This window comes from Bombus pascuorum, chromosome 2 (assembly GCF_905332965.1).
Source record: "Bombus pascuorum chromosome 2, iyBomPasc1.1, whole genome shotgun sequence".
Classification (NCBI taxonomy): domain Eukaryota; kingdom Metazoa; phylum Arthropoda; class Insecta; order Hymenoptera; family Apidae; genus Bombus; species Bombus pascuorum.
In genome coordinates this window covers 11,876,624-13,030,056 of record NC_083489.1, presented here as the reverse complement: position 1 = coordinate 13,030,056, position 1,153,433 = coordinate 11,876,624, and the positions used below count along the sequence as shown (strand labels likewise).

The following is a 1,153,433-nucleotide window of genomic DNA, read 5'->3' as shown; positions in this document are numbered from 1 at the left end:
TGTTGTCTTACATTATCAATCTATTATTATTTTGCCACTATATGCTTTGAATAATAAAAATACTCCCGTTCTGAGCGAAGCATGTGATTTCGGCGTGGCAGTCAAAGTGTTAACATTTTACTGACCGTTAGCGATTCAATTAACAAATTATTAAACGATAAATGCGCTTATCTTTAACGACAAAAATCAGGAAAATATGTTCCAGCTATCTATAATTGATAAGAAATATTTTTCTCGCGGTGCTAAGAAAATTCAGACTCTGAACTATTAAACTTTGACTGCCACGGTTTCACCCGTTACGCCACGATGGTCATTGGTGAACAGAGCGAACAGCATACGCATGTTCGACCAGCATCTCAGGCGCAGGTTCTCCCTGGCGCCTGTTCCGCTTCGGTTTAGACTCTCCAATACCATTCTTTTCGTTCATCGTAAACAGTAAGTTTTTCAAATAGGTATAAAACTGCGGGAACGTACAAAGCAACGCAACTGACGCAACTGAGCAAGGTACCTTGGTACTAAACAACAAATTACTGCTCAAATAATGAGAAAGATTGTCGGCGACAAAAAATCGATTAATCGGCTATCGGTGGGTAAAGTGTTAAGTATAGGATTCTACACAATCCCGTACGTCGTAAACATGAAGAAAATTGAATCGCCGGAAGTAACACACGGCTCAAAACGTAAGTGTCAGCGTAACACTCGATACGATTAAACCTTGAAATTACAACATAGAAATTCGGATTTAAGTATTTTTATTATAATCTGCTTGGAATCCCCCCCATCACGGAATTAAAAAGTGCTACAGTTGCACATTACCGTGCCATTAAAGGGCTAATAAAATTTCCTTGAAAACACCATGCGAAATAAGAATTTTGATCAACCGTACATTACCATAGCTAAATTATACCATTATGCAAATTTTCAATTAAAATTCGATATTCCTAACTCCTCCATTACCGAAGGATCAACGAAAGACGGAAAGGAAAGCAGATATACGGTTGTACAAAGGAAACGAGACTGTCCAGGTCGGAACAGAAACCTACGTAATACTTTTGTTAACGTAATACCTCCTTCGATATTCCGTTGAGAAGACACTCTGCTCTGCTCTTGCTCGTGTTTCTCGTCGTCCTACAGGAATAACGCTCGTCATTCGGGGTTACACGAGATATAAAGGTACCCTCGACGAGAACGTTTAATTAGATCGGAGTAGTGTCTTCCCTCGAATGAAAGGGAATTTAATTCTCCAAGTGCGACGCGGAGTATCGATAAGCTAATCGGTGGAGCTGGCGAACAGGTGCGTATCGATGACATAAACCACCCTCGAGCAATCGGAAGGCAAATGGGTTAATGAGCTTTCCTGAAACGATGGTGGAACAACGGTGCTGTTCACACTTCTGACTATATCAAACTCCACAATGGCTCCCGAAAATACTTTGACACTTACCATGCAAAATTTTTGCTTTTCTACATTGTCACCTTTTTATTATTACATTTCCGCTTGGAAATTAACATGTAAATGTATGTAGAAGTCAGAGGATATTTATAGTAGATAATATATATTTAGTAAAAAATTAGCATACAGCATAAACAGCCCATCTGGAGCTATGAATCTGTTAAATATGATCCCATTGAATATCGAAAATTGTTAATTAATTGTTAATTGTTAACGACCGATTGCTCGAACATTTTCGTCGTCTCTAGGAAATGTACGCTTGTACTGAGCATCTTGCAATTTCTATATAAATTTTCAAGTTTGTTTCAAAGTTGATTAACACGAAAATAGCGATAGTCGAGTCCCGTGATAGTATTATAAAGATTTCAAAATGTTTCGTATACACATACACACACAACGCGTAATACATTCGTAAAAGAGGCTGCAAGTGTTGGAATATTTTCGTGAGCCCATATATCACTCTGAAATCTGCCTTGACCACGATTCTATCCTACTCTGGGACGTTTTTATCCACTTGATCCTGTACCCGCGTTCGACTATGTGAATTTCGGAGGCTGGATCTGCACGAGCTCTGTTTGCCCGGAAGTTCCGGCTGGGACGAGGGGCTTCGTTTAACCTCGATTCGTCTATCGAGCTACCATCCGTCGATTAAACTCGTCGAGCAAATAGACAAAGAAGCTGCGCGAGCGAGATGGAAACCTTGGGAAAATCGGCTTGAAGTTTGTGCCATAAAGAAACATGTTACTCTACTATTTTTTCAGAACATGCTCTTTCATGCATAGTGCGGAAAATATCTTGCGTGGAGAGTCCGTTGGTGTAAGAAAAATAATGTTAACAAACAGTACGAGAGTAACTACGTAACGCGATACATAAACAGCGATCGGTGAATGAAAATTAGTTCGACTGGATGAACCGGTTTCCCGCGATAATAAGATTCAAGATAAAGAAAGTGAGCGAAAACGGAGCAGAGAGAGATGCAGAGCAGGCAATGGATCGATCGACACGCCGGATGCTTGAAATTTTTCCAGCCGGCGTGACGACGCGCGCGGCTAATCGAGGCGACAGAACAGAAGGAACGCAGCTATCGACGAAGCAATCGAGCGAGTCGGCTTAACCACGGTAGAAACACAAAGTGGTTACCGAATGAAACGACTTTGGGTGTGTGCGTCGGTGGTTGAAGGAGCATCGAGACACGGAAGAAGGAAGTCGACGACGAGCAGCAGAGTAGAGGAAGCAGAGAAGGCCAGACGGGCCAGGAATTTATCATTTCGTAGCTAAAGTGCCGTAGTGGCGACAAGGCTGAAATTGTAGTATTTGGGAGTCGAGTGGAGGCTCCAGCGAAGAGGAATGGAGTGGAGGCTTGGAGAATCGCGAGACAGCGACAGAAATACAAGAGTAAGGGAGCAATGGGATGCCTCTGCGAAGATCGTACCTGTCTGTGGCAAAGATGGAGAGAGAAAGATACAGAGGATCGGACGACAGTGGAGAACAAGAGGAGAACAAGAAGAGAAAGAGAAAGCAGACGGCGGTGCGGGGGCAAAGAGAACGCACTCGGCTAGATGACTGTGCCGAGTGAAACAGTTGCGGAGGACTACGGAATTCTATTAGAGGAACGAGGACAGGCCAGGAACAAGCTGCGATCCTAAGCGACGATTCCCCGGTCCCGGTAGCCACTCGTGTCGTCCCGCTTTCGTCTCTGCTCTTCGTATCCGCTTCCGATCTTTCTCTCTGTCACTCTTTGGACATTGCTGACAGTAGCCGGCCGAGCAAAGCGCGCCGGCCAGCCAGCCTGCCTAAACCTCTGCCTACATCACTACCGCACTGCGACAATTTGATAGCTCGATCGGAGGCCCTCGAGTATATCCCAGCCTCTCCTGTACCCCCCTTGTCTCTATGTTAGCCCTCTATACTTGCTACCCCTCTGCCCTCTGTGCTACCCTACTCTGTGTTACCCTACTCTGTGTTACCCCAACGCGAGCCTCGAATCCCCAACCCCCGTAGTACATCGTCCCAATGAAATCGTTGCCCCTTGCGATCAACCACCGCGAACCCATTAGGGGTCCGTCTGTAGTTAGGGCATATATCGACAGGAAAATTTAGTTGCTCGGTATCCACCATAATTTTGCGATACACCGAAGGAGAAATATATAGCTGAGCTATAGGATGAATTGTTACGGCTGCACCGGGTATCTATGGTCGTTGCCTACTACACGCTTTCTATACTCTACGCGTTCTACTCTGTTCCGTGTATTCGCGTTGCGCTGTCAAACGTTCGTTACTTTGATCTTAATTTAAGATAGCGCCCATCCTCCAGGATCCGTTGCTACCCGTTCTATTAGAATCGTTCCAGCAGGATAACTAGACCTTAGACTTTCCGTTCGATCGACGTTTGCCTCGAACCGATACGGACCGATTCGCATGAAGCTACCACGTACCTCTGTGTCCTCGCATGAAAATAGCATAGGAGAAAGTTGCGGTGGAAAATACGAAGAAGCACGTAGGATATGGAATCCGTAACTGTACAGATCAAAGATATCCACGCATGAGAACCTTCCAATTACGGGTCGCACCCAAGAAGACAGCGACTTCTTTTCATGCAGCCTGGAATCGAACTGGAGAAAGAGAGAGACCAAATGTACCTATATACCGGAAAGTGGAAGACTCGGAGGAAAAAGAAGAAGGAAAAAAAGGAAGAGGAAGAAGAGAAAGTGGAAGAGAGAGAGAGAGACAGAGTGGCCGACGTGGAGGGCGTCAATAACGCTCGCTTCACAAAGGGTCGCGATGGGAGGATAAATCGTGGAAGAGGCGCGACGCCGCAGCCTTTGTCGAAGCAACCACCTCGAGGCAGTGTTCCTTCAGCCACGCCCCGGAAACCTTTGCCTGCCTCGTGTCAATGGAGACGAGGCCTTATTAGGATCGACGGTAATTTGTCGACGGGGAAGTTTGCTGATGAGGATTCCGACTACAAGCTGCAGAGCCTCAAGACCACCGACAACGTCTTCGTGGAAGCGGATCCCAGCTGTGTGGCGAAGGGTGCAAGATAACCTGGATCTGCCTCCCACCGTCGCGGATTTCGAATGTGCCGCTGATTGGACAATTTCGGCTGTTCGATACAATTTCTCTGCTCGTCGCTTAATTTGTCGCTTGATTCGTCGCTATACATTCGAGCCAGCGGGTTGTCAGCCATCGTTCACCGGTGACAGGCTGATTGGCTACCCTTTCGAAAAAATTTTAGAAATTGCGAACGCGACGATTCGTACGAAGATACATCGCACGACGCTGCTGAAATTAGGCGATTGAATTGAACGAACGTTCGTTGAATTTTCGCTACGTTTAGTGTTATAACGATGCAGAATGCAAACTGCATATATCGTGGAATAGGTGGAACGTGTCCTCCGAGAATGTTGAATATTTTAGCTATGGAGCAAAGATGGTTTTGCGTGCTTCAGCATGATGTACTGTAATATCTGTATTTGTAAAATAACGTGTATTTGATGTTTTACGTAGTTGTAAAGTTAGAAGTTGCGTAAATGTCGGGAATGAAAAATGTCGATGTGAGCGAAAAATATTTTTAAAAACTAGCAAATGCTACACAACTGATGTTTGGCGAACATCAAACGACTTAAACTTTTCGTCAGGATAATATTAACGCTGTCGAAGATTGTATCAATGAAACGAATAATCAAAATTAATTGCTTTCATCTAATTAATTTAGGTAGTTTCGAGGATCGTTACAAGTAAAAATTATAAATAAAACATCCGTTTCTTCCGTTATCATTTAAACTTCTCGAGAATACGTTTTACAACACGGTCGATGAAATTAATAAACAATCGGTGTGAAAAACCAGTGAAAAAACCGAAAATAGAAACTTGCAACAGAAATGACAAGAAATACTCTGAAGCATCAAAGAGGAGGTTCGATCTTCCTGTAACGGGAGTTACGACCTTCCTCATATTTTAACGGAATGCGGTAACACGAGGAATGGAACGATGCTTCGGCAGCTCGTCGCGGCAAAACTACGTTCCCCGCGTTCAAACCGAAACTTCAGGCAAACTCTGATTGCCGTATGCGGCCCGTACACGCGTTCGTTCGCTCGCGTCTACTCGCATTCGCGGCGTTCCGTGGTAAATTCGTCTGCTCGCAAGGAAATCCTCGAACGAACTTCTGACACGGACAGCCGCAGCCCCGTTTGTCTATTCGCCGCATTTGCATGCATATCCTCGTGTTTTGGCACGGCAGCGACGCGATTCACTGTGGTTGTTAGGTAAACTTTGAATATGTTACAAATACGGCCCATTATACTTAAATTACGTTCCGCATTCTAATGGCCGCATTTATACGGCGCCGTCTGACGACTCGGCCGATTCATACGAGACACGACTGCAGAAACGTAGATAATATTTAATAAACAAACATGTCGCACTTGCTCGTTAACTTGCATGGAAGAAAATAAAATACGACAGGAATAATGTTGTGCCTAGCCTCCTACTAACTGTAGCTAGAGCTACTTTCGTCCAAGATAATTCTCACAAGTATCTCTTCTGCTACCTGTTCCAATCTTTCTGCCCTGTGTCTCTTCGTTCCTCCTATTATCAGCCACGCTGTAAAATTAAACTCGATCGTCTATTCATGGACAAGGAAAATCTCTTGTTGAAATAATTACTTCATGAAAAACTCTACATCTTTATTTTTGTATATCCGTGACCTGGAGACCACTGTTGCACAGAAAATAGAATTTAGTGAAACCAAAAGTATTCTAAATAAGGAGGGGTCCATATTATTGTGCCCTTGAATATAAATTATGTTTTGGGTTACAAGATCTAGGAACAAAGGAGCTAATAAATAGATTTTTATTTATGTTTCTTGTAGCCTTTAGCTAGAGCTACAAGCTTAACTTTTTTGGTAATGTCCTTTGCTACGAATATATGAACGTGCTTCCTATCGATTCTATTGTATTGTAACACTATGAGAGTGAGAATCTGGATTAGTATAAACTTATACGTTGTGCTTATACTTATACCTTTATTTATTTCAATATATTTTTCTATTACAAATTCATCCATTCGTTCTACTATCAGTCAATCTGAACATCTGTAAAAGTCAAGCAAAGAACATCAAGCTTTAGATGGCTCTTATCCACTGAAATTTCTAAACCGTCGTCTCTTGCTATATTAAATCGATGATATAGGTGTCACAATGGACACGAGTAGAATTGGAAATTACGAAAAGTGCTCGTAACATCGAAACGAGTGTATTTGGACACCTATCTAATCCCTCCTATCTGCTAACAAATTCTCTAACCATTAAGTTAGGCCAAGCTCGTTTCAGCCGACCTGGAGTTTCAATAAAAATCGTGTCAGGAAGATGAACGACGAACACCTACTTCGCCTTCTAACGTCCCAAACGACGTCGATCCAATTGACCAAACTGGCCATTGTCACAGACGGTCGGAGACTTTCGAACGAGCCTATTAATTTCCAGCACCGCCTTCACGGTTTCTAGACAGAATGCTCAGGCTGCTACCCTGGCTCCCTCCGTTTCCCTCATTTTCTTCCCTTCTCGCACTCGATTCTCCATTATTATCGTCACTCCGTGGTCCGGCAAAGTGAAGTACACAGGAGATAGGCGTCCTGGAGCCCAGTGACAGGGTCCATTAGAAGCGGTTTACTTAGGTCCTTTAGGATTAATCTCCGCCTTTGCTCGCCGCTCCTTGTCTCTCTTTATCTTCCGCCCCTAGTAGCTGTCCTAACTCGCTCTGCTATCGCGTTCTATAGCGATTCTATCATCTGATCCCGTCAGCCGGCAAGAAACACCGGGATACACAAAAGAAGCTTCAACGAAATCACATTGGAAGGTACCGGGCCGATATCTCGCGCTTCTTCCCACGAAAATGCTTTTGCCGGTGCTCCGTGCGCTGGACAAGCTTTGTAGATAAATCTTCCGATGCAACAAGGCTACTTCAATTTGAATGACGACGCACGATTTCACGAGATGCACTGCGACGATGCCTCTTCGTTCTTGGTTCTTGCGAATCACCTTGTGTTCATCACCTTAATTAGAAAAAATCTCGTCCTACGTCTGCGAGCAAATTTCCTCTATCTCAAGCCTTGACAACAATAATAATTAATAACAAGCAGCACGATGCACTATTACAAGCTTTATCGCGTTTAATATCTCATCAGTGACACGATGAACTTCTCCTTCGATGTTGGTTAATTACTCGAACTGTAGCTTCTACGTATCGATATCGGACTTGTGTATATTACTAGTGGAATATTTGCAATGATTTTCTCTAGCGTAGCATTATTCGGTCTTCCATTAAGCGGATTTTCTCATTAATTCAATTAATAGAAATACGAATATCTGTGCCCAAAGATATTCCCAACGTAGGAGGATCCTTGTTTCCTACAAATTGTTGGATTCTATGGAGACAAATAGACAGAGACTCCTAACTTTTGATCGTATACGTAAGTGTATGAAGCTTTGAGTTAAGTAGCACAGTCTGTTGCCCTGGATCCGAATTTATACGACTGCCTCTTACGTTCAAAGGTCAAAACCCATCTCAAAGGTTGTCATCTTAGAACCACAGATAGTACGATTTCGAAAGCAGTTCCGCTTGAAGATTTCCTACGCGATTTTATACGTCGTGAACGATGTTCCCTGTGACACTCGACTCCTCGAACGAACTACTTTGAATATGAAAATAATGCAAATTTTTAATATTCCTATACGCTGATAAAAACATTCTCGCGAAACCGTGTCGAAAATCGTAGTGTCAGACACTTTACAAGGAAATATGAGAAATTTCTCGCGCAAAGTCGATGAACGATAAATTGAGAGCGATAAGACGCAACGAAGGGGAAAGGATAATTGATCGTGGTCGCCTTCTGGGTCAGAAAGTACGGGACGACGAAGCCATTCGATGACCGACGTGCCGGAAACGATCCCCAGCTCCGTAAACAAATTATGCATTCACCGTGGACGCAGCTGCGCGTTTTCCCTCGGTCAACGATGGCTCGGCCATTCTGGTCCATAGTCTGCTTCCGGTCGCGTTTGTTCCTATCGGTTTTGCAAGGCTGCCGTCTCGTTTGTATTCGCCGTTGCGAACTGGACTTTTTGAGCGTCTCACCGTCGATTTATGTCTGATTTATGCGCCGCCACGCTCGGCCCCCGGCTCGGCATCAGCGTTTAAAACCGCGTCGCAACGACTTCTGGCTCCTCTTTCTCTCGTTTCGTTCACCGTTTCTCGTCGTATAATTCGCTCGCGACGACGCCGGAAAATCACGGCACAATTAACGTTCTGTTTCGCGTCCGTTTCCGGCCAACGAGCATTCCGCGTGTTTTTCCTCGCGTACCCGTTAAACGAACGTTAAATTAAAACTCTCGCGTTCCGCCTTGAATTTCGTCTCGCGGGATCGACCGGAATTTCACCGTCTGTCCTCTTCTTGCCACTGAGCAAAATTAAGTAATGCACCGCAACGAACACATTACCACTTGCCTCGTAAATTTCGACTAAGCTCTGAGTAATTACGATCCCTTCCGAGAAGCCACTTCAACAGATAACTGACACTTGATTGCTATTCTCTCACCTTGATGACTTCGCGTTGCATGAAAGCTATTCAGTTTCTCTTCGTCTAACCTTACAATTCACGGTCGTTTGGTTTGCATATTGTACAATTAGATTTACTACGAATATATTATTCCTAGTTATATCAGTTAATTGTACTAATTATACGGGGACTCTGTTATTCTGTTATCGAACCTCCTATCGATTCAATGAATTTCTACGTTCGAGTAACTTGGATTCAAACGTATGCTCTAGCAACGTGCACTTGTTTTTCGCCGCTTCAAATGTATTTACAAGTTTCTAGCGTCGGTTTTATCGAACAATCGTGTTCACTTTGACTTCTCTTTGAATTCAAATTCGAAATACTTTGTTAATGGAAACTTGTTATTTCAATTGAAGTATCCTTTCAAACGAAGCTGCAATTCTCCCAACGATTGTCTGACTTCAAAGGAACGAAAGTTATTACACAACGTGATACTATCCCTAGTTTCATTTTCACTGATATCGATTTGCCTAAATCGAGTCGTCAAACGTGGTAATAATAAGTCAGGTTATTCAAATTCAAGCGACTTGAATTTCAGTAAGTTAACTAGTATGAACGAGGCATTAAGTAATTTGACTAATTTAAGCAAAGTTTAAGAGAGGGATTTTATACGATGTCTCGAAGGAATGGTTTGTTTAAGACATTTACGTTACGACGTTCCTCGGCAAACGGGCTGAATTTCATCGCTGTTGCTACCACGTTCTAACGAAATGACCCATAACGTTTTATATGATGTATTTTTATGCAACAAAAGAGGCATTACCATATTAGATGTGCTATAAAAACCGTAACAATACTTTATCGTTTATCCAGCCACATTTTCCTAACAAGAATCCATACGACATTTCAGTTGCTGATATTCCTCGAGCAAACATCGAGCGCTTAAATGTACATAGCCAGCAGGCAGATAAAATTCTTTGGATAAAAGAATTTTCGCATAATTCAAATAACAAATATTTAGTTCTATACACAGTATTTAAGACTAATATTTGTTTGCATATGATTATTCATATTCGATTCCAAGTAGTGTTCATCGTTACGTATCTTGGACAAACTTATGCTTTTCAAAATCACATAATTGTTGGATTAATATCTCCATCTACGATGACTTCGCGATCTATCAAAACGCCAGATCCAAGCTTCATCAGTAATTTCAAAAAATCATTACGAGATAATTTGAATTTTTCGTCACGTGTATAAGACGAGACAAAGCTAAATGTAATTGATAATCGACGCAAGAGCCAGCTATCGATATTCTAATTTCGCGTGTTTGGTATTTTTCTGACAACAGTGAAATCCCAAAATTCCTTTACTTTCCTTTTTCCATATGCTCAACCAACTACACTGCATCGCAAGAAGAAAAAATAGAAAACGGAAGATAAACGATACAGCGGAAGTCTTAAAAGCTTTCAGGGTTCTTCGCGTTCTTTCGTCGTTATCTATCGACACTGACAGCGGGCTAAGGTGGCAAGTCGGGTTAGCTAGGTAAATTGGCTTAAGGGATTTCACCGTGGACGAGCTTAATACTCGGCGCTGTACGATGTGCTCGTTATAGGTCCAATCTACGGTTCTGGACCAAGGGGAAATCTGATTCGTGCGTTCCATGCACGCGATCGCAAACTCCTTCGTTAACGCTGGAAAACTTCGGATTACGCGTGGCGTATATCGCGAGAGTGCGTCGACCCTTTTCCCTGAAGCAAGCGAATCGAAAACGCTGGCAATCCGATAAAAAGCAATTACCACGGACAACGGTGACAGTGCTTAACTACGGCGACGTATTCCGTCCTGTCCTTTTTGTAATTCCCATCGACCGACCGTCTGCAAAGCTCGTGCGAAGTTGACGCGGCGACAGCTAGAAGGCTCGAAAAAGGAAACGAGAAAAACGAAGATCCCGACGTTAATAGACATTTCAGTCTGTAATATCTTGTTACCAGTGACCATGTACACCGGGTGCTCCAATATCCTCGGACTATCATTTTTTAACCTGCTCTGCATCGTATTGGGTTGGAAACTATGTGATTGCGGATTTTGTCATTGGGTGGTATTAACAAAATCCGCGATCACTTAGTTGCCAACCCAATAGTTCGCGAAAGTTGAAGTTTCTCGATATAACGAGGCAACGATTTTGTAGATGAAAAAGTATATAAGTCGTTTGGAGATTTATTAAATACGAAATATGAAAGGAACGATGCTGTGACACAGGCTCGATTTTATGCCATTGTGTATTAGAAACCTGGAAGAAGAAAGACGATATTAAAGAAGAACTAATTTACGTGGCGGATTAGTACGAAGAATCGGTGATTCATTGAGACGAAATTCAATTTTTCACCATTGTCGATCTTGTATTTACCGACAGGAATGACAGATACTTTGAAGTATTAATTATAGAGCATTAATTATATCGATCGACGTTTTATTCTCCAATACGTTATCGTTCTCTTCTTTTCGTATTTTTCTTCAAACTTTTCGACGAAGCTTCGGACCATTTATATTTTCTTACTTGTACAATACATAATACTACGATGATAATAATAAAAAGAAGAACAGTATGTGTGCAAGATTTAAAAATACAGACTGTGTGGAAAAAGTTGGAACACCCTGTAAACTTGGTAACCGAAAGGATAGGTTTTAGCTGAAAGGCGATGAGTTCATCCTGGAATTTCGTAACGTTGTCTCAAGACGCGATAACAAACGTTTTCTTTGCTTTCTCAGCAAACACCTGGCATAGAGCTCATTACTATACAGTTGTCAAACAGTGGCAAACAACGACGCTTCACTGTACGAGCTGTGTGCGCAGCTGGCTCGCGTTAGACACGTGGAAATTAGAAGTTTTCGCGCTTAACGAACCACTAAGGATCCACGCGGCCGTGTACTTTCAAAACAGCCGCGAATTAACGATGCCGAACACGACGAGGGAATTTGTCGAGAGGACATCGTCGAGTCGAAGAGTCTGTCAAAGTTTGAACATGGTGTAAGAGATCGAACGGAGCGCGAATAATACCTGGCAAATTCACCTGGATTTACCGCATTTGAGAGATCGTCTTGAATTACTTACAGGACTTACAACTGTCTATTACTTGCAGATCAATCTCTAATTCGTGTCTGCTCTCGAGAAAAGAATACATTTTATACAAAACCAAGTCTCTTCCAATCTCACAATTTTGTTATATAAGTACTCAATTAACGTTCGATTTTCGAGCAACGAGTTACTTAGCTTCTTGAGTTCATTTGTGAGAGATAACGTGAATAATAACAAATTCTAAGAATTAAAAACATAGTGTTTGTAACACCAACACCTCTACTCTTTTTCAATTTGTGGATTCGCGGAATAAACAAATTTAAAGTATAAATTATACGTAGCATCCTTGGAACCTGTGGATCACCTCCATTCCCAAGAAAAATCTACGCTACGTTAAGATATTTCGTTTTCTACTGCAACTAATTCAAAACGATTATTTTGTCATATACAATAATAGTGCAATATCATAATCCTCCCGTAAATTCATCAAATATCTCGTCGTAATGTTTTTCAAATTTGTTTAAACATTACATAACCACGATAGTCGAGTTTCATAACAGCGCTAATCAGATTTCAGCGTATCGCATAACACGCATATCGCGTTAAAAGTATACGAACGTTCCCTTAAAACATACTCGTGAATTATATAAGAAACGCGAACCGGATGACAATATCAACGAGACGACATTGGAAATTATCTCGAGACAAGTGATACGAGTAGATTGAATAATTAAATTAATCCTTGGAGAGGAAGCGGCTTCAATCGAGCCGAATTAACACGCAACGAAATCCTATTACGCGTCGAATCTCTGATCCGAGTAGCGTGTAGACAAAGCTTATTACAATGACTTAACCGTGAATTACCGCCTGGCTAAACGAAGGCCCTCTCCTCGGATCGCCTGCGTCTCTCCTCTCTTACGCAATCCACAAGCGGCACGAACAAACGGCCGAACGTTTATCCAGTTCCCTTCGTCCCGTCCCGATTTCCCTTGCTATCCATAAACCAGCGGCGAAATTCCGACGCACCATGAACGCCGAGCGTACGCAGGCTTATAGCCGGCCGTCCGCAAAACCGTAAACAGCCCTTAAACGCGCCCTTAATCCTCATCCCCGCCGTGGCTTCCTCTTTGCGTATGTATATTTCTGTGTACGTGTATGTTCATATATATATATGTATATATATATGAACAACGAGTAGCAGCTAGGCGGATATAACTTGCGAGGTGAACGTAATAAGGGAAAATAGGTAAACAAGAATTTCCGCGGCCAGGTAATTGCACATCGAGGACGCTGTTTAATTGGTCCGCTGATTAATTGCGAAACGAGGAGAATAATTCGTTTCTAGGTACTTTCATTGCTATTAAAGTTAAAACGGATAATTTGTAATTTTTCAGAGACGCTATATTTTACAGGATTCTATGCGATTTTATGTCAAGCATTGCTTTAAGTTATGAATATGTCGAGTTCTCGTTAGGGTTAAGGGCGTGTAACGAATCTTCATTTGGATTAGCTATTGTTATACAATCTGGATGATATTTACTGGTACAAATATGATTAGTGGCGATTAGATACTCGAGATGCTAATGACAATGATCTTAGGTTCAATAACGAATCCACGGTCAACGGGTAGCAAATGCGTTTTCTTCCAAAGTCTAAGTCGAACTGAACTTACTGGTCCACAACTCAAGTGTAGCTCAACTTACTTGCCCACGGTACAAGCAGAATTTAACTAACTCTCTCAGTCCAAGTGGAACTGCACTTATATACTCTTCTCCGTCCCTCTCTGTACCCCTCGGGTTAACTATATTTTTAAGGAGAGTTATACAATTACTCCATACCTCTGTTAGGTAAAAACGTCCATCCCGTGACCGTGGCTACGTTTAGCGACTCGTCGTGTCACTTTGAGCCCAAGCCTATTGTCATAAATCTCGGGCACACATAATCGGATTAAATCATAAACAGCTACTTCTAAGTTTTATTATTTAAGTACCGCTATAATGAAAAGTCTAGACTAAAGTATTGGGGGTCTTCCCAAAAATCCCAAAAGAAAGGACCCGATGTCATTTCATCTCCGACAAATATATCGATCAAACGTTAACATCAATAATGTAGGATTGTAGAGAATGGTTGGTCGTGTGGTTTAAATGACGAGATAACTCGATGTTGAAACCGTCAAATATATTTTAAAATAATTAATAAATACAGGGAATGTTCGCTAAGACGCTCGGTACTAACTTGTTGAAGTGGTCATCACTTCTAAGAGTGGTTCCAAAAATGGCACTTCAAAGTCAACGAAAACAAACTTGCTCACAGGTGACGATAAACAACATACCTATTCCAGATAAAGAATCAGTCAGATATCTGGGCATGACTCTGGGCAGAAGATTGACATGGAAACAACATATCTTAGATAAAATCAAACAACTCAAAGCAAAATTTTAAAAATTCTACTGGCTCATCGGCCGACGTTCCAACCTAAACACACAAAGTAAAATTACATTATACAAGGCCATATTAAAACCTGTTTGGACCTATGGAATCCAACTATGGGGAACAGCGAGTAATTTCAACATAGAAATTCTTCAACGATTCCAATCGAGAACCTTAAGATCCCTAATAGATGGACCTTGGTACGTCACCAACGAAACGATACATCACGACCTCAAGATACCCACAGTCAAAGAAGAATTATCCAAATTCAGCAATAGACACAGCACAAGAGTTAACAACCACCAACACCCTCTAATTACTCAACTACTCGACACGTCGGAACAGATCCGCAGGCTAAAAAGACATTACACCTTAGACCTAAGCACTAGATTCAAATAGAATCAAACATACTATAAACACTTATTAATCATGTCATAATACCACGTCAGATAAATTTACTTAAAATTCTCTAACGAGAATTGATTGTAAAATAAACGCAAATAAAAGAAAAAAGAAAACTTCTAAGAAAACTTTACATCTGGTCTTTAGTTTTCTCAAGCACTGAAGCCATCGACGGCGTATAGACAAAAGACTGGGTCGAAGGCAAACCATAAACAGTAGATAGGCGACGTTGGCTTCAGGGTTTTCAGTCATAGGGTAACACTGCTAACGTGCGGATCTGTATCAGCTCAATTATATTCCGATTTGTATTTATACTTCAGTATTTAAAATATATATTTTCTACCTTACAATTTATCCACGCATTCCTTTGTATTCACATACATCTAATAATCTCAACATAACTGATTCGCTAAAGACTGTGCATTGATCGCTAATAAACTCGCTCGAGACTGAGACTCAGAAGCTGGTCACCTACGATCACGTTCGTTTATTTATACTAGTCGGGGGGAGTTTAAAATTTAAATTCGACTTTGTTTGACGATTGCACATAGCGGCGACATTGTTTCACCGGAGTTTATTTATTATTACATTATGTATATCCTAACGATGTTGATACTCCGAGGCAAAACAACAATACGATTCGAATTGTCCTCTAACTCATGTTCCGCTACAAGATCTTTACTACAATTAGTTTATTTACAATAAATGGATTAAACAGATGTTGATTAAACAGGAAACGATGATTATTTAACATGAACTAATCACAATAACGTATTGTAATTAAGACAATTAGATAGTTAATTTGCAACTCTAGTCACCACGGATCCAACGCTCTCTCTCACACGGACCACATTCTCTCGACAACGCTAGTGTCACACGCTCAAGAAGACCAGCTGCTCAGAAACAGTAATAGGATAGGTTAGACATCCTGCATACCACAGCCAACGAAACAATAACCAAATAGTAACGGAATAGGCGCCTCTGAGATACACCAGACGACAATCCCTCCAGAGGCACGAAAACCACAGTATAAAAACCCTCCAAAATAAGCGCTCGCCCCAGTCTGTTAAAACATTTTGACCCAGTCTCTTGTAATACTTTGAATCATTCTGTAACACAATAAATTCTTCTTATTTGCACAATAAATTCTATTATCATATACAAAGTTCAATTTCTTCACCTTATTCGTGAAGCGTTCGAACTGCAACGCGAAGAGATCACCGGCGATCTATCGGTTTCGTGATTTCTTCCGATGTGACACTAGCAGCACTATCTCAGCAACGCAATTCGCACTCTCTGGCTTCTCAACTCACAATGACTGTTAATTCGTTTTTGTCCCTTAGCCCCACCACGCACATGTTCCGCAACCGCATGTTTATAATTCGGCCGACACCCCCCAGGTCCCTCGTCCACGATATTATAATACTAACATCCTAATGGGGTAATTCATTGTTGGGGAAATTAGAAAACTCATAAGTTTCATTTTCTCATGATTTCTCGCCCTTCCAGGCTAAATTTCAATGTATCAAGTCGAAAAGTTTCTTTCGTTTTATGAGGAAATAATAGACGTTTTTTGTTTTATATTATTTTGTCGAATTACGTACGATCCATTTTGTTATGTTGAGACAAACACCGCGACATTTCACAGACATTTGGTTTCACGTTTGCATGAAGATGCCCTGTTGTAAAAAACACATCTGCGAAAGAAAGACACTTTTTGAACAATTTAATATTCTCAAAGTTCTCCTTCATTAACATTTTGCAGCGGCGACACGTATATGAAAGCGATTATGTAAACGTGTTGCTCCAGCTCGATTTTGTGATACAGCTCGTACAAATATATACGCGTTCATCGTTCCCTTGCGTCCACCGGGATCGCCTTCATAAATATCTCAATCTTCGGAGCGACGCGCGGCTGCCAGACTGATCGATGGGAAAGAGCCATTTGCGAATCGATTGCTTCCGGGTATAACGAGTTCTTGCGCAATTTTTCCTGCGGACGTTGAGAAGCACCGCCTTGCAGATCTTCTCAGCGATTTTTCTCGCGTCTGCAAAGGAATTACAAAAGCGCCAGCCTGTCCGACGTAACTGACAAAGGAGGTCCGGCTTCGATTTGGAGAATCTGTAAGCTTCAAATCGTACGTATCTTTTCTTGGATACGATAACTCAAGTTTGCATTACTCTGCGAGCTAATTAAAAAATGATTGGAGATAGAAAAACAGTTTACAAGATTGAATGCCTTTTAACACGTCCGAAGAAAATGCTAGAGACGACGAAGAAGACCACGTTCTTTTGGGAACGTACAGCTACTGAGTACATTCTTCAAGCCTATAAAGTTTCATCCAAATCTTTCTAAGCATCATTTGTTACTATTGACACGCGTTTACTCTTTTCGCTGGAAGAGGAAGAACGCGAAACATCGAAACCACCAAAGAATACAAGGATAGAAAAAAGAAGAAATCTATGTACAAGTGGTATTAACCGGTTGAAATAAATTCAAAGGTGGTTGAGAGATATTCGGGTAAATTTTTTGATAGAAAGACATCGCTTTGTGAACGTCGTCGCTCGGCATCTGAATATCGCGAACGATACGAGCCGTGTTCCCCTTTCGATTTGACGATCTCTTCTCTATGAAAAGAAGACGAAACGAGGAGGAACAGACTTTTCCAGCACCGAAATTATGCTCGCAGCGAGCTTCATCTTCTAGAAAGCACAATATCGAGGATTCAACTGAAGATTCTTTGAAAGCAAAGTACACGCATATATCATGATTTTTTTTAACCATACAGAAAATTCGCCCGTCTTTATACAACTGAAAATACTTGTAGAAATCTTTCACGGGAATATACCGCGTGTTTAGGAAATATTTAACGGAAGAACGAATTTATTATATTTTTATTATATTTTTGCTTTTGAATTTGACCATAAAAATGATAATAACAGTCGCGTGTATCTCATTCACGCGATAGTGAAATTTCAAAATGTTGCAGGTGAGAGAAAAAAATTGCAAAATGTTTTACGTAGCAGACGTAACGTATAGATAAGAGTTTTAGATGATAAGTTTCTTCAGCCATGGTATACGTTCTCGACGAGAGGAAACGAATCGAAGATACTCGTCTTGAAAGATAAGAACCGAGGAGAGCAAACGAGGTTGAAAAATCACAGCTGTCTTCCAGTCGAAATCGAATCGAACAAATTAATAGGATAATAACCCGTGCAGAATGGATAGAATTTTCTTGGATATCGATTTCCAATTATATCCGCCGTCGTCGTTAAATCCACGTGGACGAACGAAATTCCGCAGGGATATCTGCCCGATAACGATCGGCTGGCCCATTTTTACTTAATATCGCAATTCGTTTGGAACTCGTTGCCATCGATAATCGCCATCCATATCCCGATGCCGAAAACTTCCCGATTACTTCGAGCAATTTTCACCTCCTCGACGCCGCGAATAATTGGAAGCCAAGTCTATCTAGCGTAGAAGACAAATGAAGCAAAACTATTCCAACAGAGACGTTCGTCGAATTTTGTTGGTTCGCGATTTAGGTTCCAAGACCAGTGGTGTGACGAATATTGCAATTTTGTTGCGTGTGCTTCTACTTTGGAAAAATAAAACTGTAAAATTGTAGCCACACTGATACGAAGCTGCAACTACACCACGTCACATCGTTTGTCAATATTGGCCCTCACCGATCGTGTTTTTCTATTGATAGATAATCGATAAAATTCACGTTTAGTTGTCTACGATCGATAGGTGGACGATTCTTTCGGTTTAAGTACGAACGTAAATGTTCGATTAAAAATACACTCGTTCGTCTGAATATTAACGAAGACCGATACTCTTTACGCGTGCAATATCGCAATCAGAAAATTCATGTGCATCGCATCGTTAAAAATATGAATCTTCCTATCACAGGGAATCGGTATTGACAAATAACAATGACACGGCATTATTGGTCTGCAGCGAAGAAAAATCGTGCGTTTGGAAACGCATACATGCGAACGAAAAACACGTGGCGATCTCGTTTCGATCCGGCAATGGAGCATCGAACGGATTGAAACGAAATAGAACAGCGTAAGAGAGGAAGAGAGCGGATAGAGCAGAAGGCAGAGTAGCAGGGAGAGAGCAGAAGGGGAGTAGAGGCGTCGCGACGCCGAGTAACACAACCACACCCTTCGAAGGACCTGCTGGATCGATAGGCACACTACGCTCTGCTTTAGCAGAGAAAGAGAAAAGTGGCGAGCGTTGGACAGAGACGGAACAGAGAAAGAAGATAAGACAAATTGCCAGAGATCTCGCGGCGCGCTGCTTCAGCCGCTTTCTTCTTTCCCTCTGCTCCTCCGCTCTGCACCCATCTTTTTCCTCTTTTTCTTTTAGCTTCTGTTATATACCTGCCATGGACAATCGACGCGTGTCGCGACCAACTTCTTCAACGAGGAAGAAACTAACACGTCTAAGATCGTGCTTTCGGTGGTTATGCGATCTGATCTTTTTTTTTTTTTTTTATTTGCGTTTATTTTACAATCAATTCTCGTTAGAGAATTTTAAGTATACAGGGTGCGCCGTTAGAATCCGGACAAAAGAAGTTTTGTGCAGAAAGTTGTTTATTTAAGTCAATACACAAAAACACATGAAAATGTTGTTATATCTCATTTAAAGGGTCCTTGCTGAGAACTTTTATTCTATGTAACCACCCTCTGCCTCTATGACCTGCTCTATTCTTGCTCTAAAGCGCGAGCACGCTGACTTCAACTGGTCGCGTTTAATTGTCGCGAATTCTGACTCGATAGCAGCTCGTAGGGAGTTGACGTTGGGGTGCCTGCATTTATTAGTTTGTCTCTCGATAACGCCCCACACGTAATAGTCCAATGGGTTTAGGTCGGGACTGTTAGGAGGCCAGAAATCTTTCGACCAAAACATGTCCACATTGTCAGAGAGCCAATTTTGAACAAGATGACTTGTGTGAGCAGGTGCGCCATCTTGTTGAAATAAATACGGCCTTCCAGAAGCCGTAATTTCCATCCACGGCTTTATTACTGTCTTCAGGACCTCCAAATAAACCTCCTTTGTGATTCTTTCGCCTTTTTGGAAGAAGTGCGGAGGCATGACGTCGCCCTCACTTGAGACAACGCTCAAAACGTGAACACTTGCTGGAAATTTGGTTTTGCCCACAACAGGAACATCTTCGAGATTGTGGGCCAGCCAACGGTCGTTCCTCCGATTCACTTTGGCATCCACCCGGCGCGAAGACTTTCTATAATCGCCGCTCTTCTATCGTATTCCGGGTTTTGCTTAACGAGTTCTGTCATTTTGAGGTTATAGAAGACTTATTGACATATTTAACTAACTTCAGAGTCAATCAGCACAAACATCTGAATTCTAATATGGTGGGAACTACAAATTGAATTCTGTCCGAATTCTAACGGCGCACCCTGTATATTTATCGGATGTGGTACTATGCCATGGTTAATAAGTGTTTATAGTATGTTTCATTCTATTTGAATCTAGTGCTTAAGTCTAAGGTGTAATGTATTCCTGTATTTGTAATGAATTCCTTGAGGGAAGGACCGGTGTCCTTTCATCTCCGACATATAAATATCGTGTTCGTGATCTGCGGTCTTCGTCCTTCGTTGCTCTGACACATTCGTGTTCACCAGAACGCTACCCACAGTCAAAGAAGAATTATCAAAATTCAGCAGTAGACACAGCACAAGAGTTAACAACCACCAAAACCCTCTAATTACTCAACTACTCGACACGTCGGAACAGATCCGCAGGCTAAAAAGACATTACACCTTAGAGCTAAGCACTAGATTCAAATAGAATCAAACATACTATAAACACTAATTAATCATAAAAAGTCAGATAAAATAAAAAGTCAGTCAAATAAAAAGTCAAATAAATTTACTTAAAATTTTCTAACGAGAATTGATTGTAAAATAAACGCAAATAAAAAAAAAGCATCACCGCGACGGAAAACACATTCTCGCGCGATCTCGTCAGCGAGTAAAACAACGTCTTTACGACCAGTGGATACGTTCACGTTTTTAACTACGAGTCCGATTTAGACTTTGGAAGAGAGTATATTTGTTATCCCGTTGACCGTGGATTCGTTATCGAATCTAATTCTGTAATACTCACACTTGTGCTAATCAACATTACCTCGATTGCATAAGAACGATGGCTAATTCCAGAGAATATTCATTACACGTCCCTAACTCTAATCATAATGTGAACCCGACATATATTTTCAAAGTGAATAACGAATTTCGTATGGAAACTATGATGGCAGAAATATTCAGGGTTTTCTAGCCGCGTCACTACGTGCAATATCATCGTATAATATTCTTAAGCAGATAATGTTTCTCCGACGAAAACGTGTTGTAGCTTCGTCACGACTTTTTTTGCTTATATCGGCAAGCACTGCACACTTGAACGTTTCTCTGTGACACAGCTTGTAGATTATTACGAGTATACGCATTTCGATCTCCGTGCGTTTCATTTTTCCTTCGAGTTTCGTTCGACAAGTTTTGCAGAACGACAGTTTACCAGAGCGCGCGTTCGCTGTAGCCGGACAACATGCCAGTGCTCGTATTATCAGATGGTGTGTACGCGTGCTTTTTCCACGCGAATTTTCAATCTCGACCAGTGCCGTAGTGTGGCAGTAACCAGGTTACCGGGGCAAATTCACGGTGACGTCGTAATCGAGTGAGCCAGATAGGCAAAGGCATACAGGTGCGCCTAATCGAATCCCCAGAGAAAGGTGGTGACGATAAAGCTTCGTAGCGACCGTACGCGCATAGATAGACAGAACGTCCCTAACTTCCTGACCAAATTGATTTCGATCGAAAAAAGAAAAAGGAAAAAAAGAGGAAAAGAACAGCTACGAATAAAGTTTGGAGACGTGTAATGGCGACGAACGAGCGACAGTAGAGTGAGTTCGATTCGTTTACGAGCGTAGTTGGTACTTTATTTTTGCCACGACTGCTCCGACTCCGCGGTACCACCGTTTTGTAGAAACTCGTCGACGACCCTCTCGTTCGCCGATTCTCTCCCCTCTCCCAATTAAAGCCGCCAATCCTTCGAGGAGTTTGTTGCAAATTAAAGCGAGGCGGCTTCAATTACCAGTGTGTTTCGCGAAAAACATGGTCCATACAAGCGACGCTCATTTGCTTCGATCAATGAACAACCTGGTTGAACGACACTCCGGCTTCGGCTCGTATCGCGATGCGATTAAAATTTCCTCTCGTTAACGAGAAACGCCACACAATTCGCGCACATTTTTCAATTCGACGGAAAGTTGTCGACCACCTCGCGACACAACTCCGCGTCCTTTTCTCCCATGCGCTTGAACGTCGCGTTCTTCGAAACTCGCCACTAATCCTTGTTAATCCATTGTCGAGCAGACACGTAGCATGCGAGGCTCTCGTGTACACATGTGGAAAACCGTGGAAAACTCTGTTCCGCTATGAGACGTAAATAAGAAGTTGTTGAACCGCAGGGACAATGATACCAAGAAGGGATGAAAGATTGGAGAACACGAGCAAGAAAAGCTTTTGTTGCCACGAAAAGATTTTACCAACCGTGAACCGACCGTGGAAACAGAACGTAACGACCTTAACGAAGCCACCTCCGCACGATTGCCACCCTAACGCTATTTCTAGTGAAATGGACTCTTATCGGAGCGATGTGAAGATGAAAGAGGATGACATAATGGAGTTTTTGAAACAGGAAGGAGATGTTTTTTGTGGGGAAAAAGTAGCGTCTCTTGTGGGTATACGAAATTGACAGTGGTAAATGAGATTTAGATTTTGAAATTCTGATTAACCGACGATCTTTTTAAATATAATATCCGTATCTGTTTTAAAAAACCATGAACGATATAAAATCATGCTATTTTCGAGATGTTTTATACAACCTACAATTTTCATAATATGTAAGAATTTTCCACGATAAACTTTTAAATACTTTGCTCAGCTACTTCATCTTATTTCTTATTACTCGCACTTTTAAATTTCCCATAAATCTACCTAACCTGATAATAACAGAATCAATCGCCACGATTATAGAGCGCATCGCGTTGTCGCAGCTTTTGTCATTCTGGTCTCGATTGCAGCAAACAAATTGATGCAGCAGTAAACCAGCGGAGAATCTCGATTTAAAGCGATACAGATTTTACACGAGAGCTTGCGTCGCATCCGTGAATTCTATTGGCCCCAGGAGCGGCGTAAGTTCGCGAATACATCCCCGGGGATGAATCTGGCCAAGCATGTGCGCTCTGACCTCCGCTTCCAACGTAACAGCGTATCTATTTTCCTGTATTGCCACCGCACAACCATCGTCCCTGGGAATAGCACAGCAACGCTATCTCAAAAATGAGAATATCGCGGTGTCGCCGTTTAATCATCGCATACTCTGCATACCAACGATCAACGTTTTGTCTTTTCTGATTGCAGAAGTGGCGTGTGGCTTTTGCGAGATGTTAGCAGTTAGGAGAAGAGAGCCGTTCAAGTTTCCGGTAAGTTTAATCTCTTCCGCAAACTTCCCTCCAATCTCCCCGTCACTTAATCCAGAAAAGTTATACACGTCGGTTTACGAATCGTTTCATCCGACATCTGCACCTTCATTTCCGCGGGATTATCATTTCGATCGGGCTGGCCAGTTTCTGACGAGTTTGATTTCGCTTGGCTACTTGCTCGAAAACGAAGCTCTTCATATTGCCAAGCGCCAAATAACTAAAACCGGTCAATTATTAGTAGACTGACAACACTTACTTTTTTGACGAATACGACCGAGGAAATGGAAGTTAAATAGAAATCTGTTATATCTACTCAAATATTAAGTCTAACGGATACTCTAGTTTTTGTGTTGCTGTTAAGACAAACAACCTAGAGAGAATACGATAGAGCTACGAGTGATACGCGACTGAGAAGATTTTCTTTCTAATCGTTTAAAACTTCGGGCCAATACTGACCCACGAACAGCGAAGGTCGAAGAAAAATTATTGACATGTGTATAATTTTGTGTGCTAGACTAGATTAGCGTAGTAGTGACACACATATATGAACATGGGAGTGTTGGAATATGTGCGTGCACAGGGTTTCATAAAACAGAAGAATGCAACTGTTTCATTGGTAGTCTGGTAAAGAAGATGGTGAAGACAGAGAGAGTGCTGAGACGTGCAAATGTGTATCGACGAAGATCCTGGAAATCGTTTATTAAATAAATCTGAAACTATTTTAATATGAATTCTAAGTGTAACCTTAGTGTTCCTTTACTTTTATTTCGGCGATTAAGATCCACAATTTTCAACAAGAATATTTATGGCAGAATATTGGTGAGGAATGAAAAGCAAAGTGAAACGATGTGTGTTGTGTATTGTATGGGGGTACAGTGTGACCGAAAAGTTCTGTATGAAACTTCATCGAAAGGTAGAAAATGATAGCGAAAGAATCTCGTGGTCGTGGGTCGTAGCGACGTAACGTTGATATACAACGTAATATTCTAATCACGACGAAAGACAGGAAATATATCGGACAGATATAGAATTGCTTATTCTATTCTTGGAGCCTGCAAATCGTCGATTTCTCGAGTCTCCGATAAATCATAAAAAGCCGAGAAGAAAGTGTCCGAGGAGAATTACTGTAGTTCCAAATCTACTTTCGTCGGTCGTAGCATATTGACAGCATGATATTCCAATCACGACCACGAAAAAGAACACCTGCGGGGAATATAAAACGACCTATCTCGTTTATAGCAAATCCCTTAGACACGAGATATCGATGCTTCTTCCTGGTAATTTATAAAAACAATCTTCGCGAAACGAACTGTGACACTTTCTGAAGATATTAGAGAGAAGACAAGAGCAAGAAACATGGAAAAAAGTGGCAAACCAGAAACTGCGGGACGAAGGGGTGTGCCGGAAGGTCAGGAAAAATGGAAGAAACGAAGGGTCAAATGCCCGCGTGATGGATAACCCGACAGGAGAAGTTCGAGCGTATAAAATTGATCAGCGAACCAGAATCATTCGATTGTACTTGCTGCTCGTTGTCTGGTCTCTTTCTATCATGGCCGGGCTCCTTCCATTCATTTTCCTTCCGCGTCGTACGAGGTCGATAACTCTGATTCTTCTCTTCGTGGCCACCCCACACTGTCTTGTCGATACTTTATTTTCACCGTCCTGTTCAATGACCACGGTCCACGGCCGATTGCGGATGGAAATACTTCCGTGGAATTCATGTACCGAGCAAGAAAAATTGCTGGCGTCTCTCGTGTCCCTGAGATACGAGAGCAACCACGTGTATCCAGCAATTTTGTGCCCGATGTATCGATACACACAAGGAATAGCCGTCTGTATGCAGGGAATTTTGAATTTATCGATGAAATAATCAAAATAGTTTCCCTTCGGCTATGGCTGTTTTCCTTGTTCTATAGCTTTTTATTATAGGAATAAAAGGCGAATTTTATGACGTAGAAATTGTTCTTCTCTCGAGGCGAGGAAATTGTCCAGACACTTTCTTCTACGCTTTGAGATCTTTTTCAGAGCGAGAAGCGAACGAAAGATAGAAAATTAATTTTCTATTTAAATTTAATTAATTAATTAGAGAATTAATTAAATTAATTCTCCGTTTTATTTGAAACAAATTCTTCGGAAGAACATGCAAAATCAGGAAATTTTCGAATTTGAAGAATCTTACCTTTTGAAGATATCGCGTATATCACTGGTGTAACATTAACGATCCTTCTACGAAACTCTGGAACGTATAAACTTTCGCTCAGACACTTCGAAAGATGCAATGCAGGGTCATAGAGAAGATAACTTGAAGTTTGTCCGAGGGCCAGGAAAATGGACAGAGCTGAGTGGCTCGTATGAAGAAACTTGCGACGTTATTGGAATTGTTGCACGGTTTCTCGATCGGTCGGATGAAACTAGGATTCATCGATGATCATTTTCCTGCGAACAGAAGACAATTTCACGTCTCAGGACGTGGCTTTCCATTCCGGGAAAGTTTACGCGGATGCGCGACACGACTGAGGAAACAGGGACACCGGATATACGCTGCCAGCCATAAGTCAGTCCATATTAGGACACTTTCCACTTTGACAATAGAAATTATTGCCAACTTTAGTTACTTTGTTATATTTATTTGCCAAGTTGGTTAACTTGGAAAGTAGAGAAATCTATGGAATTATATGTATCAATGGGATGTAAAATTTCAAAAAGTTTTTTTTTATTTGGAAGTAGTTTACAATCAATTCTCATTATAAGTAAATTATTCTGGCGTGGTATTATAACGTAAATAATAAATGATTATCGTATGTTTGGTTCTAGCTAAATCTAATGTTTAACACTAGAACTGCCACACAAGTCAAATTGGCTGGTTTTACAATTTTATTTTAAAATTCCTACTTCATGTTAAATTTCTTTCCACAATGATGGAATGACTTTCGCAACGATAATTAAAAGAATGATATAAAGAATTTTATTTTCTCTTTTATGTATTCAAACTGAAAATAATTTTGTATCAATGCTGCTTATGCCAATACCAATCAAAACGACTGGTACTCGTCAAAGTGTAAAAGGGTCCTGCAATCTGTTTATCGAACCCCAATTAACCAGTTTCCTCGTTTTGTACAACTTGCCACACGTTTTTTAAATTTTTACTGCGTATCATTCGATATGACGATATCAGTTATCAGGAAAATTCCGGATCGATCGCTAACTCGCTAGATGCTAACACTAGAAATACCACACCAGTGAAAACGACTGGTTCTACAATTTTATAAATGTGTCAACCCTCGTTTAGGGATCATGGTCTCAGATGGATTGAAAATACCAAAAATGTACTACATAACATGGAATTGCTTCTGTAAGAAAGTAATAAATCAATAAATAAAAGAATATTCTATTATTACGTATTTTTTAAAAACCAGTCGTTTTGATTAGCTTTGGTAGAAATAGCTTCGTGTTAACTGTCGCTGGTTCTAGTGTTAAATCTAGAGGGTAATGTCTTTTTAGCCTGCGGGTCTAATCCGTCGTGTCAAGTAATTGAGTAACTAATGGGTTTTGGTGGTCGTTAACTCCTATGTTATATCTGTTACTGAATTTGGATATTTCTTCTTTAACTGTGGGTATCTTAAGGTCGCGATGTATTGTTTCATTGGTAACATACCAAAGTACAGCTATTAAGGATCTTAGAGGTTTTGATTGGAAACGTTGAAGAATTTCTATGTTGAAATTACTCGCTGTTCCTCATAGTTGGATCCCATAGATCCAAACAGATTTTAATATGGCTTTATATAGCATTATTTTACTCTGCACTCTTAAGTTGGAACGTCTGCCAATGAGCCAGTAGAATTTTTTTAATTTTAATTTAAGTTGCTTTATTTATCCACGATGTGTCGTTTCCATGTCATTCTTCTGTCCAGAATCATGCCCAGATTTCTGACTGAATCTTTCTTTGGAATTGGAATATTATTTATGGTCACCTATGAGCAGGATTGTTTTTGCATTTCAAAAAGTGGAGTAAAAACCATGCCTTATAACGCAAAATTCTAAATAAAGTAGAATTTATTAAAATCCTCTGATACATATGTACAACAGATAGGTACCGCAATATTTATGAGCAGCAGCATAGAACGAAGTGATAACGGGTATATAGACGTTCCTGAATGTAAAGTTAGTACGGTCTCACCGGCTGACAACGACAAAGGGATCCTTGTGCTGTGGTGTGCTGGACGAGAGAGCAAGACAAAATGAGAGAAAGAAATGGACAACGTAGAAATGAAGATAGAACGAGACTTTACGTGTGCACGAGGGTGGTCGGGAAAAGAAGAAGCGTCGTTGAACAGAGTCCCGGGGCAGTAAATACTTATCAGTGCCGTGCAGAATTCCGACGTGCTGGCTTTCTTTCAGCGAGAGAAGTCCATAAAATAAAAATCGATTCCGAAAGGCTATCCACCGCCAACTCCGCTGAATTCTTCGTCTTTTATTCCCAGCATCCTTTAAACAATCGTATTATTTCATCTTAATTCTTTGTACGGTTTTACGATTGATAATTATGATAATAATTGAGACATTGCGCTCGTAATTATAATATTCTCGTTTCTCGGTAAAGAACAGGAAAAAGGTCGTGTCATCCTTTTCTTTTTTTTATTTGCGTTTATTTTACAATCAATTCTCGTTAGAGAATTTTAAGTAAATTTATCTGACGAGGTACTATGACATGGTTAATAAGTGTTTATAGTATGTTTGATTCTATTTGAATCTAGTGCTTAGGTCTAAGGTGTAATGTCCTTTTAGCCTATGGATCTGTTCCGATGTGTCGAGTAGTTGAGTAATTAGAGGGTTTTGGTGGTTGTTAACTCTTGTGCTGTGTCTATTGCTGAATTTGGATAATTCTTCTTTGACGTGTCATCTAAAAGCGAAAGGGTGGTAGAAACTTTTGAGCGGCAGTGGTTATCGCACGACCTATATATTTTCATGTGTAAAATTCGCTGGAAACTACGATATCACGTTTTTCTTTATTTCTTATCGTCTTGTGTTTCTTTCACTGAACAAACAAATGAGTCGTAAACTGGAAAATAACGCGGCTTATGAAAAGATGCTCGAGCAAGCGAAACCGGGGGTTCATGAAGTGGCGCAACAACGAGGAAACATTAAGGGAGAAGCTTCCGTGAGATCCCACGAAATATGTCGTTATAGGAAGGACGAGGAAGAGGAGGAAGAGCGCACGCTTTGCATAAAGCATCGTAATGCATTCAGCGTCAGTTCGCGAAGCGTTTCTTCTTAAACCACGTTTAAAAAACGAAAAGAAAGGGAATGGAGAGGCAGCAGAGGGGCAGGAACAAGACGAAGATAAAGAGCGAAAGAGGACGAGAGAGAAAACGGGGAGGGGGAAATAACGCAGGAAGCTTTGAAAGTTTCGCTGGAAAAGTTGGCGGAAGTGCGGCGCTGCCACTAAACGACTTTCGTCGTACGTACAGCTTCGAATTTCATTTTGGAACGTTGAATCTTATTAAGAAGTAAAGTCGTTCTGAAAGTTCTCGAATATCGCGGACGGGCTTTCCCTTATAAATCCGTAGCTCAACACGCTACTTCACGTCGGCTGAAAGCTGCACCTAGAAAAATCCAATTTGGGGCGGGGGATGCAGGCGATTACAAACCTTTCGTCAACGAGGAGAAATTTTCTAGATTCCGTTGACTCGATCGTGGCACGTTTTCCGGACAAAGACATAAATACGTTAGCCTCTACAAATATTTCCACGTTTCCGAATCATTGCAAATATATAAAATATACTTCCAATGAAAGTCTTTAGTTCAATGTTCATCTTTTATCTTACGTTACATTTTCATCTTAAAATCAACGATTCCGTCATAATTTTGAAGATACAACAAAGATACTGATCCTTTGGCCGAATTGCGTTCAGTGTCCAAATATTTATGGACATGGTAGTAGTATACACGCCGATGACTTTCGATTAAATGAACCAACGTTGCTCGATCGTAACTTTCGCGTTTATTCGCGAAAGTAGTAGCAGGCTACGCGATAAAAATTTCATTACGCTGATCGAAGGAATCCTATTATTCGAGAAGAATCGAAAAGAAACGGTAACGAGATCTCGCAAAATGGAGAAAGTGAAAAGAAAAAACGAGTAAGGGGAAGGGAGAGAGTAAAAAAAAAACAGATTTTTATTAACAATAATTCCTTCTTAACAGCCACCGATAAAAGCTTACCTTTACCGGCAACTCGATATCGAATCGATCTTAACGAGTTCCTCGGACACTCAGCCGCGTAAAAACAGCGCGAGCGTTTAATGAAGGTAATTTAAAACCGTTGAGCAAAGAGATCAGATTTTACCGCGAGTCGAATAATCGAATCCGAAACTCGGGATTCGTCGAACTGGGACACGCAACGTCGATAAAGGAGGTTAGAGGGTGGATAAAAAAAATAAAGGGAAAGGAAGAAGCGGAGAAAAGGAGAAGTAAGAGAAACGGTGTGAAAGAAGAAGAAAAGCCCGTGGGGTGAAAAAACGTGGAAAAAGTGGGGTAAAATGAGAAAACAAAGGGGAGATATTCGTGACCCTTCCCATTGTTTGCGTTTCGCGTCATCTGTTTAATCCTACCTGCGGTCTCCCCTAATCTTGCGCCGCAACCCCCTTCGGAATGGCCATCTTTAATTACGGCTACTTAAAGTCACCGTGAAGACACAAGCACGTCGCACGCGGTTTCACCAGCAACTTCGCAAACAGAGAACGCCGGAGTGACGTAGCTCTGCCGCTGACGAGAAGATTAAAGGAGTGACAGGCTAATACCTAATCAGTCGTAGTTCCGCAAGAATCGAAGTTCTCTTGCAACGAAATCGGATTCTATCGCCGCGATTGTCCATGCTTCGTGTTATCGCATTAACAGCTTCGCGTTCCCGTAATTACTCGGTGAATCTTCGTTTGAGTCGATGGCGTTGAAAATGTTGAAATCGCCGGCGTAATTCCGTGTAATGGAATAGAGAAAATCCAATAGGTAGATGTTTATCTATGGTGGATCTTCGTGGATCAGCCAATTGGCCGCCAACGTTCTACGAGTTCGATTAAACGATGTACTTAGGGAAGCGAGCACTCGCCGAGTACAAACGAGCGAGGTGCGAGTTCGTCCTTGAGTCCTAACCAGGCTAAAAAAGAGCCGTCGATTACGGCCAGCCATTATTTTCCACGGCGCCCCGCCAACCCTTCTCGGCTTCTGCCGACAAGAGGGAGAACCCTAGAAGCAAGGAAGAGCAGAGAAAAGTGGAGGAAAAAAGAAAAGAAAGACAAGGCTTCTTCGTATTTTTAACCAACCCTTAACGAGCGGCTGGCTTACTTATTATTGGCTCTCGAGGCTCCTTCTCGCGTATATATATATATTATACGTTGGGACGAGGAGCATCAAGACACAAGTCTTATCTCTTTCCACCATCTTTTTATCTTTTTCCGCGCGCACTGCTCCTTTCTATCTTTCTCCGTGAAAAGTATACGCGCTGCTATCTATGCCGTGGTTCTCCTCGCCGTGGCTTCCCACCCCCCGACCACGCCCCCCTATCCCGTTCGATGATGGAAATTCAAGCGTAATTTATTTGCAATTTTATCGCAGCCGCGCTCTTCGCGACTCGAGTTCAATTTTCTGTGCGTTATCCGCTACCGGAACGATGAATCTTTCGTGGAAAACTCGTTAGTCCGCGCTCGGCCCTAGCATAGAGAACATTACGAGAACGCCTTTTAATATCGAGCAATGTCCGTTGGAAGGGATCGCGATCTATTATATACATCCATACGCGTGCAACAAAGTGAGAGGAAGAAAAAGAGAAGACATCGAGGTACGTCGTAAAATTGTAACTTTTTCATGGCGCGTGTACCAGTGTCAGTTCGCGTACGATCAAACTCGAGATAGCTGTATCAGTTTCGCTAATTCTATTTCGTTCGTTTTCTTTCCTATCCTCGTCCTTGCTTTCCCTCTTCTTCCTTTTCTAAACATTCGTATATTTTCTTTTCTTTCCTAGCTTTCTCTTTTTTTCTTTTTGTCGGCTAACGAGCAAAGCTAGCGAAAATAATGAAACTACGTAATGGTTCTACGGTAATTTCCGTGGCTGAAGCGGCGAGAAATATTTTTCCACGTACATACCGGAGCTGTGGAAAGGGTGAGCGGCGTTTATGGGGTTGGCTATAGCAGTAAAGCGCACGATTTGATGGGAGCCAATACATTTGAGCTTATCACCTTATCGCCAATGGGTATACCCAGCTAGTAGCATCCCACTGCAGGGGGTTGGCCGCCATAAAATATAGAATGAACCCCCTGTCAGGTCGGGTTCTACCCCTACCACCCCTGCACGCAGACAACCAACCCTGGACATCTCCCTCCGTTCCTCGACTCTCGTTCCATTCCCGTCACCCGCACGTCTGACACACATACACAACCCCTATAGCCTGCCGGAACACGCGCAAATACCAGCGGCCACGCTCGTCAATCGATCTCGATGATACGCCCACGCATCTACATTTATGTACAAATAGTTTTTCATGCATAAATTTAAACGCGCAACGACGCGACGCGACGTGCTCGCGTAATCAAACTAAATTTAAAGGCGCGCGCAATGGCCCGCTGTCGTTTACTAAGCCAACAAACTGTCGTATTCACGGAAATATTCGAGGAAATACACGTTTACGCAGCCTGTTCGGCCGACACGAAGAACAGCTTCGTCGTGTTTTATATTTTAATCAAATCAATTTTCATTCAGATAGTCGCACTTTCATACTGCGTCTTGTTTCGTGTTCGTACGCTTAAACGTTTTTAACTTTCCATCTTTGCTTCCACCACGGACGATCTAAATTCTATCTTCGCTTAGCTTTTATCAACTTTTATCAAGGTCATTTGCCCTTAGCTTTATTTAATCCCTATCCGCCTTTCATTTGTCTCTTTCAATCTTCATTCACCTCGCAGGTATCTTTATCCGATTGCCCTTCGTTGTTCTGTCATTTCTCTTCGCCCGACTTTCTGTAACCTTCGTTTACACCTCATTTACCCCCAACTTCAAATTATCCTTCACCAGGCCTATTAACCGAGCAAAAGAACGATATTTGTAAAATTACAACGGTGATTTTACAAAGAACGACGCGAGGTACAATTGCAAACACCAATATACATCGGTTTTGCGTACTGTACATGTACACAGCTTCGCGTCTACGCACGTGTACAGCATCCCTGTCGAAGCCCATTCAGTCACACGTACACACTGACCCCATAGATAGACGAGTGTGACGAGGCATTTAACACGCAGTCCAGCAGATGGCCAGAGGCTGAGAGGGTGGGCACCCCGTGGCAATTCGCAATCGGCCACAAATATAAATATTTAACGTGGTTATACGGGGCGCGAATAAAATTCGCTTAATTTATTACTTGACGGCTGGCAAATTGTAAAACGCTGATTGCTCGTCTCTCCCTTTCGCATCGCCGCTTTCTCTGCTCGTTCTCTCTTCTTCTGACTAGTCGACGGAGAGAAAAAGGGAGAAGAGTGAGCCGAGAGAAAGCTCGTAATCTCGAGGGGCAAGTTTCGTCGAGTACTCGCTAGGAACGGGTAAAAAGGCGCCTTTAGCCTAGAAGAATGAAGAATTGCATTAGCCTGGATTAAATCAAGAAAAAACGTTGAGTTGCGAGAGGCTCGGCAAAGGGTGGGTTATCGCGAGCCGCAAAAAAACTCCTCCTTAGCGCAAACGCCCTTTTTCCTAAAACGACCATGGGGGAAAGCAGCTCGACAAGAAAACGCTGGCAACCTTCCTCTCGCCAAATCCGTCAGCAAGCTTTTACGCTGTCGCGTGAATTTCGCTGAAACCGTTTCGCGGCCACGCGGCTCCGCGTTGGATTTCACTATGCACGCACGCCAATTTTCACGAATCCATCTGCAATTCAAAATATCCGAGCGCTGATAAAGCCGGAAAAATGGGAGTGCGTGTATTTAAGTTTGCCTACGATCGTGTGACAACGACCATACCCAAATCCACGTCATTCCACACTACCTGACAATAAACCTTTAGGCTGATCTTACCTTTGCACATGACCCAACACCAAATTTTCCCCATTACGTAGGGCACTCAGGATCCTCTCCTTGCCCCTCAACTACTATAAACTCAACATATAAAAATTGCGAGCATTCAACCACGAGATTAATCTTGGGTACAGTCTTGGCCGCGATTTGAACAATTATTTTAATACTTTGCAACTTCGCTACTTCATTACAATATTGTACTTAACCACTTTTGATCACAAATTTTTATCACAAATTTTACAATCGCATCGGGGCCAAACATTTCATTTTTGTCGGCTACTCTCGATACATCCATCGATCGTATCGCGGATAGCGAGATACCAACGTTTCTGAAACTAACTCCGAGTACTTACACCGAGTATGTTCAGCATGAACTTCTTTCTCGAGAGCGATGCATGGCGGATTGTTGCAAAGTCGACAACGTCAACGAACGATCCCCTTAAACCTTTCGTTACTAACCCTTTTCTTGCGTGTCAACCGAATATTCGTGGCAATCTTCTCGTGGATAATACAGAAAGGGTTACCATATGATAAAAGGGACCAAGCCGATAAAAAGTAACTCTTTGTCGGACCTTGCAACTCGGGGAATTCAGCACAAATTCCAATCCTCGAAGCTTTCAGCAGCGTCAAAACGCGCAACGCGCTAGTGTTTGCGCCTCTCTGGCGTTTCTCTCAAGCTTTTCCGGTTTCCCTCGAATTCGAGAACGTGGGCAAACGAGACAGTCCATTGTCCGTGAAATTCGAACCTGACATTCAAGATAGGCAGTCAAGGCTTTTCTCGATGACTATATACGAAATTACACATAGAAGAAAGCAAGCAAAGAAAGGGAAGAGAAGCAGGTTAGAAGCTGAAAGTGGTCGATTGACAGGGCGTCGAGTCGCTCCGTTGTTTACATGCCCCTGGGGCCAGGCAAGGTATCATGGCCTGAAAGCCACCCCCCGCCATAGTAACGCTGCCCATCCCATAGGCTGCATATTGGAAAAAATAACACACCCTCTGCCGTGCTTCTTCCCTGCCTCTGATATCCAGTTTCGCGACAAGTCTGCAAGATATTGTTTTAAAGCGGAAATCTGTCCCTAGCGGGCTGTAAATCGAGACAAGCTCGTTCGTGGACCGTTCAACCCACTGGCTCCACCTTCTTCTTCGTTCTCGCTAACCGAAGGAAAAGTGAAAAAAAGACCGTGATACCGAGTTTATGGTAAGTGGCGGGTTGAACTTTTCCAACGTCCGTGGAAATTTATTTTAAAAAGTTAAAAATAGTGTGTCAGGAAGGAGAATGTGATGAAATAGTATTGAATTGGCAACTAAGTGGTTGCGGATTTTGTCAATAGGCGGTATTGATAAAATCCGCAGTCACTTAGTTGTCGACACAATAGATTGATTTATAAGTTCGCGCAGTTTCCGCGAACGTGAAGTCTACGAAAGTTTCTTCACAATTATTTAGCTTGGTTTAATCTACTGTCTATCCTTCGTCGTTATTTACGAGTTCTTCTCAACGCTATGGCTCCCGATAATATAACTTTCGAATTCTTGCTCCAAGAATTTTGTTGGTTTCAGAGTGAACCGATCTTTGTGATATTTTCGAAATTGCGATAAAAAGGGACAGATATGTATGTTAACTGCGTAGAGATAGTTCAGGAGTTGGAGGAATTAATTAAGCATAATATTATTCTGCATCTAAACTTGCTAGTGATTCTCTTCGTGTATACTAAAGAGTGCAAATAAATAAACCAAACATACTACTATTCGGCATCTTTAATTTACCTCCACCTTGAGCATTAATCTCGTTCAAAGTTCGTGATATCAACCGATCAGTTGCAACCTGACTGATCTATTACATTTACACTAAGAAAACGAGAACCACCAAATATCATCACGTCAGACAAACAAAGCAAGTTAAATATGTAGAACTTCACTTAGACACAAAACTTACGTGGAAACAACATATTAAATCAATTATAAACAAAATACGAATAAAAAGAAGACAGATGTACTGGCTAACCAGTCGAAACTCTAAACTCAGTATAGAAAATAAACTAAAAATCCACAAAGTAATAATAAAAACAATTTGGACGTACGGAATACCACTATGGGGGACAGCAGCAATGAGTCACATAAATAAACTAAAGTCGCTACAATCGAAGATACTGAGAAGAATAGTGAACGTCCCATGGTATGTCAGAAACGAGGATATACACAAAGATTTACAAATACTAACGGTCAAAGAAGAAATCGGCAGGAAAACAGAAAAACACAAGGAAAAACATTAACACATCGAAACTGACTACTGAAACGAGCAAAACTCTCATAGAAAGAAGACTAAAAAGAAAACAATCCACTGATCTCACTATAGAAATAAAATAGTCAAATTCAAAGATGGTATCCCGCTGGGGTTAGCCATCCGCATGTTATTTAGCAATTAACTTAAAAAAATTGACCAAATGTCCAGCTGGACAAATTATAAAGTACAAATTAAATAATAAAAAATATAAAAGACCCCACTGACCTCACTAAAGAAATAAAATAGTCAAACTCGAGGATGGTATCCCGCTGGGGTTAGCCATCCACATGTTATTTAGCAATTAACTTAAAAAAATTGACCAAATGTCCAGCTGGACAAATTATAAAGTACAAATTAAATAATAAAAAATATAAAAGACCCCACTGACCTCACTAAAGAAATAAAATAGTCAAACTCGAGGATGGTATCCCGCTGGGGTCAGCCATCCACATGTTATTTAGCAATTAACTTAAAAAAATTGACCAAATGTCCAGCTGGACAAATTATAAAGTACAAATTAAATAATAAAAAATATAAAAAACCCCACTGACCTCACTAAAGAAATAAAATAGTCAAACTCGAAGATGGTATCCCGCTGGAGTTAGCCATCCACATGTTATTTAGCAATTAACTTAAAAAAATTGACCAAATGTCCAGCTGGACAAATTGTAAAGTACAAATTAAATAATGAAAAAAAGACTTGACTGATCGACTTAAAGAAAATGTACTGGATGAATTTTCAATATCGATCTACTTAGAAATAAAGTTTCGTGTGAGACAATGTTGCCCTACATTTTGAATTTATTTTATCACGTAGATATACCTCGTCTCGAGTTGCTTCAGCCACCACCGTCCACCGCAGATCGTAAACACCCTGTTTATTCTACGATATAACGTGCAAGTATCCAAATATTTATACGTTCGATATAAAATGAAGAAGACTACGCGAATTGTTGAACCGATCGAATAAGAAAGATTGGAGATAAAATCCCATGTGGGATAGGAGCCCATTGTTCCAAAATCGGTATAACCATTTTCATAATCTGCATCCGCACACGATATACGAGAATTCTACCACAAAATTAATTTGGTTCGGTGTCCAGGGCGAATCGCCACTCGATTCATTTTACTTTAATCTACTGATGCATGGTTTTAATGCATCCGGCTGTTCCCAAACGTGCCGTGGAAGCTCGTTCGAGTATATTGTTGCTCGTTGTTTCCTGAACGTTGCGGCTTTTGTCAAAATGACCGACGCCGGATCCCATCTTGGCCAGTACGCGCACAGACATCGTCGCGTTTCAATCCGCCTGGGAATCCCCCCAGTTGCCTTGTGAACTCGCATTTACGCCGGTGTCGGCGTGCCACGTACGTCAAACGTCTCTCGTATTCCTGAAAACCTGGGGGAAATCTTCCGCGTCGCAGGACATGCGAGTCCCATTTATCTTTCCGCGAACTCGTTTCTATCCGCCGACGATTATTTCGTAGGTAAATCGACCTCGTTCCGGCCACCGTCATCGACCATGTCCATTTCAAAGCGACGATCCTTTAAACCAACTATAGTTACTCGTGAAAATGTTGCAACGCTTTTCGAAACTTTGTACGAATTGCGGATAAAAGAAAGTTTAAAAACGCTACGTTAGGAATCTTAGCAATTTTTCTACTGAAAACGTTTTACCTTATTCATAACATTCGTATCTATTTATTGCGCTTGTTAAATATAAATCCATTTGGTGAAATTACATAAAAGATATAACTTAGAAAAAACGAAGCTGGCACCCCGCTGGGGGTAGCCGCCCACATGCTATATTTATTTTTTATTTTTATTTTTTTTTCTTTACCAACAAGATATAACACTTTACCAAATGTCCATAAGGACAAATTGTAAAATAACCAGAATAAAATTAAAAAAAAAAAAAATTTGGTGAAATTATATTGTCTTTTTACTCGTCTTCTTTTAGAAACTCTCTCGCGTTCGTCACTGTATTGTGTGTATCGTTGAAAACATTTGGCAAGATGAAACCGATTATCGTGATTACATTGAGCCAAGTTTAAAACGAATTGCATTAATAAGCCTCGATGTTTGTTATAGTTTCTAGAATTTCATGAAATTTAAAGAAACAAAAGTATTTACAACATTGCGATAGATCATGTTTCGCTTCATTGTAACATTTTCTTGTCGTCCATTTGTGTAGTTAATCTGACAAAAAAACGCATAAGACACCTCATTTTCATATTTCAATAATGCCATTGTCTCGTCGTTCAGTCGAATTAAAATAAACTAAAGTTTCTTAAATCCATAGAATAATATTAAGAACAGTAGCAGAGAAGGGAAAAAAGCACGAAATCTACTGTGTGCCTCGCCTACTTTTAATTTCAATAAACCTAAGAATAATCTCGAGAAGATTTTAACTATGAAAAAATATTCTTGCACCGTAAGAAGCCGCGTTCCCCTCGACGAGAGAAACAGCCGGCTGAGAGAAGGGAAAGCCGATATTCGAGTCTACCTTCTCGACGAATTGCTCTTTTATTTCGCCATAATAGAGAATCAAGGAGCTCGTCGATTATCCATTATTCTCAGGGGAGCCCGACCTTTGTCCCGCGAGGAACAAAGTGACTTTAAAAACTTCCGTGTCTCATTCGCGACTTCGTAATGTCTCCCCGGGAAGAGAATCTTCATAGAAGAAGCGGAGAAGACGGCGAGAATGGAGTGGATGCAATTCTTTACGCTTCATTTTTACGGGAAGAAAATTTAAAAAATTCCCTCGTTAATCCCAGGCGGCTCTCCAGGCAACGGTAATTTCTACCGTTCAATTAACAATCTTAATAATCTTTCCTCTGCGAGCAAAAGAAGTATCTGCACGCGAGTACACCGTTTCCCTTGGTGATGCAAATCGTGAAACAGTTTTCCATACGAGGTCGAGGGCGAAAAAAAAGGAGACAAAAAGGAAAGAAGAGGAAAAAAATAAGAAAAGAAAGCAGAATCTAGAGGAGACGTTGGCATCGTTTCGAGGTTTTTTTCACAGGCTGCTGCGAAAAGTTATTGGGCTAGGACCGTAAAGAACTCTCCATTTATTATTATTGCGTATAGAAACGGGGAACGAGGCTGCAACTCTGTGTACACGTAGAGAAGTCAGGGAGAGAGAAAAGAGGAAAGACCGTTCCGAAGGGGGAAAAAAGAAAGTAAAAGATGGCAGGTATTTCTCCAGGTTTATAACGAAGCTTTGTTTTGCGAGCGCCTTTAATGGCTCGCCTAGCCCACTGAAAAGTCACGCTGCCGCTCGTGACTCCGCATCTTTCCATCTTTTCCTTCCTCCGACAGCTTCTCCCCTTCTCCTTGCCTCTATGTTCCTTGTTTTCGCTGCTAGAGCGCGCACGCGTGCCTTTCCACGAGCCTCGCATTATTTTCCATTTCCTTTCATCCCTCTGATCGTTCGTTCACTAGGGTGAAAGACGATAGAAAAGGAGGTGACTAGCCGCATGTTTTCTCTCCTCTTCTTTTCTCCTTTCTCCATCGCTTTCGTTTGCATGCCATGTTCCAAGTCCGACCTCTGGATTTCCCTGCATTTTCCGCTGTCTGTCGAGGAAAAATAAGGGCACCGAGATAGGGCTGCGGCCGAATCGAATTCACCAGGCCTGACGAACCGTGAACCTCGGCTCCCTTGCAACGAGGATCGAACGCACATCGCGCGAGATAGGCCTGAGATAATTGAAATTCTAGAGACTACCTGTCGGCGCTGGAATTTCGACAACGTCTAACTATGGAGAAGCCTATTCATCCTGGAAATGAACGAGAATATACGTATTTTGCGCTTCGAAGAACGTATACCAACATGTGATCAAATTTTACCGATATTCTTGCTCACACTCTTTTACACGTAGTTTCTTTTTCACCAAACTTCGGATTATTCGCCTAGCTTATAATTTATTTACAGTTTAATGTACAGTTTAAAAGAACAGCTACCGCTGATAGAATTTGTATTATTTCTGATGCACATTCAGAACACTTTACGTATCGTGCTTTGTACCACCTATGAGAAAAATCTGTTTCAGAATTTCGTGAACGTATTCTTTTGCAGCTGTACGTTGTACTAGACTCAAGTTTCTATTTTGTATTGCGTAATATAAATTCCATTTTCTTCCATTATAGGAAATATGCTCTCGGGGATAAAAATTTAGTCTGGCGAAGAAGGTTCGTTTAAAAAGTACCTTGTCGAATATAAGTCAATTAGGAACGTGGCTGGCGATAACTAAAAACGATATAACTGACGATTGATCTACAATAAACCTTTGATCCTTGCTAACTCGTTAAATCATTCTCACGTCCAAAATCGTCCAAACTTTCCCCGTATACTTCACCCTCGACCACCTACCATCAACATCTCGAGACACCCCATAATAACCTCACCACGCTCCTTTCAATTAAGACAAACTTGCAACCATCATAATCGTCGAAATCTCTGCTCGTCGCTTTTAATTCTGTCAAACGAACGCATCACCCTAAGCTCATCCCTATTTGAGCCCACTCTTCGCCCCAAGGATTAAGGCACCAAGGGAACTCGTAAATTCAGTGGAAATCAAATCCACGACATCGTGACGAGCACCGAAACGAAATGACCCCTAAAAAAGTTTCAGGAGTAAAAACATCCTGGCTAAAAGTTCCAGCCAGTCCGATCACGTACGTTCATCTTGGTCGTAAAACAAGTCCCTGTTGCCGCCTTCGGCTTCCTACAAGCCAAGCAAACGTAGATATAGCTGCCTGCCTGGTGCCATAACGACTAAACGTATACGTAGAAGTGGCATACACTTGGCAACTTTAAGCGACAGGATACTTTGATCGACCTTTCTTAAGAATATGTGAATTTTTCCAAAACGATTGGAAGATTAATAGTAAATTAATTATTAGGATACGTAATTAATACGTTTTCTATGTATCGGTCTATAAATCAAAGATACATATACTTGTAGAGGTTTTGTAAGAAATGTGGATCTTTGGTGCCGAAATAATGTTGAAGGAACACTGAATATACACTGGGGTGTAATATTAGAATAATATTATATTTATTACAAGAAGGATTCCTCACTTATTCTTCGATTTACACTTGCACGTGTCTCAGCACTTTCTCTACACTCGACAGCTAACCAGCCCTTCTGGATGCTTCTTAACAACTGCCAATCGTCCTTTGTCTCAACTCAGGCCTGGACGCGCTCTGACGCTACACACACATTCACATGTGCAGTGTAACTGTATCATCTTCCTAACAGGTTTATGTGTAGAGGATAGTTGATCGGTGAGGTTTAATGTACGAGATTGCTCGTTGCTGAAACCGTCGAATATATTTAAGATGATAAATTAGTATACAGATAATGTTCGCAAAGACACTTGTACTAACCAATTCACTAAGACAATATATAAGTCGTAAAATAGGATCGCTAATGACTCGTTAATTAGATCGCTGGTAATTCGTTGATAACTGGTTCCTTGCGATCGCGACCGCTTATTTATACTGGTGGGAGAGAGTCGGAAAATTCAAATTCGTCTTTGTTCGACGGTTGTACGTAGCGGCGACATTGTTTTGGTCTGAGTTTATTTATTCTTACATTACGTGTATCCTAACGATCTTGATACTCCGAGGCAAAACAATAACATTATTTGAATTGTCCTCTAACTCATGTGCCGCTACATACTTGCTAAAAAAACGTGCGATAATTTATTATTGTATCTTTACGATTTATTATGTTTATTATTAAACTATAGATGCTTGTGCATTTGTGGGAAATTTAAAGGTATAAAGATACCAGAGAATAAGTATAAAATATAAATGTATGTAACATACGCAAAGTACAGTACGTTCGAGTAGTTACAACAAAACACGTACATTTCATTCCTTTAATCGTATTCATAAAATTATTAGAAATTTACTGTTATTGATTTATTATTGGAATTCATATGTAAAAGTGTCTTCCTTTCGCAAACAGTGCACCTTCATACAAACGTGAAACCAAGTCTGTGAAATGTCGCGGTGTTTATCTCAACAGAACACAATGGACAGTACGTAATTCTACAAATTAATATAAAACACAAAACGTTGTACGTCTATTATTTCTTCATAAAAAGAAAGGAACTTTTCCTAATATTTAAATTAGTACAAATTCACTATCGTTCTATTCTAGTTAAAAAAAGAAATCGTTTGAAATGGTGTAGCGAAAAGTTAGAATATGAATAGCAAAAGTTCTCACTAGCCAGACACGAGGACATTCGTGGTTGCACTCTGGAGTCCACGAGACCAAAGTCTTCTCTTCCGTCTTTTACTCTACAATTTGAAATTGCAATCTCGAAAGGCCGAACAAAAGCTTGCGAACTCAAAATTAAAAGAAAGAAACACGACGTTCTACGACTTTGGAGCAGACAAACCAGGTTCACCTCACGCAACCTGCTTCCTTTGAGGAAAGGCTAACAGGAGAAAGAAGGGATGGAACGAACAACGAAGCAATATTTCTCGCATTCTGTGCACCGAGGCTGACTTTATTACGAGCTGACGCGCGACAAAGTGTACCCTCCCTTTCTGCCAGTCGTTCATTTCTGCTCGTAATGTGTCTAATGTAGCTATGGTCCGAGGTGTTTCTGGTTGGAAGGCTTTTGTTCCCTATTCACGTGCCCGCAGGCCGTGCATTATGACACCAGTCTACGCTCTCGTATTCGTGATAATCACCGACCAAACGCAAACATTCGTTCACACGCGACGAGAAGTATTTTTCTTCATGACGAACCATCATTCTTAACACGTTCGCAATAGTTTTAATCCGACTTTATGACGTGGGTGTAATTCTCTCGCTATATTCGAGTCTTCAATTTTTATTTAATTTTATTTATAACCAAGGGAACTTTTAATTTTCGAAGATTAACAGAGAATTCAGAGTTTCTTCCTGCATCCCAGTGGCAACTGGCGCATCATAAACTTGCGAATTTTCGATTATCATCGTTAACTCGGTGACGTGTACGTCTCTCCAATACATCGAAGACGATAATCATTCGTAGATGTTGTCTGAAGAATTCAATTGTCCATTATTCGACGCACAGCCACCGATAGGAAATAGAACTTCCTTCTTACGATGGTTCTCCTGCTAAAAGGAAAATAAAGTGTGGGTGCAGACTCTTCGTGTAACGTGACGGAATAAACATCCAACCATCATAGTCTCGTAGTCGCCGATCATTGTAATCGAGTAACCTTTAGCAATCGTGCGATCCACGTTCCTGTTTTTAAAGTCGCGAGATACTTATTCGCTAGGGAACAATCGTTCCATGTATATTTCATTCCAAATAATAAACTATCGTTCACCAAGTCGGGATCGTAAAGCGGAAGCACCGAACGACGGCGATTATTTTTCCAAGCAAGCCATTTTGTCGTATAATTTTGAAAAGATACGATAGAAGACTGGGGAAAGAAATGACGGGTGTATAGAAACAAATTTCGAGCTGAGGCGAACGTATCGAAATCGCGCGACGCGACGCGACGCGACGCTCATAACTTTTCACGGCGCATAAAGCCGAAACGTAAACCTAAACTCCGCGAGAATTTAATCAACGTCGCTCGTATGAAATATCACCGTAGACGGGGTTATTACTATTAGTCGAAGAGAACGAGCTGTCCCACCTACGGATTAATGTATTTACGAACGATGCACGAAACGATAAAACCACCTTGTCGGCTTGAGAACCATGAAATACCGTGAGATACGTTGCAGGTTCATAGAGAGAGCGTCGAGGAATTTTAATACGAAGAATCAATAAAAATATAGGAAGAGGGAACGCGCGTCGTGTTAATACATTTCACGCAATCTCCGTAAAAATTTGACTTTTGAGTTAAAATTGTGATATTTGGAAAATTGTTGTAAATCATAAAACAGTCCAGATATTTTCCTACTGAACTAAAAAGCTGAAAACATTGAACAATATATCGTAATAAGTAGAGAAAATGAAAATAGTGATCTGCGACTGAACCATGCAAGTATTTGTGCAAATTTATATTACGAACGTAAGTAAAGAAATACAGGACTTAGATAAAAATATATTAAAGTTATCTGATGTATATCGAAAAGTAAATCGAATTTTGTAAATTTTCCTTGTGAATGTTATGCCTTACTTTCGAACTTGTACATCATATTCGATACATTTCTACGAATTTAGATCGCAAATTGCACATAAATATGCGCAGCCTATTAATAACGAAAGGATATATATTTACGTAACCCACGCAAAATGTGTCAAGCCACGCTATTTCATTTTTCTCATTTGCATTGTAAATTCTATTTCGTCTAGCCCGCTTTTAACGTTGCAAGAAAAATTATTTTTAAACAAACAATTAAGTGGAACATTCATCGCAGTGCCGCATACGAGCATTGTCAGAGATGAAAAGGGAAACGCAATATTTCGTATGGCTGCCTGGAGAAAACACCAAGGTCTCTGCTTTATGCGACCACGTACGATAAAACGGAACTTTAATAAGCTCGGTAAACGCAAGAAGAATTTCGAGGAAGAATGGCAAACAGTCGGGAGTTGGTGCATCTTATCTAGAGAAGGTTTCAAGCGAGAAGCGAAATTAAGGTTCCTTAAACAAGGCGTACTGCGAACAATTCTGTTGGATAAAGTATTAAACCAACCAGAGGTGTCGGCGAAATTCTCTTTCGTTCCTTAAGCTGCGCTACTGTGTAAAAGACTTAAGCCATTTACGATAGCGATCTTACGGTCTCAACTAATTGTATTTTTAGGGAACTTTATTGTCTGAATGTTTCCCTCGCGGTACCACTTGCCCGTGTTACAATTCGCGAAATACGAGTTTCGTAGAAGTTCGATAAACAGTACGCTAAATTGAAACGATTCGAAACAAATCGCGAGAATAGGAGAAGTTGAAAATATAAATAAATTATTTGCGCGCGATACAAAACGAGTTTATTTGAAAAATTCTTTAACGACACAGCCGCAAGATCTTTTACTATTGATAGAATAAAAGACAGTCTAAGAGAAAGTTATTAAATATCTTTCTAAATATTCAAAACGTATCCTTTCGCTAGTTTCTTCGAAATTTCTATAAGAAGCAAAAGAACAAAGAAACGGAGGGGAGGGAGAGAAGTAAGGTATAAAGTGCAATCTATAGAGGATCCAACCTTATCTAGGTCCCTGAAATATAATCAAGGCAGGATTAGAAGCAGCGTTAGGGAAGAAAAATGACCAAAGGCCAGAAACCGGGTGGCGTGACGTTGGGCCGAGTTATCTAAGCGTCCGAAGAGAAAGAGAGCAGGGGACGAAATATGGGTCTCGCGGCCATGGGGGTAGAAAGATGGTGGTAAGAGGGCGGTATAACGAGAAACACTGTGGCGCAACGTTGCTGCATAAATTCCAGTCCCTGGGTTCTCCTAGACAAGAGCAGCGAAACTCTCTCGGTAAGACAGGCCCAGGGACGGTATTAAAGGGAGTTCTATAAGCCGCGAGGCACAGATACTTTGGTATTTAAATGTTAGGACGTCCCTCTCGCTGGCTGCCAGCGTAAATGAAGTCGAAAGAGAAAAGGAGACAGATTTGGCCAGCGCAATAGAACCAAAGAGGAGGAAAGGACAAAAGGGGCGGCAGAGTAGTAGGTGTGCGGTATAGTCGGCTGGCCGATGGAAGAGGGTTGAATTCGGGGGAAGAAGAGAAGCTCTCAGTGCCGGCAGTGGTGATTTAGGCGAAACAACGGAACTCGTGGAGACAATGGCTGGAAGAGACGAGGGAGGCCTTCCACCCAATTCCCAGTCCTTCCACAGACCCATCCCTTCTGTCCCGACGCGCCACCACCAACCCATCCTCTCAACCCCCTGTCCCAAAGCTTGTCACTGTACGAGAGTACCCGACCGCTTAACTCCAAGACGAATGGCAGTACGAACAGGCTTCTGTACGCCACACACGCCGCGCCGAGCCCTTTCTCGCCGCCTTATTTGCAAGCCGATTTCACGTGCAACGCTGCAGAGGGTAGAAATTATATCGCGAGTATACATCAACCCCGTGCACCTCCGTAGCCGGCTACCGTCCGAAACGGTGATGAATTGGCTTCGATTGTTTTTCAGTTTCTTGACCCAGCTGAATCTCACGTATAAATCGACCGGTTAGGCCAATTTAATCAATCAACCCTTTACGTTCGTTCGATTCTGTTCAGTTTTAATACACGAAACAGGTGTATTCCTTCGTGTTAATTTATTTTATATCAGCGATACAAGTACACCGCGTATGATACATCGTGCGAAGGAATACACGTTATCGTTATCGTAGAAGTATCGCAAAAAGAAGGTAGTCAAGCTTATCATATTCGGCGACGTGTTTAGGAAGCTCATTGAACGCAAGCCAAGCGAAACCTACGTAAAACGGCTAAAATTCTGCTTCTTCGATCCGTTAAACAGTTAACAACGTATGCGCCGAGAATGAACGCGCGTTAAGTTGACTATCAGCGTGCGCACGCTTGATGAATCGAGTTCTCGACGTGTTGTCAGCTAGATGCGTGCAATAGCCGCAGATTGAAAGCAAACAGGTATCAGAGAACACGCTGGATGCACGATGTTTATGGAGGCTCGCGTTGCATATGCAAGCCCCAAACTGTCCTCAACCTCTTTTCCTCTGTTTTTTCTCTGCCCCTTTTTTTTCCACCACACGTTGAAAGTTTCCAAGCGAATCACGATCGAACCGGATCAATTTGTCCAATCAGTAGCCATATGCGTTCCGTTCCTTCGACGAATGAGCGCCGATTATAAGTGCGAGTATTCATCGAACTCGCGTAAATAATCACGCGTGCAAACAATTGTTCGTTGCGACGACGTCGGTTCGTGGCGGTAACCAAGCCGAGGCTACGTGAATTGTGGCCTGATTCGACGCTCGATAATGTCGTTGGAACTATAAAATTCTAGCTCGAGCCTCCGCTCTCGTTCTATTTCGGGGCTACCGTAATGAATATTAAAACGACGAGGCATTGTCACGCGTCGGTGACACCTTTAAAAGGTGGATTTCATTACGCGTTATTTTCCACGGCGCTATCCGTCTTTCCCGATAGCGATGCACACGGTGTGCAGAGCCGTATGGGCCGCTTTTAACGGTTCGTTCATCGAGCCACGCTTGAATTTCTCGCCCATTACACGGACAGCGCGCGCCAGCACGCAGCTTCGCTTCAATTTCTCGCTGAATAAATCATTAAAAACTGCGCCGCGTAAAATTTAACCCCGTGGCAAATTGGACGCGCGCGAAACTGTTTGTACGAACGCAACGATCGAAGGACAGAGAACGAGGCAAATGCTATTCCTATGAATTATGCGATTCTCTATCGTCTGTCTTCCGTCTCGTTCAAGTCTTCGAATTCGTTTGCTTCTTTCGAACGAAGAATATATTTTTTGGGGCTGTGCATATCTTTTAAATTTCACTTTTACCAGAAATATTAACAGTATCCGTAGAGTTGCTTCAAGCTTGTCAATTGGTAACGCGAAAGCAGCCAATTGCAAGAGTAGCTACAAGATACCAAAAGCATTTGTGCGCTATTCTTTTAATTTTAACGTTTGGATACTGAATACTCGACACCGAGTATCAAAAATATTATAATATTTATATAAAATATTTATATAAAATATATTAATATTATAATATTATATTTATACATTGTTCTGGAAATCTTGAGATTTGGATACTGATTAGCTGTATTTAACATTAGAACTACCACATCAGTCGAATTGGCTGGTTTTACAATTTTATTTTAAAATTCCTACTTCATGTTAAATTTCTTTCCACAATGATGGAATGACTTTCGCAACGATAACTAAAAGAATGATATAAAGAATTTTATTTTCTCTTTTATGTGTTCAAACTGAAAATAATTTTGTATCGAGGCTACTTGTACCAATGCCAATCAAAATGACTTGTACTTGTCAAAGTGTAAAAGGGTCCTGCAATCTGTTTATCGAACCCCAATTAACCAGTTTCCTCGTTTTGTACAACTTGCCACACGTTTTTTAAATTTTTACCGCGTATCATTCGATATGATGATATCAGTTATCGGAAAAATTCCAGATCGATCGCTAAATCGCTAGATGCTAACACTAGAAATACCACACCAGTGAAAACGACTGGTTCTACAATTTTATAAATGTGTCAACCCTAGTTTAGGAATCATGGTCTCAGATGGATTGAAAATACCAAAAATGTACTACATAACATGGAATTGCTTCTGTAAGAAAGTAACAAATCAATAAATATAAAAATATTCTATTATTACTTATTTTTTAAAGACCAGTCATTTTGATTAGCTTTGGTAGAAATAGCTTCGTGTTAACTGTCGCTACTTCTAGTGTTACTACTTACTTGTTAGCTTATTCCAAACTTATAGATTCAAAAGTACGAGTAACACGAAGAAGACAAACTTGATTAACAAAACACTATTTTACTTGAAAACGCTTACAAACGTATACACACAAAGCATCTTACAAATATAGAGTGTCTGGTATAAATCTAAATGTAGCTACCCATTCGTCTTAAACTTACACAGCAGCATTTAATACCTGCACCGTGCAATTTCTCTTACAATTAGTTAACCTGATGTCACTACGCCTGATGAAGAACCTTTTGTCGGATAGTAAGGCTAACTTATCTAATGTATAACTTGCAACGTGATCCTATTACCTTGCCACGTCGCGTAGCTCGCGAACGCAATGTTCGCGTAGATACGGCTCGGCAATTGGCCCGGTATTCGCAGCACGTGCTATTGACGGTACTTTGCCCGAGTAACTACAACAATAAACGAATTACGCGAGTTACGCTTAAAATACCTGCCCGATTAACTCTTTCCAACTGCATTCCATTTGGAATCGTTAATCTACGCAACGTTTATAACTATGGGTATTTATGTAAATTTACCATCTACTAACCTAACCAACGAAGTGAAATCTAAATAGAAATTGATTTCACTGCGATACCGTAACGCATATTTTCCATATTTTCTATATTTTGCATACACGTCATATACGTCCTATGCATTTTTACATAATTAAATTTACAATTAAATGTATAAATATCCATCATCCGTTCGTAACTTGTACATCGCATCTATGCATTTGGCAAATAGACAATAGCATACGCAAACGTTTTAACTATTTTTAGTAATCTCTGGTTATTTTGTTGCTACTCCAATAAAAACTTTATCCTACAGATAACACTTGTCATGTGAGATAATAAAAATATTCTTTCACGAGTTTTAATTACGCAAGAAATTTCGACAAAAATTGCCCAAACGCATAGATACTATTGGATTGACAACTAAGTGATTGCGGATTTTGCCGTTAGACGGTAGTGACAAAATCCGCAATCATTTAATTGCCAATCTAATAGTACCGAAGTATGTCTGAGAATGCATCACGCTCACTATCGAAATAGTTGGTCTTATTACAGGTGGACATTTTTCGGCTCGTTTCCCTCTAATAGCAATTCCGCTTGCCTCACAGAATTTCCCTCGATACAACCCCTACTCCACTTGATTCCATTCCTTAGATACTCGTACCTTTCAACGTCGTCGGGAGGGTGAAAGGAGAGAACGGAAGTACGTTAAAGATACAGAGTACACGAAGAGCGAAATAAAGAGTGCACGTGTATTCTATTGCACGTATGGTTCTAGACATACACTTCCTCCATCGTATATTCCAAGAATATTAGAAGCAGTGAGCTCAGGTGTATTTAATTTATCGACTCCCCTCTCTCATCCTGGTTTTTCACAAACGCCACCAATGCAGCCGTTATTATAATTTTCAATTTTTCGTGCTTACCACGTTGACTGAAAATCACTGGGATTCCTATCGTCATTCGTAACAGTATAGAAGTTAAATTTGCTTTATACGATTTACCCTTTGCACTGCGAATTTTATTTCAATTTCGTTACCAGCAGCTGCCAACGCTTTTAAATGTTTTACTTGAAATTTACTTAAACTAAAAGATAAGACAATTTAAATAAATAAAAGAAGAAACAAATTCACTTAAATACCAGTTTTATTCACAGTATTGTTGTGTTTTGTAATTTTTAAGTGTATGATATATCTTGAAACTATGCTTTTCTTTCGTCGTTTCACAAAACAGTGCAATGGGTTAAAGACTCTTTAACTGCGTGTAGTATTGTTTGGCGAATTGTAAAGTTCAAATGGTAAAGCCTGTACATATGTAAATTATTTTTTACTGGAAAAGAATGGAAATTCTATTCTGGATATAGCGATAAACGGTGACATTATTAGAATAATTTGATTAGGTTTCAGGTAGACTAAGACCATGGACATCCTCTTCATTTCTCACACTCGAAGCATTTACCATCTCAATTTCTCAATGACAAAAATTTCCATTTCTTCTCTTCCACCCTTCGTACAGCGACAGCGTTCATTTTAATACCCAGCGAAAATACACAGAGAAGATTGTGAAATTCTCGGCAAACTCAAGGAACCCTACGGTGTATTATTATTAAATCAATTCAATAACTGTTCTCCACGCAAAGCGATTATCCAAATCCCGAAAGTAACGCGTGATCACAGTCGGATCCGCGTAAGAATCGAGGCTGTGACTTTATTAAATTCTTTGCCTCCGTGCTCCTGGTGAATTAAGGTCAGCGGATTTGCCGATAAATTCAGCATCGGTTACCGGTGAGATCCAGTCTGTTAGATTTCAGGGTATAGTCTCGAATTTCTATAGTCTATGTTCCAAGCTGAAAGCTGCATTCGATTCGTAAGATACATCGAACTACGTTGATTTCCAAGTTCCAACCGACTTTGCTATCAGTTTCTGACATTAAACGAGCCCGAGTTGGAGAATACGTGGCAGTACGCTTAATCGAAAACTTCGTACCGTAAACCCTTCGCGTAATCCACCAGTGACTAAACAATAGTAACGATGCAAAGTGCTAGTCACGCACGCGTCACTTAATTAACGTGAAGCACGAGAACCTTTGAAGAGTCAATCGTATGATGAGGATGCTCAGTGTTAAATGTGCAGCCTTGCTATTTGACAACATCCAATGAAGTATAAATTTCATATCCGTTATGAAAAGATTGCCTAACTGAAGTCCTACAAAATTTCACTGCAAGGTCTATAGATTCCGTGACCAGGTGTAAGTTCAAGGATCGTTCGTTTCACTCATTAGATCCACATTATGAAACATGCAAAAAATAGGTTTGTATTACGAATGACCTATTCTACTTGTAGTGCAATTTTCTAACTTTCATTGTAAGAGTTGTCCTTATTGTTCTTTTATTTTGTTAAGAAATAAAAAGATATCAGGGCCTTTCCTTTGGAATGTTTGGGAAGCTCCCCCATACTTTAGTCCAGACTTTTTATTATAGCTGTATTTAAATAATAAAACTGAGAAATAGTTGTTTATGGTTTACTTCGAGTATGGGTGCACGAGATTAATGACAATGGGCTTGGGCTCGAAGTGACATAATGGGTCGCTGAATGCAGTCACGATCACGGGAGGGACGTGTACCTAACAGAGGTATGGAGTAATTAAATAGCTCTCCTTAGAAACAAAGATTGACCCGCAGGGTACAGAGAGTTACGCAGAGGAGTATATAAAGGCAGTTCCACTTGGACTGAGAGGCAGTCAGATAAATTCTACTTGTACTGTGGACAAGTACGTTGAGACACGCCCGAATCGTGGATCAGTAAAGTTGAGTTCGATTTAGACTATGGAAGAAATCGCATTCGTCATCCCGTTAACCGTGGATTCGTTATTGAGTCTAAGATCATTATCATTCGCATTCCGAGTATGTAATTACCACGGTTACTTACCAAATTCTGTTACAATCATAATTGTACTAGTAATCCAAAGAAAGATTTGTTACACGCCCCTAACTCCAATGACAACCCGACATATATTATTATAGAATGTTGAATCATCTTTGTAATCTTAGTCTTACTATCTTTATAAGCTGAAGCCATTGTCTTCTTCTATATTTAGAAGATTTATTACTACACTGATATATTCTAGAACTTGTGCTATATGTATAGACGATATAATAACTAATTATTGTATTTTCCACGCCCCGCATATTCTTCTCGCAAAAAGTAGATTTTAAAAATTATGTCTTTACAATTTTGTGACACACGAATTGGCAATTTCATAGTATTTATTTCATTATATCGTGTTGGTTAAAAGCCATGGTTGAGACATTATATATAATAATAAAATATCGCGTAAAATAGGGTTTGGACATTGTTGCGAGCTCACGTTTTCATAGGGAAATGTAATTTTCGAACTGATTTAATTTTAGGGGGAACAGCAAAGCTTCCGTGCTTTACCCTCGACGTCCTGCGATTTTATTCAAACCGAAAGATAAACGTTTAAACGGCGTGGCCGTTATAAAAATTTCAGCAAGTCAAACATCCAAAGTTCACCGAACACACACATCAGGTAATCAATTAAAATTCAAAGAGATGGCAGAACGGACGAATAGGAATTCGATAAACATCCCGTTTTATGCATCAGCACGTCCAAATTCATGTACACGAATGCTACGAAAAATAAAGAGATAAACATGCTGAAACGATATAGAGGAACAGAGACATTAAAGTGTTATTATTTATAATGTTCGCCGTATGTGTGCCGATTATAAATACCAGAACACCTATTGATATTTGCCATAAACTAGATCCCCTTCACTGATTTTCATTTCTAGCTGTTTTATTAGGAATGTGTTATTTCACTCGCATCAGGCGAACTTTATGGCACAAAATGCTGATCATGCCAATAATTAATTGCAATGTAAGATAAAATAAAATTTATTGGAATTTTCCAATAAATACAACCAGTAGATATCCTGATATTTACGACCTGGGATATTCGTCAATGTTAAAAGAAATGCCTCGATTATTATCAGAAATCTATGAATATGGCTTTCTCGTAAGTCCACGTAATACTCCTGTCAACAGCGTGAAATACCTGAGCACACACCTTTTCATTCACCAGACTCTTCTCTCGTTTCTCCACCTTTGAACCAGAATGCTAAACGTAATCAAATCCCCGTAAAAAACGGATCGAGTGATTGATTAGTCGTAACGATCTCGTAGAGTGGAATACTCTAACGATTATCGAATTACTTTTGAAGACGTCATCCCCTGTAAAGAAAAAGATAACTGTGATCGGTAGACGATGAAACGAAAATTTAGTCGAACGCAGCTGTCGTCGCATTAAGATTTTATTGGGTCGGTAACTAAGTGATTACGGATTTTGCCATTACCATCTAATGACAAAATTCGCAATCATTTAGTTGTCAACACAATAATTAAATTTGAGATGCGGGAATTGTTTACTGCAAGGTGGAGAAATACACGTTTGGCCGTCAGATCAATCGAAGGAACACTTTTCATTAACATACGATTAATTCATAAAAACTTGGTGTTTTATAAAATAATGAAAAATGTCACGTGCGTTAACGTTCTTCGTTCGTATTTTGCTTTGTCCATTTTTAACTTTGACATAAAGTATTTCTGAAAATTTATCTGCTCTTAAGGGGTTAAAGTGCGGGTCGATCGCCGAGGAAATTGAAATGTTAAACACCGTAATCGTGGCGGGTGTACAAAGGCAGAATTCTGAACTTCCGTCATCGTTGCGTATAGTCCTCGAAACAAGGTCAGTCCCGAAGTATAAAAGGGGCGTTGAGAATAGACAAACGTTCCATTTACGATTCATTAGCACTCTGGTTCGATCACGATTCGCTTCGCTGAGCGTATTCACCGATTTGCTTCCTAATTATTCTACCGGCATTAACAATCTCTACCGTCTGTTATCAATATTCAGCTTTGCTCTGTTTGTATTAGCTGTTTTATTCTAGCGGTTTTAAGAAATGGTTCAGAAGTTGAGGATAGAAAATAATTCCTGTTCTTAGCTTCACGGTCTATGGCCATAATTTAAATTGAGATATGTCGCTGTTCTTTCGAGTGTTTACAGCATATTTCATCTTTAATCCGTTGAGAGATACTAGCAAATGCATACATACGTGTGCGTTTAGTTTATTTTTACCTCGAGTATGATTTAAAAAGAAGCAACGACTACACGTAGACGTTTCAAAATACTTTCCGATCAAATACATACGTATTATGTATATTGAAATATATCTTCTTCTGGTCTGACTAAATCTAAAATCTTAATAATCCTGTGAAGTGAAAATGTAACATTTGTTACTTTATTTTCCACGTAATTGAAAGAATGGTCTAGAATACCACAACGTTTAATAAAATCCTCGTATACTTAACACTATATCCTATCCACGTTTCAATCCAACAAAAGCCGTGCTGAAGTAGACAAAACGATTCCACTCTTACCATACAAAAAAGTAGTATGAGAATTGCGCAAGGAAAATTTCAAGCCGAAAACCAAGCACGCCGCAGCGGCAGTAAAAAGTTGGAATCGCACGAACAGCAGGAATTGTCGAACAAAAACTGGATGAAAATTGATATGAATAGAGGGTAGGTACTCCGACAATTAAAGTACCTGCAGTTTTTCAAGCCCTCTCCTAAAAAATCCGTTTTTTTTTTTCCGTTCTCCAAAGCACGAAATCCTTTTTTACACCTAATAAATTCGTCAGGAGAGAATTTTTCTTCTGCCGATTGTTTGCCGATGAAAATCCCGATCGATTCGCAGCCCGTTCGTGGGATTATCGAAACGGTGGCGTAATTTCGTGGGAAAAATCGGCTCGCGACGGCTTTAACGTGGCGGCGGAAAATAAATTAACCGCGCACAGGTCGCAGAATGGCAGTGTCCCGTGCGCTAATGTGAATTTGTGGCATTACGAGCATGAAACATAGCCGGGCCGTGGCTGATTCCGGCAGGTTCGCATGCAGAACTCACCGAGCTGCCAGCAGGGACACACGGCTTTAACGAGAATCGCATCGGGTGCATCAGACGCGGCTCGGTGCCGTAAACACATTGCCCCTATCGATCGAATCTCCCCCTGGAGACCAAAGAGCGATGTGAGAAATTACAGGTGATTGCATTCCTGGCCGAGCACCCCTCCCGATAATGCAGTCGACGTTCGAACTATCAGGAAAAATCATTCGGTTTAGGTAGAATGGCCGGAAGAACGATGAATTCGCCGACGCCATATTCCATTGCGGGCCTCTAAAAGAAAAATAATCGCGGCTGTTTGCTGTGCAAGCACTTTCAGCCCTAGGAATATCCTTCGATTCGAGAAGCGATGAAAGCTGCCGTGCCTTCTTAAGGCAGTAAGAAGGTCTTCGATTGGTTAGCATAAAAATTAATATCGTCGTTTCGTTGCCGATTGGAAAGTTTGGCAATTTATGCGTGATGAATCGTGACAATGGTAATTGTTGAAGTGGTCACCACTTCGAAGAAAACTCTACATCTGACCCTTTTAGTTTTCTCAAGTACTGAAGCCATCGACAGCGTGTAGACAATAGACTGGGACGAAGGCAGACCATAGATAGTAGACAGGCGACGATGGCTTCGGGGCTTTCAATCATAGGGTAACACTGCTAGCATGCGGATCTGGATCAGCTCATATTATATTCCTTCTTGTACTTACACTTCTGTATTAAAATATATTTTCTACTTTACAATTTATCCACGCGTTCCTCTGTTCACACATCTAATAACATCAACAGTAATGAAAGATGCGATGAAAAATATAATAAGTGAAGGAAGAGGAATTTTAAAGTTCGATACGTTATCGACCAATTTTACATGGAATCACGTTTGCATTTGTTTTTATTGTATTTCTACAAATGTTTCGATATCTTTGGATCTGACCGCTTGTTTTCTTCCTCTCGACTATGTTAAAAGTAGACTTGTTATGTTCATACTATTGGGTTGGCAACTAAGTGATTGCGAATTTTGTCATTACCACCTAATGACAAAATAACTGATATTTAGCGACGTTTTCGTCTCCTTCATACGAATTTTTCGTAAAAGCAATGAACATTTTCGATTGCAGATTTTGTCATTAGGTGGTTATATGTCCATTGCTTTTACGAAAGATTCGTATGAAGGAGATGAGAACGTCACTAAATATCAGATTTCTACCGTCTCTTATAAATAATGCCCGGAAACTTTTTAATCGAACACTATATGTACTCTGGAATCTGTGATATAGCCGAAATTCCCTGCAGACGCGACGGTGCAGCTGTTTGTCGACACTTCCATCAAGTATACATCAAAGCACCATTGACAAACCGAGGCAGCTTCACACACAGCGGAATTCGAATATCCAAGTTCCATTTCGGTTTGCGTTCAGTTATTTAAGTTTCTCAATTAACCCCGCGGTAATTCAGTCGAAATTAAATCGACGGGGCGAGTCTCGCGCAAGGTAGATCGCAACTTAAACATCGGCTCCACGGATCCAATCATGGTGATGGAAAGAGAAAGCCGCGAAGAAAAGGCGACACAGACCGTACGAGCGCGCTTGTCGTTATAAATTAACCCATTGAGTGACATCACGTTGGCCATCGATCACGAGCGTAACAAAACTTTGTTGCATAATTAAAATAAGATAGATTTCGCGAACAAGAAAATTTTCGACGATGTAGATCGTTTGGAGAACACCAACATACGATGTAATAATCGGCGAGAATTGAATATTATGAAATAGCACATTTCGACGTCGCGACTGCCAGGGTAAAATACGTTCATAAAATTTGAGTGTGTTAAGAAGAAACGGCGTTGGGGAAATTCGAGAAAACGAATAATGTTTAGCCGACTGTGCGTCGCGTACAAGCAATAATTGCTTATTGTCGGGCAGCAATAGCAACAACGTTTCCAGGCTTGTAAGATTTCTGGTGGAAATACGGAAGTCCGTCAGTAGAGGGTCTCCCAAAGACCCTCGTGTCGACTCTGTCACGAGGGTCTGCACGCAGAGGGTTCGCTTTCTCTTTTCCCTCTCGATTTCCTTTTTCTCGTCCGCTAGACCGATCCGCGCCTCCAACATTTTGCAAATTGTCTCATTTCCCGCAAACAGAAGCCAACTTAATCGATACCTGTTTTACAGCTCGCGTTCTCTTGCATTGTCTGCACCAGTGTGAAAGGTTATCACGGAAATGTGTAACCGAGACAAACGGAGTTATCGAAGACAGACTAATTGGAGAGAAGAACGAAATCTTAACTAACGGTTGCGATCTTCAGGTGAAATACTTTCATCTTTCTCTTTTTCTCCTTTTTGTTTCAAGATTATCGAAATGCGCTCGTGGCCCTTAATTTTCCATTAAATACATATATATCGGAGCCTTTCTTTTAGAATGTTGGGAAGGTCTCCAATATTTTAGTCCAGACTTTTTATTATAGCTGTATTTAAATAATAAAACTGAGAAACAGTTGTCTATGATTTAATCCGAATATGGGTGTCCGAGATTAGTGACAGTGGGCTTGGGCTCGAAGTGACATAACGGGTCGCTGAACGTAGCCACGGTCACGGGAGGGACGTGTACCTAACAGAGGTATGGAGTAATTAAATAGCTCTTCTTAACGACAAAGATTAACCCGAGGGGTACAGAGAGGTACGGAGAGGAGTATATAAGGACAGTTCCACTTGGACTGAGATTCAGTCAGATAAGCTCTACTTGTACTGTGGACAAGTATGTTGAGACACACCCGAATCGTGGATCAGTAAGTTGAGTTCGACTTAGATTGTGGAAGAAATCGCATTCGTCATTCCTTTGACCGTGGATACGTTATTGAGTCTAATATCATTGCCATTCACATCCCGAGTATGTAATTACCACGGTTACTTACCAAATTCTATCATAATCATAATTGTACTATTAAATATCTTCGCTCTTGCATAACAACAATGTCTAATCCAAAGAAAGATTCGTTACACGCCCCTAACCTTAATGATAACCTTAATCATTAATGATGATTAATGATAATAATTAGGAATTTTTTATCAGTCTACTAGCTTCTCGATAACTGCCAATAAATATTCTTAGATAGCTTCATTCTCAAATATGGAAGGAATATGTGAGGTCAAATTAGTAAATAAAATTATAGATACTTCTCATAAATACTTGCTATATATTACAATAAGTATACACTCTTTTTCGAATTTCTTCAAACGTTAAGAAATATCAATTATATCTGTTGAGAATTTTGGACCTTAATTGCCGAAATAATGATATAGGAGCACTAAATTTACACTTAGCATTTATATCAGAAAAGTTATATATTTATTTGATAAACGATTTCAAAGATATTCATCGATACACACTTGCACGCGTCTCACCTTCTTCCATACCAGACTGTTAACTGAACAGTTTACATTCCTTTGTTTTCGAGACGTCGCGCATACACATACTTCCACACACTCATATTCACATATATGTATCACTACTACGCAGTCAATCTAGTCTAGCACATCAAATTATACATATCTCAATAATATGAAAATCGAAGAAAATATAAAAGAATTCTTATCGATATTCATAATTTCTCGTTTGAATGTTATATTAGACATCTTCTTAAAATAACGCAATTGCTTGTTTATTAAAATGAAAGCGTGATTGAAATACAGAAATTCATTTCATTTCGATTCAATTGATTTTCGTCAGCCTGTGAATTTAAATGGGCCTGCTATGGCTGATAACTTGTACTCGAACTGGCCTATTTGTATGACGGATCGGGACCAGCTATATGGCGAATATGGTCGATAGCTATATTTCCTTTCCTGTGTACCAACTGTTTCCCTATAACGGTCAACCATCCGTGCATATACATATATTGTGTGCATATCCGTGCATATAGCTGTTACGTACGATATACATATATTGATGCGCGTGTACATTGTATACAGCAGCGCGTATCCATAGAACCAGCATAGCACCACGTAACATAGGCTTGGTTGTTACGGTTTGTCGTGAAAACAAGTTGAACAAAAGCTTGGGAACTTAGAAATTCGAGTCCGCCGGGAACACCGGGTTACGTTTCGATGAAATTTTCAGGCGACGCCGTCCTTCTACTGGCAACAGGTTGAAACAGTTGCAAATACGATAAGATCCGCACAGTGTTCGTACTTGGCAACTGTCGCGAAGAAAACGAACGAACGTTGATCGCTTCACTTTTCCTCTGATACCTTGCAGATGTCTTTTTCTATTCTCTCTCGCTCGATTCCATAAACGTGGTATCGAAAGTAAAGTTGTTCATAGTTTACGTGTTTGAGAGAATAGGCGATGGATCTTTTAAACTTCTCACTTGCAATTTCTTCGCTAATTACTTGGCTGAATGAATTCATCGTTGCGATGAAACATTATTTGTACTTGTTAATCTCCAGTCTACATTCGAATAGAAGTTACAGTTCAAACTAAATTTTCACACAAATGTAATTTCCTTAATGCCTCTCATAAGTAAGATAGCTTTTTTTCAGTAAATTTTCCTACATATTTCTAACCCTGCTCTGCATCCATAAATAAATAAACTTGTTGTTGGTAATTGTTACTAATTCAGAGTGACGCAAGTCAATGTTTTCAGCTACTATTTCATAACATTTCGTTATCTGAAATGTCTTACGTAACACACACGATATGAAGACATAAAAGTTCTCTATGATAAACGTTCGAATACTTTAGTGGATCAGTATATGTATGTCATATAGATTGTACAATCAAGGTTTTTGCCCTCGGTGCACGCGACAAACGCTTCTACATACAAACGAGTATTTAATAAATGGGCGTTCAGCGTCAAAGAATATTCGTCGACCCGTTAATCATCGTTTACACGGATAACGGTACACATGTACGGGTAACGTAATTGATAATGTGTAACAACGTGATATATAGGTGTGATTTTAACGGGAAAGTGAGAGACGACCGAAGCGATTCAACGACATTAACTATTCCCGTTGGTATCGGCAATGGGAGCGGTAATAAAGTCTTGGCGATATTTATGCAGAAAATTAACAGCGGCGTCGCTCTGTTGGCACAATAACTAAATGCTCGATTTTATTAAGCACCGTTGCAGGCGTAATTTTAGCGTTTCAATGAACAATCCAGTTCCACAGTCGATACAAAATAACCGTACGCGCGCAGATTACAATAATAAACCCCTTATACGCGCCACGATAATAATCGCACACTGAAATCTCTAATTTTCATAATTATTCGCGCCTGTTATTTATTTGAGCACCGTAATACGCGAGTCCTCGAAGAGGGAATCGATGAAGCTTCGGTGAAAATTATCCAAGTAATAGAATTCGCGTGGGTGACGAGTTATTAACGAGTTATTAAATATTCAGCAAGTGAATATTTACGCTGGAATATCGATTATGGCAGAGATGGAGTGATTCCAAGAATGCACACTGCGATTTGGAATATGTAGTCGCACGAAGAACACGTATTTTGCGTGCGAAATTTTTAACAATAATATATTACAGGCTTTACACGTGTGTTATAAATACTATTTTCGTGTAATATGTTTACGTTTAACCGCATACAGCTAACCAGAATATTTGATGTACGAGTTTAGTTTGTTCGTGTAGATAATTACACGAATTTGACGACTTGTCCGTAACCTAACGATATTTTTACGCAATGAAACCCTAGCGACACGCGACTCACCGAAAATATTTGAGCTTGAGAAGACGCTATCAGAACGGCGACGGCGATATCTCTGGACGGTTGTAATACAAAACAAATTGATAGCCACTTGCGCGTAACGTTACGTTGCTGAAGCTCCGCAGACAAAATGCGTTTCACGTACACTGCGCAATTTTTATTGCCCGGCTGTATTAGAAGTCTATAGCCTGGTCTTCTCTTTCTTCCTCGCCAATTTTCGTTCTTCTTCCCCTTTTTTTAACCCCGGTTCTAAAGGGCTGTTCGATCCTCTGGATCCATAAAAGCAATAACGCGCAATTTACGGGGCCAACAGTTTGGCTGCGCATAAGGTAAGCCCCAGCCAAGCTGGCACGAGCTGCGCCTACAGTTTTTCAATTTCAACAGTCGAAAACACCGTTTGCCGAACGACCCATTCAAATTCCCTCGTAAAAATCCTTTCCTTCATTTCCTCGGACGTTTCTCGCTTGCCTATACCATGCGCGATTTGTTTCTTCTTGCCAGCGCTTTCTCCAAAGGTTATCGTTCGGATGATTTTCTACAGATTTTATTAGTCGCCGTGCTGGTTCGCGGAAAGAAAGTCAGTTCTTTGTACGCCTGAAACTCGTCGACTTTTTCTTAATGCGATTGCAAGAAACTGCAGGATCGAACAGCAAAGGTTTCACTGCAGAGAACATGATTGAGTCAGGTACAAAGAACCACGATGAATCGAGATTTAATGACAATAAGAAACAAAAGTGGAAGATGCGAATGCTTGGTAGGTCGGAAAGTGATCGTGCTTGGGCGGGACACGAATGCGAGGATCCGTAGAATTAGGTCGGAAAACGAGGAAAGGTACAGTATTGTACGAAATTCATTTCGTTTTTATTACTAAGACGATCCATGTGGTTTTGTAATATTTAATCGAAGTATTTTTAAAAAGAAAATTAACGCGATAAAGGAACATCCGAAGATCCGTTTCTATATAGCGAGTTGTGGAAATATTTTCAAAAAATATAATTTCTATCGCTACGCAAGATCAGCATCGAAAATAGCCTACGACTTTTACGGAATGATACGCGTTAAACGTCTTTTAAAAGCGCAGTTTCGTCGTCAAGCACGAAAACTATATATCAGAATTACACACGCGAGTCCAACAGGGCGAAAAATTTTCGCCAGCAACCTACGTACAACGTTATTCCATATCTAGGACAGAGGAAAGTACGGAGTACGGGTGCAGAGGCGTGTAACAGAAAATTTCACGAGACGCGGTGAAAGTTTCGGAGGCGAAACGGCGTGTTTTCGGATGCGGACGAAATGAAATACTCGGTGGCGCGCGCGGCTGCCTGCAAAACCTCGACATGCCTTTAATAAATTCGTTTATCCGGCGCAGCCCGGTTCCAACCGTCCGGGACTCGGCTCGTCGGCGTCCTCTTACCTTTCCACGATGGCGCGCAGCATAAAGAGAGAAACGTTTCCATTTAAGCGAAGCTTTTCAATTATAAAGTGTTTCCCCTCGCCCCCGAAGAGCACCAGCCGCAAGCCCCACGCTTCAATTCTCTCATCCTCCTTCTTCTTCGTTTTCCAACTGGTGGAACCTGGCCGCAGAGAAAACCCACTTCCCTATCCGACTGTCACCCCTTTCTTCTCGCCTGTCTGCGCCACCTCCGCCTTTCTTACGCCCCCAACTTACCACCAACATACAGTAGCGCAGCAGAGTCACCGCAACCTCTTTGCTTCCGGTTACACGACACCTCACAGAGGCCAACAGAGCTCAGGCTCTTCCTGAAAAATCGACCAGAAACGATCCGACCGAGCACGAGCGCTTTTTTCTTCGCGATCCAACATCTCCGCTGCTCCGCCCCTTGGTTCCCTTTGTTCCATCCACAAGGCCTGCTTCAACCCCCTTTTTTCGCGGCACGTTTCTTTTCCGCCAGTTCCTTTTATATCCCGAAGATGTCTCTCCCTCGTTACCGAGAATGTCGCCAACGAGTTCAAGCGGAATTCTCGAAGAGGGCCGCAAACGACGTCACTTCCACCCGAGATACTCGACGATATCGGACATAGAGAATCATCGTGATGGATCAAGGAATCGTCTATGGCTTGGAAACGCAACCCTCTCAGACCTCTATCGTGCCCCGTATATTTCGTACGTCTTGTCGGTTCACGGGGTTAGGTAAGAAACGATCCGATTATCGTGAGAAAATAGCGACCATGCGTCCAGACATTCGATATTCTCGTTTCGGTTCTCGCGACGTTTGTTTCGCGAAAAATTGATTTCGATGATGGCAGAAATAGATACGGCGCGGTGAAAAATTCATCTTCGAACGATCGATTCTGGACACCGAAACAAATACAAATGTTGATACGTCAGTTAAAGCTCTTTTATAAAAACACTTCCATTTGTTTTGCTGAAACAATCGGCAGAAAGTTTTTCCAAAAGATCGATGATACGACGAAGGCTAATTACGAAATAAATTAATGACAAAGGTAGAAAAAGTGACGACATTATTAACTTCTGTTCACGATTATTTCTACGACTTTCTTTCAACAAATGAGCTTATAGAAGTGTTTCCTTTCTTTTGTGAAATTTAATAGCAATTATGTGTTTAATTAAATGAAATTGAAAAATTCAGAAAAATGGAGTTAATCAATTTGACTCTTAAGAGGCTGATATAACTATCAGATACTGTCACGTTCTATGTAGTTCCAGAAACTCGAGGGCATCTATCGGGAGAGACCAGAGCAAGAATACCGTAGCGGTGGCGTGGCCGATCAATGCCACGACAGTCTTCCCACCCCCTCTCTCATTCCTTCACCATCGTCATCTTCGCTCACCCTCTCGATGTCGCAAAAGTTCAGCTCTCTCTTGCGTTCCTCTACCTCTCCTCCGTACTATCCGAGCCCTGCCTTTTCACATCGTGCCCGATCGCCCTTTTCTCCCTCCTTTTTCCAAAGCGGAATAAGAGATCCATCCCCTGCTCTTCTCCCATCGGCACACATCTCTCGATGGAAACCATTGAAAATCTGCCTGTGAATTATTGAAAGCGAATCACGTCCGGGCCCATTTATATATCTCGAAATATTCCGCGGGACCTTTCAATTGAGATTGAAACCGTTCACACAATAGACGAGATACAGTTGGCAGAAGGAACTGTGGCGTGCGTGGTTATACACGGGAATATTCCGAGTGGAACACGAAGGGAAACATCTTTGCAATCCTCGCACCACTAACGTTTGACCAATGCACAGGGTGATGGAAATTCGCAGACTCGTCGTTCATTTTGCGCGAGGAAGGATTCTTTTCTAATTTTAGTTTAGTTTTTAATCCATAACGAGGAAATTACATTTTTAAATATACTGTTATTAGTATTAAGTGTTATTTATACATAGTACGACTGTAGAGTATGCTGTGCGTTCCTGTACTATCTCGAAACGCCTCAAATTATTTGTTTCGGCTCTGGAGACATGTACATTTTGTGGCCCATATCACGTATTCCTCTTGTATACCACCCAAAAGTCTAGACATCCGATTCTATTTCCGATTCTGCGAAAGATTCTCTCAGAGTACGTTTTACGCGTGTATGCGTGTGGAACGATTGCGTGTATACTACGCTCCAAGGTAAACCTACCCTGGGTCACAAAGTTGCATGATTGCAAAATTCGTGCTACTCCAGTGCGTTCCATGGCCAAGCCTTTGTCATCGTCGTTAATTCATTACTATGGATAAAGCGTTACGTTGTTGCTTAACAATGGCCGGCATTCGCGCCCTTTAATCTCGCAATCATAAAACCGTGATCTCTTCTCCGACAAAATTGAACTACGAAAGGTGGAAACCACGCTTAGGCTCGACGGTCGTAAAAAGACACCGAGATCCACGGTTAAGATCCCCGGTTATTCGCGTCGAAAGGATTTACCAGGATCCGGTGATCCAAATTGACGCTCGTCAAGCTACCAGAGAGAGGCTATTTATCATCCGTATCGTTGCTCCGCGAGAGAAACCGTTCCCGTGAGATCCCATTTCTCTCGGAAACTATCGGCAGTATTCACGATCGCCTGGTTCCTCCTCATCGTTGGCGTCTTGATCGAGAAACAGCGGGAACGATCAAGCGAAATTGATTGAACGGGTATCTGCAGGCAGCCTACAGCGTCGTCTTTGATCGGGATAAAGTGCTATCGGGGTGCTGGATATGCAGACTAGAAGGATGTAAGGTGGGTGGTAGAGGGATGGGAAGGAGTTAGGGTAGCTCGGTTTTGTCTGTTCATTTGGCGAGTAACGAAGTTATATCCGAAGCGGCTAACCTAATCATTCGACCACACCACTCGCGTATCGACCCTTTCTGTTCATCTATCTACTTAATACTTACCCAACTGCTCGCCTCCTCGCTGTCTTCTTCGACCATCTTCATCTCCACTCTTCTCGAGTTTGGTATCCATTCGTTGCGTGTATTCGTTGTGTACATCATCCAACGATAAGACATCGTGCAACGATATACAATTTTGTCCATCCTTACGTATTAAAAGGGAAAAAGAAGGTCTGACATGGAAGACACGCCCGTAGGAACGAAAAAATGATACGCTTCAAATTGATTCTAAATTCGGATATTTGAGTTAAGCTAAACAATTTGCCTGGTACAGTGATCAAATTTAATTATGAAGCGTTTTTGGAAGATGCAGATTGCTTGACTCGTCGCAGAGCTAACTCTGCCATAGAGTTACTTGAGTTATTTTCTCATGCTGAACCTAAAGTACTCGCAGGGTTCTTTTCCATTCTTTCGTTATTATATTAAGAACTAACTTACTTAAAATATAACAAACTGAATTATTTAAAGTTGAATTTTAAGATGTTGAAGCTTGACTGACCGAAATAACTCCATCTTAGCCTATCGTTCCTTTGACGCGACGACGAAAAATGATGCTCGTATGGCGATGTTTATATCGCAACTGTGCAACACTTGCCCTACACCGATACGCAACAAATGGATACCGTCCTTCACAGTTGCATCCGCTTACTCGTCGTCGATCAATTGTCTCGGAAGCAGTTTCCCTGGTGCTCTTCTCTCGTAGATGTCCTCGTGACTCGCATCGTTGGCTTTCTCGTTGTGTCGTCTATGAATACAAAAGAGGGTCATTACGGGGAAAAACAAAACGGCCAACGGAAATGATCTCGAGAACGCTGCCTCGTTACGCTATCAAATTTTTTATGGAAAATTAAACCAAGAGAGAAACGTGATTTCCAGTGTTCTGAATTTTCGCCGAATTTCCACGAGCGTTGACAAATCGACTGTGTAATTTCGTACCACGGCCAATTAGGGTAACATTGTTTCGCATTACCGATCCCTGGAGACACGCCACGGAGCGCGTAATAACCGTACAGAATGCGTGTATGATTGAACGCCACTCGACGTTATTGAGATGCGAAGTGGAAAGGGGGATGGGGCGGGGGCGGAAAGGCGAGGGGAAAAAAGGGAAAAAGAGCGAAGAAGGCAATGGAAGCGATAGGTCCTTTGACGCAGCCTTTCCTCCTACTACTCCCCTTAATTTGCTCTGAATAGCAGTTGATTGATCAAGATTGAGTAAGACGAAGTAATGTAATTACGTATACCGGTGATCCAAATAGTCGCACGTACACACACCCGCGATTTACCAGAGTTTTTAACTCACAGTTTCTTGTCGACCTTGGTGGTCGCCGATCAATGAGAATTGACGATAAAATTCTGCGAAACAACGTTCAACCTGTGCTGACACATGAGTCATAGGACGAGGCGAAGCGAGAGCGACTCATGTTGTTGTTCCTCGGATCACGGATGCTGCTTCGACACACATAAATAAAGCTAGATTATCTGTAGCCAAAAGCAATGTCGCCGTTGAGGGCAACCATCGTACCAAAACGAATTTGAATCTTCCGACTCCCACCGACCAGTATATTATAAGCGGACACGATCACGAGCGAGATTATTATCGAGCAATTATTGAGTTGATTTAGCGAGCGGGTTACGAGTAATACGAGTAAATGTTTAGTGCGATACAAAAGCTTTAGCGAATCTTTGTAGTGTACCTAGAAGCGATTTACTTCACCAGAATAAAATCTCCTGTAAGGTCGTCTGTCGACGTTGTACTTTATTTTAAAGAATTGATTTAAAATATATTGAATGGTTGCAACAGTAAACAACCTGATAATTTCTGCAATCCAAAACACCACATCTCATCCGCCACATACCAAAATGTTACAGCAATTAGTCAATGTATGAGATTTGATTTTTTCAAGCACGTATCTTCGATTATTCTGGATTTGTAAGAATTAGTCTTAGATTAAAAAATTCTTGGCATAAAGTTGACGTAGTTCCTTTGAAAATAATTTTATAATTAAATAATTGTGTAATTGACAAAAAATCGAGTCGATCAGTTTGCTGTTTGAATGATCCAATGGACGATAAGACTTGAATAAAATATAAGATACACATCTGCATTAGCCTGGCAAATTCAAACTGTGGACAAATGGCAAATTTTATGCGAAACGCTTAATAGCGTAGAAATAAAAAAAGGAAAAACGGCGATGTAAGCCAATTACGTCTCCGTGGTAATTTTTATCGTACTTTTGCATATCATGCAGGAGATGGTCTAATTTCTAGGAAACTTTAAATGCATGGCGTGCATGCCAGCGCAGATTTTTTCCGAATAACGTGGCGAACAAGAGGACGTGAAACGGCGACAAAGTGGGCTAAGTACTCGCTCGAGATGAAAACTAGGTCAACGACGACTAATCTAAAATAAATATATATAATGCTCTCTTCCTTCTCTTTTTTTTTCAGCCGCGATCCTTCAACGTAGGGTGCGGCACGCTAGGATTGCCACGGGGAAAATCACGTCGAAGAAATCTCTCTCGTCCCTGAACGCTACGCGGAATATCCCCACGGAATTGAATGTCTCAGGCTATGATTGTCCAAACGCAATTCTTGTCTAAACAATACGAAATCAAGAATTGTGTGGGGACATCAGCGCTCGAGGCGCGACTCAACTAAAACACATTTTGGTCTTTGAACGAAACAGCAAATGGAAAGTACGTACGTATATACACGCTATTTGAGATTAGTTTGTAGAGAACAATTGTCAGAAGATTAAAAAACACCTTCAAGGATTAAATTATACGTCGTCAAGGATTACATGTTAAAATGTTAATAATGTTAATAAATGTTAATAATGTTAATAAATGTTAATAATGTTAATAAATGTTAATAATGAAATTAATAATGTGTATCTACGTTGTTTGTGATCATACCACTAAGCACTTGAACAGTAACAAAAGTTATGTTAAAAAGAGACTTGGAAAATGTTATTTCTTAGAGATTTTTGTTACAGTTTCCACTTTGAACAATTTTTAAGTAGATATAAGCAGAATAAAGATGACAGTAAAAATTAGGAATGAACATAATTCAAGATATAAATGGTTAAACGATGTCTCTTTTCTTTCTGTTCTGGAGAAAGAAAGAAGAGGAGGGAGCCGTAACACGTTCGCCTATACCGCCTTTTTACGTTTGCTCGGTTTCGCTTCTATTGCTTCGGCGTTGCGACAGTAATAAGGATAACGATAACAATAACGCGTTTGCATTCGAAACGCAAGATTCGAGCGGAAGAAACTTCCCAGGAGGAAAGTAATTCTCCTTCGAATGCGCGTGTAACATTCAGCAGTGTTAGTATCGAGTGAAATGTTTCCCCGTGGTTCGCTGCTTCCGAATTGTACAGGCACATCGCTATGGTGTAACGATGTTTTGTGCTCGATGACAACCTCGCAGTTAAAAAACAATCGTGACCGCGTATAACATTTGCTAGGGTGGTACGAGCTCCCGATAAAAATGAAACGTCTATCCACAGGGAAACAAACAGTTAACTCATAACTACCGTTTGTAGCTTAACGCCACTGCTATAAATACAACGAGCAATAAAAAAATACGATTACTAATTTTATAGCGTGAGACTCGTTCGAGAATTATCTGTCTATATTTTCGTTGCAGGGAAAAATGATGATCGATTAAAATTAGTTAGTGTTCTAGTAAGGATAGTTGAATATGTAACTTCCAAGTTAAGGGGGTGTCCTGAATTAGAATTTTCTAAAACAGCGTCTTTTTGTGATTTTTTTTATAAGGGAAAGAAAGTAATGAAGATATTGAATTTTAAGGTTTGGTTTTATATATATTTAACGAATACAAAAAAATTTTCTTAAAGTAAAAAACAAATTATAACAGATTTCCAAAACTATTTCATGGGAAAGATCCACCTCGTAATTCTTGACCGAAACGAAAAACCAAAAGAGGATTAAATTATTATATATTTTTCTTCTCGATGAACTAAAAAAAAGGCAGAAAATAGTGTGGAATTAAAAATATTGGCGAGTTTAAAGAAAAAATGTGTTTTTTAAAAAGAAAAAGTAAACTTTAAGGTGCTATAACAATTATTTAAATAAACTTTTTGACGAACTTTTTCAGTTTTAGTTTAGTTCTTGTATTCGTTAAATATATATAAAACCATACCTCAAAATTCAATAACTTCATTTCCTTCTTTCCCTTCTAAAAAAATCACAAAAAGACGCTATTTTAGAACATTCTAATTCAGGACACCCCCTTAAGGCGTTAAAATACTTTACCATAGAAATATCATTTATCGATACACACATGGCTTACAATTATAGACATTGTAATTCCGAGTTATTTTTTAACGTAAAATAATCTCTTGTCCGGATGTACCGCACGTTCTATCGCATTCTGTATATCTCGATATATAACAAACAAAAAGGTCATATCCGCAATACGTCCGCTTTGAATATTAATTTATTCAAAAACTCACGACGCGAATTTTACATTGCGAGGGTGTACACGATCCAATCAAGTGAAAACGCGAGAAGAGGATTCGATGGAGAAATCATTCGATTTGATCGTGAAAAGGGATAAACAGGGAATCATTATTCACCACGTGATATCCTGTAAACACATCCTACACACGTATGAATTTGTACGTGGAAATTGTGCGTACACATCGGTAGTTACGGGGGTCTGACAAATTATGGCATCGTCAGCACCTCCGTTTCCAGCAGGAACAGAATTAGAACCCATTCTTCGGTCCGTCCATTCTCTTTCCTTTTCACGTGTGCACGAGAGCACACGCGTGTGTAGAGGGTTGTGTAATGTTCCAGTGGGTAAAAAAGCGGGCAAAAAAATCCACCGGGGATTCAATAGTCTAACCATACGAGCTTTCGGCTATAACAATGGCAGAGAAATTCTGTTGACCCGACCATAATTTTCCGACGAGAACAAAAAAGATAAAAAGAAAGAGAAAGAAAAAGGGAAAGAAAGAGAAGAAACAATACCTGACGTCGTCTAACAATTGTCCTCGGTGTTAACGTTTTTCCCGATTTGCTCTGGTCATTTTGGAACTGCACCGGTGCATGCTTTCTTTTTATCAAACAAAAGCGCTTTCCCTGCCTAATACTGGCGAACATCGATCGGATTTTTCATCCAATTAACGATGCTAAGAAAAATTTATCGTTTGGTATATATACATATATATGTGTCGGGTTATCAATAGTGTTAGGGGCTAGACATTGTTGGATTTTTGTTGTTATGCAAGAGCGAAGATATTTACTAGTATAATTATGATTATGACAGAATTTGGCAAGCAACCGTGGTAATTAGATACTCGGAATGCGAATGATAATGATCTTAGACTCAATAACGAATCCACGGTCAACGGGATGACGAATGCGATTTCTTCCACAATCTAAGTCGAACTCTACTTACTGATCCACGATTCGGGTGTGTCTCAACGTACTTGTCCACAGTACAAGTAGAGCTTATCTGACTGAATGTCAGTCCAAGTGGAACTGCCCTTATATACTCCTCTCTGCACCTCTCTGCACCCCTCGGTTCAATCTTTGTCTTTAAGGACAGCTATTTAATTACTCCATACCTCTGTTAGGTACACGTCCCTCCGGTGACCATGGCTACGTTCAGCGACCCGTTATGTCACTTCGAGCCCAAGCCCACTGTCAGTAATCTCGGGCACCCATACTCGGATTAAATCATAGACAACTATTTTTCAGTTTTATTATTCAAATATAGCTATAATAAAAAGTCTGGACTAAAGTATGGGGGACCTTTCCAAACATTCCAAAAGAGAGGTCCCGATGTCCTTTCATCTCCGACATATGTATATGTACACATTTTCAATTCATGATACGAGTGAAGTCAGATTTTACGAGGTAAAATAAGATGAGAATAACGAAATTACACTGAAATCCTTGTTTTCGAAAAGATCAAGTTCGAAAGCTTATCAAGTACATGTACATTTGACTAACTTCCGACGGTATGGACAGAGGAAAGGACGATCGGTAGCACGTTGTTTCACGTGCGAAGATAAGTGGAAAATGGAGAATAAAATTTTGGAGAAGATAAAACTCGAATACTTTGTTCGAGAATTAAACCGACATAGTCTACCAATAGACAAATTTTCAAATTCGATTTCCTTGAAAATCAGACTTCGGATTACCTTTGTACATTACTCTTGTACATAGACCACTGTCTAGTTGGTAATTAGGCAAATTCAGATAATCATATCTGAGTGCTCAAAGTTGGTCTTCCGTGGGAAATGAGATCTCCGACATAATCTTGTTATTCTTCATCTTCATCTTATTTTTTATCGTAGATTCTGTGTAACTTCGACTGTACCGCGAACGTAGCAGCACGATGTATATCCATGAGTAGGAAAATCTGTTCCTGGCCAGAAATTTTCACGGTTATTTTTCTTTCGAAGCACGCACGAAGGTTGGTAAAGCTATCCTTCATGGAGTTCTTTATATTCCTGCGTCCTGGTTATCGTAATAAACAGTAAATCCTACGAGGAAATAGGAGAGCATTGCTACGGGGATCCTTCTACACGCCGGATAAAAGGGCCATATATTATTTCAACATCATATTTTATGTACGACGTATTTTCAAAAGCCGGATAATCCGCCGCTGCGAGACGAAAAGGGGAGGACAACGAGAAAGAGGAGCAGGACAACGCTTTCGCGAAAATAAGACGAGCTAAGACTTGATAAAAGTCCAGCTATGTATTATATTCGAGGAGAGAGGAACTGGAGATGCGTTTCTCCGTCATCAGGCCTGCGTATACACGTGTATCGCAAATATATGCAAACTTACGCCGACACACGCGTCCGCGATAGTAGCAATGTGCGAACACGCAGCCTCAACTTAACGTGCTAGTGGCTGACACAGATACCTACACCGGATACATTATGCATCCCGGATTTTACGCGGGATAATGCACTTGTTACCTATGCATATAACCGGGAACACGGGCTAAGGTCTCGAGAGTCAAAACAGCAACCCTCTGACAACCAGCGATTTCAACAGCGATTCGCGCGACTCTTCCCATCGCCTGGTGTAATCGCTTCGTTCAATCTTGTTGTGCGTTCAACGACGTACAGATCAACGATGTATAGACAGTTTGGAATTGGTTTCGAGCAAAGGAAATTAATTCAGTTAGCGGGCGACAGAAAACTTCCGAAAGGTAGCGTTGATAGAATTTGATGATTTTCTTCTGCTACGAAAATTTTTGTACGTTACGCTGAATTATTCGAGGGAGATATTTGATTATGCAAATATCTGTGGTTCAACTTGAATTTTTGTAGCGTGATATATATAAGGTGTCTCGGTTTATTCGTGACAGAATGTAATCTAATTACGAAATTAAAGGATTTGTAACGAGAATCTTATTACTTGTGATCATTGTAGCTCGTGATCATGCCAAAGTTATTTTGCAATATCGAAATTAACTCTTATAATCATCAGATCGTATGAAACTAGTTTGCTGTTTTACGTTTATCTTCAGGGTGTTTCGTTTCTGATCTGTGAATTAGACAAAGGAGTTTTTCTAACTAATAGTAAGACTATGCCAATATTTAACAAATTTTTGTAGCGCGGTATATATAAGGTGTCTCGGTTTATTCGTGACAGAATGTAATCTAATTACGAAATTAATGGATTTGTAACGAGAATCTTATTACTTGTGATCATTGTAGCTCGTGAGCATGCCAAAGTTATTTTGCAATATCGAAATTAACTTTTATAATCATCAGATCGTATGAAACTAGTTTGCTGTTTTACGTTTATCTTCAGGGTGTTTCGTTTCTGAACTGTGAATTAGACAAAGGAGTTTTTCTAACTAATAGTAAAACTATGCCAATATCTAACATACCTAAAATCAATAAATACCTGATCGTAATAATCAATACCAATATCAATCAGTCGCATACTTGATTCTACCAATACTACAGAAATTTTACAATAATTTAAATTTACTATGTATTCATTCCATTAAAAGTTAACAAGCAGTATGCTTGTTAACTCAGTAATTTCCTATTAATTTGCACAATCCAGTAAAATTAATATTCTGTTATAATAAATTGATCTACCAGTGAGCAATAGTATAAACGGTCTAAACGCGATGTTATTAACAATTACGTGGACCTATCGTCATCTATTGAGTATTGTTTGAAACTGAGGCGAATTAATTAATATCAGCGAAAAATATATCGCAATAATCGTAATCGGAACTCCGGGTTCAGATGGTTTGTTTTAAACACACTTTAACGTATCATCGTATTTTCGAATTACCGAGAACGTAATGATTAATGAAGTCTGCAATATTGAAAGCTTAGCGGCGTACAATTAACAGAGATCATTAACGTGGTATGCTTTAAAGCCGATGGGGACACGTATTATTGTTAACTATAGAAACCTTTACACGTTTGATTAATACACAGACACGAAACCTGTCGAGATACACAGAGCTGCCAGTATTAAACCGCGTGCAATATTCATCGCAAAATACGCAACTACGTACATATTAACTTCATAATCCGCATACAGAGAAATGCTGAAACTGTCCAAACAACTTACTCCATTCTGAGAAACTTATTAACTAATGAAATTGTATTAAACGAGACATATTTCTCCTATCGTGTTTGCTACTCATCGTGACTCATCTGTAAATATGAAATTAATTATAAACATCACAGACAACTTAATCTAATCAGATTATTATATGTTACACGCTACATATCTGTTTTCATACTTGATTTCAAGGCTTTTAAATTCAAATGACTCAGTCTGAAATTCTAATAGAAAACAAATACCTTAAATATCCGGTTTACGTCGACGAGCATAAAACTAGAAGTTAAAGGTAAAACTCAACTTCTCCTCAAACTTGAAAGGATATTTTAATTCGAGCAAAGAGACAAGTTCACGTTAATAGAATCGTTCCAAGCTACTCGAGCACGATCAATTTGAAGTGAAGTGACTTGACTAATGACAACGAAGCTAGCAAGGATACTTCAAGTCAAGTAGGCAACATACACTGGCAAAATGCTTCGAATCACTTGAATTCAAATAAACCGATAAACTCGAACAAGGCTTTACACATCAAATTGCGATCGTCGCTTTTCTTACTTGGCTGTAGTCAAACTTAGATGTGTGAACACACGTGAATGATGGAAATTCAAAGATTTCGCGAGGATCCCCGGTGATATAATAGCGTTTCCGGAAGGGCGACCGTAAGGTCGGAGATCGGGTTTTCCGGTTCAACACGTACGTCACGGAGAAAGGGACGCTGGCTCTTCTCCGTGGAATTTTAATCAGCGTCAATTACTTGCAGGAGTGGCACGTCCTCCTTACGCCGCACTTTCCTCGAGACACAGCGGCAAAATTCAATTTTCCCGCCCTTTCTACCCTGCCACCCCCTGAACTTGTACGACAACCCGGCTCCGTGTACTTACGTTATTGTTACAAGAAGACGGTTTAATAGATAAGTAGCCGGCGTTGAAAGAAGACAAACGCTTCTCACCTCGTTTTTTACCCCCTTTCCGCCATCTTCCCCCTTTTTGTCTCATTCGCGCGACAAGAGCAGATTTTTGAACCGTTTCTTCGACAGCCGAACGCGTACAGCAATTACCCCCCTTCTGGTATAATCTACTAATTGGACCACTCGAATTAGCGAAATTTTAAATTAATCTAATTAGCCGTTCAATTACCGCCCCGCGATGTGATTACGCTAATGGAATTACGCCGGCCGGTATAATTAGTGTGCACCAATCGGGCCGCGTGCTAGGAGCGACGTGCCGAACGACCAATGTACCCTCTAATCCGCCGGCCCTTATCTATCGAGCCCGATTTCCCATCCATGAGGACCTAATATCGATCCAAGCTAAATAACAAATACATTAAAGAGAAACAATACCAGGGAGACTACACCGAAGATCGATCCCAATTACCGTAAAGCCCTTTCTTGGCTTCCGCGGGCTAAGACAATTACGTCCGGTCCGATATGATCCAAAGGCAAACGTGCCAACAGGCGAATTGAATCCGGACGCTTTAATTAAATCCGAAAGCCCGAGAATCCTTCCAGAAAGTGTGATACTCGACGCAACAAAGTAGCAGAAACGTACAAAATGACGATCTGAAATTATCTGCAGCAGTTTTCAAGGAAAATAACGAATTTACGACTGTATATTGGTGTTTGTACAATTTTTCGATCCGAGTACGGAATTGAGAAAATTTCAGACGAATTAAACAGCCGAAAGTCGAAATATAAGGTTTGTGAAATATACATAGAGAACAACAACAAAAATAATTTCGTTTGTTCGTCAAGTTATGTCAAGTTGATCTTAGTTCTTAGTAAATGTCCTAATATTTACGAAGATATACTTTCGTACATGCGTTTGTACGTGAAAGCGTATGTATGTAGTTACATTTACACGCGGGCAGGTGTGCGTATCGTTGCATCGAACACCGAAGATCAAGAAACGAGAAGGTACGACACGACAGAGGCTCTTTCAACCCTCGGCGAGAACCCTCGCAATGTAAGAAGAAGAAGAAAAAGAAGGTAGAGGTGTGTGGAGTTCTAGGACGAAGGATGAACCGTGGTGAAGTTGGTGCACGATAAAGCCAGGATGAATTCAGCATAAAAGGACCGAGGCACGAAGGTCGATTCGAGGCACTTAGAGCTGCCCGATTCTCGTTGAACACGATGATGATGTATGGCTCTCAACGATAGAGAACGTTATGGCGCATGGACTCGTGGTGCTACGACCTCGTTTTCTCGTGGAAGCCTCGAGGCTTCTTCTGGACGGCCGTAAGAAAAGAAGGAAGGAAACGAGAAAGGAAGGAAGGATACCTCTAGCTAAAGATGGCCGTCGTCTCATAACTCCTCCAGGCTCTTTCCTTCCCCTGGCTAAAGATACCAAAGTATATACGAAAGAGAAGAGAATCTTTGGCGCGGTTGTATTGGAGGGAACCAGGCACCAGGTTTCGTCCGTGTATTAGGCGAAGGAAACAGCGTATGCCTGGAAGAACGCTATCGTGAATACGTACACATAGGAAGCTAGGATAAAGTATATACGGCGTGTGTCCGTAATCCGTAGATATCAGCTTGTTGTCGCTGCCTTCGTGCTTTTGCAAGAGGTTTATCGGATCTCCGCTTCTTCGCTGCTTCAACCCGTATACCAGGGTATATCGAGTGCAGACGAAACGGGGTAGAGACCAGTATCGAGCTAACCGACCATTTCCACCGTATGAAACTTTGTTTGCCTATATATCGAAGGGAAAATGCTCGGGGATTGGCTTGCCTCGACGTTAAAAAACGGTCGCCTAACCTTACAGTGATACAGCGAGAGTAAGGTACCTATACGTATGTTTTTTAGTGAAAGTAGGAAAGTACTTGAGATAGACTAAAAGCTTCGATAGAAATAACATTAACAGAGTGCAGAGTTCTTGCTAGCTAAAGGTATCGAAGTAAATGTACGGTCGGGGACGATATTAATGGCTATCCTGTACGTCATAGAGAAAAGGTTGGTATGTGTAGGAAAGCAGAGAAAACTATGTTTTCATAGGTCCACGAAGGAAGTGCTCTTATCGTTCGTGCTCGCCCATCGTATTTCATCCCTCTTTTCGTTTCTCCCCTTAAATTGCCTCTCTTTTCCACTCTGCCGTTGTCTCACATACAGAGGAGCGAAGTAAGGCTGAAGTAAGACAATCGAATCTCAACGGTGGACAGTCGTCCTTTTGCCCGGAATTTTTCAGGCAACGATAAAACAGTTACCCTGCGAATAATATTTTTCCAGGGAACTTGCATTACCGTTATTCGATCGTCGTGCCTATATCCTACAAATCTTAGCGAACATTACGCGTATACCCTACGTTCACCTCGTTTCTCCTCCCTCGTCTCTGTTCGCAACGAAATCCCGCGAGACGAAAACTACGGTTTCCTCGAACGAATAAAATCTTGCCGCAGTTTTCTATGACATGTGAAAATTCCAAAAAATGTACCACAGTTTATAGGCGACCGGAACATTTCTTTAAAGTCGAAGATTCTAAAGTCCCAAAGGGCAGACAGAGAAACAGGATTCTGAGAATTTATATACGGGAAGCTTATATATTAGCTTGTCCGAAAAGTTTCTTTCGTTTTATAGGGAAATAATAGACGCACAATGTTTTTTGTTTTATATTTGTTTATCGAATTATGCACGAAGATAATAATACAAATAGAACGAAATGGATCATACCTGATTCAATAAAATAATTATAAAACAGAAATTGTTGTTCATCACCTTATGAAACGAAAGAAACTTTTCGGACAACCTAATATATTATATGATTATGATGAGAGTTGATTTTAGATATCGAAACAGGAACGTTTGAGATGACTTACTCGTATCATCTTAAGCGCACAATTTACTGCATTGAAATTTTAACGCGATGGTTAATCGAAGATACATATTATCATTATACAAAAGAGAAATTTCCAGTGCACCCCATTATACAAAATCACATGTACACGATTTGCTCGATAATACAAATCATCTCTCGTCGTTCAACTGCATACTAACTGATCTTTAAGTCACTTACTCGCATTTAAGCGTTTCCAGTATCGAAACTAATTATTCAAAAGGTGAGAAATAAACTGGACGAAAAATTGTTATGCATCACCACTTTTCATTCTTCCAATATTTAAAATCGCTTGCACCCTATATAAGATCCACCGTTGATACCCAGTGATAAGACTCAGGATTCTAAATCGAGCAATTTACGATAGAATCTAGACATGCCGGTTCCCTGTCCCTGATTCTATCCGTGCTTTATACTAGCCGTAGAACACGTACAAATTCTTACATTCTTATAGAAAAGGTAGAAAAGGATTTCCCGTATTTCCCTGTTATTCCTGCGGCATGTGTATTCGGTTGGAGACAGCTTGCGCCATTGTCCTTCCAATTTCGTGTTTCGTGACTAAAAAAATACACACTGTTGGCGAACGGGTTGCAAATTTGGCCGGCTTTCGACGTGTACGGACGACAAAATAAGCGAATAACACGCTGCACATACGGAAAGAACGAAATTATATGGGTACACACGGGCCAGTAGCGTATCCCCTGGTTGGTCTACGTGCATGCAAGTATAAAATAAGAACGGGACCGAGGGTGGATCGTGAGCGATTGTTGGAAAATGGCAGCGCCATCCGATCGTGAATGGAACTATGGTTCCACCAGGTTCGAGGGGGTCGAAAACGCTGGGCACGTTGCCAAATAAACTGAACCGAAAGCGAGTATATATGTATAATGTCGCACACACACCATTCCACGAATGACACGCTCGTATATCAGCTGGATCGCGCTAGGTGCGAGCATTAAAATTAAATATTGCCTGGCTTTTTGGATCAAGCACGCGTCGCTGCCCTGCTGATCCTTAACATGAAGATTGGAATATCGGTCGAAATTTAATTAAACGTTGAAATTAATGCCGCTGTTGTACCCTCCGCTCTATCAAATTTTACATATTTTTCTTTTTTATTATCTCTTCATTTCGGTTCCTTTCATTTTCTCTGTCCTTTTTGGCTTGTTTTATTGGTACAATTTTATCGTAGACCGATAAATTACTCAAAATAAACAGGACCAATATCTGTCCCGATTTGCCATGTTCGTTAAACTATGTGCGACAAAAGCGAAATAATGCGCGGAATTTACGAATAATGGTATTGTACCGTGTTTGATGATTATTAGACGAGGAAAACGAAATCACAAAATGAAATTTCGAAATGTTTCATATAGCGCACATAATACACTTATAAAAAGTTTTTACGAGTGTTCCAACGTCCCCTGTGCTATCATCTTTGTGTCTGTTTAACGTAATATCGCAGACAGTCTAATCATAATTTAATCACGTCGGCTGATTATCTTTCGTTTCCGAATTCCCCATCTTCTAAACGTCGCCTTTAAAGGCATCCTCTCCAGCGAAATATACAACATTAGCGAATCTCGCGCTAATTACAAATTAATTGGCTCGCACAGAAACGCGCAAAGAATCTACTAAAATGCAGCTACACTCAACGCCTGCGTTTCCTCTTTTAAGAGGCCGGAAAGAGCGCTCAAGAAACGGCGGCTCTTGCTTTTCCTCGTGCAACTTTAGCTACACCAGCCTGTGCCGTCTATAATTTCACAGAAATAAGATTTCGTTGGAAACCCTTTCGCTGGAAAAACGAAAACCGTAGACGTAAACGAAAACGTAGGAAGGAAAATATCTCAGCGACATATTATAAATACATTTACAACATAGGCGTAACTTTCCGCCGAATAAATATCACGGCAACCGTGACACAGTTACGATGAATTTTCTAGAAGTAAATTTCGTTTCAAAGCCGCAATTAATTTTTTAAATTATATTAAAATCGAGGTTTGAGCCGTTTACTTCTACATTCCACATATTTATATAAATTCATATTTTTTAGACTTAAATAGAAAGTACATCTCCTAAATATTATAACGAATCCGTGATACAGATTTTTAAGCCAAGTAAATTTTATTTCAAAGCCGCAATTCGTTTTAAAGATTATATTAGAGCCAAAATTTACATTACGTATTCTATCATACATAACTGTAACATAATGGAAAATGAAAGATCCTTCCAAGTAATTTTCTAATGTACGTTATGAAAAAAATACGCGTATGTGATTAAACAATTAAAATCATAACGAAAGAGAACATTTGAAACTTTAAAAAGATATGCCTACAAAGTACGAGATTTGCAAAGACAAAGATGTTCATCGAAGGAACAGGAGGTTTAGAAAACTAATATCACGTTACAAGCTTTAACATATCTAGCCAATGGAATGAAATAATTATACAAAAAATACCAATTAAGCTGATCAAAGTTTAATAAACCACATTAGGTAATCATGTACCTCTAGCAGCAAAAGAATTAACCTACAGAACGAAGACTACGAGAAAATTACTTCAAACTGAGGTCATCATCCTCGAAGTCAAAGTAATATCCACCTGTCCATGCATAGTCGATATGAGATTATCGAGGTTCTTTCAAGTCCGTTGATCAACTGTAGCGACAAATCCTTCACAGAACTCTTCTTACCATTGCATCTTCCAACGTATGACCCATAATTCGACGATTCGTTAGGGTCAGTCCACTTTGGTGAGTGTCCTCCTCGTCGCAGATTTATGACACACGATGGCTATCGGAGATTGTACTCTTTCCTTTCGTGACCATTAGGCAGATTCAGACGGTGTTTCACGTTGGAAATCACGGATGCCAACGGCACTCGACGAAGTTCACGGATGGTGATCCATCTGAGCGGTAACCGCGTTTAATGCAGATTAATTTCGGTAATCGGGCGAAAATTGGTCGTTTCTACGCGACAAAATGGACCGGGAAGCGACTCTTAGCCACTCCGGTCGCCATAAATCTGATGAAACTTCGGACCAACTTTTTTACGTCCCCGCCCGGTATAAAATTCCCCGCGCTACGCGATTTATCATGCGGAATATAAAAACCGAACAAATAAATTGCCTCCCGGGGAAAATAGAAAATAAAATCTATCCGGAATCATAACCTGGAACAAAGTGATTATTTAATCGATGTGTTCGGAAACTGCCAGACACGTTCAAAGGAATTTCATCAGCCGAAACAACATGGCGGAAGGAGTAGGTAGGTAGTTCGACGAATCACTCCATCGAACACTTGTCATAGAAAAATTGTATATCGTACACGAAACATTTTGAAATTTCATTAGTACTGTCACGATTATATCGTCAAATTCGAAACCAATCTGAGAGCGAATATAGAAATTACATTAATTATGGAGATATTTATTTTAGACATACATTTACTAAAAAATTAATAAACGCCATGAATAATTGTCTTAAGCATATGATAGATGTTAAATATGATCCTACTAAATATCCAGGTTCGCTGATGTATCGAATATCGATTAAACAAAGTGATACTAAATAGCTTGAAATTTGTATACACGGCTTTGTATTTATTTCAAGCGTTGCCAATATATATATATATATATATATATAACCATAAATTTTCTCATTATCATATTATATTCTCTAATAAAATTCCAAAATGTTTCCAACAGCGCACATAACATATTCATAGAATGTGTGTTCGAATACCGCGATGAATCTCACGAACACAAGCACCAAATTCCTGTAAAGATAGCAAAAGAACAAAAGAGCCAGCGCATCGCGTAACCGATGCATCCCAACAATAGCCTGCTACTCGCAGACACGTGAATTTATCGTCCAGCCTCGTTCAATTCCATCCTTCTGACATCCCTATTTATGGTAAAACCTGTCGCGTACGTAACGTGCTCTACAGACGAAGAAGCTTCCGGCTACTTACATTTTATGTCTTTAAAAGCGTCCCGCAATCTCTCCCGGGAGAGAAGAGGGACTTTTGTCGTGTGCACGGAGCGTCGCGTATTTTTATCAAAATCGCGCTCGAACACGAATACGTACACACTTTGAGAAACGACCGGAATATAACAAAGAGAAGGAGAGAGAAAAAGAAGACTGGACGAGTAGGAGAGGGTTAAAGCAGAGGTCGGTGGAAAAGGCAGGTATTATACGCGCTCGATGAACGTTGGATAGAAGAAAATAACGTCGGCTAGACCGAGACACAACGAAATAGGATAAGCGGACATGGAGAATGCGATTGGACGACGATATCTAGTATGATTCCAGAATGTCTCTCTATTTCACTGGGACGAACCGTGCCATCCTGCTTCTCGGATAGCATATACGCGACCTGCATCGCCTCCAATACCCAGGGAACACCGTTTCCTTTGCGGATAGAAATAAGGTTGGCCGGTGTTCGAGGTGGGCGAACGTACACGCGATTGAATCGCGAACCGAACTGGGTATCCGTCAAAAAGTTCAGCCGGGGGATTCATCGTCGAAACCACGCGCATTCGTGTAACCGGATATCAGAGCGAGCCGACAGATGCCATTCGTGGCTGCATCATATCCGATCGGCGATCGAAATCGCGAACCCGCACAGAGAGAGATATTACGTAGCTAAATCCTGGTTGCCGACGATTAAGAATGAAGAGAAACGGCAAACGAAAATTCAATCCGGTTAAAATTCAATCCATATTCGTGATAGAATGATTGGAGAATTATGCGATGTGTGCACGCAAGGAATTGAACATATAAAAGTAATAGGAAAATCGATTTTTTTCTTTTTTTGAAGTTTGATTTGTTAACTGAGACGGGAGGCAAGAGACAAGTCAGTTGGATTCTCGGTATTTTGCATAGAACAATTTCTTTGTTTAAATATGAGTTTTATTTAGATATGTTTGAATTTGTCGTTTCATTATTCGTACAATCAAATGAATCACGTTCGAAGAGACTAAAATTGACCTAACTGAAATTGATTTTCCTTTATTTGATTCTACGATTATAGAAACCTCTGGTTAATAGATGATCTCGTGAACGAATTAAAATTACAAATACGAAAGTACAAAACTTATACCGACGATATCAAAATAAAATGTACAGAGAAGGAAAAAGTTTTCACCTATACATTTTGTCAGAAATCACTGTAATCTACAAACATATTATAAAAGATTTCTAAAAAAAATGATAAATTGATCATTTTCATTATTGTGGTAGTTTGAAAGTTAATAAATGGAGAGGTGTACACAAGTTGGTAATAGGAAGAAATTAATAACTTCGCCATGTGTATAATATTACGTATATACAAGTACGTTAATAGCTGCTAACGATCGTGGGTAAAAAGAGGGACGAAGACGCATTGAAACGGCCGTATTACCGGTTACAATTATTTTCCGGCATGCTAAGCCGCGATACTTTATCGACGGTATTTTTCACCGCGTAGCAGTGGGCTCGCAGCTGACGCTGACCCGCATAAATATGTTAAAACGGCACGGTGAACTACCGTCGAAGCTAAATTAAAATCGAGTTTCCATTCGTTATTTCGTTCTTATCATACGCACGCGTTCACAAAGAGAAGGATAATATAATCGGTCTTTCACTGTATTTTTTGCGGCCTAGTAAATGCAACAGTGAATATGACAAAGACGAAGATATCGCAACACATTTTACCTTGCAATATCCCTACTATAGCTACAAAAAGTATTTTCACGTTATTTTAACGAACCGTTTTTTTTATGAGATTTCATATTTCTCTCTCTCATAGTATCAAACTTTTGTAGCCGTATGAAAGTACTTAAGTACATACCGTTGAACGATACGAAATTTAATATGCTTGATCCCAATTAATTAGTACGTAGATGCTACAATAAACACAATTACGTACAAATCCTTTTCGTAGCCTAATCCCTTCCCCCCCATTGGGAGAACACCGATCAAATTCTGTATGTGGGTCAGGTGCGTGTCTTATCCACCTTCTTCGTTATTAGTGATTGTCCTGGCTCGGCTGGATCGGATTGACATGATAGGGGGACCAGTCCGCGGTCCAGGATGCTCGCTGCCGTCTGCACAGTAGCTGTCCGTATTATTCCATTGTCTCTGAGATGGGCCTTAATTACGCGGCCCAATTGATGTAATGTTGTCCTCTCTGAGAATGATGATTATGTCTTCTTGGATATCCTGTCCACCCTTGCTTGGTTTATTGTGGTTGGTCAACTCATTGAGATATTGTTTATGGCAGCGGTTCCAAAAATGTTTGATTTGTTGTATGTGTCGCCATATGGAGAGCCAGTTGGATGGACTGTCCTTGAAATCTCACTCCCGTAAACTCCTTAATGAATCGCCAATAAGGAAATGGCCGGAAGTAAGGACTAGAAGATCGTTTGGATCAGTGGGTATTGGGAGTTAGCGATCAGGAGTTAAGAATTCGTTGCCGATGACACATCTGAAATGCGGGGAATGAGGGGGTATGAAGCGCCATTCGAGTTGCTTGTAGAATAGGAATGTGAGGTGTACATGTTATCCACACATTGATACTCACATACAAGTATCTCTAATACACACTTAACCCAGTCCAGCACAGAAAATTATACATATCTCAACATCATAAAAGATATAACTTAGAAAAAACGAAGCTGGCACCCCGCTGGGGGTAGCCGCCCACATGCTATATTTATTTTTTATTTTTATTTTTTTTTCTTCACCAACAAGATATAACACTTTACCAAATGTCCATAAGTACAAATTGTAAAATAACCAAAATAAAATAAAAATAAAAAAAAATATCAACATAAATAAATCTGAAACTATTTTGATATCAATTCCAAGTGTAGTCTAAGTGTTCCTATACATTTATTTCAGCGATTAAGATGTACAATTCTCAAGGAAAATATTCAAAGCGACGTTCTTGTTGTAAGATTTAACGGATGAAGTAAATCTTCATCTAAGTTCCATATTTTTAGTTGTGTTAATAAAAATATGTCTAGTAATCTGGTACTCGATAACAGTCCCTGAAGAATCGCCAACCGAGCATCTTTAATGTTCTGTCGCTCGTACGCGTTTGATGAATGGTATTATATATCGTTTGCGTAACTTTTCCTCCTAATGAAATGTCGTTACAGCATCCATAATGTTCGATCTGAAACGTCGACGAAGAGCTTTTACGTGCCTCTCTCGCGGTTCTCCATCGGATCACATGGGATCTGAAATTTCTCTTCCGATATTTTCGAACGAGTCTCGTTACCATTACTCCTCGATACGCGATTCGATCGAGAATAACGCGATATCCCGGGCTCGCGGGATCCATTGTAACGAGCTTGACTTATCGACGTTTACTTTTTCACCAATATCTTCTTCAGGAGTTATACTTAACTCGAGATCGTCAGCGCGTGCACCGTTCTATCAAAACGAAAGAACGTAAGGTATGTAGCTATATAAATCGTATTGCTTCGCTTTATACTTGTTAATTTCCAAGGTTACGTTTGCATAAATGGATTATGAAAAGAGAAAGAAAAGCTTCTGTGAATATACGAAATCCGAAGAAAATTTTGAGAATCGATTTCAAATCTTAATCATAAAACTTATATTTTCTCATTCTTATTATTTAACATCAGGACTATATATACAGGGTGCGCCGTTAGAATCCGGACAAAAGAAGTTTTGTGCAGAAAGTTGTTTATTTAAGTCAATACACAAAAACACATGAAAATGTTGTTATATCTCATTTAAAGGGTCCTTGCTGAGAACTTTTATTCTATGTAACCACCCTCTGCCTCTATGACCTGCTCTATTCTTGCTCTAAAGCGCGAGCACGCTGACTTCAACTGGTCGCGTTTAATTGTCGCGAATTCTGACTCGATAGCAGCTCGTAGGGAGTTGACGTTGGGGTGCCTGCATTTATTAGTTTGTCTCTCGATAACGCCCCACACGTAATAGTCCAATGGGTTTAGGTCGGGACTGTTAGGAGGCCAGAAATCTTTCGACCAAAACATGTCCACATTGTCAGAGAGCCAATTTTGAACAAGATGACTTGTGTGAGCAGGTGCGCCATCTTGTTGAAATAAATACGGCCTTCCAGAAGCCGTAATTTCCATCCACGGCTTTATTACTGTCTTCAGGACCTCCAAATAAACCTCCTTTGTGATTCTTTCGCCTTTTTGGAAGAAGTGCGGAGGCATGACGTCGCCCTCACTTGAGACAACGCTCAAAACGTGAACACTTGCTGGAAATTTGGTTTTGCCCACAACAGGAACATCTTCGAGATTGTGGGCCAGCCAACGGTCGTTCCTCCGATTCACTTTGGCATCCACCCGGCGCGAAGACTTTCTATAATCGCCGCTCTTCTATCGTATTCCGGGTTTTGCTTAACGAGTTCTGTCATTTTGAGGTTATAGAAGACTTATTGACATATTTAACTAACTTCAGAGTCAATCAGCACAAACATCTGAATTCTAATATGGTGGGAACTACAAATTGAATTCTGTCCGAATTCTAACGGCGCACCCTGTATATATGTACGTTACAACACTATAACGCAAAACGAGAGAGAGAGAGAGAGAGAGAGAGAGAGAGAGAGATCAGAACGAACGATACGCAATCTTGTAACAAATGGTGGAAAGTTTGCGTCAGATCGCGGGTGTCAGACCCGCTTCGATTTCCGTGGGAACGATGGTAGGAAAATTCGAAGAAGCAGCAGCCAGCTCGAAATCTCCAACTTTTCTGTCGAGGCGGCCGGGTGTCGAGACACGGACTATAAGCGATATAGATTATCAAAGTTCGGCGCAACTGTTAGCCGCAGAAGCGGCGTGGTTCCGGGAGTTAGTCGACTTCCGCCTCTATTCGTCTGTCTCTGTCTAAACGTCGATGCGTCTCTCAACATCGACTTCATTCCGTGAAAACTTGGAACGAGTAGCTGCACCAGGTTATCCATGTGTAACGTTTGTTGCAGTCGAATTTCGGATTCATGGAAAGAGATACATCTCTGCGTATGTAATAATGCTGACTCACGAAACCTATTTCGACATTCACCATGGAAAATATTTATTCATATGGTATGTACTATATTTTGAAGCTTCGCGAGGGTTGTAATGAAACAAGACTGTGATAATTATGTTTATAAAAAACGTTTACGAGTGTCGAATACATTCATCAGCTCGCATTTAAATCACAGAAGATATTTAAATCCTCATTCACATGTTTCAGGACACTCACAGAAAATCATATAAACAAAATAGAAACAATTCAAGCCAAAATCCTTAGAACAATGGTAAACGCCCCGTGGTACGTTAGAAACGAGGAATACGGAAGGACCTGGGAATACCAACGGTCAAGGAAGAGATTACTAGATTCGCAACAAGATACAGAGTAAGAATAGAAACACACCCGAACCAGCTGGCAGCTGAGACGTGCAACACAACAAACATCGCAAGAAGACTGAAAAGGAAACACCCAATAGACCTCATAAAAGATATAACTCAGAAAAAACGAAGCTGGCACCCCGCTGGGGGTAGCCACCCACATGCTATATTTATTTTTATTTTATTTTTTTTCACCAATAAGATATAACACTTTACCAAATTTCCATCAGGACAAATTGTAAAAAACCAAAATAAAATAAAAAAAAAAAACTCACAGAAGATCAGATTGTTACGTTGGCCGACTCTCTACCTAGATCAAGCCACATACCGCGGGCAGGCTGGCAACCAGATGTCCACACATCCTCAATAGCCTTAAGGACCCATCATAAATCTTAGCAAATTCCACCTAAGGTCCTTCAGACCTCATCTCTTTAGTGATTCATTTTCTAACAGTTTAGTGCTTACTACGGGAAGATTCGGGGAAGTTAGTTTTCTCATGTATGATGCTCCCCACTCGCCACTTTCTTTCAGGGACAGTTAGCACCTTCGTCACCCACCAACCTCGAAAATTAACCAATTACCAACGAAGCCTATTTCCCTCACTCTCATAGCGGAACCTTGTTTTTAACGAATCAGCTCATCTCATGTCCTTGGATCCACCCACCACAAGTTTTCCTCCGCAGCATCATTTTCATAGAGAGTCAGTTGCTCTTCCGTTGTCGACCTTTCACCACTCGAACTTGCATTATTCTACTCGAACTTAGAAATTACAATTACTCTCTATCAACTCATAGTTTGTACATCAGCTGTTATAATAAACTGGAACTAATAACTTGTTATATCAGTGTCATAATCAATTTAATTACCTCTGTTATCCTGACCGAAATAGGGGATCGGACATTTCGCGGCGTCGATTATCTAATCGTAATGGGCATTTACAACTCCCGTTGATGTGCTTTCTCGCGAACGCGTCTCTCCGCGAGTGAACGAAACACAGATGAACGTCGAAAAGTCACGAGAAGCTTATTAAAACCTCTATGGTATCGTGTAAGTGATAACCCACATATTCTACGTTGTAATAAAAATCTCATAAATGAGACGAATTGTAGTAATTATTCCTGTAAATGATCTTTTTACCACTAGTCAGATTCAAAATTTTGCAAACTTCGTTCAAATTCCTATCTGGTTCTTTCAAAACTTTCTCAATGGGTTTCGAATTAAAAGACGAACGATTTACAAACGTTTATTATTACTGTTTCAATCGTTAACATAAACATACAATTTCCAATCGATTAATCATTCCTTTGACAATCTGCAACAATTATTACAATTATTATATGAGACTAGCAACTGTCCCAATATTTATCAATACGAGGTTACGTGTATGAAAACGAAGGAAAAAGTTTGCTTTTGTATTTATTTGTCTCTACGAGTAATTTAACACGACTGTACCTTGTAACGTACACGCGGACAAAAATCGTGAAACCACTCTCGGGTTCCGTCGGTTGACCCGTAATTGAGATTCCAATAAAGTCAATCAAGCAATTATTGACTATTACGCGCGCCAACACCGGAATCGATGTACTTTCAACGAATCGGTAAACACGCTCCTCGAACGCTTGCTATTTATCGGTTTGGCCGTACACGCGTAACCTGCAGCATAATTAGCTGCAGTTCGATTTTACTCATAGAGAACACCGAGCAAAGTCTCGTCCTGATTGCTTGAATTCCAGTCTCTTGACCAACTTGAAAGCTCTTGGCCAATGTGAATTGTCTGTCATTGTCTGTTATTCGTCACGCTTGACACGAATACATTGCAATCATACAAATGTATATCGAAATCCTTTCAACGCTCGTGCTCATTGACGAAAACTTGAGACACTTGCTTAAAACACCCAATAGACCTCATAAAAGATATAACTTAGAAAAAAAAAAAACGAAGCTGGTACCCCGCTGGTGGTAGCCGCCCACATGCTATATTATTTTTTATTTATATTTTTTTTTTCTTCACCAACAAGATATAACACTTTACCAAATGTCCGCAAGGACAAATTGTAAAATAACCAAAATAAAATAAAAAAAAAAAAAAAAAAATTGCTTAAAACTATTTTACTAATGTGAACCTGTTATTTTATATTAACAAGTAAACAAATAAAATAAATTTCATCCTCAAAGCGATAATATATCGTGTTACTTTGAAATATCTTTTTATGTTTGAAGCAAAGTTAAGATTCTTTCAAATGATCCTTGAAACATCGAAACGTTTAAAGAACGCCAATTGCGTGCAGTGCGAACTACAAGCAAGCAGACCAAAGTAAGTGCCCTTCTTTCTTTCTGAAAGTGAATTCCACTTATTATCCACCACCTACGCTACTACCAGAAAGCATCATCTTCTTTGACGTCTTTTCAAGCCTCCGCTACATGGGCGAACAAAGTCGATTGAGTTCGAGCTCGATTCAATTAATTGCTTTTACATGAGCATAAGGTTGAATTGAAGTAGCTCGACTAATTTGAACGAAACTTAAGAGAGAACGCAGAGAAGATATTATTTCGTATTATGGCGAATGAAGGGGAAAGCGACGTTTAACGGCCGCGAAAGAATCGAACGATTTATCCAGAATTCATCGTCTCCGGGAAAGCTAACTCGATTCTACGAGGGATAAAGGTCGGAGCCATCCGTAAGAGCGGAAACGGATATGGGAGGATATCGCATAGTTTACACACCGATAAAAATCCCCATAAAAGAACCGTAAATTTCAGCCCTCCGTGCAACCAGAACGCCATGACTTTATAGGCGACGAAAAGAATGAGCAAGCACGTACGAGTATAGGGTTCCACGCGGTAGATACTATTCCCAATTTATACTGTTCGCTGGCACATCTGTTCTTCATCGTTCGTCATTTTCAATTAGCGAATACACGAACTTTGAAACTTTCAGCATTTAAACTTCAACCTTAAGGGTTTAAGACTAACCTCGCGTGAAACCGAAGGTTTGAGAATAAAATACTTGAAATTCAAATAAACAAATAAATATCCTCTTTGTGGAACATAAACAGGATGCTTCGCCAAATTATCGTTACACGAAGAGCATATCGAATTTGAAGCTCTAATTGAATCGGTGAATTAGATTAACAAATTTCAGATGAATAATATTTAATACGAAAATAATGTTTTAATGTCTCCGTCAAACGCAGCTGAATCTCACTCTGTCGAGTGTTCAAACCTGAAGGCCGAGGCACTTAAAAATTCATTTAAATCTAATTCAACAGATCTAGAAAATTCTTGATATTTTTCTAATATCGCGATAATTCGCCATTAGGTTTAGCAGTTTTTTAGCTACTCTCAGTTGTAAATTCTTTACAAAGAAGTGTGTTACTGTAGCGACACATAAGCGAGAGCGACTCATGTTATTGTTGTGCCTTGGATCACGGACACCGCCTCGACACACGAAATTAGCACTAGATTATCTCTAAGCAAAAACAATGTCACCGTTGAGGGCAGCCGTCGTTCTAAGACAAATTTGAATCTTCCAACTCCCCCCCGACCATTATAAATAAACGGACACGATCGCGAGCGGAATTATTATCTAACTTATGCGAGTTATTACACGAACTACTTATTCGCGCTATTATCTGCGATTAACAGAGTATACGAATTATCGACTACTCTATCTTTGCGAATACGTTGTACAAATTGGTAACTCCGACGTGAGTTAAACACGACTAAACAATCTGTACAATTTAATATGAAAATAATGTTTTAATGTCCCCGTCAAACGCAGCTGGATCTCACTCTGTCGAGTGTTCAAACCTGAAGGCCGAGGCACTTAAAAATTCATTTAAATCTAATTCAATAGATCTAGAAAATTCTTGATATTTTTTTAATACCGCGATTTTTTGGCTACTCTCAGTTGTAAATACGAAGATGTGTGTTACAGTGGAACAAGGTGAATCGAACAGAGTCAGCGCAGTTTCTACGATAATTATATTCCAATTAGATATACGATTCGATGTTAGGAACGAAATGAAGCACCGTTCGAAACTGTGAGGCGGAAAATAAAATTACGGCTCGCGGCAGAGATACATAAAACATTATAATCGGAGAAGTTAGCCGGGGCTATCGATGAGTGGGATCGTAAACTTCCACTCCGGAAATAAGCTAATTATAATAAAGGTAAATGCTCGAGGCCCGGTAAGGAGGCGAAATTAGATTATGCAAAACGGGGAAATCAAGCTGAAGAAAAGGTGGAAAGAGGAGGACAAATAACAATCGGCGAAGACCGAGAGGACAAAGTATAATTGAAGAAGCTCTTGTTAGCATAGGAATGGTACTTTTCCGATCTTTCAGATAGAGTGGCTTTAAACTTTTGCAAACTCCGACGAGTATTTCCTTCCGCACGCGAAATTGAACGAAACCGCGTAACAACGGCTTAAACCGTGGCCACTCGTAAGAAACGGAATTACTATGGTTAAATAAATACCAAGGAAGAAAATGGAGTGGTACGTGTCGTTCGTGACGAGCCAAGGATTCTTTCTTTCGTCTATATTGCAAAGAAAAATAGGTCGCCTTCATCTTGTACTCGATTCGTATCGAAATACACATATCGAATGTTTATTTGTAAAAATTTTATGACCAGTCTGCGGTAAAAATACGATCTATACATTTATTGTACATTTTATCTACTACGTTTTATCTTTAGATTGTTACATATGAGATGAGCGATCTTGTAACAGCGCGAAGCTTTGCAGGAGTAAACGAGTAAAGTTTGAAGCTCGATGTCGTTTCAATAAACAAAAAGATTTAATATTTTGAGAAAATCTCAAGCCGAATATTGAGATAAGAAACAATATGTACCGATAATGATGATTTTCTTATATTTCGCTATAACGAAATTTAAGAAATTTGTAAATTTCAGAAGATGATCCTAATGAAATTTAGAAGCGTGAAAAATTAATATCATCTATTTTCGACGAAACTATAGACGCTAACTATCAAATATTCAACTATTCCGTACAGACCATTTAATATTTCATACGATGTCCTACATAGGAAACTCGATGAAATAATGCAGCCTTAAAATTGATGGTTACGTTGAAAGATATCCCGCTTATTTCTAAAATGCATAACGCCGCCTCCTCTTTTTCATATGGCGCTTAATATTCGAAGATGCTCGTGAAGTTGCCCGGAATTTTATTGGCGTCATGTTGCCGGAACGCGCTTACTTCGAAAATGTTAGAGGCATCCTCCATCGGCACATAGGCAGCCGTGGCCTGCGCCAGGAATATCGGCTCAGCGATCTTGCGAATAAGCCGATCGAGCAATATTTGATAAGAAAAAAACATTCTGGCTTGGCACACACGCTGCGGAACCGTGATACACAAGGGCCGATGAAACTTCTCCAAGATTTCATCTTTATTCCGTATTAGATTTCCACGACCCCTTTTCCGACAATCTAGAGCTCGCGTGTCCCATTCCCTGGATTTTGCATTTCAGTATAAACACCCTTGCTCGCGCGAACGTGACGTACAGAGGCGAATAAGAACGATACAGAAGCTGCAGATCGCTGGAAGAGGACAAGGCGAGGGTATTTTGGTCCATTTCCGACGAATGGACATCCCCGATCTAATAAAGAAACTTGGAACATTCAACGGATTCCCCCGTCTCGCATTTTTCCCCCATCGACCGCTCTTTTCCACTATACCATCCCTCTTGCTTCTTACGGGTGTTCTTTCAGTCAGCGTAGAACTGCCTTGAAGAAGCAGCCAGCCACGCCAGAACTAGCTAACAGTCGCTCAAGGAAGAAACAGCTTGCCGTATATGCCCTACGAACGATGTACGAAAGGGACGAAAAGAAAGGGAGAGAAAAAAGAGAAGTCTCGTAGCAACAAAGTGGCAAGGTGAACCATCTTGAGAGATCCGACTCCCTATCGGGCTCCAACGTTTTCTACGCGGTGTCTACATGTGAAGCACTTTGCCGCGATCTGTCGACGGAAATGGGCCGACTCTCCAACTTGCAGGAACAAGCCCTCCACCCAATCCACCCCCTTCTTATATTCGGTTGAAATCAACGATCGTGAAGAGGAATGGCGCGAAATCGAGCACCATATTACCGATATCAAACGAGATCGTGCTATATCGCGAGATAAGATCGTGCCAAATTTTCTTTATATCTAACGCTTTTATCTCTGATTTATCCCCATCGTTTCCTGGTATATCGTAGAAGCGGTAGAAGAGATTTAAACTTGCAGCGTAATAACACGACGGATTTTAGCGATTCAACGCCTCTTTATTGTCCCAACGAAAGCAATGAAACGCTTCCCCTGCGGATGCGTTCCGCGAAACATCGTCGCCACGTTCATCACGGATGAACTATTCAACGACGCTTTATGCTGTTTTCGTGGCTTCGTCTTTGTGCTTGCGAGCCAGCGAAACTCGTCTTTCCACGGAGAACAGCTTCCAACTGCCTCGCCCGACATTCTGGCAACGAGACTCGCAATTGTTGCTCCTCACCTCCGCCAAGACCTTTCTGTGAATCGCTTAAGGGATGAAGAACAAACGAGATGGCGAAAATAGAAAGCGTAAAAGTAGAAAGAACGACGCTTCGTGCAAGGAGCAAATGTATAGAAGAAAGAAAGTGGAAGGAGCGCGTCTGGGAAAGCAAACGAGAGGAGTCGATGACCAATTGGCTGGCTCGCTGGCGGATGAACTGCGAGAATTTCAATGTGGCACCGTGACGTACGACGACCGAACAAATAAAGAAATAAAACCATTCTTTCTCGTGCTCGACTGTGCAAGCACACGGACACACGTGTTACTGACGATGACACACAACGCGCGAAGAAATAAAAGAGAACGTGCTAGCAAAGGTGAGCGGACGTGTTGAAAAAACTACGATAAATTTGAGTCTCCGGCGAAATGTATGCGAAAATGTAGAAAGTTAGGAAGAGCACGGTCCGTGTATACGACTATTTCAATACGTGTATGAGGGCGTAAAGCTGTGTAAGTTGAAGCAATACAGTAAGAGAATTTACTGTATTTGTATATAAACGAATTTTTCTTTTAGAATTTAATTAGTCGGAATTAAACACGAAGGAAGATAGGAAAAGGGTCAAATTCAAAGAAAATTGAATAAATAAAAACGTCAACGTTGGTTGGCTGGAACTAAAGAGTATCGTAGGAAAATAAAAAAATATCTAAATACAGTTCCATTACGATCAAGGATAAATAATTTACTCTGTACGGAACAAATTTTCGTTACGAATATATTAAAGTATTATAGGTAAAGACAAATTAAACGATTTCTGTGATTGTACAACTGTTTCAAATAAGAACCCAGAAATGAAAAGCAAGGCGAATCGCATTGTGTACAACGGTGTGATCCCTTTCTCATAACCAAATGCACGTGATATAGCTTCAATCGAATCCTACAACCGTGTGGTACTCTTCTCCGAGTCTAACATTTAGTATGGCATCAGCTGAACCTTACGATCCTGTGAACCTGTGAATTTTCGGCATTTTAAACCGAATCTAGTTTATTGAACTCTTTCGTTTTATAAAAATACGTTCCGCAATTTTAGCGCATTATCCATCTCTATAGCGTAAAGAACGTAACAGATAAAGCTACAAGGTCGACTATAAGATTAGGCTACCAGTTTGGTGGGATTATAAAGGAATTCTGTACTTTGAACTTTTACCAAGAAACCAAATGATTAATTGAAACGTGTACGTTGAACAACTCGCCAAACTAGGCGATGTAGCTCAAGAAAAGCGGCCAGAATTGGCAAATCGTAAGGGTGATGTTTTCCAACATGATAATGCAAAGCCCCACACATCTTTGGTCACTCGCCAAAAATTATTGGAACTAGGTTGGGATGTGTCGTCAAATCCACCATATAGCTCTGACCTTGCGCCTTCGGATTACCATTTATTTCGTTCCATGCAGAACTCCTTAACACTTTGACTGCCACGTTGGACTGGCCACGGTTTCTCCTGTGACGCCACGGTGGTCACTGGTGACCAGAGCGCTTGAACTTTTTACGATTGTAAAAATTGAATGAAAATTAACAATTAAGGCATTTTGAATATAATCGATAAATAGAAGATACTTTGAAATAAAAAGCGCCCCATTGAACAATTCAACATTTTTATTAGAACATCGATCAAAAAAAATGAGAACAAATCTTGCATCTAACGGTGCACTGTGTTTGCATCCACATCTTTGAGGGGCAATCTACGAATATTATTATAAACACAGCTTAGAAAATAATCGTAAATGCTGCTTTATAATCGTATAATTGAAGTTAGAAGCGTGCACATACCTTGCTATTATATATAGAATGAGCAAATACCGTTTACTAATATCTTCTACACGTTTCAACAATACCTCATAAAAGATATAACTTAGAAAAAACGAAGCTGGCACCCCGCTGGGGGTAACCGCCCACATGCTATATTTATTTTTTATTTATATTTTTTTTTCTTCACCAACAAGATATAACACTTTACCAAATGTCCACAAGGACAAATTGTAAAATAACCAAAAAAAAAAAAAAAAAAAAAAAACGTTTCAACAATATATTCTGCACGTTTTGCTTACGACGAAATAACGAATGCGAATGGTTTGTTGAAATAAACGAAGCCTCCTTATAATATGCCGCTATCAACTGTTACCAAGGCGCCACGATGGTCACCCGTGACCACCAATAAGATAAAACGTCCATTGGGGAAGAATGTTGTCTTACATCATCGATTTATTATTATTTTGTCATTATATGCTTTGAAGAATAGAAATAAACCCATGGCATCCTGTGCGAAACATATGATTTCGGCGTGGCAGTCAAAATGTTGAAATTTTTAATGATACGATGATGTAAAATCACATTTAATTCAGTTTTTTGTTGACAAAAATCAGAAGTTTTATGAACATGGAATTACGACACTGCCTGAAAGATAGCAAAAGTTCATCGACAAAAACAGCCAATACCTAATTGAATAAAGTTATATTTTTAAGCAAAAATTGTGAATTTTCCTTCTCATTTAGTTGCCAACCCAATAATACATATATAGAGAGATAGAGCTTGTAATATAAAGTTCGTATCATCGTAACATACGCAAGATCGAAGGACGATGATTTCCGGGCCTGACGGAAGGATGTGCTTTAACCATAAATCGGTGCGCGATATAGAAACAAATATAAGGGCCAATACTTTCGGATATTGCCGCGTCGAAGTGATTGATGGTCCGAGATATTCAATATCTGCGAAAGTTCGCGGCGGCAAGCCCTGACGCCGCTACTCTCTTCTTCTGCCCCATTCTCCTTCCCGCTTTTTTTTCTTTTTTTCTCTCGTATCCTCTCGCCCTTTTTTCTCCTTTTGCCTCCGACGCTCCTAAACCCCGCGTATTCTCCTTATCCCCCATACACTTGCAGGAAAACGCATGACTCGAAACTCTCCCAGCTCGGGCAAACTTATCTCTCGAAATTCAGTGTGCTATTCTTCGTAGTAAGAGGTTCCTTAAGGGTGTGTGAAAACTTCGGAGCAGAAGTGGCATTACAGCTTAATCAGGAGATATCGAAGGGCAGCGATCTTAATTGCCTGAATTGTAGTTTTTATCGGTCACGGATATGCATAACGGGAGCCGAAGTTATTACCAGCCAGGCGATTACGCGGAGAATTATATCATTGGAGAACGTTTCACCGGCAGATTCTGAAGTAATGTATTCCGTAAATTGAACGTGCTTCAGGAGATGTACGTTCAAAGAGGTTAAAGAACAAAAAATTATATAGTTCATCTTTAATATCTTTTAATATAAAAGATGTAGAATTACGGGGACTATTTCTTTTGAATAAATTCCATTAATTCTGAATAAAGTGATCTACGATCTACATGACAGTGGAATTTTAACGCTGGATTTTACGCTCGACTTAATTTCTTCCTACAATTTTTCAAATTGAAGAAATTTTGTACATTTATTATGCATTTCCGGCAGAACTTCAATGACGAAGGAATTGTAATTCTAGAAACCTATATTTTGTGTAAAATATCTCATTAATATGTCTATTAATAGATAATTTGAATTTATAGCTTGGCAGAAAGTATCACTTCTTATCTACTGGAATTCGCATAGTCTTCCTAAAAATCAGTCGAAATATCCAGATATTTGTAAACGCTAATATTAATATCATCGACATTATCCAGAAATAAAACGCTTACAAAAATATTCTATCCAACTTTTCTTTTACCAGCGAACAACTGTACGAGTGTGAAAAAAACTACGATCGAAGCTCGGGGCAAATCGAAAAGCAAAAGGAAAAGACGAGGAGGAGAAAAGTATTGGAAACACTGACCGATTCTCGGTTGGACCGCGACGAGATTCTAGAACTGGAATTGTTTTTTCGGACAACTGTTGTGTCCTCCGTGGGGCCATTAAAGCGACTTCTGTTCCGCTTGTACTCGTAACTCTGGAATAGAGAAAGAATGGTTAAAAAAAAAAATGGTTCGAAGCGAAGGTGGATATCCAAGGATGATGTAACAGCCGAAAGGGATCTCTGACGATCCCCTTACGATGATTGCGGTAGGCTTTTCAGAGCAGCCCTTTTCCTCGAGTATCGTCGTTTCCCTTGGTTCTCGTCTCTTATCGCGTTTTCACGGTGGCCGTTTTACCCAACGATCATGTCACACTACCGGCTGCTTAGACCGCAGATAGGCAAGAAACTTGGAATTTCATGCGACCGCTATCTCCGCGCTGCATCCCAAACCAGCCGTAATCGAAATAATAATCGTACAATTCAAAATGGGAGAATTTCGGTCGAGAGGTTGGTATGACGGTCACGAATAGTTCTTTGTTACGAATTCGTTCTTTGACTGGCTGGTTCTTGGCGAGCGTGATTTGCTACGAGTTGGAGCGCAATGAGACGTGCTGAGGCGGATTGAAGTGGATGTAAACGAGACAGAGCGGATTGGAGCGAATTGAAGCAAGTAAGAATGGGTCGGAATGTGGTACAGCAAGTTGAATAGCATTGACGTACGTAAGGGCAGATCGAAGTGGGTTAAGATGGATCGAAGCGAATTTGAAGCTTGAATCGAAGCAAGTTAAAGTCACAGCGAGTTGTTACAAGATAGAACAAATTAGTCTAGATTTCGAACAGGTCAAAAGCAGTCGAGATTTGCCAGTTTAACTAAAATAATTGATATTTCTCTGGTGCGAGTTCAAACGAATCCAAGTAAGTTGTGACGTATCGGTGCGAATTGCAGCTGAAATTACATCTGATTAAAGAGATCAAAGAGACAAATTGGAAAGAAGTAAAACGGATTAGGGTAATCCTATTACATATAAATTGTAGATTATAAATCAATTTTCTTATATCTCATCTTATACATATAGCAATTTTACTTGTTTATCTATGTATCGGTGAAACACGTGTAAGTTACAGGAAAGATACTAACGATCGTCTAACGCCTCGACCATATTTTCTTTTTTTTTTTTTTTTATTTTATTTTGGTTATTTTACAATTTGTCCTTGCGGACATTTGGTAAAGTGTTATATCTTATTGGTAAAAAAAAATAAAATAAAAATAAATATAGCATGTGGGCGGCTACCCCCAGCGGGGTGCCAGCTTCGTTTTTTTTCTATGTTATATCTTTTATGAGGTCTATTGGGTGTTTCCTTTTTAGTCTTCTTGCGATATTTGTTGTGTTGCACGTTTCAGCTGCCAGCTGGTTCGGGTGTGTTTCTATTCTTGTTCTGTATCTTGTTGCGAATCTGGTAATCTCCTCTTTGACCGTTGGTATTCCGAGGTCTTTCCTTATGTCCTCGTTTCTAACGTACCATGGGGGACCATATTTGAATCAGCGTGACTTAAAACCTGCTCGAAGAAGGTCGTTAACTTCGTACGATATGAAACTCTATCTAGTCGAATCAAAATTGTCCTAATTCAGATACGCGTACCCTTATTATTCCAATTGGTTTAAAGCGAGTCCATTACTCGGATTATGAGATTGGTGACGGCGGTTGTTTCAAATTCATGGCGCATCGAGTGGCCACGTGGGCAAATAACGTGCCGCGTTCTCTGCCGTTAATGGGAAACGATGTCTGGCTGCCAGTCACTGTCTCGACGATCGAGTCCTGGCCCCGTAATGCGAATTTCCTTTGCAGTGGCACGATCGAATCTGCTTATTCTCGCGAGCGGAATAATGTAACGCCGGCGAAGCGTGGTTTCTCTTGCCAGCGCCGACTAGACGGAATATTGCAAAGCTGTTGAATTTGAACGTCGCCGCTGCGTACATCGGCTTCGCGACTCACCCACTCACGACCATCGGTTCTATATGCATGTCTATTTATGTTCGCATGAACACACCATCGCACACACCAGTTCGCATACCGTTGTCTGTCCATCTATCGATGTGTATCCATCCACCCCAGGCCACGTGTCCGAAACTTGCAACGAGTTTCCGCTCAAAATAGCCTTGGGGGATGCTTCCCAGCAGCTCGTTTGCCACGATATTATACGAGAGGCAAAGGCCAGCGAGCGATAAGACAGGTGAAGGTCGGAACTTCTACCTCATCTTTAACCTCGTCGATCTTAAGCTACTGGCAATATTGATTCTTCTAACGAACGAATTAATTAATCTTCGAAAGCTGCAAGACAACGCTTCGATCGATCCGCGTAACTTTACAACCGGACTACGAATGTCTCTCAGCCGACGACCGGTTCGTCGAACTTTCTTAAAGCCCTCGCTCGACGCCTGTCCCGTCGACAGACCTGGGCGATTAGCGAAGCACAGATGAAGTCGTTAACTCGAGTATGTACCCACTCGAATCGATTGGAGAGAGCAACGTGGAAAATTGAAGAGGAATGAAAATTGAACGGATACGTAGGATCACGTCGAACCAACCTTCCTCGCGGGATGACATCCTACGATTCTACGGTTGAAAAACCTTCTCGTAAAACGCCAGAAACTTACAAAAAGATATTCCAGGCAACGAAATCGTCTGCTTGACCTTCTTTCAGTGCGTTAACAAGATAGAACCTCGAACGTTCCCTGTACCTTTGCTCGTAGGATTCGTTCATCCCATCCTGCTTCGATACTCCAATCGAAATCGACGTAATTCACAGAAATAAATCGATAGAATTCTGTAGCTTACTTAAGGCTTTAACAGTTTAGTAGCGGTACACTAGATCATCGTTGAGTACAGACTCGGGTAATCGCGTTGGCTCTGTCGTAGAAGATCGCTGCTATACGACGAACAACGTCGTGTAATTTGCCTCGTTAACCAGCGGGTCGTTTTTCGTTAGTAGAAAACTAGCATCGGAGTTACCTGTTCGTAGGTAACAGGTTGTTTTAATGCAACCGCAACGTTGAAACAAGAGGGGCTGGCATAACGGATCGTGCGTATATCTATCGGCCACGGGTCGAAGGGGTTGGTTGTTGGTTATCGTTGTCGAAACCAGAGTGGTGTTCTAGGCTACGCTGTTCGGTATACCGGCCAGCTGTTAACCGAATGTATTGCGATCAATTTGTGAACATTCGGGATAAACGGGCAAAGCAAAGAGGTTGTTAACGCCGACAAGAAGAGCTCAATTGTTCCACGCAAATTGCTATCAAAATGTTTCCTTCGTAAGGTACATTTTCATGCTATGATGTTTCGGTACAGTTACGAGCCGAATAATGGACCACCGTAAAAACATTAATCATCCTAATACATCAGATAGTCGTCATTATTTTATTTTCTTCCCTGTTCTCTTCTTTGCTGAGTTTTGCTATATGCAGATCGCTTGTTGTAACTTCGTCTTTCTCCTCCTACAAATTTCACTTATCATATTTCATACGTAGAATTATTTTTCTCGATTTTTAAGTCCCCTATATTTTGTCTACATTCGATCAACCACCATCTAGCAGACATAGCAGTTCGATCAAAAAGTTTGAGGGTTTGTTCGTTAAAAAGAAACGATAGCTCTTACAACGATGCTACACGATGATAGAATATCGTAACTTTTCAGAAATAGATAAACGTCGGCGGTGTGAAGGGACTGAAACCACAAAAAGATAAAGTAGATCACGGCAAGAAAAGACGAAACAGATCGAAAATGAGAAGAAAATTAAGACCTGAAGTCGAAAGGCGAAAAAGGAAGGTAAAGTTCGAGGTGCACCACTACTCGAGCCTTTCTGTTATCGAAGATACACACGCTAAGGCCCAATTCCAACTACTTCTCATCTACAGAACCAGGCTAGTAACCTAGCAACACCCTCGATACCACTTCAACCTGTTCGCCCAACACCTTGAGTTTCAATCCACCTTATCTTTGCTATCTACCTTACGCCTTACGTTGCTCGGTCAACTCGAATTCGGCTAAGAAGTCTCTCACACAAGAACGTCAAAACAAAGAGGGGCACTCTGAAGACCAAGCTTTTGTTCGTCGGCTAACCCTTTACACGACCAATAAAATTTTAGCCCAATATCTTAATTTTACAAGCAATTTTGTTTGTTGACGTTAAAATAATCCAATAGCGAGAAATTAGTACAATCGAAATAAACGATAGATTAGATTTGTGAATTCTTTTGTTGAAAATTGCTACGAAGATTGAACAAGGATTAAAGAGCGCTAATTTATTTTATGTTTTACAAGTGAACAAAATTTGGAGTAATTTGAATAGTCCATTGTTAAGTAATAGATATAATAAAATAAGAATGGAATAATAATCTTTTATTGAAAGAAATAGCAAAAACTAATTGTAAATTTAGGATATTAGTTATAATTCGATTACAACGTACGTAACTCTACTTGCGTGGGATATATTTTAAAATACATAGGAACACGTAATCCGAACTATCCAATTTCCGAGACATTAACGCGATCTATTTCAATGTACAAACATTTTTCATACAAGTGTAATTAAATTTTGGTGAAAGTAGTAAGTCTAAAGACAAACGGATGCAGCAGTTTGTTAGAAAACGGTGTCACAGGATGAATTGCGCGTTTGCTATATCTGCGAGTAGACAAAGCAATTGAAACATTTAATTGAAATGTCGGGGAAATGTTCTACCAATCTTCGACGGCGAAACTTTGAACAGTTCCTACACACTCTATATACTAGGAATTCGCGAGAAGTTGCGGTTATTTGGAAGTTAGGGAAATTTACGAACTAAAAGGTTTCTTGCCACGCGTTCGCAACAAACTTCGAAGGAAGACGTACTCCGTAACCGTATCGTTCAACCGAGGGAAGAACTTTATAAACATTATCGCTTCCGATAATGTGTTCTAGCTGACAGCGAACCTACTTAGCAAATCTCTATCCTGTCTATCGACAAAACCTCATCTTAAACTCACCAGGAAACCTTTTAGTAAATAAGCGATTAAAAAGGATAATTAAAATGTATACAAAGTATACCATCTAATATTGAAGTATAAAATTTCTCTTTTGCTCTTAATAATATGAGAAAACGTAGACCGAAAATAATTTTTATAAAGGAGCAAAAAGTTTCTTCTCGATGTACTTTCATCGTATATGAAAAGAGAAACGTTAATTATTAAGATTAAGAATTAACCTCAAAAATCAAAGATTAAACACTAAAGAAGAAGAAACAATGTTATAAAATGTCAATTATTAAGGTTAAGAATTATAACCTCAAAAATCAAAGATTAAACACTAAAGAAGAAGAAACAATGTTATAAAATGTTAGGAAAACAATTTTTTATTACGATATTTGCTTTACTTTTTTATTTGCAATATTTGTTACGATACTTCCTTCCATAATGATTTCCTCCTATTACATATAAATTGTAGGTTATAAATCAATTTTCTTATATCTCATCTTATATATACATATATATAGAGATTTTACTTTTTTATCTATATAATAAAATATGGAGAAAATTCGGTGAAACACGTGTGAGTTACAGGAAAGATACTAACGATCGTCTAACGCTGCGAACAGTTTGCAATGTAAGTCATGACGGTTCTCGCGGTTTATTATAATGAGGCCGGCAGGGTAGCTTTACACGGTTCTCTGGCACTGAGCCTAGCAATAGAACTACTTTTCTTTTTGCGCCACTCCCTCCTCCCCTCTCCCTAATCTTCATCTCTGTTGCACACAGTCCGTACAGTGCGTACGAAATACATAAGTCGAAGTTAGTCTCTAACGATATCCTTATTTCGAAGTTAACAATGCGAAAGTTTGCTCCAAGCTCAGTAGAAAATTTTAAGGGTATTCTTAAGCAAACAACTAACGGAAGCCAAGCGAAATCCAAAAGAAAGTTATCTCTGTACCGTATACTGAACGCAAGTAGTCACCAAGTAAAACGTTATCATATTGTTTGAAATACGATGTCTTCCTTTACATTTTTCGAGCCACGGTGGATATAACGGAGTCTCGGTTTTCTTTTCATTCTCGATAGAAAACATTGGAATGGAGTGTATCAATGTTGGAAATAGTAATGGCGGCGTAACAGACAGAAATGAAAATAAGGTTATCTACAGTGGCTACAAAAAGTATTTCTACATATCTTTGTTTTCCAACAAAGCATTTTTTTATTAGGTTCTACATTTCAGTTTCATATTATCAAATTTTTATCATCGTGTGAAAGTACTACCGAATAATATGAAATTTAACATACTTGATCCTAATTAAATAAAACATCAATGTAATAATAGATATAATGTTGTGCAAATACTTTTTGTGATCGTTGTATATAAGGTTGTGTTAACCTTCTGTATATGTTTTCGATCCATCGATCTAACAAGCACAAATTTTACAGTGTATAAAATACGTTATATGTACAGATGTTGAAAGACGTTTAGGACGTTAAATATGTATGTATAAGAAATAAAAAATATCCTACAAACAGATCATATAGTTGCTTGTAACGAGGTTACGATTGAAGATTAATGTCCATAAAATATTGCTTTCCAACCGTAACTTCGTTGAATTAAATTCCGTTCAACAACTACGCTCCAAGTAACAAAGAAACGCAGAGAACGAAAGTTCCATAACTCGTGCATTATTCGTAACATACCTGAGAAGTACAAACATGGAGAACCTGTTGCTTGTTGTAAGATGATCAAAGCCAACGTTAAGAGTCCCCATGGATCGCAAGCTCTTCCATAATCACGGTTCGTCACATTTTGTCATAAATACGTAACCAGTAATCCACTTTCACACTACGATACTCCTGGCCGAGATCCGATTTTCGAAATAGAGATTCTCGAGATACGACGCGAACACGAAACACTAATATATACATAACTTGCTACAATAACACTTGCTACAAAATAGAAATTCCACCATTTGTGCCGTCAATATGATGTGACTCTTAGAATCGCAAATATCGTCGCCATTATTGAGATAAACACTCGAAACAATTTATTGTAACGCTTCGTATCGTTTAAGAGAAAACAACGCGCGATATATTCCGGTTTAACGATAATACGTAAAAATATACGTGACGAGAAATACGGAACGAGAATCCGGTAAATGAAAACATATCGACTCGTGGTGTGTAACTGAGTGGCGCTGGTGACGCGCAATTATGTATCGAAATTCAATACGAAACGACGTCGTCTATCGATCACGCGATTTCGATCGTTTAGAAGCTAAAAATGGCGCGTAAATGACGAGGCACAAAATATTCCGCGTAGCTCATTAATCTCCGTACGTTCACGCTGGAATGAATATTAATAAATCACCCTCTTTACATAACTGCCAGTAAAATTCCGGCATTAATAATTACGAGTACTTTATACATTGTTATTCTACCATGTTTTAAATCGGCGATACATGGAAATATTCCAGTAGAAAAACTGGAAGGGTAGTTAATTACTAATCTTGAAAAATATGACTTATCGTGATCAGCTAATAACCGTATAATTTCCGTAGGAACGGAAACGAAACGACACCTGGTTTGAATCGAAGAAAATTTCGGCCAGACAACGAGGGTTCGTTACCGCATGGGATTCGTATTAGGCGCAGGGTAATACCGTGACAATTTAAGGGGCGAGCGATTCCAAACGAATCCAATGTGGCACATTAATTAAACTTAAACTTAACTCGCTACTCAGTTGGAACGTACAGCTGCCAAAAGTATTACGAGAACTCTGACCGAGCAATCTAAATGCCCGCTGCCGTATGGGGAAAGCTCGATGCGCACAGACAGTAACTCAAATAGTATTAGTATTATACTAACACTCGCAAGTACTGCACAAGTATATGGACGTTTACGTATATGTGTATACGGGTAGGTGTATGTACACGTGCGCGAGAGTACGGTTCACGCATTATAGGTAGTGAACACTTGAGTTATAAGATTGCCATGGACACTTGCCAGGGTAATATCAAACTTCGAAGCTCCACCCACAACCATCCATGCGGTAGACGGACGCGTCTACATGTACACGTGTTATATGCACATGCACGTGCAAGACATACTCGTCGATCGTGATGGTAAGCTTCGTTATCACGCACGCCCACGTGTGAGCCTGATGCGTCGTGGCTTAACTCCTTTATGCTCCCCAACCTATCTCTCCCTCTCTTGGCTCCCTTCGCTACCACCTAGTCTCCCCATCAACACACTATCCTAATTATACGCTATTGATGACACGAATTAACGAACGGCCTTCCAAATAATTTATTATTATAGCAGACGATGCGTTTGCGTTTACTGGATACGTGTAAGCATTTCATCGAACTGATTATGTAACACGTATAATAATTACGTGGAAATGTACAAAATTAATAAAAACACATTGTATGTTCTATAAACTTCAGACATTTAACTAAATTTAGAATTGTATCGAATCAAGGCTTCATCAAACTAAAATAACTTACTATTGAGGATTAAATATGACATTAATTTCAATAGAATTAATATGAGGTTTAGTAATTGAAAATCTTTTTGCTAGTAACACATATCTAACGCAGCATTCGTATCGTTAGAACTCGAACAAAGTATCAGCAGATCCCTCGAAAGAATTTGTATTTTAGCAATTACTCAAGGACTCGTCGAGTCAGACCTTCAGCTGAAGAGTCTGATTTCTCGTAATTCTCAAGTAGTCACCTCACGAAGAACGTCCCTTCCCCCGGTGAAGCGTAAATGAGATTGGAAGGAGGAAAAGGGCCGCCGAAGGAAACGCGTGATTACGATAATTCAATCGAGGATCTTCGTCGTGCTGTCGCATCGACAACAGGCACAGAAAGCCTCGTCGTCGATCTAAGGGGTGAACCTTAAAGGATAGTTTGCTTATTCCGGTCACAATGTGAGTCACCGTCGACTCCGTTCATCCCTCCTGCGTAGCTGCAACCATCGACGTGCTGACGCTAATGCATATTCAATGTTACACCCATGCCCAGAATATCCAGAACGACGTGCCGGCTGCTTCCTGGGAGACCCTACAGTTACATTCTTGTTTACGAGATGACTTTTCAAATGCTGTAATACCTCTAATACCTCTAATATCTCAGCTTTATTCGTGTACCTTCCTGTTTCAAGAGCTTACCGGTAAACGTAAACATCTGATGATGACAAGACTCTTCAAATCAGGTTGTAGAATAATATTTATCGCTTTATCGATGGAACGGAATTTTTTTTCAACATTTTCATCTTTATTATTTCACTCTTATTTACGATTGTTCCGGCTCTTATCGCGCACACAAAAGATTCCATGGCAATTTTTCAATAGTATTACGTCCATGGGTCGGGTGATCGATTTCACCGAGCTGGATAAAACCATTCCTCAGCACATATTCTTTCACACGTACGTGCGTATACCTAGAATCCGGCTGCTTATACGCGGAACTCCTTAATATTTCTCGGCGGTCTCGCAGCGTGCCATATGAATTTTGTGCGAGCCCGATCCAAAGGAATAATAAGTTTCTATTCCAGCTTGTTCCGTGGAATTTCACGTCGGTGTTTCCACGGAATTGCACGCCCTACACCATCTCGTCCCGTTTCCCCAGCATTTGTCGTATTTTCCCACCGTTTTATATTTCCCACGGTTGAATTACTTTCCAGAATCGAGCTCATTTTTCCATCGAAGAAACGTTTTACACGCGATCGTATTCATCTCGCCTTCTTCCCCCGACGCATAACATCAACTCTATCTCCACGTACCAATCTATCCAATGTATGTTCATCCTCGCAAAATTTCGTCTACGATTTCTAGCCTACCACGACGCGACTTGGTATCGCCAGGATGAATAGAGCAAATATCACGGACAGATAAATAAGAATCGCAATAAAGTTCCAGAACGGAGGAGGTGTACGGCCGTTAACATCGACGTAGTTGCGTCGTTAAATCGTAACTCGTGCCAAAACCTCTCCACCAACAATCGTGCTCGTTCAATACGTACATTAATATTCCACGCTTAAAGAAGAAAAACATGTTTTACCAGGTACTAATTAAAACGAACATTTCCACTCGTGTCTAGCTATATCTGATTGAAATACTAAGATACTTCACTGAGATATTAAATGTTTCGAAGTGAAATACTCTTCTTATACCCGTAATTCGAATCTCCAGATACAGCTAAAAGAACGAGAAAAGTATTTCAGGGAAAAAGTTTCAAACTCGATATTATCGGGGATACTTTAGATGATGATCAATTCATTTGCTATCGCGTGCCTATAAGACATTCGAAAATTAAATGTAACTATATCTAAATGGAGAATCATCGCAGATCCCCGTTACACTAAGGGCGGTTTGATCCTACGGCAGTGGCTCCATCACCCCGGAGAAAACCGACCCTTCCTTTTCCTTCGGATTGTTTCTCCGGTGGCTGGGTTATGTGCTTTAGGATAACGTTCCACGATCACGCGATGACTCTCCACCTTTTAACCCAGCAGTTAAGTACGTTTTAGTTACCCCACGGTGAAAGCTACCCTTCCTTCTCTCGTTCCCTCGTTTCTCCTTCTCCCTGTATCCTAATACCTTCGGCTCGTACATCTTCATTCGCTCCGCCGTTTCTTAAACACTTAGATTTTATCACCGAGTGCAACGTGTTCCAACGGCGAAACATCATTCGTGAAACGTCGGTCTAGTATCAAGCGAGAAACATTTCGTTTCGTATATCAAACGGAATCGCCGAATATCACGTAACGTTTCAGTCGAATTAAACATTAAATGCAAAATGAGATTATTTCAATTCTTTTAGACCGAATGTTGTTTAATCTTGCTAAAAACAAAAAAGTCCTCTTGAAGATCCCTTCGTAGTATTCTATTATTTGGTATTCTAATCTACGAAACAGTTTTCATTAAAACGGAATTACAATCAAAAATCGCGTTGTCATGCTCGCATCTCTCTAGAGAGTAGAACAACGTCGACAGCATCCCAGGCAAGCCGATATCTTTGACCTATAAATTATAATATGTAAATCGCGAGAGAGCAGAAACATCGAGGGGTCTCGGTGCGCGCGTTCGCGGTGGTAGATAGGTGGTCTGGCAATTACAGAGGCTTACTGTACATACAAATTGCTAGATACTCCTCGCTCTTCCACCATCTCTCTCCGTCTCTCGCCTCATCTCTTTCTCGTCGGTACCATTTACCGTCCTCCTTCACGGTAGCAACGAAGGACAAACCCCCTGTGCAGAAGCCACGCAGGAGACGCAGTTATATGAAAGCAGCCACTAGAAGGGTATTACCAAAGTAAGAAGTCAGCTTGATGGCTTTGGCCGTAACTTGGTTTTTCGCTCCTATTCCTCTTCTCCTAATTCTCTTCTCCATAAACCTTTGTAGAGTATCCTTACCGTCGGAGGACCTCGCTGTCTTCTCCATAAACCTCTGTTAGAAAGCGCTTTAAAACGACACATTGGTAAACGTCGCGCATTTGCTTTCCCCTGCCAACTAAGAGGATTTGTTTTACGCGGTGAAACATAGCCGCCCGGAAGTACCTATTTCTTCAAACTTATAACCCTCGATAGAGGTCCGACAAGAGCGTGCAAACGACAGTCCGAGTTTCAAGTGTTCGTGCGTTCCACAGAGTAGGTAAGTAAAATAGACGTGGACACCTCGTTGGGATTCGGGTCAGCGGCGTGCAGTTGTTCGTGTTCTTTTGGCTAGCTACGAAGGCGAGACGAAGCCCAAAGCTTGGGAAGAGAAACTAACGGGACAAGGAGACAGCTGCAGAGGGTGAGGAGGTGGATGCCGGACAAATTATCCACCTTCCTCATCCCTTCTCAGCTTTCCAAACCATCCAGCTATCCAGCCATCCTGCAGGGCTCCTACCCCGAGAACCCCACGCCCTAATAGTTGCCTATGGGGACGCGATGGGACTCCCGATGGACTGGACGAAATCTCGTGCATTGTGCAATCCAGCCTCTCTCCCCTTCGCCCGTTCCTGTCCACCTCTCTTCTCTCTACCTTCCCTCTCATCCTGCCCGATTCCAAGGAGGGGAAGAGTATATTCCTTCCAATTTGCCAGGGTTGTGCATTCGACGGCAGATCGAAAGATATTGGGGGAAGGAATTTCCTTCCTCTTCTCTCCTTTCGTTTCTTTCTTCTTTCTTCCCCGTCTTCCCTGCTTCGTTCTTCTTAAACGTTCCATTCTATTTTTCCTTCCACGCCAATGAGCGCCAGGCTGGTTTCTTATGGCCGTACACACAGGTGAATCGTTATTACCACCGGCGAACTCTTATTCCCTTAGTCTCAAACGAACCTTGGTAAACACAATGCCCTTAATGAGCCGAGTGGCTTCCTTAATTCCTAATAGCGTTCGTTTTTTAAAGAATTCGCTTTTAAAAGCGAATAGCCGTGGATAGAATCGTCGAGGACAGAAGATTGCGATCTTATCGGATTTCTTATCTTCTCTGCTTTGTATGAGGCTAGAAAGCATAATAGGTCGCGAGCAAAAAGGAAACAGACTCGCTGGCTGTGCTCGACGTAAACGATTTTCTTTATAGGTCGAATTAAGGCAAGTTTACGCGTCATGTGACAAAATCCCATTTTACGACAGGAGCTGACTCCCGTAAACCTGCTGTTGGTCAAATAATTCCCCGTGATATTGTAGTAGTAACCCTATAGAAGCACGATTTAGTGCGCGGATACACGCGTGACGTGATATCATTACCATACACATAATTTTTATATTAGCCCGCGGCGGGATTATCGTTTTGTCCTGGAACGGCCGTGTAACCGCGTAATAAAACCCCAGTTTCATGAATACGCGTGACATGAACCTGCGCCGGTGCAGCTTCTCCGCGAGACAATTTTATACGAGCCACGATTCGCTATTTACTCCGGCGATCCGCTTTATAACTTTAATGCCTGGCGATTGAAATTGAAATTACTCGTAATCGGACGATCACGCTTAGAGCAAGCGCGATAAGATCCAAGAGGTAAAACGGCTGGCTCGGGGGAAAAGTTGTCAGTGGTGTACGAGTAAAGGCGTGGGTATCAAAAGAGATACAGAGAATGGGAAGAGGGCTGCGGACAAGAACGACCACGTCGTCCAAAACTCCACCGGTGAAGCCAGGGAAATACAACGCGGGGACGATTGTAGAGCAGGCAACAAGAGGGATCATTTGAGGAAGATGTAACACGAGACCGTCTACTCGCTACGGCTCATAAAACTGCGCGTTTTATGCTGATGGCGCGCGTCTCGGAGACATTGGCACGAAGAAAAGCAGCGTGAGAGAGGAAGAGAGAACGGAAAGGGAGTAGATCTGGCCGAAGAAAAGTACTACAACAGCCAAGGACGCCGCGCTAGCGTCGATCGAGGGGTGGCCAAGCAAGCGCGACCGACCAAGTGAAAAAACGATGTAGGCCGATGTGGCTCGTTCTCTTGAGATTATTTTGGCATGGGAGCCAAATGCGAACGGCAGGTACGTTATCCACGCGAGATTTTCTCCGTTTCCACCATGAGGAGAGAGAAAGAGCAAAACTATTCGATCGTTCCCTGATCGGTAGCCGATGTTCCTTGTGCGCTCGATTATGCTGGAACCGGTCGAAAGGGAAATACGTAGCTACGTGCCGTTGGATAGCGTCGTTTGGCTGGCAGCGAGCTTGCAATTTTAAAGCGGCTCGACTCTTCAAAAATCTCTTCTCTCGGCTCTGACGCTGGAAACGTCCGACCATGCACGACCACGAACTACTTACAGCCACTTTGCCGTAGGAAATCGATAACGGATTCGCCGTTGCGCAAATTATCAGACTCGGTGAAATATTACACCGATAGAAGGGACCGTATACACCGTGAAGGAAGACATCGACGGTGATGTTACGTGGTTTTTCCCCCGCCTCTTCCCCCACGAACCATATAATCACAGAACGAAATTAATCATTTTAACGAGCCGCAACGGCGGCTTAAAAAAAGGTGCTTTAATATCGCGCAGTCGTCTCGCAGTCCTCGACGTTCAACGCGTTACGTTCTTATTTGGCAATGCGTTTTATTCCGCTCGTTGGCAAAAAGAAACAGGATTTCGCGGGGCTTTATTTCGGCCGCGGGAGTTAATTGCGATGTACCTGCTCGCGGTGGAGGCATCGAAATACAAAAAGCAGAGCACCAGCGTCCTAGCCGGGGCTAGGAAGAAATTAAGTGGATTAGTAGCTTAATGGCGAGATGGTGGTAAACTGAAATAAATATGGTGCTTGCCTGAGAACTGGCTGAATGTAATTACCCGGCTAAGCACTTAGTAATTTCCAACAAGAGAAAAGAACGTGTAGGCATATGTACGCATATACACGTACAGGGTGTCTCGATAGATCCCTGCCAAATTTATGCAACGTATTCTACAAAATAGATAGAAAAAGGTAGAAAATGACCTATTAAGAATTATTCGAAGGATTCAATCGCAATTATAAGTTAAACTGTACAACGTTCCTAGATTTCGTAACTACGTGTAGTCGATGATAATTAATCGTTAATCGTGATAATAGTAGTTAACACTGAAGATAATAATTTGTTTATTACCAAGCAACTATCCAGACATCCGGTATACACATACTATATACATACACGTATGGATAGAAGAAAAAGGAAGCAGAAAAGGGAAAAAGTTAAAAGTTATCGAGTATCTGAATCTCGTTACAGACCAATACGGATACTCCTAGGCAATTATTTTTTATCCTCTCTTTCTGGCTGATTCCCTTTCCGAATACAATTGAATACGATCGCCGGCGGGAGAAGTAAATTCGCGATAGGGAAAGGAAATGAGCAGCAGAAGAGGCTCGCGAACCGAAACCGGGGAGGGCACAAAAGAAACGAGGGCGAGCCGTTAAAAGTTGAAAACGCGTTTGCGCGCAACTGTTTCATTGTAATAGCCGAAGTTCTTGGTCGCTTCGCGTTGCCTTTATTATTTTATATTTCGTGGCACGGCACGGGCAGATAACAGAAATTATACGCGCGTTTTCAAAGTGAAACAACCGTTAGCGGAGCAATACGAAACTTTAATTCGCGACGATACCAACTCGCTCGATTTCATCTTCGCGAATATCTTCAGTCGGGGAACCTAATTCCAAAGGAATTCATGTTCCAGCCTAATTTCTTCGATCGGACAAAGATACGAATCCACCGTCTGGCATCGAGAAATTTCGAAAATTTCGCGGCAAGTATCCCCCGACCCTCGGGAAATTAAGCCACTAATGAGACCAGTCACAAATGAATCGACGTTGAGCCTTCCGTTCCGCCTATAATTACTTCTTTTAGACCAGTTACCGTCTTTTTTAAAACTTGGAACTCGTTAAGGTAATGCTGCCCGCCACAGCACAGCGAATTGTTACCGAGAAATAGTTCCACTCTTGGAGAATTATTTATACGGCCACGACGTTATCGAGTTGAATATTTACGAGCTGAAATGCCGAGATTAATTGGAACATCAATTAATAAATTACATCGATATTCAGCAATGCTCAACACATCTATTCAAATTTAGATGTAAATTTCAGGCGAAATGTTTAATTGGATATAAATCAATCGACGTAGGATGTTAAATGATATAGATGTTAAATTATATTAACATACAGGACCAGAATTCTCTTTGTTTTTTCTTCATTGAGCGTGTTCTTCTAATTTTATGCTTCGATATTTTATATTTAGAATTGTATCGATATATATAACATTTAACATAATTTACCATTTATTGGAGATTTATACAGATGGGTGATATAGAATTGCGTATTAGCAACGTAATCGAACGTCAACCAGACGCGTTTCTACCAGTTAGTTAGGTGGTCACGTTGCTACTCCTCCGACATCCACCTAACACGCACAAGTGCGTTCGACGCACGTGTTACGGACTGGCCGCGAGGTACACGCATGCACGATCGTATATAATATAGTGGATCTGCGTCCTCTGTAACGTAATCAGGGCTGACACAATTAATCACTGGACCATCCAACCCTGCCGAACCATTAGCGATCGAGACACTTGGTTTCACAAGGGGCATGGGTTACGCATCTCCATGCCTGAAAATGCATTGTATTGGTGCACAAAATACAGATACGTAATGACACAGACGACACACGAATGCACTTACGCTAATATTATGACAAAAAAAACGAAAGAAAAATGAGAAGCAAATTAACGAATTAAGAATCAGTTGGAAATATAAACCAAGGAAATACGTTTCAATTTCTGATTTATTGAAAATACATTAGACGAATTCGTTGGAATTTATAGGAATCTTTCGTTATTTTATACAAATATGTACAAAGGTTCTTCCCTTCTGATATATATGAAAAGCAGCCACGTGACTCATCGAAAGTCGACGAACTTTCTCGCCTACAATTAACGTCCGACTGGCTCGAAATTTTCGAGCCGCAACATCGATTGCTCCCCAACCGGAGGAGCGATGCTCGTTAGACCGTTTTCGTCGAATTTCACCGCGCAATGCGGGCCCGTGATTAATTGGCGGCATTGTTTCTCGTTAGTTTATTATATGATGAAGCGACTCGCCTATCGACCTCCATCAACGGCTGATTGACTCCGATATCGCGGAAATCTAGTTCAGAGACGCGTCGCTGCCCTCGCGGATCATATTAAACGGAACGCAGGGCACGATGCTGGGAGCACGGTCGATCGATGAGCAAAAGGGGAATCGCAGACATCGTGGCAGCGAGTAGCAGGCTTGATTAACTTCACTCGGTCGGGCAAGTTGAAAAACCTTCGATACGATCTTTATCGTGTACCGTAAAGAACTACTACCACCGGTAATTAATTATACAGAAGAGGAAGTTCACCCAAGTTTCCTCATTTTTTTCATGAAAAGATCTCTTTCTTACTCCCTCTCTATTTATCTTTCTCCCTTCTTTCTATCAAGTTGGAACACGATCGTTACTTTTAATAGAGCTACCAGGGACCAACAACTAACTCTCGATGTGAACTGATCACGACGCACGCGCATAATCTCCGCTCCTGTATCGAAACTAATTTTCCTACGCAGTTACCGGAAGCTAATTCTTCTCTTCTTTTCTCTTCGTTTTTCTTCCTTTCTTTTTTTTTCTTTTTTTTTTTTTTCGTCAAAGTCACCAAGAAGGAAATTCATGAAGACAAGAATCAATAATTTCTTTCTATTTTCTCGTTCGATCTTCTCCAATATTAATTACGAAGTAATGCGGGCGTAGATGTATACCAGCACGAGAATGGTAAGGGTTAAGTACCGAGATAGACAAGTCGTGTCTCCGCTAGTGGAAACGGGGAACAGGATATGGCCCATTGGCTATGAAGCGAGAAAAGATTGGTAAGGTAGAGAAGGGGCAATAATACGAGGTTTCTTGGAAAACGGCCAACGTGTCAGCCATAATATCATAGTCGTTACGTGGAACATCTCAAACGTACGTCGTGCGAATGAGCATTTTATTCTCTGACAGTGTGCACGTGTGCGCGTACTTCACACAAACAAGTATGCCGCGAAATTATCATTTTCCCCGCAGCGATCGAACCAAGTCGCGCATCCTCATCTTTGATTTCCTCTTCGTGAATCGCCGTCCTGTCCTCTTGCGTAAAAATGCGTCCTATCCTCCGTGTAAAGTGGATATAAACAATATCGAGTCGCCTGAATTTATGTTGTAATTGTTCTCGCCCTGAAAATTTTCATAAAATGATCATTATCGATATTAACTTCTTCGTTTCTTCTAATAAAATTGTAATTTATATTTTGTAATTTGTTTCTTTCTAATAAGATAAAAATGTAAGACGAAACGTATATCAAGACGATAAAAATGCAACGACATAAATGCAAGTACCGCAAAAATGGAGCGAAAAGAAGACAGAACAAGGAATAGTAGTACGATCGAAGCATACGAAACCTCGAGAAACGTCGGTATTATCATAATAATGGCTGAAACCATCATCCTTTCCGCGTCTGCTCTCCGACTCACCCATAGCTCGCTTCTCGAGGTTCCTTTCTTTTCTCGAACGCGCTTAAGGAAGCGGAGTCTAATAGCGGTCGAGTTTTGTACATTTACAAATTTAAAATGATAATTCTGCCGTGGGTGTGGCAAGCCTTCAAGATCATTTGCGCCCTTTCACCTTTTCTCTCTTACTTTCCATCTTCCAGTTACACTCCAAACCAACCACTTCACAGTAGGTCGATTATGCGTCTCGCAAAAAGTTCCACGATGGAATACTCTCGCTAGACGTTTGTCAATTGCTCAGAAACAGGTGCCTTACCCCATCTCGATTACGATCAACGCGTTATTGCCGCCCCACAGGGCTACTTTTTATAGTTCCTCGTGTGAATAGGAGGAAAATAAAAAAGAGAAATTGAAAAATCGTGTACATTCACGTAACACGTGGAAGTGTTTGAATATTATAGCTGATATTAGTAATGCACTACTAATTTGAAATATTATTGAGAACAATTTTTTTAAGTATGATGCGAATAATTTTATACTTACTAATAATTCCCAATCGGTGTCATTTACAAGTACCAAAATTCCTGGTCGCCTATAAACATAAAATAGTGCATAAAATAAACATATACATGTACTATTTGTGTATATCTAGATGCAAAAATGTTTACATGTATGAATGAATGAACAATCTCTGTAGTTGTAAATCCATTAATGCGAACTATGCTGCCCTCTCGATTAAAACCGCGAAACTCGTAAGGTGCCATGTTGATCTTATATATCATAGAATTGGCAAGTGCGAATTAATACAATAATAACGTATTGTGTTTGTAGTAAGAAGTACGAGGTACAACACGCGTGCCAGAGTATCAATTCGTGCAACATTTTAAATGGTTACTTGAAATGGTTTTGCCGTTAACGTAAAAGTATGATATGATTTAATAACTTACACGCTGTCTCCTTGCATAAAAAGTTCCGGTCGTTCTTTTAGAAGGTTATCTTTTATCCAGAAGAGTAACTTTCGTATAGTCCCTATAAAATTTCACATCACGAATTAATATTTTACACTGGGAGAAATTTTATAGAACTTACATTCGTTTCCAGGTAAGTTTACAGAGTGCTTTTTCTTTTTGTCAAAAAGTAATTCTGCCCCACCTCTGAAATTATTTAATAATTCGATATACATACATGTATATTGTTACCATCGCAAGAAAAGTTAGGTTAAGTATCGATTCGATATTACCCGAATTCAATGGTCACAGAAATACTTTTACTTTCGATAGACATGTTTTTTTTTTTATTTTTCGTAAAATTATGCCACCTTAAAATACTATTAGTTATTATTATATAATTACAAACAAAATATCGTTCACTGCGCATAGAAACAACATAAACGACATTATAAACTCCGTTCCACGTTCCTTCTATTCAACTGATCAGTAGTGTATGCATGTTGCAAAATAGAAATTTCCGAATTCAAGATTTAATTTAAAAAACAGTTATACATTGTAATAGTTCCATCTTTTCATCGATATTTTACAATTTGCAAAAGTTCGTCTACAAATCTTCGCAATTGTTAATCTTATAATATTATGTATCGAGAAATCGAAAGAAATAATCATTCCATTGATATAAAAATATTTGCTTGTTATGAATATGTATATTAATATCAGTAATATCAATAATAAGTATTCACAAGAAATAAAATTTATGCCAAATGTAATGTAAAAAGCAGAATGTAGAACAGGTGCCTCTTAAATGTAATACAAAGTACACTCCTGTGTATTCGTGGGTCATTAGCCTTAATAATTATGAGTTTAATTGCATGGTGAAGGTTGTGTTATACATGATTAACACCAATTGATAAAGAAATAAAGTTTGTTAGTTGAAAATAATATTTAAAAATGTAATTATTGTTAGACGAATATGGAATAAATGGTGTGCATTTGATAAAAATGTAAAATACACAGATGGACTGAAATGCAGGTGCGATCAGCGGCAGCTGTAATGGCGGTCGTCGGAAAAGTGCAATCGCAGGCGTTAAATATCTAAAAAACAAAGTGACGCAAATCCAATACCCGTTCACATTATTGTAAATTTTTTATCCTTGTATAATTTTGTATAATTGTAATACGTTTTCTACGTTCAGTATCAACTTGCAAAATGTCGCAAAGAAACGAACATACTTCGGATGAAACGGAGTCAGAATCGCATGTGGAAAATCATAATAAAGAACAATCAAAATGTGAAACAAGCATATTAAACAATGAAACAGAACAACCAATGTTGGAGGATGAAGAAATGCCAACGTATATCAGTGTGTCTACTCCATCGAAGCGCGAAGATTCAGATATCAGTAATACAAAACAAGCGGATAGAATCCCAATAGAGGAAGACCACAGTCGAAGTCCTTATCCTAGTGATGATCAAGGAGGGGGCAGTATCTATGTACTATCTTCTGGTGAAGAGAGTACTCATCCATACAATGATGAAGAGAGTAATCACCCATATAACGATGAAGAGGAAGATGAATACGCAGATAGTGAAGGTAAGTAAATAATAAAACCTCGTTTCTACATTGCAATGTATATATATATGTATATATGTATATATATATATATATATATATATATATATGTATGCAGATATGGATGAAATGGATCGTGAAAATGCAATGTTAGATGAGGAGGAAGAAGAAGATGATGATGATGATGACGAAGGAAATTTGAGACTACATAATGATGACGATGAAGATATTGAAACAGAATATGATCTGGAGTGTTTTGATAGAGTATCCGATGATTTTGTCTTAAACAAAAGATTAAAGCAACATCATAAAGAGAGGAGTTTATCATTACAAGATTTAAGCATTTCAAAAAACAATGTTCATTCGTCACATAACAAAAAAAGACATAGCATGAACATTTTCAGACATAATTATTTAGGTATGCAGCAAAATCCAATGCCATATTCTACTGCAGAAAAAAAACAAATGATGTCAGTTAGGTATCAACACGTGGAAAGTAAAGTTAAACAGTACATAAAAGGTATAAAAGAACAAACTAGAAGATCTATGGAAAAGCGTGTTAAAGAGCAAGAATTTATAATGAACAAAAATCATGCAAGCAATGAAAGTAAGAAATATGTTTATCGAATTATATTTGAATTGAAATATTCATATTAGGAAAATATATTCAATGTCTATTATAGTTATTATGATATGAAATGTCTTTACATAATTCAATAAAGTACTGGACTGCATCATAGTATTTAAAAAAACAAACACTAGAGAGTATGGTTCACCATGAAAGCTTATAAGCATACAAGTCCGACAAGACTGGTCATGGCTATTGCACACATCCCATTCGAAAAATATAGATTAAAATGTGTAGACCCGGTACAAATGCAAATATATATAATATTTCGGTCGTTCGACGACCGAAATCTAACCGCCATGAAGCGCTGTAACATGTACTATAGACGATTGTTTGTCACAACGAATGTACCCATCAGTCGTGTGCGGTACGATCTTTCTTAAATTTTGGCGGCGATATTATCTATATTTTCTGAATGGAGCATTTACAGTTGTGGCCATCCTTGTTGGGCTTTGCCATTCATAAGCTTTCCAATGATATGCCATACTCTGCAGTGAGCATTGGCCTAAATGCTATGGTACAGTCAAATATTGTTTGTGACATTCTTGCATGTGAATGAATAACCAAGTTCTAAGGCAAATACGTAATCAATGTAAACTATAACTTTTACTTTTTGCTTATAGACAATGACACTGAGCAATTGAAAGCAAGAGTTAATAAAACCATAAAAGATTATGCTGAAAAAGCTATTCAGAATTTACAACGTGACGAAGCTGAAAATGATAATTTAATATACAATACAGCACAAATATTAGAAAATGGAGAAAATAATAAAACCTCCAACAGAATTATTGAAAATGATTATAAACATATTCAAAAGGACACTGAATACAATGATATACCAAATGAGAAACGAGTGCAGAATTCCGATGATAAATTAGAAAAACGAAATGGTTCAGTAGATGACAATATCCGTCATATCGAATATCAAAATGCTTTAGATAGAAACATGAGATTCGGTAGCATAAATCAACCTTCTCTAATTAATGGACATCAGACAACTCCCACATTTATTAATTTACGTACGTTAAGCTATGAAGAATACATGAATAGTGCCTCTAATATGGAACAAAGAGAAGAATTACCTGGACAAAGACAAGAAAAAGTGAACGAAACAGAAATATATAATGAAGCAGAAATGATTAGTTCACGAGAAATTGATAACAATATTAACTGTCCTTTAAAAATTGCAAACGTTAAAAGTATCCGCATAATACAAGATGAATCAGAAAACTTAAATTTTACAAAAATTAATGCACCTGATAGAATAAATGCAGAGAACACTGAAATAATTGAGTTGAAAACGCAACTTAATGAGAAAGACGCACAATTTATTAATTTGCGAGATGCCTACCAAAAAGTATTGGCAGAAAATATAAAAATGAAACAAGAATTGGATAATCTAAAAAAATCTTTAGCAAAATATGAGGATCAGAATAAAACATGTGAAGTGAAAACTGCATCTGTACAAACTGAAACAGTTGCAGAATCTACTTCTAATCAAGATACTGTAACTTCAGGCGAAACAAACAATAAAATATCCACTAGTAGTGTTGCATCTACAGCAAGTTCTACTGATCAATGGGCAGATAGTGCTTATAGCCCAGCTATATCTGTTAAGCTCCCCGATTTGACACCAATTCTTAATTCTGATGATAGTATTATACTCACTGATGGGACTACTCCAAGAAAAATAGCGCATCCATTATCTCGAACATTTATTACTTCATCTCGAATTTTGCAAACACTTTCAAATATAACCCAAGGGAAGACAAAAGTTGAAAGTCCTTTAGTAAGAAATATCAAGAAACGATTAAATGAAAATTCCGTAGATCAAATATTAAATATAGAATGCAATTCTCCAATCCATGCATCAAGTTCCAAAAAAAGAAAAGCTACAGAAATGCTTGATACATCTACTTCTGTTCAACCTTTCAAAATACCTCATACAACTGCAGAATCTGAGAGAAAAAATAGTACTGATACGACTGATGTAGAATTTAAATATTCTGAGGAACATGCAATGTCAAAATCAGAACAAATAGAAGATACATCTGTTAATAAAGATATTGATGATTCTACATCTGCAGAAAATAAGATAGAACAGACAGATGATCATGAGGACAGTGTAAAATGTTTCATATACAGGGAAGATGAAAATAGCAAAAATAGAAGTTTCTTAATTCAAGCAGAAGAACCTATAAAAGATGGTTTAGATAATGAAAAAAATCGCATTCAAGAATGTGGTCCATATTTATTGGGTAATCTTGAAGTAAGAATGTCTGAAATAAACGGAACGATTAGTGTTTGGGGTAAAGAAATAGATCATGAATCTACAAGCGATAACGAAGATGATATGGAAGTCTGTGTAAAATCAACTGAACAGAGGATGTGTCAGACTTGGCAGAATACATCGCAAACGAGATTTAATGGCAGTCCGCTTGTGTGTTCAACTAATAAAAAACAGAAGGTTCCAAACAAATTCAGTAGGTCCAATATTCCTCAATGTTGTCATTCTTTATCATTAAATTCAATAAAGGCGTCTTCATCAGTAGAAGATATAAGTGACAAAAGACATATGAGTAATTCTCTCAGCCCAAATATTTGTGTTCCTTCTTATGAAAACTGTAATTCTTCGAAATATCATCAAGAATGGCCAACATGTAAAGATGCATCGAGTTCACAAGAAAAATTACATTCCTGTTGTACACATCGTATTGAAGTCACAGATAAAGGATGTAGTTGTGGTTTATATCATGAGACACAAAAGCATGATGTTAGTCTTAAGCATTGTAAAGATAAGTTTCACAGTAATGAAATTCGAAGGGATTCATGTAAAAGTACATTTATCCCAGATTCGAAAAATCATTTACACGAAAACTGTATGGACGCCACTACCGAAATGAGCAAAGTAACTTGCAAATATCATGCGTGTCGATGTTCACTTCAAAATGTAGATAACAGTCCAGGTTCGAAATACTGTAATCCTGTTAGAGATATATCGTATACATGTAAATCATCTTTGGACAATATAAATAATCACGAGCATTCTGATAAACATATATGTAATCACAGCTCTTCACGTGATGATGAAGAAGAGGCTCTAATCCCAATTAAACGATCTAATGAAACGCCTGAAGTAAGATAATAAAAGCATAAATACAATCTTAACAAATTTATCAAGAACTTTACGTTCATGTAACGTTTGTTTCTTTATGTACAGACCAGACAACGAAGATTAAGTGGTAAAAGGGTAAGAGGAATTCTTATGGATCTTTTAAAGGGATGTGGAGATTGCCGTAATAATAGTACTGTTAATTTAAGTAAAAGTGGATTTCGAAAAGGAACATCTTCTATAGCAAATGGTCCTCCACAAATTAAGATTTCTTCTCCTACACTCGGGCCTACATGTTCCACTTCTACGCAATGTAATGACAGGTAACTATATTGTACACTATCATAAAAACATGATACATACATGGAATACGTTATTACTTTTACTTATAGGTGTTGCCATGCATATGCACGTAGAATTGAATCTCAACTTGAAGAATTTCGATTGGAAATGGAAAGAGTAAGATCGCGTTCGGACGCTATCCTAGATATGCTCAATATGCTTCATTCTGTGGATACGAACTAATGAAACTTATATAATACTAAATGAGTGCTTTTTCCTTGTACAGATCACTATTTTAATTTCTTTAAATCGATTTGCACTGTCATATTTACCTCTTCTACTTCATTGCATATAAGGGTTACGTAAACAATTTATTACAATAAAATACATAAATAAAAAACTGCTACATTGTAACAGATGTCATTCGCACTATAATGATTCAATTTTTGCGACATTGATTAATGTAACAACAAGTGAATTTCATCAGTCTTACATTGTATAAATTTTTACTATTTTGTAATATATTTATGAATACAAACTAGACAATTTTTTTACATTCTAGAAATGAAAACAGATACTTCACATGTAATTTAAACAAGTCAGTGCGACGACTTACAGTTCATTAAAATTTCAATTCTATAGCAATAAAATATTGATGTAGATAATATATTAATTTCCTATTAATAATTGCAGTCGCAGGAATCGAATCCTGTCCCAGCCTCTCCGGGCAAAACACCGGGCGGCATCTCTCCTTGTCCCTTAAAGATATTAGTGTAAGATGTTTTCAAATAATTTACGTGACCTTGTAGTGATCTTATCCGACCTTGAGCTTGCTCAAACGCCTCGTTTAAGTTGTTTATCTGACCCTGCATTTTCTGTCTAATCTAAAAGGAATAAAGCAATAGATAAGTTAAATTAATGTCTAGAAAGGAAGAACTCAGCTTTTTGAACGATAAATTACTTCATCTCTATCTTTCTGTGCAGCTCTTGCGGTAGCTCTACACTGAGCCAATTGTCGTTCCATTTCCGCAATTTGGCTTTGCATCGATCTCCTTACAGTTTCACATCTTTCTTTCGTTCTTGCTACTTGTCTCGCAGAATCTTCTCGAATCTTTAATATTCATTGGAATTACTATACATTTTCCAATGAAATATACAATAATATAATAAATAATAATACCTGTTCAAGCATTGCTGTCAATTGTGTAACCTCGTGCATTTTTTCATCGATGCGTTTCTGCAATTGTGCTTCGTGCTCTTCAAATCTTGCAAGCGTATTTTTCATACGTTCATTCTCATGTCGTAGTTCTGTATTTCTCCTTTCTAATTCATCGAATCGTCCCGAACCATGACCTCTTTCATCCTGAATACATACATTGTTTACAAATGTATCGTTTTTTACAAGAATAGAACTGGTAGAAGAATGTGAAAACATTAACCTGCAGCGCTTGATATTCGCTACGCAAAACGTCCAACTGATTTTGCAATGTTTGAATTTTATCTTTGCAACCTATAACTTCCCGCGAAAGATCCTCGCAATTGCGTTCTGCAACCAAACGCATCTGTTGTGCTTCCTGTAGTTTTACTTGCGTTTGTTTTAGAATATCCGGCAACGGCGCAAGTTCTGCGAGTTTTTCTTGGAACTGATTCTATTCGAAAGATAGTAAAATGTATCGTAAGATAATCATGTACATGTAAATATTTACGTACTTTCACTCTTCCTATTTCTAAGGTGACATTTTCATTCATCCGTGCGTTATCCATTTCCATTAGATCAAGTTGTCGCCGTTGTTCTTCCACTTGTTGTTGCGCCTGTTTTTACACAGCTACTTTTATACTTTTTATACTTATAACAACGTTTTTAAAGGAAATATCGTAAAAAAGAACCTGTAAATATTTGTTTCGATAGTCCTCCAACTGAGCGGCTTGATCTTGAATCAAGGATCGTAATTCTTCAAGTTCATCTTGGGCTTCTCGGAAACGTTGCTTGAAGACGATCAAAGTTTGCTCTTGCTCAACCATCTGTTCCTTAAAACCTAGTTTTAAATTAATTATATTGTTATAATATAAAACATTGAAATTGAAAAGCATTCCAAATAATCACCTTCGTATTTTTCTTTCTCAGCTTCCATTGTCTTCAATCGTTCTTGAGTGTCTACAAGTTTGATTTCCAACTTTTCTTTCTCTTCTATAGATTCACGCGTTTGTTGTTTCAACTTGTCAGCATCTGTTCTTAAACACGAAACCTCGCATAATTTGTTTTTGTAATCATCTTGTAGACGTGCATATTGTTCGCGTAGGTCACGTAACTGTTGCTGAGGACACGTGCTAGCGCCCTTTTTTTAAATAGCTGCTTTAGTTCATGTTAAATCTTTTTCTGAAGTTCAATCTTACCATAGGAGCGTTTATGCAAGGACCAGTACAGGTTGCAGAAGGAGCAGGTGGTATCTACGTACGACGAAAAACGATCTTATATGTTATGTAGTATATCACACTTAATAAAAATAAAATATCTGAAACTTTTCGAAAAATATATTTATTTCGTAGAAAATTATTTGTGACATTTCAACAATTTTATCAGCATGCGACATTTTATCTTTGAACGTTTACCAATCTTTACAATCAAGTTAATCGAAATATTGAATAGATACCTTAGGAAGAGGTATAGAAGGCGATTGTGTAATTGGAGCCGAACACGGTACGTAAGGAGTCGCGCTTGGTGGCTGCTGCATGCCCAAAGGTGGAGGAGGACAACAACCACAAGGCGCACAAGGGCCAGTACATTTCAGCAACTTGCGTTGTTGTTCCAATTGTTGGCGTTCTCGTTGAACATTAGCAAGCTCTATCTGCATATTACGTACTTCGCATTCCATGGTACCCAATTGTTGTTCCTATAAAATATACAAATAAATAAACATAGAAATTAAACTAAACTTGCAGCATATTTCCAAGATGTACTAGCTGTTTGGTACTGTTCCCATAAGCCGCAAGTTTGTTTTCTATTTCTGCGGGACAAGATCCTCTTGGAGGAGGTGGTGGTCCTGTACACAGTGTTTTAACCGCGGCAGGACTTCGACAACACATATCGATTTGCGAAGAAGAATCACTTGTAATACAAGCTCCTGTTATTGACGCACCACCCGTGAGTCTCGGTGAATCTAAAATAATAATATTTATTAATTTTCAATACACAAAGTACTTTCTTGTATTGTAATAGACGTAGCTCACCTCCGCTAGGTAAATATGTATGATTCGGCCTCACTGAAACACATGTTAAATTTCATTTTTAATATTAAATTAAAAAAAATTATACAAAAGAAAATCTTAAAAACTTTGTCGTTGGGATACAAACCGCATACAGTATTTGCGATTGGTGACAAAGTATCGGCGATTTGAGGTTGAAGACAACACTTGCACCGACAATAATCGTCGTCTTGCTGTAACGTAGTGGTGTACGAAATCGAACGTAGAGGAGACGGACTTGACACTTCGGACGAAATTCCACCTGGGCAACAAGGTGTGTAACAACAAGGACTAGTGATTCGCTGATTCAAGCAAGCTAATTGACGTGTCAATTCCACATTTTCCTTCACAACTATTCTCATTTCAGCCTGCAACCCGCATACCTTCCTCTGAAGACTTTCAACGGCGGTATCCTTTTCTAGCAATGCTTCTTCTAATTTGTATCTAACACGTGAGTAAGTTAATTTTTGTAACAAAGACAAGATCACATGGTTTATGTCAACATGCTTCTATTAGCGACAATCTATGCAATCGTCGTTAAGGAGACTGATTAGTTTTCACATTTTTTTTATCGATTTTCTATTTTTTTTTTTTTTTTTTATGTCGAGAAATGACAGATAATTTATTAAATTCATAGCTGTGTAAAATGAAGTTGTTTCGTAAAACTCACTTGCCACCTTCAAGCTGTGCATTTTCCAATACCAATTTTTCCTGCATAGTTAACGATTCTGTTAACTTTCCAGTTAAATTTTTAAGACATCTATCTTTTCCTTTCTTTTTACTATCTGCCACAACAATCTTTGGAATTTCATCCTCCGTAGTTCCGCAGACAATCACTCTTGGAAGCCTAGTTAAACAACCATACAAATTTTTAAAATGTATTCTAAAAAAAAAAAAAAAAAATAAATGATATAACATACCTATCTTCTGGATATTCTATTTGAGGTAAGTCGAAACGTTCTCTAAGCTTTTCTATCTCTATGTCTGTTTTTTCGTCTACCATATCTATTTTCTCCTTTACTATTTCAAGTTCTTCTTCTTCGGTAATGATCTAGAAATTATTTTTCCTATACACTTCACCGCGCTACTTGCTTCGATGATCGATAGAGAATACTTACAGCGGTGGGTCTCATAATGGGTTGCATATTGAACATCCTAGCAAAAGTAGTACTCGAGATATCGGACACACCTAGTACTCGTTGTATTTTCCGCGTTATCTGCTCAAATTCTGCCAGTTTTTTCATCACTTCGTCCTGCTTTTCATGTATTATTAACGTATCTTCATCGGTTAAATCTTTTTTCTATAATACAAAGCAATCCTTTTTAAATCTCGATGTTCGATGTTTCGAATTTCAAATTTCATTAGCTTATCATTTCCAGAACTATTACAGTTGTAAGTGCAGCTATTTCTTCCTTTAACTGATCAATTTCTCTTGCAAGAACGACGCAACGTTCATCCGCCTTCTTCATTTCCAACAGTACAACGCTATCAGTCAAGGGAGATGAACTCAATATCGATTCATGTCGTCCACCAGGTTTAATTGGCACACCTAAACAATGCATAAATTGATTATACTTTATACATTTTTTCTAATTTTTTCCTGAATTTACGATATCATACCTTCACCGAGACCGGGAGGGAGCGGATACGGTGGAGGCAGTTCTTCCGTATCAATTCTTGATACCGGTCTTGATACCGATTTTGCTACAGATTCTGTTCCTTCTTCCTCTTCCTTTTGTGGTTCTTCTTCTTCTATTGGTTCTTCTTCTTCTTTTGTTTCTTCCGCTTCATCTTGAAGAGCTTCGTCAACGTTTTCCTCTTCGGCCATGCTTCATAATTGAACAAATTTATTATCAGATAATTCAACGTTAACAAAATGTTCTCGAGAACTAAATAATTTTATACTTTTTCTGTGGATCGTTTCCTGCTTGATCCGGATTTTCGATTTCTTCTAATTTTAGTGGTTCAAAATTTGATTTTTGTTTAATCTCCTCCGATTTATCGTTATAATCATCGATTTCGTAAGTCTATCCAAATTATTTTAAATTAGCTTACAACAATCTATCCATTTTCATTTTCAAATACTAGTGAATATACTAAGGAGTTACTTATTAACTGTTGCATAATTTGAATACAAATAATACCAAAATCACACCCGGTCAAGAATGTGTGGTTCAAGATCCACTTGTTGCAGAAATAAAGATTCTACGAGGGTTTTAGAATGCTTGGAATTTCTTGATTTAAAAGGTAGCACGTGACCCTCTTGATGATACTCGATTGCTAAAGAGCATATGTCCGGTAAATTTAGAGGCTTTTTCAAATCAAACAAAGATTCCAACGAGCTGAACGTATCTCTCTTCAACGAAGACTCCCTGTATTCTGCGCTTTTTTTCTGTAATTTTGAGCTACCTCTTTTCAAACGTTTCAAATCGTGAAAACTTTTGGTTTTAACAGGACAATTATCGAGCTCGCGAGCACGAGGAGGTGTCTGTAAATTCCTTGGAGAACGAGATGTATTCCACGTACACGGTCTCCGCTTCTAAATTAATTAAATCGTATTTCTTAATATTTGTCTATTTTTGAAATGTAATTAAATTTATCTAACATTTTGTTTTTATTAAATACATTCTACTTGAACAGATGATTCTTCAATGTTAAAGAAAGTTGCAAGTATATACATTAAAAATTTAACCAATATTTTACCTTCATTATTTTACCTTCGATACAACACCGTTGCTTCGCTGAAGAACACAAGGTCTTTGCACAGCTATAGTAGATTCAAGAACAATGATCCTTTTCCTTTCGTTTATTCAGTGAAGAAACGGTATCGCTATCAAATCGCGTTGAACGATTTCTCCAGTTTTGTGTCGAAATTATCTTTTTTTTTGTTTAATTTTTATAGATCTCGAAACTGAAATACATGGTATATTAATGTAACAATCGATGAATAAATTTGTTAAATTGTAAGAGAAAGTAAAATAAAACTCAAAATATGACACTTACTCGGAAAAACCTTCAATTTCTTCAAATACGAATATGTAGCATACGTCTTTTATTTTTATGTTACACAGCTACATATTTAAACTTATCAACTGTATTCAAGGTATATCTAATTATGTACTTGTACAAAAGATATGTATAAAAAATCAGAATTATTCTAAATTTATAATAGTGACAAATAATACAAAATGAAAACATTAATTAAACATTGATGTTGAAAAAGGAGAAATTTCTTCAAATTAAAGATGTCGGAAAAATTGCCAACACCATGAATATGAATGGAAAATACAACGTTTTTTATTTATTGTATATTAAAGTGTTTTTAATGTAATGAAGGAATTAAATAGTGATTACTCCTGAAATAGATGTAAATAACATTTGTAAATAACATGATTTTATTGATGTAAAAACAGTACATTACACGGTCTTACAAAAATTGGGATGACATCTTTCACGATTAGGTGAAAACATTTATGAAGCAATAATGTTAGATTAAGACATTAATTATTAGAAAAAAACACTTATTGCTTGACACTGTAAGTAATACGATTTTAGAATCGTTTAGTATGTTTGATTCTTATGATAATATATTCATTCAAAAAGGGTCACGACATTTCTGTTGTATACAAACAAACTTATTGCCATATTTGATTTATTATGTTTCTTGCGAAAAATATATATACATTCTTATTTTCGAAAAATTTTAGTCACTTGTAGTAAAATAAGCACTGATAACATTTACCTATAGATAGATTGCTTTGATTTTTATAAAATGGAGGTTATGGATTACGGTAAGTATTAACAGCATGTCAAATAAACACAACGCTTAACAGGATAAGTTGTATCAAGTAAAATCATGTACATGTGTGATTGAACATAAAAATAATTAAAATATTTTTATATTTTCTATGCTATAAAGAATATAAACCTTATTAGTCACTTTTTATGTTATGAATTAAAGAATAAAGGAATTTATATATATACGTATTTGTATATACAAAAGTACAATTATTCATTCTAACTTTTATAAAATATTACAGCAGAAGGAGGAGAAGCACAAATGGAATATGTAGTAGAAGATCATTCTGAAGAATCTGATAATGATAATGCTGATGACTTAGAAATCCAAGCTGAAACAGAAAATACAAGTAAGTTCATTTTAAATTTCATGTATGTTGTATTAAATATATAAATATCACATCATTTAGAAAATAATATTGCATGTAATATTTTAGAAGACAATGATGAAAGTGAAACAAAAGCAAAAAAGGCAAAAGAAACAACTTTAGATGAATCTGATGTTGATTCTGACCAGTCTTGTCCAATATGCATGGATTTATGGACTAGTTCTGGGGATCATCGTTTGTGTTGTTTACGATGTGGACATTTGTTTGGATATAGTTGCATTTTAAGATGGTTACAAACTTCTTGCACTAGTGGCAACCGTCGTTGTCCACAATGCAATAGAAGAGCTGCTGTGAAAGATATCAGAATGTTGTATGCCAAAAAGTTAACGTCTATAGATACCAGCGAATTAGATAAATTAAAAGAACAATTAAATAATGTTAGTTCTGAAAAAAATCGTATAGAAATGGAACTTTCAAAATATACATTAAGACAAAAGTTATTTGAACAGCAAATTGCTAGTATGAGGAATAGGATCTCTGAACTAGAAAGTCAGCAATCAGAAATAAATATTCATTCTTGCCAGAAGATATCTAAACATATGATTAAAAAGTTCCATTTAGATCGATCTATAGAGATATGTAAGGATGGCGGTTGCCGTGTATTAGACTACAACCCATGGTTTGGATTCCTAGTTGTATCCCAGAAGTCAACTAATATGTTATTTTCGGGTTATGGTATTAAAAAAATTGATTCGGATAAATTTCAACCACGTCACTTTATTCTTTTACATAATCAAGTTATAAGAGATATTACATTTAATACAACTCAACAGTCATTGCTGCTTAGTGTTGGTTTCGATAAATGTGCAAAATTAATGGATATTCAAAATCACATTATTTTGCATACTTATCAAACAGAATCTCCATTGTGGAGCTGCTGTTGGTCAGGCAATAATTCAAATGTGTTTTTTGCGGGTGCACAAAATGGATCTATAACACAATTTGATATTAGGCAAACTTCTGGTGCTGTTGAAACTTTAGACAATGCAGGCGACAGATCACCAGTAGTTTCTCTAGCAACAGTGCCTTCTAATCCGGGTAGCGGTATTAGTCGAGGTGGATTCATAGCATGCCATTTGAGTACATGCTATGCTTATGAGCAGAAAGACTCAAAATATTTACCTAAACAAATATTCCTTGAAGGTCCGTTTGTATCTGTATGTTATGATGAAAAGAATAATCATACTTTGATATCTTCCCGACCAAATGCTAGACAGCCTCATGCACGACACATAGTATGTACTATAGAAAAAGATAATGAGGAATCAACAATTTGTAATGTAGTACATACGTTCCATGCTGGTAATTCTCAACAGTTATTGTCTCGACCATGTTACTTAAATATTGAAAATGATACATTAGTTGCTGCATACCAAGAATCTAGTACCAGTATATCATTATGGAGTGTATCTACTGGAAAACAAATAAATAGTCTTCCTGTTTCTGATCCTGTAGTGGATATGTGTGCAGTTGACGTTAGTAATAATTTATATTTGGCAACACTCTCTTCAAAAAAAGTTAGAATTTATAATCATGGATAACTATTATTACTATGGAAGTAAATAAAAATATCATATTTTTTCCATACACATCATACATTTATAATGTAATAGATACATGATATAGCTAATAATATTGTATTTGTTTTTACATTAAATTTAAACAACATTATTTTATATAAAATTATGTGTTGTCAAAAAAAAAAGTAATGATACAAAATCTAAATTCGTAAATATGAAGCATAAACTTTCTTATTAACGACAATGCAAAAATTTCCATATACATAACTTGAATTACCAAAAAATACTAAAATGAAATTTTTATGTTACCATTTCCCATTTAAAGATACACATGTTTGTCGCTGTGCATATATACAATGAATATTTGTTATATAAATATTTTTCTACCAATTTAAAAACTGTTTCAGTAGTTATCCTGCATACTATTTCAAAACAGGATAATACTATGACATAATTATATATTTATATACTATTAGATAATATAATTAATAATAATATAAAAAATTTGTTAAACTCAATAGATAATCAAGATATCAAAATAAGGAAATTTTTGTACAAGTATTCCTATTATTTTTATTAAAAATTGTTATTTATTGATATTTTTGAAGTATTAAATTACATTTAGAATTTATATAGCTACTGTAACCAATCATTTTCATAAAATACCTCATGTGTAATTAATTTTTTATATCTGTGATTATAAATCAAACAAACCAAATAGTATTATAATCTACACCTTTAACACAGCCTCCGCATAAATTACTAGAAAATGTGAAAGAAAATTTAAAACTCCTATTTTAGCACTGCCAGGAATACAGTATTGTTTAAATATATTAAGAAAAATCTATGTAACTTGTAGAGGATAACACATATAATGCTATACAAATAGTTCTTTTGAACAAGTTTCAAATATATTCTACATAGGCTGCTATCTTATTAGAGATTTAAGAATAATTAGTGTCTTAAATTATTTAACCTTCACAAACAATATAACTATAAATTTCATTAAATATTTTTAATCTAAAATAGTTCTTGAAATTTCATAAGCTGGAAGTGTCAATGTTATATGGAAGTATCAATGCCATAATTTCTGATAGCTTTTTATTATTAACTTTCAACTTGCGCTTATTTAAAAATCAAATTTGCTTTGTACCATTATTCTTAATGATGTAATAAATGCAATTCTTAATGTGGAATGTACATCTCCAGCTTCGAGTACAGAAAAATATGCATACGTAAAAAAATATTTATAAACGATAGTAATAGTAAATTATGAATCACTGAAATATAACCCTTCACCAAAAATGTACAGAATTTAAATATCAACAGTATAGCATTTGTGTTTATCATTTTTTTTACAAATTCCTTTTAACGCTAACAGGTTGGTGTGTATTTCAATAATGTACAATCAGATCTAAATAGATAAACCTCTTTGTGGCTTAAAGAAATCTACAAAAATCTAATGATAAAAGTATAAACTAATCGTGGTTTTCATTTTAATGTAATAAAGCATACAGAGTAGATATTGATTTATAAAAACAAAACGAAAAGTTTACTAAGTACTATTTCATGCAAACATTTTTTCATTGAAAAGCAAAAAATATATCAACAAATACAATGACATAAAGAGAAAGGAACATCCAATAAGAAATTTAGAAATATACAATAATTTGTACAAAGAGATTCAATAAATTTTCAACATATCAAACTATATGTTTGTTAAAAAGAAAAAAATGATAAATGCATTATGGCTTAAATAACATTTTTAAACTTTTAATAAACGTAAGATGAAGAATGACATACTTTTCATACAGTTTTTTTTAAATGTGCTATTAAGTTGGACTTAATAGATTTTATTAATTACTGTTTCTTCATGCCTATTTTACACGTTAAATAAATGAGTATTGTTTAAGGTTATTGAAATGAATTTCCTGTGAATTTTTTTGCCATTGAAATATTGTCGTTACAGGTGCTGAATTTGATTATGAAACTGCTATGGTATCAGTAATTGGGCATGGTGTTACAGAAGTTTTGTAATGACAAAATGAGCAGTGCTTTTATATGACAGATTAACTATACAGTTATCACTAACTGAAGAGCTGCTCAGTGGCACGTTCCAAATCCCAATTGTATGAAGATAAAGCAACTCTTGCATTATGTTCCTCAATACCCATATCTGTTAGTCGCCTTATTTTATCATCTAAATCAGGCATCTTTGCTGGTCCTGTAAATAATTTTAGTGTTTATAGAAAAATTGAAATTACATGTTACGATTAATTCTCTACAATATGCACTTACCACCTGCATATACATATGTCCAATGTTTGGCAGTTTGACGAAACATTTCTGGATGTTCTTTATATTGCCTAGCCACTACAGCGTCTTGTGGATCATCTGGTTCTGCTGCAGATAGTAAAGCTTGTAATGATAGCAGTACCGTACGTAAAGTCATAGCAGCAGCCCTAAAAATCAGTATAAGAAATATAAAATATATTTCAAGCAGCATAAAACTCATTATTTTTTATCTTATTTAACAGAATTACATACCACTGGTCTTTCAATATATCTAAACATATAGCACCTGTTACGGAAGATATATTAGGGTGCCATATTTTTGTTATGAATCGTACCTACAAAAAAATTATATGCTTACTGAAATATAATAACTAAATTCCAAGAAATATATATAAATCAATTTTTTTTACTTATGATTGTAGAGTATTTGTAAAAAAGAAACTATAAATATAAAATTGAAATATATGATAAAACAAAGAACTCAGAAAAAGCTTTGTCATGTTTTAGGTTATATTAGCATGTCTTAACATTAAATAATACAAAATTATTACTTTAACATATATTAATCATATTGACTTACAAAGTGCTTACTTTAGGAGGATTGAAGGGATATGTCTCGGGAACTTTAATCTCGAGCACAAAATTACCTCCCTCATATGGTGTATCTGGCGGGCCTGCTATCTCACCTTTTAGTTCAGTAAAACTATCATTTACCAATTCAACTTTGATTGCACATTTTGCAACCTATAACAAAATTTAGACAGATTACTAAAAAGTACTAATATTTTCATTATCAGTTTATATTACCTTTAATTTACCTTAAATTTAGACCTTTTCTACAAGATACATACTTACATGAGTGAATATGGCTACAATTTGCATGAAACAAAATTAATCTTATACTTTTTAGATCTATAAACAAATGAATAATAAAAACACAAAAGTCAATAACATGAAAGCATAATTGTGGGTTATTATACTGCAATCGTCTAATGTATATTAATACTTAATCAGTTATGTAACTTTTTATACAAATTACAAAACATATTAGTTTTTATCAAATAACAATATTCTACAGAAGATGGTATTGCAGTGACACATATAAAATAATTCTTCTAAAACTGTGTGCAAGATATAACCAAATGACCTATTGACATTATCATCTGATACTGAATTGATGTAATATTTTATAGTGATAATTTACCATATTGTCACAACATAAAGATTGAGACATTCTAGTGTAATCTGCCTCTCTATAAACATGTGGAAATGATAAATGAAAACAAATATTCTTGGGCACATAGAATGGATCTCTCAGAACAACACAAGCGCAAACGAATATGTCAGTGCTCACAGAAATTTAAGGGAAATGGTACGTATTTAAACAAAAGATTTCATAGATGAAAGCATGTGTCAATCATTAATCTTATATTTAAACACAAAAAAATATGCATTATTTTGCATAATTGGAGTTACACATTAGTTCATTAAAATATCTAAAAAGTATAGAAAATTTATTCATAATTTTTTTTTTTCTCAAGCAAAAATATATGGTAGAAATATTTTTGAATACAACAAAACAGTAACATTTTATTCATAAATTTCGATGAGTTTAAATGCTGATGACAGTCAAGAATACCATACAACAGGTGCCTATGCTTTGTTCGCGGTGATTTTATCAACCAATGAATTGCGGCACATTTTTGTCACGCCACACATGATATTTCTTTGGGATAGTATAACATAACTGTACGATATTGTTTAGCAATTCTAATAATTATATCTGGAGTAAAAAACAAACGATACTTTTTAAAATTATAGAAAACTATTATTCACTCACCTCCTCGCTTCTTATAACCTCTTTAAATTCGCGTTGGATTCTCAATGCCGCGATGTTCGCCATAGCTTCCGAATCGGTGAAACAGTCAGTACACTGTCATCATCATTCGAATAGATTAACGAAGTTCGTTGAATGCGTCAACGTGCACAAAACCTCTAAGGTATTAGTATTTGGGTTTACTCTCTCTCTCTACTTAGAAAAACGAACGTTCTAACTCGTGTTCTATACTAAAATCTCCGCTCACGGATACATCCAATTTATCATTTAATCACTGCCGGCGCCACATTGATGAGAAAAGTTGACTGTCACTCGCTCGTGTTCACCCTTTTGAATTTTGTCTACGTTCACGTCGTTGCTCGTTATGGCGCCAATTTATAAATTATGGAAAAATGTAAATTTTAATAATAATTCAATTATTTGTAACTTATTTTTATCTTCTGTAAAAACATAAAAATGTGTCTCACATGTTTTTATATTTATACCAAAAGAAATATGCAGTAAAGAAATAACAATTTTAATTATCGAGATTATAAATTAATATATGAGATAAATTGAAATTTTCCAACGAACTAATTTTTCATTTACTTCGAATTACACATGATATAAAACTAAGCAAAAAATATAGTTAAAATCTTTAAATTATTTGTAAGATGTGTAATTTTAAGTATTATTACATAATGAAATTAGTTATTATTATACCTCCTAAACGTATGATTAGATTACTGCAATAATAATATACGTCATGAATAACATTTATAAAAATGTCATAATTTTCATCAAGCAATAATATAATCTTGTTGATATTTCTTAGTCTATTATTTTTTTAACGGAAAAAAATACACGATAAGAAATGCATTTGCGCGGTTATGTCCAACACTCGATGGGCGGAGTATAATATTAAACATCACATCCGGTTTTAAAAGCGTCCTCTGATTGGATAGTCTCTTTGTGGTTTCTGTTTTAGTGATGCCTGTGTCCCAGCCAGTGCGTGCTAAGAGTTTGTTACGCGCAAACTTAGAAAATTCTCGCGGGCGACTTTTACAAAGCAGAATGCCAAACATCAAAGTCTTTAGTGGCACATCGCATCCAGATTTGGCTCAACGTATCGTTGACAGACTCGGTATTGACATTGGAAAAGTTGTCACGAAGAAATTTAGTAACCTCGAAACATGGTAATGGTTCATTCACCGCTTTAACCACGTTATTGTCATTAGATTAAACTCAAGTCCCGACCACGTGTCATTTCAAATCTTATTGAAATTCCTCCTTTCTGGTATATCATTCCATAAGGTACAGAATATTTTTATCACCCCTGTATTGCCATTTCCATATATGTACCCGTTAATTCATCAACCCTACCAGAGTGCAAACAACCCTTTCGCGCAAGGCCGATTTTCTAGTATACTATAAAACCGCGATGTTTGAACTTGAAGGTCAACTAGTACAATTATTAATATACATTCTAACAATTTCTGACAGTAATATATACTTTCACAAATACTAGTACATAATTCTATAGAGTATTTTAACTTGTGTATAAACATGTGATAAATACATTTTTTTGCTATATTAGTACCTATACATATTTGGTTTTTATCATACAAGTATACAATTTTTTAATTGGAAAAATTTTAAGAATGAAAGAAATCAAGTATGTAGACTAAAATAAGTAAACTATACAGATTTTACTTTTGTGCTTGCATATGTTAGAGAACAATTGTAACTCTGATTTGTTGGTATATTAAGAATAAAAGGTAAACAACAATATCTCTAAATTTATACGTAAGTCGACTAATATATAACAGAAATTTATATTTATATGTGTTTATATATAATATGTTTCACTAATATGATATTAATTATATTTGTTTTGTTCATGTTCTTATTAGCGTGGAAATAGGAGAATCTGTTCGTGGAGAAGATGTATACATTGTACAAAGTGGAAGTGGAGAAGTAAATGACAACTTGATGGAATTATTGATTATGATCAATGCATGTAAAATTGCTTCTGCATCTCGAGTAACTGCTGTAATTCCTTGTTTCCCGTATGCAAGACAAGATAAGAAGGATAAGGTAGGACACATTGATAAGATAATGTATTTTAGTTTTTTACCTATTATAGTATTATGCATAGAAATTTAGTAAAATATAAAGAACTGATAATACTTTGAAATAATCGATAAAGTTTAATTCATTTAAATTACTTATATTGCCTTATAATTTTATGATTAGTATGTGGTATATCTTATAAGATAAATGTATGTGCTGTTTATATTTTACAAACATATTTGTGGAAATCTTATACCGAAACATTTTGTTTGTTTAGATTACATATGATGTATAATGTATGATGGTAAATTTAATTTAGACTGTATTATGATATTTGTTTGTCTTGTCGTTATTGACTATCCAACCGTAGATTTATCTATAAGTATCTATTTGCATATTATTGCATATTTATATATAAGGAAATTAGTAAAATCAATTAATTATTACCTTAAATAAATCATATAAAAAAGGTGTAAATATAAAACACTTATATAACAAAATAACTTATAGGAACTATGTTTTAATGAATCTAGTATTCTAGGTACATAATAGTCATCTTGTTGATTTATGTTATCAATTAATATGATTCCATTGCTTTGCACATGCAAATAAACTGGATACTCCTGTAGGGAGAAGAATGCTATGCTTATAATTTTTATAAAATAATATAATAGTTACATTCCTAATTTAGCCATGTATATATATTTTTATTTAAATGATTATTTATTATGTGCTTATTTCTCTTAAACACTTCTGACATAATAACATTATATACATATTTCAAATAATTTATGTAATAAGTTGTGGTTTTAATCAAAATTGTCTATTTTATATCTTCTGTAATTATGAGTACTGAAAAGTTTGACCCCGATAATAAGGAAAATATGGCTCACTAAAGAAAAAGTTAATTTTTTTTTATATGATATCTTCACAGGGTGGTGATGGACGTGACAACAGAAATTCTAAGAAACAAATTATCATGAAGTCAAACGAGTGGAAATTCAGGGTAACTTGTAGCGGTCTTTTTTTGCTCTATTCACTTTTAATAGCTTTGCAACAGGCCAGTGGAGTAATATCACTTTTGGAACGCAAAACATGTTTTCATCATCATACAAAATATACATATTTATAATATTTTGGCTTACATCATTGAGTCATACCAAATAGTAGTCTTGTTTAGCAGGATTACATTATTTACTATATTGTAATTATTTTTGCAAAATCATAACTAACATGAATTAATACTAATATTTAATTTTGACATATTCTACAAGGGAATGATTTAAAGTTTTAGATATATTGTCTAAACACTTTAAATATTTTATTTAGATATTCATTGCATGTAAATATACATGCAAAATTTCATATTTAAAGAAACAATGCACTGAAACTATATGTATGTCCACTGTTTAGCAAATTTCTTTCCATATATAAATATATAACATAGTATGCATGCAACAAATCAAGGGTCATATAGAATGTTAAAAAGTATTGATCATTCATCTTATACATTTTATGGGGTTGCTTGAAGATATGAAATACTAGGGAATAATGATATATGCATTGTTTAATGCAAATACTTAAGTCTCATATTCTTCTTGCATGAATTAATTTCTCAGAAATACAAGTATTTTAAATATTAATATTAATATTAAATATATTTATATATATTGTAACATTACATTTTACAAAGTGGCACATATTAATGAAACAAAATTTCATATAATTTTGCAATAAGTAATTAACAAAGCTGTAAACAACAAATATATTGTAACTGAAGCTGTGTTTAGTAATTATCAGAAGGTTATCAGAAGTTAGATAACCCACATGAATATTGCAAAATTAATATCACAATTCATCGAGGGGGGCCTTCCGTGCATTCATACTATAATATTTACCATCATTGTCTACTGAATGCAATTTATTTTAATGAATATCTTAAATTTATAAATATTTTAATAAATTTACTGGTATCCTTTTTAAGATGTTAATAACAAGTCGCCACAACATTTTAAAAAGAAATAAGCACAATGAAGGCATATTGGTTTAATGAAGATTAAATTAAAATAACACAATTATTATTGTTATCAAAATGTAGTCTTTGATAAGTAATCTCCAAATACAATAGATTGTAATGAGGAAGAAATATTATTAAAATAATTCTTGTCAAAAATTCATTTTACTTTTACATAAATTTCTGAATAGTTGGGTATTTTCAGGATTTTGTGCCCGACCTCTCTACAGTGAGTATAAGAACAACAAGATTGTAACGTTTGTCGAGTGTAACGTTTGTAATTATAACTCGATGAACAATTTGAGTTGTTATATCATTCTTAGTTTTTTACAAAATTTTCTTTGTAGGACTAACAAAACTTATATTTATTGCTATATGGCACAATGGTATCCCCATGAATGAATGAATGAATGAACTATTTGGTCATAGCATATTGATACCTGTATGAGAGGGCAAAATATTAATATAATAGCATTCTACATACATTTTTAATAATCTACATACACATAATGGGATACACACTTGTATGTTATATGGGTACTAATTATTATGTTGCTAAATATGTTGTTGTCCAAATATATTACTAATCATGAAATGCCTATCTTCTTAATGAAATAGTGCTTTGACAAGATAAAATTGTGATTGTGTTATTTAGGCAATAGAATGTTATGCCAATAAAATGATTTGCAAACAGATATTATTTTTTAAATATTAACATCAATTAGCTTCTTTGAAACATATTTATTACAGATAAGTTTATTAAGATAATTTTATCATTATTACCTCTCTGAACACAATGCATTTGTGTTTGTTCAAAGAATTTCACTGTTTCCTATTATAATATCAATGGTACATCAATATATTTATTATATATTTTGGTCATAACTGCAAAGTTCTATAACTTTATTTTATTTTCCCAAATATCCTTAAATGTTTTCATGAAAAATTAAGGTATCAGAATGCACTGTGTTCTGTATTGTAATTTATAAGTTTGAATTTTGCTTTACTTACATTTTCCTGTTGAATCTAACTGGGATGCATTTGCAACATATTGTTTTCGTTTTTATCTGTATGTACACACATACAATATAGTTTTAACGAATATCTCAATACATAGCCATTGTATTCATATTTTGTCCCCTCCAAAGAAAGAATCTTCTATTGTATAACATATCTTTTATAAAAATATATTTTGAATTATATACTCCTTCATTTATTGACCTTATAAAATGCTTTCTAAAAGGTCTCAAAAATTTTAATGGCAATATTTTCAAATTGCAGGATATTTCCAGTTGCAAATGGACTTCAGAGATTCATACAATTTCATGAGATTAAAATTAAATTTTATCTTCTTTTTTCAGAGTCGTGCGCCTATTTCAGCAAAGTTAGTAGCAAATATGTTGTCAGTAGCAGGAGCTGATCACATTATTACAATGGATTTGCATGCTAGTCAAATACAAGGATTTTTTGACATTCCAGTTGACAACTTATTTGCTGAACCAGCTGTTTTGAAATGGATTAAAGAAAATATTATAGAATGGCGAAACAGCATCATTGTTTCTCCAGATGCTGGTGGTGCTAAAAGGTAAACTTTAAAATTAGCATTAATCTAAAACAAATATATTATAGGAAAATTATCTCAACAGGGTAACATCTATTGCTGATCGATTAAATGTTGAATTTGCTCTTATACACAAAGAAAGGAAAAAGGCAAATGAAGTTGCTAGTATGGTATTAGTTGGAGATGTAAAAGACAGAGTTGCTATTCTAGTAGACGACATGGCCGACACTTGTGGCACTATTTGTCATGCAGCAGAAAAGCTTTTAGAAGCTGGAGCAACAAAAGTATATGCCATTTTAACACATGGAATTTTCAGTGGCCCAGCAATTAGTAGAATTAACAATGCATGTTTTGAAGCTGTGGTAGTAACAAATACCATTCCTCAAGATGGCCATATGCAGGATTGTCCAAAGATACAGGTAGATGAATAATTATAATATATATTTAACATATTTATATATTTGTATACTTGATTTTTGTATTGGTATATTTTAGTGTATCGATGTATCAATGATGTTCGCTGAGGCTGTAAGGCGGACTCATAACGGTGAATCTGTATCGTACCTGTTTTCAAATGTACCGTATTAGATGAAAATCTTCCTGATAATATACTCTTTCAAACTATGTAAGAAGAATGTAATCTTTTTACATCCGTTTATTGTTATTCTTAGTTTAGTTTAAACTAATTTGCCTATAAAAGAAACTTGGGATAAGCATCAATATCCCATTTTTAATTTGGTAACTATACATATTTTTTTTCGATAGAAATGTGTAGAAAGTAAAACATTAAATAGCTAAAACGTACTATATTGACCATTTCGGAAAAAAAAAAATAAGTTAATAAGTAATATATACAAAAAGATTGTCACTTAATATGCAGAATACATCATTTTCTCATTTAGGACATATAGCTATTATATTGTTTCACTTAAATTGTATAATTTGTTATTGCTATAAAATGTCGTAATGATCCTGACAGTTGTGTAAAACTGTATGAGGACAAAGGGTATCGTAACGAGTGCAAGTAGCCATTTATACGAGATACATACATATATGTATAATTAATTACGCCGTAGAGGCATATCTCATTTTTTACAGACATGTAAAAATTTGCAATATGTATGTACAATTTATCAACTGATAAGCACGTCAGAATAATTAACTTTTACAGCTCTAATATGATGTATTATAATATTCTAATACACTGTGGACTACGTTGTATACAATAGAAAAATGATGTCAAAAAGACATTGTATTTTTTTCAAGTATCTTTTACTACTACAGTTTTTAAAAATTAATGAACAAGTCGCTATTTATATGAACATATTTCTATTACCGGAAAAAATGATTGCCTCATTTAATAGAGGAAAGTGATTTTATAGTTAGCTTTGTATCAATATGATACAAAGATATAAATCAATATAAATACAGCAATGTTTACATGCAAATTTTTCTTAATTCGATAAAAGATGCTACCTGTTGATGAATTGGATATTATATTAAATATCTTTAAAAAATGCAATTTTAATTCTTTATTACTATAATAGAAAAATTATGTACATGATCATTTTACTATTAATTTACTGTTAATATTTTGGATATATTCATTAAATATTTAAAAAGTTATATTATGTATAAAATCTAACTGAAACAAGCTGTTACTTTACTAATTAAATATTAAATTGATTTGTTTAATTTTCGGTATTAATTATAACATATTGACCTACGGTATATAAGTTGCATTATAATACTCGGATATTATTATACACTACTGAACAGAATACAACTAATAAACATTGTTCGTTATATTGTAATTGAAGTTGTATCAGTCCATTGTAAAGAAGTTATTCACGACATATTTCTTAACTACAATACCAAATATTTTGTTGATATGACTAAGATTTTATATACACTTCAATATGATAGAAGTATCTGATTTAATGTGTAACTTAATTTATAGTACTATGTGCAACAATTTATGATGATGAAATTGTGTAATTTCTATATTCAAAATACATAGTACGCAAGGTTTTTATAATTTGTTTAGACATACATTTGTGACAATTTCTTAAAATATTATAAATTAAAACTTTATCTAAGTACAAAACTGTTCTATTTACATGTCATTATGTGTAAATAAAGATATCATAATTATAAAATTTTTATATTTGTACAAAATGTATGCTAAATATTACTTTCAACAATTTTTTAATATCTTCAAATGAACGATACTATTTTAAAATCATAATTTTTTTTACATCTGCCTTGTAATTTTCATTTTTTTACATAAGATTGTAATGCAAAAAATTTATAGAAATATACGAATAAATAAATTAAAATTTTTATACGTTTGTACATAAGAAATGTAACGAAATCTATCGTTATACTTTTTAATTTTGTTTATGATTTACAATGTTCAGGTGGTAATGTTATATCAAAGACTACTGGTGGATTACTTGGTAAATAATTTAAATCACAGGTTGATGCATTTACATATATGATTTTCCCATCAGATGAGATGCCATACCCTAAAAATTATAAGCATGTAATTCATTTAGAATAAAAAAAAATTTTATTTTGTACCTTCGTGTATATGACCAAAAACATGATACTTTGGTTTAACTCTATTTTGAACTGTAGAAAGTAACTCAACACATCCAGCTCTTACGCCACTACAACATAAATCTCCATGACCTACAGGAGGTGTGTGTGTTACAAGAATATCTGTGTCTGATGGTATCATTTCCCACTTTGAAAGGCATGCTTCTCCACGAGGTACATTAAATGCCCACTTATAAAATTCTGGTTGCCTGAAATATAGAAAAAATTTATTAGGAAACTATGATATATAAAATGTCTTTATAATACTGAAATAAATACTTACCATGGAGTACCATATATTTTTATTCCATGTATTATAGTTTCTGAATCTTCTAAATAAGTGCAATTTGTCAAATATTCTTTAACGTTCGTAGTCTGTATTGCTTCTGCAAGAGTATCCTTAGACATTCCTAATGTAGGTATATTGTCAAGAATACTGGTCCCTGTATGTTTTTGACGATTTCCACTGGTTTGTAATGAAAAGGGATGAGTAAATGTGGGATCAAAGCTAAGTTCATGATTACCAGCTATAACAATTTTATTTTTATGTGGCAAATTACCTGCAACAAAATGATTATTATCAACTAATATTATTAAGCTAAAAAAATGAGCTTTTCTGTTTGACGTTACCAATCCAATTATTAAATTCTATGACTTCTTGCAAACTACCACATTTTGTAAAATCTCCAGCATGTATAAACACATCTCCCATGGGTATATCGAATTTTATGAATGGTGTTAATGAATGAGTATCACTCATACAAACAACACGGAGCTAAAATATAATAAAATACCACAATAAATTGTATTTTTACCCTTAGTATTATAATACCATACGAGTTTTGTATATTGGCTATTATAGGTTAGATTCAACGGATGTTTGTAATAAAAATGATGACAAGTAATTTGAACTTTTTACTTTATCATTTGCTGCTTCAGTTGTTGGAAGTTTGGTATTTATTTTAATCACTTTTTGCTGCTGTGACAGTTCACGCCAAGCTGCTGTAGGATTGTTTGTTAATGGATGAATATCTATCATCATGCTGAAGAGATTGCAATAGTCGCTTGTCAATTTCAATTATTATTATAGCAAAAAAATGAAATTAGCATACATAATACACTAATTAACACACAGCTACTTTTCTATATACATTAGCTTAAGTTCATGTTGTACCTTCCACATAAAAATATTAATTACTTGGTCGACAAAGACGATTCAACATCGACTGGTAGATTTATTTCCCTTCCTTATGAGAATTTAAACGATTATAGTTTGTTATTTTGTTCATAAATAATGTTATATTTTTTACAACTTATTATTCGTAAATTAATTAAATAAACACTTATTAAATTATTAAGTAATTTAAATCCAGTTTAATGCAATTCTTAAATCTTCCGAAAATATTTAAATGTCGAAGAAGTGACCAAAATTTTCGCGCCTTCTCATGTATATAAAATTAGTATTAAATAGTTTTATCAATATTAAGACTTCATGTCATAAAATAAGTCTAATTTATAAAAAGATAAATATTATAAAAAATTATAACTGCGAAACATACTTAATCTACAAATATATGTTTACCAAAAGAAAAAGATTATAACAAATATTAAAATAACCAATCAGTTATTTACTTCCAAAGCTTTATACTAGATTCATGATATATATATATATATATATATACTTTAGCTTTATGTACAACATACAGTGTTAATAAAGTATGTAATTAGTAAGTTATAATATATTTATGAACATAGTCTTATTTGTTCAAATACTAATTATCTTAGGTATTTATTTCATAAGTAATGATAGTTGGTAGTCGTTGATGTACTTTGGTCTGCAAGGACAGTGATTTGCAGCATTTGTTGGAAATTCTGATAAATATCTCGGTTAAAGTAAGTGCCTTATGTACAAACTTTGTGAATTTTCAATACTTGCAAAAGTAAGAATACCGATAAAAGTTTGAAATTAAAGAACTTCTTAAAATTAAAAGTAAAAACAAAGAAACGTCAAAATGTTTTCACGAACGGTAAGTACTGTATAAGACATGAAATTTTATATAAAAGTTAAATAATAGGTGATATAGATATGCATAACTTTCATTATTGTGCAAACGTTATTGTTTTTTGAGCTGTTAAAGATATTAATGATATATCATATGCCTTGTTAGATAATGAAAAGTGTAAAGTATCAAAAGGTGATGAGAACATTTTCATCAACATCTGATTATGCTATAGGATATAACTTTGGTTAGTACAACAAACAGAAAATGACAATAACATAGTTATATTTGTAAAACTAAAAATATCTTTTATTATATATTTTTATAATACCCACTTTAGAACTAAATGATATGCAAAGAGAAATGCAAGAATTGGCTCGCAAATTTACAAAAGAAGAAATCATTCCAGCAGCTGCTGAATATGATAGAAGTGGAAAATATCCATGGGATATTGTGAAAAAAGCATGGAGTTTGGGTTTATTAAATAAACATATTCCTGAACATTGTGGTATTCTTACAGACTTATATAATTTAAAAAATACAAAATTTTCAGGGATAAATTATATATATATGAACTATTATTATAGGAGGAATGAATGTTGGTACTTTTGAAGGTTGTTTAGTTGGAGAGGAATTTGCTTATGGCTGTACAGGAATATCAACCGCATTAGAAGGATCAGGATTAGGTGTAAGTTCATTTTGCAATGTTTCTATTTACATAAAATAATGGTATTTAAAATTTTTTACAGCAAGCTCCTGTAATTGCATTTGGAACAAAAGAACAACACAAAAAATATCTTGGAAGACTTATTGAAGAACCACTTGTTGCTGTAAGATAATCAAATTTATTAATTCCTAATAATTTAATACATTTACAATATAAAAATTATAGGCATATTGTGTTACCGAACCTGGAGCTGGATCAGATGTTGCAGGTATCAAAACAAAGGCTGAAAAGAAAGGAAATGAGTGGATCATTAATGGAACAAAAATGTGGATAACAAATGGAGGTGTTGCTAATTGGTATATTGAATTTATCAGTAATTTATTTGTCACTAAATTATGTCTATATTCACTATATAAAATAATCACTTATATAGGTATTTTCTATTAGCAAGGACAAATCCTGATCCAAAAGCTCCAGCTGGTAAAGCTTTCACAGCTTTTATCGTAGAACGCGAGTATGAAGGTGTAATACCCGGTCGAAAAGTAAAGATTGTTCTTAATAAATTATTTTTCATTGCATATTTTTAGAATTTCAAAATAAATCTATTTTGTGTTGAAACAGGAATTAAACATGGGTCAAAGAGCTTCTGATACTCGAATGATAACATTCGAAGACGTCCGTGTTCCACAAGAAAATGTTTTGGGCAAAGAAGGCGAAGGATTTAAGATTGCTATGAAAACTTTTGATAGAACTAGACCAATGGTAGAACAATGAAAATACTCCTTAAAGATAACCAATTATAAACTGTAATATTCAAATGTTGTTTCTTATTCCCTTCATAGGTTGCAGCCTCATCTGTCGGTCTAGCTCAAAGAGCTCTTGACGAAGCTGTAAAATACGCAACACAACGTAAAACTTTTAATAAAATCATAGGAGAACATCAAGCTGTAGCATTCATGCTCGCAGATATGTCGATCGGTGTTGAGACTGCTAGACTTGCATGGATGAAGGCAGCTTGGGCTGCCGATCGTAGTCTTCCAATAGCTACAAATCTTGCTAGCATTGCAAAGTGTTATGGTGGTGATGTAGCCAACAAATGTGCAACAGATGCTGTTCAAGTATATTATTATTATACAATATATTTATCTTTTTTAAAAAGTAAAAGTAATTATTTCATATTCGAAATTATTTACAGATTTTCGGTGGTGCTGGATTCAACACCGAATATCCAGTAGAAAAATTGATGCGAGATGCAAAAATTTATCAAATTTACGAAGGTACTGCGCAAATCCAGAGACTTATAATCTCGCGTTATCTACTTTCTGAGGCTACTCAGAAAAATACATAATTTTTCTAACAAGAATTTTGTGCAATTATAAAAAATATTAATTCTTTAAAAGTATTATATTATATATATATATTTTTATAAAATTTGTAATAACATTTTGTATGTTTGTTATAACATTTTGTATATTAATTAAACGTTAAAATTTTGCACCTTGTTAATTTTTTATAAATACTTTGAAAAATATTTAAAAGTATTATATTATATATATATTTTTATAAAATTTGTTATAACATTTTGTATATTAACTAAACGTTAAAATCTTGCACCTTGTTAATTTTTTATAAATACTTTGAAATATATATTTTATTATAGAAAAACATAAAGGAGAAGAAACGTGACAATTTTGCATTTCATATTTCGCGCTGATCGGTGTTAGATAGCGCTGCAAACGTTGTTCGAAAGCGTTAGTCAAGTGTATTGTACAATGAAAAGGGATTACATCGCATTATGTCCGTCAGGTCATAGTTTTTACACGGTTATATTTGGTGAAGTCGTGCGTGGCGAGTTATGCAACATTTGGTGTAAAAGCGCCCCATAATAAGACGTCCAGATATTGTGACATCTGACCTACTTAGACGGTATCGTCATATTTAAGGCAGTGGTAAATTGACAACATTTATAACGTGAAAAACGTATCTGACAGCCTTTCAATTTGCAGATTCTAACTGCCTGCAAACACGGGGGAACTAGGGAATCTTTCGGAAATTGCGTCTTTCCGTGATACATTATTGGAACACAGTGCCGTGACTAGCAAATTCTGGTACCCACTAAAACCTCGCTCGATACGTTCCTTCTCTCAAAATACTTTCCCTTTTGTTATTGTTCGATGTGGTACAATTGAAAGTAAACAGTTGGAAGATTATTCCAATGTTCGAGGCTTCATACATTAAATTTCGACGAGCTCTTTCTACATCATGTAGCGTGTACGAGATCGGTATAGTTAATATTTTCCCTTTCGTTATCCACTGCCGTGCCTATGAATGGTAAAATTGGGCGCAAATTAAATGGTTAGCTTATTCTTACAAGACAGATATACCATACCATAGTAAAAATCAACATTCTTCGATTTTATTTCAAACCGAACAATCGATTCTTTTATCTACGATTATTCAAATTTATAACTTTTTAACGCCTATTTAACTAGTATCTTTTAATTTTGTTCAAAATTACAATTGCACACTCGTCGAAACATTTAATTCGATAAAGCGGAATAATAGCATTGAAGAACAACATTCGTAATTCAATAAAGCGATATCACATTTTTAAAAATTAATGAGTCAAAAATTAAACTTTCCTTATAATACGAGAATACGTTTCATATCTCTGATGTTCAAGGCTCGTTAAAACAAAGCCACTCAACGCGTACATTGCAGATCGAAAAGGGAACGTAAAAGAATTTGCATTCTGTTTTTTCGAGTTTTGATCTCATAAATATAACGCGCCTAATTTTGCCTCGATCGTTCTAATTAAACCTTGACTGCCGATCGAATTAACGCGTATGACACGTCGAGAAAAGACTTGGAAACGTACATTAATAGATGTATAGAAATGGCAAGAATCGCAACAAGGTGGGCGACGGAAAGCGTGATTTGGACGCGCGGTACCGATAAAAAGAATCAACGGCGGGCACCGGCGCTAAGCACACGGTCCTGGAACTCGTGCTGTCAGAGCGCAGCGGTGCGCCGGACGCTCGCTTGACTAAGGGAGTGCCCGTCCCGATGCAAAGTGTAAGTGAAGTGGCCTACAGACCTACATTTGTCTAACGTTCGATTTTTTTCGAGCCGGCGGACAGGAGGTTAATAATCCGCGCGGGGCTCATTTTTCCGCGGGCGTGTGTGATGTCGCTGTTATGTGATATACTGATGTTTGGTTGAAAGAGACGGTGTAGTTTCGGTACGCTCAGACGGCGCTGGCCGGCGCGGGGAGCGTAGTAGTAAAAAGAGAGGAGGACAGCAAGAGCGTGCGCACACGAGGAGAAAGAGAGAAGGAGACAGAGAGGGAACGTATACAGAGAGAGGAATAAAGAAGGAAGAACAGCGAGCGCGCGCGGTTCCGTTGATTAGACAAAGAGGAAGGGAAACGGGACAGACAGATAGATAGACGGGGGTAAGAAAGAGAGCGAGGGCACGTAAGAGAGTGTGTAGGTGTTTCGAGAGAAGTGCGTGCGCTCGAGGACGACGTGCAGGAGGAGGGACCCCCGTCTGTCTGTCTGCTGGAATGCACGAGGGCCGAATGGCTACAGGGGCAGGGGAAGGTGGGGGCCACACGGCCCTCGAGAACACCACCGCGACGGCCCTTACGGAATCATCGTCGTCATCCTCCTCCTCCTCGGTACCGACGATTCTCGCCGAAAACAATACAGCGACTAATCTACCTTTGCCGGGACCTCAACAACAGACTCTTCATCAGGTACAACAGCAACAGCAAACTCAACAACAACAACAACAACAGCAACAACAACAACAACAGCAAACGCACTCACGACCACCGGTCAGCTTGGTCACTGATCTGCCAGCGAATGATACATCAGGTAACCTCAACCACTCATTTCTATGCTCTCGAGTTCTTTGTTGCCGCAGTATACCGCTTGCCAAACTCTCTTTTTCTTTCTCCCGCTACTTTGCCTTCTCTCAACGCTTCACTCTCACTCTTTGCTGTTTCTGCCTCTCGCTTTCGCTTTCGCTTTCAACCGTCTACCTCTCGCTTTGTGCGTATAGTCTTTCGTCCTTTCCGTCTATCCTCTACTCGCTAACACTAGTACGTTGCTTTCCCTCTCTCCCACTCCCTTTTTTTTCTCTATTATTCGCCTGCTTGTACTCGTTTTGTCCATTTTTCGTTCGACTCGGTCCACCTTCGAAGTTACAGGTACATACGATTTCGCTCTTCCTCATTGCGCGACGTAACAAAGCGTTACGTCTTTTTCCTGTTTTGCACTTTGTCTACTCGACTTTTTTTACGCTCATGAGTACCAAGCATAAGTACCAATTACATATATGTAACCAGTAAGTAGAAACATACCACATTTTTATCATAATTCGTGTTAACGAAATACATAAATACGAAACCGAGTTTCATTTATCGATTCTCCGTTTAATAAGTATACGTGTCTATTACCCGTTAATTCCTTTAGGCTTATTAGCAATCTTTATCTATACCTATGTATAAATAGCAGTTAATCGCGAAGGTATCGAGCGTAACCGTATGCACGATTTAAATTACCCGCCGCGTGAGACAAACTCAACCGCATTCCATATGGAACAAGTTTCACTGAAAAGTTCCTAGAAATATCGTCAGAAGGAAAGGAAAAACTATGGCAAAAAAGTAGTAGACGAAGGCAACACGATGGCGATAAAAATGCAAGAGTGTGCGAAATAACCTGACAACGATGGTTTGTACCTGAAGAACGATAAGAGATAGAAAAGTAGACGGAATCGGATATCGTATTAGTATTTGTTGGCGTGCGCGATAAAATTTAGCTGGTCGTCACTGGGAATCGGGGGTTGCGCGCGATTCTACGAACGTCACGAGTGGCTTTCGCGCGCAACAGGCGTTCCGTCGCGAATTCCGCAGTAGCGACGATGCAAACGAGCCGTGTGCCCGGTCGCTGCCACATCTCGCCTCAGATTTAGAACAGACAACCTTCAGAACGTTTTCTTTATGAACTCACACCGTCCCGATGCTTCGCGAACGAAACGCAGCAATTCGATGAAGCGAGACGTTTATTTGTATTTGCAATGTTTCACCCTTTCTGTTCCAACCCTTATATTTAACACTAGTTCTGATCTAGCATGATATATCGTAAACGATTGCAGAAGGAATCTTTTGGGATCAAGTCCATTTTTATTAATTTCTTCATTTCGAATAATTTGGTAGATTCATAAATATAAATTTCCCGAAAATAGATAATAACTGTGTGAAATTTTGTAAATAGGTAAAGGATGATTTTTGTGATATTCAATAGGATGCAAGGATATTTAATTTCACAAGCAATACAAAGGGAATAGTTTTATTAACATGGAATTCATTATTGAATTTTTAAATCGATTATTATGTTTTTTGTTTATGGCCTGCGTATCGCGTACTATTCGTAGTTAATGATTGTGCGTTTGAATATTGAATATTTTGAAATCATTCAAAGTTCTCAATATTTTTAAGATTGGAATTATTTCAAACTTAATTTAATACGTACTTAAGATTTTCGAATGTCTAGATAAATTTTGAGTCTTGAGTCTTTTAAGTTTTGATAATTCTTGAGAATCTTGATAAGTTTTAACGTCTTGAAAGCATGGTATTCGATATTGGGATTGAAATTGTAGATATGAGATATCTAATATCCAACGTTTGGTTTTAAAAACATCATAAATTGAAATATTTTAAAGGTATTGAATATTATGTTTCTCCATTTGTATAATGAACTATCTTTATATAGAACCAGTGGAATAATAAAATTTTAAATTGTTATTCATCTATTCTTTGCTATAACGAGCGATACTTAATCCTCGAACAAGAATCATTTTATTTTATTAAATTCGTTTTACCTGAGAATTGTAATAATATCTTGTAAAAATTCACTTCATAAAAATGGTATATATAGTTATATCAAACAAGGTATCAATAACTAGCTCTTACAATCATTCAAAAAATAATTGTTGCTATTGGAAATTAAAATGTTGATTCTCGTTAAAATTTACCAAAAATATGATGTGAAACTCACAAGATGCGATAATTAAGTCAGCTCTGATGCAATTAGTTGATCAATTATTGACAAATAGTTTGAGAAACACCTGATCCACCTAATAGTCCATTTCTACCTGTTTTACTTTAAATGATGTTCTACCGTATTGTAACTTCTCACTGTAGCTCTCAACTTGTCTCCATAAAGTGGAGATTTTTCTTGAAATTTGTTCTCTCTTTTTTGGTAACTCATGTTTACCCAAAGAGAACATTTTGAGGTAGCATGATTCTTAAGAGAACTGGGTAGTCTAGTAGCGAGTAGCCAAGAGGTTTTTTCTTGCACCATTAGACGCATGCGAATCCGTGTCAAAGTGCCCCCCGGCTAGCAAGAATATCTAATTACTCGGTAAACAAGTAAGTAGCCTTATTCGAGCTCGAAAGAAGCTTCTCCCTTTCTCTCAGTTGGTTTCTTTAGCCAGGTCGTTGCATCTTGGAATCTCGTACGTAGAATATCTCGTATACTATAAAGTAAACTCACACTATGGGTATAAATTCGTGATGCAATTGAAACGGGAGAGATTCTATGGTTCGAGTTATGTCGAAGGTGCAGAATAATATTTTTTTCTTTAAGGTTCCCATTCGAGGAGAATCCAGTTTGAAAATTTCAAAGCATTAAGGAAACGATTAATCATGTAGGATTTTATATTCCTTCAAGATTGCTACCCGATATACGTATGTAAAAAGCAAGCTATTGAAAGGACTATATTGGCATAGTAAGTTATAATAATTATATGCCGATCTCGATAGTTTCCTAATCTAAGCATTGTTGAGGAAATTGACGGTGAATTAAATCGGATACCTCGAGAAATCTAGGTAGGATACTTCAAAATCTGACTGGATATTCAATAAGTTGACTAAAAATACAAATAAAATGTTGTCTTAACGCAACACTGATCTTCAACGGATTAAGTTTTCATAGGTGGCCTAATCCATATGAACGAGGGGTGCACATATACAAAAAGGGAGAACTTTTAATTTCCTTAACTGTGAAGCGAGTTATGTAGCATACCGATTCGGCTTAGGGTTTAGGTAGTTAACAAGTTACCAAACTAGATTTTCTAAAAAAACCGAATATCCAAAGCAATTTTGTTACCCTTCATTTTTGCCTTATTTTGCACTCGTACCACGAATTTATGTTAACGGTGTATATACATATATATTATTAATTTTTGCCCGTTAAAAACTGAGATTGATTTACATAGATGTTTCATTCACACTGTTATGCAGTCTCTATATACATTAGATCATTATACATATATATATAATGTAGTATGTAATATAAAATATATAATGTAAATAAATATATAATATATATACACACTTAAACTTACACTTAACTGTACTCTATTTACTTTATATTTAATTACTTAAATTTAATCTTATAATTTAATTGCACACTCCCTCTTTGTCATTCGCACGAGTCCACTCCTCCACTCTTTCTCATACATCCATTCCTTCTTCTAATCTCTACAACTATTCTGGCTCACGCAATATTTTACACGAGATTAAAGAAAATTGTAGATATACATAGGAGTATATACATAGTAGGGGAGAAGTTTTAATTTCCTTAACCGTGGCACGGGTCACATATCGATTCGCGTGGATAGGTGGGTCAAAAAGGAGGCCCGCGTATAACGACTCCAATTTCCCGCTGCTCGATAAAGATGTCAAGTATGAATATTCATGACTCTCGCCAGCATTAATGCTGATAATTAGCTGCATTGTGGCATTGGCGGCATTGCGCGATTACGCGGGCTTGTTACAAAGATACAAGCTCTGCTTCTCGTTCGCGTCAAGGGCAGTTTGCACTCTATTTTCTCGGCTTACGATCGTCCGTTCTATTTCGTTTGTTTTTCCCGTCGTTCTTTCGTTTCTTTTTGTTCCCTGCCTTCTCTTTTTTCCTTTTTTTTTTTTTTTCTCCTTTTCCGTCACGTTGTTCGTTCTTTGTCCAGCGTCCCCTTTAGCCGCGTTTACAATTAACGCTCCCGTTTCGAACAGCTACCGGTACTTGCGCAGCCGGTGTTAAATCTACTCGAGCGTGGCAATTCGTCCGCGATACAGAGCCGAGCTTGATCACCAACCACCTGAAAAGAATGGGAAAGAGTCACTGAAACGTTACGCGACTCTTGCCAAGTATCTTTCGAACGTATAGTCGAGTTACAGTTGCCTTTTACGTAAGTTATCATTGGACTGTTTGTGAAATTAGCAAAAGGCATATAATATGCAAACGTATATAAAATATTTAAAACGTAATACTCGTTATAACGTTTAATAGGTGAAATAAATTTCTGCTTAAGTTGTTCATAAGAGAATGTATAGTGGTCATAACAATTCTTAAGAAACTTTCCTGATATTAAAATATGAATCACCATTTTTATTTCTCATTTCGTATACTCGATCTGTGACTAGTTAGCTCTATTTCGAATGGATTTCATGGAGTGTTCGTTAAGTAAGATAGAAAGATATAAAACATCTATTTTCTCTTTTTTTCCTGATATTAAAAAGTTACACAATCTGCTATAACTCGCGAGCGATATACTTGTAAAATTAGCGGTGCACCAGATAACATAGGAAATGATATGGAATTATCAACCGGAAATATCTTTCCGACACGGCTGCAAAGATTCGATAGCGTTTTTTTCTTTCGATTTTCACGCGTTTCTTTCCTATTGTAAAATTCATCGCCTTCTTTATATAGAGTTTTATGGCGTTCATAGTCAATTATCATACAATCTTTAAAATTGTGACTCTTGTTTCATGCCCTTTCTAAAAAATATTCTGAAAGTTTCACTTTCGTCAGAGATCAAAATTATTCTCCAATGATACATTAATACATACAAGTTCGTGCTATTAGGTCCGGTGCAGACAGGCGACGTTTCATGCCACGTTCTCGCTGCATCATATGTCTGTCTTTGTTTTCCCAGTTAAACACAACGAGGACAGACATACGATGCAGCGAAAATGCAACGTCAAAAAGTCGCTCGTCTGCACCCGGGCTTCACCATTTTCCTCGTAAACGATAGATTTGTAAGAAAAATATTAAATTCATTTTTATATTCACGATGCAGCGTAAAAAGGTTCGTTAATCTAAGAACATTCATAATTTCTTTAATATACGCAAAGCGAAGAAAAATGAAAGATCTATTCAAACTATTGTATAAAAGATAGTAAGACTTTGTTCATAAATCTACTATTTGCAAGAAAAACGCAACAAATATTCTATATATATATATGAATAATAATATTAACAGTAGTATTTAGAAAAAATTAGAATACGAACAACTTGCATCCGGAAGCCTTAATTTTGATAATTGCTTAATCGTCACCTTGGCGAGTTGCATCGTGTAATCGCTTCGAAACAGGTTGACGTCGATTAAAAATTAGGTCTGTGTTATGGGAGAGACGCGTTCCAGTGAAACTGGTTACGTCAGAGAGCTCACGACGCATCGACACTGGTGAAAGCACTCGGCGAACGTCGTAGTGCCATTCTAGAAATGCGTCTGTACGATTTCAAAGGTCGGAAAAACGGGTGGCGAGCCGCGTCCTCCTTCGACGGTCGCGTTTCACGCGACCAGATCGCGGTACACACGTGCATGTATACTTTGGCGCCCGTTCTCGGTACTTTTACTTTTACTTTCATCCGGACCCCGACGACACGCTTCGCGAACCAGACAAACCCAAAGGGGACACGAACGCTCGAAATTTCTCTCTCTATAAACAGACTCATCTGGACCCTTTGCTTCGTTAAAAGAGAGTTCTAAAATCGGACAAACAGCCGAGAGTCGTCGTGTTCATTTCGACGAAAATGAAAATAATTTTGCGATTTAACCTACACTATCACCTACGACTAGACTGTGGATGTTTACGCGAATTTACATTTTTGTGAATGCCACCGAGGAGATAAGCTTAAACAAATTCATTTATTTCTAGCTCTAGATATTATAATTAGCCGTATACGAATATTTCGAGTACTTTGTATAGCCTTGTGAATTATGCATATTCTGTGTATTTTGCCACTTTCAAATTTTCTATAGTTTCCCGACATTTTAACGGATTTATCTTCTTAGCTAATCAACGAATAATACATTTTATTAATTGTTTGAAAATCGATCGACAATGTATTAAAATTTCAAACGCGAAATTCATCGATGTATCTATTAGTTTGAAAGGTTATTGCTTGAATCAAATATGATACAAGTTTACAAGAATCTATCTGATCTGTATTTTAGAAACTCGAAGATAGTCCGGGGATAAATAGCTTCACCGGAATGTTTCGTAAATTTTGTTCAAAAATTGTGTCATAACTTGGTTAGGGTTACGTTTATTCTCGTAGATGCCAACATTTCATTGCATATGTATTAATACGTATAACTAATATTGGTTATATAAAGGTAACCTTATGTATAGTGATGATAAAATAATAATACCCACAGAATGTAGACATTATTTACGAATACGTAATTTTTATTTGTAATTTCTCTTGAATTAAATTACGTGAAAAATAAGCGATACCTTTACTTAGTTAAGCTTTAAAGATAAAGTGGCCAAATACTTTTCAGTGGCAGTGTAAGAAAATATGACTACGTAATTTTTTCGTATTTTTCCTTCTTCCACGGATCAAAAGCAACCTTACCAGTATCATTCTATCATCGTAGAATCAAGGAGACAATTTTCGTAATTTTATAATGATCGTATTTCACTCCAAATAGAGTACTTCCCTTGAAGAAATATTACGAGTAACATTGACCATTGTCGTGGATGTCCTTCTGCCCTTGTTAGATAGAGGTAAAGTATTAGTCCCGTAAAAGTTGGCTGTCGCTTTTACTTTTACTATGTACTGTTCCGAGTAGGAAACGTGTCGTGGAAAAAGAGATTGCAGCTTTCTCGGGTTTTCGTAAGCGTGGCGGCACGTGGCCGGCACGAATTCGTCGCAATCCCTTGTCGAATGGATGGGGTCGGTTTTTTCAACGATGTATACACCCTTTCCGACAATAGACCGCGTCAACATCTACCTGCTGCGTCGAAATTCACTTGTTACATTTCCGTTGAAAGTTGGGTCTGCTGTTTGCACACAATAAATCACGATTATTCGCACAGTAAGGGGCACGAAATAGACCTACAGGACACAGATACAGATTTTACCCTAGGTCCCTTCTTTTTTTTACGCTAGATATTTTTTCTCTTGAAAAATGATAGGGAATGATTTTTGAACATTGTAACGACAATAGGAAACGCGTGTGTTAAGCAAAGTGCAAAGTGCATGCTTACAAATAGAGCGCAGAACGCGGTACTAGAGGACGAGTGGAATTTAAATGTGATACCATTCCAAAAAAGTTGTTCAGTATTCATGAATATTCAAGGCTGTGTCTCCGATACATCGTTTAACCTGCTTTACATATTCTTTAGGTACTACCCTTTTTACGAGCGCATCGTGCATGCGTTTGGAAGCATATAGAACTTCTGTACAAGACATTTCGTAATACAATCTTTTCTACGTGGTTACTTCAAGTGGTTATGTACAATTGATTCTTGTTGCATTAAGACGTGTAACTACATTGAAACTAACCATATCTAAAGTGGTTGATTAGTATGAAAGTATGCTTAGTACACATATTCGAGTCTGTGACGATTCAATACCAAACGGTTTTGGAAGGAATAATATAATCCTCTGATACCTTGCAAACAGTTATTTCCCCGGAAGTCTCATTTTCGATATCCATATTCTTAGTACATTTAATCTTTCGTATGCAAACCGAGTAGTTGAGAATCTAATTTAAATTTCATTCTACAATTTTTGCAAAAAGAATGTCTATTTTTATTGAGGAATATTTCAAACGTTTGGCGTAGTAAAAACATTGATAACTATTTCAGGATAGCTTCAGGATCTTTTCCAATTCGGAAACAGTAAAATAATTCGCAAGAGTAAAATAATAATGTAATAATATAATAATAAATAACAGTAAAAAAACACTCGGACATAACAAACCCACTTTGCTTACGGAAGGTTAAATAACATGTAAATCACACGCGTAGCGTGAATGATGGCAAACTTCCTTAATAATTCTTCGCTTTTCTTTAACAATATCATCCGGTGACTTCGAAAGCGATCTTCCAATACAGACACGCGACCTTCTTCACTTTCTTCGGTTCTCTCGTGACTCGTGACATCGGTTCTCTCCACGGGTCTTGGGTTGTATTTTCACTTGTCGTCAGTTTACTTATTTACCCGTGACATCTCAGTCAAATATTCTTTGTTTGTTTATTGCCAGTTTGACCGAGGGCACACGCCTCTTATTCTTGTTGTTCCTATTATGCAACAATTGACAGTGTTGTCCCAACTCTCACCAAGAGCGAAGAAAATCCGGTTTCCTCGCTTTCCTAAAGGAATTTATGGCTCGTCCGTCGTTCTACCTGTTGCTAATGGAAAGCCAGGTAATTATTCTCTCTCTCTCTCAACTACTTGTGAAAATCCCGTGATGAAATTACGTTGGTTACGTGTGACCGTTGTTTGTCCAAAAAGGTGTCGATTAACATTGCCATTCTATTCTCGTGATTGAGCTGAGATTTATGATAATTAGCAACGGATAATGAGCGTACGGAAGGTGGAATGAGTGAGTCATTAGCGGACTTTACGGATTGAAGAGCAAATGTATACATACGGAATCGTTACTGAGATTATAACTCGCACCAAGCTCCGAATCAACATTTGTTTCTTCCACGATTTCAATTAGATAACGATTTTACGTTTCGCGAATTCTGTTCCTCCCGCGTTCCTGTTTTTTCCGAGTAAATTGATCCTGGAATTAGATAAAAATATTGTTTGTTTTAGTAACGAGAAATTTAAGTTTTGTAGAATCAGAAAATATTTAAATTACAAATTTGGAAAAATAATGCAGCGAAATATTTATCCAAGAACAAATGCTTTTTAAAGCTTCTTTAAAAGATTCCGATTTTTAAGAATTAGACAAATATTTGAGATACATACGTGTTTATAAAAAAAAAAAATAAGAGATCGCGTTTATCCAAGAACAAAGTATTATCTTCCTTTTCAAATAAAACTCTAGAAATATTTTGAATTACGTTACTCGGTTATTAGAAGACAGCCTTATACTATTTTTGCACCACTTGTATATTTCATATAAATAAATACGTACCAATCTTTTCCACCAATTTTCTTCGAATTATATAAAGAAACGAGATATCATCGTTGTAATTGTTCCTCGTAATAGTGGTACCGATTTTACGGTCTGGTTGTTCGTCACTTTTTATACGTGTACCAATTCGGTAGCGTTTGCCGGTGTGTGTTTGATCGTGTGCACGTTATTCCACTACTATACGTACACTCCCACGCCACGTTAAGACGATGGGTCGTTTCTCCTCCACGGCGGTCGCTATTGAATCGCTTGACCCACTTTGATAAACTCGCATTGGAATAACTCAATAACACCCAAGCCGAGCCAACAACAATAATTATTATTCAACGTCCCCAGCGGGCTACAGCACCGGTATAGATACGTTGGCGAATTTATCGGTGCCGAACCTTCATCCCTCGCGTCCACGTCACCTTTTACCCTCTTGTATCGTAATCACGATACGATCGAATTCCAGTGCCACTGGTTTTACAAATAAGTTTCAGCTATACTGCTCATCTTATAAAAGTGCGTTTATTACTTTTAATCGTATGAAATTACATAATTCACTGACAAGACTTGAAATAGTTATAACTAGACTGTAAATGTTTATGTACATTGAAATTTTTACAGACACAGCGATCAAGCATACATTGTAAAGAAAAATTAGGTTTGGTCTTTAAATATTACGACAGGTGTATCACTTTGCATATTTTCTTATTACATATATTCTTTCGTATCGTGTTCACTCTTATATTATGTATATCGTCTATGTTACGTTATGTTACTGTACATTAAAATTTCCCATAATAAAATAAAATTACATAAACGTTCGCAGTCTAAGTATAGCAGATTTATTTCTGTATATGCAATAAGTATAACAGATTTATTCGTAATGTGCGTTTTTTAAAGTAATCGTAAAACAATTTTTTTCTGTAGTACCGTATTACAAATTGTATTATTGGATCGTAAGTCTCCGTGTTATGATCACCGTTACTAAATGTATGCCGTTGGAAATATCCCAGCTCGCATTCCCAGTGTATTAGTAACGGCTATTATTCCGTTATTACCGATTTATTGCGAGTACATATAATTGCAATATAACACGCTTGCATAATTTCATTGTACTTGCAAATGCAAAGCAAGACGTATTTGAATGCGCGCTCGAGTCGCGTCTATGCGGTCCGACTTCGAAAAGTAGACCATATACGTGTACATATCTCGCATCGCCAAATTGCTTCTCCTAACTTGTGGCGCCCTCCCAATGGTATCAACATCTAAAAGCTTGCCCAAAGGATCGCATATAAGAATTGCTATCCGTACTACTGGGCGCATGCGCGCGACATTCAAAGTAGCCGGGGTGTTAAAATGTTTAGCATCGCGGAAACGTTCGATTTATTCAGCCATGCGCATTGAATAGACTGGTGTAATAGTTTTAAGAGAAGGGAACCATCTTTGTAACTTTTGTTTACCTTTATCGATATAGTTTGATAAATTTACGAGCGTTCGATACGCAAACGACAACATTCTCCGTTTCTTCGATCGATTTCTTAGATCACTGGTTCGATCTTGTCCAATGTAAATTTGTTCATGCCGAAAAGATGAAATTTTGGTGGATTTGCAAGATTATATTGGAAGATCAGATCGTACTTACTTAAACGTCGTCGAATAATAGTCGATGAAGCGTGTATAGTCGACGCCGACATTCCTTAAGCTTTCACGAATAACCCATCAAGGGCATGACCTAATTCCTTAGGAAAATTCATTTACTCGTTGCGCGATACTTTGGCGTCAGCTTAATTTCCAAACGTAATTAAGGATCATTGATTCGAGCGGAAGAGGCGCGCTCGCACCTTTTATAATTCCCGCGATCGCCGCACCACGGCGTTGGTCTCGTTTCGATCAGTCGCTAAATTTAGCACTCGGGTAATATTTCTCTGGAACTTGTGCGTGCAAAAATTTCGTTTGGGAATGCAATAATGAGAGGAAGCGACTCGTTTCTTCTCCTCGGCTAAACACTGAAAATAAGAAAACACGATTCACCGTAGTGCTTGGCTGCGGCGTTACACGGATCTCGCGATCGACGCATCGAAATCGAAAGTCTTATCATAGATCGTAAGATACTGGACGTCCGTGTTTCCATCGATCACCGCGCCTTGGCGCTGATCGCGCTTATCACCGAAATTGCCTCTCTCTTTTATACGTCGCGTATAGTTGTCCCCCTCCCTTTCTCTTTTTCAATTCGACAACTCGTCCATGTCTCCATATGTCCGTCGATTCGTTCGTTCATTTGCTCGCTCGTACGTTTCTCGTGCCAGTTATGATGAATTCGATTGGGTAATACCGACGCGCCGCGGCGAGGCACGAGAAGTGACGCCACGGGACACGGTCTGTGGTTTTTAATACGCGTCCTACTTTCTGCTATCTTTCCCGGCGTCCGTGCGAGAGAACGAGCGAGCGCCGTCGGGCGAGCGAGCTAGCGCGATCGCGCGTGCATCATCCTTCCCCTCGCCCTTTGTCCCGCATGCCTCCATCCTGTCACTCTCCCTATCACTCTCTCGCTTCTTTCTGTTAAACCGCGTACTGCTCGGTACACGTTTGCAACCGAAGAAGCATGATGTGATTGGCGCGTGTCAGGACTTCCCCCTCTCCCCTCTCGCATCCTCCTCCTTTTTCTCGCGACTCGTACTTCTGCCACGTTTACGACTTCGCGCCTGTACTTCCCCCCCTCCACTATATCCTCTTTGCCTCCCTCTACCAGTAACCACGACGCCCTCGAGAGGAACCACGAGCTACGAGTACGTATGTATGTACCGCGATATTAACAAACAGCACAGAAACGACACGGACGGTGGATAGAGTCGCGTGAACATCGCCAGGCAAAAGAGACGAACGTATCGCGGCCGCGGGGAGAAAGAGGGAGACGGAGAGCGAGAGCGCGAGATAACGCGCGACGCGCGGCACGGCGAGTTGCACAGCTAGAAGGACTGAAATTGAAAGTGGTCGTCCCACTGGCCCACTGACCTGATTACCCACTGACAATGACACGAATCCTTGCCTCCCACCGGGCTCACCCTTCCCCACTATTCCTCCCGCCCTCCTCCCCTACCCTCCTTCCCACCCGCCCTCCCTCCGCACGTCCGTGCGTCCTACTCCCTCGGTCGCGTGTACGTGGACGCAGCAGCGCCTTCTCGCACCTCTCCCGCGCACTCGGCGCAGGCGTCGCGTCGTCCCGCGTTATAGCGCGAATCCGGCGAGGACGCGATGCTTTTTATCTCTTTGAGGGATATATCGATGTGATTGTTACGTGGCGCATGCAAACACAGGGTGCTATTGGAAATAAAGGCCATCCGAGACGCTCCGCGTAAACGCCGCTCCCGAAAGGCGTCAAGGTACGCCTAGGAGCGTCTTATCTTCTTTTTTACATTTCTTTTCTATTACTATCGTCGTTAGTTTACGAACACGATGTTGAATGACCAATATGGATGGCACTTATCTAAATGTAGATTTTTAGTAATAAGGATAACGATGAAAAATAAATTCGTAGGGTCGTTAGATAGATAACAATCGGTGGTAATTGATAAAACGAAGCAAAACCGGTGAAAAGCTGATTGTATCGCGGTTACATCTTAATCGATATTGACTGAGAAAATACTGTAATATATATTGGCAAAAGGCGACTCAGATCGTTAGATAAATTTCAATCGGTGCTAAGAGGGAAAAGAAGGAGCGGCGTAAAACAAACGGCCGGTTTCTTTGGCGCGTAAGAAATTGAAAGATCCGAGGGGCAGTTAGAAACTCGTAAAAACGCTCGTAGCCTGTCTTTTTTGTCACCTGTGGATTTCTCAGACTCGGTCGCATTATTACCACGGCCGTTACCTCTTGCGCAATTCTCTTCTCCCTCGCGCTCGCTTCGACGAAAGAAACGAACGACACGCGTTACAAAATGATACTCGTTGGTGCTGGACTCGTCGCGTGAATTCGCCCTCGACGCGTTTCAATAACTTTCTAATGATTTATGCAAGCGAATCGCGCCGGCTACGTGAAACGACTGGCTAACGGTGCGACGTTCTCGTGGTTGGAGCGCGGCTCGTCAGCGAACCGTTTCCGTACAACCGTCATAAAATGGAACGCAATTTAAATGCGGCGTAACCTCATTGAGCCGCGCGCCAGCTGATTCTTGAAGTCACTATCACTTGGTCATGGTCCACGATCTAAACCGCATTACACATCCTCTCCAGCCTAGCGTGTTGGTCTTCCCCGTGGCCTGCTTCAATGCCAGCCTCGAACTTTCCTTTTCCCCTACGAATCGGGAGAAGAAGCGAGAATAAAAACCGTGTTCCCGGCGTCCCACGCTTAACAAGCTCGTATTAAGTCTCATTCCCTTCCAGTTAATTTCCTCGGCATGTTTCCTGTTGGACTCGTCTTACAACATACGTACTTATATGCATAATAACCGAAGCACACCGAAACTTCCTTTGAATCTCCAACCTTTCTTCTAATAGACTTAAATAGAAATGATTGTCATATCGAAAAATTTCCAGTGTTTATTATCATTCGTTGATTTACGATCAGCGATTCCTTTGGTTACTAGTCGCATTACGATCAATTTAATCTTCGCAAGGGCGAATTTGTTAGGACTAAGAGGAGATAATTACTACTGTTCTATTTGTTTAAGATATATCTATTTATATGTGCTAAATGAGAATGAGAACATTAATCGTACAATAATTTTGCATGGGGACAAATACAAATTTTGTAGCTAGGAATCGTTGTTATTATAATGGAAACTCAGTTGTATTAAAGAATCTATTGTAAATTTGCGTTATTTACCTGTACCAACAACTTACAATTACATGGAACACAAATAACAAATTTAGATGTTCCTAAAAGAAATTTTCCCAGTAATTCGTATAAAGCACGCAGCTAAATTCCTATGACATAAAAATAGTACTTTATCTAATAATATTAATAATAATATAATAAATAAATTCTATTACAACACTAAAAGAATTAAATAAAAATAAAATTCACACATATAGTACGCTATACAACGTACCAATATTTTTTAAAAAATTCGTTAAAAGAAACGAAAGAAAAAATGCTGGTCGAGCAAAGTCATTTCCATGGGACAAATGAAAAATTCCCTAGACGAGGAGAACTTGGGGCAATTATACGGTTCCTTTCGATCGCGAGCGATATAAATAACTCACGTAGCTCGAGCACGTGTTAATTAAGGCCTGTTGGGAACGTACAGGCCCCAGATATGTCTCCGGCAGGCCGTTTCGAGACTCGGCCCAGGCCTTCTCCACTCTCGCTTTCGGTGCGAAGGAGGCGCTTTCGGCAGCCTTTCGCAACCCTTTTCCCAACCCGACCGGCTCGAAAACATATACACGCGCTCTCACGTATCTTTCGCCTCGGTGCTACGTGTGTGGCTGGCCGTCTGACTGGCTGGCTGGTGTGTCCGTTGCCGAGCGGCTCTCGCACCCGCCTACTTTCGCTAGTTTGCGTAAGAAATGTATACGTACCCGGTTAGCTAATGTACCTCGCGACACACGATATCTAAGGATTCCAGACGATTTTCCTCTTCCCCTTTAGATTTTCCCTCTCTCCTTTTCGAAAAGCGAATCGGCAAACATTTTCTTATCATATTCATTAATTTCGTTTTTCTGCCTCTGAATTCGAATATCTTCGAGTAAAGGAATTCGAAAAGTTGCGAAACGATGGATCTCGCGCGAAAGATCTTTTATCGAATTGATTTTCGATCGATGGGAAACAATTGGATTAAATAAAAGAAGGAATACGTTTAAAACGAAAAGTATGTCGTAACGTTGATATCGTCGGTTTCAAATATTTCCTCAACTGATTTTTACGGTCTACTAAAAATCTTTTCGAACGTTTGAACACCGTGAAACGTATTATCTTGAGTAACGTAACTTTCATCCTCGTCCGTTTGACTCGAACCGGGTACCAGGCTCTCGGTATATATTTGACAATACGTGACTTCCCAGACGGAGATTACGTAAAAGCAGAAATTCATCGTAATATCCTCGGGCCTTCAAACAGCGAAACTATCGGGACTTTCTCGTTCCAAAGATCCTGGCCAGCCGAGTAGCAACCAGCTATGGCCAATTTTCAGGTTAAACGGATTTCGCTTTGCTCGAAAGTGAAACTGCTCTGTTCCTTCGAGCTGTAATCTGTGCTCGTAAAAATCGTATTGTCCTCTAATTATGATCGTACACCTTTCTTTCTTATCCCTTCTTTCTTTCGTCCCATCAGTTTTCTCATTTCCTCTGGTTATTCGCAACCAGTAGAACTCGCAACAAGAGCAGTTTATCATTTCCAAGAAGAAGAGTCACGATGTTCGCGAAACGACGTCTCGAAACGATATACGACGTTAATACGGTAAACGTATACCATACGATAATGATTAGTCTTTACGCTGGTCGAAGGATGCATCGGGCCTTTGCAGAAGACTTCGCGTGCCGTGCAAACACAGTCGTTTCCTCGAAGGTCCAACGCGAATCGCGGATAGCCGTGGCACAGCGTACAGGCAATTAATGGTCTTCCCGTTTGAAAATCGAAGGACACTCGCGCGTGGACGGCCTCGCGTCGGGACGCTTTCCGTGAGTGTTGCGTATACCACGCTTAAAATACACCACGCACTATCACCCCATCCATTCCATTTCGATGGAGGTCACCCGGTAGCTTAAGTGGGTCTCGACCACTTGGTTAGTGTGTCATGGCATACTCGTTGCTGAATAAACTTAATCTCAATACCGGCGTTAATAAGTCAGCCGTTGCAGACTCACGCGAGTCCTTTTCCTTTCTTTTCACTCTTTATTTCTTTCTTTTTATACCCCTCCCACGATTTGCGTTATATGCGTGTACGTTTATAATTATCCAGATAGCGTAATTGATGGAGAAGATACGACGAGATTGTATAATGGATTAAGAATCATAAGTATAAGCGAAGTATAGTTTCTGACATTTTGCAAACATTGTCCGGCATCTGACGATGTTGACTCCAAACTATCATTTTTTTTTGTTCTTTCTGTAAACAGTATGTGGTTCAATTTTTAATAGCTAAATTACATTTTTCTAACGTCCGTTGAGCAACAAGCGACAACAAAATCTTAACACGTTAAACATACGATTGACGTTACGTACTTAACGCCTGACGTTACTAATACTTTACACTATGAGGGTCGTAAGAGAAGAATTCCAGGAATTATTAATTGAAATGAATATAAGAAATTCTTCTTTCCTCAGAGTTACTGATAATTCTTCCGCGCGAATTTACCTCAGTCACAAAGGAACGTAAAAGAAGTACTTTGATGCTATTAAAGCGACTATCTATACCTTTAATATCATACACTTTTAATAAAATGCTACAAACAAAGATGTTTGTAATCCGAGAACTAAGGAGCTTCTCTATAACATACATACGACACAAATTACATTGATAGATATCGTTAATAGACGCTTTAATTTACAGTCTCGCTATATCGATTACCACACGTCGACCGAACTTTCCATTATAAACCGCAACGAAGAAGATATCAGTGGATTGGTCCGACTGATCGAAGGTATTTCGTAAAATCTGGTAGATTTGGCTTTCATAATATTCTCTATCGTCCACCCCGGTGCGTTTTATTTCTTATCCAACCGATTCAATTGCGTGACCACGATGACCCCATTCTGCGATCGATTTCGTGACACCGCGATTTTTCAAATCCGGAGACGATTGACTATGGAACACATCGAGGACTCTATATTTAAATGCGAGCTTAAGATAGATAACGTTCACGGGCGCCACGTGAATCGGTTCCGAGATCGAATGACTCAACGTTTCTATTATTTATCCGTTTTTTATTACATGCGACTCACGATTCGTGAATTCATTCGACAGAACATTTATGATGATATGATTCTCGTATCGGCCCTTTGCGCTTGATAAATTTTTATAACGATCAACCTGTTGGTTGCTGGTTGAAAAGTTGCTCTTTTACAGTGAAATTCATCGAAACCAAGCATTTTATTTCGTTAAAACGGTTATACATTTTTTTGTAAATTTCCCATTTTCCATGCTTTATTGATAGAAACAGTAGAGGCAACAATTTTTACGTTATCAACGTGACTAAGTGATGGCAGTGGGATAGAAGAGATTTTGGCCAGGTTAGTACTAATGAACGTACTAACTTATCGTTGGTTTTCTAAAGTTTCTTCTAACAAAAGGCAACTTTAAAAACCGAGAGCAGAGCAAACTTACAGGCAAGATAAAGAAAAGTTGAAACAAACTCACGGTAGTCTATCAAAGGACGTACAGAGGAAACTTTTACCATTTCAATAGCTACTTTACTAATATACTACTGTGCTTCAATTATTAAACTTGTCCTCATGAAAAGTAAATGCCCCGGCATTTACCTGAACTAAAGAAACCATTCATATACGACCTAATATTTGCAAAAAAAACTTCATTTTCCATGCTCTTGCACATTGTCCCAGTTTCACCGCGGGTCAATGTAATTCTTTTTCTACTCTGTTCTTTTTTTTCTTTCTTATAACTTTGTCACGCGGTTGCTTCGCGAGATTGTCACGATTATCGCGGTGAACTCTGTTCGAACGCGAAATATCGTATCGATGCCGGTTTTTGCGACGCGTCTGTGGCAATCAGCGTGTTCAGGAGCGTGCGATATCTGCGAAATGGATCGAATCGATCGGGCCCAAGGTCGGGCAAGCATCGAAAACCATGTCGAAGATATTCGGTTGTGTCGTGAAATTTCCTCCAGTTAAACTCTGCCTCCTTGAAGTCGAATTTTTGCTCCTCGGCTGTCGGTTCGTCGGGTCCTTGAAAGCCCGTGTATACGCAACGCACGCCACCAACCACGAATATAGTTTTGCTCGCCACGTATGGAAGCCGTTGATAATTTTTCACTCTTAGCCTGGGTCATGGTCTGAATGAAATTCAGATTACCATCGTGGTATTATCGTATCGCCCGCAGATCGGAAGTGTTATCGTGTTTTTGCTATACCTCGCGGAAAATAAACTACGATACCGCAACAGTTTCCGCGTTTGCTTTTTCTTTCGTTTTTTTCTTCTCGATATCTGTTCGACAATAACATACGTCTGCCGTGAAAAAGTAAAGAAGGCGGAAATTCCTTTCGATCGATTGCTTATCTTCGATGTTTCGTTTACGTAAAGTATGTAAATATGTATTTTAAACGTTTAGTTAAAAGGTATCTGTGTTCGAAGATCGACTAGCTAGTTCGTACGAAGTGCATATTGTACGCTGTGGCGCTCTCATACAGGTTTCATGTATTAAACCGTCTAATTAACTTCCGAGGGATCTGGTCGCAGTTTCAAGGTTTCGCAAGCTTTCAAGATTCGTCTCACGACACGAGTTATATTTTCTCGTTGATCCGAGACGAAACTTTGTCGGTATGGTTGAGACGACAAGGGTCCACTTCGTCATGTGTCGTAACAGGTTGCGTCCCTTCGAGGTGGCATCGATCGAGTCTCGGCTCGTCGATGGAAGTGTAGCCATGCACGGCGCACACAAGAGGAAACAGTTCTCGTCGCGGGTATAGCGAAGCGGAGAAGGCTAGAAACGGTCAGGGAGAGACGGATTACCGGTGGATAAGAATGTGTGTCTAGTTTAGTAGGCAAGTAGGTCGCCAGGGAAACCAACGCTGGGTTACGCAACGTAGTTCCAGTGTTATACAACTATTGACTCACCGGATTAACAAGTAGGCTGGGTGAAAACGAAAGCCGAGTGCCCGGGCTGCCTTTTCTCTCTCGGTCCCGTTTCTCTTTCCGTCTTCCTCGGGCCCACGGTCTCGCTTTCGCCTCCGGGACTATACTATAGCCATTATACACCAGGCGTAGGCACGCGTTTGCCGTGTATCATATCGAGAAAATATTTTTTTCAAACAGCGCTTTGACGATTTTATAAAATTCGAGGCGATTGCACGAATTGCTATCGTGATACGATATCAGAGTGGCTCATGAAATTATTCGAACGCTTCTAGAAACGAATATACTGTACGTGTTACGCGAAACATTTTGAAATTTCGTTGGATATATCCAAAGGAATTTTCGAAGGTAAAGTGCGTTCCAATACTTTCATGGATACTTCATAGAATGAAATTCATAATACAGTTTTCGAGAAAGAAGTTATTGGCTTTGTTAAAAGAGTTTTCAAATACAACTTTGACTATAGGGTAGTCTTGCAATGAAAACTAAAATTGGACTGTCTTCGTATCATTAATCCTTCGTATCCTTAAAAATACCTGTTACTGCATATTCCATAATCATAAAGAAGAACTACGAATTTTCTACCTATTTATGAAATCACTGCCTTACGAAATTAATTGAATTAAAATTAATAATTAATAATATTTATTGTTAATTAATTAACAATAAATATTTTCTTCGGCGATATTTATTTCCTAAAGATCCTTACGATTAAAGAATCGAACTGCAATACCGCAGCTTTTAAGATTCCCCCAAATTATATTGCGATAATAAAATAAAATAAAAAAGTCTAATTTTTAACGAAAATCATCGGAACTTAGGGCCAGAAACGATCGAGTTTTGGGTCGTCTGGCCCGCGTTGCAACGCTATCGATCAGGTAGCAGCAAGTAGCCGGCAACGTCATAATCGCGGCGTTAGCGTGGGATACGTATCTCTGACGCAAATGCTCGGCATCGCGTACTCTTTTCTTTCTCGTGTATTCTTTTTCTCCTTCTTTTTTTCTCTCTGCGAGGGCAGTCGGAGGAAAAGAATCAGGCCAGAGAGTCTCGTCAAGCGAATTTCTTTCTAGCGGGGGAACACGCGAGCCACGGTGCTATGCAAATCGCGGCACAGAAATCACCGTTGCCACTCAATTACCCGAACGGTTTGACTCGAGCGTCTGATCTAAAAATAACATCCACTTAACGCCGTGCCGTTTTAACGAGACCGCTTCACGAGACAATCGACGCAGACGTGTATACTTAGTGGAGGGCAGGATCCAGCCGATGCTCGTCCGTCACGCTGCCAAATCCGAACGTTTTCATCCGCGAAATTTAGACCTGCACGAGCAAACGCTGGGAATCTTGGAATTATCACGAAGATGTTATTTTATATCGCAATAATCCTTTCAAAGTAATTTCCTTTAGCAATTATACGGAAATCTCGCCATTACCAAGAAGATCAGTTAAAGAAGAAATATCAGAAAGTTCAGAAACAGATATAATATAAGAGTTAACTATCACCAAGACCATATTAATTACCCAATTACCTGACACGACGGATCAGGTCCGCAGACTAAAAAGACAATACCCTTTAGATTGAAGCATTAGATTCAACTAGAATTAAACATACTATAAACTCTTATAATGCAAGTTACAGTACCAGACCAAAATAATTTACTTACAATTCTCCATGAGAATTGATTGTAAATAGTCTACCAAATAAAAAAAAAAATTACCAAGAAGATTGTCATAACGACAATAATAACAGAATTAGAAAATGCTATTTTATTTTGCAATGGCTCCTTCAAAGTGATTTGCTTTTATTGCAATTATACATACATATATCGTTAGGTAGCAATGTTTTCTACTTGTGGAAGCATTTCTTGTCAACATTGTTAGAAAACATTTCCACGTCGTTATTCGCATCTCCTGATGTTCCAATACAGTGAACTGTTAATAAGATTTTTAGGTCAGGTTCAGTCGAACAAGCGAGGAACGAGTGGAGGATGAAGATGCTTTTAGGAATGATCGAGTCGTGAGAATGTGAGATGCATTAGGATCTCGATGAACAGAAATTGTTCGGTCTTTTATCACCAGTTTTCAGAATACGTTGAAATGCTTCAAGTTCCTCGTAAGTAAAGTTATATTACATAAGCTATTACGAAATGACCATCAAATATTTAAAATCGAACCAAGTAAAATATAGACATTGCAAAGAAAATGACAAAGCGTCAGCTTTTTCCTTCTTTTTTTCATGTTCGAAACAATATACGTAAATAAGACACTTTGATTAAGGAGGGCAATATCATTGTCTCTAACGATACCAACTGCGGATTAAAAATACTGAAAATATACAAATCATTATCCGTGGAAAAAAAAATTACGTTGTTTTGCTAAGAGTTCTGACAAACATCAAAACACGCTTACAGTCGAAATATTTTACAACGAAGTCTCTCGTATATTCTCTTACTCATTGGGAATCGCTCGGATGACTTTCGATTTCTTTTCCACGGCACTCGAAAACCAGTTTTCGCTATCTTCGCTCATTAAGGCCGATGGCTCGTCACCGGACTCTCGACTCTCGATGCCCGTCTCATATCGAGACGGTCGGATCGAAGGTAATGCAGCTTGCGCGATATGTAGCGTTCGCTAACATTACCGACCTGCCTCAAACGCGCGGCAAGGCGAGTCTCGACTTGTTGAGGACGCGGTATGTAAACTGGAACACTTATGTCATGGAAAACGGTGTTCCCGCTGTGGCTGACGCACGTCGCAAAAAATCACACCTACTACGTCGCGCTAGAACTCTAAAGAAAGGACAAGAAAAAGAGTGAGGAATATATTATACTCGTCTGAATACATACAACTCAATCTTCGTCTACGCTATCTTTAGCCACGTTAACATTCTGAGGACTTTGAGCGTGGTTGGAAAAACAGATCTCGTAGAAACCTCACGCAGAGAGAAGTAACGTGGACCGTGGCTAATGAATATCATCTCTGTTACGTATATAAGACCTCTTGATAGGATATACAGTCGTGGACAAAAATAAACGGATAGATAACGGAAGTATGGTGAGTTACCGTGTGTTTCGTGAAATGTAGCTTTGTTTCTACAAACATGTAAATACTAGTTTCGATTATATAAACGATCTATGTATTATGCGGATGTATAACAAATAAAACTTAACACTAACCTGATACTAATTTGATTAACGCATACGGAATAGATCCGTGTATCGAGGAGAAGGGAACCTTTCAGACGAAAATGTTCGACATACGTATCGACATCCTTTTTCTTTTTTAATATTTCCAAACGATGTAACGCGCGCTTTATTCGTTTTCTAAGTAAAATCAAGTAAAGAAAGCTTTTCCGATCTTCTTCGTGGCAGATGGTAGGAAACGTAAAAATCCTGTCGCGTTGAACGTATTAAAATTCATTGATACCTACTTCCACTATCTGTCTACTTATTTTTGCCTACGACTGTAGGTATCCGCGAGCGTATAGCGATATACATATGTATGCAAAGTATCGTATAAACGGAACAACGGCGCAGCCGTGTTCGACGGTTTATCGTGTTAACCCGTTTTCGAGAGAGAGAATGGAAAGCGGTCGTACAAGGGTCGATAGGTTGTGACGAGGGTGGGGCAGGGTTGAAGGAGTCTCGTGATGACCAACGACCAAAAAAAAAAAAGAAAAAGAAAAAGCTCGAGAGTCGTACAATTAGGAAACTAGGTAAGAGTTACAGGGCATAGTTAAGTAGTCGGAAGAGTGTTTCGTAGTACCGTGGCCGGTATTACCAAAGAAGCTGTAGAGGATGGTTGGTGAAGTGTTTATTTAGATGATGAGATAATTCACTGTTGTAACCGTCAAATATATTTTAAAATGATAAATAAATTAATACAGACGATATTCGCTGAGACGCTCGGATTCACTAAAGACAGTGTAAATCGCTAATAAGATCACTGATAACTCGTTAGCAGCTGATAGATACTCAACTGTTTACGATCGCGTCCGTTTATTTATGCTGGTCGGGGGAGAGCCGAAAAATTGTTGTATTATTACATTACGTGTATCCTAACGATATTGATACTCCTAGGCGAAACAATATGATTTGAATTGTCCTGTAGCTCGTGTGCCGCTACAAAGCTGTCCCAAGTTCGTTCCTAATCCGAAATAGTGAAATCGGGTCCCAAGCCCGTTGCGTAAGCAGGAAATACGAATGCTCGTTGACCAATAGATGGAACGTATGACAATGGACTTTCAAAAGTTTCGCGGCGTTTAGAACATTTTACGTAGCTACTTAAAGCTGGTATCTTCCGTTCTTAGGATATTATTTATTAACCCGTTAACTAGAACTAGAATCGACAACTTAAAAATTGATATTTTCAAATTAATTTTCTTATTTGTAAATGTGTATATTATAGTATAGTTTCGTTACGAGTATAACGATCGAGAAGATACGATTTGTGTACTAAAAATAAATATATTAATAAATACGACAAAGTAAATATATAGAATAAATGCTTAAATGCGAAATATTATATTAATTAGTTCGTTCTATTATAAATCTATAAATTATTTACCCATATTTTAATAGGTTTCTACAAAGGAAAAATCGAACTTGATGGTAGCAGTAAAAGGAGCACGCTGGTTTAAAAAAAGAAAGTCTCGCGTCTCAAAACGGATAATGACACATCGCGTACTCTACACACTTTGAACTTTACAAATAAATAATTGATACGAATGGATTTGTTGCTAAAGTGTAACATTCGGCTAATAAGCAAATAAAATAAGATTTCAATAACATATACACAGGATCGTACGTAGCTTCCAAACCGTATAATAAAAATTCATGGTTGAACCTAATGCTGAGTTTGTCAAGTTTGTAGTAAACTAGTAAAAGGAGCAGCGTGACGATGATGAAATGAATTGACGGGAATAGATTATACAGGAAATATGGACAGGAAATGAAAATAAACTATCGCAACAGTTTGCTCTGTTAGACTACGCCGACGATAAGTGGTGCGGTAGAAGGTTGTGGGTGGATGACAGATCAATAGCGGTGACATAGTTACCGAGTAAACCTGGCCCACTTTTAACACGACCTCATTCCATCGCTTCTTCCTTTCTTCCTTCCTTCCTTCCTTCCTTCCTCTCTTTCTTCGTTCCGCGCTTTCCACTCTTAACGTCGCCTGCGAGTCCTTCGATTCAAAGTCACTTGCACGCGAAATTCGATCTATTCGCGCGGCCAAACGCGGACCAGAATCCAATGTAAACGCGGTTTTATCGTTAGCATACGCTGTTTTTCCATCGTCGAGCCTGCAATTTCTCCACGAACGAAGGATTAAATTTACCATTGACGATGCATTGTTAGGTGTTTAGTATCGACGAACCTAGAGAAAAAGCACTTTCGTAGCCTGTTATTAGTCGAAAGCTCGAGACAAGATCTTCGATCGTTGGCTGTACGTGGAAAGAGACTGACCTTTAAATCGTGACACGGTTAAGCCTGCAGACGAGCCGAGTCGACTCTCGCAACTACAGCCCCTGGCTATCGAATTAGGACCACTAAAATTTGTAGTATTTTTAGTGAAATTGAAAGGTGCGAGGGGACTGTGTAATAGCAAAGTTTATCGATCGGTAGGGAGGGATAATTTATTGATTATTCAGAGAGGGAGTGGTGTGGATGACGAAATCTTTGAGTTGGGAAGATTATAAATAAAGTTATTTAGTATAGCGAAATATTAAAATATGTATACACACTAACATGCGTATATTGTGACGTATATTGCATTTATTATAGCATTTTCATGTTAATTAATTAGGTGCGAACATATTAAATTCCACGTCGTTTAACAGTGACTACTTTGATACGACCATACAAATTTAATTCTGCAATAAAATATATAGAAGTTGATAAAAAACATTTCATTAGAAAATAACAGTAGGCGCAGATATTTTTTCTAAACATTATATTTAGTAATATCGAAAAACCCAAGAACAATTTTCCATTTATGACATAGTATCCATAATTCAAATCACAAAATCACAATTTTCATGCAACCCTAATTCGATGGCCGAGGGTCAGGTGGAAGGTTAAAGTGTCAATAAACTATATAAGGAATTTCGGTCGTCACACATCGGTGACCTACGAGTCTCTCAGCACCAGATACGTGGTTAAACGCGAGAATCTCGTTTGGGCATCGACGAATTTCGTGCACACGAAATGTCTCGCGAGACGGGCTCATTGTCATCGAGCTCAGCGGGGAATCGAGGCCCGATCGCTGTAGCGATTCGTTTTCGAAGTTATATCAGTGGAAAACGAGCTGGCCTGGAAATAGGTCGTTCGTGGGTTGCCACGTGTTTCTCTCTCTGTGCAACCGTGCACTCGATAACATGTATATTTATATCGCCCAACTTTTCATACGGTGACAACTTTTTCCTATAATTTCCTGAAATACATCGTTACACTCGCATATATCTGTATACACACACATATTGTGCGAATTCTTGTGGATAAATAGCAGCTGGAATTTTTTCGTCAAAATACCCGGTCACGACTGTGTTCGAGATGGCGAACAAACGAATTAACATTGAACGACACGATAGCTCGTGTAAATAGTCCAGGGTAATCGGATGGCTTATCGTCGAGCCATTGAACAAATCGTGTGTTCCATTCTTGCGCGCCGACGGGGCGCAACGATTCGACGCCTGGAAACGACAGCTCGACCCTTTTCTACTGATACGACTCGGCACGGTGTGAAAATTGCGATCCACGATCGTTCCTACGGCATTCTAGCGTGGTACTGTAACAACCACCGTTTCGTAACTCTACTTGATTTTCGCTTGAATGGCTGCGCCACCAACGCTTGCAAGAAGAGGACCCTTGTACAAGCGTCGGAAGCTGGTACAGACGAATGATGCGATTTCGTCGTAATTTTGCGTGGGTGACGTTTCTACGAATCTGCGATAAAAAGTATAGTAGATCCGTGAGGTTTTTAACGATACGGTGACACAAATGCGCGAACATACTGTTAGAAATACAGTGTCCCCCGAGTCGACGTAAGAAAACAATATTCTCGATGTTGGAGATGAAGAAGTTACTCCAAGTCAGGAAAAGGGAAGCTGTCATTCTCTTGGACAGAGAATTTATGAGCATACTCGAGGGAGAATATCTCGGAGTAGCGAGATCAAGCGGTTGTTAATAGAGTGTCAGGCAAACGTTACGTCAAACTAGAGAACATTGTGCAGCTTGAGTTTCCTAACTTGGTAACTTCAGGTAACTCGACGATCACTTGACGCGTGGAAAAATGTTTCGAACAAAAGTTGAATGACACGAAGAAGTAGGTAATTTGATGTTACTATTTTTTCTACAGGTGGAAGTGTAAAGAACATACAAAGGTCAACTTCGTCTCACATATGTTACGTTATCGATTCAAAAATTCAACGAGTTTGAATCCTTCATTCGCACTTTACCAGTTATGATTTTTCGCCCAGATTAATAGCAAATAAATGAATATATATTACAATAGAGTTTGGTATAGTTCAAAATTTTAATAGCAGAACTTCAAGCTTAAGATACAAAGTCATCGAATTACAAAGCGTCCAGAGTGCAAAACTTGCAAAGTTTGCACTTGCAACGGTTTAGCCATACAACAGAGTCTAAATTTAATAAACGTCACGCGACGGTTTCTACCCCTTACGAGAAGAGAGTGTTCCGTTTGGCACGATATTTGCGCGCGTTTGATACATACGTATGTATCGCGTGTTGACCGATTATTGACTTAAACAGTCGATAAAGAACCACCGGCGGGGAAAGCGTGTAACGTCGAAACGGTCTGCTGCACTGCGGCTGACCTTGAATGTACTTATCTACTGATGGGAAATACTGCTCACGACGCAGCCATTACACGTTACTCTACCTGTCCTGAATAATTTCGCGACTTGTTGTTCCACACATGTGTGCCACTGCCGCTTGCTTCCACTACCTGAATCGTATCGTCTATGCCACAGAGTCGCCTTAGTTTTTTCATTTTTCTATCGGATCACGTCGGATGGTTAAACGCTGCTGTAATCTTGGAATTTTTACAAACAAGTATACTACGTTACAATACGTATTATATGGTATACAGTACGTAGTATACAGCGTAGAACGTGTAACACATACTATAAATTTCACATCTTAAATATTATCGTGCGTAACGCAATTATTAGTATTTATTAATAATTGTTCCATAAGAATGGAAAGTATGTGGTTTTTTCGTCTGGTAATCAGAAATATAGTAAACATTGAAGATAAGGCGACAAATGTTTACAAAATCGTTCATTGCGGATTTTTTCTACTTCATTAGACCGTTGAAAGGTTAATGGTCCCAGAGAAATTTTGAGGTAAAATTTAAAGCGATAAATAATGCTATTAATATCGTCATATTGATATTATAACGCATTATGGACTGACGACCAGATATTTCGCGTTTTCTATGTATCTGTCGAGAACGCAGTAACAAAAGACGCGGTGGAAAGAGTTAGAAACTACTAACAAAGTGTAAATAATTCGAAAGTATTTGAGGGAAAAATATAGCTGGCTGCTGGGTATGGTCAGCGATAAAACGTCTGGCCCGCAATATGTTAAGGACTTGGCGATTAAATTGAAAATAATTCAAAGAGGGTTGGGCACAAGGGTTAATTTCCACAACGAGTGAATTAAAGGAGGAATAATCGTAAAATTAAGGTTAAAATAACGAGCAGGTAGAACCAGGGTAATTGTTGGATCGTCCCCTTTTCTCCATATGCCGTTCTTACACATCCGTCTCTCTACGCAGGTGTTCACGCGTGAAGCGTGTCGACGCACGATGCACCCCTATTCTCCTGTTTTATATACATTTTTTACATGTTAAATACCGCGTTGTTCCGAGTTAAATGTTGCCACTCGATGTAAGTACGCGAAGAACGTACAGGAATCTCTATACAGACTCTCGTGGTATTTTCTATTGTCTATAGAATATATTTTATGAGTATCGTGAACTTCAGTTGGACCTATTGTTACTCCGATTCATAAACTTCGTAATAAGAAAATTTGTTGTTCCTCGATCTTTTAATTCAAATTATTTTAAACGGACAGTCGATCATCGATGAAATTAATGTTTTCGCAACTCGTTTTCTTTTCTTATGGATGACCGATCATCGAGGAAGCGGAACTGTATTCTTAAACTAACTGCGCTATAACAAAGTAGGTAGATCAAAGAAACCAAGATGACCATGCAGAACGTGTGTGTTTCGCAGACAGATTTCTATTTGCGAGCCAAATGTTCGCGTATTCCAAAGCGGATAATAAAATGACATACGCACAGACTTAAGTCGAATCACGTGGTGCAAGCAAGAAAGAAAAAAGGTGATTCTATGCAAAATGATTCAACGTATCTACGCAAGATACAAACATAAAGATATAAATATGTATTTCTAAAACTGTGGTCAGACTGAACGACGCGAACGAGTTTTCGTTTCCCTTGTGTAATAGTAAATCGTTCTTAAATCTATTTCAAGAATAAGAACGAAATCTTCTCGTTAGAGTCACGATTACTCGCACTGTGAAAAACTTTATTTATTGTAAGCAATCAAGCCTTGGCAAACAGAGAATTGCTCAAAGAAACACGCGTCAACAAGGACGAAAATCACAACCCGACTGACGATAATATTCGTCAATATCCTATCTGTTGTACTTCATTGTAATCAACTGGAATACGGCCGAAAAAAGAAGAAATAGTCCAGGCTGGCCAATAAAGACAGACATAAAAGAACGCTGACCAACGAATTCGTTCGAATGAACGAGACGCGATCGGAATAATGTTCATCGCGAGATCGTGGGACGAACGTCAGCTTCTTTCTCAAATGAAATCCATCCGAAATCGTAATCCGTGAGTGGTTTCGTGTCTGTTCTTGGAGAAACGTAAGAGAACGTGGCAAACGGGTGCAGAGAGACGGATAAACATTTAGTTACGCCTGTTTCGAAATACTCGCACGGACCCTGGCGATGTTCTCTCTCTTCGGGCCCGGTAATCTCGTGCACGTTTTCATTGGACAGAACCGTGCAACGCATGGCAACCGGGCGTGTGCACGAACGTGAACTTACGTGAGCACGTCGAATAATGGAGCTCGCGTCCGCTTTGATCCGCACGGCGCGGCATCCAAACGTTCGAAGCGCGTGGAAGTACGTACATGGTACAAACTTCGTTATAACGTAGAATGCAGCGAAGTTTGGTAGCGAAGTAGCCTTGAAGAATTAGGTTGAGGATCATAGGGTGTTGCAATTTTTTTATAAACTTTAATTGTTATATAATATCGTAAAATTGACGAACGCTATAGGAACATATATCTATATATTTCTTGTTTTATATCGGAGAAATGTTTGATTTGATGGTTTCATTTTTATTTGAAGTTAAATATTCCAGAAAATTAACCGTCAAGTTCTTCTGAATATTTCAAATATATTGGTTGTCATAAGATTGTTAAGTACTTAACTCTATCATTTTTAACTTGACGAATGGCTGATTATATTAACTTGCAGGCATTTCGTGACATAAATTAGAAACAATTTATCACTACAATTTATATTCATTATAAAGTGGTGAACTTCTCATTCTATACGTTATATGCCGATAATTTTTCCATCAAAATACTATGTCGTAAAAAATTATTCGCACAAAGTCCGCGCCAAAATACCTAACAGTATTAAATAAATCTCTGCATATATACTTCATCGTTATTACGAAAGTATTTCATCAGTCTTTCACAAGTCTTTCATGAAAATTATTGTGCAACAATTTTACGAAATTTCGTGATTTTTCATTTGCATCGTTTATTTTGTAACTTTGTTGCCACATTACATACCCTGTAGATCTTTTAATCTTCCAATAAAAAATAAAAAAAAAACATATTCGTTGGCGGGGACTGGCGTCACTGGAGCGTCCCGCGAGGGCTAGTGGAAACCGAGCTTGAAACGTATACGACGCGACGCGACGCGTCGTCGGGACGTCATTTGCGTCGAGGTGTAGCAGAGAGACAGAGGCGCCCTCGGTCCACCACACGGATCCGAGAGAGTCGTGAGTTCGTAACACAGCAAGAGCGCTCCTCTCGCGGGGAGAACTGTGTCAAGGGCAGAGAGCTAACAGGGCACCGGTCCGTGACGAGCCGAAACGAAACGAGAGAGCCGAGTTTTACCTGGCCGTGTCTATCTGCCTGGCTTCTGTTCCTCCTCTCTCGTGACCAAACTTTGCGCCCAAATCGCGCTTCACCTATATATTATACATACAATACATAGTATACGACATCGATACATTTCTTTCTACCAATTCTTTCCATTCTCTTCTCTCATCGTCGTATTTTTACCTGTACGAAATAATTGAAATGGCGATCTGGCAATGACTACACGTACACGTTGAGTACGTATCTACATGGTTAAAAGAAACCATAAGAACCGTGAATCTTTGAGTTATTTTTAGGATGCAGCATAGCAAGAGGGGAATTCAACGTTATTATCGATTTAATGGTTTAAGTAGAAACGTAGTTTTCCCCGAACTAGAAGTCTGGTTTCGAATCGATTCGATCCAGGACGGCGCTTTCTTCGGAAACACGTGGCTCGAAGTACGTGAAATATTTCACGGAGCGATTCGTGAGCGGCGCTTGCAACACACAGCCTCTCCCCACCTTCTTTCCTCCTTCGTTCCCTCTTGTCCCTCTTTCCTACCAGCGTCAAGCGGCCACGTGAAAAATTCCCTTTGTTAATCGATTCGGGAATGGAAAAAAATAAAACGGGTGAAAGCGGTTCACAGTTCAACGCGTACCGACCAACAGCAGCAGCAACAGCAGCAGCAGCGTTGTCCAGTGTGAACACATTAAAGCCAGATTGAATCGCTCAACCTCCAACCCCAGGTTGGAATTTGGATCAAGGAGGGCTCTGCTTACGGAGCGTGACGCCTTTATGGAGCTTACACACGGAACGACCTACGCCCGCGTACGTACGCCTCGCGAGAAACTCGAGATACACCGCAGAGATTACGCGTTACGGCAAGAGGGAAAAGAGTAGTTGCTCGTCGCTTGGCTCTCCTGTGTCTAGCCTTTTTCCGATCCACGGTTTTTACGTATAACCTCCTCGTCGACCAGCCTTTTGGATAATTCGTTCGTGGTATAAGCGCGGTTAAACGATCAATAAGCTATATGGGCCGGCAACACCCACACATCTTTTGCTCTATATCGTATTCTATATCGGATGCGTGCCCCCTTTTCTTATTCGACATTCTTGCGAAATTACGGTTACCACGATTAAATGTTTTCCATACCTGTTTTATATGTCTGTATGTATATATATATATCGTTGAGGAAGGCTAGTAGAATTTTACTTATTTGAATTCGTCGTGGAGACAAGCCGTCCCTACATCACCTTTCTTTCAATGGCTGAAAGGGCTGAAAGATCGTATTGAGATTCCCCAGTAATGTTATCTCGATATGTTAGAAGTGAACCCGATAAGGACCGAGAAATGGTTTATCATAATGTTACAAATACGTCGATTTCTTTAAATTTTATAAAATTATAAAATAATCGATAGATGAAAGGAAGGATAAGGAGATAAGTATTCTTTCGCAACTGCAATGCTAAAAAACAGGATTCGATAATGTAAACCGATTGAAAAAATATGGCAAATGAAATGTGGCATGGAGCACTCTAATGAGTTTTAATTATTTGTCGCGTAGCAGTGTTAGAATTCTACTACGTGTTAGAGTAAGAAGTATTGGTCAAAAATTTCAGTAACGTATTTTTGTAGTTCGAACAAGCAACACCGTTCGTTATCCATCTCTGAACATAGTGGTTATTAAAGGACGCACGAGTACAACGGCGTAACGCGCAGTTACACAGCCGTGTAACGCGTTACGCGGAGGAATTACATCGGTTATGGGTCAGTTGAGATAGGTGAGCCACGGTGGAACAGGCAAGCCAGGAGATTAACCTACGCTAGACGTCTATTCGTTGGCTCGGTGAGCACACGAGACATTTTTACGTAGATTCTACAGCGACAGTAAGAGACGTTGATGACGACGAAGAGAGAATAGAGGTCCTCGTCGTTGCACATATACTGTTGACGGGATAAAGTTCAAAATGTATTTATAAAACCGAACCAAATGCAATACCCAAGGATTCGAGTACTAGTCGTAATACGTAATGGCTCATTCATTGTACTTGCCAAGTATCCGATCTTTGCAAACTGTTCTCGAGCTTCAGAATGGCTACTTGCAAGTTTCAAAAATCTTCTTACAATTACTAAAATATACAAACGAATCGATTACTAGTAAATAATTAATAATAACGTGACTAATCGATTCACGAGCTTTAGAAAAACACTATGTATTCTATTTATACCTTTACAAGATTGGTGTAGCCAATTATTACAGAACAGAGGATTTCAACGGTAGCCAAGAGAAATGATTTGAAGAGAATGAGAAATTCCTGGCAAGATGCTCGCGAAGTTTCGAACTTATTCGGTAAATGTTCGATTCTACTTGCGAATGCTTACTCCACTTCTTAAGGTACTCGTTCGATCGGACCTGTCGCGTTTATGTTCACATCTGTTTAAAAATACTTCTCTTCCCCGAAATACCTATAGAGAGCGCGAATATATTCGGCCAGTGTACGAACCTACTTGCGATGTACTTGTTACTCGAGCCTATCGCTAACGTACATGCGTCCATAACGAACGTATGTGCGTATCGTTCGAGCATCATCGGCTCCCGGTGCATTAATGCCCCGCATAAAATACGCAAAAACGAGAGCGAGCGTCATCGTCGTCGTGTGGTAAAGTAAAATCGAGTGACACAATACTCTGCGGAATTGGGACAGAGCCGATATATACCGATAGGCAGACCACGCCACTGTGCTAGGGGTTTTATGCTGTCCGCCTTTTTGTCTCTCCCTGGGGGGGGGGGGCACAGGGGAAGAGAAAAACGGACACAAAGGTAGCTAAGTGCACCGAAGCAAAACGCGTTTGTAGAGGATGGTTGATAGTGTGTTTGAAATGGCGAGATAAGTCGATGTTAAAACCGTTAAGTGTATTTTAAAATAATAAATAAATAAGTACAGACAGTATTCGCTAAAACACTCGTACTAACGGATTCGCTAAACACAGTGTATATATCGCTAATAAGATCACTGATAACTGATATTGATTCACACGACTCACTGATAACTTGTTGCTAACTCAACTTGAATCGCGCGACTCACGCGATTAAGAATTGGTCGCCTAACGAACGCGTTCGTTTATTTATACTGGTCGGGGGAGAGCCGGAAAATTTGAATTCGAGTTTGAATTGTTTGACAGTTGTACATAGCGGCGATATTGTTTTTCCCAGAGTTTATTTATTACTAGATTATGTGTATAACGATATTGATACTCCGAGGCAAGACAACAACATGTTTTGAATTGTCTCTAGTTCACGTGCCGCCACACATCGTCTCACAGCCACGTTGTGTGTCGTGTCTCTGTACCCACTTAGAAGAACCTCTCAGATGTTCGTGATTATTTCTTATTTTACTATTTTCTTTTTCCTCTTCTTTCTTTCTCAAACGTACGGATATTTCTATAATCAAGCTTGGTTAAACATTTTTATGTAATCTACGTTAATTTCATCATACAAACACACGATTATTGTTCGATTCTCAAGAAACACAGGGTTTATGAGGGTTTATATATTTCTATAAGACCATTTACTGCGACAAGATGACATAAATAACGATCAATTCTAAAATATTCATATTGGCTTCAAACTATCGATAACTGCTTGATTTCGTCAATTAAAAATCAATTAAAAATCTATTTTTAAGATTCTTACGCATTTCCGACAATTTCTTTAATCTGATATGCAAAATACGTATACTATTATTATATATCGTATACACATATAATTACTTTAACTAACGATAAACCTCGCTATAGCATAACAAGATTTGAAAATATCTGCGTGTTATTCGATTCTCAGCAATCGCCGTGGCTAAACGTAGAGTCAAGTAAAATCACGTATGATAAAGGGCAGGGAGCAAGTTGGTTCGTGATCGAGTATTATTTACGCGCGAGCGTACCGTAATTTTCTCTTCCTTTCTTTTCATTCCTGCTGGAAAGGGAAGCTCTTTGAGTACATGGCAGAATTAGGACAGCGCGGACCATAACCAGCGGGAGTTTTATAGTGGCAGGCTTCTTTCTTTTTTCTTCTTCTGCTCGCAACGCATATACGCTACCGTGGATGCGCGCAACGAAGCGAAACGCGTTGCTCCGGCAAACTCTCGGTACGTGTGCTCGTTGTGCGTGCACACAGAACAGGAAGGCGAATGGTAGGCAAGAAAAGAAGAAAAAGATCAGAGTTTTCATATCATATTCTTACTGTTTTCATATAATATAAATCACGACGTTTCACGTTCGTTAACGTTACAACATCTTGCTAAACGTTTCGTTTTCTATTGCTGTATCGACCCTCGTTTCATTTCGTTAGATCGTAGATGACTCATGTCAGCATTTGTGTTAAGTTGCTTCATTTTACTTTAATTCGTATCCTATATTTTATGTGATACAGATCACCGGAAGGATTTCTCGGGTAAGATATGAAATATCAATTGGAAATTATATATATATATATATATCCATATATTTATAATATATAAACAATTCTTTTTTGCTTGTTTGGTTATCGACATGATCTACGAGTCGTAATTAATTGATATATTGGAACTGCACCAATTCTTCGTGACGATCGTTACTATTACAATAGAAGGTCGAGGCTGCAGAGAATTGAAATTAAATTTTTCGCAGCGTAACTCGAGAAAAATTCACACGGCCTGTCGAAATCTAATAAATGGCTGTGAATTTCACGTTTTATTATTAGAGGCACGTCCAAATTCGATTATACCTATAAATATCAAAATTTATGACTCAAGGGGAAAATCAAATTACATGTTTTATACGTGAAAAACGTAAGAAACGCTTATATTCTAATTATTATATTCTAATTTATTCGTATGCAGAATAGAAAAATTTAAATACTCCTCTCAAAATAAGTAACCGAATATACACGAAATCATATTCTATTATTCGTTTATGACACAACAACACCAGTCAAGGGTTAACTATGTATGACACACGATTCAAGGATTCTTCGTAACCCGGAAAACTGACCACAGCTAAGTATCAAAGTCCCCGTATGCGGCAACCAGCTCTTTCTCGAATGTATCCACGCTGTTAATGCGGCGTTTAAGGCTACCTGTTATTCCGTGGTGTGTCAGCCTATTTATATCGGCCTAGATTCCGCTTTTACATCGCAAGCCACAGGTACGCGCCCCGAGGAACACCGCGATTCTCACGATAGGAACGCGATAAATTTATGGCCGCGATTAATTTTTGCGAAATCGTCGCCCTCGCAGCCTAGCGTTGCCCGTACACCTATCGCTAGCTACTACTTTATATTCGCTCATGAATGCCTCGCGTCTGACCGAGTTGCGCTCTGGATCATTCCACTTAACGCCGTGGCCACCGAACCACCGCACCGACCCAGCTTTTTGCCCGATCGTTTCACGCCCGTGAAACTTTACGTCGTAACACACATCCTACTTCCCACTACGTGAACCCTGTTATCGGAAAATCGCCAAGGTTTTAGAAATCTTCGATTCATACAACTGTGCAAGCATAGAACGTTCTTACGATAATAGTTCTGACAGTTTATATACTTTTTAAAAATTCGTTGGAAAAGATTGTAATTGGTGTTTAGTAAGTCACTGTCACTGGCACCTTATCGCTGGCTTTTCCATATCATTTTCATGAACTTCTTCGTTCGTTGAGACTTAAATCGGTCTCTTTAAATTTTTAAAAATCTCGAATATCTCAACGAATCTTTAGCGACTGCAATTAAAGACCACCATGGGACATGAGAAAAATATGACGTTTGCTGCAGTTGATTTCTGATTTTGATATCACACGCTGGTTAAAGATATCTTGACAAAATGAAACGAGCGAAGAGGAGAATAACCTGATACGTTGGAAGAATTCTTCTAATAAATGACAGATCCGCAATGTTATTTGCCACGCTTTAATCTTAATCAAAATCTTCAATTTTAATCTTTAGATCCTCAAAAATAAAACACGTAAAAATATCTCTAAGTAAAGGAATTATTTTAGGAAATCGAAGATCTTCTCGATTAATAGGTTCATAGTTTTATGTTTGCAAGTTTCTTACTTATTTAAAAAATTTCCCAAATTTTACAGTAAACATATCAGATATTATATGGATGGAATAAAGAAGTAACCTTCGAGATCGTGAAACACCAGAGTGCAGTTTTATATCGTGCGGGTTAACACGGAATATATACACGTTATCGGTCGGTTCGTCAACCCCAGCGAGGTTCGTGGGTAGCTCGACGAAGGTTAACGGATAAACTACGATAAATAAGCATCGCGATGGAAGAAATTATTTCCAAGTTGGATCGCGCGAGAAGTTATTCTCGTCGGCTATTTGCGTTCGCTCGATTCGCGAGTATGCTTCTCTCGTAGTCACACGATCGCGATCTCCTTTTAGAAGCCCACTGTGATTTTCTAGTATTGATTCGCCGGCTGCTTGTATACGCAAAGACCGATGCAAGCGATATATACCCAACGACGCTTGCATGTTCGTAAAATGTTATATTTTTCCACGCCGTCATCATCCTTCGCGCATGGCCTACTTGGCTTCGTGTAAAAAGGGCTCGGCTCTAAATCGGGAGCAAGTTTACATTGCCCATCTCTCGCTCTAACTTTATCGACCATCCACCAATAGTGATACCTACACGCCCCCGTTCCAAACGTTTGCCCAAAAAAAAACGATCGTTCCGATTTCCTTCGATACGCATTCGATCAACCGAGATGAGAGATGCACTTCGCGCGCGAACCTCGAATCTGCCACGTTTTCTTTGAAACGGTATCTCTTGACTAGTCACGGGCGCATATGGATCCAAGGAGATGGCTCGTCAAATACTTTGCTCTTCCTGAATTTACTTAAGTTTCGTATAACTTGGATCTCCACTCTCAAATGCTATAGTAACGTTGAATAACGCGCTACGATAATTCACGTAAGATCGTTGAAGATTGGGATACGTAATTGTGTTTTATATCGTACATTCTCTATAATAAGGACTGGTAATGAAACTAAATTAAGATAATACTCTTGAAGTTAAGTAATCTAAAATTTAGTCATTACGTGTCTCTAATAGCCTGACGATATCAGTTAACGGTTAATCAGGACTGCTGAAACTCGAGTTAAAAAGTTGCGATATAAAAAAATGCATACTTTATTTTAGGTAATTTTGATTAGGACGATTAACATTCTTTCGGTTACCGATAATCATTACGGCTGGTAATGAAATATCTTTTATCGATGATGAAAAATTTGTTCACTCTCGACCATCGTTCATTTTTGTTAATATTACCGATAATTAATATCTAATTACCATAGATGACATTTACTGGTATCGTTTTATAGCAGCAAGCTATATCTTCCATTCTACCAAAAAATTACATATATAATTCAACGATGAATCGTCTTTAAAACGATCGAAAAGAAGAGAAAAATCATCAATGTAGAAACTGATTTCGTATGAATTTCGACAGACGAAAATAAATAAGCTGTTCGATCGATGTCGTAAAGAAAAAGGAAAGATGGAGCCGGGTCAACTATGAATCGAGTTGGATGCGCGAAAACTAAATTTACCGTCAGCCGGACAAATGTCGCGGATAGAGACGCGGTTTTTTTCGAGTCAGCTTAGTCAGTCTGGGATCTGAACGTGAAGTGCAGCGTGCAGCCAGGCGTGCGGCGGGGGCTTTCGTGCGTGGAATAGGCTCAAGGCTGCAGCGGTGCAACGTCGAGCAGCTAACTACTCGCGGTATACTACCTACTACTGCTTACTGCCGGTCTGCGGCCTGCTACCTGCTCTCCCGATCGGTGATCGATCAATCGGATCTGATAGGATCGAGAGAACTTGCTGCGGAGAGGCGCTGACGTAGAACGACGAGTATCCGCCAGGGAAAGATGCATCTCTTTGAGATCCTCTCGCGTCACTTAGCGTCGAAAGACGCCTGCCGTGGGATTATGCCACGTTCTCAACTGTTAACCTGCTAACTCGTCAACGTATATTTTCCATGTCACTCATCGATACGCGTATCGATCGATCGTTTCGTTCGTTTTCAGGCCAAACGTCCCATTAAATCGATATTTTTCATGCAATTTTGTCTTAGTTAATTCGTATCATTGGGTTTCGAACCTTTTAATATTATGGTTACGATTATCCTTACGATATAGTTCGGTCCATTTCTCGTATTTTTGGCATATGAAATCAATTTTTCGTTAAATTGCGCAAGAAGGTCCATTTTATGGAGTTTGAAGAAGTTAATGTATCTTGTAATATAGCACCATGTTACACCACTTTTTTCTAAATCTCTGATTGCTGTGCTTCTGTAACGTATTTACTATACCGGTATATTTTTCTATTTTGACAGAATTTGATGTACCAACGTATTTAATTAATTTACTCAATAGCTCAGGTAGAAGGATCCTTCGCAACATTTATATTAACGAATCGACGTGGCGCTATTTTTTAATTAATCCAGATACTGATAGCGTGTTACGTACACAGGTACATAGCAGGTATTTCATGCGATGTTACATGTTTCCTAGAACGTTGCATTTAAACATTTTTTCGCGATAGCCAAAGTGCTTTCGATGTTTACACATTGCAACGCGATTGTATCACGTAGGGCGCCAATTGGCGGTCTTGGTAGATAACGCAAGTTTTAATTAGATCAATTGGCTTGTCCGGTCAATGAAGCGTTGAAAAGTACTTTTATTATATCATGTTTATACAAACAAAGACGATATTCGACCTAATTAAAATTACATCGCCTTCGTTTACTTTTATCTTTCGGTTTAGCAGAAGTTTCTCATTGGAAAATTGAACTACAACAGAAGTAAACTCGTGATCCGGTAAACAGGTTGAAAATTAGTTGCTTCCCTCGTTAAACGCGTAATGTATCGCTTTTGAAAATGTTTCTTATCTGTCTCCTCGACATTTTATCGTTCACTGTTATGCATATCGAATTATGCAATGATAAGGAGGCTCTCCACAAATTAATCCGATGTAATTAAATGACTACGGAGTGTTGCTAGTAACCCAGAAGCCTGATTAACAAGAATAAGTTCGGATAGTAACAGAGACATTGCGTTAAGAATACCACCAGGCTATCGCTTATCTGATATCGCGGGGAATCAATGTTTTGCACGATTTCAACGAGCCTGTTCTTTCCGCTATAACGTTTATAATACGATCAGTAAATGAATCACCGACGATAGTCTTTGCACAGTCAATGTTTCTCGTTGATTATTAAACGTTACGTAAATATGCAGAAGATCGACGAGTATATAATTTATGTCATCTCGTTAACTGTACCATTAAATTCTGCTCTAGTCACGTAAATTGAAACGAGATTAAAAATCGAAGATGCAGAACTTTCGTTGCAAGATGCCACGAGAACGAGACGTTGTAATCGATGTTGAAATACTTCGTTACATTAAGTTCTCTTTGACTCGTGTAAATTGAAACGCGATTACCGATCGACGATCGAGAACTTCATATGGTTTCGTTACAAGCTGCCTTCATGGTTCCATGAAAGCAAGAGGCGATTCTTATTGTAATTTAATTTTCTCTCCCTTTTTCTTCACCGGTGGATTCGCGTATTTCCATGCAAGTGCAAGAGCGGCAGTGCGCACTTCTTACTATTCGACGTGCATTAATTGGATGGTAAGAGCGAACCGCGTTCCCCGCGTGAGCGGAATTCCAGTCTAGTAAGCATACAGTTGCTCGGTACGAGCTTTAAAACGTTTCCCAGCCTGTAATACACGATCGACTCTTCAACGAAAACGAAACCGATCCGCGAACGGCGTTATCGTCTCCGTACTACTTTCTTCTTGCTTCGTATTTCTATTTTGTTACTACGAGAAGGTCAGTTCGACCGTTCGAAAGAGATCGACGCGCGTAGTATCGAGCGAAAATAAAAGAAATAGTCGCGTCGAATTAATTTGTTACTTCGCGTTGGATAGCTGCGAGATATCCACGCTTTTCCCCCCAAGTTTGACTCATCGCGCTGCCGCGATATTTATAGCAATACCAAGCAATTTTCCTGGAATGCCTGCGATCGACGTTTCATCGAACTGTTCAGATCCGCCTATTGCCGAGCAACCACCAACCTATGTAGCTGCAGCCCCTTCTTTTCTTTTATTGGCAATTTCAACCACCGTTTGGTTATGATTATACATAGTGGGTGTTCTGACGAATTGTCGTTCTGACGAGTACGTCAAACGCATAAAGAACGATCGAATATAGAGATTTTCGCGACTAGATTGTTTATGCGATTTCAAAGTACAAACGTACAGGATATACTATACGAGCTAGCCATAAAATATTCAATACGAAGTACTCCTTTATTATAGGATTATTTATTCAGAAATGTTGGAAATTAGGAGTTCCAATGATTTCTATCCTATATGATAAATTTACTGATAGATGGATCTATTTACGCTGGATTAAAGAAGAAACGATTGTTATTTAACGTGAACTTAATGCAGTAATTCGTAACTCATAACAACTCGGTAACTCTCAATTAACTAACGATCGTCTTTCGATTAAATCGTCTTTCGATTAAATCGTCTTTCGATTAAATCGTTTTCTCCCTTAAGCATCCCTTTGTCGTCTTCTCATACCCTCACCACGTACGTGTTCTCTAACGCGATCATGGTCACGTACGCCTTCTTCCGCGTAAATATTCGTCTGAAGGACCGACGATACATTGATGGGCCGCTTGGCCCATTGAAGTTTCCCGACCCTTCGGTCTGCCGCCACTTAGGCTCTCTCGCAACATTGTCTATAGTTCACTCGATATTTCTTAGACAATCTGTTGTCCACGATACTACATTTTATCATATACTTAGCGAACGAAACGGATTTGTATTTACGTTCCATTTCTCTAATACCGCCGGGAGAGACATAAAATTTCATGGGTATGGCAGACATCTGAGACATTTTATTTGTCAAAACGAACAGTTCGTCGAATCGTATATCCACCGTGATCGTAGTCTTACCCTTCCAAACGGACGAAATAAACAGAATTTTGATAGATTTACTATTCGTACAGAAAGAAATCTTTCTTTACCTCGAAGATACGAACTTCATTAAACACAAACATTAAATACAAACACAAGGTAGAATTATCCAATTTAGAATGCTACCCATAGGAATACTAAAAACGGTGTATATACGAGTAGAAGGGACCGTGAAAAAAAAGATGATATACAAATTACACATAGCGTGCAAGGGAAGGAAGGTGGGAAAGTTAGTCGAGAGGGAGAAAGAAAAGGGAGTTAACGACGCGATCCAGAGGGAGCATACTCGCGGAGCAGCGAAGTGAACCGGCGCGTCGAGTGGGGGCAAGGGTGAACCGTGGCACGTCGACGACGACGACGACGACGACGACGCGCACGTTGGTGACGGCGTCAGTGACGGCAACGGCAACGAGCTGTGTCGGACAGTGGGGAGGGGAGAGACTTGGTTACTCCGCGAGCAGAGGCGGCGCGCCACTGTTCGAAGGGTAGAGAGTAGGGGCAGGGCGGCGGTGTGGAAGAAGGGATGTGGCGTGGTGGCGAGGGAGGGACGCGAAGAGTGCGGTCAAGTGTACTGGGTAACTAGGTCAATGAGAGAACCGAGAGAGCGACGTTGTTGCGGGAGCACGAACGTGGCGCTGCGAGAATTCTCTTTTCTATTCTCTCCTCTCTTTCCCGTCTACGTGTGTATGTATGTCTGTCCCTGCTCTTCTAGCCGTCGTCGGACGTTCCACGATGCGGCGGAAAGCGCCGTCCGTTCGTTCGACGCAGTTCTATATTCCTACTCGTCACTGCCGTCCATTAAATGGTTCGCCGTTGTTGACTCGCTTAATCTTCCCGCGCGCGTAGTCGCGGTGGGTCGTCTCTACGGCGGGATAGCACGCAGCTAAGGAGCTATTACGGTTATCAACTTCCTGTGTGTGTTGGAACCCCTCGCAGTTTCCGCTCGTCCCATGTCACCGGCGCAGACACCGTTCAGACGTTGGATCTGATATTCGCGTCGAAACGCACCTTGGCGAATTAGAGCAGGGAACGTGGTTAGGAAGAATCCGTTTTCTTCGATGGATCGCGCGTACAAATCGAAAAACGTTCTAGACGCATCGTTGCTTTTTATATCCCTGGGGGAAGAGCGTATGCACTTACGTACGCGCATGATACGCTCGAGCTTGCGTTACGCAACGCGTGCAGCGTATTGTTCGCGATATAGATTTTGATTCCATTTTTCCTGCGGTTGAGTCATAGGATGAATATTCTTATCGTTAATTACGCTAGCACGAATGTATTGTTCGTGTAGGTATAAGAATTTGTTGTTATCGTAGAAGCGTTGAATTGATTCGTATAGCATAGTTATACGGTTGTTTAATAGGATATTTATGCTAGTTAAGTCCGACGTACGTATAAATTTAGCAGCGCGCGTATGTAATTATTCGATGCTTTTACCGTAACACGTTGTAACAATAATATTAGCATTCGAAGCGTTCGGTCGGATCGTAAACGTAAACGAGAAGATGTGCGCGCACGCGTCGCCCCGTACTCATCGGCACACTTTTAACACACATCGATACCGGTAGTACAAGGTGGTCCAAGTGCATCGGGTAAATGGGTCAAGCGAATTAATTCTGGTTGGCGAGCTGCACTTTGTGTCTCGGTGCATGACGAAAGCGTCGCGCGGGGCGTACCGTGCTAGGAAAGACTTGGAGGAAAAACGCGAAGGTACGGGTAGATATAACCATCACCGTACTTGCGATTGTTTAAAACATTCTATTTAAAATTTTTCTTCCTTCTTCGCTTTTTCTTTTTTTTTTTTTTTTTTAATTAATTAAACAGAAAGAATTCCGAATATTGAAACAGTTTGTCCTTAAAATATACAATTTACGATGCCTAAGGGAATTTTATTCTTTTCAATGTTACTTCTTTCCCGAAATGGAAATTCCCGGAAATGCAGTACAAAAAATCAGCATACAATCGTTGCTGTATCGTCGAAGATAAACAGGGCAATCGTAGAGGCGCTATTTATGCTTCCATGCCTACATGAATTTTGAAATTACTTCTCGTAATGATTAATTATCATAATACCGTGGATAATGACCCTGCCGCGCGTGAGACGCGCCGTAATTGCGGCAGTAAAATTGCAACGTGTTGATGGCGTGTGGTAGGAACCTGGTAATGAACGTAACCCGCGCTAAAATATAAAGAATGGAAGAGAAAGAGGAGGACAAAAAGCAGAAAGTAAGGGGAAGAAAATACAAGAAAAGGGAGAAACGTACTAGAAGTATATCAGTATACAAAGTTCTTAATGGGTCGTCCGATATCTAGGATGTAAGATAATATTTAAATTTCGGTTAGAAACGCTTCGTAATATATCGGAGGTGCCTTTGAATTTCTTCATCGACGTTGTTAAATAAGCCATCTGTCGACAGGCATATCGTATCGACGAACTTCCCTTTCAATACGAAGCCGTACATCTGCAGTCGAATTGGTAAATCAGTCAGCTCCGAGACGATATTACAACGACGAACAATTTTATCATTCGATAAAATTCCACCGATGGACAATCTATAGAAGAATCTATAAAAATATCAAACTTCGATCGAAGAAGAAAAGTAAGAAGAGGCTTCTCGCTGAAGGATCGATACAAGCACGATCGAAGCGTGGCGAGAGAATGTTCGATGGAAACGAAATGCTCGGTTAAAAGTAGCCACGCTCGTGTTTACACGCAATCGACTGCGATACCTTCTTACCGAGCGTTTCTCCACACACTGGTGGCTTTTGTGTGTGCGCGCTGGATTAGACGGCCGCGCGAACGTGTGGGTGGCCGTGCACGTGGGTACAACGCGAGTTTAGAATTATGCTCTATAAGTACACACGTATAAAATCGTACTACGTCGGTGGCACGCATGCGGATCTACGAGCGTTGGTAACGCGGTGCCAGCCAGGAATCAGGTCACTCGTATCAAACTGACCTACATACCGTTATCGGCCGTATTATCGCCTTTGATAAAGCGCTTATTAAACGTACAATTATGTCGGGGAAAGATTCAAGGCGTCCACTGCTCTTCCTCTCTTTCTCGCTCTCTCTTTGTTTGTATATGTTGCGTGTATGTACGTGGGTGCGTGCGTGATTTGTTTGTACATGTTGTGTGTATGTACGTGCATGATTCTTCTGGACGATCTCTTTCACTAGAGGATAGTATACGAATGGTGTTTCTTCTTTGATCGAAAGACCGATGGTGAATTAGGTAGGATTATCGATTCGATTCGATTCGTCGTTACGTGTATCCTTCACCCGATAGCCTGACGACCACGTCGGTAATAATAACGCGGGGTAAAAACACCTCCCTAACATGCTAAAAATAACGAGCAACAACGACACGGGTGACCTCACGCTGGCCACCGTCCTTCCTCGACAGTTCGAACTCTTCAACTTGACCTGGATAGAAAAAATTATTGCTGCCCGTTATATTTGTCGCCACTCATTTTTCGTTCTTAAATCTCGATCTGTCGTATGGTAATGCGCGGGAAAATTTTATATTTCGTTCTACGTTCGAAGATCGTGATTTTTGATTTCTTTTCTATACTTCTTCTTGTGTCTCCGTGTTTTTCTTCTTACGACTCACTAAGTTTGATCGCCATGATTATATAAATGTGTTTCTACACATTTCAGTTGATATCTTCGTTGAAAATAACGAATTACTTCCATGAAATTTATTTATTCATAGCGGTCTGTTCAACGGTAACTAGCGTTTATTGCTCGACAACGTTTAGTTTCGCTCATGTCACCTCCGTTTCAATTCTATAATTAACATTATCGTAGTACATATATTCGGAACTCCGTCGATAAATCCACCTTTATCTTGCATTATAAATTACGATATATATACATATTCTTTGTCCGTATATCTCTCCATGATGACGTTCGCCAACTAATTCGTCGTATGGAAAAAACGAACCGCTTAGATATATATACGTATTTGTAAGTCTTAATTAGTTTTGAAGCTATATTAGAAAAAAATGATCGCGCGCGTGACCGGAGCGATATCACGAGAGTTTCACGCAAGCTGGTCCTTCTACCGGGGCTCGTCACGGCTACGTGACGAAAGAGACGCCGTGGAAACTATTTACGAGCTTTGACGAAATAAAATTTACCGCGGGTATCAAGGGAACGTAAGAAAGATCGCGGTCGAACGGAAGAGAGACGCGCACAGACAGGCATATTACGTAGGCGAGCTCGCCAACGAAAGTGAGAGCGGAGAGAGAAAGAGAAAAATCTCGGGACTGCAAACAACAGCGAGGAGGAATGAAGAGAGAGAGAGAGAGAAAGCAGAGAGTTGGCTTACTTCGACTCGCCGCGAGTTAACCGAACGTGAAACGGCTCCCCGCGTCTCTTTCTCTCTCTCGTAACCGCTTAACGTAACAGCCGTAACTAGTACCATTGCCAACGAAAGCTATCGTGGAAAGTAAAAGCGGATGAGCCACTTTTCGCGCGTCACGAGCCCGTGGCTGCAACCTGGCTGCTGACTAACCAAGGAAAGACAAAGAGAGCTACGGCTCTACGAGTAGCGTAATAACCTACTAACTATCCGACCGTGGTGGAAAGAGAAGGAAAGAACTTTCGCCCATTCATCGGTCTACCGTCTACCAACGTCTCCGCGGCTCTTGAACCGACACTGCTGGATTACTATTAAGGCCTAATGTACCGTCTTCTACATGCGATATAAATACACGGCTAGGCGCGAACACGAGCCGCATCCAGCCGAGGTGGCTGCAGGAATTGGCACGTGCGGATATGCGTTTACGTGCTCGTTCCGCCGCGCATGCGCACGTTGCACACGCCACCGTCGACGAATGCCTCCGCGTGCTGCTCCACTGACGTGCTGTTTTCCGGCAGTGACACGTTTTGTTTATTATCCACGTTTTATTGGTTAGGTTTTCATATTTAATGACAAATTTTAGATCTTTTTCTGCCTTGGAAGTTTACTCATCTTTGGTACTATTAGTGCATACCTTGTACTCCAGCGATCGTTTCAACAATGCTGCTATGTCTTCGTATTAAGATGGAAAATGGTGCATCGCAATGATGGCTATCGGATATTGTTATTTGTTGATCTTTTTGACAATTGTACGCCTAATTAACGATTAATAAGGAAACTAGTATTACTTGTATCATCGTGTTACCTTTTAGTCACGTGACTCTGTTATGGATAACGGTTCTCGCGCATGGAGATAGATACGTCAAATTCTAGGCACAGACGCGTGTATACGTTCTCACTGGTCTGCCTCACCCAACACTGTCTGGCTCGGACAGAGATTATTTTCTCCGGGAAATTACCGGTCATTACAGTCACTGATCATTATTATTGGCCTTACTTCTCGAACACCCGCTCTCGTGTACTCGATTCGCTTTCCAACCTTGAGCGTTATCCCGTTTGCGACCGATACATACTCCTACGGGAGAGGAAGATCTCGTTCGTGCGTTCAGCCTCTGCTTTCGCCGCAATGGCACGCTCGTTCCGCGTGGATCGCCAATTTTTAATCATACCGAGCGATTTTTCGGTCAAGGTCGCTGATGTCCTTGGCTTTTCTTAATCGTGATCAATGATAAAAAAAAGAGACCAGCGCCGGGTTGCAGCTCAAGGTGTGCACAATCAATGCCCGATGTGGCGGACAGATACATAAATTGCGTGCACGGTAACTCGCGAACCAAACTCGCAATGGACTAAATACATAAATATGATTCGCTTGTTAACGAAGCATAATAAACGGCAATGAATACCTTTATCGTCCAGCGAAGAACGCGAACTTTCACATTTCATCGTCGCGTCGTTGGCGTTTGAACAATCGTGTCTTTGTAAGGTTGTCGCGTGCACGTGTTGGTACAGTCGAACCTCGCCAACTCGAATCTCAAGGGAAGAACTAGAATGCTCGAGTTATGGAGATTTCGTCTTATTTTTTCCAGTTCGCAGTTTCTCGAGTAGGAAAGATTTAACAAACTAGATTCACGTAAAAGATTTTGTAACAGAGTTAATATTTTCCAAATGGAAGAGCATACAGGAAAGAATATGATAGGTGGCTTTTTGTTGATTTTCTGGCATAATGGCTACAAAAAAGTATGTTAATATAAAGTAATTAAGGAAGAGTTAATTATTATATAATATTAATAAGGGATAATTGGCAATATTAATGTGACATTTATGTTAATTAATTTATGATTATTAATATCAGTCTACAGATATATAATTAACAAGCGACAGAAATTTATTTAATGTCCAAAAATATGTAAAATACTAGTTTACAGTGTGATCGGTCATCTTAAGCAATATATTAAGCGTTAAAAATAGCCTCACTGAATATTAAGCTTATTTATATAGATAATTAACAATTTGTAGTAATTATGATAATATCGAATCTCGTTACTCGAATGCTAATGAAATTTCAAAATGTTACGTATAAGATATAATAATATATACACATGAGAGGCTCCTACAAATGTACGAATATTTTTTAGAGCATCTGCAACGAGCAAAGCGTGTGCCTTTAACGTGATGGTAGAATACACAAATTTTAGGAACCAGGATTCGGATCGTTCAAAACGATCGACCCTCCAGCAACGATATTATAGTAAAATATTCGTAACTTGCTCGTAAGACAGACAGCTCATTGAATAAGAGAAACCTTGTGTGAAATTATTTTAAGCTTCGTTTAAGTATGAGAATATTTGATGAACATTAGGACAACGACGAATAACGCTCGAATATTTAAGCCTTATCGAATAATTAGCGAATATTATTTAGCCTAATGACAGAAACAAAAATGCCTATAATAATAATAATAATTTTGATCTACTGCCGTTATCTGCTAACCATTCTCGCGATAACTCGACGAGAATATTTTTAAAGTATCAACCAGCTAGATACGTATGTATTTACTTATTATCGTGCACGATTCGATAAAAACTTTCATTACACCATAGCGAAGAAGAAACGGATGGAATACGTTATCTGAGAGCGTTACGTATGCGTATAAACGACGGAAGAGATCGGTCACATGGATCGTGTATATTATTTTATTATCTTCGTTCCAAGTATAGAAGCTCTGAAATCTTTTATGACGCTAGCCTAGGAACTAAGCGAAAATATCATCTTTACTATATCCTTACTATATAGATCGAAAAAGCTTTCCTTAATCCTGCTGAGTACTTTGGACCATTTTCCATCGAGTCGCATTTTTCTATTGTTAAAAGGAATCGCTACTGATATGTATGATTCCTTGTTTCAATTTTATGGTAAAGGTAAAGGTTCTTATTCGGTCGTAACGAAAGCAAAGCTTGGCCAAAAAGTAATTACGCTGTATCAGATAGAAATTGAAACGAACGTTACAAAAGACATGTCTCTGTACTTTTAACGAGGTATAATTATTTGACACTCGAGCGGGAATAACGAAGGACGTAAATCTTAGGTATTATCCAGCGCATCAACCCCGTTCATGTTCGTTTTTAAAATTTTCTGCTGACTCTTCATCTCGAGCTCTGTGTCGCTTCTCGGAGAAACAAGCAAGCGTCGAAACGGGCGGAAGTTTTTTTCTACAGTAACTGTTTTTCTCTCGGTTGTTCTTCACGGATGAGCTGGGCTGAATTTTCGGGGGCGTCAAGCATCACGGACCAGGAATTTCAGCTTTACTGCTGCCCGTCTATTTCTAGAAGGTACTCCTAAAGGAAAATTTTACGGAAAGTAGTGGAAAGTACACGTGACAGTTACAGCGACCTATTGGTGAAAGAGAAACGCACTCTTGCGCCAGAGACGATTGTTGTCGGGACACTGGGTTACTGAAGAGCCCTCCTGTAGCGAATTGCATGCAATAATTTTGAACACTATCTCCAAATATTTACGTCTATCCTTAATTTATGAACTGACAATCCTGGTGCGAAATCGGGCACATGCACGACAACTCTTCAAGACACTACATTCTGACGAAGATGTGTCCAGGTAGTCGAAGATGTCCCTGTAATTTAGTTTCCTTTTAGAAAGTCGCAGTTACCTTTTTCTGTCGTTTTCTTATCTGCCATAAGATGAATTTAAAGGAACCTTTGTTTTACGTTTATTAGCTATCTATATTATTGGTTTATGTCAGGATGACAATAAGTGAGAAATTGAAGTGCACAAGAAGAATAAAGTTTCTACATATGACGAGAACGTGTAAGGGAAAGCATTGAGTTATTGAACAGAGCAATAAGTTTTATTTCAACTAAAGATTGCTTTATCCGATAGTTATGACGTAGCGAAACGTAAAGCAATTTAGCTTAGAAGACAACAGAAAGACAGTAAATCTAACGACGACAGTTTTAACTGACTTTTACTAATTTCTCCTTTCATTTATTCTGCTATAATACAAAAGTCGTTGCTCCAACATTTTTTATATTTCGATTTTTATATTTTATATCTTTTATAATTCTCGTATTTTGCATAAATTTCCCAATTATTAATAGCTACAACTAACCCTCGGAGAAGAAGTTGACAGCTGTCCGCACCCCATCTAACGTTAATCAAATTTATTTGAAACCAAACAATGGTTTGATGTCCAGCGTAGAAACGTATTGGAAGAACGATATTTTTTGACCCTTTTTCTCCCCCATTTCTACGTCATTTATCTCGTAAAAGAAAGTCACAGTACAAACGGAAGTACGGTGATCGAGCACGTCTCATGGACGTTGTTAGTCGAACGGGATAATTTTCCATGGCAACGAAACTGTGCCGAATCTCCTCGCGTTTTTTACCCGGATTCGTTAGTTCACGGCTCGAGGTCCATTTCGCATTCCATCGTGTGTCCCAGTTGCAAGGTAATAAAAATGGGAGACGACAAGCACCGAGAGGGTCGTCTGGGGTATATACATGGCCACACACAGATAAGATGCATACGTGTTGCGCGAGGGGGTACATCCTTGCAACTTGCACACAGAAACTGGTCTACGCGTCCTTTGCCGTAGAACGCGATGGTGTGCACGCGCGCACGCGCATCTTCGTTACCGCGATAGGCGTGTGTGTGTTTCATACGTACATATGTTCGTGTAATACGTTGCAAGACACATGCAAGAAAGATCATGCATTTACACAGGATCGTGTGTAGCGACGTGTCTATGTGTACGTGTGTGTGCTCTAGCGTCGTGTGTGGGTACATGCGCATACACGTTAATGCACACACAGTTATACGTGGTCTCGCGATATCCCATGTGGGTAAGTGTGTCAAGGACGTGCGAACTGGCCTGCAAAACGTCAGTTCGCGTTTCGTAGATGAAACAATCTCTCTCTCTCTCTCTCTCTCACTCTCTCTTTCCCTAAGTTTCTCTTATTCGATTTGTTTTGTTTTTTTTCCTGGTTACAGAGAATCAAATTTTATTGCAAAATGTTGGTCGTAAGAACGAAGATGCGAGAAGGAGAGCTCGCGGATAAAAAAAATGTTGTTTGGACCGCGCGATTTCGCGAAACGAGAACGACAAGGAATACGAAGGTTCCGTTCGAAGGATATCGAAAATATCGCCACCCACCTGCTCGATGATTTAAGATCCTTCGCGCGACCTTACGCGTCGACGTCGAGGATCCCCGCGAAAGTAATATCGAAACTTCACGAACTCGTTCCAGGAATGAAAATTTCATAGCCACGTCCTTGTTATGGCGACCGCGTCGCCCTAAACGAATTCGACGGTTTCGGTCGTATGACAAAAATATATTACAATCTCTCTTTTTCTTTCTTACGTACGTGCCTGTGTATGCAAACCTGTATGTATAAGGATATACGTGTACGTGTACAACACAGCACAATGAGTTAGATTTTACTTTTAGTTTCGAAAATGGGATTGCGGAGTGGGGCGGTCCTTGGCACACTTCACACACCGAGGCACGTTGCTCACGGAGTAAGAGCCGAGGGAAAGAGAGAGAAAGATCACACCAGCTCATATTCTTTGCGACGAATATTACGAGTTACAGATACCATACCTGCATAGTTAATATCGAGATGGTAATCGTTAGAAGACGATGTGGATAGTTCTATTTCTTCTTCTTTTTTTTTCCCCCGACAGAGAGATAGGTTGACCTTAATATGCTTATTAACATTCTATCTTCACAACCTGATACTGTTCGATCTATTAAAGGAAGATTACTTCCACTGTTTGTCTGAATACGATCATGAAATAATCCGACGGAAATAAATCATATATTCTATATGTATATGTACACAGCGTATCCTTCTGCTTCGAGTGTAACGTTACGCAAAGACATTAGCCTTAAAAAAAGCAGACAATTGTTTTTGAATTACTTTTAATCGAATGTTATCGATAACAAAATATTTTATCCATAAAATCTATCAGCAAGAAGAATGATACTGCTCCTCTTATATTAGTTCCATCTTCCACTTGGTTCGAGATACGATCTTCTTAGAACCCAAACTGATCGACTTTGCTTTTTATTAATTTCTTAAGCTCCTATATCCGTGCATAATTAATATTCAGTTCTCGAGAAACGGATATCATCCTAGTTGCGTAAGAAAGTAAGAAATAACGGTAAACTGCGAGGTAAATTGTTTTGTAACATCATCATCTTCCTGCACCTTTCAATTTATGAAGATGATCGATATGGTCTCCGAATGGATCATTGAAGTCTTTACGAAATAATAAGTAAATATTTCAAAGTGAACGAAGAGGAACAAAGATGATACAAAGAAGGTGGATAAAACTTTGTTCTTTTTCGATTGACATATCCAGTTTACGATTTTAAAAATATCCTGAAACATCATCGCGTCGTATTATTAGCATAGACACGATACGATTATAAATATAAAATCGAATATTTTCCAAACGACACAGAAATATACATCTGACATTTTTCGAATCCTTTCTTGTATGTCCGTGTATTCGAAAATTGTGACGCGTTTCCCGTACTTGAGTCAAAGGAAGAAATGTATCGCACAGCGGGTAAACGTAATTGCTACAAAAGCGTGGAACCACACGTCTATCAGTGGTTAAATTACTTCCGATAGCCAAGAACGCGATAGCAATTCCGCGTGCATTCTCGCGCTACCTACTCGTCTACTCGAGTAGGGCGTTTAAAGGATCAGCGTGATGCTAATTGACCCAGAAATAGCATAATGCCGATAATGGTCGCATAATTTCAGCTTATACGGGTAAAGGACTCGCACTTTTTCAGCCTTGTCATAGCACGTAGTCGTTCTCGTGCTTGTTCGTCCATCTGTGTACCCAGTAACTTTATATTACAAATCGACCAAGCTACCACACAACCTACCAGTTCGTAACGTAACTCTCTCTCTCTCTCTCTCTTTCTCTCTCTTTTTCTCATAATATATACCCACGTAACACGTTCAATGACAATTTCATTAAACATCAAACTGAATAAGTAATTTTCGTAATCTTCTCCGATTGAAATTATGAGGACAGTTTTGTAGCGTTCGAATCTAACGAAATCGTCTACTTATCGCGTGTCGAAATCAAATAGAACCCTTGTATAATCATTTATAATTCCCGAACGTATCGGTGCGCGCGCCATTTACATTTCCAGAGTTTCTGGGTCACAGCTTTCACTTTCTTTCGTCGGTTCTTCCGCCCTTTCGACTGGCCGAAGCACGACCGCGGCCCTTTTCCCTTTCGTTCTTTCCATCCTTTCTCTCTTATCTTTCCTCTCACTCACGCGCTATTTATTTTTCTTTGTCTATCTTCTGCTTCGTTCTTTTTTTTCTTCTTTCCTCTCATTTGGTTTCTACCGTCACACAGCGATGATCGTGATTTAACGTGACATGCAATGGAACACAGAGAGGCCCGACCTCTTTATTCTTTCTCAATGCGCCGGTAGAAATAAAATGTGTTGCATGTGTTGCACGATGGTCGTGCCCGCGGCACTATCACAACGATACCGTGCAGGTACATACACGCGTTTCCGATTTGCACCCGAAGGAACAAAGCGAGAAAATAACCTGTGTGCAACCGCGTTTCGGCGCCGTACAAAGTGGTACACAATGAGGAACAGGATGTAGGATCGATCCTATGCTTCTTCCACTGTTACTCGTACTGTTTTTTAGTGGTTTAGCAGGTACGCTACCGCTATGGAATCAAAATATTTTGGTCGTCGGAATTTTTCTTTAGAAAATGCAAATTTACTCTGATGCACTATTCAGCTGTAGATAGTGGATGAGAAATTGATTTTCTTACGCATTGCGATTCTTATTTTAACGTAAATTACATACTCTGGTGTATTTCTCGATATCTTCGCTATTTTTCTATTGCCAAAGTTCTGAACAAAGAATTACGTTTCTTTCTTACTTTTGTTACTTTCGTTAATTTGGAATAAGCGAATACAGTAAGTTGATAGTTCCATTTAAAAAGGGGCGTTGTTAACAAGTTGTTGCGTAAACGAGCGAGGGCCCGCGAAAATGGAAGGAGTTTTAAAGGGATATTCAGCAGACGTCAATTTGGATTTCGCGCAAGCGCGCCATTATTTCTCCGACGAGAAAAATTAACAGAACAAACTTTCCTGCTCGAGCTTCGTAATTAACATTTAGCCATGAGCCAGCGTCTATCGCTATCTTTCGCTACATTTTTCTTCCATATATTCTTATGTTACTATTTTTCTGCGCGTAATATGTATGTAACTCGTTTGTATTAAACACGCTGCTTATTTGCTTTTACTATACCATGTAATTAAGCGTACGAATGTGGAATATGATTTATTTTTAAGCTGTTACGTAACACGAACGATACGCTCGATGTATTCGAATTGAAAAACCACGATGTTCGTTTTACTTAAATGAAAATCTCACTCGATTATTTCTATGTAAGATCTTTACACGAGAAAATTATCGAATTACGACGTCTATTTGAAAGAGCTCCTTAAGAAACCCCGATTACCGGTCGAGCACTTGAAAATGTACGTCGACGAATTTTTTATTGGAAATAATCCTAACCACCTAACCTCTAAACCCGGTGCACTGGATACGACGACAACGACGATGACGACAACACGTTTGCAATAGTTGCTGCGTGCATTCATCGATGACACGGCGTGCGCGCGAACGCGTGCATGCGTGTGTTGCATATAGGTAGGACAGGTCGTACGTAAATGTATGCGCTATTACGGCAGGCGCACACGGTTACTTAGACGAAAAAGAGCGCGACAATTACGTTCGGCGTGTGTATAAGCAATGGCACGTCTGTCGAGAGGTTTGGGGGGAATCGTGTGAGGTAGCGTTAGAGAAAGAAACGCGTCGTATAGTTAGCCTGGTCGGCCGAGAGAGCAAAGGCGATACGTGTTAGGCACAAGTAGAAAAAGAGAGTAATAGAGAGAGAGCAAGGGTAGGAACGAGAAAGAACGGGAAAGAACAAGATAGCGTGAAAGAGGGAAAGAAACAGGGCGAAGAAGGGAGGAAGAGGGAGAAAGAAGAAAAAGAGACGCGCATACGTTTAGGGTGACGGAACATGTAAAGAGGTAAGGACAGGGTCTGAGAGAGAGACGGAAGATAGGCTGGGAGGGTAGGATACGCGAGGTGGCTGGCTGAGGGTGCGAGAAGGCAAGGGAGATACGGAGAAAGAGAGAGAAAAAGACATAATGAGAGGGAGTGAGTCGCGGCTGCGTCATGTTCTCAGCGAACTGGGTCAGTGGGTCTCCCCACCGCTTCACGTCGTACATCTACTGCGACGTACACACAGAGAAGCACTGGTACTGTCGGGGAGTGCCAACGGCGTTACTGTTGACCCAGCCACGGCCTGTATGTGGCCTGTGCGCCTGCCCTGTGCCCGCTTACCGCGACTCTCTGTGTTTGGCTCCCCTGTGCTCTTTGAAAGCAAGAGTTGTTAGCGGGCTCGAGGCATCCATTCCATCTTCCTCGCGTGTGACGACAAAAAAAGAATGGAAGTACGTATCGCGTACGCGAAATCATTATGGGATAAACGGTATCTCGCGCGAGTCGCTGGAGAAATTTTATTTTATCGTCGTGTCGCAATGTATCTTCGCCGAAATATTTTAACAATCGCGCGCGTTTGATCATTCGTTCGGTCGGTTCCTAAACGCGTCTCAGTTTCTCGCGCGATCGACGTTTTTCGAACGTTTCGCGATATATCGATCATTACGCGTCGTAACTCGGTGGGAACGCATCGATTCGGGATCGAAACCCGTGCGGGCTCGTGGTACACGTGCGTCGGGCTATTTGCCGGCAGCACCGACGACAAATACGGTCGACAAAACGACGGCGGCAGCAACGGGCGGCAGACCGGCGCGGGAGCGTACAGGGACAATACTTCTCCGGCCGACATAGACCTGGTTCCGTAAGTAGGTCATCCCCGCCATCGGCTCTGCAACCTCCTTCTCCCCTCCCGCGTCAATCCCTTCGACCACGGCAATACCTCCCAACCTCCCCCATCCTCCTGCTTCTCTCTCAGTCGGTCCCTCTCCTCCCGAACACCGCGTGTTGCCCTCCCCCCACCAATCGGTCGAGCTCTCGGAGGCACCTCCACTACTCTCCGTCGGGCACCTGGTCGCGCGCTGTGGCATGCGCTGCTGAATCACTTTCACTTATGCCGTGCGCTGTGTTGGTTATACGCCGTACGTCTCTCTCGCTCTTGCGCTCTTATACTCGACCCGTAGCCGTCGGTAAAGGGACACGCGCGCGCTCCTTCTCTTCTCTCCTCTGTACTCACCGAAACAGCCAAGGGAGCCTGACGACGGTGGTGTGTGCGCGCCTCTCGCCATTCTCCTGGTTCTGCCAATTTTATTTTACTCCTGGCGGTGTCACGGTGAAGCGCGTATATACCGGGCGAAACCGCGCCGTGCCGCACCGAGTGCCACCGTGTGCCGCGTTGTCGTGCTGTATTCGTTTCGATCGTCATCGTGTCGTGTGGTGTGTGCAGCCAGTATCGTCGTGTACAGACCCGTGTGTCGTTCTGATCGGCAACCACGAAGACGACAGAACCAACAATAACAACAACAACAACGACGACGACATTAATAACAGTAGATATACCCGTTGGAGAGAGGGGAGAGCCAGTCGGGCATGGATCAAAAAGGAAGATATTCTGCAGTTCGTGTTCTTCGCGTTCGCCGCCCGTGATCGTTGTCGTCTTTGCTGCTGTGATATACGTGACGTGTGCCGTGTCTCGCGAGACGGTCTCCCAACTCTACCTACGTCCATGTATCGCCGGTAGGGCGGCAGAGGGGAGGGGGCGGGCCCTTCGGGAAAGCAACGAGGCGAGAAGACAACTAGTCGTACGCAGATAGCCGCGCTGTCAAGTCGTACGATACGGGAACTCTAAACGTTCTTTCCCTTTCTTACTCTCGCTCTCTCTGTTTGTGTGTGTCTACTTGTTCCGGACTTTAGACACCGTTGTATATTTTTTCGATTTTTCGTACGGATACGTTACGGGTATTCAGTTGGATTACAGTGTGCAGGTGTTCTTGGAATTGCATATTAATTTATTCAACGATTGGTCCGCGTCGATCATTTTGTGTCAAAACGCCGCGATCAAAACTTGATCTCGTATCCGCGCATGTGCGATCACTCGGTAACGCTACCGGCGATTCGCGTGCCCGGTGAAACAACGATCCGATTGTCTTGCTCGCACTGTGATCCTAGTCGATACGATCATCCTCCGTCTCGTGGCTTCCACGATCAGTTTGAACGTCGTGTGTGCTTACTGTTGTTTCGTGTCACGTTGTAAAAGCTGGATTTATCAGTGATCACGCAACCAAAGGATAGAAAAAAAGGGACGTTACAGTGGTTTTGTTGTTTCGCGAGTAACACGAATGCAACAGTGACAGCCGAGAATTTTTTCTTTTTCACGCAACACGCGCAGACCCACGTTTCGTCACATTTTTTACGATGGTTCGGACGTAGTACGCACGATCGAAACAGGATTTACTTTCTGCGGTGGTGCGCGATGGTTTTCTTTATGAACGTGTGCCGTAGAAAAACGTGACTGGTGATCGATATTGTACGTGCCAAGGGAATATAGTGTGTTTTCTTTCGGGCTTATGCTTTCCACTTCATCGTTGTCGTCATCGTCGTTGTGCTTGTCGTTGTATCGTCATTTTTACCGACAACATCGTACACAGTCGTTGGTACCGTAGCATACGAGAGTACCACGACCTTGCACGACGTACACCGTTACCGCTTCGAAACTTAAAGGGGGCAGCCTAACCAATAAACCGATAAACCGCCGTTGTTCTGTCGCATACACACCAGCCGCGAAAAAGAAATAAAAGAAAAAGAAAAGAAAGAAATACTCGTGATATTCACCACGGTGGCTAGAGAACTAGGAGAATTCACAGGCAATTCATATATGAGCCGATACGCCACAAGCACGTTCCTCCGTGCAGCACTTGCGCAAGGGTGATATGTTATTGGAGATGGAGCAGCATTCGGGCTTGATATCCCTGAATATGTCGCCGTTTCATCTAAGCCCACAGGGTAGTCCCCAAGGTGCGGCTGGGGCTGGTCAGCAACAACAACAACCACAACAGCAACAACAACCGCAATACGGTTCGTCGCCGTATGGGAATTGCGCTCAGAGTCCACCGACGACAATGTGCCATCAATCACAGTCGCAACAACAGCCGCAGCAACAGCAACAGTTGCCGGTACACAGTCAGTCGCACTCGCAGGGTGGTATCTCGGGTTTCGACGCCGCGTTCTTCGATTCCACCGCTCTCGAAGAACGATGTCCCATGTGTGGCGACAAAATGTCCGGTTATCAGTACGGTTTGCTGACGTGCGAGTCGTGTAAAGGTTTTTTCAAACGTAACAACTCACCGTGCAGTAGTAAAAAAGTATACACGTGCTTATTCTCGCCGACTGGAGGTGGGGGAGGTGGGGGCGGAGGTGGTGGTGGTGGAGGAGGTGGTGGAGGCGGCGGAAGTGGCGGAAACGGTAGCAACGGTAGCAACGGTGGCAACAACGGTGGAAGCGGTAGCTGTGGCGGCGGAGGCGGCGGAGGCGGCGGCGTCGGCCCATCAACGGCATTAGAGATCGGATCTTGCGGCAACAAGAAGGTGTACACGTGTCTGTTCTCGCCAACAGGAGCCGGAAGCGGCACTGGCGGCGGCAGTGGAGGCAACAATGGCGCGGCGAATGGCGGTGGAGGTAGCGGTTGCGGTACGTCGACAGCCCTCGAGAGTAGCGGCGGTGGCAGTTACGGTGGTGGAGGTGTCGCCGGTCCCGGAGGCGGCGGAGGAGCGGGTGGAGGCGGTGGTGCGGGTGCCGCTGGCGGCAGTGGGCCCACCGCAGGGAATGCAGCTGCTGGCGGCGGCGGTAGCGGTAGTGGCGCGGCCGGCAGCGGCGGAAATGGCGGCGGATCCGCTACGGTAAGCGGCAATGTCGCGATACCAACTACCACCTATTCATTACCAACTGGTACCATCTGTCATCCTGGGTTGGGCCAGGTCGGGGTTGGTGTCGTGACCGGCTCGATACCGTGTCCGTCCGAATTCCCCGACACCAAGGACATCATCATTGAAGAGCTCTGTCCGGTCTGTGGCGACAAGGTCTCCGGATACCATTACGGGCTACTCACCTGCGAATCCTGCAAGGGTTTCTTCAAGCGCACCGTCCAAAACAAAAAGGTCTACACGTGCGTCGCCGAGAGGTCCTGTCACATTGACAAAACGCAACGGAAACGGTGTCCCTACTGTCGTTTTCAGAAGTGCCTCGAAGTCGGCATGAAGCTTGAGGGTGAGTTTTTTGTTGAATTGTGACATCATTATATCAAGGCTATCTACCATCTATTACGCTTCTTCATTTCGTTACGCTTTGCAAAAATACATATGCGTCGCGTATAGTTTCTCGATAATTCCTCGCGATGGATCCACGGAACGTGCCTTTGATCTCTTTCTTCTTTTTCTTTTTTCATTTCGCAAGTATCGCAAAATTCGGAGATTAAACAGGGCGGAATGACGCGCAAGATGAACAACGATACAGAGAATTTCGTACTGTTGCGTAAACGAATTTTATTTGTCCGACAATATGGGTACTCATTTTTTTGGATGTGAAAGCGTTGCATGCGGGTATCGTCGCGATTTTTATGCAGAAGTTAAAAGAACGAAAGCGCACGCGTATATGCGACCAAGTAGATTTCGATGTTCAGTTATGCAACGTAATCGTGGGACACGCGTGCTATTGCGTCTGCGCGTATAACAGGTTTTTGGTCAAAAATATTAACGTCGACGCTGCTGGAACACAAAGGTCTTAATAAAACAGGTGCCATTTATTTTTTGCCTAGTAATTCTGTCGAAACATCGACGGTATAAATATGTACATTTATTTAATACTTCAAGCGTTAATTATCGTCTTCATTGAATTCTGCTACTATCTAATTACTTTCACCGCTTTGTTACGAGTTACGGGCATTTGGCGTAACTTTCACGATATCACCGGTGCGTTAATATTACCGCATTCTTATCAACTTTTGCGTTATCTCTTATTCAATATCTTTACGTACATCCTGCCGAACGTCAAAAGCGGTTTACGCGCGAACGCGTGTACGCCGATTGGCGCTTCGGTACCGCACGATTCCTTTCGGCAAACTTCGGCAGAATACGTTCGCCTTCGAGCCTTTTCGCATTACGCTCCTACGAACTTAACCTTATTACACAGCGCGTGAAGCGCTCAACCGATACCGTTGTCTTCCTTCGCAAATTCTTTCGACGCTCTAACGCTTTTATTTTGATCAACACTTTCTTCTTCGTTTCAACGCCGATATCATTCACGTGACCGCGTTCCATCATTAATTTTAATTACACCGATATCACACGATCTACGTCCATTTCGAACAGCCGATTAGGCAAACCGTTCTTGCATGTACGCAACAAAAAGAATTCGCAACATAGTTGCCGCCGGTTTTCTAAATGTATCGCGTTACTTTTTCGCTGTTAGCTTTTGATCCGCTTTCCATCCGCGAATTATGCAGATTTTACGCGAAAGTCGAGGTTATATATTCGCAAAACCACAATCGCCGTGGCTGGCGCCACCGTTCTTAGAAAATCTTTTTCGCACTTTGGCAATAGTTAAATGGGAGGACGATTCGAACGAAGCGTCTAATGCAATTCGAGTAACTGGGTCTAGGCCCTCAAGGCCCAACGATTAAGCGAATCTCGAAACAGGCTCTGTCGCAATTGCCGCCTTTGCACGCCGTTTTCCACGGCGTTCCTACAGCGGCAACGCGGATTGCTTAACGCGGAAAGTTTCCAGTGTGCTTGCGAGCGTTTACGAAAGGAAGCAGTTTCTTACTTGCACGCTATTCAGAAATGTAAAAACCTACTTCTACGTATAAATTTTATACCGATTAGGTAGAACCGATTTCTTCTCGTGGCACGAGCCGATCTCCCAACTATCTTCCAAATATCGAAACCTATATACATATTTGTTTTAATTGCTATCGAAAGTTTACGTTTTAAAGATTGTCCAACCATTAATTGTCCAACGTGCACTTGACAATGCTTCTTGACGTTAATTCGACGATCGTTCCGTAACGTTTGCTATGTACGATCGGTAAGAAAAGTTTCGCGGTTGTTGTCACCGCTATTACTGTCATCTCGGTGCTTCTTACCACATAGTTTACGCATTTCTGTTTAAGCGTTAAAGTATAAACTGTTGTTTTACGTTCCGATATACATCGTTCGTTGTAAAATTTCGACACATTTATGTGGGAAAAAAATGGAAATACCTGCGCGGAAGGAAGAGCGCGTCGACATCGGATGAAAACACCGGTTAAATGGGCGGTAATCGTGCAATAACACCTGTCACAGTTCTGCAACAAACCTGCCGTTTTGCAGTGGTCCGTGAATACGAGAACACTCCTCGTTCAAACGTAATGAACGTTACTTCGGACTTGCTTTAATGCTGATTGAAAATCATCTTCTCTTCTGTAAGTCGTAAACTCATCTAGCAAAGTATCCACATTTATTTCACGAGACTGTAAAACTCTGGTAACGAACGAGGTCACGTTCATCTTATAAAACTTGCAAATGCATTTAAATTTCTAACTTAAATTCTTCGTGTTTACCTGGAATTGTAATTAGGCAAATTTGCAGAGAACTCTGCCAAGAAGAAAGCTTTATGTCGGCTAAATGGCGAGAAAAGCTCTTTGATATACGACTGTCTATTATTCCACGCTTTACCCTTTTATGATAAATGAATCTGTCTTACCTTTTAAAACAAGGCTAAGCTGGCTGTAATTGTCGTACCGTTGTTCAACAGGGACAGGCCACCGACAATGGCCGAAACGTTCGTTGGGTTTTTAATTTCACTTTCGAACGTCCCACCATATGTGTTCAGACGCGATCAAATATTGACACTGGAGTCTTAATTTTCGCAGCTGCGAATAATTTGACTATCCCATTCGAACTCGAAGCGTTATCCAATTTTACTCAAACGGCAAACTATCTCAAGCTTTCGTCTGATTTAAAAGAAAAAAAAAGAAACCTTCGTTCGTAAGATTTTAATCGAGCAACTTCTTCCTGAAATGTAAACATTTTTATTGTCAAATGTAATTCGTGCATTGTAATTCCGTATTCGCTAGAAAGATTTACAGCGAAAGTTGCTGAAAATTGACGTTACTCCGGAAATGCAGACGTAAGGTTACGTAATTGAATAATCAGTCAAATAATTGAGGTAACATTCGAAGAACATTAATGACACAAAAAAATCGAAATAACTTATGCAACATTAACTCGACAGTACACATACACTTGGATTTCTCTCTTTTTTTTTCATTAAACGCGCTCTTAATGTCTTCTAAAAATATAGCGACGTTTATTCCTCAAGGCTCGTGTTATTCGTTCCACGAACGATATTTTATCGTAATTAATTTCCTTATTTTCCATCCAATTTTGGATTTCTAGTTGCTTCCATTGTACGGAATAATAATTGTAATCGCCTCTCAATGATATGGAGCCTGATATATCTGTAATAATCACATCACAAAGTTAGAAATTTTCATCTTTTTTACTCGTACAATAATTTCGTTAAAGGAACTAACTACCCTACCTTTCCAGAATTTTAAAAGGGACACAGAATTTTTCCTTCATAATTACAATTAATCATAATTACGTTCTTTAGATGGCTACGTTAAGGGGATGGATAGCGTGTTTTATGGCGCTCTAGTAGTTTTAGGCATCTGGCGTGGCCGATATAAAAAGTTTTCTCAATGTGGCTCTCTTAAAGAACTAACTTCTTACTCGCCTTTCGTTTTCGTCATTAGCGTCATTCTTGACAAAAAATTCGGTATACCAGCGATGTCAGTGAGTTTTCGTTTTGGACAAAGGCAGATTTGTCACGTGGAGGAGCGGCAATGTGCGCGCGCACGTTCATCTATGGCCAAAGGCGAACCGGTAGTGTTGCGCAAATGGAATCTAGAAATTTGAGGTAGGACGTTCGGAGCTTGTTTCGCGTCCACACGATACAATCAGGAGAAAGCCTTTCGGTGACCGGACAAATTTCTATTAGACGGTCGAAATATATTTTCACCGACGACAACGGTGAAATTAGAGTCGAGAAGATCCGTGGGTCGCTTTCGACGTCGAAAGTTCCACGTTCCGCGGTTATGACACACACGGGCCTACATCTGTATGTGTTCATTAGTCACGAAAAAAGATTCGCCATTTGTGTGCCACTTAAATATTACTTAACGGTATTACTTAATATAAAAAAGACCGCCGGTGTCCCTTGGAACCGAAGTTTCATTACCGACGAACTTATTTATCAATTTCCCGCTTAATTTACGTAACGTTAAAATTTCTTAACTAACCGATTGTTCGGAAGAAAGGTTCGGTTTATTGCCGTTAAACGCTCGCTCGGATCGCGCTGTTAATCGTGTATAGGTATACACTCATAATTCTTTCGTATTTTGCAATCGAGATAGGCGATGACTGTTCGCGCGAGCTGAAGCGATGCTTCGTGCTTTTCTGCTTCGATGCCTCGACGAAACTCTATTTTCCTGGTGGATGTAGGCTCCCTCGAGAGATAATCCACGATACCATTCTTATCAGCTTTCTTAATCATATTACGTTCGAATTATGTAGAGACGCTCTAAGTACTCTAATTACTATAGTACAGTCTTACAATGGGGTAACGTAAAATATAACTAATTAAAGAACCAGCGAGAATATTCTACTGCAAGCAGCGTGCCTGCGACATAGAAAGAAAAAATTACAAACGAGAAATTAACAAAATCGTTGAAATATTCCGAAGTGAAAGAGACGTGGTAAGACGCGGAGAATTTCATGGCAGTAATTCGTCGAAGGCATAGTATTAAAAGTAATAAGGAGGGAATATGCCATTTACGACTGCGAAAAACCGGCGCATCTTTTGCATCTGTCCGCCACGTGGAGCAGGTTTGTGTTTAATGGCCGAACACAAGGTACTCTGAACGTTCGATTTGGTCCCTGTCGATTCCGGGACATGCCCCGTCCCAGTGTCCTGTCGTAAAAGTGAGAACGGTCACTGGTGTCGATTGGCGGCGCAGTCAAAATCACTGAGAAACGGCTCTCTTGGCGTTTAAGGATTCGGTGCTTGTAAATATACGTATTGTATGAGGAACCTGGAAAAACAGGCGAGATAACGGAAATCGTGGCATGCGCCTCTGTTTAGAAACTCACAAATTTCATAATTATTGTATTATGTTGCAAGAAAGTTGTACATCTGGCCGACTGCCTGCTAGCTGCCTGCCTGCCTGCCTGCTAGCTGCCTGCCTGCCTGCCTGCCTGTCTGCCTTGCCTGTTTGCTTACCTGCCTGGGCTGCCTTGCTCGCTTGCTCGACTCCTACCTTCGTCGTTCGCGCTCGCGCGCGCATTACAGAGGTGGGGGAGAAAGGTTAGGTTGAGGCGGGGATTGTGTAATCCCTCGTTGAGTGGAGCCTCACCGTCTTCTTTTCGCCGAAGCTTTTATTTCTTTCTCGTCTCGTGACTCCTTCTCTTTCTTTCTCATTCCTTCCAGCGCGCGCCCGAATTCGTATCCTGTATCCATACATATACATACATTAAGCACCAATACGCAATCGCGTCGCAGCGTACGATCTATGTACGTCATCGTTGCCGCGATACGAGTAATATTTGAATTCCTGAAAAGCTTCGGCTACGACTGTCGGTAACACGACCGATTATCGAACCATCGATATTAACCTGTTCCTATAATGATTAAGTGTTGAAGCGCGCAGTTAGTGGAGCACTAAAATCTAATGCCAGTCGATTATCAGGTATTACTGCAATTATCGTCGCACGAAATATCTTCGAAGTTTCGTTGGGACAGGGAGTTAGTATCGTCGCTTGGTAAAACAGAACGCTTCATATGCATGTATCTAGCACCTGTCTTTCCCCTAGTTTGTCTTTCGTAGAAGTCGGAAGATCATGATTAGACTGCGGATTTGTATGCATTTGTGGGAAATTTGAAAGTGCAAGGATGCAGAAAATGCGCGTAATATACAAAGGTATATATAAAATACAAAAAGTTTAGCACGCGTTGTAATAGTTTTTTAATAGGTAACACGAACTTCTGCTTAGGTTATATTCCTTTCTATATCTTTGCAAAAATGTGAATTTGCATAAATATGTAGTTTAATTATGATTCTTTGTTCGACTAGAAATCCAAAAGGGTTTCCTGACCGAAGATTTCGTCGTTTTCTACATTTTTTTCTTTTTGTTTTACGTTGTTTCGCAATGCGCGGATGACTTCACTAACGCAACGGTCGGGCGCGTCGCGTCGGCTGCGTCACGGGGGAACTTCTCTCGCGCGATTGGTCCAACCGTGGGCGACGGTGGTCACGTGGTCGCACATTAATTTCTATGGGGAGGGTCTGACGTCACTGGACCCGTGGACCAGATTCACCAAGTGGGTTTCCCTTTCTTTTCGACATACGTGCTCTCGGGTTCGGTGCTCTTGCGTCTACTACTCTTATCGTTGCGGCGGACCTTGCGAACCGGACGTGGGTTGCATTCTTTCAATGGCCTGCACGGGCCTCATTGCACGTGGATCTCTGCCATGCACGCGGACCACTCTGTCGCAGATTCGTTATAAACAGGAGAAAAGTACGGAGAACCACCGATGGAAATATCGATTTCAATTACGAATGCATGTTTTTATTGAAACGCTATCGTAACGCGGTCCGCATTTACCGTTGTTACTATAATTGCTCGCAATTGTTCCGCGCAGGAGAAAAGGTCAACCTGCTAAGCATATTTGAAGCTTTTTATCATAGATACGTGCTACCTACTGATAAGGCGTATTAGTAAACGGAAAAACATGTATGTAATTATATTTATCTCCGTTGACGTGTACAGCGCATATATTTTAGTTTATTTACGACAGGAGATCGACTACTTAATAAAATAAAAATTTCCTGGTATACATTTTCTTAACAAGCTTATTTTGCTTCTTGTTTTAGAATGCTCGTACGCTTCAAGGCGATTTGTTATGCACGTTTCACACGTTTTCCACGCTTCGCGTTTGGTACCTTCAATTGTAAATAATCCTGTCATAATCGCTTCTTATGCAAAATGCGTCGATATCTATGTTGATTCTGGAAAAAAGGAAAAGATAAAAGAGAATACCGTGTCGCGCTATTGTTAAGTAGAATGCGTTTCCTTCGCCAGACTATATTAAATCCACATTAAACTCGACAAAATGAAACTTTTCCGGTAGATGTACGCTCGTCGATCGCGTGCTCTGTCAAATCACGAGGATCGTGACACAGTTTCTCCAGCCATTGACGATCGATGGAAAATCGTCCTCAGGTGTATTTAACGCATTTATATGCCGCTTTGGTAACAGCGCGACTCTCGTCTTGCCACATCCCTGCGCAACCCAAGAGTCAGAAATTCTCTCTCATAAATCGAATCGTCTCGGTTTATTCGTGTCACGAGTATCGCGATTCATGATCCTTTCGTACAATTTTCACAGGGGCTAGATGAAATTCCGGGAAATCTCAAATTCTCAATAGCTTTCTTACTCCGCTAGTCTGATTTATCGGTAATCCTTGTTCTTTACTATGTTTTTCGCTATGGATCTCGTAGAGTTTCTATCGATGAAAATAGAGAAGCAAGATTCTTAATGATATTATCGTTTTACATCGTAAAAGTCTATATCCTAGCGTCGCTGATGGCTGTAATTTATCGATAATTTCGTTGGCGTAATGGAGTCAAGAGCTGCCACGAAACTCGACGCCACAACGACGCAATTCCGCGCGTCCTGTTCAAACTTCCGGTTGCTACTTCACCGAGGTACACAGTTCCTCCGGTTTGATTCCACGTTTCCGCGGGTTCCAACCCGCTGGGTACCCCGGAATTCGACTCGTAAATATCATCAGTGTCGCTGTCTGGCATGTATATTTGACGATCGAGCCCGATCAAATCGAGCCGTATATATCGATACGCTAATGTCCTCTGCCCACGCGAAACTCCGCCACCCACTCGGTGAACACCATCCCGGGCAACAGAAACTGTTGGATCTCTCCGTTCACGTTGTTCACGCTTCGCTTGTTTAACAAAAACACGGGAAACGTGTGTGACACGTGGTCGGAAGTTAGACGATAGATCATTTCCACGGGGTTTCCGGGGTGAAAGAGTCTCGAGTTTTAACACATTGTTGACCAGTCACGAGTAGTGTACTTGTGTCTTTGCGCGTCCTAAGTGTTTCCGATTGGCTGCAAGTTTTGCATTCGTATTCGTATCTCCAATTGTATTAACTTACAAATGTACTACGTAGATCACTGTACAAGATTGGTAGCTGCTTGACGTTATCGTTTTAATGTGCCATAGATCGAGTTATGATCGTAGGATAGAAATTGTAGTAATTATAATTGCAATTATAACATCGTGGGTGGTAAGACGTGTTAGTTTTTGAGTAAGATAAATAACAAACGTATGACGTTGTATCTCTTTAATCATACAATTGATTATCTTTAATTAGATCGAGATGCTTAATTACAACTTACAAGCTGAAATTTTATTTCTTTCATTGCTAGGTATTCACCTCCATCAGAAAGATAAGACGGTCTCGTTTTACCATAACAGTTGGGAATTAAATTCCTTTGCGAGCGCTAAAAGATATCGAACGCGATGGAGAAAGATAACAGTTAAATAATTGTGCGTTAAATAATCATATGCTTTAATATGAGAATTAATCAAAATTAGAATCCTACGACATGTATAATTAATTCAATGAAATTCAATCTCTACGCTTTTGATTTCTACGTGAATGATGTGATTAAACGAGCGTCGATATCGTTGAAGGCAATCCAAAGATGAATGAAGTTTTTAAGATGAACTTATCGATCGGATAGTCTTCGCGTTGAACGCGAGTTTCGTTGCAGCAGAAGTATTTACATCACATACATAAGGCAGGTCGATTTCCAAGCGCACGATGCACCTGGCGTCAAATTAAAGGTAGAAAGATGTACGTCTGACAGCGTGTAACACCTACGACGCTCGGTGAAACCACGGGAGAAGAAAGACCACGGGAGAATGATCGTAAACGTAGGATGGCAATAAGGAGAGAGAAAAGAAACCTTGCTGAACCGAGAGTCAAGTTTAGCCGTGATCTACGCCGATCTTTGGACCCTTCCAGTCTCCTCGAGTTCTTCGTTACAATGAATATACAAGACAGGGTGAAAGAGGGCGAGAAAATGAAATGCACGGAAGATCGTAATCCAATCTATCTTTTCTTTTCAGAAGAATGAAACTCTTGCATATAAGAAATATGAAATAACGAACGATGTAAATAGAAGAATATAACGAAGGAAAGAAACCGAAACGAGATGGAATATAAAATAAGAGGGAGAAACGCGTGTACGAAAGATCGTAAACGAAGGATCGAAAAAGGAGGCACGCAACGAGGTAGCTTTTTACACGTGTTAAATAAGTCAGCGAGATAGCCGATGGCGGCGTTGCGTAGCATTAAGCGAGCAATCGAGAACAAGTGGCCGAAAGCAACAACCTGAAAGTCAAGTTTAGCAACTTTCGTTATTGGCTTGCTCTCTCGGCTATTGTCTGAATTCTCGGCGAGTCGGTCACGTATGTTGCAGAAAGAGAGAAAAGAGAGTGTCGCGGATAGGAGCAGAAAGGACGAGGAGGCGTGCTCGCGCGAGCACGTTCGCGTAATCCTTGGATGATGGATGACGCTCGCTTTGCATAGTACGTATTCGTCAGAGCACTGACGGCAGAAAAGTTCGGGAAACGAATGCTCGCAGCCGAGTGTCAAGTTTACGGCGGCGAATCCATCGTTGCTCTGCCGTGAATTCTACCTCTCAGTCTTCCATGCTGGAATTATCTTTCCGGCCAATAGTTATCGAGAATAATTGCTCCTGACGGGAAGGCAATTAACGGATGTCCTTCTTCGTTCCGGTCGTATAGCTCCGTACTAAAAGTTTCTAAATTGCGCGAAATTAAAATATTCAAATATATATATAATGTATATATTTATTATATTTTAATATTATATTTCATGTATATATTTTATTATAAATATATATATATACATGTGTGCGAATTTTACATACACAAAGTTAGACTGTGACACGGTTGCAATCGTATTCGCAGATGTTCGGACGCCGCGACAGTGCGTGGCCGCGTTATGCGGAGTTTTCAGGGAGACGAGGAGCGTCGGGAAAGAACAGGAACGGGAGTATATTCGAAAAAGGCAGGGAATCGACGAAGGAAAGGCGAGAAAAGGTGGTGGTTTCGTGCGAGAGGAGAAAAGAGAAAGAAACGCAAGCAGCGAGGAGTAGCGAAAAAGGAGAAGGAGGAGGCAAAGGGAATCGGTGAGAACGAGAGACGAAAGAAAGAAGAGAAAAAGAGAGGAGGCGTAAGCGGTCGCGCACACACAGGGTGGCGGAGGCGGCAATGTGGATCGACGGGAGGCGAGAGGTGTTCAGAGAGGGGTAAGAGAGTAGTAGGGTCGAGGGAAGGGAATAAGTAGGGTTAGGAGATGGCGGGGTGTCGGACGGTATTCGACACGGTTCCTGTGTATGTGTATGTGTATGAATATATGTGTGCGAGGTGGGGGCAGAGGGGTGGCCCTCCTCCCTCGGCAGGCCGGCTCAGAGGCAGAAGTGGACGGGCAAGCGATTCAACCTCCTTTCACTTTCAACGAGCGCGCACCGCGCTTGCTCGCTTACTCGCTCGCTCGTTCGCTTGTTCGTGTTCGCTGGTGTTTTCATGCGACGACGGATAGCAAACACCTCGTACGAAAATAGGCAACGCCGCCGATTTAGCCGCGTGTCCGCCCTATAAATCGTTAAAGCTGCACGAAATCCTCCCTCGATAGCACCGTGACCCTGAGGATCGCGGATGATCGTCATCGGGCACACGACCTCTTCTCGGGGATACGTTGCCACACCGCCATCAACATCTCCGTCGCGATGCACATGGATGAACCGGCCACCTTTTATGGCGCGAGACTGTTCTTTTTTCTTTCCACGTTATTATTAGTCTTGTGACTTCTTTCATTTTATTCCATTATCCTTTTGGCTTTCTGTCTCGACATTTTCCTTTTTAATTCGCCTTTCGAAGGTTTAAATTTAGAAACGGGGAAATTCAACTTTGAATTGATTCTAGGACGAAGATCCGTTTCTTTTCTTTCTCTTCCTTTTTTCTTCTTCTTCTCCTTACATTTTTTTTTGTTTTGTTAGGTAGACGCGAATTCATATCATGTTTACTGGCTAAGGAAACACTGGTACTTTAATGCGCCGGACTCACGAAGGCACATTTTTAATCCCTCGCTGCCAAGGGATCCATATCGAGTTCCTCTGCTGGGCCACTTCCGGCCCCGAGACCACACATCTGGGAATCTGTTGTTTACAATGTGAATCTTAACTCGGAGATGCAGTAATACTTAATTTCGAGCGTAAACATCCAACTGGGTCGCACCAAGGAGTCCGCTTTGTAATAAAATCTTTCGATATCTCGCTTCTCGTTGCGTGTCAGGGAATTTTTATTATCTCGAAATCCTTATCCATAAATATCTAAGAAGTATTTACATTGGCACTATAGTAAAAGAAGAATGTCAACAGGTTGTCCCTTGCAGTTAATGGCGGGTAATAAATAATCAACGCTGGCAAGTCCTAACGTTTGCTCTCAATAATGACGGGTTTAACGTGCCAAATAACACCTGCAGCTTTCGTAGGTGGAGATCCATGTCGTACACGTAGCTACTCGTTTACAAGCAGCAAGTAGATGTGTCGCTAGTCGTAGAACAATGATAGTCGCAAGTGGCTTACGCTTTGTCCCGTTTGGTTAAGATTAAATCTCGTTTCCTTCTGGAACGCGGCGCTTCTTTAAATTCGAACATTAGCGACGACTACGCTTAATTACCAAAATAAATTTCAAATTCAATTATCGTTTCTCAGCCATCGAATTATCAGAAAACTGGAGAAATTAACAAGATCGTTTCGTTCAATTAAAAAGCTAAAGTTCGACTCGTCTTTCAGATAGATTTGTCGGTGAAACCGAAGCTTTGATCGTCAAATGTCGTCTCAACGATCATTTTCTCAAACATGATTAAAAATGACATAAAATTGCTAAGAACATGCAAAGACTAACAAAATCATTTCGTTCGATCACCCAGAAAAGCCCGAGTAACCGTTCGATTCGTGTTTCAGATGTACTTGTGACCAAAGCCGAAGAACTGATCCTGTTGTTTCAATATTTTGTACGTTTGCTTTTGTTGTAGCCGTGCGGGCGGACCGAATGAGAGGTGGTAGGAATAAATTTGGACCTATGTACAAGAGAGACCGAGCGCGGAAGCTACAAATGATGAGACAACGGCAGCTGGCACTGCAAACGATACGCGGCAACCTCGGTGACCCATCGACCTATCCCTCCGCCGTACCGTCTTTCCTGCATATTAAACAGGAAATACAAATACCTCAGGTCTCGAGTCTAACGTCTTCTCCAGATTCGAGTCCATCCCCCGCAGCCGTGGCCGCTGGTCTGGTCACGACACAAGCTGGCAGCGGAGCTGGTCAGCATCAACTGATCGCACCGTCCTCCCAGCCAAACATTTCTGGCGGTAATCACCTGCACAACCTCAACCCTGGCCTGGATAGCAAGCTATGGGCTGCCAATTCCACCACCCCTAGCCCGAAGGCCTTCAACTTCGGCGAACAGTCCACTCACGGGGCCGCTGGTTCCGCACCCTCTACCGCCACGTTGAAAACTAGTCCGATGATAAGAGACTTCGTTCAAACGGTCGATGATCGCGAGTGGCAGGCATCCCTTTTTGGACTGTTACAAAATCAAACGTACAATCAGTGTGAAGTGGACTTGTTCGAATTAATGTGCAAAGTGCTCGATCAGAATCTGTTCTCGCAGGTGGACTGGGCAAGGAATTCGGTATTCTTCAAGGATCTCAAGGTTGGTGCCAATGTTGTTGACTTTAATCCCTCTCAACTAGGCAAATTGGCTCGTTTAGGATCCAAGAGAAATTTCGATCTCTCGTATCACTCCTTCCTTTGATTTTTTATTTTTCCTCAACAAAGTTTCAGGCATTTGATTTAACGATGTTGTATAACGTATAAAACGTAGTAAAAATATTCCGATAGGTATCCTAGAATTTTTTTTAGATACTTTGCAAGTTTAGAATAGCGAAAAATTAAGCTTGGATATGAATGACCTAGTTTACCTATGGAGGGTTAAATATACTTATTTAACGTGTATATATAACGCTGTGTAAGTTGACTTGAATTTATCGAAACGTCATCGGCTTATAGGAAGAATATATAAATGTAGAACTTCGTTCATCCGAACTTCATTTATATTTATTTTTTCTATGGAAATTTTCGTTAGTATGCGATTAACTCGTTAAGTAACCGATTGAAATCGTTTATATGAAAACATGTACCGCCACTTATTTTAGTAAGAAATATGATGAGGAGAATTAGTAAACTTCTATTAGCTGTATGAACTTCCATTATATGAACTGTTTGTCCTCCAACATAATGTAGAACAATGCGTTAGAGCGAATCTTCTATTGATCCGTATACATAAATTCACTTTCGACTTTTATCTACAAATGATTGAAATATCGTATATCTTTTCGTGGAAATTAGATCAATTTGTAATGATACCATAAACAAGGGTATATTAAGCGTCTATTATAGGAGATATAAAAATTTCACGGTTTTAACCGTCGACGAGAATCTTTTTCAAGAGAAGTTAGTTCTTACCGATAAATAACTCCTCGCTGGCCTGTTGGTGGTATGAGCGGGGATGTGAGGTAACCAACAGCATTGCACAATCACTGAATGATTTCAAGCATCGCCTCATATCTAGGTCATAACAAGATACGTTTCTGGGTTATGGCGGTTGCCCTAAAGCAGGCCCATGTTAATTATAAACCGTTTACTTAACCGATTATATACTTTTTGTTGTGTTTGTCTTTGGAAATCTGTAAAATGTTCTGTCATCGTTTCATCGATATCTCAAGTCTCAAGCCATGCTTTTGTATTTTACGAACAATATGGAGCATGAATATAAAGATTTTGTCGCTTATTAAATAATATTTCTTAAAAATTAACATATAATTTTTCTTTTATAAATAATTATAGCTTTTGTTATACTATTTTACAATCTTATATTTCGAAATTCAAATTTTCGAGTTTTAATTATTTCTTTTAATTATTTTTATTCAAAATTTCAATGTCTCGATTAAATTCATTTGATATATATGTTACAAGTCGTCTTATTAAAAAATTGATCACAATTTTTACATTTCAATCTGACAAAATTTTATATATGTTTTTACAATTTATCACGTTCTTTTGGGCAGGTTGATGACCAAATGAAGTTGCTACAGCACTCCTGGTCGGATATGTTGGTGCTCGACCATCTTCATCAAAGGTTACACAATAATCTACCTGATGAGACTACGCTTCATAATGGCCAAAAGTTTGATCTCCTTTGCCTCGGCCTACTTGGAGTTCCTTCTTTGGCAGACCTTTTCAATGATTTGTCGTCCAAACTTCAGGAACTCAAATTTGATCTTTCAGACTATATATGCATGAAATTCTTGATGCTGCTCAATCATGGTACGCCTTCTTTTTTCTCTAGATTTCTCTTATATTTACATGTCTCGCTATGAGATTATATTATTATTAGACAAAAATCATTGATGCATCAATTTTATTTAAATATGCAGAAGTTCGTGGATTAGTTAACAAGAAACATGTACAAGATGGACACGAACAAGTCCAACAAGCTCTTTTGGATTACACGTTGACATGTTATCCTTCTATACCGGTATGTTTATCTCATATATACATAGGTTTTCTTTTTTCTAATTTCTGATAGCTTCCTGAATGATTCGATACACATGAGATTTTATATAAACAGGATAAATTTAACAAGCTGCTAGCAGTATTACCTGGAATCCATGTGGTAGCGAGCAGGGGAGAAGATCACCTTTATCAGAAGCATTGTAGCGGTGGAGCACCAACTCAAACTCTTCTCATGGAAATGCTTCATGCTAAAAGAAAATGAAACGATAGATTCGTTTGGCACTTTTGCCATGAATTAGTCTATTGCTATATCTAAAAAATCAAGATAGAGCCCCTTATTGTCAGAGTGGACCTCAAGTACCTATTAAGAGCTAATGTTGCTTTGGTATTGGACCAAGTTCGGGGGCCTGGTTCAAAAGATACCTAAGCAAACAAATCAAGTATAGACGTACATACTTTACATATATACATAATATATGTATTATAAAGTGTATCTAAATATATAAACATAATGACATATATTTTCTATATTTGATGTTGAAGTTTTAGAGATGTATCCATGGAGAATTATTACCCCTGTTGATGGGTACAAGCGCAGGGAAACAGTAAGCAAGATGCCTTGAAAACAGTACAAAGGGTGGTTAACAAAATATTGGTCAAAGGGCAGGCAACTTTTGTCTAAATAAGTAAAGCTATTTTTCTAATACTAGAAGCGATTATTTTTAAGCATATACCACTGAAGCCTTGCTCTCATTTTAACAAAAAGGTAATCCTAATAGTAACGAACGAAAGAAATTGTCGACTCTCCAGTCAATCGTGCTTCTGCAAGGGATTCAATGGGCATACTTGAACGACAGTAAAATTTCATGTGATATACTTATATATACATATATACATATATGTCGCACGGCCACCTGGGCATCCTTAGAACTTCCTATAAAAAATCTGCATTTTGTCACACTTGCACACAGCAGGGCTACTATAATGTAAATACTAGTTAACACATTCCAATTACGTTGTAAAGTATGAACCATGTTAAATATGTAATTATAATATTTTGTGTATAGTTTAATGAAATAAATATATTTCTGTTGCTTACTGAGAAAAAATCATTAGCTACTTAATGTCTTCACTAATTTTAGAGTTTTATTCATGTATTTCTCTTTTATTATTTTTCAAATAGGTGGCGGAAAAAGAATAACCACAAATTGCGATATTTTATTATTGTATATTGTATCATAATAAAGATTCTGTTTTAAGAAATAAAAGAATCATTGGAGCAAGGTTTATGTGGTCCTACATTATCTAGCGATTAATATTAAGTATATAAGATCAATATTGTCTTATCGCAGTTGTTAAATAGATAAATATTTACTGAATGTTAAGATAGCGATCGAACGTAGTAATTTTTCACTAATAGATTATTATTGTTTAGTCAATAGTCAGAAACTTTTCAGTGCTGTGAAGGTTGTCTTTTCGACGCCTGTGGTATCTAAGCCATCGGTAATTACACGTGCTAGATTCGAGGCTCAAGTGTGGCAACAGGAACAGAAATCTTTGCTCGTACTGGTAGGCTGGTAGTACCACCCTTTGCAACTCCTACTGTTTATATCCTCTATCAAAGAAGTACCTGGGAAAAATGCTATTTTACTACTTTCACTTTTCCACCGACTTCGATATAAGATATTAAATATAGATTTAAACGATTTATTGATGTATGTAAAAAGAAAACTCGATGCCACATTAGGTTAAGAATCGAGTGTTGAATCAAATCAGGAGGAGTAGCTGCGAGTATTACTACCATGAAAGAATATATATACATAAGAATATATATTTTCAGAAGCTTGCATGTACTTATCGTGTGAGTAAAGATTTGTGTCCATGGAAAAATTTTTGAAATCTTCGATATAAATGCAAAATATATATTGACATGTTCCCAAATTTTCAAATCGCCTGGTTCTTTTAATTGATCGATCGAAAAAAAAAACTAGCTTGCATTATTATTGGCTCTTTAAATAATACTTTCAAAACGGATTGCCTTTATTTAACTCGCATATAAATGTCTACCTCTTCATAACTGTATTAAGTCTTACATTTTTACATTTTTAGTAAACCACATACCTCAGAATAGACACCCAGATAGCAAATTAAATGGAATGTATGAATGTTACCTACGTAGATTTAAAGTCTACGACTTCTGTAATATGCGTATCGACAGAATATAAAAGTTCCATTCAAGTATTGTACCCGTTATATTTCCATGTTAACTATTTTAGTTATTATTATATTTATTCCAAATTAGATTATACTTCTTTACGATATGTGTACGATATATTCCAGTCGAAATTTAAAAATTATCAACGAAGTCTCTAAAGTCATGTTTAATCTTGTGTTGCTGTTTGGGTAAAATCAAATAATATTTTATTTATTGTACATTCATTTATCTTCAAGAGTTCTTGTAGAACGTGTCGGTCTGATAATTTTGGAACAACTTACAAAAATCGCAAACACAACTGTCTCAAAAAAATGAAAATTGTCTCTTCTAAATATTGTCCCCAAATCGATGATCTTTGTATGTGTCCATCCTATTTAATCGTCCGCTCGATTCTGTTATAAAGTGTTTATTAATAATTGTAATTAGGAAATATAATAGTGGTGTTATAAGCATTGTGTTAAATATGTACAGTTACCAATTATAATTGGCAAACAATCTAATTTAATATCGATGTGATTTTTTGATCCAATAAATAATTGGAATTAACATTAAATGATGAACTATTATGCGTTGTTGACACTGCCATTAGGAGTTGGCAATTGTAAATTATGTAGAAAAAAATTATTGATTGTAAATATATCTTTATTATTAACTGATAACTGTTCCTTTTAGGATTGACAGCGCTATTTTTATATATTATACTAATTGAACTCCTATTATATGATAATATTTCCCTTATTGCACTCCTGTCTTTGCTATTATTGTAAAAATACATGCAATGACCATGAGATATAAGATAGTTTTCAACAGGAGGGTAAAGGATGGTACTATGTAAATTATTAAGCAGACAATTTTCAAAAATTTACAAATAGTATTCCAAAACATTCAATTGTTTCTTTATACATACAAGTTATTATAATTTAAATGCGTTTATGTACAACACAAAGTTTATTATAATTTGTAACAATGGTGTCATTCGTATACCTAATAACATGTATATTAAAACATTTGTTTGCTTTGTACAAATATGGTAACAAGATAAGAAAATGCACAGTGGTTAATAAAGACATCAGCTAACTACTGCACATAGCTTCATATTCTTAATTTGCAATGTTTACATAATACACCACATTTATTTCATTAAAAATACTGCCTAATCTTTATTATATGCAAAATAATGTTTACAATTTATTTTTTTACATTTGCAAAGATACAATATATTAGTTTATAACACTTTATTACAATTGCATAATTTATAAATTTCTTTTCTTGGATGCAATGCTTTCCTATTTGATTAAACAATCAATTATAAACTATACTTATTTTGCTGATAATATAATATTCATACGTATATTTGTTCATGCATGATTATTACAAGGTTTAAAATAAATAAAAATTACTAACTAATTTTATACATGTTAGAATCATAATATGTTTATGATGGATCAGACTTTAAATATTCATTGTACGCGTCCTCATTCATTAGACTTTTTAGATCATCAGATTTACTTAATTCTATTTTGAATAACCATCCTTTTTCGTAACAAGAGGTATTTATTAAACTGGGTGTTTTTTCAACTTCTTCGTTTTTTGCTATTACTTTCCCACTGACAGGACTATATAAATCAGAAGCAGCTTTCACTGATTCTAAAGCTCCGCATTCAACTGTAAAGAAATTCATTTTTATCAAGTAGAAAACATAATAGAGTTCAATTTTTAATTTAGGAGAGACATCTAAAATACAAACGTTCTAACCTTCTTTCTCTATTTCCGCACCAACATCTGGAAGCTGAGCATAAACAACATCACCCAATGCTTCTTGTGCATAATTGGATATTCCAACTATGCCTATGTTACTATCAATTGTTATCCACTCATGTTTTTCCGTATAAAATCTTTCTAAAAATTTGATTTATAACTTTTAAATATAAAAAATATCCATTAATCTTGTTTAATAAGAAGACAGTATATTAAATACATCATATTTACTATAAACTAAAAAAATATTTATTTTATTTTAATCAACTACATTTCATAAACCAATTTTCTTAAACAATTAAGCTTTTAAATATTATAAACAGCAAAAATATATACATGAATAGCAATTTTTTTTTAAATGCATTAAGATATGTCTGCGTGATGCAATATTCTTCTTTAGATTATTAATAATTAATAACCAATAAATATACTGTTACCATTAAGATCTTGTTTCTAAGAATATTAATATAAATATATAATTTTTTTTATTATATGTTTTTAATATACGTTTTAAACTTACCGGCATTTAAGCGACGAGTAGTAACGATGGGACGTGAAACATATAATGACACGTTCGGAGCAGAAAAGTTAAATAAATTTTCTCTCGAAGTACGTAAAAATGTTCTCGCAGTATATTTTGTCATTTGTGTAACTACTTTTGCCATTTTGAGTTATATTTTTCAGTTCTAAAACAATCAGATGTTTTTAACCTATTAAACACGTATCGTGCAGTGTATAGTCCGTTACGTTCTCAACTAATTTTGAAATGTTTCCCCAATGTTGGCAGAGTTTAATATGAACGAAACGCGGGATTTGAACGAATTAATATATTTCTATGTAGCATGTATTCTTAGATTATCGATGATTTTTATCGTGTATAATATATTTCATCATCATAATTCAAACTATTGCCAATCAAATATACATATAAATACTGTACACTTACATGTGTATACTATATACTCAATAAATACGTATAAATATGTATATAAATATTTTAAATTATAATAAATAATCACATTATTATAATATATATGTAATATATGTATTATATATGTAAATAAAAATAAATAATGATTCTAAATATTCGTTGTTACTATGATTTGTATAACCAAGGCTTAATAAATTAATTGTTATAAATAAAAGCTTAATTATTATAAATTATTTGAAAAATATTTTTAATTAATTTCTAATCGCATCATATGAATTCAGTAAAAAATTGGAATAAAATTTACAGAAAGTATATGAAAGTAAGTATATAGTATTAATATGTATTTTCTTGAAAGAGTAATGTTCCGATTTCTTAATTTTAATAACAAAAACAAGGTCAACTCTTTTAAATTGAAAGTAAAAATTTTTTCATACCTTTAAACAAAACGTAATATTATTGAAATTCTGTGCGTGCTCACGCGAGGTTAAAAGGCCACTAGAGACACTCGGCAGATAACTTGTAATTTATGTTATCAAACTTGTGCAATATCAGTGACCTTCGTATTGGATATGAGTAATCCACAAACAAAAACGTTGAACACTAATCTAAAACGTTGATTAAATTATCTCTATTTTGTATCTTTTGTGACAAACTTATATTAATATATAATTTGATGTTAGATGTCTTTTAAAATGTAAATGTATATATCCAATTCTTTAATAAGCATAAACATTCGATACATCTATATTAATTTCGAAATATTTTATATATATATCAGGAACTTATTCTACAAAATTAAAAGAATATTTTCTGTTTATTAGAACCAATAACCTATTCAAGAGGTTGTTGTATAATGAATCACTTTTATTTAAAAAAAACGTGTAATAGAATATTTGTTACAGCTCTATTGATGAAAGATATTTTATAATGTTCGATTTCTTTTTAAATAAATGAGTCGTGAAAATAAACATTAAATCATAAACCTATAGTATAAGAACGACCACCAGGATTATGGATAGGTCCTGGAAAAGGCTCGCTAATACACCATTCATACCACACATTCTTAGAGTTACACTGACGCCAAAAATGAACAACTATTTCGTCCCCAGCTTTTAATTGTACTGGTTCCTATAACAATAAATTGTATTTTATGTTAAGTTCTTTTAAAATACAATGATATAAATTTATCTTACCCTAATTGGGAAAAAGATAGGAAACCAACTGAACATTCCAGGACTGTGTGTACTAGGTTTTATGCTTAGTGTGGTATTGTTGAATAGAATAGTATCAAAATATCCAGAGAAGCCATGTAATACAGAATTTTGACGTACTTTAAATACTCTTGTTTCATATCTTGAATTATCAATAACAGATGCTGAAAATATAATAACACTTGAAAGATATATATCATGTAATAGCACAGTGTATAAATATTGCTGATTTACTAACCATTATTTGGATGTTTAAAAGTAAATAATGGTTGCGGTTTTGCAATGTCATATTTATTTTGTAGATGAACTACATATGAAGTCTCGAAGTGCGCTAAAGAGTGTTTGTCTTTTTCTCTGCATTGTCTTACTTCATTGTACAATTTAGACGACTGCACGGGCGCAATATATGATGTGTACGAAGATGGTATAGATATACCATTAGCTGATGATAAACAGTATTAAATAATTTATAAAAATAAGTACGAAAGTTGAAATATTTCATTAATAATATTTGTAATATAATAAAATGATGTACGTTTTAAAAATCGCTGAATGCCATCCAAACACTCTGGAGAAAGTTCATTATCACCAAATGAACCAAGTAACTCTGACACCATAATATCAGCATTTTCAGGAGAGTTCCACTCTCTCATATCACAAGATACTACTGTTACTTTGTTCTCCCACAAATCTTTTTCTAGTGCTTGTAAACTGTATGCATAATAAATTAAAAAGATATATCTCCACATAATGCACAGAAAAGTTTACAATTATTAAATCTTACGTCAATACTGCATTAGGATTTTTTTCCACAGCATATACTTTAACTGGATGATTTGCTTTTTCTGCTGCATTTAAAGATGCACGAACAAGTGGTCCTCTTCCAGCTCCAACTACCATTATTACTCTAAAAATTAAAATAGGATTTTACATTTTTAAGCAATAATACTACATTTTTATAATTATTGAATTGGCAACTAAGTGATTGCGGATTTTGTCAATAGGTGGTATTGTTTTTTCAATACTTATAATTATTTTTGTATTTTAGTACATTTTCTTATTTTTGTCTTCTGCTTTAGCCACAATCATATTAATTGCTTGATAAATAGCAGTTTGATATTGTGTATATTTAACAGGATCCTTCTCAAACACTTCATATGTTTGAGATTCAAGATTATCCATAAGTGGTTGTAAAGGACATTGCAGATAATCTTCATAACCACGAGCATATCTTTCAACTGGTCCATCTGATGCACAATCCTGTATGAAATTGTTATAATTAAATAGAAATATTTGAACCAAATTATTCTTATTAAAAAATTGAAAATAAATATATATAAAATTTTACCTTCCATAAGTACTCCAAATAGTTATGATAATAAGTAATACTTTGATATCGACTTTGTCCTGTAAGTATAAATTGTACTTCTAGCATGGCAAACTTTTTCACTAATGTCTGATGTGCTTTACTGAGTACGGGATATCCTTTTTTGTTTGTGATAAATAATGTTGTTGGAAAGATCAAACACTTAACTGGTTCTCCTAGCCATCTATCAATCTTATGATTAAATCAACTTTATTACATTTGAATTTTCATGTTACTAATGAAATACATAGAAAATAACAATTTTTGAGATACCTCTTCTTGATCAGGAAGATCATGGCTGACAATTAATGCAACACCTACTTTTCTATTATAATCACAAACTATTCTGAAGGCATTCCACCATTCCCACGGACTTTCTATTAAACCCCCCCAATCTTCTTCTCTGTAAGAAGAAGCTTGTTTGATTGGATTTTCCATCGGAACTTGAACCCAAACCTGTAATGATATTAAGACAACTTTAGTTTACAAGCATATGATAAATTTATTTTGTTAATCAGTGTACCTGTAAATTGCACATGCTTGAAACTTTATCACAAATAATGCGGCTAAGATTTGCATTTTCTTTTATTCCTTTTGTCAATTTAAAAGTAACTCCTACAAGACCTAAATGACTTGCTAAAGCTAATTCTTGCTTTAAAGCTTCTTCGCTGTTTTTCCTTAAGTTAGGACTTTTTGAATCAACTTTAATATGTGATGATAATTTTCCAATAATTAAAGTATTCCAATCTATAAAATGAGTAATAATATTTTAATAATATTTTGTTGCTTGAGTTCTTCAATTACCCTATACCCTATACCCTAATACTGATTACCCTTACCAGAACTGCATAAAACTATGTCTGGCCTGGTAAATGGTCCAGCACGATTTTTTGCATTTCCAGAAATAAATTCTCTTTTAAATAATGGGTGGACAAGTGGAACGCATATAAACTCATATCTGTAAGTAAAGTCAATAACAATAACGATATAGAGGTGAACGATAAAATATATTATAACTTGTTACTTACTTTGATGCATTTGCTGTAAAAAGACAATTACTCAAATCTGGTGCTGTACAAAAGTCAAGACCACAAGAAATTGGTCTTTGATTTGACATTATGTTTTAAACCATTAAACGTTAAAGTTGATTCCTAAAAGTATTATAAATATAAAGAAAGATTTAAGGTACATCATAATTTTACTTTAAAAACACCGGCTATTATCGGTATTATTTAACAAAAAGTTTACTATGTGATATATATAATTTTTTATATAACTGTACTAAAGCACAAATACCTTAATAATATCGATCAGTAACTTGTCAATAATGTATAAATGTTACAAACAATAAGAAAATTACAGTATTACATACACGCCAATTGCACGTGTAACACTGTTGCCTATATGTGCTGTTAGTAAAAAATATCAAAAACATATATTTTCATTGAAGACATAAATATAAACATATATTGGTTTTGAATAAAAATAGTTAATAAGAAAAAGTAAAATATATATAATTCCACGACTAAAATGCATAAAAATTAGTTAATTTGCTTTAATTACATTTGAATTTACAAAAAGGGAAAATATTTATACCTGATAAAATCAGTTGTTACATAGAAATTAACTATTATAGTTCATTTTCATAATATCAAATATGAAATGGGATACATTTTTCAAATCTTAGTATTTAAAAATTTCTTTCTTCTTTATATCACATATTACATAAATGAAAGGAAATAAAACTTTTAATTTTTTGTGTGCATTTATTAGATTACAGTGTCAACCAATCAGAAACAAGCAGTAGCTTTTGACATCGACCATTTTGAATGCCGCTTTTATTGTTCTAGTTCATGGTAGACGCTTGATGACTCCATTTCCTCGAGCTTTCCATTTTGCCTCCTTTTCTTGTGCTGTAGTCGAAGTTGTTACTTTTGTGGTGAGTAGTTGCTTATTTTTCTAATCAAATTCCAACAAAAATTGTTTATTAAAAATGTTGAGTACAATTTAGATTATTTATGCTCGAAATGAACAGAAGTTTGATACGATAATAAAAGTTTTCGAAATTTAGCAGTCACATTGTACGGCGTCGTTTGATGTGTAAAACATCAATTGAAAAAATTTTAAATAATTAACTTTTCTATTATATACTTAGTGTTTATTTTTGCGTTTACCTAAAATATAATACACGTATGTATGATTACGAATTCTTACTGTTTATGTAAAACCGTAGGTAGATAAATTATTGCAAACGATATAACTTCTCATATCGGAAATAGACGTCCTTACAGACTCCATTTATAAATTAAAATGGGTAGTCTCTCTCTGTCTCTTTCTATAGAAACTAGGGATTATGCAGTATGATAATACAATTATTATTAAATATTTATGTTGTCATGTTTGAGAAATAGAACTACTATAATTCTTATCATAAATAAATAAATTACATTTAAAGAATATATATATAATGCATATATTGTAATAATAAAGTAATATTTTCTGTTATTATAAGGTATTTATTATGCATTTGTTTTTAGGTACAATGTCTTTCAATCGAGGAATAAAACGTGATTCCTTTGGGAATCGTAACTTCAACAATCGAGGAGGTGGTGGTGGCGGAGGTGGTGGAGGAAGGGTTGGAAGTATGGGAGGAAGTGGTGGAGGTATGGGTGGCAACATGAGTGGCGGAATGGGAGGTGGTGGAGGAGGTGGTGGAGGCGGAGGTGGCGGTGGCAGTGGTGGAATGAATCCTTGGGAAGGAGGAATGATGCCTGGCAGAGGAATTTTACCAACACCTAATAATAATTTATCTTTAGCATCACCGCAAGCACAACTAGCAATAGCTAGCAATCTGCTTTCAAACTTACTTCGCAGTCAGCAAGAAGTACAACCACAGGTCAGGAGACTTCATTTTTATGTATATTATCTGTCATTTTTGTTATACTATCATATATTACATATGACATTTTGTATTTGCAGCAGGTACCATCACTTCTCAGCCTTGGAAATAACTTTAGCGGACCAGGACCTAACTTTCCAAATCAGCAGAACTTTTCTTCTGGGCGTTTTAATGATCGTCCTGTTAGGCATCCTATGAAGAATCAACGACCACAACCATATAACAAGGTATGAATACATATCTTCTATTTAATATGCAGATTGTTTTGAATGAAAATTGTAAGGGCAATTTCTAGTCTACACTTCTTTTTTTTTTTATACATCAACAACATCAATCCTTAGTTTGAAAGTTTGAAATTCTCCTTTTTATGTTCATTGATCGATTCATTAATGAGGCTTTCAGTTAGTGGATGACATGCTACGTGGCTACCCTGTGCAGTTACTAAGTATAAGCAATTCTTACTGCTGGACTAGTTGTGCCAAACATGATTTTCATAGGAGAAAATTACCATCGCAATGTTATTTCGTTAAGAAACACGATAACGAGACGTGTATTGATTTCAAAATATGTGTATTCTCATTTTTAGTAGTGGAAGTTAACTGTGATTTTGTGTAACAAATTTCAGTATAGACATGCAGATATATTTCTCCTCTAACTTGGTTCATTTATAATCCGCCCAAGTCTTCTATTCGTCATTGTAGTTAAAGAACAGTAGCTGAAGAACAGTATTCAAAAGTATTGATTACAAGCTGCATTGTTCACTGATTTAACTTCTTCTTCTTGTTGATTATGTTTCATTGAGCTTTATTGAGCTATGTTCAAAGGATAAAAGTATGTGTTTTATAAATATCATATCTTATGATCAATAAGATCATTGCCTGTAAAGTTAGATGATGCGACGATTGTATGCATCTTCAACGATTTGCTACTACTTTCCTTTTCCCTTCCACTAAACTGTGGAAATACTGACCTTTGGTGTTCATTGAAACACTGAATACGTCCTGCTTCCGAATCGAGTAGAATATTTTTCTCCCTCAAATATCCCAGTGGTTGCTAAAATCAAATTCGATTCGAGAAGAATCGCAAATATATCAGATACTTCTCATGACGGTTTGGTCATTTGACCTACATGACTAGATGGGCAATCGCGCCCGTGATGGCCCTGCTGGGCGACGTGGTCCATCTGCACAACAATCTCGTGCACCCCAGTCTGGCAATCAGCGTATGAATGGAAACCAAACTCAACATCACAACGATAAATCTTCTAAACCAATTCCTGCCTCTAAACAAAATCAGACTGCCAAAAAGGAACAGCAGGACGTTAAGACCTCTGATAATGAAAAAACAGAAGCACCTGCTGTAACAAGGTAAGCTCCTGGTGATTGTGAATAGTTTCTTCAAACTTCAGTAAGTCTCATTCTGTCACCTATCTCTGTATGTACGGTGTTTGTTACGTACATATGGTATGATTGCTAAAGAATTAGCATTGTGTCCTTTCTCTTGTCTGATTTTTAAAAAAGTATTACATACATACGTATATATGCATTTATATATACATATGTCTACATATCATGTTATATGTTCACTCGTCATTGTTGATTAAACTCAACTCACATTTCAAATTTAAATTAGATTACCTATAATCTCATAACGTTAGTATTTCATAATCATATAAAATGCTCCCCATGCGTTCTTCTTTCAATACACATTATCCAAATATTTGTTCATAATAATAGGTTGATTAAATTTGTATACAGTTGTTAGAAGTGTGAGTTATCTTCTTTTAACTTAATATTATGCCCAATTACTTTCTGGCTATCGATATTGAGAAATTCGTGTATATGTGTTTTTACTAAAACACATATTAAAAAATTATAATATTTATATCAAAACAAAAAAGCACAATATATAGATATGATTAACATTTGTAATTATAATAAGAATTTTGTTTGTTTGTATACTAGTGGAGTGAATGAAGAATCTGATGACAAGAAAGCTGATCGGAAGGATAAAAAGGAATCCGAAGATGTTCAAATGTTAGAGACTGAGGAAACAGAAGAAAAGCCTCAGGATGATGAAGAACAAAAGCCAGACAAATCTGCAACAGAAGAAACACCACCGAAGGAAGCAAATACATCTACGACGGAGAAGGATTCAAAATTGACAGGCAAAAAATCAGAAGCAAGACACGCTGAAAGTCGTTATGCAGAGGTTCCAATGAGTCATATGTTCTGTCACATTTGTAACAAACATATGTGGGATGGATATGTATATACTTAATACTCACTATATATTGTACATTTAATCGAGGTCAACTTTGGTATTATCATCTTTTTATTTTTTTTATAGTCTTTCGAAAATCACTTACGCGGGCGAGCACATCAATTGATGATGGAAAAGTTAGATGAATCATATAAATTAAAGGTTGATCTCATGCGGCACGAATTAAGAGTAGCAGAAGAACAACGCGAACTTAGTCTGACTAATTCAAAACGTCGTGGTAAGAAAGTAAGTATATATACAAATATAAAAGTTTAATAATTTATAAAGTTTTATATTTATTTTATTTTTTATTTAGGTGTCTGTAGATTTGAATGTACGTGAATATTGCACAATGTGTGACTTGAATTTCTATGGAACATTATCCACGCACAGAAAGAGTGAGAAACATCAACAGCTAAAAACATTTTTGCATCCAAGATGTTTCCCATGTTTGAAAGAATTCCCATCGCGTATAGAATATGATGAACATTGTTTAACTCCTGGACACATGAAGAAAGCTGTGCAGTGTGAAGAACAACGAAAAAATAAAAAGAAAGGTACATGAAAAGATATTTAAAACAAACTATTGTCATAATAAAGATTATGTAATGTTGTTTTCCATTTTTATAGAAAAACTTGCAAAAGGAGAATCTGAAGTGCGTACTGCAGAAGATGAAGAAAAAGACGTTGGTTCTGACAATAAAAATGAAAAGGAGGAAGATTCTATAGAAGAACAGGAATATATTACGGATATTGTTGAGAATTTGAGTGAAAAGAAATTCAAAATTCCATCTTATAAATATTGTCGACAAAATCAAGTTTCCATTGGTAAATTGCACTATTTATACATTTTATTTCCCATTATATTTTAATCCACTCACTTATCTACTTACTTATCTACTTAATATTTAAAACTTATCTATATATACATATTGTTTCAGGAAAATCTATGGTGAAAGAAGTTCAAGGATTTTATTGTGAAAAATGTAGAAGATTCATGCTGTTAGCTGAAGATATGAATGCTCATTTACGTAGTATTACTCATTATCGAAATTTCGTACAAGAAGTAAAGGCTTTAACTTCGAATACAGAAACTACAGAACAAAGATCAACAGAAAAACTTGAGGTATATTTTAATACTTAAAAAGGTTTAATGTAATATATCAAAAAATATAATAAGTAATTTTTCTGTGTAGACTAACGAAGACGCTCAAGAAAATGACAAGGAATATGACGGGAGCTGGAAACGTCGTAAAACAGTTCACTCTGAAGACGAGAATAATGTTGAAGTGAAAGAAGTGCAAGAAAACAATGTTGAAAATGCAAATGCCCAAAAGAAAACTGACGGAGATGAAAAGTATGATCCGCTTGAAGCTGATGCAGAATCTGAGGAAGAAGAAACTCGTGAAGCGGAAAAGAGCGGAAAACAGCCTTCGCAAAATACTGTTAATACTCTAGAAAAGAAGACACCAGTTGATAAAATATGGGCCGATATCGATAATGATAATGAGGCGGAAATAGGTAATTTAATTGACAATGAAGATGAAAAAGAACAGGTTGATCATGAAAAATCCATTCAGAAGTTAGATAGAGATCTAAATCCGCAAGTGAAGCTAACACGCGGTCGAGGTTTCCCTCGTGGACGCGGTGCTCCTCGAGCACGAAGGGCTCGACGATAAAGTGATCGATCTCTATTTTAAATTAGAGTAAGCTTGAGTATATTTCATAATTACGTCTCTTAATATATCTACTGTTAGGTTTCATTTATTTACTCGATATATTCAAAACGTCAATGTTTAAATAGTTTGGTTTATTATATCTTTTGACAGAACGAAAGAAATTATTATAATCAAATGTATATGATTATCGTTTTATATGTATAAATAGTATGTATCTTTTTATATGATGAATATATATATATGTTATATATCATATATATTCATAATATATCAATATAAATATCGGTTTGCCCAAGCTTATTTAAAGCTTTCTAATTACGCATTACTTACAGAGAACTGTACTATGTACGATTGTTAAAGAAAATAATGCATTTTCAAAGTAAAAAGGAGAAATAAACAGATAGGCTTTTGCGTAATGATATTGATTATCTTGTAACTACTCTACTTAAGAAATATTATCAATATTCAACTAATTAATTAATACATGTTTATGATTTTTAACGTAAGTAACAATCATAATATAAAACTCTATTATAAAAAATTCATTCATGGGTATATGCTAATAAAAAATCCAAAAATACCTTGCAATAAATTTAAGATGTTGATGAAAATTTTATCCGGTTTATGTCTAACTGTAGTAAATCAAAGTTTAAATTGATAAATAAGAGAAATAATCATACTTTTATTTGCTTTATCATAATATAGTAGGAGTTTTATTATAGGATTGTATCTTTTGTGACATATAAGGCGTTGTAAAAAAGAATTAATATAAAAGATGCATACTGTTCGACAATTGTCCTATAGAATACCGAAATTTCTAATTCCCACATAATACACATACCTTATCTTTGTAGTCCCTATAAAGTAATTTAATTTGTAATAAAATTTGCGTCCATGAAAGGGATGGCTTTAATAGCCATATAATACTTTAATAACAAGTTATATATAACTTTCATAATTTCTTTATAGTAATCATGTTTATTTATGTAAGTATCATGCAAAACCTTTATCTATACTAGAACATAATAAAAACTTAACATTATTCTTAAATCATCTAAATAACTTTTCATTCCAACATTGGATTCTTTTGTATTAGTGTGTAGAAAATATAAAACAATAAATGACCTAAAAAACAATAAGTTTTATTTTGCACCTTCTTAATATGAATACCATTTATGTAGTGTTGTCACAAAGTATTTTTTTAATATCATAGAATTAAAGAATTCTTAAGATAGGAAGGAGCAGTGATCTAATTAAAAATACTTTTTGAACGTAAATTACATAGCAAACATGATTATTTACATTTAATAACAAAACTTAAATATATACCATTATCAATAATAATATTAATCCATCGAAAGGTGAGTTGCTAAAAACTCATCGACAGAATCAGTATCCCATTTGTGTATGTCCAAAATATCTTCAACTTTATTATCCGCATCTAATAATTTAATTATTGGATCTAAGCCTCTAACATATTTTATTTGTAAATTTTTGTATTTGCTAGGTCGGTCACTTTTTATGAAAGCTATAAAAAACCAGAATAAATGTGTGTTGTAAAGAGTTACACTTTTATTTCTAAATATAAATTTCTATTTACCTTCTATTTGTGGATATGTACCAAACTTGCATGTGCATACTTCAAGAACAGCACGTGGGTATTTTTTTAATCCAGATGCATCATAATCATTGTCTTTCAAACAACATTCTTTGCAATTACTCCTATGATTATCAAACATTAATTTAATTATTAATATAAGATATTGAATTACAACAAAAAAGATTTATTTTTACTTACAATATTTCTGTTAAACCATGTTTATTAAATTCCTCACAGGTAGAACAAAGTAAATTAGCTTTATTGAAACCTAAACTTTTACAATCATCAGCTGAAAATTCCGATGACACAATGTTCACCTAAAAAATATATTTATAATGAAAATACGATGCATGTTATATCTCTATTCAATACAAAAACATTTTTAATTTATATCATAAATGTAATACGTATGTGTATGCCAATTTAAATTTAATAGGTTAAGTAACAATACTTTCATTTCTTACCATTAAGATACATGAAAATATATATGCTAATCTTGATGACTTCATTATATTATTTTATATATACATAAAATACATATATACAGAATTAATCATATGTTATTTTAGAGAAATAATAGTTAATATCAACACACTTACACCACACGTATCTTATGAACCGATACTGATACCATAATACTAACTGTTAAATACTTAAAGCTCTGTTCTCAGTGTTGAAATAAAAATCGATATTTTATTATGATTTTTCGATCCATCGAAATTCAATTGATGTTAGCAAAATCGCAAAAGTAATGAAATTTGAAGTAACCAAAAACCTGGAGTAAAAACTATTTTAACAAATCTTTAACAACAACAACTGAATGCTTTTTTTTTAATGAGCAACATAACATAAAAAGTCTGAGATAGTGTATGTAATGCTGAAATTTGCAACTTACACAGTGGTTTGGATTCTTACGATCCTTCTGTTAATTGCTCCTGTCATTAAAACCGAGAGATATAATACTGTTAATACCCACTTATCCACGCGTCACTATCATAATTACAATTATTCCCAAAATTGTGAGTCATTAAATAATTTGAATTATTTCTTTTTAAATTTCACGCATGTTCTGCATGACTTCATCAGCGTTTTATTAAATGCCACGCGTATATACGACTCATTATCTCTTACAAATTGATTTGAAAATAGTAATACAAAAGATGCAATTAGCAATGTAAAGAAATTGCCAAAATTATTGAAAAATAAATTGAAAAATATTGCAATTTATTCCGAAGGGTTATTTGTTACAATTTTTTTGACAGATACAATTAATCATTACATAATTTTTTCTTTAGTGTCCAACAACATACTGTCCAAATCTATAAAAAGGAATAACAAGTGTCAAAACTACCAAGTCGATTATAAATGGAGACGGAGAAAGTTATGTGCAATTTCTGATAATGACAAATATTCTACGGGAAGTTTACTTGAAAATAACAAAGGAACAGGTAAAAGGAAGACATTATTAGATTACGGTGAACCAGTTCCCCTGAATGATGTCGATGATCCAGATTCTCTAACAACACATGTACGAGTAAAAAGAAGCAAAGCAGAATCAGACTCCATTTCGTCATTTAGATATCAACAAGATTATTTAAAGGATTTGGCCAACTCTTTTCCTCGAGATTCATACGAGTCAATAGGAGAAAACTTTTACGATGACGATGCGTCGTTCGATAGGAAACGAGAAATTAAATCACAGCAATACTTTGTAAATGACAAACAGTTCAATGCAATTCCAGATGAGAATGCTGCAATCACGGTTCCTTCATACTTTGGTGAAGATAAATCCGACATTAATAATTTTATTAGTTCGCAATTTACCGCTAGTGGAACTAGTGCATTAGGGAATAACAATGTAAAATTTATAGATCGAACAAAAAGCAAGGAAAGTGTATCGTTACAAGAACCATTGAATGATGTTATTATAAATCGCAAATCATATGAAAATCCGGAAGATGAAAATTTACCAGATCCTATACTAGCGGTAGAACTTGTTAGGAAAAAACGAAACGATTATTCAAAGATATATAACAAAAAGAATTTAAAAAAGCAAAATTCATCTGATCTGCAAGCTAAAAAAGAAAGATCGTCTAATGAAAAAGAACAATTAATTCCCGAATTAGAAACATTTAAAGAGCATTCGAATCCACCCAGTTCAAATATCGCTGATCTTAAAGTAGATCTGTTACGGTTCAGGAGAAAAACGAGGAACAATAACGGAGACAAAATAAAGAAATTAAAACAGAAAAAGAAACGCGTAGGGAAAAAACATGATTTTCCAAAAAATTCTCTGCGGTCAATAAAAGACGTTCGTTCGAAAAATATGGGTCGATCGAGAGTGTCTCGCAAGAGAAAAATGGATGAAACGAAAAGCGAGGGTAATTTAAAAGTAGGAATTGTCAATGTAGTGGCTAAGAAAAATAATGACAACAATTTTCGCCGTAGATCCGTAAAGTCGAAAAAATCCGTCGATAGTACTGATTCTGAAAACGATCATCTTTCAAAAAATGTTCCATCAACGTTGCATGCAAAACTGGAGACAAAAAGTAAGAATAAAATCGACGACGATATTTCCATACTTTCATTAGTGCGAAGAGACTCGAAAGCTGTGGGTGGCGCTGGTGATTCTAAGGCAGAAACGGATAAAAGTTCAAACGTATTCGTCGTACAAAATGAGAAACAAAGGCCATTCGTAGAAACTGAAAAATTAATGCCGCCACAGGATTCGAAATTACGTGCAAAGAGAAATAAACATACTGAATCGAATCACGGTTTCTTAAATAAGGAAGAGGAACTGAAGTATTATAAGAATATACAGGAGCCTGGAACTGTAGTGGATCATTGTGATGACGAAGATGAAAATCAACTTTCAATGATGGATGAAATGGGTCCTAATCGAGCAGTAAGATCGATCGAAGAAGTTAAAGAACTCGCAAAGAAATTAGTAACAAAGGTATATATTATCTATAATAAGCAGTATTTTAACATAATATGTATATTTCTTTAAACTAACAACAAATGTCCTCTCAGGTAAATGAGTTACAAAATTACTTAAACATTGAGGAAACAGCAGAAAACGAAAAACAAGAGACAAAATTAAAAACACGTGCGATCGATGATTTATGTGCAAACGTTAGCAGTGGTTGTGGCGCTTTTAAAGAAACACCTGAAATCGTCCAGAAATGTGTACCGACAAAGCATGACAGATCTGCGACCAAAATCGTTGAAAGAAAAGCGAATCCAGTTGAAATGACAAACAAACATAAATTAGAAGTTAAGATCCCAAAAAAACACTCGGTAGAGAAAAGAAGATCAGTGGCTAGACACGTTGTTAAAACATCGTCGAGTACTTCAAGGGCAATTCGTAATGAAGAAGAAACAAAATCGGGTCGTAAGTGGGGGAAATGGACAGACTGGAGTAGCTGTAGTGTTACTTGTGGTAAAGGTCGTCAAATAAGATGGCGATATTGTTTACGCGATTGTAGTACTGCAGAAACCGAGATGGAAGAGAAAGCTTGCCAATTGCCAGCTTGTCCACCAGGAAAATTCCTTGGTATATTTTAATAACTGTTAATATTTAGCGACTTCATTACGAATCGAAGCACAATAATTCAAGAATTACTTCGTCTATATTAATGTACGACTACTTTGTTATTTTTGTATATCGAATACATATAATTTATATAGCATGTTTTATGTAAAAGGATAAAGGGAAAGATTTTTGTCAAATAAAGAACTGAATTAATTAACTTTAATCGTTAGTCACGCGATTAGTTAAGAAGTTATTTAAACAAATGACATCAACGCTGTTGTGTAACAAATCACATGATGTATATTTTTTCCGTTTCATTACCAAATACACAATATATTATATAGAATATCTTAAACAAAACTTCTTTTCTTCATACGTATTCACAAGTAACGAGTTTTCGTTGCTTAAGCAAAGTTCGCTTTTTTTTTTATTGTATCTCGATCATTATGTTTTCACTTTTGCTTTTTTCTTTAATTTAAAAAACATCACAAAATATTAGCGACCGTGGATAAAATATTGGGGTTACTCACAAATATCTTGTGGTACCATTCCATAACAGTTGTTTCGTAAATGTACAATCACATAATTCATCGGATCACATTATATTCCTTTGTCTACAGTCCATATGTATTTTCCTTTTTACACTCGTTAAACCTTCTATTGTACATATCCTTTATTCAACAGCCACTCATTTCTCCTCGTTCATATTTTGTTGCTTATAACCTAGTATTATCGTGTAAATCGTATAAACATGATTTCTTTTTCGTGGTATTTAATATACAAATCGCTAAAAAGTTTCTAAATGTAAGGCTCTCGAAACATTTCACGTGTAAATCGTATCCCTTAATTTAAGTCGGAGAGAAGGAACGGGTTAACAAAAATCCTTACTATATGTCGGAGAGGTGGAACGGGTTAACAAAAATCTGTGTTTATAATATTTACGTATCTACAATGAAATGATATACATTCACCTACGTGATGACGCGTAGGCAAAGATCACAGTAACTGTCACGCCCCGGTTGCAGCACATCGGTAAGTTATGAAGTCGTGAAATCGACGCAACACGGGACTGTCGTAAGCACAGTTTTTCACGTCTAATCAGGCACCACCGTGTCAAGAGGCGCATATCGCGATCTCATAGACTAAAATTTGCAGATTGTTGTTCAGAATAATTTTGTTGTAGGATCGCAGAGCTATCTTTGATTGCGAATATAGAGCGTAGAATACTCCACATAACCTCACCATAAATAGCTTCGTAAACGATCCATTGCACACCTCGTTCCATATTTCGTTACACACCGTACCTTCACGAGACGATTGAATGATATATACAATTTGAATCGAATGAACTCCAATACCATTTACCACTTCGCGATGATCAGAGAATCCAATATAAATTTCTTCTCTTTCCTTTTCCTTCTTGCTCTTGACAGTCACGAAGTTCTCACATTACATTTCTTCAACGTAAGAGTATTTATTAATGATTAGATTTTATGAATCATAGCACGAAAACTTGAGTCGTCCAACCAGTATAAAATTACAAAGTAAATTCCTCTGATTGCAGGAATTATTTCGGAATAATTTTTAGTTCGATAAGCGAAAATTAATATTGGAGCAAAGACCATAACAATGATTGCGAGGCTGAAGAAAACGTGCTATGACTGTTTACTAAAGAACAAGAGATGTCGCCTTTATTCGATATCTCTAATTATTAATATTCGATTTGTCCAAGAGACCGCTTACAAATACAAATTGATCACAATGGTAATCGCATACATACACGCGAGTACTAAATCACGTATACATTGCCGCGCGAATGTATTAGAACATTTGTTTACTTTTAATGAACCCGTGGTATGGTATTATTTATATAAGAGTATTAGAAATTGAAAAATTTAATTATTTAAGGAACTTAGATAATTAAAAGTATATGCAGTGTGCCTACGCTGTATTATGTTACGTGTGGACGGTTTCTAACACTTTCTTCTTTTATTTATAATGAAAAAAATTCTTCAGATATTATACAAATATTTAGAATCACTATCCAACGTGATAAAATTTCGGGTAACAGCGTAGAACACAATTATTCGTTTGTAAAAAGACCTGGGAGGTCCAGAAAACATATATACAAAGCTGTATTGAAAGCTTAAGAGAAATAAAAGTAACAGCCTCCGAAACGATTGAGAAAATAAATACAATTAAGAATGAAACAATCTCAGATAGTACGAAAAGCGACTTATAGAGGTCGGCATTTGCGATTTTGGCAGTGAAAGTTATTATTAAGGATAAAACATAACCCGCTCTTTTATGGTAGTGACAATAATTTCTTCACGAATATATACCTTGATAAGAATGAATTACAGGTGAAATTAACAGCATTCTGTCTGTCGTGGCCGCTGCCATGAAATACGCACCTTAAACTACTTGTATCCATTTTCAGATAGGGAAACAATTCCATAGCGATAAACCGTTATAGTTTTAGAGATGGTGTTTCTAACATTAATGATAAAGAAGAGATACCAGTCGCTACTAGTATAAACTAAGTACCAGAAAAATTGACACTGCAAGATTGATTCTGATGAGTCTACAATTGAAATGGTTGAATTCGAATGTCGAGATTATACGTATAGGAAATAACAGGAGATTCGTTAAAAACAAATTATATTTAATTAAAATAATATTAAAAAAAAAAAAAACTGCACATTAGTGCGCCTTTCGGATACCGAATATTTGTGCATGTTAAGGATCGTATACATTTTTTTCAAATATGTAAAAATCACTTACAGGAAAGTTCTAATTTGTAAATAATAGAATGGCCACCAGTCTCCTGATTTGAACCCCCATAGAAAAATTATGAGATCATTTATATAAAATCTGAATAAAATATCCCAAATTGGAAGAATATTTATGGGAACATTTCGAAATGGAATGGAATAATATTAGGCCCGAAACGATAAAAGATATTAGTAGCCAAGCTACTAAGACTTGTACATGCAGTTACAAAAGCACTCGATGGATAGATGGAAAGATAACATAATCATATTTTTATTATGATTGATGAAAAATTTAATAAATTGTTAAAATATATTCTCTAATACGGTACAAAATAGAATACATAAAATTTAGTAAAATTCAGTAATGATTTCATAACTTTTTACAGATATTTATTATAATTAAGCAAGTGTCCTAGTATTCAGCGGCAATGTACGTTCACTTCCTTAAACATGCACACACACTCTTATATAACTGCGTAATGTCTTTTCACCATTGATGCTTATAATCTGTCTTAGTCTAAAGGGGCGCGGAAATTATCGGTCCCTTGGTCGTAACGACAACGCTAAGTTGCACTTCTTTTCTATGTTGACTGCACTAAATGGTACATGTCTTGTTTTTTTGTTTAAAACTTGAGCTCATTTTTACATCATAGATACACTAACTTATTCTTTAAAGAAACTTTTGCGTCTCGTATTCTCTATCGGTATAATGAAATTCTTATCTCTTCCATCCAATTAATTTTCATCTTACATTTACAAAGATAATTCACGTATGGAAGAATAGTCGTACGAAATTTCTTTTATCCCATTTCCTTTCTTGGCAGTCCGGTATAAAATTGATTCGTATGGCAGGAAATAATTAAAACTTGATTCTCACGAAGTCTGAGTTCGTTAAAACATTATGTTTCTCGACTGTTCAGTTTTCGTTTGCGACAGTATATCTAATGCAGCGTTCTCCTCACCACCGGCTAAAACTCGAACGTCCCTATCTGGATCTGATCTCATTTCTCTCAGCCTATTCTCTACTTCTTCCGCCTGCTTCACTCCCAACCATTCGGCTAAAAATCGAAACACCCGTTTATTGAATATATTCGAAGTTCTCTCGTAACGTAATTATCTGAAGAAGATTACAAATAAATACTTACATCCCATAGGAATAACGTTCTTTGACAAAGTCCTTGCCACAACTAGTCTCACATTTGGTACTTTGTCGGAAGATATTTCCAACAAAGTAGGTAACATTTCTTGCGAAAATCTATCCCCGCTAATGGCGTTTTTCGAAATCAGGTTGGCGCACACGAATGCAAACGTCTGTCTTCTGATCCATTTTCTTGCGTAAACGAGAGATTTGAGCTTCCGAAACAGCGCTTTTACAAGACGTTTATTGTCAGAAAGATGTGCTACTATTTGTGTCATCTGTACAGATACGACAAAGCAAAGATATAAGACAAATATTAGAATAGCATTAGACTAGAAAATTAACGCAGTATATAGAAAGTACATAAAATCGTACCAAAGAAAGAGCAACGTATCTCACAGCAGCGTATTTGTCGCGTAGTAGATCAAGGGCCAGGGACACGATAAACCGGTCGACGTCTATAGGATCGAACAGATTAACAATATCTGACAACTGAGTGGCTAATTCCTCCCGAAATCTCCAGTTCCACTCGTTATCGGTGGTGAGAAATTCCTTCAGTCTTGGTAAATACTGGATCCGAACGGTAGGCTTGAGTATTTTCAAAAACGTCGCCAAATGCTTGAGTATACCTATTCTGACCTCATCCAGATCTTTGATAAATCCATCATAGATTGGAACAAGATCAGCGATAGTGAGTTCTTCTCCTAGAATTATGGCGATTTCGTGAATACTGGAGGCTAACGTGCGCCTCACTTTCCATTGATTAGCGCTTGCCAAAGATTGATAGGCTTGCTTCAGATATGGCCAATTTTCTTTTCCTAACGTGAGTACAACAGCGGGAAAACTAAATGCACAATGATGAGGAATATCTCCGGGGCTCATGTCTCCAGAACATTGTTCTGGCTCAGCCATCGACAAGAACGAATCGATCAAATGCTGAGGAACGATCTCTTGATCGTTGAAATTCTTAATATCGTCTTCTGCGTATCTGTCTTCTTTTACCATAGCGTCTAACGACGACGCTTTACTGGACGCTGTAGTGCTGATCAACGGCTTCCGGTCTACATTGTTCTGCGCTGCGGATCTTTTGGCAGCTTCGACTAGCTCGTCGTCCTCCAGTGGAAGCTCTGGCTCTATGTAGTAGTATAGAAACGAATTGAAGTTTTCCGTGTCGTCCAGTATTTGGTCGTTCTTTAGATGTTTCCTTTGTATCTGAAAGAAATTTGACGAAATCATTCTTTATGTGTTTCTTTAAAAAAAAAACTATGTACTGGTTGTATTTCATAGTTGAACGAGTAAGGGGCAACTATCCGAAGCACGTTTTAAGAATATACAATCATCGCGTCTATGACTCGTTACCATTATAACTGAAGAGCGAAATCGAATCACGTTAATGGGTATTTTCAAGGAAATAGAAAGGCAAATGAGCTCGAGAACCGCGTCGTTTCGTTACTTAAAGGACGCGTCGTACCTTTGACTTATAAGCTCTCATTGTGGAGATATCATCCTCCTGCGACTCGTCCTCGTCGTCCTCCTCGAAAATTGGTTTTTGTATTATCACAGACGAATTGAAGTTATCCTTAGAATTATGGTCCTCCATATCGAGCGTGTGGCTTCGTATCGCGCACTTGGTAGGAAATATTCCCTCGTATGAGTACCTTATACTGTAAAAACACGTCGTTGATCTGCGTTATTTCTTTTTTCTAGTTCGTAAGGGAAATGCGAGCGTGATAAACGAAGCGAGAGAGTCGATGAGAAAATAAAAGGAAGCAACGAGAGCATAGAATAAGAAGAACAGAGGAGAACAAATAAAACGGATACTACAACGCGAGTCTGTGAACAGAGTCGACCAAGTAGAAGGTAAAAACTTTCAGCTTTTTATACCTGAAACAATTATCTTGTTGGCTGGTAAACACTAGCTCGCCGTGTTGATTATAAGTTACTTCGGTGAACTGTTTCGCGAACGTGGATATGAATGGTCCTAAAATTTGAAAAGCAGACATTCGCACCCATTTCGACTCGTCGTTAAGATGCGTGGCTAGAAGCTCTGCCAATAGTAATCGACGATGTTGAAGGGTCATGCAGCATGAAACTGGCATCATAACGTCCACACACGCTTTCCGGACGCCCCATATTTTATCGCTGCACAGGTCGACGAATATTGGGAACTGCGGGAGAAAGAAGAAATTAAAAAAACGAACAATTCCTATTTTTTCGTATGCTCAACAGCTTGAAACTTTAGAAAATTTCTATTCCATCGAAGAAATTATGTCTTTTTTAGTGGGAATCGATGTCATGCATTCTTTTCGAGCGAACGAAATTGCAAATGAATTTAAAAGTAAAATGTCAAGCGTTTGGTAGCTTCTATATCGAGGGAGAGATTCTAATGAAGGAACTTACCAATTTCCGAAAAAGAGTTTTCCTGCCAACAGCGGCGCAAAGTTCTCCAAGGTGCGATGCGCAGAATTTCCTCGTATAGAATTCCTTGTCTTCGCAGAGGGCGATGTATCTGTCCAGAAAAATCTTTTCTGTCAGTTCTTTGCCAATGAGTGGAGCCATCTTGCACATGAGCTGCGATAATAATATACATATACGATATATCTCTGGTGAATTTTCGGATTTTCGATGATAAAGCAAACGTGATGCTATAGAAAACAAGTCAGTAACAAAGAAAATCAAAGGAAACATGTACAAATATGCACACGTTTTTTGTAGTTGCTTTCGTGTGTATACGATTAATTAATTCAAAAGAAACATAAAATAAAGGAAAACGTGTTTGCGACATCGTCTGCATGGTTTAAGATCGCAGTGAAACGGAGACATAAACCGTACCGTTCCGCTCATCAAAGCTGGCTGTGATACGAGTTCAAGTCACCACATCACAACCACTCTGATAGGAGGAACAGTCGAACTCGCGCCTCTTAAATACCTGGAAAACAAAACAACAGGTACGATACATACATCAATAGCGTGGTAGATGCTGGCCGGTAGCTAGAGGATCAAACGTGTCCGAGACAACCGCGGAAGATCGATCGTTTCGCGACGATGCTCGAGTACCTCCTTTGGCGCCCGCATCTGCACGAATCAGAAGGTCATTGTGCAACGATCAAACGAATTAGAAAGAGGTGAATCATCCTATCGTCGTTCGACGATCGTGACCGCGTACGCACATTACATTTTGTTCTACTTTATTTTTCTCTTCCGTTAAGCTTCATAGATTAAGATTATCAAGTATTTTTCTAGCAGTACATCAAATCTTTGGATCGTACTTATCACTAAGTCTTTCTTATCGTTCATTTCCATTCTGTCTTTTCAATTTTTACCAATTTCTATATACCACAGTGGCTACGAAAAGTATTTGCACGTAATTGCATTTAGTACGGTATTTATATACCAATCAATTAAGTATACTAACTTTTATACAATTTTAGAATTTCTAAATTTAGTAATTCGTTTCATGTTTCATTCTTCATTTCATTTTTATGAAAATGAAATGTGTAACCTGATAAAAAAAAACGAATGATAAGTCTGTGCACAAAGTCCTTTTCTGTAGACACTGTATATATGTATATAATTACATTATTTACATTTAGTTAAAAAGCGGTAAAAGAAAGGAATTGAAGGTAGACGTAGTGTACAGCAATCATCGTGGATCACGAATAAGGAAGTCATCTGGAGATAGTCGTTCAATAAACGCGATCACGTCCTTCATGAATCCTGTGAACCCATGAGAGGAAGTCGACTATGAAAGAGTGCAAAGCCTTTCCCGAAAGTGGAAACTACGCGCGAGGAGTCGATCTCCGTATCGGGACAGCCGATCGGAAATGTTTTTCTTTAAAATGGCTCGCGATGGAACGCTGTATTTCGCGGGAAAACGGCCACGCCACCCATAGAAGATGCTTCAAGGATGATCGAGAATGGATCTCTGCGAGCGTAAAGGTGAGACGACGTTTCCATTGCTTTTACAGAAAACCGAGTTCTGCCTTTATACGATAAAGGAAAATCGACACCGAGATCCACGCTAGAAGTTTTTGACTAACGGACGATCTTACATTTTGAATCATATTGAGCATAAAAAACAGTTGATGAAACGCGTCGCCGCGCTCATCAAAGCTGGCTGTGATATGAACGCTTGCATCAGCATATCACAACCACTTTGTGAGCGATGCATCCGCGTCATTTTTATCCTGTGAACCTTCCTAAAATCCTAAAGGCTGCGAGAAACAAGCTTCTATATGTATGTATTATTTTTATACATAATTTCCTAGCACCTTCACATTAAAAAATACAGTTGGGTAGGACGCTGCTTCGAATAGAAGACGACACGTTGCACGAAACGGCGATCCAAATCGTCAAAAATGGCTGTGATATGAAATCTATAAAAGCAACACGCCACAACCAATTTGACGATTGGATCGCGTTCTCGTTTTCTGTAGTTTTGCCTCTTCTGTGGTCACTTTGCCTCGTTCTTTGTCTTCTCGTGATGATCGTACGGTGAAACAAGCTGCAGCAGTCTCGATCGTAATCGAGAACAGTACTAGAGGAGTGAGTGTATGCAACGTAAGATGGAAAAATGAGGGTAAAAATTAGAAGATCGTAAAAGTTATGCACACACGTCGTTCATTCGCTATACCTTTAGGTGTCCATCGACGACGTGGGTGATTATTAATTAAGCGGGGGCACTAAGTGCACTCGTACAGCGCACACGAATATGCTTCCTGACGATCGATTCTGCGGGCCAAGCTCATCAAAATGGCTGTGATATGACTCGAAACATTCCACAACCAATTTGATGTATCGGACCGCAAAAGGTATTTTCATTTCGGTGCCTGTGCTCGGGTACAACGTTCGTGCTCCGCCATCTCTCTCTTCATGTCGATTCTCTCACTCTCTCTCTCTTCGTACGTGTGTTTCTCTCTTGCGGATCGTTGGTTTTCGTCGTCCCTCAATTCCGCCAGAGATACAAACGACGCGTTCAGTTTTCCGCTTTCTCTCGTTCTCTCTGCTAATTATTTCTACGTTTCTCTTCCGTTTCTGCCCCTTTTTTTCGCTTTCCCCTCGCTCTTTCCTTTTTCCCCTCGTTCGATTTTCTCCGTTGAATCGTGCGTTGTGGACGAACACAATTTTGCTCATCAAAGCTGGCTGTGATAGTCGAACTCTATGACAAACCAACTTTGATGGTAAAAGCATGTCCTTGTCGAAGATGTGCCAGATGTTCCTCTTCTTTTTCTCGTCCATATCACCTGAAAATCGTTCGGAGCTACCGCTCTACTCATTCCTACTTTAAAATCGATCGTTATTCCTGTCATTCTGCGACAAATGATGAACTTACAGAAGCAAGTCATTTGCTTTTTACAACTAATCGCGTACCTACTCGAGCAATGGAATTACGTGTATAAAGGAGAGAGCTACCGCAATGACTCTTCGACCAAAAGCATCTTCTATGGAGAAGTCAATACAGTGATATACAGTGCCTAAAGAGCGTTATGGATCTTTGACGGAATCGGTAAACGCTCAGTACGAAATGAAAAGCGTTAAAAATCCTAATTTCCGTATAGATCAGGTCTCGTTTGGTCGTTGGTGAACGTCGTAGTAGAACGAACGCCGGATGAAAGACAAGATAGTGAGACGCGATAGCGTGAGAACATCTCACTACCCATGTCTTTCAGGCGGAATCCGTTGGAACGAGGGCGGCGTAAGGTCCAACGACCATAAACGCGAGACAAACTCGATACACCTATTGCTCCGGATAGTCGGCGATACACTTCCTTGCATACGATGGAAGCGTGGTCGAACCGAATGGATCAAGAATGCTAGACGCGAGAAACCCGTCTTGCCTTGTTTTTCACCACGCTGTCGTACTTTCAATGGACACACGTTTACCCTTGAGTAATTCTTTACATACGTATTCTTTAATTAAACGACGTCGACGATCGTGCTACGCTTCGTTTGAACGCATTAAAATGAGAAAACTCGTTAAACTACATGGTGCCTGATAGAATGTTAAAATAGAATGTGGAAGAAACAGCGGGGTAAAGAAAGAACTGCAGAATGATTCTGCGTAGGTTCCATTCCACTCGTTCTCTCAACGATTCCACCTCGAACACGCAATAATTGCAGGCTATGAACATCGCGACGAATACGAGGGATTACGATTTTCGTTAGATAATTTGATCGTACGAATGGTTTGTCGAAAATGACCGATCTAGCGCTTTCATTTTTCCAGGCACGTCGAAATGTTTGAAATCGTTCATTAAGTTATATATAATTAGCTATTTTAAAAGACACGAAGGAAAAATAAAATCCCAGTTTGTCGGATTATTTCGAAATGATAGGAGGGATATTTTAATCGAAGAGGACGTCGGTGATCACTACTACTGTCCTCCTCCTTAATATATTTCTTAAAAAATACCAATGGATATAACGTACCATATTAGATGATGTGGGTCACGGCGACAAAATTTAAAATTTGAAAGGGAAAAGGGGAAGAAATAAAATCAAAGAAACGAAAAAAAAAAAAAACATAGAAACTTACGGAGATGCCAGAGTTAAGGAAATCGACGGACGTACAGAGGGTTTCTATAACGGGACACAGCTTGCCCTCTATCGTGGTGTTATCGATGAGTCCCTTCTTCGTCAACGTCAACACTGCTGTCTGAGCCATCATTCGTACCTGAGGTAATAAAAAAAAAAAAAAAGGTAAACAAAAATTAGAATTCGTTGACCAGGCCTTAAATTCTTTGCCGTCTGCGAAAAGAACACGATTTCCGCCAGGTTTCGAAAGAGAAGGAAGCGGTTGTCGAAAAGTATTTCTGAATCGATGTAAATCATAAGAAAAAAAGATGTTTATCGATGGAAGGAAGCTTTGACGATCAATCGCGTAGAGGAACGTGATGAAAATATTCACCTGGTTGTCTTGATCTTGTAAGTATCTGATAATGAGGTCGAGGAGATGATTGTGAAAAATATTGTCGAATAGGTGCGGTGTCTCATGGCAAATCATCACCACGTGCGGTATGTGTTCCATCAGGTCCAACCCAACTTGCGCATCTAAAATCAGAAATAATCGATTTTTCATCTCTTAAATTTTATTCTTTTTGCGATCATATCGCTTTTCGTATATTTATTTATTTTCCGTTTGTTTAAAAAAACATTCTACAACGACCACCGTCCAGATCGAATTCTGGATTCCTTTCGATAGTCGTAAGTTGAGCCGATCGTAGATCAAAGTAAAACTATGCTTTCTCAAATGTTATAGTCAAAGCACTTGTGCGATCGCTTATCTTACATGATTTTATCAATTTTTGTCTACTTTTCCCTTCGTGGAGTCAACCTATGTGATAAGCGACTCAAATAGCGATAATGTAATACAATCGTTAGTGTAATCGCTTTTGTAAAACGGCAGAAGTAATTTGTTTGTGAAAGAACAAACGTGATTCTCCGTCATCTTATTGAAAAGAATTCAACGATGAACAGACTGAGCAGACGAATGCAAATTTATTGTAATCGGCGCCGATACGATCGAATCGGCGATATTCGTTAGATTTCCCTCAAATAATTAATCACGGAATATTCACGAATGGTGAATGGGGATTTCTACGAATCTAACGTTATAACTTCCGGGGAGGAATAAAAATTCCTATCGAAATAGAAAGAAGAAAAACATGTAGGAAAAAAAAAGAGAGAAGACCTGCTGTGCTTCATCGATTCTTTAGACGGGGAAAGAACTGTCGGCGTTCTATGAAGGAATTCGATCGTTTCTTTGCAACTCACGATCGGCCGCTAACCGTCAGCCATTCGTGCGTCGAAAGCGAGAAAAACTGGAGGGAAAGGCAAGGGGCCATTCTTCGGAGTTTTCTCGACCTTGGCCGTTTTTATTACCCCAACAGGCATTTTCATAGAAATACCTGAACGAAAAAGAAAGGCTTGGCATATTAGTGACCATGTTAATTAGGAAAATGGTAATTCTTAATAACGGTACGCTCCTGAAGAATGAAAATTTCCCGTTTGTTTATTAGTCAGACGATTATAGGTTCAGGTCAACTGGTCAGGTACAAAAACAAATACAAATTACGTTGCTCGAGAATGTTGGAAGTATCGTTTGATGGGACGTTTACGGAAAAATATATTGTATTTTTCAAATTTTGAATAGAGACACATTCCAAGGATATTCAATGTATAATTTTAAACATTCTAGTAAGATATAAAAAATAAATAGAGAATGTACATACCATTATGCTTGTTTTACATTTTTCATCAGCATCGTCGAATACTTGGTTTCTCGCGATGTCATTATCACGAATCAACTTTAGCTGCACTCTCAACGCGTTTGATTTTTTCGAAACCCCTCTCATGATTTAAAACACGGGAGAAAATAATGGGAATCCGTTAAAACTCACTTTTATATCGGTAAATGCGAAGTGATCATTGCGTGAAGGAGGAACAAAGAAAAACATGAAACTTGGAATCCACACAGACGCACGTTCTATATGTAACACAACTTCCACATTCACATAAGTTTCTAGTTGGTAGAAAAATGCTACGGCTGCTTCATGGTCGACGAGACTGAACAGACGATGGCAACAACGGCACCTTTCCATTGCAGAGCGTGGATGCGACTGAGGTTTTGTCGGTTGGTTACTCACGGGAAATGCACATTCTCGATTTGTCGGGCTTTTCCAGTGGTAGTGGGGATAAGAAGGGTAGTAATCTCCCCACCACTCGACTGCAAGGCCCAACGAGGGAGCGAGTAGGAGAGGGGATAGGGGATCGGGGACAAAACGGAGCTCGTTCGTTTTCGGATAACTTCGCGCATGCTTCGTGAGGCCCACGATCCGAGCACGTGTTCGCTTTTCCCTCCCCTCTCGTATCCCGTTTCCCAACGAGTTTCCTCCCACGATGACGCAACTGCCCTTCGTGCCACGGTTTTGGCCGATGAAACGCGAACAAGAAGCTCGATCTTGTCCCCACCCTCTGGCATTTTTCTCTTCGCCACGCAGCCCCAGTCCATTAATCACGCGCTGGGTCTTATCTTCTTTTTCTCCGCCTACTACTGCATCCTTGCGCCTTCTGTCCAGGATGCGAGATCCCGCCAAAAATATCCCGCTGCGTTCCTTCAGGATTAAGAGTCACCGATTATTTACCCTTGGCATCTTCGTCTCCTTTTCAGCCACGTTCGTTTTCGTTCATTTCGTCGATCGTTTCTTTGAAGGGACGAAGGTTCATTGTTGATCGTAGCCGATGTTAAGACTGGCCAACGCTGTGTTTGAAAAGCTGTTTCTTTTTTTGGCACGGTTCCTACCCGATCCACGTGATTTGGGTCTTTGGCGCCAATATTTCTAGAGGATTCCAGGAATGTGGTAACATTCCTGCGTTCCTTTCAGGCATTTTCCGAAACACCAATTGTATTTCCTTTTACCGTTTCAGGATCTTTTAAATGTGAAAAAGAAAGAAACGATGGCAGGTAGCTTCGATATTTAATTTTTACACTTTGGATTTACGCGGTGTTCGTTCCGTGTATACAATCATTTTCACGCGGATAAAAATCGGGTACCTAGAGGAAATCTGCTAATACAAGAAAAAGAGAAAAAATACTGTAGAGGAAGTCGAAGTTATAAAAGTATTTATTTCATATAGGTTCTAATAAATTGGATATATAGAATCGTACAAAAGCTGAAACAAATTCTATTCATCGTCTTTGTCCGTATCCGTATTTCCAGGCAATCAATTTTTTCTTTAATTGACTCAAAGTCACCATACTCGTCGTTTGACTTATTTTCGAAGTTCTGTTTCGCTTTTATTATAAACGTATTATTAAAAGCGTTCGCTGGGAATCTCGTTATTGTCGACAACACGACAAAGATTATGAAAGATTACATTTTCTGACCGCGTAAATCGATAGACTGGCGGTATTTATCGGAAAAGAGAGAAAAGCACAAGTTTCGTATTCGGAGGTGCAAAACTTCGTTTTACGTCTCACGAATATTAATTGGCTATGAATTTATAACGCTTTTTGAAAAAGTACCGAACTTTTAATCAATTCTATCTTTTTATTATGGCAGCCTTTAATCGTTATTAATATAAATGATTCCTCCCTTCAATGTTACGCTATAGATATTCTTAAAACGTTAAAAATACTATTGTTAATTAAAACGAAAGCAAAACTGAGATACGACAAATTCGAGAATCCTGTTCAGGTCGAAATTAAACCGAAACACGACGCACGATTCTCGAATTCATTGATCATCGTGTAACTCGTACAATTATCTGCTAATTGAAATGTTCTTCGTTCGCGATGGATAATTAGAAACGCGTTTGCGATCGATATATAGTTACTTTTCCCTTGGCGATTCCACGAAGACGAAGCTAGTTGCGCGGTGACGGATGGATCGATCTCGGGTATCGATCGTATCGGGCCAATAATGAGAAGACACCCTCCGGTAACAGTGGCACGGATTCATAGAAACGCCACCAAGATCCGCATGAAAACCACCTTCACGGAACAACAAGTATTCGAACCCCTTTCGCTTTACGGGAACAATTGGCTTCGTTGCATTCTTATCGAGAAAGAGAGAGAAAACGCGTAACTAGAAGAGTCATTGTTATTGGAGCCATCGTTGTCTCGTTCTCGCCACCAGAAAAATAGATACATTCTCGGCTTGTCCATTTTTATCGAACATTCCCAATTACGAAACTTATATAACTCTCCATGTTTCTTCGTTAAAATTTTAACACATTTTTTATGGTAGGCGTAAATCAACGTTTTTTTTATTCAATTTAATATAATATATTTGTCATAAAAGATATAACTTAGAAAAAACGAAGCTGGCACCCCGCTGGGGGTAGCCACCCACGTGCTATATTTATTTTTATTTTATTTTTTTCTTCACCAATAAGATATAACACTTTACCAAATGTCCATAAGGACAAATTGTAAAAAAAACCAAAACAAAAAAAAAAAAAATTTAATATATTTCTCGAAAACGTATGGGATAGAATTTATTTTACAGCAAAAAAAAAAAAGAAAGATTCTCCCGAACGCGAGATGTATCCTGTGTCATTCCAGAGAAAAGAAAAAAAGGTGAAGCAGATAAATGGTAAAGGAAGAAAAAGGAAATATCCGTTTCGTTGTCTGTTAAGCTTTCACGTATTTCCTCCTCACATATGGCAGGGAAAAATCGGGAACTAGTCGACGCAACTGGCATCGTCCTCTTTCCCCGATCTACCGAAAAGGAAAAGGGGCGCGTGTCCCTTTCGATATTTGTCCCTGCTCGAAGAAGCTAGTCCAAAAATACGTGAACGCGTGTAGAGAAAAAGCGTCGCGTGCCTCTGATCACGAGTCCTGAATCTTCCTTCCTACAACCCTCTTCTTCCTCATTCGTGTCTTCCCCTATGCTATACTTCGATCAGCCCACGGAAAAACACCGCTGCCGGCACGTGTTACGACCAAGATGTTCCATCGTCGTCTTGATCGCGCCTAAAAATAGTCCGGCCAGTGTGTGACACTCGTCAGGGATCATGCTCTGTCGGGAATGCACCTTTCCTCGACAGTTGCATCCCTGTCGGGAAACGCCCGATGGCTCGTAGGACACGTGGCGCGTTTACAGCACGATTTTTTTAATAGAAATGGAAAAGTATGTGTAGATAGTTACGAATGTAACTAATTGTGCGTTGATAGTTCGATATCAAGCTATGGATAATTATAGATTATTTTGGTAAAAATTTTTTATTATTATATATGTGTCGGAGATGAAAGGACATCGGGGCCTTTCTTTTAGAATATTTGGGAAAGTCCCAAATACTTTAGTCCAGACCTTTTATTATAGCTGTATTTAAATAATAAAACTGAGAAATAATTGTCTATGATTTAATCCGAATATGGGTACCTGAGATTTATGACAATGGGCTTGGATTCGAAGTGACAATAACGGGTCATTGAACGTAGTTACGATCACAGAAGGGATGTGTACCTAACAGTTCCATTTGAATTGAGATTCAGTCAAATAAGTTCTACCTGGACTGTGAATAAGTACGTTGAGTCATACCCTAATCGTGGATTAGTGAATTGAGTTTAACTTAGAAGAAATCGCATTCGTCATACCGTTAACGTGTATTCATTCTAAGGATTATTGCCATTCATATCCCGAGGTAATTACCACGATTACTCATTAAATTCTGTCATAACCATAGTTGTACTAGTAAATATTTTCGCTCTTGCATAGCAACAATGTCTAATCCAAAGGAAGATTCGTTACCGCCCCTAACCCTAATGATAATCCCACGTATATTATACTATTTCTGTATGATATATTATTCCTAGTAAATTCCATTAGACGATGAAAGAAAAGCGAACAATTTCAGAAAATGTTCAACAAATTTCGTAACTTTAATACTTTAATTCTTTAATTTATTTCTTTATTTATTTATTCCTTTCTTCGTATTTAATTCTTCGCAGTATAGCGCGAAGTATAATAATTGATTTGTACTCCGAGACTGTGTATATATATTATCGATATTAGTTAGGTACGCCGCGTATATTACACATTTTTAATATTCCTATCGCACCATAAGAATACAATTAAAACGACAAAATATCGAACCCTGTCGATAATCACGTAGATCTTTTATTAATGTTAAGGTTATTCAGTGGATGGAATTAAAGAAATGCGTGGGCAAACTGCAAGGTATTGAAAGTATATATATTGTGAATAGTAAATTACAAAATATGTGGTACTATGTAAGCCGATCCAGATCCTCTCGCTAGCAACGTTACCCTGAGACTAAAGACAACTTCCTCAACCAACGTCGCACGTGTACCGCTTATGGCCTTTCCTAAACGCATTCTTTTATCTATGCGCCTTCGAAGACCTTAGGCGGTTGAGAAACCGAAGATCAGATGTAGAGTTTTCTCAGAAGTGACGATCACTTCAACAATTAATATAAACTGTTTCGCCGCGTCAAAATTAGGCGAGCTGGTTTACAGGTTTCAAGATAACCGATCGAGAATTCAGAAAATTTGTCTAGAGAATTTCCTACAAGAATTTCATCGTCTTTGTTTTGCTTGTCTCGTAGAATGACGCTGGAAAGCGACGAACGAAGTGCGGTCGTACGTGTTTTTCCAACGTTAGGTCGGAAAATAACGATCACGCGTCCAGGTACGATCGATGGCGAGTTTATTTGCAATTCGTAGGATTCCCTTTGTCGTCGCGAGGTCGCGTATTAAGAACTATCGAAGAACTATCGACAGGGTTCGATATTTTGTCGTTTTAATTGTATTCTTATGGTGCGATAGAAATATTAAAAATATGTAATATACGCGGCGTACCTAACTAATATCGATAATATATATACACAGCCTCGGAGTACAAATATTATACGCTGCGGCAGCGTAGAAATATAAAAGAAGCGCGTTTTTTCTCCGTGACGGAGGTGCCGCGCAGGTCTTAAAAGTCGGCGATCTTAAAGTATTTTCGTAGACCTGGGAAAAGAAAAGAGCCATTAGTGGGATGAAAATGCAGTGGCGCGTCATTTTCCATTTTTCCTCGAAACGATCAGGTAGGAAGAGAACGTTTCTCACGAAAGGATCGCTATCGACCTACCATAGTTGTGGGCTATTGCTTTTTCAAAGATATCCCTTCCTTTTCTATTTTCCTCGTTTCTGTGTTTCGGCTTTCGTTAGGTTAATATTTCCCCAAGATATTCATTGTCTGGTCGGAACGTCATAAATGACCTTTGAACATGCGTCACTCGTTTCTGCGAAAGCTGTCCTGAACAATGACGATCGTTGACGATATTTACCGAGGACTAAGAGAAACAAATCGATTTTTCAAACGACCGATCATTCTCATGAGTTTAATGGCTTCTCGAAATTTTCTCCTAATGTCGTCACAATTCTTCCGCTCATATTTTCCCATATTTAACGATGTTTGCCGTATCACCTGTCGATCGTCAAATAGCTGTATTTCCAATCTAATAACCGATGCCGTTTCCTTATGAATAAATAGCAGGACATAAATTCTTGACCTCTTTTTAAGATTTCTAGTAACCTTACTCGCAACCTTTATGGTTTCGAGCGATGGTAAAGGCGTTAGCAGGTGGTCAGGGAATTTTTCTCTTCTCTTTAAGCTCCACTTTGCTTCTACATGAAAGATATAACTTAGAAAAAACGAAGCTGGCACCCTGCTGGGGGTAGCCACCCACATGCTATATTTATTTTTTTTTTTTTCTTCACCAATAAGATATAACACTTTACCAAATGTCCATAAGGACAAATTGTAAAATAACCAAAATAAAAAAAAAAAAGAAAATTTGACTCTGTTCGTGAATAACCTTCTTGAAAGCAGCAATGTCTGATCCTGAGTATTTGTACATCCTAAACTCGAGACGATATTAAAAAGATTCATGACTTCTTCGTAATATATATTCCTAGCAGACACACCCTATTGAATCTTCATCACAATGAATAAATTAAATTGTTTCTTAAAATCACACTAGGTTAGCTGGGACTCGGATTCGTGACCAAAGATTTGCGAGTTGTTTTTCCCAGTCGATTTTCAGCTGGCACATCTGCCATTCGATTCATTCAATGGTTATTTCAGTGCGGTGCGATGGTTCGGAATTCACCTAAAATTGATTCCACAAAAACTCATTGTAGCAAAAACAGTCGCTAATAATTTCGGCAGTTGACGCGACTCAAAATGATTAAGAACGAACGAAATTGTTTCTTATACAGGGTGCGTCATGGGAAACGAGCGATTTTTAAATAAATATTCCTCCGTTAATTTTTAGCGTGAAATTAATTTATTTTATTTATTTATTAAAACCAAATTAAATTAAAAAAAAAACTTTGCTTCTAAACCCAACTATAAACTATTCTTCGACCAACTCCGTTATGCGTTTTCATCTCTCGTTCGAGTTTCAATAAAAAAGGATGGCGTTATTGAAATTACAGGTAGCGAAAACACGATATCTCCAGCAAGAAAATCGTCTTTAGGTTCGCCGCTGGGTCCGGGTGTTTCGTTTCAAAATTCCACGTAACGTAAAAGTGGGCTAGACGAAAAAGAAAACTGTAGCGAGCGTCCTCGTATAAATACCTCGCGCTGAGAAACCACGACAGACTTCCGGTGAGGCGCGTGCTACACCGGAAGCGGCGACAATCTTGTCGTCACCTACTACGGAGCAATAGCCTCGTCTGCAACCCCAACTGGCTTCCTCGTCACGTTACCCCACGGTAACGCGGAACACGTTCTGTCTTCTCTCAAGAACGCGTCCTGGCCCTTCTATTTTTAAACTTCCCCCGTATCCGCACCCGCGGGTCTCGTTCGGTGTATCTCGTTCGAGGAAACGGGGTTGAGCAACCGGAAAAACAAATGGCGAACCACCTAAAAAGGAATTTTCTCCAGGCCGGTGTACGCAAGCTAGGGAACATCCTGGGTCGTTTCAATTTTTCATGGTCGAGAGGGAACCAGGGAAAAATGTCGGCTTCGCGGTTGCTAAATTATTTCTGTAAAAGGTGTAATTGCAACTCGAAACGAGGTGTAGGATTTTGCATCCACTCGTCGTAAATATATGCGCGTGGTTGCGACAATTAAAGTTTCAGTTGCCTTTTAAGAAAACCTTTGCTACGGTGTGATTATTAGTATAAGGATAACAAGAGTGCTGTGTAAGGTTGAAACAAGTTGCAACGATGGACGTTGTGAAGAGTCGATGGCAACGTACAAATTGTCGATCTTCTCGTTGCCCGATAAATGGAAAGAATTTTTACACGATAGAGTAAGCGATAGTCATTGAAATCTGCGAATGCTATATAACAGTCTTTTGATAATCGGTAAAAGATTGATCACTCTTTCAACAATCACACGTATGGAACCAATTGAATGCAAGACGTAAATATGATAAACCTTACGTGCATGTAAATGTATGTAGACTTTGCTATATACATTTTGGCTACGGCAGATTTAGATGGTAGATGATGCTTTAAATCGATTCGAGACGAGGTTGTTAATAAGTTGTTCAAATGGAAAGCAAAAAGGTGAAAATTGTAAAAATAAAAAACATTCAAAGATGCAGTATCTGGCAGCAAAGGAAGGTAATTGATAAATTACGTGCGCAAGCAGTGCGTCAAGGATTTGGCTCAGAATTATTTCCAATCCTTTCGTTTCTTATTTACAAGCTGTAAAATAAAACAAATGTGCGAATGCCAACAACGTGCAACGTTTAGAATGGTATAACTGTGTATAGCGAACATCTAGGAAATTAGGTTCCTCGAGTCGTCTGTTTCTGGCATAGGGCAGCCTTCAAATTAAAATTCTTAGATTTTATCACGTCATAAAGTAAACTGTCAAATTAAGATTGTGACGTTTAGGTTTTCTACCTGTTCATTTTAAATCTTCCTTCTTCTTCTTCTTTAGAATTGATAAGGAACGCGATACGTTTCTAATTGCTTTGGTTATACTTCTAATGTGTAATTTTACTACACGTGTAATTTAACGTGTATTTAATGTAATGTGTAATTTTCTACTATCTTCTAATGCGTAATTTTAAGGGATAAATAAGTTCTTAGCTTACCAGTATCGTCGGCGATCTGCCTCACCACATGCATCACTTCGTTCACGTTAAGTTTCGTTCCATTGCTAGCGGCAGTGCGAAATACTTCCACCAGCATCCTCCCGATTCTCTGACTGCAACAAGAAGTAACAGTACGAAGGTTAGTTGGTGCAGCTTGCAACTGTGATTGAAAAGAAAGCGTTGTACAGTTGAAATACCGAGAACAGCAGAGATACCTTGAGAAGGTAAAAGGAAGGGGAAAGAACAAAATCAATTAATTCTAATTTGAATATTTTTACTCGTTGAAATCGCGAATAGTTATTTTCAAACTTGCTCTATAATTGCAATAACATGCAGAAAAGTACGCTGTCGCACATAGACATCGCCTGTTTAACATATTTTCCGTACTCTGACGATCCAATTTACGGCAAATCATAGCTCTATATCGATTCAACGCGGTTCGTTTTACCTGATAAGTGCGCCCTATAGTACAACACTATATGGATATTTTAAGTATTTTTACATTTTTATATTATAATTACATAAAAATTCATAAAAATTCCAATAAAAGCTATTTCGACGAATTTTCTGTACTCCAACGATCCAATTTACAGCAAATCACAGCTCTACATGGATTCAACGCGGTTCGTTTTACCTGATAAGTGCGTCCTATAGTACAACACTATATGGATATTTTAAGTATTCTTACATTTTTATATTATAATTACATAAAAATTCATAAGAATATATTTCGACGAATTTTCCATACTCTAACGGTCTAATTTACGACAAATCATAGTTGCATCGATTCAACGCGTTTCCTTGAATAGGTTTACTTGATAAGTGCACTATATTATAGTACAATATTATATAGATATTTTAAATATTTTTATATTTTATTATAATTACGTATAAATTCATAAAAATCCCAGTAAGCGATGTTTCGACGAATTTTTCGTACTCCAACGATCCAATTTACGTCAAATCATAGCTCTACATGGATTCAACGCGGTTCGTTTTACCTGATAAGTGCGCCCTATAGTACAACACTATATGGATATTTTAAATATTCTTACATTTCTATATTATAATTACGTAAAAATTCATAAGAATTCCAATAAAAGCTATTTCGACGAATTTTCCATACTCCAACGGTCTAATTTACGACAAATCATAGTTGCATCGATTCAACGCGTTTCCTTGAATAGGTTTACCTGATAAGTGCACTATATTATAGTACAATATTATATAGATATTTTAAATATTTTTACATTTTTATATTATAATTACATAAAAATTCATAAGAATTAGAATAAAAGCTATTTCGACGAATTTTCCGTACTCTGACGGTCTAATTTACGGCAAATCATAGCTCTACATCGATTCAACGCGGTTCGTTTTACCTGATAAGTGCGCCCTATAGTACAACACTATATGGACATTTTAAGTATTTTTACATTTTTATATTATAATTACATAAAAATTCATAAGAATATATTTCGACGAATTTTCCATACTCTAACGGTCTAATTTACGGCAAATCATAGTTGCATCGATTCAACGCGTTTCCTTGAATAGGTTTACCTGACAAGTGCACTATATTATAGTACAATATTATATAGATATTTTAAATATTCTTACATTTTTATATTATAATTACGTAAAAATTCATAAGAATTCCAATGAAAGCTATTTCGACGAATTATCCATACTCTGACGATCCAATTTACGACAAATCATAGTTGCATCGATTCAACGCGTTTCCTTGAATAGGTTTACCTGATAAGTGCACTATATTATAGTACAATATTATATAGATATTTAAATATTTTTACACTTTTTTATTATAATTACATAAAAATTCATAAAAATTCCAGTAAACGGTACTTCGACGAATTTTCCGTACGATCCAAGTGAAACGTAGTTTTACAGCGGTGATCGCGATCGACGACGAGGCAATGCACGCAGAACGTCGAGAAAGTAAGCAGACATTTACGAGCCGCGTCTCGTCCCGAATATAAATCATCTAGCAGCAACTGGCCGAAGGATACGCTCAAGGAGGGCGCGAGATGGGCGAAGAAAGAAAGTGGCGAGAAAGGGCAAGGTTTACCTAAGGAAAATTACATTTTCTCGGCGGAATCGCGGACGAATGCAAATATCAGCGCAGGGGACGATAATTAACGGCGAAGAGAGAAGAAGTTGGCCGGGGAGAAAAAAGTTTTAACAAGCAACGATGGAACCACGCGCCCCCTCGTTGACGAAGTCTCGGAATCGTTCGCGTGTCCCCGAAATTCCCGACGACGATCGGTCGCAACTTTCATCGCTGTCCGGTTCCCCAGCCAATTTCGTTCAAACTTGCACACCAACGAGAAGGAAGTTGGCAAAGCGGGTGTACTTGGTCGAATCTTAACGATCGGCGCGGTTGCGGGGGCCAATCAGGATATACCGGCGGACAGAAGCCTGAAAAGGAACGGACGTCGGCAGTGGTTGTCAGTCGGCCATCGTGACGGCGTCGAGGAGAAGGAGGCAACGTTCTCTTCGAAACGAAAAATCGAAGTGGAAGCGTGCATGGCAAAAAAAAAAAAAAAAGGAAACAAAAAAAAAATAAAAAAGAAAAGAAGAGGAGAAAGAAAGCGGAGAAAGAAAGCGGTGGAAGAGAAAAGGAATAGGTGGAACGCAAAATATAGCAGCGCGTAACGTGGCTGTATGGTGGGGATGGAAGGAAGGGAGGAAGAAGAAAAAGAAGAGGAAAAAATGAGCGCGGGGGTTAAGATAGAAGCGAACGAAATCTATGGTTGGACCGAGAAAGAAGCAACAGAAACAAAAAATGAAGGAGGTACGCGAAGAAGACGAAGAAGGACGCGAAGAAAGCAAGAAGATACGCGAAGAGTTCGATCTTCTAGTTTGGCGTCCTCGCAAGACTTCCCCCCACCACGCTTCAATACTACCGTGGAGGGGAAAGCTATCCCCTCCACTGCGTGAACGGAGAGACGCGGGGAAGCGAGTTGGTGGGGGGAAGGCAAAAGAGAGAGCGCTGGCAGCAGCCGCGAGGCGAGTAGACCGTGCCGTGATACTCGTAGAGCGATAAAGACCGAGTACGGTAGGTTGACGAAGCGGTGGAGGGGACGGAGGAGAGGCGGCCGCGTGGTGGGGGGTAGAACTGGCACCAACGGAAGATCGTTTGCGGTACCCCACCAGAAGTTTACCGGACGATCGGAGGTGGGGGGCGACCGTTCTCCAAAGTCGTTGGAGAACGGGTAGAGGGATGGTACCGCCCGTGAACGCCTACCGTGCCGGCGCAAACATGGCCGCCGCCGGCGTCGTCGACGACGACGACACCGAGACCACGAGGATCGCCACTAAATTCCGCTCGCGTACCACTGAACTTCTTCTCGCCGATCAACTTCCCATGCCAATTATACGAATGCACAAAACGATCGATTTAAACGAGCATCCGCTTTATCGCACGTTTTTCGTGATCGATATTCGCGACACCGGATAAGGGCGGATGGGGTGTGAAATACGTACGCGGACCCAGCACCACCTCCGGCCCAAAATTGAAGTACAACTCCGCTGGTAACTTCGCGCTGCTGCGCATGTTCGTGCTTCAGGATGGCTCGTAAGATCGATAGGGAAGACGGCGGTTTCGTGACCGACGGGCTTCGGGGGCTGGTTTCGATTTTAGGGGAAAGTCGATTTGTCGGGCGGGGGAATCGTTCGCAACGATGTAACGCGCTGAAAACTTCGCGTTTAACTGTACGCTCGTACTTCCTGCTAATTCAACCAAGCTACCTATACCTTACATATTCTGTAGTACAAACTTCGAACATCCCCCACCTGCAATTTTGCTCAAATTCTTCAAATTTCCTCTATTTTCCAGATCGTCTCTCCATAACACAAAACCAGAAACCTACAGAATATGCAAAGTTCAGAATAAATTTACTCGAGCTGCATTAAAATAATTGCTATCGAAACGAAGCTCGCGATCTTCCATTGCAACGACTCCGCCATTGCTTTCTATTTGGAACGTTCCGCTAATTAATCGAATATAATCGGCGAGCGGGAAAAATTCCTTGGCGCCGGCATTCACGGTGCCTTGGTTCTCATTATCCATGTTAAAACCATGGCCCCATTTTAACGGGGACACGGTCGTTATTTCGACGATAACGCGTTATTACGCGATCGTGCGTAATTCGCGCGGACCGTTCGCGAAATTTCATTATCCGCCTCGTGAAACGCGCACGAGGACCAGCAACGTTCGGGGAATCGTTTACGGGGAAAAGGCGTCCGCAGAAAATATATCGCACCTTCGATGTTGCAACCTCCACCTCATAGAGATACGACGTTGTATGCGAGTCGCGTGTGCGCCTCTCGTATTCCGTTTGAACGGAGGAAAGTGGATTTGCTTGTCGTTTCGAACGCGCAGAGTCGCGGAAATAGACGTAACGTCACGTCCCCGAGACGGAGAAACGGTAAAGATGGATAGCTGCTATGCGCATCGTCGTGCGATGCTGCGATCTCTATCTCTCTTTAATGTCTTCCTCTCTGTTTATTTAGTAGAAATGTTACGTTGCTTATTGAAAGTTCGATTAAATTCGAGATACTACGACGCGAGAAAAGAAGGAACATCTTCCCCTTGGAATTTATTACGCGTCAAATCGACAAATGTTATTTATTAAATTTCGTGCTGGAATATTACCCGCCTTTTACCAACAAGAATAAAACAGGAGAGAAGTGTCTGAAGTGGCTGTTGAAAAGCGGAATTTATCAGTCGTCGCGAAATTGGCACGTCGATCTTCGAAATGAAATTCCTCTGCTATCTACTTCTGGAGATCTCAGCTCTTGATAATCAACGCTTTTTTAATCGAAGTCACTTTGGCGTTCTCCTAATCAGATAGCGGAAAAATTGTTTGTTTTCATATGTTCGACGAAAACTTATCGTTTCGCTATTGTATACCAACGTTGTGTTTTGCTATCGCGTGTTCGATAGTTAAAAAGGGTAAACGAAATGGAAACCGGAACAGCAGGAGAACTCGCATGGAGATCTTAATTCGCGGCAATTGACCATTCGACAAACACAATGTTCTTCGGTTCGTTAAACAAACGCATCCGCGATCGACGAACTTTACCGGGCAAGTTGACCGCGCTTTCTAGCCACCGGAAGCCAGCTGTTATCTCAAGAAGCTAGCCGGCACCATACGACAAAGCCCTCGTCTTTGACACGAGCGACCCACATTTGGCGACCAAGTTGTTCCACGATCGGTACGTACATCGAATACATCGAAAACATCGTGGATACTTTCGCGATATAAAAAAAAAAACAAGCGAAACCGCTGGACGAGATTCGTGTAATTATAAGCAGCCACGTTCTTTAAATACATTACACATTCCTCTGTCGATATACCGAAGGAACGTATCGAAGAGAGAAAGAGACCGAAGCTGTTTTTCCAATTACGCTTTTCGGTACTTGCACGTGCGTTTCGTTATTTATTCACGCTTAAACATTTCCATTCGAATAATTGCCCAACGTTTAAGCAATCTGCCACCCAGTTTCGTTACCTTCAATGCGCTATTATCACTCAGCCACTTAAATTTTGTATATTTCGCTTACTTTTATATAAATCGTTCCAGGTAAAACGTTAATTAGAATAAAAGCATTGGAAGCGTAAGCTCGCGAACTCCGTTATTTCTATCTACTTGGAAAAATATCCAAACACGAGTAAATCTAAATCTCCACCAACACAGAGGAAAACGTACGAGGAAAGATAAATTACCCTTTCTACCCTCTTTTCTAAGTTCCATTCTGGTTGCCAAACGAACAGTTGTCCGGCAATGTTCTCTGAAAGAGACCAGCGTCACGAGAATTTTGCGAGACAAGATAAATTCCCATGGGCCCGAAGGTCGCCCTTCGATGCCCTCCCCACTCTCACCCTTCATCAGGGTCCATTGGTAGCAAAGGGATCGCAACGAGGGTCGAAAAAGGAAGACTGGGGCACCGACACTCGAAAACTCGCGTGTCTACGACTACGAGATACCGGCTTCCACGTACGGGACTTTCCACTCGCTCGTCTTCACACGGTTTTTCTAACCCGGATTGGTTTAGACTCCGTCTTTGCCCTCTTTCTCCTTTCTCTGTTTCTTTATCCCTGCGTCTCGACCGATTGTCCCGCGCGAATTTGTCGCTCCTCGGCTGTCCATCATTGTTTCACCGAGGACAAACGCGCTAACGAATCAGTTGGAAGGTAGGACGAGCGGATAAAACGGGGGCAGAGCACCGAGGGGTTGTTATACGGCGAAAATTCCCCATAGACATGGTAATGGAAGGCGATATAGCGTTTGTTTCGTTGTTGTTGTTGTTGTTGTTGCGTGGGTGGAATATCGGACGGAAGACTGGTTTCGGGAAAAGTGGCGGAAGCCGTAAAAGGCGATCGGCAACAGGCGGAAGCCTTGCAAGCTCTTAATTCCTGCGAGCGTTTAGAAGATAGGGTGAACCGCGAAATCGTAGCGAAAATCAGCGTTATCCGCCGAGTGATTTACGATGTTGGGAATTTCAGAAAAATAGGATTTCACGAAATTTGGGGAATCGTAGCGAAAGGTCCGAAATTAATTTTAAGTCACGTCAACTGCAGCGAAACTCGCGATAGTTTTCCCAGATGCGCAACGGTGGTGGAACGAGGGGAACGCGAAAATCTGGGCCCCGATCATAGTAATTTAGGGGAGCGCCCTCCCTCCAGGTGCACGTACCTCGTGTCACATGCGCCGCACCTAAGGACAGACGGGGAAAAGCGATGGCGGTGGAAATGAGAAAGGGCAAAATTTGTTGGCCGTGTGCATCGCGCATCTGTCGCTCGAACGCATTTCATCTAATCTCTCGTACAATGCCATAACACCGGTCTGTCAACGAACGGAGAATACAAAAAGGAAAATCCGTAATTTGTCGGCCTAAATGATACCTAATACCCAAATACGTTTCCTAAATCCAATCAAAATTTGATGAGGCTAATTTTTTCATCCGATAACCCGCCAATATATCACGAACGATTGTCCGCATCAAATCTGTGCATCTCTTCAGGTATTTTTCTTTCCTCGTCTACTTTACTTATCCCCGTGGTACGTTAGAAACGAGGACATAAGGAAAGACCTCGGAATACCAACGGTCAAGGAGGAGATTACCAAATTCGCAACAAGATACAGAACAAGAATAGAAACACAGCCGAACCAGCTGCCAGCTGAAACGTGCAACACAACAAATATCGCAAGAAGACTAAAAAGGAAACACCCAATAGACCTCATAAAAGATATAACTTATTTATTTTTATTTTATTTTTTTATTACCAATGAGATATAACACTTTACCAAATGTCCTTCAGGACAAATTGTAAAATAACCAAAATAAAATAAAAAAAAAAAAAAAAACACCCGAACCAGCTGGCAGCTGAAACGTACAACACAACAAATATCGCAAGAAGACTAAAAAGGAAACACCCAATAGACCTCATAAAAGATATAACTTAGAAAAAAAACGAAGCTGGCACCCCGCTGGGGGTAGCCCCCCACATGCTATATTTTTTTTTTTTTATTCTTCACCAACAAGATATAACACTTTACCAAATGTCCTTCAGGACAAATTGTAAAATAACCAAAATAAAATAAAAAAAAAAAAAACTTTACTTACAACAAGCATGGAATTTTGGAATACAAAAGAGTGGGAATTACATCGAGTGTTAAGATCGAACGTTTAAAAACTGTCCATGCGATGGTTTTCGTTTTTCAACATCAATCGCGTTCTTGCACTTTTCCTCCAATATTCGGAAGGTTCGAAACGGTGAGAAAAATGGCAGAATGTCGAAGGGTCGAAAGCAGGACGACGCGTCCGTCGACTATTTTGAAAGCTTAGCAAAATCTAGAAAACTCTGGTTCTCGAAAGTACGTACAATTTGAGCACTCAGGTATCAGAGACAACTTTTCTATCGATATTAGCGCGCGCCACGCAAAACATGCTATACACATCCTAAGGACTAATCCTTGAATTAAGCGAAAGCCTGTAATTTCCAGCAGCGGAAAAACGATAAAAAGCGCCACTTCCGCTCGATGGACTCTGCCGTGAACTCTGCGTGTACTTAAATCAGCCGAGGGTGACACTCGAGAAAGCTCGTGCAAGCTCGACAGAGGGAAAAAGCTCTGAAAATCCGATTAACGGCTAAGAAATCAAACAATCGCCTAACGTAGCCGTGAAATTCAGTAACGGGAAAACAGAGAGAGAGAAGAGGAACAGGGAGAACGTGGCAGAACCGAGCCAGGAAAGAGACAGAGGAAGGATGATTTAAGTACGGAGAGGATTAACGCGCGTTCGTTCAATTGGTTTATGGTTTCACGCTCTTCAGCGACGATAAATAAGCGTCGAACAATTCAACCAGACCGAAGAGCGGCAAATGTTCAAGGTTTGCGAAACGAAGGACGAGGAGACGAAAGAACGAAAAAGAATCACACGAGGGTAAAAAGGAAGGGCAACTCGGTGGCGCGCCTCCTCCGACTACCTTTATTACCAAGGTCAAATAATATTTCGGTGTCTACCTTCTAAAAAATGCCATCGCTGAGTTTTCCCCCATTCTTCCTCCTTGGGACCCCTGTCCCGCGCCAGAAACCGAGAAAGGCTATGCACGGGTTTAAATGATCAACAGCCGATAAAATCAGGTCGGCTAATTGTCTGCTTCGAAAGGAATCTACCTAGCACCCCTGAGTTACGGTGCAACCTTAAGTCCTCTGGATAGAAGTTTATTGTATTTGAAATGGTACATCGTTGACATTAAAAGACTGCTTATGGTTAAGAAGACGAGATTTGCTAATAGCACGCAATTCTACAACAATAAAATTTCTATTCTGAAGGGATAACTGTTACCTTAAACTGTTAAAGATTACCCATTGTTCACGTTCTACGATTTGCTTAATGCATTTCGGTATTTTCTTAACAAGGTCTGACCGTTGCGTGCAAGGTAACAATTAACCGATTAACCTGTCTAGGAGGACTGTTAAGGTTATTCAGTGGATGGAATTAAAGAAATGCGTGAGCAAACTGCAAGGTATTGAAAGTGTATATATTGTGAATAGTAAATTACAAAATATGTGATACTATGTAAGCCGATCCAGATCCTCTCGCTAGCAACGTTACCCTGAGACTAAAGACAACTTCCTCAACCAACGTCGCACGTGTACCGCTTATGGCCTTTCCTAAACGCATTCTTTTATCTATGCGCCTTCGAAGACCTTAGGCGGTTGAGAAACCGAAGACCAGATGTTGAGTTTTCTCAGAAGTGACGATCACTTCAACAAGGACGAATGGTTGGAAATGGAAAAACACAAACGACATAGTTTTCGAAATTTTCGAACGAGTATGTCACGTGCCGATGATAGCACGCAGGGCAAATCCGGCGTATAGTCATCGCCGACAAATGGTCGGCCAATAATTCGAGGAAATAGTGCGGGTTGCGTTTTTAAATGAATAATTGTCCCTGACACCTGGGATCGTCTAATTGCTATATTACTCGATGAGAATAAACGTAATTTCCGTTACGGGCATGCGCGATTACGATAGTTTTTCCAGAGTATCGAAGGGAGAAACAGCTTTACGGCTCGTTAGTCGGTCGTACAGCTCTTATAATGCATCATCGGCAAATTCGAAATCAACCGTGTAAACAGACCGGGTCGAGACTGTTCACAAACACGAGAACAAAACAGGAGGGACGGCGTGCGCATAACGCGCGTCGATTCGTACGGCTCGGCGTAATAACCCAATTAGCGGTGTTCAGCGTGTTCGCGGTAGATCGATGTAACGCACGGAGACAAACAATTCGCGAAAACCTCCTATGTAGCCGCGCGTCGATCCGCCAAATCTCGCGCCCAATACTTCCTACAAACACGCGCGTTTCTCCGTTAACCAACTTGATACCTAATTTCTTCCATCTATTCTTTCTCATCCAACATTCACGATATCCGTATACCACACGTATGTACCTCCATGCTACATGTCTCACATTCTATCTATACCGACGTATCAACGAGTGTCATGAATTAATGACAACGAAGGTAACCCTTGCTCGTGTTTCTTCGCGGGAAAAATCGAGCGATATCGACGAAACGTCGAGGCAACGCGACTCCGTTGGAGCGAGAGCCACGAGAATCCAGTGACTGCGCTGTTTCTCTGTGTCTCTTCTCTTCGAAGCGACAAGCAGTCGATAAATCGATGGTAAAGCAGGTAGATATAATACCGTTCCGATACATACCAACCGAAAACTTATGCCCGTTTTCTGTTCGTGCGGTGGCCATGAGGTCGATCGCACACGCGATTCGCGGGCGACCAGTTTCCACCGGGGAGGCGTAGTTACACGAAGAGAAAAAGAGAGAGAGAGAAAGAGAGATGAAGCGTATACACACGCGTGCTGCTCGTCTGTTGGTTCCTCAGGCTTGGACGCCGCTGTCTGAGACAGCGACGACGTAGAAGAAGAAGAAGAAGAAGAAGAAGAAGAAGTAGAAGAAGAAGAAGAAGAAGCAGAAGAAGAAGAGTCTGGTAGCAGGGTCTCCGTGGCATGAAGGGACTGCAGAGAGAAGGAATGTTGTTGTTGTGCCGGGAGGCGGTTGCATCGGGGAGGCGGTGGAGTGCAACGGCGCGACCGGCGGCGTGGATCAAGCGGTGGAAGAGCGACAAGGAGGGAAAGACGATGCAACGCGATGGAGAGAGAGGGAGAAGGATTCGACGGGGAAGAGACGGGGCGGAGTGGGGGGTAGTTTGGCGTTCGAGGCGCAAGAGGGGCGGCAAAGTCAATGCACCGCAGGGGAATGCAACGCGCCGCGCCAAGCAATACACAGAGTCTACTACGTCAGAGTGCATTCTACCGCACTTTACGACTACGTCGTCGCTGGTCTTGACTACTATACGCGACTACGTCTTTTTCTGGCATACGCTTTTCTCCGAATTTCCCCTTCTCCTATCCTCTTAGCGTCTTCGCGCACATGGAGCGGAGACGAAGTTCGTCACGGACCAATGTTTTCCATCAATTTTTCACGACGCTGCAACTTTCTCACCTTCTCGGCAGATTCTATTTCGGTGGATTTAGGCTGAGGTCGATGACACCCTACTATCCATAACGTGAGTATATTTTGAAGATCGTTAATTGGTATTATTTCGTGGCGAGGTATCGCAGTACGCGTGTACCTTTTATTCTTCCTCTCTTAAATTATTTAATAATGGCAAACATTTGCCTGTAATCGCTTCTCGTAGATATTACCTACGCGACAAGCAGGCGATTTGTAAACAGCATGATATCTACAAAACGCGTCAAGATTATTTACAGATGGAATGATTAGCTTCCGACGAGAATAACGAGAGTTCTACTTCGTCATTTTGAACGTGTAGCTACACCGTGGGAACGATACAACATGGTGGTAGAATCGGCGGTAGAATACGAGTAAAACGCGAATAAATGGCAAAGGCAGTTGCTGTCATGTTCGTCGTACAGTACTTCACGATATTCAAAATTCCTAAACAAAACGAACCTCGGACATGGAATACTGCAACGACCGGCATTTAAAAACCGAAACTTGCGCTTGCACGAGACTCGCTCCTAGGTGAACTTGCTTTCCCACGAGTCACGGGGGCCGAGCTTGAAAGCGAGCGCGTTGCGGCGAGGCAGAACGACGCAAAGCTGAAGCCGGTGCGCTATCGCTTCTCGGAAGCAATGCATCACGGGACGATGCATACCGAGGCGGCGCGTGTTACGAGTCGACTCGAATCGAGTTCTCTCGCTAAACAGGACAGGGTAAAAAGCCGAAGGCGGAGGTAGGAAGAGAGAAGGTCGTGGCGGAGGTGGAAAAATGAACGGGCTGAGAGAACGAGGAACACAGAAACGCTTAAATGCGGGCCCTGGTTGCGTGGCGTGTAAAGCGATAAAGAAAACTCGGGCCACGACGTTCCCCGACTTTTGTCGGGCTGTAAACAACCGGCGACCGTATCGATCTGACGTGACACACACGTTTCTATGCTCCGGAAACCGAACGATTTCTGTACACCGCTGTCGGGTTACGTGCTCGTCCACTACTCCGTTTCTTTATTTCCCCGAGTCGTTTTTTTCCCCTCTCCGAGGAGATCCGACGTTTTCCCCTTGCAGGAAATGACACGCGAGTCACGCGGCGGAAACGGCCGCGTAAGAACTGAGAATGCAAGCAGAAGTAGCTTTCGAACGGTACATTCGCGGTTTTGCGCGGGCAAATCGAACAGTCTTCGCGTTCCGAGGAATTCCAACGGTGCCCGTCGAAATATCAAATCGACCAGAGAAATCGTTCGAGGGGAAAAGAGATATCTACGCGAACGATAGATAGCAACGACCTCGAAAGCACGCGGCTTACCGCGTCCCACGTACGCACGCCCGCGCGACCCGCGAAATTACACAACAGCGGAAAAAGAGAAAAAGGCGGAGAGACACCGCGTTCCGTTCTAATCTCGCTCCGTTCACGACAAGGTTCTCTCCTGTCCGTCTGTGCCCGTTTCTTTTTTCCTTATCGACTATTCCACGATTACCGAAGAAATCCAACGGGGTAAAGAAAAGTCAACGCGGACAATCTAAAAAACGCGCGCGTATTCGAGCACGCGGCACGACGAAGAACTGGCGGCGTGTGGTCGTCGTTCGTGCAGTTCAGTCACTCTTGGCCGTTCGCACCGTACCCTCCCCCACTCCTTCTAGGTCCCACATACGCGTTCCCTTCCCCTCCGTGGCCGTCGGACCCTTCCCCCTCCCGCCGCGCGTACGTTTTCTTTCTCTTCCAAACGGCGCGCGTTGGGTTCGCGATCGCGAATATCGGTGTACGTGATCGCACACGCCGCGCCGGTGTGCCGTAGAACGGCGTGTCCGTGTGCCGTTCGTTCTTGGACAGCCGCGCGAAAGAGATCGGCTCGAGTACAAAGTCCATATACGTAGGTGAAGTAGTGTGCGCGTGCGTGAGACGTACGTGTGAGGGAACGCTAGAGTAGGAAGGGAGGCACAGCGTGAGTAGCGTGTGTACGCGCGACGGGCTGCGCATGCGCGTAGTGCACCCCGAGAGGCGCACTGAATGAAGGCCCCCACCATCGCCACCCGACGGCCACGCACACACGGTATATACGCGACCGTGCGCGTCGCCGCCGCTGTTACACGATGCGGCTGCCTAGCAGGATAAAGCCCCGTGGTGTTTGCTCGGCCGTGGCTTCCAACTTTGTCAAATTCGACTGGCGCCTACCTACGGCCTTCTCGCTCGATAAGAACGTCGCTTTTGTGGATTTTGTCGGCCGTTGAATCCGTTGCTCGAATTGCCTTTTAATTAGACGAATCAACAGAGGCAGATACCGATCTTATTTTTACTTTCCGAAAGCACAAGTTTTGTTATTCGATCGGCGAGATTCGTGCGGCGTATTTTTACAGAGTAACAGTTTGTAAATATTATCGGACCGCGAAAACAATTTCGTTTCTATCGTGCAAGAGTAACGATTTCTAGCTGGATTTCGCACGGGCCGAAGATCGAATTTCATTGGCCCGCATCCGCGGCGCGCACAGGCGAACGTCCCGCTCGGCCAGAGAACCGTCGACGACGCTCGGTGTCTGTATTACTACCACCGCCGCGTCGCCTTCCTCCTTTGCCGCGGCGCGGCGGTGTGTCGAGACGAGGCGCTACGAGAGGAAATTAGAAATTTGCTCGGCGGAGATGGTTGTAGGATTGTTATTTGATTCGTTACTGCGGGCTCTGCCGAGTAATTGCGCAGCAAGCCCCCAGACTCGGAACAATAGCGTAGAAGCGAGAAGGAGGACTCGAGGCACGCAGCTCGTCGAAAAAAGAAACGGTATTGGCCGCCGCGCCGGAAATATCTGCCCCAAGGCGATATCCTATTGTTCTCTGCGCGCTAAAAACAACCGGCTGTAACTAATTAACAAAACGCATGCACGTGGGCGGCCACGCAACTTCCACAAATCCGACGATCGCTATATATCCAGCTAAAAGTCCGATACGCTAGAAAACCTCGTTTCCTGAACTTTGGCAACGCGTTGCGGTGGCTACTAACGTCTCGTTGTACGGACAATCTCGAAATTCAAAAGCATTTTCTAATTTGCCATCGTACGCGATACGACTTTCTCCAACGAATGGACTCTACGGAAGTTACGCGTTTCTCGACAATTGAACGTTCATCACATTTACGTAACGAAATTGCCAACGAAATTAGGAAATTTAGGATAAAAAGCAAAGTTCGTCTGAAACGTTTAAATCTCGACGTCTTGTCTCGTTTCGTTTCATTTCAACGAGAACGAGATTCTGCCTCTATCAAAATGATCGATAAAAATTGTTTTATGGTATCAAAACAACGCACACAGCAGTCACAGTATGCGCTAGGTAAGGATGCACGGAAGAAGACGTGCACGAACACGCTCGTGGAGCGTCGGGTTTGGCCATCGGCCGACATATGCCGGCTGCCGTGCGTGCAGCTGCTATATCGTCCTTTGGGTTTGGGTCGGTGGGTGACACGTTTCGCTCGTTGTGCACGGCTGGTACACACGCGGCAGCCAATGGGTATTGATTTGTGGAGTGAACGCACCGCACCCCCTCCCCTCTCGTCGCTTTCAACCCCTCTCTGTTACACGATGGCTCTGCCACGGCGCGTCGGCTCGCCGCTAAACAGGCTGGTCCGCGCGCGTACACGCTCTCCGCTTCCCTATAGAGACCAGATACACGCACGAATTCCGCACACACGCGGCACAGACGGTCGCATACACAATTACGGCTTAGGTACACCCCCCTTTCAGAGCCCCCGATGACCGCGCGAGCGCGTATATACAGTGTCCCACCCTCCGCTTGGTTCAGAGACCGCTTCCCACCGGAGCACCCCATCTACCACTGCTGCAAGGGGGTTTGACTGCATCCTTTGGGTGGGTCAGGGCCAGAGAGACGGAGAATCGCGGCCGGATTTGGCTAGGTCGAAGGGACGAGCGGAAGAAGAGTTCGTCAAACCTCCAGAGAGATTCAGCGAGTACACGTGTGTGTGTGCGTGAATATTGGCTGCGTTTACACGCACGCCCTTCGAGGGTACCGTGGATCCAGGAAATTCCTGCGTTTCGAGGAATGCCGGCGATCGTGGAATTCTCGACGTGAAACGCGACTGCGGTTACAACCCCACCGAGAATGTCGTTGCTCGTTATGAGTGCCTGGATCGATGGAATCTTAATTTGGGGTTGTATTTCGATTGCCTCGCGGATCGATACTTGGTAGTTAACTATGGGAAAATAGCAAAAAAAAAAAAAAAAAAAAAAAAAAAAAGAAAGGGAAAAGAAAAGAAAATGAAATGAAACGATAGGAAAAGCACGGTTCGAGACGTTGTTACACGAGATACGAGAGAAAAAGGGAACTGAGTATAAAGAAGAAAGGAACATTAAGTAAAGAGAACGCAGAATTCTGGTCACCTTGGTGGCAAGGTAGCGCATACCACGAGCTTCTCCATATAGAGTCAAGAGAGAACGTACGGGTCTGTGGCGAGCGCAAGGACACGGTCCAAACACACGGAGCGAAGGGGTGAACGTTCGCACGGGGGTGGAGTAATGAAAGAAACGGGTGGGGCGGGGCGTGGGGATGGAAGGTCGACGACGGGCGACGATGGGAACGACGAACGGTGCCGCTGAACCGTCGAGGGGATAAAGGATACACGACCAAGCGCAGGAGTAGAGAGTAGCGAACCCGCGCGTTTCCTCTCTCTGTTCCACACAGAGAGACGAATCCACCGTGCCAGGAAGGAGAGGAAGAAGAAGCGACGAAGAAAAAGGTGGAGAGAAGGGGTGTAGAAGAAGAACGCGCCAGGGGACGGGAGAAACACGCGTGCGCGCGCGCGAGCACGACCGAAGTAAACAAGTGGAAGCAATGGAACGGGACGAGCACCGGTCAGTGCGCTGCATTTGGTGCATTCCTGTAGTCTGCGCCGCTGCGGCTCGCGATGGAGAGAGCAGGAGAGCCAGCAAGCCGGAGAACGTTGGACAGAGACGGGAGAGAAGGAAGAAGGCGAGAGAAGAGAACGTACGAGAGAGACTCGAGCGTCAAGGGGAAAGGAGAAAGAGCGACGAAGCTCTGCAACGCGGCACGCCACTTTGGACCGACGGACGCAAACCGCATTCCCGGCCGTGACCTTCGCTAGGACATCGCCACTGCCCCCACCCCCACTCGGCACACACCACTCTCTACCCCTTCCACGTTGCACCCCCTGCCCCCCAACCGTCGCGTTTCTGATCCTCGCCGCCCCTCCCGTGGATGGTAATCGTCTTTCTTTCTTTCTTTCCCTCCTTCTTTCTCTCCCTTCTGCGCGCTCTGCCTCCCTCTCCCTGTATCTTCGTCTCGTTTTATAGGAAGTCTCTCGCTCCTACTAATCGCGAGATCACAGCGAGAAGAACGTGAACCGCGCAGCATCCCATGGACAACGTCGCCTCTTTCTCTCTATCGGCCGTTTCCCACCCTGTGCAGTCCGATAGTCGACGAACTCTCCATTTGGTCGCGAGTTTCCCTCCGCGAGTGCCTACCGGGGCTAGTAGCTGGCCTTCCGCCGCGACCCTCGAGGTGCCGGACTTTTTTTCGTACAGGACTTGTTGTCTTGGTCGGGCGGCGCCCTCCTACTCCGCTCAAGTATTTGACTCACTTTGGTGCAACTCTAAATCCGTTGGCGACGAGAACCGCGCGAATCATATGATTCACGGGGCTATAAATAGGGTTGGGGAAAATCGGAGGCGAAAGTCCAACCGAACTGTTTGGAAACGCGGCAATCAGCGGCTAGGGCTCTGAACGATTTGAAATTTCCATCCAAGAACCGGACCGCTTCCGTATTAAGATTTCTCAAAGCATCTCCAACAATAAGAAACGAACGTGCGATACAACATTCGATGTAATTGTCAAATTGTAAACTATCGATCTGTAAAGTAGTAGCTATATACTAGCAGAGTGCCGTGAGAAACTGTCATCAAGACGATTTCTCCGATCTGCCCACGGTCTAACAAAACGGTCTCTGTCTCTCAAGACTTGAAACGCATTCTTGCTTACAAACCGCGAACTAGATTGCAAGATCTAGCGGAACCGAGTGGCGACGTGTCACGGATCTTCGGGAAAGCCAGGACGGAAGAACGTCGGAGGCCACTTCAGAGGGGCCGTTTTAATTTCCTGCCGCGGTGAGAAGCCAAAGACTCCGGGACACCGAACGCTCGCTGTCTAACCGAGCGCCCCACGAGGGAGATTCCACCGTGCCGCGAGCATAGAAGGGAAGCGAAGAGAAGAGGAGCGAAATACGGGAAGAAGAAGCCAAAGAAGAGGAAACACGCGGTATAAAGGGGAGAGTGGGAGTGGAAGCAAGCAAGGGCACGGCCCTGAAGAATTTCAGAGTCCTCTCTCGGCCGCTCTTTCTCTAATTTACGAGCGGTCGCCCTGAATTCGAGCAAATATTTGTCCAGCGCGTCCGACTAACGGGTGTATATAAGAGAAATGAAAAAGAGGAGCGGGGGACGGGGGGGCAAGGAGGGGAAACAGACGAAAGACACGTAGGATCGAAACGAGAGAGAAAACGGGGTAGGAGCAGAGACAGAGGCGGGAGGAGAGAGCATCATTCATAGTTTCTCGAAAAGCCTTCCCTTCACCGTTCTCTACTCGTCAACGAATATTTTTTCCTCCTCTCCTCTGTCGCACCTTCTCTATACCTGTCATATCTTTCTCTCCCCCTCTCTCTTTCCCTACGTTCTCTCTAGAAACAGCGTTCTATCCATCGACCTTGCATTTCGAGTTCCAAAAGATTCTTTGAAGGAGGCCGCCTAGAGTCTAGCCGGAAGCACCTACTGGAAAGTATTCGTCCGAGAGGGAAGAAGAAGGCGAGAAACCGAGTACCTGGAAGTCGTGTTAACACGCGCTGCTGGACGCTACAAGCCGCTCCAATTAGCATCTTCTTTTTCTCCTTCGACTTCTTTCGCCTTCTCCTCGCGCCTGACTCCGCGGCTTCCTTTTCAGCCGACTCACACACGACCAACGACGAGCACCTGTTGAACGGACCCCGAGAACTCTTCCTCTCCCTCCCTGCCGCATCCGAGACACCGTCGATAGCCTCTGCCAGGTGTTCCGATATGGATTCTAATCGTTCTCTAGCCGCTACAGGACATAGGAATAAGTGATGTTTCTGTCATGGCGAATGATATCTCTAGGTCGTAGATAATTGATGCTTTCGAGTGGATAAACGTTTCTGAAGAAACGGTCGCATCAATGTCGATGACAAATTCATGGAGTCTTATACCGTATCGGTTGATAGTTTCAACACTGTGCTATACGTTTCGCATGTATTTCCCTCGTTCTACTTTACACAAGTCGTTTTATACGCCGCTGTTACCACAACTCCACCGGTCTTCGAGAGTTAACCTTAAGGGAGTCTCAAAAATTCCATTACCACGGGTCTGATTCTACCACGGAATAATGCAGTCCCAATCACGCTTATGCGATTTGCAATCACAGTCCGTGCTTGTTAATTGAATTTCGAAAGATTCGATCTATCGGTTACGTCTACGAGCAGGGAAAAGGCTCCGGTTACTTCAAAAGATTCGATTTATACTGATTACGCAATCGTATATTTTCGAATACGAGGGAAGTTCCAACAGTCTCATTTTTTCCATTGCCGTACGACAGTCTCGCCTTTAGAGACGAACGTGAACGAAAAGGAGGAATGCACGCGGCGTTTTCCGGCAATTGACGCGTCAATTCACGCCGGTTGGATCCAGCAACGGCTAGTTTCGCCGCTTCCGCCGGGGCGCAAAGTATTTTTATAGTTGGCTTGGAACAGAAAAAAAAAAAGAAAGAAGAAAAGAAATAAAAGAAGAGAAGCGGACGGGCTCGTAAGCAACGCGGCGCAATCCACCGGACGGGGACCCCTCGTTGCACGGCCGGGCCGCTCCTGCTGAGCGAAATACGCCGGCATCCAAATAATTCGGGATACGCTCGTGTGAGATATGAATGAGAGGAGTGGGTACGGCGTGGTGTTGTTTACTGTCTGGCAGGAACGGAGTAGAAGAAGAAGCATCCGCGTGCACCGACGAAAAACGAAGAGACGAACACGGGGTGGCGAAGAAGACGAAGACGAAGAAAACGAGGAAGAAGGGGAAGGAGAAGAAGAAAGAGAGAGAAAGAGAGAGAGAGAAAGAGAGAACACAGAGTCGAGTGGTATAAGAGAATGTGAACGGGAGAGAAGAAGAAGGACGAAGAGCGGAGGGGAACCTGGTACGAGGACGGGGACCGGGCCCAGGATTCGAAGAAAGAAGAAACGGGGAGTCAACGACCCAACGAGAAGTGCCGTCTCTCCGCGTTAAGGCGCGCTCGAAACTCTCTACCTCTCTGCTCTCTCACTCTCTCTCTATCCTTCTCTCTCTCCATCTTGAATCCGCGCAAAGACCTCCGCTATTGCGGATTGATACGGGATCAAGGCCGTTTGCCTTGCGGAATTCCATTGCCTGTGCGCCTCGTACAGGTGGTAGAACCTGATAAACGCGAACGACCAAGAAGTATCTTCTTCATGGTTCTTCTAATTTTGTTCTTTGGAATCGATTCCAAGGAAGAGTAAATAGAAGTTGAAGGACCTTGTTATTTCGAAGCGAGACGTGTACACGTTGTTATCGAATGACAGAGCGGAGGAGACGGTGATCGAATGAAAATGAAGGCGCGTTGGAACAACGATAAATCACGATAGATCTGCACCGATCTAACAAGGCCGTTGGATTACGTCATTGTCGCCGCTAGAAAGGAAAATACCACGACTGTGCGCAGGTTTAACGCCGCCACAGAGCGCTTCTGACCCGTGTAAACGAAGTCAACGACGATCTACGTCTATTTTCTACTCCAGAAAGTTCCGCGTAACCATCACACACTGGGTATACGTCCACCGAGAAATTTTCTATTTGATTCTCTTTGACGATACCTAGAACGCTATACTCGACCGGATACGTGGAAAACGTTTCTCCACGACGATTCCAGTCGAATACGAAACGCGCACGCGCGGCCGAGAAACCGCCGCCGCCTCTTCCTTCGAATCCTATGAATGATTGTCGTTGTCGCCGTGTGGTCGTCAATCTCTTGACGTCACGGCAGCAGCAGCAGCGGCGGCGACGGTCGTGTTACGACCGTGCGACCGTTATGTGACCGATTGGCACACGACAGCCGCGCCGACTGCTAGCACCTGTCTACGCGACTCTCCTGCTTTCCCATGCTGTCCGGATTCGCTAGAGGTGTCCCGTGTCTCGCCCGATCGTTGCGCCAATCCATTCGAAATTAACATTCTAGACGCTTCTAGCCTCACCGTTCCTGGTAGCCACTCTTTCACCACGCAATTTTTCATTTACCGCTAATCCCTTCTCCGCTATTTTTTCCCAATATCCCGATCAAAATTTTCATCCTATTTACATCGAAGAATAAAATATACACCACTTCTCGATCGTGATTTCGATGCAAAGATTCCTACATACAAACGAAAAAAGCCTGCCAACGTGCGAGAGACGCGAACGATTATTTGGCTAGCGAGGCAGCGAGTCGTTGTTGATCGACGACGACGTAGGGCGTCACGCCGGCGAAAAAATTCCAAATCGGCGCGCTTAAAGACACGCCAGTTTCGGCGAGTGGGATTGATATGGAGATTAAAGGGAGGGGTGGGGTCTGCGAGCGAGAGATCGGTCGGCGACCGAGTGAGCGAGATGGAGTGAGACGTGTGCGAGCGAGAGAAGCGTTTCGAAAGAGGAACGGAGACGTCGTGAGAGAGGGGAGAGAAGGAAAGAACCAAATATATATATATACACAAACACACACACACATATATATAACGAGAGAAAAAGAGAGATAGATAGATAGAGAAAGAGAGTGAGAACGGGGAAAGGGGAGGACAAGAGGGTCAGTAGCTCTGCGTTCTCATGCATTCCGCTCTGTCATGGCGGCCAGCGACTCAGACACGCTTCGTCTGTCCTCGTTGTGCATGCACTCCGGGGGCAACGTGCAGTTCGTCCTCGTTGCACACGGCTAAAGAGGAAAGAGAACCGAAAGGAAGGGGTGCCAGAGGAAGAAGAGGCCTGTGGGGAGATGGCAAAAGACGGTAGGAATGGGGGTGGGGTAGGGAAAGACGGAGGGGAGCGCCCACTGCGTTAAATGCTCCACGGCGAAGGCGCGCGCGTTCTCTCGCCGTACTTCGGGCCCCCTTTTCCTCGCCGAGGCCCTTCTGCGTCGCGACGTAAACAAGCCAGGGCCACGCCGCGCTCTCTCTCCCCCTCCCTCTCGCTGCCGCTCTCATCGCCCGATACCAAGCAACGCGTCAACGTTCGCCGTGTCGCGTACGACTCGAATTTCTCGCCATATCTATGAGAAAATTTCATCGAAATTTTGCGGTCGTCGTCGATTTTCACGCTCTCGAAAGTTACAACGATCGAATCCAATCTTTCTCGATCCAACGATCGATAGTTTGAATTAGCCATAAACGAGACATCGTTGGGCGCGTTTATAAACCGCGAATATTCGTGCAGGTTAAATACTCTGCTGAAATGTAAAACGTAATGCAAGGAACAATTGACACAAATCGATGCAAACGAAACAGGATCGCCATAGCGAAGATACTCTGTTCGCGATTGTTCATTGATTCGTAGCGACGATTTCAACTTTTAAAGCGTAGCCTGACGTTACAAGGCGTGCGAAACGCGAGTTTACGATGCTCGTTCGAAGAGCGCCGAAGATCACGGAGACGGTGAATAGAGACCGGAAAAAGGGACAAACGGGGATGAACAGAGAGGATAGGTTCGGACGAGAAGCGCGAAATAATTTAGCGATCAAACGCAGCCGCGGGACCATTACGCGAGAAGCGAGAGTCGGACTTGTCCGGGACGACCAGCAGCCGTAAACACGACGTGGCGCGACGCTTTTATTGCCGACATGCTAACCACGATCGCGTATTTAATCAACCCGGGCTTTGTTGGACCGAAATACCCGCGAGTCCGGGGCCATTTTTGAACGACGCGTTTCCGAGAAACGCCGCACTACTGCGTCCAAATCGATCGTAAATCGCGGTCATCTCCTTGCCATTCTTTCCAAACAAATATATAGAACGCTTTCCTTCGATCTTGTCCTTACCACAGTCTTACGATTCTCCTTCGCTCTATATGACCGGAAATTAATGTTATATTCCTTATGGATATTAAGATACAGGGCAGTTTTTAGATATTTGGTCTGGATATTCGATGTAACGTTACTACTACCTTTAGCGTGTCACACGCAACGTAAACCGACTTAAAATCAACCCGAATCGATTCGTGTTCTCGAACGCGCCGTGATAAGTTCGCGATACGTACGAGAAATATTCGTAGCAACAATATTTCGTACTTTTGAAGACAGAACCTGTTCCTTTCTGTAAACCGGAAGATACGATCTCGATATGGTTGTGCCTGCTTATTACGGCAAATACCTTTCGTTCTCGTTTTTAGGCGAAGGCATTTTTGAAAAAGGGGACCGAAAATGAGGAAGAACCCGATGCTGAAACGATAGAAAAGACGCGGAAGAATAAACGACAGAGGTACGTGGAGCGAGAAGAAATGGAAAGGAAAGAGAAGGAGCAGGGAAGCCGAGTGGATATCCTCGCTCAGTAACGTGGGTACTATCGTATATCTTCCCACAGGAGGGCGGGAACGTCGTCTCGTAAGGGGAGACGGCAGAAGGGCGAGAAGGGTCCCACTAACGCGCGACCGCCGACAATAATGCGGAGAAAGGGCACATGAATGCCTCGTGTTTGCACATGCGCGGGAGCGATGAACTTGAGAAGAAGGTCTTGCCTTCGCTTCGCCTCATCCAGCCTTGCAGGACACTTGGTCCCAGCTCGTTTTCCATGTCCTGCCACTTTCTCACATTTTCCATGAAACAGACAGATATATAAATGAACAAGATGAAACATATCGTGGAAATAATTTTCTCAGTTTGATGGAACGCGGGGCTCGAGTATCAACAGCCACGCGAACAAAGCCACCAAAGTGTCGCCGTTCTTGTCCCGTGGAAGCACGAAATACGGTGGTCGGGTGTGGAGCGGTCAACTTCCAAGACGACATTCCACCGGTACCTGTCCTTAACTCAGCCTCCTACAGTTCGCATTCGCTGCGATCGACCCACCTAACCATAATAGCACGCGTGCACACGCTTGTATATCGTGTTCGATCCCTGCCAACGTGAAGATCGAGATCGGTGAGAAGGCGCATGCCGTGCAACAGGAAACGTACATACCGCTTCCTCGTACAATTTTATTTCGCCGCTCTCTCTTTCATCGCATTTTACGGAAATAATTTTCATCCGACGCCAGCGATAAAATAATCGCCGATGTGCGTAATTCGTTGGGAAATACCTGCACGGTGAATCGAACAAATACGGTCAAGCGGTAAAACGAAAATGGCAGGCATCGGGTATTCAGGAATGCGATAAACACGATGATGCAGAGGCTGCACTCGGATGTGCGCTCGCTGGCGCGCAGCTGCCATTGAAAGCAACCGTCCGAGACGTGATTATTCATATGTTACGCAAGAAGTTATATTTGCAGCGTTGAAATGACGGCTTCGCGTTCCGTTCGATCGTAGGCTAACGCGATCGACCCCGAAATTCGCCTCTCTCTTTCTCCCTCTCTCTTTGATATTTAACAAAAACGACGAGCAGAAAAATGGTGTAGGGGGGCTGCCTTGTCGGAAATGAGAACCGCTGATGCGCGGCCGCTGTGGCTGCGCGGGCGTACGCTGCCACAGGAAATATGAATGTAACGCCGAAAATTCATTCATAATAAGATCTGGCTACTCGAATATACCGGGGGCGTACTATTTGAATTTCGGATTACGGGTCCGGTCGTTAGCTGGACGCGGAGAGGGGAGAATCGGTGGGGGAAGAGGTTAACGAGATCCGCCGATAAATAACACGGTCGTTTTCCTAAATCGTGAGAATAATGGGCCGGTTAGGTGAGGCTTACGCGCGCGCAGTACGAGTGGGCCGCGGTGTGCGTTCAACGTGTGGGATTCGATGGAAAATTTCTATAGAGAGGTTCTACCGAAATCGTTCCGAAGACCAAGTATAAAACGCGAGTAACTATGAAAAATACGAAATAGAGATCGAAGAGAAACAGATACCAAGCGTGCAATGTTTTTTTCTTTTTCTATATTCTATTTATCGCGGATAATCTGTGGGAAACTTCGTAACGCTACGATCAATTTGTTGCGTGTTATATGGTCGATAAGGAAAGAGTAAATATTTATTTATACGTCTAAATATGTATGCGTGAGTGCGAGTACGTACATTTGGTCGTCATATTCTTCGTATCGAGGGGTAGCACACTGCGAACTCGTTCGATGGACGTGACGTTTGCACACTTTTTTTTTTTCCTTCGCTTCACCTTTCCTCGAACGAACGGTAATGTATCCGTGGCGTGGTTGCTTCCCGTATGGGCCATCGAACTTGCAACGCACTGTAGAGGAGGAGCCGGGGCCCGTATTATGGGAACACACACGCCTGAACACGTGTGTCTCACTTCCTGTGGCGGGCCGGAAGTCTCTATAGTACTATGGCGCACCGTAGTGTAGCGTGACCACGCTACAAGGGCCATTACTACCTCAATGGCAAAAAGAATGGTCCAATTACCGGTTAAAGTCACGTTGTTCGTCGTTACTCCTTTAATGCGTTTTTCGGGGGCGTGTACACCCCCACTTTCCTCGAATCTCGCATATCTATTATTTCTTTGGAGTTTTCTTCGCACGATCAAATTTTACTCGCTGCGGCTCGTGCGTTTTCCTCGATGTTGTTTCACTTCCGCCGCGTAGCAATGGCTTGTACACATTTCCGTTTCTCGTTTCGACGAATTTCGCGATGGTTCCGTGAACGTATGTCGAGGGACGCGTCCACGTTCAAGTCGCTTCGTGCCATAAATAAAAGCGTTCTTGAGTGCGCGTAAGACGCGAAAAGAGAAACCGGTAGAGCAATTTCCGGCCAAAGGTTCCGCCATTGCGCCTACTTCACGTTTTCCATGTTCCCATATCTTTCTCGACCACGCTTCGTTCTATCGGAGGAACTCGACTTTGTTCAAGCCACGTGGTCCTTTCCGATCCGTCCTTTGCTCGAACCACCGTCGACGCACTCATAATACCGTATATATCCGTTTCAGCTTGGCAATGTCGTTCGGACGCTACCCTCTTTGTATACAAACAACGCGGACCGTGTATTACTACATGCGACATGTGGCCCGAATTTCCTCGGCGAGTTCGCCCTTGACACAAACCGCGCGGGATGTTTATCCAGTGTGCGAAAGCCGACACTCGCGCACACGCGTACACAGCGTTCCACCATGGCCGTGCGTAGTGCGAAAGAAAGAGAGACGGGAAAGTAGATCGCCGCGACGAAGTATGGTTACGAGAAACGAGACGACCATATCGCGGCACGGCTCGTACCACACTGAGAGTGATCGCTGGCGCGTCACGCTCACCGCGATGCGCAGACGCGGATTGCGCATACGCTGCTGCGCACGTCGCGGCGGCAACCAGCCGCGCTGCGCGTTCGTACTCGCTAACACGCACTCACGCAGGCGCGATGCACGCACCCACACGAGCCTGGCTCCCAACATACACAACTACTCTCCTCTCTCCTTCTTTCTCTTTCTCTTCCTCTACGTATACACGATGCGTTGCCGCGGGTGGTAGAGGTCCGTGAAAGAGCAGGGACGAGGCGGGGAAAGGAGAGATGAAAGACGGAGAGAGGGGACGAAACAGACCCGTTAGTTCTCAGAAGTGGACCGCCACCGCTCGCCGCCAAACAGACCTGTAACCACGTACCGACCGTGGTGGTTCTTTCTCGCTTGCCACCACCGGCGTGCTTGCTTTCGGACCTACTACTCTCTTCGCTACTCTTACGTGTCTCGTGACACGCGAGAAACACGGACGGAATTTGGTACTTGCAGGATTTGGAATTTTCCAAATTACCAACTCCAATGTTTTCGCTTTTATCTTCTCCGTCGTTATTTCCATCGCGTTATGTCTCTTTCTCTGTTATTTCTTTACGTATATGTTTTATTTTATAGCCACGCGTTGGATATATTCACGCGTAGCGCGATAAACGGACAGGCGCGCGAGTTCTGTCGCAAGCTGACCGACCGACCGGCCATTGATTAGATACAAGTGTTTACTCGAGTGACGAACGCATACCGATGTCATGTGTTTTTCACAGAAAGCAGATGGAACGTCGGAGCAGCGAGGCCCGTAAATACACCGACGTCGATGAAATTGGGAGAAAAACCGGTTATCGCCTCTCTACGGGTGAAAAAAGAAAGAAGAAACGAAAGAAAGGTTACACACAAGCAGCGTGTGTGGGAAAGCATCGGATGCAGGCGGGAAGGGGCGTTTCGCCGAAACGCCACCTCGACTTTCGTCTAGTTTTTCTTACCGAGTAAAAGTGGCAAGTGGTGGCCGGTCGGTATACCCATCGGGGATCGACATTTCCTTTCTTTCACGGAACGGGGGCAGCGTCGTGGGTGGTACACACCACGTATAGCGTGCGCACCAGCGAAATGAGAAAGTTGCCTCTCGTGCGATCTACAATTAACGATGTTTCGGTGGCTCTCCTTACGAAAGAATATTCCCAAAGTCCGCTACTACGATTTTTCCTCCTATCGATAACGAATTTTGTCGATAGAACGATTTTCTCGTAAAATAATAGCTTTACGGAACATCCACGGGACGAAATGGAACGACCCAACGACGACGAGCGCTGGAAAGCGTAAAATTCTTTCAACCAAATTCCGTTGCAGAGGGATCGAGACTCTGGTTTCGTGCGCGCGCGTCTCATTCCGTTCCTTTTCTCTCACGACGATTCCCGAGACACACACGGGCGGTCTAAGAACTGCAAGATTCATTAACGGTTCCTTGGCACGGAGGTGAGCACGCGTGTGTGTACACCGGCGTGCATTCCATCGGTCGCGCTCGTGTGAACGACCGTAAGGTGTACTTGTACACAGAGACACCGGGGAGGGAACAGAGATCCCGGAGATAGATGTCGAGTGTGTAAAAAGGAAAGAAACAGGAGAGATAGAGAAAAGAGTTATAGAGGAGGAATGAGAGAAAAAGAGGGAGAAGGAACTAGCGTGTACATATTTGATGCGCACGGTTCGCCTGCTAGACGGCAGACCTTTTCTATCGTCATCATCGAGGTACGCAAGGAACGTACGAGAGTTATTAAGGTCAGTGGTGTAGCGACGATCGCGACGTATCCCGGAGATACACCGGTTACCGATTTCGTATATACATTTATATATCTACATGTATTATTAAGATTATTCCAGCTTCGCATAATCGGGTCCCACCGTATAGTTTCGAACTATAATCGATGCAACGGTAATTGGACGCACTGCGCTGCACGTAATCCGGTTCAAACTGATCGATTTACGGCAATAATAACGGTTATAAATAACGTAGACCTTTTGCTCGTGCAACGTTCCGATTGTTTCGCCATCGAGCCAATAGAAACAGCACGGTCTAATGCAAAATAACGGCCGAGGAGACTCATTTCGGTTATTAATTGTAGTCGATTAATCTGTCGGTTCGTTGTTCCACGTCCACGTCTCCATCGTGCGTTTTTTCTTCGATAATTGGAAACCGCGCGTATAAAAATCGATTTATCAATTTTACGTTTTTTAACTCTCGCAGACATTCTGTCGGTTATTATATAGGTTTATCTTTTCGTATACTTCGAGATGGGAGCAGAAAGTGGACCGCGAGACGGTTGAAATCTCATCCGCGAGATATAACTGGGATAAGCTAAGCCCGAAGGCGAAGTTAAAAGTTGCAACTTTGTCGTTACGGCTGATCGAACAGCGTGTCCAAACGATGTTGCCGACGATCGAACCGGGAATTGCATGTAATTTGCGATCGCTGCGAACGGATCGGATCCCGCTTCGCCATCGAGACTTTAATAACTATTCGGCTCGTTTTAACCGTGCAATTTGCATCTCGGACAACAATATGGCATGGTAAACGTGACCACGCATCGCTGTCCATTCCATTTCGCGTTTCAAAACGTTATACGCGTGTATCCTCGTTATGCGCGCTACGTTGCGACGCCTATGCGAGGAGATCGCGGAGGCGCACCTAACCTATAAAGAGACACGGAAACGTGATGGAATGCGCGCGAACCGAACGCCTGCGTCACTCCGCATCACCGTTTCATCATTCGATACCTCTTTTCCATCCCACTATACCTTATTTCTCCTTCTCCGATCAATTTCAGATCATTAGATTATAATCCTTTTCTAACCTGTTTCATTAGATACCTGTTTTCCATCCCACTCTACAATTATTTCTTCTTCTCCGATCAATATCAAATCATTAAGATCTCTTTCAACCTGTTTCATTGCATACCTCTTTCCCGTCCCGTTATATATTTTTCAAATTATCAGACGACAAATAATACATTTTTCATTTCCTTCGTATCTACGAAAAATTTACATCGATTCGAATACGTCGCGACCGTACTTAATTTCCAAAGGATAATTACCTTCTGGAAAGTTATCCGACAGTCATCTTACATTCCACAGATTTCAAGATTCGTTCGATTTATAATCCAAATAAAGGAAGAACGGCATTATCTTAGACAATAACCGTAAAGTGTCAACGACGTTAAATATATATAACCAAGTATTTGAACTTCGAATTCCATGCAAAACAAATTTGCTTCATCTTTTCCATAAAACAACATTCGCTTCGAGGTATCGGCAAATATTTTTCTACGCGCAAACGAAATTGCATCGCGAGGTATCCCGTGCAGAAGAGAGCCCAAAACCGGGCAAGAACTTCGATCGCAGAGTTGCTCTTGGTGAAAATGTGGTACAGGAGGAGAACGAACAAAATGAGAGAATAGGAAGCAGAAGAGAGAACACGGAGAAAAGATTTATCCGTGGGATGCGTGACGACGAATGGAGAGAGATTCGTCCGATGAATCACTGCACCGCGAGCCGTCATTCTCCTTCTCTGGTGGTTTGTTCCCCCTTTCCGTTCCGCAGTTCTTCCACCTGACACGCCGGGGCACTTAAGGCAACAACGACACCCATCCGCGGCCAAAAGGCAAGACGAATGCCCGCTATCTTGGATTTCGTAACGGACAGTCGCCACAATATTTCTCGACGACACGTTGTCGCTTCGCGCCTCTCGGCTTTGCTCGCTCGCGTGTCCTGCAGGTTGCCACCTCTTTGCTCGCGTAAATGGGACGCGGCCGTTTGTGGTGCGCACGGACCTCTGTATTTACGTAAAAGGGCACCGGATGAAGTGCGCTAAAATCAGCGGGAGTCACCAGGAAATCTATAAAAGTTCGACGACCACCGTATCGTCAAGGAGCGAGTCGAGTTTCAAGCGCGAGCCCAGATAAAAGGGCGAAACCTGGCGCCAGAACGGAAGTCGAAGGCGTTTGCGTTCCAGCGGCTGTTACGAAATGTTATTTAACTCGTTCGAGCCTCGGCTATTATTATAAGACGATCTCGGAAAGTTAGAACGGTTGGAGGTTGGGCGGAGTTACTCTTTGTTTGATTTGACCTACATTGTGTAATTAAGTTCTTTAATTATTCTTGAAAAGTTTCGATTTTAAAATAGCGAGAACTTTTTAATTCTGTTGTCTCGTCGGCATATATACTTTCGCCCAAAAGCCTCAGGATTTAATAAAACTTGGATATTTCGCGTTATAAACTTTCAATTATATACATTGTTCTAACAAACTTGTCGATATATATATCGATATATTGTTTATCGAATCGAACGGACAAAAATAACGACACACGTAAACTCATCTATAATCCTTCGCAATAGTCGGAAGACTCGTAAGAGTGGGTGTATATCGTGGATTGTCCAAGTGAAAGAGAACGAAATTTAAATGCGCGTAGACGAAACTGGAAACTCAGCCGCTCGTATTCGATAAATACAACACGTAAACCGATGTTGATATCTGTCCGCTTTATTTATTCACTACCTATCGCTCCAATTCTATACAATGCGATTTCATCGGCACATTTTTCATAGCATCGATATCGATTTCTTTATAAGCTATACATGGTGTGCCATCGAATGTTTTCAACGCAACAGAAACACATTGTACGTGGCGTGATCAGCCTCTCTCGGCTTGTGATTCGAAACGGGCCGCGGTGTTATCAGTTAAGAGAAGCCGTGTTGCTGTTGCAGGCAGACGAACACGGATAGTAGAAGAAAACACAAAGAGAAAGGGAAAGGGGAGCGTCAGCAAGCAGCGATGGGTTGCACCCGCGGGGCCAATCACGACGACTCGTGGCGCCTTAATTGGTACTCGCACGCGTGGCTCAGGCTTAAGAGTCGGAGCGAGAAGCAGATGCATCCCAAGACGTTCACAACAGGAAATTCCTCCTCCCTCGCCGCTCCTCTTCTCACATTCCAGCTTCTACGCATATTTATGCGAGCCGTCCTTCCTTTCCATCTGACTTCTGGAACCCTATGTATCTCTCCTCCTCCGCCCTTCTGTTTCCCTCCCTTTCTCCTTTTCCCCATCCGTTCCCCATGTATCCTTCTCGTCGTAACGTGCGTTGGCACGCACAAATAGATATCCTCGTGCGACGACGCGATCGCTGGCTGCTCGGCTCGACGCGAACCGGGGGATTCGATGAATGGACCGAGCGCCGGACGAGGGTAGGGTTGGAAAAGAAGGGCGTCAATGAACCGAGAGTTGCGTGAGCGCAATTATCGTTCGTAGCACGACCGATCGCAGCTTTCTCCTCTCTTTTTCTCTCTCGGAGGGACGCGGACATGGTGGAAAAAGAGAGGCAACGTATACAAGATCCGAGAGAAGATTTCGAGTTATACGTGAACGTACAGGGGTGTTTATCTCGTGCGAGCACGAGCTCCCATCATTCGCATGACGGTTTCTTTTTCTTCCGATTCTGTTGGCATGCGAGACAATATCGCGATGACAGGATGACGCAGTTTCCGAGATTGGCCACGTTTTCGTACAACGATCGGGGAATAACCGATCCTGATAGCTACCGTTTCTTTCTACCTCGACTTCGTTACCTGCATACACAAATATCAAGAAACAAATAACTTACTCCTGTAAGTTACTTCGTCGTAAGAAGACCATATCTAAACGTAGCTAATTCCAAGAGAAATTTGACATACGAAGAAATGCAATTTATGCAGTGGATCGAAGATGATCGGATTGAGAAGGCTAGAAATTACGTTGACAATCGACCGGAGAAAAGTTATTGGAACGTACTGTATGAGATTTTTGTGGCTAATCGAGCAACACGTTGTGACAGTGACATAGTAATTTGCGTTGCGCGAGGATCGATGAGGTGCAGCGAAAGATACGCGACTGATACTTTGGTGAATGAGTCGGAGGAAAATACTAACGAATGGAATTATCATTGTGTAACTGTGCAGAGAAAAGGCGCATGCGTCGTGCTTCCTCTTCTTCGTGCTTATAAAAGCCTACACGCGTACGTGGAAGAGAGCAAGAGAAAAAAACGCGAAGGGAAGACAAGTGGGACGGCCGGTGTATTACAGGCTGCAAACTAATGCTGTATATCTGTAAACGCGTGCGGTTATTGTTACGTCAATACTCGCGGGCGTGGATACGCTCGGTGATTTGTGAAGCCATCCGTGTTCGCGCGGACTGGAAACTACCGTAATTTGTCCGCTATTTTTCTCGCTAACCATTTCCTCTGAATTAGAAACAACTACGTTTCAACTACACAGCTATCCAAACTATCGCGACTCCCTCGCAAATGTAATTCAACGATAGAAAAGGCCGTCCAAACATAGTACAGCAACGATTGCTTTGTTTCACCTAAATTCGAATGACTCACAGCCCTAGCACTCCCCTACTACTCGCTATCTCCAGTTCGACTCCACTTAAGCTCAACAACTAGAACCCGCGAATGTTTATGCAAATTCACGTTCCTACGAACGTAACCAACAAAGCGAAACTTGGATAAAAATTTCCTTCAGCCAGTACGTATCGTAACGAATATCGTAGGGACTTTGGATATTTTATACATTTCTACGTGTCTTCTAAAGTCTTCTAAACGACAAAGACCGCTGTGTGTATCTGTTCATTAGATATAACAAGACTAAGCGAGAAACTGGCGCTTCTCGTTTGATCTCGCTAGATCCGATGTTTTCGCCCTCGTCAACATTCCCGGAAATACTTGCGAAAGAAAATCGCTCGTGCCTCGAGAATTACAATCCGCGCTTCTTACGTACTCGACTTTAATCGGCCCTACTGTAGTAAATCGTTCCACGAAGCAAGCAGCACAAAGGAAAATTCTTTTATCGTGGAAACACGTAACCGTGCAACGTCAATAAACCCAAGCGCCATCGTTCGCGAGTGGCCGGCGTCGTTTTAACGATTCGCGCGACACAACGACGCTCTAAGTAAATCCCTCGGGGCCGACGAGAGAGTGAGAGAGAGAGAGAGAGAACGCAGCCAGCTCGCAGACATTGGCCGCGAGTGTGGTGTGGTGAGTGCTTACTACGCACTACGCGGCTACGGCTACGTTCACGGTCCGTATGAATGTACGTTCGCCGCGCGTACGTACGACGGCGCGGCGACGCGCACGTTTGCGGCGTGCATTCATAAAGTGGCGGACACGTAGCGTGCGCGTGCGCAGTTCGTCGCCTTCTTCGTTGCCACTCCTTCCTCTTTTCTTCCTCGTCGCCACCCTTCCTGCGACTAATACGGCCTCGCCACCCCCCTCGCGGCCACCCGTATCCTGTACACACTTTTCACATCCGCTAACTAGCGCCGCCGCGCCGCTTCACCATCGACGATTCATTCAATCGTTTCTCCTCTCCTCCTCGCCGATTCTCACTTTGCCTGGTCGCATCGTTTCGCGTGGCGTAGTATTTTTACGCGCCTTGCACTTACTCCTCCTTTATTAACCGTGCGATCGTCGTTAAAGTGCAGCGAAAGTAGTAGCGAGAACAGTAAACATGTTTGTAAATTAGCAGGGGAGAGTGATCGTGTTAAAAGCACTGGTTCTTGGAATTTACATCGCAAGCTACGAATTTTTCGAAGAAAACCGATTACCTTGGAGACGTTACTTTGTAGTATTTATCATTTGCATCTCGCATTTAGTATTTACGTTTCGTGGCGATAAACGTCGTTGCGACAGCGAATCTTTTATCCTTACAGTATTTCGTTATTAATTATGTACCTGGGACAAACGAAGTTCGGACTCTAAGAGTTTCTTCGGTATTCTCAGAGCTTCTCAATTTTAGTATATCGTCATACCAGTTTTAGAATCGGTTAGCTTGTACTCCATGAGTTTCGTGCGGCAACGTCACCTTAATTAACTCGGATTCTCTGTTTCATTCTGTACACGCGTAAAATAAACGTGTCAGGCGCCGCCGTAGTTTACTGGCACTCGTTGCAAAACAGAGATACCTCGACTCTCTTTAAGCATCCAGATGACAACTGTCTTAGTCCGTGATCGACGACAAAGTTACAAGTGCCATTTAAACAGTACCGTTTAAACGATAGCGGGATAGAGCGCCATTGTACGTTTTCGATCGCAACGTTTAATCATCGCGACGAACGATTTACGTTCGAAACTCTGACATTCGTATGCCAAGCGGAAAAAGACTGGCAGAAGAAAGAAGAAACGTGGTGGGTACGGAATCCGAAGCAGGGCAGCGTGCTCGGCGCGAATAGTCGTCCGTTTGTTTGAGCGTCGTGCGAGTCGGCGAGAGTTCGTAGCGACGAACTTCTACGGGGTCAACGGAACCACCGGAAGTCGTCCGTGCCCAGGGTCGTCGCCGATTCTCAAATTGGTGGCCGCTTGCTCTCTTGCCCCTCGCGTTCCCCTTCTCTTCTCTATATCTATCCTCCTTTCGACTTGGCTTATTCGTTTCGTTCTCCTTCTCCTCCAGCAGCCCCTCTTTTCTGCGTGACGCGAGCCGTTGCCACTCGGCGCGGGCTCTCTGTAAACAGGCCACGTAATCCCCTACACCCACTTTTTCCTCCCGTCTAAATCTGTCTCATCGAAATGCGTCCGACGACGAACGGAAACCCCCGCCGTTAATTTGTCTCCGTGGCCAGACCTGGTTCCTTCTTCCCCTTCCATCGTGCAGCTTCTCCACGGAACTACGGAATTTTTCATCGACCCCGAGATACATAAGTTTCGGTGGACACGGAGCTTCCAGCGTCTGCGTTTATCGCGACAGAAACCATCAAGCTCGTCGATTCTACTTTTTCTTATCAATTTGTTAAGTTCGTCGCACGTCGTAGAGGAGCAGAGGGAACTGCCGAAGTTATGCGAGATGAGCGTGGATCGCAAGTGCTTCGACGCTAACATTTCAGAACCGTGCAACGTTTTGTACGATCGATGTTCGATTCTCAAGAAACAAACGTCGCGCTTCCGTATAATTCGTAAATTTAAAAAATATTTTTCAACTCGTAGAGTCGATCAACGTGGCTCCTGAAAGGCTACGTAGCGCAGCTATTACAACGATACTTTCTCCGCGTCTGTACAAAGAAGGAAGTACGAAAGCTTGGCCAAAGTCGAAGAAGTAGACTCGGCTACGCTGGTGAATGACTCGGTGCGGTGCGCGCATATTTGCGTGCGTAGTGTGCCCGATCGGTGACGTCACATCAGAAGAGGTACACACACGTTATCCCACGTACGTATACCATACGTGTACGAGTATAGAACGACGCAAGTCGCGTGCAACGTTCGCTGGTATCTCTGTGCTCACGAGTACAGATGCATATAGACGAAAGGGAGGAAAGGGAAGAGCAGCGTCGCGAGTACACGCGTTCTAGTCGTACGAATGCAGACTAGCGTCGCGGACAGAGAAAATGGAGGAGGATAAAGAACGACGGAGGGACGAAGCGAGAGAACGCGCGCGCGCGGCCATGTGTAGAACCGGAAGTATGAGTATCCGGCCAGACTCGTGTGGGCTTCTCTACGAGCGACGCTACTCTCCTTTCCTCCCTCTGGCGATCTCGTGACAGGAAAACGTTACTCGGTTTGTTCGCGTGCGAGCGCCGTTCCTACACTTCCCTGTACGCGAGAGGCCGTCAATGACGGTGGTCGAAGCGGGATATCGGGGCCGGTGCGAACGTGAGGAAACGAGACACAGTACGCCGTCGGCCTGTATACATAACGCCGCGTTCACAGGATGAATCGATCGACGGCAGGCCGCGTGCGTAGGCGGTGGCGCTTTCTTCCAGGAAGCCGGCGATCGTCGTGGAAATATACACGAATTCAGCGGGGCGTAACGCGGCTAATCAGGCCGCTCGATCGGGTGGCTAGAACGTTGCTCTAATTAACGCAACGGGCTCTGTCTTTCTTTTACATGTAACTTAGAGTACACGCAGAGAGAAAAGGTATTCGTTTGGTCGACGACGCGTGACCAATGGGACGAAGGGACGAAACACGCGGTCGGTGACGACGTCGTTCGATTAATGGGCGAACGATCGGGTGGACGTGGGAAACGTGTGTGAACGAAATTCCATGAAAAGCCGAGAAAGAGGTCGCGTATTATTTACACGAGGTTACCGAACACGAGGAAGAAGAATGCGTTCCAATATTCGATCGCATAGATAAATAAATACATATTTGACTCGAGCAACCCAGCTCGCGTAGCGCGTCCTTTGTCGAACCACGAGAACCGTAGCCAGGTCGTGGCAGCGATCTAGAATCCCCATTCAACAATCTAATTTATATTGAAGAATTCCGATGAGGCCAGGCAGAGGCGTCGATCTTTGAGGCGCCGCCGTTTAAGATGCATTATGCTGGAAGGCGGCCGACAATAGCCTATGGAAGACAGCGGGGCGAGTGGAGCGAGGGGACAAATACGCGGCGCGTACGAGGTTTTCGAACGGGATAGATAAAGAGAGAGACGTGGAAGGAACGGGTGAAAAGGAGGAGAAGCCGTGAAAGAGGGGACACAGGAAGAAGGGATGTTGTTGTAGACGCCGTGCTGGAGGAACGCGCTGTAGAAAATTCAACGGAGAAAAGAAGGTAGAGAAAGAGAAAGCCTGGCTAGACGAAGAGAGGCGGGAGGGTTCGAGGGCAGACGGAACTGGTCCCAGACCCAATATGATAATTGAGTATGGAGAACGATGTGAACATAGCACCTTGTAGGACTTCATGTGGCCATTGTAGCCTCCCACTGTCGGGACCACCTCGAGACCGCATCGACTTTGTACGTGAAAACATCAAAGGCCCTGCCTTTTACCCTTCTGTCCCTCTGTTCTCTTCTCGTCGCGCTCTTCTCCAGCCAACCCGTCCTTCCTCCGTTCCTCGTTTGCTCTTGTTTCATTATGTTTCAACTATGCGACAGTCGTCAGCTCGTACGCACAGCGACAGACGAATGTATTCGTACCGTAGAAGTAAAAAGAGAAATATATTCTACGTTATTAAATATTCGATTAGGTACGAATAGTACAAAGCTTTCGTGATAAGAAATCTGTCTCTGTATCTCTTCATCTCTTTTTCTTCTCAATTTTCTAGAAAAAAGAATCGCAGTTCGTCGATTCTATTTCTCAGAGGCTCCATATATATATAGCCTTATATATATGCATTTTCTATACAACAATGCGCGACAGTTCCACGACAAACCAACAGTAAGAATATATTTATCTCTGACTGTACGCTAGTGTACGCTCGTGCCGCGTAAGTATATGTAAGCAAGTGCGTATAATAGATATACGTAACGCGTATACGTGTTTTCCAAGTCCATTTATTTCTCCGCATTGTTCCGCTGCTGCCCAATTCGCAGAAATCTCGATTCTCGCCATAGGAATACTACGTTTCCGCACAAATTCGAAGCCTTCCGAATCTCACTAAGAAACGCGTGAAACTTCCGGACGCGACGAAGATCAAGCTACCATCGCGTAGATCCTTGGTGGATTTAAATCGCGCGAGAACGTCTCGCTCGGTCGATTCCACTCGATCGAACCGCACTTCCGTTCCGTATTCGTCCACGCCGCGGAATACACAATTTCCTGCAGCGCGGCTAATGCCATTCTTCTCTCGATGAGAAACTGGCCTTCGTCGACGACAGGATGGATCGTCGCACGAACCGGTCTACCATCGAGCGCTATCGACTATCGAATGACACTGTGATTCGCGGTAGACGAAACGTACGTGGCAATGAGAAGGTATACTACGTTCTATTCCAAGGCTCGTTGCGGACGAGCGATTTTTCTCGCGCGTTTTCGCACCAGGTATGCAGCGGCACGAAGAGAAAGCGACGAATACGTAGCGATAAAATAAGCAGACGCGTGACAATCGATATGCGCGATATCGTTACGATTTCGTCTACGATCATCCACTTTAAATCGTTCACTTTAAAATTCAATATGTTGCCGATCGATGCTACATCCAATTATTTTCTCATTTGAATGTGATTTTCTCACTTTCTTGAATATTTAAAAATATTAATAAGATTAATTATGTATGCAAGCTAATTGATTAAGATAAACCAACGACCAGCCACTAAACTGATGTTACTCCTTTCTTGCAAAATATCCTGGATACTTGGATACGAAAGATGTTAATTTTAAATGGATGAGTCGATCGAACAGTTCTCTTACATAGAAATGACGAAATTAATGAAAAGCAGAATTGATCGGTTGCCCTTCTCAAGGGGCTCGTATCGTCCGTATCCTTAAAAATCGTCGCGCGAGAAAAATCTGCTACTTCGTAACAAACCTAAGCTCGTCTAACGGACAATTTACGTCTGTCGTACTCGTCCCGAAATTTTCCCGAGGATAGACGATGTACAAACGCGCAGTTCGTCGAATCGTTGTGCAAAGCCCGAGAACCACGGCGACGAGGACGGCAGTCTTGCATCCTACGATTGCTCAATGCCGCGTTGGGTAATCGCGAGTTGTTTTACTCGCCACCGCAGCTATACGAACGGCAATAATCGCGCTGGCATTCCTATTTCTACCTGTTACGTCCTCCTTTGTCTATTCTTGGTCATTCTAACGATACCTCCGATATCTTGTTGCTCGGACAAGCTATCCGGGAAGAGTTAATAAGCGAGCCTCTGCAATTTTCCATTTTCCTTTACCATTTCATACACATCTTTAACGGTCTACGTTCATTATTAAACGTCCGAATAAACGATATTCAAGCAAGACTTTAAAGAGTAAAAGCTCTTACCTTTCATTGGTTATTTAACACAGAATGCACCATTACTCGTGAAACTGTCAGATATATTTAACGGACTTTTGTAATATTCAGAAGCAGAAAAAAGGTTAGGGTGTACGATAGCTTGGACGATGACGGCGGTCGATTAACTTTCGCCCCTGGCGAGCATATAACACACTGTTGTATCTTACAGCTAAGAAGATATTAAATCGTATGGGTATTAAAAAATTCCTTTGACATTATTCCCATCTTTATGAAATACCGATAGACCGATTGATTTCGCAATATTCAAGGGGTTAGACGTCTCTTGCACGAAAGGATTTCTCGTTTCGTGCAGTTTAATTTTCAAGATCAAAATTTCATTCCCAATTCGAGTAAACTGCTACTATGTGCAAATACGGCTTTTACAAAAGTATCGTTCGTAGCAAACTTTGCTCTTTCTCCTTTAGGATATTCCTACTCGCCACGTATTTACCGATCTCCTCCTCTCGAATGCTTTCTCTAGACTAAACTCGATTAAAAGCCCCAAAAGATTAATCGGTAATTCGATTACACTTATCGCTCTGTATTTATAAAACACGCCACGACCGCCATAAAAAGATCACGGTACCGACTTATTGCACGGACCAATAATAAATATGAAATATCTGCATGTGTCAGAACTGACCCAGCGTCCGTGGTCGGTGGGTTAATCGCGTCACGACTAACCGTGGCTCCGCACCGTTTCGCCTCTCAACTCGGTGAAGACGGAATACGCTCGAAATACTCATCGGCGCTTAATCGCGGCCGGTTCCCTTTGTATCAGCGACTGGTGCATCGTCCGTGGCGGAGTGCCGCGGCGCGGACAGAGAATTTCGAATCTGCGGTGCACCGGCGTGTGCCGAATCCCATTCGACACGGTGCCTCCCTTCAAAGGTTAATGTAGTTACCACTGTCAGTTCAGCGCGTTACGTCAACGACGCGAGGCGCTCGACCGCTTCACGACTCGAGCAGCGCACGCCGGCGAACCTTCCCAGATGAACGAGTTACTTTGTTTCGAGTTATTAGCGGCTCGAACGCGAAACTACCCGCCAATCTTCCCAACCGACTCTCTCCTCTTATGACGATACGGATATGAAGACTCGCGAGATACGCAGCTTCCAAATACATCTCGCAAATTGCTATTTGTATTGTTCGGTTCGCGGCTTAACGCGTGTAACGTTAATACATTGGCTTGGCAACTAAGTAACAAATTTTGTCAATACCCCTAATGAGAAAATCCGCAATCACTTAGTTGCCAAGCCAATATATAAGACGCACAGGGTCGATAGAAATATTGGTTTCAGGCGTCGCCTCGCTGATTTGTAGAGGGGAAGCGATATTTTATTATCTTTGGTGAAATTTCGATACGGAAGACCCGAACGTTTTGCCGTAATAGCTGATCATGAGAGAGTCGACCTCTCAAGGTTCGAACTACGAAGATGAAATTGCACGGCGGAGGAAAATGTAAGGAATTCTAATAATATAAAATATACGATGTTATAGGATCTTTTCGCGATATTTTGGGAATTTTCATCGAGTTTTAATCCAGACAAAGCGTGTGAGAGGAAGAGACAGTAAATAGCGAGTATGAATATCGTTATATGTTGGAATACAACGCATAGACACAAATACTCTTACACAGACACCCACACATTTGAACAGGACACTTACACAGGTCATACTCATTACTGTATAGAGAGTGGGGTTCAAAATATTTAAGGGATCATGGGTCACTACCTACGTCTAGTCTGAGAGTAACTGGCCAACTGTCAACAATCCATAAATTCTTGCATACTTTGTTAATTACACCATATCACTCGCTTATATACATTTGGTTCTGTAGTTCTGTTTAATAAATATCACTGAATATTATTTTAACATAAACATTGTGTCTTCCACAGATTATTAATCTTAACTTTAAGATTAAATTCTGACATTATACAATACGTATGTATAATAGATATCATGTAATTGTTTGGAGGATATATTCCGATATGTTAGAAACGCAATTCGACGGTGTGCAATGGCTTAATGATGATTAAAATTATGAATCCCTCGACACAAAGTATAATGGATATTTCACACGTCGTACGTAACATTACGAGATCGTACAAGAACATAAAGAACAAACCAGTTTTCTAAACCTATACACATCCTAATTATTCGCAGAAATGGTATAATATATTTCAATCAAGAGAATTAATAACGAAAATATGATACGATGTTTCATATAGATTATGGATGATATATCGAGCGAATATGTAGCTTGCTCGACATCAGCAGCATTTTACCCGACGTGAAAATGTTTTCCTGGTCATCGTCGTGAATTTGCCCGAAAATAATTGTTCTTATCGGCGGGCTAACAAGTGGTTTGCTATCTACGCTGGCGCGGATGGAAATGTCTTTCCTCGTTAATATAGTGTAATTCGTTTATCGGTCAATCGGCCGGGACGGCAATAATAACAAGCGTGGAAGGTAACGACAGACGACATGAACCCTAGGTAGAACGATACGCGGGACAGAGTGCCGATAGCGGTGTGTTTGCTCGAGAGGTTAGCGCCACCACTTTATCATATCGTCTCAACACCATCGGACGTCTCTCTACCTGCGCTCTTCTCTAACATTCCACCCTCTTTTCCCTCCTCTCTCGCATCTATCGCGTTCGTAGAGGTCTTCCACTCGAGCGAATCGTTTCGACTCTCAACATCTTACGAGACGACACAGTTTCTACGATCGAGAAGCAATAATTTGAATAAATCGAGACAACCGAGTCAGAATCGACCGAAAGAAAATCATTCTCTCAAGCCTACTGGAAACGTATATTTACAATTACAATAAACTCTTGCAATTTTCAATATGATACCATTTTTTCTCTTCAGCCAGATACGTAATTTGAACGTCGAAGTTGTCTGGTTGCCGCGAAAGCTTCGATTCGTCGAAGGACTACGATTCGTGCGAGTCTGATCGAGTAGCAGAAGCCGCAAGAATTTCTTTAAAAAGCCTATTTCGCTATTTCGCGATATCTTAACGCATTCCTGGCGATCGTAATACTTAATGGCAGCCTTAATTGCCATTACCGTGTCAAAGAGATTGCCGCGCGCAAAGAAGCGGCAACTTTTTTACAATATGGTCTCACGGAAACGGCACGAAAAAGAGGAATCATTTGCGATCTAAGGGAAAGGAGAGAAGGTTCGAAGAAGATGGGACGACTTCGGGCCACAACCAGAGTACGATCGAGTTTACGCATCCCGCGAGGTTAGGAGATGCGCAAGAAGAAGTAGAAGAAGAAGAAGAGGACCACTACGACGACGAAGAGGAGAACACGAAGGAAGTCAAAGTGGGAGAATGGAATGCACCTTCGAGAATCCGTCTACGGTCTCTCTACCTACTCTTACGTATGCACCGTTGCAGACGAGGATCGGAGAAGCGGAGCGAGAAAAGGAGAAATGCACCATGGTCCTCCACCTGTCCTCGTCCAACCACCGTTGCTTTCTCTCTCTTTGTCTCTCTTTCTCCTGGACGTGTTCTCGGAGCACAACAAACAGACGCCGCCTCGTAATTTGTTTTCATACGTTCGCGGCATTTGCCAGTCTACGCCTCTTTCTCCACCTTCGGGCTCGCGCTCTTCTTTTTTCCTTTTCGGATTCTTTCACTTTCTCACCTTCGACAGTGGCGCGCGAGCACCGCCAAACCGGCCGCATATTACGTCCCGCTGAAACGGGAACGTATTTTTCTCCGGGACACCGACCAGCGATCACAGACAATCAAGGATAATAAAACCTTCGTGAGAATCGATGGGAACGGAGAATCGTCGGTGACGTCGTTTATTCGACGAGGATTGAAGTTTTGGTACGTCGCGAGTATAATTTGCTGGTGCAATTTCACGATAATTTAAGAAAATTTCGTTTCTTCTGTTAAATGGTCGCGAGGTTTCAGGCTGCTTGTTCCAAGTATCCACTGTGTTTGCACGAAGCGTGTTTTCTCCGATTTCAAATATTTTGGAAATTCTGATGGATCGACAGGTGGTTGGGAAAAAAGACAGCACGGGGAATGCTGAGAAAAATTCAGCGAACACATCGGTCTTGTATCTTAGTTTTCATTTAGCTATCTTCCGTCGTTTTGGATGCTGTTCTCTTACGAAAAATACATTAGACCTGCGTTATTAAATATTCTCAAAGTTAGATACAGCGTGAAAATGCTTTTAAAAGATGGTAGATCGGGAGAGGAGGTGGTTGGGAGAAATGGAAGCATAGAAGTTCGGTGAAGACACTCGATCGCAGGACGTAGCAGAGAAGATGATTAGAAATTAATTCAATAGGAGGCGAGTCTGCGATGCTTTCGTCCATCATCCGGCTTCCCTTCGTCGTAGCGACCATTTAAGGGCTGTCCTAAGTGACGCACCCACACCCCCGCGCGTCGCTGTACACGCGAGCGCGTACGCATGCGTGGCTGTCGGATTCGGAAGGGCGAGCGTGCGTGCGTGGCTGCGTTCGAATGTCGCGGCTAGCAACCCCTCGGCTCTTACGTCGAGACGAAGACGCCCTTTACCACGCAATTTCGTTTGGCTGCCCCCTCGCTAGGTAAATCGAATTAAGCGGCAGACTTGGGGCATTGGCGGCAACGAAATCAACATTTAGCAGGGCGGTGTTGGGAGGAGCGAGCTTCTCGATGGAGCGGTCCCTGTGATATCGGCGTCTCGCGTACGATAACTGCAATGGAATTTTGGCCGGAAAGCCGATGTCTTTAAGTAAAAGATGATTTTTAGAAATGAAGAGCTTCTATTCTGAAATTCTGGCGAGCTTCTTCGAGTTGTGGCGACCGTTATTCGCAACGACGACGAGTCGAACGATTGGCACGTCGTGTAACCGTGTAACAAGTATCGAAATTCACGATGATAGTCACGGTCATGAAGCTTTGTTTTCGCAGTTAATGAAATACAAATATCCTCGTAGAAGCAGATAGGAATATTTAGAGAAACACGCTGCCCTTCGATAATTTCAACAGCGTCAAACCGATCGATTCCTCTCGAGCACAAAGTTAGTTTGGCGAGTCCGCGAGTTGCTCGGTGGCTAAAGGCTGGTGCGCGTAAAGGGTGTTGCATGCGTGGCGCGATCGGATGTTCGCGAAAATTGAGTCGATTTGGGCGAATCGGCTGCTCGAGAGGGCTCGTGGTAGGAGGGTAATGAGAAAGGAAGACGGTAAGTGCCGATGGTAGGCGATAAGGGAGAGAGAAAAAGACGAAGGGACAGGAGCGGAAGATGCGGTTGTGGAAGAGAGACGAAACGATGGACGAAGAGAAGGCGGCGGAGAGGAGGGATAGAAAGATCTTTGGTTAGAGAGAAGCACTACAGCGGCGCCCCGGGGCCATCCATCATCCCAATAATTGCTTCCCTTCCCATCATATAATTCCTATAGAACCCTCACCCCCTGCCTGCCTTTGCCCTCTCCTCACCATTCGTCTCTCTTTCTCTCGTCCTGCTCTTTTATCCCTCGCGCACCCCTTCGCCCTGTGGTAACACCCGCTGTAGCGCCCGGCAGGGATATCACACCCGCCACTCTCTCACACCCATCGATCTTTCTCTGTCTTTCCCCTATCCTCCCTTTCACCCCTCCCTTTCTGTTGCTCTTTTCTCGTCCCTTCTTCATCCTGCTTCTAGCGTCTTCCAACTTCCAGGAATCGAGACCTCCCGAATTTCCCGCCTAATTCTTTTTCACCAGAAAAACCAACACCGTGGGACCGCACCAGGTCTAGGAAAAGACGAGGATGTTCACGATACAATGACGGTATTAACCGTTCGCGATGGAACAACGTGTTGCGAATGATGATGGATTCGATAAAATGTGAACGTAAAGCGTATATAGTATACGTCGTTCGAACTTGCTGTTCGGATCATCATCTTTACACACAGGGCTATATTCCTTTATTATACGCTTGGATAATGGTGAGCGACAACGACGCTAATAGCGCTATCGTTCCAACGTCTTTTCGCTACGTTAATACGTTCTATGTATTTGTGCTACACATAGCTATATACAACTAGCGACGATTAAGGTATGGAATTTGTATGGAAAATGTTTGGATTTGTTTTCTAACCTTAGGGTCTTAAGTTGCCAGCTATTACCTTCAGTCGCTACTTTTCTTTCTTCGTTTCGTAATATTATCGAACGATGCTTGGAAAATCGGTCACAGAATCGTCTACGCTTCGAGATATAAATTTTCCACGTACGGATGTTAATTAAGACCACGCGGCTGCGTGAGTATCAACGATAGTATTCGAAAGTTGGAGCAGTCGGAGGAAAAGCTAAAAATACGTAACGTGCACGCGTAAAATCGTGAAGCACAGCTGCGGCGAATTCGCGATAATTAACCGCGTGCGACGAGAGTATTAACCGACGTGGTGGGAGAGAAAAAAGGCGGAAATTCGCAAGAACAAGAGGATCGTTGAAACGTTAGGGGTCGGCCGGGGTTTATAGGCTACGTAAACGCCGCGAAATTACGCTGTTCCACCCACGCGACACGGTCGTTCATCCGAAACGTATGATTTTCTTGTACCTTCGACGCGTCGTTATGCGGAAAGAACAATTTCGACAGGCTGCTATTTCCGTGACGTACGATTACCCGTGAATGGCGCGACACCGGGGACACAGTACGCCCCAGCGAAGGCTTGGCTCGTCCCACCTTTCTACCCTCGTTCCTTTTATTTTTCTTCCGTAATTGCCGCGTCCCTACGCACCTTCGATGCGCCCGCTACCGTCTTCCATTTTTCTATGCTCGCAACGTGTCCCTTCGAACGCCTTTTCTTCGGTACAAACAGCTTGCGATAAAATAATCAACCTCTTGGACGCGTTGATCGAAACCGACTCACCGTGAAATCATTTGCAGAAAATACTCGAGCAAAGATGTTAGAAAATTCATAGTTCTTTACCGAAATTCTCTAGTTTTGTATATTTGTGTAGGTTTCATTGATTCTTGATAAAACATGTGGATAACAGCTTGCATTACGTGTTTTTCCGTAAACCTGGCACGTTGATTTTTGCTGTCACTCGTGCGTGCATTGCGCCTCTTCAACTATACAAACAACCATTGCATTTTTGTTCTCGCGTGTTTCGTCAAAATCACTTGGCTAGATAAACGTGTTGGAACAAACACGAGTACTCAAGATAAAGACGTTCTTAATGAAAAAATGTGTAATTCCAGCGATTAGCAGTGTTTTTTATCAGCGGGCGTGGCGGGAAAAAGTAAGAAATAACATAGAAAACCTATTCTATGTGATGTTACTTGGCGCAAAAGTAAGCGTTGAACACCTCGAGCGACACTGAAAGCAGGCGAGCGTATCAATGGCGGAACGCTGTTGAATCTTTCGATCGATAAGAAATCGTAATCCGAACATGTACCTTAACTGTAGTTGCGAAATGAAATTTCGCTGAAAGCGATGATATTTGGAAATAACAACTGCTCGTTTATCGTTGCTCGGCAGTCTCGCTATTTCAATTCCGGATATACTCGATTATCGAAATCACGCATCGACGCACGACGAGAAAAACAAATGACTAAGCTAGAAAAGATATCTGACGAATCTATACGCAACGTGTTAACCGATCGAGATATACAAAAATTATCGCGTACACGGTAACGCCATTGCGTTTATTGTGATACTTGCATGTTAATTAATTAAGTGTAAGCGTATTCAATTTCGTATTACTTGGAAATAAGATATTTGAACGCTTACGCAATAGAAATCTTTTATGTTCGTGTTGCGTGCGTTCGTAAAATATCTGGAAATATCACTAGCTCTATAACGAGACACAACAGTCACGATTACACTGATCAGAATTGGAACGAATCTGAAAATCCGTACAGAAGCTACGAGATATTTATTGCAAACATATATTTCAGGTTTATTAATACAACGAATAATCAAAAGACATATTTGTATTGAATATCCTGCAATTTCTGTGCGTATCCTCAAACTCGTTTCAAACTCGACCAATATAATCGCGATAGTCGAATCTCGCGATAATCCTAATGAGATTCTAAAACTTTTCATATAGTACAAACATTATACTCGTAAAATGTGTCTACAAGTATTCGTGCATTTTTCCTATTGCTATAGTCGCGCCAATATTTTTGTACGAACGATGAATCGACGCCTGTTGAGTTTTCGAAGATCGTTGGAAGGTTGCGACGTTTTCTTGGTTGCCTCGAGTTCCTTTATCAATACGTAGGACAGGCTTATCGCTAGCGCTGCGACGTTTCATTCTCACGCTTGGCGCACCACGCTCGAAGCACCGTTAGCCATGTCGCTATTTAAGAAGGGACAACGGAATATGTCGTCGTTCCCTATCGACTGAGAGTGAGAGAGAGAGAGAGAGAGAAAAGTTTCTCGATGGTCGTAGCGGCGACGAGGAAATACCATTTCCAACCACCGATCGATCGGTCAATTCCACAGAAAAACAAACTATGCGCCTACGATTAATTTGCCAGCGGGGAATCCGAGAATACGTGCAGCGGTTCAGACCACGTGATTATGTAGGATCCGCGAACGACACGCGTATGATCGATAAGGGGACATTCCAGAGTTGGCCGCGTATCGCTGGGAAATTGCGCCAGTTCAAACCATGTCACCGGATGCGGAAGTGGTCCAGCGCTGATAAACCTATCACATAATAGACAGACCTCCAACGTTTTCGCTTTGCTTCCGCGAACCGAATAAAATCTTCGGTAAAACTATTTCGTTAGGTCGTTACGACGGGCAACAGGGATAAAAGGCGAAGAAAATTGAGAATCTGCGAGTTTCCATAATCGTCAGGCGCGTACGAAGTTCGTCGTAAGCACGCGGTTACTGTGCATGTTTCTAAAAACTGTAGCAACGATCGAAATATACAGGATGAGTCTTCTAGCTTTGTCACATAAATTATACTAAATTACAGTAATAACGGTAATAACTGGTGTTTTTATGAAAACCAGTTAGCGTAATGAAACCTCCCGTTGATATCGTACAACATTTGTTTTACATATTCTTTCGTATAGTAAATAGTTGACGAGTAATTAACACATGTGGTGACTACATCCTATTTGGTTAATAGCGAAACATACAACATCGATAGGAAATCTTTGCGAGATGCTGAATACGCGTAACCAAAAGTACTAGGTCGTCTGAAAAGTTTCTTTCGTTTTATAAGGAAATAATGGATGCACATTTTCTGTTTTATATTATTTCATCGAATTACCTATGGTCTATTTTGTTCTATCAAGATAAAAATTACAACGTTCGACGGATTAGCTTTCACGTTTGTATAAAAATTCGTCGTTGTAAAAGACGCGTCCGTAAAAGAAAGACGCTTTTTGGAAAATCTAATATCGGCGCTCACGTGTTGCAGCGAGGAAAAATCGTGTCTACGAAACGGTCTTTCCAATCCGCCCCATTTTTCGAAATGCCTGCTACCAGCAGTATTATATTTATGTAGGTCCGCGTCGTGGTGGTCTTAAATGGGACTACTTAAGAGTTTCTTGAATCAACGTCGGTCGCTGGAACTCGGAAAAACGGGTCCCCCTCTTGCTAACCGTCCTCTGGGTGCTAAGTTTGCTCTGTGGTCGACACACAGAGACCGAGAAACGGAGCTATCGGGCCGACGACTCGTCTTGAATTTCGTCATGGTAGTAGGTTGGAATGCGTGAAGGTGCTCGTCGTCGGCATACGTACGATCAACAGAAAACGCGTTACTCGGTCGTGAAGCCGGGGCAGGAGGAGAGGAGAGTAGTCGAGCAGCCAGAAGCAGGGAGTGACTACGTTTTGTGTCGCGGTGTACACGTACTTACTCTGTAGAAGCCTGTGTGCGTGACTCTGTACGAGTATACGTATTTCTGATTGTAAGTGTACGCACTAAAGAGACAGAGAGAGAGAGAGAGAGAGGCAGTGCGCGCGTGTCACGCGAGATTGTGTGCGTGTTGGTAAAACGCGGCTCGAAAGAATCCCATTCATAGACGTAGGAACGAGAAGAACGAGAAAGAGAAAAGGATGACGTGGAACGGTGAAAGAGAGGGAGAGGGAGAAGGAAAGAGAGAGAGAGGAGAGGGAGAGGGCGAGAGACGAATGGTGGGTAAAACGAGGCAAGAAGGGTAGGGTAAAGGCATTCGGATTAGGCGCAGGCGCCAGGTATAGGAGAGAAAGGCTTAATGAAAAATTTTCCACGAGGGGCCCCTGCGGTAGGCCTGGCGGCGTCGTGTTTTCTAGGTCGTCCCAGAGGCGGCGCGGGCCTGGAATTCGACGTTCGAACGATCGATCTAAACGACGATCGTGGACGAGGTTTGTAACGCGAGGGAAAAGGAAAGTCGAGTGTGGAAAAAGAGAAAAAAAAATAGAAGAAAAGAGCGTCGGTACGGTCTGAGAAAGGGAGTGGATCGATGCGATCCGTCCCAGCGATTGTATTCCGTGACGAGGCAGCGCGACCTATCGACCTCCAGCGACCATTTGAAACGGAACGATCGCTGAACACGACGACGACGGTCTCCGAGAAATATTTAGGTTTCGTTCATAAAGTACGCGTATAACGCGCCAATATCGATCGGAATTTCGGCTGGACCGTTTATCTTGCCCAAACAATCGTTCGATTGGTCATTTCGAAGCGTCATAGAGGTCGCGAATATTCCTGACCCCGCGCATCGTCCAGTTTAACCCCGAAAAACCGATTACCGAATTCCGGAATACGCGCGACGTACGCATACATAAATTTCCATCAGAGATAACAGTCTCTCTCTGTTCTCGTATCGGAGCATCGTTTCTAACCGCGATACGAGACTAGCGGCCGCGCTATCGTTTCCCTAATTTACACGCGACCGCAATCGCTCGCTCTTCTCGATACGCACAATGCCGAGGAAACGCGAGAACCATCGCTACAGAAGACGACGACACTTTGTAACACGAGCAGCACGCGTGCGGCTACGTTTGCTTTGCTGTCGATCGTGAAAAATGCTGGCGCCTCTTTATCGGCCCTAGAAAATTATCCGCCGCGATAACGACCATTGATCACTCCGTTGAATCGAGCAGGAGAGAGACGGACGACTCGTGTCTCGGTTACACGGCCGTTGGATAGAGACGGAGAGTGACTCGTTTCCGTCGTGGCGTGCTCATGAATGAAAGCCCGAGTATTTCGAAACATCGACCGAGGAAGCAGAATGCGCGTCACCCGTTCCCTCTCTGCGCCGCCGCGCTTCCTCTCTTCGCCGCTCCTTCTTCCATGTGTACCCTGCTCCTCTCCTCCCTCGCGCTTATCGCCGGAGGAAAAGAAGCGCGTAGATACGAGAGACGTGCCACGAAACGGAGAAAAAGAACGAAATCGAAACGGAAGAGTGAAAACGTGGAAAAAAGCGAGAGATTGGTAAAGAAACGACACACTATGCTTCTCTCTGCTCCGTGGCACCAGTATGACGTGAAAGAAAAAGAAAAAAAAAAGAAAAAAAAAAGTAGGGAAGAGAGAAGAGCACCCAACGAACCGAGGAATGTTTCTGTATATACCGTATAGCAGACGCGATCGGTTATCGGAAAGCCTCGGTGTGTCGATATTGTACGCATAGGCGCGGCCACGGAAAAACGTGGCAATGAAAGTAGCGCGTTCCTCTAAGAGGAGAGAAGCGTGTTTCCATGAAACCACGGTCGACACACGTGTCACAGATTATTCACCCTGGCGATACCGAGCTCGAACTCTGCCTTCCTGCTGAGTATTACGTCACGTACCGATCGATCGTTACATAATCGTTTTACGATCCCTTCTCCCGATCGCGACGTTTCGTTATCGAGATCGCGTTAATTTTTTTCCATCACCGTAGAGAAAGAGTTACGGTATACGGTGAGTTAAACAGAAACTCGTTAGACGATCCCGCGTGTTACCGATATTACATACATACATATATATATCGTTGCTTGGTTTATTTTCCACTTCTCCCTGCATGTATCTTCCCTCTCTTTCCTTCTGTTAAGTTAACGACCGTGATTATCAGTCGGTGACCCAGTATCGGCTGGACGATAGCCCTCGCCATTCATATCTACGATTTTTCGTCGTCACGAGTAACCTCGGAGCACTTTTTCTACATTGTACACGGACCTCCTTATTTTTCCAACATCGACGGACAAGCATCTTGCTTGCTCTGTCTAACGTAAAACACTGGCAACGAGCAACTCTTGACTAAGAATCCTGCCTTGCAGACAGAAAGAGAAGAAAGAAAGTGAAAGAGAAAGCAGGTGAAAAAGAAGGAAAAGAGGAGGAAGAACGCGGGCTAACTAGGATCCGTGGAATTTGGACAACGTAGCGCGCGCCACGCGCGTTTCGAACGTGCTCGTGGAAAAGAGGGTGAAAGAACTCATCCCGGTGCATTCTTGTGCCGGGCAAGAGCTCGGGAAAGGAATCCTCTCAACGCGGAGTTTCTCCAGGCTACCGCGGAAGAATCCCCTTGATTAAAGGAAACTCGTGTACTCGCGCCTTTTATTCAAATGCTCGCTCTTTCTCTCTGTTCCTCCCCTCTCTTTGCATTCCCCACTCTCGTTGCTGCTTCGCGAGGATCGTCCCGTGGGATAGGGTTGGAATATAGCCGTTAATTATCGCGGTAACGTGGAATGCGACTCGGTTTCCCATTCCTTCTTCACTCCCTTCGTCTCTCCCTTCGTTCGTTGTTTCTCTGTTGCGCGCTCACCGATCCGTTCGATACTGTGTCTCCCTTTTATTCTCATCTCTCGCTCGTCTCTTCCATCCTTCTCTCGAACTGCTCGACAAGAAGGGGCAACGGAGGAAGAAGAAAGAAGAGGGGCAGAGAGGATTCACTCCTATGCATCCGTCGGCAGTGGCATGGACCACCTCATTCATCCTATCTGCATTCCTTTAATGCTACCTGGGGTCTCTGGAATGTCCACCAACCCCGCGGCCTGCGCAGAGCCGGACCTACGGTACCGCTTATCCCTGTTCCTCGGATGATCGTTCGATGGCACAGTTCGCTTCTACAAACGCTATCGTTGTTTCGCGGAAAATTGTCTCAGTCGTCGATTCAAATACGATTAGATACGTCTCGAATATGCCGCGTGAATTTAGATATTTCTTCATTTTATCGTTGAATTCTCGGAATACGTAGGATCCACTCGGTTTTTATTCGCGCAAGCATTTCGCCTTTACGTACAACGGCAAAAACGAATGATATATCGTTTATCGCTAAATGTCCAAGAAGCCAACAAAGATACGCGTTTAATTTCAAAACCAAAGGATCAAATATTTGCAATGTAAAATTTCGTACAAGATGGGCAATGTAATTTATCGTGTTGCTCGCCTGTAATCTTCGTACGTAATTGGAGTTCGTACAAATTAAAGGTTTACCGATCCTTTCTGCTACTTACGACACTTCAGCCGTCTATCGTAATGGAAGTCGACGTCCGGATAAGCGAAAGATTCGTTTCCTTTCGACCTTCGTTTCTACGAGTTGGCTTAATCGAGTAGCAAACTAAAATTTCATTCAAATCAAGCGTCGTACTACCGTAAAATAAAAACGTTCGATGCTGGCGATGAAAATGAGCCAGGTTTCATCCGGCGAGGGTCAACACGAGTTCCGAGGTTATTAGTCTTGCGAGTTGAAACGGAGAGATTGGGATTCACGGTCGAGTAGATTCCGCGTGACTCGTATGAACTCGTCGGAGAGATCGTTAGCCGGCTGGTCATTGCTGGTCTAATATGTTAATATACGTGTCGAGGTTACCCCAGGCAGACTAGGCGTCGCCTGGCCGGACACTCAGGTGCTTTTACTCTTCCAAGCCGCCTTTTCTTCTTCCTCTTATTTTCCCCTCCGCGTCATTTTTTTCGTTCCCTTCTTTTTCCGTCGAGGATAAACAAGCGTACCGCTACATATGCCGCTTCCACGACGCAGAACCGTCCGATCGTCAATTATCACGGACGAGGTATTAGTCGAGGGCAAAGGAACCCGTTTACCTTGTCAATGTACGGGATATTCGACGTGGACCGGTGCGGATGAAATCTACGACGCAATTTAGCGAAAAGACCACAGTGTGTCTGAAGTAAGGAAAGCACACGATCGTTTTCGGAACTCGGGTTATAATTGGCCGTAATAAAACGATAATGTGAAAAATTTTTAAGATAGGAATTTACGAAACGAACGAACGAATAGACGAAGAGAAGAAGGAAGAAAGGAACGGAGGCGGATGGCCTCCCCTCTTTGTGTGTTACCCGATGAAAATCGTGAAGTCGACGACGCCGTTGTCGTGACAGGATCATCGGGGCCACAAGGCCCCGTCGTATTTTAGAGATAAAAGGAGAGAGGGGCCAGAGAGCGTAAAACCGCCTCTCATCATCGGCATCTCACGGTCGTTAGAAGCGTATCATAACATGGTGTATAACTAGGGGTAGATTCGACGGAACGAAGCCCCGTGTTTCACCTTCGGGGCCCCCGAGGCGATACAACACAATAAGGCCCCGAAGCTCGGCGATCCTGGCCAAGATACCAACAGGGCCAGACTTCGTTCGATCTCTCTTCGTGTTTCGTTTTCTCTCCCTCCATCGCGTTTCAGCCAGCATCTCCTCTTCGTTCCACCGTCTCTCCACTTCATATTCCCTTCTTCTCTCTTTGTCTCTCCTTTCTTTTCATTTTATTTTTCCATGCACGGTGTGGCTCTCCTTTTTCTCTCTCCTCGTCGAAGAAGCAGCACAGAACCTCTTACGGCTTCTACTCTTTGGTCGTGCCGCCGCTTCGTAGCCCTTTATCTTCACCTTCCAATCGGCCTCGTCGTTTCTCTCCCTCTCGCCCTCTGCGTCCCCCAACTCCTTCTTCCCTCCCCCCTTTCTTTTTATTTCACTCTCTCCTCTGTCTTTTCGTCTCAACCCCGGGCAACTGCTCTCTCACCACACACCACCATCGAGAGAGAGAGAGGTACCCTTAGCGCGCGCTGCGTTAACACTCCGCGGGCCATGCACAGGCTCGCGGCCAAATTTTCTCTGGCATTCGCACGGGCGCGGCGGCCACGCGTCGCGGATCACTAACGACGATGATTACCGCCGCGAGAGATGGCCATGTCTGTTGCATTCCTCTGGACGTACCGTCATCACCGCTACGAAACGATAAATTGGTGTACAGGTCGAAACAGAGACTCGTAGAAGAAAAGGTAATCATGTTTTTAAAGCAAAACGAGAGAAGCAGTAGAAGAAACGGAAGAAGCTTACACGCGGAACGTAGCTGCGGATGTTGCGTTCTGCACGTTAGCTGATCGCTACCATAACTACGACACACCTCGTACAGGTCGAAACAAGGACTTATGAAAGCGTAGGTAACCGCGTTTTTAACCCAAAAAGATAAAAGATGAAGAGGTTGCTCGTTCGAGAGAGTTCATCGTGCGTTCGTCGTCTCGTTCGTTTCCTTTTACATTCCTAATATAACCAACGACGAAGATTTATCTCTCTATCGGATGAAATCCAAACGGAGAAATATTTGATTCCGTAGCCCTCTCGTGCCTGGAATCTCAAAGGTCTCGCGGATCCCCAGGAATTCGTTTGGTCTGTGCGCAGTGAAAGCAAGAAAGTTCTTTCTCCCTGTTTGCCAGGCTCTTCTCTCTTTGCTCGTGTCTGTCCTCTATCCTTCCTCCTTCGATGTTGGAACGACTCGCGAGAGAGAGAGAGAGAGAGAGAGAGAAACGAAGGCTCTCTTAATCGATACTGTTTTCTTCGAAGGAGATTGCGCGTTCGCCGAAGGTTAGACGCCGGCCGGCGTAGGAGCGCCGCGACGCGACGACCGATACCTTTTTCCTTTTCGCAACGAGCTTTCGACCCTGTGTTCTGCGTCTCTCTTCGCATACTGCGCTATCCTCCTCTTCGTTATTTTTCTCGCTCTCTAGCTGCCGTAGCTGCCGGCTCCTCCCTTGACGAAGGTCAAGACACACGAAATCTCCATTTGCCCGAGGTCGTAGCGCGGCACCTTCGAATTTCGTTGGCGGACCTTCCGAGAATCGACGAGACCGAGTCCATCGCGCTAGTCCTCCTTCGATCGAACAACGAGCACGAACACCGTTGCCTCTCGGGTTTCTCACTTTTTTATGACCGGCCTTCGCGTATATCGCTAACGAGGTGGTCTTGTGACAACTGTACGAGTAGGTGGTCGAGCTTCTGCCAGCTCGAGTTTATGCTCACAATCTTACGACAAATCTCTGTTCCATGATTTTTCGAACGTTGCTCGTTGCTTGACGAATAAAACGTTGCTTTAGAATTCATCGATCGATCGATCGAGTGGAATAGTAGATAACGAAGACAGAAATCGTTTTTATTTAACGAACGCATGTTCGATTTCGTTTTATTTCGAAGCGGAGAGGATGTTTGTGAGCGCTTGGTTTAAGCGCCTGACTTCAGGCAACCCGCCATGCACCGGCGTTCGACGAGTAGCGGTCGCCAGCTCCGTTCTCGGAAGGATAATTGCGATTAATGTGGGAAATTATTAATTGTAGTAAGTAAGGAATAGTTTTTTAAACAATACTACGACGAACGATGATAAATGCTCTCGTCTAACAATAAAACCAACTGCGAACTGCCGCGTATCTCAACCGCATCTCTTTCACGCGCAGTCAACTTCGTACATTGTTAGCCTACATCGGCATTCCTCGAATCTATTCTCACTCATCGATACCTTGGAATAAATATGTATCGCTTCGTTATCATTTCGTTAAAATCGTAAGCAGCTCGTTCGTGTATTGGAGATGTCTAGAGCCCACAGGCGCCTAATTTCGCGGGGTCTAAACTTTCGATCGACCTACAACTCCGAGACAGTCGGAACAAGGATCAAAGACTGTTTAATCGATGGAATTCTCTCGTTTCGTTCCGCTGTTTCCTGAATATCCGCGTCCATCCACAGAGTGTGCGAGATACGTATCGCGGATCTCGATAGAAGCTGATAACGCGAGAACACGAGCTCGCGGCTCGGTTTCGTGAGAAATCTTGGCGTTCTCCACCGGCAGACGGTAACTCTCACGCGGATGAATAAATTGTTTCGTATTCGAGTTTTTCTCACGTAGCGGAGGCATACCGGCGTACGCGATCGTCGAAAACCGGCCGCCACGACGAGAACGAGACGAATCGTCCGCATACATATGAGGAATCGACAATGAGTTTCCGAGAAACGCGGACTTCAACATAAATTTCCGAGAGGCTTCGTTCCATTTCGACGACTTTCTCCGTACCCTTCTTATTCCTGCCCCCTTTGGCCATTCATTCGTCCAACATCGTATTATCGGCTCTCTCTTTTCTTTCTTTTCCTGTCTTTCGGCCAGCCAATAGAACACGAACCACACACACACACATAGAAAGTTACGTGCTGGAAAAATTGTCCCACGACGTCTTTTTCCTTTTTCCCAGGACCCGGTGCATGCTTTATAGCACACCACATTTTTTCCCGAAAGGACCTACCCCAAGGTTCCTGGAATCGATGGGCCCCTCGAGTACGCCTGTCCCTTTTCTTTCCAGCGACCCTTTTCTCGTTTCTCCAGCGTTCTTTGCCGTTTCCTTCTTGCCTATCTTTCGTTGCATTCGGGGGAGAAACACCAGACACGTTTTCAGAAAAAATTTTTACCCACTGTTTAAATCTTTCTTCGTGTATCGTGGAAAAGTGAAGGATAAAGAAAAAGTAGAGAAAGAAATATGTACTTGGCCAGGCAGAGTGGTTTTACTTTCTTAGGAATCAGAGGATGGATCGTGTTCCACAATTCGAAGAATTCGAAAGCCATAGATTCGTGTCCTTTCTTTTTCACTTCCTTCCAACAGCTTCTTACACTTGCACGAACGCTGCGCGATTAGGCGAATTATATCGCTAGATGTGACAAACGATGGAAGCTGAACATTCATACAGATTGATCGAATTATTTGAATTCGGACGATATAACGTCAAGTAATTTGAAGCTCGAAGAGATACGAAGACGAAGAAAAATGCGAGGAACGCGACAAACTTGTCTCTTTATTTGACTTTTCCAGCTTCGAAACTTCGTAACTTGAAAAATATCGCTTGCCACGGTATGAAAATATTATTTACATCGGACCTTTCTTTACTACTGCCTGTTTTATATTAAAATATTCCGTTTTGGTCATAAACCGACATCGAAATAAAAAAATTCAGCCAAATGTATTCCTCATCTTTTTCCTACGTATTTCAAGTTAAAAATAACTTCACACTGGTAAAATGTTCAGGTTACCCGATAGAGGAACGCGTGGAGCAATTTATAAGAGAAATATATATTGAAGTAGGTATAATTCTAAATTACAGCTGTAGTGTATGCTAATCCAGATTCTCACTCTAATGTTTATTACTACATTACAATAAAAGGTCATAGGGAACATCAGGTTGGTATATTTATAACAAAGGACATAACTCTAGCTGAAAGTTACAACAAACGGCAATAAAAATCTATCTATAGCTCCTTTGTTTCTAAACCTTGTGACCCAAAATAACATTCACATTCAAGAGTACAATAACATGAATTTCTTCTTTTTTGCATTTTTCTTACTTCGCTAAATCCTATTTTCTACGTAACGACGGGGTCCAGGTCACGGGTATACAAAACAAAAATACATACAGTTCTCCTACAAGTAATTACTTCAATACAAAGCGATATCGATACTTTGTCACTACCAATACTTGGAATATTTACAACATCGATCAGCTATCGTAGATTATCCATCGTAGAAAAACCGATATTCGTTCAACCGCCGAAACTTGTGCGCAATGGATCGTTCGATTGCTTTGACATCGCTGGCGAAGGGAAGATGGAGATCCACTTTCAAGGGTAAAACTCGCCGGTCCGTAGTACCGGTAAAATTCCCACGCGTCGTTCCATTCGTGCTGCTTGTGTGCCGCGCCAGAGTAAGAGGGTAGTCATAATATTTAAGATAATCCTAGGCAGGAAGGTAAAGCCGTCTCCGTGTTTCTCAACGGCTGCTCGTCTCTCTCTCTCTGCTCTCTCGAACGTGTCTCTCGCACGTTCCACGGGAGAGAAACAGGGGAATTTATGGTCGGGAATTAATGGCATCGCGCGCTAGCGCAGCGGCGTGGCCCGAGAAAAATTTCGTCGGGACGCGCTTCATCGTCCCGGCTAAATTGTTCGAGGCGCAAATTGCGGCGTAAATTTGACGCACGGCTACTAAACTCGCCGATTTAGAAGCTGTCCATTTTCCCCCCTTTTTTATCCCTCGCTTCGCTCCTTTTCCGCCGGTCGATTCCAGTCGCCACTCGTTAAACTTCTGGTCTCGAGAGAAATAAAGGAAACGAGGAAAGATCGCGGCTCTCTGATTTTCTGTGTATGTCTATTTTTTTCTTCTTTCTTCTGGTTTTTGGTGGCGGAGAGAATACTCGTACAAAAGACACACGGACGAGCGTGGTCGACTCGGCGCCTGCATTTACATTTTCGAAAGGAGCATCCGCCTTTCCGAGAACCGGCACAGGTCACGCGGCGCTCCTATTCCACGCTGTCGATGTATCTGCTTTCCGAAAAAATCCTCCGATGTTTCTTCTGCGTCGTTGCAGGAGCCTTTCTTTCAAGATCCGCGTTACGCTCCAAAACGGATTTACAACTCTCGCATCCATTAAACTAGGTATACGTTTTTCATAAATACAGGAAGCCGTAGCCTTAACAAACGGCGGGAGGGAGAAGGTTGTTCGTAAATTTTATTCGTCGCTCTCGCCAATTTCATTTCGTCGATATCGTAACGTATCCAGCGAGACATAAATTGAACAATTAGTCCACTCTGAAGGTGTGTACCGGCGAATGCAGAGTTCTTGCGGTTCGTGGGGTCACGCGATCGCAGATTGGATTGCACGTAGGTAAGCGAGTCTCGCGAGAGGACGCGATGGCGCGAAAGGAAGCAGACAGCGAGCACGAGGTAGAAGTGGAACGTTTCGAGGTATCCTCGGAAGAAATTCCAAGCCCAGTTTGGGCCTGCAAAAGCCAAGAAACCGCGCGCTCGCGCGCCCCCACGTTTCACAGCGGCGCTCTGCCCTCTTTCCCTCCTTCTCGCGCTCCGCTTTCCGCTTCTTCTTGTCGCGCCTCCGCGCCTAAGGCTTGCCTCTATCGGCAAGGCTGCGATTGGTCCGTGGGCCCAGTCATTCACAGAAAACACAGAATGCAGACGGTCACGTGACTCGTGGTGGTCCAGGGGACCCCGAAGAAGAGAGAGGAAGAGGGCCGAGGGGGTGGTGCGCTCGCTATGGCGCCAGGCGGTTCACCGCCTTTACCATTCCCCTTTCGCCCCCTCTTACACCAGGCCAGAGGGGGATGCAAGTTGAAGCATCGACGCAGGTTTCCCCAGCGATGTCGACGAACCTTCGTCGAACGAAACAGCCTACACGTTTCGTTGTTCGTGTTGGGAATTTTTGGACCAGGCAACAGGTGCCATTTTTAACTCTACTTGATCGACACGAGACAGCGAGCCATTCTTTGCTCCTTACCGTGCAAACAAAGAGAAATACTCGATAATTTTGAAATTTCAATATTCGATGACAGTCTCTCTCTGTCTTTCTCTCTCTCTCTCTCTCTATCTGTCGAATGTGGAAAATTTCTTAGAAAAAAAAAAAAAAAATAAAATAGAGGTAAGAACACGTCAAAGATCTGGAAGACAAGCCTATTTACAGGCAAGGAGGGAAAACGAAAATGAGATAATTCCGAGGCAGGTTACCGAAACCTGGAACAGAGATAAAGGAAGCAAAGAAAAAAGAAGCCAGGGACGACAAGAAACAAACGGCGAGATCGTTCGTAGCCATCGCGTAGAAAAGAACCGACCGGGGTGGTTCTCACCCCCTCGTGCGTTTCGGGCACTGTGTCGGTGGCCCGATTCTCGGAAGGACCTCATTTGTTGCTCAGTGCTATATATCTCATTCGGGAGCCTCTGCTCGTATATCCTTCTCTTTCTCTTTTCCCTTTCTCTGTTGTTGCCCAGCCCGGGACAGAGAGAACCTCTCGAGATGCTGGGAATAAGTGCATGCTTTTACGAAAACGGACTCCGTTTGCCAACGGCCCACTGTCCATGTATGCGTGGAGTCGGTGTTCCAACACCGATCGCCCCCTTCGTTCCTTTTCGTTTCGTACCGATACAGGCCACGGTCAACGACGCGCGAGAGGGTCGAACGCGTGTTTTTTTCCTTTCCTTTCTTTTTTTTTTTTTTTTTTTTTTCTTCTTTTCTTTACCCTCGAAAAATCTGAGCGTGAGAACGCAGATAAAAGTGTCGAAGGAACCGCGATAAAGCAGCGGATGCCTTTGCCGTTAATCGTACGAAAGGTGCACCGTTGATTGCTTCCCTGCTGCTAGGGGCACCATTTCAAAAGACGACAAACTTGCGGTGATTTTTAGACGTTCTTTTTGTGAACGATGCCGAAAATTCCGAGACACTGCTTGATCGGGCGAACCTAAAGTTTCCGAAGAGAATTTTTACAACGATGAAGGATAAGACCGATACTTGTGTCTTTGCCGTTAAAACAGTTAGCGTGTTTTGGTTCTATCGCATCAGTAAAGTTAACCAAAATGACATGTTACTCGTACGTTGCTACAAAGAACATTGATTTTAGTATAATTATTGAAAAATGCAGACACAAGCGACGAGTATAAAAATCAAAGAATGACACGGAAAACGGACCTTCGATCGTATCCAGCGAGGTATTTTTCGCTGATACGCTTTCCTTTACTTTTTCTCATTGACACGATTAGGCGATTAGAGTGCGAAAATTCGGTCGGTAGACCAATTAAAATTATAGCCAACTGATGCCAGGAACTTTGCTTTTGTCAAAATTTTGTTCCTTCTTACGTCTCGACGGCATCGCTCAGTATGGGAACCGCTGGTTTGAATAAACACAGACTTCACGTTCGCCACCAGCGGAATTTCTACTCGCAGCGGAGAGCGTTAGGTAACTGGTCTGACTAATTCCGTTTCAATTTCTCCGAGTATCGGTGTTTAACCAAGCACCTTTCGGGGCCCGTGATCCCGTAGCAAACAGAGTAGACCGGAAACGTTCCTATAATCGGTACACTGTCCAAAAATATACACAGGTACGTAAAATCATGAGACACGCGTAGAGCGAAAAAGAATAGAATTCGAAGAGTGTACGAAAACGGGTAAAGCGATGAAAACGGCTCACGGTCGAATCAGCTTCGATTCAGGGAACAGCTTTATGCATAGAAGAGAGTCCTTGGTCCGTCCATAGAAGAACGTCAGGGAATTAAGAGGAAGAGGCTGGAAGAAACCAAGGAGGAAGAAGAAGAAGAAGGTTGCCGGCGCAGAATTCAAAGGACTAGGTGAGCGAGGTAAACAAAATATTCCTACAGGTCGGTGTATGCCACACAGAAACCTGTAGCGACTTGTTACGTGTGTGTCTCGTCACATACACGCGAGAGAGGAAAGAAGACGAATAAGAGGGTGAGGCGAAGAATCGTAAGAAGAAGACGAAGAGGACGAAGAAGAACGAAGGTGTATAGAGAAGGGAGAGCCCTCGGTAAGGGCGAGGAGTCGGGCGAGAAGAGAAGCAACTACGAAGGCATTCGGTGGCGCCGCGCTTGCGACCAACCGAGCGACCAAGCGAACGGCCGAGCGAGTGAAAAGGGCGAGAAGGTAGCGCGCAGAGGGTGAGGAGCACGAGGAGAGGAGGCAGTGCACGCGGTTGAAAGGTGGGAGAGACTCTTTCTCGGTCTCGGGAGAGGTAAAGGGCCCCAAAGATGGGCCCTGGTGGCGCGATAGTGACGATCAACGCTGGTGGTGGTTACGGTGGTAGTGGTGGTGGTGGTGGTGGAGGAGGTGGTGGTGATAGTGGTGGTGGTAACGGTGGTGGTGGTTATGGTGGTGGTGGCGGCAATGGTGGTGCTAGTGATGTTAGTGACGCTGCTGTTGTTGCCGGTGGTAGTAGTGGTGACGACACACAAGGGTAGAGAGACGAAGGTGGGAGAGGGAAAAAGAGGGAAGGCGGAGGCAGAGGTGAGAGGGAAAGGGCGGGGGTCGTGGAATGCGGCCGTGGTCCCGGTATATACGCGCCAGTCGGCTATGCCAGGGTATTTGTGTATTTATGTGGAACACAGGAGAACCTCGACGACGATGGGAAAGACAGAGAGGTCGCGACGTTCTCTCTCGGACGAGAGAAGAGGACGGAGGAGAGCCAATGGCCAGCCAAGGTGTGCTGCCCTTTTGGTACGAGGGAGTGAGTAGGTAGGTACCCGAGCACCCGGCTATGCAGTAAGAACACCAGGAACCAAACGACAACCACCGTCCCACCACCTACCGCACTTCTATCCTTCTCTCTCCTCCTTTTCTCGTTCCGAGGTTCCTCGAAATTCCATCGCGGAGTTCCACGTCCCGCGTGGAACGTCCGGAAAGGTGCTCCGTTCGTGGAACTTGAGGGATCACCGTCCCTTGGCACACGCTCTTCGATCGACCGATAGATCGGTTACGTTGTTCGTTATCGTGCTAGGACTTTTCGATAGGTAAATCGTAACAAAGGCTTGCATGTATCTCCGCGTAGCTAGCTAACGTTTGATAATTTCGAAACACGTTCTTCTAGTTTCACCCGGTTTACTCTCGGTTTACTCTCGGTTTACGTGGCGAATTATTTTCGTTCAACTAGCTGGAAACACAGAAGGAGCACGCGGTGGAATTTTTCCCGCCTTCTTCCCTGATCTTTCCTCTCTTGTTACCAGGAACGACGGACGCGACACGAGTGGCCGGCACGTGAGAGAATGTCGTCAATGCGATGTGGCAGCGGTTTCAAGAGGCAGCGCGGAGGCCAAGGGCCGCGAGAGGAGGAGGAACGAACGAAACAGGGAGGGAAATGCCTGACTTGGAATCATCGTGGGCACACTGGACGCGCTCGAGTACGAATCTCGAATACCGACCGGCGAAGCAATCGCAGGCACTGCAGCCCCGGTATTCGAACCACGTGGCCATCCACTAACTACGACCTGACTCGCACGCTCGCGATCGCGTTGACAGAACGTCCGAAGGGTCAACGTATCACCGAGAATCGCGACTTTCTTCCCATACCGAAACGCTTGTAATTTGGCAATTGTTGCATCGGTAGGATGCAAATCGGCCGGGTCCATTGGTATGCCGCGACCGGTGTGCGAAAGTCAAGTCTTTCGGCCACAGTTTCTTCCTTCTGTCTTATCTCGAAAGGTCTCGCGAGCGAGCGCATTCCTCTGAAATTGGAGCCCGTTACGAGGGAAAAAAAATACGATCTGCCGGCGAATTCTCGGATCAACGTTTCTTCCCATCTTAACAGAGTTTCGTGCGTTCCGTTACGGGCAAAGTCAATTAACGAATGTCGGACGCGATTTAAGCGAAAACCACGAAGGTTGCATCGGACGCTAATTCGACTCGCGACACCGCGAACAACCACGGTACATCTAACGACGCTGAAATTCACAAAAAAAAAAAAAAAAAAGAATCCATCGCAGTATCGAGACTACCTTTTTGCTTCTGTTCGATGGAACACACACCGCCCCTTTGACAGATTCCAAAATCCTGGTGTCGCGCGTCTCTGTAAAAAGAGAACAGAGGAAGCGTGGTTTTTCTCCCTTTGCCCTGGCAATCAGCGGTTCGACGACGTATACGCGCGCACGTCGCGACGTACACCCACTCGTAGGTCCTAACGTTCGCTACGCAACGCACGCACACACGCTTAGAAAGAAGCACGCCGCCCTCTTCGTCTTCGGATGGGTACGGGCGGCCAGAGATCGCGCGCTGTCGAGCCTCGCAGCATCTCAGGCGGTCCAGTGGCGTCGCTGCCCTCCCCACCCCCCCGCGACAGCTACAGTTTTTCGGTGGTGGGATAGCGCGTGTACAGTGTATGTACATTGGTGATCCTCGCTGGAACGGGTATATGTGTGAGCACGCCGGGGTATTAGGTGTACGAGGCCGCACGCGCGCGCCTGTATGCCCGACAGAGGGCAACAGAAGGGCGAGAAGCGAGGAGCGAAGGGGGAGGCGTCGCGCCGTGGGAACCGAGGAAAACGTTTCCCGCATACCACCCCTCCCTTCGGGCTCTCCCGCCCCCTCCAAACGCCAACACATCCACGCACCATTTACGTACGTACACACGTAGGTACGCGCGCGTGTCCGAAGCGGGGCCACACTAAGAAGGTACGCGAGACGAACGTGGGACCACGTGACCGGCCCGTAACTTCACAGCGTACACTCCTCTCTTTTTCTCTCGTTCTCTCTCTCCTTCTCCCCGTTCAATCCACATCGCCTTCTCCGCACACAGTTCGCCCTATCTTTCTCTCGACCTCTTTCTTTCTCTCCAAGTAACACGCACACATACACACATACGCGCGCGCACACTAGTCTCTTTCCCTTCCTCTATCTTTGTCGCTGTTGAAAACGCGCTCTCGCGACGCTCCAACTCTCTCCCTCCCCCTTCTTCTTCCTACGATCCTTATTCGAACGACGACGCAGTTGCGCGTACCTACCGCGGGAGCAACTGCGTCGTAGGCTTCTCCCGAGAAAGAGATCCGTGTATTCGCATCGCTTCCTTGTCCGGCGAACGCCGCGACACCGAGAGAGAGAGACCGCAACGGCCCGACTGACCCGAGACGCTGATCTACATACGCGACTACTCTGCCAAAGAATGTCGAAGAAATCGTGAAACCACGACACCGGCGTGTATACGCTGCCAGGAGGAAAAGAGAGGGAAAGAATGTGTCACGCTTTGCGTCACACGCGCACCGCACATACCGCTTTTCTACCGACCAGTGTTGGTTCCTTTTTTTACGTTCTTTTCTTTTTTTCACTCTGCACTTTTCGCTTTTTCTCTAGTTTTCCTTTGCTAGTTAGGTGGTAAAAGCGTTTGCAAATGAAGCGGTCGGTAAGGACACTTACCGGAAATGGTGAAATCGCGTGCAGCATGGATAGAGCTTAACTGGACTTACCTGAAATCAGAGAGAACGATTATTATTGAGTGCAATTATAAGCTATTACGAGATACAGCTACCATAAGAGTATTAGCTTCGTAATTTGAATTTAAATTTCTAACTCGAAGCTTCGTATTTCGATTTCACGGTAATAATTTAGACGCTCGAAATGCATGATAGATTTACTGTCCAATTTTTATTTACCATTTGCAATCTTTTTCTCTAAGTTTCAATTTTATCGTAGTTACGTACTTAAGTGGGAAGCGTAATATGTCGAAGCGCAAAGTAACGGGTTACTCAGTTGCAGTGTACTATACATAGTGTACTATAATGAATTCTACAATATATCGATAGTTGTGCGACCAACAGTTGGTAAAGCAATCTTTTTAATCGCGCAGGACAAAATATTAAAAAAGGCAAAGTGTGATGACATAAATACCTATAGTATCCTATCTGTCGATACGCGTTTCAGTTACAGGACGCAGTGAAATTCATAGAAAACGCTAGCCTAAATTTCGATATGCCTTGCGGGCACAGCGTTTGATATCACCAATATCTGGCTGGGCAGCGCGATTCAACCGCAAAAGGTCAATCGTTGTCCTAACGATAAACGAACCGTACACATATATATTCCAGCGTATACTATAATTTATTTGGTCGATGAACCGCGTAATTGCGTTGAACAGGCTGCGATTAAAAATAGGTCGATACGATTAATAAGTCATAAATTACTACCAATTTTGTTTATTTCCAAATGCCCCATGGCAAAGGATCAGCGACCTTCGTTTTATAAAATGTTTCCAAGGTACTAAGACATTGAACCTTCATGCACAAGACCGAAATGTCGTTTGATAAAATTTGTATTCCTGTCGAAAATTTTTCTAAATTTTTTAAAAGCCTAGGACAGTATGAAAGTATTAATTTCGAATAAAAATCATAAAAGCGAGAAAAAGACCCGAATATTGAAGAAGCAAGTTCATTCTATTACATTTTTATAAAATATTCGGCTACTCGAGAGCACGATGAAGTTATTCCAGGAGATTATGCTTCATTCGAGCCGTACATCAACGATTTTGCATCCCTTCACGGGCGTCCCGTGGACGGTTGCACAGGTAGAAGCCGAAAAGAATCGGAGAACCGGGCACAGGTACGGAACGACGTAAACGAGGAGATGGGCACAAGTACCAGGTAGGTACGCGTCGAACGTGGAAATTTGAGACTGACACGAGCAAATGAAACGCGGGGGCCCGAGGCCGGAAAGCCATAGAGAGCACACGTTCCTCTTTCTTCTCTTTTTCTACTCTTTCTCTCTCTCTCTGCCTGGTGTCTCGTGAAACTCGATTATTTTGTACGAAGCGAAGGCGGGATTCGCGCTTCTGTACCGGTTTCGAGTCGGACGCTTCGCAGGTCGCGCCGCTACGGTTCGGCGTGTTAATTAATCTCGTTAAGGCTCCAACTGACAGCCGCGTCCAACCAAGAGACGAGCCACGTTCGACAGTAGCTCCTAGCCGATCAACTTTTACGCTCTAAACCGAAGGGCCCGTGATTTGTTTCATTCATTTCGCATTTTATATTCCCGTGCAATCAAAATACCACGACTATGTTTTCGAAGCTGTGATATTTCAAATTTTTGTATAAACTTAACGAAAGATCGAGAGAATGACGAGTTTTGTGATATTTTTACTAGAAAATAAGACAATTCGAAGAAATATAGAAATATAGAAAAAAATATAGAAACAAACATCCTAATTCCGTATATTTCAAGTTTATATATATATATGTTCAAAGAAAAAAAGAAAAAGGAAGAAAACAAAAAAGAATCGAAACGATCGACACCAACGAACACAACGTGCGAACCATACGCGCGCGAAAACGATAACGTGCGGGGGAGGCTTGGATCAAGTGAATTCGTCCGATTCGGACCACTTACAAGAGCGTATCTCTCTGTCTGCCAGCTAGATATGGGATTTCAGCTGGAAAGGTGAGAAAAGAAACTCGACGAACGAGGGAGGAGGAGTAGAGAAAAAACGGGGAAGAGAAAAGGAGAGGGTACGTTTGGAAGGACGGAAAGAGAGAGAAAATAGGAGATAGAAGGGGCAAAGGGGGATAGAGCGAGAAGGACGCGGTCCAGATGAAAGAGGCCCAAGGGAGGTCGCCGCCCTTCCAGGAACCCTTATAAACTTGGACCTGATCTTCGTTGCACGCACACGCGTACTATCCGCTAGAATAATTCTTGTATACACTGAGAAACGAGCATAATATACAAACACGGATGTATAGACATAAAACGCACACCAGTTAAAAAAAGGACGGACAAACACGAACACGCACGTCTCCCACTGCGTTTTTCGTAGATTCTTAGATTTTTTCCAGGATAAGCGGAGCTTTCGTCTCCGCAGGTGCCGCGTGGGAAGCTACCCCGGGGCACATTCACACATGTGTGGCAAACCGCGAGCGACGAGAGACGAGAAAATTTTTGCGCTTTACCTTGGGGCCGGAGCGAAGAAAATTTGCCCGATCGTTTCACGCGTGCGCGCCAGCGTGTGATTACACGTTCCGGTGAAACGCGGCAGAGTCGCGAGTACTTGGTTCCACGAAGGGGAATAAGAAGCTCGCGAAGCTTGGCAAGACTATAACGAGCGAGAACGAGCGAACGAGTTATTTTAATTACGAATATCGTATTCGTTGACGAGCATCCAGTTTATCGAGTTCCCTGCCTTTGTAACCAGCCTCATTGCGGCGAAGAAAAGATACGCGTGCGTGTACGTGTAATTGTTTCTTCCTCTCGGAGCTTTCCATCCGGGAACGATATAATCGGATATTAAAGAAACTCGAGGGTAACAGATGTCTTTCCGCGGATACGCTTCTCGGGGCATCGTCGCGTAATTAGAATCCGCCGGGGCAAAGGGAAAAAATGAATTTCGCGAAAGAGAATTTAAATTACAAGCGTGGCGATGACAGGTATTCCGCGAGAGAAACAGAAACGGTTGGCTGCCGAAAGAAAGAGAGAAACGTTTCTTGTCTCGACGTGGCAACCTGCGATTATTGTATTATAAACGACGTAACGGGTAAGACGACCGACTACTCTGTGGCTGTGAGAGAGAAAGAGAGAGCAAAAAGGAGAACGAGAAATATAGTCGGACGAAACAAATTTTCGTAAAACGACTTTAAATGATGAAGCAAGGTCGAGCGGGAGCGCGAAGACCGCTCGGAAAACGCGCGCGGCGTCGAAAGCCGCGCTTCGCTCGTCATCGGACATGAGCAACGAGGAGTAAAGTAATCACCGACAAAATTGGTTGACGAGATAGTCAGATTGGCCGCTGGCCACTTGGCTGCTCGATTGTCCAGACACGCCCTCGGCGAAATGAAATTTGATTTTGTCGGGCAATTTCGCGCCCAAATCAACCACCCCTTACTGAGACAGAGGAAAGAGTGTCTCACGCCCGAATGCTGCTATACCGTTGCGCGAGGTACGGGCAGAGAGAGAGAGAGAGAGAGAGGAGAGAAGCATAGTGTAAATGCAGCCAACTAAAGGGAATGTTAGAAAGACAAATGGGAGGAAAGAGACTAAGAGTAAGGAAGAGAGAGAAGAGGAGAGTCCCATAACCTTGTTAAGAGCCGCACCCTCGTGGTATTGGCCTCATTGAACGCTTAGAGGCATCTTTCCAAGTGTCGAGTGGTCTCTCAAAAGTTCAAAGGGTAGAAGGTGGGTAAGGGGTTCCGTGTGCATTCGGGGAACAACATTACGAACGATCGTCTTTCGGGCCTGTGAAAACCGTCTTTTACCCTCTCACGTCCCCGATAGGGGATGAATGCCGTGGCACCGCGAGAGGTCCTCATTTTCTCTGTACGATGTCGTAGTACGGAGAGGGGAGGGAGAGGAGAGAGAGAGAGAGAGAGAGAGTCGATAATCAACGTTCCCTTTCTCGCGGTCGCAAACTGGTAAAATTCTGTGAAATTCTAAGAACGGAGTGGGACAAGGGGAGAGAAATAAAGAGAGAGAGAAAGAAGAAAAATTTCCACGGGAAACAGCCGCGGCGCAAACAATCTTGATTACACGAAAATGTTCGATGATTCGATTACAGTGAGTGTACTTACGCGAGGAGACGCGCGCGCTTCGCACTATATAGTCCGTGTAATTCAATTTCTTTAAAGTAATTACTTGTTGCTTCTAGCCGTGGAAGTTAGTTTCCGGTTGAAAATCAATGGCGCATCCACGCCGGCAGCTTTCTCATTATGCGCTGAAAGCGTCTCTGCGAACGCGATCGATTAAGGTGGCATCCGACTGTCGAGGCAAGAACACGCGACATTTCACGGGACGGTTCGTGTTTCTCCTTCGAGAGCTGTCCGATCGACGGTATACGCGTATCCCAATTTCTCGATATCTCGCGTGTAATCGTTCAACGTCGTGTTTCGTTTGGTTTCGTTTTGGCAGCGACACGGCACAAGAAAATAATTTCGAGAACCGTAGAGAGTCGTTAAAGTGCGAGGAGGAGGAACGGTCGGTAAGGTAAACGGTAAAGTCAGAGCCGCCATTGATACGCAGACGTTATGAACGCACGAACACGCGCTGCAGCCTGGAAACCGAGTTTACGGCCTTCTTGCCGACTTCCTTTCGTAAATACCACGTTGTTTCTAATGGAGAAACGGAAAACCAGTACGAAATATCGTAGATAACCGTGCCAAGGACAGAGTGATTTGTGTCGATTATTTGTGGAGTATGACGAGAAGTAGGTACGTGTTGTTTCTCCACGCCATCTTGCCGTTCGGTTTCATATTTAATCTACATTCTAAAACCGGCTAACAACGTCTAACGTTTGTAAATTACGAAATACAGTTGGCCAAAGATACGATCGAGATCATTTTTCTCGGGGTTAATAGAAAAATATTTATCTAATTTTCCTTTCAACAATACTTACTTGTATTAGAATAGAACATGATATACTATGGGTAGGCAAATTTTTCTATAAAATCCACGTACCAACTGAAACCTTGGAAAAGTTAAAAAGCAAACCGAGTAAAGCCGAGAAAGTGAAGCAACTACATGACAAGATGAAAAACCAAAGACAGCAACGAGGAAACGCCAACCTTTATAATATCGTCTAGTCAGCCGAGCAGATATTTTCGACCAGACTTCGTAGAATCGTCCAGCTTCTCAACGAGTTTACGGCGCCATCGTTCATTCCATGGTTACTCGGGCGCGACTACTGGCTGGCTAGTCGATCGTGCGCAACTGTGTATATCTCTAAGGAAGAGTAGGTACTTGTAATAACAGAAAGATCATTCGATGAAACAATCTCGAAGAAGAAAATTGTAGCTCTAACGAATCTCTAAGCGCGGTACCAGTTGTTTCCCTTATTTGTCTTTATCCGCGGACACGGTTGCCATACTCGAGCGAGCGTGCAAAATTCTGCGCTCTTAAAATAACTTGGTACAAAAGAAGCCGTCGTAGAAGACGTAGACGTATCTCGGCCTTTGCCGGGGAAAATGCGCTGCCAGCGTATTCCGTATGAATCGGAGGATCGCAACAGAACCTGAATACATAGTCGCACGCAATCGGACAATGACGTATACGGTATGCTGTTTTCTCTCTCTCTGTAGAGCTGTTTCGCCTACAGTCGTCACACTGCAGGCGGATTTGCATCGGCTACCGGATGTTTACAATCTGCCACTTGACGGCGACCCGCCGCGCTGTCCGTTACGCACATCGCGGCGCGTTTATCGTATAAATTTTTCGAGCTGGTGATTTCAATCGGAACCATCGTTCCTCCGCCATAAGCAACGCGTCTGTTAAAGATTCTGTTCGGTAAAGGTTCAATGTAGACGACCGACTCTTTCCTACGCGCTTTTCCAACTTTTTCAAATTCGTAGCAAATTTATTTCGAGCACGTTTTATTTTCACACGTGCGTACAGAGATCCGTGCACAGATATAAAGAAATCAAGAGAAGACTACCGATTGGATGGCAGAGAAGAGACTCTGCTTCATCCATTCGTCTACACGACTGCTGGATTTCGTTCGGTCCATCTCGATCTCGCGCGTAATTTCGAACTATTGAACACAGCGAATTATTGAACACATCTACAAATCTTCTCAGCTTCCCACCATACAGGGATAAGTAATTTTCCGACTATTTTTACCTATCGTAAACACGACTTTTTTGTCTACATCTTCGCATAATCCAACGTTACTGACACGCTCGTACAAAATTCTCCCGTCTCTGCACAGATCGCGACTGCATTTTCGCGAATCTTCGAGCGAAAAGTCGTCGACATGAGAAAGGAAAACTCGATCTCGCGCGTAATTTCGATCGTAGCGAATTATTGAGCACATCTACAAATCTTCTCAGCTTCCCACTATACAGGGATACGTAATTTTCCGACTACTTTTACCTATCGTAAACAAGACTTTTTTGTCTACATCTTCGCATAATCTAACGTTACTGAAACGCTCGTACAAAATTCTCTCGTCTCTGCACAGATCGCGACTGCATTTTCGCGAATCTTCGAGCGAAAAGTCGTCGACATGAGAAAGGAAAACTCGATCTCGCGCGTAATTTCGATCGTAGCGAATTATTGAACACATCTACAAATCTTCTCAGCTTCCCACCATACAGGTATAAGTAATTTTCCGACTATTTTTACCTATCGTAAACACGACTTTTTTGTCTACATTTTCGCATAATCTAACGTTACTGAAACGCTCGTACAAAATTCTCTCGTCTCTGCATAGATCGCGACTGCATTTTCAGAAGCGATCATCGCGAATCTTCGAGCGAAAAGTCGTCGACGTGAGAAAGAAAAACTCGATCTCGCGCGCCCCACCCTATACACCATCCTACATTTTCGTAATCACGCTGACAGAGCTTTTAGAGTAACGATCGCGGGCGAGGGTTGCGAACGGGTTCAACGAACCCTTGTTTCTGAATTGCGGCGCCATAGCGACCCCTAAATCACGGCTGGCCATGGCGAATCGCCGCTATCGGTACTCTATCTTTCGTACAGGCCATGGAGGCGGGCTGCGTGCACGCATCGCATTTTGCATCCACGCGTGTGTAGCCGGTCGCGCGGACATGATACTGTATGTGCGTGCAGTTGCGTGTGCCTGGCACGGACTGCGGGTGCGGACCACGCACTCTTTTCGATAGTCGCACACCAAAACAAACCCCCGTCAGTTTGCCGACCGACTCTGTCATCGTTTGTGCACGCCTACCCCGTTAGTTTGTCTCCGACTCTTGCTTATCGGTCAAATTTCTCATATCCTTGCGTTCTTCATCCTCGTCGCTTCATTTTCTAGGTGCTTGCGCAACGAATTTGGGATGTCGAAAAAATTGAAATGTACAATGTCGACACGTAATTTGAAGGAGCAACTCTTTCGGTGGTAGATACACCGAACGAATCGGATGTGGATGATTGGAAGGATCTTTGTCAAGCACCAGACTTTTATTCGTCTTTCAAGATATTGCCACGCGAGCCTGCGTTATAGGTACGCGTTCGTAACGCCCAAAGAGGCGCGATAATTCGAATAATAATTTCGTTTTCTGCGAGAATGTAGTTTTCTAAGAATTATCGGCAACTGTAACCGGGGAACGATGTAAAAGGTATATTTAGAAGCGAAACTGGAATGGCGTAATCGTGGAACGGTACGCTATTTCGGTCGAAGATTAATTCGCCGCAATAACGAGACGATGTGACCTTTCCGATCGGTATTCCTGCTTTTTTTCGTGCTCTTTCCTTTTAGGAGGCACGAACGACGCACGGGGTCGCTTTTAGAACGAGCGAGCACAAGGACTTCGTGCAAGGACGCTGGTCGTGTCGGCCAATTTTTGCGGCGGCGCACGCGAAATTTACGACACGCCGTTGAATATTACACCGAAGGTGAATATTTCACGGGCGGTCCAAGTTCAAAGAAAACGTCGTCACCGGCGCTACGAAACGTCGGCGTATCTTAAATCGGTCGTGAAAGGAGGAAGGTCCGGGGTTTCTGCTGCCCCTCTCGCTTCTCTATATCTGCATTAGAATTTGCCTGTGTTTTACGACTTTTTGTGGATCGTTTGGTCGACGTCGAACGAAAACGACAGACACGGGCGGCGGGTGAACGCGTGTGCGAGGCGGCGCCGCAGTTCGCCGTTGTGTCCTTACCTAGACGCCGACGTAACACGACGACGACGACGACGACGCACAAAGACGACGGGGCCAAGAGAACGCGGCGGCAAAGCTCGAGACCCGATAGACGACGTTAACCGAACAAGAGGGTTGAGAATCAATTAGACGGCGAGTCACCGGAAGCAAGACATGTATGCTTCCTGGCGCGCACGTCATAGCCCATTGTTCCAAGACGAGAGACTTCATCTTCTTGACATACGAGCCACCTGCACCCTCGTTGGGTTTCCTTCCAACTTACTGTGTCTCTGCGCCGACATCGACGACAAAGACGCGAGGAAACGTAGCTGCCGCCGACAATATTTACTTTGCTGCTAATCGTGCCGGTGAAACGAGGAACAAGCTGCCTCTAGACACCGATAACGCGCCATCCACGCGGTAATTTGAAGAAACAAATAAGAAGATAGGAGAAAATGACGGTAATTTGTAGATCGTAGATGATTGGTTGTCGAGCAACCGATGAATCATCGAAAAATCCTCCTAGTGACGCGATCTTGATATACGATGGAAACTCCGGTCGCCATTGAGGTGCCACGATTTATTTATTAGCGATCGTACGGATCCCTTAAACGGTTCCATGACCGAGCGATCGTATCGCCGTTTCTGACAAATTATAAATCGTAACGAGCCGATGAAAGATCCGCGGCGCCTACACGCGGAAGGAGTGGGACGCGTACACGCGTGTTTCAACCGCGAAGAAACGCAAAGCAGCCTCATTAAGATCGAGACACGTGAGCCATAAACGAGTACGCTCCGTTTTACCTACGTCATGTAGGCGTTCTGTTGGGACGCTGCTTCGAAACACCATTTTTTTCTTCATTTCATTCTCCATTTTATTCGCAAGACGAGAATAATTGTCTCAAGTGGTGGAGATTTCGCGCGAAAAATTCCTCGTACGTGCCATCTGGATTCTCATTTTCCTTTTTGTATCTCTTCCTTGTGTTTTATTTCTCTCTCTCTGTCTTTCTCAGCGTCGAACTAGATGACGTTTGTCACGAAATAAAGTGCCTCTACGGCGTATCACTCGACAATAACTCGAGGAAAAATCAACCCTTAACACATGCTCGCGTACGAAGAAGCTGCCCACGCGACCGCACAAAACAATGGCGCAACGTGAAAGTACAATTATGGTAGCAGCCAAATGCGATTCGCCCACCTGACTGCGTTCCACACCTTGCACGCTTTTAGCCTGTTTGTCGCTTTCAGCCTTTGTTGTTTATCGCCACCGATACCTATTAACGCGCACCATTATCGACATTTAGCGTTTCCTCGGACACGAATTATTGTAATTTCCTTGTCAAGCGATATAACGTACGACGGATGTAAGAATGTATCCTTTCAATCATCCACGTGATTTCACTTTTATCAAAGTCGCGACCGCACGTACCTACCGACGTGTAAAAAGAAATCTCTGCGTGTATCCATAACAGTAAGTACCTATCGAATTCTCTCGTCAATTAGTTAAACGCTGCCGTTCGTTCTTCCCTCGGTTCACGACGAGTGCCTCGATTGTTTCGCTCCGCAATTCGAAACGCGTTATCGACGTAGAAGCTGGAATTGTTTCGTACAAACCCGAGGGTTCGATAACGGAGCGGACGTCGCCAGCCGAATTAGAATGGGGACGCGAGAGCGAGAGCGAGAGCCAACGAACGAACGTACGAAGGAGCGAGCGAGAGAAAAAGAGAAAGAGAGATAGAGAGAGTGTGAGAGAGAGAGCAGGACAAAGAAGGAGACACGATAACTATTCTATCACAGATTTCAATATTTTAGGCTCGATCTAGCTTTTCGCGTACTAATTTACTTTCGCAACATCGACTTTTCCGCGGCGGCAGCCATCAATCTCCATTACAGCTTCCGACAGCCATCGCTCTCGGGCACACCCCTTCTGCATTCGCCCTTAAGCACGTAATATCGTTACCCATTTTTGCATCCATCGTCGACACGCTTTCACCAACCGTCGTGCATCATCTCTGTCGATGCTTCGCGTGAAACGTTGAAACGTTTGAGAAAGAAAGCGAAGAAAATTTGAGAAACGGATAAAGAAGGAGAAGAGGAGGAGAAGAGGTGCGATGACCCCCTTCCCTTGTTAGAAAGTTCGCAGACAGGTTGGTTCGAGCACGACCGGCCCAGGTATCTTTAACTTTCCGTCGACGCGTTCTTCAACGTCCCGAACAAACAATCTTGCCACGCATTGAAATGAAAATCAGTGCAGGCAGTTGCGTCGATCTTCCTCGGCCGATAAAGTAGTTGTACCAGTTTCCTTGAAACCCTCGACTGGTCGCGACAGGTCGAACCGTGAATACCAGACATGCTGCCCCGTAACGAATGCCCGTAATTTTATTTGCGCCACCGTTCCTGACGGTAGAAGGGAAAAAAGAAATTAATACGTTAAAAAGCACAGCGAAAAAGCAAACGATGATGGAGCGAACCGTTTTAGAAAAAGGAAGAGCGAACGCAGATAAAATGCGATTTATAGACAGGAAGAATCCCTTGCGGAAGGAAACGGATGCAGCGGACACTGACATTCGTTTGCCACTTTAGCCGATGGCAAGCAACATGCTACCGGGATGAGAGTTCTAATTACAGGAAAATGCAAATACTTGCAACGGAACGGCCAAGTGGTAAACTGGTAATTACGAGTACTAGAAGCTGTTTCTTAGACATTGCATATGGAACTAGGCAACGCGTTATTGCTTCGCCGACCGATATTACCTAGTTTCTTCCTTCCTCCGACAAATGGTCGTCGACGGGAGCTCGTAGCATAACTAAACACTTTTTCGTGCGAACAATAACCTTTAAGTGGAATATTTCTCATTGGAAGAATTTAATGACACCAAGTATAAACGTCCGGGTCGTTTACTATCCTTTCACCACCGTATCTATTAATTAAATTTACAAAATGCTAGAATCTCAGAGCGTGAATATCAACAACTCGATCAATCGTCGTCCAATTAAAATATCTTTGAACAAAAAGCTGGCGGGAAAACATTCATTCATAAATTAACGCTGGAGAAACGGGTCACGTAGATTTACCTTTTTCCTACGTAGTAATTACTTGCGCAACGTTTCTCTCGATGCACGCGTGCATACTCTCGACGTCTCCTGCGTTAAAAAATTATAAAACGTATATCATACCTAACAAGTCAATTTCATTGGATACGAGAGCGACGCGATTTAAAAGCAAAACCACTCAACCTATAACCGTTCGAAGGAAAAAGAAGAGATCAGATGGCGCAATTACAGCGGAACTACAGATACAGTTTAAGCAATTTCTTCCCAAGTCATCGCATAACCAAACTGCCTCAGACCCCGGTTAATTAAGCCGGTTAATCAAGGTCCAAGTGGTAAAGATCTGCACGAAATGATCGACGGCGGTTCCACGTCGACGAGAAAGAAATTCTATCATCAATTAGCTTACCTCGTGTGTCTCTGGTATTCAAATCCTGAATCACGCACGACGTCGTCGGATGAGAAGGTTGAAACGACCGAAGAAAACGCGGACGATGCATAATCCTCGGTTGAAAGAGCTGGAGTCGAGTTCGTGGTCGGCGATCGATCGGCAGACGAGGTCGATGGGTTCGCGTTGGTCGAAGGGAAATCGTTCGTATCGATATCGATAGGTAGGCGAGTATTTTTTGGGGGATCCGTGACGCGGCAACGCGATTCTCACGTGTCTCTAACCCGGGCCGCCATCTTGCTCGTCCACCATGCGAAGTGAGATCTCCCCACCACGGGTCGTCGCCCCTCTTCCAACGTTGGCGAAGCAAACTTTTTGATACGCCAATTGCCGTCGTTTGCCCGTGTCCCGGTGAAAAACAAGGCTTTTTTTACGTCGTTACGATCGATTATTATCGATAGATCGCGCAGATCGAAGAGCGCATACGCGAGTTCCTCGGTAGACAAATCGATTAATTTCACTTTCCGTTCCGCAATTCCATTCATACGAACGCACGATTAGTGTTCGATTCACGAGAAATTACCGACTCGCCTTCGTAAGTTTAGTCGTCGCGAGAGAATCCGCACGAGTAACAGTAAATTCTAAGATAAATTTAAAGTACACAGTTTCTACGATTTTTCTGTACCTTACGATTTTCTGCGCTCCATCAATATGGTTTCCAAACGGCTAACATATGACGCGTCTTGATATGGAATTCTTACAATACATCGTAGAGGTTAAACACATGGATAATATATGGCTAATGTATGACGCGTCTTGATATGAAATTGTTACAATACATCGTACAGGTTAAACACATGGATAATATATGGCTAATGTATGACGCGTCTTAATATGAAATTGTTACAATACATCGTAGAGGTTAAACGGATAAACAGTTTTGTACGAACCTGTACTAGAAATTTATCTAGAACTGCCTATGAAGTAAATTTGTAGGATGGTTGAAGTAGGTACCGGATAACAGTAACGGATTAAGAGAATTCTTAACCATTAAGCACAGTAATAATAATAATAATAATAATAAGAATAAAGCAATAGTTATTTCCATAGCAATATATTAAAGCAATAATTCTATTACCAACAGAGCGGCGGGACAAAAGAATTCGCGTAATGAATTCTATAATAAATTATTTACATACGATATGAACTTTATACGAACGTTTTCCATCTGTTTAAGCTTCGGAATACTCTGTATCAATTTGGCAGTAAGCTATTCTCCAATATTTTCCCCTCGATCGTCCTTTGACGCGATACACACATACACACATGCGCGGTAAAATATATACACACAGAGAGAGAGAGAGAAAGAGACACGGAGTGTAGAGTCGCGCGAATCTCCAATTCAGATAAAAACGATACAGTCGGGGACGAGGACGGTGGTTTCGAGATATACGCCAGGAATGATCACGAGAGCCAAGCCTCGGCCTGTGATAGCTTTCTATAACGCACGAGAAGCGGAACGTCCCGTTCGAGTTAACGCGTGAATTGCAAAACGTTGCATCATTTTAATATCGTGCAGAATGGTTTAGTTTCGCATACGTAGGCCGATGAGTCACGCTGTTCCTCTCGGTACGTTATCACGGTTCGCGCTATGGAGATTTTGGACGTCCGGTACCACGTGGCCCAACCTTGGTGATATAGTTCTCTCTATTGGCAATTGGATCGTTAGAAAGCAAAAGACGAACGGGTATATGTGTAGGAAGAAAGAACACGATATTGTCCATCTTAGTAAATGACCTTGATATCACGGTAACGTCGTATCCTTGAAGAATCAGGGGTCACCGATCAAAGGAACTCTCACCGCTCGTCACTCGGATCGTTTCACCTTGGTGAACCGTTGACGATCGATCGGAAGGCGACGACTCGAGTAGACGGACTCCGTAGGCGGTGCCACGCACACTACACACGCGTGCAGAGAATTTTGAACGTCGTACATGTTCCCTTTGCCCTTTTATAAGCCCCGATCTGCGTTCATAGAGTCGGACTAGAGAATTTTCTTAGCAACGTCATCGATGACTTGCGATGGGTTCGATAGATCAAAAGATAACAAGTTGGCGTTCTTGATTAGACGCAAGCATCGAAAGCGTGTGTTTAAATACGGCGAATAGAGCGGTAACGCGTGAAACACGGTCATCATGGACGATACGACAAGATTGACGTTTTTATCAAGCTGGAAAGACCTTTTCGGGTGTGTCACGACGCGTACGGTTAGGCGGTAACCAGTGTGACTCGCGCGTTCGAAAATAGAGGCGCCGCTTCGGTGGCGCGCTCGAAGCCGCCGCGGCGTTATCCGTCTTATCGCTCGGGGCATTACGTAAGCCACCATGTCGCCCACGTCTTTCGCAGAAGGGGCTTCGGTGCTTGGTCGACGAACAAAAGCTAAAAGACGAACGGAATAAGCGAACGAAACCGAGAGCAAGGTATATATCGGAAGACGAAAGTCGAAATGTAGAGGAACAAAAGGAAGAAACGTATGAAACGAGAGGAACGAAACAGTCGGTTATATTCGTGATACACGATCGAGTTTCAAAGGTTTCCACCTCCTCGTGACGAATGGTTGCGTTGTTGGGCGCCAGGGAATTTCGCGGCGCCTTCGGGTCCGCGTTCACGTGAACGCGATTTACTGCGCAGATTCCGAGTCACGCGGTTCTTCATTCGTACCTACGTCGCGCACACGATAACTTTTCTTTCTTTCTGTGTGTCCCGCTACTGCCCTCGGACGTCGAACTTTCCTCATCCCCACTTTTACCGCGTCTTTAACCTCTTTCCATACGTATGACTTACGTTTTTGGTTCTTTTCCTCCTTTGTATTGTTGTCGTCCCGCGGCAGGAATTCACGAGGCCGCCACGCCGTAACGAACGCTGCCCGTACTTTCGCTCCATCTCTCGTCATCTCTCGATCGGTCTGTTTACGACGATCCTTCACCTCGACACGTATTCCTTTCGTCGATGGCTTCGCGCACTTCCAATTATTCCATCGCGTCCCGATTCTTCCGCACGGGTTATCATAGGGTAACCCCGGTCGCTGTCAAATCCGTTGTTACCGGCTGAACAAATTTCCTCGTATACTGCGATTGATCATTCCTTTGTTATCGTCCTCGCGTTTATTCCCACGGGGGATTCCGCGATATCGCGTTCGTTCCATGTTCATCGCGCACAATACGTCGGTGCGAGATACAATACGACCATACGAAATACTGTCCATTCTCACCGATTCGTCGATTGGCGCACTTCTCTCGTGGTCGTGAAACGAGCAAACATACCGGTCGAGCGGACACGTTCCGTTCGCGTGTCGCCTCTCGCTGGTGTGTCACTGTATCGACGATCGTCCGCTGTGCGTGTCCCCCGTCACTGTCAATTTTCTGCGACTCGGCTCTGGATCGTGACGAAAGACGTCCCGAACGCGACAAACAACTCGATCGTGTACGAGAAAGTGCGCGTAACGCACGAGCGTCGCGAAGCTGTCGTCCGTGTATGTGTGAGAAAACATGTACTGACTCGCGTGCGCAGAAGCAAAGCGCACACGCGAGAGACGCAGTTTAAGCCTAAGGAGAGAGCGGCGGCGGTGGCGGCGGTTCTCTGGCTCTCGTATACTACACACTGGGTGGCCCGGGTTAGCGTACGGCGCAGTTAAAATGGCCGCGAGTATGTTGTTTTCTCTCTCTTCGTTCGTCGTGCTCTCCCGTCTCGTCTTTTTTCCTTTTCCTCTTGACGGCGAGATTCGTTGACACACGCGCTGCGACAGCGGTGGCATCATCTCCGAGGATTACGGCGTTGCGTGACCGCGCGTCGTACGACGATCGTACGCGTGATATCGGGAACGTGGCTGCGACATCGGTATTTTGTTGTCGATGTCGATGTCGACGTCGTAGTTGGCGGCGGAAGAAAGACATCGCGAAATCGGATAAACACCGCGATTCGCGATGACACTCGCAGCAGCAGGCGCGCGCGAAGATCCGCGTGGGACTGTGCGCGCTAGCGTGAGTCCGACGCCGTGCACGTCGACACAACACACCGAACAAGATGCGACGCAAGAACGAACAGCGCCACGCTCGGCCGTCGCCGGAACTGCGAGGGTAAATAGCGCCCTGTTAAGGAGGGGAGGCAACGGGTTGGGTGGGGGTACTGGGGGAGCAGGGAGTCTCGCGTACCGAGCAGTGTACGGCCACGACGTAGGGAGGGGGACGGGGGGGGGAGGGCGAGGGGAACGGCGGTGACGGGCAAGGGAAGAAGAAATCGAGGGATAGAGACGGAGAGAAAGAGAGAAATAGAGCAGAGAGGCGGAGGGAGGAAGGGAGACATCTCAAGAGTGCGTCGGGCCAAGTGCGCGAGTGTCGTCACATCCGGTATTCGGGGTGGCGCTGTACTGGTCCGTTTCTGTGTATGCGTGCACGATAAAAGCCCAATGTATACGCACGATACATTTCTGTATGTGTGTGCGTGCGTGCGTACGAGAACGCACGGGGTGGAGCGAGAACAGCGTAACGTGACACAACATCGGTCCGTGCATCGTGTACACGGAAAATTATGTAGCACAGGTCGCTGGGATTCTACCGATATGGGCTGTCACGTGAGACGAGCATATGCCTCGTTTGGCCTCTTGAAAAATTCATTGCCCCTGCTGCTTCTGTTACGCTATCGCGCGGCGAACTTTAATGCACTTGGATGGTCATCGGTATACAACGAACGATGCGATTTCGATTGCTAAGCGTCCGTGAATCAGGCCCGGTCGGTAAACGAGCGCGCGCGCACGCGTGCCACGGAACGGATACGAGTGCAACGAATTCCACGCTATGCGGAAAATCATATTTTCTATGCCGCCGGTACTGTTACGTTGTTACGCGTGGACCTCTCGTTTCCGCTGCTCGAATACTCGGCATACCGAACGCCGTGTACCACGCTGTCATTAACGATTCAACTATGAAATGCGCGCCATGTTACGAAACTACTACCTGTTTCATTAACCTAGTCATCTGCAATTCACGCATGGAACAAGCAACAACCGATCTTCCGAAAATATGCCTGACATTATACATCTTAAAACGAAGTAGCGCGATATTGGCTCAATTAGAGACAATAACTGGCGAAGAATAGCGCACGGTCATTCTAAAAGTAGCGCGAACATCGAGCGTCAAACGATACGCTCCCGATTAAACCGGGATAAATCGCGCGAGATACGTAGATATGATTTAGCGTAGAGGAAGATTGTAGCGAAACGCCTTCGCTCAGTACGTCCCTGATTGTTACGGAATAGAGACGCGGCAGAAATAGCACCGTTCGTCGACATTCCTTATAATCCAAGCGTCTGAACGCAGGGACACACAGAGAGATTGTGTAGGACATGATGCGCGCCAACGACGACGATTCGTTCCGCGTGTACGTCTTCGCGCGTCACTATACTTTCCGCTGTGTGTAAGTACATCGTCGCACGGAAATCCGCCGCCTGTGTTACATCGTCAGTCGTATATGTATCGCTTGGTACATTCGGTTTTCTAGAAACTGCCGCACCAACACACTCCCATCAGCCAATTAGATTTGTTCGTGGCCTCTGAACTGGCAGTTGTGAGAACACGCGACTCGTTGAAAGCTTTCTTCCTCGTCGTGCGAACAACAAAGAGTCTCGCGCAACGTCGCCGACGATATCGTTTTCGGTCCCTTTGTTCCATCGCTGACACCGAACTGTCAATATATCGCGAAACTCGCGATAATGTATCGCGATCACGCTCAAATCCATACACTTACGTGAAACCGATTACGTTTCGACTTGAGCTCTAATTTCTGCCGTATCACCTTTTATCTCGATCTGCCGTTTCCACGCCAGCGTTGCCCGACACTTACTATATACATCTATTTTCCTATTTTAATCGTAATCGCCGTTCGCCAAACAAGAGGCGCCTCCGAGATCTTAACTTTAACTACGCAAACTTTCGTGCAACGCTAACCACGCGAATCGAGTATCACCGGCTGACTGACATAAAGACGAAAAGCCGACAAACATTTTGTTGTGTTATCGTTCGACACTGTCGAGGAACGACCTCGAACGGCCCGACATATATCCATATATACGTACTTTACCTGCATGCACGTACAAAAGCCGCTCACAGAGAAACGTACACGGGCACATGTTTAAGAGTCACGTGGCGGTTGACGTCGCGACGATGCAGCATTTCATTCACGACGATCGATTTCATTAGCGAAACGTCGACGTTCCGCCTCGGCGAAACCTTTGAATCGACCGACGACGTTCGCGTATCACGAAATAATTTTCCACCGACATATCGATTTATCTGGTTGTGCTGGTTTCAACCGATCATCGGCTACCGATGACGTGCGTCGATAACGAGCCACTGACGTTTCGTTCAGAGACGAAAAGCTGCGCGCGTATTATGGCTATCATTTTCCTGTTGCGTTTCTCCGCGTTTATTCTCGCTTTCATTGTCGTCGTCGTAGTCGAAGTCGTCGATGAACGTCCCTCGGATCTTGTTTCTACGTAGATTGGTCACGTGACACGTGTGACGTCTATGTTGCAGTTTCTTCACGTGTTGCCGAACGTCACGCGTTCTTGCTACCGATCGTCGATCGACTATCTTTCGAACCTGAACAGACGCGCACTGAACTGACGAGAGAGAGAGAGAGGGAGAGAGAGACAGGGAGAAAGAAGGTTGCGAAGGTAGCGCAAACAAGAAGAAAATGAGATTCATTGATGATGCATCGTGCACGCAAACGCTATATAACACGGTACCTACGACAATGAAAAATAATAATGAACGTTTGAGTGACAAGCTCCGTTTCATGTTAATTAATTCCACGACGCTATCAGGTTCGTATCGCTGTCGACTTTCAACCGCGGAACGTCCGCGATTTACGAGCAATCGGCTCGGGAGTTACGTTTGAGACGCTTCCGTGTTTTCCGCGATTCGAACGTACTCTGGTGCACAAATATTTACTTCGAGCTACACGCAACTGCGCTATTATATCTTCATTGCATAAAATATTACGTTGTTCCTTTTCGCCAATGATAGACGAAAGGAATCGGCTTCTTTGAGTAGAGTTCTTTGAGATCGTCTCGGTGGAAATTTTCTATCAACCGCACGAGTCTGATCGTGGCATTAAAACTCGCGTGACAGATAGCAATTTTGTGTCCATTACGCGATTGAACGTTAAATTGGCATCGAGTAGGAAGCAATAAAACCAGATATGTATGACGCGTTATCAATGCGACGAATAAATCGCGTAAACGTGTCCCTGCCCGTTTACTGCGCCTCCTAGCTCTGAATATGATATACTTTTAATTTTCGTTTACGACATCTCTTATCGATCGACAGAACGATGAAATCTTTGTCAGAAAACATACACGGAACGTATGCGCGTTATCATATGGAAAATTAAACCGTTAATTTCCTGGGTTCGTCGAAAAAATGACGCTCAAAGAAGAAGAGGAGCAATGGAACGAGAGATAGTGACGCGCGGATCAACGAGGTCTGAGACGTCAGACGAGGATCCGACGATTGCTCGTCGGAACTTTCGCGTAAACATGCTTTGAGATTACTTCCCTAACACTATCGAGGGAATTATCAATTAGAATTAATTAGCAATTAAGCCAGCCGGCGGACCAACTTGCCACGAGTTACCTCGTGCTACTTGCCTCGACGACGCTGCAAAGAGAGAGAAGGAGAGAAAGGGAGAGAGGGACTTTAGAGGAGTCGTCGGCACGGATCAACCCGGCAGCGCTCTCATTCAACTGGATTTTGCCTCGAGATTCGCTTAAGCACTCCTTACAATAATCGCTGAGAAATTGTCTGACGATACTCCCGGTTCTCCCTTTAACGAACCGTGAATACCAGCGCGACCGATCGATAGTGCAGCACATTTGAAAAATTATAACGGAAACAGAGCGATCCGCGCAAAAGTCAGTCAGAAAGAGGGGAAAAAGAGGAGTAAAAGAATGTAATCTTGCATGACCTTTAACACGGAATTAATAACGCGATATTCGGTACGATGGCATTAGAAGTTTCTTTGTTTCGAAGCTGGCTGCAGATCTACGAATCGTCGTTTGACAAAAGTTAAAATACAGCAATTCACGATCCATCAAATTCTCATTGAATGGATCAAGGTAAAGTTCGCGCGAGAACGTCCGCTATTCGTCGCACAAGCATTCGAGTCATAATTTCTCATAGTACAAAGAACCGGTTCCTACGTAGGCAGTACGAGTGACTCACGAATTTTCTCAAGATTCCACCACCGCGGTCATGTTCGTAAGAACGATTTCATAGACTCGATGAACAAGCAATTCGCGGCACTACGTCCTTGTTGCCTGTTGACTGAGAAAACGGAAACCAATATCCCTGATTTGCTTACAATAAGGTCGTACGCTATAACGGACGATGATGATTATGTATGATGACGTAATCGACACTCTAGAGTCACGTCATTCTAATGAATGGTGACGAAGATGAGGGCAATTTCCAAAGAGCAACATGATTCACAAATTTTCGCGCCGGCTATTATCAATCGACGATAATAGCAGGCGTCTAGAGCACGACGATAGAACGAGTCTCGCGTAGGTGGAATTTTCATTCGCGAACTCTCGTGAATCATACTATAGCGGCAGTGTATAAACGAATTGATAGTGTTGCGCTGACGTTCGTCTCTTATCTGCCAGATACATACCTCTTTCCTATTGTCGCGCAAACATTCTGTGATTCGAGGAACCGCATACTTGTGTGTTTCTTGATTATTAACAAATAGATGCTGGAACTTAGTAAGCAGTAAGAACGCGGTAGTTTCCGATGAAAACGATAAAAGGAGGAAAAGAAAAAGACGAAAAAAGGGGGGAAAAAAAGGAAAACGTGGAGCGGAATGAATAAAACGTTTCCGGCGAGAAGAGAGAAAGACTTGGAGAAAGAGCGAGAACACGCGAACAACAAGGAGAAAGAGGTCTTGAACTTGCTGCGAAGTCCCAAGAGGAAACTATTACTGCGCGCGGCGGTTATTCAAAGTGGGGTGGCGCGATGGTGGCGATGGACTCTCGGTTCTCAGTGACACGAAGAAAGAAACACAAGCGGACGAAGAAAAGTCATGAACGGGCGGAGAAGCAACGGAGGACGCCGGGGACACTCGGCAAAGAAAGAGCGAGAGAGGAAAGGGAGAGAGTATTTTTAGCGGTTACACATTGTTGTTGACTGCTTCTGGCGACATTGAACCGCGGGCTCGCGAGAGAGAGCAGCCTGTAAAGTAACGCAGCGGTGGCCTGCGCGCACGCTCCGCACGCACACGCGTGCTCCTCGCGAAAACATCTTTCGTAGGGTCGCAAAATATCTACTGGACCCGTGTACCACTAGCGCACGCAAAATTACAAGCGTTTCATACTTTGTCTAGACGTCTTTGTTCAAATTTCACGTTTAGAACTACTTCACTTCTCATTTATATATCTATATTACATTTTGTTATCATATTACAATAACGATTGATCGTACGGATCGATTTGAAAGAGATTTGTTTTCTTGTTTGATACAATAAAAGTTAGACACCGATGCGACTTGGAAATATCTAAAACGTGGGAAGAATTGCTTTGTTCTCGATCATCGAGTTGAGACTCGTCAAACGTTTCTCTTATTATTTTATAACAAATACTAGAAAAGTAGATTTCAGTTTCCTCGTCTCTTGAAAAATAGCTTTATCACAGTCGCGTCATTGTTCTTCCGCTATGACGACACGACGGACGTATACTCTTTTCGCTCTCCATTTCGTGGCAGCTGCACGAATCTAAAATCCATTAGAAACGCAATGTACGTTTGTTATCGAATCGATATCGACGTATCGTGTAATTTTGGCTCGATTCTCCATTGCGTTTTCCGAGCTTCTAACCAAGACTGACCTTACACGATACGATTCACGCAGCTTGGCGAGCCACGACCGTTTCCTCAGATAACGAATTCATTCACAAGCGGCGGCCACGATTCAAGCCAGTCCGTACTGGTTAACGAATCCGGCATGCGCTCTGAAATTCAACCGAAAGCTACGCGATAACCAGCGAACGAGACGAGAGAATCTAAGGCAAACGCTCCGGTTTTAAATTCTGTTCGTGAAAGGACAAGGAAAGTGTTGGTGTTGTCACAGGGTCTCGTTTCGCGTTTGCTCTTTGGTTTCCACTCGTAACGCTTCGATTGACGAGCTCGGGACGCATGAGTCAGGATCCCTAACGCGTTATTGGAATTTTTCCGAATCATCGAGCAAACGCGCGGTATTTTCTGCGCGAATTCTTTCCTCGCGAATCAACGCGCGCACGCGTCTCTCCCTTTTTCACTTTTCTTTTTCCGATCGGGAAACTTGGGCGCGAGAGAATTTCCTTTGTCGAGCGTCGAAGTCGCGACATGGGGCAAAAATTCCCCTCTCGCCCAATCTTTATTCTATTCTCCAGCACAATGCGTATTATCCGCGTATCATCGGCATACTCTGTCGTGTCTCTGATTTGTTTCTCTTTCTAGTAGTTCAAAGTTGTTGAATTTTAGTCGACCGTCAATCGGAAGTTACTCGAGACGCGAAAGAAATAGAACGATAAAGATCTGCAGCTTTACATGGTCCAAACGTATCGTGCGTTTCTGCACGGAAAAATATCCGTGATTCGTGCTGTTATTCTCTGTGTCTGGTTTTCATTCGTATCCCTTTACCCCGGCAATGTATACCATACGTGTAACGAGTATGCAAAAGATAACAGCACGTAAAAGAGGAAATATCAGAGGGACGAGAAAAAAGCTGAAGATAGATAGGAGAATAAGGAATATCAAGGTGTGGAAAAGTGAGAGATTGGCAGCGATGCATCCGAAAATGATGCAACACCCACGCGCATAGTTCACACGCAAACACTTTCAAATTACTCGTGCGCGTTTCAGCTTTCACCATAAAACAGATTCTACACGACGTGTAACGCGGTTAAATGGATTGTTCTCGTGATGCAAGGCGTTGCGGTTAACAGAGGTATTTGCTAAGATAGGTGCAAATATTGAATGGATTATCAGCGAATAATTAGAGTCGCACGAAACGCGTTCAAACCGCTCTCGTACGATATCGTGCAGGCGTTTACGTGTGTGCGTTCGTACACGCGTCATTCAAACGGTAATAAAATATTCCAAGAATGAAGGATATATTGCTATAGTAATAACACGTGTGAATGGTTACTCACGCCATACGCGCCGCTTCGGTGTATACACGATCTCGTTGCTTAGATAAACTTACCTGCAACAGAACGAAAAAGTCATTCATTAGCGGTCGAGCAGGGAGGACGATTAATGGTGTGCGAGCACACGCGTTATATTTTTAGCAAATCGGTGAAATTCTCGCGTTTCAGCCTTGCAATTAGCTCGTTAGTGTCGTGACCTCAGGTAACAGGAACGCGTGCACCATCGACGACCTACATCGCGTTCTTAAATCGCTCGATTTACCCGATCTTGATCGCGACCGGGTCAGGGATATAAATACGTACTCGTTGAACGTTACCGTTTCATCGTATCGTCTGAGAGAGGAAGAAGAGCATTGGTAAACGCGACACGATTTATTACGACGAGTGAGACTACTAGTCCTGACGCCATCGAGGAGCAGACATTTCCATCGCATTATCAGCGAGCCGGTTATTTGTTCGGTTTTCTTTCGTGCATAGACGTCCGCATTCGCGAAAAGTGTCGATTTGGCAGAGGGCATCGTTGGCATGGCCCTCGTTGGAACGGGCCGCGCCAGATTGTCGCGATCAGGACAATGATCCCTGGGCTCGCTGGCTGCTACCCCAACCTAACACCCGAAGATCTTTCTGTCGATCCTACAAAAGCGTCACGAAACGCGTACGGTGCCGCACCACCTGGACCTTGAATTCATCTTAGCCCGCTCGGCTCTCTCTCTCTCTCTCTCTCTCTTCATCCCCATGCTGTTTTCTTTTCTTCTCTCTGTCGTTCGTGCCACATGCACGCATATACACAAACAAGCGTTTGGCTCAGGGTGCTCCGCCTAAAGGGACCCGCATCTGCCACCTTGTGCCGCCGCGTGTTTCGCCGGTATCTTGACTGGGGCGATAATTGCTCGCCCATCGTCGCGATCCTCATTGCGATTTATCCTCGTCAGTCTTTTGAAAAGTCGTTGATTTCAGTCACGTGAACCGCCGGTTAATTAAATGTCTGTCAAAAAAGAAAACTAAAAAAGGGAAAACATCGTGGCCGTGCGTACACCGACAGGTAGAAAGCACACGAGCGCTACGGTGTGCGTAACGAAATACGTTCACGATGGTGTGTTCCAGCGGGGGGGAGGGTGGCAGGTGGTGGGCCAAGGTATTCAGGAATCCTCGAGACTCGAGAAACGTTTACGGGCGGCACGTTCGGTGTGCGTAACAGCTTGTAATTTATCTCTCTACTAGCATGGAAAATGAATAGATATTTGTCGGATAAGGAATATCGTTGTCTGTATGGGCAGAGACGTCGACGCCAAGTTTGTGTCGCGAAACACAGAGAAATAACTCGAGTGAAAGACACCACGCACGTAACGCGACATATTGTACGAGCATCGAGTAAATCCCAACTCTTGACACAGTTTTAAAATATCTGGTGCAAGAGAGGTGTAATCGCGTAGGTGGTTTGGCAGGAAACCACGGATTAATTTAAAACCGGCGGAAAAGAAGAGAAAGAATCAGGAGGATCGTAAACGAACGAGCAGCTTAACGTCGAGTGCTTCTAGGTGGTTGAAGGTGGTGAAATGAGCGAGGGATGGGCGAGGACGAGTGCACGGAGAAGAGAACGGGAGATGAGGAGGAGAAAGAGACGGCGAAAAAGGTAAAGAAAAAGGAGGATAGGATAAGACAGGATAAAAGAGAAAAAGAGAGGCGAAAAAAGGAAAGGCGAAGGCAGGGAGGCTTAAGCAGGGGGCAGCAGGTGATGCACCAGGTGGAGGACGACGGCGCGTGCGCCGTTTTGCCCCCCGCCTTCCGGTCACGTGCCTGAGCCTCAACCCCTCGCCCCCACCCAACCTTCTCTTCGTAGAATTCTCTTTCGTTTCTCTTTCTTTCGTCTCCACTCTACAGGCAACTTATAACTCGCCACTTTAGACACCTTCATACGTCGATTCTTTCGGTCATTAATCGACCAACTTTATCGTAACCATATTCTTTGTTCCAGTAACTGTCCGCCAAAAGAACAATGCGAAAAGCGGCGTTTTTCGAGAGAAGAGAATACTTCTATTCCAAAATAAATTGAAGGGTAAACGTGTTGGCGAAAGAACGAAATTATTAGCACGGTTAATAGTGGACAACCTAAAGACGCCAATCTCGCTTTACTACGCGTGCTTTGAAACGCCTTTTGTTTCTCTTCCTTCCGAGAGTTGGCGAAGCCGACAGATGTCAGAGAAACAGAGACAGAAAGCAGAGAAAGGTGTAGCGACAGTGTAGCACAGCTACTCCTAACAATCCTCCGTCCATTATCTTTTGTATTTATTTCACCAAACTTTTATTGCTCGTTCTTATCCGTCCGTCTCTTTTGCCCCGTTCTTTCTCTGGGTTCGGCCGCGAAGGCACGAAGGGCGAACGAACGGACAGGAAGTCAGATAACCATCGACCCTAGCCGCCTGCCGCCTTCAAGAACCGAGTGCTCTGTTTCAGAGATCCCTTGCTCTTCGGGGATTCTCGCCACTTACCGATTCGTCTTCACCGGTGAAAAAATATTTGTCGGGTGCAACGGTAAAAATACGCCACGACGGCGGCCACCAATGACGCCGAATGTAGGTGATACCGGAAGGAGCAACCCTACCATGAATTTTCCTTTCTTTGAAAACAAACACGGCGAAAAAGTAAAACAAACCAGGCAGAAGGAACGAGGGCAGACTCGTGGATACCAGAGTTAAGATTATGCAATCCTTTAAAAGATAAACTAGTAGAAACAGGATCTGCGGCCGATGGTTTTATCTTGGTCCACGGAACCACGCGTGAGCCACCGAAAATTCGTGGAATGCTTAGAGCTGCAACTGCTGGACGAACGTGCGCTACACGCCGACCACAATGATACAACGCTCGTCTGTATCGGATGCTTGAATCTTTTTGTGCTTAGCTCGTGTCTAGCCGGCGAAAGATAATACTGTTTCGAGATAGAGTCTTTCGAGATACAACGACGACGACTGATGCGCGTCGTTGTCCTTACGATCGTTACGTCATGTAGATCCTTGGAAGTCACCCGAGCGTATGTTTTACCGACGCGCTTAGTTTCTTCGATCCGTCCACCTTCCGGTAGAACGTAGAAACGTATCTCGGTATAATCGAAGATTCTGAAAAAAAGAAAAGGCGAATCCAATTGAACGTCCCAGCGGGGGTTTTCGCGGCGCATCTGTTTCGCTGGGACGCAGCAGCGTTATTTTTTCCAAGGGGGTCGATAGGTCGAAAGTATTCCGAAAGAAGCCAACTCACCTTCTCGTGGCTTCTCGGTAAATATACTTGGCTCGTACGTGGCCGTGTGCATCTGTGTGCCCGGTGCATGGCCACGTGCCACGTGCGTGTCAGCTGCAATACGACGAGGAGTTTGGGTTCTTCTCGATCCCGCGTGTGCACGCGTAAAGGAAGCTGTCTATGGTCGGCCCTCCTTTGGCGATTTTATCGACGGGCCGAGACACCGGCGCACAACCCGCGACCAACGAGCTCCGGCCTCTGCACAGACCGAGAAGGAGAAAGGAAACGGAGAAGAAAAGAAAGGAAGAGAAAAGGCCGACACCGCGATCCACGGCTACGTAGCGTAGGTCAAAGAGAAGAAAGGGCGGAAGAGGGTTCAGGAAAGCGCGCGTATAGGAAAACAGATATACGGACGGCACAGTCCTGGCTACCTGCGCGGTCTAATCTAAATTTTTCGATCCCACCACCCAGTGGCGGGTAGCACCCCGCAGCGGAACTCGCGCGGGGATCGAGGCGATCCAGCAAGAAAAAGGTGTACAATGCTACGAAATCACTTCATCGAAAGCCTCGGCAGATGCTACCATGAGGTGTGCACGTTGTGTTGTGCAGGCTCGGAGAAAGGGAGCGAGCGCCGTGCATCTCCTGCCTTTTTTTCCTCTCTTTCGTCCTTCCCCTCTCTTTCCGTGGCACACGCTTGCGGCTGGAAACCGGGGAAAAAATGCATTAATTTCCCTGCGCTGATAGACCCAAACAGATGTCCACCGGGAGAGGGACACGATTCACCTTCTGTGCCGCACGTGCCACTTTCTTTCGATACTTTCCGCTCCGACCAAGATATACGCCTCGTAAGCTCGAGGTAAGTATACGTAAGTGGGTATATCGTGATCTTACGTAACACGAAATGTCCGATGGTACGACGCAGAAGACCTCGGGATACGCCTGGAGAATGTTAATCTTCGTTTAATCGAGCCCCGCTTCTGGGACCAAGACTGGTTTGAAAACTACTTGCCAGGGTTGGCGGATTACCACGACGCACAATGGTCTCATTAAAATAGGAATGCAGTTCCTATGACACAAAGTACGTGGCCGGTTACTTAACGCGATAAGGACAACCATGCCCGAAATCGTCGTCGATGATACGTGATTCGCGTTCGATCGATCTCGTTTAAGCGTAAAGTGCCATTTCACGCAGGAAGCAACTGTCGGTTTACTACGCGTGCAATTATCATTTTATTCTCGTTTCACTACGATCTCGGGCGAACAGCTGTCAGTTTCGATCGATCGATCGCGCGATATCCATGAGTTTCGCAATGAAATAACTGTTAAGGAAAGTGCAAGCGAATCTAGGCGCACGTACTTTTGTAATGGTCAATGGGCATCGTTAAATGCGATCAGAGTGTTTACGCTTCGAGCTTCGATAAGCGTGACATATGTTCCCCAAAGAGAATAAATTACGGCGAGGGTAAATGAAAACCCACTTATGAATCGTAATACTACAACCTGTGCCTTAGACGTTTGTTAAAATTATCTTCGATCGAAATATTTCTGAATAATCAAACAAACGCTTGATTTTTCGTTCGACAATTGCACCATACGAGGTAATCTTTGTACGATACGGTGCAAGATGCATTTTACGATGCTCTACCGATAGAACGAGTTGCGAACGTACAAGTGCCATGTTTTCACAATGACAAGCTCCGATCGAACGATTTGAAAGGAAGAATGAAAGGACAAGCGCCTCGTTTTTGGGGCGATTGCACGATATAAAGTAATCTTCGGATGATCTTTATCGACCCAAAGCAATCTCTAAGAGAACAAGAGCTCTATTTTCCAGAAGCAACTGCCAATCGTTAAACTTGAAAGCTCCGTCCAAATTTCTTTTGTTCGCTTTCTGCATTAAGCGAAACGACGATCGATTTTCCCCAAACAGAATGCTTTTCCATAAAATCCATATTTACAGATCTCATAGCCCAGCTGTACAAACGATCGGAATCGCTGTACTCTTACGATGAAAGCTGACCTGCAGGTTGAACGAAGCCGACCCCTGGCTGTAGCGCGTCGTCGTTTGCACGAAATAATGTCCGGATCCCCCTGACTGTGGAGAAAGGGTTTGGGACCGCGACGTCTGTTTCGCTCGAATTATATACATGTGCGTATCGAGGAAGAAGAAGGAACGGCGACGGAGGGCCGAAGCGAGGCAGATTCGAGTAAAAATCTACGGTGGAAGGGCAACACGAGGGGAGGGAGAGGAGGAGGTCGAGGGCCTAAAGGAAACACATGCCAGGAAGGCTCGTGCCACGACGATCTAAGCCGTATCTCGTGAGGTTGCAGCTGCCCTGCACCACCGCCGCAAATTGCCTCTCCCTCCCCCCTTAAGCCCCTTTCCCGACCCCTCCTCTTTCACCAGCACCCTTGTTGGCTCTGCACGATAGTCGGGGCACGAAGTCGAAGAACTTGGAATAGAGGGGTCTGGCTTCTTTAAAGCGAGCCGGCGAACCAACGAATTGTACGTTCATATTTACGAACACACAGGGCCAAAACTTATTCTTTTTCTTCTTCTCTTTCTTCTTCTTCTTCTTTCGCTTTCCATCTAACTCTGGGTTCTGTGACTCGAAACTTTCCGTGCCACTGTGGGGCCCCGGATGCGCGTCAAGATATAGCGAGACGAAGCGCTCGGGTGCCACCGTCGCGTCGTCTCGCGAAAGTGGGGACGAGGCCGCTTCGAAGAAGGGTACGAGAGAGGGGCCCAATGGGTCCTGGCGCGGCGTGCTTCGCACCTGGAGTCTCGCAAAGTACGCAGAAACGTTGGCTCGTGTTCGATCCTGTCGATGTGGAAGGACACGCGGCTCCGGCAAGCGTGAAAGTTCCAAAGTTACGAGTGCAAGATGGTGATTAGGAGATTATCGGCGTGATAACGCTCATCCTGACACACTCTGATGTCTTTCTTAAATATGATAATATGTATTAAAAGAAGGAGAAAATTATTAATGTATCCCTAATGGCGAAGCGAAGCGAGAGTTAATGAATGAGGAGATAGCAAGAAGCCAGACCAGCGACGAAACGATATATTCATGAAATCAGTCTGTTTGGCTAGAAAATCAATTAAGGGTACAACACGTATGGTGCGCAACGAGGACCCCGTGGCGTTGATATATTTTGGCAACAGGGCAACAAATTCAAAGGGTGGGAAGGAGAAAGAAAACGCGCGAGAGCAAGAGAGGCCCCAGCGGGCCACGGCTGGCTGGACAAATTCGATCGTTGTCGGCCGTTTGACGGCTATTGGGCAGAGAGATATATTCAGTTACCAGGTTTAACACGAGACGCGCGTCGTAACACGATAACTGGTCGCTCTTTCGTGTTCCCCTAAGAGGCCACAGCGGCGAGGAGCTCTAACGACGACTCTTTCGTATGATCAAATTTTCGACTATCGAATATTCATCGACCAACGGAAAGAGGGGACCCAGGATGGTTCCTTTTGTATAGATCAAGTCGACGAATTTTGTGTCCCCTCTTTCCCTGTGTCAGCCACGGTGCCACGAACAAATCACACAGGCACACCGCTCCGAGATTGGAGCCGCTTTATTGGCCTAAGCGGTTCACCTGTTAATCGAACTCGGAATATTTTAACGAAATTCAATGGAAGGACGATCGCGATAACGTCGAACAATGCACACTCGAGCCTCGAGGTGTCCTAGAAACCGAACTTAAGCCCCGAAGTTTACTCGATCGCCTTTATTCCTCGGAACTCTTCTCTCTATCTACGGGAATGGCTCTCGAAGAGTACTTTACGCCTGCTGTTCGCCCTTCTTCTTACAGGATCGTCGGCCGTCGTGAGCGAGCAGGAGGCGTCGTACTGTACCACCCTAACCTTTCTTTCTGTCGCCTTTTTCCTTTCTTTCTTTCGCTTTGGTGTCTGAACGGTGGTAGAAGTAGCCGCGGGTTATTGCCGGGCCGATGTCATTTTCTCTCGTTGGCGAAAGGCTTGAGGGAGAAAAGCGGGTGGCAGGAAGAGGCGAAGGAAGGCTAGAAGTGACTGCGGAGAAACACTTAGTCGGTGACGCGTTTAATGTACGTCAAAGGGCTGTCGTTGTCGTCATCGGGGCTTCTAGTACTTCGTCGCTATTTAACGTTGTCCCTGCCGTTCAAGATGCCCTGAACGAGATAACCGATGAAAAACGCCGGCCTTAACAGCCGAGGAGACTCGGCGACGAAGAGCAACGAGGAGGAGACGTCTCTCGACGGAACGTCATCGACCCCCGATCCCCTCCCCCTCCGCAACCCCTTTTCTTCGTCGTACAGAGACAGTAGGGTAAAAGGACACGGGCGGCGCAGCAGGATTAAAAGGATCGGCAATGGACGTTGTCGCGATGGTTCTTTGACCACCCTCGACGTATTTAAACGAACCATCGACCCGGCGTGCGTCTGTGTTCCGTTGGCGGAACGTGTATACGCGCACCCTCCTGTTCGAACACGTTCTGACGGCTGCTCTTTCCTCTCGACTATATACGCGCCTATACCACACATATTCACGAGTGTATCCGTCGAGCGAGGATTGGTTTTCAAGTCGCAAGAAGAAAAGGATACGTGTCCTTCGAAACATATACTGCCAGATAAAGTAGAATCGCGTAACTTCGTACGAAGGAGATACGTTCGTCAAAAAATAAGGTCGCGTATCTTTGAATCTTTATAATGCATTGCCGGGATACGCGTATCCGAGCGTCTCTCGAGTCGGCTCCTTCCGTACCAGATATTTCCGCCCTGACTATTTTACCCTGGATTGCTCCGGTTCCGTGAACACGTAGTTTCATGCAACTTTATGCGCATTGCTCGGTTATATTTATGTCATGATTCGCGCTTTGCATGTCCGCGGAAGCGAATGGATGCGGCGCAACGAGCTCGCCTCTTGTATTAAACCGCTAACAAAGAAGGGCTTTATTAGGAATGCTAACGCGTTCTTTCTTCCTTATTTCTCTTCATCTCTCTTTCTTCATCTCCTCTTTCTATTCTCAAGCTCGTCATTAGCGACTTATTAACCTGCGTATTAATGCCCGGCATTTAAAGCAATCAAGCGTGCTCCGTTTCAAAAGAACGATCCACTTTGCTGGATGGACGGTTTCCTGGGATAAAATACCATCTGTCAATTTCCTCGGAGACGGTTTCGAGGAATTAACGCAAGGATTTACTCGCTGGCGCCTCTGGACGGGAATCTGTTGCCAGAATCTGCTCTTTTATTCGCCTCGACGAGACGGCGCAACGAAATATCCACTCGAGAAGGAATTGTTCGGGCGAAAGAGACACGGTGGCTGCGCGAATTTCTCTCTTTCGCCACAGTATCCATCCCCGTGAACGCTACCGTGCCGGAGGTGAACGGAGAAAATCGGAAACGTTGCCGCGAGAACGCCCTTCGAAATGGTCGTTACCGGGGCCCTGCTGATTATCTAAGGGCGGACGTCATTTCCGCGTGGGCGTATGCCTTCGGGGGTCGAAGGGAACACGCGGGTCCCCGCGCACACCCCCTTTCTGCTATTTCAGGATTAGACTCGTCCATTGCCAGACTCGACAGCTGGGGTAGATTTTTGAAATTCCAGCTGCTGCCTATTTCCTACGGTCTTCCGGTGGAATTTCATCGATCTGTTTCTCCACATTGTTGGCCGAGACGCCAGCTCGGCCAGACAGGGTGAAACGAACTTTAATTCGCACGCGAGACAATGTTTCCACTCGATACATGGCGAGGCAAGAGGGTTGGGTCGATTTCGATCCAGCTTTTATCGGGCCGTTTACGCGGAAGCCGATCGATAGCGGAAATATTTAATGTCAAATGTGATAAACGACAGGGTTCACGCTAGGTATTCCACTCTACGAGTAGTATTTATCGTCAAACGTTTTGGTCATGGCGCCGTTTCTATGGAAAAACGTAACTTTCTACGAGTGTCGCGTGTACTTGCGCCGATCGCGGTTTTGATTCATTAAATTATCTAATCAACCAGACAATCGATTTCGTTTACGATCTTACTCGTTCCTTTTTTATCGCCACTTACACAAATTATCTTACGAATCGTGGGTATTATGCGTCAGGTATCATGCGTCAGGTAATATACGTCACTGTAGCGATACACAATACCAAGAATTACTAGTTCTGAAAATTTCATATATAAAATGAGTCGACAGAAACGATGATCTAAGATTCAACTCATTGTCTACTCATCGCATTTAAATATATGAAACTCTGGCAAATACTCTACCATCGCCTTCACCAAGTATCCTGACTTTCCCCTGAAACATTAATCACCGAAATTTCCTTTGCCTATTCTTCGCTGCTGCAAACTGCTCGGTCGGAGCACGGCGAACGACGAAACGAATAAGGAACGCGCGACGCCTGGTCCGAAAATGGAACAACAAAAACGTTCGATAATCACAGGTTTGCCGAGCGACTAGAGTACATATGTAGCAGAAAGCTGATGTCTGTGGGCATCGGTCGTCGATCGCTACAGCATATATTTTTTCATCCAGTCGGTCGATGGGCGCCCCTGAAGCGGGACCCAGAGGGTGCATCGGAATCGTAGAGGTCCGAGGGTAACAAACGCGAGTAAAATGGATAAAGGCTACACCTGGCCTCCGGATGGTCGACGGCGGCACGCGCTGCTCTCTCTCTCTCTCTCTCACTCGTTCTCTCCGTGCAGATAGGTCTCGTTTTCCCCCCCGAATGTACACACCTGCCCCTCACCGACACGCATGCACGTCGCTATGACTGTGCGCGCAGCGAGGGTCGTAAATGCACACGGATTACTCCCGGCGATGCCAGTGGTATGGAGGATAGAAAGAGAAAGTGGACGAGGCAGAGTGAGAAAGGGGAAAGAGGAGAGGCTACGACGCAACTAGAACATAGTTAGCCCGCTGCGATTCCGACATGTTATTTCCTAGGATGGTAGACAGAGGAGGCTGTCTGACTCGAGTCGAGGTCCTTTGACCGGTGAATAAACTTTGCGCGAAGAAAAGGGTGCTCGACGAGCTTACTTATGTATACGACGCATTAATGCCGACCAACCACCGTACCGGTTCAACTTGCCGCGGGATGACGAAATAACCGTAAATCTTGATAATCGATTTTTGTATCCGGAACGCAGTATTTTTTGCAGAATTTAATGGAGAATTTTTGGAGATCTGTTCTAGTTAGAGATATCGGTAGATTCAAAGCGTGTGTTAAGCTTCTTAGAAAGAAACGTTGGATAAAACCTTACGATTCATCGTCATTTAGGATTTAGGATGATTCATGATATTTGTTTAACGTCCGAATTCAATTTCATACGCATTGTCGATGACAAACTTCTTCGTGACAATGTCAAAAGTTTTGTCGAAATGTCCTAGTTTAGAAAATAGGTGAAAGTTCCTCGTGTACAGAATCCTGCAGCTAGTTTACGATTATGACTTCAGCAAGTCTTTCGAAACTTTTATCAAACATCTGTGACAAACTATAGAAACAATTACCGTTTTCAGACATCGTAACGTCTAAGAAACAAAGTATACACATGGTGAAGGAGCGAGGCTCTTTGATTCTTCATCTACGTAGGACACAACAACGTGATTGCAAGTAACTTTCAGCCGCGAGATCGTCGTGACGACAGTAGAGAAGCGGCGAAGCGAGAGGATGAAGGGACCTAGAGAAGCCTAAGAGCCGGCTGCTGCCAGCAACGATACCGTTTCTCGTGGTTGTTTCTCCGATGCATAGCCTCTCTGTGTTCGCAGGCCTCTGCTTCGCCAACTTTGCCATTCCAACGATGCGCCCTTAATCCCTTTTCCGTTGGCGCGTCACCGAAGAAGTTGACGTTTACGCCCCTTTGAAACTTGCCGCCTGGAAACTTGGCCGCTCCGTAACGAGGCGCCGACGATATCGTCGACTCGACGGCAACATTTTCGAAATTGCACGCAAGACGAGAAAGTCGCGAGAGGCACGCGACGAACTATCCAGATGGGCGCGAGATCGTGGAGAAGGACGGCGAGAAGGAAACGGGCAAAAAACGCGAGATTAACGGGTTCGAATCGTCCAATTAATTTCAGAGAAAGGCGCAAATAGCGAGAGCCGCCAATAACCGGGGAGTTACAAAGGTAAACGAGCTTTGTAGGAACGTGACCGCGCAAGAGGGAAGTTACACGTGTAATGCCGCCCCCTGATGACGTTGATGGTGGTGATGGTGTCGGTTCGTTTGTTCGGCTGTAACATGGACGGACTTTTCTTCGTGAAGCGCAAAGCTTCGATAGCGATGCAACGAAACGCGTCCCTCGCGCCACGGAACAGCAGGCTGCGGGGGAAATTGGCGGAGGACCGCATTATTAAAAGTTTCCATGCTGGGCGTGGACCTGATCGCTCTCTTTCTCTCGCTCTCGCTCGTGTTCTCTCTCCTCTAGCACTCTGCTCGCTGCGTCGTGTGACAGCTCTCGAGTTTTCGACTTTGGAACGACGTTCTCGCTAGAGCAGCTCCTAATGAAGCGAGGGACCCTTTAATGACCATTTTCCGCGGCAGATGCTGCAATATCGTGACGTAAATCGATCGCCTAACTATATGGGCAAACCGTTGAATACGATGACGACATTTCGTGACAATGACTAGGAAGAAGAAACGGAAAACCAAGGAAACGTAAGAACGACGCGCGCAGAAAGAGACGAAATAAGACGGGCAGATGGTCATAGGGCGAAGGGCACGTGCCCTAGACACCGGCTTTACGATTTCATTATTTCTTTTTTCTTCTGAACGACGACGTAGATAATTAGAGATCCTCGTAGCCGATAAGGTGTCCCACACACGCGTACGCCTCCTCTCTCTTTTCCTTTTCTCTCCTTTCTCCTCCCCTTTAACTTTCTTCCTTTTCTAACCAACGGTTATTACGATACTCGGTATCGATCTGACCCTTCCACAGGAACAACGTTATATCGACGCAATTCGAACTCCCTTCTTTTCCAGGAATTACTTATCTTGCTCTATTTATGCCGAGTTCTTGGTCACTTCCGTTCTCGTGGTCCCGCTGACGTTTAAATTCGACGCCGCTCGAAACGAAAAACGGAATCGTTAAGCGTTTAACGATCGCCCATGATAAACTGATGTCTTTAAATTTATCTTGTTGGACGTTCGTCTTGGTTGGGGAATGATCGCTCTGCGCCTTTTTTCTTTGTCCGTAAAATCGATGATCTTTTACGTGTCCATATTGTAATTGTATTTATCTATTTCAGTCTGATGCTCGAAAAATCGGACTTGGTTTTCGATAGTTTAATGTAAAGCAAAACTAAAACTAAACTTACAGGCAGCCACCTACAGTAGCATGCAAGTATATCAATTATTTGCAGTTGGTTACTTGACAGTGATGTCGAAACTAATAAATACATTCCATTTTGTATATTATTATATTCTATATATATTGTTTCTGCTTCCCTCTATGATCCTTTATAAGTGTAATAAATTAAATATAAGATAATTGAGGAAATTAGTGAAGATTACCTTACATGTTAATTAACAAAAAATATTTTATACGTAACGATAAGTCGGAAAAGAAGAATCATACTTTTTCGTCCAAGGCTTCGTTTTCGAGAAAATAAAGTTGAAAATTCGGCGAGTACACGTCCATTTAACGAACTCCTCATGGAATGTGTTCGACATGGCTGTCAACTGACGAAACCTATCTCAAACTCGATTTTTTCGAAAACGATGCGTGATACGGAAAAATTATATTTTACATTTTCGACTTACATTTGTTTGTAGAATAATTTTCCGTGAATAATCTGCTGGTGTTAATCAAGTACGTGTAGTAACATAGTAACGCTATTTCCTCGAAACAATCTCGAATGAAAAAACTTTATTTCTCTTTTCGGTATTCGTTACATTCTTTGAGCGAAGAATAATTCCTTATCCTTATCGCGTGTCCTGGAACACAATGTATATCGAGTTTTTATATTGAAACTATGAGAAACGTCAATCCGTTCATTTTAATATTCAATATTTATATTATATTGACGTCACCATTGTCGGCATCGATTCTCACGTTTCATTGTACTTCACTGTTTGCGTTCGAATATTTTTTAAATTCGTCAATATTTGCCTTTCGCGTTGCATGTGTACATACATGTTCATGGATTTTGTTCTGTATAAAATGAACTTGAATTTCAATATCCATAACCGAGCGAGTAGAAGTTTCTTCGATGTATGTAAATCGAGTTTACGTCTTACATCACTTTGAGAACGTCTGTGCTTAATCGCGGTTTAAATACACACCTCAGGTTTCGGAAAAAGACTATGAGGAACAAAAACGATTCGCATGGATACAATAAAGGAGTTTATCACAGAGCAACAATACGATGATTATTCCCTAGGCGTGCGCCGGTCGAGCACGACTTCCAATCGTGACCTAAGACGATCGATTCGTTTACCGTGCATTGTTCTCGAATTATACTTTCGATGAAAACAAGTTACGTCGCTCCCTCGAATATCGTGAATTAACTTATTTTTCACCTTTCCAAGAGTAGAAGAATTCTCGCGATAGATTTTCTAACTTCTACGTACAATTTTGAATCATTTAGCAAGGGTATAGCGATAACGATCGATCAACGAGTTCGCACATACGAGGCAAGAAAGCACGACAGAGTGAACAGCTACGTGACGCGATCCTTAAACTGATCAAAGTGCACACGTAGATCGGTGTAACGTCGCGCAATATGATGCAATCGCTTCGTTATTACAAGCATGGCCGTGCAGTATCTTTCGAAATCTATGATTTTCTAGTAATTTATTCGTCCGATAAATTCCTTAGATTTTGCAGTGCATTCCACGGCGAGGAATGCTTTTTGAATGATAGGCGCGGTGTCCTACTGACCGTGATAGCTGATACGGCTATTTTTCAAGCGGTCGAAACCGAATCACGAAATTACCTGGACGTAAATCGAAATCGCAAATACCCGTGGTAATACCCTAATCCCGGTATATTGGCCTCCCTCTCCGTTCTATCTATGCCGTGTGCGTCCGTTTGTCTGTCTGTCTGTCTGTCTGACTCTACGTGTACGTGTGTTCGCGTATATATGCAGGTTTCACGTATTGAAAGCCAGAGCGAACAGCGTCGAACGATGAAAAAGCGGAGAACGACAATCGGAAAATTGTGCCATCTGGTCGAAGGCTGCGTTCACACCGAACAATGTCCGCATTATCTGTTCTCCGCAACGGTGGAAGAGGCATGACGTGGCAAATGCTTGGCACACCAGACAAATCGACTAGTCATTGAATGACTGCACTTCGAATAGCGAACCCAGTTCCACCGAACAGGGAAAATTCCGGGGAAATGCGATTTTTACTGTCCGCACGAAATCGCTGCTGTTATTCGCTCTCCGGCACGTGTGGTCGCAATCGCTGCGGGTTTTACAAAAATGATATTATCCTGATATCGTGGGTGAGTGAAATTCTTGTAATCTTTGTAAAAGACTGTGTCGAAGTTGATGTTATACAGGGTTAAGGACTATGTTGAAATTTTCATTTTAAAATATAATTGTTCCTATGTATTTGATCTCTTCAGAGATGAATTTGTTAAGCTCATAAAAGAAGAATTGTTTTGTATCTTGTAGGAAGAATAATATTTATGTATTTAGACGTTGGATGCTACGAATGACTATTCGCGAAATGATTTCATTTTTTCCAGTCGTATTTCTTCTCTCTTTTCTCTCTTTGCTAAAGAATAGTTTCTTCGTTTACGTTCCCTTCTTATCTTCTTCCACCTCTTCCTTCCTTAGTTCTTTATCCCCTTTTTGCTTTTTGTCTTTCCTACTCTTACCCATTTCTTTTACTTTATTCCCTTCTTACTTCCTTCTTAACCTTCCATTCTCTCCATTCAACGCTACGCATCTACCCTCTTCTTTTCCCTTTTTCTCACCCCTTCTCATAAAGACTTAATCTGTTACGTAACAACTACTATTCTTTGGCAAGGTTTACATAAGAAATTGTTTAAAGCTATTTATAAAAGGATCTTATATTTACAGTGGCCACTAAAAGTATCTGCACATATCTCTATTATTTTATCAAGTTCTACATTTCATTTTCATAGCGTCAAGCTTTCATAGTCTAACTACTACTAAATAATAAATAAGTAATAAAACTACTACTAAATGATACAAAATTTAATATACTTGTAGCTAATTAATTACCATATAGATGCTGTAATTGAAGTGCGGAGTTTTAGGCAAATTCTTTTTTTCGAGAATATAATTCAAAAATAGAGCAAGTACTACAGAAAGTACTAATATACTTTGCATATTCGCATACGCATTCATCATATACGCATTCTGCGTACTTTCACGGTTTTAAATTTCTTCCAATAAATCAACGGTGTGCAAATACGTTTATTTGCAGCCACTGAATCCATGTAAACCGGGAATAAGAAAGGAACGCGAAAATTTGTAGAAATAACATAACCGGTTAATCGGCTGGTCTCGACGGGCCATGTCGTCAACGAGTTCGTCGTCTAGACTTGTTGCAGACGTGACCTAAGGTCCGGATTAATTTTAGCAGTATTTTGTTTCGACCGCGTCTCGCGTTGTACGCGACGAGAGAGCCGAAGAACCCATTGGCTCGTCCGGAACACGTCGGTATTCCAGAATATTTCGCACGTGCACCGCGCAAGCCAGGCTCTGCTTCGCGGAAACGCATCATGGCGCCAGAAGCATCGACCGCGAGGCCGTGGTTTCCGCCCGACCGTTTTCCTCGTTCGTTAAAATTCCCACGTGCCACGCCAACGAGGAGAAACAGCAGTCGGGTCAAAAAGAGGTTTTCCAACTTTGTTTAAACTTTCACGGCGTAACTATACGAGCGATATCTAAACTATGCACGAGCATAATAACGGTGGTAGAACGTTCGCGCTTCTCGCGGCCGAGATATCTTTCCACTGATCTTATTATAGAATAAACTTGTGATCGAATCGAGTTAACGACGTGTTAAATTATGATTTCCAGCGGACTGCTGCGTATTCATAAGCCTAATGATTAATATCGCGAAACTAGCCGGTGCAAAAATTACAATACACATAAATTGGTAAGAGAGTTCGAGAATCGCATAGCGTAGCTGTAAGAAGAAGTTTTATTTACCGAGTTCTTTGTCACTGAGAATCTTTATCATAGTATCAAAACAATGACACGTCTAACGAAACGTACGAAATTTGTACCTCTGAACATTTGTGAACGTATTGCGTGTCGATATAGTGCGAACTTACAACGAAGTATCTCATTTTTCTAAAATTGTCAGTGATACTTTTTTCGACGTGGTAAGTACAAAAAAGTAGTAAATGTATTATGAGATATGATCTGAAATTTTATCGTGTGAAATTGTAAAATGATTTGCCATGGAATGCTTCTTTCTCGGATACTGTCTTTCTTCACAATTGGACGATAGAGAGTCCTCTTTGCATCGGCACAGCTTGTTGATGCAATAGAATCGTTCATAGATTCTCTAATTGTTTCGTGCAGCTTATTTTGTAACGCACAGGATTACGTTAATTTGCTGATCGATCGACGCATGCCAGATAAACAAAGCGTTCCTCTATCGAAAGATACGATGGTTTCGCAAAGAACGAACTTTCTAATTGCACCTGAAATCCCGTGAGCATGTTGTCGCCGGTAGCTGGTAATCGGAAACCATGCAAGAGCGAGCGCGGTTACGAAACACGCTTTTAATTACATGGTCTGGGTGATCTTGGCACCTGTGAAACGGTGAAACGGTTCACCAGGGAAACCTGTGTACGCCTTACGCGACATTCGACGGTGACCAGAACGCTTGCGATACTCGTCCGTGACAATTCTTCTAACGTATTTACATTCTCCTATCAATTGGATAACGCGACATACATATTACGCGTGGAAATACACTTTACCAGACTAAATGTCGAATAATCGTACGGATGTACGATAAAACGCGTTGCACTCGTTCTTTTCACAAGGAACAGATCGCACGGGTCGATTCGGAAAGAGCTGGGAATTATGTTCTGCGCGGTCAGATCAAGATCAAGTTGAATCGGAGCAGGGCAAGAAATACGACGCGCAATACCGATACTACGTTCCTTTCTTCCGTTGCGGCTCGTATCGCGCTCACACGCGCCATGCCGCCTGCATAAATCAGTTGTGTCAATTAAGAAGTTCGAAATCATTGCAAAATCGTGACGCCCTATGAATATATCCTTCGAACGACCGATGAGCCTTCGACAGTCGTTAGTTATACTCGGTGATGGAAATGGACGATTAGAGATTGGGAATTAACCTTTGTTCTACGCTAACGCTTGGGTACACATGTCGAAGTAACTTTTGTTAATAGGGAGAAGATACGTGTGTGAACGTTTAGATGCTGCTACTAATCGTTTACAGTTATGACACACATGTGTAATCGAAAATGAAAATAGTTCCATGTCAGAGAGAACGTGTGCATTTAAGGATATTCGATAATTCAGTGTTCTACTGACACACGTACAAATTGAGTGCTCTTTACTTCCTGGTTATTCTATTATAAATCTGTTATGTCACTGTCATCGTATCTTTTAGTTCGGAATCGAAGTGCAGGGAAGTGAACTGAACATGCAAAAAGTTCGTTTAATCGGATACTGAGACAAATTTCGTTCGTGTAAGCGGAGTTTTACTACAAAAGCTGAACAAATCTGTTACAATTTCCCAATAAATGTAACAAGTAGCTGGTCTAATACATACGTCCGACAGTGTGGGTGTTTCGTAGTAAACGAATTAAGAACATCGATTATCTTGTCGCGTTAGAAGATCGAAATTGCAAAGACAGTGACAATTTTTCGTGTGTTCCCGCGAGGTCGAATCGACATCAGATTTTTATGTACGGTCTATTTCACTCATAGGTAAACCGACTCGACGTACGTTCCAAAGTTCGCTCATCCGAAACGTTGGCAGGGAAAGAGAGAAATAGATGAGGCAAGAGAGCCAGCGAGATCGTAGAAGAGCATAGGAGAAGAAAGGAAAGGGAAGAAGCAAAGGAACGAGAAAGGAGAGAGAGAGGCGAATGACGTTGACCTCAAACGAGGCGCCCGGCAGTTGGACGGTGCAGGAAGGGAGGACGCGACGCCGCGCGCCGCGACGCTGACGCACCGTGTATATTTGGCTAGGGTCCGCCACGTCCGATCGTAGTAGTTCTTTCCGCGGTAGATAATCTCGAGTGACTGCTATCCTCGATATCCTCTAGGTCATATTGTTCCGATTTTAAACCTCCATTTCACGGTCTCTATTTTTTCACCTAACCATCTCGTCAGTCACCGATAACACCTCTAATTTTCTAGTATTTTCAAACGTATCATCTTTGTCCACTATTATTAACTCGTCTGATGTTTATCGCTTCGCTATTGTGAAACTTCCAATTTTGGCGTCGCTCTAGTTTTCTTTAAATACCAATGGACGGGTTAACTTTGAAATAGTGAAAATTCGAAGGGACAGATTTTTTATTTACAAATGCTTCTTTCATCGTTTAGATTCGTATGGAATTAGTCATTCTGGTCGTTCGTCAGCGTGAGTTCGCGCCACGAAGACTATAAACGAGTCATGGTACGGACTTATTAGGTCAAATAGAATCTAAGAATTTCGAAATTGGTTGAAAAATCTCTGATGCTGGAACACTTTTCGCTAGTACATTTATCGAGGTAAAGAACGTTGCTACTTGTATCCGTAAGGTTAATTCTAAATTAATAACAAAATTAGCAACAGTTCCGAGAAAACAATTGCGATCTTCTCGCTGATGATAAAGATGATTTGTAACGAATGCAATCGGGTTTTTTCCTTTTACCAAAATAGCCGATTTTATCTTCAGGTAGCGTTTTCAAGCGCGAGCAAACTGAAGTGGATGCAAAACGAGAGGGGCGGGAAAACGTCGGAGCAAGCGTCTCGGAGCCAAAAGTTCGGGGTGACTGTAAAGAGTAGAGAAAAGTCGAGGGGGTTGGTAAGCAACGCGAGGATTCGTTGTACGCAGAAGAAACAGCAACCGTCGACTACCGGCGCTTCGAGAATTTATGGACGAGCCCTTCTTTCTCTCTCTCTCTCTTTCTCTCGTTGGGTACCGCGCATCCGGCCGGTGCGGTGCTCAGAAAAAGCGAAACCTGCACGAGAGGACTTCGGCGTTACATTGTGTAGCGGCAGTCGCCGATCCTCCGAAAGAGATTTCCTTTTTCTCCGTATGGAAATGAGCAGGCATTTCTTTCATCGCGGCCTTATTCAATGTCTGCTTGCGCGTACATCATATTTTCCTCTTACCCTTTGCCGATGTTCTACATACTCCAATGTTTCAACAATTTCACCGTCTCCATCCCTTAAACATCGTTCCTCCATCCCGTTCCATCGTTTCTTTCATTCGGCGGAGACGTCGAGAGGTTCTTCAAAGGACGGATAGTTACATTTTCTTGGCATGTTTCGCGTAACGCGCGGAAATTCGTTTTGTCTCGCGTTTTGATGATATTTCACGCCGGCACGGAGTCAGGGAAATTCGAAAATGTTCGTAAATAATTTAGAGTGAGCGACACAAATGTAAGGCAGAACATTTGAAAGAGATTTCAACTTGCTGTGCGATTCAGACGGTACGCTAAAAATATTAAGAGACAGCACGCTTGTTCGATGTGTATGCAAACGAATTTTCATTCGTTTTCGCTCTTTCATGCAAACGACACCGACGAGCAAGCTCTGTGTTTTATAACGAGTTCACTTCGTTCTTGTCATACGGTCACACTCTTCAATTTTTCCGTATATGTGCAGGCTATTGGTTTATAAGCGTAGATTTATCCAGATATATCAACATAAAGATAGATTCACAAGCAAATTAACGACTGGAATGTACTTGTTCTGACAGTTAAAGGTGGGAGAAAGAGAGGAAACTCACCGTGTGAAGCTTGCGTCCGATGCTACGTACTGTTGCAATTTGAGAAGAAGTTCGTCCCTTCCACCTTCGTCGCCACTTCCTCCAACATTGCAAATACCGGTCCCAGTAGGACTTAGAGTATAATTAACATCATCGCAGTCTTCGTCGATCCCCATTGCTGTACAGACCGAAATGTAATAATATTTAATCAAAGAGGAAGAAAAAAGGTAAAACTTATTTCGACTTGCGATACGTTATAGTACCTTAGAAAAATAAAAGAAAATATTCCTGCCTGTTTCGTTACGTATCTTAATATATTAAAAACCATTTATCATTTCTCCAGTGAATTTACGTTATTGAATTTTTATCTTTTGTCTAGATTTTAGAATTTTAAGAATTTCCACGCAATTCAAACATTTATGAGCTTCGTGGTAAATTATATATTTTTTTAAATCAACCCATGCCTTTTTACGTGTTTCTGATTTATACGATCCTTATGTAACGTATCTCTTGTAATAATGTGTTTTTTATTTTGCATAGTTTTTACAATTATGCTTCGTCGCAACAGTATAACTTACTCTGTTTACCTACGTGTTTCAATGACGTTACATTAGCACACCTTTCGCCTCGTATTGATAAACAGATTAAAAAATAAAGGAAACGAAAACGAAAAGTTGTACAGTTACGTAAACTGCTAAACGATATTAAGATAAGTGGCTGGAAGGAATATGACGACAAATAATGTTATTCGAACCGGTTCGCTCGAATTCAGCCGGTTCGTTGCACCCATCGTGAATATTCGTTTCCCTGTATTTCTGCTGAGACAATTTCCCTGTATCCACGGGTATCGCGCACACGATAGAAGGTTACCCGTGTGTAACTAGCGTGTCCGTAACGACTCGTGACAAAGAACGAGATAGAGATTCAAAGGAGAAGGCAGCAGGGATAACCGGACGCTTTAAACGGAGCAGTTCCTGCTTCCAAGTCTGCTTTCCACCGTCCCCTTGTGTTCACCTTCCTCCGCCTCCCTACATTTCTTCCATTTCCCTCCGCGTGTCTCGTATTTTCTACTAACGCGAATTTCCTCCGATTTCTCTCTTTTTTCCCACTGGGCAGGGGGGAGAGGGTCGGTTCAGCCATGTTATTTCGTCATCGCGCGGAAAACTCCGCTGAATTTTAGAGGCTAGGAAGAGCATACAAAGGAAGAAAGAAGAAGGGAAAAGTAAAGAGAAGAAAAAGACAGGGTGTCGTTTCTTACAAACGACAGCGGGTAGGTAGCATGCTGAACGAAGGAAACGAACGAGACTGCGAGTGTGCAAGTTTCCGTACGCGATGAGGTGAGAGGATTTTTTCCGCGTCTTTCTCACCAGCGGGCTTCTTAAGGCCATAAAGAATTATTTTAATTCTCCGCCAGGTCTAATTCCATTCCGTTTCGACGAAGCAAAATTAATTTTGTCCCGGTTTTTACGCTCCTCGGGACAGCATGAAAATTGCCTCCGTCTCAGCAGCAAAACGATAATTTATAGGAGATTCGCGGATCTCGTGGTCTCCCTCGAGATATTTTTCTCAGCATTCTTAGCCGGCATTGGAGGGGAACGGAGTAGAGGATAGGAAATGAGAGAGAAAAGAAAGAGGAGATAGTGGAAGGAAGAGATTGTATTCGATGGTTCGGCCACTCCTGCGGCGCACGAGCCACGTTGGATGCAAGAAGATGGAAGCAAAAGGAGCGAAAGAGGAAGGTAATAGGTACATAAAGAAGGCAGATAGATGGGAATGGAAGGAGAGAAGCGTGGAACGAGAGCAACATATCGATCTCACGAGACTTCCGTCTGTCCGATTCTAGGCTCTCTTTTATCGTAACGCTCGATCGGATCGACCGTTCCGCCGACGAGCCCTTCTATCTGAAACAAGCGCCCACCCTCTTTTCTCCTGCTCTCTCTCTTCTCGAGACCACCCTTTCTCGTCGTCCGGCCTAGTACAGCCCCCTCTATCGGCCTTCTGGCATCACCGTGTGGGAGGTAGGGGCTGGGCTCCAGAAACTCATTTGAATCACGTGCAACGACGAGTCAAGTGCAGCCGTACTACGCGTTTACGCCGACGTATATACGCGCGCTACTATGTAGTTACTAACGATCTCCTTTTTCTCCCTTTCTCTCCCTCTCTCTCTCTCCCTCTGCCAAGTTTCGCATTCGCTCGTCCTTAGCCTCGCGATTCTGGCTATTTATTGATCTCGACATCCGTAACCGTGTCGTCGTGCCGCGTGTTCGATGTTCGTCTCAAACTTCGAGTCCTTTTTTCCCTCTTCCCTTATTTTCCCCACTTTCCCTTACTTTTTCACCCGTCTTGAAGGAATATCGAATAAGGACAGAATATCGAATCCCTTGCTTCCGAAACCTATTATTCACGCGTTCTCGTTTCTTTTCATTCTTCTTCTGTCGTTCGCATTTGATACCGTTTCTACCGTATTTCGTTGGTTGTCTGGCCTTCGAAATTTCTCTTTATTCGGCCGTTCGTTCGTAATGGATATCAGGATTGGGCGGCAAACGACGACGAGCGCGATTACGAGGGGTGCCGACGCTACGGGGATGAAGATGGTGGAGCAAAGGACGAGAGATGGAGACAGATAGTGGGAGGGGGTGAGAAATAGAAGGAATGGGAGGAGAAAGAGAAAGAGAGAGTGTGGAGAGAGCAGAGGGGCGTGGCAAGATGAATGATCGCAAGACGCGGGAGTATTGATCCCGGGGACTGTGCTCTGACTGTTTCTCTCTTTCTCTCCACATCCCTCTCTCACTTCGGCATATATACGCGCGTCCTCCCCTTTCCCGTTCTCTTCTCCACCGTGTTCCTCCGTGGTCGTTCTATCTCTCTTTACTTCTCTTTCGCTCGCTGTCGGAGTTTCGCACCCCTATACCGGGTGGCGCGCCGGTTAGGTTCAGGGTCATGCGTGCACCCCTTTCGCCTGTGTGTCGGCTCCTTCCTTCCTTCCTTCCTTCCTTTTGCAAAGGGAGAGAGCCTGCTCCGGCCTGGATCGAAGTCGAAGAACCCAGAGAGGAGAGATCGTTTGCTCTCTCCCTCTCTTCCTTTCTCTCACCCCGATACAAGGCAAACGGTCGCCGACCAGTTCTACTACTGTGAGAGAGATCAACGACATTTTCGGCGCCCAACGTACCCCTGGTGTGCGTGTCGCGTTGCCACGCCGCCGTGGCCCCTGCCAGAAAGGATAAATCCTGATCTCTTGGACGTCGGTATAATGAACCTTCTCCTTGTAAGCTACGCGCGCCCTTTACCCTTCACCCTACCGAAAACCATCCGACGAGGAAGATACGACGACAACGACGACGACGGGACGCACATTCGATGTTGAAACGATCTCGATACAACTAGAGCGGCATACACCGTGCGTTCGAATCGGCGACGAGCACACGGTCGCGCTGGGAACCTGTATCCGCGTTTATCGCGCGTAGCAGCGCACACCGAGGTCGGAGAAACCGAGTGCCTCGTTACCGGTGCCGCTAATCTAGTATTTGCAGAACATTACGCGCGCGTCTGAGAACGTTCGATTGTGGCGACGCGGTTCGTGGAAATGCGCCAACCTTTAAAACGTATTCCATATACGCAGCGTTCGTTACATTAATTTCACCTTGGCTACGTGTCTGAATTAACGACGCGCCGGAGTACCCGATGACCGTCACGATCGGCGGGACAATTTGCACCCTGTGCAGGACGTGCGTCTCATGATTTCGAGCGGTGGAATAAATGGAAGGATTTTCTCTTATCGACCGACAGATCGTCGCGGAACGGCGATGAATCGTCGATTGTTCGTCACGGATCCTTTGAATTCCCTGAGTTCGGGGCCACGATCGTGAAAGGAACGTCGTTTCGAGTTATCATTCGGTTGCGGCAAGCCGACTCGTTCGTTGGAATAGAAAATATCGTGAAATCGTGGAATCGGCGTGCACGGTCGATTAACCGGGCGCCAGCCGACAATATTAATAACCGAAGCACGGTCGGTGCACTGGAAGCGAGTCTCGACCGACGTGACAGTCCCGCGAAAAGTAATTACCGGCTCTCTTGTTCTGCGAGCTTAATATGACGGAACGACCGTCTGAAATAACATTCTGCATGCTGGTCGACGCTAGTTTTTCTTTTTCAGAAGCTTGCAGGATTAAAATGTTCTTTTCACGGTCGTTACCGTCCGACCAACCGAGACTCTTGTAATACTTTGTACGAACTTCTAATTACTCCAACCGTGACACGCTGTCGTACGATCGCCTACCTGAGAAAAATAATTCTTTCCTGCTATTTTCATTTAATATTTATATCGCTTCTGTGAACCTGGTTAATCGTCGAGCATCGGAAATTAACGCGCTACCTACCTGTACACGCAAGGTACACGCAGCGAAGGACGGCACCCCGGGAACACCGAGCAACGTTTTACGTAATTAGTAGCAATTTCTGTGCGCAACGCCTCGAGCAGGAGTGTAATCAGGAAGGCAGTGTGGCGAGTGTGTTCACCTTCCGTTATAAGCAGCGCATGAAATGCGATGGGAGAACCACCACAATATATCGTAATAACAGGTGGTACGACAACTGACGTAATGATAGGTTTAACGACTAGAGCACACCGATCGGAAAGCGAAAGTTTTCTTTTGAAATTTTCCGCGATGTTTCACACTCGATGTGCATGCTTCCAACGCCGGCATGTCTAACATTTACAGATCATTGACGAATCGCGGTGACGTGCGAGACGAAGAAAGAGAGGGAAGGCTACTATATACCATTTACCAGATCGATTCCCGCACAGGAAACGTAAATCTTTACGCTGGGGATATCTAGAGAAACGACTCGGTAATGCAGGTGAGCGCACCGAGCGAACCACCAACTTGTACCGCTTATGATTTATAATTCATGCACCGTGTAAGGTGAGCTTCGACGCGATCCAACGACCCTCGGTTAAAGACGTTAATGAGAAGCGTGTGCCACTGCCGCTCGTGAAGAAGGGAAACTTCCCTAAGTAGGTTACCGATATAAGAGTTATCCACACTCGTCCGATACTATTCGATGGTGGATGCGTTTCCATTCAACATACTGCTTATCGGAAGATAGTAAGATCGTAGGAAGAGAAAGGATGGAGCGAAGGAAATTGAAATTGTTATTTCTTGAAATCATAAAATTGACAACCGCGAAACGCTGGTGACGTTTCGTTGAAAAGCAGGAAAGAGAGAATCTCGTTAAATTCCAATTAATTAAGGCGAATCGAATTGAATGTTTCTACGGTTGATATCTGAGTAGGTCTGCGCACGATATCGGTAGTAGATGACGTCAAGCGCGTCAGTTTTCCACGATTCCCCGATGGATGTTCCCGATCGGATAATCGAATTTCTCGGTGACGTCTACGCACGACCGGAATAGCCGTCGAAAGATAGAGACAGCATCTATTCGCGAGGCACACCTTTCGATGAATATTCATACGATTACTTTTAGAGATTGACTGAGGATAGATTTAAAATAAGTCGGTCACAGATGCGATAACGATACACGCAGCCTCTCGTATCGATACGTGCAATTATATAACGCTCATTTTCCAACGCTCGTTAAAATAACGTGACCATTAACGGTCACGTGGAACGCGGTGAAACAATGAACAGGATTAACGCTCGGTGTCCTAGAACAGCGAAAAGATTTATTGGAACGAACGTACGTGTCCGTGACAATCGTACGATCGTTACGCGGCATTCTATGCATAATTCGCGAAATTTCTTAATTACGTTAACGAACGACAACGGTATGCAAGGCGAAAGCGGAAGAAAGCGATTAAGCATGGGTTTGGCGTATATTTGGACCACCTAACGATAATATATACGCGCTACCAGAGTAACCGTCAGGTTTCCGTTTACGTCGCGGTATAATTACTGCTTTGTAAATATAACGATGAGCCTGTAATATTGGGATGAGAACTTTCGCAGCCGGAAAAATAGGATAAACAACGAAAAGCTGAAAAGGGTGCGTAAGTCTGCTTACTATGCTTGGTATTTACGACGCTAACAAAAGAAAAAAGAAAAAAAAAGAAAAAAAGAAAAGAAACAAAAGTAAAGCAAAGAAAACGAGAAAGAAAAAAGCAAAGTCAAGGAGAGAAAAAATGTATAAAAAGTTTGAATTTAGCGGTAACAAATTCTCTCGTTTTCTCGCATTTAACGAGGTGCCAATTAGCTTCAATTTTTTGGCACAGTAGCTTTCCCCGTAATCGAGCCTTGTGACCACGAAAGATTTCACAGCGGCTCCTTCACTTTTTCTTTTCTCTCTTCTTGAAACTCTGTTTTATCGTCGAGTTCCCCATGTGAAAATCAGCAATAGGAGCAAACAGAGGTTACGTTTTTCGTTTCGCCCTTTCGAGACACGCAATTAGAAGAAAGGGGCGGAGAAAATTCTTACGCGGTTTCCCCCCGATACGTTCCCCTGCTATCGAAGATATTTCTCTTCCTTACGAACCAATCCCCGTCATGCAATCGTAAAACGTTGGGAAACGAACAACGAAAGAAAGAAGGAAAACCGTAAGTCTTCGAGATAGATCAATAACAAACCATTACGAGCTATCTTTCTCTCCCTCTTGCGACTGCTTTCTCGTCGAGGCTTCAAAGCGACCAAGTGCAGAGAGAAGTTGCTCGGTCGCTTCAACCCTTGAATCCAATCCTCTTGCTAATTATCGTTGTCTCGCGCGGAAGAAAAAAGAAAGAAAAACGAAAGGAAAGTGGCACGACAAAGCGGACAGATCGATAAATCAAAGGAGGGAGGGAGGGAGAGAGCATCTTCTTGGCGGACTATCCAGCTCGGGAAGGGAAACAAAAGGAATCGACAGGTTTTTCCCTTTCGCCACACCTAAAACATCGTCCACCGCGAAATAACCCATTTCGTTCGGCCGGCGACTGATTGTTTAACCCCTTTTCCGGTACGTTTTACATCGATTTTCCTCGGTTTCGCCCTCCCGACCTTTTTCTCGTTCGCTTCTCTTCTCTCGCTCCCGGAGGCGTTTCATTAGCCGCGACGAGAACATTTGTTTTTGTCGATGTTTCGCGGTAGCTTGTCGCTTTTTATTTTTCTTCCTCCACTTTCTTTCTGTCTTTCTCGTCTCTCTCGCTATCCACCACATTCTCTCTCGCCGATTTTCGTTCCTCTTTTCACGCGTACCTATCCCCACCGGGAGGAAAAAAACGGTAACGAGTCGTATTTCGACCACTTACTCGATTAATCGACCGGCTGTTATGAAAGCGCAGGTAAACTTTGTTTTTACTTTAATCTCCTCTATAATTTCTGTTACGCGTACAGAAATATCGCGGTTATTGCGCAACCGTGGGTCGATCACCAATTTCTTATAGCAATTGGATTTTTACACATATGTACATATATGGAATATGTGGCAAATAGTGACGCGAGTTACAGTCGCAAGAACGATTCATCGATTCGTGTGTACAGTGATGCACGTTTGACGCGTACTTTTCGATTCTCTACGGTGTTATATAATCTCGCTATAGGCGATTCGGCGTACCACATCGTGGCGTTTTACGTTTCTTATTTCACAGTGGAAAACTACGAATTTAATTTCTTTACTCGAGTAATATTCGCTCACCTTTCCGATCCTGCCAAACAACCTGACGATTTCTTCATGTATCCACGTGTCATTCCAGGCATCCTCACTATAAACATCGTTGCGTCAGTTTTTCGAGAGAAAAGACCGCGCACTCGCGTCAATCACACGTCTGTCCCTCGTAAACTAACACAATCCGATTATCACAAGGTACGAAGCTACAAGCAAGAGAGATGCTACTGGCGTAATCGCGGCAGCCTGCGATTTCTCTATGCGAAATCTCTTTTATTATCCTGGTTTCGCAGCATTTTCAACGTTGTTCCTTCGTTCGTTTTTCTAGTCTCTGCGTCTCGTTGAAAAGAGCTACGATCGCATTACGGACGATAGAAAATGGTTACTGGCCGTCGAGATGGATCCTTACGCCGGCATTTTACGACATCCTTCGGGCGAAACGGCCATGCGTGGCCGGCGAGATCCTCGCCACCTTTTCCGCGTTTAAGGCTGCGTTACAATGTCATTTTCCGCTCGCTCCAAAAATAAAACCAACCATACTTTTCCGCCTCTTTTCCACGCGTCTCATTTTTTCCTTACCGTTACGCATCGGAATTTCCACGATGCGTCACGTATTTGCAAATTTTTTCACACTCTACGATATCAAAGCTCTTAAAGCGTGCGTTATCGCATACAAATTCTTTCGTCTGTACGTTCGTCGTATTACGATCGTTTTGTGACACGAGTCGTCGTTCTACGAATCCCTTCCTCGTACAAACCGTGTGCCAAAGATTGCTCTCAAAATCAACCGAAATTATCCGAATTCCGTCGTTTACATCGTGTGGGGTTCCTCGATGTCCGACCAGCATGCCACTTTTTCACTTATCCGTTTCTCGTCCGTGTACCAGTGTCAGCCTCCCGATTGTCCAACTCCGTCGTAGCAAAGAACTCGCGAACAACGTGGATCATCGAGGATCCGACGAGATAACCGCACGAAGGAAGCAGCATCCTTGTTCTCGCGTTCTCCAACGCCCCCCACGGAATAAAAAAAGGGGCGCCGCAGCGGGAACGCCTTGGCGAATCGCTCGATCGTTTCGACGTGAACGTGGACACTGTTTCACGGTCGGCGCGACTCTCACCGTGTCGATCGCGATCGTGGAAAAAAGCCAAGGTGGATCGGGAATGAAAAGTTTTACAGCAAGAACGCGGCTCGTCGACTGATAAATCCGCATTTAGTGTAGCGGCCTCACGTACACGCCGGGCTCTTGCCGGCTCCACCAAAGGCATGATTGGTCTGCGTGTCGGTGCCCCCGCCGCCCCCTCCTCCGCCCCCCAGGGGCGGACAACTGAGGCAGAGCGCCGTCGCCGTCCTCCGACAACGACGGGGGCGCCACCGCGCGGCACCGACGCCGACGCCCGCCACCGATCGATAGTCACCGACCGACGACGACGACGACGACGACGACGACGAAGACGACGACGATGAGGACTACGACGAGGACGGTGACGACGATGACGACGAGAACGACGACGATGAGAACGACGACGACGAAGACGACGACGCCGCCGACCAACACCACTACGCCACGGGACCGCTATACTACTATTGCACTCCGGTTAGTCGGCCCCGCTACTTGTTTGCAGTAATATGCGTGTACTTTCGGCATCGAATTTGGATCAAATCTCACTACATGTTAGTCGTTCGTCGGTTACGATTATACAGCGTGGGCGTTAACATATTGACTGTCTCGTTATTCAATTTTCTAGGACGGTCGAGGTAAAATATATATAAATATCATAACCGAAGAATATTCAAGGACGTGAACGATTTAGATCTCATTGTCAAAAAAAATGATAAATACGATACAATATTTTGCAGAAGCTAAATGTTGTAATGTGGTGTAATGTATTTCGGTCTATTGCGGCACCCAAGGCAAGACATGTAAAATTCGCATGGCAGTCAACGTTTTGGCTCCGCTGCTTGTTTCGAGTCTTCACCGCGTATACTTAGTTCCGGCCCTACTCCGAATTTTTCAAACGAATTCTTGCTCGAGTCTCATCGCACTTCTCAGTTATACCCCATAGTCTAATTCATAGTCTATTCGTAGTCTAATCTCACACTGTATACGTGTTCTGACGAGTGGAACATCCGCAGATCGAAATGTATACGCTGATAGGAAGTTACATATTTGAACGTTTTGACGAATGAAATATCCCTGGACATGGATCGTTCGTAGTTCGTAATTAGGATAGCTGTTATTTCGTGGTACGAACAATTATGATAATTTTGTATGGCATGTGTTTTCTCTTCGATGGAAAAATAGTTTGCTGTTAACTGCGTTATCTACAGATACAGAATAATTGCAACAATGATACATAGCTAAATATTGAAATACGTAAAACCGAACTTGGAGTGTATTTTACTCATTTGCTTACTTCCTTAAGAAAATAACACTTTGTATTATAATTTCTCGTTACGTAGCAAAGTAACGAGGAAAGAGTTTTCAAGAGACGTTCATATTTATTCGAACTATCGATACCCTATCGATCCGGCTTTCAAACATTACATCTGTTATAGGAAACGAAGACTTGGTGGTGACGGCACGTATTCTATAAATATAAACAAGTCGCACAGCTTTCGATCTATATTTGCACCTTTACGACCACGCCTTCGATACTCATCGTTATCAATTTGCCGTGTTTTGCTCACGATTTCACGAAAGTCTCCGTAAAACGTCTCTAGACGTTGCAGGGCTTGTCCATTCGCGAAACGAGCGAACGAGTGAGCGAGCGGCGCCTTAAAATACGGACGCAGGACCGTCATTAGGAACACCTTTTAAGTGCGCCTCGGGCGAGCACTGTTGCCGCGATAAGGGTGGAGGCGCTTCCTTCTCGTACTCCCGTCAGCGTACGCATCGTGCGTAATGTGAACCGGATGAAGGGGTGGGAGGCCAGGAAGAGAGTGAACGAGAGTGAAAAAAAGGAACGAGAAAAGAAAAAAGAAAAAAAGGGAAAAGAACACGGAGGAGGTAGAGCGTGCGAGAGACTAGGAGGGAAAAAAGGGAGCTTCAGTGAGAAGGAGGCGAGTATAAACGTAAAGGGGGAGCGACCGAGAAAGAGTTTTAAAAAGAGAGGCAGAGAGGCAGACAGAGAAAGAAGAAACAGATGTAGAGCAGCGAGGTCGTAACGAAGGGAAAGAGACGAATTACGTGAAAGAACGGATAAGGGAATAGGGTTCGGAAAGAGAGAGAGAAAGAGGAAAAACGGAGGGAGAGACTACTGATAGATAAGAAAAGTCATCACGGTCAGTGCGCGCGCCGCGCCACACCGTCATTCATTGATTGCATCGTGGCGTGCGGTCTGCCGTGGAGAACGTACGTTTCACGTCGCTAATGTGCACCGGATGAAAGGAGAAAGGGAGAAGAAACGGACGAATATAGAAGCGAGGGGAAGCAGAGAAAACTACCGGGAGTAGGAAGGCACACTTTGCCGGCAACGTATATTCGGCTTTCTCTTTCTCTTTCTCCGTGTGCCCGGTAGGTTCTTCTCTCTTTATCTCGCTCATTTTCTCCACCGTTCGCTAGCGGTGAAACCAGACTCGGTTAAACGGTTCGCGCGAAGAATTCATCGTGCCACGAAAACCGACAGCGGCTACTCCACAGAAATTGCATCCTTTCGGAAACAAATTCGAGATTAGCCAAAGAAGGATATCGTAGATACTCGTTCACCGATGCATATAAATTTTTCCATCGTACCTTTCCTTCCTGTTTTGTATATTAAAATTTTTAATTACCTTGCCTCGCTATCGGAATATCGAAATGTTATCGAGAAATTTGTACAACTGTACAGCGTATGCAATAAATATCAATTTCAATTTCCATTTGAATTTCAATTACGTCTAGATACACGACCGACGTTTTTCGTGTAAAAAAACAGAGGACGAAAAAATGAATGTACGAGCGGAGAAGTAAAAGGGAAAGAGCTCGAGATAAGTCATCACGGTCACCAGCGCAGCCACGTCACGGCACGCAGTCAGTCATTCATTGATTGTATCATAGAATAGTGAGCGTACGCTGCGCAGTGCCGTAATACGACGTACACGTAAACTCGCGTGGCGTTGCGAGCGGAACAGAGAAAAGAGGAAGGAAGAAAATAAAAAAGAAAAAACAAGAGGACAAAATACCTCGCGAGTACTCTGCCGAGCAAATATCGCGAATCATTTCTCAGAGCACTCGATCTCACGTACCGATGATTAATCAGCGAGCAGCAGTAATATTTTGTTTGAAACTGCGACGAGATAGTTATCATTACGCGCTCGTTCCCACTGGGTCGCTGTGTCTTTAATTATTTTCTCCGTTCCATATATCGAATACGGGAGACGATGCGGTAACAGATATTACAAAAAAAAAAAAAAAAAAAACAAATCTATGAGAGAAAGAAATTCTACGTCCTTACGAATAGAAGAAAATAAAGTAAGGAATAGAATAATCCAAAGAACGCGCGTTTCGTATCGTACGATTAAAACCCAACGAACAATTTTTCTCGTTGAAAAGTAAGTCCCTAATCTAATCTCGCGCGTCTCAACGGTGTATCTAACCGCTCTTGTAATATAAAAATCTGAACTACGTTCTTCCTCTACGCACACGGATAAAGATAAATTCGTGTAGAGGCACTGTGGGAAAACGCATGCATATTAGTCGAAACAATTAGTAGATTACTGCTAGTAGATCCAGTTTCATTGCACCGATCAAGCAAACACGAGCAGAGGGAGTTACTTATATATTCTTATAAAAATTGATTTTTATCATGGAAAAGAAAAAAAAAAAAGAAATGTAGGAACACGAGTAATCGGTATAAAAAATCCATGCTTTGATACGATAGAAATGTAATTGTTTTAAACGGTATATCACGAAAGTTGAGAGAGACTGAAGTTATGTTTAGAACATTTAACAGTACGCGCTAACAATAAGAGATAACGATTGGATCGAGGCGGTTGGTTCAACCCGTTTACCAATCAGATGTAGACAGGAGAAACGAGAGAAGAGACGATAGAGGAGGAGAGAAGTAGGTCTAATTAAGAGACGTAAGTTTATTAAACTCCGGGCTTAAAATAGCGGGCGACACACTGCCCAGGAATGTAAGGACAGTCCGGTTTTATTGTCGGTCGAGCTCCAAGATTAATTCGCGTGGACTTTTCTAGTCCGCTCGTCAGAAAACGTTTCGTGAACCGAGAATCGACTTCGGTTCGACCGATCCCGACACCGTAAAAACACGATCGTCCTCGTCAAATAAAATTCATACAGGTAACGTTGATTTGGAAGGCCTGCGGGGGTTGCGCTCGAGGCCTACAGCCCCGAATCGAAATTAGAACGGTGGATCGATCGATCGCGCGAAATTTTCTGGCCAACAGAGAGCGACAGAGAAGCCGGTATTGCTGGAACGCGAGAAAGGGATGATAAAAGAAAAAACGAAAGAAGAGGGAGAGAAGCGTGTAAGGCCGATCGATTAGCAGTGGTGTCTGAATTTAGGTTAACCGAAGGACCACGAGGAACGATGTCGGTGAGGAGAGCAAGCGAGAAACGGTAACGATGATAAAAACGGCTTTCGGCTGGGACGTTGGATGGATGGATATTCGCGCGAAGCTCTTCTATTATTCAGAAAGGCGCGCTAGTTCCGCGAGTAGATGATATTTCGGTGAACCGGGTCAGATATCGTGGAAAGGTCACAAAGAAATTTTAATAAATTATTGCCTCGTATAACGAAGACGTTGCACGTAATTACTCTTTCTTAATGAATGTTCAATCTCGCGTCATTCACGACCTTATCCTTCCGCTGGATGATTTAGCGGAGATTCCATTCGTCTTAGAAATTCCCACTGGAGCGTAGAAAATCTCGTAGTTATCGAACGCGTTCCGATTTTCCAGAAAACGTTAAAGACGCGGGAGACAAGCGGAGATAGAGAAAGAGAGGTATCAACGCAGAAACACGGACCACGAGGGTCAGGATTAAATATAACCGTGGCTCGAGCTATTTATAAAGATTAACTTGTTGGCGAGATAACGAAGGAGGAGATGGAGACAACGGCGTTAAATTGTCGCAACAATTGCGCGGGAACCGGCACATTCCAGGGACGAAATTTCTCGTGCCGCTTCGAGCTTTGACCTCGATCCCATCGTCCGGGCTCTCTTTCGTCACTTGCCACCCGCCGCTTAAATCGTCAGGGGGGAAAAGCTTTAAAAATACATGAAATGACGTTCGACTCGTACGGCGCCGATCGATTTTCTCTCTCTCTGCCTGTGCGGCACACGAGAGCTCGACGCGCCCGACAGTGACGTAATTACTTCCCGGTGACGAAATACGCCCGCCACCGGTGTATTTTATTCGCAACTCTTTGACCGATCGTGTTTTCCACGTTCGTCATCGTTTCAAAATACCGGGACGTTCTCTCGCGCGATCCACCAACACCAGTATAGAGACCCGTACCATTAAAACTTTAACGCGACGATAATTCCGTTGTCGTAGCGTGTATGTGCTGCCGCGCACGTCACCACAGAGTAACGCGAGACACGAATTTTCCTCGACTACGTCGTTGGTCGCCGTTAGGTACGCCAACGTCTGGAATTTTATTTACACTTTACGCACCCACGTGTGGAACGCATATATGTGCGACACACAAACGACACGTGCCTAAAAAAGAGGCGAAGAATGCCAGGCTCGTCCATTGAGAAGCTAGTTTCCACATTTACACGCGCTGCCTAATCGGCCGACCGGCTCCGAAGGGAGAAAAAGGAAACGAAGACAAAAGCCGGCTCGTGTGCGTCGTCGCGTCCCTATTTTCGTATTCAAGAAAGAACGAGAAGAGAACAGTGAGGGAACCGAGGCTGACAAGGAGGAAGGTGTTACGACATCCTTCCTCGTTATCTATTCCCTTCTTCCCTGCCTGCCCATGTAAAGGTACCTGATAACGCACCAGCTGTACACGCTCCTATACTTTAAGCTTGTGACCGTACTTTTACGTTACATTCACGTTGCATTTACGTTACCATTCTCCACCATTTAGATTTGATTAATGGAACACCTCGTCTAGTCGTTCTTTGAATAGACTCGGTGTTATCGATACGCGTTATCGTCGCGATTCCAGCTACCACCCGAGCTCTCCGGTTTGTCCCTTAACCGGCTAACCTGGCTAACCGATTTTGTTTCTTCAGCACGCTCGTTCGATAGCGAAATCGGATGTACGAGTCGCCTACGTGAGCATAAGGTTCACCGACAATCCTCCAAAGTCACGTATACGGTAATAATTACGCGATCACGTATCGGTAACTAGATATTCCATCGAAGAAGACGAAACTGTAAAATGCAACCAAGGTGTGGCTGCAAGCAAGTGGAATACTGAGGGTGCGACAAGACGGACTACGGAGGAGGCATAGGCAAAGAATAAAATTCAATGACGGAGAATTGGAAATTATCGTGCAAAGTTTAAACGATTTTAAAGAAACGAATTGGCTAGTTTACAGGTAGAAACGGAGAAGTAACGGCGAAAGAGAACGAGGGAATTAGAAACAATGCGGAAAGGAAATTCTGATGCTACGAAAGTAAGTACTTTCGTAGATACGCGTGGCTCGACGATTTCAGCGAGATAAAGGTTGGACGTGTACCTTTGATCCCTTTGAAGGACGACTGAATGGACGAAAGGTGGGGTGACGCTTTAGTCTCGCAGTGGTTGTCCCAGTGCCCTTGTATGCGGTAGAAAAATTAGCTAGATTGTTTTTTCCTCTTTCGCCCTCTGTTTTTTTTTTTTTTTCTTTTCTCTTCTGTTCCCCCGTGCAATGGCCGAAAGCGAGCGAAGGGCTGTTGGTTTCCATCGAACGTTGGGCCAAGGCCGGGGTTGCCGGAGGACGAGGAGAGACGGAAGAGGACGTAGCGGCCAGAGGAGGGTTGCGTTTACATCGAGCTTTTCCGTTTCCGAGGTATCCATCGATCCCTCAGCGAACGAGTTTTGTAACCCAATCAAAACTTTCCCTAGCGTCGTAATAAAGTCCCTCTCGAAGGGTTATCTCGATATTGCCCGATCAGGTAAGACGTTTCGCGTTCCTACTATCTTCCTGGCTATCCCACGGAACCGCCCTCTGAAAACTTCTTTCTCGAACCGTGGATTACCGAAAAAAAACCTTAAACAGTCTCTTAAGTGGCTCGACAGCGTGCGACATTCTCGCCATCCAAATACAAGAAAACATGGCGATACAAGGTAAGAGAAGGAGGCGATCCAGCGATCAGGGCTATCGCGACGCGAGGAAAAACACGCTCGTTTGCCATCTATGTACCGCGAGTCAGCCACCGGTGAGAAGACTTACTCCGCTTTTAAGGCAGAATCTTCCGGTCGTTACCGATAGCTCGGAACAATGCCATCACAACGACGTTGGGAAGCTTCTTCTCTGAGAACGAGACGGATGAAAAAGAACCTAGCACCATCGCGGTCGTTATCGATGATGTCGCGTCCTTCCCGGAGGTCGATCCACGTGATGGAACGCGGAAGCGTCCGCACAAAGACCAGAAAGGTTGACGACGTTGCTCGTTGTCATCGCTTCGCGAGAGTCCTCTTTTCTACCGCCCGTTGCGTGCCTACAATTTACACGGTTTCTTGCGGACGAACGTAACGCAACAACGGTTTCCCGTGACGTGCCGCAAAAACCGCGACGGAACGAAGGGCCGCGACCGATCGCTTCCGGGGGAAATCGAATTCGAGCGCGCGCCTGCCCAACCTCGTGTAATCCATTCCGATCGATAAATCCAAGCAAGGGGTGACTTTTTCTGCGCGTGTTCTCCTCTTTTTTTCCGCGTACACGGTCTCGCGATCGATTCGTGGAAGCGTGGGCTCGTTTATCAAATTCGTCGGCGGATCTCGTCGCGGCAAAGCGTTTTTAATTAACCACCAGCGTGAAATCGCGGGGGTAAGCGGCGAGAGACGAGAGGAGAGGGTGGAAGAGTAGCGCGAGAGAGTAACCAGGAAACGGAAAAGAGGAGAGGAAAGAAGGGAAAAATTCGACTCGTTACCGGGTGCAATAACACCCGACAGAAAAGAAGCCGATGGAGCAAAGGAAATCGATACGGAAAAAGAGAGAGAAAGGCCGAAGATGAAAGTAAAGAAAGAAAGAGGGCGAAAGGGAAGACAGAGAGACGCAGGCTCGCGCTCGTTTCTCCTTACTCGTTAGTCACGGCCCCGTCTTTATGAATGGGTTCGCTCGTGGCTTACGAGGAATCGTACTATCTCTACTACCACCACTTTCTCTCTCTCTCTTTCTCTCTCTCGCTGTCTTTTCCCTTTCTCTAAACGGGGTGTCAGCCAACGTCCTTCTCCGGGGGTTACTGCAAACCCTTACATACAGAGGCAACGACAATAGAAGGCGGCCACGAATCGATCGTATAGCTCGCAACCGCCACCGCGTCCGGCGTCGTCGTCGTCGTCGTCGTCACTGCTGCCGTCTATTTGCTCTAACGCGTTTGGTCTTTTATCATCACCTTAATCGTTACGAAAAAAAAAAAAAAACGTCATTACGATTAAGAAAAATCGTGCTCGTCGAACGAAGCTAACCTTGAACAATAGTCTACTCGTAATAATTAAACTCGATCAAACTGACGATTGAACGTCTGTTTGTCCGAAGATACATTACCCTCGGAATCGATCGCGACGTAACAAAGATTCTATGATTTTTTCAAAAATATCGTAAAAGTGGAAAGGCACGAATTAAAAGGAGAGAAAGAGGATTCGTTGAGGAATCGTCGCGGCACGAAGATTCCTAACCTCTTGTACGATCCTACGGCCATTTTTTCACGGAATCGTCGAGCCGGAATATCGCGGTCCGGGCGTGTTTCCCTCTCGACAGGGCGCGGCTGATTCTCGATCGTGCTTCCTCCGCGACGGCAGGATGTAAAGGAAACGAAGACGCCTCGGTGAGAGGGGCTGAGGGGCTGTCGAGGGGAAGAGATGGCGTGGGTGGAGGCAGTGGCCTGTGGAGGAAGGCAGAAGGGGGTGCTTTTATCATTCGTATCGCGGGCCTATTTTGGAGCCCGAAGCCTTTTGCCTCTTAGGAGGTCTACTCTCGGTTCTCTAGAACGTGATAGACGCGAGAAAGAGACAGGAAGGCTTAGTGTAGCCACGTATGGGGATGTAAAAGACAGAGAGAAAGAAATTCAGAAGAGGGAGGTGGCGGGGAACGGGGAACGGAGAAGAAGGAGCCTCCTCTGCTTGCCGGCGGAGACGAGGGAGGTCTGGATGGTATTCGAGGAATGTCATGTAATAATCGGGCCGCCATTCGAGCGTCCGTTCTGACGACAGGAGGCGCCACCGCTCGGCTCCGTTTCACTCGTCTTGCTCGTCGCATCCGCCGGAACAGGGGGTGAATTTGCACAGCCTTAGAACAGGCGGATCGCGAACATTTTCAGATTAGATCGTCCTGTCAAAAAAATTCTTCGGTAATAGTAAATTACACCTAGGTACTTGGACGTACTCGACGCTTCCTAATTTACGATATTAGTAATTTCGATCGATGTATTGTACGGGGGTGTTTCGATAATCGTTGGACGGTCGCTGAATAACGAGTGAACTTTTCGATCGTTAGAAAAGTCGTCCAATGAAAAATATTCATTGATAATAATTAGAATCACGTAGTTTGGATGCGCTCGATATTTCCTAGTTAACCAAACTACCAATACGCTTTGAGGGATGTTCCAACGTTTTACGTTAGACATTATAACAATAGAGAAGAGAAGATGCACGTGTAGTTTTAAGTAAGCGGTTTACGCGTAGTGGTAAGAGGCCTTAAAAACGTGTATATTACCGTATTTATCCTAAACGTGTATTTATCCTAATCAAGCAACCTTATCGTTTGGTAAAGTGTCTCAAGGTATCCTTAAACAACGTGCAAGTCAAACACGATCCGTTTCAACGAATTATCTGCCAACAATCCATAACTGCAGATAAACGGAGGGTAAACGTCGACGATTAAACGAGGCAACCGATATGGTGCAAGAGTAAATACGGTTACGATCGCTAACGAGATACAGTATCTTCTCGGATAAAAAGGACAAAAATTTATGCCCCTCCGTGACCTTTGACTACCCCTCTCGACCGAGAAAAAGGGAAGCCTATCCTGTGCACGGTCGAGACACACGGGCAGGTCGCCGCCACCGGAGGAGACACATATCGTTGGTTGCATCCGGTCTCGAGATTCGATTCACGCGAGTCGAGAATGTGCTCTCGTAGCCTCGAATGTGAATTTAATAAAGAGAATAAATCATTTTAATGTAACGCGGCGGCACGTCGCTACGGAACGAAGGGGTGACGAGGCTAAGGGGGTAGAGAAATTCAACGCTAGAGTGGGGAAAAGATAGAGTGAAAGAGAGAAAGAGACAGAATCAGAGAGAAAAAAAACCGGTATTTTTGCGTTGAGCACGGAGGGGTGCATTTCGTTGCGATTATAAAAGCTGGGCAACCCCCGGTGTGTCTAGACGACGTGGCCTCCTATCAAAAACAGACCACCGAACTGAAAAGGCTGAAAGGGCAAGGAACTCTTCACAATGCCAAGAAATTAAAGTTTCTCTGTATATCCACCTATATTCGTCCTATGGCTCTCCCCTTCTTTTCTTTTTTTATCCGTTTCCTATCCTCTTCGTTCGATGTCTACGTCGTACCGGTACAGGCAGAAAAGAAAAAAGAAAGGAAAAAGAAAAGAGAGAAAGAGATCACTTTGCCGATAAACGCAAACACAGAATGGGGAGCAACGTACGCGCCAGTTAAATAGACTGCTCTCTTTCTTCGCGGCAAATGTTTCGCAAGGATTCGCTCAACTCTCATACCTGTTGGAGTTCGATCGATCTCGTTGCGTCTATGGTTATGATCGGTCATCCTGTATATACCTTCTACGAGAAGCTTTAGACAAGCTGTAAATCGTTTGGAAATGTTGCATTCATTTCTACGAGTTTAATCCTCGATTAGTATCGGATGGTAAGTTACCTATACGAGTTTAGATTAAGTCAATTAATTTCAGTCTACTTTATTTAATTCCTGTTTTATATTTTACACGATAGAGGTCAATAGTATCTACATATAGGTACCGTATGTAACGTACCGTAATGTAGAATAGAAGAAAATGAAAATCGAATACTCCGAAATTAATTAACCTAATTCGATTCAGACATAAATTATTATGCAGTCACTTATGACCTAAAGATACCAGTTAGAAGATAAAAAACAATTTTCAATGAGATCGTAAAGTACATTTTCCGTCAATTCGACCGTTACACATTACTTACGTACTAAAATTCAAAGGTGTTTCGTCGTTAGTAAAGAATCTCGAGGCAACTCGTAAACGCGATGATGTATCATAGCAGGAATGAAAAGAGGGATTCATTGATACCCGAGAAACGTCCGACTCGCTAGCTGTCACAGCCAGTCACCGAATCATTTGCATAATCGCGACTGATTACTATCGCTCGTCGTGGCTCCCGTGCGTAGTCATCGCCATATGTCAGACTTTGAAAAATTCGGCGAACGTGTTTCGTTCGATCGTGTCGGAACGATGCACGTCGAACGCCGGGAACCATTGTTATCGACGCTCGGAAATAAGTCAAGGCACCGACGAAAGACAAGATAGACCTGACATGCTATGTTTTCTCATATCCCACGATTTGGGGGGTTAGGTGACCCTCTTACCCCTTTCGTGCAACATGCGACATTATCGATTCAATATAGAATAAAAGAACCACGCTGGTAATGGTAACAATTAAAACTAAATTTTTCTATGAAATTACAGATACGTATATAATTCTATGATATAGATTATTGAATGTAAATATGATTTCGACGAATTCCATTATAATTAATAGACTATTCGAGCACCTTTTTTTATTGAACCATAGATAAATAATAAAATGAAAATGATGAAAATAAATGAATCGAATAATAAAAACTTGAAATGATTGTTACATTTTACTGCGTTTCGTGCTACTCTTAAATATGTTCAGTTAAGAAAAAAATCATCCATAGAAAGAAGAAAATATTGATATGACCAATATATAAGATAAAGTTAAATGTTACTCTGAGTTACAATCTCTGTGAGATCAGAGCGTATGTTCAATATTAATACGTTTAAACCAGAAGATACTATATAGAAACAAGGTAAAAATTTGTCTGATACAGGTAACCTACCACAGCCAGCTGTTATCAATTGCGGGACAAATTTTCCTTTAAGAATGTAACAAATGAAAGTCTTTCCCTAACTATTGATTTTATCGTCTTCGACGTTTGAGTTGAACATAATTACTATGTTCGCCGTAGTAAATTGTAGAGGGCGTAAGAAATGTTAATTTTTTTCGAGGTCGGTATTTCAGAGCATGAGATGCGGAATCCCATAAGATGTCACGTCTATTCTTTCCTTCGTCGATGGTCAAAGTTAATCCGACGTTATTCGGCGAAAACGATTTTCGAGGAAACGTGAATCGGACAAAATTGACTAAAACGAGGCGGGCGAAGCGCGAAAGTCATACAAAAATTCTACGTGTGCTAAGTTGATGATCGAACGATCGCTCAAGTCGGAAGTATGAATCAGGAAGCGGTGTGTCACGTGCTACTGTTGCACGTCACCAAATAGGATACACGAGTCATGAATTGCAAAGGATTACTCACGTAAAAAAACTTGTGCGAGGTTAAATCGATAAACACTTACTGTAACGATTTCTCAGGATCCTAGATGAATCGTTAAATGATCCCCGAATATGAATCATTGTATGAATGAAATAAGACGAATTATTTAATTAGGTTCGTGACTAACACCGCGAGATCGAGGAGAAAAAAACCGAACAAATTTCATGAATCGTTCAAATTGATAGAATAGTTCATTGATAGGAATTCGTGTGACAGTCTCATGATCGATGCGATCTCGGATCGGGTCGTTGCCTCGAGGATCGAAGGGCACAGGCTTAAATATTTTTCTATCTAGTCGCGCTTGGAAATATAAGCGAGTCAAGCTGATAAACGACCTCTGGAATGTTTGATAAAGTCGATTAGAACCAACTACGAGTTAGTCAGCAGCAACAGTTGGTGAGAATGGTTGTATGCATGGGAACGAGGAGGAAAAAGAAAGAAAGGTGGATGCCCTATATGTATACGTAGAGCGCCGACATTATCGGCCCAGAGGGTCCAGCAGACTCCGATAAGGATTTACGCATCGTACGCTTTGTAACGTATCTAAAATCCACGCACGACGTGTATCGTCGATAAATCGGTTATTGATCGAGCGTGCAAAACGCTATAAATTTCGGTTATATATTTCGATTATGTGCTTACAATCAGAAGTTTGAAAATCCTACACGAAAAGTTCTATTAAAAGTTAATAATGTGGTTCGGTTTTGTATGCGACAGATGGCACTAGTAAATACATGGAAGTCGAAAGATCAGTAACCCCGATAGGCGAATAACCGCGCATTAACTCTGTTTACTTGAACCCTCCAGGATACTTTTATTTCATTCAATTTAATCCGTTTTCAAAAATACTATTAGATGAATACGAAAGAAATTACACGTATCGATATCATAGGCATAAAACTACAAAACTGTGGCGTTATAAAAAATTTTAATTTATTTTTAACCCATATCGATGTACCTAAATAAACATTTTTTTTATTACAGACATTGGCGATATAAAGAGCATTCTTTCGAGCATTCTTATATCTATTCATAAAGTACAATCAAAATAAATTCTATTAGGAATTGGTAGGACAATGTGTGTACTTATTAACTGTCGTAATATGTCGTCAGTCGAGAGTAACGATCGCAATATATAAAAATTGGAGAAACGATGAAAAACGTACGATGTTTCGAGCGGATCGCGAAAGGAGCGAAAATGGATAGGAACAATACATGAGGACGCAAAGCGACCGCGTGCCCTTTTTCTGTTTTCTTCTTTTTTCAGCCTGCGGTCGAGGTAAACACAGCGCGGCACGTTTCGTGGCGCCCCCTAACCGATAAAACGCCATCGAGGCACTCTCATGACTTGGTCGCGCATGTGAGAATCACGGCGTGACATACGGGTTACAGTCGTAACTGAAACGTGACACCCGTTCAGAGGTGTCTGAATCGTGTTGTTATGCGTGGTAATGAAGTTTTTAAGCCCGGCCAAGCCGAAAATTATGCAAGATAAAATGTACTTAGACGGGCATGGATTTACGACCACGCCACCGCCATGCACGCCAGACACTGGCATGCTTCGATGGTGGGGCCACCGTGCCGAATACTCGACCCCTTCCGCGAACATTTACGATCATCAAAAATGTATTTCCGTGTCAGTACTCACCTTCGTCAGAATCGTCCAGGTTCTCTTTCTGGATGTAGGATATATCTGAAACCCACAAACACCACGGGTTAGCTGAAAATCCCTCGTGTTTTTGGGCAGCTTCGTTCGATCCACAGGCACTCACTCACCCGCCATCTTGTAACAAACTGCAACGCGTCCCCGTGGCCACGCGCTTAACTATTCCAAATCGAGAGATCGTTTCTTGACATTCTTCGTGAACATATCGATATTGCCAATTTTAATTTTGATTTCAACGGTTCTTCCAATTTGAAAAATTGCTATAACATCTTATTTAAAAGTAGTTACTTAGAAGTGTTGAATCAAGAATCAAATCGATGGCAGATCTTCGACGTTCGGCGATATTGCCAAGTAATTAACTTGAAATTTATTACAATCTACAAATTTTAAGTAGGATATTCATATATGTAAAGACATGTGTATATATAGTGAGATATGTAAACTTTTATTTCCAAAATTTTTAATTTCTTTTATTATATTAACCGAAAGTTGCACAATTATATTGATTATTATATGAATAATTATTGCAAAGCAATGATTATCTTGCAGTTAATAAATAAAAAATATATAAAAGAGACATGTCACTTATATATTTTTAATATACAAATGACAATGAATTATCTTAAACAGTAAGGAAGATGATGAATAAAAATCGCCAGAACTTATAGGAAACTTTTGCAAAGTTATATATATGATAACATTTTATATCTTCACAAGAATATAATATAAACTTATACAATATATATAATATGTTCTTTCCATATATGCTACAAGATAATATTTTACAGTTTTCTAAAATCAATCTTACATTACAGCGCAAATTCAGTTACTTGCTTGTCAGTTTTGACAAGTAATAGATGATGCAGACTTTCATAATATAACACAAGAGAACTTTATGTTCATAGACAAAGTAGTGTCTACATATTTGTGAACCAGTCACAAACATTAAATTGGAAATGTACAACATTGGTAGCAATTCAGATGTAAATTGCAAATTTTATCTCTTTTTCTAATGTGTATAGAGTAAAAAAAATATTTAAATTTTTATCTCGCTATTTTACTGTAAACATCTAATTAGATGTAAGATGTTCTTAGGTAAAACCTAGGGAAAGTAATTTGCACAGCCGGTAGATATAAGATGATATTCTTCTGTAACTTGAATTTGTAATATGATAATTTGTATGTTATATCTACATATATGAATGTAACATTCACAATGACATATCTTAGAGGAGTGATATATTTAAATACAATTTTTCTTTCTGTGATTGATTTGTAGTCCTCTTGATTTAAAATACTGTATTGTAAGAAAAGAAATGTATAAAACATTACAACAATATTTAATATGTGATACACATGACATGCAATTATGGTTACCTCGCGGCAGTTCCTGAGAATCATACAATATGAGAAAGATAGTGGAAGAGTATTAAAAAATGCCGGTATACTCGTGTGGTGTCATGTGTTATCGGCGACTACTTCTTCGATTGTAGCTCTGCACATTGGACACTCTATCAGTTGATTTGAACACGTTTGGCAGAATCCTCTGAAATAGTATTCGTTTTTACGTTTCATGCTAATATCATGAAAAAAGGATTAAGATACATGAAAGAATTATATAGGATACCTGTGATTGCACGGTACCAATCTTACTGAAGCTCTTTGGTCAAAACACAATGTACATGAATCCTCTCTAACACTAAGTTTCCTCAATTGATCTAGATATATGTGTCTAGGAAGCACAACCTTATCTTCAGGCTTCAAAGTAGCGTGGTCGTTAAATTTCTGATATTCGCGATCAGTAGGAGGATATTTAAAGGGTACATTCCCAAAATTAAAAAGACATTGTTGGAACGACATAAAACTGGCTGCTGCAAAAAATCCTGACCTAAAATATTTAGGATGACCATTAATAAGAATGTTTTATTCAGATGAGACAGACAGACAGACAGACAGACAGACAGACAGACAGACAGACAGACAGACAGACAGAGAATACGTACCGTACTGTTTTGAAAACTTGAACACACGGTCTTAGTCGCACACCATTTATAGAAAATATTATTTCCAATTTGTTCAAGTCCAGTAAACAACCTAAAATGTCACCAGCTTTCCAACACGGTCTATCAGGATATCTTTCACAGTCTGCGTTATACCAAATTAATCGGCGACAACCATCGTAAGACACCGAATATTCGTCATCACCTATACCATAGCCTTCCTACAATAATAAAATAAAATAAAATAAAATAAAATATGCAAAAATAATCCATACATCGTAATCGTTCATGTTACGATAAGGATGTAAAAACTTGCGTGATTTAAAAACGTGCTATCTTTTGTAGCCCAACCAATTTGCATTACACCTGTAGTTATAACAAGTGTTTCATAGTACCAGATTCCTGAGTCTACTTGAAATGTACATCTCACACTTTCAAATGAATATGCATCACACCGAGCCTAAAAATACAATAAAAAGTATAACAGGAAGCCTTACGTAAATATTATCCAATATAGTATATTTCCAAAATTTACTTCCAAACCGTTAGGCGATATTTTCAGGTACTCGCTTACATCCTTCGTGTTTAACATTACGTTGATACCAGTTGTATCAACTGAATCGTGAGAATACTTTCTACCTTCCATAACAACTAGAATAATGAAAATATGTATATATTTATGTAATTTCCATTGCTATTCATGCGTATCACGTATGCTTTAATATTTGATATTACACACTTTAATACTTACGTAAATTGTCTAAACACCATCGCGCACAAAAACCTACTTGACGACGTATATAATGAGTTTCTGTTGCCCATTTTTCCAATTCTAGCAATGGATTTGGCTTTTCTGCCATTAAACGTTTCTTTATAGTTATTTTATTCTCACCTAGTGAAGTAAAAACATTACGATTTATTAAATGTAAGTTAATAAAAATACCGCTATTTGTACAAATTACTGGAATTAATACTCACTAGTTTGGGCAAATTTTTCCAAGGCTATTAATGCATATAACACCACATAAGGATCAATATCTTCTTTCTAAAATAACATATAAATCATGAATGAAATTTTTCAAACAAATTATATGCATATAATTAATTATACTTACAATGCTTGAGATAAGATAATCCAAAGTTTCATCAGATAATATAGCAATGCTACTTGGGCCAGCCAACTTTTCTGCTATGCAACCCAATACCACACAGATGTTACGTTGTTGAGTTGCACTAGTCTGTACATTTCCAAGTTTTTGAGATAATTGAAACATGTGTGACAACCGTAGAACCAATTCCTAAAAAGTTAAAAAACCTATAGCACAGGTTATACATCACATATAGCACATTATACATCAATAAGTAACATATAAAAGTAAAATTATACCTTTGATGGTAATGGACAATCATCCAATAGAAGTGTGATAACTGAAGGACCTAATGGATTATGCATAGGAATAACATTAACCATTGAACTTACAACTTGTATCCATCCATCTTCTTTATCAGCAATAGCATGTAATTTTGACATTGCAGGTGGTGGCTCTTGTTCACTGAATATGCATAAAAATAAATTAATTATTAATTAATAAATCTAATAACAGTCTTATACTTACATATAAGCTATAATACTCATTAGAATATAATTACATAAGGTAACATACTTTATAGTATGTAACACTCACTTATCAACAAGGAAACCAATTACTCCAAGAGTTTCAAGTACCAATTTATCAATGTTAGCTGAAGTTGGAAATTTAAAAGTTGTAGTGCTCATATCACCAGATGCAACTGTGCCAACACTTGATTCTGGTAATATGGTATTTTCAGTCTCTGCATGATTTTGTCTATTATATGTTTCAAGTTCTTCTGGTGTATCTTTACACAGGCAATTACCCATTCCCACACGTTTATAATGATACTTTTAAAGATATTCTATCACATGTATTTTCTAAGTAATATTTACACAATCAAGTGACCTGTGTATTATTAAATGTTGTATCCAATGTAACTAAAAGTAATATTCTTTTTTAAAATAACAATATTTATAACATATGTGTACAAATCTGTAAACATTAAATTTTTTTACAAATAACAAAGAACTTTATCATGATACATACTAAAAATATATCACATGAATCACGTTCCTTCATTACAATTAACTAAAATTTTTGTTTACTTTCTTGTAGTTTTTTCTTGTCATTTTTGTTAAATATATAGATAAATGCAGTTCCAACCAAGATATGTAACAAGCAAAAATCAGTCTACAATTATAGTTATATATTTGTTAAAATAATCTGCCTATAAGTAAAAAATATTAACGACAATTTTTTAAATAATTTATCGAAGTATATGTGTAAATATTACATACGTGCTTGAGGGCTGTCATTTGGTTATGTTGTTATCGGAATAGAAAGAAGCTATACAATTCTTCAGCAATTTTCCTTGATTATCCGTTTATAAAATTATTTATAAAATCATATTCATCGTGCTTCTTTTCCAATAAAATATAGATTTATACGTAATTGCACTCTTAATCGTGTCCCTTAGGTTATGTCCTCAATAATCTTCAAAACAGTATTCTCAGCATAACAGGATACACATACTATACTATACTTTACGTGAGGTGATCAATTCTAAATCATATATGAGATAAGACTTCTACGTCAGTATATCTTTTTAACGCTTACTTAATTAAGTTCACATACGGTAAAACATTTATCTATATGTTAATTATTTTCTTATACTGAAAAAATATATGAACGTGGAAATTCTTATATAATACAATCTTATACAACACAAATTTTGGACGTAACATATACAACATTAACTGAATAACGTAAACATTTTATAAATATATAATATTCCAGAATTAATGTTAAGAAAAACTTATATATATATATATATATATATATATAGATTTTTCATATATAAGAATATGCTTTTTATGCTTTAATAACAAAATCAAATTTAATAATTATACTCTTATTCATATAACCTAAAGTCATATTATTTAATAAAAAAAATTTTTGAACAGAAAGTCGTTATCTTTTAAAGATACTCCTTATTTCACAAAGTCATATAAACAAAAAATATAAATATTGTAAAAATATTTTATTTTGAAATGAATATATAAAAGTTATATGTATCCTTTTATATTTACATACAATAAAGTTGTATGAAGTTCGTTATATTTGTAAATATCTTAATAAATGTAGGATTCAGCCAATAAACCACTCTATAAAATTACAGTTATGAAAGGAAGGTTATTTGAAAAGTAGCCGCCATATCGAATGATAATCTGCTTTAAAGTGATAACATATATCGAAGAGTCGAAGTCGCAAAGTAGTCGCGGTCTGTCTGGTACTTTTAAGACGAATTTCTTAACATACATCAGAAGCGAATCTTTTGTCGTTTTCGAATATTATAAAAATAATATGCCGTTAAATTATTTAATATATGTGAATTTAAAATCGTAAGTCAAATAAATAAATACTTTGTTAGAAATCGTCGAATGGCCTTTTTTATAAATCGTGCGATGCGATCACATGGAGAAGGCAAGAGAATGTCAACGATCAATAGTATTACGAAAATGAATTGGTGATTTGGACGTTGAAAATTTTGTGTACAACATGGTGTCCGGGGATCACGAAAGATTGCTGCCTGAACCGGAGAATTACATGAAATGTTTTTACGATTTGTTTAAAAGTATTGCTGAAGCACAGAGGTACGAAATGCGTATAACCTCCTTTCATCTTTGTTTACTTGACGCTTTTGGCGGTGACTTCATCTGTCATTTATCAAACTCAATAATTCCAACAAAATTTCTGATAATTCCATTCCTGTTTTCTCTAAATATGTCATACAATGTTATCGTACTACGAAATTATATCATGATTTTCGTAGATGTTTAAAATAACCTAAAATTGTTTGTTTATTAAAACTGTATGTTAGGTTATCAGTTTGACAGTTTCAGATGAAGTAAATGACTTAATTTATAAATTAATTTGTGATTGATATTTTGAATTATTTATCCATTGTTAATTATCTATCTAATGTAACATGATAATATGCAAAAACATATAATTATAGTCATTCATTAAAAAGAATAAACATGTAATATATTTTCTTGTTTATTTTTACAATACTTTATATATGCAAATGTGTTTCTTATAAAAAATTGTTAATAATATATTATTTATAAAGCGTTTTATGTGTTACATTATATATTTTATTTTTTAGAAATAAGGAAGAATGGAAAAAATGTAAAAAAAATAAATCTGTACGTAAAAGGGATAGAAAGAAGGTATTATTAACTTTCTCTTATATTTATATCTTTTTTTCTTTTTTTTGTAACGCGAATTACTTGTACCTCCAATGTTTACAGAATGACTTAAGTGGTGATTTAAATTACACTAATCCACCAGAAATAGAATTATCCTGCAATGCTTCTGCATTTGCTGTATTTGCTAGCGTCAGGAATGCTATTTTGGAGAGGCATGCTAAAACAAATGAAGTTTGTAGCGTATCAAATTATAATTGTCCATCCTCGCCAGAATATTGTGAAACTACTGATACTGAAAGTGATGATGAGGAAAGAATGTCAACTTTACTGAGCTTACCAAAGGTAACCATCAGAGTTATAGATTATGTACATTGGAAGAATTATATACAATTTCAAATATGTTTAGATTGTAGGTATTGGTTTACGAAGTGTTTTTACATTGATGAGAGAAAGTAGAACAATTGAACCTGGTTTGTGTACAAAAGCACTGTCAGCATTGTTGGATGTATTACAAGGACAACTTCCTGAAGGCCTTAAATCTGAACCAGATGATGTTATTGGTAATATACAAAAATCAACATTTGCACATACAAATTTATTGCTTCATAATGAACTTCATATTAAGCTTCATATTAAATTTTTTTTCGTAGATCCACTTTTTGATCTATTATTGGATCTTGCAACTTCACACGGCCCAGAATCAGCAGCTGCCAATGATGGCAGTCATTTGACTGCAGTCGCTTGTGCATGTTTACTGAGTCTTGTGGTTGTTAGAGGAGATACTGGTCGTTTGTTGGCAGCAATAGCAGCTTTACTCATGTGTCCAAGAGCATTAGCAATTCAAAATATTCAAGTAAATCCTTTTCAAAATTCGTAATACTATAGAATATTTTTCTATGTTTTCAGAGATTATAATTTATATATTGTAGATGCCATGTGTATTAACAACCTTGCAAAGAAGTGTACAAGCTGTTTTACTTGGAAAACTTGTACGGCCAGACTGGATTACATATGGAGTTCCTAAGTGTGCTAAGATTTATACTTCTACGCTTAAGTTACCAAATGAGATAAATAATATAATGCTAAATGGACGAAGTTTTGTGAGCGATGGAAAGTACCTGTATCTGCATACATGTAGAGGATTATTGAAGATTGGTAGTGGTCATGGAGGAACTATTTGGGGTCATGTGTATGTTCATAAAGCGGACTTTTATCCAACAGAAACGGGTTGGCTTGGTTATGCCAATGTTAGTTTAATTAAGTATTAATTTTTTATGCATAATTATATCTATAAAAAATATTCTTCTAACAATTAATTTTTTTTAGAACACGCTGTATTTTAAATATACACCGAGGAAACAAAGCGAGTTATTAATTATTGATGCAGAAACTCTTTCAGTTACGGAGATTGCCGTTTTAGAAGGTCGTGACTGGTCATCCTCTGTTATGTTTTCCGATGGTGAATGTCTAGGAATGATAACTGCTGGAAAAGATGTTAGTTTCTGCTTTTGAATTAGTGTTTCTAAAATGTATATTAACTAAAAAATTATATTATATATATTATTTATATTATATTATATTTATATTATTTATATTATATAAATTTTATGTTTTACGTTTTAACAGGATGGTTTTGTAGTCAGAACAATAAATACATTAAGTAATCCAGTAACAGTCGCATCAGAATTGCCGTTAAAATTGGCAAGAAAATGTGTAGATGTTTTTGGATACGCTGCTTTTGATGAAGAACAAACCAGTCATATATTATTTCCAGGCTGTGATGATGAAATAGCTACACTTACTGCAGCAAAAGAATTTGTGTTACTAAGAACTATGTCTGGAAAAGTAAGCAATATAATGTTTTTTAATATGTCAAAAATTATATAGAGACATTGAAATATGCATATTATATTGCATATTAAAGGTTCTGTATAGTGGAAAAGGAAGTTCCCTTGGTATGAAAAGTAATACAAGGTCTAACAGATGGATAGAAGTAACACTTCCAAGAAGACAGAGGATTGTAAATGTTGCAGCTGGTCATGATGGTCAACATATGGTGATGGTTGTAGAAGATGGTTCAGTTTTATTTGCTGGGACTGCTAGGCGCGGAGAAGACGGTGATAATAGTAAATATATCATTAGTTTATGATGTGAAATTGATAATATGCTTTGGCATATATTTTCATATATCTTTTATTTTTAGACAAAGTTAGACGACAACCTAAGCCAGTTAAACCAAAAAAGATATCAAAAGTAGAAGGGCAGTTTATTGTGAATGCAGCCTGTAATAATGGATCAACTGCATTAGTTACAAGGGAGGGTTCCTTGCTGATGTTTGGCAAAGATACATTGCATAGTGACCCGGTTTCAGGATTAGTTACAGATCTCTGCGATGTTTGTGTTGTTCATGTTTCATTAGGCAAAGCTCATGCTGCAGCGTTAACTAACAAAGGACATTTGTATACATTTGGAATTAACAATAAAGGACAATGTGGTAGAGATTTTAATACAGTTCATAGTTCTATAAATAAAGATGTCTCCTCAGTTGCTGTAGAAATAGGTACAGCAGAGGATGAACTTTTAGTAACTGAAGAGGGTAATTATATATAACTGTTATAGAATTATTAAGAAATTATATATATATATGCAATGTAGAAATTATATATTTCTAATGTTCCTTAATAACATATAAAAGAAAATTAATACTCTCATATCTGTTTAGATGGTATGGAAGCTACTGAAGAATGGGAAGAAACAAAAGAAATGTGTCCACCAGGATTACATCAATGGAAGCATCGTGTTTGCATGGTTTGCACAGTATGCCGAGAATGCACTGGCTATAGTATATCATGTTTAAGCAGTATACGTCCAGATCGAAATCCAGGCCAGTACGTATGGTAAATCATACATATAGTATAAGAAATTAAAGTTTGTATTTTCAGGGAATGTGGATGTGGTGAAGGGGATAGTGGATGCGCGGAATGTGGATGCTGTCGCACCTGCGCAAGGAAAAGTTGTACTAGTGGTAAAAATTTGATTTGAAATTAATAAACTAATATTAATCAAACATTTTTAAAAATTATTTATATCACATTGTAGGTAGATCAAGTTCAAATTTTCGAGAATATTTACAAAAATGCTTAGGAGAAATAAAGCAAAAACAGAGAACGAAAGCAGGCCCGAGTACTGTGAAGTATGGATTGAAAATGAAAGGTCCGAATAATCAAAGATGTCTGTATAAAATAGATGATATATTTTAAAATTAAGTTGAATTATGATGGTTAATATAATAATAAATTTTATGCAAAGTAGCTGGGCCAAGTGTGATTCAAAAAATTGCTGGGAAAGTGGCGTTAGGATTAGGTACTAATTTAATAAATGAGGAAGGTATTAGCGGAAGTGACATTGAACGAGGTGATGCTGCAAGAATTGCTAGTATATCACCAGCTAGAGTTCCTATACCTAGTGAAAGTCCTGTGGTTCAAGTATCATGTGGCTTACATCATACAGGTAATGCTTCAAAATGTATATTAAGTTCTTTCAGTAAATTTATAGAATGAAGTTTAACCATTATATTGTGTTACACACAGTGGTACTCTTACAAAATGGAGAAGTTTATACATTTGGTAGTAACATATATGGTCAGTTAGGTGTAGGAGATTTGATAGCACATGCTGGTCCAGTTCATGTTAAGCTACCAGGGATTGCAACACAAGTTGCTGCTGGAAGCAATCACACCGTTGTACTTACATCAAAGGGGGAAGTGTTTACATTTGGAGCTTATCAAGTTTGTATTAAGAACCATGTTATCCATGATAACAAAAAAAAGCAGTGCAATATATATGTATATATATATTTTTTTCTTTTAACTTTTTTTCTTTTTAGAAAGGACAATTGGGCATAAATTGGTGGAATGGACCAAATGAACTATCAAATTCTTCTCCGCAAGTTAGTCGTCGTCCTGATAGAACACAGCCCCGACATTGTTATCCTAATGTAGTTACAAATATTGGTCCACAATGGGGTAGAAGAGCAACATGGATTGGTGCAAGTGGAGATCAAACTTATGTCAAAATTGATGAAATAAATTCTATTAGTTTAACAAGGAGTACTGTTATGGCAAATAAAAATTGCATAAGTATGTCCTCTTTCATAAATTATATTTCCATCATTATTACATTGCCAAATGTATCTAATTATAAAAACTTGTTTCAGTTTTAATTCCACATCAAACTGATCATGCAAATTCTTTCAAATGTTTAGTTATAAACAAAAGAGATGGCACTTGTAACAGTTACAGTGGAGCAGATCAAGTTGATTTCAGTAATTGTGCGACGTGTTTAGATCCTCTGTATAACGTGATTTGGACTTTTAATCCTATAAATAGTGAAATAAGTTTATATAATATTATATCAACAGAAGCTAGAACAATTCCTGGATTGGAAGAATCCATTTTGAGTACAGGTTTAGCATTACCGGTAGTTTCAAACTGTTTTGTAACACGTTCTCAGGCTGCAATGCATTTATTGGGTTGTTTGGATACTCTTACACAAGCACAAGATGAAAATTTCTCTATAGCAGATGAAGATGAATATAACCAATCTAGACACGGAAAAGCATATAGTCGTGAAGATTTTGTTACAGTTAATAGATTTGAAAGTGAGTATAAAAAAGATGAAAACAGATAAATATTTTTTAATATCTGTTTAGTATATATTCTGGGCATCTCTAGGCCACGGTGGCGGTTGGGGATATTCTGCACATTCCATCGAGGCTATTAGATTTATGTCTGACACTGATATCATGTTAGGAGGATTTGGATTGTTTGGAGGTCGAGGAGAATATATAGCAAAAATAAAAGTAAGTACTAATATTATAGTCTTAATATATTATGAGATATTATGCCAAGAGTTATATTAAATATCATCTTAGGTCTTTGATATTGGATTGGATGGAGGAGATCAAGAAACTGATGGCGAGCTTCTATCAGAATCTGAGGAAATACCATATGAATGTGGACCGAGACAGAAATATTCTATTTTATTTTATGAACCAGTTCCTGTTATAGCAAATAGATGGTATGTTGCGTGGGCTAAAATTAGCGGCCCTTCTAGCGACTGTGGTTCTGGTGGTCAAGGAATGGTCACAACAGAAGACCAGTTAGTAAAAACAACCTTTTTACTCCAAAGAATGTAATTTTATGATGAATATTATGTTTTTTAATTGTTTCTTACACTAGAGTTATGTTTTATTTTAAATCTTCGAAGAGATCCAATAATGGATCCGATGTAAATGCCGGTCAAATTCCACAATTATTGTATCGAACTGTTGCACCCGATAATCCAACTTCTAATAGGCAAAGAGATCGATCTGAACCCGTTTATGTCTTAAAAAGAGATTTCAGCAGAACAGTCACTAAAGTACGTATCTAGTTCTGATATTAAATGCAGAGTAATTCAAATAAATGTGTCCCTTTTTTAGGAATGTTTCCAATCATTAATATCTCTCCTTCAGTGGAGTTGGAATACATTAAAAGCAACATTAAATGATACCATAGCTCATGCCACTTCATTTCACGCAATCCTTGAAGTGGAACGTTTAGTTTACATTAGTAAAGCTAGTTTACGGTTACTTAGAACCTACATCAATGAGATTTATCCTAATCAAGGTATGTAGTGAATTTTATATCAAATTTTTAAATACTATTTTTAAATAATGTTAATGGCTTGTAGTGGGAAAGAAAACTCCAGCTGAATCAGTACGACTAGCAGAATGTATTGGTGAAGTACGTGCATTGTTACATCAAATTTTATCCGATACTATACCATTAAATACGAAAAGCAAAGGAAAGACGCGACTAAGCAAAAGTAAGTTTACGTGTAATACAATTTTTTATTTTAAATATTGTTTTTCATTTTTATAATGAAATAATTTGTATAGGTCCTAGTGCCATAAATAGTAAGATGACAAATAGTATATTAGACGAATGTCACAGAACATTTGTAGCCTGTTATCATGCATTTTATCCGACAGCGTCTTTGAAGTGGACATGTCTATGCGAGCTACTATCAGAAATTGACAGAGTATGTATACATTTCGCAATTTTATGAATTAAAAGATATTTATTATATAATTTACTGTATTTTACAGGAGCAAGGGCAATCCGCAAAAGATCGATTGTTATCGGCTGTTTTAGCAGCACTGTGCAATCCTACTATTCGTCTTCGATGTACATTCCCAATTCTAAATAACATCATGGATAGCAGTGATAGTATAAAACGGCAACTTACTCCATCCGATAATACGGGCTTAGTAATGATAAATTCAACCGAAAGTCATCAATACCCAATTTTAGTCGAACAAATTAGTCATAAATCTCAAGTGGAAAATTCTGGCAAAGAACCATTAAACTGGTCATTTCGTGAGGTTCTTGATAGACTATTAGATTTGATTCTAGTTCCAGTGAAGAAAAGTCTTTGTAGAAAAAAGACACAATCACTGCCGGAACTGGTACTTCATTGTAGCTATTTGTTAGCGCGAGTGATTGCTGAATTAGCGGCACAATCTAGTGGGAACGAGGATGAACTCCAAGCAGCCTGCGGCAGACTTATGTATACTACACCTTCGAGATTTACCCGAGTAAATCAAACAAGATCGTGGAATACCGGTAATGGTTCTCCAGATGCAATTTGTTTTTCAGTCGACAGACCTGGTATCGTTATCGCTGGAGTGGGTATTTATGGAGGTGTTGGAATGTATGACTATGAATTAGAATTACTTGACGACGTGAGTATTATCTTAAACTTTCGTATAAAACTAATTGTTTTATTGTCGTAAACATTATCGTACCGTAAATGTTGTAGCAAAATAACACAGGCAATGATCCATCTCACACTCAACGTTGGAGTAGTTTGGATTTTACAAGAGGCTCTTTCGGACCAGATGACTGTGTTAATGATATAGTAGAGTTAAAATTTGATAAACCTGTACCCATTAAGGAAAATGTAAAGTACGCTATTAGACTGAGGAATCGTGGAGGCCGTACAAGTAATGGCGATGCTGGTTTAAGCGTCATTAAAGGACCTGACGGAACTACGTTTACCTTCACGGCCTGCTCCTTAAGCTTCAATGGTGCATTGTTATACGTAAAACATATTGTGTATCTTTAAATAGGAATAATAACATATATTATCTGTGTAGGTACAACACAGACCAGAGGTCAAATACCGCACATACTTTATCATTCAAATCCCCAAGACTCTGACGGTCAGCATACAAGTAAAGCAATGGTTGAGGTGCAAGCAAGAAAATGTGCTCTTGCTATGACAGCTACAATTATTCAAAGATCAAACGAAATTTTTACGTTAGCTAGGGAAAGGGCGGAAGAAATGGTAGCTACTGAAGTTCTTGGAAATGCGATATTTGTGACAACTCTTCTACCATTGGTTATGGCACATATAAGTCCTCTGACTACATCGGACCCTAGGGTAAGACTAACAATCTTGTAATTGTTCTAATTATTATTATTTTCCGTTCCGGTTTTAACAAATTATTTTTTTTTTTTTATAGAGTAGTGTACAAATTCTTACTTTAATTCAAGAAATGTTACCCCATGTTGCGGCACTTAACCTGCTGTCTGCAATGGGATCGTCTGAAATATCCCAAGAAAGTGAAGCTCAATCTCATGTTTCCACACCCATTACTTCTAGTCATCATTATACTTGGCTGGAAAGCGATCATCCTTATAAACCTGCTACCGTGTCTCGCTATAAGGTCACCTTCCCAGAAACGGTCAAGTGGTTAACCATCGAATTCACACCAGAATGCGGCACAGCTCAACCAGAAGATTATTTACAATTGTATATTCCAAACAAAATCTCTTCTTCTCTTACGGGGTAAGCATAATTAATTCATATCGTCCACAAGTTTCACAGCGAAAAACAATTACGTAATATTATCTATTTTGAGGATATATATATATTTTTAGGATAGGCATATCAACAGAAGATGTACCCCTACATTGGCCTGTATTGCATAAATTGAGTAATGTACCAAGTCAATGGCCTCAAAACGCGGTCGTATTACCAGGTAAGCGATCGTTTTGTAGAATAATTTCAGTTGCATGCTTAAACGATATCAATCGATTTATTTATTATTTCAGGAAATGAAGTTACGTTTTCGTTGGAAACCGCTTCCGATTACATGAAGAACGACAGAGCAGTTACATACGGATTCAAATGTCTGGTTATTGGATACGAATGGATAACATCGGGAAATGGTTTGAAAAACCTGGAAATTGAATTATCATTTCTTGGTGGTGCCTGTGCCGCGAGTCTCATGAAGAGAAATCTTCCGTTACCGTCCCTGTCTAGTACGTATTACTTATCTTAATCGTAATAATATTTCTTTCATATAATTCAGAGAATTAACGTTCTTTTCCGTCATGCATACGTAGTTTGAAATATACAATCGTATTTGACAATTGTTTCGTTACTTAATGAATTTGACTGTACCTTTTCAGACGAAGAAGTGGAAGAGGATTTGGAACTCATGCAAGAAACTGCAAAGAGGATTTTCTCCGCACACTCAACGTTACTTGGACGAGGATTCGCTCTAGCTTCACCTCCTACGGTCCTCCAGGCGCTCGACGGTGTGCTTCCATTCAGGTAAGTGCTGAATCATAACGCTTTATTTTATGCAACCACTCGCCAAAGAACTGACGTTAAAAAGGAGTAATGCCTTTATTGGTAACATAATGTCTTTCACATAATACTATCAAGTAAAACGAACACAGAAGATACGAATAAAATCCTTCGTTGTTAATATAATAGAAAATGTTTGTTTATCGTGTTACTTCCTTTTCCGTGTCAGTTCTATCGAAACGTTCAACTAGAACTGCGTATCAAACAGCGAATCGACTGACGGATTCATAAAAAATGAATCGCCTTCGTTGAGTTCCGGTTATAATTGCTTTATTGAAACGCAGCTTATGAATCGGTGCTATTCTATTACGGAAAAATTAATCGACATGGTAGCATTCACGTTTGCACGCGATCAACTGAAAATAACCGATGATCGATTCGATGACGATATATCGTAAATTTTTTCATAAACACGTTACGTGAATTCGTATCTATAATTACGCGTAAAGAGAAAAAGGAAGCCATATACTGAAGGAGGGTATGAGAGATATATTTTAGGAATATCAGGTATCTAATTAGTTGTCGTGTACTATGCATCAACTTCATCTTTATTATCTCCTCGTTATCGATGGTACGACGTCCCTTTCAATGTAAAACAAATTATACAATCGGCTGTCGTTATATCACAGTCTCACGATAATTACAACTAAAATGTCCTTAGAAAAACTTAATCTTTCATCAAAGTACGATAATTGTACTTGTATATTCGCGCGTGCGCTCGTGTATTTGTACGCGTGAATACATATAGAGCTGGTAGATGAGTCCAGCTTCCATTGGACTCGCGCTACTTCTTCGCGCGCGGTCTCTAATTGGGCGTGCTTGGACGAAGCTCAAGGTAACGACGGGAAGGTCGCTGAATAATCTCGAGAAACTCAGAGAGAACCAATTTTTGCACGACGCTCGAGGATAAAAAGAAACAACGCTGCAAGAGTCGTTACGTGTGGAGCAAGTGGTGGCGATATCAATAATGCATGGCTAACACGTGCGCGAGATAGCTGCACACGCGATGCCACACAGCTCCGCTTACGGTACTGCTTCGGCATTGTACTTTAAAACGCAAAACGGTCCATTCCAACATCGAACGAATCGTCTTTCGCGAGTCGTTCTCGTTCAACGTAATAGGTATACCGCGGTGTTTCTTCGTTTTTCGAATTCCAAAGGCTACCTTTCACCTCGTAGGTGTTCCACGTGCTCTCATCTTCGACGAGTAAAATACCACCGATGCTTACCTTGATGAAATAGAGAGGACGACGAATTATATCGGGTCTATTAATCACACTGGAAGCGGTAGCTCGAGGAGCGTAGAACGATACTTAAGCGTGGCAGTCGGTTGTGGTTTTACGTTGAACGTATGCACGCATTAGTCAGGGACTTGCACGCTTTCGAGATTAGCGAGGGAATTCGTAAACGCGAATCGTTTGCCTCGTGATGAATCGATTGGGTTTGCCGAGGGTGTCCCTTGCCGCTCGTTTATCAAAATTAGATACCGATCGGAATGATAACAATAACAACAATTTATTGGTTAAGTCCAAAGCTCATAAATAAAACATGTCGCAGTGAAATAATACAATAAATTAACGAATACGTAAGGATCGGTCGGGGAGAAAGGGTTTTGAACACTTGAGAAGAATCGAGCCACGCTCGTTGTTTGTTACATCGAAGTGGAACTAAAATTTTCTCGTTAATGTAACGAGCTCTCGTAATGTAAGTTTCGTTAATCTATGACGTGTAAGTAACGTAGATTACAAGATTCGATTATCTCACCTCATAGTACGCTATCTTCGTTCTCTCTGCGCTTAATAGTAATATCAGATATATTCGCATATCGATTCATTATTTCGTATTGTCAAGGGGTGTCAGGTAATATCTTTTATTGTGTTACAAGCATAATTGCGATTAGAAACGCAATTAGAATCGAAGTAGGTAGTACAGTGATTTGGTTGGAAGGAGGGGCGTTAAGAGGGTGAATAATTTTGGTTCTCGGTTCGTTTCGAACTCACGAATATTCAGCTACCTTCTATTTCGTATTTTTCTCTTTTGCTTCGAGGATCGAACGTGTCTTTAAATGAATTATGCACGAACTCACATCTGTATAGGGATGGCACTGGTTTCCGAGCGAACGCGCGATCATCGTTAGATAATTTGTCGGTTGTTATTTCACACAGCATGCATTCGCCTGAAACGTTGATCAACGCGCGACGCGGTGCGTCGACAAGCGTGCTATCGATCGATAAACTTAAATACGACGAAGTACGAAAGGTTGATCCAATCGCGTATCTTACACAAGTCAGCGAGTTTAGGATTTGCCTTTGATCGCTCTCCTTTGTACACTTTTCTCGTCTCGTCTCCCGTTCTTCTTTCTCACCTCGCACTCTCTCTCTTTCGTTATCTCTTTGCCTTTTTCTTTCCTTGCGTGTATCGGCTCGTCGAAGTTCTGTTCCAATCTTCGCGAAACGACACTGGCCCTCTTTTGGAAGCTACTTAATACGATAAACTTAACTAACAACGACGCGCCGATTATCCATGCACGTGACCTCGATAGTGGAAGAGAGGAAAAACTCTTAATTATGAAGAGGAACGTGACTGCGTTCAAAGAAGACGAGAACGAAGAAGAGAGAAAAAAGAAATGGGAGCAGGGTGAGACGCGTTGGATAATTGGCGTTCGTTCGTGATATGTAAATTATGGAAGCTTACGAACTGCCTTGTACTAGGAGGATAGTCGATTAAATTGAAAACAAGAGAGATTCTAGATCGATATCTCTCGTTCTATTTTCGTTTAGACGCAACACGGCTTAATCGATAATAGTACGTGAAAAATTTCTTCGAGGAACCTCCTTCATAGAGGAAGTGCGTTGGATCGCGTTCTTCGTTAGAAGAGTTCCGCTCTAGTCCTGAACGTTAACGATCACCATACATCGATCACTATACGCGTGTTACACAAGCTCTCCTCGACTCTTAACTCGCACTGAGAAACCGGTGCACGTGTTCGTCACACATCGTTGACTAGCACCGGTTTAAAGTACATCGTCTTGTCCTGGTCCGGTTCACAGCTTGTACACGCGAAAACGGCTCGAAGTGTCGGACCACTCGAATTCTTCTTCGACTTGAGCTACCACGGCCCTCGTCGTCGAGCCGTGTGAAGGTTCTCGTTACAATTCGGTAGTCAATGGTTCGGCTTTCTCAACGATTACGTGAAACTCGGTCTCCCTGTAGAGCCTGCCATCGGGCACGACCATCGTTATCCGGCTGTCGACCGGTGCGGCCGAAGAGGCCGCTTCTCTGCCGATCACCCCGTTCTTCTTCGACACGACGTCAGGTGCGTTCATCGGCACGCTGGTCCATTTCTTCCTGCTGTTTCGACGACGCCTCCTGCAGCACCAGATGATCAGGCAGGTGAGCAGTATCAGTAGCACGAGTAAGCCGGCGATGATCAGGACGAAGACTAGTATGGATCCACCCAGTGAACAATGTCGTGTCTCGTATTCGATGAAACTCGTTGGTACCCCGTTCACTTCGCCGTCGGAGCAGAGGAACGTTTCGGGCGTTTCGTTGATGGCGTCCTGAGGCGATAACATACGGGGTAGCCCGGTGTTCTGTTTGGTGTAAAACCTCGAGTAGACGTTCGTGTAATTGAGAATGTTGTTCTTCCATACGGGCAACATCTGACAGTCGCACGGTTGGTCGACCAAGAGGTTGTCTAGCTCGAGACGAAAGCTACTCCGGTCGAACATCATCGAACCCTCCTCGAAGTTGACCACGCTGTTATTCTTAAAGATAAGGTCGTGTAGGTTAGTCGGTAGGGAGGCAGGTGGTGTTCTCGCTTCGGGATCCGCTCGTATACCGAGAAAAGCACCTATCGAGAGGCTGTCGAAGCTGTTGTTCTTGATTATCACCGGCCCCCTCGCGGTCACGTCGAAAGCCTCGCTTTCCAAGCTCTCTACGATACAATTTTGTATCGCCACAGTCCGTGGACTCCTCACGATGAAAGCTTCGCTTCTCACTGTACCCATTTTCACACCGTCTAGCATGAAAGTGTGGTAAACCTCGATATCGTTCATCGTCCTACTGGGCACCTGATCCCCGAAGCTACTACCGATCACGTGCAGGTGGCCCACGTCGAACTTCTTGAACGCTTGTGCTTCGATGCTCTCGATACGACAGTTTTCCAGCTTCAGCTTCTCCGTGTGTACTAGATTCGCGAACGAGAATGCGCTCAGCTGGCCGATCCTTACATTTTCGAAGATGATCGCTTCAACGTCACCTCGAAAGACGAAACTCGGCATCGTATCGATGCTGCAGTTCCTCACGGATATTCGTGTGCGTGTATTCTGCGGGGACAGCTCGAAGCTCTGTCTGACTAGGCTTAAGTTCGCCACGTTGATCAGGTCAACCGCACGGAGTCCGACCATCGAGGCTAGGCTCGAGTTCATCAGGATCACCGACGAACAATTGCTCACCGCTATCCTGCTGGTGTGCGGGCTCAATCTTTTGTCACCATCGGTGGTTAACACCAATTCCTGAAATCAGACAAACGAGGTTAATCAGCACGTTCGGTTTTCGATCGTTAAACATTTCTACGATTAGGACATTTTGTACAATTAGAAAATTCGAAGATGAACGTAGAAAATAGCGAAGAAATGAAACTTTTCGCGCAGGCTCGTGCAATCCGTTGCACCAGACGCGGGCTCTTAATAAAAGGCTGAATAGCTGCAATTTTACGTTTAACCACCCTAATCGTTGGGAACACGCGCGCGACTGCAGTGTCGCGCGCCCTTAGCTATTAACCAGGCCAATATCGTTATCGTAATCACCGTCTTAACTTTTCCGTAGTTGGCCACTGGGGTTTTCCTATTTTCACCGGTAAACGTCGCTACGAAAATTTTCAAAGCTAATGGTACTCGGTCACGGATCTCGATGATTTGTACTTTTTCTCGCGTCTATCGTGTTTTTTATACTTTCTCTGTAGTTTACTTTGCCATTGAAATGCTTCGTTATATATTACAAGTGGGCGTTCTTCGTTGACACTGTTTCATCAGTACTGTTTATCGATGCGCGTTCTCGCTTTGTGTTTCGTATTCGTCGATTCTCGTCGATGAATAATAAAGCATGAACGTCCAGCGAATCGTTTCTCGAGTTTGTCTTCCTTTAAAAAGATACTTTTGCGAGGGCACGTTCGACTAGTCGGAAGCACGCTAGGAAAAGCGGTCTTGAAAAAGGAAAGAGATGGGTAATTCGTCGATGGATAAACGACCTCGTTAACTCAGATACAAGCGCGTCGTTTTTCTACCGGTTATTTGCTCATTCATTTTGCGTTTTTATTAATTCATTTGCACGCGGCTTGCAGAGCACGTCGGTGTCACTGCAAACGAAGCGTGCTCGATGCCACCTGCCACTTTGCGGTTCCTTGTTTGTTAAACAATCGATGGCGAAATGCCACGCGCATACCTGTTTGTGTCTACCAGCGGTGGAACTGATCCAGATATCGTTCGCGTACACTGACTCGATTCATCGGATTATCGCGTTTTTCCTCGCTAACGAACACCTGATAACGAGTCGCTCGTGGAAAGCGCTGCGCGTTCTTTCCATCGATTGCCCGATGATTCAACGAGGTTGTTCTTCGCGTAATCATAGATTCGACGGAAATCTACGCACAGATAAACGAATTATCTTGGCTACGGTACGTTCAACCGCTCGCAAGTTTCTTTTACTTGGAATAATTCGTTGGAATTTCTTGGAACAAAGAGAGGGAAAACAAAGTTGACAAGTTCGATGTAAAACTATTGTAAAATAGTGCGCTGGAGTTTCGGCAGAGCGATGTGTTTTGGTAAAAAACGGTTGAAGGCGGTTATTAAGCCACGGACGAGCGGAGGCTGTACATTATTCAGCGGGTTCGCGGCGAACGAAGGAGTTTCGAGGTTGGCCACGACACAAGCGGTGAATGAAGGATGGAAAGAAGGCCGTGCGTGGTGAATGGGGAAAAAGGAGGGCGCGAAGCGGATGAAAATAAAGAAGGGCCTGGCCCACGTAGTGCGTCGTCGATAAAAGAGAAACCTTTGTGCCCCTTTTGCTCAGGTACGAACGCGGGCACGCGCGTTTCTCCGTCTCGCCTTCGATGCAATCTCTCCTCTCGTCCCTTTCCGTCTGTCCGATCTTTGTTCCCGTCTCATTGTTCTTGGTCAATTCTCGACACACAATCTCCGGCCATAGAAAAGATTACCACAGCCGAAATACTTGTCTTCGCGTCTACAGCTCGTTTTTCACGTTCGAACAATTACACGCTCGTCCAGCCAACGTTTTCGTTTCCGTCTCTCGGAGTTTGCTCGCCGTCCATCACAGTCCACAGAGGGACAGACCTCTCTTTTTTCCACGATTTCGTCGCTCTTGAACGTACAAACGTGGTTACAATGGCGTACCACGAGCTTGCACTAGCCCCTGGACACGTGTAACATGGAATATTCTCCGCTTTCCAAAATGCAAATTAATAATTAGGAAACGATTCGACCGTTTCAATGGATTCTACGAGAATTTAAATTTTGTTTTCTTACGGCCTTGTTCTCCCGTGAGAAACGAAAGCTACTGTATAGCGTGGAACGGGGTTGAGACGAGAGTACCAAGAGGAAACAACAACGCGGTATTCCTGTTTAACGTCTGTTCTTTATTCTCTCGGCTTAAACCCCCATGCGTATCTTTCGCGGCACGTAATTCTATCGAGCGTAACCTCTCATAGTCTGCAGACGTTTTCGAGTATCAAAAATAAGCATAAAGTACGCGGCTGCTTAGCGTCGAGAGACTGTTTCTCGATTACACCGTTGATACCTGATGACGCGTTGAAACGTAAATTTTCGCCAATTAATCCGTAGCGTATTCGCTTGCCACGTTCGACGAGCCGATTTTAGAGAAAAAACGATCATCGAGTTTAATGGTACGCGTTGTCCCCCGGGTGTTTACCAATCCAATGAAACAACATTGAGCGTAATTTTAATTAGAAAACACATCGAGTGCGAACATCGATTAGAGACGCGTTAGGGACGTTAATGAAATTATACCTGGCAAGGGACTGTTTCGACGATTTTCGACGAGCCACGCGTATCGGGGAACAATTACTAAGATTATTCGGTGAAACGAGACTGAAAACGAAATTGGCCTGGTTTTTCGATTATGGAATCGCTAACAGTCGTACCGTAAATCGAGCTTCCTCGCTAAGCAGGAGAAACAAAAGGGGAAACAGCGAGAGACCATTGAATGCAATGACGTCCTTTTACAATCTGTAGAGGATTTATGCGAAATAGTTTCCCCTGTGAGGGCGTTATTACTTTCTGCCCTTGTATTTTATTTCTTACTCGCTGCTCTTTTTGTTTAATGTAAATGAAACGCGTTTTTAATATAACGTTCGTAGAAACGGTAGAAATACGAGATGTTCTATTAGTCGAATAACGAACACCTCCCATTTTAACCATCCACCGCGGTGGTATGCATTTTCTCTATCGGGAAAGCGCTTTGGCGTTGAAATAATTTCCTTTCAACCGTGGTGGGCGATTAAATAACAGGTCAATGGCTTGGTAATCATCGTTTTGCCGAATCGACGGCGAATTCTACCGGTAGGTTCCAGACGGTTGTTCCTTTTTCCACAGTTTGGTGCCTCGAGACAGTTTTCGCTATCGAGGTTCCATTTTCCAAGTATTTTCATATTCGAGCGCCTTCTCGTAAATGGCGCCCTTACGTTCTCTTCCCTGCACCCGCTCAGTGCTTACGGCTATTACTTTTACGCGCCTCACAGAGCGCGACTCGCGTTCTTTATTTCGTCCTTTCGTACCTTATTTCGACGTCTCTCGTTATGGGAAATGCGGCCGAGTTTAAGACTGTACCCGCTAAAAGGTCCCTCGATTATTTACCGTATCGTCAATTATTCAATGCCCGCCGGCGGGCTTGACAACTTTATCTCCGTTGACTCTCTGCCATCGGAACGCACGGCTGGAGGAGTGTTCTCTTCTCGAAAGTAAAATACCGTCACGCCTGTTTCAAAACGAAGCTATGTAGAAAGAAAAAGCGAAAGGAAGAGAGAAGATAAGACGTTTCTATCGTTTCCTAGACGATCATGGAACGTCGAATTTCTTCTCTTCGGCGACACAATGGGCCAAGCTTTTTTATTCGGATCGTTGGTATCGTCTTGGTTCGCTCGTGTAAATACGAGCTTGAACGTATTACGCGAACCTAATGATTTTACGTATTACTCGTACCGGCGAGCGTCTCGTTGCTAAGGCTGCCAAGAAGCAGATAATGGGTCTGAATAAGAAACTCCAATGAGCTCGGCGGAAATGGGAAAAGAGGAACAAGAAAACGAGACAGAGACCGGTAAGGTCGGACTCGGACGGGGTAAGGAAGAACGACAGAAAAAGAGAGAGAGAGAGGAAGAGAGACGTCCAGTCTCTCTCGATATATTCGTAGTCACGAGTTGACGGCGCGACAAATTGGCTGAGCGTGTTCGTGAAATGCTGGCTGTATTATGCGAAATCCACGGGAGAACTCGCGGTCCCGCTATACGTTATAGAAGTTGCCGCCTCTTTTTCTTGCTTTCTGCTTTTTCCGTCTTCTTTCACCACCATTTTCTTCCTTTACTTCTTCTTCTTCTTCGTTGTTAGCTAAGGTTTTCCTGAAACGAGTTCCCTTCGCGGAATACATTGTGTCCTTTTGCGAGCAACGTTTCACCCCTTTTACCGGCAAGTTGGCAGACAGCGCGCGAAAAGGTGCCGGCTGCCTCCGCTCATTTATTCAACGGCCGAGTCGATTTGAATTCTCCTCTTGAAACTCGTTGCTAATTGGTCTGCTGTTACGCCGACGTCTCTATCAAAGGTGTCTTCGAATACCGCTGTATTCTGTCGATCGTAAATCGATGGCCCCTGATCATCGACAATTCTAAATCCATTTCTTGCTTGAAATTCGCGTAGAGCGTCCACGTTCTTCGTCGAATCCGGCAGCAGTCCTCTGGATTGTCCACGACAGACCAGGCGATCTTGGAGGCCGATGATATTCGATCCGTAATTTATCCGACCCACGATCGACCACTTCCTTTATTCGCGCACGCGACACGAGGCGCCTACGCGAGTCTCGATCGCGACTATATCGCGAATTCTCGCAGCAAGCATTTTCACGCTGTATCAACGAGAAGTGAACATCTCACGTTGCGAGCTCCGATCTACGCGAAACGTCCGTACGACGTTACTTTCGAGAATTTATTCTGCTGGTAAATATCAGTAGATCGAGGATTCATATAGATTCAACTTTCTATTACGTAACGTTTAATCGTGCCGTTCGAACCAATCCAGTTTATGTATCGTCGCCGATTTCATTCGGATTTAAAATTCACCGAGCTCTTCGGAGCTCGTGGAAATTTATCGTTTCGCTGGTAAATCTTATTCTTCCACGACTTCTTTTTAACATTCGCGGAACAAATGGTGGCACGTTCGAGCCGATTGGTTTTCACGACGTGTAACCGGTGTTTGCTTCCCGCGGACATTTCGTCACGGACGAGAGCTTTACGGATCGAGTTTACGGCATTGTGCCTTGGACTGTGGCACGGCGCGCGGCGTAATTTTCCCGTCGCGTCGCTTGGAAACGTACCGACCTGTATCCCCGGGGATAAAGAACGCTTTATCTCGGCCCATAACGACGCCGGGATGCTTCCAAGGGCGCGCGATAAACGAAACTTCATTGTGTACTGGAATTCGTAGGTGTAATAATAGGTGATTCGAGGCGGGACCTTGAGACAGCTCCTCCTCTCGATAACATACGACGTACATACAAGCTATTTCGATCCAGATACATCGAATCTCGCGAGCTTCTTTCCATTCTTCGAAACCGTCTTATTTTCTTGCATGGTTTTTCATCTATTTCATCAAAAATACGATATCGAAGATTCGAAGTATGATTATGATCAAACGGAAAATGTAAAATAAAGCAGGGATAGATTTAACCATGTTGTTCTCTTGGGATTCGTATAATCCTAAATGGATGGTATATACATCTGGCAAAAGATATTTTTGAAATATTTGTTTTCGGTATTCGATACAATGTTATCAACATTTTATATTTCACGCTTTTCATGAATGAATTTTTACTTTACTATACTCTGCGAAATGAAGAAAAAACGAGGAGAACAACAGGTTTAAAGGAAGAAGCGGGTGGTGATGGTTTCCCTGGAGAAAGGTCTTCACGTGACCGCGATCCGTCAAGAGCGGCTGTCATTTTTCCCAGCGTGTAGCATTTTTCCCAAGGCGGGGGCTGTTACCTGAATCAGTCCGGTGTAATAAATATCGGAGAAGAAGGGCGAGGATGAAGGACGGGGTGGAAGACGGGTGGGAAGAGGCCGCGCACCTTACCTACCTGCCAGCAACGTCTGGCCTGCGATTTGCGTAAACACGCTTTAATTTATGGAGGTTTTGCTCTGCGTGAGCTGGCCGCACCGCCCTCGCAATTTACGCGGGAACCCCTACGCGCCTCTGAGATTAGCCTCTCTCCCTTGTCTTCCGTTTTTATTTTGACAACCCCTCGTTGCGGCGTGCTTTATATTTCTTCCTGGGGCTCGGCACGCTTTTAGTCGAGGGGTGGCTCCGGTGGAATCGACGCGATGATGGAACGACGATCGGATCGCACGTAACTCGGGTTCCGGCCGCGATAACGACCGTTCGTGTAATTTATCCGCTAAAAAGTCTCGTGCCTCGAAAAATCGAGAGCGTTATACACACGGCCGCTCTCTGTTGCGTGCAGACTCGATTTAGGTCTTTATCTTCTCCTCGTTCGATAGTTTGAAGCCACCGCGGAATAATATAGCACGGCGAAGAAAGAAGATGTTCGCCGGACCCTGATGTTGCATTGTCTGCGATTTTTCGTGAGATAGAAACGGCTGGCTGCGGTCTATCGTCGAATTCGTGGGAAAGAAGGGGAGTAAAATAGGGAAGCAAAAAAGAGAGAGAGAGATCTAAGACGGAGGATGGAGGCATGCAGTAAGAAAAGATTCGAGACGACGATTGGCCCGGAGAGGACGGCTCTCCTGGGCCAGAGGCACGAAATGAAATCGACGAAACGAAAGGGGCCAAGTTAAACGCGATGAGCTATTTCGCGCCAGACCGAACAGGGAGAGAGAAGTTTCTTTCTTCTCGGAGGGTTGTGAACGGTGTTCGCCGAGATTTAGAACGACCCGCGTAAACTTGGCTAGTCCCTACGAATTCCTCTCCCAGGACGTCTCTCTCCTTTTATTCCCTTCCACGATCTCGACCGTGTTAGGTGTATATTTCTCGTACGATAAGATCGAGTCGCGTTGTAACGTTAGAGAGATAAGCAGAGTTTCTTAGGCTACGTCTACGGGGAACATACCTCTCCTTCCTCTTTACAGTCGCAGGTCAGCCTGCCGTGAGGATCGCAGAAGCAGGGAGGATAGTCGCACCTGTTCATCGAATTGGTTAGGGCACCCTTGAACAAGCCACACCAAAAGAGTCCGAGGATAGCGCTTCCCAACACAAATTTCGTTGCTCCCATTTTGCGCCTCGGCTCACGTTCTCGATCCACCCTCTTCTTCTTTTTCTCTTACCCTCTTCTCCTTTCTTCTCGTCTTCTTTTATACCGTCTTTGCTTTCTTTATTTTAGCCAGTAGCCTCTTTATTCCACGCGTTTACACTCAGTCCGTACCAGTTGATTCTACGTCGAGTCGACTTGGATGCCGTCTCGACATGTTTGCGTCTTGGATTTTCCACGAATCCAATCACACCACTCTCCAGAAAGCCCCCCCCTTCAACGATATATAGCGTCGACGTCGAAACACAAATCACACGATGCTACTCGGCGAAAAGGGCGGAGAACGCACTAGTCCCGTGTCGGGTCTGACACGCCACGCGCCACTATGTAATTCTGTCGGTCATATTGCAGTCAGGATCATAACCTCTCCCTCTGGACAACTTTCGTAGATGCTTCACTCCGAAAGGTCGTCATTCGAGACGGTTCCAGTTCGACTACGACGTCATCTCCGTCGTTATTTTCCTTCGTTCGACCGGAAACATCCAATTACACCCACGATACCGTGCAACATCGTTCAGCATCACGACCAGTTTCCACGGATTTTTATACTCCCATTCGACGTTGTCCGAAATTCCAGCTGGAACGATAGAAAAATGGTGAAATTCTTGGGTGGTTCTAACGTCCCTCGCCTGCTCTCTCTCGAAAAGATTCTACGAATTTTTCTCTACTTCCTCGTCGACGTGATCCGATTTGATAAATCGAGCCACTCTAACCCACAAGATCGTTATCTCACGGTACTGCGTCTACGCGAACGAGAATTCCCTCTATTACGTATTTTGTTTACCTTCTGGCCGATTTTTATTCCCCGAACGAAAAGAGAATAACGCGTGCTATCGTTACGACAGTGAATCACAGAGGCGTACGTCGCGATGAAAAATCCTCCTGATCTCGTTACTCACGACTATGCTATAATCTCTCTTTAGCTTTCCTTTCTCTCTGTGTACTCTCGCATGACTAATTATAAACGTCTCCCTACATTCCGTCGCTATCGGGGACTTTGACGCGTCGCCTGACTGCGCGTGTCGTCGTGTTTAAAAACTTAAAGAATCTCGACCCACGCGAGATCCTTCTTCCTCGTGTCAGTCGTTACTGGTCCATCGTTCTTTCAACGTCGTCTGTTTTTGTCTCGAAAAAGAGGAAATGAAGAAGAAGATATTAAAGAAGGAAGAAGGAACAGACTTCGGAGAATCTAGCAACGTTTCGAGAACATGGATTTGCGCCATACGAAACAGTTGTTGGCAAGTCCAGCCGAACTGATTTACGTTTGAAAACGCATACGCGAGGCCATTATTCTTTTACATATGCTTGGAGCACGCAAGTGGCGCGCAACTTCTCTCCTGACGAGATTTGGTGCTCGAAAAGCACGTGACACGCGTGCACCGACCTGGCACACGCTCGATACACATGCCGTTCCAAGTTAAACATTTTGCCCTTCGGGGAACGCGAACGCGATTACACAGTTACGCTGTACTTCTCGATTGCTCGAGCGCAGCCTGATGCAGACTAAATTCACCGTTGCTACGTTCTCTAACATAGAATACGACATACAACAGCCCCTCCATTCCACTTCGATTCCAGGGCAAATACAGTAGAATCTCGTATAACGCGATCAGGGAATTGCTAGCGCGCTTTCGTATAACGCGATCGTAAAATTTCTTAAAAAGATTCCATGTATGTATACATATGTGTGTATGTGACAATACATTTTGGAGGTGGAAAAGTATCTTGTTTAAACAAGGACGGTATTTGTAATCGATTCGCTGCGTTTGATCATTCTGCTTTGCTGCAAATTTAACTGCCGATATGCATATCGAATTGACTCGAAAATTAGAGTTATGTAATAACTTTTGCACGATAAAGAGGACTTTACGTTATGAGCGATAATTATTTTTACACAGAGTTACTCGTGTTACTTCAGAAAAGAATTTATTCGAATATTTTCGCTGTCGTTATAACGCGGAATGGGCAGTTTTACTGTATTCCACTGACATACACAACGACACGTTGCCGGATCGTGTAAAAGCGCGCCGAGACGTTCGCTTGTAATTGCTATCGTTCGAGCGTTGCGTAATTGCGTGGATCAAACTGTCGTGACACCGAGTCTCCTATCTACTAATATCAGCTTGTTTACAAACGTGTGTATGTATATTGCGCGGAATTTTTGATCTAGTTTCGAGGAGGTCGTTCAAATACGTCTACTCGTTATCGCGGTGAAACTTTTTCAACTCTCTGTAAGCTAAATTCTGTTTGGCTGTGACAGAGAAAGGATTACGATTCGTTATAGGTTTTTACGTTAGTTTGGAATCGAGGAACTGATAATTAGCGTGTGACGATTGTTCGGTTACGGTACAGTGATATCCTGATAGAATATAATAAGTTATAGGTGAGTGAATGGAATACAATTTTTTACCTATAGATATACAAGTCACCGTATCATCGATATTACGAAATTAATCCTTTGACAATGTATTAGAGTAACAAAAAATTCACTACGATCGTGTCAGAAAATGAATTACATTTTAATACATTCCACTTATCACGGGCAATAAATTTCAATAATCGCCTTACGTGTAATAACGCTTGAAACGTGAAATTTATAATGCTATATTTGACAGCTTGTTCAACTCGCTTATGTTATACTATGAAAAGGTTAACGATATTTGTCTGACTTCCTTTTCATTTAGCTAGTTCCATAGAAACGATCACTGTTCTTTGTGTTTCTCGAATAGTCGCTACGATCCTTCGCTACCGAATAAAAATTCCATCGAAACAATACGAGCGTGGGCGTATCTGAACGATCTTCCGGTGAATGAACGTATTTTCAAGAGTGGTGCGAAATAAGAAAAGATGCACGGGTTATCGAGATAGCGGCGCATAACCGTTCCCTTGCCTCGGCTGCTCGGTGAAACGACTGTTCATTAAGTCGCAATTTCGCGGCATTCTCGGGACGGGTCGGCCAGTGTCGCGCGAACGCACGTGTCACAGTCTCATGTCCAACGACGCGGTCGCTTTTAAATATTCCAGTGTTTAACGAACGAAGAACCAGCGTTCCTTACTCGGAAACACCGTTAAATCCTGGCAGGATAATCTTTTTTTCTTCTTCGAGAATAAGTTGAACCATCGACTCGTATTCCTCAACACTCACTTGTCTGGTAATTTTGCTCGGAATCAAAACTACCTTTGGGAAGAGAGATCACAGGCTGAGTATAGCCGAGCCGGTTGTACGAACAGAAAGATTCTTCAGAGAGAAAAGGCAAAGCTGGCGCTAATTCGGCGCGAAAACGGCAAAGAAAGTTCGTTTGTAGAAACGTAGCAGGCGATTTTAATGAATTAACTTTCCATTCGTCGAGCGAGAATACAAGGCGATGTAGAGGGGTTGGATGAAGAGAAACAGCGCATCAATGGCCGTGAAAAGGGTGGCGCGAATGAAAGGCGGGTCCGATTCGAAAAGGTCGGAGAAGAATTTTTCCGCGAGCTTGACTCCTCTCGACTGGCTGTGCTCTTAATTTCTTCCGGTTCTTTCTAGCCCTCTCTCTGTCTCTGTCTGTTTTTTACAGGCCGAGCTTTACGGCGATATCAAAAACTCGAGTCGACTTGTTGATTAATCTAACGAGCGCACGGGTCGATTTTCTTGTTCGTCGCTTCGGCGAATTAAAAAAGATTTTAACGCGTCATTACGCGTCATCTCGGACGAGGTCTCTGTTAATCCCGTCTGTCACTGCGAATGGTAATAAACGTAATTATGTTTACGCGTCGAGGGGGCGCGACTGAAAGTTGTCAGGTAGACTGCCGCGACAGTACGACGCTGGATTCTTTAGCGAACATTCAATTTCCCTCTGCTGTTCGATTCAGTCTTTCTCGAACCTTTGAGCACGCCATCAGAGAACAAACGCTTTCATTTCTTTCCCCTCTAATTACTGCACTCTCTCGCGCATCTCGAGCTGAAAATTCAAAGAGTCGTTGGCGAAGAATTAAAGGCGACGTGGCGCAACATCGAGCAACTGGATCTTCTTGTGTACCAGATCGGCTGTTCCCTCGCTCGTTTAAAGGTACCACGCGGCAAAAATGTTGAACGATCGCGAAACGATCGAAGCGAACCGCCCGCAAGTTGGTAACGAGCGCGCGCGCCAACCGGTTTTCCCTTCGAATCGATACGCTTCTTTGTACATCGTATTTCCGCTCGGAATTCGCATTTTTCTCCGACACCGATCAACACAACGCGGAGCGCGAGTGCGATCGACCGTGAGCGATTAATTGGCCACCGGCGCACACTGACATCGCTTTCTGGGCGACAAGGCTACAACACAACTAACGAACAAACGAACCGCGACGAGACTCGAAGGAACGAACGCGTATACCAGCGAGGGACACAGCTGGAAAACACCGACAGTAGCAAGAGAGACTAGTCAGGATCGAACGTGCATACGTAACGAGAAAAACGAACCGAGTGAAACGAAACGAGCAAAGAGAGAGGAGAGAAAGAGAGTCGATGGATGAATCGATGGTGGTGGTAAGGCTGAGCCGACGTAGATAGAAAATTAGCTCGCGGAAGGAGCGATAGAGAAGCTGCGCGTATGTGTATAGATTTTGTTTGCCAGCGAAGGATGTTCCCTCGAGGAAATTATTCGACCTCGTCCACGGAACGATTTTTGTGGTCGACTGATTAAACATTTCACTGCGGCTGATTTACTTCTCCTTAATGGATATTCATATATTCCCGTTCTAGGCTATTTCCTTAGATTCTGTGCTGTAGTATCCTAGGACTCGCCTCTTTCGTAACGTTGCTCTACTCACACTCGATTTCCACGACACGCGACAACCACGAGACGCACGAGTAAATCGCTTCCTGTTACGTGACTCTTCCTCCGCTCGACCCCGTACTCGAACGGTTTGTCGCGTTCCTTCGTGTTACACGCTTGCGGGAACACGCGGCCCACGCGACCGTCTACCCGTCTGCTCGCCGAGTCTGCACGGAAAATACGCTCGAGGTGTGCCGCAAGGTGCATCTTATTCGAGATTCTAGACGCGAAAGATTTTCAACAGCGTTTCTTCCACCCCCTTTTCTTTCTTCAGCCACTTTCAACTACAATCGTTTTCGTTTTTTATTTCGGTTTCTTATCTTCCGTTTCACGGTTATCGTTGCTGCGACTTCTACGAACCGGTAAATCGCTGGCAATTCTTAACCACCGATAACGGAGGTGAACGAGAGGAAGAGGAAAGGGCACCCTTTCGATCGTCGAAACTCGCTCGGGGGGTGAGTCTTCCTTACGTCCGCCCTTAAGGGATTAAGATGGGATATTTCGAAGGTCAAACTCTACCCGTTAGTTGAGCGAGACAACGGATAATCCCGCAATCACGGCCCCCGTGCTATAGCTATCGTTCCGATATATATATATTGAAGGGTTTCGATTAATCGGCCTCTTGGAAATGGTGCGGATCAAGGGATAGCTGATGGTATTCTCTCGTAGAAGGGAACCGTTCTTCCAGTCCAATCGTATTCCACGGACGTTATTTTATTCGAAGAACTTCACCAACGATCCGATCCGTTATTATCAGGACGAGGTATATGTGTACAAAGTTGTTCCGTTGTTTCTATCGACAGTTCGCCTGGCGGTAGAAGAATCGACGACGAAAGTCGATTTACGAGGCATGAAAAGAGATTCTGTGGCGATTGATTCGCGATCGTTTCCCTGGTATCAAACCAATATCATCTGTGATTCGAAACGATGCCGTATACCCGATACGTTAATCCTCGATAAGTAGCGCGCTACTGTTATCGTTTGTACATTGACCTATTTTAATCATTTACTTCGATTATTCGGATGACATTTTTCTCACGGAAACAGATTTTCCGTTAGATTCATGAATTTTACAAAAAGAGGTAAGGGTGGGGAGTCAAGAGAGAGAAAGAGAGAGAGAGAGAGTCGAAGCGGGGAAGAGCGAGCTCTGGCGATCGTTATTTTTATCCGCCACGAACGAACCTGTCGAGAAATTATGCTGTTACACAAATCGTTACGCGCGATAAAACGCGTGCATCGGGCAAAGCCAATTTACCGCGCGAGTGCGCTCCAGCCGAGAGGTCGAGTGCGGTGCATACGTGGAGTTTTTGGGAAAAAAATCGTGGGAAATCCGAGCTGGGCACCGGTGAAATTTCTTTCGGTATTTGGCGCAAGCATAGGGTAAACACGGAAGCATCGATGTCGTAGCCTCGAACGACGTTAAACGTGCAGTTGCGACTAAACGATCGCATCGGAAACCGATATAGTTGCCCTTCGATACGCGAAACCTATACGTATATACGCCGTGCAGTGTTGTACACTATGCAGCTGCGAGGAAAAATATGTTGGCAGAACGTCTCGGTGGATCGACAGCTGCGTGCCGGTCGACGCGTCTGGTGTGAACAATTACCATACGTTGTTCCATTTATGGGTTTGCCAGTGTCAAGTTATTGTTCGTCGCTGGTCGAAGAAACCAACGAATTAGTAGTCGAAGAAGTTTTACAAGAGGATTTCATTCCTAGGAAGAATGTGAAAAAGTAGGACTAAGTTGGAGGAGAAAACGTTCGCAGCGATGGAAGGGAGAACGATCGAGTCGATCGACGATTAAATTAAATTTCTATCGAAGACGATACACGGCTGACACGCGCGCGACCGCACGCATGTATGTGCCACGTGGGAAACGATGCGTTACGGGAACGATTCGATAATCAGACACCGATCCATCGGGTATCCGAAGTTTCGGTTTGTCCTCGAGATCGACTGTCAGCCCTATTTCCGCGACATCGTTGATAGTTGTGGACGAGATAACGCGACTCATTGACCGAGTTCTCATCTACGTGGCTCTAGGCGGACAGGCACACCCACTGTTTGCTTCAGCTACGGAAAAATCCATCGGGATTTTGCGACGCGTTCGTTCTAACGTCATCGTTTATGCTGCCGCTGTGTCAGAATTATGCAACGATCTTTCGAGGATGTTCCCGCGGCTCGCACGAATTGTCACCGATAGAAGGTCAAGCGTTCGTCTTGAGGATCGAGAGAGAAGGAACCGCGCGCGATCGACGCCTCTGTAACCTTTTGCGTCGTGTGATCCTCGCTCGAGTGAACTTTTCACAGGTTCTCCTGTTGTTAGACACTTTCTCGAATCCGGAAGGGACTTGTGCTCTTTTTTTTTTTTTTCTTTTTCCTCTTTATTCTTAAAGTATGATAAACGATCGAAAGTGAAACACACTGTCGTTGCGTAGTAAACTACATCAACCGCGTAGAATCGTTCGAGAGGTGGGGAACGACTTGAACGTCGCGAGAGTACAAAATAAAGATGATGCAAGATAATCTTTACCTCGATATCTCGACACGATATACCCGCGACGCGACGCAGACGACGCGCGAACAGCAACTGGCCGCCTTTCGAATTCGCGGCTGGTTTGCACCTCGACGACGGTTATCGCGCGACACGAGTATCCCCTCTTCTCTTGGATCCCCCACCACCCGCCCGCTCGAACCTCCCACTCTACGACTCTCCTCTCCACTTGCTCTCGTGCCGCACGGAAAACCGTACCCCCACCGAAACAAGTGGACTTCCCTCCCTTGCGTGCTTTCCAGTCGGTCTTTTGCCGTCTTGAGGTGTGCGTTGTTATCCGTTTTCGTCTCCTTTCGGTGTATCTGTCCTTCGAGAGTATGGAGAATGAGAAAAAGAGCAGAGAAGAGAGGATAAAGTCTCGTCCAGCAACAAACTTATATTTGTACGGCGTACCGTTATCGTACCATTTCTTCGTTCTTTCTCGCCCCCAGCCCTCCCGGACTCTATTTTCGCGTGTATCAAATCGATTCGCCCTTGCACCTTTAAGATATTGCACAGCACGCGGCAGTCGGTTGGACTTCCTTTCTCTCTCTCTCTCTCTCCTCGTTCTCTCTTACTCCGGGTGCTCGCATGAAATATTTGCACGTAAACGTAGGTCACGTATCGAGCCATACCAACAATGTTTCGCGCACAACCTCTACGGGTACGCGTGAATGCAGAGGACCGTAGTTGAAAACGGTACACGCGAAACTGAGTCAGCTTGCCACCGATACGATTCGTTTGCTGCAAAATCCACGCCGTTCGAGTCGAACGAATTTATGAATTGAAGCGTTTAATAGTCGAATTCCCGTGCGAATGGGAACGGCGAGGAAACGGATCGGTGTTTTATTCAAAGGTTCGTTTCGCGTAGTTGACGCGTTATCTTATCGGTGTATCGATCGAATCTTCGCTGTTTATTCGCACTGCTCTCCCTTTCTTTCTCTTCCCCGTTCGATCCCTTCTCCGTGTCGCACGGGCGAATTTCTTATCGCGAACGATAAGGCGCGACTGATAACATTGCCAAACATTCGTAGCCACTAGTCACCAGTGCTATTTTCAGCGATTATTTCATCAATATGCTGTTCTTTTTTTTTTAGGGCGATTACTGCTTCGCATGGAGCGTTGCTATCATTCTATAGACAAATTGCTCAAATGTTAGCAGATAAGGTGACTTTCGCTGAATGAAAAAGCCACGATGCTTCGTTTAACGAGGAAGACTGGAAACGGTTAAATTAAAATCATCATCGAGAGGATCTAACTATAAACGTCGGATTTAGAAATCCGAGCTAATCGAATTGACATGTCTAGAATTGTTCACGGTCCCCTTAATGCGAATAGAATCGAAGGATATTTAAATCTGCCGGTCCAAAAATATTACACTCTCTTCGTAATTTTGAAAGCAGCACTGTTTTTCAAACATTTTCTTTAGTAAGAGAATCAACGAGCATCCGAATAACTCGCTTTTCCACAATGACGATGGTCATTTTCACCGCTGCGAAATCATCAAATCCTTCGTATTTAATCTACCTTATATTCCGTAACGAGATGCGAAAAACTCGTGGAACTGGACCTAAAAGAAGACCGAACAGAAAGGCAGAGAAACCATTGGTATAGGTTTTTTTCAAAATTAGCACCCATTCGTTCCAACCACGACAGATTAGATACGGGGAAAAGAGAGCGTGCACGTTTGGTTTACCATGTATATCGTTCCCTCGTATTTTCCTTCGGATTTTCTCTCGTTAATTAGCCGTTGATTAATTACGGAGGTTTGCCAAGATAAAAAAGTTTCCCCACCGTGTAAAATCGTGATATGCTGGCCAGCCAAGACGATCGTTTATCGCGGCCTTTCCGTCTGTTTTTGAACCTTTTCAATTCGATCGATGATTTTTTCCACGGCTTGCACACCGCTGTTTCTCTCTTCGACGTGATTTATCGTCCCATATAGCGAAATGTACGCGTCTTTATTTTCATAGAGGAGTTTGAGAACAATGATTAATCTCCCCCGAAACACAGAGGGAGGGAGACCTGTTTTTGCCTCGCGGAGAATCATCCGAGAATTCGATTCTAATTAAACCGCGTTTCGGGACAAACTGACGTCGCGAAACAATCTTCTCAATTGTAATTCAAACGGAGCTCAGTCTCGTCTGTCTAACCTTGGCAGAATTTTACGGTGAATTCGGCGCGTACACGTCGTGCGTCACTTCGTTGAAAAATCTCGCCGACTGCGTGAACAATTTCCACGGTATTTCCCGCGGTATGAAATCCGCCGCGAGCATCGTCTCCCCGTCTGTTTGATCCGCCGCGCCGGCAAAATAAGCTGTACCTCGCTTTGAAGGAAAAGGATGCGATATCGTGTCTTACGACCGTTCTTCCTTCGCCCTCTAACAGCTATAAAGTTACGGCTTTTATCATTCTGTCCGGACGTCAGGGATGATACGCGGCCCTTTCCCAACTCTCACGGAATCTGCCAGATGCAATTGTAATTTTTGTTGAAGAAATGCTCGTCTCTTAAGTTTGTGCTATTTATATTATTTGCTCGATGATTTATAGCATCCTAGTAGCTTAGAATATCGTGCTTCTAACATTTGCACCAACCAATTTAACAACTCTTTGTTTAAAATTAATGAATACCTTTGTTACTTTATGCGATTGTTTGTTGAATCTCTTGAAACTAGAATATTTGGAAGTTCAATAAAAGTTACATATATTCTTGTAGTATCCTTTGTGAGGTTAGTCATGTTAAGCAATACAAGATTACACGTTAACTCGCAGTCATTTTTCCAAGTTTCTATACAGATACATATATGTAAATATTTATTTCTACTTGATATTCGACCGTTCTTTTTCTCATTACTGCAAATCTTTGCGCCGCACTTGCCTCGTTTCTTTCCACTTTCTATCGCGTTCCCCCCTTTTCTATATCACATTCCCTCTTTAGTCTGCAGAGCGTGTCGTGCATAACATTATGTCGCACGATCGCGAGATCGTGGTCGAAATCTCACGCGAATGATCGCGACTCGATTTTTCACCTTGAAGCTCGCGGAGACCTCGGCGACGGCCGACTTCCGCTGATAAGCGGCGCCATTCGATGATCGATTCGTCAAGACGTCATTCCGCTCGTTCGTCCGTGACGTCAGTTTCCTGCCTGATACATCTCCGATCCCCGTCTCCTCGGATAAAATATCGAAAGGGTTGTGTTGCCCGTTAGCCGAAAATTAATCGCGTCCACGGGTATTTCCGATTTTCTGTCCGCCAATCGGTCGTGGCCACGGCCGTGAGAAATTGGACTGATTTCATCGGTAATTATTTCCATCATTCCCTCGGGCTGAATCCCAGCTGGTTCGGCTACCGTCGACACGAAATTGTTAATTACGGTGATTAATTAGATGTTGGCCGGATAAAAGTACCGCAGCCAATGAATTGATCGGTTGCTCGATTTCCATGGAACGTCACGTTTCACACGATTTTAACCGATCGTCAAGTATTTGCATTGGAAAGTTGGTGATGTGTTATTTTTCTACGTAGATTACATTCAGATGTAACAACATTTAAAGGTTAACGTGGAAACCTGCGTACAAAATTCTATATTTGTTCCAACAATCTTTTATTTTCTAGTATGTGTGCCATAAAATCGTCCGGTAATCTTTCTTTCGATATTTCGCCGTTGAAATGTATGCAAAAGTTGGATATATTGGAACTTCAAACGTAATTATGTAGGTAACGAAATTTCGTTTAGGTGAACTCCATTTATTTGGCCGATATTTTAGTTAATTCCCACGTGAGATTCTCATGTGACGACTTTGACGCTCCTTTCAAATAGGAAGAATTATTTTCAGCTACTACACGCTCGAAACATACGCGCGATATGCTCTCCACTTGTAAAGAAAAATCCCTGTATAAACAATATTATTTCTCATATATTTAATTCTTTTTGCGATCAAAAATCATACGAACGAAGTTTGTCAAAATCTTGGCCAGTTTCGCATTGTAAATATTCCGCAGAACGTCATTGATCGGACGTGTAATTCGCCTAGTTTTCGCCGCATACAGGTATACACGCGTTATGTAACTGTTCCTCCAGCGAACGATCGAACCACGACGTCCTCGTTCTGTCCGTGACACGGTCGGAGCGCGCTTCTCCCGCATCTTTGAAAACGAGCTCGCCGAGCACTCGTGTTTTCCACGGCGCTAGCTCAGCCGGGTGATTAATTCCGCGTCACGTTCGCTCGTTAAATCATAGACCGCGGGCCCGATCAACAAGTGTTACTTCTCGGACGCGGCACGCGGATCAGGGAATGGAAAAAAGCGGCGTTCTGTTATCCACGTTTGGCAGACTTTCAACGAATACCGCGAGTTCCGCGCGAAGGAACGCGAATCAGTGCCGCGGACACTCGTGGAGCGCAGCTTGTGTGTTGTCCCGCAGAACGGGATATCTATCGATCGTAATGCAACTTTGATGGTATATCGAGAATTAAACTGTGTTTGACCTATTTCGGGTTGTTTATCCTTTCTTCTTCGTCGTAGAGCTTACACACGATGTTTTTCCAATTGCGGAGTAACAGGCAAGCAAGTGATTTTTCATGACAGGATAAATCGAAAATGTAGGATAAACTGTTTTCCAGAAGAACGAGTTGGAAAATTTATTAGATACGCGTTCTAACTGCTGCTTTCGATTTGATGGATACGTATTGGATATGATTTAGATTATGTAGGCCATGTTGGTATTTGTACATGTGGGCAATGCTATGATCAGGTTCCTATCATCGATATTATCTTATTTACTGTTGAATCGTATCATCAGTCCCTATCATTCCGCGTTTAATTGGAATGCCGTCATAGATGAAAACAGCACATTGATTTGTCGTTTAATAAATTAAAAATAAATAGTACGCTACAAAAATGTATGATAATTCGATTCAAACTTATTTTTTCACCATGAATCATCCTCTTCTCGTGGTTGTATCACGATTGCAGAGATACCTTCTCTCTGCAGGAAATACAAACGGAGATATAAGGAGATCTGCGCATAAAATCACGTCTGAGAAAGACACAATATAGTAAACAGAGCGCAATAAAGTCTACTGAGAGATATAAAGAAATCTATATAGTAAATCACGAAATGAATCTCTCGCTTCGACAATACTACCATTGATTTTTGGATTCAATGAAATAGCAGAATGTCTCGATACATTTTAAAACCCCCGATCATAGTTGCGATCGACAAAAGAAGAGGAAGGTAAAGAAAAAGGAAAAATGCGATATAAATCAGATTTCCTGAAATTCGAACGCTGACGGAGCTTCCGGTGATTCGACCGAGACGAGAATTGGAGTTTGTGCAGCGAGTGATCGTCGCGGTGGTCCGCGTTGATCTGAAAGGGCGCCAGGCGACCGGCGGCGTCTCGGCTGCTTCCCACCACTGGTCGACGCCATTCTATCCATCGACGCAAGCTCAACGAGTCCAATAACCCCAGACCTTCGCCAAGATATCGTCGTATGTCCTCTAGAGGCTACCGATCCGGATCGTTGTCCACGACGAGATCAGGAATCGTTATTTCCGTTTCCGTTTGTTCAGTCTATTGTTCGGAGGTGAATTCTTATCACTTTTCGACGCGACAGATTGGTTTCTTATTTTCTTTTCGATTATGTTTTTCTTTCGTACACTCGCAAGGGAAAGTTTCCAAACCTGGAAATTCAAAAAACTACGAAACTTTGGCACTCTGTAGAGGATATATATGTATGTATGATGTAATTAGCAAATTGCAGTTCTTACTCCTATGACGATTGTTCCAACGAAGATCACAAGAGAAAAACATAAATCACGTTTCTCGTGTTTTGCAGACGAACAATTTCATTGTTCAGTAAACTGATCAATTTTATATTCCCAATTTTTTGCTTCCTATTTGATTCACATAGTAAAAATATATACAGCAATGCAAAAGCATCGAGTGTTTTTAGATTGCGGCATTGATTTATTAGAAAATTTGATAGAGTTATCAGGTGTTTTTAAAAAGCCTAACGAGCCTTCTTTCCATCCGTATGAATAAGTACATTGAGGAACTATGTTTTCGCTGTCAAGTAGCATCGAAATGAACAAAAATGAATCTGCCATGTCTTTTCCGTGTGGTCCTCCGATATTATCGTTTTATTACTAAAAGGATTTAATCATTCTCATAAGTAAACCGAAGAAAAATTGGTGCATTAAAGCTTTACAAAGCGTGCATCGTGTTCTCTATCATTTTTGAGTTCTTTTTTTTTTCAAAGACTCGGCCATCTGTCAACAATAATGGCCACGGTGCATCGGTTACGATGGCCGGTTACGCCGCAAAGTTTTCCTATTTCGCGGGAAATTTTTCTCAGGCGACGAGGAAACAAGCCGTGAAATACGTCCTCGGGCAGTGGGTCGGGTGTTCTGTTCACGAACGGCGTTTAATAGAGGAAGGATTCGTCTACCCAGGCCATTCCCTTTTACGAGGGACGAAAGCGCGCGCGGCGAGTATATCTTTTGAAACCCACGACGAGCGGCTCCCGTTTACTAGAAGGCATCATATTTTCAGCTACCTTTCCCTCTGTTTTTTCCTCGCGACCAAAAAGAGGGAGGCGGTAAAAATTCTCGCCGGGACGTGCGCGTCGCTTTCAAGCCGCAAATCATTAAAAATCGCCGAGAACGTGACGCGACACGGCAAACGCTGAATACGTCGATCGTGACCCAGAAAGCACCGTTAAAAACTCCCCGATCGCGTGTAATCATTTTCGTGTTTTCATCGAAATTTCAATAATGTGCACGGAACAATCGATGCTGAAAAATCCCTTTAAAGTAGCTATAGAGATTAGAATGTTGTTAAAATAACGATACTGTCAGTATGTTAATTCAAATGTTAATTCGAACGTGATCGTATTTGTAAATATCGGTCGTTTTATGTAAGATATATTTCCATAGCATTAGCATTAGAATCGTTTATTACGATTACTTATAAGGTTGGAATAGTTTCCTAGAGAGACATTCAACGTTGTGTCTTAAAATACCAAGTAATCACGGCAAACTAAATTAGATGACTAACGATAAATGTACTGTATCTTCTATATGTTATACATATTTAGGCAGTTGTTAAAAAAATCGTAGAGAAAACGCAAGAAACAAAGGCGTATTTTATGCAACACTATCCTGAATCTGGGTAGTTTCACCAAGAGAGCAAGTTAGCGACGTTTGTAGTTCAGAGAGTGGCCTTGAGCAGTCAATTGACTTCAGCAACTAAGGGCTAAGGTCATGAACAAACTAACAAGTACCCTAACACATATACATATATATCTTCCAAAGTGCAGTTAGAGCTTTGTGTCAGAATCGCTTCGTCTCTGTTACAAATTCGTTTCAAGTTGATCTAATCTTCAACCTCTATCCTATCTTACCTTTTTTAAAAGAAACTATTACCAATTTGAATTGGTAATTGTAGGAAATTCTCGTAACAAATGTTTAGCTGAAAATCATACGCCAACATCGGTAACCCGTTATTTAATCGTTAGCATGAGATAGGAGGACGCGACGTTTAACGATAGAATCGGGCGTTAGCTTGCGGGTGCCTCGGGGTAAATAAATAAATGGGTGGAAGAGTTGGATGTAGTAGCTGCAACCAGACAAAGATAAATTAGACAAAGTTAGCAAGATAGAGACTCGGAAAGGGATAGAGAGAGGGGTTTGGCGTGCAAAACGCGGAGAACGAGGGTGAAACGAGGGACGAAAGGGATCGTCGGCGTGCGACCGCAACGGTGAAACCCGAAATTCCGAAACCAGAAATTCAGGGCTCGGCAATACCAACGGGGCCATAAATGTAACGTTTCGAAACGACGTGCGCCAGCAGCTCGACTATATTATGGTGTTTCTCACCGGAAGTTATAATTGTTTGCCGAGTTTCTCTGGCGCGCGCGATCCCCTCGGGAGGTGCAACGTTGCGTCTGACTATTTCTCCTTTCTCTATCTCTCTGCTGGTATTTTCAGCGAACACCTTGTTTCCATCATAGACTTTGTTGCTGATACAGTTTTTGTCAGTTCTACACGTCGACAGCTCAGCCGTTCTCGCTCTTTGTCGCCGCGATTCCACTTTAAAGCGTCCTCGAAACGTTCGTTGCTAGCGGATAAAAGGTCCACGACGAGGGATTCGACTCATCAAACGCAGATATCTGCATACTAATTACTTTTGGCCGAGCGCGGGCCCGGAACGCGAAACGAATTTCGTTTCCGGGAACGTTTCACACGGTCGAAAACGAATTCCGCTGGCTGTGTCTGTCACTCAAACCCGGCGTCCCGGCCGCGATCGTTCGCGACAGCTTGAATTAAAATCCCCCACGGATTATTTTTTCGTTGCGAACCATCGGAAAATCTCGTGATCCGGAAGAGAGGAACGAGAGGATGGCAAGACGCGTTTTCCGGTGTGTGGTTCGAAAAAGGGAAAAATATTGGCACGTCCGAGAGGAACTCGAAGATTCCGGGCACTTTCGCGCAAGAAAAATACTAACGATAAATTTACCTCTTCCTACTTTGCCTCTCCGCGATTTCTCTCGGCTTCCTCTCGTTGTCGTCGAGCCATAGGTTGGGCGCTCGTAAAACCTAATATTTTTCGTCATATTTCAGACGCGCTGGCTTCCCGATCGCGGGATCGCGGCGGCCGCGTTGTAAATTGCACGAATAAAAGTCATCGTAAACCAACCACTGCCGATAATTCGTGAAATATCTTCGAATTATCTCGCCGTTCTTTCCATCCTGCTATCTATGATAGCCGTTAAATGATAGTAGATTCAACGACTGCCGTGATGCGTACTTATGCTATAAACGAAACGTAAAGAGATCGCCTCTTTAACCTTTTCCGGGTGGTCCATTCTTTTTTTCCTTCATTTCCGGTACTCTCGGTACGATCAGAAATCCTCGCGGTGTCTTATGAACGCGCAAGTTCATTTCAGATACTTATCGCCTACACGGATAAACGATAGCGTTGTAAAGTGCGAATTGAATTTTTGTTGCATCGAGGCAATTTTTCCATTTCGAAGCGCTTTGGAGAAGTTGTGCGTGACGCGCAGTCGTGAGTTTGTGTTTCAATATTTATTTGCGGTACCAGTGCGTGTGTTCCGGCCTTTGACGATACGTTTGTGCGCTGTGCCTGCTGGGAGATCTCTAAATCAATTGGATACACACGTACTCGTTAATTATTCCAGATGGTTCTCGTCGTTGTTAGAGTCTGAAAGCAAGCGTTTATTGGTAGATTGGATAATTCGGATCACGAAATACATAATTTAGACAGCTGTTACGAACGTTACTTACATCGGTATAGGATTGACCTCTCAGGTACGATGCGCCATTATACTGGCTCGTTCTACTGAATCATTCGCTCATCGTTTGAACTAAATGATCTTTTTCATTTGTCTTGCCTCACACTTTTCTTGTCCTCGCAACGTTTTACAACAGTGTTAACAATATACAGGCAGAATATATAGTCTTTGTTCTTGATACGCCAGTGTCAGATATCAATTGTTGCTTCTCGTTAAAATAAGTATACTATTATTAGATGCTCTTTTTAACATGACGATCCGTATCCTTGTAATCTTTTAGAATCTTCAAGCTCAAAATGTCGCTTTAAAGTGGAAAACGAAGAGCAATTTGAAAAACACTATCGCGGTATGAGTGTGAAAATTATTGTGACGTGGGTCTGTGTATCGTACCGTGTTTTAAAATATATCATACTCAATTGTATTATTAATTATTAAAGTAAATTATTAAAGTTCAAGTATATGCATCATATCTTTAAAACAAGTTATAATTTTATTATTAAAAACTTCATTCCAATGTGCTTGTGTAGAGAGCAGCATTATCCGACACACATTGCAGTGCTGTATCGTTTACGCGAAATTCGCGTCAAACTCTGCCGTACAGAGAAACAGCTCCGCACAAAATTCAACTGTATCTAAATGGTTAGGAAAGAAATGATACGGAACATGCAGAATTTACCTGCTTCTCTACAGAAAAATGTACGTCTCCTAAGAAGCTCAAGATCCTTGGTGGCATCTAAAAGAACCGTCTTCGTGAACCTCAATTTGTCGTGAATAAAAATTCGTTGACTTTAAGACGTCTTAACTGAAGATTCTATTCATAACTCAATTTGTCAGACTTAACTCCAAAGTATTCTACTTTAGATTCAATAAATTCCGGATTCTGTTACGGAATGTTACGACTCTTAATTTGTCCAATAAGATTCTCACGACTTGCTAGGATCCTAACACAAGATTCCACGAACTGTAGGTAATTTAACTTGTTAGATTTCATGACTTTGTGGTTAGCCTCAGCAATGCCTCGTGATTCTTGTCCGATTCGAGTCTCAAGACCTCGGAATACTGATACTAGCACGAAGTTTCGTGTCTTCTGTCCGACGCCACTTTTAGGTTTCTCGATACGAGGTCTCATAAACCCGAAGTACACTGGCTCCTACGTCTCTGTGATCACTCGGTACAAGGTCTTATGAGGTCAAAGTGGTCTGGTTCTAGTTTCACGAGTATTACTGCTTTAAACTATGTTCCGAAACTAGCGAGGTTGTATGACTTGGAGACTTATGTGCGACTCTAGGATTCTGTTAGCGTGTTGTTACAGTTTACGAATGCTCTTTATCGAGCAACTTTGCTTCCTCTGTTTTCGTTATGGATTTGGTAATTTTAGGTATAGCTCTTATCGATCTGTTTAACTGTTTGCCGCAGCATTCGCGTTTAATAAATTTAGTTTCGTAATACCAGGGATTTCGTTTATTTATTTGCTACTATTTTCCATGTCCTTGATGTGCTCGATAATTTTCTCGTTTTTAATCTATATCCTCGTTATTAGCAAACTGCGGATGTTTTTGCATTTATGGCAGAAGATATACAAACGTACGTAAACAAATACTAAATATTTAAGTTACGTCTCTTCGGAAAAATATCTTCAAAAATATTTGCCGTCTATATATTAAAATTTCAAAGGAAGTATATATTTTTACTGGAACAAAATTAGATAGAAATTTTGCTACAATTTTCCCTATCCTTTTTTAAAAGACACTATACATATCTATAAATCATTTATGAGACCATTCAAATTCTACGAGGACAAATTCAATTTGTACGAATTATGCCGAAACTCGTCCTGACAATGACCGATACAGCTGCAGTGCATCTTGCTTTGGTTTTGACCGTGTTCGATCACTCGCGTGAAATTCCCAACTCCAAGTTTTCCCACCTAGCGGTATTGAGTTTTTACGACAGCGGACCACCGGTAACGCGACATTCATCACTGTCGACCGATCGTTTCGATCGTGGCTTACGTACTCAACAAGAAACCTAGGATCGTGGAAATTACCTTGAACGATAGGTAGAACATTGCATTGCTCGGTACTGTACTTTCAACGATCTTTTTCCCAAACTACCTGTAATTATCCAACATCCGCTAACGTACCGTGCATTAACAATTCGAACGAAAATATTACAGCGATGTTTGAACGTTTTTGTAAATCTTTCTCTTTTCTACGTTTCCCTAGCATTCTTCAATTTGTTAATTACACCGCAATCTCTAGTCATAATTACAATTTGTGTTCAAACAAAAGTTGCTAGCGTGTTCTCTATGAATTTATTATTTTCAATTTTGATGTTCGACAACAGCACGGAATAAACGAATTTTTAGTTAAATGTTCTCCGTTATCGCGAATCCAATGCAACGCTTTCGAAAGTGTATAGATCAATCCAGCTAGCTTCTCCCTATCAGTCGAGTGTTAAAAATAGTCACTCGTTCGAAATTAATAAACAATAAAAAGAAGAAAACGGGAGAAATAAAGTCGTAGGGCAATTCGTTCCACAATTCGCACATGGACGAATGTTATCATCGATACAGAAATATGGCATTCATAACGGTGTTCATTGCGCGTTACAATATTGCTATCTAGATTTTGTAACTCGCGTCACGACAGCTTTTTTCTTTCCATTTTCTTGTTGTTCTTTTTTCCGGGTTTATCGCTACGGTGATTCCGCGCGAGACGTATGGCGTGTTGCGAAAAACGCGTGGCACGTTTGCGATAGGATACTGGCGTGCTTGTAAGTGGTTCAACGATTTTCATATATTTTCTTGTATTTTCTAATGGGCTGCGTTACAAGGGAAGTTACGCGGGCTACACGAAGGTAGAACGTGACCTGTAAGATATGTTTGCCGCGTATTAGTTGTTTAACGAGCTGCGCGCATGTTAAGTCACACGCGTTCAGAGAATGGCGAGTGAAACGGATAAAACGTTCCTGCTCGCCTAGTAAACAAAAGAAAGAACTCATTCCGTCTGAAATACGGTACAAAGAGGAGGAAATAAAAAAATAAGAAGAAAAAGTTAAAAACCCCCGAGAAAAGCCCGGAGCCTGTTGTACATCGAAGGAATGCGAATCGCGACCTTGTTCGCTCCACTTCCATCGTTTCGTTCAACGCTTCACATCGATCGTATTTACTTAACTCTCTATCGAAAGCTCACGTTCCGTGAGAAAGTATCGTACACAGACGGAAATCTTTCTTCCAAATTTCGCGGGATCTTTTCACGAATCTACCGTTGGCCGCGATCGTCGAAACGGAATCTGGGTCCTGCTAACTGCGCTGGTTTGGAAAGCGGTGCGGCACGTACAGGGTGTTGCGGCCTCATCGGATGGAAAGAAGTTGGGAATCGAGCTTCCCTTTTACGTTAAAGAGCGGAACTCTTTCGCGGAATTGAAATAGTACGTCGGGAATACCGGCACGTGGCGTAGAGGAAGAGCCACGAAAGTGGATGCAAGAGCTACCCCAAGCAGGAGGAGATGGGGTCGAGGGGATGAAGGAGTGGAGCGCGCAAAGGGAGAAAGAGAAGGCGGCTCTCGCACGGAGTAATTAAAACTCTGAAAGTCCCTAAGTCGCCTCAGACTGCGCGTAATTTGCAAACGCGCTCCTTCGCCCTGGGCGCGCGCGCATGCTGCGGGGTTAGAAAACGAACGGAGATGGAAGATCGGCGAGTAGTCAGAGCGGCAGAGAACAGGATAACGTCGAGACTTACGGCTTGCTAGTATTTCTACCCCTTCTTTCTTTCCCTTTTTTCTCTTTTCGCCTTCCTCTCTACGAACACTCGTGTCTTCTTCTGTTTATCGGCCAATTTATTCTCTTCATCGTTCTCGCGAGTTTTCTCTCGAGATTCCCCCATTTTCCCCTGTTACCGATGTTTATGCATTTTGCAGTCTAACCAAGTTCGCGCCGGTACTCTGTGTCTTCGCCTCGAAGTCGGATCTTTGTCCCGTGGACCGAGCTATCGTTTGATGTTTTCACGTGTTTTTGGGGCCCGGAAGCGATCGATAGGCCGCGCGTGAGCGTGCATTTCGCTCGATTTATGCCAGTCCTGCCAAGGTGGGAGTAAAAAATAAAGGAAATGAAAGAGAACGAAAGGAAAAAAGAATCGGTGGCATGAGAGAGACGTCTACGTCGGAGGAAGTCGGTCCGATGGGATGGCGACGAGCGAGTGCCGGGCCAGAGCTTTTAAAAAACCGAACACACCGGCAGTGTCGAGCGTTGAAAGGATGGATACGACTCTTTGAAGCTCGATATCTGCGCTCACACCAGCAACATTTCCCTCTCACCACCGCTATCCCTTCTCCCTGCACCTCTCGTGTGCTCGAAAACTATCCGACAAACTGGCGGAACGTCGAACCGACGATGAAGTTGCAACTCGCGGCGCGAAGTCGCGATTCGAGGGCTGTGTGGCGCGTCGAACGTTCGTCGAATTTCGAAGCTCGCATTGAGAAAAGGGCAGAAAAGTGGATAAAATGGATTTGTCGAAGGGGAGAGTGCAGCGGAAGCGTTCTGAGGGTGGAATACGAAGGCTTTGAACATATAGAAGGAGATCCGATCGAGAAGGTTCGAATAATTCCGTCGACACGAGATTTTATTGTACGCATGCGATGTCAACGTAAATGAAAAATTATGAAGTTTTTCAAATTTATGAAAATTTATTTACTAAAGCATATTTTACTAAAGCACGGGTACCGGAAATTTGACTAGCAATGAACTCAAAGTTAGTTTTAATTGAAACTCGTTGACTACGTTAACTTGGAAACCGCGCTTTCCGCGACCAGAACGATTTGCAATGCGTACGAAGAATCCAAAAAGTTCAAAGGTTCCTATTTGCAACTTGGTTTTTATTTCGCTCTCGTTACTGCCATTTACACGTGTTTCCTTTTATCAAATCGTAGTTCTCGAGAAATGGAAAGTAGAGAGAACGTTCCTTCAAGCGGTACAATGCTCGACCTGGTTTCCCTCGCCCTTTCGATAATTAATACTATTCTTCCAGCATAGGTACGAAAGGTTAAGACGCGCTTCAGTACACCGCAGTATTTTCTCCTACGTATTTTCCTCTCTTACTGTCCAAGATTCGAAACTGTAAAACACGTGGCGTCACACGATATAATATAACACATTTTCCGTTCGATGAACTTTTTCTCGAAGATCTTTTTGGATCATTTACATGTGCACGAGAGAGTAAAGGGTCGTATGTAAACCGGATTCGAGCACCGCGAAATATATCTGCCGGAAACTCGCGTTCGACAATAGTTACTACGAAATCGTGCAGGATAGACGTTCAGAGAATCGCGTGGGTGGCACAGGGCGATGTAGAGGGGTTGGCGGTGTAAAAATCGAGTGGCTCGGCACTCTCGAGGGACGAGAACTCGCGTAAAAAGGAGGATTTCCAATATCACGTCGCTCAGGCATCTTTTGGATCGGCGTTAATGGTCTCTTCCGTTCCCGTCATCCTTCCGCCACCCCCTCAACATCGTTCAGTCCCGAGATTTTTTTCTACATTCATCCCCTTCCCTCCGTTCTCCTGTGCTCTTTTCTTTTTTATCCTTGGAACGCGCGCGGTTCGTTTCCCATCAATCCGAGTCGAAAGCACGTCGGGGAGAAATTATAATAAGGGTCGGCGTTGCTATAATAACGACATCGGTATCGCCCGAGCTGAAAGAATATGAAAGTTCTCTAATGAATATCGGCCGAGCGACAACTGCCTCCATCGCGACGACTCGTATATTTTTTTGTGCTTTTCTCTTCCTTTTTTTTTTTTTCTTTTTCATTTCATCGTGCTTCGTAGCCCTTCGTCGAAACGTTATTTCGTGCCCGCGGCAAGACCTCGCGAAAATGCATTTCGCGAGTTGATCATCCGTTGCTCGGGAAAGAGCGTTTTTACGACACGCGCGTGGAAATAGATGGAGGTAGGTAGAAGTTTTTGCGTATCCTTTCCTTTGTTTTTCGATTTACTTTTCCCCTTCTTTTGCCCGTTTCGATTCGCGAGAACATATTTCGTTTTTCAGTCGTATTTTGTTATCGGCGCGCGTGTCCTGTCGTATTTTCGGCGAGGAGGAAACATTGTTTCGCGTTTTTCCTGCAACGGATTATACCGGACCGTTCTTTCATCGGGAAACATAGGTATTCAGGGATTTGTCCGTAAATACGTTAAATAATGCGAGCGTTTCGGACAAACAGAACGCGCCCGCGACTCTCGATAATTAAATATCGGCGCCCGTTCGCGTGTTACGAGACAGCGTTTTAATCGGCTTTGAACTTGTCGATGAATCTCGCGAAACGCGCCTACCTTCGCCCCCGTTGTTGCTCTAACACCCCTGCCCCTTTTTTTTCCTCATTGAAACGGATGGACGCGTTTCATCCCTCTCTTGTTCAGCTTCTGTCGTACATATGTACCTATATACAGACACAATGTGTGCACGCGAATTTCAGTTCTCGCGCTTTGCCGAATTTATGAGTGACGCGGGACTTTGGATTTCGATAAAAACTTAATCATGCACGGGCAACGAGTATCGATCGAGCCCGGGCTAATAAATCGAGACACGGTCCGGTTATTCCGTGCAGCCTGTGATCGTATTTCAACGCTGGCAAGACTTTACGACGCGTTTTTTACTCCTTTCGGACGCCTCCCTATGCTTGTTCCTTCTTCCCTCTCGTTTTTGCCGCGTGGCAAATGCGTAATTATTTTATGGCCGTTGTTGGTTTATCGAGAAACGAGACGGGTGTCGTTTATTTCCTGGTAAGACACACGAAATGAAGAATTATATGCGGCCACCGTGCATCCCGGTAAATGGAATTTATTCACGTAACGGCGGAACCATCGCGCGTGGCGCGCGGTAATGTGACATACCATTATCATCGCGTTAATGTTACCTTTTTTTAGATGGCGGAGGTGTTGTCGTAATTTGCGCGATTATGAGAGTATTTTTTATCCTTTCGTTTTTTGCATAATTGTCATTTGGCGAGCATTAATTTAACGCATAAATGTACAAATTAGAAGATTAATAATCTGACAACTTGAACATTTAAATATGTACTTTCGAAGAGAAAAAAAATTTTGAAATATTTCGTCCTCTGAGCGTCACAGATATTACATACAGAGGATCAAACATCGAGGCACGAGTGGCGTTCATTTCGCTTCTTGCGACACGCGGTTCGTGCTTACTCTGTACTTTCCGTACGACTTCTGTTTTCGTTACACGAACGAGCTCTATTGGATTTTACGACTGCCACCGTACGTATGATTGAGTTACTAATAGCGCAACTTTTTATCCTCGTGCTTCTAAAAACGCTGTTCTAGAAATTACAGTTGATGTTACTCTCCGACTTGGACAAACTTATAAATCTGTAGCTACCACGATTTTTCTGATAAAACGAAATAATGAAAACTTTATATAGGTACCCTTCCAATAGTATATAGGTAACCTTCCAATAGTTATCCAAGAACCTACGATCTACCATTCTACCCGTAATACTTTTCTTAAATACTATCGATGATTCTTGGAATAACAGAGAACCCTAATTTCATGACTGGAATTTTACCACTATGGTTTGAAAATGTGCTGTTCTTTTACAGTCGAAATCATTTCGGAAATGCAATGGTCGGTGATAAAATACGCAAAACGTTTGAAGGTTCGCAAATCCGTCGGCTATGCCCGCGGCATCGATCGATAACGCGACTTCCGTTTTACAATTAAGGTCGGCCACTTTCGCGTACTATACTTTATCGAAGTGTGGTATCCGGTCGGCTGGATATATCCTACGATGGATAGCAATAATTTTGACAGGGACTATCATTTCGCGATCGTGAAGAGAGTTAAAGCGGTTTCCGTTCCTCCCTCTAACCACGATTGAGGGTTTAGAGGTAATAATTCGAGCGGGGCTCACGTAAAGTTTGCGTAACATCGCGTTTGCGTATTTTATGACCGTTCGTGATACTTCGACCACGTTGCACGAGAATGAATCGAAGATTGACAAGACATTCAGCATTGGAGATTAATGTTTTCTGAAACTCGTGCATGAAAAGTGTTCGAACTTATTGCAGTATCGCAACATGTCGAAGCTTATTTTATGTTACTTGACCGACAAACGATGGCAAATTAAATGAGTACGATTTATGCTCGTTCCATCGTCCTGATATATAAAAAAAAAGAAAGAACGCACACAAATTTCACAGATATTAGCGGTAAAATTCTTGTGCCTCGGTATTCTCTTTATAACTCTTCCTTCGACATTTGCGTATGGAAATATTAAATACGCCTCTCGTCAAACGAACTCGGCTTCATTTGCAGCTGCAAAAGCACCGCTAGTATTTTTCTCTTCCTTGTTTTTTATCTCGTGTTTTCTTTTCTTTTTAATGCCAGCGAGGCTGAACGCTGACGCGTCCACTTCTCAGTCGGTCTCTTTATTACTGAAAATATGGCGGTGTACGGAAAATCCTTGTAACCATTTCCATCTGGAGATGCACGATCTCCATGTTCGTGACGATAAATATTACCAGTCGACAACAATGCGTTGCTCGTACGTCCATTATTCGCATGCTAGAAAGACAGGCTTTATCGATAGCATCGGACCGGCCTCAGAGATATTCGCCATCTTTTATTACGGTGAGATATGTTACCGTCTCTGTAGGATCGTGGTGCGCGTCTTCGTATGTTTCCATGTCGATATGTATGTAAGTACTCACGTTCTGATTTCTCGATGTGTACTCGTGTACATATACAGGCTCGCGAAAGTATTCGAACACTCGTAGGTAGTTTTCATTAGGTAGAAAATATGTAGAAATTACAAGATATGTATTAGGTCGTCCGAAAAGTTTCTTTCGTTTCATAAGGAAATAATGGATGCACGTTTTCCGTTTTATATTATTTTATCGAATTATGATCCATTTTGTTCTATCAAAATAAAAATTACAACGTTCGATAGATTAGGTTTTATGTTTGTATAAAGATGCAGCGTTGTAAAAGACGGGTCTGAAAGACACTTTTCGGACAAGGTATATGTATGTATATGTATCGCGTAGAAATGAGAGAAATATTTAAACAGCCAATTATCCATTAAAATGATTCAGTGGGACCATTTATTTAACAGTAAAAAATGTTCCCGATAAATATCTTGTAACTTTTATAAACATTTTCGGATTTACTTCGAAGTTGACCAATTTAAACAGTCTCGCTAGAGCGTTAATAAAATTACAAAATGTTTCGTACGAGACGTACGGTACAGAGATAAAAATTTTCCACGTAGGTGTTGAAATACTTTCGCGAACCAATATAGAGAATATAGGATCACGTTATGGAAACAGTCAGGCGCGTTCTATCACGACGTCTTTGATTTTTATACGGCACTCGCGACGCTCTCTGTGCATTCTCCTATAGTAAAATATTGAAATCTAACTCTCAGGCTTTGATATGATGCATTTTAAGTGGAAAGTAGCGCGGAAAATCGAACGATATGTACTAGGCGAAAACGATTCGCGACTGAATCCAAATGATTTTGAATGTATTATGAATGAAATCGGTCCCTCTTTTCGCTCTTTCTCTTTATTTCATTCTTTCTCCCCGCTCGTTTTTTTTTTAATTTCATTCCACTATCAACCTCGCTATGGCCACTCGTCATGCCAGGCAATTTTTGCGATCGCGAATTGCTCGGCCACGGAATCACGTTCTGCCCGGCAGAAAGTCGACGCACTAACGTACCATTTTCCCCGGTGAATGCGGCCGAATTAAAAAGAGCAGCCGGGAGTCCACTCGATCATATTTTGAGCGGTTTCATCGATCCGGCTAGTGCTGGCGAATCCCAAACCGCGAACTCGTTCCGTGTTGCACGGCCGATGCCAATAACCGCTATTCTGCCAATCAAAGTCGTCTCAGTCGACAACAGAGATGTTTTTCCTCGTTTTCTTCCGATTCTGCTGCGTCGGCTGGATCCTGGCCAGCCGAGTCGATCGTCCTGGAAAAATATTACGTTCTCAACGAAACGTGTGATAACTCGATCACATGGGAAGTGGAAGTTCTCGGTAACGATGTTTCATCTCGCTTTTCCCTGTTTTTTTTTTTTTTTTTTTTTTAATCAAAGCTATATATATGGAACGGAAATTCAAAGTGTTAGGAAATATTTTATTTACTCTCTTTCAGAGAACAAGATTTTCTCTGTCTGGTATGATTTTAACGCCGGCTCATTAACCTCTAACCTATATTTAAATACATTATAGTCGGATAATATCTATATCTCATTCACTATGCATTTCGTCAAAAATTCTTACATCGTATGTAGTAACTGCGAGGACAAACAATTTGAAACCAGTGATTTTGACTGGTTTGTTAGTTCTACTGTCAATTAATTTTCTAATCTTACACGTCTTTCTAAAGTTCCATGGAACACGAATCGTTAGAAAGCGAACATTTCCTATGCTACAAGCTAACAAATTTGACATTTCGTTGAATCCGAAATTCAAGTCCCAAGCAACACTAACAAACAGCATCCCGTTTATCGATGTAAAAGCGTACGGTAATATGTACCGGAACGTTTTATTACGGTCACTAATGGAAGATCTAGCAGCCTCGGTAAAAGCACTCCAATAAGCTCTCTGCCATAACCTCCTCCCTTTGGCATGTTCCCCCCTGGAAAGCGACTGACAGGCCGTTTCCCCGGTTATAAAAATTCGTTGAGGCCCCGCGATTCGGCGAGCTGCATGGTTCGATCAAACATTTTCATATCGGCGTCGAATCTTCCCTCCGCGAAACAAACACGCCGCTATAGTCTCCGCATCGCAGTCGCATAGAGTCTACTGCGTAGCCAGTGTAATTGGTACGTGGAACGCGTATCAGGCCGGTCCGTGTGTTTGAAAAGAGAACGTGGTGGACGAACCGTGAGCTCCGATGATGGGCATCGATCGAGTCGCATGGAAAACAGGCTGAGCGAACGGGGCACAAATTATGCACCGCGGATGCAAAGTGCATGGGGAACGAGGCTCGCGCCTCGATGCCCCCGAATGCACGGAATCGCATTCTCCTTCATCCTGACGGCTCGTCCGCGTGTATATACGAGCCGGCACGCATCGTTGGAAAACAGTCGGTACACAAAGTGCCGGTATACGACAAGTTAACGTCCCATGAGAAGTCGCTGTAACCCGCTATATTCTCTGTTCCTTTTCATATCGCGTCGCAGTCTCCATTCTCTGCACTTCACTTTCTCCCTTTACCATCTCTTTCATCGTCTCAGGTTTTGTCTCTATTATTCAAGCAACTCGTCGCAGAGTACGACGAAAGAACGCGCACGGTTCTGTCTCTTTCAGCCTTTTGCATAAACGAAACTTCTTGGTACTTCGGTGGCTCCAGGAAAGCTTAGCGACGTCAAACATACCGCGGTCTGTCTTGTCTTTTGGGTATTAACACGACGCTGACAAAGTCTGTCTTTCTCTGTCACGAACCGAGAATCGGATCGTTTAACGGTCGTGAAAGCAGGAACGAATTAAGGAACCTTGCGGTCGTTAGATAGAATCAAAGGAATTTACAGGTTCTCTTGTTGATGGTGTTTCTGGTCGTAAGAAAAATAAAATTTACAGTTGTTGTTTAATCCTCGAAGAATAAAGAACTGCGTGTCTTGAATTTGATTCTTATTATCTTAATATAAATAATTATATGTAGAGCGTGTAGAGTACTGGAAATTACGCGAATATAACGAAACATACATATGCACATTATCTGTAGCTTCTAATGAAACTTCGGTATTCCATGTAGATCATAAACTTTAAATTACATGCATCATTTTATGTGTTACATATTTTGCTGTATAAAATATCGAGGTAAATATCCATTCGTACCTTTTACCGTCATTATTTAACTTTTTCTTCAATTTTGAGCCAAACACTAACGTAGCCTAAGATTTTCGAGCGAAAATTTATATCTTGAATCATTTTAATCTAATCTCCGGACGTTAAGAATTCTGTTTTTTCTTTCGTATCAAGGTATGAACATACTTTGAAAGGAGGATAATGGTGGTGTTTCGCGCAAGATCGCGGATACATGGTGGTTGGCAGGGCAATAAATCGCTGCGAAAGAATTTCTAAACGCAACACAAGTCGGTCGTTTTCGTTCTAAATGCGGACGGAAATGTTCTCCTGGCTGGAAATTACAGGAGAACCACCCTCGAAGTTCCTTACGTACGAGATTAATCGCTGATCATCTCCTATCCACGTTGGCGCGTGTCTGTGTTTTCGTCCGCTCGTCTGAAGCTCGCTTGATTACACGCGAGCCTTGATAATAGATCACCTGCTGCCCCGTTCACGCTACCACTAGGTAATATCCTCGATGCTACACTACTGACAGAGAGCCGTTGCCGGCTGCTGGCATTTTCCCTGGTCCGGTTCCGTGACGTTCTCCCTAAGCAACTAACTCTCGATTTTCTTGTTTCCACCTCTATAATCCTCCTTCTCGTCTCTAATATCGGATCGAATTAATCTCATCCACTGTTGCATGATTTCTTCCGAGAGACTAGCGATGAAACCCGCAACAATCGTTTCTCTCTGCTCATGCACAAGCAATTGTTCCGTTATTAATTAACTCATACTCGTACAGGATCAATTGGTTACAACATAGGTTGCTCGACGAGGTCGTGTTATTTATCGTTCTGCTATTTAAAAGTTTCCAGTTTCGCCTCGTTACCATTTTCTTTAACCTATTTTAGCAAAGGAAGAGACAACTTGTTGAGATTGTCGGTATTGTAGTATCGTGGACGAAAGGCCTAAGGGATACCGGGTGAACCATAAACAATGTCGCGAGAAGTTCCGACAGGCCCAACGTTGTATCCTCGATCTTTTAATCGAATAGTTACGCGGAAGAGACCTGCGTGACCCTGGCCACGAGCGGTTGCGGAATACGTACGTGGTGGGGCTAAGACAAAAGGCAAAGGGATCTAAGGGAGAAAGACGAATTAACAGTCATTGTTAGTTGAGAAGTCAGAGAGTGTGAATCGAGAAGTCAGAGAGTGCGAATTGCCTTGTCGAGAGAGTGTTGTCCGCGTGAGAGAGAGAGAGAGAGAAAGAGAGAGAGAGAGAGAGCGTTGGAACCGTGATAACGAGAGTTGCAAATGAATTATTTAGTGGTCCTAATTATAGTACGTTATTGTATTTAGTTCACGTTAAACAACCATTGTTTCCTGTTTAATCTGAGTTAAATAAACTAATTCTAGTAAGATCCTACAGTATTTTAGACATATTAATTTTTTCATTTATCTTTTTTATTTATCCGTTATCCTTCTTACGTGTCGTTCTTTCTTTGTTAAAAATAAATTATACGTCACAGCTACATCGATGAGGGCTAGGACTGACCTAACTGAAATTGACTCGCCTTTATTAACTTTTGAGATGTTCGTGCTTACGAGACGACAGGTTAACAAGTTAAGTATCTAATGGATGGTTGATTTTGAAATATTCAAGACTGTAGCGTACCTCCTGAGTCGATAAATTTCTTCTCTCGTTTAATAAGTCATATCTTTGTCGATCTAAGATGCAGGTTCAGAACGTGGTATGTATATCATCAAGATAAAAATTTCCTCTAGACTTACTCTGTAGTGGTCATTTCGTATTTCATGTGTCAAACTTGGATTAATCTTTCCTTTATCTTCTTACATCGTATAAAGTCGTTATTATCGCTTTTCGTAGCGTTTCCGATCGTCACGGAACATCTTACGCCTAATCAACGTGTACTCACTATCGCGTCTGGCATGTTGATAGATCGCCTCAGGGATATTAACGTATCATTACCGGTTCACGAGCTTTCTGACTTAGGGGCAGAACACGAAGATACAGGATTGCTAGTTACGGTGACCACTAGCTAGTTAGCTTGTCGCAGTCTCCGAGAACATACAATGGCCTGGACGAGATGTGTATTGTAATTATACGGAAACAGCCTCTCGCGCCTGCATCCTTTGTCTTTGCCCCTCTCTATCCCCTTGTTCCTGTCTTTCTCTCTTGTGGTATATCTCTTCCCCTCTCACCCTTCGGTGAATCCTTTCAACCGTCTGTAGTCATCGACGTACCAGCCGACTGTTTGCAGAGGCCAGGAAACACAAACGGTGCAAAATCATCGGACAACCGGTAATCTGGCCGCGTTGCAAAGCGTATGCGACGATATGGAGTAGCCGACTAGAACATCCTTTACGTGACTAAATATTGCTAAAAGCAAGAGAAGATGAAAAGATTGGTCAGTGAGTTAGTTACTTATTGAAAAATATCACGAATCGAATGAACGCGTTCTTTCTAATTTTTGTGCGATTTTATAATGCTTTACGTTTGAAGATTGCAAAAGGAGCAATCTTGTATTATCAAAATTTGTCTTTACATTTACTTTTGGAGCTAAATGTATCTTTATTCTTCAAATCAAAAATCATTATTTTCCACAATTTAGTTCACATCTCACATTTTTGTCCAAACCTAAATAATTAACTTAGGTCCTAATTATTAGACCAGGATCTAATAAAATAAAGTAACCTAGAAAAATGTTGGACAAATCTGTTAAACGTTGTAATAAACGAAAATCCTAAGAAGTTAGTCGTACAATTTATCATAGGGTAGAATTCTATCAACGAATTTCCATCTTCAAAGTGGAGCATGGAACTTCACGGAGAAGACTCGCTGGTCGAAATGAATTCGAAACGAATCGAATTTCAGTCGGAGGATTTAGAGACGCGTTTCCATAAATTATCGGCCAACTTGTCTGGATCGGTAAGTTTGCAGAGTAGAAAAGCGCAACTTGTCCATGAGTTTCCACGCGGTCGTTCCTTCCCCTTTAACGTTACTTCCGTTTCGTAACCTTCTTGAAACCGCGGCGCCGCCCACGCCGATTCACCCGTTCCCCTTGTCGTTTGCGAACCTAACTAGTTCATTATCCGGCGTGAGGTTAATTCCACGACGTAGACGCAGGGGGCGGCTACCATTACGTTGCTCTTACCGTTGCGTACATATCGGTTTATTTAGCCGACGTCGGAAAGTATTTCTCGAGTATCCGGTTGCGCGCGCAGTTTCAGAGTCAATGCGAAAAACTTGCTCTTCACGCGGTTACTCTTTCGTAAACTCGTTCGTAAACTTTGTTCATTACAGCGAGCTAATAAAATTCTCTATCGTCGATCCTCGGCGCGAGCGAAGGCACGCGCGTGCTTCAAAGTGTTCAAAACCGTTTGCGTTTCTTTTGCCGCGATACCGAGCTATATTAACGAGGCGAAACGCAACGAGATTCAGTCGCATGGCGACGCGTTGCTCGAATTAAAAGTAATACTCCGGGAACGCTATTACCAGGCGCGTTCAATTTGCGTTTCACTTATCGTCGCCCGTACAAGGAACGGACGTACGGATATTAACGTTAACGAGAAAATTATTGTTAGAAGCGTTACGCTACGTTAACGCGATGGTTACTCTTTTTAGATTCCAGCTTCTTCCGGGATTATATGCAAATATCTTTACAGATTTAAATTTGATAAAAATTTCAGAAGAGATGTATTTTAAGAGACTGTTAGTGGGTCATTTTCTGTACCGCTACGATTTTTCTTCGCGCCTGTCGTGTCTTTATATTTTGTTTTAACGATTGTCTTAGTGTTTCTCTTTGTCACTGTATCGTACGAATAATATGCCAATTTATCAGAACTTGCTCGCATCTGTTCCCTTAGTATAATAGAATTCTTGCTGATAGCTGTCTGTTAATTATTTTTAATAATCCCCATACTGTCTAAATTCTCATAGAATACACAACGTGGCAGACTTTTCTAATTTTACAATATTCACGAAACATCGGAAAGAACGAGCAAAAGGAAACAAGGAAAGAGAACTGCGTCACAGACAAGCCATTTTATACCTCGTTTGGCTCGTCTCTACCTAAACGAAGATAAACTCTGGATGCATCGAGGCACACGACACGGTACCGTCGAAACGCTACAGATTTCCAAGCTCGTACGCGTCGGTCGCGTAGTTGAGAAAATCCGGACATGTAAACTATGTCTCGTAAAGTCTGTCTCTACTTTTTTCCTTCTCCCCTCGTGGCAGACACGCGTGGCAGTACTCGTGCGCGCCACGTATGACACGCCTGTAGTATTAGTTAGAAAGCTAATTGCAGCACCACCTCGTTTTAATTCCATTATACAGGTTGCGTCGTGTAGATGCAAATTTCATCCCCGTACCCTAGGTCCCACCCTGGCGACTTTTACCCCGCCTTGTTCACCCGACCCCCGCGTCTGTTATCCCCGTCGCACTTAACCTCGTCCTAACATCACGGCAGCGTTCTTCCTCTCGCTCGTCGACAGAACTTTCCGAATTATCTTGTAGCGAGAGACGACGTCAACGTTCCCAATTATGGGACAAGGCTCGACTCCAAGGCGCTCCGCATACACTATCAGTGTATTAACGGATACGTCCGTTGTATTTCCGGAAGTTTAAGCACTCGCCCAAGCAAGCGACAGCTGAAATCGAGAGTTTCATCTGTGTACAAAAGGCTTTCTCTCGAGAAGGAGCAGGATATTATATTGTCGCGATAGACCGTAATTAAGGTGAATTAACAGCGGCGTTTTGTGATAACCATTTGCTTCTCTGTTTGTTCCAGGTGAGTCAGAGTTTCTGCTATTTTTGGAGGAGCCAGGTATACGTGAGTAGCGATTAACTTGATATCGTTGCGTCGGTGTATGTTGCGTTTTAACTTTTTATACTGCCACGTGCTATATATGGCCGACTGCTAATGCATTTACAGGGGAATATTACTTTAACCCAAGTGGCATTTAATTTATTTTTTTTTCGCTCTGAGAATCGATAAAGCTATATATGTCAGTTACGTAAATAAATTCTAGGAAAATTGAAAACCTAGAAATTTCTTTTTTCTTTCAAAATCGACGGTTTTTAATGGTAGTTGCGGAAATTAATTACAACGTGTTTTTAATTACAGTGTGAAGGTTAAGAGTTCACTGTTTGATTCTGGCTGAGATACGATATCTGTGTACAATGTATGTCTATCGTTGACACATATAGGTACTCTGAAAGATTTTACCAAATTGATTCTCTCAATTAAACAGTTGGAATAATAAATGGATCAAATTTAAATTCCAAGTGAAAGGCAGATAAAATTATTTGCAAAGAATTCAGTAACATCTGGATCAAATGTACAGCTTAGTAACAGTGAGCAGCGAAAAAAGTTATTTTATAATTGCTTTCTTACTTACTCATTGAACTCATGCGATCGATCGTTGAGACACAATGTCCCCAACGACAGTATCCCAATTCGTACCTCACCCTTTGCAAAAAAGTATTCGAGAAACTGGGTAAAAGATTTCAGGCTGTAATAAGCCTGATCGATAGTCGCGGTAGCCGTTTTCGGATGCACTAAACCAGGGCTACGGATATAATCATCTCCTCTGGTTAATTAGCGACAGGAAACGAAGGTGCGCCGCAGCCGGGCTATTAATTATAAATGTCCAACTTCCGCAAGAACTTCGGCTCCGGTATTCTGCCCTAAATCTCCAATCGATTTGTTATCGAGGTGTGGTCGAAAACTTGAAGATCCCTGTCGAAGTATCTTTTTCAAAGGAAAAGCGTTCCTAACGAAAGACGTCGGAGAGTCGACCTAAGCCTCTTTTTCTTTCTCGATATAAATCCGACGCCGCAAACTCGATACTATGCGCTGCACGAACTTGTTGTTGACACGGAGTCGACGACTCGTCAGGAACGTTTGCCTAATTGTTTGTCGATGCGAACACGGACTCCCGATTTCAGGGCTGGTCAGCCCTGATGTTTGACTTGCGTAACTAAAGCCGTTCGGAAATCGTAAGTTAATTATCGCCTGTCGGTCGTCTCGTCTGGATACTACGTTTTCAGCGCGGCGCACAGTAAATAAATGCTTGGCTGCAGCAATTTCCACGCGTTTCCTAGTCGTTGTTTGCGAACAGGTACTTTGATGGACAGATATTGCGAGGGAGAGCATAAAACTGGTCAGACGTAGAACTTCATACGTTTCGACCAAATGGAAATTCAAGGTATATATCGCAAGTATAAGAAGTCGGAGAGCTTGTTCGGGATGATACTATATCGATTCAAAATCGGTTACCTTTTCGTAGTATCTATATTTATCATTTTTTGGATCGAACTTCTTAACCTATGCGAGAAAAATTGTCTTTTATTTATTCATAGTAAAAGCAGACTTTCTTTTGGATGATTTTGTAAAAAAAGATACGACGAACTAGAATTTGAGACCAGTTTTGTGGGAAATAAATATATTTGCAGTTTAATCGATTAATAACTTATTGAAGTATAATGTTGCAACACTGACGTGGGGTATTATTTTTCACGCAGTTTATACGTATTATAAAAATAATTTGTCAACTCATAAAGGACTTTTGCAGGTTGAGTTTCAAGAAGATGTACATGGTTCTGAATGTGATCAATGCTTTAATTTATCGTGATATTTCTGTCGGCAAATACGCGTTCCTTCCGAAAATTCATCGTCGAGATGGGCAACGTTCTCCGAAGTTTCGGAATTCGGTTAGCATTCTGTTTTCGCTCTCGGCATAAACGAGCAACGCGATACCCGCGTATCTACCGTTGTTTCAAAATATTTTAGATATCTCTGCGACTAGTTTGCTATCGGGTTCCAAGAGTTATTCTCGTTATCCGTCGTATATCGAGGGAAGAGAAAGGCAGGTTAAAATGATGCATAGAGAGCGAGGAACGAGATCGATCAGAGTTAACGTCATAATCCTTTTCGTCCGGTTAATTGCGCTTTGACTGGCGATAATCCTATCTCCGAAGACTGAAGGAATTCAAGTATCACGCGAGCGGCCCATTAGTCGATTAATATCGCCGGTGAATTTTGTTATCCTGAGCGTGCATTATCGCCGACTGGTTCCGGGGCGACCGGCCGTCAGCGCAGTTTACTTTTACTCTTCTCCCTTTAAACCCGTGGTAGCTTGGCTGTCTCGTTTTTGCTTAATTGCGTGGAATTCTCCTCTCTTTTCAGCCCTCTTTCTCGGCTCGTCAGGCGCAACGCGCGACGTGAAACCGGGGAAAATGGCTTGGCCGTGCTCTCGCCGTGGAAATCTAATGACTACGCTATCTATGTGCATATTTCTTACATAATTACCCGCGTAAAGTACACTCCTCGAAACCCTTCCCCCTCTCCGGCTGTACCAACAGCTTGCGTTTATACCGTCAGACTGAGATATTTATGCGCATTAATCTTGCCTTTTCATCGGATTTCATTAATGCAGCTACTCGCCCGGTGATAACGCACCTCTAATACCTGGCTGCTGGTTAACTACACGCCCGGGTACAAGGGAAACACCGATTTTCTGCGCGGCGATAATTATCGAGTCACCGATCTTGCTTGCTAGGAGACAGCTTTGTACCTGGACTGGCAAGTGAAAGATATACGTTTCGTGTTTACTAGGGTTTTCGTAGGCATTTGTGAAAATAAGTTTAAGATGGTGGTGAGATAAGTAGGTAGTTAAGTATATGATAGCAAAAAATGTGAAAGGATTAGTACATTGTGTTGGTTAATTATAGGGATCAAATAATTGCCAGTTAATAATATAAAAAAGTATTACGTGTAAGCGATCCAAGTTAGATTGGAAATGGTAGGAGGTAGGAGAAAATTTCATTAAGGAGAATGAAATCGTGTATCACCTGCTGTATGTGTGTCTATAGTTTGTCCCAGTTTCGTAGGGCATCTTATACGTTGTTTCACTATTATTACACTATCGTAGCAGTCATCTTTTTGGCATCTCTGTTATTTCTCAAGTTTGTCGATTCCCCTTACTGCTAATCCTTTTTACTTCACGTTCAGAGAAGCAGATAATGAGTAATTACGACTAATTAAAATTTGGTTATAACAAAGGGGAATTCTTCTTCGACTAAAATTTCGCTGCACTAACACCTGTAAACGTTACGTATTCGCTTCTCCAAAGCCTCGTCCCCTATAAATAATCGGTTATTACGTGCAGATAGCCGAAACCACACGGCTTCCCTCGTTATCATACAATCATTCCACGTTTACACACCTTTCATTCTAATTATCATCTATTATGCTGTCGCTGGATGACACGCTGTCTGCTGGAAACGATTATCGATTAATTTCTCGACTGGAGCCGGATGCGTTCGCCGGCCGCGTACGTTGATCGGCATTATCAAATTCGAGCGTCGACAGGAAGCTAATGGCAGGGGGCTAGATGTCATGGTTTCTCAAACTTCCTACACGCTGACTGTACTTTCGCGTAATTATCGAGGAGAGAAAGGGCGAGAGAGGCGAAAAGAATCAGCGAATCGGGCCGGTTCGGCAAGTTCGCCGAAGTAATTTGAATTCGTATGCCACCGCAGAAATTCGATTTGACACTCGACGTGAAACGTACATAACGAGTCTGCGAACTGTTCGGGACCACAGTCCCTCCCCGCGCTTTCCTCGTACTTATTCCGACCTGGCAAGTCGAACTTCGGTTAATGGCGTAATTCGTCGAATAATTAGCGTTCGCTCGAAGGCGGCATAGAAATCGGGTACGCTCGTTTCATTCCGTCTCGTTCGAAGAAAAAGGAAACCAAATCGAGATACTTTCCCGGCTTCGTAATGCACACCGAGAGCTTCAGGTACTGAATGGTTTCTCTCGACGTAGTTTTATTTTGTTAACCAAGAAGACCGGTTAATCCGTCACTTGAATCGTAAATTTCTTAGACGCGACAGAGAATGTTCCATTCTTCCACGTGCCTCTATACAATCGAGTTGTGTCATACTGAAAATACGTACATTGACTGAATGTAGAATGATTTGAATGTAACCTTTTCTTTTTTTGACCTGAAGAATGCTAACATTCTATGGATTTAGAAAGTGGAAGTGGGAGCGATATGCTATTTTTACATAAGGATAGCCTTACTCGTCTCATGTGACATATGTTTAGGAAAGAAGAAAATATTAATTACAATTGAAACAGCAAAATAGACAGACTCTACCTAAGAAAAATCAAGTACATCGTTCGGTGTCACTCTTTTGGATTACTGTGTCGATCGATAGCGGATATAGGCATCGCGATGAATGCTCATTTCGCGGTAGGACGCAAACAAACGTTGCACACGCTCACGTGCCGCGTTACAAGTGCACGGTTGGACAGAGAGTAGGTTCGCGAGGGACTTTGATGAGAAGGTTCGGTGATTTAACGACACACACGAGGGGCACACACCGGCCGGAGAGGAATCTAATTTATTTCCTCCTTTGTGGAACAGCCTCGGGAAAGGAAAGAGAGGAGAGTCGCGGTTTTCAAAGCGAAAAAGCTTTCCAATCTCTCGAGGCAAAGGAGCTCGGGCAAACAAGGGATTTACCACGATGGACGCCGATGGAAACGCGGATGGAATCGGCCAGGGGGACACAGAGATGACCGTACGTCGCTATACTTGTTTTCGACTCGTACCCTCAGTCGTCTGGGAATCTCTTTGACCGGATCACCGTATTTCGTTCGATGCGCCCCGTTTGATACGCGCGGAGACCTCTAGCCGTTGCCGGAATCGCGCGGCACACCCGCAGGCGCTGAGTCCTCTGCGACCGGCTAAATAATGGTGCCCACATCCGCCGTGCGATCCGTCACACCCCTCCACCGAGATTCCAACAGATGCCACCGTTTCTTTCGCTGTAACCTGAAAAAAAACTCACTCTGCCACTCCCGTTCTTTGACTTTCTTCAACATTTGTTGGATCTGCCGCATCGTTCGAGACTAGTTTCTTTTTGTCTCTGTCAAGTCTAAATTAAGAAGAGGGACATCTTATTTTTGTGTATTTCGTTCTTTTCATTTTTTAGAATTGTATCATCGATTATGTTGTGGTTTAGCGGTTTGCGTTAAGTTTTCCATAGACTTTTATTTTCTTTTGGCTTTCGATTTATCTTGTCTCATCGAGCTTTAGTATTTATTAAATCTTTACGGTCGCTTTGGAGCTAGATTACCCGGTTCTCGTTGCACAGACGCGAACCGGTTTTATCTACTTATCTCGGTACATGTTTATGGCTCGAGAAGCTGATATTCTTGCTACCTGACTTTTCTCCCGACTGGATTATCGTTATTACCGTGTTTTGATTTTGCCCACGCTGCGATCCGGCTTCGCGTACCCATTAATTCGATAGGTCTAAAGTGTCGTTTATTAGATTCCATTTACACCTTCTTTTCTCCCACATTTTATCACGTGTTTTATGCGATGAATTACTATCATTATTCCGTTTAGCAGCATATATTTTACATTTACAAGCGCGCTGTATTAAGTCTCTTGCCGATAACATTCCCCACTCTAAATTTTATCTTCCGCGTGAAAAAGACGTTCCTCTCGTACACATCTATTTCTTAAGTCACGAACCGAGAGAAAATTAAAAAATCTGAAGCGACTGTTGCAATATGGAAACACCTCCGCTCTTCAATAACGGGAAAACTAAGGGAAGCTGGAGTAATTTAAGGGAAACCAAGTCAAAATCAGTCAAACTCAAATCACTTTTCCAATATTCGTAGTAACAAACTTTTGCGCTTTTGAATACAAAAACCCCGAATATGAAACCTGTACCTTTCTTTCTGTTCAGATAAATAGAACTAAGACATTGCAGCTGCATCCTTATCGCTGTAAACCGTTCAATTATCGAAAGATCATTCATGAAATTCCAAAACTGTTCATAATATTCCGCAGTCGTAAAGCGTTAGAACACGCTGCCTTGCGAACCAAACAACAAGAAAGGGAAAAGAAATTCCACACATGACACGACAAGTGTCTCGCCGGCAACGGGGCAGGCTGCCATATTTTTCCTCGTGTAAATCGCATCCGACAGAAATCGCGATGATGCGTCCCTGTGATCTCGTTGCCTACCCGACATCCACGCAAAATTTCGTGGGGTTGGTCCCCGTCCATTACGCGTTCCAACCGGATATTATGCACCGTGGGTTCAATCGACCCTTCGACGCGATATTAGGCGGTCTAATTTGCAATTCGTGCTATCTCGAAGGCACTTTTGATCCTCTGTCGCTTCCCATTGGCCGCCGCCTCAAAGTGGTAGCGGGGTGGTATCCCGCGAGGGAGCGGTTCTCCAGAATCCCTACGGGGGATGATATTCACTGCGCGCGAAAGGGGTGTTGCCGAGCGAGAGGGTGATGGTTTAACTTTGACCGTGAGCCGGCGGAAGGAAGCGGCCACACGGAGGGATGCCACAAGGTGAAAGGAGATTTATGCTGATCAGAAATTATAGGCTGGCTCCGCGGTTGGTTGCTTCGCTCCGCAACCTCTTCGCGCTGCATTAACCCCCTCTTTCGTGCTCACCCTGTGACCAGTTCCCCGGGTTCGACCGCCTGCTACTACACTCTCTCGCCACTTTATTCAAAGCGAGATCCCCGCTTAATGTCCCGAAAAGCCATATTTTCGCGATTATAATTTACGGCGCGATGCGAAACCCTTGTTCCTGGGAATGCGGCGACATACGCGCCACAAGCGGGGGTGAGAAGATGCTGATCGTACGCGGTAGAGGGTGACGTGCTTGTATGTATAGACGGGACATCGTTATCCCCTTTGGTAGTGAACGGGGGAATCGGGCTCTAAGCGAAAATCGTTTGTACGTTCAACGATATTAATATCGCGTTAATGTGGGGCTTGAGATTAATGACCTGCGATCTGCCGTTTCTTTGATGAATATTGGATTACATAAGTAACAGGGTGTTTTCAAACGTGGCGTTTAAAATGATAAAACTTACGGTATATAATAGAAGTTTTGCGAAACAGAAGTGGAAAATTGATTGTTGATAGTAAGATAACGAACGGCTCTAGAAAATGAGGGTAAACACGCTACTTGCTAATTACAATTCATCTTCTTACATTGAAAAAAACTGCACTGCTTATCGAATGACTTAACACGTGTAAGTAGTACGTATCGTATAAGAATTGTTGCGATTCGAAGAAGGTAATCTAACAAGAAATTAATACAAATTGAAGTAGATCGATTTGTCTTCTGGCAAAGCTCATCGTTAACTTGCTTATTGTTAGTGATTACTCGATATCGATAGTATAGTAGATTACTATAATTATCCTTCATATCGAAAGTATCGAACGAATGACTATACAAGAAGAATCGAACAAATTCGCATTGGAGAATCGTAGTTTCGTTGTTTATAAAACACAGCTTTCCCCGTTCGTGGTGTTAACGACGTTATACAGCGTTTTACGAGGTGACGATGGTTTCGTGCGAATTTCTGGCCGCAGACATCCCGCGGCCTGGCCAGTGGAAAATCGTTGGAACGGTTGGAATTCTTCGCGGCACGCCGACTCGATAAACGTCGTCGATCGATAGCCGCGTCGTTTATTAGTTTTACAGCATCGTTCCTTTCCATATCTCTCCGGCAGAGTTCGGCCGATGCAAGTCGAACCGACCGACGAGATTTATTCCAGCCGATAAAAGTCTGGTTGCCTGCGATCGTCTCAAGAGATGACGAACAGTTCGACGAAAAAGAAATTTCTGAAGAGACCACGAGACGTCGTAGGTGGTGTCTACCGTTAAGCAAACAGTTTATTGTTTTTGCCATCGTTTGTTTCATCGACATACAAGTGCTATACAGATAGATAGATATACGACTAGAAAATAAGAAAGAAGTTTTACTGGACGTCGAATCTGTTTTATTTGTATAACTGCTCATGAGTAAATATTACGACGTTCGTTACGATGATGACATACTCGAATATTTATTGTCGCTGCTAGCTAAAGTCTTCAACCCATTAAGGAACCTTCAACGGGTTTCGAGTGCGGTTCGTTTCTCTCGACAGACCTTGAGAACGATGCTAACGAATCTGTTTGAAATAGGAATTGGGACTGATTCAACGCTGACGAAATGATTACGTTAAAAATAAGAGTCTCTATCTCTAACATTCTAAGAAGCACAGTACAGTTCTCACACTCCGGACCTAAGAAAATCTTTGAATAAACAAACAACACGAATAACACCACCGATAATTCTCCATTATCGCAATGTTATTCGAGCCACACATACAGAGCTGTTCGTAGTATATACTAGTATACGATTTTCGCGAATCTCAGTTGTACTTTGATCACGCCCATCACCACTACGAAGCAAAATCACGGAGCAAGTCCACCTCGAGTGGTGGTCCAGATTCAATCAGCGGCACCAGTCATGCCGTTGAACTACTACTTTACGAGCGGCTCAGAGACACGAATGACGACGCTCTCCGAAAATAGACCGTGGAACGTCGATGCAGCTGGTCGGCCGCTGTTCATTGAGAAAACAGAGTCAGACCGTGGACCGTAGTCGGAGAAAGGAGAGTGGAAATCGAGGATCGCCGATGCGGAGAACACTATGGAGTATGGTGGAACGCGTAGAAGGGTGACAGAGTCAAGAGGCGGCGTAGGAAAGTTAGACAGAGGGGAGAATAATATGACATAAGCCCATTGTGCGGAGAGGCTGGGTCTCGTGTCTCTGTGTTTGCATATGGAATCACGCGCAGCCGTCAGAATGTTGTTCGAGACCAGTTTTCCCTTCTATTCGCATTGGCGAGGGAGAGAGGAGAGACGACGTCGTCACGGGTCAACGAGATTCCTCGATGATGGTTCCGCCTCTGGGGGGAATTCAGTCTGTGCATATAATTATTGCACGCATCAAGCATCGCGGTATCCTGGTCGATGCCAAGCTGACTTCCCTTTGAAGGGAGAACGAGCGAGGAAACGCGAACACGTCGCGTCCCTTGCTGAATTTCTGACGATTCGCAATGTTACGTTACTATGTAGCCGCAAACGCGTGTTTATCGTCGGTGGTTATCGGCGTTGGAACTTTATCTCGCTTCCAAGACTCTCGTAATTGGCCATCGTCGCGAAACTTGTCGTACACTTGCTTAATCTTGTACGTGGATCTATCTGCTACAGGAATAAAGAAAAAAAAAAAGAGTTTTCATCGCTTTTCGCTCGATCACCCTCCTCGCGGATTATTTCGAACTTCGAAGATGGAGGAGGGCGAGAGAATGTTCTCACTGGGATGGTGTGTATGATACGTTTCGCTCTACGTAGTCTAAGGATGATTGGTTAATGTCATTCGTTAAATTTTTCTCTGCACTCGATCGAGTCATTGATTTTTGTAAATTGATCTTCGTAAATCGAAAAATAGAAAACCACGATGATACAGCAAACGCCGTGCGAAATAAATTTCGTATCAGTCACGAAGATTTATAACGAAGATATCAAAACCTTGTTACCCTAACATTGTAGATAATCATATATTCGTATGATTTTCTTATGTGAATATAAATGTGGGAAAAGCTTGATTGAGACTGAAATTTATTTAATACATAAATTATTTTACGAGCGAAATTGAAAATTGAATTCTGCAATCTGCCATAATAGAACTAATTAGTCGTCGACAAAGTGCATTGGATTACTCTGATTAAATACACGATGCTCCAAATGAACTCCGTGTGGTTAAACTTTTACTTGAAAAAAGAAGCTATTTCATGTATACCAACTATTAGTTGGATGGAGAGACTCGTGGAAAGGGGTAGCATCGATCGCGTTTCGCGAGGTATCGAAGCAGAAGGCACTCCCCAGAAGTTCACTCGCGCTTCTCAGAGCCTGTTATTTACCTTGGCGCCGGCCAGCGCCGAAAACTTCCCCTCGCGAAGAGTAATTACCGACTTTTGTTTGCGCCTGTTCGTCGCGATACTCGTCGCGGAAGTTTCGCGTCGAGCCACGCCGCCTTCGAGGAAGCTAAGCTCGAAACGGCGAAAGAAGTTCATAGCCTAGATTTCGCGCGTTTTCAACGTGCCGCCTGCACAATGTCTACCATTCAGTTTCCAGTCGAGCTGCAGTCATGCGTTTCACGCAGTCTCAACACTCGGTTCTCTCTCGTTTTAATAAAACGTGTTCACCTTCTTCTACTCGATATCGCTTTATTCCTCGAGTCGTGTTTCCGCGGCGATCTCAATTCACGCGACTCGCGTCGTTTTGTTCTCGTTTGTTTCTGCGCGCAGGTGGTCTCTGGCCGTAGCAAAATGCTGCTCCTTGCTCGCGTATAACTCGCATTTTGCTCTTGTGCGGTGCACACGTGGCGGTGCAGAATGCTTGGTTTGGCGTGGTTACCGCAAGAATCGTCGATAAAATAGCAGCGAAAGAAGAGAAGCAGAGAGGATATGAGAGAAAGAGAGAGGGAGAGAGTCAGGATGGTAGAGAAATAGAGAGGAGTACATACGCGCCGTATGTGGGCTCGCTTCGTGGAAGCTGGTTCGAGTTTGTAACAGCGCGGTTCCACGTCTCGCCTTCGTGCGATGACTCGAAACTCGAAGCTTCGAATCGGCTTCCGAGCGACTCTCATCGTCACTCTTACACTTTACACTTATCGCCTCGAAACTCGTATATGGCCGCGTACGCGCTTGGAAAATCGTACGGTTGGTTAACAGTTTATGACCCAGTGCGCTGGATACCTCGCATCGCACACCCCAACCAAATCTTCTCGTGCCTCGCTATTTCCTTCGATTTTTGCATCGTGCTTGCTCCGTTAGATCGTATCGTCCGAGACGTATTCGTGGAAAACGGTCGCTTAGTTTATCTTTGATTTATGTCCCGGAATTGCGTTTTTTTCTTTCTCATCCTTTCCGTCCAGCACCAGATTTGTTCGTTCACGGTATCGTTTGGAGAACCATCGATTCCGTTGAAACATTTCGTAGGTAGACCGGGGATTCGAGTAATATCGAGTTCGTACATATTTGATCGTTCTATGGACCGTTAGCGGTTGACGAAATGTTGTACGACTATCTTGTACACGTGTATTTTTTTACGATTTCATGTTACTCTTGCACCAGTCGATAGACCAATATTCCACTAGGTTACCGACAATGTGTTTCGTGTCCCACTTCCGTGGACGTCTGCTTTTTGTCAGACTCTTGGCTCCCTTCGAAAGTACCGCTGCGTATAAAAGACCGATTAAATCTCGCCAGGTTTTATCACCGACCATAAATATTCAAGAGGCCGGTAATCGAAATAAGGTACCGTACAATCTTCCACAAACCAATATACGACTCTCTTAAGTTTTCCAAAGCTGATTAAAGCCACTCGTTCCTCGTCATTTTCTCGTTAATGCGACACAACTGCAACAACAACTACACGTAATGCGATCCCGTATGTACAACATGATACGTACATCGGCTCCAGCTCCCTCTAGAGCTATAAAGTAATTTTGCCCTATTCACGTAACACGAGTAACCCCTTTAATCATCGTACCATCACCCAATGCCTTTACCAGTCACGACGACGCGACGCGTCGATGTCAGAATCGCAAAGCGATGATTTCGGAAGGCAACCATATTGCAGAATGATGAGGTTTAATTCGTGGGAGTTATTATTTTGGCAGCAGGATGCGCTGCGCGTCTGCAAAACGGGGATATTTTAGCGCGAGAGGGCTGTCACCCTCGCCGCAACGGGACCATTACCGCATGATATATACTACGGCCCTGAGCTCTTTCGTCTGAGCCCTGTGCCAGTGTTGCTACCTGTTACCCTATTATGTCGTATATAGTCTAGCATTCCACTTTATTTCGTTTCTTCTTTCGCTCCCGACGGTGCACCGTCGGCCGACGCAGCGGGAAATTCATGAAGGTTATTAATTGTTGAAAAACTGGAGACAAAATACGGTGAAATTTACACAAGAACGTTCGAATACGCGTTATGCTACGCGACAAAGACTCTCTGGTACATATAACGGTCGTTTCTATAATCTGTTTTCCTTATTTTTCATCTTCTTCTTTCTTCTTTTAGTTCTCGTGGTTGTGAAGCAACATTTTGATTAACACCGATAAACGGGGAAATGCATATTATGGGATTGTAAAGGCGGATATCTGAATCGTTTAGAAGTTACATCGACCAGCTACGGAAATTGAGAAGGAGAGACAAGCGACGATGTTACAAATATCGTAGAGAAGTTACTATTATTTATACCGCCTTCTCGCGATAAATGAACTTGTGCATGTAAGTCATTTGTTTCTTTGGGATTGGCCATTAATCATGTAACTTATGTAATGTAATTGGGAAACTGACAAAAAGTGAAGTTGATGAGTTTCTCGGAGGCTCATTTAATACTAGAATTAATAGACTAACGTTAACGATAAATTTATAACGTTTCATAGAAATTCTGTAGACTTGTAACGGTGCATTTTTGTAAATATGAATGATATTTCTTAAAGTACACGAATGGAGACTGTTTCTTATTTTACATATCTATGTTACAATATCTTGTATCTTTCTTTTTCATTTTTTTGATAATTTTATACTTTCTAATGTTAAGGGATAATGTAAACATGACTGATTTACGAAGCACATTCCCTCCCAAGAGCTTCTAATCCACCTAAATAGAAGTAGATCGTTTTCCTCGTCATTTTTATCGCCTCTTCATAAACGAGTTCTTCTTTTACGAGACGCTTCTTCAACTTGATATCCCTTCTGTTAAAACGAGGCGATACCTCTTAGCGAAATCCTTTGTCGTGGCAATTGCTATTCGCTGCGTCGTTAAAAACATCGTTAAATACGTCGTTAAGTGCGTCTTACCGTGACCATCTTCTTGAACGTACGCAACCTCCCTTCATAAGAACCCACACTTTCATAGAAACTGAAAAAATAGAAGAGAGAACTAAAACGAGATAGCCCACCTTTCATTTTCCACTACATCGATCGAAGATTCGAAAAGTTGGCGTTCTATACGAACCGGGGAAAGACTCCCCGGCGTTCTCTTAATCTATGCTCCTCGGGGAAATTTCTCGAGATCATTGTCGCCATAGTTCGCGCGGGCTTTCGAAAAATTCGAAGGCCAGGCTTATCAGGGACGTGTATCAGCGGTACGAAGTTATTCGGCTCTTGCCTCGAGGATGTTGCGGGCCAACGGGTCCCTTGTAATTTCGTGGGATCGCGACGACTGTCTCCTATGGGATAGGATATAAAAATTCCCTGCCTAGGAGGGTGAGTTCTCGGTCGCGCGACGACGACGTTAACCTGTCTCTCGGTATCTTTCGCATCGTTCGGGGATAATCCTCGTCAGTGCTCCGTTTCTCGTCTTTTTCGCCTCCGGTTCCGTTGCTTCCCCTTTTCTTTCCATCTTTTCCCTTTGCTTTTTAATATTTTCTTCTTTTTATTCTCTCATGGAAGTTACATTTATGCGAGTTTGGTGCGCGTGCGCGAAGACGCGCGAGACCAAAATGAACGAGAGAGGGTGAACTTTTGATCCGTGCGTCGCGACAGTAAACGACGCTCCAGCTCGGTTACTCCGTAAAGGGATTTGCAAATCCAATTTGCGGCTCGCGTTCTCTCCATCATTGTAAATCTTGCGCTGCTTTTTTTGTCACGCGTTTTACCATTTTCTGGTTTCCCGGGATTTTTGGCGCAACGTTGATCTTCGCGCGTAAGCAATGTGTAGTCGCACACAATGTAAGAGACGCTAACCATGCTTTACGGCGACGTAATGTACTATTATATATCATATAACGGTACGTGTGATGTAGCCTTAATGTAGAAAAAATCTTCTGAAAATAAATGACACTGAATAAGTTATTCAATTAATCGTTCATTTAAGAAGTAAGCTATCGAATTTCGAATAACGAGTGAATACGTATCTCGAGCTATATGTGTTTCATCTTTCGTCGGGGTTACGATGTCGAGAATCGTTGGACACGTCAGTCGTGTTCGATGGCAACCGATGAAACGACGCATCGAACGGCACACGATGATACGGCGATCATCACTTAATCGTAAACGATGTTAATGACGTGTGTACGGGGACACGAACGTATCCCGCGATACGACTGTCGTCCATCGTGATAGATGAGCTTCATAGACGATATCTGCAGACAGCTTGCAACTGCATGAGCAGCCTCCTGTTTCGATCCCTCGTAAATTCCAGCTTCATACCGCAACGAGGCTAACCTGGCGCGCCGTCGGTGAGGCGACGCGTGACGTTTGATCAAAATTCCACGGCTGCCTGTTTCAAAGGCTCGTTTACGAGTCGCTGAAATATTTTTAATTACGTTCACGCCCGGCTCGATGCGTTTATCGGTGTAATATTGGTCTAATATCGGAGTAATATCGGGATAATATCCGATCGGGTGAGGCTCGTAACGAAAACTGATTCATCGTTGCGGCTGCGTTAACGTCGATATAAATTCGATGGTAAATAGACAGCGAACGGATAACGGTGTTCTTTTTATTACGAAGGTATACGCGTGTTTAAAATTCATAAGTTGATTCATTTCAGCCGCACGCTCCTTTTCGGTTCTCTCTTCTCTTATTTTATTCCCTCATAAATCATCCTCCGGTTCAGCCGTTCTCATTCTCTTTACACTTACGTGGGCGAGAAACTTTCCCTGAATTACGAGATATTTCATCGGTCTCCCGTTCAGCCGATCGAGAGACAGAGAGACAGAGAAAGGAAGATAGAAAGGGAAAACGTTTCCCAGATACCTTGCCAAGTAAGCCCGTTGGCATTAATTACGCCGAGAACGATTGGCCCGATCGAAGTCACGATCTTCGCTCCAGCTACCTTCATATTGGTCCAAGTTTAATTCAACCCTGTTATCGAATCTACGAAAAACGCTCGACATAGGAATACTCCGTTTTTCACCGAAATTAATATTCTAATATTAATATTATCGACCATAGATAAGTTACGGATATTTAAGCAAATTTCTATAATTACAAGAATAACAAGTAAAGAGATTAGGATGTAGACGAAAATTCGTTTCAGTTATTATATATCTTGTACATATATCTTTGCGTATGCGTACATCATTGTATCATTGAATTTCCCATAAGCGCATAAACATCCACAGTCAAGTCATTAGTTCTAGAATGAAACATACCTTAAACTCTTATAATCCAAGTTACAGTACTACGCCTAAATAATTTACTTATAATTCTCAATGAGAATTGATTGTAAAATGTCTACCAAATAAAAAGAAAAAAAAGTCATTAGTTACAAACTCCATATTTTTATTTAGTTATATTACAATTTCAAATTTTATATCTTCTACTTGTTTATTATCTTCAGAGTTATTTCATACCTTCAACATAAAGAAATTTCTATCCTATTTCACATTCTGCTCGCGTACTTTTCCCTCGTATTCAACGTAGGTTCTTCAGCAGCTGTTTTCCTCGGACGATTCGTGTCTCTCGTCCCCGATAACAACTGTCACCATCTTCCTCAGGCCAGCTGAGATCCGCGAAATTGGTCCACGCAGGATGATCCGTTTCATCCAGTCAGCCAGCGTAACATCCGAGATTCTCTTGGGGTGCAGACAACCCGTTGCTTAGAATCTCGCGTGGCGTTGCCGGTTTCTGTTATATACGCGGCGCCGCTTACGGAACGAGGACACCAGAAATGCAATATTAAGGCATTCGAAGTCGGTCGAAGTCTGAATATTCCCTGTCGAGGCGAGGCAGCTTCCAGCCGGTGTTCTGTGCCGCGGTGCGGCGTCTCTCCGGTTCGCTTAAAATTAACGAGTGCCGACGAGCGTCTTAAGCATACGTAAACACCCTGTAACGGTGATTGGAACAACCACTATTCCGGAACAAGCTCGTGTTCACCAAGGTAGCTTCGTTCGATCTTCAAGCGGCTCACGTAAAAACCACTCGCTGGGTATTCGCTTTCCGCGACTTCATCGACGTCGTATTTCGCGGGAAATGAAGTTTTCCGTTCCGTATTTGAGACAATTGGATCGGCTCGATGATTTTGTTGGATAGGAAAGAGATTTTATGGAGAGAATTTTCCTTCTCTGATAACAAAGGGCTTGCGAATGTGAAGTTTTGTTTTGCGAGAAACGGAATTCTCTGTTCAGAAGCAGTGGATTAATTTGATGATCTTCTTGGATAAGAAAAATATTTTATAGAGATTATTCCTTCCTTTTTCTCCTTTTTTTAAAAGAGAAGATTGTGAATATAAAGTTCTGTTTCGCAGGAAATTAAATTTTTTCTTCCTCAACTGTAGGAAGAGATAGTTCCAATGATTTCCTTGGATAAAAGGAATGTATAAGTTTCGTTTCTTCTCTTTCTTTTTTTTCTAGGAAAAGAGTTGTGAATGTAAAGTCTTGTTTCGTGGGAAATGAAATTTCCTTTTCGTAGCTTAGGAAAGGATTTGATAGGTTTCTTGGATAAAAGGTACATTTCAGAGGGATTTGTAGAATATTTTACAGAGATTATTCTTTACCTTCTTTACTCTTTTTTCAGAAAAAAAAAAGAAAAAGAAAAAAGAAAAACGGTTGCGAATACAAAGTATCGTTTTACGGAGAATGGAATTGGAAACGATCGTTTGAATAAGTTTTCTGTATTGTTTTTAGAAGATGGGGTTTTGAATGTCGAGTATTTATCAAGTTACGAAGTCGTATTTGTATTTGTCAAAAAATAATAAAGTTTCATAGGCGGTAGTAGGGTTGATATTAGATTTTCTAAGACCATTGTTAGAGCAGTGACTGCTCGTCGATTCGTTCGTGTTGCAACATCGATGGCTGTTTAATATTTTCTCTGCCATCGAGTGCACTACCTTTGAGACTCCTGGCAAACACCTCGAAACAGTATTTACGTTGGTTACCCCGCGTCTGCATCCGACCTTTCCTTCGATTGTGTACCCTCCCCCGGTTTCCACGTCCAAGTTCAGCGCGTCGTTTCCAGCTCGAAAGAATTTCAACCCCCGTTCGATGGAAAAAGTGTTTGACTGCCACGGATATTCCAAACTCGAGTGGGATTACATTAAATATTTTAGTCGGAACTGACAAATGCCAACACATCTATATTCATCACGAACACGTATATTTCTTCCTAAATTATGGAAATTTGAATTTAGCTCGTATATTTCTCTAGTGCCTCGCAAATTCTCCGATAATTTTAATGCTGTCATCGTTTAACTTAACTAGTCGTCGATTAACTTAAATGTCCACCATCGTAGAGATTAATATTTCTAATCGTATTATGCCACACCCAAGTGTGTCTTTGTAAACGCGTTATATTTTCATTTTCAAACAAATTAAACGACTTCTATCATTCGAGTATACTTCGTTTCTATCAATAATTTCTCTATACCTTTCGTACAATTGATTGAATTCAGTGATTCTTATTTCAAGATATCTTTTCCAGATAATATTAATTTTTATTAATATTCATTATTTTACTTTTATTAATTTTTATTATTAATTAATATTAATGTACGTGACCCAAATTTTACAAACTGCTATTACATTCATCATTCTCTTCTCAGTTAAATGACAAAAAATACAAGAAATTAAAAGAAAATTAATAAAATTAATAAATAAATTACAAGAAATAATATACCAGGTGATATTTGGGCAACTAAATGCCAACATCAGAAACACGTTAAAAGACATTAAAACATTTCAATCTACGCAACTCTACGCCTGAAACTCTAAAGCTAAATGCACCGAAACTTCTTTTTATTTGCCAATACAGCATGATGGCATCTAAACGTTCCAGCAAGGATGGTCTATAACTAACAAGATCCATCGAGTAGCTTAAACACAGGATAGATATCAGTTTGTGTGTACGTAGCCAGGCTCTTTGAAGCGGAACATTTGATCCTGTATGAAGGATCAAATAGCGAATGTATACACGCACATACATACGCGACATGGCCACGTCTGATGCATGCTTTCCAATGATACACTGTTCCGTTCATCGTACACGATCACACGATACCTTGAAATTTCGCCTTGCTCAAATTTGATCCGTTTCGCCATTTTGTTTAACCTGTGCAGCTCGTATACGATATACAGGATAGACGTTTATTCTGTCTGTTTAAGACACATCGGCCAACCATGATCGTGTTACTATCACAACTTTACCATCGCGTTATTGTCAGAGTTGACCAAACTACGAATGGATAATCGCGACATAGTTGCTATCGTACTAAGTTAAGGGTCGATGGGAATACGCGTTTAATTCTGCGATTGTTCGTACACAATAACCGCGACAACAAGAATCGCGCATACTATCCGTGACCTGGAAGCGGAAGCCGTGGCAAACGTTGCTGGAAATTGGGTCGATCTTCGATTACGCTTTACGGAACGTAGGAATGTTCGCTCGAAACGAAATTCGCGATACAGCGTTTGCTGTTTGGTCAATTTCGATCGTCCGAAATAGTTAATGAAATAATTGCTTCGGCTACAGTTTGCAAACGACTTTCAGTCTGTGTATATTTGTTGATCATTTCATCGGAGAAAAACTCGTTCGTCGGCCGAGGTTCGACCGAAGTTAAACCGATTTCACGTTCAAAGCGGACCACTTTATATATCGCTGCAAGGATATAGCCGTGAAAGAGGTACAAGTCAGGTTACAAATCGATTTCACATGGAGAATCCTGTAAAGTGGAACGTTCCGATCCTAAGATCCGTACGATATAGCGTAAAGGAGAGAGAAATAGACACGGAGGAAATTAGAGAGAGCGTGATCATGAAGCAAATGTTTTAATCGTTTAACCGTGGTATCCTGGTGATTATCCTGGCGCGCACGATGAAAACGAGAAGGTACGATCGAAGGTGGAATCGACTGGTCGCGCGTGCGGATTACCATTGGGATTATTTAAACTAATTGTCCGAGTTTTTCCAGCAGACAAGTTTCCCTCTGTATACATAATTGTGGCGGTGGCAGAGTGAAAGAGAACGGAGCGAGCAAGAGGGGTCTGTATGGAAAAGAAGGGAACCCTAGTAGGTAACTCCGGGAAATCAGGCAATTTAAATTCGCCGTAAAAAGGCTCTTTAATTAAAAGACTTTAATTCCTCACGGTCGCAAGGGGGCGCTTACTTATTCATACTAATGACTAGGCAGCCTCGAGTAATTAGAACGCTTTGAATGTTCTAGGCATCCGATTTACAAGAATGTCACACGGAATCGTTTAGAATCTTGATTAAAAACGATCCATGTTGATTCCGGCGGCACATAGCTTTGTACATTCGTTCGATCTTGAAACGTTGACGAACATCAACGACGAGAAAATCTCTGTATTCGCGCAAATAGCTCGTCAAATTATGTTTCTTCATAAAAGATATAACTTAGAAAAAAAACGAAGCTGGCACCTCGCTGGGGGTAGCCGCCCACATGCTATATTATTTTTTATTTATATATTTTTTTTTCTTCACCAACAAGATATAACACTTTACCAAATGTCCGCAAGGACAAATTGTAAAATAACCAAAATAAAAAAAAAAAAAAAAAAAATTATGTTTCTTACCGCAACGATACGTTCTTCCTCTTTTCGATTCTCTGTTTCTCATTCTTTTTTTCTCTATTTTTCTTGCTTTCGTTCGACGAAAAATACGTCGTTCACGATACGACGATGGATAATCAGAGGTTGAAAAAGACGATGCTCGAAACCCAGGGAGATTTTCGATACGAACGGTATGCGCTCTGGACGCAAAGAATTTGTAATTCGGTTAACTACGGGCAGGTCTCTCGAGAACACCGGCTTCGACGCAACCTCGCTAATTGGATCAGAGCACCGCGATAATTAGTTTAAATCCTCCAATTAATATTCCGTGTTTTACTTTCGCATTACGAACAGCCGTTTGGGGATATCCGCCGCGCTAGTTTTCCCGCTTCAAAGATCACGTTTTCGCGACTACTGTTCCTGCACGAATTTGTCCTGCCGCGATAACGCCTCCGACTCCGTCTCCTTTCTCTTCCACTTGGCTTTAATATCGAACCAGCCAGATTCGCGTCGTTTCAAACGAAGCCGTGTGTCAGACTTGTAGCAATCTCAGAGCTACTGTGTAGCGAATTAGACATCGTGTTTGAAATAATCAGAAATTTCAACGTTTCAACTCGTTTAACGCATTGAATTTCTTTCAAATTTTGAGGAAAGTTTGTCTTTACCAATTATTTGTAATAAAATAAAAATACATACACGTAAAGGGATGCATTGAAATTTCAAAGCAATTTTTTGCGAAACCAAGTACGTTCATCGTTTAACGTCAGTTAACAATTGTAACATCAAACGTCAGAAGATAAAACCTTTGCATGTTTTTACATCTAGTGAAACTTGTTGAAACCGAGGAATTTATTTCCACGAAAAAGGTTACAGTGATCTTCCCTTTTTCATTTTCTATCGGTATAAACTGTTGGAATACAACGATATTTCACGCATAGGCACAATACCCTTACACAGGTACCCACACAGGCATTTGAACAGGATACTTACACAGGTCATACTCATTACTGTATAGAGAGTAGAGAGGCTCAAAATATTTAAGGGATCATGGGTCACTACCTAAGTCTAGTCTGGGAGTAACTGGCCAACAATCAACAATTCTTGTATACGTTGTTAATTATATCATTCGCTTATATACATTTTGTTCTGTATATTATGAATGTATGTCACTGAATATTATTTCAACATAAACATTGTGTCTTCCACAGATTATTAATCTTAACTTCAAGATTAAATTCTAACATAAACAATACAAGAAGCAATTTTCACATTATCAAACTTGCTGTAGCGGTACTATTGAAATACGAAGAATTCATCTTTTCAAGCGTCCGTATTTTTTAGAATTTCATTACCATTAGTTTTCCTTTGCCTATTCGAGAAATCGTATTCTTCTTGAATTCTGTTTACCACCGCAACTACCACCCAAATCGTCTTCCGATTCGAGTAGAAAAAATTAATTTCACAAGATCTAAAACATTCTTAAAATTCCAACTCTACTAGTTTCCTTTCCCACATTCGAGAAATCATATCCTCCGTGAATTCCGTTTACGATCACGAATGTTCGTCTTTCGATTCCGGAGATTTGCGTCACTTGTGCAGGTGTCGTTGGAAAAATATTTTATTCAGTCTGGAACCGAATTTTTGGTACCTACTACTCGTTCGCTCGGATCGTTTCTACATAATCGCGCATAAAAATCCCGCGGACTTCGGTATCGTATTTCAACACGCGCGCGACCTCTTCGTAATATTAAACTTCGGTCCAGCAACGTTTCGTTCGAAGGTTCACGTCTGTAAGTTGGACAAAGCGAAGGCGTAACTGTTTTCGAACGGGAACTTTGCCTCTCGAAATGGCACCTACCTGCCCGGATCGATGGCTTGACCGTGGCTGGTCCGTGTGAAAGAGGGTTGCCTGCGCATAAATACTGAAACGTGAGACCGTTAGAACTGATTCCGGAATCGAGCGGAGCCCATTTAGGGCCACCTGCTTCCATACCGTTCTCCGCGTCTTTAGACCTAAGCTCTCGCGTATGGTTTTCGTGTCCTCCGGCTGTTCACGCGTCCGCTTTATCGCGAAATCTAAATTTCCCTCGATTCTCCGCGATTACACGTTCTAATCTGATAAATAAAAGATCTTCGCTACGTAGCGCTGCGAGCTTTTTCATCGTGTTCGATCCGATTGTGTTGGTCGAAGAATAGGCGATATCTGAAGATTTGAAGAGATATTGACAATAGAATGGAGACAGTTTTTGAACTTTAGATGCACACATAACTATATGAAACATTCAAGGGAAAAAGTACATATTTAGTACAATATGAAAGTACAAAGGTATAGCGTAAAATTGTATTGACATTTGTATTCTTCTCTCAAACTGTCGAATATTATAAAGCTTCCGTTTTTTTGTCTCTATTCGGATCATTAAATCAATTTTGAAAAAACCTTCTGTTCTCCACCCATCTCCTATCCATTTCTCTTATTTAACCTTCTTTTTGTGCACCGCTTTCTGTTTAACGTATCGCAGTTCTTGCGCGCAGGTTTCTTGTTTTTGCATCTTTTACTCGATCATCTTTCCACCGTAATTGTATTTTAGATTTAATTTCTGGAGACGTTTCTTACGACAGACACCGAAGAACCATTTGCTGGTAGCCAGGCACCGATTCATTCATCAATCTTCGCGCCTTACGTCGTTCCGTAGCTGGGCTCTTCCTGTTTCGGTTTTTACGTGGATCAGCAGAATCGTCGGAGTGCTTTTTCCGCATCGAGGAAAATCCCGTTTCCCCTCGCGGCGACACGGGCTCGCGCCACTTCAAGAACGCGCTGTTCGACAAGAGAGGAAAAATTCAAGGGTTTCGAAAGTTAAAACGCTTCCCAAAAGCACTGATTGAATTTCCGATCAGCGGCTGTCGATGTATGCGATATCCTTTATACCGATTCCAGATCTCCGGAATTACTCTTCTCTCCTATCCTTTTTCCTTTCCACTTTGCTTCTTCCTTTCTCCCTTCATATTTTTTCTTCTTTTACCTTTTCCAACTCTCTTTTTCTTCCACTTTTATCTTTTTCTTTTTTTTATTTTGGATTCGTTCTCGAAAGAAATGGTCGAAGAGGCGTCCGGTATCGGTGGAAATCGCAGCACGTCGCTGCCCGCGAACAGACAGAGGGTGGAGTTTTCGGCACGGTTCCCCTATCCACTTTCTGAAGGAAGAGAAAGAAAAGGCATGGTCCATCGAAAAACGGTAAAAAGGCCGCGCCACGGCGTCATAAAAGTTAAATGGATCCCGGCGTTCTTTCTCTTTTTCTCCCTCTTCTATGGTTGGCTGATGGTATCCAGGCGTTTTACTTTTCAAATAGTTTTAGAACTGCCGCACAGACCGAGGAATCCGTGCACTCCACAAGATTTAGCAATTCCGTTGGACTTTTATGATTCTCCGCCGCGTGATGGGAAGAAAAATGACGCGAATAGTGGAAATTCGCCATTGTTGCCCGTGCTATATCCGTCTTTGATTATTTCGCAGCGAAATTAGGTCGTCCTACGTTCCATATGTTTTTTAACCTGTTTTAGTGGAATTATCGCTTATACATATATCTATACGTCGTTATCATTATTGGGTCAAATTCTCGTAACTATTAATTTATGTAGCTTAATTGAGGATATGGCATAGTTAAACGTATCGAGTAACGTAGTTGCACTAATTTTCAAACTGTCTTGCCCCGAGATTACATACTCGAATAGACATTATTTCACTGCACAAACTTCTCTGGTTACAACTACTCGAACTTCTTGTCTCTGGCAACTTCTCTTCGACACATTGGATACGTGTTTGGCACTTTGTTTAATATTACAAGCTTTGTGTCATGGTTTATGAGCGAAAAGTCAATTCGTAGTTCATATGACGACCAACGAAAGAGGAACAACTATTGTTCATGTATTTTCTTGATTTATAATTGAGAACGGTGGTTTCTCACTCGTAGATAATTTTATTTTTGTCGAAAGTCGTTTTTAAACCTTTTAATTCTGGAACGTCATAGTTGCAATCCTACATTCTTCAACCACACAATTTTGTTTTACCTCTAAGATGCAGTAGCTTCTTTTGTCATTTATTTCTTACTTTTTTGTTAACCCGATATGAAAAGTCCCAGATTATTGAATAAGAGGTTTGAAATCGTTTGAAGCGAATATTGTGTTAACAAAATCGTGTTTCTTGACCACTGAAACTCTATCTTTATTTAATCGAAGGTTTGATGCGTAGAGTTATATATGTCAACAAAATTGAATTTCGATAATAATTTAGTATTAACTTAGAAACGCTTCTGTTTTCTATTTACCATGAAAGGAAGTTGTTTAAATTCCTTTAGAAATTCTCACGTATAATACGATCCTTCTATTCAGAGGAAATCTTTTGAAAAAAGGAAACCTAAAGCTTTTACGAGCCTGATTTTTCGATGATTCAGCGACCAATGGAATCACCGTGGAAAATAAGCGAAGACTTGCACTATACGAGGTTCGCGCTCGATAAAGTAACCCTGTTTGCGAAGTTTACGAACACGAGAAATCGAAGTTCCAGCGACTTTACCTTTAGGAGGAGCGTGGATCGCGCGTGTAAACGCGTCGTACGCTTCCGGATTTAATCCAGAGAAGAAGCAACCGGATGGGACGGTCCCGTCGTTTTGGGAATATTCGTGATCTCATCGGTGTCTGCTCTGTGAAAATTAAACACTGAGAAATCCTCCGTTTCTCCCTCGTACGCGCGAACAGGATTGTCACGAAAGTTACGCGACTAATGAAATTACGTCTGTAAATAAACGAGTCATGTCTAATTACGGTTGGCGGGCTCAAAGGACGTGGATTACACTTCGTGCACCATGTTCGTGACGTTTGATATTTTTCCTCGTGTATTTTTAGATTTGTGAGCAGTTTAAACCCAAATAAAGAGTAAAACTTTCATCGCATTATAGATATTTGTGTTATAAATATTTGTCTTAGAAATCTAGAATTTAAGTTATCAATATATTTAATTTTACGTATCAGTGTATTTCCAATTTAAATATTTTCAGAAAATATACTGTAAACATAAGTAACTATAATTAATTTCGCGAAAATCTACTCTAATGCAAGAAACGAAGTTGAAAAATCAGAGAAGACTTACAACACTAATAACAAAAAATAGTTTTAGAATATTTACATGTTTGCATAAAAAATATCTGTTTACGAGCTGTATTACCATCTCCTAAATTCCCAGCGTATTCGTCGTTACCAACATACCATTCACGTTCCATATATTCCATGATATAAGGTATGTTTTCACAGATGTGGTTTCTCACATCCTATACCATATCATTCCATCAGCAAGACTTTGGCAGATTTGATTCGCGACAAAACGGAAACAGAGAGTTCTCACCCCTGCAGCTATTCAAACGATATACGTTTTTTTCACAGATTAATAGGATTACATCGGAGGTAGCCTCCAGGTCGGATATTTTCAAGCGTTCGCTGTGTATACTCTTTGAGGCTAGTTATTCGCGAGCACGGCGTGTGCGAGCAGATCCATCGGCGTGGCCAGTGGCGGCGCATCCGGTATTAAGCTTACACCTGTTTTAATCCTCCGAGTATTCGCTGAGAAACGGTAGAAACCTGGTGCCGGCTGGCTGCTCGTAATATCTTTAATAACGCTCGGTTAACTACGAAGGGAAGGGTAAACAAAGAAATAAAGAGAAGAAGAAAAAGGGAAAAAAAGAACAAAGAAGGAAAGAAACGGATAAGGGAAGAACGCGAGCAAGAGGGTGAAAGTGAGAGTTCGTCCGACTTTAACCGAAATTGAATTTTCGACGGCGGGTATCGTTGTAACGCGCTTTGACTTCGTCCTATTTAGAGCATACCGGAGGAATATGAAGCCGAAGGGCGTCGAAACGAAAGCGGAATTTTGTAAAGGAAATGGAATTTGACCGTCTGCCGCGAGTCTCGACTGCTGGGATTCCATTTTGTTTTACGCCGCGCTTGTTTTCGTCCGTGGTTTGTTACACCTTTACACCTTTAGTGTAACATCGTCCCTTGGCATTTAAATATTTAGACAGTCGATAAAATTACGTTCCTGTGGTTGGAGGTCTCACGAAGTTGCGAGCGTTTTTCATTGCATTTCAGTGCGGTGGTCTCCACCGAAAGTTTCGAAGAACTAACTACTTTATCTTGTCCGCCGCCTTCGTTCCATTCCCCTCCGTTCTTGTCGGGAAACGGTGATTAAAAATTCCAGAATACGTTTGACTCTGGCGGGCGGATGCAAATGCGAGCAAAAAGCTAACTGTATACTCGAGGGAAGAAAGAGTTCAAGGGGGTCTTTAATCTATAAGAATATTTCTAATCTACAAGGATAACTAGAATACTTTTTAAAGTCTGGGAGACGCGTTTAATGAAGATCAAGTAGATTAATGCGATACATAGATCGGAAACCACCTCGACGTTCTCTTCTCTTGGAACACGTTGATGAAAGAGGAAAGAGAACTGCCGTGATACATTTTACGCGACGACGTAGGAGAAAGAAAATTCAACGACTCTGCAGATCTTGAACACTCGGTGAAACGCTAGGAACCTAATATCAAACGGACAGGCAAGCTTCAAAGATTCTACAGGTTCAAAAGTTGTACAAAAAACCTAATCCTTCAAAGCTCGAACCGGGCAACGAACCACAATTCGTTGACGAGAGAGAAATTCTGCAGAAGGAAATGCTTTTCTTCGAGCCGCCATTAAATCCGTGCGCTTATTTTCGAAAAGCGCGCGGCCGGGAACAACGAGCTCCGGTTGTTCTCCGGCATTTCGAGGCTCCTTCTCTACCTTTGACGCGTTTTTTTCTTTTTTGCCCCCGTCTCGCAATACGACTCGTGTTCCCTCTCTTTTGCCTTTTAGCAAGAGCGTTCCCCAGGTCGCGAGAAGCCCCGTAGAAGTTCGCGCGGTTACATTCAACCCCTGTGGCAGCAACGGCTTTCGCAAGGCGATCTTTTGCTTTGACTACCACGGAATACGGAACCAGCCGTCTCACGCTGTGTCGCGCTTTAATATTTACGTCGCGTTACGTTACGCTGCATTAACCGTTGTCGCGGCCTCAACCTGACAGAACACTGGACGCCAACGTCTTGCGGCTGTTCCGACGTCCAGACTTCTTTAATCAAACACCCTTCAAGAGCTCGAAAGAAAGTAGACAGAGCTTTCTTTTAAGAACACGTTGAAGGAAGGTCACAACTAAAGCACTTTCACTAAAATTATATTTTGTAGAGATATCCGTGGAGAAAGTTGGCTTTTTCGTTAAGACGTTCATTTCTGATGCCTTCTAAATGCAAGGTTCAATGTAACGTATCAATTTTGTACGATTTTTCAAGTTTTTGCGCGAGTGTAACATAAGAAAGTTATTATCGAAAATCTATTTTGTTTGGACAATATATGGCGATTCTCTTTTATTTAAAATGTAGTTCAGGTTTTTCGTGTATTTTAGATGAAACCATGTAATGTTTCTCTCATCGATACGCGTATCGTACAAATTTTGACTGATAATTCTTTTCATTACTAAACTCCACAATGTAAAAAATAGACACTCTATAGAGATATATTTCACTCTTTGAATATGAACAAATATTCCACCTCACCGTGTATGAATATTTTATACATTATATAATCTGCGCGTTTAAATTTCCTACAAACGCACGAACATCTTCAACGTATACGTTACATTCCGACAAATTGAAAAACAGCATGGTAGCGTTGAAGTGAACATTCTTGCATCGAAGTTTATAAACAAACCAGTTGTCCATGGGGATTCATATCTGTTCCATCTAATTCCCAACTAAGAAGCATAACAACCTAGTGATCGCAAGAAGTTAAATACCATGCATAGCTCGGAGCGAGTTAGCGAACTTAAGTTAAGACGATGTTCCGCGATAAAGTCACGGCTAGACGAGAAAGGGGTTAGAGGGGTACAGGGCCAGGATCTCGCGGTACAAATCATTCCAAGTTCTCGAGCGAGTTCGGCGTGGTTCGAAACGGCGCGTCTGCTCGGGCGTAAAATTGCTATGATATAGAAGTGTGAGGGAGAATCGGTGGCGGGCACCAGGAGAGACAGGCTCCTGGTGGCCTCGTCCGCCAATAGCCGCCGCGGAAATCTCTAAGAACGTGCTTTTCCAAACTTCCGATCGTTCCTCGCCTCGCGAAGATTGAATTATTCCTCGAGGAAGTTGTACGGGAAGAGGAGAGGCGTGTGCCGTTGGCAGCGCGCGATAAATTATTCGTTTTGTCACCGGCCCACGATACGGAAATTCATTGAAAATCGAGCACAATGAGTTGGCCACTCGCTGAATTTATATCCTACAGGATATTCGTGCAGTGCCGGTGATGCTTTCCTTTCTGCGGATTTTTGACAAAAATTGGCAAATTGACACGACGCTTTGCAAAATCAGGGACTAACGTTACAGCATTGATGCAACGTTTATCAGTTTTTAAATCGCTTTGGTTTTCTTCCTTTATAATTTGAGTTGACTCGTGAATAACGTGGATCTTTTGCATGAACAATTTTGAAGTCTGCTATCATACCGTACTAAAGTTTCTAAAGTTATGGTATATCGCAGTGATTCTGTGTGTGGTTGAGTGAGATTGTTGAGAAACAAGAAGAGGACACGTGATATCCATAAACTGTAAGTTATGATCGTCATAACGGCACTGTCATCTGCCAGAAAAAATCGAAGAAAAAAATGTATCTATGTAAAACTATAATATACGATGGTTTCACTGAAAAAATGGTACAAATGCATTTTTGTCAAAAATCGAAATAAATACATACAACGGCTGACACAGGAAATCCGCATCCATTTCGAAAATTTTATTATGAATTCTCCAATCTTTAGGTACCTACGTATATGTGTAACAATATGTTTTAATATTGGCAGATAAGGTTTTTTTAATTTTCAATAATAATTGTTTTTCTCCTTCGAGCTTTATTATTTGTTTCGACTTTTGATTAACCGTAGAAATTTATGGAAATGTAGTAGGCATCCAAGTCGAAAGGAACATCCTTTGGGAATTTTAATTTGAAAAATTTTCGACTATTCATTTTTTTTTTTTTAAGTCTGACGTATTCCGCCTCTAGGCAAGCTCAAGTCAAGAAATGTTTAGCTCGCTTTTCCTTTGAACGCGCGTCTCTGTATTATCGTAACCAGCGTTTGCGCAAGCACCGACAGCGATTCTCGGTTCGTTAGGGACTCATAGTGCAACGCCGTTATAATTGGCTAGTTTTTTCTCCCTTGGCTTCTAATAGATTTTTCCACCTCATTCTTTTTGCGCTCCTCCGTTTCCTCGTCTTTGTTAGAAATACGGAAGGAGAAAATAAATAATATATATCATATCTCTTTTTCCTTCAACTTTTCGCAGAAACAACGTTCGAGTTATCTTTTCATAATTCGTTACCATCAACCATATTTTTATGATGGTTAATTCCATCGCCCCTCCGTTGAACGAAACAGTAGCATCCATAATAAATAAGCTTTCTACTGTGAGACAGGGAGAACGATCTTCACCAAGCGAATAGTGTCGACTGCGTTACATTTTCTTGGAGAAATTGCGAAATTTTGCGTCGCGAAACACGGAATGGTGAAATCAGGTGGAATGCTGATGTACAAAGTATTTGAATATTTACCGTAGATACCTTTTATGTTCATATTGCATGTGTCGTATGCATAACATTTGGATTTCATTAGTGCCGTAACGAGACACGACTGTCATGGTTATATTAGTAAAATTTGAAGTCAGTCTAGAAATGTAAATCATAAATCTACTGTAACGAATAATTGTCTATCTAAATACTTCTGCAATCTCTGCAAAATATAAACTTGTATTTTCTATATGTATTTTAACATTTGTTTTAAGCTTCACCAATATAATCATGATAACCGAGTTTCATAACAGCATCGATAAAATCTCAAAATGTTTCGTATATTCTTAAAGTCAATTGAAAAATCAATATTTCTCGTGAGCCTGTATGAATTCGCGAAAAGGCGATAGGATGCAGGACCATCGTTTTCGGATTCTCTGATCAGGGCTGTGAAAACTTACTGGATTAATGAGAAGATATTCGAATGCAAATGCACCAGTTCTGTTCCCTTATTTTTTTCCCTCTTTCTCGTAATTTCTCGTTAGAGGAAGGAAAATCGGCGGAAAAAATGGAAGAAACCAACCAGCCAAGCGATGTTCGAGGTACGGAGGATTGGTGTAGGTCAGTCGACCGGAAGAGCTCGATTCGACGGACTCACAACGAACTTACGTGCAGCTACAATTGGGCGGTACCAAGCTTCTGCCATGCTGATTTCTGCTACTGTCGGTTGCGGTATGCTTCCAAATTAACTGCAAGGATTTAAGCGTCTTCTCAACGATGCAACATCCTACCAAGGATTCTCCTTCCTCTCGACGCGAATTTGCATCCCGCTCGATAAGCATCCTTCTAAACTGCTCTAGGATCGTCCTTCGGACAAGAGTGATTGTTTGCTCCGGTTCCATTCGAGGGGCTCATAACAGGAGCGACCCGTATCGATTTTCTTCACTTTTTATATAATATCCTTATCTAATAGCCAAGACATGGTGAATACAGTAGAGTGGAACATTATAACGATCAACCTTAGATATACGATATCCTGTTTGTATAAACGGGATGGTAATGTACCATGAAAAATGATTAATATCTTGACTCATTAACCTTATCGTCGAATGAAAATTAACCGGTTCTACGAAACTCTTTGTCACGAGGTTCATAATTTCCTGATTCAATTAGACGTATTTGTTTAAAAAGATTGAAATGTATAGAATGGAAATCGAAGATTTGTTGCAATAGTTTCTTTCCTTCGCGAAAGACAAACATGTGCAAATATCAGTTTTGTTCTGAGATCTTCATATCGAATAGTATCATTATTCGGTACGTAGTTTTTTTTTCAATATTTTTTTCAGGTAAATAACGTTTATGCATCGTTTAAATGGTTTATTCAAACGAGAAGAAAAGATTCTCACAATTCGCAGATCTGTTGATATCAAATTCTTTTTCTCTCTGTTTCACGTAGTTTTCAGTTTCCGTTAATTTAGTTGAGTTTGGTTATCGATCACGATCGTATAATTTGCATGACAATCGAGACTGAATTATTTTACCGTTCGCAGCTCCTGAAATACGAGACTTTGGTCGTTCGGAATTTTCGTATTCGTCACTTTCAGTATCGCTATTAATACCGTGGTAGAAAAGAGATATGCAAATCGTGGAAACGAAATAAATGGAGTCCAATAAAGTGTTCCCGGTTCCTAGTGTCATGTTCCAGGAGTAGGTCGTCCGTCTAACTGAATGTCACACGGAATTTTAACACGGCTTTGCGAAGAACTTTCGTATTGCTTACAATTTCGACATCACGTGCCCTGTATTTCGCGTTGACCTCGTCGACACTTGAATCAAGACGATATTTTCTTTTGTATGGGAAAGTTCAGTGCTGTGTTGCTGTTCGTCGAGTAAATACCGCTGCTGCGTGTTCTTCGTAAGTAATAGAAAATATTAATGAAATTATACAATTATATAATGATAATTATACAATTTGCGGAAACGTGCCGTAATTTTTTAATAGTATTTGTGAACACGTAATATTTTTGATTAGTAATTCGAAAATTACATTCGACAACGAAATTATTATTAGCGACAGCTATCGCCCGTTAAACGAGATCTGTTTTAACGATCAGATTTCGCGATATCTGATATATAAAATACACATATTACTTTCTGCTCTAATTATTAATCCGATATCCGAATATCAAATATTCAAAAATACTGTAATATTGTAATAGTATCTCAAAAGACCAACGTTTCTATTATCTCTTTTATCTTTACTATATTTACACTTTCGTCAAAGTTTGCAGCATATTAGAATTTCAAAATATTCCCTTGAGTAAATAAATGTTTCATTCGTAGTATCGAAGTTGTACGTTATAATTATACGAATGAAAGTTATAATTATGATACTCTTACTTTTCAAACAAGAAAAAGAAAAATGTACAAAAAGTTTCGTTTCACGCATAAAGCATACAGCGCCTCAATTTTTTCGGCGTATATTTTTTATATTCAGAGCATCGCCTAAAATTCAAATAACACGTAAGATGCCGGATAGAATTATTAAAGGAAAAATTTCCATTCATCTCGGTCGCTATAAAAATTTGAAACATGTAACTCGATTCGAAATGGTGCAATGGTGAAGCCTCTCGACGACTTCCAGTCCAGTAAGGCTTGTATTTCGAAAATAATTCCGGGGAATAATTTCGTAACAAAGGCTAGACGCCTTTCCGAGCCGACTACCCATCCCCGTGCTTTAAATGACGGCGGGTGGATGCTAAAATTTTGGCTGGCTGCCGCCCCGCCGACGGAGGCTCCTCATTATCCGTGTACCGGCGTACCCTCCCGCGGATTTTCGGAATTATAGAACGTTGACAGAGCAGAACCGCAGTAGGTACTACAAAACCGGCCAGCCCGATGAATCGCGGCCGCGAAGATACGCGAGAAACAAAAAGAACGATTCCACTCTTTGCCTGCTGTTCTCGTTTTCTCCCCTTCCCTACCCATTAACTTTTATATTCTATTCATGGACGAATTTCAAATTTTTACGCGTGGGTGGGGAGCAGTTTTAAATGGTTCTTTAGACTACATTTTCCCAGCACTTGTGGCGTCTGCAAAAGCTATTTACAGACTCACGCAATTTTAGACGAAATAGGCGTACGTATAAATTAGGAAAATAGATCTTAGATAAATATAAAAATGTATTAATATAGCAAAAATAGTTTTTGTATATTTTAAACAACGATAGGTTAAATTGTCTTTTTTCTATCAATGACACGATCCCAATGATCTTCTATGGTCTTACATTATTGCAATGGCTCCTAATGATTTTCGAATATTTATTTATTAAAGCAGATTACAGCAGACTAATCATCATAATCACTTTTGACGTTCAAGTGATCCAGACAGGCATGATATTATCTTCATTATCATGTTTTTGAACGACACATAACTTGCTTGGAACTAGAGTAAAAAAAAAAAAAGAAAAGAGCAAATGCATTGGTATATTGGTCAATCTTTTAACGTAAAACGCTTTCATAGCTACATACAAATGTGAATTTTATTTAAAATAGCGAAGACGCTTGTGTACTCAAAACGGTTCTCGGCGTTGACTATTCCACACATGTTCTGAGACAGAAAAGGCTCGCATTCCATCTTAATATTTACGAGTCAGAGACATGTTCTTGCGTCGTATAGGTTAAAAAATGTGTGTCTTCGGGAACTATTACGAGCATTCCCGTTTATCGCAACTTTCTCGCGGGACAGCTGGGCCGCAGAAGTAACTCGGAAACGTTGCATGGCTCACGCGTTGCTTACGATTTTAACGATGAAATATTCAGGCGGGCGGTTGCGCATTCACAGGTACATGCAAGAACGAGCAATGCGTTCATTTTATTTCCGCTTGCCGCTCGCGATTCGTTTTTTAATATATACGGGCAGCGTACCGGACGTAGGGAGAAAGTGGAAAGGGGTTGATGTGACAGAGGTTGTTTGAAAAAAGGCGGCGAGTACGTTACTTTTCGGACGGTGATTTTTATTTCCACGTGGTTCTTGTTTTTCACTCACCTTTCCAATCTTTTTTTTCAACTTCCTTCCTCTCTGCCTTTTTTATTTCATCATATACATATTCGCCCGCTGTACGTCGCGTTGCTGGCATCCAAGTAAACGGTTTACGCGGAATTAAAGTGCACTTCTGACGCAGATGTCCGGCCACGAAGTTGCCAGGCGCAACGGCAGAATAAAATAAAAATTTCCAGACAGGACCAAGTCCGCTGTGTTGGTTTTCAATTGGCGCGCGTTCGCTCGAATCCGAATGTGTCGCTCGATACCCTCTGTCGAGTTGTTTGCCCGTTTAAAAATTCCTTGAGTGGAGCACGCGCCGAGCAGGAGGGAGAGAAACGTTGTTGCCGATGGCGAAAAACCGTCTCTGTTCGTTTCCATTTGCTCGCTAATTGAACCTCGTTGAAAAGCATCGAGAATAAAACGCGACACGACGCGTATAACTGCCGCTAAATAGTCCACTTTCCGCATTTATTCCCCTCAGAGTGTCAACATCGTTTAATAACCAGTTCAGTTCTCCGATCTAAAACGATTCAATCCAACGAAAATAGTTCTTCCTTTTTTTTTTTTTTTTCAAGAAACTTTTTTCTCTGTTCCACACAATCGTAGAAATCATCGCGGAGTTCAGTAATTCCTGTAAAACCTGCAGGATCGACCTGCTTTTTTTCCATCCCAAACCGCGTTACACAGATGGATGGAGGGCGATTGCTAGACCGTCAGTGTCGCATTGTTTCGAAGAATTTCATTGGAGGAGCGTAGAGCCGACGGCTACGAAGATCTGGAATACGTGAGAGAGCCTCTGTCCTTCACCTTTCTCCTCGCGTTTTCGTTGGCTCTGGTCCGCGTTTCTTTTGCACCGCCACGTTCTATCGGAGAATGTAATTTCCGCTGGGCCGAGGAATCCAGTCCGACGGGACTTGGCACGTCAGACACCGATACAATTCACCCGATAAAACTGCTCGAGTTCTCGGTGGCCTTCCAACCCTCTCAGCAGTCGCCCTACGGGAATCTTTAACCTTTTCTTTCGCGTTTCCTTCCTTCCTTCCTGCTTTCTTTTCTCTGGTCTCACGCTTCGTCCTCTTTCGCCAACGCCGTTCTCGAGCTCCCAGTTCTCTCTTTCATCGCTCGAATAAATCTCTCGATACTCTCCGAGTTAAGTTTCCATGACTCGAAGACTTTCTATCACTTTGGTAGTCTCAGTTGCTTTTTATTATTTCTGTGGCTATTTAAACGTAATTATTTAAATATTGTGATATATTTGATATATGATATATATGTGGTTTTATGTATAAAGGTATGTACAATAGAATTTCGTTTATATAAAAAATGATAGGTGACAAGAATCAATGGATTCCTGTTATATTATACGATATTATTGTATAAACATTAACTCGCTCTATTATGAATTAACAAAGGGAAGTTTTTCATTCTTAAATTTTCTCGAAAAGGACGTTTATTTGTATTTAAAAAGATCTGGAACGTATGATCTTTGATACGAACTACTGTTTGATATATCGAAACAGAGGTGTCGATAATCCCTGACTTTTTTCAGACTTTTTAAACAGCAAGAAATTGTACGTAATTCTTTTAAAAGTCTTGCAACTATGAAACTTCCTTACCACTTTAACCTTTCAAAGTTTCATTGCGCCGCATTGAAATAACGATCTCATATATTCTCGCTCTCGACACTAACAATCCTCCAACTACGAACCGTTCTACCCATCAGGAGATCATATCGATTGTATGTAACTTAACGGAATTATAAACGGAATCTTGGAACAACTTTCTTGGAGCATAATAAAGCGAACGTAGGCGAATTGAGATTCATCGATTTTCCTCCTCCTCTTTCGTTTCCCATTCGTTTTCTCGCCGTTCACCAGAATTCGCCTCTCGGTTACCTCACGGTCGATGCCAGTTTTCTTTCTACGGCACACTCCAGTAAATCTCGAGTTGCTTCTTGAGAGAGTAATGCTCGTGATTTTACGGATTGACCGACTTTGTTCCCGTGACCGAGTCGAATTCGCAATAAGAAACGTTTCTTCCCTCGTTTTCCTTTTTCGCTTGGCCTGTTCTCGTGTCTTTTTCCAGTTGTTGTTGGCGTAGTGAGATGAAAACGGACTACAGATAGAGTCAAGAGGAGAATCACCTAAATACCGCGAGTTCTTCGTTCAGATCGACGAAAGGATACAGTTAAGTAGCTTATGTTCCTGTTCGTATTTTTCAGCATGATTTTTTGATTGATCGTGTAAAGGTAAAGCTATAAAAGTATAAGTTCTATAATACTAAACTCTACTGCTTTTGGCGAACAGAATTGTACTCTATCATAATAACTATATTTCGGAACAGATTTGAAATAGTCAAGTATCCGCTATATTAATAAACCGCAATATTCAGTTCTGTATACTAATTTCTTATCAAATGTGTATTTGCAATAAATACTTCGTAACTACTATATACATTTCTAGATTGATTCCGATATAATCATGACAGTGGTGTCTCGTTGCAGTGTTAATGAAGTTTCAAAATGTTTTATATAACATACGCGTAGCAATGTATAACATATAACATACACGACACACATATATAAAATATCTTTGTGAACCAATGTTGATACTTGCGCGCGTATAAAACACCGAAGGCGGTGTCGCAAGATTAATGCGCTATTTTACGATCTTGCTATGTCGTTTCCATCGATCTTAAGAGAAAACCAAACGACTGTTTTCCAACCGCTCGAACTGTACTTTACATGTACGTATACGTTCTTCTACAATCGTTTTATTTTTCCAATCTTCGAAGCTTGTCTCGTTTTTTGCGAAATTGAACAAGAAATTGCAAATTGACGCGATCGAACGATGCATTCGCGATTAAGGGTGATTTAATCGTCAAAAGGTTGGAAGAGGAAACGAATATAAACCGACACGGAGTAACACGACCAGTTTTCCCTTCAGGCTATGGAGAGGATTTTAATCGTCTCCCAGAATGACTGGCATGCAATTTCCATCGTTCGAGAATGTCGAGGACCGAGGCAATCGCGACTGCTGCCAGGCCACTCCGCTGCTTCCCGTCTATTCTCGACAGGATCCCATGGAAGAATCTCGTATCCGCGCATCGTATACTTGACCAATCGAGATCCCTTGTTTCTCTTCTCCTTGCTTGCTTCTCCTCTGGCGTACGCGCGTCTACTGTAAAATCGTCTCGGGAGTAGAATTTCAAAAGGGAGCACGTCGATCTGCTGCATCGTTGCCTTCTTCGACGAACAACTTCGTGAGATCCTTCGAAGGTTCCTGTATAGTGTTTTAGAGAAATCCGATACGGAAGGTATCAACTTGTCAAACTATAATACCTGACCTTTCCTTCTGACGATTGTTTCTCTTTTCCCTCGATACACAGATTTTCTCTCTCGTCACCTGCCGAGATCTTCGATCGATGAAATTCATAGTTCATCTTGAACAACGATCTTCTGTTATTCTGTTTCAGAAGTTTACAAAAGTTGGTTTATCTGATATTTTATTGATTTCTTATGTAACGTGCTCGTCTCTTTCAAAATGAAGATACTTTTTCAGTTCACAAACGTGTACCACTTTGATTGCTTGTTATTAGATATAAACAAACATTGTAGCTTACTAATTGGAAATAAAACCAGTAGCTCAAACTTCTTCCGTCCATTATATCCGTTTCGTTGAAAGGTAAAAGGAGTTTTAAGATTAGGAACGTCAACGATCTTTATTTTCGGTTTGCAGCCTAAGAAAATGATCGATTTTTATCTTAATTTCTATTCTACGTGAAAATGTTATTGCACGATCGTGATCCATTTTCTTTCATTCGATGACTTCTTCTATCCGCGAAATATCAAGACAGCTTTTGTCTCCGGCTGCTCGTTCCCCTTTCGACCTGTTTGCTCCTCGACGTTCGTGGTTTCGAGTTTTCTCATCCGCTCCTTCAGAGATCTCCCCCGCGATTTCGCGGCCTCCTCGAGTGCAGCCGTTCTCCAGCGACCAACCGCAACGCCTCTTCGCTTGATGGACTTCTTCTGTACGTGTACACAAAGCGGCGATGCACCAAAGCGTTGTATAGACTTTTCGGAGCCAATTTCGTGGTCTCTACTTGTTTGCTTTGGAAATGTACGGTAAATATGTTGCAGGATTTACAAACCACCATGTTGTTTTTAATGATAGGGAAATGATTCATCCTTTTGCTATTATACTTGGTGGTTGCGATTGTTTGCTATGAGACAAGCTTCGTTATTATTAACTATTCGTCCTATATCATCATTATGTTGTATTGCATTCGTATACAAAGAAATATTTATCGAAAAAAGATTTGATTTCAGTATATAAATGTGTCTTCTAAGTGGCATGTCACTTGTATTTTTTTTTAATCTATTTTATGCTCTTATTTTCTATGTATAAGTTAAAATATATCTTTATAAATAAAAGTTTATAAATGCTTGTCAGGGTAGTATCCATCCCAATATCTATCTTTATTCAACCAATAGTTTTTCAATTCTGTGAATAGATTTAATTCAGTACTAAATAATAATTCGTTCAGGATAATAAGAAAAGAATGAAGGAAGAATTTGTAGGATACACAGAAACACACTATAATATTCTTTTCACCTTGAAGCAGAAGTTCTTCCAATCTGTTTCAAGCTTATCTCGTCTATTCTCCTATACCATATTCTCTTCAAAATGTCAATTATAACTACACCACGATATATCCCCCAGTGTTTATTCTAATAAACACCCTCGGTAACCATTCTACATCAGCCAGGATCCTAGGTATCCTGTCCTGTATCTTATAGACACACGTATACTCGTGTATCAACGTGTCACATGGATGATACTCTCCGCAGCTTGGCAACCTCCGACTGGCAGGTCTTCTGCTTGCAAGTCCCCAGGCGACGTTCCCAGGAGTATCCCGGCGAGAGTGTTCAAGTTCGAACTTCTCTTTGTCTCTCCTTTCTCTCCTTTCACCCCATCTTACTCTCTATCCATCTTCTCTTCCGACTTTCTAGCGCAGCTTCTCGCGAACGTTGAGGTTAGGCGGGATTGCTCTCGATAGCAAGGTTAGAACTACGACCTGCCTCAGCTCTTATTGGTGTCGATAAACTATGGGGAAACGAGTGGTACAGGGGGATAAGTGAACGGTAGCCGTGGACCAGCCAATATAATGGTTGTCGCGCGACCTCGAAGAAAGAAGAAAGGAAAGAGAGGAAAATGGTGCTTTGGCTTTTATCGTTTCGCCGCGACACGACGCAGGGAGGAAGACCAACGAGGAAATTCGAATCGAGTGGTCGAGCCTCGATTGGTCGTACAACGTTTTGGACGTGTTTGTGGTCTCGTTGTTAGCCGCGGGTTAATAATACAGCCGAGCAAGGAGGTCGGCAATTTCGCTCGGTACCGAACGGCCAGGTTTCTTCGGTGGAACGAAGCGGGAGATTTATAGAACGCTCCGATCCATATTCTTTCTCCTGTATCATCCTTGGAAGGACTCGTTGGCAACGTCTTGCTAATCTTTCTAATTGTACCCTTCGTTGGAACTTCCTGCGGGTATTTCGTGTTGCGAGCGATCTACCGACTTTTGTCCCATCGATCAGCGAACCGTTTCACCCTTGCCGTGTCCGAGAAAGGGCTTGAATCTTGTAGCTGGGACTTATTTCCATGGGTTAAGTCTAGCGGAAGCTCGTTATTCTCGTCCAAGCGGATTCATTCCGGTTCGTACGGTTGGTTTTACGCGAGGATCCAAAGCGATCCGTTTAATTACCTAATAAATACGTTTAATTGCCACGTTGTACGGAATAAAAAGAAGCATAGCCGGCGGCTGATAGCGTGGGAGGTACACGCTGAAAGGGGATGATGATAATTTAATTGCAGAACGCTTGTTGTGTCTTGCTGCTCTTAGTTCCGAAAACCGAGGCGCAGCTGGCGAAGACGTATTTACTCGGCTACCTCGAACCCCCTAGCTCACTGCTCTGCCTAGCGTCTCTCTTGCTCTCTCACTCTCTCTCTCTCTCTCTCTCTCTCTCGTTCACCAGGCACGCTCTGTTTCTTGTTTTTATTGCCAAGTCAAAGAGCGAGTTCTACGAGCCCGCAGGAACTGTTTTGTCACCCGGGTAAAAAGGAACTGCGCCGGAAGAAAGGAGCGCGACTCGCAGGAAACCGAAGGAAACGGTTTCCACGGCGCGACATCTTCCCTCCCCATAAACAAAGAACAGGAAACGGCTTCCGCCAATTTTCCTCCGGCCCGATGTGTTTTTATGCCAACACGTTTGACGCCGTTTTATTGGTTTCGTTAGAAGTTCACGAATTCTACACATCCATCCAATCTAACCACGGGAAGCACAAAAATTTCATTTCATTATATTCTTTTCGACCTTTCGTTTTAATATTTTTCGTTTTGCGTTCTTTTTTTTCTTTGGTAAAAATAAAGATACAAGTTTTTATACGATATGACGAAACCTAGTTGATATATGAGATGGACCAAGTCACGTTTCAATTAATCGCACGAGCTGTTCGTTCTTTCGTTTTCGTTTACCCGATAGTAGTAATTGGTCTGCCTATAGCAGCTTCTTCAAACGCGCCGGCGTAGCAAATTGTTGGAACAGTAGTGTATTCCTGAGCGTAACGTTTACAGCGTCGGCGTTTCCTATCCACGCAATTTCTACGAGCAGCAATTCCACTGTTCGTACCGACGTTGATGCATCTGCACGGCCTACCAGGTGTATGGATTGACGCGACGTTGGCTTACTCAGAAATATGATTTTCCTAACAACACAGTGCTTTTACACTTTTCAGCTACTTTTCCGATACAGTACGAGTCTCGTGTTCAACAAAAAGAATAAGAGAAATTACTTAATACGTATAATGAGAAATGGAATCTTTCGTGTCAATTACATCGAACCAAGTAAACATACCGTCAAAGATAAATCCGATACGATTCGATTTCTGGAAACATTTTAATTAAATGGATACAGGACAAGCGGCGAATTTTTCTCGTCGTACAAAAAGATAAATAAACGGAACTCGTAAATCGATGTTTTCGGGTAAGAACGAACCGGAGCACGTGATTGGTGTATGATATCTCGATCGGAGGTATTATTCAATTTCATGAACTTCCTGCGACAGCCGTAACGATACCCGGCCTGGTTTCGCGCAATTATAATTTATAACGGGCGAGACGATAGACGCGACGCCGTGTGCACGTATTATGTTGTTCATTTAAATGGAAAACGCCGGCGGAGAACGCAAGGGGAAAATCGATGCCGGCTTAATTTGTCGTTGCTGATTCTCTTCCGCTTTTTACCACCTCCGTTCGTTCGTCGTAAATTCCTCGGCTGCGCCGTATGCCGCGTTTAATTTATCGTAATCGCTTTAATTGCGATCGACACGAGTCGTGGAAAGCTCGTGAATCAAGACGAACGTTCTGCAAACGGGCGCCTCGATGAAATCGAAATGCCAGCTGATCGATCGTTCCGTGTTATTGGTCACGGATAAAATTCCAATTCCAGATGGAGATTAATTTATCGGATTTTGTTTAACATTCTATTTATTCTTAATAGATGCCAATTTAGATTTTTCTCTAGTTTCCTTTTTAAAATATTTTGTATCGTTACAAATATTTTAGCTTCTCTAGTTCATCAATTTTGCAGTTACATTTATCCTTTATTAATTATGTCGATAATTCCTTTCGATTTTTATTCATATTCTACGTTAGTAAATAGATATTATCTGGATACTATTTACGGACTGAAGCATCTACAAATCCTATAAAGAGGTAAACTCTTTGCCCCAAACGTGCCCTCAAAGTACTAAACTCTAAAGATAGCAGAAACCAAATTATCTTTCCCACTAAAACTTCCCACAGAAAGATAAACGATTACATCCAGCACTCTGCTCCTTCGCTAACTATAACCCTGAAAAATCAACAAATTTTCCATGAACAATCATCATCCGGAAAATATCCTTTGCTTCTTGGAATATACATATGTCACAGAGTATCTCGGTAAATATGTGGATATTTATAAGGTCGATTCTAGACATGGAACTTAATTTCGTTACAAAAGTATTCGACTGATATTCTATATTTAAGAAACAAGTGACTTACTTTTGTAAGTTCATTTATCGCAAAACGACGACACAAATAAATTCTAAGGTAAATTAAAAAAACAGAAAACTGTGCTTGAAGCACTACTTTTTGTATTCTTCAATTTCTAAAGCTCATCGGTGTAGTTTCCGGTGAACCGTTCACGTTCCTAGCATAAAATAAAATCGTTTGAAAAATACGAATACAAATTAAAACTACAAGAATGCAAATGGAAGCTCAAAAAATAAGCCTCGAACGACGATTTTGTATATGAACTTCTTCCGTCATTTCAATGCTTGGAATCGATCGTACATCTACATGATCTTCGTATATTTCACGACACCCTGTAGAAGGCGTGCGATACTATACGATACAGCATCAATGTCGATACCGCGTTTCGAAGTTAGCAACTTTCGCGGCAGCTGTTTCTCCGCTTTCTTTCCGCTTTATTCCCTCGCGGGATTCTCGAGACAAGTCGGGTGGTTACTGTTGCCCACTCGGAAAACGTGTCTGTCGCCATTCGAGCGAACAATCGTAGCCGGGGGGCAGCGGATGGCTAATATTTGATCGAGTCTGCACGATTCTAAGGGAAGAATGTTCCCTGCGTTACGTTTGGCGAAAGAACAGGAGAAGGTACGCCCAGGGCCGAGTCGAAGGAGCAAAGAGGGATTAAAGGGAAATTCCGGAATACGACGGGGAATACCGGCTGAAATATTTGCCCGGTGCAAACAGAAAATTCTCGCGTGACGTCTCGTCCTTTCAGCTTGGTCCTCTCTGCGGGACGTTTTCGTGAGCATTCACGGGGATCCAGAACTCCTGGACTACCCTGGAATCACTGCTCAAGATGACATTCGTTCGTCTTCTCGCTTCTACGAACCTGGACTGGTGCACAGTGCACATCTTTCTTCCTTCTTACTGTACCAGTTTCTCTGCTTTCGGCTCCTGGTCTTCTTTTTCCATTGGCACGGTTGCACTCTGGTTCTCCTTTTCTGCGACAAAAGTCTCAGTCGTACTGATGGAAACGCGTCGCTGGCGCCAAAGACGCGTTCCTCCGCGTGGATGGTATAGTTGACGGAATCGATGTAGCGAGATTGTAAATACAATGATTGAGTGACGATATTCGTTGATGTTAGATAAGATCGTATGTGAATCACAGAAAGCCTATGAATTTCAATCAGCGAATCATCTATCGATGTTGTACTGTACGGTATTAATGTTTTATATTCCATTGATCCTGCTATAGTAAGTTTCTTATTAGTTTCCTAGTAGAAGTTATAGAAAGGCCATTGTATAATTAAATTTATAAGCATACGTATGTAACCACACGTTTTTATTTTTTTTTTTTCAAAAAAACTCGATTTCAGAAAGCCTCGGAAAAATTATGGAAGATTGGTTGTTCGTATCGTAAGAAATTTTCGGAGCGCAAAGGGTTAAGCCTTCATCAACATCCCTCGATAAGAATCCCGATAATAGAGATTAGGTTGTAATCATTGAATAGTCAAGAAATCAATTTTTGAAAGAGAGCCCTGATGTCTAGTTCATACATCACGAAAGACGTCTTGAAATTATTTTCAACCTTATAAACATATCAACTTGAACTGCTAACCGATTTTTCCACTTTATTACATTTTCTGTTCGTCGAACTGTACCAGTCTCGTTAATACACTCGCTGTGGCAGGGAATGCAAGAGGAAAAACGCGATCGCGACGAGTGCACCGCTGGACTGACCAGGAGATTGTGTTTCCGAGGGGAAGAAAAGACCGGGCTATGAATAAGCGACAAACAGAACAAGATATTCGCGTCGCAGGATCAAGTTCGCCGCGTGTTTACGGGCGTGAATCGATTTTCTACAGATCGTTTCGTTGGAGTCGAATGGCGTGGCTGCAAGTTGATGTTTCGTTCGCGGTACTTGAACGCGTTTGTTGGTCGAAACGAAGTTGGTGATGGAATTTCGAACTATATCGTACGCTGTGTTACTCGATACTACTGTTGGCAGTAGAACTTTCTGATTATTAATTTTGCTTTATTGCTAACAATAGTTTTACGACCAGGCCGACGCCAGGAAACGTACCAAGCGTATTGTGACGGTTGAAATATATTTGCGATTCGAGATGCACGCAATTATGCAGGGCAACATATAGTCTAGTATTGTCAGAAAGAAATTTGCCAGATACACTCAATTTTTATAAAATATTCTTCTTTGTTTATTACGAATTTGTATATAGAAAAATAGTGGCGAATTAAGGGCGAAAAAGAGTAACGTTTAAAGGGATAATGAATATTCGATGCTTCAAAGTATGGGAAAGTATTTGTGATGATAATTTGTATAACAGTAGGCTTTTGTCGACTATCATAGTACACAGTATGTATTAGCTAGATCGATAGAGTGTAACTCGAACCTGGTATTGTTAGTTGATCAAGTGGCTTACGATTGAGCTATTCGGGTCAACAGATTCCTTATCTTTTCTTTATCCTTGAATCTAATATTCGAAAGTAACTATTACCGACTCTATTACTTGGCGAATTTAGATGTCGACAGTGGTATTCATACTCTATGAATAGAAGGTTTCATGAATCACGCGCGTATGTCTACACGTGAATTCTTGAATCGAATTCCCTGTCGTCGGTGTCAGGTTAAAGGTATTTAGTAGTTGACGTTGGCATTGTTTTTCTGCACCACCGAGTGAATCATCCGTTTCACTTGATCCTCTCATCCAGCGATACGTTTATGCCGCGTGGAAAGATAAACGAGTGTCACTAGTGAGTCTCTCGAGTTTCGAGTAATTGCGCGATATAAATTTCGCGTAACGAATGAACGTGCCGAGATTTACTGTCTCTACTTGTCGTAATGTACGTAGTTTAAAACTGTCAGATTTTCTAATGATTTAATTTTCAAATGAATTTTATCATTAATATAATCTAATTTATTTCCGCGCTATTTTTTTATATGATAATTAACTAGAAGGAAATTTAGGATGCTTTCACGGTGAAAAGCAGTTTTTCGAAATCTACTCGTTTGGGAAGTCGAATGAGAATCTTTTAACGCTGTATTAATATTTTAGTATAATAATTGCTTGGGTATGAATATTGAAACCGGCAAATTTTAAGCGGAAGTTGAATCTTTCTAAGTTTAGAAATTTCAAAACATGAATCAACGCACGAAGCATCGTCGCATTCTATGCAATTGCGCATGAATCGATTACTCGATACATTCATCCGGATACGTTTCACAAGCATTTCTACCGAATGCCATTTCCTTCCCGAGATGGATAGGCAAAGAAATGATCTACTTAGTGTCTTGGAGAAATTATAATAATAGACAGAAGCATCATAGATGGTCTTGTACGTTTGTATTGTATTTTGTTTTGCTCGTTGAAAAGGCTAAGAAATACCTTCACGTAGACACGGTAATTACAATTATTGATTTATGATAGTTTCACCTCTTAGGTTGAATTTTGTCTCTGTTTCTCTGTACAGCAGAGTTTTGCTATTATACAAAGTTCACGTAAACGATACGGCACTGCAATGTGTGACGGATAATGCTGTCCTCTACGCAAGCACATTGGAATGAAGTTTTTGATAATAAAATTGTAATTTTTCTTAAAGATATGATGCATATACTTGAACTTTAATAATTTACTTTAATAATTAATAATACAATTGAGTGTGATATATTTTAAAACACAGTACGACACATAGTCTACCTTTGGAACCTAGTCGGTTCCTTTATCGTATCTACGGAGACACGCAGGTAGCGATCACGTCGTTTGTATATTTACTCAGAAGGCTCTTCATCTCCATTTCGTGCTCGTTCTCCGGCAGTTTCGTTAAATGGTCCACGAATTTGGCCACGCAATCGGACATCAGTTTGTACATGCCTTTTATCTTGCTAGAAGTAAACGTGGGAGACAACATATTTCTATGCTCCTTCCACTGGTCACCTGTCAGACAAAATAACATTCCCCTTAACAAAGGGTCCACTTCCTTGCATGCGAACGGTCGATGGTCTGGGAAGTGTTCAATGTTCTTAATGGTGACAGCTTTAATCAGCTCCGAATTTCAAATCAGTCAGAAATTCGTAGAAGCCAACATATTTCGCTTCAGGATATAATTGATAAATTTTGAGAATAAAATCGTGCATGGTGCACTGTCGCCTAAGCAAGGGACTCATATTTCCAAACAGTGGCGTTGGTGGAATATGCAAAGTTCACAATTTTCAACGGTCACAATTTTCTCACTCATTGCGCGATACAGTTGAATTTTGTGCGGAGCTGTTTCTCTGTACGGCAGAGTTTGACGCGAATTTCGCGTAAACGATACAGCACCGCAATGTGCGTCGGATAATGCTGCTCTGTACACAAGCACATTGGAATGAAGTTTTTAATAATAAAATTATAATTTTTCTCAAAGATATGATGCATATACTTGAACTTTAATAATTTACTTTAATAATTAATAATACAATTGAGTATGATATATTTTAAAACACGGTACGACACACAGACCCACGTCACAATAATTTTCACACTCATAGCGCGATAGTGTTTTTCAAATTGCTCTTCGTTTTCTACTTTAAAGCGATATTTTGAGCTTGAAGATTCTAACAGATTACAAGGATACGGATCGTCATGTTAAAAAGAGCATCTAATAATAGTATATTTATTTTAACGATAAGCAATTCATATCTGACACTGGTGTATCAAAAACAAAGACTAAATATTCTGCCTGTATATTGTTAACATTGTTGTAAAATATTGCGGACAGGAAAAGTGCGAAGCAAGACAAATGAAAAAGATCGTTTAGTTCAAACGGTGAGCGAATGATTCAGTAGAGTGAGCCACTATAGTGGCGCGTCGTAATATAAGATGACATCCGCGTAAGCCACTATAGTGGCGCATCGTACCTAGAAGGTTAATAACGCGATATTAACGAACAATACGGATTCGTACTACGATAATCGTCTGTTTCGATTGGATTAAATTTCCTGTATTTCTATCGCGTGAGATAATCGCGTTCAGGAGCGTTAAGAGGGGAAAGTCGCTATAAAAATTCGATCAGATCGAGTTCGCGAAACGAGAAACGAGGGAAAGAGAAAAAAAAGTGAAAAAGGTGAAAAAATGCAACCAGATGACAATCGGCTGGTAAAAGCTGGATGAAATGTCTATCAATCTGTCGATCTATCCATGCGCGTTGTACCACAGAAAAATATGGAGATGTATTTTCCTGTCGCTTTTCGATACGTACGCGAAAATGGGAAACGACACGGGGTTTGTTCAACATTCCTCACACGGCTATTTTTTATCCTCTATTTTCGATGCTCGGATCTACCGGGTCCTTTACAGGAGACGGTTATTTGAGATGCATCCGGAGGGATCTACCTTTGCCGATATGATTTCTTTCATTTTTTTCATTGATTCGATACTCAGCTATGAACGCGTGCGTATAGATTTGTACGAAAATGTATTTGGTTTTCTCTTTTAGAGATACGTGTCTCGTTAGAATCTCGGAAAAACATACCAGTATTATGGAAACTACAGACTTTAGATAAAATTTGTTAGATCGAAGTTTCAGACTACAGATAGCATGAATCATATGGATTTAATAATATCGGGATTCCTAAATCCCATAACATACAAATTTTTATGTCTAAAAATCTAGAGATTCCTATATTTCATAGCCTAGAGATCTTTATGTGTTCTACTAACACTTTGATGAAGGTTTGCACAATGATAGAGCTCGTAAAGTTAAAACTAATGATAATGATATTAGGGCTAGGTAGTTACCTAATACTTTACAAAATATTTCATGTTAAAATTAATGTTAGTTGAAAGTATTAGAAGAACCAGCAAGGAGTGTTTGGACGAAGTAGTTGTGATTATCCTGTGAACGAATGCATCATCTTCCAAGATATTCAGAATAATGGGCTGAATGTATTCTAGGAACGAGTGCATCTTATGATAGAAATAGTAAACTGACGAAAGAGTCAATGTAAGCACGTGTGTAAGGATAAATGCTTAGGGCAACTGCTTATACATAGGTTAATTATACCTTCGAATTTAAAGCAAGTGTCGGTGCTTCGAAAAAGCAAGGGATGAAAAATTGATACGAACTATCTATAATATTTGACCAATAATTGTCAGCATCCTGTTATACCATTACTAGAGACAGTTATCAGATTCTCATTTGAGATGTGACACATCAAAAACCTATCTGCAACCTGCAACACGAAAGAACGAAGAAACTTTCACAGTGAATATAACACAGCAATCGATCAATCTCTGAAAGCGATACCTCGAGGAAAAATGAAGAAAAGTGATCGAGATCGACGAATCTAGCGGTTGAATTACGCGTGGAAGAAGCGAGAAAACGGTGCAATCGGAGTGCGTTTAGTCGGCTAAGCGAAATGAATTCTCACATTTTCCACGCGTATTTATTCTCGCCAGGAACCTAACCCTCGAATGGACTATTGGGATGCAATTACGTTTCGCCCATGATGTTCTTCCGCGGAATGGAAACGGGAAAGCATAGCGGCATGAGCGCACTCGCGCAATTTCCGTGTATAAGCGTTCAACGTTAAACCTAACGCGTGTGACGCGTTCCGGTGCATTATAGGAAATGTAATCGTGTTTTTAGCGGCTGCGGAAAAGGGTATGGGGCCGTGCGTACGGTCTAGTCTCGACTGGAACGTAATTAAACTAATTTGATTCGCGAATCGACCGATAGATTCATACGGCATAAAATAGATCGTGTCTTCACCACGTGGAATTTGATTACAACGATTCCGCTGGGATCCCAAAAATTTTCCAAATGTTCATAAATTTCCTGCCGCGTGACAAAAATATATACATTGCCGGCCGTGAATATTTGGATATTTCGTGATGTGAACTTAAATTAATGCATTGCACCGCCTTTCTTTTAAATGTTCTGTTGCTGTATAAATTTGTCAATTTATTGTACCATATAATGTAAATTACTGAATAAAAAAAATTTATTGGAGTATTCCAATAATTGCAACAAGTAGGTGTTCTGATGTGTATACTTATGGCTTGTATGTACATTGACGCTCATATGTATTACGGCGCCTACTGGTTTCATACGCAAGGTGATAATTAATGTGAAGTATCAAGGAAAGGATTGAACGATTCAATTTTTACATTTACGCAAAATTACGAACAAATGTGAAGATAACGGAAGGAAAGCGCGATAAATACATTTTTGTTGATTTCTTGATTTTAATGTCATTTTATGATCGAAGTATTTGAACACTTGTCATAGAGAATTTTCACGTTCGCATTTTATGTGTTACATGTGTAAACGTTTTGGAACTTCATTGGCATTGTAACGAAACACGACTGTCATGATTACATTCGTTAAAACCAATCTGACAACGTGTAGAGAAATTACAAGATATTTTTCGATATTCATTTCGATTATTATATGGTAATTTACTTAGGTAGATGTATCTTCGTGTATTCTTAACTAATGCAAATATGCGAAAGTGGATAAGGGTGGATGCAAATATAAATACATACGAAATAGAGAAAGCAGAATAAATTTAGAAAATAACGTTTAGGAGATAAGACTTAGTTATACCTTTGCAGTGCCTGTAAAAGTATGAATTTGCATAAACGTATCTTTTTCAACGAATTTTTGAACAAATTTTGCTTCCTTTTAATATAGTTCCAATGCTGAATGAAAAATGTGCTTACTGGATTTAGCTGTCGTTGATGGAAAGGATATCTTGATATGACACATACGTTTGAAATATAGATATTAATCTTGTAAAAGCAATCCTGCAAGTCCACCAAATATTAACGTCAACTTACCATTATACCACACAGTCGATATTGTTTAAATATTTAAAGTAGTGACCAAAATACTTACTTAGTTACAAATCCAAAGGCGCAGAAGTTTTAATAATGTAAGCCAGATTGACGGAACGAATTTAGAAATTCTTTTGCTATGAAAGAAAATGGATCTCGTCCACAATATATCCTCTATGAGTTTTTTAACATTACTTCTTTCAATTATGCTTGACACATTGTTGCATTTGTTGTAGCATTTACGTACTAATTAAGTCCGAGTATGTTAAATTTTGTATCATTTAGTAGTACTTTCACATGACTACAAATGTTTCATACTACGAAAATAAAATGTAATAGAACTTGATGAAGAAGAAAACACTTTAGTTTTGTAGCCACTATACTTCTTTCGATTTATCATTATTTTCGAATCTAAAATAAAGTATATATTAACTAAATGAAAATATCTCTTACTCGAGAAATAATAAAGCGGTATTGTTCGATCGATTGGTAAAAATTGATAATACATCCGATATATGACGATCAGATTGGACCGGAGCGATGTTAAACGATAGTAGGTTGCCTCTGGACGACAGCCTTTGAACTCTAACACAATCATGCGATTTATGAAATTTTAACGTGGAATCGGCGAATAGCTCGCGGCTCGCCGAAATTTAATCGCGTTGCTCGTCGTTTCGTTTTCGAATTCTCCTCTCTCTTTCTATTTTGCGCCACTTTCCACTTCTCTTTTTCCTCCTTTTTTGCCTTTCAGCCGCTTAATCGATATCGACCCAGCAACCGATTTCAATTTACTTTTAATTTCCTTCGACTATTTCTTGCTTAGCGAGTTTCACGGACAGTCAGCAACCAGCCTGGCAAATATTTGATCGTTCATACGATTAGTGTTCCGTGTAAACACTGGACCCCGGTGAACATCGATTAAAAGAGAATAGTTGATTTGTTGTATCTCACGAGCTGTTGAATGGAATCTTTGATCGGTCGTATAAGCCGCTATCTTTCAAATAGAAACTAATGATACTTAATGCTGTTAGCCAAGAAAGCATGACTTTTACGATCTTCTCTTCTTATTTCCTGTTTTGTCAATTGATTATCGCCAGCCGTTCACGGAGCATCGTATTTCGTGTGCGTTGTCAAAGAGAGTTATTTCGATGGATCTTAAATCGAATAATTCTGGTCTTTGTAGAGTAAATATGCTTTGAAGCAAATAAAAGAATATTGATTAAAACGTTAAATAATAATTTCTCTGTCGTGAGACAATATATTATCGAATATTCGATTTGAAACGTTCTTGAAACCTTTGATCAATTGTGACATCGTACCATAAAAAGCAGGAAAATTGTGAATTACTTTCTGATATTTGTTAATACACGATTATAATAATATTATAATAATATAATTGCGAAATGTTATATATTACGTTGCAATTAATCGATAATAACTACGCTAGTGGATGTTTATGTAATTTCATATTTTTATCAATTTAATTAAAGAAATAGAATTTCAATGGAAACTTGTCTCACTCGCTATATATTATAATAAACGCATTAATTTCATTATTTTACATATTTTTCCATATTATATACATTTTGTGAAAATATTTGCATTTAAAAATTTCTCCATAAATGCATAAACATCCGTAGTCTATTAACAATCTTGTTACCCTTATTAAGTAACAACCGTAAAATGAATAATTTCGTTAATCAGGAAAAAATTATAATTTTATAACAGATGAATTATCTCGATAGCCGACATTCGTTAGTTGAAACAAATCGTCTAATCCGCTTTCTCCCGTTGCCTTTATTCAAAGCGGACGGCGATCAAGATAAACGCGAGTCGATACCGTATGCAATTAGCTGGCAACCGGTGAAAATTCAGTGCAAAGCGCATAACGCTAACAAGGTGGACAAACGGGAGGCTTGCGCAGCCTTCGATGCGAAATTCTGCAGCATCTACGAATACAAACTAAGCAGAACGCGGCAGCCACTTCACAGAGGGGTGTCCGCTATCTCGGTTCGTTAACGTTAATTAAGGGTAGACGTCGATAAAGGGAAGTCGTTATGTACTCCCCTATATCGATCGTGGCCGCCGACCACGTCGCCGTCGATGGCTTATCGTTGATTAACGGATAAACAAAACGTGTATTGCGTACGTCACGTTAAATACGTTCGCCTCGTGTTCCGCGCCCGTGCACGTCTAATGATGTATTAAACTCTTTGGAAACATGCTGGACAGAAGAGGATGGAATTGGCCCGCGAGTTACAGCGAACGTATACAGTCGAGAAGAAAAATAAATACACAGAAATCAATAGTGGAAACAGGTACCAATGAAGTTTTGTTAAATACGGTGTGTTCAGGCAAAAATATGGATATTAATTTTCACTGTTTATAATCTTATATAGGGTTAGGTATATAACTGGTACCAATTCAATTATATTTCCTTGATACCTGCTTTCGCTACATGTGCATTTATTTTTGTGCCCGTCTGTAGATCTGGCTTCAACGCGAAAAACGCGCCGGATTTTCTTTGACTTTGAAGCGGTGATTTCGCGTCGGGCTTTCTGGCCGATTGAAAGCTGCCTGGTACTCTTGGCAAAAATATCGGAACACTCAAATTATCGTTTTCCAGCTTGGATCGAGGGTGATAGAATTTCGCTATCTTAAATTCGCGAACGTAAAAGTTGTTACTCATTTAATGATATAACAAGTGAAATAGTAGAATAGCATGTTCACAGTATCGTCTAGTAAATATACCCGTAACATAGAATTGTCTACATGTCGTTGAAGTTTCAAAACGTTTGATGTAACACGCGTATCCATACAAATTTTCTGTTCAAATTTTCATGAGCCAGTGCTAGTATACTACACTTGATACATTAATCAAAGCATCATTGATCAAGCATATCTATGCAAATGGATATGAACGGCAATAATTTCTACATTCCGCACCTATCCTCAATTAAAATTCAAAGAAATTAATTTGATTGATCACTAGCAAACGTGAGAATCCGTGCACGTAAAACTGTATAGGAAATTAATTCGATAGTTTCGAGGACATCATCGAGTTTGTCCTGCCGGTGTCATAACGATGATCCATGGTTGGCAACATTTTCTTTCCTCCAAGTTTCGTCGTCGTCGACTAACGACGTGACGCAACCGGTCAGGAGAAAAGGGTCATCGGCGGAAGTTTCGAGCGCACTCTCAACGAGGGCTGTTTGTAGTAAACGTCTCGACCCTCTTGATTGTTCCCCGTCGTTGTTTCATCAGTATGCTCGTCGCGGCGTACCGAGTGGTTTGCCGTCTGAATAAGGAAATTAAACCATTTATACGAGGCTGCTCGCCCTGTCACGGGCCACGAAATATGGGGGAAGGTCTACGCTGGAATATCTGTGAGCAAGATTCATCCTCTTCTTATCTTACCGTCTTATTCTTTCAGCAACGGTAGAAATTTCTTCGTTGTGAAAGCACGTCATCGAAAGAGTCATTCACAGAGGAAAACTTGTTTTTCTTCTGTTCGGGACGACACTCGTTCTGGTTCTTGAGTAGCTCTTTCGTTTCTCTCGAGTTTTATCAGGCAAGATGAACGTGTTTACGTGGCCCGTAACATCGACGCGGTTCGTTGATTCTCAGAGAGGCTGTGCCCGTTTTAATCAATGCGAGGAAACAGCGATGTTTGTTTGCACGCAACTCCATCGCCTGCCCCGCGGGGGATATCGGTTTAACCGAGCGTGAACTCGTGGAAAGCACCGATTTATATCGCACGCTTTACATCGTGCCGCTGTCAGGTAATTCTTGCGGAACGCTTTTACGAACCTCGGTTGAAGAAGCCGAAACAGATTATCTTAGGATCTCCTTTTCTTTTATCGTCCTGGCAAATTATGAAACGTACTGCGACCGAGTTATACGATGATTATCGTTGCTTTCATCGATAAAACGTATTAGTTATTCATAGGCAAACATGTTTTTCGACACTGTGTGTAGGAAAACTGAATTATTTCGTTTCAAGCTCAATGTCGATAGTATTTCAGGTTTTTAAGAAATGTGAAGAAATTGCCAGATACGTATCGATGTTTTTATTGTCTTATGCAACTTTTTCGTGAAATTATATCGGAACTTCTTCCAATATAAATAAAAATTCTTTTCGAGAAGTGAAATTTCATCTAGACCACTTTTACTACGCAGAATTAAGCTTGTGAATTCAGGAAATTCGATTCCATCTTGGTTAATGAGAAAATATCTCGATGGTAGCTAATTTAGTTTAATCAACCTTTTCCTCCAGACCAATTTTTCCACCGTCTTCCTAAAACTCTCGCCGATCTTCGTTGCGAGAATTCATTCTCATGCAAGATCTTGGAATTCTATTCCCTCGTACTATGCGACGCAGGTTCCGCTTTCGTCGTGTCGCATTCCATCAGTGGCAATAACGTGTGCCCCGTGTAGCAACGAAAAAATAGGGAACGAGAAGGTAAGAGGATGGGATTTCGTCACGTGAAATTGACAAACCCGACAACTTCGTCCCCTATTTCGTGTCTCAAATTCCTTCCGTTTCTTTTTTCTTCCGTCTGTTTTTTTCCATTCCAAACGACTACCGAATGAATGGTTCATTTCCATTCTTTGACGGTGGCTCGGGCGCATCGTCGACCCGCTTCTCTTTCGGGTCAAACGATCCTCTCTCGGCGAGCTAGCACTCCGCGAGGCAAACTCGTTTCCACGCGAGCTACGTCGACCTCGTTGCATACAAGCCCGAGACTGGCTTGTCCGCGTCCACGAATAGTTTCAGACGAATAGTTTCGCGATGAAAGTGAGTTACCGAAAACGAGACATCGTCGCGTCGTGCCATTGAGTCCTGTCGAGGCAGTTCGGTTAAACGGCTACGTTCTCCCCTTTTCGTGTTCTTTGTTTCCGCAGATTCACTTTGACTTCGAGCTGTTGTTATTGTCGGGCGTTTCGCGCCAACTTTATGTGGTTTTGACAGCGATGGAAAAATGCGATAGCGAAAAAAAGAAATAAAAAAGTTGTTTGATCGTTTCTGCTTGCTGTCGTTTGGGCGAATATGAATTTTCACTCGAATGCTTAAATTTATATGTATATGAGGGCGAAGAGAAACATTTCAAGTTTGTATATCTAAGAAGGTTTATATTTATATTTAACAATTTTGAATCTAAATTTGAACATTTTTATTTGAATTTGAAGCTGGAATTGGAACTTGAATTTAGACATTGGAAACCTCGATGTAACTTAAATTAAAGACATTCCCAGAAAATCGATTATGTTTCCCATTTCTAGATGGTCAAACGAAAAGATCATGATACTCCTTCACACGTGAGAAAACACCGCTGATTGTTTCCGATTAAATTTTAACGTTAACGGCAATTCACCCAACGCAATTTCGCAACAATTACCATGGAAGTTTAACGTAACCATGGAGCGTACTTTCCTTGCTCATCGTCGTCGTTGGAAGCTTAATTATTCAAAGTTCTTCAGCATTTAATCAGAACAAAATTACAACGCTCTTTTGCTTATCTCTTCCCTCTCTCTCTCCTCTCTCCCCCACTCTCTCTCATGGGAACTTTGATCAACGCCTCCTCCTTTCGAAGCAACCACAATTTTCTCGCTTCTCGAACATTCTAATCTGGATCAAAGACATTCTCATCTCGATATCCACGGTGAATCGTGTTTCGAACCCCTAGTAACCAAAGTTAGACTGCGAAGAAGAATCTCATCCGACTTTCAGCTCTGTTTTATCGCGTACGAATGTTTCGAAAAGCTGGGCGACGAAATGAGGACTAAAGCAATGGAACGTAAGAAGAAGAAGTGTCCAAGTTTGTATGGAAATCGAAAGAAACAGACGTTCGTCTCGCCAAATTATTACGAACACGTTCGTCAGTAACGTGCTCTGTTTGATCTCGCGTTGCAGCGATGAATTCTCTGATTGGAAAGAGTGCTCGAGCTACATACTCGAGTACATATATCGTTACTATTAAGGCTAAAACGCCTGAAAAATTCATCATACTCATCCACGTTCTTTACGATCCTTTTTACATGATATTCGCGAGCACTTCTTTGATAAGGAGAAGCTTTTTCTCGAGAACGACTGTGGATTACGGTTCTTAGCGTTATGAAAGAAGCGCCAATCGATCTTATTACATTACCATATAGACTACGGATGCTCGCACATTTATGGAAAATTTAAATGTGCAAAATTGCACTGAATGCGCGTGACATATACATACAAGAATATATAAAATATCCGAAGCAAAGTGGATGTTTTATATTACGGTATAAAATTGAATTCTTTGATACTTAAATTTTTTGTATCTCAATCTCGTTTTCATTCCACGCGGAAGAAGGATTTTCAGCGTTCTAGGAGAATTTTTAGCATAAAATTGAAAGGAGATATCAAACGTATCAATATTGACTCTTTCATATTTTCCTTACTTAGGACATTTTTTAACGATAGAAAAATACGTTTCGGTCAAACATGATGAAAAGAAAACAAGGGGATTGAAGGATGCGACAAATCTCTAGGTTCTGTTTATTCAGTCGTATTCATAAAAGTTGAATTTGCATGAACGTTATACTAAAATTCAATGTTCTATTTCCTCTTTAAATGATCTACAAATATGTTACCGAAGTCATGCTAATTCGAATTTCTCTAGTATCTGATTCGTGTAGTGCAGCTCGAAATTGACGATGATAAAATATCGCGAAACAAGAGGAGGGAAAGAAAAAGCTACGAAAAAAGGAGAACAGCGAATCAGAAGAAAAAAGGTGAACACGAAACATTTCCTTCGTGAACATGAAAGTTAGATGTAACCGGGCTTAACAGCGTCTCGCGGCGGCGCGTAATGAAACGGAATTGTATTAAATTGCGCTGTTTATCTCTCACGAGATCAGCCACTCGGTCTCTCTGCTGAACTTTTTCACGCGACCCGGCATCGGTTCTTTTACGGAATGTTTTCTATTATTCTCCGTTGCTGGTGTGTTCAAGCTTTCCTCCGGTATCTGAGCGTGCAGCAGTGGGGCGAATTAAAATTCACGTCGCTCTGTGATCAAGCCCGCGAAAGTTTGCGAAAAAATTTGGCGAACATTCCGCTCACGTCAGCTCGCGTGTTCTTCTTCGTCCACTATGTTGTCGCCTCGAGATTTACACGAGTGGCTCAGGAATTAATACGTTTACTCGAGTCGAATTTGAGTTAATGCATCGATTATTAATTTGTGTAATTTTCACGTTTCGTTTGGGATATATTACCCTGTTCTAATATAAATGGATACAATATGGTTTTAAATATGATTGCGATATTTATGGCAATAATATGCGATTCAAGATAGTCACTTTGTTTGATTATTGCATTTTAATTATATATTAAGCTATTACCATTAACTGTGCGCTGCTGGTCTTGTGTTATATCATTACATATTAATATATTTTTGAATTGTATATACATCTTACATGAAACACGTCGTGCATAATGTACTTCTTGTTAATTAGTTTTCAATCATCCTTGAACTAAAGGCTTAATTCATTTCTCTCGGTGACAGAAAGACACAGCCTCGAAGAAGAGGAATGTTATCGACAAATTCAGCCATCGCCATTCAGACAATTATTAAATCGTATAAAATATTTTTATTTTCATCTGTCTTTTGCAAGTTGCAATTTGTTATTCGAAATCGCTTGCATGCTTTACGACTACTTAAATTCTAGAACGTTACTATTACAAAATACGTAGAATAATTAGCGAGTAATTAGGCTGAATTTGACGTGTTAAACATTTGACTTGTTCGATTTCTTTCGGGTTGATTCTTCGACCGGTTTCACGTTCGAACACCTTTATCTCGTCTTCTCTTTGAAGTTTCTCCGGTAAAGTCTTCTCTCGAGATACGTACACACTTCTATGTGGAAAAATAGTCGCGATTTCTCTTGACTTAGTCCCGGTCGCATTCCGCGACACGTAGCCACAGTAGAATCGGTCCAATGTCCTGACAAAACGGTACGTGTCCTCGAGAACAAACGGCCGATGCATTTATGAGATTTAAATCGCCTAAGCGGTCCATTTCCTCGGCTATGCATTATTCACCGGTTCCACGGTTACCCCAATGTTTTATATACCCTTTTTCATTCTTCTCCTTTTCTTCTTTCTTATATACGTCTTCCCTTTTTCTCTCTTCTTCTTTCCTAACCAACTTTCCGAGCTGGTAACTGCACCAACTTCCTCAGATACGTCAGCTTATCGCGTGGCTCCACAGAAGAAGCTGAAGAGGAAGACGAAGAAAGGAGAGCTTGGTTTACCGTTTTTGCTTTGTCTATTATCATTTTTCACGCAGCTGGTTGCAAATAATGCTAAATGCTGCGTACCTGTCTGGATATTTGCATGCATTGCATATCTCGAATCTGTCGCTCTTAGAAACTTCTTTCCCGGTTTTATTGTCTCGTTGACGATAGTATCACGATGCCGACAAAAATACCCGAACTCTTTACAGGCATGCAATTGCAGCTAGAAGATTTTGCCAATTATATAGAACGTTCGATGATTTTGAAGTATAGCTAAAATCGGTGTGCATATCAGATTGATTAGATGTATACTTTTTCACATGTATTTCACTGCGCTATTATTATACACAATTGGTCGATCAACTTTAATCGGATGAATTACTTTAATGAACTCGATAATTTTAGCTTCTGTGTAGTTCACATTAAATTACCGAACCCGCTGCAATCAACGAGGTGTATCCAATTCTCCGTAATTACCACGGTTCTCTTCTCAAATATCTTGCCAGACTTTTTCCACCATAGTGAAAAAAGATCGTCTCAAGGTTCTATCTTAGTAGACTGTTCGTCCGAAGGAGCACGGCTTGATCTTATATTGTTCTTATTTGCGCACCGGGATACAGTACAGTGTCGGAATGGTTTTCAACGGTTCCAACCTCTCTTTCCACCGACCACTTTCTTCTTTTTCTTCTTCTTCTTTTCTTCAGCTACCCTAACAGAATTCCCGTTTCATCGCGTTTCGATTTTTCTAGTACGTCCCCTGCCGGCTATTCTCTCTATCGTTTCGATTTTCCTCGACTATTTCAAGAAATGTAAATTTCTTTGGCAACCTCCGAGGCCGATGGACGAGCGTGTGCACGTACAATCGCATGCCGCGCGTCTCGTTCGGCCGGTTTTTGGTATTCCGGCCGGGAATCTGCACGCATTCGCCTCGGCAGCAGCAGCACAGAAATTTTCGGATCTCGTAGAAGCCCTCGAGAGACATGGCCAATGTCCAGTTTCGTGCTTGCCTTACCACTTTAATTATCCCTCTTTTCTGCGTCGCCATCCCCTCTCGTACGTTACATACCCGTTGAAACTCACGTACACCTTTTCTACGTGACGTAAAGCCTCGACGAATCCGTCGCAGGATCTTCGATTTACTTCGTTTCTGAAGGATGTGCAAAAAAACGACTATCCGGTCGGCGGTACAATGACTTTATCGGACGGTATTGGAACCATTAGTCTCGTTCTTTGGACCGATCGTGTTTACTGTTAGAGTTCTTTGACTTCTTCGAACACGTAGATGACGATGATTCTGAAAGTGAAGGCTTGTTAATGTTATAAATTTTATAAGGAAGTAATTTATCGTGGCACTTTATTTTATAGAAGGTAAATTTTGAATCATTTTAATAATTTTAATAATTTAATTTTGATTTCGAATAAAATACGATTGTTTTAAACAGTTTAGGAAAAATGTGATGTTTCGTCTAGTTATATTATCGAAATATGAAACAAAAATTTGTTATGTCGAAATCTACAAGTTGGTACGACGTGTACTAAAACGAATGTCACCTGATTTCAATTAATTTTAATTGACACTAACAAAGGGAATGCGACATCGATCGTCCCACAAACTGATCGTACCGTGTCTGCCTATTTAATTTCTAAAAAAGATATCTTTGCCGAGTTGAAAGACAATCGCGTTCAACAAGAATCAAACGAAGACCTGCTTGTCCTGTTCCGATCGAAGGTCTCATGTCGGATGCCAGAAAGTCGAGGATTAACGAGCGTATTTCTAGACGAGACGTCGAACGTATCCGAAATCGAAAGCTCTCTCGTTATTCCGGCGAAAGCTCACGCGAAAACGTTGAAAACGGACTGTTGCACTCGAAGACACGTCGTTGGAAAACGTTCAACGTGTATATGTATACTGTCGATAACCCTGCAACTTTCAATATTTTATCGTCAAACAGACGCGGGAATATTAAACTTAGGTCCCTAGGGGTTGTGCTACGTACACCCTACGATAATGTAGCCCTGTTTGACGATAAATTTCCAACGATATTCGCGATTTTTCTTTTAATATCCCCCGTTGCACACACATCGGTAGTACCAGACGGTGCAATAATGTTCCACGCGAAACGCTATTACGCACCAGCTTGAATTTTCCGCTGTTGCTGTTTGATTCACACTGCGTTTTCAATGTACATTTTATTTGTAATTTCACCGCTCGACGCGGGTTTGTTGTAACGTATAATATGGAAGTTATGTTTGCACATTCTGTGTCACGAGCAAATTACGGTTAGTGGGAAGAGTTTGGTGGAAAATTGAGAATTTATAATAGAGTATTTAATTGTGGAAAGATAGAAATATCAGTGGACCAAATTTCTATTAAAACAGTGGTGCTTTTAATAAAAGAAATCAACGTGGGTAACAAAGGATAATTGTGAAATAAAAAGTAAAAAGTTGATGTTAGGAACTAAATTATATTTTTATTTTCAATTAGATATATCGTTTTAGTTTATAATAAAATATTCTGTGCGATTTAAGTTCTAGTAAAAAGATGGCTCTTATTTCGTAAGACGCACATTTTTTTTTCTTCTAAACCAGTACTAACTATTTCTTCTTAACATTGAATTATATCGCTGTGTTATCTTATTAAAAAATAATCTTCTCTTCGACTGAAATTCCTAATATCCTGATTATTAATGTATGCATTTTGCTGGGAAATTAATTCGAAATTTATTTCCTTCTGCTTAACGAACGTGCATTTGGTTTTGATATCTATCATCGATAACCAGTGATCTACGCGACACAAAATGTATTAAACAAAGCTGTTCACTGATCAGAGCTTCCGTATAATTATAATTATCTGTAATTTGCTATTTGTAATATATTATAATGTATGTTTTAATTTGCGGTAGAATGGGAAATACGGAATATTCCGCGGGCTGCAGGTGAAATATTTAATATTGCAGACCATGCGTCGAGTGATCATGATGAACGATATTAATCAAGCATTACAAGGTAATCGGAGTGTACAGTCAATAAAAGCTACTATGAAGTTCAGTCGGATAGATCTATTATTCTCAACTTATTTACCAAGTTAGCGAGACATCACATACGAACGTTTCTTTACATCTTGTTCCAATTCCCATCTCTTTTTTAAACAATTTTTAGGAGCTTCCTTTCCGTTTTTATTTCCTTCGAGTAATCGAATGAACGAGCCCAACGCAAGACTTCGAAACCCCAACAACGTCAATAAAAGCTTGGAGCACAGGCAGGAAGCATTGGCCAGGATCGAGCAACCGTTCCGACGATTAGTTTTCCTAGAATAAAATTCAACGATCTCTTCGATTTCGCGGGAACGACGTTTTACAAACGATCGTTTCGTCCAAGAACTCGTTCCGGGTCGAAGGAGATAGAATTATTCCATTCGAAACGGATGACATATTCGTATGTCAAAGGTTTCCTTGCCATTTTCATGGATGGATGTATCGGTACGTCAGATTTTCACATGTCATTTCGTAATATCTTTAAGCACATGTCGTACTATTCTTTTGCTTTTATCGGTTGGGATTAGGTTTTATTATAATTCATAGGAATTCGTTCATAAGACACTTCGATTAACTTGTAATAATAATAATAATTCTACCAAAAGTTGTAAATTGATGAACCATGAGAAGCAATAATTTCTAACTTTTATATCAATCGAGTATAAATTTGAATTATCTATCAGAAATATTATAATATTATTGCTTGCATTAACTACGAAAGTATTGATCTGAATTATAATTAAGAATTTAAAGAATATGAAAACAAGGAGCTGGTCTTTTAACTAACAAAATATCCGTCCAAGATTTAGTTTTTAAAAATTGGTTTCGTCGTATCGTGACATATCGATATTCTTTGCATTTTATCACTAACCAATGCTTTATTCCAAATTGTACTGGACTATCGTCTTTGCAAATGGATTAAATTAATTTCTTTTGCGAGTAAATGAAGCTTCGCCGAAAAAAGTACCAGAGTATTTCACCAACGTGAACCAACGCTTCGCTTTTATCCTCCGCGCGTTCTAAAATCTTTTCTTTGTTGATATATCTCACGTCCATATTGGCTTCTTCGTGATCGAACGATCGTGAGCATGGATCGGCCATCGCGGTTTTACGACGACCACGTCGCGTGGTCTGGTCGTAGAACGGTGATAAAAATCGCTCATGAAAAGTAAGAAGTGTGTCTCTTTCCTTGTGTCCGCTATTCGTCCTCGTCGCCGTTTACGTCGCCGATTTCTTTGCGTTCTACTCGCGTGCTTCGTGCTTTACGACCACGTCTTGCGCCACCGCATGAATTAAACGTACGTAACAACATCGTAAACCGCGACTTTTACGCGGCTACTGATCGTATTCGTTCGAGCTGCTTTCCCACTCGTTCTACTACGATTTTTCATGTGTTTCAGACAATCGTTGAAACAGGATGCCAACGAGACTGTCTAGAATTTTAATGGAATTCATTTTTTCCAGTTTTCAGATAAAATAATTTTGAAATATGAAAGACGAAGATTTTGGGTATTTCGGAAGTCTGGGACGTGTTACGATGTAATTTGTAATGCGAAATTTCATTTTTAAGCAGTGTAAGTGTACAAATGTCCAGCATTCTAACGTATAAATGGAAATTATGCTGCGTGTCCTTCGACTGGAAATTTACTGTGGTTTGAAATCTGAGTTTACTATATTTTGTTTCCGAATGCAAACTTGGAATTGGCCTTAAATAAGGTTCGAATAAGTCTTCGTATATAAGGGACTGAGAAAATTGTTGAGATTTCATGTATTTATGGCTACCACCGAGAAAACATACTCTAACCGATGATTTGTTTCGTCGATGGAATATAACGAGTGCAATACCGTGATATTTTATCTTCTTTTTTGCACGTTATGCATTTTTGCAGCTTTATATTTTTCATAAATGCATAAACCACCATTATACGTTTCGTCTATCGATTTTCTTCAGCGTTCAAAAATAGCAGTGTTTACTCATCCGATACTACCATGAAGATTTTCTTGAAAAACACATCTGCATTCAGTGAAGAATATTTTATACAAGAAAAACAATAGGAAAGAACCTCGATTGACGTCTATTTTACAATATTCTCCACTTTCACGTCTTCTCTCCCGCGAATGAAATGCTCAGATGAAGAAGAAGATGTTCGCGCGCTACCGAGGAATTTCAGGCACGTTCTCAGCCACCAGGGTGGAGGGTGGTTCGCTGGACGACGCGGATAAACTTCGAAACGACTCGTCCTTAGCGGTCATAAATTCTTTGCTGGCGGCCGGTTATCGGAAATAAACGAATTCGTCCGTGCGAGATCCCTTAATCCGTCTTCGCTGGTTTCGTCGAATGTGAAAAACGATGGAAGGCGCGGACGAGACAAGGAAAAGGCCGGAAACCGTCGAAAACGTTGAAAGCCACCTCCGCGAAAAGGGTGGAGACGTCTGCGAACGGAAACGGACGATTAACGAGAGTTTCCGCGAACCGATCGATCATTTAACCCAACTCTCGCGTTCCTATCTCCACGGCTATTCAGCATCCAGCCGGGAAGTCGTGCGTTCGAGTCGATACCAGGGTATTTCTAACTTTGCTGACCTATGAATGTGGCAAATTTTTTCACTCAAATGCGGTAAATGTTTCATAATTTTTGTTTCGTAGGAATTTTTGTTAACGAGAAAAGATACGACGTGAAACATTTAGAAATCACTTTGTAAGAAATACGTTTTAGGAAGCCTTTATTTCGTAAATACAATATATTACGTTGACACTATTTGCAAACATCCAGTTAATCTTCGTTCGGTGCATTGTCGTCTTGTGAAAGAATAGCCTTGCTACAAAATGCAAGGACCTCGTCGCTTCGTTGCAGTTGATGTTGATGCGATGGATTCTCTCGTCGTCCTTTGCCTATTATCCTATGCTTTCTTATACGAAATACGTAGCGTGTTCCTATCAGATATCTCTCGAAGAACGTAAATACACGAGCACAGTCAGACGTTGATTCTGAGACGTATTTCCTATCGAATCCAGATTTTTCAGTTAAACAGATTTCCAACAGTTCTATGTTGCAATTTCTGGATCCTTATAATTTATATTATATAACAAGTTTGCTTAAAGTTGCTGTATCAGATATTAAGTAAGCTGCAGATGCAGCGATAACGACAAATGGTCGAGGTTAACGAAGAAATGTTGATACAAACGAAGCGACTGAAGCACGTCTACCGTGTTGCCGTCTTGGGTCTCGTATCAAGAGCCATTGAATAATTCCGGTCACGTTGGTTTATAGGTGACACTTGATTCTCGGTATTTATGCACTGGCACATGCATCGATTGTTGATTTTGTCGATACATGCATCGCGGGTTTGGTTTTGTAAATTGAAACCGATCGATTGATCACATTGCCCTCGAAGCTTTGCAGCGTAGATTATTACATTCGAATTTATCGATTTGCCATGTAGAGTATCTTAAATTACAGGCAATTTATGTTCACACTTTTGTAAACGAAACACCAAATGGAATAGCTTACTACTAAGCGAACTCACTCCATTACACCTCGTTGTACGATACGTAACTCGACCAATAGCTATCGCAATAGATTAGTCTTGTTTGCCGAACCTCTTAGTCCGCCGATCCAATTTAGCCAACACCATAACCGCAAGTCCAATTAGAGAAACGAATTACCAAACGTTGCCGAGTTAATCGGTCTAATCTAATCCAATATTTATCGTGCGATCATACGATAGAACTATCATCTTTTTCCATGCGTAATTGTACTTTCTTTCGAATGAATGTATTTTTTAAATATTATTGTCCTAAATTCAAGCACTAAAAAATAAAAAAATCGCTAATCTCGTACTATTCCTTAACTGGCGTTATCCTCGTTCTGTGACTTTACGATATCTAAATTCTGACTTGTTCATCATAATTTATAGAATTTAATCAATTCTATCGTCTTCGTTCTGAACCTTTTCCAAATGCTTGAACTCCTGATATTTTGCACCAAACAAATTTACACGTTACACGCCATACATACACCGCTGAATCTCATTGGAATTTCTCACCTCATCAGAGAGTTAACCCCCGCCCAGTACACGTCGATTTTCATCAGCTTGATGAAAATGCAAATGAATGCGCCCGTAAAACGCTTCTTACTACTTAGATTACTCCCTCTCGCGTTTTTCCACGTCCATTGAATCGGTCGTTGATCATTAATAAGCCTGGAACAAGCATCCGCGACGATTCTCGTCCGAGATTACCAGATTAATTAACGACGATCGACTACTCGCACGAGCGAGTATACAAAGATTGCCTATGTTCAAGCAAGGGGAGAGAGTTTCCGCGGTCTTAAACGCGTCGGAGGAAGGTTGGCAATCGGTCGAACGACCGATCGAACTTTGTTCGAGCGTGAAACAAAGGTGTCGTCGAACGATCTCCGATCGGAGCTCGGTCGAGGACCGCATCGCATTCAGATCGAACCGCAATTTCACCGTGTAATTGGAACGGGACCAGGGACAATGGGGGCGTGCAGACGGTTTTGCGCGACGTTTCCGGCCCCTTTGGCCCCCTTTCAACCCTCTTAAGCCACCAGCCTGATTGCTAATTAGATCCATCGGCACGCGCGCTATCCTCCCGACAGGCTTCTCGTGTTCGTTCGAGCTGCTCGCTTCGAAACTCGAGCCGAAAGACGCTTTTGCCACGCCGACACGGAGGAATTTCAAGGGCGAGATTGTCTGACGAACTTAGGATCACGAACCATCCCCTTTTTTTAGTCTTATGCACGAGACGGATGGTTTTAGGATAATTAGATGATTCAGATTTTGCTTCGGTAGCTCGCTGTTGATACACTTACCAGTTCTGAAATTGAATCGCAAAATTCGCAGGTTTGGTCATTTAGAAAGAAAATACATTTTACTTGCTCATGCGATATATGGCGGAAGAAACAAAGGTGTAAACCATACAAATCAGCTGACAAATTGACAAAGTTTTTTTAAAAAAAAAACAAAGGTATAACTCTTAGGAAATAATATCATACAAAATTTTTGTAAAAAGTCCGGCAAAAGATCTCTGAAATCCGTACAATCGTTCGTATAAAATCCTCTTCTTGGTCAAGTCCTTTCATACGAAATTTTGAAGCATTAGAATAGCTCGTAAAAAGTCTTATTGCAAATGAAGGTACACGAAGTAGGGGTAAAGTACTATGCTAGAAACAAACCGTCCTCTGTAATTGACCACATAAAGTCACGCTTCGTGATGTTGATCGTAAATTAACACAATACTAGCGTATTCAGGATCGAGGCTATTAAGACGATCATAGGGAGAGTCTCTTTGGATCTGATGCGCGATCGAATGAAATCGAGTGCATCGGCCGGAGAAGCTCGCGATCGCGGTATTCCCTTCGACCCTCCAAGTGCAATTAATTATCGTTCAATTGAACCGAGAATATTTCACGAAGGGAGGAGCGACATTAGAGGCGTGGGGGATCTCTTCGCGGATCATTAAGCGGACGAAATGGAGCGTCCCGTCGCTTGCCGAAGATACGACTAATTATTTCGTGTATACTACGGTTGTTATTTCATCGATTCATTAACGGTCGACTCGTGGACCAAGCGGCGTTAACGGCGAATATGAACCACGATTTCAAGATGGACGATAAACCGGATTCTTTCTTGGTTGGGCGATTCATTTTCCTTCGAGTTTCCTCGAGTATACTTCATGGTTTCTCGATTCGAATAGCGACTGCTTCTTTCAACCAACTCATCCCCTTTCAACGGGATGGTTACCAACGAACGCTAGAGACTTCCACCCTGCAGTCTTGTGGATTCGCCAATTTCACGGTGAATTCGTGTTTTTCAGGGCAACGCCCCAATTATTCCGAGCTTTCGGCGCGCGTCTTCGTCGATAACTACCGTGGCGGACAAAAGAAAGTTTATGAAATAAGAAGTATAAAGTAACATCATAATTTTACAAATTTAATTAGAGCAAGCAATAAATCTCTGGTGGGTCGACAAAGAAGACGTAGGGGAAATTTTGGTCGAGCTAGGATAAATACATACTGTCCCTTGCTCATCGTTCTAATAGTACGAGTCAATAGTTCGCTTCTTTCTTAATCTTTTCACATTCTAATAGTGTATGTCAATAATAATAATAATAATTTTGATAAAAATAGTATGATTTAAAAGAAAGGGAGGGAATGCTTCTAAATCGATATATTTTGTAAGTTTGAAATCTAACGCTCAATCTTGCACTGTATGTATTAAATATTATAAACGTTTCTCTGCTACTGAATATTAATAATTCCGACTTGTATAAACTTTTGCCCGCCCATTCGAGAAATATATTAGGTTGTCCGAAAAATTTCTTTCGTTTCAGAATATATGCACAACAATTTCTGTTTTATATTACTTTATTGAATTAGGTATGATTTTGTTCTATTTCTGTTATTATGTTCGTACATAATTCAATAAACAAATATAAAACAAAAAACATTGTGCGTCTATTATTTCCTTATAAGACGAAAGAAACTTTTCGGACAACCTAATAATACGATCTACATCGTAGAAGTAGTTCTACCGAATAGACGACCGTTACCAATAAGGTGACAAATTTTTGGTATAAAATTTTTACTAAAATACATATCGATCTTAAACTTACTTTTATCCTCCGCTGTCTATTCAACGAGGGAAGCTGGCAGAAAGCTACGCGATCAGCTTTTTGCTCTCGCAGCGTGGCCACAAGGGGGTTAATGCCACCCGTGGTTTTATGTGATATTCCATTAAGAGGGTGCCCCGGCATCGTTCTATTAAGTCGTCTCCTGGCGAGCCGATAGGCTCGGACGGGAAATATCGGCGGTTACGTCGCCGCGACGCGACGCGACGTTTATTCCGCTCGGCCTGGAGCCGACATTGCGACTGGCAGCCGCGTCGATTCCACTTTAAATACGCGCCACATTCGCCTGTCCTCTGTCGTCCGTGTGTCACTAGTTTGATCGACTTGTTCGATGGTTTTGATGAACGATGCATCGATCTCGATCGACGTCGAAATTTTGCCGGCTTTTCAACGATCTTCAGATAATGAGAGATTAATTGAAATAGAGCGGCTATTAAGATAGTGTCGTGAGATACTTCATGATGAGAAAAGCCTTTTTTTCTATTTTTTCGGATTTGATTTTAGTCTTTGGGCGCTACATTTTTTTATTCTGTCGGATTCGTACGTGAGAATGTATTTTGTTCATGGTTATCGTGTCCATTGTGGACTTTTGATACCAGCACTCCAAATTAATTAGGATTTTATTATTTTGTAGAGAACTTTGTATTATTCTAATTTGAAATATGAGAGGAGTGCGAATATTGGTAGCAGCTTCTAGTTTATTATTCAAAGTTTAATGGTAGGCAATCAATAGATAAAACAGGTGTTTGCTTTATGAATATCAAAGAAGCAACGCTGCTGTCGTTACAAGCAACTTCTGTTTTTAAGACAATCGCCCAACTTGGCTATTTCTGATCATTTACTTTCATCATTACGATACTTTGTAAATGGAAAATGTTTGAAAACTGAAGACAATGGGCAAGAGATAATTGAAAAGTACGAAGAAACAAATCAATGAAGATGAAAACGTAGTACTATATAATGGCGAGAAGTGTATTGATAGTGAATAAAAGATATAAATACAGAACTTTTCGATAGCTTCAACAATTCAGTTCTTTCAATTCTTTCAGGTACCGCAACAAAGTTGTTGTATCTCGTTGTATAGGAAATAATTTAGATTTCTGTTCTTGACATACATGTGGTTTACTCCGAGTTTTTAAAAGAAAAGTTTCATCTTAACATTGCCACGAATTTCACTCTGCCAAGAATTCTCATAAGTTAACTTGCTCGTTCGTTATCAAAGGACCTCGTACTTTTCACTTTAGCTCTTCAGGATACAGTTTCTTTTCATTCTCCATTTTCATAGCTACAAGGACAATTGAGAATTCTTTTTCGAGGGAAACATCGCCTTATTGTCGTTACATTTTATGATCTCGTTATGTTATATATACAGGGTGCGCCGTTAGAATTCGGACAGAATTCAATTTGTAGTTCCCACCATATTAGAATTCAGATGTTTGTGCTGATTGACTCTGAAGTTAGTTAAATATGTCAATAAGTCTTCTATAACCTCAAAATGACAGAACTCGTTAAGCAAAACCCGGAATACGATAGAAGAGCGGCGATTATAGAAAGTCTTCGCGCCGGGTGGATGCCAAAGTGAATCGGAGGAACGACCGTTGGCTGTCCCACAATCTCGAAGATGTTCCTGTTGTGGGCAAAACCAAATTTCCAGCAAGTGTTCACGTTTTGAGCGTTGTCTCAAGTGAGGGCGACGTCATGCCTCCGCACTTCTTCCAAAAAGGCGAAAGAATCACAAAGGAGGTTTATTTGGAGGTCCTGAAGACAGTAATAAAGCCGTGGATGGAAATTACGGCTTCTGGAAGGCCGTATTTATTTCAACAAGATGGCGCACCTGCTCACACAAGTCATCTTGTTCAAAATTGGCTCTCTGACAATGTGGACATGTTTTGGTCGAAAGATTTCTGGCCTCCTAACAGTCCCGACCTAAACCCATTGGACTATTACGTGTGGGGCGTTATCGAGAGACAAACTAATAAATGCAGGCACCCCAACGTCAACTCCCTACGAGCTGCTATCGAGTCAGAATTCGCGACAATTAAACGCGACCAGTTGAAGTCAGCGTGCTCGCGCTTTAGAGCAAGAATAGAGCAGGTCATAGAGGCAGAGGGTGGTTACATAGAATAAAAGTTCTCAGCAAGGACCCTTTAAATGAGATATAACAACATTTTCATGTGTTTTTGTGTATTGACTTAAATAAACAACTTTCTGCACAAAACTTCTTTTGTCCGGATTCTAACGGCGCACCCTGTAATTATTCACGAGTTTCTAACTGCAAAGAAAGATGAAGTGTGATCTTTGCATTGTACTCAAAATAATAGATTCTTTGACTATTGATTTTCAGATATAAAAGAGCGTACTTGAAAAATAAAAAGAATACCAGAAAAAAGGAACTGGTATCTTTTCTTGTATTTCGAAGCATGGAATTTTCAGTATTAAGCAAACGTACATTGCGTTTAGACCAAAATTCTGGTCGCTGAATTTTCTTCCAATTTTCAACGTGGTTCCCAACGATCGACCGAATGGACGACCAAACAGATTATGCGCGGTTGTCCAGGGATTCAATTTAGCCCGGTCCGCGATTAGCGAGTGAATGGAAGTGCTTGTTTGCGTGTATAACGCGTGGTCGAAACTCTCGCTAAAGTGGCGGGAAACGCCGGGACCGAAACACGTTGCAGCCACATCGTGAAATCGAAAGTGCGCTAGAGAGAGGATAGCGTATGTACGTCCACGCGAGTCCATATTTCATACGCGATACAAGTTTACAACCGCTTCATCGTATTCCCATCCTTGACAGAATCCATCCCCATATACACCGTGTTTTAGAAAATTAGTATTCAATTTGAGAAGTATTTGGTTCTTGTTGAAACAAATGAAAAAGCGAATAAATATGAATAAACATTCAAATAGAAGGTTAATATACATAAATGCAAATATTAGCAGACCGCGGATACTGAGGCGTTTATAGCAAATTTAAAACAGAAAAAGTGAGCAGAATGTTTATAATACAGAAGGATGTATGAAATATGCAAAATGTGACACGTTACTATATTTAGCTAATAAAACAATATATAGATACAAACGTACTTTTGTGCTGTTATAAGTCCACAGTCGAGAACATCTTTTAACTCAAAAGATAATGATTTAATTTAGATTTACATTTGTTAAGAATTGCTTATTTCGATCAGCTCTACATGTTCCTGAAGTTTGCCACCAAGTTTCTGAAACACCCCGTATAGGATTCCGTGCAAATTCTCCTAAAATCGGATCGCGTTTTATATCGCTGTTCGTAATCGTTCGGTTCGTTCGTGACCTCGTTTATTTTTTCTGCGCGACTATCTCGGGCAATATTCTCGCGGATTAAAATCGTTCCAATCTCAATTAAAACAGATAGCGTCGTGAAAATAAAAGTGAATGGGAGAAAATGTGGAGAAGGAAGAAAAAAACCATGGATACGAGCTTGGTACGGTTAATTTGAAACACGGAAAGATGGGAAGATCCATCGTACTGTCAGGCTTCGATATTATTAAGTTAGGATGTGCGAGTAACGATGGTTACGTTTTACGTTGGTATCGTTAAATTAAGATTTAGAGCGAGCATGGGAGAAGATTAGCTGAGGAATTGGAACAGTGTAACATTGAAACAATTAGACCAATTGTAGGAAATAAAAGAGCGATTCGACAAAGAAGAAGATCACTACGATATCGTACAACTTGCGAAATATAGGAATGTTTTAAATCCATTGGAGAAGCTCCTTGCGCAAGATAGATTCGTGTACTGTGGCAATTAAATCCGTAGATGCTAGACGTAGTCTACGATAGCAACAACATAACAGGTATTCTGTATACTGAGCGGATCCAAAAATACATCCTCCATTATGACCTTAGTCATCAATTTAGATAATTACAATAAAAATTAAACCAGAATTAAAAATAAAAAAATTATTCCTAGATGTAGTCTACGATAGCAATAACATAGCAGGTATTCTGTATACTGAGCGGATCCAAAAATACGTCCTACATTATGACCTTAGTCATCAATTTAGATAATTACAATAAAAATTAAACCATAATTAAAAATTAAAAAAATATTCCTAGATGTAGTCTGTGATAGCAACAACATAACAGGTATTCTGTATACTGAGGAGATCCAGAAATACGTCCTCCATTATGACCTTAGCCATCAGTTCTGATATTTGCAATGAAAATTAAACCAGAATTAAAAATAAAAAAATTAATCCTAGACGTAGTCTACTATAGCAACAACATAGCAGGTATTCTGTATACTGAGGGGATCCAAAAATACGTCCTACATTATGACCTTAGCCATCAGTTCAGACATTTACAATAAAAATTAAACCAGAATATTCTACTTACTAGAAAATTCTATATTTATAAATATATCTTACATATATTCAACGTAATATTGGAAGTACATATTTTGGAAAAATAAGATATAGTTTGTTAAAAACAATTCCAAATAAGAACTAGAAGGATTTCATAGTTGCATCGCTATAAAATTCGCTTTTTATTCAAACAAGGGTAAAAAAAGCACTGAATAACGAGGGAAGCTCTCTTTCTTGGTTACTCGATACTACTAAGTATCGATAAATATTTTCAACACGAATGCAACCATTTACGTCCGTGGTTCACTACATACAATTCCTGCTATGTATCCGTAACGAAATCCTCATCGAATTGCAGCGCTTAACGGATTGGCGAAACATATGAAAATCCAATCAAACAACGCGTGATACGTCTATGCGTTCGTACGTGTATAGTGTATAGCCAGAGGCGGCGTGAAACGTTGAAACGAATCGTTCTCCAGCGATATTGTTCCAGTTTCATTGATCGGCGGCGGGTTCGTTAAGGGATAGCAGGACGCGTGTTTCAAGTGCCTCGAAAAGTTGAGATCACGGTGGTCCCCGCCGGTTTCTATTAATAGATGCACGTGTGCACGCATGACGGGGCGCACCCCGATAAATCAGCGACACGATAAAAGACTGGTTGGAGAACCCGCGAGGCCCACGCACACGCAGATACGACCGGCAAAATCTCCTGTCGATCTATATAAATCGCCAGGAAATGCTTGCCAATAGGCAACAAAAGATTTATCTTTCAATTTTTTAGATAGATTTTTTGACCAATTTTTTGACGGTTTGCATGGTGTGTTGATTTTTAGGTCTGTTCAAACTTGTAGCGTTTGAGTGGCGGTCGTGATTGGATCGGTCGTTTTCATTTTTGATCATTTTATCGTTTGATTCGTCTTGCACGATTGAACTCTAATATTACTAGCACAGTTACAAAATGAAATTTAACGTAAAAAAGTCGTAGATTTTTAAATTAATAATCGCGGCTCGAGTGGTCCGTAGAAAAATTAAGGTCAAAATAGATCAACATATTCTATCCTTATAATCGTATTACAGGACCTGGGCCTATTACGCTATGAGCAATCAGACCTGCATTCATTCCGCGTACCAACTTTCTACCTCTGTATAATGCTTGAAATACTGAGAATTTTAGGCCTTCACGTCCTAAATTGCACACATATATAGTTCTTAGAATTCGAGGTTTCAAATAAAAGAAGCTATCTGGTATGTTGGCAAGAGATCAAGACGTGACTTCTATTGAAATCTCCGGTCGTAGCTTGTAATTGTAATTTCAAACGCGATCAAATAATGTTTAATATTTAAAGGTTTACAAAATAGTGTACATTGGTCAAGATTGTTCAAATGAATAAAAATTATAAAAAATTCTATAATGTTGTAAAAGTTCTAAAGGTGTTCTCTAACGATCCATGTAAAAGAATGTCTTCAACCAACAACAAGAGAAAAGAATTAAGTTAATTCAGTAATTAAGTATCAAAATAATAAGAACCTCTAGGCTCAGTTCCTGAAAACCTTTGTAATTCTTGCAACACCGTAAAGAGAAACAATTCTCAGGAAAATCCTAATCTGGCTTTGTAACGACGCGACGAAGCGTCGCCGTTCTCAAACCGCACGACACCGAAATAGCGTTCAGCCAGCGCATTACACGTTCCGCAAAATAAACATATACTGAACCGCCGTTTTCATATAACGATTTCCACATCGTGACTACTATCCTCGTATATGTCTCTATCTTTCTGAATTCGTCAGGATACGGTCGCTTTCCAAAGTGGCGTTATAGGTGACGCGAGAAGGAATTCCCTAAAGCTCGTCGAGTGGAGGAAAATCGAATTTCGATCTGGTTGATAGCATTCATTTCGCGGATGCTGTGCGACCGGTAGATGAGAAAGAGACGAGCGAGCCACTCACCGAAATGGATGCTCCGACTCAGCCGTGAAATCCTCTCCGAGAACGCGTTGTTTTGTGTACGCCTCCACGAGACGTACACACTTTGCTCACGTTTGTTTGGTCGAATCGAAAATCAACTTCGTCCATGGACTCGCGCAAGTTCGATGCAATTGTAGATTTTATCGTTTTCTCAACGAAGTTTCACACTTTTGTTAGTTTGAAGAATCGGGCAAATTCGTACATTGTCACGTTTTTAATATCGATCGTTTACCGTGGAAAAGTTTCAGTGAATTTATTAGCAAGTGATAAATCTCAAAATTTATTTTTTACTTTTTTTTTAATGACAGAGAAAACGCACTCGATTCTGTTCGATGGGATCGTACATCGGTGTTTTAAAGTTTCGCGGTCTTTGAGGATCGAAACCGAACCGATACAAAAGTTGCGCAGAAGCAGACGCTGCAAACGCATCGTCGACACTGGCACGAAGCGGGTCTCTTAGGTTGGAGAACCGGACGCGGGCCATGGTTGCATCCCCGCCACGATTTTGCTGCGAGAAACGGGCCTTAAGGCTTGCTCACAATCGCGACAATCGCGAATATATCCGCTTCTCCTAGTATGAAACACATCTAAGGACAGTTGCTAACGATCGACGACGATTTTCCACGCTTCATTTTCAAGAATGGATTCTCAAATCGAAAATTCGAGCGCGAATCAAGTAGGCGTCACACGCCGTGCACGTCGAACGTCCCTGGAATTTTTCATTTTGACATCCCCCATTCTTTTTTTTCTCTTCCTGGAGTACGCGAAGGAGGAAGAATATTTTCCCAGGGGACACATTAATTTACATGCAACCCGCGAGTCCCGTTCTTCACCTGGCTATTCGAATGGAGTAACCATATCTTTCTTATACCGTGTTACCAAAAGATTTCGCGGACAAAGAGCGAATATTCCTCGGTTGTTTTACCGACGAGTTTGAATTCCACGCGAAATTCTCCGTGTGTTATATGTATCGAGCGAAGGCCAGCTCGTTTTCTGGGACAAATTAAATTACGTTTGATAGCATCGCCTACGGTCCGGTTTCCACGAGATTTACGAAGATGAGAGACGTCGACTCGCTCGAGTGAGTTACGAGCAACGCTACGAATTGCCCAATGGTGCGACGCGATAACGAAACTGCATAATGCGACGCGCGAGATACATATCAATTTTCCATCGGCTACTTTCCCCAGCTGGTTGCAAGGGGAAACTGCAGCCCTCCATGTGGACAGCGTATACATCTCCAGTGGTTTACCAACCTTCGTTCTGTTCAAATTCGATGAACATTCCTCTTCGACGATCAAGGAGAAGTTAAACGACGCGATACGATGTAAGCTTGCATCTCATTGATCGGCTGGAAAGATCCAAGAACGATTTACAACTTCTTATTGAGCATTTGAGATTCGATTTCCTGATATGGATGATTGATATGGGATTGGAGGAAAATAGTAAAAATTCTGAGTTAGCAACGATTAATGGCATGAAGCTATCGTGCGAAAAATTCGGAAAATTCATTGTTGGGTGATCTTTGGAACATATAGCACTTTTGGTATATATACGCTTTTTTAATGCAAGATTTAATACAAATAAATTATGCAACGTCATTGTAATTTTAAAGAGACGATGTTGTATGATTCGTAATTTTCTATTTTTATGCAGTGCCTGAACAGTGCATCGTTAAAAATGTAAACCAGCCAAATTACACAACATCGTTGTACGCGAAACAAGAGCAGTTGGATCAAGGAACTTCGAAGAGTAACTGAACTTATAATTAATTAGATCATGTATAATTAAATTAAAGGGAATATGTAACTCGATTAAAGCTTAATACGTTAGTGATTAATCCGTTGTTCTTAGTCAAATATAAAATACAGCGTGGAGTATAAATATTGAGTGAACATGTATTAGACTACATGATGTATAACATCTACGAAAGTGGAAAATTTGCCATCATCCAATATCGTAACAGTTACAAATTCCAATATCACATTAATAATGTAATAAATCATGCGTTAATATCTAAATCTCCGACCTACGAGCATCGTCTCTCCTTTATCAGAGCGATCAAACAATTTTCAAACTCCAGAGTATACTACTTCGAATTTACCAATACAGTATAATGAAGGAGTCTTTTAAAATTCCGCACGACAACGAGAGTTATACGAGTTTAGTTTTTTCTACCATCTCTGTCGAGTTAATGAATTATAAGCAGAGTTAGTGAAAAAGGCTGGGGGAAAAATAATAATGGAGATCTCGAATTGGAGTCACGCGAGGTGACATTGCGGGATGAGAAGCGAGCATTTAGGTGGACGACCTCGGTCCACCCGGGCGTCGACCCGCAAGACAGAGACACGTGAGACGATACAAAGAGTTTCAGACGTGGCCGTGCAAGAGGACGAACGCCTGGTCAGTGTATGAAATTGACACCGTGTATTACAGAGAAAGCTGACTCTCCGGGCGCTTTCTTAAGCTCCTGAGACACGGAGCCCGACGCGTTACCGGATTTCAGGCCTCGCGAGGATGAAATTCATCCGCGCCGGAAACGCGAGGAAACGGGGTAATCTTCGCGCGTGGTGTAGCATTCGTCGAGAGTTTTATGCTGAAACCATGACCAATTTATTGTGCGCCGTTTGTATCGTGCAAATTGCATGGTGGATGTGAAAAAATGTTATACCTATATCTCATCTGACAGAAAGATAAGAAGAAGTACATAAAGAGAAAGGAGAAAGAATATTCTGAAAACTAAGTAAATTAATAATACGTTGATTATACGGGTACTGTGTGAATAATGTTTTGTTTAAAGAATATATATTCCGTGATTTAATTTTTATTCATTTTATTTGCAATTTTTATACTGTGCTTTTTGAACGTGATAATTGTTCTGAACGGTGCTACAGGTTATTAAAAGACAAATGTTTGAAGATTTAAAGGCTGGGAGGAGTAGAAACGCTTAATAAACATGAAATTTAAAATTAATTTCCTCCGAACAAAGTTACTTTTTGTGTCCTCTTTCACATGGGATGTTTCATCTGTCTTTCTCCTACCCAAATACAATATTCATACGTGTAAATTATGAGGAGCGTATATTTATATTAATACATTCTTGTTTTTTATTTTTTCGTTGTTTGATATAATACGTACATTTTAATTTTCCACTCATTATAATTGAACTACATTATTTTTCATGAACGAGTAAATTATGCTCACCTTTTCTCTCTCAAATATCCCTAAAAATGAGAATGGAAAATTATTTTCGGAACTAAAAGCATTGACCTTTTAGAATCTTCGGTTAATTCGATCTTTTATATTCTTCGCTTTAAGTACTGTATATTTTTAAAGCTTAAGAATATAAAGGAAGCAAATAATCAACATTAAAACAAAAGGATAAAAGTTGCTTCTAAAGAAGACAGATATTGTGAAATATTTATTTCCTTCGGAAGATGAAATATTACTTCTTATTGTCAAAATGTTAACGTTACATCAGCATTGCTCGTAAACCCGACGGGTTGTATAATACCGTGTCACCTGTCACATTTGTCCGCGGCAATTAGACCAACTTGTACTTGTCTCTGTCAGTGGGCGTTAGAATTTTAATCGTGACCTGGTTTTCATAGTTCATCGGTCAGGAACGAAAAAACGGACAAGAATGCGACAGCTCAAAGAATGTAACCGCATTTGTCTACTGAATCGCCGATAATCCTCTTCCCATTCCCTTGAAATCCTCAGTAATTTATCAAATTGATCGAAGACATAACGACAGCTCGTGACAGATCTCGTTATATTATTAAAATTCTAACACGGTAGTTAATCAGCATTCTTTATTCACCTAACTGTCACATTTAAACTCTTGCAGCATAAATCATTCAAAAATTCTATTACTTTTATTTCTTTCAAATTCAGGGGACTCGGTAATAACTTGTAAAACGATTCAATGTCGCTATCAGTGTTGCAATCAATTATCCCTATTCTTGTTATCACCTGCTCTCGAAATTAATTATTAAAAAATTCTCTTTCATCTTATTCCGTAAACGTAACATCATCGAATGGTATAAAAACACACGTGTAACAAAATTTAACTTTTATACATATTAATGTTTAAATGAATTTCAAAATATAGAAGAAATTATTTATTACAGCTCTATGAATATTTCCATTTCTACGAGACACGTTCTACATGAATTTAGGTCGAATCTAGAACAATGGAAAAAAGTATTAGACAAATTCTTGAAACTTCCTTTCACAAACAAACTTCGATAATGTTAACTGATTGACAAACAAAATAACGAATGAGATCTTGCATTAAAGTAATATTCACCATGTATGAATCAAACTCCAATAACTTAATCATTTTTCTTCTCATAAGTATCATCGCAAAAACCTATCCAAAATTGTGATCGTCTATTCTAATCACTCCAACATGTCAACATATTCTGGAAACAATCTTTGCTAATGCTGGATAAATTGTTAGAAGCATTGCTCCACAATGCTGTTAACATCGGGAAGAAAGTTTGCTCGTCGAGAAGGTACCGGAAAGAATGGAAGAACAGGAGCAATCGCGGATGCAAATCAACGAGGGACGCGCGTCCCGATGCGATAGCTCGACGGCCAATACGAGACGAGTGGCCCTTATCGAGGATTAGCCTAGAGTCTAGAGGGCGGACGATCCGGACTGAATTTCGATGAATCCGGATAACCGACTGCGACGACTGGTCCGGCCGCTATTGAGAACTCTCCTTAATCTCGTCCCCGGGTCGGTTGTTCCAGTCGAGCCGCTGTCGACCTGTTGGCGAGTGGATATGCCCACTAGAGAAAGAGAAAAAGCGACGATATCGCGGGCCTAGAACATCCGCTGGAAGAGAAATTGCGAGGATAGAGAGTCCGTAGTGGACGAATGCTCGGTTGCCTTCTGCTTCAACGGAGGAACACTCGAAACGATGAAATATTAACGAAGTTGGAGAATTTTATTCACACTGAAATGTCTGGGTTTGTGGTTCTAATGAAAGAGTCGTAGGATGATGGAGGATCTGGTTTAATTGCCGGTAATTCGAACGTATATGTTCGTCTACAAGTATTGGGATATTAACATCTGAATAAGACGATCCGACGATTGATAAATCGTTGGAAATGTAATCCTGCTGCCGTTCTTGAATTTGTATATTTCGATGTTTGGTGTAAAATGAAAATGACGTATCATATAATTTCGGGAATAATTTTCTTATGTTTTGTTTCGACGCGAAATATTTTTTAACGTTAGAAAAACAGAATTAGATGGAAAATGACTGAGAGAAGCTGGTAAGGAGAGAAACGATCAGGAGTTACGATTTCTTGAAACGACTAAACAATTAGTTGATAAACAATTAAGGATCAAGTCGGAAAGTTTTCCTGAGTTCGTAGTTGGCGAGTTGCTTTAAATGGTTTCCATTATAAGGGCTGCAGGATATTCTCTGGTGTTTTCTTTAACCCCTTTGGTATGGAACTGGCCGCTAGCTGGACGGTACTCTCTATTATGAACGTGTATTTTTCGCGTAGATAGTGTTTGCTGGTCTTGCCATGATATTTTCCTTTACTTTCTTTTTATATTATCTCCAAGGATTTTAGATGAAATAAAATGTAAAAGATATGTTAAAATTAGAAGGAAGAATATGAAAAATTTCATTTTATTTTTCTGCGTTATATTTTCAAATTTCTTACGATTCCCTCGCTATAGATAAATTTATAGAAATAACTTCTTTGTTATTCGATAATGTTTAAAGAAATCGGAAAATTTCTGAAGTTTGGTTTCTGAAAAGCTTACGAGTAAGCTAAGTTGATCAGCTGATTTTTTTGTTTTTGTAAAGTTAAATACTAATTAGGAAAATTGAGAAATTCGCAGAAATTGAGGTTGATCCCTTTAGCCTCTGCGTACCTCGTACATCGTTTAGAAGCATACGAACACCGTTTCATGGCGAGCGGTTATAGTCACACCTAATATATGAATAGGGTTTCGCGGCGAGTAACCATACTCTCCATAGTAGCACAAGGGTTAATAGTTGATAATAAACGGTGGCTCGCTAGTAGAGCTAGAGTTTCACAAGGATTGTGGTCAAATCTGTTTCCGGGACACCTTTAGAAGACCAAAGGTCGTAGTAACCAGGACAACAGAATTCAAGAAACAATCCTTATTACGTCTCTAAATTGAAAGAGAATTAACGTATAAAAATCATGACATGAAATTTCAGACTGATTTTGTTTTAAATTCTAAAATTCTATTGAACTCGTGATAATTTCATATTATTGACTCATTGGGTACCTATATATGTGTAACTATATAAATCACATAATTTACTGAACTCGGATCTTGCCATCCTTCCGTGTTATTCAATAAATATAACTCAATAGGATCGTATTTGTACGTCAATTGTACGTTATAAAATGAACTTATGATCACGGCGCGTTTTGCAAATTGTACTTATTATTGACAGTTAAATCCGCGAGGTTTTCCTCGTATTAAATGTTTCTGAACAAAAGCGATGGAAATCTCGTTGCTGGAACAAATAATGTCGGTAATTCTGATAATCGCGATGAAACGAAGCCGAGCGAGTTCATTCACGAGACTACGGAATTCATCTGAAAAGAAAAACTCGTAATGAGAAAGAATAATACACTGCAACCGCTCGCATTTCGAACAATGCAGCATTTCATGTTCAACTTTGCTTCAGGAAGCAAGACGCTCGTGGAATAACAAGGACGTTCATCGACCACGTGGTTATTATTATCGACAATTATCCACATTTATCCAGACAGTTTTGCGTTTCGCGCACTGCCAGGCAATAATCGTTAAATTAATTGCCGACAAAGATATTGCAGCAAAAAATTAATGATAAACGAGCGATTGAAATCTGCTAGGTCGATAGAAGAGAGAAATAATAATAATTATTATTTAATTATTATAAATTGTTATTATTAATTATAATATTGAAGTTTATGAGTAATTACAATATTGGATACAATATAGTAGGATTTATGACCTCATGAATTTCATAGATCGTGTAACGTCGTAATTATTAGTTTTGTGTTTTGTATAGAGGGTAGTTTATGGATCCTAACAAAGGGCCGTAACAAAACTGTGAATAGGTCAGTTCAAAACGTGTATACGTAGTCAGTTTCCCCAATTTAAGATATATACATAGTTGATAAATGTGCTGAAGGCAATAAAAAGTTTAATATTAAGTATTAATTTACTTTTTGAGACGATAAAATATTGGTGCGATAAAAACTACAGTTCTAATAAAAATGCATCGCCATATACTTTCCGGCATGCCATTATACAAAAACCATGCAAAATCCATTGCTTTCAATTGTCTCATTTATTATACTAATTATGACCGTCTAATCTATTTTGTAATAAATTACGCGCAAGTGTATACAATATCTTACCCCATATTGTGCACAACAATAGTTCAATTCTTGGAGACCCAACCTCTACTTTGCGTAAAGATCGAAAGAACCGGAGTTCTCCATTCATTTTTCTAACATTTACCTGTCTAATTATAAAGACGTAATCGAAATATCTAAAACCTCACGCAGATCAATATCGAATGATTTTATTAAAACAGAAATTAGCGGATAGCGACTGCGACGACAGTTGCAAGATGCATTTGAGTTATTAATCGAAATATTTATGCTTTGTGTACACGGTGGGATTATCTGTTAGCTTGGCGTGAACGCACGCGACGACGACGTCGGTTCGAAAGGGATGGCCTCGCGGTGCAATTACTTTAATTCTCCTAATTGAGGAGACGCGTCGACGTGACGCCTTCGGTGTGGAAGACGCGTGGCGAGCGGACAAAGTGATACGGTCGAGCCGAGGCGTGCGATTTCGAGCACGTTACCGCCTCAGCGTCGATTAATCAGATACGAGCCTCGTTTTCAAGCCCCACCTCTGCTACTCTTGACGATGGCTCCTTGTTTTTGCCCACCGAAGTGCGTGATTATCGAGTCGAATGGCGCCTCTGAGTCGCTGAGAGATACGAGCCTCTTGTGCTTCGATTTTTCTGTTCGGTGGTAGGTTTTGTTTGAAGTCGGATTAACAGCCAGAGTTCAGGGTTGAATGTAAGTGCTGTGAATGTTGAATATCATAGTTGTCGAATTAGGAGTGGATTATTATGGGAGACCTCTTCCTTTTTTATCCGAGGTACAAGAGGAATTTAATAAAAGAGTTAGAGATTGAATATATTTGCACTAGTTGAATAGGAAGTTTTTTTAATCATATGATTGTTGAATTGCAGGTGGATTGTTATGGTACATTTTTGCTATGAAGGGTGCAAGATTAAATTTTGGATTAAATTCTTTTAAATGGAGTATTCAGGCTACTAAACGTCGGGGTCCTCTTCTATCACAACCCTTCTCTTCTCTCCAGACAGAATCACCGTATCGATAAATCGACGTACGAAACTATGGCTGTACAATTATGTTCCAGTACGAAATTGAAAGAGGCGAAAAGGATGACAAATCCCTAAACGAAAGCTATAAATGTTTGCGATTCACCTACAAACGGAACTCTCTCAAAAGCCTCTCTAAATACCGAAAGCCACTTGGTTGATTCGGAACGAAGAACAGTCGCGTTTCTTTGGTCGAACAACCTGTTCTATCGTTACCACTGATACGAAAACACGTATGCTACGAATTGACGTGGCGAAACGGAAAATTCTGTCGCACGCTCGTCGTATTATCAGCCCCGTGAATATGGTGTTCCCATTTCCCGTGGCTAGATGTTTCCCCTTCCATTCTCTCTCTCTCTCTCTCTGTTTCGTTGTCCCCGGTCCGAGCTCCCTTCCGTTTTCGCCTCTGACCATGCCCACATCCTGTCCCAATGCAATCAAATTACTCGCTGCTCGACGCGCCAACGGGGAAATGTCGTTAACCGTGGTGGTTATCGCCGGTGCGTGTCGCGTGTCGCGCTTTAAATCGAGTTTGTACCTTCTGCACGATCGGCCTGTGCCCGGGCTAAACCCGATTTTTGTTTTCGTCCGGAGGAGATTCCCTGGTGACCGGTCGCGATCGACCAACCCCATCCTCACCGTACCAGAGTCACTCTGCCATTCCGTTTCGCGTCGCTTGCAATGGCTATCGGTTGGTCTTCTCTCCCTTTGCTCGCTCGTGTGTTTCAACCATCCTCGAAATTCGATCATAGGGTGATGAAGGATGCAGCATGCGAATGAAAGTTTCAATGGGTTTTCAAGAAGATTTTAGAAGGGTTTTTTTGGAATATGATACTGTGACCGGAAGAAAGAAAAATTTAAAATTGGGACACTATGAATTTTAGTAACTTTTCTAGAAAGAAAAAAAAGTTAGCGTGTTAGTGATAGTCGTCTATTTTATGGTATATATTACATTTATTAAATGTAAATCAACTTTGTAAAATTATGATGTCTTTTTATGCTTCTTAGTTTAACTTTCTTCTTTCCGCCATTGTATATATATTATACATGTAGAGGGTCGTTCGCCTAAAGGAAAGAGCTGCAGAAAGAAAAGATAGTAAGAGAATGAAAGAAACGAAAATAGTACAGAACGACGGCTAAGGAAGGAAAAGGAAATAAAGAAACGGAAAAGACGCTTCCTGTAGATCTACTACTACCACAAGAACAACCTAATGTCTGCTTAACGTAAGATACTTCTACTGTATCTCTCCATTGTCTGTTTCTTAATATGCTTCCAATCTATGCAGTATAGGAAAGTATTAGAAAATCGTATTGTAATATTATATCATTTATTTTGCTTTCCACTTCCTAGGAATTTTGACGCGTTTACTGGCCAAATATTTTTTAAACATACTTGTTATTTTTCACTTCGTTATAAAGAAATCTGCTTTCATATAATATTACTACTTATAAAGCTTAATATTTCGGAAGCGGTGATTCAATCTCGGCGGTAATACAATCTTCGCAGATTGAGGTTAACGCGTAGCACAGCCTGTCATTGCGGAATGATTGTAAAATACAGGCGGATTCGTGACACGAAAACGCTGCGGCACGAGCTGATCGAGAATAACGACGCAGCAACGGAGCGCGAGCTCGGTTGTTCCCGAGGGAGCGACAAATCTTAATTCCCGAGCACCGATTGTCCTCGTTTCTGGCTGGAAACTGGTTCATCGATAACGCAACTTCCGCCTGGGGATTCTCATTTGACTGAAACGCACGCAATTATTTTTCGTCGAGCTGTCGCGTTTTTCGCGTGGTTGATGAATTCAACGTTACCAGTTCGATATATGCATTCAAATTGCGTCCCATACTTTTACCTTCACCTATATGATCATTTTTCCTCTCCTTTTTCTGTCTATTTCTCTCTTTCTCTCTCTCTTTCTCATACACACACACACACACACACACACCAATTTACTGTAACATCGATGGAGCGAAATTTTCGTCGAACGCGGTCCATCGACGATTATCGTTTCATGCGGCTCGTTAATTAGATTTTAACCAGGCGACTGGAAAAACCTAATTTCGATTTTTCCGCCAAAATAACGCTGGGCTCCATCGGTTCGATTAATCACATTCCCGGTGCTTTTTCCCCCGCGTGGAAAAGCTTTTTCTCTAGACCGCGTTGGATCAGCGTTAGATCGACGACTGACGTCGCGAGACTAATCGTCGCACGCAGATTTGCCGATCGGTAACGTCGAAAGATACGACGAAACGGATTCGTGAAATCCAGAAATATATCGATTCGCTCGGCCGTTTTTATTTACGCTTAAAGAATAGCCGACCAGCTATTCCATGTATTCGCTATGAGAATCGGTACCGTTGTATTTTGATTCACGTTCGTTCGTTATTTTAAAATCGATAACGCTTTTACTATCGAGGTTTCGATGTTTTGCTAAACGGCTGTTCAGGTTAGTATTAACTGATCGCGGTTCGGCAAACGTTCTCGATTATCGTTCTCGGCGTACACTCGTATAACGCTATTCGTTTAGAAGGCTCGTAATGCGGTTGACTTTTCAATGAAATTTCGAAATTCCATCGACGTGGCCACCGGTCCCGAATTGAATTGTAATGAATTCTGGATACGCAGACCGCGTAACAGTATTAAAGTGGCTTCATTTACGTTTAATCGGTTGGGTCGCGTAAATTGAATGGCGTTAGGAACATCCGGTTTACATTAACACAATTGATTCCTTTCGTCCAGATATTACCGGGAAAAATGGTACAAATAACGCGTCAAATCGTCACGATCGCGATACTCTCTGTGTATGTTTGATTTGTTTTCAACGCGAACAGATTTAATATAAAATTTAGTTGGTATTCAAAATTAACAGAACGTGTTCGAGATATATCAACTTTGGTTGCAATATCGTCCAATTGCTCCGATCATATCCTAGCTAATTTGCAAATTCGAAATTGCCATTATGAATATGCCTTGTGCACTTAATAATTACCTAACTCCACAACCGCACACTAATACTATGTTGGAGTCTTGTTTAGATTTATTAATTTATTTGACTTATCTTGAAATATCCCTTTAAATTTGTACGCTCGTCTTAAGTCAGGTTAGGCGACTTTAAATGATTTGAATCTATGTAACTCGAAATATCTCAGTCAAGTATATCAGCCAATCTCTGTCGTTTATTTAAATTCAAGTTATTTATGTTCAAATAACTTGATTCGAAGAGAGTATCTCTCAGCAAATGGAATAAGTAATAGTACTTAATTAAACGTACTAGAAATATTCTGCATACGAAGCGTAACTAAACATACAGTTCGGAAAAGGTCGAGTTAATTTAAGCAACTGATATCTAAGTAACTGGTGCATATCATTCTAGTTTCGTGTATTTTAGGTATTTATTTTGAAGCAATTGCAAGCCATGTAACTTGTCGTGTATAATCAAAGACTCGAACTGGGGTTTGCGAAATTCAACTAGATCTATTAATCTGTCGGAACTAGTGTCGACTACTACTACGCGAGACTCAACTTCTCCATACCTACTCTACCTTTTTACTTTCTAACTCTTCATAGCCATTTAATTTTCTCGTAATTCTCTTAATTCGTACTATGCAAGTAGTACCTTCGAAACTAGCTAATTGTAAAAATAACTGGTAAAAGGATTGTCTTACTCTTTGTCTCGTACAATCGCCCATGTATCTTCCAGGAACACGTAATTCGAGTAGAAAGTATAAAAGTGGAAGCACGAGGAAGTTATTTGGATGGGTGTATAGGTGCGGTTCCCATGCAATATTAGCGGCACGTTCGTGTTCCCGGTAGTATAGCTCGAAAGCAGTCGACCTTGGGTTCAATCTCGCGGGAATTCGGGAACCTCGGCGGCAGTAAGGATCCCCATCAGCCCCGTTTGCTGGCCGTTTCTCAGCCTAGAGCGAGCAAGAGAGAGGGCGGACTTTATGCTTCTAAGCCGTCGTTATTGCTGCGGCGCGACGGTTTGCACGCCGCGGTATGCGTTTCATGAAAGATGGATCGCGTGCCACGTACCCTTATAGAGACTTCTCTTCCAAGGGTCATGCATTGGCCATGAAAAAGGCTTTAGACATAAGAAGCGACTTTAACGTAATACTCGTGGCCTGGGCGCACGCGACTTTCCCGTATAATTTTTTTCCTCTTTTCTCCTCTGCTCTTTCCTCTCTTCCTCTTTTTTTCGCCAGAATATCCGCTTTAAATGGCTCGAGAGGCAGAGTTACGATGTCACGGCATTTTTTTTGCGATAATTTTTTAATGCAACCACCGGAGGAGACTGGAGAGCAACGTTTTGAACGATGAGAGGGTTGTAAATGTTTAAAGGGAAACGGTTTCGTAAAGTGTGTGTCTTGGTAGGTGAAAGCCTTAGGGAAAGATTAATCGTTAACGTTAGATGGGTCGGATAAAAGTTTCTATCTCCTGTTTATTAATGACTATAGAACGACGTACATAACGATCGTACAGCTGGGTGGCAGATTGTATATATGTATATCCGAATGTCAAATATTTGATGTCCTCGCAGAGGCAGTGCTCGTGCAAATGTTTGGCAGAAATGTGCTCGCGGAACTTGCATCGGTACGTTCTAAAAGTGAGATCGTGCTGATTCGCCAGTTCAATATTCGTATTTCCGTCGAATCGGTGTAATTACGTGGCCTACTTTGAATATGCAATTGCGACTCTTATTTCCTTTTATTGCATGTAACGCAAATGAGCAAAAAAGAGGGAGGTCAAGCAGTGTGTACATATTACAGATATGCATGATCAGAGCTACTGATAAATATGCTACGCATTAATAATTATAATTAAAATCGCGTAACGAAAAGAAATATGTACAGAACAATTTTACCAAACACGTCCGCATATTTCCAATAACTAAGAAAATGAAAAGTCTGAAAGAAGTCGTTATATATTTCTACCCTACTAGCTAATTCTAACGATGTAGCAATAAGTAAAAATCTTATATTTCATTCATGAATTTTTTATATTTTATCTCGAACCTGTCCCGCTTTCTCTCTCGGCGAAGAACATAGCCTTTGAAAAATAGCCATGGAGAGTGATCAAATCCTAATCCCGTACCCCATGAAATCGGATCATTTCACCTTCTCTAATCGATGGTACACAGAGGAAGGCGAGCGATCGCGATGCTTTCGTGTTAAATTTAATCGTACTAAATTTGATCGGTGTCCATAACACCGATTAGCGGCGGTATACCTACAATGTTACGAGGGTTGTGAAAGTTGTAGCTGGATGTGACTCAGCTTGAGGGATCGGCAGTGTAACAGGGACAAAGTTTTCACAGCTAGATGGTCGTGTGTTGTCGTCTTTGTCGCCGTCTTCGTCGTCGTCGTCGTCGTAGCGTCGTAGAGGCTTAGCCGCCACGCGGCGCTTTATCAACGTTGTAACGAGCTGTCGGCGTTATTGCCGAGGTGTCTCCGTTACCACGGAAGCTGACGTGGCGTTTCTAATAAAACGATCGCGGCCGCGCCACTACCGCCAAGGTAGCCTGCATTGTATGTTAGGATCGTGGGAGGAGATGTTGGTAAAGGGCTCGTGTTAACGACCCAGCCAGGTTCCCTATAATCCTGAGGTGGATCAATTCCAGTAGACCAGCGAATCCAGAGTGAACGCCCACACGTTCCCGGAAGCTGCTGCACCCGACTCGTTCCACAAACGATCGAATTTTGATTACCCTATCCCTATTACCCTATCGCGTGATTTTATTCGCCGATTTCTTCGCTTCGGGTAGTCATGATCCCTTGGCGAGTCTGATGATTCGTGGGGCTGACATCGGTTTTGTTACGTACGAGACACAAGAAATCATAAAATTGACAGATCACCGGTGATCTCGTGTTGCAGTTCGAACGTTTCACAAATAAGGTAAAAAATTGAACTTTAGATATGGTAGTAAAATTTATTGTACGAATCCAAAACAGAGTGTTATAACAAAAAATGTCTTGAATGCTGATTCGGCAGAGTTCTTGTACTAAGATTTGGTCCCTCTGGAGGGGTTATCGTCGGATGTATATCAGACGCGGCTATTCTGTTACTATCTGGTTATTGTTTCGATGGCTGTGGCATGCAGGATGTTTTGTCTACCCTATTACTGCTTCATAGCGTGTGACAGTTTAAATGCTGTCTCGTTCGTTTCTTAAATCGTGTACCTATACACGTGTTCAAATCCTTGTCGAGAGATTCTCGGAATTCTGAACGTGCGTTTAAGTCAAATGAACAAGAACATAGAACGAGAACGAGAGCACCACTCGCTCATCTGATGACATCAGTCATCCAACAATTTGTTCGTTAATTATATTGATACCAAAGGAGCTTCTTCGGGGTGAACGAGAGCGATCGATTTGGCGAGCAAAAATCAAGTGGCGAAAGAATACTTATTTACACTTTAATTTTACTAAAATAGGGAAAATTTCGATTGATGCAATGATCGGAAAACAGTATCTGCTTCCCAAGGAATTGTTTAAGTATCCAATTTAAATTATTTGCATATGTAAATAAATAATGGGTTGAACAAAATGGATTTTTGAACATTCTCTTCGGAGGATAATGTATGTAATATCTTTGTAACGCTAGCAATCGGCAACTAAAGATAATTTAACTTTGTTAATTAGCGACGTAAATTAGTTCTCGTTTGCCAAATATCTAATAAATTGTGCACCAAAGTCTTATTCTAATTGGTTTCTGGCCGATTAGCTAATATGTTTTTAGGAGATTAATATGTTTTAGGAGACAGTAAAATTTCGAGTGCTGTTGACGATATAAATTTACGTAACTGTTTAGCACGTTAGCTTGTGTACACATAAAACGCAATTACCGTTGCTAATCAAGCAAATAGCGGTGATTATGACAACGGGATTCGCAAGAGGACTTATTGTCGGTGAGTCCAGTAAACACTGCACCTCCATTAACGGCCATAGTCGTGTTTCTCTTGACTGTTTGTCTACGTTTGAGCAAAGGCTTCTTCCTTCGCTGTCTTACGTTCACCGAGGCGCCACTTTGCCTTTATGTAAGCCTCTCTGCTATAATTTTCGTACGTGAACTTTCTAAATCCGCTTTTTCACTTTTCATGCATCGATCTGTGCGAATGTGACATACGTGGATGCATAATTAGCAGCGAAAATATTGAGAGACTATTTTTAAAATTTTACTCGTAAAGATCTACGAGTTATAATTTATGTGGAATAAAACCTGACTTTCCCGAGTACGTTTCTTGAAATATCTTTTAAATATTTGTTCTCTTTGTGTGTATTTTTTATCCTGGAAATCGAATTTTACTTTTTTCTTCTTTGATTTTGTGTATATAAATTTTTCCTTTGTCCATAACTGCAAGGAGTAGTTACAATTCTACATTTATATTTTGACACTATGGGGAAAGGAAATTGTACACAAAGCCAAATGAGGAGGTTTAATAGCCTTGAGCAGCCAACATTTTAGTTCCAATTTAGACTGTCAGTCAAACACAGGGAACACAAATTGTTTGCTCACACAATATGAAGTCTCCTGTGAGTTGCCTCTCGAAATGGCTTTTCTGCTCTTGTTTATGTCTAATTTAAACGCAGCCATGGCTTCCTGCCTGCTGTACAACCCAAGATTCCCAGAATTTCTCCTCGAGTTCTAATAATTAACATCGACAATGTTAAATTAAAAATAATTTGCAAAATTTTTCCGCGGAAGCAACGCTTTCGATCGAGGGAAACGATGAATAATCAATGGCCGTGCATTTTCTAACAGAGAAAGAGAACCCCTGCTAATTAATGCAACCGATATAACCCTGCTTTTCCTCTCCTGACCGTCTAAAAGTTAGAAAATTCATTTTGCGCGTCGTTTCACTTACCGTCCCTTTTTAGGGCTGCAACTTTCAATTACAACCAAATCGATAGAGTTTACGGACCGCATGATATCCGACTTCTTACAAATTTATGAATTGTAAATTTATCTAGGGAACTGATTCAAGGATTTTTAATACCACTATGTTTTATTCCATCTTCTGGTTTGAGAGTTCTCATGGAATTAAAAAATTTTCGCAGATTAATTCGCTGTTCTTGCTCGATCGTGATTTTAGAATATTTAAATATGTATTGTTTGAAATGATGTTTGATACGATTTAATTCTCCGAATACAAAATAGGTCGTTGAACGTCTAAGCGAAATTATCTTTGAAAATCGAGTGGGAAGCCAAATATCTAATTTTATATTTAAAGTCCATTAAGAATTTGACAATCACCGAGATTCCACATTTCAACTAATTACATTAAACAGTCCTTTTAATTCCATTAATCTCAAGTTTTCAAACTTTCAACTGAAATAAGATTTTCAACTATATCTATCAGGTTTTCCGAAAAGTTTCTTTCGTTTCATAAAATGGTACAATTTCTGTTTTATATTATTTTATTGAATTAGCTATGGTTTCGTTCTATTTCTATTATTATGTTCGTGCATAATTCAATAAACTAATATAAAACAAAAAACATTGTGCGTCTATTCTTTCCTTATAAAACGAAAGAAACTTTTCGGATAACCTAATATAACAAAAATTCTTTCTCTAGAGAAAATTTCACAAATGACAGAATTACATATATCGCAAGCCTGCAGGCTCCAATTTCCATCAAATCAAAAAACATTTTAAATTTCATCCATTTCCGGTCTGGACAGCAGCTTCTTTATCCTCGATCAGCTGTTGTCTGTTCCCTCGAGGATTCCGCCCTGTTGTGACTTCATTTTCCTTTGCATAACACGAGGGTTGTGCGTTCGCTAGTCGCATGTGTCTGGTGCGTGTCGTCACGCGTCAAGCACGAAACAACGGAGGCGACGACGCCGTCCTTCCGGCGCAAGAAACGTGGCCAACATTAGTGACGCGTCGCGGTGCGATGTCGTGTAATTCCGCGCTACGAGATCTCGAGGTAGTTACTCGTTAAGCAAGCTACGTGTGTACACATAGGTGTGTGTTGCAAATTACCATCTCGTGTCTCCATTAAATATCAAACAGATGATGTCTACGTATAGGAAAAGATCCGAATTGTATGAATTGTGAATTCTTCTCGACTGAATCTTTTTCATTTCGAAGTGAACTGTCAGTCACAACTATCCAGATGCATTGGTCGATTCCTGGTAACCGTATGTGATTTTTGTTAATGTGTACAAGCCAATGAGGAATTAATCATTAGAAGCGACACTTACTAGCTTTTTACAGAATCAGTAGATTACAATGTTAAATTACTCGTCGAAAAGTATGGTAACAACGTATGATATTTGTCAAATGAAATACAGAATATGAATTAAAACGAAATTTGAATAATTTAACTTTAAGATTATGTTACTTAATTCTATCATTTGCAACAATAACAATCGAACAGTGATAATTGAATTGTATGTGATTATTGAGTAAGAGTGTTGGGAAATTCCGCAGAGTTTATTTTTTTAATTTTGTAAAGGATTTGATTAGTGGTACTAAGATTGGAAGATTCATGGAGCAAGTTGAGGGAAATGGGGAGATAATGGGAAAGACATTTGTATTAAAAATTCAGATTTGAAAGGAGACGAGTGGTTTCGTGTACATTAGGGACGAATGGCGACGTTATCGCAGAGTCATATTTACAGAAAATGTCGAAGAGTATCACGGTAATATTCTGCTATCTCGTAATACGCCTCGGGGACATTCTTCGTGGTTCCATAGAGACGTACCTACGTTTCTGACTCTCTATCTAAACTTTTTCATCTTTATCCAGAAGAAATTTCATTACGAGACCGCGTACGAATAGAAACGTATGCAATTTTACGTAACATAGAAACCTCGCGTTATAACGAGTCGCAGAATACCATTATCTTTTATTTCTCATTAAGAAAAATACGATTACGAAATAATCAGAGAAACTTTTTCAAAAAATACGTATCCTACCTGCAATGGAAACAGAGATTATTATAAATAACATAAAAAAGCAGAAAATATATATTCAGATGGAATATACAATTTCTGCAATCAGTAAAAGAAAGAAACAAAATTCAAAGGAGCTTTCTTTGTATAAAAAGATTTAAAGAACGCATCGCACACGCGCAGTCGACGACAGATCCGCAAAAAAGAGAAAACAAAAATTCAGGGTAGCTTTCTCTGTATGAAAAGATAAAGAAGGATGCGTCGCGCACAGAGAATCGACGAAAATTCAAAGAAATAAACTCTCTTCGCATAGAAATACTTACAGCATGCGTCACACACGCATAGTCGATGGCAATTTGGAAAATTCAAAGAAGCTTTCTTTCTCTATAAAAAATAAAAAAGACACAGTCGCCGACGAATTCGCGGTTTACGTCAGGAATGCATCAGCCTGCGTCAAGTTACGTCGGATATAGTCGTCAGACACATGGTGGTATTACGAGGACGAATAGACGACGCGGTTCTGTTCTGCTGCAAGAAAGCCCCGAAGGATTTTGGCAAGCGGCGCCCAGAGATTTTGAGGACAGCATTGTCGACCCGACTCATTGTTCGCCTCATTGTTTCTCGTCACGTGCCAGCGTTCCTGAATTGAGTCCCCACAAGAGAAACACACAGCCAGGGTAAGCAGCCAACTGAAAGTTTCCACGGAGGTATGGTGGTTGCAAGGGAAACGAGGAGGGAGAGAAAGAGAGAGAGAACTTTGGCGTTTTCGATGATAAATGATTCGACGGTGATAAATTAAGCTTCCTTCGCGAGATGCCGTAAAGTCTACCAGACGAACAGCAAGACTGCTTGCGTTTCTATCGTCTCGTTTGGCTCTTGTTTCACGTGTTCGCATAAATTTGGTAATCCAGCAGAAATGAGCCTTGCGAAGCTTTCCACCACCGTATCTAGCGATTTTTCTGTCGAAAATTTCTTTCTGCAGTCTAAATATTATTTGTCCAATTCTATGAATATTTTATCCTCCTTATTTACCATTTTCAAACTGAAAGAGGCTGCTATCTTGTAACATCGTTCTTGTACCATCTCCATCTTTTTTTCATTAAATTGAAGACATTTTATCATTATTGTAATTATTCGTTTTTATTGTTTCGTCATGCTAGAAAATGTTAGAAATTAAAAATCAGAAATTATAAACGCTATGAAACAATAAACCGAAGAAGATTAAGAGGGTAGAAATTATAAATTGCGTTCACTTATAACAGCAAAAATAAGAAAACAAGTAACGAAATCCTGTAATTTAATCCAATATCGTGATTTGATTCGGTGTGAGGGTCGTCGCAAATTCGCGGCTCGCGATTGAGCATCTCGAGCATCGAGCAGCAGGTGGGCACGTTCGGTAGAAACGTTTAAGAACGTCGACGCGAGACGGCTGAAATGTTTCTTTTTCAGAGGCGAATATCTGTTTCGGTGGCGCGTTGGCAGGTAATTCGTCCCGCGCGAAGGATGGATCGATCCTTGTGGCCCCTTTCTCCTGACGCGATACGAGCAAAAGAAAACACGCTCGGAACCGGCGAATAGAGAGAGAATACGTTTTTCCTTCCGGTGTGCCGCATCCGCGGCGACGGATCATAAATCGTCGCCCTTCTCGAGCGTGCACTTTCGCGGACGAGTATATTTAATGTCTCGCAAACTCCTTTTCTGGAGCCGGAACATCACAAGACGAACTTTACGTCACGACGATCCACTTGGGAGAACAATAAAAAAAGTAGAAAAGGCAACCAAATATAAAAAGAGCAGAAGTTGGCCAACTGATGGCATCGAGACTTTGTAACTGCCTCAAAGTTGCGAGATAAGTGTTTCCTATTCTGTACTCGTATCGGTTTATTTTTATAAAAAGATGATCGTAGCTTAGTACTTGAATCGCAGAAACTTTCACTGCACCTAGAATTTTCTTACCAACCATTTCGATTTCCCTTAGTTTATTCTTTGATATTTATTTTTTCTAATTAAATAAAATCATCATCCTTTTCTATTCTAAAAGAGAAAACAGAATTTTCTTAATTATCTAAATAATATAAATGAAATGTTTCTTTTTTCCATACACAGTCGTGTAATATTTTTCAAGAAATTTTATGCATATAATATATTCTCGAAATATAAAAAATCAAAATTCTAGGAAATAGTAAATACTAAAATAATGCGGTAGAAAAGAACAAGAACAGTAAAAATATCGACTTTCGTGGTTGCAGCGTCGAAGGCGCGTCTTTCTTCAGTTTTACATGTTGAAACTTCACATGTAAGTGCGGATGGAAGATGGTTAGTAAGTTTGACAAGTGATCTTCTCTGGAAGTCTCGTAGGTGGAGCACGGATTCTGCAGTCTGGATGACGTGGTTGCACCGTTGCAATAAATAATAATCTGCGCCTATGTTTACAGCTGTGATATACGGTCATATAACGTGTAAACTCTGTGAATCTTCCTCTCCGACCTCGACGAGTCGGAAGTTTTTTCATTTCACACTGGTCGCAATCAATTCGTAACTCGAATACCAACGAGGTTCTGGAACCAATAATGCAAATTCATTCTCGTTTTGCCAGTCATAATTGCACCATTCGGATAAGTCCACACGTTCACTGTCGCGTTCACTATACTTATTTATTTATACATTTACTATGCATAGAAGCAACATCAAATATTGTGTCCGTGCTATCTCTTCATTATAACGTTATATAAATTTGTTTTATTATGTTATTTATGTTTATGCAAGGTGAGAAAGTATAGTTATGAAAGTTTCAAAAAGAACGAGAGTTAGATAACACGATATTATTGTTTAACTTTCATGTTCCTTTGTGCATTCGTTTCGATTGGTCTCCTCTTCAACCAGAGTGTTTCATTCAAAAAAAGACAATCGATCGATAAAAAAGTAATTGGTGATACATTCTCTGACCCATTCTCGTTTCATAATACTTATCGTAAACGAAGATTAAAGACGCGAATATATCAACTACGGTCGATTCTTTAAATTTCTTATAATACCATTTCTTAATCACCCATAAGAGACGAACATTGTGACGAAAAGCAAAAATATTTTCTCTGTCAAATTTTCGACGTAGCAGTCTAAATCCGTTGCAATTCGAATATATCGTCGAACGAGGATTGGTAATCGGCCAAATAAGCCGGCCTGGATGCAAACTTGCCACCGCGGCCATTGATTCTCTCCTGTAATCGTATATTCCGCGATACGCGACGAAATCACCGCAGCGATCGTTGCGGCAAGCGAACGCGGCACCGATTTCGAAACCGGTAGGCCGGAATTCGAGTCACCTAAAATCGAAAATAATGTAGAAGGGTGCGAGACGAGGCGTTTACGTGGTGTGGTTAGAACGCGTTTCGATTCATTTTCTTCCTCGATTTCCGAGCAATTATCGACGTGCCCTGTACACACGCGTCAACACAAGGCCTCGAATTCGATTTTCAAAAGCGACGAACGCCGATCGACGATTCTCGTGTTACGGTCCTCGACCTCTCGAACGTCGCTTCCCATTCGTTATCGCCTGATCTAATTGCCGGGTGAAAATGACGCCGTGGCCAGGAATCGCGCGAACTCGGCCACCGGTTCCCGGATTCGCGCCACGCGACACCGATAGACCCCGATTCGATCGTGTTTTAGCGTCGCGTTGCGGCTCGCTTTAAATAGTAGCGCTATGGTTTGGGGTTGACGCGTACGATGTGCTCCGCATTCTCTCATTTCCGCGCTTTGAACAGCGGTAAAAGGGGATGCAAGAGGTTGAATATGGAAATTCGAAGGTTTATCGCGCGTCGCGTATCAGGAACAATCGTGTTTTTCTGTATTTGTTTCTTTTTTATCGGTGAGAAAATTCTGTTTTAAATTTGACGAATGTTTCGAGAACGATTTTATCTTTAAGGATGAAGGAAGATTTTTATATTCTTGATAATCGTGGTGCAACGGTGGTCCTAAATATAAATTCACATGGAAATTTCCAAATTTATAGTTGATCTCAATAATTGCAAGAATTAAGGATACATTTGGTGATATTACGATTGTAAATTCGTAAATCGTAATACATTCAAATTCGTACATATAGGTATCTATATTTAATTTATGATCGAGCATTTTGTTCAAGCACGACTTTATAAATCTACAAAATTCCTACGAGAAACTTCATAAAAATTTCCACAAGGAATGTTCGTTTTGATCAATCCTAGTTCCAGTGTTAAATTAATCAATTCACCTTCATCCCTCTCCTCCCTAAAACTTCTCTCTCAAACGTAAACCGTACAATTCGTACAACGAGGAAATTCTACTGACCGAAACTTCTTCCCTAGTCCCTAACTGTAATCCAGGTTTACGTGCATACGAAATATCCTCATCAATATATAATAGGTTGGTGAATGGTTCGTTTGTCCATCGAAATGCAGGAACAGGATGGAGCCGTAGGCCGTCGTTCGAGTAAGCGTGACCTCAAAATCAGCATGCAAATTCGTCGAATAATTATTCCGTGTGACCGTCTCACCCTGAGGCTGTCGCGGATCCATCTGATTTAGGGTTGACCCGAGGCGTGTATTGGTGCGTGTTGCATCGTGTACGAAACTAGTCTGCGGGGTCAACACGCGTACGTTTACCGTTCTCTTTGAGGTGATTGGTGAACTCAAGCTAACTTCGAAGAGGCGTTCGGTACCCACAAAGATGTACTCCTGGGAGACATTTAACCGGGGTGAAATATGGACGTCTACAACTGGGAGGGGCTGCGGCCGTTGTCCGAAAATACCTACACGCTTCCGTGGATTAGTAATGCACGTGCGTGTACGATTGTTTTGTAAATAAAGGGAACTTGGGGGTGAGTAAATTATAGAAAACTTGGGGATGAGTAAATTATGGATTTCTATGTGCCTATGGGAAATTTAAAGATGCAAAAATACACGGAATACACATAATAATCAAAAACATATGAACTACCCTATGTATTGTAGAATACTTGTTGCAATTAGACGGTGCACGTTTACGCAATCGTAACAAATTCTAATCGGTGCGAAAATGTACAGGATGAATATAATGTGGAGGATTGTAATTTGTCAAAATTTGATAACTTTGTTAGTCTAGATATAAATACATATAAATAATATTAATTATCGTAAAAGAAAGTCCGTGGAGTTCAGTGCTAAACCAGATGCACCTACATCATGTACCATGTTCAATTCACGGAAAGGAAAAAGCGATTATGTCGCAAAAACTAAGTCCTAACGGACATGAACGTATGACGAAAACTTTTTTCATTACACCGCATATGGAGCCTATCAAACTTGTCCCGGATTTATCGGCGACCGCGCAAGCGTACGCATTCTGTATCGTGTTCACGTTCGCGATATGTGTGCTATAATAGCGCACGCAAAATGGGCATTTACCGACTTGTACGTACAATAAACAACGCTGTGAACGCTTGGAAACTTGCCAGACCGTGTTTAATTAATCGGTAGTCCATTAGCGGCTAAAGTGATCAAGCGTATTTTCCTTTCGTCCGCGAGGACGACGAAATCCATTTGAAGATCGATAACAGACAACGATGGCTTTCGATCGTGGAAACGTTTTTCGAGCCACGATTTCTTTCTTTCTCTCACTATGTAACAAGCGTACAGATGATTTAGCTACTCGTGGTCGCGCGTTCCCTTGATTCACGGTTGCTCTCAGCTAATGGCGGCGTTTCAAAGCGATGGGAAGAAAAGCGGGATGAGTGTAAGTGGAAAAAGACAGAGTGAGAGAAGTAGTAGGAAAAGCATGCAGAAGTGAAAGCGCGGAGAAACGCACGAGAGGAGAAGAAAAGAAAAGGTTCTGCGACGAAAACGTCCTCTTCACCCTCGTCAGCCTTTAAGAGCGAATATATGCCGGAAGGGTGAGAATGGGACCGGCCACAGGCAGAAAGCGTTAGAAATATGTGAAGGTAAATCCCTGTTTATGAGGGTGATAAGGGTCGTCATTAGAGAGATCACAAAGGGAATCCGTTGGTTGGTTTCCACGCTTTCTGACGGAAGTTACTTACTCGTCCCTGGCAATATTATTCGCTTTTTCTCCGCCCTTGCTAGTAGCGGTCAGATAATTACACTCGTCAAAGGGTCTCCGTTAACCTCGAGAATTTCGATATTAAAAGTTTCTCGAACGAAAATGAGAAAACAAACCCTTCCATACCCTTCGACGTTGGCAAATTAGTCATCCAAGGATCTTTTAGCTGTCGTCGACCCAATTTTTAGGGCTTTCTATTTTTCGTTGATTCTCCTTCGCAGTGTAAATAATTCGTTTCAACGTCCCCTGAAGTAATTCACTGGGGCGAAATTTCTTTCTTAATCTTTCCGCCGACCGTTCCGCAGGGTGACAAACGACGATCGTATCTTTCTCTTCCTCTTATTCCGACGATGTTTTGGCGTCGGTTTCAGGGCCAGGGCATCGAGAGAGCCGTGTGCAACGCTTGCGGACGTGCACAGAGCTTAGCTGTAAATTTATTTTCCAGCGGGCAACCGGAAGTCCCGGTGCAGCTACTCGAGAAGCCCCTCTAGGCTAGCCGGACACTTGAGCTTTCATTGTTTACGGCAGGCAGTGAGGGCCGGTCCGGGGGTTGCAGTTTTCCCAAGAAGAGGTTAGTCTGACCGCTTCCATTTCTCTGCACGGTCGAAGCTCGACCCCGTTTCCCGTACTTTTCACCTCGTCCTTCAACCAGCCTGACCGTATCAACCGACTCGAAACCTACTCGCTGTCTCTTTTCAGTTGTCCACCAAGAAAGGGTAACTCGCAAGGGGGAAGATCTTTGGAACCGAGTGATATAAATGACTCGACTTCCTTGCCGCTTAATCATCCGAATGAATTTTGTTCTTCGTACTTTCTTGACGAAGTCTTTTGAGAAAGTGATAGTACTCGAAGTTATAAATTAGTACAGGTTAACGCATTAATGGAAGCTAATATCTCGTTTTTCATGGATGTTGTTTTATTAGGTAGATTAATTATCTATGTCTGTAAGAAAAGGACAATGTCTTATGTCTGTTTGAATTAGTAATAGTTCGTCTTGATTGTAAAAACTTTTAGTTTCCTATTTGGATTTTATTTTATTTGCTTATCTCTAGAATAAAATCAAACGAGTTTGTTAATAGAAATTATTACTTCTCAGAATTCCATTTATAGTAAAAGATTATAATGAATTGCAACACCTTGTTCTTACGAGTAATCAAAATATTTTTAAACTTATTATTCACTACAAAATTTTTCAAGCATTCCGTATAATACTTAGCACATCGGTGTTTTAAATTACATATATGTTCTTTAGCAGACCATCGTTCGTGAATATTTGACCGAGGTCGAAGCAACGGGCTGAATCTACTTATTCTTCAAATATTCAACAGTTTTATGGAGGCGGACCTTATTTAATGCTTTTCTATGCATGTGCCAGCACCGGCAGGTCTCGTAATTCCATCAGGCTTAAAAAGAAAATATCGGATTCCGTGTCCTTCTCGACGACAACGATGGCCGCAAGCGTCAGCTTTGCAAAATTTCATACGTCTACTTTATATCGTGCGAGTATCTCGTTATTTCGTCTCAATACCACCTTTCCCGGGACACAAGAAAAATATTCCACGGACCCTTGCTCGTCTTACTACTTATCTTCGCAGTTTCGTGTTCCTCGTTGGCGAAAATTGTGAAAAGTCGTCCACCAACCGGATCATTCAACGTTTTCAGCTTTGTTAAAGATTGTATGAAATTTTCCTTTTTGTCTGAATGGTTGATTTTAATGACAGAAATATAATTATTTATATTGTTAGCGATTCACAATCGCATATTTCCTTTTGTAGTTCTTGTATCCTTTAGCGTGGAAAATTGTTGATATTTTTGCGCGTTCAAACACGCTGCTTGCCGAAATACTCGCCGAAAATAAATATTATATTTCCATCGTGGTATTCTCATACGTTTGACTCGCTGTTTACCGATACACATTCGCATCGATCGACAGGTCGCAGGAACAAGTTGGTTTTTAATGACGAATCCCGTTATCTGGTGGTAGAAAACGATCGACTTGGCACAGCTGTGAGAAATTTCGCCTCTGAAAGTATTTTTCAATAATGTTTCGCGGTATGATTGCTAAGGAAGCAATCAATAACAAGTACCTCGATCTGTGCATTAACATCGACGTATGAAAGGAGTAAAAATACACACGTGGCGATCGTAAATCCAATAAAAATCGAGTCATATTGGTCAACTCCGTAAATTGAAAAATAGAAAAATGTAATACGTCTTAAAAGTCATTAATATTTATTCCATCTTCTCATGATAAATGAATTTATGGAAGTAAGTCATTTGTTTCTTAAAAATTGAACGTTAATCACGTATTTGTATAATGAAATAAAAAAAAACAATAAACGTGTAATTAATTAATTTCAAGTGCTTTTTAAAAAAACTCAATTCATAAATGGTAATTAGTTCGTTCTAGTAACATATTGTACCAGTAACTTATAATGTATTTACGACTTATAAAAGTTCGCTAATAATATTAATTTAATTGTGCAAGAGGCCATAAAGAGCCAGCTGCCACGTGCCGTTTCCCCTTGAATAGAAGAGGGATTGATCGCGATAGCGCCGCTTTCGTCCATAAAAGAGCTAATGACGGCTTTGAGAGCCGATCGGTCGCGACGCCGAGGAATAATCCGTCGATCTGCGAACACGGCTGTTCAGATAATCGAATTGTTTAGCGCGGCATTCGGTAATACTCGGCGGCGGACAATCGGAATGGTACGGTTCGCGAGGACCCATGCGTAACGGAAAGCCTCGGTCGACCTATTGGAACGTGCTCGCTTTGTTCGCGTGCCAATTGCAGCCGTTAATTGGCTATAGCCAATAAAGCGTTGATTAGCAGCCGGCCAGATATATCCAGGGATCCCACTATCTGTGTCGTGGCTGTGCTTGTAGCTGCGTGTTGGCTTAACGCTTCATCAAAATGGCGTCAAGTTTATCGATTGCTCGCCCCTGTCCCGTCCACGTCTACTACACATGTTTAATTTCGAACACGAGGATCTTCTGTTTGAGTTCGCGCCACTTGACGCCCGCGTCCCGAGCGCTACTTACGCGCTCCGGCTATCGCTCAAGTATCGATGACACTTTTCTTTGGTCGAATCCTCTTTTTGTACGATGCTCTTGTCTCACGATGTCGTGTCACACTTATCATATGGATCATGGATTATAATTGTGAAGAAGAAAGGCGAATTGTATTCATGGCATGGACTAGTTTGAAATCTTCGATAAATCTTTAGTTTCGATCCTTTGTACTTGGATTAAAGATCTCTGAATGGAAGTTACGCAGGATATCTGGTAGCTTGTGACGATGAGGCAAGAGCATATCATATATCGTGTGATATTTGACGTTAAGGTTATTCGGTGTATGTGGAATTAAAGAAACGCGTGGGTAAACTGTAAGGTATTGTAAGTATATATATATTGTGAATATTAAAGTACAAAGTGTGGAATACAAGGTAAGCTGGTCCAGATCCTCACGCTAGCAATGTTACCCTGAGACTAAAAGAACCCCCGAAACCAACGTCACGCATGTACCGCTTATGGTCTGTCATCGACGCATTCTTTTGTCTATGCGCTATCGATGACCTTAGCACTTGAGAAAACCGAAGACCAGATGTAGAGTTTTCTTAGAAGTGGCGATCACTTCAACATTTGACTTAGAAGTTAATTTTTGTTAATGTAACAAGAAAGAATTTCACGGGTCATAAGGCGAACATTCAGTTAGTCAAATTCAAACTTAACGTCTAATAGAACAAAGTAGATTGAACAGGATTTCACGGTATGCTACAATAATTCGAGAGTGCAATGATTTATCTGATATTTTAACAACTTTCGCAATCTTCGAGACGTTTGTCGCGGGAAGTTCTCGAACTAACAACAAGACATCTGAGAATCTACGCTAGTTGCAGCTCAAGTGCCGTATCTAACTTGGATTAGTGCCACTTACGCGTAACGTTTCTGGGTATCGCACATGATTACGACGTTTGTTCGGCGAACTTCGCCCGTTATAATCAGTCTCGATGTAATCGTTAGATCCTCGGAAGAAATTCCGATGCGTCGTGGCGGTTTGCGTACAATTCGATGATTCGCACGCAGACGTGACGAGCATCTAGAAAGGTTTGAAAGGCCGGACCAGTGCAGAGCTAGCCAAGCGCAATGAACTCGGCCGTTTGCCAGTTATAATTGGTACGTGTAACTACTACTGCCAGTTAACAATGGTGGTTGTCGATGAATGAATTCGCGGCTGATGCAAAGACCTGACTGACACGTGAATTGCGTGGAATCGTTGCCAAGAACGAGGGGAATGTCCGTTAAGGTGATTAACGTATTATATGCGCAATGAATTTATTATTTTTTCTTCTTATAAATACAACGACGTTCCTTCATCATAGTTATTCGATTACTGCAAAGAATGTTTTTAGATGGTCACATATGTTTATTTTTACAATTTTCAACTTCCCTCTTCTTACCAAATTTTCTACTAAATTCCACGCTGTTTTTTCTAGTTGGACGAGAAAAAATACTGTTCAAATTTACACATATGAGATAGGATACGCCCACAAAGCTGGATCTATTCGAGGGACGTTCGAGGAAGTCGTCTAACTATCGCGTATATCGTTCAGCTCGAACGTTCGAATGCACGCTCCGAATGCGAGGCCATCGTCTCGCGTTATCGCGCTGCGTACCGTATCCACGGGTCTGAAATCGACGCTGAAAATATTTTCCTCGTGAACGGGTCCTCGCCAACGTATTTCCCTGTCGCCATATAGGTGCGCACATGCAGCCGGAGCCCCGTAGCAGCACTTCGCCTCTCGTTTCTTTTTCACCTTGTGCGCGCCGACACGAGAAAGAGCTTATGCCGCGTTTACACGCGACGCTCTTAGCCGCCTCTCACCTGGCACGATCTATTAATTTGCTCGAATTCCCTGATCCTTTTGCTCCTTTTACTCGTTTTTCGCTCGTCTGTAATAGCGTCACGCTGCGCTCCCGCGAGTTTTAATTCCATCCTCGTGCACCGTTCAAATCGATCGAAGGACTTCCCCTTTTCACGCTACTTCTCGCCAAGATTGATAGCTCGTTGCCTTTTCCGTGTCACTAGGTAGCGATATATTAAGGAAATTCGATTTGTGTATTAGGAAGGAACATTTGCGAATGGCGAAAAAACTGTTGATTCTTGGAGAAAGGTTGTTAAAGAAATGCTTGATGAAGGGATCAATTATTTAGTGATATTTGTGCATTATAGACCTGGTGATATTACATGTATATGTAATTATAGTATGTTGACGTATATAGGAGTACAGCAATATGCATAGAATATGTTGTAATATACATGTATGCATATTTAAAAATGAATACAACTAAACAATGAAATCCGAATAAAATTTTCTTTCATCTTCTAAACATTATAACGAGTAAATGCCTTTATCGTGAAACTTCATCCTGCAAATGTCATCTACTTTCTACAGCTTCGATCGAGGCACCCTTCAATTATTCAATTACATCATCTGCACACGATGTGATATTAAATTCCATAATTCTCCAGGAACATAAAATTTAAGAGAACAATAGGAAAAGGTTAGTGATTCGCGTTAGATACACTCTCTAACGCGATCCTCTATTGTAGTCGAACGTTTACGAACGAAACTACGAGCGAAAGGTATTTTTCCAACGGGGCGAACACCGCTCCGACTAGATTTAATAGCAAACAGACAGTGGAGATACTTCTTTCTCCGTGGCCCCATTCTATTCTTAATTGTTTTTCTTTATCCGTCCGAATTTACAGTGCAATTTTCGCGCAGCTGACTCGGATAATACAATTTTCCCTGGGACACGACTTAAATCGCCGGCCGCGCCGTTTCAACGATAAACCGTTTCACTGGCGTGATAGCTTTTTAGTCCCGCGAAAAAGCGTGGCCGAGTCCAGGGAACAAGTTCTCCGGGGCTCGAGATGAAAATGAGATCGTCCGAGAAACGAGGTCTGCTTAGACCTTAGACGACGTGTTTAATGCTTTCATTAACGAGACAGAGACGGAGAAATGAAAAGAAGAGAAAAAAGAAAGAAAGCAAAAACAGACACGAGAAGGAACACGCTTCAATGTGATAACGCTTTCTTTACTCGTCCATTTTGCTTCGATCTTTCTGCAGTGCTTTCGTTGAAAGCGCTCGTACGTAACAAAAACGAGCGTTGTCAAATTTTTTAAGCTTGTACATAACGTCGTATGCATTCTCATAGCCAGAATCTAAACTTAGAATATGATGTAATCGATATGAAAACTATAGAGATGCATATGATAAATGATATTTTCATATTTTCACATTTTACTACTAAAACTGTCTGTTTGCTTTTCAGATTATTAACTCGCGTGAATTCGGTTATGATATAGCACGTGTAACAATTCGCGCCGAAACTAACACGTTGTATGTAACTTTTACGTGACAGGTTGACATGCTAAAGCATTCGTTGCATTTTACATGTAGTACGTAGCTGCGACTCTGTGATAACTTTCTGTTATATTTTCTACTTTGACTGACAAGTTAGAAGAATTTGCGTGATCAGAAAAATGACACGGCGTCATGTTTAGATATTTTGATGTGGAAGCTTCGCAGATTAGATCTCATTGAAAGTTAGCAAAATGCTACCTACGTTTTCATCATGGAAATGTATAGACTTCCCGATATCCCGTGATATGAATGGCATGACACCATTTCGAATGTTACGTGTGAATAGCCATGAAGTAGATTACATTTCTAGAATTTGTGTTTGTTGAATATCACTCGCATCTATGCAAAACCTGAGACGGGAAGCAGTAAGCGACAAAGTCTCAAGATTGTGTTTTTTTTTTTTTTTTTTTTTTTTAAAGAAGACTACACCATTCTGCAATGATATAAATGTTATAACTATAAATATAACTATATAGGTAAATATTCTAGCAGATATTGCATCAAAAATTCATGAAAATCTAGTGAGAGGCGAGCATATACAACAACGTATAAAGGAAAGTTTTGCTCGTTAACAGCGCTACAATAGGCTTTTAATTCCCCGTTTATGGTTACCGGCTCGATCCAATATCTCTAGACGCTGAGCATTGTTCGAGACGACGAGGATTGTACCGCGTGCGTCCGTCGATTGACGTTTCATGAATTGTCCGCTCGTACATCACATAGACAATGTGTGTATTGTGCGTAGCGCAGGGACGTCGTGGTATTGTTAGGTCATCGTGTTCACGCAAACAGGAAAAAATCGTATCCGCATATTAATCTCGTGCAGTCGAATCGATCCGTGGGGAAGCTGGTCGAGCAATTCCCCATGGAATTGAAAAAAGCTAATACTCCATCTATATGATCCGACATTCAGCCGGAAATTACGAAACATCGACGTTGACCTGGTTGATTGTTTGCTCGATATTTTATAGTGGAAACGATGCGGTAAAAGGAAATAGGCTTGATCGATTAACCTTTCGATTAATTGCATATTTAAATTTGAAGAATTTGTGTACAGTATACCAATTTTAATTTTTATCTCGTCCATGTACCATAAGATCCTTCGATTTTCTCCTCGACTCTGTTAAACTTTCATCCTATAAACCTCTGCTTCCCGGTGCTTTCACTTCGTCTACGCTCCGTAACCTTTCTTCGCTTTTTCTTTTCCTCACCATGCAATCACCCTGATACCATCTGGGAAGACTTTGCAACTGCACGTTCCTGTCACTCATCTTCTTGAACGAATTCGAGCTCATCTAACGGTTGACCGCAACGAGGAAGATCGAAAGGACGAGGACTATGCATTTGATCGTGACTATCTCAGTATAGTCTGCTAGAGACTATCTTAGCATCGGTACACCATACTAGTGGATTTACATCCTAAAAGTAATAGCTTTGGATGCCAAGACAGGAAAGGCTAAGTTAGAAAATGTAGAGATTGAAAAATTAGCTACTTTCGACAAATATGATTTTCCATGTGCATCTCTCTGGCAGTGATCTATAGCAAGCGTAGGAGGATCGCTACAATGATACATTTAACACCATTTCATCCTCCATTAATCACACAGATAAGAATTAATTTCTTGAAGAATATTCTATATCAAAAACAAAAGTAAACGCGAATGTTTATTATAGAATTCTATTTACTTCCCGACAGGTCCAGATAAATGGATTTCTACTATCCATTGATTTATAACAATGCTTAACGCGTGGTCATCGATGACCCGCGATTTACTGAGTCTTTTGAAGCGGTCAAAATAAGATAAATTTCTAGCATTAAAAAATTCCCAGCGACGCGAATGATTTACACGACATTGTCGGTATTACAATCAACGATATACTGTGATATATCTCAATACGTTACGGTTTCCAAAGTAAAATATACAAAATTCCCGTAGCAGTTGAAGTGTTAAAAATTCCCAAACACCTGTTTACGATCGGAATAATTTCTCGAAGCATATTCACATTAACCGGTGCACGATCGTGGCGATAAGTTCAAAAGAAGCGCAGTGCTGCCCTTTTCTTAAAGACGCTCCAACGGTTATCGCTCTGGAAAAAAGAAATTGCAACGATGCTATTTGGAACGATTTAAACCCTTTCGCAGCCGTCGGAATGAGTTTTCGCGACGATTAAGAGCAAAGTTTCCGGCCGGAGGGCAATTCCACAGTCGGGGAGAGGGAAGGGGGTAAAAAAAGAAGAGAATAATTTAGCGAAACGATTAAACTCTAGCCGGGCAACTTTTCGGGCGCGACTCATCCTCAAACCTCGTCGAAACGGAAGTCGGAGGGGTTGGATCGGTGGTTGAGTATCAGCCACGAAAAGCAAGCAGTCTTCTGTTTTTAAACGACCCTTCTTTTTCTCTGTTTCAGGTAAGAGACGTATTGCAACCTTCCGCGACACGATACTACGGTGAGTGGAAATTTACATTGCCATAAGTATTATCATAAGTATTAGGACAACTATTGATGTTTAGTAGAAATTGAATATCTTTTACCGCTTTTATCTTATAATTATTTTATCGTAAGTCTGTAATTTCAGTCGCGTTATATGTACCTTATTCATAGACTGTGAATATTTATAGATTTGTGATAACTTTAAAGGCACAAAAATGCTCAGAACGTATATAATATACAAAAAAAATATGTATAAGACACGCAGAGTGGAATATTTATATCGTTACAATTTTTAGTAAGCGAAACTTACATAAATTCTATTTCTTTAGTTCTATTTATACAAATATGAAATAGCATAAAAATTCGCAGACTAGTTATGACGTAAAATACTAAATAAGGTAAAATATATTAGAAGCTTTCAATAAGTATTGCGAGTACGTGTGCTAATACTTATGGTAGACGGTGTATATCGCAAGAAACGCGAAATTCTTTCCTCCCTTATTTATCTTTTTTCCGCGCTTTTTTACGATGCTCCGTGTTTCCCCGAGATGATTTTATTCTCGTACGGAAACTTCCGTCGTTTCGATGATCTTGTTATTACTGGACAAAATTATTGTGACCTGGAACTTGCAAGAAATTGATATTTACAGCTCTTCTCGAGGTAAGTTAAATTGAGAATTTCGCTAGGTTTCTCTGTTTCGTCCGGAAAGTCGATTATCGTTCGCGACATTAACGGCAGGGTGAACCGAGCAAAAACTGTAAACCAGAGGGAGGAAGAAAAATGATGGTGAAAAAAAGAGGCTACGTGAGCTGGACACGTGAACCGTCATTAATTAAGCCTTGGGAAACTAATTGAAGTCTTCGAGTGTCTCTTCTTGGGCTCTTTAATTTTTATTGCTACCGAAGCTTCTTTGTAGATGTCTTTGAACCAATGATTTATCTGAACCAATAACAACCGTCGTATTATTCCGATATCACAGAAATGGAAATATTTATTCATTTTATAAGTTACGTCATTCTTTCAAACGACAAGGTCTGACATGAAGCCACAGAAAATCATGAATTACATTATTAAATCGTTAGCATATTCTTCTTTATTTTCCAGCACTCTTTCTCTTTCTTAGATTATAGAATCTCTGCGATTTAGGATTTAATTAAATCTTTTAATAAAAATTTTCCTGGATCTCGAAGACTATCTTTCACAAGTCCTTTCGTCAATCATGCGAATAAACTGAATTAATAATTTAAATTGCCACTGTTGCATTATTTTTTCTTATAAAAGTCATACAGTGCACTATGACACAAACGCTTTCAATTTGAGCTCTTCCTTCTTCTTAAAATTCGCCCTAGCGGAACAAACAATTAAGAACGATATGTGTAGTTTCTACACGCAAAACACTTCGTGCAAAATCGTTAATAAGAAGAAGCAGAACAAAATGCACGAAACGTCTCAATAGAAACAGGAAAAAGAACCTATGTTAATCAACGAGTCCTGTAAAATCGGAATACCCAAACAGGCAGCCAGATAAACCAGAAAAATCACATCCCTTTAATTACTCTTGTTTTTCTCCGACAGAAGTTTTTTCAGCATTTTATCATATGAACGTGGCGATATCAGCGAAATATGTTGGTGTTAGGAGCGAAAAAACAGGCGTCCACGACGTTAATCAGAAATTCGTAGACCGTGAACTGGGAGAAATGGTCGGTGCATATTTTTCCCGACGCTGGGCGTTCCCTATAGTTGGTTCTTCCTCCTCCATCCTAATTTCGTCGCGTCGCGAATATTTGCAAGGATCGTTTCCTGGTGTAGCGAGGGCTTTCTTTCTTCTATCTATCGCGCTCTTTTATTTCGCGTGGTCTTTCTGTTTATTTCGCCTCGTCATTACCGTGAAGTACCTCCGAAAATCCATCCCTATCCTTCTGATAAGACTTCTGTAAAGAAGCTTTTATATCTGTATATTTGTGTATACAGGGTGTCGTGGAAATAACAAGTAACTGAATAATCGTTGTATAATCGACAAGGAAGTGATTGTACGTACAGTCGAAAATGTAAATTAAAGTTTAGCCGTTTAAGAAGCGTATAAGTCATGTTTTCAAGAAAAAGGAGTTCACAGCATCGCTTATTTTCACACGTATAATAACTTCCATGTCGATTATTCTGTCGAGTTCGGAATTAGTACCAAGTTCAAATACACTTGACAAATTTGCAAATTCAACTTTCTCTACTAAAACTAGACGTCATTAAAAAAGACGTCATTTGATTTCTTCACCTAAAATCACTCTCCTACTGATTGTACCACGATTACTGGGACATCCTGTATGTATATCTATGTATTTGTGTATGTAGATTCGCGTCGGTGAGCGAAGCTATATATACGCGCGCACAAAAGGAAAAGTAGTCGAGCAATTTCCGCAATTACTTCCGCTTCCGCACAAACGCTTCCTTTCTTCCGCCGACATTGATGTTCGTCGCTTTTGGAGCCTCGTCTCCGCCGTCTTCGCTATTTTTTCCTTGTTTCTTTCTTTTTTCTCTCTTCATATTATTCTTGTTCTTACTCTTCGTTTCATCATCGACAAGCTAAATGCCGCGTGGCGTTCTCGTTGTGGAAATACGCTAATAGCTCCGTCGACTGCCATTCCTCGCGAGTAATCTACTGATAGACGTTTTTGATACCGCAGTTCGTTACCCTCAACCGATGATTTTGATACGTTGCTTCGGTTTTACCAAAAATTCGAAGATACCGTGGCTTGTTTGCTGAAGGAGGAAGCTGTGGAACAGAAACAATATGTACTTCGTGAAAGGAATATTCTAGCATCGTGAAACATACATACTGTTTCTGTTTTGCTCAGTGAATTCTGGAAATTGATTCCCCATGCCCTATATCTGCTCGAGACTATTTTATATGACGTGAATAAACATTTTAGAAAACATGACGAGTGTAACATATTGTTTGAAACTCTGGTTCCTCGATACAATTATACCGTAAATATTGATATTTTCAATTTCTTTGATGGAAAGTTGACAGTTAATAAATGCAAATATACATTTTGTTCCTGTTACTAAATACACGACTGACAGAGGTAAAAGCTTTAATTTATCTTTCTACAAATATTACGTTCAATTCCCAAGAATACTAATTTTTTGTAAGAAAGCCTGAGCTTCGTCTCATTTCAGCCAATCGATAACCAATTCTTTGCAGAAGTTCGCTACGCGAATTCAATGTTTGGTATACTTTTTCTCTTCAAGTTCCCCACATCTTGGTGGTCGGATCGTTCCCTGTGTATTTTCTATTTTTGTTTCTTTAATAAAACTTCAAACGTTCATTTTACTCCATATATACACAAATTATCTTTCATACTTTCATCTTACATTTTTTATATTTGCGCCTATAATCTATGGTTGTAAAATACTCTGACGAAATTTAGTAAAAAGAAAAAAAATTCTGGGATCTTTTATGTAACAACAATGGAGAGAAAATCGTGCGAAGCTCATCAGCTCGTCATCAACTCGATAAAATCACATAAAATGCGCAGGCTAGCGCGCTAACGCAGATCGAGCAACAAATTTTCAAAGCGAGAACGCGTACATATGTATTCACGAGTCGTATTAACGCAATAAATAAATTGACTGGCTCTGACAATTTCTATCGTTTTTCGCGTTGTTCCCGTAACAATCGTAACTCCGTTCCTAAACGGGCCGTTTTAATCGTGTTGCGGCGAACGCAAATCTTGTTAATATATAACCCTAATTATTCGCTTTGTTTTAACATTATCGATAAGGACGTCGTTTGCAATTTGTGCGATCACGCTCGTAAAATTTCTATGAACTCGTTGCCGGCTTGTTGTACCGCCGTAAAAAGATCGTTATTCGCGATGGGACGAACATGGGAAAATGCAGATAACCATTTGACTGATAATTTGCTTGTCGAACGATTTGTGGTTTTCAGTGTCAACATTCATACGATGAATACAAAGTCTATGGATTTTCTGGTCATGGTGAATTTTATTCGTGAAACGAAGAAATTTTGGAATGATTGGTTAGAGGAGGGGGAATTTGGTGTCTAGCGAATTCAATTTTGCGAGAAAGATTCTTTCCATTATTATTTACTATTATTATTAATTAGTATTAATTAATAACGATGAATTTATATTAATAGCAAACGACATATTTTTGTGTATTTTTACAAGAAAAGAGATCGTCCACTAAGATTCGAGAACAGTTTTAATTAAAATATATGTCGTTTAATTAGTTAATAACTCTTTAAAGTACAACGTAACATCTGCTTAACATCAAACACGAGAAGATTACGTACAAAATTGCAACTTCTGTGAACTAATTAAAATAACACAATAACATCTAACTGAATGTCTAAAATTCTACGATGAAAATCAGAAAATGAGGAATTATTCAACATGTAGATTAACTTTGAAAGTTTCAAATGTCGATGTGTATTTAAAACACCGTGACCTTATGTTTTTCTTTTATCCCACAATTCAAAATTTAATTACCGCTTAAAATAGTTTCCACGTTTCGCTGGTGAATATGTTTCTCCCTCTGCGAGATTAACCCAAAGACATTTGAAATTCGCGTGCAAAGTGGGTCTTGCGTTGGATTTTCAGGGATCCGCGGTTCCATCAACCATGGCCTCTATTGGTCGTTCGTGTTTCTGCTTAATAACTGCTGCTACCCCATAAATTGTTTAAGGTTTAACCTATAACCTATTCGGTGATCCATAAAGCTTCTGTGAACGTGGTTTTCTTAACACGCGCTCTCGTCATTTCTCGCAAATTGCCTCGTGTTTAACTCTTGTTCACGGAGAAATAAAGCGACTGTCATTATATGATAAGGCATCGTTATTACCAGAACAACGTTGCCTTATCATTTTATATCGTAGTAAAGAGAGGAACAAATTCAAACGGAGAACAGAGAGCGAAGAAGGCGGAAAAGGAAAAGATTGAAGACACGAGGAATAAACTCGAATAATTTGCATTTTATGGAATAATAGAGGATTCAAACAAGAGGATAAGAGAATATGAAATTGAAATTGGAGGGATAATTCGAGAGGAAACTAGAGTGAAACGGCGAACGAAAGACAAAGGTGTGACAAAACAGAGGAGAGGTATACAACTATTTTGTATATATGCGAAGTATTCGGCGTATTTGCAGACTATGGAAGTGTTCAGTGTAGAGAGGGCACGATTCGCTGGATGGACATTCTTAATTAAGAAGCTTCGCGATGCGGTTGTCTTGCGGATGAAATTTCGAAAGATCTCGTCGCGATCGATTTAAATTTAATTTCCAGCGAAATTCCAACGAATTCGTAGCCGCGTTCAAAGGACCGTGTTTACATGAAATTAACACTCTGTATACCCCTTTGATCGTGCCGCACGTGTATTCGCGTAGGAACTCGCGTTATTTAAACACGGATGAACGTATTTCAATATCGTCTGTATTCTTTGTCACGGAGAGACGATTTCCATTTGAAAAGCTGGAAAAGTGACTTTGAAACATCGAAGGATGCAACGTATAAAGAGATTTGAATAATGCTCCATTACCATCTGTATGTCCCACTATCTCGTTCTTTTTTCATGTTGCAAAACTACACGTTTATTAAATCAAACATCTTGATATCCGCTTCTCTTCGTTTAATCCGGCTTCTCCTCCTACCAAAGGCAGAAACTATCAGTTTGTATCCGATCCTTCAAACGATTCACTCTTTTTAACGCTCCCAGGATTTCTGTTTCCTTTTTTTCCCTTCCTATTCGTTATTTTCTCTCGTATTTAGTAAAGGTTACGATGAAACATGGAACGTTCTCGTGCACTTTTACCTTTGAATATCGATAAAAGATTGTACCGTGGAATTGAGGATTTTGGGGATGACGAGCGATTAAGGGTTGGGCGAATGATTCTACTGTCATATTCAAGTGGAAATCCAATAAAGATTTGTATTGAATATTGAAGAGAATCAGGAGTTGTTTTTAGTCATTGTTACCGTTTTATCGTCGCAAAGCTATTCTTCTGGTGGTAATAAAAATCTGTCTGCAACTCAAAATTCCTACAACAATTCGCAAAATATGTAACTGAAAAATGTTGAAGAGAAATCTGTATATTTCTAAACACAGCTGCACGTACTCATAAAGATTCGGAAATTGGTTACAAAATCTGACAAATATTTCAAGTGAATTTTCCTTCGAGCAAACCCTCCTGGAAAAATTGCATCCTATATTTTCAATTTAGTTTGCCAAAAAGGATCATCCTCTTGCCGGTCGTACCATCTGTTACAAGACACCTTCCTTATCACTTCCTATATTTACCCTGTCTGTTTTCTTCAATTGCTCCTGTACCATTTTTTCACTCCTTTCAATTAAAACGTTCACGCTAATTTCAACCAATAAATTACGTAATAGATATTCCTTTGTTCTAACACTTTCGTATTACTATGGGGTATATTACTCCAAAGATAAATTCCACGATGCTTCCATGATATCAGGGGCCCATTGACACGGTTGCTACTTCTCAAGCTACAAATATTGGACCACCTTCGTCGTTGGATCCTGGTGTTCGCTCGCTTATCCTTTGGCAAGCACCACGCGGTCGGGTTATCGGACAGTGTATCTCGATGGAACGGCAAAGGGGTGAGAAGAGAGCTGCGCCAACCAAGAAGGAAACTTTCGCATAGAAAGGGCCAAAGGGGCGTGTCGCGAGATGTTATTTACGTTATTTATATGTCCCACGAGCATTGGCCGGTTTATAATCGAGCGTCGCTACTCGACAGCCGTGATTACATATCGTTATCATAGTTTACTCGATGGAAATGACGGGGTTTAAAATGGCTTCCGAGCACCCGATAGGGCCAGAAAACACGATCCGGTAGGCATTTCCGGGCACCACTTACGAACTTACCCACCTTCAATCTGATTTTCATCGCGCCATCTTTCACATTTCTCCATCCTTCCCCTTGTTCCTCTTGATCTCTTCTCTTGATTGCTCCTACTTCCATAATTTTAAGATCTCTTATCCTAATCCTTGAATCTGTATATTTCAGTAAATAAACAAAGGTGTTCAACATATAATCGAAACGACGAATCAAAAGAATCAGAAAGATATATTCTAACGGTAGATTAATACAACTGAATCGAAAATGATCGAAAGAATGCGGAGGAGTCGAAGATCTTCTGCTCCTTTTGTTCTTTTCTTTTTCTGTTTCTTTGTGTTAGATTATTCCTCGTGTAAAATATTCTTATATCTGTTATACATTGTATAGGTACGAGATATATAAAATGTTGTTTTCGAGAACTCGTATGTATTGTGGTTCTAAAATTTTGAATCTTTCAAATTGGTTCAAATTAGTTTTACATATTTTTCGAGATTTTGTATTATTCCATGCAAAGCGTTCTTGATTTATAGATAACGTTAAAGGTACTTATGTTTTATAGTTGGTATTTTTACCATTTTTCTAAGGCAGCATTAGAAAGACGCTTTAGTAGATTTGCGATTGTACGTGTATCTCTTGCTTGAGCAGATTCTATATTTTCAATCTCGTCCATTTTTCCTACATCGAAACTCCGTATCAATCCAAGACTGAAACCGTTCTCATTTTTTACCCCATTTCCCATTCCTCTTCCCTCTTTTTATTGTGTCCCCAGTGACTCGTTTCCACGAGTATCGCCGATAGTTTCCGTATTGAAGTTCCTCTCCGTTCTCTTCCAACTTAAACACACGCCCACCTCGCCGGAATTTAATTATACTCTGGGACATTCGTTCGGGAAAAAGCGTAGAATCGATGTTCGTATCACAGATACCCGGCGCAAACCGCGTTCAGTATTAATTACGGAACGTTGTACTCCATCTTAAAAAAAAACGCGCCGGACGTCGCCTTTTTTGCAATTCGTGTTTCGCATTTGTGCGAGTCTTCGTAGAAATATAGTCAATGACGTTGTTTGTAATTTAATTGCGATTGCTATGGAGTTATAACCGAAAATTATAATTAAAAACGCAGCTACTAATTTTATTTTATTTGATATCAATCGTGGAAATTTATATTCTTCCATTTAATGGCCTATTCTATGGTCTATATTTAAAAATGTATAGAAAAGTATATGAATATAGAATTCACAGAACGTGTAGCAATATCGTGGCAGCATCGTGAAAAGACTAACTAAATCGATTTTTTGTTTAGAAAATTCCATTCATTTTTAATTAGTATAGAAATTTTTATTCGATTATTTTCATAAAGATAGATGAGATTTTGAAGAAAGTTATACTCTATTCTTTCTGTACGTATTTTACGGTTCCTTTTACTTAGTCCAGCCATCTTATTCTTCCTTCACCCTTACCTTAAGTTCTCGAACACTTCAGCCATCTGTAATACCCACAACTCAGTCACTGGCAATAATTATTTACACCAAATTCTCATTAGGGTTCTCCCCTAAATTTCCTTTCTATTGATTAATACAATCCTACACAACTGAGTTTCAAAGTTCCGTACCTTAATTACTAACTCTACAGGATGTTTCTATTACGTTGGCAACTATGTGATTGCGGGTTTTATCATTAGGTGGTAATGAGAAAATCCGCAATCACTTAGTTGCCAAACCAATAATAACTGTTCCAAGCGAAATTAGAGAAGAATCGCAATTTCTATCATACTACTGTGCAACTTTCTTCGCGGGTGCACCCCTATAGCCACATAGTGCAATTACACTTTTTTTTTTAAATAGAACTACAATTTTTTGCGTAAATCGCTCGTGTTATTTTGTTCAAAAATGTTCTCTACTCTTTTTTTTTTTTTTTTTGCCATAATTATGACGCAAATTTAAAGGAACTGTCCCAAATGAAATTAGAGAAGAATTGCAATTTCTATCATACTACTGTGCAACTTTCTTCGCGGGTGCACCCCTATAGCCACATAGTGCAATTGCACTTTTTTTAAAAACAGAATTCTACAATCTTTTGCGTAAATTCCTCATGTTATTATGTTCAAAAATGTCCTCTATTCTTTCTTTCTTTTTTTTTTCTTTTGCCATAATTATGACACAAATTTAAAGGAACTGTCCCAAGTGAAATTAGAGAAGAATTGCAATTTCTATCATACCACTGTGCAACTTTCTTCGCGGGTGCACCCCTATAGCCACATAGTGCAATTGCACTTTTTTTAAAAATAGAATTCTACAATCTTTTGCGTAAATCCCTCATGTTATTATGCTCAAAAATGTCCTCTATTATTTCTTTCCTTTTTTTTTTTTTTTTTTTTTCCATAATTATGACACAAATTTAAAGGAACTCCGCTCAACGAGATTTTATTATATTCTGTCAAAACAAGAAACTCACAGACACCAACGTCGCGAGTAAATAAATGAGAAAGAAAAGAAATATTCCGGAAACTCGGTTTAGCATAGCCATTTGTAACCTCGGCTGCTATGTCTTTTTTTCAGGCTCAGTGGGCACGATTTCCGTATCCGGTGGGGCTCGGATTTGCGATCGGCTAATGATAAATCCGCGCGATAAATCGTTGGCGTCGGTTTAAATATCGCAACGCTCGTACTCGCACGCTATTTAATTGGCCAGTTAATCGGCCTAATTAATATTCGGGGACAGGCCACGCGCGCCATGTTCTCCATAATGCATGTCGATAAACAGCTAGCCAAGTGACCAGGGTTGCTGCATCCATCCTCCAGGGATCCGTAGATCCCCTCGTTAGGATGTCGGCTGCTAATTTGCCCGAGAAACGTCGTGGCTCGTCAAACGCGACACCTTCGCGCGCTAACGAAGCTGCAAATTGAACGGGATTTTCTTCCGCCCGGTGTTTACCTGTCCGATTCGCGGATCCGCGCGGAACTGTGTTTGCCAGCCGCTTTGGATTTTGATGTTTGTCGTTCGTTGCCGGCAGACTGTTGCCCGCCCGTGAATATTCTTCGTACCGTTGCGTCGTTTTGTTACGTCGTTTGGCAAGCGACGATCCTCGTTGACAGAGAGCTAGGTGCTTGTATATACTTTTTGCAAGCTTGTTTAGCGTTGATGCATTTTCGCGATGATTCTATTGTCCACGAATTGCTTACGATTTTTAGGTGAAATTTAGAGAAATATTTTTTACATGATTTATTTTGGATAGTTGGTTTGCGTATGACTAAGTTTGGTTGAAAATGATTGAATAGTAAGTTTCTCTTGTTTAAGGAGCGTGGAAGATTTTTTTGTAAAGCGAATGGATCTATTAATGTAGTTTTAGAATCATAAATTGAATAAGTTTTGGAAACAAGATCTGATCGTTCAGACTTGGGCCATTTGACATGTTCCTTCTTCCTAGCCTATTCATTGCAATTTTATATTATTAAATTCTATTAATCGTTAAATTCACTGCAAATTGCTTGAGAAGGCCATAGATTTACAGATAATATTTGCAGATACAACATCTACATGTAAGGTTCCTGGATGTTTGCAGACATCTCATCGACAGTCGACGAAGTTGTGTAAAATATAAATACACCATATATTATAATATACGACGCGCAATATCATACTCTGCATACATAACACCGTGAGTAATGTATGCAGATTGTTCGTAGACAATGTCTGCTAGGAAAACATCATTTATCGTATCAGATTTAAATAGGGCATATTCTGAGCTCCTGCAGCAAAATAAATTACTTCAGCTATTTAACTAGAGATACATCTCTACTCATTCACAACTTTTCAACAACTCGCATTCTTTACATAATATTTTAGAAAATATATTTTCAGTAACCTACATTTCAAATAATGTAAAACCATCTTAAACCATCTTAAACAATTCGAAATTCCCGACTTGCAGCCGAAAGTTCTTTAGAATCCGCAGCATTTTAAAGCCGCATCAATTTCACGCCGGTCGAAATGTTTCTTCATGCGTTTTAAAGGAGACTTCTTGGAACATCGAAGCAGTGGTTGGATGCACTTCCGGCTTGCAGAGGGAACGTTTCTTTTCATCGTCGACTAAACGTGAATCACGTGCATATTCATGCATATTGGCTCTGATAGCAGAGCGCTACGATCGATATATCAGTGCATTCCTCTCGTGCACTTGCCAAAGTGCATCGGGAATTTCTCGATTGGAATGCCTAAAGTTCCACAAGTAGAACCATCAGTAGCGTTATTCATCCATCGTTCACGTGAGGCCTTTATCTTCTGACGCCTGGTATTTCACCAGTGCCAGATCGATCGCGATTAACGATCTTCTCTCTCGACGTGATCTTTCTGCTGTTTATGCAACTGCCCCGTGTAGCTACGATGCTCGCTGTTTGATTCTGAGATTTTGCAATACATTCGAACGTAGTCCAAGAACTTGTAAATAATCTTTAGTACGGAGAAAAATAGTAAATTAATTGGTTGATTAAAGTCGAATTTCAAGTTTGATAATTTAATTAAGCACTGTACGAATTATGAATTATAAATTAAAAAGTAGAAATGAATTGTTCTACTGCGAGACATAAAGTTATTTATACCATCTGCTTGTGACAATAGGTAAATTTATGGATGGAAGTAACAAGTTGCACAGTTGTAATGAAATTGAGAAATTTAAGAAAATTCGAGTTAATCGCTTTTGTTTCTGAGAGGCTTATATAATAACGCGTAATATTTTAAACATTAAATATATTGCAAATCATAGTCATGTTACGGCAATATTAGTATTTGCATCGTCTTTGTCTGACCACCAATCATTATCTACTTTAGTGTGAAGATTCTACTTAAATAGCGGTTGTGTGAAGTAGATTAAGTCAATTCCTCGTCGGACGCGCTTGAATCACGAGGTCGTTGTCTAATATTTAACAGTCAAGTAGATCAGTTCTTGCCATGTATAGACTCATGTAATTCCTCTTACTTTATGTACGTAGTTTCTACTAGATATACACGATGTCTCTTCAAATCTGTGTACATCAAATATTCTCACTGTTCAAAGTAATAAACGTAACCGTTGCAAAAGTTGCACAATTGTAAGGGAAGAAAACGTGGAGAATAGAAATATAGAAGAAATCTGAATCTCAATTTTATTTTTTAAAGTACAATAGAATGTCCAATGTTCTATGATAAAATATTAAATAATCATTATTATATATAGATAGTAACGGATAAATAATCCGCGAATTTTTCTATTCGACTATCAATGTCACGGCTGATTTTCTAATCAGTAAGACTCACACCTTGACACGATATTTTTCACCGGAAATTACCTCGCGATTCCTCCAAACATTTTCTTCCTAAGCTCTCGCTGTACGCAGCCACGAGTATGCGGGTATTTTCCCCCGATTCACCGCGAAGAATATTTTTCCCGGGATCATCAAGCAATACCGATTTATCTTCCTAGAAATATCCAGTTTACAAAGTATCTCGAAAATTTATTAAAAATTCTCAGTCTCGTTCTTCAATGTCACAACGTCGATTCTTTAATACATATTTTCACTGTTTCTAACGCAAACATTGCATCGCTTTAATTATCTAATTGTAGGTAATGCTGCGTGGAAATCGTCGCATTTTCGTTTTTGTGTAATTTACTGCAATGATTTAAAGAGACAAAATAAACGGTAATGAAGAGTATGTTGAAGCAAACATTATTATTTAAAATAAAGACATCTCTGATCTCTGTTTCAATATGAACAGAAAGTGATGTGTAATCTTTCACAGCAACGTGACTATTGAATTTCGCTAGCATACAAATCAACAAGTGTCTACTTAATTAAGGCTAATGTACTTCCACGGACACTGTCAACCGCTTCCGAGTCTGCTTGAATTGACGTGGATGACGTTCATCGCCATGAAAGCTTCAATTTCGAAGTTGCATCCTACAGCAATGGGAAAAATCCACTTTTCTGAATGTTGTGCAAACAGATTTTTCTCATTACAGTTTTCTAATGGGATAGCAAAAGTTCTGATTAACATAATAATCACGATAATAAAATTATAACATGGTTGAACAACTATGATGCCAGTATTTTTCTCATTCACAATGTTTCTTCGTGTTTTCTTATAATGTGATAATAATGTAATTATAAAGTAATTATAATCAATAGAAAAACGTAGAAAACAAAAATAAGAGCCCAAATATGATTTTCTCAATAAAACACAATTTTTCGACTACAGCGTCATGAATTTTTGAATTTCGAAACGAAAAATATGAAAGATCGTATTGTATCGAACGAGTTAATTGCCTTAAATGGTGCGTTTAATCAGCGCGCAGCGAATCTTTCGCCTGTCCATCCAGTGACACGGATTGCAGAGGCTTCCTTGTCACCTGTCCCATTTTGCAATTACGTTTCAGGGTCGACGATCAACTGGTCGCCCCGTGAAAAGTCGCAAATGGATTCAATTAATTGCGCCTCGTTAGTTGGACGAGAACGTTTTTGAAATAATAGAGCAGTTCGATTGAAGTAATTTGTCGTTTATTTTAATATTGTTAATTAATATTCGGTTTGTATAACGCATAGTTGTGATTCGTCGAATTTCTTCCGAAAATTTCTCTTGTACTAATAGAGAGAATTTCGTTAATTATTTTCGGCAATGAATGAAGGTAATTCATTCGTTAATCACAATTTGTGACTTTACATTTAACGAGTTTGTAATTCTCACGTTGTCAGAACGTGGCTTAATTTCTCAAATAAATGGATCGATATTAACGATGAATGTATTATTCGGCAAAAATAAATATATAAAAAGTCTAATTAAGATTTAAGTGGAGAATGGTTTGAATTTTCTGATTCTGTTCTAATTGTTACACTGCTCATAATATGTATGTGTCAGTGTATGATTGGTAGAACTGTCAAAATCTATGTTTATTAGAAAATGAACAAACGAATGAGTGAGCTTAAAGTAAAACCAAAGATTCACTGGCATCGTAGGCGATAAAATCAGTGGTTCTGTAAATCATGTTGCCGTTTTTAAATTGTCGTTATATTTATTGATATTGTATATGGGTTTATTACTATTACGTGTTTTAATAACTGTCATTTATATACAGAAACAAAAGTTTGCAAATTTTTCAATTTAATTTAACGTTTAGTACTATTTGATTCTTTGAAGAAAATAGACCAAATAACCTACTATTTTATAACTAAATTTCAAATTATGTTCTTTAGAATTTATCATTTAGGAATAACGTGTATATTTCTTTTTCCATATAATTCCCATGAGTTTTCTCTTGGTTCATGATCATCTGTAATCCTGTGAGAAGTTCTTTATCGCGGGTCCCAAACGACCGTGACCTTTGTCAAATACGCCCCATTACGAGAAAGCTTTCATCCTCTCGCGTTTTACCCTCTAGCCCACATTGTTACGCAATTAGTACACTCGCTCCACTTCAGTAACTCGAATTTCCCGGACATCTCCATCCCATTTCGTCCACTTTTTCCCTAATACCCTCTTTCTACATTTACTCCCTTTGAATATACGTTTGCTTTACGTTCAATCACTTAATGTCTCTTGAATAACTGTTGTTACTAAGATCTTGAGATCGTTAGATACATTTTGATGAGAAGGGAGTTCGTGAAGGTATGTTATGTCGCTGACTATTACGTCGATCCAGTTACTAATGATATAATTGAATCAGCGAATTAAAAATCAATATAAAAACAATTCATATTGTTTTTTTTTATTTAAAATGATGTTTAAATTTCAAGGATTTCTAAAAATTTCAAACACAATACACTGTGCCTGAAGCATAATGCAAGAGTCAAAATATTGTCTGTAATATTTACACACAAACACTAAAGCAATCGTGTAGAATAGAAATGGTTACGTTCTGTACAAGCAAATAAAACATCCTAGTCCCGACATTGATAAGTTTTTACAAAACAGAAACTAGTTTTACACATTTATTTCGGAAAATAAATGTGAATCATCTGGTTGCCGAAAAACCGATTTTTCCTTGAAAATTTACAACCAAAATCGAACCGGTGTATCTCGATGTTTAAAAATTTATCATCGCAATTCGTGCTCTCTGGGAAGATTGCATCGTCTAGCGATCGTCCATCGCATCGCCTGGACTGTGGAATCTAGGGCAATCTTGCCGGTTTTTCAACAACCATACATCGTGGTCCCGACATACGACAGCTTTTCTTACCTTCTTCACCCTAAATAACTCCATGCGTGCTCTCATCAACGTGTGAGAGTATCCACCGACAGTTTAGTCGAGCATTTTTCATTCGAGGATCTCCTCGAGGAGAGACATGTCGTGTCGATCTTCTCGCTGCCGAAAAAAGGAGGAATAGCGAAGAAGCACAGAAACACGAAGGAATTTTCCTCTCTCAGGGAAAGCTGTAGCATCATCGTCCTTTCTTGGCATCCAACGTTTCTAATGGAAATAAGAATAAAAGCGGCCGTGTCGAGATGCAGGGATAGGTTTCGAGAGTGCGCTCTCAGAACCTGGCGAAGAGAGAAGGATGGAGGAGGAGAGAAAGAGAGAGAGAGAGAGAGAGAGAAAAGGAAGAAGAAGAGCTATCAGAAGGACGAGGAAAAGGGTTTCCTCTTCAGGAAAGAGGGTCTACTTTCGAACGTTGCACGCGAATTGAAATAAGAACGTGGCCGCTTGTGAATGCCGTATGCATAAAGATGACCGCAATAAAATTGCTAATCCCACGATAAACACGTCCGATACTAAGCCTACGGTTCGCCAATGGATCGGCCAGTTTTTTATACCAACTCCTTCTCCATTCAAATTCCTCGCGTATTTCCGTTTGATAAATCGATCGTATTATTCGGCCGAAAATATGCGACGCTCGGAATAGAGAGTGGTTGTATGCAAATTGTTCGAAATATAAAAGATTCATTGGGAATTCATGAGAACTCTCGGTAGTTTGCCTTAGCTGATAATATGATATTCGTTGAAAGTTATTGTGCTGGAATTCGGTTTGAAAAATAATGATACATTTTCGTATTTTAGTTAAATGCATAACTGAGTGTAAAATAATTAGGAGCATGTAAAATATTCTGGCTTTATCGAGCAGTGTCACGGAATGCTTCTCGAATTTCATACATTTTCCAGTTGAATCGTATGCTTTGAAAGCATTGCCTTTCGGCGTAGAATCATAAATGACGAGAACGAAAAAGGAATTAATGTTTGATGTAACTTCATTTCTATTAACGGCATGTTATTGGAGGTTTGTGTTATACGATTTTTATGAAAACTATGGTACCCGAAATTTTGCATTTGGTCCGATTTGAAAGAGCACTCGATCCAGTCGTAATCTTCCATTTACGAACGAAAGTATACCAGTGAACGGAAATCGAAAAATATTTGACCCCTGTTCGGCCGCGTGTACAAGCTCGATGGCTTGAATCTTTTTACCCGCGAAACGCGATTTTTATCGCCGGGTGCTTCGTGAACCGTATTCACGAACCGTTGAACACATTCTCAACGTGTAATATTTTTCAATTCGAAAATTGACTACTGAAGTCTCATCGAACTTGATAGGCGATATAAAACAAAAACGAAACACGGTCACTGAATGGGGTGAGATCTACTCTTTCAACCCCTGATATAATATCGCCTCAATCTGCGTCCTGTATTACCGTAACGAAGACAGAGTAAGAACACCGCACCAGATTCTAAATATCAAAAAATCTTAAAGCGCGATCAGAATACTTATAGATATTAAAAAGACGTTAAAAAATGAAAGATTGATATTAGGAAGTAATTATTCTTGTAACATCGTATTGGCAAAAAAATTCATTAATCATTGAAATAAATAAAAAAGAGATAAGTATAAGGAAATAAATAAATTGAAATGCCAATATGTAAGTTAACTATTAATACTTGTATAAAACGCATTAATATTACCACGCTCACAGTATCATATAACAAAGCCCTTTAACTCGAACTTTAACTTTAACCCGAAACTTAATCCGAACCTCAAACCTTTCAGGATCCTTAAAAACACTTCCACTCGCAGGTAGAAATTCCGAAAACGCTCCAACGGGCGACAATTCTCTCTCCGTTCGGCCATGCAAGTTTCAGGAGACCCGGGGCTCTCGACGACCCATCGTATCCGCTTGCGCCACTCGTACCACGCCCGTAGGGGAGTCGCTCGATCCGATAAGGATTTCATTTCGCGTAGCGTTTTCATTAAACGGTAATTAAGTAGCGTGGTCTGAAAACCACCGCGAACAGACCCCACTGTGGCTGCCTATATCATTACAACCCGATGCATCTTAATCGTTCCTCCAGCCTGAACTCAGTCCCTTCCTTACATCTTCCTGTTCTTCTTCCTTCTCTTCTTTCTTCAGCGACCTTCTCGATTCCCTTTTACCCTTGCAGTCTCTCTTCGTCTCGCTTGCCTCCTTATTACGACGGATTAGATTAACTTTCGAGCAGCGTCTTGTTTATCCCGCCGGCCCCGACACACCGAGGGATGATCTCCCTCTGGTAATTGCCTTAAAGGGTGCGCGCTGTCATCCTACCCTTCGTCTGTGAGCGAGCGCAGCAGCCCGTATCGCGCAGTCAGATTCGATTTCGTCGCCCACTTTGAAGTCGAAATCCTTCGTTGCTCCTCGGAATGGATTTTTCACTCGGGCTTTCAACCCTTCTACCACGATAATTAATTGTGTAGCCGGCTCAGGCTGCTTGGATTGCTTGATGTTTCAGGTAGAATGTACGGGGAGACGTTTATAGCGAATGTCAATGCTTGTTAAACGAAGAATTAGCGTGGGGTTAATGACGTTAGGTGGGTTGTGATTTTCGCTCAATTCGTTTTTGATTTACGCGTGGCAAATTGTTTATGTTCTCGTGGATATTATGAATAGAGTGCGAGTATTATTCAAATTCATATTTTGATAGAAATGCCACGAGAAATGAACCTACGTAGAAGAATGTTGTATCTTTTAAGTACTATAGTTGGTATTATTTTCTAGATATCTTTTATATTTTCTAACAGTACATGTATGCTTTGTATTTCTATAGTTTTAAATTTCCTTGACTGTGACGATTGCAGTTATTCAGAAGACACCCTTGGTTTGTCTTTTTTAAACAAATTTATATTTCTTTCTACTAATTTTTTACTAACTATACGTTTGCATTAAATATCTTACAATTTCTCTATATACTTTCAGTCTTATTTCAGATTTTGTCGATATAATTACGATAGTCAAGCCTCGTAACAGCGTTAAAAATTTGTTAATGTTCCATGTAACATGTATAATAAATACATGCATCAAAGATATCTAGAAATGCGACTACTTTCGTAGGCTTGCGAAAATAGATGATATCGTCTGAGGAATCGAACGAACCTCGTGAATTGACTTGTTAGATATAAGAGAGATGCACTCGGAATTCTAAACCATGCATTTCACTCGTGTCCGTCGGTATTGCGGCTAGCGAAATTTAGGTGGCATGATTTCAGTCGGTTTTCGTTTCCGCGTATCAGTGAAAGCCCGCTGGTGCGATATGACATAGCGAAAATCGATTTTCCCGAGCTGTGTGGCCCGATGCTCGCCGCGTGAAAATAGTAAATTCGTTAGACCGTTAGAAACTCGGTGAGCGCGGAGGATGCGGCAGAGAACAGCTTTTCGGTTTTAGGAAGTCGGGCTCACGGTTGCGGCTTATCCCGCGTCGATGGTTTCTTGCCTTCAACGCGATTACCGTAAATAATTTCTACCATCCCTATGGTTTCTCACCGCGCCCTGCCGCGCCAAATTGAGTGCACCTTTGAGTAAGCTTCGAACTCGTTTACCACGATACACATGGCTAGCTGCTATTGCATATATTCGACAGTACACATTTTCGAATTAACAAGACTGATTTCAGAGTATTACCTTCGAGTGCGAACAAACTATAGCGGACTACAAAGCAGATTTTTTATTACACAAATATATCGCGAATATTTATACGAATTCATATTCTTATGGATGTAATTTAAAAAATAAGCCTAGATGCACAATTTCTGAATTTTTATCACAAATTTGCTGATATGTCTTTTCATTTTTTCACATATCTTTTATTTACAACGTCGATTTCAAATAATGGTCGATTAAGCGAAGAGCTGCCATTCGAAACTCAATTTTTAAGGGTTGGTCGTTTAATGGCGACCAAAGCGCATTAGGATTTATATCCAGATTTATATCCAGTACCCTTAAGAGGATCCTTGAAAAATTAGATTACCGGAACTCTGGCTTGAGGTAATTTCCGTCTCATACACTTCTCATTTCTTGAATTAGCCAATTCCTGAAAATCTTCCTAGCACTTAGGAATCGATTAGAACGAATTGAAACAGTAACAATGAACGTCTTCTCCTAGCAAAACCTACTCTTATTATTATTAAATTATACCAGCAATTTAGTCGTATCCTTTATCGTTTATGAATACTAAATCATCATCACGGTTGTCGTCAATCTTCTCGTAACTGTTCTCTGTGTATTTTGTATAAACTGTCAATGTACACTACCGTCAGAATATTTCTCAATTATACTTACACTGAATCTTTCGCTAATATTATTATTAATCGAAAATTAATATTATAGATACCAATGATAATATTCTTTCGTCATGATATTGTTTTCTCGGGAGCAATCGTGTAGCTGTTGCAGTTGCACTTTGCATTTGATAAAAACTGAAACTGTTTCAGGTCTGCCGTGAAATAGTATACCGCAATGTCTACGAGACGTTGGCGCAAAACGCAAGTGCAACAGCCACACGATTGTTCCCCCAAAAAAACCAATCTCGCGACATCTCACCATTCTGAAAGTTTGAAATATAAATAAATAAAATTTTTTAATTCGACAGATTCTTTATGAAACTATGCTATTTTATTTGATTAAAATAACACAGTATTTTAAGCGGACGTTCTTTAAAATTCTTCAATTTTATAAGATACATTGTACATTCCAAACTTTGGACTAGCAGTGTACAAAATTAAATTAGCATTATATAGAATATATTCAGCGGAACCGTGTCGTTATTAAGAAGGGTCGTTCCGCGGGAAGATCTGAAAGGCGTGACCGACTGTTCGAAAGTGGTTTCGTGCCATCTTGTCGAGTGAAACGATCGGAATAATGAGCAACTTTTAATAAACTGTCGGGCTATCGTCCGCGTTGAGCCAGTTTCGAACTGAAGAAACTCCCTTGTCCATTTTTATCCCCTTCCATCATCGTTCTGCTTGTCGTTCTTCCTTGCATTCTCCAGCTGCGCTTCTTTTTTTTTTTTTTTTTTCACGAATGTCTGCGAATGGTTCATAAGTTGGCGATTCTCGAAACTCGAGTCTCTTCTCCTCTCTTCTCTTATTTTCTCTCACCCCTTTCAGCCCCGCTGATACCCCTCTGTCTTGCTTTTTACGCCGTTCTTACGCTGGTATTCTTATCCGGGAGGCTCCTTTATATCGTAATTACCATTTTTATCCTTCCTCTCTTACCCTCCTCTTTATTCCTCCCATCGGAATTCATTAAAGTCTCGGGAGTATTCTCGCGTAACTAGGGGACTTTCCTCCGTGCGCGAAGACTCTTCTCCCATCGTCGAGGAAAAAATTCTGGGAAGAAGAAAGGAGGAAAGAAACAGCGAAGGGGAAGGAACGAGAGGATAGGAGAGACGGAGACAGAGAGATCGGGTCACGTTCTACTCTGGTACAGCGGAAAATCTTTCCCGCAGCATGGTCGACTCGACAAAGTAATCTCCTGCAAGTTACTTTCGTTCCATCGTGTAATGCCCGTGCAATCGCAATCGTTTCGATTCCAGTTGCGTTTAATTGCGTTAAGGGTGAAGCTTCAGAATGAAAACACCTTTCTTTTCTTTTCTTTCTTTGATCGATTTATCAGCACATGTGACTTTAACCGACCTGTGAACATGATAGACTGATCATGTGTGTCTGGATCTACTTAAATCGCTCTTACCCGTGATACCACCGTGTTGGACATTTTTTTATGGTGTAACGTTTGTCTCGGCATTACTCAGATTGTAGTGTGCTCAAGTAAATCATTCATTGTCAGATACGCGTTCTACTTCGAAATGTTGGAAGAAGGATCGCGATGTTGTTCTATTATTCTATTATAAAAAGAAACACACACATTTTATCTTGCCGACTTCGTGATCGATTATTCTAGGAACAGCATTTCCTTGATCCTATATCCTTTTATCTATCAAGTTTGCATCGACATGGAAATTTTCTGCTTAAGTTCTTACTCCTATATCGGATATGACACTTTATTTTTCAGGCTAATATTCTATAGAAAGTTTCCATTAGAAAATTCTAAAGAGTGTAAGGAGTTAATTCTCATTTTCGAAGTCTCTTAAACCAGTTAGACCTGCCTTCTAGCCACGAACACGCTTCTTATTAAAACACGAGTAGACAACGAGATGTTAATCCAGTCGAAATGTCAAGAAATGAAGACGTTTCCCATAATAAATCGTGGCCCATCGGATTCCTTTGATCTTGCTCGTTGCATCTTATAACGGAGCCTCGGCTTGATTAGCTGAACACGAATCAACGACGAAAAAGGTGTTTTTAATGGTCAACGTCACACAGGGAAGATGAACACCGACAGTTGGAGATTCCGGCGGTTCCTTGTAGCCTCCGCTAATCGGTCGAACGATTGCTCGGATTCGCGCGGAAGCTTCAATGTCGGTCGACGATCGATCCACGAGTGTGTCTCGTGTTGGTTTGATCGTGAAACGAGTCCGCTGACCGGACGGAAAAGGAGAGACGCGACGGAAAAGGCGAAACGGGACAGCAATTCCACAGGCGCAAGATTCATGGCCGTTGGACGATCGATCGATCTTGGAGGGCGCGTTGCCACGGTACTAGAGAGACAAGAATGCGGCACAATGCGCGGAACCGGTTCCCATCGAACGCCGTAATGGAATCAAAGGATAACGAGCCACGCTTGGACGAGCGATAAGGTGAACTTCGCTGTGCGGCAATCCTATCGATGAATTTTGTAACGAGCATCGTCGATAGTGATGCAAGATATACATGTTGGGATGTTTCGCGAGGTTCGTGAATCGTTCGCGGCTGTAATATGAGGGTGATGATGAGTTTCAAGAGTGATGTTAGGCTGCAATGTACGAAATTTTAGATTTGCAACGATACACGTCTCACTGAATTCCAAGAAGGATGTGTTTATATATGTGAATGTCGAGAAACTAAAGTTGTATGTGCAAGAGAAAATTCTCGGTTTTCACGTGATACCATAATGATAGACCTGCAAAGATAAAAATATTTACGGGGAAAGAAATTTAGAAAATTAATACAATCTAGGAGATCGTCGTTATTTTTGGTAAACGTTCGAACAAAAGAAGATTAGGAAATTGAGTACCAAATTGGAAATTTCTTTGTCGAGTGTCGCACTGACGAAGTTTCAGTGTAAATGCAGAATCAGACTTCAGAAGACTTTGAAAGCTTACATAGTAGTACATACTCATCTAAAGAAGTAAGACGTTCTTAATCTACATAAGACCCGAAATTAAGTTTGTTGATGTAAAACACGAAAGTTTATTCCCAGATTTGCATTTCTTATTTTAGTACAAAAGTCTGGCATCTCTGGCATTGCACGATGCGAATATTTTTCGAGTTGTCGGTTGATACGTTACACTGATTGTTAAACTATGAATAACATACATACATATTTTATTAAAAGATAAAATTGTGGGAGCGCTTTTTAGTCTATTTAATACTTTACTCTGCAACGGTAAAAGCATTGAAAATGTTATGAATATGACAGTTTATTTTATTGAATCATCACAGCGCTGTTACAAACGACATCTGTTATTAAACATTTTTTATTTTCCTCCTAGCAATCAAAATTTTAAATCACAACGGTATGAATTTCCGTTTTCAGTTAATGTTCTAAAAAATGAGCTTGAATTACGTACCACGATCATGTACGAACAAATTACAATGAAAATAATTGACAGAATTTCGAATTGTGAAATTTGTCTTCTTTAAAATCTTACGAACTAGAAACACGTTCTACGATCAAATTTCCTGGGACCGATGATCACCCTATTTCTTTATAACAATCTTCCATACAGCTCAATAAAGTACCCGTTGCACGCTCCAGGTTTATAGATCTCGCGAAACGAGCCAATAAACGGGACGATTTTATCAAGGCATCTCGTTTCGCGACGCTGCACCCGCTCGTTTTTCGACGATTAAATTTGAAGTCACGTATGAAAAATATTGTTTTCCGCCCGGTCGCCGTTCAGGTCGTTTTAATCGATATTTTTTGGTTCAAGGATTACCTGGCGGAATTTCGATTACAAACTCGTTCCGTGCTGGTGCACGGCCGCTTCGACCTCTTCCCAACTCGTGTCCCGCTTTTTATAGGAAATTGATGATGAGCACCGTTCGAATCGAAGTAATCGTTTTAGCTGTAGTCCTTCGCGAATCGACTGCGCGAATTAATCGGTAGGTCGCGTGGAATTCAACTCGATGGTGCTTTCTACGCTGTGTTCGAAATTCGTTTCTTCCGTCGTGCTCGATCATTTGGATGAACTGGTCGTACAAGGGATCTTGATACCAAATCCTTTGAAAAACGCACTCTCATTTAGCACCTTCAGAGGCTTATCCTTGCGACAAAATTGCCCAATTTAGTACTTCAAGTCGTTTTCATTCTGACTGAGCTTTTCTTTCATTACAAAATTTCTTAAGTTTAAAGAAAATGCGCGAGAAGCATTGTTGCGTGCGATTTCTCGCTCTAATTTTATCAGAAAGTTTCTGGCAATTTTTTAACGAATTAATTTATCGTTCGAATTATCAATATTTCGAATATAGTGGTGTTTTTTTTTATTTAAGAATTTTTCTTTTTTTGACTGACCCAATTCCACTTGATTCATCTTTATCAATGTTTCAATAGAAGTGTCAGATAATAGATTAAAATATTGAGGAATTTCCTTCTTGAAATGGAAACAAGATTGGGCCATTAAAATTCACAAATTGATTAAGACTCCTTAGCGATATTTCTCAAAATACGGATCATCGAAAATAGAGGAAAAGAAAGACTTCAACCGGGAAATCCAACAGTTACAAATCTTCTCACATTCTACAAAGAAGATATCCCAGGCTATTACCAGGCCATCATCGTAATGTCGTTGTTTTCCACAAATTCTACATCTAATCAGATTCTTGCTCGTTGAATGCGAGGTAAGCCAGGTGGATGCAAACAATGAGTTCACTACCAAGCTTGAAATCAAACGAACCCCACATTTACACTTTCACATCATCTTCCATCTATCTTCGTTCTATCCAACGCAATTCCTTCGTATGATTTACAATCTCGAAACACATTCATCGGCGTAATCATCAATAATGATTCGACAAACTCGACAAGTAGAAATTAGAACTCGGCTAATATAAATTAGAACTCTCGAAATCGATTCTACCTAATGGTTGGGATGAAAATTTGCGAAATAAAATTTCTAGGCGAATTTTGCTGATACTATATGTTAGCGATAAAGTTCGTAAAGATATTCATCTTTAGATGAGGATGAAAGGGTGTAAAATGGTGGTAACTAGACTGTTTCCTTACGTGGATGAGACCGGATCGATCCATGAGAAGAATAGCCCTCGTTCGTAACGCGGAGAACGGATCTTCGACGAGGGTCGAGTCTTTGCAATCAACCGCCCATTTTGTGCGGAGAACTCGACGTTTTAATGACGAGTTGTACCACATCTTCGTGCAAAGAACGCTGCTTTTTTGAAGATCGAGTAGTTTGGAACATTGACGATTTATCACAGATTATGAAAAGAGATGAAAGTTTGAACAGTGTATCCGTTTTGTATGAAGTGATTTATATCGATTGGTCGCTGACTATATTGTAGGTGTTATATTTGTATTCTCCATCATATCTGTCCATCAAGTGCAAGCAATTACGTAAATGCATACTTTGTCATATTCGTTAGAAATGCCTATGATATAATGAAATAGGACAACTTGTTGTCAGTAGTATAAAATTGATTTCAACGTAACTTTTATCGTTGATCTCGATTCCATCGACTCGCGTGCTATTAAAATTCGAGTGTATGAATTATCGACGAGCACGTTTTTATTTTTTTTATTTCGCAGTGAACGCAAACCGTGATAAAGGAGATTAAATGAACGCGAGTTGAATTAAATAGAAACGGGTGCAAAAGTGACTTTTAATAAAATTAATTGTTGCCATTGATTTTTAGTGGATTGGAGAATAGAGAAAATTCTGGTTGCAAATGCGTGCCATATTGCAATCAGAATTTAACGCGACCATAGGTGCAAAAATATCTGTAGTACTACTTTTCAAGAGCTTATACCGACAGGAATAAAATATTGTTGGATCGACGTAGAATCCAAAATCAATTTATTTTCTTCCCTCCCTTATTTTTCCTTTCACTCAATAAATCACTAGTCTCGTCTTATTGTTTAAAACACCGCGTCTGTATTCCGTAACCACAATGCGTAGCAGAATGAAGCGTAAACGCGACTGCGCATCGAGATCAGAATACAGAAGATTCGTTGATGCGTCTCCTCCGGCTCGATCGTTTCTTTCCTTGCTTGAATCTCGCCCTCGAGAACTCCTGTTCGTTTGTTCATCGCACAACCTTCTTCTACTCGGTAAAACCCAGGTGTGCAAGAGGGATCGATGTTCCAGCCCGAATTCATTCAACATATTCGGTTTGCCGAATCGACAGGATCACGTTCGAGGCACACTTTAAGGAAATGAAGAAAAACGACTTGGTCTCGTTGTGAGAAGTTGGTCTCTGACAACGAATAAGAAGAATTGCTTCTTCTCTCTTCTATGTGACTTATATTATTATGGTTTACTTCGTAAAAACGCAACTCGTTCTTCACACATTTATGACTATATCATTGCTCGCTGTTCTTCACAAGACGTTTAAAGAGTTCGGCGAATTCATCCGGGGAAATTAGAGATTCTTCTTGTTTGAAGTGTTTGTGAAAGATCGTGGGACGCTTATAAACTGTTACATTTGCGTGCATCTCATGGAAAAGTAAAACGGGTGAAACGAATTGGATCTATAGAATAACATGAAAGCGTAAACTTTAACTTTTCGTTATGAGCAATAAGTCAGTCGGTTTATGGCCTCTGCTATCCATAAAATTAATTATAATTAATTACTAGCGGCTATTTATTAAAACCGTCTCTGTTCATTGGGATTTCGTTCAGTAGGAACTTTACGTTGCGTTAATTTCGAATCTATCGATGAACAGTGAACAAAATTTAACAATGGCAAAACCAATGTTAATGAAATGCATTATTTCTACGAGTTAAAATAGCACGTGAAATGATGTAGCAGTCGTATCGATTTAAAATACATTCGGTTGGATTTGTAATTTTAATCAGTCAACTTGGAATTCACCCAACTTTGTTAATTTCGTAATTAATATTCTTGTAGTTATAAAATTTCCTCTTAGATAGTTTGTTTTATAACGTAACATGCGTAGAGAAATATAAAAATTTCTAACGCTATTATTATTTCCGAGATATAACTGTGCTTTTAGCATGTTCGTTTAACAGCTAACAACAAAGCTTGCATTTCCCCTCTTTCCAAACGAATTCATAGAGTAATTACCACGCTTGATCAGCTAATTAACTAGACGTAGTCCTTTTGGGATCGATCTACATGCGCTAACTAGCTCGTTTCATCCAAATGGTGGTATTAGTAATCGTGCTTGCAGTAATGGCAACTCATCAACCAACAATCGTCAGAACTCTCATTCCAAATGCATACAATTTTCAACTACGAATACATGAAATTTCAAATATAATTATGTCTATTCTATGCATTTTAGCAGTTTTAAATCCTTCATAAATAGGGGAGAAATTGAATTCAAAAGTATCGAGTGTTGAAAGATTATAAAAAAAAAGGAGAATCGAATAAAAATTAACTGTTTCCTGATTGGAAGAAAATCGTTATCCTTTCTTCTGCCACTCACGTTAATTACCATTTCAATTTCACAATCCTCTTCTTCCTCTTTACGAATCTCCAGACGTTCGCCGATATATATGGCAGATTTGACCTGCATAAGTTTGAAACTTCACGATCCAAGGACAAGTTCTTAAGTCCTTTGAGTTTAGTTCGAACTGTGACCGTTTCATCGGGAACTGCAACGGTAGTCAGAAAGTACGTGGAACTCGAAGAATCGAACTGTCAGGGACAATTCCAGGCTTTTATAACAGCGATTCTCGCGGCCACCGGAAGTAGAGGAAACGATTCTGGGCCGCGACCGCGAGAATTTAAAGCGATAGCAATGCGATAGAGGTATGGGTAAAGGAACTTTCGAGTACGCCTCTTTGTTCCTGACTGGTTCTCGAAGCACGAGAGCTCCGTAATCGAACGCGATCCAACGGGCAGCCAGGTTTCCTTTTCCCGAAACGCTGGTGCGCGATCCACGAGACCAGAGGGGCCAGGTTTCCCAGAGGAAACGACGCGATCTTCCGAAACGGCTTAAAATTGAAAAGAAAGTTCCTTGGGGCTGCTGGCGAATCTCGACTACCATCGACGAGATTCGATAAGATGCCAGTTAGACAGGCGAAGCCAAAATTCGATTTGATATTCTCTGGAAGGAATTTTCGGATAAAAGGGTCCGTGTGTAGACAGTTAAATATGAAAGAGGTCGTTGTATATTGATCGTGGCGAATTCAATAGGTAAAGATATGAGATTTGACATATTGTAATGAAAAAAAGATTGATTAAAGATCAATACTGAATTATTTGGAAAATTTGTAACAGAATTTTAGGCAAAATTGAAGATAACATATTTGACTGGAATGACTGGAATTTTCTCGAATATTACATGACCCGTTTCTTGTAGCGATCTTTTGATATTTATTAAGTAGATTCATGATTGATTTCTGGTAAGTTACACATTTGTCAAAAATTATTATTTCGAAATATTTTTTACTATTAGATTTTTAGAAAATTCAGTGCTTTGTGGTCGAAATAAAATTGGCAGAGATTAAAATAAACTATAGTGCAATATACTATGGCTGAAAAATTATTTAAGTACGTCAAGATATCTATATTTCATACGAAGATTTACAGAATTAATTTTATTTTCTTTAAAATCTGCTTTTATATCAACAATGGATTTATCTCTCTCTCTCTAACGGTTGCATTAAATTTTCAGCTAGAAAATCTCGAATTCGATATTCCGTTATTTAGCAGTTCGTAATGAACAGTGCTCTTCAAATTTTACAAAATACGCGATAGAACGTATCGACTGTCAAAAACGCTATTTTGTACGAATATTCCAAACATGCCAGTACAAAAATTCCATAATAGCAGAAATTCCAGAAATGCAGTACAGAGGAGAAATTTATCCGATGTCATGGCAAGAATTTAATCGAATCCGACACAGAACAATTTAAATTTACCCACGTCGGAATAACAAGTACAGTTAGTTAATGTTTTCGGAAGAATCTGATAAAAGGAAGCTTCTCATTTACGATGCAGCACACACAGAGATATCATCAACATCTTCGTGCATTACGAGGTTGCATAACGCGAAGACCAAAGCAACTATTCCCTCGTAGTGCGCCGTGCTTTCATTAGCCCGAATAACACGAAAAGAAAGAAGCTTTCATAAAAAGCGGGCGTTGGACAGAACGTTACACTGAGCGGAAGGCAAGGATCCGGGGAAAATTAATAAAAATCCGTCAGTGAAAAATAAAATCTCGCGAACGGATCCCATAAATAATTTAAACGAGCACGGCGTTAAAAAGCGGGTGTGCGTCAAACGACAAAGAAAAAATGCTAGCGGCCGATCGTTTTCGACCGATATATTACTGAGGCGGACGGAAACGCGGTAAAGCTCTGGCCAATAAAAACATTCTCTGTCGAGATTTTCATTTGCAGCGAGAAATAAGCGCGCCGGCTCTCTTTTTCCTCTTCGCGATGAAAAGCCTGTGCCTCGAATGCTCGTCTACTCGTTGCACGAACGCATAATCGCGAAGGACTGCACCAAGGTTGAAAACTAGCTGGCAACTTCATCTTCGCGTCCAATTGCCTAACTTTCTCCAATGAAGTTCCTGGAAGCCGGAAAGACCGGTCATCGCCTGGCACTCGTCCACCCAACTCCCTTCAACATCCTAGGACACCCTGGTGTCCTGCAATCCGATTTGCGGTGCCACGAGTTGCTGGACGATTCGTCGACTCGTGAAATCGTGAGACAAGGGACAGGAGTGGAATTCATCGTGCCTGGAATGGAATCATTCGTAGCGTTGTTTTCCAATTGATCCCGACTGTTGCGTGCCAGTTCAATTTTCACGGGTTGACGCGTTTGGGGTAGTAAATATACGTGTGTATACGCGTAGGTGAGTTTAGGGGTGTTATATGGTTAATGCAAGCGAGTATCTCTTGATCTTGCTCTCGTCAGATGGCTGTTTGTCGCGGTTGGTGCTGGGACTTTCCATCTGTCGTGACATGACTGGGAGAATTATAAGCTTCCCAGTGGCTTCCGGGGTAATGGGATGACGTGAGGGTTGCTTGGTGTTCAAGGGAATTCTAGATTTTGTTCCGTGACTTTGACGTACTGTGATTATAATACATTAAGTTTCTCTGGAAATTTCTCTCTATTTTTGTTCGAGGATATAACAAACATATTAATATTTTCATATGTAAAATATTTTACAGCCCCATTTTTCACTCAATTCGGACATAGTGCAATATTATAGAAATTTCTAAATAAATGACGTTATGATACATTCATGTTTCACTTATAGTATTTATCCGAGAAACAAACATATTAAGCATCACTTACCTATGAATTTTTATTCGTACAAAGACAAAATAAAAATTCTCGTTCAGAGAAAACTTTGTGCTGTAAACAGAGTTTCATTGCAACGGTAGTTTTTAACACAGTGTGTTTCTCTAATCGTAATCGCGACGTATACACCGACTATATTCAAATTAATTAACTCGACAAGAACTACGAATTAGTCGGTTGCAACCGTTTAAACTCGTCACGGGAGCATTAATTAACACACTTAAAACTATTACGGATTTACTTTCCTACTCGTTTCCACGTTTCTCCCCCGTGGGCACAGCCAACAACGTGGAAGTCGATTATTCGCGGTGAAATTAACCGCGCGCAAACTTTACACGGAATTACGCGACGTAGTTAAGAAGCGACCGCCGGAATCGGCGACTCCGTCGCTAATCCTGATTGGCAGTTAACTACGTACGAGTTCCTTCTACCTCGCTGTCGATTTCACCAGGGTTTTTGCAGCTGCCTACACGGCGACAAGTTCGACGCCTCGCCCGGATGTGAAGTTCCATCGAAACTTCCGAGACAACGAAGAATGAAACTTCTGAAACTCCCAGACTCTGGTCTGTGTCAAAGCTGGCAATGGTGCAAGCTTGCGAATGTCGGTCTATTTTTAATAAAAATTAACTCTTTCGCTCTTATCCCTGTACCTATTCAATTCGAACGTGTTTATGACGCGCTAACTTTGAGAAATTTGCATGATTAACATTTTGACTAAATCATTTGCAAATAGGAATATCGATTAACTTTTCCATAGGTGGTGGAATTTAATTCTGTAGCGTTCTGCTGTACATAGAACCGTAAAAAAGGTAGATTTAAATTTACTAGATTTTAGTTCAATAAAAGAATATGTCCAATATATAGATTCAATAAAAAAATATAAGGAAAAATATTAGGTTGTTTCGAAAGTATTTAGAGAGATGTGAGAAAAATTCAAAGGCAACGTGTCTTCGTAGAATTGGTATTTTATTTCATATTTTTCTATAATAGTTTATAAACAATCTGTTGCTGCTCCTTAAAAAATAATCCTCTTCCATTTTGATCAAATACAAAACAGCAAGCTAATATCTGAATTGCCAGAGTAAGAATTAATTGATTTAATTTTAATGCAATATAAATATCCCTGTTCTATTTAATTTGATTTGAATTAAGACTCTTTTGTATTTCATGAATTAAAGACAGAGATATACAAATTTCGACGATTAAGAAATATTTAACTGGAATACATAGACGAAATTCGTAGAAGTTTGACGAGGACAATTTCAGAACAATTTCCAAAAGCTGTGCGAATCTGCAACACGAAGTAGCTAGGTAATAAGGAAACATTGTGCGAGATCATAATTTAGCGAAGCAACTTTAGAATTTCTTAGTTCGTGTTTCTCCGAACTTGCGAGTCGAACGGTTATACCTATGAATTGTACACGAATGTGTAACACGTTCTATTCAAAGCAATGTGACTGGAATATGTTCCAAGGGAAATTACCTGTGCGCAATTTCTTCAAATAAATGGCAACATTAATCGGAAGGAAATAAACAGTTTGCAAAAAATATAAAAAATTCAAAATACAATTGATAGTTACTTTCACAATGTATCTGATGATATCAATTTAAATGTGAGACGTAAATTGAGTTAATTTATTTTGGTAACTTAATTAATTTTGGTCGAACTGACATTCGATAATTAAGATACACATACAATATCAATCACATTCACATTCATTGATTTCAAATAATTTCAAGCAAATCGAAGAACCCAATTTATTAACTTTTCTTCTACCATAAAATAAATAATCATACATTACCATGATTGGTATGATTAATCGGATTTCTAAAATTATACGGTGTACGAATTTTGCACGAGAATATATGTAATGAAAATAATAAAAATCCGATTAACGAATACATTATGTAACGGAAATTGATCGAATTGCTTACTTTTTCAAATAAATAATAATAAAAGAATTTATTTCTAAATAAAGTCGTATTTCTTTTTTAACAAAGGAGCGCTCGAAATACTCAGTCGAGACATTTCCAATTTCTCGAAGAAAGAATGTAAACGCTTTTATTTTCCTGGTTTACACCTGGTCGTTGAACCCGATTTTTCGATAATCAGTCGGTCGAAGAATTTGCAATTTCTTTTCGTGTACTTTAGTCTCTGTCCGTGACGGCGACGTAAATATTTCATCATCGGTCTTAATGGACAAGCCTGTCTGCTTTAAAGGGGCGCGTCTCTCTCGAATCCCGGACACTTGGGTCCGTATTAATGGAATTTCCACGAGCCGGTCTCGGCGTTAGCCTGTAAATTAATTCGAGCCACCTCGTCACGCTTATAATTGAGACGATTCTTTTCTTCCTAATTTTCGTCGACTCTCTCGATTTTGAGAGCACGATTTCCTTGGTTTGGGTTAGGTTCATCGGATGCTCGAGATCATTTGCCCCGCTGAAATGAAAGTTTTATTTCGCTAATCGCTCACCCCCACAACCTGCTACAGCTTATTGGTCGCGTCTTTTAATTGAATCGTAGAGTCGAAGAAGATGTTGACGATACTCAGAGGAAAATTTAATAAAATCTTCTTTTGAGTTACTTTGGGTTAAGGTACTCTTTGATTGATACAGCAATGACAATCCTAAACTTGTATTATTAAACGGGGCGATTTAATTAAATAATTACTAACATTGTCTATTTAGAATTCTATTTGCAGTTGAAAATTTTCCAAATCAAAAATACGGTGCACTCAAGCGCAGAAAATAAATGGCTCCATTTTCCACATGCCTTATTTAACTATTCCGTGGCCATATTTATGCACGACAAAAATTGACAAAAGCAAAACACTGTCCGAACGAAAATTTCGATATCAATGTTCTCTACCCATCGTCGTACCAAACAGTTTGAACGGTTTTTGGTAAAAAATAAATAAAAGAGTGAAATTTTAGCTACTGTAAACATCGAGTTAAAAATCAACGACCAACGAAAATCATTCAAATTAATCCTCTCTATCATGTTCCAGTAAATTTGCTTTTTTTCTTTTTTTTTTTTTGGGTGGAAATTTCATGCTATTTACAGAATAGTGGTGAAGTTTTGATTAAAATCCAGTGGAGTAGCGTCACGAAGAACGATGGCGCTATCTGGTTTGGCGTTGATATTCGCCGCGTCGTCATTATCGTTCCAGGTTTCTCTGTGTTACGGGGTGTTCAGTTCAGGATGCAAAGTAGCATTTGTACGTATCCTGCGGTGGGACATCGTCAGCTGTTAACTTTTCGAGTTAGCGGAGGAGATAAGGCCCCATGGGTGGCGGCGGAATAGCACTTTGCCTGGAAGTTACACCGCGATAGGCGTATCAAACTTTCACGGACCGATCTACTTAGGGCTGTTCGTGTAAACGGAATTAGAATCGAATAGTCTCGGCGAGCGTCGATAAAAATCGATTGGAAACTTGACCCGGCTGAACGAATCTCTGCATGACTTTATTCTCCCCTACGTTTTCGCGGGAAATCGTTTTCATTTGGAGATAAGAACCAACTGAGAGACATATTTACTGCAAGACAGGGAATTTTGACATTTCAAAAAGTTGATTTAAACTTCATAACGTGAATTGTTGAAGAATGGAAAAGCAGAGTTATTTTTTAATGTACAAAAACTATCGTAACATCGAAATTGTATAAATATTTCCATTGTTGCATGAAACTTTTAAAGATTCTAATTACAATTTTAATTTAAATACTTCGGAACGTTATAGATACGGATAGTCGTTTCTTACAAGTAATAAATAAATATTTATCAACCTAAATGAAAAGATCTGAATAACGTTACTCGTTTTTATTGTTATGTCGAGATAATAATTAATACATCCGACCAAACAAATGTTTGCGCGCGCGTGTTCGATTAATAATTCACTATCGCTGAACCGCACCGGTTGATCCTATAATTATTCTCTAAATAGTGAAACATAAACACAACGATTACCCGGCTCATCGGGAGAGTGTTTCGGAGCAGTCGAATAACGTGCAATTATTCGGTTAACTGACCGGATAAATTATTCAGTATTCGCGTGCAAATCAATGCCTCGCGACTCGACACGATTTATGAGCGTGCACGTGACGCTGCCGTTTCCGTACTTTCCCAACAGGAGCTTTGCCTCGATATGGCTCTGAATTAAGCTCCGTTATTCACACCATAGTCGTTACTTTTCATTCTATACAGCAACATTCTTTTGTTCCAAGCATGTTATATATTAATTTATGATTTGATTATTAATCCATTATGAGTCTAATAATGTTTCTAGATTTTATAAAAATGTAGAATCTAAGCGAAAAAAAAAGATAGTAAAATAATGTAAATTGATTGAGATAAGTTGCGAGTGAAACGTTGTGTTAGCTCCCGTAATGAGTTAACTCACATAATTTCGAACTATAATTCCGTCGAAATGACTGAACTTGTCAAAGCTATCGAAAAATAAGCCTCGCTACTTCATCGTTATGCTACTACTTCTCATAGCACAATCGTTCTATTCATAAAGATACAATGCCGATATTTGAAAGAAACAATGAATTAATTTAAATAAATCGATTTAATTCCAATTCGATGTTCCTCCTTCCTATACTTCTCCTATATTAAAAGAACCTTGCCTATTTTCCAAGAAGTCTACGTCAAGAACACGAGTAACAAATTAATCTTTGATGAAACTTGAAATTAACGTACAACATTCTCCATTCTATTAAATCGAGCCTTTCACTTTTATGTTGTGTTACCTCCTGCACACTTATTCGCCATCTGCACAAATATTTCAAACACGCATTCCATTCGTAAAGAGATGATCCAGTTCGGTTCTTTCTCGGAGAACAATCTCAATTTCTTCTGAAAAGTGAAGTTCTTACTGACGTCTAAGGAGGAAAAGACGAACAAAAGGAATATGTAAAAGGAATCGACGGTCGTCGCAAGGTGCCTCCTTTGAGTGCGTTCGAGAGAATGTAGCTTATCACGGCGGCGGCATCTTGAATCCATTAGGGAGTTGTTTCATAACACGGAAGCTCCTTGACCAGGAATCGCGTCATGTGCGTTGCACGTCTCTTTGCACGAATCCTGTGTGCTGTCCTCGTGGCGTTGAGAGTGTTTGCCGGAGTGAAATCTATTTTACGCATTTCTTGCGATATCGACGCTCTCAACGTTCCCGCTTTTCTGTGGAATTTGTCGCTTTTTTCATACAACCTCGCGATATTCATTATCCGGCACGTTCATTAAAACCAGGTCAACAAGGTGGCGATTTAATTGATTCCTATTGAATGGATTCCGATAATTAACATGTAGGTTATGCAATAACAATACACAGTGGAATATTCTGTGTAATTTGTTTAAACAAATTTTCAAGTTGCCCCAAGGATTCTTTATTAATTTTTTTTTGATACATATGTACAAGTCGATTGTGTATTTGTATGGATTTATGTGAAATATCCGAAGTACTGATGACCGTTCTAATATTTATTTATATCGGGTAAAATATGAATTTACATAAATATCTGCAGTCTAATTATAGCAATAAATGATCATGCGTTAACACGGTTGGCAGAATTATTCTCGCTATGAATATTAAAATGCTTAGCATGTTTACGATAACTCTAATGTCTCGGCGATGGCGTCGTAATAACGGAAGACGGGGTTAATTAAGCTCTTTAAGGCCTGTTACTTCGAGAACGCTCTTCGATCGATTAAACACAGCCAAGAGGTCGAATAAATTAGAAGAAGCTTGTTATTACCGATTCATGGTCGCGTCAAAATTAAAACGTTCGCGAAACGATCGATCTCTCCTCGGACCTACGCGACATTGAACTCGATTTCGCTCTTGTTTCTGGCTTAAACCGCCATTTTTCCACATTTGTGGACTCTAAGCGAAACGAAACTCTATCGACGATGAAAAGGAAAAAAAAAAGAGAGTAATGGAAATCTGATTGTGGAAAAACTGGACAAGATACACGAAAGAGTGGCAGGCCGGGCAGTTTCTATTTTCACGAAGATAGGTATAAATTGATATCACGAGGACCACCACCCTACGAGCGTGGTATGGAAATCGATGAACGGGAAAATGAACTTTTCGAGCGTGAGCGCGAGCCAACCGGGCCGCCGCGCCGTCGTTGGAAAACGAAACGCAATCAAACGTGAATTATTCAAACCGATACGTGGCCCGTAACGCGATATCAGCGTAGCCGGAGTGATTACTATCTGTCAGTCGACTACAATTCATGTCGCGAATTTCTGTAATTTCCTTCGAATATTATACTTTTGTGACTGGCACGCTCTACAAAAAAACATACGGACAGTAGAATCGATGCTTACTGTATCTCGCGAGAAGTATTTCAACGCTTAATATAAAACTGATTTATGAAATATCATGTGAACTATATCATATGTAAAAGCATTTAAAAAATTTTTTAAATTTTAACTCTTTAATGAGTTTATAACTATCGGAATTACGTCGATGAAGTTTGAAACAGATCCAAAAATGTAGAAGTTACAAGATACTTGCAAATATGCATTTGTGGTCTATATCGATACATACATATTTGCAGCAAATATCTTGCAATTTGTCTAAAAATTTTATTAACGTGATCATGAAAGTCATTTATACCCATAAAAGATTTCCATAACAAATGTTCAAATACTTTTATGAGTCACTCTGTGAAACTACCTACGGCGGTGCCATAAACCTTTGAAATGTCGCGATTAATCCCTTGCCTTCTAATCATTTTAATAATTATATGTCCCTGACCTATGATTACATTATATAAAAATACACTTGTAATCTTTGTTGCGACTATGATTCACGCTTGTCAGGTCTTATCTTATAATTATCATAAAATGTGTAACTTGGTACGAAACGCGACTAATTCCCTTCTGCTTTACAGCAGCTAATAACCGCTCAAACATGTCGATATTTTTATCTAATCTCTATCTTCTACACGAAAGGTCTTCATTTTTATACTTAACCTCATGATCGCTGCCAAAAAGGCTGTGAAATAAGAAGATGAAAATGAAGGGAACTCGTTTGATGCGCGGAAGAAGCGGAAGATAGGATAAGCGGGATAAGATAGGTAGCGGAAACGATCGCGAAATTACGCGTCTCTCCCGTTAATTACCTCGCATAAATAAATCGCACGATTAAGGAGGGACTCGGTTAAGAAGCGTACCTCCCGGCGTGTTTGCTCCGCGAAGGAAGATTGCAATTTGCTAACTGGGCGCGGTTCACTCGTAGGCGGATCCGGGCGAATTCATTCCGGCCCCGCGATACAGCCGACAATTAGAAGCGGCTTTATAATGAATTTATTGTCAGGGGAATCGCTCCCTCGGGCGATCACGACCACGTGAAATTACCACGATTTCCGAGTGGTCTGTAATTTAATGTGCCTCGTTCGATGACTTCATCGTTCGAGGCTCGTCGATGATCTTATTATTCATCCTATTTTATTCTTGTTCAAAGTAAATTTTTCTTATCTTTCTTGTCTCACGATTGTACAGATGATAGATCGTGTCGACCAAAAACGCTGTTTTATGTTTTGTATAATTTATTTTGATAATTAAAATTTGACAAGGTTACCGTGGAGGATGATTTTAGTATTTTCCAAGTTCCATAGTGATATTACGTCAGAGTAGGAATTATTAAAATATACTATAATATCTTTGTATTATCATTCTGAAATGATAATAAATGTATAAAAACGGAAATCGAGATTAATCTACGATTATCAATTGAATATTGAAGCTGTGCGTATAAAAATTGTGAATCGTGGAAAATTAAAATAACGTTGAAAAATGCATAATAATTTGTAGATTTTGAAATTTTCTTTTAAACCATCTCTTCTGTCTGTTATGATATTTACTGCCAATATATCCACTTTCGCTCCTTCCGACCATCAAGCTTCGTTGTTTAACCGTTATTTATTAAACCCATAAATCAAACACGAACGCGTATCGATATATTATAAATCGATCATCTCTCGTAGCAAAAAACAAATCGAAAATATATTTTTCTATGGAAAGAAATTTGTGGAATTCTTTTAGTCGCTATTTCTCAACTTCTGCGCGAAATTGCACTTAATCTTCTCCTGTGCCTTGAAAAATGCAATTACCCGTAAATCCTACTTAACGATATTTTCCCGATTATCACGAAACAACGGCAATTCAAAGGAAGACGAAACGATTGGAGAATCGGTGGTTGTGTATCTAATTTGCACCGCGGCGGATTCCCGTTTTTGCGTCCAGTCGTATTTTTCCGCGTCGCAATCAATCGAACACGGAAATCAAGCGGACGATGTTCCGTGTCGAACAATGCTGGAATTCCATCGAACGAAACCAGCGGATAGGCGGGAGGGAAGACAAGCCGCGATGAACTCGACTTTGTTAAGCCAAACGAAATTAGCCCGTTAGACCAGCAGAATTTCATCGACGATTAAAGCTCAAGCGTCGTCAGAGCATCCGCGTTTCATTCCTTTTTTTGTCCTTCCATTTGATAAATTTCTGAAAAAAAGATGTCCCCGATGAATGGAAACGGAGACGAGGGATATTCGAAATATGTCGTCTCCGCGAAGGAACGTTCGTTAATTTCAACGGAGATGCGTAATGGACGATGATCGCCGAACAGTTCCATCCGATTTATCGATTTAATGGACTCATATTAACGTATCGACTGGCGTCCCAACGAATTCGAATTTTCTCGAATTATTTGCGATCGAGCTGAGTGGTGAATCGACGAGGGACTCAAATTTTGGAATTTCTTATATGAGAGTCAAATATCGATCGAGTCTCTTCTCGATATTGATTTGCAATCAATTTTGTAAGAATGTTGCATGTAGTCAGATGTTAAGAAGAAAATCGATTTGCCTGATAAAATGAACTTTTAAGTACCTAATAATTTTGAGAAATACGTGTTTGTTTGATTGGTCCAACTAATCGAGAGGAACAAGTAGTGAGGCTATTAGGTATTATGATGATACGGGTATGAAAATCGATTTAATTTGTAACTCGTAAAACGAAGTTTTAGATATTCGGTAGTTTCGAGAGACGTATTTATGTCGATAGTTCCACCTGATCGAAATACCTGATATTGTAGCTATCATTTAGAATGATATAAGGATGAAAATTGATGTAATTTGTAACTGATGAAATGAAGTTGTAGATATGCAATGGTTTCGAGGCATATCTGTGTCGATAGTTGCAACTGATAGTTGCAACCCATTTGCAAAGCATGAAACAATATACGTGAATTTGATATAAATAAGTAATTACTTTTTGATATTCGTATTACAAATTACATTGGTTTTCAATCTAGCAGCTGTATTCGTTCCCATTCCATTTGTCATTTTGCCGCCTCGCTTTTTTAATTGATCCATTATTTCGCAGCTTGTTCTGCATATCGATTCCGGAACGATAAATTGTCTATAACCGAGAACGATCAATTGAACGATAATACACGAAGAGTCTCCATTTTTGCATTGAAATTACGTTTTAGATTCGCGAATCGCTTCGGATATTACGATCTCTGCCTACGTATTTCAGAAAATTTAGGCACAGAGATTCGAAAATAAGATCCAATCCTTGCAATTTAATAAATTCCCGATTCGTAAAGTATAAACAAAGCTACAAACAAAATGCTTCAATTTCACAAACATAAATGCATGGCGCTATTAAAATCACGAAACGCAGGTTTAAAATCTTACTCGTACGTGTGTAAGATAGCACGTAAACCGGTGATATATTGTGGGATACATTGAAAAAGGTTCAGCGACGCGTACTAAACAACAATTCTACGTACTTTCCCGCGGAGTCATAAATATGTATCATGTACAACAACAAAGAATTTGCATCTTGTAGAATGCGTTTCAACCGGACGATCGTTGACGAGCACGCGCCTCTGTAATCGCAGCATTTCTGTGTCACTATTCTTTTTCTTCCTTTCTTCTTTTCTCATTCAATTTCACTGTTCCGTAGCGGCGCTATGAATTTTTCAACGCCTTTCTCCCACGGAAAATGCAATTGAGAAAACACGCATGACAAGAAGAAATGCTCTTAATTTCCTGCCAGTATATATTACTAAGTCATCGGTGTTCGTCATGGAATTATAAGGATGAAACGAAAGTTGAGAGTAAACGATCCAAGTTTCGAGTATTTATAAAGCGCATACTGCAACGATATTCAACGCGGTATCCAAAGTCTTTCACGTTTCCTTACTGCTTAGGAGAATTGCATTGACTTCGTAGAAGCGAGGTTCCGATCGAAAATTCATGAGAAATCAAACAAAATTTCTGAAACGTTCCATCCTCGGTTGTGACTAAACGATGCAATTAACCTTCCAACTGCGGAGCTGCAACGTATTCTAATTACGGGTGGTTCGTGACCCAAAAGAGGAAGCAATCCGACAGGAATCTGGCATGGAAAAAGGGAGAGCAGAGAAACGGGCTTCGACGGAAGAAGTGAAAGAAGATAAAAGGCAGGAAGGGGTGTGAGGGACCGACGTGAATTCCCGGCTAAGAAGCCGCATTCCGTAGAAGCGGTGGCGGCCGATCTCGGGCAACGTGCCACGCTCTAATTAGAAAATTAATTGACAAGCGGCGATTTATCAGGCCGGGGTGAAAAACGGGGACGAGCGCGCGATTCCGCCCGGTAATATCGAAAATTATCGTTGCCGGTCTGCTCGCTTTTCGAATTAAACGCTCGCCTCGAAAACGTCGTAAAACATCGTGCCTCGCCTCCGGTAATTAAAGCGATAGTTAATACGGTTTTTAGCCGCATCGAACACACCGAAGAACGTGGAAGGAGAAACAAGTGGATGTGTGGACGCGGAGAAAACCGCGAAACTGTGAAGGGAAGCACGGACGGCTTGCTAAAAACCTAAGGGGAAACTGGACAATGGCTGGGAGAGTTAGGGGTTTGAAGAATGGGGTTTGAGCGAGGAGTAAACGAAGGGGAAATGCATCTCTACTGCCGACATAATTATACTTATTAATATTTAGCCACCAGAGTTGCAAAAGCACGATAGAGCTGTTGGGACGTCGAGGGTTTCGGATGAAAGTTTCAAGCGTATTTTTTAAAAAATTATGCCAGTACTTAGCCTCGAATTGAATGGACGCTTTGTCTCTGCAGACCTGACGTGTTTTCATGGGTGTGTCCTTAATTAGAACCGTGGAATATAATAGGCGTATCCCAGTCGGCGGATCTAAAAGAATTTCGCAGATAGTAGAACAAACGTCTTTTTTAAGGATGAGTTTTGTTAGGAACGAAAAGCCATGAAAGTTGGTATAATTTGGCTGGATTACCAATTGTTTTATCATTCTGTACGCGTCATACGATAAGAATACGAGGGTTGAAAAGAATTTCCGCCAAGTTATATCTGTGTGCAAGATGAAGGCTTCAAATTACGGGTTGAACGCATAATAAAAAAGTTTATACGGACGTGTAGCCTGCTTGACCCAGTTCTTAACCTACAGCCGCGTTATGAATCTTTCTTTTGAATATTCTAATGTATCAACCTCGACTGTCTAGTTAAATGTTTTTCTCCAAAGCAAATGCTTTCGCTTCGTAGTTCAAGCGCACTCCTCGTCATTCTAGTTCTCCGTTGCACTTTTCCAGATATTGCCTCGTCTCCATTCCTTCCCTTTTAAGCCCATTATCCAATTCACCGAGATAAAATACGAAACTGAAAAAACCACGATTATTCTCTTGAAAAGACGAAATGCACGAAGTAACGGATAGACGTCCAAGCAAAGTCGCGCAAGATCCATCGAATAAACAAAAGCTTCGAAAGATACTGAAATAACCAGCTCCGAATAGGAAGGATCTAATCCATCGCACTTTCATCCCCTTTCCATTCGTTCGATACAAAGAAAAAAAGCCACGCTAAATGGATCAGCGCTATGAAAAGCGCTGGCAGCGATCTTGCCCGCAAAAAGCCGATTCCACCCCCCTGTCACCTGTTGTTTTCGCGCGGCCGAAGTTTCGCCGCGTGCTCATCGATGGGGAACACAGATAGCCGTGGAGGAAATGTTCACCAGGCTTCGTTGTAGCGCGACGTGGCCAACGTTATCGACATTAACGATCCGCGGGGCAAAAATTCGTCGTTAAAAGGGGCTTGAACACCGTCAATCCGAGCCACTTTATTCCTGATTTTCCCCGAGCCATTGCTATTTTGATAGTTTTGTCATTTTTCGTGTGCCCTCCGGTGACGAGGATAAATACACTCGCAGGTCGCCACCGGCTTATTCGAACGAATTTTTGCGTTTGTCAAAACGATTTTACGATTGTCGTGCAGTGCCAATAGACGTGTCGCCGTTGTTAATTGTCCGTGGCTGTTCGTTTCACCCTTTTGTACATTTAAAATCCTCACGACTCTCTCACTTTCCTGTTCGTTTTACTTCGTCGGGCTGAAAAGGAGCCTGGAGGAAACGGCTACTGATCGAAAGTTGAAAGAATAGACGGTCCAAATGTTGGTTTCATTGAGGGACTGGCTGAACCAGAAGGAAGCGTAACAAGTCTTCATGACCTCGTTTTTACGCCATATCTATCGGTTTCTTATTTTCTTGTTGTTGTCGCTGTTACTTTTTTGCTCTTCTGTTTCCTCGTTACCCGAACTGCACAGTGCGCTTTATACTCGCCGGTGATTTATGTTACGTTCGTGCTGCAGCCAGCGGCGACTGTTCCCGTTCCGATAAATAAATTGCCGCGAATCCGTGGCATGAGACCAGCGGCGGAAGGGTAAATTAAGGGATTCGCGTTTTCCAGGCGCTCCCGTCCGCTGCGGAAATGTGAATTAGGTGAGATTCGAACCGCTCTTTCTCTCGGGTTTGTTAATTGTTACTTTCATCTTTCTCTCTCTTTCTCTCCCTCTCTTTCTCTGCTATCTTCCCTTTCCTCGCTGTTTAGCGTTTTCACCAAAGTGTGTTGGTATACAATTTCTACTTCGTATTTGCTCTCGACATGAATTACGTCGTTAAAGAAAAATCAAACGAGAATTATTTTACCATCAGATGAGTTTAGTAGCGACGAAACTCTCAGAAACAGTTTACCGATTTTTAATGAATCCCGGTATCGCATTACGTATTCAGATCGATAAAACCATCTTGCGAAGAATATTCGGATTGCGATGGATTAATTACGATATATAATAGTACCATCGTGGTTACGTTCGATTAGCTGCAATAAATATCGCATTTAAATACGTTACAAATATTATTCAAAACGACAGAGAATATGACACAAAAGTGTCAGGAAGGAAAATAAATACAAAGCGTAAAAGGGGCATGCACGTGTTATGTTACATCCCGTTGGTTAACGCGTAAAATTTCAGCTAAAGCTGTTCGTAATATATCACTCGATTAAGCTTTGCAAAAACATAAATTTCACTTCTTAAAAATTGTCTAGCACGTTTTTGGACGCGGTCTGTCACCTGGACGCCTTTCAATCGTTAATTTCATCGTGTCCACACCGGACATCATTAGCCCCGTAGAAACGTCACTCGCAGGTGGCTCCTCGATCGTGTAATTTTCTATTCGACCGGGCAGCACTGTTAATTAGAGGACATTGAACAAATGTAGCGGCGTTCGAGCGTCCATTTATTGTGGAGCCGCGAGTTCGATGCTTATGACGGGATATGACGTGGATTCGGTAATACCGTAGCTCGGTGTCGGATGATTTTTCGATCGGCCACGCCGCTCGGAAATCCAACAAACACGGACAGCCACCCGATAGACAAAGGGTCGGTAATGCAATATTAACGTCATTCATTTCACATCGTGGCGAACGTATATCAGCCCCGGAAAACGTTTCAGGCCTGCGTGCACCAAAATTATTAACATTCACAGCTGACCGATTTCGTAAAATTCACCTGCGTATCGTGCCAATGAAATTTTCCCCTCGTTCGATGAAATAGCCTCTGTGTTCTTGGAAAGCACCTATCCCTTTGTACTTAAAGCTAATTAGTTTTTTGATTAACAACCTGTAATTACATCGTGCTACATTCCCTCCAAATGAATAAAAATGTAAAACATTACGCGATTTTTTTTTAAGGAATTTTTTTTATAGTTTTATAATATTAGGAACTCGTATGATCCAGATTCCCGAAGGAATATGCCATTCGCTAAACTATCTAACTAATTAGCAAGTTCGAATAATAAGCAATAAAAAAGGAAATTAACCAGAATCGCTCGCTAACTCTGTTACAATTCTACCTATTGCGGATTCTACGCAAACAGTAACACAATTCTCCGTTGTTGTAATTTATCCAGTAGCCAGAGGCGGTTCGTTCCCATCTATTATATCCCCGCGATACCCTATCAAACTCACACGAATACGATTGTTTCGACCTCCGAAAAATTCGCGCGTAAATTCGTGAGGGTCGCTTGACGAAGGATCGAGGGTTGTATGATTCGACCCTTTGAACGGATAATTAGCGAGATGATGACCGGTGGCGTGCATCGCCGGGCGCGGTATAATGAAACGAAAACACGAGGGGCGAGTGGCGGCGGAGGGAGAAGGCCACGAAATTACATGGCCATCCGATATAATATTCCCTCTTTCGGCCACGGTGGGATTGATTATGTTTATCTTTCATTAGGAACATCGACGGAACCGAGAGAAAGCTGTGAATAATGAATCTCGCGATTCTTTTGCGCGCGTTACGAGACCAACTCGCGAGTGGAAGAAGTTGCTGCCGCGCTCCCTTTTCTTCGAGGGTGACTTTTTCGTGAAATTGCAGGAGGTTTGTAGTCATGAGTAGGATGAGAGTCTCCCTGGGGGAGAAACGAGGCAATCGTGGCGGACTAAGAGATCCGTAGAATTGAATTGATCTTTCTTGTAGCCTGTACGCCGCGCGATTACGTTAATGGAACGACGAAGTCCGCTTTCGAATGGATACCGCCGCTTTCGAAGATTTGATTTCCACATAGCCGCGAGATTCTCGCAAGATTCTAATAAGAACGCAAGCTCTTATTACTTTCTGTGGTTACACGGTTAAACCGTGCACGCCGTAAAACTTTTCTTACTATCTTTTTACCGGATATCGTACGGTGATGTTCTAGGCATTCTTTAAATACTTCTTAAACGGACTTTGTATGTTTCTTTAACTCTTGTTAAGTACATCGACCAGTAGAAGTATTTGCGCTATCTGTTTTACCGTTCTCTGTGCTAATTATCGTAACGCGAAGTAAGACGTGGTTCTGGAGAATCGTCGAGCAATTTATAAGTCATTAACCAATTAACGTGGTTCTATCTTATTTCTAGTTAAAATTCCGTTTTAGTTATTCCGGATTAAAAACTTGGAATTTTTTTCCGCTTTAATACTTTGAAAATACACTGTGCATGCGGATCTCGCGTGCGGAACCTCCCCGCGCTAGCTCTATTCTCCTGATACGGTCCTGTTGCTTTTAATAACAAGGACAAAACGTTTCTTTCGAAGTTGTGTGATTTCAAGAGCGACGTCTAGAAATAATTTCGTACACAGAAAGACACGATGAAACGAAAGATATTTGAATTTAAAAAGTTTCAACTCCTTTTCGTGCTTGTCACTGCGATTAACGAATGATCGCGTATTTCATCGTAAAATATGATTCCATAAATGTTTGAATTTGTCACGAACAAGCTCGTTCAGGTTCGTCAGAGTTTTTAAATAATAGCGAAGCCTGTTTCCGTCTGGTTGGAGGCGATTCGTCGATTTTCTAACCAGTCGATATAATCGTGCATCCGCGTTCTACGATTAGCAAACGTAATTTCCAGAATCGACACGCGCATTATGCATTCATTTTCCATTGTACGGAATACAGCTAGCTGGCGTGGCTTTGCATTATTCAGTGTCCTTCATAGCTCGTCATAATCGTCGGGGTTAAATAATGAATCGAACGATGTTCGATGCATTATTCCCTCTTATAAACCACACGGAATTGATTCTATTTGCCTTGCAGTAGAAAATCTCGTGCAAACGAACGCCAGTCGAGCTAAATAAATAACAAATCGCGGTCCCCAGTTTCGAACCGTGCAGATCGTATCTCTTTGATAATTCTCTCTTGTGCCTGTTTGATAATTTCGCGTTACAATATGCAAACTACGTAGACATTTTTACGTACGAAAATTCAGGTTTATTTCGGAGGATGAAAATGAATATAATTGGTAGGAAGAAGGTTAAACGGTTCAACGTAGATTCGTGACAGATAATTTAATTATAATATGGAGTTGCGATTTTTATAAATTGAATTACTCGTGGAATCTTCAATGTAACGATGTAATAGGCCAATTATTGCATAGAAGATTAACAATTAGATTTAACGAACAGTGAAGTTACAGACACATTGTATTTTATTTAATTATCGCTTGAAAATAAGAGCATCTTCTTTTTATCACATTATTCGATCTTTTATTTTCTCTTCCTCGAACAAAGCGATAATTATTCATCTCAATATCTAGAACTTCTCAACGGAAACTAACATGTCGTGGATAATTCTCCGTATGCAAAAATGAAAGTAAAATATTTAAAAAATGGTCCAAAAAATGGTTCAGATATAAATCATTAACTAGCTTAATTGTAGAACATAGAAAGTGGTTATGAAAATCTTTGTAGTTGATGTCATCAACAATCTGTCATCCAATGACAGGGGTTGCTTTAACGTGAATAAATCAGCATGCGAATCGTCCTCGATATTTCACAAAAGAGAATACCGAATATAATGCGTTCTTTGTATACCGTATTTTATATGAATCTTGCAGTTCGATAAAACCAGGTGAAGCAAAAGGGCAGTGACGGCCCTTCCGGAACGTTTGAATCGTCTATTGCCGTTTTCTTTTTAATTAAAATTCAAATAATCGAGAATCTATAGAAACGCGTCTCTACTCGGTATCAATGGCAACATTTCCGGAACGAACAAGTTCGTGGTAACGTATATATTAGATTTTCATTCTTCACACGTATTGCGCTGATCGATCGGTGTCCGTGTACCCTGAGTATTCTCTGTTTCAAGCTGCATCTCGCATTCAGCGAGTAATCCGCAACTTCCAGTGAAAATACGGTTAATCAGTTTATGACGAATTCGGTAAACAATATTTATATTTATAATACGATCACGTTTCAGTTTGGATCATCGTCACTTGTAGAGTTAAACGAACGTCGTATAGAAAAACGACGACTCTTCGAGTTCGCTGTTTTTAAGGCGATGTATGATACTTTTACTTAGAAAGTCATAGGCGATGTTGAAAAGGGATGATCCGATAAAGAGTGGACTATAATCATCTTGAAGCACATTATGCGACATAAGAAAATTTCGATTGATTTCCTATGACAACGATCTTAAATAATATGACGCTGTCTAATTTTTCCAGTGCCTGACTTATCAAAATTATCATATAGCTAATTAAACGAAGAATGTGTTTTTGTTTTCAGTATAACTGTCGTTAAATATTAGCATAGTGTGTCTTCTTTACAGAAACGTCAGGGAACGTGTTTCTATCTTTATTAATAGATAAAACAAACTTCTTTTTATGACCCAAAAAGAAGTACTTGAAAAAAATAAAAGGACAGAAATGAGGAGAAAAATTCTTCAGCGACCAAAGCGACCAATTAAAATCCATCGAGCGAGACGATTCAACAAACCATGGCATAACGGAATATTTTACGTGTTTACCATTATGCGCCCGTATTTTGTTAAAGAATTGCCATACAAGAGTTTAGCAAACATTCGCGTATTTATCTTCGGTCCGTTTGCCGACTGTCCGAAAGTCCATGAAAACAGAATTTTGGCAGGCGAACGTTTACGCGGTAAACGAATATAATCGTCGAGCACGGTGCGGCCTATTTTGCAAGCGGCGAAAACGAGCGAAGACACGGGGGCCGCATCAATATGCGCGAGCAGGGATTCGCAGCGAATCGCAATGTAAATCGGCTGAAATATTTCCGTGAAAAAAAAATTTGGCGGCAGGTCGCAATTTCTCGCGCTCTGCTGCCTCGATTATACGTCTGCGACAAAAAGTATTAACATAGCAAATTGACGTTTTTTGTTCCACCCATTTCGGCATCGTTCCATTTTGCATGAATTTGGAAAATTCCATTTGTACTGGTCTTTTTTTTTCTAGAAATATTTTATATCGTTAAATAAAATATATAACAAAAATAAAGATTTATTTTTTAACAAAATTTTTCAAAGATAAATGGAACAATTCACTGGTTTATTCGTTTTATTTATCGGTATTTCAATTTATCTATTTTTTGTGATGGGGAATCTACTTGAAATCTTTTTATTAGCGCGAAATTAACTGAACGTGGCAAACAATTTTGAGGGAATCTTGTTACTAGCTTAGTTAGCGGATGATTGGTGCAATCTCGATTTATAACGCAACATGCAACGTTGACATTGTTATTTCAAATTGCATATGGTTATTTCTTTCTGATACGCCATCAAAAGATATTTTTCAGCCATTCTATCTGAAAAATTCAATCGCGGTTATCACAAAATTCCAGAAGATTCGAGCTAGCCTTTCATCGTGATTGTATGATATTGCCATCGTGCTTCTTTCATTTTCTTATCAAATTCATTTAACAATCCCTAACCTATCATATATCAATAATCAATGATACCTAATAATCAAAATATTAATTTGGTTCATATTAATCGCATGTCGAGTTACCAGAAATCATTGATGTAACTTCCTCTTATTTTTTTTTTTTTTTTTTTTAAATCTCCTAATTATACCTTCTCATACGTCCATTTAAAAAGCAACATGGTTTATTTAACCGTTAGTTTATTCGTCTACTCATCAATTGCATTTTTTGATGACAACTGTTTCGAGCTTTTATTACCGGTGACCCAATGGCCCTTTGACCCTGCGATTTCCGGCAGCTGATTCTAAGAATCGTTCAGTGCCACCGGCTGCATCGTGTTGCCATCTAGGCAGACGGCATTAAACTCTCCGACACGAACTTTTCTTTATTCAACCGCTCTATCGATACCTCGTAAACTATGCCGAATGGCCTCTGGAACTGTCTGTATAAAGTGCATACACTTGGCCGGCGAGTTGATAAGGGATCTCGAGATTTTGTCGCCTTTGGTTAGCTGAATTCCTGACACGCTTTGGGAAACGTTTCGCTTTCATGTTCTTGCCGAGAAGCTTTGATGCACGACGTTGATAATCTCAGGAGGAAATAGAAGAGGAAAATATGGCCATGGAATCTCTCGAGACAAGAATTTGATTATGTAATTTTTGAAATTAATTCGAACAATTAGAATTTTTAAGCAATTTAACGCGATCTACTTATTACAGCTAAGGATCGCATTTATTTTCATTGATATTTAATGGCTACAAAGAATTATTTTAACATGACATAATCGAATGAGGGAATAAAGACGTAATATAATAGTTTGCGTTAGCTTAACTTATTTCATATTAATCTGTACCGAATATTATTAATTTCTTATAAATGTTGATAAAGATGAGGGTTAATCAAGAAATAGAAAGGCAATTTTAACATATCGAGTTAAAGAATTGTTCTTCTATAAAACACCAAAAGTGTGATTCATCGCCTTTTTCACCTGCTATCTTTAATTGTATCATGATTATATGTAAAATACATATAATACACATAATTTTTTATCATTTTTAATGTGTTTGCGATATTTTAAAAGATATCATTTTAAAGTGTCTGAAACAGTTTTCAATCGCCAGTTAATATCGTCGTATCAGAGTTTTCAGTGGCGTGCTGAAGATTGCATCGATGTGAGGCGATCGCAGCAATAACTTTGATACCACGACAATTGCAATTTATTTCGAACCTCCGACGAATTACATTCCACAGCGGCGATATAAACGGCCGATTCTCCAGCTAGCCGCTCTTTATTCGTCAAAATACGGTCCCGTGATTGCGGCTGGGTTAACAACTGTTTGGGACGAATCTACGAACCTCTATCGAACGCCTTATTGATGCAATCGAGAGAGACCTTGACTCGCTTTTGCGGCTCGTTCTGTTTCGAGGGCGACAATTTCGGTGATCGACCTCGCCTTTTAACATATTCAACCGACGCCATGTATTTCTGGGGCTGCCACTTTATTTCGTCATTGAAGTTAGATTCCCAGATGACCCATTAATCCTTTGTTTTCTACTATACATATTTTATCCGATTTTATTTCTATCATGGTACGTAAAAGGATATCGTCGAAATACAAGCTTATTTCGCTTAGTGAAAAATCAATTCTTTCATGGTACGTTTGCACGAGAAAATATTTCATGAATTATGAATAATAGCAAGTTTCATTTATCTTGATAGGATTTCAATTTTAAAAGCTACCGATGCTCCTTTGACAACGATACTTTTGCTATCTTTAGACGAGATGGGCCTTTTAAAAAATTGCGTATTCCAAATCGCGTTAAAGCGCATAGAAATCGGTCGTTTGAAGGCGACGGGGGATAAGAAGAATGACAGAAAGCGAACAGCCACGGGAACGGGACGAATTAAGTTCTCAGCTCAACTCGATTCAAAGATCGCTTCCGCTACGATGATCTCATCCCTCCTCCTACAATTTGATCGGTGCGCATGCTGCCATTAGGGGGAATTACTCCTCTTTCCGCGCTGGAAAGTCTATTAAAGACACAATAGTCGCCGTACCGTGGTCTTCGTCGTTCACAGGGTGTCCTCTCTCCGCCGATTTTATCGGCTTTGCCCTTCGCCATATTCACGCTCTTCTGATCGCGTTACTGCCACTTTGGATTGCCTTTGAAATCACAAAGATTATAGAAGTAACATATCAAGGGCTAATGCATTACGTTCCATTTTATTGTATTATCGAGCATTAAAAGCATGCGTGACGATTTTTAATTAGATCCACTTTTTCTATCTTTTGTGTCAGGTTCAATTCTCTGTCGCTAATAAACATTTTAATATTTTAAGAATACAAACGTACAAATATTATTTGTTTGATTATGAAGTTGTTAATGTTGAAGTTATTAGATTTGTAAACAAAGGAATGCGTGGATAAATTGTAAGGTAGAAAATATATTTTAATACAGAAGTGTAAATACACAATTAGGAATATAATTAGCTGGTCCAGATCCATACGCTAGCAGTGTTATCCTATGACTGAAAGCTACCTATTGCCTATCTACTGTTTATGGTCTGCTTTCGACCTAGTCCTTTGTCTATACGCTATCAATGGCTTTCAGTGCTTGAGAAAACCAAAAAGACCAGACGTAGAGTTTTCTTGGAAGTGGTGACCACTTCAACAGTTAAAATAGCGTAATTGTCTTTTGTCTATGTTATTGGATTTAATTATTCCTACTTTGAATAAATATTTTAATATCTTAAATACGAACATGAATATATATTGTTCAATATGTTACGAAATTCTATAAAGCTCTTAAAGGATTTTCAACGTCAATCGTATTCGGTTTAATGGTTCCCGTTATTAATAAACATTCTAATATTTTCAGCAACATATGCACATTATGAAACTCTCTAAAATGCCAAGATTACCTCCTGTAACGTTCCAAGAAGCTTCTGGATGTCTGTTCTAATTGCCGCGCTAATAGCTCGTACAATACTGTAGCTTCTAAATCACTTAATAAGGCGTCTTGCCTTAATTAATATCATATTTCATACTATTCCAGACTGTTTGACTGTAATCCTTTGGATTGCAATATTTATGCACATTTTCATACTGCTTTCAATTTTCAACGATATAATCACGACCATCGTGTCTCATTACAATACCAATGAGATTTCAAAATGTTTCACACGCCATAAACGTCAACATTTTTCTACGATAAATGTTCAAATACCTTTATAAATCTTACATTACCGACGTAGTACAGGTTAAATAGTGCAAATCGCCAGTTGCAATTCCAAATGTGAAATACCGCGTCTTCTTTGGCAGTAGCTCACGCAACGTAATTTCGTCCTCCGAAGGAATTCGTGGCTCTTAGCCATCCCGAATTACCGAAGTGTCGAGCAAAGTGGAACGACTCGAACGCGAAGTTAAACCGGTCGCGATTACACTGTTCCTTTTCTCGCGGTGATCCAAGCTTCGGGTCGTTTCATTAAAGTCGATTTTATCGGCGTAATCGGCGACATTACGTAAGGAATGGGTCGGTACGGCTGGAAAGCTATTAAGAGCGTTTCTGGTGAAAATCGAGTGGCCCGATAACTCGTTCGAGCCCGACGGAGTGGCCGATAAGTCTTCGCGACAACCGGGCGATCAATCAGCGCGGAATACAAGTCGTCCATACCTCTCGACCCGTTATCGAAATCATGCCGAAGGAAAGGATGGCTTCCTGGTGGATGTGTGTGCTCGTGTGCGTTTCATCTTCTCAAAAATCTCCCTCCATATTTCATCCCTAGAACGATTTATTCCCTGGAATCACAACTTCTCCTCAAGAAACTTCGTTTCCATTATTTTTAAATTTTTTTCACTGGGTTTCTTTAATTTTATTGTAAAATGAATCGTTAAAATGTTTTATTCAACGTTGTATCGCGACCACGGAATTATTCCACTCGACTTTAAATCATTTAACTTAGACGCTGCTTTATTTCTACGAAAACCTGAAATTTTCTACAAGGATTTATGATTGAAATAATCTCGTTTAGATTATCATAGTTGTACTTAAAAATGTAAAGCGAGTAACGATAAATTGGTCTCCGTTTAATATCAAATATGATCTCGTAAATAAAAGAATTTTAAAAGATCGTAATTCCTGACAAAATTTTAAATACTCAATAAAAGTACAAGAAGGTAAAAAATTTTTATGGAATTTATGCTACTTTCAGGAATTTTTAGCAATTTCTATTCATGTCTGTTCATAGCTAGTCGTTCTACCCATTTCATCGATCCCCAAACAAACTTTCGCTCAAACGTCTTTAGATCTTTCATCTGTTAACAAGAATTGGGAACCTATTGCGACCTTTCGTTCTCGCTTCTTTACCTTTTTTTTTTTTTTTTTTTTTCGAATACTCCAACATAACTCTTTTCAACGCCACGAAGTCTATAGGAACGAGCTGGAGGAAAGATTTAAATAGTTCCTTTCTTTAAGCCGAAGTTACTTAATTCTTAATTCCAGATTTCAACAAGCTGATCACGTATTCGAGATTTGTACGCTAGACAGGTGCTTAGAGAATAGGTTTTTCCGATATTTCTTTCGCCTCTTTTCAGCTTGAATTATGTGAAAAATACTAATCTCAGTCATAGGAATTTTTTCTCTCGTGGAAGCTTCATAACGTAATACGTCTAGCTTTTGTAATAGAAAAGTTCTTTATGGTGGTCTTCACGAAGACTGTTCGTTAGTAAAACAAAAATTTCACATTTTCACGTGCTTATTTACAGTGACGAAATCTCGGTTTCTCAGTTCGTTGATACTTCCAGTACGATGGTTATACCATGTCCTCTTCTTTCCCCTGTGGACGCGATATTCAGTTGGTTTCATTTTAACGAAGTAATACAATCGTGTTGAAAGAACGATGCCACACGAGCCTGGAAATTGCGTTTTCACGCGAGTATGCGGTTCCCCTGGTTCCCTGGACAACGAAGAATTTCCCGGTCGAATACAAACCCGCGTTAATTACAATTGTAATACGTCAATGAAATAAAATGACCTACTTTTTCCTAATTCTTACCTAAAGGATCATCGATGAGATTTTGTTGCCACAATCATAGAATCTAGAAAGTAGCAAAATGCTGTTATCTAACAAGGAGATAGCAGAATGTGATAATTTGTTCATTTTTTCTATAACATGGTGTTTAACGATGCGTTTCTTTAACATGCATTTTAAAGAGGCTAATTTAATCTGGAGTATACGTAACGCGAAAGATTTAATAACTATAACGACGTGAAACCGCAAGAACACAGTTTTCGGATATATGTAGGGGATAAAGTATACGTGAAATTACCGCCTTGATTTACATCGATATTATCTCGGAGAAAAATGGACTGAATAAAAGTTACCTTAAAGTGTGGTGGGCGTAACTTGAATCTAGACCAATTCTTTCTAGCAGTTCTATAAATTTAATGTGACGTATATGGTTTCCTCCTTTTATGATATGACTCTCATCGATAGTGCAATTATAATATTAGAATGTTATGCAAATTCATAGTTTTATTTAGAAGTAAGTTGAATTGAAGTAATGGAACCTAACGAACGATTTGTTTCGCCTGCTTAATACATTAAGTGCTTTACTTTGAATACTCGGTATACTTCTCACGTTACACGTGTTATATTGTGAATGTTATGCAAATTCATAGTTTTATTTAGAAGTAAGTTGAATTGAAGTAATGGAACCTAACTAACGATTTGTTTCGCCTGCTTAATACATTAAATGCTTTACTTCGTATACTTCTCACGTTACACGTGTTATATAAATTCCCAGCTTTAATATTTTCATAGTGTTATAAAATAGATCGTTTCTAGAGTTTCCAGGATCAAATTCAGAAAATACATGTTTTTAAACTTTTATGGGCCATAAAATATTACTAACTACGCTACATGTGATAACATACGAGATATTTCGTACTACAATTTCTTATGTCTCCATTCGTCATGAAGCAACGTGAGACGATCTTTCGGAAAATCGATCCGGAAGAGGAAATCGAGGGTGGAAATGTGTAGCCGGTGTCGTTTGACTGGCGACGATGAAAGAAAGGGCTCCAAGAGGGTCTGCGTACCGGAACCCGCATGAGATCCGTCGGATCTTTCGAATAGTTCACGCGGCGCGTTTCTTTCACACGACCGTGACGATGAGAAACATTCGACACGACGATGATGGTTTTTTAACACGGCAATGGCGCGTTTCTTTGATCTCTGAGCACTGTGCTGAATGGTTTAGATTTTTCGGAAGTATTCCCGCCGTGTTCTTCTCTACGCTCCCTCTCCGATGTCTTCCGGTTTCGATAATCTTCACAACATCTCGTTGGATATGTACAACGAAGATTTATGCACAGAGTGAACTTGTTACAATTTACAAAAGTTGTAATTATTCTAACTGACACAATTATTGTATTTTTATTTTTCGTACGTTTTTATAAAATTCATTAGAGTGTTAAACAACACACTGGATGATACGTGTGTTAGGATAGTCATTATACTACTTCTGGAGTATAAATGTACATGTCCAAGGGTGGAATAGCTTTATTTGAATAGCGGCGAATTGGATAATCCATTATTTTTACATTTTGTGTGTATTGCGTCAATATGAATGTATTGTTCAGGCTGTATCATATAATTTTTGTGATGAAAGAAATATCTGCGTCGAAAGGGTTCAGGCGGTTTAAGCGGAAGCGCGGGGAACATACAGAGAAGGTTAACCAGGAATTAAAAGAAATATTCGACATTGATAATTGTTGCCGGCGTGGCACACTGCGTTGAGAGAGTTTTAAGAGAACTAATTATCGAAGAGGATGGAAGTAAAATGGAAGTAGGTAATGATGAACAGATTGGATTGCATGGTGTTGCCCTGAAACGGTCGGTGGAAACTCATTTTCATTTAGCGAAGTAAATTAATTACCTGCGCTGGCCAACAATAAGATTTTCTTCAAGGTTTTCGTTTTATTCGACATAAACGAGGTAACGAGCTTTCTTTCAAACGAACCTGAATTCCGTTCAATTCGGTCAGCTTATTAATTTAGCGGCAAAATAAATCGATATTCAAGGAATTTCAATATACGACACAACGTGTAATTTCCTTCGCTAACTTCAATCACGTTAATTAAAAGATCTGAATCGAATAATAATAAATCGCGTCTGTTAAGTTTCAAACAGATTTAATGTTGACAAATTGAAGTGCAGTGTTTTACGCTAAGAAAAAGGATCGCAGTTCGTGAATCGCGAAACGTCTGTTAAGACAGAGGGTGCATGTAGTTGTGCAGAGAATGCGGTTTTCTGCATTCGTCTGAAAGACTACGTGCAACGCGGGCGTATGAAACGACCCTTCTGCCACTGCCACACCATACGCTATTAATATCATGGGGTATATTTAGATTTCAATGGGGAAGAGAGAGCGGGGCCACGAGTTGCTCGGCCGATACGCCGTCTGTAAAGTACACGAGACCCCGGCAATGAATCGCAATAAAGGAATTCGCTTCTTTGTCGATACGGTACTCCGCTGAGATTCTCGTATTTCTTTTTAATTAAAGAGAAGGAAAATAATCGAACAATGGGATTTTGAATCATTATTAACGCAGAATTTTAAACTTCTCGTATTTCTCGCTAATTGCAGATATCTTTCTATATATGTACGACTATATATCATTTATCGATTTGTTTGACTTCTCAATTTGCTTTAGTTTAATTGCAATTATTCATCGTGGATATTAGCCGAGAAATATTCATTAGATTTTCAAGTAGAAAATATTACAAAATTGACTTTTAATAAGGATAAGAAATTGTTGTAATAAAAAGAGAAAAAAAGTCACTTGAACCAAAAATTGAGGAATTATATCTCCATATTGCGTAATTATGTCGAGTCGTATATTGTACTCGATGAATATCGATAAAAGTAGTAAAAGCGTTATTATCAAATGTATTTACTACGATTTCACTATAACACGGCGCCAGATAGCCTACAACACAGGATCGTAATTGTTGCTTCCGTCGATGAACTTAGGGCAATGGAACGAGTCGGGAATATCTTATTTTTGGATTTCTAGAGCGCACCGAACGGACATCGTTTTCTGGTTCATATTTATAATTAACACAGACTCAAGTTTTCCCGTTCATCTGCGACATCCTGTTTCTCTAACTCGTTGTTTTTTCATTTGGCTCGCGCGTTGGATGACTCCCGTGACCGTCAACACGTGACTGGCAAACGTTTCGTCATTTCGCGGATGTACGTACCATCGACGAAACGCAAACGAACCTTCCGTGGCTGGCGAATCAGCTTCACCAGCAATTCTTCCCTGCATCTCGTCGAAAGTGTCTGATCAATTATTTTCAGTCAAATCTTCCTATTAACGCATTAAGAATTAACATTAACGCAACGTTTTATTTGTAACTTTTTTAATCACTTCTTATTACTGAATTTTATTGAATTCATATTATTCATATTATAAATTGCTCAATACCTTCTTAACTTGCTATTTTCTCTGGCATTTAAAATGTAGATTTTTATGAAGAACTTAATGAATTATTTTTTCTTCAATTTATAGAGCTTCCTTTCGTATCACCGACTTCTGGTGGACTTCTATAATGTATATGTTATTCTAATAAGTTTTCTGTGCCTTGACAAAACAACAGCTTGTTTTATTTACATTTGTAATAATGTTATTTATAAATTTGTGCAATTTTTACATATCGTTTCACTGGCAGGCCCGTAATGGATTAAAACAAATCAAATTGGAAACTACAGATTATTTGTTACTAAAGTAACAATAAGTTGATCAGTAAGGTAACATAAAATTGAAAGGAATTTTCCAAATTTATTTATGCTATCTTCAATTTGAAATACAGATGTCTTAGAATACCATTTTAGGACAAATAACTGCCAAGAATACAAAATCCCAAAAATGCGAAACAAGGATTCACCATTTTTCAGTGACAGCTCTGTCATTCGAGTTGATTACCTTGAGAAAAGAATCGCGGTGATACGTGAGCTTCTTTCTATAAAGATCTTTGGCGTAAAGGTCCATTAGGACGACGGTCTAATATCCTGGCGGCAGGTGACACATTGGCTCGTATGGAACACTTGGTGGATATTAAGAACGCGCCATTCGATATACGAACACGACGAAATAAAAGCACGAACAGAAAGTTCGGCCGTCAGTTCGTCGATCAGGCCAGTATGTCACCTGGTCGTGTGCTTCCAACACGTTTCGATTTTATACATTTTCCCATAAAATTTAAAACGACTACACGAGTTACGTCACGGGCCTCGTAAAAGTCGTGCCGAGCGCGGCGAAACAATCTCTTCGTTGAGCGAAAAATGGTAAAAGTTGCCAAACAACAGACGTGTTTCCCTCAAAATGGATTTCTATTTAATTAACATGAACAAAAAATAGAAGTTGCGATACGGCAAACTTGTTTCTCTCGAAATTAATATTAGCTTGACATCGTTTAATAAATTATCACATAATTGAACTATGATAATTAAGACTCGCATAAATCTTCACATATTACCCACGTTTCATAATATTATATTAAATTACTTTCTCCAGATACCCAAAAGTAATAGATACTTGAGTGGCTTCCAATAGAATCAGAATTTTGGATTTTTCAAATGCATTCTAATGTCCAACGAAAATGGATCGGTTCCACGAAAATAATCCTTATGCTTCTCAAAAATTTACTTTTTGTAGGAATACATCTCACTGAGAGAATAGAATTTATACCTATGTTTCTATTAGCAAAATTGTTATTTTATCACAGTATCCCGGTCATTATTCTGAAATACATCGGACGAGAATTAAAAATGCCGCGGTATCCTTGTCTCGCTCTCTCGAAAAGAGAAAAGAATTGACAAATGTCCATAGTTTTCGTTCCAAACTCTCCAATTACATGTCTCGCTGCGGACAAAATTTCCAACACGCGGAAGTTGTATACTCATTGTCGCTCATTACACAGTTATCCAGTTCTTTCTCGTCATCATTCTGGAGCACATTACCCGCACGAGTAACAAGCTGCTTAACGAACAAGCCTCCGCGAAACAAACTCCCAGCTACGTAATTGACGCTCCCCCCGCGACCACTAGATCGGCTAGGAAACTAATCTCAGAGCCGGTTGCCATCGGAAGGCGGAAGGGATCCAGGTGGTCCAGAAACAATATCGCACGATATTACTAGCTGACGCGTCGTGGAATATATTAGATCCGGTCCAATTACAATGTCCCGATACATTCTATCCCACGTAAGCTGTTTTCGTCGACTACGGAACTCTCTCTCGCTCTCCACGGACCACGAAATGGAAAACGCGTTTACGTTCTAAGCTGGGGCTTAATATAAGCCGTTGACCGGCTCCAGTAGTGATTTCGATGTTACGATAACCCGAGAGAGAGAGAGAGAGAGGGAGAGTTCATGTTACGCCAAGGGAGAGCCGACCGAAGTGATCCTCGATCGATTTTCCTGGACGATCTCCGACTCGCGGAGATTAGGTCAGGGACCAGAGAAACGGGTTAACCTACGTGCAGGCGACGGTAGCACGACCATATCCAAGTGATGAGATGATTGGCTCGCTAATGAAACCTGATAGAGAAGCTCGCCTCGACTGCCTCGTTGCAGATTATTCTGTCGTGTAACGCGATGGATCGTGCCGGTGATCCCGTATACACTTCCGGCTAGCATGCACCTTTCGTCGTGGTCCCTACCACTTGCTGCCTCTTCTTCATCGTCCCCATTCAGATGGAAGATTTACAGATCCTGTAGGCTATAGATTTCCCTTTTTAGTGAGAAGAGAGATGGTAGATTTATGATAAGCGAGATAATGCACTGAATGGTGGACGTGGTCGGGCTTCGAGGACGTTTGTTGGAACAGAAAGATACAATTGAAGGATTGAATTTCTCCTTTTGTTGAGCAGATTCTCTATAGGATTCTATCGTAGAATTCTATCTTTCTAATACGATGTTAGATGGTGATGTCATCGATGTATGCGCTGAATTAATTTGTGTTCCCTGATTTGACGGTAACACACAGGAGGTACAGAAATTTTAACAGAAAATAGTAGTTCGTAGTAGACGTTTGTTACTTTACGAAGGTGTGCAACAAACTGGAATATGGATCTAGATCTTCAAGGAGTAAAATACGATCGGAAGAACAGTTTCGATAGTTTAATTAATCTTGATTTAAGTTTGATTCAACAATTTTTCCAGCTGAAACAGAGTATTGACCAATGTGATATATCTGACTTGATATATCCTTTCAAATTTCCACGTTCATCTTGATCACTCGCTTCAGGTTGTTTAAACTCGAGCAACTTGACTAATCTAAACAAGACTTCAAGTTCGTAGTCGAAACGTGACCTATTAAATCATAATACGCTTTTCCCAATACCAGAAGCATCGAAGTTAAACAAACGACGCGTCGTCCAAAAATCGGCCGGTCACATGCTTCCTATAATTCTACCGCCAAGAGCAACCGGTCGTCGAGAAAAATCACATCCTTATCTGAAAAATAGGCGCCCATAAAGTATCCGAGGAATCGGTACGAGATAGGGTGATTGCTCCGCGTACGTTGACTCGGTATCGCGACGACGCTACGCGGCGGCCTGTCGACAAAGTGGCGAGTGATAAAACACGCGAAGGATCACACCCTCGGAACGAAAGTACGACGAATCGCTCATGGAAGAAATATCGCGTTTGTTTTCTCCCGGCTATCGTGGATTTCCAGCGACCGTTCGATAAAACGTTTTCACGCTACATTGTCCTTAATGGCGGTCCGTTCAATTTCGAGGCTGACCTGCTTTCCGTGATTTTCACGTGAATTTCGTTCATCTAGTTCCCCTTGCGTGTGCTTTTGTAGCTCTTTGATGCTTGGAATGAATATGAATGTGATTGGCAATATGATATTTTAATCACTGATAATTGACATTGAAACTACCAAATATATAAAAACGATAGATTGTAGATTGTTTTCTTCTATAATTACTCGACATGTGCGGATTTTGGCAAAGTTGAACCGTTCTCTTTTTACTAACATAAAAATATAGTGTACCTATTTAGTTTCATTCTAAGTATATGAAGTAGTATAATTTGTTCCTGATACATTTATCTAGGTACACATTACAAGTTGGTAATTCTAAAATTACCTACCCTGATAAAAGTGCAAATATAAGATGGCGAGGAGATCTTTTTAGAGATATTTAAGGAGATACTAAATTTTAATGGTACTCCAATTTGGACAATTAAACAAACATCTGTCCTCTTGCTAATAAGAGCGACGAAGGGTTCTTTCTCCCTTCCATTCACTTTCATGGATACTTTTCAAACATACACACATAGTTCTATTTGATAGAAATTACGCTATATTATGGTACAATTTTTCTGAAACTACTAAATCGTGTAAATTAATTTTCCTGCTACTTACCTTAACATTTCAGCGGTGGTCGATATTTTTCTCGGTTAGACTCGCAGACTTCTTCCCGTGTCACCGCGCTCTTTTTCTCTTTTGCTGAAACTTTTCTGGTTTTCAGTAAGGATCAGAGGAAGAAGGAAAGAAAGAAAGAAAGAAAGAAGTAGACAGGGAAAAAGGGAGGAACAGGGTGAAAGAGCCAAGGAGAGAGAGGCAACAGCCGTTTGAACATCAACAGCTGCATCGCAGCCCTCCCCAGCTAGCCGCCTTCTCTATTTGCTCCTCTTACATTCTTTGTGGAATAGTTTGGTCTCGCCGCGGATATACACACCGACTACGCCCAGAGAGAACGAAAGAGATTAAGAATATCTTTTTCGGGGTCTTCGGTGGCCGTCGAAACGACTGTTTTCTTCGGTCGTCTCGCTACTGTGAACGAAACGACCAGACGATGTTTCGTACGACTCGAGCACCACTGTGCCGTGTAGAATGAGAAAAAATATCCGTGTCGACCCCTGAACCCAAAACTCGCGTTCTCAAGCAAGAGAAACGCTGGGGCGCGAAAGTCTTGAACGATGCTGGAATTATAAAGCTTCTCGAGATAACGTAACGTCGTACGAAATTTTGGGAATTAAAGAAGTTTTTCTTTAGGCTTAGAACAGTGAAAGAGATAATTCTTATATCTCCGAGGTGAGAAGTAAGAGTATATGCTATAGATATATACCTATAGGGCTCCCATATTTTTGTGAGGTATGGAAGAAGTGGAAAAGTGGATTTCTAGGTCATGTGAATGTGTCGTGGTTACGAGAGTTTTCGAAGAATCTGGTTATGGAAGTTGCGAAATATTCCGTGACAAAATCGGTGAAGGGAAAGCAATGTTGCAACCCACAACTGCGGGATTGGTCCAAAGGGAAAATGTAGCAAGGAACTTTACAGGCGTAAGACATTTGCAAGGTTCGTAATTGCAAAGGTTTCCTATGGGAAAAACGACGTATAAACTCGGTGGATGCAAGACAACTGTACGATTCGTAGCTACAAGATTTCCTCGTGGGAAAGACAAAGTTGCGAACGTGCAACAGCGACCAGGTTCATGGTCATGGTTTTGTCACAGACAAAATGAAATTTCTTAGAAGTTTCTAGCTACTTTACACGTATAGTTCTTTTTATGGTTTTAACAAGTCGAGGAAGAATATTTCGAGGGAGTTGTCCATAACGATTATAGTTCTCACAGATTATCCAGTACCGTCACGTTATGTCTAAAATTAATTTCTGATGGAACGATTAAGAGTATGGCGGAAGTCTCGAGAGAACTGAAACTTGGAAATTATCGGAACTGGATATCGCATCCAGCTACATAATTCCACGAACTCGTGGAAGGCGGATCGAAGAGGAGAGCGTAATTGGCCGTACCGGGTCGAATGAAAGACAGAGGAGGAATGTGGAATACTTTTTTAATAATACCTGACGAAGCAAATATATATATATATATATATATAAATCTATGATACATTCGCGTCTCGGGGCCAGTCGTTAAATAAAACTCGTCTTTCATCGCTCGTCCAATTAACTATTTCTTCCATACAAACAAAAGAAAAGTTACAACGAAACCGAACAATGTTCATCCTTTCTATGAATTTCCCTATTTTTCTTTCTTTCTTTTTTTTTATACAAAAGCTTCTTAAACTAGTATCATAAAAATCATAAAAAGTGTTCGATTCTTACATATCTGGCACTGTTCCTCTTCGACGAAACTCTACTAACACGTTCGGTCACCAGGCACGAAAATCATCGTTGTTCGACGAACAATTATTAGGAAAAAAAAAAAAAAGAACGAGAGAGCACGATTCACTTCGTAGTAGTCTTGCCACTCTCGCGCACTTATCACAGACAATCGACGATGGGCGTTCGTTATGCCCTCGCCATGTTCACGGAATCTTGGTCGGGTTTGGTGGGTAGCGGTCTGTTGGCCATCTTGCTCGCTGGAGTCGATGTTTGAGGTTCGGGTAATTCCGAGTATAGATGGGCAGTCGCATCGGACGGTTCGGCGTATTCACAGAGCAGAGAATTGGGCCTTTTGTTGTTACTGGTTTTCGATCCACCGAGAATACTTTCGCCGAGAGCCTTTAAAAAACTCATGGGTCTGCCCTGATTTCTAGGAGCTTCGAACTTAGGACTGTCTGGAGGCCTGTGGTTTTCAGTCTTCGAGCTACCGAATGCTTGGTTCGAGTGATCATTGATTAGATGGTCGTTTACGACGTCTGGCGGCAATGGTTGCGGTGCTCTTCCAGCCAAAGTCGCCAGGATAGGTTGAGATAGTCTACTGGTACTGGGAACCGTCTCGTCACCAGGTAGTTCGGCGTACAAGTGATTCTGTTCGTTAGGCCTCTGATCTCGTGGCTCCGTGTATTCCGTCAGAGGTGGTCTAGGTTGTATTCCGCTGGGCAATAATTTCTCCAAAGACGGTGCTTTAGTACCGACACTAACGGAAGGTTTCGCTGCACCTCTGAGTCTCCTTTGTCTCGGTTGAATCACATCGTACGCGTTCTCCTCCCTGCCCGATGGTTGTCTGTCGTTGTTATTGTTGCAGCTCTCTTCTACTTTAATCAGATCGTACAGGTGCTCTATCATGTCCCTTGCTTGATTGTAGTTGTCAGGATCGTTCAGTCGTTCTCTGAGATCCCTCAGGTACTCCTCCGTTAACTCCTCGGGTAACGTTTGCGTCGCTTTGTTCTCGGTATAAGGATACAATCCTTCGGCATCTTCTTCGTCTTCCTCCGCCGGTTCTGCTTGAGTCTCAACCTCCAGAATCCGTGTCTCCGGCTGAAGTCCCGCGTATTCGTGCACGCTTAACCTGGATATCGACCTGGCAGAAGTGGCAGCGGTCATTCCACTGCTGGGTGACAACCAGCTGGCAAAGTTTATCAGATGACCGGACGTTAACTTTGGGCACACGCCACTACGGCGCATATACAGAATTCCAGAAGCTAAGATGACCACCAACACGATGAATACCGCTACCACACAGATCACTACGATGATCCTCTTCTCGCGTTGCAATTGCTCAGAGTCGCTCATCTCCACGTCGAAGTAACCCTTGTGCCTTGGATACACGTGTGGACCAACGCTTGGTGGACTGACGCTTGGCTCTGGCTTAGCAGATGGCTTCTCACACACGATATGACTGCCAGGACCACAGATAATTTTTGTAAAATTGCTCATGGACATGTAGCCCTGTGGGAGATTGAAACACTTGTCGAGAAGCTGGTCAACTACGCAGAAGCTCGAATCCATCATCCAGGATACAGAGCTGTTCTTCCCCGTCACTTCGCGTGTCCAACTGTCCAGGCCACATCTGCACTTCTCCTTGAAGTAATTATTACCGACTCTGGCAGAATTCACTCGTTGCGAGATCGCCGCGAATTTCAAGGAACCAGGTCTCGCTTTCTCTATGTGATTCCCCGTAAAGGAGAACTCGAAGTTGGGCGCCGATGTCGCGTCCACCTCTGCCATGATCGCGTCGGTTTCCAGATCGATGAAGAGATTGTAGTCGATGGCTATGTGATTCCACTGGTGCAGAACTATCGCGCCTTGGTGCAGGTTTAAGAACTCGTTATTGTTGAAGCTGACCGTGGCAGCGGATATGTCGATGGCGCCGGTCTCTACTTCGGACAACCTGCAAACGCGAGAGGAAACTTTGTCTTGAACTTTGCACATTACAGAAACTTTATCTCCAGAAGTTTCAACGTAAAGTTTTTAACTACGTTCGCGTGTTTTCACGAATGGAAAATGGAATTATCTCGCTTCGAGTTACAGATATTAATCTCTTCACTAAATTATAGCGTAATTAATTTTGCTTGTCAACTTTGAAACAAAGCAAACACGAGACATTACCGAATGGGATAAATATTCAAGGTGGAGGAAATTATATTAGGATATAATGCCGTAACACATAATTACGTTACGTTTTCACTACTAAAAAAAATTTGTTAACGACATTGCGATAGCACGTTATTTTTACGTTTCTAACATTGGAAAAGTCTGAGCGTTCGTTAACTGTAACGCACAACAGAGTAACGGCTTAACAATCGCGAGGAAGAATACAAACACGCCTGATCAAACAGTAAGCGAGACAAAGGGAAACGAGCGGATCTACCTTGAATATTGTATCGTGAGGTTGTCGTGGCCAGCCCGGAAGGCTCCCCTCTCTATGCTCTTCAATCTGACGTCGACGAACTCTAGGCTTTGGATTAACGCTCTGTCGCTGAACGCTCCGGTCTCGATCTCTAAGATCGTCGCGTTGCTGATGGTCACACTGAAAATCGTCATCGCGCAGAAGGCGTTCTTGCGGATCACCTTTGTCCAGATATCATCCATCCGAACCTCTGCAACTGCCGATGGGAATACCGCTGTCGGCAACTCCATGATTCTCACGGTTTGGAACATAATCTGCACTAGCCGAATTAGAAATCGAGATTATAGCGAATTCGTCGAAAACTGTTGCGGCTAGCCTGTTGGAATATCGCCAATTTCTAGCCAAACGTATTTCGCGTATGTATTCCGTTTATCGCGATGGATTTATGTTACGTCGAAACGAATGAGAAATATAAGAGCCATTAAAATGAACTGTGTCGGAGAAGTTTGAATTCTATTATTTTATAATGCATAATTCTTGTTATTTGTTGACGTGTACCAAAACTTCTATTAAGATTTTCAATTCAGATATTCAACATAGGTAAAAAAATAATATCACATTTTGTTAGTATAACGCCAAATTAAAATCAAAATTAAAATTAAACGACACAAAATTCACCATGAAAATTCTTTCGGATAAAGAATGGAGGAATCCTAAATATATACGAGCTTCACAGCAGCCAAACTGATTGAGTTCACCTTTATAAATTTTCAATTTCATTGCCCAGAAACATAAATAATATTCGATCTTTCAAAAAACGTATAATCACTTCCACGAATTTATCTCGGAAGAAATTCATATAAATGGTCATAAATCCCAAAGTGAATTCTAAAGAATGTCGTCACCTTTCTACTTTTTAATGTAAGAATTTGATCAGTGTAGACTTGACCTTGGTCGCTGGTCCATGTCTGCCGTGTTGAGAAGCTTCGAGTTTGAACGCGTTGCTGGACAGCTCCAGAGTGGGCACCTCCCTAATCGTGATCCAGAGCAGCCTGGAGAAGGCATTCGGTCTGATTCCAACGTTCCTACATCTCGATATCGAAACGCTAAGCGTCCCTCGGGAATTCCTGAACGCGTGGCTCTCTAAGATCACGCTGTTGCACTCGGACACTTCGAGATGCGTGTTCGGGGCGCTTAGATTCTGAAAGGCTTGCCTCTTAGCCACCAGACTATAGATCCCCGATACGTGGACTCGTTTCAAAGGCGCGCCATCCGCGAAAGCACCCGATTGGATCCTCAACTCCCTGCAGTGAGAGACCTCCACCTCCATCGCATCCGATGGAATGGTTCCCTCCAGTAACTCCACGTCCTAACAACAGAAAAGGGAAATAAAATTGGTTATTATAGTGTGTCGATCCTGTTGGTTGACGCGTTAACGGTGGAGAGAGGTATTTTAATCTTTGTGCCAGTTTCGAAAGGATGTAAAGGATGTTAGGGGCTTTCTAAATTCTCAATATTATAAGGGTTGTTTGGAAAATTTATACCTGAGTCGAGAGAGGTGGGACTTGGGTTACAATGCGGGTGAATGACGTGAGTTATCGTAGGTAGGTGTATCCTGGATATAAATCATGTTTTGCTATGAATCGTAGTCGAGAGCTGACTGATGATGCATATCTGATAAATATACACACAACCTGCGAGTGGACTGTACGTATAGAGAGCTTTGTGAGTAAAGGTAGTTGCACTTCGAAACGTCTCATTTCATACGTCTTTCAAAATTCATTCTCTTCGTTCTCATTTCATACGCGCGAGGAAAATTGAGAATTTATCGAGCGATGGATGATCGATATTTGTGAAAAACTAGCAGTGAAATTCAGATGACCTGTAATTAGCTATGTCAAAGCGAGGTTGAGAATATTTCCATTTTTATTGGCACTATAGATGGCCAAGGTTTCCACGTAATGGGAACAGAAGAGTTCAATTTCAACCGTCATAAAATTTATGTAATTGCAAATATCATCTTCTCGATGGGATTCTCCCTTCGCAATTTCGTAACGATAAAAAGAGAGGCGACGAATGGCTGAGGGAGTTGGGCAGAGGGATTTTAATAGACCCCCGGGAATAATTTCTCGGAATAATTTACGTGTTACGACTCGGGCGGCGATGAATAATAATCAGATAGTTAAAAATCTCCATAATGAAACGGAAGTCCTTTAGCCCTGTCGCGTTTTAAAATCAACAAGTGAATTTCTATCAGACTGAATTACCAGGCTAACTGGTTGTAGCAACTACGAAAAGAAAAAAGAAGAAAAAATACGAGAGAGAACAGGAGAAACTCGACGACCTGGAATCACTGACGAATTAATGTCGCGATTATTAATTAAACACTCCTACCATTCTCTTTTGAAATTTTCAATACTATTCGTTTTCTGTGTATGAAATTCAATTACCTATAATTAAGGTATATTTTTCATTCTGTCAGTCAAATGGGTATCGCGTCATTTTCAAAATGTCATTTTATCAAAGGTAAAAATCATATATCGTATGAAACTTTTCAGAACAGAAAATGCTATACAATTGTATCCGATACAACATGTTTGAAGTCCTCGGAAATATTATATCGATGTTAGACGTAGCGTGAACGAGTTCTTGGTTCGTCGAACGGGAGGTGAATCGATAATGAGACGGAAATGGTTCTGCGGGTCGAGTCCGCGTGAAAAATGAATCACGCGAATGTAACATGTACGATTACTAGGAATATCTACATCATTGGTTATGCGTGCAAGGTTGCGTATCTCTTTGTAGCCATCTTTTTTCCATAGTCAGATTTGTATTATATAACGAAATGGCGACGATCGATGTGCCGTTCTGTGGATTGCCATTTACGTGTCGAAAAGGTTTGCTAACGACGTTCTGCTCCCTTTGAACCAACGATGATGAAATGAAACGCAAGAACCGGTCTGGAAATTCGAATGTGCTCGCACAGCGCAAGAAATCGAATTGCCCCTGGTTCCTTGTTAAACAACGGAACGAACCAATTGTTTCCTCCTCGTTCTCTAATTGCTCGTCCACGAGGCACGTTTCAAGTGACTTTATCGTCAAAAAGTGTATTTCATAGTAGCTTCGTGCGTTCATCGAGACGCATGTAAATTTATTTCTTCGAATTGCGAGCATAAACGAAAATGAATCGACTGGATGATAGCGACGAGACCGGTGAACGTTGATTGAATTAGCTTGTTCGTCATCATTAAGCACGCAGACATGCACGCGAAGCTTGCGTTTTCGGTGACATACTAATCACGTTCTCAGCGAAAGAGAAAGAGAGAGACGGCGGGGAGCGAAATTGTTGGCCCACGACGAGTTACCTTTAAAAGTACTTCCGCTGACGTCGGCTTCCTGGCTGTTCCCCGCTATCTGCACGTTTGTCAGCGCGCCAGTTTAATGAAATGTTCGAACGCCATGCTAAGCAATAATTCCGCTGTTTCCCGACTTCTCTTTGAATTGTGTACCGAACGAGTCGCGTGTACGAGCAATTACCACCAGGGAACATCGATTTCCTCGGAAGCATCAACGTGGAAAAAGGCAATAGAAAAAAACAAATATCTGTCGTCAATCCTTCTACTCGTAACAAGTCGTGCAAGAAAAAATTCATGGTGTACAAACTCAAAATAGAACACAAGCGAAAGGATGTTTTTCCTAATGTTTCCAAATGGCTGGAAAAATGGAATACGTCTGTCGGTCGGCTTGGTTGTATCTCATTTTTCCTCGGATTCCCCGTACGCGTGCAACGTCCGTGATTTATATTCCAATCGTTGTAGAGTTTATCTTTGCAAAAAAAAAAAAAAAAAGAAAAAAGAAAAGAAAGAAAAAAGAAAAGAAAGAAAAGGAAATAGACGGAGAGACTATAAAAGGGGTAGAAAGCTATCTAGTAACAGTTTGGAATAGGTTTCGGAACGCTTTCTCACGTCGCTTGGACCGCGCAAACGTCGACTCTAGGATATCCCTTCTGGACCGACGTTTGAACACGATATAAGCCGCGGTAGAACTTGAAATTTACATGAGAAAACACGATGGCAACCCCAATGCAACGCGTCGACGAAACAGTATAGTGTCTATCGACGGAACGATAACGCTGAAATCGGGTCTGGAGTAAGGGGTGACGTTAAATCAAACAGACACGTAGAACCTTATTTTTTTCGACTGACAGAAAGAGGCAGACTACCTGAATTTCTAAAGAAGGAGACAGATCAGTTCGTCTCACAAAAGACCAAAACCTACTTCTGTGAACCTTAGGAGGACTCATTGTACCTGTTGGAAAGCAAAGCTGTTTTCGAGGAGTCTTCGCGTCGGTATTTAGTAAGTCTCTAGCGAGAAAATCGAGGTGTCGCGTCAGTTCACCGACTAAGCCTCCGGCAGATGATTCCTGTAATCCCTTAATACCCTCGTATCTTGCGCTCTGCCTATAGTGAAAAACTCGAGGAAAGATTCTAACGATCGTGGTGAGAACCTGTGGTCAGATCTAACGATAAGAAAAATGCCGACTTCGGCACGGTTACTCCTAGTGTAGATAGCTGTAACATATTTCAATATTTCTTTTAGCAATTTTTTATTTTCTAGTGATAATATGTCTTTATCCATTGGACACGTCTATTTCGAGATTTATATAGAAATTTGAAATATTAAAGCTTCAAACTTACTTATATACGTTTGGTAGATAAGTCTGATTGAATATATATGAGTTAATTGTGAATTTATTGAAAGATCATGAAAATTTGTGGAACAAAATTGCACATTCGATTGATCGAGGTTTCATTCGAAGATTATGCGATTTCTGCTACTTTCACGGTGGAACTTCCTCTTTTTCGGATCGGAATTTCCGACAATTTGTTTATCTTTCTCGTCGCGCTATTCTCGGTACGTATCCTCGCATTTCGTTTCTCTGCGAGTTTCGGAGGAAGGCCTGCCCCTTTTACCTTCGTGGCGCAGCTAAATTCGTTATCTGAGGATATTTTGGTTCGCGAGATATCACAACATCCATTGGAGAGTAAGCAGCCCAAGTGATTTCTCCTAGCGACGTCTTGATTCATTGTAATGCGTTTCGTGGCTTACCGGAAAGAAATACGATATTCTTCCATGGAAAGCCCGCGCAGGAGATAATTAAATAATTGTTGTTCTGTCACGGTTCTGGTAAATCACGCGGCCATCTGGTTGCACTAAAAATTCTCATCGAGCCCTAGGCTTCAGCTTTTCTTTGTGGAAAACCACGTCAAATGCTGCTTTAAAACATTTTAACGAAAAGTTCGATGTTTCACTTCCTACTCGTTCATTAAAAATATTACTTTCCTCTTATCCTGATTCGACTTAAGAAATCATTGTTAATATTTAGAATAAAGAAGTAAGAGTATAGTATAAATAAGATATCTACGACTTTAAACTCTACTTTCCAGTACCTAACTTTAAAAGCTATACGTAAATTATCGTAGCATTTTACATTTAAGATTTACGTCTGTCTTCGGCATAAAATTCACATTCTTTTCCTCTAAGAAGATCGTCTTTGACTTTTTCAAACTTATAAAAATGCCTGGGAATGAAAATAAATTATCCTAGAAATTAAAAAAAATCTTGAAGATTAAAATTAATTATTCTAGCCCCTACATCGTTTCCCGTGACACAAAACATCGAAACCACGAAATATCGCAACAAGTATCCCGAGTTTTCCTCGATTCTGAGACAGCAACTGGAAGGATCGCAGTTACCATGTTCCATGCGTTCACCAGTGAACCGATGATTCACATAGTCGCTCCTCTGTCTCTGCTTTTAATCCACATGCTCGCGATCTCGTCTCTTGCGACACGGTTAAATCGTTGTAACACAAATCCGCCATCTGTTTTTCTTATCGCGTCGCCGATTTCTAACGCAATTCTCCGTCACAATTTTCCACCGTGTGAGGCTCACCTTGAACTCGTGCATCGGCGGAGGTCGGGTGGAAAAGGCTGGCGTCGATCGGACGTCTTGTAGAAACGAGTTGTCGCGCGTCGACACGCTCGTTGCGCGGATTAACGCCCACGCGAATGTTAATTAGACCGGGCGAACCGGGACGCGAAACAAGCGAAGGAATGGGAACGGTGTCAGAGAATCTGCCGCGAGAACAATGCGGCTAGTGTGTCTGGAAGTCGCTTGAAATTACTACTCGAAACTTGTTTCTCGATTGTGAAGCCTGATTAGAGGAGTGCGCGTGCTACTATGAAGTAGTATAGGACGCTACTTCTACTTCGTGGAAACTTGCGGACATGCTGTTTGAGTGAGAAATACATATTTAAATAAATAGAGGAACTTTGTGGATGGATTAAGACAAATGTGTATCAGAATTAAGTAGTTAGGTCTTTATATAATGGAGGAGTTTTGATGTTGGTGAGAAGACAGTTTCGAAGAAGAATTGTTTTACTGTCGCTGTCTTGCGATTTCGATTTTTATCTCCTGCCTTTATATTAAGAAACTTTATAGATGTGTTTGAAATGGATCATCGTGGCTTCTTTTATTCTACTTGTAATTTTTCCTATGATATAGAAGCGTTATAATTTTATTCGTATAAGGAGTTGTCTTAAATCGGAGCTAAGTATTATTCTTGATAAATATTTCGACGCGTATGTTTAAACATAACAGTATATAAATGTCCCTTAATTACGTCCATTAGAAGAACACCATTCAAAGGATCGATGATCTTTCGAGAGAAATGAAATCGAAGAAAATATGTCACGCCAAAATCTTGTTTAGAGTATCAAGAATCTGATTGCAAGACTTTAGGCTCCAGGGAAGTATCGCGGTTGTGTTTGGTTTTCTTTCACGGAAAGCGAAACGCAAAGCGGAAGAAATTCAGATCAAGTGAACGAACCTGCATGAAATCATACTGACATTACACTTTACGTGAAAGATGAAGCCGATCGCGTGACGAGAAATGATCGAGGACAGGGTGCGGCGATGCGACTGCAATTACTTCCTGCTGACCACTCCTGACCCGTCACTCCATTAAGAAATGAACTCGAAACGGAACCGTCGAATTACCTTCTGTTTCGCTTATTACTGCAATCTTCGCATTATAAGCACCGTGTGCACCGCAAGCCACTACTCGTGTAAACCGTTTTATCGTGATTCGTTTTATCCATTTCATCTCCCTTGGACGCCCTGGAATCCTCGATGTTACCGCATTATGATGATTTCATGCTATCATCTACTCTCAAAAGTAATGGAATAAAATCCTAAATTGATTATGAAACTCTCCGAAGATACTAAAAGTTTCAAATTCGAATTTTCAATGTTGGTAGAATCTTGAAAAAAATTACTTGCACAAAATAAACGAACTATCACGAGTTTATTAAAAAGGAAGTTCTTCAGTTTGTTAATAAAACGGAACAGCATTGGAAAATGTTAACCATATTTGCATCTTGCAATTATAATAGCTGTTAGAGAACTTCGTTCTTTTCTTATTTGCCAAATAATTAAAAATTCCACCATAACTCAACTATTTGATTAAAAAATACACTCTGCTGAGAATTATAATTAGTCCATTGTTATTTTTCATAAAATAACGTTTGTCGTTTATCACTATAAAAAGTTCAATAAATCTACAACTTAAATAATTATGGAACCAAAGGGGCGATACTTTTAAGAGTTAAAATGTACGATTAAATGCAAATACTTAAAATCGCAATCGACGATAGAGACCTGTAGTAATATCAACAAGACTACCAATAACACCTGTAGGTTCTTCCTTTTTTCAGAGATCTTCTCAATTACGTTTTGCTAAGAATACTAAAATCTATTCTGTTGCTGAATTCTAATGTCCAAGCCATTATTCCGCCGGTGTCATTAAAATTTCACCACTTCTACTCGAGGAAAGAAACCAAAGAAAGTTGGAAGTTTATAAACACGATTCCCCGTAATGTATGATGGTTGACTCGGAGTGTCTTCACGGGTGCATCGGTGACGTCAGGCTCGGTGCATCGCACGGGAACAGCTGGGACGTTCTCCGAAATAAAGAGAAGAACGGGGCCACCAAAAGGAGGGAAAACTCTTCCTAGCAGTTCCCTGCGTAAGTCGAGAGATACACGAGGACACCCGTGCATTTCTCTACGCTCGATGAATGACTAAGACCGCTCTTAAAATTCGTGCCATTTCGCACGCTGACTCAAAAGATGAAACAGGGATAACGTCGGCTATTTCTGCACCTAGTTGCCAACACAAAGAGGAGCGGTCGAATTATGAACGGCTCTTAAACTCCGCCGCCGTAATCGTCTCTACGTCGTTCAATTAATTGTGGCGTCTTCGGTATGGATTCTAGAACGTTAAATTGCTCCGTGCGAGAGCAGGATAATATCAAATTTTGAAGACAATGGCGGATTTTTACTTTATCATTAGATGAGAATTATTTTTCACAAAGTTCAAGAGAATATTAAAAACCTTTAACAAACTATGGGACAGACTTGTTTATCTTCATAGACAAACATATTTTTTCACACAACCTAAGTGAAAATTTCAAGAGCAAAGAATGCGGAGGATCATCGACGACACAATTTGTCTATGAAATGTTAATGTTAAATAGACTACCGAATTGCCTTAATTACTCCAAAACTTACTTTCCATTAATATAACCTTACATAACTACATACTGTGCTTTATAACTAAAAAAAAGTCGAAAATTCGTCAGCTCGTTATCAATAGACTAAAGAAGCATGCAACGTCAGCACGCTGTGTTTGAAAAAAAAATTCTTAAAGGGATGCCTAGCGTACGGTGTACAGTTTCAATAGGGGAATGAAGAGCAGTGGTGAGGAAATCTTAGCGAAATAATCGAATTTAGTCGGGTCATAAGCGACAAAAGGGATGATGTTACCCTTAACCCGTAGGGTTTTCGCTTTTCGAAGGTTTCTGTCGTGAAGCGATAGCTATAGACGCGACATCACGATGTCGTCGTTTAAGGGGAGGTTAAGAAGGAGTTGCGTACGAGAACTAGCCGCCAGAAGCGATGACTGAGAAGAAGGTAAACAAACGAAAGAGAAGTCAGAGTCTCGCAAGATCTTGGCCCCTGAGGAGGCGAGGAAGGAATCTGTGCGAGTTGAAACTATACAAGGGTGGCTCGCTGCCTCAGGGTAAATAAACGATTTAAGACGGTGGCAAATGCACGGTGTGCTCGCGAGATCACGACGAAATCCACAGCGAACGTAAACGGGGAAACAAACGAACCATCAATTAAATTTGCGATTAAGCAGACTTTGCTCGGAGCTCGTAACCGGCGTTATTTGCCATGGAAAAATAGGCCACCGCGGATAGATAGGAACGTGTATACGGCGTTAAACAAAGTCTCATAAATTGCGGAGATAAATTAAAGCAGAAGTGAATTAAAGCCGCGTTGTTGAAAGACAACCGCGACTTCGTCGAAACGAAGCTTTTGATCGCTAAAACCACTCTGAACCGTGGAAAAATGGAAGCACGCGGATATGCCGCGATTCTTTGCCATAAAGGATTTCATCGTGCGAAAAAGCAAGGGCGGAAATTTACAATCTCCGTAGAAATTTACGGATACAAGCAAGAAAGGTGAGCGCGACGGTATAAATTACGAGAGAGAAATTATGTCGGAAACGCGAACGTTTGTTGGCAACGTCGTCGAGGCATCTGTACTACGAGAATACGCCCAGTTTGAATCGAGCAGCCAGCAGAAGGCGTTCGAAGCACTTCGAGCCGCGTTTCGAAGTACCGTCGACCCCCAAATTATACGGTTGAAGAAATACTCGATCGAGAAGATAAATAATTAAGCAGTATCGAGGAGCGTGTCGCGAATGCCGGAGAGCAAAGCGCCGCCGCAACCGGCTGGCATTTTAAGGCGTCTAGTCACGAACTATCGGCGATCCGCCGGCTGAATCGGAATTGAAGAACGACCGACAATGGCGTTCCCGTGGATTATAACGTGCGCTTCCAGCCCAGCGAGAACTAACGCTTCGTAGCTTGATTTTATGTACGAGCCACGGACAGCAACTGACAGTACGAATCAATTTTTTCTCGTTCACAGGAACAGAAGGTACTATACGCTCGTTCTTGAATGCTAAATCCGCCTGAGTTACGTGAACAGTACTTGTGTCTTTCCCCTTGCTTCCTTTTTTCTTTATTCCTCTCTCAATTTACGTGCGTGGAAATGGTGTTAAATTCGACAGATATAGAGCTTGAGTTACGTGGTTTTCGACTATGTTAAAATTCAGGCTGCAGTTTTAAAAATACTGTACCAAATGATAAGATCACAAAGGCGATGTATCGCATGGGAATTTGAAAATACAAGTTTCCACCGAGGGGATAATTGAGACGTAAATCAGGTTTGGCTTTTATCAAAAACTGCTCCAACGTGAAACGACGATAAGCGGTAATATGCTTCTCGTGTTTTACGCCGCAAGTTTATTACTTGCGGACCGTACTTTTTTAAGGCTTTCCATCGTTAAAAAAACTTGTTAGCCGTACGTTGTTTCTCTTATGATGGAAATTCGAGTTGATCTGCGGTGACAATAGGATCGTGAACAGAGAAGTCGAGTCGCTTTAAGAACAATGAAACTTTCGAAAGTTTCCGCTCGGTGGCGAACTTGGCGGCGAGTACAGAGGCTAATTGAAGAAACCTAGGAACAGACCTAGTAACAGACCCTCTCTTCTCGTCGAGGATAGTCAGTGTTTTGTAGTTGTAATTCAGCCTGAGACAATCGTAATCGAGTTATTCGAAATTCGGCTAACTCTATCCGGCGTGTTGTAGGTGTCTTCGTTGAGGAAGTTGACAATAGCAATCGATGATACTATTTACCAAGTAATATCCATAATTTGGTCCACTGTTTTCATCTTGATCATATTCAGTTCATATATCACGAGATAGGGAACAGTGTCCCTTAAGTGTGAACTCTAAGCAATTCTTCTTCAATGATTCATAAGTGGAATGGTTTTTCAATGGAAAAAGATCATATCGGAATATAAAATTCGGAGAATAAAATGGTTATAAATAGATAGTAGATGTTTATGCATTTATAAAAAATGTATAACGTAGAAAAATTCACAGAATACACATAATATGTAAAGGATATATAAACTATCCAAAGTATAGTGCTCATTTTAATATTTACTTTCCCTTTAAGGACGTTCCATACGTTGCTTTTCTTTAGTTATATTCAGGGTAATATAAATTTGCATAAAAATCCGCAACTATACAGGGTGCGCCGTTAGAATTCGGACAGAATTCAATTTGTAGTTCCCACCATATTAGAATTCAGATGTTTGTGCTGATTGACTCTGAAGTTAGTTAAATATGTCAATAAGTCTTCTATAACCTCAAAATGACAGAACTCGTTAAGCAAAACCCGGAATACGATAGAAGAGCGGCGATTATAGAAAGTCTTCGCGCCGGGAGAACGCCGGTCGAAATTATAAAATTCTTTAGCTACCCAAGATCGACGGTAATTTAATTTTGTTGTGGGCAAAACCAAATTTCCAGCAAGTGTTCACGTTTTGAGCGTTGTCTCAAGTGAGGGCGACGTCATGCCTCCGCACTTCTTCCAAAAAGGCGAAAGAATCACAAAGGAGGTTTATTTGGAGGTCCTGAAGACAGTAATAAAGCCGTGGATGGAAATTACGGCTTCTGGAAGGCCGTATTTATTTCAACAAGATGGCGCACCTGCTCACACAAGTCATCTTGTTCAAAATTGGCTCTCTGACAATGTGGACATGTTTTGGTCGAAAGATTTCTGGCCTCCTAACAGTCCCGACCTAAACCCATTGGACTATTACGTGTGGGGCGTTATCGAGAGACAAACTAATAAATGCAGGCACCCCAACGTCAACTCCCTACGAGCTGCTATCGAGTCAGAATTCGCGACAATTAAACGCGACCAGTTGAAGTCAGCGTGCTCGCGCTTTAGAGCAAGAATAGAGCAGGTCATAGAGGCAGAGGGTGGTTACATAGAATAAAAGTTCTCAGCAAGGACCCTTTAAATGAGATATAACAACATTTTCATGTGTTTTTGTGTATTGACTTAAATAAACAACTTTCTGCACAAAACTTCTTTTGTCCGGATTCTAACGGCGCACCCTGTATACTTTATAAGCCTACTTCCGGTGAAACGCATTCTTTTCGTCTTATCGCGCACCATAACGACACCTTAAGAGAACTTTATTCTCCTACATGTTTTTTCGTCTGACGAAGCCACGCATTTCACGTGTCTTAACATTTACATTGAAATACACGGTTCTTAATGACAAAGATAACAACGTTATCTGAATGATTTAAAACATAAGGCGAATAATCACACTATCGAAGTTTTTCCTTATACACGTGTTTTATCATCTTTACGACAGCCCACGCCTTTCTCAATTTAGGAAATGTTATTTAGGAAAGAAAATTTTAAAACGTCGAGCAGTATATCGAAGTCGATAAACGTGTTTTCGAAGCAGCGTATAAAAGAAAATTAGGTTTGTATTCTACGGAGGAGGTAGAAGAAGGGAGGCAAATAGAAAAGGTTGACGAAGAATGGGAAGAACTAGAATTGCAGTACGAAACATAAAGAGAAGTAAAGAGAGAGAAAGAAGCTAACAAAAAACATTGCAAGAGAAGGATTCAGGTGACGTAGAACGGAAAAGAGTGGAAAAGAGAAAAGCAAAGTATCAGCGAGGTTGATAAAGAAGGCAGAACGGCAGAGTGGAAATAACTAGGAAACAGAAAAGGATCTTCTGGCAATTGCACGGTCGTGGAAGCAACAACGAAGAAGTCAGGGTTCGAGTGTTCGACTTCTTGGTAAATCCTTCGTCGAGATGTCGAAAGTTTCTCTTTGCGAAGTGCTCGAAGTCGCGTTGGAAGATCGTTACTTGACACAGTTGCAACCGAGCGAACGCTCGACGAAACCGCAAAAGGGGTCTGGTTACTGTTCGCGGAAGCTACGGCGAATTTAAAATTCCAGTAGACGCAGGAAGGGAGAGTCATCGCAATCATTGAAGCATATTTAAAAACTGAAACACGGTATCGTACGATAAGGAAAGTTCACCATCGCACGAAACTCTCGAGGCTGGTTACCTCTTGGAAACCAGTTACGTCGTTTAAACTTCGAAAACAATTTTAAAATTCCCACCGCGTACTTTCCGAGGTTATTAATCTCTGCTGAATTCGTAAAATGGCGTGACACTAATGAGGTCTCTTAGTTTCCGTCGTTTAACGCGTTGCTGCTGGAGAACATAACGCGTACCTTGCATTATTTGTTAATCGCTTTCTGAATGTCTTTGAAACTTTAATCCTCGTAACTGTATTATATGTAGATGTACGCTCCATGATTTAATATTTATCAAATGGAAATGTGGGAGAACAGCCAGGGAAAAAATGATAAATATTGTTCGAGCGAAAATCACGCGATTTTCACGTTTCATGCATCGAATCGGTAGCATCATCCGTGAAATTGTTACAGCCAGTGTTTTTCCAATTCATTAAGCTTCGTTCGTTTACGAATAATACCTATTGATGCGGAATATTTCACAAGCATGAAATGCATTTTGTAAAAGTCGAGATCTGATCTTTATTTCACCAATTATCAATATACATTTTTAATATATTCTTCCAAAACTGTTATCCCTACGATTTACGAATTTCAATGGTTTATTTGAGGGATATAGTGACCTTAATCTATACCACAAAACCAATTTTTGTATGGAAGCAATATGAATATGTGAAAACTAATTTTATGAAAGTAAATATAATTTATAATTATTAAACGCAACATATTGTTTAACAATATAAAAATATTTCCTTGCGACAGGTTGAGTCATTGTGAAATACAAAAATGAATACAAGAAATGAACAATTAAGGAAGATTAAGTCGATGTACCCTTTTAAAAGATGTATAAAACATCTATGAAGATCTCTCTGTCATTTCCTTTTCTCAAACCAAGCACGATGTCTTCTAGATTAAACATAAAAAGAAAAGAGAATAAATATAAATCTATGTAATCAAAATGGAGCAACGAATTCCATCGAAATGTAGGAGATAAAAAGTCTACAAGGCGACACAAACGTGACTTTTACTTGGAAGAAAGAATCTACCGCAAAGTGTGTCGAGCAACTTCCGTTTCAAACTTGACGTACTCGAGTCAGCCTACTCGTTTAACGAAACCACGCTAACATTGCGTAAGCCTTTGGAATTACACGGAATACGAGATAGGTTTTCGAAGATGATTCGAAGGTGTTAACCGATAATGATGCCTGTAGATCGGATCGGCTAGCGCGCTTCTGCCTCTTGTTCACTTCGAATCATGTTGCGAGACGATGTACGTACGAAACGAGAGACTCGTGAACACGAGACCCCAGGTAGTCGAGGTTCAATGTCCGATCGATGGATCAACTTGCAAGCAACTCTCTTCGTGTGCTCGATGCCGCGTGCTTTCAACGTAGAAATTATGTGACGTGTTTGCGTTTATCAAATTCTTTCAAAAATCCTAGCAACTTGAACGAGCCTCAGCTATTTCTTCTTCGCAAGAAAAAGTTTCAAATCTTTCAACGATTCCTCGTTGCTAATCCTCGTAATTTCTATATACATTTCCAAATTCATTTCAAATTTTACCGATATAATCACGATAGTTAGATCTCATTGCTAATGCAATTTCAAAATATTAGGCGTAAAACAAGAAATATATTCACAAATAATATTTACAAGTTTTCAGATGCTTCGTAATCTTTTCTGCTTCACTTTATGAGTCTATGCATGGCGCTTGTTTTTCAAGTGCTAAAATAAAAAAGAAAGAAAATAATCCAAAGTACTCGAAATGCAATTAGTCAGATTTGGCAAACCAGAAGTGGGAAGATTTTAAATTCTATCCACAGCGGTATTATTTCATAACATCGTTAGCGGGCAGACCGCAAGAGCGGGGCCGCAAAACCACTGCATTACGCTTGTACACGCGTGTGGCGTAGCTAGGGGCGCCAAAGTGTGCACCCCCGCGATATCGCGTCCCATGAATTTCGCGGAGCTTGCAGCGCCGTGCTCGTCATAGGAATGCCGGAAGTTAATTCGTGGAATGATGGTGCATGCGCCGCCGCTCCTTCTACCCGCGCACGAAATTACTTTTGCCCTATCCATGTGGGGTCGCCCAGCACACGAAACTGAGAGATACGCGGATCCCCCACCATTATATGGCGCATCCTCTCGTCCACGCATAATTCGATTAATTGTTCGAGCATCCAGCCTTCACTGCGGACCTAACTGCTCCTCTTCGATAGATTGACACAACAGCGTCTCTTAGTTGCCATAAGTTCTCGAATGCATCGTGATTTTCTAATGTTAACTTTTGGAGAAATGTAGATAATACTTTAAATTAAAGTAGAATTATTTTTCATGAATTAATTGAAACAAAATTACAAATGAAACGCGTAATGCAATCGCTGATCCTTGATGGGTTAATATCGTTGATTTGCTAGAAGAGCGATACAAGTAAAAAAATAGATTGGGAATATGTAGAAAGTTTGAAGTAGAATATTATTAATTACGTAGAAGTACTTTGTAAGGACAGTCTTTTTTCTTCTGCAATTTAGCAAGTATCGTTTAAATTTTACGACTGTCTAATAGAATATCGTTCGTGTATATTGCTTGCTGTAAATTGTATTAATTGCAAATGTGTAACATAACTATATGATGCTTCTGACAAGCGTATCGCAGTAGTTCGTAAGCGACACCTAAAATCATGAATAGCGTCGTAGATTGTGAACTACTTGAGACACTCGAAAACGTCGAGTACCGTTCCAAAGTTAAATCTACTTGGATAATACGTCTGTCAGCAGCTTTGCCTTCGAATCAACGACGCTTCAGTCTAACTGCGACTAATTTTCAATCCCGATAATCTCTCAAATTAGACATCTAACGCGATAACATCGAAGACCATTAAGCTATTTTTTGCAATAAGATTTATGCGAGCATTTCAACAATAGTTACGTTCGGAAGGAAGCTGTAAGACGAGATCGTGCACGATAAAATCACGACAGACAGAGTAATACAAATGCAATTCTCACGCATTTCCTTGGTAAACCGAGCCCGAAACGAATTTTTATTTCCGTGGAAAACTTGAGAAACGTTTAAGACGGAAATGTGGGAATAGACGCAGAAAAAACTTGGGTCTGGACACGGTCGACCTACGTCGCCATGGGTCTGACAAGGTCATCGTGGTTGCAGCTGAGAACTCGAAACAATAAGCCCGTTATTAGTCCAGTTTCCTCCGAGGATACGTAACTCAGATAATATTCAGAAAAAAAGAAAGATGAGCGTAATAACGCGCTCATCAGTGTTCCTCAACTTTTCTTAAATGTCTCTTCTGGAGCTAGCCACGTGCCAGTGCCATCCATAGCACCTGAGAACGTGCCAACGTTTCGTATTTAAGACACGAGATATGTTTAAAATATAAACTGGTTACCTGCTGTAGATGAGCACTCGCCGTGAACGTAATAACGTAAGAGAGAAGGTTATACGTTATAGTTACTGTGACATTATTTTGCGCGACACCTGCTATGATGTCGGCACTTCGTACTTAAATTATGAAGAAAGTTTAGAATATAAAGATGGTGATATATCTGTTTTATGGGACAATAGAGAAGCTGAGAAAGTATTCCAACTTATGGCTGTGTTGGAGAAACTGAAAATTATCGATATATCGTTCATTCGAAAATGTTTCGGTGTATATCACCGAGTAATTTACAGAAACTTCTGTTTACACAAACTGTTACGAATCGACTGGCTAAACGTAGGGAACTTTAGCCGTCGTACAAGAGACTCGGTCAACACGCATATGTCTAGTATGAAGTTTCGATTGCGACATTTCCTTTCACGACGCCACGTTTAGATCTCGACAAGATCGCATGTTTCAACGATTGACAAATGATCTCAGCAATTATTGAATCCCTCCTCGGAATTGTAAAGCAGTAATTTATATCTCGTTATATGAAACATACTACTCCATAAATCATGTTTTCTTGTAAGGAATAAAACACATAAAAAAATCATACGAATTATAGTACTATTTGTATTAAATCTGAAGCCGAAGATTAAAGGACACTTCAAACTATGATCAATTAAAAATCTTCCAAATCTTCTCATTACTGTTTTAGACGTCGACATACCTCATGAATAATTCTTGCGCGATTTTGCAAACGTGTACGCGACGAATTGCATACGAACAGGAGCAGCAGTGAGAAAGTGAGAGAGAGAGAGAGAGAGAGAGATGGAGTAAGCGGGCCACTTCGCACGTGTGGCCAATCGCGATAACTCGAGTGTGCTCGCGGGGTGTTACAGAGAATTATCGTCGGGAATGAACGAAGCAGGATGTCGGCTATATCTACGCCCCCGAGCGAATTCTCCAGACAAAGCAGGCAAACCGCAATCGGGCCAGATGCGCGTGCACGTATTGTGTACCGAGGACTGTCCTAAAATAATTTATCTGCCCGCTGGGGATACACGAGCGCATCGTCGCCCTGGCTGATAATGCGCTGCGTATGCTGCAATCTCGATCCATGCGGTTTATTGGGTTATCGAAGTTATCTGGTGCGTTAACCAGCTTAGATCCAGCGTCAAGCTCCGCCAAAGATTTCCGTGGGCTTCAATTGCGATGACGCACACAAGATGAGGGCAGAGTCACGTCGAGACACGGAAGATCGTTACTTCGCTTGAATACTATGCGATATGCGATCGTGGAATAGGAAATAAGGGGTGAAAGTTTGTTTAAGAAATTGTTTCGAAACGAAGAGATTGATTAACGTTCGATAGAGTCTGAACGTTGATTTATCGTCTCTCGTTACAGCAGCCCTTCATAGATAATGGGAGATATTTATTGCAAGGAGCTTTATCTATGGTAATAGGTTCAATATTCTCCTAGTTTCTTCTCGAAAGTCAAAAATATCGACGCTGGATTATCCGTGGTGTTCGATAAAGAATTCCAGAAGGAGGCTGACTCTTATCGAGTCTTCACCGAGCGATAAATGGAGCACTGTGAAAGAGAAGAGACACAAAAAAGAGAAAGAAACGGGTTGTAGCCGGTTCAAATGGGAAAACGTGGCCGCGTACGGGGTGAGCGCCGTCCGGACGATAAACGACACCCATAATTTTTCCCCTCCGCGCCCCGTCATCGCACCACACAACGCACCCGCATGATTACGCGTCAGCCGCTCGGTAACACCCAGAGATTCGTCGTGGACCGAAGTGTAATTCGTTGAAAGAGCCTATTGTGAATAAATTGAGCCGGAGCAAGGATTGGGCAGCAGTCAGAGGCGAGGTTCGACGCGGTGTTCTCTCGCCATCGCGTGGTCCGTTTTGTGCGCATGAAATTCCCACCGCGGCCTGCCTCTCTCCCTCTGACACCCCGTGAACCGTCAATTTATTAATCCAACGACCGCGTTGGACGACCGACGGCGCGGGTATGAAAGACCTCGCAGAGGTGCGACCAGCTCTCGTGAACGCACGAACTGTCGTTATTGTTGTCGTTTAGTTGAAATCCGTGGTCCGGTCTATAGGTCACGATCGCCCCATTTTCAGGAATCGTCCGAACGATAATTGGATCAGATAATTAGACGACGAACTAACTGGTCGAATGTATTATTCTCCTGTATACATTGTACATATACATATACATGTACATATACGCAGCCTCGCGCTTATAACCGGGGAACGTTCGCTTCCGTTGTAACTGGTTGCTTTTATCGTTCGCACGACTGCACGCTCGTTCTATCCGATCGCCAGCTTTATTTGCCTTGCTTGTACGATCATAACTGTGCACAATCGTTATCGTATCGTATCGTTCGAAAGCCAGGAAAGTTGGACGGAATTAATCGGCGGCACGCGTTGACCTCGTTATTAATTGACGAGTACGCCGGTCCTGATCAGGCCATTGATATCGACCAGCAATTGAATTTGCGACACGCTGCCCGTTTATCAAGGAGAACAGCATAACACGACGCGGTATGGCACACGCCTATGCTCTATAACTGGAATCGTTGCGCTACAGTAATTTGCGGTCAACGTCCTCTCCCCGACGGTCGGCGATAAGGTTAATCACCGATTTTTCGAATCCAACTACGAACCAGTAGGAAGATCAAACTGTTTACGGGGCTGATGGGAGAACAATGACGCCGGTCAGACGCGGAGAAATGTGATGGAATCGACGACAACACGTTATACAGGGCGGTCTCTCTTCGTTCCTCGTACGACCGTCGACTTGCAGAGCTTGGTTAACCCTTCGGCCGGAAGTTGCGCGCGCCGGAAGCCACGCTAGGTTTAGGCGAACGCACCAGCAAACGATTTCGTGGGACCTATCGCGTCGATCTACACGAGTTTGCCCTTCGGCTCCGGTGCCTCTCTGAATGTATAAACACGAGGTTCGTGCCACGAGGTTCCTCGAACCGGCGTGGCGTTTAACTGTTCAGATGGGAATGACGGACGTGCTCGACTCCGCGTGCGTTGTCGAGGAAGTGTTCCCAATCGGTTTCTCGCTATCGCACGAGAATCGAGAATCCTGACGAGACGATCGACGCTTAATATTCAACAGGAATACGATTATCGATCGCATTGACGTAACGATTTGATGAATAAGATATGTATACGAATAAATTGGTACCATATGTGTTACCTAAGATAGATTTATCTTATCTTTGACTCTTCCGCGATAAAGTAATTTCGATTGATCGTGGAAGAATATAATTCGAGTCCACGGGTACTAAATCGCAATTGCAATTGTAGACTTAACGCTATCGTGATGTAACCGTTGCTTCCAACGCCATTGGTATCTCATTCAACCGACTATCATAATCGAAAGCCAACGATTAAAGAAAGCCTGACGGGCATTTAACGCAAATAACCGTACTGGGTCTGTAAATAGAATTAACGACGTTGGGACGATAAGTGACTGAATCGTGGCTGAATCTGATTCGATTAACAAGTAAATTTCATCAGCGGTCATCGCGGACGAACGATGTCATTGAACTAGAACCAGGTTTACGATACTTGCGACAAAGAAATAATTAATCGTCGATCGTTCCACTATTCTTTGATTCGAGACACCCGGTATACATTGCAATGCGTGTCACGCCTACGAGTGTCGCGTCAGGCGTTTGTCGGATCGACAGAAATTACTTTCAATCATACTATACATAGTCGACTCGGCAGCCACTTCACAGAGAAACCATACTTCGATGATAACAGAAGTACAAAATAGCAACATACCGATATTTCAATCGCGTATCAAGAGTTTTTAACGAAGAACTTCGATACGTAGAACTGTAAGGAGTTTTAGCATCGTTTACGAATTCAACTACATCTAAGAAATCGCTAACGGACCATGAATAGATTTCTGCATTGCAAACGTTATGTAGAACTGGTTATCCTTGCATTACCGTGCGGTACTCAGATCGAAATAACGATAGGCAATAATAAGGAACCCAGTTCACAGTCAAGAAGCGTAGCGTGCATCGATACTTAACCCGCCTATCAACCATAGAAATCAAGACCATCAATTACGCGACGCGTTATTACCATCTAAATACGATCTTCTTTCGATACGTACCATTGGCAACTTCAGAATAAAATCATTTGAGAAATGAAACAGTTATACTACATATACATAGTGGCTTTCGAAAGTATTCGAATATTTGTAGATAAGTACCTTCTATGAGTTATAATTTCTACATACATTTTGTAATTCTTATCTAATTCATCTTATAATTTCTATATATATTTTTCTCAACTGGTTTTAAATTTAACAGATATGGTCTTGACAAACGTGCCTCGTTACGGTGCTAATGAAGTTTCAAAAGATCTTGTGAAAAACGCATAAAAGTTCTCTATGGTTAAACGTTCAAATACTTTCGTGAGCCACCATATAACATCTAATCAGTAAGATCGAATTCTACGTTGTTCAGTGATATAATCCAATACCATTTCCTAGAAGCATCGGTTCGAAACTTTTCGCGAGCCATTTTCTTCTTGCTGGTAATTCCATTTTTGAGTTGACGGTTTTGATCGCCGATAGAAAACATCGCGTTTTCATCGTATCAGAACGCGGGCCAACAACAATAGCAATCTGTTATCCGGTTAGCAGCCGGTGCATCCGTTCTAACTCGATTCCAAGTTTCTTGCGGAAGTTCCAGCTTGAAGCTGAAGGTGAGAGAACGAGCCTGGTTGGCTCGTAACGAGTACCGTGCCACTGCTGGTCGGTGGATCGCTTGGACTGCATCCAGCCAAGCGAGGCTGACAACGGGAACGGCAAGTGGGACTCCGGATATGTATAATGCGCCAAAATGTGCTCATAGGAGACGCCTGTACAGACCGTTATGCCTTCGTGTTTCCCATGTGCACGTTACTATGTGATTCCCGCCATATTCACGGACAAATGATTTGTCCGCTAATTCCTGCATTGGAGTACGATCCACATTGTCTTTCTAAAAACTTTCACCATCGACTGTCGTAAATGCTGGGTAGAAGCGATTTTCAATAATTTACGGTTAAATCAGAAATAGTAATCGCTTGGCAGAAATTGTACTATGAGTAAGGTATCGACTTATTTTGAAAGGAAAATGTAGAGATTTAGTAATTCGAAGGATGATTTGAAACTTCGTTTGTAGGACATTTGGAAAACGTTTTTCCGATTTGCATATTTTCTAATAGTATGTGATTTAATTTTAAAAAATAAAATCCAGAAATACCGAGTTTAAGTTTAGAAAACATCCGGTTGGAAAGTTACGTTCGTTACAAGAGTTACTGCACGTGGCACAGCATACATTTACAAAACAGTAAATCACAGCATCGAGTGTGCAGGTGAGGTTGGGTCTGAGTTTGCGGTTATGTTATATATTGAATTTGGTTTAAGTTAGGCCAAATTTGAGTTAGAATTACGGTTAAATTCGAGTTTAAATTGGATTTGGAAAACGTTGTAAGCTGAAGACAAATATTTTCGGAACCTATCTATCGAATACTGTCAAAAGATAAGAAGTTGGTCAAAGAAGTAGCGCGTGATTAAGGTTGAAGTTCAAGTGTACGAGGTACACATGTTTCTAATATTTTGAAAGAAACCTTTGTTCTTAAGAACAAGGCGCTGCTTGAGTTTTGACACTATAGCAAGAGTAAACGTACTATTTAGCTAGACCGTGGAACCGCGAAAAGATTCCATTTTTAGATCGCGCAAGAAAGATCGTATATACGAGAGATGCTAACAATAAGTTATAGCGCGCAGAGCGCGAAGTTGGAAGCCGAGAGTTAGTCATCGGGCGCGCATTTGCGTCGCACGTTTCCAGCATCGTTATTATGGCGGTTGTGAATTTTAGCGACAAAGATATCTACGTGTAACATGAATTTCAGCGACAGAGATATCTACACGCAACGTGAATCGGGACGTATAACATCAGAACGTATAACATCGTGACGATGGTATCTTCGTTGAGCATATCTGCATCGCGTGCATCGCAGGTTAGTCACGAAGAGGTACTTGTTTGTTTCATTCACCTGATCGTTGGAGAAGACACACTTGACGTTAACCCAACGGTGTGCCTTGACGGTACAGTTGCACTCGTCCATCGCGCATATTCCGGGCGGTGCACTCTCCACGTTACCAGACAGAAATACTAGACACCACAAAAACACCGACCATACGATAGCACGATCACACTTTAGCCCATTCAGGGCACTGAACACTCTTCTTCTGCCGCTCATCTTCGTTGATCCAAGACGATCCTCCGAGGGAACAAAAGGCCGCGTTGTTCAACGACCACGATCGATCGCCTTCGATTCTCTTGCGCGAAGATCTTCCTCACATCGTTTACAGCACACCGTTACTCGTACGCAAGGCACACTTTCATCGATCTGGATCTTCCTCGACCCCTCTTTCTCCTTTTCGAAATCGGTTACATCTGTCTCGATCGATCGAACACTTGAGAACTTTCCTTGTAAAGAAAACTTCTTAGAGACACACCCTGCTTGATGCTTTAATGCTCCGATACGAACAAAGGTCAGGGCAAATACCACGGATCGTTGGATTTTAGACTCTAGAAAGGTATCGATCGCTCCTATTCCTGTATCCTTTCGAAACAGGATTTCTGTCGAGTGATCCGGAACGCGCTCGAGGACAGGGAGATCAGAAGTGGACGGAAAACTGCTCGAGCGGATACCCGCCGCGAGCTAATCCAAACACGCGCGCGGACGGCTTGTTTCCGATGAGGTGGGGCAACTAGAAGCCAGCTGACGCGATCATGACGGAGGTTGCTTTCAAACTGTGGTCGGTGGCATGCACGATCAGTGTCTCCTCCCCACCAAGAACCGTATTCCTTGCCTTGGTTCGCTCTCTTGCGTTACTCTCCCTCTTCGGCCTTTGAAAAGATAAAAGCCAGGCTACGAAGCGTGTTCGAGTGGCCGGAGGGGCGCACTGTTCGACGCCGGTTCGACGAGGTTCCTCTTGCTCGGGACGTGACGAAGAGAGAAGGGCTTGGCTCGCTCGTAGGATCGGGACACCGGTTTTCGTGCAGGTCGCAGGGTCGCCGGACTTTCTGCCTTTCAAGGGTTGACCTTGACCAAGTTACCGAGCCAAACAGCTTTGTCTATCGCGAATCACGGATCCTCGTGACCGTGCTTTACGTAACACGTGTTTGTGTGCGGTTTGCCCAAGCAGGTTATGTTCGTGGGAGAGCAATTGTACCTGTTGACGAGCGATTGATATCAGGTCGTATTTGTTTTACTGCTCTTTCCTCGTTTGTTCCTTTTCTCCTGTGTTAGAATACGCTTTCTGTGGTTTCTATATGTGTTATTTTGATCGGTTTGAAGTAGAAAGACAAGATTAACGATACCAGGAAATATGAACTTCGTGTTATATAAAAATGTAGAATGAGGATTTTAAAAACAATCGCATCATGTTTTATTTCGTCAGCTTCAATATCTCAAGTTCCAATAACCTAGACTAAACTTCGCTCGTAAGGTCAGTTTGAAGTAGGACAATTTGACCGTTGTTTATGACGGTTATCAAGAAATATTAGAAGAAGAAAGACATCGAGAACCTTTAAACAATTTGAGATTTATACATCATTTTGTTCCGAGATGTTCAAGTCTTAACTGAGCCTCCAATTTAAGCTACGCTCATAAGGCTCCTGATATTCGTGCAGAAATGACCAAAGAGGAAAAATTGATGAGCGATGGAAGCACTGAAAGTCGCATTACGCGTTCTCTCTGACCTGTTGGCAGAAAACTTGAAACCTAACGCGAAACGCGCAGCGTGAAAACGAGACGAGGTCGGAAGCGTCTCTTCATAGCCACGTCTCTTTTCATGGTAGATGGCGTTTCCCTAAAGCGCCATGCTATCGTAGCTCTTCGCTTTATGAGCAAAAGGCCTGGCCATTTAATTTCCCATGAGAAATTGCGCGTGTCCGTGCAACTTCGGGCTCGTTGGCATCCCGTCGTGTCCGCATCACACATGCGAAACGTCCATTCATTCATAACGCTCTTCTCAAACCAGGAAGCACCTGACGCCAGTCGAAGTGGCCATTTCCCAAATGACCACGTGCTGACCATACGTCACATCGGGACGACCTTAAAGCCGCCCTCCCAATTTCAACCGACGATCCTCTTGGATGCCAGTGGCTCCTCGCTGTTCGATTTCGTTTCACGTTCCTTCCATCGATCTTCTTCCGTCTCACATTACTCGTCGTGGATCGGTAAAACGAGATCTACGTCAAGGATATTCCACGATCCGAGTGTCAGCGAATACATATCGACATTTATGACGGATGAATTTTCTCTAATATTACCTCTGCCGAATTCCATCGTGACAATTTAATACACGGCATCGTTTTTCTAATTCCAATTGAAGAATTCCTATTGACAAATGAGGGTTTAATATTTCTAAAGATACGTGAAGGTCTTTTGCCTTTGAGTCTCGATCAGATCACTTTTTCAATTGTAATCATTTCTTCTAATTCCATAAAAATTGCAATTTAATGTTACAGGAACGTAATTTTAAATGAGCGTGGAAATGTGAATTGTGAATTGAGTAAATGTTTATGTTAAGATAGCAAGCAAAGACTGGTTGAAACCATGTACACGTAGACTGGAATTCACGACTTCGATATGGTTCTTCACAAAATTTGGTTGCGTGGCAAGAATATGTGCTGTATGTGTTGTAAAACTTTTAAGAATGCCATCGAGTTATTTACGTCATATATCAAAATATACCTAATAAATGAAAATTGTAAAAATTTGTCACATTTAATCTCATGTTCCTACAATATTTCTAAAATCATATGAAAAATATTTCTATTTAAATGAATCGCCTTTAGATCGTAACTAGATCGTTCAATCTTCAATCCTAATTCTTGCCTTTCAAGAATGTATAATATCAAATACTTTAGAAACTCTCTTCAAAATTTAGAGATTCATGGGAATGAGTTGGAGATATACAATACTACTCGGTGCGAATGTAATTTCTTTGCCGAGCCATGTTCCGATTAAATCCGCGGCGACTCTCGGCGGATACCGGTTTGGCCGCATGCTTGTTTGAAAGTAACCGAGTACGAGGCTTTCGAAGAAGTAGTTCTCGTAGCTCGTTGAGAACAAAATCGGTGGAAGCAGTGATAGCGTATAGGTAGCGGACACGTCGCAGCGGGCGATCCACAGTGGACAGAATTGCGACGTGATTGCGGCTTATTAGGGATGAGTCCGACGATGTCTCGCTAGGGGAAAACAGCGATTGTCTGGCTGCCAGAGGAGCATCGTCCTCCGCTCGTGATCTACCCAGACGAGATTCGCGAAACGGAGCACCAATTAGGGGCATCGCAACTTGGAAACTCGTTCTAACGAGATGGCTACCTGTGATGACTGTGACCTCGTTTGAGACTGCTTTTTAACCTACGAAAATGCTCGTGAGACTTCGGCTTTCACGATTTCAACTTCGTGACATATCGATTGCGTAATTGAACAACGTGGAATTCAAGTACATATATTATAAAAATCGAGAAAATAGAGTTGCTTTTAGGTTTTTTTTAAATGTAAGATTTAAAATTTTTCAGAGAAAAAATTGCGCTGATGACAGATATTAAAATTATTCCCCGTGAAAATTTCTTAATTTATTACCTTACTTCGTCTGTGTTAAGCCGGTTTTGTAGAGTTTTGTCTGATAAAGTAACGTAACTGGAGAATCTTCTTTGCCCGTAGTGGTCACTCGAACGAACGACTCTTTCTACGAGACTTCGTATCTTGCTCGACTGGCACCAGCGGTGGTCGTTTGGCAAGATGGTTACAGCCAGACAGTTTCATAGATCCCTCGAAATGCGAGGCACTTTACTCCAAGGACGAAGTGAAGTGCGGATGCCCTGCCATAGTTACCATATTCACCAAAGACCAGTACGGCGATGTTGTTCATGCATCCAATGTGAAGGTATTACGATAACTATTCTCTGTTCTACTATAAATCACTTCTCTAATTTTAGGGGCATTCGATAATTGCATAGATATTATTTAGTACTGTATAATTGCGTGGTATTATTTAGTACTAACCGAAATTGCTTCCATTTGTAATTTTCTAGATAGAAGTAAAAGCTGTACCTATAGACAAGAGGGAATTAGGAGATTCCGAGCGAGTTTCCCAAACTGACCCAGTGACCTCCGATGGTCAGCCACAGCCACCAATGGATGTACCGTACGAAGTCACGATAAACAACAAGACTTGCTTCTACGCGATTACAGTCATGTCAGCTTATCAAAATTATTCCTTCGAGGAGTTAAGGTTTATGTCACCGGCTATAAAAAGATCAAGCGAAAACATGCTAGTTAGATCTAATAGCGATGGGAGTTATAGCGCAACGTGGACACCGTCGTCAATAGGATGGTATTCTCTTTTAATCACAATTGATGGATACAACATGGAAGATGTAAATATTATCCCTTTAAATCTTGTCGTACTGAATTCCATAAAATTGTTCGAGAATCATTTTGTAATATTTTTTTCTTTTCTTTTCTTTTTTTTTTTTTTTTTTTTGTAGAAATATGAAGTAGAAGTAAAGGAATCTCCGCAGGGTAAGCAACCACCGACTCAAAACATCGTGAAGAAGCCCCAGCATCAGCCGAGTAGATTAAGAAAATTCGTGGCAAAGAATAGCTCTGGCTTAAGGATCAGAGCGCATCCGTCTCTTCAAAGCGAGCAAATTGGCATCGTTTTGGTTAATGATACCATAGCCTTCATAGACGAAGTATGCAATTCTGCTTCCTTCGCGGAGTTTCAATTTCCTCGAAGGTTATACTTAGACCTTTATTAAAACGTTCTATCTCTCTGTGGCTTGTTATACTATTTCCGTAGATTCATAACGACGATGGTGTTTGGCTACGACTAAACGCGGAGACGATAAAGGAATATTGTAGCAGCAGTCATCTGGAAGCTTGGTGTCTGCAATACAATCAACACTTGGGAAAAACCTTGCTTCTTCCCGTCGAAGAGCCTAAATCGATTTTGGATCAAGTAATCAAGGAAACTATCTTACGGAAAAAACCGGAAGTAGTTGACGAGTATGGGAATCAATGAGTATCTATTTGTTTATCGTTGTTCTACTTGATTTCGTAACGTAATTGTTCGTTTTAGCAAAAGGAAGACGGTAACGTTCGACGGTGGTAAGAATATGGTCGTCGTAAAGTGCGGTGCTTCCGGCCATAATATCAGAAGTAGGCCAGGATTAAATGCTGCACCGGTAGGAAAGCTAGCTCTTGGTAACGCGGTGACCATTCAAGAATACGTATGTCTTAATATTATTCTGCTATGCTAATATAATAAAAATTTCTTAAATATTTGACTAAACGATGTTTCCTGCAGTTTGTCAATAGCGAAGGTACTTGGGTACGCATGGACGACGAATCGATGGGGAAGTACTGCTTTCGGAAAGGTCAAGTAACCCACGCTGAAGCCTGGTCTCTCGCTGTCAGCAAACATGGCATTACTTACATGAAGATCGAGCAAGACTCCGAAACCAACCCAGTGGAAAAGAAACCCGCGGCAGCAGATCCGTCCGAGTTGCCCAATCAGAAAGGCTTCGAGTTCTGTGCGCCTTCTGTGAGTCATGAGGGCTTCAATTTCACCGGGCAAAATTTAACACCAGGTACAGCAGAATCTGGAGAGGGTAGTAATACAAATCCATTCGTTTTTGGTTCATACAATCAACACGATTCATCAGGTATTGCGTAAAGGCAATGCGCTTCATCGTACGTAATGCATTATATTATCTATTTTTCATTGTACACCTTAGGAAGCGATAAATTTACTCCAGAGAAAACGGACGTTTCGCCGAAGTTCTCCAAGCCACATTCTAAAGAGAGGGTGGCGAAGGAGAGGGAGAGAGAAGGGGGCGGTGGGAAGTTGAGCGTCTTACAAAAGTGGTTGAGAGGCGATGACAAATGTCACGGGGAGAAAAGAAGCTCACCTGGCAGGTGAGTAAAACAAAACGAGAGACAAGGCAGGCGCAGTTAGATTAGTTTCGTTATATAGTTTTGGCATTTGTAGAGACTTCTCTGAATTCGTCGGAGTATCCGTAAAGGAACTGGTGAAAGCTATTGGAGAAAGTAGAGCCAACGGTAATGGACCTACGCCACCGGATACACCGAGAAGATTATCAAGAAGTTCATCACCAAAGAACCCCCAAGGTGGGTCACCAAGATTTCAGAGCCCGTCCTCTAGCCCGGTTCCAATACCTGGTACGTATACGAGACAAAACGAATCGCTGTTATACGACAAATATATTATCAGTTTACATCTACTATTCTTTTCTTTTTTTAACTGATAATATCATTGTTAATCTCATACATTCATGCGTGTGTCTTACTTCACACTTTTGGCATCGTAACTGGTCTGAGGAGGGAAACATTTCAGAAGCTGAGAGACCCGATACTGCTACTTGTAAGATTATGTATATCGTCTCACAGATATTTTTTATTTTATTCAGTGAAATGGATGATGATTAGATGAAACCATTAAGTTTGAATAAGTCACACCTTTCTCCGATTAATACTATTCTAGTCAATAAACAAACGACCTTAGGATATAAATATATACAGATCTTTATCTCGGATTAGTTATAACAAAATAGTAATGTTGCTCTTAGCTGGGTCCAGTCGGCAGCCAGTTGGTTCTGGTAATTGCCTCTTCCCTCCTGCTACTCATGCACCAGGTACTCTCTCCTTTCCTACTCGACATAACCCTCAATCTGTACAGTTGACGATAGCGTATAGTGTTTAATGTTGTTCGGTACATGTATTACTTCGAACACCAATTACATATTCTCATTGAAAGAAATACGTAATAGCACCGTAGACTACTCTTCTTATTGATGTACAACCATTATACGATTCAAATGCATGCAAATTACAGTATGTTGATTAATATATAAGATAAAACTGACCAATTGTTGCACGTACAAGTACACTTTTAATCCTTTTCAAGATAGAGAATCGAATAGTGCACATTAATAAAATACACAGAGAGACCCTAGTTTAGCTATAAATCATAACACGCTACATATTAATTCTACAACTAATAAAAAACTTGTCAGGTGGGAGAAGTTTGATAGGAGGGGGAGATAGTATCAGCAGCAGCCCTGTGCTGTGTGGCTCCCCCCGAAGTGTCGGTCTCTCCCCGTTAGGTAAGGATAACAACACACGTTAATGCTCTATAAATTTACACTACCATAAGTCTAGTCGCATTGAAACGACTACTTTTCGAATCATGATCGCATATAATACATGATTCAGATAAATTCATTGCTCTTTCATTCATTTCACGACAAAGTAGCACGAAGTTACATTGCACGAAGTTTTATGCGTATGTTATATCAAATCTGTTATATTTTTTTGTTATATCCATAGTTTCTGAAAAGCAAGGTGAGATAACGATATCCTTGCTAGAGGAAAAACTTATTAATTTTAAATATTAGAAGAAGCTAAAATTCTCGTCTACGAAGACTTTGTCTTTTTTTTTTTTAAGTTTCTGGTGGGATAGTAGACAGTATAACGTCACAGCGACGGGGATCAACACAAAGCGACACAAGTGCCTTGGTCAGTAGTTTAACAAGGGATCCTTCGCAATCTCCAAGTGCTGTCAGCACAACTGCCAATACTCGCGACCTCTCTCCAAGCCCGAGTTGTAGTTCTTTACACATGAGATCCGAGGGTAGTATAGCCAGTCCACCCGATACTCCAAAACAAGAAGGCGGAGTAAGTAAACAAACATATGTTTACTATCCATATAAAGACCACCGTACAATAAAGATTATGGATGTTTGTTTTTGTTCAAGGATTCTCAAGAAAGTCCAAAGAAAGTTTCCCAAGCACAGACGCAGACGAGTCCTGACAGCGCGACTACAGCTATGAAAGGTCACTTTAGTATAGGTTCTACTGGACCAAAAGAAGGAGTGAAATTAGTCAGAAGAGATCACACTAAAGTAGTGAAAACCAGAACGAAACGTACCATGTCTCCAACTAATGCTCAACAAAGTACAAACACAGTTCAAAGTAGAACGTTGAATTTAAGTAAAGATAAGGTGAAAGATGCCATCAGTCCATCCGTAGCCGAATGTTTGAGAGCGGTATTTGCAGCGTTCCTCTGGCACGAAGGAATCGTGCACGATGCAATGGCTTGCGCCAGTTTTCTTAAGTTTCATCCTAGTTTACCGAAGCAGGGCGCACTTGTTGTGACCAGGCAAACAGTGATACAATCGGCGGATAAACAGAAGCAGGAACAGAAAGCTAGACAAAGACATTCCGTCGAAGTGATCAACGCTGGAAACTACTTGTATATACAACCGAGCACTGTAGAAGCTTTAACACGGTCTGCCGCGAATGCTAATGCAAATAGAAATAGAAAGAAGCAGAAGACAGTCATTAAAGAAGACGTACAAGAAGAAGGAAAGTTGGATTCTTTGCCAGAATTTCAAACGGTTACGGTATTACCGCCGGCACTGAAATGCCTTGTGTTCTTGTGGGAGGAACTTAGTAACAGTTGTCTTCAGACAATAGAACAACGCTCGATATTGCCAAGTCCGATATCACAGATACAAGCAATGAAACTGGGAAAACGACCAGAAAAGCGACCACGGGAAGATAAACTCAAGGAACGCGAAAAGAAAAGCAGTAGAAAGAAGAAAGAATGGAAACCAGCTAGCAAAGGAAATGGACCTGAAGTATTAGTAGGAATAGAACGAGAAACAATCTGCGAATTATGTGGTATGATGTTTCCTCATCCAGTGACGTATCACATGAAGATGATGCATCCCGGTTGCGGATGGCACGCAGGAGGAAAAGGATACAACAGCGGAGGGAACTATTGCATCGGCTGGGCGGGAAATTGTGGTGACGGTGGAATTGGTGGAAGTTCGTGGTATCTCATCTGTGATACGTGTCGCGATAAATATCTACGAGCCCGAAAACTTAAACTCGCAAAAAAGTTTTTGACTGGAATGACGAAGAAAAAAAATGGTTCTTCCAAGATCGTATCGCCAGTTATTAGCCCTAGTGCAACTGAGACACATATAATCATGAAGAACAATGCTATGTTTCTCTTAGACTTGGCTAGCGCATCCGGATTAAATATTCCGAAACAGCAGAGACGGCCTTCCCAGACATTGTCGTCTGTGGCAGAAAATTACAGCCCTCCGGAAGCAGCTGGACCATTTCCACCGACTGGACCGTTTCAGTGTTTGCAAGCTTTAGGTGTTCATCATTCGCAGAGTCACGATGAAAGATATTACGAGGAGACTTTAAGACGCCAAAATGGACACCAAACAGCGTACGATGGGAACAATGTCATGGCTAATACTACGAACGGAAGGGTAAGAAATTTTCTGTTTTTTTATCCAACTTTGTTTGAAGACTTGTTAACTCTTGACTGTATCTATATATTATTGTATAGCCTTTGTCGGAAATGCCTTTGAGTGATAGCGACAGTGAAGGTGGTAAAGGTCGCGGAACATTTCACCGGTCTGTGTCGATGTCTACTGGTGCCCCTTGGACCAGAAATTCGAACGATGGTAGAGTCGTCGTGTTGCGAAAACGAAACAATAGTAGTAGCGAAATGAATACTGGTATGTGAACAATCGAATGTTAATTACGGTTAGAGTTTTAATTTTAAATTGGCAATAGTAAAAATATTTCACTTTTTTGTTGTAGACGCCGGGTCATCTCTTCTATGCTATCCTTCTGCCGCGTTACAAAAGTTAGTACCATCGATAAATCAATCGGCGATTGTCTCAACAAATCAAGGAGAAGACGCGAGTAATGATAGAATAGAAATCCTCATGAGACCGGTGATGCTGTTTGTCCTACAACAACACAATTTACGACATCTACAATATGCAATGAAGCAAGCGCTAAGACATGCTGCTTGCAGAGTTTATGCGATGCAAGCATTGAACTGGCTACTAAGGAGTGTAACACAGCCTATTTGCCTCCATGATTTATTATGGTGGTTTGTTGCGTCTCTGACACCCACAGCATCGTCTGAAATTCCAGATGCGAACGATGAAGATAACAAAACCGATAAAAAGGATGACCATGTAAGCATACCAACGCAATAATTAAATTCTATATTATAACATTTTCGTAGTTTCTATTCCGTATACTGGAACTTTTGAGAAACTATCAAACTCATTGTGAGCTTGATTCGCTAACTTCTTTCATGAACATAAATAAACTTCTAGCAATTTTTTAGGAAATGATCGGAGTATGTGAACACCCTCTAAGCGATCTTGTCATAGCAGGTGAATCTGTCAATCCATTACCAACCGTATTTCATACTTTGTTGCAAACTATAGCAGACTTGATGCTTTTACCACCACCTGGTATGTCTTTCATATTATCTATAGAATTGCTGTTCTTCATAAAAGATAGAAAATTTTAATGGATTAATTTTTAGGTTCTCCTTTACAACAAGCTGCTATTCGATGTTGGGGCATTAAATTCGCACCCGCGGATCACATGTTTCTTCATAGAAGTCACGTTTTTAGTAACATTAGTAAAATACTTTCGAGATCCGAGGAAGAAGAAGATATTGCAATAAGCATGCATGAAAGCCATCAATCGACTCATTCTCAACAAGTTAATAGCTGCGTGGAAGTTTTGAAAGATTTAACGTGTAGTGTGGAAATAAAAGCCTCTAGTAGACAAGCTATGATCGGTAGCTTGACTGATAATTCGACGGAAACTTTCTGGGAATCTGGTGATGAAGATCGAAACAAAACTAAGACGATTACCATCATTTGTGGTGCACATTCTCTCCCTCGAATGGTGTACATACATATCGATAATTGTCGTGACTTAACGGTAAGTTAATGATGAACTTTAACTTTCCCACTATGTCTTCATACTCATTATACTTATGTTACAGCACAAAGTGTCTAGTATTACATTTCAGTCAGGTAATAATGTAGATGAAATGATCAAATTGAGAACTGAAGAAATTGAAAGTCGATCTGCCGGTTGGATTAGTTGTCCAGTTATTGGTAACATTATATAATGTATTTTTAATTACAATATGAATCTTTTATTGTGAATATTATTGTCATATTTCTTACAGATCCACATCATGTTATGCTTGTTCTTAAACTGAAGGGTCCTGATAATTCCTTGCGAGTACGGCAAATACGAATCCTAGGCGAAATTGAAGGGGAATCTTTGAAAATTGGAAAACAGTTGAATGCACAAATAATTCAACAAAGAAATTGTGAAGCAGAAACGTTAAAAGTGTTCCGCTTAATTACTTCTCAAGTACGTTAATTATATACTATTCTTGGTATAACTTATGTATTTTTAATATGTTTCATTTGCCAGGTATTCGGTAAGCTTATACAAGGTGAACAACCACAACAGCAAATAGATAATACGGAAGGTTCTAACGAAGACTTGGAAGATAGCAACGATCTTCGCGAGCACATGGTTGGAATTTTGTTCAGCAGAAATAATTTGACGCATTTACAAAAACAAGTCTGTACACATATTGTTCAAGCTATTCAAAAAGAGACTCTTCGTCTGAGAGAAGAATGGGAGACGCTATTATGTTCTCCAACTTCTGCTAATAGTTTGTTGAGTGATAACAGTGATTTGCCTAAGGCAGCGGATACATATTGCTTTGAAATGTTATCTATGGTGCTAGCTTTAAGTGGTAGTTCCGTAGGACAGTATTATCTGTCACACCAGTATGGATTGTTGAAAGATTTGTTGAGTTTGTTACATACTGGATCAGCAAGAGTACAACGCCAAGTATGTATTTTACTTTTTCTAAGTTTCTATTTATATTTATATTTAAATTCTGATTTTTAATATTTTTCTAATTAAATTTAATTTCTAATTTAATTCTAATTTTTAATCATTTAGGTAACATCTTTGTTGAAGAGAATTTTACCAGAAATTAAGCCAGAAACATTAGCTAATGTTATCGGTGTCAAACGATTGCCACCCACAGATTTTAGTATTGTATCCGCGGCAAATAATGGTTTACCGCAAACTACGGAATTTGATGAACATTCCCCAGGAATTCTCGATGTTTTCTTAAGTTGCATTGCTAAAGCACTGACTGTTCAAGTTAAAGTAAAAGGGAAAGAAAATGGAAAAGTTTTGCAAACTACTTCATTAGCTACTAGTATTCATCCCAAAAGTCAAGTTGAAGCAAGATGGTGGTTAAGAGGGTGTATGACTCGAAAGTTAGCAGAAGTGATTATTCAACTTTTGAAAGATATGGCGTCGGTACGTATTAATTGATTAAAAATTGTGAGATATTTATACCTTATTAATTATATTATATATTTTTTTGTAGGGAAAATTATCAGAAGCTTGGGCATCTGTAACTAAAGCAGCGGTAGCAGAAAATATTCTAAATCTCACCAGATTGGATGAAAGAAGTCGTGACCCGACAGAATGCCTCAAAACTCCAACTTTGTGGCTCGCCCTTTCTTCTTTGTGTGTATTGGATTCTGATCATGTTGAAAGATTATCTTCTGGTCAATGGAGCGGTACCGAAGGGCAACCACCACCGCCTAGAGTGAGAATATTAAACTAATTTTTAAGAGGTTTATTATACATATGCATATATCCTGATATATTCAATTAAAATAAATTTTATATGTTTTTTATTTAGCCAAAATGTAATAATCACGATGATGGTGAAACAACAGCAATCATCCAATGCAACATTTGCGGAAACTTATGTCCAGAGTGTGATAAAATTTTGCATTTACATAGGAGAACACGATTGCATATAAGACAAGTTTGCAAAGAAGAAGAAGAAGCGATACGCGTAGACCTTCACGAGGGCTGTGGTCGAACAAAATTATTTTGGATTTTAGCTCTAGCCGACAGTAGAACGTTAAAAGCATTGGTAGAGTTTCGTGATGGTTCACCAAGGAAACCTGTTGGCGCTACATCTGGAATGTGTAGATTTTGTGGTACTACTGGTAATACAGGGCTGCTAGCGGTAGGGAATATTTGTGCGGATCACGACTGCCAAGAGCACGGTAAAAATGCGTGCAGCAAAGTACATGTGTGTGGACATATATGTGGAGGTGTTCGAAACGAGAATATCTGTCTACCTTGTCTACACAGATGCCTACCGGGCACTGATCTGAAACAAGATGCTGACGACATGTGTATGATTTGCTTTACCGAAGCTTTATCTGCTGCGCCTGCGATTCAGTTACAATGTGGGCACGTATTCCATTTGCATTGCTGTAGGCATGTTTTAATGAAGAGGTGGGTGGGACCTAGGATAACTTTCGGATTCTCTCTTTGTCCAATTTGTAAAGTTCCGATGGAACATCCTACTTTGGCGGATCAATTGGCTAGTATAAAAGAACTCTATGAAGATGTCAGAAGAAAGGCCTTAATGCGATTAGAATATGAAGGGCTGCACAATTATGACAGGTTTATACTGAATATTAGATAATATTAGAAGAATATTATACTTGAATATCAAAACGTATATGGGATTACATGTCTACACGATTATTAATTGTTACAGGGCCGAAGTAGCATTTGGATCAGGTGCAAGATATTACCAAGATCCTGCTACATACGCAATGGCACGTTATGCATATTATGTCTGTTATAAATGTCAGAAGGCCTATTATGGTGGTGAAGCACGATGCGATGCACAAGTAGGCGGAGAAACGTTCGATCCCACAGAATTAGTGTGTGGAGGTTGCAGCGACGTGGCAAGGGCTCAGATGTGTCCGAAGCACGGAGCAGACTTCCTAGAGTATAAGTGTCGTTATTGTTGCTCGGTGGCAGTCTTCTTTTGCTTTGGAACTACACACTTCTGTAACCCCTGCCACGACGACTTCCAACGAGTCACCACCATTCCAAAGAACGATTTGCCTTCGTGCCCTGCAGGTAGATTTCTCCTTCTAATTTTATACCTTAATTTTATCCATGATATGTTTTTGAAATTATACTATACAAATTATTAATAGAAAAGGATATAAAATATAAATTTATTATACATAGTGCTATTCTATAATTTATGTCATATATAGATATTTTCCAATTTTTATTATTAGGATCTAAAGCAAGACAACTCGAGGGGGACGAATGTCCATTACACGTGAAACATCCACCAACTGGAGAAGAATTCGCTCTCGGCTGTGGCATTTGCCGCAACGCGCATACTTTCTAAAAATCTTCAAAATCTATGATCTACGAAATCTATCTATTAACATATTTGATACGGGACATAGCTCTTATACGAGCTACATTCGGCACGATAACAGAGACTCTTAAAACTTTGTTGAGTCTTATTCATGCAGTATATATTAATATGACTAAACGGATATATAGTTCGATATAACCATCCTCATAATTATGAATATGTGTATCGAAGTGCTATGTGTATATTGATTTTTAAGAATTCTTATAATGATCGCAAAGGTGGAATTGATGCAATATAATGATGCAAGAGGAATGAAATAGATAAAACTGAATCTAGCTACAATCATAAGTGAAGATCTGGTGATGCGTGAAACTATATTTGTTAAGTATTACGTAAGTCGTTTTTATTGGTATTTTATTGGTAATTATTATTAAACGCATAGACGCGGAAGAAAATTTGTGCGTATATTAAACTTCCATTCAAAGCTAATAAAAAAAAAAAAAAAAAAAAAGAAAACTTGCACACGTGCATAAGTCATACAAAGTGTAGTGATTTTTTGGTAAAGTATTCTAGCTATAAGTGTTTAAAATATAATATATATATATATATAAATACTTAATATAATTCTCTACACCATCTAAGAAATATTTAATTATTATCTTCAATGATCCTAATGAATTATGCATGTAGGTAAATTATGTATGTGAAAGAAGTGTGTTATTTAAAAATGAGAATTCAATACATAAATTAAATAAAAAAAAAAGAAATCCAAATTTGAATGAATAATTATTATCTGTGGTATATGGAATGAACTAATTGTACTACATTTACACTATTATTCAATATGTCACGAAATATGCATTTATCATGTTTTCCATTTTCTTGTTTGTTTTTATATTTTTTTAAACGTGTACTACAATAGATCGTGTACTATAAAACTTTTGCTGTTATTTATTTATTGGTATAACGCTTTGTATTATATGCGCTATTTGCGAGGTGATAGTATCATTATGTACATTCATATACAAATAAAACGTGTAGACAGTAATTAACATATAAAGCGTCGATTGTTATTATTTGTGCTTTGATTTAATGCAGATTAGATGAAAGTAATAATCGTGAAGAAAAGTATTAGTTTATTACTCACCTCTAATTTCAAGACGAACTTAACGACCGTTATTTGAATATGGCGTCAGAACGGTTCGAGAATCAAAATCTGCGCACTTTTCGACTGCCGACTGATCGATCCAAGATGGCGATGAGCAACAGCGCCACGGTACGGCAGTTTGCCTTAAGCAGTGCGAGGTGTAACGTGTGTGTGTGCGCGCGATCCTGACGTTTTTCGCCTTGATCAGCGGTAAGTAGCCTTTATTTGCGAGTCGTGCAACAATAGTTATATAATTCCTGAACCTCGTCAGTTATGTATACTCACCCATTGAACGGCCTTTGGCGGGAAATTGCTTTCTTAGTGGGAAACGATCGGGCAACTGCTTGGTTGGAGATGATCTCCTACGCACGTTCGTGCCACCCTGCTAGCATTACTGTCAACTCGCTCTGTTTATTTTTACCACGAATTGAAGCCAATTACAAGCCGAGCGATAGCCTAATTGAACGAAATTACACAAGTTCCTCGTTTAAAAGAGAATCTTCCAGTCAAGATTTACATGAATTTAAACACACCGATCGATTCTTTACGAAAGTCTTTATAAAAAGCAACAGACAGATCAACTGTGTGCAGACAATGTTCTTATGCGCGTAGATTGCTCTTTTGACTCACGTTCCCGGAATATTTCTTCGAAATTAGATTGTGAGGGCATAGAATTCCTGCCAAGTTGTCGTCTGCTGTGTCGATACTTAACCTCACTTTGCTCACTTAACACAATGTGCTGTCAAGTTATAGACGCTTTCGAGGCTAAGTGGTCCTTGAATTTGGATAGTCGATAATGTATAGATACGATGCCTTTCAGTTTCATCGTCTAGCGCTGGATACAATAGAACTTTACTTCCAAATTCATACTTAACGAGCATTTTCTAAATTCTACCAAAAATATTCAAATTTGCTCTTTATCGATATCATGAAACCATAGAGTCAGTCGGTGTGTACTAAACTTTAATATGAACCACCGCGTGCTGTGAATCACGATTAAAATCAATGTCGCAACCATAATGCCTGCCATAAATTATTGTTTCGTGCGGAGGGTACTGGAAGAGCATACTGCAAAGCACGTTTTATTTCGCATGCGACTCGACTATCGATAAAAGAATAATGGGTCGAATGGCGAGGGTTCTGGTCTCTGCAGTTTGAACGTGCTCACGCTTTAATACGTTATGACACGATCTGACACGTTCGTAACGAATCAGCCGGTCGTCAGGACTACCGGCTGAGTAAGATTGCAACCATGGCATTCCAATGGGAAATACGCTTTGCGGGAGTCATTTAGATTCACGTGAAACTGGTTTTAAACACGTGCGTACCACGCGGTCTAATGCATTTCACGCATCTCACGCATTCGAGCACGCGCCTGTCGCTCACGGTGAATCGTTCTACGCACACAATCATTTGAGAAAGTACACTTTGTCGGCGACAATGAATGACTCGTTCTCGTCTGTTTCCATTTTCTCTGGAAATGGCATTACTTGCGCCGGTGAGCCAGTTGGAGATCAACTTCCGTGGCAGGTTATTTTATAACATTTCATTGCTTTTCTTTCATGTGATATATGTATACATATGTATTTATTATATCATATTCAGTATGTTTCAATATTTTTTTCTTCCGTATAACTCATGTGTATATAGTTCATTCAGTTTCGCATTGGTTATTACGTCCTTTACGATCGAATGAAAGTGCTGTTGCGAAGAGTATCGCGTTCACATTCGCGTTCAATTAATCTGATGACCCATGTTTAGCGAAATCCGAATACTACTGTTCAATGTCTAGCGCAACAGTAATTTCTATGATTACTACGCTGTTTGGGACCCCATCGTGATTGAAGTAACATCACCGGTACCCCGGAAAACCAGTTTCAGCGAGAGATCACCGTGTCCCGTTATTTTTACTGAATCGTATGCATTGCGTCAGTGCCATATGTCGCAGCCGATATCTGCACTATGTGTCGAAAGGTTTACATATACTTTCTACGATTTTCACCGAAATCAGCCTTAAATTCAGACATTACTAAACACGGCTGTTATGTCTTTTAGCTTTTTTGACGTATCCATTCAGATTAAGTATTACTAGTTTTTTTTACCAGCTATTACTAGTATTCATCGAACATTTTTCCATAATTTCTTTACGATGAAATACTTGCATGAATAAACTAGAAATAAATGTGTATATTTATTACATATGCTATAAATGATGTCTTTATTTTCTTTCTTACTGTCTTTATAGTTTTGCACTTCTTCTGGCTATATTATAAATTGCTCATTATTATTCTATTTTAAATGCTTATGTAATAAATGAAGGCAGAAGCAAGCGTGTTTAGTTATTCCCTAATTAACTAAATTACCAAATTCATACGTGTCATAAACCACGTTGCCTTCGTCGCCATTACTTAGATCAAATTCTAGCACTCTAAAATTAGTCTACCGCAATTCTACACAAGAATATTCTCTTTGCACATCACGTTTCGCATGCACATCACATATATCGTCCTTACCTTCAAGATTAAAGTCCATCTTAATTAAACACTTCCTATACTCCTCCAAGTCTCTAACGGCTTAGATCTATGAGCTTGCGTGTTTGTCTAACCGCACTATGCATATATTCTGCTTCATTCGATCTGATAGACAAACATTTTCCCCATCGTATAATTTTCATTTCTAATTAGAAACTTCCGTGACTCGAATTATCGCGATTGGATCCACCGTGAAATTCTCCATTAGACTGACAATATGGAAGCTTCGTCTTTATCATTGATTTAATCGTATATTTCGATCAGTGATGCCAATTAACGATGCTTTTTCCTGCAAGTTTTATTTCTCCATAGGACGGCACATATTTGTAGCTTCAAAGGTATGGTTGGTTTCTTTCGGAATTTTCACCGTGAACGTGTTTTCTTCCCTTTATCTTCTGCTTGTCGCGTTAGAAAGTTGAAAATGCTACTAACGCATCGGTAGACACTTGTAGTGCATTAATTGGACGCATGTCGCTCAGAGCGATGAATGGCTCGAGATAAACGAGTGATTACAAGAAAAAGTGGTACAAGTGACGAAGTATATGGTTTGAGGAAAATATAGATAAAATGGATCAAATATTAAGGCACGTTAGCATTTTAGTATTTAGTCATGAAAGCTTGTGGAAATTGATACTAAAATCTTTCTATTATTTTTCAAATGATTCGTTGGTACATGCTGATGAAGAATCGAAAAAATGATTGCAGAAATATAATTAATTATCGTTAAAAAAATCAAGTAATGTTTTATCACTGAGAAATAAATGAAATACATGTCTAGATCTAATGGTGGATTTTAGCTAAAATAAGTTGATCCGTGAATTAAAACAAAATCTGGTATCTGTGTGATATGGTATGTCTGGAATCTCTGGTGATGTTACAGTATTTCTTATTGTATATATATTATTATATATTAATGAGTATGATATCTTTGGAAAAGCATTTGAAAAATTACAATAGTCAAATAAAAACAATTCAAATTTAAAGAAATCCAGTTCGAAATTAGGATTATTATTAATATTCCAACCACGAATTCCTCGACATCAGGTGTCCTTGAGAAGAAACACAACATTTCAGAATACTTCTAGTATAGAAACAAAGTGAGAATGGAAAAAATAAGCAGTTTTAGAGGCCGAATTTCAATGAGGAACGAGTTCGGTAAAATGACTTTCGATCGCGAATTAATTCCGTTCTCGATCCGCTGAAGAGAGAACCTTACGGTTAACGGATTTGGTAGGCAGGTTATATCTGTAGGCTATACTAGGACTCGATTGAAGTCGTATCACTCGTCAGGATCGCAGACGTGTATTTAAATCTTGAGTTTCATCGCATTCAGACTGTGACAGCACACGGTATATTGTAATTGCGTTAAAGCTGCGTCAACGCGTGCGCTCTCATTACTGAGATTAACGATGTTTTAATTGCGCTGCGAGGTATTTAAGGTTGCGTCCGCCAGTCTGGTCTCTTTCCGATGAGCTTAATTGCCCTTTTCTGCCTCACGCTCTCTCATCTTCTATTCTGTCGATCTTCACGTGTATGCAAGATTCTGACTTTCAGAGAAACTAGGCGACGTATGCACGTGGAAAATCGTTGAAAAAGCAGATGAGCGTGATGATCGATAATCTACAACAGGCATGCGGATAATTAGCTTAGCTTCGAAGAGGAATAAAAAATATCCTACAAGTGTAGAATTTGATAAGAGATACATTGTTATGTGTTCTCTCGAACGTAAAAAATTCGCGACACTCGAATGCCAGCACGGGTCTGCGCAACTCTCGGATTTTTATATTTGCTACCACCTCGAACCGGTTGCGACACAACGACGTCGTTCGAGCCGCGATCGTGACCCGCGAGCTGTGTCCCCGAGTATCGGTGGCCAAGACATCGCGAGCCAAGATCAAGGCCGTAGATGCCGGTCGCGGTGAAACTCCGGCGATTCGCGGGGCGAGCGTAAAATTCGCGTGGACACGGGCCGGAGCGGTCACGAGCGTGTGCACGCCGTGTATCCGCTAGACAGACAGAGAGAGAAAGCGCGCAGATTCGCTCACGCGTGCACACAGGTGCGTGGAGCCAAGGTGAATGCGCCTTGAACGCCGCTGAGCACCTTCAGTCGTATCTTCTTCCTCTTCACATCAACACTGCGGACGGTGTATCGTCGGCTCTGCGCGCTCGCGTGCCGTGTTTCCGAGACGTCGTTGCTCGTTTCACGAATCACCCTTTGATCAGGCCAGCCACCGAGAACGCTCCTGTTTACCAAACCTGTCGACCAACCAAAAGTGGGATCGGAGAGGAAAAGAGACGAATGGCGAACTGCTCCACGAAACCGTGATTCAGCTTCGATCGTTTTTCGTTTTATATTTAGAGGGATCGACGTTTTTGTAATATACGGAATGCTCGCGTGACTCGAAGATTCTCAGCAAACGCGAGGCAAGCGGACACAGAAACGATAAAGGTTCAATGTGCGAATCGTCGACCGTATGACTTTATCGAGATCGTACGATACGAAGTATTTGATCGAGTTCGATACGAGTGAGCTTTAGACGCCAGTGTCGATGAAAATGTTCGCGAAACGTCGTGTATTCCTGTGAGACGAGTATCTCGGGTCGTTAGAAGTTTCGTGACGGCCAGAGAAGTATGTAGTTCGTAACTGACCTAGCTTGATGAATATCGAGTGACGAGTTGATTCGTTGAGGCGCTGACGAATGTCGGCTCTTGACTCGCATTAGCGTATCCTTTCGCTCGCTGTTAATTAAAAGCGTCGTTAGCCCTTTGCCACCAACTGACTACACGAACTTCCCTGTAAACGTGTCTCGAAAATGATGATTGATAAAGCTTTCGAACGGTGAAGTCTGCCAGTGTTTTTGCATTGCAAATTGAAAACGAGAATCGAAGAGTGGACAGAAACTGTTTGAATGCCTTTTTCCTCGTATGGTGTTTCATTGGTCTATGAAGCAGCAATTTTTTCTTTAAAAGTGATAGTGGATGCTGTTTATTAGTGTTACGGTTTGAGAACAAGATTTTCAAAATAGAAACATTTGATCAGCGACGAGATATGGGAGAGAAGCTCTACCATGGTCGTCGTAGCTTCGTCGGCGATTACTGTGGTTGAGGATTTTTCCAAAGACACCTTAGGAAGGTACAATATGGTCATATATTTCATATGAAATGTCTTAATTAAATTCTGCAAACGTAAACAGTATTTAATTTTCTTTTACTTTTTATGTACTCTATAATTCGTTTTACAATTAATATTAACACAGTAGACTTTATGTCTTTTAGCGAAGCTTTAAAAAAATACACGGAAATGTTCGATACTGTTAGAAACATCAGCGTAGCCGACATAATCGTTCGTATTACCATAGAACCGTAACGCACGGATGTTTTCAGTTAAGGGTTAAAGTCCTGCTCGAGTTACGCGGAATTACACTAATGTCCCCCTTTACCCCGATAGGTGCACGAAATCTAACGGACACGACGATCAGACTAAAAAAGCCGCACTTAACGTTACGCGAGGTTCTGCGGTCGGAGCTGCACTGCAAGAAACAACGTTATTTCACGGTATTGTTGCCGCGTCGCGCGAACAACTTCTTTCGAATGACTTCGACGTGACCGTCTAACCATTCTAACCGATCTAAACTTATCGTCGATAGAAAAACGAAGTTGAATCGTACGCGTGCCTTGACTCGAGAGCATTCCATTTCACGTGAAATTGTTTTTACTGCGCGTTTTATCGTCGAAATTCAAACGACAGGAAGCAACGTGGACGAACGTTTTTTAGGTCGGTGAAATTCAACGATCTTTCGTTTCTCCATCGTCAATAAACCAGCATGCTATTCCCTGGTACAGCGATCGAAAGTATACTCGATCGCGCTCTTTAGTCACGATCTCACCTGAAATCGTGCGGACGAAGGTCGCCACGAACTTGGCCTTCCACGTTGAAATCGTTCGTTCGTTCGTTTGTCTGTTCGTTCGTTTGTCCGTTCTTTCGTTCGTTTGTTCGTTATTTCGTTCTCGCGCGTATGCACGCTCGTGTTCCTCATTTATCGGTCTGTCGCTCAACCAAGAAGCGCAGAGCCGATAGCGACTCCAAAACATCGATTGCGGCGCCGACGCGCCAGTTGATTCGACCTTCCAAGTGCCTGTTGCCTGTTTCTTTAATTGTCTGCCTCTTTCGAAATCGATGAGTAACGGTTTATACGAAACAGTAATCTGTCGATTTTTCTTTCGAGCTCGATTACTCCACGGGAGTTTACATATTGCATCAAACGCGTCATTTGTCACTGAAAATCCATTCGGTACGCGAGAACGTTTGAGCACTCGTTAAGGCTCGTACTCGTTAGTGAACAGTTCAAAAACATTGTTTGCGCACAGCGTTTGCAAGATGTTTGCAAATATTTTTGTATCCACACTACGTGATATCACTGTGTTTCGCAAACATGTTTGCGAACTGTATGCAGTCAGGTGGTAAATAGACGACAAACTGCTCTTGAACTATGGTTATAGTGGATGTGTCTTTTTTAGCGAACTGTCGTTTTGACGAATGAAAATGTCTGTTAGTCATAAAGTGAGAAAATCGAGGAAAATCTACTTATCATCTTCATATATTTCAGTTCATCCTACTTCGTCAGAAAAAGCATCCAGCGTAACCATAACCTTATCCTCCACGATTTTCGTCGAGACCACTGCTAAGAGCGAGAAGGGGAGAATTATTTGTTCAATACGAATCGCGCTGATACGCATGTTTACGCAAAATCGATGTACACGAAGCCCAGCGACGAAGAATCATTGATACAACGCAGACTTAACGATTACGAGTGGGTTAGTAGCAATGTTGGGTGTGCTCGACAATTTCTCGATTTTTAGCGTTTTTTTATCATAATTTAATTGGGTCTGCTAAAACTAGTCTGTACACTTTTGGCTTGAACTATTTAAATAATATGAAGAAATTACAGTTGAGGAATCATTCAATCGTATGAAAAGGTACTTGTTGATTTTGGTTTACGTACTTGCTTATTGACTTTATTTTATGTGTCGTGAAACGTGAATAAATCTTAGCTGTTGATACGCGAAACTTACGAATGCCGTATATCTTGATAGGAAAATGAAACTTTCAGATACTTCATTGTTATGAGTCTTTGTTAGATTAATTGGAGAAGTTTGACATTAAGCGAATTTCTAAGTTTTGAAGACTGAGAGTTGCGTAAGCAACTTTCAGTCGTAGTTTCAAGGAAGTTTCTATATAACCGGAAATTTCTAAATAAAAAGTTTCATGATGTAGCTGGTTCCTTTTCATCTGAGTTATATCGGTTTACAATACAAAGTAAAAGAAAAAGGAATCGGAAATGATACAGGTATAACGATTACCCTACAACCTATTAATATTCTGTGCCATATCCGGCACAGAAACGATTTCCTGTCCGCTTGTCTTCTCCCATCCGTTTCCACGATTTTCCATTGAAGGAAACATGATTTGCTGCATGTACGCTTTGATATTGAAGGGGGGAAATGTCGAAGATGGGAAGCAACGTGTGAACGTGTTGGGGAGAGGAAAAACACACAGTCAATTAAAGGAAGTACACAGCCCGGAACGAACGTTGCTCTGCGAATCGTCGCAGTTCTTGGTTACATTCGCGCGAAGCCGAATTTACATTGTCTTCTTTCGCTTTAATCTCCTTATAGGAACTCGAAAAGTAAATTGGATCGAACAATGGATAATAAATGTTTGCGCAGAAATGTCTGACATAATCGCGTAATAAGACTTTTAAACAGATATCGTTTCGATTTCAGTAATTAGCTTGAACTTTTCGTTCCTGGGTTTTGTTCGAGTGGTAAATGAACGTAGAAACATCTTTCATCTCCCCCCTTTGTTTTCATTGTTAACACGTTCGATTCGATTTCTCCGATTGATTCAATATCTCCCATTCAGAATAGAGTGCATAAAGAACGAGGAATATAGTCTATTCTCGCCTCGTTGATTAATATTTCCAATAGAGTTTCTCCATTGAATATTTCGAAACCGTCGAGAGTTTTTATCCAGAAATTTCTCTCTGCAACTTGTTTGGCTAATTGCTGTTTATCGCGTGCGTATTTCATCGAATCTGCCTTATTCTTAAATCGTTCAGACAACCATCGAGGAAATTCCAGATGCGTCCGAGAAATTGGTTCGAGGGAAGCCCCCTCTGTTTATTAATCGACTGCCTCGTACGTTTCACTTTCACCGTAAAACTGCCGCCGACAGCTGGTCGCAAATAATTTCCATACCCTCGTGCATCCATAATCGCGCGGATATCGTTTAAAAGCGCACAGACGCCGGTTATAAAGAGGCCACGAGTGTAATCGAGCGAATCGTGTACGAGAACGTTATTACTTTCTGCCTTTGCTCCTTCTTCGATGTGAAACATTCCGTAAAAATTGCATTCAAGGTGGAATTTTCAGGAAAGAATACAAGTCGTCAAACGCAAACGTATATATCTATAAGTTCCTTACATAGAAGTTGACCGTGAGCAATAAAGTTCAATGCGTAGGTGAAGGCCAAAGAAGGGTCAGAGAGATTGGTATACTATGTGAGAAACGTGTTATGCTTTGAGATACTGCTTCTTAGAGTTTTCAGGAGCGCAATATAAAATTTATAATCTCATGGAACGTTGTTTAAGGAAATGTGAGATTATATTTATCGCGATGTTGATAACGCGGTGCGAGTCAGACCCGAGCTACGTCGCTAGCTAATATGTTCATGGGAGGCTGTTAGAATATCCCGTCTTTTCACGGGATGGAGGACGAAACGCTTCGAGAGACGGTCGAGAGAAAATTTCAGCAGTAAATTCGTCGACATTGGTAAACTTTGCTTTTCCGAATGCAGACCTTGCAGTGAATAAGTAATACTAAAAATCCTGTAAATCGATAGCCAGTGTCTCTGTCATCTTGAGCGAGAAACGTATACAAGAAGAGTGTGTATACTGAATTAGCTGAGTGTATAATGCAATAACCTCTTGTAACGATACGCAGATGTTATTTAATCACAGAGACTAAACAAGTCTCTAATATGAATTATTAGTCACAGAGACTAAATACGTCTGTAGTCCCAGAGTCTTTGCGACTAGATAATACACACGGACGAAATACAATACACAGATTAAGTTTCTAGGAAACGTAGAATAAAGTTCGAAATTATCTCTTCAATTTATCATGTTTTAAACGTTGGGCGCTCTCGTAAGTATCACCGACGGTGAGTTACGTGTTTCTTTATTTTCATTCTAGATTCACCAAAAAGTCGATGGTTCCGCTGCTGTGACCTCTGCTCGTGAGTTATTTAAGTCTCTACCGTTACATCGACTAGGAAATGGCTGCGCTGTGGTTTTCGGACGGTTTCAGACTTTGTTCGTCTTTGCTTGGTGGAACTTTTGTTAGTTGGTTCTCAGCTGTTATTTCGTTTTCTGATGCTCGTTGTTTAATCACTCTTCTCGCGGGTGAACGACACACGGATTAAAATCCGTGACGAAACGAAAGTCGACGATAGTAAATTTCTTTTTGGTCTTCGGTCGTCATGAATGGCGAGCGTGAATAAAACATACTTGTCATTCGGAAACAAAGGGGTGGGGGATGGTTTGAGAGGAAGTCGATACGTTTTCAAAACACGTATTTTATACACTAAATAATCTGATTTTCTATGAGCTGACATGAAACTTCGTGGTGTATACGGAGCCAACCTTCTTCCGTAGATCTTGCGTGTCTTCATTTATGCAAGATACCCGGCTTCTTTCTCATTTTCTTCTTTAACCTTGAAAATATTATCGCAGTATCATATTTTCTTCCTTATTACCGGAGATTATAGTAACAAACAGCAATTGCATGATAATTTGAATGTACTTGGCGATTCCTCGTTTGATGGTAATTGATACGCTATACATCACGCTGTGAATGAAATTGCGAATAGTATCGATCGTGAGTCGAGTCAGGTGATGTTTTATCGTTGCTCTTTATTTACTGTCACAAGATTTCCTGAGAGTAAAATTTCGAAGTAATGGAATTTCGACGTTTCTTTTGAGAGACGTCATTTATATCGAATGAGACTGCAATTCCTTGATGATGGCCGCCGTTTGTGTACCGCAGGAATGTGCGGTTACATAGAATGCAAAATGATCGCCTACCACCATTTAATCCTCTTTCAGAGCGAAAACTTGCGGGGCTACGTGGCGTATGTACGAATTAGCATACGACGTTATTTCATACGTCAAACCGTGTAATTCTATTGTTCATCGTAAACGTTACACCATAGGAGAAATTGGCTCGCGTCGCCATTCATATTTATTAACGCATCACGACTGATGTTTGCAAACTTGTTATCATTTTGCAATTTGTATCTATACTGGTAGTGACAAACTCACAAAAATATTTGCACGCATACCATAGAAAATCTCTATGTGCAAATAATGCTATAAAGAAAATTTTGAAATTGCATTAGCACTTGCACACGTGCACGTAATACACAGGTGTCTATAAATGTTCGAATACTTTCGTGATTGTGTGCACACTTACCTTATCTGTACTTTGCATAACATTGGTGTGTGATAATCGTGAACATTCCAATTAATTGATTAATCTAATTAACAATTTGTAAATGCTCGTTTTTACAAGATGTTAAATCTATCATCTACACTTTGTACGCTTTTTGACTTTATATGTATCATAATTGAACCGTGAAAATCGTGGCGTGAAAAATTGGTTGGTTCGCGATTAGGTGATTACGATTATCGTAATTATCATGGAAAGAACGGATGGATTCTGCTTACTACGTTATATGCTAATCGAAGTGTCAAGGAACAGTGCGTGCCGAGTACTTCCGGCAGATAAGTAGTTGGCGTGGTCGAGTAGATGGAATAGCGAGCGAGGGGTAGTCGTTTAATTGAATCTCCTTTCTTCGAGAGTACACGCTTCTTTGTTAACCCTTTCGTTACTTGAACAATAGGATTAAGACACGAACTCTCCCTATTGTGAAACAATAGTCGGAGGAAAATGTTTCGTTCAAAAATATTTCAAGCCTCTGATAAGTTTAGAGCAACTATACCGTTTTCATTATATGTTACAGTATATAATTGGAGCAGGAACGTGTAATATGCTTCAAAAAGAAAAAAAGTTATGATATAATAGACTTTTATTCTTCAAATTAATTTCAGTTGCGGTAGAGTTGCGAGATAACAAGAGTTACGTGTTAAATTATTCGATTCGCCTGGAAACTTTTGATCTTGATCAAAATCCTGCGTGTAGTTCCTATGTTCTTTTTATATTCAAAAGTGGTAAGATCTGTACGGTTTCGTTTAGGCGGTAAATTAATAGTCGCGAATGAAAATTAATCTCGGAACTATAAAAAACGCTGGGATTATTTATTTATGAAGTTTTTAATGAACAGGACGAAGTTAATTGTTATTACTCGCTTATGAATTATTTATTATCTTTTTAATAGGAGTCAAGTTATATCTTTTTTATTTCGTTTCTTTATATCGAGTATAAGTATCGTTTACGTATTTTCCACGTATAACTTTCATTTCGATATAAATTTGTCTCTCATCAAATTACTCTCTACCATTAATTACATCTTCCTTTCTCGTTCAATATGGACCAGGGTACTCCAAGAATTCTCCAGTGACGTAATCGAGACATTTTTTATCCTTCACCTAGACCATGCCAGACTCTCTAGAGATCGATTCTGTCCTGTACCATCTTCCATATAGTATACTTGCTCCACGTTGCGTGGGCTGCTTCTATTTAAAATTTAACACGAAAGTATCAGCTCTTACATGTCTGCTATTTTGTTTTTTAATTGAAACAGAAAATTGTGATTTTACAGGGTGGAATAAAAAAGGTCATTATCTAAATATTGGAATCTTCATGAAATCTTATCTCATTTCAAAATTGGAAATTAAATAAAAGCAAATAAATTTCAACACTTTTTCAAATACTAGTGTAATAAAAATTGCAAAAATTCATACAAATTTGTTACTTGTATTTCCTTACTTCAAATAGATTTATCGTTATGAAACTCCGGTTCGTTCGAAACGTTTGTTCGAGGAGCTCGAATAGTCCACAAAGCGTTCGATCACAGCATTGCGATTCAGCAGTTTCGAGTTTCGAGATAGCATTCATCTTCCGCGAGGCATTTCGACGCGTGCGACGGTCTGCGTATAGACGCGCGTTTCGGAGATACAGGCGCCGTCGCAGAAGCGATTCGACGCCAGGCGTCGAGTCAGTGTTTCTTGCGACGTCGTTCGTGCACTTCAGCCACGTGCTTCCGGTTCTGTGCTTCCGTTCGCCGTAAGATTTCGTGTGTGATTGTGATGCGTATTCCATTGAATCATTCGACCTCCTTACGTGTTACGTGAATGTCCACAACGTGCAAGCAGACGATCAAGAGGAAGTAAATACGTAGTTTCTTTGTACAAGCCAATCCCAATAGTTTGTCTCCAACATTTATCTTTCGATGAAATTTAATTTTACATTGGATCACGTTATTTCATAATTAAACATTGGATATTTGAATTATAAATTGATATATTATACAAATTTGTTTCGTCCAAGATTAACAGGTTTTATTTTATGATTTGCATTGTTGCAAGATTGTAGATTTAATACCAATCGAATGAATTAATAAATCACTCGGGTATCTCTGATAACGAAAGATCACAGATAACAACAACGGTAGTCGTATCTCGACTAATATTATGATTTCCGTACGCGAAACGACAAAGTATCACGAGATCTATTCTCTGCCTAGACGAGACGATGTAAGGTTAATTTGTTTTAATGAAGGCTAGTTTCTGCGAAACACCGCGTGAATTGTTCTACTCTACATAGCAAGTGTTATGTGTTAACTCTATCCCCGCAGGTTCCAGCGATTTTTATGGAGTCGTTCTACCATTTTCTAGACCGAGATATGGGCTCCCTATGTGGGTGGGGGGTAGGGCTTTTTTTCGCCCTAATGTGGGATACGTATAATTTACACGGCGAACCGCGAAATCTGCTTTCCACCCTTGCGATCCGCTTACATAATCACGTGCTTTGCACAAATCATTCAAACTGGTCGCGAAAAGCTGATTCCGACGCGTATTATCGACCGTATTAGGGAACGATCCGGCCGTGAAACGGTGGAAAGATCGATCGTACAGGGGATGCGAACCGACAGATTGGATTTCCAGGGGCACGAGCGTCGCGGTTTGTATGCCTTCGTTGATACATGCGTCGCTGTTACTAACGCGTCGCTCCCCAGCGTACGATAACGTTCCAACGATGTGCCGTGTAAATTCGCTTGTACCCATTTTGTATAAAATTTTCCCGAATTGTTGCGTCACTGCGGAAATTTGTCAACGTCACCGCCCGCCTGAAAAATTAAATTAACACGCATCGACCGGTGGTTACGATGGTTGTGGCTTGAAACGTGCAAAATATAAAATATTTTGTAAGCTAAAACGAGAACAAAAAGTTATCGTCAACTATTTTAACGAACGAAACTTCTTTATACGGTGTAAAATATTGCGTGTTCGTTGGAGGTGCCCTAAAATGCTTTCTAAAAAGGCTACTACAGATGAACGATCGACGAGACATCGTGCTTTTTCACGATGGCGGTAATTTACGAGTCTGGAGGTTTATCGGAGGACCTCCTAAGCTGAACTTCATCCTCTCTGTTCAATTCTCCACACGACTATAGAGAGCGACGGTTTGATAAATCACGGCGAGCTACTTTCGCGCTTTATCGACCACGTCGGGGCTGATTCGTCCGCGAGACAATGGACGAGGGCGGCGAGGACTCGTTAGAAAGTAAGGGTGCCGCATGGACGCGTTCGAGTAAGCCTCGATCTACCCCAAGAGCAAGGCCACGCTTAAAACGGGTCTTTAAAGAGAAAGAGCTTTGCTGTTTTGATGAATATTGACATCGACTATGACTTCAGTAAGATATTCGTAATATCGAAAAATATGCGTTGCGGTTTACGAAAACATATGAACACTTGCCATAGAAAACTTTTATATTTTATTACTTTAAGCGTTTATATTTATTTATTAATAACAAATTATTTATTATTAAACAAATATTTACTGCAAATATACACAAAATTATATGTTTAAAATACCATTATACAGCATAAGTAGTCATCTTAAACATGTAGGTGTTAAATCTGGGCCTCTTGATTATTGAGGTATTAATTATTATTATTAATATAATGAATAATCGACTGATATGTGTTAATGAAATTTCAAAAAATTTCATATAACACACGAAGGGTATTAAGGAATTAGAACACTTTCGTGAGCCGATGTATATTGAAAGATATGAGCGAAAATAAAAAAATGTATGTAGAAGATTTAGTTAAGAAATTGTTTCACATGTGTAAAATGTGAGGTTGAATGAGAAGAATTAAGCCGTGAACAGACCCTTCTGTGCTCATCCACGCTCAGAGCTTGCTGGCAATTAAAAAATCCATGATCCGTGCAGTTTGTGGGCAGGGGACTCGGTAAACAAAAGGGCACCGTCGATTGCGCCAGAGTGAATGGCACGCCACGATGCTGACGAATTACGTTGTCATTCTTCCTTCTGTGCGTACAGAGGAACGATGATGGTTAAGCTTGGATTGACAGGTCGTTGATCTTCTTCCTTCATACAAGTTGTCCCATGAATGTCGAATAATGTAGCAGTGTTGAGGATACTCGTGGTAAATGAACGGATAAATCGATAGGTACTGTTGAAATAGAGATTGGAAGTTAATAATGTTCGCTATGGCAGACTTAATCCGAAGTAAGCCAATTAATTTTTAATATAGATTATTTCTGAACGATAAAGATGACGAGGATAATACGATGAAGCAATTATAATAATAAAAGAAGAATCGAAATGTAGTTCGATGGATCAGCTTGTGTAATCATTTTCCTGGTCTTGTTGTTCATCGCACAATGGAAATAGCAGCAAGCCAGATATCGTATACAACCACTTTGTAAAATTACTCAGGAAAACGACGAGTATTCTGACTTTGTCTTGGCAAAGTTCCTCCCTTCTTTTCCCACTTTATCGTCTCAACGATTGGGAAACAGTTCGACAATATGCTTGCTACTTTTCTGCTTCCCACGATCTCACGCTTCCCACACGCTCGACCCTGCTTCTGCAATCGCTGCTCACCTCGTTCGAACTTGACGAACAACTTCATACATTCTAGCAGCCTATCTAACAATATCATCGCCACATTTTTCACCTACTTTCGAGCAATTCTTTTACCAAAACGCTAAAACTCATTATACAAGCGTTATTACACTGAAAACTTGCCAAATTGAAGTTTTCGCGATGATATCGTTAAGACAAATCTCGTCTAGTATAATACGTCGTCGCGTTACAACTGACTTTCTAGAGAAGCAATTTTTTAAGCGTAACAAGAGATCGGCCGATTTGGCTCGCTTTCAGTCTTTCGAAAGTGATTAACCTATTTGCATCCAACGTAGCTCGAGAACGTTGGAGGCGATCCGCGATAGCACATCGATTTTCTTAAAAAGTCAAACTCATCGTGGGGAAATTCTGTTTCCATCGAAGACATCGTGAAAATAGGAAACTCTCAAACGTGTTAATCACGCGAGTGACACGCATGCAACAACGAGTTTCACGTTCGTCTCGTAATCGACACGCATTTATTTAGCAACCGTTAATGTAAACGCGCAGTGAGATTTACAAGGAAACGAATGTCTCGTGACGACACACACGGTCTTCGTCCGGTTAAATGAGGCTTTCGCGATTTCCCGGAGGCGGCAGCCTTCTCGAGGAATTGGTGTCGCGTGAAAAAGGAGGAAAAAGTTGTCACCGGCTAGCTATCTTCTTGAGTAAACGCGCACCGGTACTACGAGCTTTCGGGTCAAAGGTGAACTGCTTGAATACCTCCATTACAGGCCGGGTAATGGTTCCTTTACTCGTGCACCAGTATGAAGAAAGCACGCCACACGGCTTTGAACCACGAAGGGACCGGATACTACCCTTCTATAAATCGCTATGGCGCTCCATGCAGGTAAACGTACCGAATCGAACCGTGTCCGACGTCGTGTCCGAGGCCGTTGGTCCACATCGTTGTAATATTCCGTGACTACGAGAACCAAGCTATCCAACTTATTTCAAGGTGGTCCGAGAAACAGGCTAATTATTTTAACAGAGAATTTACGAGTGTCTGGTTTCGGTGCTAGATAGGTACGTGTGGTGTTTTAGAAGAACTCGGACTGCTCGAAGCTTCCAGGTATAAATCGTGTCGGTAGATAAGACGCAGCCACTAGCATCGTATCTTTGTTACCCAAACTTTCTGACGAAATATCCTGGAGAATGAGTGGAATACTTAAGGACAAGTTTTGACCTGAAAACACGAGGTTTGTGAAGTTGTGAAAGTTTTCGTGAATCGGTTTTAATTAAAGATTACTGCACGATCAGGTTACGTTTTGATCGTATATCTGTAATTACGTGAAACGATATAACGTATGATTTTACAAGACGAAACCCAAGAACAAAATTTCTATATTTGCACGAAGAATTTCTAATCTAACTATTGAAAAAAATGAAATTTCTGACGTTTCATTGGATCGTCTATGCGTTTTATTAATGGATTTATTAATCAGAGAGGCGGCACATGCATATCGATTACCCGTGAATGTTATCGAATAAATTAATCGGACATTTGAATCGCGTATACGTAATAGTGTCACGGTGGCCGTCTGGACGTCTGAAAGCCGGAATTACGAACGCAGCGAGGAGCCGAGAAACACCGATAGTAAAGGATCGTGGACTGGCTCTGGCATTAAACGCCGCCAGCCGGCATCGAAAAGATGGAGGAATGACCGAGGCTTTCAAAGCCACCGAGAGATTTTCAAACTTCGCTCTTTGTGTCTTTGCTCCTTGGCTAGGGGCAATGCGCTTCGCGAGCCATAGAACCGACCTGTTTTTACCTTCGTTCAAGAATACAAATTAAAGAGCGTTTCTCTATTTTTTCTTCCTTTCAGCGGCCTGCTCATTTTTTCTTTACTTTCGTTATCAGTCTAACAACTGCTCTATATGTTGGCCTTGGTAGGAAAACCCTTTTTACACCAAGCTTGTAATATTTGATAGTATCGATTTTCTGTACTTTTTTGCATTTGAAAAATCTACTTTTTTTTTTGGAAATTCTAGCTTTTGGGAATTAAAGAGTTTGCAGTAATAAAGAGGCAGCTTCGATATTAAAATTTTATTTCTAGGGAATATTCAAACGTGGAAAAGTTTATTACTATGGATATTAGTTGACTATGAATTTATAACACGTTTGAAAAGATGGTTTGATTGTGGTTGATCTTCAGTTGGTCGTTGTTGGTTTATTCAAATTACTGGGAAGTAGAGCTATTTCTTTATCGCAGTACCCCTTCCATTGGAATTTTACAAATATTATATTTTTTGGAATTGGAAATTGTACATCTTCTACGTACAGTATATCATACATGAAGTTCTTCGTATTTTTCCGTGTGCCTATTCATAAATCTTGCTTTATAAAGATTATAATATATCGATCTTGATCATGTTGAACATTTACTGTTTTGAAAACAAGTAACAATTGGACGCATTTACAATGGGAGGCAGTATATGTGTATCGAAATACGTGGCGTTGTTACTCACTGTTCTTTTGCGAACGAAATATCGATCGATAGTTTTGTTTGGTAAATGCCGACTCCCCTTAACTAGTATCTAATTATAGTCGTTTAGAGTCACTTGTTACGAGAATAACGATGAGTTTGCATAGGTCGTTATAGGACGGTAAACGTGGTGGAACAATTTGTGGACGATTCGCAATTTCCGCTCAATAAACGCACTTCCCCATCGATTTCGTATCAATTAACCATTTTAATAAGTAGACGGTCAACGTTTATGAATAACTGGCAGCGCGCTGCTTGGTTTGCGTAGCGAATTACGTACACTAAGAATCGATGGCTATAAAAAAAACAAAAACTTTCATCGGTAAAACTTTCGTTCCATTTACCCATTATTGACAATCGTGTCTGGTTATTGACTCTCACACAACGTTATATTCCGATGTAATCACCGTTTAGTTCGCTACTGAATTCTTTCTCTAAGGTTTCTCCTCCACTACATTTTCTTTGAAAATCAAATTCAATTACATATATCTGTTTATTCAGATCATAAAAAGGAGAGAAAGAGAGGGATTAATAAAGATGATTTATTCACAGTTCCACAATAGTTTCTATGGAGTTTTACATGATAGAAAGAGAGTTTTTCCTCTGTGAACAAACTCGTTAAAGTATAAATGGAATTTTCAAAAGATTTGTCGCAAAAAAAGAACCGAAATCTGTGAGCTTCAGCTTTTTCAAACTTCTACAAAATCCGCTTCGTTTGAAAAGTACGTGGATTCGTATAACCTGTTCAATCGTCGATAGTAAAATTGCTCGTTTGAGATCGAAATACAAGGATCACGGCGTAATTAAAACGAAATTGGAGTCGAATTGTTTGCCTGGTAACGAAAGCCGAGTAAACCCGTGACGGAGCCGGCTGAAACATAAGCGGAACAGTGCTGAGAAATTTAGTTTCGATTATATACCACGAAGCATCGATAATCGCGTGGCTAAAATTATACCGCGTTTTACGTCCTGTGTTTTGTAATTTTACAGTGCACTTTAAACGTCTCGCCATCTTTTTATTGCCATCGCGTTTCCAATGTAGGTTTACGACCATTTTAAAGTATAACACGAATCGTCAACGATTATTCGATCGTTTTTCTTAATTAATTTCATCGCTTAACAGTATCCTTCTCTTCTTTCGAAACTAAATTAAGCTACATCGATCTTGTACTTTTTGGACTTCCATATTTTTTGCCTCAATGAAGTTGATTGTATTTCATCAAGCTAAAAAAGAGAAATCGACTGCACTGTCTTCGATTTTGAATAATTATCGTTTTGGCTTCCTTTCACTGGCAATTCTTTCTAATTTTTTTCGAGTCTCGAAGCTGAGAAATTGCAAATAAAAGGATCGACGATATGGCTTCGTAAAAATACCTAACCGTTGTTCCTTGTCAACTGCAACAGCTATTCATAGCACAGACATCGATACTCTTGTCCGCCAAAGGACAGATACCCTCTACTCGAGCAACATTGTACGATTGCTAGATTCAACCGTTAAAACCGACCATTAAATCTCACGGAATTGATCGACGAATAAAAGTATGATTCTTCCCATTCCGATTTCGATTGTAACTTTTACCTTTCAAATTACCGCATCGAGAACGCGAATTATACCACTGCGAAGACACGGCATGAGATTTTTCCCAAATCTCACCAAGTTTCACAATTTAAAGGGAAATTAAATGTGGCTGCACGGCAAGAAGTAGCCGCAACTCTCCTTGCGAAAATTAATCTCCTGGGCGCCCGTGAAACGTTCTCTTTCCAAAAACTTGCTCGTTCTTCACCGTCCTGCTTCAGAACGCGCGGACGGGAAGCTCGCTCGTAAATGCTGAATTTATCCCCGGTTCACGTTCTCGCCTCGCCTATCCGCTTGCCCGTAATCGCTGGAGTGCATCTGCATAGCCCGTGTATTCTCCGAGGCACGTCTCTGAACTTCGTTACACAGAGTAATTTCCTTATCTCGTCGCTTGCACTTTCGACGAGCGTAACGAATGGCAAACACTGTTGAAATTTCGCAGCTTCGAAGAAATTACATTTCACGATGAACGAAGGGCGGAAGGGTTGGATACAAGGTTCGAAAGTTCGGGTCCCGAGCGAGAAATCAGAAATTGCTCGATCAGTGTTTGCCCTCCTTTTCCGGTTGCAGACACTCGATGCCCTCGTCGTGCACCGACCATACTTCTCGCCTCTCTGTTCGGGTCAATTAACGCTGCCGGCAAATTGTCCGAAATTGAATTTTCGTTCAGTCGCTCGGTTGTCTCGCAGCCGCAACCGCTGCTGCCGGGTCCGGGCTGTGAAACGTGTCCTCGACGAGAGTTCGCCGTCTTCAGCGTTAATATACTAATTAAGGAATAGTCGAGTTAATGGCAAGGAAATCTTACGCGATCTGGAAACGAGCTGAGTCAAGAAACCGTAAACGAACCGGAATGAAAGGTAATCTTTGGCTTTCTGCGAAAACTCGTGGATCATTGAGGAAAATTGTTTCTTATTTCTCTGGAAATGTTTGCGTAAAACCGACGAGTTAATAAATATTGACGAGAGGAGTGTCAAGTGATAGACGTATTTTCGAATTATTTCCGTGATTAAGCGATTGATGAGATGATAGTGAGATCCGGTTGGCAGACGAGCATTAAGGTTCGATTATGTGCAGTCTTCTTGTTAACGGCACGAGGTGTAACACTTTATGGGTAGGGAAGCTTTTAATAAACTTGACGGCGTTTATGCTTATACGTTTATTGAAGAATGTTCATCTAATCATCGATTAAGAACGATGAAATTTACATATACGTTCGATAGATTCTTAATTGACGTGTAATATTCGTGGAAAAATATAAAATATCGTGATATAAACATTTTATACAAAATCTAAAAAGTACAAGTATGTAGTTAAATTGCGTGGTCGTTTGATTTGCAAAGTCGAGATAGCATTTAAACTAATTGATATACGACAGGCTGTATATCATTGGTATCGAAACAAATTCTGTATGGCGAGTATGGGGACGAATATGGGCATGACCAAACATAATTACCTATATAATTACCGAAATCGCTAACAGAATAAGGTTGAGGTGCAACGGTGTACTGAGTGTTTGGCAAGTAATTTGTCTCCAGGTCAGTTGGCTTACTATAAACTTGCACGACTTGTTTTGCAGCGGGTTGTATCGGTGCTAAATTATTCGATGGCTCAGCGTGGTGGTGTACTTTGGTAGGAATCGTGATGCTGTAATCTTTTTGTGGCAGATTATCCTTGAATTTCCCGTGGTTATGCACGTGCTGGTGCACCTTTATTTTGTAAATATCCCCCAGCTTCATACCCAGTAGTTCCTTATGATTATTAGCTTCTTCCTGTTGAGGTATTTGCAAATAAATCCATATTCATTATTCTTCGTCAATTAACACGTTTATCAATTACGATATGTCTTATCATGATCCGAGTTAATAAGTACATACTTTTAGATTATGCATATCACACACGTTATGTAAGACGCGATATAAAATCACGAAAATGTGAAAAAATATTTTACAATTTAAAGTTATACAATAATAATAACAGGTATTGTGTATGAAAATTATTTGTTGGAAAATTATTTATAATGAATGGACTATGAATAATTTATGCGAGATTTAAAGACATAATACCTAAAAATAAATACAATATAAATACGAACTACCTAAAATATAGTATCCGTTATGACATTCAGTATGTGGAATAGATTTCTGTTGCGTTTATAAAAGTAGAAATTTACAGAAAAAAATATTCGTAGTCCTAGTTTAGTTGGTTTAGTAATATTAAGATCAAATCCGCAATGAACGTGTTAAAAGTCATTAGAATTTAACGGTTCTTTGTATGAAACAATTTTTGTATGGTTCATTGTGTGTATATAAAACAAAAATTCCTACCGTGGAAGTTCTATATTCGTGCTGACTTCCTACGTTATCAACTGGCGACGACTGAACGGAAGCAGAGATCGATCTGGAATCCAGGGAGTTTCTCTGATCAGAAATGCCTAACTGTTGCTGTTCTTGGGGGGAAATTTGTTGCAATAATAATGCGTGATGAAGATCTTTGTTGCCCATTAAAGTATCCGTGGTTTCTGTAGGAGTAGTAATTGGTATTTTCTGTGGCGTTTCTTGCTTTATTTCGATTGGTATTTGTTGATTATAGGCTGGTTTCAATTCCACAGGACGGTATTGTTGCTGCACAGGATACATGTTTGATGGTTTCAAGCCCAACAGTGAACCGCTCTGACGAGTATTCACGCGCTTCTCTGTGGAAACATCATTATTTGATAGAATTTATTCGCGATTTTTTATGAAGATTATTCGTAGGTAAAGAGTTGGGTAGTGAAAGATATGTAAGTCTAATTGATTTAGGTAATATAGTAGATAATAGGGCTATCTTTTATAACATAATTTGAAAAATGGAGCGAATATATTTTTGTCATTGATCAAAATGATCACGTTTGCGAATGGATCATTTGTAGTAGAATTCACATAGCTGTAATGCATATCATGAAAGTTCACCGATTTTTTCTCTTTTTATGATTTTTCACTCTTATAATACGAGATCACGACTAGATATGTAGATGGATTGATAAGAATTCATTGAACAAGGCCATAACTAATATTTCGTTTGAAATTCTACTATACATATATACGTCCAATAATCAGAGTATCTGTATCATTCAACTAGCCAACATTCCACATGTAACATTAATATTGTACTTGAAAATAATTATCTTACTCTCTTGATCTTGCAAATCAACGACCGATAACGAATCATCTAAGGGCGACTTCGTGGCCACATCATCGTGTTCGCTCCTTTGTACTCCATCGGGTTCTTCGCTTGGATTAGATCTTCTGTATCGATTGTGTGCTGCCTAAAAAAAAGATCGGTTAATCGATAATTACAGGAGACAGTGTTGAAGGTAATAATGAACTTTGCATGCTCACTGTAGAAGGATATTGATAATAGGGTAGAACTGCCCCGGGAATTCCTGCTGCTCCGTAGCTGTTCATATCAGACAGCAGTCGTCTATAAGCAGTCTTTGACATAGGTGGCAATATTACATGTTGAAACATCGGCGACATTGCTTGAGCGGGGACATGGTATGAATCCGAATACACTGGATAAAGTTCCAAATGATACCCTGGATCCATGTATCCCTGTTGTTGTACTAATTGTAGATTGCGTGATTGAGGATGTAATTCATGGTCTTTGTCTTCTAAAATTGGAGGAGTTTCAGGAGATTGAGTTATGGGCTGATATTCTTCCGGCAAATGTGATTTCTGTGTAGAGTGTGAATGTTCGTATCCAGGTTGTATCATGATGTCAGCCAGCGCATAGCGGACTAGGAAAATAGCCATTAAAAACTGAAATCAAATATTATCAAGTATGAACGTGATATTTTATAATTTAGTATAGATATTAAGATTTTAAACGTCAATTATTGCTATCTTACCATCGTTAATTGCCCCATTGTTGTACTTTACCGTTGATCGTTCAACAGTTCGATCGAATCTGCGCAGCGGGCTTTAAAGACACATAAATTAATGGACGAAGGTGCTGATGTCACGTATTTCATCTGGCACGCACTTTTGTCAAGCCAGCATGTTACAAACTTGGGAAATTTAGCAAATTCGCGGAAGACTTTTATGGGTCACTGTTTTACGAAATTTACATATTGCTTGACACCTGTATTGCTTTCATCGCGATTTCATATCCTATATATATATATATTTTTAATAAAAATGTATTTTCGGAGAAATCTTTCAGCCACAGAAATCACCTTTCGTTTCGTCGTATTTCATCTGGTCGGTGAAGCAATAAAAATCTCGTAATTCACACCCTTTGATCAAGAGCCGTTTCGAAAGAAACTTTCGGCACCATATGGAGGCAGTCGATAACAATTTTCCTCTTACCCATATTCTTCGCCAACGTCGTTCGCGCTTCGATTCCCAGCAAGTTGGATAGAAAAAGATTTCCAGAGGAATATAAAGTAGAAGATTTTACGGGGTTGCTCGAAATATCAAGTTTCTCCCTGCTGCATCGAGTCTGTAGGATTTTGCAACGAAATGGAATATCATCGTCATATGGTAGCCGCATAATAACGGCCCTCGTGTAAATCCATGTCATCGTTCCAATCTACTAAACGTTTCCGAGCCTTCCCGCTGTGCATATTTCATTCAAGAAGCAACTCGTGCCATTTCATAGTCTGACCGGTGAATCTATGAGTTAGATACATCGAAACGATATACAAACGGAAGCAAACGCGGGCGATTTTATGATTGAAATATTCACGCACAGGAAAGAGTAGTTTAGTAGGGGAATAGCAAATCAACGTCCGAATCTATCCACCCAGTTCGTGCGACAATCAGGGCGTGTCAGCAGGGCCGGTGGCCTCAAAGTGCAACGAACTTATAAAAGCAAGGATTTCGCACATTCCTTACGAGCGTAGCATTACTCAGTTTTGCAATAACACGTATCGTCTGAACAGCAATCCCGGTGAATCAGATCGTGATGCGTTGAACCTTAGTATTATCGATCGCTAAATTAGCATTGAGCAAAACAATTTCGATATCAACCTACCCACATTCTCGATTCGCATAATCTATATGTAGGTCTTTGTTTTTGTATTAACAGAAAATCGTTTTTTCCCTTAATTCTATATAATGTATAGATATAACCTATATATGCAAGCTGCATAAAATTGCTAGATGTTACGATATCATCGAAATTGTCGAGCCGTATTTCATTCGACCGTTTATCAATGAAATTTCTTGTAACTCGTCACGCTCGATACAAAAGGTCGAGGCTGTAATTCTCTGCTCTGGAAACTGTCCAGGTTGCGTATTCGGTACGTGATGCCGGCGGCGCACCTGACGCTGCGCGAGGAGGATGTGGTACGACTAACCTTGGAGTTCCTCCACAGCCGTGACCTTCACATCTCGCAGCTTTCGTTGGAACGAGAAACTGGCGTGATAAATGGTCAGTACAGCGACGACGTCCTGTTCCTTCGTCAGCTGATCCTCGATGGACAATGGGACGACGTGCTCGAGTTCATTCAGCCGTTGGAGGCGCTGCCGGATTTCGATATGAGAAAGTTCACCTACTCGATCCTCAGGCACAAGTACGTGGAGTTGCTGTGTATCAAGTCCGAGGCGAACTTGATCGCCGCCGGGACGAACGGGAGTGTCGACAATGCGGTCGAGGAGGTTGTCAAGGTTTTGAGCGACCTCGAGAAGGTCGCGCCATCGAAAGAAGAGTACAGCAGCTTGTGTCTATTGCTAACGCTACCGCGACTCACGGACCACTTGCAATATAAGGATTGGAATCCTAGCAATGCCAGAGTTCAGTGTTTTCGCGAGGTGCATCCGTTGGTTGAGAAATTTCTGCCTGGCGACAGAAAGAGCACCGACCCTGCTCATCCCGTCACCTCCGCGAAAAACGATCGGCTCATACAGTTGATCATCAAGGGTATTTTGTACGAGTCTTGCGTTAACTATTGCCAGGCCAAAGCTACAGGCTCGAAGGAGAGCGAACAGGTAACATTTGTTTTCATTTTATCTTTAAGTCGACTATTTTTTTATTTGAAATATTAGAACAGGTACTTCGAGTAATATTTATATTTGTACTTGAAGTACGTAGATACTATCAGATATATATTAACTTTACTTCTCTTTATAGTTTAAAGATATTCAACGATCATTAAAATATAAATTTGTATTACAGGTGGAAATGAACTTTTCCAGACTGTTAGACGGCTCAGTAGGTTTCAGTGATTCTGATTTAAGTCTGCTTTCATGGCTACAAAGTATACCGCCGGAAACGTTCGCCGTACCTTTCGCTCAACGAACGTTAAACGTGGATGTGGAACGGCTCGAGAGACCATCTTTGGAGACCTCCTGGACGGAACACATGTTGATCACCCCCATAAAGCCGAAAACCTTCCCGCATAGCGCGATGCCGTTCACCAGGCCAAGATCCGCCGCTGACATGATGTCTCGAAGTTTAGTGCCAGCTTTAGAAGCTGGGCTTGGACCAAGAAGTCCCGGGCCTAAAAATATGCCGATACCATCTGCGGCGCTAATGGCTCTGTCTACCGGTGATATAAACCCGATGTCAAGATCATCTTTCGCGAGCTTTCATCTAACCGGTTTTAAGAATAACAAATTAATGAACACCAGCGTGGACAGACTCTTTGAGAACGAGGGTGACGTCTTTCTTAGCTCGAGCTACGCTGAATTTCAGCAACTGCCTTCTATACAAGAAACAACGACCAACAGCCAGCCGAAAGCTCCGCCGAGGACGAGAGGACAATCGAAGAGTCCCGAGGGTAAGCTTGTTTATTCTTGTTTTTATTTATTAATACAGCAATATGCCATATAAATCGTTGTTTCTAATACTATTACATGCGTCTCATTTTAGGTATCAAAGCTGACCCTTCTGCAGCCTCCACGCCAGAGCGTAGAGTTGCAGGCAGAGAATCTCCCGCCCCATCGACGGCCAGAAGTTCGAGAAGAGATTCCTTGGCAGAAAAACCAACCGGAGTCGCGGCAAAGATCACGGAACCTACTGCGATGCCTGTTCGGGCGTCCCTAGGTGGAGAGCATCTCGAGCAGAGTTATAACGGCGACCTGTTTAAAGAGTACCAAAAGCAGAAGCAAAGGCTGCAGGAGAAGTTCCAGCAGAGAGAAAGGGAATGGGACGATTTGGTCAGACAATTGTCGACTCCGTTACCCTCTCAAGTCGTCGATAATAGACTTCAGGGAGATGGGTAAGTGAATGTTTTATTGTTAGCCAGTATAACAAACTTTCATATCGCCAGTATAATTTCGACAGTGATAAATATTCACTGTTTGATTTGATAGTTTTTTTTTTAATGTAAAGTATCCGATCGGTAAACGATAGGAGAGCAGAGAAACAAAAGCGCATTGTTTGTCGCGTTTCGATGCGCCGCTATTCAGTGGCCGGAGTGCTGACGATTATCACCACGAGGCAATCACGGAAAAGTGGTACGATGCTTCGAATTAACATTGGCTCGCTTCCCGGCGAGTTGCTCATGCGACAAAATGCAGACAAATACTGTTGTTTTCCGTGTGGTGTCTCGCAGGTTCTGCAGAGCACAGTCAATCAAACCGAGTAGTTGGCTACATTCTCTAACAGATGGCAGCAAAGGAATGCCTTTGTCGCTCTTATTATGGTACTAAAGCGTGGGCCGAGAATAACTTGTTCGGTCTAGACAGCAACGTGTGGCGCGGATCGAAATAGCAATTCTCCACAGGAAACGTTCAAAAGAAACCGGGATTATTTTGTTGATTTGACGATGCCCTTTGACCTTTGCTCTCTTATCGCAGTTCTATTTCTCTGTTTAAATATCGACTTCTAAGAGACGAGAGTTTACAGAGGTACTCAATACCGAATATGAATTTGAAAAGTTCTGCAGGGTCTATAAAAATATTTATTTATTAAAAAAATTCTTTTTTTTCTTTTTACCTTCGTGTATTACTTATAGTTCATTGAAAATGTGTTTCTTTTGAACGTTGCCGATCGTAGCAATTCTGTTTTCCCACGAGCTTACACACCGAAAACTTCACCGTAGACAAATCAGTAGCGGCGGGAAGTCATCCCTCGTAAGTGTCATGCACATTCCTTTTCGCGAACGAATAAACGGTCCCGGCTGTATCCTCGTAAATGTCTTGTAACGAGCTAAAATTACCATCGCCACGAGATGTCAAGTGCAATGTATCTTTTCTGCAAAGGCATATCGGTCGCATCCGGTGATAATAACTGAAAACGGCGTTTAAACGCCGATCCCGTGAACTTTCTATTCTACTCTATCAGCTTTAGTTCATCACTTTATCAAGATATTTACATAGAAGCAACATTACATTATACTTTACCATTCAGAATCATGAACCATTTTTTTTACCATTTTTTAAATTCATAGATTTCTAGATATGGATTCACCTTGCCTATTTTGTAACGGGTCAGAACATATAATTTCTGATATTTTATCGTATCTTTTGCCATCGTCTGTATGCAGTTCGATAACGTAAAATGACCTAAATAATTCTCAATGACGTTGTCGTAAAAAGCCAGTTCGCGGTATCGATGCGTCAAAGAAATGAAAGTGGAATTCAAACACGGTTCATTGGCACCGATCGTTGACATTGTTCCGAGTCCGGATACCGGATGTATGAGAATAAGTACGCGCACGTTGTCACAGGGAAATCGTGACCATACAGCTTCGTCATTGGTTTGGGCCCCATCGAAGGTTCTCGCTTCATGGTTTCGTTCTGCATATTTATGGTCTCATTGTCTCATTCATGTATACCGGTTCCTCATAAAACGCAGATGAATGTGCAAATTTCTGGTATGCGGTGTATCGTCTAGACGTTTCTTTTTCTTTGACGATGTAAATGCGAGTCTCTGAGTAAAGCTAAGAGTAAATTATTTCGTACAAACGTTCAGTATTTCGTAAATTTTACAAATAATTTCACTGCCTCGAATATACAGGTGAAATTAATAATTATACATATTTAACTTCTTTAATTTTTACCTATAATTTATTAAAACGAGATGTAAATGTATAGAGTTGTCTCAAAAGTTTCTTTCGTTTTATAAGGAAATAATAGATGCGCAACATTTTTTGTTTTATATTGTTTCGTTGAATTATGTATCCATTACTTTGAATTGCATTCCATTAATTTAATTATTGATCCATTTTATTTTATTGAAACAAAATTGAATTATGTATGATCCATTCTGATTTCAATAGAATAAAATGGATCATACATAATTCAATAAAATAATATAAAACAAAAAATGTTGTGTATTTATTATTTCCTTATAAAAGGAAAGAACGTTTGCGGCAACCTAATACGTAGCGAGGAGTAATTCGATGTGCATCAACGTGGAATTCGTTTAAGCAAAATTAATCGTAACTGCAAATGAAGCGAAATAACAGATACCAACTGTGCCTGAAGGGCATCCTCAGTCTGCAAAATGCTAATTACTGTGGATTGCTGGCGAACAAAGTTTAACTGATTTCAGAGGCGACAATATCGTGGTTGCAACGTGACGAGCTTGCGGTAGTCGGTTTCAATTTCTTGTATACGTATGCAAATGGTGTCGAATTATGACTGCATTCGGTTCTTAAACAATGAAGAATGGATATTACATCCATCGAATATTTATTCAAGTATCCCTTTGAACATTTATTCGATATTATCATCAATTGTTTGGACAACATAACAATTTTTTTTAGATATTACAGGATTTTTAGAGAGATTACGTTTACCTAGTTCTTCTTTCCTTTTGTTTGCTCTTGCTAGTGACAATGACAGTTTTTAGATTCAGTATCATAAAGCTGATTCATACCTTCTCTTATCTATAATACATATCATACAATGATTCGGTTGAAAGGGACCGTAAGATCGTGATATCTTCTTAAAGAACATCCGAGTGACTCAGTCATTCACAGAATCGATTGACGTATTTTAGTACAAGTAGATTAATTTCGATCGAATAACTCAAGAAGAACAAAAGAATTTAACAAAACGTTTGAAAGGATCAAAGGAGTGATGCAAAAATATTTTGAATATGTTAGTAAAGTTTAAAGAAAAATGTTCTTAAGAAGAGCAATAGAATGTAAGAAAAGAATACGCTTCTGAAGAGCAGATGCATCTGTTTTTGAGAAGAGCATTTGCAGGTCATTCATTACTGTTGGGTCGTGAAAAATAGTGACTATGGTGTTCTAGGAATCGAATCCGAGTCCCTTGGCGTTTATAGCCGACTATGTTACCCACTACGCTGTCGCCGTCGCCCGCTACTGTTCATATTTCACGATCCTACTACATATTTGTGCATGGAGAGCTTTCCGATCCCACATTACTGACAAAACATGAATATTTCATAAAATTTTCAATGAAAGAATTAAAAGCTTAGAAGTTGAAGGAAAGATGAGTAAAGAATTGAATGCACTTAAAAGTAACTTATAAGCATCGATTCATACAAAGATCGTAACAATATTTTGTGTAGTCAGTTTCTTTGTTTGTGTGGAAGTATGTAATTCATATTTTCATTACAGTAATATTGTATGTTAATGGCATAAATTATAGTCACTGACAATATTGTATTTCCTTCGCAAACAAGCGTAAAACAGCACGCGTCAAGTAGTTTAAGCTGAAGTTACTTTTTCATCAGAAATGATTATTCCTGGTATCTTTTTTAATTTTTTATCGAATTTACCAGATATTCTTTCATCTTTTCATTGCATTAAAAAAAAAAAAGGGGGGAACGATAAATGATTTTCTACGATACATCTTACATAACAGAATTTTATTGCGCGAATAAATGAATAATCTCTTTTCCATTTCAATTGTTTTGAACTCGATAACCAAAGAATTTTAACAAATAAATCAAACTAAGAATGAAAATAAAAGAGCAGGTGAAATGTATTTATATCGAATTACAGCGAGTTGGTATATTTTAATGGTATACTGTTTAGTGATAGTGTACATTTGTGCAGATACTAACGAGACTTGTTAGCAATCACGTTGACACGTCTGAGACGTAACTCGTGGAATTAACGGGCCAAAGGAATTTCAAATGTCTGGCACTTCGTTAACCACAAAATACGAACGTATTTGAAGTAGTAAAATTTACGTTTTGCGGTCGTTGAAATAAGGAGCGTACGGTAGTCCTTGATCCTTCAACCGGCTCAACAAACGAGGCCGTTCTTAATGATTCACTGCGCTCGATTCTTTCCAGTGAATCCCTTTAAATGGCCTCGCGCTGTCACATTTTCGAATTAGAAGCAATCCCCAGTTAACTCGCGTTCTTCGTAGAAATTACTTTATTATTGTCCATGCTATTACTTCAGGATAAAGCATTCTTCTGCGTGGTAACACACTTACCAACCGCGTATTATCTTTCACGCGTGACAGACACAAATCGTATCCATAATACAGTTTATTAACTTCTCTCAAAGATACAAATTACGCGAGACAAGTTAAGACAGCTACCTCGAATAACTCTGGTGACCAGAGTCGTCGAATGAATCGTGAGGCATCGAGTTTAAGCACGTCGGAAGACAGATTTAGCGTAGAAAGATAGAAATTCGCGAATGTCTCGCACGCACGTTCTCGATTCGTTCGAGCTGTCGAGCGGTCAGCGCGCGATTGTCACGGACGTTGCTTTCTCCGTGAAGATCGTCGACAGTGCCAGTCATTCGTGGATTTTCTTGGCTCGCGACACCGCGTTTTCTCAATTCCTCAGCCAACGAAGCTTTCAACCAGCGTAAGTACGGTAGTCCACCTACTTGTGCGTGTCGACCGCGAGACGCAGCGCGCAATTAGCACGCGTGACCGGCCGAGATTGGCCACAGACGTTGCTTTGTTCGAGACTTGCTCGATTAAAACGAGAGGGAATCGCGAAATGTGCGTCCATCTCGAATCGAATCGCCTCGTTAGCATCGAAGAATAGCAGGTGTTGTAAATGTTTCTTACGTGGAAAAGTACATTGGGAGTAGGTTAGTACGCATTGGTTCAAGGTGAACCGATTGCAGGTGCCGTGACGGGACGATGGTGTCCCATTCTCTCGCAATGGTTTGTTTTCACTGATGCTTCGTTACGAAATTTGCATTTTGCACGGTTGGAGTTTGGTAATGTAAGATTTGCTTGAAAATTATTGCATATTCATGAGAATATTTGTTTTTCTTTTTGCAGTAATAATATCATTGTTCAAATGAGCGAATCAGAAGTCGCATTGATCAATTTCATAAACTGAAAAATAACTTAACCCTGTTTTCTAGTGTTACCTTGGAATCTACTCATTTGCGATGAACAAATTTCTGAAGTAATTTGTTTCTTGAGAATTGAATATTAAAAAATTGTATATCTGTGTAATGAGAGGCTCAAGTAAAGAAGAAAGGCAACGATATAAATGTTATGGGAACAATAACTCAAGGAAGTAGAATGAATAATTTATACGTGAATACGGCGACGTTTGAAAATTTATAGGAATTCGCACGTTGGTGTATGGCGGAAAGTATAGTTCTACGTTCAACCTGTTGTGAAATACAGCGCGTGTAGCGTGCAGGATACCTCGCCGCACACTTAGAGTAAAAACGCGTGTAGTTTTACGCGAGAAATAACTGTGCTACGTCTGTTGTCCCTCCTGTTCTTGGGCCACCACATCTGCCAGATGTTTCTCCTCTCGATTCCTCCAAAAAGGGTCATCCACCCTTTACCACACTACTCTCTCGTTTCAGTGAATTCCAGTGAAAGATATTCGTCAACTTTCGAATTCGTCGAAGAACCAGTCTACATTATTGAAGCAGAAACAAAACTCCAAACGCTACTGCTTCCAAAAATCCTGTCGCACCTGAAAAGCGTTAGTTATTTATTTAAAATACATCTTGTATAAGACTGTGATGTGCATTTTGTCGGCCATCGATGAACCTTATCGCTCTTGAGAAAATCTACCGCACACGCCGTCTAATACTTCTATAAGATTTTAACTGATAAGGATATCCACAAATAAAAAATTATATTTCTGCGTGTATCGTATCACGTACTCTAGAATTCCCCTCTATATCTACTAAAAGCTGCAATATTCTGCCAACATTTCTCAAGTTCTGTCAAGAGCTCCGCAGTTAGAATGCTATAATCGAAACATCCATACAGATATCCAATTATCGAAGATTCCATAGCGAGGTAACCGCGAAATTCGCTCGATCAGAAAGCAATCAAACCGATCACAAAGGCCTAACAATTGCTGAAACGCGCCTCGTTCGAATCACGCTCTGAATATCCATGCGCAAAGAAAAACCGCGAGACGATTCCTCGAATGCTCGCGGCTACATCTTTCGATTGGTATGTTTGTTGCGGGCACAGCTGATCGCAGACCGCGTGTGCAAACGTGAACGTGGCGCAGGGCCGCGGGAATCAAAGCAGCCTCTGATAGGTCGCGATACGCTTTGTTATTACGAGCGGAGTCGGTCGACGGGCAGTCGAGTCTAATGCCGCTGGCGGGCGAAATCGTAGCCAACGCTTGGCTCCCTCGATACTTCACGTCGGACTTCCTCCGCAGCAGCATCGTTCCCCCGTTTCTGTGGCTGCGACGCGGTTATACACATAGATACGTACGGACAAACGGACAGACGGACGGTACGTTGGATCGTCGCGAACTCGACATTCCATTCGGTCCTTGATCACGCTCCCTAAATAAGGTACGAACACTTCGAATTCCGTGGCGCGGTCGAATCGTTACGAACCGATCGTTTCTGTCTACGTGGTCTATGAGACATCCGATCGTTCGAGTTCGTCCAGGTGTGTAGTGGTGATCGCTTTGCAATTAGACTACGAGGATAAAGGGATTGGTCGTGACGAAGTTTGATTTCGTTCCTCGTGACACGAGGAAGAATCGACCTGAGATATGAAAGTGTGAGTTTTTGATCGACGAAGTTTGCTGGATTGGTGAAGAAACGATGATTTATCACAAACCGACGATACCACGATTTCGGATTGCCGAACGTATCAGCTTGGCTCCGAGCAATCGACCGATTTACACGAAACAGAACAACCACAGTAGCACGTGCAGCTTGAGGAGCGCCGGTTCCACGCCGCCATGTGTCAATCGGTACACGACAAGATATTTTTTGCAACCTCTGGTGTAGATTCTTATTTCACGGTTCATATTTTATATCGTCAAAGAAAAAGAATATTTTTATAAATGTATCTTTGACCAACTCGTGCTTGTAGTTTCTGAAAGATTTTAGCATCTGAATGAGTAGCCTCTCTTTAGATCGTCTCACTGGTTGAGTGTCGTTCATTTAGAATGCGACGCTGAATTATGAACAGCTTCCGCTTCCAGTTCCCATCAGCCAGTCCACATAGCACGCGTGTTGATTCCCGGACCTGTCAGTGTGTATGAAAACGAAACGACGAAATGCAACGTAATAAAGTCGTAGGCTTAGAAGTATTGAGAAACTCACTCGCGTTACTTTAACGCTGACGTGGAAAAGTGTTTGTAAATCTCGCAAGAAACGAACTCGTACCACAGGGACGAAACATCTATCGTTCTGTAAACATACATTTGGAATTGTTTCGGTTGTGCAAGGTATTTAAAAGATTAGGAAAAAGATTAGTATAACGATAATTTTGATACTATAATATTTTGTGTATCTTATCAATTACTTTAAATCGCATTCTTTGTCCATTAGGGACAGAGTTTGTATTCATATTCGGCTTGTAAAGCATGCGGGATGCTTTGTTTCCATAAATCACGTCTTGCTTGAATAATGACCATTGCCTCGGATAACCTTTCTAACCCCTACCTTACCTCGTTGATGATGTTCCAAAGGAAATCTTGATTGCCGATGAGCCTCTAAACGTTTACCAACACAAGAACAACGGTATCCTTCAATGTCAGATAGTCACTTTAAACGAAGTGGAAATTTCGCTTTTATCGAACGGTATAATTTATCAATTCACTGGTTACGGATGGTTTTTACGAAATTGAAGAGCGAATCGCGTATAATATGCGACGATTTTATAGAAAATCACGGTCACGACAGAGCCTGATCGTATACTTTCTTTTGCGATTACAGTATAAAGCAACCTTTGGGGAGTAAAGGACCTTCACCTGTTCACACTAGTACGCCTGCTCGATCTGGTATCCAGTCACCAAAGCCTACGATTAATGGATCTGAGCCTGTAGTGTAAGTGTCGTGCTACTTTCCATTACTTAATTATCTATACGAAAGAAATTATGATCGTAAATTTGCATTTAATTGTAGTAGAATTGAAATTTCTGAAAAAGACAGTCACATTTTTGCGTAACGTCTAAACTATAAGTATTTATATAAATCCATATTATTGTAAAGATAATTTAAAAAATGGAAATCGGATAAAAAACTAAACTTTAGATATTTTATATATTTTCGCGTGCATTCTATGCATACGCAATGGCGTAACGTGGGAAGTTTAGCAATTTTCAAATACCAGATTCGAAAGGAAACGATTTGTCATGATATTTCATTGAAAATGGTCCTCGCAGGAGACAGAACTCGGCGCTGGGCAATGCTTATGATGTTAGAGCACAGGAGAGTCATTACGATGTCGTCAAGCCGATGAAGGTAAGTCGATAAACTCATTTACGATTATTGCACCGAATATACAAGATTCACGAGGAATAACTCGTCGCTATTTTAAACCACGTTGATGCTTTCACGGACCACCGATACAATTAATTTACAATTGCTGCGCAAGCAGCGGCGCGAAATCCTCGTTACGACGCTCGATGTAATTTAATAACAAGCTGACGAGAACAACGTTTAACAGTTGATTTATTTTGAATCAAGTAACTTAGACGTTTATCGCTTCGAGTTGTTAATCGTTCTTTATACTTTATATACTCGCTTATCAGAATTGAATTGCAAACGCATTGCTGATAATAACGGCGATAGGAGCTCGATGAAATTTGTTATTAATACGAAAAATTGCAAACGAGCGTATCGTGACGATTCGAACCGTTCAACGGCCTTTTTACGCCAATTTGAAATTTCGACCAGTCATTCGTAATTAGCGATAGGTTTCTTAAGAAACGATTTCATAAAATAGAAAATATTTGTAGCCTTGCAACGGATGTTCTTGTGTACGTTTATTGCATCAAAAAATTACAATCTGATAATCAGGAAAAAGGATCGATTTAACGTCCAACTTTCTATCTGTCTCTCCTTGTTGCCGTAAGCGCCCGCATAAACCCGTGACTCGTTTATGGTTCGACTCGTAACGCACCAGAGAAACTGGCTTAACAGCAATTTCCACGAATAGTTGCAAACGTTACGTCTAAATTATCTATATCTACTTCTTTTCAAATTAAGAGCAAGTAATTTCAAAATATTCCAACCATTAATAATTAAATCTCATAAAAATGCTCCGTTTTAAGATACCATTTTATCAGCCTGTTAACGATTTATATTGATTTAAGATTAATTTAATATAATTCAATCAGCGATCAAATTACACCGGTGAAAGTGCCAGAGTTTGGAAAATTACAGTGCCGAGCATTCAAAGAAACTTGGTTCTCGGTATTCCAGGTCCAGATCGGCTCCAATTCTCGTAATCATCGATTGGTTAATCGAGGAATTGCCAATTAGACGTTTTAATCGGCGCAATTAGCCGTTCAATCGTATAACTTCTCCCTTCCCTTGTCCTCCGTCAACTATGTCGAAATTCTTTTCCGCAAAGTTCGCCAGTGACGTAACCGAGTCAAATCGCTGCGCATTTCAAATATCTTCCACGATTATTTGTAACACGTTTCCGTTGTTAAAGATCCGTAGAGATAATACGTCGTTGACGTCAGTTTGTCAGTTTACATTTGAATGTTCCTTCGCGTCACCATCGACGCAAAAGCCACGAATAGAGAAGAATTGACAAAATCGTAGGGCAATTATCATGTCCATGTGTCGAAGAGTATTCGTCGAAATAAAATGGCATGTAATCATCGTAATAATTATTCGGTGTTTGAATCTTTTCATACGCCACGTTACATCATCGTTTAGTCAGCAAGAACTCGCTTCCATGACGAATTAATCGCAAAAATCTATACCATTATTATTCGAATGTTTTGGTATTCCAATTAACCTTTACGTAATTCTAGTTAAATAATTGGAAGCACAATTTCTTTACTGTTCCATTCTCAAATTTTCTATTCCTATTTATTATATTTTCTATTACTATTTCGATTACTATTATATACATCGCTCGATCGATTAATCATCTATTTGAAATTAAACTCGCAATGTCAATAATATTCGATTATACAACACGGAATATCCCGTAGAAGTACGAAAACATTCGATCCAGGTGATTCGTCAGGTGTCCATTCAGAACCATGCATAGATTCCGATTCGACGTCGTGTTCCCGTACGTGATCACCTCGATCGCCAACAACAGCTGCTGGCGACGTTGTCTACCTTTGGTGGTCGTAATAGGTCACGGCCTGTTTTGTCTGTTTCCAGTATCGCGGACGAACCGGTTCATCGATCCATATTAGATTTACTTTTCAGTACAGAAGTCTTACGACATCGATAAACGTGCGTGTCGCGCATACTTTGAGGAAAATAAATTACGTCGCGTGGGACAGAGTGTTTATCAAAACGTATGCAACTGCTAAACTATTCTATTTCTTAATTATTCGTTGAAGAAACACAGTTACAAAACACACATATAAAAGAATAAAAAGTACTCTTTTAAACGAAAAAATCCAAAGTATAGTGAGAAAAAATCAAGCAAATTCTTTAGAAACATGAATTTTCTGTGGAATGTACTTTGATTTTTAATTAATTGCAAGACAAGGTCCAAGCGCCCACACTCGAAATTCTAATGCTCATTCCTGAGCGTCGCTGGATTATGTTACGCGATGACGCAGTTACAGGATGCAAATCGACATGTAGTCGCGCACTGATGCGTCTTTTCCTCGCACAATTAGAAGACGCGCCGTAACACGGATAAAAATGGCTATTCCGCGTAGGTGATCACTGTTTTCCGAGATTTTTGCCGAGCAGCAAACTTGGCGATCGCTCTCTGACAAATTTTAATTTCAATATTTACGACTATCATATGTCGCAGTAAGTAGTAAAGGGAAAATATGTATCTGAAAGGAGTCATATTACTCAGACGTGTCACAGCTGTCTGTGATTTAATGTTTGTTCAATGTAATGTTTATAGAATTTAACAAGGTAATCATGAGGGTATAGCTCCGTGAAAAAATTCGTCGTTATTCAAGCGCAGAAAGTTTTCGAGAATAGACGTGTGACCATTTTCTAGAAAAACGGAGTTTATTATGTTTGTTAATAAATCGCAACAATTGTCACATGTTCCGCTGGAAACTGGACACCTGCCAACGTATCACTTTTCCGAAACGGTACACCTTTTCCTACTTGAATTAAAAGCGTGATACACCTTCGACCGTCAAGGTGAACTGGAATCGACAGCCATGTGGGTGTGGAAGAGACGCCTAGTAACTTAATAATGGCACGTGCTCGTTAGTATTCATGATTAATGTATAACGGCAGTGTTGACAGTAATTTGGTTTAGAATTAACGAAGATTTGATATTTCAATTTTTAAATATTTGGAAACGATACTGAAGTCATGGTATTACAGAATTGAAAATTGGTACCATGAAACTTCCTTGTTATTTTAACAATTTATGAAATTATTTTTATGGAAATTTGAAGATTTCCATAAGTATTTATCTCGTAGCTGAATTAAAATTTTTTGTACGTAGAACGTAACAGACCGATGTATAATTCATGGGATGTTCGTTTATATTGATCGGTGTCTTATATCATTTGCTCTGTATGTCGAGCATACAGTGTATACAGAGTGCATACAGAATGTGAAATAGAATCGCAGCTCCATCTCGTTACATACATGAGAGCTTGTTTCTGCAAATATCACTACTCCATTAACGCTTTTCGTTGGTGATGCAGGGATTAATTAAGAATATCAGCGCGTCAGATCATGAATCAGTTTACCGACGTAGTAGATCCTCCGTTGGCAATTTACATAATTGGGGAACGGATTAATTATTTATAGAGTATTAATGTCAAGTCTAATTTAATAAATACACCAAAATATGTGCAATAATAATTATAATTAAACGATAATAACACGATGTGATAGTATCAACTGAATTTGTCATTCATTATATCTCTTCAACATTGTAAACATCGTTCACCTTTAAGCATTGGAATACTTTCGTAACTTCGCCATGGAACATATTCAAAAGAAATGTTGTGTAACTATGTACTGTATGAACGATCGGATTATCTTCTAACGTTAGAAGAATAACGATGACATATACCTCTTATTATATCTCTAACACTACCTTGATAATTTGAATTCAACGTCCGTATAGCATATGTGAAAAGTTTCAAAGTTTCAAAGAGCCATTGTTACTTTGCTTTAGATTTCAAGCATTTTCTTCAAACATTAAAGTGTAGCGCTATATTCGACACAGTCGATTGTGACTCACAGACGTTCCTAGTAATGACCAATAAACATCTTTTTTCCCTTTCGTTTGTCTGCCGAAGGCAAAGCCTTCTTTAGCTCGAATACCAACCACAAGGCAGAAAAAAAAAGAAACATCTGAATGAGTTCACCGGTGTACCAAGAATACTGGTCGATTTTAAACACTCGTAAATTCGAGTTTTGTATTATACATCTCGAGAATTCGACGGAATTCTGTTGGAATCGGAAAACTTTCTTGACGTTCAGTTTATGTTACGATCGAATATGTTTTGGATAAGAACCAAGAAGCTGTTAAACGCAACAAGATCGATAATCTGTTCAATGAACTTAGAATTGGACGAATTTGATACAAAGGTACTGTTCTTAATGACAAAATAAAAAATAATAGTTTCTATGCGGAGATAATATGATCGTCAGGTGATTCATGAGATTGCAAAGATGTTGCGAATAACGAAACAGTAAGACACTATTTATAAAATAGTTCGTACTCATTTTGTTTTCTTTAAAGAAATAAAGGCAAATACGCAACACGTTACAATAACAATATACAAAACTGTATTTGATAGGAAGCTAGAAGATAACAATATTTATAAATGGGGTACAGTCTAACCAATAAAGTAATTGATTCAGATGTGTCCAAATATTTCTATGATATTTTTTAAAATAATGTTACTTTTCTTTTACTTAAATTGAATTGCATAGCATTCAAAAAATGGCTATCCATCATGCAGGATACTAAACAATATAAACAATGTAATAAAACTTAGAAAATATAATAAGATTATCTCACAAGCATCTTTTTGAATAAATAACAGTTCGTTAGAGTTAAAATTTCAACGATTCCAGATATCTGTTCATGTCAATAAAGAACAGAATGGATAAAGGAAAAACGAAACACGCGTCTCCAATCGGCTGAAACGTCGAGTACCAGCGGGAACGTAGCACACCCAGTGTCGATGACAGCGTAAAGCTTTGAACGCGGTAGACGGGCCATGAAGAGAAGAAAGTAAAGTTCGCAATGGCAAAGTTAAGAGTTGGCCCTCGGCTCGATTACAACGACCGTCAGGGACGTGTCGGTGTTCTCCCGCAGTTTTGCGCGACAAACCCATAAGGTTTGACCTAATATGGAGACTTGGACTTTACGAATGCCACCGGTCGGGTGGGGATCCGTATGGAGAGCTCCTGTGAGGCCTTCGGGTCTCTCTCCTCACGGAGTTCCCCAGTACCTCACCGGACGTGTGTTACGCCGCACACGCGTTTCCATGTAACTACGATTACGTTTCCGTCCCGTAAATTGTCCGTGGAACGTTCAACGGGAAACATTACCGTTCTTCGTAAGGTTGTCAGTGAGTTGTGTGCCATTTTTCATGACTCGAGAAAGAGAAAATAATCTAAATTGGAATCTATACTGCTCGAAGTCGATTTTTCGATCTGATTTTTCTATCAACGAAAGATACAAAATAGAAGATAAGATATCTTGGAACGTATTCGCTCGTTGTTATTAGATTGTTTATTTATCGTTTAGTCTTCAGACTCGATCATTCGCGTAGAACACACGCGTCAAAGTCTGGCACGAACCAGGAAACAAGTGACAGGAAGGTTGTATTCGATAGAAAGCGGTAGCTATGCGGTGCATCGGCGAAGTTCAGTATACTTGCAGCGTCCGGAGGAACTAGCTGTTGCGTGGACAAGTCGAGGAAACAATTTCGGTAAAACAGATATCAGACGTGTTATTGAATCGATTGGTCCATTGTCAACATGTCTACCACGGCGCATCAGCAAGCAGCGATACGACGTCTGGAGGCTCTCTTCAGAAACGTGAAGCTGGAACAACAGCAGTATAATCCCGAGATAGTGAAGGTGGAAATCGACACGAGCTGTTGTGACATTCACGGCAAGCATGCGAAGGAGAATTGCTGGAATCGTAGAGGATCCATTGGGGCTGCGTATCAGTTCAGAAGAGATTCGCTCGGTCGTCGTGACGGTTATCCAGGAACATCTCCGAGTAGAAGAGGTTCTCTACCACCGAAGAAGGAGCTTCATCCTTCGAGCTTTCCCAATACATTGAGGAAAAATCACCTGGGCTCGTCGATGAGCGCCATCAATCACACGAAGAAAGATCCTCACATGTCCAGCTTGGCTAATTCGGCACTGAGACGCGATCCTATAGGTCGATCAATGGGTTGCTTGAAGAAAGACACTGTGTCAAGCTACAATTCTCCACTGAGACGGGATTACGTGGCAAAATCGATGACGAGTCTTCAGAGACCAATCTCGCGACGAGACACCAGCAATTTGGCCAGCCTTTTCGCGACTTCTCCGGTATCGCAGAATTCTCTGAAATCTAACTTGAGTTCGTCGAACAGCGATCTAAAGGCGAGAAGCACGTCGAACCTGAAGAGCTGCTTGGCCGGATCTAGTGGAAATTTAAGAAGCAACTTGAACGTGACTCTCAGTACTGATCTTTCGATGGGTTCTAACGGAAACTTGAAAAAAGACGGTAAATTCATAGCGCCGCTTTCTAGTCGTAGGGGCTCTTACGACAGGAGAAGACTCTCCACAGATTCTTTGGATAATACGAAGAGAAACTCGTGGGATCCGGGTCGCAGGGGCTCTTCCGGATCATCCGGAGGATGGGACGATCCGATTTGGGAGGAAGGATCCTTTGATTGCGTCGATCAGGTAAAATATTCCAACTTGTTAATACGGAACTCCAAAATGAATTGTCTTTTACGATTGCGGAGAAAAACCTGGCTTAGAAATAACTAACTGAAAGAAGGAAGCATAGAAAGTTTGTTCTGGAATTGTCTTCTCAAGCCATTGTGGCTGTCAAAATTCCGTCAGAAATTAACAACGGATCAGAAAGCCGAATGACGTCGCTTCATTGTCTCTGGCGTTTTCCCGCGAGGGACAAGAGAAACCATCTCGAAGCATAGTGAAACGTGCGGGGCTTGATTGTCGTTGCACGCGCGGACAGAATTTATCGTCCCGCGTTAGAAGGTGCACTCGGCCGGCCGTGGGAATGCCATTCTCGAGTCCAAGCATTCGCAATCCGATTCCAAGTTTATCGCAACGAAAATTTCTGCCGAAGGATACGCTAACGTTGTGGACAGGTTTTCCGATGAAATTTCAAACTTCGCTAAGAAACGTCGATAGAGACGGCGTAATACTTTACGAAACTTTCATCTGTCGTTAGAAAACGTCTGCTGAATTTCGCGAAAGCGTTGATTTACGACCGTGCGTCAATCGTGCAACGGCTTTAATGTTTCACGACATTAAGGTGCTTTCCATGTGGCGCCGTCACATGCAAAGTGTTCGCCGCGTACTTACGTCATCGACATGCCTTCCACGGTATGGACACGCTGTTAGTCATCGACTGATTATGAAAGCGTCCACCGCATCGAGAATATCTATGCGTCTCGTTCTTGATAAAATTCGTAGCACTTAGGCTGATCAAAGATAGGCTAAAAATTATGACAATGCTTTTGATTCGATTTTGATCTTTTACATTTGCTAGAGATCAAATAACATCGACTTTTTATGAAAGCGTGAATATTATCGAGAATGTGTATGCCTTCCAACGCATAATCCGTGACACGTAGGTTGATTAAAAATAGATGAAAGTTTCGATTTGATTTTGACACGGAGTTATTCAAATTTCAGGTATGCTTGTATTATAATACTTTCGAAGCAATAAATTTTGCTGCTTGTATTTCCAAGGAAAGACGTCACGGTTATTTACAGCCTATGACTATTAGCAAATATTTGTATTCCTCTTTCGTATGAACAACTCTTGGATGCATTTCACCTGTTGAATACACATACACGCGCACACACATCGCCTAGATTCGCAGCTACGTAATTCCTATTCCTCCTTCGCATCGGTGCGGTGGAATCATCATTCCAGTATACGCCATTGCTTTCGTTTTCCGTAATTCTCGAGCACAAACGCTGAGAATATGTAACTCGCTTATTTAAGAAGCGAGTTCAAATCATTGTTATTCACCGCGCCTCTATCTGATACACAAGCATTCCTTGCATACGTAATACATAATACATCAAGCGTAATTACCATTCTACTACATCGTCCATTAAAAGAAACAAATCATTCAATTTCTGTACCTAACAAGTAGAATCGTAGACACAGGTCGCGATAGCTCATCCGTTAGAACATTTAAAAAAAATCATTCATCTCTCAATTTGTGGATCATGAAACGCACCTCTCAGAAGCCAAAATGATCAACCCCACTCTTTAGGAGTTTCACAATCTTACTGTTCAATTTTCTCAAACCAAAGTCCATTTGTTGGAAAAAGATAACATAGATAGTAACAGACTTGCAGATAAATTAAAAAATACAATGCTTGTAACAGTATTTTCTTACTTTGCTTCTCAATTTTAAAATTTTAAGTGGCTCGGACGAAACAATAATTTTCGTGATTTTCATTGAATCTTCCTGAATTGGCATTGCTCTTGATGGTGAAACGCGATGCTGTGGCGCATTTCCTGAAACAAGATTGCCGCAGGTGAGGCCTACGCGTCGTTTGGCCATGAGCTGCCCACACTCACCTGCACGGCGCTTGTACCTCGCGTTTTTTCCTCGCGTTCTTAGCTTTTTGTCTCGTTTCCACCTCGCGTTCGTCTTGTATGTAAACAGCGATCACGCGTGGCGACCCACGCCACGGTTCCTCGATATGGCCACACCGCCAGGACGATTTAAAAGTAGCGTTCGCGTCATTAATGTCGACCCGATCCCATCCATCCACCGATCGTTTCGTATTTAATGTTCGCCATCGTTCGTCTTATTTGGCGCGTTGTGTCTACGTGACACTCGACAGTTTCGCAAAATCTGAAAAAATCGCATCATTATATGGATAAAAAAACCTAACGATTTGATTAATTACTTATTCATGGCCATTTATATTTATTGAAATGTTTGTTTTTTAATGTTCGGTGACAGATTAGATTTGTTGATAGATGTTGGGTGTTAGTGGTGTTTAAATGGATTAATAATGAGAATTTCTTGCTTCTCGATGTTCAATCTGGTAGAATGGATTTGTTGATAGGTCGTTTTTTGAATGGTTATTAATAGTCATTCGGATAGAATTTTATGTTCACTAATTATTTTGTTTTACTTATTTTTAGTAGGCTGATATTAATGGGTGTAATTTTATGTTTCCCGTTTCCTGGTTTTTTTATGCTCGATGGTCTGGCAAGATGGATTTATTAATAGATGCTGGATACTGAAGTTTTAAGTTCTTCGTTGATTCGTTAGAGCGTTTATTAGTGCATAGTCGTTTGAGTGGAATTTTATGCCCATTGTTTGTTTTCTAATGTTTACAATTACTGGTCTGGTAGAATAAATTTGCTGGTGGTGTTTTACTTTAGAATTCCCATTTGTATATTGATGTTAATAAGGAAATGCAAATATCGTATCGCTTATTATAACATAAGATTTCATAAGAAGATAAGATGTCAGATAAATAGCCATATAGATTGAAACGTAGTTTTATAACTCATTGCATGTTTGAAACAAAAATCGAAGCAGACATGTTGAATTAATAGCACACGCAGTTTTTAACGTAATATTTGTTTTCTATTTGAAGGAACTTCTTTTATGTAATCCGAGCGTGATTCGCGATCGAAAAGAAAGTTTTTTTTTACGTAACTCGTAGCGTGTGCATCAAAAATTGAAAGGATACTTAGAGAGTCGGTAAAGGGAACTGGGAGATGTTAGTATCGAGAAAGTAACGACCGATCGAATGTAAATTCTGCTTTAATTAGCACCGAATTCGGTTGTTCGTATCCAATTAGAAGTACCATCGAACCGTGATAACGGAACAAATTACTCGACTCTAAGATGCTTCCTAACACCTTAATGACACGAAATCTGTTAGCAAGACGATGGTTTTTGCTCGTTTACGGGATAAAAATCTGCGCGAGCACGGACAACGCGAAACGTCCTTTCCGCGTTTTGCGTGTGAACAGCATCCTGCGAAAGAGAAAATATTAAATTTATATTAAAACCTTTAGATTTTTTAACTTAATTTTTTAACAATTATTTTAACTTATATACGATATTTAATTGCGTTAGAATAATTGTATAATAACATCCCAACAATTTTCTTCTTAAATAATACCGTTATTATCCCTCAATTTCTATCATGTTTCATTAAGATCAGTGGCTGTTAATTACGTCAAAACCAAAAAATAACATCCTTCCTGTTAACTCCCATATTCTTCTCCTCCATAATTAAAATCTCGTTAAATATTCCACGCAGGTGAATTTTATTTAAACTTCGCACACCGTTCAAACCGAGCTAAACCGAAGGAAAGGAGAAATTAACGTGCCGCTGGTTCCTTTCAATCTCGGTCGTCGACCCGATACCGGGAACATCGGTAGAACCGATTTCCAAAGGCTCTCGAAAATACGCGTAATGGGGATGAATCGACAAGTTGCACGCGTCATTTTCCGGCATTATACCGGACGGTCCGCGTAATAGGCCTAATTCCTGAAATCGCGGCGCTGGCAATTTCCGTCTGGAATGGCACGTGACGTTGCCCGGTCGCCACGACTTACTTCCTCGATACGATGCACGTGCATCGGCCGCGATGTGCTTTCAACTGCACGCGTGTCGCGTTCTTGCGCCGCGAGTACACGCATTTCGCGTTCGTGCCGTGTTGCACGGAACCGCTTTGTCTCACGGTACGACGTCCGAGATGATTGGCCAAAACAGACCGGTACCGTTAACAAAAATTGACGTCTTATTGACGTACGAACGCACACAACTGCGTCCGCTTGTGAAATGATTTGTCTCGCGGTGCACTAGTTGGTGTACGTTGATGGATTGACTAAGGATAGGAATATTTTCTGCATTTGTAGTGGAATTGGTTTTATTATCGAAGAATATAAATTTTATTCTATCAAGTTGCTTTATTGCTTCATTCCATTGAATTTTTATTTAGTACTGAATGCTAGTGAAATTTGATTTAGGTTTATAACGTAACAAAGCATTAAATGTATTTTAACTGTGATGTGTATGTAGTACCTACTTCACAAAACTTAAGCTAAAATATCGATTATGGGTTTTGCTACCATCGCAGATAACATTAGATTCATTTGCATATAATTCCAAATTTGAATGCGTATAATCTCTGCTCTGTTATTAGAGACTTAAATCTGGCAAATTTGATAGAATTGGGAAACTGAATCACAGTGGATGTTAAGATTTCTAGGACCTTTTGAAAGTTTAAGGCAACTAAGGACTTTGATCATTTTAAAAGTCCATTGAAAATCTAGAAAACCTTGAAACACCTGAAACCTATTAAGATTCTCGATACTCGTAGACCTGATACTGCTGAGGCTTGTGCAACCTGCTGAGATCTTAGAGATCCCGAGGAGGCTTTGTGTTTAACGAGACAAAAGGAATCATTAATACCTTGAAGATGTGCTTTGATAGTCTACTGCTTTTGACAGTGCCTTTGTAGAATCTAGAATTACTAGTATCGAATTGCGATTGCTTTGGATTAGTTTCTGTTTACGAACAACTTGAAATCATCCATGTATCAATGATACAGTGTGTCTATAATTGCCAATATCGTACTCATACGATTCGAAATCATCCGCGTTACGTTTAAACAAATCAAATATTATTTCCCTTAAGATATATTCATCGTCTTTTATGATTCTATATCTATCAACTAACGTTAATACACCTTTAAAAGTTCTTTATATCGTGTCCCTTTGTATCGTGACAAGAATATTCTTCGTTGCATTGCATAAAAGTTTTAAGCAAGACTATTACGTTTTCTGCCATGGTTATTACATTTTGATAATGAGGTAGCTGCATGCCAGGAGACAAAAAATCGCGATTTTCAACGAAATGATTAAATTGAAATGTACCGAGCGTAAATACACCGAATACGGTCAAGTTCGAAGTGGCACCGTGCAAAGAAATCGGTGATTCACGCGGCAAATCTAGAAACCAGGGCTAGCGAACCTTGACATTTCTCCGGTAAGAATTTTTCTCTACTTTTATCATTAGCAAGCTAATTAAGCTTGCCGACTTATTGCGGATTACGGAATCCTTAACATTGGAAGAAATTTTTTAGGTCAACTAAAATTCCAGCTGTAATTTTCAAGTATAATTTTGCATACCGGTCTTCGATTATATCCTTTCTAACGCTATATATCTCTGTGTAATACGTATTCGTGAAATATACTACATAATTATCACGGTCAGTGTGTTGAATTTTTATAAGTTCGCTAAAACTAACATGCAAAATGGACGATGCCAGACGTAGCTGTTTAGAATTCTAAATATCGTGTCATAAATTATACGAGAAGCTCGTTAGCGGAAAATAAATAAGCACGCTATAGAAGCAAATATCGATGAAACGATGTCAGTTAGTATAATCAAAGCGTCATACAGACGCGATAGAGTCATTACGCCAAGAGGAACATGTCTATCAATTACCAAGTATGTATATCGATATATTTAAGATACGGATTTTTTCAAAGCAAAAATTAAGAGAAATGAATTCGACTAGTGACACCGTCATGCTTTGTCAATTAGGTGAAAGTCTCGTGTTTGAAGTTCTACGTGTTTATACTTAGGTGAAATCGCACCTTCCGCTGGATGGTTCTTTGATCGCTTCTTCCATTTCCATCTGCTACAGTTCGATTTATTGTTTAAGGTAATTTTTCTTATTTAAATTCTTATTATTGATGATAACTTCCTCCGTGGCAATAGTCGATTAAATCAAACAGAATCTCTAGTTAACTACAAAGATGGACGGTAGTGGAATTTGTGTATTTAATGAACGCAAAAATAAAGTTCACCGTTGCAATGTTTTCAACGATGGTAGAGAATGATAAGAAATATTACGCCATAATTGGACTTTTAAGTTTTCCATTTCCGATCTTTTAGGTACCCACGATCTAATTATAAATATTTTGTATATTTTGAAATATTATTTTGTATTCAGTACATTATTCGTCCATAAATTTTCCACAAATGTATAAACATTCGCATAGTGGTTACAATGCATCGTAAAACACGTTCAAAAAGAAAAGATGTGAAACATTAAGTCGAAAGGATGTTCTTTAATTAGACACGTAAAAGTTATGATTATTTCTCACATTTCAGGGAAACTGAGAAACGAGTTCGTAAGACTTGCACTGATAATTATGGTGAATCTTTTTAAGGTGTAAAATACATTTGTATAGAAATTGATTTAATGAAATAGTGTAGCACTTCGTTTAAAATCGTGCGAAGCGTGTAATTAGAAATACGTATGAAGATTACAAACGTTTTCTAAAGTTATTAACAATTATTTATGCGCTTGTTGTGTAAAGTCACCACGTGAAATTTGTATAGAATAAATTGCACTGAAAATCTTAACCCACCAACATATCATAATATTAAACCATGTTTCTTTATGATAATGAAAACGCATCTATTTTAAGGGTCAATTAATTACGTATCGGGTAAGAAGTACATTTTAGTTGTGATCACGTTTGCAAAGATTTGTTATCTCATTACATATTTCATTTCGTCACATACCAGTTAGTGGATTTCCATTTATAATAAATCGCGTGGGCATTGCTCCGCAACGTGTTCATGAAGATAGTTGGCAACAGCCATTGATTTCATTGCGGTTTTCCAGTGTTTACCGTTTCATCTTCCAACTCGTCATTTCGTTTATAACGAGATATTTTTATGTTGATAAATAATTTATCTTTATTGAACAGATAAGTTTCTTTATATTCTCACAGCATAAATTACAGGATTTTCTCTAATTGTAAATGTAATATGTTCGCGATGTATCAATGTTTATTATGATACTCCTGTATCATGTGTTGGTTCAAAAGACTTTCTTCACCTAGGTGAATAAAATATAAATCTCTATTCGTTACTTCATCGCATTACAATCATCAGTTCATAAATAACTTTAATGTACATAAATCCATATCTTTGATCGATTTCGCTCGAGTGTAAGTCTGTATAATATAGATGTAGAAGATAGGAAGTTTCTAGTTCCTTATTGTAAAATTCGATCATATTCGACAGTTTAAATTGATTAATTGGATAGACAAGCTGCAGTAATTATTGAATAACAGTCGAGTAGGAAGTTCTATAATCGATACCCATTAGTCGATAGAAAGTGTAATTAGTAATTAGTATCATCTCCCTCTATGAGGATTATTTGACAAATGTAAAAAATATTCGCGAAGGTAATCAAACAATTATATATGTAGAAAATTAAAAGATCCTCTGGTCTTTAAGTTTCTACCTCAAAATAAATTCTGTTTCAGAAGTGATGAACAGAATTTATTATACTTATTTCTTACTAGTTTATTTTTTAAGTGCGTAGCTCTATTGGTCTTAATAATATTACATTCTAATAAAATAAAATTAAATTAATGTCTAAAATATAAAATCAAACTTTTGATGCTTTTTAAGGTCGGTATTTCAGTTTCTCGATCATAGAGTCCTGCATGATTTACATATCTTCTTATTTAATCATGCATCAATGAATACTGTTTTACCGACCACAAGTAAAATCGCTTAAAACTCAGCCTGTATTACCTGTTAAGCAGCAGTGCCGCGACTTTCGATTTCACCAGGGATCGTTTCGCGCCTTTTGTGACTGACAAATTCCCGTTCGAACACCGGTCGTTCTAATTATTATACAACGAAAGTAAACGTTCGAATACGCGTGAGAAGTAGAAAAAAAATATTATTTAAGACTTGGATTGTGAAAGAAATCTAGGGCAGGATCGTTGCACCAACGGATACAAGTCCGACCAGGCGGATCTAATGGTCATCAACTTTCTTGTAAATTCTTTGTGATTTTCACGATCATACTCTTTTCTCCCAATCATCCTGCTAGCGTTTCGTATTTCTTAACAACCGTCAGCTTGTAAATATGTCACAGATCAGCGCGCATTCATGTTGCGATTCTCGAGGCTCGTGTATAATCGAGTTGTATCGTTTCAAATATTCTGCCTCGTATCCTATATCACTTCATGGAATGACAACAACGCGATATTTCACTGCTGATCTTTATTAAACCCATGTTAAAATGCGCCGAATGATGCAGAACATTCGTTTACAATACCAGCATTCTGATCGATCGATCGACTTTCTATTGGTCGCATAGAAAAAAACGAACCATTTTAACACGCACGCAATTTTCTGAATAATATTCCCAGAAACGCCAGGAACTTTCGTGCGTTCGGTACGCAATATCTCAAACTTGTTACATACAAAACGAGTCCCGTTGCACGTAGCATAACAGCGGTGAAAACACGAGATTGAAAACACGCAAGTTCACCGGAAACGCCTGAAACGAGGTTCAAAACCCTTAATAAAACAGTGACTCATTAATCAACAGGCATGAAATTTACTGTATGGGTTCGTACGATCAAAGAATTACGCAACCGGCGTATTTCATTCATCGATAAACGATCACCTCGGGCTCGGACCGAAAATTCCCAAAACCAGATAATTACGATGCGAGACCGTGCGAAGACTCGATTCGTCTCGTTTCCACACGAGTTTCAGCATCGCTTTCGCGCGCAGTTTTTCGGCGGTGGCGAGTCATGGTCCACGTACCACGACCGGACGGAAAAGCAATTATGGTAGCGCCGTACGTGAACTAAAACACACCGAGATCTCGTGGCACTTGGCTGTTATCGCGTACACGCGCGTATCGGGTTTGTTATTAAGATTTTTCGCGCGGCCACACGGTGATCCGGTAATACCTGATTTTTGCCAAGCAGCGAACGACAGGAAAAGAAAAATCGAAAAGAAACGATACGAGCTTGTTGCGTAATTCTCGTCAAACCGTGCCTTTCGTCTCATACGAACAGGTTGCATTTTGTTCTGCCCTCGCGAGCAGCTAAATTGCGTCACGAATCGCACCTAATGCTAATATTGAATCGAATAGCCAAACCGCTTAATCGAAACTGTTACCTGTCCATTCTTGGAGCGAAAAGATCGATATCTGCTCTCATGAGACACGTTTAACGCGCCTTACATTGAAATAGAGAAAAATCGTGCTGATTTTCAGATTGATCGATCGACCGTGCATTCGACCTTCGACGATTCTGCAAGGTAATACGTGGGATCGTTTAATATCCTTGTTTGATTTTCATTGTGTCACGCGACCTAATTACAATACCTGAAACGAGTGAATAGATAACATAAACTCGTGACACAGGATCGATACGTATTACGCGATCGCTACTCGGTTCTACCGATATTACATGTCCGATGTTACGTAGACACTTTCATGCTTGGCTTTAAATTGTTGTACACTCGAGATTTTTTAGTTTTCGGAGGTAATTATCGAACAGGTAAATTTTGCATTTATGGAAGGTGACGCGAGAAGGTGAGTTACGATACAAAGCAGTAATAAATCACATCCTGAGATGAAAGTTTTGACGGATAAAGAGAAAGGTTATTGAACACGTTTAAACTACCGTTTCCTATAATACATATGTATTCCTATATTATCGTATATTATTATGATAATTTCATTGAACTGAAAGCGCGTGATAAAATTTCGTTTGACCAACTTTTACGAATGTAGAAAATCTATAAATATACAGCGAATTAATTTAATATCTACTAGAAAATATAGACATTATTTCCTAGAAAATATAATAATAATTGTAGGATAGGTAGGTACAATTCCTGTTTCATCTACTGTATAGAATTTCTCGATCTTTGTATTTACGGATATTCTTTTTGCATTATGCAAAACGTAAAAATAAGGTAAAATTGCAGCGATAAGGAAGAGGAATAAACGAGCCAAGTACTGTACGAAAGTGAAAAAGAATATGAAGTATTAAATCGAAAGGTCGTTGATTTTATTTCAACAGTGAAACCTGGAACAATGCCGTAATTATTAACGTTAGAAAGCTAACGCGAATTGTTCAGAGACGGTCGATTGCTTTATTCCTACCACTTAGGAAGTATACTTACTTTTATCCTTTATGCTTTACGAACTGTACCTTGAAAATTAGCTAAGCGTCGAAGTAAAATTTGTATCCGTACATTGTGTTTGTTCTCAGCAACACGATACTTTCATAATTCATCGATATCGCGGTTAAAGTACGTAAAATATGTAAAGTAAGTTTTTTACGTTAGACGCTTGCTATGATTTTATCGCTGATCAATAGATATTCGACATTTCTAAATTTAAATCTTCCATCTACTTTCACTCTAAATACTCTAAATTTTTAGAACACTGACACAGTTTCCAGGATGAAGCTTGGCGCAATGTTCGATTCTAGAAAATAAGACAGCAATGTCAGAAATGAAAAAAGCAACACATACAGTCGCAATGGAAAGTTAATCGACTTCGAATAACATAGAAACAATCGGAAAGTAATAAATGGACTTTGAAGAATCGATCTTAAAGAATGAAGAAGAAGAAATGAAAACGATATGGAAGATTTTCCAAATACCAAATCGATTACGACACCCATCATCTGTCAATTTTTCTCAACTGTATTAGGTTGTCCGAAAAGTGTCTTTCTTTTACATACACGTCCTTTACAACACGCATCTTTATACAAACATGACACCTAATCTGTCGAACGTTGTTATCTTTATTTTAATAGAAAAAAATGGATCATACGTAATTTGATAAAATAATATAAAACGGAAAATGTCGTGCATCTATTGTTTCTTTATAAAACGAAAGAAACTTTCCGACCACCTAATATTACATAGACACGCGCGATAATGTATATTTAATAGTAAATTCTAAAATAGATATCATTCGTTCTCTTTACCTTTCAATTTATAGAATTGATCAAAACGATGATTTCTAAATGATTTGTATGTCTATATATTTCGATAAAATATACATACTTCTTGTTATTATTGCAAATACCTCTACAATATATTTATCGTATATGTCTTTCTAAATTTCGTGACTTTCTCAAGCGAATGTATTCGTCGTCCAAAAATATGTTTGGTTGGATAAAACTACTGTTTTTTGGAACGATAAACAGGTTCAATGGGAAGACGTTCATCAAAGTTGTCCGATGCAACGTTCATTTTCAATAAAACAAATAGCGACTTCTTATTCGAACGGATAAGACGAGGACCGAGAACATTTGTCGTTTTGGCGCGACGCTGATCAGATACGATCGGCATAAAAGCGGACGACCGGATCACAGCAATTTACTTTTCGTGTCGCGCGGCGAACTTTCTCTAAAATGTGCACGATACCGATCTAGCGTCTGATTTGACGTCTGCGTTCTCCATTCATACGTTACGACCCATTTTCTGATTGTATTTGGCTTCGATAAAGGAAAAGTTCGTTGACTATCAGAACGTACGAAATCGATTGTCTTCGCGTCACTTTTACTCGATTAAATCGATTCGGATTCCTCTGGTCGGGATGATCGATCTATTACGCGTCAGAGCAGAAAACTATCGATGCCGTTTAGCTCGTGAAAGTGACTCGATTTCTTTCTATTATCATAAAATGATAGAAACGATGGAAATAATGGAACCATCCGACGAACTATTGCAACGAGATGAATTATTCCGCGGATCGATTTGACCGGTTTACGGCTAGTTTTCCACGCGATTTCGTTCGAGTTACAATAATTACCTGTTCTACTGATCTTTGAATTCAGAGTTGTCCACGATCTTGTCAATAAGTGGTTCCACGTCGTTATCGAGCTAGGTCCGTTTCTAGCGAAAGGAAATCTTGCGTGGGTTTCGACACGCGATAGTTTCCCGCGAATAAAAGAAAGAGAGGGCGAAAAGAGAAATACGGGAAGGAAAAAAAATAGAGAGGAATTGCCGCATCGCCACGAATTATTAACGGAGCGTATCGGAGAAAGCTAAGATGGAAAATTGAGACGGCGTGATCGTGCGCCAGCATGGCGATCCTTGAGGCATCCAACATTTAAAAAACAAGTCGTCACTTGGAAAAAATAAAATTATATGGTACAAAGAGGAAATTTAAACATTCTGTTTTGAATAATCTCATAAATCGCCTGATATCGTTCCAGGATCGTGCCACGCTACAATTATATGAAACTACGTCTAAAAGCTTTAGCTATGGATAATTTATGGTTGATCACGAGAATTATTTCGGATAAAATATTTAAATTATTTTAATAATATTTTTCGATCGAAAGAGATCCTCGATTGCAAAAACGCGAATTATTTATAGGAAACGAAATACATGTGTAAAATCGACCGAAACGATGAGCGAAGATTTATTTCCAGGAGAAAGATAGCTTAAAAATAGCGTTTCCATGCTTCGAGTTCTCGTGGAAATCTATTTTATATCCGTAATTAAAGTTCTTAATGATGCAAATCTGCTAACGCGGCTCGTATTAACGACTGAATCGGTTCTTTACACCCACCTGTTTCCAACTTCCTGCGTATAATGGCGCGATTTCCGTACGAAGTAAAATAAACCCTAAAGGATGGGCACGGTTGTCGTCGACTTGGATCAAGGTGGCTCAGTGAAAGCGTTCACAGAAAAGGAACGCGATGTCCTTTTAATCCTCCTGTTTGATTATCAAAAGCTCTCTCGCGAATATCCCCCGGAGCATTTAGATTTTCCATCAATCGATTTTATCGAAATTATTCGGCGAGATCAGATTCCTGTGTGTGCGATGAAGATTGAGAAGCTTCTAGGTTCCACTGTATAATTACTGATTTTATAATTGACAAAGGTACACGATTATTGATATCTTAATATTATTAGTGATTATTTAGTATTTAAAAAATACGTGCGAAATTATTAGTGACACAGGATTCAAGTTTCTTGTTGTTTCATATTCTAAATTAATTTATTTCTTCTTTTCTCTCATTTTTCACATTTCAACTTATTCCTGCTACGTCATCTTAATTTTTTTTTCATTAAAATGAGAGCAATATCGAGACCTAAAATCTATCGCAATATAATATTCGCTTCAGGCGATGCAAACTCGAGGAGAATCGGGGTTAACCTGTTAGAATCTTAAACGCTTAATTCTCCTCAAACATCGTTCCGTTCCAAAGTTATCTTAATTTAAACTTAAAATTCACTCGTCATCCTCAAAGAAACCGTATCTCACGTGGCAGCTTGAATACCTCGAGTATCAATAATAATCAGTCACGTTTGATTCGGTGGACCACCTGTTGCGATATCACCTAAACGCGCATCGTCCGCGAACGGAACCGGCGCGGCATGCATTCTAGTTGGAAACTCACAGACGCTGAAGAGGTAGTCAGAGATGAGTTGTAGAGCCGCGCCACGATCGTGGTAGGGAGATGAAGTTTCAATCCTGTGAGGAGAAGTGGGTCGTTTCTCAACGAGAGGCGAAGTCACTCGACGAGAACGCGTCGGCTACGCACTCCTTCGCTGCACTCAGCTGAGCACAGTCGTCTCCGATCCGCGATCCACGATCCACGGGCCTCTCTGTTGATCATTCGCCGTGATAACACGGCGGAAGTACGTTTGTTCGGGGGCGAGCAGCACCGCTTCCGACCGCGATTTCAGCGAAAAACGGGTGAAAGGTGAGAGACGTAACGGTACCGGGTTTGCCATTCGCGCGCACGTAATAACGTCATAAGTGTAACGCGCTTGTTACAAGGGTAACGCGTACGAGTTGATTAGGAAACCAGGAAATATCGAATATTCCACAGGTGAAGTGCAAAGTGTCGGAAGGGAAACACGAGGAAAGTGACAGGGCCTGAGCTCGCGAGAGACTTCCCAGCGTGCGTGGAAAGTGGTGAAAATCCCGTACTCGTGCGAACACGACTGGATCATCCTTTGTTCCTCGATTCTTCGTTCGAAGAAGGCCATCGGTTGCCGATTTTCCTCGCTTTCTTCCGACTTTTCCCTGGCTACTCCCTGATATTCGATCATACAAGAGTATAAACGCGACCTACTTCTGCTTCATAAATATTCCAGACACATTGTATCATATCGAAAGAACTCGTTTGAGAACGGTAACTCGACCGCTATGAAGATCGTTGAAGAGTATCAGAACTGGTAGCTCAAGATGAACGTCTACGTCGTCCATTGACGCCACTTTCAACATCGATACGCAGCTGTCATTCAAAACCCGGTCAAGAGATCGTGGCGTACGACATGGGCGACATCCGAGTGCTGGATCCGCGGATGGATCCTCGCTTCGATCTCAAGCAGTCTCGTCCTTGGCCTCCCATGTACCGTAGTCATCCAGCCACCAGAGGACCGTCCTTCTGTTATCGTCCTATGCCGATGGACGCGATGACTCAATGGGTAACACCTCATATAGCTGACTATAATTACGTTCCAACTAGAATAAGCGCATCCAATTCTAACAAAGGTCGCGATTACTATTATTTGGCGCCTTTATATCGAAATGCAATTCCACCGCCACAAACCATGTCACCTCTTCAAGTTCCACCCGTGGCTGTTTCACCGAGAATGATGATGATGGAACCGAGAAGTAGAACTAAAAACTCTGGAGGATTATGTAGAAGCAGCGTACCTCCATGCACCTGTTCAGTAGGCAGGACCAGGTCCTTGGAGGACGTTAGAAGCGAAGTGAGCGAATGGGAGGATTATCACGATGAAAATGGAAATCATCTGCAGAGGAAGAGCCCTAAGAACGGTGGTGTATGCAGACAAGTTAGACGGTCCATGGAGAACCTTTTGGATGTTGAAACGGCTGAGCAGCATGAGCTGAACACGTTTGAGAGAATTGGCAGAACTTGCAGAAAACCGGATGACAGAAGAAACGAGAGGCCGGGAAGAAGGCGCGGCAGTTATATGGTTTGTTGATTTTTAGGGATTTCGTGGGGATGAATGAGAGAAAATAATCTTAGGATCAGGCTCTGACAGAAATTAATGTCACAGGATAGACATTCGTTGAAGTAAATGTTTCCAATCTAAAATTGATAACTATTTTTTTCGAAGTTAAATTCGTAGTTTGTAGATATTGGTTTAACGAATGATTCAGGGTTGATAACAATTTCATTAGAAATTAGACTCGTTTCTGCAATAATTTTCTTGCTAATTAAATATGTAGAAAACTCCGTATCAATAGATATTACTAAAACAGTTGAATTTATTACTTTCGTGTACAAAATCTCGTTTTGCCTGTTCAGTCGGATTTAAATAGATAAAATCCAGGAAAAGAATTTCGTACAAATGGAACTTTATACATGAAATTCCGCGCACTCTATATCCCGTTTTCTCGCTTGTTTTTCTGAATTTGTTAGCTGATAAAAAGTAAAACCACTTTTACTGGAAATTTCGTTCCGATTTATTCCGCAAATTTGTTGCACCTATCACGTCTTGTATGTAGATTAACAGGAACAGCGTTTAATGGAAAGTGTTCCGCTAGTTTATTGCTCCAGTTTCGCCATTTCTAATCGGTGCCAACGCCTGATCCCGGAAGTCCACGAACGTTCGCATCAATTATGCGATTTGACGCATATATATTGCCCGGATAGAAATTGTTTCAAAACGGTCGCCTTCGCGACGATCGATCGCTGAATCACATCTAACTACCTGCTTTGGTTCGGACACGATCGTATCAGAAAGGAAATAATCGGCTTTTCTCTCGCTTTGATAAACATCAAATTGTGTCCGCTTAAACTTCTATCGTGGAAAATCTTATCTTCTACTATTATTTTACTATTTCATATACGATTACTATACTTTAGTATCGTTTCAATTTGCAACATGATCTCTATTATCTTTATCACTTCGGTATAGTTAAATTGATTGAAATATGATACAATAGATCGGTGTAAAAAGATTGAAGTACAGTGGCAGGCAAAAGTACATTTAAAATTGGTATTTTTGTTTATGAAAATTTGCAACTTTTTTATTAGACATTTTTTTTAGTACTACTTTGATAATAGTAAGTTATTGCGCTATATGTATTGTATTCGCTCATTGCTCTTACAAATTATGGTTCCATTTTCTGTAATTGTTTCTTCACACTGCTTCCTTTCTAACCTTCTTTCGTTCGCCACTATAGTTTTCGATAGAAACTTATCTTGCAATGAGATACATAAGATTTAAATGAGACGTGTCTTAAAGTATTAACCTTCTGTTTTCTAAATAGCCTCGATTTTCCGATTCGTTAATAAAAATACCACCGATGACACGGTTGGCTGGAGGATCTATCGCAGAAATCGCTGTAATTTGCCGAGAAAAAGCGTCTTCACGCGATCTTGTCCTTTTTTCTCGTAAACGTTCGATTACATGTTTTACCTTCATATCGGTCGTTACTTTTTAAAAAATAATGAGCCGGTATTAATGAACCGTAATTTTACTAACCATAGATAGAAAGTGTTCCCGATTGGTGACCTCGAGTTAATCCACCGTTACTTCTTCGTTAAAACGAAAAAAAGAAAAAGAAACCGAATCCATGGGGAACAATGCACCTCGGTAGCTTCTCTCAAACCTAATCCTTCGTTTCACGTTCGATGGACCACGGTGAAATTTGTCTATCAAGAATTCTCGTTACAGGCATCACTGATCGATCTTCATTAGCATTTAGAAACTTGAGTCACTCGGATAATAGAATTGTCATAAATCAATAATAGGATGTTTAGATTGTTTTGGATTGTCGATGTTTATTTAGAAAGTTATATATTTGAATCTATCTATTACGATGTAGCGTATTAAGGAGAAATCTTCTACAGAATTCGAGTAGTTTCAGTTTGACTAATTTGTACGACTTAGATCAATGATCGACAGAAGACAAAAAGTAGAAACACGTTCTTTCTAACGAGTTATACGTGCCATGCTAGAATTTGTCGAACTGGATCGATTATCTAATTTTTGCACAGTATAGCCATTAAATATGACACTATAAATTTCAAGTCTTAATTATAGATAAGTACTTATTTCGTAGGAAAAATTAAAAGTAGATATTTTTTGTCTGATACATTGTGATTCTGTGGTTGAAGATAATGAAATAATTATTCTCTACATTGTTCGTTCTAAATTCTTTATCGTTCTAATATACTATCAAAGCATTGAATAGTATGTAGCTTTTGCTAGATTGATGTAAATTTGCCTATAAATATTCCTTTCAGAATTTTATCTATTTTACTTATTAAAATAAAAGAACTTTACTCGTTCAAGAATTTTCGATATATATCTTTACCTAAAATCTTCAACAATTATCTAATTAACTACTAAAAAGAAAACTATACTTTCAATATCAGAAGTTCTCGTAATTACCCAAAGGAAATAAAATTCATATCTTTTATTCTATATTTCTTCTATATCTGTATACAATTCATATATAGTATACAGTAGATCGGTCCCTTCATAGTCAGACGCCTTAGTATCGGCGATTTCAATGCTCGAGCAAACGAGACGTTGGCTGAAATTTTAATATTTTCAAGAGATTCCTCGGAAGAGAGAACTCTAGCTGCTGGGAACAATTAAAACACGGACACTTTCGAAAAAGCATTTTTCTGGTGAAAGTGAATCCGCTGGTTGCGCAATATAGAGGCGCGAAGAAGGACGAGCGATCACGTCGCCTGGTGGTTTCTGTGAACCGTTAGAACGCAATTTTTCGGTGTTTTTGTTCGTCCTGCGATCCACTGGATTAACGAAAGTGGAAGTAGCTTACGGAAAAGTGGTCGTTTCGATCGATGAGCTGCTTAATTAACGTTGTGTTCGCGGCTCGATTGCAACAGTCTGCAATCGCTGGTCTTATTATTACCCTTGCTATTTTTTCCATTCTATTCTTGTTGTTGGCATGAAATAAAGGAAGTGTTTGACGTTATTAGATAGAGAAACATGAAAGAAATATTATCCGTATCGAGTTATTAACTTCAATCGAGCAATAGGTGGATGGTTAATTACAAACAATTCAAACCTGCTTGTTAGTTCATAATAAACGATGGTTTCATTTTACGCAGAAACATGAAAAGACCAGCCGGTATTCGCTTTTCAGTTGGCCTACGTGAAATCGTTAAATCATTTATCCAGGCCTCTAATCTTAATGGTTAATTAGCAATATTCTACGGTTTAACAAACGTGTTCGCGTAAGAATGATAATTTCTTATTTTTTCCTATTTCATTAACTTTTTCATCCTTTGAACTTTCATCAATATACGTTTTTCTTACCTATGCAATATTCTATTTGAAATTTCTTTTAATTGAAAATTTTCTCGGGAGGCAAGAAAATGATTTCCCCGCGCAATTTAATGGTAGTTTTTACATAAATTTAAAAGGATATGTCAGACGATCTACGTTCTATCGCAATCCAGTCCACTGAACTACGCCGGACTTTCGAGTTTGTTCGTAAATAGAAAGAAGAGAACGTTGAGTCGTGGCTAATCTGGCACGTGCGCGAGTTACATCGAACATCTTACGCCCGAGGGGGACTATCCTTTGAACTATTACGTGATCGATCGGTCTAAAGGCCTCTGGTTTTGAAAAAATCTGTCTTCGAGTATGTTAAGCTTCGTCGAGCAAGGTACTTACACGCTCTCTTACGCCGACACCGGTTGCAAGGCATTCGATAAGAACTCGTTGAATGCAAGTGACCTCTTGTAAAATCTCTCCACAGTAATATCGTTCTTTCTGTATTCCAGTTCTGAATTTTGGATCGGCTCGAACGCGTTTCATTTCTTTTCCATTCTTCGCGCAAACTAGTTTTTAATCTCCGCTATATTTTAACGATAGCCGTAGCCGAGTCGAGAGATTGACACGCTATTTATTGTCCTCGCTATATTTCTGTAACGTCAAATCGTTTGATCTTGAAGTTATTGCTATTTGGAACGAAACGTTTATTTGATGAAATTTTTTTTCTGTACTGAGAGAATATATAACTTTTTTGGAGGATTCTAAAACAAAGCAAAATTACTAAGAAGCGAATTATTCCTTTTCTTCTTTTAAAAAGACGAGCATTTTTACTCTAAATGGTAAACTCTTGTCGTAGAAGATGAATATCATTTCTTCTTCGTAAATAGTTTTGTTAAAGGACCAATTTTTCTGTTAAAAGACAGAATTTCAACGAAGATAGGTATATCTTTCCTCTTTTTTCAATGAATGGTACTTTTCTTGAAGAACAAACACTTCTGCAGCACAGAAACAATTTCTACGAATAGTTTTTAAGAAACTCTAATTATTATCTACTAATCTTCAAATTAACATAAATTTTCCACGCCTGTTTTCATCATAAACGAGCAATTTTTCTCTCGTTCTTTCTCGAACAGAGATCTGTTGAACAATTTCGAACGGTGAAATTCCGGTGCACAAGTTTCGAAAGTTCCTTCCTCCGAAAGGAACCCTGCGACGGCGCGCGCTGCCATTAAGCCCCGTCCACACACATCTTCGATTTCCTGAAACAGCGTCACGCTGAAAAAGTATGTCGTAACCCAGATCCGCGATGCTGCGACTGGTTTCACCGGAATTCGCGACGTATTCTCCGTATTTCGAGACTTGGTTAAACATAGATCGTACGATTATCATCGAGTGGATCGATCTGTTGGTCCGCAGACAGAGAAAGGACGTAGTTTCCGGCTCGACCGGTTCCTCGTCAAAAGTGAAAAGTCTCTGCTCTACAAACAAAACTGTCTCAAACTCGAAACGTTATGATGCTCCTCTATTTTCCGTGAAGAAAAATGCGATAAGAAAGCTGCCTTAATAAATACCGTTTCCAACTAATTCGAACATCTCTATCAAGCGATTTCACTTGGGAACAGCTTAGGAAATTTATGTGGCGATAAACACGGCGAGATAACGCGGATTTATCGATATAGAGCGAGCCGAATGTTTCGAATATTTCCACGGAGATTCATGCCTCTTAGGGGTACTGCAATTTCTAAGATTGCGCGAAGGTTCTCGTAATCGGTAATTGCTTTTCATCGAGACACGGGTCGTTAGATAGTCCTTGTGGACGCTCGATCGAAGACCTTCGCGATTTCCTCTATACTAGCGTGTTTCTCCTCGCGCAGCATCCTTTGCAACAAACATTTCGTAATACGTTTGAATGCTATCGATTAGGGTTCTTCTATCTTCTTCTATCTTCGAACGTTTAGATCGATCGCGAACTTTAGATGCTAATATTATATATCGGTGCAAGTAACAGCGTGTAAAATAAATCAATGGTAATACGTGCGTAGAAAGTGATTAAAGATCGTGATCGCTTTAATATCGAAAGTGGCAAAAAACGCTAATAGTTGCGACGGAATAATTGCAATAGAAAGCGGGAGCAACGTTCAATCATTTTGTTTGTTACTTGATAATCGGACCGAAATAAATTATTCATGAGACGGCCGTAGCTTAATTTAAATCTTCTGTGTAATTCGCATCTAATCATCGGTCGAAAATTAACAATTGATTGCTGCACGAGTCTTGATTCTATTCGACAATTCAATGGAAGATCGGTGATTAAAATGGTAATGTGACGTTTGAATTACTCGCGGGATTTACATTGTAAAGCAGAAGATTGCGTTCTACGTGAAATTTTCATCCCAAAGTACATAACGCTACTCAACATTCGTTCAACGTAAATGTTTCTAACATTTGCTAGTTTCTTCAGATCTTTTTGATAAATATTACACGTTTTATCTACGATCAATAGTCTAACATCTTATTTAGTTAACAGCTATGTAATAATCAGACCTATTATTTGTGCCACGTGGAAGCTTCCTCAGGCGTAAAAATTACACGAACCTTTGTGTTTTAGAGGTAAGTGATTCTAAATTTGAGAAAATGGATGTTTAATTGCCTTCAAGATGTACTCTCGTCATTCTGAAAATGAATCGGATGCTTTTAGGCTGCACGCAGGAAATCCCATTGACGCTCAAAGTCGTAAGCAGTGAGTCATGGTAGCCCACGGTGCTATCAATCTTCTTTTGAGAACTGTGAATACAGCGAGAAAACGATCTTACAGACGATTATTACTTCTCATAGAGGCAGCAGTAAATGTCCCACGAGGAGAACGTATCGAATAAATACGACGCATCAATCCTCGAAGAATGGTATTGTTTGATTAATTCACGAGACGTTTACCTTCTTAACGTTGATGGGTCTTCAGCTGGTTTCAGCAATCTTCACTATCTTTGCCAATATTTAACGGAGACATTATCTCCTTGTTGATGGAATCCATTCGATTCGATATGCTTCCGATACATTTATCACTTCACTATTTCTCTTTTTTTTTTTTTTTTTTCATAATTTCTAAAACGAAAGATCTAAAAGCTATCATTTAAACAAATTTGACAGTTCCAATATGAAAACCCAGTATTTTATCTTTGTTCATATTTTTCTGAACATTGTTAAAACAATTTATTTTTCTGGCTCATAATTTTAAACGTACCTAATCGATGTGATTGTCAGTAGTCAAATTAACTCGAAAAGTCAGAAACCATGTCATTTTCACGGTACAACTGCATGGCCAGCTGCTATCTCGAAAAATCATCAAACCCCGGGCTTAAGCAATTAGAAAAGAAAAAACGGCCCATAACTCATTGGTTTAGTGACCCGTCGCGCCGGTGAAACTAGGCTTCTGCCAGGTCCATTGAAATTTATCGGTCGTTCCCGGATGGTTTACTGGCGTGCCGTTTCCGGTTCGTTAAACGTCCTCCGGAAGAAAGCCGTATCATCGATGAAATTTTCACGAAGTTACCTCGAAATGGATCAACGATCGATCCTTCCGACGGCCTCGTTTTTCATCGTAAACTCCTTTATTTTTCCTCTTAATGCCATTTCTTCCAATTCTTTACAGTATTTGAAAAAAAAAAAAACATCATGCAATATTCTTTCAAGATACGCGAGGGAAAGAATAAATGAAATAAATTTACCAAAGAAGACAGAAATTGCTTAGCACGAAAGTTTATCGACAGTTAAGTCCGATGATGGCTCGTAAAAGTTGCAAAGGACACAGCACACGAGCGTATTGCGATTGTAACTCCATTATCTTCGCGTTCCATTAATCTTCTTCACTTGCAGAAAATTGCATAGCTACGGTACAACTCTATTTACATGGATCTGTCGAGGAACAAATAGTTCATATAATCGCAGTTCATAAATAGGAGTGCAATGATTTCCATTATAATTGTTCGTTTACGTGGTAAGAGTTAAGGTTCATACGAGTGGATCAATATGTCGTTAACTGAAATTTCGTACGAATAAATGGAATTCTACTGTATTTTAAAAGGTATAATTTATCTTATAAGAAAGGAGAAATTAATTGTGTATCTTTACTTATGATCTAGTCGATTTCTATTAGCGTTCCCCTCGCGAATGACACACCGTGGTGAACACCGATGGAGAAACGGTGTTCGTGACTAAGCAGCGAGCGTTTCTGATTCACGATTCCTCAGGATCATTCTACACCTGTCTCGTCCTAGATCTTTCGAATTTTTTTCGCCTCGGCCCTCCATTTTGCAATCATCGAAATTACTGCGAAGGTAATCCCTCCTCGATTTTCTGAAAGATAAAAGTATTTCTCACAACGAAATACCACGTAGCGAAGTATTAAAAGTAAAGCGTTCTGTGTAATATTTTTAAGATATTGAAATTCATTCGATCGACTTTTTCCTTTTAGCTAATGGAATACTCGATTTTTAGAATTCTCATATAAATAGAAATCTTTCGAAAGGTTTACGATGTCGACCGAACAGGACGCTTATATTACCAGTGTCGCGGCAAATCAAACTTCTGCCTCGTTGTGCAACGAAATTATTAACTGTGTAAGATCCATAGGTGCAACGCTCGAGAAAATAATCGTCGTTGCGTCAATCATAGTGCCGTCCCGATTATTGACTACTAATCTTTGTCGATTTGAAATCTTTTTCTTCTTTGTAATTATATTTACTTTCGCGGTAACAATGCGAAGCTTCGGCAAACAGTTAGTTCATTTGTTTCAACTTATTCGTGCTCGATTCGTAATTTGCAACACTAAAAATTAAATTCATTAATCGACTCGATTTTTCTTATAATAAAAAACGAAGATAAAACAAGAGAGCAAAAAACAAGTTAGTAAATACGTTATTAAAAAACCATCATTTTTAAGTCCTGCATTTTCTTCCATTTTACACAGTTTGGTAATTAAACCTCTGTAACGACACGAACTGGAAACTTACGTAGCTTTTTATCTATATTTTATTCGTTTATCGTTGTATTATCGTTACTCTAATACCAAACATTCTGCTCATAACACTATCGGTCTGTATTTACTAGGTCAAAGTAAGAAACTCTTGAAATTACAGCTTGTTTCCTCACACCAAAGTCTGATTTATAGACAGTTAACGAAAAATTAGACGATCATAACGAAAAATAGTGCTGCTCGTTTGTTTTACTAATTGCCCTTATCTCGATAATTACGAAAAACTCGTAGCAGTCGAAAGTAAAAGCGTGGCGAGGCGTGCAAATTATTGTGCAAGAAGAGTCGCAAGACGATTCTAAATCAGCTCGGTTTCCTCTGCAGAGAGCTTGAAAAACGTTCTCAAGCTCCTTATCCCCCCTCGAATGTTTCCATAGCGAACATTTTCGCAATCCTACTACGTCAGAACAAGCTATCATTCCATGACGGCATAGAAACAAATCAAAGTAAAGATCGATTGAGAACAGAAGAATTTTACGAGCTATATGGAAAGAAGTATGTGGAAGGTGTTACGCGATACTTGAAAGATCGTTGTTCCGCTCAGAGACCCTGAATGTTTCTTTTTGTCCATTTTTTTCTTTTTTCTCGATCGTTAGATACTAAGCCTGCATAGAATCCGCATAACGTCATTGTTCGATTAAGGAAATCGGTGATTACTATACGGTGGATGTTTGCGCAAATACGTATTTTTACGAGTGTAGTTTAAAAAAAAAAAAAGGGAGACCTTGATAGAAATTTGTTCTGTCTATCTTGAACTTCTCGCTTTATGTATTTTATATATTTTACGAGCACGAGTAAAGAAGTGGAACTTAAATAGAAATTTGTTTCATATGCTAAATACAGTAACGAGTGTATTTAACTTAATGTTCTATGGAGCTGACCAAAGGAATGAAGTCTGAACAGCAATTTGTTTCACCTATTAACTAATACCATGAGTGTTTCATTTCGTTTATTGCCTGTAGTAATTACCTGTTGCTAATGATTTGTTCAAGTGAGTTAAAAGATATGTTTAAACACATTCTTTAATTAAATGAATACGTATTGTGAAGGAGCAAAAATTCGTCACAGATGATATAATGATACCAGTAGCAATAATAATAAAATAATCCACGACAATGAGAGAGGAAGATTGCATCGACAAGACTGCAACATGAATGGGTCTTTAGATAAAGAGCCCGGAGCAGGAAACTTCACCAGAGATTAGCATACAAGTAAACACGGTGATTGTGTAGAAAAGAGAGGCGTTTGAAATCCTTTCAAGGTCTGACTTTCTAATTCTCTTGAAGTTTTCGTCGCTCGTTACGTTCCCTGCTGGTAAGGTGCTCGTTCTGCCGCGAACGAACTAGTTCGCGCAGAAAAGTGCTCCTAAACGGTGACTTTTGTTGCGCGAAGTACACGAAAGGGTCAAGCCGGGTCTCGTTTTAAGATTTAACGCTTATTATAAGGTTCCGGCTTGTTTTCTGACGTGGAAACGCTAGGAATATTAATCTTAACGAGCATGTGCCATGACGAATGTTGCAATTAAATTCTTCATTTTTCTTTGACACCGTGTATAACTTTACGAAGGACGCTTTTTTTCAGTAAAATTGCCATTCAAATATGATTTGACTTACAGGTCTGCGTAACAGTGTCACGAATAAAAAAGTATGCTCGAATAAATGAAATTCAATCTGTTACAGTTTTTTAATGGATACGTGAAATAAAAGTAGTTATTCAAGTATCGAATTAGGTCCGTTACGCATGAAAACCATTGAGATATATAATTTAGAACAAAAATGTACCGAGTGTTATTTAAGACATAATTGTAGTATCGAAAATTTCTGGATATCATAACGTAACCGGTTAAAATTTCCCTATCAAATTGATAATTTAATATTGAAAATCTAAGATCTAGAGGAGACACCTTTTCTAGAGACACGAATGCTTCTACGCTTCTTAATTTCTAATTAACACGCGTAGGATTAATTTTAGAAACGTTTGCCGATCGTTGCACAAGTTCTACTCAGTTTGCCTATCGATGTATCACGAACACGATGATAAATTTTCTTATCGTATCGCAACGATACTTCAATGGGTAATTACAGTACGGGAACTCTTTAAAAATTCCCCACTCTAACACGATTTTCCACTTATTGACGTTTATGACGGCTCGAACGTATCGATCTTATCGATACTTCTCTTTATTGCATTACAAATTTACTCGTTAATCATTGATCACAATCATAATTATTCATTAGTCGTTAATCGCGAACAGACGTCAAAACGCCAATATGGAATGTAATTTGTAACCGGATTTCGATCTCGTTTTCAGCAAGAACCGAGGCAGGAACTCGATGCCAGCAACGGAAATAGCAATGGCGGAAGACCGAGATTCGTCCCTGTGACAGCGCTCGAGGACGTGCAAGCGGTTCGATGCGCGGAATTCCACCCCCATGGAAAATTGTACGCCGTGGGATCGAACTCGAAGACGCTGAGAATATGCTCTTATCCAAAGCTTCACGATGTCAGGTAATATAATTTTTTGGATCTTTTAGTCTCTTCTTTCATATTTTACATTCATTTTTCTCTTGCTTTCTTCTTCGTGTATCTTTTTAATACGTGATTTTTTCATAAATTTCTTTTTCTTCGAATTCGTCGGTGTCCCGAACGTTTGATTCATATTTTACAACGCGTATAGCTTAATCTTTTTTTAAATATACGTCTTCTTCCCTGCTACATTATTCATTAAGAACGATTGCCTTTCCCATCGCCATTTATTTGTAATTTCGTATCTTCCATCAGTGGACATCACACTTTCTTGCACCTAATCTCATATTTTATATAAAATGTTTCTCTCTAATGGACACATAACGTAAAATCGAGAAAGCAGTTTTCAGAAATATAAATGCATAGTAGATAGTAGACTTTTATGTTTTTATATGAACGATTAATCAAGCTGGACCGTGCATTTCGTATTTCGAAATGGGATGTCGCAAAGAGAAATCTTTCGAAATTTACATTGGCCAGCGTGAAGAAACGAATAAATAGGAGTGAAGGGTACGAGCGATATATTTTGCTAAAATAGCTGTAGTAGTAATCGTAAATTAGATATTATTGATAAAGCTGTCGTTGTTAACGAGCACATTGGGATGATCCAACATTGGTAATTACGCGAAACGATTTTCGATACTCGATCGATTCATGTTCACGCGAATTTACATTGAACAGCTATGAATCTCAACTAGGTGGAAATTATTTATTACTTAAGACTTCTATGTTTTATCACTTCATTTATGTTCCCTTTCACATTTAAAAAAGGATAACAATTATTTACTTTTCTATTCCACTATTTTTATTTCTTAGTTTAAAATCGAGGATTTATTTATTTTCCAATTCCAGATTAAAATTAACCGTGACAAATCTTGCCTATATTCTCTTATTCTTTATCAAACTTCTCTTCTGACTACTGTTCGTTCTTTCTCTTTAGACGGTGATATTCTGAGACGGTGCGCTAAATCCACAAATTTTCTACGCGAAGAAAAGAAAAAATTGACACGTCATTATCACAATCCGCGCGCTATTTACGATTGTACACGAATAGTCGTCGAGCGGACTAATTTAACGCAAGCCTGCTGACTTAACGAACGACGGAGGCCTTCATACCAAACGGAGCATCCCTCGATCCTTCGTGCGATTCTTTCATTGTCTGCTATCGCGATTTCGCGATTCTCTGTCTCTCTCTCTTTTTCCTCTCTGTCTCCTCTCTTTCTGTCTACCTTTTTTCTTTCCTTTGGCTATATTTGAACGAATTTCAATCAAAATTTCAGAGCAGAACCGTGAATTCATTCAATTCTCGGCGGTACACTTTGCTAATCATCATTTCATTTACCTAGTGATATATCTACTCGTAACATATAAAATATCCGTTTAAATTCTGAAACTATTTTAAATCGTATTAAAATTGAATTAAATTGAATTATTAATTAATTCAATTAAAATATGTATCGCTTTCTTGCAGCAGAATTTTTGTAAAATTGAATATCGATTTATGTACTTTTCATTTCGCGTGTATTTTATATCAAATAGTATTGAAACATTCTCTTTGTAGCAGTACAATATTTTGTATAGTTAACGAATTTTTCATTGAGGATAACATTTTCAATAATGATAATGATATTTTTCAAAAGTGCTATTACAAATATAATGTCTTCATGATAGGATACAAGTTAATACATTTATTCCGATGGAAAGCAAAAATACAGTTATTTTAATCGACAATGGAGAAATTCTGTTTAAAAACAATTTATTGGTTGATGTCGAAAAGGTTTCTCGGTTAGAAAGTAATTTGATAATCGTAACGACTGGCTAGCAAAAACAATGAAATAAATTAATTAATATCGTTGAAAATAGCCTTGCAATTTATTTTATTGGTTTAACCGACTTTACCATTTAGTAGATGAGATTACAGATAGAACCTGATGGATAATATTTCTAATTATTTCATAGAATTTTCCATCCGAGTTGAAGTGAAAGTCTAACGGCTCGGGACTAATTCCATTTCTTAAATCTTCACCTTGTTTCAGTTTCTTTTTATTCTTTTAATAGTCTACAGAAACTTCATCAAGGCTAGCAACTTTCGGTATAATACGTTATTTCTGCCTCGTAAAACGATTAATCTATATTCGCTCCGATCGAGTATCTGGCATTGAACTCGGAACTTTATCAACACCGAATTCTATTACATTTCGCGCTATAATAACTCCCATACGTTTCTGCAGTTATACTCGCACTACTTGTAGTAAGAAACGAGGTAAAAAGTAGGAAAAGTACATGTGAAACGATATAAATTCGGTTCTTAAATGACATCATAAAGAATCAAGGACGTTTAGCGCTAGAACTACATATGAGCTTCTATATATATATATATATAAATTACAAAAATAAATAAATATATAGTAGTCATATTTTTGTCTTAATAAAACACGACATTAATTTTATCAGAAATCCCTACGTGTTTTTGATGATTGCGAATACACAAGGAATTTGAAACCGATCACTCGGACTCCTTTAATAGTTGAAGAGTAAGATCTAAGTCGCGAGACAATAGCTCTGTTTACGTAATCCTTTCAAAAATTTACGTCCGCTACAAATGAAATAACGCACTTTCCATCAGACTACATGTTATATATATATATATATATTTTGTACTTTCACTCTATTTTAAATATTAATTTTACAGACAACGTAACATGTAGTCTGATGGAAAGTGCGTTATTTCATTTGTAGCGGACGTAAATTTTTGAAAGGATTAATACTATATATATGTATATATAGTATTGCGGTGTGACGAAGTTAGATCAACGAACGTAGATTACGAAAATTTTTCTCCAGTATGTTACTTCTCATCAACATTCTACGAGTACATACTAGGAAACTCACTACGAGTAAAAAATGAACGAAAAAGATCGTAAACTGGTATTAACGCGTGACTTTCATTTAAAAATTGTTTGACGTGTAACTTTATGTTTGTGAGGTAATCGAGAGCGATAGTTGCACACGATAGTCGAATTTCAGGTGCTCCGCAGTCTCAGAACTGCAGGAAATCATTTTTGCAACGTAATGCCAGGTTACGACTTCGTCAAAGGCAAGGTTTATACGAAGTCGGTCATTAGATTGCAGGCTGATCGCTCAATTATCATCTACCCAGCAACCATTTACTCTGACAGGTACTCGAGATCGAATTTAAAGCTAATTCGAACGCAGGTGCTGTGAAATCGATCTGCGCGACTTTGTTTCTCGTTTTCGAATCGATGACAACGATTGACAGTGATAATCTTTTCTTAGATTGATAGTTATAGATGAAAATCATATGGTAAAAACAGGACGAACCTATTTTTTCTTGACTTTCTAATCTTTTAATAAAGACAGAATATTTTAGTACGACATAATTGGGATATTAAAAATAGACGATAGTTTTGTAAGATCATTTATGAAGTTAGGCCACGAATATTTTCTAAATGTTTACAAACATGTTAAAAACCATACTTAACTTTATGAACCTAAATAATGATACAATTTGAACAACATAAGATTAATCCTCAGAGTATTTTCTATACAAATTTGCATAATTCTAGTTATATTCATATGCAACCTAAAGACTGCTTTCTCGTAGAAAAATGTAAAATTACTCTCTTTTCTCGTGATACATATAATTTTCTATAATCTTAATTCTATTCATATCCAGTTTAAAAATTACTCTCTCACAGCATACTAGAAAATACTATGTAACTATATTTCTCCTTTATGATCTTCAATTACAACAAATGAGATAGTGAACTCGTTAACTTGCTGATCATAAACTTCCTCCTTATCATCATTAATCCAAGAACCGTATCGAAAAGTATATCGTACATAAACATACAATTTCCTTAAATATACCAGAAAATACTCGAACCTTTCTCCAAGATTTTGTTCCTCGAAACCGTCTCTCAAAGCCTTTCGATTTACCCCGGAACTTCTCTGGAAACACGAATTCCTCGATTCTCAGCCACTTTCTTTCACCTTTGAATTCACACAGAATCAACAAGAAACTTTTTGCTAATGTGATACTCGAACACAGAGGGGAAAAGACGAGGTGTTTAATACGTCAAAGGTCCAATATGTTGAGACCTCCGAGCAGCGATCTATCATTTTCGATTCATCCGTCACGGTATCCGTGTTTCCGTGTGTTTACTTCGACAAGCTTGCAACGACAAGCGTTTCACTCTGTCCTCTGCTTGTAAATGGGCTATGTGAAACGTGATAAACGCTCGGCCCCGTGACAGCGGGTGATTGATAAGCGAGAGCGCGCTTCTTCATCTGTCGCGTAGCGTTTCGAAAAACAGTATCAGAGCCAACTCTCTTTGCCATTATCTTTAGTCGGTGTTTCCAATGAACGTTCTGTCCACTTTCGAAATGACAGTCGACCAAAATCTTGGGTCTGGAGGAAGGATCAGAGGAGAATGCTTATAAACGAAACTGACACGTTTATTCGACTTCTTAGTGTTCGGCTTGGGTTTCATTCGTTGGTGTCGACCTAATGTTGGGATATTGGAATGTGGCAAATAGATAGAGTCGCTTGCTAATGTTCGCAGCGTCTTCGCACGTCACAATTTACCAGAAATAATCGAGGAAGAATTTTCTAGTTTTTACGAGTTGAAATATGTTAACTGTTCTTTCATTTCTTCGGCTGTTATGATTGTCGCGCTAAGTACAGTGTTTTTGAGCTTCATTCGTTGATGTACCGAATCGTTACAGAAGAGTAGGAATTTGGAAAATGAGAAAAATGTCCTGTTCGTGTCAGTTTTGCTTCTTAGCGTAAAAAAATTATTTGAGAGATCAATTAGTTTCCAATCACGAAGTTCGTTAATGGCTCCTTCAATTTCACGATAATAATGGTTATTATGCTTGGAAATGGTACTGTTTCCTATTGCAGTTACACATGACTCGGACAAATGGAAACAATTACGCTACTACTTATTCTACTTCGCAACATAGACTCATAATTCTTGTGCGTTAAAACCAATATAGACGTCAGTTAGCTTTCGTATAAGAAACCAGAAATCCCATTCTTCGTTTCTTACTTCTTTCTGCCAACTAAAAGGTTCATCGAATTTTCTTCTTTGAAACAAAGAACAAATGATGCTCTGCTATCGTGGAGAATCAAATATCGGGGAAAACACATAGTTATCCTGCTCTATATCCACTGTATCGTAACAACGCTCTAATTTGACCGAAGGAAGCCAGCAATTTCGCGTGTTCTTCGAATTCACCGTTCGATCGAGCCATCGTTTCGACGTTGCTCTGAATCTTCGCAGAGAAAGTAACGCGTGTACGATTCTAATGGAGCGATTGAAAATCCCCGGCGCGATTCCTTCAGGAGGCCGGGCCGTCGATAATTTCCAGCACGCGATTCTCGTGTTTACACGGAAGAAAGTGAAAGAACGGAGAGGAGCGCGAGAAGGAGAAGCTCTGAATCTCGTGAAAGAGGCGAGTTTTGAGGACCGAGGTTCGATCGACGAATAGCGTACGTGCGCTGTGGCTGGGAAAACTCGGGGCTAATTAAAATCGACGTAAAAAGGCGACCGACGTGAAAGCGGCGTCGCTTCTGTTTAAAATCGTATCGACGATCCTCCTCTCCCTCGTTTCCACGACCGAAGCACGATCGCCGTGTTAAGTATTACTCGTTTAATTAAGGACGATGCGCAATCGCGTCGGGGCTGGGAACGAGGAAGGAAACGAGGTTGCAAGGAAAGTGACTCTGTTGATGAGAACTTGAATTCCCTTGCGAGGTAGGTCGATGTTGATGATTTGGTGACGTTGGTTTAATTTCATTTTATGGCAGTAGCTGTGTGCATAGTATACGTATGTATATCGACTAGGCTCACGTATGTAAGTACAAGTATATGTATGTGTGTCACATAGAAGCCAAACTGATCAATTCTTTCGTGGCAAATTGATACATTTTAAGAAGATTGAATTTATCTGAATTTGGCTTCTGAGGGGCTTATATATGATGAAGTTCGCAGATAGTTTGTATGAGAAGAAAATCTATCTTTTTAGTGTATTTTGAACACGCTGCAATTTATTGAAATGTCTTTCGACGATGATCTTATTTCCACAATCTGATTGGATAAATTAAAATAGCAATTCACTTGGCAACGTTTGAACTAGTCAAATAGCAAGTAGTTTACAGTATATGTACTATATTTGTATAGTTTGCAATAAAATATCGTATCGAGTATTTAATTCAAAGTGTAAATCAACCACTTAATAGTCGACGAGACGCTTGTGGTTCGCGTTGAAGTTTATAGCGTCGAGATGGAAAGTTTGTTGAAAAAGAAGAGTGAAAGAGCAAACAGTTCAAACAAAAGTGAAACGACTCGTAAGCTGCGTGACTCTTTTTAGTGGTTTAGTTGTTTTAGTAATACTTGCGCGGTGAAATGGAACAAACGTATTCCAATCGTCCGGTAAAAAGGATAACAAACGTAAGAAACTATTACTAATGCTGGAATGGATTTTCTTCAGAGAGGATCATCAGACGTATCAGCCCACGGTTCTCTTCAAGAGAACGAAACACCACAAGGGCTCGATATATTGTCTCGCGTGGACGCCGGATGGACAGCTTATGGCGACCGGAAGCAACGACAAGACTGTCAAATTGATGCGCTTCAATGCCGATACATCAAACCTCGAAGGTAAATCTACAAGCGTTCTCGAAATTTTTTTAACATTTCTCTCATTTTGTAAACATTTATCACAACTTTCACGCTAACTACGATAGTCGTTACATCGATTCCTCACAGAAACTGCTCTCAAAGTGGCAGTCATTTATTTGCAACTTCCTACTTGTCACTCTGTCGCGGTGTATGATAACTGTTATGTAACAACATGGTCTGAAAAAACTTTCTCCCTTTAACCTATTAAAATAAACTAATTTGAGTAGAATTAAACGGAGAATTAAGCTACTTTGATTTCCAATCTTTAGGATATCAAAGTTTCTTTATTTATAGATTTCCTATCTTCTAATGCATCGTATAATTTATGTTAGAAATAAACTATATCGTATTTATTTGCAGAAACTAAACTCGATTCAACTGAAATTACTATGTCACTATTAACTCTCAATTTTATAATCGAAACGTGTAAAACTTACATTGACCCACTTTATAAATCGGAAAAGTTAGAAAATTTTTTAATTGGCCTTAGAATTCATTTAGATTATTTATCGCATATTCTCCATTGCTTCTTTCAAGAAAGTGAACCGTTTGCTTCTTGAAACTATTAATAGTGTACACGTGCAATGAAATTACGAAATTAACAAAAACTGTAGTTTAGCAATCTAACTCCTGAGATACTTCGTTATAAAAGCTTTTTTTTTAATCGTTTATTTTGCCAAGATTTGTTTTTTTTTATACATTTTTGAAATTTACAATAAACAATGAATTTGAGTAAAATGTGTTAGGCAAAAGTACCGATACGCGACGGTACGACGTAGCCATGCTATATTATGTGCCGTGGTTTTACGGTTTTTGCTTTTATTTTTGTTTTTTGGATTTAAGCCGCAGGGGGGCGGAGCTTTTGTGTATTCTTGTTTATGTCGTATTTTTGTCCTGAAACTTGGCCGCAAAACAGGACTCTTCTGTGGTTTACTTTTGTGCGCTGTGGGATTTTTTGGGGGGGGGGGGTGGCGGGATGAGAGGGGAGGGGAGGGGATTTGTTATAAAAGTGTTCGATTGAAAAATGATCCAAGTTAACGTATTACAACATTGTTCTCTTTACAACTCTGTGTCTCTTCCAGGACAAGAAGTGGAGCTGACGATGCACGACGGTACCGTTCGCGACTTGTGCTTCCTCGAGGACACCTCGAACAAGTCGAGTCTGCTGATTAGTGGCGGTGCCGGCGACTGCAAGATCTACGTCACCGATTGCGCGACTGGTACACCCTTCCAGGCTCTGAGCGGTCACAGTGGCCACGTGCTCACCCTGTACAACTGGGGTGGAGCAATGTTCGTCAGCGGATCACAGGATAAGACGGTCAGATTTTGGGATCTTCGAACGAGAGGTTGCGTGAACATGGTCACACCAGCCACGGTTCCTGGCAGCAGGGTTAGTTTAGTTCCTCTGCATCGGAGATCTTGTGTATTTAGAATACCTAGCGAGGAATCTGATTGTTAAACGGTATTAGTAGATTTGGTTGAAGTTGCTGATTTTCTGTAAGACAGTCTGTTTGAAATCCATTATCCCTATCGTTGGTAGTAACTGTCTGCTGTATCTCTGTTGTGTAATATCGCTATGTAATATTATATTTTCATACATATATGTGAACTTATACGTATACATTTACTGATCTTACTATCTTTAATTTTAAACAGACTCTAATCTTACAGTTGAAGTATCTTTAAATCCACTTTTGCTCTTCATTGAACTAAAACGGAGATTTTATATCGTCTATCCGCAAGTTTATATTTTTGTATCACAGTTGACTCTCAGATTCGTCAATTTATTTCTCAATTAGTACTTTCCTCCTGTCATCGGTCTTTATTAGAAAAGTTATTAGAAAAGGTATTAGTAATAGACACAGTTAATTCTATCACTTCATAAGAAATCCAGGCATCATCGATCAGCGATGAATAATTCGTACATAATGTGGAAAGGATTTCTATGATTCATAAAGGACCCAGCATGCATCGACGACATCGACTTTTCAGTTTTTTAAGTTTCGTTTTTTCGTTCGACGTCCGATAAAATTTCGACCCACGTTATTGAATCGCACCGATCATACATCCCCCTTCACGAATCGCATTTCTTTCTTCCTCTAGTTCACTCTTGCTCTTTCTCTTCAACTCAGGATCGAATTTTTATCGGACGTACTCGAAAATAATTTGGAACGGAATCGGTATCGCGTATCTGATTAGCATTTGATCCCGTTGCAGGTCGGCAGTCCGGTAGCAGCCCTCTGCGTCGATCCATCCGGACGTCTTCTGGTATCCGGTCACGAGGACAGCAGCTGCGTCCTCTTCGACATCCGGGGCGGTCGGACCGTTCAATGCTTCAAACCTCACGCTGCTGATATCAGAAGCATACGCTTCTCCCCTTCTGCATACTACTTGCTTACCGGTGGCTACGATAACAAGCTCGTTCTGACTGACCTACAAGGTAAATTTATGCTACTGTAGTATATAGATCATGCGTGACCAAATCGTTAAAAATGAAATTTCTTCTCTAAAGTTATTAAGAGATTAAATTCCCCCCCCCCCCCAATAGTGTTACTATTATAAACCAAGTTCTTAAATAACAAAATATATATTCCTTTTGTAATGATACTGGAAAATGTCTGACAATAAGGTGTAGTCTGAACAATCTGAAAAGAGGCATATCGTGGAAAATCATATCTTTCCCTATCGCAGTTTACAAACATTTTTCCATCTCGTTAAAGACAAGGGAGATATGTGGGTATGCTTATACGTATGATGTATTAGTAATTTTTAAATTCTTTTTTTAGGTGATTTAACGATGCCTTTGCCGAGCGTAGTTGTGGCGCAACACCAAGACAAGGTGATTTCCGGCCGATGGCATCCGACGGAATTCTCGTTCCTCAGTACTTCAGCTGACAAGACAGCGACTCTGTGGGCTCTGCCACCTGTTTAGGCAGGCGAACGTCGATGGCACGCGTTTGTCGTTCATTCGTAACATTCATTTTCAGAAACTGTCTCGTTAACCCGGTCACGATCGTTCGTTCTTTCCCTTTTATTTAAATCAACGTCAGAGAGTCTGCCTTTTTTTTATAACATTAAGAGATCGATGGCACGATCAAGCGAAAGTAGATATTATTTTTAGCGTTGAAACGTAATTTTTTTAATCCTTGAAGGAAAAGGTCGTTGCCGGAAACGGGAGAACGAGCGATCGTGAACGTTATCGATGCGAAGCGTATTAGAACAGGAAGAAAAGTTCATCGCGTGTACGAACATAATTCAACCATGACCAATTAAAGCTTCCTGAAGTACAGGCTGCGGCAGCAGTCGAGCGTAATGGAGACTCAACGCGCGACGACGCGTGCGAGAAACAATTACAGCCACGCCGAGCAACATTGTTAACGCGTTACTAAGTAAACGTTACACGCTTCGAGAGCCTCGTGTGAGAAAGAGTGAAAGTGCATTTTCGCGTAGAGACGATGTAACGAGCGTTCTAGGCGTTAATCATTTGTCGACGACGGTGAGTCGTTTGTTAGGAATCATAAGACTGCGGAAGAACCGGCAAGAAAACTTCGTCATTCGAGATATATGCTTAATTCGTCGAGTCACGATGGCAAAACGTATATCGTTTCGATGAAGATTATTTTGTTCAAAAGCAACATTTTCGATTAGAACAAACGACAGTGCAACACTATCGTGAGCGTTCAGATCGAGCATATTTCGTTGTAGACTCATTGTATAACGTCTGTCTCTTTATTTCTTTTTATAGAGTTTCTTCGCGGTCGTGTGTTTTGCCCCGGTGTACATAAGTTTAGTATAGGCTTAAGGGCGATGATTCGCGGGAGACGAAAATCTGTATGCTCCCGATACATATTTAATCGCTCTCTGTAACTTTTAGATTTTGAATGCTCTCTCTTTACTCGATACCCTTATTATTTCTCGTTGCAAATATTTCTAGATTTACCTGCGGATAACATTTGTAAAATCTATCTACTACATTGGTTGATTACCATTTGCTTGTGTCTTTTGTTTTTCTTTTCCTCATCTGTTTTAATCGATCAATTATCAACTGCCTATTTCTTTTTTTTCGTTCTTACATTCTCCTTTTTTGTTTATTTCTTATTTAAATCGTTTTAATGTGTTTCTTCCCACCAAATCATCGTCCCTGTCTTATCGATCCCCCGAAGTCACGCCAAATATTCGCATATTACGCATATTATAATATATAGATACCTATCTTATATTAAGAAGAACAACATATACGTACGCTCATTATTAATCGCTATTTTTTACCATGATGATAAGACGAGAAACGGGATTCTCTCTGAGCGTGTCGGAAACACTCGGAAGAAAGGAACTCGATGTTCTGGTACGACGCAATAAATGTAGCATGATAAGCGTCACGGACGAGGAAGGTTCGGTTTACGTTGTCGCTTGTCACAATCGCCAAAGCTGTCGGATTAGCCCTGGAAAATTGGGGAAAAGAGGGAGAAAGTCTCGCGCTGCTCGAGATACCAGCGAACGAATCGCAATTTTTCCTTGTACATAACGCACGTTTCTTCGAGCTACTATTCACCTGATCAGCGCAAGTGCGATCGCGTCTCTTCTTTTGTTTCCATCCGAAAATGAACATTGATGAGGTAACAAGCATCGTCTGTCTCTCCTTATTCCTCATCCGCGCATTTAGCAATTAAATCGCACCTAGGAACCTTTTATATGCACATGCCTCATACGGAAAATAAATGAAAAGATGGATCACAGGAATTAGAGACGTAAACGTTTGAGCGATCTGAAAAGTGAACAGTCGAGAGGAGAAAATTATCGTGCTTCGTGGCAGAAGTGATATTTTGTTCCCGATGCTGCCTTATAATCGATTACTTCGTTTCGTTCGTGACGTATAAGATGCGTTCTTCGTGATTAATCGATCAAGAGATTAATTGGTCAGAGGAGAAAAAAGAGAAAGAAACGAAGCGTCCGCGAGAACGCGTGCGAGCATCTGCTTCCATGTAGCAATTTGTCGTGCCTTCTGTCGTGACTGCTTTCGACGATTCACACTTATTTTTATATTTTTCGTCCTCACCCCTCGACTTCCCCCGTTTCCATCAATCCTACCCCCCGCCCCCCAACCTCACTCCTCACCAGCTTCGAAATATTATAAATCACGATCGTTCGACGATCCTTGAGAATATCTTCATCCCATCGAACTGTCATAAAAATGCTGAAATAAAATGAAAAATCTCTTCGCTATCTCGTACGATAATTACCGTATTCTAATATAAATATATATATATATATATATACATATGGTATACATATAGCATAACTTATAACTTTGTACTTTTCCTGTAGATACGACATAATACTGTCACGTCTAATTTAAACAATAAAATTTACGTTATTAAACAATGTAGTTTCTCGCCATGCAGTTCTCCCTTTCCGCTTGGTCACGACTGTAACGCGGTATCTCGCGTAAGAAAAATTTGAAACATTTAACCGTTCAGGGTGTACTATGGCGTAGAATCTTATCTGTAGACGAAACGTATTAAACGATGCAAAATTACAAACTTATAAATGTGTCGACGACGGGAAAATAATTTCAGATTTCGAACATAAAAATATCTACGATATTTTTATTCAATAGAGAACGAAACGTGGTATAAGTCTTAAGCGACTCAGATTAATGCAAAAAGGATTGGAACCGCAATCTGCAAGCTTAAAAACACATTATCGATCGTTTGAGCGTAAAAGAAGAACTTCACTGAATAAATTCCTTGGTCGGTGCGATCAAAGAACCATGAAGAAAGTTAATCGACCATCAGCCTTCCGGGATTTCCAGTAATAGACGCAATTAGCCCGGTAAAACCGATCACATCGAGTGTTGAGAGGGTGCCAGGTACCTGGCTCGTCGTCTTTTTGAAAATTTCCCATAATCACCGGGCAATCATGTAATCTTCCACCCGCGCGCGTTCTACGCGGTCAAATCCATGCCAAAATAGCCATTGCTACACCACAGGATTCTCTGAACCAACGCTCTAGTTTACGAAACTTCAAATGGATCCACGGCAGGGGATCTCGATTTACCCTCATTACACCCTCGAGCTGTGGAACCGGCAATTTCGCAAAAATGAAATTCATACTCCAGCAAAAAATTAAAACGAACTACCTTTATAGGTAAACGCTTCAGTGAACGAATTTAAATTATTAGAAATTCAGTAAAAAAGATTTCAACAATGAGAATATCCTTGGGGATATTACATTGAATTTCTTTAAACTTGAAAGTTATTAAACTCTTCAAAATATAGTTTCTAATATGCAATCCTTGTTTAGATCTTAAGAACTAAAGAAAGTGTGAAGAATCCATGCGTGAATATCGTTATAAAATTGTATACACTATGTGCGTGTAGGAAAATTGAACTCTTTCTTCTCTCGTTTATATTTGCTCCAGTTTTTGAAAATCGCATTCACAAATGTTGATATTTGTACTGTTAAGTTATTATTAATTTACACTATTGTTATTCGGTTCCATGCATAGCGATTCTCAAAATTTCCTATTTAATTCGAAACTTTGTTCGCTAAAGTTCAGACCACCTAATCATAGAACCATCATTTCTTATTTGATTGATCGAAACTTTCTTCGTTAAAGTTCAAGCCACATAATCGCAGAGGCAATATTTCTCATTCGATCGGTCGAAACTTTCTTCGCTAAAGTTCCAACCACAAAACTGTTAAAGCAATATAATTATGAATTCATTACTTTCTCACAATATACGTTTGCAAATAGCTTTTCCAATAGATTTTAGATTTACCACCAACACGATCACAAAATTCAGACCAGTCGATCGTTCACCCAACAATCTATGTCAATTACGACAGTTCGTTCGAGACCAGCTGGTGTCTTAATACTCATGAATCAGGCCAGGTCTTCGATAGTGCCGGAGGACAAACGCACTCGGGGTGTAGACCCACCCACGAAATTCTTAGGCGGCGGCATCCGTCGATTCGACGAACTCGCCTCTGTCGGTTCGCGGTTCACAAATATCCTCGAAATCCTCACCGCGGGCCAGGCACCCTAATTGCCGGGGCGCCAATGGATACGCGGTCTGTTGGTCCCCGAGGACAGAGACCGTTTCCTTTCTTGTTCGAGCACCACCTACGATCGGAATTCCATCCTCTGGCTGGACCATCCTGCGTCCACAGCGTTGCACAGGCTTCAGGAATGCCCCCGGAGCTGCGACGATCCTGTAATGTTACGTTTTAGACAGACGAGAGCGACACAGACGAGGTCTGTGCACCTCGAGCATCCTCCGGCCGTGTAATTCGTGGATTGACGCTGAATGTCGACCGCAGTGATGATTTCTGCAGAACCCTGCAGGTCTTGGAAACTGTTCAACGTAGGCAGTCGTATAGTTGACGTGACTTTGCTACGATTGGATTGAGTTAAGTTTAAATAATGTGCATCAGACGATAATTATAATAGACGAAGGTAATTAGGAGTTTGAAATATCAATTTCAGCGGTATGAGAGTTCTACGGTGTTCACGTGCTACTTTCGCATAAGCAAGCTTCGGACGTACTTGTGAGAGTCTTCGATTTTTGACCAACGTCACCTAATTCTCTTCGAAGGCACAAATTTAAAGCTCGTCATGCGTAAATTATTCGACTAAAGAATTTAAGAGAGTAATGGAGCGAAGACTGGGAGACTTTAAAAGAGAATAACGGAGGGAGTAATTGGCACGTGCCGCGAAACGTTCCATCGGTGGTAAAATTTTCGAGACGAGACACGTTCAATTTCCGATATGTAATAACAATAATCAACCGGTCACGGTTCCGGGAAGAGTCGTTGCGTTCTGTTTGGCTAATAGAGTCTCGCGATTAAAAGAATCGAGGGAGGAGAGCGATTTGAAGGATCGGAAAGCGTAAACAAAATCACGGAACGGCAGACGATCCTCCTTGCCTGTCGATCATGACGCAAACATCGTTTCAGTGTGTTTTAATAGAAGAGGACGCGCGATGCATTAGGCTAATCGCGCCGTTAAATAATTCATCGAGCGCGAGGCATCCAAATTAATAACGTAGCACAGGAATCGCCTCCAATTCGGCTCGAATGCGGGCATTGCTTTGTATACTCTATCATTTCCGCAGTGGTTCTCCATTTAACTTGGGCGTTCCTTTTAATACATTGTTGCAGTTTTTTTTTTAAATCATAATAACATCGTTGATGTTTAGGGAAGATCGGACCGTATAATCGTTATTTATTATTATCGCTAGTAATTTGTAGAAGTGAACTCTTGTGAGGTTTTTTATTCAACATAGATACATAAATCCTTATTTCTGGTTATGTAAATTCTCACACATTCTCGTAACATAAACTTCTATTCAACAAGAAAATTACGCGAAAAAAATCGAACAATTTTTTAAAAGCTGCACCGAATACGAAGTCATACTATTTTCATGAACATTATCATTCTTATCGCAGATATTCTTAAACTCTTTTTTCATAACGATTTTCAAGATAAACTGCATTCTTCGTTTGAGGTTTAAATTAAATATAATCAATAATTGATCTATTACACGCATGTTTATTATTCCGATCGTTTAAATAGAAGAATAATGTTAAATGTGAAGAATACTGCTAAGAATAAGCGTGAGATCTTGCGATCATCCCTCTGCAGGGATAACAAAAACGTCTGGCTTAAGTCTTCGATACTTCGTATTATTTTGCTCCTCGTTCGTCTCTTTCAACATTCGTCAGAACAAACGTTGGGAAGACATGCATGCGCACCGCTGATAGTGGAGATCGCATTCAAATGAGGAAAGGGACGAGGCAAAACGAGAAGAAGACTTCGAAAAAACAGAGAGAAAGATGAGCGCGTGTAATCATTCTCGGAAGGGCGAGTCCGCTGGGGCCGGGGGATGATGACGATAATAATAATTTGAATCGTGGCCACTTAGCATACGTGTAATTTGCCGCTTAAGATGATTTCGTCGACGTTCGTCCGCGTCCTCCTTTGCTTCTCTGTCCCGGCACCGCAGTTAAACGACGAAACCAGAAATTCATAATCACCGGGGGTCGAAGCCGGGGGCGCCACACCAGAGACACGATCATCTGCCCGAGAATGAAATGCGAGGGAAAACGCCACTGCCGATTGTGCGCTCGACGTAGACGAACGTTCAGCGACCGCGGGGGATTTCAACGACCGCAACAGCCATACGCTTTTTCGTCATTCGCTCTTATTACGCTTCTTCCATTCCTTGCGACGATTATCTTCCTTCCTTGAGACATCCATTCCATTCGTACTGCGTTTTTAACGAAATAGGAACTTTGTCTCACTTGTTTCGTAGCGTGATTTTGTATCGCTCTTTGAAAAGCTCTCTATTATTTCTGATAGCTTTCATCATCAGATACGTTCTTTAGTTTGTCACGATGCATTTCAAGTATTATGTAAAATAAATCAAAATGTCCTTTGGGTGATTTTAATAAGAATTCTTAATTAAATAAATTACAACGTTTCTCTTGTTCTATTATTATGTATAAATATCATTTTGTGTGCTCGTAATTCTCGACAGTTAACATTGAACATTCCAAAGCTTTTTCCACATCTATTTATTTCTTTGTTTTTTTCTAGGAATTAATCTTAAATTAAGATCTATTACAAAGCGATTAGAGCATCGAATACTATAATGAGAGGTAGATACTATAATTAAATTTAGTTCGTAAAAGAGTAAATTTTTTCAAAAGGTAGGTGCCTGTTTATAGAAGCTCATTTGGCCCATTAGAAATTCTAGATTCGCCTTTAAACTCGTTATTAACTGAAAACTGACAAAAAACGGAAATCACCGTCGAAAGAATGTAATTACCTGTAATATAATACGGCGAAACACGTATAATTTCGCGTGATGGCTCGTTCGTCGCACCTATTCAAATCACCACGCGCCAGGATTTCCGCGAAAAACGAATTTCTTTGTCTTTAAACACGGTGATTAAGAACGCGAAGCAAGAGCGTCGCGTGACGAGCAACGATAAACAGATGGTCGTGCAGGCCAAAAGACGAAACAGCACGGAATTTAATGGGCAAAAAGAAAAAAAAAGAACAGCTGATTACGGGTCGAGATTATTATAGGTATTTTTGTAAAAGTATTTGCATGAATTTACGACGAATGACCATCACGGTGTTAATTTACCTCTGCTCGTGCAGCGTCGTCACGAAATGAAGCGACGATCGGCAAAAAAGGGTGCTGAAACTGGTTGGAAAATAACAGCAATGAACGATAATTATCAACGCATAAAAATTAATTATTTCTTGATTATGGAAAAACGGAAGAAGATTATCTTTCGATAGACTTTAGTACAGCGAATGACCATCACGGTGTTAATTTACCTCTGCTCGTGCAGCGTCCCCCTGAAATGAAGCGAGGATCGGTAAAAAAGGGTGCTGAAACTGGTTAGAAAATAACAGCAATGAACGATAAGTATCAACGCATAAAAATTAATTATTTCGTGACTTTAGTAGAGCGAATGACTCATAGAATGAGAGCTAGGTTTAATAAAAATTATAACTAATAATTCTCGTTCCAACACTTATTTACGAATAATAACGAGAAAATCCGAGAAAAGACTATTCATTTCCATTTAAAATAATAATACAATTGTTAAATAAACATTCATCTTTGTATTTGGAAAAAATATACGACACTACGCGCGTAATAATTTCTGCATCATTTATTATCTTCCTCCAACGTTCCATTTCAATTACATTGGAAGAATGCACTGTAACTTGAAACAATTGAGTATGTAGTTCATCCTGAACGTGCATGTGTATCTAATAGGCGGATAATATAGATTAATATGCACGTCGACTAAAGAAAATACTTGACGCAATACGGCGTATGTATTCACAAACAGTAATTACCCACAAGAGCAATCCATTTTATAACTATAAACTTTTTATATTCCAACGTCTATCACGTATAAAAGTAATTTTCAAAAAAAAAAAAAAATACTACGTTTCCCTAATCATTCAGAACTATGTACTTACAAAAAAAGACGCTATTACGATTATCGTTGCTTGGAATTAAAAACACTCGTCATTGAGTGCCAGGCGCGATCACAGCGCGGTTACGAGGGGCAATCTTCGCGTCGCAATTAATCAAGGTCGATCACGGTGATTCCCGCGGCCATAGCCACAGGGCGAGGGTGGCACCGCGCCATAACTCTCCGTAATAGCTAATATCTCACAGGAGTCGTACAAACGCGAATCGGTTACTAGTTACTACTTGCATGAGCTCGCGTGATTTATCGCCGCGGGCTTGGCATGCGGAGGCGGCGAGAAAAGGATTCGTCTCGACTAAACGTTCAACAAAAAAGGATCGACTAACATAGTGGAAGAAGTAGAGAGTAGGAAAGAAGGGTAGGGCCTACCGCGAACGAGAGGGATGAAGAAGCAGGAGTGTGAATCCTCTCGTACGTTCTATCGTGGCCAATTAAGGGTCGGTTTTAATCGTTCGCCGTCTAATTGCCGACCCATTACGTTGTCTCTCGAGGGTAAATACGTCGGACTAAATACCCCCGTCAGCGGAAAGAATTCGAGCCCTCGGAAATCATCAGCGTGTAAACACTGACTGCGAGCGTTTTCCCATCGGGGATCGGCGAGTTGTTAGCTGCCCTTGTCCGCGCGATGCGATGTTATTAATGAAATTTATGCGTTTGCCATGCAGTTACGTGACTGCTCTTGTGCCTGCTGTGAGAGGAAACAAAGATATCTATACATGTACGAAATAATTTGTCACTGTTTTGTATTTTGCCGAAGAAGAAGTACAAAATGTCATATTCCATTAATACGTTCTGTCACTCGCTGACGATCACTGGGTCGTTCCCATATTATAATATGCTTGTTGAGGTTATTAGATGTATGTGAATACAAAGGAACGCGTGGATAAATTGTAAGGTAGAAAATATATTTTAATACAGAAGTGTAAATACAATTAGGAATATAATTTGAGCTGGACCAGTTCCGCACTCTAGCAGTGTTACCCTATGACTGACATCGTCGCCTGTCTACTGTTTATGGTCTGCCTTCGTCCCAGTCTTTTGTCTATACGCCGTCGATGGCTTCAGTGCTTGAGAAAACTAAAGACCAGGTGTAGTTTTCTTAGAAGTGATGACTACTTTAACAATGCTATATCGTATAAAAGAAAAATCTATAATTGACGATATTATTGGTTGGTGTATCAGCGCGCAAGGATACCACTTGCCACAGTGATACATACGCTGGTAAAGTGTAACCTGGATGACAAATTGAATACAATTGGTCCATGGTAACTGTTCATACGGAAAAATTCAGAAAGATACGAATAATAGAATCGAAAGGTTTCTTCCGATAATATTAAAACGTGACGAATACACTAGTTATACGCACCATGGGTACTATGGTCTCATCTCTAATCCACGGTCATTCGTGTTCTCCGTTCGAACCGGTCGTTCTTAATAACCACCCTCGCAGATGGCCTAAGGATCAGAGCTGCGACCTACAATCACGCCATAGACAACTCGCAGCGACTCGATCATTATCACAGCCAATAATCACCGGGACGTATTCCGTTAAGTGCCCCCCTCTGTTCTAAAGTCCTTTTTTTCCATGGAGCCGCCACGCTCCTATTTCTCTCGCTCCTTTCCATTTGACCGTCCCCGAACCTCTGCTTTATCTCTCTGTTATTTGGCCGGACGACCAACGATAATCAGGGTGTTCGAGTTCGCTCTTGGATGGACGGCATCACTAATTCGGTCCAATTACACGGGACGATTATAAAGATTTAATTGTTCGACGCGACGAATCCCCTGCAGCGAATGACGCCCCCTGTCTGCGAGGGAGGAAAAGGAATTCGAAAGCTAAGTGGACTGTGCGAAGAAAGTTAAGGAAGACTCATACTTTTTGTACATTTGAGAAGTTCATTTCTGAATCGTATTCTTACCATTTAGAAGAATCTTTTGAAAGATCGGGGTTATTCTTATTTTCCATTTGTAACAAATGCAAACCTAATTTCAATAGAAGAGAATCAAGTTGTGATATTTGCCTTGCAGTTACTATAAAATTATGTAAGACTTAGGATATAGTCCTAAAAGGGTTTGGGCTAACACAAAGCAATCATTTGGAGTGATATATACTCGATAGAATTCATGAAAATTCTTACTGACCATTTCTTTTACCAAAGTACAATGTTTGACCTATTCAACTTCTAAAACACGAATTATTATTCTTCTCCCTTCAACCATAGCCGAAGAGCTCCACAGTCGCAACTAACTACATCAATGAGGGAAAGTAGGGAAGAATAGCGTAGACGAAAACATTCAATATGAAGTCATCAAGTTGCGAAACCGCTGTATCACTTTGTTACCATCTGCGAAATTTCATTTTTCTTCTGCCAAATGGTAGGATATGTATATATCGAATTGCAACTTAAATTCGTCCCATTTTTATATCTATCACAATACGCACGCATTATACAATATATAAACAAGACGAATTTACATTATAACTTAATATTTACGCAACCATTCACTCTCTTCGCTCCCAGTGAAACTCGCAAACTCAAGAGCAAGCATCGCCAATAAACTTACTTTTCTCCTAACTCCAATTTAATCCAGCGACGAGTCAAAGTCTTGTCTGCCTGTTTCCACGCGGGAAACTTCGATTCCACAAGGTCGGAATTAGAGAAATTAGATTCGCCGCAGGATTCTTATCACGCTGGCTCGTACGAATCCAGAAGCTGTCCCTCGGTCCCAGAATCAGATATCTCGCGGTCGAAGATTCACGCAGGGGGTCGGTCTGGCCTGCGGGAGGATCGTCTTGTCCGGAATCTCGTCCGGTCGTCGCGGTCGCCGAGGACGTTCTTTCGCGGCGGGGCACCGCGTCCACGCGGGGCCAGTCGTTTATAATCAGGATCGGCCGGCGTGTCCTTTTTCGCGTCTCCTCCCGCGGCTTAGGAATCTCCTTCCTTTCCCGGCATCCCGCTGCTTCCGTGACCGCTGCGTATCTCTCGCCGCGGACCCGGCAGTAACCTCTAATTAAAATTAACGATAATAAGGACGCTAGGTAGCCGACCACCATAACCCACTCGAACGCGGCTACTGTCAATTAAACCATGACCATGTCCTACTCGGATACGTTTTGTTTTTATTCCCAAGTGGGATCAGTTTGAAAGGAGTGATTTAATGTGAGTGGTTGAATGACACAGATTTGATAGGAAGCAGAGACAGTTGTATGCATTTTGTTATACCGTGAATGTGGGAGAAGTGGAGAGAAGTAAAAAGCGGATGTTGCGTTCTTGAAAGAGTGTTACAGAGTAAGAGCAAAGCAGAGAGAGAGAGAGAGTGTGTGTGTTATAAAATAATGTAAAAGTAGATGTGGGAAAATAGGGAAACTAGTTATATGCATCTTGTTGCATAATTGCACATGTCGAGATCTACACTTTACGATCTTTGTATTCCAAGTGTTCCTTTTTCTAAAATTTTCCTATTAAGCAGCATCCTGTCTAAACAACCAATTACTTTGAAGCACTATTTACATTTCAGAGAAAAAGACGTCGCGAAATGTAATTACCTACTTTTTACCTAGTTTGCCCTCATCTAGGTTTACCCTCGTGTTCACCAAGTTTCTCTTCACATTATACTTTCTTTTATATTTTATACTAATCTAACGTATCTGGTTTTAAAAACTCGTTGCTGAACCGCGATAGTTTCCGATCAAAGTGACAGTGTGATTTAAAACGGTAGCTGATACCACATATAAGATGACAAGCAGAGCAAGTTTACAAGTAACGAGCTATCTTCGTTAATCTGGACAACAGAAAGCCCACGACGTTTTAATGTTAAGCGTTACCACTGTCCTGTAAATCTGAAGCGCGTAAGACTAACAGTAAGAGGAGGCTCGTTCCGCTCAAATTATTCATCACAGCTGAAGATTATCAATTAAGGATTGCCCAGCGAATCGATCAGATTCGCATGAACGCGATAAATTCTGAGCGCCGGGAAAGCGCAAGGTAGCATCGCTGCACGTAGGCTTGTAATTAATGACAGGTGTCTGGCGCGCTTTAACAAGCGAAGAGACCGAAAACGCCTCGCCTCTTTCGCTTTATTTCCCTTTTCTCTGCTGGATAACGCCTATGTCGATACCAGACTCTTCAAGAACCTGTGTCGTAACCTGTGCACGAGCAGAAACGAGCCATTTTGTTCCCAATAAAAATTCTAGCCGTGGCTAAACGCACAAGGCGCGGTCTTGTCTTCGAACGTGTATTATCGCCTCGTCTAATAAACTAATAAATTCCGCGGTTGAACGCAGACGAGTTCCGAGCAAACGGCGATCCATTTTATGACGTGCGCGTTCCTCTGCCATGCCAGGTACCAGCCACGGATATAAACGTAAAATCGGACCGCCGCGCCGCGTAATTGGGTGAAGGAGCCAGATGAAAGTGTTTTATTTCCGACAAAAAGAGCTACGAGGATTCCGAACGTTGGAATTCGTTTAAGAACGTTTGTGCTTCTTCGTTTAAGAGCGTCGCTTAACGTTCGTCGAGTTCTTCCGCGAGTTTCAATTTTTGAAGCACAAATTTTGAAGGGAAATTTATGTAACAGGTAGAATGATAGTAAATGAATTATTTCTCAAATTACGTATGGAATATGGTTTTAATCTTTTTCTCCTTTTTTTTTTTTTTTTTTTTTTTTTTTTTTGGAATGTGATTTGATAATGTGGGAACACTAGAGATTCCTATTGGATTAGATTTTATTCCTATACATAATTCTTTATTTAATTGGTAAGGGAGATTTTCTGTTTTATTTACGATTTATTCTATCTCCAAGGATATCTTGTATAATTTCAAAATTATCGATCTCCACTCAAACACGTGACGCTAGTAACAAGTTTAGTTGCTCTCCGTTTTCTCTTAAAGTAGGAGATTAAGGAACTGATAACGGGTAATTTGTTCCCTAAATGTTTGGGAGTATCTATCCATTATCAGATTAAATTCTTCTTTCTAAGAACTATTTATGATAATTTTTATCTACCAGAAGAATCTCCGTTTATTTTATCTCGTCTATTCGAAACATCATTTATGAAATCGTTGATCGGTGGTACCGCGTAGCGGCAACAACTTGAAACTGGACGCAACAGGTGCATTAAGGTCGAAGAGGGATCTAAGAGAGAATAAAGAAAGTAATATAATGAACGAATGTTTTACCTACTATTTTCCTTACCAATTATCTCGTACAATTTTCATTAATTCTCAAGAATGTACAACTGTCGTATCGTATACCAAGATGGTCCTTACTCGACAGAATTATTTTCCAGAGACACCGAAGGACGGGTAAAAAATTTGCTGACGTCGAAAAAAGAAAGGGTGGGGAAAAAAGCACATTATAGACATGACAGAATGAAGTTCGCAACGTGAGATCGCAGAAAATTCAGAGTTGCCAAGACGGTGAGATACGAGAACAGCAAAATACGATGATGGGTAGTTTCAGCTTGTTGCCATACAATGGTTTAGCATAATTGCGGGATTATTTTCGCTGGACGACCTGTGTGGCCAGGCGGGCAATTAATCGGTTCCCCATAAACAACGTTAAGAGTCTCAACGCTCTACCCCTTTATCCCCTTGACTTGTTGTCGATAATTAAAATCAAAACAGAGCTCGTACGAGGTGTTTAAAAAGCTTCGAACTAGCGCTCTTTAAATTTCTCTACTTTTTTTCCCTTTGTTCGCAGTTCGGAAAACAATTTAACCGCGTTAAGTCTATCGACCGTACTGATCTTGAAGGTAGAAGGGGAAAAAAGGAAGGTGGTTGACTTATGAAAACGATGACTCGTGTTATCGAACATCGGAGAACTGGTTGCGTCGCAAAAGAGAAAAGCAAGCGAGGTTTACGTGTGTTCGGCTAATATTCGAGCTGCTCGCGTGAAAAAGCCGACGTGTCGCGTGGAAGAGAAAAAGCCAACCCGTGTCAGCCGCTCGCGTTTATATTTCTCGGCTGAAATATCGAATTATCACGGAAACCTGGTTCATTTCACCTGACACTTGGGTGGAAAACGCCACTCCTATTGCGTCTATAGGTTTAACAGAGTTTCTCATATTGGCTACTAACAATATCGCTTCATATTATTCTACTTTCTGACAATTTATTAATTTTAGTGCTGAAGTACACGATTATGTAAGTAATTGTTTAAAATTATATTTATTAAATTAAATCAATATTTTATTCTATTTTTTAAAACGCGTCAACATCATACTGTGGGTGGATTAGATTTGACGACGATGGCATACTACTTATACTCTTATGAAAGATGGAAGGAACAACAATTGTAACGATTTATTTTATTTTAAAGTTTATTTCAAAGTGGATTCAACGAGATTCCGTTGAAGGTTCTTAATCCTCATCCATCCTTTACTTTCTTAAAGTAATTTGTCTCTTAAAATCAATCTTATAAAACTAATAGTAGAAGCATCAATATGGCGAGAAGACAAATAGTTTCACTCCTTCATTAAAACTATTGTTAGAAAAATGAGACCTTTTTGTGTTCGGGCATAAGATTATCGCCATCGTTCAACGATCATGCAACGAAGTACAAGCCATACTGCTGTTTTATATTTATCCTGTCTTAGATCAAGATAAGTTACGAACAAGGGGTGAGAAAACAAAAGTGATGCAAGGTGCGTCGGTACAGAAAAGCGAAGGTCACGTCGAAATTGCAAAATTTGTTTTTAAAATAAATTAACCGGAGATAATGTCTAATCGAGCAAGTGGAATTTTGTCTGGGGACTTCCAGGAGCTCCACTGTTTGCGCACAGTCATGGACAGACCTCTTAAATTCAATTAAGCGACCCTCGAAACCAGTGGAACCCGATCTCGGATCACCAGTCATCTTCCAGCTGTTTCGCATTTGCATTCGCCACGCGGTTATGAAGTGCGAATGAGGCTATCCCGGAACGGAGCCGAAAATTTCGTACAACGTTGAATACACAGAGATTCTGAATTATTAATCAAAGATTAAGTGTGAGAATTACGATCTATCAAAATCCATTTAACATTTTTTACATGACTCGGCTGGAAATTAAGAATCATTTTTGATACTCGATTCCTTTCAGCTCAATTAAGCGAAACATCCAGCATACATATCTTAATTTCAATTTTATTTCTCGTCGTACGTATCGCACACCTTTAGCTGTATTTCTATAAATATCAATTTCATAAATTTCATCATGAAACGTTTCGCCATCATGAGAAAGACCTGTAGCCATGATAAATCTATAAATTAGGATCTATAAAATAACAATTGAAATAGGAAGATTCGCGTTATCTTTCAAACGATGTGCAGAAAGGAGGACTCTAATGTCTTACAGAAAAACTATTATTAGTAGATCCATAAACTTCGTAGATTTATTAAGTAGGCGTAGATTGCTACTTAAACCTTTTCTACTTTAGACATAAAACATCCAGGTGTATCTTCATTCTACAAAAATCAACTAATCTCAAGAATCCAAAACGCTTAAATCTAAATAAAGAATAATTAATAAAGTTAATGAAAAATATGCAATCGAAAACTGAATGTTTTAAAATTTGTAACTCCGAATTCTTTATCAGTTGTACCTTAAATCGTTTCCATAAGAGAGCATTCAACATAAAGATAGTCGGAAAAGGCAAGACTTCGAACACTTTAACTACTTCCATCGCTCCAATCAGATTTCCTCCGTTTCCTTTTCAACATTACCCTTGCCGTAGCTACTTTGTTTTCAGTTTTCATTGACACTCGAGGAACACGCTACACATTCCCAACGTTCATCCTATCAATCAGCTTCGATTTTCCTCTCTAATATTTCCGCCAGCGACTACGCACAGATGGTGAGACAGATAGCTTACGAGCAACAGGTTGTTGAACGTGAATAGTCCCGTTTCGATTCTACTAGCAGTAGTCATAGCAAGGCCGACCAGCGCAGCACGACGCGGCGCGGCGCGGCGCCGAGAAGCGCTTATTAGAAAGTCCCAATGCGCCACCGGTATGCGATTGTTCGCCACGATTGTGTCTTATTTAGATTCCTGCCGCATTCTCGTGTTCCCCGTGGTCGTCTCTGTCGTTGTTGGACCGCGCCCGCGCTACTCTTTTCGTTGTGGCGACAGCGAGCTTTTTTCGTGACGCAGCTCGATCGTAACCGAGATCGGTTGCTACTGTTCGATCTCACAGTCCAGGTACTTCCGTTGATCAACTACTGGACTCGAATACAATACAATTTTCCATTGTTCGAACGACCACAACGTTCCTGTTTGGCACGCGCCTACCTACAGTGTATGCAGCAAGGATTCGTACTTTTGATTTAGTTTAGATCTTGATCGAGTGATTTGTCGCAAGTGGACGTTGAAATTGAATTTATGGAACGATGTCCTTTTTAGGCTACCTATATAGATTTTTGAACATGAAACTTTATTTTCTCGCGGGAACATGATATTGATATTTGTTAATTAATTAATAAAGATTCCATTAATCGTTGGGACAACGATATATATATTCATTTATTCATTGGTCTATCTAATCGTTCAGGGTAAGATAAAGGAATATAAAGCTTCTCGTTACAATTGACAGGTAACGATAACATAGAGTTTAATATTCCCTGTTTCTGCCATTCGATGCCTCTTCATTTCGACTTCTTTTTCTTTGAAATTCCTATTACTACAAATTTACATACTTACACCCTCGTTTCTTTTCTTTTGATTTACATAATTATACGTAAACAGATATCGTGCCGCAGTCTCCCGTCGTAGTTTTAGATAACTCTCAATAATTTAGGTTCCGTTTCTTTAGTTGTGTGGCGGCACTCGACAGCAAATACCACCGGACGACACCAACTAGTGTCGGACGACGAACGTGCAGTGGTTAGCGCCTTAGGTTACGAACGTTCAGGACTCGGGTTTAAATCCCGGCGACCGGAGTCCGAATTTTCTTCTACGCATCAAAAAAGAGAAGAAAATACAGCAGTATCCCAGCAGCGACACACTAGGCAGCCGCCGCCTCTCCACGAGCAGAGTAGCGCACTATCACTACTACAATCATAACACCTCAGTTGTATTCGCAAAAATTTGAATTTGCATAGACATCCACAGTTCACTTATGGCACTGCGATACGTATAATAGAATTGTCGTCAAAGCTAAACTTTACCCACGTTAATTTACCAACACTACAGCCCTTCCCTAACATCCACCCTCATCTGGAAACCTAATTTTTACAGAACCTTAAATTTGAAATTCGTCATCTCCACTTCGACATTTTGCGTCTCACAAAACTTCAAGTACCTACAAACAAGATTTACGAAGAAACGTCTCTGCACGAGTAGCTTCCAACGCATACTACTTTTTTTTCTCCCTGCCGGCTTATTATATCGGCGATGATGGAGTGCCAGCCGGGTTACCTAATGCTGGCACAATGGCGACAACGGCGCGTTCCATGCGCTGCGCATAAATCTCCGAACAACGGGCGTATGTGTGCCGCGTACGCTTACGGACGTCGGCGTTATCTGACGATGTATCGCGGCACCGCTCGCTAAATATGTTATAAATCCTCCGGTGAAACATTAGGGAATGCTTTGAATGCGCCTAATGCCGGACATTGACTTTTCCTCGCGCCAGGTCCAGCCTAGACGCCAACAAAGCTCACCCCTCTTTTTCCTGTTGCTTAGGAAACTCCAACACGCGGAGATTCCCATCGACACGCCTGGTATTTCCGGTTGAGGCTGTATCTCAAGATCGGTGCGACAAACCGATTCGTCGTTGAACACGGTAGCAAAAATCAAGATGACTTCAAATACAGCGTGTAGAAAAAGGCAAACGGTGGAACGAATTTCTGAATGCAATCTGGTTAGTATTGTGAAAGGTATTGATTGTGTATTGAAACGTTCGCTGTTATTTATTTGTTAGCCAGTTATTTATGAGTATTGACGCGGCATTGTCAGTGATCTGGGTCGATTAAATCCATCGGGTTTCTGTGGGCTTTCAGGTTATTCAAAACGGTAGGCGATGCGAGATAAATAATGTAGTCACCTATCCGTAAAGTAGTCACTGAGAAAATGTCCTTTCTCGTTTTTATAATTGAAGCTTTTTACGTTTCATGCGATATTTTAATGTTTCGATCTAAATTAATTTAAGAAGTTAAGACGAAGATTACCCATGGTTAAATTACTCAAAAAAATTAAAAGCTATATGAAAATAATGGAAGTGAAAAAATAAATCCTTGCTTCATATGCTGCATTAAACTTCCAAAAGCTTTATTTATTTTCTATTCGTATCCCTAAAAATGCATCACTATATACCTACAATATTTCTGTAAAGAATTTTTAATTGCTTATTTTAACTCTGGTTGTAACGTTGGTCTGGCACTGGGTCTAGCGTCAAGAATCCTCCCCTAAAAATTGTCGAATGAACACGCGCCACCATAAGCTGTTTCGTGAATATAATGGGTAGTAAATTACCGTTTTCTTAGGTTCGCTGCGTACGACGGAATATTGTTTGCGATGGTAATTGTAATGTTTCCCGGATCTCATTTGCTGGCTTTCAGCCGCTAATATACGGCGGTTTCGTAGCACGGGGCAGCGGTCCGGTCATAACTCACTGAAACGCAACAACAAACAGTTCATCTAGACTGGTGGTCGCGTGGGTGCCGCAAACGTTTCACTTTGGTCGATCTCTTCGTCTTTCTGCTCTACGTTTTAGCAAATGTTTCCTTCCCTAGACACACCATACGATTATCCGCGATTCACGAGACGTCTTAAGTTGGATTCTCTGCTCTCTCAGGGGGTGAGAAATGTTTCGCAGAGGCCGCGAAGATTTGCAGTTGACTCGACGAAATATTTCGTAAACAATGTGAGCACATTATTTAGAATATCTTTCGTTTTGTTCCTAACTGATCTTCATTGAGATTTACAATTTGAAATATGGCTTTTGACAAATATTATTGCAATCTAAATTTGAATTTGAATTCGTCATTTTTTTCGTTTTGTTCCTAACTGATCTTCATTGAGATTTACAATTTGAAATATGGCTTTTGAAAAATATTATTGCAATCTAAATTTGAATTTGAATTCGAGTCATTTTTGGAAGATTTCTTATATGCGAGTGCCTGTGCGTGAAGTTCAATAATTTCATTTCGATCGTTCTATAGAACTTTTATATAATCATAATTCCATATAAATATATTTTTATATACACAGTGAAATAATAATGACAGGAAAGTACAGAAACAGAAGCAACAACGTTTCCCGTAGAATTTGCGTTCGCCTATTAATCATTAGCTTGTTACATCATATTCTGCGTCGAAGCTCGACATAATTTATAAAGCGGCGTGCTTTCGAGGCTTGAAACCAAACGAACCACCGTGTTACGTGAATCTGCCGAAGGGCCCAAGTCTCGTAGATCTCTTAAGATTCCTTAAAGGGCGCGCAATTATTCGCGTCATTACCGACATGAATATTCATCAGGACGCGGCGAAAAAGGCCGCAGGGAAAGTAATTATTAGCGATGGGATCAAGTTCAATATACACTGGCCCGAAAAAAAAAAAAAAAAAATACGATGTGTACCAACTCAGTTGAATCACTTTACCAACACGTAACATACGTAGGTACTTTACATTTTTCACCTATTTTAAATTCAAATGTGGTTAACATTTTATTTTAAATCTATTACTATAAACGTGCAATGTAATGATAGATAAGTATTATTTTTACTTTTTCTGTACCATTCACGTCCACGTTGATAATTTATCGAAGTATGAATCTGGAAAATCAATTTGAATAGTATTAAATAGCATCTTTTTTCACGGTAGAATGCACACCTTTAAGCAGTTACGAAGTTTGAGTGCGCATCAATGATATCTACGAATTGATTGGAATGTTAATTGAAGCAACAGCTCGTGATACGCATGCAACGGGAATGTCGTGTATAATTAAACGATTTCGCGGGACAGTTCATAATACACGATATTTAGAACAGATATGCATCGCCATTTAATATTCAGACATTCGCGAATTTGCATCGGCAAATTGTTTTTCGTTTTCACTGCTTGAACACTGCCAGGAGTCCACCGTCGTCTATTTATGCGTTCTTAATCAACTTGTACCGAATAGAAACTTGACAGAATGTTTCTCACATGATCTCTTAAAATAGAACGTAATCATTAATAACGAGATCACCTTCTTTGATATTGAATAACCTTAATTACAATTAAAGATAAATATTCTTAAAAAATCCTCATCCTAGGGCCTTCAATATTAAATCAATAACTAAATTTAACATTATAGCACGATGTACTCGCAGCATAAATATCTATCAGGTTCAATAATTTTAACAATCCTCGCTCCTAAAGTTCAAAGTATTTCATCAACAATTCAATTTTACAACATTTTAACCCGACTCCATCCGTACAATAAGATAATTCTAGTATTCTAAATGCTATTGTTTAACGATCGAGTCTAATATTTCAGCACATTGCGAGATACGTAAGAAAAATCTTTGAAATTGTTATTATTTGGAACACCCTGTACATTGTCGGAGCGTTTCGAAAGAGCTCGAAGAAGCCTTAATACGACCATAATTACACTCCTCCTGGTTCACCCTCGGCGGAATATCTCCGAAGGCGATCGCTTTCAATCACTTTCGGTCGCCAATCCCGATCCCATCCTCCCGAAACCGCCCACACTCGGGACTACGCTCGGCAGCCTCTTCGTTCGTCGATAATAAACCGCGCTGAAGACTGGATCTCCACTCTACTTTCTCTCTCTTTCTCTCTTCCTGTTTCTCTCTGCACCAGAGAGATCTCGGACAGCAAGTAAAGGCTCGCAAGAGCGTAAACAGATGTATCTGGTCGAAGCGTATCAGGGCGAGCGACAAGTGATTCGCGAACACTCATAAATATGCGCGGACGATAAACGATCGGGCGCGCTGGCCTCGGTGCCGGGAGACGTTAATTACAATTAGACCGATAATCGCTGGTCCGCTCGTTTTCCAGGGCACCGGCCGTAAATTACCGATCTCCTGGTCCGCGACGTTTATAGGCGATGACCCTGGCCGCGAAATATCCAAATGAAACGCTCGTCTCTCAACGGAAGAGAGAGAGGACATAGGAGAGAACGCGGCTTCGATTAAACGCGCGTCCAACGACGTTGCTTTCATCGACCGTAAACTAGAAAGCTGGCCGCGGACGTGTTATAGCGAAAGAAAAAAGTGGCATAATAAACGAAGGAAAAAAGATCAAAGAAAGATCGTACGGTGCAAGCAGTTATTTTTCCTGTTTAAAAATAATCAAATTTCGATCGCAACGCGTGCAACGAGCGCCAGAGCCTTCGCTTGTTCCCAAGTCGTTACAGAACGATTGCTTTTAGAATATTAGGTAGGCAAGTGCTTTTCGTTTAGCGGCGATTAGTTTTAAAGATCTTGGATTTTGTAGTTTAGATGCGCGGAAGGTACGAGGGAGTTGTCGATTGTATATGACGTAGCTGCGGGCTCTTCTTTCGATTAATTGTTATGCGTTTGTGCGTACGTGCTTGGTATCTTGAGACGAGGTTGTTGGTGGTCAGGGTGATTAGAAGAATCTTCCAATATGTTTCTGCTACGCTACGACTTCAATTCCTTGTCTTTCATAACATATTATAGGCATGTAAAAGTAGAAATATATCTATAATTTAGTAAATATTGTTTGTGGGTTTCTACTAAGTGCAGAATGTAAATACATTCGTTTAATATAAAAAAGTAAGAATATCCTTAGTAAATGTGTGCGGTTAATGGAGAGTATATACGAAATAAAAATTGCAAATCCATACCTCGACTAATAAGAGTGTAAACTTCACCGTTTGGGGATGCGTCTACCTACCAATTAATACGTACCTGTAAATAAGTGATTTTATGTAATACGTGGTACGTTTATTGAATTAATACTTCTTAAATACAAAAAGCTTGCAAAGCTGAATCATCACGGCAAACTAATTATACCAAAATAAAGTTTTCTTTCTGCAATTCGTACCATCCGATAGATTTCTTTATTCTAAACGATACCTATTTTGTTCTTCCAAAGTAACGAGCATACTCGTCGTTCTTACATTGAACTCGCAAAGTGAGAAGCGAGCAGCAGTCGAGGAACCCGTGAATTGATTTATTCGAGCGTCGCATTCCCGGACACTATCTCACGACCTTAAAAGCGGCTAAACGATTCAATTTGTAGTAATTATAATGCAACCGGCTTGGACCACGACTGGCTGGCGTTTTTTCATTGGGACCACTTAAGATGCGACGGCGTTTCACGTGTGGGCGTACGTAAATCGACTGAGCTCGCCTCGCCCCGACAATTTCGAGCTAATCTAAACGATATTGGACCGGGACGACATCAAGCATGATCCACCATGGAAATTTGGTCGTATATTATCGTCATGGCGGCTGCTTAAATCGCGCGTGACGATTAATTTAACTGAGTACTTAAATGTTTATGTACCAAGCTATCGTACGAGCAGAGAACGCTTTTATCTTAACTGGTAACCTTAATGAGGAGAGATTACGGCTTGGGAGAAACATTTTTTGCGGCGGAAGAAGGTGTTTGATGTTTTTTGACATTTGAAAGTTTCCTATTAATTTTCTAAATAGCCTTCGTATAGTCTGCTTCAGATTTTGTTAGACAGATTCGAAAGTTAGATATTTCTATCGTTGCGTTTCTAAATGAGCCGCTTAATTAATTTTATTTAATTTTATTGTCAAAGTACGCGATTTGTATTTAGTATCTGAGAATTTAAACGATTGTTCTTGCAAATCCATTTTTCTGAATACGATTAAACAAGTAGAACTTTTATAGAAATTTCTATCATCCCTTAAATATCCACGTCTAAAAATATAAAGAATCACTGTACTTTTGTTGGCTCGTACAGTTTTGTTCATTTAAGTTTCCCATAAATACACAAACATTTGCAGTCTACTAATGATTAAATAAAAAATTGTATAGCAATTTTAATTTCTTCCTTAAATTCCCGTTCATCTATACTCTTTCCTTTCTTTGCGAAGTATTATATGTTCACCCCCATCGGGGAATCTTCTCGACAGGTGATGAAACGCGGCTTTTCAACGAACGAAAATAAAATCCCTTCCTCATTGCAGGCAGCGCTCGCGTGAAAGCGGCCTCTCCGACCACGCAGGTGGTCCGACGATAATAGTAACGATAATCCTTGTGCTCGTAACCCGTAAACCGTGAAATACTAAGCAGCCGTACTTGATTCACCGGTCGATCGAATGCGTATCCGTTCGTTATTATCTGACGGTCATTACAACCCCAACCTCCCACGCAGCTACCTCGAAACGAGCTGGAAAATGAGCTGAGGAAAAAATTGATAGACATTACTTATCCCATAAGCTTGCTTATACAGCCATTACAAGCGAAGTTGTGAGAAAATACGCACGACGATCCGCGTAAACGGGAATCTTAATTTCATTGATCCTTATGTGCAATGAGTTACACATTACAACAGCTTCCAACAACGTTGCAGTTTTGCCTTCGAGTTCATGGCCGATAGCGAAATAATTAGCGGAGAAACTGATTTTTATATAGCTATTTTGGTGAAGTTAGATTTCAAGTTCTAGCTATTTCGATGAAGATTTTAGGTATTCCGGTGATGGTAGGTTTTGGATTTTGGTCATTTCGATGATTTCAGTTATTTCGATGACAGCGTTCCTGTAGATGGTTCTTTGATTCATTCCCGAAGTTATAGTAGCTGAAGGTAAGACGAGGATTAGGACAAACTTCAGATTAAAAAAGGTACGATCACTCGTAGAGTCTTGGAAGGTCAGTTTCGTTAAAATAAGATGCAACAAAATTTCAGTGCATAGTTGATAGATATACATCATTCTATGGCAAATGGCCGAAGAAAGTTTAATTATTGCTTGGTAAGTTAAAAAATAAATATGACGATGATGTAGTTATATTTTCTATCTAAATAAAAATGGTCTTTTTATAAAGTGTACGACCTTTTTATAGCTTTAGGTAAATTTAAAAGAGTAAAAAGGTCTTACAAGAAAAGTTCCATCCTGTGTACTTTTATCTCTCAACTATAAATAGCTCTTATACAATAGAAAGCCATATTTCTCTTCGATGAAAAACTTATTATAAGTTTATAGAGCTTCTGTGGAACTTCGATGTCCTTATTTCTCATTGCAGCTGAACTAAATCCACGACGATGGCAACAAACAAGTCCACGATAGGCACTGGAGAAGTGTGTCGCCTGGTAAAAGAAGAGAATTTATACATCCGCGGACGTCATCGTCCACCCCCCATTTCCTTAGACTTGGCGAATTGTCGTAGATACAACTGAAAATAGCCTTCCCGGAATAGCGAAGAATTTAGACCACCAACGCGCGGCTCTCGTCTCAATTAACGCTTAAAGACTCGTCCACACGAAACCACCACCCACTACGCCTCTCGACACGCTGTGTTTGTTCGTAACAAGAGTCGCGCTTGTTATCTTATAAGAGCTTGAGTGACGATACCGATCTTGATTCATACGGCGCTGCGGAATAATGCTCGTTCGTAACCGCGAGTCGAGATCGAGGATGGTGGCCCGTAAATCACACTGCCACGCCGCTTTATCCTTCCCTGTTCTCCCAAATGAGCTAAAACGAATGTTTCACTGTTGTAATTATTGAAATTTGTCTTTAATTTCACAACGACACTGTGAGATATTTTGCGGAATTTACGTAATAAAATTATAACTTGTTAAAATTTAATTACAAATGAAAATCCTTAAAAGTCGAAAGATTCCGTCGTGTTAAAGTTTCGCGTTTACATTGAATAGAAAAGGAAAAAGAGCCTTTAACTATGGAAACGCGTGAAGAAGTTCATTTACATCTCCATTCACTTATCATAGACACATAATTACATAATATCAGATAACGATATATAATCGATATATTGTTTAGAGAATATTCTTCATTATATCGTATATGTCACTATGACATCGACCATCGATAAGAATCGTTATAAATCCTACTTGTATAAGCGTTTCTTTCCAATTTAGTTTCGTCCTATTGATATTTATAATTCCACCGTAATTTCAAAATTCGAAATTTGCAAAAGGTGAATATCATTTTTTGTATCATTTTTTAAGTATTTTCAATATGAAAAACATTCATTCCCATGACAGTCTCATACATATTTATAAAAGAATTTATCGTGAAGCGTTGCTGATATACAGAATTCGACTCGAAAGATAAAATTTGGTAATTTTAGCATACATCTCCGGAGTAGAATTTATAATTCTCATTAGACGATATTTTATGACACCGGATAACCAAAAAAGTGGGAAACGGGCCAAAGAGAAAATTCGAAGCATGTACACGCACCGAGAGTAACTGAGACAAGTTACACAGGAGACGTCATCTTACTGGAAGCTGTAAGCACACCAGGTGGTTCACCTGGTCGGTGTCTCGACTACGGAAACACGCGTAATCTGCGAAAATCTAGGCATGGTCGCGTCCCGACTGACAAATCTGCCCGCGGAGTTGCCTGAGTTTCGCAGCAAAGTGGGGTCAATTGGAGACGCGGACCTCGACCGCCTCGCTCCCACACTCTGCAGAAATTTATTCTGTGACTCTAATCGAGGCCGACCGCTGTTTGCCGCGATGAACTGCCAGAGATTCGCAGGAAACCTCCTTCGCCTTCTCCTCTGTCACCTTTCTCGCCCAAATACGAGAATTCCCTCATGGTGGATACGACTAAGATCATTTAAACTACTTGAGTTTCATGTAACTTGTAGCAGAAGATATGTTTTGTACGCGGAACTTGAGTTTTAGGATCGTCGAAGTTCGAATATCAGATTATGAATACGTGTGAACTTCAAAATGTTAAGGCGTAAGATCCACTCGTTTATAAATAACATGTTATCCATTGTTTTCTACAGTTATACTTTAATTTCTCCAAGACGTGTTTATATCTCTATCGAGTGCTCTGATTTACCGTCACATTAAATTTTGTGTACTTTGTAGAAGTATCATCGAAATCAATAAAAATCTGTCCTTGGTAAATCTATAAAATAGAGTGTAAAATAGAGTGGAATAATGTACCTAATTATATACGTAATAACGTTTAATTACACTTCTTTAATTTAATGTTATTTCCGCTGTAGACGTACAGCCAAAGAAAATCCTTCATAGATTCTGCAAAATGAATATCATTTATGATATTTCCAAGTAATCATTTGATTTTGTCCAAGAAATTGAAAATGGTCGACTAGCGAGAGACTATATTATTATACACATTCTAATAGAACATTCGTACGATATTTCTGTCTACTAAAAATAAAATCTGTACAAACAAACACATACTAATTTTATCTCGTTGGGCAACAAGACGAAGCGCAGTACAAACAGTGTTACATTCTTGCGAAGTCGCCGTTGTCGTTTAACGCGACAAATAAAGAAACAAGTTTTACAACCAATTGTTACGTGTACGTTATGTTTAGCGATCAGCTTGAAATTTTATTATTGTAATATGGCTGTAGTATTCCAACGATCTCGCGCCGTGACTTCATGCTGCAAAGCCAATCTAAGAGGACTCTTATAAAAAATGCTCGACACCCACATCAAACAGACAAAGTCAGTTGCCTTCCACGATAAGCAACGACCAACCAATTACGCGTTGCGTGGTCAATTTTCTCTCGCGGATCACGCGAGACATCCGACCGGTTGTAAATCAAGCATCGATCCGCCAACGCTGCCAGCCACCGGTTTGACCCGTTACGCAATCGATAGCAACCGACGATTTCTTGCGTCATTTTAACACAGCAGGATAATGGAAAATTGATATATCCAAGTGAAATTTATAGCGAATTGCGCAAATTAGATGCATTAGAGCGTAGATGAATCGGTCAGCATGTAGCTACTGTATTTGTAACAAGAAATAGAGGAGTTAATAGAAACGAATAGGTCGTCTATTATCACAGTTGAAAAGCTCGGTGGAGAAGTGGTACGAGACAAAGACTTTGATTTGAGAAAACTGTGGGTGACTTCATTTTAATAGTTGAGTGACGGGTGGTCGGACGTGGAGCTGGATTGTTGCTGACCTACATCGAAATCATTACTCGGCTGCTAAGAAAAAAACTGTAGCAGATTTTCATCTTTACCTTGCGATTATTTATTTATCACTTTTTTATACCATTACAGTGTTTAGAAAATAAAAATATTCAATATAATGAGATTGAGGAAGCTTTCAAACATAGATTCAATATAAATCATGAAGATTCAAAATGACAAAAAATGAGAAAAATTCTATATACTTCCAAACGTTACATAAAATATTTAAAAAAAAAACGTGAAATTTCGTAACAAAATCTTCCAGATAAATACAAAAGTTAGATATTTATCTTATATAGAAAAAGTGCACTCGTATTAATTTTCAACCGAGGCTCACAAACGTTTGTTGAAGAAAAGTCTTCAGATAATAATTATTTCTCACATGTAACGATCATTCGTCGATTTTCGTGAGAATGCAATTAAGACGAATTACAATACAAATGTTTGAAGTTGAGGCTGAGTTTCAAAATTCACGAAACTGTTAATTTTACAGGCTACCGCGGGATTCGTGGTCGAAGACACAGACAGGCCTCTCTTACCTGTCGAGCTTGGATTTCGAAGAGCCGTTTTGCCGCGTATGACGCGCGTATGACGCGTACGTGGGAGAGCTGCCCACGCGCACTATTCTTGGAGTTAATACTCCTTATGCCCAGCGAATACGAAATATGCCTTTGTTGACCTGCCAGCGCGTTGCTTGTTCTCTTGAGGCGCTGTTCACACCGAGAACACTGTTTCGTTGTCACGATCCTCTTAATAATTTACGATGATGTTTTTTTAACGATTGTCCGAGATATTTACAACTCCTTGTCTTTTAATATTGAATTACACTTGTGGCGTGAATTAAGGGGGTAAACGAAATGAAGATAGATTACGCGTGTTTAATCTTAACTCCAACTTGAATTCCATGCTACAACACTGCTTTATTACGCATATTTCATATTATTGAATATGAATTGTATGTAATATTTTAATACTGTACTTTAGGCACAATGTAAATCATACACAGTGTTAATCAAGTTGATTAACTTCGTCAAAAATTAATTATCTGATTTCTGAGTTAATTAATCGCATATATCGACATTGAAATAAACAAATTTTCAGGAAATGGATTCGATCAATTTGACTCGTGAGATCGTATATAATATGAAAAATATCGTAAAGTACAAGCTTAAAGACGATTAATCGTTTTCTCTATATTAAGACCGTGGAAATAATGAAATTAAATTAACAAGCGCGTCGATAATACGCATGATCGTACGGCTTTGAAAATTCGGGAGTTATTTCCCACGTGTTTTATATACCTTGACCGATCGAAGGGAGCATTAAATCTTTTCTCAATATCAGTCACCTTAATCACAAATGTAAATGTTCCCGCATCGGGCTCGATAAAAACAAGATGTTACTACGAAATCGTCCGGGAGAAATCTTCATCATTATATCAATCGTCTTCTCGAAAAACATTTAAGTGTGTATATCAGAAAAAAGAAGACGATGGATCACCGGAGCCGAACGTAAAATAAATTTATTACCTTCAGTATCGCGTAGCCCGTTCTGATTTATCTGACAAAATAAACCACGAGAAGGTAGGCGATGTACGCTCGTTTTCGTTTCTCCTGTATACGATATCGTCGTGATTCCGCGACTCGAAACGAACCGTAGGCCCCTTCGAATGACTGATCACCGATACGTAATCACGCGAATCTGCACCCTACAGACATTCTGTAGTGTTCCAAAAATCGTACCAACCGATATTTCTCGGGCCAGTTACGAAAGAACGAATACAGAGGAAGAACCGTTCGATGCATAAAGATTACAGAACCAGCGTTGTCACTTTAATAGACCGGGAAAATTTTTGATTAAAATGCGAATTGTATCTACAGGCGAATGTCTACCCGTGGATATTCAATGTTTTGCTACCAGCGTGTAGTTGCATTCGCATTTACAACTGGAAACGTAATCAAAGTTACACTTGCGCATGCAAGTGCAGTTTCGTTTACATCTGCAGTTACAGTTATATAAGGTGTTAATATGAAGAAGATGGATATGCAGGTGCTATATTAATACGTCATATCGTGGATTGGTTAGAAGAGATTGAGGAAAAGAAATGCGTCAGGTTATTGAGATTTGTTCGCGATAGTAACATTAAATTACAATTAATTACCAAATTGCGAAATTCAATCGTTTAGCAATTAAAGCAACTTTTTCACTGTTTAGTTACCAATTATTTGAATCGTGATATTATTATTATTTAATGGTATAAGTTTATCAAACAAGAGGAACATAGTTCACTTTTAGAATTAGTTTCTACAGCTATTTAAGAATTTTTTAAATGTCTTCGCTCTTCTGGCAAATGGACGATACGGAATCAAGCGAATCTCGTAAATTACATGTAACGTAAAAAAGAAAACAGCAGAATCTCAATGGGAATGCGTGAATTCTAATGGAATTGATTGGTTGTTATGCTCGATTAGCAGCAAGTATTTGAACGTAAAGCGAAGATACGAAGATGCTCGATGACGGGAGCCTTTTGTCGCACGAAAGCACAAAGATCCAGCGACGACGTTCTTCCTACCGGCTCGAGAGGAACAAAACGTACGAACAACAGATAAAAAAAACTGTTAACGGCCGAGTTATAAATTATTAATGCGGGTATTATCCGCGTAGTCCGACTGGAAAGCTTTTATGGGCAGCACACAAGACACGGCTATCGTCTTCGTCGTTATTGTACTCTTCGGCATCGACTTTGGATAAGGTTTAACTGCCCGTGTATATGTGTCTGCATAGGGCGATCCTTGGAACGCCACTTGGAATTCAATGATTCGATGACAGCAGCTTTTTCATCTCCACGGTCCTCCGATTATTAAAAATATTTCATCGCTATTGTAATCGTGCTTCTTCCAATGCTAACTCAAATTCTGTCAAAAGGATTTAAAAATATGAAGCCACGTGTATAAGTCAGTATAATTATATTTATATTCTTTAAACAATTTTCGCATCATCCCTTGAAACGTATAGGTACGATGGAAAAAATTCCTTTTTTATCAATTATTGTTTACAACGGAGTCAAACATTTTTGGATGTTTTTATGAAAAAGACAAACTATCAGATTTAAGACCAGATTTTTTATCTAAATCAAATACAATTATCATTTAGTTAGTTAATATCTTGTAACGATATTATCATGCACATATATATACATATAACACCTAGCCCCCCTCCCCTTTCCTCTCATCCCCCCCCAAAATCCCACAACGCATAAAAGTAATACACCGAGGAGTCCTGTTTTGCGGCCAAGTTTCAGGACAAAATACAACACACACAAGAATACACAAAAATCACGCACCAATGCGACTTAAACCCAAAAAACAAAAAAATAAACGCAAAAACCGAAAATCCACGACACATATTAGACCATGGCTACGTCGTACCGACGCGTATCGGTACTTTTGCCTAAACACACTATACTCAATTCATTGTTTATTGTGAATCTCAAAAATGTACAAAAAAATCAAATATTGGCTAAATAAACTATTTAAAAAAAAAAAAAACATATAACACCTAGTATGAAAATACTAGACTTCGGTTGGTCTAGATACGAATTTGTATTGTATACCCGAACAAGTTATTCACAGTGATATAATGAAAATAAATACTTGTACAGAATTACATGTATTCCTATGCCCATAAAAATCACCATTAATTTTATAGAACGAGTCTGTATATTTTTAGTAATTGTACTATTATTTGCAATCAAATTAAATAATATTATTATTGCGGTATTAATCAATACACGAAGGATAAACGTAAATCATTGATACATCTAGTCATGGATCTACTCATCCAACTGTGTTTCCAGCGGTCCGGTGAAAATGACGCGGCCTGTACAACCGAACACATTGTGCTCGTGGCCCCGGCATGGTACGTCAGCCATTAACGCTTTTTGCTGGCGGCCGTGCGTGTGTCATTGACGCTGCTTTTATTGGCCAGGCGCATAACTTCCTTTAGCGTCCCTCGTTTATGAGCGAGTAATTGCACGACGATTTCGGTGCCAGTGTGTACACCGAAGCTCTAGTTGGGCCCGCAAGGCGGGGGAGGGTTCGAAATGTGGAGCATCGATAATGGCCGCACGGACTACCTTGATTACCGTAATAACGCCGCAAAAAGATTAGGTGCCGTTTCGAACCGAGTCGCTACGACCGCGACCGCGCAATTTTCATGACCGCCTAAAATTCCACGATGATTGCCGCGCCGGATACGCGGAATTGAACCTTGCCGAGGAAGATGTCTCCTGACGCGGAACCAAACGCCTCTGGGGGTGGCCTCCATTGGAAATTGTACCATTAATTCTACCGAGATCACGCGGCGAACATAATGCTACGAACGAAACGTGTTTAGAATGGATAATGGCGAATAAGCCCTGAGGATAACTAACAGAAATAAAATTTATTTATATAGGTAGTATTAAATAACTTCACTTCTTACAAATCCTTCAATTTTATCATCTGGAAAACCAATTAATTCTCAAAAAATAAGTAACTACTCTCAAATTCATTCATCGCGCGGGAATAACGTAAATAATAGTAAATTCCAAGGAAAATTAAAAAAAAAATATTTCAGTTAAGAAAAGCTACAAATATTCTAATAAAAAGATAAAATCCTTTCTCTTCCCTCAAGTACCTCGACGAAAAAATAGGAGTTTGTCCCTTGTTCATTTTCGATGTGACTACGACTTTGGGCCGTTTGAAATTTTCCATGACATATTTGAATGTCAAAACCCTCATTAAAGAATCATTAAACCTGTACGATTCTTATATTTCATTATTATTTTTTCTTCGTAAATTTTTATTCGATTTTAAACGAAGCTATTAAACCTGACGCCGTTGAGTAAATACGACGACTGGCTTCAGAATTCAATCTGACGGTGAGAATACACTTTCACTGTGGCTATCGATGATTATGCGCGACAGTGGTCGATGCATTGCGAAGTGATTTATTTCGTGCATGACAGGGAGATAAATTAGCGACGTAATCCGCTCTTCTTCTAATTACGCTAACGTAAACATTCCCAGTCGTATTTCATAACTCGATTCGTTTTCTTAGATACCGTGATGAAAACGCGACGCGCGAACCTCGACAGTGAATAGCCACGGTATCGACCACTGCCTTCGGCAGTTACACGGCTACTGTCGTGTTAGGCATAATTAAAGAATGATTAAGACGTGCGGTACGCGTGTTACCGCTCGTACGTTCGCCAGTTTGATTCCAACCACTACCGTTCGAAAGTTTACTCACATTTGACATACTATAATTTAATCAAATTCAATATTCTAATTTATTACTATATAATAATGTTGTATGTAAGGAAGTTCGCAAATAATTTTATTCTTTATGATCATTGTAAATACAGCGCCGATCGTAAACTGGATAAGAGACAGTAATTAAGATTGTACTGGTAAAATTAAATGTTCTAACGAGAAAACTTATACAGGTTATTAGAAAACAATGACTGACATTTTACATCGAGCGAAGAAAAACTAATACGAGACAAAGAAAATGATAAAGCTTCTGTTTATTTCAATTTTAAAATGATTGGTAAGATATTTTAACTAAGACAGGCAAGTTTCCTCTTTGATTTTCTATCGCAGCTTGCTGAAAGGGTAGAGTAGCCAAGAAAAGTGTCATGCATTAATAAAAAAAAGATAGCTACAGTGTCACTCTGTGTTTTGCAAAACCCACGTGTAAAACATTCCAAACACTTGGTAGAGTCCCAATAAAATTATGCAACAATGTGACGTACGTCAGGAGAAAGTCGGTTTTGCAACGTTCGTTTTCAGGGCGTTTGTCTTGCAGCTGCACCCCTTCCTTCTCATTTATGATTTAAGCCCGCAGCACGTGCACCCGCTTCTTCTTCTTTCCACTCCCTTTTCCTCTTCCCTGGGGAGCGATCACGACGAAGGATAACACGGCGAGAATTTATAGATACGCGGTTACGACTAAAGCCTAACAAACAGCGAGTCTCGGTACGCTTTCCGCGTCTCGTTTACGATTATCCGCGATATGTTCGTATCGTAAGTAGGAAGCGCAGTTTTATAAATACATATACCATCGCTCAGAGCGGCGAATATTGTTCGTTGTAAATCGACGAACGTATTTCCGTGCTTTATTAAAAAATTAACACGAATTGCAGTTTATTGGAAATCGAAGTCGAATATTGTAATCGAATCTGACTCGTTGTACGAACGAAGTTCATGCAAAAAATATGTAATATTTTACGTCTTTGAAATCAATAGGAAAGGTTTTTAAGCATCTCTTACAATACTTGTACTTTCTTTGCTTTTTCTTCAGTTTACACCTTAAACTTTCAGGAAAACAAGCGAAACAACGAAATATTTTATAATCTTACGTATTTATTTTTTACTTCTTATTTACTTATTTATCCGTCTTTCTTTTCGTCTCATTCTACACCCTAAATTTTCAAGAGAACAAATGGTGGATGCAACGAAACGTTTTAAACGGGTCAAAAATTCGTAAACACAGCGTACCCTCTCTCCAACTTTTCTAAATGCTGCTCGCAACTTCGCAAGCCTTTCACGAGCTAAGAGTCAACAGACATCGTGAAACGGCCAGAGGAATAGCCGGTTTGAAGAATGGAGGATTCCGCGCAGATCGGGTCCCGGAATCTCCATGCAAATGGACCGCGTATAAGAAGGGCAAAACTACTTATTTTCGGATCTCCGGGAATGTGACGCACCCCATGGTTCCACCGGCGACGGGTGTCGTTATTTCGGATGGTGGATCCAACGTCGAGGTCCCCAGCTGGAGCAACCATAACATTGGTCTCGTTATTCGGTGTTAATGATGCCACGAGCGCTGAATTTATAGTGTTGAGACTTAAGGGTCGCACGAATTTCACGCGCGATTCGCGTGGGCGAGATACTCGCGTAAATCGAGATTTCGAGGTAGAGATCTCATACTGCGATTTGGGAAAAATGTGTCGCTCCATTTTCACATGTTTACTGCGCGTTGTGTACTGATACAATATTACGAGTACTGAAAACTGATTTTCATGGTTTTGGTATCTCATATGTTGACTGTCACATGAATTTTATATGTTTTATTTGCTACATCGAAGCTTATTGTTTATTTCAGTAGGATACATTGTAATATGCATATGAAATGCGTTACGATCTTATTGGTTCTCTTTATAGTTTACCATATAGCAGTATGTTCTGTCGTACTTGTTCACTAACTAGCTACAGTTTGGGACCTTATTGTATCTCGTTATCGAGCGTGGTACATCTGTAAAAAATCTCAAGTATATTTGCTAAGTACAAGTGGCTGACGTGTCTAACAACAGAAATTCACTTCATGAGAAACCTATTTCTCAACTCGATGGGAATACAAATAGCCAGTTGACAAAACATTTTTGTCGAGTTAACGTGACAGTACTGTATTCGGAAAAATGAGATCCTGTAATATTAAAAGATGCGGCTCGACATCGTGGGTTTATTTTTCTGTATAAATTCATCTCTTTTCACGTTATATCTTATTGAAAAACAGATTTGTTATTAGGTATTTTCTGATGCGATTATAGTCTGCTTTATATCGTAACATTAACAATGGTGAAGATTTTGCAATACAGATTTATATTTATTTAATTCGGGCATTTTCTAATCACTGCTGACCTCCGCAACAGTCAATGTTAAAAACGGTGAAGATTTTGTAATACAGATTTATATTTATTTAATTCGGGCATTTTCTAATCACTGCTGCCTCCGCAACAGTCAATATAAAAAATAATGAATATTTTGTAATACAAATTTATATTTATTTAATTCGGGCATTTTCTAGTTATTGCTGTTTCAGTAACAGTCAGTGTGAAAAACGGTGAAGATTTTGTAATATAGATTTGTATTTATTTAATTCGGGCATTTTCTAATCACTGCTGCCTCCGTAACAGTCAATATAACAAATAGTGAAGATTTTGTAATACAGATTTGTATTTATTTAATTCGGGCATTTTCTAATCACTGCTGCCTCCGTAACAGTCAATATAAAAAATAGTGAAGATTTTGTAATACAAATTTATATTTATTTAATTCGGGCATTTTCTAATCACTGCTGCCTCCGCAACAGTCAATATAAAAAATAATGAATATTTTGTAATACAAATTTATATTTATTTAATTCGGGCATTTTCTAGTTATTGCTGTCTCAGTAACAGTCAGTGTGAAAAACGGTGAAGATTTTGTAATACAGATTAGTATTTATTTAATTCGGGCATTTTCTAATCACTGCTGACCTCCGCAACAGTCAATATAAAAAATAGTGAAGATTTTGTAATACAGATTTGTATTTATTTAATTCGGGCATTTCTAGTCACTGCTGACCTTTGCAACAGTCAATGTGAAAAACGGTGAATATTTTGTAATACAGATTTGTATTTATTTAATTTGGGCATTTTCTAATCACTGCTGTCTCCGTAACAGTCAATATAACAAATAGTGAAGATTTTGTAATACAGATTTGTATTTATTTAATTCGGACATTTTCTAATCACTGCTGCCTCCGTAACAGTCAATGTTAAAAATGGTGAGATTTTGTAATACAGATTAGTATTTATTTAATTCGGGCATTTTCTAATCACTGCTGCCTCCGTAACAGTCAATATAAAAAATAGTGAATATTTTGTAATACAAATTTATATTTATTTAATTCGGGCATTTTCTAATCACTGCTGACCTCCGTAAGAGTCAATGTGACAAATGGGTAAGAATTTCACGATGAGTAACGTTAAATTAACGTATTGACGATGAATCCAGTGCACGAGATACGTATTTTTTCTGTCACAGTTCTAAAGAGCATGCCTTTGGAGAATAAATTCACAGGCGTGTATTTCGTCGACGAAGTCAGAGAAAAAACGAGGCAGTGGATTTCAGCTCGCTATCGGCGATGCTCGTTGGCGCGCTTGTTACTTGCTGTAAACATCTTCTCTCTTATCTTTGCAGGAACTGGAGCTCTGTAGCGCTTTATAACCGGACGATGAAAGGTGCGGAAGGTCGAGTGCATCTAAAGCTGCGGGAAAAGTGAAAGACACCGTTGGAAGAAATAAAGAGGCGGTCCTCTTTGCATCTTCCGCGCGTATTTTCTCCCTTTCGCGGCTGTCAGCTCTTCACGGTCGGGCGACGATCTTTTCCTTCCAACTTTCCAGGCCAGTCGTATTACATTTGCTTGGAAAATCGGTCAGTGCTTTGAAATTCTCCTCTTCTTTTTTTATTAAAAATACACTATAACAACAAACTATATAGCTGGTATAATAAGTTAATGAGGACCTTTGCATTTTTATTCGATTTTAAACGTTATGTTTTCGACAATCCCAAAAAATAATAGTATAAAATACTTATTTCTAAATTAATATCATTACACCGAGAAGTTAATATTTATAAATCTGTAATGGTTGATAAGTCCTTTAGCCAGAAGTATAGCCGTGTATAAACTACATATAATTTCAGTTAAATCCTCAGAAGATTTGTAGCTATTTACATACTCGCCACAATAAATTCTCCTCAGACTTACAAGAAAATGATTACGGTAATAACTTACACGAAAAAAAGTATTACACGACTAAAATAAATCGATACAAGTGTAGACATTTCGTCACCTCAGTTCTTCCGACGACCAATCAAACAGGTGGCCAACACAACGAGCGAGATTCCAATCTTCCAAAAACCAAGAAATACCAAGAAAGGACCCTCATTCTCGTTACCATCATGAGCACCCATTATCCTCAATGTCGCGCGAAATGAAGCGATTGCCAGATTCTGGCTGAACCTCGAAGCGCAAAAACCTCTTAGAATAGGGTAGATTCCATGAAAACCAAGGGCACCTCGAATAATTGGAATTGCGCAGAGAAACGAGGATGGAAAATAGAGCTGGAAGCGAATATTGAAGCGAGACGACGAAGAGCGAGAAAGGAAGCATAAAGTGTACGCCTACGAGTGAGTTGAATTCCATGGAAAGACGGTCATTGATTGATTCCTAGACTTCCAGACTGATGAGGGACTCGTTCTTTGTTGCTTTCTCGTGGTCCCACTTCTTCTTCGAGGATACATTGCTACCGGGGAAAGAAGATACCGTTTTGTTGCAGCGAGCCAAGCGATGGTTGCGAACCGTGCTTGAGAAAGTGTTGATTAATCATTGTTTAGATGGCTTCTGATTTTTGTACGAAGCTTCTATCACGTTATATTCATATTGTCATTTATGGTCAGATTATGAACGTTTATATAAATTCGTATTTTTTATCGATAGAATTAAAGGAACGAAATGTAGATTGAGATTTGTTTCTTCTCTAACGAAGCACATTTTTATTAGCCTCTGCATTTTGTTTTCATAATTTTATAATTTATTTATGAGTACGAGTATATATTTATTTCGTTGAATTATCCATAAATTCCTGGACATTCCTGGGATGTTCTATGTATCAGTCTATAAATGATTAATAGTCGAGTTACGTAAAATCGTGGAAAATGCGACAGACCTAAATAGCGAACGATCAAGGAAGCATAGAAGCGAATAGTTCAATAATGACGCCATCATTGGTCGAGTAACTAGCAATTAATAAACGTCGGGTCCTCGATACATCGACTACGCCAGCTCCAGTACCGATTATTTATCGAAACATAACCGGCGCTGGAGATCGCGAAACAGCTAATTGAATCGATCCCGGAATTATCGCATGCAGTAGCATGTTCTTGGGCGATTTAATAGCAACAGAATAACCGAGCTCAGCGATTCTGAACGGTAGGAAACAAATTTCTATTGATTAATTGAGATTTCGATTCAGCTAATGAAATTTGTACACGGTACACGGATTTATAAAATGGATTTCTAACGAGTGGGGAATTGAATGTAAACTGCTTGATTGCGAGTTAAAAAGTTTATTGGAGACCATTCATAATTAATATGGAATATATGACGGAAGATTCGAAATCACGTATATAAATGATCTCGAATGAACTCGTCTTGTCGTTCCGTGTAATGGCCACTAAAAGATTCATTCGAAGGAATATCTGAGAATCCTATTTTATATTCTCATGACTTTAATTTCATCAGAATATTGTGCGCATAAAATCTTACGGAAAATAAATTAATAAAAATTCCATATCCACTTAAAATTCTAATGGAAGACTGTCATGGTATCGTAAATTATTGGAATCCATAACATAAAACTGTCGCGATGTTTAAAGATGTCTCCGGGTAATTTAATAACAGTTTTATTTATCACTGAGACATGTTAGTAGCTGTAAGAAAGATGGGCTTTAAAAAATGTATAACAACGTTAATTTAGAAAAATCAAAGAGAGATTGAGGGATCGTAGAATGGAGATTTTTAAGCGATAAGCAAATTGTGAAATAAATTGCGAAATATTTTGATACGATCTTTGTTTAAAGAAACCCAAAGCCTTCTTTCAAAGTTATCATCGTTCTACTTTCCCTCATCGACGAAGACCAAACCAAATAATAATTTTTATTTCAGTAGCGACGTCAGGGAAGCAAAAAGAAGATTCATACGTACATTTCGTTATTAAATATTACATATTTATGATCACTATCCTTCGCTACGCTCCCTGTGCCATTCTACGATATTTCACTACGACCTCCTAAATAAAATTCCGCTCTCCCAAAACCCGAAAACGCAACAAACATATACAACTACCTACATACGCAAAAATTCCTTTCTCCAGGCAAAAAAAAAGTCCATTCTGGACCGGGTCCATCGGAATGTTTGCCGTTTAGAGAAGAGAAAAGAAAGCTGTGAAAAAAGGGTAGTAAGTTTCACCCACGCGGTCGCGTTGCATTCCGGCTGACATCGCGATCGCTCGTGCGAATCTTGATGGAATTAACATTCCGCCGCCGGACGATTGCACCCCTCCCTCGAGTCTATTTAACGATCGTCGTGACACGATACTAATATGTCGTCGGGCTGCAATGTCGGGCGGTGTCTTTGAAGGCTTTGGCGTAATAAATTAATCTATTAGCGCCGCGCCCGTTCCGCGCCGCTTCGAGCACACCGAAGCGAGGATAAAAGAGGGAAAGAAACTCGACGAGGGGAATTGCGGGAAACGGAATCGAGGATCCGCCGTAATCCCCAATTAGGCCCAAATTGATTAGCCTGGATTACCAGCGTCTTCGTTGCAGGCCCAGCCCGACGATAACACTGAACGAAAAACGTTTACCGGTGAATATCCTCTTTTTCCGCGTTCATTCTTTCTTTCCAAACATTTTTTACGCCAAGTGAAATCGATAGCTCGAGCGTTGAAGGGATTTGTTGCGAACCTTTGGGAATCGCGTGGAATACTTTGAGGATGTAAAAAAGGACTACGCCAAAGTCGAAGATAATATGGTAGTGATGAGATTTGAAGAACATGGAGATTCAAAAAGGATTAGAATTTATGGCGTGAATTGAGTGTAAATTTTTGTGACAGTATATTTAAATATTGATTACGTTGTAGAGACGAATTAGGATAGAATTAATCGTGGTAAGGATTGAGTATGAAAATTGGAAAAGGTCAAGGATTTACAGTATGGAATTATAGCGGATGTGGATTTTGTGAAATTATGTTTGCATATTATTTATGATTTAATAAAATTGATAATACTAAGGATTAAGTATGAAGATTTAGATACAATATATTGTCTGTGACAGGGAGGGAGATTAGGATCGTTAATTTTGATAAAGATTGAGCGTGAAGATTAAAAGGGAATAATATTTGATAAAAATTGTATAGAATTTGATTTATAATGTAGAGAGGGATTAGGGTAAAATTAATAACGATAAGGTTTGAAGATCAAGACTGAAAATGAACAAGGATTTTTATAGTGAATAAAGATAGTAGATAGCTAATCTTGTTTCAATGCTGATTCATCGTGTCCGTAAATTCGTTATTATCACGTTATCCAAATAAAGAAATAGAGACAAAAGAGCATTCTCCGATGTCAAAGACTGATTTATTCGTAGACACGTTCAAAAAATTATTGCAATGACTGATCATCAACGTTCGCAAAAACATAGGATGCTATCTAAACCAATCAATACCGTATGTTTGACAATATCGATAAATGCGTGGATCGAATGCCAGAAAGCATACTTCAAAAGCGACAGCTTACAACGATCTACCATTAAACGAGGATCAAGGCATATCGTGACAAGCTCCGAGTCGATAAACGACGAAGTGCAAAAGATAGTCAAACGTGGGCTTATATTTTATTGCTCCGTAAAATAGAAAGCCGTCGAGAACGAAAAGACGTTCGCGATAATCAGAATAATTCGACGATCTCAGTCGATGTTTCTAGATTGCGACCATTGCTTCCACCGTAACGAAAATTACGAACCAAGTAGCTCGACTCGGTGCTTGAACGGATGTCAGCAATTACCAACGACGTAAATTCACGCGTTATCGTGATTTCGACGTTCGAAAAGACAAGATGTAATAGCTGCACGCGAATGGGTTAATTAGTTATGGTTGAGTGCGTCTCATCTACAAAACGGTGTCTCGCGCTACACTGTCTGTAGATCACTCACTGTCGATCTACCGGAATCCGCGTGCACCCACTCGCCCACGTAAAGGAAAATCTTTCCACGTGATGGATTACGCGGATTCTTGAACTCTAGACTCGTGGAATCCAGTTTGTAATATTGGACTTTGATGTGAGTAGCTTAAGATTTATTACTGATTCAAACAGCTACCATCCTACCGTATATGCTTTGAGATAAGCTCCTGCTACTTAAGTACGTAGTCAAGGTTAAGCAAGAAAAGTATCTTCTTAAAATCGTAGGTTTCTTCTCGCGAAGGAATTAGAAAATTTCGACGACGAAAGAATTAGGGAAATCCGTATTCATTCTAAATTAACTAATTTAACCAATGAATTAAAAAATTCACTAGACTTTTGCAAACTCGACGATAGAAAATTCAAAGATGTCACAAAGAACTGTCGATCTAGAACACGTTACTTATATTTGAAGTGCCCAAAATTATTTAATTCAGTTCCACAGGGTCGTAACAGTTCCCATCAATCTTCACCCCGCTCCATGTAACACGTTTCTAAAGACAAATCGAACAACCAGTCAGCAAGATTAATAGCAACAACTTCCTGATCATCTCCCTCGAATTATACGTAATTATCGCCGTGGTCAGTGAAAATTCACAGCATCCTTCCCCTTTAGCTTTCATCTGGATCCTATGGGAGCAGTGAGGCTCGTTTTCACTTCTGGATCTCGGCGACTTTGGTTCATGCCTGATCACCGTTCCAATCTTAATTGCCCGAATTAGTTAGAAGCCTGACTAATGACGCTGCTTTACATTCACCGTGCTACGTTAGAGTATGGACAGAGAAGGTGGAAAGAGAGAGAGAGAGAGAGAGAGAGATATCTAGAGGGGCGGGTGGATATACCAATTTGTCGTAGACAGAGGAGAAGCTTCTCGGAAGTTGTATCGGCTACGCTGACGCGACGGAAGATCCGGAAGACCTCGACGATGATTTTCGTTGAATTAGTGGGTATACACCCACCGTGCGTAGCTCTCGTAATTCTGCCACTAATTGTTTGTGATCGTCATAATTTGGAAATTTCGGGTCTGGATTGGAAGTAGGTCAATTGCATTAACTCTTCATCTTAAGTAGTTACTAAAAAGTCGTAAGTGAACTTTATTCTTATACGAGATATTGAAACATTCTAAATTAGTTATGTATATATCAATTGTTACTAGACAATTGAAGTTGAAATTAGAGTTTTACAAAATTAAAGTTACATAAGTAGGAAAACATACTTTGTTGAATTGAAACCATGCTCTATGCTATCGGATTGTGACTGATTTAATTATTTAAGTAATGCAAATGTTACACCTACTATATTTTACTTTTGACGACAGAATGGTAAAGAGAAACAAAACAGTAAGAAACATATGTAATGACACAAACATTATCGCTCGATAATACATATCTAATAAGAAACAGAATAGGATGGATAGCCATATTATGTATCAACGTTCGTACTTCTCCAGTCTTTAAGGAGTGCTATCAAAATATTGCAAGAACTTTCTTAAACGATCTCCCGAAAATTCCCACTTTCTTCTTCTCTTTTAAAACCCCTCGATCGCTGCCTCGCAAATGCTACAATACCAATAATCAACGAACCAACCACCCTCTTTAAGAGCCATTAGATCTGCCTCCAAATTCCCTTTAAGAAACGAAACAGCGAGTTCCTGGAGTGAACCGCGCGTGGGCAATACCAACAGACTGTGAGGAGCGTACGAGTGGGAGGAGGGTCGGGTCGAGGGCGTATTACACGGCCAGGGGGCCCCCGGTATTCGAGGCTCGGGTCCGGCGCAGTCAGGTGAGCCGAGGCGCCCAGAGCGCCGCTGATCACTTTGACCTACGACCCCATCAATCATCGCCAAATCATACACCACTTATCTGAACGCGGCACGAAAGCGGTGCACGTTCCTGTAATGCAAGTAACAGGCAAGGGTACGCTCGCGTGCGCGCGCGCTTTCCTACACCTTCGTTTACAGATGCACCCTTACTCGTCCGCATTTTCCTCTACGCCCACGTAACCTCGCCCTGGCAATTATCGTCAACGATCGTCTCCCCACCTTCCTGTCTCGATCTTTTTCTTTCCCTTTGTTTTGTTGCTTGGTTTCGTCACGCCGCGATCATGATTGCGCGTTATCGCGTTTCGCCAAGGCAAACCTCGTGAGAGAGACCCGGACCGCAGGGGTCAATAACGCGTGCCTCGGGGTCGAGATCGATGTTTGGGAATATTGCGTAATTGAATGTCGATGGTACTTCAGAGCACGATATTGATACATTGTAGCGGGGTCATGGGAGCTTTTCAGGTACTTTGGGGGCTGATGTATTGGAAGAGGTGAAGAGAGTTTCTGGTTTCGAGGATGTGGTTGTGCGATGAAAGTAGAAGGTAGAAAGGAAAATGGAAGGATGAGGCAGCGGAAGATGAAGGTGTCTGTTATTGGATTCATCGATGGAAGTGGGATTTCCTGTAGATGTCAAAAACGTGAACCTGTGTATCCTGAACCTATGTATTCGAGGATTTTAATTAGGCGTGGCTTCGTTTATAACGAAATGTTCTATCCTTTCAAAAATTAAGGAAGGATTCGGTTAATCTCTACGCAATACTCAATATCCTTTACCCCGACTCGTTACAATTTTTATTCTATTCTAAAATAGTTATTTTTCGACGCTTCAAAATCAAGATAAATCTTAAAAAAAAGATTAACCTCTCCAAGCAAGATTTAAATTTAACACCCTCCGTCACGAATCATTCGCCAACTGTTCAATCGCGCCTACTTTCGTTTCTGCTGACCAAGAAGCAGCGTTCCTCAAACTTCGCTCACCGTCTGGCCTCAAAAATGCGTTTTGAATCGTTGTCGATCGAGATCAAGCCGCCAATTCGAACCTTGTGCAGTGGTATCCCGCGATCTCGAGCGCTTTGAACATCAGATCCATCATTTTACTTGGAGTGAAGCGTGCATTCGATGGCTGTCACTGTTTCCAAGACGTGCAGGCCTGAGAAAAATCGATCCGCGTATCGACGATCGACGCTACCGAATGGGAATACTATTACGAAGAGGATTGGTCGATCGACCGAAAGACAACTCTCGGTTCGAACCGATCGTTTCAGTCAGGAAGCACCTATGCGTTCATCATAACCGACACTTAACATCGTTTTCTTTCGCATCTCTTTCTCTCTCTTACGCGGCGTGGCCATGGGTTCTCGTATTGTAACTGCCGTCAGATTGTTCTTCCTTCTCTTTTTTTTCATTCGCTTTAATATATTTCTCGTTCTCGTTGGTGCGTCGATTTACATGTGAATACCAGGCGTTAACAGACGCTTCTTCGGTTACCAACAACCATCTCTGTCTGTTGCTCGTCTCTCTTGCCGCTCTCTATCGGACCTGTCACAGAAACCTCTTCTTCGAGCATCTTTCGCTAGACCATTAACCTTCGTCTACTTGAAAGGGTCTGCTGGTAGCGTCTCCTCGTTTCCTTCTTTTTTCCCCTCTTCTTTACCTCGGTGTAATCGTGGTTTAGACGTTGATGAAGAAACCGAGTTAATTGAGTCCCATTAATCGGTAACATGTCCCTTGAAAATTAGACGCGCGCCAAGCGTAAGTAGATACGCAAAGACAAAAGACTTGGTGGCTCGCGGAGATACGCAGAAAGAGAAGAAGGAAGAAGCGGCGAGCCACCCCTTGTCTCTTCGAATGGAATTTCTAATACCGATAAAAGCGTTCTTTATGCAAATACCCTTAATACAAGTCTGAGTGATCGAGCACCCTAGTTAGCTTTGATTTCTGTTGCGGGCTCAACAGCTTGACAGCACTAATGAGTCGTCGAGATCGTGGGTCCGGTAAGTCGAGTTTGAAGGGGCCGAGATAAAGAAGAAAGGAGAAGAAACGACGCACGACGAAAAGAACGGGAACTGTGCGCGATTCGCACACGATCCACGGAATCCTTTTTTCGACGTTGATCACCTCTCTTCGTGGGACTTGATGGCCCTTTCGCATTTGTTCAAAGATCATGCTCTGGCTGGACGAATTTTCCCAACTATATGTATATATAGCGATATACGAATATAGGTAGGCTGACGGAAGTATTTTGAACACCTATATAATTATAAGTAGTAAAATGGAGTCATTTCCCGAACATAGTAGGTTCTGTTAATTGGTCGTAGAGCAGCGAATGTAAGCCGTAAATCATAGTTAATATAGTGCATGTATATACACCTGTTGATATCAATATATTATTAGATTGTAGATACTTATGCAAATTTAGATTTTTACGACTGTAAATAAAGAAATGGAACTTAATTAGAGACTTGTTTCACTCGCTAAATATTATAACGAGCAGTCAATTTTAGATATCTTACATGTGCTTTTACGTATTATTGCATTCTGTACATTTCTATACTGTTAAATTCCCCATAAATGTTACCAATTTGTTAGATTAGGTGGTATGCTTTCTCGATATCACTAGTTTCCAGTAATGACAGTGTGGAATCTTCAGCTTCAACGTTTACAGACATAGCTTCATAGACATGTAAGGAAACTAAACGACAACGAATACTTTGAGATTGATTAAATTAATTTCTTTCTATAATATATTTCCATGTTTTGCAACCACTGTCTATTCGGAATTCAAAATTATACCGCTATCACGATATAACGATAAGCCTAATGGCTAAATTTTTCACCGTACTTGTAAACAGCTATCTTTTACCATTTAAATGTAAATCTGCCGAATGACATAGCGTGATCGCTACAAAATCACGCGATGCCTTAGAGAAGCATAGAATCAACGAATTCACACGGTTTTCAAGGAACAAGACGTCGTCGTTTCTATCTAGAAACGAACGCCGAGAACCGTAGACGCCAGGCAATAAATATCTTTATGCAAAGCTCGCTAATAAACATTGTCTTAATGATCGAGGATCTTGGATCTTCCGTCTCGAAGAGGGCAGCCTGGCAGCACTAATGAGTTCCCGTGGAAACCGAAGAGATCACTCCGGGTCCAGGTTGGATCGAGAACGAAGTTCTCCGACGACGAGAATGAAAGAGGGGCACACAGAGAGCAGAGAGCGTGGAATGGAAAAAAAGAGTCGAACGGGGGGAGCTCGGACCGATTTGTTAAGATATCTGAGGCTGGTCTCGCGGCCGTTCCGTGAGGAATGCTGAAAGTACGCGGCCACGGCAAGGAGACGTATTATGTACACCGGTTCGGTCCCAATTAAAAGTTATCGAACGGTCCACAGGCCCCGCCTACCGAGATCTACGGTTTCTAATTATCGGGTAAAACATTATCCCCCCGCGATAAAACCAGCCAGCGATCACTTGGGTCCGCGCCAAAAATGTATATTTAGGTGCGGGACACCTAACGCTCGATATTAATAACTCGATATCACTTAAAATATCGCGCAACAAGACTCCGTCTGTCGTCTGACTATTATTTTTGCCTCCTGTGCGCAACGTGGTTCACGTTCTTTTTTACGCTATTAATAGGGAGGTGTTCTCGGGGTTCGAAATGTTATTTCATTACGTGTTGGATTGACATGTGGAATCATATATTGAATAAAGTATTATTTGTTCATGTTCCAAATTGCTTGGGAAATCATAAAAAATGGTTCCCTACCAGCTACTACAAATACATTCGTAGCATGGCGAACTCATTTCTGATTCAAGCATTTCCGAAGGATGGCAGCTCTTTGTTATTTATGTCTGTTGAACTTGCCTAAAATGATCGTCATATCGATAGAATTAGAATTTTCGATCAATTAAATACTCCGTTCTCGCTTAGTCTCGATATCGATTAACGGGATCGCGTACAAGTTTTGTAAAATTAAATACTCTTCATCAAATTTCTGAACGCTACCAATTCATCAGAAAGGACGAAGAGTATTGGAAACATTGTGAGAAAAATGAGCTTGTATCGTACTATAAGAGACATTCCCTCGACTGTCGTATTAGATCTTGACACCAGTTGGTTACATCGGAGCATCACGAGGTTCCAACCTACGAGAAGGAACAGGCGAAGATGGCCAAAAAGGATGGAGGAAAAGAAGAGGGGGAGGAGTTCCAGCCTGAAATTTCCGCATTGCATTCCCATGAGATTCGTCCTCCTCGCGCGCCTCTCCACCGTCGTTCTCCCTTTTGGTCTCGTTCAATCTGCGTCAGGGTGAAGTAACGATTCATAAAGTGGTACAGAGTAACCACACGCGCCAGTTCATATCTTTCAATTACGTTATCTTCCGTTATTACTCTCCTTTGGCTCGTTCGTAACCAGCCGAAAACAACGGACTGACAAAAGAACCAAAGAAGATAACGTTAGCATTTTTTACGATTTTCCTGCGAGTTTTCACTATGAGAAAAAGTGAAAAGTGTTTCTCTCGTTATTTCGGAACTCTACATATTTTCTCGGTTTTGCGAATCGACCATCGGTCTTCTTCTGTTGCTGCTTCTCCCTCTTTCCATTTCTGGTTCCGACAGCCACTTCAGGGTGTCAGGAATGCTTGACTCGAAGCATGGCATCCCACGGAGTTGGCAGGGACCGACGTTTCAAGGTGCGTTCACAGTGACCGCTATTTTCGAATCTATCCGCTTTCATCGTATCAGGTGAATCGGAGAATCGTTGTGATTCTACTGTATTCAACCTTGTTTCCTTTTTACCACGTTTCTGACGAGTTGGCAACGTGGACAACTAACATTCGTCTATGATTTATTTCCAATTACTATGATTATCATTAAGTAGATTAGAAGTTGGAAAATCATCTTGTTATTGATAATCACGTTTCATGAGCTTTGAAAAATAATGGAACATTATAAAAACGATAATTTAGTAACTTGACGATAAAATACATGTTTAAACGTTTGCTTCTTTAAAGAACTTTAAAAGAAGCAAAGACTGAAAATTATATACCTACATCATACATATCTATTATATCGCTTTATATACAACGTGGAAGTTAACTATAATGTTCATATTCTATCTATTTCTGATTTACATATTATTAAGCACATAAAAACTATTCGTATTAAACATATAAAAACTATGGAAATTTGCTTGGCATTCATGTGACACTTTAGCAACGATTCTTGTTAAATGTTGACAATAAATTATATTTTTTAATCGATCCTTCTCTAAAAGAAACATAATCTTCGACGATCAAACGCTCTAGACACCTCCATTATATCATTATCATGTATCTGGACTCACCAGGGTGCCATTTAAAAATCAAGTCGCCGAAACATGCTCCGGTGGAATATTGGCATCGATACAGGGTCGCGAGTTAAGAGTTTTGAATGCGACTTAAGTAGCGAATGACGGCGGGAGGTCGAATGAGGTGGCACTCGTGTGTGCCAGAAAACAAATTGGAGCACTCGAAGACAGTCGGGTGCCATTCAGATAGACATCGACAGGAATCCGCGCTTCCAACAGCGAGGATGACAACGGAAACCATGGCTACAGTATCGCGCTAAACGTCCTTGTTATCTTTGCATCGATAAACGATCGATACGTGAGATCAAGATCGATGCGCATGTATTATATACAAACAGCCCGGAGCGAGGGAATCGATAAGATCGCCGAAATATCCAACGAATGGCGGAGCTTTCTTTCTTTCTCTCTCCTCTTTTTCTTTTTAGAACATCAATCTAAAAGTCATAAGATTTTGATGCTTTCGAGAAACGCACGATCGACGTGCGATAGTCCGAATGATCGATGTGGCCCGCCGTTGCGTCCATAGCTCGAACGATCGCTCGTGAATTACATTGCGGAAACGCGAACACGTCTAATTGATGTGACTGGTGGATATGAACGTTTACAGTGCGACACATATTTCACGTACTTAGCGAGATTTAAGTGCTTCATCGAATTTTCGTTGAGATACAAATTTTGCAAGTGCATAATGATTCAAAAGTCATAAATCATAAAATCTTTTGTATTGTAGGTAGTTTATATCTTGAAAGAAAAAATATTTTCCATAAATGTATAATCGAAAGTATTTTATTTTTTACGCTTAGATACGTACGGTTAGATACCTCTACTTCTGAATCCTCCTGTATAAATATCATTCTGCTCGCGAGTAGCAGTACGGTCCAAGCACAACACCCACGACATAGTCTTGCTTCATTAATGAATCTATCGTTTACGCGATTACTACGAGCTCGTTCAATGCGAAATATTTTTTAGGAATACTTAGATATACAACCCCTTTAGAAGAAGGATAGAAAAGGTTCGTGATGCTTCATTTTCGCGGACCGTTACGCTGGCAAACGATTTTACCGCAATAAATTTGCTCATCGACACTGATTGCTTCCATAAATCGATGAACTTATTAAATCAATTATATCGATATATTAATTTTGACGTAAAGATCGTGTTGCTCCTCTCGTCCTGATCTTCCTTAGCTCCTTCTGGAGCGCGAGCTGATTGATTTATCGATCGTAATCAATTTCGCGTCGAAAGTCTTGTATGAATAAGTAATTCTTCGCTCCGCGTGGTCTCTTGCTTTATCTGCTCGTCCTTAAATTTGTCCAACGCGTTATATCTAAATAACGTGTCTTTAGAAAATATTTCCTATATCTTAACAAATAAAAGATGTTCTATTTCTCTCCGAATTTTGCACTTCAATAGTAAAGTTTCATTTAAAAAACGACACTTTCTCTCGGAATTTTTTCCTATCACCGATAATTTAACTCTGAATACAAAATGATAGGATCCGATATTCTGGTTGCTAATAACAGACGCCAATCTCCTGCTTCTGCAAAGTACAGAATGTAGCGCTATATCGTATTACCAATTACCACTACATAAGGCCGCACATAACAATCCCATTGAGTGCGAAAAGAAGGAAGCAAAAAGCAAGCCATATTATACATGATTGATTTAACACTCGATCAAATTGGCTTCGAATGGGGCGGTATATCGTAACGCGGCAATAAATAATAATAGCTGTATCGTAACGCGAGCATGAAACAGGCGTCGCGTACAATCATCGGCACTTTTCAACAGGTCGATAAAAATAAATGACTGGCAGCCGCTTGCACGCGTTGTATCTGGTTCGTGGGACGCAAGGTGGCCGATTAAACGCGATGGGGGTACGTACGCGCGTGTAGAGAGAAGAAGTCTTGAAAACGCGCGAAACGATACGTCGAAGCCATGCGACGTGCGATTGTATGCAAATCGCGTCAACGTTCGCGGTAGTGCGGGGCGTGTTGCGCGCGGACGCGCCGCGATCAACCGATTATTAGACGAGGAATACGTGACTGGAAATGGCCTCTGAATAACGGCGGCCCCGATATGTTTCTAACATCTGTAATGCGGAAAATAGAACCGCGATTCCGGCTCACGTTGCACGCAAATTGAGAAACGGGACGTTAATGGTCGTGTTAGAGTTTGTTGCTACGGTGATTATACGGTTTAAGTGCTTTAACGTGTTTACTGTTATCGACTGGGTTTTCATTACGTAAAGATGTTACGTACAATGGCTACAAAATGTATCTTCACATCATTGTATTTATCGTAACGTTTATGTACTAATTAGTTAGTTCCAGGTATATTAAATTTTGTACCTATGACTAGAGAAATTTGATACTATGAAAATGTAGAAGAGAGAAGGAAAACGCGATTCTCTTTTTATGACAATTATTTCCCTTGCCTTGATCAATTTGATTAATGCTGAGGTTATTAGATGTATGTGGATAAATTGTAAGGTAGAAAATATATTTTAAATACTGAAGTGTAAATACAAATCGAAATATAATTGAGCTGCTCCAGATCCTCACGCCAGCAGTGTTACCCTATGACTGAAAGCCATCGTCGCCTGTCTACAGTTTATGGTCTGCCTTCGACCCAGTCTTTTGTCTATACGCTGTCGGTAGCTTCAATGCTTGAGAAAACTAAAAGACCAGATGTAGTGTTCTCTTAGAAGTGGTGACCACTTCAACAATTAAGAGAAAGAAAATAATGTATCGTTATATTCGGAAACAGTTCTTCGCACTTCTTGAAGAATTAATATTTTTTAATGAGACGCGAATTATTACGAAATAGATATCATAATAATTCAAGCAATATATACTATCGTAATATATAGATATTAATTCAGTATACAAAAATGTATACAAAATGTAAAAGAGTTGTAAGATATTTAACAGAGTTACTTTATTGCCATTTCTTTATCACCATGATATAAGATCTTCTGTATCGAATAATGTTAATATCTTTCTTCATACTTCAGGAGACATAAACCTGGCTCCATGCAACGATGATAAATAATTTCATTTCCCAAGTAAATTACCGATAACCTAAAGCGCACGTAGGACAAGAACGGTGAATTAAGTCGCCGGTCGCGAGGCGCCGGAAACGGAATTAGCCGCGGCGACTAGAAACTTTCCAGGCGCGTGAGTAACAGAGAACGCGACGCGTTTTTCCGTGCGATTATCTGCCCGCGGCACTGGCCCGTCGCGAACATTAATTCCAGCGGTTTAATCGCAATCGTTATCATCGGAAATGTATACGGTCCTAACAAGACAGCGCCGTGATAACCGGCTCTCGATGTTCACCGTGGCCGTTCCACGAGAAACCGTACCAGTTTGTAATTATAAGACCGTGGAACGAGCCGCGATCGACCGGAAGCTCGTTACCACGCGAGATCCAATCGCGAGAATAGAATTCGCTCCGCAAACTTCTTGGCCTTTCCATCCGCGTTTCCGGAAGCCACTGGGACATACGCGCGATTTCTTTCGCCGATAATCGATATCGCCAGTTTATACGAGTATACGTAAGTAAGTACTCGGCTTGTTGGACGATAGCCGCGATTCCTGGCCGCCATTCAATTTTTGACAAGAGGGGAAAACTTTCGTCGAGTATACCGACCGACCACGCCGATTGGCCACGATCCAATTACGTTCAATGAAAGTCTCTCGAGGGATTTATGCCCTCCGTTTCTGTCCCGTCTCTCGTCCCGCCGCAAAAACAATGATCCATGGATCCCTTTTCCGGTATTCTGGGCACACCGCCCTGGATGCGAGATCGTACGCCAACGACAGAGAGAGAAAGCCCTTTCATTCTGACCAGGTGACGACTTTTTACCGGCTAACATTTGGCCCGATACAATGAGAAACGAGCCGCAAAAGGAACGCCACGATGATCAACGAGACGACCGTTGTTCGGATGGATATAAATTTTCGTCTAAATCAGCGTAGCTCATGGAAGCTACTCGTACAGGTGTCGTCGGTTTTCGCGAAAGATTCGAGCGAAGAGAAGTATCGTTGCGACTGTATCGTGTACGAATCTTTGTAGCTTTGTCGCTGATTTATTCCATGTTTGAATAACACACGATTCGCGAGTACGCTTCTTCGACACTGTTATTGAATGTATTTTGAATTTTTACCGAAATAAAATAACCGTAGTCGCGAGTGAAATTTGTTCCACAAAAAAAGAAAGTTTCCACGAAATTCTCGAAACTCAGAGTCCTCGGTTTGAAAGAATTTCCCCGGAGGTGTTTCGATCGGGATCATTTAGTAAATAGCCGGGGTCATTCATAGCTTCGTCGGGCGTAGGCGTAACATAGCGGCGCCTATCCAGACGGGGAAAAATTTATTCGTCGAAGGAGCGGAGAATTATGGTTCGCATGGCGGCCCGCGGGGAAGAAGATAAATTCATCGGTGCACGAAACGGCTCACGGCGTGGCCGATTGTCCATGCCAATTAGGTTAGGATCCGAATAGCGTAACGAGGCTGGCGCGGCGCCTAATAATCGCGTTATTAATGAGCACTACGTGTGACTCTCTCAGCTTCTCCCCTCGTACTTCGAAAAATGCTCTGTGACTCGTTTGGAATAACAAACTATGATTTAACGCTAGAACTATAATGAAGTAAAGCCTCGTTCAAATTAGTCAGGTTACTCGAATTCGAGTCATCGCATTCAAGCGTAAATCTATTATTTACTTTACGTGATATATGTCTCTTCGAGTGTCCATTCTCATATTCATTAGTCGAATCACTTGCTATATAAAATCGCTTGAATTTAAGTTACTTGATTCTGTTAGTTTGACTTTATTAAGTAGTTTAATTCTACGAGTACGCCTTGATGATCTTCATCGCGATTGTAATAACATTTCTCAGCATTAAAATAATCTACGCTACTCTAATCTACTAAAATAAGATAAGCGGTAACTGATCAAATTTTACTGCAAACGTTAATCAAAATTCCAAACTCTAAACCTACTCTTTCGTTATTGATCAAAAACGCGTTATCCTAGACCCAATCGGTTTTCGTTTGACCCAAGGCTATCGGTTCTTACTCGATTGGCCTACGCCTCACCAGTTACCCATTATAGCCAGTAACATTCACTCCACTTGAGCTCTGCAACTATCCGCAAGAAAGTTGCTATTTCTGCAACTGGTATCGGAATTATGACTGGTAATCATCGAAGTGTTATGGCCGGACATTGGATCGTGTTCTTTCTGCAAAATCTACGAAAGTTTCGAGCTGCTAGCCACGTTGATTCTATAGGATATAGAATAGAAACGGTCGTCGATGCAACGCGTTTCCTTGTTTACCTCGGTTAACTGGACAGGTTAAGTGGAAATTTAATTCTCCGGTTACCGATCCAACGATATCAGAATTATGAAACGATCGTATAAATTGGATATTCTTATCGTGCGCGCGTTTCGAGGTAGCCGCGCCACATAATGAACGCAGGTGCACCGCCGCCAGTATAGACGAGAGCATGATAATTTTCGCCGTAACTCTGTAGTCATCGGGAGCACCAATCGCTCACCGGAATTGATCGTACTGTCAGAATTATGTCCCGAGGCTGACGTAATTGACCAGCTGCTTTGACTACTGAATTTTATTAACGGTATATATACATAATGTAAAATACGCCGGTACAACCAACTATCCTGGTCTACCTCTAAAGAATTGGCAATTCCTTGTGAATCGATTCAAGTGCTATATCCCAATGGGTTGAGATAGTCGGTAAATCATTCTGAAATGCCTACATAGTTGTTAGTTGGTTATAAGCTATACGACACTATATAGTGGCAATATTATTTCCATTCCTTTTCGATTTGCTGTTTGACCATTCTTCGTTCCATGCTAGAATCTTGGGTAGATGATTATCATTGTGGTAATTTATACCTATTTTTAGCTTGGTTCGCTTTAACCGCGGAAGATGCATCTTGAACCGCATCTTGAAAGGAGATCATCTTGATAGTAGAAGCTGATCGGGTATGTATTTTTCAAGAATATTAATGGTATAGTAATATCGACTTGTGGGCTACTTGATTTACGCTAACGGTACAGAATCTTGTTGCAGTGTTCTTTATATATTGGTATATCAGAATTCTTCTCTGCAATAGCTCGAACATCAATTATTACGATTATTCTTTATGTTGAATCGATAAGAATAGCTATAATTTCGCGCATTTTGGCAAATAACATTCGGTATATCATCCATACAAGTAGATTCATCCGTCAAGAGTCAGACGCTATGTAACATTTAGTTCTAAAAAATAGAATTCGAATAGATGAAATTTCACTATAATTACCAGTATAATAACATCCGCTTTACGACATAATCCACGAAATAATAAACGTTTACGCTCGTGTAAGTGGATTCATTCATCAAAAGTCAGACACGAAGTAAAATTTCGTCCCAATGAATATTTCGTTCCCATAAGTGGAATTTCACTGTAATTATCTTGTGTAACGATCATCCTAACGTTCAACAAACGACGATGACATCCATTCCATGACACCGTCTCGAAACCCATAAAAACCAGCACGCTGTACGCCGGAAGGCGCGCATTCGTGACCTCGTACGCTTAATTCACAGCGCGGCCGAGCTTCAAACGCGAGCACGCGGCATTAAGGTTAAACGGTGCAGATTACAGGTATATCGCGGCATGAAACTCTTCCCCCTGTACTCGCGGCACGATCAATTTTTCTCGCTCCGCTCCGCTGGTAATTATTGGCGCTAATAGTTAACGCTTGCTCTAGGATGGTTTCAGGGGCGCGTTCACGCCGCGTCTATCGGGCGTTTTTAATTGGACGAAATTACAAGGTGCGTAAGGTGCTTGCAGGGGCGTGTGGAAAGAGCGTTTCGAAGCGGAGAAACGACGCGTACGGTACCGTGGCCGTGGCGTACCGACGACGCCGAGGGCCGAAGCCGACTGAAATATTGCGTTTTTACCGTTAACCCGAGCCGGAGACGGTTAATTATCCCGTTTAAGGCGGAGGTGAAAAGTTTTAGTCACCTCTCGGCGCGGCACGGCTCACGCGCCGCCCGTGTAATACCGAGAAAAATATAACGGAAGTGCCTCGTTTCGCCAGGGCCGTAATTCCCCTCGCGAAATTGCGCTCGTAAAGCGGATTCGAACGCCGTTTCGTTTCATTTCTCGGAGGAAACGACCGATCCCGAGGCGGTCAAGTGATTGACACCCCGTGTCCACTTTTCTTCCGCTGTTCTCCTTTCCTTCTCTTTATCGCGGTGACCACATGCGGTTGACAGTGTCACGAGTATTTTCGCGACTAGATCAGTTGGTCGTTCGTGAGTTTAACGAACAACTATTTTTCTACCATAGTTGACCATCTTCGGTAAAATAAATAAGGTTGTTAAAGGATTCAAAGACAGGAAGCTAATTTCATGGACAGATCGACATGAGTGATCGAAGATGTCGTTGTGTATTCCTATTTGTTAGAAATCTTTTAATTCAATGGTAAGTTTATTAATTGTACAGGTTAGATGATTTGTTCATTTTATTATATTATATATAATTTTATTATATAATTTGTTAATTGTACAGGTTAGACGATTTGAGACTATATGCTGAAAAATTTAATAGCAAAAGTGTTCTCTTTCTTTACTCTCTTGAAACATCATGTTCGAGGAAGTGGTGACCGAAGAGGAAGGTAATAATTCTAATGAAATAAATATCTAAAAATAAGGAAATACGCTAATAATACTTCGGAATACTTTGAAAACTGCGTTCAAGGGATTTCACGAAATATTAAATCAACTAAGATAATCAATAGAACGATAAGAAAAAATAACTTGAAAAGAATACGCGGAGGAGGAAGAAACATTGCAGCGTGAAGAAGAAAAGAAAAGATGTTAAAGGACGAAGGAAAATCGATCAGAGGAAAAACATTACACGCTAGTGCGTTCTAAAATAAGAATATTATTATTTTATAAAATTTCCTACGTATCTAAAGTACCTTTTCTCGCTATACTTCAAACGATACTTCTCTTTGAAGCTCACGACCGGCAATTTTTGCCTGCGCTATACGCGGTAGTTGTCGCTGGACGAAGTACAATCGGCGTATTCTTCTCTGCCTGAACTTTTCTCTCGAAAGGTCATCGAGATACGCTCGTGAAGACGGTCTTCGCTGGCATTTCTTGATTTGGGAATTTCTCGCTTTCTCGAGCTGCATCTTCCTGTCCTTAAACAGACTCCGCGTCCATTATCCGCTCGTTATCACGCGTCTTGAATTCATCCTCGATGGACGTTGCGCTCGCATAAGACGTTAATCGAGAGAACATCCCCGAAGACGAAGACGAACGAGAGGAATTCTTCGAGGAAGACTTGGTATCTGTCGATCAATCTACGAGTACGTTGCGGTGAAAATAGCGGCAGAGACGTGCCATTTGAACTATCGAACGGTACATTTGGAGCTATATTAGGTTGACGAGAATTTCCAAAAACGTAGTGAAAATTATGTGACTCAATGTGGGTCAAACGAGACTTCCATAACATAGAACTGTAGGCTGTTATTCTATCGTCAAATATTTCAAGTGAAAATTGAATTAAAATAAAGTAGAATAATAAAGAATAAAATAGAATATTTTACAAATCTAATCTATTTGAAAATATTAAAATATTCCAACGCATTGGTAGGATCGAGGAAATTTGTAATAATTCCAAATATAATAATTCGGCTCACTGTTCCATCAGAGACGATGATCAGTACAAATGTCTGTACATATTTTATCGAAAATATTCCTTCACAAATTTTCTGAATATCGTTGTATTCTTGTATTTCACAATATTTTTTGATCAAATTTCATTCGAGTTTCACAAGCTCGCCTAATAATCATGTAGTGACGTTACATTTGCACTAATTTATCGACATCGGTATCGCTAAATAAATACACATATTTATACAATAGTGAGAACACAATAGCGAGCTGGTATCGAGTATATTCGCACGTTCAGTCGAAAGCAATCACGGAAGAAAGCAGGGAGAAAAGAGAAGCCAGCGAGAACTGAAAAAACCAGGCGACTTGTTGCCGCCGAAAAAAATCTCCCTTATTTGCACCTTTCTGCTTGCACGTGGATTACCCGTCTATCGACTCTTTCATTCAACCGTCGATTATCGAATCGGGCACAATAGCCTCTGTATAGCAGCACTTACTGGGGTTCGATTGAGTCGCGCGAAGTTCCGGCTTATCTTCAATCTTTACCTTCCCACGCGTATCATCCGCGATAACGTTCGAAGATACACGAGATGTGAGAAGTCGAAAAATTCAGTGACACACGGTGCTTCTACATTGGGAGCTTTCCCTCCAATACTAATCGTTGATCGTTTGGTTATCGGCTTTCTATAATTACAGGGTCGAGTATTCCTAATTACTGTTACGTTAATTGGTCAAGCAATTTAGACATTATATCGATCAACTCTATAAATTAGAAGCTACAGAAAGTTATGACGCTGCAAACGCTATTTTCAAATTTACCATAGAATTTACCACTTGTTTATTGAGAATTGATTGTTAATCGTGTACTTATGTAACGAGATTTAAATATTCGTAAAAGGTGGAAATGTCGGTTGGCCCCTGACAGGCTTATTCATCATTCCAATTACTTAAGTTGCTACAAACAATTGGAAAATTGCTACTATAAATGGTATTAGTTATTGCACCGATCAACCGAAGTATGGGTTTGATAGATAGAAATGTTATTCCTACGATGCTGTAACGAAGATTGACTTTAAAACTTTCATTTAAAAGATATACAAGTGCAAAGAACGTGTATAAAAATTTGTATGACGCGTAAGAAATATGCTTCGATTATTTTAAGCAATGTATTTCCTGTTTCTCATCTTTTCTTTCTTTTCGACCTTCATCTTCTTTCTTCTACTATCTTTCGTAGTTAAAAAAAAACTTGACTCTCTAGAACAGTACTATAACCCCTTTTTATTACATTCACGAAATATAATCACATGCCAAGTGCAAAAATAGCAGATTATCTTGCGATTACAAGATCTTCGTTAACCAGCCACATGACATTAAAACTACGCTCAACTGCGGAGTGACGACTGCACGTACGGTACCTGGACACTTGTCGCCTCACATGTAGAGACTCCGAAAATCGCAAAATCGAACGTGTACACCTAAGCCAGTGGACACGGCGATCGTTTCGATCGGTACTCGTTTAACGAAGAAACAAGATTTCATCGGAGGATAAGTCATGCATGGCGAGTGGATCGATCGCAGAGTAGACGTAAGGGGTGGTCCGATTCGCGCGGCGAGATCAACTCGAGGATTTGTGGACATCGAGCCGGGAGGATAGAACTCTGTAGAAGAAGAGACACTCGTGAAATCCGTGGTTGCGTGTTGGGACGAAAGAAACCACCCTGGCATTCATTTATACGTCAGATTAAGACGTTTGAATTTCGTTCGGAACAACCGAATGGAACAAGGCATCGGTAAAAGTAGAGGGAAGAAAAAACGAGAGAAGAAGAAGGCGGAGAGAAAGACACGCGAGTCATCGTGATCGTATGGCAATCGGCCGACTGCCAGATTAGTATCAGAAACGAAAAGCTTGATGGGAATTAAGACGACGGCGCCCATGTCAAGATGGTAATGCATCGAACTGATTCGGTCTCGCGTACGCGCGTGCAAGAGCAACAGGAACGAAGAACAAGAAGAGAAAAGAAAAACAGGAAAGGAATAAAAAGGTGAAGGAGAACGGAAAAGGAGATATCTTTCTGTTCGAAGATCGTGGCCCAGTGAGAATTGATGTCTCGCAAGCCAAACAAGCACGTGTCGGTCTATCGATTCGATTCGCTAAATTTGGACTCGCATTGGGAAATTTTGCGGTCATTCCGCAGCGTTGGACAGCGACCGAGAAACGATCGTCTCCGAACGAAACTTCCCATCGGCTGCCGAACGTGTTGGTATTATCTGGAATCGCGAAAGATCACGGCAACTTACGTACTTTATGCTCCATAATTATTATCATCACCGCGCCACCGTAATAACACGATGCGCTCCGTGTGTGTACTTTAAAAACAGCCCCCGAACCGTTCGGCTTCCCTAAAGAGCAAAAACCAGAAGAAATTGCCGGGACGACTCCGCATGAAACTCGCCCTCTCGTTCTGTCGAGCGCGAGGCTTCTCGTTATCGCCGCGGTATCTTTTCGGGACGTGGAAAGGAAACGCATTCGCAACGAATATCGATCCTTATCTTCGTTACACGTGCCGCCTGTATGGAAATCGCCGCGTCGGCAAAATTCGACGCACGTCGATCGATCCGGTCGCGCGCGAATCGCAGCCGATCCGCGAGAGTAGAGCGTAGGAGTCGTTCCGGGACCTCGAAGACCGGTTTCGAAAATGTCGACGATCGGTCCGCGTTTCTACGGTATCGGCGAGCGTCGTGACGCGTTGTATCAACGTGTGGCCGTGTTACGTTGCACGCATAAAGACGCCCAATGCGAAATGTCGTCGCGTACAAGCGACAATATGCGCGAATTATGCACGTGACGCGTGCAAAGGAGTTTATGACGAAAGCTGCCGCGCCTTGCAGCGAGTTCGCGTGAGTGGCGGCTACTGTTCTGCCTGTTTTGCGGGTCGTGTTTTATGGATAGTGTTTTGTGCATGGTATGAGATGGGATTGTATCTTAATTTGTTATATTTGAAAATGAAAGAGAAAGTGGTTACTTTCTTTGTTAAGATGGGAATATCTAAATGATTAATTTGGTTGTTAGATATTGAGACATTTTGAAGGAAGAAATTTTACAAAGTATTCTACTGGATGATTCTGCAAAATTTATTATTTTACTTAGCTACGAACATATGCCAAATACTCTCTTAATAAATGCAATCTCAACTGTATAAAATTTATCATTGTATTTGTACGATTTAATGAACAAGAGATAGAAAAGTTTCAATTACTAAAATGCTGTGAAACCAAAGTGACGATCTGCGTCTACGTTGCTAAATCTGCCTATTGAAACGACAAAACCAAAAACGACTGCGCCATATACATCAGCAACAGCGAATGGTTTAAGTAACCACTTACTATTCATCTTTCACGAACTGTTTCAATGATCGCAAACAAGCAACAGAAGAATCCCCATTATCAACTCATGCTCACCCCTTATTTCCATTCCATGCAAAGGAACCCTTACTTCTACAACAAGACCCGATAAACACCTCCCTCTATAACACGACGTTGCTCGAGGCGGTTATTCTTCGAGGTCGCATAACTCGCGGCTTTTCGCCTCTCCTCGACACCGTAGAACAAGCTTGCAGGAGACGACAAGCGGGTTTACACCTTGTACACACTGGGAGCGACAAAAGGGTCGCGGTATTAACCCGCTCGCGCTGGTATTCGCTTGCTACGCGGTGGAGAGTGTAAATCAGTGCGTAAATCAACCTGGTGGATTAAGGCGACGCGTTCACGTTGGGCGCAGGGTACACGCGTCTCCAACGCGCGAACGCGCCGCTGCCTACCCTTTCGTGTAGGTTCCCGGGACGAAAGAGAACTCGGCTCGGCTCGGCTTAGCTCGCGGCGAGAGCTCGAGCTATTCTGATTTTTGCCGCGAGCTATCTAGGCGCAAAAAAGAACGCAGGCCAGGCGATTGTCTGCTCGCCCACGCAACTCGAACACCTATGCGCAGAGCTGCCACGCAGGATCCTTGTCGGGCCCGCGATCCTTCGTGTCACCGACATATTTATCCTGTCGGTGGCACGCTAGCTACGATTTTGATAATTGCACGTTTATCCGGGATCACGTCGTTGCGCAGAACTTACGAGGGTGCAATATTGATTTAGCGGGCAGTTTCTAGGAAGCAGGTACGAATATCGTGACCAGGCTACTGCGCTGTTTAGATAGTCCCCCTTTGTAAATTGCTTTATAGCGGCTCGAGATGTGTCGGGAGTAAGGTTTGATTTTAGCTTTTGATCAAGTTTCGCGTAATGTCGTTTAATATTGTTGAAGTGGTCGTCACTTCTAAGAAAACTCTACATCTGATATTTAGTTTTCTCAAGCACCGAAGCCATCGACAGTGCATAGACAAAAGACCGCGTCGAAGGCAAACCATAAACGGCACACATGCAACGTTGGCTTTAGGGTTTTCCAGTCATAGGGTAACACTGCTAGCGTGCGGATCTGGATAGCTCATATTGTATTCCAAACCTTGTACTTACACTTTAATATACAAAATATATATATATATTTTTCTACCTTACAATTTATCCACGCGTTCCTTTGTATTCACATACATCCAATAACCTTAACAAATATGTTTAGTTATTTAGAGTAGGTATTGATTTGTATAAGACGCGTATCCTACGCACGGGGGAAATATTACAGCGCTATTGGAAAAAGATGTTGCTAACTACACATATACGAACAAATGTCGATTTCTTCTATATGATTATGATTGCCACAAATTACGATTGCGAATAGGAATTGTAGAGTTTGTATGACAAAAGTTTCACCGTGTCGTTGTTAAATGTTATCTTATTGCTTTTGGGATTGTCGTTTTAAGTACATTGAAGGTACATACAATTGAAAGGCACATGATACCCTTTCGAAAGTATCAGAGCGTCATCTTAAATTTTGCATGCTCTCTATTTGGATCTTACGTAGTATTGGATCCAATAAAAAGCATTACGTGGCAATAATTTAAAAAATAAAATAAGGTAAAGAAGGAGGAAGATACGAGGATAATATGCGATTACGGTCGCGGTAGCGTTCGTGTTGGCTGTCCGTGAAAAGGCACAAACGGCGAAGAACAGGCTGAAAATGCGACTGGACTATCGAAAATCAGACTGTAATGTACCACGAAACACGTGTTTACCGGCATTTTATTGTTGTAACGCGGCAAGAGCTGAATATGCAAATGAAACGGAGAACCACGTGCGCGGACGAACGATCCCTTTTGGTTTTACCTGTTGACCAGCCGCGACCTTCGATTTCGTTTTGGCACCTCCTGGCGATTTCCTTGCTCTACGTGCTTCGCTCTGCACGCACGATTAATTGCACGGTCTAGCGATTTCTTCCTGCCTATCATTTATGCAATCGTCGTTCTTGACCTTAACGATTATCATTTCTCCGTTTTATCGTTCATATTTTATAGCCTGCTAGAAGTGCTTAATGAGGAGACCATTAAACGCGTTTCTCTTTCACGCGCGACTGATTGTTGCCTTTTTTCTGAAGTTTCACGCGTTAACGGCTGTCGTTTATGACGATAATTCATTCATGGTACGGTCAAGGCGGTTGCTTAACGATCGAGACAACACGAAGAACGCTCGATTGAGAGTGTCATTAAGCGATTTCACTACGAAATCGATTGAGCCAGGCGTTATATTTTATCGGTATATTTTTGACACACGATTATGACATACGGCTATGAGTTGAACAATTTTCTAGAAATTCTTGCTAAACGCCACAGTGAAGATACAGGTTCGAAGCATTACGAGACTCAAATATGCTGAATAGGATTACATCAACTATATAAGCGGATTTTATTATAGTTTTAGAAAGGCGACAGAAATAAAACAAACTTTGTGTACGATACAGTATGAGAAGAAAATACATAAATAAATTGTAGATAATAGGTAAACGAACCAATGATGGAAAGAAACGATAATAAAAATGTAATTAAACAGATCGAGGACATAGGTAAGTAGATTCAAAGTGTAAATAAATAAAAGAAGAATATAGACAAATAACGCGAGAATACAAGTAAAAAAAATTAGAAATATACATTTTTTAATACAGTTCACCAGCCATATCACAAATTTTTACTTCTCCAATAAAATTTCCTAAATAGCTACCACCTATATTTCAAATTTGCGGGCACCGTGGCAAAGCAAATTCTACAAAATGAAAAAAGGTGGACGAAATACGGCCCGTTTCTTCGAAAGAGACGCGCATTGCCGCATATCTGAATATTCACAACGCGCAGGATAGTAGTCACATCATACCGTATCATCAAAGAGAGTCGCAGGCCCGTATTCCCAGACGAAACAACACGCGCAGGATCGTACAAGCCGAACAAAAGTGCCGTCAGGCTACGGAACGAGCGAGCTGCCGATCCACGGCTCGAAATTTTAGGTTCGTCGGATAATTTTCGTGCGCGTTAAAAAATATACGATAACGTTCGGCCACCGTGCGCAACGCGGCTAACGTGCAATCTCATCGGTGAAATTAGGTAAGCAGATTATAAACAATTAGTTTGGAGAAATACGACGGAACATCGTGATATGGGCGTAGCCGTCGCGTCGAACCACGATAATATATGTAAAAATTTGGCTACCGACGCAACGGTTAGGTTTTTATCGAACCGGTGGCTATCGGGAGTGGCCGCTGATAGCAATGATAGATGCGTATCGTTTTTCCGAAGGTATCATTACCATGACGATATATGTGTACTTACGATCATCCCATATGTACTTTACAAATTCCAGCATTATTTGAACAAAATTATTTCAGCGTAACGGAGGATCGAAATAATGAATTATATTGCTTAATCACAGTGATTCTCGTGTAATTTTATGTTCGTTCACTCGGACAAGCAGGTTGTCAGTTTTCTCAGTTATAATTCGCCGTTTTTCGGCTGTTTCATTCCTTAATGGAACGATCTGTTTCCTTTTTTCCCTGCGTTCTCTTAGTCTGGCGTCGGAACGAATGGAGCGCACGCGCGCTACGAGACGAAACAGCCGGTCATGGTAAAAAAATTCGTTAATAAAGTTAAACAGTATAATCCATCTAATGACACGTTATCCTGCTCGCGTTTTCAGACTGGTGCAAAAAATTCCGCGTAGCTTATAATATTGGAAAGGGATTTAATACGCGCCGCATCTATCTAGAAGACTGACGAGATTCGTTCCAGAGATCCGATCGAAGTATCGGCGCAACGGTTTCCCTAGCCGTGTCTTTAACTCGAAACTATGAAAATTTTTATTAATCCGTCTCGACATACTTTGTAACGTCGTGAAAGAATCGACTGTAAGTAAATGCTATAGTATCGATGCCTAATAGCTTGTCGTTTAATGTAATTTCATATTTACGACTGGCGAGCAATCCAGCGGAAGAAAGTTGAAAAAGATTCGTCAATGTTGCACTGATTATTGGGTTTCAACTTGGAATTCTCGCTGATTATCCGGCTGAAGCTTCTATGGATAATAATTCTGGCGAAAACGTTCTATCATCAAACAAGTTAATCACGAGGGATAAAAGGAGAGGAATTCCGGCAAAGATCGATCTTGAGTGGCAACACCTTGCGTATCGTATACTGCTTCTAACTGGCTGATTGCCGCTTCCACAGAAATCCGTCATACGGTCAAACGACGCGAGCCATTTCGCGGCACGCTCAGTACCGGCTATTGCGCCGTTCAATCGCGGCCCTCGATCATTTGTACTTTCCTATCTGGCGCATTTATCTCGCGTGCACAGTGCTGTGGTACCGGAGGGCACCGCTGGTAATCGAAACGGCTCGTTATCGCCCGGTTCCTACGACATCTAGAACCCCCGCGAGGAGCTTTATCATCGGCAACCACTGCGGCCGTAAACGAGTTGCATCGATCAGAAACGAACCACTTCTGAGGTGTCCCCATCGCGGTTGATGATAGGTTATTATTTTTGTTGCCTGCTCCTGGTGCCGCACACTATGAGTATCGATATAAGCGAGATTATTCATAAATCAAGACACATGTGGAGAATACACGTATGGCTTTTTCCATAACTGTTAAAAGCAGCGCAATGTTAAAAGTGAAGAGATATAAAAGATTTTCAGAAAGATACTTTAGCATCTTTATTTCTCCTTGTTTTCTTAGTTTGTTTAATTATCCGCAACTATCTATTTTGGCAATACATAGATCAAAGAACACAACGAGTGATCCATTACTTTGTGAGTATAACTGCTACCTACTACAATGCGTTTCGATCTGTCTACAATAAATAAAGAGGATAGCTAAATAAGAAGACTACATATAGTAGATCGGAAAGCTTGATGAAGCATATAGTTATTGGCAAATTTCATCATATACTTTCGCTCCTCATCTTGCAGCAGCTAAAGATTCTAACAACCTAAATCAATTATCACGTTTCGCACACCAGCAGTTGTACACCAATACTTATGAATGGAAGTGTACTTATCCCGTTGTGTATCGACGCGAACTCGATGTCGTGGGTACAAGGAATACTTCTGAAGATGCAGATTCGATAAAAAAGGAGACGAAGGAAGGTGAATGGAACGTTCGACGCGACGTTACCCGAAAACAGGCGACTGGACCAAGTCAGAGTTGCGATGGTCGGGTGAGAGGAAGGAACGGACCGAGCGAAAGAGGATAGAAAGGAGGAACTTACGCTGATAAACACGTGTAGCTTTTAGCAAGGCATCCCGAAGATCGTATCTTCGGTAAAATATGCCCTCGGAGGACAATATTAACTGCTTCGTGCTTCTGCAGGCTATCCTTGCCCCGTGCGACACCGACAACCGTCCACCCCGCGTCGAATTCGCGGTGCACGCGCTACGGCGACGCGCCAACCCTCCGGGATTCTTCGGCCGCCGCTGAATTATCGCCCGTCTGAATCCTTGCCGCCAACGTGCCGGTAATTAAGCGGCTTTAATTATTATTATACGCTGCACGCGGGTGGCGGCACCGCGTACACTTTATGATCCCCGCGTGCCTTTGACCTTCCGCACGACGGCCACGGTATTTTTAACGCGGCTGCGAAACTATCGGGGAATGCGCGGCGAACCGTACGGACCGTTCGTCAAAGACAGTTCCAACGACTTTTGGATACGCCCGAAAAAAAGAAGAAAGTGGATACAGGGGTTTGGGGGGAGAAAAGATGAATAAACGATAAAGCGACGGTGAATTAAGGGTGAGTGGGATTTTCTTATTGGTGTAAAAATAATAGACAGCATGGAAGGGGGTGAGATGTTCAATAGATAAGCTCGGAGTATGTGTCGCGTATTTTTAAAACATCCATCTTTCTTGCTTTATTAAACAGTTGGTTAGAAAGATGTTACTTTATAGAGATTGGAATATCCTGTTATTATGCAGAAGATACGAACACCTGAATGTACTTTGTATAATTAAATGCATAATGTCTTGTGTGAAGGTAAATATTTATGAAATTAGGAAATGATTACTCACTTATTAATATTCGGTAAAACTCCCGCGATATTAACCTTCGTGGTGAACGAGTTACCGAGGTATTTACTATTAGGTCGTCCGGAAAGTTTCTTTCGTTTTATAAGGAAACAAAGATGTACAACATTTTTCGTTTTACATTATTTCGTCGCATTTTGTTCTATCAAGATAAAAATTACAACGTTTGACAGATTAGGTTTCATGTATAAAGATGCGTTGTTGTGAAAGACGTGTCTGCAAAAGAAAGACACTTTTCGAACAACCTAATACCTTGTATTAATACCTTGTATTGTATAAATACTATTTGATAAACGCTATTTATATACTACTTGCGTCTGATGTAAAAGCCTTGCACGACGATTATAAATAAATGAAAAATAGCTAGTGTCGTAAGGAGAGAATTTTTAAACGAATTGCAACTATCGGTTACGGGTTGCTACTTTGAATACGTACAAAGGATGCTTACCTCATGCTACCAGAATTGAAAGTCTCGCGGACTAATCGTTTCCAAGAAACCGGCAAGCTTCTGCCGAACGTGACAAGATCGCGAGACGGAGATATTCTGGGAACCGGAAGGGAATAAAAAGCGCGACAAGGCAACGAGGCAGGTAGACAAGGAGAAAGGGTGTCGTTCGCGCAGATAAGCTCGCCCCCGCGCACGAATAAGAAGTAACAGCGACAACTGGCGATCCTGGCCGGCGATTGCACCGCGAGGTGAAACTTTATCGGCGCCTCACCGCTCGAAGAAGTTGTTCAACGAGCCATTCGTTCCTTTCTTTTTCTCCGCTTGCCCTTTTTTACTTTTCTTCTCGCCCTTTTCTTTTCCTTCTCTTTTTTTTCTCGCCCACCATCGGCCGGGGTTGGGCGGCAGACGATCCTCGGCGTTGTTGCATTAATAAGCTCGTATCGAGCGTTCATCTATGGAATCTCGCGTACGCGACGATGACGTACGGACCCGTTCCAGCTTACTGATGTCATTGCACGGCGCCGCCATAAGTTCCAGCCTGTTCGCTCGTTTCTTTCGCGGTGTACACGGAGAATGCCAAGCGATTACGCCAGCTGATATCGAGCCAGTAGCGCGGGACCGAAAAGGGCCGTCGAGAATCGAAAGCATTCGCGCGCGCCTAACGCGAGAAAAATAATCGTACCCTCGTGCTCGCCATCTCGACCAACCGATTCGGCCCTCGTCTAATTGCCAACGTTACCTGTAGCGATTTCTTGTCAACTTTCTATTAATTAGAGTTTACATCTTTGGAGTATTTTTGATTAATTATTGGTATTTTCTAAATAGTTGCTGTTTCGTATTCACGATTAGATCGCTTCTGTTGAAGTAAATTGTATCAGATATCCTGTATGAACGAAGATCGAAGATCGACGATTTATATTGAAATTAGTTTTTCATGGCATGGCTTGCAATATCCTGTTACTTTTCTAACTAGAATAGTGATACTCATTCGATGAAAGTACTATGCGTGGCTGACAAGATAGCTAGCGGAATACGGATGAAGGAAAATCTGTGCGATTTATGCTCTATTTTTGAGATCATGCAATAGAAAATGACATTAATATGTTAAAAGTTATTCAGATTTGCGTTCCTTCCGCTAGTCAATTTTCCAACCGTAAGAGATAATTTGTACTCGCAACAAATTCTAATTTGAACTCTAACCTCAATGTCAATTCTTTGTAACTACAGATTAAAGTTTTCTAAACGCATTAATTATGTATTAAATTTAATATTGCAAACAGCTAACACGTATGTGTATATCAATTAGACAAAACATATGGTAAGAGGTTAATCTCTGCTGGAACATTAATTATGTTTCCTAAACACATTAATTATATACTAAATTTAACGTGTTGCGAACAGCTAACGCGTATATATTAACCAAAGAAATCATAGAGCTTAATCTCTCTTAAAGCTCGTCTTCAATAAAATTCAAATTTCACACCCCAATAATTTATCATCCCCTTATCAGCCGAGAATAATCACTCCTTCCCATTGCCGATTCATCTTTCGCATCGGACGTTTAACCACGAAGTCATTAAATCATTACACTGGTCTCGTGAATTTACTTGAAATCGACTTCGATTCCTGAGAACCTCCGTCTTCATCTTGTCGATTCAGGTGCCATTGAGCGCGGTCGTAAAGGTACCATAATGCGTCTCGCTGTTGGATGAAATTTTTCAAGCGGGGCAAGAGAGAGTCTTCCCTCTCGTGGAAACGAAGAAGCGTGGACGTTGTCTACGGAGGTACGAGCTAAAAGTTGTTCCCTTCGTCGGGGTTTTATAGGCGGTTCATCGTCGAGTGGCAGGTGGAGGCGTATATGTACGTGTTCGCGCGTACCAACGGGAAGAAAAAAGGAAAGGAGGAAGAGGACGAGGAGGAGGAGAAGGAAAAGGAAAAGGTGGAGAAGCGGTTTATACCGCGCACGCACGGACATAGGAGGCATTGCGATTGCGCTCTCACGACGATGATGATCGAGCACGCCGGCATGAGTCTGCTTCTTTTACGCGTTCATAATTGAGATAATCTTTACCGAGCGAGAGGAGGACCGCCGGTATGTGGATTTTTCCGATCGAACTTCTTTTTTTTCCCGAGGATGTTCGCGGGCCGTTACGCGCCGGTACGACGATTGCTTCGAATCGCCGATTTATGGAAGCGCGGAAGCAACACGGTTGACTTCGGGCTGTTTTTAGAGCGGCTGTCTGCGCTGATCCGCAGCGACGAAGGGATAATTTGATTCGGAACGTGAGCTTATTGCATTGTTTCGTTGAAAGTTTCGAGATCATATAATTGTCGAGTGATTTGTAATTTTTCCCTCCTCTTGTTCCTCTTGATGTTCCTCGATGTTATTATACCGCGTTTCGCTAAAATTATGAATATTTTAATGCGTCGAATCCATAGAAGATGGCTAGTTAATTTATTCGGAGATCATTTTCACAAATATGAAACGAATTCTACGAACTCTATGTCGTGACAGATTATGTAGAAGCAAATTAATAAATGTAATTAAGAGCGTCGTGATCGATGTACGCTGTTAATCCGAAATATGAGAAAACTATCCGCGCTAGATCGCAATAGATCGAAGACAAGACATTCACGATACCTGTGATCAGTTTTTATGATTCGTCTTTGCATACGTTAATTTATATCGCATTTTTGTCGTATTCCTTACACTTTACTAAATTCGATGAGAGAAGCACAGACGGTGTGAGAGAATTTTGAACAGGTTCGAGTATCGTTCTAATCCAGCGCTACGTCCAGTCGGAGGATAGATGCAGTCCGTGTAGGCAAGGCAAAGGAGTCAAGGCAGCTGCCTCCGGAGATGCGACGTGGCTCCTGTACGCGCAACCAACCAGCAACTCTCATTCCGTATTGACATCAAACTGTCAAAAGGTTGCGAAACCAACCGAAACGGTCGAAATCAATTTATTCTTCGTAAGCACGTCAAACCAGCATCGATCAAACTTGCCACCAAATTTCTACCTCTCCTTTCAAAATCCAAGATAATCGTACAAACAAAGTAAAAGTAAAAGCGAACACTTGTCACGCCACTCTGTTCCTTCAGCGATGAAACTCACTCCTTCAAGCAACACCCATAAAACAGGAAGCAAGAACAAAAAGTGCAACAAGAATTCCAATTCCGATCCTCGTAGATTAGATCTACGTTGAACCAAGTGGTCAGCAGGTTACCGGTTGGCGATCGAAACGATCGGTCGGCATGAGAACCACGATGATTGGACCCAATTACAGGTGGCGCGGGCGTGCTCAGGACGTTCTTGTGTCCCTGTCCGAGGCGCAGCTCGCGTTCGACCATCCTCTCTCTCCTCGTTCACCTATCCCTTCTCTTTCTGTCCGTTCGTTGAGGTTCCTCTCCTTTTCTCGAGACCGTAAGGTCCGCCTATGCCGTGTACGAGTCTGCATGTTTCTTGGCAGGTGTATACACGCATTTCCCTTCCGTCGCCTCGCCCCACGACCGTCTACCCCTTGCCCCAATCCCCTCTCCGTTCCCCTTGGTTCACCGGTACCTTTCTCCACCGCCCGCGCCAAGGGAAATTAAACCCCACTTAAGCTCGCTGATTATCGTTGTCACGTACTCCGCGTCGTTGGTCCGCGAGTGCTCGAGAAACGAGCCTTGGCCCAGCGCTTGCAAAAACTCCGCCCGGGAGAAGCGACGCGCAAAAACTGGAGAAAAGGACGGGACGACCAGAAGAGAACGCAAGTCCCCATCACGGAACGTCCGTCGTTTCCGTTTCGATAAATTGAATTTCGAGACAGCCAGAGTTAGAGGATGAAATTGCTTTTATTTCTATTCTTGGCTTCTTTTTTGGTTTTTCAAGTCTGTTTTGGTTTAATGGTCGATTTAGAGGCGCTTCCTCGGTTTGATTCGAGCATTCGACTCGACTAATTTTACCCGGAGATTGCGTTCCATGCGCGGTCACTGCTTTGGGGTATTCGATTCGTCTTCGTAGCGCGGGTTACCGATTCGACTCGCGTCTCCTCGCTTCGACTCGGATGTTTGATTAATTTTGTTTTTATATCCGGCATTCGATACACGTTTCGCGGATTCGTTAGTCACCGCCGGTGACCCGTGCATGTCGTGCTTTCTTTCACGCGTTTCTGTGAAATCGTGAATTAATGTCGACCAGAGAATTCCTTGGAAATCTGTCTTGCTTCGTGGCAAAGAAGATTGGGGAGAGAAGGTTATTAACTCGGCGTCATTAAAATTCTGTTCGCGTCATGTGTTCTCCGTATTTATTGGTGCATATCTTCGAATGTCATGAAAATCGGCGTTCTGGAAAGGAAAGCAGCGGTGTTTTCCACTTCGCGAAATTGAAGTTCGCTCCGAGGACGTGGTCACAGATAGTCGTGTCGCGATCCTGCGCGGGTCAACTCGAAAACAAGCAACGGATACGTCGTTAAGAAGGAATTCTGCTATCTCTGGGGTGAATTGCAGCGACACGATACTGAAATCGCACGGATCGTCGAACAACTGTCGCTTTGCCTCTCGTGTTGCATCGTTTTCCCATACCGCTCGTAAGAAAACAAATCGACGCTGTGGCGTTTCTCACGCGCGACAAAATAAAAAGCAAAAAGAAAAGAAAGTAAAATACGGAGAAACCATATTTCAAAGATGCTACTTATTCGAATCAAAACTCAATCTACCGAACGAACGCTGCGCTCTTAAATCACCGCTGCTAAAATTAATTGGTCCGCGCTAAGAGCGCAGAAAGCGCGAAAGAGAAACACGAGGTGGATCAATTGTAAAAAGAAAACCAAAAATGGAACAAAGAAAAAGAAGATAGAAAGCAGAACAGCACAGAAGGAGACTCGAGAGAAGAAGAAGAAGAAACGCGTCGAGAAACGATAAGAAGAGCAAAGGACGAGGACGGAGATGAAATTGGGGAGAGCAGGGACGAGAAACGGACACGTGAGAGGGGGGGGGATAGCGTATCAAGCCTGGATTTCGCTATAATGAATTCCACCCTCAATGGGTAATCACGGGTCTCGCTCGATTACCCGTCTCTCCCTCTCGGGCACGATAGAAAGGAGCAGAATGTTTGGCTGGAAGGAGAGGAACGAGGAAAGGGTGGCTCTGGTTCGGGGCCCTGGAATAGCACTTAGGGCCCTATACGTGCCTCGGATGATACCCTACAAGGTAGCAGGAACGGCAGCCGACGCTGGCGGCGTGGTAATGTTTTAGTGCACGGAGGCGGAGGCGTGCTCTGGTAGTTAGGTTCGCCTTCACCGTCGTTTCTCGGTGTATATATTCGTCGAGCAGCGGTCGGTCGCGTTGTTGTCGGCCGTCGTAGTTGTTGTTGTTGTTGCTGGTGCAGTCGACGCGGTGCATCGAAGGGGGCACAACGTGCACGCTATCATTAGGAGAAGCAAGAATGAGGGGACGGTAGGAGGATGGATGAGATGGACGTTCCCTCCTTTCGCCTCTCCCCTCTCGTCTCCCACTTTGTTTCTTTCTTCTTCTTCTTCTTCTTCTTCTCTTTCTCCTTCTTCTTCTTCTTCTTCTCCTCCTTCTTCCGCTGCTGTTTCTGCCGCTCCTCTTCCGAGTCTTATACACGTAGCACCACGGAGGAACGTCGGTAGCAGAGTCGCGCCTCGGGCTACGGCTCTTTTATATGTGGAGCAACCACCTCCCCGCAACCTGTCCCGCGTCCCAGCATCTCGCTACTCTCTTTTCTTTCCTCCGTCGCGGTCCTCCCCCAAGGCTCGGACGCCGCTTCGTCAAACCTCGTGCACACCGGCCCAGTCGTAACGGAACCCTTCTGGAATCAGTAACGAGACGCATTTTCAAAGGTCCAACAGCGTTCGGTTCGGTGATCGAGCTTCGAGTAAGATTACACAGGTGGTCCGCTTTTTTCCTGAACGTATTCGAGGAATATTATTTTACCGTGCCAATTGGAGATCCAGGTGTTTGAACCAGGTCAACTACCGCTGAGGGAGACGCGTTTCTTCCTTAAGCAATTCTGTTTTCGCGTAAATCGGGAATCTCGCTGCAACGAAACTATTACACCCTTAACAGAATAGCGATCGACCAAAGACTACTCGTCCGACCTAATCTTTATCAATTTTACGGGCGGTAGCTCGCCAAAGGACGATCTCGATTAAATGTAAATTCTAATCAGCCGGTTGCGCGTCCATCTTGTTTCCTCCCTTTGGTCCCGGACTGATTACAGGTCGCATGTCCGGCAGGTCGGTGCTTGACGATTTTTTTTTTTTTTTTTTATCGACGCCGCCGTGTCAAGCCCACGCATCTGGACCCGCGTCGGCGAGACGCGTGAATGAAGAAAACAGTAAAACCGCGGTTACTCGCATGAGCCAGAGTTTGGCGCGTTCGTGTGCGTGGCTATCCGGCGGAGAGCGCGCGAAGCGCAAATATCCCGTTTTAAAGCGTCGTTTGCATATTGCGCCTCGAGGCGGCGCGTTTTCGGCCGGCCAATAACGGTGGCCTGCCACTTTCCACTTGGCTATTTCTTTTCTCTTTTTCTCTGCCGTTCGTCGGAGGTTCGCTGTCCGTTTCCCGGCTTCTGCGTCTTTCTCTCGTTTCCACGGCACACGTGTACTCGCTCGCGCGCATGCCTCCAGGAGGATTATTTCAACGACGATTTCTCGGAGCCGCTGCGCGAGCAAACCGGAGGACCCAACGATTCCCGGAGAGTCGACCGATCATCCTCGATCACGCATGTCGGCTCGCCGCTCATTCTGGCATCACCCCAATCACCCAGGGCGTTCCCTCGGTCATTCACGCGATTTCCATTCATCCGAAGCTCGGCCAGCGAATCGATCGCGAGCAGACATCACGCTTCTGCTCGGACCTGTAGTTACCGCAGACCATTTGCGTTCAACGATGAGTTTGCTTATAACGTCCGGAGATTGAACCGGTATGAAATAGGGGAACGATGGAAACGAAGGGATAGAAGAGCATGAATTTTGCCTCCTGAATTTAACAAACTTTTCCAAACTTCAAATAATTCCCTTCATTTGCTAATATATTTCGAAGATTTTTGGATTAGCGTGTGATGTTTGGATTGTCAGAACATAGAAGATCAAAGCGGTGAAAAGAAGAGAAAATGGTCATTTATCTGGGCTGTAGAATCTGACAAACTTGAATCGGTACACGTAGAAAAAAGGGGAACAAGGCAGCTGCAAAAAGGAAAAGAACTAATTTAGAGAAATTGAAACCAATCGACTTTAGATAATGATATTTGTAGATATTTTTGTTGATTTGCAGTAACGGCACAGGGGTAGTACTGATATGTAACTTACTAACGAATTATGTAATGACTAGTGGCTATGCTTGTCATATTCTTATCGAATCAACGTGTTATAAATTTCGATCATACATAAAAACGTGTGGCGATAGTATACGCGCATGAAAGTTACGCACGATTCATCAAAGTAGCTGTCAGTTTGCGATATCGCTATTTGAATCAATCGCGGTAGTCTTTACTTTTAAAATAACAGACATGTTACAAAACCAAGCAATTGCACGACGTTCGGCACTTGTGCATTTCATTTTTGTTATTACGTTACTAGTTCTAAAAATCAATTTTGTCGTGTCATTATATTCTACACAATAACTGTGACAGCAAAAAGAGTATAATCACCGAGAGTTCTTTTCTTCATCCTGTCACAATTGAATTACACCCTGTCAAAGATAATCAAGTGACACATACATGTGAACGATGCCGCACACAAACGTGCTTCTACAAAATGCCACGATAAATTAGTTGTATTTTCACGGCACAATTCCCGCGCAAAGACTCGTCCAACGTATGCACCGGCAGTTAACCACGATCGATCGTTTAACACGGCTTAGCATTTTCTCCGCGCTGTCCGATGTCCGATCGCCGTATTTCAGGATTAACCCGTGATGAACTTTTCTCAGCGAACAGACGCTCGCACGTGAACATCTCCAACGTTCCTCGGTCACGGCCGCTCATAAATCCATACCTAAACACCCGTATGGCGTACGCTGCTTTCCCCTTACGCAAGTAATACGCAAGATAAAGCTGGTCGTTGTCATTTGGAGCGTGTAATTATCCGATAGAAAATGATGAACATGAAAATCCTATTGAGATTTCCATACGTCGTTTCTACATATGTTAATGAACTGCGAATATATCGCGTCTATTGGAATAGAAATGAATTTTTAGATATTTTCTTTTTGTTACGTTGTCCAAAATAATGTTTCCATTTTATGCATATTTATCCATATTACATAACTTTCAACAGAAATAGTTAACAACTGTTCAAACAAAGGGATAATGTAAAATGTAAACAGTGCTTGTGATAAGTCACGAAATAAAATTATTTTACGTCATAGCAAATTTATTAAAACCCATTTATTAAAACTTCTCTTAACAGCTATCAATCTTTAAACAAAAGCCAACATCTGCAAGCCAGCCCCTAAATCGTATGTTTAATACCTATTTTACCAACAGAACAAATTGCCGATTGTACACAATTCTCGCTTTCACAAAGTCTTCTCGTCATTTTAACCTCGACAAGCCGCTCGGTAATTGTGATTAATTACCGCGTTAACACTTTTAACAAACGTGAACAATGAGCCAGCGTCGAACACAGTACGCACCTGTCGTAACCTCGCGCGTCTCAACCCGCCTCGCGTCCATCTCGCGACTTCTTAACATCCACCGCGAAACGAGGTTGCCCATTCTGGTTGATTACCTCGTCAAAACTCTCGAAACGACTGGTCCAACCGCCACTTTTCGCTGACTCGATGTAGATTTTCGGAGCGTCTCGCGGTAGATTGCGAAACGTGCTCCGAAACCTTCGAGAAGGGAAGAAGATCGTTCGAGATGGATTCGATTGCTGATGCTAAGAGGTGGACTAATAGTGAATGGATTTTACCAATGACGCGCGACAGTTCCCATATTCTGATCATAATTCACTTCGCGACGCACGACGAGCAGGCTTTTAGTCGCGATAACAGATTTACAGGCAAATTTCAAGACGCGAGTGTAATGGACGTTAAGAATAGACGTTGGCATGGCCTTGCTAATTCGGCTATTATTTCCAACAACGTTCGGTAAGGTACCTGAATTCTTCGGAGCTTCATGGACGATCGATTGGCTTCTGAATATATACCGCAGGCTTTTCAGAATAGAACGTTGAAGCTGCTACATTTTCGACGAGTCTTTGACCTCTTTTCCGTCGATTTTCACAATTTTATCCTTAACTTTCATATTTCCACGTTCTTACTTCATTATATCATAATATACTTGCGCTACATTGCTGTAATAACGACGTCGCGCTACCATTATACTTTTAATATAACTTTGTTTCGATATTAACGTAACGATTGAAACTGTCCAACGCAACATCCCTTTCTGAAACACACGCGATCGGCTTATCCCTTAGAAACTTCTGCGTAGCGGACGTCCACGCGATGTTTATTCATTTCGGCTGCGCTATGTAACGTCTTAAAGGCTGACGAACAATTACAAGTAATTGACACGCTATCCCACCTTCCCTGTAAGCCTGTCTCCGCAACAACGAGGAGTATCAAACAAATACGAGCCTCGCTCATCTTTAATGAAAGAACGTAACTTCGCATCAGCGTCCGACATCGACTGTTTAATACGGTTGGACCAAGTTGAAAACGGCGAAAGCCGGATGGTACAATTTGCCAGACGATTCTACAAACGACTCGGTTTTTTTGAGGGATTAAAAGTCGAACGGACGATCGTTGTTCGACTGGGAGATCGTGTACGCTTTAATGACCGTCAACCCTTCTCGATGTCGAGAACGTACGAGTGGGCGTGACTGGGGGCAATTTGGGAAAAACATAATTTAGCAGGCGTGGCCCACCGCACGCAAGGTGCAACGAAAATGAGATTTTTTATCGTACGTCATCGCGGTGCGAGAAAGACAGCGCGAGGCCTGCCCCTTTTCTAACGTTTCGACTTGCCTCTCGCGGCTGAAACACCGCCATTTTCTTCCCTTCGAATCGATCCTCAGCTTTGTTCCAAAAAAATGTATAGAAAAATAATGTCAACTCTTTGACAGTGAATGAAAATAACGAAGAGTTTGAAATCGTATTTTTTATTTTACGATTTCTTGAATTTCTGTCTCCCTTTTTATAATAATCGATTAACCAACAATATCGGTGAAACGACAAATTTGAAATTATAGGTTGTAGACCATTTATGTAATTTGTAATTTGCATTTCACTTTATTGCTACGCTAATTGCTGTCGTGCAGGAATATTTATTGATAATATTAATTTGTAAGCTACAACGTGACAAGTTCTGCTAATGATATTAGTTGAATTATGCAGAAGGACCTAGTATCGAGTATACAAATATATATCTTCAACTTTACAACAGGAGATAAATATTAATAATTACGTTACGTATGATGACATCCAAGATGTGAAATTTATAGTAGCCTATTTAGCAACCTGCCTGAATTTCTCTGGTCGCATAATACAAATTCATTTCGTTGGATAATAAATGATATTGATAAAATTGAGATTCCCTTTCTTTTTAAAATTCGAAAGCGAAATATAATTTCGCTGAACGGAGATTTAAAAACTGTTTATTTTATGCAATTTTACGTAACGTAATTTTCCCCTCAATTAACGGACAGGTATAATCGTGGCTGGTAATTTGTGCGTTTCGATTGCTGCCATGGTGCGTGACGATTGACATGAAAGAGATCGCACTTCAACCAGACATAAGGTTCTTACGTTCTCGAGCTGGTTAACACGTCCTAATTGGCGTCTCCGCTGACGGAAAGGCTTTCACTTCGTCGTCAGCCGACGTCGGTTCTGTCGAATCGATTCGTGTAATTAAATCGGGGTACGGTTAAGGACCAAATCTTACGAGCGAAAGAAAAACTGTTTCCGTAATACGGTACACCGATATATTACGTGTCAAATGAGAGCATTTTAATTTCAAACCATCTATCGTGTTAGGCACATCGTTACAGTAAGAAAACTAATTATCTGTAACATGACAAAGTGGAAAGAAATATCATTTTTTTAATTTTCAAGTGGTTTCATTGCGTCGTAAATAGACGAGTTGCAGTTACTGGAATCATTTGCTTAGTTTTGACGTGTATTCCGTATCCTGTACGATGCAAATCTAATACGTAGAATACAAAATGATAAATTAAACACTCCATAATTATTTAACACGAGTCAAACATAAACCAAACTGTCTTAGATAGTGATAGGATTCGTATGTCACGTTCTACGTAAATATAAAAAGAATAATTAATAAAAGCGCATTGTTGCGGACAATTTGTCATATATCGTACAAAATCCATCGTATCAAGTGATATTCATTGTAACAGTTAATGTAATTAGCAATAAGCAACAGCGGGTAAAGTAACAGTCCATATCACTTTCTTTTTATAAAATCTAACACATTGCCATAATGAACACATATTGTATCACGTATGACGGAGGCCTAAAATTCATTATCAAATTTTCACCTTCTTCCAAATGCTTACAAACCTTCTCATAAAGCTTTGAAACGAAAATCCACAAAAATATTAGACCTATCATTATTCTTCGCTCGAAAGTATACTTCACGAAAATATTATCCAAATGGCACGAAAAAACTTTTCGATTTATTAACGATCCCAGGGGTTAGTGTCACTGAGCAGTCAAGCGTCTCGTTCGCCTTTCCAGCTAACACGAAATGCAACGCGCGCGGACAATGCGCGCTCACACGCACGGGCATGCGTGTGCGTCGCGCGTCTTTCATAGGAATCGCACCTGTCCAGGACTCGTCGGAGCCGCGAGCCTTAAACCTGTCGGCGGGATTCATACCGACTCGGATTGATATATCTGCGCCGCTCGCGAATACTTTTCCTCCTCGGTCGACCCACCGGCGCACTTTTTTCTTCTCTTTGTCCGTCCGTCCGACGCGCGAGTCTCGAGGCGAGTGGCGCGTCATGAGTCACGATCGAACGCGTTGGTGAACGTGGGAAGACGACAGGGGAGAAACGGAAGTGACGATGGTGATTCTATGGCAGCGTCTTTCAAAAGGGAGGAGTGGTTTCTCGAGAGATTTCCTTTTTGTTTGCGAGCTTGCCGAGGTTTGTTTGATTGCTTCGCTCGGCTGTTTCGAGGGTCGAGATTTATCTTTCGATGCCAGTGTTACAGTGGCATTGTGAAACAACCTCCTAAGGAAAATACGTTTCAACTTGAAATTGTTGTCAAATTAAGACGAGGATGATATAATTTGAAATCTCTTAATAAGAGACAGATTCCTTTCGTTTGTAGCTTTGTAGAAGTTTGTCCGATTGCTTCGCTTGGATATTCGAAGAATTGAAATTTATCTTCTGAGAATACCGCTTATAGCTAAGAATACTATGAGATATCGTAATCAGTATAAAAGATACCTAGGTTTCGATGATCAGTGAAATTCATGAATTTTTGTCAAATTAATTCTCCGATTGCTTACTCAGAGATCTCGTAATAAGAAAGATTCTTCCGCTGTCGGAGGGACAATGTTGACTAGACAGCGATGTTCCCGGGTTTCCGCATCAATCGACGTCAAAAACGATCGTAATCGATTGTCACATCGACCCCGTGACACCATCCGATCGATCAAGCGTAAATTGAGCGTATCGAGCGTACGGATAAATCAGCGGCACGCTAGCAAAAGGAGATAACGAAATTGGGTTGCAAAAAATTGGACAAATTACCAGGACCCAATTAAATTAATTCGCACCTTCGTAGCAGTCGACTTAATTGCCTCTCTCCTTGCACGGCGATAAAATAATTACGATGATTACGGCTCATGTTAGCGCATCGTGTTGCGGTGAAAACTTCGGTTTGCGTGAAACGGTTGTGGGTCGCCAGGAAATCTCAACGAAAAATCATCGTCCGATCGTTCGCATTTGTCATTAGTGGCACGCACTCGCGCGCAGAAGCGTGCTCGAGCTATTACACGCTTGCATAACAGCCAGGTGAGCAGCGGTGCACCACGACGATGACGTTGACGCTAATTAATGCTGAGTCGCTCGTTTGCATGCGTGAAAACGATTTTTACCGGAGAGCCGTGCTAAGTGTCTTGTGTCGCGGTTGGGTTCGTTAGTCGGGTGGGTGGTGAGCAAAGCGGAGAAGAGGATCGAGAGTAAGATATCCGCTGAACCAGCGTAGATCGACTCGACGAGGACGATCGATCGATCCTTCTATGTCGCCTGGCGAATGTCGTTCGAACGTAAACGCGAACCCGAGATCGCTATCGATGGATCCAGTGAGTGATACGCCTTGCAGAGGCGTCGCATCGCATTTCGTTCGTCCCTGATTGTATTCAGATTTAATTGGGAATGAAACGTACATTGTATCGAGACGATGGGCGGAGGTTTCAAATTATCATTATTTATACAGGTGGATAATTTTCATTGAAATTAAGTATGCAGCGATACAGCAACATGCTTGAAGTTCAATATTAATAATAAGCAAAGGTAGAGAAAAATGATGGTACAAATATTCCTTGTGACAAACAAATTTATGAAAATGAATCGTCTATTTCTTGATGATCGAACGTTAACTGGACTACTCACGTAATAAAGTTGGCAAATTTACAAAGAATAAAATTAACGTAGAGATAATATCGCAAAGATCGTTAAGTACCCAGAATTGATTTTGAACGCTATGTAATTCTATATCGTGGAGTTAATGCAATAGCTTTAAGGAGAATAATTCTGTTGAGAATTGTGGATCTTAATCGCCGATATAAAAGTAAAGGAACACTAAGGTTACTCTTAGAATTCATATTAAAACAGTTTTAAATTTATTTAATAAACGATTTCCAGGATCTTCGTCGATATACATTTGCACGCGTCTCAGCACTCTTTTTGTCTCACCATCTTCCGTATCACACTGCCAACAGAACAGTTACATTTATCTGTTTTTCGAGACACATACTTCCACACACTCATATTCGCATACGTGTGTCACTACTACACGGTCAATCTAGTCTAGCACACAAAGTTATACATATCTCAATAGATTCGAATGTTCTGAACGAACAAATTGGTAGAAACTTGAAAAGGCACGAGCCTAAATATTAATTTTCGCTACTGGAATATACTTCAGCTACTGCTCGTTTTCTCTAAAGAATGCTACATGCCATCCTTGGTGGCACCGCTGCACGATGCTTTAATTTAAGACTTCGCTATAACACGGTTCTAATATACGTGTCAGACTGCTGTCCACAAGCTAAGTGAAATTTGAAACAAAGTTGCGGGGGTGTTGCTATTTTTGCGAGTTCCTGTCACGTACTAATAATATTTCCTTTGATGTACTCGTCGTCGTTCAACGTCCAATCAATCCGCTCACAGCCGCTCACCTTTCAAAAGCCGCCATTCTACGTCGAAAAACGAAAGCTAGTAGATCCACTCGATCGAATTGGTTTGAAGGCGACCCGCGAATCACAATTCTATACGTGAGAGGTTACCTAAGAGGCAAAACTTTCAAGACGAAATATTAATTCGTTGAGGGAAGATACGACGCGCAACTTTAGACTGGAAACTTTGAACTGTGCGTGAATATACTCGTTCTACTGCATCGTTGTTAACAAGAAATCGAATGGTTTTAGTTAGAGATTTATATATATTTAAGCCGATAAAACTGATACGTTATATAAAAATGTAAAGTCTTTCAAATACCACAGTAGGTAGTTTGATTTGAAATTTGTCTCATATCGGTAACGTTAAAGCAAACGAGATAATTGGGATTCTTTAAATCTAGTAAAACTATACATATTTGGAAGCGTGCAAAAACACTGTTCCTATAAAATAGCCGCAATATAGAAGCAATGAAATACTGTTTAACATCCATTTTACGAAATATGTTATTTGTAAAACAGGTTGGAAGCTAGTACCAATATCGAGCCTAATCACTAATTATATATTTATTACCACATTCTATCGACTTATTACGCGCCAGTTCTTCCATTAAATACCACTCTATTGCATAATGTATATTATTAAATAACGATAAATGGATGCTGTTACAACAATATAAAACTTTTCTCGCTATAATAATTTCGCAACAAATTAATTACATGATTTATATTTATTCTCGTGTTTATCGTTTTACTGTAACGCGGCAGCAAGCAGAAAAAGAATATCGTCGTTCGAGATAACGATGTATATTTAAAAAGTAAATTCGAACAACTTTTCATCTTGATCGATATTAAAATCGCCAAGTTAAATCCACAATCGCAGCAACGATAGCCGCAACAGGCTTCAATTGACCGTACGGTACTGCTTTAGTTAAAAAAGAAGACTAATCGCATCACGTTTGCGCGCACAACCCAAAGAAACGAGAATTCGCACTTCCTTATGACAATCTAATCGTTTCACTTCTTTTTTCTTCTTTCGCTGGAATAACGCTGGCACATTCATGGTCATTTGCAGAGCTAATTTATCAAGGCGGCCTCGCGAGCAACTGAAATTAATATTCCCAGCTCGTAGATCACCTAGCCGGTGGATTTTAATGGAAATGTTGTTTTTTCTCCCATTACTTGAAAATAACGCCGCGAAGCACCAGAATTTAACGCTCGTTTCGATATGCCGTATCACGAGGACGTTTCAGTTCTTGGGGTTCGAGATTATCCTAATCAAGTTTGTTTTCCTCGTCGTTCCAATGCGTTCCGGATTAAGCTTGGTAGTTAATTACCATTCAATTAAACGTACGCGCAACCGCATCAAGACATATTATGACTTTACAACTACTATCGTTTTCTATTTAACTTCCACGAACACAGTTTCCGATTCTTTTTATTATGCGTACATATACATGACACGACTCGTGCAGATCGATCTAGATTAAAATTGTATACTGTCTATCTAAAAAGTATAATTTCTACTAACGTTAACTTTTACAAAATTCTATTCCCTTCTATTCATTTCCTTAGTTAGATCGAGTCACGTCAAAATTATGTAATGTACAATTTCTAGCCAACTGATCAACTTGTTAAAAAATTCTAGCCTTTTCAAATTTCCTCTTAAAGTAAATACTTTACGACCAGACTTAGCGATAAATACATTTCTTCTAGGATAACGATGCAATTAATACACCAGTGAAACCAATCTTCGAAATTAAAAAAAAAAAAAGAAAAAAGAGAAACGCTGCGCCGAACAACCAACGACATTGAATGGCGGCGCCGCGTTGCGTTGGCGGTGGTGAACGGATAATAACGCGGCGGTCGCGCGAACCGGCGTCGTAGTAAAATCTCTCAATTTGTTACCGCGGCGTCCGTCTATCGGGTTCCTTTTTGGTCCTTCCTGGTCGCAATCTTATAAGCAATGCTCTTTCGCGACCAGTTCTTGCACGGTGCCGGCTTCGCGCCAATGAGATACGCCACGAGAAGAGATTTTTTTCCCGAACAGGCAATTTACGGTAAAATTGCTCGGCGAGGCGTGAAGAATTTTGAGAGGCGTGCAACAAGTGGTTGGGTGCAACAAGTTATTGCCGGCGACGTCTGGCTTTCCAACGCGCGCGGCCCGTGCTTCGTTCGTTCCTTCTTCCTTCTCTACTAGCACCTTTTCGCGCCGCGAAATTCTCCGATTCACCGCGTTCCACCTTTCGCTGGCGACAAACTCTTCACCGTGAAGGAGAAAACACGGAAGAAAAATCCATGACCCTGTGGTAGAATTCCAGGCGATGGCACAAGGACGAAAAGAACTTACAATCGAGCGACGGTAACGAGCATCCGCGAGAATTTCAATCCCTCTCCTACGTAATTTTCACGACGTAGTCACTGGCTAACTACAATGATTATTTTCGTCTATGCCGCGAGATTTTTCACAGCAGAATGGGAGACCCGTTATTCAAACGCGTTATCTCGTTTACAAGGGAGAGTAAAAATCACCACTCTCTCGAAACTGTTCGTTAAGTTTCACGGGAACCGAGTCGCTTGTTCCTGGCTTCCTAGAGAGATACGATCGACGAGCTTCGATGGGGATTAGAGGGAATAGATTACGTGGCATTTCCTGTCGTGTATTTTTGGAGATGGTCTTTTTATTCGCGAAGAATCTCCTATCGCGTTTCAATTCCATTGTCGTTTCCGTACGAGCTTCTCTGAAGTCGAGTTAATCAACTGAACTTCTCGTTTGTAGTCGGACACTTTATATTAACGTCGAACTTCTTAAAAAACTAATTACTTACTTGCAAGTTTATAGTAAAGTAAGTAAAGACGTAAAGAATCGAAAATTCCCAGGCAAATGTAGCAAACTAACGTTTATTGTCATCGTCACTTTACTGTACTTTTCAATTTATTGATCCGTGTAAGTATCTAGGCAACTCATATACGAAGAAATAAGAAAGAAACTGATACTTCCATTCTTCCTATCTTTTGAAACTAAAGATATAGTTAGATCGCGAGAGTTCCATCGAAAGTTCCATTTGATCATCCCGAGGAACCATTGGATCGCATAGTAATCTTATAGTAAGAGAATTGGTCGGACGTCCTGGACGAAGGCCAAGGCGAGTCGAGGTACAGGACGTCCGCTTCAAATAGTAACGAGGAATTAGCGGTGGCTATGGTCGATGTGCAGGGCAAGGAGGGGAATGATCGTAACGTTTTCGCACGGTCTGTGCATCGTCGCGGCGTCTGCAACGACAAAAAAAGCTGCGATGAACGTCCGTCACGGCGTCGTTCCGTACGATCGAAAGCGCAGAAGGAAACTGGAAGATCGAAAGAGAACGTCGTGGAAAGAACGGAAGGAAGACGAATGGTAAACGCCAACTAGCTTGCGTGGGTGGCTGTCTGTGGCTAAAACGTGACCAGTAATATTGTTCCGTCTCGCGGCTTACGTAATGATGTCTCGTGAAACGAACAGCGAAACGTTGCGGGACCTTGCGTTCACGTTTCCTGAAATTCCGCGGATGTTCCGCCACGCTGACAGGTATCGTCGCTCTCGTTTCGAGCACTGCCGCTTATTTTCGTCGACGCGATGCGACGTGCCGAGTTCGAAACAGTCCGTGGTCTGGTGGACGGAGCGATTACGCGGTGCAACGACAAATGAGTCGCGTTTATACATACACAACGTGTTTCCAGTTGTACGAGCGTGAGAGGAACCGCGTTGGGGAAGTTTTGAAAAACTGGTTGGATTGTATGTTTGTTCTAATTCGTCCATGTGAGAAACGTTTCGTTGCGGTAGAGTTTCTTTTATTGGAACGAAATTTTAATTAGTATTTGATCGAATGTGAACTATAATATGAACGTAAAATCGTTGGTGGTGGGAGGAATTATGTTTATCCTTCGATTCAGATGGAGTAAAATTCTATCTAAAGTAGCAGTGCTTCGTTAACCGATCATGGATCCGATTTTGTCTAATTATCGAGGTAGATATATTTCTAGAAAGTCTCAAGAACAAGTTGAGTATAGATGCTTGGCATATCTGTTTATTTAATCCACAAAAGTATTTTTCGAGGGCAAAGACACTTGTTAGAGAAACATTTGATGAAAATAACATATAAGTCGATACAACTAGCAAGTATTCCAACACTTTCGCAAAATTATTACACGTGTTGAAGTGATCGTCACTTCTGAGAAAACTCAACATCTGGTCTTCGGTTTCTCAACCGCCTAAGGTCTTCGAAGGCGCATAGACAAAAGAATGCGTTTAGGAAAGGCCATAAGCGGTACACGTCCGACGTTGGTTAAGGCAGTTGTCTTTAGTCTCAGGGTAACGTTGCTAGCGAGAGGATCTGGATCGGCTTACATAGTACCACATATTTTGTAATTTACTATTCACAATATATACACTTTCAATACCTTGCAGTTTGCTCACGCATTTCTTTAATTCCATCCACTGAATAACCTTAACAACACGTAACACCACGTGTTCGCTCCTCAAAAAATCAGTTCTAAGAACTGTCGAGGATTAACGATGACCATTTAACGAAACAAATTCCCAACCAGCTAATACGCCGCTACTATAAACATGTAGTTTAATAAGAGTTTCTATTAGAAGGTGCAGAATCTTGAAACAGTGCCGAGAGCTGCATATCGGCGCCACAACGACGTTCCATGGGACGGGACTCGAAAAACGAATACGTTAGCCAGTGCGCGTACACATAATTTTCCAACCAATTTTACCGCGGCCTCTCCGCCTATTCTCAGATAACGGCTGGTCTCAGTCAGCGATCGCGTTAAGCGGCAGCGTTGCAGGGTGGCAATAACGCCGTCATCGACGCCGCCTTAGCTCGTAGCAGGCGTTACGGGCTCCGGCTCGCGGAATTACGCTTAAGGTCTCTTGCCAGAGGAATGCAACTAAAGCGAGCGCTGACGATTCGCCGAGGGGGCAGCCTAGTAAAACAAGGAAGGAGATACACCATAAGCTGTTTGTAGGAGAAAAATGAAAGTACGAGGCGGACGAACTAGGCGGAAGAAAGGATGTTCGAGGAAGGGCGAGGAGGTAAAAGGATCGAAGAAAATTATCAAATGGAAGGGAGGCGAGGAAAAAGAGGAACATTCTACTCCGAGGCACGTTGTTATATCTATGCACGAGAGTAATTTATGTTTGCATTATATGGCGCCAGGTAGGGACGTGGCGTTTCGTGTCCAAAACTACTCACAGAGCACAGCGTTGATATACTAATAGATCGGCAGAAAAATTGTATTATTTATCGAATAATATGCAAAATTTGTCTAATAATTTCATTCAAAATTATTTCTCAGCAATTACAGAACTTTGTTCATTCATTCATCAAACTCATCAGCGAACAAGCAGATCGATCTGCAGCTGGAGTCCACGTAATAAGCTATCTGTGACTTCTGTCTCGTACAATTGGAATCCAATCTCCAATAAATAGCTTTCATTATCAGGAAACCATTCAAATTACATACTGATTACGAATTTCGTTCCATTAAGTGGAGTTCGATACTAATCACATGGCCAGATAACGAAATTGAGGTACTTTCAAAAGCGGTGTTTATCAGGTTGGCTTCCAAGGAACTCGTACCAAAATAATTCGTTTCTCGTATTTATTATTTTAACGAAAAGTAAAAAATAAGTAGAATGTCTTGCTCCGCAGACGAATCGAGGCGCGCGAGATTCCAACGGAGAAGAATTTGTCAGGTGGACGTAGATCGGATCGCAAGGTGGGGAAGCGACGGCCGCGAAGATACGTCTGGTCGCGTTCCGTTGTTTCGTCTGAAATAGCCACGACAGTCTGGCATGACGGGTACACGTGTACTATTGTTCGTTGAATCCGTGGCCACCCACCTCAGACGTGGTACACGCATCAGAGGAGAGCAGAAAGATGGAGTAGATCAGAGAGAAAGTCAGGCAGATATGAAATAAAGGGAGACAAGCCAGGACTCCGTTTGCTCGGACTCTCGCACGAGATTCACCGCGTCGAGCGCATGTATTATCGTCGCTATTATTACGCCTTCGCCACCCCCCCAGACGCAACGTCTTGACGGACAGTACGACAGACAGGTTTCTGCCTCCTCCTTTCTCTATTTCTCCGTCTCTTCCTTTTGCACAATCCCGGTTCCTTGTGATCTTTTTCTAGTAACTCCAAGATGGAAACTCCGCTTGCGTCCCCGTGACACTCTACGATTATTAATAAGGTCTTCTGCTTCGTTCTCGTGACTCTGGGATCGCCGGCTACTTGGATCTAGTACAGCGATACGATTTAATAATTTTAAGATTCAAAAACTCGCGACGTAAATTCAAAAACTTCCAAATGTGCCACTTATTTACCAAATCGGTTAACTCTACGAAACGAGAGGTAGAGAAAATCGATGAAACTGGAAATTTGAAAAATTTGAAACATTGCATCTATATGTATCTACTTTGGCCTATGAACGACTCAAATATCATTTAAAACTTCATCTCCTTTTTAGAAAAAGCCGAACATATTTCGAATCTATGAAAGCTTGAAACTAGTTTCTCCTATTCCTTTATTCTCGACACATCGAGCCAACAAAACCATCTAATCGCGACCTACGAATCGACAGAGCCCGACAACCTTCCGTAAGCGCACGCCTATACGCTATCCATTGTTTGCTGCTCTATTTTCTATTAGCGCGAACTCGTTGCTCGCAAGGGATATTGGAGTCCCGGCGCGATACCAATCTGATCTGTGAAATGGAAATGGATTGCTCGCGAGACATAGCGGAGAACCGGTGGGACTGATAATGCCTCGTTCGTAAATAGAAGCGAAGCCAATAGACGGTTGGACGATTGGTAGAAGGAACACGTCGGCGATGAGTAGAAGGCTTTGCTGCTCTTTATTTTTCGTCTCGGTATCTACAAGAGTGATCTACATCTGTCTCTACACTAGTGGACCACTGGCGCGTTCCTTTGTGCGCACTATGGTGGGTGGCCCCGGGATGAATGAACAATAGTACACGTGTACTAATCATGCCGAACTGTCATGTTGTTTCTAACGAAACAACGGAGCTTGGCTGCGCGTTCTCCTCGGCTGCTTCTTACCAGTTGTTACACACGGTTACACGTGGCGCACGTTGTTTCTCCGTTTGATCTAATCTGACGAGCACGATGATGGATCGCGCTTTTTCACGTAGATAATGAACTCGTTTCGAGAACGAACATACTGGTCGCGCAGTCATTGCGTGCGACCGCTTCGAGACACGTCGCGCGTTTTCGAAAGCGAACGTGCCGCGGTGAAAAACGCGCGACGAGATACGATCGCGAGGCGAATAATCGGTGGCCAATAGAAAACGCGACGTGTGGTCCTGGTAAATACAGTGTAGGGCGCGTTCATCTATTTCTTGTTCCACTCGTCGTTTCTCTCGGCGAGTAATTGCGAAACCGATATTTAGAACGTGTTACGATTCTAATTTCGATCGTGCTCGCGTCTTGTTCCGTCATAAGTAAAACGAGATCGAAACTCTAAGTATTACATATGTATCTAGGACGATGTAAGTTCGTGCGACGAGGAGTTAATTGCTAACGGGAAGAGAATTTATTTCGAATTTTTGATTGCTAAATTGCGAACGATTATCGTTTAGCGGCTGGACCCGCAGGGCGAGGGAGAAAAGTTATTTTTCTTCTCCCGTTACTCTTTTCTCCGTCCTCCTTTCTTTTCTTCCTTTTTCTTTCACTCTTCTGCTCGGTATTTCTTTTTTCACCCTCTCTCCCTCTCCCTCTCTCTCTCTTTCTCTCTGTTCTTTATTCCTTTACAACGTCGATACGTGAACTGGTAATTGGACCGTAATCATCATCATTGACAATTTTACGAGCGACCATACGCCGATGATCGTTTCACGGCGTAAAAGACCGCTGCAGGCCAAGACGCGGGCCTTCTCTTCTTCTCTTTCCTCGACCGCTAATTTACATGGAAACTATAACCCGGAGACCGTCCTACTATGCCAACTCCCCTAGAGTTCGTTCCCTGCGTTTCTCTTCTCCCTTTTTCAGATGAAAATCACTCGTCTTTTACTTCTACTCGTTCCGCGCATCAATTTCACTAAAATATTTCTCTCCCGTTAGGTTTATTCATTATCTGCCTATTTATATCGATAATATCGTATACGCGATATTATTTGTACTCGTCCAATAGTACGCGCCATTTAAAAATTTAGCGTAACGTTCGACGGTTTCGTAGCTATCTAAAACCTACTGAAATCCAAAAGCACCTTGCATCTTAATCTTCTGATGTCTACTTTCTCACGATTAAGCCTAAAGTAATTTAAGTAAGTTAAGTTTATCCAATACCGAACGTTCAAGCGAAAAGCGCAAGATAAAAATACGCAGAAATGGCCAACGCACCGAACAATTTCTAACGAAGAAGACGAACAGAAGAATCGTGCGTGAATTGTTAAATTCCGATTAAAAACTTGCTAGCGTCTACGATTACGAAGAATCGAAAAATTTGTCAGGAGGTTGAGACGCGATATTACGAAAAGATAGAAAACGGCGATGGCGTGACATTCGCGTGAGACGCAACGACGCCAGAAAGCGCGCGGGCGCTCGACGCGGATGACGCCGCCTCGCACACGACGAAGACGACAACAACGACTTTTCATCCGCGACGACGGGGCTGACGTGGGGTATGCGATGGCGAACAACTCTTCGCGGTTATGTAACCACGCATGAAACTAATATATCAGAGTTGTCCGGCTTTGTGGCAAACTTAGACCGCGCGTCTCGAGCCAAGCCTCGTCTCCCCGATCTTGCGAACGACTCCGCGAAAGAATGCAGAAAGTAACAGATTCGCTCGCTACTAGTCGTCGCACGAAACTCAAACGTTTCGTTATTCTGCGCGCTTTCTGTTTCGTACAAACGCGATATGTTAGGCCTTCATTTTATTTGCAATTGTGTGGATCGCCTAAAGGATTAACATGTCGAACTTTGATATTCTCGATGTGTATTATAGCGGAACTGATATAGTAAATTCTTAAATTATATATATCAAATTTACAATTGATAAAAATTGAATAAACAGGTACAGTAACGGTGAATGTAACCGCACTTGGAGTTGTAGGAATTTTATAGCTGCAGTTTATATCTGAAGCTTTTATTTAAAATTCGCGCATTCGTACGTGTCTGATCACGAATGACTATACTACTTGTTTGCCATTTCTACCTGTATATTTCTAAAATTCCGTGTACGTATGCAATATATCTATGATTTAGGAAACAGAAATCTTTACATATTCCTGAAAGTTGCTTTCTAAATTGTACGCCCTACGAGGTTGTTAGTAAGAGCCAAAAATATTTTTCCAAAATACTTGGAACAATGTATTGGCTTGAATGTTCAAAACGTATGAACTTTAACTTCTGACCTATTTTACGACCTCGCTATATCGGTCCAGCCTATGGCACATCTACGCTATGATATTAATCATTGCCAAAATGCCTTTCACCATGAGCAAAGAAAGACTACTGAATCTTCGGTAAGATCTACTTGACAAAATAGCGTCAGACTGGATATCGCGTTACGTTTGTGCAACGGCCAACAATGCGTCACTCAATCCAGAAACTTCTCGTGTACAAAGTCGTTATCTAGCGTATCCAATAAATGCTTTAGGAAGTGAAACGAAAGGAACGCGGTGCGAGAAAGATTTCGCTCGTTTCTCTCCGATGGAAACGATGGACACGTAACGAGCGTGGCCCGATGGCCTGGCACGCACTAAAAATAAGTCCGCGGGACGAGTTCATTAAGGGGGAATTTTATAACACGCAAACGAGAGGATAATATCGATATCCCGTTCAGCCGGGTGGCTCGAAGGAAAAAAAGAAGAAATCGAGCTGCAAGGGAAACCGGGAACGACCACGGGGCCCCGATAAATAAGACCTCCTCGTTCGATTTTGACAGCGTCGTGAGAGGAAGAATTTTTTCGCGTGGCATGCGCAGACCGTCGAAAAAAAGAGGGAACATCTGTTGTCTTGGAAGAGTTTAACAGAGAGAGGACCCAGACATCCTCCGTCTTCTCCGTTTCGTTCGTCCCTCGTGTTTCCTCTTTCGTCTTCCGTTACACGCCCCCACCCCTCCTTTTTCCTGGTGATATTGTTCGCACGCATCGCGAAAATGCGGGTGACACACTCTTTTTGTGGCCGACCCCGGGATAAAGTGTTTAGTCTGACTTTCACAGAGCGGGCACTGGAGGAGGGAGGGAAGATTCTCGAGGTCTCCATCGAGGACGGAGAATTTCGCAGAAACGTCGTCGTCGGGAACAGAACAGGGCGAACTCGAGAAAAAGAAGTTTCCGTATTTTTAATGCTCGTTAAGCTTTCGTCTGTTCTCAGACGACCAATGCTGTCCATGTTCTACGGTTACATTAATATTCGCATTAAAAACGGATTACACGCACGGCGACATACATTCGGCGACTTGAAGCGTAAATATTTTGCATTTGTTTTACTCTCTTGGGAAGTATAGCGGTGATAAACGTTGACTCAGAAAACCATTGTGTGATCTCAGTGTCTGCGCACTGTGCTTTGTGTAACGACAAAAAGCTTCTTTATAGTAGCTTTTCTCTAAATAGATACAGATCTTTTCTTTTTGACGAAAATGTTATTGTCAGAACATAAATACAGAAATTTGTTTCACTTTCCGATATTGTAGCGGATATTTCACTGTGAATTAGATTTACATTGCATGCTACGGTAAAAGTTTCAAAACATCATCTTAATTATCTGCATCGAAATTTATTAAATTCAGCTAACCGTTAAAGATATAATATCACGCGAAAAAGAAAACTGTTAACACGTAAGGTGTCAATATACCAAGAATTTGACCAAAATGCAATTTGAACTTCGTAATTCGAATCGCATACTGACGTTTTATTAAGAACCAAAGATCTGCCAAGACTTTTTTAAGAGCTGCAGTATTATTACACTATGTAACAATATTAAACGTACAAAGCATTCCTATTAGCCCCTTAAGCAATATTTGTCAAGTGCGAGAAGCTTCGAGTTATTAGCACGGCATACGCGAAGGTATTAACACACCAACGTCAAAGCCCGAACAAAGAGGCTCGTAAAGCCCAACGTAGCAAGAGACATCGGGGGACATTTGTCCAAGATTCTTTTGCACATCATCAGGGAGGTATTCTGCGGTTCGTATATTGTCAACGCGCGATACCCCGTCGCGAGCGTCGCGTTTCTCGATTTTAGGGTGTGCCTGTCGTTGGCCGCATTAAGCTCATCTTGCACGCTCTTGTAACACGCGAGCGTACCCACGCCAACCGACGCGCTGTCACTGCCATTGTGAACGGGGAACGTGTGACACAGGCATGCGACATATCGCGCACACGAGATTTAGTGGTAACACCCACATGGCAGATGCGTTCAACTGCGCGAAATTTGCGACTCGTTTATGTTCCGCGACGAGTGTAAAATGCGCGTCGTTGACAGCCGAGAAGAGAAATTGATTCGTGAAAAATCGTCGAAACGATGCGTAACTTTGTAATGTGTAACTTCTATGGGAAAATATTCGTATAAAGCTTTTACAGAAGATATTCGTATCCGACGTGTGAAGTCCATGAATGTTTCGAAACGCTTGTAGGCACATTTCATGAATATTCCATGCGTTTTATAAATGAGACATTTTGAAGTTTAATCGTTACGACACTCGGCTACTGTGATTATTTTACAGTATGAAAGGAATCTGAAAATGATTGATAATTTGATGTTATTGTAAGCTGCATTTAGAATAGTCTTGAGATATTGCTTTACGATTATATAAGTACTTAATTAATGCTTGCAGTGAGTTGAAAATGAATTACGAATAGCTGTAAACGGTTTGTTTTAAAAAATGAAGTGTGGTAGGTAATTCTATATAATTTTTGGAGTTCTCGCGGATCTTCTAAGATACGCACCTCGATAAAACATTTGAACCTAATTTTATAAGTTGTAATTAAACTAAAGACGTTTATGCAGATTCGTATTTTACAAGTAGCTAGAAATTTGTTTCACCTTCTAAATACTATAATCCTTTACTTTTGGAAAAATTTACATATCACGTATACATATTGCCTACTTTTGCACCTTTAAATTTCCTCTAAATGCATTAACTTCCGCGGTCGAGTTATAATTATAAGGCTCGGTCTAATTGAAGATATACATAGATGCAGCATCACGTATCATTTGAGAAATTATAACGATATTTCTAATATATCTGAGCATTCCAGGATTCCACAGTAGCAATTAAGGACTAAGTTGCCTCACTCGCGCCAAATTATGACAGATTGCTGTATATGTAGGGTGGTCAACGTATTCGATATGTTACAAATTGTACTTGCGCCTGTCCACTCCCTTTGTGTTTGTCCAATAACAATGATGATAGTGACATTGCTTGACACAGTGCATGATGGATCGTGCTATAGATCCAATCGGTACGGCTGAATGAATCGTGATAGACTCGATACGATACGCGCAAGTGGTTCAAACTGCCAGGTCATGTTACGAATCGAAAGAGTCGATAATGTGCGATTTGTAATATCAATAACGCGTTTCAATTCCCGTAATATACTGCTACCTTTCGATCTGAAATTCAACAGTCGATGATATCGATTAACGGCCGTAATACTAATCTCGTTTAAACTAGTGGAAACTAGACAAAGACACGGTAAATGAAAAGCACTCTTAAATGAAACGATCTTTTATCCTCGGCGTTCTTCTAACCGGTCATCTGACTATGGATGAATTATGGGTAACACTTAAAAGAAGATTTGCCAGCCGGTGCAAAAAACTAGAAACGCTCGTCTTAAACGGCAAACGCCGTTTCAACTCGATTACTGTGTCCAGCCACAAATTGGCCGGTCGAGAGCTCCGAAACGTTATAAAACCAAACTGTACGAAAATGACACGTTTGTCCTTTCCTAACTGGCTATGATTTCGAGAACGATTCCCAATCGGTCTTAGCAATCGCTAGAAAGTTTCTCTGGGAGTAGTTCACTGCATCGACGATGCTCGATCCGACGTTATTTACATGCGGACTGTAATTAAGCTACGGCGAGGAATCGACGCGAGTAATGGGATTATAATGACACCGCGTGGATTTCCGCGCCGACATCTCGCGCCACTCGGACGCCGCGCGTTGTAATCCAGCGATACGCGTCGTAATCGTTGTAGCGATACGCGTTGTAATCGTTGCAACGATACGCGTTATTACGCTCGAACTTTTAATCGATAAACAGATTTCACGGTTTTCTGCTTTACTTGACGACGTAGCAAGCGGCAATTATAGCAATTCAGAGGCGAGCAACAAAGTAATCGATCGATAGGATGATTGCACGTTGACCGTAGCTTTTCTCTCTCTCTATCCATCTATCTCTCCTTTTCCCAATTTGATTAATACGTTGGAAGATTATTCGATCGTTTCGCTTCGATATGAATCGGCTTAAGATCCTACAATCATTACACTGTCGCGTAAAGAGACTCGGGAAGCTGGGAGAATAAAAGAAGTGAAAGAGACTAGTCATCGAAATCGCGGCTCGTTCGCCGTAGAATTATTAGCAGCGTCGACAAGGCGAGTTGATAATAATTCAGAACTGTCGGCGCATCGTAGTTTCTACGTAGGAGAATTAACACCTCGTTTCGTGACGAATGGAAACCAAAAACACCCACTAAACGTCACTCCGCCAGACACACGCATCTATGAACGGCTGGGTTGAGATATGTTATTGTTATTATGCGTCATCTAATTTTCCCGCATGGACGCCGCTAATGAATGGAAACGGCTAACCGTACATTTTCACGGTTCCAAGACGCAGCTCCGACAAACACATCGATTAGTCGACGCTCTCTTCGAGAACGCGAGATGCATCTTCGTGTTGCCATGTTTAATGATCGACTCATCTTACTCATTCAAACATCCGATCCTTCGCAGCAACTTTTCATAAAATACATTAACATTAAATACTTTCCATAAAGTCGATTACAATTTAATTTTCTCTACGATTTAAGATACTCTGAACGTACGTGTGACATATGGTTATTGTCACATGCTGCCAATTTAAATTCCGTTATTTCAGCAAATGATCCTTCGCTTATGACAAGTATTAGACGCTTCAAAACTAAAATTTAAGCACTGTAAATAATTAATTGAACGAACTACAAATTTGCTTCACAATCTTACTAAACTAATTCAATAAGTTACGAATAAAGTACGTCCCTGTAAGCATTGCCGTGAACAAGAAAAATTACGAGTCCTTTGTAGCATCTGTTCGTAAAATGCGACTCAAAAATGAATCGAATCAGAGTGGAAGAAGGGTTAGAGAATACGAAGAACGTGATCATTCGGTATTCGGAAGAACGGTGAAAGATTGATTACTCTCCTTTAACCTTTCGAGGAGGGTGCATCGTAGACTGCCACTAATGGCCCGGAATCACTCGCAACAGCTTCTTCATCGATGTAAACAACCGCTAAACTCACCGGGTGCGGTGTGCCGTGCCAAAGTGCAGTCGTATTTTTGGAACGCACTCAGCGTCATGGCGTCCCACGTCAGCACGCCCTCGCTCGAATCGCCAGCGTGGTAAGTGTTGGCAGAAAGAGTCGCATGAAATAACTTTCGGTGTTCTCGTTCGTCGATCGAGCATACTTCTGAACAACATACGACGATTCTTTTCGAACAGTAACGAAAGAAAAACCAGAGAGAGAGAGATAGACAGAGAGACAGAGAGAGAAAGGAAACAAGAGCTAGACAGAGGAAGGAACAGCCAGACAAGACGTAACAAAATTCGTCCTAAGTTCTTTGCCATGCTCGTTTCGATCGTCGTGTCCGCGTTTAATCAACCGAATTAAAAGTTGGACACGAGCCGCGTCACGAACTCGTTACGTTCGGCGAATTCGATGTCTCAATAATTTTTCACGATGCCGCGAGACGCGGCTCGACGTATATCTTTCGGTAAGCAGCGCCAGCCTTTTTCCCTCGTAGCGGGCCATGTCGCTTTTTATCGGGGCTGATGCGAAGTTAATTGGTTCTCCGTGTTGCCGCGGTGAACGTGGCTACTGTGAAAACCAATATAACGTTTACGAGTGCGCGTATAAGACGGTCATAAATCAAAGCGCTGAAAACGGACGGAACGATACCATTCGTTCTGGCTGTGTCGCTTCTGCCCGGGTTGTGCGGCTGCGGGCCTCGCGGCGCGCGATGCGTCAAAAATTTTATATATCGATACGTCGACGGTGGAAACGAAGCAACGAAAGAAGGAAGGAAGGAAGGAAGAGGAAAAATAACTAACGACCGGTGGACGATCGTTCCTCATCCTAGCCGGGGGAAAAAGCGCGCGCGTAAATCATTTCGCGGAGCCGCGAAATCGCGAGAGGAATGCACGACTAACGAGGCGTCGATTTCAATTTTCCTCTTTCTAAGGACGCGTATAGCCGGTTAACGAGTTAACCATCGATCTTGGTAGCGGCTCTTCGAACGACGCTGACGAATTGCGCCGCGAAATGTTAAAGGTTGTTTAAAGGGCGGCAAATTTCATTTCCAAAGTGTTGCTTCTTACGTAAGTTTTGTTATAAACGAGATTACGTATTACGAGAGATTATAGAGGTGTCTTTTTTCGAAAATGACAGACATATTGTTAGTTTAGAAGCTAGTTAGTTACGAAGTTGAGGAATTCGGATGCTTGCTGGTTATCAAGTTAAAAAAGGAAATAATTTTCGCGAATAAAAAAGTTTGGTGGATCGGTATAAGTGTCGTTGTGAAGAATCATTGGAATGTAGCTTTGTTCTGAGTATAGGAAGATTATGTCTAAATTGGTGCTATTTTTTAAGCTCAGCCTTCCAGAACGTAGCCCGTTGAACCGCCTTCTGACGTTTACGACCGTTAAGAGAGCCATAAATTTCGCGGACGCTTTTTGCGACGTACTGTATATACATTTAAATAAACTTCTTTCAGAGGCATCCTTTTAACCCCGTGATTTGTTATCAATGTTGCAATCTATTATCCCAAACAACTAGGAGATAACTCTATCAATTATATTTAATATTCCGTGCACGGAATCCGATATTCTATATCTTACTACCCAAACACGCATTAGAATTTTCTGACACGAAAGTAAAAATTTCATTGTGGCATATTATTTTACAAAAACGCTTAGAATTATATCAGGAATACGTATACTTAAAAATAAACTATATTAAAATTCTTAGTCAAATTCCAAAGTCAATAACGACGCGAGTGTATTATAAAAAAGAAGTGAAACATTTATTCGATTAAATAATAATAAACCAGAAGAAACTAAATATGCTTATACCTATAAACGAGTAAAGAACTAAAATAAATGACATTAAAAAAAAAAATTGTAAAATTTCCGATCACAGAGGCATTACCGTAAACTTCGTATTTTCCTTAATTTCAGATATTGATAATAAACATCAATGAGATACATCAACAATACCATTTATAAGATATCAACTCCCTAAACTACCAAGCATTCCTGAAACCCTGCAATTCCACTAAAAAAACCAAGAATCGAAAGAAGCAGAAAGAGAAGAAGTGAAAGGAAAAGTAACCGAAACTCTTCCATTTGGCAGACCAATTAGGTCCGATTTTCGAGCGCGTGATCCAGTGGTCGTCGGTTTGGACGCGGTCGTAGACCACCGGTCCTGTCTATTATTGTCATCGGAGATGCAATAGGAGCGCGACGAGTCCTCCGCGTACATTCATTCGCGTTCAAGAGACCGTCAGCAGACGGTAGCTCGTTCACTGAGACTTACCATGGCGATTCATAGTCTCGCGGGTGTTCCATTAATGAGGGGTTCCTCGTCGCGGCTAGCCGCCACTGTTATTATAGCTGCTCATAACAGTGAAACGTGTTGACCCGGAGGATCGAGGGGAGACTTCAAGGCAGGCGTGTCGCACGGCGTCTCGCGACTATGAAGCATTGAGCGTCTATTTTCACGCGAGCGTCGCCAACAGCGTCGTTTCTTGTTGCGTGATCCACAAGTATCCAGTCGTGGACCGGTACGTTGCTCGTGGCGGCAATTAAAGCTACATAGCGGAAGAAATTTCTGAACCCGAAACAAACGTCGAAATGGTTACATGCTTTCGAAATTACACCGGACAAATGGTTTCTGTGATATCTGGTGTCATTGTTTCGCGATACTCGAGCTTCTCGGAAACCAAGCTTGGCGCCACTTTTTATTAATTTCGTATCCAATTCTTGAGAAAGAGATAACTTGCTTTCATAATTTCATTCGTTGTAAGGGAACCATATTTGCAATATCTTCGCTTGCCTGCGCTTTTCAATTTACGAGACTGATCGATGTGATTTTTAAAAGACCCGATTGATACTTAAAAATAACTTATGGCAGCAGTGTATGAATCTAATCCGTGTAGGAGTCTATAAATTCGTAAATGCCATTTGAGGAATAAGGAAGACATTTCGATCGTATAAATTTTGGATAACACGATCGCTGCAATTCTAACTCTCGAGAACTAAAAATAACTAGAACAGTTAAAACGATCGATTGGTAATTAAAATTAAAAATTGAGAAAAAGATTATAATTGGGAATAAGAGTTTGCCCAAACTGGAATTTTCTCAAATTCCACAGATCTTCTCTCGAATCAACGTAACATGTAGTTTCCGTCGTTAAGCGGAAGCTCCATCGTTTAACTAATTATTTGCCAAGCTTCAACAATTCCAACAAAAGTATCTCTTGTTTGCCTAATACAAACGAATTGCTAATTGCAAGGAAAAGGGTCGTACATTTTGTTAATCTGTAGTAACTCCGTGATAATTCTTCCATGTGCGATCACGGCCAACGAAGCGGCTCGTTCGAGCATAGTCGACTGTCGTAAGTGTCGTTAAGTGACCGCGAACGTCCGAGGAGTCGAGAGCCGGTTGTCAACCCCCGACGTGCGTCTAACTACACCGCCGCTAATTATACGTCTTTTAATACTTCAATTATAATTTTATTAGCGAGCTCGCACGCTACTGCGTTTCTCTTACTCTTTCGCTCCTCTTGCGACTCGTTCCAGCGTTTTAATTTACCGCGTTGAAGCTGGGTGTCACGATGAATTAGAACGATAACGAATCTACTTTACGATTTCAGCCACTGGAATCACGATGTGATACCCTGAAATCACGAGTTTAATGGTTTAAGCAGACAGCAGATGATAAAGACGGGTTTCTTCGTGTTTAATGAAATTATAAATTCCAGGGAGAAAAGTAGGATATATGTAATTATAACATTCCAGAAACTAAGATATGTTCGATGTTGATGGGGCGGAAGTTGGATATTAATTTTACGCGATAAAAAAAGATGATCATGTGAGCATATGAGGATATATGAATTTCTTGCATTCATCAAGATCAATAAAAGACAAAGACGTAAAAAGTCGAACCATTAGAATGTATAAAACAACAACCATATTCACGCTTTACACACGCAAAAACGGCCAGCTTTTTCTTATTGCGCATATTTATTTTAATCAATCTTGCGCATTACCTGCATCATTTTTTACTCGTTCCACTCGACTCTCAAATTAACGTCCTTTGCGAACGATTAAAAAATACTGTTAGTCATAAAACATACCTGTCAAGCATACACACATATACGTATACAACCCTGACAGTGCTGGTTAAAATGTCAACTCCTTCTACTATCTAACATCCACCATATGTACCAACACCTCAAAGATTAATTCGCTTGTTTTAACAGAAATTCACTGCAACGATCGTGTCGGCAATAAATTCGCCCTTTAACGACATCCAACGTCTTCGTCACCTATTTTCGCCAGTTGATCGCATTAAAACGTCTAAATCTCAGTCTTTTTTTCTCTATCACTAACATTCCCGAAGCAGATCGACGCGCTTTTACTCTCGAAGAAAAGAATGTTTCGAAGCAATCTTCTAAACTGAGACACCGACGCGTTCCATCCTCGAAACGGAGCGTAGAACGAGGCAAAGAAGCAAATTAATTTACCCCGAGGAAGCATTCGCGCGTAATACAACGGCGTAGCGACGAACAGAAGCCGCGAGGAGCGGCGCGTGGCGACGAGCGGAGAAGCAAAGAGAGAAATCCGGCCCAGACAGTGGAGGGCGTGGGAGATACATTTATAAACTCTCCTCCGTAAGCCTTGGAATCGGCTGATTTACTGGCCACGGAAGGAGATCGTCGCGTCGTTCGCTTTAGAGCGCGTCGACGGCCGCGAATGAGCACCCAGGCCAACTGGATCTTTGGCGTCGAATCACGCCTGTTCTCCTTAATCGATCGCCCGTGACATTGAGCGATCAACGAATTATACGCTGCAAACGCGTTTTCAATCTTGCCTCTTAATAGAAACTTTTTGTATGGAGGTCTTCATGCAAATTAATTTGCTCGAAGATATACGTTGGAGGCAACGGAACTTTGTATCTTACTGAGAATTTTTTACTTTAAGAGTGTTTGCATCCGCTTATACGATTCATATTATTTCTAGTTTTCGAACGAGCTATAGAATGTTTTTTCGGCCGAATAATTAAAATATACCTATGATGGTGGTAAAATAACTCGTAATAAAACATATCTTCAAGGTATTAAAATATCAAAATGTCGCTTGACTTTTGAACAATCCAACTGTAATGTGGATGAACTTGGATATTATTTGATTTCTTGGACTACTGAATTTCTCTCTCTTTGATTTTAATTACCTTGGATATTACTTAATTTCTCATAAATTTAAATACATCCACGCCTTTCACTCACAAGAGTTAAGTTGATCTGCCTATCGGAATTTCTTGTTTCACTTCCAATAAACATCACGTTAATCGTACGTATTGCTTCTAAAGTTGGGAAGATTGTCAGGAAATGAAGTGGACTTTTAAATGGTTCGTATAATCATTAAATACATATGTATTAGGTTGTCCGAACAGTGTCTTTCTTTCGCAAACGTGTTTTTTACAACAGTGCACCTTCGTATAAACGCGAAACCAAGTCTGTGAAATGTCTCGGTGTTTATCTCAACATAACAAAACGGATCGTACGTAATTCGACAAAATAATATAAAACAAAAAAACGTTGCGCGTCTATTATTTTCTCATAAAACGAAAGACACTTTTCGGACAACCTAATACATATCGGTACACGAGCAAGATACTCTATAAGAAAATAAGTAAATCGCGAAGACAAATTACCATTTCTACGATCGCTAAACACCCAACTGCAGCGACTTTAAGCTTTTGTAACATTTACATCAAACAAGCCATATCTACCCTCTGACAACATCTGGCGCTCGTCTCGCTCTCAGTAGGCACAGTAACGATCCACGACGGTTGTTTCTAAACTGGTCGACGGGTTCTTTCGTAGGAGGCACCCGGAAGCGACGGTGTCGTTGGATTCCCCGAGACCGGGGGAGTGTCCTCGGCTACGAGAATATGGATATTCTACGCTTGCGAGAAGGCGCGTGCAAGTAGATGGTGGAAACGTGGTCGCTTTGTACCGGTCGCGTCTCAACAAACGTCCTCCATTATTTTCGGGCGTATTGTAATACACATGTTGGATTCCATTAAGCTAACAAATGTACGCGTACATAATCTCAGGGGAATGCAGGGTGTTGGTGTCTGTTTCTCGCGGGCATTTCTCACAGAGGGATCGTTCTCGATTGTTTCGTCTAGCAAGCTGATTGTTGCGTCTGCCGTACATCAAGTTCAAGCGTTACTCGCTGTTATCCCATTTTAAAACAGAAAGATGAGAATAGCGTTGTTGAAAGGATAAAATGTTTTCTTAAGATGAATTTAAATTGGACAGGATTGGTATGTGCTTGGGGGTATTCCTTTGGCATGGAGAATGAAAGTGTTGGTATTGTGGAGGATAAAGAAAAGGGAATGTAGACCGTTGTCACTGGCCTGGAGAAGCATGAGAAATTAAATATTATGGTCGAGCCACCACTAAAGAAACGATGTCTTAATAATTTGATCATGTGTAGGTATTAAAATGTCGTGACGAATAAACTCGTCATGCGTACCACGATACCGCTTTCGTAATTCTCGGCAGGTTAAACTTTCGCGCACCGTGACGGTTCCATGAAATCATTGGACCTGTTCGCTTTTGCTAAACGAGGCGTTTCACGCGTCTTTCATTGCCAATCGAAATCTCCATTCAGAGTACTGCGTTACAACGTGCACTTTTTCTTTGTAATTCTTCTACGTCACGTCTTGCGTTATCGACGAAGGTATCTCCGTTTAAAAAATCGTACCTACTCGCTCAATTTCGTCTAATAAACTTTATTGCAAATTTATTGCTAGAAAAATGGACAAATAATTTTATATTATCATTCAACCTTACGAATTCACCAAGAAGATAAATATATATTTTACCTTCTCTATGCATCGTATGGCTTTCAACGTAATAATAAACATTATCAGCAAGAATCTAGACGAATATTTTCTATCCCTGTTCGTGCTCCTGATGGCTCCTTTGATCGCCTCAATCTGCATTCCCGCCAGGCGGCCACGTGATGTTTAATTACGTTGACTAATTTCGCCGGCAGCTCCAGATCCGTTCACTCGATTACCAAGCGAGATTGAAACTCGACGATAAATTCGAGGACGAGGAAGAGCAGGACAAAATACGTAGTAGCGATAACAATTTCTTCGAGGAACCGTTACAGCAGGATGACAGGGTGTCGTCGTAGCGCGGGAGAACACGCCTCAAACGCTTGTGTCACGGACCGCAGAAATAGCTAAGCACGCGTCCAGCAATGTTAGGACTCGTGAAATATGTTACTACGTTGACAAAGCGGCCTCCACGATAGAAACTTCGAAAATTTCGACCATCGTTTGTTACCAGGCTCTCGGTTTAATGCGCCATCGCGTCATCCTTCGCGCGTTTTCGATTCTTCGCCGCGAAACGCGTCGCAATCGTGCCGCACCGCGTATCAAACGCCGCTTCTCGGAAAATTATGACGGCGGATTAGCGTGAAAAATGGATTGTTTTCGGTTGCCGGCGGACGCGTAATTGTGACACGCGACAAGATTATTCATTGTCGCGTGTGCGTCAACGTTGCCAGCGTGGAACGTAAGCCATGGTTTCCGAGACGCATTTCGCTTGTCCGCCCGCGTGATGCGTGCCCTAAATTATGCTGCGAGAAACTGTGATTCGGGGAAAGACAGCGTTTCAATACCAGAAACATTGCGTTGAATAAAGACGAAATTTATTTGAATAGTTTAAGAGATTTTCAACTCCTTCGCAGGAACATTATTCCTTAGCTATTAAACCATCTTCTGCATCTTCTAAACTTTACAAAGGATATGTTTAGTAAATAAGAAGAATGCTGCGTAATTTTCTAATTTCGTTCTCCGATCTATTTTCTCTGAATCATAAATTATAATGAAACATGTAGGAGTATAATCAAAAAGATAATAAAATACACTTCTAACAACCGTACGTCCGAGAATTCGAGACATCATCATCAACAACACAAACAGAACATCTCATAAAAAAGTCAAATTTTCCATTCAACCCACTGGGACAAACATCTAAAAAGTAAAACATCGACGTTCAAACAACAAGAATTTTGATTCCAAGAACAAAATACTGATTCTCTGATAAAACGTCAGAGTTTCATCCCCTAGAAAATGCGGAAATTTTCATTCAGCCTTTCATACGACCTGAAAAATCCATAAAGCATCGTCGTTTCAGCAACGAGTACTATAACCTGAATTCAAAGAACGTCGCGACACGACGAGACGCGTAGATCATAGAAAACGAAGCAGCCGTGAAATCTCGGACAGTCATCGGTAACGCCTAACTAGGTACAAGATGGGACACCCTCGTTATTATATCGCGGAATTCCTTTCCGCGTTCAGCGCGTCCGCGAGAAGCGTACGGCGGCCGCGATGCGCGTAAATCTTTCAGCGTGGTTACAGCCGCCAGGCATTACGTTGATGCACTATTTATAAACACATGACATCGGGGCGAGTGGTTGGTGCGGGTGGGCCGAGAGAGCCGGCCGAGCAGTTTCATATTCTCGCCTCTTCTCGTCCACCTGCTCGCGTGTACGACGACCGACAGTAGCCTCTTACGTACATATTCTCTTCCGTGCTCATCTGATTCCATATTTTCCTTTTGCCCTGTCCGTCTTATTACATTCCCGACACTGGTGTCTGCTTCCTTCCGACGCCAACTTCTCTCGTTTTCGCCGATACGAATATTTCGAGTGTTTCCTCAGCGTTTCGTTTCGTTTAGAAATCTTCTATTCCCGTTTCTTATCTCAATTGTACGCGTTGCGATGAATGTAAGGAAACATATGTCTGACGTATTTACGAGGAAGGAGAATAGTTCATTTAGTTTTAATTGCTATAATAATAAGAACAGGTGTCGCGATTAGTCGAATTTCGTGTCTATCCTAACATTAGTAGAGGAACTGTATCTTTCATCTTTGATACATAGGTTTTCACATCTATGTTATATAGTATTAAAGGAATAAATTAAACGGAGAAAACATGAAAGAGAGCACGTTCGAAAATGTGATTGTAAAACCAATATCGAAAAATTGAGAAATCAAGAAGGAAAGAGGAATAAATTCTGAAACTTGCAAAACTACGTCAACATCGCGACGCATCGCTACGGAACAGACGAGACTGTCCTTCGGCTAATTATCGTATACTTTCTGTACCTTTTTAATGGATTTCGTTCCAATTAGGGTGGTCCAAGAGTAAGGGAGGACAAGAAAGAAAGAGAGAGAGAGAGAGACTGGGATGGAGGACATTAACGCGATCCTTTATCGGCCCACTTTTGCGTCGGAGCTTAGCCCTTCGATACGCAAAAATTATCGCCGGTCGTGGCCGTAATTATCTCGAGGCTACCGCGATACGGTGCCCACACCGTGTAGATCATATTTCTTGTCGGCTTCTGCCTTTCTTCGTATATGTATATACTCGCCGCTCGCGAACGAGTGAGACGTTCCAGAGCCGAGTGCATTAATCTCCGGCGACGGTTGCGTTAATGTAATCGTTTAATAAGTCCGGTTTATTAACTGCGCCCGCTCTCATCGGCATTAATTCACCCTTTGCCGCGAACCTCGTGCACCGAAAATCTGTCTGGTCTGCACGGACGACGAGAAAGAGACAAAGAGGGAATGAGGGAGAACGAGTGGATAGGGAGGATCGCGCGAGCTGTCCCTTTGCTCGCGTGCATCGTCCCACGTGTGTACCGTTCCAGACTCAAAGGCTGCCGTGATCAAAGGACGCGGGAGATTCGAGGAACCGCGGAACAGGTTTAACGCGAGCAAACTGTTTCACTCGGAGGGAGGAACACTCGGCTTCGAAGCTTCGATCGAGCTTCCTTGGCAGATTTTGAGAAATAGATTCGATGGGAAATTTCATGAAACACGGTATTGTAGGTACGAGGAAGAAAGAGAGAGATGGATAAATGAACGAGGAAAAGGAAAATTCCTTGCGAAGCCAGGTACTCGTTTACTTGGATGATTCACGAGGAAGAGCCGCGTTTGACTATTAGATGGGCAGGGCCGGGTCAAAGGTTCACTGATAGCACTCTTGCACGAATAGTAGCTATATAATTTAAACTTTACAGCTTTGATCGATTTTACCACTACGCAATATCGGTTCCAGCTATAGGAAACGCTTTCGATGACGAGCATGGGAGAACTGTTGCAGAAGAATCGATAACCGTATTTCGCATTGTAACGAGCTCCATTTTCCGCGTAATTGATGTCCAGCCGACAGGGTGAAACGAGCGCAGGAAAAACGGAGCGACAGTACGCTGCCGTGGAATTCCACAAGGTGAAAACGATCGTACGACGATCGACGAAAGAAAAACCAGAGCCACTGGATCCGGCCTTGGTCGCTGGCAATCAATTCGTCTGGTTGCGCGGCCTACCGCGAATAATTTCCTTCGGCACGCCGTGTCTCGGTGCCGTTCCCAACCTTCTAATGAATACAAAACGCGGCGATTTATCTCGGCTCATTCGCGGAATATTAATTATTAATTGCGCCACGAATATTTATAAGCTGATATACGAGCGCGCACCGGCCGATCGATAATTTCTGTCGCGCGGTACCTAACGATCCTGCGATAATATAAGCAAAATGGCGAACGACGCGGGGCAAAAACGCAGCGATAATGGACAGCAAGGCGACACAGGCTCGCCTCGATGCAATCGAGTATGCAAAACGGACAGTTTTCTGTTACGGGTTACGCGACTCCCGGCCACCGTTTGGCGATCGGGAAGGCCGTTAATCAGCCAATTGCAATCATCGCGCGGCACAGGTACAATGCCGTTGATTGGTCGATCGACCAGCAACCGTCTGTTCGCGTGTCGCCCCTGTACACGCGACAGCCAGTATCCGCTTTTAAATAGAGGCTAAGCCTCCCGGCTGAATATCATCGATACGCGACGGGGGCACCGTCAACTCGTTCACCGAGAAACAGTTCACTCTCTACTTACTTGCATACGTGGGCAAAGTAGAAAACGCGTTGACTACGAGACACGTAACGTCGATGCATACTCTACGTGGTGCAAGAGAGAGAGAGAGAGAGAAAGAGTACGATTCTTGTGATACGACTGGATTTAAATAAGTCGGTGTAAAATGGCAATTAGCAGCTGGAAAAGAGACGTCGGTGCAGATGCAAAGGATCTTCGTTTCTTTTTATCGAGCCACGAAACGAATAAACGTGGTATTTGAAAATTGGATGTATTACGGCGCTCGTAACAGCCTGTCCATATATAGGTCAGTGTAATTTCCATGATTTTTTTAAATGTACGAAGACGAGATATGATCGCATCTCGCGATACCTTTTACCACATTTATAACAGATTTAAAAAAAATAGAATCGTCCACTTGTTGCAGTCACCGCGCATCGTCATCGACTGCACACGGTCATAAAATGTTGGGCGTTGAATTGTTTCAAAAGCACGAAATATTAGGATGGAAATGTATCGATCGAATGCACGGAGGTGTGCGAGTCGCGTAGGTGTAAAAATAGCGTAGTAGACAATCGTCACGGTCAGTTGACCGCGTGTCCATCCAAACGGACATCCTGCGGCGAAGGGTGATGGCTCCTACATACAGAGGCTACGCTCGAACAGCGGCATTTGCTACGTTCGTATCGAGGCCACGAGATACTCTTTTCTGGCCGCTCGTGACCCGGAGAACTCTCGTGGAAGAGGAGAATTCCGCGCGGTAATTACGTTGACGCGTGACATTTGTTACACCAGCGTCGCCATTGACTTGATTCGCGTCTTGAAAACAGGTGCACGGTGGGCATAAAACCGATGGAACAGGAGAATTCGCGAGCAGATCGAACACTGTGTACCATAATACCGTACAACAAAATTCTCCACGCGAAGAGGATCCAGTTTTTGTCGGACGCTCCGGTACATGACGCCTCGATGAAGCAATATCTCGCGGCTGCCTGGAATAATGTCCCGTGATGACGGTTTTATCGGTCACGGAATGCGGCTGTGCACGTCGTATCGGCTGCAGGTAACAACAAATAGTCCTGCTACACGGAGATATCAATAAATGCTGGCGTTTCTATTCGTCGAAATAGGATTGTCGCTTGACTAGCTGGCCGCTTGGATGATGCATGGTTGCGATGGAACGCGGTATAAATTTCCCTTCCGCGTCGCTCGTAAATATACCACGCGTGAATTACCGTTTCGTAGGGTTCGTTGAAAAGAAGCTGTCTATGTAGTGGAAGAAAGGGAAGAAAAGAAGACAAGAAAGAAAAAGGAAGAGAGAAAGGTAAAAGGAGAAGAAAGGAGGAATGGTGGCGAGGATGAAATCAGCGCGATGAACGTCGGTGAATCGGAAGAAAAGGGGACGAAAGTGGCGGCGATTACCGAAGCATGCGCTCCGGCTGACGACGATAAAGGAGCGTAAACGCGACGTTCAGCCCGTGGCACCGGCGCGTTCCTCTTGTCTAAGCGCGACGTTGATAAATAATCATTGGTGTATAGACGCGAGCATCTACATGCAGGTGTGCAGGTCCGGGGCGAATGCGCGGCGACGCGACGCGCGACACCTGGTGCTGATTAACGAATCGGGGAATCGGTTCTGGTCAGGTAGAAGGCTAAATGGTCGGCTAAATTGCCGCGTTATTCTTGTAAACCGCGGCGTTCCCGACTATCCAATTACTGGACGAGGTGGCAAGATGTCTCGAGCTGGATACACGCGTTCCAGCCACGGACTCGGAATCGCGGCTTTTTTAACGCTGCCGACACCATTAAGGGCGGCTAATGAGCTCGGGGGAAAAAATTAATCGGCAAATTTGGCGTGGCACCGAGCCGGCTGCAAACTGCCTTCGTTACCATCCGGATCACCGAATTTAACAACTAACGTGTACCGCGACGGGGCCTTAACGATCGTTCCGCTCGCGCCTCTCTCTCTCTCTCTCTCCTCTCTTTCTCTTCAGGAGAGGACCTCGTTGTTATTAATCGATCGCGAAAGTGAATGCCCGTCGAAAACGCGAACTGGGTGAGAAATTCGAAAATCGATCGATTAATGAAAATTACCTCGAGCTGAGTGCTTATGTCCGATGCTCAAAGGCGTGAAACGGTCGTTTGTATTCAGTGAAATGCTCGTGTTTCGAGTTACCTACTTGCAAGAATGAAACCGATAGCGGTGTTGTTATAGTTAGGTCTCGGATTAACATTTGACGTTATATCTTACCTCTTCCTGCGTCATTAATAAATTTGTAATAAGAAACCTTGAGATTAATAGTTAGAAAGCGCGACCGCTAATCGATGAAACGGAAGTGCGATGATCAAGTAACGTGGCATTAGAACAAGACGAATCTAAAACGGAATTCTTATACTTTGAGATAAAGCGCAATCGAGTCAGATACGAGATAGGCTCGACTGCTTTAAATTATTATCACTCCCGTTATATTGTAGCAATAATGTATACTCGAATCAACTTTTCAATTAATTAATCGACACGTCATTCCTAGTGGAATCTAACGTAAAACGATGAAAAGTCCAAGGATACGCTTGAAATGGAAGCAAAGAATCTACAGAAAAGAGATACCTATCGAGAGATACTAAGAGAGGAATTATCCAACTGTTTAACGTTAGCGAAGGCGTACTATGCTTATAGACGTTCGTTTGGCAGGTCGCTATCTTTACGATTCCATTTCTCTTTCCTTATTATTTCAGCCATGTAATTCGATTTAACAGCGGCGTACTTGGGAAATCCTTGTATCCTCGCGTCAAACAGCTCCACTTTCCCGGTCATCCTGTAGACGAGATAAGCCCGTGATAAGCTAATCTTCGTACTCGTCCAGCTACAAACCACCACGGAACGAGTTCTCTTTTTTTACAAAAATTATATAAATGCCATTTTCTGGCAAGTGTGACAATTTTTCGTTACATCGTATGACGTTAGTAGCGAGTGCGATCGTTTTCGAGCGAAAACCGTGGCGACGCCTGACAATATCGAAACGCGGATACCAGAATAAACAGTGTCGTCAATTAGTTCCCGGATCGCCTCCGAGACGCAAATCGATTCAGGGTCACGATGATTTTGGCATAACTTCTTCAAATTTTCTCGTGATATTAAAATCCTAGTTCAAGAACACTAATAGAGCGATTGTCAAAATTCAACGTGAAGATCAAATGCAAATTATTAGTTTTGAGACTGGAGGTTCCTTCAAACTGACCCGAGGAGTCAGTGCGTTAAAGATTCGTTCGGGTAAACGAGAGAAACAATTGGAAAATGGGGAAACAGGCGCCAAAAATGTCGGCCAGGGTGGTCAATGCCATTAGAAATCTACGAGAGGCTCACGGCTCCACGTCGAAGGAGATCATGAATTACATCATGTCACAGTGCAGCGTCCCCGAGACGACCGTGCAAAGACAGGTATTTTTGAAAAATATACGTTTCTTTAGATGCCACACTTTGTTAACTCGTTGGTCATCATGCTGATCACCGAAGACTAGTATTACTAATATCTTTAGAAGGATTAAAATAAGAGTAATATCATCGAGTAAAAATATCTTTTATTTCCTATCACTGTGATAAATGTAAATCAAACAACATTGATAATGATATGCCTGCAGGTGTTTATGCAAATTGGTATTTTTATGAATGTTAAAGGTCATATCTATGGTAATGAGTACTTCCGTATCTTTGCGCATATCACGCACATGCACTTTGCTCATGTTTACTCAATTCGATTCTCCGCAGACTAATAATGATGAAAATTTCATCATAATCCATACGGTAATCTCACTTGGCAGTCAATGTCTCCAGCAATCTGTGACTAAGAAACAAAATCAGACTCTATCATCTTATTGTAAATGATGTATATGTTGCTAACAAGATGGAATCATTTGCCAGATGCAAGCAGCGTTAAAACGTGGGTTGGATTGCGGTATCCTGAAGAAGACGCAGGGCCACTACTTCTTGAACACGGAAGTCGAGCCGCAGCTCGCGTCGAACCTGGCGCCAACCGAAAGGTACGGAAGACGAAGAAGCAGACGACGACGAAGCAGCAGACGACGACGTAGTAGACGCCGAGGACGTCGACGTAGCAGAGGCAGGCGTAGGAGAAGTCGTCGTAGTCGTCGTCGTCGCTCAAGACGAAGAAGACGTGGCACCGCTATGAGGGCCAGGCGAATTGGTTGCACCAGATGCAGGTGTACCAAGAGAAGCAGGAACGTGGACGTTCTGAGGAACGATCCAATGGAGCCACAAGAGCCAGATAACGTGTGCATGTGCGAGAAGGAGAGCAACGAAGAGAACCAAAGCAGACAGAGTAGAAGTCGTGATCATAGTCTGAGTCGTAGTCGATCATCGGCAAACAGCGATCGAGATGGCGCCATAACCGATCGACGACCGATCCATGATCAAGATTAATCGATCAGGAAAGTCGGTTCGTACACTACGTGCGTGTGTGCATCGTTAACGGTGACAATCTCTCGGCGCGTTGTCAGACAACGCTCGGCTTGTCGATCGACATCCCCATGATGATCGACGCCGAATGGAACCGCTCGCGTCTCGGAGCGTCACCTGTCGTTCATCACCTCTGTCTAAATCGTGTAGCTCACTGATCGTATTACAGGATCTATTGCTCGTGTCAATCATTCTATCAAGTAATAAGTGTACTTTGATTCAGTTTCGTCGTGTAATATTCGAACGAATAAATAGACACTACGTATCAATAGATATACTTTTATTGCACTATCTTTAGGCAGTGAAACTTCGTTTATCCGAACTTGCTAGGGATGAACAATAAGTACATGTCAATTGGATAATAAAAGATTATACAATACGAGTTTGCGTTCAGATATGGGGATTGTATATTGATAGTATGGGTAATCTTTTACAGCTTTGTTGGTGAAAATATCACAGAACTCTTCCTGGATCCTCTGAGTATTCTTACATCGAAATCATTAAAGCTTCAAACTTATACACTTGTTTTCCATACAGGGGAAACACCAGCTAATCACTAGCTAATGTTTCATTTGAATAAAATTCCGATAAATACGGTTCTCCTAAAGTAGAGTTTTATTTTACATTAAGACTAGAATATACGGCTGTTCCGAATTTTAATTCACAAGAATCGCAAACGAATCGTATCGTCGACGGTTTCTCTCCTCGACTCTTCAACATACAACTTTTCACGATGTCTGGCGAACCTCGGCTGGGGTTCCAGGCGAGAACGGAGGTCGGGGCCTTGGCCGAGGTAGCCTGAATAAAACCAACGGCCATAACTCTTCCAGCGGTGGGGTCAAGGTGGGTTAGAAAGGATCGAGAAGTGATTAGTGGTATTTACCGGTCCCCACTGAGAGAGAGCCTGCCGATTCCTGGTACCGCTCGGACGTCCCGCGGGGACCCGCGTACGCGTCACAATACCGCGATCTAACTGCTCCCTATTCTCCGGCAGGACTCTCTCGGAGGTCGACGTGACACTACCGGCCAATTCATCGGACGATATTAATGTGCTTCTAACGGTGAGTATCGGTATTGTACGAAAGAGTTTTTCCTCCACGTCCGCGGAGTACACCGTTCGCTTTTCCGAAACTTCTTCGGAGGTCCATCTTCGATAGCTCGATGAAAAGGATTCGTATCGGAGGATCTACGCGAGGTTATCTCGATCTCTGTCGATTTGTTTATCGACGCGACGGAACCTACTTTCGCGTTTCTCCGCTATTTTCTGTTTCAAATATGCTACTCTTTGAATGCGACCAGACAGTCACACTAACGTTCTATACAAAAAGTTGAGGACACGAAAATACGCATTATTAAGATCAATTGAACCGTTCAGAAGCCAAGTATAGAAAAGTAAAAATATAATACAAACACTATTTTTTAAGCTTACGTCAGAATTTACTATTGTTCGTCTTCTTGCGATAAATGAACTTAATGAGAATTGAACGTTAGTCGTATGCTTACGAAATTAGGGAATAAAAAGAAAAGAAATGGAATTGATCGATTCGATTTCTGAGAGACTCGATTAATGTAAATAAATAGGGACAATGAAGTTTGAAATATAAAGTTTCCACGAAAGAGATGAATCTCAACTGTCGCGATTGAAATCGCAAACAAGCAAGGAAGCTGAGAAACGAGATCATCCTCAAGTTTCACGAGATGATTACCTGTATCCAGGAAACAACGGTTCATAAAACGGACAGTTTTTTCGCTCATTTTCGTTCTCTTATTTCGTGTCCACGGATAACGTAGGACGAACGAGATCGCGGCTTTTTTAAATCGGCTCTGGCAGCCGGTAGTTTCGAGGCTCAGCATGCGACCCATTGTGCATGATAACGAGTAAGCGCCCGCGCATTATAATCGCTCCCTGTGGGTGCCATAACGTAGCTTATTATTTCGTAAGAGCTACAGGACCAACATCAGATCGTACTGGCCTATTCTATTCTCTTAATGAACGGATCGAACCTATGGGAGGTCGATACATTAGCATCCTGAGATGACGAGCTTGAAAAACGTGAGTCTGTGGATTTTCATCAACAGGTGTCGTTATAGCAGATTCTTTGAGGTCTTTGAGAAAGCCAGATCAGATTTGAAATTGCCTGTTTCAAATTACTGAAAAGAAGAAGCTACGATCTTTGAAGAAGTTAAAGAATTTCGATCATAGTTCTACTTTTAAGCGCTGGAACAAGCGTTCATCGGTAAAGACCATTAGGGGTGAAATTCCAACTCACTCGAATTTTTCTAATATTATTCGTTCGTGTCATTTCTAACCACTTATATGGTTTTTATCAGTAACAGTATCGTAACGTACAATTGCAGTGAAAAACATACACTGGGTGAAATTTCGCCTATGGCAGCAATAACGTCATATCCCTTGATGGTAGTTCTTAAGAGATACGATTTGTACATAGAACAAAACGACATTGAAAAACATTTTCTGATTGCACAAAGAATTCGCCGTGCATTAAAACTATTAAACCGTCGATATTTCGTATTATCTACGGTATCATAGTACTGATACTTTGACGTGAATTTTCGAAGATGAAATTATTCTTTCTTTGATGACACCACAAATATCATAACATCGTTTATTACACACTCGGTAGAACGTTGCTCCGGCACGAAATCGTTTGTCACGGGTTTTTCACCTAGGAACCTTCTGGCAGATCGTTTCGACTGATGCCACCCTGAGCGGAACGAACTTCTCTTTGGTTTAGCACGACGGAACCTGCGCCGTGCCTCTTCGACGCACAAGCCAAGGGGTCGAGCACTGGTTCGTGATAAGATAACGTCGAGAGAAAGAAAGGAAGAACCTTTCCTTCCTTCGTTCGAGCGTTACACCTTATCTACTATTTAACGAGCGCGACTCCTCGCCTCCGCGTCGATAAGGGGAACCGAACAAATTGAAAGGGGGGATAATTTGCAGGAGGGAAGCGGCCTAAAAATCCACGATACAACCCGCCACTGACAAATTTACGAGTTCCACGCTGAAAGCCCCGTTATCGTTTCGTGTCCCGCCGTATCCCAGGCCCTTCCACGCCACCGATCTCACAATTAGTTCGCAGGAACAGCGTCTCCGGGAAGCAGCGTGCTCGGCCACCAACTCTTTTGGCTTCCTTAGACCTTACACCTGCCGGCAACGCGTGCTTTTTGCGTACACTCCTCTGAAAGCTCTTTCATATTTTTAGCAAATTCTCAATCGGCTCTCCATTCTTACATAGGATTTTAATTTGTTAATTCTTCGCTTGAATTCTTAATATCACGAATGTAACAATTTATAACGTTTGTAGTGTTTCCGTGATTTATTTATTCGAGAATGCCCCATTTGTTTCGATGTTTCTCTAATACAGATAACGACGACACAATTTCGCGAAGCTTGTGTTAAAATTAAAAAATTCGCTTCATCGAAGCAAAGAATCTGTATAAATTATTAATTACGCGATTATAAAATACAAAGTGGATAATCGCTATCAGCAAGTTAATTTGCGATCGAAAGCAAACCAGGATGCGCCGAATAAAAAAAGGTCGAGGATCGTGAAAGGGTTTCGTGAAAGCGTCGAAGAGTCGTACAAAGTGGCGAAAGTCGAGATATCATCTGCAACGTGTAGTGTGAAGCAAGCGTACGGAATGGCCGGTAAAGTAAATGGAGAAAAAGTTGAAGGAAGCGCGGGCGACGCGAATGGCCGGCGGATCTCCGAGCTATCTGAAGACGAATCGCGGCTGGAATCATTTCTGGCTGTCTTAAACGAGCAGAAACACGAGCTGGCGAGGAGTGAAAAGGTTGAAAATTTCGTGGTTGAACGGTGCAAACGAGGTCTCGCGAGGTGGACGGGTCATCGCGACGCGAGTTCCCTTAAACGACTACGCGAAGCTAAGCAGGGTAGGGCCGCAGAAAATCTCGACGATACGATCTTTCGCGCCGCAATTCCTCTCACGAAGTGCCGTACGAAACGGTGGATCGAGGTGTCAGCCTTGTTCTTACGTGTATCAACCTGCGAGATAGCGTCACCCTGACATTACGTGCGATATCATTAAGGTAAATTTATGTTCTACGTAAACGGAGGCAGCTCGAGGTTAGGTTAGGCGTTAGGCTGCGCGCTGCACGCTGCACGCGAATATACGCGTATTGAAGTAAATTGCTGCCGAGTGAAAAACCGTTTGGTTAATTTACCGAGTACTCTTAGAGAATCGCTATATATTTCCAGGCGTATTTGTAAATGAAATTGAGGTTGCGAAGCGAACGGTTCTTCGCGTTCTTGCAACTTTATTTCTCGGTTTGGATATTGAACTTTCAATAAGGTAAATTAAATTAAGCGCTTCATCCTTCAAATCGCATTTCCTTGAACTTTGCAATCAAGAATAAATCATCGAAGATGCTGTATAGATTAAGCATAGAGATTGACTACGGAAGAAGAAACCACAAGAAACTTAAAGTTCTCTTTCATGACTCGGATAGACACTCGTACGATGCATCAGGTCGATTAACGCGTAAACACGCGCACGTGTACGTTAAAGAAGACGAAAGACCATTGAAAGTTCTCTTTCAAAGAAACATCGTCGCTGGTTCTGGTCCGTGCGAACCCATCTAACCCAACCTAGTTCGAGGAACTTCGTTACTCGCCACCTTCGCGGCTAATAGACCAGGACCACACGCGAGAAACTTTAATTCGAGCGATCTACGCGTTCGATAACCGGCAGTGAACTACCGGCTGCTCGAATTAGGCTAGGTCGATGATACGAGATCAGCAGGTGGCGATCTCAGCGCCCGATTACCGGACGATATCTCGCTTTCTCGCGACGCGGTAACCAGCGAAGAATCTCACAGCGACGCCACCACGAAAGGTGACCGCGCTTAATTGCGGCGCAGATGCGACCGCAATTACCGTTCTTTTCATTTTATTTCGTAACGGATTTTCTAAATTCCTGCTTTCTAAAACCTTCGTGGTACGTATTATACTTATTCGTTCTTCAAATATTCCGCGTACGCTCAAAGATAAATTTTCATCAAGGCAGGAAAATCTGGAAATCTAATCGAACCTAAAATCAATCGGCCACATCTACATTCCAGAATCGGAGTTGAAGATCTCCGGATAATCGTAAGAAACGATGAAATTACTCTCGCTGCTAAGATTCTTCTTGTATCAAACACGATTCCATCCACGCCTAAAGACCGAAGAATTTCTACACGAATAGAACAACGGTCCACGTTGCGGTAGAGTTGCATCTTCGTGGCGCAACGAGCGGAAGAAGATTTAGCGCGTGTTCTAGAGGGTTTTTCGCCGACATTTCACCGGACCGCGCGTTCATTACGGCGTCGGCCCGCGTACAGAGCAAGCGTACAACCGCTTAACTGTTTTGTCCCGGCTGATGGATAGCGCGTTCGCACGTTATTACCGGACACTTGGCCAGTTTTATGAGTCTAGATTGGTACACGGTTCTGCAAGCCGGGCAAAGGCTACCAACGGCTGCGTTAATAGTGTGTTTACCGATAATGGTCTCCGGGGCTAGTCGCCGGGGAAATGTCGGCCGTGTAAGCTCAACATTATGATTATTTTCCCGTCCACTTTATCTTACTTGGGACATTATAAAGAGATGAGCAAAGCTCGCGGGCCGAGTGTCGGGATTTGTAATGAGTCTCGCTATTCATTTACGCAGATGCATTTACGCGGCCGGACTCGCACCAACCCGTAAATCGAGTGTGAGTTCTTTGCTTTAAAAGTCATTCTATAGGAATTGACCGTATGCGAAATGAGCTATCTGGTGAATCCTGTTATACGCTGTTCGAACGTATCTCATAACTAGACTGCGGTTATTTATGCATTTATGGCAAAATTTAGAAATACGAGAACGTATACAGCGCGTACTTGTAGCGTGTAAAAATACACGAAATATTCAAAATAAAGAATTGGTCATAACGTTTAAAGATTGACATAAATCTCCACACGTTCATGAAAATATGAATTTACATAAATCTACGGCCTACTCGTAACTCAAATGTAGCTTCGCCAGCGTATTTGGAGCATGTTGATTTGGAAAGTTTATAGCTTCGGTTAAATACGAGTGAAACATAAATATTCGTTAGTGATTTTGCCATATGTTCGTCTGGAAATTCAATAATTCTTCGTTTCGCTAATTTATACTCTTTCTTCGATCGAGCCGGATTAATTCTCAATAGGGTAAACGAAGGCAAGATCAGCACAAAGATGAATAATTACCATTGGAGCGTGTTCAAACCGGTAATATTCTGAAAAATCTACACACGTTGAAAATCTTCGTTCCGGTTTGATAGATCGCGAGCAACGACGAGCCGTTAATTCCGATCGGTACGATGATTATCAATGGCTTCGTCTCATGGTCGCTTTTTCATGAGCGATTTGTCGAATCGTAGTTTTCTATTAAGGAATCGCATGTAACGAACGTGCCAGCGTCGGCGGATAATATCGGCGCAAGATTTATAGCGAATTAGTGAATCGTTAAGATACGATCGGACGTTTATAAAAATGGCCGATGGGTGAAGGTAAGTCGGCGGCCTCGATCGCACGTTTTCCATCAAAATGAAAACGAAACGACGCGTAAAAGCTCCGTTTCTCCTCCAATGGTTACCTGGATCCTTATTATTCTTACCATCGATAGCGTGTTCTCTATATAGAGCTCGACAGGGAAAAAGTGCGAAACGGTGTGCACCAGATCGACCACGATAAAGCTTCAAGGTCTCATTAACTACCTGTTGAGACTACGCTTCGAAGATAGAAGGAAAGGAACGTCTTTCAGAGCGGAAGCGTTCTCTCACATACTTGCTTTTTCTGCTGTCATAAATGGAAATTGCGTAAGATAGTGTGAAAAGTCAATTCAGTACCAGTATAAGGTACTGTTTCGAATAATACACACGGCCAATTTGAAAAATTCACGGTTTAACGACCAAAGCATATTTATAATTACTTTTATTTTTCATTGTGAATTCTTTCAGCCTGGGTACACTTCAACGAGACACAAAGTAACTGTTCACTATAGTTATCAGTTCATCAGCTTGATGAAACGCAAACATCGCTCGACTGTTAACAAATTTTTCAATTCTCCGAATAATAATAAACGTAAGTCGATTCAAGTCTGGAAAATAGACAACTAATTTCTTACATAGCCACGATAATTTCATAGCGATCTATAACATCTATGTATTTCGATATAAACACAGGATAACTTTATTTCAATTAACTTTCACGACATACTACTCGACAGAGATAATATTTCAAGCTTGCTAAGTATCTCGCTGTATTTAAAATAACAGCAAATTATATTCTATAAATACAAAAAGAAAAAGCTTTCCCTTGATAATTATTTCGAAGATACGACGAAGATATACCGAGTGAAACGAAAACTGGTACCACCAGTGTCGAGCTCTCGCAACCCTTCTCCAAAACAACGGTATAACATTCACGCAGGAAAGGTGCATGGAATACGCGCGAGGCCACAAATTGCGGTACACCCACCCAATTCCGAGATCCAGAAAGGCAGATCACGAGCGAGGGCACGGTGAACGGTGACAGCCAGAGATATTTGTCTCTTTTCAGGCTGCAGCTGGCACCACCCCCGGATGTCGTGCGTACGCTCGCCGGAAGCCCTATCGATAATTATTTTATCTGCAGGCCTAATTAACTTCGTTTTAACGGTGCTCGAGATAAAATTACGTAGGCTGCCGCGGCGATCGCCGGAGAGCGACGGTCGACCGGAAGGGAAGGCTACACCTGCGACGCAGCCGCGAATACACACGGGTGGCGTTTTTGCGCTTCTAGGTGTAGGCGTCCTCGTCCTGCAGCGCACCGGTCCTCCTTCCGCGTTCTTTCTTTCAAGCGAATTGCATCTGCATCGTCATTTAACGACTGAAATTGGATGTCGTTCGCGATAACGTCGCCGACCAACTCTGTTTTTCAATGATCTAGCACCATGAATTTTAATTACTCGCGTGAAAAATTACTTGATCGCGATTAATTACCGGTTTCGCGTTTGGTCCCTGTTTCCTCGGGTATTCCAGTATTTTTCGGTGAAATTATTGGCTATCAGATCGTGTATCTACATGGTCGACGAGCTACGAGTTATCGCTATAGGTAAATAACATTGTATAATATCAACAAGTTTGATAACGAAATGAACGAAACACTGTAAGGGAATTTTACAAATTTCACATAAAATTATAATAATACCGTGAAGCTGATAATTAGGCGAAAGATTTACGGCAGGACGAAAGTATACAACTGCGGGTCGCGACACACACCCAAGGCAATAGCTATCTGATCTGATCGATAAAGCGCACAGCTCCATCTCGTTGAAGTAACGAGTCGCATGAACTCGCGTTAGGCTGGAGCTGGTTAATTAAATGTTTAATAAGGCGCATACCAGGTCGATCATGTAAATAAAATCGATACAGCCGGTTTGTTTATGATGTATTAAACCGTACTCCGTTTAGTGTTTAGCGAGCTCCTGCGAGCTCGTTTTTCTTCCGCCTTGTTCGTTAGGCGCTAAATACTCCGCGTACGATCGCGTTTATCACGCGCGACGATAAGCGCAAACTAAAAAGTCAGGAGCGTCGTATCGGCCATTTAAGATTCGCCTATATACAGGGTGCGCCGTTAGAATCCGGACAAAAGAAGTTTTGTGCAGAAAGTTGTTTATTTAAGTCAATACACAAAAACACATGAAAATGTTGTTATATCTCATTTAAAGGGTCCTTGCTGAGAACTTTTATTCTATGTAACCACCCTCTGCCTCTATGACCTGCTCTATTCTTGCTCTAAAGCGCGAGCACGCTGACTTCAACTGGTCGCGTTTAATTGTCGCGAATTCTGACTCGATAGCAGCTCGTAGGGAGTTGACGTTGGGGTGCCTGCATTTATTAGTTTGTCTCTCGATAACGCCCCACACGTAATAGTCCAATGGGTTTAGGTCGGGACTGTTAGGAGGCCAGAAATCTTTCGACCAAAACATGTCCACATTGTCAGAGAGCCAATTTTGAACAAGATGACTTGTGTGAGCAGGTGCGCCATCTTGTTGAAATAAATACGGCCTTCCAGAAGCCGTAATTTCCATCCACGGCTTTATTACTGTCTTCAGGACCTCCAAATAAACCTCCTTTGTGATTCTTTCGCCTTTTTGGAAGAAGTGCGGAGGCATGACGTCGCCCTCACTTGAGACAACGCTGAACTTTTCTCGCCGGAGAAGGAGAACCCTTCTCGAACCACTCTGAGGCTGCGTATCTCTTAGCAATGTCGTATACCGTCGATCTTGGGTAGCTAAAGAATTTTATAATTTCGACCGGCGTTCTCCCGGCGCGAAGACTTTCTATAATCGCCGCTCTTCTATCGTATTCCGGGTTTTGCTTAACGAGTTCTGTCATTTTGAGGTTATAGAAGACTTATTGACATATTTAACTAACTTCAGAGTCAATCAGCACAAACATCTGAATTCTAATATGGTGGGAACTACAAATTGAATTCTGTCCGAATTCTAACGGCGCACCCTGTATAGTAATTCAACGGAGTGATTTTCGAGCGCAGAACAGAGGGTAAGGGAAAAGGATGTATGGAAATAGCGACTGGTCTTCCGGTACGCGGGAAACGGCAACCATCCGCACGGAACCGCCGGGGTTACCGGTCTTGTATTTCTATAAAGTATAAACCAACAGCGAACGCGAAGACGTAACAACGGGTGAGAGGAGGAGGAAGGATAGAGGACACGAAGGGGGAGAAGGGGCCTGCAGGTTGCCCGGGTAGCCACAATGGATCCGTGCAGCGTACACACGGCTCTATTCAGCTCCAAACAATGTAATCACAACTCAGCGCTTTCCGCGCCGTCTGCGACGTTCTCTTATCGATCGATGAATCGATCGTTGATCGACGGATCCCGGTTTCGATTCAACGTCTCATGGTCTGTGAATCCTCGCGTTAATTAATTAACCGCTTGTCCACCGTCCCGTGCTCTTCGAGTTAGAGTTGCGCGTCCGCGATCCCTTTTGTGAAATCGGACTGATTCGCTCGTGGGAAGTCACACGTGGAGGAAGTTCGCAGCCGATCGACGTGGGAGATAATGGTGGCGATTATTCGAAGAATAAGTTACGACCAGAAGTATCTAAAATGTTAAACGATCGCAAGAACCTCGAGCAGTGATAGCTCCTAAGTGCTATCGATCATCGAAAATTTACGACCCGAATGGCGCTATAATGTAAGACGAGATGAAACTAGGACGGCGTAAAATCTAATTAGAAACGATTTCGACGAGAATACCGGTCGTTTTCACGCTTCGCGTCAGTCCGAGAAGTGAAAACGGCCGGTCGAATCGAGTCGGATAGCAACGCGTGGGGCGGGGGTATGATGAAAAAAAAAGCCGAGGAATTAATACTTTCGGAGCTGGCACGCAACACGAGAGCCGCATACGTAGGCACGCAGCGCGGGCCTTCGACCTCTTTCGAATTTGAATTATCGGCGAGTCAGGTGAGCAAGCTGGCCGTTAATCGAGCCAGGTAGAACAAGCGTAAGCCTCCGGGGAGTTGGTTGACCCGAGATTAGTCCATCTGGTAGCTGAATGATGCCGCGACAACGATCGTTAATGGCCAATAATACCTCGCGATCATTATCGCGAAACGGGATTCGAGCAACGTGGAAGGAGGAACAAAACCGGGAGGTTCTTTGTTTCGTCGGTGAACGCGGCGACACAGGCTGCTGGTAAAGTAGTGATAATTTATGGGCCTGTCTTTACGAGTCGCGGAACGTTCGATGTATACGTGTTCGATGTTTCTGCTGACTGATATCCGAGAACATAATTGCCACTATTACTATTCGCCGTGTTTTTGCGTCGGCTCGGGCCTTTGAGCTTCTTCGAATCGAATCTGTCGTTCCATAAATAGGCAATTTACCGTTCCTTGTCATAATTTCGAGAGTTTTACTCGACGAACGAGCCGAATCAGCGCGTTTAATCGCGTTTCTGACGAGGTATCGTCGTATGTCGAAACACGACATTTTCGAAATTGAAATACGAATACGGATGACCGGGAGTGATTGATCTATGTAATCTTTGATAGTCTAATTACGGATCGATCGATCGGTTGACAAGCGATCGACGAAATTATCGAGACGCTGCTCGATACTGTGGAAGAGGAGCGAGACAGTTTCGGAAACGTTATCACAAGGGTTATCGGGTAGAGCAACGTGTCATCCGGGAGCAGGAAAAGAAAATTTACGATCAGGCCAGCTTCTTGGTTCTCGGCGCGTTCTTTCTCGGTCGGCGAGTGGCGTGATCGAAATCAATTACTCATTAATCGTCCTCGTTCGCCACGCCACTGCCCCCGCGCCCGTAATTAACGGTGATTAATTGGATTGGATGCCGGTCGGGCATATTTTACCGTGTACGAAATTTGCCCCGGGCAATGGACAGCCTGGTGCTTGCAGTCGAAATCGAAGGAAACGGATATCGCCGAGGGTCGATGCTGACGGGACACTTGGATTTGAATAATCATTGATCGTCATGCGATCGAAAATTCAGAAATTTTTCCAGGTGAATTTACGTTTTTACGTCGTACGGTACGAAGCAATTGGTGTACCTTTATCGCGAAATTTATGTGAAATAGACTGTATTATCAGAATAACAAAGGGCGAAAATTGCGAGTTGCGCGTTTCGAAATATTTCGTAAGTATTAATACAAGCGTTGATTGTATGATAAAAGACAAGAACAATCGAAGTACATATCCGCATCTTAATAATCTCGATATGCAAGGCATAGTGGAGATGTGTAGTGGAATGTCTTTTCCCGAGTGTTTTAATTTCTGAATTCTTCTTTTCATAACGTCAGTCTCTGTCTAACCTTTAAATTGAATAGGCATGCTGGTTGCTTTTGTATATCACTGCTTACTGTTCCATTTATTATTCCAACTACGCAAACAGAAAAATTTCTTTAGCGTAAACACTACTATGAAGAACGACAAAATTGGTAGAAAAATTATCTTGCAATTTTCAGGCAGTATAGGTGCATCTAAATTAATTTAGCCTTCGCTGAGTACACCTTCCAACATTTTTAGACACATTGACGGTAGTAATTTGTAATCAAAGTTTACAAACAAATGGTACAGAGTCGAGAACGATTATAGTATCATCGAACATTATAACCAATGCCAACTGATGCAGTTTATCCTGTAGCTACTTTCCTATATCATAGATTATGATTAATACAAATTATGGCTATCGAATAATTCGTATCTTCAGGCAAATATAGAATAATTATATTTCTCTGTCCACGGATCGAGGAGAAGAACCGCCACCGAGAAAAACCTCTGGAGTAGACGCATTAAGTTAAACGTATCAAAAGGTGCGAACGATGCTGTACGTTGTCGACGAGTGACGGCTGCGAATAAAAAAAAAATCTCACGTGATCGAAGTTACATGCACGAGGCAATTTTCTATTTGCATGGTCGTCCTTCCGACTTAATCACAGGCTGACAACACGCGACCGACAGGTGACACTTTGATCCTCGTTCTCATTAACAGAGCGCCGATGAAAAATCTGAAACGCCTCTTTGCTCGTCCAATTTATACGAAAAACTAGAACGTTCCACATAAACACGATAAATAGAAAAAGCGAGAGTTCCATGAAACGGGACGACAAAAAAAAAAAAGAACTACTCCATTACGAGAAATAAATCGACAGAGCGCATACTCGGTTATTTACATTTAGAATTGCATAAAATTACTTTTGCACATAATTCACGCTGAATCGAAGTAGTTTATTATTATTGTAACACAAAATAAAAATATGACATAATTTTCTGATAATTTCTAACCAGACCTTGATATTATCTTCTTCAAATCTTTAAGAATCGTTTCAAAGTTATACCACTTTACAGAAAATTAAATAAATCAAGTATCAACACTCAAAGTATTAATTCAAGGACGCGTTAACGAACAATCTTTGTTATTTCAACCTATTTCGAAATAAAAAATTTTTTAATCGAGCAAAATTATTTAAACCGGCTTTTATCCAGCATTCCGATACAGATACCTCAGAGTGAATCGTTTCGATCGGCAGCGAGCCACGAGGATCTATAAGCAATCGCAATCAGCGAGTCGTCCGCACGCAACAAGACGTACGATCTTACGTGGACGAGATGCACGGCGAAAGGGTGGCCTGAAAAAACAATTAGCCGATCGCAGCGCGGAACCAGGGCATAAATTAGCTGCGCGATCGGTCGGCATCGTTGAAAGCCGAACAAACGGGACGACCGGATCGAGCGAACAGAAACACTCGACCCTCCGTGTCTCTCGGCGAACAAGCAAATCATACGTTAATTGCCACAAATCATGGGTCAGGGTACGTAACAATAGGCTGCTGGATAGTATTTATTAGAGCCTGGAGCAGCGGGTGGTGTCAGGAATGCGAGCCACGCACTGGCTTCCCCAGTTCAGCTTGTCAAAGGGAGAATCGTTTCTTTCAATGATTGGTTGCAAGAACAACCTAACTTTGATTGCAAAGCGTGACGTTGTTCGTGTACGCTATATACTATGTCCCATATTATATCCTATTAGGTTGTCCAAAAAGTGTCTTTCTTTTACAGACACGTCTTTTACAACGATGCATCTTTATACAAACATCAATATCTGTCAGACGTAAATGTGTCTTTATTTTGATAGAACAAAATGGATCACACGTAATTCGATAAAATAGTAGAAAACGGAAAATGTTGTGCATCCATTATTTTCTTATAAAACGAAATAAACTTTTCGGACGACCTGATATTTACCATACAGGATGTTTCAGGAAATTGGAGCTAAACTTCAAGAGTCTGCAATATCTCGTCAAAGTAAGCGAAAAAATTGTAACGAACCGGCCTCCAAATATCAATAATTATAGTAATTTCGACGTTATAAGACGTTTTACGTTTTTTCTGGTATGACAAGAAGACAGAAATTAGTCATGCACGATTTTTCAAACGGTGGGACGAAGTTGTCAGACTACGTCGTCTCATAATCCTGAGACCAATGATATTCGCAGCCACGTTGCTCGAAACACTTTTGCCTGCTTTGATGCTTCTGAAGTTTGCCAGGAACTTTGAAACACCCTGTATGCAGTGCTCGTCTATCGACGTATTCGAATGTTCGTTTTTCTTCATCAATTGCTACTGTACTTGTGGTATGCGTTCAGTGATGGCGAATCGCGAAGAAAATACGTATTCGAAGAATGATGAAAAGGAAAGGGAAAGCTGCAGTGCAGATTGGTAGACGTTTCTTCCGAGATAACGAGGATGGTGACTATTTGAATGACAACGATCGTCGGTGTTTGCATAAGTGGACACTCTATGGCCGGGAGACCGTGACTCGCCAGGCTCAAGATAATAGTTATATTGAGAGTGGGCATCGTTACCGCTGGAAATTGTAACGGAGATCTGGTCGCGAATAACTTTCTATGTCGGATGATCCTGCCGAGGTATAAAACGAATGGTACACCTGTCGATGGTAATTTCGCGTTGAATATCCAGCTATACGGAATTATTTACGTGCGTTAATTGACGTTAATTAAAGTCGAGCCATTTGGACTCGCCACCGTTTCAAACGGACACGTTACAAAGTAACATTACATTTGAATAAGGAATGCCGAATATACAAGTGCAAAGCGATCGATGCGTATTTAACTGGGAAATTCGCGTAATCCACAGTTGTACGTACATGTACAGTGATACAGATAAACTAGTCACTTTGATGTTTCTCTAAATATATACCGACGAATTACCACTGGTATCCTAACTGGCGAAATGAAAAATTTCGATAAATAGAGAAACGATTAGGATTTTCTAAAAAGAGAAATATTCTTAATAACGAAGTATCATTAACCGTTGATGAGAAATGGCTGGTAACCAGGAAACGTTGTAAAAAGAATTGCTGACTAAGTGGTACACGACAGTCGATGAACGTGTACGAAAGCGACAATACGCGTTATTAGGCGCATAATCGAAAGACTGATAGGTCAGATCCGTATAAAGCGTAACAGCACGGTTTCGCAACGACGCGACGGGGGCGATTCGTAGTAGATGAAGAAAATCGCCTATGACGTGACCCGGTCGAGACATTTAAATCACCAGACACCCACACGTTCGCACGTGCAGTTGAAAACTCGATGAAACATACTCTTCGAACGACTTCGATAAATATAAGGTGAAGTCGAACCGCAGACAAACGTTATCTTCGGAACAATAAAACTGACGACAATAGGTATTATCGGAATATGTCTCGGTATCGTTAGCTTAACTCCGCAAGAATCGCAGTATTAAAAATTGTATCATAGGTCACGGTGTATCTACAGGAACGCAGTGACTTTCAAATTTAAAATCTAGTGGGAAAGTAGAATATAAAAGCCGTACGTCGGACCGACATTAAGTCATCCTTGCTTGAAGCATCGGAGCTCCGTTTTTACCTGCCCTAACCGTTCCTCCTTTCACTTTTTCGCGTATCTTCTTTCCCATTCCTTTCCTTCCAATTCTTAACAATTTCGTCGTATGAAATTGCAATTTTCTCCTTGACGGGACACTTTTACAACATCTTGAGTTAAATGTACACTAGGAATTCCTGGTGCTAAGGACGCGAGCATCGAAGTGAGCCACGAGTGACAGTGTTACACATGTCACGACATCGGAATAATATTTTCCTTTTCTCGTGGCTGAAAGAACTGAATGGAGGTGGACATCTTAAGCATCGAGTTCAACCGCGACACATAATGGGTTACGTCGGTCTTTTCGACGAAGGCACACTTTAAGGCGTGCGCACGCGTAGGCGACACTAAACGCCCACGTAGGCCGTACAAATATTGAACAAATATTAACATAATGTTTGTACGTTAGGCTCCAACTATAAATATGAACGACCCACCTGCGGAGGAAGCCGATTCTGAGAAAAGAACGGCGACCAAGCGAAGAAAGAGGACGACCGAATCAGGCAAATTATCACGGTTCGATAGGTTGTCACGTCGATTTTCCGATCAAGAACGGTACTAGCGAAATTTTTCATCCTTCAGCTCCAATCCGTGATCGAGTTTCGCAGACAGCCTGTCATTAAATTGCATTATGTAAACTCGGCTTAATTATAGGATACATAAAATATAAGAAACGTGGCAGGTGACAACGAATACGGAACTACGAAACTAGAAAAAGAATTAATTCATATTAAATCACAACACGACGCGAAGGCGATTAGTTATCGATTAGGTCTTGGAAATATCTTAAACAATAAATTCTGTTAACGCGTGCGTCATGGCGAACGAACCTATATAACCGTACATGTGAGAACGTGTACGATACAATTACGCAAATATTCGCAAGAAACACGTCTGGCAATCACAATAAACCAGCGATCGGTTTATTGCGAGGAAACTCGTGACGGGGCAGTGTCGTCTGTTCGAGGGAAATTGAATTTAACGGAGTGTGAATATTGCCAATAAACGCGGTTGTCGAACCTATATAGCGATAAATTTAAACATCAGCTGTTTGTAAAAAGGAATATCATAACCCAATAATATCCGCCAGGCGACGCGAACGTAATTTATTATATAACGAGTCGTCAGTTAACTTTTAACGAGTTCGCATTAAAGCACAGTAGGCAACCGCGATTTCATAATTCTCTATAATCGTTCGAACGATCAGAATTAAGCGTTTACGATTCAACGGCATCGATTAACAACATCGGAAACCCGATTTAAAGAGGAAATTTACGTCGGAGAGAGAACCACGGTTATTCTTAAACAAACGCGTAATGCCTCTCGAGCGTTGGCGCCTCTAACGACATCTAAATGATCCCCATGGTTCACGTTCAGTCGCGGCTGTCCTATCAGCTGCGCCATAGTTTTCGCGGAAACAATCATAGAAAGGCTGGCGTGCAAAAAGCCTGCACGGTCACGGTGCTTTTTGAGATTATCCGGTCGCGCCGGAAACGACCGCGCGTCTCCTCATCTGCGTTAAAGCGTCGTAAAAGACGCTAAGTCGCGGCAATACTATCACGCGAGCTACGTACCGGCTATAGGAAGAGGACAGAAGGGTAACGGGAGTACGATAAGCGTGCTGGTTCGTTTCTTCTCGCTTGGCGACTAATGACGCGATATTACACGCAAGAAAACGATCCACTGGCCCATTACGTCGCTCGCGGCAGCCGAAGAAGCTGGGTGAAGACTCTTTAATTTAACGTCCGCCAAACGAAACTCTCCTTCCGCGGCTCGTGGGCCTGTTCGTTAAGAACGCGCGCTAAAGAGCGAGAGAGAAGACAGAGAAGCGGACGATAAATAAGTAAAATCACAGGCGACGCATGATAAACGCGGAGAAAACGTCCAACACCGCCCTTTCGAGCGATCGTAAAATATCTTCTATGTGCCTCGAAGTCTCGTTTTTCCTGGTTATCGAGGCGGTTCTCTGTCGCGCATTTTAAATACAATATTAAGTGCGAATATATTGAAATCTCGTTTCTGTGCCGCGCGACCACTAATCGCGTCTCGTTAACAGGCTAAACGAGAAATCGCGCGGAGACTGGCATTGCGTGCCGTCGAGAAAACAGAAAAGTGCAACAGGGATCGAACGTACTTTTATCTATATTTCTCTATCCAATTTCTTCGACTGCTGTTAGAACGCAAGCGTTACTTTCAAACATTCGTAACATTGACGCTTTTCAATAGATTTTCATTTTTCTGCGACAATCTTGCACATTTTATCTCTCACTGTGATTAGTCAAAGCGACGAATTCGTAATTTTTTATCGAAATTCTACGCATTTACAACACTGTATTTTTAGAAATTTAACTGACTTGTTTCTAAAATATATTTGACAAAGGGCTTCATTTTTCCTTTGCGTACGTATATATCTTCATATGTATATCCTTCATTTTGATTTCTCGTGTACAAAATTTTGCCACAGATACTTTAATCGTCGGTCGTTACAATGTTAATCAACGATGTTTAATCGGATTGTTCGCAATAAACGAAAAGTTTATCTCGTTCGAGGGTTCAAGGCGACGCGAAACGCGAACGAGCGATGGAGTCTACGTGTCCTGTCGCCATCCACGTAACGACCTGTAGCGCTTCAGAGAAACTGCCGCAGTAAAAAGGTGTAACGAGGAGGCGCGTAAGCATTCGCACCCTGAACGTTGCTGGTTCATACGTTCTGGCTGAGAGTTACTTGGCGAAACAGCCAGATAATATTCTCGCGTATAATTATAATCACCAAGTTCGCTCGTGAACGTACCCCGCGGACGGACTTTCAACTTGAAAATTAGTGTGAAAGATGATTTCCTTAATTCGTGATTTCGTTGAGTGTTTTTCACGCTGGAACAGATGCTCGTTTTAAGATCTGTCCTCTTTAGAGAAACGTAAATGAGATTTCCTATCATCCATCATCTTGGTTCTATTAAATCAAGGAATGTTTATCCAGGCACTGGAAGCATTGCTTCTTGTCGTAGAGCACTCAACGTATTTATCTTTTTGATTAAGAGATTTATATATTATAAGTGTTTTAACTTCCAGAGGTTTTCATGGTACCGTTAGAAGGGAACAATTTGCGAACGGCATTGTAGCCTACAAATATGAAATACCACCATTAGGTTGCCTTTGCATAGCCCTCATGGCGATGCATATTAATTAATATGTTTAGTATTGTGCGACCGCTCGTCGAGATGCTATCTCGCGCCACGGGTTCCCGCTTGCCTCTCGATGTCTCACGATTCACCAACTCTAGATCCTCGTGATCATAACGATCGTAAAATATGACAAGATCGCTGCCAGATATCGCGCCGAAGTAAGCCCTTTGTCCCTGGTATTTCGTACCCTTGCCGCTTGATCCAAGTTACAATCGTACATTTGATTCAAGAAAATTAAGGCGATGAAGACTAATCACGTTTATCTTGCAAGGTATGGAATACAAATGAAAAGTAATTTGACTGAAATCCTATGATATCAGTGGAGAATTGAGGCTGGAGTTCCTCTAATCTTTGTACCACGAAATTCGACTTCAATCCAAATTCCACTAACTTTATTCTTTATTATTATCTATTATTAACGTTTATTCTTTTTGTTGAAGTGGTCATCACTTCTAGGAAAACTCTACATCTGGTCTTTAGTTTTCTCGAGCATTGAAGCCATCGACAGCGCATAGACAAAAGACTGCGTCGAAGGCAAAGCATAAACTGTAGACAGGCGACGATGGCTTCAGGGTTTTTCAGTCATAGGGTAACACTGCTAGCGTGCGGATCTGGATCAGCTCAATTATATTCCGAACTTTGTATTTACACTTTAGTATTCAGAATATATATTTTCTACCTTACAATTTATCCACGCGTTCCTTCGTATTCACATACATTTAATAACCTCAACATTTTTCTATTACGTAGATAGATAATGGTACATATGGTAGTAACATGAAAAGCGAAAAAAGGAGAAACGACGGGAAGAATTAAAAATGAAAAAAGTCTTTTTTCCTGTAAAAATAGTAGTTGAAGAAATTAATTACGCGACACGAAGACTATGAACGCCTTGTTGCCACGTTGGTATTTAATTTCCACGTTTAAAATTCTCATTAAAACCTCGAAACTCGAGTATTCTGTAAATATACAACTACCGCCTACGCAAGGAAATTTCTTTTCAATTACCAAAGGTGTCGACACACAAATCACCGTTCAAAGCCGCACTACCGCAGGCCGCATTCTGTTCCGATGTTCTCGACGTGGCTGCTCGTCGGAATTGCGTATTCCGACCTGGTCGGCCGGGTCAGGAATGCGGCGTGGGGGATCGTAGGAAGCATTGCGGGTGTACGATGTGGTAAGTTGTGGTCAGCAGGGTCGTGGGTCGTCGCTAGGCCGTCCGGCCTCATGAGAACAGGCTTAAACCCAGTACCATGCGCACAGTCGGCTCTTACACGCGGAGACTAGCTGATGACCATCGTCCACCTGACTCCTCGAGATTTATCGCGCTCACGATGCGTGCGTAGAGAGGATACGTACGAGCGTACGAACGCAGGTGGACCTCCGGTGCCGAGTGTACGCGCCTAATCGACCCTCCCTAAGCCAGCCTACGTGGAGAAAACCCCGAGCTTCTACGTGGATAATTAAACTCTTATCTACCACCGGGCCTCGCCATTTTTTCCTACCTTTCCTTCGCTTTCTCCTTACCACGGCCGCTGGTAATAACGTTCATGATACATTTACCACGGATGATATAATACGCGACGTGGCGTATGAGTAATGCTCACGAATCGCCCTGTTGAACCTTTGTCGTGTAATAAGCGGGATTATCCGCTCGAGGAAAGCGCATTTCACGTGGTACGTCGACCATTTTCTTCTTTTCGAACGCGGAAGAGATATTAAATTATAAAATCCTTTTATCGATAAGAAACGCCTACGCTAAATTCTATCCTTGATTCTAATTTATATTTAACCCTGTTGCGGTCCTTGAAATTTTTACGTCTCAATCTCTCGCTTTTAGCAGTGGAAACAACTACGAACACAAAATGAGACAATTAATCATATATTTCGATTACAACTCTTCCTCATTCTTCTCAAGTTTAAAAAACTTTCTAACGATGGAAAAATGCAAATTCGATCGAAAATGAGCGTACGAGGGTTAAGGGGACCGATGAACCCCGAAGCGATCTCTGAGATAATCTGAATGCTGTGGGATAATCTGAATCTATGGAGGTTGTGAGAGACGTCGATGATTTTAGGAACTTCAGGGTGGTATCCTATACGACCCTCGTCACTACTCCTCATGACTACAAATTACTGATATATCCAACGTACAACATTCTATTTTCTTTGGTATCCAAGATGGACGTTAGTCACCGCAAGCCCAGGCACCAGCAGCTTATCAGAGTCAGCAGAAAACGTTAGACGGACAAACGTTCCACATTTTAAAGGCTCGTGATCGATTGCCACGGCGACGTATACTATCGACGTGCCGGTCGTATATCTCCGGTGCGTAGGTACCAGGATGCGAGCGTGGAAGGTTTTACGTAACCTCCGCAGGTTTGACGACCTCCAACACGCAGGGGAACGTGTTTCGTCGTCTCTGCCGCCGCAATCGATTTGTACACTCGTCAGGAAGACTTTGTTGGCGCGCACCGTTTCTCCTGTCGCGCGACAAACACCGATAGCACCGTCGACAGGGCGAAATAATTTATCGCGGAAGTAACGTTTTCTTCGCGCAACGCGACACGTCCACAACCGTTGCAGACTCCCTCGAGCCGCACGATCTGCGTGACCGTCACGTGTGGGCAGCCCGACACGCATAAATATGCCATATCGCGTCTATTACAGAGATACAACCAAGCAGTCGAATGTGTTGTACCATTATCTGTAGCTACTTATTTAAACGACGTTAGTTTAGCAGATATCGTTTGGATCTGATTCACTGGGAAATCAAACCGATTAACTCGACTTTTTGACAAATTCTTAATTCATTACCAGGGTATGGGCTTCATTCCTTAGAAATCAAATCGTTGGAATTAACTGGTCATCACCGAACAATCCTGTTTCGTAATAGTATAAAACAAGCTGATACAGATGATGAAATACTTAGAGTTAAAGTGGCTTTGATAAAAATATATTACGTGCATACTTCCGCTCTTCGACATCCTTTCTCGAAGTTGGTTGATTGTTCGATTCCAAAAACATACATATTGCACGCAACAAGGTAGTACGTAATTACTCCATAAATGTGTAAAGTCCATCGTTGTCTCCTCCCGTTGCAAATTCCAATAATAAGCGACGGTTCGTGTCTCGTAAAACCCGATTTCTCCCTGAATCATACACTTAACGCGAATGGAGGATTTATAATGTATGAAATTAGAAATCTCAATGAGTAAGTGAGTTGCCCATGGCCAGGGTGGAACGGCTTGTCGTTCACGCATCAATGGGCCGCAAGATTCCCTGCCATTGTAAGATACGTCGCCGAACGATGTACAAATAGTAGGACTCTGTCGATCGATGACGATCATATCCACGTTTGATGCACAGTTATTACCACGTAATGGCATCCTGTCCGCGTTGACGTCCGTGGCTCGTATCAAAACTTCGTCTCGTTGTAATCCTTTTAAAAGGCAATCTTCGTCGATCGTTTTGATAGTGCCGCGTCTATTTTGCATCAGGAAAATGTAAACCGCGATTCGTGGTTACGAATGAGCGTGATGCACGCCCCGCGATTTTTCCTTGCAATTTGCAACAGTCCCGATATCAAGACGTGACATTCTAACAGTGAGTAATAACAGGTTGTACACCGATGGTGTGTCGATGAATGCAAATTTCTCGTCGATACGTTGCCATCCGGTTCCGGGAAATTCCTGCTACCGTACGATTTGAAATTATCGCTGTCGCTCGTGATATAATCGTTGCCATTCAATTCATCCTGCGCAAATACTTACTTCTCTCGCGTGAAATTTTTAAGGGTGCCTTCATCGAAGAACGGTTAATGGTTTGTGTAATAAGCGCTCGCGTATAAATCGCAATTTTCTCGACTTTTAATGCGCACGGACACGAACAGATACTGCTTTTCAATAAATTTTATTAGAGGGAAGAAATTAATCGACAGCTACGTTGATCACAGCCAACTGCTGAATACAAACGATAAATCATTCACTCATATGCACTTCGCATTGATTTCCTCTTTCATTCCACACTTCCGATCTTCACGCGTCAATTTGTAATTTACGAGATTTACTCTTTTATGCGGCTTCCCCTCAATTGAAGACGAGATCCTCGATCTCGATCTTTTTTTTTTTTTTTGTCCTCGTCTTCTGTTTCAAGTTTTCACCCACGGTGCTTATATACAATCTCTGAGCTCAAAAGTACATCAGAAGAAGACACGATAATGTTGTCGCGTGTTACAAATTATGTGTCTCACGAGGGTTTACGTTTTAATGGGTAATCTGCTACGTGGTATACATTATACTTATGGTATACTTAATATACGTATAGTTGTAATGCTTCGGGCCATGTACCTTAACGTTTTACACTTTACTTTACTTTTATTATAAAAACCAAATAAGGTTCCCTTATTTATTATCCTATTGGTAGCACACACGATTCTTCACCAGAGAAATGAATACTGTTTCGTACTATTAGTTAAACATTACACGTATCTTAAACTTAAATTATTTAAATAATGTAGTATCGTACTACTATGATTAGTTTATTTACAATAAATGGATTAAACAGATGTTGATTAAACAGGAAACGATGGTTGTTTAACGTGAATTAATCACAGTAACGTATTATAATTAAGACAACTAAATAATTGATTTGCAACTCTCGTCACAACGAATACAACTCTCTCTCGATAACGCTAGCAACACACTATCTCGACAACGCAATTCGCACTCTCTGGCTTCTCAGCTCATACTGCTGTTAATTCGTTTATGTCCCTTAGCAACCCCTTGTCTGTTGTCTTAGCCTCGTATCTTTTGTCTTAGCCCCACCACGCACATGCTCAGCAACCGCTTGTTTATAATTCGCTCGACGCCCCCCAGGTCTCTCGCCCACGATACTACAGTAATATTTCAAATCGTTCGAATAATTATCGGTAATAATGTACGTGCGTAAAATATTTTCTCCCTATAGAAAACGAAAAGAGAGGAGACCGGAAAACGAGTTTGGCGAAGATGATGCACGTAAATCAGTAGTTTTCACAGAACAATCTTCGCGTGAACGTCGAACGTCCGCGCACGTGTCGCCAACGTGTTTGAAGACGATTTACGAAACGTAATCGTCGCAAGTATGAATGCAACACGCGTGACTCCGACGCGCGGATGCAACCACGACCGAGCAAACGAGAACTTCGCGATGAAGACGCACGATTTTCGTTCGCGAATCCAGCAGGCCGCGTTATTTAGGACGTCATTCGTTATACGTCTGGCTGGGAAACCAACGTGCAACGGAACTGCTCATTGCTTCGAGGAACACGCTCGCTGGACTCGTTAATGGTCAAACCAGAAGATACGATGCGATGGTAATTTCTTTCGCAAATCGTCCACTATTTTTCACTGTACTAAAATGACTGATTACATGACTGATATACAACGCTTCGTGAATTACGCATCAGATAAACTTGAAAATTCTGCTAAACGTTCCTTCCTGATGCGTTCCTTTAAAACAAACACGCTTTGAAATTCTTCCTATGGATAATAATACTGTCTTCTTTATTTCTTCTTTTCTTTCCATTATATATCTGATATCGAAGAACTTGTGCTGTATAATAAATAAATCCTATACTATAGATAATAATATTTACCTATTCGAGCTATATCTACATTCAGCATGAATAAATTAAAAAAGCAACATTTGTAAGAGATCCATTTTCTGACATGTTACCAGTGCCACTAATTTTCTACAATAAATATCGAATAAGATAAAGATACAAAAGCAAAGTTTACAAATTGCAAGAAGCAGTTCGTTCGGATAATATATCTGACACGAAATTGTAAAATCATAAAAAAAAAAAAAAAACACGAACTCTATACAACAAGCATTTATAATGTACGTACATTCCTTACTCGCCAATTAACTAATGTTATTAATTACTAAATTATTATGCAAACCTAACGAGCTTCGACGAAAATCACTTCCCTCGCCTTATACGCCCGCAGCTTCAAAAAGACGGGCGCGTATCCGCCTTTCGTCGAAACAGCGTGAAACCGCTGCTCCGTAAGCGTAATGTCGGTGACGATTAAGAAACGCGCGAGCGGCTAATCGGCAATTTCCCTTTCGTGCTTTCGAATTACGCGGCGTGATTACACGCTACCAAGTTGGCCAGAAACAGATGTATCCTGTAATAAAGCAACGAGATACGCCAAGTCCTCGCTCCGAGAATCGTTTCTGCGATTCGCCGAGTTTAAAGATGATCGAGGCTGAAGAGCGACACATCGCGCGCAGAGTTCGGCGACGAAGCACAATTTCCACCGCGCATTAAGGATCGTCCCGAAGGCGCGACAGCTCTAACGAATGGTCTAACCAGTAATTACTAGACATACCGATGGGATAAATACGAGGAATCAAGTGATAGCAGTCGCTCGTCAGAGCACAGCTTCAGGGCGAGTTTCTTCGACTGTAACCCACGTCGAGATTCGCCTAATCGTTTGTACAAGGGGGACGATCGGACGTCGAATTAACCCTGCTGGTCTCTTCCAGTCAACATCGATGAAGTTTTACTAGATACGAGTAACTCGATTTACATACTGTATCTCTTCTCGTTACCACGTCAGTCGCAGGGACGTCGTCACAAACGAACCAAATAATCTGTTGTCAAACACAGACACGTATTAAACCTTATCAATGATATATTAAGACTAAAGAGACGATGAAATAAAGCGTTAACCGGTTTTATATATCATTACTGGAACCAATTACGATAGTCTCTCTATTAATTTGGAAGAACTTCCTCTATCTTATTTATAGCTTGATGTCTAAACTAGCCGAGGATAATGAATTCCTTAAATCAGAAAACTGCTCCATAATTCTTACCACTTATATATGTAAATTGTTTTATGGTCTATGAATTTTGAAAAATAAATTTTATCGGCTTATGATATTCTACGGCAACGCTAATCAAAGACCTCGAGTTTTTCTGTCTGTAATTTCGTAATCAAATTACATTTTTTATTTACGTTTTAAAACAAGCGAGCCTCGACATAGTTTTGCGCGGTAGCGTGTACTTAACATAGCAAAGTAATACAGTTTAACAGGATCTAGAAATTACATAACAGTTATAGTATTTTTGTTCATCCAGTTACGGTGACACGCAAAGATACGAGCAACTAAGAAGTACAGCAAAGACGAACGAGATGTATTTTTTCTTCCTAATCAGTAGTTAAGTCTTAGTACGGAATTGATATTGAAGATCGACGATTTCAGCCTGACAGTAAGTGAAGAAGTCTAGAGGATACTCGTAGTTAGTTTAATGCAAAGTATGATAAATCGAGTTTCCACCGCTATCGCTGCATCTGTGCGAGCCACGTCTCGTTATACCATCAGAAGCTAGCAATTAAACTTTATGCACGATTCGATTTAACGATTTCTTCTAGTTATTACCATTGCAACTTTTCCACTAATAAAATCACATTTGCTCTTCTAACTGTTTCTTCCTTCGTGCAACATCTTCTACCTAATCGTCATAATAATCTTAATTTTCTCCAACGACAAAAACGTGATATACAGACATTAAGTACTTTCCACTTCAACTGAAAAACAAACGAAACTTATCAAAAAACTGACCATAATTATCATCGTGATTGCCAGTAGACGCAAGAACTCTGATCACGGTAAAATCGACCGTGACGCTTCGATCGAAGCTCGCGAGGATAGAAAGAAAACAAACGAGAAGCGAGTAAACTCGATAAATAAACGTGCGAGAGTAACGAGTGGCCCGTTTCGATGTTTCTGCTCGTCGAAATTCGAGCGATCGCGCCGTGTTCCGCATTTGTCACGAGGATCGTTCAGGCTCGCGCGGCTCAGATTAATATCGGTACGTTTTCTCCCTCGGTTTTCGTCTTTCTCGCTTCAAGTTCCTCTTCGTTGCTCCCGTTGCACCCCGTAGGCGCCAAATATAATTGTTGTTCGGCGCAGCCTAGGCAGCCGCGCAAAACCAGGTCATCGGTTGCGCCCGAATTCACACGGAAGGAAAGTTTCATGTTAATCGCCACTGCAAACTGCCCTAAAGTGGAAGGAAATTGGTTTCACCGTTTGCATTCATAGAAACGACGTGCTTTTGCTTTTCTCTTTTCGTTGGAATTTCAATAGTCGAAGCTTTGAGAATTGTCATGTTACTTAAACGTTTGTAATGGTTTTGCATTTAGTGTTTCGAGTTTTGATTTATAATAAAATGGGATTAGTCTCGCGATGAATTACGACAGTTCAGCGATCGCTTTGAAAGTAAATTACGGAATCTGTAAAATTGTGTTTAGATAGGTGTGAAAGGCGTGAATGTGACAATGATCGATCTTCGCCTATCAGTCGTACAAACGATTTATAAGTGGCTTTCGCACCGAGTATCAAAACATTCGGCGTACTGTCGCTGAAAGCTACTGTCGCTCGCTATATTCCCTGTCATTCGTCTTTTTAGTCAAGCTTATGCCAATTAAATTCAGAGAGTGTCCGTATTAGTCGCGCGTATATTCATGCATTATTGGGCTTTGAAACGCGAACATTGAAGGGGAACATAGGTAAAATTTTATTGATCCCGCTTTTACACGATTTCGATATAAAAACATTTTAATCTCTTTATTACGACGAGCAATACATCACGCGAGGATAATCGTTTTGCGAATTGACAGGCACACGCTAATGAAGCAATCGTGACGATTACGATTTCGTCAAACACACGTTCTTTTATTTCCGATTAAAATTGGCCAGAATCGTCCGAATATAATGTAACCGATAATTTCAGACGGCATATTGCAAATTATCGTGCTGGTCGATTCGAAACTCTAGAAAAAAAGATAAAAAACAGGCTGCTTAATGAACTTGCCAGCTTTGTCGATCAACGTTCCGATCGAATAATTTTAATCGGTCTCCCCTTGGTCGTCGCGTCGCCACCATGGGATCCAGACCACAGACCTCTCACAGCCAGATAATGTTAATTTGCGTTTCGGGGTCAGCAAGCAAGAATGCGCCGCGATACTCGCTTCCTGGTATTGGACAGGCATAATAATGATCATTTGTAGAATCTTAATCTGCGCTTCGAGCGAATCGACCGTTCGCCCATACAACATTCGCTGGTAAAACGATAAGACACCAGACCAGATACGTATTTCCTTTACAACCGTGTGAACGACGAGTGGATCGCTGGATAAAGAAAAATCTACATACGCCGATATTATGGGAATGGCAATTTCCATGATTTCTACGAATTCGAAATTTCCTGTAGTTCCATGTAATTTTCACGAAAAATGTAGAAATTTAATCTCTTTGATACACACGTGGAATCAATCGCGATCGTGTGATTCAACCATGCACGATCATTCTTTGATTACAGTTGCAAGATGGTAAATTTATTGTACTTAGGATTGAAAAGCACGAGAAGAAAATGACAGGTGCACTCTCGATCTCGAACTCGCGTGATTCACAAATGTAAGTTTCCCGAAATTAGCGATAAATCTATAAGGTTCTGCGAATAATCAAATAGAAAGGTAATTTTTGAAACGTTCGATAGGAATCCAATTACAAGGATATCGCTTAACAATTGTTCGTATTACTTAGCTCGACTCGGATAATCCTATCTTATTCTACGCACAAAGTCTAACTATACAATAGCTAATTTACGTATCCTAAATCAGCTGAGAAGAAAGGCAAGCTATTATTCTCCAAGTCTCGCAGCTCGGTTCCTGCAAGTCCGTTCAGGACGTGGTTATTACGAAGACTGGAAACGGGTTGGTCGCGAGGGTCTCGTAAACGCAATAATGTTCGCGTTCAACCTGCGCGAATAGCCTGTTACGAGTTGTGGGTGCTATTACTATCATTAGGGACCGGTATCGACCGGTGTCACGTATCGTAGCCCGGAATAAGTTAATAATCCAGAAGCCGAGACACACGATACCCGTCGCAGCAAACCGACCGAACTACGCTCAATGGGGGATAAGATTTAAGGCGTTTCGTTCGCCACTCGACAGCCGGAGAAATATGCGACGGCTGCGCCGCTTGCTCAATCGCCGCGCGAAATAATCGTAGAACGATCTATGCGTTCTTTTTTTCAGCGGCGACAGCAGCAGCCTGCACAGCCTGCAACGGCAATTGGCTACGAATTCTTTCCAATGCTGTTTGCTGTTGCCTGATGCAATTGTCCGACGCGGAGTGCGCCGCTCGGAGAAACAAGAAAAATGTTGCCAATTAGGAGAAAACGGACCTTAACGCCCCTCTGGTCCAAATACGCACCTGTGCCCCACGAATGCACGCCGCTCATTGTTCACCGGACAACCTCGACGCTGAACCAAGAAGAAGAAGCCGGCTGAAGATGGCGTGACTCGAAACAATGAAGCACTTTTACCCTTTTACCGAACCGTTCGAACCGCGACGAGACGTCGAGGTGTCCTTTGCGGCGAAACATTCTTTTACATCGTACCGCGTGTATCGTAGCGATCAAGCTCCTAGCTTCCTTCCAATCTGATCGCTGGAATTTTGACGACGGGATAAAGCGTCTATCTTTGACGATTAGTTGCTTGGATAAGCGTAGAAGATGAACGCGAGACTTAAGACTGATTCTTCGTGACATGCGTATCTCTTAGTTAACTGGTTCCATGACTTATCGATCGAGGATTTTAACCATCGAAAGATTTCAGATATTATTCCATTTAATGTAGAATCTGATTTCTGTTGTTCGCTAATGTCAAGGTCCCTTACGTTTCTTTGTTACAAATTAATCTACTATTAAGAGGTAATTCACCAATACGAAAAGCCAACGCCTTGGATTCTAACAACGCAAGTATCGATACTCGAAGCAATAAGAAATTAGCCCGATTTGATTACCCTAATTGTAACCGTGCTAGCTGCTGCTAATCTTCGATTAAAGCCTAGCGCATTCGGTCGCGATTTTGTTGATCGAAACAGCGTACGAACTCGTCGAGAGGAGAAAAAGCACACCAATTACGAATCGAGATGCCAAAGGTAACTTCCGCTGCGGTATACTACGATCGCAGACGTACGAGCTACAAAGAACGCGATTCGCTCGAGACTCGCGCGTTGTTTCCCCGCGACAGTAAAGAAAGAAGGTGGTCGAAGGTAGCGGGCAAGCCGGCGAATAAAAGAGGAACAACGCGTTTATAGATTACGGCACGATACCGGGTGGCGAATAAATAACTGTATTACCGATGGAGGAGCACGAAGAAGAGATAACATCCGCGGCAGCGGGAGAGAACAGCGGCAGGAGGATCGCAACCCCCTTTCGGGGATTACCCGACAAAGCGGCACGCATCAACGCGCATATTTCTATAATTATTGCCGGCGTCCTTTGATGTGCCTTAAACCGACTGTGGCCTCCGAGTCCCTGCCCTCACTCCTCGCAGGTTTCTGTCGCGGTGCGCGTCCCTGAATCTCCGTTTCTCGCTGAAAAGGCTTAACCCGTATCAGCCGCGAGCTCTTGCTCGGTCGCGATCGCCAACCGGCTGATAACGAGATTCCGAGGCACGTCTCTGTGGCGCTATATGCTCCCTGGCTTTAACCAACGGGGCCGACAATGAAATATAAAGTGGCACGACCGTTCCCTGGATTCTCGTCGGTGGATTTCTCGTCTCGTGGATTTATACTTTCACCGATCGCGTTCCTATTTATCACGCTCTCGACCACGATCTGCAGGATGCTGGTATCTGTTGCGCGATCTTCTTCGAGTGCCACAACCTGCGGATGGAACGTAACCGAAAGGGAGAAAGCGTTAATCGTTCAGATAAGTGGAGACTGTTTAATTGCTCGGGATATCGTGACGAAGCTACCAGTTGCTCTTGAATCCGTAGATCGGGACCCGAGGGACACTTTCGTTGATAAAGATTTCAGAAACGGGGAACAGGGAGTAGTATTAGGATGGAATCAGGAGTATCGACGGGAGAGTTGGGTACTTTAGTTTACACGGATGGATCGTGGCCCTGGCTTCGTTCCGTTTCGGGGCAGGTAGCGCATGGGCCAGCGATAAATAACCATCGTACCGCCAATTAAGCGAATTTCGAAGGGACCGTGTGGCGAAGGGGTTGGACGTCATTAGGGGCGCGATGGTGATTAGGTCAGCGTCGCCGACTGTCGAGTCTGCCGTTCGGGAGAGAACGGTAGCAGGATTCACCTGCTCCCGATGCCGGGGAACAGCTGCTACCGATTCGTGCTCGTACTTCCAACAACGTATATTCCCCCGACGCGAACGTGTAGTGTTAATTGCCGATCAGAACTCGTTCGCGTTAATGACGCAGAAAATCCTTCACCGTGGACACCGTCCATGCCCGCGTATTAATCGAGCTGTTTCACTTGTAGCGCAGCAACATAGTTATAAAACGCTATATAACGGTGCATTAAATGAAATTGCATCGTTTGCCGTGACGTCGATGCTGGAAGGAGGAAGGAAAAAGCTCGGAGCTTCGTTTAATGACCGGTCCAGGTCGCTCAACAACATTCGGACGCTTCAATTAATCGACCGGTAACGATGAATGATTATACGCTTACATTTCACACAGTCGCGTACACGACGCGCTTATATATAATTAACGCAGAATTCACTTTTTTATCCACGGCTTCTTTCGCGGAAAGAATGCACCTCGCGGTTGATTCGCCGCCACACAAATTTCTCATGCTTAATGCATCCATTTTTCTGTCATTTTTTCCTCCCTTCTCTCTCTCCCTCTCTCTTTTTATATTTTGCTTATTTTATTCTTGTTTTCAATGAACCTACTCGTTCAAGGTCCATATTTCACACAGGGTGAGTACGTTCGAGGTCGATTCGTTCGTGAAGTGGTTGGCCGCGTCGGTAAACTTAGTCGTAACATCCGTTTCGTTCGTCATCACGCGGGTTCGCGTGATCCGGTTGCATCGTTGTACAAGATACGTCGCGAATGGAAGGGATTACTAGAAAACACATTTATATTTCGCGTGTGGCGAAGGTGATAAACGACTGACCGCTCCCAACACCGGACACGAAGCAGCCGTTCAAAGCGCTTCCTCTTCTCGAAACGTTCTCGAAACGCTGCTACGACTCTGCCACGAGTTACTAAGTTGTCCGTCACCTTTTTTAACGCACCTAACAACTTGGATCTTATATGCACTTCATTTACACGCACGCGAGCATCATTAACACATCGTTTTGACGCTATCTTATAAATGTTACTCGATCCCAGTTTCTTCGCTTTTATCTCTGAAGGTATACGCTATCTGGAAACTTCGTGGAATTCGAGTAAAGTACGTTTAACCGTAAAGGGCTACAAGCTCGAACGATTTCTTTCGTCGTAGTTATTTTTCAATTTCGGCATTCAAGGCCTGCCTGTTAACGCGATATATCAAGCTAACAGCGATTCGTAGTTGTGTTAGCATTCTGGCGAATCTATGCGGATTACGTCGATACGAGAAATTCCAGGAGTGTCTCCAAGTCGGTATCCTCGCTTTCGTCCCATGAATATATATTCCTTCGGTGTATGGGAAGCTCTTTAATTTTAATCGAGAAGACATTGTACGCGGACGGTGACCGTGTGCATGGAATAACATATTGTTTGGTAGTTTATCTGATACTCGTAAATACATCGCACGATCCAAGCTGGACAGGTCGGTCAGATATTAGACGAGCGGTAAATACGTTTTTCTTAGGAAAATGAAAGCGCGTATCTCGTACGAGAGACGTTAACCGAGTCAGATAGTAAAACGACGAACGACATAAACGAAAAGTACGAAGAGATCAATTTTTCGTGACTTTCGAACGCGAAACGATCCGTTATTGGGTTAAATTTAGAGAAACGAATATAGGTGCGTGCATAGGTATAGGGAGTGGTTGAAAGTCGAAAGAAGTCAACGTCGACGTTTCGAGCGATGACGACGCGAGAACGCGGTCGTGGCGCGATAATAAAAATGCCTGGGAGCGATATGAGTGTACGAGGAACGAGAGATTTTACACTTGTCGTCGATAGATCTGGTCGTTACGAGCGGCTCCAAGTCGTTATGCAGGTGTATAACGGCGCTAACAACCGTCGAGAGGCAAGAGGAGAAATAAAAGAAACGACTGAAAAAGAAAGAAGACAAATCGATTACCTCCGATGCCTAATAAAAAAAGGAACACGTTCATTGCGCAACGAGGCTGGATCGCGCGTCCACCGTGATCGAAGCGCATAGGTTACGCGTGTCTCTCTCCCGGAGTCTTTCGCCTCACAATTAATTCGACCATTTATATACACGATCGACAGACATACACAGTCGCGGTCGACTGAAGAAATTGATTTTTTTCCATTTGATCGGCGCGGCGTTGCGACGATGGAAGGAGCTCATATGCATACGCGTGAAACGAAACCGACCGCGAGATTCTCAACAGCGTATCGAACCCGTGACCCGAGATCAATTAATCACATTCCCCCCGGGTCGAAGCTTTATGAATTCCCTCGATGCGTGTCGATTCTCTGGCACAACCTATTCGACAGGCTGGCCTGTCAATTAAAAACGAGTCGACCGACTCGCTCAACTAATTCCGTTATTTTCTCGGCAGCGGCCGCTTATTACCCACGATAATGGATACTATATCGAACAATATCGATTTCACAATCAACGAGAATATTATGTCCTACCTGTGTATATAATAATATAATCGTGTTCCAAATGTAACGCGACGTTCTTCCAAAAGGAAATTTCCTGCGTTCGAAGGACAGGTAAAAGTATCTTAACAGGTATACGACATCAAACTTCCGTTCCCATTTAATGCCTACTCTCGAAACATTCTACCACTTTACAGGGTTCTCGAAATAGGTGCGCACCTGCGACCGAATATCAGGTACGCCCCATTAAAGAGGCGCCTATTTTCAAAGAGACGAGCCGAAAGACGGCTTCGACGAACGCCCACGCGTCCGGACCCGAACCAACCAGTCTCGCATAGTTGGCGCGTCTCGTAGAACGATCAAAGCGTTCCAGGCGTTTATGGTTTGTTAAAAGTTTCTCACGGTGAAATTAGCTGATCATAACCGACATCGTCTATTCGCGAGAGGACTCGACGTGATTAACAAGCGATACGATCGAAGTGGACTCAAAGCGTAATTACGCTCGTTGAATGGAAAAGAGAAATTCCGTCTGACGAAAAATATATTTTTTTATTAATTAATTTAATCTTTTATTCCGGCAAGAGTTGAATCTCCTTAAAGAGAGAGAGAAAGGAATAGAGATACCTCTGATCAATCGTGATTATTGGATGGACGCATCGGGATCACGATAAAATAGGAAACGATCGTTCGCGAAGGAACTTTGAATGAGTTCAAAAGAGCAAAGCCGACCTTGCGTTCAATTGGTTCGTTAGATCGGCGAAATTGCGGCACGCCCGCTGTTTTATAAAGCCGCGGCGGCATTAAACGAGTCGGCTATTTTCCACGAAGTCGAGCTTTCACGCGAAAGCACGCGGGTGGATGAAACGCGATCACGAGAAACGGGTTCTTTCTAACTGTGAACCGGCCCTGATAAATCGGTAAGGTTAAGGCGCAGGTGTGAAGGGCAGACGCCCCCCCGTGGACCGTGAATTCGTGAGTTTCATCGCAAAAATCACCATTAGTTCCGCCGGCGTTCGTCCCTCTCTTTTTCTCTATACCCTCTTCGTTTTCTTTCCTCGTCCTCTTTCTCCCGTATGCGTCAGCCCTGACAACGACCTCGTCGCCGTCGTAATTCGCTCGCGTCGTACGAAAATACCGGTCCTTGGCCGGAATTCCGGGAAATTATTATGAATCTTTATCTTTGAATCTTATACGCTACATTTAACATTCATCGCGGCAGCGTTTCACTCTCTCGAACCCCGGTGCTTAATTGCAAAAGCCAACCTGGCTCTAATGACAATATCGACTGCTTTCGTAATCGCCTTTCCAGCTTGCTTGCGATCACGCGTGTACAGGGTGTTTCTGAACGATTCGACGGGTTTCGAAAGCGATGAAATGTTAATACGAAACGTACCATCGTGGAAGGCATTGTCGTTTCGCCTGACAGAAAGTAATTAGGTGCACGACGATATCTTATAACTGAGATCGCGCTGCACACGATTCCGCGATTCTACGAGCGGCGCCATTAGGAACAACATCCTGCGCGTGCTATATTTATTTCTCGTAAGCCGCAATGATCTACCCTGGAAGGGATCGTAGCACGAATTACATATAATAGCCACTTAATCGCAATCAAGCGCTCAACGTTGGCGGGCCAAAGGACGCACGAGAGTGCGACTGAATGCACGTTAAATAAAGTTATCCAGTCCGAGAAGGAGTCCTTTTAAAGCGGGCAAATCGGGAGAGTACGTTTTCCATGGCTGTCGTACGACAGGGGCCATTAGTCGATGCGGATCAGGCAGAACGTATTGAACGGCTGAAAATTACGAAGGCCATAAACGATTCCGCTGGAACTGAGCAGAAATCGCCCGTAGGGAATCCACCAACAGGCGGTAGCTACTTGGAGCGCAAACCATCGCATGGATTATTCCCGCGTTACCAGCGGCTGCCATACGTCACGATAATGAGTATAGTGTACGTATCTGGACGAGGCGTGCTTCGAGTGTTTCGCTACGAGTCTCCGAGTCGCCAACTCGTATAACGTGTTCGCATGATTTACGCGATCGTGTCCCCGAGGCATCGTCGAAATCAATATCAAAAATTCCACGAGAGAAGATGGATTGCCTTTAAATCGATTCGATTTCACCGGTTCATGGACTTTTACGAGATACGATCGGAACGAAGGAAAATTTTCCTGCTTCGCCTTTCCCTTACATCTACTAACGAACAAAATTACGCCACGCTTTACACCTGTTTATAGCCACCAAAATTCTAGTAGCTTTAATATCTCTCTATATCATAATACTCTTCGCATTACCATTTACCATTTTACGAGCACATAATTCTGGGATTCGATATAATAAAACGAAAGTTTACGAACCCTTCGTTCGCTATCTTCAACCATACGTAACTAATCGTCCTGCTGCTTACGAAACGCGATTAGTAACGTAATTTAATTTAACGATCGATTAATAATTACCCTTAAAACGATTTACTGACGATTCAAAGATATCGAGGACACGGAGAAGACGTTAAACCGCCCTTCGTGCAAACGAATAATTCGGGGTGGTCTTGGTCTTTCTCGGCGAACGCAACCGTAAAACCGCGGCTCTTCTTCGTGATCCATCGCGGCACAGCCGATCCTGCGGCTGTTCACGGGCACGCTTCTCTTCCTTCGGGCCGTGTCCGTTCCGGAGCTCGTGACCTCTTGACCCGAAGGAGGACGCCGCCTGCAGGAACACCCGTGTGGATAATATATTCCGGGTGTATTCCAGGCAATTTTCGCGGGGCGGTGTTGCGTTGATTGCGGTCGTTCATCGCGGCTTCGCCTCCGTTCCTCTCTTTTCTTTCTTTCTTCTTCTTCCTACACAATCTCCTCTTTCTCTTCTTCCGTTTCTTCTTCCTTCGCCTTTTCTTCTCCGGATCTCGTCGTCCTTTTCTTTCGTTGCTTCCACTACCGGCTTTGTCTCCTTCTTCTTCTTCTTCTTCTTCTCGTATTCCTCTTTTCTTTCACGTCCTCTCTCCGCACGTTCGTTTTCACGAGGTGCAGCGGTACACCGCTATACTCGCAGGTCTAATTTGCGCACAGCAGGAGCGACACGAACTAATGCACGTTGCGCACGCCGGGAGGGAATCCGTAGGATCTTTGTCTTCGCGCACTCCCGCGCTAACGCGCATCCATCATCGTGCGACCCTCCGACGAGCGGCCTGTGTCCTTCGTCCTTTCTAGGACGAACTTCCAACACCAGGGGAACCAAAGTTGACCATGAACGAGACGACGCAAGATTCGAGTCCTTCGACTCCTCTTTCTTTTCTTTTCAAGCTAGATTTAGATTACTAAACTTTCACAGAGATATATATTTCGTTCCTTTTGCTTGTCTGATTCAATCGTAGCCTGAATTTATATTGCGACATGATTGACCTAACAGAGTTGCAACATTCAAATGATTTTCTTCTCTTCAGTTTAATTACCGAACTCAATTTAAATATATAATTTCTTAGGAGAATTCCACTTTATTTAGTTTCTGCAGGTTGGACCATTTCTTAACTGTTACTGATTCAACAAGATTAAATTAAGATTAATCAAGATAAGGTTGTTCGATTCGGCTCTTTATCAAAATTGAGTTTAGTTACCCAATTTCTATGAAAATGCTATTTTCCACTCGTTCGTCACTTAGTAGACTGAATTATTCGCTGTTGCATTTATCAGCGATCCAACGAAATTAATATAAAATTCCGCTTCTGCAAATCGTCTTTTTTCCAAATTCGATACAACTGCCTAATTTATACGGAAACGCCGCATTGTTTACGACTTGACAGATTGAACCGCGTCTTGACGCGTGCAAGATCGATCGAACGGAAACCAATAGCCACGGTATCCGTGGGCAAGGCTCCAGGCTCGAAGAAAAATCGGCTTTAATAACGAAATTGCCAGGGTTTTACAAGGAATAATCGTCGAACAATCGCGGCCGACCACGATGGAAAAAAGGGAACAATCACTACCGAATCTTACAGGCAGTTTTGCGGAACGAAGCACGAGTTCCAGAGTCAGAAGAACATGGCTGCGAGGCAGTCTACTACTATGTCGGAGACTCGAAGTAACGCTTCATCTTCGGTCTTTGAATTCTGACTCCTCAAGGTCTGGACAGACAGCCACCTGACTCGCCAGCTCGAGGGTGCAATCATGCGCACGCGAGCCACAAAACGCGACTCGTCCATCCTTCTTTGCTCTTCTTTGCTTACGAACATTTGGTTGCAGGCCCGCACGAAAATTCGAATTGCATGGCAGTTTAAAGAGCAACGTCACCCAGGGCTATACGTACGAGATACTAATTTTTGATTTTGTCTCCGTTATAAATTCTCCATTCGTTTCGTTTGATCGTATCAGTGTGAAAATTATAAGCCGTAATTTCATCGAGACGATTTATATGCACAATCTAGAGAAAGCATCTTCCAGTTAATTGAATAAATTTTTTTCATCAAACTTTACACCTTGAAATTTCTACGAACGATTCTCCCATCTACGTTTAAATGTATTCGCTGATACGCGGCGAAGAATCAATTAAACTATTAAGCGTACGAAGTGAATGACCAGAAATCTATGCGTGACCAACGCGTTTAGACGGCGAGTAGCGCCGCTGGATGCAACATGTGCGCGAAGCACGGCACGCGAGCTCCAGTCCGACAACATATGGTCCCTCGTGGCGTGTATCGTCGCGAAATCGAAGCGTCGCGCGTCCGCCAGCTTATCGCGGCCAGACGAGAAAAAGAACGGTCGTTTGTCGCGTCTCGTGGTCGCGAGAGACGTCTTACTTTCGACGATTCCCATTGAAAGATTTTATCGAGGCGAGAGACAAAATGCGACCGGTCGACTCGACTCACGCGCGCTCAACTTCGCACGCGACTTACCACCATCAGCTTCTACTTGTATGTACACCTGTGATACACCGTCCGTAATAAATATATACTTATCGAATTCACGCACCCAAACACCATCCGGCGCGATTATCGTTATGATCTTGCCGATGGTCCTCGTGTGTACTGTGTGCCCGTCCTTGCACACAGCGCTTTGCACACAGCTGCGATGACGTTCGTTCGAAACTCTTCCTTTATTCGCCACTCGTTCTTGTTAATTGATCATCGTTCGTGTCTGTGCCTGTTACGAAACGCACACGGTGTGTCGTTTTCCTTAATTCCCGAAACAACCGATCGGAATTTTTTCTTCGACGCACGTATATGTATATAGACGCTAAGAGAGAGAGAGAGAGAGAGAGAAGAAACAACGAGGAGGGAGCAAGAAGCGAAATTAAACGACTCGCATTATCGATGCGCGTAATTTGCAAGAAGAAACTGCTAATTACGAAACGCTGATAACGACGATTCATTTACTTTCCTCCCTTTCGTCCGTTCCGTGTGCACCGTCATTCCTCTCTCTCCCCTTTTCACCGTGTTCCCTATCTCTTTCCACCAGTTCTTTCTCAACCTTATTCCGGGACAAGGATGATGATGAAGCAGCTGCTACCTGGTCGAAACGAGAGCAGTCCATGCACGCACCGAACGTCGGGCGCACACAGGTTGATCGATCGATCCACGGATCGACGGATCGTACACTGGGAACAATATTTGCCGGCGTTTTATACCTACCGATAAAGGCATTACACTGACGACTCGGTTCGCGGTAATTAATTACATCGATCCGAAAGAAAATGAATTACCGGTCGCCGCAATAACACCGGTTAATGCGCCGATAATTATTGATGATGCCGCAATAAATGTTGCTTGTCGGAACGGCAATTCATTCGAGATTAATAATCGATCGCGGTTTGATTTTAATCTAAATGTTCTTCTAAACGGACCACTTAATATCCGGCCTGGCCACGAGAGGACATCAGAAACGACTAGCACCTGGCTTACTTTTCGTATACCTTGTGCCTCTGCGACATCCACAGAACGATAATCCCTAAATGGGTATAAAGATCGGTCATCGTATCGATATATACATAATACGTTTATACGATATTATTTCGCAGAAGCGAATCTTTATCATATCTTAAATGGTTACGATTCACTAACTTCGTCAAGTATAATCCTTTCCGGTGGTGATCATTTAGCGTTTATAACTCATATCATAAACTCGATGATTCCATATGTATGTATGGAACACGCAAACACGCACGAAACCCTGAGATATTATTTTCAGCGATTTTTCAGTTTTTTAAGAATTCAACGGTAATCGGGTATGCTCGTAATAAAATTGAAAAAGTAACAAAATGTAAGATAAATTGGCAAGTTTCTCAGTAGTTTAATTAAGACAAATGCTACGAAAGCACACTCGGATCGTAAAAGAGCGATGAAAATTCCGAATCACCTGCCCGCAGCGAGCACGTGAACGTCCAGGTAGTAGCACCGTCGCGACGCGACGCGACGTACATGAACTCGCTGCCCACGCCACGAGCACTGTCTAGCGCCGACCAGTCGCGCGTGTACGCCGCTAATTAATACGTGAAAGTCACATAAGCCGTGGGCAGAAAGGAAGATCCCGTTCGGATAAGGTGCGGCGTGATTAAGACGCGATCGTTTCCAAGAAAAATTCGAAGTCAGTACCGGCAAACCAAACTGACCAGTGATGGTGTAGTAAATATACGTTCACGTGGTATCCACGGAGACCGAACAATTCCTGACGTTAGATCAGATCTAGCGTCGACTTATGGAGGATCCTAAACCATCGAGCTTCCGCTTCGTGGGGTACACAAGGACAGACATTCTTTGCCTCGCCGTCTCTCCAATTACTGGCCTTTGACATTAATTTGTCGACCGTCTGACCAACGGTGGCTAGAACGCTGCCGCGTCACGGTGAGAAGAGACGGTCGTTCGTTTAACCAGGAAATGGAGATGTCCACGGTCCTCCGGTTAAACATGCTTACTCGCGACGTACTTCATCATGCTCGGTCAAAGACCAACGATATTTTTCTTCTTTAAATGAACAGTCGTGTACGAACGACGATGAGCCTTACTCGCGCACCCGAGCTGTACCGTTCGATATCCCGATTCCACGTCTCGAATGTTTACGTGGCTAAAGACGTAGAAATTTGAATTTTAATAATTCGATAACTCAATGGACGAACAAGTAAAATAACGTGAGTTTTCTGTGGTGAATGTTTTTCGTAAAATGGTCGTAGAATTAATTGGATTATAAGACGTTTAAGTTTAAAAACTAAGAATAGGTTAAGAGTGATTAAAAAGTGGAATGTGTAGTGCTATTTACAGTGGAATGATCGCATGTTCCTCGGATTATACTAGTGACGAAAGAAGATACGTATCTGTAATAATCTAGCAATTTTTGTAAAAGTTACTTTCAGATTATATCGTATTAGAATGGGAAGAATTAAATCAACAAATATAAGTATAGTACTATGCATTTATATAAATAATACGATATTAGTTTCAGTATTATGTATAATAAATATTGGGCTGTCTGTTTCGCAGAAATCCACCTATTGTAGTTAAGAACGAGATGGTCGAGAATAAGGATAAAGATCTAGAGCGAGTCGTCAAAGGATGAGCCAGCAAATCACAAAACTGATGGATCTAAGGGTTACGTCTCAAAAATACTACATGCTTTGGTCTTCCTAGTTTATTGTTATTACGTGCCTTATCGAAGATTTTCAAAAGTCAGGAAATATTCTTCGAATAATTTATCGTCGCGTTACCGGACACACACAACGTTCTAACATTATTCTCGAGGTCTCGGACGGAGAAGTGCAGTGACGAGTTCATCGGTAATCCTCGGTGATGTACGAGCAAGACACGCTTTCCTTGCAACGAGGCCAACTTTTACCGAGAAACTCGGATTTCGTCCCAGTCACGTGGCGTACGAACAGGATCGAACCAGCTCAGCCAGCTCGATGAAGAGTTTTTGTTTCCTCCGCGAAGGATACGGAGGACGAACAAATCGACCGGCGCTTTCTATACGCTGTAATCCGTAAAAATGCGTCGGATTCCTGAACGCGCGCCCCATCCACAGTGTATTCATCGATAAGAGCGTGCCGCGATGAGAAAAAAATTAATCTACGAATATAACGTGGAATATTTGCGGCAGCGAGCGTGGCCGGTTAAACAAACCGTGAAGAACGAGACAAAAACAGAAGTGAATCGAAGTGGTTCGAAGCACGAAGAGAAAAAAGGAACGTGTCGCGGGGGAAAAAGCAATGACGACTCTCTTTTGTAGTCGTACCTCTAAGAAATCATACAAAGAAGCAACTAAATAGTTGAATGAAAATTATTACGTAAAAACCGATTGCAAATACTTGCTGCCTTTATACCCATCGATACTATCGATGTGAACGAACACGATTAATGGGTAGAAAGAAAACGCTTGATGCTAATAAAAAGATTCCGTATAACAAGATATTCACAAAAACAGAAATACTTGGAAGGTGTCGTAAAAAGGAGATAATAGAAAATTCGAACATAGGCAGATAGTAATTTCTCTGCTCGTAATTACTGCGTTGTCATCTCATTATCGGTAATCAATGGACGTTCACGTTTCGATTCATATACGTCGACTTAGGAATTACAGTAGACTTCAATTTACATCAATTTACGGGGAAACAAATAGTTTGTATAATTGAAGTTCATATAATAGGAATCCACTGATTTCCCTATTATTATAATTTTTCGTTTATATAGTAAAAGTTCACGTTCACGCATATAAAATACAAGTTGGACTCAACTCACAGGAAATCATTTAATCGGCCATTAACTGAAATTCCGTTCCAATAAATGGTATTCGTTTAAATGAAGTTCTACTCTGTACCTAAAAACACTTGTCGCGCTTTTCCGCAATCTGAACATAGGGTGTCGTAAAATACGTGTATATGCGGGGCAGAGCCACGAATTTAAACAAATGACATAAAACATGGATTGGATTTCGTCTGTTATATCAAAGCGAGAAACATGAAACGCGAAATAGTTGATCAGCCCATTTACTGATACCGGTACATGTATTTCTATCATGAAATGTCAAGTGTAATTTGAAAAATAAGCTTCGAACGGCATTTTTGTAGAACTTTTTTCGCTGATTTAACGTCTGATCTAAACTCGAACCCATAAATATCCACCGCATATTTTATATCTTGTATAAATAATTACCCTTTCTCTGAAAGTCGGATGGAATTCGATCTGGCTGGGCTCGCGTCGGTATGCTCGATGTGGCGCGGCGTAGCACGCACTCGTCGCGGTGGCGATTTTCATGCAAGTGCGTGCGCGCTGCGTGGAAGCCAGTTTCTTCTTACCTTTTAGGTCTACCAGCCGTATAACCCAGGGCTGCGGTTCGCCACAGTATCCAATAGTTACGAACGCGTCATTATATCCAATCGATATCGAAAGTTTTGATCGGCACGGCAGCTGGGAAGATCGACGCATCGGGGTTCTGCGTCGGATAGAGGATCGGGCTTTTTCGAATACACACGAATGCACGCTCTTTCGAATGCGTGTACACAAACAGGTATACCTGAATGAGGTATATGTATGAGTGTATTGGTATACAAGGCGATTGAATGTGGCCACGCGGCAAGAGAAAGGGACTATATGGTGATCGAAAGACGTGTGGCGTTCAAAGATGCCTCTGGTTCGCGTGATTATCTGCCCACACCATCCATTCCGTGCTCGCTTATCCCGCGTAGGTTATTGGTTTTGGATCTGATAGTCGCCATTAAAGCTGCTTTCCTCCCTTCGTCCCCCGCTTGTCCGCGTAACAGAGTATGAGATAACAAAGAAAACAGCGAGTGTCAGAGGCAGCTTGATTACCTGTCCTATACGGTTCTTGCTGGAACGAACGATCGTTAAGTGTTCATCGGCTCGATAAACAAATTTAAGACTGATTCAGCTGATGGAATACCTGAGTAGGTTTCTGAAAATAGTTCGACGGCCATTACGAATTTTTGAGCACACCTTGATGAAATCGTGTACACGTTTTAATCTCGAGTTAATCGAAACGATACGGTAAATATGTTATAATTCTAGCTGAATATTGAAATAAGTTAGAAATACACGTATATAACGTGTTCTTCTTTGAATCATTTTCATTAGTACTCCACATTTCAAACCAGATACAGTTAATTCGTGTAACGAAAGAGAAAAACGTGTTTAATAACGTTTCAGCTTCTGAGATTAAGGAAATTAGAGTATCCTACAACCTCTTAAATCTCACTTTATTCGCCAATTATCCCTTTCGTACAGGAACTTTATTGATTTTAACGACTACTACAACAATCTTTTTTTTGCCCATTGGCGGTGTTGAAATAACGCTGAGTTAATACAAGGAGACCAGTGCCATTCCAATTGAAAGTCGAAACGATCGAATATATTCTACTAATCAAACGCGCGCACGTCACTAGTCGCCACTTAATTACAAAATACAACATCCTTGTATCAATCTGTATCCTCGTAATAACCCTCATTACAGGTGAATATCGACTCGTAAGCGGTGGAAACATTTTAAAGAGCTTTAATCGTTAGGATAGATCTGACACGGGCTGCAGACGACGAAATTCGATGAAGATCCCACGAGTTTCTGGTACGAGGGTACGGATGGCAGCAAGTGGGCGGAATGTTCACCAGGCCGTATCGAATCGAGATGCGTATACGAGAACCGAGATCCTATCGAAATGACGCACTGCGTACGCACCTGATACCGGACTGTGCGTACGCGTACGCGAGACGGCGACACACGCGGCCAAAGACTTATTCGTTGTCGGGTTTATTTTAGAAGCCGAAGTGCACGGGACGAAACTGGCCTGTCCAGTTCGATCTCTCCACTCTCGGGGTGTCTCCGACTTTTAATCGGAGCCAATGCTGGACGGAGAAAAGCGAGACCCATTGGCGTAGAGTAAGCGTGGCAGATATGCGGGCTTGACATAACCAAATAAGACATTCTTTTATTATTTTCGAAGACTTTACTCTATTCACATATTATTTAAATTCACGTTATTCTGAATATAATTATAGGAGTTCCTGTCCATTTCTATCACGATAATTAAAAATTCATAGTTTTTCACGAACTACTATTTGTAACACGTTATGAAGAACTTGGTAAATGTTTTTTTTTTTTTTTATCAGGATAAGTTACTTTTAACGTAATAGATGAAAGTAATAACGTGTAGCATTTTTTCTCTGGAACATTTAGAATATTTATTCAAAATAAAGATTGTACTGTTTCAACGAAGCCAAATTAATCGAAACGATGTTTCGAATCTATACAACGTAATAACGATATCTTTTTAAGATCGACGTGTTTGATCTTGATCTTCAACGTGAGCGTTCAATCTTGTCTTAGTTGCGCGTCTACTCTCATCTACGTCGCCGGAGCGAGAACGGATAAAGGGTAATTACAAGATCGTAACGTTACGATGGAAAACGTACAAAAGAAGAACCGAAATGTTGTTGGTCGTTGGGAAAGTTACGTACCTTGCAGGGCAGTCATAACTCCCGGACGCCTAACGATGTTGATAGATGCCGTTTAATTGGCATCGTTTTAATAGCAGGCTAGCCGAGAAAAACATCCGTTAGCTTAATGCGCCACGTATAATTAGCGACGTATCCAGGGCTTTATCGCTTTGCATGAAACACTCGGCAGGGGAATCCCGCGGCGATTACGTCTTCATAAGTGAATCGCTCCACTGATAATAACGCTTCTTCGGACCGCGAGACCGAGCCGATAATTTATCTAGTACATGTGACCGGCTACGAACGTTAATCGAATAATTCCAAGGCATTTATAACATGGGAACCTTTGACGATATAATTGGTTCATTCTTCATTCTTCACCTTGATTTTCTCGAATCGCCCGTTTCGGGACGCGAGGTATTAAGCTCTCTCGTTGTCGAGAAACGTTGATAGAGGAGCTACACGAAGTCTCGGAGGAACTTAGATGTTTTATCTGGTAGCAGCGAGAGACAGTTACGAATCGCTGCTGGTGGTAAACCTGCGTGTTGCGTAGATTACCGCCTCTTATATGGCATTAAACAGATAATGACAGACGAGAAAGGTCAGTTGTAACACAGATGAGGTTTATCATAGATCTCTAACATCCTATGAAATGTTGTATCGCATGAACTAAAATACATAGGTAGAAATCGAGTTTCAACTTTTATTTTCGAAATAAGTACTCTTCGTCGTGTCTTCTTTCGATTTTCATCGTAAATAGCATCGTACGATGGAAACACGTTTATCAGAACAGCAATTAATAGAACATCGATTAACAGAAGATCTAGGAATGTTCCTTTCTTAGAGAAAATTAAGATAAGAGTAGAGATTCAAGGAGATTATAATACATTTATTCCAAAGTTCTTGGTCCTGCTTAGTATTAACGTTTATAAATTAGTTCCAAATTAGTCAATGATCCAAACAACGTGTATGATGGCTAGTTTGAATAATGCAAGTTCCACTGTATTCTCACTTCGTATTCAATCAGTGACTGTGAAAGTAACAGAAAAATGTAAAGAGGATTCTAGTGGCATTGTTATACCATATGACACAAATATGCATTGCTGTCTCCCGTTTCTCACCATAGACTCTAGCACGATAAGCTAGCTGTCACGCAAACGAAGTCTAGTCCCGGAGACTTTACGGCTTACGATGCTCAGCTGAATGAGTTACCGCGAAGAATGGGCGGAGAAGGAGGAAGAAGGAGAAAATACGGGAAGTATAGTTCGTTTTGGGTGGGCCAGTAAGCTCATCAGGAAGCGAATTAAGTAGATTCTACTTTAGGTGCAAGACACTAATGGACATTTACAAATGGACGATCCTAATTTAACGGATCTTGAGATTGATTCCAGGTTTCGTACTCCTGAAATTCTTTCAAAATCGTAAATGACATTGCGAGATAATTATGATAGGCATACGGGACATACGAAACAGAATAGTAATAACGAGGAATCTAGTGAAACTGGCTATTCTACTAAAGACAGTATCGCAAACCACCGTATCAATCCCTCAAACAGATACCATATCGTTAATGACAAAACCAGGAGCTCATTACGTTTACTAATCCCACGATGGAAGCTACACCATGGTAAGAACACGGTATTAACATTGGTAATTAGTTCGGGCAGAATGAAATTTAAACCGCGGTTCGACCGACGAAATTAGTAACGCTAATCTCTCTGCCGCGGTTGCAGCTCATAGCTGGATAATCCCAGGACGAAGGGTCAGCGTCGTTATACCGACAGTTTCTACCGAGGATTCTCATCGACGGTGACGAATTTCTTCCTTGTTACGAAACTGTAAAATAACTTTGCGTCGCCAGATTATTCGCGATCCAGCGGCCACGCGAATGATTAAACAGCCGCAAAACACAAGACTCTAGACACATGTATACATAGGCAAGAAGAAACTAGCCAACTATAAAGAGATTCTTTGTTGCATAGTTGCTATATCTCTCGCGAGTCTTCCTTATGTAAGCGCCGATCCAGTATCAATTTTATAACCTACACCAAGCGGGTCTTCGCTTTTTCTCGATTGTCCATGAAGAAACCTGTATGTTACTATAAGAATGCTAGAAGAAAGGTTATATAAACGACGAAAGCAGAGAATCGACGCGACACGACGACGAGTATCGACAAGGAAGCGACGATCGGTAGCTTGGATCGCTCATTATTCTCGAAACGAAGCTACGTTGTAAGCTAACTTGTAATCGAGGATAACGCCAAGCAGAGGCAGAAGCGAGCCAGGAGGAAGTTTCTGTGATGAAAGTTAGTAGTCCTTTGAACACAACGAAGAAGGTGGAAGTTGATTATTATTTACGCTCGACAAGGGAACGTAAATCGTGGCTGATGATACCGGTGAACCATCGAAACTGCGAGTAAATGTTCTGGTGACTCGTGGCAATATGTTTCGCTAAACCCGAAGACGGACATGAAAACATTCTAGAAATGTCAAGATGCTTGAGATACGTTGAGATTCCTTGATTTCACTAGGAAACGATCTATTAATTCCTATGTCTATGTAACATTTTATGTATACAACTTGGCTAAACCAAGTGGTAGTTGATGTTGATTATTCTCAAGATAGGAAGACCCAGATATAATAATAAAATAATAATTTTATCGAGCATACTAGACATAATTCAGTTTCATCTAGCTTGTTTATCACTACGCGTTGGAAGAAGAGGATCGTTGACAGGACACAACATGTTGACGACATTTTCATAAATAATGTCATGAAATCGTCTAGAATACTAATAGTCTAGCTACCAAGATATATAACTCTTGGTTACATAAAATATAACCGTGCGGAAGTTCAATTTCGATAAAATCGGCGCGCGTGGCATTGACACGGATTCATAAACAGTTGTTTATAGTTGTTTATAGTAAACGGTTGGAAAGAAACAGAGAAAGAAAAATAACTTATATGATAGAAAGCCTTTATCAAATATAATCATACTTTTGCTTTAAACTTTTAATAATAAGGATGGCGTATACAACAATCCTTCCTCTTACGTTTTGTCATCCAATTCCATATTCGGAGAAAAATTCCGCGCAGTAACGAAACGCGTGATAAGTAATCCGCGTATTTGAATACGTAATCGTCGTATGTGAAACTTTTCGTCGAATGCCATTCCATAATCGTATGAGTCAGGAATAAAGCCTAGGATAGTAAATGTCAATTCATAAAGGAATAGTAGGATACCAAATTTAATTTATGGAGCTCTTCGTCAAAAGGCTTTCTTCTGCTGTGATGCGTCATTACGCATTCACTCTATTTCAGTTTTATTTAATAAAGAACGCTTGGTAACAATGGAAACGGGTTAGGTTAATTGGACGAGCGATCTTACGCATCATCAGGCGCACTGAACGCTTCGTATAAAAGTCAAGATCACGCCGAGCTACCTTTAATAAAGTTCTGCCAGTTCGTAACTCTGCAAAGGCCGGTTGCATCCCCTTAATTCCTTCGTTAAACCGATCGATCGTTTCGTAAACTAATTCACGGTTATATTTCCGCGTACCGATCCGTGAACTCCATATCGGTGAGCTTGATCGCATAAAATTTATCTTCGTTATCGGCCGATCCGGCAGTGCATCACAGTTTCGCCCGTTGATAACAGATCCCATCGAACGATAAGCGGACGTTCTTTTCTCGATCTGCCCAAGCGGCCACTCTCGATCCCCTGACATCAAGGGACTGACTAAATATGGACTGCTTCTCGCAAAATAGTCGATGCTTCTTCCATTCGAGATTTAGTGAAACGAGTGGAACTTTCGAGCGACGACGATGTTAAGCTGCGGTAAACGACGTCGTTAACTCCACGAAATTACTCCGTAAAATCACACTGAACCACGGTAGTAACGTTAATCCTTATGCCTTTGGTAATCGCGCCTAATACACGATCCAATGACGCGTCGGAGGCTGCCGCTATATTCCCCGTCTCTGATTTGCAGTGCTAATTACGAGCAACAAGCGACATTCACTTAAATGAACTTGTTAGTTACAACTATTACCGTTGAAAAAATATTCGCCGCATGCGGAGGAATGTTATCGGGAATTTACATTTTGTGTTACGAGAATTTGTGCTACGACACGTCTTGGAGTGAATAAGCTCTTGTAAGAGGAAATATATCGAGCATTAACGTTTAAATGAAATTAGCGATTCCGTATGATTAGCTGCTTTGGTTTCGGTTCAAGCAAATATTTCATCGACTCGATATTCTTTTTCCATTTCGCCGATCTTTGGTCTTCGATATGTCTGGAATAATTTACATACACGAACTTATATATTTACAGAAGAAGAGAAACCAAATGGTAAGGTGATTCATATTAAACAACCGATGATTCATAAACACAGTTTATCTCCATTTGCCAGGAATTATATCGTTACAATAGAGGAACGAATTTACGAGATTTAAAAACCATGGCAACGAATGAAAAGAAGGAATTATTTGACGCAAACGACAACGGAGCGTCGATAAACGAATATCTCCGATCGAGGATGTACGTCGATGTCGATCGCGATCAGTCCATCATCCGCGCTTCCTTTTAACCACGCCTTGAGTTTCCAGGTAAGAGCGCACCACGATGGACGATTCATTATGCATAATATTCACCTGCCTGTGCGAGAAAGAGAAAGAGGGAAGCATCACACAACGTAAGGGCATACGTACACAAGCGGGCGACGAGTTTCTAAGGAGAAAAAGAGAAAGTACGCGAGGAGGTGGAGAAAAAGGCAAAGAGGAAGATGATGATGAGAAAACAGAAAGGAACGAACAAGAAGAATAGAGAGAGGTGGAACGTAAAAGGAGACAGAATAGCAGCCATGCAATAACGAAACGGTCTTTACGGTCATCCTTACGAAATAATTACGACAATACGAGCGTAAATACCCCTTTAAGGTACCTACACCTGTGGGAAGGGGAATTTGCTGCGGTAATGGACTACGCGCTTCAGTTACCTAGCTCGTTCGTTGATGTTAATTATCGGGATAATTGTCCCGATCTTTTCGGTCCTTCGTCGACTCGAATACTCGTGATACCCTTCTAACGATCACCAGTATCAGTTCTATTCATTTTAAGTTCGTTTTTCCGATTTCAGAACATCTTTCGATGGAGAACGCAATGCAACGATTGTTGCTGTTTAGAAGAACTCAAGAAATCGTATCATTCCGATTCCATAGTTTCTCAACGTTAAGAATCGAGGTTGATCCACCCTGAGCTTGAGCTGGATCCACCGCGGAAGAATAGCCATGCATCGGATTCGAGCGCTTGTGCGCTCACCGTTTGACGATTTTATACTTTCATGAAGGAAAAACAGTTTCCTGGATCGCATCGAACCGTCACGGGTAAGAAACAATGGCCGATGAACAAAAGACGTATACGCGTAGCAGGTGCGCGGTGAATTTATACGTGAGACCGACGGTGATGAAACTATGAAATTCCAAAGTGGTTCCTCTACCAGAACATGGTCGCATTCTATTGTTCCGAGATCGGCCAATTGCATCGTACGATCAACGGCGAGCATCTGCCGGTCTTAGGTACGAGAGAAGAAGGGGACCACTCGATTTATTAACTTAACCTGTGGGAACGATCGAGCGTTGTTACAAATATAACTAATCGATAATATTTCATAAAAATCCAACATAGATACTTTCTACTCGTTAAACGATCAAAATAGTAATAAGATTCTATTATGGACACGACGAAGGCGAAGTAAAGCAAGAAAATTTATAGAATTTTCGCCCCAAAGATCAAAACTTCGATTACTAACCATCGACTTGGGTTAACGAACCGATCGTCTCACGGGATGTGTCCCTCTTTTGCAAAGTCCCGGAGAGTATTGCAGTCCACAGAGGAACGGCGCCATTATTAATATTTCATACGGTTTATGGACCGCTGAGTGGCAGCGCCCGCTGTTTCTCGTCTTCGTTGTTTTGTCCCTCCTCATCTTCTTCTTCTCCTTTCTCTCCATCTGCCTTCTAGTCAAACTTGTTCTTTTTTTCTCTCGTTGCTAGTCCTCCTCTTACGGTGTGTCATTTGCAGGTACACACAAGGTGTGTACAGCACGCGCGTGTTTCGCGTCTAAATTCCTCTTGATGGTAGATACGTAGATTTCTTGCGACAGCTCGGATCGAGAAACTCGTCACTGCTTTGGCAATGGCCTTGCCCACTGTGTGTGAAAACGCCCATTATTTACCCTCTTCATTAGCGAGCGTGTTTCTTTTTTCCTCGACTTCTCCACTTCCCTCTGTAATTTTGTTCTCGTTGAAGCGTTTCTCTTCACGGTTCCGAAGAAGTTGTAGCTCGATATTCATCTAGCTTGTCAGTTCGTTCGGATGCTCAACCATCCATTGCAACTCTAGGCTAAATCGTACTTACTTGCAGAACACGTTATCCGTGCTCCACATCTGTTAACACTTCATCGATAATTATACCGTTGGTATTTTTATTCGGTCATACGCTTGACTAAATCTGTAGCCACCGACCATAATTAAAACTATATTCAAATATCACGCTCGAGTAAAAAGAATCTATCGGGAAATTCAAACGGTGATCTTGCATTCCGGATTTAATAACGCTACAGTTAACGGTACTCGTGTCTCTCCTTTTGTTCTTTCGTATATTATTCGATGCTCAATGTACTCGCGTAAAAATGAAAAAGGGAAAGCGTGGCCGATGATGATGAAATTATTTTGTCGCGCGGTTAGTATGGCAATCTACATTTGTCTCGCTTAATATGCGTAATTATAGCACAGCTATACAGTCGTAGAAACGTAATAGAGTCTCCATAGAAGGGAGTGGATAATGAAAGGACATTTCTTTGTTAGTCGTTACGCGAGGTTCTGGTAATACAGTTATACCCCAACTAATCGATTTAATTGTCTATTCTTTCCATTACTCGTAAATCATACTTGTTACGTATTATACATAATAATTTGTAACGTAGATATATTTGATAGATATGAAATATTAACAATCGACTTTCTTGGATTAACAAAAGTCTCGGGTAGTAACGTTGTAGCAGCTTTGATATCCACGTTTGTGAAATAGGAGGAAGACAAGTTTCCTGTCAATTTGCCCGCAAGTTTAGTCAATTATGTCCAAAATCATCGAATCAGAATTCTAGGAAGAATTTTGCAAAAATGAAATTTATGTACCAAGAATGTATTACATCGTTTGTTTCGCTCGTATTAGACGCCTTAGGTAATGAAATCGTTGGCGAGGAAAGTAAACGAGCGATAGCACGATCGACGTTAACACGGAAGCCAGCGAGCGAGTCGGCATCTCGCCTTTTACCAAACTTTTCTTCGCTACGCGAGAGCCCTTCACTTTGAAGCGAACGCTCGACACCGAGGATAAATCGAACATTATAACGATCATAAAGGACCCACTTTCACCATTGGGTACACAGTTAATGCAAGTCACCCACGCCAGCACTGTTGCAAAAAGACTTTTCCCTCTTTCGCCGTGGTGTAGCAATCAACGAAAGAAAGGCGACCCTCGCTGTGAAACCGCCGAACGAAAGTGCGAGATTCGTGGCCGTGGCGTGATTAACGTGCCGCAAGCAGCTTAATGCCCACTTTGTACATCATCATCGGTACTGACCGACCAAACCGGCCAGAGGACAAATGACCGTTAAATAAAATACACGATCATTATCACAAATCACACCGACAACGAGTGCAACTATGTTACAAGTAAAACGATCGAGAGTTTCTCTTTAATATTCCAGCCCATACTTCCATTTAAAATATCTTGACTAGATATCGATGAAACTTATTCACGATATTCAATAGTCAATTAAATAATACCAAATTGCTAACGTTAACCAGAAAACTAATCGATGATTAGCATCGTCTGATTTTTCTCTCTCTAATTATAGAAATTGATATATCCCGGAGAACCATAATATCTCTCGCACTTTACAAAGTGCAAGTTTACTTCGCCGTCAAATTACTTAATTCTAGATATCGCGAAGAGGATCTAAGATTGAGTTACTATCCCAAATAGCATATGATAGATTTTCAACTTTTCATTACCTACACACAACACGCTGCACATACAGACACGTCTGCTTTACACAGCGATCTCGAGCTACAAAATCCTTCATCGCAACAACCGTTTCAACGTTCCTCGGAATGAGAAAATGACCGATAGGTTCTTCTTTAATTGAGTCATCTTAAGTAACTCCGAAAGCGAATTTTTCTACTCCTTCTATTCCTATATCCAGGTATCTACTAATTACGTATTTACTATCCATTTAATTTTCAAAAATAGAAAAATTGCAGGTTCTTCCCTTCGAGTCTCGGGGTCCGAGCGTTGACCAAGGAGTTCAGGGGTCAACGTGCAAGTTGTAGGCTGATGTGAAAGAGCAGAATAGATCATGGAAGGGACGACGAGGAAAGATCGACTCGCATCGATGCGTTTTAAGGCATCAGGGCTCGCGCTAGTGAGGAGAGGGCGGTTCGTCCCATTTACATCGAAGGCGGACCGCGGAATGGCAGTCGAAGGCACGAAGGCCGGCAACGATAAATAACGTAACTCCGCCCAAAATATAAATTGAACGCTACCGGTGTGTGGTCCCGTATGGGTGCATCTATACGCGCGCCTCGCAGCCACCTATTAAAACCATGCGATCGTGTGCGCCGGCAACAGCGTTATCGTTCGTCCCTGCTCACCACGCTCGAGTTTATACGAGAATATTAATATCGGTTGCGTTACACGCCACCAGATATATCCAGGGCCTTTTCGTAACCGCAGGACCTGCGTCACGTCGCGTGTTCCTTGCTGGCTGCGATATATATGTATATATAGCAAGGTAGGGTTATTTGAATCAGCTAGGCTTCAACATCTCAAAGTTCAATCTTGATTTTTCTACAGAATAATCGAATTTGTTGTATGTTGTAGGACGTCGTTAGTGCTTAATATAATAATGAAAGCATGAAGAAATATAGTGTTCTGGAAGTGCAGCAAGAAAAAATATAAAAGACAAGAAAATGATTGGAATATACCCGTAATAGAGTTATTTGACTCGGCGAGCAGGTATTGTATGAGAAATGATAAAGTAAATGTTGAAGTGGTCATCACTTCTAAGAAAACTCTACATCTGGTCTTTAGTTTTCTCAAGCACCGAAGCCATCGACAGCGCATAGACGAAAGACCGCGTCGAAGGCAAACCATAAATTGTACACAGGCAACGTTGGCTTCAGGGTTTTTCAGTCATGGGGTAATACTGCTAGCGCGCGGATCTGGATCAGCTCATATTATATTCCGAACTTTGTATTTACACTTTAGTTTCAAAATATATATTTTCTACCTTACAATTTATCCACGCGTTCCTTTGTATTCATATACATCTAATAACCTCAACAGTAAACAACAAAATAACTTCCAGAAATAAAGTAATACGATGCACGTGCTATTGAATTATGTAATTACAATTGAGAATATTAACGTTAGTTGAAACTTTCCTTTTCATGAGTAGAATTTTTATTTTCATAAAATGCTAGTCATCGAACTGTCTTTGTAAGAGTCCACTAACAACGAATAAAACAATCTTTTTATTTAAAAAAAAAAAATAGTTCTTTTCAAACGTGAATTGCTTAAAATTTGTTCATAGTCGAATTACACGACTTACGGCTTAATTAAAATAACCTTATCCTTTCGCTCTAAATAAATTGTCGATGGATAGAGAAATGGCCTGCAGATACATGTGTTACGTGCATCACTCAGGATAGATTAGTCTTCGTGTTTGTAAATTGAAGAGCTGGTAAGAGTTCTAGCGATAGAGGTACAGTGATATCTTGATTATTGAAAGTATTTTTGGTATCGGCTGAGATAGGAATAGGGAATGAATAGGTAAGTGTATTGTATCGTCATGCTTGAATAAGATTGAGGACTTATATCGTAGAACGTCAAGTAATAAAGCAATTAATCATACGATACACTAACTTTTTAATAAGCGTATGTTAGCAGTAAATGTTTGGTAACTTTTATATACATTTTCAGATTGATATCAAGTTTGTTCAAGGTAATTATACAAACTCATAATTATTCATAAAAATTCTTCGTAGTAAGTGTTCAAATACATTCATGAGTCGCTGCATATCTGTATATCTGCACTTGTGGACACACAGTTCGTATAACTGTAGTTCACCTATGCTTTTTCACTGCCTGTAATTTTCTATCGAAATAATAGAATACACTTTCAGATCATTCGATACAATCTACAAGAGTTCGTTTAATCGACTACCAACCGAAATGTAGTTTTATCGCAAGTCGATGATCCATGACTTTTATACGTAGTAGTAAGCACAGTATGACCAAGACGTTCCTATTTTCTCGCGATAGTAATCCTGTTGAACGTTGAGACCCATCGTTGAACAACGAATAATAGACAACAATGGTAGAGCATTAAGACGTTCGAACTCTTATTGTTTTGCCACGATTATCACGTCCGCTCGTGGCACTTTTGCATAGCACGAGGAGAACAATGATACTGGTTTAATAAGAGGTGCGATAAAGAAGAAAGTACAATGGTAGCGCCAGGCTACGTAACTGGCTGGCTACAAACCACCGAACCAATTCCGTGTGTGTATCGACTAATAGAAGATAATTACGCGGTACAGCTTTTGTTTGCGTTATAGCAGGCCTTTGGGTAACTACGTGTTCAACTTTATGTGGGCGAAAAACGACGATGGTATATCGATGTTCCCGATAAATATCGTGTCGACATAAAATTAGTCTCCCGCAGAAACATGGCTGGCTATCGCTGCGGGGAACGAGCAAAACGTATTTATAAATACTCCCGATACTTTTTCTCTCGGTTGAAAAGGGGAGGAGAGAAAGGACACGATAAAGCGTCGATTCAATGGCGTATTATCTCCTTTGTCACGGACGGGGTAAAACTTGCGGAACGCGTACCGCTAACGAACATTTTTTGCCGCGGGGTCATAAGGTTCTAGACAGCGTTTCACCGGCCGTTTGTTCGTACGATGCAGCGCAGCGGTGCGACGCGGTCAAAGCCAATATCCTGCCTGCCAATAACCGTTTTCCAGCCTCTTTGTCCGCGACGATAGGTATATAGGTGCGCGTACACGGAACCCGTTTACGCGACGTGTTTACAACGTGGAAGTGATTCTCGAGTGATTTTACACGCTGCGAGAAATTCGCGCGACCGATGCCCGGAACGAATTTACGAGTCTCCCATTCTTCGCGAGTTCAGCCTCCTCTCTACGCTTGGCTATTATTTCCTCCACACCGGTAGATTTCCTCTCGATTATACCTGCGTTGCACCCGTGTGCGTGTATCTAGAATAGGAACAGTGCTGTAACACGTTCGTGTAGGTAGATGTATACGTTGCAGTAAGTCGCGCGAAACGCGCGAGTGGCTTCTCGACGCGGCATCGCGAAAACCTGAAATCGAGCCGCGCCCCCGTGGATCAAGCCAACGGGTCCCGATAAACTGACAAGCGGGCGCGATCGCGATTAAATGAATCAAACCGTTCGAATTTACAAGTGCTAGCACGCCGTATAGACGTTCAATTAAAATCGTTGTAATTTCCGTGACGAGGATTTTTCCCGCGCGTCTATGATTTAGGAGCACACCGTTATCAAGTCGTGACGGAGCGATAGCGGCTTCGCAACGTGGTAGCAACGTTAACCATTAACTACCGTGCAACACCGGCGATCTTTTAAATCACCGTTTGTCTTAAATACACCTTGCTCTACCTGTTGAGTGCATGCATCGGGGATTCGATCGAAATAGGAGTAGATACCATCTATGGAGGGTACGAAGAGCGTACAAACGAATCGAAGCTGTGAAATTAGAAGAGAAAAAACGGTATCATTTATAAACAAGGAAGAACCCGGACGAGAAGGATCGATTTCGTACAAAGGGAATCGAACGATAAAGATCGAGAGAAAGAGAGATAAGTTGAAACGAGAAATCAACTGACGAAGATGAGAAAAGAGAATAAAAGTGGTCCGGTGATCATCGGTTCACCTTAATTACTTCGCTGGGTTATTAGTTTACGGATGTATACATACTCGTCGGTGTAAGTCGGTATCAGCGGCAACCGATAAATGATTTGTATTAAGATCTCGCTAGGCGTGGTGATAAATTACACGGTGACTTACAGAAGGTTGTTTCCATGCAACAAAGTCATGGCACCATTCATGCACAGCCTTCGGCGAAAAACCATCTGCATAAAAGCTCGCGCCGCTCCGCAACTTCAAGTAATCTGCGATAATTGGATAATCGATTTCTACCGTTAGCCAGAATATCAGCCGGACGGAAAAGCTACGCGAGATGATTTGTTCGCGCGATTAATATTCGTTACCAGTGACGCGCGAGTTTGGCTGAAATTTGAGTTACGACTCTCGACTCGTACTGGTTGGTTCGTCCGTTTCGATCATTTTTTGGACGTTTCAATTTATTAATTTCCTAGTTACATCGTACACAGATTCAAACTCTGGTCTCTTCATTAACGATCTTTGCAAAAACACCGATTAGTTGATACAACTTCGTGTTACGAACACACGCTACAACGATCGACCAAACAAACGCAACAACACATCCGTCTTCCTTGTTGGCTCACGATGATCGAAGTAATTAATTCTTGACGACGAGCAAAATAATATTAACAAAAAAGAAAGTGGACTAAGATGAAACGCGAGAAGTCACGGTATCAAGGATTACTTGACCCATGGTTCGAGACTCATTAATAAACAAATTATCAGCGATCTATCGACGCAGGCCGTAGTGGTCACTGACGGCTAGCTAGATGCAGACGCTGTGATCGTTCCCTGTGGCAGGTGCACCGCGTCATAACTTGACGAGGTCTCGACCGGCAGGAGGTACCAGCAGATTACCGGAGGAAGACATAAGCGGCCTGGCACCACTCCGCTTTTAACCACCGTCCACCGCCACCTGGTGCGAGCCTCGTATCTCACGCGGTACCACGGGCTGCATTAAAAGCCTGCTAATGCGAGGTAGCCTTTTTTAAATATGTCGTGCGCGTTTCGCGGTACCGTCTAAGCCTGGTCAATTAGTAGTCACACGCTGCCGGCGTGAAATACAATCATCCAATGGAGTTTCTTACGCTGCATTCGCTTATTTGGCGCCGATAATTTGCCGAGTTATCCCGCCTGTGCAACTAGCTATAAGAAACTGGAAAAGATGAAACTTCCCTCTCGTATCTTGGTCGCTGGGAAATAAGCGATACCACGGTGGCCGTCGTTACGCTTCATTATCGTCGGTTGTCTTTACATTTGCATAATCCTAATTAAGTAAGAGCATGGTACTTTGTTGCGAGAGAAATTCTGAGCTCAGTTGTCCAATTCTTTAACGACGAACGACGTTGTAGCGCAACGAAAAGTCGACCGTGACGTAGAGAGGAATGCAGATAAATCGGCCTGTGTCAGCGTATACACTCCCGTTTATAAATATTGGAACACTCGAGAAAAATTATACAAATAATAAAGCTGAATAATCACGGAGAAATAATTAAAACCTTGAAGAATTATTATCTCATTTCAAATCTTATATTCGACCCTCGCAAACAGTTTCTGCCAATTGATATTGTATATTCTAGATCGTTATCTTACGAGAACCAAAAATTCTGATGGATCAATCCTTTTCCTGATACCTAATAACGAGTATCGTATTTCGTATGAAGCCAACAGGTGTCCTGATACTTATGAACCATGCTAGTTTCTGTGCTTGTCACATCAAAAGTAACAGTAGGTATCAATTCCGAGGAAGTTACACGGGACGAAAGTAATTCACAGAGAGATTATTAGATTGGAACTATACTCTTGGTGACCAAGCCGCCTGTTATTTCGTTCGTTGATAAAATCTATCGATCGACCGGCGAAGAATTCACCACGTATGCGATGCCAGCACCACACACGTACGTCGTCGTTCCAGCGTTGCTTTCGTACGTAGGTGGCCCCGCCTAATGGACGACGAGGCGATGCGTTCCAGGGGCGGAGTAGGCGAAGGTGCAACCAAAGGTTTTCAATTTGGAGCACCTGCCGTCAAATTGTTCCCGAACATGATTGGGGCCGACCCAAAAGGGCAGAAGGAACGTAGAATATCGATGAGACATAAAACGCACGCACCTTACACCCTTTCAACGTATCTCTCAACGTTCTATAAAAATCATACTTTACGACATATTCAATTCAGAATATCATTATCGCATCGTCTGAATCGCGAAGCAGCATAAACGTGACATGTAAATCGACTATAAAACGATTTAAAAGGCCATCGAAGAATAGATTTTCACGACACGTGAAACTCAACTCGGGAATCGATTTATCGAATCTTTAATGGCGAATAAATATTTATCGTGGCACGTGCTCGTACGAAGGGATCGTGATTTATACGTGATAGACGCTTATTAAGTAGCGCCGTTGTCAATAGAAGCAGCTAGATTAACTGCAAGTTAGATTAGCGTAACCGAACGAACGTTGGTGAAACAGAAGGCTGACGTATAGAGTATATGCTATACACGCTTGTCGACTACTTTCATTCCACGCTTACACTGTGTCGGATCAGGACCATGCGAACTGGATATTTAATTAACGGCAACGAGCTAAGTTATGAAACCAGCTGCCGCCTCGTTCGACTGCTCCATTTCGAGTTAAGAGAGGCTGCAAGGGAGAATCCGTTGATACAAACACCGAGGGAAACGATCTTATTCCAATTTAAATTGCATCGTCACGCTATTCCAAAATTAATGAGAAGCACACGAGGCCACTTTCACCGCCTCGCGACTTTCTTCGTCGAGGCCAATCGATCTTCGAATCGTTACGCTCACGAACCTTTCTGTATACGAATCTATTAGCGAGAAGCATCGTTAAAGGAACGGTCAGACAATCATTTCACGGTGTGATTTTCACCCGTGAAAGGACCGCTGTAAAAGGACGCGAACGAGCGTACATGTTCATTCTCCTTGGACGTTTTAATCGGAAGTTGCGCGCCAAAGACTAGGCTCGATAACGGGCAATCGGTATGTGCTTGGTAATTCCACACACGGTGTCCCGATTTCATGCGAAAAAATAGGAAATGAAACCCGTCATAAAGGACGACTTAACGGAACAGCGATTCGGCTCGGTTCCGATCGACTCATCGAGCTTCTATCACGCGCACGACCAGAGTCGCTCTCTGAAAAGCACACCTTTATTTCTAGCAGTCGGGTGGACATTAATGAGAATCGGCTGGCAGGAACAGTAAGGGTAATTACATTGACTGTCGGCGCACAGACGCTTCAATGAATTCCACATGGCAATAAAGCCGCGTTAATACGAGGTCTAACAGCTCGCTATTTTAATTAACGAGTATCGGTTGGCCTCGATGGATCTACGCTCTGTCCCTCGCAATGAGTAAAACACGACGAACGATCGCGCGAATATAAAGGTATACGCGTGGCGATGCGTTTTCAACGAGTCGAAGGCGTACGTGAAACGCCAGGAACGTGGATTACACGCGGTGACTGAGCGATCGTACGTTTTACGCCAGTCCCATGAAAGTCGTCGTAGAGGAGAATTAACGACATCGCATTCGATATACTGCCGTCTCGCGAAATACATCCTCGATAATTTCGTCTTAATCGCATATACAAACGTAAATACTGCGAGGATCAAAAGTTAACTGGTATTTAATGCTTTTTTTCCTGCCAAGGTAATCGGCCATTGCGAAGCAATCTTCGCGTTCTACGATTGTTCGCAATCGTTCAATGGCTGTTTCTTGCTCGATCGAGACCTTGTGTCGTTGTAATGCGTGGAAATTGGATTTAATTGAATACCAGATTTCACATTTTTCCCTCGTTTATATAAAAGCTTCGACAGAATTTTTTTTTTTTTATTTAAAGCTTAGTTAAATGGGTACAATCAACATATAAATAATATATAGTGATAAATGAATGTATGATAACAAGAATCTCTCTTTTTGCCTATCATAGGAAATGCAATTAATCGCAAATCTCCAGGAAGAAACGAATCGAGGTACACGAATGGAGAAACACGATGTCGATTAATATTTATTCAAGGAGACGTGCAATGTAATATTTTGTCGGTCAACTTGAAAAGAGTCACACGGCGGAACGCAATGGTCGAGGTTGGCAGTAAATCGTGGAATCGCGGATGCATTCCTATCATTGTATTTGCCCGGGATAAGGCTAGAATTTCCATAAGTCACTCGGCGCGTTGCAGCGATTGGACCTCATTCCTCGAATATTAACCGCGCGGATGTTTCTTCTCGACTTGACGACAGGCATTATTTCATTCCGACAGTATAACGACAATTTCGATGTTCGCCTTAAACGACCGGTAGGAATATTTATTCGCTTCCTACGGATCACGCGAACGATATCTCGCGGCCGATTGAATTCAATATACCACACAATAGAGATATTACATTCCGTATAGGTAATTGGAAAATCTACTGAAATGTCTTCATCCTTTGACGTAACATTCAAACGTTGAATGGCAAACTTTGTGTAACAATTCTGCCAAGTATTTATTCTCTCACATAGCAGAAATATTTTTATCGTATGTGTATGAACCATTTATTCGTTTTTTTCATTAATTCGAGATTAGCGACATAGATGATATCGATAGAAAGTTCCCTTATTTCGCTAGATTTTTAATGGAAATATTTTTTAATAAGATTCTAAGCTGACATTCTGTCAAATTTCTAAATTCTCTGACAAATTTTATATTCTATAGAACTCGATATTCTACTAAATTCTGTATTCTATAACAGATGTAACGAACTTTCAAACTTTTAGTAGATAGTGTACAATTTTAACTCTTCCCTGAAATGAAAAAAGATGAAACATAAAATTTATGATCTTCGATTGTGAATTATGTTCGACGACTATATGTTTCCTTGTTCGCTCATAATAAATCACCGAGAAGTGTGGGAAGATGGTTTCGTAATCACGTTGAAACGAATCAGCTGAATTGTTAGAGGAACAGTGGAATCACAAACCTAAATGGTTACATCCGTCGTACAGTGGCATGTGTCGAACGAATGTTCACGCAAGGTGTCTTTAAGGACAATAGAAGGAAAAATCCCGGTTCTACGATGACGGTCTTATATGTGCCAGCTGGTAATCGTCCACGCTTCGATGATATAAACTCTAGGGTAGAAATATTAAAGCCATCGAGTTTCCTCTAACGTTCTACGAGGGTGTACAATGTACACGTTCGTGTTTTCGTATAGTTAGCACAATGAGACGACAAACAACGACATAGCAAGCTGACCGCTTGACCAGACACCCACGGACATTTGTCAACTGAAAAGTGACCGTGTCCAAACACGGAAATCCTGCGAGGGTGGTCGAACGTGTTACATCGTCTCCAACAAAAGCTATTGTCGTTAGCTAAGACGTGATTGTAACCAGGTGTACGAGGAAGATTAATTTCATCGATTTAGATCTGAAATCGACGATATTAAACTTTCGATGTACCGTTGTTTATCACCTTTCGTACTCTTCCATTAATTATTTCATTACGTCCTCACCTAAATTCTTTTATCGAGTCTTCCATATAAAATATTTTAAATCGTAGATTGGAAAGTTATGAAAATATGGAATCGACGAATCAACAGATTGTAGAAATTTACAATTGGATGTAAAATAAACAAGTAATTTGTAAGAGGTAAGAATAATAACGAATCAAACTTGAAGTACAATCATACAGTTCTAATATCAAATTATTTGTTACATCGCATTGAAGGCACAATAAAAGAATGATTTTAGTCTAAAGTAGCGTTCCCTTAAACTTAAACTTCCCTTCATTTGTTTTCTTTCGATAAACACATCAACAAATTCAGTAGCAAAGTGAAATTTCATTTGTTTCTTTGCCGACAGCAATTTATCCATCGAATACGGTTGCCTCGAAAAATATATATATAAATCACGAAGGAAAAGTGACATAGTCGCTTTCTAAGGAGGCCTCCAGGGGAGATTCGAACGCTGTCATTCGTTTTCGGATGACAGCGGGCAGACTACATAGTTCGATACGATCGGGTCAAGATCGGCTGAGAGCCAAGCAAAAGACCGCTTGGCAGCCAAGAGCAAAACCGAAAGCGCAGCTGCAGCTGATCGGGGCCACCTCCTTCTCGCTTAGGTTGGCGCGTGCCATCCCCCTGCCTTCTATCTACCTTTTTTTTACCTTCTTTCCCTTCGAAGGGGCTCCAGGTAGAAGACTCTTATACGTTACTGGGTCTCTTGCGTAACGTACGTTTTACGTACCTGCTAGGAAGAAGAACGTGCCAAAGCAAAGAAAAGGGATTGTCTATCAACGAGAACGTACCCTTTAAACCAATTATCGGAAGCCGTTGGGGTGGAGCGTTTGAAATTTATCTCAAGTATATCTCACTGAAAGTTGTGATATAGAAGATAACGAGTAATAGCCTGATAAGATAATCGGACGAGTGGCAAGTCAGTTTCAGTTTCTTTGATGATGTTTTATTCTACTAGAGAATGGGTCAACGACCTATGACATAAGATTCCCTGTTTCCAACTTGCCTTCAGCGTTAAATGCCTCTAGCAATCTCTTGATACATTTTCAGCTGTTGGAGAAATAAACCCGAGTCGTCAGAAATGAATCATCTCTATACGAGTTCATTAGAAATTAAATTAATCGATTGCCCTATTTGTAAATTTCTCATTTTTGTTATATAGGTACAGGAATAATTTTCAACTGTCCAGACACAAATTATTTACCATTATAAGCGTATCTGTCGAAAAACATGGTATAAACAGTGGTACATTCTAAGGAGAATTAAAAATATTTTATTTGTAATGTCGTCTTTTTTCTGTAATTTGCAATATGGCTCCTAAACGACTCACATAATTTAATCTATATTCTCCCAATTAAAAACCATGGTTATCAAGTTCCATCACTGTTGAGGTTGACTGATAGAATAACAAGTGGATATATTTGTAATATAAAAATTTATTGAAATAAATAAAGGTATAAGTATAGTGTATGCTGATCCAGATCTTCACTCTTACAGTGTTACAATACAATAGAAGAAGCTATGATAGGGAGCACGTTCATACATTTATAGCAAAGGACATTACCAAAAAGTTTACCTTGTAGTTCTATCTGAAGGCTACAAGAAACAGCAATAAAAATCTACTTATAGCTATTTTGTTTCTAGACCTTGTAACCCAAAACATAATTTATATTCAAGGGCACAATAATATGGACCTCTCCTTATTTCAAATTTTTTCTTTCACTAAATTCTATTCTCTTCGGTTTCCAAGTCACGGATATACAAAAGTAAAGATGTAGAGTTTTCTTGAAGCAATTACTTTAACTATCATGACCATTACTACTTTCGTAGTTGCACATATTGAGAATCTACATACACGCGGTTGAGTTTCATTTCTCAACCGTCTCAACGCTTCTCGAGATCCCGAAAAAAATCGACTCGTTCCACACGTGTTCGAAGAGGTGCTCCGTCAACGGATTTCAACGTTGGCTAGGGACGCGTGCCAAAATCGGAAGTCTGCCGGCTCGAGACAGGACAGAGCCACGACGAAAAAAAGAAGATGGAACGGCACAGGAGAGAAACAGCTGAGACGCTTTGAATCGCACCGCGTGTGTGTGCCCAAGGCATTCGCCAACGGTTCAAACTCGAATTCGACGCATAAAAGGATCTTGTCCCGTGCCTTCCTTCCTTTCAAACGATCCTTATATTATATTCCCTGAGCCTGACCGAGATAGAGCCAGAATTTCAGTTGGGCTACCCTCGGTGGACTTACCGTTGAGATAAGTATACTTTCGTAAGGACATGGTGAGGGGAAACACGAAGATGCGCGCGTGTCATAGCGCCTTCCAAAGAGAGCATTCAACGTTGAAACGAAACGTTACGCGTGCTCGTGATCGATGATACAACGAATCGGATTACTTGGCTCGGTGAACGTTTGCTTGTCTCACGAAGGAAGCATTTAATTTGCAAGTTACGATTATTTGAATGAATGGCTTTAAATTCGAAATTTTTTAAGTTTGAAATCTGGAATTTGAATTTCTTCGTTTGAAAGCTTTAAATTTGAATGTGTTCCATTTCAAAACCGTAAATTTAGAGCCTTAAAATTCGCTTTTCAAAAGCTTTAGATTCAAAATATCTACATTTGAAATTTTTAGATTTAAAACATCTAAACATGAAGCCCCTGAAATTTGAAAGTTTTAAATTCAGAACCTCTAATTTTAACATTTTTTCATTGTTAATTTAAATATTTACATTTGGATGTATATATCTAAAACTGAAATTTCTTAACCCGTAATATTAGATACCATTTCAATCGATCGAGATAATAATTTGTCAACTATAATTAATACAAATAACCATATGGCGAACCTCGCAAGGCGACTAGACTCCCACGTCTGACCTTTCGCCAGTCGTGATTAGCATTCACCGCGGTGTTCTCGGCGATTCTTCCTTCTCGAGACTCTCGTTTCTATAGTCATCGAGGAATACAGCGCGTATCTTTCAAATGTTCGTTCAAGTAATTGAAAGTCGCGTGGTCCCCAAGACCGGCAACTCCTATTAATTGGAATGCAGTCGTCCTAAATATTCACGGGAACAGAATTAAACGAGAGGCCTAGGAGGAGACATAAACCTATGCGGATCAACTTTATTGCTTGCAGCGATCGCTAACGAGAAGGAAAGAGGAGCAAGAAGAAGAGATACGAGAGGAGGAGATAAAAGCTAGGCTTATTCGAAGTACGTTCGTGCGGTTGGATAAGAAATCGTCCATTCCACATGGAACAGGCAGAGAGTCCGATTTAATTTTCATTCGAGCACAGAAAGTGTCGCGAGAGCACGATTCGCGTGTGTCCCTCCTCTCTTACGACATTGTTTCTGGAATATGGAAATCGGTTTAATAGCATAGTGATTCTTAGATAAGATAACGATCGATGGTAAAAGCATCCAGTAGAACAAGTTCTCGCGTTCGTTCGCTGTTGCTCGTAGAAAAGTTGTAAACGAGCGACTATCGATAGTCGAAGAAACATAACGTTCGTTTTTAATCCGGTCGTTGCCAAATACCCCTGTTTGACCGAGTAAACCAGGCGATAGACTACGTTGACTTTGCGAAGCGTGTTGCGCAAATGTAATCGAAATGGTGTTCGACGTACTGGAATGATGTTTCGTGGCTGGAAATGTCTGTCTAGCTAACCGGGTGTCCTGCGCCGAGTGAACGTTGCCACTGCGTGTTCAACTCCTGGAGACAGTCGATCCTAATTGCTAGTAAAACCGGGTTATCTCGGTGATCAAAGAAAAATAACGCCGCTGAGATCAATGGACAGTCATATTCTCGTCGATGGTTCTCAGTGCTCTACAGTGCCGTGTCGGAAACTCGTGTTGCGCCCCGTATTTTCAGTTTGAATATCATTATCATACGAAATGAACTGAGCACGCTCGGAAGAGGCCGCGTTCATCTACCGAACAAATAAACGACCTTTTTCATCGTCTCCCGCTGCTTTTCCCTTTTGTACTGTATATCTCACCACCCTGCGATACAGAGAATACGAGAGCACTCGTTTTGAAAATCGATCAGGCAGGTACAAAGCAGATGCGCCTAACCCTTCGGCACGATAAAAGCTGCAGAGGAAACGTCTTGATTCTTTGAAGGTTTTCAACATCGAAACAGGTCCTTTGGCATATTTATTAGAAAGCACCGGCTAATACTTGCCAGGAAATCGTACGTGCTTTTTCGTGCACCGAATGCAGGTGATCGTTGCGTTCTAACACCGATTTCCGCCTCATAAATATTCCACGTGTAACCTTCCATCACCCTCTTCGGTTACTTTTGGGTCGAAGATAGACGGGCAAGGATCGTCCTAGTTTGTATAGAACGATCTGTACTCCGGAAAGAAGATACTGTATACCGTGTACTATAGAAGATCCACTTGATAAAAGAATATTGTACCTCAGAGGTCGATAACAACAAAGAGCAATATCAATTTCCTTATATCAAGCTTCGCAGCTATCAAATTAATTAACACAAGGTGCAAACGAATAACTGCTTAAACTCATTGAATCTTTAACGAGATACCGAAGCAACTACCTCTGAGCAACTCTCCTATGCTATTCTCGCAGCATGCACCTCCTTCTCCGCATCTACATATTTGTACCCGTGGCGTATCTTCCTTATCTCCTACTGTTTCGCCGTGTCCCGATGTTATCGCCACGAATTTTACATATCATTCCTACACCCTTATCTCGAGCTGATCTCGATTTATCGTAATTGCTTATACGATCCGTTTACGAACAATAAATAAATACATTATCTCCTATGCAAACAGCCAGCGTATACGCGCTATTAATTGTACGCATATACACCCTAACGAACGAAAACAACGAAAGGTGGGGTTGCAAGAGATACGGAGGTGGCGGCCGAAAGAATCGAGACAGCACAATGTACGCTTCCTCGTGCGACGTTGCTCGTTTTGCCGCAAATGAACACGACTGTGCGCGCGAGCATGCGTCGCTCTTTCGAAATCCCATATCGTATATCGAGCCCGGCACCTTCGAAAAATTATCGACTGCACGCGGCGTTACGGCGTTGAAGCCGCGCGGCGATATCCCGTTTATAACCGTCCAATCAGATCGGGATATTATCTCGGCAATATACAGCATCGTGGCCGCCGATTGGAGCGAGCCCACGCACTGCAATCGTCTCATATGCATATCTGCACGCTTAATAGTTAATGGTCCGCCTCGTTGTAACGCTGTGGCAACACTTCCCCACCCTCCAGCGCACACGGTTTTGCCCCTCTTCCAGCGGTGCCAACCGCGATTTCCTCCTCCACCGCGTCTCTCGTAGCTCGTTCAACAGTCGCCAGCATCGACGACCGCCGCTTCGAGATCGATATAATCGGGCGTTTGCTATCGCCGGACCACCGTGCCATCGCCATTAGCTTCATTACGCCTTTCCTTCGACTCGAGTCGCGGTACCGCGCCGCGATAACGCGATTCCGTCCGTTCCCAACGATCACCCCGAAACCGGTGATCATTGCTTCGACTCCGGTTTTCGATGTTGCACTGTTAACGACCGATCGAATTCGACCACGACGGATCGATACACTTTATCGTAATCGTTAGGCACCGCATGCGTACCTCGTATGAATTATTGCGAAAGCTTTTCTCAAGATTTCTCATTTGTCACCCACGCGTAAACCAATATCGCGAGAATATTGCGAAAATATGTGTCGATACGGAAAGTGAGCTTTTGTTGGAATAATTTTATAGGTTTCAATTGGAATTTCGTGGAAATTGAGAAAAAGTAATGTACGTATCGTACCTTTCGAATCTGGATAGTCATTTTACCGAAACATTACGTGCGATTTATAATAATTAAAGCTATAAAATATAAACTAGAGATTTTGAAATTAATACCAAGACCGAGACTGCAACTGAAACATCGACTGACTCTGACTGGTACAGATTTGAAAATTATACAGTAGGTAAGTACATCATTCGCGCAATTTATGAAATATTAAAACATTTCCTGCGAAAGACTCGTTAGGGTGAACGCGTGTAATCGATTACTAAGTTGAATATTGAGTTTTTTGCCTTGATATAATTTATCTTACGTGCGTGATATCTAGAAAAACAAAATCGTCAAAATATGTGGAGAATTCACACACGGAAAACGGTTTGCAAGCCGATTAGATTACATCCGCGCTTCTATCTTTGTCCACAAAAACGACTAGAGCAATGTCAATTCGGTAGATTCAAATCCAAGCGAGTAGCAAATCAATCAACCGCTAATCTACCGTTAACCCCGGCCAGTCGTTTCAGGAATATCAGGAATGTCGTTTGATCGGACAAAGAGGAGAAACAACAAGGCAAAAAGGAGAGAATTCGACGGTGAATGGTATCTGGTCGAAATTAAATTCATTCACCCCCGGGGCTGGACCTTGCGCGTTCTACGGATATTCCATGAAACCAATCTCTCGCGAATCACGATACGATGCACGGTCGGTTGCGAAGCGAGAAGAACAATTAACGCGCCAAAGACTCGACGCTATCCCGATCTTTCGTTGTGGCGCAGCGTGGCCTAATTTTAGCCCGATTCCCGACTTAGTAAAATATCTGCGAACACAATCGCTCGTCTCGGTGGCATCGCTCAATGTCCAACGTTACAAGCCTCGATGGCTAGAACGCCTTCGTCCCTTGTCACCGATGAAAGAGGTTAGCGCGTTAAACGGGGACGGTTGCATAAGGCTGAACCCTAAGTACATAGCAGCGAAGAGGAGATCTTCTTGGAACGAGCTTAGGTAAGGATGAAAGCAAAAGTGCACGTTTTATAACGAATATAAAGGTTTTCCATCATCGAACACTATCGTGTAAATGAAAAATAATATTATAGTCACACTGAAGACCGTATGATATTCAGATTAGAAACGTTAAAGAACGAAACAACTTGGCAGAGAAGCAAAAAGAAATGAAAGCCGAGCAGGAGAATGAAAATCGTGAATGAAATTTTTGGTATGGACAGACGCGCCATTTGTACCGTGAAACGCGGTGAAAATTTATTAGGAACTGCATTAGGCCACTTTATGGTCGAGCGTAATTCCCAGGGGATATTCTCATTATTCTCAGGCAATTATAATCCCCGATGCACCGAGGCGTCGAGGCTATATTAATTCGCGGCCGACGCCGTCTGAGAATGTCTCGCGTATTAACTCGTGAGGCCAGTGGACTCGCTAAGTCACAAATTTTCGCCAATGAAAACCTGCGTTCTTCTGTAATGTTCCTTGGCCTGGCCAATTCTGCGACCCGTTCGTGGAACGATTCAAAGATACTTTCGCTTTTCCCTCTTTCTCTGCTTCCAACTACTTTTATTTTTCTATTTCGTGCTTCTGCAACCGTGTTCGTTCGTTAGCATCGTCGTTCCTCTGTTAACCAATTTCACCGATGAATTCCAAGGAAGATCCGAACAAGTCGCGTGATACGTAATAAAACTTATCGGACACGCCTTATTAGTCGAACAAAAAGATAAATTTACCACGTATCGAAAATCAATCGATAGAAATCAATGTGTCAAGATTTGAACGGTTTAGAAGATCGTTTGCGTTAATTCAATAAACGGGAGGACTAGTTTTTACAATAACGATCCCCGATACGATCACGATAAGTAGATACTTTGCGAGGGATGAACGATCTTCAAAAACAAAAAGCCCAGCACGTCATTCACAAGTCGCTAATAAGGCAGGTCATCGTGATAACATCGACACGGAATGTATCCACTCATGATGATCAACTATAATGGGGCAAAAAACAGTCCATCGTAAAAGTATTCATGCAAAACGGGATTGCTTTTCCGGTCCATTGACTTTCACTAAAATTGATCTAACACTCTTCACGCTGGCTACTTTGAATATTTCATTTACACTCCAACGTAATTTTTGCATACATCGTGATGCACGTGATGCTTAAATTTCTCACGTGGATGTAAACGTACTTGGAAATAGTTGATAGTATCGGAGGCACGATACAGTAGTCGTTCTTTGTTATAAATCATCTCCAATTAACGGTGGCGTACAATTAGCTAACAGCGACGATTTGACTTTTCACATAAATACATCAAATTTGTCATAGGTTGCCATCGGTTTCGATGAACAGTGTTGCGACGCAAGAATCTAATCTAAAGATCTTCGTTATGAATTACAATCGGCAAGGACCACGAACGATAGCCACGGGCTGGTCAAGTCTCGATCCCATTTTCTGTCAGGCCAGGAGTAACATCCATTCCCGCATGGATAACAGGCGAACAGGATCTGAAACGCATCTCGAGTGTCGTCAGGACATTATCGTTCGTCCTTCGAGCGCTCGTGACTGCTGCCTACGCAACCGAGACTGCCGCCTGTTCACCATTGGACGAACAACCGCTTTAATCGTGGAAGAACCTGGTTCAACGTTATCCCCCTTTTTTCCCCCTGACAAATGAGCAGTACGCCCCCTTCTCGTTAAACATCATTTTCATGCGGGACGAAAAATGCGCGCGCCAAACCGGGCGAGCGTTCGCTAAGCCGTCGGTGTTTAAAGGTAATTAATAATTTCCTTGAGTACCTCGAGTCATCGAGGTTTTCGTTTCGAAAAAAGGAACGAGGTGACGAATTTAAAAATATTCGAACAACTTGCTCGTTAGATAAGCGACAGATAATTTTACATTATCACATCCGGAATATAATTACGATTAATGACTTGCTCGTTCTACTTTTCATCAACGGTTGTATCTATGCGTATTTATAATCTACGTTAACACAATGTCCACAGAACAAAAAAATGTATATCTACGTGTCGACTAGTGAGTGTAATAGACTATCGACGCCTAGTCTAACAGAACCTAATAATCGATCGAACTAAAAATTCGCTATCTACGCGTTCGAAAGTATACGCGCGACGAGCAACAAATGAGAATCACTGGAATCCGAAGAAGTCGGCTGGGAACAGAAACGGAAGGTACCTCGAGCTGCCGTCCTTAATGTTCTAACGAACTGCGCAAAATGATGTCGCGCGTTAGGCCGAGTCACATATGTGGTTGCACATTGCACGGGCTGGCGGTGCACCGGCTAGTAATATAGCGATGCAGATGCATCGAACCGTTCTCCAATGAGAAAATCGCGAGAGATCGTGTCACGATCCAAAGAGCACGATAGTTTACGCTGTCGCGTCGATCAGATGCCCTGATCCCGGCTTAAAGTAAAATTGCCGCTCGACTTGCAACGTGTCAGTCGCTACTATGCAAATTTTCCGCCAATACGCGTTACGTTTCTACAGTTTGGTAGCCATAGCCTGGCGAACCGGCCACTTCGCCAATATGAAAGAAGTATTTGAACGTCTATGCGCGTTTTCGCAACGATGCCTTCCAGCTACCTATATCGTATAAAAATATCAAGTTCCCCGTAGATTTTGCAATTGACGACAGCAAGAAGAAACTCGGTGACACGTAGGGAACAAGGCCTACGTAAAAGTCTACTCGTTAACGCCGACGTTAACCGGCTCTGCTTCCTGAATCGGTGACGATCGTCGACCGGCACTTGGTTTCCTGAAACGCGCACTACGACCAATTGGAAAATTATTCTAATTCGCTTGATTCCCGTAACTTATGCTTATAAGACGACTCAAGCCGCGGTCAACGATGAGAAAGTGGCTAGAAAACACCCTCGACCACTCGAAAAGTGTTTCGAACGATCTCTGGCGTTACTAGCGTTACAATAAGAGACGCGCGGTCCTCTACGATCTTGCTATCGAACCGCCTGTCTATGCACACCTTGCGTTTACTCTCCGACCAGTTTCCCGAAGAGGGGCACAGTAAGGACACGAAGTAGCAATCTAGCGAAGAGGGAAGGAACGTCGTCGATAGGTTGCAGGATACTTGGTTTACACAGACAGGGTACATGCAACCCGCAGATATGAGGTAGAAGGGAAGGGCTCGCGGTGCAGCAAGTGAGCGAGGGTCGATATTAATCTACATCCAGCGCCGCGGCGAGGGACGGCCGGGCATTCATCATCTTTATTTTAACCATACGACCGACCAGGCGGTATATCTGACTGCGATCTGCACTAATAACATTCGCGTTATGAATGGCGTGCGCGATCCCTGAAACACCGCGAGCATTAATTCGCTAGGCAAAAGCGTATCGAAAATTGCGTGCGACCGACGATGGAGGCGGCCACCGTGGATCGTGAAGCTTCCAATATAGTACCGTGAACAACCGAGGACAAGAATTCCGTGCTTTACGAAAAAAGACAGAGACCAGGTCTTTGGAGGAGTTTCCATCAAGCTGTAAGAACGTTCTCCGTTTCTTTTGCCGCTACCAATGACGGAAGATGGGAATCGTGGAATGACTAATGACGAGCAGCAAGCAAATGGGAGGAAGCGAGGCAAGAATGAAGATTCGAGTAATGAGAAAATTATATGCGTAAAGCGATTGACGGAATGGCTCGAACGGAATTTGAGTTAGGTTAGACAAAAGTTCATATATACAAAAGATACAGAAAGAATCGGGAAAGAGAGAAACTTGCATCACATTGACAATTACTATTCCGACGAACAGATGCGTAGAGCATTTCTGCGATGAGAATGAAAACTGTTGAAAACGAGTATCGGGAAGCTTCGAGCATCAGGCCAAATCGAAAATATTGAAACGTGAAAAAGGAAGCAGACGATCGCCGGTTGCCTCGAACTGAGTCGATCGGGTGATCATTAATCTGCCGTTATCCGGTAGATTCATCGACATCGATAGAAATTTCCGCGGTTCGTGACACGGATGAAGCGTACTTACGCCAGAGCGGGAACAAATCGACTCTCTAAAGTTAAACTGACGCGAACATTGAGGACCAGTGACGGTAATTAAAAGTACGAAGGTACAAACAGCCATACATCATATCGACCCTTTTATCGTATACGACCGATAATAATCGTCGAAAATACGTCTTTGTCCGATGGTCACGAACGAGTACTCGTCGACGATAGCACGCGCGAACGACGGATAACCGACGATGTACGTAACATATCGTTCGCTTGCCAAGGGTGTGGTCAAATGAGAAAGGAGGAATACCGATATGGATGGCGTTAATGAGGGGAATAATCGAGCTGGCTTCCACCGTGGAAAAGGAACGAGAAGGAGGATCCGTCGGTGCATAGCACGAGAAAAGGACGATGCGTGACTGAGAGGGAAAAAAAAGGGAGGCAGAGTCGAGGAGTCGAAGAAGACGATAGCCTCTACCTTCGTGTTGGAGTGAAACAGGAAAGGAACGAAAGACAAGGACAAAGCGACCGAGAAAAAGAGAGCACACGCACAGTGGCGGTTGAACGCGCACGCGGCTAAATTAGTCCGCAGAAAATCGCGCGATCTATTCTGCCCCGCGGGGCTTTCTTTCCTCACAGCAGCGTGTCCCGAAATAATTGGCAAAAGAAAGCACTGGACTACCTACCATTCCCGACGGACAATGTGAATTATTCGAGTTGGCGGCGTAGGGAGCACCGCGCGTATGTTACGTCGTCGCCGTCGTCCTCCCCCTGTTGGCCGCGTACCGCGATGCGCCACGCCATGTCTAGAGCAAAACGAACAGACGCTATTGAGCAGCCGAGGAAAATCGCTTCCACGCTCTCCATTCAGCCGAGAATGCATTAGGGCCCCTAGGGACGGGACGAACGCGCGCTAGAAGCCAGCAGGAAGCTGCCACGGTGCGCGAGTCGCACTACTCGCGGAATAGAATAGCGTGGAGCGCGTCGAACAAATCGAAAATAGCACGGTTCTTGACGATCGGGCAAAATAGACCGCGCTGCTCCGTCCAACCTCTTCTCCGATCGGAGTCGCGCGACCAGTATTCCGCGAGGATGCAAAGAAAACGATTTACGACCATGACTCTATCCACATCGACGAATAGAAAATAACGAAAAGAATGAACGCGTAATCTTTAAGGCTTTGAAAAGAGAAGTGGGCTCGCTTTTGTCGTAGAGGAGGTTAAATCTGGCGCTGAATGTGCGCGATTGCGACTTACGGTAAACGGATGGTACATTAAGCGGTACGCGCAAGATGCGTCGAACATTGCAGGAAACATAGATATAGGTAAATGGAGCAATAAGAAACGGAGACGATAGTGAAAGAAAAGGGGTTAAGAACGGCGATGCAGTCACGAACACGAGAGAAGCCCAAGGATTCTCTTTTTGTCGGCAGTTCACTCACTGGAATATTCTGACGTTCCCTTTCGCTCTTTTTCGTACATTCGATTACCCACTAAAGCTATCTCACTTTATCCCGGTCTGTATAAATGCACGCGTAAATAATAGTGTACAAAACAGACGCGTGCCACGCTTCGTGTTTAGGTTTTGCTATACGAAAGAAAAAAGATATGATATATGCTAGTAAACAGTTGATCGATGTTTAATACAGAGAGTCCTCTATTGTGTACGTATTGTAACGTATTACATGTACATCGTATTACATCAGAGTATTTTTACACGAATAATAAGCGTTATACGTATTTAATTCATACTACTGGTAATAATCAGTCGCACCAATGATAATTATACTTGATTATCAATAAACATGTTTGTATATTTGAAAATATATCATTATATGAGAAATTAACGAAAAATAAATTCAAACTCACCGTTTCGATGTACCTTTGCTGGATTGACAATATGGCGTCCGACTGATTTTCTTCAAATCCTGGAAATTCTTTTGATGCTATCACAAATCGCTACCACATGGTATCCACACACGCGCGTATTATTAGAATAATATAATTAACATACGATGCACTGTAATTAAAAGCAAAATTTACCGATAACCATACAAGACAAACGAAATCTCACGTTTTCTACAAAACGAGTAAATATTCGGTACCCGAACGCGTCGTATACTAAAGAGTGATCATATGACTATGCGCAGTGCAAACTGACATGTCACGTGACTATAACAATCGCGCCACCCTTTCGTTAAGCTTCTAAACAAGTTATGTTATATATGTTATATAATATATTATATGTCTATTGTGCTACGATACACATTCTGAGATTATAAACAAATATATTTTTTCTATTCCTTATGCTGATTGGTGAATTTGCTTGAGTTGATTTGCGCTGTTCGTATTTCAGTATTAACCTCGTAACGGTATATCGCAGAAATGTATAAACAGTAACAGCAACAGCAGCAGTTTATAATACATTGTGGGAATCCATTTTCTTTGTGTGACAATACAACTTAGTTAAATGAATGAAATGTTTAAAGCGGGATTTGATTGTTCAAGGTAATTATACTTAATCTTATCATTTTTGTATATCATTTTTGTATATAATCACGAGAATCAAAACGTCATTATTTATACTTAAAAAATAGAGGTTAGAATGGTAACTTCACGCATGAGACAGTCATTTGGATGGTCCATCGCGAATGACTCATCCCGACTAATAATATAATACTGAAATTTAATCGATTACATCACCGTTATATAACACGATTATTTTATGAGGTATTATTAAAAATATAACGTCAGAAATATTGCTTCGTTTTTTCGTGTTATTTTCTATTTCTGAATCGTAAATATTTATTGCACACAGGTGTCTACATGTATAGCACTTGATCGTATCACGTAGTACGACTACCCACCGGACGAATGTTATATAATTGCGCTTACATGTTTATCTTTTGATCACAGATGGGTGTTGTGCATTTCTTCGATTCGATCACGACCATGGAAAAGGGTTTGTTAATCGGAAATCAGATTCAACAATATGACACAGCTCGTGCATGTCTTTTTTTGCGAAGAAAGAAGACGGTAGCCAGATCGAAATAGATGGCCGACCCACAATCCATACAGTCACACTGGTCAGTTAATCACCCCGTCTTCGACGCAATTATCTCAACTAGGCGCGAGATCGGTCAGCACGATTCACAGGAACGTGCGTAACGATTCAGTTTGGTACAATTCTATAACTACAGCTCAACTCGTTGTAATCATATGGAGTATCATCGCCCAAGAGGTTGTTTCGAATATCGCACGATAGTGGCTGTACCGGTGTCTGGTGTATCTCGTATCACCGATTGGCGTTACGTGTAATTTTTAAACGAATTCTAAATTCAAAATAACGCGACACCGTTAAGGGGAAATTTGTTCGTGCTCCGTTGCTAAGCCACGATAAGCTCGCGGACGCATTTGTAAATGTTTAGCATTGACATAATAAATGTTCACTAGCATCGCTGCGTGCCGTATTATCTGTACAACCACCGATTGCTGCTGAAATACGTGATGAAAGATCGTGGCGCCTGTTTTATTATCTTGGCACTGATTGCCTGACTAAGTGCCAGAGTAATTATTTTTTCCCGAATCTAGTTTATCGAGACGCGGTCCGATATCGTATAACGGGTTGATGCTTTTTGTCTTCAATACGGTATTTCGAACACGTGAAATCTGAATTAGTTCGAAGGGATATGTAGTTGCATACGGAAGAGAGCAAACGACGTTGCATAAATTAACTCGGGTTAATGATACGTCCAGAATCTGCATTTTATCGAACATTCAAAATTATTGGAACAACATTGTGGCGACCGTGCTACGCTAATCAAAAGAAAACAAGATTAAGATGAGAACATTGGTGAAACTACTTTACTGCTAACCGAGAGAAAGTTGAATATCGTTTAATATTTCATGTACTCATTCCTTCCCCTTGATTCGCATCTCAACATATAAAATTCCGTTTAGTTATTCTTCCATTTATTTCATAAAACACTTAATTGCCACTAGTATAATGCCGCGAATTTCATTATTTTGTTTCTCGCCAATTACAGCTGCTTCTTTTCTCGCAAGAGAAATCACGTTTATACTTTTTCATTTGTTGGTAGGGAGGCGATAGGGAAACCACGGGCAGTTCCGTTGATAAATAGAAATAGAAAGGATAAGAATATCTTCATTCGAGAACCGGACATCACGGAATTCCGCAACCGGGAAGGAAGCATGAAAATCGCCACGGTAGCGGGGCATTTGAACGTAAAACAACTATTACAGCGTAAGTATAGTACGAATTATCGCTAAAGCGGGAAGGTAGTAACTGTACATCGCACATCAATTCGCGTGACTTTATCGCTAACATTTGTCTTCGTGATACTATTGTGGGACCAAAACTACTGCTTGCGCGGTGCGAGAGGATGGGAAATAACATGAAAATACGTTTGGTCTTGGACGGGAGGTGGGTAAATTAAATTCGCGCGAGATCGATGCCCCTTTTGATATTTCGCGCTTGACAGCGTGTAATGGACTAAGAATAACTAAAAGTAACGAAGGTACGTTTTATTGAAACACCACGGCTGCGCGATCCGTGTCGTCGAGTTCCGCGAACGACGATAATCCCAGACGCGTTGTTCCACGGTCCATTGGTCGCGTGGAATTTATCATCCTGACATGAAGCCACGGCGACTAAATACCATAATTACGTTCGCAATGACGCGCCGCTTACGCTGACTCAATTTTCGCGTGTTCGCGCTGATCTCTAAATCATAATGATTTCAATGCCAGACTCAAAGTCAAACGCGTGCTATCCGACGCGCAAAACATCCACCAAGACCGTTCACCGGTGTAAATTGTGTTTTCTTAAGCGCGCTAGCGTCTCCCACAAAGGGAGCCACGGTAAAACGAGCATTAATCAAATCCATTGCGAAGCAGCCAGCGAGGGACACAAAGGGCTAATTAAGATTTCTGACCGGTGGACCAGCTAAAAACTAAGAACCGACGACCTTGCGCTCGTTATTTAGTGTTGATTTACGATTATTTTCAATGGACCACTCCACTCTATTATTTTCGCTTCTCTCGCGGTGGTCGCGCGCGGATTCATTTTATCTCATCGGCCAAGTGGCACGATCCGTCTGCAACGAGCTCGTATCGGATTTTACGCCGTGTCACTTTTGCTGCTCGCATCGGATTGCCGCGCGTTAATCACTCTTCTATCGTGCGATCAAACGCGTTCCTTCGTGCTTCTATTACGATGGCTAACGTTTTCATCGTACCACGTTCTACGATACGAAGTAAGTTCGATCTCATTTTCCATCCTGCGTAACGTGACAACCGTTTCGAGATGGTGCATACGTAGAAGCCACTGTTACTGGTTTCGCACGCCCAATGCGACACAGCCTGAGCGTGCATAATGCGTTAGTGCTAAATTTACGTTCTGGCGACGCGCATCTAGACGTACGTGGGAGGAGTCCGCCTCACCCTCTTTCTCTCCTTCTCTTTCTTTCCGCGAGATCTCTCCATCTCATTTTCACCGGCTGCCGTTTCTCTCTTTATTCCCCACTTGATCTTGCCTTCGAGCCCCGCTTGCGCAAGCTGCCAACGGTGTTGCCACTTGACTGGCGATTTGTTACTCGCAACCATACGCGATGAATAATTGGCGACGTCACGCCGCCTAGGTGTAAGACGGCGTTTCCACGTTCACGATGGAACGGAACCGTTTCCTGCACGAGCACGGGGGCGTCCCTCGTCCAACGAGCCTCGCATCTCATTTTGAACTGAGACGTCGCGGTTAATCAACCTTCTTCAATAAAATGAACCGAAGGTATGCGGATTTAGTCGCACGATCCCTTGCCGATCGCGTTAATCAAGGTTTCGCATCGTCATTCCTGAACGATCGCTAATCTCATTAGAACTGGCTGCATATATAGATAAACACCTATGATTCAAAGTCATCTCATTTATTCCCGATTATCCTATTGCGTGCTAACCGCGGCTTGTTCGACGCGAACGCCATTTCCCCGACCGAATAGAGTTATCACCTGCTACCGTTTTATTTCATCGACCGTTTAAGAACTCATCTAATCGTTTCTATCTACGATCTATCGTTTCGAGAGGATGAAAAATCACGAAACCAGAATCGGCTCGTTTGTAGATCGCCTTCTGCTTGTGAACATTGCCAGACAGATCAACGCGGCGCGGTCAGTGATGGTAAGCGAGAGCGATTATAAGCCGGTGAATAAATCATGTATCGAGCGACACGACGTGACTAATGCGAGAGAATTATACGCGGTACACGGCGGAACACAAACGTGGATACCGGATTCGTTTAATGCGAGTGACACTCTCTCCTTTCGAATAGAGCCGTCTGCGAGTCGCGGTACGCGAAGAAGGGCCGTCTACATGGTAACCGAGTGTCCGCGAGTCATTAGCCGGGCAAATGGCGTTACGGTAGCTGGAGTACGTGGTATGGGGTATCGTGCTCTCTCCCGCAGTCGCGACCAACATGTCATAATCAGCTGGCTGTGAAAGCGGACGGAGAAATGCGCAGCCCATTAGGCGAACAACGACGGCCACTGTTCCGCGACGGAGGCGGCCGTTTCTCCTGATATCGCGACGGCGGACTCGGCCGATGAGACCGGCATTACAACGCTGACAGAAACGTGATTGGCGAACGGAGTTCGCTCGGTGGAGGTGGCTACGCTTCCATTATATGCTTCTACGAAACTCATTCAACCGTTTTCGAACGCTTTCAATGAGATGGCCGCTGATTCATGGAAATCGTTACCGAAAATCTTCCCATAAATAGACACGAGAGATACTCGTTTAGTTGTCGCATTGATACCAGCAAAAATAATAATCTGTTGTTTAATTACCATTGTGTATCTCGGCACACAGCAGCCTCAATTACGTGTTTTAAATCGGATATTAAAGAGACGCGTTCTTACCATCAGATCAGGAACGTTCTATCTTCCGCAATAGGTCGTCTGAAATCTTAGATCTTGATAGATGCAGCTATTAGGTTCAATGAAACTATTTCTCCGTTCGTTAGACGAATATACATAAAATATACAATTTTATTCTTCAGACATTCAAAGCTTCTTACGTTGAAATTGTTACGCTGTACAGTCATAGTTAGAGGAGCTACCTCATTCTCAAGGGAAATACGTCTCTTCCCTGTTTCTCCTCGATTCTTTTCTCCATTACTCCCACGCATTATCAAGTATCGTTCTCATCGCAATCAGTTATCCGCCACGGTGGAGCACGCGGCGCCCGCCCGTGTGGCGAGGGGCAGAATCGACGAGAGACACACGAGCGACAGGTGGCGTTACCTCGGTGGCTGGACAAACCGGAAGTTTTCCCTGTGGCTGGCTAGTCGACGATGGAAGTAGAATTTTCGCGTGCTCTCGCCGTTCCGTCTCCCTCTTCCTCCACGTTTGACGTCTACCAGCGATCGATGACAGGTTTGCGGTTGTCCTTATAATAGCGACTCCATACCGCTATGACGAAACCACCATCGCGCCACCACCGTGTGCACTAGCACAGGGCGAACGAGTTGCCCGTCACCGTACGCGATCTATTAATAAGAGACGCGCAACTCGCGTCACGCTCATATTCGAACGTTATTATGCTTAGCTGCTGTATGCGGGTGTCCACTTTCGCGTGCGAAGGACTATAGTTACAGTGAGTGGTTACAGTTCCTGACGGACTAACTTCTTCGTAGCAAATACACGTATATTTTACTTTCTAAAATCATTCTACACATTCGAAGTCTCTTATATTCATAGAGATCGTTACATCATACAGTCATAGTCATAGAAAGTACATTGTTCCAACGAAATACGTCTTCTTCCCTTTTTCCTCTCGCGACTCTTTCCTCTAGTACTCTCACGTATGACAAAACAATCGGATATTGGGTTTCGTGGAAAAACCTGACAAGTATACTATAAATTTCTATCAAATAATGACATTTTCCAACGAAGATGCCAAGTTTAGTTTGATTTTTATTCACTTTCGCCACGAATTTTCTGAACAACTTAATATACATGTAGGTTCTTGTAAGAATCCGCATCTCGGTCTTCGGATGTCTCATTCGTTGAAACAACAGTTTATCAGAAGAACTGACTTAGCTCGTGTATCCATAGTCTAACGAACCACGTTTTCATACGGAATGTTATTTTCATATTGTGCACCGTCGAGTCGGAGCCGATTCGTTGGGCAGGTGCTACCAGGTTGCGGTGACCACAGGTGAGTCGAAGAGATGAGACCACAGAATGATCTCCGGCCGCGAATTTATTGCCAGACGATTCGCGGAAGCGAGACACGAAACAGGAGTTCGATTTTGATGTAGTACTTGTAATTACGAATGTCTTTGGGGAATGTATGGCACAATGAATGAGATAAGGGAAATCGAACGACGAGGATCGATCGGATATCGGTGATGTCGATGATGCCGCTAATTTGAAAATATGCACCAGATAATGTATGGATACTTACGAAGAGCTCGTAAATCAGCTCGCCGTGTTGGTATGAAATATGGGAGCCGATCGATCGTCGATCGGGATTTCTGTAAATATAAGGCGAAATACGCACATTGCGGCGTCCATTGGTGCATTAATTAACGCAACAGCTGCGTTTAGTGACGTGAAGGGGTTGTGAAAATTTATAGACTGATCCAAATTATAATTTTAAATTGAAGCGATCGATTAGGAAATTGGCTTCCATCTGAGCGATGTAAGACATTAGAGGAAAAAAAGTTCTGCTTATCTGTAGTATATATACCTTAATAATAATAGCGTATAAAGTATTTTCCAAAGTCCAATACCCGAAATGATTCAAACCTGTTATGATAATTATAAATAACAAGCACCTGTGTGAGATTCTGGTAATTAAACGGTTCAGTAAAAATGTTATGGTTCGATAATCAGTACGTACTTTGTTACTTGTTCGGAAAAATTAGGCTCTGTAAATATATCGTGTTACCGATTTTTAGACTGTTTGCAATTATCACCTCGTGACATAAATCACGGAAATGTTAATAATTCAAGGTAGCAGACAGAGTGGTTGTTACCGCGAATGGAGTTCACCATCGCTGTCGCAGCTGTTCATTAGCTTAATGGACAAGTGCTTCAATGAGATATGCTATTTCAAGCAGCGATAATCAATAATCTTTTGATTCAATTTATCTATATATTTATATCTATGATTATATTACGGAACCGCTGCAATCAACATTGTCACATTGCACTTCCGATCAACTATTTTCTCTTCCACCCAAAAAATTTGTCGCTAGATGAAAATTTTATCTAGGCTTTGCGAAGCACGGACAACATTAGAAATATAGCTGTTGATCGCTGTCACAGTGCCAGAAGAACAGCAACGTCATTCGTTCACCTCCTCTTCGTGGAATGTGCTTTTGAACTAGAAAATGCCGCGCGGAAATATAGGATAAGAACATAAAAATGACAGAAACTGATGATTTATCTACATAACACGGAAACTATGCAACACGCGATATATTTAGCTGACGAATCCGGCTGCGAGTTAATTTGAACATTCCTCTTACATCATTGTACAAGAATGCCGCGAAGTGTACAACAAAAAGAAGAACATTTCCTGCATCAAGCGCGTTGTCTTTGTTCGAGTAAAAACGTTCCTTTCGCGTAATTAGACAAGCGACCAAAAATACGAACAGACAATGAGTCATAAAGCATGACATCCGCCACCAAATCCGGAGGAAGGCATTCTTCGTTCCCATCGATGCAATCGTACGGTTGAATCATCTCAGAAACCGAGACCCGTCCTCCACCTACACCTCCCACGTTCGAGCCGATAAAGAAACGCGAGTCTCGCTAATTGTTACGATGATGGATCGCCCGAGGAGAACAGGGGATCTTTGTTCCCCCCTTGCTGCGCGATGAATTATGTTTGGTGGATGGTCATAGTAGAAATGCCAGCCGGCCAACTGACACGGAATTCTTGTCGCAAGAAAGAAGCAGGTAAACTCGTTTCTCGTTAGATAACAGATAATCGACGCTGGTCTTCCCGGTTGGTTAATGGCAGTGTGCGTTGTGAAGCAGGACAACGAAGACGTCTACCCTCTTTGCCATCCGATTTAATCTCGATCTCGCCATATCGTTCCTTTCTCTTCCAGGCAACCTAACGCTCATCGCTGCTGCGTAACGGCACCGACATTGATACCCCATAAACGCCTTGTAAAGCGTTCGTCGGGTCAGCGACGACAATTTATACGAACGGTATTCTTGCGCCGCGAGATCGAAGAGAAACGTCGAGTTATCGGGCGACATCGCATCGCGGCAATGCCACTACCACTTTTGCGAAACTTCACAGTCACGAATTAACATCCTCGCGAGCCGATGTATCGTCGATCATCGGGTCACGATCTCCGGCAAGCTAAAGAGGAGCGGCTTCGCAAGATTCCTTGGCGAAGGAGGCGCGTGGTGCGCGCGTACGATATTCGCGCGCAGGCTATTAATTCGTCGAAGGACAATGGAGATATCATTCCGCGGCAGGGGATCTCGCGGGGCGCAATAATAATTTATTAACGTCCCACGTAATGCGACGCGTTATCTCGCGTCCACCCACGCGTTCGGCTACCTCTGCGCTAGCACCCCTCGCTAACCGCCTCACCCCGCTCGTAGCAACGCAACGGTCTCGACACTCCGGACGGCAGCCGATCGTGTCAGCCGCAATTGTCATTTATCGTCCCGACGATTTACGGTTCCGTTTACACCAGCGCCGATACCAGACCGTCCCAGAGCGTCCCGAAGTTTCGAGCGATTCATCAGCGCGCGATCGCTCGTATATCCTCGCCGACGACAGCGCAGCACACCGCTGGTACTTGCTTACCGCGTACCACCTTTTACCGGACCGCGTATCTCCGGTTACCTCGCGCGAGTGCCGTGCACACCCTTCCTCCTGCGCTCGCTCAGCCCTCAGAGGACACCGCCCTTCGTAACATCGTCTCCGTGCATCAACCACGTTCATCCTTATTTTTTCTTTTCTCTTCTCATATGGCCACGTAGTATAGTATGTAGTCAGCAATCGGTAGTGTGATCGGGAATATGTTCTGCAGAACAGCAGATTGAAACAGGAAGATTCGAATGATTTTCCTGCGTTGTAAGTCGAAATATCGGAATTTATTCAGTTTATTGTAAATGAATTTGACGAGCTTTCGAACGTTCATAGATCGTGTAAGAAAGACTAAACGCAGGATAGAATAACAAAGAGATAACATTCTTTGTACGACTCCTATAAGGGGTAACAATCAGAGGCGAGTATGTGGTTGACGGTTCCGTGTAACGCAATAATTAAGGTCTGCCAGTTGACACCGACAATCGCGCGATCGAACCTTGTAATCGAGTTGTAATTGCCATGAAGCGATGGAAGTATCCGGTGTGAGCCTCCTCGTTGCAGTTCGTTTCTCTTTACGAGAACCGTACACGCAAACGAATCATACGTATCACCGCGCGATACAACCATCAAGGCTTCAACGAACAAGAAAAGAATCTCAATTACTACGAATCGTTTCTAATCACAGCGTTCGGTCGCTGAACGTATTCATCTTCGAGTCAGCACCGATTACATAAATCGCGATCAAAGGCGGATCAGATTAAACGAATGGAGGAAAAGGCAAGAGACCGCGATTACTCGAGGCGAGAGAAGTCGAGCGAAGTTATAAATTCGAAAGGAATTCTGGCGAGCAGCGGGTCGAGAACACGGGACAGCGATACGACTTCGAGAAATAAACCGGGAGACCTCTGGGGCCAACTTTCCTGAGATTCTTACGTCCGGTTATGTCGTAATTGTTTAATTCTCCGCAAGCCGGTGCAGCGGGTCAGATGAAAGGCGACAGATAGGACTTTGCCGTCGTTTTATGGACGGCACGAAAAAGAAGAGTCTCGGAAATGCACGTACGCACTGCAGGCAGACGCCTCATTAACGAACCGCGGCCAGGTAACTGGTTACGAGTAAGCATTTACACGTGGCAACGTGTTACACAAATATTATGGCAACCCTTATCCACGGTTGGCATGTGGTCGAACAATCTTCGAAGACGCTCCGCGACTAGTACGAGATACTTTCCGCGAATGTATTCCAAGAAACGAACTTATAACTGTCACAGAGAGGACGAATTATCGAGATCGTTCGGTAACGTTTTAAGGAGAGTTTTATTTCGACAACGAACTCGTTGATAATGGATCGATAAATTTATTTGTACGATGGCAAGATCCACCATGTTAACGATCGTTCTTGAGATTGCTCTTAATAGATCCTGGATCGATGTAACAAATGATTGCCTGCTGTAATTACCTAACACGATACATATAAAGAACGTTGATATAATTTAGCTTTGCGATCGATCATCGTCATATTTTCTTATATTATATTATATCTTTATACAACGTCCATCATATGACACGGATCAGAGTCTGTCTAAAAACGAGACCGGAGAAAAGAGAGAAATTCTTAGAAGTAGGGTACAACATCGTAGCGGGTAGCATTTGAGGCCCACGCTCGGAGCGAGCGTTCAGGCCCTTGCGGTCCGTGTTCTGCTACGACGTCTGACTGGATCGAGTACCACGAAGAACACCATGACCTAGAACCATGAATCACATCACGGACGAGGAACTTGAAGATCTCCTGTGGTATACCTCAGGGAACAACACCGTCTTATCCGCAATGATCTTCGTACCGGTGAGTTTCAAGGAGCGTACTGGTGCTGGTTCACGGCGACCAGCCATAACACCTGATTTTTCTTATCTGAAGAATTAAGAGCTGGCCTCGATGACGGCACAGCCATGCGCCGAATACGCTGCATGGAAGTGATACCCTTCGGCATGGAGCAAAAGGGCCGACTGTACAGGGCGAGGGTGTTAAAATTCTCGTTATGGGGAGTGCAAAGGGCCGTGAGTAAGTTCAACGACCAACCGGATTCATGATCCCATTCCGGATCGTCGTATCAGATTCTCAGAAGACTCGTTCCCTGTCGTCCTCACGATCGCCTTCACCACGAAAATCTGTTAGAAATTTGACCTTTTCTCACGCTCGCGATTACGACAGCGAGAGAGCATTTCCTCGTGATACATTATCACAAGTTGTTCGCGAGTCTTCGTACACAAAATCAATCGCTTTACGCGAGGGTCTCTATGGTATCCAGATTACCTCTGTTACTTTGCAAGGTATGATGTTTCTGCTCGTTGAAATCGAGCGACTGCGATCGACACAAAGGCTAGCGTGACGAAATCTAGATAGCACTCGAATAAATTGATTTGTTAATTGCTCGGAAATTAGCCAAGAAAGTCAGGATGTTTTCGATGTGGAGGTAGATACAATTCGTTCGAGGAAGCCCGTCAGTCCGATACACGTCGTTGGCAGTCATGCATCGCTGGTTAGGATAGCGAGAACGTGGTAGAGCCGATGGAATGAATTCATTTTCGATGGCAGAGTAGAGCGTTCGAGGAACTGCTCTGGCTCGTATAGATCGTATCCTCGCGAGTAGACCGAAGAGAGCTCAGGGAAAAAAACAAGAGAAATAGAACGTCGAGGGGGGAAACGATCTGCGTACGCCCACGCGGCTCGCCCACAACCCCCGCGAGCACACGGAATTGCCTGGAAGAGTTCTCTCGATAAGCCTCCTGTTCATCGGTCACGTCTTAATCGACGCGCGGCTCTCCGACAGCCGCGGTTGGGGGTCGAGCATCGACGTAACCGAATCGTTCGTCGAACCGAACGATGTTTGCCGCTCGTGGCACTCGTGGAATGGACGAAACGAGAGAGAAAGGTATTTAAGAAACGGTCGGTCAAAGCGGCCCGGGCCAAAGGGCAAGGCCCCTCCTCGGTTGTTCTACATGGATCGGCCATCAACGGTCGAGCAAGGACTACGCGACGACCACCTGTGTGCGTTCGATTAGACCAGTCTTCTAATTGACGGGATGGCTTATTAAGTTCCAAAGGAAAAGTAATTGGCGATGGACACGGATCGATTAATCGACTAGCAGAAATATCAGAGCTGCCTATAAATCAATTCACCACTTTGCCTCGTTTACCGTATATTCATTCGATACCGACGTTTCAGGATCGTGTACACTATCCACGTATCTAGTTGAAAAAGCGTCGAGTCAGGCTAGGATAAAGCCGGACAGACGATAATCCTATAGCTGTGTAGCAGATGTGCGATTACCGAAACGAATCGCGCGAACAGTTACCAAACGGTGTCAATTAGCTAATCGAGACTTCCACGTTCCATACTTGTATCGAGATGTACGTTGGTAAATTAATAGGACCGCCTCTGCGCAAGCAGCGAGACCAGGTTCGTTTCGGTACGCCTTTATCGAGTATTATCCAGCCGATTGCTCGTACGATAAAGTTTTTTGTCGCCGGCTGCGTGGTCGCAGTCAGGTAGAAGTCAACTGGACCGCTGCGTTGTTCTTCTTGTTGTCGACCGCGGACCGACCAAGGAAGTCGTGGCGAACGGGCCACGGTCGTATATTTCCTCGGCGGATAAGCGTGGGCCTGCTCTGGACCACTTATCGCGACCGCACCGGCTCGTATTATTAATTAATGAATACTCAATCGGCGCCGATTGACACGCGGCGATAACTGTTATTACGATTTTTACACGCACGGGTGCCGGGGAATACGTGTCCCCGCGATACCACGCGATAACTCATGCGACGTACAAATGGAATCGTGGGACCACTTAGGACTGGAGAAATCTCCAGGACGGCCGAATCGGACGACCTAACGATTCCTCGAACTTGATTTTCCGTTGCTTTCCCTTGAGAGAACGCGTTGACGCCGGCTGGCAGTCCACCACGGACCGTTCTAGAAGGAACCGCTAATCGGTGAGAACTGTCAGTTCGTAAAAGCTAGCTAAAGAACGGTCTCTTAATGGCGTGACTTCTCTCGTTATCTACCTGGAGACATTTCAATTATCCAGCTTGACGGCAAGAGGTTTCCATGTAGTTGATTCCTCCACCGTTTTGTAACAACACAAACCTTAGTAGTTTAAAATTAATTTCGCACACGAACACGCACGTCTGCTCGTTTGAATAAAATTTACGTAAAAAAGCAAGAATACGAAGAAACCGATCCGATGGTATACTTAATCTACGTATGTATGTTGGGAGGTAGCCTTTCTCATTACGAATCTCGTTATAACTAAAAATACTAAACGATCATCATCGGAGTACACAATAGCGCCATTCAGTAATATGCAACAGAGTTACTCATCGGTATTCGAGGAACATGTAATAACAAACGAGTAAAAGTTGGACGTGCATCAACCGCACGACTTTTATTAACGATCCGGTGGATCCGGACGGCAGATTTCGTACCCGCGGAGTGATTCATTACAAATCCATCGAGGGCTTCGACATGCACCTCGTAAAATCGATATTCCCTTTCTGGCCGGATCCCCTCAGCGGCGTTTTAACCCCGTGCGGACCCCGTGAAATAATAATCGACAGCTGGGGGCGGGGCAAAGGGGCACCGCTCGCGTGTGACTCGCGTTAATTACGCGCGACCATTAGCATTTAAATCGTTTTTTAATTGCAAACGCCGCTGCCATCTCGCCAATGATGCTCCACGTTACATTTCATACCTGTTCACGAACTACGAGAGCTTGGGAAGGATTTCGTCCGTGTCTTCGAAACCGGCCATCGCTCGATTATTTATGATTCACTACGAGATATTAAGTATCGTGAGACTGTGGCCACTCCGAAAAAACTAATCCTCCTCCGAGTGTCACCATTATTCCCCTCCTCCTCGTTCCTCTCTCTTCCTTCGTCTCTTTTTTTCCAGTTTACACTCTGCCACATAGTTACTTCTTTCCTCTTTTCCTCGCATCTTTTTTCTTCTGTCGTCCTTCTCTTCTGAACATGCCGACTGGCCATAGCAAGACCTTGATGACAAATTCAAGTATTCCGGATAGAGTCGGCAGGTGCTTTAAACGCGCCTCCACCAGATTCGACATTCCCTAAGAAACTTTCGAAACCGTACGGTGATGTAACCTCGTATAATACAGCCGTTTTTATTCATATATTCTAACGAGTTAACAATCTAAGGTCGAGGAACGTCCGTGGTCATGTTGACCATTTCACGTGTACCACCCACCGTCGGTTCGCACGTGCGAAATTTCGACTTCCAACACTGAAAAAGATCAGAAGTTTTTCTCCACCGTTCGTCACTCGCGGTTGATAAATCAGCCACGTTTCAACTATCGGTCGTTCCCAACGAATTGCGTTTCGGTGTAAAGCGCATACGTGCGTAACGATTTTCTCGAACGGCTAATTAATAGCCAACGAGCAAAGCGTCCTTCTTGACCACGCGTTTCTTGCGGTCAGCGCCTATTATCCGTGGCTCGGCACGGATTAACGCGTGCGAACTTTTTGCGCGCCGCCACGACGACCAATCCCTTTCACCCGTATCGATTAACCGCACCTGTCGCTCTTTCCACCTTCCACTATTCAAAGGGACACCACGTCGTCGTATTTCGTCCATCGTCAATGATCTATCGTCGAAGGAAAGATGGTCCCACGTCGAGACCCTTAGACCGGTTTCACACGAAGATACGCGATACACGTATCTCCTTGCGAAGCTGGCTTTAACTACGTTCCCTTCTTTCTGCTTCCCGTATGATCTCTTTCTACAATTTAAAAGCGTAATACGATGAAATTCGTATACGCCGCACAGAACGAGTTTTTTAATACGGCCAATGTGAAATTTAATTAAACGCGAGTTCGGTGGACTCGAGCAAGATAGTCGTGATAATTGCAAAACGATTAAAATTCGATGAATCTTCGACCGACGATCTTAACCACTGATAGTCAGCGAGATGGCAGAATTTCGATCGGTTATCGTTTAAGGAATTAGCCGGTTCCTCGCGAGAAATCGAATTACTCAATCGATCGATTGATACACGTGCATCGGCATGGTTATTTCCAGGATGATAATTACGATAAGTCATGATCACGGTATTCGTCGCCGGCAATTCGTTATTACGTTGTACGGCGCTTTCCCGCGAATTGCTTGTCGTCCGTTTCACGCGGATTAATTTCCCGTAACGCAGGCAACTTGCCGCGAATAGACGAGTTAACGCTGCGATAATAACTCCTGGTGGTCAGTTCGCGTTTACACAGGTGCATCGAGCGTAAACGTGACTCGGGCAACGCGATGCTCTGCATGCTCCTTCGGTAGCTACGAAGCCTTGTGCAGGCTGTAACACCAGCTATATTTACGAGAAGCATTACATCGCGATGGATAACGCCGGTCCAGGACGTTGACGATGTCTTTTATATAACACGTCGACGTTCACGTTGAATTTTCGTTAGGTGCGTCGACATAACGGTGAGAGATACAGTCGCGGGTCGATGCCACGTTCCTTAGAACCGATCGCCGATGAATCTGCTAATTTACGATTTTGGAATATTAATTTATAGCGTACACGTGAGATTCATGGTGAAAGGCGAAGAACGATCGGTCGTTCTGGTTGAGATTCCGGTCGGATGGTTGAATTATGTCTTCGATAAAGCTAGGAAGCGAGTCGTTGATACTTCATCGAATTGAGACGAGATCATCGAGATCCGCGTTACGTAAATATCCTGTCGAAGCGACAAACAATCCCGTTGTCGAAGGAAAAATGAAGACAATCGCGGTCGGTAGCTGTTGGAAAAATCGCGACGCGGTGGAATTAGAATCGATGAAGGAACGTCGAGGAAACCACAACGTTCGATGAAACGCGAGCAAAAAAGGTGGGCGGACGCGATTGTCTGCGGAGAATCGAGAGTACACCGACGCGCCACCGTAAAATGATGAAAAATCAAGAAGCGTGCAAGAGCTAGCACGCATATAACTGGAACGAGAGATCGAATCGACGCACCGGCTCCCGAGATGCAAGAAGAAGCTGCATCGCGGCAGGGACCGCTTCTGCATAATAAACGTAAAGCAAGGGATGAGAAGGAGCGATAGAGAAAGAAAGAGAGAGAGAGAGAGAGTGGAAGAAACGATTTAGATTCATCGCCGACAAAGTTGCTACAGTTTCACGTAAAAAAGTCAGCGCGAACGAAGAAAGAAAATATCGAGAGCCTTGAGGCAGGCTTTTACGCTGAATAGACCGATCAAATTAGCGTATCGTTCGATGCTCGATCTTTCGTCGTGGATCACCAGAACACAACAAACAGGGCGTAATTACGAAATGGAAATTTACGACGACTCATCGTCTCGATATTTACCGAGCTTCATAAAACGGAACGGTCCAAGGAAGAATAAACACGGGCGTGCAAGGAGGCAGAGAATGGGTCGGGCCTGTACAATGTACACGAATCTTGACAAGAACGCGAAGAGAGCGAGTAGCTTGCTCTCTGATAACGGCAGAGGTCCGTGCTCAGATTACGCGAGATAATGGCGATATTTACATGACGTGATTATCAATCAGACTCCTGATGTACCTTCCGCGAGGTCTTCCTTTTCCGTAACGGCGTCCCTTCTAAACGCCCGTTGTATAAATACGGTCCGGGCAAACCGGATAGGCAGGGGCAATTACGTCGGCCGTTCGAGAAAATACAACAAAATATGTAATGAGCGGTTAAGTGAACGGTTTGCCGAGATTCATCGATCGGACGACCGCTGTTCGTTGGGGCTACGATAAAGTAACCACGAGCTAATGCCTGCTCGCTAGAGAAAGAAAGAGAGAGAGAGAGAGAGAAACGCCACGGCAAACGGTCACTAAAATCGAACGACCGTGCGTACACTGTCTTGATGACGGTATTTATGTGACAGGGTTATCGTGTCAGTCGTATCTATTACCGTTGGCGCCTACTTATTGTCCCTCCGTTCTCGCGAAACCTCGAAACTCAGAGATAGCACCGCGGATCTCTTAACATCCGGATCGTGGAACGGATCGATAAACTATCGCATGTCAAACTTTGTACATATCGAGCAACGAACCGCATCTCGAGGAAGGGTAGAGCCACTTCACGATCGCCATTAGACCAATTTAATATTCACCACACCGAAAACGAGTGGCCTACCGTTAGATTATTCAAGGAACCTAAAGTAGATACGTATTTATGATCGTCGAGTCAGTGCACCGATAGCAATACGATAATCGACGATACTCCACCGGCCATTATCAATAGGACATCCAGGACTTTTTTCCAAGTTACGAGCTACCTGTGTTTCAGACTTATCTCCACCTCAATACCGGTTGTCCAATCTATACAACGGCCGATTATTTCGCGCGTGATCACGTACTCGCGAGCGATACACGGCTCACTGGTACGGGTTTAGTGTCCACGTTCCCTCGTTTCTGATTATTATACCTTGGCCGGACAGAAGACTGGAAACACTATTAAAACGCGCTCGCGCGGCCTCAGTTTCCAATATCGTGGCGCGCGTACACCTGTTCTCTCTCTATCCGGCTTCGTTAAATTCGTTATTTCGCAATCCGCACGCGCCTTTCCCGCGGCGCCGCGCCGCGTGGACGCACGTGCGTCGATGCCGCAACTAACACACGCCAGGGCCTCGCGCCAGTCTGCGCAATGTCGCGGATAATCAACGGCAGGATATACGAATACCTTGAAGCAGGGAAAAAAGGCCAGCGATAGCTATCTCAAGCGACTAAATTGAGGCAATTTTCTGTAGACCGGAGCGGACAGACGTTTTATCGGGATTAATATTTCAGGCGACTCGTTTCTTCTCCGTGCTTTTTCTTCCCGTCTTCCTGCCCGGTGTTTTCGTTTTAACGCGGTCACGCTACCATGACCACCGCAGCTACTAGAATTAATTATCGATCTTGGTTCAAGGGTGCTCTATGAACCTCTATGAAGAACTACTAAAAGTTCTAACTTTACTACGATTACTAGATCTACTCCGAGGTACGAAATGCTCGAATTCGTATATATTTGTTTCACCTCGACACCAAATACGCGAGTACTGGACCTAATCGTCGATCTTGATTCAAGGATATTCTACAAATTTCTTCTTTATGGTTGTTAAAACCTAGCTCGTATCACCAAGTATTCAAATTGGTAAATATATCTTAACTGCTTTCCATCTCCCTTCCCATCTCCTTCCTCGTCTCTTTTCCCATTTCAAGTTCACGGTTCACGATTTCAATAAGTACAAAGACATCTAGCCCCACCATCAACCACCGTCATTTCAAATTGAATTTCCGCTGGTCAACCCGGTTGCTTCCCGCAACCAATTCTCAAATTCACAAATAGACAAGTAACCAAAGGTATTCCTTTGTTCCTGGGAGCTTTCGCGTTCCATCCGATACAGCCAGCGTCTCGCGATCGTTGCGGCGATCATCAGCTCCGGTCGCGGGGTTCATAAATCGACGCTGTGATTTCCCTAGCCTCTTTCCGACCAGACTCTATCCGCTGTCCTTACTCGGACGAAATCAAAGCATAGATAGATACAATTGGAGCCTGATGCGGCACGATAAAGGGAGAAGGTTCTCGCGATGTTAATAAACAACAGGAATCCATTATAAGAAACACCTTCGAGCACAATGTGTTTAATGATCATAACGATACAACGTTGGTGGACACGCACACGCGTGGCTCGCGCTCGTGTATCACGGTCGTGTGTCGTAACGTGGAAACACCGTGCAAGGGCATGTATGGTAGTTTGTGCACCTTATGCTCACTCTCGTCGCATATCTACGCAGCATCGTTCCGCGCCACATACCGGGTGACTTTTTCCATTGGAAGATGCCAGCCGCCGATAACGCGAGCCTCTAATTGCCGCCGCTTGATCCAGGCGCGCTTGTCCCATCCAGTTTCATCTAGATTAATTGCTCGCCGTTTAACGAGGCTTCTAAACGACCCGGGCCCGTAACGCGGTAAAAATACCAGCCTACGCGTGTTCTGGCACGTGTCGTTAAGACGGTGGAGCAAGCGCGAATCCGAGAACCTCCGCTCGCTCTCTGTTCGTTGAACCGGTGTTCGCGATCAAACGAACTGCGTTACGCGGTGGTTTCAATTAAGCGCCACATTCATCCGGTTGAAAAGTAACCGATTTACGATTGACTCTATGGCTTGTAGACTCGTAGAATACCTTGCAATGTAACTATACGTGTATAAAGTTACGGGTATGTATTCATTTCTAGTCACGTAACGAGAATTTTGTTATTTATACTTTTGTAAAATATAGATTAGAATTCATGTAGTTAATTATCAGATATTTGTAAACGCCATATGCAATGTAACGTTTCGATGAAAAATACGTAAAAGAATCGAGGGAAAGGATGTAAGACAACGCGCTTTCCACGAAACAGAAAAGAGCACAATAAGATTCGTACACGAACACCCGTTAGACGTGGCTCTCAATTCTTACGGTACGCGGGTTAGGTGTATCTACCTGTCCAAGGCCCCTCCCAGCTCACCTGTAGTGAAAAAGGGTCAATAGCACACGGAGAAGGCGCACCGCGAAAGTCTGGACCGGGATGCTGCCTGGAAAGACTTGCCGCCGGGACAAACCCGGCTAGACAATATTTCTCCTGGCCCCTGAACTCGTGTCGTGAGGAATAATTAAAACGAAAGGAGAATAGAGGGAAAGTGATAGCGGGCGGCAGGAATCTAATTGGGAAATGATCCGTTCGTCTTTTTCGTCGTGTTACGAGGCGACCGGTCGCGTCGTTGATGTCATTCTCGTGATTTTTTAGACTACGCTTGAGAAGGGTGGTCGATGGCAGGTCGACAATTTTTCGAGATGACACACACCGATAATCTGGCACACTGGAACTGTGGGAAAAGAAATCCGTAACTAATAGTATGCACGGATTGCGTAACGGGATAACATTGTAGAAAATTAAAACTTCTGTTCGTGGTGAGCTTGAATTACCATAAACATGGAATTATCTTCCTCCCGATTTCGAGACTCCTCTTTCAGACGGTCTTCCATGCCGCGTCGTGGGCAGTTTACAAGATTCTTTTTCCTGAAAACTTGCTAAGAAGCTGCCTATCTTCGTTTTTATCTTTCCGACTAAAATGTTCGAATATATTTAACTGTTGTACACCGCCAGTGTTCATCGAACGAAGTTAATTAAGATACCGCCCTGTGTTTCGATTTGTTCAGGAGGATTCCGATAATCAGCGTATCGTACGGAGCAAGTTCGCTTCTTGAAAAAGAAGGTTTCGAAGGCAGAAGTGAGAACGAATGAGAGCAACTTTATCGGAGAACCAGTAAAGAAAAGATTATTGGATACTTCGTGACTTAATGCGGGGGTGTTCCTACGTAGATAAAAGAAATAGCGGGGAATGCGAATTTCTTTTAAGAATAATTTCAAATTAATTCAGATTACAAATATATTTCTTCCTCTTGATACAGATTACCGTGCCCCGATACGCTACAGGAATTTTCTTTCATCTTTTTTCCATTCCAACGCGCGTTTCTTAATACAATTGGCAAGATATTTTTTAAGATACAGAAATAATTTGGAAATTAATATCTGAAAATTTTGTTAGTCCTTATTACGATTTCACGCGAAATACGCGTTTCAAATAGAAAATTTAATCGTTTATAATTTTTCGGACGTAAAATTTCATTCTATCTCGTAAAACGCACGTCTTTGTCCCGATGCAAACAATATCATGTTAAAATCGAAGTAAGTAAGGAGAGAAGCTGTTAAAGGTTTTCACAACGCGTCACGGGCATCGTTCGCGGCCTAACGGGTCCGCGTACGCATAATGAATGGCCCGGCCGTTATAACCGAGAGCATAATGGACCTTGACCGAATAAATTAGCGCCTGAAAGTTATCAAATTCGTCACGCCGCGAAAGAGTAGCTAATAACGGGTAATAACGTTGAGTAACACGCCTGTCGCAAGTCCGTCCCACGTCTTTGAGCCACGAAGATGCAAGCGTCATTCGCGATACGATCGATCCAGGCAAAAAGCGTAATGATATCGAACATTCTGGGTCGATATGATTCAGGTCACTCGGTGGGGGGAGGATTGTGATCATTCTTCTCATATAGACTCGCGACTGGAATGCTGCTAAGAACGTATATACGTAGTTTGTTAATTGAAGTTGCGAAAATTAATTACATTGTAATTCTTTCTAATAATCGTTGCTCCGACACTGGTGCAACGTTATCTCTACTTTTACGAGTAGAAATACAAATTCACGATTTTATCAAAATACAAGAATAGAGATAATTCTAGAGATTCCAACTCCTAGAGATGATTTTCACGATGAAAAGCTTCGAATCCGACGGAGAGAATCCCGTGTACCGTAAGAGGGATGCATTACGAGTTCAAAACACCTGAACCATGAAGCAACAAGTAATAGCACGATCAATGAATGGGATCTCACTATGGTCCGACACGAGTTCGCTTCCTGCTTTCACCTCGTCCCTCTCGGTTCTCCATCGCACGGTAAAAGATACTCACGGCCGAGGACCACATGAAACGTGGAATTCTGCTGGTCTCCCTTCGCGTTATAAAGATTCGACGATTCTGGACAACTGTACACACCTACGTACTTTCTCTTAACGACCGTTTCGCATACTCCGCAAGAAACCAGTCTAACCGAACCGCGTGCACCGCCAGGGCTTCGTGGGAGAACCTAATAACGAGTCAAGACGAACACGAGGAAGAACCAAGAGGGAACGATTAAACCCTGCATGCCGGATTATATAAAGGCCATCGTTTAGGGTTTACGAAGAGAAAGATAACGGAATCGTCGGTGGAACGTGGCCCCGAGTACCGAAAGTAATGCGCGAGCGCCGTTCTCTGGAACGGTGCCGTATTTTCTAACGGCACTGCTCGCAACAAGTGCACGAGGGCGTCACGGGGTCGGGCCCTTGACAGGAACCGAGCTCGACCAGCTCGCGAACGATCAAAGAAGAAAAAGAAAGAAGGAAAAAGGAGGAAAAAGGAGCAACACGATGGCGACCGATCGATTCACCCTCGTCGATACTAATTCGACTCCCCGTTAACAGGCCTGACGTTAACACGGTTCACTTGATCGGGACAACCGGTCGACTCGTCTTTTTTCCCCTCATCCACCTCGTCATCCACGACCGGCAAGATGCTATCGATGCCTGGTATCGACTGCCACGCTCGCCACGAGTCCTTGAACCAGTGGAAGAAGAGAAGGTGGAAGGTGGAGGTGCGTGCAGCACGCAGCGAGAAAACCTGCGTTATAACGAACGCACGATCCATCTTGATTTCTTCGGTTCCTTTCACTTTCGACAGTCTCTTCGGTTCTCTACCCGTAGCTAAGCATATTGCGAAGAAGAGAGAGATGAAGTGGTAAGGGAGAAGAAGACAGCAAGGGAGGAGGCAGAGAAAGAGAAAGAGAGAGAGAGAGTGAGAGAGAATAAGGATATCACAGATTCGATACGTGAGATGGATCCTGTGGAATTGTTTATACACTCAAACTGAAAATATTTTTTATTTGTTAAGATAACAGTCTAAGATACATCCTAAAAGGAAAAGGAAAACAAGACGAATTATTTGAGATCGTTGCGTTATTTGTATTCTTACGTGATGTGATAGCTGAAGTTCGGTTTATTCATTTGCAAATAACGAAGGGGAAACAAAATACCGGTTAAGAGACGAAAAAACCGATGTAAGACAAACGTTAAATGAATTCTTTAGAGTGGGCCGATCGACCTGTTGAACAAGAACGCGTTCGATTTCGACAGAGAATACACAACCACGTGATGCTTCGCCCATTCGTCTCGGTTTGAATTCAATTCGCTGCTTCCGTTCCGTGCGTGACCGACGCGCATCGGGAAATCCTGATTCGACGTGCTCGTTAAAATTATTCCATTATAATTCGAACGCTCGTCGAATTTCTGTACGAAAGGAAACGCGAACCGAGTACAGAAATCTCGGCAGAATCGCGTGAAATTTGCATGCGTAACAAGTGCTGAAGTTCGATCGTCAAATATCACTTCGATATCGGTAAATGATTGTTATTCGATAATGATTTATTTTCGTCAAGAAATCTATTTCCCGAATTTCTATTCGTAAATTCACAAATCCGAATACTTGCACATTCTAAGAAACACGTAATTTACAATATCCAAATTTTTCTTACCTCCAACTACCAAGTATATGAAAAAACATAATGTAAGTTCTCCGCCCGTACATTGTTCAAACTTCGAAACCGAAAAAAGTTATCTCTTACAAATCATAGACCTTGCTATCGAGCGGACAAACCCGATTTCCGATAGAAATCCAGCTCTGAGCGAAGAAGGATAACGATCGCGGCGATAACAGCGTTCATTACGACAATACCTGTCGTTACGAGCCAGAGCTAGTCCAGGAGAGGTCTTTTGCTTAAGGCGTGCTTTCGCAGTTTCTTGCTCGACCCCTTCTCGTTCGTTCCCTCGGAATCGATTTACGAGCAAACGCGTGTACACGGCGCATTGCGTCAGTCCCGCTGAACAGCGGCGTGGCGGCACACCATTACATCGAAGAGAAGCCCGCGAAACCTCGGCGCAGCGCCACTTGAACGGCACGTGTGCACGCGCACACGCGCACACCACACATCGCCGCTTAGACACGCTTCGTACAACGCTAGCGTGCACGCGTGCGCACCACTAGACGGGAGGCAAGTGGCCTTACAAGGACGTGCCGCGACACGTACGGTCTGCAACAGCACGAATGCGCCGCCGCTAACGCCACTGCGCATAGTCGATTTACATGAATACCGGTGCGCATGCGCGCTCGCTACCGCCTACCCGGCACGCGCACATGCGCGCTGACTCCACGCTACCTGCGATGCCTATCTGACACCGCTTCTGAAGACCGGAGGAAGTCATCTGTTGCGATGCGCTGCTCCTTTTTTCGTATTAAACGTTGCCCTTTTTTTCTTCCCAACAACTTTTCCATGCACTTTTTATTCGTTTAATGGGCTCGTGTTTTTAAGTAATTTACCAAGTTATCAATGGAGAGATTAATTAAGGAAATTGAAATTAATTATAGCTGGTGATGGTGCACGAACCGAGCGAAATCAATTAGTTTGTAAAAATGAAAAAATGGTATTCGTATGAGGCGACGTTTAAATTATACGACAATCCTGTTGGTAGAGGAACGTACGCATTTATTACACTCCCAATCGTGATAAAAACTTTTCACTTTTCCACGCATGGACCATTTGGACAATTCGAGCAGGAAGGCCGCCGGCGATTAATAAACTGGCCAATCCCGCGTGAATCAGCGTGTCCGTTGCACGGTTCGTCTCAGAGACGCGAATAATGAAGACTTTTCTCTTTAAATGCATTTTAACTACTGTGCACCTTTCTCTCCAGAGAAGGGAGAAAGAAGCAGAAACCAGCAGGCTTTAAATGAACCGTATAATCGTTCCGTTGAACGATGCATCGTGCGATAGGTAGCGTTTTCGTGTCGCGGCGACGATAAGTTGGAATTTTCGCTCCGATTTCGATCCATGTAACGGACATTGGGATTCGCGATTCGAAATTACGTAAATTGCACTGAACTAGTTATACGAGAGCAGAAACGATTTATATCGCGAAATTACTACCCCGTAGCGGCACAATACAATGTGATAAATTAAACGCTGTACGCAGCTACAGGGATTGGCAACACTTGTGAAAGGACGAATGGTAATTCGAACGTTACGCGTTATCGGCGCAATCGGAACCGTACGGCTCTTGTCTGTTTCTGTCCCTCAGGCTTTCCTGGTTTTCCAAGGGAAAGCGGCGGATAATTATTAATGTTTCGCCGTTTCGCCAACGTCGTGCAGCATCGAGAGCAACGTGCAATTCAGAGCTACTGTTCGTGTTCGGAACGGTGGTTGCGCGCAGATGCAGAAAAACGGTAGCTCGCGTGAAATAGTTAGTAAATGTTCCGACGGTAGAATTATAGGGCTATTGAACCTTCGATGCTAATAAAGTCAATCGGAATAATGGTTCAACTATCCGAGACTTTGCACGCTCGAGTTTCGATTCGAATTGGTAATGTAGAATATATCCCGCTTTTTGTTTCAATTTACAGTTTGTGAATTTACAGTTTTAGAATTATCATTGAATATCGGGAAATCTTTAAATCGCAATAAGTGCAATGCGGCGCCTTTCGTCTTAAAACTTGCCATCGTGTTTTTAAGCGAATCGATTTTTGTTCAGAGAAATTTACACCTATGCGGCTCGCTATTTTTTATTTCAAAACACACCTCTCGCGAACGCGCTGGCTCGTTATGTCTTCGTTACGCAAACACGAAAATCAGCTTGAAAACCATTAATTTGTTTCATTCGCCGTATCCTACTACGTTCACCAAACGGTTTCCCTCATTTTATACCCGGAACGTTTAAACAAAGTCAAGCATTCCTGCGCTGAATTTCACAAACGCGCAGGCGTACTCGCATACTCGACAAAGGAATTCTATGCATGTCAATACTCTTCTCGAACGAACGGTGAAAGTATCCAAAGTTTCGCGAACCTTTCATCATTGATGACGTTCACCGTGCTCGTGTACATCGATGTTTGCACAACCGTACTTTATCAACTAAAGGGAGATTGATGTAAAAACGTACGAACTTCTTCTTTTGCCATTCGCTAAAATTTATCTTACATTAATCTTTGCACATACGAAATATGAGACTGTCGTCTTTAAGAAAAAAGTCATCCGCAATGTTCGAAGTTATTTCAGTATGAATCAGATTATTTCACGCGATGAACAGACGCGATGTTGCGATTCGATGACCATTTCTGAAAAAAAAAGATTGTACAAAATTATAATAGCTTTGTAAGGGAAATGATAGGATTCTATGTACGTCGATCAGAAATTTCCTTTCCTGTTATACACTTGAAAAGACTGCCGGCCCGTTAAGGTATTCACGATACCAGAATCAGATGTGAAATTGACGGTTACAGAAGACAGAGTAGCCGCTTGCAAGGTCCAAAATGCACTTACGTCCTCTTATTAATGCGTCGCCGAGACGTTAATGTTGAAAATAATACTTTTTCTAGCGAGGTTGATCTGGCACAGGCAAGTATGGCTATAGCAACCAGCTATAAATATCTCGTCGAGCGCCGAAAAACGAGCAAACACGCATCCCTTATTATATGCACGTCGATATCCTGTGCAGTTTTGTTTCTGTGTTCACCGATCGTTATCTGACTCATCATTACCATTATCATTATTACTCGTCTATCGATATCCGTGCTTAAAAACTATACCTTCGATCCTGACTCGATCCATTACCACCGAAGCCACTTGTCAGACATGGGCCACCCTGTCGCTATTTCATATGTCCAGTATCGAACTTATTCGATTTATCGCGCCGCAGCGTGAACGTTCGTTCGAAAGTAAGGCTGTAAGGTTGTTTAAATTTACGTAAAAATTTTCATTTTGAAGTTTTGTTCGACTGAATGGCGTGAAACGAGACTAAAGAGGATTTAATGAATTTCCTCTAAGAATCGTTGATGATGAGGCGGAGCAAATTTTTTATCCTATTCTGTAATTGTCTCTCTTAATAAATCGCGTAATCTTAATTAATCACGGATCTTTTGCGTTTTACGTACATTTAGATTTATCTAGATTTTTTCCATCAATATCGAGTTACGTAAAGTATCGCGACATCTACGAGCAATTACACCGGTCACGGTGCTTCTGGTATCGCTCAAAATCGCATTTAAGTCTGATGGCGAACGGCTGACCGTGATTAGGGGGCATTACCGGGTAACGTCGACGCCAGGGCCACCCACGAACCTCAATCAACCTGGAGCAGAAGTACCGGCCACTGCCTCCTTCACATTCTCCGTCGCAATTCTATAGCCGCCTCGAAAAACCATATACTCTGCTCTAAACCACGACAATTGTCACGATACCGTATATTCTGTACATGATATTTCATGTTTGTTAGTACGCAAACGAGATCATTTATTTGTTTGTATAATTCCAATATTATTCTATTTCTTATTACATAAAAACAACCACAGTGAAAAATGGCTACTACAATTTTCAAATTTTCGAACATCTTGAAATTCGAGATCGTTAAGATAGGTCAAGGTGTCAAAACCCAAGATCCACGAAATCTGGGGAGTTCCAACAGCGTTCTTCGAGTTTAGGTAGATTCCAACTGGATTTCTCACATCTCAGTGAACTAGTCGAGTCTTTCTTCTTTAAGCTTCTAGTGTCTTTGACCGAATCCTTTGAGACAGAGGTGTCAATATTCGAATCTTTCGAATACTCGAGTCTCTTGACTACAATATCGTTCTAATCAGGCTTCTCAGATCTATTTCAATTGCACTCAGGAATCAAGATTCAGTAACCTTTATTTTTAATATCACACAAATTCCATAGCTGGTATACGTTATCGATATTGCTCATCGTTCTTCGCCAGGTTACCTGAATTAAAAGTTGAAATACTTTTCTAAACCGTATCTAAATTCATCTATGACCCTTGTAACCGCATTCCGGGTACCATACCCAATATCGTAGAGATGGACGCACGTATTCGCAGATCGGTGGAGCCGCATGCAGTCACGCACGCCAGCCAGTTGCCAGGTAATCCGAGACAAGGCGAGTCGCGAGACGTTCGGTTCGCGTACACAGCATCGCAGGTGGTGAAGCTGCGCGAAATTGAAATTGATTCCGCATCGGTAATAAGCGGCTCCCTGCAGCACAGGGTTCCGTGCGTTACAAGTACACGCCTCGGGGTCGTCCGGCACTTCACGCCGTGCTGGCTGGCTCACAAGAACATATCAGACACGTCCGTGTACGGACGCGTATACCTGCGTCCGTCTAACGAGCCGATCGATGCTCCTCTTCGTAGCTCGTTTCCCGCTGCTCGATCCACCTTGCGCCATTCATAAGTATCGAATTCGCGTCGATCGCTTCGTGGCTCTGCTTTATCTTATGCATGCGTTATTTCAATGTCTATGGAATATTCCAACATGAAGATAATTTTAGAAATGTCCGAATTCGATGGTCCGTAAGTGACGAATTCGAAGGTCTTGTAAGTATCTTCAAAATGCTTGGGAACAACGCACGAAAAGGAGGACGATTAAATATTGAGAAAATATTGAGTGAAACGAGCAGACGTAAACAGGAGGTTGAAACATCAAATGTGTTTTCTACGTGAAGTTCTTCCTGGCCAATCGTAGATACTCGTACAATTTTATATCTTGGTAAATGTGAGAAGAGCTAGCTAAATGATTATTTCATCTACTAGACATTACAACAAACTGAAGGTTCTTTTACTTCTTAGAATATCTTTGCATATTCCATACGTTGTTGCATCTTTAAATTTCCCATAAGAAGTCTACCGATTAGTCTCTCGATATTATCTCCATTTGTCCAATTTCGCGTTATATCTTTTGTATGTATAAAGTATAGTCTTATTTATAATTTGTGCGTCATGCATCGCACTATACCGTGGAAATAAATCTACTTATACTTCGATATACTTGTCAACTAGCCAACTGAAAATCCACGTGCATATTGAAAACGTCAAAACAAAGGACTTTGTAACTCACGGCGAACAGAGTGGCGCATCCCGAATAGCGGCATGTGAAAAAGCTGGCCTCGTCGGTGGCGTCTGAGAAAGTCGTCCACGACGGACAAGATGCGTTCCCACGGGGGAGAGGAGGCAGCCTCGGTAAACCATTAACTTCGAAATGTTCGATTTACGGTCGGTTTCTCTCGCGTTTCAACTTTACGCGTGCGAACAATGGCCGCCCACGCCAGGCATTATATTTATTCGCCAGTCCACCGGTGTACATATAAGTACTCCTCCCGCGTCGCACGCGTCCACGTTACACAGACACGCCGCATCCCTGCGTGTATACAGCGTGGCGTGCATATATCTCCTTCGCTTCCTCTCCGCGGCCATAAACTGTCGGAGCACCTTTCTTGCCAGGACACGCCAGAAGCGAAACAGAAAGGACATGCGCGTCGACCACCACGCCGAGCACGTCAGTGTCGCGCGATGTAGAGGCTTCGGAACAGGCCACTTTTACCTGCACCGCCCGGGTACTTTGTGCACGAAAAGGAATACAAGGTGGCAAGTATGAATAACGAATCGGGAACACGATGGATGAAAATGAAGAGTGACGCATATCGATAACGTAAAAAGTTCTTTCAAGTGATATACTTTGCGTATATAATTTCATATACGTATAGTTTTTAGAATATTCAAGTAGAAATAGAAATTTATTGTTCGAAATAAAAATGAAAATTTGACGTGAACGTTTATAGTGAGTGACTAAATTCTGAATATTAGAGATACGTATGTATATGTAACATCTAAAGACCTGAGAGCTTTAGATTAGTATGTTAAAGAAGGGATCGTGGATTATCCAATGTTTTAGGTGAATTTTACGTACGAACGTGTCGTAGGAATATCTTTGTACTTTGCATGGACTAAGAGAAAAGATTGTACAAATGTAGATATGCATATACGTACATATTTTAAAGAAGACACGTCACGGTGCAATGTTTGAACAGAATTGAAAGTGAAAATTAATGTACCTCGTTGAAATTTTTAGTAGCGAAATGATTGTATTGTTTCATACTATCGAGTAGAATAGGTATAATATATAAACCTTCGTCGATAAATTATATCAATCTATTTATAATGGAAGAATTTCTTGTTTATTAGAAATTTGGTAAAAATGAACAGAATTTGGAACAACAAGAGATACTCAAAGCAATACATATTGGATGACGAATAGACATTAGAACGATTCTTAGAAACCAAAATACGAAGCTTGAAATCGTGGTTTCAACGACGAAATAAATTTTCGTTGGCGAAACGTCTCGCTGCGCGACCCGTGTGTTTCTGGCGATGCGGCGGCGCGAGAACGGCCAAAACGCCCCCGTTTCATTGTCTAACGCCACAACGGAATACAATACTCGTGGCTGCCTAACATGAATAAATGTATTTACGATTTGACGTAGGTGTGCCCGCATACCCGGCCCCGGCAAAAAATCGAAACGAGCCCGTGGTCGGAGTCCGCGGTCGGATCGGTTCGCCATCCTCCTCTTCGTTCTCCGCTTCGTTCGAGGAAACGCACGGCCACAGGTGGAGGATGAATTCCACGGGGGAAGAAAAAAAAAGTTCGGTATCGACAGCTCGCGATCCTTTTGATCTCGCATAATTGCTCTTAATCGTCCTACGTCCACTTTCGGTCCGAGATATCTCGGCAAAACGTGATTATATTACTAAAAATGAAAACTCGTCAGGTTGCTTCGTGAAAGAGTTGCGAGATTGCAGTAAACGTTAGGAAATTGTTCTGATAGATATTCTTCGACTTTGTAACATAAATTCGAATAGATGCGAATTCTTATTATCATTCGATACACAATTCAATACAGAATTGGCTATATACGCCCACACTATTATTCTACTTGACAGCACAAAACAACGTAAAATAATTTTACTATACGATTACTCGACGACACAATATAGCTTTCGCTCTTACTTTCAATTCAGTTGCTCGCTATCGTTCGTATCAAACGACTGATTCCACGATATAACTTTCTTGAAGTATAGAAATCTAATATTTGTAAATTCAAATAAATCAAATAAATTGAGTGTGACGCGCGTTCAAATATTACGATTCAAGCCAATGACACTTCTCTAACTTTTATAATTACCAATAAATATTCGAATGAAGCGTAGTTCTTATAATACAGAGGATGGAAATCGAACTTGTCTCTGTGCTTCCTACGCAAAATCACAACGCAACGAATATATGTATGTGGAAATACGCAGAAGAAGGAAGTTACCTCGGGATATCCGTAGTTTCGCAACCGGGCTGCCGAGACGATCGATGTGCGGGACGTTTAATTGGCAATTATTTGTTGAAGCAGCGAGACCGACACCATAAAGCATTGTAAATCGACGAAGAATAAATCCTCCCTTCGCTGGGACGAATGCCGACGATCCACGGGTGAAATACGTTCGAGCTACGCCGACCTAACTGCGAATCCTCTACTTCAGCGAGTGTTTGAACGCGTGCGCGCGTAGACACGCACGAAGAGGTGCATTCTGTTTTCGTTTATATGTAATTCAGGCTATGAATCGCGAGAGAAATGGAAAAGGATTTCAGATGGAAGAGAAAGTTCGATATTCGGTTCTCGTCCTGGGATTTTACGTTCCCGGAAAAGGTTTCGTGGTGTGATGAATAAAACAGGGACCATCGACGCTCGAGGGCAAAGAACCAGTGCGAGAGGCGAGCCTTGAGAATACGTCCACGAGTTCAGAATGTGGGGATGGATATTTCTGGGAAGGGAGAATATTTTGGAAATCTAGTTGAAGTAGGTTCGCTCGTTATATAGCCTCGTGCAAGTTGCATGAGTAGCTTCTTACAAATATATTAGAGAAGATATCGAGAATAAGTTTAAAACGGAATAGAAAGTATTTAAAGTAAAATAATTTTGGAATTCCGGTACCTTAGAAAATCTCTTCGACCATACGTTTGTCGCAGCTGGAAAATTAATATTCGTATTTACTATTCGCGTGTGTCGAAGTGGTCACTACTTCTAAGAAAACTCTATATCTGGTCTTTTAGTTTTCTCAAGCACCGAAGCCATCGACAGCGTATAGACAAAAGATTGGGTCGAAAGCAAACCATAAACAGTACACAGGCAACGTTGGCTTCAGGGTTTTCAGCCATAGGGTAACGCTGCTAGCGTGCGGATCTGGACCAGCTCAATTATATTCCGATTTGTATGTATTTACACTTCAGTATTTAAAATATATTTTCTACCTTACAATTTATCCACGCGTTCCTTTGTTCACATACATCTAATAACTCCAACAGCGTGAAATTGACAACAAAAGTTAGCAAAAGATTCGTCCGAGATACGACTGAAAGAATAACTCTAAATTTCCAAGAATTAAACTACCAAATACCGTTAAAACTTTCCACTCTGTTTTCCGTTGTCGTTATCTCAAAATAAGAAATCACCGACTTTTCGTATCGCGAATCTAACAGTTCCAAATGACATAACAGTACCTAGGCTATCTCGTAGTCAAACATGGCGAACGGTTTCCCACTTCCGTCGATCCACGCGTGCACGCATTGCAAAACCGCGCGACAAAACCGTGTAACAGGTCGGCTACTTTATTTGTAAATAAGAGTCCTATCGACAACCACGGTAATTATAATGACCAATCGGGAACAACAAACAGGCTGGACGTATCTGCGACGAGCACGGCGAGCGACTCCCATCGAGTCGAACGTGGAGAGAAAAAAGAGCAGTCGAGAAGCGTGTAACAGGTCGATTGGAACGGACGAGGAGAGCGTTATTAGTTTTGCGCGATTTAGCAATAAATCCCGGCAATTCCACGTCTCGCTCGCTCGACACGTTGCTTTTTATTCGTGCTCGCGTTCTACGCTCTTCTCGATCCGCTTCTCACCGGCGCAGACAGTAATTAATGGGAAAATCCTAGCCGATAGACCGAGGCCTTCCTCTCTGTCTCTTCGATGGAGTTACGAGCGCAGAAATAACGCTTTTTCTCGCACCGGTATCGCCGGTTATATATCGTTTGTTTCATCGAATATCATCAGCGGAAACTTGGAAACTTTGTATGGTAGTGTTCTATAATCTGCGAATTTCGCAGAGTATTTCTCGTTTTGTCATGGAATGATTATATAGGTATATATAAATTTGTATCACGAGCACTGATTCAAACGATAATACCAGCACAAGGAAGAAAACGCGAAATGGAACAGCGATGGTCGAGAAACAAAGTAACGCTTTCCCCCGGGGACAATAAACTCTCTCAAAGAGAGGATACGGTTTACTGGACCGAGACTCGGGTCGAGAAACAGGCACCTTCCTTTTGCCAGTCGACTGCGTTAACCAATCGAACTGCCAACTTGTATACGAACTTTTGATTCTACCGATCGCACCCACCATCTATGGTTTAGATTATCTACACCATCGCGCCGTATAATCTACGATCCTTTCGACTATATCGCGAAACAGTTGTTACAGTCTATGCGACGATGCAAGAAAGAAAACCAACCTAACCGAAATCCTGTAAAAGATGAAAAGATAAAAACAAATATAACGATGAAACAGTCGTAAAAATAGAATATCCATCACGTCACGATACGATCGATTCCTCTGTCTCAATCTATCGATTTACCAGCCCAGAAAGCAAGAAGCATCCGGAAATGACGCGGAACGGTAACGAGATTCACGTAGCATGGTCATGGTGGTACCGATCGATCGGCCACCGTAAACGTTCTCCAACCGCGTCCTCGAAACGCGGCGAGGAAAAACGCGACCGTTTCTTTGCCGGTGGTGGCCGTTTCTTGTCTGTAGGCTCGCGGTTGTAAAGTCGAGTTAAACCGCGCGACGCACGAGAACCGCGGACTCACCGGCGAGAGCAATACGGGCTTTCCCTAAAGGGTTATTACGAATATTGCCAGCGGTATTCCCGATAGACACGAGGGCCTTTCTTCTCTAACTCCAGGGGATTTCTTGCCGCGCCGTTGTCATCATAGTGGCTCAGCGGCGGTTTACGGAGCAGTCGGCACGACGGCAAGAAGCGGGCGCGTACGAACGCAAAAGCGTTTAGGGCCGTTGATAGAGCGAGCGATGTTTTATAGATTGGCCAAGGCCTGGCCATTTTAGGCGACCACCTTACGACGCGAACGTTCAGCTCCACATCTGGAGAAAATCAGCAAGCGACCGCGCGCCAACCAACGTGCACCGAGTGGCTCGGGACATTCCGCCGCGGCTCAATAAATGTCGCAGGGTTTGACACACTCCTAATGGGATAGCCAACCAACCGAGCAATAGCCGTCGATGCGTGTGCGTGCACCTATCTACTCCACGCACTTGACGGTCGATCGCAGGAGCGTATCTAGTCACCTGTTTCGTAGAGTTAGATTTTTGGAAATTTGCGATGTTCTACTTTTGGTCGATTAAACTCCTGTACGTTGCTTTGCAATTGAGATGATTCAATTTTATTTCTGTGGAGTAGGATAGTAACGTGATCGGTATATTTAATTATACATTTCACGGCCGATGTAGAACTTAAATGTAAAGACTTTGCTGTTTGGTTAAATAAACATCGTCGATAGCGATATACTACAGTCCAAATCATACTTTCTTACTTTGTTGGAAAATTATACGTGCAAGTATATCGTATATCTTTTTATCATCGATTTTCATACGCGTAACAGTATCATTGTAACCTCAGGACTACCCCTCGGAGACGCCACTGAATTTCCCCAGCCAGAACCAGGAAAAGAGTGCACACAACGTCGATCAGAGTCCCCATGGGGCGATTCAGAACGGCGGTCGGAGTAAACGGAAGCGCTGACAGGTATCCCGCGGACGTAGAACCTGACGTGCCCTTAGCCGATCGGTCGTAAGTAAACCTAATCGAAGCGTACAGTCTCGCGAGAGGGGGCAATACCAACTTGCCAAATAGAGAATCCAGTCTCGACGTAGGCGGTCCCCGCTCAAGCACCGTCGTTGACGCTGTTCGATCTACGCGGAAGGAATTATCGTCGTTCGGCTCTCTACAACCTCCATGACGATCGTTTGGCGCGATCGATCGTACGACGATCGATTTACATACATGCTTGCCACGAGATGATCGATCGACTCGTCGCGTCGCCGAAGAAACGTCGAAAATGCTGCTTTCTCGCGGTGGGTATCGGTTCGTTTCTCGATAAAAGTCCCCGACCATGATCGGGTACAACCTGTTAGCAGCGCCGTAGCCGCGCGAAAAATTGGCGAATCCTCAGATTAATATCGCCAGCTGGCAAATATTTAAAGCGGCTGAGCGCAGGATCGTGTTGCGCGTCAGTGAAACTGTCGGGGTGCTAAGACGTCGCGCCGATCGACAGCCGGTTGAATTATCTTCCTGAAACGATCGTGTCGCGAACCGTTCCCACAGTCGATGACTCGTTATTTACGAACCGATCTTCGCTACGCATTTTACACGCTCGTATATCGTATCGACCGATACTTGATCTTTTGTTTTTGACTAGAAAGGGGAATGATTTACCGACTAGTTCCGTTCATTTGGTTTAATGCTCGTCTGCGAAAGTGCGAATATTCATTACTTTCGTGAGATAGACACCTTTTTTCCCTTCCTTTCTCGTTTCCACTCATAGTACCATTGAATTTTCCAATATCTTGTCTGGTACCAAAAAGTCAACTGTTTCAAGTATATAAAATAAACTGGTTCGTATTTCGATTAGTCAGTGCCACCAATATGCTATTAATTATAAAGAGTGATATATATTTTTTAGAGGAATAGAATTACAGAGGATAAAATGAAAAATCAAACAGTCGTATACTATCATCGCTGGGCAAATAAAAAGTCACGATTGAAATCAATTTGAAACGAAGAAGAAAAGGAAGGGAAATAAATGGCTCGATTTGCGAGCTAACTCCTTTCACCTGAAATGCGAACTCGAAACAACAAATCTATTTATCGAGCGTTTCCTGAGGCCGGTCGATCGCAATCGGCGTTCCTACGACGACAAGCGATCCTGGACCACCGTCACCGGTTCGTTGACTGACGTGGTCGTCGCGCTACTCGGCAATCTGTCCCTGAATGAAAAGCATCCGGTCACTGAAGAAACGCGGGCGACCAGGTAGCTCTTTTAGAACTAACGACCGATGCCTCTACATTATTTATACCCAGGTCTGACTCGCCGATCCGATCGAGTCGTTCGTACGAATCGGGAAAACGAAAGGACGAAACGATCGTATTTTATTAGCCTGTGTACCCAGAGACGTGTTCAGAGTCGGGGCTAGTTCATCCAGCGACGAACATTGGTGTCTAGATCGATGCCCCGTGGTTTCATGTCGCTGATAAACTATCATTATCATTAATAGAGGAAGCGCTCCGAGGATATCACATATCCATTTCGATGGAGTTCTTTGAACGATTCGAAGAAATAAATGCCTTTCGTTCGTCTATCCACCAAGTGTCATTTGTATATCAATTACCTGCTGTACACTGTACATGTGACCCGAGATATCGAGACAAAGTTTGACTATTCCAAACCTTTCGAATTTTCAGCTTATAAATTTGAACCTGCCGAATTCTGTAAACTTCTCGCTACCCAAAATTTAAAGAAAATATTTGACTAGGTACCGCGTGTTGCAAATTCTCAACTAAATAGCGATCAGTCAGATTGCAACCGGTCGGTTGATATCGCGAACCTTGAACGAAATTAACGCTCAAGGTGGAGGTAAATTAAATATATCGAGTAGTAGTATGGTGCGGCTATTTATTTGAACTCTTCAGTATACACGAGTTTGAGGTTCTAATGAAGACGGTTGTATGATTTTATTGATACTGCCACCAGAAGCTTAGTCTTGTCCTTATATAATAACTTTCCATCCCCGGCTTTTCCATGGTTTAATTGTGTATCTTTTAATTGTTTACTTTTGACCTGACCCATCGGGCACTTGGGGTGTTTTTTAGCCTCTTTACGAGGTCCGCATCGTGTGAGCTTTACAGCTTGGGAGGTAGGCAATTCGAACTTCCCGAAAAAGGTAGATATGTTGTCCGAGTCATAAACTGACGACAACTCCGAATCCCAAACACTGCGAACCTTTGGAATTTTCAACTTTTTAACTTTTTCGCTGCAGCTTTTCTACCATCAATCTACGAAATAAAAAATTCAAGATAGCTGCGAACGAACCCTGGAAATAATCTAATAATAACCAGCATAATGATAAAAATTCGTAAGGAAAATTACCTCTCTCTGGGAGAATAAGTATTTATACATTTTTTTCTGGCATTTGTCTATTCGTGGCTCGATTTAGCAGCGCTGTCAAGTTATTTGTGTGCATCTGACGCGCTGTCAAGATATAACCCTCCTCCTCGACAACTGACGTTTCGCCGGTAATGCAATTAAGGGGGTTGATTTATTATTGAGGGCGCACGTCGTAGAACGGTTCAAATAGGTTCGAATAGTCGGCAACGCCCGCGCGAAATCGGGACCAGGATATTTCCGGGGTCGCCAAAATCGGATTAATTCCCGAGCGACGACCTGATTCCGAATCTCTTGATTGACGTCGGACTACGACGATCAATCGATCCCTCTCTTCCGTTACGTATACGGGACGACGCCGGATCGTGGTTCATTTTGGCAAATGTCCGGGGAGATTCGATTGCATTCGGAGGAATTTGGTTAGCCGCGAGATTAGAGAGATACGTACGGCATAATTTATGCGTCACTCCGGCTTGAAATTCGATTCGACGAGCAACTAATGCCAGTCCGTTTCCCGAAAATGTAGAAATGACGTGACGGTGTATACGTTTGGAAAATATCTGGGTAAATTTGGTAGAACGAATAGCTTAATCGTATAAAATTTGTGTCATCTGTGAGATATGTAGGGAAGTTCGTCAAATTTGGACCGCTTAAATATTTTTCGATCTAGTTCGACAATGAAATATTTAACAAATTTATGGATTAAGCACAAGGGATTTTAATTGGTCAAAAATACAATGTCGAAATGCAAAATACTTTATTTTTATTTGCAACGTCAATCCAATCGACTGGTTTAAATTTGATTAGTAAATTAGATTATCATTTACCTTGGACCTCAAATAAAAGACGAAGAAAATTATTCCCTGAACTCCTTCTATATTTCTGAAACGACGTTCAGATAGAATTATTGTGACGTTGTTCAAAGTACGGAAATAGCAACTATCGACTCGTTACGATGACAAAGCCATGTACGTCGGTGTATACAAGAAAGATACGATATACACAGCGAGCACTAAATAAGAAGGTTCGTAAGTATAAACAAACAAGAAACGACGCGTTCGTTCTAAGAAGCTATTAAGTCTCACTCGCAGACAGTATGTACGAAAAAAACGTTTTCAGAAAAGAAAGCCTCACCTGCGCCATAATTCCTTCGATGTTAACTTTAAAAAAACTCATCAAGTCGTTCTCACCGAACGAAACCGAAAACTCGAGTCGATTTCGGAGGACACGCAGAAAGAAGAAGGCGCGCTCCGGACAAAGAGGAATGGGTGGAGTAGGGCATTAAGCCGTATTTACGCCTGACGCGATTTCGCGTGGGCGAGCGCCAGCAGCAATTACGGGCCCGGCGACGAGCCGATGAGCGAAGCCGCCTTAACGAGCGGTTCCTCCCTTCTTTCTCCTCTCGTCCCTTTTTCACCTTCTCCTCTCCATTACCGATCGAAGTGTCCCACGAATTTTAAGGAACACCTTTGAGAGGACGGCAGCCGCCTCTCCTCGCGTACGATTTTCCCGATGATTCTCTCGTTCGTGGAGCCGAGGGGGATAAAAAGAGAGAAGAAGAAGAAGAAAAAAGAACGAGAAAGAAGGGAGCGAGAAAGGGAGAGAGAAAAAGGCAGGAAGAATCATTCTCGGGAGTAGCAACCTGTGGACCGGGCTTTTTATCGCGCCGGTCGGAGCCGGCTTTACGAGGAGTCCCATAACGGAAATTTACGACCCTCCCTTGCACCCTGCCCTTCCTTTAGCCCTGTCTTCCCGATTCTCTGTCTCGTACGAGCCGGACCGTGTCCCCACCGAGTCTCGATCGAACGTTCTCAAGCCGATCCGCCTTCGACTCGGCCGCGATCGCCTGGGATCCACGCCGTACAGCCGGAAAGAATTAACGCCGATTAATTAAGGCCGCCAGATTCGGACACTCTGTGTGGTCCCACGGGAGGACCGATCGAGAAGACCGAGAGCACGGTCTTTAAAGTACCGGTTATATGTACGACAGCCACGGAAACCGACCGCCTACGCTCCCTGTTTTCGATGATCCTTATTGATTTCGGACGCCGCCGGTTCCGTTAAAAGGGACCGTTCACGCTAATTGGGATGGAAAGCGAAACCGCGCGAATGTTTCGGGATTTCGGAGTCTCGGATCATTCGCATTGATTTTACAAAGGGAAAGTACGAATATATTACCCGAATGTTCATGTTGTGTTCGCACTAATATGTGATGTAAGTTGTATACAGTACCGGCTATAAGTATTAGGATACTTATTTGTTGTATTTACTGGAGAATTTTGATAAATTTTATTATAGATTTATAATAAAATAACGAGAAAATAGATGATTTTTTATATAGTTTAATATGTATCGTAATTGAAACGCACGGATAAAGTTCGGCAGAAATTTTAAGATTTTCAGTCTGTCAATGTCAGCGAATATTACATTCAACTTTTGACGAGACTAACTGCGTTGGTTGTAAAACATTGGAATACTTTTCCTATATAAAACATCTTACATCTGAAATGATCAGGTTTGATAAATGCTTGATAACTGACAGTTTTATGTTTTTGCTATAATTATATTTCACCGATCTTTAACATCGGGCGAAACACTTGTATCGACTTTCCACTTTCACCGCAGAATCTCTCTGTTTCACAAATATCGACTCCTACTCGTCGACCTCTTCGATTAAATCGCAGTTTTGACTCTTAACCTACAAGCTACTTCGTATTTAACATACAAATCGTCGCTGAATTTTATTCACAAATCTGCTGTACAGGAAGCTGTTGAGAAGGAAAGCACGTTAATTCCCCTTTCACCCGATCTCGATTCTACACGCCTACTTCGCCGCTCTCAACTGCTTGATTCTTCAGTAGTCAAAGCTTCTTCCTTCTTTCGGATTAAAGTTCACTGTGTCGAACTTGCAGGAAGATCACGTTGATAGATTATTATCGTCTTGGTGACAAACGATCGATCCCATAGTCACAAGTACAGTCCTCAAGTAATAAAATTAAAAAAACAAATTGAAACAAACTTTTCGTTATTTATCACCAGAAAAATACAGATGAATCGAAGATTCATCGCGGTGTAAATGTTCTTTAAAGTAGGGCAACTCTGTGTGCAGCTTTGATGAACGTTGGTTTTCACGTGTCGACCGGTTGATATATCTGCGACTAATGATGATAAAGAATAATTACGACTTCCGCAGCGGAGATTTCATTTGGATGGAATTGACATATGCTGGCGGATACGACGATATATATAACGAGTCGTATTCGTGACGCGCTATAATTCAACCGATCTCCTAGTCAAGAGTTTAATCGAACGGATCGGCATGTCAGATACACGATTGATCTGTTTGGCGACCGACTATTCCGGGAAATCTCCTTTAACGTCAACGTCTTACGATCATATCTTCTCATATATCTTTTTACACGTCACGGAAATCATTATCATATCTGAGAATACAAAGACGTCAAGATGGTTACTGTTTCAATTAGCATCGGCATGAGATAGCAACAGAATCGGAAATCGTGTCGCGTAGCTCGATAAGTATCTTTGTTCGTCGATCGATGATACGAAATTAATAATCGGTATGGTGGACCAATTTCGCCGTGAAATTATATGGTTGCTTGTCGTTCGCGAATATACGTAACGAGTGATTATTCCACTTTGGTCGATAACAACCCTCAAAAATTGATACCTATCTACGCGAAACGCCAATCTGTTCGTGCGATCGATATTTTGCGAATGCATGCAGAGTATAGACTCGTTGCTTGGACGCTTCCAGTGGCTGTAGTTATAGAGACGTAGACTTTATTCCTCTCGTCACAAACGTGTCCGTCAGTATGCAGACGCTATACAGATTGAATCGTAAATTTACTCAGAAATTAAATAAAATAATTTTATAAAAATATTAGGTAAACTTAAGGTAGAATTTTAAGAATTTAACTAATGTAAAATTATGGCATATGACTGTTGCAAGCTTTGCTACGTATATATATAGTGAACGTTCGACAATTGGTGACCAGTCATTTTAGCGATGAAAGGGCTAATTGAGTGAAGAGATTCGGGGCGGAGTCATAATCCTAGAAGACACGTGTTTGTTTGACTCGACGTAATCGTTTTCACATGATCGTTTTGTGGGGATATAGAGAAAAATTGACGGTTACACTCGGCCTGTGTTGGTAAATAATACGATGAAAAATTTCCAAAACTGATAAAATAATACAATAATTCGTACATTTCGATAACAGTCCCTCTTTCACGAGATATTAATTGCCGAAAGCAACAGGTTCCCTCGATGGAAATTAAGGAGGATTTTCACTGAAATCGTACAGAATTATTTGCATTCAGGAAATTGCTTGCCGATCAATCTGTGCAAATATAATTTGATAAATGACGGTCACCATCGTTATTCATGATCTCAACTTCTTCCCAAATATAAATCCATATACAGGATTCAGGCGACACTTCCGCTATAAATTAAAAATCTATCCATGAAAAGCTGTCAGAAGTTACACCGACCATAAAATTCGACTGACATAAAATTTATTTTGACATTCACAATTACTTATAACGTCTTCTCATAATAAATAAATTTACGACAGCGACTATTTGTTTCTTGACGTGCACCTTGTTAATGAATCGAACGTCGATCAGTTTGACTACCGACAACGACAACCGTATCAACCACATTCATTACCACGTCCCATTACCAAACATATTTTTACATTACTTCGACAATATTTAAAAACTACTTAACACGCGATCAGTATCATTCGCATTTGAACATAAAAGACGTTTCGTTCGTCGTTATTTCTGTCACAAGTAATAAGCGCAACAGTTAAGTCTTTCGATTTCACGCGGCTGGCGAACGCACTTACGCACGCACGCGCCGTGCCACGCACCTGTCGCGACATATAAAATTAGCCACGGCGTTTACATTTTTCATAATTAACTCGCCTTTACCGCGATGGGGGAACGGGTTCTCCCGTTAATTTCAGACTCCTGGTCGCCCTACCCGTTCTTCTCGTCCCGACCAAACGACACACGCTTCGCGAACGCGTCACCGCCAGAAAATGAATCGTCTAATAAGAGACAAACCTACGACGTATAGGCTCGTGATCATTGTCGAGATCGTATCTACGACGCCCACGCGATGAAAAATCGTCAAGCCGAAGCAGCCGTGGCTCGATGCCCGTTTTGGAAAAGTTTGAACCGGGTGGCGGATCCGGTACACGCCTGGTGCACGCCACGCGACCGCCAGCCACTCGACCGATAAGATCATTGTTCTACAAGCGGCGAAATGCGAAAAAGCCTGTCCGCCGATAGCGGCCGATCGGTTATCCCGTCCGCTTCCTAGTCGGACAGATACAAGCGAGTTTTTCGCCGGTGTCGGCGTAGCACGGGACGCTGGTACTCGCTGTGACGTGAAACTTACTATAAAGCGACTGGCGATCGATTCGCGATACGATCTATGACTACGCCCACACGGTCATACGTCGCGTTAATACAGGGCAGTTTCCTTTTCGGGTGGCGCGTCAATCGAGGTTTATGCGGCTCGAAACACGTGCTTTGTCTAGCGCGTGTACGAGATGTTTGTTTAGCGGCTGTGTCAAGGAATGTTAGCGATTTTAATGAAGCATTGTTCTGGAATTGATCGCTGTAAGAGGTTTATTTGGAGATTGGCTTATTGGAGCGATTGCGTTAGATTTCGCTTTGCTTGATTTGCGTGGATAAGTGGCAATGGCTTTATTACGGCTATGGGTAGGTGTAACGCGTTCGTAAGGGGAATGGCAACAGAGATGAGATAATCAGAAGCTGATCTGATTAATTCTAGTTTCTGTGATTTGTGGATTTTATTATGACAATATATTTGAGATTATTCTTCATGGAGATACGATGAAGCCACATTTGTACAAACTCTATTCGTTGAAACGAAATGTTAATTGCTGATTAAACAAACTCCAGCCAGTTGAAGTCACTTATCTGAACGTAAATTTCTATTATGCGAACAAAAGATAGTTGATAGTAATTGCTGAAGTTCTACATTGCATAAGCCATTTGTCCATCGAAAAATTCATACAAAGTTCTGCTGTAATCAGTTTGTTTCCCGTGTGAAACGAAGATAGAATATAATAGAAGAGAAGTCGAAAATGAAAAACAGAAAACAAATATGAAGAATATCAAAACTACGAAAGCGAGCTGTCCAGCTGTATGGAACTTTGCATTATTCATAAATGTTTGTCTCTGTACTAAATGAGATACATCCTGCTGCTAATATCACGTCATTTAATTTTAGTTCCACTCTTACCGTTCGTTTAAAAACGCTTTCATCGTCTCCCAAAATAATTCGCAAGTAGCATTCCATCAATCGTCTAATCGAACCAATTCTCTTTGGTCGTTTAAATAGTTAAAATTCCCGTTAAAGTTTCACGAACTCTTTTTTCATCCGTCTATAAAAGGCGCGGATCGTCGAACGGAGTCCAGCAACCAGTCGTTGGTCCCCGATAAATTCGCCCACGCCACGCCATCGACCGCGTTCCGGCTGATGAATGTTAGTTTTTCCACGTAGATTTTCTTCGTGATTTCGCGTGCGCTCGATCGATACCAGCAATCGACATTCCACGGACAGCTGCCGTCTGCGCAGGATGACGCAGTAAATCTCGACGCGGAAAGAACGCGCTCGAGGAGCCAGGACGAACGTGTCCTGCGAGCGCACACGAGATTTCATATAACGAAGCTAGACGCAAGAAAGCCGTGTGTGTGCGCGTGCAATGCACACTGTGCAATCGTCCCACGTCAGGCGACTGGGTGAAAAACGAATTCTTGCCGCTGGTTCGTTGATAAGTGAAAGATCGCGGATTGATCGTCGTCGAGTCCCATTGGGTGTCTTTGTATTGAGACATTCTAGGTTCAGGATTTTGTTGTGAACTTTCGATGTGCGGCTTTTGGGATTTCTACCGTCGATATCGTTTAACAAAAACCTACAGATTCTCAAATACTCAAATCTACGAATTTTCAACTTTGTGCTATTGAAGTTCTCTCCTATGTTTCACAAGATCTCGCTTTTTGTCTCAGAGGTAATGTCCTACGTTGAGTTCCTGTCATTCTTTACACCGAATATTTTGTCGAAAGGTCCTGCATTTCCTCGTTTTTCAAGATATACCAAGATACTTGAAGTTGTCGATGTCTTTTACCTTTTAAGTAAATTAATATTATACGGGCTGCTACCGACTAAAATTGAACAAAGACAGAAAGACGGCAAACGCAAAGAAAATAATAAAACATTAATTTTCTTCAGTTCTGAAATAGTATAAAGAATGTTATGAATGGTATGCGAACGTTAGAAACCTGTTCTATCAATACGGTTCTCCCATAACACAATGCTACACAGCATACTATGCACACAGTACCGTACGCAGATCACCGAAACAATTGCTCGGAATCCAAGTCACAGCAATTAGCGTTTCGAGATGGGAAGAGGAAACGAGGTACTCGAACGACCGTGAATCGCCGCTCGGTCCGCTGTCGGAAGGCTGCTCGAGGAATTAGTATCCTCCGGACGTCGGGTCGTCGACAGTCGAACGGTCGTTCCTCGCCGATTACGCCGACCAGGTGATCTATTGCCTCGAGATGCCGCATAACGCCGTGTCCTCATGGCCACCGCGACATACCGAGCTTCTATGGTGAACCGTGCTGGTTGCCGCGTCCACGCCGCGCGCCTTTACTCTGTCCTCCGTTTGTCATGAATGACAATTCATTGGGCTCGCGTATTCAATGGGGTTCTGGCTTTCCAGAGACTCGCGTGGAATCGATGCTGCATGCATCGGGCGTCTGGAATTATTCTTAGTCACGCGTTTTGCCATGACTCTCGTGAAAGATTTTATGTCGAAACAGAGTCCGTTTTTGCGAGCAGTTGTATAAAAAAATTAAATCTCTGTAGAACGAACGTTGTACGAAAAAATTAAACCGTCGTGGTGTTACATTTGAAACTCTGACATTTGAAATTCTAATTCCAATTTTATTTCATACTCGATATCTGTGGAAGCTCGTCATAATTTCGATGTACTCGTACAAATTGTCTTTCAAAAAAATGTAACTGACCAATTCGCATAATATGTCTCGTTGATACAGGATATACAAATTTACGATAGTACGATGATAATTTTACCTAGAAATATTCGGTTCTTTCAAGTCCTAACTTCGCATAATCATATTAAACTTCGTAAACTCAGTTTGCAAACTAGCGGAGCTAGATTATAGAACTAGTCGAAAACTAGAGCGACGATATGCGTATGTTGGTGGCCAATGACGTATATACAACATGATGATATATTTCTGTGAAATGAAATTATCGAGTATATCAAAGGATATATTTATCTCATGATAAGCGTGAAACTGGACTTAACTATGTAACAGCTATACAAACTTTCTCGCGAAAGCCTAAGATTCTCGATTGCCTGTAACAATTTTCAATTCCAAAAGCGTGTGGACGGATAGCCAGCGAGTTCTGTCGCGGCGTGGCACGATCAGCGGCGGCGTGGCGCGATTCCCGCGAGCCGTCCCCGTCGTTTTCTCGCTTTTTCTCGTATGCACGCCGACGCACGCGCGACGCTGTCCCCGCGGATATAAATTATTGCGGACCGTTCCGGGCCCGCTGCAAAAAATACACCGGTGCCCATTAGAAATTATAAGCGCTGCCGGTCGACGCGGCTTCGAGCAACTTCGCCGACTTCTCTTCGCTCTTTTTTTCCTCCCCCGCGCGTCTCTTCCCCTGCATCGACCCCCGCCTCCACCGACGTCGTCGCTGCCGCCGCCGCCGTCACTGGCTCACGCTCTTTTTCTTCCTCTTCTTCCCTCGATCAGCTCGGTGAACCGGCTGATCGTACTTGTCACTGGTCCTCGTTCCACCCACGCCACGCTCGCCTTTCTACGCCGTGGACCGGTCCAACTTTTTATCGCGACCACCTTCCCCTCCCAAACCCCCACCTGGTCTGCCCCCTTTTGGTCTTTCCCCTTTTTCTTCTCCTTTCCATCGATTCATCCTGACCGACCATCCTCGTGCTTTCGTTCTTTGTCTTTCGTTCCTTCACCGTGTATTCCCTTCTTTCGAGTCACGAAGATTGAAAAGATCGCGGATTAAATACCGATACGGAACGTGGGGCTGAACGAGCTGGCCACGATCCCGCGAATTGCCTATCTCCTTGTTACGCTTCGCGATAACAGCTTTCATAGTTTTCATTATTTCGTCGTGTGATATGGAATTTTGATACATCGAAGAGCGGTTGATATATTGGTGGGTGTTCATTTTGTTTGGTTCCTGTATCGTTAATTACGATTCTTTGGTTTCGATGTATCGGAGTTTAATTATGTTCGTTGGTGAATCGGTGATTTTATCCTAAATGTTCCCAGCGGTCTGTCAACGCTTTGCCATGTCGAAAGTTTTCATGTCAAACTGACTTCTATATTCTCTTTGATTCTGGTTCGATGTTTAGTTTGCTCTGTGGCTTGCTAAGTTGCTTCTTTGGGAGTCAACTGACATGCTGATATGATAAATTACGAGATGACATCAGATTTCCGGTCTTCGATACAATTAGATTCAAGTTTGTAAGATGACGAAGAGTTCGGTATAGATTTAATCGAAAAGCTGGATACTCGAGGAAATTCAATTTTAGTTTCATCTATTAATCTTGGTGTAGGTTATAACAAAATTTAAAGTATTTATAATATATTATCAGAAAGACGACGAAGGGTAGAATGATAGAAAAAATGATATAAAAATGTACAAACTTTAATTATTTACTAGCTGTTTAAATAGTCTGAAAGAAATACGGTATTATGAGGAACATAGTTATTTAGGGATAAAAATCTTGATACAAGAAAAGTAAAACTTCATTTCGTTTATTAACCGTGTTAAAATTTAGTGATCTTTAGAATATTGCGGAGTATGATAAAAAAAGTAGTTGGCGATAAAAAGATATTAATACTGTGCAAAGAAGAGATGTATATTACCTACCGTAAGATTCTGCTGAGGAAAGATTGGAGGTGGATGACCCGGATCGTCAGCACTTTTCCAAGGCGACGTCGTCTCGCACACCCTCGAACATCGTAACATTGTCACGTTCTTTTCTAAGGTAGCTAGATCTTCTTCTTCTTCGCCGCATCTAATAACGATATCAGAATACCGAAAGCGAGAAAGGCACGCGCAAATCCGTAACCGAATCTTCGTAAACTCGCAGGCTGGAGCACCAGCGTGTATCAACCGAAATATTACAACGACGAATGACTGTTTAAAGACGATTTGTTTTATTTTTATAATAACTGCACCAAGAATCATACATGAAGCATGATGTCAGAGATTTTTCAAAGAATATTCCGCCTTAAAATCGAAACGTCGGTAATGAAAATCGAAGAATAACAAAAATAACAAAAGGAAGACACTGATATCGGCAAAGGATATCCACTTAAATGACGATGGAAATATTTCACAATTTTCAAGAACGAAAATTCTTTTTGCTTTAAAAGAAGCGTACGAAGCGTAGAATTAATAGCATAGAATTTTCTTCTAAACCTAACGAAGGAATAACAAAACGTCGTATCATAAAATCGTTAGTATCTACGACTTGATCGTTGGCTGTACGAAATGACGATCAACAATTTCCAGTCGTAAACAACGCGCAACGCATAAAAGGCGATTAAGATAAGACTGACAATGGTCCGTTAATCCAATTACAAGTTTCTCCCTCTTCCGGTAACCGGTTCGCGGGACGGTCGACCGGTCGCGCGGTGATTCCCGCCGATAGTGTGCGAATATTTGAAAAACTGTGTCACCGGATATTGCTATGGAGATATGGCGCATCGGGATGCCTGATTATCCGAATATCCTTTACACGGAACGTCGATTATTCCATTACCACTTATCCGGGCTATCGATCGACCGGCGAACAGGATACGAGCGCGCCGATATGCGTGTACAATGTACACACCTATCTCACGTACACCTTGAGCCGACCGTGCATATAATACGCGGTATAATGAGATATCCACCTGAAATCCCGGGCGTAACGTAAATCAAGCCGAACGTTATTATGCGTTCACGCGATAACAACCTTGTACATCCCTTAATGCCCCCGTCACCTGTGTTGCTTTTCGTAAAATTTCGAGCATCCTCGAGGCTGCCGCGCTGTTCTTTTTTTTATTCCAGGTACGTACACCCTGGTTACACCCTTTCTTCACTTCCTTTTGCTCACAGTTCTTTTTATCTTTATTACTGTTACTTGTATTATCGTCGTTCGTTATTTTCTGTTTATTTTATTACGTTTATTATTATTATTATTATTATTTTGTTAATTCTTTTGTCAAACGTTTTGCATTCATTTCTGCACCCATTACACTTTACTTTGTGAAAGATTTCAAAACATGAGATTCAATGTACGTAAAAATCGTTAGAGTGCAATTTAGCGCTTTGTTGGACGTAAGTATGCTATTATAGTGCATACATATATCGTTACAGCAGTCAGCGCTCAAGTTACCTGAATCTTACGTAGTACGTATTTGTCTTTTGTCACATGTTCGTTATGGCTTCGATATTGTCTTACATCGTTGTACAAAGATGCTACAATTTCTTAATTTCGTACTTGACTGATTTGTATTTTTACGTAGGCGTACGTAGAAATAGAACCGACGATATCTACTGTGAAGCTGTGCAACGAAAGCTCCGTTTTGCTTTTGCTTTGTACGCTCGTTCGAACAATTTCATTACTTTTCTTGTATTTTGTTTTAACGATCCACCGTTGATAGCTGTCATTGTATTGTATAATACCCCGATACCTGATATCTAAGTTCTTTATCGCGCACAATATGAGAGTAATCAACGTGTTAAATAGAGATTCGTCATTTATCTTTACTTGGTTTTCACGAGCTGAATATCGATCGCAAGTGGGAAACGTTTTTCATGGAGATTAGAATAAACGTCAATTGATGACGCGTTCGAGTTGATCGCGATAAGTGAGACTGCACTTTCAAGCAATAATCACTCCATTTGCTATCCATCGCTCTTGCTCGGTGTTTTTAAACGAGATTCGGACAACCGTTGAACGTTGCTATTGATCAAATAGAGCAATCGCGGTTTCTGTCGGAAGTCATGGTCTTGATTTAACGAGAACAGAAAGCCGCTTTGATGAACGAGAAGTCGAGGCTCGGGTTATCGATCGAGATATCTCGCGGCGGCGTAATCGATCCCATAATTAAACGTGTAATCTACCGGCGAGATTTAAACACTCAGGTCGAAAGGTGAACGAAATGCACTCTGCGATTGGGCGGAGATAAACTCGTAAGAATATTTTGGACACGTACGGTGAGATTTCTCTCGTTGAAAGTAGAATCAGTGTAGCGTTAAATTTACAAATTTTCAAATATTCGAATATTCAAATTTCTTACAATGTAAATTTACAAATCTTTCACTCTTTAAATTTGTGTCATCCAGTATCTTGTTCGGTCCTATCACCACCAAGTTTCATGGATTCTCTTACTAATTGAAAGAAACGAAGTCCGACTTACTGATTCAGATACGTCTGACATTTATCTACTTTTCCTACAAACTATGAATATTTCATTCGTACCCTCGTGCGAATCAGCAAGGCTATACCGTCTCGTTAAATAGAAAAGAAACAAATTGAATCCACCACCGTAACAGATTCGTTGAAGGACCGAATACTATGAGCGTGTATTTCGTCAGACGATTATATGAGATGGGCCGCTCGAGTATCAACCGCTTGAGTAACGTATCCCCATAAGAAAAAAAAAAAAAACGTGTTCCTCTAACGAATTTCAACGTGGTTACTCGCGCCCCTGCCTTTCTCTCTCGGCTTCGATTTCGGGTCATTGGAGAGTTGGGCGCGGAGAAAATAAACGGCTGCGCGGCACTCGGTGATCTCGTGATGCTGTTCGGTCCCGTGGCGCGTACACGCGAATCACGGCCACGGATGTTCGCGGCGTACAGAGAACATACTACCTGCCGATCGCGTGCATCGCGAGAATTAATCATCGAAAACGCAGCGGAATAATATTTTCGAGCCAAGAACATCCGCGCGTCGTTTTATTTTCATCGTGCGTCCACCTCGGTAAATGTATCGAGTCAGCACGTTGTCGAACGAAATTTTATCCGGCTAACAATTCGTCTCTTGTATTCTTCCTTTACCGATTGTGGTTGGATTTATTTCGCTTCCTTTTATTCTCTTTCTATTATTTCTTTTGCAATTGTAATTCGAAGCATGTCTCTTTTTTTACTACATCTACTGGCGTTATTTTAAGAAAATCGTGCGATTGATTAATTAACGACAGGTATGTAATTATTTGGAATTTGTATCTTTTTTTTTATAAATAGAAAGATTTTTATTTTTCGAAATATGATTGGTTTGTTGAACAATTTTAGTCCAGTAATTATATCGATACAATACTACGATTTTCCAATGACGTTTACTTTTACAATTGCACTGATATAGTTACGATGTGAAATGAATTAACAACAAGTTTTACTTACGCGCGCATTCACAGCAACTCGTGAAAGCTAATGAAGTTTGGTGAAGTTCGTTGATAAATCACAGTCAATGTAGAAACAATTAACGTGTATATATATTTTCATCGTAAGAGTGCAGCAACATACAGATTCAGTTTGTTGTTCGATGTACAGATACAAGGATTATCGACTCGTGATCGTAGAAACGGGTACAAAGGGAACATCGCAAAATCCGTTCGAGCCCTTTTCTTTAAAAAAAGGCCGTGAAGACATGCAATCGTCGATTCGTTTTGCGCAACACTGATCGTACGCAAGTGATAGACAGATACAGTTGCTAAGTTTTTCCTGTATTATTTCACCGACCATGAAAAAATATTTCATCTTCTACGTACGCTTTTACCGTGTATCTTCAGCCTTAAAAGATGATATGTATTCTATGATTGGACGAGGCTCGGCGACACCCCAATCTCCTTCGAAACGCTACAACGATGAAGGCACGGCACCGTTTTCGTGATAATTTTCGGATGAAATAAACTCGCGAATAAAAGGAAAATAAATAAAAAAAAAAGAATCGAATGGAAAGACCTAAGGTAAGAAACAGAAAGATGAAAATAAAGAAGGAAAAATTAGGGAATACATTGGAATGATTCGTAATGGAGTGAATGAAAACGCGCGTGGCAGTTCGTTGAAAAATTATATTTTTTTTCCATTCTGGCACGATTCGTAAACACAACATAATTTATAAATTAACATACACAATCGTCGTCGGCAATAATTTACAGAAACCCTTGTGAGCGTTTTATTTTTATTCTTTTTTTGTTCCTTTTTCTTTTGTCCAATCTCTTGTTCGTCGTTATACAAAACGTAAACAGAATGTCACGGAACCGTAAAAATCATCGCGGGAAAGACCGTTCTCGTCGTTCCTTGCCATTTACTTCTTTTGCGCAGAATGTGCAGAAGAGGAAATGACGCGGAAGGGCGAAGAAGAAGCTGGAATACGAGCTTATAAATGCGACGGATGTTTGTAATTGAAACCGAGCGCTCTTCTTCACCCTGAAAAGAACGAGAATCGGACAGGATTTTTCGATGAAACGAGAAACAAGGGAAAAAGGATAGGAAGAATGTAAGAATAGGACGAAAAATAGGAAGCTTGATTTGCGAATAGGATAACAAAATAAATAATAGAAGCATTAAACATGATTAATCACTTAACAACGTAACTAGGCATAATAATTAATAATAATTAATAATAATAATAATAATAATAATAATATAATAATAATTATTAATAATAATAATAATAATAATAATAGAAATAATTATAATCATACGAATGGCTAAATGAGTGTTAATAATTACAAGAACAGGTTGTCTGGCACGGCGATCGCTTAATTGCCTGCAGACACGACGAGCGTGTCGCATCTTTCTTATTCTTTTGTCTTTCTTTTACTATACAATTATGTCCCTTCTATATCGTTTCGTTTCAATCTACATACGTCTCATCAAGCGAAAAAGGGCTCGTTGCGCGAGAGATTCTCTCAGGTTTAAGGCTGAATCGCGCGAAGGTCAGATATCGAATCGGAAGTTTCGATACAACGAAAATTTAATAGACCGGACAATCATTTCGTTCCAACTTACGTCATCCGAATTTATCCTTGTGATTTCATATCGAAAAAAAAAAGAAAAAGGAAAAAAATAATTATGTAAAAAAAAAAACGACACAAATATCATTAAAAAAAGAAAAATAGAAAATAAAGAATAACAAAAACAAACTGCACAATTTCTCACGATATCAAAATATAAGTTTCTGAATTTACAAAACGTCGTAATTTCAATGTTTCGAAATACGAACAATCTCTGCGAAGAAAACGTCGAGGCCCATCATACGAAACCTTCCGCCTCGAGGTCTCTCCCTCGTGTATCCTTCTCTTGTCACTCCGACAAGCCGCCTTCCGAGTAATCGTTCGATCGACAGAGGCAAGTTAAAATGGCAAGCAGAGAGCGACAGTTTCCCCTTAACGACTAATTACACGTTCCGTTCCTTCTCGAAACGCTTAAAACGGTAGACTAATTAGAAAAAACATCGGTATACAAAAATACAGATATACGTACCTGCGCGTGCGCGCGTCTTTCACCGTGTATTTCCTGAACAACGCGTCTATGGATGTACAATATTGTATTCTGTCTCTGTGTCTATGAGCGTGTATATATATATATCTATGCAATATCATGTGTGGTCGCGTGTGTTAGTACGGATGAGCATCGTGCGTGTTTACACAGGGCGTGACTCGCGATATTCGTCACTGCCCGTTTTACCGTGGTCACGAACGGGAGACACACTGGACAGCGGCCGAGTTATGGCAAGGAAAAAGACGAAACGGTCGAGGTTGAGCAAGGTTGAAGTATATAGCTGACACCGCGTGTAGTCTCCGATGAAACGTCATACGCGACACACTGTGTCGTCGACGCTTTTTCGACACATCTCTATCACATTTGATATTCGCGACAAGATTATTCACTACTCACTTTGTCATTTTAATTCTAATTATTTCCGATTGCCGCGTATTTCTTTTCAATTTTAATAGAATTTTTTTCTGTTTATCAAACATTGTAACAAGCTTTCAATTAAAGCATCTGTCGACAAAGGGTTCGATAGTCGAGTACACATTTGCGAGAACGCAATCCGCCAGTCGAACCAGTGAGTATTTTTTTCGAGGGATCGTCACCGAGAAATCCCGAACGGTCGAATTCAGACCGCGCTTCAACGAAATACACTAGTTAATGAATTGGTCACCGTGGACCGGAAACGCGAAGTGGTCGCAGGCGTTTCGTCCACCTGCTTCGCGAGAGAGCGCCACTTTGGAAGAGAACTCCGACAGGGGACTAGTTCTTCCCTTAAACAGCAGAATATACCCTTTAAGTTCGATCTTGAATTTTTGCAAATTTCGATACTAAATGAATTTACCGTTAGATTACTCGTAGCCCGCGCTCGGTGTTCCTTTTCCTTTACCTCTCTCGCGACCCTTTCGCAAAGTATCTTCGTATAAAAAAATAACTTCCTCTCTTTCTTACGCACGCTTTTCGCAACATTCTCACTCCGAACAGTTTACAATATGATGTTAATAATAATAATAATAATAATAATAATAAAAATAATAATAATAATATCCATATTAATAATAATAATAATAATAAAACGCAATAATAATATTAACGTTACCCACTAATTAACGTTACATCTAAACGCTTTTATTATGCTTTAAGTTTCTTTCTTTCTGCAGGTACGGTTACGTTCGTTCTCTTTCTCTTAGTTTTTATTTCGTTTCTTTCATTTTCCTTCGTACATGAAGGAAAAACGTCGCATCTCGCGGATCCATCTGCGTCCTTTCTCTCTTCTGAAATCTTCTCGAAAGACAGCCTCCAAAAGCGCTCGACTGCCTTCCCTTTTCACGCTGTTTTCGCGAGTAACAAACGAATTTTCGATAAATATATAACACGACGCTGTTGACAGGAAGTTCACAACACCCAATAAAGCAACATGCATGCGCGTACACACACACACACACACTCTCTCTCTCTCTTTCTCTCTTTCCTGTTTTAATAGTCGTTATAATAGCTAACAGTGTTCTTTTCTCAACAACCAAACGATAGTCTCGATTGAGGATTTCGTTTTTGAGTAACAACGTTTGAGTTTTGGAAAGATCGTTGTTGACGAATAAATATTACTTTCACCAGCTTTCCTTGAAACGTCGAATCTATTTTCATGTCTGTCGTACTTCTGAAAAAATCGTTATAAGCCGCTTAGTTTTATTTTAAAACCATTTTATGAAAAAATAGTTTAAAATAATCGAGAGTTTAAATAATTAATTTACAGTTCAAAAGGGAAACTGAATGAAATGATTATGGTACCGGATTCAGAAAGAGACAAGTGTGTTTCTTTGCTATCAAAATGCCGAACGTCACCAACGATCTTTTCTTCAACGTACTCAACTCGACCGATATGTAACCATGTGAACGAGGCTTAACAACGGGTCGACGGTGAAAATTTGGCACAAGTTTCTCCTCTTTTCGTCTCCTTCCTCGCGAGACGAGGTCGACGAGCGAGTATCTCGCGAAACAACGAAACGCTTCGATGGAAGATTGACATCGGAAGAAGATCGCGAGTATCTTGAACATACCGAAGCTTTCGCGTGTCATGTTTCGAATTTCGAACCTTCGGAGCGCGGATATGCGTAAGCAAATACGCAATTCCCGCGGGAATGCTTTCAAATCGTTTCCGTTTCGTGCGCAAGAATATCGACTGAGAGAGACTAACCATCGTTTAACAGTGATCGGTTGTTCGGAGAAATTCCGACGATGAATGGATACTCTCGCGGATCAACAGAAAATGGGAAATAAATAAAAAGTTTGCAATGTCGAAAAGAATCGATCTACTTTACGCGAATAGAAGAATCATTTGACAGTCTGTTAAATTTCCAGATACAAAACGAATATTTCACGCGAGACGACAGTCATTTTCGAAATGATCTCCGAACAAGCCAAGACTTCGATGAACAACAAAGGACTCCGGAAGATGAACGTCGCACGAGTTTCTAGGAGAAACAACGGGGAAGACGAATACCATATAATACTGTTAAAAGACGCGTAAAATTTCAAGATCGATAACGCTATGTATTTCGTTATACGATAACGACAATTTTATGCGAAATATTAGGAAAATAGCAAAATCCCTCGACAACGAAAAATTTCCTTAATTCTAATCGAATCGTAGGATCTCGTCGATCGTTGGGTCAATTCCACCCAGACGAATCGATCTTGCCTTCCGTCGTTGTCCTCTGCGATCCTCGTGTCTTGTCATCGTCTCTGTCGAGACCTTGCAACTTCGGCGCTGAAGCCGTTCGTCGAAGCTGGTCGCTCACCTTCTCGAAATCCGTTTGGAATCACGGGCGAGAAACACGGCGGTCATCCACCTGGCCGTCGTCATTCGGCCTTGATCGTTGCCGAAGGGGAGGTCAGCTCCTGCGCAAACGTGGGGCTATCCTCGCCGGCAAGAAGGCCAGGTTCGCTCTTAGGCGTCTGAACGTCGGGAAATCTGGCGTGGGTCCTCAAGTGCCTGGTGATCATGTCTCTGCGACAGGCAGCGTACGCGCACTGCGGACACTTGTACGGTTTCTCGCCTGTGTGCGTCCTCTGATGGGTACTCAGGTGATCCGACCTGCTGAATACCTGGCCGCAAACCTTGCACGTGTACGGTTTGACGCCCGTGTGCAGTCTCATGTGTCTGGTGAGCATGTCCGACCTGGCGAAACTCCTCTTGCATACGTCGCAGAGGTACGCCTTCGCGGACGCGTCCTGAGGACCCTGTCTGCGATGCCTCGAGGCCATGTGCTTGGCGAGACGATCGTGCAAGCTGAACATTTGCCCGCAGACCGGGCAAACGTACGCCACGTCCGCCCCGGGCGGCATCTCCTCTACCACGGGAGATACCTCGAGGTTGTACCTCACGGCGACGCTCTCCTTCGTCGTCGGCGACGCCACGTCGCCTTTTACTACTGGAACGCTCACCGAGCCCCTCGACACGATCCCCGGTGGGAGTAACTGGAGAGCCGGCGGTCTACCGGAAACTGCCGCCGCGGCCGACGCCATTAGACTCTTCATCGAGAGATCCAACGGCGACTCTTGAGGACTGGTCGTGTCGCTCTCCAAGAAACCGCTCCTCAACGGATGGTTGAAGAAGACAGACGAGGTCGAGAGCGGCGGCTTCTGGTCCCATCCTGGCACCAGGTCCGAGTCCGAGTGACTGCGTCCTCTGAAGATATCCGGCAGGTACTTGGTGTGCATGTAGTGCTCGAAACTGTACGACGATAGGGATCCCGGCGTCAACGGCGGCAGAGTGAGCGGAGTTAACGGAGTGAGCGGTGTGAGAGGAGTCAACGGGGATGTCGGCGAAGGTAGCACCATCGGAGGGGTTGTCGATTGGGAACACTGAACGCAGGTGCACCCCGCATATTTCGGCACCGAGGATCTCTGATGAGGCGGGTGAAGCTGATCGTACAGGTGATTGGCGTTGCTGTTTCTATGATGATGCCTGTGCCGGTGACGATGGTGATGCGAGTGATAGTGCGGATGATGAGGATGATGATTCTGCTGTTGTTGGTCGGTGGTGTTGGTCTCGTTCGCGTTCGACTCCTCCTCGGTAGACGTCACGGGCTCCTCGCTCTTCAGCCTCAGGGGTAGCAAACTGATACCGGACGGTGGATCCGTGGCTGATCTCGAGGACGACCTGGGCGAACCGAACACGTCCTCTTCCTCTTCGGACGCTGGTACGCTTCCCTCGAACTTCAATACTTCACCCTCCGACGGCGAACTCCGGTGTTGCAGAATGTCCAAGACCTGGTCGAGACGTTTCCTTCTGCGGAGGTTCCGATGGTTCCGGTTCGCAGTCGCCGCTAGGGTGTTATTGTTGGTACAGGAGGGCGGTGGCGGCTTGGCCGGACCCGGGGGCGCGGCTGCAGCGTCCTCCACGGCGCTCTCGGCCATCGTCATCGAGGATGCGCGGCACCCGCCGCCTGGGCCCTTTATGCCGCCTACTACACCCTCGGCTACCACCGTACTGCCTCCCACCTCGTCCTGAAACAACGAAAACCACGCCACTCTTACTTCTCTTTTCCTTCCCTGTAATCTCGGATATTGTTAAATTACAGCCTCCGCAGCGCGCTCATTTCCGATTGCTTATGAGATCGCTCTCGACACCGCGTAATTTCGTGAATCATCCTTTTAGTGCCGGACGCGAACGCGGATCTCCGGCATGCACGCGCTACGCTTACGCGACCTTATCTCGCGGTTATCCGCCCGACGATTCGCCATTATACGCGCGTTCAAAGGATCCGCGTCATTAGTCCACAGTCTCGGACAAGACGGAGAGAAACTTCGCCTTTTACGCCTGTAGTTTCTTGCTTACCGAATGAATGCGACGAACCAGGGACGCGACAAGGGAACAGCAGGACAGTCGAGCTTTCGATCGGCCAACTACAGGTCGATATCGACCTACGTAACGAAAAACAGAACGAGACGTCCACCGTTCGCGAAGACTCGCGTCGCGGTCGCAATAAATCACGATTAATGCGTCCGCGCTATTTTTTCGCCGACACGGTACAGGTTGACCGCCCGTCATTGAGCTTCGTGTAGCCATTAAATAAAAGGTGAGACGATCGCGCGATCGATCGATTTCGCCTACCGAGATGGCATTGATGGCGCGAATCGAGCGCGGCTACGCGATCGAATAGACGCGACGCCGCACGTGTCGCTGTGAACGATGACGTTCGATGTCTCGCCTCGAACGACTTTTCGCATATTCATTAAAATTGGAAGACACCGTTGAAAGGGGAACTCGTCGATCGCCTGATCGTTCAAGCGTAGTTGGCTAACTCGATCGAAACTTGTCGAAGGATAAAAATTCGTGTAATTAGACCCTCTTAGCAATAAATAATATTAGTTGATTTACAAGTTGCAGATTATAGGTTATAGGCTTGGATTTTACAATTTTACAATCTTATGTCGAGTCAGGTAACCAGATTTATTTGTTTTCTCATCAAATTTGATACCGTCATACGAGAAAAATTCACTAATATCGATAATTTATAACTTTGCTGGTAATAATTTAATAGTTCAATGGTGCAAAACCTAGACTTCGTATAGGTTGTATAACTATCGGTTCAAATAATAGAAATTACGTCTCATTCTTATACGTGGATTCGATATATAAAAGTTCACGTCTTCAAAAACGTTAAAATTCCGTTCCGACGAATGGAAGATGATTAAAGATGAATGTGATTACGACGAGTAAGCGAAAGTTCCCACGCCGCTTACAGTTCCTTCTGCGGTGTGTTTATTTTAATGGAACCACGCACGGACCAGAGGACTCGTCTTGTTCGATGCGACAACGGCACTTTGTCATAAAACCACGTGCAAGTCGAGAGGTGTATCCAGCGGACTATTTGAAATTTAAATGGCGCGCGAGAGAGACAGACGCTGCGAGCGCATGAATCAACGTGTACAAACGACGAATCGAGCTGAACCCCCCGTTTTTCGGTGTAGGCGACTTTCCGTCTCTGACTGCAGAGAAGTTACAGGGGACCCGTCCAGGGACGCCATAAAACTTGTAATATCGCCTGCCGCGCGTCCACTGCAACCCGTCTATGGCGAAATAATTGATCACCACGAAATCATTGTGATCGTGATATCCAGCATGTTTATCGGCTATTCTACGAAATTAGATTCTCGGAAAGTCTAGCTATGAAATTAACGAACAACGAGAAAGATAACTTTATGTACAATACACTGTCATTTGTCATTTCTGTTATTGTCGTACGCCTGTGTCGTTTTTTCTATCACAGAAAAGAGAAACTACGTTATTCGTCAAAATAGTTACTTTCATATGCGCTAATCTCCTCCTAACGACTATAAAGGACCATTCACAAAGTCTTTTTAAGCCTATACCGTTATCTGCAAAGTAAATAACTTTGAAACACGCGCAGAAGCTGCGTCAAAGAGATTTCCGCCTCACTGGATCGTCATTTTCGTAAAATCAATATTTAGACAATGGCTTTCGATCGACAAGAAATACCGCGTAAGCGATCAAGTATTGTAATAAATTTATGGTTCCTCCGCGTATTTTGTATCTTCCATTCGACTACAAACCTTTTCCGTTGTATGTCGCATCGATACCCGAACGATACAACAACCTACATACAATGAGATTCCGGTGAAAACCTAGAGAAAATTCGTGACTCTATAGGTCGTAAGTAACCTCCCTCTTCACCATTCTTTCCATAAACTGAAACGGCTTGAGCCGCGTCGATTACCTAAATTACCTCCAATAAATTAAACGGGGAACGTGAATCGTTGAAATTTCCAATCTCGATTTATTGCGGCGATTATTCGTAAAATATATACCCGGTGACTAACGCGGATGAAACGTGCCGCCCTTTTACGACTCGTGTAACCTGAAGCATGCATCGGCGCGTGAAATCGACGCGTTTAACGTTGGCAGCGCGAAGAAGACGACGGGAATGACGATTTTCCAGCGCAATTAGTCGCATCGGTGGAATAGAAATTCGCGTTCCCGGAAGGCGAGGCCGCGACACAGATGTCCCGGCGAAGACTTTCCAGCGATTCCAGCCTATCACATTCCAGCGCGTACACGCGCGCGGTTACCGCGCAGCTCTTTCAATTCGATTTGAACCACGCGTGTTCCTCTCGCCGCGGCACGAATCCTTTCATGGCGAAGGCGTGCGAATGCCTCGCAGAGTATCAAGCGCGCGGAAAATCAACTCCGCGGAAACTTGCGGCAATGCCCGCTTCAATTACGCAGAAATACTCGGCGGCCAGCGCTTGCGACACGCGGTGAAGCCGAATGGCCTTCAACTTTACGCCTTCGCGAGGCTTCTTGAATTTCTTTCCGGTGGAAAGATTGAGTGACGAATGAGTGACGTTCGTGAGATCGTGAGATTAATTCGAGTGTGAAAATTGAGGTTGGAAGTTTGGTAGAGAATTTTAACGAAGGTATGTGGGTGTAGGCGCGGTTAGTTAAGACCGGAATTATCAAATCTGTCGAAATTACCGGTTTCGGATTTTTAGTTCTTGCGATTGATTAAAATGTAATTTGTATATATTTATTGGGTTCCGTATGATCGCTTTAGTTATATAGTTATTTGGATATGATGTATTCGTGGTAATATATCATTCGCGGCAAATTAGATAGTAGATTATTTATGAGAAGTAGTTACAAGTGGTAAGAAGTTCTAAAAATAATATTGACCGACTGCTTTTATATAGAATAGGAATGTTAGAGATCGGTAGCTGTAACGTTTAAAAGTATTTTCTAAATTAATTGTTCTTTAAAGTATCCCTTAAACGCTCTTCGAAAAGAGTAGGTCTTTCTTCCTCTGACTATTATTCTCGTTAAAATTTGTCGAAAGAAAAGCACCAATTTAGCGGAAGTATCGAACGAACGAATTAAACAAACGCGATCAACCCCTAATTCCTAAAAGGAATCGTCTCGACTAAATCATCTTACATCAGTATATCATAAACAGCTTGCTTGTAATACAATGGTAAACTGCAGTGTAAGAAGATGAATCACACCCGTCCTATTAATAACATACAAACAACCTTGCTCCATAAGACTACATTGTAGCGTAATATACTTTTATCTTTCGCATCCGATCACTCAAGTTCATCGGTCAGATATACGGCCTGGCCGATGCACGTCGTAATCCCTATCGACGCGATCTCCCTTTATACAGAGGATCGATGAACTTCCATTTTCCATTTCACAGGAAGATATCCGCGATATTCGGTATCGGGCATCGAAAGATCGACGGCGGATAACGAGTCTCACGGCGGTCTTCGGCGTGCCTGTTCTTCCTACCGTGATGATCGTCTTGTTGTTTCCCTGGATCCTCCTTTTTCCCTTCGCCTCGGCCGAGTACGGTCGGTAGAATCTCGCTGAGAGAAAGGGCCCCGATGATCGGTCGTAAAACGTAAAGGGGACTCGTAAACGGAGTGAAAAGATGTCAGAACGTAAAAGCCGAGAACAGGTCCCCGACGAGGAGGTGTGGGCGTGCGTGGCTGCCATCCACTCTTCCCCTTTCCGTTTCTTCGTCTTCTATTTCTTCCTATTTCCTCCTGCTTGCTGCTTCTTCGTTTTCTTCTTATTCCTTCCCTCGTCTGCGTTTCTTTTGACTCTGCCCATCACGGGACACCGAAGGGTCCTGCTCCGCGTCCAACGATTATATTCCACGCTCGCGAAGCCTGCTCGGCAGAGATCGACGCACGAAACGACAGAGTTTCGTGAAACTCGAGAGGTCTGCTCGCGCCACACGTCCACGCGCTTCCTTTCTCTCTCGGACTATCCTGCCTCTCCGGTACCCATCGTCGAAGGGCATTTAGAATAGCTTAATGGTCGGCCAATTTCGTTTTGAGGCTGATTCGACTGGACACGCGTCGGCGTTCGAAGAAATCACCACGGGCGTCGCTTTGCGTCACCGATTACGCAACGCGATCACCGTGTTACGTTAGAGAGAGGAGAAACTTAATCGGCTAGTTAGATTCCTTCGAGTGGCACGTTCGACGCACCTCCGCTGTCTTTGACAATGTATCACTAAACAGAATACAGCGTGTAATGGATCTCTAAATAGAAGCGAATACAGAGAGTATCAAGGCAAGGGAGAAGGTAAATATTGAATAGGAAGAAGAAGAAGAAGGAGGAGGAGGAGGAATGTTTGGGGACGATTTGAAGCGAAGTGGGTAAGCCGCGACGCAACTGCGTCACGAGAATTTGCAGGAGGCCCGGGAGAAGATCATGGGTGAAGAATTCCAGCAGGAATGCCCTCGGGGAGGCACCTGTAACCGCGGCTCGACGGGAGAAACAGAACAGGTTGAGACATGGGCGTGGGTGTAGCGCTTGATCTTTCTCTGCCGCTCGATCTGTCCATATACCGGGTGCTCCGTTGCTGCGACGATGGATACGAACCGCTTGCGAATCAATTCAAGCACACGACTATATAAAATGCATATATAAATTTTTCTTTCCTATTTCTGCAATTAAATATTTATATATTCGCGGCTTATATAATCGTGATTTCCTGCTCTTACGATGGTCTTTAATAATTAAGTGGTTATGATAGCAAAATGTCAGCATGTCACGAGACAGATAATGTCAAACTATCAAAAATAATTTCTATATACATCGATCCGAGATGACAATTTTAAATCAACTTTCATATTGTATCAACTGAACTTTGAATATATCTTTGTTAAATTATAGAATCGAACGAGGTATTTGTATATCGTTAGGTTAAGTTTAAAACACCAAGGACAATTATATTCATCGAAGAGGGAATTTTATAGGCAACCTTACTCAGCTGGTCGAGCGGTTCGAACAAGACGACGAGACACCTCGTCAAGCAAAACGAAAATCAAAGAAACTTGTTCCGGCGCCCGCATCGAGACACGTTTCTCCCACACCGCAAAGGGAACCCTTCCTATACAACCTGTTGTCGTACATCGTCGAATTAGCTGGAAACAGCTGTAACTTTCCCTTCCATTCTTAATTACCTTCACTGAAACTCACCGCACGATGTACACGTCATATCTAATAAGTCGATAAATTCGTTCCCTCGCAAATGCTAGTTTATTCGTATAAGAATCATTTTATTCGACAAACGTAAGAATAATCAAAGTCAACTGCTTCGTTATTATTCTGCAGTCGTTAGGTTAGAGTCTCTAGGGTTTTGCGTTTGATCGAAAAACGTAAACGAGAACAGTTCGAATCCATCCCTACGATCGTCCATCCACCGTTCCTCCTTCGGAAGGAAAGAGTGGCCTTAGGGCAGGCAAGCTGGGTTCGGTGGCGGTGGGACTCCGGCAAACTGCTACCAAAAAACCAGACGGGCTACCGAAGAGAAGCCAATCGTTCGTATCTACATAGGCCACGGGTAGAGAAACCCTTCGTCGGATTTTGTGTTTCTTCCCAATCAACGTTCACGACCATTGCTCGCGACCATTGCTCACGATCAATGGGAATTCAGCGAATCAAAGTAAAACAGAGAAAAAGAGCAACGTTAAAAGTCATGGAACTGGCAGCCAGTTAAGTCGCGCTGCACCACGTTCAATCTCGCTCTCGTTTCCAGGCTATCGATCGTCCGACTTCAGCTGTTCGTCCTCCGAGACGTCAAAGGGGAGTTCCGCTGCTCTATTTTCCGCCGCGAATACGCCCACGGACGCCGCGAAGAGAAAGTGCAGCACACGCGGAAGGGAGAAAAATCTATATGGAAGCAACAGGATCGCTCTTTGATCGTATTCCGCGCGCGTTTTCTCCTCTTTTATACCACCTCCTCTGCCTCCTACTCGCTCTTCCTTTTTCCCTTTCCACAGCGGATCATCCTCTTTCCCTGTGGACAGGGAAAGGGCAAGGAGAAAGAGCAAGATATACCTCGTCACGAATACGCTGCTGCTGTTCGTCGCGGCGTACGCGAGACTCGGTGTCGTGCGACAGATTTTATCGTTGCTGGAAAATTACGGGTTATCGGCGTGGTGATTAATAGCCCCCCTTCGTATATCGGACGGTAATTAAACGCGTGGTAATTTGTGCGCCGCGAAAGGGAACGCGCGCCGCTCGGTTGACAGGCCAACTAGGGTTGATTTAAGGAGCTATACGACCAACCTATCTCCTCTCCCTCCGTACGTATATACCGTACACGCACGACACCAACACGTTCGCGGATTCAGTCTCGATCTACCTCCCAGTTTTCCTACCTTCCTGTACGCCTCTTATAAGACGCCAGGACATTTGATCGGCACAAAAGGGTTGCATCCAAGAAGAGTCCTCTGCCTCTTTCCTCGTACTATAACGCGTTTCGATCGTTAAGGACTCGAAAACTCTGTCGCGAGCTCGCGACAAGTACTTTCCTTGCTTTTTAATCGCGACTACCATCGGCCAATAAATAACGTCCGGCTCGTCGCCGTTCCCGGGAGATGCAAAAACCGACTATCATACTTAACGTCACCCGGGAATGGTTGTAAGCATTTTATAAGGCTCGTAGATCGCCAAGTACGCGCTCTTCTCCACTGCCTCTTTTCGCGAACGATATATCCCCAAGCGAGGCCGCGAGAAGACGAGGCTTCTTTTCCACGAAAACCTGTCTCTGGTCCTTTTTCTCAGACACCGGAACGACGACTTCCACGACGATCAACGACTTGATCCAGAAAATCCACGCATTGCATTGCACTGGTTGCGGTCTGCGTGAGCGCAAGACGTTGGTGTCTCTAAGTCGCTCGATGAGTTCTGCTTCGATTTTATGCGCGCGACACGTCGTCACGCCGCGGTAAGGTTATTAATTATCCTCATGCCCGCGCTTTGATCTCGCGGATAGCGAAATTAATTTATTCGCCCTGTAGCGACGATCGACTCGATGGGGTAACAGCGATTATCGAAGCGCTCGATCTCGATCCTGCCTCGTTTAACTCTTTCGCTGCGTACAACTTGAAGATAATGGATAGAGGGCTTTGTTCCAAGTTGATACGTGTTATTGATTGAAAGTTTGGAAACATTACGCGTTCTATCTATAGAATCTATGGATTTTTTAAAACCTTACTTTTATATCTTACATTTATCAAAGTAGAAACGAATCACTACGTTGATGTTTGCGATGAATTACGATGAAATGTGTGATTTCACCTTTGATTCTAACTTTACCTTCGAGTCTCCAAATTGAAGATCTTTATCATATCATATATCGTATCAGGCACTGCATTAACGATTGATTAAATCGAGATATTGGAACAATTTAAGAGGCTGGTCAAGAAAAATTTGTGCGTTCAATTAAATGTTGTCCAAGCGAAAGCTACGTCACGAGTACACGTAAAAATACAATACATTGAGATGTTTCAATGATTTACATTTAATTACTCTTTCTGATAAAAACGAGCTGCAACAACATGATTTTCAACGATTCATCTATGAATTCGATCCTCTATCGTCGCGGTAGCCACGATTACAAGTCGATATAGCACCAACCTTCTCTTGCGATCTAGTTAGCGCGATCCATCGATCCGATTGGCGTGTAATCGGTTGACCGGTGCCGTTCTAAAGGGACGCTGGGAATTCGCTGAATCACTCGAGCATCGGAACGACTCGATGATAACGGACGATGCCCTTCGCCTCTGCCTGTTGACGCTCCAAATGACTAGCCGACGTTATCCGTCGCTTAATAAGACGTCAATTCTCCTCTGCTCGCTTTAGTGACGCGACAACTTCTCGTCGCTCTCCTCTTCGTCTCCTTGTTGCCCTTCAGATTCGCGACCATTCACGTACGAAGTTGAATTTCTATGAAAACCGGTTGTATATGGAGCATTTTGAAGTTCCAACTTAGCGATAGCTACAAATATTCCTCGCAGATGGAGCGGAATTATCGGCGAAGAAAGAGGATGAAAGGAATCGAAGATTTTTAACGTGCAACTCTTTGGATTAAGCGGCGAATACGATATTTGAAGTTTGAGATACTTGAAGTAAGATCAGTTGATTTTAATTGTTACGAACTGAAGTGATCTAAGATCGTAGGATTCAAGCCTAATCGTTGTACGTTAGTTGTTAAAGTCGAAGGGTATTTTTATCGACCATCGATCGAAGCACATCGTTCGCGGTATCACGTTGAAATCGATGCGTATAGGAGCGTGTGTTCCAAACAATACGAGAACTTTCTCTTCTAAAACCAACGACGAGAAACGACCAATATCGAAGAACAATGTTTACGATACTTGCTTCTCTTCGAACTGTTCACTTTCATCGCGCGCTTCGCTTTCTTTCGCACCGGTTTAAAAATATTATAAAAGAAGCTGGACTTTTTGCCGTCTTTTACGACTCTCTTTTATAGCTTGTTTAACTCGCGCTCTGCTTAAGAGCAGACGATAAAACATCGGCAAAACGAAAACTCGTCCATCTAATTTGAAAAGGAAAAAATACCGATCTTTATAATAAACGATTACGCAGCGCAATTTCTAATTCTATTAAAACAAACTCAGGCCCATTCGAACGCATTACACGAAATAATTTTCCTGTAATCTATGGAAAGCGGTTCGCGTTTCCCGGTACAGTGTTCGGGCCCCTTCTAAATCGATCCATTTACCCGATCCCGACTGTTATTAACTTATCTCCATTTCCGCTGCTCGTTTTCTTCCCCTTAACCTCTTCGAGTAACCATTGGCTTGTGCGCGTGCACCGATGCTTCGCGCGTTAATATTTAACGCGTCATTTCGTTCGCCGCCATCGGCAAGATAGACGAGCCTGCGTAAACGCGTTCTTATTTAAATACCGACACGCTGAACCGCCACGTAATTATTTAACCGGCGCTCCCTGCCATTAGAGCGAACCATCGTACGAAGATGGAAGACGCGCGAACGTCAGCCATGCGGCGCCGCCATTTGAAAACTCGCGCGTTACTCTCCAAAGCGATCGTTATCGAACTCGGTGGAATCCCTTCGACGGTCGTTACGAACTGGGATTGACATCCGCAGCGCGCCACGCTGCTACCTACGCCCTCCTCTCCCTCCATCTCCCTCTCTCTCTCTCTCTCTCTCTCTCTCTGGTAATTAAACTCTCCCGCGATTTTCCCGTCAACTTTTTACGCTTCGCACCTTTCCAACCCTCCTCGCGTCTCCGCGTCGCCGACTTCGACGTCCGACTTCTCGCACGGGCAGCCGTGAAACCAGCGAACGATCATTAGCGATCCGCCACTCGACCGGAGAATCTAAAAAGGAGCCGGCGAGAAGCAGCAGCTGAGAGACCTCGCGTCCTTCGAACAGCCAACGATTCACCTGTACCGGCTGCGAGAACGTTTCATGCGGGTGGATTTCAGGTCTTCAGGCTTCAGCGAAGCCTTGGAATGTTCAAGCCCTTGGATTCTCCGGATCATGTTCTCTGTTCTCCATGGGAACTGTATTGGTTAGAGATGGAAGTTCTCCTACGATGCGATGACCTCGTGCAAATTTCCCTCTTGTTACTTTTGATTTATCGTTCTTTCTCACGTAGATACTTCTCGTTCTAATAACAACGTACCGTGCTTTTTATTCGTTGCTCTTTATCGTTATTTCATCGAGAATCTCGCGGTTAGGCTTCCTAATTACTCGAAATTCAGTTTATTCGATGAATTCTATCGTTGTTTGACGAACGTGATGTGTTTTCAGTGACCGTTCACTTCCAGCGAAGACGCGTATATTTGAAGGCTGTTGCTCACAAGCTTTCAGTTTCCGAAGAGTCCAAAAACGGCTGCGAGTGATGTATCCAGGCCACGAACGTGTCTTAGCATTTTAAACACTTTGTCGATGTTAATGCGTGACATAAGAAACAATCCCGTAGATCTACCATTATCTGTCATCATTATTTAACATACGTCTCTCTTTTACCTTCAACCACATAAGTCTAACAAAGTAACGAATCTACGAGTGCAACGTTTAACAGTAACGAATTAAAATAATTAACTCGATGTTTCTAAGAACAATGTATCGCTATATACATTTGCAACGATCGAGAATTAACAGAAACAAATTAATCAAGGAATGGAAATTAACGAAAGGAAAATAGATGTTAGAAGAAGCATCTCCTTTGTTAACAGAGCGTGGGGCCAGCGTGGTTCGCTGGTCGCAAACAAATAGCTGGTTCGTTTAACATTTGCTCCTGGTTGCCTATTTGCTCTCGATTCTTTGCGTCACGCCAGGCTAGAGGCATTCCACGAACTAATAACATTGACCGCGTAACAAGCAGCGTCGTTTGCAAGCGTTTACTTCGAGCAACGACGTTTGATAATGCGACCACGCTCGTAAAATCTTCTCCGCGTGCAGATAACGCCGGCTGTAATAACTGGAACGCGAAACCCTTGCTCTTCTGTCTCCGTTCCACCGGTTCGCGATGGAAATTCCTGAATCCCGTCACTCCACGCGAAAACCTCGTATTTTATCGAGATCGCTGGAAAATTCTACGTCGCAAGAGACAAGGGAAAAGCTCTCAGATGAATAAGATATTTTTGCACCGGGTTATATTCGATGAAACGTATTTCTCGCGTATAATATTCTGTAACGCGGCTACCACTGATAAAATATGAGATTCGACGAGTATCCTGCCACTATTTTTAGTTGCAGCGAAACATTTTTACGAAGATATTTCTTTACGTCTGTTAAGAGCCATGCATCTTTGTGACCAAATTTTCGTTTCAACAAATGAGAAGATTTTTGATATTTTAAGCGGAGTTCTGGTACGAGGTTGAAACGATGCGAATCAATAACTATTCTTGAAAGAAAATTTGGTTCCTTGGACTTAAGTTTGTGATGGAAGTACAAAAGGTAACAAGGGATGTCGTAGGAATGATCGCAATTCTCTACATTATATCGAAATTTTGCATATTCTTCTCGTCTATTTTATTTTAATTATTTATTTTAATTTACACGTCTATACCTACAAATTACATATATACAAAATATACATATTGTAATATTGTTTCTGCGTATGGGTAATGTATTAAAGTGCTAATATTTGCATTTGATCGAGTGTTACTTTTAAAAAATTGAAATTCTTGATTAGCATTAGCACGCATATATAACAGTATCCATGGTAAATTAATAATAGGTAATGTATAAAGTATATGATAAACTCACGAAATAAAACGCATATGTATAGCGAAATACAATAGAAAAGCTAATAATCCAGCTAGCAGGATCGATTAAAGAGATACAATCGATTAAATTCTTACCCTAATATCGTATGAATGTATGAATTTTTTCTCTGGCATCAAACAGCGAAAATTACGCTTAAAATTTTCCACAAATATCATCGTAGTGCAACGAACCAACTTCAGCCAGTAAAAAATCTCTTCGTAAACTAATCATTTTTCATGGGAATACGTTTGAACGTAGTTGCCAGAATGCGGAGGATTTGTTGCGCAAAGGTGTCTTCGAGCCGCATTGGAAGAATCATGGCACCGCAGTGCAGCAGAACTGCAGATTCACGGAATACGGATGCACGGCGTAACGCTTGTAACGGCGACCTTAGCTTCTGCTGCATGCCAGTACCAGAAAACGGGAGGAAAATCGAGAAAAATCAAGAGAAAGCTAGTTAAAATCTTGATGGACGGGAGGGAATGGACCGAGGAAAGCGGCCGTACAGCCTGCAGCTACGTCGACGATGATAACTAAAAAGTGAAATAAGCTCGGCGTAACATGTCTACACGATCGTGAAGTAAAAAACCTGTATCGACGTTCGATGTTCGACTTCGTTGAGAAGGAAGTGTCCATAAAGTATTCATAAAGCGTTCAACGATGCAGAGAAATGAAGTTTAACTTGGAAGTTTTTCTGTTGAATGATCTTCGCGAAGAACTGGAATGTCAGAGATTGATGCAAGTTTTCATCATAAACGTGATGGTTCAAATTAATATATAACACGAAAAATGTAATTACTACCGGTTTGTAATTACCGCTTGAATTGAAAGTTTGTGTGCCATAAATTTCTATATTAAATACTGAATTTGTATATTTATCAACGCATTCACCATTTCTAGAATCGCACAAGAGATAGTAGATTAGCATTAAAAAAATGTTTCTTTGCAGGATGTGAACTGATTTTTGCTGTTTGATGCCAGAGAAAAAATTCATACATTCATACGATATTAGGGTAAGAATTTAATCGATTGTATTTCTTTAATCGATCCTGCTAGCTGGATTATTAGCTTTTCTATTGTATTTCGCTATACATGCACGACTGATGCTTCCTTTAATAATCCAAATTAGTTATCATATGCGACTATCTATCTGAATACTTTTAAACGAAGAATTACGTGTCACGCCATGCATCGAAAGAATCTGGCGAGAAACGTTATCGCGTAATTGCGGGTTAATTCGAGGCTGGCCGAAGCGTGGGCAATTCCTCGAGACACGTCTGCGAAGTTTGTCGCCGGACCACGCTTTTGCACGCAACATCTTCTCTGAACAAGATACATACTTGGTAGTTTCTTTCGTGTACCTCCGTTTACCTTCGAGAATCGCCGTATACTGTATAACTGACGTGGATTCTTTCGACGATCGTTTCTTTCTTTGGCACGAACTGTCGAAGCACGGAAAACTGTGGATCGGCGCAAGAAACGCGAGAAAGTACTCAGGAACGCGGTACAAAAATCGTTAATAACGATGAAGAAAAAGGTAAGGAAAAGTAACGCGGTGTGGTTAACTATTTAGTTACTATACCGTTAGACAACGTTCATTTATTATCCAGCCATTCTATCTCCCTTTCTCGCGTTTCGTTATTCGCTGTCTTCCTGCAATTTCCCCGAACCGTTACCGATAAATGACTGATTTAAGTTAATTCCAGCGTAACATTAGGCTAATAACTTATCCGCGACGTATCCGTGATCAGTCGCGCAAGACAGAAACCATTCCTCGTAAATTAGAATAATAACAGCCGCGAGGGAGAGAAACGGCGGAAAAGGTGAAATGTAATGTATGGGACGGAAGCGCACCGGTTTAAATATGCTTCGATGTATTTGATCAGGTTAATATAGAGTTCAGGTGTAGGTACGTGGCCGTAGAACGCGCGTTGCTCTATAGCCATACATCTACATGTCCTTCTGGAACTTTGTTCGATGGTAGATTGGAATAATGGATGGAGAAAATCGTGCTACGCGTGTTTTATGTGACTTTGATTTTGAGTTACGACCGCTTTTAGCGCTACGATAATTTTCACTTTCGACTAATTAGCCGTTTAAACGTCATGCATGATTTTACCACGCTCGAGATAGCGACTTTGCGGCGCTACTGACAAACGCCGTTTGCGTTCTGCACACTTTTCTTGAAGAATTCGTTCGGGCTTTCGGTTCCAGTAACTTCGCTTTGACCTCGTGTTCCTAGCAATCCGATTGATTAAGTCGAAGCTGTTTGACTTTAATTACCTAGAAATAAATACCAAAAATGGTGCAACAAACCGGAAACTAGAATTAAAATTACAGTACTTGTCAATTGTTCTTCCTCTGTTTCCAAATCGGGGAATAGTAGAAAAAACCTTAGTTTCGCTTGAAATCGGAAACGATATTTCAAGTGGGTAAAACGTGCAATTTCAAGTTACATATATACGTATATAATCAGTCGGAACGAGACTCGAGAAACTCAAAACAAGTAGGCGATACTCGACGTTTATAAACGATCGAAGTAGATTCGAGAAAAACGACCACACGTCTTTCCTGTGTCAATTAATCAGAAAGAGAAGACAGGAAAGAACGGCTAGGAAGGGATAAAACTAAATAAAAACGGCCGTAAAAAGCAAGAAAAAAAAAAAAAGAGAGAAGAAAAAGCGACCGACAAAAGCAAGGTAGGTAACAGCCATGCAAAGCTGAAAGCAGAGGGAGGAAGAGAGTAACAGGGAGATCCATGGCTCGGATAGGGCAAGGCTTATCCATGCAGGGCCTGGCTGTGCGCCTTAATAGAAACACCCACGCCCTCATTATGCGGATATCGTAAACATTCCCCTCATATGCGAACCGCGCGGCGATCTCCCGTATGCAAATCCTCGCCCTCGCCCTCGTCCTCGCCCTCTCTGTTTCCTTGTTTCCCTCGGCAGCGGACTGCAGGCAGTTTGCACGCCATCGCGTAAAGCAGTCCACATCGGTGTGTATCGGTAGCCCCGGAGAAGTTGGCCGAGTATAGAACGCGGCCAACACAGCTCGGCCAACCGACCACAACTTTTAGCACTTTAGCCGGCCGTGGCCCTTCTTTGATGTCAGCCCCCGCACTTAACGAGCCGAGCCATCTAGTCAAGCTGAGCAATGGCATTTTCACTCGCGAAAATAATCGCGCCGCTATGATTCGCGAAACGAGCCGCGTCGCCGGCCTGTCCCCCTCGGTCAGACGAATCGCGCGCTTCTCTCCACGCGGATGAATTACGAGCCGCGTGGATACCGGCCACCGATTAAGGCGCAGATTTATAGGTTTCTCGCGCTCCTATACATACAGTGGCTACGAAAAGTATTTGAGTTGCTTATTCGACGAATCGATCAACAACGCGAAATATGTAACGACGAGATTCTATAAGATAAGCATCGATCAAACGTGTTTCGGTATTAAAATTTTTAAAAGTTCACTTGTAACCACTTTCACCTTAGGGAATGGCTCGTTTTTCAACGAAGCGTTTCCTCATCAGATTCTATACATCTCGTTTTCGTAACAAGAAATTTTTGTATTGATTGTACGGAACTACTGGTACTAAATAATACGAAATTTAATATATTTAGCAGCATCTGGTTAATTAATAGGCGAAAACCGAGCTGATATCTATACACTACGAATTTCCTTACAGCGTACAGCAAGGCAGAGCGTCTTGAATTATCTCACATGCTGAACCTTAAATTTTTCAACTTTTCAAGAATTATCAAACTTGTACATTATGAGACGTCGTTATTAATACGACAACGAAAGAAGGAAGAAATGTCGTGTATTTAAATTGTAACGAGTGCAAAATATCAAAAACGAGAAAATCACTCGAATGACCCTATGGCAAGGTTATATTTTTATATCGAGGTGCGATATAAAAACTGATGAAACAAACAGCAAAGTGACGTCCAGGACTGAAATACGCTACTAAATTATAATAATTAAATATATTGTACAGATTCCACTATATTAAAGTAGTAAATATACGTGGGATCGAAATGAGTCAAATTCGTTGCAAGCAATCGCTTTCTTTCGAACACGGTTGAAGAGGACAGGATCGAGAAAATGACGAGATCGAACCGAGTTGCCTCGGTCAATACGATAAAAGATCCGATTCGAAATACTTCCTCTTCATACTTCACGAGTACAGTCACGCATGAAATTTTCGTTTAATGTCAGAGTAACAGGTAGTCGTTTGTGATTAGCATGGAGCTTACAAATGGAAGACTGTCGTATAATCTGTGTCGCGATGCGGGTTACGTAAATACGTGGCTATTTGTTATCGGCGGAGAGGCGAGAACAAACAGCCGCGACACACCGTGCGCGCACCGGCTCGTTTAACCGAGCCGGTTAATCAAAATTATACCCGTCACGTTCGACCAAAAGGGGGGAACTGCTATACGTGTACACCACGATACGAATCCAGTTCCCTCGAAGCTTAATTGCTCGCGTTGCAGCGGCCTCTCGGTCTCGTCTAATCCCGCTCATTTAATATCCATCGCGGCGCGGGGCCGCCGCGTTTACAAGCCCATTACGCGTTATTTAGTATCGCCCCGCGCCGGTGAAATTTTCCGTCCACTATTCGTCGCGATTAGTCTACAGAACGTGGTTAATAGTTACAGCTAGTAAGCTCCAGCAGCATCGTAGCGACGACTTATTGGCATGCGCCGCGTAATCGCAAACGGATAACGATGTTCTCACGGATACGAAAAAAGAAAGAAGTGGAACTTTGTTTACAATTAGTAGGATACTTGCTGATATCGTGGATAATGTCATATTTGCTAATGAAGTTTCAAAACGTCTTATATAACACAGGCGAAAATTTGTATAAACCGTCTGCAAGAATCAACGAACCGAATGATTAATCGTGAGAAACTATTTAGTAGAAATGGCGAGTTAAAACTCGTTGAAAACTTTCAGATATATTAAATAGAATATTTAAAGAAATTTAGCCTACTGTCTGAGTTTGAACGGTTTACAGCGTGCATTGAACCAAAAAATACGATGAAGCAGACTAGAAGTAATGAAACTTCGTTTATCTGAATTCATGGAGCAATCAATTCGTATAAAAGTATAATAAAAGTACATGCAGATAAATGAGATTCTACTGTATTACGAATGTCAAGATTGAATAATCGAGAAACGCGATTTAATTCGATTTTCTTACACGAAGGACAAATTTAACTCTATCACACGCAATTATCGAGAATTTTATTACTGTGCCACGCACTCGTTCATTCCTTACGATCTAAAGTACCCGACGAGACGATGGTCCTCGCAAATTTCAATAACTTCCTATCAACTTCTCGCATTTACCTCGTTCTTCGTAAATATCCTGCTGATCATAGTCATCGGTGGCCGTCTTTAAGAAGAAACTATTCGTTACGAAAATGGAGAAAACATCCATATGCGGTCGAATAGAAAAGAGAAGAAAAAAAAAAAAAGAAGAAGGAACGGGACGGATAAGATGAGAACATGGTATGTAAAGTTGGAGAAAGATAAGTACGGAGATAGAAAGAGAATGGGAGAAGGAGCCGAGTAATAAGCCGGCAGAGGATGATGAGTGGCCGGTGCAAATTAGCCAGCACGTAAAGTAACCACCCCCGACGAGACGGTGGTGAACAGCGGTGGGGAACGAGAGGGGACGTAATATCGCACGGGGCACCGTGCCTTCCAGTAAAAAAGACCCACCTCGTCAGCCGGCCTTGGAAGGCTTAATGAACGTCGCGTGCCGCGCGCCAGATCTATCTTTCGCGGCTGCGGGGCAACGTTAAAAGCTGGGAGTTCGTTTGTGGCTGAATTAACTATTAATTTTCGACCGTGTTGGTTGCCACGTTCTGCGGTCTCCATGACTGCAATTGCTGTCGGAGAATATGGACTCGGTAGTTTCGAGAGTTTCTCGAGAGGCCGAAGAATTCACGACGGTCGTAGTAGGGACGTGTCATTAAGATTGATTAGATTAGACCTGCTTATATCTCTTTTGTCTTTTTCTTTCTTTTCGCCTGTTTCTTTTTCGACCTTGGTCGTTTCCGTGTTTTAAGTTTCGCACGCACGCGAATTGTCGGAATGCATACACGCGGAATCGTTGCGATCAAAGTCGTTTGTAAACCGATTCAAGGTCAGTCGACGCACAAAAGTTAGCAAGAAAACGCCTTTCCGCGTAATTCAGCGACTCGATTCGATCGGCAACCGCATCGATGTTGGACGCGAGGCGAGGAGCGCAGAGTCAAGTGCACAGCCGAGACGGAAAATGGAAATTTCCAATTAGAGGCGGTTGTGAACGGGGCCGATTAATTAACGCGACGGAACCACCGATCTGACCCTTTTAATCGGCTTCGGACTTTGTCCGTTCCTTTTTCCCCTCTGCCTATCTAAAAAAAGAACACTGTATCGAGAACGAAACCATACCCGGAATAGAAACTAAATAACCACGACTACGAAATTGCTCGTTTTCTCAGTCCGTGGAATTCAACTGTAACGCTCCCAATACGGATCGAACGGTTATTTTTCAAACCCTTTTCCCTCATCTCCTCATCTCGCTTCTATTTTCCCTTCGAGGAGGACACACCCATCGTCGCTGATCGTTTCGCTCGATAATCAGGACTTCGTTCTCTAATAAATATGGATTTAATCAACCTTCGTGTCGCTAATCAGCATGTTCGATAAGAACGGTAATCGCGGTCTCGATTCTCTTTTTCTTCGAGGCATACTCAAGGAATCCTACGATTATTATACACGTGTCGTGAATACCAACGTGCTTGTAACGGAAGGAATTTCTGGTAACGCAATCGTGTACGCACGCGTGCGTATGATAACCGAAACAACAAAGACACGCATTCGACACGCACGCATTTCCGCAACATTGTTATTGTCGCATTCCTCCGTTCGAGCACGAGCCCAACCGCGATGGAACGTCGAATCATCGTTTTTTCGTCACCTTCGACGGTTACGCTTCCTGATAGAATTTCTTCTTTCGTGGCGCTTAAAGCGTTTGCGTATCAAGCGTTGCAAAAAAAAAAAAACTATGCGAAAATGGGAAAGAACGTCAGAGATCGACGTCGGTCGAGAAAAATAATAAATGTTCAAGCTATCGTGGTTTATATCGACGATTATAATAGACGCTGGTATAATTAGCTACAAGAGTGTAACGTAACGTAACTTCGTTAATGTAATTTCATCGAATTAAAAAGTTATTTCCGTTTAAAATATAATATTATTTAATATCTCTCCTGTGAAAGGGAAATATTTTTATGTTTCAAATATAAAGAATTAATTAATATCTAAAAAAACAAACAAAATTCCAGTGGCCTTAACCGTATGAACATTTTCACATTGTCCGGTTTTCGTCGTCCTGTTGCAAACGAATGTTGACCGACTATCGACTGATATAACGCACGTTTTCTACGCCGCGGTGCTATTTAATTCTTTTTTCTTTTTCTTTTTATTATGCTTTTTTGATGCCACACGATTATGCGCGTAATCGGCACGGCAGCGTAGAAAACGAGCGTTACACCAGCCGCTAATCGGCCAACGTTCATTTTCAACCGGACGACGAAAACCGGATGGCGAAAACCGGACACTGTAAAAATGCCCTGTGACTGTTATCCAACTTATCTGTGACTAGATAACCGCTGGAATCTTCTACTAACGAAGTGTTCAGCCTGACTTGTTCATCTCTACTCACTTACATACATCGCTGCGTTCTTTATGCTTGAACTATCACTTCTGTATTTAGATATTATTTAAATATTATGTAAATCAAATTCCTAATTTAATAACATAACTTACGTGTGTTTGCGCGTATTTTATACTATCAAACACATAAATAAAAGGCGTCCAACTCGTGCATCGTGAAATATATACCATAAAACGAAACATTTTGAGCGTAGCGATAATTCGTTTAACGAACCACGCTTTCCACCGATTTAACATCGGACAACCTGTTCTCTAATTGATTATCGCCATCCGTGAAACGTTGCAACTTTTACTTAACCGGCTTCTGGTAACTATCCGGAAAATCGAGAAAATTCACGTACAAAATCATCGGAAATAACAAAGAATCGATGAATATACGGGCTGACGACGATATCGATAATAACGAAACTGAATAATAGTTGATGAATATAGAAATTTCAATTTTCTCACAATTATTAAACGTTCTTTAATCGAACGACGATTTCCTTATTCCGAGAGAAATATTCCACTGTTTTTTTATACGATGCAGTCTTCGGCCCAATCTTTCTACGTCATTGTAGGAGAAAATTCCATTAAAAATATTTCGAGAGAAACGACTGATATAGACGATACGACGATCGTCTCTGGCAGATTGCGATATCCACACATAATCATTTAATACATTACCAATCATTAATCGTTATTGACTATTAAATTTTTTCCACGGCATTTTATGTTTCAACGTTGTTACAAAAAGAGGCAAGCAAAATCCATCGAATGGCATACGGACAATTGTATCCAACAACGATGTCTCTATTCGTTGACAATTCTCACGAAACGAAAACGTTCGCGCAACGCAATAAAATAGAATATGCTTTTGGGATTTTTTCCGGCTTTATGCTAATCGACGTTACTATGATTTATTCGCAGCACGGAGAGAAACACGAATAGAAAGGGGAAAAAGGATGGAAAAGGATTGAATGGCACGATAAATATTTGTCGATGCGCTAAAACGCAACGAAGTGTCGAGAGCGGCAACGGGGACCGTAAACGTGAAATATACTAGAGTTTATAGGATTATCCGCGGCAGAATCGAACCGTGAGTATTGCCTATGCTCGTCGACTGAAACACAGTTTCTGTGCGCAACCTCAACACGCGACGCGTTTCTACATAAATCACCGGCAGACATCGAAAGAGCCTTTTAAAATTATATAGCTCGACCGACCAGAGCATACTCGCGGATTTTCAAAGTTTCTCCGAACGATATCACCGTATCTAGATATCAGATCGCACCGAGTCATTGACTGTATCCCCTTGCCATCGACGTATCGATCTTCTTTATCCGGCTCTTCGTGGTTTTTCACGCGCCACTCTGACCGAGCGCTAGCAATTCCAGGTGTTAGCCACCGTCACTGGACCGGAAACGCGTAGCCGCCGATTACTACGCGTCCTCGACTAGAAAACCTTCCGTCATTATGGACGACGTTCTTTGGATACTCGAAGAAAGAAAGAAAGAAATATCTTTTTTTCGAAATTCATTTTATTGGATCGATAGAGGGGGTTAGAAAATTGTTTCTCACTTTATGGCAAATGTACCGCAGCAAGAAGAGAGTGGAAACGAAAATATGAGAGTAGATTTTATTTACGACTTAAGATTATAATTATTAAAATTACGAACATCGTGTAATTGGAAGAAATAGAACAACAAAATTGTTAAATACATACGTAAGGAACATATGAAACAGACTATGGAATACTGAACAGATCCATTCGACGAGCATCGAAATCCCATTTTGCAAGTATCGATGTCATCTAAATCCCAACTTTGCTACAATTAATTTCTGAAAAACTACGTTTCGATGGAAGCCAAGTACAAGTTTGCCTTATCGCGTACGTGCACATCGGATTATCGAATCGAGATACGAGCGTGAACACGTCCGAGAACACGTAAATCAATACGGGATAATCCTCGTTCGACATTCGATACAAGCGGCGTGGGTGTCCACGGCATCGTTTCGAGCGTGTCCTGTCTTCGTTGAAAGCCACACCGTCCACGATACACTCATCACCACCGATCTGCTGTCTTGCTCGAGTAAATAAATACACCACCGCTGTGGCGCATGAAGTCAAAGTTACGAAATGAAATCTCATGGTGCAGCAAGAAATTAACAGGGGAACCAGAGACGCGACAAAAAGCGATCTGGTCGAACGAAGTGTTGATTAACCGCACGCTGACAGAGTTGCTCAAACGTACCGCCGAAACGACGTTACGGAGACGTTCCGGAGGCTCATCCTATTACGCACCCGCGCGAAATTACTCCGAAAAAACATCACCGTGTCCATATTGCAACGGTGGAACGATTTCCTGGCGCCAGACGATACGATAAAAAATTTCAAAGAAATCGGTTCTCGGTCTCCTCTGCGACCACTCGTTGATTTCACGTGCCACTTCGATCGTCCACTTAAAGAAGCTCTCTCGAAAACCGGTGATTTCAACGCCGCTGCTATCTCGTCGCACAATCTCTCAAACGTTTTGTCTCCAACGTAAATTTCCGCCCCCGAATTCTACAAATTCGAATATTCATAGAATTCTTCCTTATAATTGCTTAAAAACACCAGGAATACGTAACATCGCAATAAACACGGTATATACAACCGGCTACAAAAGGTATTTACACGTACCCTTATTGTCCAATTCTACCTTTCACTCTCACAGTACCAAATTCTTACAGCCACATGAAAGTGGTACACGATAATACGAAATTCAATACACATGCTCCTAATTAATTGCTACATAGAAGCCGTAATAAACGAAGCGACGTACAAATACTTTCTATAGTCACTGAATGTAAAGACATCTAACAGCACCTAACTCTACAAAGCGATAACTAGAAACCTGCGACTGAACGTTACTTCTATTTGGTTCGCGAATCGAGAAAAATATATTCTGATCTTCGAAAGATCGGATTCCGTCGACGTATCAGCGTGTTTCAAGAGTGGCGCGTGATCTCAGCCGAATTTACGGGAATATCGGGCACGACCGCGCCCGTAGCCGCGCTCCAACCTGGTTACCGTTAGACAAGAAGGATCGTTGCCCACGAACAAATCAATTTTATTACCGGTGGAATTATTGGAACATGATAAATGAAGGGACCAGCCGCAACGGAGAGGCCTCCGTTAAAAAGACAAACGGTGGCGAACCGAAGCAGATCGAGAAGGACGAAGAGAGAAGGAGCGAGAGAGCGTCCGACGGGGACGGAGAGGAAGACACGTAAGGATGGATGGACGGATGGAGAAGGTATTATATGGCGAGTACGGGGCCGCGGTAAGGCGAGTTTTTATCGTGGCCGCCATCTGCCGACCGATCGTCATTACCGCGCTAAGTAATCCTTCGTACGATTGTATGTGCCACACCAGGAGCACGCTACGGCCGAGCCGCCACTGCACCTCGTTACGAACGCGTATCCTCTATTTTTTCGCGCTCGCTAAACGCGTCGATCCGTTCTTCCCTGCAACGATCCGCGTATGGACAACGAAACGTATATAGGACGAACCGAGGGGGTGTGTCCACCGTTTTTCGTGGACCGACCGCGCGCGAATTACAGGGAGATACTGACCACGACCGACCGAAATAGGTAGCTGACACGGCCGTGATTAATCGGACCGGCGGATGCACTGTGAATCTCGTGGAATCAACGGCGGAGAGAGGAGGTGGAGCACTCTGATACGAATGCACACGTTGTATTTTTCGAGAAGCGTACGGTGACTTGATAGCACGCGGCTGGTATATTAAAGTCAACTTTAGGTCGAGGCGACTTTGCGAGTTTACGAGCTACTCGAAACGGAGCACGTCTAATTTGATGGATGTTACGCTGTATAAGTCGAGTTTGCGTGCGAGTTTACAAAGTTGCGATGGATATCGCGAGGTGGTACTTAGGTTAAAGTCTTCTATCTAGTCAATGATTTTATGAAGGAAAGAGAACGATACCTCTGTGATTATTCCGCTATTTGGTTGTTAGTCGAATAGCTCGTATAGTTTTCCAAAGAGCAAGGTTTTGTAGCTTAGCTTTTAGTATGATTATTTCGCAAATGATTATCGCTATCCTCTTTAACGCTACACGTAGAAATATTAACAAAGTAAAACTAGAATGTATATTGCTCTGGTTGGTAAAAATGTCTCTATCTTGTATTTTCTCACCTTTCGAGATACGTTGAAATATTCAAAGTTTCCCAGGTTTTCCACGTTCCAGGTAAAATTATGTCGTGCAGATTCTTACGAAATAATGACAAACGATAACGAACGACGTAACATAAAGAAAACGACGAAACTTTGGTTTCCTACGGCTTCGAAATGGCAAAATATCAGAACGTTCTGACAGAAGATAGTCCACATACGTAACGTCAAATTTGCGCAAATGACGAAGTTTTCGAACGATACGCTAGTAGCGAACTAAGATTAAACCGCGCGAGAGTAAACGAAGTTGATCGTTCGATGTTACCAAGCAGCTGGAAAAAAGAGGAACAGGAGGCACGGCATCCGCGCTCGATCGGGATTAGCTACGAAGAAAATTTGCGATTAAAGTTTCTTCTCCGCCCACGAGCGTCTTTTCCGGTCGTTGCTTAGCCGTCGACTCACCACGCGGAACGATTAAACGCTTCGCTAGGATCGTATCTGGTATAGGTGAATGGGAAAGGAATGTCAGAAAATCGTGGTGCACGTAGCAACGAGGGAACTTCTTCGCGAGCGCATCGCGTCCATCCACCAGGGCGACGTTCTTGACACGGCACACGACGTCTCGCGAGAGATCCTCGCGTGGAATCGAGTGACGCATAACGGATACCGATTTATGCCAGTCACAGGCATATCCTTCGGACTATTTGCTCGTGGCCTCCAAACGTCAGCTTGGACCTGCGACGACCTTTTAGTTTTGCAATTTTATTGCATTGTGAATTAACGCGTTTATTGTTCGAGCATTTTAGATTATGTGTGCGTATATATACGTCGTATTCGTTTCTATTGTCGTACGTAGCACTAAAAACCTAGGTCGAGTAGAATGATGAAACAATTATTTTTCTTAATTATGTATTAATTATGTATCTTGATATAGCGCTCACTGTTTCGTTTCTCTTCTTAAGTCATTTTATTTAAACACAGAATCAAAAAACGCAACAGCATCGCTTACACTTAGAATCTATATTTTTATGTACAGAACAGAAAGGAATAAAATTTAAATAGAGATGTGGGAAAAGTTATAAGCGGTATATATAGCTTACTTTGAATATTCCATATACTTTTGCATATCATATTCGTTTCGTGAATTTTTACATCTTTAAATTTCTTATAAGTTGAAAAAAGTCGTAGAATATTCATCGATAGTAAGGAATATGTTAAAACACGATGCATGTACATGGTATAAAAATTTCTACGAATTACATGTGCTGCAGAAAATGCGGATGAAGCAAAGGCTATGGCATCGTATATGATGCGCCGAACGTGTTAATACGGAGTAGTCGATCGGTTTTCGTATGGCCGTATGCTCGTAAGTTTCCGCGCGAAGAAACGCGGTTTGATTGCCGCAATAAAAGCGTTTCGCGTGGTTTCCTTTCGTGGCCGGGTACGGTGTACACCGGCCTCGCTCCAACGACGAACCAAGAGGAAGGAAAAAAGGTCGTGCAAGAACGGGAGGGATCGAATACTCGTGATTCCCCGTCAAGGATCGGTTGGCCAACTGGGGAGAGGCGGCACGGAATTCTGGGCTGCGCCAGCGAGGACGAAGACGCTCGAAACGCGCGGCACGGACGCGCGTTACAATGTTAACGGGAAAAACGCGATCAACCGCGGTACGCCGCGGTGCGCGAAATTTTTGCCACGATAAAAATCAATGGAACAAGGCTCTTCCTCCGACAACACCGACGGAAAAACCGCAAATCGAGATACAGAAACGGATCTTGCTTTGAACGCGCGTTTCCCTGCTACTGAACCAAACAGGACGATTGTTATTTCGTTGCCGAAGGGGGAAAAAAAAAGAATTACCGTAATCGTACTTCCTTTACATCGGACGATACCCTTTTACTATAGCAATGGTAGATCGGTAAATGTTTCGGAATTATAGACACGGTGCTTTGTAACGAACAATAAAATAAATTATGGAGAACAATTTTTCTGTTAGAGTAGTCAGATGTACTTGTTGTTAGAGGACTGTAAAATGAGATTCTTATCGAGTTTCGTGCTTATTAATCTTTTAAAGTACGTGATTGTAGTGAAGTATGATTGTACACCTATGTATGTAACGCGTATAGGTGTACGTAGTTAATAGGTAGGTATATGAACATTATGAATCGCTGAGCAGTTTGTTACAGTAGCTACAAAATATATTTGCATTTACCACTATACCACTGTATTTATTATAACAGTCAGATGATAATTAATTAGGCCCAAGTATACTAAATTCGATATCATTCCTAGTAGTGGTATTCTTATACGATTAATTTGCCAATAATGGGAGTTAAAATATCTTTTGTAACAACTGTATCTCATATAAGATACATCGCGTCAATTAATTATCACTATCAGCTATTTTCTATCATAAAAAAATTTAATCTTTTTCAACCGTTGAATAATGAAAAGACGTATGCATCAAGGGGTTAAATTATATACATAAAATACGTTTGTGTTTATCGAACGATGAACACGATAAGAGAAGTATCCACGTAAAAGACAAGAAGAAAATGCCTTCACAGACAGGTCAGTTTCGAGTCAATTTTGAAAACAAATTTTCAAGAACGTTCTTTAATAACCGCCACCAACGATTTAACCGCGATAACCGGTATCAGACAGTGGTTAATTATCGCGAGCGACTTTTCGATCGCGTCGCGTCGGTTAAAAGAGGGCTGAACGAAGAAGAAATACGGTCGTGGGCGTAAGTAATTAAGAATATTGGCAGCGTGCTCTGGCGGCCGTGATTTCGTAAGCGTCCAGCTTAATTGACTCGAATTAACGTGTTTTAATTACACGTCGTACGGACTCGTCCTCGCCGCTTCCTCCTCAAAGCCGCCGATTTTTTCGTTCTCCCTTCCACCCAGTCTCGTCCACGGTGGAATACGCCATCGATCGTTCCTCAGGACGGCATTATTTTTAGCCGCGTTCGCTGTCGCAAACTTCGTTATTACTTTACGACACGATATTCATCGAGTGTGCGTGTATTTTTAAAAATTTCTCCTACCCTGAACGTACGCCCGACGAACCATCGAATCGACCGGCTAAATGCCGCGACTAATTATCGGCTAACTCATCGCTAATTTACGCCTCCCTTCGGTTCTTAGGACAATGAGACGTCGATTTCTCTGCACAAAAGCATCTAACAGGATCAATAAAGAACGATGTTGTATTGCTTCAAGCGTGCGTTTTTCTTTTTTTTTTTTTTTTTTTTTTTTGTTTACGTGTTGGATGTCAGAGAGCTTGAGCAGACGAATAAACAAACGATAAATAAAATATTGAATAATTCAAAGATCCTTTCTTTTAACTTGATAGACATGTTATTTGTCCTGGTCACGAAGTGGTTATTCGAAAGCTTAGAGTTTATAGCAGCTAGTCAGGATAATCTACGGTGGTTTGCGCATCTATGAAAATATGAAATATACAAAGTAAATCTTCGTCTAGGCATTACGTTCTCAATTGCGCTCATAAATATCCTCAACCTGATAATCAAACGCCACGACCTAATCTTTCCTATCTCTACATAGGCACATGAATAATATCATTAGCGATATAAACCATGTCGATTATTTTCACAAGAACAACATTTAACATTTTTACGATTCGTGTGATCGACAACGAATATCACCCCTTAGTCCCAAGACTCGTTCTTTCTTTTCCGATATCCCGTTTTCGTTCGAAAAGTCGCGAGATGCCGGCAGAGTTAACGATCCCCATTCATCGACTTTCATCTCGCGTGCATCCCGAAGGCTTCGTTAATACCGAGGATTTATTGCTAGTGACGAAACGCGGCACTTTCATTCGCGGCGTGAAATGAGGAACGAGAGAAAGAAGAGAATTCCGGGGCGAGTCACTGCGACTTCTCGTTACACGGCAGCTCGGACTTCTCGCACGCAACAAATTAACGCGTTGACTGCCACGGTGGTCATCGGTCAGCTATGTTACTAAGTTCTTTAGAACGATTAAAATTGAACGATAAGATAAATTTCATCGACTGAAAGATCGTCAATGATTTGAGCAACTTTGATAACAATGTCAGTGAAATATGTGCGAATAAAATATAATATTTCGCAAGAATCACATGTTGTGATTAGACTACGGATTTTTGTGCATTGACAGCATATAGAGGATTTCAAAGTGGAAAATTGCTAAATGCCGCGACTAATTATCGGCTAACTCATCGCTAATTTACGCTTCCCTTCGGTTCTTAGGACAATGAGACGTCGATTTCTCTGCACAAAAGCATCTAACAGGATCAATAAAGAACGATGTTGTATTGCTTCAAGCGTGCATTTTTTTTTTTTTTTTTTTTTTTTTTTTTTCGTGTTGGATGTCACAGAGCTTGAGCAGTACGTAATATTTAGCAGCATTTAGCGCGTACGTAATATGAAAAGATCTATAAAACACCTAAAGTATAATACTTTTTATAATACTCGGTGAGTAAAATAATTTACTACAGAAATTCTATCTTTTTAATTGTATTCGTGCAAATATAAATATGCACAGAAATCCGCAGTCTAATTATAATATAGTTGTGATATTTCAATCTGTTGCAGCTTCCAGGGTAAAATATATAAAATTCGCGCGGCAATCAACGTGTTAAACAGCGGACCGCCTCATTAAGAGACGCGGCCTGTTGCTACGCGCCTATTCGCCGCCCATCTGCGGATGAATATCGCGCGGAATTAAAGTGGCACCGCTCGTGTCCGAGTACAATAAGTTTGTTGCGCCGTTACACGGCGGGAAGCCCTCGGTCAATTACCGTGGCGGCTGCCTGTTACCGAGGCCCTGGTAATTATCGCTTTGTTATGCTCGATCGTTCGACTCGATCCGCCTTATCCACGGAATTGTTACACGACAGAGAAAATTGGTACAATGGAGATCGAAAATCGCGAGATCGCTATTTCGTTCGATAGCGACTGCTATTTTGAGCTGAAAAGATTTTCTTATCGAGTTTGAGAACGCAGATTAATAATATAATTAATTAATATAATTAATAATTATTATAATATAATTAATAATTAATATAATTAAACGTTAAGATGAGTAAGGAAGATACTGAATCTTCGAGAAAAAAGTTCCGACGTATCGTGAAAAGGTGACGTAGAATAGTTTAAGAAAATTAACGAAATTAGAGTTAGTTAATTTTTATCCTTTTCATCATTGTTAACGATCATTGCGACCACTATTAAAAGTTATCTTCTTTCTAGCAATATATATCCTGATCCTTTAAAAACTTTCTTGGATAGTATTGATTTGTTCAATTTTTTAAGCATTTTCTAATTTTGTGAGAAAACCGTGTTATAAATGGCTTGCCTGTATTATGATCGCAAGGAAAAATATCCAAGGGATAAAACTTTTTCTTCACGCTTTACGATATCCTTCGCTGCATCCCTGAACAGCTGGGCTAAATCATCGCTACCTCCAGACCGTAAACCCTTTTACCCTAAATCACAAACCAGAAGATGCTAAACTTCTTTTTTAGGACCGGTAAGGGCTTTTGAAATTAACTAGACAACGTACGTAAGCTATCGAGAAATTATAATATTCGTTAACCGAATAGACGAATGGAAACGTTCAATAAACAAGCAGGTTTTAAGCTACATAGTTCCATAAGTCTCAATTGCACAATTACTGTGCGTACGATCGTCGAAGGCTGTAGAACTTTTGACCAAAATATGCTATAGATCCTTATTCCAAGTTTCCACACAAATATTCACATTAAACTATTGTCGTGTTAAACTACGACCACCAGACAAATTGTCCAAAGACAAAAATTCTCCACCCTATAATCGTGCCTCTGTATCCTTTTCCCAAATACACAGATCGTACATCCTTTTTCTGCACTCGGAAGGGACACAAAGAAACAGCCACGAAGGATAAATCGCATCGTGTTTCTAAAACAATACAGAGAACAAGAATTGTCGACGGGAGATACGCAATTCCGGACAGGTGCCACACGCTGGGGCGCCCACCGTAGCCGGTTAATGGGATCTCACTGGTTTCGTCGTCTTTCTACACCCATGAACCGTTGCGATAATTGTCGCATAAAGTCGGCACATTATTGCGTTATAGGTATCCGCGGTGGTATCGCGCGATATTACGGCTGTTCCATGGGGCCACGTAATGGTGGCCCCACGCGACGTCTCGTCTCTCCGTGGAATTCCTTGCCTCCGCTCGTTGTCTCTCTAAATTGGCAAAAATAAGCGCACACGAGCGAAAGAAAAAGAACCGTCATGGGAGAAGCTTAGGACGACTGAACGCTTAGAATGTCCGCCCCCGTCGTTTACTGTCTCTAGCTCGATAGACCGGCATTGTTTACGACTAATCATTGCGAGGAATTGTCCGTGGCGTTCGTGACAAGTTCGTAAATTTTAGTCGGCTCGTCGAACCAGGCTATGGCTTACAGACGTCAGCATCCATTCGAAATTCCAGTCGCGGTCCGTACAATCGAACGGAAGATTATTAGAAGACGACGGTTCCTTGGAGCAGAAGGATGGAGTTTGGAATGCTTTAATTGTTACTGGCGGATCCTGAAGCACTTTAGATATCGTAGTAAATAATCATTGTTATAGTTTTGAATTTCGAGTCGAGCGTTGTATCAGTTGCGAATTCAAATATCTATAGTCAATAGCAATAAATCATGTCACTGCTCAAACAGTTCTAGCCGATGTAATTCGATATAAATTCATCGTTGATATATCCCAGAACGTTATCTCCATCACACCAAGTTTAAGGGTTAACTCCAATCAACGCGTCTATTGCAAGCATTTTGGTAATCGAACTGAAGAGTATCGGAATCAGGCGACGGGTTATGATAAGATACGAAAGCTTCGAAGATTTTTAATCGGACATATATGACGAAAGTATCACGACGTCAACTAACTCTAGGGCTTTAAAAATCCACGCTAGATCAGATACGAAACAATTTAATCGGGATTACAATAGAAATCTGATAAGAAGAAGATACGTGACGATCTATTTAGAGAGTTAGCATTTAGAAGCGAGATAATCGAGTGAATCACGATTACGCACACGGATGCGTAAAGGGAAGGAAAGCTGGTTAGTTTCGGCAGGACATCGACACTGCGACGCGTAGGACGAGAACTTTTTATCTTGGGGGATCGAGCGCGTATTCGCGCGGTTTCACGCGTTGGCGGACGGCGTAGCTTTCTAAATCACTCACTGCCACTCCATACGCTCGCCACGGGCTTTCTCTCTTTTTCCTCGGCTCGTCCTCGTCTCTCATCACCACTCTCTCGCCCTCTACGCACATCGAGAGTAGTAACAATGTCCCGAATGACCGTCTATTTTCGAGTGGAGACATCGACCTCCCAGCGAATCGTAAAACCGTCAAAATGAATCCATTAAACCGGGAACAGGTACACCGACCAACTGACTAACAGCGTGGCCAGCGGGCTCGTTCCGTCGCCCCGAAGAATGCGGCAGGAATAAATCTTCCCCCGCATTTCTATATGCGAATCCGGAAGTGTTCGCCAGTGAAGGACGAAATTGAGATACGCTATCTGCGATTGCATCTAAGCAAATTAGAAAGCAATATCGGAATTGCTGTAAACAGAAATCAGAAGTGCATATAAGGAATGAACATAGACAAACAAAGTGTACGAACGAAGCACCTTCTTCGCTGTTCTCTGTGCAACGAAGAAGGAGCTCTACGAATCAAAAAGCTACTTAATTGAAATACGACGTTCATGTTTCGTTATCGGTATATTTTAATAAACTGGGGAAAAATATTGAAAGGATTGCAAAGAGAAATCAAAAGTTCGTATAAGAATCAGACAAATAAAACACTCGTCGCTCTTGGTCTGAACGCTAACTGTGAACGGATCGGTAATAAACGCATCTTTGATTTTATATAATCATTATACACTTTATTTCCGAGCCTTATCGTCCCATTTTATCTTACACTTATACACAAAGTAAATATAACGAGAAAAGGGAATGCTGGCTGGAGAAGTGGCTTAACACGTTTGCGACGTGATCCCCCGGTGTCGCGCTATACATTGTGTATATATACGGCTGCTCGTGACCACCGATGGTAAACTCATCCGTCAACTTTCTATACTATCTGAGATCTTAAAGTTACTAGCGAGACCCTCTATGTTGGTTATATAGTTGTTGAATAGATATGAGTTGATCAATGTGGCATTAATAAATATCCTAGCGTAGACGTCTTCCTCGTGAATGTGTTAAGTGATATATGACATTCATAATAACGCTGTATTGTCGGTACATTTAAATAAATTAGAGAAGAAAAATGAAAATGACTGAAGGAGAACCAAAAGTTTCATTGTATAGAAACGAGAAATGTAACGATATAGGAGCAGAGCTACCTGCAAGGTAATCGAACGAGGATCAAAATCTTATCTGAGAATGAACGAGCGAATGAAAAACGTAACGATAGAGAAAGTCGACACGCAGGATGACTGAACAGGAATCAAAATTTCGTATGGAAATAAAAAACGTAGCGATAGAGGAAATCTAGTCGTGGTGCACCCTTCGTGCAGCGAGAGAAGAGCACCATGGACCAAGAAGCAGCTTATCTACCGGTAACGAATGGGACAAGCCGCCTTCGACCTCCTAGATGGACTTTCGTCGTAAACCGAGAATTCAGGAATTTAGGAATTCGAAAGGTAAAAGAATCAGCCGACGAGGGGGATTAGGGGTTGGGATCGAGAGATAAAGTCTGTGAAGATGATAGCACGATGCCACTGCGTAGCTCTCGCGTAATTAGCGACTTCTACGGGGCAGCTGAATGAGAAACTCGATGGTTCTCAAGGCATCGTCGAGTCTCGTACTTTTTAGATGATCGGACGTTAGTGGAGCAAGTAGATCGACCACTTGATCCATATCATTCGATCATTGGTATAAATGGAACGTTTAACAGACGTTACTGTGATAAATAAATCGAGGCGTTTGATTTAAACTAACCGATAAACCTTTCGTGTTATCTTATGAAGCCACTTACAATTTTCAGGGACATTTCCATAGATTAGGTCGTTCCCAAGTGAGAAATACACGCACCCGCAGCACCGATCAGCTATTGTTACGAGTCAACCTATTTCCGTGTCTGGTTAGCCGCTTCCTTGGAGATTACGCTTAATTCCGAGTGTAGGGCATTGTTATCGGAGAAGGACGTGGTCGAGAGGCATCCGGAGGTCCAACAAAATAGAGGCTTCCGAGTTGATCCACGACAAAATTGGTAGAGTGTGAACTGAGAATTTTCATTCTTGCAAAGTCATTGATAAAAGACTGGAGAGAAACACGGCGATACGATGACCGTGGAATCGTAGAGGTGGAAACTTTCCAAAAAGGAAAATCGAGATTTTGGTGTCGATGAACCAGATTGAGAACCCCTTTGGCACAAGGGTCTCCCAGGATTCCGATGACAACGAGACTTTAGGAGGACGACCTACTTCGCTCGTTTGCATCGGACCCGAGGCGGCACGTTCTTCTTTTTTCTTTCTTCCCTGTTCCCTTCAAGACTGCCGGTAGCCGAGATGACGTAACGCAACGGGCCAATCGTTGCAAAGGGCAAAGTCCCGGGCAAGAAAGCCGGGAATGTAACTTTTCTTATTTCGCGACAGTGGACTAGGCGTGAAAGGATGAAAGAAAAAAGGAAGAAATGTTCGCGTGGATGTATATCCTCTCGAAGAAGTCGAAAATTGTATAATATCCGCAACAGTGTATTAGATACTTGAAATTTCCATTTCGATGGAAATTCGATACGGAGAATGTGAAATAGCGCGACGAACATCGATCGCTGACGAAAAGCAGGTACGCGCTTAACCATCATTCTACCAGATAATCTTTACGGCCTGGTGTGCATGACTTTATGTATGCAGATCCGATTAAAGAAGACCGATAGATGTAAATCATGAACAGTAAAGACATACCTGTTCACGTATAGGTACGCGGAAAGAGGAAAGAGGAAAAAGGAATATGAAGGAATATCGTACGATCGAATCGATTCAAATCGATCATATCCAATGGCAAGTGATCGAATTCACAGGTTATCAATTCAGTTAGAATAACTCTTACATGTCCTCTTTTGAAAAAGGTACATCCTATCATTTCCTACTCGATAGATTCAATGTATTTATTAATGTTGGCTCTGAACGCAATAAAAGAAAACAAGGCTCGAGCACCCTTGTACGAAGCGTATGTAATTAGCGAAACTCTGGGACCGCGTTAAGTATAACGCTCCAGTTGCAGCTTTTTGCTGGCCGGTTGCATCGAAATTCCGAGCAACGAGAAAAATACAAAAAACGGGGATTACACGCGGCTTTACGCGCCAACCTGCTATAAAGGAAGTAGTAAGTAACCGTAATGAACGCTCGTTCTCTGTATCGAACGGTGTTCTCCTTCGATGTAACGACGTGCGTATCGAGAAACAATTTCGAAAGATCGTCGAGTAATCGGTACGTTCGATGGGTGTCAGTCACGCGAACGATTCAAAAATCAGGAAAAAGAATCACGCCCGTTGGTCCTCTGTTATTAACGTAACACCTGTTTAGAGAAGTAGCAGGGAATTTTTCAAGATGATTCGAAACCAGAAGAAAAATCTTGACTACGCGTTCGGTTTGTGGATCTGTTCGTGCGAGTATCGCGTGTCTTTCGAGTGAGATTCAATTAACGCTCGAATATTCGCCTAGTTGCCGGCAATTGTCACCGTATGAAACAAATCCGTGAAATCTCGCGACACGGGAAGGTGTATAGATTTTTATACGTTGTAGGTATATGAATTCCAACGAAACGTGTCTCGACGATTAGCGTCAATTGCGCGAGTTACGATGGCGCGTGGTCGGCTCGACTTTGTAATTACCAGACGCATGTAAGTATATAGTGTACGTTAGACGAAAGTCGAATTCAGACCTGGGCTACTCATAAGGCTACTCTATGTTCTTTCATATGGTCCCTGAGATCATTTTTGTAGCACTGAAAACATTGATGTAAATTTACGGAAACTGAACCGTTGCCACGCCATAAAATATTTTTAATATTGTACATAGATCTGTATCTAAACAAGTAATGAAAAATTAAAAGTTTTCCCACATAAACCGTACAGCCAGAATCAGTGAAACGTGACACAAGTGTCGTGCGATTTATACGTGTATTATGTAGAACATATAGGCAAAGGAAATTTTAATACCTTGCGGTTTTGTATATTTACATATATATTTTTAAGTATAAAGTCAACTACTTTTTCTATATGTTCGCTTATTTATAAACAAACCGCAAAAAGTTGAATATTCTCTCAGACGATCGTTAAAGTGATTACTGTCGTGAGATTCGTATACAGGGCTTACAAAAAATATTTGTGTAACAATTAATTAGGTTCAAGTATATCTAATTTTCTACCATTTAACAGTATCATCGTGCGACTACAAAAATTTAAAAGTGAGACATGGAATTTCAGAAAAAAGCATTTGAAAAATAGGCATACGTGCAAAATTCTTTTTATATCCACTTGATGAATATGTACTAACTAACATCTAACTGAAAAAAAGAAAAATAAAAATTTGCAACTCGGACTTAATTCGTCGCGCAAACCGAAAGTTCAATCGAGCAGCTTTTATATAATAACCGGTTGGGATCGGTGTAATTAACGCGGCTATGAGTGGACTCAATCAACGTTCGACAGCATCGTCGCGCTAGCGTTCGAAACTGGTTGTCAGCATTAAAGCTCGATCGTTCTCGTTCATTCATGACGCCGATCGGAAAATCCATCGATCGAAACGATGTAAAAGTGCGAACGGTAGATCGATCGACGCGATAATTTCTACTGCACGGGCTATTCTCCGCAAAATGACGAAGGAAATCGGCGAAAAGGAAATCGCCAAGGAGAAAAAAGAACGAACTACTTTAATAAACCCTTATCGCGGTGCATGGTGGAACAGGTTGATTAGAGTCAAGTACCGATTATTTTCTCGCGGTCTCCCGATATTTAACGCCTCTCTATCGCGCGCTATCGATCGCAGGAATCTTGTATCGACACCGTCAATTCGAACCGATAATTATCGTTTGATTTGTTGTAGATACCCGCGAGGTTGATTTAGACGCCACGCTGGGCGAACCTCGAATTTCATCGTTGAATAAATCCCGGCAGTTGACAGCTGACGTCAAAGCTGAATGTCCTTCGTCGAGTAACTATGAAAAACAAAGGCGGGGGTTGTAAAAAAAGAGGAATATCACAAACAGAGAAGAGAAAAAAGGGAAGGAAAGGAAAAATATGGTGACATTGGCTTACGCCTTGCTTGACGCGGTTGTTCGAACCGATGGCAAGCAGCGGCATCAACGCTTTCGTAGAGAAACTATCGAAGATCGATACCCTTTCGCTGGAGCCTCCGGAGGCGCATGAAAGTACCTTTTAAAGGCGGTGTGTAGCACAATGGAGAGTCGCGGAGACGGAACATAAGGCGAAGAAAAACTGTCGGTAGAATATGGAGGGCCAGCGCGGCGGCGGCGGACGAGGAGAAGAAGAAGGTGGAACAAGGCGAAGAAGTAGCAGCGGAGAGAATTTATTGCCGCGCGAGAGACCGCGGGTCCCCGAAGAGAGAAGGCCGAGCATAAGCAGTTAGGGTACCTGCACGAACAAATAACGGAGAAGTGGGAGGGCCGCGATACCTACAAATGAGGGGCGAGAGAGAGGATCTGAAAGAAAGAGAAACCTCGAGGTCCACGCCGCTCGTAACAGGTGTACCAGAGTGAATCTCGGTGGATTGCCCTCTACGCCACCTGAGCCACGTGAAACTCGGATTTACTCTTGACAGTTAATGGCATAATTTTTTCCGTCCGCCAGGTGAGGATAAGGATTAATTAAAACAGGAGAGGGATGGAAAGAAAACGCGCATGGATGAGTGGAATAACGTTCCACGTTGTTTTCGCATCGCACTCCAAGGGAACGAATAATCTCGATACGAGATAAATCTGACGTAAGATACTCCGACGGCTTAAACACCGTGCAATTTATTAAGAAACAAAAAAGGGAAAAAAATCCCAGCTGAGAGACCATCCACGTAAAATTACTGTTTTTCGCGATTATCGGATTTTCACGAGACAGGTGTCGCCACCGATCAACGACGTAATAAAAAACGACATCGGCCAGCTCGAAATAACTTGTCAGAAGTATATGCTGCACACGACCATCTTTTTGGGAACCACTGGTTGCAACAGGCCAGAGAGAACGTCGAGCGTAGTAAGCCCGCTTCAAGAATCAGCAGAGTACCAAGATTCGATCGTCGATAACGACCTTCTCTCTGTCTCGCTGTACACGAGCATATGTGCAACAACGCGAGAGGGTAGACTGGTCGTTCTTCATTTTCGGCCAAAGGCGCGTGTTGTTGGCGGCTATCGATATCTCGATTCGTTTTTATCCTGGCTGCATCTATCTATCTGCCCACGCATATCGGTGGTAGTTCTTCGACGTGAGAGGAAGCGAGATCAAAAGCTTGTTGGCGCGCGGATCTTATAAACGGGAAAAAAAAGAGCGGCAAGGAAATAACGTCGATGAAGAGACTCGGAAAACGAAACAGCGACAGTCGGAGGGAGAAGGACGAGGACGAGACGATCGACAACGACAGTACAGGCATTGCGGGGACTCGTTAACTCCGGTAGCCAGCCTCTTTGGCGACTTCGCGATTGCGGCAGGTATGTACACCTACTTAACGACCCGGCCCAACCCAGCTACCTGTTCGACCATAGAAAATGATCGTTTTCCTAGCGCCGGCGATCGTTCAGCGGTCGTTACGGAAGCGAGTAACCGCAACTGAGGAACAAGCACCTCTGCAATAACCGGACGAACGCGCAGTCTTCAGCATCCAAACGAAGGGAGGCCAGAAATTAACTTGGAATTACGATTATCGATCGTGAATAGAATAACGATGCTAATCGATCGAAAACGCATTTTTCACCTAACACCCATTATTTTCCTCCCTTCGTGTTCTCCTCCATCTTATACCTTACACGTTTATTTTTCGTCGTTACACGAGCAAGATGTTGGTCGATCCAAATAAACGATGAAAGAAAGGCAGGTTCTGAGAGAACGTTCGACGATGACTCGCGTACGGAGAGCCGGCAACGTAAAGCGAAGGGTTGCACGGGATTGCACGTGTGCGAGCCGCGCGAGGCGCAGCCTCTGAAACGAGATGCGCGACCTTGAACTCGAACTCCAGGGTCGATCGATAGGCGCCACGCGCCTCTCCTGACCTATATAAACACGAGGAATTCCGGGAGAGAACGCGCCGCCGGGAAAACGTGCTCGTGACTCGTTCTCACGAGCCGCACCAGACTCATTCGTATCGTCACCCTGATCGCGAGTACATAAGAAGACGATCCTGTAACCGAATTTAACGTTTTCATAATTTGTTCATAATAAAAGACTTTGATTCGTTTCGCGTCTTTTATGATTCCATCGCTCTATAATATCTTCTGGCGTTGGATATAACGCGAGAATTTGACATGTACGTATATCCAGTGAAATGGTAGAGAATCGAAGCCAACGATAATAGAAGTTTGAACGTTAAAAACGATTGTATTGATCGACACGAAAAAAAAATACAAAAAGCAAATCATTCTGTTTTGAAAGCAAAGTCGATCGCGCTTGGCAGCTAACTGGCTCGCGTGGGTGTTAATTACTCTGTTAAAACCAACTCGCGTTAGTGGGTGTATTACACGAGATCGTGAACATGAAACATCGACGGATATGAGCGAGTATCGGTTGGCTAACTTGTACGTACTACGCGTAAGGTACGCTGATAGATACAGTTTTCGTGATTTTTTCCCAAGTTGATACGAAACCTCCCGCGTCTCTCGATTCAACCTGTCGACTATATACCGAGCAATACGTACATAGTTTCAAGCGGCCGTCACCCGTGGTACATATTGCAAAACGGAAATCTACGTCGATTCGATCGTAAATCTTTCGCGAATATGAAATCTCCGTACGGTCGTTTATGGGTTTGGCGTGGAGATCTACACGACTGCTATATGTAACGTGACCTGCACACGCTACTGTGCGGTTAATCATGTATTTGCAGAGTGCAATAAAGATTTGTTACACTGGCTTCGACGAAATCGAACCACGATCAGCAAATAACATCTTAATTCAAACGATAAATACAGCGACATAAAGATAAACGAAATTTCCGATAATAACAGACAACCGAAAAGAAAAACAGTGCGTCGATAGAACAATTAATTAAATCCACACGCTAGCCAGACTCTTGTTGAAGCGGACACTTATTAACTGCAAACTACGCTCGTCGTAAAATCTGCATAATAACACGGTAGATTTAAATACCCCTTCGTTGAAGCGCGGTTTGCCTTCAAACTTGCAACATTAACAGTGGTTTTAAACGACGACAGCTTGCCGACGAAATTGTTAGTATGGAAAAATCAGACGGATTACGTGAGTTATACGAATTCGTGGTGGAGATCTATCCGTTTAGAGGCTGGCACAATTTCCTACCGGCAACAAACGAGAACGCTATTGATTTCTAGAGGAGCAGAGCACGAGACGAGATAGCCTCCGGTGTGCATCCTACCGTACAACCCAACCAACCTGCAGGCTGGCAACCGCACGGGGATGATTCACGGTCAAGGACGTCGTAGCAACCCCTCTAGCTTTTCTCTGGCGCAACCCTCGCTTTCATCCACCAACGCCAGGTAATCCCTGTGTAACGCTTCACGGTACGGTTAACAACTCTATCCTCTTGCCTCTGTGCTATCGCCGCTTCCATCTTCTCGAAACTCCACCTCTTTCGCGTACGTACGCCGGTAACGCGTATATACGCATCGTACGAATCGAGAGATCTGAATTTATAAATTGAGATAATAAAATGATGAAAAATATATATATGGAAATACAGGTTTTTATATCGCGGTGAATTTACAAAAGAATATTTAAGGTTTTATCTGTTCGTAGTTTCATCGAAGTTTCGTTTTGATAGAAAGGAAGGAAACAAAATGTACGTGTCGCAGCGGAGAAAGGTGGATTAGCATAACGGTGAACGTTGACGTTGCCTCGAACGAGAAGAAACGAGAATTTATGCCACGTTTCCAGCACAGATTCACGAGGACAATAATTCGACGGTACGGTGAGTCCAAAGACGGGTCCATTCGCTCGAGGACACAGAAATCGAGAGAGAAATAGGCAGCACTTTACGCAAGCCAGTACTTTCCACATAATTCTCGTCGGAGATCGACCAGGGACAACCGGAGGATAATATATCGTCAAAAGGGATTGGTCGTATGTTAACCAGCGTTACACCTGCGAGCCGATGAAGAAACTCCATGGCCAGCCACCTACGCGCGCTGCCTCGTCCGGGTCTTTTACCATCTGACCGACGAATTAGGTAGATAAAGATTCACACGGGCTTCGCTGTATGCTTCTACCTGTTTCCTCGACTCGTTCTTCTGCTTGTTTCGTTTATAACTTTAGATAAACTGTTGTCATCATCGCTGTATCAGATTGCGTTTTGCATTTTACCAAGTTGATATTTAGAATTTTTTATTACTATAAATGTAAATGTTCGTGTAAATATCCATGTATATGGTTATTTAATTATAACTGTGTACCATGTTTATAGAAATGAAGACCACAGAGCAAGAACATAATAAACTATATTTTCCATTCTTTAAAGGCTAACGGGTTTAAAAGTCAGCACGTTACTATAATCGTTCTTGCTATTTAATTTTCAAACTAAATAAATATTTCAGCATCCTCTTCGTAATTTATTACAAATATTGCTTATCATAACGTCAAAACATTGAAAAATATTCAAACATTGAAAATATCAAAATACCAAAAAGTATTGCATATCTCAACAATTGTATCTTTGATCGAACCTAGCTTCTTTCCAGTTTTAACTATTTTATATGAAAATATTCTTGTTTAGTAGTAAAGTGATATCAAAATGAAAAGGGTCGACAAAACTGTATTTATCATGCTCTTTTACTATGATCTTCAAATGTTTGCGATCGAATACACGTATTTATATTTATAGATGCTGTGTAAGAAATCGTTCGTGCAAACAGCCTGCACCACCTCTAACCTAAATTTCGTGGTGGGTTTTTCACCGGCTCCGCCTCATTTCACGCGGGTCAAACGTATCATTCGATCCTTTCTTCCGTCAAGACGTTGTTCAGTTCATTAGACCATTAGTCTAACAATGCAGAGTGTGTCCTTTATGTGGCGTTTATATTTGAAACGTAATAGCCACGTAGCTCTAGCGTGAACTACGAACGCGAACCAGGCTACAATTTGCATCACATATCTTTCTCTCTCTTCCCGCGATGCGTACTGTCTTTGTACACGCAGGTGACAATTCACCGCGTGTGTATCATCGTGCGAGATTTATCCTCGCGCACGATTAGCATAATGGTTGATCATTACGACTCCGTTGTCCAATTTCCGTGGGCGTACGTTCGAAATTGCACCAGCTACGGGCCAAAGGACAAAAGATCGAGCTGATATTTGCTGCAGATCGAAACTACGATCGAGTAACGCTCCTTATAAATCTTGTATAAAGCGTATCCTGTTAACTCTACTGCGTTCTTTCGAGCCAATTGTATATCTTTAACGTTGGAAAAATATCTCTAGTTCGAGCAAAGTACGATACAGTTATCATCGATGCATGATTTTTCACTTCGATCTTACGTTAAACATTTTTCGAAAATTCTTGTAAAAAATCTTTTCAGTTTGAGAGATCAAAGCGGATTAAAATACACAAATTTAACGATCGCAGCAGGATTAATATCAAAAGAACCAACGAGTCTTCCTTGTGCTGAAATAAACAGAAAACGAGAGGATTTGGGAAAAAACGTCTAATTCAAAGGAAACAAATCTCAACTTGTATTTTCATAATCTCGAATTTAAATTTTAAAATCGCATCCCTATCTCGAAGGAAGTACATAGCAGGATTGTAAGTTGCTATAATTTCAATAAAGAGCGACAAATCGTTCTGATCCTTTTTATTTTGCTGTTGAAGCCGGTTCTCGCGTTAAACCCACTATCAAATTTCCACAAACTACCTTGATACAATCACATCTTTATATAGTCAGACACGATCCAGTTTCAACATCCTGTCCATAGCCGCGAACATACCTACAATTTACCGTAGTCTACCGAACGGGGGTCGTTAAGTCGTTAATCGGCGGCCATTACGATCGTCGTCTTTGTTATCGTCTTCGTCCTTCAGAACGCGTCAACGATTGGCTACCGAGATCAGCACCGATACAGGGCTCGGTCTCATCGAATCCACACTCGAATGGAAACAACGATCGTCCTGTATTGCCTGGAAACCCAACGATCGGTATACCCGTGGGGGAACTGCAAAGACCAACAGATATGGTCGAAGCAGGTCTCGATATCGGTCTATGGGTATAGGTAAATGATCAAGTGGATGACTACAGGCGTTTGATTAACCGCGGTAGCCGAGAAATGACCAACCAGCTACCAGGCCATCGCGTCGTTCGCGCAATTACATCAAATGGATTTCCTAATTGCGATGCCGCGCTGCGCCGCCAGAGATTGATCATGTTCGACCGTGCCGCACAAACGGAACGCGTACGATTCTGATTCACCAGGTCCGAGTATTTTCTTCGTCTTTTGTTTCGCTGCGTAAGTCTGCGGCCGTCAAAGAACACATTGTATCATTGGGGTCTGGTTCAATCCCAGTTCCGCATACATTTATCGATACAATGTGAATGCGTTTCTAGCTTATAAATGAAAATACAGAGCTGGATGATCGAAGATGATATCGGAATGGATAACGAATACTACTGGATACTGGATATACGTTAATTCGATCTGGACGAGATTCTAGAGGATGGATTATCGAATTTCTATCGGAATGCGCGATTTGGTCACGTGCGTGAGATGATAAATTCGGCAGAATTTAGCGAAGCAACGCGAGTAGAAAACACGGAAATTGAAAAAAAAGAAAAAAGAAACAGTAGCGTAGGTTCACATATCCATTATTCTCAATGTATGTTTCTCGATTCGCATGATCTAGGGGAAGAATCATTATCTTTGGACGAACTAAATTCGCGTGTGCTAAACGAACGAATCACAAGAATAGACTTTCGCTAACGCAGACACAGAAGCGTCCGAGGAGTGCGTTGGAACGTACGGGAAACAAGAAAACTCACGACGAACGACAAGACGTGTAATCGTCTTCAGATCGGAGCCGGAGTATAATCTTATCGTGGCGATAGCGCGTACTTTAATCCTCGCTTATTCTATTTCTGTACAGTGACTGCTCCCGCGTGTCGGTGGAAGCGAGATGGGCTGGCAAGCACGATGGAAAAGGGTGAAAAGGGTGGAAGGGGAGGGAAGATTGCAGGGGCTGCGTCAGGGAGCGCACCGAAAGGCCTTGGATCTGCATAGCAAATTGGCGATCGATATACGGTCACCGTACGGCGAATCGCGCGAGCCTCGAATTAAAGCTTATAACTTTCATGTCCGGCGCAATGTATCATTATGCGCAGGGCGGCCCTGGTCTTGATGCAGCTGCCCGCATGCGGCGCGCAAACGCTGCACCGCCAGCAACCGGCGGGCGCGAATATGTGCATAAAGCACGATAAATCGTCCGCATAGATACGGATCGACGAATGACAAGTCGCCCGATGGGCGGTGCTCCGCGATCCTTTTTACACCGTGGCGACCTCTCGAGAAGATCGGTCCTCGAAGAAATTGCGCAATCGTCAGGAAACAGCGAGCGACACGTTTCTCTATCCTAGCTGAGACTCGAGAGGGAGACGAAGAGGCGAGGAGGCCCACTTCTAGCGGACAATTAGACCATTAGATCGATGGAATATACCTATGCTACAATCGCGTTGTGCACGCCTGTCGCACGGATCAACTATGCACATTGCAGTAACGTGGCGCACAAAAAACACTGTCGCGCATATGTTCCCCGGCGTAAACTGTAATAATAGCTGTTCGTCGGTATTAATGATCAACGAGTTCGCGCAAGTTAGCTTGTATTGAATTGTGAATTAAAAAAAGAGGAGAAAAAAAAAATAAACAGGGTTCGAGAGAGGTTTACGAAGTCGACGAGCAAAAACAATATTTTCTCGTAGCGGCACTACCGCCGTTCGAGGAACCACCTGGAAAGAAGCACTCGAGAAGGATCGACAAGAAACGTTCTTGTTGTTCGGCGTGTTTGCAAACGAAACCGGACAGCCGTGACACCTGACACCTGGTATACCGTCTCACTTTTTCACCCGCCGAAAGAGAAACGCTGGACTTGGTCGCTTATCAGTGTACACAGGTCCGATTAAGACAATAGAGCCTACGGTTCGCACGATTTGCGTTCCATTGGCCGCGGCACGCGTGAATAAACTTTGATTACACTCCAAGCCGATGAATACGTCACCATCGACGATTTTCTTTCACGTGACGGGCTTTAATGCGATTACTAACGTCAATCCTAGAAATGAGTAGATATATTTCTTATCCTGAACTCTGTGTTATATGCGTAAACCAGCTACTGAATGAATTCCATCTATCCGATGTAATATCGAACGTAGAAAAGATAAAACTGTATGGTTGATGCGATAAAATCGGAATAGAGATGTTATACATATATGCATTATATATAGAAGAGCATGGAATAATTCTTTTACGCAGGTGAAATTCTTAAACATGGCAATATTTAGCGAAATGATCGCACGTTGGCAACATCGACACAAAGGATTAGCACGCGCGCGTCACGCTTAGCACGCGCATCAGAGTCACGAGCCGTGAAGGGACACGCGTAAAAGAGATTGGTCGTAGCAGATCGTTCTACGTGGCTGGGCTAACGCGCGTGTTCGCTCCACTTCCGATATTAAGCCACCCTCGCACGTGACGCTGCTACCTACGCCCGAAGATGGTTAACCCGCGACAAAAAAACTTTTTCATCGACACGTACACGCATGCACGAGTGCACAAGTGTAAACAGGTTAACGGTGGAAAAAAAGCAAGCGAACGAACGAACGAAAGATCCACGGTTCCATGACCACGTGAAACTTCTACGAGAGAGAAAAAAAAAAAAAAATATATATAGTCACCTGGGAACGTGAGTCGCGAGAAGTTTTGATCTGTCGATGATAAAATTAAACGAGCTTATAAATTCGTTGCGACGTTATAGAACGGAAAAGGTCGTGCGTGAAAAGAGATGTTCACGCGCGTCTGCCGTAATACGCGCATCCGCTCTACTTCCGACGCTTAGCGCCGCGACGCTTCAACGAGCTCGACGCGTGGCATTAAACCGCCCTCGCACGTGACGATGAGAGGAGAGTTGTGTGACACGGATTATAAATGTGCCCGACATTGTCGTCGAGGGTGAGAAAAAGCGGCTTTGATATCAATTATTGGTTATCGTATCGCTTCCACAACGTTTTCTACGTGAAATTTATTCTCCTTGGATCGTTACTTTACTGGTGTTCGATATATCCATAAAGGATAGGGAAAAACAACGCTGGAAATGATTTCTCGAACAACAAGTGAGGATACAAACATAAAGCGAAATAATCATTCAACTTTACATAAGTACATGATGTATACGAAAAACTTACATAACCTCATTGCTTGTAAAAGTGACATTCGTTAGAAGTAACTGATCGAATTGTTTACTTTCGAGAATCGGAAAGTATAAATCAACGAAGATGTACGACGTGAACGTCTCATCGGAAATTTGATAAATACGAACGATTCGTATCGGTAATTACGTTGTACAGATTTAACGATGATCATATAGCTCTGTCACATAGTCACTCGACTGATAGATAACGCGTGTATCTCGTGGCCGGCGTGGCGCACAATGTCAACGTAACGATGTAAAAGAAATTCGCCTTTTATGGCTTACCCGGTGATCGTTAAAGGCTGCCGCGCATCCGATGCTTTCAAAATTCAACTCCTTCTGTTCTGACACTTAAACGTGTTGATCTAGTTGACGATTTCGAGGTATACTTCCGACGGTAGTAATGTCACGGATCACAAAGGCAGACACTGAACATAATTTTAAAACGAATATCGTTCGTTATCACAGTAGCGATCGTCTCCGAGCCGTCGCAACGAGTTTCTTTACACGGTCGTTAACACAACTCGGGCAGTAGATATAGACGGCTATCGAACAACAATCAACACCAATAATACTACGATGATCGATCGTAGATGGAATATATCACACACAATCCACGCTGCGCCCCTGTTATCTTTCCTTTTTCGTTTTCCTATCTAAACGGCAATACAGCGGCACGACACTCGTTTTTCTGTCTCTCACTATTTTAATTTCATCAAAGAAAATGGCACTACGATTTTAAAGAGGAAAAGTTCCTCGTCGATCGACGATCGAAATCGTCAAAAGCGTATCCTTTGCTCAATAAACACACACGTTCCTGCGAACGCACTTATTCCCAGTTCTGTTCGTGAGCTGCGCATAAACACGCTACGAACCGATACGTTTCGTAAACAATATACAACCAGGCACATCGAGATCACAGACTTCTTCGGTCCGTCGGTATCCAACCGATCGTGTAACTTCTCTTCTCTAAGATCACACCCCTGGCTCACCGTGTTGATATCGTACTGTGTAAATTGTCGTACAGCGACGCTGTAAATGGATGTGAAAATTTCGATCGCGTGTACTTAACTTTTGGACGCGGTTTGCGAACGCGGTCGTCTCTCCTCTACGTACGAGATGAGAAAAAAAACTGTTTCTCTGCTTCGGTCACTCGGCGAGCGGGAAGGGGTGGTTCGCGACACGCAGCCAACTTCGTCTCTTCTTTCCTCGCGCCTTTTCTCCTATACTCTGTCGTCTAATGGTTTTGTTTGTCGTTGTCGGTATTCTCGTGCGAGCGAGGTGAATATAAGGTGAGTGCGGTGGAAAGAGAGAATCTGAGAGAGGCGTTTGCGTACATTCACATATATGACAACACACCGACCCTTCCAGTAGCGCGGTCTCGCGCCGACTGCGAGACTACGACGGCTCGCGGGTTTCACCTTCGGCCGTGTTCGACTCCCTTCGCCCCTCTCTCTTTCTACACGTGCACAGGCCGCGTCCCCACTGATTTTCGTGTGTGCGAACCTTAACTCCCCTTCTCTCCCCACTGCTCGGCCCGTGACAGCTATCCCCACCACCTTTGTTGTTCGGCCAGACTCGCCCCCCTTCGTGTTCACGTCGGCCTAACCGAGCTCAGTAGGCGCGAGGTGGGCACACGAACACTATCGTTTCCGAGTGCACCTACGAGAATTGAACCACGCCTATCCCCCTACTCTTGTTCGCGCGACCGGCCACCTCGTGCTGTTTTTACCGGCAAGGTAACCGATGACGAGACAGAGAAAGAGAATCGTGGTGGATTCGCTCGGCGGAAGAGAAGAACGAGACAGAGAGGGAAGTCTCTTTTACTGGTTTCTCTACTCGGGCCTGCCCACGCGCCGAGGATGCGTGCTTGCGCGCGCAAAAGCTCGTTGATAAGGAACACGTTGCGTCGGATGCTGAGAATCCCAAGACTCGACGGGGATCGATGCCTTCCAGACGATTTGCTCGTTCTTCTTTCCTTCTTCTTGCTGCGACGACGTGAGTAAAACAAGTAGCGTCTATTATTTATTGGCGCGTTCTTTACACGGTGCGCAACAAGTGTGCGCGCGCCGATGGGCATCACGTGACTGCTTTTTCTCCGATGACCGTTCGTAAACGTAAACTACGACGATACTGGAAAACAATTTCTCGCGGAACTGATACCGTGAAACGACTTAGAAAAAGCGGGCAAAAAATGAGCAAGCTAGAGTTCCGGTTTTTGCGAGTCTCTAGTGTTATTCATCTCGTGAAACGGGTACGGTATGTCGTTCGGCGGAACGAACCATGAAACGTATTATGTATACGCGATCATTGTAGCTCGTGCATGGTAGGCATAGCAAAGTGTTCGGCAATTTCTTTTTCTTTATTTTTCAACGTCTTGGATAAAAATGTTTAACGTGTCTCGCCTCGTCTATGACTTTCGTAAACAAAACGTCCCTTGAGATATTGACACGTGGTTAAGGTTCTAGCCACGCTTTAGACACGTGTCCACTACGTCGAGAGTACTCGCTAAGTGGTCGCTCCGACCATTTGAATTTTTTCTAGACGCTCGTGTTTACCATCTTTTTCCTTTTCTTTCCTTTTTTTTTTTTCTTCTTCTTTAACGGAAGAACCGAACGACGCGACGACGACAGTCCGATACCACACGGAGAACCGTAAAGTGCAGAATACTCAAGTCGATTTATTTTAGGAACTCGTGTGCCATGAATATATTCAACGCTCGTCTACTTCCTTTTAAGCGTTACACGCAGACACCATTTGCGACGTATTAACTACGCGTTTCTATATTAATGGACGCGCGACGCGACGGTCCTTCGTACCGGATAGTAGGATCCCGTTTTATTAATTCAATAAGAAGAAGAAGGAGGAATATCGGTTAGATTAATAAAATTTCCGGTGACCCGAGTCTCGTTCGATAAATCATGATCTCCTTGTTGCACGGCCGACTGCCGTGAGACGTGTAATTTGGTAAAAAAAGTCCACAGAAAGTGGAACGTATGCTTCGTATAATTACAATGAATTGATAGGTTCGGGATGGATGAATTACCTCTCTCGTATTAGAATAATTATGCCATCTACGTCATTAGCCTTAATGAGGCGCGATCCAACCGATGCCTTCTAGGAAACTCGCACTTTCGAACCTATCTCTCCTATATTTCGCTTCCAACCTACCCACGCTTCTTCGGCGACTGATCCGTAAAATTTAAACATACGATAATTACAGGCTCGATGCTTGGCGCGTGCATAGCTATTCATATAGGCGCGTCATTCGCTCCGTTGTTTCCTGATTTCTTTGCCAACATCGACGTCGCGTTGACGTAACTCTTCTGTGACGTAGCTGCCTCATTCTCTACCTATACGTTTATATTTTGTATCCATTGTAACTTCCTCACCACGCATCTGTCTCTTCGTGGGAAAATTGCACAGTTACGTCTCTTCCCATTGAAATGTTATTGATAAGTAGATATTAATGAAATTATACGAGAAGCTATCGTATTTCATACGTGGTAGGTAGATTCTTTCTGTTTTTCGTGTTATACTGGTCGAAGGGAAGCCGTGCCTTCTTTTTCTTTTTTCTTTCTCTTTTCTTGTTTCGAACGACTTTCACGTCACGACGAATCCCACACGCGCATACGAGCATTGTCACGCACGCCTTCCAAGGTTTCCGAGGTTGCACCTGGGTCGAACGTGTACCCACCTTTTCCGCAAGAAAAAGATCCTTACCTAAAGGCACGCACGCACGAGATGATCCAGCTGTTTGATCTTTGCCACGTGCTCCCTTTTTATCCCGTATCTCGTCGATGGGGTGATGGCTCCTTAACGGCATCTGCGTTTACACGATTCAATTTCGAATCGCAAGAATCTATCGATCTTCCATCGTGTTCTGTTTACATACGTTACTTCACGAGGAATCATAGCTTTTGAGCTTTAAAGACAGATTGTAGGACTGGCACCATATGAAATTGAACTTTTTGAAGCTTCCAGTTTAACTTCTTCAAGCTCTTCAACTTTCAATAATTAACAATTCAGTGATATATTTTGTTTATTCTCTTTTTACGGAAAGCAACTACGGAAGCTTGAATCGTTGTTCGGTTTAATCAGTTTCCGCCTTTCGTACACAAGACTTTTAAACATATTTATTTACAACGTCTTTCAGCAATGAGTTCACTTGCCTTTTCGATTCCTACATTTGTAATGAATAATATTTGGAATTAAGATGATGCTCTAACTTCTTTGTCATTCTCATTTTTCCAATCGCGTCTCATTCACGACTATTATATATGTATCTACCTATATGCGTATATAGATTTTGAAGTTAAAAACCTTAAAGATCAGGATCCGTACACCTCAAAACTCGCGTTTAGGAAATTCTAATATTCACTGCTTCAACCGTGATCTCAATCTTGAGATTTCAAGCTTATTCTATCAACGCTATGGCAATTGATAAGAAAGTAATATTTGAAGAACGAAGAAGTACGAAGACTCGCGGAAATACAACGGTAACCTAAATATCTCTAGAGTCACCGGTTTCCCCCCTCCCGTTTGACCACGCAATCTCCTAATTATTTCTGGATGTCCACTTTACAGTGGCGGCGAAATTCGAGTTTTGAGAGCATTCCGTGATCATTATAGGAACTGACGCGCAAGCAGTCCGACGAAAGATGCGTTCACGTAGAATCCACACCGTAGAGGGAAGGGCCACAGGGACCCGTACAAATCCCAAAATAAATGTCATCGTGTATCATCGTGGTAACGTAATCCCGGATCGCGAAGACAAATGGCGGCAGAATACGATACGATGCACCGCGGTCGGTCGTTCGAGATGAGGAGTCTTCTCGTTCCACGTATTTACATACCGCGACGAACGAAGGTCCCTAGGACGGGGCTCTGTCCTCCTCCGAAGCCGGGGAGTCAACGCACAAAGAGGATCGAGAAGAAGGAAACGAGACGCGTGTGTCACCAATAGCGTAACGTCCATGAAGGACGGACGATGACTCGTCTCCTGGAAAACTAACAGGATCGGATTTTGAATTCATCGATAACTTCGATATTTGCATATCTAAAACAGTCAGAGAATCTAGAATAAAAAATTCTTCGTTATAATTTATTATCATAGAGAAACACTCCGAGAAGGTTAAAACTTTATATCTTCTCCTCTGTCATTTCCGAAACGATCAGACGATCTAGAATAGAAAATTCTTCCTTATAATTTATAATCATAGAGAAATATCTCAAGAAGGTTAAAATGTTATTCTTTTTCCTCTTAAGAATTTTGTAATTTATTCCCTCGTTGCAAACAGTATTTGACAAATGATTCAAATTTTCACAGAACGAAGTAAAAATAAGGTACAAGTAATGAATGGAAACTAAAGGTACATATTAGATTCTATAATAGAACGTGTTCGATTAACACCGTGAGTAGCCGCGGCCCTGCGAATGGAAAAACAAATCGGCCGGTCATGCGTCAAGATTTTAAGCAAACACGTGATGCGTCCGCACGTTCGTGCGTGTCCACGCAGCCGAGGTACCGGCCAGTGTATTAAAAAGCGCGCGCGTTTGCTCTGTCTCGAAGACCACTTCACGGCCACGTATATACCCTAGAAGAGGAGTCTAGCTCCGAGAACTCTCCTCCCGATATAGCCGAACATGTCACCGCGTCTCCTCACCTTGAGAAGGTCTTTCAAGGTTGAAAAGTCTAACGACCGACGATGGTCGAACGTGCAAATCACCCTGAACAGATCGGTCCTTCAAATATCCTACCATCACATTGTCGCTACCGAAATCGCTGTATTATGTTAATTACCGAGATACACAGGATTCATTGGCAACATCGAAAAACCAGTCGCAGATTAACCGACACTGTAACAAGTTCTCAACATAAAAATCTTGCTAGTACGACGTTGCAACTCGCTAACGAAGACACGGTGTCCCGACCCTTTGAAAAATTAATCCTGAATTATGATACCGGCCCGGCCTAATGCGCCCTAATGCAATCGGTTCGATCGATCGAGGGACACGATAAAAATAAAAAGGGAAGAATGAAAGAGAGAGAGAGAGAGAGAAAAAAAAAGAAATATACGAACATAATCTGTCCGCGGGTTTGTAGACTTCGGTAGTATATCAAGAACCACTTTTCCGCGACACGGTCGGTCTGGCTGCGTGGCACGGAGAGAAAAAAAAGAGAGGAAAGGAAAAAGACACCCGAGAAACTCGTGGTGGAGGACAAGAGCAAGTGGAAAGCGTAGGCGGGGCGCATACCAGAGGCACCTGCTCATTTACTTTGCGGCGGCCGGTCGGCAGTCTATGGTAGGGGATCCTCATTAGGGTTTGCCCCTACCAACCTATCGCCACAACCACTACCAGATCCTGTTTGTACACGCGACGACTATAACGAGAGGGACGCGGCCGTGCCCGGCTGCCACCACTAGAACGTTTTCCTCGGTTTCTCGAGGAACGGGGCCAATTAATGGCTATCCACGGCTGGCCGCGGGGATGAATATCTTCACGACGAGAACAAGCTTGGTGGGAGTTGACGCTGTCGGAATCGCTTGAAAAAAGACACGAGTTTTCTGAGCGAGAGCTCTTGTAGCTACAAGATCCTTAATGACCGACGATCGTGTCAATAATTGTCAACCGTGAAGATTGGGAGCGAGAGCCAACGATCGTACGTGTATGTGAGGATCGTGGGGAGAAATATGTGGCATGATTGATCTCGTTTTCACGACACCAACAAGAACCAAAGTGGGTCTGTTTTTTCAGATTTCTGGCTGATAGTATTACATATATGATACTTTCCTCGTATCCTCGTTTTGAGAGATTTCTCTTGGTTAATGTTTCTTTTCGATACCAGCGAAAATTGAACAGAGACCAGGTTGTGTAAATTGGAAGAATGTCGGTCGTAACAGTGTGACAGGAGATGAATGGAGATCAAATAAAGGAGATTTGTTTCCGTGATTGATTCTCACGCGGCGGCAGATCGCGTCTGCTTTTCCTTGCCACCTGTTGCTGCTTTCGCTTACGGGACCCTCTCGCCACGATTTCCCTGTACATCCAATGAGTCATCCGTTTCATCGAGATACCACGACGTATGCAAAAACTGTTCAGGATTTTATGTCAGGGATAACCGATTGGAAGAAATCGGTTACGAGGTACCCATAGCCTTCGATAAATTGACGTTAAGTCGGTGTACGTTAAATATTAATTTACGAATACGTTCTTGACAATATCGTCATTTTAAATCTGTAACACACTTTCAAAAATATACAGAAGCGAACGTGGATGTATCGATTAAATAAAAGTTTATCGAGCCAAAGAAGCCGAACGTTTCTTTTTCGACGTGTTCTCCACCCCGTGGCATAAAACCCGTTCTACGTCGAATGTTTCAACACCTAAAGAGATTTACGAGGCGGCAAAAGGGAGGGAGAGGAAAGGACGAGAAGAAAGATTACGGTGCTCCCGAAGGAGGAAGCAAGAAGGGAAGAAAAATAGTGAAACCACAGCCACCCTCGACGGTATGGGCGTGCGCCGCAGGACCCCATGGGTCTCTCCCGTGTAAGATCTTACATAAAGATCGTCGTCCGTACACAATAATGGCCCTGGCTGCTGGCTGTCCTGTCGCCCGTATTCCCCATAACCTCTTGGACGACCGTTATGACGAGGTTCGCTGTTGCAGCTTGCCTTGTACGTTTGCTTCTCGTGTAAACCGAGCGTGTGTGTTACGTGCCTATACGTGCCTTTTAGACCCACGTCCACGTTGCACGTTACCGCGAAACAATGGCGCAGGAATAACGAAACCCGTAGGGGTGCGATGTAACCCTCCGTTGTCTCTATTTGTTCTCTTTCGCCCCCGGAAGAATAATGGAACCGGGAGTTATATTAAGTTACCCACTGGTCGAGGGTGTCTTTCTGCGATCACAGGTCCTTAAACGAAACCGCATTGAATCGTACAAGTCACCTTTAAACATATACTTTAATTATGTATGGAGGAAATTCATACAATGGTGTAATATCACCATGAAACCCGTCAAGAATCGATTGATAATTTTTGATGGAAATTTAACGAAAAGGAAGGTATATTTGAAGTTCAAGTCTTCAACTTGTGCAATTAAATCGGTGCCGACGCCAATGGCAGCGACTAGGAAAGTACAGAGAGGAGAGGTGAAGTTGAAAAAGAAAGCAACAAACACGCGACGCCTCTCCAAGTATACGTACACACAGAGAAGAAACGGGCGTTCCTTTTTGGTCACCGAAGGCATCCTGCAGCGTGACGAAATACGTTGACGGAATTGACACGTAATTGCACGCTACACTTTGATTCCGCGGCTCATAATACACTCTTATTATTAACGATTGCCCGCGGCATCGTTTCGATGGTTTCGCAACCGGAGAGCCTCCCTTTCAGCGCAACAGCAGCACAAAACGCTTCCTCGCCCCTTCCCTTCCTGCCGAACAGTTTCGCGATCCTTTCGAGACGGCATTGAAAGGAAGCCCCGAACCATCAAAGGGAACGTAAATTGTTCTGCCGTTGCGTTACGCGCCCGGTAACATCCAATAAATATTATTATCGGTGGCTTACAGAGGCGGCGCGACGATAATATAACACTCCGCTTTATGTCAAGAGTTGACACGGAAATTTTACGCAAATACCATACGGTCATTTAGAATAAAATTCATCTCCAGCAGGTTGTAATTAATACGTCCGCTGCGTGCGACGTGAATCTGACTGTTGCTATGCATATGGTAAAAAACAAAAAGTTGTGAAAAAGTATATAATAATTCATATCATATGTAGATCATAGCGAAAAGACACAAGTCACATTTTTTCTCTCTTCGTTAAATCTGCCATGGGGCTCTCTTGAAAAATATTTTGGCGTTTTAATCACCGAATAATCAAAATCAAATGGTCATTCATACAACCATATCTTTTCTCTATAATCTTCGTACTAAAAATTGTACAATATAAAGCAGGTATCGAACATCGATCTCGCAGAAATCCGAAAGAAATGAGCAAATATAATAATTCAAAAAGTAATGGCAAATTGCTATCGTTCGAAAGAATGTGGGTTTTTGGGAGTAATTACTAGTGAGGAATATATCTTTACTGTATGCACGAGTGATTGAATAATTAGACTCGATCAATTTTCATAGAATATTGTATATGGTTATTTATTCACAGATAATTGCATGAAATACCTTTTTTTGTGGATCTAGTTATAGCCGAAAACAGAGGATAAAAGTGATGAAAGAAGCTCGTAACAGATTAGATGGTCATTCTTGGTACACGTTTCTAAACGGTCGCCAAAGTGAGCCTAACCTGGTTCGAAAGAGGTCATAAAATTCTTTATTCTTTTCGAAAAGCGTTCGATCCGCTTCTTCTTTCTGTTGATGGCGGTGAGATACGAGCTCGTATATACCATTTTCGACTGGTCAGTGGTCAGTGGCATTGGTGTTCGTTATAGGCTGAAGGCGTGTTGGCATTGTTGTCGTTCTTAAATGGGGCAAACAGCGGCGGCGGGTGGCAGATTCTTACAAAGCCTGTTGGCACTTTTCGCTTCCCTCTGAAGAAAACTCGAAGGAACTGCGAGTCGCAAAAGCGGTACTCGCTTCACAAGACGCTCGTAAATGGAGTCCCGTGGACTCTGAAGGGCGTGTAAATGGCCTAACTATCCGAAACTTCCTGTGATTTATGTACACGAAGGAGCGTGAAACCGTTTGCCACTGACAAATTGCCCGCTTAGTGCGTGGCTCCCGATACGTAAGCAGAGTTTTGAAGAAGCGCCTGCACGACAGACAAAGAGACGAAAGAGTAGTCGATTCTCCTTGACGTTTATTAAAGATCGTTGCCCTTTGAAACATTGAAAACAATTACCGGCGATGAACGACGAGATTGAAACATCGATATTCCTAATACGATATTTGGAAACTTGATGCAATTGAGAGGCGATTCAGCAATTTTTGAACTTTCGTTATTTAAAGTTAAATTATATAACTCGTATCAAAGAAATAAAAATGAAAGCTACTTGTGGAACAAGATACATAACGCAAAGGAAGAAATAAAGCTTTATCAAGATCGTTTGTAAGAAAACTCGGAAAAAATACCGTAGTACATTTAGAACATTTCTATGAAATATTCGAAATTACTCATTTTCAGAATTTTGATTATTCTAGTACTAAATCATCGACTGCGAAAGTGAATTATCTTCGCTCGAAAACACGAACAGCTAGCGTCGCGTCTCCTTTTCTCTTCTTTATTTCTTCGTCGTTTCATCCTAATTGGCTGTCTGAATTCGAGAATCAAAAGCCAGAGGTTCGAAGGGCAGACGTTATAACTTCCTGATGCGTGGCGCGATAAAAAAGTGAGAAAGCCGAGGTCCGGGAAGGAAAAAGGAGAAAAAGGAACGGAGATGGAGAGACGTTTGAATCGTTGGCTCTTGGATTGAACCTGGGTCACAAAGAAGCCTGCCTCGTCACGGTCTGAATAGCCACGGCAAGGAGGTTGGATTAGGTTAGGTTAAGTTACGAGGGTGGTTCCCCTTCAACTTGTCTTGAATGGGGCACGTGCTACCGGCGCGGCGTCGTAATCTTTTGGACAACCAGGACCTTCCGCCTGTCAATCTTTCTCTTTCTGTTTGTCTGTCTGCTTGGCCATCTTCCGTCTCCCCATACGATTTAGAATTTAACGTCTAGGATAGTTGTTTCTTTGGAGTCGATAGCAGCTGCTCTTTCGATGATCGAATTTGCAAGTCTGCTTACGTAACATGCGCTTCGAACGCATCCTTTCTGATCACCATCATATTGTCATTCACGTAGATATTAGAATATCAGAATCTTGAATCGAAAAGAGTTTGCCAATTCAGTTTTTCTAGGTTCAGTTTATCAACCGAAATGTTACGACTATCCGACAGTGTAGCTATAAATATAATGCAGCTCCGTTTATACAAGGATCACCTAGTTGAAAATTAAATCTTGATTAGTGGTTGATTAAATAAAATCATACTGATTGAATCCACTTCTCTGAACGTGAACTTCTATTACATGAAATCCGATTATATGTAAACTACTTGCTTCCAAACAAGTTTATATAAACAAAGTCCTACTGTAAGTTTGGAACTTTAATGTTTGAAACTTTTCTATGAATTTTGATATAGAAGAATAAGGATCCAGAGCGGTAGTGTAACGTTTTTTAGAAAATAAAAATTGTCAAAAACTCCAATGGTTATCCGTACTATGGTCCAACTTTAAGAGAGAAACTTAGCGTTCTGTAACAACTAGTTTGTCTGAAACGTATTCCTCTCGACTTTACATTCCATGGTCGAATCAAATTCATCGATCTCTGTGTACTCGCCTGTACTTACGTTTATCCTGAATTTCGTAAATGAATCCGTTCTGAGCGACAAAGTTCTTTCGAGGTGCGTTAACTAAGCCAAGAAGCTCGATATCCCGCGCAAACTGATTTTCCAATGCGAAACAATAGGTCAAGAAGGTTGATCGTAGAATAGAGCGAAACGAGTACTTACTTGCGAAGAGAGTACAAGAGAACACGTCAATTAGAAAGAGGGAGAGAAAGAGAGAGAGAAGGAGAAAAGAATCGAAGGGGTCTCGCGTGTCGAGATGTAAATGCGTGCGCGCTATGCATCTGTCTCCTCTAGGGGTACGCGTGTACACGCACACGCGTTCTTTGCACGTAGCACGCGTGTACGTAACTCGGTACGCGCAAGCCGGTGTGAGCGTTCGTGTCGGTGCAGCTCGCACACGCGTGTCACCGCGACGACGAACGAGTTCGTGCACGCAACAGAGCTGCATAGTGATATACGACGGATATATGTATAAGGTCGGCTACATACAACCACTAGTAACAGCGCTACCGGTGCAGGAAGAAACCGGGGTTACGGCGGCGTTGGAATTTCTTTATGACGCGTTGCCAGTGAAATTCTGACCGCCTCTGTATATACCTATACGTCGATAATTCAGGAATGCTTAATGATTGGTGGCAAAAACCGAAACCCGTTCGACGCCTAATCGCGCACCAGCGTGCATTGTGTATGCGCGTGTTTGCGCGCTGACGCGGCGCACGCGAGTCCGGAGATCCACCAGCGAGCTAAGTCTATCGTTACAGAGAATGCGCGAAGAACTCGCTGTTCTGATAAATATGACAGAACAATTTAATATGAGTCTCTCGGAAAACAAATTGATCGACTCCAGTTTTTCTTAATTCTTTAACTTGACTACATAAGCGCGCGATTAATATTCAATGTTGAACGAAGAGAATGATAAATTCTGGGGTACATTAGAAAACAGCGTAACATCGCTTTTCTGTACTTCTCAATTTACGATGTTGATCAATGGTAGCTTGTGTACGGTTCATGTAACACATGTAGATATATAAATAACGTAATCGTGAGCTTGTATCAATTTTTATTTGAATACAACCGTTCGTGTGTATTTCCTCGCATAATCCGATAGACTGCGGGAACGCGCGTGGAACTGTCGCGCGACAAAGTTCGCTCATTTGCATCAGACTCAAGGAACGAAGCAAGAATCGAGCCGGCGAGTGAGCATCGTGTAATTATCGCGCGATTCAGTCGCGATCGAGAGCGGCCGAGATTTTCAGGAAGTGTACGATACGCATCTATGTACCTAAAGTAGTTAGGGCTGTTTGCGCCTGCATGAGCGAAGAAATTTTCCAAGCTTGCTTCCTCCGGCTGACGACGCACGGACTCGTCTCATCGCAACACAGGAAACAGGCTCGATGAGTATCTCTAGCCGAGCGTTCCGCAGGAACAGTTGTTATTAACCAATTTTTTAAAGCGGTAATTTCCGAAGTAATTATTACTCGCTTAGAGAGAGGCCGGGCGCCGTGGCATAATTCAACCACATTGCATGTAAAATCAAAGACGCGGACCCTCGCTGTACTTGTACACGCGGGTCGAAGCGAACGACTTGGGGCACGCGAGACGATTCCTCGCGCGGCGCAGCGCGCGTTACGTAGCGCGCGTAATAAATGCCGCTGTCTGTACGCTGCCGGTCACTAGTTGCTATGCTACTGGAATACCAACCGGGGTTACAATGTTACCGTAGCGATGTCAGACCGTGGAATTTCTTTTGCAACGACTAACATGCTGACCGCTCCTCCATGTATTTTAATGCCCGGTTTTCTAACTGTCCTGTCGCGTTGGGATATCCTGCCGCGTACCAAGGATCAAACTGATTACGTGCTCGTATTCCGATCAGGTGCTTGCCTCTGTTAACGTTACGTACATTGACAACCCGCTGCCTCGAAAATAAGTTAATTAACGATATTAAGGTATGGGTACAACTTCCTACGCGGGTGATTACGAGACGTCTTACTACAGCGTGTACCTGGCCAACCCACTTGCCAATTAATCAAATTCATTAATAGCTGGCTAACGTTACGGGCTTCGGCTTGTTAATCGACAGTAACAATTACGTTGCTCCAAATGGAATAGGAACAGAGATATAGTTGAGTGAAAAGCTCGATTCATTTGGATGGAAAGAAATTCATTTCTTTGGTCTGTTTGGTCGGAATGAAATATAGATATATACATACTTGGATTGACGTATTGTGAAGCGGCACATAGCAGAATAGCGGTAGTCGGTGGATCATAAGCGTGTGAAAGAAAATCGTAGAATCGTGCGACAACTGGTTTCAATTCTGAGACGTTCCACGGATATTTGCCGTATTTGCCAGTTACGTAACGTCTGAATCGCGCGCGCACGAGAATTATGAAAGTATCGTTATTATGCGTTACCCGTGGCACGCATATCTGCATTGTACCGCCACTATCTCGCCTTTTACCTTTTTTTCTACTCCACATACCCGGCATGTGATTTACACAGTAGTCGGTCTGCGTATTGGCTTCGGGAACTTATCGGTTTGGAACTTAATAAAGTACCTTGAGATTTTTCTAAACTAGCCATTTTTCGAAACGTTTCGTGCCCCTCGTACCTTTCCGTATTATACGTATCTCTTCTATTCTTTCCTCTTTAAGAACTTTTACTTGCTGATAATTATAGCTGCGCGATAACTAGACCGCGAATGCTTATGTATTTTTGCGAAATTTAAATACACGAAAATGTACAACGCGCACATAATATATGCGTCAGAATATTGCGTATAAAATATGCAAAATGAAATGCCCATTGCGATGCTTAAAGGCAGATATTTTTATATGGGTTTTATTTCTTTGACTCGTGTTCCATAAAAATATGAATTTCCATAAAGATGCGCAGTCTAGTAATAACGAATGAGTAGGAAACAAACGTTTGCTATATAATTTTACGAGGAGCGTAACGGTCGGTGCCTTAAATATAATTCCTGGCCCGATGACCGCGATTAACGCCATCGTTGGAATTAATTATTTCGCCGGTTGCTTATTAAATACTTTTATTACCGCTCGTTAAACGCGCTGCCCTCGATAGAACGCTCCACGGTAAATGATATCACTCTGAAGGTATTTTCTCTCCGCCGAATAGCGTTTTGTGGAAAGGTGTCGTAAAGTTATCGCTCTTATCTCGTTGACAGTTTTACGCCGCTCTTTCTCCCCGTTGTTGTAACGGGGGTTTGCGAGGAGGCAAACGTAGTAGAGAACAAAAGAGTGATTTAATTACCGACACGGGAAGGAGCACGTGGTATCGATGATCGAAAGCGAGATACCGCGATGACCGTGGCGGTAATTAGCGATTCTCGATAAGTGAAACAACCGTTCGTCTTAATGACGACTTTACTCGTTAAGCCAGACATTCCACCCCCGTCTCGGAGCAATTAGTACGCCATGTCTCTCGATAGTTGGTTCTGATAAGACTACTGACGTATTCAGCAGCATTTACACGTCAACGAAGACGATCGCGTGGATCTAGCCTGCGGATTTCTATGTGACCGCGAAAAGACTTTCTAAAGGGGAAGAACGTTTTACGATGGTTTCTTTGTAACGGATCAATTAGAAGATGGTATTCCGTGGGTTATAATGGAACAACGAGATAGTAGTCGAGGCGGTTTAAATCTTAGGTCTATGGATTAAACTTAAAAATTTGCGAGAAAATGAAAGAAAGTTTATGCTATATAGGTTAAGGGAGTTGAATGCAAATGGTGGAATTGTCTCACCTCTTGTGCAGACGGCAGCGTGGATCTGTTAGTCGACGGTCGTTCAATCGTGGCGACGAGAGACGCGCTCGACCAGGCACACGTCACTTCTATCACTCCACTTCACTCGTTTCATCAAACTCGTTTATGTCTCTTGTTCTCCCAAACACCATTTAAGTAATTTTATGTCGGTGATCGTGGTTATGTAAAAATGTACGCGCGCAGACGCACGAATTCGCGGAATTCTTCGATCTAAATTATTTTAATTCGTGATTTCCTGAATCGATAAATGACTAAACGCAAGCAGGTCGAGTGTCATGACGGTGTTTTTGCCTTTTACGCACAGGCGATCCTCCTCGATCGAGCACCACCTTCGTAACTAACTGCCTATTCGTAATTCCAAGTATCCACACTTTTGTTCATTACCTTCGTTAATGTGCTCATAATATTGTCGGTCACCGTGTCACGAGTTATATGAGCTAGCGAGTAGACAAATTCCTGGAATTCGATTGATTACAATACGCTAAGTAACACCGACGCTTTCGAGCAACGATTCGAACTTCTGTCGTTACTGTTGTCAATACACCACGACCTTCCGATCCCTCTACGTTAATCTACATCGTTCCTTTCAATTAGTCTCTTACTCAAGCACCTATCTTCCCGATACAGTCTCACGATATAAATATTCCATCACTTTATCACCCTTCTCACGGATTCAGTCCTCCGTACAAGAAGAAGATTCTTCTTCTCGATCCACCGTCTCCCGTATCACTCACCGGGTGTAGCTCGTTCGAGGCGACCTGGTGTTCGAGAGAAAGTCAACCCCCGATATCCTGCCGATGAAAAGAACATCGGAGAGTAGCGAAATGATCGACGAGATTTCTTGGTTGGGCGCGGGGCGGCGAAAATCACGGATTAAAAGAAACACGCCGCAACAGGTGAGAGAGACACGCGGAGAGAGAAGGAAAAAGGACGACAGGAGGAGGCAGCGAGGATAGACAGAGAAGGACAACGATGAGGATGGCGTAACACCGCGCGTAGTAGCGGACAGTCGGCAACTAAAGGCCCCGAGGAGAGTCACCTCTCTCTCCTTCGTCTCTTCTTCTCGTCCTCTCTTCTGCCGCGTGTGTGTCTCTCTCTGTGCGCCACACGTGTGTGGCCGCCAACACACGAGTGCGTGCATGCACCTCGGAACACGTACGATGTTCCTTCTTCTCCCCCTCCCCTTTGCCACCGGTGTGTACCCTCTGCCGCTGTGCTCTCACTCTCCTCTCCACACCACCTTCTCCTCCTTCACCCCTCCACCCTTAACCCACCTACAGTACCCTCCCCCTTTTTTTTCTCCTTCTCTCTTACCCCGGCCACACGTCCTTGTCCCTCTCCAAGCACGCCAACACCACGCACCAACTGCAACCGCTCTCGCAGATGCACACCGACTCTCTCCGTTCCTTTGCACGCGCGCCTGTGTGTGTTTCGCTGATTCGCGTCGGTGTACGGTACGTGTGGTAGGAGGAGTGGGAGGTAGGACACGCGACACGAGCCGGTGGTGGGGGAGAGAGAGGGTCATCGGAAGAGGGGATCACCTCCCCTCGTTCCTCTTTCCCCTACTCCGAATGGTTCACGCGGGGTACCGTCTTCCCCGCGCGCGCTTTTCTGCCCCAGCCACTGGAACGACCGTGTCGCCGTTCTCGTTTTTCTCCAGGCGCTCGCTCGCTTTTTCGTCCCGTTTCCAGTCTTGTGACTGCAGCGGTCACTTCCAATGACGAATCGATGAGACACGAGTATAGGTGGACTTTTCGGTAGGGAGGTTTGAAATGTTTAAGTTTACGGGTCGAGGATACGTTTAGGTTACGTAGTTTAAAGTTTCACGATAGAAGGGAGTGAACTTCATGGTTAGGCTACGATTCGATAGTAAATAGGGCGAAGATGTTTACTCACCACTTTGAGCCTTTTTTCTTGACTCGCCGCGAAGTGTGTCAATTCCACCATTCTAACACCATTGCTAAAATTCTATCACTGATCGTTCACCTAATATCCGTTGTAAATTGAACAAACTTTCAAACCTTATGAACGATCACACCGACGTGTCATATGAAAAACACCCCGAGTTAAAACATCCCCCATTCACTGTTTCTTTCACAAAATTTCAGATCACCAGAAGATTGTCCGAAAGAATTTCGAAGCAAAGAAATCACGTTTCGCGAATCGTGAAAGTTACAGTCTCTGATCGTAGATGACAACTATAAATTCGCGAGCATCATAAAGCCAAGCACATCACTGGTAGCCCACGCAGCGAACGACTACGCAGTAACAACGGCGATTACCGTGGTAAGCAACTGCGTCTGGAAGGTTGCAAAACTCGCCCCCTGAAGGGATCCAAAAAGAGGGGTGGCGAGGCGGTCTCTCCCTTCTGATTCCCACGCCACGACGTGATTCCTCTCCTCCCCTTTTCTTCTTCTCCTCCTCCTCCGCTTCCTCATCGACGTCACCGACGAGGACTCCTCCCTTGAAAGAGGTATTCGAACAGAGGAGACCAAAGACGAGCCCCTGTTTTCGTTCTCTCGCCCTCTCTCTCCACTGCTACACCTTTTTCTCCCCCTTTCGCGTGTCTCGCCAACAGTTCCGCCACCCCTATTCGAAAACGCGAGGGACGCATCGCGCCACGTTGCACGAAGAAGCGTCGCGCAGCTCGTACGATTGACTCGCTACTCCAACTGGATGCAACTGGTTGCATCGTCGAGCCGGGACTACGTACGCGCACGGTTGTTGCATCGTGGCGGCACACGCTCGCGGCTAGGAATCTCTAGTCACTTTTGATCACGTACTCGAGTCTCGGAGGATGTGGAAGACCGTTCCGTCCGTATCGAAGAATTTATGACACGGTGCAGCGGTACGTGTCCCGACACGTACACCGGATATCTTAATTAGTTCTGCGTTAGCGTTCCTTTACTTTTGGTTCGACTGCGAGCTCTTGGCTTTATCTGCGTACACACGTCGAACAGACTTGGTGCAACCCTTGTAACAGAATTTCTTTGATTAAACGATCGTTGGTTCAGCAGCTTTTAATCCGAACCTAACGACGTAATTCAGAGTTTGCACGTTTTAAGACGTATCTCTGAGTAAAGACAGAGATGGACAGTGCAGAGTCATCGCAAAGATGCAACGGAGTTGCGTGATTAATTCACGCGGAAGACACGCGTGATCATCGTACACGAGGCCGAGTAGAGAGCGAGAAGTCGTGGTGGAATGCGAGCGGACGATAGAAGGAAGAATTCGTTCGATGGAAAAAGAAAAATTGGTTGCGACGAGGAAAAATAAGATCGGTGGAGCACGAGGGATGAAAATAAGAACTCTTATGTTCGGGTGATCGAGGCTGGGCGTGAGCGCGCTGTCAGCCGCACCCGTGCACCGATGTTTTAATTAATGTATTGATAGCAGCCGAGCACGGATTTATCGAGCTTCACCGAAGACGATACATCGTCTGGAAGTGAAACCCACGCAACGGTCCTTCGATAATAATTAGGATCTTCGTAGCCTTCGTAGCGGGCCGATTTCCTTGAACGAATCCAGCTTACGTCTCGTGCGAATCTTTCATTCTTGTTCGCTTGTCCCTCTCTTGCCTTCGTTCTGACATGAAATCGCCGCCATCGTCGGACCCGATCCGATTAATTATACCAGAGTAAATATAATATGTTAATCAAACGTATATTGCAGGTGGTAATTGAGTGGTCGGATCGAGTAGCCGTTTCACGAAACGCAGCACGCGATCGGCACGCGATGATCGCTTGACGAGTTGTCGAATTCCGTGTAAGGGTTCTTCCAGGTCCGGTTGTTCGTGAGAGAATTCGCGATATCGATTCGATCCGTGCGCTTTGCTTATTTTAGAAACGTGTTAGCGAATGAAACTCACGCTTCGAAGCGGGATAAACGATCGACGAGTTTCGTAAGAGGAAAGAGGTTAACGCGTCCAACACGCAGATTCCGTTTCCACGTGAACTGCTACGCGTTTCTTTGTTCGGCGTAAAAAACCCGGTGCAAACCGATCAAAGGAATTGTTTAACCCAGCCAGACGACCGATCTATAAATAAATACCGATATGGAGGGATTATCGTTGTTTGCGTAACTTTCGGTGTGGGCGTCTCAGACGTTGTTCATTGATCGCGCAATTCCCTCGTCGGTAGTAGCACACGTCGATATCGAAACAGAAGAAACGATTTTCGAGTGGTTTCTCTCAAAACTTTTATCGCTTTTGCATGCGAAACATATGTATGTATTCTCATTTCAATCGTATCACTTCTTGTTCGTTCTTAAAATGATGCAACGTGTCATCCATTAGAATCACTGTTAGACTCGATGAATCTGTTGTAGTTAAATGAATTTCCTTCTGGAAAGTCACATTATGAAACGTTGATCTAAACATAAATGAAATACATCATAAACAACTCGTAACCCAAGCATTCTGTTATTTCTCCGATAATAATTCATCGAATCAGCACGGTGCATCGCTTTCGTCACGATACTTGTTTGTCTCTGTCAGCCACCCACTGCGAAAACATTTCTCCCGACAGAAACAGCGGTAATTGGCTGAAATCTAATCAATCCTCCTTACATCGACCGTGGAAAGTTTCGCTAAAATGTCTCGAAAGATCAAGATCGCCGATCTTCCTAACGATACATCATTTTCTTGCGAATTGTTATTATCATCGTAATTCTATTTCCATCGATGTGACATCGTCACGGACATCAATGATGATCGATATACGTAATCGGCAGTGTTGGTTCTTATAGATACGATTGTGCTTAAAAAATTTCATTGATAGGAAAGAAAAAGGAAAAGAACACATCGGATCGGTTGAGATTTAGCGTAGACTCGCGTTGCTTTCGCAAATATTTTGCATCGAGCCGATGACCCGAAACGACCCAGACACACGATTCGAACGATTTCCTCCCGTTTTGTCTCAGTATCTGTCAGTCAACGACAAAAGCTTCGATTTTCGGCCAGTGGAATATTTTTGTTCCGCGATACGCTCGACGCTTGCGTTATCGTGCGTGGGCGTAACGGTTGCCCATGATAAAACTACGCGAATCTCGTAAATACGGTTGTCGATTAGGACAAAAAAGAGTTTCGATTTGCTTCTTTGCGACAATATGCCGCTCTGGTATGAAACTACCAAGAAAACAAGACAATAAAATTATTTCCAGTCGAACTTCCTTCGACTGTTTTCATAGACGATAATCTTCCCGACGCCCTTAAAACTACGACTACGAATTTTAGATCTTCTATTTTTGCAATTATTCATGATACGCAGGTACTTTCCATACGATTAATGCCGACTTTTATCGAGATAAAATATAATTGCATTTATCTGCTTGTTTTCATTATATCGCTTTAATTAGCGTGTGGTATACTTATCGTAGTAGGTATCTATCTTAATCTAAGTACGCTCGATCGAACACGCGTTTGAACTCGTTATATTTTCTTACTGTCTATCTTAATCTTTCGTTGAGTCCAGAGAGTACGCGAATGGATTAAATAGACAGAACCCTTAAGCTAAGATCAAATGAAAATACAAAGCTAGAACGTAGAATAATGATTGCAATTTGTTACAATTTGCTGAAGTGATCGCCACTTCTAAGAAAACTCTACATCTGGTCTTCGATTTCTCAAACGCTGAGGTCATCGATAGCGCGTAGACAAAAGAATGCGTCAATGACAGACCATAAGCGGTATACGTGCGACGTTGGTTTCGGCGGTTCTTTTAGTCTCAGGGTAACATTGATAGCGTGAGGATCTGGATCAGCTTACATTGTATTGCACACTTTGTACTTTAATATTCACAACATATATACTTACAATACCTTACAATTTACCCACGCGTTTCTTTAATTCCACATACACCGAATAACCTTAACACAATTAATACAAAGTTTAGGTTGGGAAGACAGTCCGATTCGTTGTTGGGTTAGACCAACAAGACGTTCGAAACACGTGTAACTAAGGGTCTACTAACTTTAAATCCGATAATGAATGTAATTAGCGAAAATAACATGGAATCTACGTAGGTCTCAGCCAGTCCATGGCCAGGTATATATTCTCTGGCCACAGCGTGACTAATAATTATACTTGCTGAGAGACCCTCATCTCCTACACCATCGTCATTCTCCAGCGAGAACCAGAGTTAAGGTTACGCAGATGAAACGTCGAAAGGACGCCGTGTTCCTTCGACGCCATGTCCTCGAAGCACGCGTCCGGTTTTTCAAGCTCTCATGGCGCCACCTTTCTACCTCGGTTATCATTTCGTGTTGCGTAGAAAAGGTAGAAAACCGATCGACAACCGGTCGAAAACCGATGTGCTGTTATAATGACTCTCGTTTCTACTCGCATATCGTTCAACTGACCCAAATCCACGAGGTGCGGTCTCGTCGAGGATTTCGAGAGTTTCGTCTCACCAACTGGTCAACGACCGTGACAGAAGAGAACGTATAAATTGTTGTGATCGTCGGAATAAACGCGAGCATCTGAAAGAAGCACTTTCAAGTAGATTCGAACTTAGACGAAATAGGTTTGAATTCTTTCAATCTGTTAGTCGAGTCATTTCTTTTTTAACCGCGAGCTTTTATATTGCGAGATAAATGTTCTTAACTAGATAAAACTCCCATCGAATTGGTCCACTCTGATTCAGCTTCTGAGCACCGCAAACTGTTCATCTCCTGACAGGTTCATACAAACGGAGTTGTACCATACAGAAAAGTAGTCAATACCCAGATCCCAATAAAATGAAACTTTTCTACGAGAATTGACTTGGATTCGTAATCCAGTAAGTGTCGAACTTGTTGCTATCACTAGCTAGAATCCATTACACCGACGCAGCAGTAAGGAAACCAGGCTGAACGCAATATGGAATGGTACCAACAACGACTCTCTCCCTCTCTTTCATCGAGGCGAGACTAGCGTAGCGGTAGTCTTAACTGAATTATTGTTTCGGTTAACATCGAGCATTCATCACGGATGCACGGGTCTCGCAGAGCCGCGTAGAAACACGCGTCCCGCCCAAGGAGCACGTTCGCGAAAGCGTGGAGCATTCATCTTGCGTCGCTGTCGCGTTGCCGGGCCGCGACCAACGACACTGTGTAATCTTCCTGTTGCAATGGTAATGGCCAGGCCAGCGTGAAACAGAAGAGAAGGAAACGGGACGATAGGCCGTGTGCGCATTGCGCGCGTTGCAATGGCAGGCACGCGTGAAATCCATAGAATCGTCCCAGCAGCTAGATGCGTTCTACGGGCCTAGAATATTAATATAATTTGGCCGATATAAACAAACGAACCTCTATACGGCCGGTGTCACTCAGCCGGAGACGTTTCACCCGTCTGCAAATTGTGAATAGAGGAGAGAAGTTCGCCTCGACCGAGCGTTTCCCTTTTGCTTTTCTCTGGCTTAACAGTTTCTATATGTTCTATGGCGCCGCCGTGTACCGTATTCCGCGAATGCGTCGGAGGTAAAAGTCTCCTTTTCTCCCCTTTAAAACATCTCTCTCTCTCTCTCTTTTTGTGTGTTCGTGTCTGCTTAAATTGTTATGGATGAATGGGATTGAATGGACGATTTGAAAAGTAGGATAAGCCTTTTCTCATTTGGTTTGTGTTTATGTTTGACGAGTCTTTCGAAAACTTTGTTTTGTGACAAATATTCATGGTTTCGCGGAGAGTTATGAAGCAGCGTGGCGTAATTCGAGAGTCGATATGGTAAACGATGCGTGAATGCCGAAAAAGATGAAGAACGATCCTTTTAGTGGGAAAACATAAATGTGGGATATAGTAGAGAAAGATATAACTGGTAGAATAATTTATTTCAGTTTCTACGTTCGTTGCAACATACAGCTATAACCGTAAATGCCAATTAGAATAAATTTAATTAATTCGATACATTTTTTACTGTAAGGGTGGTAATATTGAAAATCTGTTTCAGGTGCTAAATGACCCAAATGCTAAATGATCCAAAATTAGCAGAAACGTATACTTTGATTTTTATTGGAAATCTTCGCTTTATCATCCACTCCTCTCTATTTTTACACGAATTAAATAATAGTTATTTCGACTGTATAGCGTTAAATCAACCGACGAGTATCGAATCGTTCACAAGCAATCCTTCGTTATGGTAGAAAGTTTATTTCTCATTCATTTGCTGGCTCTTCAGTTAATTAACCACCGCGTCAAGGGAGACGCGGATCTCTCTACTCTGGGTCAGAAGAAGGAACAGGAGAGAACAAGAAGCAGCGTCCCTCTTCGAGTATGCTCGATGATGGCAATTAAATTAAAGTGAGATCTCACCCGAACGATAGACCGACGATTAATCAGCATCGCGACAATTGGACGTTTCATTAGCGGCTGCGATCGACGTGACAGTTCGAGTGTCCATGGGATCGGAACTAACCTTACTCCCACACTTTTCAACAAATTAATCAATCTTCCCGTTAATAACGTCTATCTAGAAACTATCTTTTCTCACGATCCCGTGAAAGACGAACGAAATTCATTTTATTCGACGATCGGCTATTAATCAAAACTCGTGTCTTAATTCCATAAGAAGAGAATTCTTAATGTGTTGTTTGATGTCTAAAAATAGAAACTGTTGGAAAAATTAGGCAAATATGGGTATTCAATTTTGTAAGTTATACATGGTTTCAAAGCTTCAAAGTCTCTAAAAGTATCACTTTCTTACTAAACGATGCTCGCTGTTAATAATCCTTAGCGTGTTAGTAAGTTAATAAGCTAGTGTACTGTTATGCGGTTGAAGTTTTAAGAGCTATTTATATCTAATTGTAGCTTACGTAAAACAATAAAATTTCTAATTTTCTAATCACACAGTCGTTGCGTTAAGTCAGTTCATTTAATGAATTTACAGAAAGATAAACAGTTAAAATTTTCAATTAAGAAATGTTATAAGATAAAATGAGATAAACGAAGAAACTTACACGACTATCGACTATCACAGACGAAGATAGGGATCAACGACGTTAGATTTCTCGCGTCAAATATTTTGGTGGTTCATGAACGAATTGGTAGCGAGTTCGATACGCATCTATTCGATCTTCCAGTCAAAGTAGGTCCTTGACCGTCTGACTATTATTCGTCTGGGTCACAGGCAAATCGTCGCTGCAAAAATTCCACGACACGGTGTCACTTTCAATTTTGTTGTACTTTCGAAGTTGGAACATCAAGAGACAAAGTCTCGTGCTTTACAATTCACCAAAAATTAACAGGATGATTAATAGCGAACATGCTTGCACATAACTCCAACAACCAAGTGTAATCAAACAGAAGCCTTAATTTTTTGGTCGGACGTGTTTATTTAAAGAACGAAATCTCCGGTGAAATTATTTAAGTTTTTAGCCATTGGATAACATCGTGGCAAATGCAATTTATCGTCGGGGAACGAGCACTTGGTACCGTTGCTCGATAAATAATTATCACGACGAGTAACATAGCTACCAATACTTGCCACATTTATTGCGTTTCGCGTGTCGCCACACCACCAGTAATTAACCGTTTTTCGCGTTGCAATAATCCGCTACGGTCACGTAGCGATTAAGTATGCACAGATATTGCAGTTGCGCGCCTTCTCTCGTCACGTTATGCGTATACACGAGAGGGGCTGTGATCAAGATCGATCGATCACCGTGGATACTCGTACGTGTCGCTTATTATGTTCTGTGAGCCTCGTGACAGAGAGATTTCGATGCAACACGTTTATGGGAAACTTATGTGAGACACAGACTGCAAGGGCGAAGGGGTTTCCAGGTAAAAAACAGAAGAATTAAAAAAAGAAATAGGCTGGCGATGTATTAAATGGTATACGTTTGTATTAATTTATTGCCAACGATATCCGCAAAACATTACGCGTATCGTATAAGCTTGAAAGAATTTTTGCTACAGGTGTAAATCGAATATCACGGTTTTTCATTTTTGTAATTTGTTGCAAACCGGTATCGGTTGAATCGATTTACCTCGTGATAGCACTTCTTAAATGCTGTTAAAATGAGGTGGTATGTTGACAACTGGACACTATTCGCGAGAAAAGTCGTTAGAAAATGAACGGTTTCTTGAATTATTTTGTGTTCGTTTTTATCTACAGCGAGGTATAACTGCGTAAAATTGTAGGAAATAAAGTTCAACCTGTATTCGAACGGATACACATTGTGCGACAACGAAATGCTCCGACTGCGATAATACACAAACATATATGTGAATACATCAAATAACAAGTTATATTATTTTATGCTTAACAGATATTTCATATAAAGCATGAAAACTTCTTTCGAACCATTCGTTCGGTACGCCGTTTAAAACGCGCGTTGCATTTTTCTGAACGTACGTAACGTCTTGCAAAATTGCATAACAGTCTTCTGTTATGGATGAAGCATAGTCTCCGAGAAGGATAAATTTTACCGAATAAGAAAAGTAACCAATCTGTACAATCCCTTTTTGGCTAAAAACTGTTGCGCTAAAATGCCCTTGCGAGCAGAAGCCTTGCGATGCTTTGAAATTTTAGTGTATACACGTCTTTCTCGTTTTGCGAAATTAACCTATTTGGCACACGCGCGTCTCAAGTGTAACTCGTAATGTGAAAAATGTATGCTTTAAGACAAGTAGAACGAACTTTAGCATCAATCCGGCAACTCTATCGTCATATCGTGTACGCAAATATTCCTAGAGACGATGTTGGACGTAGAAAGGTGGAGTGGGAGGCAATTGCAAACGGACGAATTGCTATGCTTCGGCATTAGCATCGTTTGCGGAAATCGGACTGCGTCGATCGGCGCGGCCGAATAAATGAATTTCGATACGCGAGTCTGTTCAGTGCAGTTTCTACTCTTGGATGGGACCTAGATTCGCATAGCAACATGCTCGTGTTGCCGGCCACGTGAAAAAAAAAAGAGAAGAAAAAGGTTAGAGAAAGAGACAGTTATCTGCGACTTGTCGCCCGACCACAACAAAGTTAATTGCTCTTGATCGAATCGTGTGTGTGTCGCCGGTCATTTTCCGCCAGATTCGGTCCACCGATTTTTACCACGTGAAACATGACTCGCTAATGCGATAATCAATCACGCTTTTATATCGTTGCTGCAGAAACTCTTATTGCTCTGAATACACCGTAACCATATCTCTCATTCTGTTTGGCTTTCAACGATTCTGAATCTAGTTATCGAATGGAGAATTTCTGGTACTGCTGGCGACAGAAATCATAATCAAGATACACTACATGGTATTAGAGATTTCGCCGAGGGCGGTTTTAAATAGCTCACAATATAAATAACGCAAATAATATATACATTTTCATCCATAAGTCATCGAACACTTGCTAATTTTAAACAGAAACTTTAATAAAACAAATCTATAATAAAACCTTGGAACCATAGTATAATTTAAATTTAGTTTTCCTTATTAATACAAGAAGAAGCAATTAATAAGCATCGAGTTTGTTTCGTAATTACGTCCATTTATAACTACTCACTATAATAAATGTATCGTGATGTACGAACCATAGTATACGTTTCGATTATCTTTTTCAAACGACGATCTATACAATACGATTATATGTATCAAAGTATATAATAAGAACCAAACATGTAGATACGATAAAGTTACAATTAGCCATATGATAAAGAGACAGTTAACTATACGATAAAATAACAAAGTCCAGTGACCAAGGGTGAACAAGTGTAAATCTGACGTTGAAAAAGATTTGAAAAATATATTCGGTGTGCAGAACGACTCGAGCTTCCTAGAATCCGACTCCTAGATTTTAGGTTCTAGGTCAGCAGGAGCGTGCGACGCGCAGCGTGTGTTGGTAGAAGAGAAATAAAAAAGAAGAGATGAAAGAGAGATCGATGCATAAAGAGAGACTGCGGATCGAGTCTGTTTGGATTCTGCATAATTCATTCGGTTGGCCGGCGAATGCATATTACCTCAGGACTATCTAGCCAGGCCAAACAGCGGGATCAGGATGCAAGGACCTCTGCTCTGAATATGAGACCGAATCGCCGAATCGTCTGGAGATAGTTCGGTATCGATAAACGCTGGCCAAAACCGTCGGCCCACCTTGATCAGGATCCAGAGATCCTGGATCAAAGAGGAACGCTTTCTATACGCGTAGCCTACAAAAAAGAATCGTGACGGAATATTCGACGATGTTTCCGCCAGAAATCGGGTTGACCTCGCGAATAACATACAGATCGCCGCGATACATTTATGGAATAGTTCAAACTGCACGGGCTTTGAATTTTTTTTGCTGAATTTCGTGAAACCCATTGCGTATCTGAGCTTCGATCCGAGTTACGCAATTTTATAGTTTAGACAGATGAAAGTGTTTTTGGGAACGATAACGGTGCCCAGAAGACGATCGTAGTACAGTATATTATCTTTATTGGAATACGCTGATATATCGTGATAGAGTCGAAGCGCCACTCATTAAGGACAGGAACATTTGTTTAATCCGTAGATGCAGCAGAACTACTGTGATTCGTTTCATAAGACTAAATAAGTATTTTATAAACTGTCTTTCAACCTGTTAACCGGGGAAGACGAGTTAACTCGTCATAGATGTAGCAAAAATAAATGATAAAAATTAATTATTTTGAAAAATAAATTATATTCACATTTGCAAGGATTAAAACAAAGCTGTTTAACGTGCGTTTAACCAGCGCTCTTTCTACCATTGCAACGTGTCAGTTTATGAACACTACAATTTGGATGGATACGATGGAAAAACGATGAACCGCATTCGAGAAATTTCGACCACTCCTCGTGTACTTGCGCGTTTCTCAGGGAAAATCACGGGACGAACAGATGACCGGCCGTCGAGAAGATCGTTCGGATGGTAATTCGCGACAATAAAGTCTTCCATCTAGAAGAAGCATTAGCAGCGTTCTCCCCGCGAGGGGTGACATTTCGATTACATCTGCTCCACCTGTCTATCGATTTTTCCGGAAGCAAGAGGGACCGGTTCCACGATGTAGAAGGAAGGTGCCCATATGGGTGGACCTTCGCTCTCTCCCTCTCCTCCTTCTCGTCTCACGTATACGCTTTGAAGGAGCCACCACCCCGGGCGAACCGGAATCAAGTTCAATTGTCTCGCGATGGCTTTTGGGCGCGTGAGAAATCGCGAGCAGCTGTTCCACGCTGTGGGGTGGTTTGCTTCCAGTGGCGGTGACGTGACGTCACGATTACTCGTCGTTTACTCGTCGGCCCAACAGAGAGAAGGAGGAGGAGGACGAGGACGAGGACGACGCGGAGAAGAAAACACGTGCGAGAAAAGAGCGGCCGATTGTACCCTGCAAATGCAAATTAGAGAACGTCCACGTCTCGAAGGGGTCGCCGCGGACGTCGAGAAAGGGTTCCTACGACCCTGAGGCATTCACCGCACACTGTTGCTACGTGTCCTGTGTTACGAGAACGCACAGAGTGGAGAGGAAAAAAAAAAAGAGTTTCTCGATATCCTTTTTCGAAAATCCCTTCTACGCATTGACCCTCTCGCGTTCCCACGACCGCCCTCGGTGGCTCCGCTGTTGCACCCTGTCTCAGTCGCGTATTTTAATTAAGTTCCAATATTGTCGCTGTTCTTCGCGAACAATGCGAATTGTAAGCTGTCAACCTTCGAAAGTTGTAATTGTTCCTACTTATAAAAGACGCCGGAGAGGTCGTTGCGGCAGTAGGTTACTTAAGAATGGATTCTATTTAGGAACGGAGCCTGTTTTGATCTCATGTTCGTTACTCGGTAGTCGTTGTTTAACATCGTGAAAAATAATCTTGGCAAAGTGGCACGGATATCACACGGTACAAATGCAAACGTTATAATGGTCCCGTTATAACTGGATCACGACGAAGACGACGAAAGGGGAATGATGAACTCAAAACGAAATCCGTTACGGTCCGAAATGGATACAGAGTTGGTCAGGATGTCGTAACACCGCTCGATTGGCAACAGGAGAGCTAGCGCACCGGCTGCATCACTCACCGGGACTCCCGCATAAAGGCGGATGTACCCGGTTCGCCGGCGTTGTCGTCGTCTTCGTGGCATTTTGAATTGCAGATAATCAAGCACGATCGACGAGCTTGATAATCGTCCGACGCTTAGACATGCAGTGACTTATCTCCGGGCACCCGAGGGTTACCTGTCTCGGATACCTTTCCCTGTGCAACGAGAGAGTCGACAGGATCGATAAGGATCGGGATGAGTCAGAACCTCGTGACCTCGGATTTATCGCTCGACGACACACGAAATCCACGGATTTCGAGCTCATATCCATGCCCGTACTCAGATTTTGTTCTTACAAATCTATTCGCGATTCATTTATTACCAAGTCCTTGGAACTATATTGGTCGATCGGAGTTGACATTTCGGAGTTACATATACGTAAGTATGTGGTAGGCAGTTGGTTTTGATACGTCACGTTCGCTCTTTTCATCTCGTGGAATGTTATACGAAACGAATGGCAGATGTGATGTTTCTAATAATGAAAATTTGCCTGACTTATCTTTATAATTGTGTGGCAGAGGACGAAACCATCTTTACTTTAGTTTGGCAATGAAACGAGTCTCAATATCTTCTTCTAGATACCAACACTTATTGTTAGAAGGATGACAAATAATAATATTAGCGAATTAGCAAATTGTAATGTAATTATAATACAATTGAATGTAAAAAAATTGTAAAATGGGAGGTCTATAACTTACATTCAATTGTAATTATACAATCAATTGTATAATGAATGTAAGTTATAGACCTCCCATTTTACAATTTTTTTTATTTTACATCAAATGGAAATTTATTAATAACTTATTATGTCTGGTTTATTATTCTACTAGTAATACAGTGTCTATAAAGTATTTGCACACCATTGTACTTACTATAATTATTTATGTGCTAATCGATTAGCTACAAGTGTATTAAATTTCGTATCATTTAGCAGTATCTACTTTCATACGAGCACAAAAATTTGATAACTATAAAAATGAAATGAAAAGAACGCTTCATCGGTATGTACGAATACTTCTTGTAGTCATTGTATTAGATTTTTCGTGCAGGCGAGTCGAGGCATTCAGTAACGAAGAATTTTAATTCGAGTTTCTTCAACCTGACATTTAACGCAAATTCCGAGGCAAAGGAGAGTTTAGTTAGCAAGAGAGGAATCGTTGGTTTTTGTTTGGGGTGGCATAGGCGTGGGGCTCCCACGTTGAAGCGCACAGTGCCTCCAGGTGGCAACTGGTAATATCCTTCCAGTCAGCATCCCCCTCTCTAAGAACACGAGAAGCGGTCGTTCTATTGTCGTCGAGGGAGTTATTAACGAGGAAAGACGTAGGGGATTTCGAAGCATGCAGCCTCCTCGTGTGGGAATCTCGCAAGCTGCGCAGGCGTGCTCCTCTCTCGAGCCGGGACACCTTATTCCTTCCCGCCAAAAAGCCGGTGAAGACCCATTTACGTCATCGGTCCTCGTTACACACTTGCATCGCGTCATCGCTTTTCCCCGAACAATGCCAACGATCGGACGTGTCGGGTCTATTAAGAGCGAAGGTACAGGAGGGTGCAGTTTCCCGCCAAAACTTGTCACCCTATGTTCACGCGGAACGTTTAGGAATTAAATACACCGGTCGATATTAGGTCATCCAATAAGTTCCTGTTATTCGTTTTTATTATATCATTTTGTTACTTGGATACTTTGAACTTTGATTTTATTTTCCTTTCTTTTCTTTTCTTTTTTTTTTTATGTCAATGGATAGTTGATTCACGAATATTCAAGGTTTTAAACATCTCTTGTATCAGCAAACTTTCTGTTTTACTTAACGGATGGTTTCCATGTTTACTGAAACATGTCATGAGTAGACTGTTTATTTACGAGAAATTGAAAGAAAGAAGAATACACAGGAAACGCATAATACGTAGAAATATATAAAATAGACGGAATATATTACTCGTTATAGTAGTTCGTGGATGAAACAAATCTTTCAAGATTAATATTATTTTCGGGAATCATTAAATAATTTTGTATTGTGATAAAATATTTGCATCTTGTAAATGCATCTCGCTAACAATTTTTTAATATATAAAAACCAGAATACTTGCTATTCACCGATTATTTTCTCTCGAATACCTTCTCTAGGCTAACTTTGACTTCATAATATACGAGCATCTCGATCGCTTATGGTTTTTTACTCGTGAAACACACTATAGAAAGAATTTCTTGAACGACCCGATATTTATCCGAGACTCGGTATATTACAAAACGAACACATTTAACACGAATAAATGAAGATGTTATTTATAAGACGAATAAAAATCTTATGAAAAGAATAAAAATCTCGAGTACAGTGTCTTCGATACAATAGACATTTAGCTCAGGTATTGCGGAGGGAATGCGAAAAGTACGGGCGTAATCCTAGAATGCCTAGAGATTCTTATGGGAATTCAGGCTTTCGCGTTCAAACAATGCATAACTGAACGCGTTACGCGGAGGACAATGATATTTCTTTCTTGGATCCGGACTCCGTGGGGGAACGAGTATTGTGAAAGAATTTTTCAAGCATGCACTCCCACGTGGGGTATGTCGCTACCCCCAGTATATTCTCTACGGAAGGGCGAGCACGTGTGGGAATGCAAGTAAGCAGCTTCGAGAGATTCGTGCCGCAAACGAAGCTTGACAGAGGTGGCTGACTTTTTTTCTTGGCACACCCTCGTTCCTCCAAGCACGTTGTTACCCTACCACACGAGCACCACTGCTGGGAAATCTGTCGTTTACTTTTAGCTCGGTAAATGATTATTCTTCGAAGTATCACCTGCGTTTTTTGACATTCCCTGGAGACGATCATTCGTATGCCTAGGACTTTAAAGAAATAGAAAATAAATCAGACAAATTCGTGCAACATTTTATTTCAAATTCTTCTTTTTTAGTGTCAGAATTTAATCTTAAAGTTAAGATTAATAATCTTTGGAAGACACAATATTTGTGATAAAATAATATTAAGTGATTATTAAATATTTATTAAACAAAACTACAGAACCTGATGTATATAAGCGAGTGATATAATTAACAACGTATACAAAAATTGTTAATTGTTACTTTCAGACTAGACTTAGGTAGTGATCCATGATCCCTTAAATATTTTTGAACCTACTCTTTATACAGTAACGAGTATGACCTGTGTAAGTGTCCTGTTTAAGTGTGCCTGTGCGGGTGCCTGTGTAAGGGTACTCATGCCTATGCGTGAAATATCGTTGTATTCCAACATTTAGTGGTTATTACATTCTGGTTTTCAATGTTGAAGTTATTAAAAAGAACCTCAATGGTTAGCTGGACATTCATTTCACTGTTTCTTCTTTTGTTAGTTTAGTTTTCTTCTGAAGTTTGGGGAAGTTCAAATAGCGACAATTTATTTCATAAATTTAGATCTTAATGGATCAAAATATTTTTCTCTATCATTTTTAACTCGTTCCATTTCTTCCATCATTTTTACTTATCGTTAGAATATTTATATTTTGCATCTAACGCGTTTCATTCGATCAACTGTACTCGAGAGGGACGTGCTTTACGAAACTAAATGAAAGTCTTGTAAATGGTCATAAATGTTCACACTGGTATAGTAACAGTAATAATGCAAAAAGAACTTAATCGACAAGTTCCTCGGGAAGAATTCCAGAAGGGACACTCAAACTCCACAAAAACATGCAGAAAACTAACGAGTGACTATAGACGTTGACTCGAGAATAATAACAAGAAGCAAAAAAAAAATAGAACGATCGCCAGGTACACCGAAACGAATTCTAAAATGACCATATTTAAAGTTCGTATAAATGAACGAGAAGAAATTTAAAGCTACAAAAAAGATCTAAAAGATACACGTTGGAACCTGCTAGAAGAAACTAGAATAATCGTCAGGTATGACAAAAAATTCGAATTTGTACACGATTGGGATAGAAGCTGCGGGATACGAAATTAACAAGCGGAACAGTCTGTCCGCACAGCGTGCTCTTAAAGCTCATCCCGCGCGTGGGTGGTTGACAACGCGGCGGACACAATGGTGCGTCTGCCACGCATCGGTGTCTCCTTGCGAAAGGACGCAAGCATGAGAAAGAAATCTGTTTACCCACGATCGGAGGTGTCTAACCAGCGGTATACGCGTCGTGTTGCCAACACCATTGTTCTAGTAAGAGGTTCCATTATTCCATCGTTACGGCGTGCTAACCAAGCTCGTTACAACGAGAGTTACACGCGTGTTTTCGTTGAATCGACTCTCCAGTATCTCGAGCGAAACGTCGTTGCCGGGGAAATATCGTAGTTGAATAATACCAATCGTCAAATGGCGCGAAATGATCGCGCGGATTAAGATAGCAAGGTGCCAGTGTGTGCTCGACCAAGCAGATAAGTTAATTGGAGGCGAAGGCTCGTTGTAAAGAGAAGAATCGTTTAGTCGTACGGGGCCAGGTTCGATCTAAACCGGATACGAGGCTTATCGAGTTGCCCGTGATTAACGCGGATCGTGATTTTATTCGTGAAGTTAATTGAGATTTGTAGGCGCTCAATCGTACGTTGGAAATATTTGCGATAAGTACACGTTGCTGGAAAAATCCTGGATCGATTTAAAGTGATATTTCAGGATCTTGTTTCAGATCCCCTCTACGATGTACATACGTTCGTTCGTAATATCTCTCGCTGATCGGACTCAATGGGCGATGGATGTAAACCTTATAGACTTTCTACAAAAAGCGTCTATTTGCGTTTCATTTTAATTAGCTGTTTGCCCAGAGATGAAAGAGCTCAAGGGTTTGTTGGAAATTGTTCACGATAAGAAAAATCGTAGACAAATTTTGCACGATATTTCAGTATCTTGATTATGTTTACCGTGTAGCTGGTTAATAGTTTTTATCAATCGAATTCAGCGGACAATGAATGTAAACTCTATAGAAGTTCTACGATATACGTATGTATTTTATATTACACTTTAATCAGCCATTCAACCGGAGAAGGTGTGTACATGGTACCCAGGAATTTGTTGGAAATATTCGCGATAAGAAAAATCGTACACCGATTTTGTACGAGATTTCAAGACCTCGTGTACCTGCGAGACCCTGACAAAATTGTGCAGCAATTTTTCATGATATTTCAAAATCTCGTTTGCCCTGCCCACAGCGTAGTCGGTTGTAGCAATATTCTTTGCTGATCGAACTCGGTGGACGATGAATGTAAACCTTGTAGACGTTCTATAATACGTCTGTACCCATGTTACATTCTAATTAGCCATCCAACATGAAAAGGTGTCTACACGGCGCTTCTGCGTCTTTCATTTGCGAGAGCGAGTCTGGCAAAAAAAAATCCCGAATTTTTGCTATCCTGGTCGGCTCGTCGAAGAGGCGTCGCGTGAATCATCCTGAACGCGTGGGCAGTCGAGACTTTGTCGCACACACGAGCTCGACAAGCTGTGTTCCGTGTATAAGTACGTGGCAGCAAACAGGACCTATTTCACGAAGTTGTCGTCGGTACGAAACAACTATTAGCGTGTCTTATGGCGTATTATGTTGCGGTGTGCACGCGCATTAACGAGCTCCTGGGTTTATATCGCGAAAAAATACAAATGATGCTCGTAAACGCCCACAACAAATTTTTCTATCCTCCTTTTTCAAGTTCCCTTTTTCGTTCTCAGCCGCTTCCAACAACGTTGAAAACGTGGGGCGCGCGCTCTTATCTTCGCATCGATATCGATTCTTCGCTCGCGTTTGCCTGGCTATGTCCTTTCCCGAGACAACGCATCGGCTATCAATATTCACTTTCCGGTTCCTGCATTATTCAAGCGTGGCCTGTTCGAGCACGAAGGACCTTCGAAGGTAGGCAAGTGTTTTAGTCGAGGTCAGGCGAGATAGCCAAAGCTTCGCTCAATTATCGTCGCACTATTTTTAAATGTTAGAATTTAATCTTGAAGTTAAGATTAATAATCTTTAGAAGACACAATGTTTGTGAAGACACAATGTTTGTGTTGAAATAATATTCAGTGATGTTTATTAAACAGAACTACAGAACCAAATGTATAAAGCGAGTGATATAATTAACAACGTATACAAAAATTGTTGATTGTTGGCCAGTTACTTTCAGACTAGACTTAGGTAGTAACCCATGGTCCCTTAAATACTTTGAACCCCATTCTCTATACAGTAATGAGTATGACCTGTGTAAGTGCCCTGTTTAAATGCCTGTGTGGGTGTCTGTGTAAGGGTTTTGTGCCTATGCGTGAAATATCGTTGTATTCCAACATTAAAAGCGAACGATTCGTATCACGGTGAACGATCGATTCCTAATTTCTAGATAAATTTCGAAACAGAAGCTGTATAGATTTACAATGGTAGATTTTCTTGGATTCGATCAATTTCCATTTTCAATGCTAATATATCGGGACTGATCGTTCAAATTATTAGTTCAAACGCTGATCATGTTTGTAGAAATTACTTTATTTCGAATATATATCTTGCAAATGATGCGACATTGGCTAATCGATGAAGTGAATAGTTTCTGGAAATACGTTTCGCAGCGAATATCCTTGTAACCAGGATAAGATTGTACAGTTGTAATTATCTTCTTTACGAATTTTCTATTGGAATTTAGCGTCTTGCAAATGGGAAATATTTTGTTTCACGCGAATATGGAATATTAATCACGTATTTACGTAATGAGATTAAAAACTGAGGAATCCAGAGGCTCTATCATATTTTTTCTATTCCTCTTCAATATATAAATCTTATATTATACCGGTCGATAATATTCTAGCGTTAATTGGACACGAAGCAGATAGCTAGCAATAATAGCGAAACGCTTGGACGGAACGCTTCAATTCCGCGCGGCCTAGAAAAACCAAATTCCCCGGTTATCCTTATTGCCCCCCTGCTGGCCTCGATTTCCTAGCATAAGTTACGGTAGGCGTCACGAGCGGTCACGTTCGGTGATCGTTCGATTCCTCTTCTCCCTGGACGATTTCTTCGACGTATCGTCTCTTCGCGGAACGACATTCCGCTTCGTACGAACGTTCGAACGTGCAAACACTTGCCGGTTTTCTTGTAGTCGCCTTCTCGACGTGCAACAGCCAGCCCCGAACGGGCGTTTATCCACGCGATTTAAAAGCGGCAAAAATCCTGACCGCTGCTCGATCAGCGCCACAAGAAACCGAGTCTTCCATCGTTCGTAATCGTTTTCACGGAAGATCGACTGTTTTGGTGTTTCGAACGTCTATGGTAGTCTTTGCTGCTGAGATGCTCGCGTCTTTTTGGGACGAAGGGTGCTCTCCCTCCCCTCGTGACGTCACCGAAAAGGGACCCGTTACCTGCTGTACGTCAGATTACGTCATAACGGCAGATGCGTAAGGACGAGGGAATTTCTGAACAGATGTTCAGGGATTGTTTTTGAGATACTAGGTTGTCCGATAGGTTAACCCTTAAACATCTGATCTTCTTAAATATAGTACAATATTCAGAAACATTATCGATTTATATGAATAATAATAAATTATAATAATAAACATATAACATATAACAATAACATATAACAATAATAATATAATAAATAATAAATAATAATAATAAACAAGTTATGCAATAATTTTGCCGAGGGTACTACGTATAAATTGTTTATCCCGTTAATCATGGCTATTGTGTTTTAGCGTAATAATTTTTTAAATGTAAAAAAAGATAACTAATAAGTATGAATGACAATGACACATTCGGATTGTACCATGAAAAAACTATAAAACGGTCGTTCGAGCTTTGTTACTTGTCATCAATATAGTTGATAAATTATCGCGCAGAAGAATTTCAGTAATATAAATACACAATGTACAGTAATTACTATACTATATATATGATACATTAGGAACATTGTCGAGTAATATATTCAAGGGATAATTCATACTTTAGGATCTTGAAGTGGTAAATTGGAAAAACGTTCGAGCGTGGTCATTATATCTTTACGTCTTATATAATTTTTCTGTGAAAATGTTAGTAACCATAATCCTATTGCAAATGTACTATTACCGTATTATTCATTTAACGCAATCGTGTTAGTATGTGCCTACTTCATAACTGTGCAGTAACTATTCTTCGCAAACTTCCGTAGGCGTCTGACATCTTCTTCACAGAGCCTTCACAGTACGATTTCTCGTTGATCGGCGTATCTCTACGATATACGATTACAAATGAAACATCGTTACTCATCAAAACGTCTGCCAAGCAGTTGGGTCAAAGATGTAATTAATTTCATCGGATTCAACGATGGTCTTGCTACGTCGCTATGTTTCGTACTCCGTATTTCCCTACTGTGTTTCCTACCACGAAATTTCTTTTTGATTACGTGTCACAAGAGAGGACCATCACGAGGGTGAAATACGTGCTCAGAAAAGAAGGGTGAGTTTTTCCAACAACCACCCCTGGAGGGGCCACCGGTCGTTTCGGGAACCGGACGCAAACAATTGCAGGCATTTACGACTCGTCCTCGATAAATTTCGCGTCGTGAAAACCGACTATATTTCCTCTCAGGGTGGGAGAGAAGTTGCTGGGCCGAGAAGAGGCGAAATTTATCTTTATCCAAAACAACAGTCACCCCTTCAGGGTGAGCTGTGGGAAATACGGACAGCTGAGGAAGGAAAGAAGGAAGGAGGAGGAGAAAGGACGAGTCTGATGCGAAAGACAGGCGCAACCCCAAAATGCTTCCTGTACTTTTCCACCCCTTCCAGTCAAGATTATCCTCCCTGTTTCTTGTTCAAAGTTTAAAAATACCACGTGGTGGTTCTATCTTTAGAAATGTACTCACTGAAGCAATAACGAGGAACTTTTTATCGCCTATTGTCGTACGTTGCAAACGGTACGAACATCGACTTGTGCAAACATTTGGTGCACATCGAAGTAACGTAATCAGAGGAACAATTTTGTTTCGGTTCCAAAGCGACATTTCTCCCGAAGGAAAATTGGTCTCTGACTCGATGTGTTTTGTTTCTTCTTTTTTCGCCTTTGTTACCGCGAGAAATTTGTTAACAGCCAGCAGAAACCCGAAGAAACACGGAGAAACACCGGGCAACAATTGGCAACTTTTTCGAGAAACATGGAATATCGATGAAACGTTTCACGTTGTTACCTCTAAGGACGCAGCTTCCGTACAACGTCGTTTCGATAAAAATTACCGTGAAAGGACAAACGTCACGCAGCTTGTCTCCCTTCGAAAAGATCTGTCGATGCGTATCGAGAGTAGATAGCAGTGAAAACAAACGTTATTCGTCATTCGTTTCAATTTTTCGATTGTTGGTTGAATTGTGCGTGATATTTTGACGCGACGCGCTACATGGGAATTGATTATCCGACATCAATCTTCGCCAGCCGGCTTATCGAGAGTATTACGCGGTTGATATAGAGATCTTAGCCGGTTCGATGATTGCCTGCTTTCGATGGTCGTCAGGCGTCAACATTGCATCCCGTGGATCATTCGTAATCGAGAACGGAATTAAGCGCTCACCAAGGCGCTCATACTCGCGCCGCTGATTGCAGTCATTAATAGAGAAAATTAATGAGCCGGTAGAGCCGACTCGCTTCGTCTTTGTCCCACGCGATCGTTTCAACTCGCCTCTCTCCTAGAAGCGCGTGTTGATTCACAAATAAATCATCGGCGTTCGTGCCTCTACCAATCGTTGTCCGAGGAAGAAACGAATTTATCCGAGGCTTCTATCCATCTCCTGAGCCCCGTAGCATGGGATCAACCGCTTCATCCGATAGACTTCCGTTTCTATTACTTTCCTTTCCGATATGCAAATATTGTTTTATTACGAAGTTTGCCTTAAGCAAGTAAAATACAAACGGATAAAGGGGTGCTTACAGTATTATTCAACCATTGAAACATGTGATTTGTGATACTTTCGGAGAGACAAAACCCTTGATCCTTTTCCAGGGCGATGTTACTTTAAATTCTCATACTTCAATTTTGCTTTCACGTTTGTAGACGAAAAGGATCTGTAATATTTTTAGAAGACGATTAACGCGAAATTAGATAATAAGAATTATCTCATATTTAAATACGATTGGATAGAAAGTGAATGGAACAACGCAGCAGGGTTAACTTGAAAATGTGTCTTCTCGTTTGTTTCAAAAGTATATGATCATTCTCGTATTCGAGGATAGTAATTCTGCAAAAATTCTAAAGTATTGTAGAAGTTTCTGCAATTAAAGCAACGACGAAAACTTGAACACTTTGCTTTCAAATATCACATTTTGTGTTATTTATTATCGATTCGAGAAATCTAAGAAATTCTCCTTTCCTCGGTCATTGGTAATTGGTCTACCTAGCTGCATAGTTCAGTTATAAAAACACAGGTAATATAACGTAATATCGTTAATATATTAACAACTACATGTTGATTTTTACTAGTACCATAACACTGTTATTGAGCAAGAAGTGACAGGGACTTAATACCGTGTAGTATTAATAAAGGATTGTATATAATATGGAAATTATCAATCAAATCTTAAAACCTACGTAACATTCGCAAGCATTATATGTGTACAACCTCGTGTTATGAAAATATCGTTACATCGTATGTTGATCGTTTACCAAAATATTCATCTGCCAAATAATATCCATAGCTTAAACAAACAAATTTCTTTTTCCATCTAAATTTCCTACTTGTAGCTAACCTTCACGAATCTTCCTCGCAAGGTAAATTTTAATCATCGCGCGTATCAGCTAGCGTCATAAATCTCCGTACGTATAAGTCGTCGTATTCGCGCCAGAGATCTCTCGTATCGTAAATTAGAAAAGCGAATACCTCGTAGATCGCTTTCAACCAGATGTTCGTAGCCGGCTTCGTATTCTTTCGTATATATCTCCATGCTCGCGTCGATGAGTTTCTTAGTTACCTTGGAAGGTCGCTCGATGACCTCGGCCTTTGAAGGCTCACCCACAACCGCGATTACGGCGTCTGTTCCACTGGAAACGTCGAAACTCTATGCCGAGGTGGCGGCGGACGAACCGATGGTATGCCTTTCACCTCGCGTAATTATTCACAGTTCATTATTCAGTGTCAGATTATCATGGCGTGACAAGTGTTGCCGCGGCGCGGCGTTAACGGATGCTGGCCGCGAACCTGCCTGTGAACCCGCCTTAAGCCACCGACCGTATCCGTTCGCAAGAAACGCGCGTGTGAGTGATTAGAGCAGAAGCGCTAATCAGACGATGAAATATTCCACAAAGGATCGAAGCTGGCGTATACCCTCGGTGTACTCGTGTACCACCGATGGACATACTAAAAGTTGAACGAACATAACCTCGACCGGTTTCAGAAAGCATAAACGATCGGCCACTCGTTCGAAACTTGTCCCGCAGATATCTAATATTTATTTCTTTGCGTTCACGAGTGTTAGAACGCTGAATGTTCGTATAGGAAAGAATTACCGGTTTATAGTAGCGTGGAATATTCGCTTCGATTCATAGGAAGGAAGCACAATGTAGGCGAAGCTAGTCGTAAGAAAATGACGACGATAGCTATAACGCGATAAGAAGAAGCTGGAAGATTTAATTAGTCATTAACGGTGGACTAGGTATCGTTGATCGTTTAGCATCGTTTATGAACGACATTTCAAACGGAACGTTTATCAAGCAAGCCGTGGCGATATTCTTTTTGTCGGTGAACGAGGGAGACGCGGATTGATAGTTAGAGAGACCTGCCGCGTCCGTGGGTGTGATAAATTGCGCTCCACGTGCAGCACGTTCCATTCGCACGTTGTAAAAACGTTTTATCGGTACCTCTGAATTCTACACTCGATTCTCTCCAAAAAGAAAAAACGCATCTTGATTCCTGAGAAGTTCATACTTAGTACGAAGATTACTCGTTTATTTTTAACGAGATTCATTTTAATTGCTAAATTACGAGACAATCGAACTTCAATAATATTATTCTTTATAATCATAGCTATGTATGATCGATGATACGTAATAATTAAATAATAACAGTTAAATTGATTTTCAAAAACCTCGTAAAAAAAACTAGTTCGTTAATCGACAAGCTCTTCATCTGCAGGTTCTCTAATTTCTGAATTGCAGATTATTATTACCGGTTGATTAGGAAAATTCTTCCAGACCAGTAGAACATCTTTTCGCGTTAATGTAACCAGCGATGCATAAATAGCAAATATTTGCGCTATGATGTGTCTCGATATGTAATTTAATTTTTGTGGTCCCTTTATGGATATGAACAGCTAGAAACGCTACTTCTAATTCCCGATCCATCGTTAATTCATACATTTTAATCAAGCTTAAATGCCGTTATTGCAAATCGATTATTGGCTACATCGGTATGGTAAAATTTGAAAAACAACCAAATATTTCCTATACGAAAGTAAGATATTTAAAACGAGAATCGGAACAGAGAGGTTACATATTTTGGCTGGAAACAGAAATGTCGGAGACCACCCTGGACACGCGTCGGTATCAACAGGTGTTGGTTTATGACACCGTAGCGGAAACCGTGGGCATGGACATCGATTCCGATGCAATTTAGATAACCGGAACCGATTCGACAACCCTGAAAACCTGAACGCACCGCGATAAAGGTACGGTGTAAATTCGGCGAATCTCGCGTGCACGCGCGGGTGTGAATCGCGTTAGCCGTTCGGCCAAAAGTAAAGCTGACTCATTCACTGACAAAGAGCTGTAACTTAATTACGTACGCGAGGTGACTTTTAAAGCGGTGGTTTCATACGACGTCGCGCTACCTCGTGTATCTCATTAATGATAATGCGACGACACCATTTCGTTCCACGAATTCAACTTCAAATTTTCTTTCGTGATTCCATTTGCAACAAAGTTCATCTTTCAGATTGTTTATCTGAGAATTTATTTAACGGTTTAATACGTGTTCTGCAAAGGTTTCGAACACGTGAGCTTACGTTATACGTTGCGAAAGACAAGAAAATAAGCGTGACAGTGGTAGAGAAACGGTGCGTGAGGTATCGATCGATAGTTTTAATCGAGGGTACGGCCATCGAGGCCTATCTGGCTCGACGCAGTTTATGCGAACAAGAGGATCGCCAACGCAAGACGCATAAAAGAGCACGGGCATTGTCGTTGTTCGAGCAGATATACCCTCCCTATCCTCTTTATTCCGGCGGGCCCATTGTCAGCCGATACTCGTGTACCTCTCCTTCGTTCTTCATCCGAAACTTTTCCATTCTTCTACAATTTTCCATCCTCCTTGTCCGCACCCCTAAGATCAACCAGCCCAGAGATCATTCTCTTTGAATGATCGTCGCACGCTATGTTAGCTCCATAGTTTTCCTATGCCTGTTCTATTTTCTAAACGGCTCTCGTACGGAATTCTTCGTTGCTTCCTTACCGGTATCACACGCCAAGGATCTTTCAACGATTCCTTAATACCGATTATACGGAATGATTAAATTCAACGTATTAATAAGACATTAGAAAATATGTTGTACGCGTGTTCGTGTGACTCTTAACGTTTCCCGCTCTTTACGAGACGCACGAACGAGCATAAAATGGACGTGACCGCGGCGCTTGTCCGCCAGTGGACGGCAATTCGAATAAATTATTACCGGTACACGCGCGTCAAACGCGTTATTTACGACACACCGGGTAACCGGGCATGATAACGTCGTCCGGATGAGGCGACAATTAATATTCATCGAGCGGACGATGGTCGAGCACGGGTTCGTGAAGACACGACGAGGAACATCGGTCTCCGTGGCTAATTAAGAAGCTTTAATTCTCTTAAAAACCGACGTCCGGCGCGCTTTTAAAGTATCGGTTACACGAAGAAAAGAGAGGTTTCCGTAGGATATTTATCGCGGCGCACGCGTTCACGTGTATCGAAAGACCGAGAGAGGCACGAACGTGACGTGTGGGTGGAACGGAAAGTCACCCACGTGCCCCACCCTCGGCACGCACGTGTAAAGCACGCACGGTTTACACATGTGCTTACCGATGTACCTGCACGCATTCGTCACCGGACCACACGTGTAAGCGCGCCTTTATACGGCCCTCGACGGCCAGCCTATAGGTGCGTGTTGCATATTCATACACGGCCCCGCGGCTCGATGCTCCACTTCGCCATTCGGGAGGTGTAGGAGGACGGGCGTGCATAATTTTTCGAGTGCCTTGAACTCCGCGTTAATCGATTCCGCTTGCCAGCGTTTCGTTGCCAGCCGCTATTGGACCTTGGCGACATTGCTACGAAGAGAACGATAGGTTTGTACATAACGAGTATTTTAAAATAATCGATTCTTCAAGGGTGATTGCTGGAAATTTCAATTTTTAAAAAAACACTGCACAGGAAATGCAAAAAGGAAAGTTATGTGAAATATCTTGTATAGAGTAGTCGTTGTAATAAATAAGACAAATTTTCGTTTAGCTTCCATTTATTTAATGATGTTCGTTATCCACTGTCTCCTTATCACGAATGTTAAGAGATGTAACATTGCAGAGGATAAAAATTGCTAGTCTCTTCTAGTTAGAAAGCGACTACTCTTTCACCATTCCCCAAATAATTGGATTCCTCCACAAGAGAGAAAAATATGTTGCAACGTATAATTGTTTGTGTATTATTGTTAAATGCAAGTTCATTTCTTGCTACGCACTCGGTGCGTCGTCTTTACGGTTCATTTTTAAATTACGATACTTTTGACGGCCTGAGAAACATTAGATAGCAGGCATTATTATCAACCTTATTCTTATTAATATTAATTCACCTTTATTAATATAAGTCACAGTATACTATTAAGTATAGTTTAAGGAACTCGTTGTAATAGCAACAACAATAGCGTATAGAGGAAGATAATCGTGGTATATCACGATGGAATTTATCGAACTTAATTAACGTACAAACAGTTGTTCGACTTTTACGACTCTTAGCCCTTCCCTTTCTCTTGTTCTTTCCTTCTTTTTCTTTTTACTTTCTTGCCGCTCGTTTTTAATCTTGTTGCACGTGAGAGACGGCGCTCGACGCGCGTGGGAGGGTCGTACGAAAGGGATCCAAGTTCCAGAGCCGAATTTTAATAGCCTGCGCGCCTTTGAAAGTCGAGGTCGGTCGCCAGTTTACTTTCGTTCGATTGCCGGACTATTTTTTATCACGTAATATTACCGCTACCTATCTATCGTAAAAGAAACGAAAATTATTACAAAGGCACGCGTTACTTTAGCTGCAATTTGGAGCAAAAGAACTGCAACTTTTCTTTGCTCGTAAGAAAACAAGTTATGGTAAATCATCCTCCATACTGAAGGCAAAAACCCGAAGAATTTTTGCGATCACGTCAGAATATTCCTCTCGCGCTATGTTTAAACACTTGCAGCAATTTCTGCAACATTCTTGATCGACAATTTTTAAATATCTTTTCTTATTATTAAATACGTTATAGAATAGGATCTATTCTTCCTAGATAAGTCGTCTGCCACAGATTGTACCAGATAATAATATTTGACGCGTTTCTCGACAGAAATCTAGTTCGAAGAACATGTGAAATGCTGTCGTGAAATTCCCCAGAAAAGTGTGAATAGAATGAACCAGCAAAGATAGCTTTTTGCTGTCATTGACGTCATTCTTCTTCCACAAACTATTCATATTCGCAATGAATAACGTCGATGAAAACGATCGATTAAAAAGACACTCGTGGCGCAGGAAATCGCGGTGTAACGCATAGGTCACGGATTGCGCGAATGCCTTAATTACGTCGATATTTTAAATAGAATCGCCGATAAAACGATTCTATATGGAATAAAGAAGAGCAACGTTGGTCAAAGTGATCGGTCGCTCAAGATCCGCCGTTCATTAATTAACCTGTGGAATCAAAGGTTGCCGAAATGCATTTTTATCGGTGCTTCATCGACCATACAGCATCGTTATCCTCGATTTCGCGAGCAGCTACGGAAAGGTAACCCGTGAAGGGAATCTGGAAATCTTGCGGCGGACGCGAGTCATCATCGCCACGGTAGTTTCTGTTGCCGGTTCCTGGCGCCCACCAGCGAGGCAGCCTCGTTACAGCCGCTGGATATAAAACTTAATTTCACTTCGCCGAAAAATAAATCCCAGGTGAGAGAGGGCCCCGCGTTGTGAAACGATGTCGAGTCTCGGCGAAGAGGGACGGGTGAGCGCGCACAGGAAGCACGGTTTCTCCGCGAAACGGCGCGAGAGGAAACCAGCTGCGCCTCTTTTTTATCCGTTCGCGCCCGTAACTTTTCTTTGCACGATCGTTTCTCGCGGAACGCAGTTACCGGTAATTTCGCGAGCCGTATCCCCGAAATCTGCTGGACCAGGCCAGGATGCGAATCGAACTGTTTCGCGCCGCCTCTGAGAACCGGGATAACTTTGCTCTCTGCCACTTTTTCTTTGCTCCCATTTTCTTCCGTTTCTTTCCTTCTTCGATCCTCTTCTTCTTCTCTCCTCGTTGTTTCTTTCGTGCGTACCAGGTGGAATCGGTCGGAGAACGGAGTCGGTTCGACCAGTTTTCGAAACCGCGATATAAACATTCGAAACAGTTCACGGGACGAATAAGAGCTGGTACACTTCGTATCCGGCATTGAAATTACCGGAGCGGCGGGTTCGCATCATCGAAATTACCAAGGCTCCTCGAGTCGATACGCGGCTCGCGTCGCACTCGTGCTCCTTCATCTCGATTCTTGTTATCGTTTAATTATTGGATCCTTTGATTGACGAAGGAATTTAATCGATCCGTATCGCTGGCGAGGAGGCTGGTAGAAGGAGTCACGAATCTGTTTCAGGCTATCGTGATATATTTTCAAATATGATCGATAACGATAATAAACCCCTGAAATCGACGGATACTTTTAACGTATTTGAAAATTTCGCGATATCGACGCAGGTTTATTCGATACCTATAAAATACTGCGAAATATAATTTAAGGCGCGTAAACGAAATAAATCGCGTCAGATGAGATTTAAAATACATGATATATCGCTGAAGTATATCTGTAGTTGAAATAATATTATTATATGCACGTAATTCACTTTATATTTCCTTAATAATTCTTCCAGTTACGATATTCCTAATCCACGAATCAATAATATTTCAGAAAAAGCGTTAGAAAAGATAAGGATGGTTTATAGGATTGGTGCTTTTACGATCGCAGGTAACACGCGTTTGAAATGTAGAACCTGATCGCGGCTACCCTACCAACGAGGCATTTTAGGCGTGCGCCAGAAACAAGAAACTCGTTTGCTACACGTCGCCTATATATTATCACTGTCGCTTTTATCGATTCGTTTCGACGACTTCCAGCGTTTCCATCGAGGGAAATCAAGCTACCATCGCCACCAACGTTTACGACCTATCTCTTCGACCAAGATTTATAAAAACCAATAAAACTCGATTACTCTCATCTTACAAATTCTCTCGCATCCGCGAATGAAACTCCCATTGAATGCTACGGACTGCCATTAAAAGCCTGCGCTACCGTGAAGACGCCGATTCCCTGCGGAGAACTCGGTTCATTGTGCAGAATTCAGTTCAATGTGGAGAGCTCGATTTACCGCCGAGTGTTCAGTTCGGTACAGAGAACTGGCTTTACCGTACAGTACCCGATTCATCGTAGAGAACTCGGTTCATCGTGCAGAACTCGTTCCACCGTAGAGAATTCAGTTCAACGTCGAGAGGTCGGTTCACTCTGGAAAATTCAGTTCACAGGGGAAAGCCCGGTTCACCGAGGAGAATTCAGTTCAGTGTGAAGAGCCGAGAAACTGGAGAATCGAGACTCTCGATACGTTGCTCGCCAGAGATAGATATTCGCGGATGGATCGAGGGAAACGGCGGCAAGATGATCGCGCGCGATCGATACCGCGAGAACGGGCCGATCTTGGAGCCGCCAAGGGAAAATCGATTCCCGTGATCTTCCTATCTAGAATCTGGTATCCCCGTAAGAGTAACGTGCGCTGACTGAGCGTTGCGGCTGCCTTGTTACCGAGCCTCGATCAGCTACTCTCTGTTACTCTGTGCAGCTTCGTCCTTCTTCTGGACCTTCTTCCGAGGTCTCTCAGCTCCGCTCCCCGTGTCCCGTCGTCCCGCGCGCCAATTCATTAAGCTGTAATTGAGTTTTCAGCCCGGCGATACGAAGACCGAGATACATCTATGTAGGATGTAAGAAAGAGGAGAGGGAGAGAAAGGAAGTAAAGGGACGAGAAACGTACGGATACCGAACGTGTGATAAAGAGACGTGAAGAGAAAAGGGGGGAAAGGGAACGGGCACATCGCGAATTAAGCACGACAACGTGTGACCGATGTCCAGGCCGTGATTAACTAAAGTTTTAACAAGCTCTCTCTAGCCTTCGTTCCCGATGACGACGACCACGGGACCGACCATCGTCGATGCTTACACGCACGCCGTACGGATTAATTCTCCAGCCGAGCCGTAGTTGCGAGAGACTTATTTCTCGATGGTTAATCTACCAGGCAGTTAATGTCACTATACCTGTACTTGGGGAGGAGAGTCATTACGCCGGTCAGGCTTCTTCCTTTTTTCCCCCTCTTTTTCCACTTCTATTTACGCGCTCGTTACCCGCGAATTCGCCAGGCTCCTGCGCACTACTGTGCGCGCTCGATCGGAACGAATACATCAAAATATTAGGAGAGGCAACTACGTATCTGGATGATCCCTACGATTATCTTGGAAGTTTCGCGTGATTTCAGACCGACGATGGTTTATGAACCGTGTTCGTACATTTTTTTTCTTCCTTCGAGATTTTTTTCCATTAATAACTCGCATTCCTGGCATTCCTATCGTATTAAGATTTTCCTGGTTGGTGCAACTGTTCGTTTAACACTACCAAATCCCAACGACTAAGATATAGAAATTCTTTTAACAGAATCAAACCGAAAGAATGCGTTCATACGAAGAAAAATAGAATTCCTGCGAAGAATAACGAGTCGATGTGGATGATCGTGATCCGATCACTCTTGTACTTGGAAAAGTCTTATGAAAAATTGTGAATTCGTTCAATTATATGTACAAGATTCCCATGAAAAATTTTGAATTATTCGATTCTCTTTACTTACTCGAATAGTTGCAACATTAGCAAAAGGCTCGTGTATGTGCATACTGATTAAAGGCTAATCGAACGAAATTTATGGCGTGGAACGTGCATCGTGTCCGCATAATACGGATGCCAGAAAGTGAAACTACTCGACAATGATAGAGGGAGATCACATCTGGTGGAAACTCGTTCCCACGTCGCGACGGCTACGCGTGTCTAGGAAGCGCGTGGGCGCGCGTAACCAAGGGAAGCAAAAGCCGGTCGAACAGTTTTCAGATGAAGCCAGCGCCGTTTGTACTCGGCGTGGGTGGCTTGGAAATGTCCTGCAACGATGGATACCGGCTCTGGACGGGACCGTAATTCGAGCCTCTGTCAGGTGCGCCGGCTCGATTACCTTAATTCTCGAAACTCGTTCTCATCTCGATTTACCGGCCATCCGCGACGCGTTGCCCCGTTCCTTGGAAAGACGACCGGGGTATCCCTTTCTTCTGGTTGCGGTGCCACACCACAGATTTGTCCCAGCGACGCGCCTGCTAAGTTTCCAACGATTCGAGGTCATCGATCTTTGAGTTTTTTGGATCTGTATTTTGATCTCCCAGCGAGATCTTTCTCAGTATTCGGGTTCCTTAAAGCATCCTCGCGTTCTCGTTTATCCTTCACCGGTAATGGACTATTGACCCTTTGGTTTGGCTGAGCGTGATAAAACGAAGAAGAATTTAGAACGAAGTATTTAGAAAATAATCCTTTTCTGCTTTCTTTATATCAACCGTAAGAAAAACATACGTACGAACATACTTTTATAGTAAATAAATATTAACAATCAAAGGGATTGTTCCACTTTCCAGTAATTTTCGTAAACCAATAAACATCGACTCGAAATCGATTAAAATCTGATCTGAAGTATTTAGAAAATAATCCTTTTCTGCTTTCTTTATATTAACCGTAAGAAAAACATACGTACGAACATACTTTTATAGTAAATAAATATTAACAATCAAAGGGATTGTTCCACTTTCCAGTAATTTGCGTGAACCAATAAACATCGACTTGAAATCGATTAAAATCTGATCTGAAGTATTTAGAAAATAATCCTTTTCTGCTTTCTTTACATCAACCGTAAGAAAAATATACGTACGAACATACTTTTATAGTAAATAAGTATTAACAATCAAAGGGATTGTTCCACTTTCCAGTAATTTTCGTAAACCAATAAACATCGACTCGAAATCGATTAAAATCTGATCTGAAGTATTTAGAAAATAATCCTTTTCTGCTTTCTTTATATTAACCGTAAGAAAAACATACGTACGAACATACTTTTATAGTAAATAAATATTAACAATCAAAGGGATTGTTCCACTTTCCAGTAATTTGCGTGAACCAATAAACATCGACTTGAAATCGATTAAAATCTGATCTGAAGTATTTAGAAAATAATCCTTTTCTGCTTTCTTTACATCAACCGTAAGAAAAATATACGTACGAACATACTTTTATAGTAAATAAATATTAACAATCAAAGGGATTGTTCCACTTTCCAGTAATTTGCGTGAACCAATAAACATCGACTTGAAATCGATTAAAATCTGATCTGAAGTATTTAGAAAATAATCCTTTTCTGCTTTCTTTACATCAACCGTAAGAAAAACATACGTACGAACATACTTTTATAGTAAATAAATATTAACAATCAAAGGGATTGTTCTACTTTCCAATAATTTGCGTGAACCAATAAACATCGACTCGAAATCGATTAAAATCTGATCGTTTTTACAAACGTGCTGGAAATTCGATGTCGTTTAAAAACGACAGTATTTTTATCCAAAATCTTTGCTGTTGCTGTTACATCTTTGGTAAATTAATATTTGTTCAATTGTTATGTTAATCGTGATTAAAAATCCGTAGTGTTAACTGAGATCGAAAATTTAACGTCGATGTTAATTATGATTCGAAATCCCTCTGAGTTCAATCTTGGTTCGTATTATCACGAACGTCGCCTCAACTAAATCCAAAAAATTCATACAGCAGACAAAAGTCGTCGAGAGCGAGGATCGAAGTGAATTTTTGCGGAAGCCGCCGACAATGGCGAACGTGGGCCACGAATAATCCCACGTAGGTTTGGAAAAGCTGCTTAGCTCGAATCAAGGCGGCTCCATTGCACCCACTTTGTCCGCTATTGTGCGCTATGAAATAGAGAAGCATCGAGACGGAGGGCTTGATCCTCAGTCGTTATCCGCGATTCCTCGATCGTCGACCGTATTTACAGACAATTCTGTATTTACCAGCTTCTTCTACATCAAGGCGAGACCTGTTGCGTGTTGGCCGAGTTTCATTACCGGGGCCCAAATGAATCCCCGAGACGCGGCACTAATTAATGACGCGGTACGCTTAGTTCTGGCGAACGCGAGGGACCCAACCAAACGAACGATCTCGTTCGTGAGTCATCGGGAACGAGATTTACGTTCTTCAACGACGCTAATAGAATTCTCGAAAATTTCTGCCCAGTCATTTCGATTGGTCCATTCTGATGAATTTCGGTTTCGCGTCGTGTGCCTTCTCGTTGACGTGTAAAAATAATGGAGGAGGAAATCGGATCTCGTTGGTCGTAGGGAGAACCGAGCGGTCGAATTTTTGACCATTAGCTTTCTTTTCTTTTTTCTTTAGACTTTTCTGCTAGTAATTGCCAGTTGTTCGACAAAATCATCGTCTCAATATGGTCCGCGAAATAATTTTGGGGTTGTTAAATGTTGACTAAGAGGCTTGTGTTAGATGTCCGTCCTTGGCATTCGAAGAATCACGATGATTTCAGTCGAAGGACCAAGGCTATCGCGAAAGTGTCGTCCTTCGTTCATCGAAGCTGGTTCCTCCGCTGAAAAGGAACGACCGTCTCACCTTGGACTCGCTTCAGTTTCGAAGTCCAATCGAGGACTCCTAACTGGTAATCATATCGACGCGTGTCAAACATTAAAATTACACAGGCATTCTTGTTTCGTTGAGTCTTATACCAGAAACGCTCGGATAGCATCCTACGACAATTATCTTATCACGAAGAAACTATTAAACGCTGTTATTAACAGAATGGTTAAGGTGAGTAATTTGTGATTTTTTATAAAAATTTTACAGACTCATAACGTATCGTACATCACATTTTTACGATCTTGAAGGTTTTTTCTTTGCAAAACATATAATTTTCCATTTTGTTTTCTTCGGTATAAGTGTTTCACTTTAATTGTCTATAATTCTAGCGTCAGTGCATCTAATATTTATGACAGTAAGAAACAAATCTTGCTGAGAGCGATACACGCGTAGTTATATATAAAACATCTTTTAATCTAATCAACAAACATCTATGAAGAGTGGCTTGTCTGTCCAAACTTCCAATCTGAATTAACTTTAACTCCAATTTAATTTCATGCGAAAACCTAAACGCATACATTGAACTTTCTTGACAGCGTGAAACGAACGTTCTTGTGGTGGTACGAGCATAGACACGTGGGGATTCGTGCGGTATCCTGTCGAAAAAGTGTGTAACTCGATCCGGCAAAAAGGTAATAACCCGCTCATGAATTTTAATTTAAAATTAAAGCGATACCGCGCGGGGGAGGGACCCGCGATATATAGCTCATCCGAGAGTGGTTTTGCAGGTAGCTGATACACAGACACAGTTCTCCCCTTCCTCATCCCTGTTTCACTTTCGCTCTTCCTCTTCTTCTGCGTCTTCTCCTTCCTCTTTATCGTTATCTTCTTCTTCTTCTGCTGTTGCTTTGCCGAGGCTGATTCTCTCGTTCACACGCCTCCTTCATTTTCGAACACCATACAACGAGGCTGGCATTCTGAGGGAAGCCTCTAGAATGTGTCTGGCGAAACTGTTACCCTTTACCGGATAATAATAATAATAATAATAATAAAAAAGGAGACGTGGAAGAGGAGAAACCTTTGATACGCGTGGGCGCGATAAATACCGGGGGTGTCTTTAAAATTTTTCTGGGAAGAAGAAGAGATTAAATGAGAAACGAGTCACTTGAGGAATTATCTATCGGTCTGATGTTATCTGAGATTTCTCTTGGATGAGTATAGTTCAGTAAAAGTATAAATTTCATATGTTTATGTTATGTTGTATAAAAACTATCCAAAGTAAAGTAGTCGTGATATTCAGAGGAAAGTATTCATTCAGGTCGTACTTTTTTAATTATTCTCAGGAAGCTATGAATTATATATCACATTAAAATATGGATTAAACAAAATGTAGTTTACATAAATACGAAAGTAAATCGAAAGGTAGATTGTGTGTAGTATCGGAGGTATCATCTATAAAATTATTAATTATTCTTGTTCACAGAATTACACGAGTAATATGTCAATCTATCCAGCCACAAAGCCTACGAAAATTCTTTGTTTCTATCCAACAGAAATTGTTAGTTATACAATATATATGTTAGTTGATACAATAGAACTTTTCAACTTTGCAATAGTAGGGATTCCCTAATCATTTTAAACAGTCTATCAAAATTATTGAAACTATTATTTATGACATAATCCCTTCCATCGACGAAGTGCACAGTACATTGCTTCATTTCTCAAATTTATTTTCAAATTACTTGTTCTGGTTACCAGAAATGGAAGAATTATCCTGTATCAAACTCGATTAGATTAATGATCGTCTTAAGTAAGAGCGAAGACTCTTACAAATTAAATTCTGTTTTATTCTGTTTTATCGAAGAGCTGTCGTCAACTATCTATTGCCTCATAAACCCAGACCAAATGATATCTCGCGATTGATCGCGACGTCTTCGGTATCCAAACGACGCGCATCCTGTAATATTGTCTGAAAGAAAGATACAACAAGGACCACAGGCATGGAGAAGCGGTACGACGGTTTAAGGTGTACGAAAGCAAGATGAAAATCACGAGAGGCCCGTACAAATGTGTGCACGCATGTATGCATACGTGAAATGCACGTTCGTAAAGCACAGTGGTTTATGAATACACGAATTTACTGCTTAATCAACCGAGGCGCTGAGGCAGCGCAATTAAAACGCCATTAAGCGGCCACATAAAAATTCTCGGTAAAATTCGGTGATATCGGGTTACCGAATTTCTCCTTCCAGGCTTCGGGGTTACGATCTATAGGATGCACGGGTTTATAGTCACCTGGATCGTGTTATAGTCAGCCGAGGATTCTCGAAATTGTATATGGGACACTTTCAGGTCCTCTCGTTTGGTTTCCTTGTTTGAAAATTTCCTTGATACACGCGACAGAAATTTCTTATTCTGTTATTTGGTTACATCGATTAAATCGGTTAATTAATTGTATTATACGCATGCATAATTTCTTAAAATTGTACATTTAGATTAACGTAAGTAACTTTCTTACTTCTACGAAAATCTGCCCCTAAACGTGTAGATTGCAGTCTCGCAGGAAAAAAGAAAACGCGTATAAAAACTGGTCGTAATTTTGTGATTACGTATTCTACATATATTAAAGGATAATTAAAATTTTATTCTTTGCAGATTGTCACTTAATTTCCTCGAAATTTTCCTTTTCTATATTTAATAATACGATTATAAATTCGTCAAGGATACTTTACTATTGGAAGTAGGAGCACGATTCATAGCAATTACAGTACCTCGTTGTTTCTTTAGTCTCTTTGATGTTGCGCGGCCATTATGTTCCCAAAATTGTTTTCCACCCGTTAGAAGATCAACGTAGCCCGAGGGCAGGCTTCTCTAACGGTACGTCAGTTCATCGGGAACAGGTGATTAATTATTCGGACGGGTAGGCGTGGGACGTTATCGACAAATTCACCTTGAAGAGTAAAGGTACTGCCAGGGGAACGAACTGCCTTCTCGAGGCTCCGTCGAACGCGCGTATCTAAACTCACCGGCTCTTCTCATCGTTTGATCCAATCTGCTGCTGTTTCTCCACCTTCGTACTTACGTCTAGCACTTCTGTTTTCTCTTAAATAAATAAACACCTCAGATAGAAACATTCGCCTTTTATCATCTTTGTATACTTTTTCTAATTTTTATCTCGCTCTAATTTTTAAACATTTACTAGCCATATCGCTATTTAGACAATAGGGTACGGGAAGAAGTTGGTCTGAAAAGTCGGCAAGATATGCTTCATCATTCGCAACATAGACATTGAAGGTTTCTCGTAAATAAATAAACACACGAGATTGATTTATCTACCTTTTGTCTCTTAATTTTTATTTTATTTGAGTCTTTCAATATTCCACAGTTCCATCGCCATTTAGGCAATAGTTTGTGCAAGGAACGATTAAGCAACGTTATCAATTTGAAAAATTAGGAAGATCTGCTTTATGCTATCGTTTATCACAAACCAAACATACTTGTAAATAAATAAACGAAATTCATCCGTCCACTTTTCATCCTTTTCTCCAATTTCTATTTGATTGTAACTTTTAAGCATTTGATAATTGCAATGTCACTTAGGCAATAAATTAGGGTATGTGACCGGCTTAAGAAGCGAAGAAAATTTCATTTGTTCTATCAACTATGCTACAAACGTAGACCAAAGAAAAAAATTCTATTCTTTCAAGAAACTTGAAAGAATTGCTAGTTTAAGAACGACCATGGCGACGTTTGTTCCGAATTCCTTAATCTCGGTGGGCCAAAGGGTTCTGCCAAAAATTGATTCAAGTACTAAACCGTACACGAAAATCGAAATTACCGCAATTTCACGACTTTAAAATTTCGTCCGCCATAATAGGACTTGACAGGATAATCCTGAATTCTCGCAAAGTTACACGCTGGCCGTCGATGTTAAGAAAGATCGGCAAAAATTTATGTCGAGTTTCGTTTAATCGAATCGTTAAATGGTTATTTTCAGACAGGATTAACTCGAAAGGATTTTATCGGTGCTGCCGCGATGTGGATTGGACATCGGATAGATTCAGCGTTCACAGGTCGGCCGAGCAGAAGTTTCGGGGATAATTGAAGAGCAATTAAAATTCCTGTACCTCGTAGTCATGGCGATAAACGAAATTTCGCTTCGTGCCGGCCACCGTGATTTACGCCTGCGTTAATAGTGGCTTAATTATGCTTTTTATAGTTCAACGAACCGTGACGGACAGGTTTCGTCACCTTCGCTCATTTTCTTCCCCCTCTGGTCCATGAAAAATCCATGAAACTAATGATTATTATTAAAGATGTCTGAATTTTGCACTTTCCTTTTTCGTGGAACAAATTTGTATTATTTGGATCGATTAAGCTTAAAGTTTAATTTTAAATATTGCACACAATAATTATACTCGTATATTATGAAACATTATTAGCTTCGAATTCGTAATTGAAGAACGAGAAAATATTGCGTACTTCAGGTTCACCAAGCAAAAATATTAAAGACGAGAAAATGTTTCATATAATTCTACCGTGGAAGATTATTTGGAACAAGCAAAAGCGTCAAGGTCCGACTAAAAAGAAGAATAACGTCAAATTACCGGGTTACATACAGATTATGCGTATTGTGGGCCGCTGCATCTTCATACGGTGTTTTCACTTTTTCTCTTCCGGTTTGCAGCATGTGCGTAGTTGGCCAATGCGATGTACGATTTTTCTTTGCTCTTATTTCTTGTTAATCATTACATATACAACAAACATAAACCTATCAATTACTTGCAATAACGACTAACGTTTATTTTCTCCTTTCTTCCAATATTTCCTCAGCTTTCATTCAATTTCACGATCTTCGAGATAATGTAAGCAAATTACGAAGAAACACGTGCCGTGATCAGCGGCGCGAACGATCGACGTCCGATGGAAATCCACTTTTCCCCGATAGTGATTCTCCCCTCTTCTGGCCTCTTCGTCCTTTTTCCCTTCCACCGCTCGTCCTGTGGTGGATCGAGCACCCTCGAGGTCATCGACTCGCGCGGTTCATCCCGAGGTCCTTCACGACGAGCAATCAACGTCATATCTTTCAACGGCTACGAGCCAACGAGAAAGGCAAGAAATTTCTACGACTGCGAACAACCAACGGTCCGGAAGCTTTCCTGATCGATTCTCGATAACCAATCGAGCCGAACGGTAGTCACTAACGAAATAGATACCCCGTCGATCAATTACGATAGAATCTCTTCATGGTTTTTTGTCGACGCCAGCGATGACGTCCGGTTCCTTTGACTCGGTGCCATGATGTCACGATCTTGATTCGACATATTTCTAATATCGATCCGCTATTGGTTATGACAATTAATTATCGAGTGTCTGGTGTAATGAAAAATCATATTAAGCCATAGAATCAATCAAGATTTATACCGCCATATGTCTGATCCGATCTGATCGTTCGCCATATGCGAATCTTTTCATTCGAAGTTAATATTCACGATAATTATGGAATAATTTTGTAGACAATTTGGCGAACTTTAACGTATCCTAAACCTTCTGTGAATCAGACGATCTAATCGTTTGCTATATGGCAATCATTTTTATTAGAAGCTAATCATCGTTATAACTTTGCGAGGTGAAAATGATAATTGTGTAAGATTTAATTAAGTAGATAATTTCTGTTTTTAAAATATCGTCGTTCTATCCTTATCGTGAAAATTTCATAATGAAAAAATATAGTAATAAACGCGAGACGCTTATCTTATAAAAATAACAGTGGATCGGCTTACTCCATTGTGATTCTCAATTCTCGAATTATCACCTTCTGAAGGTAATTTTGAAAAATATCTTCCGACAAACGTTAGTATATCCCATTTCTTATGTGAATTGACCATTGTTAATACGAGAATAATCTAACCTTTGGATTATAAAAATTCGAGCCCCAAAGGGTTAGTGTCTAATTAACAACGGATCATCGAAACCTTCCGTACTTTGCGAAGAACAAAAAAGAGAAAGGAGAAAAGAATCAACTTTTTCCTGTTGGTGGTTAATCGAACGTCGCGTCGCGGGCATATAAATCATCCGGAGTTGGTATTTTTCCAACGAAACAGGCCTGGCTTCGATTCAATCCTAATCTCTGTGCCCCTTCTCCTTCGTTGCTGGTCCGTTGATGAGCTTTTCCGCCTGTCTTGATTGTTCCTCCGTCTCTTTCGTGCAGGCGGCGCGTATAACAAGGCTCACGTAGTAACGCGGTTCATCAGGGCCAGAAAGTAAAGTGGACGATACCGCAGAGAAAGGAGAGAGGAGCTGCTGATGGCCAGGCTCTGGCTACGTCGACACCGTGACTTTTGCCTCGCGTCCCCTCGAATCGTTACCACGTCCCAACAAAAAGCCCCGCTATTCGTTAGGCCGCGTTTACACGGATGCAACCGTTTCGTTGGTGAATGCGCCTTTCACAAACGCAATTTTAATGCGACTACATAAGATGAAATAAGATACGAGCCGCTCCGACCAAACCGATCAATTTCACTTTTTATTAATTCCTTCGTTTCGTTACACAAGCGTGCAATTAATATCTGATTCTTAAAAAACAAATTACTTGCTTTCACGAGGTTATTCGTCGCAAGAAGACGATACAAATAACGTTTAAACTCTAAAGTGAGTTTGAAGAACAGCGTTCGTAATATCATCACTTTTCCACTTTTAGGTAATTTTTAATTTACGGGATTCACCAGTATGGTCTCTGAACGGTTTCTATAGGAGAGAAATCATCATACGGGATAAATCTGAAGTAGAATTCCATCAAATTATTACACGCGGTTGCGATAGCATACGAAACGTACCGATAACTTTTCTCGCATACGATATCCATTAAATGTTCGATTTAGAAAAGATTCGAATCGACCGAGAAGGATCTAACCGCGATGTAGCAAACGCTCGCGAATCACCAGCATGTTATTATGTGGAAAGTTTTTGCTCGCCAGGAGTTGAAAGTTCTGGAAATGATTGAAATAAAACGTTTTACGCGACCATCCGTCGATTTCGTGGCGCGATCTTCTCTTGCGCGTTGCAATTGTCGATAGGAAGCACTTAAAGACTCGGAGGAATACAAACTGATTAAAAACGGCAGTAAAACCGATCGTTTCTTCCAGCAATATGTAGAAAAATTCTTTATTGATGGACAAACGAGCTCTAATGAGCTGGATGAAAAGGGCCTTGGTGAAAAAAAGAAACTTTGCTTCGCAGAGATTAACCATAACTGGAACGTTACGGTCCGATCGAACGATCATCGGCAAAAACTACAATTATCGAAAGCTGTAATTAAACGCGCTCAGAAACGATTGCTTCGATCCACGGGAGAGGCCATACGTGTGGTCTAGGCCCTAGGTGATCGCGAGGGGAGGAGCTATCGATCCTTTCCAACGTATCAAAGATATGGTTTGTTATGTCTCTTGATACGTTTCTTGTATTCTATGTGCAATTGTTCGGCAATTAACCTTATTTGTAGCAGGAAATTTGCATTAAATTGCTTCTCGTGTCGGTTAGTTTACGTATGTTTTTCTACTTCTTTATGAACTTTGCATGCGAATAAATTTATTTGTTCCGTCTAATGCATTCGATACGCTCGGTTCGTTTGAAAAAGGTTTGATTAAATTGGGTAAAAACTAAAGCTGCATCATCCCTATGGGTGATCCCATCGGTGATCCACGTTACCGAATTTGTTAGAACGATCAAAGCAAGATAAATTTCATGGACCAAGAAATTTTCAACGATGCAAATGATTAAGATACTCATCGCCAGAAAAAAGGCGTGTAAATTTAATGGAATATTTCGAAAAAATTCAACGTTACAGCGTAGTAAATTTCAACTTATCGCAATTCCCAGGGAAGATATGCAAAAAATTCGCGCGTCGATCAACGTGTTAATAGACGATTCTTCCTCGTTAACTGAACTTAACCTACTCACTGAGAAAATTACGTAAAACCATATATTTTTATATTGTCTATCAATTTTCAGACGATGCACGACCGACAAATCGCGATTCTAATCAGCGAGAATGGTTTTTGCCACGGTGCAAGTGTTCCAGCGTCCCGACCTCCTGTTTTCAGAATCCACCATGCTGAACTTTCCTTTGAAGGTCATGCGCGCTGTTTCGAGAAATGAAATCGCCTATCCTCGTGTGGATCGAGATGCTAAAGGAATCAAATCGCATTCCCCGCGTCGTCCCGGTTTCCCTAGGGAGAGTCCTCCGCCTGGTTCTTCGGCTTGGCGAGGCACGATACGCCACACTGAATCGGGTACTGATCGTGCAACCAGGAGACGTCGATTCCTGGTACAATGGATTCCAAGCTTCCTACACGTCGCTTTCGACCGGTCGCATGGCATCGCTAATTGATGAAGATGTAGTACGCGGTTTTTTTCATAATTTTACCACGATCTAGCCGCGGCGTACGTTCCTGGAATAGACGAACCACGTTTCCCTTTACGTCTGTGCGTAGGCTTGGTACGGGCGAGGGTTGTAACGAATAGTATTTTTAAATTGTTAAGTTGTCAAATCCAGAGAAGATTAGGTTGAAAATTGATCCGATTATTATTTACTAAAGTAGTAGCTCATTTGTACGAAAGAAATTTTAGGTGAAATATTAGAACTACTATATTCTGCATGTAACGTGCATTCCTTACATTCTTGTAGTTTTCGCAATGGATAAAAATCCCTTCCGAATTGCGAATCTTCGCGTGTAATGGAAAAAGTATAAAGAAAGGAACAAATATGTTGGAATACAACGATATTACACGCATAGGCACAATACTCCTACACAGACACCCACATAGGCATTTGAACAGGACACTTACACAGGTCATACTCATTACTGTATAGAGAGTGGGGTTCAAAATATTTAAGGGATCATGGGTCACTACCTACGTCTAGTCTGAGATTAATTGGCCAACTGTCAACAATCTCCATACGTTGTTAATTATATCACTCACTTATATACACTTGGTTCTGTAGTTCTGTTTAACAAATATCACTGAATATTATTTTAACATAAACATTGTGTCTTCCACAGATTATTAATCTTAACTTTAAGATTAAATTCTAACGAGATATAAAAATAGCGAAGAATTAACAAGAATTCTATCATCGTAATATAAAAGTAATCGCTATGTTCGTTACGTAAGATCAGTCTCTTCTCCTAATACTATTAAATACCATTAAATCCAAATTTTACAGCTAGGGAATTCTAAAAACCACCTCGTTCTCAACGAGTAACGCACAAATAACAATGTCACGAGTAAAATTCGCTAATACAAATCATTGGACTATGGAACCATTGTGCGTCACTTACTCGTTTGCATCAGTTCTTACTGCTCGCTTCCGTGATCGAACGTCACGTGTGACAAGGATCGAGGATCGAATATCGTTCCTGGTAAGTCATTAGCTTGCTTAGACGGCGGAAGCTGTAATTACGCGGCGTTCGTGCGATGATGACGGTGTATGTACATACATATGTGAAGGCGTAGGATCGTGGCGGGATGAATCGACGGAAATCGGCGAAAAGCCGCTGCAACGGCTTGTACGCCTTCAGCGACCGGTCGACGCCGCGGATCGCCTCTACGAGAGACTTGGTTATGCTATGTATTAATCGTCGGCTACTGGAAAACGCGTACAATTAGTCGATGATTTGTAAACGCTGTGTAGAAGAGGGCTGCGAGATACGCGAGGGTTAAGTGCTTCTTTAATGGAGAGGTTTATTTGTCGAACGCGTGGTGTGTTAAACGAAGCTGGGTTGTCTGAGAGAATTTATAGGTTGTTCGAAGTGTAAGCCTTTCTCGAAGTCAAGTTTGAGGCGGTTTGTGCTATCCGACGAGTTCCGTGTTACGCATACATATAGGTACATATTATGCGCTATTGGTACGAGAACATAGGGAAATATAATCGGACGAGGTGAGAATTTAAATAAGATGAAAAATGTAAACGGGTAGAGTGAAAATGTAAAGGATAAATAAATCAAGAATGTAGTTGAAGCAAGCTAGTATATGGATGAATAAATTCAAAATGTAAATAAACATAAATATAAACTTAAGATTTGCAGGGGCAAACCCAGGATGTAAATAATCGAACAACACATAGCATGTAATATAAGCATACATAGTAAACGGATAACGTGGAATATTAACAAACAAGGATAGAATATAAAGGAATAGAGACAAGATATAAGCAGACGAATCGAGCACGTGAAAAATCAGACAGGAAACGTAAATAAGTAAAGAATAATTCTGCATGAAAGATAGGACTATTCGTTGCTGGAAAGACGACTAGCGAGACGGCACAGGAGCAAGGGAGGTACTGCTGTATCGTTCATCGTCACGCTGTACCATTTTATTTGCATATGTGAGACTTTCGGCCAATACGCGTATCTATCTTTACGATTGCGTTGAGTTTATACGATACAACCAATCAGACGATTTTCTTTCCAACAATGCTCTATACACATAGTGCAAGTGGTGCACAAAAATTCGTGTATTTTTATCTACTTATAGAATTTTTACGTAGCTACGAACGATTGATCTAATTAACAATTTTTTGAAATTTCAGATTTTCTTCTACCACGTTGATACACTGCTGCGAAGCATGGAACATCCCTCTGTTTCTCTTCGTGGTTGATCGCGTAAATCCAGTGAATAGCTGCTGCCCCGTAACCATGGTTATCGCGTAAAATTTAACCCATTAGGGGCCTCTGTTTGCTCGAAGGTTTTCTTCCTTCTTACGTTCCTGCCGCATCTTTATATTCCGTTTAACGAAGGGAAGTATGAAGTCCACGATTACTTTCTCAACCTTTGCAACTTCGCCGGAAAAATCGTGCTTCCTTATCATGCAAACATTTTACGTTTATTATATTTCAAATGACATTTACGTGTTATTATTCTATAGAACTATGCGAAGGATAGTAGATTTCATTATAAAAATCATTCCTCCGTTCTATTCTTGTGAAATAAAATATTCGATGCTCGCGATAACGATAATCCAGTCTCTGTTAGACTTTTCATATTTGAGAATCGAACGTTAAGTTGTGGAAACGCAACTTTATCGATTAGAATTACGCTCTATCGATCTCTATGAGAATTAGAATTCATATATCAGTCTAATCCGTTCATATGAATTCTAATCCCTATAGCTCATAGTAACGTAGAATCGTAAATATCAAACTCATCAGCACGCATTATGCATCCCTTTCACCACGCGTCCATTCAACGTAGTCCAACTCATCATCAGCCACCGTTCATCGCTCGTACTCTCATTCTTATTCAAACTTGCTCGAAGGATCGTTTCTAACTCATCACGTTCAACGAACGAACGTTTCAAGAATCGACTCGCTCTTCCCACAATTTCAAACGACACGAGCGATCCAATCTTACCGATACGTCCTATTTAGGATCCCTTGACAGGTCCCATTTCGCCAACTTGATCTACATAAACCGCAAAGGTCGGTAAAAACCTGAAGGTGGATCTCCCATAAAGGTCAGGCGCACTTGTACCTACTTTTATACGGAATACAGATGCAATGGAAAGAGACAAAATATAAGCAGACACATTTCTGTTGTTTTCTAAACGATTTTCAAACGTTAATTGATTATTGTAGCTTCTTTTCCTTTTTTTTTTTTTTCGTTCTCATTAATATCGTATTATTTCAATTTTTGAGTTTATCGACGAGATAATGTGCATAAGGCTAGTTGAAATTTTCTTCTTACGTTTCGTTTTTCATGCAACGACGCAATATTAAATAAAGTGTGTCATAACATAGGAGGTTGTAGGGATAAATGTGGATTTATCAAACAATTTTTTAGATAGCTCATTGTTGCGGTAAAGGAGTGATGAATCTAGAAGCTCGCGTCTTACGCTCATAGCAGATCCCACATTAAAGAGGTACAAGTTGAGCGAAACAGCAGGGACGCGCAACGAACTCGTAAGACGGCTACCGAGTTACCGGGGCCGCTGTTCCAGGAATAATAACACAACGTCAGAATATAGGGGTATCAACGAGTTTCTCGTCGGAACTTGGACGTAGCAGTCGGCCTCCCTCTATTCGTAGGGGCTTACGTTTTCATCGGACGCTTGATAAACGGCGACATAAATCCAGCGAGCAACGTTCGTTAGAATGGATCTCCCCGAGCGCAGCTTGCTCTTCATCATCGTTCCTCTGCTTACAGACAAGAAGGTCGAACGAAAGAGAGTAAGAAGAAGAAGAAGACGAGAGAATAGAGGATAAGGTGTTCGTGTATGAGCCGCGTGTAGAAGTGCGGATACCAGAGCGATCGCGTGGGCGTTACACGTTCTCTCGTTATGGGGCCCATCGTATTCTCATGTAGATCGAGTCCTGTCCACACCTCTGTCTCCCGGCATAAGGCCTCTCCTATAGGAACGTCGATATCGTCCAGCGAGTTCGCAAGGACCGATACTCGGACAGTCTGTCTGGCTCCTACATGCCCACCTACGGAACTCTTTGCTTGGTGGAAACTCGCAGCAAAATCGTGCAAACTCGTGGAATGTGAAAATACACAGTCCACGCTAACCCAACGATTATACCACTCCAGAGCCAGTGGTCGTTGGTGGTTAAGCGTGTGTATCACCGCGAGTCTACGTGATCGTCGTTTGAACGCTGTGTTTCTGGAACGTGGTGAAGAAGCTGTGGCTTTTTCGAGTCAGGGGCATGAGAGAGTCTCACGGGTGCGCGAAGGGAAATGCGTGACTCTGGCTGATGCTGAGTCTTGTTGTTCTACGTTGGTTGTTCCTTTGATCGGTGTGTTTCGTGGTTCCCTTGGCGAACGAGCAGTTTAGTGGAATTCTTTGAGGTTTTTTAGGCCATGAGTCTTTGCGGAGAAACTATTGTTAGGATTGGATTGTATGGATTCTTTCGTTATGGCGAGTTTGGCTGTTAGTAAGCCCCACCATTGTACGAGATTTTGCATCACGAGTATACTTTAACTTCTTCTTTTGGAATACCAACTGAGGATCGTAACAGGGATCAATGGGTTGTACGAGCGATCATTTAATTTTATCCATTAAGCGATTTGTTTTAATACTCGTACAAAATATCAATCTCAGATCACCGTCGATGACTACGTATGAAGTGAAACGAAGGAATTAAAAAACTAATCGATCTTGTAAGCGATACCTGGACATTTTGTGACAGTATGAAAATAATAAACAGCAACAACAACGATTCAATGATATTATTTTTTGTCGTTTGACAAACACTAGCCATAGTCGTGATTAAGTAAAGATTGACCGATTAAATTTTCCGTTTTCTTTCTCTAAAGCTAAGCACAGATGGCCCGAAAAAAAGATTTCTACGAGCACGTGCGATTTATTTTTTCGAGGACGGAACCGCAGGTGTTTCCTCGTGGACGTGATCGATCGACACCGCGAAGATGCGACAACGGACGCGTCAGCATGCGATGGGACGATCGTAGGATTTAAGTTGGTCGGTGTCCAAGCTGGATGACGAAAATTAAAAGGCTCGGAACGCCGGCGCCGTTTGTCCTCCTATCGTGTCTCGGTCGAACGAACGGACCAGCTTGTCTCTATTTATTTCCTCGTTATATGCTTCTTCCACGCGTCGATCAACGCCGTGTGCTCGCTTGAACGAATTAATATCGCGGTGACTCGTTGCCCGCATTCTTTCCACCGTTTAAGTTGGCCGCAGGAACGACTTTGTAGTATTTACTCGTTCGTTGACATCTAACTGGCAACCGGTATATCGTGAAAGCTACACAGGTTGCTACTTTGTTCGGATAAGCTTAATAAGTACACCGAAAGTAAAACTATTTACATGAATTACATTTTAAACTAATTACCAAACTGCTCGTGTTTATGCAAATTTATTATTGCAAATTTTGTGGAATTAGACGAAGCTTCTATTTAAGCGTGCGAACAAGAAACATATTTTATTTCTCTTTTCTCCATCTAATAAAGAAATTATTTTATGTAAGATAGTAGCAATTCTAATATCATCGAATCAACATTTCTTGTTAACTTCCTCGAGTAACGGGTTGATAAGCTAATGTAATTTCATTAAAGCGTTTCTAGATACATAAAATTAATTTACTTTAATGCTGATAAAAAAAAAAAATTAAAATAATTTCAAATAATTAGGATTTCTGAAACATATTTTGTTGGTTGAAAAAGTTTGATATAATCTTCATTTTTTAAAAACATACTTTCCTAATACAATATATTTTTTATTAGCAATTTTCTAAATTGAACACGGTCCACAAATTGAATCTCCAATACTCTTCAGTTCAATATCAATATATCAAAAGGGAAGCGTCTCCCGTGCAAAGTGCTATTTTATATATTTTCATTGCTTGATCTTCATAAAGTACCATTCGCTCTTCGACATCGCGTCGTTATTAAGTTACATATGTATTTTCATTCATTTTATAGGTAGTAGCAAATAAATATTTTTCTCGACCGCTTCAGCTTCTCGAGAAGCTCGGTTGCCGGGCGGGAATCGATATATTATATCTTGTGACGCCTCCGGTCAGAAGGCGTAGCAACTCGTGATTCAGCGATATCGATTTTCGTTTCCTATGCCTATTCATCTTCGCATCACGTACTTACATGGTAGGAAATGGAACGTGTGTGTACGTAGCCCGCAAATCTTAATATCCTGTGGAACTAATTAAAGGCTAAACGATGTCACCCGCGGCGATTCTTCGGCGAGGTTACTCTAACGAGGGAACGGTGGCTCCTGCATCGCTACCGTGGCATCTGATCCTTCTTAATAAATAATTTAACGCGCTCTGATTTTTCTCAACGTCATTCTGTAGTCGTTAAAGGACGCTCGTTACGTTTCTGCTGCTTGTTAATTATTAATAAGCGCGTCCCATTGTCTATTCTTGCGTCTTAATCATCGTTAAAAATCTAATAGCATCGAATTAGAATTCTTCGAAGCTGCAAAGATTGATCGAAAGAAATTCATATCGTTTGATCTTGATTTATAATTAATTCGATCGTTAAGTGTATAATCTAGAAATTCTATTTAGTATCATTATATCGATTTAGATGGAACAGGCAGGATTGCGAGATAGTTTACTTTGCAAATAAAGGTATGTAGAAGTATACGGAAGTGTTGGTATTAAGCTAACAATATTAAATCCCATTAAAAATACTACTCGATCCTAGAAAACGGTTTTCAGTGGAGCTGGAGATACCATTCTGATTGATCAAGTCGGCTAAGTTTCTCATAAACCAGAACGTACCGAGGCACGGTTAATTGCCGGCTGACATCGAAGCAAGACATTTCTAATCGCACGTCTATCTGCGGTGAACGCGGTGGCATCGGGAGCCGCGAGAGTTGCAATTCCGCTGGCTGATAAGCGTTCCCTTCCGACTTGGCGGCCGCGGACAACAAGGCCAAAGGCAGCTTGAAGTCTGAGAAGCCAGACTAAGCTACGTTATGCTTTGACTTTAAAAATATTTATGTATGTCGCATATACAAATACATATATGTCGGAGATGAAGAGACGCCGCAGCCTTTCTTTCGGAATATTTGGGAAGGTCTCCAGACTTTAGTCCAGACTTTTTATTATAGCTGTACTTAAACAATAAAACTGAGAAATAGCTGTTTATGAGTTAAGTCAATTATGATTATCCGAGATTTATGACAGTGAGCTAGGGCTCGAAGTGATATAATGGGTCACTGAACGCTCACGGGAGAGACGTGTACCTAACAGAGGTATAAAGTAATTAAGTAACTCTCCTTAAAAACAGGGATTCACCTGAGGAATACGGAGAGGAGTATATAAGGGCAGTTCCACTTGGACTGAGGTGCAATCCCATAAGTTCGACTAGCCCAATGAACACGTACATCGAGTTCCTAATCGCAATCGTCATCCCGTTGACCGTGTATTCGTTATCGAACCTAAATTCATCGTCATAGGCATCTCGAGCACTCAATCATCGATGTCACTTGTTAACTTTTGTAATACATTCTCATAAACAAACATCATCTGGTATAAGACAAATATGGACAACTCGCAGCAAAACTCATCACACGCCCCGTTTTCCAGAGATGATCCGACATATATATGTATTGGAACATCGAAACAAATATCTTTATACTTAACGTAGCATAGCATATCTTGGCTCAATTTCCCAGTGGATCACCGGTTTTACGCTCCTCCACCGGCAGAGAATACGTTCCCACGTGGAAGACCAAGCTACTAGCCGTGCGCTCGGCCACCTATTAGCAATTATCTGCCTACGCGGAGCCGATTTCGGCGCGAACACCGCGTGAAAATTGCGGAACGCATGACGCTCCTGGCCTGACGCGTACATCCCCCGGTTCGTTCAGGTTAATCTTCACGATCTTGATTGCATCGAACGATTATACCCTTGCTACCTGTTGCACCTCCTTGACTCGGAGTTACGAGCCCAACGTTTTTCGTTCACCGGGTTTATGGTAGTTTTAATAAAGAATCACGAGGTTAATGCTTTCTGGAAGATTTCGAAGATGCGAGAGGAAACGATATTGAGAAAGTAGGTGTGCTACGAGGTGTGCTTAAAATGTTGTATCCGAGAGTTGGGTCGATCCGTGTTACTCTTTTATTATCTCGTGCAAGGAAAGCTCGCGAACAGTTTAACTTCGATCTGGATGAAACCTTGTAGACTTGAAGAACAATAGAAAATGGTAGATAAATATGTGTCTTTTTTAAGTCGAGTTTAAAGGGTGAAATCAGTGTTTGCAGTTTCAATTCTTAACCCCTTAACCTACAACTACGGGCACAGCCCGTAGTAGATGATCAGGCCAAACGTAAATATTACGGTTACAGCCTGTAGTAGAAGATCGGGCCAAACGTAAATATTACGGGCATAGCCGGTAGTAGGATGATCGGGCCAAGTATAAATATTAGCGGCGGCGCCCTCCTAAAGTTATAAATATTTGTGAAATATTTGACAAGTAATTACAACCTGATGCAATAATTGTTTTAGATGCAAGTACTACAAAAAGTTTATTTATACAAAAATCAGTAATACAAAATTAATAATCTGCAATGGTGTGATACAATTCGAAACATTGTGGTAGATGTAAGGGAACTTCTTACACTCCCACGTTGTTTCTCTACGTTTTTTTATTTTTTTGGCAAACTCTACAAGGTTTTGACGATCTTAATTTTGATGCTGTTGGGTCAATGTGTTTTGGAAAATGAGTCCAATGCTTCGCGTGCAGTCTTTCTGGCACATCTCCGGAAGATAATTGTCCTCGTTTTCTATAATTCGGTTTTGGCATATTCTCCAATAGTGATTCGGCTATGTGCTACACAAGTCGTGCGAATGGCTCAAAGGCTGCGCGGGCTTGTTTACGTTTTCGGCCCAAAATCCTCGAACGTAAATGGCAGGTTAAGGGGTTAAGAGTTAATTCGTAAACAGTTAAGGATAGAAGGAAAATTTGTTAACAAAAATTGAAGTTCCGAATCGAACACAATCGATACCGCGTGTCGCGACCTCGAGGCCCTAAGGGCTCGTTCGCGGCAGGTGCTGCTGGGTCCTGTGGTACTTCGTTGGGTCCCTTAGGCTCGTTTCTCCCTATTCCCCACTGTTCACGACTGCCGGCAACTCGTTCGGCAAATTCGTTTGATCAACGCCGCTCAGGATTCTCCTGGTACACCGGAACGATAATTATTATTCTTGCGTAACCGCCCTCGAGGCGAGATATCCGTGTATTCTGGGTGTGTGCTCTTGAAAATAAATATGCGCTCCGTATGACAAATGCTCGTATCGATATCTCGATCGAGGGAAGCTGAGAAAAATGTCGCTAGAAGATACCTTTTCAAAGTACGAAATATTATCGAGGGACGTTATCCTTAATCTTCGTTAACCCTCTACACTTGGACGATTTTTTATGATACGATAGATTAGAAACTGAAAGATACTTTTGCGATTGAATTGTTTGATAGGAAATGTTCTGATTTAAGAAGAGGAAGCTTCTAAATATTCGTGAATTTATTTACAAAGTAGCCTTTCTTTTTTATTTTCATGCTTTCTAGGTATCGCCGAATATAGGTAATGTCAAATAATTTTCACCTTATAAATAAATTAAATGATGTCAATGGAAGAAATGCCAAATATCGAATTACAAAAAATTTCTGACAACCAGAATTAAATACCAGGATTAAATACTGAATCGCAAAATCTATGTCACTTATTCGTATACACTCGATGATAATAATCTGCAGCAATTAAAAGATATTTACAATGAACAAAAAGATTGCCAAGTAAGACGATAAAATTGTCGAATAAATGCAACGACGGATAGCATCATACAATACGAGTTTGTTCATTTTTTCAGGTTTCGTTTCGAACTCTGAAAGAATCTGCGCTAAGTCACCCCGCAGTTTCTTCGTTTAATTTTCGTTGCACGAAATTTATGGCCGATTACCCGAGACGTTCTATATATCGAATCGTTAGAACGATAATGTATTCGATCGGCGGGTATATTAACGATAGTTTATTGCTCCGCGCGCAATGCCCGCCCATACGTGGACGACCGTTCGCGCGCGTCCACCGGAGCGGATCAGCATTCCTGGATTTCCTTCAGGAATATCGCGTATCCGCACGCACCGCACGCGAGCGAACAAGCAAAAATAACGACCGGCTAAACGCAGTGTTCCGGGTCAGCTAACCTAGCGAACATCCAACGAGCCGATACGTTCACCTCCAGATGTTTCTATTCGCGCTATCTCGTAAACGAGGTTATAATCTTAAGTTCATGTTATTTAGAATTCGTTTAATCCGTGTAAGGCATGGAGAAGAATTTTTTGTTTGAAATGTTGCGAAGTTATTTGATCGTGGAATATTGTACAAGTAAGACTCAAATATAAACAGGTATTAGATGCATTTTTAGATGTAACAAGACGATAGGAGAATATGAAGTGCAACGAGATTTCATGTTACTTTACTCGTCGTAGGTTTTTAATTTCGTTTTTGAAACGATATTTTTAGATTGTGCTTTTAACATATATATATTTAAATGTGCTTTTAGATGTAACAAGATGATAGGAGAATATAAAACGTGACGAGATTGTACGTTTCCTTACCATTTGGATAGTAGATTTTTAATTTCAACCTCCTAAGATCATTTTCGACAGTCGTGCGTTCCTAACGAGCCCATCAAAATGGATTAGAATCGAGTTTAGATGCAATTGGATACAGTGTACGAAAGTTTAACATGGTTTTATATTGCCTTTATTATTATTATTAGTAGTAGTAGTACGAATGCAATTAAACTTATAAAAACTCTACGAGGATTGTAAGTACTTATTGACCTTTGGTGTTAATTACGTACAACTCTATCGAGATTATTATCGTGCAAATTGAGAACGTCCGTAATCATCGTTTGAAGAAATAATAATCTGTATTCAGAAACGCACATAATATTATTATCCTCTAACTATCCAGAAGCTAATGATTTTTCTAGCCACTCCTCCGAGCTATTCAAGACGTCGATATGATAGAAAATCCAGATCGTATGAGAACTCCGACATTAAACAAATCTTCGATCACAGTCTTCATTTTCATTTTCCACTACTACTTTCTCCACCAATTTTCTAACAAATATTATCTTTCAATCCTCCTTAATACCTTCTGATCAATCAGTGATACAAAAACCTACTAAATATGATTCGTAAAGCAAGTAATTCTATTAACAAGATTATCATAAACTACAGCATCTTTCTGTAAAGCGATGATCGAAAAAGAATTTTCCAGTTCGTTCGTCCGCGACGATGAAGCGTGATCCACGAAGGAAGAGACGATCAGGCTGGAAGAAGCAGCCAGAGAAACATAAACGGAAAAAGAATGGAGTTTGAAAGGAGTGGAACGGTGGCACGCAGCAGCACGTAAGCTATTTGCAGTCGTCGTCCGATACCTGATGGCCTGAGGGCTGCCGGAAATGGGTGGTATCACCCGCTACCACCGACGTCCGCCTCGTTTCCTCCTTTTTCGTCGGAGTTTGTACACACGCGATCGGGTCGCGCGCACGCGGCTGGTGTACCTGTTGCCCGGCGTGTGCAGCCGGTCCCTGGCTCCTTCTTGCTCGTAAAAGCAGCCGAGTACAGGATACGCCCGAGGAAAAAGGACCTCGAGGTGGAGGATTTCGTGGAAGCCAGGCTGGGGAGAGACGTTAACGTAAATCGTCCCGTGTTTAACTTCTTTTACTTTAGAGGTCGTTTCGTAATTTTCTGGTATTAGTAATTTTCTCTCTCTCGGTCGCCATGAATCGAGGGACGAGGGAGAGAGGAGAGAGGGAGAGAGTAGTACGGTGGCGATGGTTGTGCAACGTGGAACGAGTATGAAATCGAGAAAAGTCGTTCAACGCGACTGCGGAGGAACAGGTACACTGCACACATTCTGGTTGTCATTTTTTTCGCCTGCGCATACAACGTTTAACAATTACTGTAATTATCGGCATCGTAAGTATCGCGATGGTACAGACGATGGCTAACGCAACTAGGAACCAGACACCGATATACTACTATATCCTAGTTCGCTTTCCTTATCGTTATCTAAATTCGCTAGCTAATAAAATTAGAAATCTTGGAACGTCCCGGCTGGTTACGACTAAATTACCTCGATGAAACTTAGTTACCCTCGAGAAGATTGCCCAGCTCGTAAAATCTACGAGAAGAAGCAGCCTCTCGAATGCAACACCCGTCGATAAAATGTGTACACGCATACTCGTTCTTAGTTTGATCGTCGCCCTCGTACGAACGTTTCATCATCGTTCGTTTCACTTCGATCGCTTTCGGAGAAGCTTCGCGGATGCTCGACTGGGATTGTCGAACGAGAGGATATCGAAAGAAAGGCGAGGAAAAAAGAAGACGTTAATGAAACGAAAGGCGGTGCAGTAAAGCTTATCGGTTGCGAAAGAAAAGCTACTTACAGCTAGATAAAGAGACTTGTTGCCTCTTAATCGCCTAATGCATCCGTGAGACAGGGTCGTACATTTATCAGACGAACATCAACTCGCTGAGGGTTCCTTTACAACGCTGCGATGAACCGCACGCTCGTCAGTTTTGACAATTGCTTTGCTAATGTCTGACAGTCCCGCAAAAACGTATATAATCTTGAAAATTGCAATTCAATCTTCTTTTATAGAATTTTATAGAAGTAGATTTTGAGATTTAAAGAACAATTCTCCTTTTAATATTATCCTCACGATTCGTGTGTCAAAGTTGTTGAACTATTAGAATGAAGTTGATCAAACGTTTCGGACGGTGGAGACTTTTTGACGTAAAAATTTGACGAATTTCGTCTATAATTGTTGAAGTGGTCGCCACTTCTAAGAAAACTCTACATCTGGTCTTTAGTTTTCTCAAGCACTGAAGCCATCGACAGCGCATAGACAAAAGACCGCGTCGAAGGCAAACCATAAACGGTGTACATGCAACGTTGGCTTCAGGGTTTTTCAGTCAGGGTAACGCTGCTAGCGTGTGGATCTGGACCAGTTCACATTGTATTCCAAACTTTATACTTACACTTTAATATTCAAAATATATATTTTTTCTACCTTACAATTTATCCACACGTTCCTTTGTATTCACATACATCCAATAACCTTAACAATAATGATTTTTAATTTGTCTATACTTATTTCTAGAAGTAGCAGGGAATTCTGAATAAGGCTAAGATATTCAAATACTCTTCAATTACCTTGATATAATTTGTAATGACCATTTGCGTGAGTTTCAATCGAGTGATCTTAAAGATCACATTCTTATATATAATATACGAGTACTATCAATGAACATCTATGTATAATCTATAGTCTTCTTCTTTTTAAAAGAAACCAACTTCTAACTAAACTCTATACTCTATTCGCAATAATATCTTTCCGATTAACTCCTGTTTGCTACTTTGTTCCCTAAAATACCAAATGTAGTTTTATGCATGTAAAATAAACATCCTTGTCATACATTGAAAAAGGTATTTCAAATCAGAATGTGGAATCTTCTCTCTAACTAGAAGATAACAATTATTTGTCAAGATCGTTTACACGAGTTCGCAAGATCACTCTTTATCAAGATCGTTCATATAAATTCGCAAGTGCAAGATCCACCGATTGTACATGAATTTTCAACAAGCAGCATCCATCGACTTTCCAGCATTCAAGGTCGCAGAAGCAACCCCTTTCGACCATCTTATCCCGCCGATATTCCTTAATAAAATGTCGCGGCATTGCAAACAGGGCTTTAAATCAGACATAATGCTTCGCGCGAGTAAAATTCACGCGTAATAGCACGCACGACCCGGTGGACGTTCACGAAGATGCCAAGCAAAATCGCTAGCCGCGGTGAGAAGCATCTCGGGAAAAACGATGAAGCGGAGGGTAATAAAGGGAAAAGGAAGATCACGACGTCGTTTCGCCGACGAAAGGACCTCCGCGTCCCGGCCAGCATTCAGCTGCTTTGACAACCACCATAAACTTCAGAGATCCTCTGTGGCATGGGTGAATGCGCGCCGCAAGATAATAGCGGGCCGCCTCTCGCGGCACAGGCGTTACATCTATGATAGCGAGCCTCTTCCCTTTGCTTCTGCTGTTTTTCGGTTATCGTTCTGACAAGCCATCATTTATCCGCTCGAACGCGGCAATTAATTCGTGCCACTAGCAAGCCCGGATCTTTCCCGTAATAGAGCGATAACGGAACAAATTGGTAAGGTGCGGATAAATTTTTGGAAGAACGTTTCTTGGAAGTTTCAGGATCGAAGATTGTTTCTACAGCGATAGTTCATATAATACGTGAAATATCCAAAGTGTAGTGCCCATTAAGATATCTAATAGGTGAAGCAATCCTCAGTCGAAGTTGCTTTTCTTTAATTACGTTAGGATATCAGCAGTCTAGCGATAAGAGAATATCTTAAAGTATAGAATGTTTTGAGATTTAGTGATTCGAGCGAGCTATTGCGCGCCATTACAAACACAAGGTTAATGATGATTAATATTAAAATTAAGATTCAAATACTTTGATAGCCAAAGAGACTATCCACATTGACATTTGAACAATCTGGGAAGAGAGTTTGTAGCGACAAGGAGGTAGTAGCAGCAATATTGAAATCGTATTTATTGGAAGAGAAAGTAGGTATCATAGTCGAGACTGTAATAGTTTATCGCTATGAATATCAGTTAGCTATAAATTTATCTCTCCAATGTTGAAATTAAAAACTTTAACATACATCAATCTACTTCTACCAGCTTTAACTCGCATCGACCCACTTTGGCTGACGGCAATTTGTATCAGTCCGCTCTAGTAGAAAAGTTATAAAAATGGAAACAGATTTTTAAACTTGCCTGGCCAAAGAATTTCCATGTTGCTTGATTATTGACAGCTGTCATAAAGTTCTGCGATATCTGATTGGAGCACGCACGTGAAATGCAACAACAATGCTTCTGGATAACGCGAATCTTCTTCACAACGCCTTGGGCGTCGCGATACATGTTTCCTTCTCGCCAACCGTTCCAAGCGTCTCGATTCCACCTACAGAAAGCGTTAATAGGAATGTCTCTATTGGTCCGAGTGGTATCAACCGCGATAATGCGATACCAGCCTGATATCCGGTCGTTAGTAATGGCGTGCCCAGAGGAATCGACTCGGAGAAACGTTTCTATATTCTCGTGTTACTAAGAACGTGATGAGTACTCGAGCGATGTGATTGAATTTCTAACTATAAAATTTCATTTGGAAGTACTTAGTAATCGAATAGAGTAAATTAACGCCTTCTTCCATAAGACTGTTATTAGACTTGCTACTTTTTCTTGGAATTCGTGAATCAACCTTGATGTAACATTTTATTTCGATGATGGAACAAGCGAAGAGTTTATCTGGTCGATTTTGTCAAAAAGTACTTTGAAAATATATAAGGGCCTGGTGTTTAATACTTCTTGCTCTTCAAATAATTTTTACGTTTCCTGTTAAAATCGTTCAAACACGAGTACGTATTTTCAGTTTCTTCTAAGCAATCGCTTTATGCATAACTAACTATTCCTACGTTCGTCATGAGAATCTATAAATTCGTTATTTGCTGCGCTTACATTTTAAAATTCACGTGTGATAATATCTTTATACGCATATCGATGCCTCTCGATGAAACATCGAAGACCGGAAGGAATAAGACCAAAGTTGAGAAGAAGCTAGGCGATGAATTATAGTGCGAAGGGTAGAAATTCCAATATCTTAGAAACTTCTTAGTACCATAGCTCTATATTATACTGATACGAATGAATCATTCGTAGGAACGCCGATAAGATTAAGTCTCCCGTGAACCACTGACTAACGGTCTCTCGGAGGTGCGAAGGGATAATTAATTTACGATGTTCTAACGGTATCGCGAAGATTGCGACCTTGGTGTCTCTGAACGAGGCGTGTCCAGCCTAGGAAATCTCAGGAAGCTCGGTAAAAAGGCTGCCCTTACATTAAAGTCGGTGATAATTCTGTTTCTTCGCTAGTCACAGGAACACCACCGCGACGAACCTAACCTGTAAAGCGCCTAATGGTTTCTAATGGATCCCCTTGGTCTAGCCGTGTAATGTCGGTTTCCGCGTCAACCAGCCCGCAAAATAGCCTAGAGTCGGGTCCCTCGAGAGACGCTCCTGCGTCGTTTCGATGCTAATGATAATGGTAACAATATAAGGTTCTCGGAATAGCGTGATCACGGCCACGCTGAATTCTTCCGTATTGCGCGTGTTCGTGCACGCGCGCGTACATCTAGGCGCGCCAGGAGGATACAGAACGTTACGTTCCATCGTGTATCTTCTGTCTGGCCGCTCTCCTTTCTATTAGCCTCTTTTTTCGTTTCGTGGACGTGCCTCTTGTCCAGAAAATGCACGTCGAAAAGAGGATAGAAAGAGAAAAGATGAACGAGTCGTCAGGTAGAAAACGTCGGTTTTACGCGCGCTCTCCAACTTTTATACATACATACGACCGGTCGTGCGAATGTGCGTGGCTTGAAGCCGGTATTACACGTCCGTATTACGCGTAATGATAGGCCAGGATGGTTCCCATTAACGCTTGGAGCACCCGCGTTTCTACGGCGATCGGCCTTCCACCGAACGGCCACCTAATTACATGGGACAATGTGGGAAGGGGTGGGGTCCAGACCCCTCGTACGTTTGCTTTACTGCCGGCGATTTCTCCAGTTTTATTGAACGAACGAGGACCCCGTCTCCTCCTCTACTGTGCACTCTCTCCTCGTGGAGATCGTTCTCTTCTTCTTCGTTGGGAGTGATGCCGATTCGATGGCACGGCTGATCCAAGAACAGGTTGAGCGGCGTGGTTGCAACAGACTCCCTGCAGCCTCGAACTCACGTTTTCGTATACGCCGGTGTAAATATAGCATCTTATACCGGAGATCGTTTTGGTAATTGTCACTCGATCGTCTCATATCCCGGGGAACTCGCTTCTTTCGGCATCCAAACTGAACACCTAGTAGTTTGTTTTTACGTATTTCGTGGCTCGTGAATTTTCCTAAAGAGCTACTGTAAACGTTCACGCGAGTCTTATACTTTGCAGTCTGCACGTATGCATGTGGTTCGGACAACTATCTAAATATTATTTTCATTCTATGTATTTAAAATTGTACGTTTTTGAAAATCGTAGATACGAAGATCTGGAACTTTATCCGAAATGATTTTATCGATAGGATCGATTTTGAGAAATTAATATACCATAGTGTAATTCCTGATATGGAATTGTTTGATCAAGTTATTTAATTATTAAATTTCTATGTATTACAATCCCTTTCAGAATCCTTGTTCGTGTGATACTTTATTCATAGAAGAAATTAGGGCAGCTTGTATAAAATTCTAGAGGACTGGGTATTTGCACAGAAATTCTTTCAATTTCTTGCAATCTATTTCCCCCATCGTTATTATGGATGTATGGAATCTTGCGTAACTGCATACGATCCATAGAAAATCTTGTCAGCAAATTACTAACATAAACGCGTACGTACAAAGAAAGGAGAGACAATTCGTACGATGTATGCAAAGCTGGCGTCAGAAATTTACGACGGTCGTTAAACAACGCGAAGTTAATTCTATTGTCTTTTATGATAATCAGCAACTACCCTTCTGTAATGTCTATGATCGATCGAAGATCGTTGGTACATTCGTTCGAAGAGAGTCAGTGCTACTCCCTGACCCTAATTTGCTCTCGCGACGATCATTGTAACCAGGTAGCTTCGTCGAAGACACCTCGGTTGTCCATTCATCTTTACACGGAATTAAGCGTTTGCTACGTACTCGAATATTACAATTCGCAACGTTTCAACCACGTTTGACGAGTGAATGCAACAAATGAGACACGCATACTATAGGGTCTGGACGAATCGTCGTTCGCTGACTGTAATAATACCAGAAGCAATATTTCTTCGGGTTTAACGTCTTTTTCGCAGGCGAAAAAAATCGAGCCGTCTATAGGAGTAAAATTGATACACCGATTGAATTTGAAAAGAAAATCAACGGACGACACAACGTGGACGGTCTAGCTACTGGCAAAGGGCCTTCTCCATTCACATGGTCATCATCATTATTATTATCGTCCCTTCCCATCCCCATTCTCCACTTCTTCTTCTAGTTATAATAATTCATCTTCATCTTCCTAGTTAGTATACCGGATTCATTATTTTGCATACTCCGCGCCACTGCGAGGCAATCTATCAAACCGCTAATTAATCAAAGCCCCGTATTATTGTGCAACGCGAAATGACAATAACTACTCTCGAATCTCCATCGAGAGTTGCCTCTTCAATCTTCCACGCCATTTTCTTCTCTTTCCCCACCTATTTGTTCCGCCTTTTTCTTCCTGTCCCGACGCACGTTCCTTCGACTTCCTGCTTACGACCCGACGTCGTAAACAGACGAGACACACATCGACGAAAAGACAGCCAGGAAATTCCAACGACGCCTATTACGAACGACACCGTGGCAGCGCGTACTTTAACGGACCATTTTTCGCATATGCGAAAAATCGATACTTTACGCGCGACGCACGAACCAGTCGACTCGTTAAACCGGACACTTCGATAGGCGAATTTATAACGAGACAGATTTCACTTAAAATTCTCCCTTTATCTACGTCGATAAATCTCGCTTCGGCTCGGCTCGGAGGAATAAAGCACTGGCAGTGAATGGGCTGTGTTGCTTTCGCGTATACTACGACTCAACTTTTCCTTCATTCTGTATCCGATTACCAATGAAAAAAAAAAAAAAAAAAAGAGAAGTAGATTTATTATACAAAAAGTTTTGAAACTTCCCAGGAGACTTTTAAGTGGAACGTTTAATCATAATAATTATCGAGTATCAAGAATCAAGAATCAATTACCACCTTTCCTTCATTCTAATCTCTCCTATCAGCAAAGCCAATCAGCAAAACCGACTTTACGGGAAATTAGAGAATTACCGAGAGAATCACACGTGCACAAACGTTCGATCATGATTATCTTTACCTCGAGATCTTCCCACTTTCCAATAATAAATATCATCCTAAAGATATTCAAATCGAAGCTATTTAGATCATTAATAGACGGTCGTAAATCTCCGTAGAATCTCAGCAGGATATCGGCTTTTGTTTTTTTGATTAAATCAAATGTTCGAGTGGTCGGGCGCCAGGGTTTCTCTATTAATTCATCTCGCGTCTCTCGAGATCGGTCGAGCGATTCCTCTGAATTTTTGCTTTTCTCTGCACGCCCACGCTTCTTTCATTAATTTCCAAGCTGCACCAGGCACAGCGTACGTCGCGCCACGTTAGCTGGTCTCGTCCACAGGCTCGAGCGGATAATTAATCGCGTATTATTATACGGTAGCTGATGGCAGTCGGTCGAGCGGCGTGTTATTGGTGTGACGGGACGCCAGCACGTTCCTAACGTGGCTCTTCTCCGTTGATATTTCGCATTCGCGTGTTCCGCAAAAATCGTATTTTATGTTCGATAATTGCACACTCTCACCCGTATAATCCCTAACGATATTGCTTATTAATTCCTGCCGCGGAGAATCGTGATAAATGTTTCGCATGCGCGTCGTCGGCGTGCACGTTCCACCGGCAATTAAAGCCGCGAACCTGCTGTGTTACTGCCTCCTCTTTGACGTCGCATGCCACGAATTTCCTGTCGTGCCAAAGGGATCTGAGCACCATGCAACAACAATGGAAGATGCAAGTCTTGCAGAAGTTGAAGCTTCGAAGCTTTAAGTAGCAACGTTGAAATTTGTGTCTTTGAGACCAACATCGGGTAATGTTTAAATCTTCCAAGTTTTAAGATTGAAACTTTAACGCTCCAAGTTCCATAAGCATCAGGAAGTGCCACGTTTTATTTGTTTTACAATGACAAACTGACAGTTTTAATTTTTGGTTTTCGCCTATCTTTCGATTGTCACCTTTGTTTAATAAAATAGCGAAGGTTCTTGTTGAAAATTCGAAAAAGCAAGACTCGTATCTCTGGTTTGTTCCCGATTTTCTGCATATTATTTCGATGGGTAATATTATTTAATACATTTAATATTATTTAATATCAACGTTCGAACACAGAGTTTCACGCATCGTTCATAAACATAAACCACGACTCGGGCTTCTAAATCTTCACAGCGTTGGATGAGAGTTTCGCAAAATGGAGAATTAACCCCATGGCACAACTCGTTTCCATCGTTTTGTCTGCGAATGCCTTGCAAGCGGTTCCGTCCCCCTTGAGTTAGCTAATTAATCGACGTTTATATTATTATACCGCAGAAGCGATGTGGTAGCGGTTGATTGTTACTGCAAACGACCACATGGGAACGAGATTACTGCAAAGGTTTAATATTCCACGCGTGTATTCCTTCGTAATACCGTGGACGTCCTGTCGACTACCCTTCCTTTCGTGTGTTTCTTTTCCTTATGGCCGAGGTCGATCTGTCCGATGCACCGGTACCGAAGGAGAAGACGGAGAACGGACAAGGAGAACAGTGTTTTACTCGTTTCGTTTGTTTAGTGGCTGCTTAACGACTTGATCATTCGTTAATAGGAATGTGGTAAGATTTTCAGTGTTCTCTTTGTGGCTTCATAAATGAATCCGTAGTTGACAGTCTTAACAGGAGGCGTCTTATGGAAGCGGCTGGCATCGGCGCAGATTCCTGTTCTCCCTTTTATTTCGACGACTTTTATGACAGGCTGAATATCAATTTACTTGTCACGTATCTTTATGTATGAAATTAAATACTTACGAGCGTCCCAGGAGGAATATGGTTAATTGGTTATATATTAATTAAAGAGTTCGTAACAATATTTGGATAAGAAAGGCAGCAAATACTGAAACCTTCGCTTCTTTGTGTAATTCGAACTCTAGTAGAGAGTATTACTTTCACAGACACCTATATTTAATGTAGAAAAATAAAATAACAAAACTGTCCGATTGATCGCTCAATGCGCCGTGTTATTCAGGGAACATTCATGTACATCGAATGTGCTGAATAAAAGCGGATGAAAAAACAGGATAAATAGTAAGATACTATGCTAGCGATTCAAGCACCACATTACTCAAAAGTGACGAATGAACATCGAACAAGAAATGGATGAAGAATCTAGCCTATAAGAGTATCAAATATATTATTATTCTAAGGATATCTACATATCTACATCTTAAAAAGAAATTAGAAAAGAAATCACACCTTTATTATACGGATATTTACGTAAAAATAGAAACATTTTTCTAACTTGTAAAATAACATGACTAAAATGTCGTTATCGGTGACATTTGTCATCGTTAGCCTATTTAACGAAACATTATAAAATCGTAAAAAAGGAATGCCTTGTCAATTTGCTAATGAATTTGTTGGTGTATTGGTGTGCAACAGGCCTTTGATCGTCAAACCGGCTCTCCCGTTACCAAAAGTTTGGTTCTCTCAAGGACCCGACGCCTTCACGCCTCAAAAAGCCTGGTAATAAATATTCTTCTGGCCTAACGCGACAAAACGGCCAGCTGTTATAGCCTGAACAGATAAGGATTCTCACATTCGCAATCATCCTGTCGACGCGCCGCGCATCCGGGAGAAATATATCGACCAAGATTTTTGTCTCGTCGCGAGCTGTTTCACCGACGCCGGTACTAGAAGAGAAAGAAGGAAAGTGGAGAGAAAGAGGAAGAGGAAGAGAGAAAGAACCGCGTCTGTCCGCCTGTCGGAAGACGGATGATCTGTGTCGTCCTATGGCAAAAGCAAAACCGTCCCGCGTTCGCAAGAAGAAACGGAAAACGGCCGCTTTGTCGCGAGTTCGCCGATCGCCTTCGGAATGAACGTTTAACGCGTAAAAGGCCACGCACTCGTCACCCCTCTGCGTGTATCTCGGCCGAGAGTTTTCGATATGCGCCACCGATCTCTCTGAGTCGATGGGATTTCTCTGGTTGCGAGATTCTCGATGGTCGATAGACGCGCGCGTCCGGTTCGATGGAATTCGAGCGGAGCAAACAAACGCGGACCGCCGTGGAATAAAGATACGAGCCTCCGCGAGGGATTTCCTTTTTTACCACGAACAACTATGTCGTTTCAACGTTCGGTTTTGTCAAATCGAAATTACCAGCAGCACATAGTATGCAGTTGACCACCCGTGTCTCGCGTTTTATTCAATGAACACGATTAATTTTTTTCCCTCCACCTTAGGAGGAAGTATTTTTATTTGCGATAATCGCCTTTATCGATTTTTACTGATATCTATTGTTGAGAGTTTTGGATCTTAATAGCCGAAATAATGTTACAGAAACACTAAATTTACCCTTAGAATTTATATTAGAATAGTTATATATTTATTTGATAAACGATTTCAAAGATATTCATCGATACACACTTGCACGCGTCTCAGCACTTTCTTCCGTACCAGACTGTCAACCGACTGAACAGTTTACATTCCTTTGTTTTAAACACATACTTCCACACACTGATATTCACATGCACGTATCACTACTACGCGGCTAATCTAGTCTAGCACATAAAATTATACATATCTGAATATCTATATTCGGTGGGTACTAGTAATTTTAGCTCTATAAACGACTACGTGTGTTAATAAATCGTGTACTTTTAGGTTACACGTGCACATGAGCTACTTAGGTCATCTGAATTTTGTATAAGTTTCTCGAGTTTATTAAAATTTTATGTCACGATGCTTTGGTAATAGTAGTTACACTTTTCGAGAATTAAATGACCGATGATTAAGGCTGCCAAAATTTTCACTTCAATATGAAAAAATTCGACTTACGTGTATTCAACAGAATCTATAATCGCCTTATTCGAACAGAAATATACATTATAGCTGGATCTTGTTTGCAATTGAAAAATTTACCGACTTTTGCAATATATGTAGCGATTAGCAGCATTCTTCCCTAGATTTTTGTACCATTTATTCGTCATCCTTGGAGAGACACGAAAAACGTACATATTTAAACCATGAACATGCCTTAGTAGTTCAAATACGAAATAATTATTAATGCGTGACATAAAAAACAGTTCATACCGGAAGAGTTAATACACAGTTATTAAAAACGATAATATTTCAATCTGCAGTTTTTCGCAGAAGATATAAACTCGTATATCGAATTTACACGTATACGAATACACGGAACTTTATTACGAACAGTACGATCTACTTGTCGAATGGAGGGTCTGGATAAGAGGTGGTCGACTCGGAGCATCGGAGAGCCACCGTCACGGTCACTGGCGGCAGCTTTCGACGTACAAACTTCCGAGTTTAACGGTGAAGTTACAAACGGCTCAGTCGGTGAACGAATTTCTGGAACGCGCGGCGGCACGCTCGCGCATCATCCTCCTTTGCTGGAATTCCAGGAAAGCTCGCGCGATATGCAACACGCCCCGAAGAAGAACGTTTCGTTCGAAATCTTACTGTGCGATCAATATCGACCGACTGAAAGAGGGAACGAACGATGGAAAATGAAGAAAGAAGAAGAAGAAGAAGAGGAAGAAGAAGAAGAAGAAGGGGAGGAGGAAATAAAAAACGAAGGAGAAGAAAATGAAGAAGATCATGGGCGCATCGGGCACGAATTATCGACGTGGTTCGATTTACTGGCTCGAACCAACCGACGCGACGTAGTCTCCGTGGTCAGTGAAAGACACGAGGGCGATCAGGGAAAAGGAAGACGCGGGAGAGGGTCAGAAAGAAACTCTGGACGCCAGCTGGAAGGGAGAACCGCGATCGTTCGATGCCATAGTGGGGCGTCAGATCGGTTGTACGCGTGGAAAATGGGACTGGTTTTTATCGGAATCGCCTGGTGCACCTCCTGCGGGAGGTATGCCTTAATGTTTAATGCAGGCCCCTATTGGAATTGCGCGTGTACCACGTATAACGAAAGCTGGCTCTTCGGATCGCGTCCTCCGCGTCGACGTCCGCGAGTCTGACATAGCTGAGGTCGCGGCATCCCAGACTCGCCCAGTATCCTGTCCACATTTCCTCGGACGTCTAGTCGCGTGACTCTCTCCGCGATATTTATTAATAGAATAATTTCGAGCGTTGCGCCTCTTGGATAAATAACGCTTTCCTTTCGCCGCCGGTTCTAGCCAAGGAGGCACGAGCGCACGCGATCGCCTCGTAGATTCTGCCCGTTGACGGCTCGCTCCAAGGAACGCAAACACCGCGACTATGTTTCGCGGATAATTCCAGGGGCACGCTGAGTTTTCAGTGGAGTTGCTTATCGTTATACACATTTATGCTTAAGAGATTAACGGCCATGGGTGATTGTGAGTTATTATTCCCTTGCTAGGTTCAATAGCAGTGACGGTTTCTTCTGGAAAATTTAAGAGAGGTTTTAGTTTCTCTCCCTCTTGGAGAAGAGAATATTTTGAAGATATTAGAAGCATTCGAAGTAATAACGTAATAGTAGTATACTCTTTTGAAAATCGGTACAGTAAGTGTCGTATAAACGAAGAAGTAGAATAGGTATAATAGTAGGACGTAGAGTAAGAGGAGTATAAGTAGAATAGGTCAATGAGGTTTACTAGGTATGTTCATAACTCAGATTTGTAACTTTGCTCAAGTAATCCTACAGCAATTTGTCTATCGTAGTATCGATGATGTTTTACCATCAAATCCATCCATATACCATCATCGTATCGATGTACTCATCTAATCAGAATCTCTAAAATTCTAACACATACAGCACAGCCGACAGAAATTACGTCTAAAAGAAAGTAAAACGTAGCAAGCTACTACTTGATGGACGTTCGATAATGAAAGACAGCGCGATATTATACTACCAATTTATCTCTTCTACCATCTCATTTCTAACTATCCTCAAACACGCCACAATCACATCTACTTTAACCAAAAATTCTAACATGTTCGGTAGACATAAAGCGAAAGAACGGTTAAAAGAAGAAACAAAGAGAGGAACGATTACGCGTAGCTACCCTTCCGTGGCTCGAACACGCCTTCTGCCTCCTTCTCCAGGAGGAACTCGCGCGGAACCGCTTGGAAGATCGGCCGATAACGGGTGCAGCCCCTGTGCGATGCCTTCGGAGTTGCAGAGCAATACGCGCGTCCCGCTTTATTGCGGAACGCCTCGTTAATAAAGCGGCGATCTTTTTTTAAGAAAGGCGCAGCTCGCGAGCCGGCAAGCGGCGGGGCACGAGCGATCGAGGAAGCGGGAACGGGATGACCGAATCCGGGATGCGTTCTTCGCTCGAGATCACGCCGATAACGTGTTGCATTATTAATCGATCCACTGCGGAAGAGCGATGCAGGGAGATCGATAAAATTAATTTTCTGAACCGTACGCGTGGAGGGCAACGCGAACGCTCGCACCCGAATCGCACGCGATCCTCGCGAGTCCGATCGATCACGCAACGATTTTTGGTGTTTTCGTTATCCGTACGGTCGTTGAGATTTTGTTCCGTCATGCGTGCTTAAGGTGTTACGATTAATGTTTCAGGGAAACGTGCCTCGGTACGACGAGTTCAAGTATTGTTTCGTAAATATTTCTCAGTCAAGAGTCTTTACTTTTTGATCGATCAAATTATAATTTCATGAATTTTGTTCTTTGATGTTCATATAATTACAATTCGTGTAAAACGAGGCTAATTCGTGTGAATTGAGTGTAGTCCAATAGGAATTATGTTTCAAATTTAAGACGATGAGTATCTTTCTTTAACTTTCGTTTAAAATGATGTTCCTTTTCGGTAACTGTTTCTAAAATATAAGAACAGTACACGTATTTTAAACAAAATTATTAAATAAGGAAATTTGATAACAAGAATATTAACAAAAAATTCCTAGTACAAAGCGAATGAACGTATACGTAAACCATCTCGGCCAGTCTACTCCAAACTTTCACAAACATAAAAATTCCCATGTTCCACCCCTTCAACTAGGCAAACACCATCACTCAAAACCTCTATTCTTTGTCTCAGCAATTAGAAAAATTCACGATACAAAAAGATAAGTTTACTGGAGGCCAATAGGGACATGGACGAAGCTGAGTGCCGGTTCTGCTCCCGGTATATTCCGGATCCAGAGGGTCTCGGCGCGCAGCGGAAAAGAAGGGAGGCCATCAGCGTGGAGCGTGGTGGGGCGGGGGAGGTAGACAGGGGGATCACATACTCGTTGGCCCACTACTTGTACCCCCGCGATACGCGTTCCGCATTGATATTATTTCATTAACTTTTTGCCGGTCGCCTCGCTTGTTGGAATAGTGGTCTCGTCGGTCGGCAATCTCCTCCTACGGTTACTCCACCTTCTTCGGCCTCCCTCTGACTACTCTTCGATCTCCTGCTCCGCTTCTCGTGGTCTTTTGCCGACTGAAACAGCCGAGAGAAGCCAAGGAGCATCACCAGTATCGCTCCTCTTTCATCCTTTTGCTGGATTCGAGACCGTACACCTGCTACCACCGCCTCCTCGCTAGATGTCCCGAAACCGTTCTTCCTGTGTTTCTTTCCGTGAAGGAATCTCGGTCCGACGCGACGCGGACCCGTTCCTCTTCCATTAGCCGCTGATAATTGCCCGGACTTAATTGGGGCGTTGTGCACCGTCACGGACGAAATCGGGGAGGATGCTAACCTGGAAACTCGCAGGTTTCTTCTGGCCTTTGGGGAATCGTAGTTTTTGCCCATTTGCGAGAACTCTTTTCATTCTCGTCTTGTCTTTTTTTTTTTTTTTTTTTTTTTTAGTAGAGCGTTGCATGATAGCGGATCGATAGTGGTATTTTTGGACCTGTGTTTTAGGTTGCAGTGATATCTTTTATTTTCTTTTTGTTACATTGTCTATAGTGGTATAATGTATCGAGGGATAGGTGAAATGATACAAACACCTAATTTGAGACCTTGCTTTAACGAGTTCTTGCCAAAAGTGGATTTCATTAACGTGTCTGCTCAGAGGCTTTTGACTGTACAATTATTTAGTTCGATTTACAAATGAACCACGAATCTAACATAATCAAAAGGTAAAGTTAAAGGATAATATTATACCCGTGTCTTCTACGTTTGATCCACACAGCATATTACTAATCTTAAGCTTCGCAATCCAAGAGGTCGGTGAACCAGAAAATGTTTTCTACCTGCACTACCTCTTATCTCGAACACCAAATTTTGTAAAAGACAATGACTCCGAAGAATTTCATGCGAGCGAAGATCACGCAGCGCGATTTCGTAGCTCGCGAAGTTCCAAAATTTACAGAGAAGACCATCCAGAATTCGAGCCTGCTAGGGAGTCGGCATTTCAAGCGCGTATCCGCTTCAACTCGACTGTCTGTCCTCTCGTGTGTCGCTTTCCGCTCGCGCCTCTGCCGGGATTTATGGGGATTTACACGAATTTATGTGCGTCCAGGGGACATGACGTATCCCTTTGGCCCGCTGGTCGCGCGCGCGCACTGGTACCAACACGAGGAACCAAGCGAACCAACGTTCCTGCCGGTTCGACCGGCGATCCATCATCGTAAAAAGTGTTTCTCTCCTCCTCGCGTTGCGGCACCGCTTGTGTAGATCTGGCTGGTCACGAGTCGACGGTTCGTCTGGGTCGTCGACGATCATCCGCCGATCGATCGATCGATCGTATCGCGTCGGTCAGGTCAGTACGATGTAAAAAGAATTCCACCTCGTCCTTTTCCGATCGCGAGCTTCTTTTGGCTTCGCACCGCCTCCTCGCGATTTTTACCTCACGTCCACAAGATCTTTGCTCCTTTTAGATCGCGTCGTTTGCTTCTTAGAGAATACTTTCGAGAATTCGGAGGCAGTGTTTCCCTTATTTGGATCTCGATAATTATCATGAACTTTGGAACGAAGAAATGAAGTTGTTATTGATTACGTGGAAATACGCGTACCCGATGGGATGTTTGGATGAAGACGATCAAAGAAGTCGAGAGGATTTAAACGCTGAATTTCATTAGTAGGTAAGAAATTGTTTTTAAATGTCGGAATATCTTAGAGACTGTTTTCAATGGACAAAATGTTTGTTAACAAACTGCTTGCAATACGCAATTTCAATTTTTGATACAATTCTGATTTTTTAATTTTGTAGTAATAGCAAAGTAGTGGAAACAAAGTAGTAGCAAAATACGGACTGTGAAGCACTTGAAGGTAAAGTAACTTGATACAAGAATATCATTGAATAAACATGATGTACATGGATCATTTAACACATTATAGTTGTAATAGTCGCTCTTTCTATTGTCCTCTTTTTACGGTCCAATTACATCCTCAAGTGAAAAGATGTCGATATCCTTTCATCACTGATCCTCAATGATATATTTATGTATTCCGACAATATTGCTTAGAAAATTAGAAAAGAAACAATTGTAAAAATCACAATAAATTACGAGTCACACAATTCGTAATATTTTATAGCAGCTCTGTGAAAAATCATAGCTAAGAAGGTAAGTGCAAAATTTGATTGAAATCGATGTCTTAACGTTCTTTCCGACTCAACCAAATTTTTCCCGCTGTCATCAGAAGTTTCTATACGCTGCAGCGAATTCGCGGATTTATTGTTACGATCGTAAAACTGTCAGCCGATTCGCCTACGGGTAAATCACTCGAGGCGATGATCGAAGAAGAGAGAAGAGGAAAAAGATCTATCGGCGGCAACCGTGGCCCTTGAACGCGTGTCTCGTAAAACAGCCACCATCGAATGCTAATGGCGGGTAGCGTGGTTTTTATAGGGTCGATAATTTGGCCGAGGTCGAAGGTCGAAAACTCGCTACGAGGATATACGAAGTGTGAAATATATTTAAACAACCCTCGTGACCGGTACTCGCTGCTGCCGATTATTTATTTCCCTTGCTTCCTCTATCTTTTCTTCTTGAAAATATTCCCGAGAAATTTATTTTCACCAGCGAGGAAAATCTCGTTATTAATTCAACGAACGATTCTCTCTGAGTCGATGGACAAGACGATCGTATTATATTCTCACGTTCTTGAAACCTACTTCGGTACAGAGAAGAAGACTTCTCGTGATAGTGCCGTGGAAACGACACAATTGATTGTGGAATCTGTTGAATTGGTAACCGTAATTCGTTTAGATAGCGAGATCCGGTTGGTTATAGTTTGAAGAGGGTTCTTAAAGAGCTTAACTTTCGGAGACTGTTTTTGGATAACGGAGAGGTTTTGGACAACGGGAAGTCGACCGGCTCGAAATACGTAATCAGCTGTTCCGAAATGCACATCCGCTCATCCGGTGGAGCGTGCGAACTTTTCGCAGAAACGAGGTCGATGCTTCGAACAGGCAACGGTAGAATCCGTATTATCGATCTATTTGATACGACTCGCAAATATCGTATATTTTATCTCACGTTAGATTAATTTTCCAACAATTTCAAGCATAAGTTGGTAAGACAAAAGATCTCTAAAAATCTTCGCAACTGCCCAAGTTTCGGATTCTTCGATGTGCCGCAGAAATTTCCAAATTTAACAAAGAATCAAAAATATGATTGTATTCAGCTAAACTAAGTACAATTCGGCACATTATCTGGCCGATCGTCGAAAGAGGTATATTTCTGGGAAATTCTGAATTTCTGTCTTCTGTATTGAGTGTAGGATACGGATATCTGGTATATTTGTTTATTTTTATTGAGGTTGACTGATAGAATAACGAGTGGATGAAGTCGTAATAGTGAAATATATTGAAATAAATAAAGGTATAAGTATAGTGTATGCTGATCCAGATCCTCACTCTTACAGTGTTACAATACAATAGAAGAAGCTATGATAGAGAGCACGTTCATATATTTATAGCAAAGGACATTACCAAAAAGTTCACCTTGTAGCTCTAGCTGAAGGCTACAAGAAACAGCAATAGAGATCTACTTGTAGCTCTTTTGTTTCTAGACCTTGTAACCCAAAGCATAATTTATATTCAAGGGCACAATAATATGGGCCTCTCCTTGTTTCGAATTTTTTCTTTCACTAAATTCTATTCTCTTCGTAACAGCGGTATCCGGGTCACGAATGTAAAAAATTAAAGATGTAGAGTTTTTCTTGAAATAATTTTACATACTGAAAGCTCACTGCACGAAGTGAATTTCAAGAACTGGCAGGATTCGAGCGTCAACCAACCAACGAAGTAAAACGCCAGTCTAACTGTTGCAAGTGGAAATGGACAGAAAGTAACAGACATCTCCTACTAAATATTTAGTCTGCCTTAAATTCGGTAGAAACTGAGGTACGCGGTGGACGCAGTAGAAAAAGAAACGAAAGAGCAGACCTCCAAGACGAGCGTGTGCAGCGGCACGGCGCAGCGCGGCGTGAAGGAATTCGCGACGAGGAAGAGGTCGCGAGCCGAGGGCAGCCCGGAAACGCGATATATCCCGAGGGCTGTCTCTCTTGGTTCTCGCTTGATATCGGCCTGGGCCACCAATATGCGGCCTTTCCGGCTCGCGGGAACTTTGCGAAACTGCGCAAGCACGCCGCGCAATTTGATTCGGGGTGGCCCGGCTCTTTTCTCTTGGACTTACCAACATACGTACGCTTCTCGTAACGGTACGCTCTTGAACCTCGGGCCGAGGTAATTGGGTCCGTCTACAGCCACTTCCGGTTCAGCCGCTCGTTCAGAATCGGTACTTCATCAGGTACGAGAATCACGTCTACCGATACTCTTTCTTCCGCTACCTGGAAACGTAATATTGATGCAACAGGTTGATGATAATAATTTGGACGATATATTGATTGTCTCGAGTATTTTTTTGTGATTGATTTATTTGATTATATTCAGTGTATTATACAATTTGGTAAGATTCGAAGAGAATTATTTATTAGGTAGGTACTTTCACAAAATGATACGTAATTGGTTATGGTATGTATTTTAATTTGAACATTTATTATGGAAGAATTTTAAGAATGTATTGTGTGTGTCGTGCGAAATTTTTGGAAATTTCATTAACACTATATATAATGAGACACGACTATCGCGGTTATACTGGCAAAATTTGAAATCAATTCGATGTATTTAACTTGATAATTTTATTCGATCGCGCTCATGCGTTGCTGTATGAGTTATTATTTTACGTGGACGAGATACTTTTTAATCTGTTACGCGGAGACGCAATTGATCTGGAAATAAACGAAGCAGGATCGATTAAATCGCAAGGTAAAATTAATTCGGCCATTCGGACACAGATATTAATCTGTTAAAATTGCATTAAAAAAAATCGATATTATTTATAGCGTAGTAATTTGTCGGAGCGCGATTATCGAGGTTTTGTGTATGTCCCGATTTCAATCAAAGGGAAAGGAGGGGGGTCGAAGTAATAAAAAGCATATTTCAATGCCCCACTATTTCCGTATGTAAATATTCAATAATTTCTGAAACTTTTGGTAATAAAAATCGTATTTCGTGGATTAATATATTTTGTACTTCATATCGTATACCTACTAATATATTTTATCACTTTTATACTTATTTTATACGTCATACATTTCGTAATCACGTTTCGTCCCATTTTTCTTATAATTTACATTTATACGCAGAAAAAATAAACAGTTCGTGCTCTAACGAATTTTAAAGCATATCTATAAATCTACCAGTGATCAAAAACTCTTATTTATTCAGAACGGTAAAATCAACGTTTCATTTGCATATTAACCTCCTGGAGTAATCGAACGATTGTTTCTCCCATCTTTATTACCGTAACACAGAAGTACCGTTGAACGTGTCTCAACATTCACGACGATACACAAGCGATTTATACAACCAATAAATGAGACACGAAGAGATACAGAGAAGAAACACGTGTAAGACACGAACCGTGTACGATTCGATCGATCATTACGAATGAAAACGCAATGGTAACAGGTCAATTATATGGTATCAGGGCTTCTAGTATCTCTTATCGAAAGGATCGTTCGTTTGGCCATTTGTCGTCGGTCGATCCCGAGGCGGGTGTCCCGAAAAGGCGTTACACCGTGTCGCGTTTCAATCTCCCCTCGGATCTGAGAGAAGGAAGGATCCCGCGCGTGCATGTCTGGTATCTACAAATGGCAGAACAGTATCGTACGATCGATTCCTATAGCGGATCGTGCATGCTCGATTCTTCGAAGAACGGCCGCGACTACGTTTTCTCCCTCGCTTTCCACCAGCTGTGCGCCTCTCCCAGTTGGCTAAGAGAGCGAGGGAAAAATCGTCGACACAATGCCGGTGCTTCCCGGAAGGTTGCCAATGCCCGTAAGCATCGCATTAGAAAAATTGGCGGACATTGTTGTGACCGGTCATGCCGCTTCTAGGAATGCGTGTCTCGCAAATTGCCGACCTGTTGTCCGCGCACTGTCTCCCCGCCGACTATTCCTCGCCTTTTGTGCTGTCCTCTCCGTGGGATTCGATGGCCTTTCCTTCTTTAAACGGAGATGTGTATGGTATTTAAGTTGGGGAATTCCATATTTTTTTTATATCGTATAAATTGGAACTGTAGTAAGCGAAGAAATGGTAAATGTAAGAAAAGAACACAGCGCGGACAAACAAACTGTGTATGTAAATAAATAACGTTAGAACGTGAATAAACAAACCTAATACATCAATAAATATAACAGCTATGTAACGACCTAAAACATTCCTTTGTGGTGTACCATTACCAACTTTTACATATAATGAAACGATGCTCTATCATAATCCAAAATACATCCAGTACCAAGTACCGAACCATCCTAAAACCTACTAAAACTGACGAAACTATTTTCAAAGAAACATTACAAAATATCCCTTCACATTTTTACCAACGTTATAAAGAAATTCTTTCAAATTCTCGAGACTAAGTCATAGGTATCGTCAAGTTCTTACTTTGCTTATTCCTTCCAATCGTCAGTAGCAAGAAGGCTTCTTCTCAGCCCATATGTAACCTACTCAGTCGCTTCAGAGAACCGAGAAATAGAGAAATAGATTCGTTCGTGAGAAAAAGTTGCAGCCATCCGGTTTCCAGGAAGAAATTAATGAAACACATCGAACAACGTTGCGTAGCGGTTACAGCTTATCGTAAGGCTCATTACTTGGCCGGGGAACGAGCACGAGGACCGACCGGCGCGCCTATTAGATCTGTCGCGTATCTCTTCCGGCGAGCTAATAGACCGTCGAAGGTCGATTCCTGTCCGATTTCGCTGCCAATCAGCTCGCGGACCGAACGGTTCGTCGGTTGACACGACCAGGACGCCGGTGTCCGGTACGATGCTCGTCGTCGAGTGCGCGCGGATCGTAAATCGACGAGAGACAAGAGTGTCGCGGCGAGGTAGAGTCTTGCTCGTCAGCCAATCAACGGGACGAGCACCTCCGATAAGCGATAAATCACGCGGCTTTCGTTCCAACCGTTCCAGCCTGGAACCACGCGTGTTCCTCCAAGTGTTCTCCGCAATTAGTGTCAGCCCCCCTTCTGATCGATCGTTCTGCCGCGGATTCTTCGCGAACGACACACGGCCCTCCCTCCACGACTTCAACGACGCGACGGCATCCTGACCCACGCCAACGCCGCACCTCTGACGACTCTGTTCCTCGAACTCTTTACGATCGGTCATTTCTACGATCGCGAGCAGGACACCTGCAAACGTGTCCCGGTTTCTTCTCCCCGTTTCGGCAGATTCAAACTATTGCATCGCCTCGGTATGGAATCTTGAATGTTCTTCAAAGTTCTTGCGATTCAAAAAGTACACGACTGGCAGCGAAGGTTAAACGTTTTTCGGATGTTATTGCAGATTCGACAACATTATTAATATCTTTTACTGGTATTATGTGCAGAACTTTATCGATAATAAAGTAGTAACGTTTAGAAATAATAATAGGGTATAATAAATAATAATAGGCGATAATAAAGTAGAGAGGTAGGAAATGTTGATATTTCTGGATAATGTATTTTAATATCTTTGTTCAACGTATATCGATGTATGCCGACATAGACCAACTGCATCAAGTTATACGTGGATATAATAGGTACACTTTATTACTATTTGATTGCTTCGGTGACTGGAAAGTAAGTCTCGTTAACTCCATAGAAATTGATGACCTGATTTTTGAGAAACTAAACACTGATCATGCATGCTGATATTAAAAAACTCAAAGTTAAAAGAATACAGAGCTATTCAGTTTCACTGTTGGGCAACTTATTTGAATACGCCATATGTTTCCTTTCTCGACAAGTTTACAATAAAAACTAAAGTAATGCACGAGGTGAAACGTCGCGGCAATAATTTACACCTTTCCCTTATAATCCCTGCAAAATTCTCGAGAACGACGCACGCGCTCGTTCACATCAGAACAGCGGCAATTGCTCTCGGGTTTCGATATCGATCTAACGATACACGATGTTTTACACTTTTATATTTTCCATGCTTTCCTTCTCCTCTATTACAACTTACATAACGCGATATGAAACATGGCCCAGTTGAAATATGCTCCCGGCGCTTGTTTCTATTTACTCACTACATTACAGTAATAGAATCACGTAGTCCGTTCACCGATAAAGCAATTTTGTAACGTGAAGCGAAAGAGATCGATCTAACGGGCGGTCGAATAATTAAGGGAGCCGATCGATTGGGAAATCGATACGTCTAATGCAGAGACGAATCTCAAACGGTGACTATGCCGCCTAATTCCATATGTGGCAATTCACGATCGACAATATATCTGTGGAACGCGATGTATCCATCATGATCCTATCCATTACGCGGTCGCCCCGTCACAAACCATCCGTCTTGATCTATCGCGAACCGATCCAATAGAATTAGAAACCATAAACTGGAACCCAGGCCTGGCCTCTAATCGTGGACCTGTCTTCGATAAAATATCACTGAGATCCCCTGGCTAGGCGTATTATTGATTCAACGACCGCCTGTAAATCTCCAGGCACACGACGAAATTAAGTCATCGTTTGATAAATCGTATCGGTTCACCGTGTCTTATTTTCGGGCCAGAAGACCCGACGTTCGAATCAATTACACACGAATCTGTAACATTAATTTCTTGTGACGCTGTTGGGTGTAAGTACCTGCACTCTACCGATTTTCGTGTCACTGCATCCTTTATATATGTATATTTTTACTTTCCTTTTTATCCTTCGAATAATTTATCACTTATCCCTACGATATTCTGTAATCAGCCATAATCCATACTTCGTGAATTCAGCTTCGAATTGATTTACGTAGACTACGACAGTATATCTATCCTATATGACTTATCCTTACTATTCTTGAATCTTCATAATTCTCAAAAATTGATCTAGCATTAAATTTCCGAGAAATCAATCTGCGTTGATCTGTGTGGTATAAACAAAGTTAGAAGTTTCCGACTATTTAATTTCATTTACGAAGATTCGAAAGTGTAACTGTACAGCCGTAGCGGTCATCAGGTGGGATTCATTTCCGTTGGTTTACGGTTCTCATCGGAGGAAACGTTCTTCGAATAGCTTCACGAACCAATGCAATCCGTCGTTCGCGACAAGATTGTCAGACTTGCTGCTGTTTACTCATGAAGAAAGATGACACGATTCGACGGAAAGCTACCGTTGATCTAGTAGGAGGAAAGAAGCGTGACGACCATTAGAATTCCATCCCGATGAGAAGAACGTTTGAAATCTTCAAAGTGTGCTTTTACGATCACGCGTGATCGTTTTCAACATCGCTTTGATTTTTATACTCATTCCTGTATGTTGTTTTTTAATGATTATCTTGAAGCTTACCATATTATCATTATATCAACGACGTGTCAGTCCATCAATTCTATACGACTTCTTCGTAGCTGTTTACTTGGTTTATACAATAGAGTTGCTCACAATATCGATCGTCTAATTGTCTCTAGCAATTCCTTAAAAAGAAATCAGAAAATGTAGTAGAGAATTTTACAAGGACACATCTGTCCATATTGGTATGTTAATTTAAATGCTACTCGAACGTACCATTTTCTCATTGCCTATATTGTAGCAAGCAAAGCGACGAATAGAAACATCAAGAACGAACAAAACAAATCCATAATAAGCAAATATCATCTTCAAACCTGAGATTTCACTAATAGCTACATAACATGACAATTACACAAAATTCGATAAATCGCCGCTTGATAAAAAGAGAACAAATCAAGACTGGCTCATCTTCATCGACGATCGATTATCTCATCTAAATTCCTCAAAGCTCTACGTAGAAGACTGCGAAACCAACCAAGTTCGACTATCCGATATCGCATGCAATGGCTCTATGAAATCCATCGTTTTTCACTTTTTCCCCTATTTTTCTTCTTTTTTTCTCATTCCTTTTCTGCCCATTTCGCAAACGTACGGACGCGAAGGAAGACCTTTTTCTCTGCCGCGGGCGCAATATCTCGACGTATTACGAATTACGAAGGAACCCGATGCCCAACTGGAGCTCCTCATGCCACTCCCACCATATAATCAGGCTTCTTGGCCCGCCACTGCTGGATGATGGCTTGCGTTCTCTTTCTGCTTCTTTCTTGCCCTCCTCCCCCTCCGCTGAACTCCCCCAACCGCCCCGCGCGAACCCCTGTTTTTCTTTACGTCGTTTCCTTTCCTTTCGCGGCCACCTCGACCTTCTCTTTTCTCTTCAGTGTGTACATCTTCACGCGCGGTAACCAATAAAAACGGTTTCGGTAATGAGCGGTTGCTCGCATCTCCTGTTCGGGGCCCTTCGCCTCGAATGCTTTTACGCCCCTGAACGTAGAACCCTCCGGGCCATGCCGTGCGCGATCCCGCCGCTGGCTTCGATAATTTCCGGCTCCCGAAAGTGAAATTCGCTGACAGCGTCGATGGACGCTCTGCCGAACCTGTGCTCTTTCAACGTCGCGTTTCTTCCATGAGTGTCTTGGTTCAGTTTTGCGTCTGCTTCGAAGGTTATCCTGAGGTACGGTTTGAGTCACCTGAGATCTTGAAATTTAATCTTCAACTTTGCACGCAATATCAGCGTTTAACATGGTAACGATAGAACGAGAAAATGCCATGCAAATACTTTAGTTCGAAGGAAAAATACAAAAAAAAAAAAAAAAAACGAGGAAATAATTCGAATAATTCAGTGAAAGGGTTATTCTGATAAATGGGGAGATATTATATAAGAACTAACGAAATGAATGATAACTTGCACAAATAAATATACACACGCTATTGAATTACGTATGTAATTACAAGTGAAAACATAAGTCATTTGGTTGAACAAACCTTTCTCCTCTTAATTAGTACGGCGTAATATATCCTTCATTTACTTTTTTTAGGTATTTCTAAAAGATGATAGCTTTCTGTCATTTATTTTGTGTCAATTTTCTAGCTATAGAAACTAAGACAGACGATTGAAAATTATTCAATCGTAAGTTTGAACTTGTTTGAAGTTGTCAGGATAATAAAGTTACATTCCTCGATACGTCTGATTATAGAGTTCCTCGGTTGTAGTATTAACGACACGTTAAACATAAACGATGAATCTACGCGAAGCATTATAGAACAAACTAACGCTACGCTAACTGCAACTAATATCATACCAATGCCAACAAGGGCAAATACTTAACCTCGAAGTGAAATAAAAACACATAGTCTGTTAATGCGTGGTTAGCTAAATACTTTTTAAATTTAAAAATTGTTTCCGTGCGTAAAGTAGTATATATAGTCTATCGTGCTATTGCCCTGCAGCCTTTAAATGATTATTTCATAATACTACAGTCTGACCGGGCTGTGTAAACGCTTCTGAACGTAACGATGCAAACAGGAGAGTGAGTGAGGAGGAATGCGAACGAAATAATCTTCTTTCTTCTTACAAGATTCAGCGTAAGTATCATGCATGAACGAATAAAAAACACGTTTACTGCCTGTGCTACAGTCATTCGACGAAGACCTATATATCTCGCATTTATTACAAGCCTAGTCCCAAAGAACCAGCTTGGAAATCGTTGCAATTCAAATTGAGTCGGGTAATCTCAATTTTCTGATCTAGTAAACGATTAATTGAAAAGTCAAACGGCTTTAACCACGTTCATGTTAGGTGGAGCATGAGCCAATGAGTAATAACTCGACGCGAACGTAAGATAGATTGCCTTAAAAACACGAGCGCCGCACTCGACTGAGCAATATTTTCTGTTGGCCGCGGTCCGCTCGCCGTTTAAACCGAACGGTTTTAACAAATAGACTGTCAGACGAAAATTCAACGATGCTTCAACCATGACCGTAACGATTTTTCTACGCCTTCCGCTTTGTTTGACGTTAAAATTGAGTTTCTGAACGGTACAACTTTTTATCGACCCCTTGACCGGATACCGGCAAGCCGCATATTACGTATCTGACAAAGTAACGTTCAAGTCGATCCAGAAATCGAGTACCTTTACCAATGGCAGATAATTGCAATTGTAAGGGTTAAATTGCAACCCTTTTTACAACGATTAATTGTAGAAAGAATTGCTTCGTATTAAAGGGATATTAAAACTGAGGAAAATTTCATCGAGTACAACAAGCTCTAACCTCACCTTGTAATACTACGAAGGACGAATACACAACCAGCTAAGGTTTTGGACGACTTAGCTCGATATCTTTTCGAAATATTTCCATCTAACGAAGGAAGACAATATAATTTTAAAAAGCCTATTAAGAAAGAAAATGTCACACGTGATATATCCAAACAACAGTAGTACATTAGTGAAATACATCTTGGGTGAAAAAAAAAGGCAATCGAGTATAAGAAGTTATGCATTGAACCATGTTCTACTTAAAAGGCGCTTAAAGTATAGAAATAAACATTTCCCAGAACATCAGATTAAAAAGAATAGAGAGAGAGAGAGAGTGAGAAGGGGGGAGGGGGAGAGTAAGAGAACAAGATACGTTCCGTGACTCGTCTGAGGTGCACGAGGTTCATCGTGGACGGGCACAGCTCCTCGGAAGGAATATCGCGGGCGTATCACGATTCACGTATTATGGACGCAGTAATCCGATCCGACCGGATTACCGGTGGAATCCACGGGAGGACGAGGTTTGACGTATCGCGCTGTACAAGGGAAAAATATCGTCCGCCTCCACAGAGCCGGTATCGAATGCTCCGATGCGGCTGTCCCGAAACACCTTACGGTTCTCGAATTACCGCCCTCGGGCCTTCTTAAGTACCCCAGAATCGAGTCCACGGAATGTCAATAAAAACAACGGGGCCACCGCAAGAAATTTCGGCAAAGGTTGTGATGCAACCCATCATGCACGTTCCGCTTTGTACATATTTGGGATAAAGGTATGTTATCGAGGGGAAAGGATTTTTGACGTATGATTTAACAGAGACCAGACGATGGTTCTGCGAAATGACAATTACAGTACAGTGGAATTTCACTTAGATGAACTCGATTTAATTGCATTAAATATTAGCGCTTCGGGAGACTGTGGTTACCTGGAATAAGGGTAAACGATCACGAAACGATTCACAAAAGAAAATGATTTAACGATAAGAAAAGTATAAGGTATTTTTAGGAAATTATAGTTCGAATGTAGGGGAATTTTCATTACTCTGCTGATCAAAAGATTGGAATTCTTATTATCTGAATGAGAAATTATAGTTTGTTACTGGACAAGTTTGAATAGATAAACTAACTAACTACTACAGAACTAAAAGTGTACTGTAAATAGAAGAAATAGGAAAGCAGAATAAGGTTGTATAGAAAATAGCGTGCTGTTGACGAGTACGCTATTCAATGGTACAGGCTATGCTAATCAAAATGTACCATACAAACGTTACACGATTATTTTACAAAGAAGCATAAACATTTTTTTGCTAAATACATGACCCTTAGAGGACCCAGAAACGAGTCGTCGTATAATCATCATCACGTATTCCGTATACATTAAACATGATACCGGATGCTCATAATGGACAATTAACCTCGGTAGAAAATACCAATGTCAAAAAACTTGTATTCTAACACAACGTTGAATAATTATCAGTCAATCGAAGAAATACGTTAACACGTAAATATGATAGTAAAGAATGAATCCAACCTTGCCAAGCCACATAGAAGCACTTGCAAATGAACGCTATTGCCTAGCAAATGGAAATGAATTTTGACGCTCGTTGGTATACATGCTGACGTGTATTTGAAACGAAATGCAATAAGGCAGACAGTGGAACATTCGAATCGAACGATCCGTCGGGAGTTTACATTGGTTGTATGCTAATCTAATCCCGATAGAAGCCACAAAGTTACTATCGTCCTACGCTTGACGCTGGGTCATTGAATTCCATGGTGTTTCTTCATTATCTCATTGAATACTAACAGCTTGACGGTGTTTCCTCATCGACCGTTCTTCCGCCTCCTTTGCATACGCCATAGACGATCGTGGATCGTAATAGCCTCTCTGTATTTACTCGTTAATTCTTCATATGCAAAGCGTGCCACACCTTGGAAAAATCGTCGCGAAAGGTCAGGAACTGGCCCGGAACGACTTTCCGTTGTCGCGATTCAACTCGTGGAAATCGAACGATCATTTGCATACGAAGTGACCTCGTGACTGGCAAGAGTATAATACCGTTCGACGAATTATGTTGAAAATCAATGAATTCGTAATTAAGTGCGTGCGAAGGTTGATTGTTTCGTTCTTATATAAGGTACTATAAAAAGCCTGACTTATGCTTTTGTGTCCTTTTACTATCGAGTTGATGCAGATATTAACTTGTGTATTGATATGCTATAATTCAATTAAACGGTAAAAGATCAAATCATTCCAGCCGCGAGTGAAATAGTTAAATCATTAGATCGTTCAACTCTGAAATCAAATATATTTTTTACAAACATACTTCATCCATAACTTATACCACGTATTAAGATCTACGTGTAAAATAGGCTACCGTAATTAATACAATAACCCATCAACAATGAAGTTCTGTTTTCCAAGAATATTATGTAATTTTGTAGATTTTTATTATACGATACTCGATAAATTGACTCAGAAAATATTCTTAAAAATCAAATACACCTACATATGTATATCTTTTTATTCAAATAAATGCCTACTGAGAGAATCTATGAAAACCAAAATTTCTTTTCACAATCCTCAAAATGAGCTCAAGGCGTCTAATACATCGATAGGTTAAATGTAACATTAACATCGGAAAATTCGTCAAAATCCACGGTAAATTTTTTAACGGAAGATATCGTTTCGTTCTCAAACGGTCCGCGACAAACAAAGGGTTCGTCTATCGCGAGAAGAATGACATCGTTGCACGAAGAACACGTGAGTTTCGTACGTGTTCGTGTAATTCGTGACCAACCGTTACAAGGCCTTCCGTTGGACTCGGATCGTAGACTGTTACAACTATGTACAGAGGATGCACCGGCATTCGACCCCGAGAGATGCACTCGGTTGCACGCGAGGGACGATAGTTTCTCAGGTGACTGTGGCTCCCGGGAATTCATTCATGCACGGTCGGGGCCGCTACTGCCGGCTTTGCATACACGTCAATGGGATACCAGCTTCCGATGGATTTCACGCTCTCCGTCTTTATTTCGTGCAATTTACGGTTTTTCTTGAGAACTAGATATTATTGCGTGCTGAGAACGCAATTTAATCTTTCTAACTATGAATAATAATTACTTTTAAATTAGTTAATTTTAAATTCTTTAAATACAAATTCGACCTGTATTTGTAACTTAGATCGAACATATCGGGTAAATCCTGTATCGTATATTTGTTAATCATTTATTATGTTAATTGTCTAAATAAAAGAATATTAAACACGAAAGATGCTGCAAAAGATGATAGGATAGATAAACAGATAAATCATCTCGCAGTCATACTTATGGAAGGATAATAAAGATATCCGAATTAAAAAAATATTTGTAAGCGTTGAAGCTTTCTTAAAAAAATCCGTTTCGCTAGAAAATTAATTACCAATTTAAAAAATTACGTACTAAATAAAGTAAAAGGATGGAAGTTGAATTTTTGTCTAATATTCCTGGAATAGTTGATATAATGATTTGCCAAGGGATCGTTATGAGATAATGGAATTGTTCTGGTGTTTCTGGCCTCAATTAATTCCCTGTACCTTACGATTCTCGCCCGTGCAGTCGGGCTATCGGTTGCACGATTCTTAAGGCGTATCCACACGCTCGGCTGCTTAAGGAAACTTGCGCGTGCCTCGTTCTTCTTCCCCTTCAATTAATGTCCACTCATTCTCAATTAATCCGCACTGTCTGTATCGATTATTGCATACCACTTGTCGCTCCGTGGATCAGTTTTACTGTTAAGGCTTGCCCTAACGAACCACCGTCGTAAAAAACCTGAACTTGACGTACCAATACGTCCGGCCGAAGTATAGATTCCGATGTTTTCTTGTCGTCAAGGCTTGTTCGACGAAACGGGCAAGGGAACCGATCCTATTCCCGTCAGGAAATTCGCGAAATTACCGCGTGTTCCGAGTAAAACCGGGAGAACGTTGCGCAGGCGTGTTTCACATGAAAAGGCCATCAATTCCCTCGCGAAATCGACTTTCTTCTCATCGAACAATCATTTCGTCATATCGATTAACGATCGATTCTCTGTTTAAAACAACGTCACAGCAAATTCTGATACCTTAGAAATTGTATTTGTTTTTTATAACCTGCGGTTCTAATTGGAATGATGCGGAAACAGGACAATTTAGTCGGCGACATTGAGAGACGATCATAGAAAACACATCGATTCAGCCATGTTAATGTTACCGTTATTTTACACTCACTTTATGAAGTTGAAATACCATTAACCTTTGCACGACGAATGCTGGATCATTTTTTCCCGTAGCACGCGATGAATTATTTTATAGATGCTAAAAAAAGTATTTCGCGAAAATAATAAAATTCAAATTTAATGTGAACAGTCCGTCCATAGTGTCTACGTTGGAAATTCGATGATACGTCAAAGCAATCCTGTCGTGATTCTAGATTTGTCATTGAATGGTAAAATATCTCCTGTAATCTCTACTAATCCGCTTGTTGCGTTGCGCGACGACATTCTGTAACCCATAACAATGAAAAATCGAAAAACGTGTATCGAATATCGATGAAAAAGCAAATGGCCATGATCGTCCAAGACCACGATAGGATCACGAGAAGACGTCGCGCGGTCGGGTTGCGTCACTTCGGGCTACGTAAACAGCAGGTGACTGATTCGACGAATCGGGCAGTTGTATTTTTACGAAGCCGACCGTCGACCTGACGAGCGAAATAATTCATCCCTGAAAAGGTTAATCGCAGCGGGACTCGAGCTTCTTTCGCTTCCGGCGAGAGGGTCCGCGAGTGGAAGAGAGGAAAAACGAGCAGCAAGCAAGGAAGGGTCAGTGCAAACGTAGCTGCGGCAACGGCAGAAGAACCAGAAGAAGAAGAAGAACAGAAGGAAGGAGAACGAGGAGAAGGTGGTGGAGGAAGGTGGAGCAAAGACTCGAAAGTTTTCGGTATTTCGCTCACGCACGCTCGCACGCAAGCACGCACGCACTCGCTCACGCAACAAGAACGTTTCGCAAAAGCCACGATCTGCTCTACGACGGAATTGCTCTTATTCGGCACCGCGGTTGCGCTATAGTACGGGCACGTTTCGACCCAGTGCCTTTATTCCAAGCCAGATAAACGGTTGTCGATTAATCGCGAAATTCCATTCTGCCTTTTACTTGGACGCGATGTTGCTCATCGGTATGGAATCCAGGCGAATAATTAAATTCGAAGGAGAAAGAGTTCACGTTCGTCGATGAGAAATATGTATCTGTGTATAGCGAAACGTGGATCGCGTTGCGACCACCGCACCAGCAGCAGATTCATAGAATTAATGGACGCCGAGGCTGGACTTCTTGTTTCGTAGTTGTGTATTGCGAGGGCACTTCATTAGTCAGTTTGTCCGGGCACTTTTTAGATCCAATCGGTAGATGAGTGTATTACAATTTATATGACGGTAGCCTGGCTAAGTAAGAACGAGACACTTCTACAAATGATCGCGCGACTCCCCTTTTATAGAACTCACCCTCGTAGACGCGCATAACACGATCTTTTAAACCCTCTCGGGCACTTAATATCGCTTCATTTTTAAATATCATACACCACATTCCTTTGCTTTTGCTATGTTAAATTGCCAGCTTCTATGAATGGAACATCTTTTAAATTCTATACAAGTTGCGAATGGAAAAGAAAAAAGCAGTCTCGATCATCGTATAAAGAACGATATGAAAATTCATAGATTTAAGAACAATTAAACATCTTATCGAATGACACCGTTTCTTTCAATGGCTTTGATCATTGGGAGCGGAGAACTTGATTTTTCATAGGTTACGAATACGAATACTTTATTTTCCACTGATTTACTGTAATTTAGTCGTATAAATATCTTGATATCTTAAAATCACAGTTATCTTTTTATCGATTCCGCGTAAATACAAGGATCATAATTTTAATCTCGCTTATCACGAAACAGAACTATTAAAATTTCCGTGATATCAGATACGAATTTTATTTGTTCCAAAGTAAAATCGTCTTGTACGAACCCGATCTACGATATCCATAGATTCTCAAACACACTATTAACTGTCTGAAAAGTCTGATATTTCACATACGAATGAGTAAGATTCAACAAAGGGCGGCTGATTCGTGCTGCGAAAAGTCAGCGCTATCATAAAGTAGCATTATGATCGCGATAACGGTGCATCGAAAGTCGCAATGCCAAGCAAATTAACGGGAGATACCGGAACGGGGTAATTTAGATTAGGAGCGCCGCGAGGCCGCGCAATTAAACATAAAATACCGGCGCTCGCTGGAATTTCAAGCTAATAAGTAATAAGAGACGATAAGGGAGGGCCGTCGGCTCGTACATCAGATCGAACCCACGCACCGCGGAGCAATTTCATTTCCAACGCGCGGCACGTACGAACAGATTATCAGAATGTTGCGGCCAGCATCTCGTGGCTACGATCTCTTTCTCTCTCTCTCTCTCTCTCTTCTATCTCCCGCTCTCTTTCTCTCTCGCTACTTGTGCTATCCGGACGGAATATCGTTTCGCGTGATACAACCACGACCAAACGGATCTACGGTCACCTGTTGCGCCGCAGCGCAAATCTATTTTGGAAATTGAAATCGCATGGAATTACGTCAGGGTTGGTTCAACTCTGGACTTATCGAAAATCAACTGTCCTTCAGATTTGCTATTGCATACATATGATTTCTGATTATTGCGATTAATTAGTACACTGGTACACGCGAGGTATCGTCTTCTTCAGATAAAACCTTAACTACGTATAGCTTTTACCAGATACCAAGATCATAAGTTAAAAATATGATAAACCTTATTCGTCGTCTTTTATAGAAGAACGTTTGAAATTTTCAAGTATGTTAGTAACCGATCATACATAAGAAGTATGTGGAAATGAATAAATTAAATACGATTTTTGTCACCCTCTTGGGCGCTTAAAATATATCAAGAACGTTAGTTACGTATAATCTAATATTAACGAAGTTAAGTTAACATAGCAACTGAATTAATATTATTCGTTTCTTACGAAACATCGTGGAATTACCAGCTATTTTCAAAAGACAGGAATGATCTGATTATTCTTATCTGAACACAGTATTTAATGGCTTCTATATCATGTTTAAATTTCAACTCTAATTAAATGACGAATCTGTTTATGTATAGTGTTTAATATTCAACAGTAGTTATAAATGAAGTATAATATTACGGAAAGACTTGATAGTTAATGAGATTTGTAAGTTTCTACTATTTCAGAAACATCGATTAAGAGAAGGAAGGTACGTAGACGCTGAGGCGAGAACATCATTGACAACCGTGCTTGCAAACAAGACTCGGCAAGGTTATCGTTCTATCTGCATACATAAGGATTCCTACTTACACGCCACGCCTAAAACACGAATATTACTTCGATTTTTACAAAACGACCGAATGCTAAAATTGTACCTTCATGTTCTGGAACACATCCAGATAACTTATTTTCTTAGCATCTTAATAAACGTAACTCAACGAAACGTATAACATAAATAGCAGACTAAAATCTAATTAGACCGACTTTAATCCCTTATGTGTGCACACTGATGTCAGGAAGCTTGTTAACTTTCTTATTTTCTTTCGTTTATCGAAACCAATCTCGCCAAGGGATCTATAAAAAGCTATACGTATAATTTACACCCGCTGAATACACCGCATCACGCACAACCATAAACATACGATCAAAAAACCAACAAGAATGAACGACGCATTATTGAAAATCAGAGCTCAACAGACCACGTAGAACGTTATAAAGTGAACGAACAGAACCATGGCCGATCCCTGGGATTTAATCAGAGTGCGAGTCTCGATAAACTCGGCTCGAAGATCAGACTTTCGCATAGATTCGCGAGATCCCTTGCTATTTGCTAAGAGAAGAGAGAGAGAAAAAAAATAAGTTCCAGTACACGATACGGGTTTAGGAGCGCGAACCACACTCTCGGTAGTCTCCCACCTGTTGCGGTGTGCTCGTCGTACCAAAGGTGGGGCCGTGGGTGGGAGTGCTCCAGGTAAGAGGCTGCAGTTTGATAAAGAGGAAGATACCCTTCCTCCGATGCTGCAGCTCCACAACGAAGAACGAAGAGGAGAAAGGGAGAAGGAGAACGAGTGAGTGCCGCAGAGGGCTCACTTTTACCCGCGCGCGAGGGGAAAAGAGTCCGCGGAGGCTGCCAGGCTGGCTGGCACGCTACGTGAGCGGCATGCACGCACATCCTCTCCTCTGCTTCATCCCCAGCTTCTTCGATCGCTGTTCTCCCTACCTGCTTCGCGTTCTTCCTCTTTATTCTTCCTCCCTTTCTATCCTCCTTTTTACCAACGGCTCTGGTCCATGGTCTGTTGACTCACCCGCACCACGCCATCGTACCGCCGTTCACCCGTATACTTCCAGCCAGACCTCGACGATGCTCGAGAGTTTGGATAGCGAGGAAAAAACGAAAGCTATCGTGAATCGAAGGGAGGTAATTAATTGGCCGAAGGTTAATACGCAACGCTATCTCGATTGACCCGTCTCTTCTTCCAGCGAAGGAGAGTAGGTAGAGAGTAGCGGGCGTAGGTGGGTCCCTAGAATGAATCGAGCGCGGTGAGTCTCGAGAACTTCCGATCGGAAAACCAATTTCCTCTATAGACGAAGAGTAGCCTCTCACGACCATGTGTAAATACACACGTATATAATAAATACGTACGATCATGGCGTGGTAAACAATCGACAGAGGTTAATTCAATTCGGATATCGCGATCGACCTTGTGCGAACGCGTAGGCGTTTAAAAGGCAGGGACACGAGCTTACGAGCCATGACGGGATAATTCAATAAACGTAGAACCGATCGGCTCACGATCGAGGATTTCGAGGGCGGCGCGGTCCTCGTGGACAATATCGGGGGTCCGATGAACACGAAATGAAATTCAGCGGAATTAATAACCTCCGCGCACGTAGGTATCACGGAGGCCTCGGAATTTATTAGTAGCCGCGGTCGTTGCACGGTGTTCGAGCTCGAGATTACTAATAATAAAACTGCTAATGATATACTCACTGCGAGACAACCGGTACTTGTAGTCGGTCAAAGTACCACCGAACTTATAAACAGCACCGATCCATAACCATAAATAATACCTAAGGCCACGCTCACTGTGTTCGTGCGATCGGCGAAATAAATTGCGAGGCCGGAGCTCGCGCGGCAGCGCGCGCACGCACGCGGGCCGCCCTCACGATCCAGCACGCGTGTACCCGCGCACCTGCACCTACGCCCTGGTGATACTTTAGACTCGCCCTTTTTTCCAACTCGCGTCCACTGCGAACCTCGCAAGACCGAGTACCGACCAAAGTAGATAAATCGGAATGAGGCGTATATATACGGTCACAAGACCTGAGATACATACGTCGCGAATCCTCGCTGCACTACCAGCGATCTAACCCTGTCCGAAGATGATAAAAACGCCTGCCATGCTCCCTTTCGCTCCCACGATGTTCATATCGTGAGATATTTTATGTGTCGATACTCGAATCGATGTAACGAGATGACAGACTGTTTATTCGACGTAGGAATTTCTATTTACGATACGTTTAGAAACATAACGAAATATGGTAGCACGAATGTAATTGGTTCTGAAACTTCATTCATCGTAATATTTATTTCAATATGTTCGTTCTCCTATAAGAATAAATTTTGACGATTATAAAACGTTACGATATCTTGATTTCGTTAGTAGAAACATCAACAAAAACGTAGCTATAGCATTATTCATTTCTGTATACCATGTTACATGTAATGTTATTTTTCCTGCTTTTGGTATTCTAAATCGGAGGTATTAATTAAGTTTATTATTGTTGTTTATTATTCATATATAGTTACATCCGCCTAAGCAAAAGATTACCGTTGAATATGATTAACGCTGTCAGAAATCACGAAATAATATTATCCTTCTAGCAGAATGATAAATACATCCGGATTACAGCTTGTCAAAAGAATGAATACGATTCGTCGAATGACCAAGCACGATTTCTTAAAATAATAGAACGTCCAAGAACAGTAGCGTATATTCCAAACACGCTGCAATAAACACACCTATTTGAATCATTAACCTGGCAAGCAAGTTGCGCTATCAAAGAAGTCTAACAAGAACGCGTGATCGATGCATCCCTTTCTTGCGTAAATACGAAACTCCACGGAATGGCACAGCGGAAACGGTAAGCATCGATTCACCTGCAGCAGAAAGACGTAGCAGCGACCAATCATCGAGCACAGACACGATCACGCTTTCCACTAATTACGAGAGCTAATCCCGTGTTGCGGCTGGAGATGAGTCACGCCTTTCGCGAGCTCGTGATTACCAGGCTTTGCTCGAGGCGTTCGCTACCCGGCAGCTCCTAAGTTACACGTCGCACCCGGAGGCTCGAGGATAAATCGAAAGAAATCACGAGCCGGCGCGGCGATACGTCACGCGTGCCGTCCCTGAAACGCGCAACTACCACCCTTTCTCCAAGGGAGACGCACACGCCACGGAGACCACGGAGTAGCTCGCGGTGGTGGCTGTCGGTTAATTAAAGTTTCACCGAATATATAACGCGATTGATTCATAATCGTAAATAACCGAGGTAGGCCGTGTTCCTGCGTTCTAACTAATTACGCGAAACGGGGCGCAAATCGTGGCCCGACACCTGCGGTCGCATCTGCGCCCCGAAGGTGGTGGCAGCCATGGACTTCCTTTTAAAGAGTGCCGGTCGGCCGCGAACCGCCGACAAAGTAGATAAATCAACGAAGACGATCAGGACTCGGCGATAGAAACTCTTATCGCGATACACGTATCGCCGTGTGGAAAAAGTCTCGGTGGTGGACACGCGAGTCGCGAGGCGACGCGACGCGACTAAGAACATCATCCTCGCGGCTCGTAACACGGCGCCCGCTGTCACAAGACAAATCCTCTGGCAACATAAAACGCGATGCTTATACGCGACGAACCGAGCCCCGCGGTGTTGGCACCCCACGGCCAACGGGGAATTAATTCGAACGGCCGAGTCGATGTAATTAATAATTAACCGAATGCTTAATTAGTAAGGGAGCATTCCGACCAATTAGACGGACCGGCGCAGAATGAAGATGTGACTGTCCTTGCGTCCCACTGGGAAAGAAGATCGTGCCACTCGACTTCTCTCCTCCGCCATGGATGTGCACGTCCGCCCCATCCCTTCCTGCCGCGCTGAATCTTCCGACGTTTCGTGGCGTGTAATTGCTGCCTCTTAATTGCACTCCTGTGGAACCTGGCATCCAACGGCAGCTCGATCCGTTGCCTCTCAACCTCCATACCGATGCATCTCCGAGGCTGTGTATTTACGTTGTTTGTGGTTGTTTGGCGTGATCGTGTTTGACGCAGGTTTTCAGTATTAATTGTATTATAATAGAAATCGTTCGAAATTCTAGCAAGCATTCCTGTGACTCGCTAGTTTGATAGTCAAGTAAAGAGAAACTCACTCTCAGTTTTATATGCGGTAGTTTATAAGTATTCGATCGCTTATAAAAACCGTTTATGAATATATTACGCGTGTTATCTGAAATATTTTCCATTAGCATTATAATTGTTACGCGATTATGTCGAAACAAACCTGAAAACGTACATAGGAACTACAAGATACGTTGAATACACAAAAATTAACTACGTAATACCAATTACAGGCGAGTTTGTATCCAATAATAATTAATGTGGCAACTTATTCCTAGCAAAATTTCTTAATAACATGGCAGTTAACACAGATCTGTTCTCCTATACCGTTATTACGCGAAACCTCACAGAATACCTGCATCGAAATATTCTCCATATATTCATAGAAACCTGGAATTTAAATCTCAGCAATCAAAATTCGTTGTATCATATGCGTATCATCGAGAATACTAACTTAATCTGATTTTTCAATGGATTTTCGAACAAATAAAACGATAATCACATGGCTATGACTGTAACAAGAGTTTCAACAGGAACATTTGTCGTGAATCAGTCATCCGCGAATAATAGCTTGCAAAGGATGGCAAGAAAAGTCACCGGCTGTTGATTTATCGCGTCGCGGATCGACGTTGTCGATGCAACCACCGCGTGGAACCCAATAGTTTGTATCGTAGACATAGGTAGCCTCGACAAGGACCGCGTAGTCCATGTAAGTTATGGTTTAATACGGCATATGCTAATCCAGATTGATAAAATAGCGGTCGGCCGGTCGTAAATCTCGACCGGTGGACCTTCGCTCGCGATTGGACCAGCGACGCCTCTTACGAAAGCCTTGAAAGCCTTCGTATCTCACCCTCCGCGTAATCGAGCGAAGCATTGATATCCCGTCGTGTCGTTTAAAACCGAGATAATTCGTACAATGGCCGTGCAATCGTTTCTGTTTCTTGTGTCGAGCGAACAAAGTCACAGTCGATAAATGAAAGAAAAAATAAAAACCAGCCGGGGAATAGCAAAAAATGATTTTCAGTGGTTTGGGCGGAGAACAGGAATATTAAACTGGGAAGTCGCGTAGGCTGGTTTTTCTCGCTTCGACGATTCGGAACCATTGAAGCGGTAATGGTTTATCGAACGACTTTCCGCCAGCTGAGATTGATGCGGAGGGCATAAGATTATTGGAAAACGCGTTCGTTAAAATTCCTCCGAGTCGATGTGGTAGCTTGAATTGCTCTCAGTAGGAAAGAATTCGTATTTGTACTAAATTGGCGTATTGTTGCGTACGGAATATCGATAGGTTTAAAAGATCGTTCGAGAATAAAAATTCATACGTCAATGTCTGACAAGTTTTGTCTTGCAGATTTCCATGCAATCGAAGGCATAAATCTTCCCTTGTCTTTTGTAAATTCTTCAAACTTAAGTCAAACGTTAGGCCGGTGGAATTGGCAAGTAATAGTCGAGGTTGAAGGTGAAGTACTGTATGCGGGAGAAGCATGTAGTCGTAAGTCTTCGATTTTTTACCGACGATTCCATCTACTGTCGGCAATACGCCATATTTTATCGACTATACGAAGAATTACAACTCTATAGTCATCGTATCCCGCATAATTTAGCCAAACGGCCTCCAAACTAAAAGCAAACCTATTTAAAAGCCAAGAAACAAATCAAACTAAAAGACTTTATTCGCAATCAGGCCAACAAGGATCGTAAAAGTCTCCTCCGTAATCTTCTGTAAGTATCTCGACTTTCCAAAGTTCGACAGATCGAACACGTCGAAAACAAGCGTTCCGTTTCTGCGTATCCTTGAAAGAGACGCGTACGAGGGTTACTGCACCGCGAGGGAAAGCAGGACCGGACGTTGGTAGCCGAAGAGTAGCCCCTGTGGTAGCAGCGAAGTGGTAGCCCAAGGCTACTAGAAGATTGCCGGCAGACAGGTGGGTGAGGCGAAGGATGGCTGAAGTAAAAGGCAAGAGAGGATGGTGTTGTGTACCCCTCCGCCCTTCCTCTCCTCTTCTTTGTCCTCGTCTTCATCATCATCATCATCATCATCATCTTCTTCTTCTTCTTCTCTTCTCCTTCTTCTCTTTCTTCTTCTTCTTCTTCTGCCTCTCCTTTCGGGGCTCCTTTTCTCGGGGCCCACTTAGCCGCACGCGAGACTTCCAGTGCTCGAATAGAAGCCGTGCGTTCCCCGCAGTCTCCTTCCCCTCCTGCACGCTTTTTTCTTTCTCTTCTCGCACTCGACTTCCAGCGCCCTGGGGGCGCGAGAAAGCTACGAACACTACACAGGGACTGTTGCGGAGGAGGAGAAAGAGGTTGAAGAGGAAGAGGACGATGTGATGAAGGAAGGAAGAGAGAAAGTTGACGCGAAGAGTAGTAGAAGAAGAGGTAAGCGAGAATCGTAGCGACGAGTAGAAGCGGGTAAGGTACATTAATCATAGATTTATTCGAACGGGAAGTCCCGAAATTGCCCGATTACGGTGTTACACGCCGCGCTCATAGGAAGAAAGAGAGGTACGTCACGACTCTTGCTCTTCGTTTGACGGTGAACGAGATCGAGGGAGGGAGAATCGCGATGGAAAGAAGAAAAATGGACGCGATGGAAGGTGAAGAAAGAGAGAAAGAGAAAGACAGAAGAGTGAACGAGCGAGCAAAGGAAAGGTGAAGAGGAAGGGAACAGTGACGGGCTCCCAGTTGTAAAACCGACGTTGCGAGACGTAGGCGATGCACCGAGCAATCGACCGACTCCTCATGGCTCCGGCAATGGAGCACCGGGGCCGTTCCTCTTTTGAGGGTGGCAATTTGCGGTAATATCGCCAACGACGAGGTAGCGCCCATAATGGGGCCCCAGGGCCCCCACCGGTAGAACGTGTAACTCGGCCCTCGCCTCTGCCCCGCGGCACTCGACTCTTCTTTTCCCGAGGGGAACCTGCTTTTCGATGACAACCGATCACGATCGGGATCGTTTCGAGCGCGAGCCCGACTCTTCTCCTTCGCTTGTCTTTTACTCCATCTCTCTTCCTATCTATCTCCATCTCTTCGCCATGTGGTTATTGCAACGTGCAAAAAACCATCGCGTTTCATTCCACCTTCCTTTCCATCCGTTTTCGCCTCGAAACGCGAGCGTTTATGGAACGCCTGAGAAATTGTACATTCAGGCTCGCACGACGCCACGGAAACAGTGATCGAAGGATCGTTTGCCTTGCATGCTGGTAGTTAAACGCGTTCTGCATCCTTATGGGTGTAAAAATAAATAAGAAGAAATAGAACCTGAGAATGAATCGCGTTTACACGTCGGTATACGTTAACGCATTCGTAGACCCGACAATTACTCCTTGAAAAATACACGAAACAGAAATACATCTTCTTCTAACTGTTCAATAGAGCCATATTTCCCTGTTTGCTCAGCGTTCGCGTAGTTTCACCGTACGGGCTATCCGGCTGTCGACACCGACATGATTCATTGTTTAAATAAGAAGTAACAGCGCGTAGGAATTTTCATGTACGCCCTGTGGCCGACCATTCGAATAATCGACACGCTTCAGAGAGCTGAAACAGTCGGCAGCAATTATCGAACCTCTCGCAGCAGTCCAGTCTAATCGGTCGTATGCCGTGGCACGACGAAAGGAATCGTTTGTTCTGCATCGCGGACTCCTGGAAGTCTCAACCTGTTCAGGTGAGACGGTATCGCGGCTGCTACAGCCTTGCCCTGAGCTATACACGGTATATAAACTCTCTTCGAACGGGTTCTTCCCCTCGGTTACGGCTCTTCATCGACCGGAGAAGTCTTACTCCGCGTCTGACCCGGACTATCCGCATCGAGAATCCTGCATCCTCCGCCTCATCAGCCTTCACCTTTCATTCATGATCTTCGTTCCTCCACATCACGCCCGTACGTCTTGCTCCGCGTCATAATTTATACGTTGTTAACTTGAAATACGCAACATCCCTTTCTTCTTCTTCCTACGTTTTCTTTCTTCTTTTTCCGGGTTCCTCTTTTAAGTTACCCTTATCCGCTGCTGTTGAAGAGGTTCTTTTTATTCAAACGCTAGTGAGGTATTCCTTGGTAGATACACTTGTAGATAGATATTCAGTGTTTAAGACAGGATGATTCGAATTGATTATGGAATGGAATATTCGAAGAGTCGAACGAAGAGTACGATAAATCATTATATAAAATTATTCTATGTATTTTTGTGTAACGCGGCGAAAGCATGGCGATACTCATAAAATGCGATAGATATCTCGGAACAGCGACATGTAAGATAAATTTTGACATAACTTTCAACTTTTTTTCATGGAAATGTATTACACAGAAAAAAATTGCATTGCTCGTAAATAGAGATACTATTTGATTTTGCTTTTAAATCCATACAACATCCTTGAATTTTCTATCGATATGGATTGAAAAAGTCATCAAGCGTAATTACCGCGTACAAGAGGTTTCTGTCGTTAATTTTAGCAATCGCGTGTATCGTGTATTTTAATTATCCGATGTCTGAGAGTTTTGGTTAATTGAAAAGAACGCGAGACCCCTTTTCCCTGGAAGGGGCGTTGCACGTGCATCGAAGAACACGCGTAATACCGTATCGATAACGAGGCATTAAATCGACAATTTTATTTGCCCATATCGATATCTTCCACTCAGCAGCGCCGAAAGGGAAAGCTCAAAATGGAAAACATATGACCAATTAACATCCAAAGTTTCTAATAAAAACGATGAAACGAGGATTAATGTCATTGGCAATAAATTTCAAACAGAGTCATTGGATTCACTATTAGCGAGCTTCTGCAAAATATTAACAACTTGTGCAAAGTTACGATTATTCCAAACTCCCGGAGAATATTATCTTCTCATTGGCATTTTTATAACTGTTTAATTATCGTGCATTCGAATAGATGCCTATTAAATTCCCTCGCTCGTCATTTTCACTTTTTACTCAGGTTTAATGTCGGTGCTCTCTATCTGCCGTATTTATCTTCGGTTTAATTGCCTCCATAGAAGCCGTGCCTCGCGGCTACGACTACGTGAATCACCAAACGAATCGTCGAAAAGAGAAGCTCGTCGCCCGTTTTCTTACTTGTGCGTCGATCCGACTCGCGTATCGATCCGACTCGCTCATTGCGAAACAAGAGAGCCTCTCGTGTGGAACAAATAGCGGCGATCGCTCTCTTCTCGGACCAGTTTCAGTTACGATACGCCTCGATCGAGGAAACAGCCAGTCCGACGTAAACCGCAAGGGTAGTATTGCAACTCGAAACGAAGAAAAAACATTCGCGATTACCATCCTTTTTTCGTGAATTTTTAATCTTTCTTCGGATATACAGAGATATATTTTGTTACGAAGAAAAAATTAATTTGTATTATGAAATGTACAAGGAGAGATACTTTAGAATAGGATAAAATTTCAAGATCGGATATACCGAAGAGAAGATTGTAAATTGGGGGATTTTTATCTACTTTTTATTACGGTGTACTCGTTGAATTTCTGGAAATTTCTATTACTTGGTTTAAAGAAATCTTTGAGTCCATATTTCTTTCAACAATTATCTCAAGGTCAATTTTTATCAATACATCAAAATTATAGAATTCCTTTGTTTTTATTTGCGTGGTTATATCAAGACGTTCAAAGTAGCAATATATATATAGATGTTCTTTGCGTCAAAAAATCACCCAACTTCTTCAAACGTCAAGATACTTATTTTATGAAAAACGTGACGAAAAATTGTATTTGATTGTATTCGAGATTGAGTTTGTGCTGTAAAAAATACAAAGGTGTGCTGGGAAGAGAAAAATGCAAAAATTTCAAGGTCAAGGCCAGCAAAGGGAACATTCCCGTATGATGAAAGGTATCCTCGAGATATTGGTGGCCCCCGCTGGTCAGGGGCCTTATGAAACCCCATACCACACGGAAGACCCGCCGGCGAAACATCTTGCTGAAGACATTACTTATGGCAGTAATCGGGCTCTTGGCCACTAAGAGGTGATAAATTCAACGGGTTACATCTGACTGGCTCGCGTGAACGTACGGCAAGCAATGGCTAACTTATGGATGGATTTCCTGACGAATGATCCGAAGACCTCTTCCTCGTGTCTTCGTATTACATGCCGACAATTTCGATCTCAAGCTTCTACCTGCGCTTACTTCAATATTTTGCGGTTTGCAAAAGACTATCATTTGGTAAATAGTTGTTTAGACCTATACTGTTGCTAAACTATACATATATATGTATATATATATATATATATATATATATATATATATATATATATATATATATATATAATATTTCTTATGTCGTGAAGAATTAAATGAGAAACTTTGTGAAAACTGTCCGGTTTTATTAAACTAGTAAGTGTCGACTTATATAACAGCAAGAGGTATTAATATGTATAGCTATTGACTCATTCCTTTTTCAATGAATGTTGAAACCCGATCCAAGTAATTAATTGCAAATCACAGTGTATTTCTTGTAAGATAATTTTTACTATCATTGCTATATAGTCTGCTAAATATAACAACCTGTTGACTAAGAATGTTCGTAATTGTGGCGCATTTGCATCGCATACTTGAGGCACTCGAAATATTACAAAATGCCGACGAAAACGAGGGCAATCAATGAACCAATAAATTTCTGATTGACGTAAGCCAATTCGACGGAAGCCCAACATCGTGTTGATTTGAAATTTGTCTATTTTGTCCATTAATTATTCACGAATGTTAATCTATGCGCATAACTTATTGATAGTGACATTTGGAAAATCTTTGGTCCTTACTTTCACTTTGCTAAAAGTATCACTGATAATATACGCAATTTTAATTTCAGACATTCAAATCATCATCTTATCGATTCCTTAAACCTTTGAATCCTTAAATATCCAATTCTTACATTTCCAAACTAAAAGTACTCCAAAATTTCCTTCTTCCAGAAATTTTGCAATTTCCAATCTTTCTTTGATTCTGCTTAATTCCATTATGGATTTTCCAATCTCTGCAAACTAACCATTGCACGCATTTCTCACGCGCATCGCACACATTTCTCAGATCGCGTTGGTACACCTCAATACCAAGGCGAAGTACAAGAAACTGTTTAATCTTTCAAACATAACTCAGCTAGTGCTCTTTCAAAGCTTCAAGTACGAACGTGTTACACGTCCGGAGAGGCAGTACCAGCCGCGATCCTTACATCCTCGACGCGATCCACCCCCGCAATCGGCCGGCCGTGTATCCTAAAACGGGAGCTGTCCATCGTTGTTACGATTAATCTTGGCCGGTCGTAAGGCACAACCGTTATCGTGCATCCAGCCAGCGACTGGTAGCTGAGAGGTGTTTCGTGCCGATCCGCCGCTAAGATACCGCTTGCCTGCCTAGACACGGGCGGATATCTGGTAGGCGTGATAGACCGGCTGTTATGCTCGCTAGACGTTCGAGACTCGGGCTACTGGACAGTACTTGTCCCTGACGAGGCTATACTTCCGTGTACGAAGTTCCCGGAAAACGGCACTTTATAGGCGCTATCCTACGAGTTATTTCGCGAAGGAAATCTGCCTGCGGCCATATCTAATTCTGCTTTCAAGAAGGAAATTCTGTGCAAAGGATCCATCCATTCGTCGAGATCCCGTCGACGTGGATTTATAGATTCTTAAATGGAATACGAATTCCTACTTGCACTTTGAACTTTCGTTGCTTTAATATTTCCCAGTGCGTGTACGATTGAAGTAGAGGTACAGACACTTTTCGCATGCTGGCTGATATTTGTGTGAAGTACTTTAGCGTTTGAAAGACGCAAATGATAATAAACAACAATAAAATTTTCAAACATAATTCGTGGATACAATTATCGTGTCGAGTGCAAGTTTAGCATAACACGTTTACTTGAATTCTGTGATTCTAAGTGATTATAGTACTGGATGTGTGTCCTACGATGCCCTGTTTTAACGTATAAAATAGGAAATTTAATTGTTGGCAGTCAATCAACCAATTCTAACTAAACTTCTACCTTGCACTTCAACCATCGTATAGTAACGTTACAAGAGATTCCCTTACACGCTGTTGTACAGTTTCTTATATAAGAAACCACCAACAGAGTACCTACATAAATATTCATGGTATCAAATTATTCGAAAGCTACACGCTCGTCTTAAAACATATCCGACAACCCGTCACCTTCCTTTCGTTTACTTCAAAAGTGTATACGTTCATTTTCATTCGGTATAATAAGTTGAATCAGTTAAGAGAGATCGAGATGTGTGTGCATGAACGAAATCTCCGGGGATGATTGATAAGACGCGTACGTTCAAGCGATGGACACCCGGAAAAAGTGGCGGAGGGAAATTAAGCGAGACGAAAGGAGAATGCGGAGTTAGTTTATTGACGAGGCAAAGCGAGACAAGGAGCGAGGCGTACGGTCGAGGGTCCGTTGGTGAACGGGGCGCCTTATGGGAACAGGTAGCAGTCAGCGTTCGAGCCGCTCGCGCCGTGTATCGGGCCCCTTTGTCATTGTCAATATTCCGAGGAGGCAAAGATTATCTGGTGACTGATGGTCCATTCGCGTACCCATTGGATCTATGGTGCATCCATGCGCGAGGATGCGAACCGACGCAACGATCGATCGACGCAACGCGAGTCTCCCTTTCCTCCTTCACCTGCGAGCGTCTGTTTACCCTTTCTCCTCTCATTTGCCCGCACTTCTACGCTCTCCTTTGCCGATCGACGAACTCGCGGACTCACCAAGCTTTCCTTTTCCCGTTTCTTCGCCTTTACTTTATCCGCATGACGAGATACCTTTCCCGGTCCGATCTTTCGGATCACGGCAGTGACTAACATCGACTCTTTCTCCCTCCATCATGGTCCACCGCCACTTCCTTTTACGTTTTTCTTCTGGTAACCGCCGATACATCTTTCTTCGTCCTTATCTCTCGCTCGATTCTCTCTCTCTGTTTTGCCCCCGTGTTCTCACTCTTTCAAACGTTTCTCTGTCTATCTTTCTCCATCACCACCAACGTATTGTATTGTTTCGAGATTAAAGATAACGAGATGCCTTTCAAGTGGGCCCAGAGTTATGGTGATTGTCCGATGTGGCCGCACTGGTGCGGCCCTTTTATTTTCGATCGATACCCGGTGCATGTGTATCAGGGACAGGCCTGGCCATGCCGTGGAGGATACGCGTGCATACGCGAAGAGCCGAGCGTGAACGACCTCTCGGTAATCGGTGGCAATGGTATGGAATCGGTGGTATGATTGCTTCTGCGGTATTCCATTCGAATAACGATTCTTCGCGCCTCAACGTCATTTACAATCGCTCATAATCTTTATCCGCACCCTGTAATCTTTTCTAATTTCTGTGCATCGACTGACCAGCTGCAAGATTCCAATTTAGGTTAGAAATTAAATCTTCGTTGAAATTCGTAAATTAACAAATTCTACCGTCCCTTCTTCAGCCACGGTCAGTTACGAAAGTATAACTTGCTTCTTGAAGTATAACTTTTTGCAACGTAATAAATATCTCGGCTTTTCAGCAAGCCTCAATTTCATTGCACACGTACACGATTAATATTTAATTCACAAAGAACAAATGACTTATTTTTATAAATAATTCACGACACATAGCAATAAATTCTAAGGAAAATTAAGAGACATTCTTTTTTAACATTATCGCCTTCCTATACTTTTCAATTTATGGAGTTGATCAACGTAGCTTTCGAACGTCTCGTTTACCAAGGATAAGCTTCTTTCAGGCTTTCTTTTTCACTATTTTACACTAAATATTTGTATATGTGATAAATAAATATTTGTGTCGACGTCAAATTTTCATATAAAATATACTAAATATTCAACACGGTTGAATGGTTTTACGACTGACTGTATACGTTCTTATATGTACAGTAGGAAGAATGTTGGCTGTTCCAGTTCCGTGAAAGATAAGGAACGATCGAAATCGTCGACGGTAATTCGCGATGAATCGGATGAAATCGTCGTTCAATACCGTCACGTAGGGTTCTCGCTGCGGATCTTAAAGCTCATTCGTGCCGATTGCAAGAGCTCGATTACGCGAGCAATGATTTGCCTCGTTTCAAAGATCGCGAGGAGGTCAGCCCACAGCGTGACCCTACGATTTCGCGAATTATTACCACCTGGATCGCTACTCCTTTGTCAGACGTGACGTGGCTCGAATCCAACCCCTGGTATCCTCGAACTACATACCACGTTTCCTGGCATGAGTTTGCTTAACTGAAACTGTTGGAAGTTACCAGAATCGCCAAGCATCTTAAGACCGAAGAGACAAAAAATATTCGTCAAACTTAATCGCGAATTACGAAGAAACATCGTCAAATGATATTTACTTTTTGTTCTCCTTCTGTTATGTAGTTCCTGGAATCATTAAGAGAAATAATCTAAGCGTGTTGTTTTTTTCTTCAACAATAATACTTTCCTAAGATTTTCGAGTCTTTCTCTACAATTTTTATTCGTGTTGTTTTTGTTTTTTTTTTTTGTTTCAAGTCACTCAGTTATTTCAAACGATGTTTCCAATCTTTCCGTCTTCGTAAAAGGTATCTTGTACTTATAACAAATTATTTTCTCCTGTATTTTAATATGCATATCTTCGTATCATATGTTTCCTCTTATCTTATATTTATTCATTTTAAGAATCATCTTCCTCGAGTACTCAACGTCCACGAAACATCTTTTGAGATTACTCCAGTATCTACTATTCCTCCTTCACTTTAATATACGAATCTCCATACTGTATGTCTTCTCTTATTTTATATTTATTCATTTTCAAGATCACCTTCCTGCGATACTCAATATCCATGAGACATCTCTACAGTTTCTCCAGTATAAACTACCTCCAGTCTGTTTGACTATCCTTTTATCCTGCCATAAGTTTTTCAAAATTTTCTTCATCTACTTAAATACTATAAATCTTTCATATGTATACATTTAGAACGATGTAATTCATAAAATTTCATATTCATCCTCTACATATATTATCCTCATTTAACCCAATTCAGGGTTCTGAAAAAATCTTTACAAGATTTGCATTTCTCCGATGTCCGGAGATGTCCAATGGATCAAAGAACGAAGCAAAAGAATCGTTCGACTCCGGTGTTCCACTGTCCAGTGGAACAGAAAGGAAAACATATCGTTGAACGCGGCGAGCCAAGAACCTCGGTGACGATGGGGCCTTATGCCTTGATGGAACGACCGTCCAACCGGTAGGTCCCACTGTCGAAATCGTCACGTCACTAACAGTTACCTGTGTTACTAGTGTTACTGGTTACCGATACGGATCTTTCTCTCTCTTTTTTCTCTTGCCCGTCACTGGCCACCGTTTCTGCTCGTCCGCCTTCGACTTTCTTGGCCTCTCACAGTCAGCATTCAGATCTCTCCGCTTCGCTCTTCCAGATCTGTGAGCCAGATGACATCTTGTACCGCATAATGGGCTACGTTAGGGGAATAAATTATACGATACGGGGCCCAGCGCAGAGCCGCGTTCTCCACGGGCCCCTGTTTACAAATATATTTGTCTACCGTGACTGATGCTCGTCAATTAGAGTGAAACTTGCGCTGTACTCCGCGTTTGCACAGAATTACGTTGCATTGCACTAGACACGAACGATTCGATGCCATTCTATCCCGCGTGGATCCCGCGAGAAATTATCGTCGATACGTCAGGTCGTTTGTCCGCAAACGGAAAGTTATTTTTGTGTTTACAATCGCCGTCGTTGCCTTATCGGGCCAATAGCGAATCTTTCTGTTCAAATATGGGCTATGGAAAGTATCGATAATTTCTTATTTACCGTTTTACAATCAGTGGCAGTTTGAGATGAAGAATACAGGAGGAAAAATAATCCGAGTCTGTCCATTGAATAGTACGAGTCGTCTTAACATTCATCGCGACATTCGTCGTAGTTGTACTTTTCTATTTCTTTACTTGTTCGTAAAGTTCCATCTTGAATGGTTCACAAGATGCGATTTTATATTACAGCAGGGCGCTGATTAACTGAACAGATTAACCGAATTCTGAGTCCACTAATCTGAATGTAAACTAATTACATAATAGTGAAAATGATAAAACAGTGAAAAAAGTAAATTCCTATCATGTAGGACGTGTTCGGACAAACGAAGCTACAATTGCACGCGTTTTATTTTATTCTAGTGCGCTTTCGCGGTTGAGAAATTGGATTATTTGCAAATAAACGACTAAATCCAACACTCGCGTGGAGACAATGCAGAAGCTGTTAGGACAAGGGGAGAGAGAAAAATGTTAAGACGGCTTTAAAACGAGTAAATTATTTCAAGGGTAGGAGGATCGTGCGCTACTTAAACAAGGGAATGCAAAGCGACGATTGACGACGTTCTTTCACCTCTCTAGCCTGTTCCTTTGCGCGCTCTTTGGCGCAGGTTCAAACGATTTCAATGGGGTTTCGGTTCCACGTCGTTGTTCGTCTTGATGCCGTTTGAAAACGCGATTCATTGTCTCGCCTGCTTGCATTATTTACGTACATCAGAGACGACTTAATTTTGACGCGAGGAAAGATTATTTTCGTATGCATCTCCCTCGCGTTCTTCTTCCTTTCGGTGTATTAAAATTTATCTTTATGAATAATCGAAAGTTTCGCATAGTTTTGTTTAATCCGCAAATGATATCATACCCTCTCAAGCATTAAAGAGATTAAAACCATACATAAACGAGGGAATTCTTAGTCTTGCAATGATACATCTACATCTTCTTAAAGGTAAAAATATTTGTTTAAAAAAGTCTTTGTTTCATATATTAAAAACTAATAGCAGAAATTGTGGAAACGAACTGAACATCCGCTACGTTACCACAAACAGGAAAAATAGCATATATTCAGCTGCAAAGAATTATGACTGGCATCGTAGGTTGCAGTTATTATAAAGAACGTTCGCATTTTTAAAAACAACAAAAATATTTAAGATGGCCAAACGACAATGATACTCCCTACGTATCTAAATCTCAAACTGTAACGTTTAGCTCAAAAAGTTCATTGAACATTTATCTTCAGAACTATTCTGTTTCGCTCGTATGCAGCATGTCTTCTGGACGATTCAGGAAACATCTCAGGTTGGCCTGATAAAATAACCATGGTATCGCTGCCCTCATCGATTTAGATCTAGCTTATCGCTGACTCGTCGAGCTTCCAGCATCGCGATAGATCGCTGGAATTCGATCTTACCGTTGGGGATCTACGAGGAAGAGAAATCGCGCTAGCGCGGTAGCAAGATAAAAAGCAAATCGCGGCCCAAGAGGCTCGCGCTTATAGTTTCGCGCCGACTGACAGCTGGACAATTGCCAGCAGGGAAGAAGGTACGCGGGATTATAGAAACCAAGATTACCGTGGAAACGACGGACTCGGCTACTTAACGGTAATTGCCGAGCCCGAGTAAATCCACTGGGAGTGTGTGCAATTGTACACGCATACGTGGCCTGCGTCGTTCTTTTGCACGAACCAAGCATCTATTCGTCAGGTGAAACTCGTAGCACGCGCCTGCTCGTGCCATTTTACTTTCATTCGCAAATGAAAAAGAAGAAATGCGGATCTTTGAATACCAAGGACCATCACTTGAAATTTTCAGCTTTATGTCTTATCATTCAGACACACTGGCTCACGACAGTATTCGAACACTTATCATAAGAAAACTTTTACGTCCATGTTGTATACGTTATGTAAAACATTTTGAAATTGCATTAGTACCGTAGTGAGACACGACTCGATTGTCATGCACTTTTATTCAAATCAAATCGGGAAACGTATAGTTTGTAAGAATATATCTATATTATAAGTAAAAGATAATAAAAGACAATGAATTCGTAACAATAATTAAGAAATACGATAAAACGCAATTACACACTGCCTCCAGTGTAATTACTTTCTCCGTGTTGCATTCGGTTACCTACGTATCCCACGAGCCCAATGTCCAGAAATCAAATTCGTTCGAAGGGTTTGAAAGTCGAACAGAGTGAGTAGAGGGTAAAAGTTAATTAAGTTGCAAAGGATTGAGATAGTATTCCTGGCGAAGGTGATTCGGAATGATGCATGAGGCTCGGCAGTCGAGGAAAAAAGGGCAAACGAACCGGAAAGAAAGCACGCAGAAACGAGAAGGAGAAATGTCCTCCCGATTCAGTAAACTTTGACCCGCGAGCGAGCTCGATTCTCGACAGTGATGTATCGCATCCTGTCGTTGACCCGTATTCCTCGAGCGAGATTCCTTCTTCTTCTTCTTCTTCCTCCACCTCTTCTGCATCCTCCGACTCACTCCGTGGCACACTCATTTTTGCCTTTTTTTCCACTTCCCTTGTCGAGCGTGCAGCGAGTGCACTGACTCATTGTCAGAAGGAGTGAGTGCTTAGTCAGTGGCTGGCATGCGTACACGAAGAAGGAGAAGTAGAAGAAGAAGAAGAAGAAAACAGCGAAGAAGAAGGAACTATCATAATAGAGGGAGCCTCTGGCAGGGCGTAGGCGCTGCTCCTCGATTCTTTTTCTCGATGTCCCGCCGTTCTCTGTCTTTCTGCGTTCGTTACGATTTATTCATTTTTCTATCTATCTTCTTCCAGTTTGCTGTCGCGACTAATCTCCGCCCTCCCCCGTTTCTTCCCCTTCAATTCTTTGTTCGCCCAGTTTCAAAGGATACGTCGCGTTTGCGAGGGCGAAAATAACAGAAGAGAGAATGCCGTGATAGAAAAAGAAGACTCGATTCCATCCGTCCAACGTTTACCAGCCCGGATCGAGAGATCGACTAAATATAAACAAGTCCTCCTTTTATTCGCTACTGCGATTACACTGGGAATTTGAAACGGGCGTCGCTTTTAAATGTTTCGAAGGCACGCCACGCGTTCCGTCCCGGAATCCTTGATCTTTTACGGGGGAGGAGCTCAGACTACCTTTGTTGCTATTCATTGTTTGCAGACTAATAAAATAAGAATCCTATTAAATAGATCTACAGTGCAACTCCATTTATCTGAACTCTATCTATTCGAACGAAATTTTATGATTAACTCAACTTTTGTCCATTGAATTCACTTATCTGAACATGGACGTCATTATCAGCTCCTATCTACATAAATTATTTACATAAACTGTTTGCCCCCAACAAGTTCATCCTGTCATGATCCTGTCATTTGTAGAAGAACGATTTTGAAATCCAGTGTGTCGTTCATCGTCTCGAATATTTTTCTCAATTAATATAGCACTGCTATACATCGCAAATTCGTCGAAATAAACAACATTCTAAAACAGGAACAGATAACTTTTACTCGTTTATAACGACCCTTGGTCTTCTTTTCCGCAACCCAGTCATCTCAAATCCAATGTCAAAGGCAAAGTTGGTGGAAACAATTTCAATGAATACTGATGACAGGTGGGATGCTACCCGGCGCGAGTGGACGCGCGCTGCTTCGCTGCCGGGAGCACGGCTCTATAAAAGGCGGCTTAAATCAACGAAGGAAAGAATACGGATCACAGAGGTATTACCTACGCGCGGACCATTGTTCGCGTTCTCATTGGCATTCATGGGGTGCGCGGCCGGCCGTTCTATCAATACCATAATACCCGACGCTATTATGAGTTATCGCGCCATTGTTTCTTCGGAAGCGTATCGGCCCGGTTTCGTACCTCTTAATGCACGTTTCGGCTCTATATAATCCTTTAACGTCTCAGTTTCGTTGTTCACCGCGATACGGTGGCTACTTCCTAATGTCAGACGACCAACAAACCTGGAAGATGCTCTTTGACTGATGCAGAGATTTCGAGTGTAAGTTCAATAAGATTCAAATTAGTAAAATAACCATAGAAAATTTGATTATTTCATTCGAAATCAGAGATACATCTCGAGGCCCTGACGATTCGTTTGTTACTTTCATGTTGCATCGACGTCAATTTCAATTCTCATGCAAATACTTTCCTATTGACAAGTCGTAATTCTTAAATTAAAGAACGATATTGCCCAGGATATACAAAAATGAAAACGAAAGCGAAAATACTCGATTATAACTCGCTATTTCAAATAGTATAGAATGACATGAATCCTATTTTGCTGAAAAGAGCGTTAGAAAATCCTCTGCAACGCGCAACAATGTCTGGCAGAAACATCTAAATTACCAAAGAATTTTCTCGCTGTCAGAGACAACAGCAAGATGAAGAAATCTCCGCCTTCTCTTTCTGAATCGCGTGAGAACATGGTCCTCTCGACACGTGCGATCGTAGGCAGCTTACACTGCCTCCATAGCTTAGGCGTGAGGTCGCTTGCTGAACGACACTTCCCGTGCATATAAATGACACCAGTTCATCCGTCAAACATAACGTACCGTATTAAAAATGATCAATATTCTATAAAAAAATATTAATATTATTATATAAGACAGTACGATATCCTAAAGTTTAGACTCTCAATAGATTTTCCTCCTAAAATAAAATCACTAGTTGAAGAGAATTAAACAGAGATGTAGGCATCAAATAGATAATTACGACACGAAGGTGATAGACTAGAAAAATTATAATAAAAGATAGAATCACAAAGAGACTTTACAGACTGACAAAGAAGCTACAAGTCATAATAAATATTATATAATTTTTATTATAGGTTAAGTTATACACGTGCACTGTAATAAACTTATGAAAAAGAAATTCGAACACTATGTTCCTCTGGCAAGTTTCGGTGTAAAAGTGCGTTTTCCATCAACCGAACGACGAACCGCAACGGTTGCGCGTCGGACAAGACGTAAAAGAAAAGCTGACGAATGCAAACGGTGGCTGATGCGTGCACAGCGCGCATCACAAATTATATTACCGCCGGCGTATGCAGATACACCGCAAACGCAATTGTCC

General features: G+C 41.2%; 22 protein-coding genes and 5 long non-coding RNA genes across 54 annotated transcripts; 12 read left to right on the top strand and 15 right to left on the bottom strand.

Moving 5' to 3' along the window:
* Positions 1 to 52,706: 52,706 nt before the first annotated feature.
* LOC132916534 (uncharacterized) lies at positions 52,707 to 104,552 on the bottom strand. Of its 2 annotated transcripts, none has more exons than XR_009660119.1 (3): positions 103,503 to 104,552; positions 64,703 to 65,444; positions 52,707 to 52,922 (listed from the first exon to the last, which is right to left on the bottom strand). It is a non-coding gene; the product is annotated as an uncharacterized LOC132916534 (long non-coding RNA). The 2 variants fall into 2 exon arrangements; XR_009660118.1 differs by lacking the exon at positions 52,707 to 52,922 and adding an exon at positions 62,709 to 63,366 and having other exon boundaries at positions 103,503 to 104,551.
* A 9,676-nt stretch (positions 104,553 to 114,228) lies between these two features.
* On the bottom strand, positions 114,229 to 116,223 carry LOC132916556 (ubiquitin-related modifier 1). Its single transcript, XM_060976661.1, has 5 exons — positions 116,011 to 116,223; positions 115,860 to 115,924; positions 115,718 to 115,799; positions 115,314 to 115,362; positions 114,229 to 114,497 (listed from the first exon to the last, which is right to left on the bottom strand). The coding sequence occupies exons 1-5, from the start codon at positions 116,145 to 116,147 to the stop codon at positions 114,429 to 114,431; spliced, it is 402 nt and encodes a 133-aa protein (XP_060832644.1). The 5' UTR covers positions 116,148 to 116,223; the 3' UTR covers positions 114,229 to 114,428.
* Positions 115,732 to 121,733, top strand: LOC132916535 (MATH and LRR domain-containing protein PFE0570w-like). 3 transcript variants are annotated; one of them, XM_060976624.1, is made up of 6 exons: positions 115,732 to 115,871; positions 116,917 to 117,315; positions 117,449 to 117,901; positions 118,546 to 121,061; positions 121,146 to 121,360; positions 121,430 to 121,733. In XM_060976624.1, the coding sequence occupies exons 2-6, from the start codon at positions 116,931 to 116,933 to the stop codon at positions 121,560 to 121,562; spliced, it is 3,702 nt and encodes a 1,233-aa protein (XP_060832607.1). In that variant the 5' UTR covers positions 115,732 to 115,871; positions 116,917 to 116,930; the 3' UTR covers positions 121,563 to 121,733. The 3 variants fall into 3 exon arrangements, with proteins under 3 accessions (XP_060832607.1, XP_060832608.1, XP_060832606.1); XM_060976625.1 differs by having other exon boundaries at positions 117,413 to 117,814; XM_060976623.1 differs by having other exon boundaries at positions 117,413 to 117,901.
* LOC132916536 (uncharacterized) lies at positions 121,672 to 128,654 on the bottom strand. 2 transcript variants are annotated; one of them, XM_060976627.1, is made up of 21 exons: positions 128,306 to 128,654; positions 127,267 to 127,474; positions 126,719 to 127,102; positions 126,469 to 126,590; positions 126,184 to 126,392; positions 125,952 to 126,112; positions 125,681 to 125,863; positions 125,483 to 125,613; positions 125,233 to 125,409; positions 124,672 to 125,006; positions 124,548 to 124,580; positions 124,278 to 124,477; positions 123,971 to 124,210; positions 123,714 to 123,767; positions 123,424 to 123,655; positions 123,207 to 123,355; positions 123,030 to 123,131; positions 122,759 to 122,968; positions 122,500 to 122,682; positions 122,281 to 122,430; positions 121,672 to 122,203 (listed from the first exon to the last, which is right to left on the bottom strand). In XM_060976627.1, the coding sequence occupies exons 2-21, from the start codon at positions 127,270 to 127,272 to the stop codon at positions 122,000 to 122,002; spliced, it is 3,465 nt and encodes a 1,154-aa protein (XP_060832610.1). In that variant the 5' UTR covers positions 127,273 to 127,474; positions 128,306 to 128,654; the 3' UTR covers positions 121,672 to 121,999. The 2 variants fall into 2 exon arrangements, with proteins under 2 accessions (XP_060832610.1, XP_060832609.1); XM_060976626.1 differs by lacking the exon at positions 128,306 to 128,654 and adding an exon at positions 127,567 to 127,676.
* Positions 127,609 to 130,436, top strand: LOC132916544 (E3 ubiquitin-protein ligase RFWD3-like). 2 transcript variants are annotated; one of them, XM_060976642.1, is made up of 3 exons: positions 127,609 to 127,666; positions 128,604 to 128,711; positions 128,799 to 130,436. In XM_060976642.1, the coding sequence occupies exons 1-3, from the start codon at positions 127,624 to 127,626 to the stop codon at positions 130,289 to 130,291; spliced, it is 1,644 nt and encodes a 547-aa protein (XP_060832625.1). In that variant the 5' UTR covers positions 127,609 to 127,623; the 3' UTR covers positions 130,292 to 130,436. The 2 variants fall into 2 exon arrangements, with proteins under 2 accessions (XP_060832625.1, XP_060832626.1); XM_060976643.1 differs by lacking the exon at positions 127,609 to 127,666 and adding an exon at positions 128,321 to 128,354.
* Positions 130,437 to 132,022: 1,586 nt separating this feature from the next.
* Positions 132,023 to 134,741, bottom strand: LOC132916552 (ubiquitin-conjugating enzyme E2-22 kDa). Its single transcript, XM_060976657.1, has 5 exons — positions 134,406 to 134,741; positions 133,157 to 133,309; positions 132,818 to 132,900; positions 132,569 to 132,732; positions 132,023 to 132,494 (listed from the first exon to the last, which is right to left on the bottom strand). The coding sequence occupies exons 1-5, from the start codon at positions 134,466 to 134,468 to the stop codon at positions 132,358 to 132,360; spliced, it is 600 nt and encodes a 199-aa protein (XP_060832640.1). The 5' UTR covers positions 134,469 to 134,741; the 3' UTR covers positions 132,023 to 132,357.
* LOC132916549 (ribose-phosphate pyrophosphokinase 1) lies at positions 133,772 to 141,551 on the top strand. 4 transcript variants are annotated; one of them, XM_060976651.1, is made up of 8 exons: positions 133,772 to 133,937; positions 135,370 to 135,577; positions 136,295 to 136,478; positions 137,389 to 137,460; positions 138,674 to 138,697; positions 139,830 to 140,053; positions 140,115 to 140,448; positions 140,525 to 141,551. In XM_060976651.1, the coding sequence occupies exons 1-8, from the start codon at positions 133,835 to 133,837 to the stop codon at positions 140,615 to 140,617; spliced, it is 1,242 nt and encodes a 413-aa protein (XP_060832634.1). In that variant the 5' UTR covers positions 133,772 to 133,834; the 3' UTR covers positions 140,618 to 141,551. The 4 variants fall into 4 exon arrangements, with proteins under 4 accessions (XP_060832634.1, XP_060832636.1, XP_060832635.1 ...); XM_060976653.1 differs by lacking the exon at positions 137,389 to 137,460 and having other exon boundaries at positions 133,773 to 133,937; XM_060976652.1 differs by lacking the exon at positions 138,674 to 138,697 and having other exon boundaries at positions 133,773 to 133,937.
* Positions 141,552 to 142,405: 854 nt separating this feature from the next.
* On the bottom strand, positions 142,406 to 143,927 carry LOC132916551 (metallophosphoesterase domain-containing protein 1). Of its 2 annotated transcripts, none has more exons than XM_060976656.1 (6): positions 143,805 to 143,927; positions 143,550 to 143,673; positions 143,261 to 143,405; positions 142,914 to 143,190; positions 142,613 to 142,839; positions 142,406 to 142,557 (listed from the first exon to the last, which is right to left on the bottom strand). In XM_060976656.1, exons 2-6 carry the CDS (start codon positions 143,670 to 143,672, stop codon positions 142,430 to 142,432), a joined length of 900 nt encoding a protein of 299 aa, XP_060832639.1. In that variant the 5' UTR covers position 143,673; positions 143,805 to 143,927; the 3' UTR covers positions 142,406 to 142,429. The 2 variants fall into 2 exon arrangements, with proteins under 2 accessions (XP_060832639.1, XP_060832638.1); XM_060976655.1 differs by having other exon boundaries at positions 143,782 to 143,917.
* Positions 143,928 to 144,247: 320 nt separating this feature from the next.
* Positions 144,248 to 148,651, top strand: LOC132916548 (medium-chain specific acyl-CoA dehydrogenase, mitochondrial). 2 transcript variants are annotated; one of them, XM_060976648.1, is made up of 12 exons: positions 144,248 to 144,346; positions 144,416 to 144,657; positions 144,799 to 144,877; positions 144,971 to 145,138; positions 145,218 to 145,318; positions 145,380 to 145,460; positions 145,523 to 145,653; positions 145,731 to 145,839; positions 145,919 to 146,059; positions 146,140 to 146,415; positions 146,493 to 147,223; positions 147,304 to 148,651. In XM_060976648.1, exons 2-11 carry the CDS (start codon positions 144,643 to 144,645, stop codon positions 146,643 to 146,645), a joined length of 1,254 nt encoding a protein of 417 aa, XP_060832631.1. In that variant the 5' UTR covers positions 144,248 to 144,346; positions 144,416 to 144,642; the 3' UTR covers positions 146,646 to 147,223; positions 147,304 to 148,651. The 2 variants fall into 2 exon arrangements, with proteins under 2 accessions (XP_060832631.1, XP_060832632.1); XM_060976649.1 differs by lacking the exon at positions 144,248 to 144,346 and having other exon boundaries at positions 144,394 to 144,657.
* A 3,810-nt stretch (positions 148,652 to 152,461) lies between these two features.
* On the bottom strand, positions 152,462 to 161,173 carry LOC132916558 (uncharacterized). The gene is made up of 3 exons (XR_009660125.1): positions 158,534 to 161,173; positions 156,013 to 158,176; positions 152,462 to 153,463 (listed from the first exon to the last, which is right to left on the bottom strand). It is a non-coding gene; the product is annotated as an uncharacterized LOC132916558 (long non-coding RNA).
* A 42,034-nt stretch (positions 161,174 to 203,207) lies between these two features.
* Positions 203,208 to 226,000, top strand: LOC132916541 (nuclear hormone receptor FTZ-F1). Its single transcript, XM_060976637.1, has 5 exons — positions 203,208 to 208,170; positions 220,156 to 220,838; positions 222,253 to 222,511; positions 222,622 to 222,722; positions 222,816 to 226,000. Exons 1-5 carry the CDS (start codon positions 206,838 to 206,840, stop codon positions 222,960 to 222,962), a joined length of 2,523 nt encoding a protein of 840 aa, XP_060832620.1. The 5' UTR covers positions 203,208 to 206,837; the 3' UTR covers positions 222,963 to 226,000.
* A 46-nt stretch (positions 226,001 to 226,046) lies between these two features.
* On the bottom strand, positions 226,047 to 228,160 carry LOC132916553 (glycine cleavage system H protein, mitochondrial). 2 transcript variants are annotated; one of them, XM_060976659.1, is made up of 4 exons: positions 228,039 to 228,160; positions 227,194 to 227,359; positions 226,671 to 226,814; positions 226,047 to 226,580 (listed from the first exon to the last, which is right to left on the bottom strand). In XM_060976659.1, the coding sequence occupies exons 2-4, from the start codon at positions 227,336 to 227,338 to the stop codon at positions 226,351 to 226,353; spliced, it is 519 nt and encodes a 172-aa protein (XP_060832642.1). In that variant the 5' UTR covers positions 227,339 to 227,359; positions 228,039 to 228,160; the 3' UTR covers positions 226,047 to 226,350. The 2 variants fall into 2 exon arrangements, with proteins under 2 accessions (XP_060832642.1, XP_060832641.1); XM_060976658.1 differs by lacking the exon at positions 228,039 to 228,160 and having other exon boundaries at positions 227,194 to 227,617.
* A 351-nt stretch (positions 228,161 to 228,511) lies between these two features.
* On the bottom strand, positions 228,512 to 231,598 carry LOC132916543 (protein arginine N-methyltransferase 5). Its single transcript, XM_060976641.1, has 12 exons — positions 231,478 to 231,598; positions 231,210 to 231,332; positions 231,021 to 231,139; positions 230,705 to 230,928; positions 230,455 to 230,637; positions 230,164 to 230,373; positions 229,867 to 230,075; positions 229,600 to 229,722; positions 229,351 to 229,526; positions 229,054 to 229,257; positions 228,798 to 228,979; positions 228,512 to 228,732 (listed from the first exon to the last, which is right to left on the bottom strand). The coding sequence occupies exons 2-12, from the start codon at positions 231,296 to 231,298 to the stop codon at positions 228,580 to 228,582; spliced, it is 1,872 nt and encodes a 623-aa protein (XP_060832624.1). The 5' UTR covers positions 231,299 to 231,332; positions 231,478 to 231,598; the 3' UTR covers positions 228,512 to 228,579.
* LOC132916542 (zinc finger protein on ecdysone puffs) lies at positions 231,571 to 238,071 on the top strand. 3 transcript variants are annotated; one of them, XM_060976639.1, is made up of 11 exons: positions 232,026 to 232,120; positions 232,719 to 233,077; positions 233,161 to 233,307; positions 234,218 to 234,447; positions 235,045 to 235,348; positions 235,430 to 235,588; positions 235,659 to 235,899; positions 235,973 to 236,170; positions 236,284 to 236,468; positions 236,539 to 237,031; positions 237,341 to 238,071. In XM_060976639.1, the coding sequence occupies exons 2-10, from the start codon at positions 232,724 to 232,726 to the stop codon at positions 237,019 to 237,021; spliced, it is 2,301 nt and encodes a 766-aa protein (XP_060832622.1). In that variant the 5' UTR covers positions 232,026 to 232,120; positions 232,719 to 232,723; the 3' UTR covers positions 237,022 to 237,031; positions 237,341 to 238,071. The 3 variants fall into 3 exon arrangements, with proteins under 3 accessions (XP_060832623.1, XP_060832622.1, XP_060832621.1); XM_060976640.1 differs by lacking the exons at positions 232,719 to 233,077; positions 237,341 to 238,071 and adding an exon at positions 231,571 to 231,592 and having other exon boundaries at positions 232,032 to 232,120; positions 236,539 to 237,145; XM_060976638.1 differs by lacking the exon at positions 237,341 to 238,071 and having other exon boundaries at positions 236,539 to 237,145.
* A 75-nt stretch (positions 238,072 to 238,146) lies between these two features.
* On the bottom strand, positions 238,147 to 239,321 carry LOC132916555 (selenoprotein F). Its single transcript, XM_060976660.1, has 4 exons — positions 239,086 to 239,321; positions 238,820 to 238,938; positions 238,622 to 238,743; positions 238,147 to 238,549 (listed from the first exon to the last, which is right to left on the bottom strand). Exons 1-4 carry the CDS (start codon positions 239,128 to 239,130, stop codon positions 238,368 to 238,370), a joined length of 468 nt encoding a protein of 155 aa, XP_060832643.1. The 5' UTR covers positions 239,131 to 239,321; the 3' UTR covers positions 238,147 to 238,367.
* Positions 239,322 to 239,495: 174 nt separating this feature from the next.
* Positions 239,496 to 242,428, top strand: LOC132904674 (uncharacterized). Its single transcript, XM_060955364.1, has 3 exons — positions 239,496 to 239,640; positions 239,917 to 241,577; positions 241,655 to 242,428. Exons 1-3 carry the CDS (start codon positions 239,496 to 239,498, stop codon positions 242,186 to 242,188), a joined length of 2,340 nt encoding a protein of 779 aa, XP_060811347.1. The 3' UTR covers positions 242,189 to 242,428.
* Positions 242,429 to 242,431: 3 nt separating this feature from the next.
* LOC132916540 (serine/threonine-protein phosphatase 4 regulatory subunit 1-like) lies at positions 242,432 to 392,755 on the bottom strand. 4 transcript variants are annotated; one of them, XR_009660120.1, is made up of 13 exons: positions 392,705 to 392,755; positions 392,577 to 392,621; positions 369,675 to 369,831; positions 262,635 to 262,747; positions 252,976 to 253,118; positions 252,604 to 252,741; positions 248,469 to 248,639; positions 247,953 to 248,236; positions 247,540 to 247,732; positions 246,444 to 247,280; positions 246,076 to 246,346; positions 244,198 to 245,988; positions 242,432 to 244,166 (listed from the first exon to the last, which is right to left on the bottom strand). XR_009660120.1 is itself a non-coding variant. In XM_060976633.1 (12 exons), exons 1-12 carry the CDS (start codon positions 392,709 to 392,711, stop codon positions 245,822 to 245,824), a joined length of 2,526 nt encoding a protein of 841 aa, XP_060832616.1. In that variant the 5' UTR covers positions 392,712 to 392,755; the 3' UTR covers positions 242,432 to 245,821. The 4 variants fall into 4 exon arrangements, 3 of the variants coding, with proteins under 3 accessions (XP_060832616.1, XP_060832618.1, XP_060832619.1); XM_060976633.1 differs by having other exon boundaries at positions 242,432 to 245,988; XM_060976635.1 differs by lacking the exons at positions 392,577 to 392,621; positions 392,705 to 392,755 and adding an exon at positions 377,278 to 377,902 and having other exon boundaries at positions 242,432 to 245,988.
* LOC132916559 (uncharacterized) lies at positions 377,993 to 381,104 on the top strand. Its single transcript, XR_009660126.1, has 2 exons — positions 377,993 to 379,003; positions 379,805 to 381,104. It is a non-coding gene; the product is annotated as an uncharacterized LOC132916559 (long non-coding RNA).
* Positions 392,756 to 393,018: 263 nt separating the features above from the next.
* LOC132916546 (RING finger and SPRY domain-containing protein 1-like) lies at positions 393,019 to 397,298 on the bottom strand. 2 transcript variants are annotated; one of them, XR_009660121.1, is made up of 13 exons: positions 396,966 to 397,298; positions 396,715 to 396,895; positions 396,280 to 396,605; positions 395,982 to 396,147; positions 395,710 to 395,892; positions 395,573 to 395,639; positions 395,346 to 395,486; positions 395,130 to 395,245; positions 394,907 to 395,054; positions 394,598 to 394,811; positions 394,222 to 394,482; positions 393,972 to 394,140; positions 393,019 to 393,891 (listed from the first exon to the last, which is right to left on the bottom strand). XR_009660121.1 is itself a non-coding variant. In XM_060976644.1 (12 exons), exons 3-12 carry the CDS (start codon positions 396,492 to 396,494, stop codon positions 394,053 to 394,055), a joined length of 1,599 nt encoding a protein of 532 aa, XP_060832627.1. In that variant the 5' UTR covers positions 396,495 to 396,605; positions 396,715 to 396,895; positions 396,966 to 397,298; the 3' UTR covers positions 393,019 to 394,052. The 2 variants fall into 2 exon arrangements, 1 of the variants encoding a protein (XP_060832627.1); XM_060976644.1 differs by having other exon boundaries at positions 393,019 to 394,140.
* A 492-nt stretch (positions 397,299 to 397,790) lies between these two features.
* LOC132916557 (E3 ubiquitin-protein ligase MYCBP2) lies at positions 397,791 to 661,152 on the top strand. The gene is made up of 54 exons (XM_060976662.1): positions 397,791 to 398,321; positions 398,837 to 398,900; positions 398,982 to 399,221; positions 399,286 to 399,439; positions 399,530 to 399,732; positions 399,809 to 400,126; positions 400,206 to 400,373; positions 400,506 to 400,724; positions 400,804 to 401,005; positions 401,083 to 401,475; positions 401,602 to 401,767; positions 401,822 to 401,904; positions 401,979 to 402,110; positions 402,192 to 402,389; positions 402,470 to 402,666; positions 402,765 to 403,017; positions 403,095 to 403,538; positions 403,612 to 403,739; positions 403,812 to 404,038; positions 404,119 to 404,299; positions 404,361 to 404,547; positions 404,612 to 404,746; positions 404,820 to 404,962; positions 405,030 to 405,665; positions 405,743 to 406,010; positions 406,080 to 406,366; positions 406,449 to 406,774; positions 406,867 to 406,967; positions 407,041 to 407,250; positions 407,401 to 407,545; positions 650,181 to 650,403; positions 650,552 to 650,896; positions 651,008 to 651,214; positions 651,322 to 651,527; positions 651,601 to 651,751; positions 651,829 to 652,186; positions 652,259 to 652,439; positions 652,513 to 652,703; positions 653,111 to 653,176; positions 653,558 to 653,647; positions 653,989 to 654,218; positions 654,299 to 655,831; positions 655,912 to 656,083; positions 656,169 to 656,554; positions 656,710 to 656,839; positions 656,914 to 657,320; positions 657,385 to 657,499; positions 657,574 to 657,764; positions 657,828 to 658,256; positions 658,371 to 658,739; positions 658,810 to 659,034; positions 659,131 to 659,912; positions 660,010 to 660,380; positions 660,548 to 661,152. Exons 1-54 carry the CDS (start codon positions 398,227 to 398,229, stop codon positions 660,661 to 660,663), a joined length of 13,977 nt encoding a protein of 4,658 aa, XP_060832645.1. The 5' UTR covers positions 397,791 to 398,226; the 3' UTR covers positions 660,664 to 661,152.
* Positions 408,112 to 526,127, bottom strand: LOC132916547 (uncharacterized). Of its 3 annotated transcripts, XM_060976647.1 has the most exons (4): positions 525,866 to 526,127; positions 445,532 to 445,784; positions 418,952 to 419,726; positions 408,112 to 412,098 (listed from the first exon to the last, which is right to left on the bottom strand). In XM_060976647.1, exons 3-4 carry the CDS (start codon positions 419,111 to 419,113, stop codon positions 410,731 to 410,733), a joined length of 1,530 nt encoding a protein of 509 aa, XP_060832630.1. In that variant the 5' UTR covers positions 419,114 to 419,726; positions 445,532 to 445,784; positions 525,866 to 526,127; the 3' UTR covers positions 408,112 to 410,730. The 3 variants fall into 3 exon arrangements, with proteins under 3 accessions (XP_060832630.1, XP_060832628.1, XP_060832629.1); XM_060976645.1 differs by lacking the exons at positions 445,532 to 445,784; positions 525,866 to 526,127 and adding an exon at positions 426,485 to 426,611; XM_060976646.1 differs by lacking the exons at positions 445,532 to 445,784; positions 525,866 to 526,127 and adding an exon at positions 419,934 to 423,897.
* Positions 621,266 to 647,276, bottom strand: LOC132916539 (uncharacterized). Its single transcript, XM_060976632.1, has 4 exons — positions 646,491 to 647,276; positions 624,913 to 625,332; positions 623,985 to 624,277; positions 621,266 to 623,504 (listed from the first exon to the last, which is right to left on the bottom strand). Exons 1-4 carry the CDS (start codon positions 646,695 to 646,697, stop codon positions 621,740 to 621,742), a joined length of 2,685 nt encoding a protein of 894 aa, XP_060832615.1. The 5' UTR covers positions 646,698 to 647,276; the 3' UTR covers positions 621,266 to 621,739.
* A 748-nt stretch (positions 661,153 to 661,900) lies between the features above and the next one.
* Positions 661,901 to 741,750, top strand: LOC132916537 (WD repeat-containing protein 47). Of its 4 annotated transcripts, none has more exons than XM_060976631.1 (11): positions 661,901 to 661,993; positions 686,823 to 687,522; positions 687,710 to 688,313; positions 688,406 to 688,754; positions 696,594 to 696,704; positions 697,043 to 697,121; positions 729,444 to 729,640; positions 736,178 to 736,347; positions 737,451 to 737,758; positions 738,568 to 738,808; positions 739,155 to 741,750. In XM_060976631.1, the coding sequence occupies exons 2-11, from the start codon at positions 686,842 to 686,844 to the stop codon at positions 739,298 to 739,300; spliced, it is 2,886 nt and encodes a 961-aa protein (XP_060832614.1). In that variant the 5' UTR covers positions 661,901 to 661,993; positions 686,823 to 686,841; the 3' UTR covers positions 739,301 to 741,750. The 4 variants fall into 4 exon arrangements, with proteins under 4 accessions (XP_060832614.1, XP_060832612.1, XP_060832611.1 ...); XM_060976629.1 differs by lacking the exon at positions 661,901 to 661,993 and adding an exon at positions 667,368 to 667,447 and having other exon boundaries at positions 738,586 to 738,808; XM_060976628.1 differs by lacking the exon at positions 661,901 to 661,993 and adding an exon at positions 667,368 to 667,447.
* On the bottom strand, positions 704,719 to 706,091 carry LOC132916560 (uncharacterized). The gene is made up of 2 exons (XR_009660127.1): positions 705,592 to 706,091; positions 704,719 to 705,528 (listed from the first exon to the last, which is right to left on the bottom strand). It is a non-coding gene; the product is annotated as an uncharacterized LOC132916560 (long non-coding RNA).
* A 106,818-nt stretch (positions 741,751 to 848,568) lies between the features above and the next one.
* On the top strand, positions 848,569 to 850,703 carry LOC132916323 (histone H5-like). The gene is made up of 2 exons (XM_060976226.1): positions 848,569 to 849,188; positions 849,669 to 850,703. Exons 1-2 carry the CDS (start codon positions 849,045 to 849,047, stop codon positions 850,185 to 850,187), a joined length of 663 nt encoding a protein of 220 aa, XP_060832209.1. The 5' UTR covers positions 848,569 to 849,044; the 3' UTR covers positions 850,188 to 850,703.
* Positions 850,704 to 975,549: 124,846 nt separating this feature from the next.
* On the bottom strand, positions 975,550 to 1,043,560 carry LOC132916533 (E3 SUMO-protein ligase EGR2). Of its 3 annotated transcripts, none has more exons than XM_060976620.1 (2): positions 1,042,305 to 1,043,560; positions 975,550 to 982,085 (listed from the first exon to the last, which is right to left on the bottom strand). In XM_060976620.1, exon 2 carries the CDS (start codon positions 981,999 to 982,001, stop codon positions 980,436 to 980,438), a length of 1,566 nt encoding a protein of 521 aa, XP_060832603.1. In that variant the 5' UTR covers positions 982,002 to 982,085; positions 1,042,305 to 1,043,560; the 3' UTR covers positions 975,550 to 980,435. The 3 variants fall into 3 exon arrangements, with proteins under 3 accessions (XP_060832603.1, XP_060832602.1, XP_060832604.1); XM_060976619.1 differs by lacking the exon at positions 1,042,305 to 1,043,560 and adding an exon at positions 1,027,469 to 1,028,694; XM_060976621.1 differs by lacking the exon at positions 1,042,305 to 1,043,560 and adding an exon at positions 1,027,179 to 1,027,439.
* Positions 1,019,707 to 1,022,256, top strand: LOC132916532 (uncharacterized). Of its 4 annotated transcripts, none has more exons than XR_009660117.1 (3): positions 1,019,725 to 1,021,023; positions 1,021,116 to 1,021,280; positions 1,021,678 to 1,022,256. It is a non-coding gene; the product is annotated as an uncharacterized LOC132916532 (long non-coding RNA). The 4 variants fall into 4 exon arrangements; XR_009660116.1 differs by having other exon boundaries at positions 1,019,726 to 1,020,995; XR_009660115.1 differs by having other exon boundaries at positions 1,019,730 to 1,020,362.
* Positions 1,043,561 to 1,153,433: the final 109,873 nt, after the last annotated feature.

Bases quoted from the DNA above. Each gene is read 5' to 3' on its own strand.
- LOC132916542 (XM_060976639.1), top strand. From the start codon at position 232,724: ATGTCTTTCAATCGAGGAATAAAACGTGATTCCTTTGGGAATCGTAAC. The intron at 233,078-233,160 runs GTCAGGAGACTT...TTGTATTTGCAG, and splicing joins AGCAAGAAGTACAACCACAG to CAGGTACCATCACTTCTCAG. The intron at 236,469-236,538 runs GTATATTTTAAT...TTTTCTGTGTAG, and splicing joins GATCAACAGAAAAACTTGAG to ACTAACGAAGACGCTCAAGA.
- LOC132916323 (XM_060976226.1), top strand. From the start codon at position 849,045: ATGGGGAAACAGGCGCCAAAAATGTCGGCCAGGGTGGTCAATGCCATT. The intron at 849,189-849,668 runs GTATTTTTGAAA...ATCATTTGCCAG, and splicing joins AGACGACCGTGCAAAGACAG to ATGCAAGCAGCGTTAAAACG.
- LOC132916536 (XM_060976627.1), bottom strand. The intron at 126,393-126,468 runs GTATAAAATTAT...TCAATTATGAAG, and splicing joins GGAAACGATCCACAGAAAAA to CATGGCCGAAGAGGAAAACG. The intron at 125,864-125,951 runs GTAATAGTTCTG...TTTGTATTATAG, and splicing joins AAATAGCTGCACTTACAACT to AAAAAAGATTTAACCGATGA.
- LOC132916556 (XM_060976661.1), bottom strand. From the start codon at position 116,147: ATGCGCAGTGAACGATATTTTGTTTGTAATTATATAATAATAACTAAT. The intron at 115,363-115,717 runs GTAAGTTATTAA...TTATGTTTATAG, and splicing joins TTTATGCAAGGAGACAGCGT to GCGACCAGGAATTTTGGTAC. The intron at 114,498-115,313 runs GTAAGTATAAAA...GAAAATTTTCAG, and splicing joins ACACCGATTGGGAATTATTA to GGCGAGAACAATTACAACAT.
- LOC132916548 (XM_060976648.1), top strand. The intron at 145,461-145,522 runs GTAAGATAATCA...TAAAAATTATAG, and splicing joins TTGAAGAACCACTTGTTGCT to GCATATTGTGTTACCGAACC. The intron at 146,060-146,139 runs GTAGAACAATGA...TTCCCTTCATAG, and splicing joins TTGATAGAACTAGACCAATG to GTTGCAGCCTCATCTGTCGG.
- LOC132916547 (XM_060976647.1), bottom strand. From the start codon at position 419,113: ATGGGAGCAACGAAATTTGTGTTGGGAAGCGCTATCCTCGGACTCTTT. The intron at 412,099-418,951 runs GTATGTTCCCCG...GTCTGATTTCAG, and splicing joins ACTGTAAAGAGGAAGGAGAG to GAATTGGTGTTAACCACCGA.
- LOC132916539 (XM_060976632.1), bottom strand. From the start codon at position 646,697: ATGAGCGGCAGAAGAAGAGTGTTCAGTGCCCTGAATGGGCTAAAGTGT. The intron at 624,278-624,912 runs GTCAAGTCTACA...CGGCTAGTGCAG, and splicing joins GACATGGACCAGCGACCAAG to ATTATGTTCCAAACCGTGAG. The intron at 623,505-623,984 runs GTAGATCCGCTC...TCGCGTTTGCAG, and splicing joins CTCACGATACAATATTCAAG to GTTGTCCGAAGTAGAGACCG.
- LOC132916537 (XM_060976628.1), top strand. From the start codon at position 667,383: ATGGTCGTCGTAGCTTCGTCGGCGATTACTGTGGTTGAGGATTTTTCC. The intron at 737,759-738,567 runs GTTAGTTTAGTT...GTATCTGATTAG, and splicing joins CCACGGTTCCTGGCAGCAGG to CATTTGATCCCGTTGCAGGT. The intron at 738,809-739,154 runs GTAAATTTATGC...TTCTTTTTTTAG, and splicing joins CGTTCTGACTGACCTACAAG to GTGATTTAACGATGCCTTTG.
- LOC132916552 (XM_060976657.1), bottom strand. From the start codon at position 134,468: ATGGCGAACATCGCGGCATTGAGAATCCAACGCGAATTTAAAGAGGTT. The intron at 132,901-133,156 runs GTAAGCACTTTG...ATTTTTTTGTAG, and splicing joins ATCCCTTCAATCCTCCTAAA to GTACGATTCATAACAAAAAT. The intron at 132,495-132,568 runs GTAAGTGCATAT...AATTATTTACAG, and splicing joins GACATATGTATATGCAGGTG to GACCAGCAAAGATGCCTGAT.
- LOC132916540 (XM_060976633.1), bottom strand. The intron at 248,237-248,468 runs GTAAGTTCCTTC...TTTCTCCCGCAG, and splicing joins AAACTCTTTTTCGGAAATTG to TTCCCAATATTCGTCGACCT. The intron at 247,281-247,539 runs GTACGACGCGTC...AATTTCTTTCAG, and splicing joins TGAGAGCTTATAAGTCAAAG to ATACAAAGGAAACATCTAAA.
- LOC132916555 (XM_060976660.1), bottom strand. From the start codon at position 239,130: ATGAAGTCATCAAGATTAGCATATATATTTTCATGTATCTTAATG. The intron at 238,939-239,085 runs GTAAGAAATGAA...TATATTTTTTAG, and splicing joins TATTTTCATGTATCTTAATG to GTGAACATTGTGTCATCGGA. The intron at 238,550-238,621 runs GTAAATAGAAAT...GGTTTTTTATAG, and splicing joins TACATATCCACAAATAGAAG to CTTTCATAAAAAGTGACCGA.
- LOC132916557 (XM_060976662.1), top strand. From the start codon at position 398,227: ATGGTGTCCGGGGATCACGAAAGATTGCTGCCTGAACCGGAGAATTAC. The intron at 654,219-654,298 runs GTAAGTAAACAA...TTTTTGTTCAAG, and splicing joins CTCCAAAACAAGAAGGCGGA to GATTCTCAAGAAAGTCCAAA. The intron at 656,840-656,913 runs GTATGTCTTTCA...ATTAATTTTTAG, and splicing joins GATGCTTTTACCACCACCTG to GTTCTCCTTTACAACAAGCT.
- LOC132916551 (XM_060976655.1), bottom strand. From the start codon at position 143,813: ATGTGGAAGGTACAACATGAACTTAAGCTAAT. The intron at 143,406-143,549 runs GTAAAAAGTTCA...ATTATATTTTAG, and splicing joins CTGAAGCAGCAAATGATAAA to CTCCGTGTTGTTTGTATGAG. The intron at 143,191-143,260 runs GTAACGTCAAAC...ATTTTGTTGCAG, and splicing joins AGAATTTAATAATTGGATTG to GTAATTTGCCACATAAAAAT.
- LOC132916549 (XM_060976651.1), top strand. From the start codon at position 133,835: ATGATAAATGAAAACAAATATTCTTGGGCACATAGAATGGATCTCTCA. The intron at 136,479-137,388 runs GTAGGACACATT...ATATCTTCACAG, and splicing joins GACAAGATAAGAAGGATAAG to GGTGGTGATGGACGTGACAA. The intron at 138,698-139,829 runs GTGAGTATAAGA...TTCTTTTTTCAG, and splicing joins TTGTGCCCGACCTCTCTACA to AGTCGTGCGCCTATTTCAGC.
- LOC132916546 (XM_060976644.1), bottom strand. From the start codon at position 396,494: ATGGGTAATTGCCTGTGTAAAGATACACCAGAAGAACTTGAAACATAT. The intron at 394,483-394,597 runs GTACGTATTCTC...TAAATATTTTAG, and splicing joins CAAGTTTTCAAAACAGTACG to GTCAGGATTTTTTGCAGCAG. The intron at 394,141-394,221 runs GTATCCTATATA...ATACTATTTCAG, and splicing joins TTGGTACCGTGCAATCACAG to AGGATTCTGCCAAACGTGTT.
- LOC132916535 (XM_060976623.1), top strand. From the start codon at position 116,931: ATGTCGCAAAGAAACGAACATACTTCGGATGAAACGGAGTCAGAATCG. The intron at 117,902-118,545 runs GTAAGAAATATG...TTTTGCTTATAG, and splicing joins AAATCATGCAAGCAATGAAA to ACAATGACACTGAGCAATTG. The intron at 121,361-121,429 runs GTAACTATATTG...TTTTACTTATAG, and splicing joins TCTACGCAATGTAATGACAG to GTGTTGCCATGCATATGCAC.
- LOC132916541 (XM_060976637.1), top strand. From the start codon at position 206,838: ATGTTATTGGAGATGGAGCAGCATTCGGGCTTGATATCCCTGAATATG. The intron at 220,839-222,252 runs GTTGGTGCCAAT...TCTTTTGGGCAG, and splicing joins TATTCTTCAAGGATCTCAAG to GTTGATGACCAAATGAAGTT. The intron at 222,512-222,621 runs GTACGCCTTCTT...TTAAATATGCAG, and splicing joins CTTGATGCTGCTCAATCATG to AAGTTCGTGGATTAGTTAAC.
- LOC132916553 (XM_060976659.1), bottom strand. From the start codon at position 227,338: ATGGCAAAAGTAGTTACACAAATGACAAAATATACTGCGAGAACATTT. The intron at 226,815-227,193 runs GTAAGTTTAAAA...TCAAATTTTTAG, and splicing joins TACTCGTCGCTTAAATGCCG to AAAGATTTTATACGGAAAAA. The intron at 226,581-226,670 runs GTTAGAACGTTT...ATTTCTTTACAG, and splicing joins TGCGGAAATAGAGAAAGAAG to TTGAATGCGGAGCTTTAGAA.
- LOC132916544 (XM_060976642.1), top strand. From the start codon at position 127,624: ATGTTACACAGCTACATATTTAAACTTATCAACTGTATTCAAG. The intron at 127,667-128,603 runs GTATATCTAATT...AAAATATTACAG, and splicing joins ACTTATCAACTGTATTCAAG to CAGAAGGAGGAGAAGCACAA. The intron at 128,712-128,798 runs GTAAGTTCATTT...GTAATATTTTAG, and splicing joins AGCTGAAACAGAAAATACAA to AAGACAATGATGAAAGTGAA.
- LOC132916533 (XM_060976620.1), bottom strand. From the start codon at position 982,001: ATGACGATGGCCGAGAGCGCCGTGGAGGACGCTGCAGCCGCGCCCCCG.
- LOC132916543 (XM_060976641.1), bottom strand. From the start codon at position 231,298: ATGTCAAATCAAAGACCAATTTCTTGTGGTCTTGACTTTTGTACAGCA. The intron at 231,140-231,209 runs GTAAGTAACAAG...CTTTACTTACAG, and splicing joins TTTACAGCAAATGCATCAAA to ATATGAGTTTATATGCGTTC. The intron at 230,076-230,163 runs GTAAAATTTTAT...AATTTCATACAG, and splicing joins ATTTGGAGTACTTATGGAAG to GATTGTGCATCAGATGGACC.
- LOC132904674 (XM_060955364.1), top strand. From the start codon at position 239,496: ATGCTGAAATTTGCAACTTACACAGTGGTTTGGATTCTTACGATCCTT. The intron at 239,641-239,916 runs GTGAGTCATTAA...TTTTTTCTTTAG, and splicing joins TTACAATTATTCCCAAAATT to TGTCCAACAACATACTGTCC. The intron at 241,578-241,654 runs GTATATATTATC...ATGTCCTCTCAG, and splicing joins CAAAGAAATTAGTAACAAAG to GTAAATGAGTTACAAAATTA.